The sequence below is a fragment of the Salminus brasiliensis genome, chromosome 9, assembly GCF_030463535.1.
Source record: "Salminus brasiliensis chromosome 9, fSalBra1.hap2, whole genome shotgun sequence".
Taxonomy (NCBI): Eukaryota; Metazoa; Chordata; class Actinopteri; order Characiformes; family Bryconidae; genus Salminus; species Salminus brasiliensis.
The window spans coordinates 13,827,870-14,710,369 of NC_132886.1; the positions used below are offsets into that span (position 1 = coordinate 13,827,870).

Consider the following 882,500-nt stretch of genomic DNA (forward strand, 5'->3'; position numbering starts at 1 on the left):
ATTGGATGAAATGAAACATGCAGGTGAAGAGTTAGTATTGGTACTGAATTCAGCTTTCTTTTATTGTGATGAGCAGTGTGTGTGTGTGTGGGAGTGTGTTTGGGCGAGGAGAGAATTTGACCGGCTATGTGTATCTGCGTTTGTGTTCAAAGTGTGTGCAGTGCTGTCCTGTTTGTGTTAAGCTGGATTAGAAAGAGAACAGAGCAAAGCGCCGAATCCAGCCTGATCCAGCTGTGATCAATTCTGGATCCTTACACACACACACACACACACACACACACACACACAGCACTGACAGTGCTCTCTCCCTCTCCTCCCTGTCCCCCCGCTCCCTGTCCCCTCGCTCTCTGTCTTAGAGAAGGTGTTGTGTTGCTGTAGATCGATGCAGATACTCATATAGAAGCGGAGAATCACTGCTGCAGCTATTAGCCGCACTTCCTCTCATAGGCACTGGTGGCATTTATCACACTCTGACAGCGGAGCCTCTACTAACACTGAACTGAGACCAGCTCAAACACCTCATCCTCTGGCACAGTCATAACGGCCGTGCTGCAGTGTGTTACAGTACTCCCACTCCTGGGCTTGGTTTCAGTCTGCTGTACTCGTAAGCTATCTGTGCTTTTACTAACACTGCCAGAAGAACTGTTCACACCTTTAAGGAAAGCAACAGTTTGGACTATTGGAATTAAGCCAACAGAAATGTGAATTTTGGCTTGCTAAATCTGCCAAGGATATCTGAGTGTTCACCTTACAAATATTTGAGCATCTTGCATGAAAATGTTGAAATCCTCATGTCTCATGAATTGGCTCCCCCTACAGGTGGGGAGTGTATTTTTTTTCTCTGCTACTGCTGCTGTAAACTCATGATAAACATTTACTTTACAAACTAACACAGAACCAACATTGAGAGTGAAAGAAGCACATGGACTGATGCGGTAGAGTAGAATTACAGGATTTTACACGGATTTGACTGTGTTACGCAGTTCTAGCAAGAAGTCTCGTGCACATCTCTAAAGTTATATAGAGCCATAGAAGTGATCTGGACCAGAGTGGCAATGACTGAGACTGTTCTCCCGGTTACTGTCAGTGGAGCATCAGGATGATTCTGATGGGAAGAGAGTTTCTTTTATCCTACAAAAAAACTGTGTATTATCCTATGTTACCCCACCTTTTTGCATTTAATATAGGAAAAGCACACAGTGCCTACTACATAGGTGTAAAGTTTTACCAGAGTTTGAGAGAGGAACTGAGAAAGGTGCTGTTTTTTTGTTTGTTTTTTATCCTCATCATGCTTTGCAGCTGTTATATTAAAACTGTTAAGCTTCTCAAAGAGCATCCTGTGTGATCGAACACCTGTCGCAATTATTTCCACCGATGCTTAAATCTGTTCAGGACATCTGAGTGTTTACCTTACCTTTAAAGTATATGATCAGCATGCATGAAAATGTTGGAACTGCAGGTGGGGGAAGTGTAATGCACTTTTACACCACTGGAGTAAACTCAGCCTACACGTTCATTGTCCTTGTTGTGAGAATCATCCCTGAAAGTAAAGAAAGCTCATGGACTGATGCGGTTGAGTAAAATGACAGGATTTTGCACAGATATGACAGTGTTACGCTGATCACAAGAGGTCTCATGCAGCTCCACCAAAATATACATATACAAATATGACTCTGATTAGCCACAAGCGTTTTCCTGCCCACTTCACCTAAGTTCTATAGGGGTAGAAGGGTAAATGACAGAGATGCTGTTCAGGTCAGTGGAGCATTGCATCTATCATCTGTCATCTAGATGGGAATGCAAGTTTATTACATGCCATTTGTTACATTGTTTAATAAGGGAATTCTATAGATAGTGGAAAGAGTGTTCGAGTGAGTGAGTGAATGAGTGAAAGGTCAGCCTTGTAGTGGTCTATCACATCTCTCCCAGCATGCTGGTTTGAAGCTATGATGAAGTGCTAGGATCAGTACAGAGGTGACCTTCCCACAGGCTCTCACACTACTACTCACAAACACAACCTCACATATACCCACAGGTTTCTCATGCCCTGTTTTGCACAACTAGACTGGACTCGCTGGCTTCTTCCTGCAGATGAACTAGGCTGGTTTTAGCATTTTAAACAAGCCCAAGTGTTGATCAGTAATGAGCTGTCAGACAGCAGAAAAACATGTTACGAAACATTCCTCATATGGCGTGCTTTGACCTTTTTCTCAGAATTGCTCTGCAGCCGCATTATTCCTTTATTCATTCACGCTCCAGTCATTTTTAGCCCCCCTGTGTGCGTGCTACGTTTTGGAGATTTAAAAGCTTTGTTGAGTTCCCTAGTTTGCTAAACCAGGGCTAAATTAGAACCCTTCTTACTGTGTCTCTCCAGTCCAAGGCTTGCTGAGCAGAGCTGGGTCACTCATTGTGTCTCAAACAAGAGGAATGAATGAATACATTTCTTTCTCTCTTTTTTTCCAGAACTTTCAGGCACTTCCCAAGCAGCCAATACAGATCACCAAGAAGCAGTGTGTTCAAGGTAAAGGATGCAGGAGCTTTTAAGATAATGTCATACCCAATAATGTGTTTGTGTGTGTGTGGTAAAATGATCAGCTATGCAGAACTACGCACTTCCAATCATGTGCTTTTAAAGTTGAAACTGAAAATGGCCAAGAACCTTAAACAGACTTCTGTAGACACTTCTGTAGACACGTAGGTGTCCTCAGTATGCTCGTAATCATGATCTCACACTCATTACATGGTGACATGTTAATTGTGTTGTATAGTTACACTTTTGTATGGACTCACATACAACACACACAAAAACACTTCTCCATTTTGCACACTGCTTTTCTGGTTTGCTCTGATGTGCTCTTTCTACATGAAAAAAACATTAAACATAAAACAAACACCTGTCAAACCAACATCTGCACAGAGCCAGCAGGTAGATAGTGAGTCGGTGTGAAGTTGAGGGCAGTCCTGTACAGGGATCTCTTGTCTAAAGTCTCCACTCATACCCCAGTACAACAGAACACAGAAGATCAGAGCCAACTTATCTCTGCCCCCAGACCTCCATTTAGTCAGCTCCTCCCTCCTTCTTTTTTTTCCCCTCATCCTTGATAATGACCTCAGGCCTCTTTTGCCCCTTCTCTTTCTCTCCTGTTCACTCTGTACTTCTCCTTGCCCTTCGTGTTGGCCCTGTGTTTTACAGCAGTCCTAGATAATTTTCTCAGAGGCATTGATGTGTTGGAACAGTGTGTTAGATTCCATCTCTCCACACACACACACACCTCTGCATCTCCTCATGCAGTCCCTTCACTTCCTATCTTTCTCCCTCACTGAGTTTGCTTTGTTCCCTTTCCACTCTTTGTTGTGGTCCAAAAAAAACCTTCTTGTTTTTGTGGAGTCTAAGCTTGTAGTAATGAATCTTGTGAGTCTGTTATTAATGAATTATAGACTCTGTTTGACCAAACAATGCCCAAAGTGTGGCACATAGAACAATGTTCGATTTGATTTTAATATATCACCCCATTTATTACTACAAAAATCCTTAAAATTAGAGACAGATGATTAGAACATGGTTAGAGAGGATTTTGGAGGAGCCTGTTTTATCTAAGACTTTTAGTTTGCTCTTGATTTAATGAAGTAAGTGGTTTCACCATGGCAAGATCCAAAGAGCTTCTTTAGAAAAATCCAAAAGATCCAAAGAGTTCTTTAGAAAAATCCAAAAGATTCAAAGAGTTCTTTAGAAAAATCCAAAAGATCCAAAGAGTTCTTTAGAAAAACATTTGTAGATGAAGGTGAGTCTGGGAAGGGGTTTAAAAGGATCTCAGAACAATAAGAGAACAGCTGTTCCACTGCCCACAAGCTAATGAACAAGTGAATCTACTGTCAACATGGCCAGGTCAGGCCAGGAGCAGATCCGAAGATGAGTAAGGATGTTTCAAACAATCCTAAGATGCCATCCTGGGATCTATAGGTTGCTGTTGCTGCAGTTGATGTTAAAGGATTTACTTTCAGAAAGAGACTGTACATGTTATATTTTCATGAGAGGAATGCAAGGAGGAAACCCTTGCTATAAAAAAAACATCAGGCAAGACTAGAGTTTGCCAGAGAATACTTCTGGACTTCTGGAACAATGAGCTTTGGACAGAAAAAATCCTTGCCCTGTTGTTTTTTTCCCTGCATAGGGTGTCCTATGTCATTTTTCACATGACCATACCTACATAGCTTGCACAGCAGCTTCATAGCAGTTGTTGAATAATTCATTGCAGCACTCTAGATTTACAGTAAGACTTGTCTGTGATTGACAATCTGCAGGAAAGGAGGAGGAGCTTGTGACTGTACATCCACGCACCATGTTCATACCCCAAGATGGCTGGACTTTCCTCTCTGCAGGTGGGGATTTTTGGCTTATGTTGGCTGGCTTTCTGCTTAACTAGGTCTACTGCTATTGTGTATACCTCCTCTGCTACCACTAGCTAAGAGCCTCTTGTCCCTTAAAAAGTAAAAACTCCTTGTGTAGAAGACTGTATGAGGACTGGGACACCGTGGGTCCTTATATTGGGTGCTTGTCCAATATTGAGGACAGAGAAGCAGTTGGGGTGGCTAACTACCATCTCCTCACTGTTCCTAATCATAAGTGTGCATATGTGTTTGTGTGTGAGAGAGAGAGAGTCACTGCTGGTGCTGTCACAAGTGGTCTAATAATGCTTGGTGTGTGTGTGTTAGAGAAAGTGGTGTGAGGGTGTTTCTGTATCAAGATTGCAGTTACACTGAGGCGTGTCTGGGTTTCTGGTGAACTGGACAGTCCATGGGGAAAATAGTAGGGCTAAAGCAACTGGTCACGAAAGTCTGGTCTAGATAAAACACGCAGTTTACTCAAAAACATAATTATTCTATAGTGCTGTTCGGATTAAAATGCTAGAACGTAGATTTCTGGATATTTACAGGAATGTAGCATTGTGGGAATTGTGGGCAGGTATGACGATATCTTTTGGATATGCATGTCTGTGAGTGCTAGTAAATAAACATTTATTTATTTATTTTTAGATTACTAAATCTTCCACAGACCTCCACTAAATCACCACAGATCCAGAGATATGGCATTACTTGTTTAAGTACAGTAGAGGTTATACATTAAAGTGCAGAAACTGAGCCAACATAATCAAATATTATTTACAGTATATTACAGAATAATATGAGCATATTTACAGTTGTGCAAGAATGTTTTATGCTTCACAATTTTAAAGTGCACTGCGGGCTCCGAGTGGCTCAGCAGTGTAGTGGCCTGTGGGTTGTGAATTCAGTTCGCGAACCATTCCACTTTACCATCAGTAGCCAGAGTAAGAAAGAGCGCAATGGGTGTGCTCTCTCCGGGTGGGTAGATGGCGCTCTCTCCCCTCATCACTCTAAAAGAAATGTTGGTCAGCACAGACGTCTGTTAGCTAGTGCGGTTGAGCTAGAGACCTGGCACTTTGCTCTTAGTGTTTAAGCTGCCCGGCAGTTCAAAAAGAGGCGGTGACTGGCTTCACATATATTGGGGGAGATGTGTGAAGTCCTTAACCTTCTAATGTCTAAATCGTTGCTATTGCTAGGGAAAGTTATGAAGGGTAGGTATATTGCCAGTACCACATTGGACGAAAAAGGGGATAAATTCAACAAACTAATAGAAAAATACAATGTTTTGAAAAGTGTGGTTAATTAGTGTAATGCAGATGTATTGCAGTTGGCCAGAGCTCCAGGGGTTCTGACAATATCCACAATATACCCAGAAAATATTGTGTAAAGATGCATCATAAAATATTGTCATTATGCTCACCTCTCCTAGCGAGCCTCTTGATCCTGCTGATGTCCCCAGTCTCTCCCCAATTTAGTCATTTCCAATTCCTACCTACAAGCTAGGACTCATTATGACATGATCACACCAGCTCTGGGAGACTGAAGGCTGCCATGTGCCTCCTCTGAGACACATGGTGATAGCCAACTGTTTGTTTTCAAGGTGCTGTTAACACGTCATTGAACAATGAAGTACACTTGGAGAAGCATGCTTAGTCAGTCATTTCATATGATCTGCACCACCATTTTAACACATTGCAGTACACTACAGGGAAGGGTAATTTCCTGCACCATATCACGTAAACAGCACTTTCAATATTGTTGCTCAAGTAGTCAGCAAAAAGTGAATTAAAACTGCAAAATGAACCGTGCTTCAGTAAGTCCATTAATTAGTCCATCGTCAATAGATTAGCTCTTTAAAAACGCCAGAACCTCCGGAAGTCCCAGGCTTCTTTTCTTCACTCTTATAAAATTTAATAAAATCTCAGCCAGTTTGCATTGTTTAAAGTAATTACATGTAATTACAGAACAGCAAAACTGGGAGGAGTGCGCTATGTCTGTTACATCAGCTAGGAGACACCCACACTGACTAGCAATGGACTGACCTACTAGTCTTTCTTTACTATTATACTTTTTTTACTATTATAACTAACTATGTTACATCAGCTAGGAGACACCCACACTGACTAGCAATGGACTGACCTACTAGTCAGTAGGAGAGGGCCAGTTGTGCTCTTCCAGCCATGGATGGCTGTGGCCTCACTGGGGATCAAACATGTGATCTGCTGATGATTGGGTCAACACTTGGACATCTCAGGAGCTCTTACATGGCTATAGTGTAAGAGAAGATGGGCTATGACTGCTGTGTAGAACTGGATCTTCATCAGGGCAGGTTGAATTTCTTCAGCTGCCTCAGGAAGCTCGAGTCCAGAGAAACTGAAGCCCAAGACCGAAGGTTTTTTTTGTTTATATAGCACCATTATCAAACCCAGGGTTACTATGCAATTATTAAGCAGAAACAATGAACGAAATGCAGATAATAAAACAAATAAGACACACCCTTGGTTCCTGTAGCTGGTGGTGAGAAAAATCACTTGACCTGCAGATAGTTCAAACGTTGTGGCCTGCTAACTAAGCTAATGCTAACCTGATTCTCTCTCCTAATTCAGAGCAGGTTAACATGTAATGAATACTTGATTTAAAACTGTGCAATGTTCTCTTTGTCATCCTGAAAGTAATACTCCATATAGCAATAGCATATAACACATACCGAGACCAGAAGGAACAATGGTAAAATTAGTCACCATCAATAGATTAGCTCTTTAAAATCCTGGCTTCCTTTCTTTACTATTATAACTAACTAAAATCTTGGCCAGTTTGCAATGTTTAAAGTAATTACAGAACAATAGATCTTAGCATATAATAAGCCTGTGAAATTATGATTCATAATTATCATTTCTGTCCTCAGCTGGGCCGACTGACCCACACACTTTTACACCTGTACCAGAACTGAGTCAGAGACAGGGCTGAGGAAAAAGAGGATGAGAGCAGGAGATAAAAAGAGAGTGTGTCAGAGGGGTCACTCAAGAGGTTGTGTTCTTTGATGTTAAGTGGTTTCAAGGACACCCATATGGAGTATGTCCACTCCAATGGGCGTGTGTGTTTGTTCCAGTCTTATTTATGGTGTGTGTGTGTGTGTGTGTGAGAGAGAGAGAGAGAGAGAGAGGGAGAGAGAGAGATAGTGAAAGTTCCTGTCCCTTAGTGGCCTTGTCACATTGCATTGGGTGATGTGTTCTGCTGTTACCAGTAGGAGGAGGAGGAGGGGGGGGTGTACAAGGCTAAAATGAGGACAGAGCCATTCCTGGTTACCTACGTGGCTTTCCTCTCTTTTCTTCTCCTTTCTCCTGAAAGTCCTCAAATTACCCCACGATTCTCTGCTTTGTCTTCACCTGTCAACATGATGGTCTACAGGCTGCTGATGGTGCTTTTGCTGAACCTTGTACAAAAAACACTGCAAATCCCACGGTTCCTTGCAGTATTTCTTGTTCAAAAGCTTCTCAAGACTGCCTGAACAAAGACATTTTCCTGGAAGCACTTCATAAAGCCCCAGAGCCCTGAAGAGCCCTGAGCTCTGTCCTATAATCAGAGAGTACCGGAATAATCGTGCCCTTGTCAGCGTGAGTTAGAGACAGAGTACTGACCCAGAATCAGCTGCCAAGCAATTCTTTCTGGAAGTTAATACCATTCACAGACACTTAGCCAGGGTCATAGCAGAAACACTCTCAAACTCTCACACTTGGAGGATTCAGCTGTTACATTACTGCCATAATACTGATCGCACACTTCAGTGCTGTCATCAGATAAATACACAAGCCGGCAGATGTAGTAGTGAGTTGAGGCCATGCAAAGTCTCATTGACCGGTATAGTGCTTTTTCAGGAGTCCAATCCCCTCACTTATTCACATCTAATGCAGTACTTTTGGTTCTATGTTTAAATAAGCTAAAACCAGTTTGACAAAAAACACTTAAGTCATGTACCATTCAGTAGTTATGCCCATATTTGGCACTCTGGGTATAAGCTATATTTTCAGTGACAGAAATGAATGGGGTTTGCAAAAAATCTTTAGATTATCTGAAACCAGTTACCAGCAGAAGCTGGTGTTCAGCTGGCTTTTTCAGCAGTGAAGTAATGTAGGTTACAATGCTGTTATCTCCCCTTCATCTAACCTACAACTTGTCCTGGACTCAGGCTACACTGCTCAATATGACCAGATTAAAAGAATGCTTTTAATACTTTTAATACTTCCATGGTCGTCCTTGAAGAACAATGACAAACCACAAAGTGATACGACCACTGTAGCCTGCCTTACTTTGGAGTAGATTTTCTGCGGATAGCATTAGCTTGCAGGTAGCAAGATGGTGCTCCATCCAATGCATTTAGGATGAGGTGGTGTGGTGATCATTCAACATCCTGACCTCACTAACTTTCTTGTCACTGAATGCAATTAGATCCCTACAGCAGAGCTTCTTTATCTAGTAGAAAGCCTTCTCTGGACAGTAGAGACAGTTACTCCAACAAAAGCAGGATTTATATATATATATATATATATATATATATACATATATATATATACATATATATATATTCCCTGATTTCAGAAGAAACAGTAAATAAGCCAGGTGTCCCAATACTTTTGTCCATATAGTGTGTATGTGTATATAGTGTAAATACAAGTTTCCTAAGATTGTGTGTGTGTGTAACTTGAAAAGCAAAAAGGAGAAACGTGAGGAAGAACTAGCCCAGTGATATCCGAGCTCATTTGACCCTCCACCAGGAAATACTGACTCAATACTGCATCTATCTTTAGAGCCCCTTTTGATTATGAATCAATAAGGAGCTAATTCTGACTGGCATAAATACCAGCCTGAAATAGATCTGCACCTGAGTGTGCTATTGTCTGAATGACCCAGAAAATCCACTTCTACAGTGGCTTTTTAATGGAGATTGCATTATAGCCTGTAATGACACCTTGTTAAACAGCGTATATCGTATTGATAGTAATAATGATGCTGTCATTTCTTTTTTGTTGTTGTTGTTGTTGTTGTTGTTGTTGTTCTCCAGAATGGCAGATGTACAGAATTGTGCAAAAGTCTGCACCTTAGCAGCTAATTAAACCCATTTATCAGAATAAACACAAATGAACAAAAAGATGAAGATGTTTTTTGTTATCCAAAGAGTAATTATACCAGTTTTACACTCTGAACGAATCTCTTAGTGTCAGTCTGCATGGTTCCCTATTTATTGGCTGCCAGCTGTGGCTTAAACTAAGGTTTCAATGAATTTGAAATAAGTAACAAGTCTTCCAAAAAGAACTATAAATGATTATAGTCCTAACAACAAGTGACGCAGGTGAGAAGCAATGCCTAAACAACAAAGTTCTCTAAACAAACTAACAGCGCCAGAGAGCCATTATTGTTTCAAATTGTGGATAAGTTCTACCTCAGCATGAACACAGTGGTGAAGGCAGGTCGATTTCATCAGAACTGAATTCAAATGAAAATGATTTTCTTTGTGGATGTAATCTTTTTGTTGCAAATGTGATGCATAGCCAGACATCAGCTTCTGGCAGCGTTCCATAAGGAATTTTAGCAGTGGCCTCCAGTGTACTAATATACTTGGGTTTTTGTGCTGCAACCTCTGATCAAGAGACCCAAAAAGTTCCAGCATTAGAGCAGATAGAGATTGGCTTGAAACAGGTGTACTTGAGCAGGATAGAAACCAACCTGTGCAGGAGTCTAGCCCTGCAAGACTGGAGTTCTCTATCCAGGCATTAAGGGGTTCTTCATTCTTGTTTTTGTGTATCAGCCAGTGTAATTTGGCTTCTTCAGCAAATAGTAAAGGTCTGTATCCGGCTGTGTGGCTGTAACTGCTGTGTTTCTGTTCACATCTGCAGCTGTTTTCTTTACTGAACAAATCTGCATCGACTTCCATCGATCTGTCCAGTCACCTGGTCTCAGCCAATTGCATCTTACAGAACAGCTTTTTCTTTCTCTCGCACTCATAAATAGTTGTCTTGCACTGCACAACATGACCAGATTAAAAGAGTGCTTTGAATACTTTTAATACTTTTAATACTTCCATGGTCGTCCTTGAAGAACAATGACAAACCACAAAGTGATACAACCACTGTAGCGCGCCTTACTTTGGTGTAGCTTACTGGTATCTAATGGATGTTAGCAAATACAACCTCAGATGAACAACTCATGACAAATTACACCGGTTATTATTATTTAAAAAAAACTAGGCCATAGTCCAGAAGCAGTGTGTAAAGGATTAGGTACACCCTTACTGTTTCTGTAGAAATTAAGAGGGTATGTAGCACCCAGGTGCTGCTAATCAAATGCCCTGAATTAACTAATCATCAAGTGTGACCAGCACTATAAAGGCAGCAGTTTTGGCAGTTTGCTGGTCTGGAGCGTTTAGGTGTGTGTTAGCACAATGCTAGCACAATGGTCTTAGAGAAGCAGTTGTTGCTGTCCGTCTGAAGCAATCTGGAGTCCATGATTTTACAGTGAGAGATTATTTACAAGTAGGAAAACATTGGACGCCTCAGCAAGTTCACCCCATGTTCAGATCCGGCAATCCTCAGAGGAATTTCGAAAAACCCAAGAGCTGCACCTCAGACTCTACAAGCTTCACTTAGCATGTTAAATGTTCAGGTTCATGACAGTAATATTGTTAAAACGAATGAAACAAGTATGGCTTGTTTGAAAGGGTTGCCAGGAAATGCCTCTTCTGTCTAAACAGAACATGTCAACACATGTTTGCAAAATTATGTCTGAACAAACTCTAAGACTTCTGGAACAAGAACAAAGACAAGAACAAAGTGGTGATGCTTGGCCACATCACCACATTTAGCAAAAAACAAACACAGCATATCAACACAAACACCTCATACCAACTGTCAAGCATGATGGTAGAGAGGTGATGATTTGGGCTTGTTTTGCAGCAGCGGGACCTGGGCACCCTTTTTTCAGCCATTCTTTTGTAGATTTGCTGCTGTGCTTGGAATCATTGTCATGTTGCATGACCCAAATTCAGCCTAGCTTTGCATACAGACGAGTTTGTAGTTGACTGCCACAAACTCCTCTGTATACCTAAGTATTGTAGCATCAAATGTGAGGCCATCTATCCCACAGCTAGAGCTTGGCTGACTTTGGGTCATGCAACAGGACAACGATTCCAAGCACAGCATCAAATTGAAAAGCTGTGGCGGGACCTTAAGAGAGCTGTGCATAAACAAATGTCTTCAAACTTCAATGATCCATCTATTTGACTGTCTGCCTGTCTATCTGTCTTTCACTCTCTCTAATGCTTTCTTTCTTTCTTTCCCCACTCTGTTTTCATCTGCCTCCTGTGTCTCCCTCCCTCCCCTTAAACACACACTTAAAAACGGAACAATAAAAGACCATCTTCCTCTTGAGGAGACCTGGGATATTTGAGGGATACGGTAAAAGGATGTGTGTGTTAGGGTGAGTCAGCGCTCTGTTTCCCGCAGCAGGCAGCAATACACACATACACGCACACACACACACACACACACACACACACACACACTCACTCAGTTGGTGTTGCAGTGTGAGCTCATCCTCTCTCACATTCTCTTTTATCTGACAGAGAGACTGCTGGGAGGATTACTGTTCATGCTGACTGAGAGGGGGGCACCGCCAACACACACTCAGACACACACACTGATTTTTACCTACACACTTTCTCCTCATCCTCATTTTCTCTCTAATCTCATTTCCCTCTTTTGCTAAATGCCGTTCTTCTTCTCGCTCACCCTCTTACATTTCCTCACTTTTTTCATTGAAAGCTCTTCAAATACTGTAGCAGCTTATTATGTATCTGCTGTTGTCTGGTAAAAATGATGTGTGTGTGTGTGTTTGCATATTTGTTCAGAAACCTGAACAAAACAGGTATACAAGAATATCCTGACAATGCATAGAATTCTGTACATTGATGAGCCAAAACATTACTACTACCTCACAAATATGCTTCTAAAGTTGTGAGCTGGAGCCACCGTGGATTGGACTTGCTGTTCTAGTGCATCTCACATCTCCCAACACTGCACACATACACTGCTGTCAAAGTGATGCAAAAGAAAACCGAACTAATCAGACCAGACAAGCTTCTTTCATAGCTCCAGCGTAGGGGCTTTAATGGTGCATATGGGTGATAAGCCTTGGGCGCCCAACACCCTATTGCCGGTTTGCGACTCACCGCTGCTGACCACAAGATGCTCTGAAGTGGTCACCTGACCATTTAGATCTGGCCTTGTCAGAGTGGCTCATATCCTCAACATCACTGATCCAGCGCAGCATCTTTAAGTTGAAGTCTGGTTCAGTTTAATTTCTACTCAAGCCAATTAGACCAGGTTAAAGTGCACATTCCAGATGTACATATAAAACCGTGGTTTCACCATGTTTAAATTCAGGGCACCATAATGTTTAGGACATAGCAATGATGGATACATTAAAGCAATCTTTAGTACTTAGTTGCATATATCTTGCGTGTAATAACTGCTAGAAGTCTGCAATTCAGGTGCTGAGTATCTTTTCTTTGGCAGTGCTTTGCCAAGCCTCTTATGAAGCCATCTTCAAATCAGATCATCAGGTCAAAATTATTTGTAAAGCGTTTTACAGGAATACAGTAATAGGGCAAGAGAACTTGAGCTTGTTCAGCATTTGCTTGTTTTGAGGCCTTGTTTCCACTCCAAAAGTGTTTGAAAGCTTAGAATGTGTATTATTATCATAATTGTTGTTATTATCATTATTTTTATTGTTTACATAATAATAATGGACATTGAAGTAATCACACACACACACACACACACACACACATATATATATATATATATATATATATATATATATATACACACACATATGACACCCAAAGCATGGATGTATACCCACGTATTCTGATGTACTCAATCTGTGTGTGTGTGTGTGTGTGTGTGTGTGTGTGTGTGTGTGTGTGTGTGTGTGTGTAGATTTCTGTCAAGTGGAGCTGCGTCTTTTGGCTCATCTGTCGTCTGACCCCGAGCTGCTGAGAATCTTCCAGAATCCTGAAGCAGACGTCTTCACCATGCTGGCCTCTCAGTGGTGGGCACACACTTGCACGTTCAAACACACACTCCTACAACACACTCAGATGCAAATAGAGAAGCTTGCATGCACAGATGTGCACAAAGAAGTGAGTTGCAAACTCATGAGCCACACCTTGTGCCTGCATACCTTAGCTACTTGCTATTGAATATCACATACACCAGTCATATATGACAGGGTAGAGGTGAGCTGATAAATTACACAGCAACAGATGAGCCACAGTCAAAGTCTATAAACCTACAAAGTGAATTTGTGTGGTAGGTGTTTCTAATAAAATGACCTATACTTGTTCCACACACATGCAGATGCCTGCACACAAACACGAATATTAACTCATATATTAACATATTAACACACATAAATAAACCAACTCGGTCAGACACAAAAGAGGTCAGTGCATGCACACTCATACACCCAGTCACCCGTGAGTGTGTTCTGGGCATGCTCTGTAATGAGGGCGGAGCAGCACTTTGTGCCCAGATCTCAGCATCCCTTCAAAAACGCTGTCACTGCTGTTGCCATGGTGACCCTCCGGAGGCTACGCCAGTGTTTTGCTTTGTTTTGCCTCGCGGCTGCGACAGGCCCGTGCTACGCGCTAAAGACTATCGAGATGCATTTATAAGCATGCGTATGTGTGAGATTGGAATAGAGTGGAATTTACATTATGTGCCATTAAGGCAGTCTGTGATCTGTATGAGGATATAAATGAGACCAGGTTAGCATGTGTTATTTTCTGTTTTGCACATTTAGCCTTTATTACTGCTCTTCCTTTGTGCTGCAGTACAGGCTGTGAATGTGTTGCTGCTGGAGAAGTAAATTCATACACTTTGTCCAACAGGTGGCGCTGACAGTGCCTTTATAAACTGTAACACAGAGATAACTGTGACTCTGTACTGACTTGGGACTCTGCTTCTTTGGCTTCATGACTTTGTAGAAAGTCAGGTACAAAATACCACCTTAAAAATGTTTTTGACATTTTGTATTCATTTTTTTATTTTTATCATTTTAAATGTTTCAGTAAATAATATTTTGTCTAGTTTATTTGAGGTGGTTTTGAGGTTCTTTTTATTATTATTATTATTATTATTACTATTATTATTTACCTAGGTGTCATCTAGTCCCCATGTGTGTAGCCTGAAATGTGTTACTGAAAAGTTTTATTACATAACTAAGTATTTTAGGTAGTCTTTTTTCCTTCTCTTTTAAAGTTGCCATTTTGGAGATAGAAAAATTTTGCAGTGACAGTGACGATACATATAATGCATATGGGTTATTATATGGCTCCACATTTCCGCATTGTATAAAACCAAACATGTGCGCCATGGTTTACTGTCTGGTAGAGAGATATGTCCGTAGAAAGCGAACTGAGAAGAGGCCATAGTGTCAGAGAGCACCAGCCCGTATGTCAGCTTGAGGGCGCATAAAAGGAGGCGACTGGAGAGAAAGATTGGGGGGGGGGAGAGTCAGAGAAAGACAGAGAAATACAAGCTGATATGTGTGATGCTCATATTCCAAGCGTTCTGTGGCGTCCCTGCAGTTACAATAACTGCCAGTGACAGCCCTGTCCACATGATGTGAGACATGATTGCTGACATGGTGTGTTTTCCTCTCTGTTCTAATCTGTCAGTGAGTCCATCAGTATTGCTCTATGTGAGTAAAAAGGTCTGTGTGTGTGTTTGTGTGTGTGTTTGTGTGTGTTTGTGTGTGTGTGTTTGTGTGTGTTTGTGTGTGTGTTGGTCACCCCTGTGCTGAATGTGATGTAATGCAGTGTGAATGTTGGCCTGTTGGTGTTGTGCTAGAGGTGCACTGATCCAGCGCAGCATCTTTAAGTTGAAGTCTGGTTCAGTGTTGCTATACAGACACTGTGCCCCCCAGTCCATCACTGCTGTCTAGGACGTCCTTATATAACTCTGTGCCTGTCTGACTGTCTGCCTGTGTGTCTGCCTGTCTATCTCTCCCTCTCTAGGAAGGGTGTGAGTAAGGACAGTGTGGGTCCAGAGGACAGAGAGCATGCCAAACGCATCGTCTACTCTGTAGTCTATGGAGCCGGTAAGAACTACAATACCCATACCCACACTCACAGACTCAGATGTTGAAATTGAAAGGAGATTTATTTATGGCAATTTAAGGTCAGATCAGTTATAACAGTCAGAGGTGAGTATGTTCGCACCAGGTCTCTCTGGGGTCAATGTATGACCTAGTTTAACAGGAAAGGGCCGTTTGGCGTCCTTGCAAAACAGTGCTACAGCAAAACAAAGTGGTCTGCTTAGCAAAACAGCTACTGTACACTTCCAAAAAAACTCTTAAAAGTCTTAAAAGTGTGAAATCCTGAATTTCAGAAAGTTTCTTTTAAGTCCAGAGACTGAAGACTTTAGTTTCCCTGCGTAAAATCCCAGAAGCCAAGTCCAGCTTAACATTCAATAGAGCAGCAGAGACTGCATATATGTGCACTACATTTAAATATTTGGGATCACATGTAATATTATAATTTGTGATTCTAATTTAGAGTAATTTACACAATATGCCAGTGTCCAAATGTTTGTGGACAGTCCTTCTAATGAATGTACACACAGCTTGTCTAGTCCCTGTAAAGAAGTCTTTTATCCACATTTCATCAATGTCATGCAAAAACGTTTAACTCCAAAATGACAACTTTACAGGAAAAGACAAAAACCTAACCTAAAATATTTGATTCCAAGGCATCTTGGAGCATTTCCATTATTTGGTCCATTCATCATGAAATTATACAGTGTAAAAAAATATATATATATTACTACTATTACTACTAGTAGTAGTAATAGTAGTAATACTTTTATTAGTAGTAGTATACTTTTTGTGTATATGTGTATATATATATATATATATATATATATATATATATATTTTGTAACAATAAAAAGTGGAATTAGATTATAAATAATATACAATAATTGTCTATATATTCAGATGTATATTGCCACTGTGCAGTGAAAAACATGCATTTCAAATGGTAACTTTACAGGAAAAGGCAAAAATGTTGTCTACTTTAAATAGATGATAATGTAAAATAAGAGTTTCTCAGGGTAATTTCTATAGGTCTGGGTTCAAGCAATGGATAAATGTGTTTTTATTTATTGGCCAGCAGTGACATACAGTACACTGTACACAGTGTATTTTGGAATGATCACTGATAAATGGCAAAAAATGACCAGGAGTGGCTGGGCTTTTCTTCTCCCAGCACAGTCCCACAGGCTCTCAGTGGTGTTTGAATGGTGAAAATGTTTTCCATTACATCATCTAAACTTCCTTACTCCTCCACCCACTCCATCACTTGATGAGCAGTGTGACATGGCATGATATGAAGATAAACTGCTGGAGGCAAATAGAGAATGTGAGACGCTGTGACCAAAAAAGTCCCGTATTTGTGTTTGAGGGCATAGCAGTTTTTTAAAATTGGAATTCTAGAGTGATTTTGAGGCACTACAGTTTCCTACAGTCCACTGATGAATGAAAGTGGACCAAAATGTGCTGCGATTATACTCTCTGCGCTCATTACTGAGCATAGGACTTAATGATAACTGAGTTGAGACAATTTAACCGAGAATTGTCAGATTCTCACCTCTCTGGAGAAACAGCAGCTGCAGCTCTGCTGCTAAAAACAAAGACCCTAGTGTGTTTACTGCTTATCATCATCCAGCACAAACACTAACTGCAGGTTAATGCGGCAATGGACCAAGAATTAAATAGGTAGCCTAGTCCGTTTCTTACTTTGTTTCCCCTCTTTTCCATTCTCCCATCTCCTTTTTCTCTCTCAATTTTCTCTTTTTATCTCTTTGGATAAAACCGAGCGCTAGTCAAAAGGTCGGGAAGAAAATGCTTTAGAAACCCAATACTGCATGTCATAAACCCAACACTACATGTGCTGGCCTGTTGCACTGGCTGACAGTAAAAAAAAAATCTGATGTTGTGGAGGATACCACTGCATTGTGTTTGGAATGGCAAAATCGATTGTACAGTTTTAGCAAATCGTTTTCTATACTGTATGTTACAAAACATAGGTACTTTGACTTGTAGCAGTAGTGGAACATTTTGCTAGAATATATATACAGTATATGTACAATTAAAAAAAAAAAAAAAAAAAAAAAAAAAAAAACATTGCTTGGCTGAAAAGATCCATTCAGCCAAGCAATGAACCACTTAAGCTTTCAGAGGGTGCTTTGAGTTGTCATGGTTCTATGTGGATCCAATGGGGCTTATTCACAACTACTACTGCTGTTTACTAAACTAAATAGTTAACCCCTACGTAGCGCAGCAGTAATGAAGCTGCAGGGTTCCAGTTTGGGCAGTCAAAAAGAAAAAGGGTAGGAGGGGACGGAGGGATGAGGGATGAAAGCCAAATTGTCATGACATTAAAGAGGACCAGGGAGTGAGGAGTGAGAGCTTCCATACAGTCGTGCAGAGATCCTTAGATAACCATGGTAACAGAATACTAAAGGGGGCTTGTCTTGCATATATAAATAACATACTTATAGATTTGGGGAGGGAGGGGTAGCACACATACACGCCAATCAGTCACACAATAAAGAAGTGTTTGTATATGATAAAGAAGTGCCTTTGAGGAAGGAGCATGATCTAGGGGAGAAGAATGATCAATTAACTGAAAGGAGAAGTGTGTGACTTTACTCAGGAAAAAAACAGTGCCAGTGTCTCACTCACGGATAATCTTGGGTCAGCCTTTGCCTTTTGCATACTGCTGCTAAATACATATAGTGCCTGATAGTGGAGCTGTTCACCTTCGTAAGATGAGATAAATATTAATGATAGTATTTCATAGTTCAGACAAGATTAACCCTTTAACACTGAGGCAAATAAACATAGTTCTGCATTTTTATAACATCAGTTATACATCTGTTATCAGTATAACAGCAGTAAAACAGTGAAAGGACAGTATAACATCAGTTAAAGGACAGTGAAACAGTGAAAGGACAGTATAACATCAGTTAAAGGACAGTATAACATCAGTTAAAAACAGTATAATATCAGTTAAAGGACAGTATAACATCAGTGAAAGGACAGTGTAACAGCAGTTAAAAGACTGTATAACAGCAGTAAAATAGTGAAAGGACAGCATAACATCAGTAAAAGGACAGTAAAATAGCAGTGAAACAGTGAAAGGACAGTATAACAGCAATTAAAACAGTGAACGGACAGTAAAAATAGCAGTGAAACAGTTGTATCTAAGTAGGGTATAGTTACTGCTGTGGTAAGTTAGCATTTCTGACAGAGACAGTCACATTGCAGAAAGGTGCCGAGATGTGTTGCTTTTTCCGTTTTTTCCTCGTATGTTGTTTGAACATAAGTAAGGGAAAAAAATGAAATGCCAACATTATGGTTGACCAGGTAGACATTAATGAATATGATCCACTAACACTCCCACCCATTCCATCCTAAGCCCTTCTGCACTTCTACTCCCTCTAGCTCCACACTGCTTTGTATGTACTTTTTGCTCAACTTATCAGGAAAGAGCTGTGAACAGTTCTGCAGTTTAGAAACACGTCATGAATCAGGCTTTCTTAACAAAGTACAAATTTAGGAAAGTTCTTAGGAAGATACTGGTGAATGAGGCCCATGGTCTTTACCACAGAGAGCTTGAAAAACTTGTAGACTTATAAAACAACTATACCCGTTAAACGTTTAATTTGCAATTCCTTAGGAGTTTGAATTCAATCCAGTCATGAGATCAGAGATGTACCCTCCTGCTGGAACCCCCTCTGAGCTGTCTGAGTGCATTGGGAGTGCGTGGCAGCTCACAGCAGCGGACCACTGGCAGCGCGAGCAGTAATAATAGCTCTGTAATACTGCCCCTCAGAGTGGGTGATGTGTCAGCGTACTCACTGTAGTAGTGGTTGTAGCCATAGCAACATGCAGAGACAAAGATTCTCACCCTCGCACCATTTTCTCTGTTTCTCACTCGCACTCTGTCAACATTTACTCTCTCCCTTTATTTATTGTGTATTTATTCTCTCTCTCTTGCAAACAGTCACAAGGCGACTCTACCAAATCCTGTGTGTTTTTCTGCAGGGAAGGAGCGTCTGTCTGGTATATTGGGTGTGAGTTCTGAGGAGGCCAGCCGATTTCAGGACACTTTCCTTCAAACCTACAAGGAGGTGCAGACCTTCATCCAGCGCACTGTGCAGTACTGCCACAAACACGGTGTGTCTGTTTTATTCCTTGCGTTGAGTTTGGAGAAAACTAGAAAACTAGCAAAATTCTTTGCTTAAGTGTAGTCAATCAGCCAAGACATGTTTAGAGTCTGTAGTCAACAGAGTTAGTTTGCGCTGGAGGTACAAGACCGATCGTGATAACAAGTAGATAACCTGAAACCTTGCTGTAACAAATCAGCCTTGGATATGATCTGTTGTATAGATAACAAGGTCCTCAATACAGTGTAATTAATATTGCTTAACAGCTTGATATGGTTTAAATTGAGACCAGTACATAGAGAAGGGTGGGTGTGTTTGTGTGTTTGTGTTTGTGTTTGTGTGTGTGTGTGTGTGTGTGTGTGTGTGTGTGTATGTGTGTATGTATGTGGGCTCTCCAAGGAAGGAAGACAAAGGGATGTGCTCTGCCTGCAGGATTAAGACAAACTGCCGATCTTCAATACCTCTGGGAGCTTCCCAAAGAGGACGCTCAATACATTCACCAAAATGCCAGCACAGCTAAGTGTGCAGCGTAGCACTGCGGACCAGACTCTGCATACACACAACACCCTCAGTGCTGACTGAAAAACAGTTACACACAAACACACACACACACATGCTTGTCCTTTGCAGTCATGCTGATACAGGCATGTTCTGTCCTCTGAACTTTAAAAAAAACACATCATGATCACTCTTAGCAAAAAGTGTTCAATATAGTAGCGAGAAAAAGTTCCTTCATTTCTAACAAAGAAGCAATTACCCAATTCACTATTTCTCCATCATGGAGAAGCATTTAGTAAGGTAGATGATTTAAACATTTAGTTGGGCCTTTGAGTCGTCATGGTTCTTTATGCAACTGTTGCTTTTGGTACAGAACCTTTGAAGGATGCATATTATCTGTATTATCAGCTGTTGTGGTTCCATTCTTCAGATTTTCACAATATTATAGATATTGCAACAAATATCATTACACAATACAGTTTATTCTTTTTGTGAGATATAAATGCACTGACACCCAAGGATTCAGGATACCTAACCTTAAAACAAAAAATAATCAAAATATCACATTTTCTTTGCCAGTTTTAAAGTTTGTAAACTGCTCAATATTGTAGCTAAACTTTATTCTATAAACATGAAGGAACTCCTGGCAAATCTGTGAATAAAGCCAAACCACACACCTTTTAACCTCTTGGTATGATGTCACCTCCCATACTCACTTTGAGCCCAACTATTTTAGTGTGACCTTTTAACACTATTTTGGCGGGGGGGAATGCTGCTTGTCATACCAAATATACACCAGTGTCATGCTTTGTCACACTTGGAGACAGAGGCGGACGTACTCGCTGGATATCAAACCACAAAACCGACATGAACGCATGCACAAGACCAGACAAGGCACGACTAAAACAAAGGGGTACTTATACAGAGGATAACGAGGAACACCTGGGAGTAAGGGGGCATGGTTACAAAGGAGACACTGGTGGAAACACTAATGGACAGGCAAGACACAAACAGAGCCATGTGCTTAGGAGCACATGGCAACACAAAACAGAGGCAGACATGACAGAACAGGGGCAGACATAACAGCCAGGCATTAACAAATAGGTTGTTTTCCTCTTAGTTTTATTACTTAAATTATTATATTACGTATTTGAAAACTTGAAAAGGTACTAGTTTAAAAATTGTATTACTTATATGAAACTTTAAAAGAAGGTCAAGATTTCACTTTTAAAGTTAATTACTTGGTAAAGTAACACTATATTTTGAGTGGTCCTTTGTAGCTGATTAATAAACCCTAACCATAATCTTAACCGTAACCTCAACCCAAAACCTAAACATAACTCTCACCCTGGCCCTAACCTTAAAATTAACCTTAACCTTAACATCAACCCAAAACCTAATCCTTAATCTGACCTCAAGCCAAAACCTAATCCTAACTCTGACCCTGGCCCCTTAATCACAGCCTAATCCAGTTAAGCTCCAGTTACAGAGTGGAGTCAGCAGCTGGTCTGCAACAGCTAGTTGAGGATGTTGAGATGGTCTATATTAGACCTGTTAGATGATCAGTGATTTCTCAGGTGAACATCTACAGATCTGAACATGGACTCTCCAAATAAAATAAAGAACAGCTGAATTTAATAAAAGTCTAATAATAATCTACTGAATGTTCAGATGCTGCTACGTCACTGATATGTTGATCTGATGAGTGTTTTTCATAGAAAAAGGAACACTCCAAATTGTGTCACTGAAAACTTTAAAAGGCAGAAATTAGTTTTCATTTAGTTTTGGAGTAACAGTAAAAATCTAAACTTTACACATATTCATATATGTAACGTTTAGATTTTTACTGTTACATAACAGAGGCATAACCTTTTATGACCTATGTTCTATCTCATTAAAGGCATCTGACCCCAGAAACAGAATTTAGAGGTTTCTGAAGGAAATCAGTAATGTGCTGAGTAAGGTGATGCAGTTTCTACATTACACAGTCAATACTACAAATATCGACTGGCACTGCATCACCTGAGGCAGCCACTCGCCCCTGCTGGCCTACAGTCTGCAGTGTGTTTAAGAGGGCTCCACCCCAGGCTCCTGAGGGAGATATAGGCAGAAAGAAATAGAGACCTGCTCTGAGCTAAGCTTTCCTGAGACAGATCTTGAACGCCAGCAGTGATGCCTCAATTCGGCTTGTCTCCGCAGTGATTAGAGGTACTCGGATTTATTGGTCTGTGGTGTCTGGGTGTTTGCAGCTGCTGAAACTTCAGAAATGGATCTAAATTCTTTAGTATAAATCAACTTCTGCCTCACCCAAAGCTTAGCTCAGCCTCACAGATTGCCCACACATTGCTTCAGGCAGCCGGATTGATCTAAAGTAGTTGTTACAGTAGCATTTGGATATTCTAACGTGTTATATTGCAGTGAATAAAAAACACCTGAAAGCTTTATAATTTGTTTTTTATGTAGCTGATCAATCATTTTCTTGGTGTTTTAGGTGTATGCCATTTAACACTACCAGCTGAACAATACCTGCCATACAAATGTCTTTTTTTCACCTATATTTATTTTATTAACACGAGACACTGTGAGCTGCTTGTGCATTCACATAATTTTGTTCCCATTTCAAAGCAAGTGCTGCATCATTTAAAACATTTATTTTGTTTATTCCTAGCTATAAATGCATTATGAATATCAATTTAAGTATCTTGGGTAGTACATAAAGATCTAAAATGCATGAGAAAAACACTCATTCATAATTTCTGATGTAATACACCCTACTAGCAAAAATCGAAGATCAAGAGTGTAAAAGGGATGAGTTTAAGATGAAATGTACTTCAAATATCATTTCAATCTCACAAGCACACACAAAAAAAAAAGATTTATTACAGATCCCACAGCAAAGATGAAACTAGGAGTGGAGCAGACCATGAAACCATAAAATCCAGTAATATAATATAACAGGCCTACCTCTCTCTACTCTCTCTCCACTTCCAGGACCATTATATATGATTTCTTATTTCTTGCAGTAAAATCAAAACTATTGGTCTCCATTGGACACACAATTGGTTTCCATTAGACACAACATGTATATAAAATCAATCAACATAGTTGGGTTCAGAGGAACATACTCTAGCTTAGATTCTCGTCTAGATTCTCTACAGCCATGAGTCTCGTTTGATGAGCACAGTAGGATCCTATCCCCTAAACAGTGATCTTCAGCAGGAAAAGCAGAAAGCCGAAAACAAAAAAAATACCTCAATTACCTCAATTACACAATTATGAATTTTCAGGGCCTAACAAGCAGGTCACATTGATGCAGCAAAGACAACAATGGTTCTACCCTCAATTTTAGCCTGCCACAGACAATGGTGGCAAGGAAAACACATTACGTTTAATGGACCAAACCTTGAGAGGACCCAGGCTCAAAACAGGGACCCTCATCATCTTTGGGGCAATACTGGAAAAGTAAAGTAATTAGTAATTAGAAAGCACAAAAACACCATAGGCTATTAATTAGTGGTCTTCATAGGCTAACAAAACAGCAGAAAAGTCTCAATTTGAACTAGTCAGGAACTACTTGTGGAGATGTTTACAAGGGGGCAATTTGAGAGGGCCCAGAATAACAATGAATAACAAAAAGGAAGCCCTCCTCCTTGTGACAATATTTAGATGTGTTCCTGTTTTAATTTTTATGTATTAAAGTTTCCATGTTAGAAAAGGAAATTTAAAAAGTAAATGAACACAAGAAACCGATATCTCTGATTACGCTCTTTAAATAAAAGTAAATACTACAATTACTATGCCTGTCCCTAACAGCTAGATGCTGACATAAGAGGAAGCATAATTGTCACATCTAATCATTGTCATAACTCATTGACTTGTGTGTGCATAATAATGAAGTTACATTACCATCATGAAGCTGGTGTGATCCGCATTGGAGATTTCAGTAATCCAGTGCTTTATTCATAAAGCATTTGCATAAAGTTATAGATGAGTATCAAATGTAGGTTCAATTACAGTCTCTTACTTTGCTCATTAATGTTCATTAATGCTGTTTCAGAGCGGCACATCAGTACCTCATTTACAGCAGGTTTATTGGTCTTCTTCAGTGCTTTGTGTAGGGAAAAGTCATGTTGTCTCTCAGCCTGCAGCACCCTTCTGTTTCATCTAACTCATAAATACCACTCACGCATACACACTTTGATATTGAAATGAAGGCCCTGCAGTAGCTGAGTGATATGTAGTAGTATTGCTGAGAATCCCCATGGTAGCCAGTGAGAACAGCTGCAATGCCTTTACTTGAACTGCTCACTTACTCATAGGGATGAAGATGTACCGGAATAGAAGTGAATTCTGGTGTAAGATTGTCCCATGATATGGATCTTGCCATATTGGGATAAACCTGAATATGCTAAATGACAAACATTATATTTTGTCCTAGACAAAATTTTAAACATATTAACAACCTTATTAAATCAGCAGAGAGTATACATACACAATTAAACATTAACAGAATATTTGTGTTGTGGGATAGATTTCCTGTTTATTACACTTCTGTTGGATAAAATAGCATCACTTACACACAATGTAAAGTGTTTAGTACACTTTTTTTAAAACCTTGGCATTTCTACTGGTCCATTAATTATGAAATTGTGGAGAAAAGATTAATCAATTTTGCGCAACAGTAACGGTATGCATGATGTCATATATACTATATCCAATTGTTTGTAGACACCCCTTCTAATGAATGCATTCGTCTATTTCAAGCTGCACCCATTGCTGACACAGATGTGCAAATGTGCACACACAGCTTGTCTAGTCTCTGTAGAGAAGTACTGCCCATAGAATAGGATTCCCTGGAGCAGATAAACATGAACCTATTGGCACCATGCATGATGGCAGAGGTGGGCTAGAGAGATATAAATCCCCCAGCATTGAGCTGTGGAGCAGTGGAACTGTGTTCTCTGGAATGATGGATGGTGCTCCATCCAGTACGTTTGGGATGAGTTTTAGAGTTGGGGGTGAGGTGAGGTGGTGATCATCCAACATCCTGACCTTACTTATGCTCTTGTCGCTGAATGCAATCAGATCCTCACAGCAATGCTCTAGAATCTAGAAAAAAGGCCTTTCTCTGGACAGTAGAGACAGTTGCTCCAACAAACTCTTTTAAATACCCTTGATTTTAGAAGAAAGAATCAGTGAGCAGGTGTCCCAATACTTTTGTCCATATAGTGTACTAAGCAGAAAACACCCTTATAGCCCCCCACACACACACACTACATACAAACACCACCACATGCAAACCACACCATTGTTTAAACTATTTTAAACTATTTATTTAACCCCTTAAACTACAAGCACCCATAAGTGGCTCTGTAGTGATTCAATAATAACATGACATAACAATGAATTATTACAGAATACCCACTAAATGTAATTAAATTAATGTGTTGTGTGTATGTTTACAGCTTTAAACACTTAATAATAATGATATATGGTATGTATATATATATATATATATATATATATATATATATATATATATATATATATATATATATATATATATATATATACATATATTACAGGGAGAGAGGGGGGGTGCAATGTTAGTTTTTTCCAATATCGTGCAGCCCTGATTAAAATGCACGTGCCATCACATTGGATCACATCTAAGAGCTTTCACTCACGTGCACATACGTGAAAACACAAAAGCTTACCAATACAATACATTCCTGTCTGTGTGTCATTGTTACCCATTTGCCCACTGTTTTCAGTACCTCACAACCACACACACACACAAACACACACACACACACACACACACACACACACACACACACACACACACACACAAACACACTGCACATTAGCCAGGCACATTCCTCGTGGCAGTATTACGTGTCTGTTAGTGTATCAGTGTCTTTGTGGTGTGTAGCTGCTGGCGTCTCTTTGCTTCTGGGAAAGAGATTTGTCCGAGTGCGGAGCTCGGGCTGACACTGGGCTTTTGGAGCGGGGCTTTAGCTGTAAAGCCGAACCTTTTGTCCAGTCTAACCCAGGAATGCACCGCTAAGGGCGATTCTGAGGGCCGACGTGTGTGTAAGGGTGTGACTGGGTTTGGGAAAGACAGACTGTGAGGGAGAGATTATGTAAGAGTGAATGAGATTGTATGTGTGTGTGCTATGTCTGCTTCCAGGTTATGTAAAGTCCATAATGGGTCGGCGCCGTTCACTCCCTCATGTTCACTCAACTGACTGGGGCATCCGGAACCAGGCAGAGAGACAGGCTGTCAACTTTGTAGTGCAAGGTAGTGTGTGGCCTAAAATTCAGTGGAAGTCAGTATATTGGAGCATTTCTATTGGTCCAATCATCATGAAATTTTCAACACAAATGGAGATACAAGGTTTTATATTTTCTATAACTGTGCCAACTGCAGACTGAGATTTAGAATACCAGTCAGTCATATTTGACTTAATAAGCATATATACGTTTGTTGTCCACTTGCAGGCATCCTCATGGACACTCAGTCGCAACTTGTGTTTTTAGATAGTGACTGGTGCCAGACCAGTTTCTGCAGCAACATTAACATTGTAGACCCTAAAAAATGTACACAACAAAGACTATGTGGACACTGCACAAATGTCGGTCAAGGAAACCCCTTTCCAGGTGGCCCATGATGCTGGAACACTTCAAACGCAGTGTCCTGTACCACAGGCAGGCAGTGGGCACCTGGCCACTCAATAAGCCAGTTGAATCCTGTCTACCAGCCAGTGTGAAAGCCTCTGTTTTGAAAACGAGAAGCCCTGCTTTGCATCAGAAAGCATACGAACAGCTGGTCAGTTTCACGCACCCTTTGCAGTAGCGCCAACTCTGCAGTCTGGATTCGGACTGATCAGTGTATGCTGCAAGATCAATAGACTGAGTGATGAATCAGTTTGGAGAAAGCAATTTGGGCAAGGCTGTTGGGTTAAATCTTAACATCACATAAGAATTATTCCAACCTGGAGACTGGAGAACCAACACAGGCAGAGCAAGAGGAAGCCCCATTTTTAATGACAGCCGCCCACTCCAAAAATTCAGTGTCCTGGGCCAGCGTTGACATCACACAATGCATGCACAGATCAGCCAGAGCTTTGCAAAAAATATTCCAGGCCAGTGCAGGATGGGCATAAATCATGGTTGTCATCTGGTTTCTGGGTGTTCTGGGTCATTGTGTACTACCATCAGAAAGGGTGTTAGTACCCTGAGTGGTCCAGCGGAATAAGTCATAACTATGACCAGAGGATCCCTAGTACAAATCCCGGTCATGCTGATAGCTATTGGCAGCCAGGGCCCTGAGAGAGCACAATTTGGCCTTGCTCTGTTCAGGGTGGGTAGATGGCACTTTCTCCCCACATCACTCCATTGCAATGCAGGCTGGCACTGGCTGACATTGCATCCGTGGTAGAAAAAAAAAATAGCTGTCGGGCATGTAGAGCAGGAAAGAAACAATAGGATCCAAGATTCATTGACATTAATACAAGCTATTGCTTTCATAGCCAAGATGGCGAGTTAGCTGAGTGGCCAAGCCGTATTAGGCCATATAAGTAGCAGGGTGTGCTTGTTGGCCCAGTGGCTGGTGGCTGAGCAGAGGGTATACAATAGGTAACAATGACATCCAGTGTGCGTGTCTGTACTGAGACAGGTTGTGGAGCAGTGGAACTGATGGTGCTCCATTGAATTCTTTTGGGATGGGTTGTGGAGTTGGGAATGAGGTTGGGTGGTGATCATCCAACTTCCTGACCTCACTGATGCTCTTGTCGCGGAATGTAATCTCAGCGGTTAGAGCGCCGGGATATCGATAACAGGGTTGTGGGTTCGATTCCCGGGCTCGGCAAGCTGCCACTGTTGGGCCCTTGAGCAAGGCCCTTAACCCTCTCTGCTCCCCGGGCGCTGGAGTTGGCTGCCCACCGCTCTGGGTGTGTGTGTGTACTCACTGCCCCTAACACGTGTGTGAGTGTGTGTTCACTACCAGATGGGTTAAATGCGGAGGACACATTTCGCTGTACAGTCCACACTGTACAGTGACGAATACGTGCACCTTTATCCTTTACCTTTTTTTAATCAAATCCTCACAGCAGTGCTCCATAATCTAAGGTGCTGTATTACTAAAGTTTATTAGTATTAATAGCAGCATTAGTAGCAGTAGTAACTGTTCCTCACCAAATGATTGTGTCTGCATATTCATGTTGCATGTTCTTGTGTTACTCAGGTTCTGCTGCCGACCTCTGTAAGATGGCCATGATACAAATCTGCTCACACGTGTCTTCTTCTGCCACTCTCACTGCCCGGTAAGACCTGCCATCCTACGATTTATCCATCCGATCCATCAGCCAATCACTTATCTAATTATTTATCATTATACTTTATCTTCCTATCTACCCATCTGCCTTTCCATTCACTCCAGGCCCATCTATCCATCCATTTATCATGCTGTCAGTCTGTACTTTGTTATATTTAGCTCAAGCTGACTCCCAACCCAGTGTAGGAGAGTTAAAAGGCTATCTGCCTTTTACCTCCCACTCTACATCTCCATCCTCCCTTTCTTTTATTGTTAGCCAAAGCATCTGTTCTGTGCTCCCACTACCCATGTCTCCACTTTCTCTTTCACCCCTCAATGTGAACCGCTCAATTAAGAGCAGCGTAGCCTGCGAGATCAAATTCATTTTCTTAACATCATTTCTTCCATCACTCGCACCCTCCCTCCCGGAGCACCCTCAGACACTGTGTCTGCGTTAGATGGCTTTCAACATCTTATTCATGACCCACAGAGCTGCTTCCCAAGCTGAGTGCACTGCAGGACCCTTTGATCTCATCATATTTATAGTTGCAATCTGGTTGGCACCGTGGCCACAGTCCAGTTATTGGATTTTGAATTGATATCAGTGGTCTAATTCAATCAGTTGTATTGCCTTTTAGATATTTTTCTTTATTATGTTTACCTCACTTGGTGTAAATATGATTTTGTAAAGGTGACTTAAGATGCATGTTCCTTTTGAAGGGTCGTCTGTTGAAGATTATTAATGAGGCATTATGGGGTTATTATTATAATTGCATTACATTTAATTGTATTGTAAACCAAAATAACTATACATGTACAGGCATGTGGAAATATTAGGAGACCTCTTTTGTCTTTTACATATAACGAAAAAACATGGATATTTGATCTTCATTTGAACAATATTGAGAGATGGAGGTAATATAACTAAACACCAACAAAACAATAAAACCACTTTTTGACACTACTCACAAAAAATCTAGAGTAAACCAACCTGTGGGCCTGTTTACACCTGGCATTAACCTGCATGTTGTATCCATATAGTATTTGGATCTACTTTGACTGTAATCTGTTTACATTTGTTATTAAAATGCACCTCCAGTGTGACCAGTGTGACTTTCTTGTGTAAAAAGCACACCAGCGTTTACATCATTTTCATTTTACTTCCTATAAACGTCCTGCTCCGGGAGACTGTGAACAGTTTAGAGGAATTTCTAGAGGAGGTTCTAAAACACGGTGGAACAATAGATGGTTCTCGCATTCCTTTAATGGCTCCATTAGAAAATGAGACAGATATTTAAACCACAAGGGAACACATCAGTGGTGTCATTAGGCATGATTTCTGCTGTACCTTACTAAACTCATGGTGGTCAAGTCAGTTTCTTAAAACTGGAACTGCAGCACACGCAACGCAAATTCACGGTAGGCACTACATTTCCCATAATGCCCCAAATGTCTTTCCAAACCTGTAAAACTAGCAGTCAGAGCCAGTTCAGGCACGCAACAGACAAGGTATGATGATAGCTCATAGATGTATGTTTTGGATAATAGACACTTATAACTGTATAACCTACCAAAATTACATATTAGGCCACTGAGACAAAGGCATTAATTAAACTCCCATAGGCATCATTTATGTTAGCATTGACTTTATTTATGCTAGCTGGTAAAAGAGGCATAGTTTCTAAAAGCCCCCTTTCACCTATACTCTGCTACCAAACTCAGCTCTGCTTCTGTTCTGTTTTTAGTTGCCAGTGAATTTCTTATCACAGAGTTGACTTGTGTTTAAATATAGGTTACATATTTATGAATTTTTCAAAGTTATTTATTAGGTATTTATTTATTAATTGCATTTCAACTTTAATGGTTTTGGCAGCTTTGATTAAAATTGTTCATACTTTTCGTAAAGAATCTGCTGTTTGTTGGTGAATGATATGCCAGACATGGAAAAATAGGATCAGTTAATAAAATGTATATTAAATAATAAAATAAATAAAAAATAATATTGTTTATTGTTTTGGATAATAGACACTTATAACTGTATAACCTACCAAAATTACATATTAGGCCACTGAGACAAAGGCATTAATCAAACTCCCATAGGCATCATTTATTTTAGCATTGACTTTATTTATGCTAGCTGGTAAAAGAGGCATAGCTTCTAAAAGGAGCACTGTGATCTTGCCAAAATAACAGTAAGCTAGTCCTTTTAAATGTATGTGTTATCTAGCTAAGAAAAATTGATGAGAAAAGACAAAAATCACAATTCCATGTGTAGTTTTACAGGAAATGTTTTATGCTTGTGTGTGACCGTAATATTACTAATATAATAACAATAGTTATGTTATTACTAACATTATCATTAACATTAATATTAACTAGTAATATTATTAGGCAAGCAGAAGGGTGCAGCTGTGCCCCTGTGCCCTACATTTTGTGTGTGCCCAACTACTACAACGAGTAGTTCTGATCTGTCTGTTTTTAAATATTTCCTCACAAGAAAATTGCATTTGTTTACATTTTAAAAATTATTTGCCATTTCTTAGTATTTAGTTATGGCACCTCTATCTCACAGTATTGTTCATCGATCGATCGATGATCTGTTTAAATGTGTTAAATAAGAAAAAGCTTGTCATGGGGCGTCCTGACTTTCACATGACTGTACCTTCTCCAGCGTCTAAGGCGACCAATTCATTGACTGTTCTCTATGGAATCTGTATAAGGGGCAACTGATTTGAACTGAACTGAACTGAGCAGTGTGTTTCACTATATGTGGTCAGGCTGGTCGCTCAGATCCATGATGAGCTGCTTTTTGAGGTAGAGGACTCTCAGGTGGAGGACTTTGCGGGTGAGCACTAAACACGCTTCTTCCTGTTTGTTTAGAGTGGGCAAAGCGTGTATCTCTGGGACATTGTCTTATGATGATGATTGTATGTGTCTGCTTTTCTGTTTGAAACAGTGTTGGTGAAGAAAACAATGGAGTCTCTTCAGCACATTGACTGTCTTAGAGTCAGCCTAACTGTGAGTAACTAAGATAGGCCGTTGGCACTAAATCGTTTTTATTAGATTTTTTGGTAGAAAATACAGGTTTACAGGTTTTTAGGTAATACATATACAACATAAAATACACTGTTTTATCTAAAAAAAAAAACCAAATTCAATTATCCAATCTACTGTGTTATATAACTTATACTGCACCATTTGACTGGACTTTAATGAATAATAATGAGTAACAGTGGTCTCATGGTGCTTCTTTGTGTACAGGTGCCTCTGAAGGTTTCTGTATCTAAAGGTCGATCGTGGGGCTCCATGTATGAACTCATCCTCCCCCATGCTGCTCCACACACCTCTCCTTGACCCCCTACATTTCTCCCTCTGTCTGTTCCACTGTGTGCTCATCTTCCGTTCTTCTGAAATATCTCAGTTCTATTTTTGCTCTGTCTTGTTCTGTTCATGCCTTTCTTGTTCCTTCTCCCCATTTCTGTCCATCTATCTCTCTTTTTCTATTTCTCTGAGCTGCAGCCCATCGCCATGGTAACCGGACTGCAGCAGCTTCTCCATCCTTGCCAGCCGTATCCGGGGGCAACCGTAGGAGCAGACTGGATCGCACCAGTTCCTGCTTTTTTTCCTCTCTCTTCTTTTAAGCCCCCTTTCACCTATACTCTGCTACCAAACTCAGCTCTGCTTCTGTTCTGTTTTTAGTTGCCAGTGAATTTCTTATCACAGAGTTGACTTGTGTTTAAATATAGGTTACATATTTATGAATTTTTCTTAGTTATTTATTAATTGCATTTCAACTTTAATGGTTTTGGCAGCTTTGATTAAAATTGTTCATACTTTTCGCAAAGAATCTGCTGTTTGTTGGTGAATGATATGCCAGACATGGAAAAATAGGATCAGTTAATAAAATGTATATTAAATAATAAAATAAATAAAAAATGCTCTTGTCGCTGAATGCAATCAAATAATCACAGCAATGCTTCCAAAAGCCTTCCCTGGACAGTAGAGTCAGTTACTCCAACAGAAGCAGGACATGCTTAATGAGCAGATATACAAAATACTTGTCCATATAGTGTCCAGCATGTGTAAACCACACACACTACATAAGCTGTACACAAATAAGCTTGTGTGCGTGTGTGTGCGCGTGTGTGTGTGTGTGTGTGTGAGCTCTCTTGCTTTTATAAGGTTGATCTTATTACTCTCTGCTCTTGCCACCTTGTTGCATTCTCAGCTGTTTTGGCCGGATCTCACTTTTTTTTCTTTTTTCTTTTCTTTCTTTCAGTGAACATACACACTGTTCACACACATACAACAGTCGTACTGCCAAGCACACTGACCCAATTTCCTAGTGTCTAGCAAAGGTGTCAGGTCCCCAAAGTCCCTCTTAGTAGGCCCCCTACCAACACACACACACACACACACCACACATTGAGATAAGCCCTCTCATAAGTGTCCCTCAGTAACCGGCCCCATTACCAATGAACCCTTCGCCTTTCACAGTCTGTAACAGCTCATAATGGCTGCCTCCTTTTAACTTTTTATGGTTGTTCTGGGGCAGCTCATTATAAAATGTCCAACCCCCAAATTAGAACAAAATTGCCTATTAATGTCTTTTATTTGGAGAGCATGAGCATATTGTTACTTCCAAACAATATAGATAGCTCTTTTTACATATATTATTATGGAGATTCCCATGGCCCCAAAGTCGAGGTATGGACTTTACAAGACCTAGCAAGCTTTTTCTACAGCAGCTCTTCTGTGGACATGGGCTACCCTCGCTCCCTATGTGCATCAGTAACCCTTGGGTGCCCATGATCTTGCCACCAGTTCACCTGTTGTTCTTCCTTGGACCACTTTTGGTAAGTACTTAGCTCTGCATACCAGGACCGCCCCACAAGACCAGCCTGTTTTGTAGATGCTCTGACCCAGTCGTCTAGCCATCACAACTTGGCTCTAGTCAAAAGTGGTTCAGATCTTTGCAAATCCAAAACCTCCTTCTGACAAACATATCAATAACTTTACTGACACAATACCACATTCTTTTCATTTTTACTGCCCTTATTCTAATGTTATAGTGGTTTTACAGTCGAAAAAGTACATACATAAGTCCGAGTATGTGAGTATAAATACAAGTTTACATTACAATCACTAGTAGGATTGCTGTCCCCTCTTCTTTTATTCTAACTATTATAATTGTAGTTTAAAAGAAAAATCTAGAGAAGCCTGTACAAGCTTTATGAATCGTTCTTTTAATTAATACATTATGTACATCCATTTCTTTCATAATGCAGGAACTCTTTTCTTTACATCTTTACAATGTTCCCATTTGTTAAGCAAAAGAAAGAGACCAGGTCAAGAGAAAGAAAAGAAAAAAAAGTAGTTACAGCAGTTTTAAAACAAAAAAAAAAACAGAAGGAAAAACATCTAAAGGTACTGAGGCATCTTTATGATTACAGACCCCGAAAGATCCAGGTGATCACAGCGGCCACACATATGTTCAGCAAGGCCTGGCCTGTCGTGTCCTAAAGCCATACATTATACCCTCCCCCTGTTAACCCCCCATACGTGGCCTGCTTATTAGCATATTTTTCACCACCCTCCCCACCCCCATACACACAGACACACATGCCTCACGTTCCAGTTGACCCAGCTCCTTGCGTGGTTGCATATCGTTTCCCTGCTGTGCTTTATGTGGGTTTATGTGGGCTTGTTTCTATAGCGACCGGCAGCCAGTGACTGGAACAGAAGTACTAAAAGCCTCCTGCTAACAGCATCGTTGTATTAAGGGGGCTTGTTAGCACTACATGCTAACAAACACAGGTACAGAAAACTGTTCAGAGCTCCACCCACAGTGAGATGCTTCTGCAGACTGGTAAATTGCATTATGGAGATGCCTGATTTTTACCAAACTATCAGATAAACTAGACTTGGTCTTCACAGCCCCCCACTATGTTCAGTACTGAGATGATGTCACTCACTCTGAAAGCTGTTCTTGCCCTGGTGCTGTCTGTTTATACTGTGGATTAGAATTGTCTCTGTTTTTGCAGTTTTTTTAAGTATGTTCCATGTAAACATCTTAAAATAAGTTAATTTCTTTGTAATATTATTTGTTACAAAACAATCATAAAATATCCCCTGGATGCTATTTACAGTAAAATACACTTTACAACTTTACATGTATTAAAATGGTATCAAAAAAAGTTAATTCCTTCCTTCTTTTTGTCTTTTTTTTTTAAGTTCCCAACAAAACAAAATCACAAAATCTTTGTCAGTGTGAACCCCTTGCAGCATTTCAGTTACAGTGGTGCTTATGTTGCTACTGTCTGTAGTATTTAGTGCATTAATACAAGACTTGGTTGAGACGTTTGAGGCCGACCAAACAGAGGTCTGAATGTGGAACAGCTTTCAGATGGCGTGGGACATCACTCATTACAGTCAGCTCGAGTGGCCACCTCTCCGTGGGCTGCCAAACTGTACAATGCGTCACATGCAGTAGTAGATCATCGTAAACCGTACAATTCATTTCTCAAGTTTAATAAAAAACACAATCGGCTAATAGAAAGAAAAACAAACAAACAAAAGAAATCAGTGTACAGTCATGCCTCAACAGGCCTTGACTTGCCAGCGGTGATGTTACCAACAGAGCATTACGGCCACCATCACTGTTACAGCATGAAGGATAGAACTTGAATGCAGCATTTTTTTAACCTTCAAATTTCTTCGATTCTACTTCGTGATATCATTTTTGTCTTTTTCATACATGTTTGTTTTTTATTGCTCGATTAGATGGCACGCGGGCTTGATCTCCAAATGATTCCTCTAAATACAGAATTGGTAGTAACACTTGCAAACACTGAAAGACAAACAGCGTCCAAAGAAAACAGCAAAAAAACACCTTTGGCAAATTCAACCTTCTGGGGAAAAAAAAAAAAAAAAACAAATAAAAGAATTCTCATTATTCCATTATAATATGGTGTATATTTGCATATGGTACATACTTTCTATTAGCAAAAAAGTGGTAAATCACTTCAAAATAAATCCATAGAAAATAAAAATACAATTGATTTGATACAAGTGCTTCTGCATTCTTGGCACTTGCAGCCATGATCAAGAGAGTGCTTTCAAGCAGAAGAGTAAAACAGGGGGTGGGGGGGCTGATGGGGAGCCACGTCTTGGCGTCTTGGTTTGAACCAGTATTCCTTCTGAGGGAGGAGTAACTGAGGCCTTCTTTAACTGTGAATCCTCCATACACCCCCGACCCCCCTCCACCCACCCCCGTCCTCTATAAAGTGGAACATTCCTGTAGCAGCCATCTTCTCATGCAGGTTACTTAGGTCCATCTGAACATCTCACACTAGTAGCAACTTCCAGCTTCGTCATTCAGACACACACACACACACACTGGATTTTTATGTACAAAAGACACTCGAATGCTGTTTGTGTGTTCTTCTGAAAACAAGGGGGAATTTAGCTGCTCATTAAAGTGTTCCTAGTTCAACTTTGTATCAGACGTCCACATGGCAACACTTAAATATTCCCCCATGCTTTCTTTTCAAACTCCAACTGTGAACCACCTCTTTTCTCATCTTCCTGAATGCCATACTAATCGACTATTACAGCTGTTAGCATGTTTACAGTCATCCAAATACAAGATGAATTACTCAAGCTTTCTGCATATGTAAAACTTTCTTTGCTTGTGCAAACCTCATTAACACATGCAAAGACTGAGAAGCAGGTGTCATCCATCACCATCAGTGCATGCCTGCGTCATAGGTTTCTGGCCTTGCAATTTTGACACGTGCGGCCATACTGCTGGCGTACATTAGACTATCGGTAAAGGCTGTTTCAATACGAAAAAGCAACAGCACTCAAACAGGCTCGAGAGCCTTTTGGCATTGTGTTCAGCCTGGATGTATCCATCCAATAGCTTGAACATTAAAGCCTGCCTTTTACATTCAGTAATCCACATCTGCCAACGCTCATGAACAGAATACACTGTTAACTGACAAATGTGTGCAGCTTGGGTTTTTCTGTTTCTCGAAAAACATGCACTGGATCAAAATACCGTGTGTGAGTGTAGGGTGTGCTCTTAGTAAAAGGCATTTTACACTTCTTGAACAGTGCGTATGCGGTACTGCTTCAGGTAAGGCCTTTTTAAAGATTTGTATACAAATGGTATTCACAGAGGTTGCCAGTTATTTTTGTAAGGAGCTACATGCAAGTTTTGTCTGCTAACATTTCATTTAATGACATTGTTCATGAAGTATAAATCCTTGGCAAATACTGAAGCTTGGCTTAGATTATTTCTACATAGATTTTTTTAGGCCAGACTGGCTATTTATGTCAAATTTGGTGGAATATGACTGAAGTGCTGTGGTTTTACTTACTACAGAAGCTCTGAAAGACTTTAAAATAGTCTCTTAAGTTTAACTCAATTTAATCAAGAAGACTCCAAGCAAGGTTTCCATAATTTATTTACTTTTACATTTTGCATGTAGCTCCTTTAGGGGTAAGTAACTGGTCAGTTATAGATCTAGGCACATCTCACATCAGTCCAATTTCTCTGGCTTCTACAGTTATGTTTGGCATTACACTCCTTGTCCATGATGCTTGGCAAAATATCAAATTTAAAGAAGTCATCAAGTAAGTCTAGTTTTATCAGAGACCATCTGCTACCCATTTCAACTCACACAGGTAAAGTGAGTCTTCCTACCTTTTACAGTGAGAGGCTCTTAAAGCAACTTGTTTCATTAGACAGATTCGATCACCCGTCCTTGAGGCTAATAAAAGTGTAATGCTGCATTCACTTGAATAAATTTCTCAGGCCTCTTACAGTAAACAGGATATTCACCACCTCAACAGCTTGAGGGGAACATTTTCACATTAAAACAAATAACAGAAAAAGGGAAAACAAATCCACTGCTAAGACTTCAGTTCTGATAGATCATGTTTTTCGTAAACATTTTTCATTCAAAGTCAGTTTCATGCAAAACAGTAGTTTCTTTTAACAGAGACACACATTGTTATATGTTTTGCTAAAAATAAAAAAAGCTTGTTCTACATTTTTTTTTTTTTAATTAATTTTTTGTAACTTTTTCCAGGGCAGGCACCGTACACACAAACCAGGTACAGAGGCATGCCACACACTTGCATTGCTTTTGCATTCTACTTTTGGCAGCTGTGATGTCATCGAAGCAGCGAGCCGGTAGAGGTGTGTATTCTCTTTAACTGTGAAAATTGTGTGGTCAGGTATTGAATCCTTTTCCAGTTCAAAACAGCCTTTCTTGGCTACCATGGGATCTGCATTGCTACCATGACATCACAGAGGGAGTTTTAGGGATAGTACAAGCTCGAATGGAGAAAAGACAGCGCAACAAGGCTCGGTGGCACATGCAGAGATGGAGTAGAGTGTGAGGGTAGGGGGATTAAGGGGTTGGGTGTTTGGGGGTGGGGGGGGTCTGGCCCAGGGTTGCAGTCAGATTGATGGATGGGAATGGGGTTAAAGTTAAGGAAAATTGGCAAGGTTCATGTTTTTGTTTTTTGTAGTTTTTTGTTTTGTTTTATTGTTTTTTTTTGCACTACATTACTTATTTTTAAATCACATTTAGTTTCTTAACTCTATACAAGAATGTCACAAATGAGGCTTGTTGTGGTTCGAATCTCTCCCATTGCTGGTACTGTGACAGGAGAAAGGAAACAGTGAGAGATTTTGGGTATGTCTGTCATGTATACTCAAATATTTCACATCTGCATGATTCACATATTAAATATGTATGTAAAGTATAAAGATTTACTGATGCAGTCACTTTCCATGATCAGATTTGTGCTAAGTTTTATTTATTATTGAGCTAAACTATTGCTTAGACTTTACCACCCAGGTTAGCCAAATTTTTTAAGCTCTTACTGCAATTTATTATAATTTCAACATTTCTGTTTTAGATATTACATTTACCAGCAATATTACCGTTTTAATACATACCAAACTGTAGCATTTGTCATTTTGCTCATGTTAATGTTAAAATTATTCTACAAAGAAAGATTTCTCGAATAAATTGTTGTGTTAATGAAAAATGAATTTCTGTAATAATTACACCAAACCAGATCTCACTGACTGCAAATGAATATTCTTAGTTGGTTAATTCCAATTTTCACTCAATTTAGTTGTGTTTAAACGTTTACACAATGTAGATCAATTTATCATCATTGTTCAATATCTGAACTGGTCATCCAACACAGAAGGAGTAAAGAACTGGCCTGGTATTGAAAATGGAAGCAGGAGTTGCTTACTATATATTATATAGTATATGATATATATAATATACATAGTCTAGACTCTTCTTGCTTCTTCACAGTATAATTGCCAGAATTAACTTCTACAGTTGTAGATTGAATTACTTCTCTTTATCTAGAAATGACTTTTATCAGTGGTGACTTCACTTTTCTTTTTACATCCTGTCCATAAGACATAAAAAAGACACTGTGCTTCAGTCAGATACTATTTGGTTGACTGCTGGACCAGTCTTTCAGATTTACAAAACATATATTTGTTTATATCTGAAAGAGTGGTGTGACACTGGAAATGGTGGACTGACCCTCTGTGGCATCAATCCACCTCATCTCTACACCCCTCCATTCGTTTCCCTATCTTTGAGAAAAGTCCATGCTAGCTATCAGATCAGCCCTTACAATGAATGCATAAGAGAGTCTGACAGACCGACCTATTGCCTTGGTTTGGTGTGTGGATATTTGGTTTGGGGAGTTTCTCCAATTAAGAGAAGGATTTTAACACAATATAACTGCTGAGAGGTTCATTTGATGCTAGATTCATGTGGGTAAAAATATAACCATGAAAAGAATGAAAATAATAATAATAATAATATTAAAAAAAACATTCTGTAAATTCCAAACATATCCAAAAGAACAAAACTGCATGACCAAAAACCTGAAAGCAGTTTAAGAATGAATAGAAGTAGTGGTAGAAAGAACACTTACGACCTTTTAAAAAAAGAATAAATAAGTTGGTTTAGGAGGAGTGGGCTGGGTTTGGGTGATTTTTGAGGGTTGTTGTCGGCGTTCATACTCTCTCACGTGCGTTCTCACGTTCACGCTTTCGTTCATGCTTCCGTTCACTCTCACATTCTCTCACTCTTCGTGGAGCTGTAGTCGGTAGCGGCTGTAACGGATCTGGAAGAAGAGCCTCTCGAAGAGTGAGCGGCTCATTCCGGGCAGGGTGTAGTCCTCGCTCTCGCCCACCTTCTGGAAACCCAGCGATTCATACAGCTTGTGGGCGGCCATCTTGACAGCTGTTGTTCCCAGAACCACGGCAGAGTAGTTGTTTAGCATGGCAAACTCCAGCACCCGTCTCCCCAGCGCCTTCGCAATGCCTTTCCCGCGGAAGCGAGAGTCCACAGACATGCGCCGCAGCTCCACCGTGTTGTCTTCTTCTCGCCCCTGTGCTGCCACAATGCCCACCACCTGGCCCTCCAGAACCGCCACCCAAAAACGAGAGCCTGTAGGAATAATACAGGAAGAACATTGTTCTAAATTGAGATGTACAACACATCAAAGATTCAATTCACTAAACAATTCCATCCTCTAACTACCTTCCTCATGCTAGACTAGAGTTTGATTCTCTGGCCGAGGGCACCGTGCTACACCCATAAGAGTCCTTGGGCAAGACTCCCAATGTTAGGTTTGCCTGCTTGTGTAACTTGTTAAATGTAAGTTGCACTGGATTAGAATGTCAGCCAGATATCTTATCTGCAAAGGGCCAACTATCCTGGTCTCTGTTGCTCAGTTGTCAAACAATTGACCAATGCTGTGCTGGAATGAAAGCCTGCAGCCATGCTGACCCTTCACAGATAAAATTAGACATCCCTGCTAAATTAATTAAATGAAATATTACTTTTAATTTGACAGACAGAAAAGTCTATTACACTGTTTACAAAAAGGGAGGGTTCTTCATGGGTTCATTGGTAAAGGCAATGGTCCCTGTTTCTTATATTTTCAGTGCTGTATGTGCATTGTGTTGTCCTCAGAATATAAAAAAACAAAGCCATGTTTAATAATGTGTTTAATCATTTGGGGAGAAATTATTGTCAACAGACTGAATTCAGACATCAGATACTAAACTGTAAAGTTTCAGTGTTAAAATTATAGTAGACTTTGTTTACCGTAATATTTTCAAAGCCTCGAGCATTGTGGTACTACACTTAGTATCATCATAAATCTGTTTATTATTGTTATTTATGTTGTAACTGTAACTAGTTTTGACTTATCTTAAGATCTAGCATTTTACGAACATAATTTCTCTTCAAGTATTTATGGGTAAATTCTTACTTTTCCCCACCATCACATCACAAAGTCATCCACGTTCTCTTTCCTACTCTCTTGAACTTAAGGGCACCCCTGAAACTGATGCAGACACCACAGTGGGTTTTTCCCTAAAAAAGAACTGATCTCCTGGGTCCTGTCCTCCACCAGTCTATTCCACTTTCCAGGCACTCATCTCTTTCTGTCTAAGAACATATTGTCTGTTGTACTGGATGACTTTCTACTTTGAAGCCCTCAGGCAGCTGCTTTTATGCAGGCTGAACTCCAGCTATTTTCCCTTGACCACTGAGCTCAATCCTGTTCATTAGTCCAGTGGTGTAGATGTTTTATTAGAAATATGCCTCATGTATTATTGATGCATTATTAATGAGATGGTAATGGAGAAAGTGATGGAGGTCATTTAAAAATAGCATATGCTGAGGAGTTGTCTAAAGACTAGGCTTGAATTAAGTGAATATATATGTAGCTTACATAGTAGTATTTTAATGGTGCTTACTGGACACGTACTGAGCTTGATGCAAGACACAATACCTGGTGTGTCTAATGTTCAGTTGTAGTGATCTCTGCCGGCATGAATGTAGGTACAAACAGGGCCTCATATTTTACAATGTGAAACTGCAGGATCAGATCACAATGCTCTGGGCTTCATGCTGTTACACTAGACAGAGGATCTATATTTATGTCAGACGATGTTCCATACGTATCTAACATAGTGTTGTTAAAGTCAACGTTAATCAGAAACCCATGTTGCACAGTTTTGTACAGTGTTTTTTTTTTTCAGGTGAGACATGAGCTGCGTCAAAAATCCCATCGTTCTATAATACATTTAATAAAATTATAAGTCATATGAATGAATGCTGTTCTGACGGTGGTGTCCAGGTTTTGGCATACTGCCTAGCACATTACTTTGTTGTGTTGAAGGAGCTACCTTAGACCCCTGATCAGACTTGTATCTGGTTTAAATGGGTCTTGGGTGTGTTTACACTTGCAGTTTTATGTGGCTTGGCCATATCCAGATATTATCCTCATTCTCAAGACGCATGAAGTCACCAGGTGTGCACTGGGTCTGAGAGTTTTCACTGAATGACTGGTAAGGGTGGTGGGAGAGGGAGGGGAATCATTATATTGTTAATTGTTAATATTATTGGCTAGTGCATGATGGTGTAAAGACACATTTTTAAGAAAAAATAAATAATAATAATAATAATGTGCCATCATGTTTATGGGTGGTTTTGATCTTTTTGTCAGTGTTATGTTGCCTTATTTGCCATATCTATTTCTTTTATTCAGTTAGAATTACATGCTATAGTTAAATAAATGCATAAAGGGAGGTATTAAGAATTTAAAAAAAAATTATGTCCTTGTTATTATGATTAAGCATGCAGTAAGCTTGTTCTACTAACCAAAACTGTGGGTCATTTCTGAGCCAGTTAGATATTTTCTATTAATATGTCTTTTTAGTATTAAAAAACTGCTATTTATAACTTCTTGAAACTTCCAGAAGAATGATGTCATTAACACTTTATGTACATTTAAATCATAACATAGAGCATGTACCGCAATATCTGTCATTATTTCATAGCACAGGATTAACCTCTTCTTAATCATCTATGCTGTCTAGACTTCATAGTTGGAACAGACTGCTAGACCACGGACTCTGTTCCTCAGGCCTGAAACTCTCATCCTGCATCACTGAAATTTTTACATAAGGTTGCCTTGATTTACCTACAGAGTTCAAAGCATCCAGCAACTGATCCAGTCGCTGACCCAGTCCAGAGAGGCAGGAGATTAAACCAGAGGGGCTGTACTGAACATGCCTGTCACCCCTATGATAAAGGAGGGAGGGTAGTGTGTGTGTGTGTTGGGTTTGAAGCACTCCCCGCCATCTGTTTTGGAAAAAACAGAGCCAGGAAAAGTGTGTGTTTGTGTGTATGTGCATGAATGTGTGGAGTGTTAATTTGCAATGCCAGATCTGTAGCCATCCATGTGTGTGTTTACAGTGCAGTGACCAGCAAAGACCATGTGACTGCTGAAAGTGGAGAGTAATTTAGAGGACAGGACTTTTCTCACCGGCTCATCAATATGAGCCAAGTTCTGTAGGCTTGCATGTGGAACTGATACTATACTGTATATCCAGAGAGACTGTGTGAAAGAAAAGCATGTGGGCAGGATAACAACCCATTATCCCTGGCGAAATGAGGGTCAATGCTTTAGATCATTTACAATGAAAATGCTGATGGAATGGTCAGAAATATGGAAAGCATCCGTAATTTCACTTCCATTTTTGACGTCTGTTTTCTAGTCACTTCCAAATTGTTTAGAGCTGCTATAGTTCAGCATGGTTTTAGGCCGGTATACGGCTAATAGCAGTTAGAGTGGGGCTTAATATTCTCTCATATTACTCGCTCTCCTGCTCTGCTGTTCATTCTAAAATGATTAACCATAATTCAAAACCTGCTGCATAAAGGAAACCCGAGCCTCTAACGCGTCAATTCTGGACACACTCTGATGAGAATCTTAACAACCTTCTTTATGTCTTTATGTACTTGAGGATGAGGGAACACGAGAGCTCTTGAGTGAGAATGGATGAGCAAGTTGTGCTCATTACACAAAACTGATAGAACTCAATGATGCAATATATTATTGACTATCGGAGCCAACTTGGCTCTAACAGTGTTCATGATTCATGTTAATACTACTAGTGTTTACTAGGCGGACCTAGTCTGCATACTGCGACGCATGACGCGTCTTTGCAGTATATTTTTGCCCCTCCTATTCAAGCCCCTCCCCATGTAGGCGGCCCTAGGGAATAGAACATGCCTGGAGGGGAATATGGATCTGGCTGTCATGTCCAACCCCTGCAAGACCAAGTCAGCACTTTTCCACCCTTTGTCCATCACCACACCCTGAAACGTGCACATATGGACTAATACCTACACTATGCTCTAAATGCTTTTAGTAAACAGTAGTACTGATTAAGTGCTTGAACCAAATTCTACAACATGGGTGACTATGTGATTACAGTGCTGGCCATTTTATAAAATGTTTCATTAATTCAACCTCATTCACTGTTTCTTCAGAAACACAGTTCTGCTTCACAGCTCAAAGCTGGGGGAGGCTTTAAGTGCTTCCAGCTAACCTTCATACTAGGTTTATGTAATTACATCAGCATAAACAGTAGAGGAAACCAAATACACCCAAAACCAATCTGCCCTCCATAAATCACACACTGCTTCTCCATTTGATCACCCACACTCTCACTGTTTCTTTTAGATTGACAGTATAGTGGTGTGTGAGTGTGTTTGATGGCTCTATTAACTGCAAGGCTTTTACTGTGAGGGTATTAATCACTACAGCTCACTACATCACAGCTCTTGGTGCACCCTCATTACTTTTAATGTTGTACACGTGTGTGTGTGTGTCCCTCAAGGTTTTTGTCTTTGTCACATCATTCTGGCACTGATTTACTGTATAGGACATTATACAGTAGCATTCTGCTGTTGTAAAACACCCATCATAAAATGGATCTTTCTGGTTCTAAAATCTGATTGGATGAGCTTTGTATTCAGCCAAATTTTCAGTATACACACACTCACAACGTTTATTATTACATTATTACCGTCTTTTGAAAGGAATATGTGTATGTAGTATAGTAATATCCAGCATAACATCAGCACCTGTTCTTTATTGGGGTTCCACGCGAATGTGTGAGTGTGCACGAAACCCTTGCTTTCTGGAACTACATTCTCCCAGGTGTGCACACGTCAGTAGCCTTAGACCTGCTGCTCATTTCCTCGTAATTAAGAGTCTACCCAAGCTAGAGGTCGCGACCCTAACATCATGAAGACGCCATGCCTTCTGTTGCAGTACCGCACACCCACCCAAGGGCTGCGTTTAAAATACTCCATAGGAGTGTAATTGAGGGGGAGGGGGGAGTTAATTACTTTGCTTGGGGGCTTCGAGACAGTGCTAACACTGCATGGTTCATAAACTAAGAATGCAAACTCGGAGGGTTAGAAGATGTGTGTCAGTGTTCTGATGTTTCGCTGGACGTCACTGGGGACGCACTTGGCGCTTTGAGCTCTAGCTGCTGTTTTGGCATTTAAGCAGTATCTTAACTGCATTCCATGGTTGCTGATTTGGATCTTTGTACATGCAAATGTTTGGAGGCCCCTGTACAAATGGCATTTGCATTTCTAGAGCACTGTTTCATTGCTAAATGTATCATTTACCATTTTATTTTTTCTATCTGTTATATTAAGCAAAGAAATGCTTACATCCAGTGCATGAAATAGTGTCAAATGTGTTGTCGGTAGACAATTTGGACTTATTTACGGTTAGAAATTCAACAAAGCGTGACCAGGGTGCACTAAATGACTGCGTGTGTCTGTTTATGCTTTTATAAGTAACTATTTTCATTTATAAGCAGATTCTGATTCTAAAATGTTATTGGTTGTGGGGAATGTTGTACAATGCTCAATATGTGCGCACACATATGTCAGCATTAATCTACTCTACATTAACGTGCTACTGAGCTTCAGTTTAGAACTGAAATAGTCTTTGACCACCGTATTGCTTGGCAGCCATTGCCTACTGTTAGCAAATTGTATTCATGGGTAGAACGACTGTGTTTACAATTCTTAATAAATTAATGATTTATGTATTATATCATATCATGTAGCTGTTTTATAAAAGTGTAGTGATTCTACTGTGGTAAATGGGGTTTACGCTGCCTCATGTTGTACTAAACACCCATTAAATGCGGTAAAATCACTAACATACTGACTCAGTTCTGGCAGTGCACACTGTATTGTAGTACAGACTGTAACTATGCTTCTATAGCTTCCATTCTCTGAATGGCATCAAAAATAGGTTGCCTCTTTGAGGTTAATCAAAGTGAGCTGGAAAGAAATGCAAAGCTGCAAAATTAAAGGACCATCTCTCTGAGGCTGACAGATAACACGGTTCCTCCAGCAGCACAGCTCGGGGGGGGGAGGAGGGAGCGAAGAAGGCTTCCACATTAACATAGAGAGATGGAGACAGCCAGGATAGAGCTTCCCCAGGGAGACCCCTTTGTCTGCATGCTACCAATATGCAAAACGACCACACGCGCATACACACACACACGTGCGCCAAGGCTCTGTTTTACACCTTCCCCCATCTCCTGACCCAACTCTCATATTCTCTCCCTTTTTTATCTCTGCTAAAATAAGCAGCCTGTACCAAGCTGATATTCTGGAACAAGCAGGTGATGCTTTTGAGGACAACAGCCTGTAAAATACAGGAGGTTCCATCTTCTGAATATCCTGCGTCTCTGAATTGCCGTGTGAAAGAGTAGTTCCTAGTGATGTAAAAGGATTTATGAGGTTTATTGTTTAAATATTTAACAGCGTACATCTGTAAAAGTGTGTATGTGGAAACCACCAGGGTGCTTAAACAATGGCCTCAATGGACTGCACTGCTGTTAATCACAATAGGGAGTCCTGATACACTACGAGTGATGCAGACTGGAGTTAAGAATTTAAATTCACTCAGTGGGGAACTTATTAGGCCATTCGGGCTCTTACTGGGAGAGTTTGTTCTGATAAGCAGGAGGGAATGTTGCTTCTTTTTTAGCAGCCCCCCTATAACCCTCATCAAACCTTACGAGGTTATTTCCTTTGTCTGTACACAACACACACACACACACACACACACACACACAATGTAGAGGAGATTAGAGTATTGATTGGCTAGACTGTGCAGGGACCAGAGGCTGGTGGACACAGATGTGTGGATGTGGCGTGTGCCATGGGCTACACGTCCTCATGTCTCAATGATGCAAATCAGTGGGGGGAAAAGACGGTGTCAGTGTACTGATGTTTCCCTGGACTTCACTGGAGACGCACTCGACCCTTTGAGCTCTAACGGCCACTTTGCCTTTTAGTAGTGGTTTAAGCATTATGTTTTAAGCAACTATGTATGTTATATTTAATAGTAACTGTGTATTAAATTGTGGAAAATATGTTATCTGTAGAGATTTTGTGCTTATTTATAGTTAAAAATTCAAGAAAACATGACCAGGGTGCCCAAACTACTGTGTATGACTGTTTATACCAGAATATGCAACTATTTTCATTGTACTCAATATATGTGCACATATGACAGCATTAATCTACTCTACATTAATGTGCCACTGAGCTTGAGTTTACTCAAATCAATGACGGAAAAAGACATGTATGTCTGTCTGTGACTGAAAATAAGCCACCTGTCTGTTTGCAGCTGGTCTCACTGGCCTTCTTACAGCAGTACATAAGTTTGGTGTTTTCACTGTTTACTTGTTGGTAATCATTAACAGTGATTCAAAGGTGGGGGATTTCCACTGCATTCCATCCAGACATGACTAATACATGTCTAAATTGCAATGGATTACTCAAGGCAGAGTTCACACATCCTCCGACTGACGTGATGGTAACTTATGGGATTGCAAACACCTGCCTTAGCCAAAAAACAGTCAGCATTCTGGCCAAGTCTGAGATGCTTCACACTGTTTTTAAATCATTTTTTAAAAATCTGTTATTTACAAGTTTTCTTTTTTAAGAAAAGCAGGTGCTCCTTGATGCTTCTAGATAAAGATCCTTTTTCTCATGTCCTGATCGGGACCCTAATCCCACTATGCCTTGTTTGAATCTATGCCTGTACATAGAATGTATAGAAACCCAGGCGTGTGTTCAGTTATATCCAGTAAGAAATGTAGCATGCCACAGCTCAACTAAGCCCAGAATGTGTTCGATCTTATCTTTTTTGCACACAAGCAGCAGAAATGAGTCTCGTCATTCTTGGTGCTATGCGGCAGCAAAGTGTGTATCAGCGATTTTTCCCCTCCCGCGATCAATAGACCCACGTGACCCTGAGCAGTGAGCCAAGCCCAAGCTGAGCACAGACTTGCTGCATATTTTATGAGTCCACTGCATCAAAGCAGCACTTCAGCCAATTAACCCACACTGGACCACTAAGGGGAAGCGTTTAAGACAGTCGTGACTTCAGGACTCTTTTGGAAGGGTTACAGCTGTATATTCTAGCTCACCTGACACCAGTCAGTAGAATGAGGTGTGTTAGAACAGGGGGAGTCTAATATTGTGCTATGTAGGGATCCTTCAACACTACCTGGTGTATATCCTTAATGTTTGAACATGTTTGAAGACTATGGTAAAGATTTGGAGAACACAGGCGAGTTCATGTTCAAGTTTTTTTTCACCCCCCAGTGTAAACATTCCCAAGCTATACAACTAGTGTTCCCCTTACCTGTTGGTTTCATGTAGTATGCCTCGATATCAGCCATATCTGTGTGGAGCGCACAGTCCAGGTAGTTGAGGATGACTTTTCTGCTGTAGTAATAGCGTGCTCCCATTAGAATGAACGGCGCACAGCATGTCAGCGTGACGGACTTGGTCATAACAAAGCACATTACTATGGAGAAATGGAAGAAAAATAAACGTCACCTGTCAGAAAAGAGAACCAAAAGTTTGATTTTTGGTAGAGGAGAGACCCACAAAAAGAGACAGAACAGGCAATTATAACAGTTTAACAAAGTGGACGTATCTCATGGGTGAAGGATGATCTACACACTCTCCTATCAGAAGAACCATCACATACATTTTCTGTCCATGTGAAAAGATGGAATGTGGAGCAGCATTAGCCTTCTGCTGAAGTGCTGCCAGTAGTGTAATCAGTGAAGTCTGAAGATGGCAGTTGATGTTGGGTAATTGGAGATATGGCCACAGTGTGGCAGTCTTGAGAACTCGCAGAGAAGCTGCGCCACATGTGCTGTAATACCGCTTCTGTTCGCTGCACCAACACTGGCGCTGTGGAGCAGCCGCACTCAGCCTTTCTGCCCGCTACCCCTTCAAACGCACGCATACCCACACACTTCTACACACATCAGGGAAAGTTGACCAGACCTGGGCAATGCCATTCTTACTAGACTTGTTGGGGGCGGGTGAGTAAGGGAGCACATCAGCTTAAGCAATGCAACATTAAATGATCATTTATCAACTTCTCAAATGTCATTTAAACAGTTAGCAATAACACGAGAAGGTAAACGTCAAAAAAACGTTTGGTCAAACTGTAGCCGGTTCAAACAGTTTGAGCACCAGAAAGAAGCTGCGCGCTTGGGCAGAACACTCAAAACATCCATCCATCTGCCCATCCATTCACTCACCCAGCCTTGCATGCATGCATTCATTCATTCAGCCGGCGTTCTTCAGTGCCATGCGCGCGCGCACACACACACACACATATACACACACATACAGCATGCTTCTGAACCAACAGCTGCTTGGTGGGATGCAAATGTGCAGCTTTGCGCCCCACGGTCTTTCCTCTGCCCCGAGGCTGCGGGTTTACGCAGGCTGCTTTCTCTAAGACGTGCAGGCGTCCAGACAAAGGGTGTTAAACCAGTGATCAGATCTCGCGCTGGTTATGATCATCAGATTCATTCGTAGAGCCCCTGATGAGATGCATGCACGCGACATGTCCTTACTCCGCATGCATATGGAACAAAAAAACGTGGCCATGATGCAACGCACACACACACACACACACACACACACACTGACCCGTGCACTCTTACCTGTGAGCACTGCGTAGAGGAACTGAGTGTGTGGCTGCTGTCTGAACCCCCGGAAAGCCGTGTTAGGTATCCGCTCCATGATGCCCTCGTTGAAAATGCGCCGCACCTCCGCGTGGTCCTCGCGCTCGAAATCGCGGATGAAAACCTGATCGCGCCTCGCGCCCTTACCGGGACTGGGCGGCCACATGCGCGCAGAGGAGACGGCGAGAGGCTCGCGGTCGGGCCCCGGTATGGACTCGTGCTCGTCCGCAACGATTTTAGTCTCGCAAACCATTTTGGGAGACGAACAATGCATGCAAACCGGCTGGATTTGGGGGAGAAGAAAGAAGGGGGGAAAAGAAACACGAGAATGGAAAAAAGCAAAAATGGAATGAGGGGCTGGGTGGAGGGTGGGTTTTCTTCTGTTGTGTTGGTTATGGAAAGAAAAAAAAGAAGAGATGGGGTACTGCAACCCTGAGCTTTGTCACGACCGAGAGATGCCGGCGGAGCGCCTGCCGTATTTATACATCTTCACACACGCGCTGCTGTGGGCGGGACTTGCTGCTCAGCGCTGATTGGACAACAGAGAGCGCCACATGGAGGCTATAGGAGAAGAAAGATCAAGGGAGAAAAGATGGGGAGAGAGAGAGAGATGGGGATAGACATGTAGAGAAAGAGGGAGAGAGAAGGATGTAGAGAGGGAGAGTGAGGGAGGAGAGAGCGAGCAAGAGATGGAGAGAGAGAGAGAGACTGGGACAGACAAGTAGAGAAAGGGATATGGAGAGGCAGAGAGAGGGATAGAGAGAAAGAGAGAGAGAGAGAGAGAGACTGGGACAGACAAGTAGAGAAAGGGATATGGAGAGGCAGAGAGAGGGAGAGAGAGAGAGAGAGAGAGAGAGGCACATGCACGCGTAAAGAATGCGAGATTGAAAGAGGGTGTAATGTTAGAGAGAGATAAGGATGCACAGGCAGAGGTAAAGAAAGCTAGATGGGGGGGTAATAAGTATAGAGAGAGAGAGAGACAGGGGCAGGCAGAGGTAAAGAAAGCTAGATGGGGTAATAAGTATATAGAGAGAGAGAGACAGGGGCAGGCAGAGGTAAAGAAAGCAAGATGGGGGGGTAATAAGTATATAGAGAGAGAGAGACAGGGGCAGGCAGAGGTAAAGAAAGCGAGATGGGGGGTAATAAGAATAGAGAGAGAGAGAGACAGGGGCAGGCAGAGGTAAAGAAAGCGAGATGGGGGTAATAAGTATAGAGAGAGAGAGACAGGGGCAGGCAGAGGTAAAGAAAGCGAGATGGGGAGTAATAAGTATATATATATAGAGAGAGAGACAGGGGCAGGCAGAGGTAAAGAAAGCTAGATGGGGGTAATAAGTATAGAGAGAGAGAGAGACAGGGGCAGGCAGAGGTAAAGAAAGCGAGATGGGGGGGTAATAAGTATAGAGAGAGAGAGACAGGGGCAGGCAGAGGTAAAGAAAGCGAGATGGGGAGTAATAAGTATATATATATAGAGAGAGAGACAGGGGCAGGCAGAGGTAAAGAAAGCTAGATGGGGGTAATAAGTATAGAGAGAGAGAGACAGGGGCAGGCAGAGGTAAAGAAAGCTAGATGGGGTAATAAGTATAGAGAGAGAGAGAGACAGGGGCAGGCAGAGGTAAAGAAAGCGAGATGGGGGTAATAAGTATATAGAGAGAGAGAGACAGGGGCAGGCAGAGGTAAAGAAAGCGAGATGGGGGGTAATAAGAATAGAGAGAGAGAGACAGGGGCAGGCAGAGGTAAAGAAAGCGAGATGGGGGTAATAAGTATAGAGAGAGAGAGACAGGGGCAGGCAGAGGTAAAGAAAGCGAGATGGGGGTAATAAGTATATATAGAGAGAGAGAGACAGGGGCAGGCAGAGGTAAAGAAAGCTAGATGGGGGTAATAAGTATATAGAGAGAGAGAGAGACAGGGGCAGGCAGAGGTAAAGAAAGCAAGATGGGGTAATAAGTATAGAGAGAGAGAGACAGGGGCAGGCAGAGGTAAAGAAAGCGAGATGGGGGTAATAAGTATATATAGAGAGAGAGAGACAGGGGCAGGCAGAGGTAAAGAAAGCTAGATGGGGGTAATAAGTATAGAGAGAGAGAGACAGGGGCAGGCAGAGGTAAAGAAAGCGAGATGGGGGGTAATAAGTATATATATAGAGAGAGAGAGACAGGGGCAGGCAGAGGTAAAGAAAGCGAGATGGGGGTAATAAGTATATAGAGAGAGAGAGACAGGGGCAGGCAGAGGTAAAGAAAGCTAGATGGGGGTAATAAGTATATAGAGAGAGAGAGACAGGGGCAGGCAGAGGTAAAGAAAGCGAGATGGGGGTAATAAGTATAGAGAGAGAGAGACAGGGGCAGGCAGAGGTAAAGAAAGCTAGATGGGGGTAATAAGTATATAGAGAGAGAGAGACAGGGGCAGGCAGAGGTAAAGAAAGCTAGATGGGGGTAATAAGTATATAGAGAGAGAGAGACAGGGGCAGGCAGAGGTAAAGAAAGCTAGATGGGGGTAATAAGTATATAGAGAGAGAGAGACAGGGGCAGGCAGAGGTAAAGAAAGCTAGATGGGGGTAATAAGTATATAGAGAGAGAGACAGGGGCAGGCAGAGGTAAAGAAAGCTAGATGGGGGTAATATGTATATAGAGAGAGAGAGACAGGGGCAGGCAGAGGTAAAGAAAGCTAGATGGGGCGGTGGGGGGGGGTATGTGATGGAGAGATGTAGAGAAAGAGAGAATTAGAGAAAGATGTTGGGATGGAGAGGTAGATGGGATGAGGCTGTAGGAAGACAAAGAGAGAGAAGGATAGACAGATGCGGGAGGAGGAAGGGGAAATCAGACGTGTGTGTTTTGAGGAGGACACGTGTTTGGCCTCAGTAAACACTAAAGGGTGTGTGTGGCTGTTATTATTATAGAGGAGCTGCAGGTTGAAGCGTGTGAGAGGGTTTTTATCAGGCTGTGGGCTGGACGCCTTCTTACACACTGTCTGGGGGTCCATGTGAGCCCGTGCGTGCGTGTGTGAGAGAGGGAGGTGTGGGTGCGTGCGTACGTGCGTGCGAGTGCGCGCGCGCAGGTTTTGATGGTGAAATGGGGCTGGTCTGATATGTTTGGTGCATCTCGCCGGAGTGGAGCGGTGTCTGCTGTTCTGTGGGCGTGTGAGTGTGTAGGGGAGGGGTGTGTCTGCCCTGTGTGTGTGTGTGTGTGTGTGAGGGCTTTTGCTGCACTGCAGTCCTCCTGATGAGGTTTTTTGTTCCCTAACCCTCCCTCTTCTACTCTTGGGCTTCCCGTCTCCCCTTATGTCTGTTTCAGACAGTGTGTGTGTGTGTGTTGCACCACAGGGAGCTCACGATGCTCCATCAACCAACATCAAAATACAGCCTAACGTCGCCCTTCTCGCTCACAGTGGTCGCGTCCAAAAGCACGCACGATGCTATGAACGCCATACTAATGAATGTGATGATAATGCAGCGTTATAACACACTATTCAGTGCGCTAGTATGCGGTTTAGGACGCAGCCAGTCAACAGGCTGAAAGGTTAACCAAACCAGCTCGATATTTCTATGAAACAGAGGCTGTCTTATAGGAACTCCACATTCCACCTTAAATGGTGATGCACGCATTTGAAGCCCGAGGCGCCAGAATGTGGCTGCAGCGCCATTTAAGGTGGAACGGAGAATTCCTAACTTCACCTTCTTCATATTTCTAAAGATCTATTTCTAAACATCAAATACACAACATCGGTGACACTGAACCCCGCCAGGTCCACCCCAGGCTGAACCCCTGCATGCTAAACACCCCTGAACCTCCTCCATTTGAATAAGGTCGCATTCCGATCGCTTTGTACTGAACTAGTTTAAACTGGATCTTCACCTCCTCCTTCTCCTCCCCTCCCCCTTCCCAAGACACCGAAAATACACACGCACACACACACAGACACACACACACAGACACACACAGCTCGAGCTCGAGTCTCCGCCGAACACCAAACCCTCACACATCTATAAAAAAAAAAAACGCGGCAAAGCGAAACATTCGTATCCAACCAATGACTGTATCTTTTATTAGCGCTCGTGCTCTTTACACCAGCATCAGCACCTGCAGCCCGGGGACGCTAGCGCGCATGCGCGGAGCTCATGTGCAGGACTGAGCATTGAGAGCTATTCATCAGTATAAGCATCACAGTGTGGGCAGTACACACGTACAAGTGTTTCAGGGCTACCACAGAGGCTAAGCTATTCACGTCCAAATCTCAGCTGTTAGCTTTTAGCTTTCTTTTGGTGATTCGTGTTGTCTATACATATATATATATATATATATATATATATATATATATATATATATATATATATATATATTAGTGGTTCTATATATAGATTAATAAATGGACTAATATATATATATATATATATATATATATATATATATATATATATATATATTATTCCATATATTAATCTATATTAATAGATCAAGGCTCCCAGAAAGCTTAACTTTCATGCATTTCCGTTGGTCCTCGTGTTTTCCGAGCACAAAACTGCACAGTTCTCAGGCTAAACATATGTGAGTTTTAATGGCTTTCATTCAGTTCAGTTTTTAAATTCCCTTTTAACTAAAAACTGCAAACAGAATAAAAGTACAAAAATTACATCTGGGTCATTCTACCATTGTGGAACGCAAACAGTGTCCCAAGCCATAAAAATGAGCTCGAGAATATCTACAGAAAGCTGGTGTCTGTGGTGGTCTCTTTGTTGGACCTATAATTTGCCTTTTTATATATTTTGTGTGTTTTTAGTCATGTTGTGCTTGAGACAGGACACCACATTACACGATTTATTAAGTGAAATAAAATAATAACAGCATGAATGGCTACTTTTGAGAAATATCAATTACATAACCTATCTGCTATGGCAAGGACCCTTGAAGAAAAAAATGAATGGGCCCTGTTAGATGTTAACAGATTTCTAGATGTTATAGAAGGTAGAAGGTATTTTTAAACAAATGTTCTATTTAAAATTTGTTATTTTTTCTCATTACACTAAGTGTAATAGTTGGTTCATAAGGTTGTTGGGTTGATCCCCTGGACCAGCAGGAAGTGGGGGGTAGGGGGAGAGAAGAAACAGCACTTTCTCCTTCCTCAACATTCCAGGCCTTGAGCAAGGCCCCTTAACCCCCAACTGCTCCCCCAGGCACTGAGGCGGGGCTCACTACTAATGTGTGTGTCTGTGTGTGCTGTAATTGCTCACGTGTTTGTTTACTGCCACGGACGGGTTAACGTGGAGGCTACATTTTGTTGCACTGCCCTGTATTGGGAGTGTTAAAATGTTAAATAGTGTAAATGTCAAATAGATCTGATCTCCGTTGTGCTTTATTAGAAGTAGAGTGTGTTCGTGGTTTTGCCTAGGTGGGCACTAACATGAGGCATTTATGAATATAAAAAAAGTGCTTCTTGAGATTGTGAGTGGGTGGATATGTATTGTGTTTTTGTGGGACACACAGCTGCCGACGTTCTCTTTATGTTCTTTGGAGATGTTTCAACAAAAATACCTCGCCAAAGTGATTTTGGGCTGCATTCATATACCTCAGTGTTGCAGGATATAAACTAAGCCCGAACTTACTTTAATGTGGTATTCAGTCAAAAGTGCATGGAGTGCAGTGGTCTGGTGCACTGTAGTTTTTCACATATAAGAAATGGGACCTGAAAGCACCTGAACTCACACACCACTACTCAAAACCACAAGTGTGAACTTTGGGACAGGCCATTACAAGCCTAAACAGTCATGTGATCAGACTACGGGTGCTAAGGTGGGGGCATGGGCTTATGGAATAATGTAAAACTGTCAATAAACACATACTGTATGTCCAAATGTTTGTGGACATCCCTTTTAATGTATTCCTTTATCTACTTTAAGTTGCACCCATTGCCGACACAGATGGCACCATGCCTAATGCCAGGCGTGGGCTAGAGGGGTATAAAGAACTCCGAGCATGTGAAGCATGTGAGCTGTGGAATGTTGGTGCCCCATCCAATACCTTTGGGATGAGCTGGGCAGTTGAGGATAAGGTGGGGTGGTGATCATCCAACATCCTGACCTCACTAACACTGTTATCATCCAAAGCTATCAAATCTAATACTTTTGTCCATATAATGTAGTTTCAGTAGCTGTCAAATAAAATAATTTCCACAGGAATGTACAATGAACAAAAATCAAACTATATAGCCTGCTGAAAGTTTATCACAGCAGTGTGCTTCAACACTTTCTTATGCTAAATATTAGTTACCCAGAATAGTTTACAGCTAATGAATATCTAATTTAGGTCTGTTTTTGTTTATGAACCATTAAACAACACAACAGTCTAATAGGAAGATAAATAAATATATGTAAATAAGAAGTGCTTCAAAGGCATATGAACTTAAACATGACTTTTTTAGTGTCCTTTCTATCTCCTAACTCCTAACTCCAACACCTTTGACCTCTGTTTTCATCAGGAGAAGGAGGTGTTGACCCCAGAGGCCACAAAGAGTGAGTAAAGCTCCCCAAACTGAACTTCAACTGCTAAACGTCCATTCACGTCACCACCACTAGCCTCCGGGAAAAAGTTAGGCACCAGGCACCGCTCCCCCGTCCACAACCACATAACACTGTTCTGAGGTCAGGCGATGGCAGGCTGAAAGAGGAAAGGCAGCAGACATGTCAGAAACAGTGTTAAATGGCAGCTAGAATCCTTTCACACAGGCAGGCCATCAACTGGAGGTGGAAAAAGTAGATTACACTGCAACTGATTCTGTTTTAGCCTGAAAAAATACGGTGTGCTGATGTCTGGAAATAAGTTATATTATATTATAAGTAATCTAAAATGAAAGTGAGAAATACACCATATATCAGATCACATATATCGTCACAGTCATGTAAAAATGAATTTAATGAATGAGTCAATATAAATAGGTTTATTCCAAGTTCTTCTGAAGCATTTCTACTCATCCATCCATCATCATATTTAAGTTGAATAATCTAATAACACAAAAGTGAGAAATACACCATATATCAGATCATATATGTTGTCACTGTCATGCGAAAAAAAAACTTCACATGGATCAGTAAAAATGCTCAAAAATGACGTGGAATAAACCTGTTTATATTGATTTGTATTAAAAAAATTTCTCTCCACATGTAAAGTTGCTTTTTTGGAGATACACGGTTTTTGCATACCAGATGCAATTTTATTTTATTTGGCCAAGATACTGCCTCCGCAAAAATGTTTAGTTCCCTTAAAGATCTGTTTAGTTGACGGTTCTTTAGAAAACCATTTTTGTAAATTGTATGGTTGTAATGGTTTAAAAGGTGCTTCACACATTACAAACACTGATAGACTGTATAGACAGAAGTATTGGGACGGTTGGTCTTTTATTTTTCCAAAATCAAGGGTATTGAGAAATATTTTTGCCTGCTTTTGTTGAAGTAACTGTCTCTATTGCCCAGGGAAGCTTTTCTAATAGATCTTTGAGCATTGCTGTGAGGATTTGATTGTGTTCAGCAACAAGAGTGGTAGTAAGGTCAGGATGTTGGATGATTACCACCCCATCTCATCCCCAACTCCAAATTCAACCCAATTTCAAACCCTCATTCCAAAAAACACAGTGCCACTGCTCCACAGCTCAATGCTTATACCCTTCTAGCCTACGCCTAGCATTAGACATGGTGTCAATAGGTTCATGTTTTTCTGCTCCAGAGAGTCCTATTCTATTTTCTGTATGTGTGTTTGTATTTGCACATAAGCTTCTATCTCTCAGACACTGTTTTCCTCATTCTTGCATTTGAACATCATTTCTAGAACCTGGAGGCAGATTACGCTCGAGAGTGATCAGCATACTGATGTTGTGGGGTGTCTCATATCGTGTTTCTTTTATCAGAGTCACACTGGCCCACTGACCACTGAGTTCTATGGCGTGTTTCTAAAAAGCTGGGGTTCCTAGAAAGCTGGGCCTTAGGAAAGCCAACGTAGCTTGAATTCAGTTCTGTGGCATCACTCAAAGAACCCTTTATGGCACGTTTTAAAATACTTGTCCTGTGTTTGTTTTAGATTATTTTTGGATGATATAGTCGAGTGTTTATGTCTGTGTTGTATCTGTGCTTCCTATCTGTGTTAGGACTTTCTGGCAACACTGTGATCTCTTAGATGTTAAGTTAAAGTGAGCCTTTCTAAGATTGTTTTTTTCCTAAAGTTTCCAAAGGCGTGTAACTTGAGGCCTCTGGGTTGATTGAGATGACCGATGCAAATTAACTTGTTGAAAGGAAGTGGGCCTCTCATGAATGGTTGCCTGTGTGTATGTGTGTGTGTGTGTGTGCGTGCTGCATGCATATGTGAACTATAGGCGCACTGAAACAGGCTCAGCATGAGGCCTCCCTACAAACACACTGAGTGAGTCAGTGTGTCCAGCTCTAAGAGTGGAATCATCACAGACCGTTTTAATATCAGTTGCATCAGTAAAACACCACGACTACAGCGGATTTCCACCAAACTAAAAGTTTCATTTGAGGTTGAAGGTCCTTTTTCATGCAAATTCTTGCTGCATTCAAGTTGATGGATAGTGTTGTCTGTGCCGGGAGTGATTTCTTTTAAGCAGGGGGCAAATATCTGAATAAGTAGGACTTAATCATAAAGCTGTCCCTTGTGTCTACTACTAGCAGTGACATGGCATTACTGAACAAAAACAGTTCAGATTTATTGCTTAGTTTAGAAATTTGTGAGATGAGCTTCTGATTACTAGGTACTATGTGGATATTAGCCGCGAGGCCGATTATTAATCTGTGTGTTAGCTTGCCTGAAAAAGCTGCACTGTTACTGTGACAGGGGCACAGTGGAACATTGTGTCATCCAGTTTAGTTTGTACTTTTCGTATGTCCATGGTTGGGGTCATTTAGGAGTCGTATGTGTGTCACTTGAGTTTGGAAACACCACAGCAAAGCCTCTCTGGACTATTTGTGCTGTTGTTGATTGATTTTAGCCAGTGAAAGTTCTAATGATGAGTCTATAGTAATGTGTCAGTATTTCTACTGTTCCACTGATTTTTGTTACAGCTTACTAATACAGGATCAGACTTATACTGTACACATATCATTGCAATTACATTACATTACATTAAATTAAATTAAATCACATTACATACAATAGCTGCATATGTACACGTTGTGGATGTCTCTGGGAGCCCTTTCTAAAAAAAAAAATAATAGCAGATTTCAAGATCATCGGTTGATAAAACTGTATGTCAGTAAAACCTAAACCTAAAAACCGAATCACCCTCAGCTGATACGAGATCGGGGACAACCTAAGAAGCACCATGAACGGGAAGCTGCTGGAACAGCAGTGTAAAACGGTCATGGAGACTTCTGTCCAAGCCAGAAGCCCCTGCTGCAAAATGTACAGCCTCAAACTCGACTAAGGTGCAGCATGGACAAAGAAAAACACACGGAGCAAAGTTACATGGTGAGAAGTAGCCTGCTCTCCTAGTTAAAACGTCCAGATTTGTAGTTTTTTCCTGGTCTTAAAAAAAAGTAAAAAAAAAAAAAAAAAAAAAAAAGCCCCCCGCTGCGTTCAGAGGAAACGCGACCTCCAGCGGCGGGACAGACCGAGTCCCGCGGCTTTTCGTAGTTTCGTAGTCGAACGCGAGCTGCATTCCGAGCGTTGCCGCTAGGGGCGCTACATCGACAGCCAAGTTGTCTGGTACTGCTGGCGTGCTTTTGTCCCAGTCGACTGTCATGGCGGACCAGTTTGATGAGCTCATACATCTCTCCACCGAGGCACTGGTACGTTGCACAAAGTGGAATAAAGAAGGATGACCACCTCCGAATCCTGTAGTATAACCTCAAACAATCAGCACAACGACCACCAACAGGACAGAGACCCCCAAACACAAGCAGACTAAACATTGTTTTGCTGTTAAAGATGTACATTTAACTCATTCAGTCTCAGAAGAAGAACAGTCCAAATAAATCATTGTAAGTCCAACATTGTCATGATGTTAATGTACATGCCCAGTCTCAGCTATCTGCCTATGTATGTGTGTGTGTGTATATATATATGTGTGTAGTCACTGAGTTTAAGGCCCTCCCATTTCCCGCATCTCCACATTTTTACAGTTAGATTGCATTAAACATTAAATATGTGTCAAAAAATGTCAGACAACACTATATAACATTGTAAACATTCAAAGAACTAACTTGGGTTTGTGTGTGTGTGTGTGTGTGTGTGTGTGTGTGTGTGTGTGTGTGTGTGAGACTACAATCACAATCTGCTTGTTTGTTTATTCTGTTTGCAGTGAGGATCGTCCTGGGGGCACTTTTACAGAGTTGTGTGAGAAACAACTAAGTGATAAAAGTCTGTCGTTAGATTGATCCAGTCAGTTCATTAGGGTCTCTCACCTTACTTCCAAAAACATGATGGAGGAAAGGAGTAAGATATAAGATATATACCTGTTGGTGGTAACCTGTATCATTTGTTGGGTTGTATAAACCATGTAGATTTTAAATTGGGGGGGGTGAAAGTGACCTGAGGTGACTCAGGGATTAGTCTTAGATTAGAGGTCAAAGGTGGACGATAATGGTCTGTCTAAAGACTGCAAAGGGTGTCAATGGCCTGTAAGCTTGTGATGCAAATTAGAAGCAGTCAAGGTAAAAGCAAAGAGAGCAGTTGACCTTTTATGGTATGTCTTTAAAACATTATTACACATCAGGCTTAGACATAAAGGGCCCTAAATGGGTCTAAACTGCTTGAGGGTGCACTACCATTCATATAGCATGGAATTTATGTTTTAATTGAGATAAAATGTACCAATTAGAACTTATACTGTATGGACGTTGGGTTAACATTCTAGGGGTCTGGAGATGCAAACAAAAACATTAATTTTCTGGCACATCATATCAATATGCATGCAAGCAAACTACTGAAAATAAAATCTTTGTGCCCCTTTATGACCATCTTTTACAGCACAATCAGGCATACTCTCTACCATTGGACTTGGTCCTTACAGTTCAATTTGCATCTTATAAATGTTCTATTTTTTGCAGATAAAGCAGACTTTTATATCAGACAGTTCGACATCAACAATCAGTCTCTACCTGTAGGCATTAGATACATCTAAATATGTGACTCGACTCACTTCTTCTGACTGTTATCAGCTTTGTTTCTTCCCTTTTAACAGTTAAAAATTTAACTAGAAGAATTTTACAAATATAGCAGAACATAAATTGGATACAATCAAGAACGTGTGGAAATATCTGACCATTAGAACAAAAGAAACCTGGTGAAAATCATTTACTCATCATTCACACCATGAGCAAAAGTATTGGGACACCTGCTCATTTATTGTTTCTTCTGAAAATAAGGTTATTAAAAAAAAGATTTCAACCTGCTTTTGTTAGAGTAACTGTCTGTACTGTCCAGGGAAGGCTTTTTACAAGACTCTGGGGCATTGCTGTAAGAATTTGATTGCATTCAGCAACAGGAAGCATTAGTGAGTTCAGGAAGTTGGATGTTCACCACCCCACCTCACCAAAAACTCTCTACAAGGACTTGACAAGCCGTGTGTTTGGGGGTGCAAGTTAAAGTAGCTAAGTGCTTTCATTAGAAGGGGTGTACACAAACATTTGGACCTATAGTGTATCTGTTTCCAAGTAGACATTGACCATCCCATATAAACACCCCAATCTGTTAGTATGACTTGTGATTCCAAACTTTTAAAGGCTAAGATTTGGTACTAGGACTAACGTGAAAGTGGTAACTGGGACTGAAGTGTAAAGAACCATTCAATGAAAATCTCTTTGAGGAACCTCAAACATGATTTTTCTGTGGTTGTGCTTTCGGACCCTTTCTATTGAACAGTGTAATTGCGGTTGTGCGGTTGTAATTGGTGGATCTTCAGGTTTAAAGTTGTCTACCACCTTTAGCCCAGACTGTCAGGACCTGACTGTAGATGTTTTGACAGAGGGTGTCTGCTTCTAGGAAGTGAGGTGACTGAGTGGTGAGTACAAGTGGAAAATCAACATAGGTGGTGCTTGAATCTGATCTTATGTTGCCAAACATGCTTCACTTTTCATACCAATAACCTCACTGACCCAATCACGTCTGTGACCGGCACTTCTCACACTTCTCACCACAGCTCTGGGAAGTGTGTGAGCTTCATAATTTCAGTATAATAATGAAAACGAGAATCATCGGGACAGTGTTTCTGTTCTCCTGTAACTCAGCGGCCTTTACTGAGCTGCTGAAGGTCATGGGCTTCATTTAGCTGTGAAGGAGGTTGGCGGCTGCACATCTGTCGGAGTTATATGAGAGAGGGAGAGAGAGAAAGAGAGAGATCAAAGAGGTGCCAGTACAGAGGTTTGGAGGGGGTGTAGTGGGTTCAAAGACTTTGGAAACTACTGGACATAATGATTTGGGGGGTTGGGTTGGGAGGGGGTCGAGTGAATGGATAAGAATATAAATGTAATGAACCTTCAACTGAATTAAGACCCAAATGTCTGCCAAAAAATTGGAGACACCTAGCTTTCCAAGAAAGTTCTCTTTGTTAATTTTGCAGGAACATATCGAAGGTAAAGCTGATTAGATCTTGTTCTTTGAAGGAACAATTGTTGCTTTTGAATGGTCTTAAGAACTGGCAAATATCAACTTTCCGACTCGTATTTCCAAGTGGAAAACTCAGAATATATTACACAAGCTTACCAGGTATGACATTTAAGGTGTCCTTTCACCTTCACCTCTAGTGAAAAACCTTAAACTTGGCAGTGAAGATAAAGAAGCTACAGTCCAATCGATGGGTTTTAATACAGAGAAAGAAAAGCAAGGGTAATGATACTCTGGACCTTAATGCTTGATTATTACAGTGCATTGGTGGGTATATCTTCCAAAAAGCTCCTGAACGGAGTGTAGTAGTGTGTTCTGGAGGTTCGTTGCCAGTGACGTCATACATTCCATGGCACACGCACCGGGTATGTGTGTGCGTCTGTGTGTTTTGTTTAAACAATGCAAAGGCCAGAGGTCACGGGGTTAGAGTTGAAACCTCACGGCATCTCAGCAGCCTACAACCAGCTGCTTCACAGCAGAGCTGTGCAGCACGACAGAGTCGGGCTTAGTCTGGCATGATATATATGGACGAGACAAGCCATACAATACTAACACCGGCGGATTAGCTAGTTTACTGTTTGCTTTACTGTAGAGAACCTTCTCATTGGGACCAGCATGTGATCCCAGGTGCTAATTTTTGGCCTACTTTTTCAGGGGACTGGCTTTAGAATCACAATTAAAGAAGTTGGGAATTACAAGAATGTTTGTCTTAACTGAAAGTGAAAAATGCAGATCTACAACAGACATTAGGTTGGAAACCACTGGAGAATTCATTCCTTTGACAGAGTTAGGGGAGAGAGAGACTGTGTTTCAAAGGGACAGCTGATCCAGGGTCAGTCCGGGAGGGGTGGATGGAGAGAGTTGGAAGGAATCCAGCAGTGCTGTGGTGTGGAATATCTGTTAATGGGGCTCAATGGACCCCTGTGTTGTCCCTGTGTCACACACACAGACACACATATACCAGTGGCACTTCCATTCAAGGTTGAGTTCGTTCAGAGCCGGAGTCATTTAAGGTTGGAGCAGCACAGTTTGGCTTACCAGACCTGCAGGGACGTTGTTGGCATCTCTGAACTGCATGTTCTGTTGTTGGGCTGATTTTAGCTAGTGAACGTTTTATTGATGAGAATCTGTGCTAGAGCCAGCCTACAGAACTTGATAGATAGACAGACAGACAGGCGGTGCATTAATCCAAGTCATGTATCGTCACTGTACTTACAAAAACCCAAGTAGCTCATAAGTAGTAACTTCACAGGTGAAGGAAAAACTACATTTTGAACTTTCAGTGGAAGTTAATGTAAAAAACACCACTAAGAAAGATTTGTGGAACATTTCTATTGGTCCTTTCTTTAGGAGCTGTTCACACAGTGTAAAGGGCAGCTATTGTGGTAAAATGATGGAGAATACAATAGAGATATATATAGTTCTTTTGGACAGTGACAATATACTAATCCCATGCAAAATTGATGGCTATCATACAGTGTAAATTTGCTTAATATCGATATTGGAAAAAAGCAACCGAACAGAGAATCCCAACAATTTATCAAACTAAAGAGTCAGTCAGTTATTGGAGAAAATAATCAGCAGATTAATCCATAATAAAAATAATCATTAGCTGGTTATTAAATAGATAGACCTTCACATCATGTGCAGATATCTCATTTATTTATGTTTTAAAAGGTACATATACTTCCATTAATTAATTGTTTTATGTAAATATTGCAAAAAAAATCCTTTCTTTAAGGGTCAGTGTATAATAAAAGTAATAGTAATAATACTAATAATAAAACTAATAAGAATATTAATGAGAAAAAGAACAACAAAACAAAGAGTTGCGAAATACTGTATACTGTGATACCAAATAATACTGTGATATTTTAGTAATCAAACCATAAAAAAACTCATACCATTGCAACCCTAGTGCAGATGTTTGGAGCTGTACATAGATTTAAAAATGACCTAGAAAATCTGAATAGCATTTCAATATTAAAATTCAAAACCCACCATATTTCAAAAGTGATGATCAAATCTCAAGGCAGAAGTTGACCGGATAAATATTATATAAAACGGAAAAACAGATAATAACTGTATATTATTTTATGATTTGATTTATTTCTCGCTCACAGAAATATAGATTCAGTCATTTTTAAATACCCTCAGTAATATTTGAACATACATTGTGTAAGCTTTTATTGTAAAGAAAAAAACAAAAATGAATGAATTTACATTAAATTAATATTCTTAGTAATTCCTTTTGACTGCTTGTGTATGGCTTTTGTGTATGGACTTTAACTACCATTCAATTAAATCTCTATTAAATGTCCTGAACCTAAATGTACCTGTTCAACTACGCCCCTAACCATTCAGAACTTTATTTTAATTTATTTTAATAAACAATTGCATTCATATATATGTTCTTCACACAGCATATATTCATTTTAATCAAGTAAATTCAGTGCATCACTTTTTTTTCCAGTGTGGTTCTAAAAATAATGTCTGTGTACATGTTTTTTTTTTTTTTTTTTTTTAATCGGTGTGTGTCCTGGGATGCTCGCTACTGAGACCTAACATGCACCCGGTCCTCTGGAGCCAAACGCACTGCCACAGGCATTAACCAGCCTGGCAGCACCAGGACACAGACTCAGTGCGAGAAAGGGGAGGGAGAGGGCGCCAGTTGAAAAGAGAGAGAGTGAGAGAGAGAGAGAGAGAGAGAGAGAGAAAGAGAGAGAGAGAGAAAGAGAGAGAGAGAGAGAGAGAGAGAGAGAGAGAGAGAGAGAGAGAGAGAGAGAGAGAGAGAGGAACAGGCTAGAACCGGATTCTGCGACGGGGGAGAGCCACACAGACAGACTGAGCCGAAAGGAGTGGAGGGAGGAGGAGGAGGAGGAGAGAGAGGCAGGATGGAGACTTCATGGGCTTTTTATTTTTTAGAAAGGTACATCCAGTCTTCTTCAGAAGTATAGTGTTCCTGTAGCAGCTCAACTGGCACAATGTGTGCTGACAACTCTTCAAGGCAAGAGGATCAATTCCTCAGGACACTGATCCTGATGAATATTCCCTACTGAAGTAAATATGAGGGCCTGGCTTTTTGCTGCATGACATAGATGCAGAGTTTCCTGCAGATGCAAAGGTAGCAGAGATTAGCATAATGCAGCAAAGTTAACATATGGGTACACATACACATACACTCACATGGTAGCCATGAACTGGACAGTCTGCTTGATGAACTCCCCTCCTCTGCTGCCCCCTCTCCTTCTTTGTCATGTTACCACGGCATTTGTTCTGCCTTCTGCAGACCCCCTGCTAGCAAACTCTTCACCCCTCCCTGCAGAGTGACTTCTACGCACCCCCCTCCCCACACCTCCCCGCCCCACAGCCAATGGCGGCATGAAGTGAATATTTCATTATCGGAGATGGCCGAGTCTGGGACTATTCATAGATCAGGCTGCTAATAGGGAATTCATCTGAGGGCCCTGAGAAAATATGGATGCATAATTAATGCATTATCACTTGAATTAATGATTCATGAACACCTCCTCTCCACTGGAGGATGGCAGACTCAATGCCTTATCAGCATGTCCACCATGGCATCTACGGCTGCAATGAAAGCAAGTTGGAATCGGCCTGGATTGAAATCGTCCTGGCTCAGAATCAGCCCGGATCAGAATCACCTTTCTAGCACAGCTTGTACCAATTAAGGGTGTTCCATTTGTCACAGTACAATAACCTAGTCAAAAAGGATCATGGTATTAATCAGTGGGTGAAAATAACAGGGAAAATGGCCATGAAATGTGAACATCACGGCTCACACCCTTAATTCAACAGGTTACGTTATTTTATAGAGACAGTTCTGAACAATTTCTTTGTTCTTCTTCCAAACAGAAACTTTACTTTTTGGTTAGGTGACAAGTTCAAGTGCAATGCATCTGAACAAAAACTTACCACATATCTTAATGTATTTCATATTAGATTATATTATTATATTAGAGCCATTAGTAGGTCATTGTGTTGTTTAAGGCAGTGGTTTTCATGGGGTTAAATGTAAGGAATCACTGTAGGTAGCCCCCCAAATACATGGGATGCATCTCAATTGCATACTAGTTACTAAAAATGACATGTTTTGAGTATTAAGTATGTACTATAGATAAAAGCATCAGTTGAAAATACTTACATATCCAAAATACATACTCATAACTAGAGCTGGGCGATATGGAAAAAAATTATATCACATTATTTAAAGACATTTTTTATGATATACAATATTTATAGCAATATTTTTCATGTAGAACAGCGTAATTTAAAAAAATGCTATCCAAATACTTTTCCATACTGAGTACTGTATTTTCTATTTAAAACACTAAAACTCTTTTTGTACTCTATTAAATTAAATAAGACTGAGTACAGTCTTTGTAATGAAACATGAAGTTAATCAGTGTTTTTTAAGCACTGACAATATTCAGTATAATAGTCATATTGCCTCAGCTTTACTCAGAACCAGTCATTTTTGTGAGTGTGGTTACAATGGGCACTCTTATGAGGAGCTACTCACGTTTGGGAAGAAAATAGGGAAAAATGGCAGGTAACAATGTGCAGTGGAAACGGTCGCTGTAGAACTTAATTGTAGTGAGGTATGTTGGCACAGCAACGCATATAAAAAGTACAGATTTTCACTTTATTCAGGATAGTTGTGAAAGAGCAACCATTAATGCCACGTTTTCCTTGTTTTTAATAGCTGCCGAGTGTATGGAGATATTACTGGCTAGCAGTGCAGCATGTGTTTACAACAAACACTGACTGCAGAGTCAAGCTGCCGAATCACATAGAAACACGAATAAGGCAGCTGTCATGTATTTCAGGGTAAGTCCAGGTAGTGGTGGAATAGTCAGAGACCCACAGCAGAAGGCCACGAAGACCAAGAAGGACAACTAAAATAGATGATTAAAGAATTCTGTCCTTGGTGAAGAAAAACACCACACAGCATCTAGTCAAGTCAAGAAGACTCTCAAGGAGGTAGTTGTTGTATGATTGTCAAAGTCTACAATCAAAAAGTAAATATGGAGGGTTTCTTCAGGAACCACTGAAGAAAGGGTTTATAACAAAAAAGGCCAGATTAGACTGACAGAAAGCATCTAAAAGCCTGCCAAGTTCAGGAACACAATTATTCGGACAGATAAAACCGAGATTAACTCGTTAATGCTAGAAAAGAGAAGAGAATGGAGAAAGTAGGAAAGCTCTGATGATCTGCAGCATACCACTTAACTTGACCTGGCAGTAACTCACTGGGGTGATTGCGAAGTTCATGAAGGCACCATAGTCAGACTAAGTTGCCACAGGTCATGCACTGAGCATTAGTGTCACTTACACCTTACAGTCATGCTGTTTCTGCTTTTACCTCAGCTGAACTCCGGCAGCACAATGTCAAATAATGATTTAATCTGTACAGAAGCAAAACAAAGATCGGGCTGTCTGCGGGACATCCTCTCTGTTTACAGTTTTTTCTCTCGCTGCACCATTGCCCCTGCTGCGGAGTAAATGGCTTTTGGCAGGCTAAGGCACGCCAGGCCACTGCAGGCTTAAATTAAAACAGGGGGCGCTGTGATGGCCTCTGAGGCTCCCTAGCTCCTGCTGCTGCTGTATCTATTTATTTGCCTTTAAACTTGCTTGCTCTGCAGGCTGGAAATGCTGCAGTGATGCAGTGAGTTGGAGAGTGAGAGTGGCCCGCTGTGTCTGGCTGACCCCATGTGGAAACTCAAAGTATTACAGGGAGGCAGTTGGAGAAACTGAAGAATAAGAGTTTCAGCTGCTGACTTCTCTGTGAACTCCAGTCACTGTATGGATCGGTTCAGTTCCACCAGCAGCTCCCCTGATTTATGTTTCTGAAGATAAAGGACTGATTAATTAAACTAGGTGTTGGATGGGAACTGGAAATACTGCCTTCCTCAAGCAGAACTTTGGCAATGGTTAAGCTAGCAATGCATGGTTTATAATTATGTTTAATTATTGTATAGAAATATATGATTTATTAATTTAATGAATACAATGTATTTCCTTTATTACAGTATGTATTTGTAACGTCAGCGTTGGCTATTTCAGAACAATATGTAACCCTAAAAATGACATACACTAAAAAAAAAAATCAATAGCAGTATTGATGATCTATTACTTAGTGCTGATATGGAGGGGCAGCTTTTAGTGTATATGGCTTTGTATCATCTTCAAAGTGGAGCTGAGGACTGTGCACTGTGTGTGTGTGTGTGTGTGTGTGTGTAAAATGTAATTTTAAAAAAGCATTAATGAAGCTCCTGAGTGGTGCAGCTGTCTAAGCACTGGCCCTATCATCAGGAGATCATTCAGAATCTGGGGATGTGACAGTCACCTGTGCCAAGGAGTCCCAGTGAGCACAATTGGCCTAGCTAGGTGGGTAGGATGGCCCTCTCTCTCCCCACTACTCAGCATGATGCTAATCAGGGTGGGCGTCTGTTAGCTGATTTAACAGAACTGTGAGTTAGCATTCTCCTCCAAGCACATTTAGCTGTCCTATGACGTTGCATTTAAAAAGATGTGGTGGAGCTTCATGTGACTGGGAGGAAGCACGTGAAGGCTAGCCTTTATCTTCTCAGCACTGGTGTCATGGGTGATAGCCACAGGGTGGGAATTAGAAATGACAAAATTTAGATGAAAATATGTTTTAATGTTTTCATTCTTCTACTATTCTAACCCTTTTTATTCTTTCTTCATTGTTATTGTATACTATCCCCTGCGTTTCTCACTGACATGTTTCCATTTATTCTATTAAAAACTGCTATTTCATATAGCTTGTGTTTGTAACTCTTTATTTTCTTATTTATCTGGGTTTTTCCTCACTGTGTGTACATCAGATTAGAACTGCTTGAACAAACAGTACTATAAAAAGATTTGATTGATTCAAGAAACTGCATGGTAGACAGTGCCTCTGCTCTGCTGTCAGCATTTCAGATTTTAGTAGAAAGCAGTGTGTTCTGCTGCCGAGGTGCTGACTCTAAAACAGAGCATCACATCAAACTAAAGAACTAAGCACCTAAGTATTTACATTTCTATAAGTGCTGTCATCTCTATAGTCTGGGAAGATACACTACCAGGCTGTTCTCTTGAAACACTGTTGTGAGGATTTAATTGCATTCTATCATTTATCATTTAGAAGGCCAGGTAGTAATATTGGTTATTAGCTCTGGATCCCAAATGCCACTCCAAACATACTGCATGGAGCTCCATCACCCGAGAATTTAGTTCCACAGTTCCACACCCAACGCCAGGGGTATTTATACCCCTCTTGCTGATGCTTGGCATTGGGTACGGTGACTTTTGGCCCATGTGCGGCTGCTTCACACAGTCCCATTCTACAGGCAGTGCTATGAAGCATTGTATAGAGATTATAAAAGCTGAGTGTATGCAAACGAACACCTACCTGTATTAGAAATGGGTACCCCTTTAAAATACAGTATAAAGGAGTGTCCATAACACTTATGGCCATATAGTGTACTTTTAGTGCATTTGAGTATTTTTATTATTGAATATTTAGACATTTTTACTTTAGTGGAAATGGAAAATGCTTTTAAAATATTCATGTTTCTCAAAGACCAGGAGATTACTTTTTCTACTCAGTTTTTGTTGATTTTAATCCAACCAGATTTATGAGTGTTAAAGCGAAACTGTCCACAATAACACTCATTTATACACACCACTAAAACAGACTTCTCATTTGTGTGAACATGTTTGAATGTAGATACTACTTCACTTCCATTCCACACTACCACTTTAAATTGAGTAAAACATATGAATACAGTACCCACACTTTACTTTTTTTCATATAGGCTACAGATGCCCAGGAGAGTAAAACTGCTGACCAGGCTGCTGCAACTTCATTTGCACACTGGTCAAGAAGATGCAGCTTTTCCTGTGAGAAAATTAACTGTACCAAGAGGAGAACACACACACGCCTGCTAAAAAATATTCAAATATCTACTACTACACCTCTACACCTCTCGAATACAACCCCTGCTCTCTCTAGTGCTGATCAGTAACACAAATGTATGTCACATCCATGTGTACAGTGCTCTTGTGAACTTTAATTCCATTTGAAACAAGTATGATCTCATAAATGAAAAGTCTTTACAAATTACAAAAGATAGCAACAGGACGACAAAACAGCCAGCGATGTATCTAAACCCACAGTTATGGCAGCTACATTCAGTGATCCAATGCTGCCTGCATTACATTTGACTAACGACTGCAGAATATTGGACTTGGTACGACCTACTGATGGACAAGACATCTCTAGATAAAACAGCTACACTAGGTATATTCAGTCTTCATGCAGGTTCATACAGTTGCATTCAGAATGATCTACCCCCTCATTGAAAATTCAGTTCATTAGCAAAATGTACAATATTTCAGTTGTTTGCACTAAACCAATCAAACAAGAGCATTTAAAAAAAGCTCAACACAACTAATAAAACAAGTGCCTTCTCCAACACAAGTTCAACACAAAATGCTACTTTTAATGACGACTGCAGTCTCAGAATTCTCTAATCTCTTCTCTTGTTGTGGCCTACTGCAAATGTGATGCGTGGCCACACACCAGCTCCTGGTGGCGTTTCTAAGCAATCTTAGCCCATTCCTCCAGAGCCTTGGTGGACTTTAAAGTATGCTGCTCCAGGTATTTGATGTGCTTTATCTCAAGCACACCTGATGCAACTAATGAAGCCCTTGATTTGTAAACATGCGCTCTTATGAGGGATTCTATTCAGGAGATGAATAATTCTGAGACTGCAGTCGTCATTAAAAGTGGTATTTTGTATTTACTTTGGAGAAAGTACTTGTTGTATTGCCCCATTTAAAGTTTTCTTGTTTGATTGGTTTTTCGCAAAGGCCTGAAAGTTTGTACATTTAGCTAATAAGCTAATAAAATGACTTGTGAGGGTTGAATCATTTTGACTGCATCAGTATCATATCAATTATTTATGCACAACAAATTCAAAAACTAGGTCATTACAATACATTTCACATTATTGTATTACAAATGAATTTCTTCTCTACAGACTCTCTACATGAAAATACATCTATATTATCTGGTGCATATCTAGTACTGGTCACCCATGTCATTTCATATAGCTGAAGAAAGTAGCGTAACTAGAGTGACGAAACCAAACAATTCGGCTGTGCAAATAATATGCTGTAAGTTGTGTATTTTCCACATTATCTGAGTGGGAAGCATCTTATCAAAACAAAAAAACATCTGACCTTCAACACTCAACATATAACCACAACATTTATTATAAAATCTGTAAAATGTAACTCTAACATCACGCACTGGGACAGTATTGGCTCACATATTTCCGCTTGTTTTGCAAATGCTAGTGTTGTGTTCTGTATTAATATTAATGCAAAATTTTAGAGGTTGCTCAGATCACAGAGAAAAAGAAAGTGCGCAAGTGGAAAAGTTGAGAAGTACAGAGTGTAATGGCCTGAAAGCTTTCCAGCGGTGCTGTGATGGACATTGTAGTGGCTCAGCTTTCAGTTTAAGGTGCTGACAGGCATGCAGTCACACAGCGCCCTCCGCTCAGCTCTCAGCACCAGACTCTCCGTCTGAGTAACACAGAACACACCAACAATGGGTCAGCAAACTGCTCACAAGAAAAAGTGTTGAACTTTTGTGCATCAGTGAATATACGCTGAATTTTTTGTCATTTAAATCTGTCCATTATTTGCACATGAATATAATACACTACATGGACAAAGGTTTTGGGACACCAACACTTACTGAAATCTAGGGTATTAAAAGGGAGTTTATGCTACTTTAGTTGGACTTTAGTTAGAGCATTGCCGTGAGGATCTGATTGCATTCAGCAACAGGATTGTTGGTGAGGTTGATCTATGGATGTTGGATGACCAGCACCCACCTCATTCCAAACTCTCCAACTCATCCCAAAAAAAACTGGAAGGAGCACCATCATTCCAGAGAACACAGTTCTTCCACTGCTCCACAGCTCAATGCTGGGGGCTTAATACCCCTGTAGCCTATGCCTGGCATTTGGCATGGTGCCAGTGGGTTCATGTTTATCTGCTCCAGAAAGACTAATTCTATTGCAAATATTTCTCTAAAGGGACTAGGCTTAGTGCTCACTTAGTCAAAGTCAGCTTAATATTGCGATTTGTACAGGACATACACATTATTAAAAGTGCGTTACTCTAAGGCCCATGGTGCAACAATAAACATCAACCATTTTAATAAACATTAAACATTAAATAACCCTAAGATAAGATAAGGTATTATACCAGTTTTAGGAATGTAAGAGTTTAAGTGTTTGTATAAATAAATAGATAGAGGTCCCTGACACTGACATCAGAAGTAAAGTAGCATGTGCAGCAATGTACTTATAAAGTGTATGAATAAAAGTACATGTATAGAGGTCCCTAAAATGACAAAAGATCTGGGTATGGTTAGTGTAACATGAACAGTAGTGCAAAATGGAGTTTAAAGGCTCTTAAAGTTACCCGTGAGTCCAGGTTGAAAGCTGTCTTCTTCAGGTCCTGCAGGGCTCGCTGCATGAACTCAAACGCATGGCAGTCCACACAGGGCCGACCTGACAAAAGAACACAGCATGATAAACTGAACCAGGATTAAAGAATGAAACATCTGTTAAATCTAAAAATTACAACTTCTGCCTTGTTAGTTCATGTTAGTTAGACAGAATATTGTTCTGTCATTTCCACAATATTACTGTATACTTCCATTCATTCATTCAATGTCACACAGCTGTCATAGTGTCATATTTCAGAAGCTAAGCATACTTAACTAAATCACACGTGCAGGATGTGTACTGGGGGGAAATGCATGGTTATTAACTTGATATGTGCATATTCTGTGAACCAGAAAATTGAAACCTAAAACACATTCCTTTTTATGAATAAATTTATCACATGTTTTCTTTTTCTCCCAATTTAGTACTGCCAATTAACCCACCCGTAGTTTGTTCTCTCTGGAAGGATCAGTGCACATACTTATCTCACTTAAGTCAATCTAAACTTATCTTTTCTCTTGAAGATGTCATTTGTTCTGTCACCAGTACAGGAACACCAGTGTTCAGGAACATTTTTGGAATTTATGTTTAGGCACATTATTTATACTACTAGCTTTGTCAAATGTCAGAACAACATTTGTAAAGTTGCTCCTAACTTGAACCATGTGCTGATAGAAATTAATTTTGTATTAATTAGCCAATAATTAGCCATTATTAAATGACTAATCCTGATATTATTATTCACATTTTGTATGCATACTTCCCTTAAAATGTCATTTTTTTTTGCATTTCTCACTTAAAATGAGATTTTACATGTAGAAATAGTAAGTATGTGACCTTGGTTGGGGCACATGGTTGGGGCAAATGCTCAGAAGCAATTTTAGATTACCAAAAATAAAAAAACATATATATTTTGCCTCAGAATAAAACGTGCTGATTTTTCTGTTATGGTGGGCTTGTAGATAATTGAATGAGCTCTGTTTTGACTGGTCAGAAGACATTCACTAGTGGGCCACTTTGGGGGTGTAAATAAAATGAGCCAAGACTGTTAGGTCACCGTTTTGGAGTTTTTTTTTTTACACTGGTGTGTTTTGCAGCTCTGTACAACAGTCTTTGAGGTTCGTGGTGGGTCACATCCATGTACCAATCTCTAATTATTATTAATTATTATGCAGAGATAATTTCCCATTTAGAGGCAACTTTAATATATCACATTAATCATTAGCATTATTGTATGTTGTTGTTTTATAATTGGCTTTGTAATTTTTTTACAGCTGTTTGTGTCTAATCAACATTTTATATGATCTAAAATGTATGAATTATTTTAATGTTTCATTTTCATATTAAATGGTATAGCAGCTTCATACCTCTATTCATTTAATGCTAACTACTGAACAGTAGTGTAAATAGCTGTAAATGTCCAAATATAAATAAGGCATGAACACAGGACTGAGCAGTGCTCTGTTTACTGTTTAGCCTAGCGTACTTGCCTCGGTACTACAGTACTTTAGATAACTGGTGTAAATATGGTGTGGCTTCTAAACATAAAGACCATAAAATCCAAAAAAGCTGCACTGACAACAAAAGTTTATTACATAAACCTCCTACTTTCTGCAGGAATGACCGTCCCGGACTCCTGGTCGGCTGTGATCAGCTGAACAGTTAGCAGCAGCAGCAGCATCATCATCGCAGCGGTTAACGACCTCATACTGGAGCCCAACGGCCTGGTGCTCAAAACAGCGAGGAGACGACCTGTAAAAACAGAAACACGACTCAGCTCATGTCTTGCGCAACATCAAGCCACAAACGGGATAAGGACATCGCTTCTGCTCTAAATTGTCTCCAAGCGTGTCTGCGCGCGTCCTAGGAATATTAGCAGGCACAAAAGAGGCAGGGCTGCTTACAGGACCCGCAATGCTGGGATACATAGGAAGAATCTGAATACGCTGCTGTTTACCTGTAGAATCCAGTGAAAGCAGTAATGCCAGCCAAACCCGGCTAATTCTGCGAGATGTAATTTAGTAAAACGCCCCCCAGCTTCGTATGTCCCAGCTCCTCTTCTGCACACAACACCACAATGGTGCTCCCCTTAAATGTGCTATTCAGCCCCTTTGGACGCGCTCTGCTCTGATTAGTACACACAGGTCACATGGGCTGAAGCGCTGCCGTCACTTCGGCTTTACAGTATTTCATATCATATTTACATTTACAAAGTGAAGTAACACAGCAATAATCTGAGCCCACGTTAAGAATCTAGAAGAGAGGGGCGTGGGATGAGTCTCAAATGGCTCTGTAATCCCTGTGTAGTGCACACTGCCAGTCAATATAAGAGCTTCTGCAAAAAACAATGCATTTAGTATCTAATACGAAGACAATTCAGGTTGCAGGTGTGTAATGCATTATATGCATATATAAGGAGTAGTGAGCAGGTCAGTAGTAAATGTATACAAAAAGGACAGAAGGGGAAATGAAAGTTCATTCAAACTCAGAAAATAACAAATGACATAAGTTAATTATATCTTTTTTATAGTCTACATAGTCCAATCTTTTTTATACAGCTCTCACTGTAAAGCTGTATTTTATTTTTGGTTTTTTTTGCTCAATGTTTGGATCCCAGCTGAAGGTGCTTGAAATATCAGGATGGTCAGGTTTTCATTCTAACCATAGTAGAGATATGTCATTGTTTCATGTTATATATGACCTCAGTCCTACTGCCCATGTACAACATTCTTCTAAGCTTTTTAACATTTGGGAAGTATTGAGATAAAACCACTAGCTGCCAGTGAGCTATTACACATGTGAAAGACCAGAGTTAGATTCCCAGTCTGGGTGACCGTATGCAGTCCCTGGGCAAGACTCCTAACACTACATTTGCCCACCTGTATAATACCAGTCACCTTGTAAGTCGCTCTGGATAAGAGTGTCAGCTAAATGCTGTAAATGTAATGTAAATGTATTATGAGGTCATTTGGAACAGTGTGCTAGGTATTATGAGGTCATTTGGAACAGTGTGCTAGGTATTATGAGGTCATTTGGTACTGTGTGTTAGGTATGATGAGGTCATTTGGAACTGTGTTAGGTATGATGAGGTCATTTGGAACAGTGTGCTAGGTATTATGAGGTCATTTGGTACTGTGTGTTAGGTATGATGAGGTCATTTGGGACTGTGTGCTAGGTATTATGAGGTCATTTGGTACTGTGTGTTAGGTATGATGAGGTCATTTGGAACAGTGTGCTAGGTATTATGAGGTCATTTGGAACAGTGTGCTAGGTATTATGAGGTCATTTGGTACTGTGTGTTAGGTATGATGAGATCATTTGGAACAGTGTGCTAGGTATGATGAGGTCATTTGGAACTGTGTGTTAGGTGTGATGAGGTCATTTGGGACTGTGTGCTAGGTATTATGAGGTCATTTAGTACTGTGTGTTAGGTATGATGAGGTCATTTGGAACAGTGTGCTAGGTATTATGAGGTCATTTGGAACAGTGTGCTAGGTATGATGAGATCATTTGGTACTGTGTGTTAGGTATGATGAGATCATTTGGAACAGTGTGCTAGGTATGATGAGGTCATTTGGAACTGTGTGTTAGGTGTGATGAGGTCATTTGGAACAGTGTGCTAGGTATTATGAGGTCATTTGGAACTGTGTGTTAGGTGTGATGAGGTCATTTGGAACAGTGTGCTAGGTATTATGAGGTCATTTGGAACAGTGTGCTAGGTATTATGAGGTCATTTGGTACTGTGTGTTAGGTATGATGAGATCATTTGGAACAGTGTGCTAGGTATGATGAGGTCATTTGGAACTGTGTGTTAGGTGTGATGAGGTCATTTGGAACAGTGTGCTAGGTATTATGAGGTCATTTGGAACTGTGTGTTAGGTGTGATGAGGTCATTTGGAACAGTGTGCTAGGTATTATGAGGTCATTTGGAACAGTGTGCTAGGTATGATGAGGTCATTTGGAACTGTGTGTTAGGTGTGATGAGGTCATTTGGAACAGTGTGCTAGGTATTATGAGGTCATTTGGAACTGTGTGTTAGGTGTGATGAGGTCATTTGGAACTGTGTTAGGTATGATGAGGTCATTTGGAACAGTGTGCTAGGTATTATGAGGTCATTTGGTACTGTGTGTTAGGTATGATGAGGTCATTTGGGACTGTGTGCTAGGTATTATGAGGTCATTTGGTACTGTGTGTTAGGTATGATGAGGTCATTTGGAACAGTGTGCTAGGTATTATGAGGTCATTTGGAACAGTGTGCTAGGTATTATGAGGTCATTTGGTACTGTGTGTTAGGTATGATGAGATCATTTGGAACAGTGTGCTAGGTATGATGAGGTCATTTGGAACTGTGTGTTAGGTGTGATGAGGTCATTTGGGACTGTGTGCTAGGTATTATGAGGTCATTTGGTACTGTGTGTTAGGTATGATGAGGTCATTTGGAACAGTGTGCTAGGTATTATGAGGTCATTTGGAACAGTGTGCTAGGTATTATGAGGTCATTTGGTACTGTGTGTTAGGTATGATGAGATCATTTGGAACAGTGTGCTAGGTATGATGAGGTCATTTGGAACTGTGTGTTAGGTGTGATGAGGTCATTTGGAACAGTGTGCTAGGTATTATGAGGTCATTTGGAACTGTGTGTTAGGTGTGATGAGGTCATTTGGAACAGTGTGCTAGGTATTATGAGGTCATTTGGAACTGTGTGTTAGGTATGACAAGGTCATTTAGAACAGTGTATTAGGTATAATGAGGTAATTTGGAACAGTGTGCTAGGTATTATGAGGTCATTTGGAACAGTGTATTAAGTATGACGAGGTCATTTAGAACAGTGTATTAGGTATGATGAGGTCATTTGGAACAGTGTGTTAGGTATGATGAGGTCATTTGGAACAGTATGCTAGGTATGATGAGGTCATTTGGAACTGTGTGTTAGGTATGATGAGGTCATTTGGAACAGTGTATTAGGTATGACAAGGTCATTTAGAACAGTGTATTAGGTATGATGAGGTCATTTGGAACTGTGTGTTAGGTATGATGAGGTCATTTGGAACAGTGTGCTAGGTATTATGAGGTCATTTGGAACTGTGTGTTAGGTATGACAAGGTAATTTGGAACAGTGTGTTAGGTATGATGAGGTCATTTGGAACTGTGTGTTAGGTATGATGAGGTCATTTGGAACAGTGTATTAGGTATGATGAGGTCATTTGGAACAGTATGCTAGGTATGATGAGGTCATTTGGAACTGTGTGTTAGGTATGATGAGGTCATTTGGAACTGTGTGTTAGGTATGATGAGGTCATTTGGAACAGTGTATTAGGTATGACAAGGTCATTTAGAACAGTGTATTAGGTATAATGAGGTAATTTGGAACAGTGTGCTAGGTATTATGAGGTCATTTGGAACAGTGTATTAAGTATGACGAGGTCATTTAGAACAGTGTATTAGGTATGACAAGGTCATTTAGAACAGTGTATTAGGTATAATGAGGTAATTTGGAACAGTGTGCTAGGTATTATGAGGTCATTTGGAACAGTGTATTAAGTATGACGAGGTCATTTAGAACAGTGTATTAGGTATGACAAGGTAATTTGGAACAGTGTATTAGGTATAATGAGGTCATTTGGAACAGTGTGCTAGGTATGATGAGGTCATTTGGAACTGTGTGTTAGGTATGATGAGGTCATTTGGAACAGTGTATTAGGTATGACAAGGTCATTTAGAACAGTGTATTAGGTATGATGAGGTCATTTGGAACTGTGTGTTAGGTATGATGAGGTCATTTGGAACAGTGTGCTAGGTATTATGAGGTCATTTGGAACTGTGTGTTAGGTATGACAAGGTAATTTGGAACAGTGTGTTAGGTATGATGAGGTCATTTGGAACTGTGTGTTAGGTATGATGAGGTCATTTGGAACAGTGTATTAGGTATGATGAGGTCATTTGGAACAGTATGCTAGGTATGATGAGGTCATTTGGAACTGTGTGTTAGGTATGATGAGGTCATTTGGAACTGTGTGTTAGGTATGATGAGGTCATTTGGAACAGTGTATTAGGTATGACAAGGTCATTTAGAACAGTGTATTAGGTATAATGAGGTAATTTGGAACAGTGTGCTAGGTATTATGATGTCATTTGGAACAGTGTATTAAGTATGACGAGGTCATTTAGAACAGTGTATTAGGTATGACAAGGTCATTTAGAACAGTGTATTAGGTATAATGAGGTAATTTGGAACAGTGTGCTAGGTATTATGAGGTCATTTGGAACAGTGTATTAAGTATGACGAGGTCATTTAGAACAGTGTATTAGGTATGACAAGGTAATTTGGAACAGTGTGCTAGGTTGCATAAAAATGGCATATTTCAGTTTTTTGAGTTTTATCCAACACATGTGTCCAAACTGTTGCAAACGACTGCGTATATGGAGCGATTAATTAAAATTAAGCAGCTTAAATAACACAATTAAAACAAGTACATAAATAGACAACCATAAATAAAAGGACCAACAAATATATCACATTGGTATAGCAACAAAAGCAAGCTAAATGCCAAGGTCATCCAAAACATATTTACATGCATAGTACAGCATCAAACAATATGAATAAAACAATGATAAAACATTAGCTATAGTTTTATTATCAACATAAAAGCATGAAACCCGCTCGCATCGATCGTCTCTCTATCGGTCACATGGGTCCTGGCGGCATGCGTGTGTGTTCAGGTTTTAGGTGGCCCGTTAAAATGCCTGCTCCGATTCTCCGTCTCTCTCCAAGATGGCGTCGATGAGGGACAGCGACACCGGCCTGTGGCTTCATAATAAACTGGGCTCTACGGACGAACTGTGGACGCCGTCCAGCATCGGATCTCTCCTCACCGTGTCGGTCATCGACAACATACGGCTGTGTTTCTCCTCGCTGTCGCCCGCAGTGAAGCTGAAGCTGCTGCTGGGCATGCTGCACCTCCCGCGCAGGACTGTGGACGAGGTGGGGCTGCGGCTCGACTCTGCACAGCCGCACACACACACACACACACACTCCCTCTCTCTCTCCCTCTCTCTCTCTCTCATACTACAACAGCGCCTTTTATATCTTTCCTACACACAACACACACTTCCACTGCTCTTACTAAACCTAAACACTCATCATGGAGCTGCAGCTTTGCACACTTCTCCTTAGTTCCTGCTAAAGCTAAACCAGTCCCGGAGCGGTGCTGGGGTTGTGTGACAGTGGTGAAACAGGCTGTTGTTCTGTGAGAAAGGAAAGACAGCTGGCCTCAACACACACTAGGAGTTTAGTCTAGTTTTTATCTGGCGCTTGTTGTTTTTTGTTTTTACTGCTGTAAAAATTCCCAATCCATTTAACATGGAGCTGCAGTGTTGCTCACTAGTTTCTTTAAAGCTAAACCACTTCCAGAGCAGTGTTTGGGGTCTGTAAGAAAGACCAGCAGACCCAAAACACAGTCAGTTTTAGTCTAACGTTATCTGCCTTCTGTTATTTTACCTACTGTAAGAAAAGTCCCTAATCCAGACGCTCCACAGGGAGCCAGTGGGAGCTGCAGCTCTGCAGGCTTGTGCTCGGGTCCTTGGAAACGAAGCTGGGCTCAGAGCAGTGTCTGGGTTTTGGGACAGCAGTGAAACGAGCTGTTGCTCTGCGAGAAAGGAAAGATGGCTTCAACACACTCTCAAAGGTTTAGTCTAACGTTATCTGTCTTCTGTTATTTTCTTGCTGTTAGAAAATCTCATCATAATCTAAACACTCAGCAGGGAGCTGCAGTTTTGCTCACTTCTGAGTTTCTTCCCAGGCTAAACCCTTTTCAGGACAGAGTTTAGGGTTTTTTTATATAAGAAAGAAAAGACAGCTGTCCTCAATTCACACTTTTTAGTTTAACTTTGTCTCCCTTGCTTTATTTTACTGCTGCTGGAGAGTTCCCTAAGGCACTCCACAGGGAGCTGCAGCTAAACCAGTCTCAGAGCAGTGTTTAGGTCTTTATAACAGGCTGTTGTTCTATAAGAAAGGGAAGGTGGCTTGATCACACTGACGTTATCTGCAATTTTATTGCCTTTAGAGTTTTACTACTATTAGAAAATCCCCAATCCACACGCTCCACATGAGCTGCAGGTGCTAGCGCTGCGCTAAGTGTAGCTACAGTTTGAGCTAACGCTAGCTTCTAGCTTCTCTTCTTTTTCTTAAACAGACACTTTTTACCTGCTGTTTCCAAACAAACAGTCAGCCTGAAACTCTCTGTTTTCTCTGCTTTGTCACTTTTCTCCAAACTGTTGTTGAAGCAGTGTTACCGTTAAAGTTTAAGCTAAAGCTAACGGAGGTATAGCCAGGCTAGCTAGCTAAAGTCACGTTAGCTAACAAAACTCAGCCGTGCTTAGCAACCAGCGGAGCGCCTGGTGAAGGAGGAGAGAACTGGTGTTTATAGGGGTTGAATCGAGTGTCTAACAAAGGAGGCTACAGCTACAGCGAGCTGGTAATGGATAAAGAGCAGGGGTGAATCGCTGGCTAAATTAGGCAAGTTTTCCGGACCCGCTCTTTTAGGGGCTGCAGTTAGTCGTGCATGAACGATGGTTGGTTACAGCAACAAGGTGTGTTTAGGAGGAGCTCTACCTGAGGAGGTTGTCAGCAGTGGTTTTGTCCTCTGTGTGTGTGTGTGTGTGTGTGTGTGTGTGTGTGTGTGTGTTACCGATTTAAATAATAACTCGAAAAAAGGTATTTTCTGTAAAAAAAAATAAAATAAAATAATAATAATAAAAAAAAACTTAATAGAGTAAACTGCTTAACCTTTCAACATCAAATGTATCATCTGTGATGGGATAAATTATTGTAAATAATAATGTAATAATAAGACATTACATTGCATTAATATTAATTAAGAAATAAATAAAGCAAATAAAATCAGATACATGTTTTCTGCTCCCTGGTGCATTATGCATGCACTGCATACACCACAAAAATGCATACGTGTGTGTGTGTGTGTGTGTGTGTGTGTGTGTGTGTGTGTGTGTGTTACCGATTTAAATAATAACTCGAAAAAAGGTATTTTCTAGGGGAAAAAAATATATTAATAATAATAATAATAATAATAAAAAAATAATAAAAAAACTTAATAGAGTAAACTGCTTAACCCTTCAAACTTAAAATGTATCATCTGTGATGGGATAAATTATTGTAAATAATAATGTAATAATAATAAGACATTACATTACGTTAATATTAATTAAGAAATAAATAAAGCAAATAAAATCAGATACATGTTTTCTGCTCCCTGGTGCATTATGCATGCACTGCATACACCACAAAAGTGTGTGTGTGTGTGTGTGTGTGTGTGTGTGTGTGTGTGTATACGTGTATACGTATATATATATATATATATATATATATATATATATGAACACAATTTATGTAACCCCTTAATCTGATTTAGTTTGTTTAAAACAAAGGATTATTTGACAGTGTTAACTTGTTGAACTGCAGAGTCTTTGTACAGCCAGTATCTGCCAGCATAGGAGCTTTGTTGAGCTCTTCTTTAAAAGTTGTCTGAAATGAAATAACAAACAGATAATATCGGAGGTGTGACCACTCACAACCATGTATAGATGCTGCCCTCAGTGTTAAAAAAAAAAAGTCAGTAATTAGTTAGTAATTAATCTTGTATTACATTGCAAGTGTGTAGAAGTTAGGTCACATCACATTTTTAGAAGAAATTTAAATACTCAGTCTGTCATTTTACTTGGCTCTAGAAGCAGAGATTGTCAAGGAGCATGTTTTGTCACCAGATCACCAGACTTACCTTAAATATGTATGTACAAAACAAGTGGCATCAAATGAATCCATTCATCCACACAAGACCAACTCCTCTAAATCTAAGAGATCAATCATTGATCCTGTTTTATTGGCAATACCTCTCTATAGGGAGTTGCACATCTGTCAGCAATGGGTGCAGCTTAAAGTAGCTGAAGGCGTTCATTAGAAGGGGTGTCCACAAACATTTGGGCATACAGTGTATATCAGTCTAAATAATGGAGGGTATAAAGAGGTTTGTAAATGGTCACCTAAAATCAATGTGACTTTGTTGAATGTCATTACAACAAATTTAGAATGTGGATATTTTTTAATAAAGGTGACCATGCGTGGCATTTTGGACACGCCCCTTTGTTTACATTCCCGGTACAACACTCTGACAGCACCAGAAGTGTTGTGTGTAATGAGCAGAGTTTTCTAAAACCTTTTACAATTCAACAGTTTCTAGTTCATAGAAAATAATTGCCTCCATCATATAGGCGTGCATACTGCAGGTGCCCTGTATAGACCTGTGAGGGTGAGGTGTTAAAATCATGTAGACAAGGTGCTGAGCTTTCTCTTTTGTCAGCTGCTTCTCAGTGGTTTGTAAGTGGGTGTATTTCATGATTGTGAATGCTGGTGGGTGATTTAATGCTTGCTCTGTAAACTTTTATTTCTTGGAGCATAACTGCATCACCAGTTACTAACAGATGCTTCTTGAGACTGGATTAATCATGATTGAGGAATAGAACAGAAATATTTAAGTAAGAGAAGGCACTGTGTTTTAATTGGCCAACTGTGGGTGATCTTGATGATTTTCTTTTTTTGTCTTCTGGTTTTCTCAGATGAAGGAGGCTCTATCAGAGATCATTCAGTTAGCCACCGTAGATTCTGAGCCGTGGGTGCTGATGGTGGCCGACATCCTGAAATCGTTCCCTGAGACAGGCTCCCTCAATCTGGACCTGGAGGAGCAGAACCCTAATGTCCAGGACATCCTGGGAGAGCTTCGAGAAAAAGGTCAGCAAGACGCCAGGCCCACTAGATATCAAGTATTCCTTCAGCTTTTCTGATGGCGAGGGGCTGTCTGATGAGAATATAAATACTACTATTGTGACACTTTTGCTATTTATTGCAGTTGCATTATTGTCTACACTAGGCAAACATATCAGGACACCTGCTCATTTACTGTTTCTTCAAAAATCAAGAGTATTCTAAAATAGTTTATCCTGCTTTTGTTGGAATAGCTGTCCTTACCATCCAGTTAGATGGTCACCACCCCTCTTCGTTCTTTGATCTCGACAGTACTCAGTGGAGAACCATCATTCCAGAACACAATTCCACTGCTCTACAGCTCAATGCCGGGAGCCTTTATACCCTCTAGCCCACACCTGGCATTAGGCAGAGTGCCAATAGGTTTATGTTTATCGGCTCAGAGAGTACTATTCCCTATATCCCTATTCAATTCTCTACAGAGACGAGACAAACTGTGTTTGTGTATCTGCACATTTGTGTAGCCGAATGCATTTATTAGAAGGGCTGTCCACACACATCAGCACAATTAACAGAAACACTAATAATTATTAAACAATTTTTGTGCTGTGTGTTTTCCCCCCCTCAGTCAGTGAGTGTGAGGCATCTGCCATGTTGCCTCTGGAGTGTCAGTATCTGAATAAGAGTGCTCTGACCACGTTGGTGGGCCCCCTCACCCCCCCCATTAAACACTTCCAGCTCAAGAGGAAACCTAAGAGTGCCACACTCAGAGCTGAGCTCCTCCAAAAGTGTAAGTTTTTTTTGTGTATGTCATAGAGTTGCATCTTAACTGGTGTGTTTAGATTTGTTTTGTTTTTTTTAGAACAGTAATGTGTGGTAAGTGTGTTCTGTATGCATTTACAGTTTTGTTGTATGATTATTGCAGCTACAGAAACTGCACAGCAGCTAAAGAAAACAGCAGGAGTTCCTTTCCATGCTAAAGGAAGAGGACTTGTCAAGAAGATTGACACCACAAGTGAGTTTGATGACTTCTTTTTTTATTATTATTATTATTATTATTATTATTATTATTGAGGAAAACACTATAGCACGTGTAAGTAATGTATTTTAGCTATTTAAGTGGCTAAAATAAGTTCCATCAGAATGTATTTATTTAACTGAACATGAAATTCATGAATGTGAGAGTGAGAGCAACAGGTTATTACCCAGAGCCTGTGAGAATCATATACAAATATAACAAAAACATTACAACATGGCAGTCGTTAGTTTGAAAACAATGTGGGGAAATTCTCAGTGTCGCAGCAGAAAGGGATAGCAAGACACTCAGTTACAAAAAACGTAGATAAATAATTTGCACTGTATACATAATATAAATAAGACTTAAAAAAAGCAACAGCAATATTATATACAGGTTAAAATAATATTAAATAATAAATAATTTATATTATTTATTAATTATATTATATATAATTTTGTGTGTGTATTTTATGTATAAATCTGTTAAAACACATGATCTTCATTTAAATTGTTTAGAAATTTAGGTAATCTAACAAAAACAGTAAACTGAAGAAAAATGTCTTGAAAATCATGTGTAAAATGTAATTGCTAGAAATGCAATTTTCTTCTGAGAAAAAGTTAGGACACCCTATGCTCTAATAGCTGGTATAACAGCATTTTTGGTCTGCTATACTAACTTCTGCTTTCTGCCCCTCTCCAGCGCCACTAAAGGGTATCCCCAAGGCACCATTCCGCAGCCCCACAACCCCCAGCATGTTCAGCCCCCCCAGTAACAGAGCGCCCATCGCCCCAGCCCGCACACCCCTGCGCAAAGAGAGAGGAGTAAAGGTAAATTATCAAAGCACTGAGGCACTGCAGGCCCTGTGTTTACTCTGGGAAGGCTGACACTTTATATTGACTTTATGTTTGACATTTACAGACAGACAAATGTCAGACACTCTCAACGTGCCGGGGAGGAATATATCAGCAAACGCCTCTGAATAAGACTTGCAGAATGTTAATATTCAGCTCTTTTCTGTGTTATTCTGTTATTGTAAGCTGGTTTGTTTGTTTTCTTGCTTAGTTATTAGACATTTCGGAGTTGGACATGGTTGGAGCTGGCCGAGAAGCCAAGAGGAGAAGAAAGACACTGGGTAATTTTTGTTACAAGCCTTCAGTCTTCAGTCTTGTGGTAGTCTTAATAGTATCTCACAATGGATCAATGGATTATTACTAAGTTAACTGTGGGATTTCCCCCCCACCCATTCAGACACAGAAGCAGGAGAGAAAGCAGCGAAAGAAGAAGCAGTGGTTGAGAACGCTACCCCAGATTACGCTGCCGGGCTGGTATCTACTCAGGTATGGATGATAACATGATGCATGTGTGTGTATTATAAATGTGTAAACAGTGTGGAGAATGTCTGCAGTCAGTCTGAGGACAATACTACAATGTGAAAATTCTCAGATGTCTGACTTTTTCCTAATCTGTTCCATGTTCTGTAGAAGTTTTTAACCAATCAAATCTTAGAAAAAATATAATGATAATCAATTATCTAGAAATGAATGGTAATATGTACTATATGTTTTATAATATTAATAGAAATCAGTAAAGAAATTGTTCAATTAGTTATACCTTAGTTATGTAGTAGTAATGGTCTAACACTGGGCTCTTCAAGCTTTAGTGAAATAAACTAAAAACTCTGGTCTAACACATACCATGATTCAGAGAGATTTCATTTGTTTGCATCATTGTTCCTACAGGATTTGTTATGCAATATTTAAATCAACTTATTTCCTCAACAGAAATTGGGGGCTTTGAACAGTGAGAGCGCCCTTCCTTCGACCAGCTACCTCCCAGCCACGCCCAGCATGGTGCCCTCATCGTCATACATTCCCAGCTCAGAGACGCAGCCAGGTGAGAACTGGAACGTTATATACATTTATTTTGCTTTTGCAAAGGTTTAAACAAAGATTATTAAAACTCACACTGTTGTTTAAAGTGTTTAAAGTGTTGTTAAAGCGTGCTTTCTAACTATACAGACACATTTGACGTATTTGTCCAGCATTGGTGTAATGTATTTTAATCTAGTGGGGTTAATGAGCAACAGACGGGACAGATTGCATAGCAGATTTTTTTTCCTCTTTTTTTTATTCCCTCCCCCTTTACAAGAACTGTAAAATACCACATAGCTCAGATATCTTCTGAACAGAGTAATTAATATGTCTACATATGTTACTTTGGGTCACTGACAGCGCAAAGCAGTATGCATAACTATACCAATACATCTCCACCCATTCTTTCAGTTTTGTCAGGTCAAGCGTGTGAAAAACAATCCAATAAAATATCTGTGGTGTTCACTTTTGTGATTCAAAATTATGTTGACTCGCACTCTCTTCCTTTCTTTAGCCAACGCAGGTGGTTCGGGACGTGACTCTACAAATCGGCAGCCAGAGGAGTCCACAGCGCCAGGCGCAGCTTCTTCTGCACTGCCAGGCCAGTTTAAACAGAGACCGCCCATGTACAATGCCAGCACTGCCAGCCCCACAGCCCCCACCTCTCCCACCACACCCACCAGCACGCCCCTCAACAACGCCCCAGCTGCTGCAGCCACAGCAACACAAGCAGACACAGCCACGCCGCCACCTACGACCACGGCTCAACCAACCCCCACGCCAGCCCCCCAGCAGTCACAGCCCAAAAAGAACCTGTCACTTACAGTGAGTTACTGCAGACTGCACTGGCCTTTCACTCACTTCAAGTCTGGATTACACTTTCTATATGAGGTGTTTAATGCAAATCTTGCATATTTCTATCACTACAGAGAGAACAGATGTATGCTGCGCAGGAAATGTTCAAGACTGCAAACAAAGTCACTCGACCAGAGAAAGCTCTTATCTTGGGTTTCATGGCAGGATCACGAGGTACTGTGGCAAATTAGTGAATGAATACATATTGCCTGTTTATTTTACTCTAGGATTGGTGTCTGACCCTTGTTTCATGCCTTTTTTTCTTGTGGTCATCTCTCTCAGAGAACCCATGTCCCGAGCAGGGTGACATCATCCAGATCAAGCTAAGTGAGCACACAGAGGTTCTGCCCAAAGCAGATGGTACAGGCAGCACCACCATGCTGGTGGACACAGTGTTTGAGATGAACTATTCTACGGGCCAGTGGACACGGCTCAAAAAATACAAGCCTATTACCAATGCCTCGTGAAGCAGGACTGGGTTTATACTCACAAAGACATGTGCACGCACATACATACATACATACATTCATAAATGCATATTAAACATTTACAAACATACACAAACATGTCACATTTTCTTCAGAAGAAGACTGCTTTCCAACCAAATCCATACAACACACATCCACGTACAGACAATACAAGAACAAGCTCTGGAACATACATGCATACATACGTACAGTATGTGGGCCAAATTGTGAATGACTGGGACTAGGGCAACTTTTGATGGGAGGGTTTTTGGGGGTGGGTTTAAGCGGAGTGAGGTGGACTTCCTGTTTTGGCTGACCTCACTGCCTGTCTCTGTGTTCCTGCATTGCCAAAAGCCAGGGACCCTCTTTATAATTTTCATTTTGTTTTGTGCTTTGTAATATGTTTCTCCATTTTTATGACCCTTGGGGTGGCGAGGGAATAGTCCCCCCCCAGAGATTCCAGAATGTCGGTTAAAAATGAAACGACGGAGGATTCTTGTTCTGGAACGCTTGATCTTCTTTTATTGACAGTTGTCAATATGGTGTCACATGCCATAAACGGTGTTCAAACACAGGAAAACATGTCCATCTGTTTCAATGTGAGAATGTAAAAAAACAAAAAAAACAATTACATTTGCAAAAAAAAAGAAAAGGAATAAAAACAGGAGAGGCAGGTTCGTTTGCTGCCGTTGCTGGTTACGTTTTAGTTCTGGAGGATGTTTGTTTTTTCAGCTTCGCAGAAGAAGGGAAGAAATAAAGAGAATCATGTCCAGACCTGAACAAGTGTTTGCTGACTTTGACAGCCACTCTGCTCGCTGCTACGCTTGCTGAGTGTAGGGTTGTTGCTATTGATTATATTAGTAATCGAGAAATCTTCAATCTACCAATTAATGTGACCATTAATAATTCTTTTGCTAGCATCTCTATGGGAATTTCAGTAGCTACATTTCCATTAAATGATTTTTAATTAAAAGTCTGAAGTGCTTTACGTTTGTTGATGTATGTTATGAAAACATGTAATGTCACATATTTCTCTCACATGCCTCTTAAAACGGCACAAACGAAGCATGCCTGAGAAGAGCAGATGGCTTGAGGGGACACAAGCATCTTTTGAAAGGAGTACAGTCACTTTTAAGAGAAAGCTGTCTAGGACGGTGATGGGGAAAATCATGTGATGTTAAGCTTATTCTTTATTCAATTTATTTATTTTTGGTCAAATTGTTCCTTTTTCTTCCAATTTTATACTGCCAATTGACTCACCTGTTTGGAACCCCACCTAGCACTAGCAATGCTCCCAACACTAGGAGGGTAAGGACTTAATACACAACCCCTTGTGACCCCCAGGCTTGACGTCAGTCAAAACAGTTTTTGGGCAGCCAGATTTTTTTTCCCCTGCTCATTTTATCAATAATGGTTTGTTTGGAAAGTCAGTGCTAATGTAGGATTGTTTGGTATGGAGTCTATTGTATTCCATTGTGCTGCTGTGCAGTTGCTATAAAGTGTGTCTAATTCTAATGAGGAATGTACATCTACATCCCCACAACTTAAGTTGAGCAGGGACAAGATTAAGCACCCTAAGATATATTTAAACAAAGCATTTTAGCTCTTAGTATCTTAAATGACCTCAGTTGTGAATTAATTGTTGATTCACAAATTCTGAAGTTCTCTTTCTGACATTCTGACATCAACCACGTTTAAAATGATCACAGGTTTTTACCTTTTACAAAGGGCAGCTGTGGCCAAATGCTGCTTCTGTTTCTGCTCACTTTTTTTCAACACTTTCTCTTCTTGTAAATTTCTAACAGGTGCCTGATGTGAAATAATCTCAAAAGGAATCAAGTTGCAGTTCGACCCTGCAAGATTCTCAGCTTATAGTGTGTGACTACAAACCCAGAATAATGGTAAATTGTCGTTAGATGTGAGTGTGTGTCAGACACTTTTCAAAGTCGTCTTGTCTGTGGTTAGCATTGGAAGATTAATTTAAACTGTTTAGCTCATCTGCACTTTTTTGTGAATCTTAGTTTGCTGCTGTTTTGACCACAGTTCAACAGTAAGTGGTGATTGTTTTTGTGAGATAGATGGTATTAATTACCCTTTAAAGACTTACTTTAATAAATTGGCCTCGCTAAAAGTCTTACACAACCTCAACTTGCACCCAATCAAGGATGCCATTTCATTGGTTTTAGTGTCTTTATTATTAATTTTTTAGAGGAATGCTATGTGAAAGTGATCTTTACTGAAAAAATGTTTTTATGGTACAAAACAATAACAGTCATTGTTCACACACTATCTTGCCCTGTTCATGGGAAGCATTGCGCTAAAGCTGAACAGTCCTTCCTCATCTTTCATCTGGCTTGAAAGTGCAACAGTTCTTAAATGTCCATCAACAGAATTAATAAATATTAGCTGATCTTTGAGAACTGTTTACTTTTCTGTAGAGGTGGGGTTACTAAAACCTTTATCCCCTGTCTGCTCCAGTATCTCTGGTGGCTCCTGGGTCTTTCCAGCCGCCAAAGGCTTTCTGCAGGTACAGAGCCATAGCTAAGGTCATGGACGGTCCTGCAGCTTTCCTGCCACCACCTGAACACCCAGCGGCAACCCCTCCTCGCTCAGCCCCAAAGGACACTGGGTAACAGGCAGGCCCAAGATATTGAAGATCCCTGTAAAGGTAATAGTTTAAGATCTCAGTTGCTGTTATTAATATATATATATTAATATGGATACAAATATGGATAAATATATAGGCTTTAAAGCAACATTATGCAGCAACTGTACCTTACGTAGAACCTACATATCTAAGTTTATTTGAGGTTACTTAACACATGAACACAGTTTGAGAAAGTGTGATTAATCACAGTCACGGTGTGATTAAGACCAGCAGTTTGTGAAATGCTAGCAGCTTTGTTAGATTTGTAGCTCCAGTGCCAAATGTCAGACACCAAACATGGCTTGACTGATCAGCTGCATATAGGGCAAAGGAAGAGACTTTCATTTAAGAGATTTTGCACACATTTCAGTTTCATGATGTTTAAATTACAACACTTGGGTATGCTGTGGATCATGGTAATTTTTCATGGTAAATCAGGTAATTTTTGTCTCCACACATTGCTCTTGCCGACTGCAATCTTGGTCTCATCTGTCTGCAAGATATTTTTCCTTTCCTTTTTGTGGTTTGCATCTTGCAATGTAGCCTCTGTGTTTGTGTTCTTGAAGTTTTCTGCAGATAGTCTCTGACAAGTACACACCTGTTAGGGCTCTGAGTGGTCCAGCGGGTTTAGGGCGTTGCCACCATGACCGGGGGATTGCTGGTTTTGTGCCGGGCCACGCTGCCTTTTTTGCTTTTTCTAGTCTGCTAGACAATGCATCATACTTAGTGCTTTCCTCTGAGCGTGCAGTTTGCCTATTGGCATTGCATCGTGGCAGTTCAAAAAGAGGCAGTGGCTGAATGTGCTTGTGTTGGAGAAGACATAGGCCAGCCCTCACCCTCCCAGTGTCAGGAGCATTACATGTGATGGAGGAATAAAAAAAAATGGTAGGAAAAAAAACAGTTCTCTTGAAGGATTGATTAGTGAGGACTTTTTTTATTGGTCTGATTGATTTGATTTGAAAACTGAAACTGTGGAGCAGAGGCGCAAATGAATGAAAATTTTGTCTTTATTCCAAACATTATGGAGGAGAATGTAAGTGCCTCTAAAAGCAGGTCATTACTGGGGCAAGGCTGAAAGTAGCTGGATTGACTAATCAGACGGAGTTACTAAAAGCTGTTGTACATACAGTGTGTACATAGACTCTGAGCCTGTTAGAGCCCCAGTCTGACACACTTAAAGGTGTAAGGTGTTTAACTGTGTTTTTTAGTGTTTAGATTTATTTGGATTTGGTCTGTGTTACCAATGGCAGCGATCGTGTGCTCAGATTTCCCAAACAGCCACTTGATCAGCTCCTAAACCGGCCACACAGCTGGACCACCATCTGCCATCAGTTCTACAAAAGGCTGTGGTGGCTGTAAAACATATAAACATACAGAAGGCTATTTTACATACCACCTAGACAGGAGTGAGTACCGGTAGCGTGGTTATCACTTTGACCTCTTATTATTATGCTTCATTAAGTTAGGCCTATACCTATACTGGGTGTTAGGAGTTCTACTGTAACTTTCCTATAATTATGTTAAATGTTCTTCTCCTCGTCCAGAGCACTTAGACAGACCTTGCCTTCATCATCAGGCAGAGCCAAATATGTGTCCCAGATCTGGTAGGCGTATTTCAGCTGAGGGAAGCTAATCTCCTTCACTTTCACTCCCAGATCAGCCTCCAGCCGCTGAGCCACCTGCAAACATTGATGATGACAAATTTAAGAGAAACAGTTTTTATCAGCATGGCTGCCATGGGTCTGTTTAACCCATTCAACTGTGGCAGCAGAGATGGCAAGTAATGTATAAGTACTTCGTTACTGTACATAAGTAGGTTTTTAAAATATCTGTACTTTGCTCGAATATTTCTGTCATTTAATGCTTTTTACTTTAACTAAAAGAACTTTACTGTACTTTTTACTCGCTACAATTTCAGAACAAGCTTGTTCCTTAAACATGAAATGTAACTCATGTAAATGGAGGGACTGTGTGAAATAAATAGCTGTACTGTTAAAGGTTACGGCACCTACACTTCAGTAACATCTTGACTGTTTCGATGATGTGGTCACCTTTCTTTGTGCTTCAGCAAGCTGTTTGTCAACAGGTGAGGTCAGTGGGGACCCACCATCGTCTACTACTGTGAAGAAATGCAGCTTCTTCAGGTCCACCCCTGTGGACAGGGAAAGCCTGTGGACAAGGTACAGCAGATGACATGCAGGTGTTTTTACAGTTCTAACTGTTAACATGTGTCCATATGTTTGCATGTGTATACTTACTTTTCTGCTTCGGGTCCAGCCAGTATCTTCAGCATAGGCAGCAGGTCTTCAGCATAGCGGCACATTGGGCCTGTACTCAAATATTCAACATGCCATCCAGAGTTAGGGGGGTGGTGCCCATTGTTAGACACTTTTCCTGTAAAAATAACAAACAGTCACATACTTGCGTTATTACTTAAACATGCTACAGTGAAACTTGAATTTTGAACAATGTGTGCAATGTGAAGTGAAAAAGCTGAATATTTTTATTTACAGTGGCATCTGTCAAGGGCAGGCTGCATTAGCCAGTCAATTCTTAAAGGTTCAGTAGGCAAGCATTAGGATTTGAGCCATTTGGGCAGAACTGGGATTTGTGGGATTTGTTTGGTATGCAGTGGTAAGTCCCTACCAGTGTTCAATGAAGGGACAACTGGTAACTGTTGAGGCCCCACTTCACAACTTACAGGACCTTAAGGATCTATTGCAAATGTCTTGGTGCCAGACACCACAAAACGCCTTCAGAGGTCTTGCCTCGAATGTGCCTCAAATTGTCAGACCTGTCGTGGTGCTACAAGGGGAACTTACTCAATATTAGGCAGGTGGCAGTGTAGCATCTTAATTATTAGATTAGTAATTACTGTACATTACCACTACTATAGTTGTTGTTACCAGTTAAATAGTGAGTGTGTCTTGTGGAATGTCTGTCCTCATTAAAGCGTTTGCGCCAATCAGCCATGATAAGTTCTTATTTGGTAGAAGATGGGTATATCTAGTGCTTGTCATAAGATAATGTGTTCAATGTGTTTACTGGTACTGTAGATATACACACAGATTTCAGATGTACACACCTTATGCACAGTCCATCATTTAAAAGTATTCTTTACATGATACAGTTTAGATACTCCATAAACATACCTGTTGTTCCCTTGTGTCCGAATATACCGTTGAAGAAGCTGGGCATGCGGACGCTGCCCCCTATGTCTGAACCAATCCCTATGACTGCCCCTCCGCTGGCCAGAATACTGCCCTCTCCACCTGCAGAGCAAAATAGACATCTGAACATGAATATAGACAAAATATATAGTTGTGTTTAGAAGTCATCATGAACATGAACAGGCTATGAATTATTTATTTGAAATATTGTCTTTTTTTGTAACCACATGCACACCTCTGGAATTTATGGCCAAACAACTCCAGAAGATGTGTATTTTTGTCTATGTGGTCAGCTGCAAACTGACTTCTTCCTTTTATGGCAGATTCTCAGTCCATGTCAGTGTAAAACTCACTTAACTGTAGAGTGAAACTAGTGCTCCAGGCTTGTGTCTTGGTGATTAACACGTTGTTCCTGACCATCCAAACAAATTTCTCCTCAGCTAATGACGACATTTTGGGTCTTCTTCCAGACCATGGCAAAGCAGCTTCATCTTCCAATAACTTCCTTTGGACTGATGGTCTTGGAATCTGCTGTTCTTTGGAATGACTCTTTGTGTAAGTCTATGATCATCCTTGTCTGATCTGCGCTGAGCCTTTTGAACTTTCCCATTGTACTTTGTGCTAATCAGTACAATGAATGCTGTCAAACAAGCCTTTTTTTATGTGGGCACATAGAAGCTACCATGTATAGTCAATATTGGTCACTAACAGGGTGCTAAGAGGCCGTGGCAAGTTAAATGGCATCAATAAACCTTAGGTGCCCATGAGCATGTTGCCAGTTGTCCTTTCTAGGACCAGTTTTAATAGGATTGGAGATGCTCTGGCCCAATCATCCAGCCATCACAATTTAGCCCTCGCCAAAGTGTCTTAGATCCTTATGCTTGGCCATTTTTCCTGCCTCCAACACAACGTCAAGAACTGACAGTTCACTTGCTGCCTATTATATACACCTCTTGACAGATGCTACTGTAGATGAAGATAATTAGTTTTTTTTTACATCACCTTTCAATGTGTAATAATGTTATGGCTGATCAGTGTAAAGGCCCACCTAAGCTTTCTCCACATATCCTCTGTAAGTCTGTTGGTGATGCCATACAGGTTGTTGCTGGACTCCATCCACATGCAGAGCTCAGGGGTGTTGGTCACTCCTAAAGGAATGGCTCCAGCCCGTTTCAACAGAGCTATAGAGGGAGCATCTCCACTGGCCAGGAACTGAGCTTGAGAGACCAGCCCTGTAGAGCAGGGCATACCTGCAGGAGACAGTCCAGAAGAAAAAAAGTACAGTTACTAGAGGTGGGCAAGATCAAATGGGATTACATTTTCTGGACAATGATGACAATTATATGGGAAAAAAATATTTAATAATAAATCTTTAAATAAAACTCAGTTCCTTCATAACTTCATAACATATTATATATCATGGTTTATTTATTCAAACATAGCTGTGGTGCACACTCTAGTAGCTTCTCCATGTTTGCACACAGACAGGTTTTTCAGTGGCAATTCTCGCATAACGCTGCTTTAACTCTAGAACCATATTCTGTTAGAGCTCCTACAACTGCTAATGCATTGATATCCACCACAAATATGAACTTCAAAGAAATCATCAAACAGCACTGAGTGATTGTGATGCTGAATAAAGCCTTTTGTTTGTGGTCATTGTATTACAGTGTTTTTACCCTGTAAGAAAAAGGATTCTTTGACGTACAAAGGCACGCCCAGCAGAAGAAGTCGGTCTGCAAGTGCATCTTCACCCTCCCCCCCTCTTTTCCTCAAGTCAAGTCAAGTGGGTTTTATTGTCATTTCAACTACATACAGAGTACACAGTGAAACGAAACAACATTCCTCCAGGACCATGGTGCAACACAGACACAGTGCATACAAAACACAAGTGCAACACAAACAAGTGCGGACAGACAACACAACACAGTACAGACAGAGAATAATGAATAATTGGTGGTAGTGTGCAAATTCTACAGTGTGTAATAAATATTGAGTCCTATTGAGTCTATCAGCTGGTCCACATGAGCTGCTTCTGACAGAGCCGCAGAGAACCTGAGAGAGGCATGGACAAGCTACCTTATAGGAGATGTTATAAAAACAGTCATGATCAGGTAAAGACATAGATGTACAAGAAGTAGTAGCGTTATTTACCAAGAGCAATATAGACAACATATCCATGGCTGTGGCCTGAGAGCCATGCAGTAAACTTCATTTAAATGAATGTAAACGAGTCTCCCATGCAGATGTTACACTGAACTCAGTCTTTAAACAAATAGAGAAGCTAATACAAGACAGTCCAAGAACATGTGTTTGTGTTAGCTTGTATCCTTGTAGACCCTTATGAAAAAAGTCAATTAAGTAAATTACAGTAAAATATACCAGGGACAAAAACATATGTACCAGAACTTTGTACATACCATATTTTATAGTGTTAATTGTTGCCATTATATTAGATTAATCAAATAAACAGTAACTGTGTATTAAAGTGTGCATTAGTATGTTATTTGAGGATAATTTGTATTCAAGGAAATTTGTAATTTTACTTAAATATGTGGGAAGCATTACCTGTAAAAGTCCAGACTCACCTGTCCTTTACCACAGCATTAAGCTGTTGATTCACTTCTTGGATCCTGTTAATATAGGCCTGCACCACCTCTACACTGGTTACCTATGATCAGGACAAACGGGGGAGAACATGTGGAAACTGTCTATGCACTGTCAGCGTGAATGTAAGCTGGTGTTTTTCTAGCTTCTTCTAAGAAGAGGGTGTGGATGTGGACCAGTGGTTACACAACTATGCCCTCAACAAAAAGAAACATGGGTTTAATGGCGGCTCACTTAATCTAAACGTAACCCAAACACATAGTGGAACAGCAGTGTCTGTTTGAGCTTACAGCTGGTGGAATTTTGATCAAATCAAACTACTAAAGCTGCTGGTGTTCCCAGAACAATGGACTGGCAGAGTCCAGACCTTAACATTGTTGAATGACTTGGATTTTGAGTAGAAGAAACTGTCCCTGTGGAACTGTGGAAACATGGGGAAATCATCCTACAAACTTCAGCAGAAAAATCTAAAGTGAGAGTCTTTATTTGTGTGACTTGGTGCAAATTGGTAAATTGGTAAGGTATGGTTATGAAAGGATGCACATGGTTGGCTGATGACTGACTGATTAGATGAGGATTGATGAACATAATGGGGAACAAGCGTTCCACATGTATATAGTTGCAATCAAACTAATATACAACTAAGATAACTAGTGTTTTCTCCAAACACAACACAAAATTCCACTTTGAATGACTACTGCACTCTTTACTTTTTATTCAACCCCCTTGAATACAATCCCACATAAGAGAACACATTAGCAAATCAAGTGTCAAATCAGAGGCTTCATTAGTTGCATCAGGTGTGTTAAAACACATCAAATACCTGGATTGACTAGGGGGGGTTTGTTAACTGTGATGTATGAATGCATAAAAATCTGGTCCATGGAGTTGTCCAAACTTTATCATAATCTTGCACAAACATGTAAACGAATACAGAAAGAGAACAAAGGCATTGAGTAGTCCTAGAGATTCAGCTGGAAGCACAGTTTGGTTTTTTAAAGTTTCAAAAAAGGAACCCAGGCTATGCTACCTGAATGTGGTAGAAAGAGGAAGCTTTTATCAACTGCCACCAGATTCCTGAGGAGGCAGGTGGTCAAAAACCCTTGAGTGACTGCAGAAAGACGTGCAGGGAGATTTGGTGGCAGCAGGCACTGAGGTTTCAGTTTGCACAGTAAGGAGCATACTAAACGCTGAAGGTCTCCATGCCAGTACACCTCCACTTACCCAAAAGCACAAGACAAGTCGACTCCACACAAATCAAATCCATCTAAATAAGCCACAGAAGTTTTTCAGTCTGTTCTGTGGAGCGATCAAATAAAACTGGAACTTTTCAGGCCTATGGATCAGCAATGTGTCTGGAGGTGGAAGAATGAAGCATGCACTGAAAAAAAAACACCCTGCCTACAATGGAGCATGTTGGTGGCATGGTGGGGCTTTTTCGCTTTCTCTGAGACTGGAAACTTGCAGTATGAGGAGGGCCAGATGGATTCAATCAAGTATCAGGAAATCCTTGAAGAAAATGACAATCATCCCAAGCATACCTCAATGTCCACCAAGGCTTGGATTCAGAAGAGGTCCTGGAAGATTCTGGAGTGGTCTGACTTGAGCTCCATGGAACATCTTTGGTGGGATTTAAAGAAAATAGCACACAAACCCAAGAATATTCATGGACTGGAAGCTATTATTAGCTATTATTATTATTATTATTATTATTATTATTATTATTCCTAGCCAGAAGTCGGGGTCGGGCTATACATCACATTTGCAGTAAAAGGGTGCTCTACTAAGTCCTAAAGGTGCTTGTTAATAAAGGGGTTGAATAATTCTGAGACTGCAGTCATCATTAAAAGTTGCATTTAGAGATACATTTGGAGAAAGCACGTATTTATTACATTAGCTGTGTTGAGATATGTAAATTGCTCTTATTTGATTGGTTTATTGTGAAGTAATAAGGAAGGAAGTTTGTACATTTTGCTAATAAACTGAATTTGTAATTGGGTTGAATAATTTAGACTGCAACTCTATATATCTATGATAAATATGTAATATACACACAGCATGTTATAAGTCATAGATAGACAATAGTATTGTCAGTAGAATAGGACTCTCTGGAGTAGATAAACAGGTGTGTGCCAGGTATGTGCTACAGGGGTATAAAGCCCCGAGCACTGAGCTGTGTTCTCAGGAAATATGTCTCTCCATCCAATTCTTCTGGGATGAGTTGGGGGAGTTGGAGATGAGATAGGGTGGTGATCATCCAACATTTTGACCTCACTAACAATCAAATACTCACAGTGAGCAGGGGGTTTCTGATGGGAGGGAGTTTGGTGGCTTTGGTCGCCACCGGACGCGAAAAAACCGCCGAAACAGATCGAAGAAGAATCCTGAGACTGTTCGAAAGAGACACTTTTGGCCCACCAGTGTCAATGATAAGACCAGGAGGGGTTAAACATGGGTCCCATCTGGGTTGTACACTGCACACAGGGATTAGATGGGACCCATGTAAGATTAAGGTGGGCTGTAATGATGGGGCTCATTTGGGAAGCCTAACTGGGTCCCAGTAAAATGCATGAACAAACACACTCAGAGCCCGTGCCTACCTGGAACCTACTCAGCCCACATACCACCCATGAGAGCCCCACATGAGCATGTTGCCTGCGTATAGATTATACTGTACACATCTATTATCCTCTACCCAGTAGTTTGAAGTCCACCTACTTATGGGCTTTATGACACAAGCATAACCAACCCAATAACATATTGTAGCATGGTCCATGTGTGACCATGTGAGAGAAAAGGGACCTGTAGTGCTGCCTGATGACTCTAGGAGGCAACATAATCTTAATTACCTGGTGCTATGTGGGATTGGACTGCTGGTGTGTAAATTAGAACGCTTCAGTGAAACAAATTCCATTTTGCTGGTAGCTGCTTTCAGATGGTCTAAGATGGTCAGGGTGGTTGAAAAGCTGGCCGTCCAAGTGAAAACATACATTGTGCTGGTAAACTGGTTAGCAGGTCATTTATCTATTCATTTATTGGTTGATTGATGTGTTGGTTAACCAGTTTAGCTTTTGACCAGCATAGCATATATTATCATTTAAGTATGATGAACCAAGCTGATCATACTATTCTGACCAGCTAAACCATCAAACTCAAAGAACAGCATACCCTACGCTGGTCAAGAGCTAAGCAGGTCAATCTTTTCTATTTTTTTTTTTTTTTGGCAGGGATATGGGATGTTGGGTTCTGTAGTTGCACTTTTTTCTTGCTTTCACAAAAACACAGTTTCAGTCATAATGTGAATTTACACAAAGATGTATTCCAGTTTGCCAGTTTAACTAATTTTACATGCCAATTTATTCTCATTTATTTTCCCGTAAACAGCCTAGGGTCTTATTACAAACCTTCTGCAGTCAGGGACATGAAAACACTCCTGTCAGCCATAACATTAAAACCACCTGCCTACTGAAGGTGTTGATTGAAACTACCCCCTTACACTCTTATTGTTCATTTACATTATTTTTTTCTAATGTATTAATGATTTTGTTATATTATATATATATATGAACTACATTGGAGTGGTGCAAAATAACCCAATTTTGGAAGGAGTATTTTGGGATCTGTAAATCTGGATTTTGTTTCTAATACATTTTAATATCTTTTATGTTTTAAACTTTTACTCATGCTCATCTTTTTAATACATATTTTGAAATATTGACAGTCATTCCTCAGGACGATTGAAATTGTTATCTTAGTCATGCTGTGGTAAATTACTCAACAACTGTTTGAGAGGAACGTTAGGTCAAAGTCAATTTTACTGTTTTTCTTTTTTCCAGTAAAAACAATAACCAACATCACTGTTCACAATCTATTTGCCCTGTTTACGGTTAGCATTAAAAAAATACAAACACCTTTGCACTGAAGCTAAACAGCCCTTCATTACACTTCATCTGAGTGCAACAATTCTCCTTTAAACTTCCTTTAACAGAAGATCAGCTGAATAGTTCAGGCAGCTGCTGGGTCTCTCCAGCCGCCAAAGGCTTTCTGCAGGTAAAGAGCCATTGCTAGGGTCAGACGGTCCTGCAGCTTCCCTGCCACCACCTGAACACCCAGTGGCAACCCCTCCTTGCTCAGGCCCAGAGGACACTGGGTAACTGGCAGGCCAAGGATATTGAAGATCCCTGTAAAGGAAACATTTTAAGAAACCTTACTAGTTTAAGATTCATTGGATACAAATATGAACACAATCCAGGCTTAAAAAAAAAGAAAAAATATTGAATTTTAAAATATTAAATAATAATTTAATAAAAAATAGTTGTTCATGGGTCATCAAGAAATCTCAAAAGTCAAAAGTATGTGGTTGCAAGTGATGGTGGCACAAGAGGTATGAACGTAGAGCAATGTGACCCATATGGTGCTACGGCACATGTGCTGTGCAGTGTCCGCATCCGCAGTGCATATGAACCAGATCATTCCCTGGTAAATGTCAGTGTCCTAAATGGACTGTTTGAGTTTTGTGGCATTAATCATTTGTGTGTAGGCCAAGTGTGGTGTCACCTGTGTATCCGATGTTGTATAGTGTGAGTAATGCATGGTGGTGTTTTAGGGCCAGGAGGGGATGAGAGGGGAACAGTAACACTCCATCAGACCCCAGCACCTCCTCAATGCTGTGCTGCAGTTCCTCCTTCTGCTGGAGGATAAACTGTGATGGTGTGGCGCTTTGTATGCTCCACACTGAAGAGGTACAAATGGAAACATGTGATTATCTTTACAGCTAAAAAGGCAGCTTTTTACATCTATAAACAAGTGACAAAAGACAAACACTGAATAAAAAAGTGGAGAAAGATGACAGATGTACTGTATGATACAGTTAAGCAATTAATATAAAAAAGAAAAAATAAGAATAAAAAGACTGAAGGGCAAGGCTAAAAGTAGCTGGATTGACTAATCAGAAGGAGTTACTAAAAGCTGTTGTACATACAGTGTGTACATAGACTCTGAGCCTGTTAGAGCCCCAGTCTGACACACTTAAAGGTAAAGGTGCACGTATTTGTCACTGTACAGTGTACGGCGAAATGTGTCCTCTGCATTTAACCCATCTGGTAGTGAACACACACTCACACACACCCCCAGAGCGGTGGGCAGCCAACTCCAGCGCCCGGAGAGCAGAGATGGTAAGGGGCCTTGCTCAAGGGCCCAACAGTGGCAGCTTGCCGAGCCCGGGAATCGAACCCACAACCCTGTTATCGAAATCTCGATGCTCTAACTGCTGAGCCACCACTGCAGCCAACACTGTGAGGTGTTTAACTGTGTTTTTTAGTGTTTAGATTTATTTGGATTTGGTCTGTGTTACCAATGGCAGCGATCGTGTGCTCAGATTTCCCAAACAGCCACTTGATCAGCTCCCAAACCGGCCACACAGCTGGGCCTCCATCTGCCATCAGTTCTACAAAAGGCTGTGGTGGCTGTAAAACATATAAACACACAGAGGGCTATTTTACATACCACCTAGACAGGAGTGAGTACCGGTAGGGTGGTTATCACTTTGACCTCTTATTATTTTGCTTCATTAAGTTAGGCCTATACCTATACTGGGTGTTAGGAGCTCTACTGTAACTTTTCTATAATTATGTTAAATGTTCTTTTCCTCGTCTGGAGCACTTAGACAGACCTTGCCTTCATCATCAGGCAGAGCCATATACGTGTCCCAGATCTGGTAGGCATATTTCAGCTGAGGGAAGCTAATCTCCTTCACTTTCACTCCCAGATCAGCCTCCAGCCGCTGAGCCACCTGCAAACATTGATGATGACAAATTAATGAGAAATACAGTTTTTATCACCATGGCTGCCATGGGTCTGTTTAACCCATTCAACTGTAGGAGTCTATATGTAGGGCCATGCTTCAATTCTCCACTCTCATACTGATTGATATAGCATAGTTGATAATACCGTAGTGGGGAAATCAAAGTATTTGATTTTAAATAGACTTAGGTATCAAAAGTACTCTGGTTTGCTTTGATTTTTATACACTGTTACTTGCGCTGGGTTAGAGAATCTGCCACATGTAGTAAATGTAAATGTCATAACTATACACAGTATTTTACATAGAAGTTATAGGTGTTACTAAATACTTTATAGCATTTACTGTCCCTGTGTTTGAGAGATTACATGAAACATCTAAATCTAAACGTCAAAAAATGGCAAAAACGTCAAAATACTGATCGCATTCTTCGCTTGTATCATCCACTCTTTGGACTCTTTGGAGTGACTGCATTCTTAAAATATGGTGGTGCACAGAGGAAATTACAATTACAAAATGATGTCACTGTTCAAATATTTATGGGATATGCATATGCATATGTATTTCAAGATATGCAGATTCACCTTTCTTTGTGCTTCAACAAGCTGTTTGTCAACAGGTGAGGTCAGTGGGGACCCACCATCGTCTACTACTGTGAAGAAACGCAGCTTCTTCAGGTCCACTTCTGTGGACAGGGAAAGCCTGTGGACAAGATACAGCAGATGACATGCAGGTGGTTTTACAGTTATTTTAACTGTAAACATACATATGTGTCCATATGTGTACATGTGTATACTTACTTTTCTGCATTGGGTCCAGCCAGTATCTTAAGCATAGGCAGCAAGTCTTCAGCATAGCGGCACATTGGGCCCGAACTCAAATATTCATCTTGCCGTCCAGAGTTAGGGGGGTGCTGCCCATCGTTAGACACTATTCCTGCAAAGAAAGTAGTATAGGGGTTTAATATCACACACTTTTTATTATAAAAAATGGCAATAATAAAAAACCTAGGACCAGATTCTGCTTTCCATCCAAATAAACAAAATGATAAGCTCAAAATATTAAAACATATTTAAGTTATGTGTCTCTTTGCCTTTGCTCTTAAAAGGGCATTCTTACACTGAGATTATCAATATCGCACTAACATATCAATTCATAGAATTAAAAAAAAGTGGACATTGGATGTTGAACCACTATCATTACAGCATCCTAATTAGTATATTACTAATTATTGTACAATACTACTACTATACTTGATGTGCATCTCATTAATAGTTAATTAATGGAATGTCTGTATTGTGGAATATTTAATGCTTTTGAGCCAATCAGTCTTGAGGAGGTAGAGTTGGTCTAAATAGATCTATTTGGTAGAAGGTGAATATTTCTAGTACTTGTCATGAGTACTTGTCCAAAGATGTCCCTTGTTCTATAAATGTGGGTAACACAACCCCATGCACAATCATCAATTATCATCAATCCTTATATCTTTTCATGAAACAGTTAAGATGTATTCAGGTAATGAACCTGTTGTTCCCTTGTGTCCGAATATGCCGTTGAAGAAGCTGGGCATACGGATGCTGCCCCCTATGTCCGAACCAATCCCTATCACTGCTCCTCCACTGGCCAGAAGACTGCCCTCTCCACCTGCAAAGCAAAATAGACATCTGAACATAAATATATATATATATATATATATATATAGACAAAACACAATTATTTATGTTTTCTGGGACAGAATGAATGACAGCATACATCTCTGGTTAGTTTTTGAATTGTTCCTGACCATCCAAACCAGTTACCTCTCAGCCCCGGGGTAACCGCTTATGGGTCTTGTTTGCTAAAGTACTACTGTTTGAACTGATGACCTTGGAATCTCCAGTTGTTTAAAAGGGCTCCAAGAGACATTCCTGACTTCTATGATCATCCTTCTTAGAATGGCACTATTCTTGCACGTTCCCATAATACTGTGTGTTGGTCAGTTCAATGCAGACAGAGCACAGAGAAGCTTTTGTCTGTAGTCAATCACAATCACTGACAGGAGGTTAAGACCATAGCCAGTTAAGGCATTTGGAACTTTCTGAACGTGGGTGTAAGTACAAGTTTTTTTAGGAGTATGTTGTACACTCATTCTGCACCAGAAAGCCCAGTAAGTAGTTTTCATTGTTGTTCAAAGTTTAATTCCAAGTCTTTTTTCAGACATTATTTTTTTTTCTTAAGGCACTGACTCCTTTTAAATAATTAAAACTTTCAGAAAAAAAAGACATCCACCCACAGATGTAACCATTATTCTATAATGATGGTTATACAGTATATATGCTGTAAGTGGCCTACCTGAGCTTCCTCCACACATCCTCTGTAAGTCATAAGGGTTGTTGGTGATGCCATACAGGTTGTTGCTAGACTCCATCCACATGCAGAGCTCGGGGGTATTGGTCACTCCTAAAGGAATGGCTCCAGCCCGTTTCAACAAAGCTACAGTGGGGGCGTCTCCACTGGCCAGGAACTGAGCTCGAGAGACCAGCCCTGTAGAGCAGGGCATACCTGCAGGAGACAGTCCAGAAGAAAAAAGCAAGTACAGTTACCAGGGGTACACAATACTAGAGGTAGTATAATTTGAGTTCTTTACTAACTTTAAAGAACTCAAATTATGGCATCCATGCTGGAGAACAGCTCCCACCCCATGCATGAGACTCTGGCAGCACTGGGCAGCTCCTTTAGCGACAGGCTGCTTCACCCCAAGTGTGTGAAGGAGCGGTATCGCAGGTCCTTCCTTCCTGCTGCCGTCAGACTACACAACCAGCACTGCTCCCAGCGGACCACATACACACACACTTAACCACATACACACACACTTAACTACACACACATGTTCATGTTCAGGGTATACTATGTGCAATATCCCAACCCCATGTGCAATTAAGAGTCTTTTACTGTAAATAATATTGTTTATTGCTTTTTTAATTCTTATCTATATTGTGTGTATATAGTGTAAATTATTTATTTATCTAAATTTTTGTAACTGAGTGTCCTGCTATCCCTTTCTGCTGTTACACTGTGAATTTCCCCACTGCGGGACTAATAAAGGACTATCTTATCTTATCTTATCTTAATTATACATTCCTTCTTAATTCAACTGTGTGTTCAAAATCATATAGCTTTATGGCAATGAGGTCCTTTGGAAGTCAAGTCTCAAGCCATGAATACCAAGTCAAAGTCAATTCAAGTCTTTTATCAGTCAAGCAAATCTCAAGTTATTGAATTTGTGTCTGACTTGAGTTCAGTCATGTGACTTGAGTCCCCTCTCTCTGGTGAAAACCTTTTAAAGGTTTAAAGAAGTCAAGGGTCTTTACTAATCTGAAGGTTCTTCTTACTTATTAGAACCAAAACTTTCTTATGTGGCATTGCTCTTTAGAATGCCTTGTAGCACCTTTATTTTTAAGACATCTCTTAAAAATAAAGGTGCTACAAGGCATTCTAAAGAGCAATGCCACATAAGAAAGTTTTGACATCAGCCATCTATTGATATAGATGTTTTTCATGGACTGGACATGATTTTTCACAGAGCCAGATGAGAAAAAGCCTGTTCTAGATTTTCCTTCTTACTCTAAAACTAAAGTTGGTCCATGATACAGTGCTACAGAACTGTATTCTCTTAGATCTTCTACATCAAAGTGATAGACACACTAAACAACTGCTAATGCATTGATATCTACCACAAATACGAACTTCAAAGAAATCATCAAACAGCACTGAGTGATTGTGATGCTGAATAAAGCTTTTGTTTGTGGTCATTGTATTACAGTGTTTTTACCCTGTAAGAAAAAGGATTCTTTGACGGATAAAGGCACGCCCAGCAGAGGACGTCGATCTGCAAGTGCATCTTCACCCCCCGTCTCCTCATCTATCAGTTGGTCCGCATGAGCTGCTTCTGACAGAGCCGCAGAGAACCTGAAAGAGGCATGGACAAGCTACCTTATAGGAGATGTTATAAAAACAGTCATGATCAGGTAAAGACATAGATGTACAAGAAGTAGTAGGGTTATTTACCAAGAGCAATATAGACAACATATCCATGGCTGTGGCTTGAGAGCCATGCAGTGAACTTCATTTAAATCAATGTAAACGAGGCTCCCATGCAAATGTTACACTGAACTCAGTCTTTAAACAAATAGAGAAGCTAATACAAGACAGTCCAAGAACATGTGTTTGTGTTAGCTTGTATCCTTGTAGACCCTTATGGAAAAGTCTGGATACCCCTGTTAAAGTAAATTACAATAAAATATACTAGGGACGAAAACCTATGTACCAGAACTTTGTACATACCATATTTTATAGTGTTAATTGTTGCCATTATATTAGATTAATCAAATAAACAGTAACTGTGTATTAAAGTGTGCATTAGTATGTTATTTGAGGATAGTTTGTATTCAAGGAAATTTGTAATTTTACTTGAATATGTGGGAAGCATTACCTGTAAAAGTCCAGACTCACCTGTCCTTAACCACAGCATTGATCAGTGGATTCACTTCTTGGATCCTGTCAATATAGGCCTGCACCACCTCTACACTGGTTACCTATGATCAGGACAAACGGGGGAGAACATGTGGAAACTGTGTATGCATTGTCAGCGTGAATGTAAGCTGGTGTTTTTCTAGCTTCTTCTAAGAAGAGGGTGTGGACGTGGACCAGTGGTTACACAACTATGCCCTCAACAAAAAGAAACATGGGTTTAATGGCGGCTCACTTAATCTAAACGTAACCCAAACACATAGTTGAACAGCAGTGTCTGTTTGAGCTTACAGCTGGTGGAATTTTGATCAAATCAAACTACTAAAGCTGCTGGTGTTCCCAGAACAATGGACTGGCAGAGTCCAGACCTTAACATTGTTGAATGACTTGGATTTTGAGTAGAAGAAACTGGAACTGTGGAACTGTGGAAACATGGGAAAATCATCCTACAAACTTCAGCAGAAAAATCTAAAGTGAGAGTCTTTATTTGTGTGACTTGGTGCACAACAGAAAACTGGTAAGGTATGGTCATGAAAGGATGCACATGGTTGGCTGATGACTGACTGATTAGATGAGGATTGATGAACATAATGGGGAACAAGCGTTCCACGTGTATATAGTTGCAATCAAACTAATATACAACTAAGATAACTAGTGTTTTCTCCAAACACAACACAAAATTCCACTTTGAATGACTACTGCACTCTTTACTTTTTATTCAACCCCCTTGAATACAATCCCACATAAGAGAACACATTAGCAAATCAAGTGTCAAATCAGAGGCTTCATTAGTTGCATCAGGTGTGTTAAAACACATCAAATACCTGGATTGACTAGGGGGGGTTTGTTAACTGTGATGTATGAATGCATAAAAATCTGGTCCATGGAGTTGTCCAAACTTTAAAACTAAAAACATAATCTTGCACAAACATGTAAACGAATACAGAAAGAGAACAAAGGCATTGAGTAGTCCTAGAGATTCAGCTGGAAGCACAGTTTGGATTTTCAAAGTTTCAAAAAAAGGAACCCAGGCTTTGCTACCTGAATGTGGTAGAAAGAGGAAGCTTTTATCTTCTTGAGGAGGCAGGTGGTCAAAAACCCTTGAGTGACTGCAAAAAGACCTGCTTGTTTTTTTGGTGATTTGGTGGCAGCAGGCACTGAGGTTTCAGTTTGCACAGTAAGGAGCATACTAAACGCTGAAGGTCTCCATGCCAGTACATCTCCACTTACCCAAAAGCACAAGACAAGTCGACTCCACACAAATCAAATCCATCTAAATAAGCCACAGAAGTTTTGAAATTCTGTTCTGTGGAGCGATCAAATAAAACTCGAACGTTTCAGGCCTATGGATCAGCGGTATGTCTGGAGGAGGAAGAATGAGGCATGCATTGAAAAAAAACACCTTGCCATCATCCCAAGCAAAGCCCAACAGAGCTTGGATTCAGAAGAGGTCCTGGAAGATTCTGGAGTGGTCCGATTTGAACTCCATGGAACATCTTTGGTGGGATTTAAAGAAAGCAGCAAACAAACCCAAGAATATTCATGGACTGGAAGCTATTGCCCATTAAGAATGGGCTAATATTCCTGAGGAAAACTGCCAGAAGTTGGGGTCTAGTTATGCATCACGTTTGCAACAAAAAGGTGCTCTATTAAGTCCTAAAAGAGCTTGTTAATAAAGGGGTTGAATAATTCTGAGACTGCAGTCGTCATTAGCACGACATTGCATTTAGAGATACATTTGGAGAAAGCACTTGTAGAGATATTTAAATTGCTGTTGTTTGATTGGTTTATTGCGAAGTAATAAGGAGGGAAGTTTGTACATTTTGCTAATAAACTCAATTTGTAATTGGTTTGAATAATTTAGAATGCAACTGTATATATCTATGATACACACAGAACGTTATAGGTCATACATACATCCAACATTTTGACCTCACTAACAATCAAATCCTCACAGCAATGCTCCAAAATCTGCAGTAGAGACAGTTACTTCAAAAAAAGCAAACTTTTTTTAAAACCCTTGATTTTGAAAGAAAGAAAGAATGAATGAGCAGGTGTCCCAATACTTTTCTTGTCCATATAGTGTAGCATTTGTAGTATTACAATGTCGGTAATAGTGATCACCTGTTCTGATATTATTTCCCCAGAAACTAAGCTGCTAAAAGGAACGCACTGCACTGTCCTTGTCCTCGGTCGTTCTAGGATGTAGGGTGTAATGAGGGTGAGTATGTGTCCAAACCTCTCTCCGGCGGATTTTCTCGGCCAGCTGCACTGCAGGCACAGTGAGCAGGGGGTTTCTGATGGGAGGAAGTTTGGTGGCTTTGGCCGGCACTGGACGCAAAAACAGCCGAAACAGAAGGAGGAAGAATCCTGAGACAGCTCGATAGAGACACTTTTGGAGAGTCTGCCACACCGTTAACCCCATCCTGCAGCGCTGTGATGCGATGAGGAAGAGCCAGTATTGCAAAAGTGACGGGGAGACTTTGTACGCAGTCATATAGTGCCACAAACTTTGCCCTGCCCTCCCCCTCAGGTTGCACCAGGACATAATCTATAAGACATAACAAATATGGCTATATAGATATAGGTATATGATTATTTAAGCATAAGCTGTCAGTCTGCTCAGTCTGCTGTAACACTTGTTTTAGACCTTTAGACAAAGTGCATTACAGGACATTTGACCCAACAGGTACCCAGCTAACATGTTCACGTGGGACGTGTATGGGTAGCCCAAGTGGGAAGCAAAATGTTTTGTCTTTGGGTTCCATGTTCTCCCCATCAGGGTCAATGATGAGACCAGGAAGGGTTAAACATGGGTCCCATCTGGGTTGTACACTGCACACAGGGATTAGATGGGACCCATGTAAGATTAAGGTGGGCTGTAATGATGGGGCTCATTTGGGAAGCCTAACTGGGTCCCAGTAAAATGCATGAACAAACACACTCAGAGCCCGTGCCTACCTGGAACCTACTCAGCCCACATACCACCCATGAGAGCCCCACATGAGCATGTTGCCTGCGTATAGATTATACTGTACACATCTATTATCCTCTACCCAGTAGTTTGAAGTCCACCTACTTATGGGCTTTATGACACAAGCATAACCAACCCAATAACATATTGTAGCATGGTCCATGTGTGACCATGTGAGAGAAAAGGGACCTGTAGTGCTGCCTGATGACTCTAGGAGGCAACATAATCTTAATTACCTGGTGCTATGTGGGATTGGACTGCTGGTGTGTAAATTAGAACGCTTCAGTGAAACAAATTCCATTTTGCTGGTAGCTGCTTTCAGATGGTCTAAGATGGTCAGGGTGGTTGAAAAGCTGGCCGTCCAAGTAAAAACATACATTGTGCTGGTAAACTGGTTAGCAGGTCATTTATCTATTCATTTATTGGTTGATTGATGTGTTGGTTAACCAGTTTAGCTTTTGACCAGCATAGCATATATTATCATTTAAGTATGATGAACCAAGCAGATCATACTATTCTGACCAGCTAAACCATCAAACTCAAAGAACAGCATACCCTACGCTGGTCAAGAGCTAAGCAGGTCAATCTTTTCTATTGTTTTGTTTTTTTGGCAGGGATGTGGGATGTTGGGTTCTGTAGTTGCACTTTTTTCTTGCTTTCACAAAAACACAGTTTTCCCGTAAACAGCCTAGGGTCTTATTACAAACCTTCTGCAGTCAGGGACATGAAAACACTCCTGTCAGCCATAACATTAAAACCACCTGCCTACTGAAGGTGTTGATTAAAACTATCCCCTTACACTCTTATTGTTCCTTTACATTATTTTTTTCTAATGTATTAATGATTTTGTTATATATATATATATATATATATATATATATATATATATATATATATATAATACTCAATATGTAATCTCTTTAGCTCTGTCACAATGATTGTTCAGGCCTTGGAGAGGTGTTTGGTGTTGTGTATCTTTTTAAGAGAAGGATGTTCTAATGAAGGCCGTTGTCAAGATGCTTTTGCTGCCTTGAGCAGAACTGAGGGTTGAAGATGAAGTGAACTACAGGACAAACAAAGTGAGTATGAACTACATTGGAGTGGTGCAAACCCAATAACCCAATTTTGGAAGGAGAATTTTGAGTATTTTGGGATCTGTAAAGCTGGATTTTGTTTCTAATACATTTTAATATCTTTTACTCATGCTCATCTTTTTAATACATATTTTGAAATATTGACAGTCATTCCTCAGGACGGTTGAAATTGTTATCTTAGTCATGCTGTGGTAAATTACTCAACAACTGAGAGGAACGTTAGGTCAAAGTCAATTTTACTGTTTTTCTTTTTTCCAGTACAAAACAATAACCAACATCACTGTTCACAATCTCTTTGCCCTGTTTACGGTTAGCATTAAAAAAATACAAACACCTTTGCACTGAAGCTAAACAGCCCTTCATTACACTTCATCTGAGTGCAACAATTCTCCTTTAAACTTCCTTTAACAAAAGATCAGCTGAATAGTTCAGGCAGCTCCTGGGTCTCTCCAGCCGCCAAAGGCTTTCTGCAGGTAAAGAGCCATTGCTAGGGTCAGACGGTCTTGCAGCTTCCCTGCCACCACCTGAATACCCAGTGGCAACCCCTCTTTGCTCAGGCCCAGAGGACACTGGGTAACTGGCAGGCCGAGGATATTGAAGATCCCTGTAAATGAAACATTTTAAGAAACCTTACTAGTTTAAGATTCATTGGATACAAATATGAACACAATCCAGGCTTTTAAAAAAATAATGAAAAAATATTCAAAATATTGAATTTTAAAATATTAAATAATAATTTAATAAAAAATAGTTGTTCATGTGTCATCAAGAAATCTCAAAAGTCAAAAGTATGTGGTCGCAAGTGATGGTGGCACAAGAGGTATGAACGTAGAGCAATGTGACCCATACAGTGCTACGGCACATGTGCTGTGCAGTGTCCGCATCCGGAGTGCATATGAACCAGTCTTTACTGAGCCCCAGGTCATTCTCTGGTAAATGGCAGTGTCCTAAATGGACTGTCTGAGTTTTGTGGCATTAATCATTTGTGTGTAGGCCAAGTGTGGTGTCACCTGTGTATCCGACGTTGTATAGTGTGAGTAATGCATGGTGGTGTTTTAGGGCCAGGAGGGGATGAGAGGGGAACAGTAACACTCCATTAGACCCTAGCACCTCCTCAATGCTGTGCTGCAGTGCCTCCTTCTGCTGGAGGATAAACTGTGATGGTGTTGCGCTTTGTATGCTCCACACTATAGCCAAACCTGAAGAGGTACAAATGGAAACATGTGATTATCTTTACAGCTAAAAAGGCAGCTTTTTACATCTATAAACAAGTGACAAAAGACAAACACTGAATAAAAAAGTGGAGAAAGATGACAGATGTACTGTATGATACAGTTAAGCAATTAATATAAAAAAGAAAAAATAAGAATAAAAAGACTGAAGGGCAAGGCTAAAAGTAGCTGGATTGACTAATCAGAAGGAGTTACTAAAAGCTGTTGTACATACAGTGTGTACATAGACTCTGAGCCTGTTAGAGCCCCAGTCTGACACACTTAAAGGTGTAAGGTGTTTAACTGTGTTTTTTAGTGTTTAGATTTATTTGGATTTGGTCTGTGTTACCAATGGCAGCGATCGTGTGCTCAGATTTCCCAAACAGCCACTTGATCAGCTCCCAAACCGGCCACACAGCTGGACCTCCATCTGCCATCAGTTCTACAAAAGGCTGTGGTGGCTGTAAAACATATAAACACACAGAAGGCTATTTTACATACCACCTAGACAGGAGTGAGTACCGGTAGCGTGGTTATCACTTTGACCTCTTATTATTATGCTTCATTAAGTTAGGCCTATACCTATACTGTGTGTTAGGAGCTCTACTGTAACTTTCCTATAATTATGTTAAATGTTCTTTTCCTCGTCTGGAGCACTTAGACAGACCTTGCCTTCATCATCAGGCAGAGCCAAATACGTGTCCCAGATCTGGTAGGCGTATTTCAGCTGAGGGAAGCTAATCTCCTTCACTTTCACTCCCAGATCAGCCTCCAGCCGCTGAGCCACCTGCAAACATTGATGATGACAAATTAATGAGAAATACAGTTTTTATCACCATGGCTGCCATGGATGTGTTTAACCCACAACTGTAGGAGTCTATATGTAGGGCCATGCTTCAATTCTCCACTCTCATAGTGATTGATATAGCATAGTTGATAACACTGTAGTGGGCAAATCCTTACTCAATCTTTACTCAAGGAAATTGAGCATTGGTCCTCTATTTATGATTTTACATGAGTACAAGTACAAAGTAATTGATTTTAAATAGACTTAGGTATCAAAAGTACTCTGGTTTGCTTTGATTTTTATATACTGTTACTTGCGCTGGGTTAGAAAATCTGCCACATGCAGTAAATGTAAATGTCATAATTACACACAGTATTTTACATATAAGTTATAGGTGTTACTAAATACTTTATAGCATTTACTGTCCATGTTTGAGAGATTACATGAAACATCTAAATCCAACGTCAATAAATGGCAAAAACATCAAAATACTGATCGCATTCTTCGCTTGTATCATCCACCCTTTGGACCACATATTGAGAATTTCTCAGAACAGCTACTAAATGAAAATTCAAAACATTTATTTTCTCAGTAACTTCCTTCATTTGCCATGAAATAGTGATTGCTTTTGAGTTAATGAAAATGGAGTGACTGCATTCTTAAAATATGGTGGTGCACAGAGGAAATTACAATTACAATTAATTATGTCACTGTCCAAATATTTTTGGGAATGTATTTCAAGATATGCAGATTCACCTTTCTTTGTGCTTCAACAAGCTGTTTGTCAACAGGTGAGGTCAGTGGGGACCCACCATCGTCTACTACTGTGAAGAAACGCAGCTTCTTCAGGTCCACTTCTGTGGACAGGGAAAGCCTGTGGACAAGATACAGCAGATGACATGCAGGTGCTTTTACAGTTCTTCTAACTGTAAACAAACATATGTGTGTCCATATGTGTACATGTGTATACTTACTTTTCTGCATTGGGTCCAGCCAGTATCTTAAGCATAGGCAGCAGGTCTTCAGCATAGCGGCACATTGGGCCCGTACTCAAATATTCATCTTGCCGTCCAGAGTTAGGGGGGTGCTGCCCATCGTTAGACACTATTCCTGCAAAGAACGTAGTATAGGGGTTTAATATCACACACTTATTATTATAAAAAAATGGCAATAATACAAACCTAGGACCAGTTTCTGCTTTCCATCCAAATAAACAAAATGATAAGCTCAAAATATTAAAACATATTTAAGTTATGTGTCTCTTTGCCTTTGCTCTTAAATGGGCGTTCTTACACTCATTAATGCTTTTGAGCCGTGAGGAGGTAGAGTTGGTCTAAATAGATCTATTTGCTAGAAGGTAAATATTTATAGCACTTGTCATGAGATGGTGAGTCCAAAGATGTCACTGGTTCTATAAATATGGGTCACACAACCCCATGCACAATCATCAATGATATCCAATCTTTTCATGATACAGTTAAGATGTATTCAGGTAATGAACCTGTTGTTCCCTTGTGTCCGAATATGCCGTTGAAGAAGCTGGGCATACGGATGCTGCCCCCTATGTCCGAACCAATCCCTATCACTGCTCCTCCACTGGCCAGAATACTGCCCTCTCCACCTGCAAAGCAAAATAGACATCTGATACATAAATATATATATATATATATATATATATATATAGACAAAACACAATTATTTGTTTTCTGGGACAGAATGAATGACAACATACATCTCTGGTTAGTTTTTGGATTGTTCCTGACCATCCAAACCAGTTACCTCTCAGGCTTATGGCTGACGGCTTATGGGTCTTGTTTGCTAAAGTATTACTGTTTGAACTGATGACCTTGGAATCTCCAGTTGTTTAAAAGGGCTCCAAGAGACATTCCTGACTTCTATGATCATCCTTCTTAGAATGGCACTATTCTTGCATGTTCCCATAATACTGTGTGTTGGTCAGTTCAATGCAGACAGAGCACAGAGAAGCTTTTGTCTGTAGTCAATCACAATCACTGACAGGAGGTTAAGACCATAGCCAGTTAAGGCATTTGGAACTTTCTGTAAGTGGGTGTAAGTACAAGTTTTTTTAGGAGTATGTTGTACACTCATTCTGCACCAGAAAGCCCAGTAATGCCTAAGATCATTGAAAACCCTATAATTACATTCATGTCCATTATGTAGTAATAGTGTATGCATAGTGTATGCAAACTTCTGAACAAATGTATATATTAATATAAATAAGAAGCTATCAAGCTTTCACTGTATTATTATCAGTAGTGTCGTCTTAAAGCCCTACATGGGGTTTCCTATATTAGCTGCCGCAGAGATCAGAACTGTGTAATACAATGACCAAAATACAATTTCCAACATTTTCCTTGCACATGTTTTAGTTTTTGTCCAAAGTTTAATTCCAAGTCTATTTTTAGACATTTTTTTTTCTTAAGGCACTGACTCATTTAATAAAGAATTAAAACTGTTAAAATTTCAGAGATGTCCACCCACAGATGTAACCATTATTCTATAATGATGGTTATATAGTATCTATGCTGTAAGTGGCCTACCTGAGCTTCCTCCACACATCCTCTGTAAGTCATAAGGGTTGTTGGTGATGCCATACAGGTTGTTGCTAGACTCCATCCACATGCAGAGCTCGGGGGTATTGGTCACTCCTAAAGGAATGGCTCCAGCCCGTTTCAACAAAGCTACAGTGGGGGCGTCTCCACTGGCCAGGAACTGAGCTCGAGAGACCAGCCCTGTAGAGCAGGGCATACCTGCAGGAGACAGTCCAGAAGAAAAAAGCAAGTACAGTTACCAGGGGTACACAATACTAGAGGTAGTATAATTTGAGTTCTTTACTAACTTTATACATATAAAGAACTCAAATTATACATTCCTTCTTAATTCAACTGTGTGTACAAAATCATATAGCTTTATGGCAATGAGGTCCTTTGGAAGTCAAGTCTCAAGCCATGAATATCAAGTCAAAGTCAATTCAAGTCTTTTATCAGTGTTAGTCGAGCAAATCTCAAGTTATTGAATTTGTGTCTGACTTGAGTTCAGTCATGTGACTTGAGTCCCTTCTCTCTGGTGAAAACCTTTTAAAGGTTTAAAGAAGTCAAGGTTCTTTACTAATCTGAAGGTTCTTCTTACTTATTAGAACCAAAACTTTCTTATGTGGCATTGCTCTTTAGAATGCCTTGTAGCACCTTTATTTTTAAGACATCTCTTAAAAATAAAGGTGCTACAAGGCATTCTAAAGAGCAATGCCACATAAGAAAGTTTTGACATCAGCCATCTATTGATATAGATGTTTTTCATGGACTAGACATGATTTTTCACAGAGCCAGATGAGAAGAAGCCTGTTCTAGATTTTCCTTCTTACTCTAAAACTAAAGTTTGTCTATGATACAGTGCTACAGAACTGTATTCTCTTAGATCTTCTACATCAAAGTGATAGACACACTAAACATCAAACTGCTAATGCATTGATATCTACCACAAATACGAACTTCAAAGAAATCTTCAAACAGCACTGAGTGATTGTGATGCTGAATAAAGCCTTTTGTTTGTGGTCATTGTATTACAGTGTTTTTACCCTGTAAGAAAAAGGATTCTTTGACGGATAAAGGCACGCCCAGCAGAGGAAGTCGGTCTGCAAGTGCATCTTCACCCCCTGTCTCCTCATCTATCAGCTGGTCCGCATGAGCTGCTTCTGACAGAGCCGCAGAGAACCTGAGAGAGGCATGGACAAGCTACCTTATAGAAGATGTTATAAAAACAGTCATGATCAGGTAAAGACATAGATGTATAAGAAGTAGTAGGGTTATTTACCAAGAGCAATATAGACAACATATCCATGGCTGTGGCCTGAGAGCCATGCAATGAACTTCATTTAAATGAATGTAAACGAGTGTCCCTTGCAAATGTTACACTGAACTCAGTCTTTAAACAAATAGAGAGGCTAATACAAGACAGTCCAAGAACATGTGTTTCTTTAGAACAATTCTTTAGGGCAGTCGAATCCTTGTAGATCCTTAGGAAAAAGTTTGGACGCCCCTGTTAAAATGGTGTTTTTTCATTTTTTAGGTGGTCAACCTTAATTAAATGCAGTAAAATTGGATGCAAAATACAAAATATACCAGAACCTTTATGCTCTTGTTTATTACATTTAGCAAATAAACAGTAATTGTGCATTAAAGTGTGCATATGTAGAGATTCTTCACTTATTTGTATGTGTCATTTCACAGACAGAGACAGGCACAACTTGGTGAGGGGAGCATTGACTATAAAGGCCAAGACTCACCTGTCCTTAACCACAGCATTGATCAGTGGATTCACTTCTTGGATCCTGTCAATATAGGCCTGCACCACCTCTACACTGGTTACCTATGATCAGGACAAACGGGGGAGAACATGTGGAAACTGTCTATGCACTGTCAGCGTGAATGTAAGCTGGTATTTTTCTAGCTTCTTCTAAGAAGAGGGTGTGGACGTGGACCAGTGGTTACACAACTATGCCCTCAACAAAAAGAAACATGGGTTGGATGGCGGCTCACTTGATCTTGCTCTGTGTGTACCAGAGACAAGTCAGGACCACCTTCCAACTGTTGCATTTCTTATCAAAACACACGATTAATACAGTTTCCAAGCAAAGGAAAGAAAAGGCAATCAAAAAATTGGTAACTGAATGCATTCAGCTACTTTAAGTTGCAACCATTGACACAGATGTGCAAATGCACACATACAGCTTGTCTTGTCCCTGTACAGAAGTATTCCCAATAAAATAGAACTCTCTGGAGCAGATAACATTTGGCCTCATGCCTAATGCCAGGTGAGGGCTAAAGGGGTTATAACGCCACCCTGCATTTAGCTGTGGTACAGTGTTATTACCAAAAAGCGATAATTTTAGGAACCAAAGCAATTAATCTGGACCATGTTACTGAATGGGGTTGCTGAGTGCTGAGCTACATAGTGCTTAATGGCATGGGTTTTAATGGCCAAGACGCTGCATGCAAGCTTTATATCACCAAGCCCAATGGCAAGCGGCGAATGGTGTGTTGTATAGCACGCCGTCATTGAACTCTGGAGCAGTGGAAACATGCTCTGTGGAGAGACGAATTAAGCTTCTTTATCTGGCACTCTGATAAATGAGCCTGAGTTAGATGAATGCCAGGAGAATGTCACCTGCCTCACTGCATTGTGCCAACTGTAAAGTTCGATGGAGGAAGGATAATGCTATGGGATTGTTTTTTTAGGGGTAGTAGTTGAATGCTTTCCTTTTAGGAAAGGCCTATTTCCGTTCCAGCATGACTGTACCACAGTGCACCAAGCAAGGTCCATAAAGAAATGGTTGCTTGAGATGGAAGAACTTGACTGGCTAGCACAGAGCCCTGACCCTCTCGTCTGACCTCACAAACGCTCTTCTGGATAAATGGGCAAAACATGCCAGAGACACCTTCCAAAATCATGTAGAAAGCATTGCCAGAAAAGTGGAAGCTGTTATAGCCGGAAAAGGGGGGGGGGGGGGGGGGGTAACTCCATAGTAATGCCTATGGATTTTAGAATGTGATGTCATAAAAGCTCCTGTAGGTGCGTATATGTGTAAATAAATTACACTACTCACTAAAAGTGAGGCATAGTTAGCTGTTGGGAAATTCTGGTAAGCAGTGAGTAGTGTATAGCATATATCATTACTATTAGTATGACTGTTAGTAATAATGATCTTCTGTAACTGCTGTAGGCGTATCTCCACAGGAACAGTAAAAACTACACTTCCCACAAGTCACCTGTTTGATATTCTCCTATTACATTATTTCTCAGCTCTCCAGAAACTAAGCTGCTAACAGGAACGCACTGCACTGTCCTTGTCCTCGGTCGTTCTAGGATGTAGGGTGTAATGAGGGTGAGTATGTGTCCAAACCTCTCTCCGGCGGATTTTCTCTGCCAGCTGCACTGCAGGCACAGTGAGCAGGGGGTTTCTGATGGGAGGGAGTTTGGTGGCTTTGGCCGGCACTTGACGCAAAAACAGCCGAAACAGAAGGAGGAAGAATCCTGAGACAGCTCGAAAGAGACACTTTTGGAGATTTTCCCACAGCGTTAACCCCATCCTGCAGCGCTGTGGTGTGATGAGGAAGAGACAGTATTGCAAAAGTATCAGTCCCAGCATGCACCGGGTGGGGGTGTTTTATTTGACGGGGAAACTTTGTAGTCATACAGTGCTGTAAACTTTGCCCTGCCCTCAGGTTGCTCCAGGATATAATCTATAAAGACATAAAAAGATAGGTATGTTACTAATTATTAACGTGCTTGTAATAAGCCTATACTCACGACTGACCTGTCATCTCCGCTGTAACAGTGTATTACAGGACATCTCACCCTATCTCACCCTTTCTGTATTCACTAGTTCGAAGGCCACCTAATGCATAAGCAGCTCGATAACGCATTGTACTGTGCTCCATATGCTAGGAAGAGTGCTGCAGTGCTGGGGGATACCTCTAGGAGGCAGCATAGTCTCAATTACCTGGTGCTATGTGGGACTGGACCTTCACTGAAAGCTTCAGTGAAACAGTGTCCCATCTGAAAAATCCAGCTCGAGACCAGGGTCTCAGATGGTCAGGGTGGTTGAAAAATTGATCATCGAGGTGAAACATACACTATGCTGGTAAAAGCTGGGTAACCAGTTTAGCTTTTGACCAGAATAGCTTATGTTTTCATTCGAGTTGGATGAACCAGCTGGTCTGTCACCATGACCCCTTTGACCAAGCTGGTGATCCTGGGTTAAGAGCAGTTTGGTAAAGCTGGTCATCCAATTTGACCAGTTAAACCATCAAACTCAAACAAACAATCTTATCATCTACAGTGGCATCAAGGCAGGATTTATGGGCAAGCGTAAGGACCTGAGACACTTTAACAACAACCAAACTGTGATCCGAACATCTCCAAAACATTTTCTGATATGCAATGGTCAGTACTTCTCTAAAGTGGTCCAAGAAAGGATAACCAGTAAACCAGTGACCGGATCATGGGCACCTGAGGCTCATTGATGCTAACCATGGAGGCCCAACCTCACAACTTACAGGACTTAAAGGATCTGATGTTAACGTATTGGTATCGTACCTTGAATGGTCAAATTTGTTGTGGGGCTACAAGGGGTCCTACTCAGTATTAGGCATGAGGTACTGTTATGTTGTGGCTGATCCGTGTATTTTAGACTAATTTTAAAGGTCCAGTTTAAAGCCTGTTTAACTAAATTTACATGGCCATGTAAATATCGTCTATGGTATAGACAGTCCTCAAGGCCATGGTCTATGTTTTTGCTCTAACCCAGTTCCCCATGCCACATGAACCTGGTATTCAGGGTTTTAAATGGCTTCAGGTGTGTAACGATATGGTATACTGTCCGCTTATGACTAATATATGTCAGTGGCCTCAATGTTTGGATTGGCCGCCTCTTTGAAAAAGCAGTCCAGGCTAAAACACTCAGACAGAATAAAGTTTAGAAATAAATTTGACAAAACAGTTAATACAAAACAGGACCCTCTTGATGCCTAGATTTTAAACGTAAATGGACTGTTCGGACTGGGTATTGAAACATCTTAATCAAATTATTATTATTTTTGTTTTTTTAAGCGAGAAAACTCGAGTTTTCAATTCAATTATATCATATATCATCCCTTCAAGACATTTACATGTAAAGCTAAGTCCTTATATTAACATGGATTACTGTTTACATGGATTACATGGATTCTGAATACTTTATGGCAAGCATAAATAAACCCTGATGATGATAATGATGATAGTTCTGTACTGTCTATGCCTTGCTCAATATGTACAGTACTTGCTGCTTCAGTTGATACTACAGTAACGAACACAGTCAAACAACAGTGCTGAAAGGCCGCACCTGCTCATGATATGTGTGTTAGATAGCTGACAGTGTGTGTTTACTGTGCTCTCTATGGCAGTAAACTCAGAACTGTTTCTGCAGTTCCTGTTGGGAGCCTTACAAGTCACTCCGCCCAGGAGTTACACACCGCCTTAATCTACATTCATCTGGTATGAATAACACTAGACACGGTCAGCATGTAGTCCAGTGGTAGGTTTTAGGTGGAGAGTGAATGTGTTGGTGAACAACACTGTTTCAATTCATTCAGTCTGCAATTCCTTTAGCAGTGGGAATATTTGGGAAAGCTTCTTGACAGCCAGGGACAGCACAATTTTTACAATTTCATCATTTACTCATCATCTTCCACTCCAATAGCACCGCTGCAGAGCTGTAGAGTGCTGTAACGACAGTACTTACCACAATCTGACAGGCTGAGATGCTACAACTGCTGATCACATGTAAATGGCATCAAACTGAACTGATTTTTTCCCAGCTTCATTTGTACATATATATTTTCCTATATGGCTGCTATGGACAGGGAAAATAAAAAACACATGGAAAAAGTATGTAAATGGGCCCTTGAAATTGCAGTAGGATGTTATATAGTCTTAGGCCTGGGCAAAGCATCATCTCATCCTCGATTTTCCCCCAGAGAAGAGCAGGGTTGTCTGGGATAAGCAGCCTCCAGGTGCTCCTCCACCCCCAGCTGCCCACCGGGAGCCTCAAGTGTCTGTCTGAGACAGCTGGAGCTCCGAAACCACAGGAAGAAGACTACACACACACTTTGTCTGACACAACACATTTATCACTTATATTTACTCACACATATATATTGTATTTATTATCCCATGTGTGCACACATATTTATCACTTACATGTACATAACGACTCTGTCAGATCAAAACCTCCTACTACGGTTTTACACCATCTGGGAACATTCCATTGTGGAAACGTTCCATGATGGACAGACCAACAGAAAGGGTCCAAAACAGTTTGGAATAGTCTGTAGTAATACTGCTCTATTTACTTCAAAGCGATATGAATCTACTGGACTGTTAGCCCTGCAGCAGAATCAAATTGCACTGGAAATCCCTGAAAGGCCTCTCAACCTCAATGTTATTTTCTCTAGTTACAAAAAAATTAATTCACCCTAAAAGGTCTTGTCAGGCAAGGCTCCCTCCTGATCCAGAGGCATAAACCTGTAGCTAATCACTCTCAGTAAATAGGGTTTTCAAACCTTCTGCAGTCAGGGTACTCTTTCTAAAAATACTGTTCACTCCAACTGTTCACTCTAAAATGTAAGCAAATGTACACTGATCAGCCATAACCTTAAAACCTTAATAAAGAATAAGGGTGAATTTGCTACAAAGGGTTCTTCCAAGACAGCTCTGACCTGTTGAGGCATGGTCTCCACAAAGTTGTGAGGTGGGGCCTCCATGGATCGCATTAATAAGTCTTGAGTGCCCAGGACCCTGACGCCAGTTCGCTCTTTGTACTTCTTTGTTCTTTATTTTATTGAAAGGTACTGACCACTGCATGCCAGGAACACTCCACAAGACCTGTCTGATGTATTGTTCCAACCCAGTTGACTAGCCATCACAGTTTGGCCCTTGTCAGAGTGGCTTGGATCCTTACCCGTTCACATAATCCCTTAATTATGTTTTTCACTTCACCTGTCTATGGCTGATCGGTGTAAAACATCATAGTTATTCTACGGTAGCATGAACTCATATGGAAGGCCATTGGTTAACGGTCACTCGATGGCAACTCTACGTTATATCCCGATGTTAGAGGTCTTCTTTGTTCCATCCAGTAAATACAAGTGGAAAATTGACTTGAATTAAAATCATTTGCTACATTAAATTACATTCTTTTTTTTCTCCCCCTTTTAAATTTCCATTTTGGAGATACAAGGCTTTGTTATGATACTGACAGTACACTTGCTCAGTGAACCTTCAGCCATTAAACACCTAGAGGAACAATTTAACGAGCTCTGTGTATTCGCATCTGTCTCATTTTAATAAGCCGGCAAAGTCACGCTTCATTTAACATGTGACGTCTTTATTGGGCTGTTGGTTGTGGTTTGGCATCCTAACTGCTTGTGTGAAGGCTGTGAATGGTTCAGAGTGATGGTCTGGTTGTTACATGGGAGTCAATTGTGGCAACATAGCGAGTTGAAAAGGTCACGTCATATGACCCAGTGTCTATAGAGCAACTCGCATCTGAAACAATGGAGGAACTTGCTGTATCTGAAGCATGTTGTCTGTGTTTATGAAAGTCATACTGCGTAGCTCTAGTAAGAACTGCTCATTTAGTGAGTTTGAGTAGAGGCCAAAACAATGAGTTCTCTCCATTTTGACTCATCACCAAATAGAAAACTATTTCAGAAGTGATAAATAACTTAACAGTCTTGTTTAATAATTTAAACATCATTGCTTTGTCCACACAATGGTGTCACCCTGGCATTACGTTTCTCACATTGCTTTTATAAGTCACCAAGCCGTGAATAAGCAAGCCCATAAAAGGAGATAATGAATAATATATAGTGGTCTTGGCGTGATACGGGGACACGTTGTGTGTTATTCGTGTGTGCACTTTGAATGGCACCTTGAGCAATAACAGGGCCAAAGTTCTGCTAGGCCGTGTTATAATGTCAGGCATGTGGATATGTGGTGATATATAGCAGTGCGCTGCTAACTCCAATTCACCATGAGACTCTTCTCCGCAGATTTGTTGGCCTAGTGTAGGTTATTAGTCAGCTGCAAAAGTCATGAGTAGTGTAAACTGCCCATTTGGGACTTGCCTTCCACATGGCCTATGAGAAAGCCAGTGTTCCTGCAGGTTTCAAATTCTCATGTGTTTGTCATTTTTTTGCCATCATTCATTTGGTTTTCTTTATTTTGCTGTATGAAGTTAGCCAGTTAGCCAGTTAAGGAGTTGATGAGACCCCATTAGTGTTTAAAGTCAGTACCCTAGAGCTATTCAGATGAAGGCTGTGTCTTTGACCCCATTTACACCTGGTCACTACATGTGGCCAGTATATGTATTGTATCCTGATAAGATTTGAACTACATGCATTTACACTCGGTTAGTCAGACTGAAATCTGGACGCTGTGTAGGATGAAATATGCACATTTGCTCATTGCATGGTAGTTATAAATGGTGTTTCCGTTGTACTGGGAGAGGATTTTGGTTGTCTTAAATGCGTCTCAGACCCTCTCCTGAAGTGATTTGAGTTATCAGATTTGATCCGATCAGTTTTAAATGTGTGTACACCTGCATTTTTATGTGGTTTAGCTTTATCCAGATATAATCTTGATACTCAAGACACATGAAGTGACCAGGGGTAAACCCAGCACCTCTCAACATCAGATAAATCCCCAAAAGAATATTTTATTTTCAGTAAAAAGCGGTAGATTTGGTGAAAAACATACACTGCATTACAACATAAGCACCTCATCCCAACTGTTAAGTATGAGGGTGGCAGTATCAGGGTTTGAGGTTGCTTTGCTGCCTTGGGTCCAGGACACCTTGTCATTATTAGTTAACTTGTACATGATGGGTTCTACCTGCAAAGGTTAGGTTTCAGTAAGTGGGTCAACATGCATGTATAGGACAACAATCCTATACACGCACCACTAATGGTTAAGCCTGAGACATTCAACACTTTGAAATGGCCAAGTCAAAGTCCAGACATGGACTTTGGAAGGGGAAGTGCCTAAAAAGAGCAGTTCATGTAAGGAAGCTCACCACTATCACTGGACCAAGCAGTATTGTAAGGAGGAATCAGCCACGATTCACAATTCCCTCAACCCATTGAGCAGGACTGATCATCAGCCAACAGAAACATTTGGCTGAAGTTATTCCTTATCAATGGGGGAAATTAATATGTATTCAATATAGCATAACTTTACTTATATACATAAATATATATAAGTTCTGGGTGTGTGTGTACTCACTGCCCCTAGTTCACTAGTGTGTGTGTGTTCACTACCACAGATGGGTTAAATGCGGAGGACACAAATATGTGCACCTTTACCTTTACCTTTTTATATAATTACTATAATATATTTAATTATATATATATATATATATATATATATATATATATATATATACATATGCCCCACAATGACCTGGAGGAGATGACAGTGAGAAAATAAATAACTACAAAATATTTTAAAATAATAAAAAGTGACGTATATATATCACCCTAAACTTGCATCTATTCATTGTAAAGCTTTTCTATTGGTGCATTTATCATACAATTTTGATACAATGTTAAGAACCTCTGCTAGATTCATATCATGTCAAACAGTCAGAACGAGACCGTATATAGTAATATAGGGCCGTTTAGTGAGGTTGGACTACTTGTAAGCGCAGCAGTTCCGGCGCGCGCCCCCGCACGGTGACGCTGCGTGCGCGCCCGGGACCCGCCCCCGCGCCACGAGCTTCCAATAAGGTCCTCCGTAGCTTCACGCAGCTTTTCCTGCGAGTTTACCGGCGCAGACTCCGCGAGCAGCGCGGAGAACCGACACATACCGAGGGTGTGCGGTGCTAACCTGACGGGCTTTACATGTTCCCACACACCTCTGCGGAGCACGAGACTCGGGAGCCGCGGAAAGACGCAGCGCAGGTAAAGTCATGCTCGCGCTCTTGCTTATCCGGAGGCTCGAAGGCCGAAATAATCGAAACTGGGGAGAGCTCTTCACTGCGCGCGCTGTTTTGTGAACTCTGCAGTGGCCGCTGCGGCTCGGTGAGCTGCATGTATAATGCATGAGCAGATGCACGCGCTTCTCCTCCGCTTTCTGACCAGCGGGGCGGCGGAAAAGTGCAAACTTATCTACTTGCTGTTTGCTGCGCAAACGCTTGACTAGCCCCAGCTGGGTGGGCAGTTCACGATTAGCCACACGGAGATGCTTTAGCCCTCGCAAACTTGAGGACTGCAGCAGAGCGAGCAGCACATGAGGCCATGCAGTGCAGTGCAGTGCAAGCGCGGATAGATCACTATATGTGCAAAAGTATCATGACACCCATTCTAAGGTGCACCTACTGCTGACACAGGCGTTTAACTGCACACACGGCGTGTATTATCTCTGGACTCTCTGGAGCAGCCTAAGGCCACAGTGCCCAATGTGAAGCCTCAGCTAGTGGGGTGGAAAGCCTCCCTGCTTTGGACAGGGGAGCAGTGAAGCTGCGTCTCTGGTCCAGTAGCTTCGGGATGAGTTGGAGTGGTGTTCGTGATCCAAAACAGACTAGTGCTCTCTTGGCTGAGTGCAATCAAATCCTTACAGCCTTGTGCAGCTTTCCCAGATGTGTAGTGGATGTTGCTGCAGTAGTGGCTGTGAAGGCAGGGCAAGCTCTCTATTAAAGGGGAGTCCCGTTAGTGTTTTGGAGTGTAAACAAAGTTCTCAGAGTGGTTTGGTGTGAAATGGTTCATTGTAGACAAACGTATTGTCTGAGGCAGAGAGTCTGCATGTGTCTGCTAAACTTTTATATGTAATGTTGATGGTTGTATATGGTGCACATCTGGGGAGGTAGGGGGGCATCTGACCTGCTTGAAATCTAAAATTGGTTTTAGGCCAAAACGGTCTCAGAAACTGATCACATAGCAGTGATACTGGCAGTGTATTCATAACTCTTCATGTAATACAGTTTAATGCATATGTAAGTTCTGAGAGGGAGCTATTAGAGCAAGATTGTCCAGTCTTATCTTCAAGTTCTATTTGCTTTATCAGCAGGTTGAGTGGTTATACAGGTGTGCGTCTGCTAGGATGCTTGAAATGAAAACCTGTAGCTACACCAGCCCTTAGCCCTTATCGGTATGTTGAAGTATGTCACAATATTATGTTTTGCAATGCTGTATCGATTCTCCAACAACATATGAATTTTTAATGAATAGTTTAAATGTAAATATTGATGTCAGACAGTGGTTCATTTAGTTAGCTAGATAGCTGCGTTGTACTGTCCTCAGATCCCACTGTTCTGATTGGATAAAAAGTCACTTTTCTTTTATTAATTTTTAAAATATGATGGTGTCTTTTCATGAGAGCTCTGAGTGGTCCAGCAGACTAAGGTGATTCCACTATGACCCCACAGACAAGCTGTCTGTTATCGGCAGCCGAAGTCTGAGAGAGCGCAGTCGGTCTTGCACTTTCCTTGGATGGGTTGATGGCCGTCTCTCTCTCTCTCTCCCCCCACACATCACTTCAGAGTGATTCTGGCCGGCACAGATGTCTGCATTCCATTAAATCAGAGCTGGGTACCTTTCTTTTCCCTGGTTGCCCGGTGACGATGCATCAGCAGCAGTTTGAAAAGAGGCGGAGGAGGCATGTGATATAGGGAGAATATATCGAATCGTAACACGTGTTTCATGATCCATATCATATCACTAGAGAATATACAGCCCCGTAGATGAGTAAACTTTTGGACATATGGTGTATGTTGCAGTGATCTCTCTCTCTCTCTCTCTCTCTCTCTGTCTATCTCTCTGCAGGTTGGACTGGTGTGCTACATGCATGCAGTGAAAACATGCCTGTGTGGACAACTCGCAAGACCTGAAGATTTGTTCTGCGTTAAGTGGATGATTCAAAAACAACCTGGCAGACCTCCTTCTAACTGGAATTAAGTGAATGCCCTCACTCTCCACAGCTGTGTCTGTTTTTTTGTTTGTTTGTTTTTTGTGGAGATGTAAAGCTCTTGCTGCATGTTTGGCACTGAGGGAGCTCCAGTGATGGAGCCCGAGGCTGAGGCCCCAGAGGGCTCTGGGCCCGGAGCCCCCACAGCACAGCGCATCAGACCCTCGTCGTACCGTGCACTGCGCAGCGCCGTGTCTAGCCTTGCACGCATCGATGACTTCTCCTGCGAGAAGATTGGCTCAGGTTTCTTCTCCGAAGTGTTCAAGGTAAGAGCGTGTGATTGGTGAAGGTTAGGCTGGAGTTCTTCTGAAAACCACAGGAAATGAAATGGTATTTCTGTGAGGAAACCATGGATGGATACTGTGTAGAAACATGTTCTTAACTTATCTTAAAAAAAAAAAATAATAATAATAATAATTTATTTTGGGAATTTCCCCACTGCGGGACTAATAAAGGACTATCTTATCTTATCTTAAACAGTTAATGTTCATATGTAAAATGTTAACTTTCCTTTAGTAAATGTGCTCTCTGAGCTTCTCTGAGCACACATTTATTAAATTTATCATTTTGAAATGGCAACATTTTGGGAGAGGGAACATGCCTGAAGCCCCTAATCCCAAATCTAACATCTATTGAAATTCTGCACCTTGTTTATGTGTCTACAACAAAGGTTTTGCACCCCTTCAACACCCTGTCACTTCCCTTTTAACTCCTGTCATCAGTCATTCATGGCTCTGCTTACCAGAGGGGGGACTGGCTTCCTACCACAAGCATAAGACGGTTTTTCTCCCTATCTTATTGTCTAGTGTCCAGGGAAGGCTTTCTATTAGCGTTTGGGGCATTGCTGTGAGCATTACTGAGGTCAGGATATTGGATGATCACCCCAATTCATCCCCAACTTCCTAACTTGTCCCAAAAGTCCTGGATGGAGCGTCAACCATCATTCCAGAGAGCGCAGTTCCATTGCTCCACACCTCAATTCTGGGTCTATATATCTCTCTAGTGGTTGGTGTGGCGCACCGGTTCGATTCCCGGTCTGGGTGACTATTCTGTGCAACATCAATAAGAGTCCTTGGGCAAGACTAAATTAACACTAAATTGGCCCACCGCTGTAATACGAGTAACGTTGTAAGTCGCTCTGGATAAGAGCGTCAGCTAAATGCCATAAATGTAAATGTATGCATGGTGCCAATAGGTTCATGTTTATGCTAGTCTATTGACAGTACTTCTGTAGTACAGGCTGTGTGTGTGCATTTGCGCATCTGTGTCAGCAATGGCTGTGACTTAAAGTAGCTGAAGGCTTCCATTAAAGGGGTGTCCACAAACATTTGGACATATAATGTATAGGACAGCAAATTCCTGATGTTCTGGTGCTAGAGTAGTTCTGAATAGATTATTTTTCTCCTAATTGAGTGTGCACACAAACATGCGTACTTCCCAGTTACCATTTAATCATGCACTAAACCAGAGGTGTCAGCTAGATGAAAGTTGCAGTGTTTTACGAGTGGCATCATATTGTATTAGTGACTTCAGTTATCACACTTTTTTGAAATACTAAACCAACAACTTCTGCTGCTTTTTCAGAGAATCTAAATTGTAAAATTCTTTCATTTTGAATTCAAATTGAATTTGAATTACCCCCCTTTTGAGGTCCCTACAGAAATGCAGCTGCAGTGCAGAAGCTTGGTACTCCCAGTATTTGCACACGTGTGCCTGTATTGTGGTCTTCTTCGCATCCTTCTGCTCTTAAATAAAGTGACCAGGCAAACGTGTGACTAATCGCGAGTGAGAGCAGAATGAATTGAAACCCAAAAGAGGAATCTACACTTATAAATAGAAATGATTTAAATAGAACTGATTCTGTTTACACTCCTGAACATTTGAGAGGAAGGAATGATGTTTATATTAATAATGTTTATCATATTTTACCAGTAATTCAGTAAAGTGGTTTGAAATGTGGCTTTAGGTTTGGGTTTATAGGACTTTCATATAAGGACTTTTTGTTGTCACTAACATTAACACTACAGTACAGAGTCCACATTCAGTCCACAGTGCCACATTAATAAATCCTGAGCTATATTTAGACAGATGTGGACCATACTAATGCTCTTTATGGTTAATTCTTTTTGTTTTGTTTTTTTATTGCCTGAAGGTCACACTTTTATAATAAGCAGTGTGAAATCAGAGTGATGACAAGGGTTTGCTGCTGAGGCTGTTTGACTGTATGACCTGTGTAAAGGTAGCCAGTCAGAGGGTATGAAAATAGATACCTGATGACAAGGCATGCAGGTGCACTCGACACTTAACACTCTTTGGAGAAGTGTGTCTTGGTGTCTTAATGGGCTGAAGAATATGAGCAAAATAGGGTTGTGCTTATATTGCTAGATATTGCTGTTGTGCTGCACCTTTCCTTGTTTCTGCCCAACAAAGACCTGCTTAGTTTTGACCAAAATAATTCAATAATTTAACAAAAGATGCACTGTGAAATGGGCGTGATATGGACTTGATGTACAGACATTTGGTCAATATTGGTCAATAACAGATGTTTGGTGTGTTTTTCTTATTCTCTGGCAGAGCACAATGTTTAGGTGACTCGGGATACTTTGCTGAAATATCTGCATCTTACTGTATTTGTAGCCTCTCAGAAAGGAATGTTCTGTCTCCCTGTGATGCTACTCCAGCTAGATCTAGTTTCTTCCCACAGCCTTGTGTAGTGTAGTACACACATGCTGTAAAAATGGCCTTTACAACCAGACCCTTCAAATGTTTTATGTATTTGGATCAGCAGACAGGGTTTGGTAAGAACCCAACACAAGTAACAGCGTTTTGTCTCCCAGGACACAAATAAGGTAACTTTTAATTTTTTCTTTAAGACAATAATCAGATTTCAAATACAAATTATAAAACCAGAGGGATCAATAGAGTAGGGCTAAAGGCTCTCGCATACAAATTCACATAGTTTACAATTTTATTATTATTCTCATTATTATAAGATAAGATAAGATAATCTATTATTAGTCCCACAGTGGGGAAATTCAGTGTTGCAGCAGCAAAGAGATAGCAGGACATTTAGATGCAAATTACATACATAGACAAATTGCAAATTCACCCTTAATTGCACATGTGGGGGTGAAAATGGAAAAATATTTATTTATATAGCAAAAAGAATAGTTTCTATAGCTGATTTCACAATATAATCGAAAATATAAATGATTATAATTTTTAGTTGAGTGCCATTATGTGAAAAAGAAGTCATCATCTGTAACTGGATCAGCTACAGGTTTTTGTGTGAAATTGGATTTTACAACTTGTAAGGGCTCATCCAGGAATGTCTTCATAAGACATTTCCTAAATATGTTTGAGAAGTTCTGCAAAAAGTCCTGTTTAAGGGTTTTTGAACAAGCCCCAAGGAAATTGTTGGCGAATGTCAGACTCTGTGTAAGACTCTGTGTGTGTAAGTGAGTTTTTAGAAGACATCTGAACGGTTCATATGAACGGTTGGTTAATGAGGCCCATTGATTTCTGTGGGCTGCTATGACCACTGAGATCTGAGGGAGCATCTCCAAATGACTACATTTTCTACTGCTCGCAAGTGTACATGTCGCATAACATCTTGCATAACTTGCACTGTACAAATTAGGAAATAAATTCTCATTTGTGTGAGACACACGTTCAGCTGCTTATTCCTCACGTACCTGGTAAAAACAATAGATAATTAAATAGCAGGATAATGCACACTTTATTTTATTTTCTTGTTTAATTTTTCATAACATTTTCAAATGGATGTTCAGACCACAGACTTGTGCTGTAGAATAGCTTCAGCCAACAGTACTGTTGTCCAATTTGTCTTGTGTCCGGTTAAAGTGACTAAAGTTGTCTTACTAAAAATGAGCTTTTCCTTGTCTGTATTTAATTCCAGGACTTTGATTAAGACCGGTAATCCAAAGTAATGGAATGTAACTTGTTTGCATTATTTTACAGAAGTAGTCTTTAAGACCAGAATGCATTCAAAGGAACTTTCATGTCAGGAAATACATACATGGAAAAGCACTGCTATTGTTTAGAGGGCTCATTTGCATATTGTAACCTTCTGATGACTATTATTAAGACAAATATCAAAACAGTTACCAAAGGAGAGATTGTTGGGGTGTGTGTGTGTTTGTGCGTGATTGTGAAGCAGAGAGGGACAGGTCCTTTCCATTCAAACGAGTTAACGATTTGCTGTCAGTAAGAAATGCGTCATTATAGAATGTCACTGTTAATGAGCTCAATATGTATGCAAATGCGCTGGAGAAGCTATTTGGTTCTGTCAGGCTGTTTGTGAAATATGTTTCCATAATTCTGTCTTCTACTCAGATGTATTTCCAATAGATCCACTCTACAATCGACCTGCTGGCTATGTTGCGGATTGTGTTGGTGCATCGCGCCCCCCAGCCTCGTCAGGCCTTCATGTGCTGTGGAGTTCATGGCTTTGATTTTGAAAGCGATTGTGAGCGAGGGAGTTTTCTCTCGGTGACTGTGCCTGTCACGACACATCCTTCAGTTAGTGTTTGTTTTCCTGAGTTACGACCTGCTCTAACAGGAGGACGTATCACTGCAGATCCCCCTCCTCCTGTCTTCAGTCTCTCTTTTCTCCTCCTCACAGGAAAAAAAAGTTTGTTGTAATGAGAGAAAACCACAAAAATGCCTGGAAGCGCTTCTTACCTTCCTTTATATGAATGGATCTCTCGCAGCTTTTCTCATGAAGACTGAGATGGATGACTTCCCCACTGAAGGCCTCCAGCTTTGGGGCAGTGGAACAATCTTGCGTCCCCTTTTTTGGTTATGAGTAATCACTATTGCTTTAGGGCTGCTCGGCTCTCCTGCCCAAGAGCTGTCCTCCTACAAGGTTCAATTCCAAACTTAACTTAATGCATTTAGGTGTTTGCATGTTTGATGGTCTGTTTGATTTAGTAGCAGTCTTGGGGGATGTTTCTGTGTGGCTTGAAGCTTAGGTTAATTTGGCAAGCCTATTGTAAATGCTCACCTTGCCTTTAATCTGTATTCAATGATATCTAATAAATTTACCTTAATTCTCCCCAATGGTAACCTCAACACAAAGTTCAAGACTAATCCGAATTCTCATACTAACACTAAAGTTTATCTTATCCCACCCTTAATGCAAGTCTTAATTCTGTTACGATTCTGGACCTGGTCTTAATTCTTACTACAACATGAGCACTCATCCTAACCTAATGCCTCTATCCTATCATAACCATGGGCCTAATCCTAACCATAACACTGGTCTTAATTTGATCCTAATGCTGTAACTAAACCTGGTTCTAATTCCACCCTTAATGCTGGTTTTAATTCTGGTATAGTCCTAGTCCTGATCCTAAGTTCTAATAAATCTAGCCTGGAGTTTAAAGGAAGTTTGTTCCTTTGCTGCAGTAACAGCATCTACTTTTTTGCAAAGGCCTTACACTTGATTTTGGAACATTAGCTGTAAGGATTTGATGTAATTTGGCCATGAGGGCATTAGTGTGGTCAGTCACTGATGATTATTAGTTAGTGATCAAACACTAGAATTTTGACATTTACATTTATGGTATTTAGCTGATGCTCTTATCCTGAGCGACTCTGTAACACGATTACTCGTATTACAGAGTTGGGCCAATATAGTGTTGGGAGCCCAAGGACCCTTATTGGTGTACTTCAGCACAGTCACCCAGACCAGGAATCGAACCCTGGTCTTCACATGGCGTAGTAGCTCACTAGTAGATGGTGGCGTTATCTGTTGCGTCACACCAATACCGCGTTTGGGACTGTAGAGACACCTTCAAGGAAAGGTTTCCTTTTTTCCCTCTTCAAAAAAGGTTCCTTGAAAGTTTGAAGTTCCAAACAGAAGTTCCTCAACGATACTTTTAACAGTGTAGAGCAGTCCGTTCCACTGCTCCACAGCATAGCGCTGCAGGGCTTTCTAACCCTCTTTCTACTGAATGATATTGTGCTTGGTGACTTTAGACCCATGTGTAGCTCCTCCAGAGTGTCCTGTTGTATTGGCAATGTTTTTCTATGGTGATTAAACAAGCTTCATAAAGTAGCTGTAATCACTCATGAAAAGGAGTGTCTGTATACTTTTGTGCATATTGTGTGTGTGTGTGTGTGTGTGTGTGTGTGGTCTTATCTATAAGGATAGTTCTCTGTTCATGTTGACTAATTATCACACGCTTCTCAGTGTTTTCCTGCAGCTCAGATTCCTATGGAGGAAGAAACTGTATCCGGCTGCAGTATGATGAAGCAGTTAAATGTGTCCAGCGACTGAAGAGAATAGACGCCTGAACTAAATGAAGTGTCTAATTCAGTTCTCACACACACACTGTATCTGTAGATAGAATAGAAAGATATGCAATAGCTAGGATATGACTGACACATGCTTTAGTTAAGGGTGGACGATATGGTAAAAATTTGATATACTGTTATCTGAAGACTTTCTGAAAATGCATTTGTGAAACTCCCTTTATTCACTGTTGGTCAGTGTTTTTAAAATCAGAATTATGCAACAATTGACATGTCTTGCTCATGGGCTGCCCCTACAGTTGGGAAGTGTAATTCTCATTTTGAGCCACCCCATATAGACATGCTTTACACATGCATTTATTGACAATCTGAGATGCAGAACCGTCAGTAAAAGTAGCATGTAGACTGATGCGCTATATATATATATATATATATATATATATATATATATATATATATATATATATTACAATTTAAATTCTTTTTAGACTTTCAAACTCCTGTTGAATTACTTAAGACAGTGAGTGTAATATAAAATACCTTTGAAGCTTGACCTGAAGCCTGCCTGCCTTGTCGTTTAAGCTCTTCCTCCAAAATATCATGGTTTTGCCCTAGTGGGTCTGTTGATCTACTGCTCATATGATGTAGCCTTTTTTGACCCAGACCTGTTGTTCTGATGAGTGCTGACATCACAATCTGGGGATAGAGTATGAGGGTTGGTGTTAGTCCCTATAATTACTTTTTTACTGTCCCTATTGTTAATAAATTTATATTATTTTTGCAAGTAACTGAATTGCTTTACCTTTAATTACTTTAATGAACGTATTGCAAAGAAAAACATGTTTAAACTGTCCACAAACTTTTGTCAGGTCATGTGTATTTATTTACATTAGCAGCATTAATGCATCGCTGGTGAAGAAGTTGGATTTGTCAGTGTGTGTGAGAGAGAGAGAGGTTGAGTGAACGCGTGTGAGGCAGGAAAAGTGACGTCAGGTAAATGTGACTTAGAAGAAGAGTACACACACTGGAGGTCAACTTCCTGCTCTGGCCAGCCTGTATTACTGTCCATTAAATAAAGATTGAGGAGTACAGTGGGGAGTTTTTTCTGAAGGGGAAAAAATGGGTGCTCCAGAATGTTGTGAGTGGTAATGGGCCTGGTTAAGTGCTCGCAGTGTGGTTAGTTAAGAGGTATTGTGGCTGGCAGGAGAGTGCGAGATTTAAAACTATTTGTGGGCCAGTTTTGACTTGAAGCTATAACCACATTCTGCCTCACTGTTATATTCTCACTCTCTCGCTCTCTCTCTCTCGCTCTCGCTCTGTCTCTGTCTCTCTGTCGGGACATGCTCTGCTTATGCTCTCTCAGTCTCTGTGCTGCAGCAGAAAAAGTGTGTGTGTGTGTGTGTGTGTGTGTGTGTGTGTGTGTGTGTGTGTGTGTGTGTGTGTGTGTGTGTGTGTGTGTGTATGTGTACATTTATATTTTGTGTGTGTGTGTGTGTTTTGAGGCGGTGACGTTCTGTCTGGTGGTCTTTAATTGGGCACTGGTCTGCTGTTCTCCTGCAGTTTTATTTAAAATCTCTTCTGACACTCGAGGGTTGTAATCCAGCCAGGTAGACTTATTGCTGGACAGTGCTGGACAACACTGCAATAAACACAGGGGATGAAATCTCTGGCCATATTGCCCAAAGTGTGTGTGTAAGAGCTTACTTAATATTTTACGTTCAATATTAAATATTTGTACTCTACACTTTACCCAAACTGCACATGAGAGAGATGCTATGAGGACTGCAAACTGTGTTACAGGGTGGGACGTAACCTCTGTGTTTAAATTTTAAAGCTCTTTCCTTCATCTCCGGCTGTGCTCAAAATATTCTGAAAGGATTATGTAAGGATGTTATGTGGATGGAAGAGGGGAAATGGCAGTTTTCCAAGGAGACGCATGATTCATCGCTTTTTCTGGCCACGAGCAGGGCATCCCTTTGGGTCCCTCCTCAGATTTCCCTCCTACAAAATAATGGAACCCTCTGTGTGTTAGATCCCATGTACAACTGGACGTCTCATGCGTGTTTCAGTATCTGGATGCTATCTTGATTAAGTGCAAACTCACTTCAGGAGGTGGTCTCGGACGTATTTGAGCCCGGTTATAGCAGTGTAAACGCATGCGTCTCACCAAGACTTACTTCACAAGCGTAACCCCTCACAATACAAAGTTTGTAGGGCAGTGGTGGCTCTGGGCTATTGATGACCGGGTTGTGGGTTCAATACCCGGGCTGGAAAGCTGCCACTGTTGGGCCCTTGAGCAAGTCCCTTCACCCTCTCTGCTCCCTGTGCGCCGCAGCACTGACCGCTCCGGGCATGTGTGTTCACTGTCCTCTGTGTGTGTGTGTGTGTGTGTGTGTGTGTGTGTGTGTGTGTGTGTGTGTGTGTGTGTGTGTGTGTGTGTGTGTTCACTGCACGGATGGGTTAAAGGCGGAAGCCAGATTCCATCTGTGTCACAATAAATGTCACAGATGGTGAATTAGTTGGAGACAAGACAACCATAAGCGCAACAAGAGACCAGCTATCTGATTTCAGTCTGACTGAAAGATGCATGTGGCTAAAATCTTTTTAGGAGACAGTCCAAATATTACTTACATGAAGTGACCAGGTATAAACAGCGTCCTGGTGGTCCCCACTAACAATCTAATGAACAAATGTCCCCAACTCGGTCCTGGAGGCCAACTATTCTGAACATTTTAAGTAATTTTTTAGATGCTTATGCATGTTTCCAGCACGTCTACTCAGAGAACGTATGTGTGTGTAGATATATATATATATATATATATATATATATATATATCAGAAATCCGGTCAGCAGCTGTAAAATATCCAACTTCCAAGTGCAGTGGAACGCAGCCCGGTGTCTAATTTTGGTCTCTGTTCACATATCTGTGTATGTGCAGCAATATCAACACACACACACACCCCTGTGCAGCATGATTATAAGTCAGTGTGGGTGCTGGTGACTCTGCCTTGTTTAAATATCTCTTTCTTGCTCTCTGATTCAGACTAAACAGTCTGGGCTGGCTGCATTAGCATCATGCTGACACAGAGCTGTGCTGTGCAGAACACACACAGTACCACTGGTGTGTGTGTGTGTGTGTGTGTGTGTGTGTGTGTGTGTGTGTGTGTGTGTGTGTGTGTTGCTTACAAGCATGCTCAGTCTTTGTGTCTTGTTTGGGTTCCAGTCTGCTGATGACAGACTGCTGGACTAAAGGACAGAAGAGCAGCATCCTCGCATAAAGAGCTTTTGCCCGCACTTACAGTGATTCTCCGGTGGACTGTTTTCTGCCTTACCTCACAGGCAGTCAATCTACCAGGACATGTTTATTGTCTGAACTTGGCTTTTTTAGGTTTGAAGCTGAGCTACGGGGTTAATGATGCTAAGGAGTAATGGAGGCTTAGAGACCCTAATTAGCATCCTGTGTTTTTAAAGCTACCTGAATGTGCTTCGTACCGTGGTCCATTTTCATCTATTAAAATCCTCACACTGCCAGTTTCAGGCAGGTGTGTGGGGATGATTAGTTTACTTAATGCTAATTGATGATCTTGAACATCCATATCTTGTTAGCCACATTAGCTTCGTAGCTCCACTGTATTTAGTGGAGGGGTTTAGTGAGTGTGGGGAAGGCCCGCTTAGACCCCCAGCTTGCATTATTGCTAAACATAATTCATATATGTATAGGATATAACCAGACGCACACACGCTGACTCTCTCCTGCTCTCAGTCATCACTCAGCACTTTTATTGCATGGACCTGACCTTTTCTCACATCAGCCTGGAATTTACGACCCGTGTGTGTGAGTGAGGGAGAGAGCAAGGCAAGCAGTCAGGCAGTCTTTATCCTTCTGTGGGATTGGTGGATGATGTCGCTCGCACACACTGGTGTGTGAGAAAATGTTCAGGCCGTCTGCAGTATCTGGACTGAGAAATGCAAATACAGTCATTAGACTATGTTTACGTTTGATAAGACTACACACACACACACACACACACACACACACACACGCAGACCAACCCATTCCAGGCCTACAGTGACAGCAGTTTTGCATTGTTGTTGAGAAATGAGCTCAAAGGCACCCAGTTAAAGGGTTATTTCACATTTGAGCTCTTCTGAGTACTTCCTGAGCAAGTTTTAGGCACATCAGTTCTTTTATTTCATCAGTTGTAACTTAATTTATTTGTTGAAAGAAATTCAAATATAACCACCCTCAAACAGAATTCTGTTCAGTGGCAAAATATATTCACGCACTGTACACTCATGCCTCAACCGACGCAGACTGAAATGTTCCTCAAAGTCTTGTTCACACTCTTGGTCATCAGAATCAGAATCGGACTTTATTGGCCAAGTATGCTTACACATACAAGGAATTTGTTTTTGGTTACAGTAGCTCACAGTGCACAATAACGGACATTACAGAAGTAACAAACACACCCAACCCACACACACACACACACACACACACAGTGACATACACGCACAGACACACCTGTAAACTTAACATGATAAGTTTATCATGTTTATCATAAGCATCATAAAGGACATTCCAGGAGCCCAAAACATCTAGATGTTCAAACTGCTATTGTACACCAAAATCACACACACGGAAGAACAGAAGCAAGCTTTGATACGCTCATTCCTTCTGTAAAAATGTTTGGTCTCTCTTAATCTGGCAACTTCATTGGCAACTACGGCAGCAGTTCACACTAAACTGCCATTTGTAACCAATTAATCTGAGCCGTATTGCGCCGATTCAGCAAGCTAGATCAACAGACCAAACCGAATACTGCAATGAATGCTGGAAGTACTGACGATAAACAGGCTCAGCAAGACCAGAAAAATTGCTTAAGATACTGTTTCAATAATTTCATAATACAAATTAGTCCCCCTGCAATATTTAAAAAAAAAATAGTTTCAGATGAGCCCCGTGTAACCTGCTGCAACAATTTGATCCCTTTTGTTTTTTTCTTTAGTATCAATATAAACACCACATTCAGGTGCCTCATCACTTGTAGCTATACATTTTTGTCTCTCTGTGGAAACGAGTGGAAGTGAGCACAGTTCTGTCAATGGAGCATTTCCACAGCCTATAACCGTATCACTCATGCTGCTTATGAGCTATCCAGCTACTGTAACCAAAACAAAGAAATTTGCTTTATTTGAAAGTATCAAAAAACTGTGGAGTGCCCCCAGCACCACAAAGAGGACAGTGGAAAAAATCCCAACATGAACATGCTGACCTTTTAATGAAGAAAAGTAGCTCTTTGGGGTCTTTAATTTCTTTTAATGTCTTCTCTTTAGCAAAATTATGTTTTGAGGACAGTGAGGACGACCCATCAATTGAAATACATAAATGGCAGGTGCAATACCAGATAGGAGGAGATCTGACTGGACAGTCACTGACTTGGCACATGAGCAGAACCCTTGCACACGGGTGTTATGTAAAATCTGAGATGCTGTCAGTGGTGTAATTGGGTGTTAACTTTTGGTCTGAAAATGAAAGTAGCGCAACACCACTTAAGAATCTGAACCTGACTGAAGCCTAATTCTCACCTGATTTCTCCAGAAGTCAATAGTCCCACATGCTGTGATATTGTTAATGGCCTGTGATGACGGTGCTGAAAAGACTTTTTGTGTAGCTCTATATAGAATCCTTGAGGAACCTCCTTTTTAATGACATAGGGTAAGGTTGGATGGTTCTTCTGTGTTTGGACTCTTAGCCGGTTGTCTAGACTTATGAGAAGTTAGATAGCCGGCTAAACCTCACAGCACAGACTTGTACCAGCTAAATCAGGCTCTAATCCCAAATGTTTGGAGGATGAAACCTTATATTTGAGAGCACACAGTCGAGTGAATGGTCGTAGGAGTGCTTTTGACAGTTTGGCTCACCCGTTTAATTGATCTCTACACACCACTAACCTCTCGATTGTGGTGTGCTTGGGTTTTTCCCCACCTGTTTTCAGAGCGTAACGTCCCCAATCAGTGAGCGCCCACAGCACCCCCCCCACCCTGTGGCTCTCATAAATGCAGATGAACGAAGGAGTTAATTTGGCCGTGAACTGGATAAACAGAACATAAATCTGACACATCAGACACATTGTTATTTTTGAAATGCCGTCAACATTTTTTAATACCATGATATACAATATTGTTGTAATATCCAACCCTGGTACAAGGATCAACCTGAAGCAGGAATAAGTGCAGACCTGAATCTGTTGGAGGAAAAGAAACCTTACAGCTTAAGGTTTTGTTGTTGTTGTTGTTTTGTGTGGTTTTGTATTAGCACTGAAATGAACCTTATTAAACCGCTGCTTTGCTGCTATGAAATGTGACTAATTTAAGAGTGCTGGCATCTGCTGTTACCTCTGTACTGGGGAAAAAGTTGATACTTCCCTAGTTACTGTATTTGTTGCATGTGGTTGCTGATGGATCTGCTGAGTTGTGGCATGCATGGGCAAGCTCTTTAATGATGATGGATCTGATAAACATGATAGTTATTGCGCTCATCAGTCTGTGAATAAATGATTGTCTCAGCGTTTTCTAGTTGGAATGAGCCAAAATAAGAGTTCTCCCAGGAGCTGTAGTCTGAGAGGGATTTTATATCTCTGTCATCCTGCTGAGTTTAGCTCAGCACTGGCTGAACACAGCTGACTGTGATATCCAGAAGCTCCTAAGGATGTTTATTAGCTGCATGGGGTTTTGTTGGTGTAGTGTTCTGGCTTACTGAATAGGGAGTTTGAGAGCGGTGCTGTCATGATAGTACAATAGCATAATGCAGTCGGGTGCAGTAGGGTAGATCATTAGAAATATGGAATTGTTTGAACTTGCAGTGTTCAGTGGGTTGAATACAGAAAAATGCTAACTTTGCATAATCAACACGTCAAATATGAATATGACTCTAAATAAGTAACAAAAACATCACCATTTCCTCTGAAGTCGTTGGTCACTTCCAAGCTGCTTTAAAAAGCAGTAAATCCACATACTTGTTGATATGTACGTAGTGGTACACTTTGAAATGAATTATTTTTTATTTATTTATTTATTTATTTGGTAGACTTTAAAACTATAACTGTAAAATACATTATATGGACAAAAGTATTGGGACACCTTGACAGTGTGATACTATGCACATTAGATCAGAGAACATTAAAAGGGCTCTAGATTAATTCCATTCCAGACAAGCACAGACCCTGTTTATAATATTTGTCAAATAAAAAAAAAAGTAAAGCGCTTATACTGTTGAGACAAATGAGTATGAGTAACATATGCAGGTGTTTCATTGTGTTTCTTGATTGGTCAGAATTCTTCTTTGATCTAAAGTCTGTGATCATAGATCTTAGATGAATTTGAATTTGACCAATTTAACCAATCAGGTCACCCAAGCTATTAGAAGTTAGGAGATCCCCACCCTTTTAAATCAAGATCGGGACATCCCTGACTAGGTGTATCCAAAATAATTACATTATAGACTAAGAACCTTAATAGTTTTTCTGGCCTTGATCTTATGCTTAGTGTTTGAATTAACTAGAATGTCGACTTTGTTTGAAATCAGTGTTTTTTTTTATATATTATCATTATACCAGTGGCATTTAATGGTCTTTAAAATGACAATAATATTGTTTGACAATTATTTCTGGGACAAAAAGAGTTATCATGGCAGGCTTAGTCCTAATTGTAATATTAGAAAAGCATCTAACTTTTGGTGTAAGAAAATATTGATATATATTGAACTTAAAATTATGTATTAGCAATACTGTAGAGATCCTCAAATGGTGTTGATTTGTAATTAATAGTTAACATAGATTGGTGTCAGACAGTGGTTCATTTTGTGTTGTGTTTAAAACCCTGACCGCTAGATAGCAGTAGTGTACTCAGTCTTCAGATCCCACTGTTCTGACTGCAAAAAAGTAAAGTTTCTGTTTACTCAGATTTTATGATAGTATTTTTCAGTTTTCCTACAATTATTACAAGAAAAATCTGTCTTGCAGTATTGCAAAAATATTGTAGTATATTAAATCATAACCCCTGTATCATGATGTGTATCAAATCAGCAGGTTTTTGCCAGTACACAGCTCTAAAAGAGTCTCACTCTTGCTGCTCTGTGGTTGCACAGAGTTGCTAAAAGTGAGTGTGGGTGATTGCTGGAGGGCAGAGCTTTCTCTCAAGAGTCCAAATGTACCATTACACACTCTCGCATGCTTTAGGACATGCTCAGAGCACACTCTTCCTCCTCCTCGCCAGAAGAGGAGGATTTTGTATCCGACTTCTGTGCAAGACCCTGGAAGCAGAATGTTGCCTTGACAACCAGACAGTTTGACTGCGCTGGAATGTGCAAAGTCTCAGAGGCAGAGGAGCATCCCGACACACTCGTCTCATATTGATGAACACACACACACACACACACACACACAGTGTGAAAATATCAATGTCTGGCCCCCAGACTGGGACCACTGAGAGCTAAAATGCTAGATATTTTTGGCCTCATAAAGGAGAGAACAGTTAAACTGACCACACTCTGACCACAAATGTGTGCTCATTGCAACCGATGCCTGATTAGCCAAGCATTTCCATTAAAGTGATATATATATTACACACATTTTATAAAATACACCACAGGTAAAATAGCTACATACAGCTTAATTCTGCAACAAAAAGTTAAACATTATATATATTATATGTGAGATGTATTGGGTCTAGTTTAACTTTTTGTTGCAGAATCTGTATGTAGCTGTATGTAGCTCTTGTACCTGTATTTTTCAAGACCAGACCCACTGCTCTGCATAACTACTCCTGGACCTAAAACATCAGCTAATTTTCAAGTTCTGCATGAGCTTGGTCGGCTGTGTTTGGGCAGAGAATACCTGAAACTGTACCTGGGAAGTGGATCCCTAGGACTGGGCGATATGACGATATTTTATTGTATTGTGATATTTTGTTTTCTATGCATCAAGGATCTGATTAGTGCTTAAATAGGACTGATCAGCTGCAGGTTTCATTACAAACTGTGTAATTGGTGCTGTTATACTGGATGAAATGCAGCAGATTTTGAGGAGAAATTACTGTATTCAGTATGGGAGAGTATCTGAATCTTAGTTTTTAAGAATCTGTTGCTGCTGATTAATTTAGTCTGTGATTACATGTATTGTGATAAATATTGTGTATCATGAAAAGGCTCTTTAAATATCATGATATAGTATTTTTACCATATCGCTCAGCCCTACCTTAGAGTCTGCTTTGCTGCCTGCTGTGGATACAACTATGCTTGGACCTTTTTTTTTTTTTTTGGCACAAATTAAATTGATTTCTCAGTAAATGTAGAGTTGACACTGCAAAAAATGCTGAATCAGATATCAGACAGGAAGAGCACACTCACATGTGATGTTAGCTTCTTCCTGTGGAGCGTTTCAAAAGTTTAAGCATTACAGTCTATCTTTAGATGTTCATCTTTAGTGAAGTTCCTCAATTGAAACGAATTTTATAAATGTTAATATCGGTTGATTCCTAAGGACTCTGTATCTGTATTGGTATAAAGATATATAGGTTTACAGGCCACGTGGACCACTTTTGGTGGTTACTGACTACTGCATACCAGGAAAAGGCCACACCAGACCTGCTGTTTTGGAGATGCTCCGTCTCAGTCATCTAGCCATTTTTATGCGTAATTTAAGGTTCAGCCAGTTTGCTTTGAAACAGTTGTAAGGTAAGGTAGTGTGGTAGAAATTTTAGAGCAGTTGTAGGGTCAACATCCTAAAATACCCTATTGGAGACTCTGGAACACTGAGCAGAGCCTTTGGATTTAGATTAATCAGATTTGGTCCATTTCCGCCATCATGCAACTCGGCCTGTTTCTCTTTGAAGTCCAGGGTGAATCAAAAGGAGGTGTGTGTGAGCGTGAATGAGAGTGAGCAGACGAGTGTGTTTGGCCCAGCTGCAGTAGACATCAATGGATCGGTGGAGGGGGGCTGCTTTTCAAGTGTCTGTTAGTGACAGGAAGATTCAGTTCATGTTCATCCCCCTCTCTCTTTTTCTGTCTTTGTGTCTCTTTCTCACTACATAGGTGAAACACAGGATCACAGGGCAGGTCATGGCCCTGAAGATGAACACTCTGGCCAGTAACAGGGCTAACATGTTGAAAGAAGTGCAGCTGATGAACCGACTCTGTCACCCGAACATCCTCAGGTCAGTCCACAAATTGATCCATGTTGTGCATTTGTGCAAAAAAGTTCCACTTTTGGCTCGTCTGTCTATAGAACATTTTCCCATTAGCATTAGCAACCATCAACAAACTTGAGACAGGCTTCCTTTATTATGTCCTTCCCTTAACATCATTTTTGTTCAGTGGTTTTTCTAATAGTGGACACATGAACAAAGGTTTGTAGAGTCTTCTGTAGAACTGTTTCCCACCTCTTCCATGATTGTCTGTTGTGCTCTTGGAGTGATCTTAACAGGACGCCCACTCCTAGGCAGAGTATCCTAGTAACAGTCCTGAAATTTCTCCATTTGTAGACAATTTGTCTAATCATGGGTTCGTGTACATCCAGGTCTTGAGCAATACTTTTATAGCCTTTTTCAGCTTCAAGCGTCTCTAGAACACATATGTGATCTTCTTAAAGATGTTTGTATCACAGCAGGATTCACACCAACCAGTCTCTCTTGCGAAAAGAAGATTTGTCCACCAGGCTTTGTGTGCCTTTTATGTACTTGGCAGGCCGGTCTCATATCCCAAAGTGAAACACTTTATGCAAATTCATTTGCTAATTAACCCCCTAATTCATAATAGTCAAGTGCGATCTCTACAGGGAACACTTAAACATGGCATTATTTCTGTACATTTCAGAGCACAATTAGTTCATTTGGTAAATTTAACACAAAAGAATCCCAATAGCAACAAACCCCAAGTGAGCAACCATGTCAAAACAACTCCCTCAAAGCTGCAGGAAGAATCCTTAAGAGCAACCAAGACTCACAAGGTGGATCCACCCTCCTCTGATTAAGCCCCACGAATAAATTACTAATAAAAGGTATAAAGTCATCTCACAACCACGGAAGCCTGTTATGTTTATGTGTACTGATGCACTATATGTCCATATATTTGTGGACACCACTTCTAATGAGTGCCATTTCTGACATGTATGTGCTGTTGTGTGCACACATGCAGCTTGGCTAGTCCCTGTAGAGAAGTACTGCCAATATAATCAAATCCTCACAGCAGTGTTTCAAAATGTAGTGGAAAGTTTTCTCTGGACAGTAGAGACAGTTACTTCAACAAAAGCAATCTTTGTTTCCGAAGAAACTACAAAAAAGCCAATTTCCCAGTACGTTTTTCCATATAGTAGTACCACCAGTAGTGGTTGATTTGTAAGAATAATTAAGGCAATGCCAATGGTTCATAATAATAATAATAATAATAATAATAATAATAATAATAATAGCAGTAATTGGAAGATTAGTAGTTTGAGTCAATGTGAACCTCAATGTGGTGGTCATTGAAGGTTAAGCAACTGGTCTGTGGCTTGTAGCAGGAGACCTCAACAGTTGTCTTCCCTCATGTGCGCAGATCTGACTACAACAGGCCAACTAAAAGGAGAGAGCCAGAAGGTAAAGGAAGCAACATGAAACGGTGATCTATCCGCTTCACCGCCAACAAACTGCATTTAATGCTTTTTTTCTGATCTGTTAAAACCAACAAATAAGCTATAGTTGTGCTGTAGCTATGTACTTACATACACTTAGAACATCAACTACCCAAACAGTTGCAGTTGTTTTTATGTCTCAAACTGGAATCCTGTGAGTGCCGTGGCCTGTATTGGACTGGCTGTGTCCCTGGAGGCCTGCTGATATCATGACTCCCTGTAGAGTGTTTCCTTACCTGGCAGGTACAGGACTATTGTTTATACTGGGATAGGCCCTGACGCCCAGCCGCCTTAAGACAAAGTTTAGCTTACTTTGGCAATGCAGAATCCCCATGACTAGCTGCAGCTCGTGATGTTACAATGTGTGTTCAGTGTGTCTGTGCATTTAGGCCTCCTCTTTGTATCTGCCTGGTCACTCCTGCAGGAACATGTTGATAGGTTTGTTTTGCTTCCTGATGGAGCTGTATTTAGATATTAATACGAATGTTCTTTCTCTCTCTCTCTCTCTGTGTGTGTGTGTGTGTGTGTGTGTGTGTGTGTGTGTGTGTGTGTGTGTGTGTGTGTGTGTGTGTGTGTGTGTGTGTGTGTGTGTGTGTGTGTGTGTGTGTGTGTGTGTGTGCTTTTTCCTCAGGTTTGTGGGAGTGTGTGTTCATGAGGGACACCTCCATGCTCTCACAGAGGTACCTTTTAATCACACTAAACATTCGGAACAGTGTATAAAGCAGAAGCAGTGGTTTAAGGCATGTCACAAGAACGGCAGTTTGCAGTGAGGAAAGCCCTCATGTTCTGCATAGTTTTAAATGGAGGCAAAAAGTCAGTGTATGTACATCTGGGTTTTACATCACTATACTCTGCATTTGTGTGTGTGTTCCCTTGTGTGTAGTATATTAATGGTGGCAATCTGGAGCAGCTGCTGGACAGTGATGTGTATCTGTCCTGGTCTGTGAGGATGGGCCTGGGTCTGGACATCGCCCGAGGACTGCATTACCTCCATAGCAAAGGCATATTCCACAGGGACCTGACCTCAAAGGTACACACACACATACCATCTGTAGGTCCTCCACAGTGATATCATTAGGTACATTCATGGAGTTGCCAGTATATTAGAAACAGAAGCAAAGCCCTTCTTTGTATATACACACACACAGACACACTGATGTGTTTGTATGTATGTGTGTGTGGGTGCAGAATTGCCTGGTGCGCTGGGAGAATGGAGCTTGCACTGCCGTTGTTGGGGACTTTGGCCTGGCAGAAAAAATTCCAGATTACAGGTCAGTAAATTCTTCTCTAATCTTCTCCTGTGCAGGACAGAATGACCAAGTAAGGGAATAAACAGGATGTTTAAGGGGCTATTTTTCAGATTTGTGTTCACTGTACCTGCTTGGCAGGTTTCTATTGCTCTCTTTCTGGAAGAAAGCCTGAAGATGTGCGTCAGTACAGTATAACTTTTTTCATTTTATTTATTTTTGTTATTTTTCTATTTCTTTTTACATGCTCTGTGTAATGGAAACCTAAATATTGTATAAATACTGTAAATATTGTATAAATTACTTATCTCATTGCTTATGGAGACTTTACTCAGTTCTGTCACACAGACTAGTAGCCAATTCTGGGCAGCCAATCAGGACAGAGATCATGTGTATATCAGTCTTAAAGGCACAGTAAAAGAAACGGACAGAGAGGATAAAAAATAGAGGATACAAAATAGTGGTGTGAAATGAATTCGGAACCCACTACAGGGTGTAGGAGCTACCCCAGGAAGTTGTAGTTGGTGTGTGTGTGTGTGTGTGTGTGTGTGTGTGTGTGTGTGTGTGTGTGTTTTGACTTGGTGTATGCTGCTCTTTGCAGAGTTGACTTGCTCCTTAGTCCGAGTGTGTGTGTGATTCAGTAGTGTTGTGCAGCACAGTGTGTTACTCTGTGAATTTTTTAATGTAATGTAATGTTAGTTTACGATCTGTGGCCTTATTCTCTATTCATTACAGCTTCCCCTTTAACACTACATCAGAAACGTGCACACACACTCTTATATAACACTGTTGCTAAACACAGGCAGCTGCTTGTGTGTGTGTGTGTGTGTGTGTGTGTGTGTCGCTGGTGCTCTGTTTCCGTTCTGTGTTTGTGTACAACTTCCTAATGTTTCCGTAAGTGTGTGTTATGCTTAGGCTTGTGTGTGTGTGTGTGTGTGTGTGTGTGTGTGTGCGCACTTGTGTTTGCAGTGCTTATCCTTCTAGAAACGGATTCGTTGCCGTGTTGTTTTTTTTCCATTATTGGTTCACAGGTGTTTGGCTATGTACATAATTTAAGGGTGTCTCAAGTGACAGACATGCTGCTGTCCTGAAGTAGGTGTGTGTGTGTGTGTGTGTGTGTGTGTGTGTGTGTGTGTGTGTGTGTGTGTGTGTGTGTGTGTGTGAATGAGAGGGAGAGAGGGAGTCAGTGTGTGTGTGTTGGGAGTTAGATAGAGGGCTTTTTGGAAAGCTTTCCTAATAAGGTCAAACTATTCCAGCAAGCTGCTGCTGACTGAGCCTCCACCAGCACTTCCCCAAATGGTGTTTACTCTACAAGCTTTGTTACACTTAACACTGTCTCTCTCTCTTTCTCACTCTTTCTCACCCCATCTCTCTATCTTTCTCTGCATCTCTCACTCTTCTCTTGCTTGCTTTCTGCATCTCTTGCTTGTTCTTTTGCTTGTTCTCTTTCTCTGCATCTCCCTGCAGCTCTCCCTGCAGCTCTCCCTGCAGCTCTCTCGCTCGCTCTCCCTGCAGCTCTCTCGCTCGCTCTCCCTGCAGCTCTCTCGCTCGCTCTCCCTGCAGCTCTCTCGCTCGCTCTCCCTGCAGCTCTCTCGCTCGCTCTCCCTGCAGCTCTTTCGCTCGCTCTCCCTGCAGCTCTCCCTGCAGCTCTCCCTGCAGCTCTCGCTCGTTCTCCCTCGTTCTCCCTGCAGCTCTTCCTGCATCTCTTGTTTGTTCTCTGTCGCTCTCTCTTTGCAGCTCTCTAGCTAGTTCTGTTTGCAGCTCTCGCTTGTTTTCTCTGCATCTCTTTGCATCTCTCGCTTGTTCTCGCTGCATCTCTCTGTATCTCTCTCTCTCTCTCTCTCTCGCTTCATCCCTCTCTTTCTGCATCTCCCGCTTTGTTCTCGCTGCATCTCTGCCTCGCTGCATCTCTGCCTCGCTGCATCTCCCGCTTGTTCTCTCTTGCTGCATCTCTTGTTGCATCTCTCTGCCTCACTGCGTCCTATTCTCGTGGCATTTTGCTTGTTTTTGTTGCATCTCGCAGCATCTCTCGCTTGTTCTCGCTCTGCATCTTGCAGGTTCAGGGTGGCTTTATTGACAATATTGTTAAAGTTTTAGGACAGAAAACAAAAAAATTGTTGATTGTGAACAGAAGAGGTGACGGCAATAGTAAATAAGTTATAATATATAAAGTGTGTGTGTGTGTGTGTGTGTGTGTGTGTGTGTGTGTGTGTGTGTGTGAGGATGGATTGTTTGACACTGCCTCTCAGATGAATACTGTCTCCTACTAATCTCATGTCTCTCTGTCTTTTTAGTCATCTCTCTCTGAATCACTCTTCCTCTTCTGCCCCCCCCCCCTTTCTTCCCTTTTCCCCACTTCCCCTTTTCTGGTCCTTCACCATGGTGCTAGATCTGTTTATACACTGTGTATTGTTGTTAGTCTGAAGCAACCCCCCCCCCTCCCCTCCCCCAGGAAGCTGCATTCAGACCACTGCTTTTCAGTTATCAGTGCAGAGCAGTGTGCTTGTGTAACACGTTAGTACACACCAGTAGCTAAAGAAGCATCAGGCCACAGTAGAAATCCAGGTGATCACTGAATAATGATGTATGTTTTGTCTGCGTTATTCTCTTCTCCTAGTGACGGGTCACAGACACAGTCATTGGCCATAGTGGGCTCCCCCTACTGGATGGCTCCAGAGGTTCTCAGAGGGGAGCAGTATGATGAAAAGGTGGGATGACTCAGTGTTTCCACCACATACAATCAGAAGATTGTTGCATTAGATACTACAAACCCTTTGAACACGTCCCTATCACTCTTATCACCCACCATTAACACTTATGAAATATGACTTGTCACCCCAAGTGTCCGATCCCTTTGACTAGTCATTGCTTTGTAGATGTGGTAAGCTGGTTAATTTTGTGTGTGTGTTTTTTCAGGTGGATGTATTTGCCTTCGGGATCATCCTTTGCGAAGTCATTGGTCGGATCCAGGCAGATCCAGACTTCCTACCCCGCACAGAGGTACACAAAGTCTGCTGTCCAGAGAGGGCTTGTTATTAGATTTTAGAGAATTGCTGTGAGGATTTGATTGTATTTAGTGACAAGTGGTGAGGATGTTGGATGATAACCACCCACCACATCCCTAACTCCTAAAAGTACTGGATGGAGCACAATCATTCCAGAGACCACAGTTCCACTGCTCCACAATGTTATGCTGGCGAGGGGGGGTATGGTGCCAAGAGGTCCATGTTTATCTGCTACAGAGAATCCTGTGAATTCCTGTTTTTTCTTGAGATGATTTACTTGATAAATATTTTTTCTATATTTTAAAAGTTTTAAGGTTTACAGGGCTAGGTTTATTAGACCATTAATAGACTGCTATTTTAGTCATTTAGTATTAAGCAAAAAGACTCAAGATCTCAAGCTATTCATGTTCTATATATTCATTCATATTGTGTATTACTGATCTAGACACTTGTAAGTCTTTTGCTGTGCTTGCTCTGCAGCGTAATGAGCCAATCACATCAATGATCATGAATGTTTCTAATCCTGTGTAATCACAGTTTTAAGTGTGTGAAATAGTTTAAAGGTAAACTCTTGCTCATATCTGAATGTTCAGGTAATTCACACTGTACTCTTATGCAACCAAGTAAGGTTTGATAAAGTGCTTTATTGGCTTTGCGTCTGATTGGTTGAAGACATCTGCTTATAGCTGTATTCAGTGAAAGGCCAATCACATTTGCCCAAACGCACACAGTTTTAGAATCCAGTCAGTTCCTGACCTGATTGCACACACACAGCCACCAGTGTCGCTTCTCAGAGTTCAAAGTGTGTAAAAAAGGAAAAAAAAGTGTGGTTTAGATTTATTATGCCACTTCAAACCATCTGTGGTGAGTGTGTTTGGATATGCAAACGCTCTCACTCTCTGACTACATGCAAAAACACACACACACACACACACACACACACACACACACACACACTGTAAAAGCAGCCATACTGTTTAAGATTTGATGGCGTTATGCACAGCCCTTGTTAAGGGTTTTCTGATCCGGGTAAGATCCACCAAATGAGTTGGATCACACCTATATATTGGGCAGCAGGTGAACGGTTAAAAACAGGACAAATGGGACAAGTGTGATTGAATGCCTAGATGGTGTCAGAGCATCTCTAAAGCATCAGGCAGGTCTTGTGGTGTTTTTTTTTTTTTTTGCGTTGGGCAAACATGGTTGAAGAAAAAACAACTGGTGAACCAGCAACAGCATCATGGACACATTAGGCTTGTTCATGCAATCCATGGAGGCCCCACCTCACCTACTGCCAATTACCATAGGACACCTAAAGTTCATCAGTTCTTAAGTTATGGCTGATTGGTGTAAATACTGTCTGTAAGCCCCCTAGTGGACCTCTGTAGTACCGCAGCCTTTTAGTTGTGGACAATAGTGCCCCCTGGTGATTGTCCGTGTGTATAATGTTCCTAACTTATCTAGGTCAGTTTGCTGCTTCTGTAAGCCTCTGTAAACAAAAATGCACAGAATGGACAATAAACTTTAAATCTAATAAAGCTATTTCTTTTATTATGCAGGATTTTGGTCTGGACGTGGATGCATTTCAGCACATGGTGAGAGACTGCCCCCCTGCCTTCTTCAACCTTGCGGTCACCTGCTGTAGTGTAAGTTCGTTGCACACATTTGGAACCACAACCTTCCTACATAGAACACCTACATTTAACAGCTCTCTCTCTCTCTCTCAGATGAGGGTCCAGAGTCGTCCCCCTTTCTCTGTGATTGTTGCCGAGCTGGATGAGCGAATGAGTGCTGGACAGCAAACAGAGCAGGCAGTGCCTGCTAAAGGTATGCCAGCCAAAGTCTTTCCTTTCTCCTTTACCCACTTTCTCAAGAGATGCACACACACAAATTCAAAAGATGGGATGAAATATTCTCATCACCTGCAGACTGCTTCGCTATATTGGCACATTTTGAAGCATCAAACAATATTACTGTATCGCATCAGTCCACATGCACAAATTACACTTCTCAACTATAGGGGGAGTCTGGGAGCAAGAAATGGCAATCTCCCGTAGTTTTGCTTTAATATTTTTAACTGAACTCCCCAGCAGTCTGATTATTTTAGTCCCTTTTGTGTTAAACATTTCCTGAGTTGTGAAATAATGGATGTAATAAAAGGTGACACTGAGACATAAGTTCTACTCTAAAACACCACTAATTCCATGTTGTTAATGCTCAAGCTTCGGCCTCAGTGCTCTCATGGACACTGCGTAAAGTGGATACTTGAGTCATCAATTTGTTTTTTAAAAAGAATGTAATGTTATGACAATGTAATTTAATGAAAATGAAGATTCTGCATGTGATCTTGGTCATTGATCTTATATTCTATTTTTAAATTGATTACATATGTTTTTCTTTCTTCTGCTTTATAGACCCAGTCTCCCCTACCACACGGTCACCAAGCTGGAGAAGGTCGTCTCTGCATGCCCCAGCAGATGGCCGCCTGTCTCGCAGTAAATCGGACATGCTCCCTCCTCACCCTGCTCAGGTCACCCCTACCCGGGTCAACCCCTTCTCCCAGCGGCATGACCTGAACGGCGGGCGCATCAAACTTTTCGACACTCCGAGCAAATCGGTCATATCCCTCACCTTCACCTTGCCCCCGCCCCATGACCCCTGCAGCCCCACCCGCTGCAGGAAGGCCCCACTCCGGCTACACAGGCGATGCCAGTCATTGCCCTGCACACCGGAGGACATACAGTCATTAAGAAGCAACAGCGAGAGCGATTCACATGAGCGTAGCCTGAGCGGAAAGAGTCTAGAAGCCAACGAGGAGACTCCTAATGGTCCCAATCTACCAGACATGGACAGTGACAGTGTGGCAAACCTATACACAGAGATAGAACACGACAACGTGTTCAACACTCCTAAAGATACACGTCCTGATAAGATACAGGTCCAGCGTCCTGTAGATGACAGTGTTTCAAACGGGCCCAGTTCTCCTCATGAGCTCCAAAGACCAAACTGTGCACCAGAAGCACCGGAGGAGTCCGAAAACAAACAAGTGGTTGTTATAAACGACTCTATTCAGGAAGAACCGGAAGAGGTGGAGAGCAAGGAGATGATGAAGGGTTATGACCTTCAAGCTGATGACTCAGGTCTTCCCATAGATCTTGAGTTAATGTCCATAGACAGGCTGACTGAGGAGAGTGTGGAGGAGGGGATGGACTGCAGCAGCTCCTCTAGCACACCAGATGCCGCTGTCCGCGATTCACCCAAAACCTTCACAAACGGCTGGAGCCCGCCCATATTGAACGAACCCCCTTCTTTGCCCCCTTTACCTGACCTGGACAACAACAACAGCCCAGTGCAACCTTTGGGCCTGGCTGGAAATGGTTTTCGTGGAGCTGCCACCTCCCCTGTGACTCCTCCAGACCAGGAGGAAGTCGTGGCCTGTTCAGGCTGCTGCCTGGCGGGCTTTAGTTTTCCGTCCATGTGCATGCGTGGAGCGCGCCGGAACCCATACAAGAACTTAAACGAGGATTCAGCCACAAAAAGGCTGCTGTGCAGAGTCCAGCTGCAGTCACCGGCTGAGCCCAGCCTTGCTCTGCCAAGCACACACACATAAAGGAAGGTGGACACTTGTCATTTGTCATTTATCGTAACCTAAGAGGCACCTTACATACTCATGCTGTTGCTTTATTGCACCGATGCAAAGAGAAGCGTTTAATAATGTGATGGGCGGGGCTTATTTTGGGTCATTTAGTGAATCGATTTAGTTAAATAGGCCCCTCCCACTCCAATTTAACTTGAATGTGCCTGTCTGCCCTCAGGGGTCGACAGTCTGTCGAGCAAACCATGTCTTATTGAGGAGCGTTGTAAATATCATTACTCTGTTTTTTCGATCCAACAGTTGAGCTGTTGGATCTCTACCCTGAAGCGAGGATGTGCTGTGCATTGGTGTAACTTACTATGAGTGTGTGTGTGTGTGTGTGTGTGTGTGTGTGTGTGTGTGTGTGAAGAGAACGAGAGAGAGATACTTGATATTGAATAATAACTTATTTTCCTTTCTGTTTGATCTTTTTTGCCTCGCCTTTCTTTAATGGCACCTGAGATACTGATTGTCATGGTTGTTATTTTGAACTTTGTAAAGAATGCAGAATTTTGAGGATGCAAAAAGTTAAAATGTATTATTTTAGTAATTGAAAGTAAATGCCATTAAAATATAATTGGTATCTAACTCCACTAGAGAGAGCTGTTTCTGTCTGTCTGCTTGTCTATCTGTCCGTCACTCACTCGTAGACATACTCAAACACACTCTCTCTATCTCTTGCGTCACACTTCTGTGGCTCTCCCAGCCCTCATATTGTGGTTGTGTTGACACTTTGGTATCCATCCTGGTTCAGGTGAGCATTACAAAAGCCTCCACTCTCTCGTTTTTCTCTCTCCAGGGACTTGCTTAGCTAACAAACAAAAAGAGGAGGGAGAAAAACGTGTCTGAAAAATATTTGAGTGCATCTGAGAGTATATTTATCGTGTGTGTGTGTGTGTGTGTGTGTGTGTGTGTGTGTAGGATGTGTGTGTCTGAGTTTCAATATGTTCCATATCTGAATAGGTGTTTAACATTTTAGCTGAAACCCTCTGCCTCCCTGACTTTGCTGAACCTGCGATAATGCTAGCTGTATTCTCAGCCTTCTGGATGGTCTGTCTGATTCTGAGAGTGGGTGAGCTTGTTTCTTCAGTTCTTTGAGTTAAGTCTTTTTTTTGGCTGCATCCAAAGCCACATACCACTGTGTGCAAACTGCTACATCACCAGCAGAACTGCCTTCATCAGTAGTGTTAAGACAATACAGTAGTATGTGGGTTTCAGATGCAGAATGCATGTCTCACATAGAATAATAGCTGTGTGAATATGCAAGGAATCACTTTAAGAAGGTTAACTTTTAAGAACGGTTCACTTAGCACTTCTCACCTTCATAACATCTGAAGTTTTCTGTATAAATAAGTCGCATCATCTTAATGTTTCATATTTGTGTATGTCATTTACAGTGCTGTCAAGAAGTATTCCCCCACCTCCTTATTTCCTGTATTTTTGCACGAGTCTCAGTTAATGGCTATATTTCAGATCCACCGAACAAAAAGCGCAGCTTTAAAATTGTTGTACCCATGTTTAAAAATAAATAAATAAATAAATAAATTTTCCTATTAATCTAATAACTGCCTGTGCCACTGTTTGGCAGCAACAGCAGCACCCTCTCTACACTTCTAGTCTCATTTGGAGCAGATATACATAGATACACGTGGTATAAACCCCCTCAGTATTGAGCTGTGGAGCAGTGGAACTTTTTGTTTTCAGGAATGATGGAGCACCATCCAATACCTTTTGGATGAGTTGGGGTGGTGATCATCCAAGATCCTAACCTCACTGATACTCTGGTCACTGAATGCTAGCAAATCCTCACAGCAGTTCTCCAAAATCTAGTAGAAAGTCTTTGAACTTTTTATGTGTGTGTGTGGTCCCTAGGTCCCTCTCTCTCGTCCTGCACTCCCAGTGTGAGCGTACTGGATTTACACTGTCACTTACAGTGGAACTGTCCTGATCTCAACTCCAGCACGACCTTCACTGTCCAGACCAAGGCACAAGGGTGTGTATATTTAAACAGGCTTCTAACCGCAGTTTCTTTCTTGCACTGATTGTCTCTCTCTTATCAGTTCACACCATCACACTCTGCTAAATGAGGTAGATTGTGTCAAATGTCTGGTTGAGAAATATGAATCAAAAGGGTCACCCTGAACACCATTTAAAAAGGGGGTTCTTCCAGGGTTGTTTGTCATGGCATTGTTCTTTGTATTCTGCATCCCATGTGAAGTCAAAATGTTTAAATGAAAAGAGTGTTTAAGGTTTTCATTTCTTATAATTCTTCCTTATTTAAGGATTTTAGCAGGATGTGTTTTGTCTGAGAAATGTCATTGTACAGTGTAATTCTGTAGGTTTTCAAAAATGACAGTGTGATTTGCCAAATAATGTAACAAATGATATGTGTTTCATTACCTTTATTGTTTTATTGTGCTATTTGTATCTGTTTTGAAGGAATTTCAGGCAGGCACAACGTGTGGAAGCGTATGGATGAAGCTAGAACGGAGGTTTTTCACGGGTCTAGACTTGTAATAGTTCAAATTATTTTTCTTCTGTTTCTAATAAATCGTTGCTGTCACACAAACCTTGCATCTCCAAAATAGTAACTTTTAAAAGTTATATTTTTTTTACAAAGTCATTGTAAATATATATATATATATATATATATATATATATATATATATATATATATATATATATATATATATATATATATTTATTTTGGAGCTTTTCTATTGGTCGATTTTGACGCATTGTAAAGGACAACTGCCAGATTCACATTTTGAATTATGTGAATGATTTATTATTATGCTAGAAATGTAGTAATACAGTGCATCACAGCCATTTGAGTATATTGTAACATGCAACATCCACACATAAAAGCCAGTAGATATTGTAAAGGCATAAATGTTGTGAGTGTTAAAATGACTGATAGCCTGGAGTGGGTCTCATAGATATTTTTCATAGGTTTTTATTTGATCACAACTGATGTGATTTAAGTCTTTTAACATTGACTTCTCAGTGTCCCACATTTGGAACAGACCTGTCCCACAGTAGAAAAGGCAGATTGTGAGACCGTTTGACACTAATAGTTCTATTTTTGTTATAAAGGGGATTTCTGCCTTTTCAATCAAACTTCTGATTTGATTAGTTCACGTCCTGAAGATTTCAGAGTGGTTCTTTGTGTGGATTTGATGTACCGGCTTCAGTAGTTTGAAATGCAAAAAATACCCCACATTTTTAGACTAATTTACTCTGTTATGAGTCAAAGAACCCTGTGTCAGTGCTGGTTAGAATCCTTTTTGCAACCAGTGTACCCGCACACATGAACAGAAGAACAGTGGAAAAGAGGAGGGGGAGCATAAGCTGGAACTGATGGTGCACCTAAGCTAAACCACACGGCAGTTTCACTTGAGGCTAACAGCCACAGCGTACGCTCTGTCCCTGTGTGCATCTGTGAACGGCTGTGTGCGCGGGTGTGTGTGTGCACCTGCTCTCCCGTTTTGTCAGAATCGAAAAAGAAAAGCAGCTCGCTTTAGTTTCCTTTGACTCAGCTCTGCATGTTGAAGTGAGGTAAATTCAAATGAGGAAATAGAGTTCGAGAAACTGAGTGTGATAGTGGCAACTTTTTTCCACCAAAATTAACTAACAGGACTTCACAGAATTCACTTCACAGTCAGTGAACATGCCTACATTACTAATTAAATAATACTGATTACAGTTATCTTCTTGAGGAATCTGCAGTGATTGAGATGGCAGTTTATGAGATGAATAAATCCTCATGTTCTTTATTATAGTATGAAACAAAGCCTGATACACAGATACACTCTGACAGTTAAAATAACTGATGACCGCGAGGCAGGAGGTCGTTGTCAGGTAGTATTTTCCCCAGTTTACAATGTAAACTATAAGAATTGGCAGTGAAAGTCAAGTGGTTTGAGAGAGAACAGCTTGTTCTAGGATTGCTAGACAGCAGAAGACCTTTAGCAGACTCCAACGTGGTGGCACACTGTTCCACTGTGCAAAAACACCTGCACAAAAATGACCTTAATAGACAATTGTGATCAGAAGAGCCCCCTTCCTGCATCCTCACCACAAATGTCAGTCGTAAACACTGACTGTTTTGACCACAGTGAGTAAAGGTATGTAAGGAGGAAAAAATGCTTTCGCAAAGGGCCTCACAGCCCCTGACTTTACTAAAAGTCTGTGAATGGACCTTAAAAGAATCATGCATCCAAGACTGCTGATTATTTCTTTTTGTCTTTGTAAAGATTTCTCTTTTTTTCTCTTCTTCAATTGATGCCATTAAATCTTAGACTGAACAGAATGATAAATACACCTGGTCTCTTATGTTGGTCAGTGTTTATTGTATCTAGTTTACTTGGTTATTAATACAGCATAGTGTTCTGTGTGTTTTGCAGTGGAGAGTGGCAGAACGTCTCTGAGTGTTTCCAGATCTCATCCAATACCTGTGATGTGTCTCAGGCCTTCACAGATGATTTGCTCTACAACTTTATCAGACTGGGTTTGAACCGTGGGCACGGAGAGATTCGCTGGACCCCAACACAGCTCTGTGAACTGTTCACAAACCGTTCGTATTAAAACTCTTCTATGTCGTTTACTGCTTGCAAGCCTAGGGGCATATGCTCTGAACAAGCACAAATGAATTCAGTGATGTCACTGTCTGCTGCATGTTTGTTATTTCTGATGAAGTTTGTTCTAGGACAGCAGAATTGGATCAGGTAGGTTTTTATTATTATTTTATTTTTATTTTTTTCTTCCCCAATAATCCAATCCATAATTTTTTTTTTTGCTGAAATTTTTGAAAGTTTAAATAAGCAAGTTCAGTCAGTTGTAGCGTAACAATCGTTGTGGCCAAAGGACCTCAGAAACTTTGTGGGATGTTCTACAGCTGTCGTGCACACGAGGTGCACCACAAGTCGTTAATGCCAGAGGGGAACACCAGTATTCGTCTTTTAATAACTGAATGAATAATAAGCGAATCTGCTTCTGTTTCACTGACACTGAAATGAGGTTGTTTATCTTGTCCATGATGTTGATCTTGTCACAGCGGATGCCAGGTTCAGCCCTCCCTCTGTCTCCGTCTCTCTGGATGGGCCCAAGCTGTGGGTAGACGTGGCATTCCCCTGTGCTCCGTCTGTGCTCTGCCAAAGTGATGAAGAGAAGGAGCAAGGTGATGAAGCAGCTGAATTAAGCTGCTGTTCCATCACCAGATTGCTCCAGCCCAACACCTCTGTGATCCTTTACAACAAACACGATGCAGCTGATACTCAGGTATCCAAACGCTGCTCTGCTTTTCTCTTTTAATGGGATTCTTTTTACCCAGAAATGCTGAGCTGGAGCAAAGTAGGGAGTGTGATGTAAATGTGATTGTGCTGACTTCAATAGGCTGAAATGATCGACATTCATATCAGCATATCTGGGTGAAGTGTTTCTTTCATCAAAGTATTATTATATAGGAGAGTGAGAATAGGCACATGTGCAAGGCGGACACCACCTCTGCATTAGGCAGCCAACAAGACTGGAGGAAAGCGCTGGGTACATTGACCTCAGCTGTGATGCATCAGCCAGCAGAGGCTTATACCTGCCAGCATTACAGTGGGGGTGATGAGGGAGAGTCAGACACCACCTACTGAATTGGACATGCTCTCTCTGGCTCCGGCAGCTGATGGCATGACCCAGGATTCAAACTTGTGCTGCTGATTTCTGGGCTGTGGCTTTCTCAGGGATTGAATACGTAGTATAACATAGTTATAACTGTTTTGACCATTGCGCCACTCTGGGGCCCTAAAAGGTTTTGTAAATAACACAAGAAGACCAACCGTTAAATATTTCATGGTTTTCTGAGTTGTCATGTTTCTATGTTGTCACTGTTGGAGAATAAATATATTTGAAGTGGAACCTTTACATAAGAACAAGGGGGAATGTTTTCCTTTCCTTTTGTAAAATGATTTGATTCAATGTAATTTGGCCAATTTTTTGGGAGGTGGTGATGTGATCATGTTCTAGTGTTGCTCACTTCTTTTATGTATCTGTTCTAGACTTACACTAAGGAGTTTGAGACCAGCCCATCAAGAGTAGAGTTTGGTTGGCTGGTGGCCGGTCAGGAGTACTGTGCTGTGGCCCACTTTGCTTCTTCCCCTCGCTCTGAGCCAAAGTGTATTCATGTCCCGTTACAGGGTAAGTCAGGCTCTTTGGTACTTAGTAAGCCTTTTTTCAGGTTCCCTGCATTGTTTACCTTAAGGCAGTAGAATATTAGGAATGTGTTCAGAGGTATTGGGTTTGTGGCAGAATATTTGTGTACAGAAATTGGTTTAAAACTTTAAACAAGTTACATTTGACTGTTTTATATTTTTATAAAATGACTCTTCATAACACTGTGTATTATATAGATTTGAATGCCTGAAAGTCGTCTCATAGTTTGATGTGTCATGTGGAAGCTGCACTTTCAATGAAGTAAGCCTCTAATCTAATCTCTGTGGTCTCTGTAGGAAGCCTGAACGTAGCAGTGCTGTGTGGAATGCTCATTGCTTTACTTCTCATTGCGGTGTGTTTCTTGGGGAGACGGTGGGCTTCATCCGACACCAGACTCCCTAAAAATCTGGTACTGTTTTGCACCTGGGGAAACTCTAATAAAGCATTAAGCCTCTTTGGCCACTTTAAAGCAACATAATGGAAAACTGGCAATCCTTTGCCTCTGGGCACCTCCATCAGGAGGAAAGTGATATTAATGCTTTGAGCCAACATGAAAGGACACATTTTTCTGGACGAGCTGAGAGATACAGTCTTATAACAGAAAGTGAAAGAAGAATGAGGGCTGAAGTGGTTTACACAAATATGCAGTGTTGACAGTTCTCACAAGCGTTGTCCTTGCCGCCCCACCTAAAATTACACACTGCAGTTAGCAATGTGCTGAGCCCGGAGTAGAAACGACAGTAAAGCTATTCCCCCTATTACAGGCCAGTGGAACATCACAGCTGTTATTTTGAGGTAAAATGCTGTTTCAAGTGTGGTAAAATCACTGTAATCCAGAGCCTCAACACTTGTTTAATATATTATTATTGTGTGCCATTACATACCATTATAGTTTACTATTTACTATATTATATATATTTTTTCATTTATGTTTAATACAATTTTAATGTGGGTAAGTTATGATTTAAAATTCCTGGCTGTATTTGATGGATCCTACAAAACATAACTTCCAAGAAATGCTGTCTTCCTAGGTTTATCAACATTAGGCAAAGGTTTCTAAGCAATGTCATGATAAAAGATTGACGGCACAAACATTGACGCATAATATAGAATTCAACTAATGTGGGCTGGGCATCCCAAAAGCATCATAGTACAAAGATGATTCTTAAATGGTGAAGCAAGATGCTTTTGGGGAAACTGGGTACGAGTGCATGTCAGCTTTTAGGTCTGGAATTATCCCTTTTAAAATGTTATTTTGTAACCTTTTTAGTTCTCCTCAGTTTTTAATGTGGTGCATATGTTTGTGCAGATGTCTCTTCAGAATGTGGATCAGGAGTCTCCCTTTGTGGTTGAATGTGGGCAAGCAGCTCTAGAAGAAGAGGAGAACTCTATAGTTCTTCTGTCCATTGTACCCCTGTATAGCACGTCTGATCTTTCCGAGCCTGGGAGCCAATCCGCCTGTTTGTGCTCACAAAGTCTTGAAGATGTCAGGAGATATTACGCATCATCCATTCTGCAGCACCAGGCTTTTGATGAACATGATGGAGATACAGGGTCTCATTTGGAAACTGATGGAGACTCCCCTTCAGATCAGTATCCAGGACATCTATGGCCATTAGATCCAGCTCTAAGAACAGGTCAAGCATGTTTACGTGAAGACTGTCTTCCTCTGGGTGATTTGGGCGTCCCTTTAAGCTCTGTGAAAGTAGCCGGGGGTCAGAGAGAAGAAATGGAGCTTGATCATGTACATGAAGTACTTATGAACCTGAAAATGGTCAATGATTCCCAGTTAGTGTCTGATAGAGATCATGGAGAATGAAAAAAGGGCTCACATTGAAGCTCAGCAACTTTCCTTCAGAAACGTGGACATGTTGACTTGATCCAAGTCATTCCAAAACAAGGAAAGACGAGGAGTCCAATCTATAACTCTTCTCAAGTCTGCACAGAACTTTCTTTACTTGCGTGGGCGGCTCTTGGCTTTGCTTATGAAGAAGACTGAGATGGACAGTTGTTTAACGGAATGCCTCCAGCAGTAGAAAAGGCTCTGCAGTTTTAAAGCGAATAATCAATAAAGTGAACTCTTGGTGCCAGGCTGTCTTACCCCACTCCTGGACAGCAAAACACCTTTAGTTTCATTCCAACCCTAACTTAACACATCTACTTACCTTTGGGTGGGTGGATCAGGTGTTCAGTTTAAGGCTGGGCTGAAAGCTAAATGAATAGTTAACCGCAGAGTGAGGGCTCCACAGCTAGTATCTAAATATTCTTAATAGTGCAAATCTCGCATACACTTGCATAGTGAGCCATCAAAGCCATGGAAGATGTGAATAAACTATCAATGCTACTGTATCAGTGGTTTCACTACTCACGTTTGTGTTCAGTCTGTTTTTTTTTTATATATATAAAACTATTAAAATCATTTGTTGTCAAATTAATCCCTTTTTTTCTCCTAATTTGGTACTGCCCATTAACCCACTACCACTAGCAATGCTCCTGATACTAGAAGGGTAAATACTTAACGCATCTCCTCCAATACATACAAAGTCTGCCACCCCCCTTTTCAAACTGCCGCAGATGTGGCATCACCGGGCAGCAGACAGGCTTAGAAGAACATGCCGGGTCTCCAGCTCCACCGTGCCAGCTAACAGATGCCTGTGCCGGCCAACGTTGCTTGAGGGTAATGACTGGAGCGGGCACTATCTACCCACCGAGAGAGCGTGGCCAAATGCACTCTCTCAGACTCTGGCCACTGATGGCAAAGTGGCTTTAGACCAATGAGCTTCTTGAAGGACAAAAGGTCTTTTTGAAAATGTTTCTGAAATATGAAATGGTGAGATTTCAAGATTCATTTCTTAAAGATGAAAATCAAAGAAAAACAAAATTTAGTGATTAAACTTTGGTGCATCTTTTATGCATTTTCATAAACTGTCCAGCTGTGATGTGGCCTTCCATCATGTATGATCGTAGTCATTTTTGTGTTGTCAGGTCATGACTTTGTACATATGGAATAATTCTGTTCACCATGTGCCATAGTGTGTCACCTCAGTATATTTTATGTATGAATAAATCAAATAAATGGTGAGATGGAAAGGCTCTCGATCTGCTGGCCACTGTTAATGGCCTCCAGATTCACTGTTGGTTTTGGGATGCCCCCATACAGTGGTGTGACTCATTTCTGTAGGCTGCTATAAATCCTCTCCCATTGGGTTTTCAACCTCCCTGGTGGACTTGAATGCTCTCATGGGCCAAACATGGAGGAAGGGGGGAGGGGGGGGGGCACACTCCTTCTTTGCCTGCTATTGCTTGTGGGTTCCCCCCCTCATCACTTCCCTCACTGACTCAACACTGCCTAACATGGCATCACTTTCTGTGGCCCATGCAGTGCAATTCACATTCACGTAACGTGTGCACTCTTTACTGATGAAATCTTTGTTCTAGAAAACCAGAATCTGCTCGAAGGAGAAAGCAGGTTTGTGTTGTGTCCAATTGTGTTTTTTTGACCCCCTGCTAACTTTTTTAACTTCTGGCTGCACTGACCCTTTTTTAAGGTTTTTGAGCTTGTATTGCTCTCTGGTTGGTTTCGCTCCATTTCGTGCTGATTAATCCAGTGGAAAAAGGCAACTGATTTGCTGCTCTGTCGTTTGGCGAGGAAGGGGGTAGGGTGTATGTGCCAGCGTGACCTTTAGTGAATAAAACTGTAGCAAATCATTCCACCAGCAGATTAATATATGCAACATGTAAATCAAAACGTGTGATGCCAAATTGCGCTGCACTAAAGACCAGTGTGTTAAATGTCAAGTTTCGAGTTGACCGAATTGAAAGGCAGGAGAAAAATACAGAGAGAGGAAACAAGCGCTGCTTTAATAAAGCCACAACCCACAGGCTTGAAAAACACACAGTGACGAACAAGACGAGCTGAAAAACAAGTAGACAGGGAAGTGCGTGGACCTAAACTATTTGTTTGGCTCTTTTTGGTGAATGAGTATGGTCACTGTCTTTGTGTGTGTAAATGCTACCCTGAAACACATTTGGGTATAACAATAATAATAATAATAATAATAATAATAATAATAAGATAAGGTAATATGATAATGACTAACTTTTATTTTTACACATCTAAATATTAGTAAGTATACTATGTGAAAGTCATTCACGTTTTGTGTTCCTGGGTGAAGTGAGTAATAAACGCAAGCCTCTAATGAATTTCTGTAGCAGTAGACTGACTCACTGAGTGAGTCACCCTCACCTCAAAGCTACATGAGAAGGTTCACAATACATATATGAAAGAAATTTTTCTTTTAAATAAATTATATAATTATTTTTTTGTTTTTAGGAGAAGGTAAAAACCTTCCTAATTTTCAAAGGATGTCAGTATAAAAAGATTTCATTCCAAGTAATTTTGGAGCATTTCTATTGGTCCTATTGGTTCTAATGTATTATGAAATCTCTCTCTCTACTTGAGATATATATGTATGTGTGTGTGTGTGTATGTGTATATATATATATATATATATATATATATATATATATATATATATATATATATTTATTCCAAGTCATTCTGGAGCATTTCTCTTGGTCCATGTCAAAAATTCATGATGAAATGTGCCTGATTCAAACCATGTCAAACAGTGGAGGAAGGCTTTCTACTAGATTCTGGAGCACTCCTGTGAGGATTTGATTGCATTCAGTGACAAGACCGTTTGTTGGATGATCACTCTACCTCATCCCAAACTCACACAGTTCCACCGCTCCACAGCTGGGGGGCTTTATACCCCTCTTGCCCACACCTGGCATTAAGCATGGTGCCAATAGGTTCATGTGTCAGCAATGGGTGCAACTACTACAAAGTAGCAGAATGTATTTATTACAAGGGTTGTCCACAAACATTTATGCATATAGTGTATGTTAAGTTTAGTGCATATAATGTGTACATGAGTACACATTACTAAAGATTTTGTTCAGCGAACCTTAGAATTCACTAATGTGCTGTTAATTCGCAGAATCACATGTTTTATATTAAATACTATTTTTGTGTTGGTCTGTTTGGTAATTCCTGATGTCATTTGCGCTAAATGAACCCACTGCAAATAAGGTCTTACACTCCACTACAAACGCAAGGAAAAGGACCAAACCACAGTGTGAAATTTGCAAGTTAGTATCTATATTTAAGCATGTGGTTTTTACATAAACAGTGCAATATAATTTTATATAGTATGAATAATATTTACAGAAAATTCTACAGTGCCCAGACCGCAGTGTTTCCAGTGGAGGAAAAGTTGCCGGCGCTCACACGGGCCGAGTTGTTCTTGGCACATTTCTCCACTCTCATTTGTTCTGTCCTGCTTACGTTACTATGGCAACATCTGTCCAGTTTCAGCCATCAGAATACCTTCTCACCTGCGCCAATACTGTTGAGAGGGGGGAAAAAGAAAGTAAGCATAAACAGGTTAAGCCGCATAAGAGAAATTAGTGAAGACAACAATGGTACAAGACTGAAAAGGCAGGAATATGTGTACATTCAATTCAATTAAATGAGTTTCAACGGTACATTATCTGCATAGTGCTACAGACATTATACCCAAAGTATCTTTACAGAGATTCACTGGCAGGAAAACTCAACCCATTTAAACCTCAAGCCTCACCATTGATACATTCAGAGATGTAGGGAAATTTAAGCTCCTTCACTTTTACTAAGAGCAATTTACAGTTTAATCATTCTACAGAGGTACATTAATTAAGTGATAGGAGTGCAAGTACTTCCACTAGGTATTTAAACCCCAGTCTAACACAAGAACATAGCTTTGTTATGCACTACACCATACCAACCTCTAGAGTAGTTAAAGTGTGTATGACTATGTTTAGTATGGAAAAACGTATCGTCTTTCTGTGCTAATGTGTTTTCTATCACTATACAAAAGAAATCACAAGGCTGCTTTTATTGTTGGATGCACTGCAATAATTTCAAGCGCATTCAGAGTAGCCATAAAAAATGCTGACTCCTGCAGTATAATCCTATTCATGTTATTTGGCTCAAAAAGGTTTCATTTTCAGCTTTGTGAGATCACGTTTTTTACTTCTCAGCTAAAGTCATTGACAGCACTGAGATACCTAATTATTCAAGAGAGTAGATTAGACAACAGCTGGGTCTTTTTGCTTTGACCTAAAGGTTTGATGTAAAGAGATTGGGAAAGAATCACAGAGCGCAATCAAAAACGTAAAAGAAAACCATCTTCCATCTTGTCCCCAGGGCTGGTGTGTGCAATTGGAGTGGATGCGCATGGGATGGTAGTATTACGAGACACTGACTTCTGTACCTGAGCAAATTTGTGTATCTGTTCCACCACAGCAGCAAACAGAGCTCCCACGCTTTCATCTATGAGACTCTGCATGTAGTGCACAGCTTCCTCATCCGACAGGTCCAGTCTGAACTTGTCCTGGACCTGGAATTACAATAGAGAATTCATCAAAGCAGCAATATTTCATGTGTGCTCTAGTTCACATTTTTTGTGGAATTTTGATTAGATATGCTATATCATTTTTTATGTCTAACATCCAGTGTTTTTGTTGCTATTATTACAAACTAATAAAATACATGTAAACGTGTTCACACCTTTTTAACTGTCTTGTCAGGCTCAAGAGCAATGTCAGGAATATTGGCATCCACCATGAGGGAGAAGAGATTCAGAATGAGGTTGGAGTATCTGGAGGACGACAAGGACACATATATTCAGTAAATTCTGAACATTTTAAGATATCTTGGCTAAAACTAGAACACCTAGTAAAAGTAAACTCCTATTACTTCATGCCAAATATAAAAAAAAAATTCGAACCTTAATATCAAATGAACAAGCATTTGAAAATACACATCCGTACACATGACTTTTAGGACATTTATAATGCTTTTTATGACGAAACCTGCATGATTCAAATAAACCACAACAACAGCAAACAATCAAAATGACAATGACCTGCAAAGTCTCTCTTTGGTTGGGGTTTGGCTTGAAATCAAGCTTGTGGTTTGCATTTGGTAATAGGTTATGGTTAGGCTTCATGGCAGCATCCCAACAGGCTTACAAATTGAGTTACACTTTCGATATATATGTAGATTAACTTTTGGTTGTCTCAAGAACAGTGAAGCCAGGATGTCGGTGTGTGTTACCTGCGAAGGTGAAGGAAGGCCGTGTAACACTGTTTCCTGAATTCTTGGTACTGTTCACTCTGCATGCCACCCATGCCCTCCACCATCTCCTTACTCAGCTTCATTGGTGGAGGCAGCGGTTTGGGGTCCCGCCCCAGAATATAGCCAAAATCAATATGGAACAGCTTCCCTTCAAGGAGTAAGGAAAGGCTGAGTCATTACCACATGCACTGATGGCATTATAGTAGGCAATATATGCACGATTAGGGACAGAGTCTAAATATCTGTACCAGTCTTTGTAAGAAGCAGATTGTCCAGGTGTCTGTCCCCAACTCCTAGGATATAGGTGATAACACAGTAGCCAGCTGCAATATACACAACACACACAGAGTGAAACCAGCCCAACTGCCCAACAAATCTCACCCAAGTGTAAAACTCAACACATGTAAAAAGAAAATCCTCCAAGGCATTTCAAAAGGTTGTTTCCCTTTATAAGCAAATATACAGGCAGAAGCCTGGCTCACCGCAGCTCTTGACATAGGTATCCATCACCTCAGAGCTGATGCCGTAAGGTCCTTTATCACTTGGGGCATGTTTCCTGAAGAAACTCTGCAGAACAGAGTCAACAGATAAAGCTTGCTATTCTCTTTTTTCTTTTTAACTCAAGCACTAAAAGCATATTCAGTAATTATTTACTCAAGCAGCCTTTAACTATTGGATTGATTCTTTCAAACATTTTTAGAAACTCACAGTGAAGTTTGTAAGTAACGGGACCATGAAGCATTTTTATTATTTTATTTACTAAAATGTAAATATAAAATAAATAGTGCCTCATTTCTGTTTATTGTTTATTTTATCCTCAGTTCCACAGTGTTTTAATGATTAATCAGATTCTCAGTTCTCATCGTCACACTCATACTCATAAAATGAAAAACCCAAACAGCACAAACTCAGACTTAAATGTCAATATTACAGCAATAGGGGTGGAGCTACCTGACATCTTTTGTGGTTTTGATGACTATTTATTACCTTTTATTTTTCTTACTCATAAAAAACCTCAAGCTGAAAGCAGGTCAGGTTTCACATGTTTTTGTTATGCTTACTATAATGATGATTTGTGTTCAAATTTAACAGTTCGCCCTGTATTGAAGTGATATGTCTTATGTAAAAGTTTGGACAACCTAGTCGAACTGCATAATTCTTGATTTTCTTAAAAAAAACTCAATTTCTGCACTTTTAAATTACTGTTTATATCTATTTAAATTATTTGGCAGACACAAAATTAACAAAATGAAATGTACAAACACTATGGCACATTTAATATGTTATGTTTTCTTTTTTCCAATATGTTAACTTCAGCAGACAAACTGAAACTGTGCAGAAAAATCAACAAAATGTCTCCAGGGGTGCCCAAACTTTGGCATACGTCTAGTTGTAGTTTAAGTTTGTGTCCTAACTTTGCCACAATAATGATGTCCATGATTACCAATGTGTTATCAGTTGGGCCCTACGGTTTTGTCTAAACTGTCCATAGGTGCCCTACCTGAATGTTGCCTTCAGTAGCTAAAACCTCTGCCACAGGAACAGACTGCACAAACTGCATAAAACCTGAAAGGGCACACAAAATCACAGTGGATGAACAAATTCACAAGTGCTGAGCTTCTACATCGGTATTAAACTGTAAGACTTTTGCGTTCATCAGCACTGACCGTGTTTGGTGCTGGTGGCCAAAACTTTGTATGGCGTTAACTTCAGGTCTAAATTCTCTTTCCTCAGAAGCTGTGGACAACACAACATGACATGAGATAGTTCTAGAAATGCTACACCCACAGAATGTACAAGTGTGTAAAGCCCCTTTTAGACATGCATGGTAACTTTCAGAACATTACCCAGAGGAGATGTAAGTGTGCGCACAAATGTCCAGATCAGGTGTACTGGACATTACCCGAACTTTACCCTGCCAGCCACAGAACAAAGTCTGGGTAATGCTATGTGTAAATAGAGCAGGTAATTTTCCCCAGTAGTCACAGTGGGCATGTTAATGACATTTCTCAAGCATCTGTTCTATTTTCACAGCGTTCGTTTTGTGTCATTGCTGTGCCTTCTGCCCCTGCTACACAGGCACTGAACCTGCCTAAACCACGCTAAACATTTCCTGAAGTGAGATGTGTTTGACATGTCTGACGTCTCTGTATGTTACATGTGTGAAAGGGCAAGTTCATACGTCACAACAGCTTATATGTGTCTACTGATGTACATTTCTTAATACTTCTCTCTGCGTTTATCGTGGTTGCAATTGTTAACATCTTATAAGAGGAATAAACTTCTTTTGCACTGAAGTGTTCAGCTTTAGAAGCAAATGAACATTTTACCTAAGCAATCTGCTGTGTTCAGTAGCACATTACTGTTATTACTGGGACAGTGGTGGATCAGTGGTTAGAGCTCTAGGCTATTGATGACAGGGTTGTGACTTCGATACCCGGGCTCAGCAAGCTCTCACTGTTGGGAGCTTCAGCAAGGCCCTTCACCCTCTCTGCTCCCCGGGCGCTGCAGCAATGGTTGCCGACCGCTCTGGGCACTCCGGTCCATTGTGTGTGTTTAACTGGTGTGTATGTGTGTGTTCACTGCAAGGGTGGGATAAAAGCGGAGGCCAAATTCCATCGTTGTCCGTCACAAATGGTAAATATGGTTGTATTGTATATGGTTGTCTTACTGAGGGCAATTGATATGGAATGCTTCAATAGTAAATTTATTAATCAGCAGTTTTGCATGATTATTTATGACCATAAAGCACTTGAATTGTCCCTGGTTGTGATATTAAAATCACTATTACTATAGTTATAGTACTATCAGAAAATACTATTTCTGAAGTCATACAGAAATATAAAAACACTACAGGTGTAAAGGTATGAGGCCGTACATGTGCATGTGTGTATCTGTGGGTATGTAAACTGGTGTATCAGACCTTGTCCATCAGTGAGATGATCTGCAGGATGAGCTGGTCCTGTCGAAGGTCGTCTCCATGTTTAAAGATTACAGGATATTGCTCACCATCTTCTGCTTTGAAGATCAGCTTAGCAGGCATCAGAGCACTCTGAAAGAGGAAGACATGTTTGATTATTTCTTATAATCAGACCAAAGATGATTTGATAAGAGTAGGATGCAACTGTACCTTAAAGAGTGTGGCAGTGTCCGGTATGATCCCCCTGATTCGAACCTGAGGCTCCAGTGGGAGAGGAATGGGCTCAATCTCAGACAGATTCACCTTCTCATTATCAGCCAACAGGGCCTGCAACCTCTCCGTCTGACAGAAGCATACACACAATTGTTTTTATACATTGTCAGAACACGACAAATATGAAGGGATACACATATCTATAGGTAATTATTTAAAAAGTGTTTTTCCCAATTTTCTCCTAGCTAGGACATGACAGCAAGGCCATTGATGCTTTTTGGGACTCCTAGACAAAGATGGCTGTGACATCTCCCACTGATAGGGGCAATGCTTCAATGTCAATCCAATAAGAATGTTGTAAACCCAACTCTACCCAAATCTAACTCTAAAGTTAATCTAAAACAATGTAAACAAATCCTGACATTGTATCCCTGTTCTTCTCTAATCTGCATTACTCTCAGGTTTATGTGATTGTAGGAGATCTACCTTTTTCTTGCGATTTCCACTCTCTCTCTGAACAGCCTTCATGAGCTGCACAAGTCTGTCTACAAAAGTCTGCTGTGCTGCCAGCAGGGAGCGCATCACTCTCACATTCTTATCACCCTGAGAAAGAGACAGACACGTCAAGATCTGTGAGTTTATAAGGGGTAGAGATTAGTGTAACAAATATCATATTCGATAAACACGGATTCAAACCAGTTTATTCACATGATGAACACTCACAAGCAGGCATTTTATGTGACTCTCAAAACTATTCAAATGTCTGGAACCATCATTAAAAAAACTGGAATCAAGGCTTCCAGTAATATATCATTCACTTTGCTGCTGAGAGATGCATAAAATGAGTAATATGTGAATGCATATATTGTGCTGTGTTAGTCTAAATTGTCACGGTCATGTAAATAACTCTTTACAGGAAAGGGAAAACCTTCCAAATTTTTATTAGAAGAAAAGATTGTATGCCAGGTCATCTTGGAGCATTTATATTGGTCTATTCATCATAACCATTTATCATGTTAACACAATGTAAAAAAAACAACGGCCAGATTCAAGTTGTCAAAAATGGCAAAAAACTTGAATTAGTCTTTAAAAAAAACTAAAAACTAGCTGAGGTTATTCTTGAGTAAACAGCAAAGCACCTTTGTAAGTCACTCTGCATAAGAGTGTCTGCTAAATGCCCTAAATGTATATGTAAATGTAAACTGAAGAGCTGACACAACCCTGTTCTTACCAGTAAAACTCGGTTGATCAGCTTGGCTGAAAGAGAGCTAACTAATAGGTTTGACTGCTCCATCATTCATTGTTCATTTAATTTCCTGAGTAATTTGCTGTACAACTATAAAGCTATTTGGAATATAAAATATGTTACTTGAATATATTGCCAGTTTAACATGTCTGTATTATGGTTAGATCTGCCTTCAGTAGTATTAAACCAAGCAGCATCTCAACTGGCACAGTACTATCTATACAGCACACTGTATGCATGTGAGCTGTAAAATGTTGGCTTCTACATCCAAATAGTGACTGTATGTCCAATAGGGAGTAGTGAACAGATAGATGAAGTGTTTGGGTGGAGGAGCAATTATTTTAAGACTCTTTGCACTTTGTAGGGAGCAGGAAGTACAATATTCAACCGTAAATTATTTTAAAGTAACTAAATTACTTGATGGAGAAATTGTTAATTGCAATCATTATTATTACTTACTTAATGAATAATTAAAGATTTGCTATGTTTTATTATTGTAATCTGATAAAAGCAATAAGCCAGATGAGACCATGTGTTGCAGTGGTTTCATCACAGGTAAGGTTTATGCAGTTGTATGCACTCAGCTCTGCGTCTTGCTTAAGATCACTTGCTTAAAATCAGGCTTTTGTGGCGTTTTGCTTTAATAAAAAAGGTAGAATGTACGTCATGAAGAAATTAACATCCAGAATGCCTTGCATTTCAGAAGTGGTGATCAAATCTTAAAGTAGATAACCTGAGATTAAAAACTATAAATAAGCAATGTTTGCAACATTTCCATCTACACTGTTCGGTTGTTATTAAATTAACAATTAAAAATGGTTATGATGGTTAAAATCATACTCCGAACACCTCATACAGAAAAAGCAAGAAACACAGACAGTAATTGTTGTACATGCATGTGTGTTAATATGACTTACCTTAAGTAGAGCTTGGCTAAATCTTCTCATCACATTTAGATACATGTCGTGAGTTTTTGGGTCTCTTTGCTGTGTGTCTTGGTCTTCACACTCCACTATTACATACCTTTAATAATTTCCCAAACAGAAAATCTTTATTTGTCATCTGTGCATGGAAATTTGGAAATGTACTCATTTTAAATTAGCATGAATATTTACCAGTACAAGTAGTTGGCCAAAGTTGAGTTCTTACAGGCACGCGATATAAGGAAAGTACACAGGTCCTGCTGCAGAGTACACACGATCACTTACAATGTATATTACACTCAGTTCCACACCACCACCATCACATCATCACCACAGCCATCCTCACCATTGTCTTTTCCCTCTACATTCCAGCTTTCTTACCTCAAGATTCTCTCCATCTGCGCCCTCTTTGCCCTTCTGTGTGCTCGGGGTAGCTGATGCCATCTGAGAACTGATTCAGCGTAGATCCATTAAAACAGCATTAATCTCAAACTTTCCAGGATTTTATACTTCCTCTTCATTTCCCTTTTTTGTAAAAATGCTAGTCCAACTTTCACCTTTTCCCAAATAGCAATTACAGTTACCTACAATTACAATTACCTACGACAATGGACTTTTAGTAGAAGTCTATATATCCTGAATTTTTGTCTGTACTTTTGTCCATTTAATTATAAACAGTACTGTCTGAGGCAGAAAATGTGTGATTTAGGCATGTAGGTTTTAAAGTTGTTGGGCCATAAGTTTTGTTAGTTGTTCGCTACAGTGCAAAACTAAAGAAGCAAATGATTCTAGGTTGTACCCTCACTTTTTAAGCTTTTTTTAAGCCAATTTGAAAAAGCGAAAAGCAGCATATTGTGACCAAAAAAACAAAACAAAACAAAACAAAGAAACTTAATGGCAATGTGAACTTAATGTGTCAAAGAACCCCAGACTCTTTACAATAAAGGTGCTGCAAATGGTTCTTTGAGTGTTGCCATAGGAAATAACTTTTAGTTCCATGGATAACTATGTTTGTAACAGATGTGTAAAGTGTAAAGAGCCTTTAATCAAGTTAAGGTTCTTTACATTCACACCTCTATATAATAAACATGGTTCCCAGCCAGCCTGCCTAAATGACCATCACCCTATAGCCCTCACATTGGTCGAAACAAAGTGCTTTGAACAGCTGGTCAGAGACTGTCTCATCTATGCACTGCTGGACTCTTTGGACCCACTACAGTTTACTTACTGCCCTAAGCACCAAGTTGGAAGACCTTGGCCTTTTTCCATCCCTGTGTGACTGGATCTCCAACTTCTTGATGGACAGACCATAAGCAGTGCGGGTAGGCAAACATGTCTCCCCCATCCTCACCCTCAGCACTGGAGCCGCCCAGGGTTGTGTCCCGAGCCCTGATCTGTACTCATTGTGCACATATGACTGTGTGGCCACTTTTTGCTGATGACACTGTTGTGGTGGGTCTGATGTCTGACAGTGATGAGAGGGTCTATAATAATCTTCTCAATGTCAGCAAGACAAAGAAGCTGATAGTGGCCTGCAGCAGGAAGCAGGAGAGGAGCTACCACTCTGTGTGGATGAGTGGAGCAGTAGTTGAAAGAGTGGACAGTTCACATCTCACAGTATTCATCATGGTCTTGCCATATCAACTACCTGGCGAAGAATGCCCCAGTCAGCGTCTCAACCACCTCAGACACCTAATGGATACCCTCCAAGGTTCTGCAGAACTTCTACACCTTAACAATTCAAAGCATCCTGACGGGGAGTATCACAGCCTGGTTTGGGAATAGCACCAAGCAGGACAGACAAGCTCTCCAGAGCGTGGTGTGTTCAGCTGTGTGCATCATTTGGTTTGAACTCCCTGACCTGCAGTCCATCTACAACAAGCAGTGTTGGACCAAGGCTAGCATCCCATCCATGGCACCACTCAATAAGTCATTTGAAGCCCTTCTTTTTCTTTATTTTGTTTTAGAATGATAGTGTCAAGTGACCGACTGGTTTTAGTGCCTTACCTGTCCAAATCACCCAGAGTGGTGCTCTCACCCAGACCTCCCTGACTGTCCCTCTTACTGCCAGGCTCCAGACCTCCCTGGATATCATTGAAGTTCTCATACTTCAGAGCCTGAACCAGCTGCAGCAGATACATCAACAGATCCTGCACAGGCAAAGAATTAGCTAGAACTGGCTTTTAGAGCACATTGTATATATAGACTACCTGTAATACTAGTTTGTCTGCTGACGCATCTGTAAAAGACTCTATTTTGTCTTCTCTGCAGGTCAATATCACCTGCCTCTTTAGGATATTCACCTCATCATCAGCCTGCTGCAGGCGGGCTACGGCGTAGCGCCTAACGGTGGGGTTGGTGAACTGCGATGAGAGTAGCTCCAGAGAGTCCTCCACATCCATGGGCCTCCATTTGCCCAGGAGCTCCAGAGCCTGCTTCGCCTCCTGTGGCAACGCCCAATTCACACACTTCAGGAACTTAGTCAGGGCCTGAAAACACACACAAACACACAATAACATAAAACAGAACATGGTTTACCTTTCAGCTAAAAATATCATCTTCCTAGCTGACTGTACGCAAGGTTGGTGGTATTTCAGATTTGCCAGTTACCTGAGCCTGACAACAACCAAACAAGAGTTTCCCAAAGCTAAACTTTCACCAGTTGGTTTAACTAGCTAGATCACAGTAAGAGCTGCTAAAACGTTGATTATTCTTATTACCATATATTGCTGTTAACATGATCTATGTAGCTATTCATTTTATGGTATAATGTATAACCACGGCTGCCCTACAGTGGATACCACCTCAAGCTACGTCAGTGAATTTATCTTTGCACTCCTGCTGACTCATATCTCTGGTGTCTTCTTTTTTTATGTGCGTTTGTAACTTTGTATATACCTAAGCTATTTTATATATTCAGTGTCAATAAAGTTCCATTCACCCACTCATTCATACAGCCACCTACCCATACATACATCCAATCACCCACACATCCATCCATCCACTCTCATTTTACACATTAGAGATTCCATTCCAAAAGATGTAAATTATTACAATAAGAGAACCATGTATGTGGCTCTCAATGAGTGTGAGGATTTCCAGCAAGGATGAGTGAGGCATCACAACCATAAACATTAATTTTCAAAGACTTAACACAAACACACTCTCACACACCTTTTCCTGAGTGGTAAGGTAATATCTGAACTTCCAAACGAGATCCTGCTCTTCGGAACTCAGCTGCTTGGTGGGCGGGTAGCTGACGATGATCTGAAGGCACAAACACTCCATTACAACCAGAGGCACTTTAGTCACTTACACTCACACACTTAATTCCATTATCTCTATTCCTCACTCACGTTGAGCTGGTCTCTGGTGGCCGCGTTAGGCTTCAGGTCATGGTCGGAAGGTCCACTTCGCAGACTGCGAGCCAGCTTGTGGTGTTTGCTCTCCACCAGATTCTCCTAGAACACAGACGTCACAACACCAAAGTTTAACAGATGAACTCTGGCTGAATAAATCATTTTTCCCATCTACTGAACACAGAGATTTGAGTGCTAACCTCAAATCCTTTCCACAAAAACCTCTTTCCAGGAACTGTTTTCTTGACTCACCATGCACATTTGAGGGTCAGGGACTTTTACTATGTCTGAACTTGTCAGCAAAGGGGAGGCTTCATCTCCATCCTGTTGAAACAAGGGCAATAACAACATGTTACTACGCCAACCCTGGCCAAAGTCCTTATAAGCAAGCCTATCCACTCGGCAGCCATCCTGGCAACGGCCCTGGGCAGTTATTTCCAGTCGTACAAGAGCAGGAAAGCATATAAACCTGAAATTAAAAACAGTAGTTTAAATGTATTTTAGCAGCCAAGACACATTTGGGGATGTTTGGTTTTGTAGTTGTAGCAAACAAAGCAGGAAAAAATAACCCCAAAAAACATTTTAGACAAATATTATATTAGTCCTGTAGTTGGAGAGCAAAAAGAAAAAAAAACGCTGCTTTAATAGCCAACACATCAACAATTGAAAAAGTACTATGTAGCACAAATTGCATAATTAATTTGCAGTATTTTTACATTTGGTACAGCCACTACACTTGCATATATCTCCAAAACAACAAAAATAATTTTCTCTCAAATGTAGCAATATCCAATTCCTAGTAGCTATGACTCCCCTACCATATAATGCTATCAGTACTGGAAAGACGAAACCTAGCATGTGCTTTCTTCCAGTCAGGGGAAGTGCCACCTCATACATACCATTAAAAGCACCTGCCTCATATTGTGCAGTCGTCTAGCCATCTCCATCTGGCCCTTGTGAAAGTTGATCACATCCCAAACTGACTATTCACTTACTAACTGTAATGCGGTCAGTGGTTTTAATGTAGAGGCTGATCAGTGTATAAATATATTGTATGATATATAGGTTTTGGAAGCATTAGCCAAACACCTGTTAGGGCTTTCAGAAAGTAGGAAAATAGAACTTGCAGGAAGGGGTTGGCGATTTGGTAAAAATATTATATCATGATACATGATACACAAGATTATTTTGCGATAGACAATATTCATTACGATATTTTCACTTGAACACAAAATGCATCCATAGAGACATTCCTAAAGCTGTAGAGACACATTCTCAAATACTTTTATACTCTGTACAGTGTTTTTATTTAAAATCTGCTACACTTCATCTAAATAAACAGCACTACTTACACTATCTGTAAGGAAGTGTGTAGTTGGCCAGTATTCTTTAAGCCTCTGAGCTAATATCTATGAAAGCAGTGGATGTTTAAAAGTCTACAGGAAATGCTGGTCGTTCTATCCATACCTTTTCGTAGTACACTATACTGTATTCTCTCTCTCCACTCTTGACCCGAGGGAATTCCACCATAAGGTACATGAAGTTGGAACTGCGTTTCTCACTCTGTAAAGAAGATCAGAAGAGACGTACAACAGTTTTTATGTTGTACGACCATGATTAGGTCTACACTTGTGTTTATCTCACCCAAGACAACTAACCTATTTAGTTTCATAGTAGTTACTATTATGGTTATAGCTATTACTATTCTGAATAATCAGCATGAAGGTTAGAGGTCTTGGCTTTATGACTCCTGTCTCACCTCGTTTATCATCTCGATCTCTCTGAAGGTCAAGCGGTCCAGCCAGTCCACCTTCACCATGTGCCCCTGGCGATGAGCCTTTGTCAGCTAAAAAGAGTGAACAGGGGAAAGAGAGATAAAAAGTGTGTCAGAGTGATTGACGGATAATGAGTAATGCAGCGTAACAGTGGACAAAGCATGTCGTGCTGTGCACAAAACAAACCCACACTCAATCAGAGCACACCAGTGTGTCAGCAACAAAAAGCTTCACACACATTCACACTCATTAGCCAACCAAACCACTCAGTGGGTCAGTGGTACAAAGTGGTCCCAGAACAGGGAGGTTTACATCCCTCCTGTTGGAGCACAGTTAGTAAAATTCAACCTTTGTTAAAGATCACCAAGAGTTTGAAAAAAAAAAAGAAGCAAAGAATTCAGACAACCTGATCCCTAGGTAGGGCTGACCGATATGGGGGGAAAAGTCACACTGCTATATTTTAAGTTTTTGCAAAAGATGCTGTCATTTTTGTAAAAGAAAAGATACACAGATATTACTTTATGTACAATAAACTATCGCCACCTAATTGCCATACTAATTCTAGAAAGTGTGTATTTAGAAGGGGGATTAAAGCAGTAGCTCAAAATGATGGTTATTTTAATAGAATAGCTGTATTCTGTTAATAAAAGGGCTGTGTGATATATACACAACACGGACAAAAGTACTGGGACACCTGCTCATTCAATGTTCCTTCTGAAATCAAGGTTTTTGCCTGAATAACTGTTTGTCCTGCTTTTGTTGGAGTAACTCTCTCTACTGTTGGGGCAGTGTTTGGGCAGTGGTGGCCCAGCAGTTAGAGCTCCGGGCTATTGATGACAGGGTTGTGGGTTCGATACTCGGGCTCTGCAAGCTGCCACTGTTGGGCCCTTGAGCAAGGCCCTTTACACTCTCTGCTCGCCGGGTGCTGAAGTGGTGTGTGTGCTCACTGCCCCTAGTTCACTAGTGTGTGTGTGTGTGTGTTCATTACCACAGATGGGTAAAAACACATAGTACAGTGACAAATATGTGCACCTGTCCAGGGAAGGCTTTCTACTTTAGGGCACTGCTGTGAGGTTTCGACTGCGTTTAAGTGACAAGAGCAATAGTGAGGTCAGGATGTTGGGTGAGCACCACCCCACCTCATCCACAGCTCTTCAACTCATCCCAAAAATATTGGATGGAGCACCATCATTCCAAAGAATACAGTTCCACTGGTCAACAGCTCAATGCTGGGGGTCGTCAATCCTCTAGCCCATGCTCACCTTTGAGTCCTGTTCTGATTCCGTTCATTAGAAGGGGTGTCCACAAACATTTGGACATAAAGTGTACAGAAGAACATACTGCATTATTCCTACATATTGTATATTTAATATTCCTTGCAATGTTCTAAAACACTTGGGTGAACATATGATGCCATGATTAAATTTGAAGATGCTCACGATACTCAACATGTGTACTATGTCAGGTAGCTCACTTGCAGAATGCAATAGCCAATATAATGATAAGCATCAAAGAATGGTGGTGCAGCCCTACAGCTAGGATTCAGGTTATTTCAATCCAGTGGTGACAGCCATGGCAGGGTCCACTTTAGATACAATGGCAACTTGAACTTCATTTACAAAATGTGATCACACAAAAGATCCATCAGTTCTAAAGGTGCTTCAACACGTTCCAAAATGCTTTTTACAGGCAACACTTAGACAGCAGATATAAAGAGCCACTGAATGTGCCCTTTTTGCATATACTATGTGGGCAGAACATTTAGGAGAAAAAGCTCAGCTCACATCATCTGGAAACAAACAGACCAACTCACTGTCATTCAAACACACACATTTACATACACATACATTCACACACATTCAGCATTCCTGTCCTCTGTGTCTCCTGTTATACTCACATCACTAAGTAGCTCCAGGTCTGGACCCTGGAACAGACAGCAGTTCAATCATGTCTTTCTACATCACACACACACATGCACATACACTCACACAGTCTTTTTCTCCTGTTCTGTAAAGACACACTCATAACCTAAGAACAGTGTGCGCATAGTTCTTCTCACATCTGTCCGTTCATTCAGTTTACACACTGTGATCACACAAGAGAGGAATCCATTTCAGCATTCCGCCACATCAACACTGTTGTTTACATATGCCTCTCTGCTCTAACCTTAGCCAGTCTGCCCATCTGATCCTCGGCCAGAGTGCTGCTGGTCCTGCCTGGTGTGCAGGTGGGCTCTCCACCATCCCCCTCCACCCCCGGCCACACCTTCAGATCGTGCATGCCCTGCCGAAACATTCTGATAGGGAAAGAGAAATAGAAAGATAGGCATTAAAAAAATAAATAAAAATCATGACAGAGCATAAGGGCATTAATGCATTACATTTGAAGATAGACGTTCAATGACTTAAGGTGTTTTGGGGAACCCTCATGAAAGAGTTAATAGAAAATTCATCCACAGTTTTATATTGACGGACCCCTAAATATTCTACCCTATATATAAAGGAACTTATACTTTTAACAGTGTATTCTTGGCTTATTGTAAATTGGCTGCTTTCCACTACTGTGTAAATACGCTCTCCATCACAATTGTGTGTTAATTATTCTCATTATTTGAGAACTGCACTGCCTCTTCCTGTCCTTGTCCTACAGCCATGAAATGTAATTCGCCCTTTGAGCCACCCTGAAGTTTTACACATGCATTTCTAGACAAGCTGATAAGTAAAAGAAGCATGTGGTCTGAAGCAGTTAAGTAATATAACAGGATTGTACAACAATATGACTCAGGCTATGCAGTGTTACACAGTTCTCCCAAGCAAGAGATATACAGCACAATTAGCAGTCGTCTGAACCTGGAGTAGAGGCACAAAATAGAAATCAGTTCTAAAAGTGTTCCAACTGGTTCCAAAATGCTTTTCAGAAGCAATGCTTCTTTAAAAACCAGCATAGAAAAAAAGGCACTGATTGTGCACATTTCGCATACTGTATGTGGGCAAATCAGTAGAGCATCACATTGATTCACTGTTATCATGACAATTTCTGGAGGCTGATAAACAGATCTGTGAAACAAGAGAGACTCACCCATATTTCCCAAACAGGGTTACAGTGGTGCCTCCTACAGGCGTGGCACGGCCCGGTCCATAAACATCCCATACAGTGAGAGCTACCTGAGCACTCTGGGGCAGGTCAGGATACTTCACTGGCAACCTCAGCCATTCATTCCAGCTATAAACACACAAACATACATTATCCATAAATTATCCATTAAATTATCTATAGTTATCTATAATGACATACGTATGAACATTTATGTATACGTATATCTACACATCTCGCAATCTACCAATCAAACAGTACACATTCAAAATTAAGTCTAAATGACGGTTTGCTGCACTGAACAACATTGCTTATATACTGTATCTGTCATGCTAATGCTATGTTCTTTTTTTTCAATCCCATATAAACATCTAATAAACAAATAACTTGAACTAGAACAAGGCATTTCCTGAAGAAAATGCAGAGTGACTGTGCAGCTTATGCAATTTTCAAGCTGTTGCCAGGATGTTGCTAGGTGGTTGCACTGCTGTTGTGTCCCAATTGTTTGCTATGCAGTTGCGGGGTGATTGCTATGGTGTTCCAAGTGATTTTTATGCCGCTGCTAGGCAGTTGCGATGGTGTTTTAAGTAGTTGCTAGGATGTTGTTGATTATTAGATAGTCAGCAGGGTGATGCTAGCTAGTACCTATACCATATGTGATGGTTTCTAGGGTGTTGTTAGATGGCTGCTATGCTATTCAAAGTGGATACTACAGTATACCAGGTGGTTGCTATGGTGGTTGCTATGCTCACAAACAAAATGTAAGGCTGAGGAAAAAAAGCTGAATAGAAGCACAAATATCTAGATATAAAAAGAAGAAGATTATACAGTTGAATAAAAAACATTTTGCTAATCTCTACTTATTAATACAACACAGTAATGTTAGCTCCAGTACAACACAAATTAAGCAACCTTCTGACAACACGTATGTCTTAGCTGACTGACTACATTTGGGATAAGGACAAAAGTGTATTTCTACATATTTGATCTTTTTTTAATGACATTTGAATGAGTTCTTGACTTGTACTCACTTCCAGCGGGTACTGAAAGCTTTGTAAGAGGTTCGAACAGGTAGGGCCAATGGCTTTCCCTCCGCAAACACCTGGCAGGTCACATACAGGTCTGAGCAGTTCTCCTGGTAGAGGCCTGAGAAACGCAGCATTGGGTCTTCCAGCAGAGCCTTGTAGCTCTTCTGTTCACGCTTGCCCTCCAAACTCCCTCTGTGAAGGACAAACAAGTTCTGAGAACATGGATTACAGAGAGGAGCCCTACTGAATCACATTTATCACTTCACAATAAAACTGTGGCTCCCTGGGTCCTTTAGGGTGGGGGTCTGGTTCTGGGGGCAACAGGACAGGGCCAACATGTTTTATAACTTGACGACCTGTCACCAAAAGAGCACCTTATCATGGAAGAATCCGGGAGGGCGTGAGTTTCTTTCCACGCTGCGTGGCTTTAATAGCTGTGGATGCGTGATTGCATCTCTCTGCATGAGTGTTTATCAGAACCCAGAGATTCAGCCATCGCAGCAGAAGTGCAATGAATTTCAGCAGCGCCATTAAAACAGTCGTGAGTTTTCTTTCACTGACTCATGGTGTTCACAGTTGTCATGGGAAATTTGATTCAGTGTATCGGACTGGGCCCAAGTTTCCCAAAAGCATTTTACTGTTAAGATCCCCTTATCTAGTAGAGAGATAGAAAACGTAGTGCTACGCTTCTTTTAGCAGAGAGATGATTTTTAGAAAAACAGCACTGATTCCTTTAAATTGTCCATTTCACTGCTCCAAACCCTCAATTATACTGTTTATTCCCTTTGTCCAATCATTAATAACAATATTTGCTTGTACAGCACAGGTCAAGTCTACAAATGTAGCTTGAAATTTCACAGAAATTTGTGCAAAAAGAAAGAAGTGAACACTGGACACTCATTTATTCGTTTAGATTTCATTAAGCAGTAGTTGTTTTATTGTTTTTTTGTGAGATATTAAGCTCTATTTGTAAACTGGAACAATTATTCTTTTGAATAAATCAGTCTAACTAAATCAGAAGACGTCCAACTGAACTGAACCGTTTTATTGAAAACAAGTACGGAAGCCCATTCCTGTCAAAACTGTTTGTTTAAAAAAAAATTGTAATAATAGTTACTTATTACAGCTAACTATCAAAATCATACATATTCATGTTCATATTCAGACTTATGCCAAAATATCAATGATCTTTATTCTGAGTTAGTATTTAATATGTAATGATATACTAATACTTTAAGTAGTTCTCTGACTCCTGAAGCCTTATCTTAGGACTGTGAATTTAATCAAGTTTTAAAAATTAACTTAAAACTCTTTGACGAAACAAGAAATTATTACATTTTAAGAAATCATAAATGATAAATATGTATTTAGAAATAAAACATTCATACTTTTTCCAGAAAAATGAGAAAAGGGGCATTTCTACACCAAGAAAAAAAACTAAATACAAAACATGAAAAATGTAAATAAATGAGTAGGTAAATGAATAAATAAATAAATAAATAAGAGAGAATAAACACCCATGTGACCTCCTCCACCACCTATCTGTGGTAGAGCCTCACCTTTAAGGACCATCATTCTGACAAAAGACCATTATTCTTCACATTAGGACAACTAGTCAGCAGTGTGAACTTTAAGCTGGAGCACAACAGTCCAGATTAGTGGAAAAAGGCAGGACAACAGGCAGCTGTCTAGCAGACTGCCAGCCAGTTACACAAATCCGCTGTAAATAGCACAGACAGGGGGTCTAGCTACTGGTCTACTGGCAGACCAGCTAGCTAACTGACTGCTGTCACTTTCACCATCAAAACAATGACTCAGTAAAAACACTTACATTTTCAGTTGAACGTTTATGTCTAAGTCGCAACTGTAAACATAGTTAAACTTGTCCGTATCCATCGTTAGTTAATACCGAAGAAAAACTGCAAAAGAAAACAATAAAAATACAAAAACGGCGTTATACTGCAGCGGTGTGTGAGCAGCAGGCCCAGCACAGAGACACACAGCCCTGCACTTCAACTTCAGCAGCTGAAACTCTCCTCTCAACCGCATACAATCACTGCCCGGCTCAGCGATTCTGTATATGAAGCCTGAGTGTGGCAAAAACTTGCGATTATATTTAACTACGGTGATGACAAAGTGTTTTTCTGTCCATCTGCAGATCCATAGTGAGTTCTTTATTTACCGAGCAAAACACAACACATTCATGAAAACAGGCACACCCAATCGATACCCCATCCTCCGAGCACACCAACGGCTCAAGCGTTCATCGTGTTGACCGGACCGATTAGTCTGGTCTGAGTAGAGTCCGGGTTGAGCGGTGGACGGAAAGTGAAGACGGACAAACTTTCTGTAAAAAGAAAAGGCTCGATCTTGTTAAAGGACCCTCGTGCTACATCGTCATGTGTTTAGTTTAATCCCGGAGGTCCACTTCTAACATTTGTGCGGTTTTACAATAGGCCAATATAATTACAATAGAGTGCACAATTGGCCTCGACCAGTGAATCGTTAAAAAGTAGACTTTTCTGGACGGAAGAATTAGGTACCTTAATTAAAGCACCACACCACACCTTAAACAGTGTGAAAATTAGGATCAAAAATTAGGATTTTCCCACTGACCACTGTTGGATCAACTGTAAGGAAATGGCAGCTGCATCGCATCTCACCACCCAAGCCTGATTTATCACATTTGCAATGAATGGAGACCCAGAAAATGGTCAAATCAGAGACATTATAAGTCTTACAATATTTACTCTGAGCGGATACAGTGATCAGATGTTTTATCTAAAAAAATTATATTTAGATCTACTGGCTGAGTGGTGGGTCAGTTCTGACAGTGCTGGTTTAAAGACGGCTTTATTAAAAGCTTTATTAAAAGCTTTATTATTAAATTCCAACAAGATGAAGAATGTAATAATAATCATTTTTAAACTTTGTTTTATTACTACTAATAATACTAAAATAAGTAATATATTGTTGTTACTGCATTTTTTAATTCAAAGCACCCCATGGAGCTGGCTGGTAAATCACTCACATTTAGCAGGCTGAAATGTCCCCACAAGGGAGCACTGTAAGTACTCAAAAGTGTTCAAAAAAGAAAAGAGAAAAAAGAGCACTGTAATACACAAGAGGATAATCAAGTATGAGGAATAGTGAAGGAACCAGTACCTGAGGACCTATCTGAGGAGTACTTTGTAAGTGTAGATGAGTAAGTACAGAGTTAACAGACGACAGGAAAGGCTTACAATGCCTTTTGGGACAGGGCTCAGTACCACAGGAACCTGGACACTGCTTAATCCCATAAGAGCACCACTTCTTTTTGACCTTCTCTTTGCCCTAAAGTGTTTATCTCTGATCAGTTACAGGGATGAACACGCTTTCTTTAACCTGGTGACTCCTTAAATTATGACACAGTGCTCGTACCATTGGCAGTCAGAGCATCACTTATGTTCTGTGTATACAGGCAGTGCAAATACTGGGCTTGAAAACCCTTCAGCTGTCATCATCTTTCAGGACTACATGCAAAATTATTCTTTCTGCCTTTCTAACTGAAGGCAGTGGAAGGACCAAGCCAGTAAAAGCAGCAAAGGAGCTCACTGTTCTCTGATTCACATTTAGGAACAGCCGTGTTTCAGCCTGATTAGTGCCCAATTACAAGTGCGGAACTCTCTCTTCCCTGCTGAGGGGTTGGCCGGAGCTTATATAACACAGTTTGATGAGTCAGTCTCCACACCAGCCCAGCACCTCGCTCCATTACACGCTCCACTCAGTGTTAAAGAGCTGTTTAAGAGGACAAGGACAATTGCTCTTCCACAGAAAGCTTCATGCAGTCCCAGCAGGGGCTCTGGCCTTTCTCCCTGACGCAAACACGCATTCCTGGGGCTTGATGCCGAGGGGGCAATGGGGTTCTCTGGATGGTCAAGAGTTCCAGCTGCTGCAAAACACCAGGCCAAAGGCAGAAAGTGAACCTCCTGGTGTGCATAAGAATCAGTCATATCCAGTGGTTATGTAGTAAGACAATATGGTGTTAGAAATACACTACTTTCAAAATTGAGGAAATTCATGTAATTAAAATATTATAAAATCTATTATTTGATAAAGAAATGGTATCTGAAGTGCAAGAAGCACTTGGACGGTCACTTTAGAGTGAAGGATTACAGATTTTGCAGGAATATGTCATGGGTTACGCAGCGTTAAACACAGTTCTTGCAGCTCCACTAGAGTTACCATAGTACAATCGCAGCGTTACGGCCTGTAGTGGCAATGACTGAGACACCATTCTGCCCATTACATATCAGTGGACTTGTATCAACAAGATTTTGAAGCAGTTATTTTAAGGTAAAAATGCTAAAATGATGCTGTTGCTTCATAGCATCTGCAAACATCAGCCTTCAGAGGCTTTGTGAAGTCCATGCCTGGACAGACAGAACTATTGTGATGGCATGAGAAGGACCTACACAAGATTGAGGTGGTTTTAAGAGAGCCCTAGAATGTCAAACTGGATTTTCCTAGGCATAGTTGACTAATGCTATCTTCGGTTATCTTAGATTCGGTTACATAGACCCTGGCCACTTCAGGAGAACATTGTGTTGCTGGTACTATAGAGTAGCACATCACCACCAGACTCTACTAGTTCTGGTAACACGGGATGCTACATGAACCAGGACTGGGTTGCATCGTTTCTGTGCACATTTATTCTTAAGTCCTTGGTAAAAACGTTGTCTCTTTTACATGATGACAACAAATGCATAACCTGACAGTCACAGCCATTAAAACAACAGGCTGCAACCGGCACAAATGTCTTACATTCTGTGGAAAGATTAATTTAGATGGATGGATGAATGGATAGATAGACAATGTAGTGCAACTGTGCACCAGTCAGCATTAACTGGAGCTAACCAAGTTAGCATGTTGGTAGAAAGTAGATCGGTTATTACCATAATTTGATCTTGCATAATTACAGGTTTTCATCATAGGTATCTAAAGGATCTAGCCTGTCTCTTAACACCCGATGGCAAAAGTTATTCCTGTCATCTGGCTTGAAGCTTTCCAGGCGAGCCTAATTTTGGATGTCGGTTTCATCACAACTTACACATGCTTAGGGCTAGGTGTAGCTATTTATTTATTAGCTTCTAGATCCTACATGCATACTAGTTTGTGTGGTGCAACCCGTTTTGATTTAGATGCATAACCCAAAAGCTAACACCAATCAATGGACATTTACAATTTCTTCTTTCTATTGCTTGCTCCCTTAAAAATAAACTGGGCTACCTCAGAACAGAAAGCACTGGCTTATTCTGACCGGTAGGACTCCAGAAAGCCAGACTCGGGGATAAGAGTGAGGGCAAGGCTAAAAGCTAAAAAGGTGTTCTGTCAATTTGTGCTGCTCATCCATATGTGCTACTTAGTGCATACTCAGGCCTACAGTTTTGTATGGGATTTCTGTTGTCCTCTGGTGCATTATTATTTGCTTAAGTGTTACAAAAATGTACATAGCAAATCAAATTAAATAAAAAAGATATTATTGCTTTAATTACCTTATCCTTACCATGACACAGTGTTTAAGCTATCCAACTATCTTGCACATGTCTGTTGGAAGCATTTTCTGATATGGTGCTTTAACCCCACCAGAATTTCCTAACTACTGTTTTATTCAGGCTGCTGTACCTACAAATATACACTATGTCACATGTGACATACTATGACCACATGTTTCTAAGTGTCCTAATCATCACATAGATCAACATACCTCACATTATTTAGTCGATCAATGGAAGCTCTGTTTGATGCAGCAAAAAGGGTACAACCCGGGGTTGTAGGCAACTGAGCATGTTCGCCCCAACCAAAGTCACAGACTTAGCTCTTATGTCAAATTACTTAAAATACTCAATTTAAACTTAAAATACTCAATAAATGCATTATCTGGGAACTTTATTGTTATGGCTGAGCTTTGTTTTTGCACAGAATCTTCCTTCTTAAGGATGCCTTGAATTGTTCCTTTTAGGTCTGGAGGTTAAGGTTTATTCAGTGTCAAGAAAACAGCTTCCGAACATCCAGGCAAAGGGAATATGTGCTGCAGAGTCATAGGGCTGGAGCTCCTCAGAGGAACAGTGCAGGAACTGAGGGGCAATGGTGAGTCACTCTGTCCGGACTGCGGCGCGTGGCCCAGTCATTGAGTAGCAGCACCACAGGCCTGACACAGCAAGGAGCTTTCAACGCCTCTCAAACTACTGTGGGGTGATAGGGGCACAAATGCTCCAAACAGAGAATAGTGGGGCCCCTGGGCCTCTTAAAAAAAGCCCAGTTTCTCCTATCGCAATTTTTTCCACCTTGATAGCAAAGGAGATGAGAGATGAGCTAATGTGAGGGTGAGTGTGTAATGTTTGGTTCTGACTCAAAGAGCATTACCTTTGTAGTGTTCTGGACACGCCTTCTCATGACACACACACACACTCTCAAACCACGTCTCACATCCTCCATATACACACATATACACAAATCCGTCACACTCGACACATCAAGCTTAACTAGTGTGATCTTGAACAAGGGAAAAGTGTGGTTAAAAGACATTGCATCTTCCTTTCCCCAACTGACAGACAAAACACATACACACCTACTTGTCTATGTCATTCAACACCTAAACACAGAGTACAATCAGAGACACTGAAGAAAAGGTAACGTGCAGTGCATAATGCAAACATATGCAGCCTATCAAATGATTGGGGAGACAGTGTGTTTCTATTAAGTTACTTTTCAAATGCAATGTTATACGGCTGATTCTTCAGTTAGGGTTTTGAAGTCATGTTAGAAATACTTTATTACAAATGAAGTAGCTTAGCTAATATTATATTATTAATTGCACCACCAAAGAAATATGATCTAAAATCACTATAAATTTGTTCTGTATGTTTTAAATTTCTGTACTTTTCTACTTTGGTCTTTCCCAACCCAGACTTTTTAAACATCTCTGTTCCAATAAAATGATGTGGTCTATTTATTAAACATCACATGTTGAATAGTGTTCGAAAATCCATGAGATTTACTCCTGGAAAGAAAGTCAGCATTTGCACATCTGTTTCAGCAAAAGGGTGTTTTTTTTTTTTACCTGCTGCAGACTGGACTTTTTGTTCCGATACATCCCACAGGTAGACTGTGCACACATGCCTGCCCGTCCACATGTTGTGACAGAAAACAGGACTCTTTGGATAAGGCAACCTGCTTATACTGCACCAAGGTTGAGTTGTGACACTTGTGTGTCAAGCTGAAATACACCTAATTTCATGTGCTGAGTCCATCTTTCCATCTTCAAGCAATTAGTTGAAATTAGTCACATCAGCCCTCTGTGGATAAGTCTGCGACCCCTGGTGTAGGAAAACCTACATGCACACTGGCCCTCTATAGATAAGACTGTATTCCCTGCTGTACGAAAAGATACAGCCCCACTAGTCATCTATGAATAAGACTGCGGCCCGTGGTGTATATAAACCTATAGCCACACTGGCCCGATGTGGATAAGACTGTGTCCCCCAGTGTAGGAAAACCTACATGCAGACTGGCCCTCTGTGGATAAGACTGTGTCCCCCGATGTAGGAAAACCTACATGCAGACTGGCCCTCTGTGGATAAGACTGTGTCCCCCGATGTAGGAAAACCTACATGCAGATTGGCCCTCTGTGGATAAGACTGTTGACCAATCAGTGACCAACAATTAAATCAGAACAAGTTAAAAACAAAAGAAATGATGGGGATCTTTGGAGGCCATGATGGCTGTGGAGTTCCTTTGGGTTCCTTGGACACCCTGGTCATCGACTGTTATAGCCCTTCCACCTTAGTTAGCCACTTTAGTCAGATGAAGATTTAAACAACCAGGCAGCAGAAAAGCTTCTGCTCCAACACCATCACACTTCCAAACAGCAGCTGCACAGAAATGCTCCAATACTTACCATTTTATACACATACACATGTATTTATATATATCATTGTTGTCTTATTCTTATTTATCTGAGTATTGCACTTATTTGGGTGTAAGAGAAAGTGACAGTCTGTACTATAGACAGGAGCTGTGCGAACCTACACACACACACACACACACACACACACACACCCACACCTGCAACACTGAAGCAATAAAAGTCTACTAATCCTTTCTTTATGGGCTTCTCTCTCCCAAACATCCACTGGAGCCTCAGCTGGACCAGGCCCATGTGAGGTCACAAAACAGAGACACATCCATGACATCATCATTATGAGCTAAGTCTATGGAAGAAGATGAGAGTCAGGGCATCCAGAGGGCCACCGGCTGAGAACGAAGCCTGTCTGTTTGTGTGCTTGAGGAGTACCTATAGTAACCACTGGGAACAGTAGCACCTGTCTGCTGATGTTGTTGATGTGAAGTTGACCACCCTCAGGAGCAACATTCAATTATACTGAATCACCAGGATCCGACCCACCAGGTGACGAGTATATTAGGTGTTACCGCTGACATAACGGCCTAGGATGTGTAAAAGGATGGTTGTCAGCGGCCATCCCTTCCTCTCTCCCTCCATCTCACCTCTCTCCTCGTTCTCACCTCTCCCTCCTTTCCCTTGCTCTTAGTCATCTCAGGATGTGTCAGTATTTCTATCGTTTTTCGAGGTCATGCCCAGTGGAGCGGAGAATGGCAATCTCCGGAGAAACAGATCGAATGGTGCCAAGCCACAGCCTTTTTCCTCTACCATCCCCCCCCCCACCAACCTGCCCCCCCTCAGTGCCGCACATTGCACTTGGGGGCAAAGCCCTCCCCGCACCCCGGGCTTATAAAAGTCTGGGGGTATAAATGAAGGCGCAAAAACTGAGGGAGAGATTCAGAGAACAAGTGATCGAGGCACAGGAAAGAGATGGCAGGACAGAAGATGATAGTCTTGATGGTCGTCTCGCTCTGGGCCAGTTGTTCAGCAGCTCCAATGGAATGCCACTTCAACTCGCAAGGTGAGATGCCCTTCTTCAGGCACCATTCACACAAAATATATCCATAGTTCACAATATGATAATATCCTCCAGAGTAATGGAAGTCAAACTGTGGTCCTGGAGGACTGGAGTCCAGCACAGGATGGTAATGTCAAGTGTCAACTGTGCTGGACTTTACAGGTTCGAAAACTGACGGCCCTTGTTCTGGAGGAATGTTCATCTTTCCACCTTTTGCACGTAAAGTTTTGAACAGCACTCAAACGGCTGACTCATTGCTGACATTTGTGGCACTTACCTCTTTTACTCCGACATCAGTTCCACAGTTGCTACCTCAAAGCAGAGAGCAATGGAATCTGATCAGTACCTGGAAAGCCCATTTCTTACTCTTCAGTAGGAAAACGTAGCTGGTACACCACCTGATTACCAGTTGTTCCAAAAATTCTGGACTCAGCACAAGAGGCTTGTTGAAGAGTTATTGGGTTGAAATTAGATGTGCTAGATGAGGGAAAGCACAAGATATGCGTAATGTGGGAACTTCTGTAGCCTGCAACACTGTTAGCATCTTCAGTTCTTCCCAAAGACACTATTCTTTAGAATGAATAAAGATGCTAACTGGAGAATGTCGTCAGTTTAGTGAAGGCGAATAAGAGGCTTCCAACTGTCTGCTGAAGGTGATTTTTTCCACAGTGGTCTGTTAAAGGCCTGTTTCTTCTCTGCTCTCTTTCTTTCTCCAGCTCTGTGTGAATATGAGGGGAGACACTACACCCTAGGAGACACATGGATGGAGGGCTGTCTGCAGTGCACCTGTCTGCACCCTGTCGGGGTGGGATGCTGTGAAACGTTAGTAAATAAGACGTTTGCTTAATCATCTAAATGAGATCATACAGCTACCCTATGTTTGGATTAACTTAGCAATTTCCCTACGGTTCTTTAATTTATAGGTTATATACATAGAACTGAACTTCTTAATTAGTTCTTTTCCTGGTATAGAGAACTTCTTGTGTATTGAACAGTTGTGTAGATGTTACAGCTTGTTTGAATGAATGATTCCCCTTTACTGAAGCAACAGCTTGTCTTCAGAAAGCTTATTTAGCTCTGCTCCATCCTCAGCGTTCATCGGCCTGTGGACTTCCCGCCTTGGTGTGAGGTGCGTGTTGAATCTCCAACCTGCAAGGTGACCCTGGTGTTGGCCACTGACCCGCGGCTGCCCTGCGCTCCAGGAGAGGGGAACAGCTTGGACCCCAGCTATGGAGCCATGAACATGAAATTGGCAGGTTAATAAGGCAACATAGTGGGCTATTCGTTTCTTAATCTTTCCACCAAACGTGGGTTTGTCTGAGCTTGCATCTTGCTTCAAATGTAATGTCTGTAAGAGCAATGCATCAATAACTATTTGCATTTATAAAACTATGAAAGTAAAAATCTGGTGTCTCATATGTACCATTTTTTAAAATGGTACTGCTTGTATATCTTTACTGACTATACAGTGGATGAAGGTTCTCTTCAGAATAAAAACAAATAGAGCCTTTACTCGAGACAGTGTTTGATTAGTTTCTTTAAAAAACGTTGCTCTATGTTGTTCTATTCCATGTTCTTCACTCCTAATCTCTGCTTTTCAGAGCGCATATCCAGCAAAGAAAGGAAGGTTGCTTGTCTAGAATTTGCTGACCTATCCTCATAGGGGCATGTAATGTGACGGTAGCAGCAGAAAACTAACAAAATAAATACAAATGATAATAAAATAAAGATAATAATACAGCATTCATAAATTCAGTAAAGTCTTAAGCATATATATGCTCGCTAAAGCAATACTCCTTTACTAGCTTCTACATTTAAAAAATGTAATTCAACACAAACAGCATGGTTATAGTTTTTGTTCATCATCAATTGTAAATACAAGGCTTGGCACTTATGTGCAATGTGTGTATTTGTTTTGTGTTCTTTTCCACATTTATCTCAATTAAAAACATGGAAAACGCCCTGTGAGGTAGAGTAACATATATTGCTCTATGTTGCCATCATCTTTATTTGCCAATAGTTCAGAACACTTTCATTAGAGAATCTCTGTACATTGCTGGCTGTGGTCACGCATAGAGAAATACACACTGAGAAACATACAAGTATTTCCATAAAAATAGAGCAGCTTGTCAGACAAGATTTCATGTAAAATTATAAAGATTATAACATGTACGGCTGAAAAATAAAATAAATATGGAAAAGATCTTGGGTTGGTCATGTCTGAAATGTTAAAAGTGTATAGATATATATATTCATTGCACTGCAAAATAGATAAAAACGACTAAAATGACAAGACGCTGGCTTTTGTTCTGGAATACCAGAGAAGCAACACCTATGTCCATACACACGCACATACTCTCTCACACACACACACACACACACACACAAACACACAAACACACAAACACACAAACACACAAACACACACCTCAGATATTGATGCTATTGGTCCCTGTAAATTGTGAAACATATGAAGCTAGTGCTGGATTGGTGGGCAGCACTTTAATGGGCAGGTCCCAACTGAAGGTGTCCACATCTACCTGCTCTGCACCAGTCCAAACAGTAACCTCGGACTGGTTCTGGAGAACAGTGGGCAACTCTACAGGTTCTCTTGCTGTGACGAATTCAAAATGGAGACGCCATCTTAGGGTCACTAAACAGAGAGAAACAGACAAAGATTCTTTATGTTTTGGTCTCTTTCGTGTAGCCATCATAACAGCATGCATCACAGCAACTCAGCAATAGAGCGTGTTTAAGTGTCTGGCAAACATTATTGCACAATACTCAGAGAACCCTTCTTTTATTTAGTTTCCAGACATTATCTACAAGCCAACGTACTCCTTTAAGAGTTCTTTGGCAAAATGTAGTGTATGTATTGTGCTCTCCATACTTACTTTTATATTTAGTAGTATCTAAGGCATCTTTTAGGTCTAAGCCTATACAAACTAGCTAAGTGAAGCACCTTTGTAGGTCGCTCCGGAGAAGAGCAACTGCTAAATGCCTTAAATGTACTTTAAGTCAAGGAGTTCAGGAGAGATTTCTGAAGTGGTTAAATAGTAGACATGCCTCTTGCGTAAAGAAGGGGAACATTGAAGGAGGTGTTTTCCAATCCTCCCACTGTGAGAAGACAACACCATTTAATACCACTGGAATCAGTCCAGATGATAACACTGAATGTATTTAGGATAAAGTGGTGAAAAGTGATGTCTTTTATGATAGTACTGTAATGTACAGAGTTAAGCAGTTCAAAAGCTACATGCCTTACATAGCTATACTTACTGGCCACTTAATAAGGTACAACTACCATAAAGGTGTCCTTTGTGTGTTTACAGTTGCTTACTGTAGCACATCTGTTGCTTGGCCAACTTATCAGCTCACTCTAACCCATCCACTTTTTGTATAACAGCGATATAAACATAGTAGTAAACACAGGTTTTGGCAAAGTAGTGCATGTTGGCAGCTGTACCTCCTGAAAAGCTAATGACACTAAGTACAAAGAAGCAGACACAAACTGGCAACCTTGTAAATAAGACAGGGTGTGTTCACAATATCGATTTGCCCAGCTTAAACCCCATCATATTTATTGTACTTTGTGTGATAAGAGACTAAATCTAATTAGGGCTCCGATATGTACAGTCACTTGGCCAAACAACCTGTGTACATTTCATGTTAAGCAAGAACTAGGTCAACAAAACTATATAATCTGCAAATCCTAAATTGTAATAAAAGCCGATTACACGAAACAAACCCTTAGATTGGTCAGATAATTGAAAGAGAGGATGATCTGAAGGTGGACTGACCGATGTCGGTGCTGAAGCCAGGTGTCACATTAAGGGGGATAGGCAACGAGAAGTGGCTGGAGGCCGTGTGGAGGCAGGACTCCAGATGCCGACCGTGACCCGTAACGCTGACCGCCTGAGCTGGCCGCCGCTGATACTGCTCACTGACCTCTTCTTCACTTTGCAGACTCACAGAGTACTGACAGCAAACACAAGACACACATAAGCATAGGCATACGCATGTACACACACATTTACAGAAAAGGCTCCAACCTGTTCCATTATACAGTATGTTGTTATCTTTACAGCAAAGATGCCACATAATGCATTTATTTTAAGTATTAAGTATTTTAAAAGCCTACTTACAATACTATTATTTTGGCTGTTTTTCTTTGATAGTAGGCTTGTGAAAAAAATATGTAGAAACTCTGCTTAGAATAGTTTTAACACTGTATCTGTCAAGAACACTGTCTTTTTGACATTATTCCCAAGTCTTACAAATAGAGATGCTGTCACAGAGAAAGTGACACATTTTCACAGTTTCTCTGAAAGCATTTGTGGCTTCAAGTAACAAAACTCTTTTCACTTTAATGTCCATAAAAATGGAACAATCTGTCCATGACAAAAGGAATCACACATGTCCACCACAATCAGATAATTGTTACATACTTATTTTGAGCGAGATTTGTTATTAATATAAGTTCATTTATTTTCAAGGTAACTTCTAATAGAAGTGAACGAATGAATACCAGTAACTACAGTAGCACTTTAAACTCGCTGGGGTACCTCACAGCATCAAAAAGAAAAGAGAATAAAGGCTTCCGTGTTGTTTGTACCTGTAGACACGGGATGTCCCCTTCTGAGAAAGTAAATGTGCCGATAATGTCCTCCCCTAGTCTGTACACGGTCTTAAAGATACAGAATTTGGCCACCTTCCCTCTCATATTTGTAATATTAAAGAGATCTGTGGAAAAAAAGCAAAGACAAAAAGTTTAAATGACTTTTACAGACAAACACTACAAACTGAACCACGGCGGCTGATAAACATGCAGAGATCAGTGGGAAGAACACTCATCATATGTAAGGAAACATGTTGCGTACGCATATACAGTGAAAAACACTCACGTGGATACCGACGTGATGTGGTAATCATCAGCATGTCTAATGCTCGTTCCAATGTTCTTGTATCTCTCCTCCCTCCCTCTTCTTCCTCTAGGAAAGGGTTTGAAGGGGCTACTTCCTCGTCCTGTGGGAAAGGGGGCTCTGGCATCCCTATCACACACACACAAGTTCTGTAATCTAATTCTTAAAACACCATTCAGGAATCACTATGACTAGCATGGCATCACTGTACCAAAAAAATGCAACCCCATCTACTAAAAAATGATTGTATATGGGTTTGAGGAGTAGAACATAAAACCTACCATTCAGCACAAGTACTCGGAAGGGAACTCGCAACAGCTTGATAGGAGAGTTCACTCGCTGGCAGCCTATCGTCAACTTGTAGACGTATTTTACAGCTTGACCACGGAAACTAGGAGGGCCGTCCATGGGGACAAGCTCACTGTAAGAGTCTGTATAAAGGCATGAATGGATGAATTATTTATGCATCAAGTGGGTGTGAATCATGACACTATATACAAAAGTCAAAAAAGATTTTAAAGTATATTACAAACAGTTTAACTCAGAAATTGTTTTCCTGAGTATGTACAATGCTGTGAAAAGGTATTTCTCACATTTCTCACATTGAAATGTTTCCAATAATCGAACCAAGCTGAATATACGATAAAGACAACACAAGTAGACACACAATATAGTTTAAATTATCATTCTGTTTACTGAAGATAAAGATTTATTCAAAACTATATCTATGTGCCCCTTAAGCTACTAAATCAACCAGCTAAGCAAATTTGATTGACAATTGGGTTGAATTTCACTAGCCAGATCCAACACTTTATTTAGATTATAAATAAAAACCTGTCTGGCAATGTGAAACAGGCTAGATAGTCTTAAAAAGCTGCACAATGCCACAGTCTAAAGAGATTAAAATACAGATGTGAAACAAAGTCAAGGAAATCTACCAGGTTACAAAGCCATTGCTTAGGTTCTGGGACTTCAGCGAACCACAGAATGGCCATTATCCCTAGATGGAGAAAACCCTGAACAGTGTTAAACCTTCCCAGATGTGGCCGACCTTCCAACATGTTTGGCCATCCAGAATGCCACAAAAATCCCAGATGGACATCTAAAGAACTGCAGGCCTCAGTTAAGGTCAATGTACTTGATTTTACAATAAGAAAGACACTGGGAAAAAATGGCATCCATGGGAGAGTTGCAAGACACTTCCCCAGTAGCTCAATGGTAGCTCACATTGAGCAAATTGTGTGTATGCGTGTGTTGGCCTGTTCTATAAGCATAAAACAGTGCTAAAACGTGATTGGCTGAGCTGGGTTCAAAGCCAAAGTACATGATCTATGCACACCTATCACAACCTCACAGCATCTGAATTCCATATGAATTCACAGTTTTAAACAGAGTCAGTTAGCTGAAGCATATTACAAATAGAAACCTTTTGGGGTAAATAGTGTCTAATTTCACCTGTTAGCCTGCTTAGCTACCAGTGTTTACATTAACTGGTGGACCTAATATTATTCATATATGTGATTTATTAGTTGAATACTGAAATCTTTTTTTTTCTTGCCGTTTTAGGTCAATTCTCCCTGAACAACTCGATATCTGGAGAGAAATACGGTGCTAGAGATTGTGTAGTTCAGCTAATGTTACTCAGTCGGTCTCTTATGCTAAAGGCTAAAATACAACCCCAGACTACCTCTACACTTCCTGCAAAGTCTATGCAGGCAAAAGCAGATTGCTTACAGGTTTTGCTTTCTCCAGGGTCTAGCCGAAGGTCACAGAACAGGATCTTTGGTGGAGTGTCCAGCATGCACTGACCTCGCTCTCCTATTTTGGGAAAAGAACATAAGGGGTAAAAAAATTCAACAGTCCAAACAATGCCAAAGCACTGAAAAAAAAACAATGTCCAACAACTGTCCAACTGTGTCACAGGCTACATTTTAGGCCTTCAAGAACGCCAAAATCAGAGTTCATTTATGAATGAAGCTCTTAATACATCTAAATTATGTAAAGCAGCTATTCTATGAATTGTAAGGCTAATCGTTTTCTGATCTTGACTGAAAAATGTGCTGTGGGCCATCTAGGCCTAATCCTCATCACATGCATATACAGGACGCAGACTTACTGGCTTTACACATCTCACTAAAACATGTGTGTGTAGTTGGTTAGAAAAATGTTTACAAAAAAATACTTTCAGTGGTTTTGCATGCTCCTGGTTCTCAGAGCTCAATGTGATTTCCACTGTTTTTGACAAGAATTAACTAAGCTACATGTATAAAATAATATAAAATTAAAAAATAAAGAAGCACCAGACTGAATGAAAAATGGTCTACAATACAAACATACTACAACAATTCTGCTGCATTTTGGAACCATCCTAAAAGAGTCTAAATAAAAGAGTCTAATAAACAGCTAGAAAAAAGAAGCAATAGCAAATAAACACAATAAAGCAGCAGTGTCTAAAAGAAAAAATATGAACTAATGACTCAGAAACATCTAAATAGGAGACAGGAAATATAATGTACTCACCATTTCCATCACTGTCGTAGGATAATTAGCTGCATGACTAAATCATGAGCTGGTTTATATCACTGACTGTCAGATGGAAAACTGGTCTCTATGTGTCTCTGCCTTTATAAAGAATCCTCTGTGTTAAGACCTGGTTTGGTCTTGGTTGAAGCTCAGTATTTACAGTCACCTAGTTTCTCCAATCAATCCTTCAATAAAGTTAATCAGGTGAGCTGCTGGTGGAACTCAATAAATCCAGAAAGTGGATCTCAGAAAGTTTACTGAGAAGCCTGGAAACAAACCTATGTTGTTTTAACTTTGTTCTTCGAACTTAAACACGTGTACACGTATTGGCAATGTGTAATGAGTGTAAAAACCTCAAACTGTGTTTGCATGGTTGCTAAAATCCAAGCATTGTTCAGTTTCCCCCCCCTGCTTGCCGTGAGCTAAATGCAACTAGAAACATGTACAAATGCTCATAAAAGGCTCTTGCTGTGCTGCATAGCTTCTGGATTTAAACAAGCTTGCTGTAGCCTTATTAATCAACTGTTATCAGAGCTGTCTTGCTGACAACAAGGATCAGAACACAATTAAATAAGACATGTGATGTCCAATTAAATATTATTGTGTATACAAAATACAGGACAAAGACATGTGGAATTATTTCAAATCCATACTCTCACTTTTAAGTAAGTGTTGGCCTCTACATCTGTTGTCTTTAATCATTGCATGCTACTGTGAGTTTCGAAGGATTACGGTATATTAAGTCAAACGGAAAACTTTCACTCCACAAAAAACATGGTGGGTCGTGTGACAAACACTACCTCTACATATGGCTTGTAGCAAGAAAATAAACAAGAAACTATTCTTATAAAGTACAGTCCTAACCCTATCCTTATACTCAAAAAAGAGGCAGTGAAATTTCTTTAAGCCTCACCTCTGCTGGGGATGAGTACAGTATCGCTCTCGGCCTGCACATCCTGTTTGGTGCCCTGAGTGGGTAGAGCCACACGGTTCTCACTAGCGTGGAACTGGCAGTGGATCTGAGCACTGGCCCATGCAAGCATCTCACTGTAAATATTCAGGAAGAGTAAGAAGGACAGTTTTCATAGCATACACACAAACAAGTTACTGACAATTGAAAAATGGTAATGATGGTGTTTATACTGGTCACTGATCTGAACTGGGTGATAGTGTAAGATTGGTTTAGGCTTTTTTTTGTTCATATCCTCATATATTTACCTATAAGAATATACTATAGGCCAGGGGTGGGCAATCACACTCCTGGAGGGCTGGATTCCTGGATTCAAGCACATCTGATATAACTCACCTGTTAATTGCCTGGTTATATGCAGGTCTGTTAAAGCAGGGAAATCCACAACCTGTGCTGGAGTCCAGCGCCTGCTGTCCATCCTTGCTTTAGGATATACTGTCGGTACAAGGCACTGCCCCTAATGTACTTACATTACAGAGAGGACATAATGTGTAGTCTTCAAAGGGGATCCCCACTGCTGATTGCACCTACTAGCATACTATTCCATAGGAACTGTATGTCTACAGCCTCTGACCTGGTACACTGTTCACTGATATGGTCATGACATTGTACACAGAGGGGAGGCTTTATTTATTTACCTGCTGGCACTAGTAGAGAGGTGGGACATCGGGTTGGTGAAGGTGATGAGACACTCTAAAACCTCTCCAGCCAGAAACACAGGCCCTCTGGCCATCGAGGCCACCACCTCAATCATCTGAGTGAGGAAGAGAGACAGCAAAACAGAGAAGGGTTAGGAATGACGTCCCTTCAGTGGACATGTGTAGGGTCTACATTAGCAGCTGGACCACCAGCTACGTTAACAACGCGTTGTAAACAACGTCAGGACTACGACATAAACTTGTGTGAGTGATCCAGTAATAGAAACACTTTAATAGGGGTTTACAAACATGGGTATACAAACACAGCAGCACTGAACTGAATGTGTGGCCTGTGGTAACCAAATAAGCGCTAGAGAAGTTAGACGGTCTCCCGCGCTGCTACACTGCCGATAATACACTGTGTTACTGTATTTATAGCATGCAAAATACCTTGACTTTGGTAAAAGCAGAAACTGGACAGATGTTCAGCTCAAATGCTGAAGTTACAGACCTAAACAAACAAAAAAAAATATATAAATATAGCTCAGAAGCTCAACCGGTGGAGCCTCAAAAACAAAACAAGCTGATGGCGAATGTAGCTAAAATGGCCAAGCATAACTTAACGCTTCCTTGGATCTATTGTGTCTAAATTCTGAATATCGACGAACCCTCTGACAACAACCTATCACTGGATGCCCAGTTTTCACTTACACTGCCTTATCTATCCTATTATTTCACTTGTACGCTTTTCACAGTTTAAAAAACATATACATTTAAAACGAAACTCTGCGCTCCGTTTTGTTTGGCCAACACGCACGGCTCCGTGGCACATGTGACGTAGGACAGAGTCGAGACCAAACGGGGACGGGTGAGCCCAGCGCAGCTCTTCTAGCAAATACCACCATCTTCTGTGCTTATCTGGAGTTAATCTTGAGCGACAGTTATTTACGGTGTGTAAGGCACATCGAGACCGCATAAAATGTCGTGTAACGTCTCTGAAAGTGAATTTACAATTACACAACATTGTGTGATCCACCTCCGTCTGTGCGCATTGGTTTAGCCCGTGTTTGACTTCGCCGTGCAAATCCATTGTATGTACGGCGCAGTTCATAATGTGCGGAGAAAACGCCGCATTTTTCCCAGGGGGGACGCTAGTGTTTTCGCCCTAGATACCCGTCTGCTCCCATGATGAACCTGCACAACGAAGGGTGAGGCTGCAAACCCCGGTGGTGAAGGAGGAGGAGGAGGCGGCGGCGGAGGAGGAGGCGTAGGGCTGTGTGGATGCGGGGTGGTTGACTGTCCACTAAGGCACTAAGGCATCCTGTCTGGTGTGCAGCTCTGTGGTGGGATGATAGGACGATCTGTGATGGCATACCGCCTCCCAACACCTACTCCGACCAACGTGGGGATCTGGAAGATGTGATCGCGGCTCGCCTGGTTTGAGACTGGGTAGTACTAGCTAGCTAAGTGACCTGGGCCGGTTGGGCCGGTCTGGTCTGGTCTGATAGGACCGGTGCGGTGGCTTTGGAGGACCTCGGTGTCTGTTCGCGAGCTAGTGTCTCTCCCCCGCTGTAAAGCGCATCAACTTTATGTTCACAGCTGCTGACATTTCCAAAGGGTTAGAGGAGAATCCAAGTCGGTTCTGTTTACATCCCGATCTATGGTTACCGTGAGCAGCTAGCTAGCTTGAGCCACCTCTGGCTCAGTGCTGTGCCTTGACGTTCACCACAGTTACGCACGTTACTGCAGGGTAGGGAGCCCAATGTTGTGACCCCTTTATTAGCCAGCTAGCGACATTAGGCTCAGATACAGGCACTGCTGCTGTGTGACGCCTCAGTGAAAGCACAGGCATGCTGAGACAGGCCACCTGTAGGCTGCCACAAGCTTTATGATAAGGTTGTTCAGTGGCCTTAGACGTCAACTGTGAGTAATTAAGATTTAGCCATCAACGACGAAGGACTCGCTCTCCTGTAGAGCAGGTTTGGAAGCCAGCCTGTCATTCTTTCATAGCGCAGCCAAGGACGAGCAGGATCATGGATTTAAACGACAGCACTTCACTGGCCGAACTTATGGCCCGATACCAGTCCACTGAAACCGGCCTCGGCGTGCCAAAGGATGGCTGGAGGATCTGTTTGGCCCACGAGTTCAAGGAGAAAAGAAAGCCGTTCCAGGCGAAAGACGTGTCACTCTCCAACATTGTGAAACACATTGCCCTAGGGGCTAGGTAAGCACCACAGAACCTATTTTCCATGTAAGGAGACATGGTTTAAATTCTTGGAAATAATAAATAAAGGTATGACAGGTTCCTGGTGAGCAGGGGACAAACATACAGTATACCAACAAATAAAATGGGTAGGTTTCAGACTCTGTTAAAAACAAGCATGTAATAATTCACCACATTTTGGTACTAAAATGACTTAAAAATACAGCAAAAATATAGAAGTCTTTGTACTTGTTATAAATAGTTGTCTGGCAGGTGGAGGAGTTAGGCTAACTTTCTCACAGTCCACAGGTGGCTCAGCGGTTAGAGCGCCGGGATATCGATAACAGGGTTGTGGGTTCGATTCCCGGGCTCGGCAAGCTGCCATTGTTGGGTCCTTGAGCAAGGCCCTTTACCCTCTCTGCTCCCCGGGCGCTGGAGTTGGCTGCCCACCGCTCTGGGTGTGTGTACTCACTACCCCTAACAAGTGTGTGTGTGTGTGTGTGTGAGAGAGTGTGTGTTCACTACCAGATGGGTTAAATGCGGAGGACACATTTCGCTGTACAGTCCACACTGTACAGTGACAAATATGTGCACCTTTACCTTTTTTACCTTTTATCTAACACCCTAATGGGTCAGCTTTAGCCCAGGGGCCACACTTTAGACTGCCCTGATCGACAAGGATCTCTTGTTTGTTCCCTCTGTTGTCCTCATGGAAAGCGACCTGTTAAAACCAAATCAAGCCTGGTTAGTTCTGGTCTTTATACAACATCACTCTGATTTTAGTTGAGAACAAGAAGAATGGCAGGTTTTTAATTCCAGAAAAATAACATGGAATAATGGACAAAGATATCCTGCTGTTTGCTGTAGTTTACTCAGTGTTTCTCTGTACAAAACCCACAGTTTTCACCTAATATGCCAAGAAATTCTGCCAAAGTTTCTTTTTGTCTGTTGTTTTTTTGGGCTGGGAGGGGCTGATATTTGGAGTATGTGCGCTCATTGAGGAACGTGCTGGAGTCAGGTGTCGGATTCAGAGCCCAGGCCGTGTTCAGTGAAATGTTACAGAAACACAATCCAGAAACATCTAATAAGTTGGGCTGGGACAAACTAGTACTGTATATCAAGAAGCCCTCCAGGTGTCGGAAGATAAGTAGTATAATAAGTAAAATAAGATGCTCAAAAAGACTAAGCTAAATGTTCCCAAGCTAATATTGATTCCTAATCATAAGCTCAGGGTACTCACTTTTACCAATTAGAGAGTGCTACCAAAGCTTACCAGAGCCTATGTGTACTGAATTAATACAAAGCATTAGACATAGTATTGGTTGTAGATAGCATAGTTAGGTTTATTAGGAAAATGTTTAAACCTTCAGCTATTTGTAATAAACCATTTCAGTAGCTCAACACAACTAATAGAACAAGTGCATTCTCCAAGTTTAACACAAAAACATTTAATGACGGCTGCAGTCTCAGAATTCTTTAATTCCCCAAATATGATCCCTTATAAATCAAGGGCTTTATTAGTTGCATCAGGTGTGCTTGAGACAAAGCACATCAAATACTTGGACTGGCTAGGGGGTTTGTTCACTGTGATGTTTGATTGCATGTTAGAAATATGGCTCAAGTCAAGTTTAGAGAAGAGATCATTATCTTGCACAAATAAGGAAAAGAATACAGAAAAAGAGCAAAGACACTGAATGTTCCTAGAGATTCAGTAGTTAATCGTTAAAGGAACACTAGCTACACTACCTAAACGTGGCAGAAAGCGACCATACACTATATAAATTACACACAGAAGAAAATTCTGTTCCCTGGAGTGATAAAATAAAACTGGAACTTTTCAGGCCTATGGATCAGCCATATGCTGAAAAGAACATCCTGCCTACAGTGAAGCATTGCGCTGGTTCAGTGGTGCTCTGGTGCTGATTTGCTTCTTCTAGCACTGGAAACCTGCAGCGTGTACAGGGCAAGATGGCTTCTATCAAGGATCTGGAAATCCTATGAGAAAACACCTTCTGTGAGGACTACCAATGCTTGGTTTTAGAAGAAGTCCTGGAAGATTCTGGAGTGATCATCACATTTATATTTAGGCAGACATTCTTATCCAGAGCGACTTGCAAAAGTGCTTAACCATTTACTCAGAATATCCAAAGCTAGTGTCAGTACACCCTGAATTTAAGATACATTTGGGCCATGACCCAGCCAGACATGAATACCCAAATAATGTAATGCAAAAATTTGCAAGCAGAATCTGTGGGGAAAGAACAAGACAGAGCAAATGTAACAGAAGCTTTTAATAGATATTAGAGCTTTATCATGTGCTCTAGAAAGAGGTTAGGATCTTCTGTTGATGTTTAAACATGGCAAGTGATTTCTGCTGTTCAGACACTGCTGTGGAGTTTGTGCCACACCACTTTGGTATCAGGACAGAGAATAATCTGAATGCTTGATTTTTATGCATGCTAATAGATGGTGGGTCGAGCTGAGCAGTGCCAGACTTGAACCCTATAGAAAAATTTGAAGGCGGCAGTTGGTCAGCTGGAGGCCATTGGTCATGAGGAATAAGGGTTAGGGGTTTCTCAGGAACACTGCCGGAAGTTGGTGTCTGGCTATGCATCACGTTTGCAGTAGGTCATAACAGCATAAAAGCTCTACTATGTATTAAAGACACTTATCATAAATGGGTTGAATAACCCCTGAGACTGCAATCGTCATTAAAGAAAGCGCTTGTTCTATTACTTGAGATTGGTCTCGTTTGATTGGTTTATTGCAAACAGTTGAACATTTGTGCATTTTACTAATAAACTGAATATGCAATGAGGGGATTGAATAATTTGCAATGGGAAAAAAATAATTGGTTCACATGTTTTACTATTTTTGTGATCTGAAATCAACACCACAACCACAGTATATTGCTATACACCCTTCAGTGATCCCAGCACAAAAAAAACAAACCTAAAGGCCTACCCTCTATAGACTGACCATATACTGAACATCTGTTCTCTGTTTCTGGGTACATCCTGCTTGCAACTTCTCCAAGAAGAAGCTGACAATACATTTTATCAGGCCCTTCCCACTAGACTCTCAGAAGACTTCTTACACCTAAAGAAATTTGATCAGATACAGTTTGAGCAAATGTATTAACCACCATCAGGTTAAAGAATTGTTTGGCATCATGTAATGGGTAACGCCTCTTTCTTCGTGACAGACTAGGGTTTGAGCATATTACTCTACGCCAACAAGAGTCTTTGGGCAAGACTCCTAACATAGACCTTAATAAAATGCTACGGATAATCTACACTAATAGCCTACAATTAATGACCATGAACTCACTAAGTTCATTTGTGTGTAAACAAAAAGCCTATGTTGCTGACCTGAATTTTCAGATGATTAGACTTATTGTTCAAAGTGCAGTTTCATAAAGTCCATGGACAAAGGACCACACAACTTCACATTCCTCTGCTCTGAATCGAACAGGTGCCTTTCATATATTTGGGTTTGTTACATAACTTTTAGGTTGCATAATTGCCAGGAGTGTGTAGACTGTTCAAACACCCAGGGCACAGCCAGTGACAAGTTGCTTCCCTATAAATGTGGAAGAAAGCAGATCTTAATGTAAGGGACTTTTATTAGCTCTGTTAGTGCCATTCTACTGAAACAATTACTGCACATAAAACCCCTGCAACTGTTAATGATATGATATTATACTTTTAGTAGTATTTTTATGTTTGGCTAAAAATATCACACATATCTGTGCTGCATTTGTTTTTAGCATTGGCCAACAACCTCCGCAGCAAAACACACAATAAAACTTTACTACCGGTTATAGGCAGTAACAGTGTCCTGATCAAGCTGGAAATTTTTAATCTTAATTGGCCAAATATTAGATGCTGTTTGATGGTGAACAGCTAGTAATAAATACAATATACTATAATAATAACATGATGAGAGATTTCGGATAGATTTAATTTTACAGAGTCTGGATTTGTGCCCAGTTTATTTCACATTCTGTTCTATTAACAAATACTTTACTTGCTCCACACACAAAAAAGTTGCCTTAGGAACATGTTTGCTTTTCCTCAGTACAAGCGTAAGCCCATTTATATGTGCCATAGGTTTTGTGCACGCATAAATGGGTGTGGTTGATGGGGCCCTAAGGCTGTTAAAGTTAATAACTGATCCACCATGATCTTGAAAAATACTGTGGGTCTTTGTTAATGATTGAACTGTCCTCACCTAGAGCAGTGGATTCACAGTTCAAATGAAAACTTTAACTAGGAATCCACTGTTGTGGATACAGTGACATGTATAAAGCGGTTCATCTGTTCATGTAAATCGCAGGGCAATAGTAAAGGGCCGACACCTTCCAGGTTACTGAACTGTCAGTCTGGGTTGCAAGACTTTATAAAGACCCCAAAACAAACAACTGCTTAAATGAGTTCTTACTAATGAATGGTGTGTGGAAATCATATTGCACTGTTGTAGCGACTGTAACTTTATTATATATTGTAACGCAACGTTTAAGGTAAAAAATATAATGTTGTATATTTTGGACCATTTCAAACGTTTATAAATAAATAAATAAATAAATGAAAAAGTGCATTGCTGACTCTGGCCAACACTAAAACAGAGCGTCAAATCAGTCAAATCCAAGGCATTGGCCTTGAATACTGAACACTGTGTTGGGAAAGAGGACAGGGATCATCGGTCTATTTAAAAAGGACTAACCCTGGCAGACATAGACAATTCCCAGCTTTATCCCAGCAGTCCCATAATGCAGTCTGTTCTTTCCTGTTTGTTAAAGGCTTCTATTTTCAGCAGCTGTTGGGCTGAGTGCTACAGGCCAGCAAACAGCTGTGTATGCATTTATAAGAGATATTAACAGAGTAAGAGATTTACAAAGAGAGGCGCTGTGCTTCTGGGAGCTATTAGGACCATAAAGGAACAGAGGGGAAATAAACTGAATCTTAGATTTACAGGCATGGAGTCATAAATCATATATCAAATCATACATTAGGTTTTGCATTATATTATTTGCAGGATATTATGTAGGAGAAGAAATTTAAACGTTCAAAACTATTTATATAGAACTTTCAAAAATATTTGTTTTGAGAAAGAGAAAAATGAGACCCAGATTAATGAATTCTGATTCTGTGAATGTATTTCTGGTTTTCTAGCCAATTCGGAAGGCCAATTACCCAATACTCATTCATGTGAACACCCACTATCCCCTTATCATTAGCAGACTAGCACATGTCTCCTCTGACACACATCAAGCCAGCCACTGCCTCTTTTGGAACTGCCGCTGATTCAGCATTGCAAGGTAGCCAGCGTTCCACAGCTCCACGGCCCCACAGCTCACATACAACAGCTATCGGACGCCTTTGCTGACCTACATCACACTATGAGTGATGTGGTGAGGAAATGCCGACAACCCACCCCTGATTGTGATCTCTTGGACTCCGGATGCTGATGGAAAGCAGCATGTCCCGGGAACCAGCAATTCTTAGATCATGGTGCACCACTTGGAGCCTCAATACGGGGTTCTACAGTGAATCCAAAGCTTTAAAAAAAAAAATAAAAACACTGAAAAGTTAACATAAAATTAGACAAGGAAAAAATACACAAAGCTGTTTAGACTAAATGACTATTATGAATACTATATTCTACTATATCCCGAGGACTTGATTAAGTTTTGGAAACATTTCCTTAAAGCACCCTAAAATAAAGTTTGCTGTGTGCAGGTATCTAAAATGGTGGTACAAGAAAACGCAGGTGGAAAAGAAAGCACCCTTCATCGACATGTTTCGAGCATTGCCTCTAAAGCAAATTTATGGTAAGCCCTGTGCAGATGACCAAAGATAATTAAGATATATTTCTTGGCATATCACCATCATCCGATCAGTCACAAACACTACCTTTTTGTTTCGTAGGTGCCCCTCTTGGTGGTATTGGGGGTGGTACTATTACACGTGGATGGAAGGGGGAGTTCTGTAGGTGGCAGCTCAATCCAGGAATGTACCACTACAAAACAGTCATTGCTGACCAGGTAAGGCTCATCTTCAGATATATTTTTGCATCAGTGAACTAGTTAGGGTCGATCAGTCAAGCTACACTATTTGTTACGTTGCACCCATTGCTGACATACAGCTTGTCTAGTCCCTGTAGAGAAGTATTTTCAATAGAATAGGACTCTCTGGAGCAGATAAACATGAATCTGTAGGCACCATGCCTAATGCTAGGCATAGGCTAGAGGGCTATAAAACCCCTAGCATGAGCAGTGGAGCAGTGTGTTCTTTGGAATGATGGTGCTCCATCCAGTACTTTTGGGATGAGTTGGGGATGAGGAGGAACAAAAGCAAGATAAACCCTTTTAATACCTCTGATTTAGGAAGAAACACTCAATGAGCAGGTGTCCCAATACTTTTGTCAATCTTCATACTGACTACCATCCTGACTTTAGTTCCAGTTAATCCCACCTGATCCATCTAATTGCTGCTAAACAATACTCACTAAAGTAATGTACACATCATATGTACAATATCAAGTAATATGATGATATTAAAAGGAGGGAATAGGATGTTATTAAAACCACCAGTAAACAAATTAGCCACGAGTTAGAAAAAACCCAGATGAATTATTGATGTTATAAATACTGCAGGAACTCTCACTGGTAGAGTGTGTGTATTGTTGCCTAATAATGTGGAGCAGCTGCTGGTTCAGAAGGTACATACTACAGGCTGTTTTAGAAGGTACTATCTAAGGTACGGTATAAGCTTATGGAATTCTATCAGATGTATGTGTCCCAATTCAGTCTCGCTCCCTCTCTCTCCAGTTTACAGTGTGTCTGCGTAAAGGGGGACAGACAGTTTACCAGCAGGTGTTGTCCACTGAGCGTCCTCACACACTGCAGGGCTGGAACTGGGGTTTCTGTGGTGAATATGCCTTCTACCATGCACTGTACCCTCGAGCCTGGACTGTCTACCAGCTGCCTGGCCAGAACGTTACGTTAACCTGCAGGCAGGTGTCACCTGTCATTCCTCATGACTACAAGGTGAATGGGACATTATGGTGCTCTCAATCATTCAGACATTCTTCTCATGTTTCTGTGCTTTAGGTTTGCCAGGTTGAAGGACAGTTTTGTCCTACTGAAGTGGAATTAAAACAATAGTTCAGATAAAAATCTTTTTTTGCACAATTTTACCCTTGTAGTCAGTAGAGGTGTCAGAAACATTGATCTATCAAAGTATTGCAATACTGTATACATTTTCAAAAACACATTATATTATTTATAAAATAATACTCTACATGCAAAGATGGGTGTCAGACAGCCTCATATAAAGCCTGCAAATAAATGTAAGGGGGTAAAAAGAGTTTGAAGGTTACATTTTTAAGAATCCTGCTGTATTGTAAAACAAAACCTCTTCCTGTGTCTACATTCTCACTCTCACTCCAGGACTCCAGCCTTCCCGTTGCTGTATTTGTGTGGGATATAGAGAACAAGAATGACTATGCGTTGGACGTCTCCATCATGTTCACAATGGTTAACGGGTCAGGCCAAAAGGACGATAAGAGCGGTGGGCATTGGAACGAACCATTTCACTTGGCTAAGGAAAACGAGACGGTGTCTGGGGTTTTGCTCCACCACTGCACACCTGTGAACCCATACACTCTGTGCCTAGCAGCGAGAAAACAGGTAACACACCTTGATAATTAGAACATCTCAGGGGAGAACAAGCATGCATGTCCCATGAAATGACTTTGAAGCGATATGAAATAACCGCCTTGAGTGTGTTGAGATGTTGCACACGGTGGATGGGCAAGGTTGATGGGCTTTGACAACAAACATATAAAGATACACTGCATAGCAAAATTAATAAAAGTATGTAGACGCACCTTGTAATTAGTGTTTCGTCTGTGTTAGTCGCACTCACAGATAATAAGTGTGTAAAACCAATCATGCAGTCATTCAATCCTAACAGATGAACGTTGACAGTGGAATGGGTGACCGTGAAGAGCTTGGTGATTTTTAGCATGGCCTTTTCAAAAAGTCAGGACCTAAAAGGTACGCCTTGCTGGAGCTACCCTGGTTAAGTGCTGTAAGTGCTGCCATTGTGAAGTTTAGGGAAGGCCCTCTGCTGTTGCGACATGATGAGTTCTCCATATTTCATTTCTATTGAATGTCTTTGGGATGTACTGGAACAGCGGCTGTGAGCCAGGCCTTATCGCCTAGCATCAGTGCATGACCTCACTAATGCTTGAGTGTCTGAATCTAAGGAAATCCCAACAGGCATGTTCCAAAATATAGCGAAAGGTATCAGGATAGGTGTTACGGTACACACTAGTCACTGTACAGCTCTATTAACTTGAGCTAAGCTTAGCATGGTGTGTTGCTAAAGACTTACAACTACAGGGGCTCCAAAAAGTGTTCTTCCCAGGTCCTCGTATCCAATTTCACTCAATATACTGTTCTTTTATGAAATAATACAACTATGACCTTTATTTGTTCTGAATTTAGATTTGATCAGTTTGCCTCTAAACTGCAGTATGAACACAGCAGTATTAAAGGTGCTGTGTACAATTTCAAAGTAGCTCTGACCGAGCAACACAATACTGTCCTAGCCAATCAGCAACAGGGGATGTTCAGGCGAAAGGGGAGGGGCAAGGACACTGGTGAGGTATTTGGATGATTGAGAGACCTTCGAACGTTGAAAAGGGATTAGGATGTTGCTCATGGATAACATTGACTTATATTTGCTGGAGTATTATTTTTGCTCAGTGTTGTTTTGCCTGATTTGTGAATGTTTGCAATAGATAATCACAACCGGTTTGCTTAGCAGCAATTCTTGCAACTGTTTGCTAACCCTGTATGTATTTGCATGTACTGTATTTGAGTGGCAGAGCTTCTGAAGGAGCACTGAAATGAGGGGTGTGTTTGTTTTGCTGTTAAGTTCACATATCAACAGTTGTTCTCCAGAATCGTATATAGCTCCTTTAAGGGGAATTCTATTTTCCGAACTTACTGCCTAGTTTAATGTGACGTGAAGTCATTAATTGGAGAGAGACCTTTTTTCTTTACAGTGTTGGCAGTCGAAACCAGCTTATTTGGTTTATGATTCAAAAGGACCAGTAAACTTAAATTATCTTGGTATTAGGTACTTCTGGTTCCTATAAGCCATGGTAAACAATTCTGGCTCTGCAAGTTTCTCTAGTTGGACATGTTTTACTTCCAACCACTCTGAATGACTCTTTAAGATGAATGTACAGCTTTAAAATCCTACAGAGGGTTTTAGAAATCAGACTTCAGACTTCAATACTGACTTTAATTCTTTATGTGTGTATTAGTCTGACAGAGAGATAAGCCATCAGACTGCCTTCAGTCCAGAGGGCACCTGCAGCGGTCTTTGGAGTGATCTCATTAATGATGGACGGTTGGATTCACCAGTGGATTCCAGCCCCCCCACGCAAAGAGGAGAAAAGGTGGCGGCTGCGCTGGCAGTGGGTTGCCCCGTGCCTGCTCGTGGACACAATAGTGTAGAGTTCAGTTTGGCTTGGGACATGCCAAAAATGACTTTTGGCTCTGGAGAGAAGGAGCACATCAGGTACACATTTTTATTTATAGGTCTATACTTCTGTACAGTCAGTCAGGAAATTCTGGCTAGGTCTGCTTGCTCATCATTCTGTACTTATACAAGCAACACTTTCAATTTAGGTAATTAATATACATTTTAAGTATTGGTAAAGTACCTAACAACAGCATCATACATTTTTAACATGCGGTTATTTATTTATTTATCATATTTAATAATGGAATGACCATAAGCACACATTCATCTACAAAATGGCAACAAAGTGTTGTGTTCTTTCCCCCCCCCCCTCTTTGCTCAGACGGTACACTCGTTACTATGGCACCAATGGGGATGCATGCCCTTCTCTCTCTCACTATGCACTCACACACTACAAAGATTGGGAGAAGAGCATTGAGGAATGGCAGAGACCTATTTTGGAAGACAGGTAAAAAGGTCTATGAAACTATGCTAAACCTAGAGGAACGTTACTAACCCACTGCATGACTTCATAAAATGCCTAAAAATGAATTTCTCTCATTACATATTTTGTCCTGAAGTTAGGTATTTGTGTCTTTGTGTTCTAGTTCTCTCCCCTCCTGGTACAAATCAGCTTTATTTAATGAACTGTACTTTATCGCGGATGGTGGGACTGTGTGGGTGGAGCTTCCCGAGGACTGTGATGTCAGTGGAGGACTCCGCCCCGAGCAAGGTGGCCTTCCAGCCCAGCCTCCTATCATCAAGGAATATGGCCGCTTTGCTTATTTAGAAGGTGAGTGAATGCTTTTCTTGGTATCAGGTTTTACAAAATATTAGCGTTATTTTGGCACCAAAACAGTCATGATACAGGTTGCACAACAAGTAGACATCAGCACAACATTCTTGGAAAAGTCATGAATTCACTCCAAAGGGAAAGTGAGCTATTTGGCAATCTCTTAATTTTATCTGCCAGTGTCTGTAGCTGGCTGGGGTCATTCCAAATACACAAGTTTAAAGAACTGCTACTCTACTCTGCATGTCCAAATGTTTGTGGACCCCCTGCTAATAATTGCATTCCGCTACTTTAAGTAGCACCCATTGCTGACACAGTCAGCTTGTCTAGTCCATGTAGAGAAGTACTGCCAGGAGAATATGACTCTTTGGAGCAGATAAACATGAATCTACTGGCACCATGCCTAGGGCTACTGGCACCAGGTGAGGTACAAAGTCATTACAAAGGGTAATGACTTTCCTTTATAGTAGTCCTTTATCCCCCTGCAAATACATCACACTACTGTAATATTCCTCGTACTGTAAGATGCTTTCCCTCTTCTTTTTCCCTGTTCTTAGGTCAGGAGTACAGAATGTATAACACATACGATGTGCACTTCTATGCCTCTTTTGCACTCATCATGCTCTGGCCCAAACTGGCTCTGAGCCTGCAGTATGACATTGGTAAGTTTCTACCATGCATTGTGAGTCTATAAAGAAATAATTTAATAGGATGGAGAGCTTTAAACAAAAAGCCACAAAACTATTGTAAACCTTAAGCTTAAGGAAAAAGAAAAAAACTAATTGAGGATATTGGCCCTTCATGTATGTTTGTCTATGTTTAATCAATTCCAAACCTTCCTTAAGGAAACATAGTATTATTTGCAGTGCTATTAACTGTGCTAGTGATAAAAATGAACAAATCGCTGGGAATATTGAGAAGACATCTGGATAACCTTTGCTCCTTAGACTATCTCACAAAACATCAATGTCCTTCTTGTTAGTTACTTTTTATGGTGTTTGTCTTTACTTGTCTAATATAATGATAATTAAATGTTCAGGATGAATAAGAACACTGTTTTTCCAAGATAGATTTGGATGTGCTTGGGTGCCTAAAGGTTTTTAACCATTTGTCTTCGTAATAAGTGTGTTTTTACCAGTAAGACCTAAAACAAAATGGTTAAAAAAAGGTTTTCTTCATGCCGTGATGAGGGAGTTTGGGGGGAATAACTGACCAAACTGATATTTCTTTGAGCAGCCTTATTTTCCCCCAGTGTGTTTAATTGAGAAAATAATCTATTGGACAGAAAAGGAATTGTGCAAAAATGTCCAAAAAAATGCCTTAAGTTTGTGTCCTGTAGAGGATTTTGTTCACATATTTTAACAGGGGTCATATCTTACCTTATTATCTGACTCTTTCCCCCCTTTTTCTTCTAGCTGGTAGTGTGGTACAACAGGACCCCACAGAAAGGATGAACTTAATGACTGGCAGATGCTCAGCAGTCAAAACCCGGAATGTAGTACCTCATGACATTGGAGATCCAGGTTTGTAAAAACGTCCATACACACTGACTGAATCGCCCTGCTCTCTTCATGTTATGAGGTGTTCATTTGTACCATTAGATTACAGCTAAAAGCATCTTAACATTATGGCTTTGTTCACATTATCGGATTGAGCTGGCACTGAAAATTCAGTTCACATATCTACCCTCACAATGTAAACCTCAAACTTGAAACTCTTTCATATTTATTTGAAGAACAGATTTGATTTAGTAGTGAAGGTGGAGCTTCTCAGCATTCTTGATGGTCTTTGTGGTTTTCGTGGTTGCTGTTAGTACATTTTATTATTTTTTGGGTTTAACCATTTCAAGGTTAAGCTTACTGGATTAGCCTGTATCGCTAAAAGACAAACAAATGGTTGTGGCTTCTGAACGGCACCATAGTTCATAGCCTGTATATTCGGAGACAATGAGTTGCCACAAAATATGTAAGCAGTCATGTTATTTTGAGCTGTAATTACTTTGAAGGTTTAATTACATGTACTTCAGGCAACAACACAGAGTGATGTGAATAAAACTTTGACTTCCATTATCTGAAAACGAGACCTCAGTCATTTAAAGGAAATTAAAATATGTCTAACTAATCTTAAACCGGTTCTACAAACCTCTGACATTCGAATGTACAGACTTGTACAAATGTTGTGGAAAACGATCACCTCAGTCATTTAGAGTTCTGTGAAATAAAACTGATGTATAGTGCATTATACACACCTCATTGAGAGCCGGCAGCAGTGGTTTCAAAAGAGAAACGAGGCCTAATAAGAGAAAACCTTCGTGAGATTGGGTTTGAGGAAAAATCAGAAATGAGTAGTATAGCTTGTAAACATAGCTTATGATGTATATTTGAATCTGGGTCTGGGTGTACTCTACTTATATCACATATAAACCTGGAATTGACTGCCTTCAATTGCATAATGTTTTATTATACCCTACTAATCCACTTTACTGTTTGTAACCGCCAGTGAAACAACCGTTTGTCTTTCTTTACCAGATGATGAACCTTGGCTGCGTGTCAATGCTTACCTGATTCATGACACAGATGACTGGAAAGACCTGAACCTGAAGTTTGTTCTACAGGTTTACCGTGACTATCACCTAACTCACGACACACAATACCTGCAAGATATGTGGCCCATCTGTCAGGTAAGCTGTGCAGTACTGTGTCAAATGGCACAGAGGTTTGTTTATACTGAACAGTAGTTTAAATATTGGTGTGTTTAAGCCTTTCAGAGATTAATTACTAATCACTTTTAATATCCACAATTTACTTAATTTTAATTACTCAAAATCACCCATAGATAAGCTTCACCTGTCACTCAGCTAATTGTACATTGCTTGGTGTTCTTAGGCAGTTATGGAGACTGAAATGAAGTTTGATAAGGATGGGGACGGGCTGATTGAGAACTCTGGCTATGCTGACCAGACGTATGATGGATGGCCAGTGACAGGACCCAGGTTGGTTAAATAAATAAACATATGCTACAACTTCAGCATGGCAGCATCAGTATACTGATTTAAACCATGTTAACTTATCTGAATCTGCTCTACTGCTGTGCTTCAGTGCATACTGCGGGGGTCTGTGGATTGCCTCGGTGTGTGTAATGTGTAAGATGGCACAGCTTTTGAAGAATGATGCTGTATATGAACGCTACCAAAGCATCTTGGAGCGAGGCAGTGCCGCCTTTGATAAGCTACTGTGGAACGGTGAGTAGAGGTGTAGCAATTTATCTGTTTTGATTCTTCACATTTCATCACTGTTTATTTAACTGACTACACTACAATTTATTGATGTCCAAGATTTAAAATATTATTATTATTTATGAACTGAATAATAATGTAATAAATAAAATGGGCAAATGGATTTTGTAGACTATATTTAAGCAAGGCTAATAGAGGTATATAGAGGCTAATAGAGGTGACTGATAGAGGGCATACGAGGTAACCGCTAGCCTAGACCACATATTAAATACTGTTTTATCAGAACTACAGATACAGTCCATGTGATGTGTTGGTTACAGGATTAGACTCAGCAATATGATATGCTGTGTTTTGTGGCTGTTCTAGCTAGAAATCGCTACCATGTTGTAAGAGATGATGAAAAGTTTAATCTTATATGACTCTATGAGATTATTAATAATATAATGTTGACGGAACAAAAGGCAGAACTTGGAGGTGCAGCACCCGGACTTTGTGTGGCGTTTACGTAACAGACACGATAAAAACATCACCCTCTGCATTAAAAGCTAGCATATAGGTGTTTTTGCTTCTGCCAAGTAAAGGACCATCTACCACCAAGGGATGTCAAAGCTTCCGTCCAACTTAGAACGGGCGAAGCAAATTACAAACTCTATCACAACGTTTATTGTGGCGGCCCATTGACCAGTGTGGCTAGTTTCTGTTTGTCGAATTTCTCAAGCCTACTATTCTCCACTGAAATCCTCTGTCTCTTGCTCTCAGGTAAGTATTATAACTATGATAGCAGTGGGCAGAACCTGTCCAACAGCGTGATGTCTGACCAGTGTGCAGGTCACTGGTTCCTGAGAGCATCTGGATTGGGAAACGATGAGTTTCAGGTTAGTTCCCGTACTCCTTCCACAATTTTTCCTCTTCCTAGCAGCTCCCCCATATAATTAGCAAACAGGTCTGAATGAAGTTCAGTAAAGCAATACTTTGCCAAACACTTTAACACTGCTTAAAAAAATCATGCAAATCATGGGGACTAATCTAGCATGTAGTTGCAAACTCCTCCTGTGAAGTGTGATGCACGCCTATTTCAGTGCTTGCCTGGTCTCACTATAACTCCCATTCTACTGACTAAGAACCTTATAGCCACTGCACACTGGACACACCACACCACCAGGGCTCTGTAACTGAAATTTCATTCTTATTAATGAAGGTGTATTGAGATTGCATTTGAGCTCACTGTAAAAAGTACGCGTTATACAGCCTGCTCTTTGGTTTGCGTCATTGGTTTCTTTGAACTTAAGTTTTTTATTTTCCTTTGACGCTGCAGTCATGTTCTCTTGTGGCCACGTCCATCCATTTCTTTAGACATTTCTTTGAAAAGAAAAGGGTTGTGATATGAGCCTTCTTATTTAGTTTGAACAAAGACATTATAAGGTAGGTTACGTCGCTATCCCGTCACTGAAAACCTCCCTCACTGCCGTTTTCAATTTCCCCTTCTCCTCAGTGAATGTTGAGCTGGATTGATGTAAAAGTTGCATGAATTTCTATTTCTATATGAGCCACATTTCTATATGAGCAACTTTTACCTGCTGTGTGAACACTTTACAGTCCTGATTGAAAATAATGAGCTACTTCAGTAAAATGCCTAATATTCACCAATATTCAAATTGTGTGGCACCTTTGTTGAAATGGAACAAAATGGCTCTTTCTCTCGTTTGGGTAGCCAACTCCAGGCCTGGAATATGACAAGACTATCTAATACAGACTAACACTAACTGCAATCTCCTTTGCATTGGTGTTTTCACCTTTTAATACTGTTATACATTTTGATAGACGTTCAGTCTGGCCATAAGCGCATTACTCACCCCTATAATCAGCTTCCAGCTTCATTTGATTACAGAGATGTGCAAGTGAACTATGTGTTTTTACTACTGAAGTCTGTTCTCGTTCCTCAGGCTTTCCCTCAGGAGAAGATCCGCAGTGCTCTTAAGTCTGTATTCGATCTGAACGTGATGAGTTTTGGTGCGGGGCAGATGGGGGCTGTGAATGGAATGAGGCCAGAGGGCGTGCCTGATCGCTCAAGTGTTCAGTCAGATGAAGTGTGGATTGGTGTGGTGTATGGATTGGCAGCGACTATGATTCATGAGGTAAGTACAGTTTCATTATGATGAACGTTTAGAGAAACATATATAAATACTTCAAAAGACGTCTGAATGCACATCCCTAGTTGGTACTAACTTTTACACATGGAGAATTTAACAGTAATTGAAACAAGAAGGATGCAGGCCAGAGAGGAAGCTCTGGAATGGCTTACTCAGAAATATACCTGCATGAGACTTAGTACAAGTAGCAAAATAACCAGGAGGCTTAGATGCTTCTACATTTGCATTTGCATTTGCATTTATGGCATTTAGCTGACGCTCTTGTCCAGAGCGACTTACAAGGTAACTCGTATTACAGAGGAGGGCCAATGTAGTGTTCAGAGTCTGGCCCAAGGACTCTTATTGGTGTAGCACAGCACAGTCACCCAGACCAGGAATCGAACCCCAGTCTCCCACATGGTGTGGTAGCTCACTGGCAGGTAGTGGTGTTATCTGTTGCACCACACCAACCACCACATTTGCTCCTGGAGTGCACATTGCAGCTGGGTCGTTTTTTGGGCTGCTGATATCTCTACGTCATGGTTTGGAGCGCTCTCATTACGGCTGCCAGAGTAGGTCACAACCACTTTGACAAGGACCAAATAGATTTGCTAGATTACTTGGTTTAGAGCATCTCCAAAAATCAGACAGTAATGTAAGAACATCCCAATATAAACATTATTATTATTATTATTTTTAGTAGTAGTGTTGTGATGTGACTTTGGCCTCCATGTTTTAACAGCTGAGGTTCAGTTTTCACAAGAGAAAACTTTTGCAGGACTATATTTTCTACATGCTATTTTCAATGTGTTTGGTTGTGTGTATGTATATAACATTTTTTATTTTTTATTTTTATTGGAAAATTAGCTTTGAAGGTAATAGGCAGGGCTGCTGAAACTTTAGATTTCCACATTATGAAAATCTGCCTTTTATTCCTGCTAGTTAAAAAAAAACATTCTTGATTGAATAATCATCTGTACTTTATTACGATTCCTATCTTTCTTGCTGTGTCTTTTAGGGCATGCTGAAGGAGGGCCTACACACTGCTGAAGGTTGTTACCGGACAGTGTGGGAAAGGGCCGGAATGGCTTTTCAGACTCCGGAGGCATACTGTGAGAAAGGAATCTATCGCTCTCTGGCCTACATGAGACCTCTTAGCATCTGGGCCATGCAGCTGGCCCTGGACAATCGGCCAAAGCTGGCCAAAGCTACAAACAAAGACGGTGAAGAAGCATCTTTAGCGACAGAGTCGCACAATGAACTTAAAGAGAACTGCCATTAGTACATTTCTGTTTTCCTCCTGCACCTGTCCCTCAGCACATGCTACATTTCATACAGTTTTTAATATACTGAAGTTTACTCGCTGTACATGCATGTGTCGACCAATGTAGCACTTTTGAGTGTGGTTTTGTGAAAGTGGGTGCTTCTATTTGGGTACCAGTTTTACAAACAAAAAATGACATGAGTATTCTCCTCAGACATACAGTAGGTAAACTGATCAAGGATTTGATCACAGCACTGAGAACTACACAGTGAAGGCATGAGTTTGTTTAGATTTTTTTAGCTTGGTAGAATGAAAGCTAGTGGTTAGCGAAGTTGAAATCACTTTTTTCAGTTTTATATTTTCCTGTGTGACATAGCACCTATCCAAGGCTCTGACAATTCAGTAATGTGTACCTTAAACATGTAGATTTAAATAAATGAACATTATAACTGGGATGACAAAGAATGGAATGATTGCGAGTGCTTCCTGATCCACTAGGTGGCAAAATCTCACTACATAATACCTTACCCACACTGACCGACCATTTACACACTCCAACAACAGGTTGTACTTGTACTAAATGCAATCAGCCATAATTATAGTACCACCTGCCTGATATTAAGTTGCACTTGATAGATGCCACTGTGCATTAAATAATTATATATATATCACATGTACACAAACGTTACTCCTAAGCCGTGGATACTGATAAACCAAGATAATTTAAAGATCCCTAAGCAAATGCTCTACAGTAAAAGGTTAAGATGGCCACTCAGACCATTTTCATATAAGCAAAGTGCTTTATTTCCCACAGAAGCTTTAGGGCATGGACTGATATTGGAATTCTGGGCCAGTAGAAATGGAGACTGGATTAGCATTACAGAATAATATAGCATTTATTATGGGATTGTTGCAAATGTTGTTCTTGTGTTCAATAAATATCATTCAGTTGCTGAATGTCAGTCAGATTAACTTTAGATCAAAGTCTGCTTAAATTAATCTGATATCTGAATCTTTGTGTGTCCAAAAGAATTTTAAATGATGGTGCATTTTACTGAAGAGTTGGCTTTGTCTGATGAGTTTTTACCTGTGATGAACATCTTTATATTTTGTGGATTAAAGAAAAAAGGAATTCCGTCCCTGGGTGGGCTCGAACCACCAACCTTTCGGTTAACAGCCGAACGCGCTAACCGATTGCGCCACAGAGACTGAGCTGCTTTCTGGTCTCAGACCATGGAATTTCAGCGTGAAGACCCCCCCCCCCCCCCCCCCCCCCCCCCCCCCCCCCTCTCCCTTCTCTCTCCCCCAGTCCTACCCCAGCATGTAAGCTGAGTCGTTACAGGGAACAAAGCAAGGGTGGGGGCTGCGGCGAGAGCAGGGCAAAAAAATCTTTTTTCTACATATGGTGACTAGAGCTGCTTTGCATTTGTATAAAGATGAACGTTTTCTTGTAGACCCAAGGGATGCCCTTGTCAGAGGCAGTGAGTGGGAAAAGTAGAGGAGATAATGTGTTAAGAGATTAAAGGTTTAACCAGTTTGTCTTGCTTCTTGTGACTGGAATGTATATTTCCTTTCTCATCGACTCAGAATAAGAAAAGAACGCGCCCAACGTGGGGCTCGAACCCACGACCCTGAGATTAAGAGTCTCATGCTCTACCGACTGAGCTAGCCGGGCTGCTGACGACCCTTTCCTAATACACATTACAACTATGCTATAACAGGAAAAGCCACAACATTGTATTTTACTGACAATAAATCTGAATCTACAGAAGTTCATTTGTGTAGTGGTCATTTAAAACACACACCTACATTCTCTGTTGTTAAGCTACGAATAGCCAACAAAACTGTAGGCTGGAAAAGGGAAGCCTCGTCCCTGGGTGGGCTCGAACCACCAACCTTTCGGTTAACAGCCGAACGCGCTAACCGATTGCGCCACAGAGACTGAGCTGCGACGTCGAGTCGTAAGAAACCTACTTCAACGAACAACACGGGAAGACAAACGCGAAGAAATGTGGGATTAAAATAGGACTGTTAACTCGGCTATGGACCGTTGTTGTTTCTTATTCTTCCTGTTAATGATGACATACAGTGGCTTACATGATGATGCGCATGATATGTATATCCTGCTCAGCCAACACTTCAACAGCTCAGTCATGTTTTGCCAAAATCTGCCCTAAATCTCTCTCTCTCTCACACACACACATACTGCCATGTGATAGCCTCGGTGCTCCATCCGATAGCCTCGGTGCTCCATCCGATAGCCTCGGTGCTCCATCGATTGGTTTGGTCTGGTTGCAGGCAGGGCATGGGCAGAGATGTGATTAGCGAGTCTGTTCTCTTTGGGTTTGGAAGTCAATGTACTGATAATATCTAGCCAAGAAATCACTAAGTTTGTCCCATGAAAAACCATCACCCACAATAAAAACAACTCCAACTGAATGAATGTCCTGTAGTCGACTGATAGCTCAAGACCTGAATAAACCTAATCGGTGTGTTGAAACTGTGTTTAAAAGGTGCATTTTCATCTGCAGGTCTTCAGATGATTTTTGCACCAAGGATAGACTGGGTAATCCAGCACAAGACAATTACACACAAAAAAAAAGTCTCGCGCCCAACGTGGGGCTCGAACCCACGACCCTGAGATTAAGAGTCTCATGCTCTACCGACTGAGCTAGCCGGGCTGTGCAGCGCAGCTGTGAATCAAGGGTTGAAAATGTTACTAATCTGTGACCACAAAATAACAATTGTTATTATATAGGTCTGCGTTTTTGCAGCCACGACAATTATGTTGTATTTCACTGGATAATGACTCATGGTTTGATTGTATACTCTGACGTATTAAAACGCCAACATGTAGTGCTTGTTAAAATGCAGTCTGAAAAGACCTGGTCATGCTGTGAAATCTGAGTCAACATCCACAGCTTCAACAAGAAAGGAAAAAATAACGACTGCGCATGTTCGAGTTTAGATTTTTGATAGATTTTAGATTAGTCTATACTGCCCTGTATACTGTATATACTACCCTTGATATTGAAGTACACATAAAACCAACCCACTATGCAACTTAGTCTCTGTGGCGCAATCGGTTAGCGCGTTCGGCTGTTAACCGAAAGGTTGGTGGTTCGAGCCCACCCAGGGACGCAGCCTTTTTTTATCATGTAGCCGTGTTCTTCTAAAAACGCCTTTTAATAATTATGTTTTTTCCACTTAAATTAAGAAAGGTTTGCTCATGAACTGGACCAAGTGTTAGGAACCCCTGCTTTAACTGTGGCACCCAACCTTCCTCTAAAAGCCTGTTCCCAGCTAAAATGCCCATGTGGGGCAGAGGCCCATCCGGGAACCATAAAGTTTTGCCCTCTGGTTCCATGTTGGACCCATCAGGGTTCCATGGATGCCCACCTGGGACAGGGACAAACAGGAAAGAGTGCAAACCCCCATCTCTATCAATGGGACCACTGTGGAGAGGGTCAGCAACTTCAGTTTCCTTGGTGTTCACATTACTGATGAACTTGGACAGAACACACCACACAGGTGGCGAAGAACCCCTGCATACTCAGGACGTTCTACACCTGTAGAGCATTCTGATGGGCTGTATCACCACCTGATACGGGAGCCGAAAGCTCTGCAGAGGGTGGTGCACAAGGCCATCGCACCATCGGGGTTCAGCTGCCAAACTCTCTGGCAACTTTAATTCACCAGCCGCTGTCAGACACCTGCTCATTTAAAATGTTTTACATTCCTTCGGACAGACTTTTATGTGAAGTGGTACTGTTGGGGGAAAACCATTGGGAAGTTGATGGCAGAACGAAAGTGAAACCAAGCATATATAAAGCACCGCAAACAAAGTGAAGTTATCTGAAGCTATTGAGCTGTTGGACAAGCAGCAGAACGAAAAGATTAGCAAACATGGGACATGTCTACAGCTACATCTATGGAAAGGTAAGTTCTTTTTAAGGTGGAATATTATTTTGCATTTTGTTACAAAATTTGTCTATTGTAACAAATTATTTTGTCTATTGTATATTAAACAGCAACCAATGGCTGTTAGACTAGTTACAGATAAAAGCTTTAAACTGGGCCTTTAATTACAAGCAAATGTTATGCAGACAGTGAACAACCCTGGTAAAATACTACTAAATAAATGGCACTGAGGAGGTAAAGAATACAGACAAGGTTTTCAGAAGAGACACTGTTTGCTGGTATCTCTAGATTTGTCACATATTAACAAGCTTGCAGGCTTAAAAATCATAAAAAGCATGAGATGTCATATCTTTTAAAACACTTTATCATCAAATATGCAGTTTTGAGCTTTGACGGTACCTTTTTGAAGACAGTTGGGTGCTCTATTGTCTGGAGACATAGAAGAAACTCCTGATATGGAAAAACCTGATGTAAAAGCACATTGTTTTGCATTAGTGTGCAAAAGACAATAGAGAGAAAGCAACCTGGAAACTGGAACATGCATAGTTCCTCTCTCTACTGCACACAACAGAAACTGTCTCTACTTTACAACACAGGAATTAACCTTTTAATGCTCTAACCTTTTTAAAACTCTTGTCACTACTATAAATAAAAAAGTCATGTATATCATATTAAAATGACAAACAGCCCAGTATTCATACTTATTGTTACCTGAAATGTTGCTAAACAACCATATTTGACCTGGAACAGTTACCGTATTCTAAATAAGACATTGCTGACTTCAGTGACCTAAATGAAATTTGCATGTCCCCATCATGACTGAATCTAGGCCTAATTAAGCTGTTGATTAAATTCATTATTTAATGATGAATACCTGTCAATCAACAAAGTCGACAGATGTGCAGCAGGCCGTAGACTCAAATCCAATCAAAAGCTCATCTGCAAGTTCTGTGAATGGGATGGATGACCTTGCACACATTCAGAGTAAAAGTGAGTTGAGCAAAGTTAAGGCAAATATTGCAATTCCACCACCCTAAATTTCTCTCAAAAGTCTTAGTTTGTCTCATGGAACAATCACATTTCACTATTACAGACATCACAATGGACACACAGAGGACTGCCTTCCCTTCATCCATCAGCCCTAATCACATTGACGAGGTGGCCAGGAGGAACATTTATGTGTGTAGTGCTGGAAAATCCGAAGAATTTTTTATATTCCCTGCAGAGAAGATCTCAGTCTTGCTTCAGGAGGCCTGCAACTGGGCTGGAAAGAAGCCGGAGCAAATGAATCTTGTATTTGAAGGTGAATATAAAATACTAAGCCCAGTATGGTCTATATCCATGAATGAATTCAATTAATTCAGTTAATCCACGCACTACTGTATAAAAAAGTAAATATACAAGTAAATATATAAGTAAATATATATATATATATATGTAAATATACATATGTGCAGCAACATAATCCGGATCCATATGTTTGTTGTTGTTGTTGTTTATCTGCAGGAGAAAAACTGGATGTGATGAAAGCTGTGAGCGAGTACCCCAGTCTACGAGGAGGAAGCAAAGTGAACCTCATTCGCGCTTCCTGAAAGACACAAAACCTGTGTTTCATTTCAGAGTGTACAACGTTTCTGATGTCCCTACAATATTTAAATAGTGAAGTGCTCGCCATGATGCCACAGGATACCAGTCTCTCACCAAACAGCCATGCAACATGCCAGGTCTGGTCTACACGCATTAAGTCAACAGTTAATTACTGACATATATTAAGTACCCACATATGTTTGGAGCTGGGTTTGCCTGATCTGGTAACTAACACTTCAACATTATTGTACAGCACCATCTCCAGCTCAAATTATTAGCTATATTTGTTGTTTTGTGGGATGAAAACAAAGAAAGATTACTTCAGAATACAAAGTGGAAGCAAAGTGCTCTGCATTTCATTCTACACACAGGGTAGGACTGAGCATGGTACTTTGGTACATGGCACAGTTCACTCCATGGTTAGGACATTGTGGTTTGTACGAGTTTGGTACAATGGCAAAAATGCAAGCCAAAAAAGGCTGAGTCAGCTGTAAGCATAGGGGAACGTTTAGGTTAGCTTGGTGCACCTATACATAGTACAACATACAGGAGACCCTTGTTAGATATGCTAGGTAAGAGGGAGCACTGCATATGTATTGATGGTTTTGGGTCTTAGTTAAGCTAGGCATTCTTTTCATTAGTGGCATTCACAGCTGAAACCTAGGCCTGATCCAGTCACAAACTGTAACTACTAAATCGAGAGCCTGGTTTGCTTGTCACAGATGTATGTATGTATGGATGGATGTATATTTATTTTAAATAATGTTGTATAATAAAATTGATTTAATTACTCTTTCCCTCTATTACTTCTTGTAAATAAATAAATAATAAAGTAAAAAGGCATGGTATCAAGGCATAACCATCACTTAGTAAGACGTGGGAATGAGATCATTTACTATCTTGTTTCCACACATTGTTTCATGTTTTTGACCACTTAAACTCTTCGACTTAGACGAGGGTCTAACATTAACTTTGAACAAGGCATCCAAGCACACATCTGTACAATTGGCCTGCATACAATAAATGCCCAACCACAATGAAACTAATACAAAGAACAATGTACAAACATTACACACAAAACTGCTAAACATATGTTGGCATATAGGGGTGTGTAAATAAATAAATAAAGAAACATTATGCTAACCTAAATGCTAACATACGGTGTCAGACTGTGAGAAGGCATCATGATACTACGTGCTCTAGGAAGCAAAGTCACAGTGATCATAAAACCTTTTTATGAGGCCAACATTCAAATAGACTGACTTTCAGGAAGTACTGCATCTTCTTACCTTTCTTTCCAGAGTCTTTGATGAATAAACAGGTACAAATACAGGCAAAACCACTAAACATCATCATCCATTTGTACATCCTGCCAGTTGTATACAGCTGTAAAGTAAACAAATGCTGTGCTACGAGAGCACAGATTGTAATTTTAGTTCCAATACTATGCTGCCTAAACATCACTCAAATTGAAAGTAAAACTGAGAAATTGTCTATAGGCTCCAGAGTGACTAAAACTGCAAACCAGTCTAAAAATAAAACACTAAATTAGATTAGATGAAATATAAAGAACACATTGTTATTACATCTATTATTTTTGTACATTTTTGCATGCAGTATACTTCCTAGTACAAGGATTGTGAAAGCTATCCCATCTAGTCTAAACTGACCTTGGATAAAAAAAAAAAACAGTGGAGGGAGTGTGAAACTCTGGGTCTGGACATTTATGTGGGTATTAATCTGACATGCTCCATTATTAACATTGAAGAGGTAGACCGGGCCATGCCGAATACCTCACGACACTTTCAGAGGCAGTTTTTGGTCATTAGAGTTCACAGCGTGTAAAATGTATATATATATATATGTATATAATTATGGTATATAGACAAAAGTATTGGGACACCTGCTCATTCATTGTTTCAAGGGGTCTTACAAAAAACTGTCCAGGAAAGGCTTTCTACTAGATTTTAGAGCATTTTGCTGCAAGGATCTGATTGCATTCATCGTTAGTGAGTGTTAGTGAGATGTTAGATGATCAGCTACTTTAAGTTGTACCCGTTGCTGACACAGATGTGTTTCCAAAATCTTGCTGAAAGCCTCCCCTGGAGACTTTTACTCCAACAAAGCATACAGTACTTATATATATATACAGTAGTACTATAGTACTGCATTTTGTGACCTGGAATGATAATGGTTTGAACTCTCCATGGCCTGCTGTATTCTTGCCAAGATGAGCAGGAGCTTAATTTAAGCCTCACCCGTCCATATTTAAAGACATCCCATGGAGGCATTTATCAAAGTGAAAAATCCCCAATATTCCTCCCCAGACCAGGGATTTACCCTCTGGGTTTCCCCCAAACCTGGAATCACTGTACACAAGAATAACACTATGGTAACAGACAGATCTCCACCCTTTTCCTACTTAATAAACAAAGAAATTAGAGCTGTCTTCATGTCTCTGTGACAAAAACTAGCTACTGCATTCATTAGTTGCAAGTGTTCCTGGGGTTCCCAGTCATTAAAACCGAAAGTAAAAATAGTAGAAGTGATAAAGCGGCTGAGCCCAGAGAAGTGGTTTCATTCATCTTGAGATTCCCAGGACATAGGACGTAGGAGAAAGAAAAAGACTAATCATCATGGAAAACAAATCCAGCTCTATCTCAAGTGAGGTAAGGTATTCTTTTACCATCAGACGAGGATAAACATTCTGTTACTTCTCATAAATTCAGGATTATTGTAAATAGTCACCTCTGGTGTAATATTTACAGTATCGTTTAAATAGCAGTATCTTTCAATTAATATCTTACAAATATTACAAATATTCCCAAGATTCAGTTTAGTTTATTAGCATGTAAATATAATTACATCATATTTGATCTACTAAAATTCCAGCTTTAAAATGCACTGAGGGAAATTCAAACAAACAGAAAGAAACAGTTAACATAAGAACTTACTTCAGTGATTTAATTCTCTCTGTGTGTCAGTGATGAAACAAAAACAGGGTTTTATATCACTCCTGTATGTTACCCAAGGAGGCTAAATGCTTTAAAGCATGTCAAAACTTTATACTAATGACTAAATGAAAAGCCATTGGATGGCACATATAGAAAGGACAGTGTTTAATTAACAGTATGTTGTTCAGCTCAGATGACTGTGAAGGGTTCCACTTTGACTGCTCCAGCAGCTCTTATTTTGTTCTTATCTTGTTAAGTTCTTATCTTATTTCTGATCACTCACTTTAGTAGACACCATTAACACTTGTTTTATGGAACTTACAGTAGACATCACTGCAAAAAAGAAGTAATTAAGTGAAGTAAATTCTATTGACAACAACAGATCATGTATTATTACTTGGAATGCGTGCCTGTCTTTTGTCTGCAGAATAAGGTCCTAATCCCAATTGCTAAACTAAAAAAAAAATACTTCCAAACTGGCTCTGATTTGAGACTATTCTCTATGTCTACAAGTGACTGACACTGACACAACAGAAATCCATAACTGTGTCCTTACTGTGATGAGACTTGGCGTAGATTCCAAAAATAACTCCACTTCATAACAAAGGCCTTATTCACTGATTTGCAGAAAGGTGACGAGGTGGCCAGGAGGAACATTTATGTGTGTAGTGCTGGAAAATCCGAAGAATTCTTTATATTCCCTGCAGAGAAGATCTCAGTCTTGCTTCAGGAGGCCTGCAACTGGGCTGGAAAGAAGCCAGAGCAAATGAATCTTGTATTTGAAGGTGAATATAAAATACTAAGCCCAGTATGGTCTATATCCATGAATGAATTCAGTTAATCCACGCACTACTGTATAAAAAAGTAAATATACAAGTAAATATATATATATATATATATAAGTAAATATACATATGTGCAGCAACATAATCCTGATCCATATGTTTGTTGTTGTTGTTGTTTATCTGCAGGAGAAAAACTGGATGTGATGAAAGCTGTGAGCGAGTACCCCAGTCTACAAGGAGGAAGCAAAGTGAACCTCATTCGCGCTTCCTGAAAGACACGCAACCTGATTCATTTTACAGAGTTTAGGCCTGCATGTAACAACTTTACTAATGTCACTATATCATAGTAGTACATTGTAGTGAAGCTCTCTCTGTGGTGCCACTGGACAACTCTCACCAAATAGTCTTGAGCAGAGAACGCAGTACATCACTGGCCCAGAGCCACCTACTTTGACAGGAAAGGCCGTTGGACTGTCATGCACAATAACCAACCACAGATGTTTTTTGGGTGATGTGTAGAAATAGGTGAGAGGCAGATGAGCTTTAAACTGATCAATGCGTACATTTGTGTAAATGTGTATTTTTTGGTTAAGCTTTTTTTGGGCACTACATATTACACTAATACTTGATAACTGTTATAACTGTAAATAAACTAATGTGAGTAAACCCATATCTGACTGTGATGATCTTAGGTGCTTATACCTCTAAATAAATAGCTTTTTATTCTGCAGCATCTAGAAACATGACCAGCCGAAACGTTTCAGCATTCAGAACATCACAACTGAGCAGACAGGAACTTTCCAGCGTCCCTGAGTGTGTCCAAAACACAACCCCCAGTTACTTGAAAGAACAGCAGTTGAAAGAAAACATGTAAGTTAGACTTTCTATGCCTTTGATGGTTCAGTCCCACTCAGCAAAAAAAAAAAAAAAAACAATAAACAGCTTTGTTTTCAGAGAAGTTCTGGTCATTCTTTATCAGCTAGAGACTTTAAACATCTCTCAAATGGAAAGTGAAACTGAATGAGCCCCACTGTGCAAACCAGCCAGCCAATGAGAAAATAAACACTAGAGGATGCAGGACACTATTACAATAGACATTATGTAAAGCTATAGGCTTAGATCCTGTAGGCTCTGGCACATTAAAACCAGTCAAGTTGTAAAAGCATCTCAAGGACTATTGATATTGAAGTGAGTTTCATTGTAAGTGTCATAACAAAAGGTTTGCAAAACAAATATTTTGGTCCAAAGATGTGTTTTTTGTCATTGTGGTGCACAGTGAATAAATTCATGAGAAAACTAAAACAAAAACTAAAACAACTAAAACAACAAAAACCGAAACAACAACAAGTGGAAAACCTGAAATGGTCTGAGAACGTTTTATAAACGTTCGAATTATTAATGCTATGACAAATGTATTTATTTATATAATGCAAATTATTTCACTTATAGTCATTTGACAAACCCTTTAGGTATCCAGTCTTTCAATGTCTAGGTCCCCAAGCCATTGTGGACCAGTTTTCCATTTTTTCCCAAATAATAAACACTAGATTCCTGCATGCATTAATTGAACTTTAGCTGTTGCTGCTGGGTTTAAGTGAGACTGCAATTACCAATAAAAGCCTGAACTTCCTGTTTAAAAAATGCATTATTGTTTAATTTGATTTAAAAAAAACAGTATAAACTGCCAACACGTGAAATCAACCATCTAAACGAGCCCTCATCACCTTTAGTCTCCAGGGGCGGTGCAGCAAATCTGACCTTTACTGTGTCCCAATTCACTTTTACAGGTGATAAGTATTAAGTCTTAATAGCAATATGTTCTCATATTTCATTTATTATTATTATTTTTATTATTATTATTATGTATTTTTGTAGGATATTTTAGACTTTATGTATTTTTAATATAAATTAAAAAACTAAATGTATGTTCTAGGTACTTGTGATTGATATTAAAGCTGTTACTGGTTTGAAAGTTGTACTGTGTGTTGAAACGATTCTCATCCTGAATTTGTGGCTTTAAAAGGTGCCACGTGGCAAGCCAGCTTCACTCTCCTCTGTTCTGCTAATAAACTGCAGGTCTGTCCTCTCCCAATGTTTTTACGGTTGAATTATTATTTTGCTCTTAGTGTTTATTTAATATTTTTCGTGTCTCCGAGAAAACCATGGACAGTATTTCCCCTGCAGTACCTCGTTTGGCCGCAGAAAGGCGCTACTCGATTACAAAACACCCCCCTCAAACCATTCTCCTGTAGTTTTGCTGCCTTGGTGGTGGCTGAGTTAATTGGGGGTTTATCATTAGTCAGCTTTAAAATGACGTTCTGTGGAAAAATGAGGTTTAAAATCTGTGCACTAAAAAAATGCGAGTCCTCGTTTGTGATTGGTCAGTCCTGCAGCTCATTAACATTTCCTCTGACTTTTACATGTTGAGGGGATAATCGTTTACCGTGCACCATTCAACGAGTCAAAACCGACCCATCAGCGATCTCCTGGGTCTTCTCAGAGTGACTCTGGACTGAAGGAGTTTCGCTGTCTTCGTGTTTAGTATTTTAAAGAATGACCCGCCTAGTTGGGAACCTTTGTGGGTATCGCTTCTCGGCCTTTTGGCTAAGATCAAGTGTAGTATCTGTTCTTATCAGTCTCTCTTGTGCAGGACCGGGAAGAGGTGAGCCCAGTTCCCGGCCTCACACTAAGTGAGGCCAAGGCAGTTTGGAGGAACGCAGCCCACCCCGCTCTCCAGAACAAGCACAAAGACCTGTCGTGGATGGCGGCCCATGAGATCCTCCCGGTCAGGGCCGTGATGCACTCTCGGGGAATGGCGTCCAACCCCACGTGCCCACGGCCTGGGTGTGGCGAACCAGAGACCGTGCGGCACGTGCTCTGGGAGTGCAGCGTGGCGAGGGACCTGTGGGCCATAACCGGCCCCCTGCAATGCCCGAGCCTGCCAGCAGGGGAGGTCCAGCCGTCAGTTTACCGGCTAGCGGTAAACGGGGTGGGCCAGGGCATAGACCGACTACCAGCTGCAGAGTTTACAGCGCTCTGGCTCACCCTTAACGGCGTGAAGGCCGCCCTGTGGACCTCCCGCAACCTGCTGGTGGGGAAGCGAGTGACGGTGCCCCTGCACGCTCTATCTGCGCTGGTTACATCATCGCTGCAGGGGACACCGCACGCCGACATTCGGAGGAGGGGGCCGGGGTCACACGCAGGGGGGTCCAGACCACCACGGTCGCTGGCTCCCGTAGATGCACCCGGCAAGACCGCAACCAAGAAAGGAGCAGCGGGCACAGGGGAGGATCTCCGCTGAGCCCGGACACTGAAGCATCGCGACTTCTGGGGAGCGAGGTGGTGCCAGCTTGATAGTGGCTCACCCCGGTCCTGCACAAAGAGACTGTTTTAGCAAAGACTTTTAGACTGAACTGATTTTACTGAATGAATATTTATTTGTTTATTTATTTATTTATTGAATATTTATTGTCTTATTTATCCCATTTATTTATTGAAACTTGTATAAGCTTTTATTGTAATTGTATTTCACTTTTTAAAGAAAACCTAACTGGACTTTTACACACACACACACACGAAAGCTTTTATTGAATGTTTTTACTGATCTCTGCTCTTAACTGACTTTTATGTGTAAAAATGATCTTATCTATTGGTTTTATAAAATGATTTATTAAGATGAAATACGATTGTAAAAAGAAAAGCTTTTTAAAATGTTGTGAAATGAATGAAATGGAAATGAACTGAAATTGTGACAATAAAACTTTTTTCGAAAGAAAAATCTGTTCTTATCAGTTTAATATCTGATAGTTCCCCTACCCGGGGACCATATATTAAATTGATTTTTGGAGCAGGGAGATGGAATAGGGGCTTGCTCCGTCCACTCCACGCATCGATCCGGTATTGCAGTACTTCCGGGAACGGTGCACCCCCTTTTCATCGGTTAAAAAAAGAGCGTGTGTGTGTGTGTGTGTGTGTGTGGGGGGGGGGTGTTTGCGATGCCATGCAGGAGGATCATGAGCTGCTGTTAAAATTAAAAACTGCAAAAATATATCTACGCGTGAAACAGTGAGAGGTTTGTTATCTGGACATATCTAGCTCCGTGTTGAATCTGCTGACGGGAAAAAAAGCGAGCAAAGCCTGCAGTTCTCTTTCGGTTTATTAATGCAAACAAGCTGTAGATATTCACATCGAGTCTGTCTGTCTGTCTGTGTGTGTGTGTGTGTGTGCGTGTGTGTGCGCTTTGGGTGTGGTGCTCGTTTTAGTGCACCGATATAAACGTGAAACCGTGTTCGAGTGGCGAGTGGATGGTCACGCGATGATCACACGCGGTGCATCATGGGAACAGCACATTGCGTGTATATGGTTAAAAAACACAGATTTAGCCTCATCTAGATAATTGTAGAGAACTACAATGTGTTCAATGTGTTATTGTGGATTTTAATGATTAATTGGGTGAATATGCCGTAATTAATCTTTACCGTCTAGATACAGAGTAGAGCCGATGGTGACTGCGCTCCATGTAATATCAAGAACTCATACTTACCTGGCAGGGGAGATACCATGATCAAGAAGGTGGTTCACCCAGGGTGAGGCTCAACCATTGCACTCCGGTTGTGCTGACCCCTGCGAATTCCCCAAATGTGGGAATCTCGACTGCATAATTTCTGGTAGTGGGGGACTGCGTTCGCGCTCTCCCCTGATTTTCTCGTCTAACGATAGATTGCTCTTACAAAACAGTCCTTGGGATATTAAATGGCGTTTGCGTGCTGTGATGCCGGCGGGGGTAGCTAGGGTCATAACTCAGCTGCTTCACGTGTCTTTATTTCTTACGTGCTTGACAAGTCGGAACTGACTTCAGGATCAAGATAGAGTGAGTCTAGGTAAAGCAGGGGTGTCTAATTTTGTGTCTGCAGACCTTTAATTCAAGCAAAAGCCAATTGCTCAAACTAGTGGAATCCGCTGTGCTGCTGGTTTATGGAGTAAAGACCTGCAGACACATCTGCCCTGTACAGACAGGATTGGACACCCGGAATACAGGGCATTTAAAAAATACACCCAGTAGATGGCAGCAGAGCCAAGACAGTGAAAGCTTACCCCGTTTCAGCTTCTCGTTTTGTCCGTGCTGTTATTCCGTAGTTCTTTCTAGGTGAAGCAGAGACGCTGTGTGCTTCGGGGTGCTTTCCTCCTTTCGTCGGGTAATCCCCAGTCTGTGTTCGTCGATCTGATCAAAATCAGCCCTACAAATCCATGTTCCAGCGCTCTTCTACCACCAGCGTCGAAGTGGCGGTGTTCTCCACTCTCTAGTTCTCTGGCGGCTGAGCATCTCTTCGAGCTCTGCTCTCTGACCCCTCAGTCCTGACTCTGGCTCACACCAGCCTGGCAGCTCCTGGATGGACGCTGCATTAATGAAGCGGATGCTTTTGCAGATGTCTTTGTAGATTTATCCCGTTTTGAGAGAACTTTCTGGTCTACAGTGACTTTGCTCAATCCAAAGTCAGTCAAATGTAATCCCGTTTTAGACTTTTAGACCAAATCAAAACACAGACGTGCTTCATGTGTGTACAACTTTTCTGATGTCCCTACAATATTTAAATAGTGAAGTGCTCGCCATTGTGCCACAGGATACCAGTCTCTCACCAAACAGCCATTCAACATGCCAGGTCTGGTCTACACGCATTAAGTCAACAGTTAATTACTGACATATATGAAGTACCCACATATGTTTGGAGCTGGGTTTGCCTGATCTGGTAACTAACACTTCAACATTATTGTACAGCACCATCTCCAGCTCAAATTATTAGCTATATTTGTTGTTTTGTGGGATGAAAACAAAGAAAGATTACTTCAGAATACAAAGTGGAAGCAAAGTGCTCTGCATTTCATTCTACACACAGGGTAGGACTGAGCATGGTACTTTGGTACATGGCACAGTTCACTCCATGGTTAGGACATTGTGGTTTGTACGAGTTTGGTACAATGGCAAAAATGCAAGCCAAAAAAGGCTGAGTCAGCTGTAAGCATAGGGGAACGTTTAGGTTAGCTTGGTGCACCTATACATAGTACAACATACAGGAGACCCTTGTTAGATATGCTAGGTAAGAGGGAGCACTGCATATGTATTGATGGTTTTGGGTCTTAGTTAAGCTAGGCATTCTTTTCATTAGTGGCATTCACAGCTGAAACCTAGGCCTGATCCAGTCACAAACTGTAACTACTGAATCGAGAGCCTGGTTTGCTTGTCACAGATGTATGTATGTATGGATGGATGTATATTTATTTTAAATAATATTGTATAATAAAATTGATTTAATTACTCTCTCCCTCTATTACTTCTTGTAAATAAATAAATAATAAAGTAATAAGGCATGGTATCAAGGCATAACCATCACTTAGTAAGACATGGGAATGAGATCATTTACTATCTTGTTTCCACACATTGTTTCATGTTTTTGACCTCTTAAACTCTTCGACTTAGACGAGGGTCTAACATTAACAACAAGGCATCCAAGCACACATCTGTACAATTGGCCTGCATACAATAAATGCCCAACCACAATGAAACTAATACAAAGAACAATGTACAAACATTACACACAAAACTGCTAAACATATGTTGGCATATAGGGGTGTGTAAATAAATAAATAAAGAAACATTATGCTAACCTAAATGCTAACATACGGTGTCAGACTGTGAGAAGGCATCATGATACTACGTGCTCTAGGAAGCAAAGTCACAGTGATCATAAAACCTTTTTATGAGGCCAACATTCAAATAGACTGACTTTCAGGAAGTACTGCATCTTCTTACCTTTCTTTCCAGAGTCTTTGATGAATAAACAGGTACAAATACAGGCAAAACCACTAAACATCATCATCCATTTGTACATCCTGCCGGTTGTATACAGCTGTAAAGTAAACAAATGCTGTGCTACGAGAGCACAGATTGTAATTTTAGTTCCAATACTATGCTGCCTAAACATCACTCAAATTGAAAGTAAAACTGAGAAATTGTCTATAGGCTCCAGAGTGACTAAAACTGCAAACCAGTCTAAAAATAAAACACTAAATTAGATTAGATGAAATATAAAGAACACATTGTTATTACATCTATTATTTTTGTACATTTTTGCATGCAGTATACTTCCTAGTACAAGGATTGTGAAAGCTATCCCATCTAGTCTAAACTGACCTTGGATAAAAAAAAAAAACAGTGGAGGGAGTGTGAAACTCTGGGTCTGGACATTTATGTGGGTATTAATCTGACATGCTCCATTATTAACATTGAAGAGGTAGACCGGGCCATGCCGAATACCTCACGACACTTTCAGAGGCAGTTTTCGGTCATTAGAGTTCACAGCGTGTAAAATGTATATATATATATGTATATAATTATGGTATATAGACAAAAGTATTGGGACACCTGCTCATTCATTGTTTCAAGGGGTCTTACAAAAAACTGTCCAGGAAAGGCTTTCTACTAGATTTTAGAGCATTTTGCTGCAAGGATCTGATTGCATTCATCGTTAGTGAGTGTTAGTGAGATGTTAGATGATCAGCTACTTTAAGTTGTACCCGTTGCTGACACAGATGTGTTTCCAAAATCTTGCTGAAAGCCTCCCCTGGAGACTTTTACTCCAACAAAGCATACAGTACTTATATATATATACAGTAGTACTATAGTACTGCATTTTGTGACCTGGAATGATAATGGTTTGAACTCTCCATGGCCTGCTGTATTCTTGCCAAGATGAGCAGGAGCTTAATTTAAGCCTCACCCGTCCATATTTAAAGACATCCCATGGAGGCATTTATCAAAGTGAAAAATCCCCAATATTCCTCCCCAGACCAGGGATTTACCCTCTGGGTTTCCCCCAAACCTGGAATCACTGTACACAAGAATAACACTATGGTAACAGACAGATCTCCACCCTTTTCCTACTTAATAAACAAAGAAATTAGAGCTGTCTTCATGTCTCTGTGACAAAAACTAGCTACTGCATTCATTAGTTGCAAGTGTTCCTGGGGTTCCCAGTCATTAAAACCGAAAGTAAAAATAGTAGAAGTGATAAAGCGGCTGAGCCCAGAGAAGTGGTTTCATTCATCTTGAGATTCCCAGGACATAGGACGTAGGAGAAAGAAAAAGACTAATCATCATGGAAAACAAATCCAGCTCTATCTCAAGTGAGGTAAGGTATTCTTTTACCATCAGAGGAGGATAAACATTCTGTTACTTCTCATAAATTCAGGATTATTGTAAATAGTCACCTCTGGTGTAATATTTACAGTATCGTTTAAATAGCAGTATCTTTCAATTAATATCTTACAAATATTACAAATATTCCCAAGATTCAGTTTAGTTTATTAGCATGTAAATATAATTACATCATATTTGATCTACTAAAATTCCACCTTTAAAATGCACTGAGGGAAATTCAAACAAACAGAAAGAAACAGTTAACATAAGAACTTACTTCAGTGATTTAATTCTCTCTGTGTGTCAGTGATGAAACAAAAACAGGGTTTTATATCACTCCTGTATGTTACCCAAGGAGGCTAAATGCTTTAAAGCATGTCAAACCTTTATACTAATGACTAAATGAAAAGCCATTGGATGGCACATATAGAAAGGACAGTGTTTAATTAACATTATGTTGTTCAGCTCAGATGACTGTGAAGGGTTCCACTTTGACTGCTCCAGCAGCTCTTATCTTGTTCTTATCTTTTTAAGTTCTTATCTTGTTTCTGATCACTCACTTTAGTAGACACCATTAACACTTGTTTTATGGAACTTACAGTAGACATCACTGCAAAAATGAAGTAATTAAGTGAAGTAAATTCTATTGACAACAACAGATCATGTATTATTACTTGGAATGCATGCCTGTCTTTTGTCTGCAGAATAAGGTCCTAATCCCAATTGCTTAACTAAAAAAAAAAAAAACTTCCAAACTGGCTCTGATTTGAGACTATTTTCTATATCTACAAGTGACTGACACTGACACAACAGAAATCCATAACTGTGTCCTTACCGTGATGAGACTAAAAAAAAATAACTAAATAAAAATAACTCCACTTCATAACAAAGGCCTTATTCACTGATTTGCAGAAACGTCACCCCCCAGAAGTGACAGACATACAGCAGGCCAATCTAGACTCAAATCTACTGGAACCGAAGGAAAGTAAGTTATGTAGAGTTTCTCACTTAGCTAAACTTCCCTTAGTCAGAGTTTGTTTAGAATGCAGTATCACATTTCTCTATTTCAGACATCACAACGGACACACCAAGGACAGAGACAATCTTTCCAACTGAAAGCCCATCTGCAAGATCTGCAACTGGGACAGATGACCTTCCACACATTCAGAGTGAAAGTGAGTTGGGTAGAATAAATGCTAATATCCCATTTTCCACCACCCTACATTTCTCCAAACCACAGTTTGTCTCATAGAACAATCACTTTTTCTCTATTCCAGAAATCACAACAAACACACAAAGAGCTGAGATTACCTTCTATTCATGTGTCACACCTGAGAACACTGGCGATGTGGACAAGAAGAGCGTTCATGTGGTTTGTGCTGGGAAAACCAAGATATTTTTTATATTCCCTGCAGAGAAGATGTCAGTCTTGCTGCAGGAGGCATGCAACTGGGCTGGAAAGAAACCAGAAAAAATGAATCTTGTTTTTAAAGGTGAATATTAAAATGGCCAGAATGATCTATAAAGAATGAATCAGTCCATGCACTGCTGAATGAACATATATATGTGTGTATATATATTTGTGTATATATATTTGTGTATCTTAGTAACTCCGATGCATACCTGTTTTTACTTGCAGGGGAACAACTGGATGTGATGAAAGCTGTGAGCGAGTACCCCAGTCTACGAGGAGGAAGCAAAGTGTACCTCATTCGCGCTTCCTGAAAGACACGCAACCTGATTCATTTTACAGAGTTTAGGCCTGCATGTAACAACTTTACTAATGTCACTATATCATAGTAGTACATTGTAGTGAAGCTCTCTCTGTGGTGCCACTGGACAACTCTCACCAAATAGTCTTGAGCAGAGAACGCAGTACATCACTGGCCCAGAGCCACCTACTTTGACAGGAAAGGCTGTTGGACTGTCATGCACAATAACCAACCACAGATGTTTTTTGGGTGATGTGTAGAAATAGGTGAGAGGCAGATGAGCTTTAAACTGATCAATGCGTACATTTGTGTAAATGTGTATTTTTTGGTTAAGCTTTTTTTGGGCACTACATATTACACTAATACTTGATAACTGTTATAACTGTAAATAAACTAATGTGAGTAAACCCATATCTGACTGTGATGATCTTAGGTGCTTATACCTCTAAATAAAGAGCTTTTTATTCTGCAGCATCTTGAAACATGACCAGCCGAAACGTTTCAGCATTCAGAACATCACAACTGAGCGGACAGGAACTTTCCAGCGTCCCTGAGTGTGTCCAAAACACAACCCCCAGTTACTTGAAAGAACAGCAGTTGAAAGAAAACATGTTAGTTAGACTTTCTATGCCTTTGATGGTTCAGTCCCACTCAGAATATTTTGAATGTTGAATTTTGTGGTGCACAGTGAGTAAATTCATGAGAAAACTAAAACAAAAACTAAAACAACTAAAACAACAAAAACCGAAACAACAACAAGTGGAAAACCTGAAATGGTCTGAGAACGTTTTATAAACGTTTGAATTATTAATGCTAAGACAAATGTATTTATTTATATAATGCAAATTATTTCACTTATAGTCATTTGACAAACCCTTTAGGTATCCAGTCTTTCAATGTCTAGGTCCCCAAGCCATTGTGGACCAGTTTTCCATTTTTTCCAAATAATAAACACTAGATTCCTGCATGCATTAATTGAACTTTAGCTGTTGCTGCTGGGTTTAAGTGAGACTGCAATTACCAATAAAAGCCTAAACTTCCTGTTTAAAAATGCATTATTGTTTAATTTGATTAAAAAAAAAAAAAAAACAGTATAAACTGCCAACACGTGAAATCAACCATCTAAACGAGCCCTCATCACCTTTAGTCTCCAGGGGCGGTGCAGCGAGTCTGACCTTTACTGTGTCCCAATTCAGGGGCTGCACCTACAGAGGCTGTATTTATAGGCCGACTGCGTCACAGTGGCGCGAGGCTGCCCCATTTCGAAGGCTCTTTCGTAGGCGGCCGATGAGAAATCCGTCCTTTCCGCGGTAAAGAAGGATCCGACGGGTGGATCTATCGCCAGCCAACATATCCCAAGGTTCATTGCGGGTCGGCAAAGGTGTCAATAAACACACTTTTGCTGAAATGTATATATATATATATAACAATACAATCAATGACACCCAAACTAAACATAATTAAAATTAGGAGTTTCGTGACGCAACGTCTCATCGATCCTGTCCTTCGAAGGATGCACACCCTGAACTGGACACTTTTTTGACTTTACAGAAACAGGAGATGCGAGGTCTGCTGTCTGAAGATAGTAGCTTATTAAAACCTGTACACTCGTTTACTAAAAGTCAAATCAACCTTCAGGAAATAAGCGTACATTTACGTAACCGCGCTACTCTATTTCCGTTAGTCGGGCAGTTTGGGTCTGTTTGAGAGACTATTTGCACTATTTTTAACAACCTCACATTATTTCCCCCTAATTCGCTGCTCGTCTGCCACTTTCACAGGTGATAAGTATTAAGTCTTAATAGCAATATGTTCTCATATTTCATTTATTATTATTATTATTATTTTTATTATTATTATTATTATGTATTTTTGTAGGATATTTTAGACTTTATGTATTTTTAATATAAATTAAAAAACTAAATGTATGTTCTAGGTACTTGTGATTGATATTAAAGCTGTTACTGGTTTGAAAGTTGTACTGTGTGTTGAAACGATTCTCATCCTGAATTTGTGGCTTTAAAAGGTGCCACGTGGCAAGCCAGCTTCACTCTCCTCTGTTCTGCTAATAAACTGCAGGTCTGTCCTCTCCCAATGTTTTTACGGTTGAATTATTATTTTGCTCTTAGTGTTTATTTAATATTTTTCGTGTCTCCGAGAAAACCATGGACAGTATTCCCCCTGCAGTACCTCGTTTGGCCGCAGAAAGGCGCTACTCGATTACAAAACACCCCCCTCAAACCATTCTCCTGTAGTTTTGCTGCCTTGGTGGTGGCTGAGTTAATTGGGGGTTTATCATTAGTCAGCTTTAAAATGACGTTCTGTGGAAAAATGAGGTTTAAAATCTGTGCACTAAAAAAATGCGAGTCCTCGTTTGTGATTGGTCAGTCCTGCAGCTCATTAACATTTCCTCTGACTTTTACATGTTGAGGGGATAATCGTTTACCGTGCACCATTCAACGAGTCAAAACCGACCCATCAGCGATCTCCTGGGTCTTCTCAGAGTGACTCTGGACTGAAAGAGTTTCGCTGTCTTCGTGTTTAGTCTTTTAAAGAATGACCCGCCTAGTTGGGAACCTTTGTGGGTATCGCTTCTCGGCCTTTTGGCTAAGATCAAGTGTAGTATCTGTTCTTATCAGTCTCTCTTGTGCAGGACCGGGAAGAGGTGAGCCCAGTTCCCGGCCTCACACTAAGTGAGGCCAAGGCAGTTTGGAGGAACGCAGCCCACCCCGCTCTCCAGAACAAGCACAAAGACCTGTCGTGGATGGCGGCCCATGAGATCCTCCCGGTCAGGGCCGTGATGCACTCTCGGGGAATGGCGTCCAACCCCACGTGCCCACGGCCTGGGTGTGGCGAACCAGAGACCGTGCGGCACGTGCTCTGGGAGTGCAGCGTGGCGAGGGACCTGTGGGCCATAACCGGCCCCCTGCAATGCCCGAGCCTGCCAGCAGGGGAGGTCCAGCCGTCAGTTTACCGGCTAGCGGTAAACGGGGTGGGCCAGGGCATAGACCGACTACCAGCTGCAGAGTTTACAGCGCTCTGGCTCACCCTTAACGGCGTGAAGGCCGCCCTGTGGACCTCCCGCAACCTGCTGGTGGGGAAGCGAGTGACGGTGCCCCTGCACGCTCTATCTGCGCTGGTTACATCATCGCTGCAGGGGACACCGCACGCCGACATTCGGAGGAGGGGGCCGGGGTCACACGCAGGGGGGTCCAGACCACCACGGTCGCTGGCTCCCGTAGATGCACCCGGCAAGACCGCAACCAAGAAAGGAGCAGCGGGCACAGGGGAGGATCTCCGCTGAGCCCGGACACTGAAGCATCGCGACTTCTGGGGAGCGAGGTGGTGCCAGCTTGATAGTGGCTCACCCCGGTCCTGCACAAAGAGACTGTTTTAGCAAAGACTTTTAGACTGAACTGATTTTACTGAATGAATATTTATTTGTTTATTTATTTATTTATTGAATATTTATTGTCTTATTTATCCCATTTATTTATTGAAACTTGTATAAGCTTTTATTGTAATTGTATTTCACTTTTTAAAGAAAACCTAACTGGACTTTTACACACACACACACACACGAAAGCTTTTATTGAATGTTTTTACTGATCTCTGCTCTTAACTGACTTTTATGTGTAAAAATGATCTTATCTATTGGTTTTATGAAATTATTTATTAAGATGAAATATGATTGTAAAAAGAAAAGCTTTTTAAAATGTTGTGAAATGAATGAAATGGAAATGAACTGAAATTGTGACAATAAAACTTTTTTCGAAAGAAAAATCTGTTCTTATCAGTTTAATATCTGATAGTTCTCCTACCCGGGGACCATATATTAAATTGATTTTTGGAACAGGGAGATGGAATAGGGGCTTGCTCCGTCCACTCCACGCATCGATCCGGTATTGCAGTACTTCCGGGAACGGTGCACCCCCTTTTCATCGGTTAAAAAAAGAGCGTGTGTGTGTGTGTGTGTGGGGGGGGGGGGGTGTTTGCGATGCCATGCAGGAGGATCATGAGCTGCTGTTAAAATTAAAAACTGCAAAAATATATCTACGCGTGAAACAGTGAGAGGTTTGTTATCTGGACATATCTAGCTCCGTGTTGAATCTGCTGACGGGAAAAAAAGCGAGCAAAGCCTGCAGTTCTCTTTCGGTTTATTAATGCAAACAAGCTGTAGATATTCACATCGAGTCTGTCTGTCTGTGTGTGTGTGTGTGTGTGTGTGTGTGTGTGTGTGTGCGCTTTGGGTGTGGTGCTCGTTTTAGTGCACCGATATAAACGTGAAACCGTGTTCGAGTGGCGAGTGGATGGTCACGCGATGATCACACGCGGTGCATCATGGGAACAGCACATTGCGTGTATATGGTTAAAAAACACAGATTTAGCCTCATCTAGATAATTGTAGAGAACTACAATGTGTTCAATGTGTTATTGTGGATTTTAATGATTAATTGGGTGAGTATGCCGTAATTAATCTTTACCGTCTAGATACAGAGTAGAGCCGATGGTGACTACGCTCCATGTAATGTCAAGAACTCATACTTACCTGGCAGGGGAGATACCATGATCAAGAAGGTGGTTCACCCAGGGTGAGGCTCAACCATTGCACTCCGGTTGTGCTGACCCCTGCGAATTCCCCAAATGTGGGAATCTCGACTGCATAATTTCTGGTAGTGGGGGACTGCGTTCGCGCTCTCCCCTGATTTTCTCGTCTAACGATAGATTGCTCTTACAAAACAGTCCTTGGGATATCAAATTGCTTTTGCGTGCTGTGATGCCGGCGGGGGTAGCTAGGGTCATAACTCAGCTGCTTCACGTGTCTTTACTTCTTACGTGCTTGACAAGTCGGAACTGACTTCAGGATCAAGATAGAGTGAGTCTAGGTAAAGCAGGGGTGTCTAATTTTGTGTCTGCAGACCTTTAATTCAAGCAAAAGCCAATTGCTCAAACTAGTGGAATCCGCTGTGCTGCTGGTTTATGGAGTAAAGACCTGCAGACACATCTGCCCTGTACAGACAGGATTGGACACCCGGAAAACAGGGCATTTAAAAAATACACCCAGTAGATGGCAGCAGAGCCAAGACAGTGAAAGCTTACCACGTTTCAGCTTCTCGTTTTGTCCGTGCTGTTATTCCGTAGTTCTTTCTAGGTGAAGCAGAGACGCTGTGTGCTTCGGGGTGCTTTCCTCCTTTCGTCGGGTAATCCCCAGTCTGTGTTCGTCGATCTGATCAAAATCAGCCCTACAAATCCATGTTCCAGCGCTCTTCTACCACCAGCGTCGAAGTGGCGGTGTTCTCCACTCTCTAGTTCTCTGGCGGCTGAGCATCTCTTCGAGCTCTGCTCTCTGACCCCTCAGTCCTGACTCTGGCTCACACCAGCCTGGCAGCTCCTGGATGGACGCTGCATTAATGAAGCGGATGCTTTTGCAGATGTCTTTGTAGATTTATCCCGTTTTGAGAGAACTTTCTGGTCTACAGTGACTTTGCTCAATCCAAAGTCAGTCAAATGTAATCCCGTTTTAGACTTTTAGACCAAATCAAAACACAGACGTGCTTCATGCACTCTCGACCCCGCTTACGACGCCTGTGTCTCCAGCAGCCCGGCTAGCTCAGTCGGTAGAGCATGAGACTCTTAATCTCAGGGTCGTGGGTTCGAGCCCCACGTTGGGCGGCTGCTTTTTTTTGTGGGTTTCTTTTTCCCTGAAAGTCCACAAGGGAGCGCCCACGGATTAAACTCCTTACAGCACCTTCACAGCTGTCTCTGCACACACAAGCCCACAGAGCCTTTGCTTCATTCAGGTGGTGTCGATGACAGATAATGCCAACTCATGGACTAATGATACATTTTAGACGTCTTTTCTGAATAATTAATTAAAATAATCTCATCCTGGTGAAATGACCTGATTTAAAGGAGTAAATTGGGGTTTAACTTCAGTTAACGCTCCTGAGAAGAGACACATACTGTAAATTTGACGATTCTGAATATCACTTAAATGTATAAAGTCAGTGCAGTGATGGTCATTTCACTTTTTGAGCCCAAGCTTTTATCTGCAACCAACAACGTGAAGCTGATAGTATCTGGTCTCCAAGCTTTCTGTCATCCACCCCCTTTTTCGTGAAACTGGTGATTTTATGGGGAGGTACGTAGACCAATATGTAAAGATGTTCACAAAGGAAAGACATCCAGAAGATCTATCTGATTTGCTTTATTGTGCCTGATCTTTGGCCTGTGGCTCCGCTAAATGTGTTGGATAGCTGAGTAGCATGTGGCTCCATCATTCAGATGCAGGGCCTGCTCAGGGTTGAGAATCACTGATTTAAATGATACTGCTTAGTACACTTAGTACATTTTCATGCATCATACTGATTTTAAATCTCAGACTTCTTTTGATATGTTTTTTAGTCTAACCTGGTGATTCAGAATTTTTTTAACTAGATAGAAATGACCAAGCATTTCCATCCTGCACGGTGGGTTGGACCAATTTACAGTGATGATGGTGGGCTTTCTTACATGAGCTGCTCTTTTTGTCATTCCACTATGTTTCCGCTTGGTTAAGGTCTGGCCTTTGTCTGTGAACTGAAGCTTAACCGAAAGGGATTAATGGAGTGAAACCAAAGACAGATACCCTGAAATTCTATAGACAGATACCCTCATTGCTAATAGTATCCAGAATTCAGGTCAGTAAATGGCGAGGTGTTCTGGTCCCAAGGCAGTAAAGCAGACACAAATCATGGTACTGTCACCCCCACGGTATCATGGTACTGCCATCCTAGAAATGGCTGGGACTGTGATGAGGCCACAAGGTTGACCTAATCACCAAGACTGCTATGGGACCCTTTTATCAACCTGTGTTACTGTTAAAGGAAAGCGTATGTATGTACATACCTGATCTTGATCCTTGGGGACTTCTGTAGGAATAGGGGCCCAATCAGCCTCGCCTTTTTATAGTAGCCTAAGGGCCCTACGGTAACTAAAAGGGAGAGGGAGAGCCTTATACTGGAGCACCTGTGGGGGGAGAAAGAATTAAGGTTAAATAAAGTAAGAGATGAGCCAACTTGAGCCCTTGTGTACTGACATACTTTTCATTTTCCTTTTTGTAGAGGTTTTTCTTTTCTATTTTTTCATGGCGTGGACATTAATAAATTACACTGGGAGTTTGGAACTGAACCCCAGTTTCCATTCCTTACACTTGACCACACATAAACCCATTTTAAACACATTTTCTTATGTTGAAATGCAGTCTATGATTTTTTCCAAACTTGAACATATCATTAGTACCACTTCACAAGTAAAGTGAAAAACATATTATATATACCTACCTACAGTGGCATCTGCAGCAAGTGAAAAGTTCTTGAAGGTGATGTGTTAAAAGCAGGGAAAATGGGCAACCATAAAGATCTGAGCCTTGGACACCACAAAAGCTTTGAAGGTGTTCTGTGGTGTCTGGCACAAACAGATCAGAGCTGTTTTATTGGAATGACGGAGACGTACATACTTACTGTAGCATGAAGTGTTCATCATGTTGCCAAAACTACTTATTAAATATACCTCACGTTGAACCCATTAGAGAACATTGTAAACTGCAGATAACTCACCATGTACCATAAGCACATGAGCACAAGCACATGCATATATGCATGTATCGAGTAACTGCCGCTCAGTTCCTGTGGCTGTAGAGAGGCGTATTAAAGACGTTACCAATGTCACAGAATTTGAAGGCTGTAGCGGTGCATCATGTCCATTGTAAGGGTCTTCTATTGTTCCCATCCAGTGGTGGTGTTTCATTATAGAGTGGGTTACATAGTCGGGTCATCAAAGTAACCTTTAAACTCATGGAAATCATGGAATTTTGTGACAGCAGTTCACTTTTTACCAGACTATGTACACATGGTAACTTGCAAGCTCAAGTTTACAATGATAGATACATGCATCATACCTATTGGACTGGACTTGTTTGCAGTTGTTTTTTTAGAGCACATTTTTGCAAACTGCTTTAAGCCAGTAAGTGCTCAAAGAAAAGACAGTAATACCAGGGCATGCAAAAGGTTGAGCACCAATGGTAAGAATATGTTATGTGAGTAGTGTGAGTGATAGAATATAATAGAATAGAATATATACACAGATAATATATACACTAAACATGAATTATTGTTTAAAATGTACAGATTTAATATATTATCTGAAATAGAGATACCATGGTACATAAACACAATAAAACCATGAAAGAAAAAAAATGAGTCTTTCAGTTATTTTTCCTTGCAATAGACTTCTAATTCTGCAAGATTCTTAGACCATCTTGCTGTACCAGTTCATTCGAAGCCTATTCACATGTTTTCAATGATGTTCAGGTCTGGGTGCTGGACTAGGTCCATGGTCAACAATATCCAGACAAAGGAGTGATAGATTGACCCATGCTCTGGCGGAACAAGCTAACATGCATTTGCTAACCTGAGAGGCTTGAAAGTTAAATGGTTGAACATATTTACCATTCTGTGTCTTGTGTTGCTGTATAAGTTTGCAGAAAGTTTCTTTCTAAAACTTCAGATCTTTTCCCCTTTTGGAATGTGCCATGTCTGGATCGAAAAATGACTTCCAATTTGTCAAGCACATGAGAAGTAAAGACACATGAAGAGAGCCACTTGAAGCAGCTGGGTTATGACACCACCTACCCCTGACAGCATCAACGCACGCAAATGCAGCTTGACATCTCAGGACTGTTTTGTAAAATCAATTTGTTGTTAGACAAGAAAATCAGAAGAAAACGCAAACGCAGTCCCCCACTACCCCTCTAAAAATTATGCAGTCGAGATGCACACATTGGGGGAATTCGCAGAAATCAGCACAACCAGAGTGCAATGGTTGAGCACACTGGGGAGTGGGACCACCACTGGCTGTCATCTTCACTGAGACGGTAAAGACTACATGCGTTACACCACCCAGACACTGAAATAAAACACTGCAACAAATCCCCTACACACACACACACACACACACACACACAAACAAACACATCACCAACAAATGCATTGGTGTGCTGCCTCACAAAACGCTTTACTTTGCCATGTTTCCGAAAACCACAACACTTCCCATGATGCACTGCTTCTGAGTGCGTACAATGCTGCTCACCAGAGGGGGCTGCTCCACCAATTCTCTCCCTCCTACAAGGCCCAGGACAGGGGCTCAGTCCTGAACAACTCCCACAAGCAACAGTTATCATTAGCTAATTCAACAAACATCCTCATGCCCTGCTTCAGGTGGGTCACAGTAGGGGTGGACAATAGGACAATATCTTATCCATATCATGATCAACTCAACTATTGCATCTTTCATTACAAACAGTGCGTACTTACAGTCCCGTGCAAAACTTTAGGCAACCCTGGTCAAACGGTCTGTTAGCAAACATTTTTAGCAAGAGACAGTGTAGGATTTTTGTTCTGCACAACATTAGAGTGGAAAGAGGAAAGGAGCACCACGCAACAAAGATGGGCTCCCCAAGAGATTTCAGCTCTCGGATAACTTTTCTCAAGATCTCAGGCCTTAATTAGTTTCTTGGGGCTGTGGCTTGTTCACAGTCTTCGTCAGGAAAGCCCAGCTGACGCAAATGTCAAAGCTTTCTAAAAAGGGATTTCTCAAAGCTTAGCACTGCCGGCCAGCAGCCAGAGGCTCCTCTAATCAGCTACCTAGCACTACGAAAAGTTCAACAACCGCCCACCTCAAAGCAGGAGAAGGCTATAGGAAAAGCGTTTTAAGGTAGCCGCTTCCTCAGCACGTAACGTTGTTGAGAAATGGCAGTCAAAAGGAAGGGCCGAGGCCAAAGGCCAACTTGAGGTCCCTCTTGGAGTAAAGATTTAGCAGGCTCTGGAGTGATGGTGGACTGTTCCACAGTCTAAACAATGAGCCTGATGCATTTTGGAAAGGGCTCCTGTGGGCCGACCAGTCTTGTATCTCCATTCTATGCGTTCCTGTGAAATGTCCCGCTGTCTTGTGTTGCTGCATGGGCTTGAAGAACGACGTCTTGTTTCAATGTCAACAAGTTACAGTGAAGAACGACAATAAAAGCACTTGACCTGACGTAATATTCAGCCTTATTGTGAGAAATGACATCCCAATGTGTCCCAATATTCTTGTCTGAGCAGATGGTGGATATGGCCAGTGCTTCCACAACACTCACTGCTCACATGTCCGTTGTAAGGACAGCGTAATCAGGACTGCTTGAATGGATTGAGTGTAGCGACTAAAAGAGGGTGTAGAAACGTTTTGTAGGAATTGATGTCTTTTTTGCTTCTTTCTAAAGCTTCAGATCTTTTCCCATTTTGGAAGGTGCCACGTGTGGATCCTGAAGTCAGTTCCGACTTGTCAAGCACGTAAGAAGTAAAGACACGTGAAGAGAGCCACTTGAAGCAGCTGGGTTATGACAGCAACTACCCCCCCGCAGGCGTCACAGCACGCAAAAGCAATTTGACGTCCCAAGGACTGTTTTGTAAGAGCAATCTATCGTTAGACGAGAAAATCAGGGGAGAGCGCGAACGCAGTCCCCCACTACCAGAAATTATGCAGTCGAGATTCCCACATTTGGGGAATTCGCAGGGGTCAACACAACCAGAGTGCAATGGTTGAGCCTCACCCTGGGTGAACCACCTTCTTGATCATGGTATCTCCCCTGCCAGGTAAGTATGAGTTCTTCACACACTGGGGAGTGGGACCACCACTGGCTGTCCTCTTCACTGAGACGGTAAAGACTACATGCGTTACACCACCCAGACACTGAAATAAAACACTGCAACAAAGACCCTACATACACACACACACAAACAAAGACATCACCAACAAATGCATTGGTGTGCTGCCTCACAAAACGCTTTACTTTGCCATGTTTCCGAAAACCACAACACTTCCCATGATGCACTGCTTCTGAGTGCGTACAATGCTGCTCACCAGAGGGGGCTGCTCCACCAATTCTCTCCCTCCTACAAGGCCCAGGACAGGGGCTCAGTCCTGAACAACTCCCACAAGCAACAGTTATCATTAGCTAATTCAACAAACATCCTCATGCCCTGCTTCAGGTGGGTCACAGTAGGGGTGGACAATAGGACAATATCTTATCCATATCATGATCAACTCAACTATTGCATCTTTCATTACAAACAGTGCGTACTTACAGTCCCGTGCAAATCTTTAGGCAACCCTGGTCAAACGGTCTGTTAGCAAACATTTTTAGCAAGAGACAGTGTAGGATTTTTGTTCTGCAGAACATTAGAGTGGAAAGAGGAAAGGAGCACCACGCAACAAAGATGGGCTCCCCAAGAGATTTCAGCTCTCGGATAACTTTTCTCAAGATCTCAGGCCTTAATTAGTTTCTTGGGGCTGTGGCTTGTTCACAGTCTTCGTCAGGAAAGCCCAGCTGACGCAAATGTCAAAGCTTTCTAAAAAGGGATTTCTCAAAGCTTAGCACTGCCGGCCAGCAGCCAGAGGCTCCTCTAATCAGCTACCTAGCACTACGAAAAGTTCAACAACCGCCCACCTCAAAGCAGGAGAAGGCTATAGGAAAAGCGTTTTAAGGTAGCCGCTTCTTCAGCACGTAACGTTGTTGAGAAATGGCAGTCAAAAGGAAGGGCCGAGGCCAAAGGCCAACTTGAGGTCCCTCTTGGAGTAAAGATTAAGCAGGCTCTGGAGTGATGGTGGACTGTTCCACAGTCTAAACAATGAGCCTGATGCATTTTGGAAAGGGCTCCTGTGGGCCGACCAGTCTTGTATCTCCATTCTATGCGTTCCTGTGAAATGTCCCGCTGTCTTGTGTTGCTGCATGGGCTTGAAGAACGACGTCTCGTTTCAATGTCAACAAGTTACAGTGAAGAACGACAATAAAAGCACTTGACCTGACGTAATATTCAGCCTTATTGTGAGAAATGACATCCCAATGTGTCCCAATATTCTTGTCTGAGCAGATGGTGGATATGGCCAGTGCTTCCACAACACTCACTGCTCACATGTCCGTTGTAAGGACAGCGTAATCAGGGCTGCTTGAATGGATTGAGTGTAGCGACTAAAAGAGGGTGTAGAAACGTTTTGTAGGAATTGATGTCTTTTTTGCTTCTTTCTAAAGCTTCAGATCTTTTCCCATTTTGGAAGGTGCCACGTGTGGATCCTGAAGTCAGTTCCGACTTGTCAAGCACGTAAGAAGTAAAGACACGTGAAGAGAGCCACTTGAAGCAGCTGGGTTATGACAGCAGCTACCCCCCCCGCAGGCATCACAGCACGCAAAAGCAATTTGACGTCCCAAGGACTGTTTTGTAAGAGCAATCTATCGTTAGACAAGAAAATCAGGGGAGAGCGCGAACGCAGTCCCCCACTACCAGAAATTATGCAGTCGAGATTCCCACGTTTGGGGAATTCGCAGGGGTCAGCACAACCGGAGTGCAATGGTTGAGCCTCACCCTGGGTGAACCACCTTCTTGATCATGGTATCTCCCCTGCCAGGTAAGTATGAGTTCTTCACACACTGGGGAGTGGGACCACCACTGGCTGTCCTCTTCACTGAGACGGTAAAGACTACATGCGTTACACCACCCAGACACTGAAATAAAACACTGCAACAAAGACCCTACATACACACACACACACACACAAACAAAGACATCACCAACAAATGCATTGGTGTGCTGCCTCACAAAACGCTTTACTTTGCCATGTTTCCGAAAACCACAACACTTCCCATGATGCACTGCTTCTGAGTGCGTACAATGCTGCTCACCAGAGGGGGCTGCTCCACCAATTCTCTCCCTCCTACAAGGCCCAGGACAGGGGCTCAGTCCTGAACAACTCCCACAAGCAACAGTTATCATTAGCTAATTCAACAAACATCCTCATGCCCTGCTTCAGGTGGGTCACAGTAGGGGTGGACAATAGGACAATATCTTATCCATATCATGATCAACTCAACTATTGCATCTTTCATTACAAACAGTGCGTACTTACAGTCCCGTGCAAAACTTTAGGCAACCCTGGTCAAACGGTCTGTTAGCAAACATTTTTAGCAAGAGACAGTGTAGGATTTTTGTTCTGCACAACATTAGAGTGGAAAGAGGAAAGGAGCACCACGCAACAAAGATGGGCTCCCCAAGAGATTTCAGCTCTCGGATAACTTTTCTCAAGATCTCAGGCCTTAATTAGTTTCTTGGGGCTGTGGCTTGTTCACAGTCTTCGTCAGGAAAGCCCAGCTGACGCAAATGTCAAAGCTTTCTAAAAAGGGATTTCTCAAAGCTTAGCACTGCCGGCCAGCAGCCAGAGGCTCCTCTAATCAGCTACCTAGCACTACGAAAAGTTCAACAACCGCCCACCTCAAAGCAGGAGAAGGCTATAGGAAAAGCGTTTTAAGGTAGCCGCTTCCTCAGCACGTAACGTTGTTGAGAAATGGCAGTCAAAAGGAAGGGCCGAGGCCAAAGGCCAACTTGAGGTCCCTCTTGGAGTAAAGATTTAGCAGGCTCTGGAGTGATGGTGGACTGTTCCACAGTCTAAACAATGAGCCTGATGCATTTTGGAAAGGGCTCCTGTGGGCCGACCAGTCTTGTATCTCCATTCTATGCGTTCCTGTGAAATGTCCCGCTGTCTTGTGTTGCTGCATGGGCTTGAAGAACGACGTCTCGTTTCAATGTCAACAAGTTACAGTGAAGAACGACAATAAAAGCACTTGACCTGACGTGATATTCAGCCTTATTGTGAGAAATGACATCCCAATGTGTCCCAATATTCTTGTCTGAGCAGATGGTGGATATGGCCAGTGCTTCCACAACACTCACTGCTCACATGTCCGTTGTAAGGACAGCGTAATCAGGGCTGCTTGAATGGATTGAGTGTAGCGACTAAAAGAGGGTGTAGAAACGTTTTGTAGGAATTGATGTCTTTTTTGCTTCTTTCTAAAGCTTCAGATCTTTTCCCATTTTGGAAGGTGCCACGTGTGGATCCTGAAGTCAGTTCCGACTTGTCAAGCACGTAAGAAGTAAAGACACGTGAAGAGAGCTACTTGAAGCAGCTGGGTTATGACAGCAGCTACCCCCCCGCAGGCGTCACAGCACGCAAAAGCAATTTGACGTCCCAAGGACTGTTTTGTAAGAACAATCTATCGTTAGACGAGAAAATCAGGGGAGAGCGCGAACGCAGTCCCCCACTACCAGAAATTATGCAGTCGAGATTCCCACATTTGGGGAATTCGCAGGGGTCAGCACAACCGGAGTGCAATGGTTGAGCCTCACCCTGGGTGAACCACCTTCTTGATCATGGTATCTCCCCTGCCAGGTAAGTATGAGTTCTTCACACACTGGGGGAGTGGGACCACCACTGGCTGTCCTCTTCACTGAGACGGTAAAGACTACATGCGTTACACCACCCAGACACTGAAATAAAATACTGCAACAAAGACCCTACATACACACAAACACAAACAAAGACATCACCAACAAATGCATTGGTGTGCTGCCTCACAAAACGCTTTACTTTGCCATGTTTCCGAAAACCACAACACTTCCCATGATGCACTGCTTCTGAGTGCGTACAATGCTGCTCACCAGAGGGGGCTGCTCCACCAATTCTCTCCCTCCTACAAGGCCCAGGACAGGGGCTCAGTCCTGAACAACTCCCACAAGCAACAGTTATCATTAGCTAATTCAACAAACATCCTCATGCCCTGCTTCAGGTGGGTCACAGTAGGGGTGGACAATAGGACAATATCTTATCCATATCATGATCAACTCAACTATTGCATCTTTCATTACAAACAGTGCGTACTTACAGTCCCGTGCAAAACTTTAGGCAACCCTGGTCAAACGGTCTGTTAGCAAACATTTTTAGCAAGAGACAGTGTAGGATTTTTGTTCTGCACAACATTAGAGTGGAAAGAGGAAAGGAGCACCACGCAACAAAGATGGGCTCCCCAAGAGATTTCAGCTCTCGGATAACTTTTCTCAAGATCTCAGGCCTTAATTAGTTTCTTGGGGCTGTGGCTTGTTCACAGTCTTCGTCAGGAAAGCCCAGCTGACGCAAATGTCAAAGCTTTCTAAAAAGGGATTTCTCAAAGCTTAGCACTGCCGGCCAGCAGCCAGAGGCTCCTCTAATCAGCTACCTAGCACTACGAAAAGTTCAACAACCGCCCACCTCAAAGCAGGAGAAGGCTATAGGAAAAGCGTTTTAAGGTAGCCGCTTCCTCAGCACGTAACGTTGTTGAGAAATGGCAGTCAAAAGGAAGGGCCGAGGCCAAAGGCCAACTTGAGGTCCCTCTTGGAGTAAAGATTTAGCAGGCTCTGGAGTGATGGTGGACTGTTCCACAGTCTAAACAATGAGCCTGATGCATTTTGGAAAGGGCTCCTGTGGGCCGACCAGTCTTGTATCTCCATTCTATGCGTTCCTGTGAAATGTCCCGCTGTCTTGTGTTGCTGCATGGGCTTGAAGAACGACGTCTCGTTTCAATGTCAACAAGTTACAGTGAAGAACGACAATAAAAGCACTTGACCTGACGTGATATTCAGCCTTATTGTGAGAAATGACATCCCAATGTGTCCCAATATTCTTGTCTGAGCAGATGGTGGATATGGCCAGTGCTTCCACAACACTCACTGCTCACATGTCCGTTGTAAGGACAGCGTAATCAGGGCTGCTTGAATGGATTGAGTGTAGCGACTAAAAGAGGGTGTAGAAACGTTTTGTAGGAATTGATGTCTTTTTTGCTTCTTTCTAAAGCTTCAGATCTTTTCCCATTTTGGAAGGTGCCACGTGTGGATCCTGAAGTCAGTTCCGACTTGTCAAGCACGTAAGAAGTAAAGACACGTGAAGAAAGCCACTTGAAGCAGCTGGGTTATGACAGCAGCTACCCCCCCGCAGGCGTCACAGCACGCAAAAGCAATTTGACGTCCCAAGGACTGTTTTGTAAGAGCAATCTATCGTTAGACGAGAAAATCAGGGGAGAGCGCGAACGCAGTCCCCCACTACCAGAAATTATGCAGTCGAGATTCCCACATTTGGGGAATTCACAGGGGTCAGCACAACTGGAGTGCAATGGTTGAGCCTCACTCTGGGTGAACCACCTTCTTGATCATGGTATCTCCCCTGCCAGGTAAGTATGAGTTCTTCACACACTGGGGGAGTGGGACCACCACTGGCTGTCCTCTTCACTGAGACGGTAAAGACTACATGCGTTACACCACCCAGACACTGAAATAAAACACTGCAACAAAGACCCTACATACACACACACACAAACAAAGACATCACCAACAAATGCATTGGTGTGCTGCCTCACAAAACGCTTTACTTTGCCATGTTTCCGAAAACCACAACACTTCCCATGATGCACTGCTTCTGAGTGCGTACAATGCTGCTCACCAGAGGGGGCTGCTCCACCAATTCTCTCCCTCCTACAAGGCCCAGGACAGGGGCTCAGTCCTGAACAACTCCCACAAGCAACAGTTATCATTAGCTAATTCAACAAACATCCTCATGCCCTGCTTCAGGTGGGTCACAGTAGGGGTGGACAATAGGACAATATCTTATCCATATCATGATCAACTCAACTATTGCATCTTTCATTACAAACAGTGCGTACTTACAGTCCCGTGCAAAACTTTAGGCAACCCTGGTCAAACGGTCTGTTAGCAAACATTTTTAGCAAGAGACAGTGTAGGATTTTTGTTCTGCACAACATTAGAGTGGAAAGAGGAAAGGAGCACCACGCAACAAAGATGGGCTCCCCAAGAGATTTCAGCTCTCTGATAACTTTTCTCAAGATCTCAGGCCTTAATTAGTTTCTTGGGGCTGTGGCTTGTTCACAGTCTTCGTCAGGAAAGCCCAGCTGACGCAAATGTCAAAGCTTTCTAAAAAGGGATTTCTCAAAGCTTAGCACTGCCGGCCAGCAGCCAGAGGCTCCTCTAATCAGCTACCTAGCACTACGAAAAGTTCAACAACCGCCCACCTCAAAGCAGGAGAAGGCTATAGGAAAAGCGTTTTAAGGTAGCCGCTTCCTCAGCACGTAACGTTGTTGAGAAATGGCAGTCAAAAGGAAGGGCCGAGGCCAAAGGCCAACTTGAGGTCCCTCTTGGAGTAAAGATTTAGCAGGCTCTGGAGTGATGGTGGACTGTTCCACAGTCTAAACAATGAGCCTGATGCATTTTGGAAAGGGCTCCTGTGGGCCGACCAGTCTTGTATCTCCATTCTATGCGTTCCTGTGAAATGTCCCGCTGTCTTGTGTTGCTGCATGGGCTTGAAGAACGACGTCTCGTTTCAATGTCAACAAGTTACAGTGAAGAACGACAATAAAAGCACTTGACCTGACGTGATATTCAGCCTTATTGTGAGAAATGACATCCCAATGTGTCCCAATATTCTTGTCTGAGCAGATGGTGGATATGGCCAGTGCTTCCACAACACTCACTGCTCACATGTCCGTTGTAAGGACAGCGTAATCAGGGCTGCTTGAATGGATTGAGTGTAGCGACTAAAAGAGGGTGTAGAAACGTTTTGTAGGAATTGATGTCTTTTTTGCTTCTTTCTAAAGCTTCAGATCTTTTCCCATTTTGGAAGGTGCCACGTGTGGATCCTGAAGTCAGTTCCGACTTGTCAAGCACGTAAGAAGTAAAGACACGTGAAGAAAGCCACTTGAAGCAGCTGGGTTATGACAGCAGCTACCCCCCCGCAGGCGTCACAGCACGCAAAAGCAATTTGACATCCCAAGGACTGTTTTGTAAGAGCAATCTATCGTTAGACGAGAAAATCAGGGGAGAGCGCAAACGCAGTCCCCCACTACCAGAAATTATGCAGTCGAGATTCCCACATTTGGGGAATTCGCAGGGGTCAGCACAACTGGAGTGCAATGGTTGAGCCTCACCCTGGGTGAACCACCTTCTTGATCATGGTATCTCCCCTGCCAGGTAAGTATGAGTTCTTCACACACTGGGGGAGTGGGACCACCACTGGCTGTCCTCTTCACTGAGACGGTAAAGACTACATGCGTTACACCACCCAGACACTGAAATAAAACACTGCAACAAAGACCCTACATACACACACACACAAACAAAGACATCACCAACAAATGCATTGGTGTGCTGCCTCACAAAACGCTTTACTTTGCCATGTTTCCGAAAACCACAACACTTCCCATGATGCACTGCTTCTGAGTGCGTACAATGCTGCTCACCAGAGGGGGCTGCTCCACCAATTCTCTCCCTCCTACAAGGCCCAGGACAGGGGCTCAGTCCTGAACAACTCCCACAAGCAACAGTTATCATTAGCTAATTCAACAAACATCCTCATGCCCTGCTTCAGGTGGGTCACAGTAGGGGTGGACAATAGGAAAATATCTTATCCATATCATGATCAACTCAACTATTGCATCTTTCATTACAAACAGTGCGTACTTACAGTCCCATGCAAAACTTTAGGCAACCCTGGTCAAACGGTCTGTTAGCAAACATTTTTAGCAAGAGACAGTGTAGGATTTTTGTTCTGCACAACATTAGAGTGGAAAGAGGAAAGGAGCACCACGCAACAAAGATGGGCTCCCCAAGAGATTTCAGCTCTCGGATAACTTTTCTCAAGATCTCAGGCCTTAATTAGTTTCTTGGGGCTGTGGCTTGTTCACAGTCTTCGTCAGGAAAGCCCAGCTGACGCAAATGTCAAAGCTTTCTAAAAAGGGATTTCTCAAAGCTTAGCACTGCCGGCCAGCAGCCAGAGGCTCCTCTAATCAGCTACCTAGCACTACGAAAAGTTCAACAACCGCCCACCTCAAAGCAGGAGAAGGCTATAGGAAAAGCGTTTTAAGGTAGCCGCTTCCTCAGCACGTAACGTTGTTGAGAAATGGCAGTCAAAAGGAAGGGCCGAGGCCAAAGGCCAACTTGAGGTCCCTCTTGGAGTAAAGATTTAGCAGGCTCTGGAGTGATGGTGGACTGTTCCACAGTCTAAACAATGAGCCTGATGCATTTTGGAAAGGGCTCCTGTGGGCCGACCAGTCTTGTATCTCCATTCTATGCGTTCCTGTGAAATGTCCCGCTGTCTTGTGTTGCTGCATGGGCTTGAAGAACGACGTCTCGTTTCAATGTCAACAAGTTACAGTGAAGAACGACAATAAAAGCACTTGACCTGACGTGATATTCAGCCTTATTGTGAGAAATGACATCCCAATGTGTCCCAATATTCTTGTCTGAGCAGATGGTGGATATGGCCAGTGCTTCCACAACACTCACTGCTCACATGTCCGTTGTAAGGACAGCGTAATCAGGGCTGCTTGAATGGATTGAGTGTAGCGACTAAAAGAGGGTGTAGAAACGTTTTGTAGGAATTGATGTCTTTTTTGCTTCTTTCTAAAGCTTCAGATCTTTTCCCATTTTGGAAGGTGCCACGTGTGGATCCTGAAGTCAGTTCCGACTTGTCAAGCACGTAAGAAGTAAAGACACGTGAAGAAAGCCACTTGAAGCAGCTGGGTTATGACAGCAGCTACCCCCCCGCAGGCGTCACAGCACGCAAAAGCAATTTGACGTCCCAAGGACTGTTTTGTAAGAGCAATCTATCGTTAGACGAGAAAATCAGGGGAGAGCGCGAACGCAGTCCCCCACTACCAGAAATTATGCAGTCAAGATTCCCACATTTGGGGAATTCACAGGGGTCAGCACAACTGGAGTGCAATGCTTGAGCCTCACTCTGGGTGAACCACCTTCTTGATCATGGTATCTCCCCTGCCAGGTAAGTATGAGTTCTTCACACACTGGGGGAGTGGGACCACCACTGGCTGTCCTCTTCACTGAGACGGTAAAGACTACATGCGTTACACCACCCAGACACTGAAATAAAACACTGCAACAAAGACCCTACATACACACACACACAAACAAAGACATCACCAACAAATGCATTGGTGTGCTGCCTCACAAAACGCTTTACTTTGCCATGTTTCCGAAAACCACAACACTTCCCATGATGCACTGCTTCTGAGTGCGTACAATGCTGCTCACCAGAGGGGGCTGCTCCACCAATTCTCTCCCTCCTACAAGGCCCAGGACAGGGGCTCAGTCCTGAACAACTCCCACAAGCAACAGTTATCATTAGCTAATTCAACAAACATCCTCATGCCCTGCTTCAGGTGGGTCACAGTAGGGGTGGACAATAGGACAATATCTTATCCATATCATGATCAACTCAACTATTGCATCTTTCATTACAAACAGTGCGTACTTACAGTCCCGTGCAAAACTTTAGGCAACCCTGGTCAAACGGTCTGTTAGCAAACATTTTTAGCAAGAGACAGTGTAGGATTTTTGTTCTGCACAACATTAGAGTGGAAAGAGGAAAGGAGCACCACGCAACAAAGATGGGCTCCCCAAGAGATTTCAGCTCTCTGATAACTTTTCTCAAGATCTCAGGCCTTAATTAGTTTCTTGGGGCTGTGGCTTGTTCACAGTCTTCGTCAGGAAAGCCCAGCTGACGCAAATGTCAAAGCTTTCTAAAAAGGGATTTCTCAAAGCTTAGCACTGCCGGCCAGCAGCCAGAGGCTCCTCTAATCAGCTACCTAGCACTACGAAAAGTTCAACAACCGCCCGCCTCAAAGCAGGAGAAGGCTATAGGAAAAGCGTTTTAGGGTAGCCGCTTCCTCAGCACGTAACGTTGTTGAGAAATGGCAGTCAAAAGGAAGGGCCGAGGCCAAAGGCCAACTTGAGGTCCCTCTTGGAGTAAAGATTTAGCAGGCTCTGGAGTGATGGTGGACTGTTCCACAGTCTAAACAATGAGCCTGATGCATTTTGGAAAGGGCTCCTGTGGGCCGACCAGTCTTGTATCTCCATTCTATGCGTTCCTGTGAAATGTCCCGCTGTCTTGTGTTGCTGCATGGGCTTGAAGAACGACGTCTCGTTTCAATGTCAACAAGTTACAGTGAAGAACGACAATAAAAGCACTTGACCTGACGTGATATTCAGCCTTATTGTGAGAAATGACATCCCAATGTGTCCCAATATTCTTGTCTGAGCAGATGGTGGATATGGCCAGTGCTTCCACAACACTCACTGCTCACATGTCCGTTGTAAGGACAGCGTAATCAGGGCTGCTTGAATGGATTGAGTGTAGCGACTAAAAGAGGGTGTAGAAACGTTTTGTAGGAATTGATGTCTTTTTTGCTTCTTTCTAAAGCTTCAGATCTTTTCCCATTTTGGAAGGTGCCACGTGTGGATCCTGAAGTCAGTTCCGACTTGTCAAGCACGTAAGAAGTAAAGACACGTGAAGAGAGCTACTTGAAGCAGCTGGGTTATGACAGCAGCTACCCCCCCGCAGGCGTCACAGCACGCAAAAGCAATTTGACGTCCCAAGGACTGTTTTGTAAGAGCAATCTATCGTTAGACGAGAAAATCAGGGGAGAGCGCGAACGCAGTCCCCCACTACCAGAAATTATGCAGTCGAGATTCCCACATTTGGGGAATTCGCAGGGGTCAGCACAACCGGAGTGCAATGGTTGAGCCTCACCCTGGGCGAACTACCTTCTTGATCATGGTATCTCCCCTGCCAGGTAAGTATGAGTTCTTCACACACTGGGGAGTGGGACCACCACTGGCTGTCCTCTTCACTGAGACGGTAAAGACTACATGCGTTACACCACCCAGACACTGAAATAAAACACTGCAACAAAGACCCTACATACACACACACACACAAACAAAGACATCACCAACAAATGCATTGGTGTGCTGCCTCACAAAACGCTTTACTTTGCCATGTTTCCGAAAACCACAACACTTCCCATGATGCACTGCTTCTGAGTGCGTACAATGCTGCTCACCAGAGGGGGCTGCTCCACCAATTCTCTCCCTCCTACAAGGCCCAGGACAGGGGCTCAGTCCTGAACAACTCCCACAAGCAACAGTTATCATTAGCTAATTCAACAAACATCCTCATGCCCTGCTTCAGGTGGGTCACAGTAGGGGTGGACAATAGGACAATATCTTATCCATATCATGATCAACTCAACTATTGCATCTTTCATTACAAACAGTGCGTACTTACAGTCCCGTGCAAAACTTTAGGCAACCCTGGTCAAACGGTCTGTTAGCAAACATTTTTAGCAAGAGACAGTGTAGGATTTTTGTTCTGCACAACATTAGAGTGGAAAGAGGAAAGGAGCACCACGCAACAAAGATGGGCTCCCCAAGAGATTTCAGCTCTCGGATAACTTTTCTCAAGATCTCAGGCCTTAATTAGTTTCTTGGGGCTGTGGCTTGTTCACAGTCTTCGTCAGGAAAGCCCAGCTGACGCAAATGTCAAAGCTTTCTAAAAAGGGATTTCTCAAAGCTTAGCACTGCCGGCCAGCAGCCAGAGGCTCCTCTAATCAGCTACCTAGCACTACGAAAAGTTCAACAACCGCCCACCTCAAAGCAGGAGAAGGCTATAGGAAAAGCGTTTTAAGGTAGCCGCTTCCTCAGCACGTAACGTTGTTGAGAAATGGCAGTCAAAAGGAAGGGCCGAGGCCAAAGGCCAACTTGAGGTCCCTCTTGGAGTAAAGATTTAGCAGGCTCTGGAGTGATGGTGGACTGTTCCACAGTCTAAACAATGAGCCTGATGCATTTTGGAAAGGGCTCCTGTGGGCCGACCAGTCTTGTATCTCCATTCTATGCGTTCCTGTGAAATGTCCCGCTGTCTTGTGTTGCTGCATGGGCTTGAAGAACGACGTCTCGTTTCAATGTCAACAAGTTACAGTGAAGAACGACAATAAAAGCACTTGACCTGACGTAATATTCAGCCTTATTGTGAGAAATGACATCCCAATGTGTCCCAATATTCTTGTCTGAGCAGATGGTGGATATGGCCAGTGCTTCCACAACACTCACTGCTCACATGTCCGTTGTAAGGACAGCGTAATCAGGGCTGCTTGAATGGATTGAGTGTAGCGACTAAAAGAGGGTGTAGAAACGTTTTGTAGGAATTGATGTCTTTTTTGCTTCTTTCTAAAGCTTCAGATCTTTTCCCATTTTGGAAGGTGCCACGTGTGGATCCTGAAGTCAGTTCCGACTTGTCAAGCACGTACGAAGTAAAGACACGTGAAGAGAGCCGCTTGAAGCAGCTGGGTTATGACACCAGCTACCCCCCCGCAGGAGTCACAGCACGCAAAAGCAATTTGACATCCCAAGGACTGTTTTGTAAGAGCAATCTATCGTTAGACGAGAAAATCAGGGGAGAGCGCGAACGCAGTCCCCCACTACCAGAAATTATGCAGTCGAGATTCCCACATTTGGGGAATTCGCAGGGGTCAGCACAACCGGAGTGCAATGGTTGAGCCTCACCCTGGGTGAACCACCTTCTTGATCATGGTATCTCCCCTGCCAGGTAAGTATGAGTTCTTCACACACTGGGGAGTGGGACCACCACTGGCTGTCCTCTTCACTGAGACGGTAAAGACTACATGCGTTACACCACCCAGACACTGAAATAAAACACTGCAACAAAGACCCTACATACACACACACACACACACACACACAAACAAAGACATCACCAACAAATGCATTGGTGTGCTGCCTCACAAAACGCTTTACTTTGCCATGTTTCCGAAAACCACAACACTTCCCATGATGCACTGCTTCTGAGTGCGTACAATGCTGCTCACCAGAGGGGGCTGCTCCACCAATTCTCTCCCTCCTACAAGGCCCAGGACAGGGGCTCAGTCCTGAACAACTCCCACAAGCAACAGTTATCATTAGCTAATTCAACAAACATCCTCATGCCCTGCTTCAGGTGGGTCACAGTAGGGGTGGACAATAGGACAATATCTTATCCATATCATGATCAACTCAACTATTGCATCTTTCATTACAAACAGTGCGTACTTACAGTCCCGTGCAAAACTTTAGGCAACCCTGGTCAAACGGTCTGTTAGCAAACATTTTTAGCAAGAGACAGTGTAGGATTTTTGTTCTGCACAACATTAGAGTGGAAAGAGGAAAGGAGCACCACGCAACAAAGATGGGCTCCCCAAGAGATTTCAGCTCTCGGATAACTTTTCTCAAGATCTCAGGCCTTAATTAGTTTCTTGGGGCTGTGGCTTGTTCACAGTCTTCGTCAGGAAAGCCCAGCTGACGCAAATGTCAAAGCTTTCTAAAAAGGGATTTCTCAAAGCTTAGCACTGCCGGCCAGCAGCCAGAGGCTCCTCTAATCAGCTACCTAGCACTACGAAAAGTTCAACAACCGCCCACCTCAAAGCAGGAGAAGGCTATAGGAAAAGCATTTTAAGGTAGCCGCTTCCTCAGCACGTAACGTTGTTGAGAAATGGCAGTCAAAAGGAAGGGCCGAGGCCAAAGGCCAACTTGAGGTCCCTCTTGGAGTAAAGATTTAGCAGGCTCTGGAGTGATGGTGGACTGTTCCACAGTCTAAACAATGAGCCTGATGCATTTTGGAAAGGGCTCCTGTGGGCCGACCAGTCTTGTATCTCCATTCTATGCGTTCCTGTGAAATGTCCCGCTGTCTTGTGTTGCTGCATGGGCTTGAAGAACGACGTCTCGTTTCAATGTCAACAAGTTACAGTGAAGAACGACAATAAAAGCACTTGACCTGACGTAATATTCAGCCTTATTGTGAGAAATGACATCCCAATGTGTCCCAATATTCTTGTCTGAGCAGATGGTGGATATGGCCAGTGCTTCCACAACACTCACTGCTCACATGTCCGTTGTAAGGACAGCGTAATCAGGGCTGCTTGAATGGATTGAGTGTAGCGACTAAAAGAGGGTGTAGAAACGTTTTGTAGGAATTGATGTCTTTTTTGCTTCTTTCTAAAGCTTCAGATCTTTTCCCATTTTGGAAGGTGCCACGTGTGGATCCTGAAGTCAGTTCCGACTTGTCAAGCACGTACGAAGTAAAGACACGTGAAGAGAGCCGCTTGAAGCAGCTGGGTTATGACACCAGCTACCCCCCCGCAGGCATCACAGCACGCAAAAGCAATTTGACGTCCCAAGGACTGTTTTGTAAGAGCAATCTATCATTAGACGAGAAAATCAGGGGAGAGCGCGAACGCAGTCCCCCACTACCAGAAATTATGCAGTCGAGATTCCCACATTTGGGGAATTCGCAGGGGTCAGCACAACCGGAGTGCAATGGTTGAGCCTCACCCTGGGTGAACCACCTTCTTGATCATGGTATCTCCCCTGCCAGGTAAGTATGAGTTCTTCACACACTGGGGAGTGGGACCACCACTGGCTGTCCTCTTCACTGAGACGGTAAAGACTACATGCGTTACACCACCCAGACACTGAAATAAAACACTGCAACAAAGACCCTACATACACACACACACACACACACACAAACAAAGACATCACCAACAAATGCATTGGTGTGCTGCCTCACAAAACGCTTTACTTTGCCATGTTTCCGAAAACCACAACACTTCCCATGATGCACTGCTTCTGAGTGCGTACAATGCTGCTCACCAGAGGGGGCTGCTCCACCAATTCTCTCCCTCCTACAAGGCCCAGGACAGGGGCTCAGTCCTGAACAACTCCCACAAGCAACAGTTATCATTAGCTAATTCAACAAACATCCTCATGCCCTGCTTCAGGTGGGTCACAGTAGGGGTGGACAATAGGACAATATCTTATCCATATCATGATCAACTCAACTATTGCATCTTTCATTACAAACAGTGCGTACTTACAGTCCCGTGCAAAACTTTAGGCAACCCTGGTCAAACGGTCTGTTAGCAAACATTTTTAGCAAGAGACAGTGTAGGATTTTTGTTCTGCACAACATTAGAGTGGAAAGAGGAAAGGAGCACCACGCAACAAAGATGGGCTCCCCAAGAGATTTCAGCTCTCGGATAACTTTTCTCAAGATCTCAGGCCTTAATTAGTTTCTTGGGGCTGTGGCTTGTTCACAGTCTTCGTCAGGAAAGCCCAGCTGACGCAAATGTCAAAGCTTTCTAAAAAGGGATTTCTCAAAGCTTAGCACTGCCGGCCAGCAGCCAGAGGCTCCTCTAATCAGCTACCTAGCACTACGAAAAGTTCAACAACCGCCCACCTCAAAGCAGGAGAAGGCTATAGGAAAAGCGTTTTAAGGTAGCCGCTTCCTCAGCACGTAACGTTGTTGAGAAATGGCAGTCAAAAGGAAGGGCCGAGGCCAAAGGCCAACTTGAGGTCCCTCTTGGAGTAAAGATTTAGCAGGCTCTGGAGTGATGGTGGACTGTTCCACAGTCTAAACAATGAGCCTGATGCATTTTGGAAAGGGCTCCTGTGGGCCGACCAGTCTTGTATCTCCATTCTATGCGTTCCTGTGAAATGTCCCGCTGTCTTGTGTTGCTGCATGGGCTTGAAGAACGACGTCTCGTTTCAATGTCAACAAGTTACAGTGAAGAACGACAATAAAAGCACTTGACCTGACGTAATATTCAGCCTTATTGTGAGAAATGACATCCCAATGTGTCCCAATATTCTTGTCTGAGCAGATGGTGGATATGGCCAGTGCTTCCACAACACTCACTGCTCACATGTCCGTTGTAAGGACAGCGTAATCAGGGCTGCTTGAATGGATTGAGTGTAGCGACTAAAAGAGGGTGTAGAAACGTTTTGTAGGAATTGATGTCTTTTTTGCTTCTTTCTAAAGCTTCAGATCTTTTCCCATTTTGGAAGGTGCCACGTGTGGATCCTGAAGTCAGTTCCGACTTGTCAAGCACGTACGAAGTAAAGACACGTGAAGAGAGCCGCTTGAAGCAGCTGGGTTATGACACCAGCTACCCCCCCCGCAGGAGTCACAGCACGCAAAAGCAATTTGACGTCCCAAGGACTGTTTTGTAAGAGCAATCTATCGTTAGACGAGAAAATCAGGGGAGAGCGCGAACGCAGTCCCCCACTACCAGAAATTATGCAGTCGAGATTCCCACATTTGGGGAATTCGCAGGGGTCAGCACAACCGGAGTGCAATGGTTGAGCCTCACCCTGGGTGAACCACCTTCTTGATCATGGTATCTCCCCTGCCAGGTAAGTATGAGTTCTTCACACACTGGGGAGTGGGACCACCACTGGCTGTCCTCTTCACTGAGACGGTAAAGACTACATGCGTTACACCACCCAGACACTGAAATAAAACACTGCAACAAAGACCCTACATACACACACACACACACAAACACACAAACAAAGACATCACCAACAAATGCATTGGTGTGCTGCCTCACAAAACGCTTTACTTTGCCATGTTTCCGAAAACCACAACACTTCCCATGATGCACTGCTTCTGAGTGCGTACAATGCTGCTCACCAGAGGGGGCTGCTCCACCAATTCTCTCCCTCCTATAAGGCCCAGGACAGGGGCTCAGTCCTGAACAACTCCCACAAGCAACAGTTATCATTAGCTAATTCAACAAACATCCTCATGCCCTGCTTCAGGTGGGTCACAGTAGGGGTGGACAATAGGACAATATCTTATCCATATCATGATCAACTCAACTATTGCATCTTTCATTACAAACAGTGCGTACTTACAGTCCCGTGCAAAACTTTAGGCAACCCTGGTCAAACGGTCTGTTAGCAAACATTTTTAGCAAGAGACAGTGTAGGATTTTTGTTCTGCACAACATTAGAGTGGAAAGAGGAAAGGAGCACCACGCAACAAAGATGGGCTCCCCAAGAGATTTCAGCTCTCGGATAACTTTTCTCAAGATCTCAGGCCTTAATTAGTTTCTTGGGGCTGTGGCTTGTTCACAGTCTTCGTCAGGAAAGCCCAGCTGACGCAAATGTCAAAGCTTTCTAAAAAGGGATTTCTCAAAGCTTAGCACTGCCGGCCAGCAGCCAGAGGCTCCTCTAATCAGCTACCTAGCACTACGAAAAGTTCAACAACCGCCCACCTCAAAGCAGGAGAAGGCTATAGGAAAAGCGTTTTAAGGTAGCCGCTTCCTCAGCACGTAACGTTGTTGAGAAATGGCAGTCAAAAGGAAGGGCCGAGGCCAAAGGCCAACTTGAGGTCCCTCTTGGAGTAAAGATTTAGCAGGCTCTGGAGTGATGGTGGACTGTTCCACAGTCTAAACAATGAGCCTGATGCATTTTGGAAAGGGCTCCTGTGGGCCGACCAGTCTTGTATCTCCATTCTATGCGTTCCTGTGAAATGTCCCGCTGTCTTGTGTTGCTGCATGGGCTTGAAGAACGACGTCTCGTTTCAATGTCAACAAGTTACAGTGAAGAACGACAATAAAAGCACTTGACCTGACGTAATATTCAGCCTTATTGTGAGAAATGACATCCCAATGTGTCCCAATATTCTTGTCTGAGCAGATGGTGGATATGGCCAGTGCTTCCACAACACTCACTGCTCACATGTCCGTTGTAAGGACAGCGTAATCAGGGCTGCTTGAATGGATTGAGTGTAGCGACTAAAAGAGGGTGTAGAAACGTTTTGTAGGAATTGATGTCTTTTTTGCTTCTTTCTAAAGCTTCAGATCTTTTCCCATTTTGGAAGGTGCCACGTGTGGATCCTGAAGTCAGTTCCGACTTGTCAAGCACGTACGAAGTAAAGACACGTGAAGAGAGCCGCTTGAAGCAGCTGGGTTATGACACCAGCTACCCCCCCGCAGGAGTCACAGCACGCAAAAGCAATTTGACGTCCCAAGGACTGTTTTGTAAGAGCAATCTATCGTTAGACGAGAAAATCAGGGGAGAGCGCGAACGCAGTCCCCCACTACCAGAAATTATGCAGTCAAGATTCCCACATTTGGGGAATTCGCAGGGGTCAGCACAACCGGAGTGCAATGGTTGAGCCTCACCCTGGGTGAACCACCTTCTTGATCATGGTATCTCCCCTGCCAGGTAAGTATGAGTTCTTCACACACTGGGGAGTGGGACCACCACTGGCTGTCCTCTTCACTGAGACGGTAAAGACTACATGCGTTACACCACCCAGACACTGAAATAAAACACTGCAACAAAGACCCTACATACACACACACACACACAAACACACAAACAAAGACATCACCAACAAATGCATTGGTGTGCTGCCTCACAAAACGCTTTACTTTGCCATGTTTCCGAAAACCACAACACTTCCCATGATGCACTGCTTCTGAGTGCGTACAATGCTGCTCACCAGAGGGGGCTGCTCCACCAATTCTCTCCCTCCTACAAGGCCCAGGACAGGGGCTCAGTCCTGAACAACTCCCACAAGCAACAGTTATCATTAGCTAATTCAACAAACATCCTCATGCCCTGCTTCAGGTGGGTCACAGTAGGGGTGGACAATAGGACAATATCTTATCCATATCATGATCAACTCAACTATTGCATCTTTCATTACAAACAGTGCGTACTTACAGTCCCGTGCAAAACTTTAGGCAACCCTGGTCAAACGGTCTGTTAGCAAACATTTTTAGCAAGAGACAGTGTAGGATTTTTGTTCTGCACAACATTAGAGTGGAAAGAGGAAAGGAGCACCACGCAACAAAGATGGGCTCCCCAAGAGATTTCAGCTCTCGGATAACTTTTCTCAAGATCTCAGGCCTTAATTAGTTTCTTGGGGCTGTGGCTTGTTCACAGTCTTCGTCAGGAAAGCCCAGCTGACGCAAATGTCAAAGCTTTCTAAAAAGGGATTTCTCAAAGCTTAGCACTGCCGGCCAGCAGCCAGAGGCTCCTCTAATCAGCTACCTAGCACTACGAAAAGTTCAACAACCGCCCACCTCAAAGCAGGAGAAGGCTATAGGAAAAGCGTTTTAAGGTAGCCGCTTCCTCAGCACGTAACGTTGTTGAGAAATGGCAGTCAAAAGGAAGGGCCGAGGCCAAAGGCCAACTTGAGGTCCCTCTTGGAGTAAAGATTTAGCAGGCTCTGGAGTGATGGTGGACTGTTCCACAGTCTAAACAATGAGCCTGATGCATTTTGGAAAGGGCTCCTGTGGGCCGACCAGTCTTGTATCTCCATTCTATGCGTTCCTGTGAAATGTCCCGCTGTCTTGTGTTGCTGCATGGGCTTGAAGAACGACGTCTCGTTTCAATGTCAACAAGTTACAGTGAAGAACGACAATAAAAGCACTTGACCTGACGTGATATTCAGCCTTATTGTGAGAAATGACATCCCAATGTGTCCCAATATTCTTGTCTGAGCAGATGGTGGATATGGCCAGTGCTTCCACAACACTCACTGCTCACATGTCCGTTGTAAGGACAGCGTAATCAGGGCTGCTTGAATGGATTGAGTGTAGCGACTAAAAGAGGGTGTAGAAACGTTTTGTAGGAATTGATGTCTTTTTTGCTTCTTTCTAAAGCTTCAGATCTTTTCCCATTTTGGAAGGTGCCACGTGTGGATCCTGAAGTCAGTTCCGACTTGTCAAGCACGTAAGAAGTAAAGACACGTGAAGAAAGCCACTTGAAGCAGCTGGGTTATGACAGCAGCTACCCCCCCGCAGGCGTCACAGCACGCAAAAGCAATTTGACGTCCCAAGGACTGTTTTGTAAGAGCAATCTATCGTTAGACGAGAAAATCAGGGGAGAGCGCGAACGCAGTCTCCCACTACCAGAAATTATGCAGTCGAGATTCCCACATTTGGGGAATTCGCAGGGGTCAGCACAACCGGAGTGCAATGGTTGAGCCTCACCCTGGGTGAACCACCTTCTTGATCATGGTATCTCCCCTGCCAGGTAAGTATGAGTTCTTCACACACTGGGGAGTGGGACCACCACTGGCTGTCCTCTTCACTGAGACGGTAAAGACTACATGCATTACACCACCCAGACACTGAAATAAAACACTGCAACAAAGACCCTACATACACACAAACACAAACAAAGACATCACCAACAAATGCATTGGTGTGCTGCCTCACAAAACGCTTTACTTTGCCATGTTTCCGAAAACCACAACACTTCCCATGATGCACTGCTTCTGAGTGCGTACAATGCTGCTCACCAGAGGGGGCTGCTCCACCAATTCTCTCCCTCCTACAAGGCCCAGGACAGGGGCTCAGTCCTGAACAACTCCCACAAGCAACAGTTATCATTAGCTAATTCAACAAACATCCTCATGCCCTGCTTCAGGTGGGTCACAGTAGGGGTGGACAATAGGACAATATCTTATCCATATCATGATCAACTCAACTATTGCATCTTTCATTACAAACAGTGCGTACTTACAGTCCCGTGCAAAACTTTAGGCAACCCTGGTCAAACGGTCTGTTAGCAAACATTTTTAGCAAGAGACAGTGTAGGATTTTTGTTCTGCACAACATTAGAGTGGAAAGAGGAAAGGAGCACCACGCAACAAAGATGGGCTCCCCAAGAGATTTCAGCTCTCGGATAACTTTTCTCAAGATCTCAGGCCTTAATTAGTTTCTTGGGGCTGTGGCTTGTTCACAGTCTTCGTCAGGAAAGCCCAGCTGACGCAAATGTCAAAGCTTTCTAAAAAGGGATTTCTCAAAGCTTAGCACTGCCGGCCAGCAGCCAGAGGCTCCTCTAATCAGCTACCTAGCACTACGAAAAGTTCAACAACCGCCCACCTCAAAGCAGGAGAAGGCTATAGGAAAAGCGTTTTAAGGTAGCCGCTTCCTCAGCACGTAACGTTGTTGAGAAATGGCAGTCAAAAGGAAGGGCCGAGGCCAAAGGCCAACTTGAGGTCCCTCTTGGAGTAAAGATTTAGCAGGCTCTGGAGTGATGGTGGACTGTTCCACAGTCTAAACAATGAGCCTGATGCATTTTGGAAAGGGCTCCTGTGGGCCGACCAGTCTTGTATCTCCATTCTATGCGTTCCTGTGAAATGTCCCGCTGTCTTGTGTTGCTGCATGGGCTTGAAGAACGACGTCTCGTTTCAATGTCAACAAGTTACAGTGAAGAACGACAATAAAAGCACTTGACCTGACGTAATATTCAGCCTTATTGTGAGAAATGACATCCCAATGTGTCCCAATATTCTTGTCTGAGCAGATGGTGGATATGGCCAGTGCTTCCACAACACTCACTGCTCACATGTCCGTTGTAAGGACAGCGTAATCAGGGCTGCTTGAATGGATTGAGTGTAGCGACTAAAAGAGGGTGTAGAAACGTTTTGTAGGAATTGATGTCTTTTTTGCTTCTTTCTAAAGCTTCAGATCTTTTCCCATTTTGGAAGGTGCCACGTGTGGATCCTGAAGTCAGTTCCGACTTGTCAAGCACGTACGAAGTAAAGACACGTGAAGAGAGCCGCTTGAAGCAGCTGGGTTATGACACCAGCTACCCCCCCCGCAGGAGTCACAGCACGCAAAAGCAATTTGACGTCCCAAGGACTGTTTTGTAAGAGCAATCTATCGTTAGACGAGAAAATCAGGGGAGAGCGCGAACGCAGTCCCCCACTACCAGAAATTATGCAGTCGAGATTCCCACATTTGGGGAATTCGCAGGGGTCAGCACAACCGGAGTGCAATGGTTGAGCCTCACCCTGGGTGAACCACCTTCTTGATCATGGTATCTCCCCTGCCAGGTAAGTATGAGTTCTTCACACACTGGGGAGTGGGACCACCACTGGCTGTCCTCTTCACTGAGACGGTAAAGACTACATGCGTTACACCACCCAGACACTGAAATAAAACACTGCAACAAAGACCCTACATACACACACACACACACACACACACACAAACAAAGACATCACCAACAAATGCATTGGTGTGCTGCCTCACAAAACGCTTTACTTTGCCATGTTTCCGAAAACCACAACACTTCCCATGATGCACTGCTTCTGAGTGCGTACAATGCTGCTCACCAGAGGGGGCTGCTCCACCAATTCTCTCCCTCCTACAAGGCCCAGGACAGGGGCTCAGTCCTGAACAACTCCCACAAGCAACAGTTATCATTAGCTAATTCAACAAACATCCTCATGCCCTGCTTCAGGTGGGTCACAGTAGGGGTGGACAATAGGACAATATCTTATCCATATCATGATCAACTCAACTATTGCATCTTTCATTACAAACAGTGCGTACTTACAGTCCCGTGCAAAACTTTAGGCAACCCTGGTCAAACGGTCTGTTAGCAAACATTTTTAGCAAGAGACAGTGTAGGATTTTTGTTCTGCACAACATTAGAGTGGAAAGAGGAAAGGAGCACCACGCAACAAAGATGGGCTCCCCAAGAGATTTCAGCTCTCGGATAACTTTTCTCAAGATCTCAGGCCTTAATTAGTTTCTTGGGGCTGTGGCTTGTTCACAGTCTTCGTCAGGAAAGCCCAGCTGACGCAAATGTCAAAGCTTTCTAAAAAGGGATTTCTCAAAGCTTAGCACTGCCGGCCAGCAGCCAGAGGCTCCTCTAATCAGCTACCTAGCACTACGAAAAGTTCAACAACCGCCCACCTCAAAGCAGGAGAAGGCTATAGGAAAAGCGTTTTAAGGTAGCCGCTTCCTCAGCACGTAACGTTGTTGAGAAATGGCAGTCAAAAGGAAGGGCCGAGGCCAAAGGCCAACTTGAGGTCCCTCTTGGAGTAAAGATTTAGCAGGCTCTGGAGTGATGGTGGACTGTTCCACAGTCTAAACAATGAGCCTGATGCATTTTGGAAAGGGCTCCTGTGGGCCGACCAGTCTTGTATCTCCATTCTATGCGTTCCTGTGAAATGTCCCGCTGTCTTGTGTTGCTGCATGGGCTTGAAGAACGACGTCTCGTTTCAATGTCAACAAGTTACAGTGAAGAACGACAATAAAAGCACTTGACCTGACGTAATATTCAGCCTTATTGTGAGAAATGACATCCCAATGTGTCCCAATATTCTTGTCTGAGCAGATGGTGGATATGGCCAGTGCTTCCACAACACTCACTGCTCACATGTCCGTTGTAAGGACAGCGTAATCAGGGCTGCTTGAATGGATTGAGTGTAGCGACTAAAAGAGGGTGTAGAAACGTTTTGTAGGAATTGATGTCTTTTTTGCTTCTTTCTAAAGCTTCAGATCTTTTCCCATTTTGGAAGGTGCCACGTGTGGATCCTGAAGTCAGTTCCGACTTGTCAAGCACGTACGAAGTAAAGACACGTGAAGAGAGCCGCTTGAAGCAGCTGGGTTATGACACCAGCTACCCCCCCGCAGGAGTCACAGCACGCAAAAGCAATTTGACGTCCCAAGGACTGTTTTGTAAGAGCAATCTATCATTAGACGAGAAAATCAGGGGAGAGCGCGAACGCAGTCCCCCACTACCAGAAATTATGCAGTCGAGATTCCCACATTTGGGGAATTCGCAGGGGTCAGCACAACCGGAGTGCAATGGTTGAGCCTCACCCTGGGTGAACCACCTTCTTGATCATGGTATCTCCCCTGCCAGGTAAGTATGAGTTCTTCACACACTGGGGAGTGGGACCACCACTGGCTGTCCTCTTCACTGAGACGGTAAAGACTACATGCGTTACACCACCCAGACACTGAAATAAAACACTGCAACAAAGACCCTACATACACACACACACACACACAAACACACAAACAAAGACATCACCAACAAATGCATTGGTGTGCTGCCTCACAAAACGCTTTACTTTGCCATGTTTCCGAAAACCACAACACTTCCCATGATGCACTGCTTCTGAGTGCGTACAATGCTGCTCACCAGAGGGGGCTGCTCCACCAATTCTCTCCCTCCTACAAGGCCCAGGACAGGGGCTCAGTCCTGAACAACTCCCACAAGCAACAGTTATCATTAGCTAATTCAACAAACATCCTCATGCCCTGCTTCAGGTGGGTCACAGTAGGGGTGGACAATAGGACAATATCTTATCCATATCATGATCAACTCAACTATTGCATCTTTCATTACAAACAGTGCGTACTTACAGTCCCGTGCAAAACTTTAGGCAACCCTGGTCAAACGGTCTGTTAGCAAACATTTTTAGCAAGAGACAGTGTAGGATTTTTGTTCTGCACAACATTAGAGTGGAAAGAGGAAAGGAGCACCACGCAACAAAGATGGGCTCCCCAAGAGATTTCAGCTCTCGGATAACTTTTCTCAAGATCTCAGGCCTTAATTAGTTTCTTGGGGCTGTGGCTTGTTCACAGTCTTCGTCAGGAAAGCCCAGCTGACGCAAATGTCAAAGCTTTCTAAAAAGGGATTTCTCAAAGCTTAGCACTGCCGGCCAGCAGCCAGAGGCTCCTCTAATCAGCTACCTAGCACTACGAAAAGTTCAACAACCGCCCACCTCAAAGCAGGAGAAGGCTATAGGAAAAGCGTTTTAAGGTAGCCGCTTCCTCAGCACGTAACGTTGTTGAGAAATGGCAGTCAAAAGGAAGGGCCGAGGCCAAAGGCCAACTTGAGATCCCTCTTGGAGTAAAGATTTAGCAGGCTCTGGAGTGATGGTGGACTGTTCCACAGTCTAAACAATGAGCCTGATGCATTTTGGAAAGGGCTCCTGTGGGCCGACCAGTCTTGTATCTCCATTCTATGCGTTCCTGTGAAATGTCCCGCTGTCTTGTGTTGCTGCATGGGCTTGAAGAACGACGTCTCGTTTCAATGTCAACAAGTTACAGTGAAGAACGACAATAAAAGCACTTGACCTGACGTAATATTCAGCCTTATTGTGAGAAATGACATCCCAATGTGTCCCAATATTCTTGTCTGAGCAGATGGTGGATATGGCCAGTGCTTCCACAACACTCACTGCTCACATGTCCGTTGTAAGGACAGCGTAATCAGGGCTGCTTGAATGGATTGAGTGTAGCGACTAAAAGAGGGTGTAGAAACGTTTTGTAGGAATTGATGTCTTTTTTGCTTCTTTCTAAAGCTTCAGATCTTTTCCCATTTTGGAAGGTGCCACGTGTGGATCCTGAAGTCAGTTCCGACTTGTCAAGCACGTACGAAGTAAAGACACGTGAAGAGAGCCGCTTGAAGCAGCTGGGTTATGACACCAGCTACCCCCCCGCAGGAGTCACAGCACGCAAAAGCAATTTGACGTCCCAAGGACTGTTTTGTAAGAGCAATCTATCGTTAGACGAGAAAATCAGGGGAGAGCGCGAACGCAGTCCCCCACTACCAGAAATTATGCAGTCAAGATTCCCACATTTGGGGAATTCGCAGGGGTCAGCACAACCGGAGTGCAATGGTTGAGCCTCACCCTGGGTGAACCACCTTCTTGATCATGGTATCTCCCCTGCCAGGTAAGTATGAGTTCTTCACACACTGGGGAGTGGGACCACCACTGGCTGTCCTCTTCACTGAGACGGTAAAGACTACATGCGTTACACCACCCAGACACTGAAATAAAACACTGCAACAAAGACCCTACATACACACACACACACACAAACACACAAACAAAGACATCACCAACAAATGCATTGGTGTGCTGCCTCACAAAACGCTTTACTTTGCCATGTTTCCGAAAACCACAACACTTCCCATGATGCACTGCTTCTGAGTGCGTACAATGCTGCTCACCAGAGGGGGCTGCTCCACCAATTCTCTCCCTCCTACAAGGCCCAGGACAGGGGCTCAGTCCTGAACAACTCCCACAAGCAACAGTTATCATTAGCTAATTCAACAAACATCCTCATGCCCTGCTTCAGGTGGGTCACAGTAGGGGTGGACAATAGGACAATATCTTATCCATATCATGATCAACTCAACTATTGCATCTTTCATTACAAACAGTGCGTACTTACAGTCCCGTGCAAAACTTTAGGCAACCCTGGTCAAACGGTCTGTTAGCAAACATTTTTAGCAAGAGACAGTGTAGGATTTTTGTTCTGCACAACATTAGAGTGGAAAGAGGAAAGGAGCACCACGCAACAAAGATGGGCTCCCCAAGAGATTTCAGCTCTCGGATAACTTTTCTCAAGATCTCAGGCCTTAATTAGTTTCTTGGGGCTGTGGCTTGTTCACAGTCTTCGTCAGGAAAGCCCAGCTGACGCAAATGTCAAAGCTTTCTAAAAAGGGATTTCTCAAAGCTTAGCACTGCCGGCCAGCAGCCAGAGGCTCCTCTAATCAGCTACCTAGCACTACGAAAAGTTCAACAACCGCCCACCTCAAAGCAGGAGAAGGCTATAGGAAAAGCGTTTTAAGGTAGCCGCTTCCTCAGCATGTAACGTTGTTGAGAAATGGCAGTCAAAAGGAAGGGCCGAGGCCAAAGGCCAACTTGAGGTCCCTCTTGGAGTAAAGATTTAGCAGGCTCTGGAGTGATGGTGGACTGTTCCACAGTCTAAACAATGAGCCTGATGCATTTTGGAAAGGGCTCCTGTGGGCCGACCAGTCTTTTATCTCCATTCTATGCGTTCCTGTGAAATGTCCCGCTGTCTTGTGTTGCTGCATGGGCTTGAAGAACGACGTCTCGTTTCAATGTCAACAAGTTACAGTGAAGAACGACAATAAAAGCACTTGACCTGACGTAATATTCAGCCTTATTGTGAGAAATGACATCCCAATGTGTCCCAATATTCTTGTCTGAGCAGATGGTGGATATGGCCAGTGCTTCCACAACACTCACTGCTCACATGTCCGTTGTAAGGACAGCGTAATCAGGGCTGCTTGAATGGATTGAGTGTAGCGACTAAAAGAGGGTGTAGAAACGTTTTGTAGGAATTGATGTCTTTTTTGCTTCTTTCTAAAGCTTCAGATCTTTTCCCATTTTGGAAGGTGCCACGTGTGGATCCTGAAGTCAGTTCCGACTTGTCAAGCACGTACGAAGTAAAGACACGTGAAGAGAGCCGCTTGAAGCAGCTGGGTTATGACACCAGCTACCCCCCCCGCAGGAGTCACAGCACGCAAAAGCAATTTGACGTCCCAAGGACTGTTTTGTAAGAGCAATCTATCGTTAGACGAGAAAATCAGGGGAGAGCGCGAACGCAGTCCCCCACTACCAGAAATTATGCAGTCGAGATTCCCACATTTGGGGAATTCGCAGGGGTCAGCACAACCGGAGTGCAATGGTTGAGCCTCACCCTGGGTGAACCACCTTCTTGATCATGGTATCTCCCCTGCCAGGTAAGTATGAGTTCTTCACACACTGGGGAGTGGGACCACCACTGGCTGTCCTCTTCACTGAGACGGTAAAGACTACATGCGTTACACCACCCAGACACTGAAATAAAACACTGCAACAAAGACCCTACATACACACACACACACACACACACACACAAACAAAGACATCACCAACAAATGCATTGGTGTGCTGCCTCACAAAACGCTTTACTTTGCCATGTTTCCGAAAACCACAACACTTCCCATGATGCACTGCTTCTGAGTGCGTACAATGCTGCTCACCAGAGGGGGCTGCTCCACCAATTCTCTCCCTCCTACAAGGCCCAGGACAGGGGCTCAGTCCTGAACAACTCCCACAAGCAACAGTTATCATTAGCTAATTCAACAAACATCCTCATGCCCTGCTTCAGGTGGGTCACAGTAGGGGTGGACAATAGGACAATATCTTATCCATATCATGATCAACTCAACTATTGCATCTTTCATTACAAACAGTGCGTACTTACAGTCCCGTGCAAAACTTTAGGCAACCCTGGTCAAACGGTCTGTTAGCAAACATTTTTAGCAAGAGACAGTGTAGGATTTTTGTTCTGCACAACATTAGAGTGGAAAGAGGAAAGGAGCACCACGCAACAAAGATGGGCTCCCCAAGAGATTTCAGCTCTCGGATAACTTTTCTCAAGATCTCAGGCCTTAATTAGTTTCTTGGGGCTGTGGCTTGTTCACAGTCTTCGTCAGGAAAGCCCAGCTGACGCAAATGTCAAAGCTTTCTAAAAAGGGATTTCTCAAAGCTTAGCACTGCCGGCCAGCAGCCAGAGGCTCCTCTAATCAGCTACCTAGCACTACGAAAAGTTCAACAACCGCCCACCTCAAAGCAGGAGAAGGCTATAGGAAAAGCGTTTTAAGGTAGCCGCTTCCTCAGCACGTAACGTTGTTGAGAAATGGCAGTCAAAAGGAAGGGCCGAGGCCAAAGGCCAACTTGAGGTCCCTCTTGGAGTAAAGATTTAGCAGGCTCTGGAGTGATGGTGGACTGTTCCACAGTCTAAACAATGAGCCTGATGCATTTTGGAAAGGGCTCCTGTGGGCCGACCAGTCTTGTATCTCCATTCTATGCGTTCCTGTGAAATGTCCCGCTGTCTTGTGTTGCTGCATGGGCTTGAAGAACGACGTCTCGTTTCAATGTCAACAAGTTACAGTGAAGAACGACAATAAAAGCACTTGACCTGACGTAATATTCAGCCTTATTGTGAGAAATGACATCCCAATGTGTCCCAATATTCTTGTCTGAGCAGATGGTGGATATGGCCAGTGCTTCCACAACACTCACTGCTCACATGTCCGTTGTAAGGACAGCGTAATCAGGGCTGCTTGAATGGATTGAGTGTAGCGACTAAAAGAGGGTGTAGAAACGTTTTGTAGGAATTGATGTCTTTTTTGCTTCTTTCTAAAGCTTCAGATCTTTTCCCATTTTGGAAGGTGCCACGTGTGGATCCTGAAGTCAGTTCCGACTTGTCAAGCACGTACGAAGTAAAGACACGTGAAGAGAGCCGCTTGAAGCAGCTGGGTTATGACACCAGCTACCCCCCCGCAGGAGTCACAGCACGCAAAAGCAATTTGACGTCCCAAGGACTGTTTTGTAAGAGCAATCTATCATTAGACGAGAAAATCAGGGGAGAGCGCGAACGCAGTCCCCCACTACCAGAAATTATGCAGTCGAGATTCCCACATTTGGGGAATTCGCAGGGGTCAGCACAACCGGAGTGCAATGGTTGAGCCTCACCCTGGGTGAACCACCTTCTTGATCATGGTATCTCCCCTGCCAGGTAAGTATGAGTTCTTCACACACTGGGGAGTGGGACCACCACTGGCTGTCCTCTTCACTGAGACGGTAAAGACTACATGCGTTACACCACCCAGACACTGAAATAAAACACTGCAACAAAGACCCTACATACACACACACACACACACACAAACACACAAACAAAGACATCACCAACAAATGCATTGGTGTGCTGCCTCACAAAACGCTTTACTTTGCCATGTTTCCGAAAACCACAACACTTCCCATGATGCACTGCTTCTGAGTGCGTACAATGCTGCTCACCAGAGGGGGCTGCTCCACCAATTCTCTCCCTCCTACAAGGCCCAGGACAGGGGCTCAGTCCTGAACAACTCCCACAAGCAACAGTTATCATTAGCTAATTCAACAAACATCCTCATGCCCTGCTTCAGGTGGGTCACAGTAGGGGTGGACAATAGGACAATATCTTATCCATATCATGATCAACTCAACTATTGCATCTTTCATTACAAACAGTGCGTACTTACAGTCCCGTGCAAAACTTTAGGCAACCCTGGTCAAACGGTCTGTTAGCAAACATTTTTAGCAAGAGACAGTGTAGGATTTTTGTTCTGCACAACATTAGAGTGGAAAGAGGAAAGGAGCACCACGCAACAAAGATGGGCTCCCCAAGAGATTTCAGCTCTCGGATAACTTTTCTCAAGATCTCAGGCCTTAATTAGTTTCTTGGGGCTGTGGCTTGTTCACAGTCTTCGTCAGGAAAGCCCAGCTGACGCAAATGTCAAAGCTTTCTAAAAAGGGATTTCTCAAAGCTTAGCACTGCCGGCCAGCAGCCAGAGGCTCCTCTAATCAGCTACCTAGCACTACGAAAAGTTCAACAACCGCCCACCTCAAAGCAGGAGAAGGCTATAGGAAAAGCGTTTTAAGGTAGCCGCTTCCTCAGCACGTAACGTTGTTGAGAAATGGCAGTCAAAAGGAAGGGCCGAGGCCAAAGGCCAACTTGAGGTCCCTCTTGGAGTAAAGATTTAGCAGGCTCTGGAGTGATGGTGGACTGTTCCACAGTCTAAACAATGAGCCTGATGCATTTTGGAAAGGGCTCCTGTGGGCCGACCAGTCTTGTATCTCCATTCTATGCGTTCCTGTGAAATGTCCCGCTGTCTTGTGTTGCTGCATGGGCTTGAAGAACGACGTCTCGTTTCAATGTCAACAAGTTACAGTGAAGAACGACAATAAAAGCACTTGACCTGACGTAATATTCAGCCTTATTGTGAGAAATGACATCCCAATGTGTCCCAATATTCTTGTCTGAGCAGATGGTGGATATGGCCAGTGCTTCCACAACACTCACTGCTCACATGTCCGTTGTAAGGACAGCGTAATCAGGGCTGCTTGAATGGATTGAGTGTAGCGACTAAAAGAGGGTGTAGAAACGTTTTGTAGGAATTGATGTCTTTTTTGCTTCTTTCTAAAGCTTCAGATCTTTTCCCATTTTGGAAGGTGCCACGTGTGGATCCTGAAGTCAGTTCCGACTTGTCAAGCACGTACGAAGTAAAGACACGTGAAGAGAGCCGCTTGAAGCAGCTGGGTTATGACACCAGCTACCCCCCCGCAGGAGTCACAGCACGCAAAAGCAATTTGACGTCCCAAGGACTGTTTTGTAAGAGCAATCTATCGTTAGACGAGAAAATCAGGGGAGAGCGCGAACGCAGTCCCCCACTACCAGAAATTATGCAGTCGAGATTCCCACATTTGGGGAATTCGCAGGGGTCAGCACAACCGGAGTGCAATGGTTGAGCCTCACCCTGGGTGAACCACCTTCTTGATCATGGTATCTCCCCTGCCAGGTAAGTATGAGTTCTTCACACACTGGGGAGTGGGACCACCACTGGCTGTCCTCTTCACTGAGACGGTAAAGACTACATGCGTTACACCACCCAGACACTGAAATAAAACACTGCAACAAAGACCCTACATACACACACACACACACACACACACACAAACAAAGACATCACCAACAAATGCATTGGTGTGCTGCCTCACAAAACGCTTTACTTTGCCATGTTTCCGAAAACCACAACACTTCCCATGATGCACTGCTTCTGAGTGCGTACAATGCTGCTCACCAGAGGGGGCTGCTCCACCAATTCTCTCCCTCCTACAAGGCCCAGGACAGGGGCTCAGTCCTGAACAACTCCCACAAGCAACAGTTATCATTAGCTAATTCAACAAACATCCTCATGCCCTGCTTCAGGTGGGTCACAGTAGGGGTGGACAATAGGACAATATCTTATCCATATCATGATCAACTCAACTATTGCATCTTTCATTACAAACAGTGCGTACTTACAGTCCCGTGCAAAACTTTAGGCAACCCTGGTCAAACGGTCTGTTAGCAAACATTTTTAGCAAGAGACAGTGTAGGATTTTTGTTCTGCACAACATTAGAGTGGAAAGAGGAAAGGAGCACCACGCAACAAAGATGGGCTCCCCAAGAGATTTCAGCTCTCGGATAACTTTTCTCAAGATCTCAGGCCTTAATTAGTTTCTTGGGGCTGTGGCTTGTTCACAGTCTTCGTCAGGAAAGCCCAGCTGACGCAAATGTCAAAGCTTTCTAAAAAGGGATTTCTCAAAGCTTAGCACTGCCGGCCAGCAGCCAGAGGCTCCTCTAATCAGCTACCTAGCACTACGAAAAGTTCAACAACCGCCCACCTCAAAGCAGGAGAAGGCTATAGGAAAAGCGTTTTAAGGTAGCCGCTTCCTCAGCACGTAACGTTGTTGAGAAATGGCAGTCAAAAGGAAGGGCCGAGGCCAAAGGCCAACTTGAGGTCCCTCTTGGAGTAAAGATTTAGCAGGCTCTGGAGTGATGGTGGACTGTTCCACAGTCTAAACAATGAGCCTGATGCATTTTGGAAAGGGCTCCTGTGGGCCGACCAGTCTTGTATCTCCATTCTATGCGTTCCTGTGAAATGTCCCGCTGTCTTGTGTTGCTGCATGGGCTTGAAGAACGACGTCTCGTTTCAATGTCAACAAGTTACAGTGAAGAACGACAATAAAAGCACTTGACCTGACGTAATATTCAGCCTTATTGTGAGAAATGACATCCCAATGTGTCCCAATATTCTTGTCTGAGCAGATGGTGGATATGGCCAGTGCTTCCACAACACTCACTGCTCACATGTCCGTTGTAAGGACAGCGTAATCAGGGCTGCTTGAATGGATTGAGTGTAGCGACTAAAAGAGGGTGTAGAAACGTTTTGTAGGAATTGATGTCTTTTTTGCTTCTTTCTAAAGCTTCAGATCTTTTCCCATTTTGGAAGGTGCCACGTGTGGATCCTGAAGTCAGTTCCGACTTGTCAAGCACGTACGAAGTAAAGACACGTGAAGAGAGCCGCTTGAAGCAGCTGGGTTATGACACCAGCTACCCCCCCGCAGGAGTCACAGCACGCAAAAGCAATTTGACGTCCCAAGGACTGTTTTGTAAGAGCAATCTATCATTAGACGAGAAAATCAGGGGAGAGCGCGAACGCAGTCCCCCACTACCAGAAATTATGCAGTCGAGATTCCCACATTTGGGGAATTCGCAGGGGTCAGCACAACCGGAGTGCAATGGTTGAGCCTCACCCTGGGTGAACCACCTTCTTGATCATGGTATCTCCCCTGCCAGGTAAGTATGAGTTCTTCACACACTGGGGAGTGGGACCACCACTGGCTGTCCTCTTCACTGAGACGGTAAAGACTACATGCGTTACACCACCCAGACACTGAAATAAAACACTGCAACAAAGACCCTACATACACACACACACACACACACAAACACACAAACAAAGACATCACCAACAAATGCATTGGTGTGCTGCCTCACAAAACGCTTTACTTTGCCATGTTTCCGAAAACCACAACACTTCCCATGATGCACTGCTTCTGAGTGCGTACAATGCTGCTCACCAGAGGGGGCTGCTCCACCAATTCTCTCCCTCCTACAAGGCCCAGGACAGGGGCTCAGTCCTGAACAACTCCCACAAGCAACAGTTATCATTAGCTAATTCAACAAACATCCTCATGCCCTGCTTCAGGTGGGTCACAGTAGGGGTGGACAATAGGACAATATCTTATCCATATCATGATCAACTCAACTATTGCATCTTTCATTACAAACAGTGCGTACTTACAGTCCCGTGCAAAACTTTAGGCAACCCTGGTCAAACGGTCTGTTAGCAAACATTTTTAGCAAGAGACAGTGTAGGATTTTTGTTCTGCACAACATTAGAGTGGAAAGAGGAAAGGAGCACCACGCAACAAAGATGGGCTCCCCAAGAGATTTCAGCTCTCGGATAACTTTTCTCAAGATCTCAGGCCTTAATTAGTTTCTTGGGGCTGTGGCTTGTTCACAGTCTTCGTCAGGAAAGCCCAGCTGACGCAAATGTCAAAGCTTTCTAAAAAGGGATTTCTCAAAGCTTAGCACTGCCGGCCAGCAGCCAGAGGCTCCTCTAATCAGCTACCTAGCACTACGAAAAGTTCAACAACCGCCCACCTCAAAGCAGGAGAAGGCTATAGGAAAAGCGTTTTAAGGTAGCCGCTTCCTCAGCACGTAACGTTGTTGAGAAATGGCAGTCAAAAGGAAGGGCCGAGGCCAAAGGCCAACTTGAGGTCCCTCTTGGAGTAAAGATTTAGCAGGCTCTGGAGTGATGGTGGACTGTTCCACAGTCTAAACAATGAGCCTGATGCATTTTGGAAAGGGCTCCTGTGGGCCGACCAGTCTTGTATCTCCATTCTATGCGTTCCTGTGAAATGTCCCGCTGTCTTGTGTTGCTGCATGGGCTTGAAGAACGACGTCTCGTTTCAATGTCAACAAGTTACAGTGAAGAACGACAATAAAAGCACTTGACCTGACGTAATATTCAGCCTTATTGTGAGAAATGACATCCCAATGTGTCCCAATATTCTTGTCTGAGCAGATGGTGGATATGGCCAGTGCTTCCACAACACTCACTGCTCACATGTCCGTTGTAAGGACAGCGTAATCAGGGCTGCTTGAATGGATTGAGTGTAGCGACTAAAAGAGGGTGTAGAAACGTTTTGTAGGAATTGATGTCTTTTTTGCTTCTTTCTAAAGCTTCAGATCTTTTCCCATTTTGGAAGGTGCCACGTGTGGATCCTGAAGTCAGTTCCGACTTGTCAAGCACGTACGAAGTAAAGACACGTGAAGAGAGCCGCTTGAAGCAGCTGGGTTATGACACCAGCTACCCCCCCGCAGGAGTCACAGCACGCAAAAGCAATTTGACGTCCCAAGGACTGTTTTGTAAGAGCAATCTATCGTTAGACGAGAAAATCAGGGGAGAGCGCGAACGCAGTCCCCCACTACCAGAAATTATGCAGTCGAGATTCCCACATTTGGGGAATTCGCAGGGGTCAGCACAACCGGAGTGCAATGGTTGAGCCTCACCCTGGGTGAACCACCTTCTTGATCATGGTATCTCCCCTGCCAGGTAAGTATGAGTTCTTCACACACTGGGGAGTGGGACCACCACTGGCTGTCCTCTTCACTGAGACGGTAAAGACTACATGCGTTACACCACCCAGACACTGAAATAAAACACTGCAACAAAGACCCTACATACACACACACACACACAAACACACAAACAAAGACATCACCAACAAATGCATTGGTGTGCTGCCTCACAAAACGCTTTACTTTGCCATGTTTCCGAAAACCACAACACTTCCCATGATGCACTGCTTCTGAGTGCGTACAATGCTGCTCACCAGAGGGGGCTGCTCCACCAATTCTCTCCCTCCTACAAGGCCCAGGACAGGGGCTCAGTCCTGAACAACTCCCACAAGCAACAGTTATCATTAGCTAATTCAACAAACATCCTCATGCCCTGCTTCAGGTGGGTCACAGTAGGGGTGGACAATAGGACAATATCTTATCCATATCATGATCAACTCAACTATTGCATCTTTCATTACAAACAGTGCGTACTTACAGTCCCGTGCAAAACTTTAGGCAACCCTGGTCAAACGGTCTGTTAGCAAACATTTTTAGCAAGAGACAGTGTAGGATTTTTGTTCTGCACAACATTAGAGTGGAAAGAGGAAAGGAGCACCACGCAACAAAGATGGGCTCCCAAAGAGATTTCAGTTCTCGGATAACTTTTCTCAAGATCTCAGGCCTTAATTAGTTTCTTGGGGCTGTGGCTTGTTCACAGTCTTCGTCAGGAAAGCCCAGCTGACGCAAATGTCAAAGCTTTCTAAAAAGGGATTTCTCAAAGCTTAGCACTGCCGGCCAGCAGCCAGAGGCTCCTCTAATCAGCTACCTAGCACTACGAAAAGTTCAACAACCGCCCACCTCAAAGCAGGAGAAGGCTATAGGAAAAGCGTTTTAAGGTAGCCGCTTCCTCAGCACGTAACGTTGTTGAGAAATGGCAGTCAAAATGAAGGGCCGAGGCCAAAGGCCAACTTGAGGTCCCTCTTGGAGTAAAGATTTAGCAGGCTCTGGAGTGATGGTGGACTGTTCCACAGTCTAAACAATGAGCCTGATGCATTTTGGAAAGGGCTCCTGTGGGCCGACCAGTCTTGTATCTCCATTCTATGCGTTCCTGTGAAATGTCCCGCTGTCTTGTGTTGCTGCATGGGCTTGAAGAACGACGTCTCGTTTCAATGTCAACAAGTTACAGTGAAGAACGACAATAAAAGCACTTGACCTGACGTAATATTCAGCCTTATTGTGAGAAATGACATCCCAATGTGTCCCAATATTCTTGTCTGAGCAGATGGTGGATATGGCCAGTGCTTCCACAACACTCACTGCTCACATGTCCGTTGTAAGGACAGCGTAATCAGGGCTGCTTGAATGGATTGAGTGTAGCGACTAAAAGAGGGTGTAGAAACGTTTTGTAGGAATTGATGTCTTTTTTGCTTCTTTCTAAAGCTTCAGATCTTTTCCCATTTTGGAAGGTGCCACGTGTGGATCCTGAAGTCAGTTCCGACTTGTCAAGCACGTACGAAGTAAAGACACGTGAAGAGAGCCGCTTGAAGCAGCTGGGTTATGACACCAGCTACCCCCCTCCGCAGGAGTCACAGCACGCAAAAGCAATTTGACGTCCCAAAGACTGTTTTGTAAGAGCAATCTATCGTTAGACGAGAAAATCAGGGGAGAGCGCGAACGCAGTCCCCCACTACCAGAAATTATGCAGTCGAGATTCCCACATTTGGGGAATTCGCAGGGGTCAGCACAACCGGAGTGCAATGGTTGAGCCTCACCCTGGGTGAACCACCTTCTTGATCATGGTATCTCCCCTGCCAGGTAAGTATGAGTTCTTCACACACTGGGGAGTGGGACCACCACTGGCTGTCCTCTTCACTGAGACGGTAAAGACTACATGCGTTACACCACCCAGACACTGAAATAAAACACTGCAACAAAGACCCTACATACACACACACACACACACAAACAAAGACATCACCAACAAATGCATTGGTGTGCTGCCTCACAAAACGCTTTACTTTGCCATGTTTCCGAAAACCACAACACTTCCCATGATGCACTGCTTCTGAGTGCGTACAATGCTGCTCACCAGAGGGGGCTGCTCCACCAATTCTCTCCCTCCTACAAGGCCCAGGACAGGGGCTCAGTCCTGAACAACTCCCACAAGCAACAGTTATCATTAGCTAATTCAACAAACATCCTCATGCCCTGCTTCAGGTGGGTCACAGTAGGGGTGGACAATAGGACAATATCTTATCCATATCATGATCAACTCAACTATTGCATCTTTCATTACAAACAGTGCGTACTTACAGTCCCGTGCAAAACTTTAGGCAACCCTGGTCAAACGGTCTGTTAGCAAACATTTTTAGCAAGAGACAGTGTAGGATTTTTGTTCTGCACAACATTAGAGTGGAAAGAGGAAAGGAGCACCACGCAACAAAGATGGGCTCCCCAAGAGATTTCAGCTCTCGGATAACTTTTCTCAAGATCTCAGGCCTTAATTAGTTTCTTGGGGCTGTGGCTTGTTCACAGTCTTCGTCAGGAAAGCCCAGCTGACGCAAATGTCAAAGCTTTCTAAAAAGGGATTTCTCAAAGCTTAGCACTGCCGGCCAGCAGCCAGAGGCTCCTCTAATCAGCTACCTAGCACTACGAAAAGTTCAACAACCGCCCACCTCAAAGCAGGAGAAGGCTATAGGAAAAGCGTTTTAAGGTAGCCGCTTCCTCAGCACGTAACGTTGTTGAGAAATGGCAGTCAAAAGGAAGGGCCGAGGCCAAAGGCCAACTTGAGGTCCCTCTTGGAGTAAAGATTTAGCAGGCTCTGGAGTGATGGTGGACTGTTCCACAGTCTAAACAATGAGCCTGATGCATTTTGGAAAGGGCTCCTGTGGGCCGACCAGTCTTGTATCTCCATTCTATGCGTTCCTGTGAAATGTCCCGCTGTCTTGTGTTGCTGCATGGGCTTGAAGAACGACGTCTCGTTTCAATGTCAACAAGTTACAGTGAAGAACGACAATAAAAGCACTTGACCTGACGTAATATTCAGCCTTATTGTGAGAAATGACATCCCAATGTGTCCCAATATTCTTGTCTGAGCAGATGGTGGATATGGCCAGTGCTTCCACAACACTCACTGCTCACATGTCCGTTGTAAGGACAGCGTAATCAGGGCTGCTTGAATGGATTGAGTGTAGCGACTAAAAGAGGGTGTAGAAACGTTTTGTAGGAATTGATGTCTTTTTTGCTTCTTTCTAAAGCTTCAGATCTTTTCCCATTTTGGAAGGTGCCACGTGTGGATCCTGAAGTCAGTTCCGACTTGTCAAGCACGTACGAAGTAAAGACACGTGAAGAGAGCCGCTTGAAGCAGCTGGGTTATGACACCAGCTACCCCCCCGCAGGAGTCACAGCACGCAAAAGCAATTTGACGTCCCAAGGACTGTTTTGTAAGAGCAATCTATCGTTAGACGAGAAAATCAGGGGAGAGCGCGAACGCAGTCCCCCACTACCAGAAATTATGCAGTCGAGATTCCCACATTTGGGGAATTCGCAGGGGTCAGCACAACCGGAGTGCAATGGTTGAGCCTCACCCTGGGTGAACCACCTTCTTGATCATGGTATCTCCCCTGCCAGGTAAGTATGAGTTCTTCTCACACTGGGGAGTGGGACCACCACTGGCTGTCCTCTTCACTGAGACGGTAAAGACTACATGCGTTACACCACCCAGACACTGAAATAAAACACTGCAACAAAGACCCTACATATACACACACACACACACACACACACACAAACAAAGACATCACCAACAAATGCATTGGTGTGCTGCCTCACAAAACGCTTTACTTTGCCATGTTTCCGAAAACCACAACACTTCCCATGATGCACTGCTTCTGAGTGCGTACAATGCTGCTCACCAGAGGGGGCTGCTCCACCAATTCTCTCCCTCCTACAAGGCCCAGGACAGGGGCTCAGTCCTGAACAACTCCCACAAGCAACAGTTATCATTAGCTAATTCAACAAACATCCTCATGCCCTGCTTCAGGTGGGTCACAGTAGGGGTGGACAATAGGACAATATCTTATCCATATCATGATCAACTCAACTATTGCATCTTTCATTACAAACAGTGCGTACTTACAGTCCCGTGCAAAACTTTAGGCAACCCTGGTCAAACGGTCTGTTAGCAAACATTTTTAGCAAGAGACAGTGTAGGATTTTTGTTCTGCACAACATTAGAGTGGAAAGAGGAAAGGAGCACCACGCAACAAAGATGGGCTCCCCAAGAGATTTCAGCTCTCGGATAACTTTTCTCAAGATCTCAGGCCTTAATTAGTTTCTTGGGGCTGTGGCTTGTTCACAGTCTTCGTCAGGAAAGCCCAGCTGACGCAAATGTCAAAGCTTTCTAAAAAGGGATTTCTCAAAGCTTAGCACTGCCGGCCAGCAGCCAGAGGCTCCTCTAATCAGCTACCTAGCACTACGAAAAGTTCAACAACCGCCCACCTCAAAGCAGGAGAAGGCTATAGGAAAAGCGTTTTAAGGTAGCCGCTTCCTCAGCACGTAACGTTGTTGAGAAATGGCAGTCAAAAGGAAGGGCCGAGGCCAAAGGCCAACTTGAGGTCCCTCTTGGAGTAAAGATTTAGCAGGCTCTGGAGTGATGGTGGACTGTTCCACAGTCTAAACAATGAGCCTGATGCATTTTGGAAAGGGCTCCTGTGGGCCGACCAGTCTTGTATCTCCATTCTATGCGTTCCTGTGAAATGTCCCGCTGTCTTGTGTTGCTGCATGGGCTTGAAGAACGACGTCTCGTTTCAATGTCAACAAGTTACAGTGAAGAACGACAATAAAAGCACTTGACCTGACGTAATATTCAGCCTTATTGTGAGAAATGACATCCCAATGTGTCCCAATTTTCTTGTCTGAGCAGATGGTGGATATGGCCAGTGCTTCCACAACACTCACTGCTCACATGTCCGTTGTAAGGACAGCGTAATCAGGGCTGCTTGAATGGATTGAGTGTAGCGACTAAAAGAGGGTGTAGAAACGTTTTGTAGGAATTGATGTCTTTTTTGCTTCTTTCTAAAGCTTCAGATCTTTTCCCATTTTGGAAGGTGCCACGTGTGGATCCTGAAGTCAGTTCCGACTTGTCAAGCACGTACGAAGTAAAGACACGTGAAGAGAGCCGCTTGAAGCAGCTGGGTTATGACACCAGCTACCCCCCCGCAGGAGTCACAGCACGCAAAAGCAATTTGACGTCCCAAGGACTGTTTTGTAAGAGCAATCTATCATTAGACGAGAAAATCAGGGGAGAGCGCGAACGCAGTCCCCCACTACCAGAAATTATGCAGTCGAGATTCCCACATTTGGGGAATTCGCAGGGGTCAGCACAACCGGAGTGCAATGGTTGAGCCTCACCCTGGGTGAACCACCTTCTTGATCATGGTATCTCCCCTGCCAGGTAAGTATGAGTTCTTCACACACTGGGGAGTGGGACCACCACTGGCTGTCCTCTTCACTGAGACGGTAAAGACTACATGCGTTACACCACCCAGACACTGAAATAAAACACTGCAACAAAGACCCTACATACACACACACACACACAAACACACAAACAAAGACATCACCAACAAATGCATTGGTGTGCTGCCTCACAAAACGCTTTACTTTGCCATGTTTCCGAAAACCACAACACTTCCCATGATGCACTGCTTCTGAGTGCGTACAATGCTGCTCACCAGAGGGGGCTGCTCCACCAATTCTCTCCCTCCTACAAGGCCCAGGACAGGGGCTCAGTCCTGAACAACTCCCACAAGCAACAGTTATCATTAGCTAATTCAACAAACATCCTCATGCCCTGCTTCAGGTGGGTCACAGTAGGGGTGGACAATAGGACAATATCTTATCCATATCATGATCAACTCAACTATTGCATCTTTCATTACAAACAGTGCGTACTTACAGTCCCGTGCAAAACTTTAGGCAACCCTGGTCAAACGGTCTGTTAGCAAACATTTTTAGCAAGAGACAGTGTAGGATTTTTGTTCTGCACAACATTAGAGTGGAAAGAGGAAAGGAGCACCACGCAACAAAGATGGGCTCCCCAAGAGATTTCAGCTCTCGGATAACTTTTCTCAAGATCTCAGGCCTTAATTAGTTTCTTGGGGCTGTGGCTTGTTCACAGTCTTCGTCAGGAAAGCCCAGCTGACGCAAATGTCAAAGCTTTCTAAAAAGGGATTTCTCAAAGCTTAGCACTGCCGGCCAGCAGCCAGAGGCTCCTCTAATCAGCTACCTAGCACTACGAAAAGTTCAACAACCGCCCACCTCAAAGCAGGAGAAGGCTATAGGAAAAGCGTTTTAAGGTAGCCGCTTCCTCAGCACGTAACGTTGTTGAGAAATGGCAGTCAAAAGGAAGGGCCGAGGCCAAAGGCCAACTTGAGGTCCCTCTTGGAGTAAAGATTTAGCAGGCTCTGGAGTGATGGTGGACTGTTCCACAGTCTAAACAATGAGCCTGATGCATTTTGGAAAGGGCTCCTGTGGGCCGACCAGTCTTGTATCTCCATTCTATGCGTTCCTGTGAAATGTCCCGCTGTCTTGTGTTGCTGCATGGGCTTGAAGAACGACGTCTCGTTTCAATGTCAACAAGTTACAGTGAAGAACGACAATAAAAGCACTTGACCTGACGTAATATTCAGCCTTATTGTGAGAAATGACATCCCAATGTGTCCCAATATTCTTGTCTGAGCAGATGGTGGATATGGCCAGTGCTTCCACAACACTCACTGCTCACATGTCCGTTGTAAGGACAGCGTAATCAGGGCTGCTTGAATGGATTGAGTGTAGCGACTAAAAGAGGGTGTAGAAACGTTTTGTAGGAATTGATGTCTTTTTTGCTTCTTTCTAAAGCTTCAGATCTTTTCCCATTTTGGAAGGTGCCACGTGTGGATCCTGAAGTCAGTTCCGACTTGTCAAGCACGTACGAAGTAAAGACACGTGAAGAGAGCCGCTTGAAGCAGCTGGGTTATGACACCAGCTACCCCCCCGCAGGAGTCACAGCACGCAAAAGCAATTTGACGTCCCAAGGACTGTTTTGTAAGAGCAATCTATCGTTAGACGAGAAAATCAGGGGAGAGCGCGAACGCAGTCCCCCACTACCAGAAATTATGCAGTCGAGATTCCCACATTTGGGGAATTCGCAGGGGTCAGCACAACCGGAGTGCAATGGTTGAGCCTCACCCTGGGTGAACCACCTTCTTGATCATGGTATCTCCCCTGCCAGGTAAGTATGAGTTCTTCACACACTGGGGAGTGGGACCACCACTGGCTGTCCTCTTCACTGAGACGGTAAAGACTACATGCGTTACACCACCCAGACACTGAAATAAAACACTGCAACAAAGACCCTACATACACACACACACACACACACACACACACAAACAAAGACATCACCAACAAATGCATTGGTGTGCTGCCTCACAAAACGCTTTACTTTGCCATGTTTCCGAAAACCACAACACTTCCCATGATGCACTGCTTCTGAGTGCGTACAATGCTGCTCACCAGAGGGGGCTGCTCCACCAATTCTCTCCCTCCTACAAGGCCCAGGACAGGGGCTCAGTCCTGAACAACTCCCACAAGCAACAGTTATCATTAGCTAATTCAACAAACATCCTCATGCCCTGCTTCAGGTGGGTCACAGTAGGGGTGGACAATAGGACAATATCTTATCCATATCATGATCAACTCAACTATTGCATCTTTCATTACAAACAGTGCGTACTTACAGTCCCGTGCAAAACTTTAGGCAACCCTGGTCAAACGGTCTGTTAGCAAACATTTTTAGCAAGAGACAGTGTAGGATTTTTGTTCTGCACAACATTAGAGTGGAAAGAGGAAAGGAGCACCACGCAACAAAGATGGGCTCCCCAAGAGATTTCAGCTCTCGGATAACTTTTCTCAAGATCTCAGGCCTTAATTAGTTTCTTGGGGCTGTGGCTTGTTCACAGTCTTCGTCAGGAAAGCCCAGCTGACGCAAATGTCAAAGCTTTCTAAAAAGGGATTTCTCAAAGCTTAGCACTGCCGGCCAGCAGCCAGAGGCTCCTCTAATCAGCTACCTAGCACTACGAAAAGTTCAACAACCGCCCACCTCAAAGCAGGAGAAGGCTATAGGAAAAGCGTTTTAAGGTAGCCGCTTCCTCAGCACGTAACGTTGTTGAGAAATGGCAGTCAAAAGGAAGGGCCGAGGCCAAAGGCCAACTTGAGGTCCCTCTTGGAGTAAAGATTTAGCAGGCTCTGGAGTGATGGTGGACTGTTCCACAGTCTAAACAATGAGCCTGATGCATTTTGGAAAGGGCTCCTGTGGGCCGACCAGTCTTGTATCTCCATTCTATGCGTTCCTGTGAAATGTCCCGCTGTCTTGTGTTGCTGCATGGGCTTGAAGAACGACGTCTCGTTTCAATGTCAACAAGTTACAGTGAAGAACGACAATAAAAGCACTTGACCTGACGTGATATTCAGCCTTATTGTGAGAAATGACATCCCAATGTGTCCCAATATTCTTGTCTGAGCAGATGGTGGATATGGCCAGTGCTTCCACAACACTCACTGCTCACATGTCCGTTGTAAGGACAGCGTAATCAGGGCTGCTTGAATGGATTGAGTGTAGCGACTAAAAGAGGGTGTAGAAACGTTTTGTAGGAATTGATGTCTTTTTTGCTTCTTTCTAAAGCTTCAGATCTTTTCCCATTTTGGAAGGTGCCACGTGTGGATCCTGAAGTCAGTTCCGACTTGTCAAGCACGTACGAAGTAAAGACACGTGAAGAGAGCCGCTTGAAGCAGCTGGGTTATGACACCAGCTACCCCCCCCGCAGGAGTCACAGCACGCAAAAGCAATTTGACGTCCCAAGGACTGTTTTGTAAGAGCAATCTATCGTTAGACGAGAAAATCAGGGGAGAGCGCGAACGCAGTCCCCCACTACCAGAAATTATGCAGTCGAGATTCCCACATTTGGGGAATTCGCAGGGGTCAGCACAACCGGAGTGCAATGGTTGAGCCTCACCCTGGGTGAACCACCTTCTTGATCATGGTATCTCCCCTGCCAGGTAAGTATGAGTTCTTCACACACTGGGGAGTGGGACCACCACTGGCTGTCCTCTTCACTGAGACGGTAAAGACTACATGCGTTACACCACCCAGACACTGAAATAAAACACTGCAACAAAGACCCTACATACACACACACACACACACACACACACACAAACAAAGACATCACCAACAAATGCATTGGTGTGCTGCCTCACAAAACGCTTTACTTTGCCATGTTTCCGAAAACCACAACACTTCCCATGATGCACTGCTTCTGAGTGCGTACAATGCTGCTCACCAGAGGGGGCTGCTCCACCAATTCTCTCCCTCCTACAAGGCCCAGGACAGGGGCTCAGTCCTGAACAACTCCCACAAGCAACAGTTATCATTAGCTAATTCAACAAACATCCTCATGCCCTGCTTCAGGTGGGTCACAGTAGGGGTGGACAATAGGACAATATCTTATCCATATCATGATCAACTCAACTATTGCATCTTTCATTACAAACAGTGCGTACTTACAGTCCCGTGCAAAACTTTAGGCAACCCTGGTCAAACGGTCTGTTAGCAAACATTTTTAGCAAGAGACAGTGTAGGATTTTTGTTCTGCACAACATTAGAGTGGAAAGAGGAAAGGAGCACCACGCAACAAAGATGGGCTCCCCAAGAGATTTCAGCTCTCGGATAACTTTTCTCAAGATCTCAGGCCTTAATTAGTTTCTTGGGGCTGTGGCTTGTTCACAGTCTTCGTCAGGAAAGCCCAGCTGACGCAAATGTCAAAGCTTTCTAAAAAGGGATTTCTCAAAGCTTAGCACTGCCGGCCAGCAGCCAGAGGCTCCTCTAATCAGCTACCTAGCACTACGAAAAGTTCAACAACCGCCCACCTCAAAGCAGGAGAAGGCTATAGGAAAAGCGTTTTAAGGTAGCCGCTTCCTCAGCACGTAACGTTGTTGAGAAATGGCAGTCAAAAGGAAGGGCCGAGGCCAAAGGCCAACTTGAGGTCCCTCTTGGAGTAAAGATTTAGCAGGCTCTGGAGTGATGGTGGACTGTTCCACAGTCTAAACAATGAGCCTGATGCATTTTGGAAAGGGCTCCTGTGGGCCGACCAGTCTTGTATCTCCATTCTATGCGTTCCTGTGAAATGTCCCGCTGTCTTGTGTTGCTGCATGGGCTTGAAGAACGACGTCTCGTTTCAATGTCAACAAGTTACAGTGAAGAACGACAATAAAAGCACTTGACCTGACGTGATATTCAGCCTTATTGTGAGAAATGACATCCCAATGTGTCCCAATATTCTTGTCTGAGCAGATGGTGGATATGGCCAGTGCTTCCACAACACTCACTGCTCACATGTCCGTTGTAAGGACAGCGTAATCAGGGCTGCTTGAATGGATTGAGTGTAGCGACTAAAAGAGGGTGTAGAAACGTTTTGTAGGAATTGATGTCTTTTTTGCTTCTTTCTAAAGCTTCAGATCTTTTCCCATTTTGGAAGGTGCCACGTGTGGATCCTGAAGTCAGTTCCGACTTGTCAAGCACGTACGAAGTAAAGACACGTGAAGAGAGCCGCTTGAAGCAGCTGGGTTATGACACCAGCTACCCCCCCGCAGGAGTCACAGCACGCAAAAGCAATTTGACGTCCCAAGGACTGTTTTGTAAGAGCAATCTATCATTAGACGAGAAAATCAGGGGAGAGCGCGAACGCAGTCCCCCACTACCAGAAATTATGCAGTCGAGATTCCCACATTTGGGGAATTCGCAGGGGTCAGCACAACCGGAGTGCAATGGTTGAGCCTCACCCTGGGTGAACCACCTTCTTGATCATGGTATCTCCCCTGCCAGGTAAGTATGAGTTCTTCACACACTGGGGAGTGGGACCACCACTGGCTGTCCTCTTCACTGAGACGGTAAAGACTACATGCGTTACACCACCCAGACACTGAAATAAAACACTGCAACAAAGACCCTACATACACACACACACACACACACACACACAAACAAAGACATCACCAACAAATGCATTGGTGTGCTGCCTCACAAAACGCTTTACTTTGCCATGTTTCCGAAAACCACAACACTTCCCATGATGCACTGCTTCTGAGTGCGTACAATGCTGCTCACCAGAGGGGGCTGCTCCACCAATTCTCTCCCTCCTACAAGGCCCAGGACAGGGGCTCAGTCCTGAACAACTCCCACAAGCAACAGTTATCATTAGCTAATTCAACAAACATCCTCATGCCCTGCTTCAGGTGGGTCACAGTAGGGGTGGACAATAGGACAATATCTTATCCATATCATGATCAACTCAACTATTGCATCTTTCATTACAAACAGTGCGTACTTACAGTCCCGTGCAAAACTTTAGGCAACCCTGGTCAAACGGTCTGTTAGCAAACATTTTTAGCAAGAGACAGTGTAGGATTTTTGTTCTGCACAACATTAGAGTGGAAAGAGGAAAGGAGCACCACGCAACAAAGATGGGCTCCCCAAGAGATTTCAGCTCTCGGATAACTTTTCTCAAGATCTCAGGCCTTAATTAGTTTCTTGGGGCTGTGGCTTGTTCACAGTCTTCGTCAGGAAAGCCCAGCTGACGCAAATGTCAAAGCTTTCTAAAAAGGGATTTCTCAAAGCTTAGCACTGCCGGCCAGCAGCCAGAGGCTCCTCTAATCAGCTACCTAGCACTACGAAAAGTTCAACAACCGCCCACCTCAAAGCAGGAGAAGGCTATAGGAAAAGCGTTTTAAGGTAGCCGCTTCCTCAGCACGTAACGTTGTTGAGAAATGGCAGTCAAAAGGAAGGGCCGAGGCCAAAGGCCAACTTGAGGTCCCTCTTGGAGTAAAGATTTAGCAGGCTCTGGAGTGATGGTGGACTGTTCCACAGTCTAAACAATGAGCCTGATGCATTTTGGAAAGGGCTCCTGTGGGCCGACCAGTCTTGTATCTCCATTCTATGCGTTCCTGTGAAATGTCCCGCTGTCTTGTGTTGCTGCATGGGCTTGAAGAACGACGTCTCGTTTCAATGTCAACAAGTTACAGTGAAGAACGACAATAAAAGCACTTGACCTGACGTAATATTCAGCCTTATTGTGAGAAATGACATCCCAATGTGTCCCAATATTCTTGTCTGAGCAGATGGTGGATATGGCCAGTGCTTCCACAACACTCACTGCTCACATGTCCGTTGTAAGGACAGCGTAATCAGGGCTGCTTGAATGGATTGAGTGTAGCGACTAAAAGAGGGTGTAGAAACGTTTTGTAGGAATTGATGTCTTTTTTGCTTCTTTCTAAAGCTTCAGATCTTTTCCCATTTTGGAAGGTGCCACGTGTGGATCCTGAAGTCAGTTCCGACTTGTCAAGCACGTACGAAGTAAAGACACGTGAAGAGAGCCGCTTGAAGCAGCTGGGTTATGACACCAGCTACCCCCCCGCAGGAGTCACAGCACGCAAAAGCAATTTGACGTCCCAAGGACTGTTTTGTAAGAGCAATCTATCATTAGACGAGAAAATCAGGGGAGAGCGCGAACGCAGTCCCCCACTACCAGAAATTATGCAGTCGAGATTCCCACATTTGGGGAATTCGCAGGGGTCAGCACAACCGGAGTGCAATGGTTGAGCCTCACCCTGGGTGAACCACCTTCTTGATCATGGTATCTCCCCTGCCAGGTAAGTATGAGTTCTTCACACACTGGGGAGTGGGACCACCACTGGCTGTCCTCTTCACTGAGACGGTAAAGACTACATGCGTTACACCACCCAGACACTGAAATAAAACACTGCAACAAAGACCCTACATACACACACACACACACACACACACACAAACAAAGACATCACCAACAAATGCATTGGTGTGCTGCCTCACAAAACGCTTTACTTTGCCATGTTTCCGAAAACCACAACACTTCCCATGATGCACTGCTTCTGAGTGCGTACAATGCTGCTCACCAGAGGGGGCTGCTCCACCAATTCTCTCCCTCCTACAAGGCCCAGGACAGGGGCTCAGTCCTGAACAACTCCCACAAGCAACAGTTATCATTAGCTAATTCAACAAACATCCTCATGCCCTGCTTCAGGTGGGTCACAGTAGGGGTGGACAATAGGACAATATCTTATCCATATCATGATCAACTCAACTATTGCATCTTTCATTACAAACAGTGCGTACTTACAGTCCCGTGCAAAACTTTAGGCAACCCTGGTCAAACGGTCTGTTAGCAAACATTTTTAGCAAGAGACAGTGTAGGATTTTTGTTCTGCACAACATTAGAGTGGAAAGAGGAAAGGAGCACCACGCAACAAAGATGGGCTCCCCAAGAGATTTCAGCTCTCGGATAACTTTTCTCAAGATCTCAGGCCTTAATTAGTTTCTTGGGGCTGTGGCTTGTTCACAGTCTTCGTCAGGAAAGCCCAGCTGACGCAAATGTCAAAGCTTTCTAAAAAGGGATTTCTCAAAGCTTAGCACTGCCGGCCAGCAGCCAGAGGCTCCTCTAATCAGCTACCTAGCACTACGAAAAGTTCAACAACCGCCCACCTCAAAGCAGGAGAAGGCTATAGGAAAAGCGTTTTAAGGTAGCCGCTTCCTCAGCACGTAACGTTGTTGAGAAATGGCAGTCAAAAGGAAGGGCCGAGGCCAAAGGCCAACTTGAGGTCCCTCTTGGAGTAAAGATTTAGCAGGCTCTGGAGTGATGGTGGACTGTTCCACAGTCTAAACAATGAGCCTGATGCATTTTGGAAAGGGCTCCTGTGGGCCGACCAGTCTTGTATCTCCATTCTATGCGTTCCTGTGAAATGTCCCGCTGTCTTGTGTTGCTGCATGGGCTTGAAGAACGACGTCTCGTTTCAATGTCAACAAGTTACAGTGAAGAACGACAATAAAAGCACTTGACCTGACGTGATATTCAGCCTTATTGTGAGAAATGACATCCCAATGTGTCCCAATATTCTTGTCTGAGCAGATGGTGGATATGGCCAGTGCTTCCACAACACTCACTGCTCACATGTCCGTTGTAAGGACAGCGTAATCAGGGCTGCTTGAATGGATTGAGTGTAGCGACTAAAAGAGGGTGTAGAAACGTTTTGTAGGAATTGATGTCTTTTTTGCTTCTTTCTAAAGCTTCAGATCTTTTCCCATTTTGGAAGGTGCCACGTGTGGATCCTGAAGTCAGTTCCGACTTGTCAAGCACGTACGAAGTAAAGACACGTGAAGAGAGCCGCTTGAAGCAGCTGGGTTATGACACCAGCTACCCCCCCGCAGAAGTCACAGCACGCAAAAGCAATTTGACGTCCCAAGGACTGTTTTGTAAGAGCAATCTATCGTTAGACGAGAAAATCAGGGGAGAGCGCGAACGCAGTCCCCCACTACCAGAAATTATGCAGTCGAGATTCCCACATTTGGGGAATTCGCAGGGGTCAGCACAACCGGAGTGCAATGGTTGAGCCTCACCCTGGGTGAACCACCTTCTTGATCATGGTATCTCCCCTGCCAGGTAAGTATGAGTTCTTCACACACTGGGGAGTGGGACCACCACTGGCTGTCCTCTTCACTGAGACGGTAAAGACTACATGCGTTACACCACCCAGACACTGAAATAAAACACTGCAACAAAGACCCTACATACACACACACACACACACACACACACACAAACAAAGACATCACCAACAAATGCATTGGTGTGCTGCCTCACAAAACGCTTTACTTTGCCATGTTTCCGAAAACCACAACACTTCCCATGATGCACTGCTTCTGAGTGCGTACAATGCTGCTCACCAGAGGGGGCTGCTCCACCAATTCTCTCCCTCCTACAAGGCCCAGGACAGGGGCTCAGTCCTGAACAACTCCCACAAGCAACAGTTATCATTAGCTAATTCAACAAACATCCTCATGCCCTGCTTCAGGTGGGTCACAGTAGGGGTGGACAATAGGACAATATCTTATCCATATCATGATCAACTCAACTATTGCATCTTTCATTACAAACAGTGCGTACTTACAGTCCCGTGCAAAACTTTAGGCAACCCTGGTCAAACGGTCTGTTAGCAAACATTTTTAGCAAGAGACAGTGTAGGATTTTTGTTCTGCACAACATTAGAGTGGAAAGAGGAAAGGAGCACCACGCAACAAAGATGGGCTCCCCAAGAGATTTCAGCTCTCGGATAACTTTTCTCAAGATCTCAGGCCTTAATTAGTTTCTTGGGGCTGTGGCTTGTTCACAGTCTTCGTCAGGAAAGCCCAGCTGACGCAAATGTCAAAGCTTTCTAAAAAGGGATTTCTCAAAGCTTAGCACTGCCGGCCAGCAGCCAGAGGCTCCTCTAATCAGCTACCTAGCACTACGAAAAGTTCAACAACCGCCCACCTCAAAGCAGGAGAAGGCTATAGGAAAAGCGTTTTAAGGTAGCCGCTTCCTCAGCACGTAACGTTGTTGAGAAATGGCAGTCAAAAGGAAGGGCCGAGGCCAAAGGCCAACTTGAGGTCCCTCTTGGAGTAAAGATTTAGCAGGCTCTGGAGTGATGGTGGACTGTTCCACAGTCTAAACAATGAGCCTGATGCATTTTGGAAAGGGCTCCTGTGGGCCGACCAGTCTTGTATCTCCATTCTATGCGTTCCTGTGAAATGTCCCGCTGTCTTGTGTTGCTGCATGGGCTTGAAGAACGACGTCTCGTTTCAATGTCAACAAGTTACAGTGAAGAACGACAATAAAAGCACTTGACCTGACGTGATATTCAGCCTTATTGTGAGAAATGACATCCCAATGTGTCCCAATATTCTTGTCTGAGCAGATGGTGGATATGGCCAGTGCTTCCACAACACTCACTGCTCACATGTCCGTTGTAAGGACAGCGTAATCAGGGCTGCTTGAATGGATTGAGTGTAGCGACTAAAAGAGGGTGTAGAAACGTTTTGTAGGAATTGATGTCTTTTTTGCTTCTTTCTAAAGCTTCAGATCTTTTCCCATTTTGGAAGGTGCCACGTGTGGATCCTGAAGTCAGTTCCGACTTGTCAAGCACGTACGAAGTAAAGACACGTGAAGAGAGCCGCTTGAAGCAGCTGGGTTATGACACCAGCTACCCCCCCGCAGGAGTCACAGCACGCAAAAGCAATTTGACGTCCCAAGGACTGTTTTGTAAGAGCAATCTATCATTAGACGAGAAAATCAGGGGAGAGCGCGAACGCAGTCCCCCACTACCAGAAATTATGCAGTCGAGATTCCCACATTTGGGGAATTCGCAGGGGTCAGCACAACCGGAGTGCAATGGTTGAGCCTCACCCTGGGTGAACCACCTTCTTGATCATGGTATCTCCCCTGCCAGGTAAGTATGAGTTCTTCACACACTGGGGAGTGGGACCACCACTGGCTGTCCTCTTCACTGAGACGGTAAAGACTACATGCGTTACACCACCCAGACACTGAAATAAAACACTGCAACAAAGACCCTACATACACACACACACACACACACACACACAAACAAAGACATCACCAACAAATGCATTGGTGTGCTGCCTCACAAAACGCTTTACTTTGCCATGTTTCCGAAAACCACAACACTTCCCATGATGCACTGCTTCTGAGTGCGTACAATGCTGCTCACCAGAGGGGGCTGCTCCACCAATTCTCTCCCTCCTACAAGGCCCAGGACAGGGGCTCAGTCCTGAACAACTCCCACAAGCAACAGTTATCATTAGCTAATTCAACAAACATCCTCATGCCCTGCTTCAGGTGGGTCACAGTAGGGGTGGACAATAGGACAATATCTTATCCATATCATGATCAACTCAACTATTGCATCTTTCATTACAAACAGTGCGTACTTACAGTCCCGTGCAAAACTTTAGGCAACCCTGGTCAAACGGTCTGTTAGCAAACATTTTTAGCAAGAGACAGTGTAGGATTTTTGTTCTGCACAACATTAGAGTGGAAAGAGGAAAGGAGCACCACGCAACAAAGATGGGCTCCCCAAGAGATTTCAGCTCTCGGATAACTTTTCTCAAGATCTCAGGCCTTAATTAGTTTCTTGGGGCTGTGGCTTGTTCACAGTCTTCGTCAGGAAAGCCCAGCTGACGCAAATGTCAAAGCTTTCTAAAAAGGGATTTCTCAAAGCTTAGCACTGCCGGCCAGCAGCCAGAGGCTCCTCTAATCAGCTACCTAGCACTACGAAAAGTTCAACAACCGCCCACCTCAAAGCAGGAGAAGGCTATAGGAAAAGCGTTTTAAGGTAGCCGCTTCCTCAGCACGTAACGTTGTTGAGAAATGGCAGTCAAAAGGAAGGGCCGAGGCCAAAGGCCAACTTGAGGTCCCTCTTGGAGTAAAGATTTAGCAGGCTCTGGAGTGATGGTGGACTGTTCCACAGTCTAAACAATGAGCCTGATGCATTTTGGAAAGGGCTCCTGTGGGCCGACCAGTCTTGTATCTCCATTCTATGCGTTCCTGTGAAATGTCCCGCTGTCTTGTGTTGCTGCATGGGCTTGAAGAACGACGTCTCGTTTCAATGTCAACAAGTTACAGTGAAGAACGACAATAAAAGCACTTGACCTGACGTAATATTCAGCCTTATTGTGAGAAATGACATCCCAATGTGTCCCAATATTCTTGTCTGAGCAGATGGTGGATATGGCCAGTGCTTCCACAACACTCACTGCTCACATGTCCGTTGTAAGGACAGCGTAATCAGGGCTGCTTGAATGGATTGAGTGTAGCGACTAAAAGAGGGTGTAGAAACGTTTTGTAGGAATTGATGTCTTTTTTGCTTCTTTCTAAAGCTTCAGATCTTTTCCCATTTTGGAAGGTGCCACGTGTGGATCCTGAAGTCAGTTCCGACTTGTCAAGCACGTACGAAGTAAAGACACGTGAAGAGAGCCGCTTGAAGCAGCTGGGTTATGACACCAGCTACCCCCCCGCAGGAGTCACAGCACGCAAAAGCAATTTGACGTCCCAAGGACTGTTTTGTAAGAGCAATCTATCATTAGACGAGAAAATCAGGGGAGAGCGCGAACGCAGTCCCCCACTACCAGAAATTATGCAGTCGAGATTCCCACATTTGGGGAATTCGCAGGGGTCAGCACAACCGGAGTGCAATGGTTGAGCCTCACCCTGGGTGAACCACCTTCTTGATCATGGTATCTCCCCTGCCAGGTAAGTATGAGTTCTTCACACACTGGGGAGTGGGACCACCACTGGCTGTCCTCTTCACTGAGACGGTAAAGACTACATGCGTTACACCACCCAGACACTGAAATAAAACACTGCAACAAAGACCCTACATACACACACACACACACACACACACAAACAAAGACATCACCAACAAATGCATTGGTGTGCTGCCTCACAAAACGCTTTACTTTGCCATGTTTCCGAAAACCACAACACTTCCCATGATGCACTGCTTCTGAGTGCGTACAATGCTGCTCACCAGAGGGGGCTGCTCCACCAATTCTCTCCCTCCTACAAGGCCCAGGACAGGGGCTCAGTCCTGAACAACTCCCACAAGCAACAGTTATCATTAGCTAATTCAACAAACATCCTCATGCCCTGCTTCAGGTGGGTCACAGTAGGGGTGGACAATAGGACAATATCTTATCCATATCATGATCAACTCAACTATTGCATCTTTCATTACAAACAGTGCGTACTTACAGTCCCGTGCAAAACTTTAGGCAACCCTGGTCAAACGGTCTGTTAGCAAACATTTTTAGCAAGAGACAGTGTAGGATTTTTGTTCTGCACAACATTAGAGTGGAAAGAGGAAAGGAGCACCACGCAACAAAGATGGGCTCCCCAAGAGATTTCAGCTCTCGGATAACTTTTCTCAAGATCTCAGGCCTTAATTAGTTTCTTGGGGCTGTGGCTTGTTCACAGTCTTCGTCAGGAAAGCCCAGCTGACGCAAATGTCAAAGCTTTCTAAAAAGGGATTTCTCAAAGCTTAGCACTGCCGGCCAGCAGCCAGAGGCTCCTCTAATCAGCTACCTAGCACTACGAAAAGTTCAACAACCGCCCACCTCAAAGCAGGAGAAGGCTATAGGAAAAGCGTTTTAAGGTAGCCGCTTCCTCAGCACGTAACGTTGTTGAGAAATGGCAGTCAAAAGGAAGGGCCGAGGCCAAAGGCCAACTTGAGGTCCCTCTTGGAGTAAAGATTTAGCAGGCTCTGGAGTGATGGTGGACTGTTCCACAGTCTAAACAATGAGCCTGATGCATTTTGGAAAGGGCTCCTGTGGGCCGACCAGTCTTGTATCTCCATTCTATGCGTTCCTGTGAAATGTCCCGCTGTCTTGTGTTGCTGCATGGGCTTGAAGAACGACGTCTCGTTTCAATGTCAACAAGTTACAGTGAAGAACGACAATAAAAGCACTTGACCTGACGTAATATTCAGCCTTATTGTGAGAAATGACATCCCAATGTGTCCCAATATTCTTGTCTGAGCAGATGGTGGATATGGCCAGTGCTTCCACAACACTCACTGCTCACATGTCCGTTGTAAGGACAGCGTAATCAGGGCTGCTTGAATGGATTGAGTGTAGCGACTAAAAGAGGGTGTAGAAACGTTTTGTAGGAATTGATGTCTTTTTTGCTTCTTTCTAAAGCTTCAGATCTTTTCCCATTTTGGAAGGTGCCACGTGTGGATCCTGAAGTCAGTTCCGACTTGTCAAGCACGTACGAAGTAAAGACACGTGAAGAGAGCCGCTTGAAGCAGCTGGGTTATGACACCAGCTACCCCCCCGCAGGAGTCACAGCACGCAAAAGCAATTTGACGTCCCAAGGACTGTTTTGTAAGAGCAATCTATCGTTAGACGAGAAAATCAGGGGAGAGCGCGAACGCAGTCCCCCACTACCAGAAATTATGCAGTCGAGATTCCCACATTTGGGGAATTCGCAGGGGTCAGCACAACCGGAGTGCAATGGTTGAGCCTCACCCTGGGTGAACCACCTTCTTGATCATGGTATCTCCCCTGCCAGGTAAGTATGAGTTCTTCACACACTGGGGAGTGGGACCACCACTGGCTGTCCTCTTCACTGAGACGGTAAAGACTACATGCGTTACACCACCCAGACACTGAAATAAAACACTGCAACAAAGACCCTACATACACACACACACACACACACAAACACACAAACAAAGACATCACCAACAAATGCATTGGTGTGCTGCCTCACAAAACGCTTTACTTTGCCATGTTTCCGAAAACCACAACACTTCCCATGATGCACTGCTTCTGAGTGCGTACAATGCTGCTCACCAGAGGGGGCTGCTCCACCAATTCTCTCCCTCCTACAAGGCCCAGGACAGGGGCTCAGTCCTGAACAACTCCCACAAGCAACAGTTATCATTAGCTAATTCAACAAACATCCTCATGCCCTGCTTCAGGTGGGTCACAGTAGGGGTGGACAATAGGACAATATCTTATCCATATCATGATCAACTCAACTATTGCATCTTTCATTACAAACAGTGCGTACTTACAGTCCCGTGCAAAACTTTAGGCAACCCTGGTCAAACGGTCTGTTAGCAAACATTTTTAGCAAGAGACAGTGTAGGATTTTTGTTCTGCACAACATTAGAGTGGAAAGAGGAAAGGAGCACCACGCAACAAAGATGGGCTCCCCAAGAGATTTCAGCTCTCGGATAACTTTTCTCAAGATCTCAGGCCTTAATTAGTTTCTTGGGGCTGTGGCTTGTTCACAGTCTTCGTCAGGAAAGCCCAGCTGACGCAAATGTCAAAGCTTTCTAAAAAGGGATTTCTCAAAGCTTAGCACTGCCGGCCAGCAGCCAGAGGCTCCTCTAATCAGCTACCTAGCACTACGAAAAGTTCAACAACCGCCCACCTCAAAGCAGGAGAAGGCTATAGGAAAAGCGTTTTAAGGTAGCCGCTTCCTCAGCACGTAACGTTGTTGAGAAATGGCAGTCAAAAGGAAGGGCCGAGGCCAAAGGCCAACTTGAGGTCCCTCTTGGAGTAAAGATTTAGCAGGCTCTGGAGTGATGGTGGACTGTTCCACAGTCTAAACAATGAGCCTGATGCATTTTGGAAAGGGCTCCTGTGGGCCGACCAGTCTTGTATCTCCATTCTATGCGTTCCTGTGAAATGTCCCGCTGTCTTGTGTTGCTGCATGGGCTTGAAGAACGACGTCTCGTTTCAATGTCAACAAGTTACAGTGAAGAACGACAATAAAAGCACTTGACCTGACGTAATATTCAGCCTTATTGTGAGAAATGACATCCCAATGTGTCCCAATATTCTTGTCTGAGCAGATGGTGGATATGGCCAGTGCTTCCACAACACTCACTGCTCACATGTCCGTTGTAAGGACAGCGTAATCAGGGCTGCTTGAATGGATTGAGTGTAGCGACTAAAAGAGGGTGTAGAAACGTTTTGTAGGAATTGATGTCTTTTTTGCTTCTTTCTAAAGCTTCAGATCTTTTCCCATTTTGGAAGGTGCCACGTGTGGATCCTGAAGTCAGTTCCGACTTGTCAAGCACGTACGAAGTAAAGACACGTGAAGAGAGCCGCTTGAAGCAGCTGGGTTATGACACCAGCTACCCCCCCGCAGGAGTCACAGCACGCAAAAGCAATTTGACGTCCCAAGGACTGTTTTGTAAGAGCAATCTATCGTTAGACGAGAAAATCAGGGGAGAGCGCGAACGCAGTCCCCCACTACCAGAAATTATGCAGTCGAGATTCCCACATTTGGGGAATTCGCAGGGGTCAGCACAACCGGAGTGCAATGGTTGAGCCTCACCCTGGGTGAACCACCTTCTTGATCATGGTATCTCCCCTGCCAGGTAAGTATGAGTTCTTCACACACTGGGGAGTGGGACCACCACTGGCTGTCCTCTTCACTGAGACGGTAAAGACTACATGCGTTACACCACCCAGACACTGAAATAAAACACTGCAACAAAGACCCTACATACACACACACACACACACACACACAAACAAAGACATCACCAACAAATGCATTGGTGTGCTGCCTCACAAAACGCTTTACTTTGCCATGTTTCCGAAAACCACAACACTTCCCATGATGCACTGCTTCTGAGTGCGTACAATGCTGCTCACCAGAGGGGGCTGCTCCACCAATTCTCTCCCTCCTACAAGGCCCAGGACAGGGGCTCAGTCCTGAACAACTCCCACAAGCAACAGTTATCATTAGCTAATTCAACAAACATCCTCATGCCCTGCTTCAGGTGGGTCACAGTAGGGGTGGACAATAGGACAATATCTTATCCATATCATGATCAACTCAACTATTGCATCTTTCATTACAAACAGTGCGTACTTACAGTCCCGTGCAAAACTTTAGGCAACCCTGGTCAAACGGTCTGTTAGCAAACATTTTTAGCAAGAGACAGTGTAGGATTTTTGTTCTGCACAACATTAGAGTGGAAAGAGGAAAGGAGCACCACGCAACAAAGATGGGCTCCCCAAGAGATTTCAGCTCTCGGATAACTTTTCTCAAGATCTCAGGCCTTAATTAGTTTCTTGGGGCTGTGGCTTGTTCACAGTCTTCGTCAGGAAAGCCCAGCTGACGCAAATGTCAAAGCTTTCTAAAAAGGGATTTCTCAAAGCTTAGCACTGCCGGCCAGCAGCCAGAGGCTCCTCTAATCAGCTACCTAGCACTACGAAAAGTTCAACAACCGCCCACCTCAAAGCAGGAGAAGGCTATAGGAAAAGCGTTTTAAGGTAGCCGCTTCCTCAGCACGTAACGTTGTTGAGAAATGGCAGTCAAAAGGAAGGGCCGAGGCCAAAGGCCAACTTGAGGTCCCTCTTGGAGTAAAGATTTAGCAGGCTCTGGAGTGATGGTGGACTGTTCCACAGTCTAAACAATGAGCCTGATGCATTTTGGAAAGGGCTCCTGTGGGCCGACCAGTCTTGTATCTCCATTCTATGCGTTCCTGTGAAATGTCCCGCTGTCTTGTGTTGCTGCATGGGCTTGAAGAACGACGTCTCGTTTCAATGTCAACAAGTTACAGTGAAGAACGACAATAAAAGCACTTGACCTGACGTAATATTCAGCCTTATTGTGAGAAATGACATCCCAATGTGTCCCAATATTCTTGTCTGAGCAGATGGTGGATATGGCCAGTGCTTCCACAACACTCACTGCTCACATGTCCGTTGTAAGGACAGCGTAATCAGGGCTGCTTGAATGGATTGAGTGTAGCGACTAAAAGAGGGTGTAGAAACGTTTTGTAGGAATTGATGTCTTTTTTGCTTCTTTCTAAAGCTTCAGATCTTTTCCCATTTTGGAAGGTGCCACGTGTGGATCCTGAAGTCAGTTCCGACTTGTCAAGCACGTACGAAGTAAAGACACGTGAAGAGAGCCGCTTGAAGCAGCTGGGTTATGACACCAGCTACCCCCCCGCAGGAGTCACAGCACACAAAAGCAATTTGACGTCCCAAGGACTGTTTTGTAAGAGCAATCTATCGTTAGACGAGAAAATCAGAGAGCGTGAACGCAGTCCCCCACTACCAGAAATTATGCAGTCGAGATTCCCACATTTGGGGAATTCGCAGGGGTCAGCACAACCGGAGTGCAATGGTTGAGCCTCACCCTGGGTGAACCACCTTCTTGATCATGGTATCTCCCCTGCCAGGTAAGTATGAGTTCTTCACACACTGGGGAGTGGGACCACCACTGGCTGTCCTCTTCACTGAGACGGTAAAGACTACATGCGTTACACCACCCAGACACTGAAATAAAACACTGCAACAAAGACCCTACATACACACACACACACACAAACACACAAACAAAGACATCACCAACAAATGCATTGGTGTGCTGCCTCACAAAACGCTTTACTTTGCCATGTTTCCGAAAACCACAACACTTCCCATGATGCACTGCTTCTGAGTGCGTACAATGCTGCTCACCAGAGGGGGCTGCTCCACCAATTCTCTCCCTCCTACAAGGCCCAGGACAGGGGCTCAGTCCTGAACAACTCCCACAAGCAACAGTTATCATTAGCTAATTCAACAAACATCCTCATGCCCTGCTTCAGGTGGGTCACAGTAGGGGTGGACAATAGGACAATATCTTATCCATATCATGATCAACTCAACTATTGCATCTTTCATTACAAACAGTGCGTACTTACAGTCCCGTGCAAAACTTTAGGCAACCCTGGTCAAACGGTCTGTTAGCAAACATTTTTAGCAAGAGACAGTGTAGGATTTTTGTTCTGCACAACATTAGAGTGGAAAGAGGAAAGGAGCACCACGCAACAAAGATGGGCTCCCCAAGAGATTTCAGCTCTCGGATAACTTTTCTCAAGATCTCAGGCCTTAATTAGTTTCTTGGGGCTGTGGCTTGTTCACAGTCTTCGTCAGGAAAGCCCAGCTGACGCAAATGTCAAAGCTTTCTAAAAAGGGATTTCTCAAAGCTTAGCACTGCCGGCCAGCAGCCAGAGGCTCCTCTAATCAGCTACCTAGCACTACGAAAAGTTCAACAACCGCCCACCTCAAAGCAGGAGAAGGCTATAGGAAAAGCGTTTTAAGGTAGCCGCTTCCTCAGCACGTAACGTTGTTGAGAAATGGCAGTCAAAAGGAAGGGCCGAGGCCAAAGGCCAACTTGAGGTCCCTCTTGGAGTAAAGATTTAGCAGGCTCTGGAGTGATGGTGGACTGTTCCACAGTCTAAACAATGAGCCTGATGCATTTTGGAAAGGGCTCCTGTGGGCCGACCAGTCTTGTATCTCCATTCTATGCGTTCCTGTGAAATGTCCCGCTGTCTTGTGTTGCTGCATGGGCTTGAAGAACGACGTCTCGTTTCAATGTCAACAAGTTACAGTGAAGAACGACAATAAAAGCACTTGACCTGACGTAATATTCAGCCTTATTGTGAGAAATGACATCCCAATGTGTCCCAATATTCTTGTCTGAGCAGATGGTGGATATGGCCAGTGCTTCCACAACACTCACTGCTCACATGTCCGTTGTAAGGACAGCGTAATCAGGGCTGCTTGAATGGATTGAGTGTAGCGACTAAAAGAGGGTGTAGAAACGTTTTGTAGGAATTGATGTCTTTTTTGCTTCTTTCTAAAGCTTCAGATCTTTTCCCATTTTGGAAGGTGCCACATGTGGATCCTGAAGTCAGTTCCGACTTGTCAAGCACGTACGAAGTAAAGACACGTGAAGAGAGCCACTTTAAGCAGCTAGGTTATGACACCAGCTACCCCCCCGCAGGAATCACAGCACGCAAAAGCAATTTGACATCCCAAGGACTGTTTTGTAAGAGCAATCTATCGTTAGACGAGAAAATCAGGGGAGAGCGCGAACGCAGTCCCCCACTACCAGAAATTATGCAGTCGAGATTCCCACATTTGGGGAATTCGCAGGGGTCAGCACAACCGGAGTGCAATGGTTGAGCCTCACCCTGGGTGAACCACCTTCTTGATCATGGTATCTCCCCTGCCAGGTAAGTATGAGTTCTTCACACACTGGGGAGTGGGACCACCACTGGCTGTCCTCTTCACTGAGACGGTAAAGACTACATGCGTTACACCACCCAGACACTGAAATAAAACACTGCAACAAAGACCCTACATACACACACACACACACACAAACAAAGACATCACCAACAAATGCATTGGTGTGCTGCCTCACAAAACGCTTTACTTTGCCATGTTTCCGAAAACCACAACACTTCCCATGATGCACTGCTTCTGAGTGCGTACAATGCTGCTCACCAGAGGGGGCTGCTCCACCAATTCTCTCCCTCCTACAAGGCCCAGGACAGGGGCTCAGTCCTGAACAACTCCCACAAGCAACAGTTATCATTAGCTAATTCAACAAACATCCTCATGCCCTGCTTCAGGTGGGTCACAGTAGGGGTGGACAATAGGACAATATCTTATCCATATCATGATCAACTTAACTATTGCATCTTTCATTACAAACAGTGCGTACTTACAGTCCCGTGCAAAACTTTAGGCAACCCTGGTCAAACGGTCTGTTAGCAAACATTTTTAGCAAGAGACAGTGTAGGATTTTTGTTCTGCACAACATTAGAGTGGAAAGAGGAAAGGAGCACCACGCAACAAAGATGGGCTCCCCAAGAGATTTCAGCTCTCGGATAACTTTTCTCAAGATCTCAGGCCTTAATTAGTTTCTTGGGGCTGTGGCTTGTTCACAGTCTTCGTCAGGAAAGCCCAGCTGACGCAAATGTCAAAGCTTTCTAAAAAGGGATTTCTCAAAGCTTAGCACTGCCGGCCAGCAGCCAGAGGCTCCTCTAATCAGCTACCTAGCACTACGAAAAGTTCAACAACCGCCCACCTCAAAGCAGGAGAAGGCTATAGGAAAAGCGTTTTAAGGTAGCCGCTTCCTCAGCACGTAACGTTGTTGAGAAATGGCAGTCAAAAGGAAGGGCCGAGGCCAAAGGCCAACTTGAGGTCCCTCTTGGAGTAAAGATTTAGCAGGCTCTGGAGTGATGGTGGACTGTTCCACAGTCTAAACAATGAGCCTGATGCATTTTGGAAAGGGCTCCTGTGGGCCGACCAGTCTTGTATCTCCATTCTATGCGTTCCTGTGAAATGTCCCGCTGTCTTGTGTTGCTGCATGGGCTTGAAGAACGACGTCTCGTTTCAATGTCAACAAGTTACAGTGAAGAACGACAATAAAAGCACTTGACCTGACGTAATATTCAGCCTTATTGTGAGAAATGACATCCCAATGTGTCCCAATATTCTTGTCTGAGCAGATGGTGGATATGGCCAGTGCTTCCACAACACTCACTGCTCACATGTCCGTTGTAAGGACAGCGTAATCAGGGCTGCTTGAATGGATTGAGTGTAGCGACTAAAAGAGGGTGTAGAAACGTTTTGTAGGAATTGATGTCTTTTTTGCTTCTTTCTAAAGCTTCAGATCTTTTCCCATTTTGGAAGGTGCCACATGTGGATCCTGAAGTCAGTTCCGACTTGTCAAGCACGTACGAAGTAAAGACACGTGAAGAGAGCCACTTTAAGCAGCTAGGTTATGACACCAGCTACCCCCCCGCAGGAATCACAGCACGCAAAAGCAATTTGACATCCCAAGGACTGTTTTGTAAGAGCAATCTATCGTTAGACGAGAAAATCAGGGGAGAGCGCGAACGCAGTCCCCCACTACCAGAAATTATGCAGTCGAGATTCCCACATTTGGGGAATTCGCAGGGGTCAGCACAACCGGAGTGCAATGGTTGAGCCTCACCCTGGGTGAACCACCTTCTTGATCATGGTATCTCCCCTGCCAGGTAAGTATGAGTTCTTCACACACTGGGGAGTGGGACCACCACTGGCTGTCCTCTTCACTGAGACGGTAAAGACTACATGCGTTACACCACCCAGACACTGAAATAAAACACTGCAACAAAGACCCTACATACACACACACACACACACACACAAACAAAGACATCACCAACAAATGCATTGGTGTGCTGCCTCACAAAACGCTTTACTTTGCCATGTTTCCGAAAACCACAACACTTCCCATGATGCACTGCTTCTGAGTGCGTACAATGCTGCTCACCAGAGGGGGCTGCTCCACCAATTCTCTCCCTCCTACAAGGCCCAGGACAGGGGCTCAGTCCTGAACAACTCCCACAAGCAACAGTTATCATTAGCTAATTCAACAAACATCCTCATGCCCTGCTTCAGGTGGGTCACAGTAGGGGTGGACAATAGGACAATATCTTATCCATATCATGATCAACTCAACTATTGCATCTTTCATTACAAACAGTGCGTACTTACAGTCCCGTGCAAAACTTTAGGCAACCCTGGTCAAACGGTCTGTTAGCAAACATTTTTAGCAAGAGACAGTGTAGGATTTTTGTTCTGCACAACATTAGAGTGGAAAGAGGAAAGGAGCACCACGCAACAAAGATGGGCTCCCCAAGAGATTTCAGCTCTCGGATAACTTTTCTCAAGATCTCAGGCCTTAATTAGTTTCTTGGGGCTGTGGCTTGTTCACAGTCTTCGTCAGGAAAGCCCAGCTGACGCAAATGTCAAAGCTTTCTAAAAAGGGATTTCTCAAAGCTTAGCACTGCCGGCCAGCAGCCAGAGGCTCCTCTAATCAGCTACCTAGCACTACGAAAAGTTCAACAACCGCCCACCTCAAAGCAGGAGAAGGCTATAGGAAAAGCGTTTTAAGGTAGCCGCTTCCTCAGCACGTAACGTTGTTGAGAAATGGCAGTCAAAAGGAAGGGCCGAGGCCAAAGGCCAACTTGAGGTCCCTCTTGGAGTAAAGATTTAGCAGGCTCTGGAGTGATGGTGGACTGTTCCACAGTCTAAACAATGAGCCTGATGCATTTTGGAAAGGGCTCCTGTGGGCCGACCAGTCTTGTATCTCCATTCTATGCGTTCCTGTGAAATGTCCCGCTGTCTTGTGTTGCTGCATGGGCTTGAAGAACGACGTCTCGTTTCAATGTCAACAAGTTACAGTGAAGAACGACAATAAAAGCACTTGACCTGACGTGATATTCAGCCTTATTGTGAGAAATGACATCCCAATGTGTCCCAATATTCTTGTCTGAGCAGATGGTGGATATGGCCAGTGCTTCCACAACACTCACTGCTCACATGTCCGTTGTAAGGACAGCGTAATCAGGGCTGCTTGAATGGATTGAGTGTAGCGACTAAAAGAGGGTGTAGAAACGTTTTGTAGGAATTGATGTCTTTTTTGCTTCTTTCTAAAGCTTCAGATCTTTTCCCATTTTGGAAGGTGCCACGTGTGGATCCTGAAGTCAGTTCCGACTTGTCAAGCACGTACGAAGTAAAGACACGTGAAGAGAGCCACTTGAAGCAGCTGGGTTATGACACCAGCTACCCCCCCGCAGGAGTCACAGCACGCAAAAGCAATTTGACGTCCCAAGGACTGTTTTGTAAGAGCAATCTATCGTTAGACGAGAAAATCAGGGGAGAGCGCGAATGCAGTCCCCCACTACCAGAAATTATGCAGTCGAGATTCCCACATTTGGGGAATTCGCAGGGGTCAGCACAACCGGAGTGCAATGGTTGAGCCTCGCCCTGGGTGGACCACCTTCTTGATCATGGTATCTCACCTGCCAGGTAAGTATGAGTTCTTCACACACTGGGGAGTGGGACCACCACTGGCTGTCCTCTTCACTGAGACGGTAAAGACTACATGCGTTACACCACCCAGACACTGAAATAAAACACTGCAACAAAGACCCTACATACACACACACACACACACACACAAACAAAGACATCACCAACAAATGCATTGGTGTGCTGCCTCACAAAACGCTTTACTTTGCCATGTTTCCGAAAACCACAACACTTCCCATGATGCACTGCTTCTGAGTGCGTACAATGCTGCTCACCAGAGGGGGCTGCTCCACCAATTCTCTCCCTCCTACAAGGCCCAGGACAGGGGCTCAGTCCTGAACAACTCCCACAAGCAACAGTTATCATTAGCTAATTCAACAAACATCCTCATGCCCTGCTTCAGGTGGGTCACAGTAGGGGTGGACAATAGGACAATATCTTATCCATATCATGATCAACTCAACTATTGCATCTTTCATTACAAACAGTGCGTACTTACAGTCCCGTGCAAAACTTTAGGCAACCCTGGTCAAACGGTCTGTTAGCAAACATTTTTAGCAAGAGACAGTGTAGGATTTTTGTTCTGCACAACATTAGAGTGGAAAGAGGAAAGGAGCACCACGCAACAAAGATGGGCTCCCCAAGAGATTTCAGCTCTCGGATAACTTTTCTCAAGATCTCAGGCCTTAATTAGTTTCTTGGGGCTGTGGCTTGTTCACAGTCTTCGTCAGGAAAGCCCAGCTGACGCAAATGTCAAAGCTTTCTAAAAAGGGATTTCTCAAAGCTTAGCACTGCCGGCCAGCAGCCAGAGGCTCCTCTAATCAGCTACCTAGCACTACGAAAAGTTCAACAACCGCCCACCTCAAAGCAGGAGAAGGCTATAGGAAAAGCGTTTTAAGGTAGCCGCTTCCTCAGCACGTAACGTTGTTGAGAAATGGCAGTCAAAAGGAAGGGCCGAGGCCAAAGGCCAACTTGAGGTCCCTCTTGGAGTAAAGATTTAGCAGGCTCTGGAGTGATGGTGGACTGTTCCACAGTCTAAACAATGAGCCTGATGCATTTTGGAAAGGGCTCCTGTGGGCCGACCAGTCTTGTATCTCCATTCTATGCGTTCCTGTGAAATGTCCCGCTGTCTTGTGTTGCTGCATGGGCTTGAAGAACGACGTCTCGTTTCAATGTCAACAAGTTACAGTGAAGAACGACAATAAAAGCACTTGACCTGACGTAATATTCAGCCTTATTGTGAGAAATGACATCCCAATGTGTCCCAATATTCTTGTCTGAGCAGATGGTGGATATGGCCAGTGCTTCCACAACACTCACTGCTCACATGTCCGTTGTAAGGACAGCGTAATCAGGGCTGCTTGAATGGATTGAGTGTAGCGACTAAAAGAGGGTGTAGAAACGTTTTGTAGGAATTGATGTCTTTTTTGCTTCTTTCTAAAGCTTCAGATCTTTTCCCATTTTGGAAGGTGCCACGTGTGGATCCTGAAGTCAGTTCCGACTTGTCAAGCACGTACGAAGTAAAGACACGTGAAGAGAGCCGCTTGAAGCAGCTGGGTTATGACACCAGCTACCCCCCCGCAGGAGTCACAGCACGCAAAAGCAATTTGACGTCCCAAGGACTGTTTTGTAAGAGCAATCTATCGTTAGACGAGAAAATCAGGGGAGAGCGCGAACGCAGTCCCCCACTACCAGAAATTATGCAGTCGAGATTCCCACATTTGGGGAATTCGCAGGGGTCAGCACAACCGGAGTGCAATGGTTGAGCCTCACCCTGGGTGAACCACCTTCTTGATCATGGTATCTCCCCTGCCAGGTAAGTATGAGTTCTTCACACACTGGGGAGTGGGACCACCACTGGCTGTCCTCTTCACTGAGACGGTAAAGACTACATGCGTTACACCACCCAGACACTGAAATAAAACACTGCAACAAAGACCCTACATACACACACACACACACAAACACACAAACAAAGACATCACCAACAAATGCATTGGTGTGCTGCCTCACAAAACGCTTTACTTTGCCATGTTTCCGAAAACCACAACACTTCCCATGATGCACTGCTTCTGAGTGCGTACAATGCTGCTCACCAGAGGGGGCTGCTCCACCAATTCTCTCCCTCCTACAAGGCCCAGGACAGGGGCTCAGTCCTGAACAACTCCCACAAGCAACAGTTATCATTAGCTAATTCAACAAACATCCTCATGCCCTGCTTCAGGTGGGTCACAGTAGGGGTGGACAATAGGACAATATCTTATCCATATCATGATCAACTCAACTATTGCATCTTTCATTACAAACAGTGCGTACTTACAGTCCCGTGCAAAACTTTAGGCAACCCTGGTCAAACGGTCTGTTAGCAAACATTTTTAGCAAGAGACAGTGTAGGATTTTTGTTCTGCACAACATTAGAGTGGAAAGAGGAAAGGAGCACCACGCAACAAAGATGGGCTCCCCAAGAGATTTCAGCTCTCGGATAACTTTTCTCAAGATCTCAGGCCTTAATTAGTTTCTTGGGGCTGTGGCTTGTTCACAGTCTTCGTCAGGAAAGCCCAGCTGACGCAAATGTCAAAGCTTTCTAAAAAGGGATTTCTCAAAGCTTAGCACTGCCGGCCAGCAGCCAGAGGCTCCTCTAATCAGCTACCTAGCACTACGAAAAGTTCAACAACCGCCCACCTCAAAGCAGGAGAAGGCTATAGGAAAAGCGTTTTAAGGTAGCCGCTTCCTCAGCACGTAACGTTGTTGAGAAATGGCAGTCAAAAGGAAGGGCCGAGGCCAAAGGCCAACTTGAGGTCCCTCTTGGAGTAAAGATTTAGCAGGCTCTGGAGTGATGGTGGACTGTTCCACAGTCTAAACAATGAGCCTGATGCATTTTGGAAAGGGCTCCTGTGGGCCGACCAGTCTTGTATCTCCATTCTATGCGTTCCTGTGAAATGTCCCGCTGTCTTGTGTTGCTGCATGGGCTTGAAGAACGACGTCTCCTTTCAATGTCAACAAGTTACAGTGAAGAACGACAATAAAAGCACTTGACCTGACGTAATATTCAGCCTTATTGTGAGAAATGACATCCCAATGTGTCCCAATATTCTTGTCTGAGCAGATGGTGGATATGGCCAGTGCTTCCACAACACTCACTGCTCACATGTCCGTTGTAAGGACAGCGTAATCAGGGCTGCTTGAATGGATTGAGTGTAGCGACTAAAAGAGGGTGTAGAAACGTTTTGTAGGAATTGATGTCTTTTTTGCTTCTTTCTAAAGCTTCAGATCTTTTCCCATTTTGGAAGGTGCCACATGTGGATCCTGAAGTCAGTTCCGACTTGTCAAGCACGTACGAAGTAAAGACACGTGAAGAGAGCCACTTTAAGCAGCTAGGTTATGACACCAGCTACCCCCCCGCAGGAATCACAGCACGCAAAAGCAATTTGACATCCCAAGGACTGTTTTGTAAGAGCAATCTATCGTTAGACGAGAAAATCAGGGGAGAGCGCGAACGCAGTCCCCCACTACCAGAAATTATGCAGTCGAGATTCCCACATTTGGGGAATTCGCAGGGGTCAGCACAACCGGAGTGCAATGGTTGAGCCTCACCCTGGGTGAACCACCTTCTTGATCATGGTATCTCCCCTGCCAGGTAAGTATGAGTTCTTCACACACTGGGGAGTGGGACCACCACTGGCTGTCCTCTTCACTGAGACGGTAAAGACTACATGCGTTACACCACCCAGACACTGAAATAAAACACTGCAACAAAGACCCTACATACACACACACACACACACAAACAAAGACATCACCAACAAATGCATTGGTGTGCTGCCTCACAAAACGCTTTACTTTGCCATGTTTCCGAAAACCACAACACTTCCCATGATGCACTGCTTCTGAGTGCGTACAATGCTGCTCACCAGAGGGGGCTGCTCCACCAATTCTCTCCCTCCTACAAGGCCCAGGACAGGGGCTCAGTCCTGAACAACTCCCACAAGCAACAGTTATCATTAGCTAATTCAACAAACATCCTCATGCCCTGCTTCAGGTGGGTCACAGTAGGGGTGGACAATAGGACAATATCTTATCCATATCATGATCAACTCAACTATTGCATCTTTCATTACAAACAGTGCGTACTTACAGTCCCGTGCAAAACTTTAGGCAACCCTGGTCAAACGGTCTGTTAGCAAACATTTTTAGCAAGAGACAGTGTAGGATTTTTGTTCTGCACAACATTAGAGTGGAAAGAGGAAAGGAGCACCACGCAACAAAGATGGGCTCCCCAAGAGATTTCAGCTCTCGGATAACTTTTCTCAAGATCTCAGGCCTTAATTAGTTTCTTGGGGCTGTGGCTTGTTCACAGTCTTCGTCAGGAAAGCCCAGCTGACGCAAATGTCAAAGCTTTCTAAAAAGGGATTTCTCAAAGCTTAGCACTGCCGGCCAGCAGCCAGAGGCTCCTCTAATCAGCTACCTAGCACTACGAAAAGTTCAACAACCGCCCACCTCAAAGCAGGAGAAGGCTATAGGAAAAGCGTTTTAAGGTAGCCGCTTCCTCAGCACGTAACGTTGTTGAGAAATGGCAGTCAAAAGGAAGGGCCGAGGCCAAAGGCCAACTTGAGGTCCCTCTTGGAGTAAAGATTTAGCAGGCTCTGGAGTGATGGTGGACTGTTCCACAGTCTAAACAATGAGCCTGATGCATTTTGGAAAGGGCTCCTGTGGGCCGACCAGTCTTGTATCTCCATTCTATGCGTTCCTGTGAAATGTCCCGCTGTCTTGTGTTGCTGCATGGGCTTGAAGAACGACGTCTCGTTTCAATGTCAACAAGTTACAGTGAAGAACGACAATAAAAGCACTTGACCTGACGTAATATTCAGCCTTATTGTGAGAAATGACATCCCAATGTGTCCCAATATTCTTGTCTGAGCAGATGGTGGATATGGCCAGTGCTTCCACAACACTCACTGCTCACATGTCCGTTGTAAGGACAGCGTAATCAGGGCTGCTTGAATGGATTGAGTGTAGCGACTAAAAGAGGGTGTAGAAACGTTTTGTAGGAATTGATGTCTTTTTTGCTTCTTTCTAAAGCTTCAGATCTTTTCCCATTTTGGAAGGTGCCACGTGTGGATCCTGAAGTCAGTTCCGACTTGTCAAGCACGTACGAAGTAAAGACACGTGAAGAGAGCCGCTTGAAGCAGCTGGATTATGACACCAGCTACCCCCCCGCAGGAGTCACAGCACGCAAAAGCAATTTGACGTCCCAAGGACTGTTTTGTAAGAGCAATCTATCGTTAGACGAGAAAATCAGGGGAGAGCGCGAACGCAGTCCCCCACTACCAGAAATTATGCAGTTGAGATTCCCACATTTGGGGAATTCGCAGGGGTCAGCACAACCGGAGTGCAATGGTTGAGCCTCACCCTGGGTGAACCACCTTCTTGATCATGGTATCTCCCCTGCCAGGTAAGTATGAGTTCTTCACACACTGGGGAGTGGGACCACCACTGGCTGTCCTCTTCACTGAGACGGTAAAGACTACATGCGTTACACCACCCAGACACTGAAATAAAACACTGCAACAAAGACCCTACATACACACACACACACACACACACACAAACAAAGACATCACCAACAAATGCATTGGTGTGCTGCCTCACAAAACGCTTTACTTTGCCATGTTTCCGAAAACCACAACACTTCCCATGATGCACTGCTTCTGAGTGCGTACAATGCTGCTCACCAGAGGGGGCTGCTCCACCAATTCTCTCCCTCCTACAAGGCCCAGGACAGGGGCTCAGTCCTGAACAACTCCCACAAGCAACAGTTATCATTAGCTAATTCAACAAACATCCTCATGCCCTGCTTCAGGTGGGTCACAGTAGGGGTGGACAATAGGACAATATCTTATCCATATCATGATCAACTCAACTATTGCATCTTTCATTACAAACAGTGCGTACTTACAGTCCCGTGCAAAACTTTAGGCAACCCTGGTCAAACGGTCTGTTAGCAAACATTTTTAGCAAGAGACAGTGTAGGATTTTTGTTCTGCACAACATTAGAGTGGAAAGAGGAAAGGAGCACCACGCAACAAAGATGGGCTCCCCAAGAGATTTCAGCTCTCGGATAACTTTTCTCAAGATCTCAGGCCTTAATTAGTTTCTTGGGGCTGTGGCTTGTTCACAGTCTTCGTCAGGAAAGCCCAGCTGACGCAAATGTCAAAGCTTTCTAAAAAGGGATTTCTCAAAGCTTAGCACTGCCGGCCAGCAGCCAGAGGCTCCTCTAATCAGCTACCTAGCACTACGAAAAGTTCAACAACCGCCCACCTCAAAGCAGGAGAAGGCTATAGGAAAAGCGTTTTAAGGTAGCCGCTTCCTCAGCACGTAACGTTGTTGAGAAATGGCAGTCAAAAGGAAGGGCCGAGGCCAAAGGCCAACTTGAGGTCCCTCTTGGAGTAAAGATTTAGCAGGCTCTGGAGTGATGGTGGACTGTTCCACAGTCTAAACAATGAGCCTGATGCATTTTGGAAAGGGCTCCTGTGGGCCGACCAGTCTTGTATCTCCATTCTATGCGTTCCTGTGAAATGTCCCGCTGTCTTGTGTTGCTGCATGGGCTTGAAGAACGACGTCTCGTTTCAATGTCAACAAGTTACAGTGAAGAACGACAATAAAAGCACTTGACCTGACGTAATATTCAGCCTTATTGTGAGAAATGACATCCCAATGTGTCCCAATATTCTTGTCTGAGCAGATGGTGGATATGGCCAGTGCTTCCACAACACTCACTGCTCACATGTCCGTTGTAAGGACAGCGTAATCAGGGCTGCTTGAATGGATTGAGTGTAGCGACTAAAAGAGGGTGTAGAAACGTTTTGTAGGAATTGATGTCTTTTTTGCTTCTTTCTAAAGCTTCAGATCTTTTCCCATTTTGGAAGGTGCCACGTGTGGATCCTGAAGTCAGTTCCGACTTGTCAAGCACGTACGAAGTAAAGACACGTGAAGAGAGCCGCTTGAAGCAGCTGGGTTATGACACCAGCTACCCCCCCCCGCAGGAGTCACAGCACGCAAAAGCAATTTGACGTCCCAAGGACTGTTTTGTAAGAGCAATCTATCGTTAGACGAGAAAATCAGGGGAGAGCGCGAACGCAGTCCCCCACTACCAGAAATTATGCAGTCGAGATTCCCACATTTGGGGAATTCGCAGGGGTCAGCACAACCGGAGTGCAATGGTTGAGCCTCACCCTGGGTGAACCACCTTCTTGATCATGGTATCTCCCCTGCCAGGTAAGTATGAGTTCTTCACACACTGGGGAGTGGGACCACCACTGGCTGTCCTCTTCACTGAGACGGTAAAGACTACATGCGTTACACCACCCAGACACTGAAATAAAACACTGCAACAAAGACCCTACATACACACACACACACACACACACACACACACAAACAAAGACATCACCAACAAATGCATTGGTGTGCTGCCTCACAAAACGCTTTACTTTGCCATGTTTCCGAAAACCACAACACTTCCCATGATGCACTGCTTCTGAGTGCGTACAATGCTGCTCACCAGAGGGGGCTGCTCCACCAATTCTCTCCCTCCTACAAGGCCCAGGACAGGGGCTCAGTCCTGAACAACTCCCACAAGCAACAGTTATCATTAGCTAATTCAACAAACATCCTCATGCCCTGCTTCAGGTGGGTCACAGTAGGGGTGGACAATAGGACAATATCTTATCCATATCATGATCAACTCAACTATTGCATCTTTCATTACAAACAGTGCGTACTTACAGTCCCGTGCAAAACTTTAGGCAACCCTGGTCAAACGGTCTGTTAGCAAACATTTTTAGCAAGAGACAGTGTAGGATTTTTGTTCTGCACAACATTAGAGTGGAAAGAGGAAAGGAGCACCACGCAACAAAGATGGGCTCCCCAAGAGATTTCAGCTCTCGGATAACTTTTCTCAAGATCTCAGGCCTTAATTAGTTTCTTGGGGCTGTGGCTTGTTCACAGTCTTCGTCAGGAAAGCCCAGCTGACGCAAATGTCAAAGCTTTCTAAAAAGGGATTTCTCAAAGCTTAGCACTGCCGGCCAGCAGCCAGAGGCTCCTCTAATCAGCTACCTAGCACTACGAAAAGTTCAACAACCGCCCACCTCAAAGCAGGAGAAGGCTATAGGAAAAGCGTTTTAAGGTAGCCGCTTCCTCAGCACGTAACGTTGTTGAGAAATGGCAGTCAAAAGGAAGGGCCGAGGCCAAAGGCCAACTTGAGGTCCCTCTTGGAGTAAAGATTTAGCAGGCTCTGGAGTGATGGTGGACTGTTCCACAGTCTAAACAATGAGCCTGATGCATTTTGGAAAGGGCTCCTGTGGGCCGACCAGTCTTGTATCTCCATTCTATGCGTTCCTGTGAAATGTCCCGCTGTCTTGTGTTGCTGCATGGGCTTGAAGAACGACGTCTCGTTTCAATGTCAACAAGTTACAGTGAAGAACGACAATAAAAGCACTTGACCTGACGTAATATTCAGCCTTATTGTGAGAAATGACATCCCAATGTGTCCCAATATTCTTGTCTGAGCAGATGGTGGATATGGCCAGTGCTTCCACAACACTCACTGCTCACATGTCCGTTGTAAGGACAGCGTAATCAGGGCTGCTTGAATGGATTGAGTGTAGCGACTAAAAGAGGGTGTAGAAACGTTTTGTAGGAATTGATGTCTTTTTTGCTTCTTTCTAAAGCTTCAGATCTTTTCCCATTTTGGAAGGTGCCACGTGTGGATCCTGAAGTCAGTTCCGACTTGTCAAGCACGTACGAAGTAAAGACACGTGAAGAGAGCCGCTTGAAGCAGCTAGGTTATGACACCAGCTACCCCCCCGCAGGAGTCACAGCACGCAAAAGCAATTTGACGTCCCAAGGACTGTTTTGTAAGAGCAATCTATCGTTAGACGAGAAAATCAGGGGAGAGCGCGAACGCAGTCCCCCACTACCAGAAATTATGCAGTCGAGATTCCCACATTTGGGGAATTCGCAGGGGTCAGCACAACCGGAGTGCAATGGTTGAGCCTTACCCTGGGTGAACCACCTTCTTGATCATGGTATCTCCCCTGCCAGGTAAGTATGAGTTCTTCACACACTGGGGAGTGGGACCACCACTGGCTGTCCTCTTCACTGAGACGGTAAAGACTACATGCGTTACACCACCCAGACACTGAAATAAAACACTGCAACAAAGACCCTACATACACACACACACACACACACACACAAACAAAGACATCACCAACAAATGCATTGGTGTGCTGCCTCACAAAACGCTTTACTTTGCCATGTTTCCGAAAACCACAACACTTCCCATGATGCACTGCTTCTGAGTGCGTACAATGCTGCTCACCAGAGGGGGCTGCTCCACCAATTCTCTCCCTCCTACAAGGCCCAGGACAGGGGCTCAGTCCTGAACAACTCCCACAAGCAACAGTTATCATTAGCTAATTCAACAAACATCCTCATGCCCTGCTTCAGGTGGGTCACAGTAGGGGTGGACAATAGGACAATATCTTATCCATATCATGATCAACTCAACTATTGCATCTTTCATTACAAACAGTGCGTACTTACAGTCCCGTGCAAAACTTTAGGCAACCCTGGTCAAACGGTCTGTTAGCAAACATTTTTAGCAAGAGACAGTGTAGGATTTTTGTTCTGCACAACATTAGAGTGGAAAGAGGAAAGGAGCACCACGCAACAAAGATGGGCTCCCCAAGAGATTTCAGCTCTCGGATAACTTTTCTCAAGATCTCAGGCCTTAATTAGTTTCTTGGGGCTGTGGCTTGTTCACAGTCTTCGTCAGGAAAGCCCAGCTGACGCAAATGTCAAAGCTTTCTAAAAAGGGATTTCTCAAAGCTTAGCACTGCCGGCCAGCAGCCAGAGGCTCCTCTAATCAGCTACCTAGCACTACGAAAAGTTCAACAACCGCCCACCTCAAAGCAGGAGAAGGCTATAGGAAAAGCGTTTTAAGGTAGCCGCTTCCTCAGCACGTAACGTTGTTGAGAAATGGCAGTCAAAAGGAAGGGCCGAGGCCAAAGGCCAACTTGAGGTCCCTCTTGGAGTAAAGATTTAGCAGGCTCTGGAGTGATGGTGGACTGTTCCACAGTCTAAACAATGAGCCTGATGCATTTTGGAAAGGGCTCCTGTGGGCCGACCAGTCTTGTATCTCCATTCTATGCGTTCCTGTGAAATGTCCCGCTGTCTTGTGTTGCTGCATGGGCTTGAAGAACGACGTCTCGTTTCAATGTCAACAAGTTACAGTGAAGAACGACAATAAAAGCACTTGACCTGACGTAATATTCAGCCTTATTGTGAGAAATGACATCCCAATGTGTCCCAATATTCTTGTCTGAGCAGATGGTGGATATGGCCAGTGCTTCCACAACACTCACTGCTCACATGTCCGTTGTAAGGACAGCATAATCAGGGCTGCTTGAATGGATTGAGTGTAGCGACTAAAAGAGGGTGTAGAAACGTTTTGTAGGAATTGATGTCTTTTTTGCTTCTTTCTAAAGCTTCAGATCTTTTCCCATTTTGGAAGGTGCCACGTGTGGATCCTGAAGTCAGTTCCGACTTGTCAAGCACGTACGAAGTAAAGACACGTGAAGAGAGCCGCTTGAAGCAGCTGGGTTATGACACCAGCTACCCCCCCCCGCAGGAGTCACAGCACGCAAAAGCAATTTGACGTCCCAAGGACTGTTTTGTAAGAGCAATCTATCGTTAGACGAGAAAATCAGGGGAGAGCGCGAACGCAGTCCCCCACTACCAGAAATTATGCAGTCGAGATTCCCACATTTGGGGAATTCGCAGGGGTCAGCACAACCGGAGTGCAATGGTTGAGCCTCACCCTGGGTGAACCACCTTCTTGATCATGGTATCTCCCCTGCCAGGTAAGTATGAGTTCTTCACACACTGGGGAGTGGGACCACCACTGGCTGTCCTCTTCACTGAGACGGTAAAGACTACATGCGTTACACCACCCAGACACTGAAATAAAACACTGCAACAAAGACCCTACATACACACACACACACACACACACACACACACAAACAAAGACATCACCAACAAATGCATTGGTGTGCTGCCTCACAAAACGCTTTACTTTGCCATGTTTCCGAAAACCACAACACTTCCCATGATGCACTGCTTCTGAGTGCGTACAATGCTGCTCACCAGAGGGGGCTGCTCCACCAATTCTCTCCCTCCTACAAGGCCCAGGACAGGGGCTCAGTCCTGAACAACTCCCACAAGCAACAGTTATCATTAGCTAATTCAACAAACATCCTCATGCCCTGCTTCAGGTGGGTCACAGTAGGGGTGGACAATAGGACAATATCTTATCCATATCATGATCAACTCAACTATTGCATCTTTCATTACAAACAGTGCGTACTTACAGTCCCGTGCAAAACTTTAGGCAACCCTGGTCAAACGGTCTGTTAGCAAACATTTTTAGCAAGAGACAGTGTAGGATTTTTGTTCTGCACAACATTAGAGTGGAAAGAGGAAAGGAGCACCATGCAACAAAGATGGGCTCCCCAAGAGATTTCAGCTCTCGGATAACTTTTCTCAAGATCTCAGGCCTTAATTAGTTTCTTGGGGCTGTGGCTTGTTCACAGTCTTCGTCAGGAAAGCCCAGCTGACGCAAATGTCAAAGCTTTCTAAAAAGGGATTTCTCAAAGCTTAGCACTGCCGGCCAGCAGCCAGAGGCTCCTCTAATCAGCTACCTAGCACTACGAAAAGTTCAACAACCGCCCACCTCAAAGCAGGAGAAGGCTATAGGAAAAGCGTTTTAAGGTAGCCGCTTCCTCAGCACGTAACGTTGTTGAGAAATGGCAGTCAAAAGGAAGGGCCGAGGCCAAAGGCCAACTTGAGGTCCCTCTTGGAGTAAAGATTTAGCAGGCTCTGGAGTGATGGTGGACTGTTCCACAGTCTAAACAATGAGCCTGATGCATTTTGGAAAGGGCTCCTGTGGGCCGACCAGTCTTGTATCTCCATTCTATGCGTTCCTGTGAAATGTCCCGCTGTCTTGTGTTGCTGCATGGGCTTGAAGAACGACGTCTCGTTTCAATGTCAACAAGTTACAGTGAAGAACGACAATAAAAGCACTTGACCTGACGTAATATTCAGCCTTATTGTGAGAAATGACATCCCAATGTGTCCCAATATTCTTGTCTGAGCAGATGGTGGATATGGCCAGTGCTTCCACAACACTCACTGCTCACATGTCCGTTGTAAGGACAGCGTAATCAGGGCTGCTTGAATGGATTGAGTGTAGCGACTAAAAGAGGGTGTAGAAACGTTTTGTAGGAATTGATGTCTTTTTTGCTTCTTTCTAAAGCTTCAGATCTTTTCCCATTTTGGAAGGTGCCACGTGTGGATCCTGAAGTCAGTTCCGACTTGTCAAGCACGTACGAAGTAAAGACACGTGAAGAGAGCCGCTTGAAGCAGCTGGGTTATGACACCAGCTACCCCCCCGCAGGAGTCACAGCACGCAAAAGCAATTTGACGTCCCAAGGACTGTTTTGTAAGAGCAATCTATCGTTAGACGAGAAAATCAGGGGAGAGCGCGAACGCAGTCCCCCACTACCAGAAATTATGCAGTCGAGATTCCCACATTTGGGGAATTCGCAGGGGTCAGCACAACCGGAGTGCAATAGTTGAGCCTCACCCTGGGTGAACCACCTTCTTGATCATGGTATCTCCCCTGCCAGGTAAGTATGAGTTCTTCACACACTGGGGAGTGGGACCACCACTGGCTGTCCTCTTCACTGAGACGGTAAAGACTACATGCGTTACACCACCCAGACACTGAAATAAAACACTGCAACAAAGACCCTACATACACACACACACACACACACACACACAAACAAAGACATCACCAACAAATGCATTGGTGTGCTGCCTCACAAAACGCTTTACTTTGCCATGTTTCCGAAAACCACAACACTTCCCATGATGCACTGCTTCTGAGTGCGTACAATGCTGCTCACCAGAGGGGGCTGCTCCACCAATTCTCTCCCTCCTACAAGGCCCAGGACAGGGGCTCAGTCCTGAACAACTCCCACAAGCAACAGTTATCATTAGCTAATTCAACAAACATCCTCATGCCCTGCTTCAGGTGGGTCACAGTAGGGGTGGACAATAGGACAATATCTTATCCATATCATGATCAACTCAACTATTGCATCTTTCATTACAAACAGTGCGTACTTACAGTCCCGTGCAAAACTTTAGGCAACCCTGGTCAAACGGTCTGTTAGCAAACATTTTTAGCAAGAGACAGTGTAGGATTTTTGTTCTGCACAACATTAGAGTGGAAAGAGGAAAGGAGCACCACGCAACAAAGATGGGCTCCCCAAGAGATTTCAGCTCTCGGATAACTTTTCTCAAGATCTCAGGCCTTAATTAGTTTCTTGGGGCTGTGGCTTGTTCACAGTCTTCGTCAGGAAAGCCCAGCTGACGCAAATGTCAAAGCTTTCTAAAAAGGGATTTCTCAAAGCTTAGCACTGCCGGCCAGCAGCCAGAGGCTCCTCTAATCAGCTACCTAGCACTACGAAAAGTTCAACAACCGCCCACCTCAAAGCAGGAGAAGGCTATAGGAAAAGCGTTTTAAGGTAGCCGCTTACTCAGCACGTAACGTTGTTGAGAAATGGCAGTCAAAAGGAAGGGCCGAGGCCAAAGGCCAACTTGAGGTCCCTCTTGGAGTAAAGATTTAGCAGGCTCTGGAGTGATGGTGGACTGTTCCACAGTCTAAACAATGAGCCTGATGCATTTTGGAAAGGGCTCCTGTGGGCCGACCAGTCTTGTATCTCCATTCTATGCGTTCCTGTGAAATGTCCCGCTGTCTTGTGTTGCTGCATGGGCTTGAAGAACGACGTCTCGTTTCAATGTCAACAAGTTACAGTGAAGAACGACAATAAAAGCACTTGACCTGACGTAATATTCAGCCTTATTGTGAGAAATGACATCCCAATGTGTCCCAATATTCTTGTCTGAGCAGATGGTGGATATGGCCAGTGCTTCCACAACACTCACTGCTCACATGTCCGTTGTAAGGACAGCGTAATCAGGGCTGCTTGAATGGATTGAGTGTAGCGACTAAAAGAGGGTGTAGAAACGTTTTGTAGGAATTGATGTCTTTTTTGCTTCTTTCTAAAGCTTCAGATCTTTTCCCATTTTGGAAGGTGCCACGTGTGGATCCTGAAGTCAGTTCCGACTTGTCAAGCACGTACGAAGTAAAGACACGTGAAGAGAGCCGCTTGAAGCAGCTAGGTTATGACACCAGCTACCCCCCCGCAGGAGTCACAGCACGCAAAAGCAATTTGACGTCCCAAGGACTGTTTTGTAAGAGCAATCTATCGTTAGACGAGAAAATCAGGGGAGAGCGCGAACGCAGTCCCCCACTACCAGAAATTATGCAGTCGAGATTCCCACATTTGGGGAATTCGCAGGGGTCAGCACAACCGGAGTGCAATGGTTGAGCCTTACCCTGGGTGAACCACCTTCTTGATCATGGTATCTCCCCTGCCAGGTAAGTATGAGTTCTTCACACACTGGGGAGTGGGACCACCACTGGCTGTCCTCTTCACTGAGACGGTAAAGACTACATGCGTTACACCACCCAGACACTGAAATAAAACACTGCAACAAAGACCCTACATACACACACACACACACACACAAACAAAGACATCACCAACAAATGCATTGGTGTGCTGCCTCACAAAACGCTTTACTTTGCCATGTTTCCGAAAACCACAACACTTCCCATGATGCACTGCTTCTGAGTGCGTACAATGCTGCTCACCAGAGGGGGCTGCTCCACCAATTCTCTCCTTCCTACAAGGCCCAGGACAGGGGCTCAGTCCTGAACAACTCCCACAAGCAACAGTTATCATTAGCTAATTCAACAAACATCCTCATGCCCTGCTTCAGGTGGGTCACAGTAGGGGTGGACAATAGGACAATATCTTATCCATATCATGATCAACTCAACTATTGCATCTTTCATTACAAACAGTGCGTACTTACAGTCCCGTGCAAAACTTTAGGCAACCCTGGTCAAACGGTCTGTTAGCAAACATTTTTAGCAAGAGACAGTGTAGGATTTTTGTTCTGCACAACATTAGAGTGGAAAGAGGAAAGGAGCACCACGCAACAAAGATGGGCTCCCCAAGAGATTTCAGCTCTCGGATAACTTTTCTCAAGATCTCAGGCCTTAATTAGTTTCTTGGGGCTGTGGCTTGTTCACAGTCTTCGTCAGGAAAGCCCAGCTGACGCAAATGTCAAAGCTTTCTAAAAAGGGATTTCTCAAAGCTTAGCACTGCCGGCCAGCAGCCAGAGGCTCCTCTAATCAGCTACCTAGCACTACGAAAAGTTCAACAACCGCCCACCTCAAAGCAGGAGAAGGCTATAGGAAAAGCGTTTTAAGGTAGCCGCTTCCTCAGCACGTAACGTTGTTGAGAAATGGCAGTCAAAAGGAAGGGCCGAGGCCAAAGGCCAACTTGAGGTCCCTCTTGGAGTAAAGATTTAGCAGGCTCTGGAGTGATGGTGGACTGTTCCACAGTCTAAACAATGAGCCTGATGCATTTTGGAAAGGGCTCCTGTGGGCCGACCAGTCTTGTATCTCCATTCTATGCGTTCCTGTGAAATGTCCCGCTGTCTTGTGTTGCTGCATGGGCTTGAAGAACGACGTCTCGTTTCAATGTCAACAAGTTACAGTGAAGAACGACAATAAAAGCACTTGACCTGACGTAATATTCAGCCTTATTGTGAGAAATGACATCCCAATGTGTCCCAATATTCTTGTCTGAGCAGATGGTGGATATGGCCAGTGCTTCCACAACACTCACTGCTCACATGTCCATTGTAAGGACAGCGTAATCAGGGCTGCTTGAATGGATTGAGTGTAGCGACTAAAAGAGGGTGTAGAAACGTTTTGTAGGAATTGATGTCTTTTTTGCTTCTTTCTAAAGCTTCAGATCTTTTCCCATTTTGGAAGGTGCCACGTGTGGATCCTGAAGTCAGTTCCGACTTGTCAAGCACGTACGAAGTAAAGACACGTGAAGAGAGCCGCTTGAAGCAGCTGGGTTATGACACCAGCTACCCCCCCGCAGGAGTCACAGCACGCAAAAGCAATTTGACGTCCCAAGGACTGTTTTGTAAGAGCAATCTATCGTTAGACGAGAAAATCAGGGGAGAGCGCGAACGCAGTCCCCCACTACCAGAAATTATGCAGTCGAGATTCCCACATTTGGGGAATTCGCAGGGGTCAGCACAACCGGAGTGCAATGGTTGAGCCTCACCCTGGGTGAACCACCTTCTTGATCATGGTATCTCCCCTGCCAGGTAAGTATGAGTTCTTCACACACTGGGGAGTGGGACCACCACTGGCTGTCCTCTTCACTGAGACGGTAAAGACTACATGCGTTACACCACCCAGACACTGAAATAAAACACTGCAACAAAGACCCTACATACACACACACACACACACACACAAACAAAGACATCACCAACAAATGCATTGGTGTGCTGCCTCACAAAACGCTTTACTTTGCCATGTTTCCGAAAACCACAACACTTCCCATGATGCACTGCTTCTGAGTGCGTACAATGCTGCTCACCAGAGGGGGCTGCTCCACCAATTCTCTCCCTCCTACAAGGCCCAGGACAGGGGCTCAGTCCTGAACAACTCCCACAAGCAACAGTTATCATTAGCTAATTCAACAAACATCCTCATGCCCTGCTTCAGGTGGGTCACAGTAGGGGTGGACAATAGGACAATATCTTATCCATATCATGATCAACTCAACTATTGCATCTTTCATTACAAACAGTGCGTACTTACAGTCCCGTGCAAAACTTTAGGCAACCCTGGTCAAACGGTCTGTTAGCAAACATTTTTAGCAAGAGACAGTGTAGGATTTTTGTTCTGCACAACATTAGAGTGGAAAGAGGAAAGGAGCACCACGCAACAAAGATGGGCTCCCCAAGAGATTTCAGCTCTCGGATAACTTTTCTCAAGATCTCAGGCCTTAATTAGTTTCTTGGGGCTGTGGCTTGTTCACAGTCTTCGTCAGGAAAGCCCAGCTGACGCAAATGTCAAAGCTTTCTAAAAAGGGATTTCTCAAAGCTTAGCACTGCCGGCCAGCAGCCAGAGGCTCCTCTAATCAGCTACCTAGCACTACGAAAAGTTCAACAACCGCCCACCTCAAAGCAGGAGAAGGCTATAGGAAAAGCGTTTTAAGGTAGCCGCTTCCTCAGCACGTAACGTTGTTGAGAAATGGCAGTCAAAAGGAAGGGCCGAGGCCAAAGGCCAACTTGAGGTCCCTCTTGGAGTAAAGATTTAGCAGGCTCTGGAGTGATGGTGGACTGTTCCACAGTCTAAACAATGAGCCTGATGCATTTTGGAAAGGGCTCCTGTGGGCCGACCAGTCTTGTATCTCCATTCTATGCGTTCCTGTGAAATGTCCCGCTGTCTTGTGTTGCTGCATGGGCTTGAAGAACGACGTCTCGTTTCAATGTCAACAAGTTACAGTGAAGAACGACAATAAAAGCACTTGACCTGACGTAATATTCAGCCTTATTGTGAGAAATGACATCCCAATGTGTCCCAATATTCTTGTCTGAGCAGATGGTGGATATGGCCAGTGCTTCCACAACACTCACTGCTCACATGTCCGTTGTAAGGACAGCGTAATCAGGGCTGCTTGAATGGATTGAGTGTAGCGACTAAAAGAGGGTGTAGAAACGTTTTGTAGGAATTGATGTCTTTTTTGCTTCTTTCTAAAGCTTCAGATCTTTTCCCATTTTGGAAGGTGCCACGTGTGGATCCTGAAGTCAGTTCCGACTTGTCAAGCACGTACGAAGTAAAGACACGTGAAGAGAGCCGCTTGAAGCAGCTGGGTTATGACACCAGCTACCCCCCCGCAGGAGTCACAGCACGCGAAAGCAATTTGACGTCCCAAGGACTGTTTTGTAAGAGCAATCTATCGTTAGACGAGAAAATCAGGGGAGAGCGCGAACGCAGTCCCCCACTACCAGAAATTATGCAGTCGAGATTCCCACATTTGGGGAATTCACAGGGGTCAGCACAACCGGAGTGCAATGGTTGAGCCTCACCCTGGGTGAACCACCTTCTTGATCATGGTATCTCCCCTGCCAGGTAAGTATGAGTTCTTCACACACTGGGGAGTGGGACCACCACTGGCTGTCCTCTTCACTGAGACGGTAAAGACTACATGCGTTACACCACCCAGACACTGAAATAAAACACTGCAACAAAGACCCTACATACACACACACACACACACACACACAAACAAAGACATCACCAACAAATGCATTGGTGTGCTGCCTCACAAAACGCTTTACTTTGCCATGTTTCCGAAAACCACAACACTTCCCATGATGCACTGCTTCTGAGTGCGTACAATGCTGCTCACCAGAGGGGGCTGCTCCACCAATTCTCTCCCTCCTACAAGGCCCAGGACAGGGGCTCAGTCCTGAACAACTCCCACAAGCAACAGTTATCATTAGCTAATTCAACAAACATCCTCATGCCCTGCTTCAGGTGGGTCACAGTAGGGGTGGACAATAGGACAATATCTTATCCATATCATGATCAACTCAACTATTGCATCTTTCATTACAAACAGTGCGTACTTACAGTCCCGTGCAAAACTTTAGGCAACCCTGGTCAAACGGTCTGTTAGCAAACATTTTTAGCAAGAGACAGTGTAGGATTTTTGTTCTGCACAACATTAGAGTGGAAAGAGGAAAGGAGCACCACGCAACAAAGATGGGCTCCCCAAGAGATTTCAGCTCTCGGATAACTTTTCTCAAGATCTCAGGCCTTAATTAGTTTCTTGGGGCTGTGGCTTGTTCACAGTCTTCGTCAGGAAAGCCCAGCTGACGCAAATGTCAAAGCTTTCTAAAAAGGGATTTCTCAAAGCTTAGCACTGCCGGCCAGCAGCCAGAGGCTCCTCTAATCAGCTACCTAGCACTACGAAAAGTTCAACAACCGCCCACCTCAAAGCAGGAGAAGGCTATAGGAAAAGCGTTTTAAGGTAGCCGCTTCCTCAGCACGTAACGTTGTTGAGAAATGGCAGTCAAAAGGAAGGGCCGAGGCCAAAGGCCAACTTGAGGTCCCTCTTGGAGTAAAGATTTAGCAGGCTCTGGAGTGATGGTGGACTGTTCCACAGTCTAAACAATGAGCCTGATGCATTTTGGAAAGGGCTCCTGTGGGCCGACCAGTCTTGTATCTCCATTCTATGCGTTCCTGTGAAATGTCCCGCTGTCTTGTGTTGCTGCATGGGCTTGAAGAACGACGTCTCGTTTCAATGTCAACAAGTTACAGTGAAGAACGACAATAAAAGCACTTGACCTGACGTAATATTCAGCCTTATTGTGAGAAATGACATCCCAATGTGTCCCAATATTCTTGTCTGAGCAGATGGTGGATATGGCCAGTGCTTCCACAACACTCACTGCTCACATGTCCGTTGTAAGGACAGCGTAATCAGGGCTGCTTGAATGGATTGAGTGTAGCGACTAAAAGAGGGTGTAGAAACGTTTTGTAGGAATTGATGTCTTTTTTGCTTCTTTCTAAAGCTTCAGATCTTTTCCCATTTTGGAAGGTGCCACGTGTGGATCCTGAAGTCAGTTCCGACTTGTCAAGCACGTACGAAGTAAAGACACGTGAAGAGAGCCGCTTGAAGCAGCTGGGTTATGACACCAGCTACCCCCCCGCAGGAGTCACAGCACGCAAAAGCAATTTGACGTCCCAAGGACTGTTTTGTAAGAGCAATCTATCGTTAGACGAGAAAATCAGGGGAGAGCGCGAACGCAGTCCCCCACTACCAGAAATTATGCAGTCGAGATTCCCACATTTGGGGAATTCGCAGGGGTCAGCACAACCGGAGTGCAATGGTTGAGCCTCACCCTGGGTGAACCACCTTCTTGATCATGGTATCTCCCCTGCCAGGTAAGTATGAGTTCTTCACACACTGGGGAGTGGGACCACCACTGGCTGTCCTCTTCACTGAGACGGTAAAGACTACATGCGTTACACCACCCAAACACTGAAATAAAACACTGCAACAAAGACCCTACATACACACACACACACACACACAAACAAAGACATCACCAACAAATGCATTGGTGTGCTGCCTCACAAAACGCTTTACTTTGCCATGTTTCCGAAAACCACAACACTTCCCATGATGCACTGCTTCTGAGTGCGTACAATGCTGCTCACCAGAGGGGGCTGCTCCACCAATTCTCTCCCTCCTACAAGGCCCAGGACAGGGGCTCAGTCCTGAACAACTCCCACAAGCAACAGTTATCATTAGCTAATTCAACAAACATCCTCATGCCCTGCTTCAGGTGGGTCACAGTAGGGGTGGACAATAGGACAATATCTTATCCATATCATGATCAACTCAACTATTGCATCTTTCATTACAAACAGTGCGTACTTACAGTCCCGTGCAAAACTTTAGGCAACCCTGGTCAAACGGTCTGTTAGCAAACATTTTTAGCAAGAGACAGTGTAGGATTTTTGTTCTGCACAACATTAGAGTGGAAAGAGGAAAGGAGCACCACGCAACAAAGATGGGCTCCCCAAGAGATTTCAGCTCTCGGATAACTTTTCTCAAGATCTCAGGCCTTAATTAGTTTCTTGGGGCTGTGGCTTGTTCACAGTCTTCGTCAGGAAAGCCCAGCTGACGCAAATGTCAAAGCTTTCTAAAAAGGGATTTCTCAAAGCTTAGCACTGCCGGCCAGCAGCCAGAGGCTCCTCTAATCAGCTACCTAGCACTACGAAAAGTTCAACAACCGCCCACCTCAAAGCAGGAGAAGGCTATAGGAAAAGCGTTTTAAGGTAGCCGCTTCCTCAGCACGTAACGTTGTTGAGAAATGGCAGTCAAAAGGAAGGGCAGAGGCCAAAGGCCAACTTGAGGTCCCTCTTGGAGTAAAGATTTAGCAGGCTCTGGAGTGATGGTGGACTGTTCCACAGTCTAAACAATGAGCCTGATGCATTTTGGAAAGGGCTCCTGTGGGCCGACCAGTCTTGTATCTCCATTCTATGCGTTCCTGTGAAATGTCCCGCTGTCTTGTGTTGCTGCATGGGCTTGAAGAACGACGTCTCGTTTCAATGTCAACAAGTTACAGTGAAGAACGACAATAAAAGCACTTGACCTGACGTAATATTCAGCCTTATTGTGAGAAATGACATCCCAATGTGTCCCAATATTCTTGTCTGAGCAGATGGTGGATATGGCCAGTGCTTCCACAACACTCACTGCTCACATGTCCGTTGTAAGGACAGCGTAATCAGGGCTGCTTGAATGGATTGAGTGTAGCGACTAAAAGAGGGTGTAGAAACGTTTTGTAGGAATTGATGTCTTTTTTGCTTCTTTCTAAAGCTTCAGATCTTTTCCCATTTTGGAAGGTGCCACGTGTGGATCCTGAAGTCAGTTCCGACTTGTCAAGCACGTACGAAGTAAAGACACGTGAAGAGAGCCGCTTGAAGCAGCTGGGTTATGACACCAGCTACCCCCCCGCAGGAGTCACAGCACGCAAAAGCAATTTGACGTCCCAAGGACTGTTTTGTAAGAGCAATCTATCGTTAGACGAGAAAATCAGGGGAGAGCGCGAACGCAGTCCCCCACTACCAGAAATTATGCAGTCGAGATTCCCACATTTGGGGAATTCGCAGGGGTCAGCACAACCGGAGTGCAATGGTTGAGCCTCACCCTGGGTGAACCACCTTCTTGATCATGGTATCTCCCCTGCCAGGTAAGTATGAGTTCTTCACACACTGGGGAGTGGGACCACCACTGGCTGTCCTCTTCACTGAGACGGTAAAGACTACATGCGTTACACCACCCAGACACTGAAATAAAACACTGCAACAAAGACCCTACATACACACACACACACACACACACAAACAAAGACATCACCAACAAATGCATTGGTGTGCTGCCTCACAAAACGCTTTACTTTGCCATGTTTCCGAAAACCACAACACTTCCCATGATGCACTGCTTCTGAGTGCGTACAATGCTGCTCACCAGAGGGGGCTGCTCCACCAATTCTCTCCCTCCTACAAGGCCCAGGACAGGGGCTCAGTCCTGAACAACTCCCACAAGCAACAGTTATCATTAGCTAATTCAACAAACATCCTCATGCCCTGCTTCAGGTGGGTCACAGTAGGGGTGGACAATAGGACAATATCTTATCCATATCATGATCAACTCAACTATTGCATCTTTCATTACAAACAGTGCGTACTTACAGTCCCGTGCAAAACTTTAGGCAACCCTGGTCAAACGGTCTGTTAGCAAACATTTTTAGCAAGAGACAGTGTAGGATTTTTGTTCTGCACAACATTAGAGTGGAAAGAGGAAAGGAGCACCACGCAACAAAGATGGGCTCCCCAAGAGATTTCAGCTCTCGGATAACTTTTCTCAAGATCTCAGGCCTTAATTAGTTTCTTGGGGCTGTGGCTTGTTCACAGTCTTCGTCAGGAAAGCCCAGCTGACGCAAATGTCAAAGCTTTCTAAAAAGGGATTTCTCAAAGCTTAGCACTGCCGGCCAGCAGCCAGAGGCTCCTCTAATCAGCTACCTAGCACTACGAAAAGTTCAACAACCGCCCACCTCAAAGCAGGAGAAGGCTATAGGAAAAGCGTTTTAAGGTAGCCGCTTCCTCAGCACGTAACGTTGTTGAGAAATGGCAGTCAAAAGGAAGGGCCGAGGCCAAAGGCCAACTTGAGGTCCCTCTTGGAGTAAAGATTTAGCAGGCTCTGGAGTGATGGTGGACTGTTCCACAGTCTAAACAATGAGCCTGATGCATTTTGGAAAGGGCTCCTGTGGGCCGACCAGTCTTGTATCTCCATTCTATGCGTTCCTGTGAAATGTCCCGCTGTCTTGTGTTGCTGCATGGGCTTGAAGAACGACGTCTCGTTTCAATGTCAACAAGTTACAGTGAAGAACGACAATAAAAGCACTTGACCTGACGTAATATTCAGCCTTATTGTGAGAAATGACATCCCAATGTGTCCCAATATTCTTGTCTGAGCAGATGGTGGATATGGCCAGTGCTTCCACAACACTCACTGCTCACATGTCCGTTGTAAGGACAGCGTAATCAGGGCTGCTTGAATGGATTGAGTGTAGCGACTAAAAGAGGGTGTAGAAACGTTTTGTAGGAATTGATGTCTTTTTTGCTTCTTTCTAAAGCTTCAGATCTTTTCCCATTTTGGAAGGTGCCACGTGTGGATCCTGAAGTCAGTTCCGACTTGTCAAGCACGTACGAAGTAAAGACACGTGAAGAGAGCCGCTTGAAGCAGCTGGGTTATGACACCAGCTACCCCCCCGCAGGAGTCACAGCACGCAAAAGCAATTTGACGTCCCAAGGACTGTTTTGTAAGAGCAATCTATCGTTAGACGAGAAAATCAGGGGAGAGCGCGAACGCAGTCCCCCACTACCAGAAATTATGCAGTCGAGATTCCCACATTTGGGGAATTCGCAGGGGTCAGCACAACCGGAGTGCAATGGTTGAGCCTCACCCTGGGTGAACCACCTTCTTGATCATGGTATCTCCCCTGCCAAGTAAGTATGAGTTCTTCACACACTGGGGAGTGGGACCACCACTGGCTGTCCTCTTCACTGAGACGGTAAAGACTACATGCGTTACACCACCCAGACACTGAAATAAAACACTGCAACAAAGACCCTACATACACACACACACACACACACACACAAACAAAGACATCACCAACAAATGCATTGGTGTGCTGCCTCACAAAACGCTTTACTTTGCCATGTTTCCGAAAACCACAACACTTCCCATGATGCACTGCTTCTGAGTGCGTACAATGCTGCTCACCAGAGGGGGCTGCTCCACCAATTCTCTCCCTCCTACAAGGCCCAGGACAGGGGCTCAGTCCTGAACAACTCCCACAAGCAACAGTTATCATTAGCTAATTCAACAAACATCCTCATGCCCTGCTTCAGGTGGGTCACAGTAGGGGTGGACAATAGGACAATATCTTATCCATATCATGATCAACTCAACTATTGCATCTTTCATTACAAACAGTGCGTACTTACAGTCCCGTGCAAAACTTTAGGCAACCCTGGTCAAACGGTCTGTTAGCAAACATTTTTAGCAAGAGACAGTGTAGGATTTTTGTTCTGCACAACATTAGAGTGGAAAGAGGAAAGGAGCACCACGCAACAAAGATGGGCTCCCCAAGAGATTTCAGCTCTCGGATAACTTTTCTCAAGATCTCAGGCCTTAATTAGTTTCTTGGGGCTGTGGCTTGTTCACAGTCTTCGTCAGGAAAGCCCAGCTGACGCAAATGTCAAAGCTTTCTAAAAAGGGATTTCTCAAAGCTTAGCACTGCCGGCCAGCAGCCAGAGGCTCCTCTAATCAGCTACCTAGCACTACGAAAAGTTCAACAACCGCCCACCTCAAAGCAGGAGAAGGCTATAGGAAAAGCGTTTTAAGGTAGCCGCTTCCTCAGCACGTAACGTTGTTGAGAAATGGCAGTCAAAAGGAAGGGCCGAGGCCAAAGGCCAACTTGAGGTCCCTCTTGGAGTAAAGATTTAGCAGGCTCTGGAGTGATGGTGGACTGTTCCACAGTCTAAACAATGAGCCTGATGCATTTTGGAAAGGGCTCCTGTGGGCCGACCAGTCTTGTATCTCCATTCTATGCGTTCCTGTGAAATGTCCCGCTGTCTTGTGTTGCTGCATGGGCTTGAAGAACGACGTCTCGTTTCAATGTCAACAAGTTACAGTGAAGAACGACAATAAAAGCACTTGACCTGACGTAATATTCAGCCTTATTGTGAGAAATGACATCCCAATGTGTCCCAATATTCTTGTCTGAGCAGATGGTGGATATGGCCAGTGCTTCCACAACACTCACTGCTCACATGTCCGTTGTAAGGACAGCGTAATCAGGGCTGCTTGAATGGATTGAGTGTAGCGACTAAAAGAGGGTGTAGAAACGTTTTGTAGGAATTGATGTCTTTTTTGCTTCTTTCTAAAGCTTCAGATCTTTTCCCATTTTGGAAGGTGCCACGTGTGGATCCTGAAGTCAGTTCCGACTTGTCAAGCACGTACGAAGTAAAGACACGTGAAGAGAGCCGCTTGAAGCAGCTGGGTTATGACACCAGCTACCCCCCCGCAGGAGTCACAGCACGCAAAAGCAATTTGACGTCCCAAGGACTGTTTTGTAAGAGCAATCTATCGTTAGACGAGAAAATCAGGGGAGAGCGCGAACGCAGTCCCCCACTACCAGAAATTATGCAGTCGAGATTCCCACATTTGGGGAATTCGCAGGGGTCAGCACAACCGGAGTGCAATGGTTGAGCCTCACCCTGGGTGAACCACCTTCTTGATCATGGTATCTCCCCTGCCAGGTAAGTATGAGTTCTTCACACACTGGGGAGTGGGACCACCACTGGCTGTCCTCTTCACTGAGACGGTAAAGACTACATGCGTTACACCACCCAGACACTGAAATAAAACACTGCAACAAAGACCCTACATACACACACACACACACACACACACAAACAAAGACATCACCAACAAATGCATTGGTGTGCTGCCTCACAAAACGCTTTACTTTGCCATGTTTCCGAAAACCACAACACTTCCCATGATGCACTGCTTCTGAGTGCGTACAATGCTGCTCACCAGAGGGGGCTGCTCCACCAATTCTCTCCCTCCTACAAGGCCCAGGACAGGGGCTCAGTCCTGAACAACTCCCACAAGCAACAGTTATCATTAGCTAATTCAACAAACATCCTCATGCCCTGCTTCAGGTGGGTCACAGTAGGGGTGGACAATAGGACAATATCTTATCCATATCATGATCAACTCAACTATTGCATCTTTCATTACAAACAGTGCGTACTTACAGTCCCGTGCAAAACTTTAGGCAACCCTGGTCAAACGGTCTGTTAGCAAACATTTTTAGCAAGAGACAGTGTAGGATTTTTGTTCTGCACAACATTAGAGTGGAAAGAGGAAAGGAGCACCACGCAACAAAGATGGGCTCCCCAAGAGATTTCAGCTCTCGGATAACTTTTCTCAAGATCTCAGGCCTTAATTAGTTTCTTGGGGCTGTGGCTTGTTCACAGTCTTCGTCAGGAAAGCCCAGCTGACGCAAATGTCAAAGCTTTCTAAAAAGGGATTTCTCAAAGCTTAGCACTGCCGGCCAGCAGCCAGAGGCTCCTCTAATCAGCTACCTAGCACTACGAAAAGTTCAACAACCGCCCACCTCAAAGCAGGAGAAGGCTATAGGAAAAGCGTTTTAAGGTAGCCGCTTCCTCAGCACGTAACGTTGTTGAGAAATGGCAGTCAAAAGGAAGGGCCGAGGCCAAAGGCCAACTTGAGGTCCCTCTTGGAGTAAAGATTTAGCAGGCTCTGGAGTGATGGTGGACTGTTCCACAGTCTAAACAATGAGCCTGATGCATTTTGGAAAGGGCTCCTGTGGGCCGACCAGTCTTGTATCTCCATTCTATGCGTTCCTGTGAAATGTCCCGCTGTCTTGTGTTGCTGCATGGGCTTGAAGAACGACGTCTCGTTTCAATGTCAACAAGTTACAGTGAAGAACGACAATAAAAGCACTTGACCTGACGTAATATTCAGCCTTATTGTGAGAAATGACATCCCAATGTGTCCCAATATTCTTGTCTGAGCAGATGGTGGATATGGCCAGTGCTTCCACAACACTCACTGCTCACATGTCCGTTGTAAGGACAGCGTAATCAGGGCTGCTTGAATGGATTGAGTGTAGCGACTAAAAGAGGGTGTAGAAACGTTTTGTAGGAATTGATGTCTTTTTTGCTTCTTTCTAAAGCTTCAGATCTTTTCCCATTTTGGAAGGTGCCACGTGTGGATCCTGAAGTCAGTTCCGACTTGTCAAGCACGTACGAAGTAAAGACACGTGAAGAGAGCCGCTTGAAGCAGCTGGATTATGACACCAGCTACCCCCCCGCAGGAGTCACAGCACGCAAAAGCAATTTGACGTCCCAAGGACTGTTTTGTAAGAGCAATCTATCGTTAGACGAGAAAATCAGGGGAGAGCGCGAACGCAGTCCCCCACTACCAGAAATTATGCAGTCGAGATTCCCACATTTGGGGAATTCGCAGGGGTCAGCACAACCGGAGTGCAATGGTTGAGCCTCACCCTGGGTGAACCACCTTCTTGATCATGGTATCTCCCCTGCCAGGTAAGTATGAGTTCTTCACACACTGGGGAGTGGGACCACCACTGGCTGTCCTCTTCACTGAGACGGTAAAGACTACATGCGTTACACCACCCAGACACTGAAATAAAACACTGCAACAAAGACCCTACATACACACACACACACACACACACAAACAAAGACATCACCAACAAATGCATTGGTGTGCTGCCTCACAAAACACTTTACTTTGCCATGTTTCCGAAAACCACAACACTTCCCATGATGCACTGCTTCTGAGTGCGTACAATGCTGCTCACCAGAGGGGGCTGCTCCACCAATTCTCTCCCTCCTACAAGGCCCAGGACAGGGGCTCAGTCCTGAACAACTCCCACAAGCAACAGTTATCATTAGCTAATTCAACAAACATCCTCATGCCCTGCTTCAGGTGGGTCACAGTAGGGGTGGACAATAGGACAATATCTTATCCATATCATGATCAACTCAACTATTGCATCTTTCATTACAAACAGTGCGTACTTACAGTCCCGTGCAAAACTTTAGGCAACCCTGGTCAAACGGTCTGTTAGCAAACATTTTTAGCAAGAGACAGTGTAGGATTTTTGTTCTGCACAACATTAGAGTGGAAAGAGGAAAGGAGCACCACGCAACAAAGATGGGCTCCCCAAGAGATTTCAGCTCTCGGATAACTTTTCTCAAGATCTCAGGCCTTAATTAGTTTCTTGGGGCTGTGGCTTGTTCACAGTCTTCGTCAGGAAAGCCCAGCTGACGCAAATGTCAAAGCTTTCTAAAAAGGGATTTCTCAAAGCTTAGCACTGCCGGCCAGCAGCCAGAGGCTCCTCTAATCAGCTACCTAGCACTACGAAAAGTTCAACAACCGCCCACCTCAAAGCAGGAGAAGGCTATAGGAAAAGCGTTTTAAGGTAGCCGCTTCCTCAGCACGTAACGTTGTTGAGAAATGGCAGTCAAAAGGAAGGGCCGAGGCCAAAGGCCAACTTGAGGTCCCTCTTGGAGTAAAGATTTAGCAGGCTCTGGAGTGATGGTGGACTGTTCCACAGTCTAAACAATGAGCCTGATGCATTTTGGAAAGGGCTCCTGTGGGCCGACCAGTCTTGTATCTCCATTCTATGCGTTCCTGTGAAATGTCCCGCTGTCTTGTGTTGCTGCATGGGCTTGAAGAACGACGTCTCGTTTCAATGTCAACAAGTTACAGTGAAGAACGACAATAAAAGCACTTGACCTGACGTAATATTCAGCCTTATTGTGAGAAATGACATCCCAATGTGTCCCAATATTCTTGTCTGAGCAGATGGTGGATATGGCCAGTGCTTCCACAACACTCACTGCTCACATGTCCGTTGTAAGGACAGCGTAATCAGGGCTGCTTGAATGGATTGAGTGTAGCGACTAAAAGAGGGTGTAGAAACGTTTTGTAGGAATTGATGTCTTTTTTGCTTCTTTCTAAAGCTTCAGATCTTTTCCCATTTTGGAAGGTGCCACGTGTGGATCCTGAAGTCAGTTCCGACTTGTCAAGCACGTACGAAGTAAAGACACGTGAAGAGAGCCGCTTGAAGCAGCTGGGTTATGACACCAGCTACCCCCCCGCAGGAGTCACAGCACGCAAAAGCAATTTGACGTCCCAAGGACTGTTTTGTAAGAGCAATCTATCGTTAGACGAGAAAATCAGGGGAGAGCGCGAACGCAGTCCCCCACTACCAGAAATTATGCAGTCGAGATTCCCACATTTGGGGAATTCGCAGGGGTCAGCACAACCTGAGTGCAATGGTTGAGCCTCACCCTGGGTGAACTACCTTCTTGATCATGGTGTCTCCCCTGCCAGGTAAGTATGAGTTCTTCACACACTGGGGAGTGGGACCACCACTGGCTGTCCTCTTCACTGAGACGGTAAAGACTACATGCGTTACACCACCCAGACACTGAAATAAAACACTGCAACAAAGACCCTACATACACACACACACACACACACACACACACAAACAAAGACATCACCAACAAATGCATTGGTGTGCTGCCTCACAAAACGCTTTACTTTGCCATATTTCCGAAAACCACAACACTTCCCATGATGCACTGCTTCTGAGTGCGTACAATGCTGCTCACCAGAGGGGGCTGCTCCACCAATTCTCTCCCTCCTACAAGGCCCAGGACAGGGGCTCAGTCCTGAACAACTCCCACAAGCAACAGTTATCATTAGCTAATTCAACAAACATCCTCATGCCCTGCTTCAGGTGGGTCACAGTAGGGGTGGACAATAGGACAATATCTTATCCATATCATGATCAACTCAACTATTGCATCTTTCATTACAAACAGTGCGTACTTACAGTCCCGTGCAAAACTTTAGGCAACCCTGGTCAAACGGTCTGTTAGCAAACATTTTTAGCAAGAGACAGTGTAGGATTTTTGTTCTGCACAACATTAGAGTGGAAAGAGGAAAGGAGCACCACGCAACAAAGATGGGCTCCCCAAGAGATTTCAGCTCTCGGATAACTTTTCTCAAGATCTCAGGCCTTAATTAGTTTCTTGGGGCTGTGGCTTGTTCACAGTCTTCGTCAGGAAAGCCCAGCTGACGCAAATGTCAAAGCTTTCTAAAAAGGGATTTCTCAAAGCTTAGCACTGCCGGCCAGCAGCCAGAGGCTCCTCTAATCAGCTACCTAGCACTACGAAAAGTTCAACAACCGCCCACCTCAAAGCAGGAGAAGGCTATAGGAAAAGCGTTTTAAGGTAGCCGCTTCCTCAGCACGTAACGTTGTTGAGAAATGGCAGTCAAAAGGAAGGGCCGAGGCCAAAGGCCAACTTGAGGTCCCTCTTGGAGTAAAGATTTAGCAGGCTCTGGAGTGATGGTGGACTGTTCCACAGTCTAAACAATGAGCCTGATGCATTTTGGAAAGGGCTCCTGTGGGCCGACCAGTCTTGTATCTCCATTCTATGCGTTCCTGTGAAATGTCCCGCTGTCTTGTGTTGCTGCATGGGCTTGAAGAACGACGTCTCGTTTCAATGTCAACAAGTTACAGTGAAGAACGACAATAAAAGCACTTGACCTGACGTAATATTCAGCCTTATTGTGAGAAATGACATCCCAATGTGTCCCAATATTCTTGTCTGAGCAGATGGTGGATATGGCCAGTGCTTCCACAACACTCACTGCTCACATGTCCGTTGTAAGGACAGCGTAATCAGGGCTGCTTGAATGGATTGAGTGTAGCGACTAAAAGAGGGTGTAGAAACGTTTTGTAGGAATTGATGTCTTTTTTGCTTCTTTCTAAAGCTTCAGATCTTTTCCCATTTTGGAAGGTGCCACGTGTGGATCCTGAAGTCAGTTCCGACTTGTCAAGCACGTACGAAGTAAAGACACGTGAAGAGAGCCGCTTGAAGCAGCTGGGTTATGACACCAGCTACCCCCCCGCAGGAGTCACAGCACGCAAAAGCAATTTGACGTCCCAAGGACTGTTTTGTAAGAGCAATCTATCGTTAGACGAGAAAATCAGGGGAGAGCGCGAACGCAGTCCCCCACTACCAGAAATTATGCAGTCGAGATTCCCACATTTGGGGAATTCGCAGGGGTCAGCACAACCGGAGTGCAATGGTTGAGCCTCACCCTGGGTGAACCACCTTCTTGATCATGGTATCTCCCCTGCCAGGTAAGTATGAGTTCTTCACACACTGGGGAGTGGGACCACCACTGGCTGTCCTCTTCACTGAGACGGTAAAGACTACATGCGTTACACCACCCAGACACTGAAATAAAACACTGCAACAAAGACCCTACATACACACACACACACACACACACACACAAACAAAGACATCACCAACAAATGCATTGGTGTGCTGCCTCACAAAACGCTTTACTTTGCCATGTTTCCGAAAACCACAACACTTCCCATGATGCACTGCTTCTGAGTGCGTACAATGCTGCTCACCAGAGGGGGCTGCTCCACCAATTCTCTCCCTCCTACAAGGCCCAGGACAGGGGCTCAGTCCTGAACAACTCCCACAAGCAACAGTTATCATTAGCTAATTCAACAAACATCCTCATGCCCTGCTTCAGGTGGGTCACAGTAGGGGTGGACAATAGGACAATATCTTATCCATATCATGATCAACTCAACTATTGCATCTTTCATTACAAACAGTGCGTACTTACAGTCCCGTGCAAAACTTTAGGCAACCCTGGTCAAACGGTCTGTTAGCAAACATTTTTAGCAAGAGACAGTGTAGGATTTTTGTTCTGCACAACATTAGAGTGGAAAGAGGAAAGGAGCACCACGCAACAAAGATGGGCTCCCCAAGAGATTTCAGCTCTCGGATAACTTTTCTCAAGATCTCAGGCCTTAATTAGTTTCTTGGGGCTGTGGCTTGTTCACAGTCTTCGTCAGGAAAGCCCAGCTGACGCAAATGTCAAAGCTTTCTAAAAAGGGATTTCTCAAAGCTTAGCACTGCCGGCCAGCAGCCAGAGGCTCCTCTAATCAGCTACCTAGCACTACGAAAAGTTCAACAACCGCCCACCTCAAAGCAGGAGAAGGCTATAGGAAAAGCGTTTTAAGGTAGCCGCTTCCTCAGCACGTAACGTTGTTGAGAAATGGCAGTCAAAAGGAAGGGCCGAGGCCAAAGGCCAACTTGAGGTCCCTCTTGGAGTAAAGATTTAGCAGGCTCTGGAGTGATGGTGGACTGTTCCACAGTCTAAACAATGAGCCTGATGCATTTTGGAAAGGGCTCCTGTGGGCCGACCAGTCTTGTATCTCCATTCTATGCGTTCCTGTGAAATGTCCCGCTGTCTTGTGTTGCTGCATGGGCTTGAAGAACGACGTCTCGTTTCAATGTCAACAAGTTACAGTGAAGAACGACAATAAAAGCACTTGACCTGACGTAATATTCAGCCTTATTGTGAGAAATGACATCCCAATGTGTCCCAATATTCTTGTCTGAGCAGATGGTGGATATGGCCAGTGCTTCCACAACACTCACTGCTCACATGTCCGTTGTAAGGACAGCGTAATCAGGGCTGCTTGAATGGATTGAGTGTAGCGACTAAAAGAGGGTGTAGAAACGTTTTGTAGGAATTGATGTCTTTTTTGCTTCTTTCTAAAGCTTCAGATCTTTTCCCATTTTGGAAGGTGCCACGTGTGGATCCTGAAGTCAGTTCCGACTTGTCAAGCACGTACGAAGTAAAGACACGTGAAGAGAGCCGCTTGAAGCAGCTGGGTTATGACACCAGCTACCCCCCCGCAGGAGTCACAGCACGCAAAAGCAATTTGACGTCCCAAGGACTGTTTTGTAAGAGCAATCTATCATTAGACGAGAAAATCAGGGGAGAGCGCGAACGCAGTCCCCCACTACCAGAAATTATGCAGTCGAGATTCCCACATTTGGGGAATTCGCAGGGGTCAGCACAACCGGAGTGCAATGGTTGAGCCTCACCCTGGGTGAACCACCTTCTTGATCATGGTATCTCCCCTGCCAGGTAAGTATGAGTTCTTCACACACTGGGGAGTGGGACCACCACTGGCTGTCCTCTTCACTGAGACGGTAAAGACTACATGCGTTACACCACCCAGACACTGAAATAAAACACTGCAACAAAGACCCTACATACACACACACACACACACAAACAGACAAACAAAGACATCACCAACAAATGCATTGGTGTGCTGCCTCACAAAACGCTTTACTTTGCCATGTTTCCGAAAACCACAACACTTCCCATGATGCACTGCTTCTGAGTGCGTACAATGCTGCTCACCAGAGGGGGCTGCTCCACCAATTCTCTCCCTCCTACAAGGCCCAGGACAGGGGCTCAGTCCTGAACAACTCCCACAAGCAACAGTTATCATTAGCTAATTCAACAAACATCCTCATGCCCTGCTTCAGGTGGGTCACAGTAGGGGTGGACAATAGGACAATATCTTATCCATATCATGATCAACTCAACTATTGCATCTTTCATTACAAACAGTGCGTACTTACAGTCCCGTGCAAAACTTTAGGCAACCCTGGTCAAACGGTCTGTTAGCAAACATTTTTAGCAAGAGACAGTGTAGGATTTTTGTTCTGCACAACATTAGAGTGGAAAGAGGAAAGGAGCACCACGCAACAAAGATGGGCTCCCCAAGAGATTTCAGCTCTCGGATAACTTTTCTCAAGATCTCAGGCCTTAATTAGTTTCTTGGGGCTGTGGCTTGTTCACAGTCTTCGTCAGGAAAGCCCAGCTGACGCAAATGTCAAAGCTTTCTAAAAAGGGATTTCTCAAAGCTTAGCACTGCCGGCCAGCAGCCAGAGGCTCCTCTAATCAGCTACCTAGCACTACGAAAAGTTCAACAACCGCCCACCTCAAAGCAGGAGAAGGCTATAGGAAAAGCGTTTTAAGGTAGCCGCTTCCTCAGCACGTAACGTTGTTGAGAAATGGCAGTCAAAAGGAAGGGCCGAGGCCAAAGGCCAACTTGAGGTCCCTCTTGGAGTAAAGATTTAGCAGGCTCTGGAGTGATGGTGGACTGTTCCACAGTCTAAACAATGAGCCTGATGCATTTTGGAAAGGGCTCCTGTGGGCCGACCAGTCTTGTATCTCCATTCTATGCGTTCCTGTGAAATGTCCCGCTGTCTTGTGTTGCTGCATGGGCTTGAAGAACGACGTCTCGTTTCAATGTCAACAAGTTACAGTGAAGAACGACAATAAAAGCACTTGACCTGACGTAATATTCAGCCTTATTGTGAGAAATGACATCCCAATGTGTCCCAATATTCTTGTCTGAGCAGATGGTGGATATGGCCAGTGCTTCCACAACACTCACTGCTCACATGTCCGTTGTAAGGACAGCGTAATCAGGGCTGCTTGAATGGATTGAGTGTAGCGACTAAAAGAGGGTGTAGAAACGTTTTGTAGGAATTGATGTCTTTTTTGCTTCTTTCTAAAGCTTCAGATCTTTTCCCATTTTGGAAGGTGCCACGTGTGGATCCTGAAGTCAGTTCCGACTTGTCAAGCACGTACGAAGTAAAGACACGTGAAGAGAGCCGCTTGAAGCAGCTGGGTTATGACACCAGCTACCCCCCCGCAGGAGTCACAGCACGCAAAAGCAATTTGACGTCCCAAGGACTGTTTTGTAAGAGCAATCTATAGTTAGACGAGAAAATCAGGGGAGAGCGCGAACGCAGTCCCCCACTACCAGAAATTATGCAGTCGAGATTCCCACATTTGGGGAATTCGCAGGGGTCAGCACAACCGGAGTGCAATGGTTGAGCCTCACCCTGGGTGAACCACCTTCTTGATCATGGTATCTCCCCTGCCAGGTAAGTATGAGTTCTTCACACACTGGGGAGTGGGACCACCACTGGCTGTCCTCTTCACTGAGACGGTAAAGACTACATGCGTTACACCACCCAGACACTGAAATAAAACACTGCAACAAAGACCCTACATACACACACACACACACACAAACAAAGACATCACCAACAAATGCATTGGTGTGCTGCCTCACAAAACGCTTTACTTTGCCATGTTTCCGAAAACCACAACACTTCCCATGATGCACTGCTTCTGAGTGCGTACAATGCTGCTCACCAGAGGGGGCTGCTCCACCAATTCTCTCCCTCCTACAAGGCCCAGGACAGGGGCTCAGTCCTGAACAACTCCCACAAGCAACAGTTATCATTAGCTAATTCAACAAACATCCTCATGCCCTGCTTCAGGTGGGTCACAGTAGGGGTGGACAATAGGACAATATCTTATCCATATCATGATCAACTCAACTATTGCATCTTTCATTACAAACAGTGCGTACTTACAGTCCCGTGCAAAACTTTAGGCAACCCTGGTCAAACGGTCTGTTAGCAAACATTTTTAGCAAGAGACAGTGTAGGATTTTTGTTCTGCACAACATTAGAGTGGAAAGAGGAAAGGAGCACCACGCAACAAAGATGGGCTCCCCAAGAGATTTCAGCTCTCGGATAACTTTTCTCAAGATCTCAGGCCTTAATTAGTTTCTTGGGGCTGTGGCTTGTTCACAGTCTTCGTCAGGAAAGCCCAGCTGACGCAAATGTCAAAGCTTTCTAAAAAGGGATTTCTCAAAGCTTAGCACTGCCGGCCAGCAGCCAGAGGCTCCTCTAATCAGCTACCTAGCACTACGAAAAGTTCAACAACCGCCCACCTCAAAGCAGGAGAAGGCTATAGGAAAAGCGTTTTAAGGTAGCCGCTTACTCAGCACGTAACGTTGTTGAGAAATGGCAGTCAAAATGAAGGGCCGAGGCCAAAGGCCAACTTGAGGTCCCTCTTGGAGTAAAGATTTAGCAGGCTCTGGAGTGATGGTGGACTGTTCCACAGTCTAAACAATGAGCCTGATGCATTTTGGAAAGGGCTCCTGTGGGCCGACCAGTCTTGTATCTCCATTCTATGCGTTCCTGTGAAATGTCCCGCTGTCTTGTGTTGCTGCATGGGCTTGAAGAACGACGTCTCGTTTCAATGTCAACAAGTTACAGTGAAGAACGACAATAAAAGCACTTGACCTGACGTAATATTCAGCCTTATTGTGAGAAATGACATCCCAATGTGTCCCAATATTCTTGTCTGAGCAGATGGTGGATATGGCCAGTGCTTCCACAACACTCACTGCTCACATGTCCGTTGTAAGGACAGCGTAATCAGGGCTGCTTGAATGGATTGAGTGTAGCGACTAAAAGAGGGTGTAGAAACGTTTTGTAGGAATTGATGTCTTTTTTGCTTCTTTCTAAAGCTTCAGATCTTTTCCCATTTTGGAAGGTGCCACGTGTGGATCCTGAAGTCAGTTCCGACTTGTCAAGCACGTACGAAGTAAAGACACGTGAAGAGAGCCGCTTGAAGCAGCTGGGTTATGACACCAGCTACCCCCCTCCGCAGGAGTCACAGCACGCAAAAGCAATTTGACGTCCCAAAGACTGTTTTGTAAGAGCAATCTATCGTTAGACGAGAAAATCAGGGGAGAGCGCGAACGCAGTCCCCCACTACCAGAAATTATGCAGTCGAGATTCCCACATTTGGGGAATTCGCAGGGGTCAGCACAACCGGAGTGCAATGGTTGAGCCTCACCCTGGGTGAACCACCTTCTTGATCATGGTATCTCCCCTGCCAGGTAAGTATGAGTTCTTCACACACTGGGGAGTGGGACCACCACTGGCTGTCCTCTTCACTGAGACGGTAAAGACTACATGCGTTACACCACCCAGACACTGAAATAAAACACTGCAACAAAGACCCTACATACACACACACACACACACAAACAAAGACATCACCAACAAATGCATTGGTGTGCTGCCTCACAAAACGCTTTACTTTGCCATGTTTCCGAAAACCACAACACTTCCCATGATGCACTGCTTCTGAGTGCGTACAATGCTGCTCACCAGAGGGGGCTGCTCCACCAATTCTCTCCCTCCTACAAGGCCCAGGACAGGGGCTCAGTCCTGAACAACTCCCACAAGCAACAGTTATCATTAGCTAATTCAACAAACATCCTCATGCCCTGCTTCAGGTGGGTCACAGTAGGGGTGGACAATAGGACAATATCTTATCCATATCATGATCAACTCAACTATTGCATCTTTCATTACAAACAGTGCGTACTTACAGTCCCGTGCAAAACTTTAGGCAACCCTGGTCAAACGGTCTGTTAGCAAACATTTTTAGCAAGAGACAGTGTAGGATTTTTGTTCTGCACAACATTAGAGTGGAAAGAGGAAAGGAGCACCACGCAACAAAGATGGGCTCCCCAAGAGATTTCAGCTCTCGGATAACTTTTCTCAAGATCTCAGGCCTTAATTAGTTTCTTGGGGCTGTGGCTTGTTCACAGTCTTCGTCAGGAAAGCCCAGCTGACGCAAATGTCAAAGCTTTCTAAAAAGGGATTTCTCAAAGCTTAGCACTGCCGGCCAGCAGCCAGAGGCTCCTCTAATCAGCTACCTAGCACTACGAAAAGTTCAACAACCGCCCACCTCAAAGCAGGAGAAGGCTATAGGAAAAGCGTTTTAAGGTAGCCGCTTCCTCAGCACGTAACGTTGTTGAGAAATGGCAGTCAAAAGGAAGGGCCGAGGCCAAAGGCCAACTTGAGGTCCCTCTTGGAGTAAAGATTTAGCAGGCTCTGGAGTGATGGTGGACTGTTCCACAGTCTAAACAATGAGCCTGATGCATTTTGGAAAGGGCTCCTGTGGGCCGACCAGTCTTGTATCTCCATTCTATGCGTTCCTGTGAAATGTCCCGCTGTCTTGTGTTGCTGCATGGGCTTGAAGAACGACGTCTCGTTTCAATGTCAACAAGTTACAGTGAAGAACGACAATAAAAGCACTTGACCTGACGTAATATTCAGCCTTATTGTGAGAAATGACATCCCAATGTGTCCCAATATTCTTGTCTGAGCAGATGGTGGATATGGCCAGTGCTTCCACAACACTCACTGCTCACATGTCCGTTGTAAGGACAGCGTAATCAGGGCTGCTTGAATGGATTGAGTGTAGCGACTAAAAGAGGGTGTAGAAACGTTTTGTAGGAATTGATGTCTTTTTTGCTTCTTTCTAAAGCTTCAGATCTTTTCCCATTTTGGAAGGTGCCACGTGTGGATCCTGAAGTCAGTTCCGACTTGTCAAGCACGTACGAAGTAAAGACACGTGAAGAGAGCCGCTTGAAGCAGCTGGGTTATGACACCAGCTACCCCCCCGCAGGAGTCATAGCACGCAAAAGCAATTTGACGTCCCAAGGACTGTTTTGTAAGAGCAATCTATCGTTAGACGAGAAAATCAGGGGAGAGCGCGAACGCAGTCCCCCACTACCAGAAATTATGCAGTCGAGATTCCCACATTTGGGGAATTCGCAGGGGTCAGCACAACCGGAGTGCAATGGTTGAGCCTCACCCTGGGTGAACCACCTTCTTGATCATGGTATCTCCCCTGCCAGGTAAGTATGAGTTCTTCACACACTGGGGAGTGGGACCACCACTGGCTGTCCTCTTCACTGAGACGGTAAAGACTACATGCGTTACACCACCCAGACACTGAAATAAAACACTGCAACAAAGACCCTACATACACACACACACACACACACACACACAAACAAAGACATCACCAACAAATGCATTGGTGTGCTGCCTCACAAAACGCTTTACTTTGCCATGTTTCCGAAAACCACAACACTTCCCATGATGCACTGCTTCTGAGTGCGTACAATGCTGCTCACCAGAGGGGGCTGCTCCACCAATTCTCTCCCTCCTACAAGGCCCAGGACAGGGGCTCAGTCCTGAACAACTCCCACAAGCAACAGTTATCATTAGCTAATTCAACAAACATCCTCATGCCCTGCTTCAGGTGGGTCACAGTAGGGGTGGACAATAGGACAATATCTTATCCATATCATGATCAACTCAACTATTGCATCTTTCATTACAAACAGTGCGTACTTACAGTCCCGTGCAAAACTTTAGGCAACCCTGGTCAAACGGTCTGTTAGCAAACATTTTTAGCAAGAGACAGTGTAGGATTTTTGTTCTGCACAACATTAGAGTGGAAAGAGGAAAGGAGCACCACGCAACAAAGATGGGCTCCCCAAGAGATTTCAGCTCTCGGATAACTTTTCTCAAGATCTCAGGCCTTAATTAGTTTCTTGGGGCTGTGGCTTGTTCACAGTCTTCGTCAGGAAAGCCCAGCTGACGCAAATGTCAAAGCTTTCTAAAAAGGGATTTCTCAAAGCTTAGCACTGCCGGCCAGCAGCCAGAGGCTCCTCTAATCAGCTACCTAGCACTACGAAAAGTTCAACAACCGCCCACCTCAAAGCAGGAGAAGGCTATAGGAAAAGCGTTTTAAGGTAGCCGCTTCCTCAGCACGTAACGTTGTTGAGAAATGGCAGTCAAAAGGAAGGGCCGAGGCCAAAGGCCAACTTGAGGTCCCTCTTGGAGTAAAGATTTAGCAGGCTCTGGAGTGATGGTGGACTGTTCCACAGTCTAAACAATGAGCCTGATGCATTTTGGAAAGGGCTCCTGTGGGCCGACCAGTCTTGTATCTCCATTCTATGCGTTCCTGTGAAATGTCCCGCTGTCTTGTGTTGCTGCATGGGCTTGAAGAACGACGTCTCGTTTCAATGTCAACAAGTTACAGTGAAGAACGACAATAAAAGCACTTGACCTGACGTAATATTCAGCCTTATTGTGAGAAATGACATCCCAATGTGTCCCAATATTCTTGTCTGAGCAGATGGTGGATATGGCCAGTGCTTCCACAACACTCACTGCTCACATGTCCGTTGTAAGGACAGCGTAATCAGGGCTGCTTGAATGGATTGAGTGTAGCGACTAAAAGAGGGTGTAGAAACGTTTTGTAGGAATTGATGTCTTTTTTGCTTCTTTCTAAAGCTTCAGATCTTTTCCCATTTTGGAAGGTGCCACGTGTGGATCCTGAAGTCAGTTCCGACTTGTCAAGCACGTAAGAAGTAAAGACACGTGAAGAGAGCCACTTGAAGCAGCTGGGTTATGACACCAGCTACCCCCCCGCAGGAGTCACAGCACGCAAAAGCAATTTGACGTCCCAAGGACTGTTTTGTAAGAGCAATCTATCGTTAGACGAAAAAATCAGGGGAGAGCGCGAACGCAGTCCCCCACAACCAGAAATTATGCAGTCGAGATTCCCACATTTGGGGAATTCGCAGGGGTCAGCACAACCGGAGTGCAATGGTTGAGCCTCACCCTGGGTGAACCACCTTCTTGATCATGGTATCTCCCCTGCCAGGTAAGTATGAGTTCTTCACACACTGGGGAGTGGGACCACCACTGGCTGTCCTCTTCACTGAGACGGTAAAGACTACATGCGTTACACCACCCAGACACTGAAATAAAACACTGCAACAAAGACCCTACATACACACACACACACACACACACACAAACAAAGACATCACCAACAAATGCATTGGTGTGCTGCCTCACAAAACGCTTTACTTTGCCATGTTTCCGAAAACCACAACACTTCCCATGATGCACTGCTTCTGAGTGCGTACAATGCTGCTCACCAGAGGGGGCTGCTCCACCAATTCTCTCCCTCCTACAAGGCCCAGGACAGGGGCTCAGTCCTGAACAACTCCCACAAGCAACAGTTATCATTAGCTAATTCAACAAACATCCTCATGCCCTGCTTCAGGTGGGTCACAGTAGGGGTGGACAATAGGACAATATCTTATCCATATCATGATCAACTCAACTATTGCATCTTTCATTACAAACAGTGCGTACTTACAGTCCCGTGCAAAACTTTAGGCAACCCTGGTCAAACGGTCTGTTAGCAAACATTTTTAGCAAGAGACAGTGTAGGATTTTTGTTCTGCACAACATTAGAGTGGAAAGAGGAAAGGAGCACCACGCAACAAAGATGGGCTCCCCAAGAGATTTCAGCTCTCGGATAACTTTTCTCAAGATCTCAGGCCTTAATTAGTTTCTTGGGGCTGTGGCTTGTTCACAGTCTTCGTCAGGAAAGCCCAGCTGACGCAAATGTCAAAGCTTTCTAAAAAGGGATTTCTCAAAGCTTAGCACTGCCGGCCAGCAGCCAGAGGCTCCTCTAATCAGCTACCTAGCACTACGAAAAGTTCAACAACCGCCCACCTCAAAGCAGGAGAAGGCTATAGGAAAAGCGTTTTAAGGTAGCCGCTTCCTCAGCACGTAACGTTGTTGAGAAATGGCAGTCAAAAGGAAGGGCCGAGGCCAAAGGCCAACTTGAGGTCCCTCTTGGAGTAAAGATTTAGCAGGCTCTGGAGTGATGGTGGACTGTTCCACAGTCTAAACAATGAGCCTGATGCATTTTGGAAAGGGCTCCTGTGGGCCGACCAGTCTTGTATCTCCATTCTATGCGTTCCTGTGAAATGTCCCGCTGTCTTGTGTTGCTGCATGGGCTTGAAGAACGACGTCTCGTTTCAATGTCAACAAGTTACAGTGAAGAACGACAATAAAAGCACTTGACCTGACGTAATATTCAGCCTTATTGTGAGAAATGACATCCCAATGTGTCCCAATATTCTTGTCTGAGCAGATGGTGGATATGGCCAGTGCTTCCACAACACTCACTGCTCACATGTCCGTTGTAAGGACAGCGTAATCAGGGCTGCTTGAATGGATTGAGTGTAGCGACTAAAAGAGGGTGTAGAAACGTTTTGTAGGAATTGATGTCTTTTTTGCTTCTTTCTAAAGCTTCAGATCTTTTCCCATTTTGGAAGGTGCCACGTGTGGATCCTGAAGTCAGTTCCGACTTGTCAAGCACGTACGAAGTAAAGACACGTGAAGAGAGCCGCTTGAAGCAGCTGGGTTATGACACCAGCTACCCCCCCGCAGGAGTCATAGCACGCAAAAGCAATTTGACGTCCCAAGGACTGTTTTGTAAGAGCAATCTATCGTTAGACGAGAAAATCAGGGGAGAGCGCGAACGCAGTCCCCCACTACCAGAAATTATGCAGTCGAGATTCCCACATTTGGGGAATTCGCAGGGGTCAGCACAACCGGAGTGCAATGGTTGAGCCTCACCCTGGGTGAACCACCTTCTTGATCATGGTATCTCCCCTGCCAGGTAAGTATGAGTTCTTCACACACTGGGGAGTGGGACCACCACTGGCTGTCCTCTTCACTGAGACGGTAAAGACTACATGCGTTACACCACCCAGACACTGAAATAAAACACTGCAACAAAGACCCTACATACACACACACACACACACACACACACAAACAAAGACATCACCAACAAATGCATTGGTGTGCTGCCTCACAAAACGCTTTACTTTGCCATGTTTCCGAAAACCACAACACTTCCCATGATGCACTGCTTCTGAGTGCGTACAATGCTGCTCACCAGAGGGGGCTGCTCCACCAATTCTCTCCCTCCTACAAGGCCCAGGACAGGGGCTCAGTCCTGAACAACTCCCACAAGCAACAGTTATCATTAGCTAATTCAACAAACATCCTCATGCCCTGCTTCAGGTGGGTCACAGTAGGGGTGGACAATAGGACAATATCTTATCCATATCATGATCAACTCAACTATTGCATCTTTCATTACAAACAGTGCGTACTTACAGTCCCGTGCAAAACTTTAGGCAACCCTGGTCAAACGGTCTGTTAGCAAACATTTTTAGCAAGAGACAGTGTAGGATTTTTGTTCTGCACAACATTAGAGTGGAAAGAGGAAAGGAGCACCACGCAACAAAGATGGGCTCCCCAAGAGATTTCAGCTCTCGGATAACTTTTCTCAAGATCTCAGGCCTTAATTAGTTTCTTGGGGCTGTGGCTTGTTCACAGTCTTCGTCAGGAAAGCCCAGCTGACGCAAATGTCAAAGCTTTCTAAAAAGGGATTTCTCAAAGCTTAGCACTGCCGGCCAGCAGCCAGAGGCTCCTCTAATCAGCTACCTAGCACTACGAAAAGTTCAACAACCGCCCACCTCAAAGCAGGAGAAGGCTATAGGAAAAGCGTTTTAAGGTAGCCGCTTCCTCAGCACGTAACGTTGTTGAGAAATGGCAGTCAAAAGGAAGGGCCGAGGCCAAAGGCCAACTTGAGGTCCCTCTTGGAGTAAAGATTTAGCAGGCTCTGGAGTGATGGTGGACTGTTCCACAGTCTAAACAATGAGCCTGATGCATTTTGGAAAGGGCTCCTGTGGGCCGACCAGTCTTGTATCTCCATTCTATGCGTTCCTGTGAAATGTCCCGCTGTCTTGTGTTGCTGCATGGGCTTGAAGAACGACGTCTCGTTTCAATGTCAACAAGTTACAGTGAAGAACGACAATAAAAGCACTTGACCTGACGTAATATTCAGCCTTATTGTGAGAAATGACATCCCAATGTGTCCCAATATTCTTGTCTGAGCAGATGGTGGATATGGCCAGTGCTTCCACAACACTCACTGCTCACATGTCCGTTGTAAGGACAGCGTAATCAGGGCTGCTTGAATGGATTGAGTGTAGCGACTAAAAGAGGGTGTAGAAACGTTTTGTAGGAATTGATGTCTTTTTTGCTTCTTTCTAAAGCTTCAGATCTTTTCCCATTTTGGAAGGTGCCACGTGTGGATCCTGAAGTCAGTTCCGACTTGTCAAGCACGTACGAAGTAAAGACACGTGAAGAGAGCCGCTTGAAGCAGCTGGGTTATGACACCAGCTACCCCCCCGCAGGAGTCACAGCACGCAAAAGCAATTTGACATCCCAAGGACTGTTTTGTAAGAGCAATCTATCGTTAGACGAGAAAATCAGGGGAGAGCGCGAACGCAGTCCCCCACTACCAGAAATTATGCAGTCGAGATTCCCACATTTGGGGAATTCGCAGGGGTCAGCACAACCGGAGTGCAATGGTTGAGCCTCACCCTGGGTGAACCACCTTCTTGATCATGGTATCTCCCCTGCCAGGTAAGTATGAGTTCTTCACACACTGGGGAGTGGGACCACCACTGGCTGTCCTCTTCACTGAGACGGTAAAGACTACATGCGTTACACCACCCAGACACTGAAATAAAACACTGCAACAAAGACCCTACATACACACACACACACACAAACACACAAACAAAGACATCACCAACAAATGCATTGGTGTGCTGCCTCACAAAACGCTTTACTTTGCCATGTTTCCGAAAACCACAACACTTCCCATGATGCACTGCTTCTGAGTGCGTACAATGCTGCTCACCAGAGGGGGCTGCTCCACCAATTCTCTCCCTCCTACAAGGCCCAGGACAGGGGCTCAGTCCTGAACAACTCCCACAAGCAACAGTTATCATTAGCTAATTCAACAAACATCCTCATGCCCTGCTTCAGGTGGGTCACAGTAGGGGTGGACAATAGGACAATATCTTATCCATATCATGATCAACTCAACTATTGCATCTTTCATTACAAACAGTGCGTACTTACAGTCCCGTGCAAAACTTTAGGCAACCCTGGTCAAACGGTCTGTTAGCAAACATTTTTAGCAAGAGACAGTGTAGGATTTTTGTTCTGCACAACATTAGAGTGGAAAGAGGAAAGGAGCACCACGCAACAAAGATGGGCTCCCCAAGAGATTTCAGCTCTCGGATAACTTTTCTCAAGATCTCAGGCCTTAATTAGTTTCTTGGGGCTGTGGCTTGTTCACAGTCTTCGTCAGGAAAGCCCAGCTGACGCAAATGTCAAAGCTTTCTAAAAAGGGATTTCTCAAAGCTTAGCACTGCCGGCCAGCAGCCAGAGGCTCCTCTAATCAGCTACCTAGCACTACGAAAAGTTCAACAACCGCCCACCTCAAAGCAGGAGAAGGCTATAGGAAAAGCGTTTTAAGGTAGCCGCTTCCTCAGCACGTAACGTTGTTGAGAAATGGCAGTCAAAAGGAAGGGCCGAGGCCAAAGGCCAACTTGAGGTCCCTCTTGGAGTAAAGATTTAGCAGGCTCTGGAGTGATGGTGGACTGTTCCACAGTCTAAACAATGAGCCTGATGCATTTTGGAAAGGGCTCCTGTGGGCCGACCAGTCTTGTATCTCCATTCTATGCGTTCCTGTGAAATGTCCCGCTGTCTTGTGTTGCTGCATGGGCTTGAAGAACGACGTCTCGTTTCAATGTCAACAAGTTACAGTGAAGAACGACAATAAAAGCACTTGACCTGACGTAATATTCAGCCTTATTGTGAGAAATGACATCCCAATGTGTCCCAATATTCTTGTCTGAGCAGATGGTGGATATGGCCAGTGCTTCCACAACACTCACTGCTCACATGTCCGTTGTAAGGACAGCGTAATCAGGGCTGCTTGAATGGATTGAGTGTAGCGACTAAAAGAGGGTGTAGAAACGTTTTGTAGGAATTGATGTCTTTTTTGCTTCTTTCTAAAGCTTCAGATCTTTTCCCATTTTGGAAGGTGCCACGTGTGGATCCTGAAGTCAGTTCCGACTTGTCAAGCACGTACGAAGTAAAGACACGTGAAGAGAGCCGCTTGAAGCAGCTGGGTTATGACACCAGCTACCCCCCCGCAGGAGTCACAGCACGCAAAAGCAATTTGACGTCCCAAGGACTGTTTTGTAAGAGCAATCTATCATTAGACGAGAAAATCAGGGGAGAGCGCGAACGCAGTCCCCCACTACCAGAAATTATGCAGTCGAGATTCCCACATTTGGGGAATTCGCAGGGGTCAGCACAACCTGAGTGCAATGGTTGAGCCTCACCCTGGGTGAACCACCTTCTTGATCATGGTATCTCCCCTGCCAGGTAAGTATGAGTTCTTCACACACTGGGGAGTGGGACCACCACTGGCTGTCCTCTTCACTGAGACGGTAAAGACTACATGCGTTACACCACCCAGACACTGAAATAAAACACTGCAACAAAGACCCTACATACACACACACACACACACAAACAGACAAACAAAGACATCACCAACAAATGCATTGGTGTGCTGCCTCACAAAACGCTTTACTTTGCCATGTTTCCGAAAACCACAACACTTCCCATGATGCACTGCTTCTGAGTGCGTACAATGCTGCTCACCAGAGGGGGCTGCTCCACCAATTCTCTCCCTCCTACAAGGCCCAGGACAGGGGCTCAGTCCTGAACAACTCCCACAAGCAACAGTTATCATTAGCTAATTCAACAAACATCCTCATGCCCTGCTTCAGGTGGGTCACAGTAGGGGTGGACAATAGGACAATATCTTATCCATATCATGATCAACTCAACTATTGCATCTTTCATTACAAACAGTGCGTACTTACAGTCCCGTGCAAAACTTTAGGCAACCCTGGTCAAACGGTCTGTTAGCAAACATTTTTAGCAAGAGACAGTGTAGGATTTTTGTTCTGCACAACATTAGAGTGGAAAGAGGAAAGGAGCACCACGCAACAAAGATGGGCTCCCCAAGAGATTTCAGCTCTCGGATAACTTTTCTCAAGATCTCAGGCCTTAATTAGTTTCTTGGGGCTGTGGCTTGTTCACAGTCTTCGTCAGGAAAGCCCAGCTGACGCAAATGTCAAAGCTTTCTAAAAAGGGATTTCTCAAAGCTTAGCACTGCCGGCCAGCAGCCAGAGGCTCCTCTAATCAGCTACCTAGCACTACGAAAAGTTCAACAACCGCCCACCTCAAAGCAGGAGAAGGCTATAGGAAAAGCGTTTTAAGGTAGCCGCTTCCTCAGCACGTAACGTTGTTGAGAAATGGCAGTCAAAAGGAAGGGCCGAGGCCAAAGGCCAACTTGAGGTCCCTCTTGGAGTAAAGATTTAGCAGGCTCTGGAGTGATGGTGGACTGTTCCACAGTCTAAACAATGAGCCTGATGCATTTTGGAAAGGGCTCCTGTGGGCCGACCAGTCTTGTATCTCCATTCTATGCGTTCCTGTGAAATGTCCCGCTGTCTTGTGTTGCTGCATGGGCTTGAAGAACGACGTCTCGTTTCAATGTCAACAAGTTACAGTGAAGAACGACAATAAAAGCACTTGACCTGACGTAATATTCAGCCTTATTGTGAGAAATGACATCCCAATGTGTCCCAATATTCTTGTCTGAGCAGATGGTGGATATGGCCAGTGCTTCCACAACACTCACTGCTCACATGTCCGTTGTAAGGACAGCGTAATCAGGGCTGCTTGAATGGATTGAGTGTAGCGACTAAAAGAGGGTGTAGAAACGTTTTGTAGGAATTGATGTCTTTTTTGCTTCTTTCTAAAGCTTCAGATCTTTTCCCATTTTGGAAGGTGCCACGTGTGGATCCTGAAGTCAGTTCCGACTTGTCAAGCACGTACGAAGTAAAGACACGTGAAGAGAGCCGCTTGAAGCAGCTGGGTTATGACACCAGCTACCCCCCCGCAGGAGTCACAGCACGCAAAAGCAATTTGACGTCCCAAGGACTGTTTTGTAAGAGCAATCTATCATTAGACGAGAAAATCAGGGGAGAGCGCGAACGCAGTCCCCCACTACCAGAAATTATGCAGTCGAGATTCCCACATTTGGGGAATTCGCAGGGGTCAGCACAACCTGAGTGCAATGGTTGAGCCTCACCCTGGGTGAACCACCTTCTTGATCATGGTATCTCCCCTGCCAGGTAAGTATGAGTTCTTCACACACTGGGGAGTGGGACCACCACTGGCTGTCCTCTTCACTGAGACGGTAAAGACTACATGCGTTACACCACCCAGACACTGAAATAAAACACTGCAACAAAGACCCTACATACACACACACACACACACAAACAGACAAACAAAGACATCACCAACAAATGCATTGGTGTGCTGCCTCACAAAACGCTTTACTTTGCCATGTTTCCGAAAACCACAACACTTCCCATGATGCACTGCTTCTGAGTGCGTACAATGCTGCTCACCAGAGGGGGCTGCTCCACCAATTCTCTCCCTCCTACAAGGCCCAGGACAGGGGCTCAGTCCTGAACAACTCCCACAAGCAACAGTTATCATTAGCTAATTCAACAAACATCCTCATGCCCTGCTTCAGGTGGGTCACAGTAGGGGTGGACAATAGGACAATATCTTATCCATATCATGATCAACTCAACTATTGCATCTTTCATTACAAACAGTGCGTACTTACAGTCCCGTGCAAAACTTTAGGCAACCCTGGTCAAACGGTCTGTTAGCAAACATTTTTAGCAAGAGACAGTGTAGGATTTTTGTTCTGCACAACATTAGAGTGGAAAGAGGAAAGGAGCACCACGCAACAAAGATGGGCTCCCCAAGAGATTTCAGCTCTCGGATAACTTTTCTCAAGATCTCAGGCCTTAATTAGTTTCTTGGGGCTGTGGCTTGTTCACAGTCTTCGTCAGGAAAGCCCAGCTGACGCAAATGTCAAAGCTTTCTAAAAAGGGATTTCTCAAAGCTTAGCACTGCCGGCCAGCAGCCAGAGGCTCCTCTAATCAGCTACCTAGCACTACGAAAAGTTCAACAACCGCCCACCTCAAAGCAGGAGAAGGCTATAGGAAAAGCGTTTTAAGGTAGCCGCTTCCTCAGCACGTAACGTTGTTGAGAAATGGCAGTCAAAAGGAAGGGCCGAGGCCAAAGGCCAACTTGAGGTCCCTCTTGGAGTAAAGATTTAGCAGGCTCTGGAGTGATGGTGGACTGTTCCACAGTCTAAACAATGAGCCTGATGCATTTTGGAAAGGGCTCCTGTGGGCCGACCAGTCTTGTATCTCCATTCTATGCGTTCCTGTGAAATGTCCCGCTGTCTTGTGTTGCTGCATGGGCTTGAAGAACGACGTCTCGTTTCAATGTCAACAAGTTACAGTGAAGAACGACAATAAAAGCACTTGACCTGACGTAATATTCAGCCTTATTGTGAGAAATGACATCCCAATGTGTCCCAATATTCTTGTCTGAGCAGATGGTGGATATGGCCAGTGCTTCCACAACACTCACTGCTCACATGTCCGTTGTAAGGACAGCGTAATCAGGGCTGCTTGAATGGATTGAGTGTAGCGACTAAAAGAGGGTGTAGAAACGTTTTGTAGGAATTGATGTCTTTTTTGCTTCTTTCTAAAGCTTCAGATCTTTTCCCATTTTGGAAGGTGCCACGTGTGGATCCTGAAGTCAGTTCCGACTTGTCAAGCACGTACGAAGTAAAGACACGTGAAGAGAGCCGCTTGAAGCAGCTGGGTTATGACACCAGCTACCCCCCTCCGCAGGAGTCACAGCACGCAAAAGCAATTTGACGTCCCAAAGACTGTTTTGTAAGAGCAATCTATCGTTAGACGAGAAAATCAGGGGAGAGCGCGAACGCAGTCCCCCACTACCAGAAATTATGCAGTCGAGATTCCCACATTTGGGGAATTCGCAGGGGTCAGCACAACCGGAGTGCAATGGTTGAGCCTCACCCTGGGTGAACCACCTTCTTGATCATGGTATCTCCCCTGCCAGGTAAGTATGAGTTCTTCACACACTGGGGAGTGGGACCACCACTGGCTGTCCTCTTCACTGAGACGGTAAAGACTACATGCGTTACACCACCCAGACACTGAAATAAAACACTGCAACAAAGACCCTACATACACACACACACACACACAAACAAAGACATCACCAACAAATGCATTGGTGTGCTGCCTCACAAAACGCTTTACTTTGCCATGTTTCCGAAAACCACAACACTTCCCATGATGCACTGCTTCTGAGTGCGTACAATGCTGCTCACCAGAGGGGGCTGCTCCACCAATTCTCTCCCTCCTACAAGGCCCAGGACAGGGGCTCAGTCCTGAACAACTCCCACAAGCAACAGTTATCATTAGCTAATTCAACAAACATCCTCATGCCCTGCTTCAGGTGGGTCACAGTAGGGGTGGACAATAGGACAATATCTTATCCATATCATGATCAACTCAACTATTGCATCTTTCATTACAAACAGTGCGTACTTACAGTCCCGTGCAAAACTTTAGGCAACCCTGGTCAAACGGTCTGTTAGCAAACATTTTTAGCAAGAGACAGTGTAGGATTTTTGTTCTGCACAACATTAGAGTGGAAAGAGGAAAGGAGCACCACGCAACAAAGATGGGCTCCCCAAGAGATTTCAGCTCTCGGATAACTTTTCTCAAGATCTCAGGCCTTAATTAGTTTCTTGGGGCTGTGGCTTGTTCACAGTCTTCGTCAGGAAAGCCCAGCTGACGCAAATGTCAAAGCTTTCTAAAAAGGGATTTCTCAAAGCTTAGCACTGCCGGCCAGCAGCCAGAGGCTCCTCTAATCAGCTACCTAGCACTACGAAAAGTTCAACAACCGCCCACCTCAAAGCAGGAGAAGGCTATAGGAAAAGCGTTTTAAGGTAGCCGCTTCCTCAGCACGTAACGTTGTTGAGAAATGGCAGTCAAAAGGAAGGGCCGAGGCCAAAGGCCAACTTGAGGTCCCTCTTGGAGTAAAGATTTAGCAGGCTCTGGAGTGATGGTGGACTGTTCCACAGTCTAAACAATGAGCCTGATGCATTTTGGAAAGGGCTCCTGTGGGCCGACCAGTCTTGTATCTCCATTCTATGCGTTCCTGTGAAATGTCCCGCTGTCTTGTGTTGCTGCATGGGCTTGAAGAACGACGTCTCGTTTCAATGTCAACAAGTTACAGTGAAGAACGACAATAAAAGCACTTGACCTGACGTAATATTCAGCCTTATTGTGAGAAATGACATCCCAATGTGTCCCAATATTCTTGTCTGAGCAGATGGTGGATATGGCCAGTGCTTCCACAACACTCACTGCTCACATGTCCGTTGTAAGGACAGCGTAATCAGGGCTGCTTGAATGGATTGAGTGTAGCGACTAAAAGAGGGTGTAGAAACGTTTTGTAGGAATTGATGTCTTTTTTGCTTCTTTCTAAAGCTTCAGATCTTTTCCCATTTTGGAAGGTGCCACGTGTGGATCCTGAAGTCAGTTCCGACTTGTCAAGCACGTACGAAGTAAAGACACGTGAAGAGAGCCGCTTGAAGCAGCTGGGTTATGACACCAGCTACCCCCCCGCAGGAGTCACAGCACGCAAAAGCAATTTGACGTCCCAAGGACTGTTTTGTAAGAGCAATCTATCGTTAGACGAGAAAATCAGGGGAGAGCGCGAACGCAGTCCCCCACTACCAGAAATTATGCAGTCGAGATTCCCACATTTGGGGAATTCGCAGGGGTCAGCACAACCGGAGTGCAATGGTTGAGCCTCACCCTGGGTGAACCACCTTCTTGATCATGGTATCTCCCCTGCCAGGTAAGTATGAGTTCTTCACACACTGGGGAGTGGGACCACCACTGGCTGTCCTCTTCACTGAGACGGTAAAGACTACATGCGTTACACCACCCAGACACTGAAATAAAACACTGCAACAAAGACCCTACATACACACACACACACACACACACACACAAACAAAGACATCACCAACAAATGCATTGGTGTGCTGCCTCACAAAACGCTTTACTTTGCCATGTTTCCGAAAACCACAACACTTCCCATGATGCACTGCTTCTGAGTGCGTACAATGCTGCTCACCAGAGGGGGCTGCTCCACCAATTCTCTCCCTCCTACAAGGCCCAGGACAGGGGCTCAGTCCTGAACAACTCCCACAAGCAACAGTTATCATTAGCTAATTCAACAAACATCCTCATGCCCTGCTTCAGGTGGGTCACAGTAGGGGTGGACAATAGGACAATATCTTATCCATATCATGATCAACTCAACTATTGCATCTTTCATTACAAACAGTGCGTACTTACAGTCCCGTGCAAAACTTTAGGCAACCCTGGTCAAACGGTCTGTTAGCAAACATTTTTAGCAAGAGACAGTGTAGGATTTTTGTTCTGCACAACATTAGAGTGGAAAGAGGAAAGGAGCACCACGCAACAAAGATGGGCTCCCCAAGAGATTTCAGCTCTCGGATAACTTTTCTCAAGATCTCAGGCCTTAATTAGTTTCTTGGGGCTGTGGCTTGTTCACAGTCTTCGTCAGGAAAGCCCAGCTGACGCAAATGTCAAAGCTTTCTAAAAAGGGATTTCTCAAAGCTTAGCACTGCCGGCCAGCAGCCAGAGGCTCCTCTAATCAGCTACCTAGCACTACGAAAAGTTCAACAACCGCCCACCTCAAAGCAGGAGAAGGCTATAGGAAAAGCGTTTTAAGGTAGCCGCTTCCTCAGCACGTAACGTTGTTGAGAAATGGCAGTCAAAAGGAAGGGCCGAGGCCAAAGGCCAACTTGAGGTCCCTCTTGGAGTAAAGATTTAGCAGGCTCTGGAGTGATGGTGGACTGTTCCACAGTCTAAACAATGAGCCTGATGCATTTTGGAAAGGGCTCCTGTGGGCCGACCAGTCTTGTATCTCCATTCTATGCGTTCCTGTGAAATGTCCCGCTGTCTTGTGTTGCTGCATGGGCTTGAAGAACGACGTCTCGTTTCAATGTCAACAAGTTACAGTGAAGAACGACAATAAAAGCACTTGACCTGACGTAATATTCAGCCTTATTGTGAGAAATGACATCCCAATGTGTCCCAATATTCTTGTCTGAGCAGATGGTGGATATGGCCAGTGCTTCCACAACACTCACTGCTCACATGTCCGTTGTAAGGACAGCGTAATCAGGGCTGCTTGAATGGATTGAGTGTAGCGACTAAAAGAGGGTGTAGAAACGTTTTGTAGGAATTGATGTCTTTTTTGCTTCTTTCTAAAGCTTCAGATCTTTTCCCATTTTGGAAGGTGCCACGTGTGGATCCTGAAGTCAGTTCCGACTTGTCAAGCACGTACGAAGTAAAGACACGTGAAGAGAGCCGCTTGAAGCAGCTGGGTTATGACACCAGCTACCCCCCCGCAGGAGTCACAGCACGCAAAAGCAATTTGACATCCCAAGGACTGTTTTGTAAGAGCAATCTATCGTTAGACGAGAAAATCAGGGGAGAGCGCGAACGCAGTCCCCCACTACCAGAAATTATGCAGTCGAGATTCCCACATTTGGGGAATTCGCAGGGGTCAGCACAACCGGAGTGCAATGGTTGAGCCTCACCCTGGGTGAACCACCTTCTTGATCATGGTATCTCCCCTGCCAGGTAAGTATGAGTTCTTCACACACTGGGGAGTGGGACCACCACTGGCTGTCCTCTTCACTGAGACGGTAAAGACTACATGCGTTACACCACCCAGACACTGAAATAAAACACTGCAACAAAGACCCTACATACACACACACACACACAAACACACAAACAAAGACATCACCAACAAATGCATTGGTGTGCTGCCTCACAAAACGCTTTACTTTGCCATGTTTCCGAAAACCACAACACTTCCCATGATGCACTGCTTCTGAGTGCGTACAATGCTGCTCACCAGAGGGGGCTGCTCCACCAATTCTCTCCCTCCTACAAGGCCCAGGACAGGGGCTCAGTCCTGAACAACTCCCACAAGCAACAGTTATCATTAGCTAATTCAACAAACATCCTCATGCCCTGCTTCAGGTGGGTCACAGTAGGGGTGGACAATAGGACAATATCTTATCCATATCATGATCAACTCAACTATTGCATCTTTCATTACAAACAGTGCGTACTTACAGTCCCGTGCAAAACTTTAGGCAACCCTGGTCAAACGGTCTGTTAGCAAACATTTTTAGCAAGAGACAGTGTAGGATTTTTGTTCTGCACAACATTAGAGTGGAAAGAGGAAAGGAGCACCACGCAACAAAGATGGGCTCCCCAAGAGATTTCAGCTCTCGGATAACTTTTCTCAAGATCTCAGGCCTTAATTAGTTTCTTGGGGCTGTGGCTTGTTCACAGTCTTCGTCAGGAAAGCCCAGCTGACGCAAATGTCAAAGCTTTCTAAAAAGGGATTTCTCAAAGCTTAGCACTGCCGGCCAGCAGCCAGAGGCTCCTCTAATCAGCTACCTAGCACTACGAAAAGTTCAACAACCGCCCACCTCAAAGCAGGAGAAGGCTATAGGAAAAGCGTTTTAAGGTAGCCGCTTCCTCAGCACGTAACGTTGTTGAGAAATGGCAGTCAAAAGGAAGGGCCGAGGCCAAAGGCCAACTTGAGGTCCCTCTTGGAGTAAAGATTTAGCAGGCTCTGGAGTGATGGTGGACTGTTCCACAGTCTAAACAATGAGCCTGATGCATTTTGGAAAGGGCTCCTGTGGGCCGACCAGTCTTGTATCTCCATTCTATGCGTTCCTGTGAAATGTCCCGCTGTCTTGTGTTGCTGCATGGGCTTGAAGAACGACGTCTCGTTTCAATGTCAACAAGTTACAGTGAAGAACGACAATAAAAGCACTTGACCTGACGTAATATTCAGCCTTATTGTGAGAAATGACATCCCAATGTGTCCCAATATTCTTGTCTGAGCAGATGGTGGATATGGCCAGTGCTTCCACAACACTCACTGCTCACATGTCCGTTGTAAGGACAGCGTAATCAGGGCTGCTTGAATGGATTGAGTGTAGCGACTAAAAGAGGGTGTAGAAACGTTTTGTAGGAATTGATGTCTTTTTTGCTTCTTTCTAAAGCTTCAGATCTTTTCCCATTTTGGAAGGTGCCACGTGTGGATCCTGAAGTCAGTTCCGACTTGTCAAGCACGTACGAAGTAAAGACACGTGAAGAGAGCCGCTTGAAGCAGCTGGGTTATGACACCAGCTACCCCCCCGCAGGAGTCACAGCACGCAAAAGCAATTTGACGTCCCAAGGACTGTTTTGTAAGAGCAATCTATCGTTAGACGAGAAAATCAGGGGAGAGCGCGAACGCAGTCCCCCACTACCAGAAATTATGCAGTCGAGATTCCCACATTTGGGGAATTCGCAGGGGTCAGCACAACCGGAGTGCAATGGTTGAGCCTCACCCTGGGTGAACCACCTTCTTGATCATGGTATCTCCCCTGCCAGGTAAGTATGAGTTCTTCACACACTGGGGAGTGGGACCACCACTGGCTGTCCTCTTCACTGAGACGGTAAAGACTACATGCGTTACACCACCCAGACACTGAAATAAAACACTGCAACAAAGACCCTACATACACACACACACACACACACACACACAAACAAAGACATCACCAACAAATGCATTGGTGTGCTGCCTCACAAAACGCTTTACTTTGCCATGTTTCCGAAAACCACAACACTTCCCATGATGCACTGCTTCTGAGTGCGTACAATGCTGCTCACCAGAGGGGGCTGCTCCACCAATTCTCTCCCTCCTACAAGGCCCAGGACAGGGGCTCAGTCCTGAACAACTCCCACAAGCAACAGTTATCATTAGCTAATTCAACAAACATCCTCATGCCCTGCTTCAGGTGGGTCACAGTAGGGGTGGACAATAGGACAATATCTTATCCATATCATGATCAACTCAACTATTGCATCTTTCATTACAAACAGTGCGTACTTACAGTCCCGTGCAAAACTTTAGGCAACCCTGGTCAAACGGTCTGTTAGCAAACATTTTTAGCAAGAGACAGTGTAGGATTTTTGTTCTGCACAACATTAGAGTGGAAAGAGGAAAGGAGCACCACGCAACAAAGATGGGCTCCCCAAGAGATTTCAGCTCTCGGATAACTTTTCTCAAGATCTCAGGCCTTAATTAGTTTCTTGGGGCTGTGGCTTGTTCACAGTCTTCGTCAGGAAAGCCCAGCTGACGCAAATGTCAAAGCTTTCTAAAAAGGGATTTCTCAAAGCTTAGCACTGCCGGCCAGCAGCCAGAGGCTCCTCTAATCAGCTACCTAGCACTACGAAAAGTTCAACAACCGCCCACCTCAAAGCAGGAGAAGGCTATAGGAAAAGCGTTTTAAGGTAGCCGCTTCCTCAGCACGTAACGTTGTTGAGAAATGGCAGTCAAAAGGAAGGGCCGAGGCCAAAGGCCAACTTGAGGTCCCTCTTGGAGTAAAGATTTAGCAGGCTCTGGAGTGATGGTGGACTGTTCCACAGTCTAAACAATGAGCCTGATGCATTTTGGAAAGGGCTCCTGTGGGCCGACCAGTCTTGTATCTCCATTCTATGCGTTCCTGTGAAATGTCCCGCTGTCTTGTGTTGCTGCATGGGCTTGAAGAACGACGTCTCGTTTCAATGTCAACAAGTTACAGTGAAGAACGACAATAAAAGCACTTGACCTGACGTAATATTCAGCCTTATTGTGAGAAATGACATCCCAATGTGTCCCAATATTCTTGTCTGAGCAGATGGTGGATATGGCCAGTGCTTCCACAACACTCACTGCTCACATGTCCGTTGTAAGGACAGCGTAATCAGGGCTGCTTGAATGGATTGAGTGTAGCGACTAAAAGAGGGTGTAGAAACGTTTTGTAGGAATTGATGTCTTTTTTGCTTCTTTCTAAAGCTTCAGATCTTTTCCCATTTTGGAAGGTGCCACGTGTGGATCCTGAAGTCAGTTCCGACTTGTCAAGCACGTACGAAGTAAAGACACGTGAAGAGAGCCGCTTGAAGCAGCTGGGTTATGACACCAGCTACCCCCCCGCAGGAGTCACAGCACGCAAAAGCAATTTGACGTCCCAAGGACTGTTTTGTAAGAGCAATCTATCGTTAGACGAGAAAATCAGGGGAGAGCGCGAACGCAGTCCCCCACTACCAGAAATTATGCAGTCGAGATTCCCACATTTGGGGAATTCGCAGGGGTCAGCACAACCGGAGTGCAATGGTTGAGCCTCACCCTGGGTGAACCACCTTCTTGATCATGGTATCTCCCCTGCCAGGTAAGTATGAGTTCTTCACACACTGGGGAGTGGGACCACCACTGGCTGTCCTCTTCACTGAGACGGTAAAGACTACATGCGTTACACCACCCAGACACTGAAATAAAACACTGCAACAAAGACCCTACATACACACACACACACACACACACACACAAACAAAGACATCACCAACAAATGCATTGGTGTGCTGCCTCACAAAACGCTTTACTTTGCCATGTTTCCGAAAACCACAACACTTCCCATGATGCACTGCTTCTGAGTGCGTACAATGCTGCTCACCAGAGGGGGCTGCTCCACCAATTCTCTCCCTCCTACAAGGCCCAGGACAGGGGCTCAGTCCTGAACAACTCCCACAAGCAACAGTTATCATTAGCTAATTCAACAAACATCCTCATGCCCTGCTTCAGGTGGGTCACAGTAGGGGTGGACAATAGGACAATATCTTATCCATATCATGATCAACTCAACTATTGCATCTTTCATTACAAACAGTGCGTACTTACAGTCCCGTGCAAAACTTTAGGCAACCCTGGTCAAACGGTCTGTTAGCAAACATTTTTAGCAAGAGACAGTGTAGGATTTTTGTTCTGCACAACATTAGAGTGGAAAGAGGAAAGGAGCACCACGCAACAAAGATGGGCTCCCCAAGAGATTTCAGCTCTCGGATAACTTTTCTCAAGATCTCAGGCCTTAATTAGTTTCTTGGGGCTGTGGCTTGTTCACAGTCTTCGTCAGGAAAGCCCAGCTGACGCAAATGTCAAAGCTTTCTAAAAAGGGATTTCTCAAAGCTTAGCACTGCCGGCCAGCAGCCAGAGGCTCCTCTAATCAGCTACCTAGCACTACGAAAAGTTCAACAACCGCCCACCTCAAAGCAGGAGAAGGCTATAGGAAAAGCGTTTTAAGGTAGCCGCTTCCTCAGCACGTAACGTTGTTGAGAAATGGCAGTCAAAAGGAAGGGCCGAGGCCAAAGGCCAACTTGAGGTCCCTCTTGGAGTAAAGATTTAGCAGGCTCTGGAGTGATGGTGGACTGTTCCACAGTCTAAACAATGAGCCTGATGCATTTTGGAAAGGGCTCCTGTGGGCCGACCAGTCTTGTATCTCCATTCTATGCGTTCCTGTGAAATGTCCCGCTGTCTTGTGTTGCTGCATGGGCTTGAAGAACGACGTCTCGTTTCAATGTCAACAAGTTACAGTGAAGAACGACAATAAAAGCACTTGACCTGACGTAATATTCAGCCTTATTGTGAGAAATGACATCCCAATGTGTCCCAATATTCTTGTCTGAGCAGATGGTGGATATGGCCAGTGCTTCCACAACACTCACTGCTCACATGTCCGTTGTAAGGACAGCGTAATCAGGGCTGCTTGAATGGATTGAGTGTAGCGACTAAAAGAGGGTGTAGAAACGTTTTGTAGGAATTGATGTCTTTTTTCCTTCTTTCTAAAGCTTCAGATCTTTTCCCATTTTGGAAGGTGCCACGTGTGGATCCTGAAGTCAGTTCCGACTTGTCAAGCACGTACGAAGTAAAGACACGTGAAGAGAGCCGCTTGAAGCAGCTGGGTTATGACACCAGCTACCCCCCAGCAGGAGTCACAGCACGCAAAAGCAATTTGACGTCCCAAGGACTGTTTTGTAAGAGCAATCTATCATTAGACGAGAAAATCAGGGGAGAGCGCGAACGCAGTCCCCCACTACCAGAAATTATGCAGTCGAGATTCCCACATTTGGGGAATTCGCAGGAGTCAGCACAACTGGAGTGCAATGGTTGAGCCTCACCCTGGGTGAACCACCTTCTTGATCATGGTATCTCCCCTGCCAGGTAAGTATGAGTTTTTCACACACTGGGGAGTGGGACCACCACTGGCTGTCCTCTTCACTGAGACGGTAAAGACTACATGCGTTACACCACCCAGACACTGAAATAAAACACTGCAACAAAGACCCTACATACACACACACACACACACACACACACAAACAAAGACATCACCAACAAATGCATTGGTGTGCTGCCTCACAAAACGCTTTACTTTGCCATGTTTCCGAAAACCACAACACTTCCCATGATGCACTGCTTCTGAGTGCGTACAATGCTGCTCACCAGAGGGGGCTGCTCCACCAATTCTCTCCCTCCTACAAGGCCCAGGACAGGGGCTCAGTCCTGAACAACTCCCACAAGCAACAGTTATCATTAGCTAATTCAACAAACATCCTCATGCCCTGCTTCAGGTGGGTCACAGTAGGGGTGGACAATAGGACAATATCTTATCCATATCATGATCAACTCAACTATTGCATCTTTCATTACAAACAGTGCGTACTTACAGTCCCGTGCAAAACTTTAGGCAACCCTGGTCAAACGGTCTGTTAGCAAACATTTTTAGCAAGAGACAGTGTAGGATTTTTGTTCTGCACAACATTAGAGTGGAAAGAGGAAAGGAGCACCACGCAACAAAGATGGGCTCCCCAAGAGATTTCAGCTCTCGGATAACTTTTCTCAAGATCTCAGGCCTTAATTAGTTTCTTGGGGCTGTGGCTTGTTCACAGTCTTCGTCAGGAAAGCCCAGCTGACGCAAATGTCAAAGCTTTCTAAAAAGGGATTTCTCAAAGCTTAGCACTGCCGGCCAGCAGCCAGAGGCTCCTCTAATCAGCTACCTAGCACTACGAAAAGTTCAACAACCGCCCACCTCAAAGCAGGAGAAGGCTATAGGAAAAGCGTTTTAAGGTAGCCGCTTCCTCAGCACGTAACGTTGTTGAGAAATGGCAGTCAAAAGGAAGGGCCAAGGCCAAAGGCCAACTTGAGGTCCCTCTTGGAGTAAAGATTTAGCAGGCTCTGGAGTGATGGTGGACTGTTCCACAGTCTAAACAATGAGCCTGATGCATTTTGGAAAGGGCTCCTGTGGGCCGACCAGTCTTGTATCTCCATTCTATGCGTTCCTGTGAAATGTCCCGCTGTCTTGTGTTGCTGCATGGGCTTGAAGAACGACGTCTCGTTTCAATGTCAACAAGTTACAGTGAAGAACGACAATAAAAGCACTTGACCTGACGTAATATTCAGCCTTATTGTGAGAAATGACATCCCAATGTGTCCCAATATTCTTGTCTGAGCAGATGGTGGATATGGCCAGTGCTTCCACAACACTCACTGCTCACATGTCCGTTGTAAGGACAGCGTAATCAGGGCTGCTTGAATGGATTGAGTGTAGCGACTAAAAGAGGGTGTAGAAACGTTTTGTAGGAATTGATGTCTTTTTTGCTTCTTTCTAAAGCTTCAGATCTTTTCCCATTTTGGAAGGTGCCACGTGTGGATCCTGAAGTCAGTTCCGACTTGTCAAGCACGTACGAAGTAAAGACACGTGAAGAGAGCCGCTTGAAGCAGCTGGGTTATGACACCAGCTACCCCCCTCCGCAGGAGTCACAGCACGCAAAAGCAATTTGACGTCCCAAAGACTGTTTTGTAAGAGCAATCTATCGTTAGACGAGAAAATCAGGGGAGAGCGCGAACGCAGTCCCCCACTACCAGAAATTATGCAGTCGAGATTCCCACATTTGGGGAATTCGCAGGGGTCAGCACAACCGGAGTGCAATGGTTGAGCCTCACCCTGGGTGAACCACCTTCTTGATCATGGTATCTCCCCTGCCAGGTAAGTATGAGTTTTTCACACACTGGGGAGTGGGACCACCACTGGCTGTCCTCTTCACTGAGACGGTAAAGACTACATGCGTTACACCACCCAGACACTGAAATAAAACACTGCAACAAAGACCCTACATACACACACACACACACACAAACAAAGACATCACCAACAAATGCATTGGTGTGCTGCCTCACAAAACGCTTTACTTTGCCATGTTTCCGAAAACCACAACACTTCCCATGATGCACTGCTTCTGAGTGCGTACAATGCTGCTCACCAGAGGGGGCTGCTCCACCAATTCTCTCCCTCCTACAAGGCCCAGGACAGGGGCTCAGTCCTGAACAACTCCCACAAGCAACAGTTATCATTAGCTAATTCAACAAACATCCTCATGCCCTGCTTCAGGTGGGTCACAGTAGGGGTGGACAATAGGACAATATCTTATCCATATCATGATCAACTCAACTATTGCATCTTTCATTACAAACAGTGCGTACTTACAGTCCCGTGCAAAACTTTAGGCAACCCTGGTCAAACGGTCTGTTAGCAAACATTTTTAGCAAGAGACAGTGTAGGATTTTTGTTCTGCACAACATTAGAGTGGAAAGAGGAAAGGAGCACCACGCAACAAAGATGGGCTCCCCAAGAGATTTCAGCTCTCGGATAACTTTTCTCAAGATCTCAGGCCTTAATTAGTTTCTTGGGGCTGTGGCTTGTTCACAGTCTTCGTCAGGAAAGCCCAGCTGACGCAAATGTCAAAGCTTTCTAAAAAGGGATTTCTCAAAGCTTAGCACTGCCGGCCAGCAGCCAGAGGCTCCTCTAATCAGCTACCTAGCACTACGAAAAGTTCAACAACCGCCCACCTCAAAGCAGGAGAAGGCTATAGGAAAAGCGTTTTAAGGTAGCCGCTTCCTCAGCACGTAACGTTGTTGAGAAATGGCAGTCAAAAGGAAGGGCCGAGGCCAAAGGCCAACTTGAGGTCCCTCTTGGAGTAAAGATTTAGCAGGCTCTGGAGTGATGGTGGACTGTTCCACAGTCTAAACAATGAGCCTGATGCATTTTGGAAAGGGCTCCTGTGGGCCGACCAGTCTTGTATCTCCATTCTATGCGTTCCTGTGAAATGTCCCGCTGTCTTGTGTTGCTGCATGGGCTTGAAGAACGACGTCTCGTTTCAATGTCAACAAGTTACAGTGAAGAACGACAATAAAAGCACTTGACCTGACGTAATATTCAGCCTTATTGTGAGAAATGACATCCCAATGTGTCCCAATATTCTTGTCTGAGCAGATGGTGGATATGGCCAGTGCTTCCACAACACTCACTGCTCACATGTCCGTTGTAAGGACAGCGTAATCAGGGCTGCTTGAATGGATTGAGTGTAGCGACTAAAAGAGGGTGTAGAAACGTTTTGTAGGAATTGATGTCTTTTTTGCTTCTTTCTAAAGCTTCAGATCTTTTCCCATTTTGGAAGGTGCCACGTGTGGATCCTGAAGTCAGTTCCGACTTGTCAAGCACGTACGAAGTAAAGACACGTGAAGAGAGCCGCTTGAAGCAGCTGGGTTATGACACCAGCTACCCCCCTCCGCAGGAGTCACAGCACGCAAAAGCAATTTGACGTCCCAAAGACTGTTTTGTAAGAGCAATCTATCGTTAGACGAGAAAATCAGGGGAGAGCGCGAACGCAGTCCCCCACTACCAGAAATTATGCAGTCGAGATTCCCACATTTGGGGAATTCGCAGGGGTCAGCACAACCGGAGTGCAATGGTTGAGCCTCACCCTGGGTGAACCACCTTCTTGATCATGGTATCTCCCCTGCCAGGTAAGTATGAGTTCTTCACACACTGGGGAGTGGGACCACCACTGGCTGTCCTCTTCACTGAGACGGTAAAGACTACATGCGTTACACCACCCAGACACTGAAATAAAACACTGCAACAAAGACCCTACATACACACACACACACACACAAACAAAGACATCACCAACAAATGCATTGGTGTGCTGCCTCACAAAACGCTTTACTTTGCCATGTTTCCGAAAACCACAACACTTCCCATGATGCACTGCTTCTGAGTGCGTACAATGCTGCTCACCAGAGGGGGCTGCTCCACCAATTCTCTCCCTCCTACAAGGCCCAGGACAGGGGCTCAGTCCTGAACAACTCCCACAAGCAACAGTTATCATTAGCTAATTCAACAAACATCCTCATGCCCTGCTTCAGGTGGGTCACAGTAGGGGTGGACAATAGGACAATATCTTATCCATATCATGATCAACTCAACTATTGCATCTTTCATTACAAACAGTGCGTACTTACAGTCCCGTGCAAAACTTTAGGCAACCCTGGTCAAACGGTCTGTTAGCAAACATTTTTAGCAAGAGACAGTGTAGGATTTTTGTTCTGCACAACATTAGAGTGGAAAGAGGAAAGGAGCACCACGCAACAAAGATGGGCTCCCCAAGAGATTTCAGCTCTCGGATAACTTTTCTCAAGATCTCAGGCCTTAATTAGTTTCTTGGGGCTGTGGCTTGTTCACAGTCTTCGTCAGGAAAGCCCAGCTGACGCAAATGTCAAAGCTTTCTAAAAAGGGATTTCTCAAAGCTTAGCACTGCCGGCCAGCAGCCAGAGGCTCCTCTAATCAGCTACCTAGCACTACGAAAAGTTCAACAACCGCCCACCTCAAAGCAGGAGAAGGCTATAGGAAAAGCGTTTTAAGGTAGCCGCTTCCTCAGCACGTAACGTTGTTGAGAAATGGCAGTCAAAAGGAAGGGCCGAGGCCAAAGGCCAACTTGAGGTCCCTCTTGGAGTAAAGATTTAGCAGGCTCTGGAGTGATGGTGGACTGTTCCACAGTCTAAACAATGAGCCTGATGCATTTTGGAAAGGGCTCCTGTGGGCCGACCAGTCTTGTATCTCCATTCTATGCGTTCCTGTGAAATGTCCCGCTGTCTTGTGTTGCTGCATGGGCTTGAAGAACGACGTCTCGTTTCAATGTCAACAAGTTACAGTGAAGAACGACAATAAAAGCACTTGACCTGACGTAATATTCAGCCTTATTGTGAGAAATGACATCCCAATGTGTCCCAATATTCTTGTCTGAGCAGATGGTGGATATGGCCAGTGCTTCCACAACACTCACTGCTCACATGTCCGTTGTAAGGACAGCGTAATCAGGGCTGCTTGAATGGATTGAGTGTAGCGACTAAAAGAGGGTGTAGAAACGTTTTGTAGGAATTGATGTCTTTTTTGCTTCTTTCTAAAGCTTCAGATCTTTTCCCATTTTGGAAGGTGCCACGTGTGGATCCTGAAGTCAGTTCCGACTTGTCAAGCACGTACGAAGTAAAGACACGTGAAGAGAGCCGCTTGAAGCAGCTGGGTTATGACACCAGCTACCCCCCCGCAGGAGTCACAGCACGCAAAAGCAATTTGACGTCCCAAGGACTGTTTTGTAAGAGCAATCTATCGTTAGACGAGAAAATCAGGGGAGAGCGCGAACGCAGTCCCCCACTACCAGAAATTATGCAGTCGAGATTCCCACATTTGGGGAATTCGCAGGGGTCAGCACAACCGGAGTGCAATGGTTGAGCCTCACCCTGGGTGAACCACCTTCTTGATCATGGTATCTCCCCTGCCAGGTAAGTATGAGTTCTTCACACACTGGGGAGTGGGACCACCACTGGCTGTCCTCTTCACTGAGACGGTAAAGACTACATGCGTTACACCACCCAGACACTGAAATAAAACACTGCAACAAAGACCCTACATACACACACACACACACACACACAAACAAAGACATCACCAACAAATGCATTGGTGTGCTGCCTCACAAAACGCTTTACTTTGCCATGTTTCCGAAAACCACAACACTTCCCATGATGCACTGCTTCTGAGTGCGTACAATGCTGCTCACCAGAGGGGGCTGCTCCACCAATTCTCTCCCTCCTACAAGGCCCAGGACAGGGGCTCAGTCCTGAACAACTCCCACAAGCAACAGTTATCATTAGCTAATTCAACAAACATCCTCATGCCCTGCTTCAGGTGGGTCACAGTAGGGGTGGACAATAGGACAATATCTTATCCATATCATGATCAACTCAACTATTGCATCTTTCATTACAAACAGTGCGTACTTACAGTCCCGTGCAAAACTTTAGGCAACCCTGGTCAAACGGTCTGTTAGCAAACATTTTTAGCAAGAGACAGTGTAGGATTTTTGTTCTGCACAACATTAGAGTGGAAAGAGGAAAGGAGCACCACGCAACAAAGATGGGCTCCCCAAGAGATTTCAGCTCTCGGATAACTTTTCTCAAGATCTCAGGCCTTAATTAGTTTCTTGGGGCTGTGGCTTGTTCACAGTCTTCGTCAGGAAAGCCCAGCTGACGCAAATGTCAAAGCTTTCTAAAAAGGGATTTCTCAAAGCTTAGCACTGCCGGCCAGCAGCCAGAGGCTCCTCTAATCAGTTACCTAGCACTACGAAAAGTTCAACAACCGCCCACCTCAAAGCAGGAGAAGGCTATAGGAAAAGCGTTTTAAGGTAGCCGCTTCCTCAGCACGTAACGTTGTTGAGAAATGGCAGTCAAAATGAAGGGCCGAGGCCAAAGGCCAACTTGAGGTCCCTCTTGGAGTAAAGATTTAGCAGGCTCTGGAGTGATGGTGGACTGTTCCACAGTCTAAACAATGAGCCTGATGCATTTTGGAAAGGGCTCCTGTGGGCCGACCAGTCTTGTATCTCCATTCTATGCATTCCTGTGAAATGTCCCGCTGTCTTGTGTTGCTGCATGGGCTTGAAGAACGACGTCTCGTTTCAATGTCAACAAGTTACAGTGAAGAACGACAATAAAAGCACTTGACCTGACGTAATATTCAGCCTTATTGTGAGAAATGACATCCCAATGTGTCCCAATATTCTTGTCTGAGCAGATGGTGGATATGGCCAGTGCTTCCACAACACTCACTGCTCACATGTCCGTTGTAAGGACAGCGTAATCAGGGCTGCTTGAATGGATTGAGTGTAGCGACTAAAAGAGGGTGTAGAAACGTTTTGTAGGAATTGATGTCTTTTTTGCTTCTTTCTAAAGCTTCAGATCTTTTCCCATTTTGGAAGGTGCCACGTGTGGATCCTGAAGTCAGTTCCGACTTGTCAAGCACGTACGAAGTAAAGACACGTGAAGAGAGCCGCTTGAAGCAGCTGGGTTATGACACCAGCTACCCCCCTCCGCAGGAGTCACAGCACGCAAAAGCAATTTGACGTCCCAAAGACTGTTTTGTAAGAGCAATCTATCGTTAGACGAGAAAATCAGGGGAGAGCGCGAACGCAGTCCCCCACTACCAGAAATTATGCAGTCGAGATTCCCACATTTGGGGAATTCGCAGGGGTCAGCACAACCGGAGTGCAATGGTTGAGCCTCACCCTGGGTGAACCACCTTCTTGATCATGGTATCTCCCCTGCCAGGTAAGTATGAGTTCTTCACACACTGGGGAGTGGGACCACCACTGGCTGTCCTCTTCACTGAGACGGTAAAGACTACATGCGTTACACCACCCAGACACTGAAATAAAACACTGCAACAAAGACCCTACATACACACACACACACACAAACAAAGACATCACCAACAAATGCATTGGTGTGCTGCCTCACAAAACGCTTTACTTTGCCATGTTTCCGAAAACCACAACACTTCCCATGATGCACTGCTTCTGAGTGCGTACAATGCTGCTCACCAGAGGGGGCTGCTCCACCAATTCTCTCCCTCCTACAAGGCCCAGGACAGGGGCTCAGTCCTGAACAACTCCCACAAGCAACAGTTATCATTAGCTAATTCAACAAACATCCTCATGCCCTGCTTCAGGTGGGTCACAGTAGGGGTGGACAATAGGACAATATCTTATCCATATCATGATCAACTCAACTATTGCATCTTTCATTACAAACAGTGCGTACTTACAGTCCCGTGCAAAACTTTAGGCAACCCTGGTCAAACGGTCTGTTAGCAAACATTTTTAGCAAGAGACAGTGTAGGATTTTTGTTCTGCACAACATTAGAGTGGAAAGAGGAAAGGAGCACCACGCAACAAAGATGGGCTCCCCAAGAGATTTCAGCTCTCGGATAACTTTTCTCAAGATCTCAGGCCTTAATTAGTTTCTTGGGGCTGTGGCTTGTTCACAGTCTTCGTCAGGAAAGCCCAGCTGACGCAAATGTCAAAGCTTTCTAAAAAGGGATTTCTCAAAGCTTAGCACTGCCGGCCAGCAGCCAGAGGCTCCTCTAATCAGCTACCTAGCACTACGAAAAGTTCAACAACCGCCCACCTCAAAGCAGGAGAAGGCTATAGGAAAAGCGTTTTAAGGTAGCCGCTTCCTCAGCACGTAACGTTGTTGAGAAATGGCAGTCAAAAGGAAGGGCCGAGGCCAAAGGCCAACTTGAGGTCCCTCTTGGAGTAAAGATTTAGCAGGCTCTGGAGTGATGGTGGACTGTTCCACAGTCTAAACAATGAGCCTGATGCATTTTGGAAAGGGCTCCTGTGGGCCGACCAGTCTTGTATCTCCATTCTATGCGTTCCTGTGAAATGTCCCGCTGTCTTGTGTTGCTGCATGGGCTTGAAGAACGACGTCTCGTTTCAATGTCAACAAGTTACAGTGAAGAACGACAATAAAAGCACTTGACCTGACGTAATATTCAGCCTTATTGTGAGAAATGACATCCCAATGTGTCCCAATATTCTTGTCTGAGCAGATGGTGGATATGGCCAGTGCTTCCACAACACTCACTGCTCACATGTCCGTTGTAAGGACAGCGTAATCAGGGCTGCTTGAATGGATTGAGTGTAGCGACTAAAAGAGGGTGTAGAAACGTTTTGTAGGAATTGATGTCTTTTTTGCTTCTTTCTAAAGCTTCAGATCTTTTCCCATTTTGGAAGGTGCCACGTGTGGATCCTGAAGTCAGTTCCGACTTGTCAAGCACGTACGAAGTAAAGACACGTGAAGAGAGCCGCTTGAAGCAGCTGGGTTATGACACCAGCTACCCCCCCCCGCAGGAGTCACAGCACGCAAAAGCAATTTGACGTCCCAAAGACTGTTTTGTAAGAGCAATCTATCGTTAGACGAGAAAATCAGGGGAGAGCGCGAACGCAGTCCCCCACTACCAGAAATTATGCAGTCGAGATTCCCACATTTGGGGAATTCGCAGGGGTCAGCACAACCGGAGTGCAATGGTTGAGCCTCACCCTGGGTGAACCACCTTCTTGATCATGGTATCTCCCCTGCCAGGTAAGTATGAGTTCTTCACACACTGGGGAGTGGGACCACCACTGGCTGTCCTCTTCACTGAGACGGTAAAGACTACATGCGTTACACCACCCAGACACTGAAATAAAACACTGCAACAAAGACCCTACATACACACACACACACACACAAACAAAGACATCACCAACAAATGCATTGGTGTGCTGCCTCACAAAACGCTTTACTTTGCCATGTTTCCGAAAACCACAACACTTCCCATGATGCACTGCTTCTGAGTGCGTACAATGCTGCTCACCAGAGGGGGCTGCTCCACCAATTCTCTCCCTCCTACAAGGCCCAGGACAGGGGCTCAGTCCTGAACAACTCCCACAAGCAACAGTTATCATTAGCTAATTCAACAAACATCCTCATGCCCTGCTTCAGGTGGGTCACAGTAGGGGTGGACAATAGGACAATATCTTATCCATATCATGATCAACTCAACTATTGCATCTTTCATTACAAACAGTGCGTACTTACAGTCCCGTGCAAAACTTTAGGCAACCCTGGTCAAACGGTCTGTTAGCAAACATTTTTAGCAAGAGACAGTGTAGGATTTTTGTTCTGCACAACATTAGAGTGGAAAGAGGAAAGGAGCACCACGCAACAAAGATGGGCTCCCCAAGAGATTTCAGCTCTCGGATAACTTTTCTCAAGATCTCAGGCCTTAATTAGTTTCTTGGGGCTGTGGCTTGTTCACAGTCTTCGTCAGGAAAGCCCAGCTGACGCAAATGTCAAAGCTTTCTAAAAAGGGATTTCTCAAAGCTTAGCACTGCCGGCCAGCAGCCAGAGGCTCCTCTAATCAGCTACCTAGCACTACGAAAAGTTCAACAACCGCCCACCTCAAAGCAGGAGAAGGCTATAGGAAAAGCGTTTTAAGGTAGCCGCTTCCTCAGCACGTAACGTTGTTGAGAAATGGCAGTCAAAAGGAAGGGCCGAGGCCAAAGGCCAACTTGAGGTCCCTCTTGGAGTAAAGATTTAGCAGGCTCTGGAGTGATGGTGGACTGTTCCACAGTCTAAACAATGAGCCTGATGCATTTTGGAAAGGGCTCCTGTGGGCCGACCAGTCTTGTATCTCCATTCTATGCGTTCCTGTGAAATGTCCCGCTGTCTTGTGTTGCTGCATGGGCTTGAAGAACGACGTCTCGTTTCAATGTCAACAAGTTACAGTGAAGAACGACAATAAAAGCACTTGACCTGACGTAATATTCAGCCTTATTGTGAGAAATGACATCCCAATGTGTCCCAATATTCTTGTCTGAGCAGATGGTGGATATGGCCAGTGCTTCCACAACACTCACTGCTCACATGTCCGTTGTAAGGACAGCGTAATCAGGGCTGCTTGAATGGATTGAGTGTAGCGACTAAAAGAGGGTGTAGAAACGTTTTGTAGGAATTGATGTCTTTTTTGCTTCTTTCTAAAGCTTCAGATCTTTTCCCATTTTGGAAGGTGCCACGTGTGGATCCTGAAGTCAGTTCCGACTTGTCAAGCACGTACGAAGTAAAGACACATGAAGAGAGCCGCTTGAAGCAGCTGGGTTATGACACCAGCTACCCCCCCGCAGGAGTCACAGCACACAAAAGCAATTTGACGTCCCAAGGACTGTTTTGTAAGAGCAATCTATCGTTAGACGAGAAAATCAGAGAGCGCGAATGCAGTCCCCCACTACCAGAAATTATGCAGTCGAGATTCCCACATTTGGGGAATTCGCAGGGGTCAGCACAACCGGAGTGCAATGGTTGAGCCTCACCCTGGGTGAACCACCTTCTTGATCATGGTATCTCCCCTGCCAGGTAAGTATGAGTTCTTCACACACTGGGGAGTGGGACCACCACTGGCTGTCCTCTTCACTGAGACGGTAAAGACTACATGCGTTACACCACCCAGACACTGAAATAAAACACTGCAACAAAGACCCTACATACACACACACACACACAAACACACAAAAAAAGACATCACCAACAAATGCATTGGTGTGCTGCCTCACAAAACGCTTTACTTTGCCATGTTTCCGAAAACCACAACACTTCCCATGATGCACTGCTTCTGAGTGCGTACAATGCTGCTCACCAGAGGGGGCTGCTCCACCAATTCTCTCCCTCCTACAAGGCCCAGGACAGGGGCTCAGTCCTGAACAACTCCCACAAGCAACAGTTATCATTAGCTAATTCAACAAACATCCTCATGCCCTGCTTCAGGTGGGTCACAGTAGGGGTGGACAATAGGACAATATCTTATCCATATCATGATCAACTCAACTATTGCATCTTTCATTACAAACAGTGCGTACTTACAGTCCCGTGCAAAACTTTAGGCAACCCTGGTCAAACGGTCTGTTAGCAAACATTTTTAGCAAGAGACAGTGTAGGATTTTTGTTCTGCACAACATTAGAGTGGAAAGAGGAAAGGAGCACCACGCAACAAAGATGGGCTCCCCAAGAGATTTCAGCTCTCGGATAACTTTTCTCAAGATCTCAGGCCTTAATTAGTTTCTTGGGGCTGTGGCTTGTTCACAGTCTTCGTCAGGAAAGCCCAGCTGACGCAAATGTCAAAGCTTTCTAAAAAGGGATTTCTCAAAGCTTAGCACTGCCGGCCAGCAGCCAGAGGCTCCTCTAATCAGCTACCTAGCACTACGAAAAGTTCAACAACCGCCCACCTCAAAGCAGGAGAAGGCTATAGGAAAAGCGTTTTAAGGTAGCCGCTTCCTCAGCACGTAACGTTGTTGAGAAATGGCAGTCAAAAGGAAGGGCCGAGGCCAAAGGCCAACTTGAGGTCCCTCTTGGAGTAAAGATTTAGCAGGCTCTGGAGTGATGGTGGACTGTTCCACAGTCTAAACAATGAGCCTGATGCATTTTGGAAAGGGCTCCTGTGGGCCGACCAGTCTTGTATCTCCATTCTATGCGTTCCTGTGAAATGTCCCGCTGTCTTGTGTTGCTGCATGGGCTTGAAGAACGACGTCTCGTTTCAATGTCAACAAGTTACAGTGAAGAACGACAATAAAAGCACTTGACCTGACGTAATATTCAGCCTTATTGTGAGAAATGACATCCCAATGTGTCCCAATATTCTTGTCTGAGCAGATGGTGGATATGGCCAGTGCTTCCACAACACTCACTGCTCACATGTCCGTTGTAAGGACAGCGTAATCAGGGCTGCTTGAATGGATTGAGTGTAGCGACTAAAAGAGGGTGTAGAAACGTTTTGTAGGAATTGATGTCTTTTTTGCTTCTTTCTAAAGCTTCAGATCTTTTCCCATTTTGGAAGGTGCCACGTGTGGATCCTGAAGTCAGTTCCGACTTGTCAAGCACGTACGAAGTAAAGACACGTGAAGAGAGCCGCTTGAAGCAGCTGGGTTATGACACCAGCTACCCCCCCGCAGGAGTCACAGCACGCAAAAGCAATTTGACATCCCAAGGACTGTTTTGTAAGAGCAATCTATCGTTAGACGAGAAAATCAGGGGAGAGCGCGAACGCAGTCCCCCACTACCAGAAATTATGCAGTCGAGATTCCCACATTTGGGGAATTCGCAGGGGTCAGCACAACCGGAGTGCAATGGTTGAGCCTCACCCTGGGTGAACCACCTTCTTGATCATGGTATCTCCCCTGCCAGGTAAGTATGAGTTCTTCACACACTGGGGAGTGGGACCACCACTGGCTGTCCTCTTCACTGAGACGGTAAAGACTACATGCGTTACACCACCCAGACACTGAAATAAAACACTGCAACAAAGACCCTACATACACACACACACACACAAACACACAAACAAAGACATCACCAACAAATGCATTGGTGTGCTGCCTCACAAAACGCTTTACTTTGCCATGTTTCCGAAAACCACAACACTTCCCATGATGCACTGCTTCTGAGTGCGTACAATGCTGCTCACCAGAGGGGGCTGCTCCACCAATTCTCTCCCTCCTACAAGGCCCAGGACAGGGGCTCAGTCCTGAACAACTCCCACAAGCAACAGTTATCATTAGCTAATTCAACAAACATCCTCATGCCCTGCTTCAGGTGGGTCACAGTAGGGGTGGACAATAGGACAATATCTTATCCATATCATGATCAACTCAACTATTGCATCTTTCATTACAAACAGTGCGTACTTACAGTCCCGTGCAAAACTTTAGGCAACCCTGGTCAAACGGTCTGTTAGCAAACATTTTTAGCAAGAGACAGTGTAGGATTTTTGTTCTGCACAACATTAGAGTGGAAAGAGGAAAGGAGCACCACGCAACAAAGATGGGCTCCCCAAGAGATTTCAGCTCTCGGATAACTTTTCTCAAGATCTCAGGCCTTAATTAGTTTCTTGGGGCTGTGGCTTGTTCACAGTCTTCGTCAGGAAAGCCCAGCTGACGCAAATGTCAAAGCTTTCTAAAAAGGGATTTCTCAAAGCTTAGCACTGCCGGCCAGCAGCCAGAGGCTCCTCTAATCAGCTACCTAGCACTACGAAAAGTTCAACAACCGCCCACCTCAAAGCAGGAGAAGGCTATAGGAAAAGCGTTTTAAGGTAGCCGCTTCCTCAGCACGTAACGTTGTTGAGAAATGGCAGTCAAAAGGAAGGGCCGAGGCCAAAGGCCAACTTGAGGTCCCTCTTGGAGTAAAGATTTAGCAGGCTCTGGAGTGATGGTGGACTGTTCCACAGTCTAAACAATGAGCCTGATGCATTTTGGAAAGGGCTCCTGTGGGCCGACCAGTCTTGTATCTCCATTCTATGCGTTCCTGTGAAATGTCCCGCTGTCTTGTGTTGCTGCATGGGCTTGAAGAACGACGTCTCGTTTCAATGTCAACAAGTTACAGTGAAGAACGACAATAAAAGCACTTGACCTGACGTAATATTCAGCCTTATTGTGAGAAATGACATCCCAATGTGTCCCAATATTCTTGTCTGAGCAGATGGTGGATATGGCCAGTGCTTCCACAACACTCACTGCTCACATGTCCGTTGTAAGGACAGCGTAATCAGGGCTGCTTGAATGGATTGAGTGTAGCGACTAAAAGAGGGTGTAGAAACGTTTTGTAGGAATTGATGTCTTTTTTGCTTCTTTCTAAAGCTTCAGATCTTTTCCCATTTTGGAAGGTGCCACGTGTGGATCCTGAAGTCAGTTCCGACTTGTCAAGCACGTACGAAGTAAAGACACGTGAAGAGAGCCGCTTGAAGCAGCTGGGTTATGACACCAGCTACCCCCCCGCAGGAGTCACAGCACGCAAAAGCAATTTGACATCCCAAGGACTGTTTTGTAAGAGCAATCTATCGTTAGACGAGAAAATCAGGGGAGAGCGCGAACGCAGTCCCCCACTACCAGAAATTATGCAGTCGAGATTCCCACATTTGGGGAATTCGCAGGGGTCAGCACAACCGGAGTGCAATGGTTGAGCCTCACCCTGGGTGAACCACCTTCTTGATCATGGTATCTCCCCTGCCAGGTAAGTATGAGTTCTTCACACACTGGGGAGTGGGACCACCACTGGCTGTCCTCTTCACTGAGACGGTAAAGACTACATGCGTTACACCACCCAGACACTGAAATAAAACACTGCAACAAAGACCCTACATACACACACACACACACACACACAAACAAAGACATCACCAACAAATGCATTGGTGTGCTGCCTCACAAAACGCTTTACTTTGCCATGTTTCCGAAAACCACAACACTTCCCATGATGCACTGCTTCTGAGTGCGTACAATGCTGCTCACCAGAGGGGGCTGCTCCACCAATTCTCTCCCTCCTACAAGGCCCAGGACAGGGGCTCAGTCCTGAACAACTCCCACAAGCAACAGTTATCATTAGCTAATTCAACAAACATCCTCATGCCCTGCTTCAGGTGGGTCACAGTAGGGGTGGACAATAGGACAATATCTTATCCATATCATGATCAACTCAACTATTGCATCTTTCATTACAAACAGTGCGTACTTACAGTCCCGTGCAAAACTTTAGGCAACCCTGGTCAAACGGTCTGTTAGCAAACATTTTTAGCAAGAGACAGTGTAGGATTTTTGTTCTGCACAACATTAGAGTGGAAAGAGGAAAGGAGCACCACGCAACAAAGATGGGCTCCCCAAGAGATTTCAGCTCTCGGATAACTTTTCTCAAGATCTCAGGCCTTAATTAGTTTCTTGGGGCTGTGGCTTGTTCACAGTCTTCGTCAGGAAAGCCCAGCTGACGCAAATGTCAAAGCTTTCTAAAAAGGGATTTCTCAAAGCTTAGCACTGCCGGCCAGCAGCCAGAGGCTCCTCTAATCAGCTACCTAGCACTACGAAAAGTTCAACAACCGCCCACCTCAAAGCAGGAGAAGGCTATAGGAAAAGCGTTTTAAGGTAGCCGCTTCCTCAGCACGTAACGTTGTTGAGAAATGGCAGTCAAAAGGAAGGGCCGAGGCCAAAGGCCAACTTGAGGTCCCTCTTGGAGTAAAGATTTAGCAGGCTCTGGAGTGATGGTGGACTGTTCCACAGTCTAAACAATGAGCCTGATGCATTTTGGAAAGGGCTCCTGTGGGCCGACCAGTCTTGTATCTCCATTCTATGCGTTCCTGTGAAATGTCCCGCTGTCTTGTGTTGCTGCATGGGCTTGAAGAACGACGTCTCGTTTCAATGTCAACAAGTTACAGTGAAGAACGACAATAAAAGCACTTGACCTGACGTAATATTCAGCCTTATTGTGAGAAATGACATCCCAATGTGTCCCAATATTCTTGTCTGAGCAGATGGTGGATATGGCCAGTGCTTCCACAACACTCACTGCTCACATGTCCGTTGTAAGGACAGCGTAATCAGGGCTGCTTGAATGGATTGAGTGTAGCGACTAAAAGAGGGTGTAGAAACGTTTTGTAGGAATTGATGTCTTTTTTGCTTCTTTCTAAAGCTTCAGATCTTTTCCCATTTTGGAAGGTGCCACATGTGGATCCTGAAGTCAGTTCCGACTTGTCAAGCACGTACGAAGTAAAGACACGTGAAGAGAGCCACTTTAAGCAGCTAGGTTATGACACCAGCTACCCCCCCGCAGGAATCACAGCACGCAAAAGCAATTTGACATCCCAAGGACTGTTTTGTAAGAGCAATCTATCGTTAGACGAGAAAATCAGGGGAGAGCGCGAATGCAGTCCCCCACTACCAGAAATTATGCAGTCGAGATTCCCACATTTGGGGAATTCGCAGGGGTCAGCACAACCGGAGTGCAATGGTTGAGCCTCACCCTGGGTGAACCACCTTCTTGATCATGGTATCTCCCCTGCCAGGTAAGTATGAGTTCTTCACACACTGGGGAGTGGGACCACCACTGGCTGTCCTCTTCACTGAGACGGTAAAGACTATATGCGTTACACCACCCAGACACTGAAATAAAACACTGCAACAAAGACCCTACATACACACACACACACACACAAACAAAGACATCACCAACAAATGCATTGGTGTGCTGCCTCACAAAACGCTTTACTTTGCCATGTTTCCGAAAACCACAACACTTCCCATGATGCACTGCTTCTGAGTGCGTACAATGCTGCTCACCAGAGGGGGCTGCTCCACCAATTCTCTCCCTCCTACAAGGCCCAGGACAGGGGCTCAGTCCTGAACAACTCCCACAAGCAACAGTTATCATTAGCTAATTCAACAAACATCCTCATGCCCTGCTTCAGGTGGGTCACAGTAGGGGTGGACAATAGGACAATATCTTATCCATATCATGATCAACTCAACTATTGCATCTTTCATTACAAACAGTGCGTACTTACAGTCCCGTGCAAAACTTTAGGCAACCCTGGTCAAACGGTCTGTTAGCAAACATTTTTAGCAAGAGACAGTGTAGGATTTTTGTTCTGCACAACATTAGAGTGGAAAGAGGAAAGGAGCACCACGCAACAAAGATGGGCTCCCCAAGAGATTTCAGCTCTCGGATAACTTTTCTCAAGATCTCAGGCCTTAATTAGTTTCTTGGGGCTGTGGCTTGTTCACAGTCTTCGTCAGGAAAGCCCAGCTGACGCAAATGTCAAAGCTTTCTAAAAAGGGATTTCTCAAAGCTTAGCACTGCCGGCCAGCAGCCAGAGGCTCCTCTAATCAGCTACCTAGCACTACGAAAAGTTCAACAACCGCCCACCTCAAAGCAGGAGAAGGCTATAGGAAAAGCGTTTTAAGGTAGCCGCTTCCTCAGCACGTAACGTTGTTGAGAAATGGCAGTCAAAAGGAAGGGCCGAGGCCAAAGGCCAACTTGAGGTCCCTCTTGGAGTAAAGATTTAGCAGGCTCTGGAGTGATGGTGGACTGTTCCACAGTCTAAACAATGAGCCTGATGCATTTTGGAAAGGGCTCCTGTGGGCCGACCAGTCTTGTATCTCCATTCTATGCGTTCCTGTGAAATGTCCCGCTGTCTTGTGTTGCTGCATGGGCTTGAAGAACGACGTCTCGTTTCAATGTCAACAAGTTACAGTGAAGAACGACAATAAAAGCACTTGACCTGACGTGATATTCAGCCTTATTGTGAGAAATGACATCCCAATGTGTCCCAATATTCTTGTCTGAGCAGATGGTGGATATGGCCAGTGCTTCCACAACACTCACTGCTCACATGTCCGTTGTAAGGACAGCGTAATCAGGGCTGCTTGAATGGATTGAGTGTAGCGACTAAAAGAGGGTGTAGAAACGTTTTGTAGGAATTGATGTCTTTTTTGCTTCTTTCTAAAGCTTCAGATCTTTTCCCATTTTGGAAGGTGCCACGTGTGGATCCTGAAGTCAGTTCCGACTTGTCAAGCACGTACGAAGTAAAGACACATGAAGAGAGCCACTTGAAGCAGCTGGGTTATGACACCAGCTACCCCCCCACAGGAGTCACAGCACGCAAAAGCAATTTGACGTCCCAAGGACTGTTTTGTAAGAGCAATCTATCGTTAGACGAGAAAATCAGGGGAGAGCGCGAACGCAGTCCCCCACTACCAGAAATTATGCAGTCGAGATTCCCACATTTGGGGAATTCGCAGGGGTCAGCACAACCGGAGTGCAATGGTTGAGCCTCACCCTGGGTGAACCACCTTCTTGATCATGGTATCTCCCCTGCCAGGTAAGTATGAGTTCTTCACACACTGGGGAGTGGGACCACCACTGGCTGTCCTCTTCACTGAGACGGTAAAGACTACATGCGTTACACCACCCAGACACTGAAATAAAACACTGCAACAAAGACCCTACATACACACACACACACACACAAACAAAGACATCACCAACAAATGCATTGGTGTGCTGCCTCACAAAACGCTTTACTTTGCCATGTTTCCGAAAACCACAACACTTCCCATGATGCACTGCTTCTGAGTGCGTACAATGCTGCTCACCAGAGGGGGCTGCTCCACCAATTCTCTCCCTCCTACAAGGCCCAGGACAGGGGCTCAGTCCTGAACAACTCCCACAAGCAACAGTTATCATTAGCTAATTCAACAAACATCCTCATGCCCTGCTTCAGGTGGGTCACAGTAGGGGTGGACAATAGGACAATATCTTATCCATATCATGATCAACTCAACTATTGCATCTTTCATTACAAACAGTGCGTACTTACAGTCCCGTGCAAAACTTTAGGCAACCCTGGTCAAACGGTCTGTTAGCAAACATTTTTAGCAAGAGACAGTGTAGGATTTTTGTTCTGCACAACATTAGAGTGGAAAGAGGAAAGGAGCACCACGCAACAAAGATGGGCTCCCCAAGAGATTTCAGCTCTCGGATAACTTTTCTCAAGATCTCAGGCCTTAATTAGTTTCTTGGGGCTGTGGCTTGTTCACAGTCTTCGTCAGGAAAGCCCAGCTGACGCAAATGTCAAAGCTTTCTAAAAAGGGATTTCTCAAAGCTTAGCACTGCCGGCCAGCAGCCAGAGGCTCCTCTAATCAGCTACCTAGCACTACGAAAAGTTCAACAACCGCCCACCTCAAAGCAGGAGAAGGCTATAGGAAAAGCGTTTTAAGGTAGCCGCTTCCTCAGCACGTAACGTTGTTGAGAAATGGCAGTCAAAAGGAAGGGCCGAGGCCAAAGGCCAACTTGAGGTCCCTCTTGGAGTAAAGATTTAGCAGGCTCTGGAGTGATGGTGGACTGTTCCACAGTCTAAACAATGAGCCTGATGCATTTTGGAAAGGGCTCCTGTGGGCCGACCAGTCTTGTATCTCCATTCTATGCGTTCCTGTGAAATGTCCCGCTGTCTTGTGTTGCTGCATGGGCTTGAAGAACGACGTCTCGTTTCAATGTCAACAAGTTACAGTGAAGAACGACAATAAAAGCACTTGACCTGACGTAATATTCAGCCTTATTGTGAGAAATGACATCCCAATGTGTCCCAATATTCTTGTCTGAGCAGATGGTGGATATGGCCAGTGCTTCCACAACACTCACTGCTCACATGTCCGTTGTAAGGACAGCGTAATCAGGGCTGCTTGAATGGATTGAGTGTAGCGACTAAAAGAGGGTGTAGAAACGTTTTGTAGGAATTGATGTCTTTTTTGCTTCTTTCTAAAGCTTCAGATCTTTTCCCATTTTGGAAGGTGCCACGTGTGGATCCTGAAGTCAGTTCCGACTTGTCAAGCACGTACGAAGTAAAGACACGTGAAGAGAGCCGCTTGAAGCAGCTGGGTTATGACACCAGCTACCCCCCCGCAGAAGTCACAGCACACAAAAGCAATTTGACGTCCCAAGGACTGTTTTGTAAGAGCAATCTATCGTTAGACGAGAAAATCAGGGGAGAGCGCGAACGCAGTCCCCCACTACCAGAAATTATGCAGTCGAGATTCCCACATTTGGGGAATTCGCAGGGGTCAGCACAACCAGAGTGCAATGGTTGAGCCTTACCCTGGGTGAACCACCTTCTTGATCATGGTATCTCCCCTGCCAGGTAAGTATGAGTTCTTCACACACTGGGAAGTGGGACCACCACTGGCTGTCCTCTTCACTGAGACGGTAAAGACTACATGCGTTACACCACCCAGACACTGAAATAAAACACTGCAACAAAGACCCTACATACACACACACACACACAAACAAAGACATCACCAACAAATGCATTGGTGTGCTGCCTCACAAAACGCTTTACTTTGCCATGTTTCCGAAAACCACAACACTTCCCATGATGCACTGCTTCTGAGTGCGTACAATGCTGCTCACCAGAGGGGGCTGCTCCACCAATTCTCTCCCTCCTACAAGGCCCAGGACAGGGGCTCAGTCCTGAACAACTCCCACAAGCAACAGTTATCATTAGCTAATTCAACAAACATCCTCATGCCCTGCTTCAGGTGGGTCACAGTAGGGGTGGACAATAGGACAATATCTTATCCATATCATGATCAACTCAACTATTGCATCTTTCATTACAAACAGTGCGTACTTACAGTCCCATGCAAAACTTTAGGCAACCCTGGTCAAACGGTCTGTTAGCAAACATTTTTAGCAAGAGACAGTGTAGGATTTTTGTTCTGCACAACATTAGAGTGGAAAGAGGAAAGGAGCACCACGCAACAAAGATGGGCTCCCCAAGAGATTTCAGCTCTCGGATAACTTTTCTCAAGATCTCAGGCCTTAATTAGTTTCTTGGGGCTGTGGCTTGTTCACAGTCTTCGTCAGGAAAGCCCAGCTGACGCAAATGTCAAAGCTTTCTAAAAAGGGATTTCTCAAAGCTTAGCACTGCCGGCCAGCAGCCAGAGGCTCCTCTAATCAGCTACCTAGCACTACGAAAAGTTCAACAACCGCCCACCTCAAAGCAGGAGAAGGCTATAGGAAAAGCGTTTTAAGGTAGCCGCTTCCTCAGCACGTAACGTTGTTGAGAAATGGCAGTCAAAAGGAAGGGCCGAGGCCAAAGGCCAACTTGAGGTCCCTCTTGGAGTAAAGATTTAGCAGGCTCTGGAGTGATGGTGGACTGTTCCACAGTCTAAACAATGAGCCTGATGCATTTTGGAAAGGGCTCCTGTGGGCCGACCAGTCTTGTATCTCCATTCTATGCGTTCCTGTGAAATGTCCCGCTGTCTTGTGTTGCTGCATGGGCTTGAAGAACGACGTCTCGTTTCAATGTCAACAAGTTACAGTGAAGAACGACAATAAAAGCACTTGACCTGACGTGATATTCAGCCTTATTGTGAGAAATGACATCCCAATGTGTCCCAATATTCTTGTCTGAGCAGATGGTGGATATGGCCAGTGCTTCCACAACACTCACTGCTCACATGTCCGTTGTAAGGACAGCGTAATCAGGGCTGCTTGAATGGATTGAGTGTAGCGACTAAAAGAGGGTGTAGAAACGTTTTGTAGGAATTGATGTCTTTTTTGCTTCTTTCTAAAGCTTCAGATCTTTTCCCATTTTGGAAGGTGCCACGTGTGGATCCTGAAGTCAGTTCCGACTTGTCAAGCACGTACGAAGTAAAGACACATGAAGAGAGCCACTTGAAGCAGCTGGGTTATGACACAAGCTACCCCCCCGCAGGAGTCACAGCACGCAAAAGCAATTTGACGTACCAAGGACTGTTTTGTAAAAGCAATCTATCGTTAGACGAGAAAATCAGGGGAGAGCGCGAACGCAGTCCCCCACTACCAGAAATTATGCAGTCGAGATTCCCACATTTGGGGAATTCGCAGGGGTCAGCACAACCGGAGTGCAATGGTTGAGCCTCTCCCTGGGTGAACCACCTTCTTGATCATGGTATCTCACCTGCCAGGTAAGTATGAGTTCTTCACACACTGGGGAGTGGGACCACCACTGGCTGTCCTCTTCACTGAGACGGTAAAGACTACATGCGTTACACCACCCAGACACTGAAATAAAACACTGCAACAAAGACCCTACATACACACACACACACACACACACAAACAAAGACATCACCAACAAATGCATTGGTGTGCTGCCTCACAAAACGCTTTACTTTGCCATGTTTCGGAAAACCACAACACTTCCCATGATGCACTGCTTCTGAGTGCGTACAATGCTGCTCACCAGAGGGGGCTGCTCCACCAATTCTCTCCCTCCTACAAGGCCCAGGACAGGGGCTCAGTCCTGAACAACTCCCACAAGCAACAGTTATCATTAGCTAATTCAACAAACATCCTCATGCCCTGCTTCAGGTGGGTCACAGTAGGGGTGGACAATAGGACAATATCTTATCCATATCATGATCAACTCAACTATTGCATCTTTCATTACAAACAGTGCGTACTTACAGTCCCGTGCAAAACTTTAGGCAACCCTGGTCAAACGGTCTGTTAGCAAACATTTTTAGCAAGAGACAGTGTAGGATTTTTGTTCTGCACAACATTAGAGTGGAAAGAGGAAAGGAGCACCACGCAACAAAGATGGGCTCCCCAAGAGATTTCAGCTCTCGGATAACTTTTCTCAAGATCTCAGGCCTTAATTAGTTTCTTGGGGCTGTGGCTTGTTCACAGTCTTCGTCAGGAAAGCCCAGCTGACGCAAATGTCAAAGCTTTCTAAAAAGGGATTTCTCAAAGCTTAGCACTGCCGGCCAGCAGCCAGAGGCTCCTCTAATCAGCTACCTAGCACTACGAAAAGTTCAACAACCGCCCACCTCAAAGCAGGAGAAGGCTATAGGAAAAGCGTTTTAAGGTAGCCGCTTCCTCAGCACGTAACGTTGTTGAGAAATGGCAGTCAAAAGGAAGGGCCGAGGCCAAAGGCCAACTTGAGGTCCCTCTTGGAGTAAAGATTTAGCAGGCTCTGGAGTGATGGTGGACTGTTCCACAGTCTAAACAATGAGCCTGATGCATTTTGGAAAGGGCTCCTGTGGGCCGACCAGTCTTGTATCTCCATTCTATGCGTTCCTGTGAAATGTCCCGCTGTCTTGTGTTGCTGCATGGGCTTGAAGAACGACGTCTCGTTTCAATGTCAACAAGTTACAGTGAAGAACGACAATAAAAGCACTTGACCTGACGTGATATTCAGCCTTATTGTGAGAAATGACATCCCAATGTGTCCCAATATTCTTGTCTGAGCAGATGGTGGATATGGCCAGTGCTTCCACAACACTCACTGCTCACATGTCCGTTGTAAGGACAGCGTAATCAGGGCTGCTTGAATGGATTGAGTGTAGCGACTAAAAGAGGGTGTAGAAACGTTTTGTAGGAATTGATGTCTTTTTTGCTTCTTTCTAAAGCTTCAGATCTTTTCCCATTTTGGAAGGTGCCACGTGTGGATCCTGAAGTCAGTTCCGACTTGTCAAGCACGTACGAAGTAAAGACACGTGAAGAGAGCCACTTGAAGCAGCTGGGTTATGACACCAGCTACCCCCCCGCAGGAGTCACAGCACGCAAAAGCAATTTGACGTCCCAAGGACTGTTTTGTAAGAGCAATCTATCGTTAGACGAGAAAATCAGGGGAGAGCGCGAACGCAGTCCCCCACTACCAGAAATTATGCAGTCGAGATTCCCACATTTGGGGAATTCGCAGGGGTCAGCACAACCGGAGTGCAATGGTTGAGCCTCACCCTGGGTGAACCACCTTCTTGATCATGGTATCTCCCCTGCCAGGTAAGTATGAGTTCTTCACACACTGGGGAGTGGGACCACCACTGGCTGTCCTCTTCACTGAGACGGTAAAGACTACATGCGTTACACCACCCAGACACTGAAATAAAACACTGCAACAAAGACCCTACATACACACACACACACACACACACACAAACAAAGACATCACCAACAAATGCATTGGTGTGCTGCCTCACAAAACGCTTTACTTTGCCATGTTTCCGAAAACCACAACACTTCCCATGATGCACTGCTTCTGAGTGCGTACAATGCTGCTCACCAGAGGGGGCTGCTCCACCAATTCTCTCCCTCCTACAAGGCCCAGGACAGGGGCTCAGTCCTGAACAACTCCCACAAGCAACAGTTATCATTAGCTAATTCAACAAACATCCTCATGCCCTGCTTCAGGTGGGTCACAGTAGGGGTGGACAATAGGACAATATCTTATCCATATCATGATCAACTCAACTATTGCATCTTTCATTACAAACAGTGCGTACTTACAGTCCCGTGCAAAACTTTAGGCAACCCTGGTCAAACGGTCTGTTAGCAAACATTTTTAGCAAGAGACAGTGTAGGATTTTTGTTCTGCACAACATTAGAGTGGAAAGAGGAAAGGAGCACCACGCAACAAAGATGGGCTCCCCAAGAGATTTCAGCTCTCGGATAACTTTTCTCAAGATCTCAGGCCTTAATTAGTTTCTTGGGGCTGTGGCTTGTTCACAGTCTTCGTCAGGAAAGCCCAGCTGACGCAAATGTCAAAGCTTTCTAAAAAGGGATTTCTCAAAGCTTAGCACTGCCGGCCAGCAGCCAGAGGCTCCTCTAATCAGCTACCTAGCACTACGAAAAGTTCAACAACCGCCCACCTCAAAGCAGGAGAAGGCTATAGGAAAAGCGTTTTAAGGTAGCCGCTTCCTCAGCACGTAACGTTGTTGAGAAATGGCAGTCAAAAGGAAGGGCCGAGGCCAAAGGCCAACTTGAGGTCCCTCTTGGAGTAAAGATTTAGCAGGCTCTGGAGTGATGGTGGACTGTTCCACAGTCTAAACAATGAGCCTGATGCATTTTGGAAAGGGCTCCTGTGGGCCGACCAGTCTTGTATCTCCATTCTATGCGTTCCTGTGAAATGTCCCGCTGTCTTGTGTTGCTGCATGGGCTTGAAGAACGACGTCTCGTTTCAATGTCAACAAGTTACAGTGAAGAACGACAATAAAAGCACTTGACCTGACGTAATATTCAGCCTTATTGTGAGAAATGACATCCCAATGTGTCCCAATATTCTTGTCTGAGCAGATGGTGGATATGGCCAGTGCTTCCACAACACTCACTGCTCACATGTCCGTTGTAAGGACAGCGTAATCAGGGCTGCTTGAATGGATTGAGTGTAGCGACTAAAAGAGGGTGTAGAAACGTTTTGTAGGAATTGATGTCTTTTTTGCTTCTTTCTAAAGCTTCAGATCTTTTCCCATTTTGGAAGGTGCCACGTGTGGATCCTGAAGTCAGTTCCGACTTGTCAAGCACGTACGAAGTAAAGACACGTGAAGAGAGCCGCTTGAAGCAGCTGGGTTATGACACCAGCTACCCCCCCGCAGGAGTCACAGCACGCAAAAGCAATTTGACGTCCCAAGGACTGTTTTGTAAGAGCAATCTATCGTTAGACGAGAAAATCAGGGGAGAGCGCGAACGCAGTCCCCCACTACCAGAAATTATGCAGTCGAGATTCCCACATTTGGGGAATTCGCAGGGGTCAGCACAACCGGAGTGCAATGGTTGAGCCTCACCCTGGGTGAACCACCTTCTTGATCATGGTATCTCCCCTGCCAGGTAAGTATGAGTTCTTCACACACTGGAGAGTGGGACCACCACTGGCTGTCCTCTTCACTGAGACGGTAAAGACTACATGCGTTACACCACCCAGACACTGAAATAAAACACTGCAACAAAGACCCTACATACACACACACACACACACACACACAAACAAAGACATCACCAACAAATGCATTGGTGTGCTGCCTCACAAAACGCTTTACTTTGCCATGTTTCCGAAAACCACAACACTTCCCATGATGCACTGCTTCTGAGTGCGTACAATGCTGCTCACCAGAGGGGGCTGCTCCACCAATTCTCTCCCTCCTACAAGGCCCAGGACAGGGGCTCAGTCCTGAACAACTCCCACAAGCAACAGTTATCATTAGCTAATTCAACAAACATCCTCATGCCCTGCTTCAGGTGGGTCACAGTAGGGGTGGACAATAGGACAATATCTTATCCATATCATGATCAACTCAACTATTGCATCTTTCATTACAAACAGTGCGTACTTACAGTCCCGTGCAAAACTTTAGGCAACCCTGGTCAAACGGTCTGTTAGCAAACATTTTTAGCAAGAGACAGTGTAGGATTTTTGTTCTGCACAACATTAGAGTGGAAAGAGGAAAGGAGCACCACGCAACAAAGATGGGCTCCCCAAGAGATTTCAGCTCTCGGATAACTTTTCTCAAGATCTCAGGCCTTAATTAGTTTCTTGGGGCTGTGGCTTGTTCACAGTCTTCGTCAGGAAAGCCCAGCTGACGCAAATGTCAAAGCTTTCTAAAAAGGGATTTCTCAAAGCTTAGCACTGCCGGCCAGCAGCCAGAGGCTCCTCTAATCAGCTACCTAGCACTACGAAAAGTTCAACAACCGCCCACCTCAAAGCAGGAGAAGGCTATAGGAAAAGCGTTTTAAGGTAGCCGCTTCCTCAGCACGTAACGTTGTTGAGAAATGGCAGTCAAAAGGAAGGGCCGAGGCCAAAGGCCAACTTGAGGTCCCTCTTGGAGTAAAGATTTAGCAGGCTCTGGAGTGATGGTGGACTGTTCCACAGTCTAAACAATGAGCCTGATGCATTTTGGAAAGGGCTCCTGTGGGCCGACCAGTCTTGTATCTCCATTCTATGCGTTCCTGTGAAATGTCCCGCTGTCTTGTGTTGCTGCATGGGCTTGAAGAACGACGTCTCGTTTCAATGTCAACAAGTTACAGTGAAGAACGACAATAAAAGCACTTGACCTGACGTAATATTCAGCCTTATTGTGAGAAATGACATCCCAATGTGTCCCAATATTCTTGTCTGAGCAGATGGTGGATATGGCCAGTGCTTCCACAACACTCACTGCTCACATGTCCGTTGTAAGGACAGCGTAATCAGGGCTGCTTGAATGGATTGAGTGTAGCGACTAAAAGAGGGTGTAGAAACGTTTTGTAGGAATTGATGTCTTTTTTGCTTCTTTCTAAAGCTTCAGATCTTTTCCCATTTTGGAAGGTGCCACGTGTGGATCCTGAAGTCAGTTCCGACTTGTCAAGCACGTACGAAGTAAAGACACGTGAAGAGAGCCGCTTGAAGCAGCTGGGTTATGACACCAGCTACCCCCCCGCAGGAGTCACAGCACGCAAAAGCAATTTGACGTCCCAAGGACTGTTTTGTAAGAGCAATCTATCGTTAGACGAGAAAATCAGGGGAGAGCGCGAACGCAGTCCCCCACTACCAGAAATTATGCAGTCGAGATTCCCACATTTGGGGAATTCGCAGGGGTCAGCACAACCGGAGTGCAATGGTTGAGCCTCACCCTGGGTGAACCACCTTCTTGATCATGGTATCTCCCCTGCCAGGTAAGTATGAGTTCTTCACACACTGGGGAGTGGGACCACCACTGGCTGTCCTCTTCACTGAGACGGTAAAGACTACATGCGTTACACCACCCAGACACTGAAATAAAACACTGCAACAAAGACCCTACATACACACACACACACACACACACACAAACAAAGACATCACCAACAAATGCATTGGTGTGCTGCCTCACAAAACGCTTTACTTTGCCATGTTTCCGAAAACCACAACACTTCCCATGATGCACTGCTTCTGAGTGCGTACAATGCTGCTCACCAGAGGGGGCTGCTCCACCAATTCTCTCCCTCCTACAAGGCCCAGGACAGGGGCTCAGTCCTGAACAACTCCCACAAGCAACAGTTATCATTAGCTAATTCAACAAACATCCTCATGCCCTGCTTCAGGTGGGTCACAGTAGGGGTGGACAATAGGACAATATCTTATCCATATCATGATCAACTCAACTATTGCATCTTTCATTACAAACAGTGCGTACTTACAGTCCCGTGCAAAACTTTAGGCAACCCTGGTCAAACGGTCTGTTAGCAAACATTTTTAGCAAGAGACAGTGTAGGATTTTTGTTCTGCACAACATTAGAGTGGAAAGAGGAAAGGAGCACCACGCAACAAAGATGGGCTCCCCAAGAGATTTCAGCTCTCGGATAACTTTTCTCAAGATCTCAGGCCTTAATTAGTTTCTTGGGGCTGTGGCTTGTTCACAGTCTTCGTCAGGAAAGCCCAGCTGACGCAAATGTCAAAGCTTTCTAAAAAGGGATTTCTCAAAGCTTAGCACTGCCGGCCAGCAGCCAGAGGCTCCTCTAATCAGCTACCTAGCACTACGAAAAGTTCAACAACCGCCCACCTCAAAGCAGGAGAAGGCTATAGGAAAAGCGTTTTAAGGTAGCCGCTTCCTCAGCACGTAACGTTGTTGAGAAATGGCAGTCAAAAGGAAGGGCCGAGGCCAAAGGCCAACTTGAGGTCCCTCTTGGAGTAAAGATTTAGCAGGCTCTGGAGTGATGGTGGACTGTTCCACAGTCTAAACAATGAGCCTGATGCATTTTGGAAAGGGCTCCTGTGGGCCGACCAGTCTTGTATCTCCATTCTATGCGTTCCTGTGAAATGTCCCGCTGTCTTGTGTTGCTGCATGGGCTTGAAGAACGACGTCTCGTTTCAATGTCAACAAGTTACAGTGAAGAACGACAATAAAAGCACTTGACCTGACGTAATATTCAGCCTTATTGTGAGAAATGACATCCCAATGTGTCCCAATATTCTTGTCTGAGCAGATGGTGGATATGGCCAGTGCTTCCACAACACTCACTGCTCACATGTCCGTTGTAAGGACAGCGTAATCAGGGCTGCTTGAATGGATTGAGTGTAGCGACTAAAAGAGGGTGTAGAAACGTTTTGTAGGAATTGATGTCTTTTTTGCTTCTTTCTAAAGCTTCAGATCTTTTCCCATTTTGGAAGGTGCCACGTGTGGATCCTGAAGTCAGTTCCGACTTGTCAAGCACGTACGAAGTAAAGACACGTGAAGAGAGCCGCTTGAAGCAGCTGGGTTATGACACCAGCTACCCCCCCGCAGGAGTCACAGCACGCAAAAGCAATTTGACGTCCCAAGGACTGTTTTGTAAGAGCAATCTATCGTTAGACGAGAAAATCAGGGGAGAGCGCGAACGCAGTCCCCCACTACCAGAAATTATGCAGTCGAGATTCCCACATTTGGGGAATTCGCAGGGGTCAGCACAACCGGAGTGCAATGGTTGAGCCTCACCCTGGGTGAACCACCTTCTTGATCATGGTATCTCCCCTGCCAGGTAAGTATGAGTTCTTCACACACTGGGGAGTGGGACCACCACTGGCTGTCCTCTTCACTGAGACGGTAAAGACTACATGCGTTACACCACCCAGACACTGAAATAAAACACTGCAACAAAGACCCTACATACACACACACACACACACACACACAAACAAAGACATCACCAACAAATGCATTGGTGTGCTGCCTCACAAAACGCTTTACTTTGCCATGTTTCCGAAAACCACAACACTTCCCATGATGCACTGCTTCTGAGTGCGTACAATGCTGCTCACCAGAGGGGGCTGCTCCACCAATTCTCTCCCTCCTACAAGGCCCAGGACAGGGGCTCAGTCCTGAACAACTCCCACAAGCAACAGTTATCATTAGCTAATTCAACAAACATCCTCATGCCCTGCTTCAGGTGGGTCACAGTAGGGGTGGACAATAGGACAATATCTTATCCATATCATGATCAACTCAACTATTGCATCTTTCATTACAAACAGTGCGTACTTACAGTCCCGTGCAAAACTTTAGGCAACCCTGGTCAAACGGTCTGTTAGCAAACATTTTTAGCAAGAGACAGTGTAGGATTTTTGTTCTGCACAACATTAGAGTGGAAAGAGGAAAGGAGCACCACGCAACAAAGATGGGCTCCCCAAGAGATTTCAGCTCTCGGATAACTTTTCTCAAGATCTCAGGCCTTAATTAGTTTCTTGGGGCTGTGGCTTGTTCACAGTCTTCGTCAGGAAAGCCCAGCTGACGCAAATGTCAAAGCTTTCTAAAAAGGGATTTCTCAAAGCTTAGCACTGCCGGCCAGCAGCCAGAGGCTCCTCTAATCAGCTACCTAGCACTACGAAAAGTTCAACAACCGCCCACCTCAAAGCAGGAGAAGGCTATAGGAAAAGCGTTTTAAGGTAGCCGCTTCCTCAGCACGTAACGTTGTTGAGAAATGGCAGTCAAAAGGAAGGGCCGAGGCCAAAGGCCAACTTGAGGTCCCTCTTGGAGTAAAGATTTAGCAGGCTCTGGAGTGATGGTGGACTGTTCCACAGTCTAAACAATGAGCCTGATGCATTTTGGAAAGGGCTCCTGTGGGCCGACCAGTCTTGTATCTCCATTCTATGCGTTCCTGTGAAATGTCCCGCTGTCTTGTGTTGCTGCATGGGCTTGAAGAACGACGTCTCGTTTCAATGTCAACAAGTTACAGTGAAGAACGACAATAAAAGCACTTGACCTGACGTAATATTCAGCCTTATTGTGAGAAATGACATCCCAATGTGTCCCAATATTCTTGTCTGAGCAGATGGTGGATATGGCCAGTGCTTCCACAACACTCACTGCTCACATGTCCGTTGTAAGGACAGCGTAATCAGGGCTGCTTGAATGGATTGAGTGTAGCGACTAAAAGAGGGTGTAGAAACGTTTTGTAGGAATTGATGTCTTTTTTGCTTCTTTCTAAAGCTTCAGATCTTTTCCCATTTTGGAAGGTGCCACGTGTGGATCCTGAAGTCAGTTCCGACTTGTCAAGCACGTACGAAGTAAAGACACGTGAAGAGAGCCGCTTGAAGCAGCTGGGTTATGACACCAGCTACCCCCCCGCAGGAGTCACAGCACGCAAAAGCAATTTGACGTCCCAAGGACTGTTTTGTAAGAGCAATCTATCGTTAGACGAGAAAATCAGGGGAGAGCGCGAACGCAGTCCCCCACTACCAGAAATTATGCAGTCGAGATTCCCACATTTGGGGAATTCGCAGGGGTCAGCACAACCGGAATGCAATGGTTGAGCCTCACCCTGGGTGAACCACCTTCTTGATCATGGTATCTCCCCTGCCAGGTAAGTATGAGTTCTTCACACACTGGGGAGTGGGACCACCACTGGCTGTCCTCTTCACTGAGACGGTAAAGACTACATGCGTTACACCACCCAGACACTGAAATAAAACACTGCAACAAAGACCCTACATACACACACACACACACAAACAAAGACATCACCAACAAATGCATTGGTGTGCTGCCTCACAAAACGCTTTACTTTGCCATGTTTCCGAAAACCACAACACTTCCCATGATGCACTGCTTCTGAGTGCGTACAATGCTGCTCACCAGAGGGGGCTGCTCCACCAATTCTCTCCCTCCTACAAGGCCCAGGACAGGGGCTCAGTCCTGAACAACTCCCACAAGCAACAGTTATCATTAGCTAATTCAACAAACATCCTCATGCCCTGCTTCAGGTGGGTCACAGTAGGGGTGGACAATAGGACAATATCTTATCCATATCATGATCAACTCAACTATTGCATCTTTCATTACAAACAGTGCGTACTTACAGTCCCGTGCAAAACTTTAGGCAACCCTGGTCAAACGGTCTGTTAGCAAACATTTTTAGCAAGAGACAGTGTAGGATTTTTGTTCTGCACAACATTAGAGTGGAAAGAGGAAAGGAGCACCACGCAACAAAGATGGGCTCCCCAAGAGATTTCAGCTCTCGGATAACTTTTCTCAAGATCTCAGGCCTTAATTAGTTTCTTGGGGCTGTGGCTTGTTCACAGTCTTCGTCAGGAAAGCCCAGCTGACGCAAATGTCAAAGCTTTCTAAAAAGGGATTTCTCAAAGCTTAGCACTGCCGGCCAGCAGCCAGAGGCTCCTCTAATCAGCTACCTAGCACTACGAAAAGTTCAACAACCGCCCACCTCAAAGCAGGAGAAGGCTATAGGAAAAGCGTTTTAAGGTAGCCGCTTCCTCAGCACGTAACGTTGTTGAGAAATGGCAGTCAAAAGGAAGGGCCGAGGCCAAAGGCCAACTTGAGGTCCCTCTTGGAGTAAAGATTTAGCAGGCTCTGGAGTGATGGTGGACTGTTCCACAGTCTAAACAATGAGCCTGATGCATTTTGGAAAGGGCTCCTGTGGGCCGACCAGTCTTGTATCTCCATTCTATGCGTTCCTGTGAAATGTCCCGCTGTCTTGTGTTGCTGCATGGGCTTGAAGAACGACGTCTCGTTTCAATGTCAACAAGTTACAGTGAAGAACGACAATAAAAGCACTTGACCTGACGTAATATTCAGCCTTATTGTGAGAAATGACATCCCAATGTGTCCCAATATTCTTGTCTGAGCAGATGGTGGATATGGCCAGTGCTTCCACAACACTCACTGCTCACATGTCCGTTGTAAGGACAGCGTAATCAGGGCTGCTTGAATGGATTGAGTGTAGCGACTAAAAGAGGGTGTAGAAACGTTTTGTAGGAATTGATGTCTTTTTTGCTTCTTTCTAAAGCTTCAGATCTTTTCCCATTTTGGAAGGTGCCACGTGTGGATCCTGAAGTCAGTTCCGACTTGTCAAGCACGTAAGAAGTAAAGACACGTGAAGAGAGCCGCTTGAAGCAGCTGGGTTATGACACCAGCTACCCCCCCGCAGGAGTCACAGCACGCAAAAGCAATTTGACGTCCCAAGGACTGTTTTGTAAGAGCAATCTATCGTTAGACGAGAAAATCAGGGGAGAGCGCGAACACAGTCCCCCACTACCAGAAATTATGCAGTCGAGATTCCCACATTTGGGGAATTCGCAGGGGTCAGCACAACCGGAGTGCAATGGTTGAGCCTCACCCTGGGTGAACCACCTTCTTGATCATGGTATCTTCCCTGCCAGGTAAGTATGAGTTCTTCACACACTGGGGAGTGGGACCACCACTGGCTGTCCTCTTCACTGAGACGGTAAAGACTACATGCGTTACACCACCCAGACACTGAAATAAAACACTGCAACAAAGACCCTACATACACACACACACACACACACACAAACAAAGACATCACCAACAAATGCATTGGTGTGCTGCCTCACAAAACGCTTTACTTTGCCATGTTTCCGAAAACCACAACACTTCCCATGATGCACTGCTTCTGAGTGCGTACAATGCTGCTCACCAGAGGGGGCTGCTCCACCAATTCTCTCCCTCCTACAAGGCCCAGGACAGGGGCTCAGTCCTGAACAACTCCCACAAGCAACAGTTATCATTAGCTAATTCAACAAACATCCTCATGCCCTGCTTCAGGTGGGTCACAGTAGGGGTGGACAATAGGACAATATCTTATCCATATCATGATCAACTCAACTATTGCATCTTTCATTACAAACAGTGCGTACTTACAGTCCCGTGCAAAACTTTAGGCAACCCTGGTCAAACGGTCTGTTAGCAAACATTTTTAGCAAGAGACAGTGTAGGATTTTTGTTCTGCACAACATTAGAGTGGAAAGAGGAAAGGAGCACCACGCAACAAAGATGGGCTCCCCAAGAGATTTCAGCTCTCGGATAACTTTTCTCAAGATCTCAGGCCTTAATTAGTTTCTTGGGGCTGTGGCTTGTTCACAGTCTTCGTCAGGAAAGCCCAGCTGACGCAAATGTCAAAGCTTTCTAAAAAGGGATTTCTCAAAGCTTAGCACTGCCGGCCAGCAGCCAGAGGCTCCTCTAATCAGCTACCTAGCACTACGAAAAGTTCAACAACCGCCCACCTCAAAGCAGGAGAAGGCTATAGGAAAAGCGTTTTAAGGTAGCCGCTTCCTCAGCACGTAACGTTGTTGAGAAATGGCAGTCAAAAGGAAGGGCCGAGGCCAAAGGCCAACTTGAGGTCCCTCTTGGAGTAAAGATTTAGCAGGCTCTGGAGTGATGGTGGACTGTTCCACAGTCTAAACAATGAGCCTGATGCATTTTGGAAAGGGCTCCTGTGGGCCGACCAGTCTTGTATCTCCATTCTATGCGTTCCTGTGAAATGTCCCGCTGTCTTGTGTTGCTGCATGGGCTTGAAGAACGACGTCTCGTTTCAATGTCAACAAGTTACAGTGAAGAACGACAATAAAAGCACTTGACCTGACGTAATATTCAGCCTTATTGTGAGAAATGACATCCCAATGTGTCCCAATATTCTTGTCTGAGCAGATGGTGGATATGGCCAGTGCTTCCACAACACTCACTGCTCACATGTCCGTTGTAAGGACAGCGTAATCAGGGCTGCTTGAATGGATTGAGTGTAGCGACTAAAAGAGGGTGTAGAAACGTTTTGTAGGAATTGATGTCTTTTTTGCTTCTTTCTAAAGCTTCAGATCTTTTCCCATTTTGGAAGGTGCCACGTGTGGATCCTGAAGTCAGTTCCGACTTGTCAAGCACGTACGAAGTAAAGACACGTGAAGAGAGCCGCTTGAAGCAGCTGGGTTATGACACCAGCTACCCCCCCGCAGGAGTCACAGCACGCAAAAGCAATTTGACGTCCCAAGGACTGTTTTGTAAGAGCAATCTATCGTTAGACGAGAAAATCAGGGGAGAGCGCGAACGCAGTCCCCCACTACCAGAAATTATGCAGTCGAGATTCCCACATTTGGGGAATTCGCAGGGGTCAGCACAACCGGAGTGCAATGGTTGAGCCTCACCCTGGGTGAACCACCTTCTTGATCATGGTATCTCCCCTGCCAGGTAAGTATGAGTTCTTCACACACTGGGGAGTGGGACCACCACTGGCTGTCCTCTTCACTGAGACGGTAAAGACTACATGCGTTACACCACCCAGACACTGAAATAAAACACTGCAACAAAGACCCTACATACACACACACACACACACAAACAAAGACATCACCAACAAATGCATTGGTGTGCTGCCTCACAAAACGCTTTACTTTGCCATGTTTCCGAAAACCACAACACTTCCCATGATGCACTGCTTCTGAGTGCGTACAATGCTGCTCACCAGAGGGGGCTGCTCCACCAATTCTCTCCCTCCTACAAGGCCCAGGACAGGGGCTCAGTCCTGAACAACTCCCACAAGCAACAGTTATCATTAGCTAATTCAACAAACATCCTCATGCCCTGCTTCAGGTGGGTCACAGTAGGGGTGGACAATAGGACAATATCTTATCCATATCATGATCAACTCAACTATTGCATCTTTCATTACAAACAGTGCGTACTTACAGTCCCGTGCAAAACTTTAGGCAACCCTGGTCAAACGGTCTGTTAGCAAACATTTTTAGCAAGAGACAGTGTAGGATTTTTGTTCTGCACAACATTAGAGTGGAAAGAGGAAAGGAGCACCACGCAACAAAGATGGGCTCCCCAAGAGATTTCAGCTCTCGGATAACTTTTCTCAAGATCTCAGGCCTTAATTAGTTTCTTGGGGCTGTGGCTTGTTCACAGTCTTCGTCAGGAAAGCCCAGCTGACGCAAATGTCAAAGCTTTCTAAAAAGGGATTTCTCAAAGCTTAGCACTGCCGGCCAGCAGCCAGAGGCTCCTCTAATCAGCTACCTAGCACTACGAAAAGTTCAACAACCGCCCACCTCAAAGCAGGAGAAGGCTATAGGAAAAGCGTTTTAAGGTAGCCGCTTCCTCAGCACGTAACGTTGTTGAGAAATGGCAGTCAAAAGGAAGGGCCGAGGCCAAAGGCCAACTTGAGGTCCCTCTTGGAGTAAAGATTTAGCAGGCTCTGGAGTGATGGTGGACTGTTCCACAGTCTAAACAATGAGCCTGATGCATTTTGGAAAGGGCTCCTGTGGGCCGACCAGTCTTGTATCTCCATTCTATGCGTTCCTGTGAAATGTCCCGCTGTCTTGTGTTGCTGCATGGGCTTGAAGAACGACGTCTCGTTTCAATGTCAACAAGTTACAGTGAAGAACGACAATAAAAGCACTTGACCTGACGTAATATTCAGCCTTATTGTGAGAAATGACATCCCAATGTGTCCCAATATTCTTGTCTGAGCAGATGGTGGATATGGCCAGTGCTTCCACAACACTCACTGCTCACATGTCCGTTGTAAGGACAGCGTAATCAGGGCTGCTTGAATGGATTGAGTGTAGCGACTAAAAGAGGGTGTAGAAACGTTTTGTAGGAATTGATGTCTTTTTTGCTTCTTTCTAAAGCTTCAGATCTTTTCCCATTTTGGAAGGTGCCACGTGTGGATCCTGAAGTCAGTTCCGACTTGTCAAGCACGTACGAAGTAAAGACACGTGAAGAGAGCCGCTTGAAGCAGCTGGGTTATGACACCAGCTACCCCCCCGCAGGAGTCACAGCACGCAAAAGCAATTTGACGTCCCAAGGACTGTTTTGTAAGAGCAATCTATCGTTAGACGAGAAAATCAGGGGAGAGCGCGAACACAGTCCCCCACTACCAGAAATTATGCAGTCGAGATTCCCACATTTGGGGAATTCGCAGGGGTCAGCACAACCGGAGTGCAATGGTTGAGCCTCACCCTGGGTGAACCACCTTCTTGATCATGGTATCTTCCCTGCCAGGTAAGTATGAGTTCTTCACACACTGGGGAGTGGGACCACCACTGGCTGTCCTCTTCACTGAGACGGTAAAGACTACATGCGTTACACCACCCAGACACTGAAATAAAACACTGCAACAAAGACCCTACATACACACACACACACACACACACAAACAAAGACATCACCAACAAATGCATTGGTGTGCTGCCTCACAAAACGCTTTACTTTGCCATGTTTCCGAAAACCACAACACTTCCCATGATGCACTGCTTCTGAGTGCGTACAATGCTGCTCACCAGAGGGGGCTGCTCCACCAATTCTCTCCCTCCTACAAGGCCCAGGACAGGGGCTCAGTCCTGAACAACTCCCACAAGCAACAGTTATCATTAGCTAATTCAACAAACATCCTCATGCCCTGCTTCAGGTGGGTCACAGTAGGGGTGGACAATAGGACAATATCTTATCCATATCATGATCAACTCAACTATTGCATCTTTCATTACAAACAGTGCGTACTTACAGTCCCGTGCAAAACTTTAGGCAACCCTGGTCAAACGGTCTGTTAGCAAACATTTTTAGCAAGAGACAGTGTAGGATTTTTGTTCTGCACAACATTAGAGTGGAAAGAGGAAAGGAGCACCACGCAACAAAGATGGGCTCCCCAAGAGATTTCAGCTCTCGGATAACTTTTCTCAAGATCTCAGGCCTTAATTAGTTTCTTGGGGCTGTGGCTTGTTCACAGTCTTCGTCAGGAAAGCCCAGCTGACGCAAATGTCAAAGCTTTCTAAAAAGGGATTTCTCAAAGCTTAGCACTGCCGGCCAGCAGCCAGAGGCTCCTCTAATCAGCTACCTAGCACTACGAAAAGTTCAACAACCGCCCACCTCAAAGCAGGAGAAGGCTATAGGAAAAGCGTTTTAAGGTAGCCGCTTCCTCAGCACGTAACGTTGTTGAGAAATGGCAGTCAAAAGGAAGGGCCGAGGCCAAAGGCCAACTTGAGGTCCCTCTTGGAGTAAAGATTTAGCAGGCTCTGGAGTGATGGTGGACTGTTCCACAGTCTAAACAATGAGCCTGATGCATTTTGGAAAGGGCTCCTGTGGGCCGACCAGTCTTGTATCTCCATTCTATGCGTTCCTGTGAAATGTCCCGCTGTCTTGTGTTGCTGCATGGGCTTGAAGAACGACGTCTCGTTTCAATGTCAACAAGTTACAGTGAAGAACGACAATAAAAGCACTTGACCTGACGTAATATTCAGCCTTATTGTGAGAAATGACATCCCAATGTGTCCCAATATTCTTGTCTGAGCAGATGGTGGATATGGCCAGTGCTTCCACAACACTCACTGCTCACATGTCCGTTGTAAGGACAGCGTAATCAGGGCTGCTTGAATGGATTGAGTGTAGCGACTAAAAGAGGGTGTAGAAACGTTTTGTAGGAATTGATGTCTTTTTTGCTTCTTTCTAAAGCTTCAGATCTTTTCCCATTTTGGAAGGTGCCACGTGTGGATCCTGAAGTCAGTTCCGACTTGTCAAGCACGTACGAAGTAAAGACACGTGAAGAGAGCCGCTTGAAGCAGCTGGGTTATGACACCAGCTACCCCCCCGCAGGAGTCACAGCACGCAAAAGCAATTTGACGTCCCAAGGACTGTTTTGTAAGAGCAATCTATCGTTAGACGAGAAAATCAGGGGAGAGCGCGAACACAGTCCCCCACTACCAGAAATTATGCAGTCGAGATTCCCACATTTGGGGAATTCGCAGGGGTCAGCACAACCGGAGTGCAATGGTTGAGCCTCACCCTGGGTGAACCACCTTCTTGATCATGGTATCTTCCCTGCCAGGTAAGTATGAGTTCTTCACACACTGGGGAGTGGGACCACCACTGGCTGTCCTCTTCACTGAGACGGTAAAGACTACATGCGTTACACCACCCAGACACTGAAATAAAACACTGCAACAAAGACCCTACATACACACACACACACACACACACAAACAAAGACATCACCAACAAATGCATTGGTGTGCTGCCTCACAAAACGCTTTACTTTGCCATGTTTCCGAAAACCACAACACTTCCCATGATGCACTGCTTCTGAGTGCGTACAATGCTGCTCACCAGAGGGGGCTGCTCCACCAATTCTCTCCCTCCTACAAGGCCCAGGACAGGGGCTCAGTCCTGAACAACTCCCACAAGCAACAGTTATCATTAGCTAATTCAACAAACATCCTCATGCCCTGCTTCAGGTGGGTCACAGTAGGGGTGGACAATAGGACAATATCTTATCCATATCATGATCAACTCAACTATTGCATCTTTCATTACAAACAGTGCGTACTTACAGTCCCGTGCAAAACTTTAGGCAACCCTGGTCAAACGGTCTGTTAGCAAACATTTTTAGCAAGAGACAGTGTAGGATTTTTGTTCTGCACAACATTAGAGTGGAAAGAGGAAAGGAGCACCACGCAACAAAGATGGGCTCCCCAAGAGATTTCAGCTCTCGGATAACTTTTCTCAAGATCTCAGGCCTTAATTAGTTTCTTGGGGCTGTGGCTTGTTCACAGTCTTCGTCAGGAAAGCCCAGCTGACGCAAATGTCAAAGCTTTCTAAAAAGGGATTTCTCAAAGCTTAGCACTGCCGGCCAGCAGCCAGAGGCTCCTCTAATCAGCTACCTAGCACTACGAAAAGTTCAACAACCGCCCACCTCAAAGCAGGAGAAGGCTATAGGAAAAGCGTTTTAAGGTAGCCGCTTCCTCAGCACGTAACGTTGTTGAGAAATGGCAGTCAAAAGGAAGGGCCGAGGCCAAAGGCCAACTTGAGGTCCCTCTTGGAGTAAAGATTTAGCAGGCTCTGGAGTGATGGTGGACTGTTCCACAGTCTAAACAATGAGCCTGATGCATTTTGGAAAGGGCTCCTGTGGGCCGACCAGTCTTGTATCTCCATTCTATGCGTTCCTGTGAAATGTCCCGCTGTCTTGTGTTGCTGCATGGGCTTGAAGAACGACGTCTCGTTTCAATGTCAACAAGTTACAGTGAAGAACGACAATAAAAGCACTTGACCTGACGTAATATTCAGCCTTATTGTGAGAAATGACATCCCAATGTGTCCCAATATTCTTGTCTGAGCAGATGGTGGATATGGCCAGTGCTTCCACAACACTCACTGCTCACATGTCCGTTGTAAGGACAGCGTAATCAGGGCTGCTTGAATGGATTGAGTGTAGCGACTAAAAGAGGGTGTAGAAACGTTTTGTAGGAATTGATGTCTTTTTTGCTTCTTTCTAAAGCTTCAGATCTTTTCCCATTTTGGAAGGTGCCACGTGTGGATCCTGAAGTCAGTTCCGACTTGTCAAGCACGTACGAAGTAAAGACACGTGAAGAGAGCCGCTTGAAGCAGCTGGGTTATGACACCAGCTACCCCCCCGCAGGAGTCACAGCACGCAAAAGCAATTTGACGTCCCAAGGACTGTTTTGTAAGAGCAATCTATCGTTAGACGAGAAAATCAGGGGAGAGCGCGAACGCAGTCCCCCACTACCAGAAATTATGCAGTCGAGATTCCCACATTTGGGGAATTCGCAGGGGTCAGCACAACCGGAGTGCAATGGTTGAGCCTCACCCTGGGTGAACCACCTTCTTGATCATGGTATCTCCCCTGCCAGGTAAGTATGAGTTCTTCACACACTGGGGAGTGGGACCACCACTGGCTGTCCTCTTCACTGAGACGGTAAAGACTACATGCGTTACACCACCCAGACACTGAAATAAAACACTGCAACAAAGACCCTACATACACACACACACACACACACACACACAAACAAAGACATCACCAACAAATGCATTGGTGTGCTGCCTCACAAAACGCTTTACTTTGCCATGTTTCCGAAAACCACAACACTTCCCATGATGCACTGCTTCTGAGTGCGTACAATGCTGCTCACCAGAGGGGGCTGCTCCACCAATTCTCTCCCTCCTACAAGGCCCAGGACAGGGGCTCAGTCCTGAACAACTCCCACAAGCAACAGTTATCATTAGCTAATTCAACAAACATCCTCATGCCCTGCTTCAGGTGGGTCACAGTAGGGGTGGACAATAGGACAATATCTTATCCATATCATGATCAACTCAACTATTGCATCTTTCATTACAAACAGTGCGTACTTACAGTCCCGTGCAAAACTTTAGGCAACCCTGGTCAAACGGTCTGTTAGCAAACATTTTTAGCAAGAGACAGTGTAGGATTTTTGTTCTGCACAACATTAGAGTGGAAAGAGGAAAGGAGCACCACGCAACAAAGATGGGCTCCCCAAGAGATTTCAGCTCTCGGATAACTTTTCTCAAGATCTCAGGCCTTAATTAGTTTCTTGGGGCTGTGGCTTGTTCACAGTCTTCGTCAGGAAAGCCCAGCTGACGCAAATGTCAAAGCTTTCTAAAAAGGGATTTCTCAAAGCTTAGCACTGCCGGCCAGCAGCCAGAGGCTCCTCTAATCAGCTACCTAGCACTACGAAAAGTTCAACAACCGCCCACCTCAAAGCAGGAGAAGGCTATAGGAAAAGCGTTTTAAGGTAGCCGCTTCCTCAGCACGTACCGTTGTTGAGAAATGGCAGTCAAAAGGAAGGGCCGAGGCCAAAGGCCAACTTGAGGTCCCTCTTGGAGTAAAGATTTAGCAGGCTCTGGAGTGATGGTGGACTGTTCCACAGTCTAAACAATGAGCCTGATGCATTTTGGAAAGGGCTCCTGTGGGCCGACCAGTCTTGTATCTCCATTCTATGCGTTCCTGTGAAATGTCCCGCTGTCTTGTGTTGCTGCATGGGCTTGAAGAACGACGTCTCGTTTCAATGTCAACAAGTTACAGTGAAGAACGACAATAAAAGCACTTGACCTGACGTAATATTCAGCCTTATTGTGAGAAATGACATCCCAATGTGTCCCAATATTCTTGTCTGAGCAGATGGTGGATATGGCCAGTGCTTCCACAACACTCACTGCTCACATGTCCGTTGTAAGGACAGCGTAATCAGGGCTGCTTGAATGGATTGAGTGTAGCGACTAAAAGAGGGTGTAGAAACGTTTTGTAGGAATTGATGTCTTTTTTGCTTCTTTCTAAAGCTTCAGATCTTTTCCCATTTTGGAAGGTGCCACGTGTGGATCCTGAAGTCAGTTCCGACTTGTCAAGCACGTAAGAAGTAAAGACACGTGAAGAGAGCCACTTGAAGCAGCTGGGTTATGACACCAGCTACCCCCCCGCAGGAGTCACAGCACGCAAAAGCAATTTGACGTCCCAAGGACTGTTTTGTAAGAGCAATCTATCGTTAGACGAAAAAATCAGGGGAGAGCGCGAACGCAGTCCCCCACTACCAGAAATTATGCAGTCGAGATTCCCACATTTGGGGAATTCGCAGGGGTCAGCACAACCGGAGTGCAATGGTTGAGCCTCACCCTGGGTGAACCACCTTCTTGATCATGGTATCTCCCCTGCCAGGTAAGTATGAGTTCTTCACACACTGGGGAGTGGGACCACCACTGGCTGTCCTCTTCACTGAGACGGTAAAGACTACATGCGTTACACCACCCAGACACTGAAATAAAACACTGCAACAAAGACCCTACATACACACACACACACACACACACACAAACAAAGACATCACCAACAAATGCATTGGTGTGCTGCCTCACAAAACGCTTTACTTTGCCATGTTTCCGAAAACCACAACACTTCCCATGATGCACTGCTTCTGAGTGCGTACAATGCTGCTCACCAGAGGGGGCTGCTCCACCAATTCTCTCCCTCCTACAAGGCCCAGGACAGGGGCTCAGTCCTGAACAACTCCCACAAGCAACAGTTATCATTAGCTAATTCAACAAACATCCTCATGCCCTGCTTCAGGTGGGTCACAGTAGGGGTGGACAATAGGACAATATCTTATCCATATCATGATCAACTCAACTATTGCATCTTTCATTACAAACAGTGCGTACTTACAGTCCCGTGCAAAACTTTAGGCAACCCTGGTCAAACGGTCTGTTAGCAAACATTTTTAGCAAGAGACAGTGTAGGATTTTTGTTCTGCACAACATTAGAGTGGAAAGAGGAAAGGAGCACCACGCAACAAAGATGGGCTCCCCAAGAGATTTCAGCTCTCGGATAACTTTTCTCAAGATCTCAGGCCTTAATTAGTTTCTTGGGGCTGTGGCTTGTTCACAGTCTTCGTCAGGAAAGCCCAGCTGACGCAAATGTCAAAGCTTTCTAAAAAGGGATTTCTCAAAGCTTAGCACTGCCGGCCAGCAGCCAGAGGCTCCTCTAATCAGCTACCTAGCACTACGAAAAGTTCAACAACCGCCCACCTCAAAGCAGGAGAAGGCTATAGGAAAAGTGTTTTAAGGTAGCCGCTTCCTCAGCACGTAACGTTGTTGAGAAATGGCAGTCAAAAGGAAGGGCCGAGGCCAAAGGCCAACTTGAGGTCCCTCTTGGAGTAAAGATTTAGCAGGCTCTGGAGTGATGGTGGACTGTTCCACAGTCTAAACAATGAGCCTGATGCATTTTGGAAAGGGCTCCTGTGGGCCGACCAGTCTTGTATCTCCATTCTATGCGTTCCTGTGAAATGTCCCGCTGTCTTGTGTTGCTGCATGGGCTTGAAGAACGACGTCTCGTTTCAATGTCAACAAGTTACAGTGAAGAACGACAATAAAAGCACTTGACCTGACGTAATATTCAGCCTTATTGTGAGAAATGACATCCCAATGTGTCCCAATATTCTTGTCTGAGCAGATGGTGGATATGGCCAGTGCTTCCACAACACTCACTGCTCACATGTCCGTTGTAAGGACAGCGTAATCAGGGCTGCTTGAATGGATTGAGTGTAGCGACTAAAAGAGGGTGTAGAAACGTTTTGTAGGAATTGATGTCTTTTTTGCTTCTTTCTAAAGCTTCAGATCTTTTCCCATTTTGGAAGGTGCCACGTGTGGATCCTGAAGTCAGTTCCGACTTGTCAAGCACGTACGAAGTAAAGACACGTGAAGAGAGCCGCTTGAAGCAGCTGGGTTATGACACCAGCTACCCCCCCGCAGGAGTCACAGCACACAAAAGCAATTTGACGTCCCAAGGACTGTTTTGTAAGAGCAATCTATCGTTAGACGAGAAAATCAGGGGAGAGCGCGAACGCAGTCCCCCACTACCAGAAATTATGCAGTCGAGATTCCCACATTTGGGGAATTCGCAGGGGTCAGCACAACCGGAGTGCAATGGTTGAGCCTCACCCTGGGTGAACCACCTTCTTGATCATGGTATCTCCCCTGCCAGGTAAGTATGAGTTCTTCACACACTGGGGAGTGGGACCACCACTGGCTGTCCTCTTCACTGAGACGGTAAAGACTACATGCGTTACACCACCCAGACACTGAAATAAAACACTGCAACAAAGACCCTACATACACACACACACACACACACACAAACAAAGACATCACCAACAAATGCATTGGTGTGCTGCCTCACAAAACGCTTTACTTTGCCATGTTTCCGAAAACCACAACACTTCCCATGATGCACTGCTTCTGAGTGTGTACAATGCTGCTCACCAGAGGGGGCTGCTCCACCAATTCTCTCCCTCCTACAAGGCCCAGGACAGGGGCTCAGTCCTGAACAACTCCCACAAGCAACAGTTATCATTAGCTAATTCAACAAACATCCTCATGCCCTGCTTCAGGTGGGTCACAGTAGGGGTGGACAATAGGACAATATCTTATCCATATCATGATCAACTCAACTATTGCATCTTTCATTACAAACAGTGCGTACTTACAGTCCCGTGCAAAACTTTAGGCAACCCTGGTCAAACGGTCTGTTAGCAAACATTTTTAGCAAGAGACAGTGTAGGATTTTTGTTCTGCACAACATTAGAGTGGAAAGAGGAAAGGAGCACCACGCAACAAAGATGGGCTCCCCAAGAGATTTCAGCTCTCGGATAACTTTTCTCAAGATCTCAGGCCTTAATTAGTTTCTTGGGGCTGTGGCTTGTTCACAGTCTTCGTCAGGAAAGCCCAGCTGACGCAAATGTCAAAGCTTTCTAAAAAGGGATTTCTCAAAGCTTAGCACTGCCGGCCAGCAGCCAGAGGCTCCTCTAATCAGCTACCTAGCACTACGAAAAGTTCAACAACCGCCCACCTCAAAGCAGGAGAAGGCTATAGGAAAAGCGTTTTAAGGTAGCCGCTTCCTCAGCACGTAACGTTGTTGAGAAATGGCAGTCAAAAGGAAGGGCCGAGGCCAAAGGCCAACTTGAGGTCCCTCTTGGAGTAAAGATTTAGCAGGCTCTGGAGTGATGGTGGACTGTTCCACAGTCTAAACAATGAGCCTGATGCATTTTGGAAAGGGCTCCTGTGGGCCGACCAGTCTTGTATCTCCATTCTATGCGTTCCTGTGAAATGTCCCGCTGTCTTGTGTTGCTGCATGGGCTTGAAGAACGACGTCTCGTTTCAATGTCAACAAGTTACAGTGAAGAACGACAATAAAAGCACTTGACCTGACGTAATATTCAGCCTTATTGTGAGAAATGACATCCCAATGTGTCCCAATATTCTTGTCTGAGCAGATGGTGGATATGGCCAGTGCTTCCACAACACTCACTGCTCACATGTCCGTTGTAAGGACAGCGTAATCAGGGCTGCTTGAATGGATTGAGTGTAGCGACTAAAAGAGGGTGTAGAAACGTTTTGTAGGAATTGATGTCTTTTTTGCTTCTTTCTAAAGCTTCAGATCTTTTCCCATTTTGGAAGGTGCCACGTGTGGATCCTGAAGTCAGTTCCGACTTGTCAAGCACGTACGAAGTAAAGACACGTGAAGAGAGCCGCTTGAAGCAGCTGGGTTATGACACCAGCTACCCCCCCGCAGGAGTCACAGCACGCAAAAGCAATTTGACATCCCAAGGACTGTTTTGTAAGAGCAATCTATCGTTAGACAAGAAAATCAGAGGAGAGCGCGAACGCAGTCCCCCACTACCAGAAATTATGCAGTCGAGATTCCCACATTTGGGGAATTCGCAGGGGTCAGCACAACCGGAGTGCAATGGTTGAGCCTCACCCTGGGTGAACCACCTTCTTGATCATGGTATCTCCCCTGCCAGGTAAGTATGAGTTCTTCACACACTGGGGAGTGGGACCACCACTGGCTGTCCTCTTCACTGAGACGGTAAAGACTACATGCGTTACACCACCCAGACACTGAAATAAAACACTGCAACAAAGACCCTACATACACACACACACACACACACACACACACAAACAAAGACATCACCAACAAATGCATTGGTGTGCTGCCTCACAAAACGCTTTACTTTGCCATGTTTCCGAAAACCACAACACTTCCCATGATGCACTGCTTCTGAGTGCGTACAATGCTGCTCACCAGAGGGGGCTGCTCCACCAATTCTCTCCCTCCTACAAGGCCCAGGACAGGGGCTCAGTCCTGAACAACTCCCACAAGCAACAGTTATCATTAGCTAATTCAACAAACATCCTCATGCCCTGCTTCAGGTGGGTCACAGTAGGGGTGGACAATAGGACAATATCTTATCCATATCATGATCAACTCAACTATTGCATCTTTCATTACAAACAGTGCGTACTTACAGTCCCGTGCAAAACTTTAGGCAACCCTGGTCAAACGGTCTGTTAGCAAACATTTTTAGCAAGAGACAGTGTAGGATTTTTGTTCTGCACAACATTAGAGTGGAAAGAGGAAAGGAGCACCACGCAACAAAGATGGGCTCCCCAAGAGATTTCAGCTCTCGGATAACTTTTCTCAAGATCTCAGGCCTTAATTAGTTTCTTGGGGCTGTGGCTTGTTCACAGTCTTCGTCAGGAAAGCCCAGCTGACGCAAATGTCAAAGCTTTCTAAAAAGGGATTTCTCAAAGCTTAGCACTGCCGGCCAGCAGCCAGAGGCTCCTCTAATCAGCTACCTAGCACTACGAAAAGTTCAACAACCGCCCACCTCAAAGCAGGAGAAGGCTATAGGAAAAGCGTTTTAAGGTAGCCGCTTCCTCAGCACGTAACGTTGTTGAGAAATGGCAGTCAAAAGGAAGGGCCGAGGCCAAAGGCCAACTTGAGGTCCCTCTTGGAGTAAAGATTTAGCAGGCTCTGGAGTGATGGTGGACTGTTCCACAGTCTAAACAATGAGCCTGATGCATTTTGGAAAGGGCTCCTGTGGGCCGACCAGTCTTGTATCTCCATTCTATGCGTTCCTGTGAAATGTCCCGCTGTCTTGTGTTGCTGCATGGGCTTGAAGAACGACGTCTCGTTTCAATGTCAACAAGTTACAGTGAAGAACGACAATAAAAGCACTTGACCTGACGTAATATTCAGCCTTATTGTGAGAAATGACATCCCAATGTGTCCCAATATTCTTGTCTGAGCAGATGGTGGATATGGCCAGTGCTTCCACAACACTCACTGCTCACATGTCCGTTGTAAGGACAGCGTAATCAGGGCTGCTTGAATGGATTGAGTGTAGCGACTAAAAGAGGGTGTAGAAACGTTTTGTAGGAATTGATGTCTTTTTTGCTTCTTTCTAAAGCTTCAGATCTTTTCCCATTTTGGAAGGTGCCACGTGTGGATCCTGAAGTCAGTTCCGACTTGTCAAGCACGTACGAAGTAAAGACACGTGAAGAGAGCCGCTTGAAGCAGCTGGGTTATGACACCAGCTACCCCCCCGCAGGAGTCACAGCACGCAAAAGCAATTTGACGTCCCAAGGACTGTTTTGTAAGAGCAATCTATCGTTAGACGAGAAAATCAGGGGAGAGCGCGAACGCAGTCCCCCACTACCAGAAATTATGCAGTCGAGATTCCCACATTTGGGGAATTCGCAGGGGTCAGCACAACCGGAATGCAATGGTTGAGCCTCACCCTGGGTGAACCACCTTCTTGATCATGGTATCTCCCCTGCCAGGTAAGTATGAGTTCTTCACACACTGGGGAGTGGGACCACCACTGGCTGTCCTCTTCACTGAGACGGTAAAGACTACATGCGTTACACCACCCAGACACTGAAATAAAACACTGCAACAAAGACCCTACATACACACACACACACACAAACAAAGACATCACCAACAAATGCATTGGTGTGCTGCCTCACAAAACGCTTTACTTTGCCATGTTTCCGAAAACCACAACACTTCCCATGATGCACTGCTTCTGAGTGCGTACAATGCTGCTCACCAGAGGGGGCTGCTCCACCAATTCTCTCCCTCCTACAAGGCCCAGGACAGGGGCTCAGTCCTGAACAACTCCCACAAGCAACAGTTATCATTAGCTAATTCAACAAACATCCTCATGCCCTGCTTCAGGTGGGTCACAGTAGGGGTGGACAATAGGACAATATCTTATCCATATCATGATCAACTCAACTATTGCATCTTTCATTACAAACAGTGCGTACTTACAGTCCCGTGCAAAACTTTAGGCAACCCTGGTCAAACGGTCTGTTAGCAAACATTTTTAGCAAGAGACAGTGTAGGATTTTTGTTCTGCACAACATTAGAGTGGAAAGAGGAAAGGAGCACCACGCAACAAAGATGGGCTCCCCAAGAGATTTCAGCTCTCGGATAACTTTTCTCAAGATCTCAGGCCTTAATTAGTTTCTTGGGGCTGTGGCTTGTTCACAGTCTTCGTCAGGAAAGCCCAGCTGACGCAAATGTCAAAGCTTTCTAAAAAGGGATTTCTCAAAGCTTAGCACTGCCGGCCAGCAGCCAGAGGCTCCTCTAATCAGCTACCTAGCACTACGAAAAGTTCAACAACCGCCCACCTCAAAGCAGGAGAAGGCTATAGGAAAAGCGTTTTAAGGTAGCCGCTTCCTCAGCACGTAACGTTGTTGAGAAATGGCAGTCAAAAGGAAGGGCCGAGGCCAAAGGCCAACTTGAGGTCCCTCTTGGAGTAAAGATTTAGCAGGCTCTGGAGTGATGGTGGACTGTTCCACAGTCTAAACAATGAGCCTGATGCATTTTGGAAAGGGCTCCTGTGGGCCGACCAGTCTTGTATCTCCATTCTATGCGTTCCTGTGAAATGTCCCGCTGTCTTGTGTTGCTGCATGGGCTTGAAGAACGACGTCTCGTTTCAATGTCAACAAGTTACAGTGAAGAACGACAATAAAAGCACTTGACCTGACGTAATATTCAGCCTTATTGTGAGAAATGACATCCCAATGTGTCCCAATATTCTTGTCTGAGCAGATGGTGGATATGGCCAGTGCTTCCACAACACTCACTGCTCACATGTCCGTTGTAAGGACAGCGTAATCAGGGCTGCTTGAATGGATTGAGTGTAGCGACTAAAAGAGGGTGTAGAAACGTTTTGTAGGAATTGATGTCTTTTTTGCTTCTTTCTAAAGCTTCAGATCTTTTCCCATTTTGGAAGGTGCCACGTGTGGATCCTGAAGTCAGTTCCGACTTGTCAAGCACGTAAGAAGTAAAGACACGTGAAGAGAGCCGCTTGAAGCAGCTGGGTTATGACACCAGCTACCCCCCCGCAGGAGTCACAGCACGCAAAAGCAATTTGACGTCCCAAGGACTGTTTTGTAAGAGCAATCTATCGTTAGACGAGAAAATCAGGGGAGAGCGCGAACGCAGTCCCCCACTACCAGAAATTATGCAGTCGAGATTCCCACATTTGGGGAATTCGCAGGGGTCAGCACAACCGGAGTGCAATGGTTGAGCCTCACCCTGGGTGAACCACCTTCTTGATCATGGTATCTCCCCTGCCAGGTAAGTATGAGTTCTTCACACACTGGGGAGTGGGACCACCACTGGCTGTCCTCTTCACTGAGACGGTAAAGACTACATGCGTTACACCACCCAGACACTGAAATAAAACACTGCAACAAAGACCCTACATACACACACACACACACACACACACAAACAAAGACATCACCAACAAATGCATTGGTGTGCTGCCTCACAAAACGCTTTACTTTGCCATGTTTCCGAAAACCACAACACTTCCCATGATGCACTGCTTCTGAGTGCGTACAATGCTGCTCACCAGAGGGGGCTGCTCCACCAATTCTCTCCCTCCTACAAGGCCCAGGACAGGGGCTCAGTCCTGAACAACTCCCACAAGCAACAGTTATCATTAGCTAATTCAACAAACATCCTCATGCCCTGCTTCAGGTGGGTCACAGTAGGGGTGGACAATAGGACAATATCTTATCCATATCATGATCAACTCAACTATTGCATCTTTCATTACAAACAGTGCGTACTTACAGTCCCGTGCAAAACTTTAGGCAACCCTGGTCAAACGGTCTGTTAGCAAACATTTTTAGCAAGAGACAGTGTAGGATTTTTGTTCTGCACAACATTAGAGTGGAAAGAGGAAAGGAGCACCACGCAACAAAGATGGGCTCCCCAAGAGATTTCAGCTCTCGGATAACTTTTCTCAAGATCTCAGGCCTTAATTAGTTTCTTGGGGCTGTGGCTTGTTCACAGTCTTCGTCAGGAAAGCCCAGCTGACGCAAATGTCAAAGCTTTCTAAAAAGGGATTTCTCAAAGCTTAGCACTGCCGGCCAGCAGCCAGAGGCTCCTCTAATCAGCTACCTAGCACTACGAAAAGTTCAACAACCGCCCACCTCAAAGCAGGAGAAGGCTATAGGAAAAGCGTTTTAAGGTAGCCGCTTCCTCAGCACGTAACGTTGTTGAGAAATGGCAGTCAAAAGGAAGGGCCGAGGCCAAAGGCCAACTTGAGGTCCCTCTTGGAGTAAAGATTTAGCAGGCTCTGGAGTGATGGTGGACTGTTCCACAGTCTAAACAATGAGCCTGATGCATTTTGGAAAGGGCTCCTGTGGGCCGACCAGTCTTGTATCTCCATTCTATGCGTTCCTGTGAAATGTCCCGCTGTCTTGTGTTGCTGCATGGGCTTGAAGAACGACGTCTCGTTTCAATGTCAACAAGTTACAGTGAAGAACGACAATAAAAGCACTTGACCTGACGTAATATTCAGCCTTATTGTGAGAAATGACATCCCAATGTGTCCCAATATTCTTGTCTGAGCAGATGGTGGATATGGCCAGTGCTTCCACAACACTCACTGCTCACATGTCCGTTGTAAGGACAGCGTAATCAGGGCTGCTTGAATGGATTGAGTGTAGCGACTAAAAGAGGGTGTAGAAACGTTTTGTAGGAATTGATGTCTTTTTTGCTTCTTTCTAAAGCTTCAGATCTTTTCCCATTTTGGAAGGTGCCACGTGTGGATCCTGAAGTCAGTTCCGACTTGTCAAGCACGTACGAAGTAAAGACACGTGAAGAGAGCCGCTTGAAGCAGCTGGGTTATGACACCAGCTACCCCCCCGCAGGAGTCACAGCACGCAAAAGCAATTTGACGTCCCAAGGACTGTTTTGTAAGAGCAATCTATCGTTAGACGAGAAAATCAGGGGAGAGCGCGAACGCAGTCCCCCACTACCAGAAATTATGCAGTCGAGATTCCCACATTTGGGGAATTCGCAGGGGTCAGCACAACCGGAGTGCAATGGTTGAGCCTCACCCTGGGTGAACCACCTTCTTGATCATGGTATCTCCCCTGCCAGGTAAGTATGAGTTCTTCACACACTGGGGAGTGGGACCACCACTGGCTGTCCTCTTCACTGAGACGGTAAAGACTACATGCGTTACACCACCCAGACACTGAAATAAAACACTGCAACAAAGACCCTACATACACACACACACACACACAAACAAAGACATCACCAACAAATGCATTGGTGTGCTGCCTCACAAAACGCTTTACTTTGCCATGTTTCCGAAAACCACAACACTTCCCATGATGCACTGCTTCTGAGTGCGTACAATGCTGCTCACCAGAGGGGGCTGCTCCACCAATTCTCTCCCTCCTACAAGGCCCAGGACAGGGGCTCAGTCCTGAACAACTCCCACAAGCAACAGTTATCATTAGCTAATTCAACAAACATCCTCATGCCCTGCTTCAGGTGGGTCACAGTAGGGGTGGACAATAGGACAATATCTTATCCATATCATGATCAACTCAACTATTGCATCTTTCATTACAAACAGTGCGTACTTACAGTCCCGTGCAAAACTTTAGGCAACCCTGGTCAAACGGTCTGTTAGCAAACATTTTTAGCAAGAGACAGTGTAGGATTTTTGTTCTGCACAACATTAGAGTGGAAAGAGGAAAGGAGCACCACGCAACAAAGATGGGCTCCCCAAGAGATTTCAGCTCTCGGATAACTTTTCTCAAGATCTCAGGCCTTAATTAGTTTCTTGGGGCTGTGGCTTGTTCACAGTCTTCGTCAGGAAAGCCCAGCTGACGCAAATGTCAAAGCTTTCTAAAAAGGGATTTCTCAAAGCTTAGCACTGCCGGCCAGCAGCCAGAGGCTCCTCTAATCAGCTACCTAGCACTACGAAAAGTTCAACAACCGCCCACCTCAAAGCAGGAGAAGGCTATAGGAAAAGCGTTTTAAGGTAGCCGCTTCCTCAGCACGTAACGTTGTTGAGAAATGGCAGTCAAAAGGAAGGGCCGAGGCCAAAGGCCAACTTGAGGTCCCTCTTGGAGTAAAGATTTAGCAGGCTCTGGAGTGATGGTGGACTGTTCCACAGTCTAAACAATGAGCCTGATGCATTTTGGAAAGGGCTCCTGTGGGCCGACCAGTCTTGTATCTCCATTCTATGCGTTCCTGTGAAATGTCCCGCTGTCTTGTGTTGCTGCATGGGCTTGAAGAACGACGTCTCGTTTCAATGTCAACAAGTTACAGTGAAGAACGACAATAAAAGCACTTGACCTGACGTAATATTCAGCCTTATTGTGAGAAATGACATCCCAATGTGTCCCAATATTCTTGTCTGAGCAGATGGTGGATATGGCCAGTGCTTCCACAACACTCACTGCTCACATGTCCGTTGTAAGGACAGCGTAATCAGGGCTGCTTGAATGGATTGAGTGTAGCGACTAAAAGAGGGTGTAGAAACGTTTTGTAGGAATTGATGTCTTTTTTGCTTCTTTCTAAAGCTTCAGATCTTTTCCCATTTTGGAAGGTGCCACGTGTGGATCCTGAAGTCAGTTCCGACTTGTCAAGCACGTACGAAGTAAAGACACGTGAAGAGAGCCGCTTGAAGCAGCTGGGTTATGACACCAGCTACCCCCCCGCAGGAGTCACAGCACGCAAAAGCAATTTGACGTCCCAAGGACTGTTTTGTAAGAGCAATCTATCGTTAGACGAGAAAATCAGGGGAGAGCGCGAACACAGTCCCCCACTACCAGAAATTATGCAGTCGAGATTCCCACATTTGGGGAATTCGCAGGGGTCAGCACAACCGGAGTGCAATGGTTGAGCCTCACCCTGGGTGAACCACCTTCTTGATCATGGTATCTTCCCTGCCAGGTAAGTATGAGTTCTTCACACACTGGGGAGTGGGACCACCACTGGCTGTCCTCTTCACTGAGACGGTAAAGACTACATGCGTTACACCACCCAGACACTGAAATAAAACACTGCAACAAAGACCCTACATACACACACACACACACACACACAAACAAAGACATCACCAACAAATGCATTGGTGTGCTGCCTCACAAAACGCTTTACTTTGCCATGTTTCCGAAAACCACAACACTTCCCATGATGCACTGCTTCTGAGTGCGTACAATGCTGCTCACCAGAGGGGGCTGCTCCACCAATTCTCTCCCTCCTACAAGGCCCAGGACAGGGGCTCAGTCCTGAACAACTCCCACAAGCAACAGTTATCATTAGCTAATTCAACAAACATCCTCATGCCCTGCTTCAGGTGGGTCACAGTAGGGGTGGACAATATCTTATCCATATCATGATCAACTCAACTATTGCATCTTTCATTACAAACAGTGCGTACTTACAGTCCCGTGCAAAACTTTAGGCAACCCTGGTCAAACGGTCTGTTAGCAAACATTTTTAGCAAGAGACAGTGTAGGATTTTTGTTCTGCACAACATTAGAGTGGAAAGAGGAAAGGAGCACCACGCAACAAAGATGGGCTCCCCAAGAGATTTCAGCTCTCGGATAACTTTTCTCAAGATCTCAGGCCTTAATTAGTTTCTTGGGGCTGTGGCTTGTTCACAGTCTTCGTCAGGAAAGCCCAGCTGACGCAAATGTCAAAGCTTTCTAAAAAGGGATTTCTCAAAGCTTAGCACTGCCGGCCAGCAGCCAGAGGCTCCTCTAATCAGCTACCTAGCACTACGAAAAGTTCAACAACCGCCCACCTCAAAGCAGGAGAAGGCTATAGGAAAAGCGTTTTAAGGTAGCCGCTTCCTCAGCACGTAACGTTGTTGAGAAATGGCAGTCAAAAGGAAGGGCCGAGGCCAAAGGCCAACTTGAGGTCCCTCTTGGAGTAAAGATTTAGCAGGCTCTGGAGTGATGGTGGACTGTTCCACAGTCTAAACAATGAGCCTGATGCATTTTGGAAAGGGCTCCTGTGGGCCGACCAGTCTTGTATCTCCATTCTATGCGTTCCTGTGAAATGTCCCGCTGTCTTGTGTTGCTGCATGGGCTTGAAGAACGACGTCTCGTTTCAATGTCAACAAGTTACAGTGAAGAACGACAATAAAAGCACTTGACCTGACGTAATATTCAGCCTTATTGTGAGAAATGACATCCCAATGTGTCCCAATATTCTTGTCTGAGCAGATGGTGGATATGGCCAGTGCTTCCACAACACTCACTGCTCACATGTCCGTTGTAAGGACAGCGTAATCAGGGCTGCTTGAATGGATTGAGTGTAGCGACTAAAAGAGGGTGTAGAAACGTTTTGTAGGAATTGATGTCTTTTTTGCTTCTTTCTAAAGCTTCAGATCTTTTCCCATTTTGGAAGGTGCCACGTGTGGATCCTGAAGTCAGTTCCGACTTGTCAAGCACGTACGAAGTAAAGACACGTGAAGAGAGCCGCTTGAAGCAGCTGGGTTATGACACCAGCTACCCCCCCGCAGGAGTCACAGCACGCAAAAGCAATTTGACGTCCCAAGGACTGTTTTGTAAGAGCAATCTATCGTTAGACGAGAAAATCAGGGGAGAGCGCGAACGCAGTCCCCCACTACCAGAAATTATGCAGTCGAGATTCCCACATTTGGGGAATTCGCAGGGGTCAGCACAACCGGAGTGCAATGGTTGAGCCTCACCCTGGGTGAACCACCTTCTTGATCATGGTATCTCCCCTGCCAGGTAAGTATGAGTTCTTCACACACTGGGGAGTGGGACCACCACTGGCTGTCCTCTTCACTGAGACGGTAAAGACTACATGCGTTACACCACCCAGACACTGAAATAAAACACTGCAACAAAGACCCTACATACACACACACACACACACACACACACAAACAAAGACATCACCAACAAATGCATTGGTGTGCTGCCTCACAAAACGCTTTACTTTGCCATGTTTCCGAAAACCACAACACTTCCCATGATGCACTGCTTCTGAGTGCGTACAATGCTGCTCACCAGAGGGGGCTGCTCCACCAATTCTCTCCCTCCTACAAGGCCCAGGACAGGGGCTCAGTCCTGAACAACTCCCACAAGCAACAGTTATCATTAGCTAATTCAACAAACATCCTCATGCCCTGCTTCAGGTGGGTCACAGTAGGGGTGGACAATAGGACAATATCTTATCCATATCATGATCAACTCAACTATTGCATCTTTCATTACAAACAGTGCGTACTTACAGTCCCGTGCAAAACTTTAGGCAACCCTGGTCAAACGGTCTGTTAGCAAACATTTTTAGCAAGAGACAGTGTAGGATTTTTGTTCTGCACAACATTAGAGTGGAAAGAGGAAAGGAGCACCACGCAACAAAGATGGGCTCCCCAAGAGATTTCAGCTCTCGGATAACTTTTCTCAAGATCTCAGGCCTTAATTAGTTTCTTGGGGCTGTGGCTTGTTCACAGTCTTCGTCAGGAAAGCCCAGCTGACGCAAATGTCAAAGCTTTCTAAAAAGGGATTTCTCAAAGCTTAGCACTGCCGGCCAGCAGCCAGAGGCTCCTCTAATCAGCTACCTAGCACTACGAAAAGTTCAACAACCGCCCACCTCAAAGCAGGAGAAGGCTATAGGAAAAGCGTTTTAAGGTAGCCGCTTCCTCAGCACGTAACGTTGTTGAGAAATGGCAGTCAAAAGGAAGGGCCGAGGCCAAAGGCCAACTTGAGGTCCCTCTTGGAGTAAAGATTTAGCAGGCTCTGGAGTGATGGTGGACTGTTCCACAGTCTAAACAATGAGCCTGATGCATTTTGGAAAGGGCTCCTGTGGGCCGACCAGTCTTGTATCTCCATTCTATGCGTTCCTGTGAAATGTCCCGCTGTCTTGTGTTGCTGCATGGGCTTGAAGAACGACGTCTCGTTTCAATGTCAACAAGTTACAGTGAAGAACGACAATAAAAGCACTTGACCTGACGTAATATTCAGCCTTATTGTGAGAAATGACATCCCAATGTGTCCCAATATTCTTGTCTGAGCAGATGGTGGATATGGCCAGTGCTTCCACAACACTCACTGCTCACATGTCCGTTGTAAGGACAGCGTAATCAGGGCTGCTTGAATGGATTGAGTGTAGCGACTAAAAGAGGGTGTAGAAACGTTTTGTAGGAATTGATGTCTTTTTTGCTTCTTTCTAAAGCTTCAGATCTTTTCCCATTTTGGAAGGTGCCACGTGTGGATCCTGAAGTCAGTTCCGACTTGTCAAGCACGTAAGAAGTAAAGACACGTGAAGAGAGCCACTTGAAGCAGCTGGGTTATGACACCAGCTACCCCCCCGCAGGAGTCACAGCACGCAAAAGCAATTTGACGTCCCAAGGACTGTTTTGTAAGAGCAATCTATCGTTAGACGAAAAAATCAGGGGAGAGCGCGAACGCAGTCCCCCACTACCAGAAATTATGCAGTCGAGATTCCCACATTTGGGGAATTCGCAGGGGTCAGCACAACCGGAGTGCAATGGTTGAGCCTCACCCTGGGTGAACCACCTTCTTGATCATGGTATCTCCCCTGCCAGGTAAGTATGAGTTCTTCACACACTGGGGAGTGGGACCACCACTGGCTGTCCTCTTCACTGAGACGGTAAAGACTACATGCGTTACACCACCCAGACACTGAAATAAAACACTGCAACAAAGACCCTACATACACACACACACACACACACACACAAACAAAGACATCACCAACAAATGCATTGGTGTGCTGCCTCACAAAACGCTTTACTTTGCCATGTTTCCGAAAACCACAACACTTCCCATGATGCACTGCTTCTGAGTGCGTACAATGCTGCTCACCAGAGGGGGCTGCTCCACCAATTCTCTCCCTCCTACAAGGCCCAGGACAGGGGCTCAGTCCTGAACAACTCCCACAAGCAACAGTTATCATTAGCTAATTCAACAAACATCCTCATGCCCTGCTTCAGGTGGGTCACAGTAGGGGTGGACAATAGGACAATATCTTATCCATATCATGATCAACTCAACTATTGCATCTTTCATTACAAACAGTGCGTACTTACAGTCCCGTGCAAAACTTTAGGCAACCCTGGTCAAACGGTCTGTTAGCAAACATTTTTAGCAAGAGACAGTGTAGGATTTTTGTTCTGCACAACATTAGAGTGGAAAGAGGAAAGGAGCACCACGCAACAAAGATGGGCTCCCCAAGAGATTTCAGCTCTCGGATAACTTTTCTCAAGATCTCAGGCCTTAATTAGTTTCTTGGGGCTGTGGCTTGTTCACAGTCTTCGTCAGGAAAGCCCAGCTGACGCAAATGTCAAAGCTTTCTAAAAAGGGATTTCTCAAAGCTTAGCACTGCCGGCCAGCAGCCAGAGGCTCCTCTAATCAGCTACCTAGCACTACGAAAAGTTCAACAACCGCCCACCTCAAAGCAGGAGAAGGCTATAGGAAAAGTGTTTTAAGGTAGCCGCTTCCTCAGCACGTAACGTTGTTGAGAAATGGCAGTCAAAAGGAAGGGCCGAGGCCAAAGGCCAACTTGAGGTCCCTCTTGGAGTAAAGATTTAGCAGGCTCTGGAGTGATGGTGGACTGTTCCACAGTCTAAACAATGAGCCTGATGCATTTTGGAAAGGGCTCCTGTGGGCCGACCAGTCTTGTATCTCCATTCTATGCGTTCCTGTGAAATGTCCCGCTGTCTTGTGTTGCTGCATGGGCTTGAAGAACGACGTCTCGTTTCAATGTCAACAAGTTACAGTGAAGAACGACAATAAAAGCACTTGACCTGACGTAATATTCAGCCTTATTGTGAGAAATGACATCCCAATGTGTCCCAATATTCTTGTCTGAGCAGATGGTGGATATGGCCAGTGCTTCCACAACACTCACTGCTCACATGTCCGTTGTAAGGACAGCGTAATCAGGGCTGCTTGAATGGATTGAGTGTAGCGACTAAAAGAGGGTGTAGAAACGTTTTGTAGGAATTGATGTCTTTTTTGCTTCTTTCTAAAGCTTCAGATCTTTTCCCATTTTGGAAGGTGCCACGTGTGGATCCTGAAGTCAGTTCCGACTTGTCAAGCACGTACGAAGTAAAGACACGTGAAGAGAGCCGCTTGAAGCAGCTGGGTTATGACACCAGCTACCCCCCCGCAGGAGTCACAGCACACAAAAGCAATTTGACGTCCCAAGGACTGTTTTGTAAGAGCAATCTATCGTTAGACGAGAAAATCAGGGGAGAGCGCGAACGCAGTCCCCCACTACCAGAAATTATGCAGTCGAGATTCCCACATTTGGGGAATTCGCAGGGGTCAGCACAACCGGAGTGCAATGGTTGAGCCTCACCCTGGGTGAACCACCTTCTTGATCATGGTATCTCCCCTGCCAGGTAAGTATGAGTTCTTCACACACTGGGGAGTGGGACCACCACTGGCTGTCCTCTTCACTGAGACGGTAAAGACTACATGCGTTACACCACCCAGACACTGAAATAAAACACTGCAACAAAGACCCTACATACACACACACACACACACACACAAACAAAGACATCACCAACAAATGCATTGGTGTGCTGCCTCACAAAACGCTTTACTTTGCCATGTTTCCGAAAACCACAACACTTCCCATGATGCACTGCTTCTGAGTGTGTACAATGCTGCTCACCAGAGGGGGCTGCTCCACCAATTCTCTCCCTCCTACAAGGCCCAGGACAGGGGCTCAGTCCTGAACAACTCCCACAAGCAACAGTTATCATTAGCTAATTCAACAAACATCCTCATGCCCTGCTTCAGGTGGGTCACAGTAGGGGTGGACAATAGGACAATATCTTATCCATATCATGATCAACTCAACTATTGCATCTTTCATTACAAACAGTGCGTACTTACAGTCCCGTGCAAAACTTTAGGCAACCCTGGTCAAACGGTCTGTTAGCAAACATTTTTAGCAAGAGACAGTGTAGGATTTTTGTTCTGCACAACATTAGAGTGGAAAGAGGAAAGGAGCACCACGCAACAAAGATGGGCTCCCCAAGAGATTTCAGCTCTCGGATAACTTTTCTCAAGATCTCAGGCCTTAATTAGTTTCTTGGGGCTGTGGCTTGTTCACAGTCTTCGTCAGGAAAGCCCAGCTGACGCAAATGTCAAAGCTTTCTAAAAAGGGATTTCTCAAAGCTTAGCACTGCCGGCCAGCAGCCAGAGGCTCCTCTAATCAGCTACCTAGCACTACGAAAAGTTCAACAACCGCCCACCTCAAAGCAGGAGAAGGCTATAGGAAAAGCGTTTTAAGGTAGCCGCTTCCTCAGCACGTAACGTTGTTGAGAAATGGCAGTCAAAAGGAAGGGCCGAGGCCAAAGGCCAACTTGAGGTCCCTCTTGGAGTAAAGATTTAGCAGGCTCTGGAGTGATGGTGGACTGTTCCACAGTCTAAACAATGAGCCTGATGCATTTTGGAAAGGGCTCCTGTGGGCCGACCAGTCTTGTATCTCCATTCTATGCGTTCCTGTGAAATGTCCCGCTGTCTTGTGTTGCTGCATGGGCTTGAAGAACGACGTCTCGTTTCAATGTCAACAAGTTACAGTGAAGAACGACAATAAAAGCACTTGACCTGACGTAATATTCAGCCTTATTGTGAGAAATGACATCCCAATGTGTCCCAATATTCTTGTCTGAGCAGATGGTGGATATGGCCAGTGCTTCCACAACACTCACTGCTCACATGTCCGTTGTAAGGACAGCGTAATCAGGGCTGCTTGAATGGATTGAGTGTAGCGACTAAAAGAGGGTGTAGAAACGTTTTGTAGGAATTGATGTCTTTTTTGCTTCTTTCTAAAGCTTCAGATCTTTTCCCATTTTGGAAGGTGCCACGTGTGGATCCTGAAGTCAGTTCCGACTTGTCAAGCACGTACGAAGTAAAGACACGTGAAGAGAGCCGCTTGAAGCAGCTGGGTTATGACACCAGCTACCCCCCCGCAGGAGTCACAGCACGCAAAAGCAATTTGACATCCCAAGGACTGTTTTGTAAGAGCAATCTATCGTTAGACAAGAAAATCAGAGGAGAGCGCGAACGCAGTCCCCCACTACCAGAAATTATGCAGTCGAGATTCCCACATTTGGGGAATTCGCAGGGGTCAGCACAACCGGAGTGCAATGGTTGAGCCTCACCCTGGGTGAACCACCTTCTTGATCATGGTATCTCCCCTGCCAGGTAAGTATGAGTTCTTCACACACTGGGGAGTGGGACCACCACTGGCTGTCCTCTTCACTGAGACGGTAAAGACTACATGCGTTACACCACCCAGACACTGAAATAAAACACTGCAACAAAGACCCTACATACACACACACACACACACACACACACACAAACAAAGACATCACCAACAAATGCATTGGTGTGCTGCCTCACAAAACGCTTTACTTTGCCATGTTTCCGAAAACCACAACACTTCCCATGATGCACTGCTTCTGAGTGCGTACAATGCTGCTCACCAGAGGGGGCTGCTCCACCAATTCTCTCCCTCCTACAAGGCCCAGGACAGGGGCTCAGTCCTGAACAACTCCCACAAGCAACAGTTATCATTAGCTAATTCAACAAACATCCTCATGCCCTGCTTCAGGTGGGTCACAGTAGGGGTGGACAATAGGACAATATCTTATCCATATCATGATCAACTCAACTATTGCATCTTTCATTACAAACAGTGCGTACTTACAGTCCCGTGCAAAACTTTAGGCAACCCTGGTCAAACGGTCTGTTAGCAAACATTTTTAGCAAGAGACAGTGTAGGATTTTTGTTCTGCACAACATTAGAGTGGAAAGAGGAAAGGAGCACCACGCAACAAAGATGGGCTCCCCAAGAGATTTCAGCTCTCGGATAACTTTTCTCAAGATCTCAGGCCTTAATTAGTTTCTTGGGGCTGTGGCTTGTTCACAGTCTTCGTCAGGAAAGCCCAGCTGACGCAAATGTCAAAGCTTTCTAAAAAGGGATTTCTCAAAGCTTAGCACTGCCGGCCAGCAGCCAGAGGCTCCTCTAATCAGCTACCTAGCACTACGAAAAGTTCAACAACCGCCCACCTCAAAGCAGGAGAAGGCTATAGGAAAAGCGTTTTAAGGTAGCCGCTTCCTCAGCACGTAACGTTGTTGAGAAATGGCAGTCAAAAGGAAGGGCCGAGGCCAAAGGCCAACTTGAGGTCCCTCTTGGAGTAAAGATTTAGCAGGCTCTGGAGTGATGGTGGACTGTTCCACAGTCTAAACAATGAGCCTGATGCATTTTGGAAAGGGCTCCTGTGGGCCGACCAGTCTTGTATCTCCATTCTATGCGTTCCTGTGAAATGTCCCGCTGTCTTGTGTTGCTGCATGGGCTTGAAGAACGACGTCTCGTTTCAATGTCAACAAGTTACAGTGAAGAACGACAATAAAAGCACTTGACCTGACGTAATATTCAGCCTTATTGTGAGAAATGACATCCCAATGTGTCCCAATATTCTTGTCTGAGCAGATGGTGGATATGGCCAGTGCTTCCACAACACTCACTGCTCACATGTCCGTTGTAAGGACAGCGTAATCAGGGCTGCTTGAATGGATTGAGTGTAGCGACTAAAAGAGGGTGTAGAAACGTTTTGTAGGAATTGATGTCTTTTTTGCTTCTTTCTAAAGCTTCAGATCTTTTCCCATTTTGGAAGGTGCCACGTGTGGATCCTGAAGTCAGTTCCGACTTGTCAAGCACGTACGAAGTAAAGACACGTGAAGAGAGCCGCTTGAAGCAGCTGGGTTATGACACCAGCTACCCCCCCGCAGGAGTCACAGCACGCAAAAGCAATTTGACGTCCCAAGGACTGTTTTGTAAGAGCAATCTATCGTTAGACGAGAAAATCAGGGGAGAGCGCGAACGCAGTCCCCCACTACCAGAAATTATGCAGTCGAGATTCCCACATTTGGGGAATTCGCAGGGGTCAGCACAACCGGAATGCAATGGTTGAGCCTCACCCTGGGTGAACCACCTTCTTGATCATGGTATCTCCCCTGCCAGGTAAGTATGAGTTCTTCACACACTGGGGAGTGGGACCACCACTGGCTGTCCTCTTCACTGAGACGGTAAAGACTACATGCGTTACACCACCCAGACACTGAAATAAAACACTGCAACAAAGACCCTACATACACACACACACACACAAACAAAGACATCACCAACAAATGCATTGGTGTGCTGCCTCACAAAACGCTTTACTTTGCCATGTTTCCGAAAACCACAACACTTCCCATGATGCACTGCTTCTGAGTGCGTACAATGCTGCTCACCAGAGGGGGCTGCTCCACCAATTCTCTCCCTCCTACAAGGCCCAGGACAGGGGCTCAGTCCTGAACAACTCCCACAAGCAACAGTTATCATTAGCTAATTCAACAAACATCCTCATGCCCTGCTTCAGGTGGGTCACAGTAGGGGTGGACAATAGGACAATATCTTATCCATATCATGATCAACTCAACTATTGCATCTTTCATTACAAACAGTGCGTACTTACAGTCCCGTGCAAAACTTTAGGCAACCCTGGTCAAACGGTCTGTTAGCAAACATTTTTAGCAAGAGACAGTGTAGGATTTTTGTTCTGCACAACATTAGAGTGGAAAGAGGAAAGGAGCACCACGCAACAAAGATGGGCTCCCCAAGAGATTTCAGCTCTCGGATAACTTTTCTCAAGATCTCAGGCCTTAATTAGTTTCTTGGGGCTGTGGCTTGTTCACAGTCTTCGTCAGGAAAGCCCAGCTGACGCAAATGTCAAAGCTTTCTAAAAAGGGATTTCTCAAAGCTTAGCACTGCCGGCCAGCAGCCAGAGGCTCCTCTAATCAGCTACCTAGCACTACGAAAAGTTCAACAACCGCCCACCTCAAAGCAGGAGAAGGCTATAGGAAAAGCGTTTTAAGGTAGCCGCTTCCTCAGCACGTAACGTTGTTGAGAAATGGCAGTCAAAAGGAAGGGCCGAGGCCAAAGGCCAACTTGAGGTCCCTCTTGGAGTAAAGATTTAGCAGGCTCTGGAGTGATGGTGGACTGTTCCACAGTCTAAACAATGAGCCTGATGCATTTTGGAAAGGGCTCCTGTGGGCCGACCAGTCTTGTATCTCCATTCTATGCGTTCCTGTGAAATGTCCCGCTGTCTTGTGTTGCTGCATGGGCTTGAAGAACGACGTCTCGTTTCAATGTCAACAAGTTACAGTGAAGAACGACAATAAAAGCACTTGACCTGACGTAATATTCAGCCTTATTGTGAGAAATGACATCCCAATGTGTCCCAATATTCTTGTCTGAGCAGATGGTGGATATGGCCAGTGCTTCCACAACACTCACTGCTCACATGTCCGTTGTAAGGACAGCGTAATCAGGGCTGCTTGAATGGATTGAGTGTAGCGACTAAAAGAGGGTGTAGAAACGTTTTGTAGGAATTGATGTCTTTTTTGCTTCTTTCTAAAGCTTCAGATCTTTTCCCATTTTGGAAGGTGCCACGTGTGGATCCTGAAGTCAGTTCCGACTTGTCAAGCACGTAAGAAGTAAAGACACGTGAAGAGAGCCGCTTGAAGCAGCTGGGTTATGACACCAGCTACCCCCCCGCAGGAGTCACAGCACGCAAAAGCAATTTGACGTCCCAAGGACTGTTTTGTAAGAGCAATCTATCGTTAGACGAGAAAATCAGGGGAGAGCGCGAACGCAGTCCCCCACTACCAGAAATTATGCAGTCGAGATTCCCACATTTGGGGAATTCGCAGGGGTCAGCACAACCGGAGTGCAATGGTTGAGCCTCACCCTGGGTGAACCACCTTCTTGATCATGGTATCTCCCCTGCCAGGTAAGTATGAGTTCTTCACACACTGGGGAGTGGGACCACCACTGGCTGTCCTCTTCACTGAGACGGTAAAGACTACATGCGTTACACCACCCAGACACTGAAATAAAACACTGCAACAAAGACCCTACATACACACACACACACACACACACACAAACAAAGACATCACCAACAAATGCATTGGTGTGCTGCCTCACAAAACGCTTTACTTTGCCATGTTTCCGAAAACCACAACACTTCCCATGATGCACTGCTTCTGAGTGCGTACAATGCTGCTCACCAGAGGGGGCTGCTCCACCAATTCTCTCCCTCCTACAAGGCCCAGGACAGGGGCTCAGTCCTGAACAACTCCCACAAGCAACAGTTATCATTAGCTAATTCAACAAACATCCTCATGCCCTGCTTCAGGTGGGTCACAGTAGGGGTGGACAATAGGACAATATCTTATCCATATCATGATCAACTCAACTATTGCATCTTTCATTACAAACAGTGCGTACTTACAGTCCCGTGCAAAACTTTAGGCAACCCTGGTCAAACGGTCTGTTAGCAAACATTTTTAGCAAGAGACAGTGTAGGATTTTTGTTCTGCACAACATTAGAGTGGAAAGAGGAAAGGAGCACCACGCAACAAAGATGGGCTCCCCAAGAGATTTCAGCTCTCGGATAACTTTTCTCAAGATCTCAGGCCTTAATTAGTTTCTTGGGGCTGTGGCTTGTTCACAGTCTTCGTCAGGAAAGCCCAGCTGACGCAAATGTCAAAGCTTTCTAAAAAGGGATTTCTCAAAGCTTAGCACTGCCGGCCAGCAGCCAGAGGCTCCTCTAATCAGCTACCTAGCACTACGAAAAGTTCAACAACCGCCCACCTCAAAGCAGGAGAAGGCTATAGGAAAAGCGTTTTAAGGTAGCCGCTTCCTCAGCACGTAACGTTGTTGAGAAATGGCAGTCAAAAGGAAGGGCCGAGGCCAAAGGCCAACTTGAGGTCCCTCTTGGAGTAAAGATTTAGCAGGCTCTGGAGTGATGGTGGACTGTTCCACAGTCTAAACAATGAGCCTGATGCATTTTGGAAAGGGCTCCTGTGGGCCGACCAGTCTTGTATCTCCATTCTATGCGTTCCTGTGAAATGTCCCGCTGTCTTGTGTTGCTGCATGGGCTTGAAGAACGACGTCTCGTTTCAATGTCAACAAGTTACAGTGAAGAACGACAATAAAAGCACTTGACCTGACGTAATATTCAGCCTTATTGTGAGAAATGACATCCCAATGTGTCCCAATATTCTTGTCTGAGCAGATGGTGGATATGGCCAGTGCTTCCACAACACTCACTGCTCACATGTCCGTTGTAAGGACAGCGTAATCAGGGCTGCTTGAATGGATTGAGTGTAGCGACTAAAAGAGGGTGTAGAAACGTTTTGTAGGAATTGATGTCTTTTTTGCTTCTTTCTAAAGCTTCAGATCTTTTCCCATTTTGGAAGGTGCCACGTGTGGATCCTGAAGTCAGTTCCGACTTGTCAAGCACGTACGAAGTAAAGACACGTGAAGAGAGCCGCTTGAAGCAGCTGGGTTATGACACCAGCTACCCCCCCGCAGGAGTCACAGCACGCAAAAGCAATTTGACGTCCCAAGGACTGTTTTGTAAGAGCAATCTATCGTTAGACGAGAAAATCAGGGGAGAGCGCGAACGCAGTCCCCCACTACCAGAAATTATGCAGTCGAGATTCCCACATTTGGGGAATTCGCAGGGGTCAGCACAACCGGAGTGCAATGGTTGAGCCTCACCCTGGGTGAACCACCTTCTTGATCATGGTATCTCCCCTGCCAGGTAAGTATGAGTTCTTCACACACTGGGGAGTGGGACCACCACTGGCTGTCCTCTTCACTGAGACGGTAAAGACTACATGCGTTACACCACCCAGACACTGAAATAAAACACTGCAACAAAGACCCTACATACACACACACACACACACAAACAAAGACATCACCAACAAATGCATTGGTGTGCTGCCTCACAAAACGCTTTACTTTGCCATGTTTCCGAAAACCACAACACTTCCCATGATGCACTGCTTCTGAGTGCGTACAATGCTGCTCACCAGAGGGGGCTGCTCCACCAATTCTCTCCCTCCTACAAGGCCCAGGACAGGGGCTCAGTCCTGAACAACTCCCACAAGCAACAGTTATCATTAGCTAATTCAACAAACATCCTCATGCCCTGCTTCAGGTGGGTCACAGTAGGGGTGGACAATAGGACAATATCTTATCCATATCATGATCAACTCAACTATTGCATCTTTCATTACAAACAGTGCGTACTTACAGTCCCGTGCAAAACTTTAGGCAACCCTGGTCAAACGGTCTGTTAGCAAACATTTTTAGCAAGAGACAGTGTAGGATTTTTGTTCTGCACAACATTAGAGTGGAAAGAGGAAAGGAGCACCACGCAACAAAGATGGGCTCCCCAAGAGATTTCAGCTCTCGGATAACTTTTCTCAAGATCTCAGGCCTTAATTAGTTTCTTGGGGCTGTGGCTTGTTCACAGTCTTCGTCAGGAAAGCCCAGCTGACGCAAATGTCAAAGCTTTCTAAAAAGGGATTTCTCAAAGCTTAGCACTGCCGGCCAGCAGCCAGAGGCTCCTCTAATCAGCTACCTAGCACTACGAAAAGTTCAACAACCGCCCACCTCAAAGCAGGAGAAGGCTATAGGAAAAGCGTTTTAAGGTAGCCGCTTCCTCAGCACGTAACGTTGTTGAGAAATGGCAGTCAAAAGGAAGGGCCGAGGCCAAAGGCCAACTTGAGGTCCCTCTTGGAGTAAAGATTTAGCAGGCTCTGGAGTGATGGTGGACTGTTCCACAGTCTAAACAATGAGCCTGATGCATTTTGGAAAGGGCTCCTGTGGGCCGACCAGTCTTGTATCTCCATTCTATGCGTTCCTGTGAAATGTCCCGCTGTCTTGTGTTGCTGCATGGGCTTGAAGAACGACGTCTCGTTTCAATGTCAACAAGTTACAGTGAAGAACGACAATAAAAGCACTTGACCTGACGTAATATTCAGCCTTATTGTGAGAAATGACATCCCAATGTGTCCCAATATTCTTGTCTGAGCAGATGGTGGATATGGCCAGTGCTTCCACAACACTCACTGCTCACATGTCCGTTGTAAGGACAGCGTAATCAGGGCTGCTTGAATGGATTGAGTGTAGCGACTAAAAGAGGGTGTAGAAACGTTTTGTAGGAATTGATGTCTTTTTTGCTTCTTTCTAAAGCTTCAGATCTTTTCCCATTTTGGAAGGTGCCACGTGTGGATCCTGAAGTCAGTTCCGACTTGTCAAGCACGTACGAAGTAAAGACACGTGAAGAGAGCCGCTTGAAGCAGCTGGGTTATGACACCAGCTACCCCCCCGCAGGAGTCACAGCACGCAAAAGCAATTTGACGTCCCAAGGACTGTTTTGTAAGAGCAATCTATCGTTAGACGAGAAAATCAGGGGAGAGCGCGAACACAGTCCCCCACTACCAGAAATTATGCAGTCGAGATTCCCACATTTGGGGAATTCGCAGGGGTCAGCACAACCGGAGTGCAATGGTTGAGCCTCACCCTGGGTGAACCACCTTCTTGATCATGGTATCTTCCCTGCCAGGTAAGTATGAGTTCTTCACACACTGGGGAGTGGGACCACCACTGGCTGTCCTCTTCACTGAGACGGTAAAGACTACATGCGTTACACCACCCAGACACTGAAATAAAACACTGCAACAAAGACCCTACATACACACACACACACACACACACAAACAAAGACATCACCAACAAATGCATTGGTGTGCTGCCTCACAAAACGCTTTACTTTGCCATGTTTCCGAAAACCACAACACTTCCCATGATGCACTGCTTCTGAGTGCGTACAATGCTGCTCACCAGAGGGGGCTGCTCCACCAATTCTCTCCCTCCTACAAGGCCCAGGACAGGGGCTCAGTCCTGAACAACTCCCACAAGCAACAGTTATCATTAGCTAATTCAACAAACATCCTCATGCCCTGCTTCAGGTGGGTCACAGTAGGGGTGGACAATATCTTATCCATATCATGATCAACTCAACTATTGCATCTTTCATTACAAACAGTGCGTACTTACAGTCCCGTGCAAAACTTTAGGCAACCCTGGTCAAACGGTCTGTTAGCAAACATTTTTAGCAAGAGACAGTGTAGGATTTTTGTTCTGCACAACATTAGAGTGGAAAGAGGAAAGGAGCACCACGCAACAAAGATGGGCTCCCCAAGAGATTTCAGCTCTCGGATAACTTTTCTCAAGATCTCAGGCCTTAATTAGTTTCTTGGGGCTGTGGCTTGTTCACAGTCTTCGTCAGGAAAGCCCAGCTGACGCAAATGTCAAAGCTTTCTAAAAAGGGATTTCTCAAAGCTTAGCACTGCCGGCCAGCAGCCAGAGGCTCCTCTAATCAGCTACCTAGCACTACGAAAAGTTCAACAACCGCCCACCTCAAAGCAGGAGAAGGCTATAGGAAAAGCGTTTTAAGGTAGCCGCTTCCTCAGCACGTAACGTTGTTGAGAAATGGCAGTCAAAAGGAAGGGCCGAGGCCAAAGGCCAACTTGAGGTCCCTCTTGGAGTAAAGATTTAGCAGGCTCTGGAGTGATGGTGGACTGTTCCACAGTCTAAACAATGAGCCTGATGCATTTTGGAAAGGGCTCCTGTGGGCCGACCAGTCTTGTATCTCCATTCTATGCGTTCCTGTGAAATGTCCCGCTGTCTTGTGTTGCTGCATGGGCTTGAAGAACGACGTCTCGTTTCAATGTCAACAAGTTACAGTGAAGAACGACAATAAAAGCACTTGACCTGACGTAATATTCAGCCTTATTGTGAGAAATGACATCCCAATGTGTCCCAATATTCTTGTCTGAGCAGATGGTGGATATGGCCAGTGCTTCCACAACACTCACTGCTCACATGTCCGTTGTAAGGACAGCGTAATCAGGGCTGCTTGAATGGATTGAGTGTAGCGACTAAAAGAGGGTGTAGAAACGTTTTGTAGGAATTGATGTCTTTTTTGCTTCTTTCTAAAGCTTCAGATCTTTTCCCATTTTGGAAGGTGCCACGTGTGGATCCTGAAGTCAGTTCCGACTTGTCAAGCACGTACGAAGTAAAGACATGTGAAGAGAGCCGCTTGAAGCAGCTGGGTTATGACACCAGCTACCCCCCCGCAGGAGTCACAGCACGCAAAAGCAATTTGACGTCCCAAGGACTGTTTTGTAAGAGCAATCTATCGTTAGACGAGAAAATCAGGGGAGAGCGCGAACGCAGTCCCCCACTACCAGAAATTATGCAGTCGAGATTCCCACATTTGGGGAATTCGCAGGGGTCAGCACAACCGGAGTGCAATGGTTGAGCCTCACCCTGGGTGAACCACCTTCTTGATCATGGTATCTCCCCTGCCAGGTAAGTATGAGTTCTTCACACACTGGGGAGTGGGACCACCACTGGCTGTCCTCTTCACTGAGACGGTAAAGACTACATGCGTTACACCACCCAGACACTGAAATAAAACACTGCAACAAAGACCCTACATACACACACACACACACACAAACAAAGACATCACCAACAAATGCATTGGTGTGCTGCCTCACAAAACGCTTTACTTTGCCATGTTTCCGAAAACCACAACACTTCCCATGATGCACTGCTTCTGAGTGCGTACAATGCTGCTCACCAGAGGGGGCTGCTCCACCAATTCTCTCCCTCCTACAAGGCCCAGGACAGGGGCTCAGTCCTGAACAACTCCCACAAGCAACAGTTATCATTAGCTAATTCAACAAACATCCTCATGCCCTGCTTCAGGTGGGTCACAGTAGGGGTGGACAATAGGACAATATCTTATCCATATCATGATCAACTCAACTATTGCATCTTTCATTACAAACAGTGCGTACTTACAGTCCCGTGCAAAACTTTAGGCAACCCTGGTCAAACGGTCTGTTAGCAAACATTTTTAGCAAGAGACAGTGTAGGATTTTTGTTCTGCACAACATTAGAGTGGAAAGAGGAAAGGAGCACCACGCAACAAAGATGGGCTCCCCAAGAGATTTCAGCTCTCGGATAACTTTTCTCAAGATCTCAGGCCTTAATTAGTTTCTTGGGGCTGTGGCTTGTTCACAGTCTTCGTCAGGAAAGCCCAGCTGACGCAAATGTCAAAGCTTTCTAAAAAGGGATTTCTCAAAGCTTAGCACTGCCGGCCAGCAGCCAGAGGCTCCTCTAATCAGCTACCTAGCACTACGAAAAGTTCAACAACCGCCCACCTCAAAGCAGGAGAAGGCTATAGGAAAAGCGTTTTAAGGTAGCCGCTTCCTCAGCACGTAACGTTGTTGAGAAATGGCAGTCAAAAGGAAGGGCCGAGGCCAAAGGCCAACTTGAGGTCCCTCTTGGAGTAAAGATTTAGCAGGCTCTGGAGTGATGGTGGACTGTTCCACAGTCTAAACAATGAGCCTGATGCATTTTGGAAAGGGCTCCTGTGGGCCGACCAGTCTTGTATCTCCATTCTATGCGTTCCTGTGAAATGTCCCGCTGTCTTGTGTTGCTGCATGGGCTTGAAGAACGACGTCTCGTTTCAATGTCAACAAGTTACAGTGAAGAACGACAATAAAAGCACTTGACCTGACGTAATATTCAGCCTTATTGTGAGAAATGACATCCCAATGTGTCCCAATATTCTTGTCTGAGCAGATGGTGGATATGGCCAGTGCTTCCACAACACTCACTGCTCACATGTCCGTTGTAAGGACAGCGTAATCAGGGCTGCTTGAATGGATTGAGTGTAGCGACTAAAAGAGGGTGTAGAAACGTTTTGTAGGAATTGATGTCTTTTTTGCTTCTTTCTAAAGCTTCAGATCTTTTCCCATTTTGGAAGGTGCCACGTGTGGATCCTGAAGTCAGTTCCGACTTGTCAAGCACGTACGAAGTAAAGACACGTGAAGAGAGCCGCTTGAAGCAGCTGGGTTATGACACCAGCTACCCCCCCGCAGGAGTCACAGCACGCAAAAGCAATTTGACGTCCCAAGGACTGTTTTGTAAGAGCAATCTATCGTTAGACGAGAAAATCAGGGGAGAGCGCGAACACAGTCCCCCACTACCAGAAATTATGCAGTCGAGATTCCCACATTTGGGGAATTCGCAGGGGTCAGCACAACCGGAGTGCAATGGTTGAGCCTCACCCTGGGTGAACCACCTTCTTGATCATGGTATCTTCCCTGCCAGGTAAGTATGAGTTCTTCACACACTGGGGAGTGGGACCACCACTGGCTGTCCTCTTCACTGAGACGGTAAAGACTACATGCGTTACACCACCCAGACACTGAAATAAAACACTGCAACAAAGACCCTACATACACACACACACACACACACACAAACAAAGACATCACCAACAAATGCATTGGTGTGCTGCCTCACAAAACGCTTTACTTTGCCATGTTTCCGAAAACCACAACACTTCCCATGATGCACTGCTTCTGAGTGCGTACAATGCTGCTCACCAGAGGGGGCTGCTCCACCAATTCTCTCCCTCCTACAAGGCCCAGGACAGGGGCTCAGTCCTGAACAACTCCCACAAGCAACAGTTATCATTAGCTAATTCAACAAACATCCTCATGCCCTGCTTCAGGTGGGTCACAGTAGGGGTGGACAATAGGACAATATCTTATCCATATCATGATCAACTCAACTATTGCATCTTTCATTACAAACAGTGCGTACTTACAGTCCCGTGCAAAACTTTAGGCAACCCTGGTCAAACGGTCTGTTAGCAAACATTTTTAGCAAGAGACAGTGTAGGATTTTTGTTCTGCACAACATTAGAGTGGAAAGAGGAAAGGAGCACCACGCAACAAAGATGGGCTCCCCAAGAGATTTCAGCTCTCGGATAACTTTTCTCAAGATCTCAGGCCTTAATTAGTTTCTTGGGGCTGTGGCTTGTTCACAGTCTTCGTCAGGAAAGCCCAGCTGACGCAAATGTCAAAGCTTTCTAAAAAGGGATTTCTCAAAGCTTAGCACTGCCGGCCAGCAGCCAGAGGCTCCTCTAATCAGCTACCTAGCACTACGAAAAGTTCAACAACCGCCCACCTCAAAGCAGGAGAAGGCTATAGGAAAAGCGTTTTAAGGTAGCCGCTTCCTCAGCACGTAACGTTGTTGAGAAATGGCAGTCAAAAGGAAGGGCCGAGGCCAAAGGCCAACTTGAGGTCCCTCTTGGAGTAAAGATTTAGCAGGCTCTGGAGTGATGGTGGACTGTTCCACAGTCTAAACAATGAGCCTGATGCATTTTGGAAAGGGCTCCTGTGGGCCGACCAGTCTTGTATCTCCATTCTATGCGTTCCTGTGAAATGTCCCGCTGTCTTGTGTTGCTGCATGGGCTTGAAGAACGACGTCTCGTTTCAATGTCAACAAGTTACAGTGAAGAACGACAATAAAAGCACTTGACCTGACGTAATATTCAGCCTTATTGTGAGAAATGACATCCCAATGTGTCCCAATATTCTTGTCTGAGCAGATGGTGGATATGGCCAGTGCTTCCACAACACTCACTGCTCACATGTCCGTTGTAAGGACAGCGTAATCAGGGCTGCTTGAATGGATTGAGTGTAGCGACTAAAAGAGGGTGTAGAAACGTTTTGTAGGAATTGATGTCTTTTTTGCTTCTTTCTAAAGCTTCAGATCTTTTCCCATTTTGGAAGGTGCCACGTGTGGATCCTGAAGTCAGTTCCGACTTGTCAAGCACGTACGAAGTAAAGACACGTGAAGAGAGCCGCTTGAAGCAGCTGGGTTATGACACCAGCTACCCCCCCGCAGAAGTCACAGCACGCAAAAGCAATTTGACGTCCCAAGGACTGTTTTGTAAGAGCAATCTATCGTTAGACGAGAAAATCAGGGGAGAGCGCGAACGCAGTCCCCCACTACCAGAAATTATGCAGTCGAGATTCCCACATTTGGGGAATTCGCAGGGGTCAGCACAACCGGAGTGCAATGGTTGAGCCTCACCCTGGGCGAACCACCTTCTTGATCATGGTATCTCCCCTGCCAGGTAAGTATGAGTTCTTCACACACTGGGGAGTGGGACCACCACTGGCTGTCCTCTTCACTGAGACGGTAAAGACTACATGCGTTACACCACCCAGACACTGAAATAAAACACTGCAACAAAGACCCTACATACACACACACACACACACACACACAAACAAAGACATCACCAACAAATGCATTGGTGTGCTGCCTCACAAAACGCTTTACTTTGCCATGTTTCCGAAAACCACAACACTTCCCATGATGCACTGCTTCTGAGTGCGTACAATGCTGCTCACCAGAGGGGGCTGCTCCACCAATTCTCTCCCTCCTACAAGGCCCAGGACAGGGGCTCAGTCCTGAACAACTCCCACAAGCAACAGTTATCATTAGCTAATTCAACAAACATCCTCATGCCCTGCTTCAGGTGGGTCACAGTAGGGGTGGACAATAGGACAATATCTTATCCATATCATGATCAACTCAACTATTGCATCTTTCATTACAAACAGTGCGTACTTACAGTCCCGTGCAAAACTTTAGGCAACCCTGGTCAAACGGTCTGTTAGCAAACATTTTTAGCAAGAGACAGTGTAGGATTTTTGTTCTGCACAACATTAGAGTGGAAAGAGGAAAGGAGCACCACGCAACAAAGATGGGCTCCCCAAGAGATTTCAGCTCTCGGATAACTTTTCTCAAGATCTCAGGCCTTAATTAGTTTCTTGGGGCTGTGGCTTGTTCACAGTCTTCGTCAGGAAAGCCCAGCTGACGCAAATGTCAAAGCTTTCTAAAAAGGGATTTCTCAAAGCTTAGCACTGCCGGCCAGCAGCCAGAGGCTCCTCTAATCAGCTACCTAGCACTACGAAAAGTTCAACAACCGCCCACCTCAAAGCAGGAGAAGGCTATAGGAAAAGCGTTTTAAGGTAGCCGCTTCCTCAGCACGTAACGTTGTTGAGAAATGGCAGTCAAAAGGAAGGGCCGAGGCCAAAGGCCAACTTGAGGTCCCTCTTGGAGTAAAGATTTAGCAGGCTCTGGAGTGATGGTGGACTGTTCCACAGTCTAAACAATGAGCCTGATGCATTTTGGAAAGGGCTCCTGTGGGCCGACCAGTCTTGTATCTCCATTCTATGCGTTCCTGTGAAATGTCCCGCTGTCTTGTGTTGCTGCATGGGCTTGAAGAACGACGTCTCGTTTCAATGTCAACAAGTTACAGTGAAGAACGACAATAAAAGCACTTGACCTGACGTAATATTCAGCCTTATTGTGAGAAATGACATCCCAATGTGTCCCAATATTCTTGTCTGAGCAGATGGTGGATATGGCCAGTGCTTCCACAACACTCACTGCTCACATGTCCGTTGTAAGGACAGCGTAATCAGGGCTGCTTGAATGGATTGAGTGTAGCGACTAAAAGAGGGTGTAGAAACGTTTTGTAGGAATTGATGTCTTTTTTGCTTCTTTCTAAAGCTTCAGATCTTTTCCCATTTTGGAAGGTGCCACGTGTGGATCCTGAAGTCAGTTCCGACTTGTCAAGCACGTACGAAGTAAAGACACGTGAAGAGAGCCGCTTGAAGCAGCTGGGTTATGACACCAGCTACCCCCCCGCAGGAGTCACAGCACGCAAAAGCAATTTGACGTCCCAAGGACTGTTTTGTAAGAGCAATCTATCGTTAGACGAGAAAATCAGGGGAGAGCGCGAACGCAGTCCCCCACTACCAGAAATTATGCAGTCGAGATTCCCACATTTGGGGAATTCGCAGGGGTCAGCACAACCGGAGTGCAATGGTTGAGCCTCACCCTGGGTGAACCACCTTCTTGATCATGGTATCTCCCCTGCCAGGTAAGTATGAGTTCTTCACACACTGGGGAGTGGGACCACCACTGGCTGTCCTCTTCACTGAGACGGTAAAGACTACATGCGTTACACCACCCAGACACTGAAATAAAACACTGCAACAAAGACCCTACATACACACACACACACACACACACACACAAACAAAGACATCACCAACAAATGCATTGGTGTGCTGCCTCACAAAACGCTTTACTTTGCCATGTTTCCGAAAACCACAACACTTCCCATGATGCACTGCTTCTGAGTGCGTACAATGCTGCTCACCAGAGGGGGCTGCTCCACCAATTCTCTCCCTCCTACAAGGCCCAGGACAGGGGCTCAGTCCTGAACAACTCCCACAAGCAACAGTTATCATTAGCTAATTCAACAAACATCCTCATGCCCTGCTTCAGGTGGGTCACAGTAGGGGTGGACAATAGGACAATATCTTATCCATATCATGATCAACTCAACTATTGCATCTTTCATTACAAACAGTGCGTACTTACAGTCCCGTGCAAAACTTTAGGCAACCCTGGTCAAACGGTCTGTTAGCAAACATTTTTAGCAAGAGACAGTGTAGGATTTTTGTTCTGCACAACATTAGAGTGGAAAGAGGAAAGGAGCACCACGCAACAAAGATGGGCTCCCCAAGAGATTTCAGCTCTCGGATAACTTTTCTCAAGATCTCAGGCCTTAATTAGTTTCTTGGGGCTGTGGCTTGTTCACAGTCTTCGTCAGGAAAGCCCAGCTGACGCAAATGTCAAAGCTTTCTAAAAAGGGATTTCTCAAAGCTTAGCACTGCCGGCCAGCAGCCAGAGGCTCCTCTAATCAGCTACCTAGCACTACGAAAAGTTCAACAACCGCCCACCTCAAAGCAGGAGAAGGCTATAGGAAAAGCGTTTTAAGGTAGCCGCTTCCTCAGCACGTAACGTTGTTGAGAAATGGCAGTCAAAAGGAAGGGCCGAGGCCAAAGGCCAACTTGAGGTCCCTCTTGGAGTAAAGATTTAGCAGGCTCTGGAGTGATGGTGGACTGTTCCACAGTCTAAACAATGAGCCTGATGCATTTTGGAAAGGGCTCCTGTGGGCCGACCAGTCTTGTATCTCCATTCTATGCGTTCCTGTGAAATGTCCCGCTGTCTTGTGTTGCTGCATGGGCTTGAAGAACGACGTCTCGTTTCAATGTCAACAAGTTACAGTGAAGAACGACAATAAAAGCACTTGACCTGACGTAATATTCAGCCTTATTGTGAGAAATGACATCCCAATGTGTCCCAATATTCTTGTCTGAGCAGATGGTGGATATGGCCAGTGCTTCCACAACACTCACTGCTCACATGTCCGTTGTAAGGACAGCGTAATCAGGGCTGCTTGAATGGATTGAGTGTAGCGACTAAAAGAGGGTGTAGAAACGTTTTGTAGGAATTGATGTCTTTTTTGCTTCTTTCTAAAGCTTCAGATCTTTTCCCATTTTGGAAGGTGCCACGTGTGGATCCTGAAGTCAGTTCCGACTTGTCAAGCACGTAAGAAGTAAAGACACGTGAAGAGAGCCACTTGAAGCAGCTGGGTTATGACACCAGCTACCCCCCCGCAGGAGTCACAGCACGCAAAAGCAATTTGACGTCCCAAGGACTGTTTTGTAAGAGCAATCTATCGTTAGACGAAAAAATCAGGGGAGAGCGCGAACGCAGTCCCCCACTACCAGAAATTATGCAGTCGAGATTCCCACATTTGGGGAATTCGCAGGGGTCAGCACAACCGGAGTGCAATGGTTGAGCCTCACCCTGGGTGAACCACCTTCTTGATCATGGTATCTCCCCTGCCAGGTAAGTATGAGTTCTTCACACACTGGGGAGTGGGACCACCACTGGCTGTCCTCTTCACTGAGACGGTAAAGACTACATGCGTTACACCACCCAGACACTGAAATAAAACACTGCAACAAAGACCCTACATACACACACACACACACACACACACAAACAAAGACATCACCAACAAATGCATTGGTGTGCTGCCTCACAAAACGCTTTACTTTGCCATGTTTCCGAAAACCACAACACTTCCCATGATGCACTGCTTCTGAGTGCGTACAATGCTGCTCACCAGAGGGGGCTGCTCCACCAATTCTCTCCCTCCTACAAGGCCCAGGACAGGGGCTCAGTCCTGAACAACTCCCACAAGCAACAGTTATCATTAGCTAATTCAACAAACATCCTCATGCCCTGCTTCAGGTGGGTCACAGTAGGGGTGGACAATAGGACAATATCTTATCCATATCATGATCAACTCAACTATTGCATCTTTCATTACAAACAGTGCGTACTTACAGTCCCGTGCAAAACTTTAGGCAACCCTGGTCAAACGGTCTGTTAGCAAACATTTTTAGCAAGAGACAGTGTAGGATTTTTGTTCTGCACAACATTAGAGTGGAAAGAGGAAAGGAGCACCACGCAACAAAGATGGGCTCCCCAAGAGATTTCAGCTCTCGGATAACTTTTCTCAAGATCTCAGGCCTTAATTAGTTTCTTGGGGCTGTGGCTTGTTCACAGTCTTCGTCAGGAAAGCCCAGCTGACGCAAATGTCAAAGCTTTCTAAAAAGGGATTTCTCAAAGCTTAGCACTGCCGGCCAGCAGCCAGAGGCTCCTCTAATCAGCTACCTAGCACTACGAAAAGTTCAACAACCGCCCACCTCAAAGCAGGAGAAGGCTATAGGAAAAGTGTTTTAAGGTAGCCGCTTCCTCAGCACGTAACGTTGTTGAGAAATGGCAGTCAAAAGGAAGGGCCGAGGCCAAAGGCCAACTTGAGGTCCCTCTTGGAGTAAAGATTTAGCAGGCTCTGGAGTGATGGTGGACTGTTCCACAGTCTAAACAATGAGCCTGATGCATTTTGGAAAGGGCTCCTGTGGGCCGACCAGTCTTGTATCTCCATTCTATGCGTTCCTGTGAAATGTCCCGCTGTCTTGTGTTGCTGCATGGGCTTGAAGAACGACGTCTCGTTTCAATGTCAACAAGTTACAGTGAAGAACGACAATAAAAGCACTTGACCTGACGTAATATTCAGCCTTATTGTGAGAAATGACATCCCAATGTGTCCCAATATTCTTGTCTGAGCAGATGGTGGATATGGCCAGTGCTTCCACAACACTCACTGCTCACATGTCCGTTGTAAGGACAGCGTAATCAGGGCTGCTTGAATGGATTGAGTGTAGCGACTAAAAGAGGGTGTAGAAACGTTTTGTAGGAATTGATGTCTTTTTTGCTTCTTTCTAAAGCTTCAGATCTTTTCCCATTTTGGAAGGTGCCACGTGTGGATCCTGAAGTCAGTTCCGACTTGTCAAGCACGTAAGAAGTAAAGACACGTGAAGAGAGCCACTTGAAGCAGCTGGGTTATGACACCAGCTACCCCCCCGCAGGAGTCACAGCACGCAAAAGCAATTTGACGTCCCAAGGACTGTTTTGTAAGAGCAATCTATCGTTAGACGAAAAAATCAGGGGAGAGCGCGAACGCAGTCCCCCACTACCAGAAATTATGCAGTCGAGATTCCCACATTTGGGGAATTCGCAGGGGTCAGCACAACCGGAGTGCAATGGTTGAGCCTCACCCTGGGTGAACCACCTTCTTGATCATGGTATCTCCCCTGCCAGGTAAGTATGAGTTCTTCACACACTGGGGAGTGGGACCACCACTGGCTGTCCTCTTCACTGAGACGGTAAAGACTACATGCGTTACACCACCCAGACACTGAAATAAAACACTGCAACAAAGACCCTACATACACACACACACACACACACACACAAACAAAGACATCACCAACAAATGCATTGGTGTGCTGCCTCACAAAACGCTTTACTTTGCCATGTTTCCGAAAACCACAACACTTCCCATGATGCACTGCTTCTGAGTGCGTACAATGCTGCTCACCAGAGGGGGCTGCTCCACCAATTCTCTCCCTCCTACAAGGCCCAGGACAGGGGCTCAGTCCTGAACAACTCCCACAAGCAACAGTTATCATTAGCTAATTCAACAAACATCCTCATGCCCTGCTTCAGGTGGGTCACAGTAGGGGTGGACAATAGGACAATATCTTATCCATATCATGATCAACTCAACTATTGCATCTTTCATTACAAACAGTGCGTACTTACAGTCCCGTGCAAAACTTTAGGCAACCCTGGTCAAACGGTCTGTTAGCAAACATTTTTAGCAAGAGACAGTGTAGGATTTTTGTTCTGCACAACATTAGAGTGGAAAGAGGAAAGGAGCACCACGCAACAAAGATGGGCTCCCCAAGAGATTTCAGCTCTCGGATAACTTTTCTCAAGATCTCAGGCCTTAATTAGTTTCTTGGGGCTGTGGCTTGTTCACAGTCTTCGTCAGGAAAGCCCAGCTGACGCAAATGTCAAAGCTTTCTAAAAAGGGATTTCTCAAAGCTTAGCACTGCCGGCCAGCAGCCAGAGGCTCCTCTAATCAGCTACCTAGCACTACGAAAAGTTCAACAACCGCCCACCTCAAAGCAGGAGAAGGCTATAGGAAAAGTGTTTTAAGGTAGCCGCTTCCTCAGCACGTAACGTTGTTGAGAAATGGCAGTCAAAAGGAAGGGCCGAGGCCAAAGGCCAACTTGAGGTCCCTCTTGGAGTAAAGATTTAGCAGGCTCTGGAGTGATGGTGGACTGTTCCACAGTCTAAACAATGAGCCTGATGCATTTTGGAAAGGGCTCCTGTGGGCCGACCAGTCTTGTATCTCCATTCTATGCGTTCCTGTGAAATGTCCCGCTGTCTTGTGTTGCTGCATGGGCTTGAAGAACGACGTCTCGTTTCAATGTCAACAAGTTACAGTGAAGAACGACAATAAAAGCACTTGACCTGACGTAATATTCAGCCTTATTGTGAGAAATGACATCCCAATGTGTCCCAATATTCTTGTCTGAGCAGATGGTGGATATGGCCAGTGCTTCCACAACACTCACTGCTCACATGTCCGTTGTAAGGACAGCGTAATCAGGGCTGCTTGAATGGATTGAGTGTAGCGACTAAAAGAGGGTGTAGAAACGTTTTGTAGGAATTGATGTCTTTTTTGCTTCTTTCTAAAGCTTCAGATCTTTTCCCATTTTGGAAGGTGCCACGTGTGGATCCTGAAGTCAGTTCCGACTTGTCAAGCACGTACGAAGTAAAGACACGTGAAGAGAGCCGCTTGAAGCAGCTTGGTTATGACACCAGCTACCCCCCCGCAGGAGTCACAGCACACAAAAGCAATTTGACGTCCCAAGGACTGTTTTGTAAGAGCAATCTATCGTTAGACGAGAAAATCAGGGGAGAGCGCGAACGCAGTCCCCCACTACCAGAAATTATGCAGTCGAGATTCCCACATTTGGGGAATTCGCAGGGGTCAGCACAACCGGAGTGCAATGGTTGAGCCTCACCCTGGGTGAACCACCTTCTTGATCATGGTATCTCCCCTGCTAGGTAAGTATGAGTTCTTCACACACTGGGGAGTGGGACCACCACTGGCTGTCCTCTTCACTGAGACGGTAAAGACTACATGCGTTACACCACCCAGACACTGAAATAAAACACTGCAACAAAGACCCTACATACACACACACACACACACACACAAACAAAGACATCACCAACAAATGCATTGGTGTGCTGCCTCACAAAACGCTTTACTTTGCCATGTTTCCGAAAACCACAACACTTCCCATGATGCACTGCTTCTGAGTGTGTACAATGCTGCTCACCAGAGGGGGCTGCTCCACCAATTCTCTCCCTCCTACAAGGCCCAGGACAGGGGCTCAGTCCTGAACAACTCCCACAAGCAACAGTTATCATTAGCTAATTCAACAAACATCCTCATGCCCTGCTTCAGGTGGGTCACAGTAGGGGTGGACAATAGGACAATATCTTATCCATATCATGATCAACTCAACTATTGCATCTTTCATTACAAACAGTGCGTACTTACAGTCCCGTGCAAAACTTTAGGCAACCCTGGTCAAACGGTCTGTTAGCAAACATTTTTAGCAAGAGACAGTGTAGGATTTTTGTTCTGCACAACATTAGAGTGGAAAGAGGAAAGGAGCACCACGCAACAAAGATGGGCTCCCCAAGAGATTTCAGCTCTCGGATAACTTTTCTCAAGATCTCAGGCCTTAATTAGTTTCTTGGGGCTGTGGCTTGTTCACAGTCTTCGTCAGGAAAGCCCAGCTGACGCAAATGTCAAAGCTTTCTAAAAAGGGATTTCTCAAAGCTTAGCACTGCCGGCCAGCAGCCAGAGGCTCCTCTAATCAGCTACCTAGCACTACGAAAAGTTCAACAACCGCCCACCTCAAAGCAGGAGAAGGCTATAGGAAAAGCGTTTTAAGGTAGCCGCTTCCTCAGCACGTAACGTTGTTGAGAAATGGCAGTCAAAAGGAAGGGCCGAGGCCAAAGGCCAACTTGAGGTCCCTCTTGGAGTAAAGATTTAGCAGGCTCTGGAGTGATGGTGGACTGTTCCACAGTCTAAACAATGAGCCTGATGCATTTTGGAAAGGGCTCCTGTGGGCCGACCAGTCTTGTATCTCCATTCTATGCGTTCCTGTGAAATGTCCCGCTGTCTTGTGTTGCTGCATGGGCTTGAAGAACGACGTCTCGTTTCAATGTCAACAAGTTACAGTGAAGAACGACAATAAAAGCACTTGACCTGACGTAATATTCAGCCTTATTGTGAGAAATGACATCCCAATGTGTCCCAATATTCTTGTCTGAGCAGATGGTGGATATGGCCAGTGCTTCCACAACACTCACTGCTCACATGTCCGTTGTAAGGACAGCGTAATCAGGGCTGCTTGAATGGATTGAGTGTAGCGACTAAAAGAGGGTGTAGAAACGTTTTGTAGGAATTGATGTCTTTTTTGCTTCTTTCTAAAGCTTCAGATCTTTTCCCATTTTGGAAGGTGCCACGTGTGGATCCTGAAGTCAGTTCCGACTTGTCAAGCACGTACGAAGTAAAGACACGTGAAGAGAGCCGCTTGAAGCAGCTGGGTTATGACACCAGCTACCCCCCCGCAGGAGTCACAGCACGCAAAAGCAATTTGACGTCCCAAGGACTGTTTTGTAAGAGCAATCTATCGTTAGACGAGAAAATCAGGGGAGAGCGCGAACGCAGTCCCCCACTACCAGAAATTATGCAGTCGAGATTCCCACATTTGGGGAATTCGCAGGGGTCAGCACAACCGGAGTGCAATGGTTGAGCCTCACCCTGGGTGAACCACCTTCTTGATCATGGTATCTCCCCTGCCAGGTAAGTATGAGTTCTTCACACACTGGGGAGTGGGACCACCACTGGCTGTCCTCTTCACTGAGACGGTAAAGACTACATGCGTTACACCACCCAGACACTGAAATAAAACACTGCAACAAAGACCCTACATACACACACACACACACACACACAAACAAAGACATCACCAACAAATGCATTGGTGTGCTGCCTCACAAAACGCTTTACTTTGCCATGTTTCCGAAAACCACAACACTTCCCATGATGCACTGCTTCTGAGTGCGTACAATGCTGCTCACCAGAGGGGGCTGCTCCACCAATTCTCTCCCTCCTACAAGGCCCAGGACAGGGGCTCAGTCCTGAACAACTCCCACAAGCAACAGTTATCATTAGCTAATTCAACAAACATCCTCATGCCCTGCTTCAGGTGGGTCACAGTAGGGGTGGACAATAGGACAATATCTTATCCATATCATGATCAACTCAACTATTGCATCTTTCATTACAAACAGTGCGTACTTACAGTCCCGTGCAAAACTTTAGGCAACCCTGGTCAAACGGTCTGTTAGCAAACATTTTTAGCAAGAGACAGTGTAGGATTTTTGTTCTGCACAACATTAGAGTGGAAAGAGGAAAGGAGCACCACGCAACAAAGATGGGCTCCCCAAGAGATTTCAGCTCTCGGATAACTTTTCTCAAGATCTCAGGCCTTAATTAGTTTCTTGGGGCTGTGGCTTGTTCACAGTCTTCGTCAGGAAAGCCCAGCTGACGCAAATGTCAAAGCTTTCTAAAAAGGGATTTCTCAAAGCTTAGCACTGCCGGCCAGCAGCCAGAGGCTCCTCTAATCAGCTACCTAGCACTACGAAAAGTTCAACAACCGCCCACCTCAAAGCAGGAGAAGGCTATAGGAAAAGCGTTTTAAGGTAGCCGCTTCCTCAGCACGTAACGTTGTTGAGAAATGGCAGTCAAAAGGAAGGGCCGAGGCCAAAGGCCAACTTGAGGTCCCTCTTGGAGTAAAGATTTAGCAGGCTCTGGAGTGATGGTGGACTGTTCCACAGTCTAAACAATGAGCCTGATGCATTTTGGAAAGGGCTCCTGTGGGCCGACCAGTCTTGTATCTCCATTCTATGCGTTCCTGTGAAATGTCCCGCTGTCTTGTGTTGCTGCATGGGCTTGAAGAACGACGTCTCGTTTCAATGTCAACAAGTTACAGTGAAGAACGACAATAAAAGCACTTGACCTGACGTAATATTCAGCCTTATTGTGAGAAATGACATCCCAATGTGTCCCAATATTCTTGTCTGAGCAGATGGTGGATATGGCCAGTGCTTCCACAACACTCACTGCTCACATGTCCGTTGTAAGGACAGCGTAATCAGGGCTGCTTGAATGGATTGAGTGTAGCGACTAAAAGAGGGTGTAGAAACGTTTTGTAGGAATTGATGTCTTTTTTGCTTCTTTCTAAAGCTTCAGATCTTTTCCCATTTTGGAAGGTGCCACGTGTGGATCCTGAAGTCAGTTCCGACTTGTCAAGCACGTACGAAGTAAAGACACGTGAAGAGAGCCGCTTGAAGCAGCTGGGTTATGACACCAGCTACCCCCCTGCAGGAGTCACAGCACGCAAAAGCAATTTGACGTCCCAAGGACTGTTTTGTAAGAGCAATCTATCGTTAGACAAGAAAATCAGAGGAGAGCGCGAACGCAGTCCCCCACTACCAGAAATTATGCAGTCGAGATTCCCACATTTGGGGAATTCGCAGGGGTCAGCACAACCGGAGTGCAATGGTTGAGCCTCACCCTGGGTGAACCACCTTCTTGATCATGGTATCTCCCCTGCCAGGTAAGTATGAGTTCTTCACACACTGGGGAGTGGGACCACCACTGGCTGTCCTCTTCACTGAGACGGTAAAGACTACATGCGTTACACCACCCAGACACTGAAATAAAACACTGCAACAAAGACCCTACACACACACACACACACACACACACACAAACAAAGACATCACCAACAAATGCATTGGTGTGCTGCCTCACAAAACGCTTTACTTTGCCATGTTTCCGAAAACCACAACACTTCCCATGATGCACTGCTTCTGAGTGCGTACAATGCTGCTCACCAGAGGGGGCTGCTCCACCAATTCTCTCCCTCCTACAAGGCCCAGGACAGGGGCTCAGTCCTGAACAACTCCCACAAGCAACAGTTATCATTAGCTAATTCAACAAACATCCTCATGCCCTGCTTCAGGTGGGTCACAGTAGGGGTGGACAATAGGACAATATCTTATCCATATCATGATCAACTCAACTATTGCATCTTTCATTACAAACAGTGCGTACTTACAGTCCCGTGCAAAACTTTAGGCAACCCTGGTCAAACGGTCTGTTAGCAAACATTTTTAGCAAGAGACAGTGTAGGATTTTTGTTCTGCACAACATTAGAGTGGAAAGAGGAAAGGAGCACCACGCAACAAAGATGGGCTCCCCAAGAGATTTCAGCTCTCGGATAACTTTTCTCAAGATCTCAGGCCTTAATTAGTTTCTTGGGGCTGTGGCTTGTTCACAGTCTTCGTCAGGAAAGCCCAGCTGACGCAAATGTCAAAGCTTTCTAAAAAGGGATTTCTCAAAGCTTAGCACTGCCGGCCAGCAGCCAGAGGCTCCTCTAATCAGCTACCTAGCACTACGAAAAGTTCAACAACCGCCCACCTCAAAGCAGGAGAAGGCTATAGGAAAAGCGTTTTAAGGTAGCCGCTTCCTCAGCACGTAACGTTGTTGAGAAATGGCAGTCAAAAGGAAGGGCCGAGGCCAAAGGCCAACTTGAGGTCCCTCTTGGAGTAAAGATTTAGCAGGCTCTGGAGTGATGGTGGACTGTTCCACAGTCTAAACAATGAGCCTGATGCATTTTGGAAAGGGCTCCTGTGGGCCGACCAGTCTTGTATCTCCATTCTATGCGTTCCTGTGAAATGTCCCGCTGTCTTGTGTTGCTGCATGGGCTTGAAGAACGACGTCTCGTTTCAATGTCAACAAGTTACAGTGAAGAACGACAATAAAAGCACTTGACCTGACGTAATATTCAGCCTTATTGTGAGAAATGACATCCCAATGTGTCCCAATATTCTTGTCTGAGCAGATGGTGGATATGGCCAGTGCTTCCACAACACTCACTGCTCACATGTCCGTTGTAAGGACAGCGTAATCAGGGCTGCTTGAATGGATTGAGTGTAGCGACTAAAAGAGGGTGTAGAAACGTTTTGTAGGAATTGATGTCTTTTTTGCTTCTTTCTAAAGCTTCAGATCTTTTCCCATTTTGGAAGGTGCCACGTGTGGATCCTGAAGTCAGTTCCGACTTGTCAAGCACGTACGAAGTAAAGACACGTGAAGAGAGCCGCTTGAAGCAGCTGGGTTATGACACCAGCTACCCCCCCGCAGGAGTCACAGCACGCAAAAGCAATTTGACGTCCCAAGGACTGTTTTGTAAGAGCAATCTATCGTTAGACGAGAAAATCAGGGGAGAGCGCGAACGCAGTCCCCCACTACCAGAAATTATGCAGTCAAGATTCCCACATTTGGGGAATTCGCAGGGGTCAGCACAACCGGAGTGCAATGGTTGAGCCTCACCCTGGGTGAACCACCTTCTTGATCATGGTATCTCCCCTGCCAGGTAAGTATGAGTTCTTCACACACTGGGGAGTGGGACCACCACTGGCTGTCCTCTTCACTGAGACGGTAAAGACTACATGCGTTACACCACCCAGACACTGAAATAAAACACTGCAACAAAGACCCTACATACACACACACACACACAAACAAAGACATCACCAACAAATGCATTGGTGTGCTGCCTCACAAAACGCTTTACTTTGCCATGTTTCCGAAAACCACAACACTTCCCATGATGCACTGCTTCTGAGTGCGTACAATGCTGCTCACCAGAGGGGGCTGCTCCACCAATTCTCTCCCTCCTACAAGGCCCAGGACAGGGGCTCAGTCCTGAACAACTCCCACAAGCAACAGTTATCATTAGCTAATTCAACAAACATCCTCATGCCCTGCTTCAGGTGGGTCACAGTAGGGGTGGACAATAGGACAATATCTTATCCATATCATGATCAACTCAACTATTGCATCTTTCATTACAAACAGTGCGTACTTACAGTCCCGTGCAAAACTTTAGGCAACCCTGGTCAAACGGTCTGTTAGCAAACATTTTTAGCAAGAGACAGTGTAGGATTTTTGTTCTGCACAACATTAGAGTGGAAAGAGGAAAGGAGCACCACGCAACAAAGATGGGCTCCCCAAGAGATTTCAGCTCTCGGATAACTTTTCTCAAGATCTCAGGCCTTAATTAGTTTCTTGGGGCTGTGGCTTGTTCACAGTCTTCGTCAGGAAAGCCCAGCTGACGCAAATGTCAAAGCTTTCTAAAAAGGGATTTCTCAAAGCTTAGCACTGCCGGCCAGCAGCCAGAGGCTCCTCTAATCAGCTACCTAGCACTACGAAAAGTTCAACAACCGCCCACCTCAAAGCAGGAGAAGGCTATAGGAAAAGCGTTTTAAGGTAGCCGCTTCCTCAGCACGTAACGTTGTTGAGAAATGGCAGTCAAAAGGAAGGGCCGAGGCCAAAGGCCAACTTGAGGTCCCTCTTGGAGTAAAGATTTAGCAGGCTCTGGAGTGATGGTGGACTGTTCCACAGTCTAAACAATGAGCCTGATGCATTTTGGAAAGGGCTCCTGTGGGCCGACCAGTCTTGTATCTCCATTCTATGCGTTCCTGTGAAATGTCCCGCTGTCTTGTGTTGCTGCATGGGCTTGAAGAACGACGTCTCGTTTCAATGTCAACAAGTTACAGTGAAGAACGACAATAAAAGCACTTGACCTGATGTAATATTCAGCCTTATTGTGAGAAATGACATCCCAATGTGTCCCAATATTCTTGTCTGAGCAGATGGTGGATATGGCCAGTGCTTCCACAACACTCACTGCTCACATGTCCGTTGTAAGGACAGCGTAATCAGGGCTGCTTGAATGGATTGAGTGTAGCGACTAAAAGAGGGTGTAGAAACGTTTTGTAGGAATTGATGTCTTTTTTGCTTCTTTCTAAAGCTTCAGATCTTTTCCCATTTTGGAAGGTGCCACGTGTGGATCCTGAAGTCAGTTCCGACTTGTCAAGCACGTACGAAGTAAAGACACGTGAAGAGAGCCGCTTGAAGCAGCTGGGTTATGACACCAGCTACCCCCCCGCAGGAGTCACAGCACGCAAAAGCAATTTGACGTCCCAAGGACTGTTTTGTAAGAGCAATCTATCGTTAGACGAGAAAATCAGGGGAGAGCGCGAACGCAGTCCCCCACTACCAGAAATTATGCAGTCGAGATTCCCACATTTGGGGAATTCGCAGGGGTCAGCACAACCGGAGTGCAATGGTTGAGCCTCACCCTGGGTGAACCACCTTCTTGATCATGGTATCTCCCCTGCCAGGTAAGTATGAGTTCTTCACACACTGGGGAGTGGGACCACCACTGGCTGTCCTCTTCACTGAGACGGTAAAGACTACATGCGTTACACCACCCAGACACTGAAATAAAACACTGCAACAAAGACCCTACATACACACACACACACACACACACAAACAAAGACATCACCAACAAATGCATTGGTGTGCTGCCTCACAAAACGCTTTACTTTGCCATGTTTCCGAAAACCACAACACTTCCCATGATGCACTGCTTCTGAGTGCGTACAATGCTGCTCACCAGAGGGGGCTGCTCCACCAATTCTCTCCCTCCTACAAGGCCCAGGACAGGGGCTCAGTCCTGAACAACTCCCACAAGCAACAGTTATCATTAGCTAATTCAACAAACATCCTCATGCCCTGCTTCAGGTGGGTCACAGTAGGGGTGGACAATAGGACAATATCTTATCCATATCATGATCAACTCAACTATTGCATCTTTCATTACAAACAGTGCGTACTTACAGTCCCGTGCAAAACTTTAGGCAACCCTGGTCAAACGGTCTGTTAGCAAACATTTTTAGCAAGAGACAGTGTAGGATTTTTGTTCTGCACAACATTAGAGTGGAAAGAGGAAAGGAGCACCACGCAACAAAGATGGGCTCCCCAAGAGATTTCAGCTCTCGGATAACTTTTCTCAAGATCTCAGGCCTTAATTAGTTTCTTGGGGCTGTGGCTTGTTCACAGTCTTCGTCAGGAAAGCCCAGCTGACGCAAATGTCAAAGCTTTCTAAAAAGGGATTTCTCAAAGCTTAGCACTGCCGGCCAGCAGCCAGAGGCTCCTCTAATCAGCTACCTAGCACTACGAAAAGTTCAACAACCGCCCACCTCAAAGCAGGAGAAGGCTATAGGAAAAGCGTTTTAAGGTAGCCGCTTCCTCAGCACGTAACGTTGTTGAGAAATGGCAGTCAAAAGGAAGGGCCGAGGCCAAAGGCCAACTTGAGGTCCCTCTTGGAGTAAAGATTTAGCAGGCTCTGGAGTGATGGTGGACTGTTCCACAGTCTAAACAATGAGCCTGATGCATTTTGGAAAGGGCTCCTGTGGGCCGACCAGTCTTGTATCTCCATTCTATGCGTTCCTGTGAAATGTCCCGCTGTCTTGTGTTGCTGCATGGGCTTGAAGAACGACGTCTCGTTTCAATGTCAACAAGTTACAGTGAAGAACGACAATAAAAGCACTTGACCTGACGTAATATTCAGCCTTATTGTGAGAAATGACATCCCAATGTGTCCCAATATTCTTGTCTGAGCAGATGGTGGATATGGCCAGTGCTTCCACAACACTCACTGCTCACATGTCCGTTGTAAGGACAGCGTAATCAGGGCTGCTTGAATGGATTGAGTGTAGCGACTAAAAGAGGGTGTAGAAACGTTTTGTAGGAATTGATGTCTTTTTTGCTTCTTTCTAAAGCTTCAGATCTTTTCCCATTTTGGAAGGTGCCACGTGTGGATCCTGAAGTCAGTTCCGACTTGTCAAGCACGTACGAAGTAAAGACACGTGAAGAGAGCCGCTTGAAGCAGCTGGGTTATGACACCAGCTACCCCCCCGCAGGAGTCACAGCACGCAAAAGCAATTTGACGTCCCAAGGACTGTTTTGTAAGAGCAATCTATCGTTAGACGAGAAAATCAGGGGAGAGCGCGAACGCAGTCCCCCACTACCAGAAATTATGCAGTCGAGATTCCCACATTTGGGGAATTCGCAGGGGTCAGCACAACCGGAGTGCAATGGTTGAGCCTCACCCTGGGTGAACCACCTTCTTGATCATGGTATCTCCCCTGCCAGGTAAGTATGAGTTCTTCACACACTGGGGAGTGGGACCACCACTGGCTGTCCTCTTCACTGAGACGGTAAAGACTACATGCGTTACACCACCCAGACACTGAAATAAAACACTGCAACAAAGACCCTACATACACACACACACACACACACACACACACACACAAACAAAGACATCACCAACAAATGCATTGGTGTGCTGCCTCACAAAACGCTTTACTTTGCCATGTTTCCGAAAACCACAACACTTCCCATGATGCACTGCTTCTGAGTGCGTACAATGCTGCTCACCAGAGGGGGCTGCTCCACCAATTCTCTCCCTCCTACAAGGCCCAGGACAGGGGCTCAGTCCTGAACAACTCCCACAAGCAACAGTTATCATTAGCTAATTCAACAAACATCCTCATGCCCTGCTTCAGGTGGGTCACAGTAGGGGTGGACAATAGGACAATATCTTATCCATATCATGATCAACTCAACTATTGCATCTTTCATTACAAACAGTGCGTACTTACAGTCCCGTGCAAAACTTTAGGCAACCCTGGTCAAACGGTCTGTTAGCAAACATTTTTAGCAAGAGACAGTGTAGGATTTTTGTTCTGCACAACATTAGAGTGGAAAGAGGAAAGGAGCACCACGCAACAAAGATGGGCTCCCCAAGAGATTTCAGCTCTCGGATAACTTTTCTCAAGATCTCAGGCCTTAATTAGTTTCTTGGGGCTGTGGCTTGTTCACAGTCTTCGTCAGGAAAGCCCAGCTGACGCAAATGTCAAAGCTTTCTAAAAAGGGATTTCTCAAAGCTTAGCACTGCCGGCCAGCAGCCAGAGGCTCCTCTAATCAGCTACCTAGCACTACAAAAAGTTCAACAACCGCCCACCTCAAAGCAGGAGAAGGCTATAGGAAAAGCGTTTTAAGGTAGCCGCTTCCTCAGCACGTAACGTTGTTGAGAAATGGCAGTCAAAAGGAAGGGCCGAGGCCAAAGGCCAACTTGAGGTCCCTCTTGGAGTAAAGATTTAGCAGGCTCTGGAGTGATGGTGGACTGTTCCACAGTCTAAACAATGAGCCTGATGCATTTTGGAAAGGGCTCCTGTGGGCCGACCAGTCTTGTATCTCCATTCTATGCGTTCCTGTGAAATGTCCCGCTGTCTTGTGTTGCTGCATGGGCTTGAAGAACGACGTCTCGTTTCAATGTCAACAAGTTACAGTGAAGAACGACAATAAAAGCACTTGACCTGACGTAATATTCAGCCTTATTGTGAGAAATGACATCCCAATGTGTCCCAATATTCTTGTCTGAGCAGATGGTGGATATGGCCAGTGCTTCCACAACACTCACTGCTCACATGTCCGTTGTAAGGACAGCGTAATCAGGGCTGCTTGAATGGATTGAGTGTAGCGACTAAAAGAGGGTGTAGAAACGTTTTGTAGGAATTGATGTCTTTTTTGCTTCTTTCTAAAGCTTCAGATCTTTTCCCATTTTGGAAGGTGCCACGTGTGGATCCTGAAGTCAGTTCCGACTTGTCAAGCACGTACGAAGTAAAGACACGTGAAGAGAGCCGCTTGAAGCAGCTGGGTTATGACACCAGCTACCCCCCCGCAGGAGTCACAGCACGCAAAAGCAATTTGACGTCCCAAGGACTGTTTTGTAAGAGCAATCTATCGTTAGACGAGAAAATCAGGGGAGAGCGCGAACACAGTCCCCCACTACCAGAAATTATGCAGTCGAGATTCCCACATTTGGGGAATTCGCAGGGGTCAGCACAACCGGAGTGCAATGGTTGAGCCTCACCCTGGGTGAACCACCTTCTTGATCATGGTATCTTCCCTGCCAGGTAAGTATGAGTTCTTCACACACTGGGGAGTGGGACCACCACTGGCTGTCCTCTTCACTGAGACGGTAAAGACTACATGCGTTACACCACCCAGACACTGAAATAAAACACTGCAACAAAGACCCTACATACACACACACACACACACACACAAACAAAGACATCACCAACAAATGCATTGGTGTGCTGCCTCACAAAACGCTTTACTTTGCCATGTTTCCGAAAACCACAACACTTCCCATGATGCACTGCTTCTGAGTGCGTACAATGCTGCTCACCAGAGGGGGCTGCTCCACCAATTCTCTCCCTCCTACAAGGCCCAGGACAGGGGCTCAGTCCTGAACAACTCCCACAAGCAACAGTTATCATTAGCTAATTCAACAAACATCCTCATGCCCTGCTTCAGGTGGGTCACAGTAGGGGTGGACAATAGGACAATATCTTATCCATATCATGATCAACTCAACTATTGCATCTTTCATTACAAACAGTGCGTACTTACAGTCCCGTGCAAAACTTTAGGCAACCCTGGTCAAACGGTCTGTTAGCAAACATTTTTAGCAAGAGACAGTGTAGGATTTTTGTTCTGCACAACATTAGAGTGGAAAGAGGAAAGGAGCACCACGCAACAAAGATGGGCTCCCCAAGAGATTTCAGCTCTCGGATAACTTTTCTCAAGATCTCAGGCCTTAATTAGTTTCTTGGGGCTGTGGCTTGTTCACAGTCTTCGTCAGGAAAGCCCAGCTGACGCAAATGTCAAAGCTTTCTAAAAAGGGATTTCTCAAAGCTTAGCACTGCCGGCCAGCAGCCAGAGGCTCCTCTAATCAGCTACCTAGCACTACGAAAAGTTCAACAACCGCCCACCTCAAAGCAGGAGAAGGCTATAGGAAAAGCGTTTTAAGGTAGCCGCTTCCTCAGCACGTAACGTTGTTGAGAAATGGCAGTCAAAAGGAAGGGCCGAGGCCAAAGGCCAACTTGAGGTCCCTCTTGGAGTAAAGATTTAGCAGGCTCTGGAGTGATGGTGGACTGTTCCACAGTCTAAACAATGAGCCTGATGCATTTTGGAAAGGGCTCCTGTGGGCCGACCAGTCTTGTATCTCCATTCTATGCGTTCCTGTGAAATGTCCCGCTGTCTTGTGTTGCTGCATGGGCTTGAAGAACGACGTCTCGTTTCAATGTCAACAAGTTACAGTGAAGAACGACAATAAAAGCACTTGACCTGACGTAATATTCAGCCTTATTGTGAGAAATGACATCCCAATGTGTCCCAATATTCTTGTCTGAGCAGATGGTGGATATGGCCAGTGCTTCCACAACACTCACTGCTCACATGTCCGTTGTAAGGACAGCGTAATCAGGGCTGCTTGAATGGATTGAGTGTAGCGACTAAAAGAGGGTGTAGAAACGTTTTGTAGGAATTGATGTCTTTTTTGCTTCTTTCTAAAGCTTCAGATCTTTTCCCATTTTGGAAGGTGCCACGTGTGGATCCTGAAGTCAGTTCCGACTTGTCAAGCACGTACGAAGTAAAGACACGTGAAGAGAGCCGCTTGAAGCAGCTGGGTTATGACACCAGCTACCCCCCCGCAGGAGTCACAGCACGCAAAAGCAATTTGACGTCCCAAGGACTGTTTTGTAAGAGCAATCTATCGTTAGACGAGAAAATCAGGGGAGAGCGCGAACGCAGTCCCCCACTACCAGAAATTATGCAGTCGAGATTCCCACATTTGGGGAATTCGCAGGGGTCAGCACAACCGGAGTGCAATGGTTGAGCCTCACCCTGGGTGAACCACCTTCTTGATCATGGTATCTCCCCTGCCAGGTAAGTATGAGTTCTTCACACACTGGGGAGTGGGACCACCACTGGCTGTCCTCTTCACTGAGACGGTAAAGACTACATGCGTTACACCACCCAGACACTGAAATAAAACACTGCAACAAAGACCCTACATACACACACACACACACACACACACACACACAAACAAAGACATCACCAACAAATGCATTGGTGTGCTGCCTCACAAAACGCTTTACTTTGCCATGTTTCCGAAAACCACAACACTTCCCATGATGCACTGCTTCTGAGTGCGTACAATGCTGCTCACCAGAGGGGGCTGCTCCACCAATTCTCTCCCTCCTACAAGGCCCAGGACAGGGGCTCAGTCCTGAACAACTCCCACAAGCAACAGTTATCATTAGCTAATTCAACAAACATCCTCATGCCCTGCTTCAGGTGGGTCACAGTAGGGGTGGACAATAGGACAATATCTTATCCATATCATGATCAACTCAACTATTGCATCTTTCATTACAAACAGTGCGTACTTACAGTCCCGTGCAAAACTTTAGGCAACCCTGGTCAAACGGTCTGTTAGCAAACATTTTTAGCAAGAGACAGTGTAGGATTTTTGTTCTGCACAACATTAGAGTGGAAAGAGGAAAGGAGCACCACGCAACAAAGATGGGCTCCCCAAGAGATTTCAGCTCTCGGATAACTTTTCTCAAGATCTCAGGCCTTAATTAGTTTCTTGGGGCTGTGGCTTGTTCACAGTCTTCGTCAGGAAAGCCCAGCTGACGCAAATGTCAAAGCTTTCTAAAAAGGGATTTCTCAAAGCTTAGCACTGCCGGCCAGCAGCCAGAGGCTCCTCTAATCAGCTACCTAGCACTACGAAAAGTTCAACAACCGCCCACCTCAAAGCAGGAGAAGGCTATAGGAAAAGCGTTTTAAGGTAGCCGCTTCCTCAGCACGTAACGTTGTTGAGAAATGGCAGTCAAAAGGAAGGGCCGAGGCCAAAGGCCAACTTGAGGTCCCTCTTGGAGTAAAGATTTAGCAGGCTCTGGAGTGATGGTGGACTGTTCCACAGTCTAAACAATGAGCCTGATGCATTTTGGAAAGGGCTCCTGTGGGCCGACCAGTCTTGTATCTCCATTCTATGCGTTCCTGTGAAATGTCCCGCTGTCTTGTGTTGCTGCATGGGCTTGAAGAACGACGTCTCGTTTCAATGTCAACAAGTTACAGTGAAGAACGACAATAAAAGCACTTGACCTGACGTAATATTCAGCCTTATTGTGAGAAATGACATCCCAATGTGTCCCAATATTCTTGTCTGAGCAGATGGTGGATATGGCCAGTGCTTCCACAACACTCACTGCTCACATGTCCGTTGTAAGGACAGCGTAATCAGGGCTGCTTGAATGGATTGAGTGTAGCGACTAAAAGAGGGTGTAGAAACGTTTTGTAGGAATTGATGTCTTTTTTGCTTCTTTCTAAAGCTTCAGATCTTTTCCCATTTTGGAAGGTGCCACGTGTGGATCCTGAAGTCAGTTCCGACTTGTCAAGCACGTACGAAGTAAAGACACGTGAAGAGAGCCGCTTGAAGCAGCTGGGTTATGACACCAGCTACCCCCCCGCAGGAGTCACAGCACGCAAAAGCAATTTGACGTCCCAAGGACTGTTTTGTAAGAGCAATCTATCGTTAGACGAGAAAATCAGGGGAGAGCGCGAACGCAGTCCCCCACTACCAGAAATTATGCAGTCGAGATTCCCACATTTGGGGAATTCGCAGGGATCAGCACAACCGGAGTGCAATGGTTGAGCCTCACCCTGGGTGAACCACCTTCTTGATCATGGTATTTTCCCTGCCAGGTAAGTATGAGTTCTTCACACACTGGGGAGTGGGACCACCACTGGCTGTCCTCTTCACTGAGACGGTAAAGACTACATGCGTTACACCACCCAGACACTGAAATAAAACACTGCAACAAAGACCCTACATACACACACACACACACAAACAAAGACATCACCAACAAATGCATTGGTGTGCTGCCTCACAAAACGCTTTACTTTGCCATGTTTCCGAAAACCACAACACTTCCCATGATGCACTGCTTCTGAGTGCGTACAATGCTGCTCACCAGAGGGGGCTGCTCCACCAATTCTCTCCCTCCTACAAGGCCCAGGACAGGGGCTCAGTCCTGAACAACTCCCACAAGCAACAGTTATCATTAGCTAATTCAACAAACATCCTCATGCCCTGCTTCAGGTGGGTCACAGTAGGGGTGGACAATAGGACAATATCTTATCCATATCATGATCAACTCAACTATTGCATCTTTCATTACAAACAGTGCGTACTTACAGTCCCGTGCAAAACTTTAGGCAACCCTGGTCAAACGGTCTGTTAGCAAACATTTTTAGCAAGAGACAGTGTAGGATTTTTGTTCTGCACAACATTAGAGTGGAAAGAGGAAAGGAGCACCACGCAACAAAGATGGGCTCCCCAAGAGATTTCAGCTCTCGGATAACTTTTCTCAAGATCTCAGGCCTTAATTAGTTTCTTGGGGCTGTGGCTTGTTCACAGTCTTCGTCAGGAAAGCCCAGCTGACGCAAATGTCAAAGCTTTCTAAAAAGGGATTTCTCAAAGCTTAGCACTGCCGGCCAGCAGCCAGAGGCTCCTCTAATCAGCTACCTAGCACTACGAAAAGTTCAACAACCGCCCACCTCAAAGCAGGAGAAGGCTATAGGAAAAGCGTTTTAAGGTAGCCGCTTCCTCAGCACGTAACGTTGTTGAGAAATGGCAGTCAAAAGGAAGGGCCGAGGCCAAAGGCCAACTTGAGGTCCCTCTTGGAGTAAAGATTTAGCAGGCTCTGGAGTGATGGTGGACTGTTCCACAGTCTAAACAATGAGCCTGATGCATTTTGGAAAGGGCTCCTGTGGGCCGACCAGTCTTGTATCTCCATTCTATGCGTTCCTGTGAAATGTCCCGCTGTCTTGTGTTGCTGCATGGGCTTGAAGAACGACGTCTCGTTTCAATGTCAACAAGTTACAGTGAAGAACGACAATAAAAGCACTTGACCTGACGTAATATTCAGCCTTATTGTGAGAAATGACATCCCAATGTGTCCCAATATTCTTGTCTGAGCAGATGGTGGATATGGCCAGTGCTTCCACAACACTCACTGCTCACATGTCCGTTGTAAGGACAGCGTAATCAGGGCTGCTTGAATGGATTGAGTGTAGCGACTAAAAGAGGGTGTAGAAACGTTTTGTAGGAATTGATGTCTTTTTTGCTTCTTTCTAAAGCTTCAGATCTTTTCCCATTTTGGAAGGTGCCACGTGTGGATCCTGAAGTCAGTTCCGACTTGTCAAGCACGTACGAAGTAAAGACACGTGAAGAGAGCCGCTTGAAGCAGCTGGGTTATGACACCAGCTACCCCCCCGCAGGAGTCACAGCACGCAAAAGCAATTTGACGTCCCAAGGACTGTTTTGTAAGAGCAATCTATCGTTAGACGAGAAAATCAGGGGAGAGCGCGAACGCAGTCCCCCACTACCAGAAATTATGCAGTCGAGATTCCCACATTTGGGGAATTCGCAGGGGTCAGCACAACCGGAGTGCAATGGTTGAGCCTCACCCTGGGTGAACCACCTTCTTGATCATGGTATCTCCCCTGCCAGGTAAGTATGAGTTCTTCACACACTGGGGAGTGGGACCACCACTGGCTGTCCTCTTCACTGAGACGGTAAAGACTACATGCGTTACACCACCCAGACACTGAAATAAAACACTGCAACAAAGACCCTACATACACACACACACACACACACACAAACAAAGACATCACCAACAAATGCATTGGTGTGCTGCCTCACAAAACGCTTTACTTTGCCATGTTTCCGAAAACCACAACACTTCCCATGATGCACTGCTTCTGAGTGCGTACAATGCTGCTCACCAGAGGGGGCTGCTCCACCAATTCTCTCCCTCCTACAAGGCCCAGGACAGGGGCTCAGTCCTGAACAACTCCCACAAGCAACAGTTATCATTAGCTAATTCAACAAACATCCTCATGCCCTGCTTCAGGTGGGTCACAGTAGGGGTGGACAATAGGACAATATCTTATCCATATCATGATCAACTCAACTATTGCATCTTTCATTACAAACAGTGCGTACTTACAGTCCCGTGCAAAACTTTAGGCAACCCTGGTCAAACGGTCTGTTAGCAAACATTTTTAGCAAGAGACAGTGTAGGATTTTTGTTCTGCACAACATTAGAGTGGAAAGAGGAAAGGAGCACCACGCAACAAAGATGGGCTCCCCAAGAGATTTCAGCTCTCGGATAACTTTTCTCAAGATCTCAGGCCTTAATTAGTTTCTTGGGGCTGTGGCTTGTTCACAGTCTTCGTCAGGAAAGCCCAGCTGACGCAAATGTCAAAGCTTTCTAAAAAGGGATTTCTCAAAGCTTAGCACTGCCGGCCAGCAGCCAGAGGCTCCTCTAATCAGCTACCTAGCACTACGAAAAGTTCAACAACCGCCCACCTCAAAGCAGGAGAAGGCTATAGGAAAAGCGTTTTAAGGTAGCCGCTTCCTCAGCACGTAACGTTGTTGAGAAATGGCAGTCAAAAGGAAGGGCCGAGGCCAAAGGCCAACTTGAGGTCCCTCTTGGAGTAAAGATTTAGCAGGCTCTGGAGTGATGGTGGACTGTTCCACAGTCTAAACAATGAGCCTGATGCATTTTGGAAAGGGCTCCTGTGGGCCGACCAGTCTTGTATCTCCATTCTATGCGTTCCTGTGAAATGTCCCGCTGTCTTGTGTTGCTGCATGGGCTTGAAGAACGACGTCTCGTTTCAATGTCAACAAGTTACAGTGAAGAACGACAATAAAAGCACTTGACCTGACGTAATATTCAGCCTTATTGTGAGAAATGACATCCCAATGTGTCCCAATATTCTTGTCTGAGCAGATGGTGGATATGGCCAGTGCTTCCACAACACTCACTGCTCACATGTCCGTTGTAAGGACAGCGTAATCAGGGCTGCTTGAATGGATTGAGTGTAGCGACTAAAAGAGGGTGTAGAAACGTTTTGTAGGAATTGATGTCTTTTTTGCTTCTTTCTAAAGCTTCAGATCTTTTCCCATTTTGGAAGGTGCCACGTGTGGATCCTGAAGTCAGTTCCGACTTGTCAAGCACGTACGAAGTAAAGACACGTGAAGAGAGCCGCTTGAAGCAGCTGGGTTATGACACCAGCTACCCCCCCGCAGGAGTCACAGCACGCAAAAGCAATTTGACGTCCCAAGGACTGTTTTGTAAGAGCAATCTATCGTTAGACGAGAAAATCAGGGGAGAGCGCGAACGCAGTCCCCCACTACCAGAAATTATGCAGTCGAGATTCCCACATTTGGGGAATTCGCAGGGGTCAGCACAACCGGAGTGCAATGGTTGAGCCTCACCCTGGGTGAACCACCTTCTTGATCATGGTATCTCCCCTGCCAGGTAAGTATGAGTTCTTCACACACTGGGGAGTGGGACCACCACTGGCTGTCCTCTTCACTGAGACGGTAAAGACTACATGCGTTACACCACCCAGACACTGAAATAAAACACTGCAACAAAGACCCTACATACACACACACACACACACACACACAAACAAAGACATCACCAACAAATGCATTGGTGTGCTGCCTCACAAAACGCTTTACTTTGCCATGTTTCCGAAAACCACAACACTTCCCATGATGCACTGCTTCTGAGTGCGTACAATGCTGCTCACCAGAGGGGGCTGCTCCACCAATTCTCTCCCTCCTACAAGGCCCAGGACAGGGGCTCAGTCCTGAACAACTCCCACAAGCAACAGTTATCATTAGCTAATTCAACAAACATCCTCATGCCCTGCTTCAGGTGGGTCACAGTAGGGGTGGACAATAGGACAATATCTTATCCATATCATGATCAACTCAACTATTGCATCTTTCATTACAAACAGTGCGTACTTACAGTCCCGTGCAAAACTTTAGGCAACCCTGGTCAAACGGTCTGTTAGCAAACATTTTTAGCAAGAGACAGTGTAGGATTTTTGTTCTGCACAACATTAGAGTGGAAAGAGGAAAGGAGCACCACGCAACAAAGATGGGCTCCCCAAGAGATTTCAGCTCTCGGATAACTTTTCTCAAGATCTCAGGCCTTAATTAGTTTCTTGGGGCTGTGGCTTGTTCACAGTCTTCGTCAGGAAAGCCCAGCTGACGCAAATGTCAAAGCTTTCTAAAAAGGGATTTCTCAAAGCTTAGCACTGCCGGCCAGCAGCCAGAGGCTCCTCTAATCAGCTACCTAGCACTACGAAAAGTTCAACAACCGCCCACCTCAAAGCAGGAGAAGGCTATAGGAAAAGCGTTTTAAGGTAGCCGCTTCCTCAGCACGTAACGTTGTTGAGAAATGGCAGTCAAAAGGAAGGGCCGAGGCCAAAGGCCAACTTGAGGTCCCTCTTGGAGTAAAGATTTAGCAGGCTCTGGAGTGATGGTGGACTGTTCCACAGTCTAAACAATGAGCCTGATGCATTTTGGAAAGGGCTCCTGTGGGCCGACCAGTCTTGTATCTCCATTCTATGCGTTCCTGTGAAATGTCCCGCTGTCTTGTGTTGCTGCATGGGCTTGAAGAACGACGTCTCGTTTCAATGTCAACAAGTTACAGTGAAGAACGACAATAAAAGCACTTGACCTGACGTAATATTCAGCCTTATTGTGAGAAATGACATCCCAATGTGTCCCAATATTCTTGTCTGAGCAGATGGTGGATATGGCCAGTGCTTCCACAACACTCACTGCTCACATGTCCGTTGTAAGGACAGCGTAATCAGGGCTGCTTGAATGGATTGAGTGTAGCGACTAAAAGAGGGTGTAGAAACGTTTTGTAGGAATTGATGTCTTTTTTGCTTCTTTCTAAAGCTTCAGATCTTTTCCCATTTTGGAAGGTGCCACGTGTGGATCCTGAAGTCAGTTCCGACTTGTCAAGCACGTACGAAGTAAAGACACGTGAAGAGAGCCGCTTGAAGCAGCTGGGTTATGACACCAGCTACCCCCCCGCAGGAGTCACAGCACGCAAAAGCAATTTGATGTCCCAAGGACTGTTTTGTAAGAGCAATCTATCGTTAGACGAGAAAATCAGGGGAGAGCGCGAACGCAGTCCCCCACTACCAGAAATTATGCAGTTGAGATTCCCACATTTGGGGAATTCGCAGGGGTCAGCACAACCGGAGTGCAATGGTTGAGCCTCACCCTGGGTGAACCACCTTCTTGATCATGGTATCTCCCCTGCCAGGTAAGTATGAGTTCTTCACACACTGGGGAGTGGGACCACCACTGGCTGTCCTCTTCACTGAGACGGTAAAGACTACATGCGTTACACCACCCAGACACTGAAATAAAACACTGCAACAAAGACCCTACATACACACACACACACACACACACACACAAACAAAGACATCACCAACAAATGCATTGGTGTGCTGCCTCACAAAACGCTTTACTTTGCCATGTTTCCGAAAACCACAACACTTCCCATGATGCACTGCTTCTGAGTGCGTACAATGCTGCTCACCAGAGGGGGCTGCTCCACCAATTCTCTCCCTCCTACAAGGCCCAGGACAGGGGCTCAGTCCTGAACAACTCCCACAAGCAACAGTTATCATTAGCTAATTCAACAAACATCCTCATGCCCTGCTTCAGGTGGGTCACAGTAGGGGTGGACAATAGGACAATATCTTATCCATATCATGATCAACTCAACTATTGCATCTTTCATTACAAACAGTGCGTACTTACAGTCCCGTGCAAAACTTTAGGCAACCCTGGTCAAACGGTCTGTTAGCAAACATTTTTAGCAAGAGACAGTGTAGGATTTTTGTTCTGCACAACATTAGAGTGGAAAGAGGAAAGGAGCACCACGCAACAAAGATGGGCTCCCCAAGAGATTTCAGCTCTCGGATAACTTTTCTCAAGATCTCAGGCCTTAATTAGTTTCTTGGGGCTGTGGCTTGTTCACAGTCTTCGTCAGGAAAGCCCAGCTGACGCAAATGTCAAAGCTTTCTAAAAAGGGATTTCTCAAAGCTTAGCACTGCCGGCCAGCAGCCAGAGGCTCCTCTAATCAGCTACCTAGCACTACGAAAAGTTCAACAACCGCCCACCTCAAAGCAGGAGAAGGCTATAGGAAAAGCGTTTTAAGGTAGCCGCTTCCTCAGCACGTAACGTTGTTGAGAAATGGCAGTCAAAAGGAAGGGCCGAGGCCAAAGGCCAACTTGAGGTCCCTCTTGGAGTAAAGATTTAGCAGGCTCTGGAGTGATGGTGGACTGTTCCACAGTCTAAACAATGAGCCTGATGCATTTTGGAAAGGGCTCCTGTGGGCCGACCAGTCTTGTATCTCCATTCTATGCGTTCCTGTGAAATGTCCCGCTGTCTTGTGTTGCTGCATGGGCTTGAAGAACGACGTCTCGTTTCAATGTCAACAAGTTACAGTGAAGAACGACAATAAAAGCACTTGACCTGACGTAATATTCAGCCTTATTGTGAGAAATGACATCCCAATGTGTCCCAATATTCTTGTCTGAGCAGATGGTGGATATGGCCAGTGCTTCCACAACACTCACTGCTCACATGTCCGTTGTAAGGACAGCGTAATCAGGGCTGCTTGAATGGATTGAGTGTAGCGACTAAAAGAGGGTGTAGAAACGTTTTGTAGGAATTGATGTCTTTTTTGCTTCTTTCTAAAGCTTCAGATCTTTTCCCATTTTGGAAGGTGCCACGTGTGGATCCTGAAGTCAGTTCCGACTTGTCAAGCACGTACGAAGTAAAGACACGTGAAGAGAGCCGCTTGAAGCAGCTGGGTTATGACACCAGCTACCCCCCCGCAGGAGTCACAGCACGCAAAAGCAATTTGACGTCCCAAGGACTGTTTTGTAAGAGCAATCTATCGTTAGACGAGAAAATCAGGGGAGAGCGCGAACGCAGTCCCCCACTACCAGAAATTATGCAGTCGAGATTCCCACATTTGGGGAATTCGCAGGGGTCAGCACAACCAGAGTGCAATGGTTGAGCCTCACCCTGGGTGAACCACCTTCTTGATCATGGTATCTCCCCTGCCAGGTAAGTATGAGTTCTTCACACACTGGAGAGTGGGACCACCACTGGCTGTCCTCTTCACTGAGACGGTAAAGACTACATGCGTTACACCACCCAGACACTGAAATAAAACACTGCAACAAAGACCCTACATACACACACACACACACACACACACACAAACAAAGACATCACCAACAAATGCATTGGTGTGCTGCCTCACAAAACGCTTTACTTTGCCATGTTTCCGAAAACCACAACACTTCCCATGATGCACTGCTTCTGAGTGCGTACAATGCTGCTCACCAGAGGGGGCTGCTCCACCAATTCTCTCCCTCCTACAAGGCCCAGGACAGGGGCTCAGTCCTGAACAACTCCCACAAGCAACAGTTATCATTAGCTAATTCAACAAACATCCTCATGCCCTGCTTCAGGTGGGTCACAGTAGGGGTGGACAATAGGACAATATCTTATCCATATCATGATCAACTCAACTATTGCATCTTTCATTACAAACAGTGCGTACTTACAGTCCCGTGCAAAACTTTAGGCAACCCTGGTCAAACGGTCTGTTAGCAAACATTTTTAGCAAGAGACAGTGTAGGATTTTTGTTCTGCACAACATTAGAGTGGAAAGAGGAAAGGAGCACCACGCAACAAAGATGGGCTCCCCAAGAGATTTCAGCTCTCGGATAACTTTTCTCAAGATCTCAGGCCTTAATTAGTTTCTTGGGGCTGTGGCTTGTTCACAGTCTTCGTCAGGAAAGCCCAGCTGACGCAAATGTCAAAGCTTTCTAAAAAGGGATTTCTCAAAGCTTAGCACTGCCGGCCAGCAGCCAGAGGCTCCTCTAATCAGCTACCTAGCACTACGAAAAGTTCAACAACCGCCCACCTCAAAGCAGGAGAAGGCTATAGGAAAAGCGTTTTAAGGTAGCCGCTTCCTCAGCACGTAACGTTGTTGAGAAATGGCAGTCAAAAGGAAGGGCCGAGGCCAAAGGCCAACTTGAGGTCCCTCTTGGAGTAAAGATTTAGCAGGCTCTGGAGTGATGGTGGACTGTTCCACAGTCTAAACAATGAGCCTGATGCATTTTGGAAAGGGCTCCTGTGGGCCGACCAGTCTTGTATCTCCATTCTATGCGTTCCTGTGAAATGTCCCGCTGTCTTGTGTTGCTGCATGGGCTTGAAGAACGACGTCTCGTTTCAATGTCAACAAGTTACAGTGAAGAACGACAATAAAAGCACTTGACCTGACGTAATATTCAGCCTTATTGTGAGAAATGACATCCCAATGTGTCCCAATATTCTTGTCTGAGCAGATGGTGGATATGGCCAGTGCTTCCACAACACTCACTGCTCACATGTCCGTTGTAAGGACAGCGTAATCAGGGCTGCTTGAATGGATTGAGTGTAGCGACTAAAAGAGGGTGTAGAAACGTTTTGTAGGAATTGATGTCTTTTTTGCTTCTTTCTAAAGCTTCAGATCTTTTCCCATTTTGGAAGGTGCCACGTGTGGATCCTGAAGTCAGTTCCGACTTGTCAAGCACGTACGAAGTAAAGACACGTGAAGAGAGCCGCTTGAAGCAGCTGGGTTATGACACCAGCTACCCCCCCGCAGGAGTCACAGCACGCAAAAGCAATTTGACGTCCCCAGGACTGTTTTGTAAGAGCAATCTATCGTTAGACGAGAAAATCAGGGGAGAGCGCGAACGCAGTCCCCCACTACCAGAAATTATGCAGTTGAGATTCCCACATTTGGGGAATTCGCAGGGGTCAGCACAACCGGAGTGCAATGGTTGAGCCTCACCCTGGGTGAACCACCTTCTTGATCATGGTATCTCCCCTGCCAGGTAAGTATGAGCTCTTCACACACTGGAGAGTGGGACCACCACTGGCTGTCCTCTTCACTGAGACGGTAAAGACTACATGCGTTACACCACCCAGACACTGAAATAAAACACTGCAACAAAGACCCTACATACACACACACACACACACACACACACAAACAAAGACATCACCAACAAATGCATTGGTGTGCTGCCTCACAAAACGCTTTACTTTGCCATGTTTCCGAAAACCACAACACTTCCCATGATGCACTGCTTCTGAGTGCGTACAATGCTGCTCACCAGAGGGGGCTGCTCCACCAATTCTCTCCCTCCTACAAGGCCCAGGACAGGGGCTCAGTCCTGAACAACTCCCACAAGCAACAGTTATCATTAGCTAATTCAACAAACATCCTCATGCCCTGCTTCAGGTGGGTCACAGTAGGGGTGGACAATAGGACAATATCTTATCCATATCATGATCAACTCAACTATTGCATCTTTCATTACAAACAGTGCGTACTTACAGTCCCGTGCAAAACTTTAGGCAACCCTGGTCAAACGGTCTGTTAGCAAACATTTTTAGCAAGAGACAGTGTAGGATTTTTGTTCTGCACAACATTAGAGTGGAAAGAGGAAAGGAGCACCACGCAACAAAGATGGGCTCCCCAAGAGATTTCAGCTCTCGGATAACTTTTCTCAAGATCTCAGGCCTTAATTAGTTTCTTGGGGCTGTGGCTTGTTCACAGTCTTCGTCAGGAAAGCCCAGCTGACGCAAATGTCAAAGCTTTCTAAAAAGGGATTTCTCAAAGCTTAGCACTGCCGGCCAGCAGCCAGAGGCTCCTCTAATCAGCTACCTAGCACTACGAAAAGTTCAACAACCGCCCACCTCAAAGCAGGAGAAGGCTATAGGAAAAGCGTTTTAAGGTAGCCGCTTCCTCAGCACGTAACGTTGTTGAGAAATGGCAGTCAAAAGGAAGGGCCGAGGCCAAAGGCCAACTTGAGGTCCCTCTTGGAGTAAAGATTTAGCAGGCTCTGGAGTGATGGTGGACTGTTCCACAGTCTAAACAATGAGCCTGATGCATTTTGGAAAGGGCTCCTGTGGGCCGACCAGTCTTGTATCTCCATTCTATGCGTTCCTGTGAAATGTCCCGCTGTCTTGTGTTGCTGCATGGGCTTGAAGAACGACGTCTCGTTTCAATGTCAACAAGTTACAGTGAAGAACGACAATAAAAGCACTTGACCTGACGTAATATTCAGCCTTATTGTGAGAAATGACATCCCAATGTGTCCCAATATTCTTGTCTGAGCAGATGGTGGATATGGCCAGTGCTTCCACAACACTCACTGCTCACATGTCCGTTGTAAGGACAGCGTAATCAGGGCTGCTTGAATGGATTGAGTGTAGCGACTAAAAGAGGGTGTAGAAACGTTTTGTAGGAATTGATGTCTTTTTTGCTTCTTTCTAAAGCTTCAGATCTTTTCCCATTTTGGAAGGTGCCACGTGTGGATCCTGAAGTCAGTTCCGACTTGTCAAGCACGTAAGAAGTAAAGACACGTGAAGAGAGCCACTTGAAGCAGCTGGGTTATGACACCAGCTACCCCCCCGCAGGAGTCACAGCACGCAAAAGCAATTTGACGTCCCAAGGACTGTTTTGTAAGAGCAATCTATCGTTAGACGAAAAAATAAGGGGAGAGCGCGAACGCAGTCCCCCACTACCAGAAATTATGCAGTCGAGATTCCCACATTTGGGGAATTCGCAGGGGTCAGCACAACCGGAGTGCAATGGTTGAGCCTCACCCTGAGTGAACCACCTTCTTGATCATGGTATCTCCCCTGCCAGGTAAGTATGAGTTCTTCACACACTGGGGAGTGGGACCACCACTGGCTGTCCTCTTCACTGAGACGGTAAAGACTACATGCGTTACACCACCCAGACACTGAAATAAAACACTGCAACAAAGACCCTACATACACACACACACACACACAAACAAAGACATCACCAACAAATGCATTGGTGTGCTGCCTCACAAAACGCTTTACTTTGCCATGTTTCCGAAAACCACAACACTTCCCATGATGCACTGCTTCTGAGTGCGTACAATGCTGCTCACCAGAGGGGGCTGCTCCACCAATTCTCTCCCTCCTACAAGGCCCAGGACAGGGGCTCAGTCCTGAACAACTCCCACAAGCAACAGTTATCATTAGCTAATTCAACAAACATCCTCATGCCCTGCTTCAGGTGGGTCACAGTAGGGGTGGACAATAGGACAATATCTTATCCATATCATGATCAACTCAACTATTGCATCTTTCATTACAAACAGTGCGTACTTACAGTCCCGTGCAAAACTTTAGGCAACCCTGGTCAAACGGTCTGTTAGCAAACATTTTTAGCAAGAGACAGTGTAGGATTTTTGTTCTGCACAACATTAGAGTGGAAAGAGGAAAGGAGCACCACGCAACAAAGATGGGCTCCCCAAGAGATTTCAGCTCTCGGATAACTTTTCTCAAGATCTCAGGCCTTAATTAGTTTCTTGGGGCTGTGGCTTGTTCACAGTCTTCGTCAGGAAAGCCCAGCTGACGCAAATGTCAAAGCTTTCTAAAAAGGGATTTCTCAAAGCTTAGCACTGCCGGCCAGCAGCCAGAGGCTCCTCTAATCAGCTACCTAGCACTACGAAAAGTTCAACAACCGCCCACCTCAAAGCAGGAGAAGGCTATAGGAAAAGCGTTTTAAGGTAGCCGCTTCCTCAGCACGTAACGTTGTTGAGAAATGGCAGTCAAAAGGAAGGGCCGAGGCCAAAGGCCAACTTGAGGTCCCTCTTGGAGTAAAGATTTAGCAGGCTCTGGAGTGATGGTGGACTGTTCCACAGTCTAAACAATGAGCCTGATGCATTTTGGAAAGGGCTCCTGTGGGCCGACCAGTCTTGTATCTCCATTCTATGCGTTCCTGTGAAATGTCCCGCTGTCTTGTGTTGCTGCATGGGCTTGAAGAACGACGTCTCGTTTCAATGTCAACAAGTTACAGTGAAGAACGACAATAAAAGCACTTGACCTGACGTGATATTCAGCCTTATTGTGAGAAATGACATCCCAATGTGTCCCAATATTCTTGTCTGAGCAGATGGTGGATATGGCCAGTGCTTCCACAACACTCACTGCTCACATGTCCGTTGTAAGGACAGCGTAATCAGGGCTGCTTGAATGGATTGAGTGTAGCGACTAAAAGAGGGTGTAGAAACGTTTTGTAGGAATTGATGTCTTTTTTGCTTCTTTCTAAAGCTTCAGATCTTTTCCCATTTTGGAAGGTGCCACGTGTGGATCCTGAAGTCAGTTCCGACTTGTCAAGCACGTAAGAAGTAAAGACACGTGAAGAGAGCCACTTGAAGCAGCTGGGTTATGACACCAGCTACCCCCCCGCAGGAGTCACAGCACGCAAAAGCAATTTGACGTCCCAAGGACTGTTTTGTAAGAGCAATCTATCGTTAGACGAAAAAATCAGGGGAGAGCGCGAACGCAGTCCCCCACTACCAGAAATTATGCAGTCGAGATTCCCACATTTGGGGAATTCGCAGGGGTCAGCACAACCGGAGTGCAATGGTTGAGCCTCACCCTGGGTGAACCACCTTCTTGATCATGGTATCTCCCCTGCCAGGTAAGTATGAGTTCTTCACACACTGGGGAGTGGGACCACCACTGGCTGTCCTCTTCACTGAGACGGTAAAGACTACATGCGTTACACCACCCAGACACTGAAATAAAACACTGCAACAAAGACCCTACATACACACACACACACACACAAACAAAGACATCACCAACAAATGCATTGGTGTGCTGCCTCACAAAACGCTTTACTTTGCCATGTTTCCGAAAACCACAACACTTCCCATGATGCACTGCTTCTGAGTGCGTACAATGCTGCTCACCAGAGGGGGCTGCTCCACCAATTCTCTCCCTCCTACAAGGCCCAGGACAGGGGCTCAGTCCTGAACAACTCCCACAAGCAACAGTTATCATTAGCTAATTCAACAAACATCCTCATGCCCTGCTTCAGGTGGGTCACAGTAGGGGTGGACAATAGGACAATATCTTATCCATATCATGATCAACTCAACTATTGCATCTTTCATTACAAACAGTGCGTACTTACAGTCCCGTGCAAAACTTTAGGCAACCCTGGTCAAACGGTCTGTTAGCAAACATTTTTAGCAAGAGACAGTGTAGGATTTTTGTTCTGCACAACATTAGAGTGGAAAGAGGAAAGGAGCACCACGCAACAAAGATGGGCTCCCCAAGAGATTTCAGCTCTCGGATAACTTTTCTCAAGATCTCAGGCCTTAATTAGTTTCTTGGGGCTGTGGCTTGTTCACAGTCTTCGTCAGGAAAGCCCAGCTGACGCAAATGTCAAAGCTTTCTAAAAAGGGATTTCTCAAAGCTTAGCACTGCCGGCCAGCAGCCAGAGGCTCCTCTAATCAGCTACCTAGCACTACGAAAAAGTTCAACAACCGCCCACCTCAAAGCAGGAGAAGGCTATAGGAAAAGCGTTTTAAGGTAGCCGCTTCCTCAGCACGTAACGTTGTTGAGAAATGGCAGTCAAAAGGAAGGGCCGAGGCCAAAGGCCAACTTGAGGTCCCTCTTGGAGTAAAGATTTAGCAGGCTCTGGAGTGATGGTGGACTGTTCCACAGTCTAAACAATGAGCCTGATGCATTTTGGAAAGGGCTCCTGTGGGCCGACCAGTCTTGTATCTCCATTCTATGCGTTCCTGTGAAATGTCCCGCTGTCTTGTGTTGCTGCATGGGCTTGAAGAACGACGTCTCGTTTCAATGTCAACAAGTTACAGTGAAGAACGACAATAAAAGCACTTGACCTGACGTAATATTCAGCCTTATTGTGAGAAATGACATCCCAATGTGTCCCAATATTCTTGTCTGAGCAGATGGTGGATATGGCCAGTGCTTCCACAACACTCACTGCTCACATGTCCGTTGTAAGGACAGCGTAATCAGGGCTGCTTGAATGGATTGAGTGTAGCGACTAAAAGAGGGTGTAGAAACGTTTTGTAGGAATTGATGTCTTTTTTGCTTCTTTCTAAAGCTTCAGATCTTTTCCCATTTTGGAAGGTGCCACGTGTGGATCCTGAAGTCAGTTCCGACTTGTCAAGCACGTAAGAAGTAAAGACACGTGAAGAGAGCCACTTGAAGCAGCTGGGTTATGACACCAGCTACCCCCCCCCGCAGGAGTCACAGCACGCAAAAGCAATTTGACGTCCCAAGGACTGTTTTGTAAGAGCAATCTATCGTTAGACGAAAAAATCAGGGGAGAGCGCGAACGCAGTCCCCCACTACCAGAAATTATGCAGTCGAGATTCCCACATTTGGGGAATTCGCAGGGGTCAGCACAACCGGAGTGCAATGGTTGAGCCTCACCCTGGGTGAACCACCTTCTTGATCATGGTATCTCCCCTGCCAGGTAAGTATGAGTTCTTCACACACTGGGGAGTGGGACCACCACTGGCTGTCCTCTTCACTGAGACGGTAAAGACTACATGCGTTACACCACCCAGACACTGAAATAAAACACTGCAACAAAGACCCTACATACACACACACACACAAACAAAGACATCACCAACAAATGCATTGGTGTGCTGCCTCACAAAACGCTTTACTTTGCCATGTTTCCGAAAACCACAACACTTCCCATGATGCACTGCTTCTGAGTGCGTACAATGCTGCTCACCAGAGGGGGCTGCTCCACCAATTCTCTCCCTCCTACAAGGCCCAGGACAGGGGCTCAGTCCTGAACAACTCCCACAAGCAACAGTTATCATTAGCTAATTCAACAAACATCCTCATGCCCTGCTTCAGGTGGGTCACAGTAGGGGTGGACAATAGGACAATATCTTATCCATATCATGATCAACTCAACTATTGCATCTTTCATTACAAACAGTGCGTACTTACAGTCCCGTGCAAAACTTTAGGCAACCCTGGTCAAACGGTCTGTTAGCAAACATTTTTAGCAAGAGACAGTGTAGGATTTTTGTTCTGCACAACATTAGAGTGGAAAGAGGAAAGGAGCACCACGCAACAAAGATGGGCTCCCCAAGAGATTTCAGCTCTCGGATAACTTTTCTCAAGATCTCAGGCCTTAATTAGTTTCTTGGGGCTGTGGCTTGTTCACAGTCTTCGTCAGGAAAGCCCAGCTGACGCAAATGTCAAAGCTTTCTAAAAAGGGATTTCTCAAAGCTTAGCACTGCCGGCCAGCAGCCAGAGGCTCCTCTAATCAGCTACCTAGCACTACGAAAAGTTCAACAACCGCCCACCTCAAAGCAGGAGAAGGCTATAGGAAAAGCGTTTTAAGGTAGCCGCTTCCTCAGCACGTAACGTTGTTGAGAAATGGCAGTCAAAAGGAAGGGCCGAGGCCAAAGGCCAACTTGAGGTCCCTCTTGGAGTAAAGATTTAGCAGGCTCTGGAGTGATGGTGGACTGTTCCACAGTCTAAACAATGAGCCTGATGCATTTTGGAAAGGGCTCCTGTGGGCCGACCAGTCTTGTATCTCCATTCTATGCGTTCCTGTGAAATGTCCCGCTGTCTTGTGTTGCTGCATGGGCTTGAAGAACGACGTCTCGTTTCAATGTCAACAAGTTACAGTGAAGAACGACAATAAAAGCACTTGACCTGACGTAATATTCAGCCTTATTGTGAGAAATGACATCCCAATGTGTCCCAATATTCTTGTCTGAGCAGATGGTGGATATGGCCAGTGCTTCCACAACACTCACTGCTCACATGTCCGTTGTAAGGACAGCGTAATCAGGGCTGCTTGAATGGATTGAGTGTAGCGACTAAAAGAGGGTGTAGAAACGTTTTGTAGGAATTGATGTCTTTTTTGCTTCTTTCTAAAGCTTCAGATCTTTTCCCATTTTGGAAGGTGCCACGTGTGGATCCTGAAGTCAGTTCCGACTTGTCAAGCACGTACGAAGTAAAGACACGTGAAGAGAGCCGCTTGAAGCAGCTGGGTTATGACACCAGCTACCCCCCCGCAGGAGTCACAGCACGCAAAAGCAATTTGACGTCCCCAGGACTGTTTTGTAAGAGCAATCTATCGTTAGACGAGAAAATCAGGGGAGAGCGCGAACGCAGTCCCCCACTACCAGAAATTATGCAGTTGAGATTCCCACATTTGGGGAATTCGCAAGGGTCAGCACAACCGGAGTGCAATGGTTGAGCCTCACCCTGGGTGAACCACCTTCTTGATCATGGTATCTCCCCTGCCAGGTAAGTATAAGCTCTTCACACACTGGAGAGTGGGACCACCACTGGCTGTCCTCTTCACTGAGACGGTAAAGACTACATGCGTTACACCACCCAGACACTGAAATAAAACACTGCAACAAAGACCCTACATACACACACACACACACACACACACACAAACAAAGACATCACCAACAAATGCATTGGTGTGCTGCCTCACAAAACGCTTTACTTTGCCATGTTTCCGAAAACCACAACACTTCCCATGATGCACTGCTTCTGAGTGCGTACAATGCTGCTCACCAGAGGGGGCTGCTCCACCAATTCTCTCCCTCCTACAAGGCCCAGGACAGGGGCTCAGTCCTGAACAACTCCCACAAGCAACAGTTATCATTAGCTAATTCAACAAACATCCTCATGCCCTGCTTCAGGTGGGTCACAGTAGGGGTGGACAATAGGACAATATCTTATCCATATCATGATCAACTCAACTATTGCATCTTTCATTACAAACAGTGCGTACTTACAGTCCCGTGCAAAACTTTAGGCAACCCTGGTCAAACGGTCTGTTAGCAAACATTTTTAGCAAGAGACAGTGTAGGATTTTTGTTCTGCACAACATTAGAGTGGAAAGAGGAAAGGAGCACCACGCAACAAAGATGGGCTCCCCAAGAGATTTCAGCTCTCGGATAACTTTTCTCAAGATCTCAGGCCTTAATTAGTTTCTTGGGGCTGTGGCTTGTTCACAGTCTTCGTCAGGAAAGCCCAGCTGACGCAAATGTCAAAGCTTTCTAAAAAGGGATTTCTCAAAGCTTAGCACTGCCGGCCAGCAGCCAGAGGCTCCTCTAATCAGCTACCTAGCACTACGAAAAGTTCAACAACCGCCCACCTCAAAGCAGGAGAAGGCTATAGGAAAAGCGTTTTAAGGTAGCCGCTTCCTCAGCACGTAACGTTGTTGAGAAATGGCAGTCAAAAGGAAGGGCCGAGGCCAAAGGCCAACTTGAGGTCCCTCTTGGAGTAAAGATTTAGCAGGCTCTGGAGTGATGGTGGACTGTTCCACAGTCTAAACAATGAGCCTGATGCATTTTGGAAAGGGCTCCTGTGGGCCGACCAGTCTTGTATCTCCATTCTATGCGTTCCTGTGAAATGTCCCGCTGTCTTGTGTTGCTGCATGGGCTTGAAGAACGACGTCTCGTTTCAATGTCAACAAGTTACAGTGAAGAACGACAATAAAAGCACTTGACCTGACGTAATATTCAGCCTTATTGTGAGCAATGACATCCCAATGTGTCCCAATATTCTTGTCTGAGCAGATGGTGGATATGGCCAGTGCTTCCACAACACTCACTGCTCACATGTCCGTTGTAAGGACAGCGTAATCAGGGCTGCTTGAATGGATTGAGTGTAGCGACTAAAAGAGGGTGTAGAAACGTTTTGTAGGAATTGATGTCTTTTTTGCTTCTTTCTAAAGCTTCAGATCTTTTCCCATTTTGGAAGGTGCCACGTGTGGATCCTGAAGTCAGTTCCGACTTGTCAAGCACGTACGAAGTAAAGACACGTGAAGAGAGCCGCTTGAAGCAGCTGGGTTATGACACCAGCTACCCCCCTGCAGGAGTCACAGCACGCAAAAGCAATTTGAAGTCCCAAGGACTGTTTTGTAAGAGCAATCTATCGTTAGACGAGAAAATCAGGGGAGAGCACGAACGCAGTCCCCCACTACCAGAAATTATGCAGTCGAGATTCCCACATTTGGGGAATTCGCAGGGGTCAGCACAACCGGAGTGCAATGGTTGAGCCTCACCCTGGGTGAACCACCTTCTTGATCATGGTATCTCCCCTGCCAGGTAAGTATGAGTTCTTCACACACTGGGGAGTGGGACCACCACTGGCTGTCCTCTTCACTGAGACGGTAAAGACTACATGCGTTACACCACCCAGACACTGAAATAAAACACTGCAACAAAGACCCTACATACACACACACACACAAAGACATCACCAACAAATGCATTGGTGTGCTGCCTCACAAAACGCTTTACTTTGCCATGTTTCCGAAAACCACAACACTTCCCATGATGCACTGCTTCTGAGTGCGTACAATGCTGCTCACCAGAGGGGGCTGCTCCACCAATTCTCTCCCTCCTACAAGGCCCAGGACAGGGGCTCAGTCCTGAACAACTCCCACAAGCAACAGTTATCATTAGCTAATTCAACAAACATCCTCATGCCCTGCTTCAGGTGGGTCACAGTAGGGGTGGACAATAGGACAATATCTTATCCATATCATGATCAACTCAACTATTGCATCTTTCATTACAAACAGTGCGTACTTACAGTCCCGTGCAAAACTTTAGGCAACCCTGGTCAAACGGTCTGTTAGCAAACATTTTTAGCAAGAGACAGTGTAGGATTTTTGTTCTGCACAACATTAGAGTGGAAAGAGGAAAGGAGCACCACGCAACAAAGATGGGCTCCCCAAGAGATTTCAGCTCTCGGATAACTTTTCTCAAGATCTCAGGCCTTAATTAGTTTCTTGGGGCTGTGGCTTGTTCACAGTCTTCGTCAGGAAAGCCCAGCTGACGCAAATGTCAAAGCTTTCTAAAAAGGGATTTCTCAAAGCTTAGCACTGCCGGCCAGCAGCCAGAGGCTCCTCTAATCAGCTACCTAGCACTACGAAAAGTTCAACAACCGCCCACCTCAAAGCAGGAGAAGGCTATAGGAAAAGCGTTTTAAGGTAGCCGCTTCCTCAGCACGTAACGTTGTTGAGAAATGGCAGTCAAAAGGAAGGGCCGAGGCCAAAGGCCAACTTGAGGTCCCTCTTGGAGTAAAGATTTAGCAGGCTCTGGAGTGATGGTGGACTGTTCCACAGTCTAAACAATGAGCCTGATGCATTTTGGAAAGGGCTCCTGTGGGCCGACCAGTCTTGTATCTCCATTCTATGCGTTCCTGTGAAATGTCCCGCTGTCTTGTGTTGCTGCATGGGCTTGAAGAACGACGTCTCGTTTCAATGTCAACAAGTTACAGTGAAGAACGACAATAAAAGCACTTGACCTGACGTAATATTCAGCCTTATTGTGAGAAATGACATCCCAATGTGTCCCAATATTCTTGTCTGAGCAGATGGTGGATATGGCCAGTGCTTCCACAACACTCACTGCTCACATGTCCGTTGTAAGGACAGCGTAATCAGGGCTGCTTGAATGGATTGAGTGTAGCGACTAAAAGAGGGTGTAGAAACGTTTTGTAGGAATTGATGTCTTTTTTGCTTCTTTCTAAAGCTTCAGATCTTTTCCCATTTTGGAAGGTGCCACGTGTGGATCCTGAAGTCAGTTCCGACTTGTCAAGCACGTAAGAAGTAAAGACACGTGAAGAGAGCCACTTGAAGCAGCTGGGTTATGACACCAGCTACCCCCCCGCAGGAGTCACAGCACGCAAAAGCAATTTGACATCCCAAGGACTGTTTTGTAAGAGCAATCTATCGTTAGACGAAAAAATCAGGGGAGAGCGCGAACGCAGTCCCCCACTACCAGAAATTATGCAGTCGAGATTCCCACATTTGGGGAATTCGCAGGGGTCAGCACAACCGGAGTGCAATGGTTGAGCCTCACCCTGAGTGAACCACCTTCTTGATCATGGTATCTCCCCTGCCAGGTAAGTATGAGTTCTTCACACACTGGGGAGTGGGACCACCACTGGCTGTCCTCTTCACTGAGACGGTAAAGACTACATGCGTTACACCACCCAGACACTGAAATAAAACACTGCAACAAAGACCCTACATACACACACACACACACACAAACAAAGACATCACCAACAAATGCATTGGTGTGCTGCCTCACAAAACGCTTTACTTTGCCATGTTTCCGAAAACCACAACACTTCCCATGATGCACTGCTTCTGAGTGCGTACAATGCTGCTCACCAGAGGGGGCTGCTCCACCAATTCTCTCCCTCCTACAAGGCCCAGGACAGGGGCTCAGTCCTGAACAACTCCCACAAGCAACAGTTATCATTAGCTAATTCAACAAACATCCTCATGCCCTGCTTCAGGTGGGTCACAGTAGGGGTGGACAATAGGACAATATCTTATCCATATCATGATCAACTCAACTATTGCATCTTTCATTACAAACAGTGCGTACTTACAGTCCCGTGCAAAACTTTAGGCAACCCTGGTCAAACGGTCTGTTAGCAAACATTTTTAGCAAGAGACAGTGTAGGATTTTTGTTCTGCACAACATTAGAGTGGAAAGAGGAAAGGAGCACCACGCAACAAAGATGGGCTCCCCAAGAGATTTCAGCTCTCGGATAACTTTTCTCAAGATCTCAGGCCTTAATTAGTTTCTTGGGGCTGTGGCTTGTTCACAGTCTTCGTCAGGAAAGCCCAGCTGACGCAAATGTCAACAAATGTCAAAGCTTTCTAAAAAGGGATTTCTCAAAGCTTAGCACTGCCGGCCAGCAGCCAGAGGCTCCTCTAATCAGCTACCTAGCACTACGAAAAGTTCAACAACCGCCCACCTCAAAGCAGGAGAAGGCTATAGGAAAAGCGTTTTAAGGTAGCCGCTTCCTCAGCACGTAACGTTGTTGAGAAATGGCAGTCAAAAGGAAGGGCCGAGGCCAAAGGCCAACTTGAGGTCCCTCTTGGAGTAAAGATTTAGCAGGCTCTGGAGTGATGGTGGACTGTTCCACAGTCTAAACAATGAGCCTGATGCATTTTGGAAAGGGCTCCTGTGGGCCGACCAGTCTTGTATCTCCATTCTATGCGTTCCTGTGAAATGTCCCGCTGTCTTGTGTTGCTGCATGGGCTTGAAGAACGACGTCTCGTTTCAATGTCAACAAGTTACAGTGAAGAACGACAATAAAAGCACTTGACCTGACGTGATATTCAGCCTTATTGTGAGAAATGACATCCCAATGTGTCCCAATATTCTTGTCTGAGCAGATGGTGGATATGGCCAGTGCTTCCACAACACTCACTGCTCACATGTCCGTTGTAAGGACAGCGTAATCAGGGCTGCTTGAATGGATTGAGTGTAGCGACTAAAAGAGGGTGTAGAAACGTTTTGTAGGAATTGATGTCTTTTTTGCTTCTTTCTAAAGCTTCAGATCTTTTCCCATTTTGGAAGGTGCCACGTGTGGATCCTGAAGTCAGTTCCGACTTGTCAAGCACGTAAGAAGTAAAGACACGTGAAGAGAGCCACTTGAAGCAGCTGGGTTATGACACCAGCTACCCCCCCGCAGGAGTCACAGCACGCAAAAGCAATTTGACGTCCCAAGGACTGTTTTGTAAGAGCAATCTATCGTTAGACGAAAAAATCAGGGGAGAGCGCGAACGCAGTCCCCCACTACCAGAAATTATGCAGTCGAGATTCCCACATTTGGGGAATTCGCAGGGGTCAGCACAACCGGAGTGCAATGGTTGAGCCTCACCCTGGGTGAACCACCTTCTTGATCATGGTATCTCCCCTGCCAGGTAAGTATGAGTTCTTCACACACTGGGGAGTGGGACCACCACTGGCTGTCCTCTTCACTGAGACGGTAAAGACTACATGCGTTACACCACCCAGACACTGAAATAAAACACTGCAACAAAGACCCTACATACACACACACACACACACAAACAAAGACATCACCAACAAATGCATTGGTGTGCTGCCTCACAAAACGCTTTACTTTGCCATGTTTCCGAAAACCACAACACTTCCCATGATGCACTGCTTCTGAGTGCGTACAATGCTGCTCACCAGAGGGGGCTGCTCCACCAATTCTCTCCCTCCTACAAGGCCCAGGACAGGGGCTCAGTCCTGAACAACTCCCACAAGCAACAGTTATCATTAGCTAATTCAACAAACATCCTCATGCCCTGCTTCAGGTGGGTCACAGTAGGGGTGGACAATAGGACAATATCTTATCCATATCATGATCAACTCAACTATTGCATCTTTCATTACAAACAGTGCGTACTTACAGTCCCGTGCAAAACTTTAGGCAACCCTGGTCAAACGGTCTGTTAGCAAACATTTTTAGCAAGAGACAGTGTAGGATTTTTGTTCTGCACAACATTAGAGTGGAAAGAGGAAAGGAGCACCACGCAACAAAGATGGGCTCCCCAAGAGATTTCAGCTCTCGGATAACTTTTCTCAAGATCTCAGGCCTTAATTAGTTTCTTGGGGCTGTGGCTTGTTCACAGTCTTCGTCAGGAAAGCCCAGCTGACGCAAATGTCAAAGCTTTCTAAAAAGGGATTTCTCAAAGCTTAGCACTGCCGGCCAGCAGCCAGAGGCTCCTCTAATCAGCTACCTAGCACTACGAAAAAGTTCAACAACCGCCCACCTCAAAGCAGGAGAAGGCTATAGGAAAAGCGTTTTAAGGTAGCCGCTTCCTCAGCACGTAACGTTGTTGAGAAATGGCAGTCAAAAGGAAGGGCCGAGGCCAAAGGCCAACTTGAGGTCCCTCTTGGAGTAAAGATTTAGCAGGCTCTGGAGTGATGGTGGACTGTTCCACAGTCTAAACAATGAGCCTGATGCATTTTGGAAAGGGCTCCTGTGGGCCGACCAGTCTTGTATCTCCATTCTATGCGTTCCTGTGAAATGTCCCGCTGTCTTGTGTTGCTGCATGGGCTTGAAGAACGACGTCTCGTTTCAATGTCAACAAGTTACAGTGAAGAACGACAATAAAAGCACTTGACCTGACGTAATATTCAGCCTTATTGTGAGAAATGACATCCCAATGTGTCCCAATATTCTTGTCTGAGCAGATGGTGGATATGGCCAGTGCTTCCACAACACTCACTGCTCACATGTCCGTTGTAAGGACAGCGTAATCAGGGCTGCTTGAATGGATTGAGTGTAGCGACTAAAAGAGGGTGTAGAAACGTTTTGTAGGAATTGATGTCTTTTTTGCTTCTTTCTAAAGCTTCAGATCTTTTCCCATTTTGGAAGGTGCCACGTGTGGATCCTGAAGTCAGTTCCGACTTGTCAAGCACGTAAGAAGTAAAGACACGTGAAGAGAGCCACTTGAAGCAGCTGGGTTATGACACCAGCTACCCCCCCCGCAGGAGTCACAGCACGCAAAAGCAATTTGACGTCCCAAGGACTGTTTTGTAAGAGCAATCTATCGTTAGACGAAAAAATCAGGGGAGAGCGCGAACGCAGTCCCCCACTACCAGAAATTATGCAGTCGAGATTCCCACATTTGGGGAATTCGCAGGGGTCAGCACAACCGGAGTGCAATGGTTGAGCCTCACCCTGGGTGAACCACCTTCTTGATCATGGTATCTCCCCTGCCAGGTAAGTATGAGTTCTTCACACACTGGGGAGTGGGACCACCACTGGCTGTCCTCTTCACTGAGACGGTAAAGACTACATGCGTTACACCACCCAGACACTGAAATAAAACACTGCAACAAAGACCCTACATACACACACACACACACACAAACAAAGACATCACCAACAAATGCATTGGTGTGCTGCCTCACAAAACGCTTTACTTTGCCATGTTTCCGAAAACCACAACACTTCCCATGATGCACTGCTTCTGAGTGCGTACAATGCTGCTCACCAGAGGGGGCTGCTCCACCAATTCTCTCCCTCCTACAAGGCCCAGGACAGGGGCTCAGTCCTGAACAACTCCCACAAGCAACAGTTATCATTAGCTAATTCAACAAACATCCTCATGCCCTGCTTCAGGTGGGTCACAGTAGGGGTGGACAATAGGACAATATCTTATCCATATCATGATCAACTCAACTATTGCATCTTTCATTACAAACAGTGCGTACTTACAGTCCCGTGCAAAACTTTAGGCAACCCTGGTCAAACGGTCTGTTAGCAAACATTTTTAGCAAGAGACAGTGTAGGATTTTTGTTCTGCACAACATTAGAGTGGAAAGAGGAAAGGAGCACCACGCAACAAAGATGGGCTCCCCAAGAGATTTCAGCTCTCGGATAACTTTTCTCAAGATCTCAGGCCTTAATTAGTTTCTTGGGGCTGTGGCTTGTTCACAGTCTTCGTCAGGAAAGCCCAGCTGACGCAAATGTCAAAGCTTTCTAAAAAGGGATTTCTCAAAGCTTAGCACTGCCGGCCAGCAGCCAGAGGCTCCTCTAATCAGCTACCTAGCACTACGAAAAGTTCAACAACCGCCCACCTCAAAGCAGGAGAAGGCTATAGGAAAAGCGTTTTAAGGTAGCCGCGTCCTCAGCACGTAACGTTGTTGAGAAATGGCAGTCAAAAGGAAGGGCCGAGGCCAAAGGCCAACTTGAGGTCCCTCTTGGAGTAAAGATTTAGCAGGCTCTGGAGTGATGGTGGACTGTTCCACAGTCTAAACAATGAGCCTGATGCATTTTGGAAAGGGCTCCTGTGGGCCGACCAGTCTTGTATCTCCATTCTATGCGTTCCTGTGAAATGTCCCGCTGTCTTGTGTTGCTGCATGGGCTTGAAGAACGACGTCTCGTTTCAATGTCAACAAGTTACAGTGAAGAACGACAATAAAAGCACTTGACCTGACGTAATATTCAGCCTTATTGTGAGAAATGACATCCCAATGTGTCCCAATATTCTTGTCTGAGCAGATGGTGGATATGGCCAGTGCTTCCACAACACTCACTGCTCACATGTCCGTTGTAAGGACAGCGTAATCAGGGCTGCTTGAATGGATTGAGTGTAGCGACTAAAAGAGGGTGTAGAAACGTTTTGTAGGAATTGATGTCTTTTTTGCTTCTTTCTAAAGCTTCAGATCTTTTCCCATTTTGGAAGGTGCCACGTGTGGATCCTGAAGTCAGTTCCGACTTGTCAAGCACGTAAGAAGTAAAGACACGTGAAGAGAGCCACTTGAAGCAGCTGGGTTATGACACCAGCTACCCCCCCGCAGGAGTCACAGCACGCAAAAGCAATTTGACGTCCCAAGGACTGTTTTGTAAGAGCAATCTATCGTTAGACGAAAAAATCAGGGGAGAGCGCGAACGCAGTCCCCCACTACCAGAAATTATGCAGTTGAGATTCCCACATTTGGGGAATTCGCAGGGGTCAGCACAACCGGAGTGCAATGGTTGAGCCTCACCCTGGGTGAACCACCTTCTTGATCATGGTATCTCCCCTGCCAGGTAAGTATGAGTTCTTCACACACTGGGGAGTGGGACCACCACTGGCTGTCCTCTTCACTGAGACGGTAAAGACTACATGCGTTACACCACCCAGACACTGAAATAAAACACTGCAACAAAGACCCTACATACACACACACACACAAACAAAGACATCACCAACAAATGCATTGGTGTGCTGCCTCACAAAACGCTTTACTTTGCCATGTTTCCGAAAACCACAACACTTCCCATGATGCACTGCTTCTGAGTGCGTACAATGCTGCTCACCAGAGGGGGCTGCTCCACCAATTCTCTCCCTCCTACAAGGCCCAGGACAGGGGCTCAGTCCTGAACAACTCCCACAAGCAACAGTTATCATTAGCTAATTCAACAAACATCCTCATGCCCTGCTTCAGGTGGGTCACAGTAGGGGTGGACAATAGGACAATATCTTATCCATATCATGATCAACTCAACTATTGCATCTTTCATTACAAACAGTGCGTACTTACAGTCCCGTGCAAAACTTTAGGCAACCCTGGTCAAACGGTCTGTTAGCAAACATTTTTAGCAAGAGACAGTGTAGGATTTTTGTTCTGCACAACATTAGAGTGGAAAGAGGAAAGGAGCACCACGCAACAAAGATGGGCTCCCCAAGAGATTTCAGCTCTCGGATAACTTTTCTCAAGATCTCAGGCCTTAATTAGTTTCTTGGGGCTGTGGCTTGTTCACAGTCTTCGTCAGGAAAGCCCAGCTGACGCAAATGTCAAAGCTTTCTAAAAAGGGATTTCTCAAAGCTTAGCACTGCCGGCCAGCAGCCAGAGGCTCCTCTAATCAGCTACCTAGCACTACGAAAAGTTCAACAACCGCCCACCTCAAAGCAGGAGAAGGCTATAGGAAAAGCGTTTTAAGGTAGCCGCTTCCTCAGCACGTAACGTTGTTGAGAAATGGCAGTCAAAAGGAAGGGCCGAGGCCAAAGGCCAACTTGAGGTCCCTCTTGGAGTAAAGATTTAGCAGGCTCTGGAGTGATGGTGGACTGTTCCACAGTCTAAACAATGAGCCTGATGCATTTTGGAAAGGGCTCCTGTGGGCCGACCAGTCTTGTATCTCCATTCTATGCGTTCCTGTGAAATGTCCCGCTGTCTTGTGTTGCTGCATGGGCTTGAAGAACGACGTCTCGTTTCAATGTCAACAAGTTACAGTGAAGAACGACAATAAAAGCACTTGACCTGACGTAATATTCAGCCTTATTGTGAGAAATGACATCCCAATGTGTCCCAATATTCTTGTCTGAGCAGATGGTGGATATGGCCAGTGCTTCCACAACACTCACTGCTCACATGTCCGTTGTAAGGACAGCGTAATCAGGGCTGCTTGAATGGATTGAGTGTAGCGACTAAAAGAGGGTGTAGAAACGTTTTGTAGGAATTGATGTCTTTTTTGCTTCTTTCTAAAGCTTCAGATCTTTTCCCATTTTGGAAGGTGCCACGTGTGGATCCTGAAGTCAGTTCCGACTTGTCAAGCACGTACGAAGTAAAGACACGTGAAGAGAGCCGCTTGAAGCAGCTGGGTTATGACACCAGCTACCCCCCCGCAGGAGTCACAGCACGCAAAAGCAATTTGACGTCCCAAGGACTGTTTTGTAAGAGCAATCTATCGTTAGACGAGAAAATCAGGGGAGAGCGCGAACGCAGTCCCCCACTACCAGAAATTATGCAGTCGAGATTCCCACATTTGGGGAATTCGCAGGGGTCAGCACAACCGGAGTGCAATGGTTGAGCCTCACCCTGGGTGAACCACCTTCTTGATCATGGTATCTCCCCTGCCAGGTAAGTATGAGTTCTTCACACACTGGGGAGTGGGACCACCACTGGCTGTCCTCTTCACTGAGACGGTAAAGACTACATGCGTTACACCACCCAGACACTGAAATAAAACACTGCAACAAAGACCCTACATACACACACACACACACAAACAAAGACATCACCAACAAATGCATTGGTGTGCTGCCTCACAAAACGCTTTACTTTGCCATGTTTCCGAAAACCACAACACTTCCCATGATGCACTGCTTCTGAGTGCGTACAATGCTGCTCACCAGAGGGGGCTGCTCCACCAATTCTCTCCCTCCTACAAGGCCCAGGACAGGGGCTCAGTCCTGAACAACTCCCACAAGCAACAGTTATCATTAGCTAATTCAACAAACATCCTCATGCCCTGCTTCAGGTGGGTCACAGTAGGGGTGGACAATAGGACAATATCTTATCCATATCATGATCAACTCAACTATTGCATCTTTCATTACAAACAGTGCGTACTTACAGTCCCGTGCAAAACTTTAGGCAACCCTGGTCAAACGGTCTGTTAGCAAACATTTTTAGCAAGAGACAGTGTAGGATTTTTGTTCTGCACAACATTAGAGTGGAAAGAGGAAAGGAGCACCACGCAACAAAGATGGGCTCCCCAAGAGATTTCAGCTCTCGGATAACTTTTCTCAAGATCTCAGGCCTTAATTAGTTTCTTGGGGCTGTGGCTTGTTCACAGTCTTCGTCAGGAAAGCCCAGCTGACGCAAATGTCAAAGCTTTCTAAAAAGGGATTTCTCAAAGCTTAGCACTGCCGGCCAGCAGCCAGAGGCTCCTCTAATCAGCTACCTAGCACTACGAAAAGTTCAACAACCGCCCACCTCAAAGCAGGAGAAGGCTATAGGAAAAGCGTTTTAAGGTAGCCGCTTCCTCAGCACGTAACGTTGTTGAGAAATGGCAGTCAAAAGGAAGGGCCGAGGCCAAAGGCCAACTTGAGGTCCCTCTTGGAGTAAAGATTTAGCAGGCTCTGGAGTGATGGTGGACTGTTCCACAGTCTAAACAATGAGCCTGATGCATTTTGGAAAGGGCTCCTGTGGGCCGACCAGTCTTGTATCTCCATTCTATGCGTTCCTGTGAAATGTCCCGCTGTCTTGTGTTGCTGCATGGGCTTGAAGAACGACGTCTCGTTTCAATGTCAACAAGTTACAGTGAAGAACGACAATAAAAGCACTTGACCTGACGTAATATTCAGCCTTATTGTGAGAAATGACATCCCAATGTGTCCCAATATTCTTGTCTGAGCAGATGGTGGATATGGCCAGTGCTTCCACAACACTCACTGCTCACATGTCCGTTGTAAGGACAGCGTAATCAGGGCTGCTTGAATGGATTGAGTGTAGCGACTAAAAGAGGGTGTAGAAACGTTTTGTAGGAATTGATGTCTTTTTTGCTTCTTTCTAAAGCTTCAGATCTTTTCCCATTTTGGAAGGTGCCACGTGTGGATCCTGAAGTCAGTTCCGACTTGTCAAGCACGTACGAAGTAAAGACACGTGAAGAGAGCCGCTTGAAGCAGCTGGGTTATGACACCAGCTACCCCCCCGCAGGAGTCACAGCACGCAAAAGCAATTTGACGTCCCAAGGACTGTTTTGTAAGAGCAATCTATCGCTAGACGAGAAAATCAGGGGAGAGCGCGAACGCAGTCCCCCACTACCAGAAATTATGCAGTCGAGATTCCCACATTTGGGGAATTCGCAGGGGTCAGCACAACCAGAGTGCAATGGTTGAGCCTCACCCTGGGTGAACCACCTTCTTGATCATGGTATCTCCCCTGCCAGGTAAGTATGAGTTCTTCACACACTGGGGAGTGGGACCACCACTGGCTGTCCTCTTCACTGAGACGGTAAAGACTACATGCGTTACACCACCCAGACACTGAAATAAAACACTGCAACAAAGACCCTACATACACACACACACACACACACACACAAACAAAGACATCACCAACAAATGCATTGGTGTGCTGCCTCACAAAACGCTTTACTTTGCCATGTTTCCGAAAACCACAACACTTCCCATGATGCACTGCTTCTGAGTGCGTACAATGCTGCTCACCAGAGGGGGCTGCTCCACCAATTCTCTCCCTCCTACAAGGCCCAGGACAGGGGCTCAGTCCTGAACAACTCCCACAAGCAACAGTTATCATTAGCTAATTCAACAAACATCCTCATGCCCTGCTTCAGGTGGGTCACAGTAGGGGTGGACAATAGGACAATATCTTATCCATATCATGATCAACTCAACTATTGCATCTTTCATTACAAACAGTGCGTACTTACAGTCCCGTGCAAAACTTTAGGCAACCCTGGTCAAACGGTCTGTTAGCAAACATTTTTAGCAAGAGACAGTGTAGGATTTTTGTTCTGCACAACATTAGAGTGGAAAGAGGAAAGGAGCACCACGCAACAAAGATGGGCTCCCCAAGAGATTTCAGCTCTCGGATAACTTTTCTCAAGATCTCAGGCCTTAATTAGTTTCTTGGGGCTGTGGCTTGTTCACAGTCTTCGTCAGGAAAGCCCAGCTGACGCAAATGTCAAAGCTTTCTAAAAAGGGATTTCTCAAAGCTTAGCACTGCCGGCCAGCAGCCAGAGGCTCCTCTAATCAGCTACCTAGCACTACGAAAAGTTCAACAACCGCCCACCTCAAAGCAGGAGAAGGCTATAGGAAAAGCGTTTTAAGGTAGCCGCTTCCTCAGCACGTAACGTTGTTGAGAAATGGCAGTCAAAAGGAAGGGCCGAGGCCAAAGGCCAACTTGAGGTCCCTCTTGGAGTAAAGATTTAGCAGGCTCTGGAGTGATGGTGGACTGTTCCACAGTCTAAACAATGAGCCTGATGCATTTTGGAAAGGGCTCCTGTGGGCCGACCAGTCTTGTATCTCCATTCTATGCGTTCCTGTGAAATGTCCCGCTGTCTTGTGTTGCTGCATGGGCTTGAAGAACGACGTCTCGTTTCAATGTCAACAAGTTACAGTGAAGAACGACAATAAAAGCACTTGACCTGACGTAATATTCAGCCTTATTGTGAGAAATGACATCCCAATGTGTCCCAATATTCTTGTCTGAGCAGATGGTGGATATGGCCAGTGCTTCCACAACACTCACTGCTCACATGTCCGTTGTAAGGACAGCGTAATCAGGGCTGCTTGAATGGATTGAGTGTAGCGACTAAAAGAGGGTGTAGAAACGTTTTGTAGGAATTGATGTCTTTTTTGCTTCTTTCTAAAGCTTCAGATCTTTTCCCATTTTGGAAGGTGCCACGTGTGGATCCTGAAGTCAGTTCCGACTTGTCAAGCACGTACGAAGTAAAGACACGTGAAGAAAGCCGCTTGAAGCAGCTGGGTTATGACACCAGCTACCCCCCCGCAGAAGTCACAGCACGCAAAAGCAATTTGACGTCCCAAGGACTGTTTTGTAAGAGCAATCTATCGTTAGACGAGAAAATCAGGGGAGAGCGCGAACGCAGTCCCCCACTACCAGAAATTATGCAGTCGAGATTCCCACATTTGGGGAATTCGCAGGGGTCAGCACAACCGGAGTGCAATGGTTGAGCCTCACCCTGGGTGAACCACCTTCTTGATCATGGTATCTCCCCTGCCAGGTAAGTATGAGTTCTTCACACACTGGGGAGTGGGACCACCACTGGCTGTCCTCTTCACTGAGACGGTAAAGACTACATGCGTTACACCACCCAGACACTGAAATAAAACACTGCAACAAAGACCCTACATACACACACACACACACAAACACACAAACAAAGACATCACCAACAAATGCATTGGTGTGCTGCCTCACAAAACGCTTTACTTTGCCATGTTTCCGAAAACCACAACACTTCCCATGATGCACTGCTTCTGAGTGCGTACAATGCTGCTCACCAGAGGGGGCTGCTCCACCAATTCTCTCCCTCCTACAAGGCCCAGGACAGGGGCTCAGTCCTGAACAACTCCCACAAGCAACAGTTATCATTAGCTAATTCAACAAACATCCTCATGCCCTGCTTCAGGTGGGTCACAGTAGGGGTGGACAATAGGACAATATCTTATCCATATCATGATCAACTCAACTATTGCATCTTTCATTACAAACAGTGCGTACTTACAGTCCCGTGCAAAACTTTAGGCAACCCTGGTCAAACGGTCTGTTAGCAAACATTTTTAGCAAGAGACAGTGTAGGATTTTTGTTCTGCACAACATTAGAGTGGAAAGAGGAAAGGAGCACCACGCAACAAAGATGGGCTCCCCAAGAGATTTCAGCTCTCGGATAACTTTTCTCAAGATCTCAGGCCTTAATTAGTTTCTTGGGGCTGTGGCTTGTTCACAGTCTTCGTCAGGAAAGCCCAGCTGACGCAAATGTCAAAGCTTTCTAAAAAGGGATTTCTCAAAGCTTAGCACTGCCGGCCAGCAGCCAGAGGCTCCTCTAATCAGCTACCTAGCACTACGAAAAGTTCAACAACCGCCCACCTCAAAGCAGGAGAAGGCTATAGGAAAAGCGTTTTAAGGTAGCCGCTTCCTCAGCACGTAACGTTGTTGAGAAATGGCAGTCAAAAGGAAGGGCCGAGGCCAAAGGCCAACTTGAGGTCCCTCTTGGAGTAAAGATTTAGCAGGCTCTGGAGTGATGGTGGACTGTTCCACAGTCTAAACAATGAGCCTGATGCATTTTGGAAAGGGCTCCTGTGGGCCGACCAGTCTTGTATCTCCATTCTATGCGTTCCTGTGAAATGTCCCGCTGTCTTGTGTTGCTGCATGGGCTTGAAGAACGACGTCTCGTTTCAATGTCAACAAGTTACAGTGAAGAACGACAATAAAAGCACTTGACCTGACGTAATATTCAGCCTTATTGTGAGAAATGACATCCCAATGTGTCCCAATATTCTTGTCTGAGCAGATGGTGGATATGGCCAGTGCTTCCACAACACTCACTGCTCACATGTCCGTTGTAAGGACAGCGTAATCAGGGCTGCTTGAATGGATTGAGTGTAGCGACTAAAAGAGGGTGTAGAAACGTTTTGTAGGAATTGATGTCTTTTTTGCTTCTTTCTAAAGCTTCAGATCTTTTCCCATTTTGGAAGGTGCCACGTGTGGATCCTGAAGTCAGTTCCGACTTGTCAAGCACGTACGAAGTAAAGACACGTGAAGAGAGCCGCTTGAAGCAGCTGGGTTATGACACCAGCTACCCCCCCGCAGGAGTCACAGCACGCAAAAGCAATTTGACGTCCCAAGGACTGTTTTGTAAGAGCAATCTATCGTTAGACGAGAAAATCAGGGGAGAGCGCGAACGCAGTCCCCCACTACCAGAAATTATGCAGTTGAGATTCCCACATTTGGGGAATTCGCAGGGGTCAGCACAACCGGAGTGCAATGGTTGAGCCTCACCCTGGGTGAACCACCTTCTTGATCATGGTATCTCCCCTGCCAGGTAAGTATGAGTTCTTCACACACTGGGGAGTGGGACCACCACTGGCTGTCCTCTTCACTGAGACGGTAAAGACTACATGCGTTACACCACCCAGACACTGAAATAAAACACTGCAACAAAGACCCTACATACACACACACACACACACACACAAACAAAGACATCACCAACAAATGCATTGGTGTGCTGCCTCACAAAACGCTTTACTTTGCCATGTTTCCGAAAACCACAACACTTCCCATGATGCACTGCTTCTGAGTGCGTACAATGCTGCTCACCAGAGGGGGCTGCTCCACCAATTCTCTCCCTCCTACAAGGCCCAGGACAGGGGCTCAGTCCTGAACAACTCCCACAAGCAACAGTTATCATTAGCTAATTCAACAAACATCCTCATGCCCTGCTTCAGGTGGGTCACAGTAGGGGTGGACAATAGGACAATATCTTATCCATATCATGATCAACTCAACTATTGCATCTTTCATTACAAACAGTGCGTACTTACAGTCCCGTGCAAAACTTTAGGCAACCCTGGTCAAACGGTCTGTTAGCAAACATTTTTAGCAAGAGACAGTGTAGGATTTTTGTTCTGCACAACATTAGAGTGGAAAGAGGAAAGGAGCACCACGCAACAAAGATGGGCTCCCCAAGAGATTTCAGCTCTCGGATAACTTTTCTCAAGATCTCAGGCCTTAATTAGTTTCTTGGGGCTGTGGCTTGTTCACAGTCTTCGTCAGGAAAGCCCAGCTGACGCAAATGTCAAAGCTTTCTAAAAAGGGATTTCTCAAAGCTTAGCACTGCCGGCCAGCAGCCAGAGGCTCCTCTAATCAGCTACCTAGCACTACGAAAAGTTCAACAACCGCCCACCTCAAAGCAGGAGAAGGCTATAGGAAAAGCGTTTTAAGGTAGCCGCTTCCTCAGCACGTAACGTTGTTGAGAAATGGCAGTCAAAAGGAAGGGCCGAGGCCAAAGGCCAACTTGAGGTCCCTCTTGGAGTAAAGATTTAGCAGGCTCTGGAGTGATGGTGGACTGTTCCACAGTCTAAACAATGAGCCTGATGCATTTTGGAAAGGGCTCCTGTGGGCCGACCAGTCTTGTATCTCCATTCTATGCGTTCCTGTGAAATGTCCCGCTGTCTTGTGTTGCTGCATGGGCTTGAAGAACGACGTCTCGTTTCAATGTCAACAAGTTACAGTGAAGAACGACAATAAAAGCACTTGACCTGACGTAATATTCAGCCTTATTGTGAGAAATGACATCCCAATGTGTCCCAATATTCTTGTCTGAGCAGATGGTGGATATGGCCAGTGCTTCCACAACACTCACTGCTCACATGTCCGTTGTAAGGACAGCGTAATCAGGGCTGCTTGAATGGATTGAGTGTAGCGACTAAAAGAGGGTGTAGAAACGTTTTGTAGGAATTGATGTCTTTTTTGCTTCTTTCTAAAGCTTCAGATCTTTTCCCATTTTGGAAGGTGCCACGTGTGGATCCTGAAGTCAGTTCCGACTTGTCAAGCACGTACGAAGTAAAGACACGTGAAGAGAGCCGCTTGAAGCAGCTGGGTTATGACACCAGCTACCCCCCCGCAGGAGTCACAGCACGCAAAAGCAATTTGACGTCCCAAGGACTGTTTTGTAAGAGCAATCTATCGCTAGACGAGAAAATCAGGGGAGAGCGCGAACGCAGTCCCCCACTACCAGAAATTATGCAGTCGAGATTCCCACATTTGGGGAATTCGCAGGGGTCAGCACAACCGGAGTGCAATGGTTGAGCCTCACCCTGGGTGAACCACCTTCTTGATCATGGTATCTCCCCTGCCAGGTAAGTATGAGTTCTTCACACACTGGGGAGTGGGACCACCACTGGCTGTCCTCTTCACTGAGACGGTAAAGACTACATGCGTTACACCACCCAGACACTGAAATAAAACACTGCAACAAAGACCCTACATACACACACACACACACACACACACACACAAACAAAGACATCACCAACAAATGCATTGGTGTGCTGCCTCACAAAACGCTTTACTTTGCCATGTTTCCGAAAACCACAACACTTCCCATGATGCACTGCTTCTGAGTGCGTACAATGCTGCTCACCAGAGGGGGCTGCTCCACCAATTCTCTCCCTCCTACAAGGCCCAGGACAGGGGCTCAGTCCTGAACAACTCCCACAAGCAACAGTTATCATTAGCTAATTCAACAAACATCCTCATGCCCTGCTTCAGGTGGGTCACAGTAGGGGTGGACAATAGGACAATATCTTATCCATATCATGATCAACTCAACTATTGCATCTTTCATTACAAACAGTGCGTACTTACAGTCCCGTGCAAAACTTTAGGCAACCCTGGTCAAACGGTCTGTTAGCAAACATTTTTAGCAAGAGACAGTGTAGGATTTTTGTTCTGCACAACATTAGAGTGGAAAGAGGAAAGGAGCACCACGCAACAAAGATGGGCTCCCCAAGAGATTTCAGCTCTCGGATAACTTTTCTCAAGATCTCAGGCCTTAATTAGTTTCTTGGGGCTGTGGCTTGTTCACAGTCTTCGTCAGGAAAGCCCAGCTGACGCAAATGTCAAAGCTTTCTAAAAAGGGATTTCTCAAAGCTTAGCACTGCCGGCCAGCAGCCAGAGGCTCCTCTAATCAGCTACCTAGCACTACGAAAAGTTCAACAACCGCCCACCTCAAAGCAGGAGAAGGCTATAGGAAAAGCGTTTTAAGGTAGCCGCTTCCTCAGCACGTAACGTTGTTGAGAAATGGCAGTCAAAAGGAAGGGCCGAGGCCAAAGGCCAACTTGAGGTCCCTCTTGGAGTAAAGATTTAGCAGGCTCTGGAGTGATGGTGGACTGTTCCACAGTCTAAACAATGAGCCTGATGCATTTTGGAAAGGGCTCCTGTGGGCCGACCAGTCTTGTATCTCCATTCTATGCGTTCCTGTGAAATGTCCCGCTGTCTTGTGTTGCTGCATGGGCTTGAAGAACGACGTCTCGTTTCAATGTCAACAAGTTACAGTGAAGAACGACAATAAAAGCACTTGACCTGACGTAATATTCAGCCTTATTGTGAGAAATGACATCCCAATGTGTCCCAATATTCTTGTCTGAGCAGATGGTGGATATGGCCAGTGCTTCCACAACACTCACTGCTCACATGTCCGTTGTAAGGACAGCGTAATCAGGGCTGCTTGAATGGATTGAGTGTAGCGACTAAAAGAGGGTGTAGAAACGTTTTGTAGGAATTGATGTCTTTTTTGCTTCTTTCTAAAGCTTCAGATCTTTTCCCATTTTGGAAGGTGCCACGTGTGGATCCTGAAGTCAGTTCCGACTTGTCAAGCACGTACGAAGTAAAGACACGTGAAGAAAGCCGCTTGAAGCAGCTGGGTTATGACACCAGCTACCCCCCCGCAGAAGTCACAGCACGCAAAAGCAATTTGACGTCCCAAGGACTGTTTTGTAAGAGCAATCTATCGTTAGACGAGAAAATCAGGGGAGAGCGCGAACGCAGTCCCCCACTACCAGAAATTATGCAGTCGAGATTCCCACATTTGGGGAATTCGCAGGGGTCAGCACAACCGGAGTGCAATGGTTGAGCCTCACCCTGGGTGAACCACCTTCTTGATCATGGTATCTCCCCTGCCAGGTAAGTATGAGTTCTTCACACACTGGGGAGTGGGACCACCACTGGCTGTCCTCTTCACTGAGACGGTAAAGACTACATGCGTTACACCACCCAGACACTGAAATAAAACACTGCAACAAAGACCCTACATACACACACACACACACAAACACACAAACAAAGACATCACCAACAAATGCATTGGTGTGCTGCCTCACAAAACGCTTTACTTTGCCATGTTTCCGAAAACCACAACACTTCCCATGATGCACTGCTTCTGAGTGCGTACAATGCTGCTCACCAGAGGGGGCTGCTCCACCAATTCTCTCCCTCCTACAAGGCCCAGGACAGGGGCTCAGTCCTGAACAACTCCCACAAGCAACAGTTATCATTAGCTAATTCAACAAACATCCTCATGCCCTGCTTCAGGTGGGTCACAGTAGGGGTGGACAATAGGACAATATCTTATCCATATCATGATCAACTCAACTATTGCATCTTTCATTACAAACAGTGCGTACTTACAGTCCCGTGCAAAACTTTAGGCAACCCTGGTCAAACGGTCTGTTAGCAAACATTTTTAGCAAGAGACAGTGTAGGATTTTTGTTCTGCACAACATTAGAGTGGAAAGAGGAAAGGAGCACCACGCAACAAAGATGGGCTCCCCAAGAGATTTCAGCTCTCGGATAACTTTTCTCAAGATCTCAGGCCTTAATTAGTTTCTTGGGGCTGTGGCTTGTTCACAGTCTTCGTCAGGAAAGCCCAGCTGACGCAAATGTCAAAGCTTTCTAAAAAGGGATTTCTCAAAGCTTAGCACTGCCGGCCAGCAGCCAGAGGCTCCTCTAATCAGCTACCTAGCACTACGAAAAGTTCAACAACCGCCCACCTCAAAGCAGGAGAAGGCTATAGGAAAAGCGTTTTAAGGTAGCCGCTTCCTCAGCACGTAACGTTGTTGAGAAATGGCAGTCAAAAGGAAGGGCCGAGGCCAAAGGCCAACTTGAGGTCCCTCTTGGAGTAAAGATTTAGCAGGCTCTGGAGTGATGGTGGACTGTTCCACAGTCTAAACAATGAGCCTGATGCATTTTGGAAAGGGCTCCTGTGGGCCGACCAGTCTTGTATCTCCATTCTATGCGTTCCTGTGAAATGTCCCGCTGTCTTGTGTTGCTGCATGGGCTTGAAGAACGACGTCTCGTTTCAATGTCAACAAGTTACAGTGAAGAACGACAATAAAAGCACTTGACCTGACGTAATATTCAGCCTTATTGTGAGAAATGACATCCCAATGTGTCCCAATATTCTTGTCTGAGCAGATGGTGGATATGGCCAGTGCTTCCACAACACTCACTGCTCACATGTCCGTTGTAAGGACAGCGTAATCAGGGCTGCTTGAATGGATTGAGTGTAGCGACTAAAAGAGGGTGTAGAAACGTTTTGTAGGAATTGATGTCTTTTTTGCTTCTTTCTAAAGCTTCAGATCTTTTCCCATTTTGGAAGGTGCCACGTGTGGATCCTGAAGTCAGTTCCGACTTGTCAAGCACGTACGAAGTAAAGACACGTGAAGAGAGCCGCTTGAAGCAGCTGGGTTATGACACCAGCTACCCCCCCGCAGGAGTCACAGCACGCAAAAGCAATTTGACGTCCCAAGGACTGTTTTGTAAGAGCAATCTATCGCTAGACGAGAAAATCAGGGGAGAGCGCGAACGCAGTCCCCCACTACCAGAAATTATGCAGTCGAGATTCCCACATTTGGGGAATTCGCAGGGGTCAGCACAACCGGAGTGCAATGGTTGAGCCTCACCCTGGGTGAACCACCTTCTTGATCATGGTATCTCCCCTGCCAGGTAAGTATGAGTTCTTCACACACTGGGGAGTGGGACCACCACTGGCTGTCCTCTTCACTGAGACGGTAAAGACTACATGCGTTACACCACCCAGACACTGAAATAAAACACTGCAACAAAGACCCTACATACACACACACACACACACACACACACAAACAAAGACATCACCAACAAATGCATTGGTGTGCTGCCTCACAAAACGCTTTACTTTGCCATGTTTCCGAAAACCACAACACTTCCCATGATGCACTGCTTCTGAGTGCGTACAATGCTGCTCACCAGAGGGGGCTGCTCCACCAATTCTCTCCCTCCTACAAGGCCCAGGACAGGGGCTCAGTCCTGAACAACTCCCACAAGCAACAGTTATCATTAGCTAATTCAACAAACATCCTCATGCCCTGCTTCAGGTGGGTCACAGTAGGGGTGGACAATAGGACAATATCTTATCCATATCATGATCAACTCAACTATTGCATCTTTCATTACAAACAGTGCGTACTTACAGTCCCGTGCAAAACTTTAGGCAACCCTGGTCAAACGGTCTGTTAGCAAACATTTTTAGCAAGAGACAGTGTAGGATTTTTGTTCTGCACAACATTAGAGTGGAAAGAGGAAAGGAGCACCACGCAACAAAGATGGGCTCCCCAAGAGATTTCAGCTCTCGGATAACTTTTCTCAAGATCTCAGGCCTTAATTAGTTTCTTGGGGCTGTGGCTTGTTCACAGTCTTCGTCAGGAAAGCCCAGCTGACGCAAATGTCAAAGCTTTCTAAAAAGGGATTTCTCAAAGCTTAGCACTGCCGGCCAGCAGCCAGAGGCTCCTCTAATCAGCTACCTAGCACTACGAAAAGTTCAACAACCGCCCACCTCAAAGCAGGAGAAGGCTATAGGAAAAGCGTTTTAAGGTAGCCGCTTCCTCAGCACGTAACGTTGTTGAGAAATGGCAGTCAAAAGGAAGGGCCGAGGCCAAAGGCCAACTTGAGGTCCCTCTTGGAGTAAAGATTTAGCAGGCTCTGGAGTGATGGTGGACTGTTCCACAGTCTAAACAATGAGCCTGATGCATTTTGGAAAGGGCTCCTGTGGGCCGACCAGTCTTGTATCTCCATTCTATGCGTTCCTGTGAAATGTCCCGCTGTCTTGTGCTGCTGCATGGGCTTGAAGAACGACGTCTCGTTTCAATGTCAACAAGTTACAGTGAAGAACGACAATAAAAGCACTTGACCTGACGTAATATTCAGCCTTATTGTGAGAAATGACATCCCAATGTGTCCCAATATTCTTGTCTGAGCAGATGGTGGATATGGCCAGTGCTTCCACAACACTCACTGCTCACATGTCCGTTGTAAGGACAGCGTAATCAGGGCTGCTTGAATGGATTGAGTGTAGCGACTAAAAGAGGGTGTAGAAACGTTTTGTAGGAATTGATGTCTTTTTTGCTTCTTTCTAAAGCTTCAGATCTTTTCCCATTTTGGAAGGTGCCACGTGTGGATCCTGAAGTCAGTTCCGACTTGTCAAACACGTACGAAGTAAAGACACGTGAAGAGAGCCGCTTGAAGCAGCTGGGTTATGACACCAGCTACCCCCCCCCCGCAGGAGTCACAGCACGCAAAAGCAATTTGACGTCCCAAGGACTGTTTTGTAAGAGCAATCTATCGTTAGACGAGAAAATCAGGGGAGAGCGCGAACGCAGTCCCCCACTACCAGAAATTATGCAGTCGAGATTCCCACATTTGGGGAATTCGCAGGGGTCAGCACAACCGGAGTGCAATGGTTGAGCCTCACCCTGGGTGAACCACCTTCTTGATCATGGTATCTCCCCTGCCAGGTAAGTATGAGTTCTTCACACACTGGGGAGTGGGACCACCACTGGCTGTCCTCTTCACTGAGACGGTAAAGACTACATGCGTTACACCACCCAGACACTGAAATAAAACACTGCAACAAAGACCCTACATACACACACACACACACACACACACAAACAAAGACATCACCAACAAATGCATTGGTGTGCTGCCTCACAAAACGCTTTACTTTGCCATGTTTCCGAAAACCACAACACTTCCCATGATGCACTGCTTCTGAGTGCGTACAATGCTGCTCACCAGAGGGGGCTGCTCCACCAATTCTCTCCCTCCTACAAGGCCCAGGACAGGGGCTCAGTCCTGAACAACTCCCACAAGCAACAGTTATCATTAGCTAATTCAACAAACATCCTCATGCCCTGCTTCAGGTGGGTCACAGTAGGGGTGGACAATAGGACAATATCTTATCCATATCATGATCAACTCAACTATTGCATCTTTCATTACAAACAGTGCGTACTTACAGTCCCGTGCAAAACTTTAGGCAACCCTGGTCAAACGGTCTGTTAGCAAACATTTTTAGCAAGAGACAGTGTAGGATTTTTGTTCTGCACAACATTAGAGTGGAAAGAGGAAAGGAGCACCACGCAACAAAGATGGGCTCCCCAAGAGATTTCAGCTCTCGGATAACTTTTCTCAAGATCTCAGGCCTTAATTAGTTTCTTGGGGCTGTGGCTTGTTCACAGTCTTCGTCAGGAAAGCCCAGCTGACGCAAATGTCAAAGCTTTCTAAAAAGGGATTTCTCAAAGCTTAGCACTGCCGGCCAGCAGCCAGAGGCTCCTCTAATCAGCTACCTAGCACTACGAAAAGTTCAACAACCGCCCACCTCAAAGCAGGAGAAGGCTATAGGAAAAGCGTTTTAAGGTAGCCGCTTCCTCAGCACGTAACGTTGTTGAGAAATGGCAGTCAAAAGGAAGGGCCGAGGCCAAAGGCCAACTTGAGGTCCCTCTTGGAGTAAAGATTTAGCAGGCTCTGGAGTGATGGTGGACTGTTCCACAGTCTAAACAATGAGCCTGATGCATTTTGGAAAGGGCTCCTGTGGGCCGACCAGTCTTGTATCTCCATTCTATGCGTTCCTGTGAAATGTCCCGCTGTCTTGTGCTGCTGCATGGGCTTGAAGAACGACGTCTCGTTTCAATGTCAACAAGTTACAGTGAAGAACGACAATAAAAGCACTTGACCTGACGTAATATTCAGCCTTATTGTGAGAAATGACATCCCAATGTGTCCCAATATTCTTGTCTGAGCAGATGGTGGATATGGCCAGTGCTTCCACAACACTCACTGCTCACATGTCCGTTGTAAGGACAGCGTAATCAGGGCTGCTTGAATGGATTGAGTGTAGCGACTAAAAGAGGGTGTAGAAACGTTTTGTAGGAATTGATGTCTTTTTTGCTTCTTTCTAAAGCTTCAGATCTTTTCCCATTTTGGAAGGTGCCACGTGTGGATCCTGAAGTCAGTTCCGACTTGTCAAACACGTACGAAGTAAAGACACGTGAAGAGAGCCGCTTGAAGCAGCTGGGTTATGACACCAGCTACCCCCCCCCCGCAGGAGTCACAGCACGCAAAAGCAATTTGACGTCCCAAGGACTGTTTTGTAAGAGCAATCTATCGTTAGACGAGAAAATCAGGGGAGAGCGCGAACGCAGTCCCCCACTACCAGAAATTATGCAGTCGAGATTCCCACATTTGGGGAATTCGCAGGGGTCAGCACAACCGGAGTGCAATGGTTGAGCCTCACCCTGGGTGAACCACCTTCTTGATCATGGTATCTCCCCTGCCAGGTAAGTATGAGTTCTTCACACACTGGGGAGTGGGACCACCACTGGCTGTCCTCTTCACTGAGACGGTAAAGACTACATGCGTTACACCACCCAGACACTGAAATAAAACACTGCAACAAAGACCCTACATACACACACACACACACACACACACAAACAAAGACATCACCAACAAATGCATTGGTGTGCTGCCTCACAAAACGCTTTACTTTGCCATGTTTCCGAAAACCACAACACTTCCCATGATGCACTGCTTCTGAGTGCGTACAATGCTGCTCACCAGAGGGGGCTGCTCCACCAATTCTCTCCCTCCTACAAGGCCCAGGACAGGGGCTCAGTCCTGAACAACTCCCACAAGCAACAGTTATCATTAGCTAATTCAACAAACATCCTCATGCCCTGCTTCAGGTGGGTCACAGTAGGGGTGGACAATAGGACAATATCTTATCCATATCATGATCAACTCAACTATTGCATCTTTCATTACAAACAGTGCGTACTTACAGTCCCGTGCAAAACTTTAGGCAACCCTGGTCAAACGGTCTGTTAGCAAACATTTTTAGCAAGAGACAGTGTAGGATTTTTGTTCTGCACAACATTAGAGTGGAAAGAGGAAAGGAGCACCACGCAACAAAGATGGGCTCCCCAAGAGATTTCAGCTCTCGGATAACTTTTCTCAAGATCTCAGGCCTTAATTAGTTTCTTGGGGCTGTGGCTTGTTCACAGTCTTCGTCAGGAAAGCCCAGCTGACGCAAATGTCAAAGCTTTCTAAAAAGGGATTTCTCAAAGCTTAGCACTGCCGGCCAGCAGCCAGAGGCTCCTCTAATCAGCTACCTAGCACTACGAAAAGTTCAACAACCGCCCACCTCAAAGCAGGAGAAGGCTATAGGAAAAGCGTTTTAAGGTAGCCGCTTCCTCAGCACGTAACGTTGTTGAGAAATGGCAGTCAAAAGGAAGGGCCGAGGCCAAAGGCCAACTTGAGGTCCCTCTTGGAGTAAAGATTTAGCAGGCTCTGGAGTGATGGTGGACTGTTCCACAGTCTAAACAATGAGCCTGATGCATTTTGGAAAGGGCTCCTGTGGGCCGACCAGTCTTGTATCTCCATTCTATGCGTTCCTGTGAAATGTCCCGCTGTCTTGTGCTGCTGCATGGGCTTGAAGAACGACGTCTCGTTTCAATGTCAACAAGTTACAGTGAAGAACGACAATAAAAGCACTTGACCTGACGTAATATTCAGCCTTATTGTGAGAAATGACATCCCAATGTGTCCCAATATTCTTGTCTGAGCAGATGGTGGATATGGCCAGTGCTTCCACAACACTCACTGCTCACATGTCCGTTGTAAGGACAGCGTAATCAGGGCTGCTTGAATGGATTGAGTGTAGCGACTAAAAGAGGGTGTAGAAACGTTTTGTAGGAATTGATGTCTTTTTTGCTTCTTTCTAAAGCTTCAGATCTTTTCCCATTTTGGAAGGTGCCACGTGTGGATCCTGAAGTCAGTTCCGACTTGTCAAGCACGTACGAAGTAAAGACACGTGAAGAGAGCCGCTTGAAGCAGCTGGGTTATGACACCAGTTACCCCCCCGCAGGAGTCACAGCACGCAAAAGCAATTTGACGTCCCAAGGACTGTTTTGTAAGAGCAATCTATCGTTAGACGAGAAAATCAGGGAAGAGCGCGAACGCAGTCCCCCACTACCAGAAATTATGCAGTCGAGATTCCCACATTTGGGGAATTCGCAGGGGTCAGCACAACCGGAGTGCAATGGTTGAGCCTCACCCTGGGTGAACCACCTTCTTGATCATGGTATCTCCCCTGCCAGGTAAGTATGAGTTCTTCACACACTGGGGAGTGGGACCACCACTGGCTGTCCTCTTCACTGAGACGGTAAAGACTACATGCGTTACACCACCCAGACACTGAAATAAAACACTGCAACAAAGACCCTACATACACACACACACACACACACACAAACAAAGACATCACCAACAAATGCATTGGTGTGCTGCCTCACAAAACGCTTTACTTTGCCATGTTTCCGAAAACCACAACACTTCCCATGATGCACTGCTTCTGAGTGCGTACAATGCTGCTCACCAGAGGGGGCTGCTCCACCAATTCTCTCCCTCCTACAAGGCCCAGGACAGGGGCTCAGTCCTGAACAACTCCCACAAGCAACAGTTATCATTAGCTAATTCAACAAACATCCTCATGCCCTGCTTCAGGTGGGTCACAGTAGGGGTGGACAATAGGACAATATCTTATCCATATCATGATCAACTCAACTATTGCATCTTTCATTACAAACAGTGCGTACTTACAGTCCCGTGCAAAACTTTAGGCAACCCTGGTCAAACGGTCTGTTAGCAAACATTTTTAGCAAGAGACAGTGTAGGATTTTTGTTCTGCACAACATTAGAGTGGAAAGAGGAAAGGAGCACCACGCAACAAAGATGGGCTCCCCAAGAGATTTCAGCTCTCGGATAACTTTTCTCAAGATCTCAGGCCTTAATTAGTTTCTTGGGGCTGTGGCTTGTTCACAGTCTTCGTCAGGAAAGCCCAGCTGACGCAAATGTCAAAGCTTTCTAAAAAGGGATTTCTCAAAGCTTAGCACTGCCGGCCAGCAGCCAGAGGCTCCTCTAATCAGCTACCTAGCACTACGAAAAGTTCAACAACCGCCCACCTCAAAGCAGGAGAAGGCTATAGGAAAAGCGTTTTAAGGTAGCCGCTTCCTCAGCACGTAACGTTGTTGAGAAATGGCAGTCAAAAGGAAGGGCCGAGGCCAAAGGCCAACTTGAGGTCCCTCTTGGAGTAAAGATTTAGCAGGCTCTGGAGTGATGGTGGACTGTTCCACAGTCTAAACAATGAGCCTGATGCATTTTGGAAAGGGCTCCTGTGGGCCGACCAGTCTTGTATCTCCATTCTATGCGTTCCTGTGAAATGTCCCGCTGTCTTGTGCTGCTGCATGGGCTTGAAGAACGACGTCTCGTTTCAATGTCAACAAGTTACAGTGAAGAACGACAATAAAAGCACTTGACCTGACGTAATATTCAGCCTTATTGTGAGAAATGACATCCCAATGTGTCCCAATATTCTTGTCTGAGCAGATGGTGGATATGGCCAGTGCTTCCACAACACTCACTGCTCACATGTCCGTTGTAAGGACAGCGTAATCAGGGCTGCTTGAATGGATTGAGTGTAGCGACTAAAAGAGGGTGTAGAAACGTTTTGTAGGAATTGATGTCTTTTTTGCTTCTTTCTAAAGCTTCAGATCTTTTCCCATTTTGGAAGGTGCCACGTGTGGATCCTGAAGTCAGTTCCGACTTGTCAAACACGTACGAAGTAAAGACACGTGAAGAGAGCCGCTTGAAGCAGCTGGGTTATGACACCAGCTACCCCCCCCCCGCAGGAGTCACAGCACGCAAAAGCAATTTGACGTCCCAAGGACTGTTTTGTAAGAGCAATCTATCGTTAGACGAGAAAATCAGGGGAGAGCGCGAACGCAGTCCCCCACTACCAGAAATTATGCAGTCGAGATTCCCACATTTGGGGAATTCGCAGGGGTCAGCACAACCGGAGTGCAATGGTTGAGCCTCACCCTGGGTGAACCACCTTCTTGATCATGGTATCTCCCCTGCCAGGTAAGTATGAGTTCTTCACACACTGGGGAGTGGGACCACCACTGGCTGTCCTCTTCACTGAGACGGTAAAGACTACATGCGTTACACCACCCAGACACTGAAATAAAACACTGCAACAAAGACCCTACATACACACACACACACACACACACACAAACAAAGACATCACCAACAAATGCATTGGTGTGCTGCCTCACAAAACGCTTTACTTTGCCATGTTTCCGAAAACCACAACACTTCCCATGATGCACTGCTTCTGAGTGCGTACAATGCTGCTCACCAGAGGGGGCTGCTCCACCAATTCTCTCCCTCCTACAAGGCCCAGGACAGGGGCTCAGTCCTGAACAACTCCCACAAGCAACAGTTATCATTAGCTAATTCAACAAACATCCTCATGCCCTGCTTCAGGTGGGTCACAGTAGGGGTGGACAATAGGACAATATCTTATCCATATCATGATCAACTCAACTATTGCATCTTTCATTACAAACAGTGCGTACTTACAGTCCCGTGCAAAACTTTAGGCAACCCTGGTCAAACGGTCTGTTAGCAAACATTTTTAGCAAGAGACAGTGTAGGATTTTTGTTCTGCACAACATTAGAGTGGAAAGAGGAAAGGAGCACCACGCAACAAAGATGGGCTCCCCAAGAGATTTCAGCTCTCGGATAACTTTTCTCAAGATCTCAGGCCTTAATTAGTTTCTTGGGGCTGTGGCTTGTTCACAGTCTTCGTCAGGAAAGCCCAGCTGACGCAAATGTCAAAGCTTTCTAAAAAGGGATTTCTCAAAGCTTAGCACTGCCGGCCAGCAGCCAGAGGCTCCTCTAATCAGCTACCTAGCACTACGAAAAGTTCAACAACCGCCCACCTCAAAGCAGGAGAAGGCTATAGGAAAAGCGTTTTAAGGTAGCCGCTTCCTCAGCACGTAACGTTGTTGAGAAATGGCAGTCAAAAGGAAGGGCCGAGGCCAAAGGCCAACTTGAGGTCCCTCTTGGAGTAAAGATTTAGCAGGCTCTGGAGTGATGGTGGACTGTTCCACAGTCTAAACAATGAGCCTGATGCATTTTGGAAAGGGCTCCTGTGGGCCGACCAGTCTTGTATCTCCATTCTATGCGTTCCTGTGAAATGTCCCGCTGTCTTGTGCTGCTGCATGGGCTTGAAGAACGACGTCTCGTTTCAATGTCAACAAGTTACAGTGAAGAACGACAATAAAAGCACTTGACCTGACGTAATATTCAGCCTTATTGTGAGAAATGACATCCCAATGTGTCCCAATATTCTTGTCTGAGCAGATGGTGGATATGGCCAGTGCTTCCACAACACTCACTGCTCACATGTCCGTTGTAAGGACAGCGTAATCAGGGCTGCTTGAATGGATTGAGTGTAGCGACTAAAAGAGGGTGTAGAAACGTTTTGTAGGAATTGATGTCTTTTTTGCTTCTTTCTAAAGCTTCAGATCTTTTCCCATTTTGGAAGGTGCCACGTGTGGATCCTGAAGTCAGTTCCGACTTGTCAAGCACGTACGAAGTAAAGACACGTGAAGAGAGCCGCTTGAAGCAGCTGGGTTATGACACCAGCTACCCCCCCGCAGGAGTCACAGCACGCAAAAGCAATTTGACGTCCCAAGGACTGTTTTGTAAGAGCAATCTATCGTTAGACGAGAAAATCAGGGGAGAGCGCGAACGCAGTCCCCCACTACCAGAAATTATGCAGTCGAGATTCCCACATTTGGGGAATTCGCAGGGGTCAGCACAACCGGAGTGCAATGGTTGAGCCTCACCCTGGGTGAACCACCTTCTTGATCATGGTATCTCCCCTGCCAGGTAAGTATGAGTTCTTCACACACTGGGGAGTGGGACCACCACTGGCTGTCCTCTTCACTGAGACGGTAAAGACTACATGCGTTACACCACCCAGACACTGAAATAAAACACTGCAACAAAGACCCTACATACACACACACACACACACACACAAACAAAGACATCACCAACAAATGCATTGGTGTGCTGCCTCACAAAACGCTTTACTTTGCCATGTTTCCGAAAACCACAACACTTCCCATGATGCACTGCTTCTGAGTGCGTACAATGCTGCTCACCAGAGGGGGCTGCTCCACCAATTCTCTCCCTCCTACAAGGCCCAGGACAGGGGCTCAGTCCTGAACAACTCCCACAAGCAACAGTTATCATTAGCTAATTCAACAAACATCCTCATGCCCTGCTTCAGGTGGGTCACAGTAGGGGTGGACAATAGGACAATATCTTATCCATATCATGATCAACTCAACTATTGCATCTTTCATTACAAACAGTGCGTACTTACAGTCCCGTGCAAAACTTTAGGCAACCCTGGTCAAACGGTCTGTTAGCAAACATTTTTAGCAAGAGACAGTGTAGGATTTTTGTTCTGCACAACATTAGAGTGGAAAGAGGAAAGGAGCACCACGCAACAAAGATGGGCTCCCCAAGAGATTTCAGCTCTCGGATAACTTTTCTCAAGATCTCAGGCCTTAATTAGTTTCTTGGGGCTGTGGCTTGTTCACAGTCTTCGTCAGGAAAGCCCAGCTGACGCAAATGTCAAAGCTTTCTAAAAAGGGATTTCTCAAAGCTTAGCACTGCCGGCCAGCAGCCAGAGGCTCCTCTAATCAGCTACCTAGCACTACGAAAAGTTCAACAACCGCCCACCTCAAAGCAGGAGAAGGCTATAGGAAAAGCGTTTTAAGGTAGCCGCTTCCTCAGCACGTAACGTTGTTGAGAAATGGCAGTCAAAAGGAAGGGCCGAGGCCAAAGGCCAACTTGAGGTCCCTCTTGGAGTAAAGATTTAGCAGGCTCTGGAGTGATGGTGGACTGTTCCACAGTCTAAACAATGAGCCTGATGCATTTTGGAAAGGGCTCCTGTGGGCCGACCAGTCTTGTATCTCCATTCTATGCGTTCCTGTGAAATGTCCCGCTGTCTTGTGTTGCTGCATGGGCTTGAAGAACGACGTCTCGTTTCAATGTCAACAAGTTACAGTGAAGAACGACAATAAAAGCACTTGACCTGACGTAATATTCAGCCTTATTGTGAGAAATGACATCCCAATGTGTCCCAATATTCTTGTCTGAGCAGATGGTGGATATGGCCAGTGCTTCCACAACACTCACTGCTCACATGTCCGTTGTAAGGACAGCGTAATCAGGGCTGCTTGAATGGATTGAGTATAGCGACTAAAAGAGGGTGTAGAAACGTTTTGTAGGAATTGATGTCTTTTTTGCTTCTTTCTAAAGCTTCAGATCTTTTCCCATTTTGGAAGGTGCCACGTGTGGATCCTGAAGTCAGTTCCGACTTGTCAAGCACGTACGAAGTAAAGACACGTGAAGAGAGCCGCTTGAAGCAGCTGGGTTATGACACCAGCTACCCCCCCGCAGGAGTCACAGCACGCAAAAGCAATTTGACGTCCCAAAGACTGTTTTATAAGAGCAATCTATCGTTAGACGAGAAAATCAGGGGAGAGCGCGAACGCAGTCCCCCACTACCAGAAATTATGCAGTCGAGATTCCCACATTTGGGGAATTCGCAGGGGTCAGCACAACCGGAGTGCAATGGTTGAGCCTCACCCTGGGTGAACCACCTTCTTGATCATGGTATCTCCCCTGCCAGGTAAGTATGAGTTCTTCACACACTGGGGAGTGGGACCACCACTGGCTGTCCTCTTCACTGAGACGGTAAAGACTACATGCGTTACACCACCCAGACACTGAAATAAAACACTGCAACAAAGACCCTACATACACACACACACACACACAAACAAAGACATCACCAACAAATGCATTGGTGTGCTGCCTCACAAAACGCTTTACTTTGCCATGTTTCCGAAAACCACAACACTTCCCATGATGCACTGCTTCTGAGTGCGTACAATGCTGCTCACCAGAGGGGGCTGCTCCACCAATTCTCTCCCTCCTACAAGGCCCAGGACAGGGGCTCAGTCCTGAACAACTCCCACAAGCAACAGTTATCATTAGCTAATTCAACAAACATCCTCATGCCCTGCTTCAGGTGGGTCACAGTAGGGGTGGACAATAGGACAATATCTTATCCATATCATGATCAACTCAACTATTGCATCTTTCATTACAAACAGTGCGTACTTACAGTCCCGTGCAAAACTTTAGGCAACCCTGGTCAAACGGTCTGTTAGCAAACATTTTTAGCAAGAGACAGTGTAGGATTTTTGTTCTGCACAACATTAGAGTGGAAAGAGGAAAGGAGCACCACGCAACAAAGATGGGCTCCCCAAGAGATTTCAGCTCTCGGATAACTTTTCTCAAGATCTCAGGCCTTAATTAGTTTCTTGGGGCTGTGGCTTGTTCACAGTCTTCGTCAGGAAAGCCCAGCTGACGCAAATGTCAAAGCTTTCTAAAAAGGGATTTCTCAAAGCTTAGCACTGCCGGCCAGCAGCCAGAGGCTCCTCTAATCAGCTACCTAGCACTACGAAAAGTTCAACAACCGCCCACCTCAAAGCAGGAGAAGGCTATAGGAAAAGCGTTTTAAGGTAGCCGCTTCCTCAGCACGTAACGTTGTTGAGAAATGGCAGTCAAAAGGAAGGGCCGAGGCCAAAGGCCAACTTGAGGTCCCTCTTGGAGTAAAGATTTAGCAGGCTCTGGAGTGATGGTGGACTGTTCCACAGTCTAAACAATGAGCCTGATGCATTTTGGAAAGGGCTCCTGTGGGCCGACCAGTCTTGTATCTCCATTCTATGCGTTCCTGTGAAATGTCCCGCTGTCTTGTGTTGCTGCATGGGCTTGAAGAACGACGTCTCGTTTCAATGTCAACAAGTTACAGTGAAGAACGACAATAAAAGCACTTGACCTGACGTAATATTCAGCCTTATTGTGAGAAATGACATCCCAATGTGTCCCAATATTCTTGTCTGAGCAGATGGTGGATATGGCCAGTGCTTCCACAACACTCACTGCTCACATGTCCGTTGTAAGGACAGCGTAATCAGGGCTGCTTGAATGGATTGAGTGTAGCGACTAAAAGAGGGTGTAGAAACGTTTTGTAGGAATTGATGTCTTTTTTGCTTCTTTCTAAAGCTTCAGATCTTTTCCCATTTTGGAAGGTGCCACGTGTGGATCCTGAAGTCAGTTCCGACTTGTCAAGCACGTACGAAGTAAAGACACGTGAAGAGAGCCGCTTGAAGCAGCTGGGTTATGACACCAGCTACCCCCCAGCAGGAGTCACAGCACGCAAAAGCAATTTGACATCCCAAGGACTGTTTTGTAAGAGCAATCTATCGTTAGACGAGAAAATCAGGGGAGAGCGCGAACGCAGTCCCCCACTACCAGAAATTATGCAGTCGAGATTCCCACATTTGGGGAATTCGCAGGGGTCAGCACAACCGGAGTGCAATGGTTGAGCCTCACCCTGGGTGAACCACCTTCTTGATCATGGTATCTCCCCTGCCAGGTAAGTATGAGTTCTTCACACACTGGGGAGTGGGACCACCACTGGCTGTCCTCTTCACTGAGACGGTAAAGACTACATGCGTTACACCACCCAGACACTGAAATAAAACACTGCAACAAAGACCCTACATACACACACACACACACACACACACAAACAAAGACATCACCAACAAATGCATTGGTGTGCTGCCTCACAAAACGCTTTACTTTGCCATGTTTCCGAAAACCACAACACTTCCCATGATGCACTGCTTCTGAGTGCGTACAATGCTGCTCACCAGAGGGGGCTGCTCCACCAATTCTCTCCCTCCTACAAGGCCCAGGACAGGGGCTCAGTCCTGAACAACTCCCACAAGCAACAGTTATCATTAGCTAATTCAACAAACATCCTCATGCCCTGCTTCAGGTGGGTCACAGTAGGGGTGGACAATAGGACAATATCTTATCCATATCATGATCAACTCAACTATTGCATCTTTCATTACAAACAGTGCGTACTTACAGTCCCGTGCAAAACTTTAGGCAACCCTGGTCAAACGGTCTGTTAGCAAACATTTTTAGCAAGAGACAGTGTAGGATTTTTGTTCTGCACAACATTAGAGTGGAAAGAGGAAAGGAGCACCACGCAACAAAGATGGGCTCCCCAAGAGATTTCAGCTCTCGGATAACTTTTCTCAAGATCTCAGGCCTTAATTAGTTTCTTGGGGCTGTGGCTTGTTCACAGTCTTCGTCAGGAAAGCCCAGCTGACGCAAATGTCAAAGCTTTCTAAAAAGGGATTTCTCAAAGCTTAGCACTGCCGGCCAGCAGCCAGAGGCTCCTCTAATCAGCTACCTAGCACTACGAAAAGTTCAACAACCGCCCACCTCAAAGCAGGAGAAGGCTATAGGAAAAGCGTTTTAAGGTAGCCGCTTCCTCAGCACGTAACGTTGTTGAGAAATGGCAGTCAAAATGAAGGGCCGAGGCCAAAGGCCAACTTGAGGTCCCTCTTGGAGTAAAGATTTAGCAGGCTCTGGAGTGATGGTGGACTGTTCCACAGTCTAAACAATGAGCCTGATGCATTTTGGAAAGGGCTCCTGTGGGCCGACCAGTCTTGTATCTCCATTCTATGCGTTCCTGTGAAATGTCCCGCTGTCTTGTGTTGCTGCATGGGCTTGAAGAACGACGTCTCGTTTCAATGTCAACAAGTTACAGTGAAGAACGACAATAAAAGCACTTGACCTGACGTAATATTCAGCCTTATTGTGAGAAATGACATCCCAATGTGTCCCAATATTCTTGTCTGAGCAGATGGTGGATATGGCCAGTGCTTCCACAACACTCACTGCTCACATGTCCGTTGTAAGGACAGCGTAATCAGGGCTGCTTGAATGGATTGAGTGTAGCGACTAAAAGAGGGTGTAGAAACGTTTTGTAGGAATTGATGTCTTTTTTGCTTCTTTCTAAAGCTTCAGATCTTTTCCCATTTTGGAAGGTGCCACGTGTGGATCCTGAAGTCAGTTCCGACTTGTCAAGCACGTACGAAGTAAAGACACGTGAAGAGAGCCACTTGAAGCTGCTAGGTTATGACACCAGCTACCCCCCCGCAGGAGTCACAGCACGCAAAAGCAATTTGACGTCCCAAGGACTGTTTTGTAAGAGCAATCTATCGTTAGACGAGAAAATCAGGGGAGAGCGCGAACGCAGTCCCCCACTACCAGAAATTATGCAGTCGAGATTCCCACATTTGGGGAATTCGCAGGGGTCAGCACAACCGGAGTGGGGAGTGGGACCACCACTGGCTGTCCTCTTCACTGAGACGGTAAAGACTACATGCGTTACACCACCCAGACACTGAAATAAAACACTGCAACAAAGACCCTACATACACACACACACACACACAAACAAAGACATCACCAACAAATGCATTGGTGTGCTGCCTCACAAAACGCTTTACTTTGCCATGTTTCCGAAAACCACAACACTTCCCATGATGCACTGCTTCTGAGTGCGTACAATGCTGCTCACCAGAGGGGGCTGCTCCACCAATTCTCTCCCTCCTACAAGGCCCAGGACAGGGGCTCAGTCCTGAACAACTCCCACAAGCAACAGTTATCATTAGCTAATTCAACAAACATCCTCATGCCCTGCTTCAGGTGGGTCACAGTAGGGGTGGACAATAGGACAATATCTTATCCATATCATGATCAACTCAACTATTGCATCTTTCATTACAAACAGTGCGTACTTACAGTCCCGTGCAAAACTTTAGGCAACCCTGGTCAAACGGTCTGTTAGCAAACATTTTTAGCAAGAGACAGTGTAGGATTTTTGTTCTGCACAACATTAGAGTGGAAAGAGGAAAGGAGCACCACGCAACAAAGATGGGCTCCCCAAGAGATTTCAGCTCTCGGATAACTTTTCTCAAGATCTCAGGCCTTAATTAGTTTCTTGGGGCTGTGGCTTGTTCACAGTCTTCGTCAGGAAAGCCCAGCTGACGCAAATGTCAAAGCTTTCTAAAAAGGGATTTCTCAAAGCTTAGCACTGCCGGCCAGCAGCCAGAGGCTCCTCTAATCAGCTACCTAGCACTACGAAAAGTTCAACAACCGCCCACCTCAAAGCAGGAGAAGGCTATAGGAAAAGCGTTTTAAGGTAGCCGCTTCCTCAGCACGTAACGTTGTTGAGAAATGGCAGTCAAAAGGAAGGGCCGAGGCCAAAGGCCAACTTGAGGTCCCTCTTGGAGTAAAGATTTAGCAGGCTCTGGAGTGATGGTGGACTGTTCCACAGTCTAAACAATGAGCCTGATGCATTTTGGAAAGGGCTCCTGTGGGCCGACCAGTCTTGTATCTCCATTCTATGCGTTCCTGTGAAATGTCCCGCTGTCTTGTGTTGCTGCATGGGCTTGAAGAACGACGTCTCGTTTCAATGTCAACAAGTTACAGTGAAGAACGACAATAAAAGCACTTGACCTGACGTAATATTCAGCCTTATTGTGAGAAATGACATCCCAATGTGTCCCAATATTCTTGTCTGAGCAGATGGTGGATATGGCCAGTGCTTCCACAACACTCACTGCTCACATGTCCGTTGTAAGGACAGCGTAATCAGGGCTGCTTGAATGGATTGAGTGTAGCGACTAAAAGAGGGTGTAGAAACGTTTTGTAGGAATTGATGTCTTTTTTGCTTCTTTCTAAAGCTTCAGATCTTTTCCCATTTTGGAAGGTGCCACGTGTGGATCCTGAAGTCAGTTCCGACTTGTCAAGCACGTACGAAGTAAAGACACGTGAAGAGAGCCGCTTGAAGCAGCTGGGTTATGACACCAGCTACCCCCCCGCAGGAGTCACAGCACGCAAAAGCAATTTGACGTCCCAAGGACTGTTTTGTAAGAGCAATCTATCGTTAGACGAGAAAATCAGGGGAGAGCGCGAACACAGTCCCCCACTACCAGAAATTATGCAGTCGAGATTCCCACATTTGGGGAATTCGCAGGGGTCAGCACAACCGGAGTGCAATGGTTGAGCCTCACCCTGGGTGAACCACCTTCTTGATCATGGTATCTCCCCTGCCAGGTAAGTATGAGTTCTTCACACACTGGGGAGTGGGACCACCACTGGCTGTCCTCTTCACTGAGACGGTAAAGACTACATGCGTTACACCACCCAGACACTGAAATAAAACACTGCAACAAAGACCCTACATACACACACACACACACACACACACAAACAAAGACATCACCAACAAATGCATTGGTGTGCTGCCTCACAAAACGCTTTACTTTGCCATGTTTCCGAAAACCACAACACTTCCCATGATGCACTGCTTCTGAGTGCGTACAATGCTGCTCACCAGAGGGGGCTGCTCCACCAATTCTCTCCCTCCTACAAGGCCCAGGACAGGGGCTCAGTCCTGAACAACTCCCACAAGCAACAGTTATCATTAGCTAATTCAACAAACATCCTCATGCCCTGCTTCAGGTGGGTCACAGTAGGGGTGGACAATAGGACAATATCTTATCCATATCATGATCAACTCAACTATTGCATCTTTCATTACAAACAGTGCGTACTTACAGTCCCGTGCAAAACTTTAGGCAACCCTGGTCAAACGGTCTGTTAGCAAACATTTTTAGCAAGAGACAGTGTAGGATTTTTGTTCTGCACAACATTAGAGTGGAAAGAGGAAAGGAGCACCACGCAACAAAGATGGGCTCCCCAAGAGATTTCAGCTCTCGGATAACTTTTCTCAAGATCTCAGGCCTTAATTAGTTTCTTGGGGCTGTGGCTTGTTCACAGTCTTCGTCAGGAAAGCCCAGCTGACGCAAATGTCAAAGCTTTCTAAAAAGGGATTTCTCAAAGCTTAGCACTGCCGGCCAGCAGCCAGAGGCTCCTCTAATCAGCTACCTAGCACTACGAAAAGTTCAACAACCGCCCACCTCAAAGCAGGAGAAGGCTATAGGAAAAGCGTTTTAAGGTAGCCGCTTCCTCAGCACGTAACGTTGTTGAGAAATGGCAGTCAAAAGGAAGGGCCGAGGCCAAAGGCCAACTTGAGGTCCCTCTTGGAGTAAAGATTTAGCAGGCTCTGGAGTGATGGTGGACTGTTCCACAGTCTAAACAATGAGCCTGATGCATTTTGGAAAGGGCTCCTGTGGGCCGACCAGTCTTGTATCTCCATTCTATGCGTTCCTGTGAAATGTCCCGCTGTCTTGTGTTGCTGCATGGGCTTGAAGAACGACGTCTCGTTTCAATGTCAACAAGTTACAGTGAAGAACGACAATAAAAGCACTTGACCTGACGTAATATTCAGCCTTATTGTGAGAAATGACATCCCAATGTGTCCCAATATTCTTGTCTGAGCAGATGGTGGATATGGCCAGTGCTTCCACAACACTCACTGCTCACATGTCCGTTGTAAGGACAGCGTAATCAGGGCTGCTTGAATGGATTGAGTGTAGCGACTAAAAGAGGGTGTAGAAACGTTTTGTAGGAATTGATGTCTTTTTTGCTTCTTTCTAAAGCTTCAGATCTTTTCCCATTTTGGAAGGTGCCACGTGTGGATCCTGAAGTCAGTTCCGACTTGTCAAGCACGTACGAAGTAAAGACACGTGAAGAGAGCCACTTTAAGCAGCTAGGTTATGACACCAGCTACCCCCCCCGCAGGAATCACAGCAGGCAAAAACAATTTGACGTCCCAAGGACTGTTTTGTAAGAGCAATCTATCGTTAGACGAGAAAATCAGGGGAGAGCGCGAACGCAGTCCCCCACTACCAGAAATTATGCAGTCGAGATTCCCACATTTGGGGAATTCGCAGGGGTCAACACAACCGGAGTGCAATGGTTGAGCCTCACCCTGGGTGAACCACCTTCTTGATCATGGTATCTCCCCTGCCAGGTAAGTATGAGTTCTTCACACACTGGGGAGTGGGACCACCACTGGCTGTCCTCTTCACTGAGACGGTAAAGACTACATGCGTTACACCACCCAGACACTGAAATAAAACACTGCAACAAAGACCCTACATACACACACACACACACACAAACAAAGACATCACCAACAAATGCATTGGTGTGCTGCCTCACAAAACGCTTTACTTTGCCATGTTTCCGAAAACCACAACACTTCCCATGATGCACTGCTTCTGAGTGCGTACAATGCTGCTCACCAGAGGGGGCTGCTCCACCAATTCTCTCCCTCCTACAAGGCCCAGGACAGGGGCTCAGTCCTGAACAACTCCCACAAGCAACAGTTATCATTAGCTAATTCAACAAACATCCTCATGCCCTGCTTCAGGTGGGTCACAGTAGGGGTGGACAATAGGACAATATCTTATCCATATCATGATCAACTCAACTATTGCATCTTTCATTACAAACAGTGCGTACTTACAGTCCCGTGCAAAACTTTAGGCAACCCTGGTCAAACGGTCTGTTAGCAAACATTTTTAGCAAGAGACAGTGTAGGATTTTTGTTCTGCACAACATTAGAGTGGAAAGAGGAAAGGAGCACCACGCAACAAAGATGGGCTCCCCAAGAGATTTCAGCTCTCGGATAACTTTTCTCAAGATCTCAGGCCTTAATTAGTTTCTTGGGGCTGTGGCTTGTTCACAGTCTTCGTCAGGAAAGCCCAGCTAACGCAAATGTCAAAGCTTTCTAAAAAGGGATTTCTCAAAGCTTAGCACTGCCGGCCAGCAGCCAGAGGCTCCTCTAATCAGCTACCTAGCACTACGAAAAGTTCAACAACCGCCCACCTCAAAGCAGGAGAAGGCTATAGGAAAAGCGTTTTAAGGTAGCCGCTTCCTCAGCACGTAACGTTGTTGAGAAATGGCAGTCAAAAGGAAGGGCCGAGGCCAAAGGCCAACTTGAGGTCCCTCTTGGAGTAAAGATTTAGCAGGCTCTGGAGTGATGGTGGACTGTTCCACAGTCTAAACAATGAGCCTGATGCATTTTGGAAAGGGCTCCTGTGGGCCGACCAGTCTTGTATCTCCATTCTATGCGTTCCTGTGAAATGTCCCGCTGTCTTGTGTTGCTGCATGGGCTTGAAGAACGACGTCTCGTTTCAATGTCAACAAGTTACAGTGAAGAACGACAATAAAAGCACTTGACCTGACGTAATATTCAGCCTTATTGTGAGAAATGACATCCCAATGTGTCCCAATATTCTTGTCTGAGCAGATGGTGGATATGGCCAGTGCTTCCACAACACTCACTGCTCACATGTCCGTTGTAAGGACAGCGTAATCAGGGCTGCTTGAATGGATTGAGTGTAGCGACTAAAAGAGGGTGTAGAAACGTTTTGTAGGAATTGATGTCTTTTTTGCTTCTTTCTAAAGCTTCAGATCTTTTCCCATTTTGGAAGGTGCCACGTGTGGATCCTGAAGTCAGTTCCGACTTGTCAAGCACGTACGAAGTAAAGACACGTGAAGAGAGCCACTTTAAGCAGCTAGGTTATGACACCAGCTACCCCCCCCCCGCAGGAATCACAGCAGGCAAAAACAATTTGACGTCCCAAGGACTGTTTTGTAAGAGCAATCTATCGTTAGACGAGAAAATCAGGGGAGAGCGCGAACGCAGTCCCCCACTACCAGAAATTATGCAGTCGAGATTCCCACATTTGGGGAATTCGCAGGGGTCAGCACAACCGGAGTGCAATGGTTGAGCCTCACCCTGGGTGAACCACCTTCTTGATCATGGTATCTCCCCTGCCAGGTAAGTATGAGTTCTTCACACACTGGGGAGTGGGACCACCACTGGCTGTCCTCTTCACTGAGACGGTAAAGACTACATGCGTTACACCACCCAGACACTGAAATAAAACACTGCAACAAAGACCCTACATACACACACACACACACACACAAACAAAGACATCACCAACAAATGCATTGGTGTGCTGCCTCACAAAACGCTTTACTTTGCCATGTTTCCGAAAACCACAACACTTCCCATGATGCACTGCTTCTGAGTGCGTACAATGCTGCTCACCAGAGGGGGCTGCTCCACCAATTCTCTCCCTCCTACAAGGCCCAGGACAGGGGCTCAGTCCTGAACAACTCCCACAAGCAACAGTTATCATTAGCTAATTCAACAAACATCCTCATGCCCTGCTTCAGGTGGGTCACAGTAGGGGTGGACAATAGGACAATATCTTATCCATATCATGATCAACTCAACTATTGCATCTTTCATTACAAACAGTGCGTACTTACAGTCCCGTGCAAAACTTTAGGCAACCCTGGTCAAACGGTCTGTTAGCAAACATTTTTAGCAAGAGACAGTGTAGGATTTTTGTTCTGCACAACATTAGAGTGGAAAGAGGAAAGGAGCACCACGCAACAAAGATGGGCTCCCCAAGAGATTTCAGCTCTCGGATAACTTTTCTCAAGATCTCAGGCCTTAATTAGTTTCTTGGGGCTGTGGCTTGTTCACAGTCTTCGTCAGGAAAGCCCAGCTGACGCAAATGTCAAAGCTTTCTAAAAAGGGATTTCTCAAAGCTTAGCACTGCCGGCCAGCAGCCAGAGGCTCCTCTAATCAGCTACCTAGCACTACGAAAAGTTCAACAACCGCCCACCTCAAAGCAGGAGAAGGCTATAGGAAAAGCGTTTTAAGGTAGCCGCTTCCTCAGCACGTAACGTTGTTGAGAAATGGCAGTCAAAAGGAAGGGCCGAGGCCAAAGGCCAACTTGAGGTCCCTCTTGGAGTAAAGATTTAGCAGGCTCTGGAGTGATGGTGGACTGTTCCACAGTCTAAACAATGAGCCTGATGCATTTTGGAAAGGGCTCCTGTGGGCCGACCAGTCTTGTATCTCCATTCTATGCGTTCCTGTGAAATGTCCCGCTGTCTTGTGTTGCTGCATGGGCTTGAAGAACGACGTCTCGTTTCAATGTCAACAAGTTACAGTGAAGAACGACAATAAAAGCACTTGACTTGACGTAATATTCAGCCTTATTGTGAGAAATGACATCCCAATGTGTCCCAATATTCTTGTCTGAGCAGATGGTGGATATGGCCAGTGCTTCCACAACACTCACTGCTCACATGTCCGTTGTAAGGACAGCGTAATCAGGGCTGCTTGAATGGATTGAGTGTAGCAACTAAAAGAGGGTGTAGAAACGTTTTGTAGGAATTGATGTCTTTTTTGCTTCTTTCTAAAGCTTCAGATCTTTTCCCATTTTGGAAGGTGCCACGTGTGGATCCTGAAGTCAGTTCCGACTTGTCAAGCACGTAAGAAGTAAAGACACGTGAAGAGAGCCACTTGAAGCAGCTGGGTTATGACACCAGCTACCCCCCCCGCAGGCGTCACAGCACGCAAAAGCAATTTGACGTCCCAAGGACTGTTTTGTAAGAGCAATCTATCGTTAGACGAGAAAATCAGGGGAGAGCGCGAACGCAGTCCCCCACTACCAGAAATTATGCAGTCGAGATTCCCACATTTGGGGAATTCGCAGGGGTCAGCACAACCGGAGTGCAATGGTTGAGCCTCACTCTGGGTGAACCACCTTCTTGATCATGGTATCTCCCCTGCCAGGTAAGTATGAGTTCTTCACACACTGGGGAGTGGGACCACCACTGGCTGTCCTCTTCACTGAGACGGTAAAGGCTACATGCGTTACACCACCCAGACACTGAAATAAAACACTGCAACAAAGACCCTACATACACACACACACACACACACACAAACAAAGACATCACCAACAAATGCATTGGTGTGCTGCCTCACAAAACGCTTTACTTTGCCATGTTTCCGAAAACCACAACACTTCCCATGATGCACTGCTTCTGAGTGCGTACAATGCTGCTCACCAGAGGGGGCTGCTCCACCAATTCTCTCCCTCCTACAAGGCCCAGGACAGGGGCTCAGTCCTGAACAACTCCCACAAGCAACAGTTATCATTAGCTAATTCAACAAACATCCTCATGCCCTGCTTCAGGTGGGTCACAGTAGGGGTGGACAATAGGACAATATCTTATCCATATCATGATCAACTCAACTATTGCATCTTTCATTACAAACAGTGCGTACTTACAGTCCCGTGCAAAACTTTAGGCAACCCTGGTCAAACGGTCTGTTAGCAAACATTTTTAGCAAGAGACAGTGTAGGATTTTTGTTCTGCACAACATTAGAGTGGAAAGAGGAAAGGAGCACCACGCAACAAAGATGGGCTCCCCAAGAGATTTCAGCTCTCGGATAACTTTTCTCAAGATCTCAGGCCTTAATTAGTTTCTTGGGGCTGTGGCTTGTTCACAGTCTTCGTCAGGAAAGCCCAGCTGACGCAAATGTCAAAGCTTTCTAAAAAGGGATTTCTCAAAGCTTAGCACTGCCGGCCAGCAGCCAGAGGCTCCTCTAATCAGCTACCTAGCACTACGAAAAGTTCAACAACCGCCCACCTCAAAGCAGGAGAAGGCTATAGGAAAAGCATTTTAAGGTAGCCGCTTCCTCAGCACGTAACGTTGTTGAGAAATGGCAGTCAAAAGGAAGGGCCGAGGCCAAAGGCCAACTTGAGGTCCCTCTTGGAGTAAAGATTTAGCAGGCTCTGGAGTGATGGTGGACTGTTCCACAGTCTAAACAATGAGCCTGATGCATTTTGGAAAGGGCTCCTGTGGGCCGACCAGTCTTGTATCTCCATTCTATGCGTTCCTGTGAAATGTCCCGCTGTCTTGTGTTGCTGCATGGGCTTGAAGAACGACGTCTCGTTTCAATGTCAACAAGTTACAGTGAAGAACGACAATAAAAGCACTTGACCTGACGTAATATTCAGCCTTATTGTGAGAAATGACATCCCAATGTGTCCCAATATTCTTGTCTGAGCAGATGGTGGATATGGCCAGTGCTTCCACAACACTCACTGCTCACATGTCCGTTGTAAGGACAGCGTAATCAAGGCTGCTTGAATGGATTGAGTGTAGCGACTAAAAGAGGGTGTAGAAACGTTTTGTAGGAATTGATGTCTTTTTTGCTTCTTTCTAAAGCTTCAGATCTTTTCCCATTTTGGAAGGTGCCACGTGTGGATCCTGAAGTCAGTTCCGACTTGTCAAGCACGTAAGAAGTAAAGACACGTGAAGAGAGCCACTTGAAGCAGCTGGGTTATGACACCAGCTACCCCCCCGCAGACGTCACAGCACGCAAAAGCAATTTGACGTCCCAAGGACTGTTTTGTAAGAGCAATCTATCGTTAGACAAGAAAATTAGGGGAGAGCGCGAACGCAGTCCCCCCCTACCAGAAATTATGCAGTCAAGACTCCCACATTTGAGGAATTCGCAGGGGTCAGCACAACCGGAGTGCAATGGTTGAGTCTCACCCTGGGTGAACCACCTTCTTGATCATGGTATCTTCTCTGCCAGGTAAGTATGAGTTCTTCACACACTGGGGAGTGGGACCACCACTGGCTGTCCTCTTCACTGAGACGGTAAAGACTACATGCGTTACACCACCCAGACACTGAAATAAAACACTGCAACAAAGACCCTACATACACACACACACACACACACACAAACAAAGACATCACCAACAAATGCATTGGTGTGCTGCCTCACAAAACGCTTTACTTTGCCATGTTTCCGAAAACCACAACACTTCCCATGATGCACTGCTTCTGAGTGCGTACAATGCTGCTCACCAGAGGGGGCTGCTCCACCAATTCTCTCCCTCCTACAAGGCCCAGGACAGGGGCTCAGTCCTGAACAACTCCCACAAGCAACAGTTATCATTAGCTAATTCAACAAACATCCTCATGCCCTGCTTCAGGTGGGTCACAGTAGGGGTGGACAATAGGACAATATCTTATCCATATCATGATCAACTCAACTATTGCATCTTTCATTACAAACAGTGCGTACTTACAGTCCCGTGCAAAACTTTAGGCAACCCTGGTCAAACGGTCTGTTAGCAAACATTTTTAGCAAGAGACAGTGTAGGATTTTTGTTCTGCACAACATTAGAGTGGAAAGAGGAAAGGAGCACCACGCAACAAAGATGGGCTCCCCAAGAGATTTCAGCTCTCGGATAACTTTTCTCAAGATCTCAGGCCTTAATTAGTTTCTTGGGGCTGTGGCTTGTTCACAGTCTTCGTCAGGAAAGCCCAGCTGACGCAAATGTCAAAGCTTTCTAAAAAGGGATTTCTCAAAGCTTAGCACTGCCGGCCAGCAGCCAGAGGCTCCTCTAATCAGCTACCTAGCACTACGAAAAGTTCAACAACCGCCCACCTCAAAGCAGGAGAAGGCTATAGGAAAAGCGTTTTAAGGTAGCCGCTTCCTCAGCACGTAACGTTGTTGAGAAATGGCAGTCAAAAGGAAGGGCCGAGGCCAAAGGCCAACTTGAGGTCCCTCTTGGAGTAAAGATTTAGCAGGCTCTGGAGTGATGGTGGACTGTTCCACAGTCTAAACAATGAGCCTGATGCATTTTGGAAAGGGCTCCTGTGGGCCGACCAGTCTTGTATCTCCATTCTATGCGTTCCTGTGAAATGTCCCGCTGTCTTGTGCTGCTGCATGGGCTTGAAGAACGACGTCTCGTTTCAATGTCAACAAGTTACAGTGAAGAACGACAATAAAAGCACTTGACCTGACGTAATATTCAGCCTTATTGTGAGAAATGACATCCCAATGTGTCCCAATATTCTTGTCTGAGCAGATGGTGGATATGGCCAGTGCTTCCACAACACTCACTGCTCACATGTCCGTTGTAAGGACAGCGTAATCAGGGCTGCTTGAATGGATTGAGTGTAGCGACTAAAAGAGGGTGTAGAAACGTTTTGTAGGAATTGATGTCTTTTTTGCTTCTTTCTAAAGCTTCAGATCTTTTCCCATTTTGGAAGGTGCCACGTGTGGATCCTGAAGTCAGTTCCGACTTGTCAAACACGTACGAAGTAAAGACACGTGAAGAGAGCCGCTTGAAGCAGCTGGGTTATGACACCAGCTACCCCCCCCCCGCAGGAGTCACAGCACGCAAAAGCAATTTGACGTCCCAAGGACTGTTTTGTAAGAGCAATCTATCGTTAGACGAGAAAATCAGGGGAGAGCGCGAACGCAGTCCCCCACTACCAGAAATTATGCAGTCGAGATTCCCACATTTGGGGAATTCGCAGGGGTCAGCACAACCGGAGTGCAATGGTTGAGCCTCACCCTGGGTGAACCACCTTCTTGATCATGGTATCTCCCCTGCCAGGTAAGTATGAGTTCTTCACACACTGGGGAGTGGGACCACCACTGGCTGTCCTCTTCACTGAGACGGTAAAGACTACATGCGTTACACCACCCAGACACTGAAATAAAACACTGCAACAAAGACCCTACATACACACACACACACACACACACACAAACAAAGACATCACCAACAAATGCATTGGTGTGCTGCCTCACAAAACGCTTTACTTTGCCATGTTTCCGAAAACCACAACACTTCCCATGATGCACTGCTTCTGAGTGCGTACAATGCTGCTCACCAGAGGGGGCTGCTCCACCAATTCTCTCCCTCCTACAAGGCCCAGGACAGGGGCTCAGTCCTGAACAACTCCCACAAGCAACAGTTATCATTAGCTAATTCAACAAACATCCTCATGCCCTGCTTCAGGTGGGTCACAGTAGGGGTGGACAATAGGACAATATCTTATCCATATCATGATCAACTCAACTATTGCATCTTTCATTACAAACAGTGCGTACTTACAGTCCCATGCAAAACTTTAGGCAACCCTGGTCAAACGGTCTGTTAGCAAACATTTTTAGCAAGAGACAGTGTAGGATTTTTGTTCTGCACAACATTAGAGTGGAAAGAGGAAAGGAGCACCACGCAACAAAGATGGGCTCCCCAAGAGATTTCAGCTCTCGGATAACTTTTCTCAAGATCTCAGGCCTTAATTAGTTTCTTGGGGCTGTGGCTTGTTCACAGTCTTCGTCAGGAAAGCCCAGCTGACGCAAATGTCAAAGCTTTCTAAAAAGGGATTTCTCAAAGCTTAGCACTGCCGGCCAGCAGCCAGAGGCTCCTCTAATCAGCTACCTAGCACTACGAAAAGTTCAACAACCGCCCACCTCAAAGCAGGAGAAGGCTATAGGAAAAGCGTTTTAAGGTAGCCGCTTCCTCAGCACGTAACGTTGTTGAGAAATGGCAGTCAAAAGGAAGGGCCGAGGCCAAAGGCCAACTTGAGGTCCCTCTTGGAGTAAAGATTTAGCAGGCTCTGGAGTGATGGTGGACTGTTCCACAGTCTAAACAATGAGCCTGATGCATTTTGGAAAGGGCTCCTGTGGGCCGACCAGTCTTGTATCTCCATTCTATGCGTTCCTGTGAAATGTCCCGCTGTCTTGTGTTGCTGCATGGGCTTGAAGAACGACGTCTCGTTTCAATGTCAACAAGTTACAGTGAAGAACGACAATAAAAGCACTTGACCTGACGTAATATTCAGCCTTATTGTGAGAAATGACATCCCAATGTGTCCCAATATTCTTGTCTGAGCAGATGGTGGATATGGCCAGTGCTTCCACAACACTCACTGCTCACATGTCCGTTGTAAGGACAGCGTAATCAGGGCTGCTTGAATGGATTGAGTATAGCGACTAAAAGAGGGTGTAGAAACGTTTTGTAGGAAGTGATGTCTTTTTTGCTTCTTTCTAAAGCTTCAGATCTTTTCCCATTTTGGAAGGTGCCACGTGTGGATCCTGAAGTCAGTTCCGACTTGTCAAGCACGTACGAAGTAAAGACACGTGAAGAGAGCCGCTTGAAGCAGCTGGGTTATGACACCAGCTACCCCCCCGCAGGAGTCACAGCACGCAAAAGCAATTTGACGTCCCAAAGACTGTTTTGTAAGAGCAATCTATCGTTAGACGAGAAAATCAGGGGAGAGCGCGAACGCAGTCCCCCACTACCAGAAATTATGCAGTCGAGATTCCCACATTTGGGGAATTCGCAGGGGTCAGCACAACCGGAGTGCAATGGTTGAGCCTCACCCTGGGTGAACCACCTTCTTGATCATGGTATCTCCCCTGCCAGGTAAGTATGAGTTCTTCACACACTGGGGAGTGGGACCACCACTGGCTGTCCTCTTCACTGAGACGGTAAAGACTACATGCGTTACACCACCCAGACACTGAAATAAAACACTGCAACAAAGACCCTACATACACACACACACACACACAAACAAAGACATCACCAACAAATGCATTGGTGTGCTGCCTCACAAAACGCTTTACTTTGCCATGTTTCCGAAAACCACAACACTTCCCATGATGCACTGCTTCTGAGTGCGTACAATGCTGCTCACCAGAGGGGGCTGCTCCACCAATTCTCTCCCTCCTACAAGGCCCAGGACAGGGGCTCAGTCCTGAACAACTCCCACAAGCAACAGTTATCATTAGCTAATTCAACAAACATCCTCATGCCCTGCTTCAGGTGGGTCACAGTAGGGGTGGACAATAGGACAATATCTTATCCATATCATGATCAACTCAACTATTGCATCTTTCATTACAAACAGTGCGTACTTACAGTCCCGTGCAAAACTTTAGGCAACCCTGGTCAAACGGTCTGTTAGCAAACATTTTTAGCAAGAGACAGTGTAGGATTTTTGTTCTGCACAACATTAGAGTGGAAAGAGGAAAGGAGCACCACGCAACAAAGATGGGCTCCCCAAGAGATTTCAGCTCTCGGATAACTTTTCTCAAGATCTCAGGCCTTAATTAGTTTCTTGGGGCTGTGGCTTGTTCACAGTCTTCGTCAGGAAAGCCCAGCTGACGCAAATGTCAAAGCTTTCTAAAAAGGGATTTCTCAAAGCTTAGCACTGCCGGCCAGCAGCCAGAGGCTCCTCTAATCAGCTACCTAGCACTACGAAAAGTTCAACAACCGCCCACCTCAAAGCAGGAGAAGGCTATAGGAAAAGCGTTTTAAGGTAGCCGCTTCCTCAGCACGTAACGTTGTTGAGAAATGGCAGTCAAAAGGAAGGGCCGAGGCCAAAGGCCAACTTGAGGTCCCTCTTGGAGTAAAGATTTAGCAGGCTCTGGAGTGATGGTGGACTGTTCCACAGTCTAAACAATGAGCCTGATGCATTTTGGAAAGGGCTCCTGTGGGCCGACCAGTCTTGTATCTCCATTCTATGCGTTCCTGTGAAATGTCCCGCTGTCTTGTGTTGCTGCATGGGCTTGAAGAACGACGTCTCGTTTCAATGTCAACAAGTTACAGTGAAGAACGACAATAAAAGCACTTGACCTGACGTAATATTCAGCCTTATTGTGAGCAATGACATCCCAATGTGTCCCAATATTCTTGTCTGAGCAGATGGTGGATATGGCCAGTGCTTCCACAACACTCACTGCTCACATGTCCGTTGTAAGGACAGCGTAATCAGGGCTGCTTGAATGGATTGAGTGTAGCGACTAAAAGAGGGTGTAGAAACGTTTTGTAGGAATTGATGTCTTTTTTGCTTCTTTCTAAAGCTTCAGATCTTTTCCCATTTTGGAAGGTGCCACGTGTGGATCCTGAAGTCAGTTCCGACTTGTCAAGCACGTACGAAGTAAAGACACGTGAAGAGAGCCGCTTGAAGCAGCTGGGTTATGACACCAGCTACCCCCCAGCAGGAGTCACAGCACGCAAAAGCAATTTGACGTCCCAAGGACTGTTTTGTAAGAGCAATCTATCGTTAGACGAGAAAATCAGGGGAGAGCGCGAACGCAGTCCCCCACTACCAGAAATTATGCAGTCGAGATTCCCACATTTGGGGAATTCGCAGGGGTCAGCACAACCGGAGTGCAATGGTTGAGCCTCACCCTGGGTGAACCACCTTCTTGATCATGGTATCTCCCCTGCCAGGTAAGTATGAGTTCTTCACACACTGGGGAGTGGGACCACCACTGGCTGTCCTCTTCACTGAGACGGTAAAGACTACATGCGTTACACCACCCAGACACTGAAATAAAACACTGCAACAAAGACCCTACATACACACACACACACACACACACACAAACAAAGACATCACCAACAAATGCATTGGTGTGCTGCCTCACAAAACGCTTTACTTTGCCATGTTTCCGAAAACCACAACACTTCCCATGATGCACTGCTTCTGAGTGCGTACAATGCTGCTCACCAGAGGGGGCTGCTCCACCAATTCTCTCCCTCCTACAAGGCCCAGGACAGGGGCTCAGTCCTGAACAACTCCCACAAGCAACAGTTATCATTAGCTAATTCAACAAACATCCTCATGCCCTGCTTCAGGTGGGTCACAGTAGGGGTGGACAATAGGACAATATCTTATCCATATCATGATCAACTCAACTATTGCATCTTTCATTACAAACAGTGCGTACTTACAGTCCCGTGCAAAACTTTAGGCAACCCTGGTCAAACGGTCTGTTAGCAAACATTTTTAGCAAGAGACAGTGTAGGATTTTTGTTCTGCACAACATTAGAGTGGAAAGAGGAAAGGAGCACCACGCAACAAAGATGGGCTCCCCAAGAGATTTCAGCTCTCGGATAACTTTTCTCAAGATCTCAGGCCTTAATTAGTTTCTTGGGGCTGTGGCTTGTTCACAGTCTTCGTCAGGAAAGCCCAGCTGACGCAAATGTCAAAGCTTTCTAAAAAGGGATTTCTCAAAGCTTAGCACTGCCGGCCAGCAGCCAGAGGCTCCTCTAATCAGCTACCTAGCACTACGAAAAGTTCAACAACCGCCCACCTCAAAGCAGGAGAAGGCTATAGGAAAAGCGTTTTAAGGTAGCCGCTTCCTCAGCACGTAACGTTGTTGAGAAATGGCAGTCAAAATGAAGGGCCGAGGCCAAAGGCCAACTTGAGGTCCCTCTTGGAGTAAAGATTTAGCAGGCTCTGGAGTGATGGTGGACTGTTCCACAGTCTAAACAATGAGCCTGATGCATTTTGGAAAGGGCTCCTGTGGGCCGACCAGTCTTGTATCTCCATTCTATGCGTTCCTGTGAAATGTCCCGCTGTCTTGTGTTGCTGCATGGGCTTGAAGAACGACGTCTCGTTTCAATGTCAACAAGTTACAGTGAAGAACGACAATAAAAGCACTTGACCTGACGTAATATTCAGCCTTATTGTGAGAAATGACATCCCAATGTGTCCCAATATTCTTGTCTGAGCAGATGGTGGATATGGCCAGTGCTTCCACAACACTCACTGCTCACATGTCCGTTGTAAGGACAGCGTAATCAGGGCTGCTTGAATGGATTGAGTGTAGCGACTAAAAGAGGGTGTAGAAACGTTTTGTAGGAATTGATGTCTTTTTTGCTTCTTTCTAAAGCTTCAGATCTTTTCCCATTTTGGAAGGTGCCACGTGTGGATCCTGAAGTCAGTTCCGACTTGTCAAGCACGTACGAAGTAAAGACACGTGAAGAGAGCCACTTGAAGCTGCTAGGTTATGACACCAGCTACCCCCCCCGCAGGAGTCACAGCACGCAAAAGCAATTTGACGTCCCAAGGACTGTTTTGTAAGAGCAATCTATCGTTAGACGAGAAAATCAGGGGAGAGCGCGAACGCAGTCCCCCACTACCAGAAATTATGCAGTCGAGATTCCCACATTTGGGGAATTCGCAGGGGTCAGCACAACCGGAGTGGGGAGTGGGACCACCACTGGCTGTCCTCTTCACTGAGACGGTAAAGACTACATGCGTTACACCACCCAGACACTGAAATAAAACACTGCAACAAAGACCCTACATACACACACACACACACACAAACAAAGACATCACCAACAAATGCATTGGTGTGCTGCCTCACAAAACGCTTTACTTTGCCATGTTTCCGAAAACCACAACACTTCCCATGATGCACTGCTTCTGAGTGCGTACAATGCTGCTCACCAGAGGGGGCTGCTCCACCAATTCTCTCCCTCCTACAAGGCCCAGGACAGGGGCTCAGTCCTGAACAACTCCCACAAGCAACAGTTATCATTAGCTAATTCAACAAACATCCTCATGCCCTGCTTCAGGTGGGTCACAGTAGGGGTGGACAATAGGACAATATCTTATCCATATCATGATCAACTCAACTATTGCATCTTTCATTACAAACAGTGCGTACTTACAGTCCCGTGCAAAACTTTAGGCAACCCTGGTCAAACGGTCTGTTAGCAAACATTTTTAGCAAGAGACAGTGTAGGATTTTTGTTCTGCACAACATTAGAGTGGAAAGAGGAAAGGAGCACCACGCAACAAAGATGGGCTCCCCAAGAGATTTCAGCTCTCGGATAACTTTTCTCAAGATCTCAGGCCTTAATTAGTTTCTTGGGGCTGTGGCTTGTTCACAGTCTTCGTCAGGAAAGCCCAGCTGACGCAAATGTCAAAGCTTTCTAAAAAGGGATTTCTCAAAGCTTAGCACTGCCGGCCAGCAGCCAGAGGCTCCTCTAATCAGCTACCTAGCACTACGAAAAGTTCAACAACCGCCCACCTCAAAGCAGGAGAAGGCTATAGGAAAAGCGTTTTAAGGTAGCCGCTTCCTCAGCACGTAACGTTGTTGAGAAATGGCAGTCAAAAGGAAGGGCCGAGGCCAAAGGCCAACTTGAGGTCCCTCTTGGAGTAAAGATTTAGCAGGCTCTGGAGTGATGGTGGACTGTTCCACAGTCTAAACAATGAGCCTGATGCATTTTGGAAAGGGCTCCTGTGGGCCGACCAGTCTTGTATCTCCATTCTATGCGTTCCTGTGAAATGTCCCGCTGTCTTGTGTTGCTGCATGGGCTTGAAGAACGACGTCTCGTTTCAATGTCAACAAGTTACAGTGAAGAACGACAATAAAAGCACTTGACCTGACGTAATATTCAGCCTTATTGTGAGAAATGACATCCCAATGTGTCCCAATATTCTTGTCTGAGCAGATGGTGGATATGGCCAGTGCTTCCACAACACTCACTGCTCACATGTCCGTTGTAAGGACAGCGTAATCAGGGCTGCTTGAATGGATTGAGTGTAGCGACTAAAAGAGGGTGTAGAAACGTTTTGTAGGAATTGATGTCTTTTTTGCTTCTTTCTAAAGCTTCAGATCTTTTCCCATTTTGGAAGGTGCCACGTGTGGATCCTGAAGTCAGTTCCGACTTGTCAAGCACGTACGAAGTAAAGACACGTGAAGAGAGCCGCTTGAAGCAGCTGGGTTATGACACCAGCTACCCCCCTGCAGGAGTCACAGCACGCAAAAGCAATTTGACGTCCCAAGGACTGTTTTGTAAGAGCAATCTATCGTTAGACGAGAAAATCAGGGGAGAGCGCGAACGCAGTCCCCCACTACCAGAAATTATGCAGTCGAGATTCCCACATTTGGGGAATTCGCAGGGGTCAGCACAACCGGAGTGCAATGGTTGAGCCTCACCCTGGGTGAACCACCTTCTTGATCATGGTATCTCCCCTGCCAGGTAAGTATGAGTTCTTCACACACTGGGGAGTGGGACCACCACTGGCTGTCCTCTTCACTGAGACGGTAAAGACTACATGCGTTACACCACCCAGACACTGAAATAAAACACTGCAACAAAGACCCTACATACACACACACACACACACAAACAAAGACATCACCAACAAATGCATTGGTGTGCTGCCTCACAAAACGCTTTACTTTGCCATGTTTCCGAAAACCACAACACTTCCCATGATGCACTGCTTCTGAGTGCGTACAATGCTGCTCACCAGAGGGGGCTGCTCCACCAATTCTCTCCCTCCTACAAGGCCCAGGACAGGGGCTCAGTCCTGAACAACTCCCACAAGCAACAGTTATCATTAGCTAATTCAACAAACATCCTCATGCCCTGCTTCAGGTGGGTCACAGTAGGGGTGGACAATAGGACAATATCTTATCCATATCATGATCAACTCAACTATTGCATCTTTCATTACAAACAGTGCGTACTTACAGTCCCGTGCAAAACTTTAGGCAACCCTGGTCAAATGGTCTGTTAGCAAACATTTTTAGCAAGAGACAGTGTAGGATTTTTGTTCTGCACAACATTAGAGTGGAAAGAGGAAAGGAGCACCACGCAACAAAGATGGGCTCCCCAAGAGATTTCAGCTCTCGGATAACTTTTCTCAAGATCTCAGGCCTTAATTAGTTTCTTGGGGCTGTGGCTTGTTCACAGTCTTCGTCAGGAAAGCCCAGCTGACGCAAATGTCAAAGCTTTCTAAAAAGGGATTTCTCAAAGCTTAGCACTGCCGGCCAGCAGCCAGAGGCTCCTCTAATCAGCTACCTAGCACTACGAAAAGTTCAACAACCGCCCACCTCAAAGCAGGAGAAGGCTATAGGAAAAGCGTTTTAAGGTAGCCGCTTCCTCAGCACGTAACGTTGTTGAGAAATGGCAGTCAAAAGGAAGGGCCGAGGCCAAAGGCCAACTTGAGGTCCCTCTTGGAGTAAAGATTTAGCAGGCTCTGGAGTGATGGTGGACTGTTCCACAGTCTAAACAATGAGCCTGATGCATTTTGGAAAGGGCTCCTGTGGGCCGACCAGTCTTGTATCTCCATTCTATGCGTTCCTGTGAAATGTCCCGCTGTCTTGTGTTGCTGCATGGGCTTGAAGAACGACGTCTCGTTTCAATGTCAACAAGTTACAGTGAAGAACGACAATAAAAGCACTTGACCTGACGTAATATTCAGCCTTATTGTGAGAAATGACATCCCAATGTGTCCCAATATTCTTGTCTGAGCAGATGGTGGATATGGCCAGTGCTTCCACAACACTCACTGCTCACATGTCCGTTGTAAGGACAGCGTAATCAGGGCTGCTTGAATGGATTGAGTGTAGCGACTAAAAGAGGGTGTAGAAACGTTTTGTAGGAATTGATGTCTTTTTTGCTTCTTTCTAAAGCTTCAGATCTTTTCCCATTTTGGAAGGTGCCACGTGTGGATCCTGAAGTCAGTTCCGACTTGTCAAGCACGTACGAAGTAAAGACACGTGAAGAGAGCCACTTTAAGCAGCTAGGTTATGACACCAGCTACCCCCCCCGCAGGAATCACAGCAGGCAAAAACAATTTGACGTCCCAAGGACTGTTTTGTAAGAGCAATCTATCGTTAGACGAGAAAATCAGGGGAGAGCGCGAACGCAGTCCCCCACTACCAGAAATTATGCAGTCGAGATTCCCACATTTGGGGAATTCGCAGGGGTCAACACAACCGGAGTGCAATGGTTGAGCCTCACCCTGGGTGAACCACCTTCTTGATCATGGTATCTCCCCTGCCAGGTAAGTATGAGTTCTTCACACACTGGGGAGTGGGACCACCACTGGCTGTCCTCTTCACTGAGACGGTAAAGACTACATGCGTTACACCACCCAGACACTGAAATAAAACACTGCAACAAAGACCCTACATACACACACACACACACACAAACAAAGACATCACCAACAAATGCATTGGTGTGCTGCCTCACAAAACGCTTTACTTTGCCATGTTTCCGAAAACCACAACACTTCCCATGATGCACTGCTTCTGAGTGCGTACAATGCTGCTCACCAGAGGGGGCTGCTCCACCAATTCTCTCCCTCCTACAAGGCCCAGGACAGGGGCTCAGTCCTGAACAACTCCCACAAGCAACAGTTATCATTAGCTAATTCAACAAACATCCTCATGCCCTGCTTCAGGTGGGTCACAGTAGGGGTGGACAATAGGACAATATCTTATCCATATCATGATCAACTCAACTATTGCATCTTTCATTACAAACAGTGCGTACTTACAGTCCCGTGCAAAACTTTAGGCAACCCTGGTCAAACGGTCTGTTAGCAAACATTTTTAGCAAGAGACAGTGTAGGATTTTTGTTCTGCACAACATTAGAGTGGAAAGAGGAAAGGAGCACCACGCAACAAAGATGGGCTCCCCAAGAGATTTCAGCTCTCGGATAACTTTTCTCAAGATCTCAGGCCTTAATTAGTTTCTTGGGGCTGTGGCTTGTTCACAGTCTTCGTCAGGAAAGCCCAGCTGACGCAAATGTCAAAGCTTTCTAAAAAGGGATTTCTCAAAGCTTAGCACTGCCGGCCAGCAGCCAGAGGCTCCTCTAATCAGCTACCTAGCACTACGAAAAGTTCAACAACCGCCCACCTCAAAGCAGGAGAAGGCTATAGGAAAAGCGTTTTAAGGTAGCCGCTTCCTCAGCACGTAACGTTGTTGAGAAATGGCAGTCAAAAGGAAGGGCCGAGGCCAAAGGCCAACTTGAGGTCCCTCTTGGAGTAAAGATTTAGCAGGCTCTGGAGTGATGGTGGACTGTTCCACAGTCTAAACAATGAGCCTGATGCATTTTGGAAAGGGCTCCTGTGGGCCGACCAGTCTTGTATCTCCATTCTATGCGTTCCTGTGAAATGTCCCGCTGTCTTGTGTTGCTGCATGGGCTTGAAGAACGACGTCTCGTTTCAATGTCAACAAGTTACAGTGAAGAACGACAATAAAAGCACTTGACCTGACGTAATATTCAGCCTTATTGTGAGAAATGACATCCCAATGTGTCCCAATATTCTTGTCTGAGCAGATGGTGGATATGGCCAGTGCTTCCACAACACTCACTGCTCACATGTCCGTTGTAAGGACAGCGTAATCAGGGCTGCTTGAATGGATTGAGTGTAGCGACTAAAAGAGGGTGTAGAAACGTTTTGTAGGAATTGATGTCTTTTTTGCTTCTTTCTAAAGCTTCAGATCTTTTCCCATTTTGGAAGGTGCCACGTGTGGATCCTGAAGTCAGTTCCGACTTGTCAAGCACGTACGAAGTAAAGACACGTGAAGAGAGCCACTTTAAGCAGCTAGGTTATGACACCAGCTACCCCCCCCCCGCAGGAATCACAGCAGGCAAAAACAATTTGACGTCCCAAGGACTGTTTTGTAAGAGCAATCTATCGTTAGACGAGAAAATCAGGGGAGAGCGCGAACACAGTCCCCCACTACCAGAAATTATGCAGTCGAGATTCCCACATTTGGGGAATTCGCAGGGGTCAGCACAACCGGAGTGCAATGGTTGAGCCTCACCCTGGGTGAACCACCTTCTTGATCATGGTATCTCCCCTGCCAGGTAAGTATGAGTTCTTCACACACTGGGGAGTGGGACCACCACTGGCTGTCCTCTTCACTGAGACGGTAAAGACTACATGCGTTACACCACCCAGACACTGAAATAAAACACTGCAACAAAGACCCTACATACACACACACACACACACACAAACAAAGACATCACCAACAAATGCATTGGTGTGCTGCCTCACAAAACGCTTTACTTTGCCATGTTTCCGAAAACCACAACACTTCCCATGATGCACTGCTTCTGAGTGCGTACAATGCTGCTCACCAGAGGGGGCTGCTCCACCAATTCTCTCCCTCCTACAAGGCCCAGGACAGGGGCTCAGTCCTGAACAACTCCCACAAGCAACAGTTATCATTAGCTAATTCAACAAACATCCTCATGCCCTGCTTCAGGTGGGTCACAGTAGGGGTGGACAATAGGACAATATCTTATCCATATCATGATCAACTCAACTATTGCATCTTTCATTACAAACAGTGCGTACTTACAGTCCCGTGCAAAACTTTAGGCAACCCTGGTCAAACGGTCTGTTAGCAAACATTTTTAGCAAGAGACAGTGTAGGATTTTTGTTCTGCACAACATTAGAGTGGAAAGAGGAAAGGAGCACCACGCAACAAAGATGGGCTCCCCAAGAGATTTCAGCTCTCGGATAACTTTTCTCAAGATCTCAGGCCTTAATTAGTTTCTTGGGGCTGTGGCTTGTTCACAGTCTTCGTCAGGAAAGCCCAGCTGACGCAAATGTCAAAGCTTTCTAAAAAGGGATTTCTCAAAGCTTAGCACTGCCGGCCAGCAGCCAGAGGCTCTTCTAATCAGCTACCTAGCACTACGAAAAGTTCAACAACCGCCCACCTCAAAGCAGGAGAAGGCTATAGGAAAAGCGTTTTAAGGTAGCCGCTTCCTCAGCACGTAACGTTGTTGAGAAATGGCAGTCAAAAGGAAGGGCCGAGGCCAAAGGCCAACTTGAGGTCCCTCTTGGAGTAAAGATTTAGCAGGCTCTGGAGTGATGGTGGACTGTTCCACAGTCTAAACAATGAGCCTGATGCATTTTGGAAAGGGCTCCTGTGGGCTGACCAGTCTTGTATCTCCATTCTATGCGTTCCTGTGAAATGTCCCGCTGTCTTGTGTTGCTGCATGGGCTTGAAGAACGACGTCTCGTTTCAATGTCAACAAGTTACAGTGAAGAACGACAATAAAAGCACTTGACCTGACGTAATATTCAGCCTTATTGTGAGAAATGACATCCCAATGTGTCCCAATATTCTTGTCTGAGCAGATGGTGGATATGGCCAGTGCTTCCACAACACTCACTGCTCACATGTCCGTTGTAAGGACAGCGTAATCAGGGCTGCTTGAATGGATTGAGTGTAGCGACTAAAAGAGGGTGTAGAAACGTTTTGTAGGAATTGATGTCTTTTTTGCTTCTTTCTAAAGCTTCAGATCTTTTCCCATTTTGGAAGGTGCCACGTGTGGATCCTGAAGTCAGTTCCGACTTGTCAAGCACGTACGAAGTAAAGACACGTGAAGAGAGCCACTTTAAGCAGCTAGGTTATGACACCAGCTACCCCCCCCGCAGGAATCACAGCAGGCAAAAACAATTTGACGTCCCAAGGACTGTTTTGGAAGAGCAATCTATCGTTAGACGAGAAAATCAGGGGAGAGCGCGAACGCAGTCCCCCACTACCAGAAATTATGCAGTCGAGATTCCCACATTTGGGGAATTCGCAGGGGTCAGCACAACCGGAGTGCAATGGTTGAGCCTCACCCTGGGTGAACCACCTTCTTGATCATGGTATCTCCCCTGCCAGGTAAGTATGAGTTCTTCACACACTGGGGAGTGGGACCACCACTGGCTGTCCTCTTCACTGAGACGGTAAAGACTACATGCGTTACACCACCCAGACACTGAAATAAAACACTGCAACAAAGACCCTACATACACACACACACACACACAAACAAAGACATCACCAACAAATGCATTGGTGTGCTGCCTCACAAAACGCTTTACTTTGCCATGTTTCCGAAAACCACAACACTTCCCATGATGCACTGCTTCTGAGTGCGTACAATGCTGCTCACCAGAGGGGGCTGCTCCACCAATTCTCTCCCTCCTACAAGGCCCAGGACAGGGGCTCAGTCCTGAACAACTCCCACAAGCAACAGTTATCATTAGCTAATTCAACAAACATCCTCATGCCCTGCTTCAGGTGGGTCACAGTAGGGGTGGACAATAGGACAATATCTTATCCATATCATGATCAACTCAACTATTGCATCTTTCATTACAAACAGTGCGTACTTACAGTCCCGTGCAAAACTTTAGGCAACCCTGGTCAAACGGTCTGTTAGCAAACATTTTTAGCAAGAGACAGTGTAGGATTTTTGTTCTGCACAACATTAGAGTGGAAAGAGGAAAGGAGCACCACGCAACAAAGATGGGCTCCCCAAGAGATTTCAGCTCTCGGATAACTTTTCTCAAGATCTCAGGCCTTAATTAGTTTCTTGGGGCTGTGGCTTGTTCACAGTCTTCGTCAGGAAAGCCCAGCTGACGCAAATGTCAAAGCTTTCTAAAAAGGGATTTCTCAAAGCTTAGCACTGCCGGCCAGCAGCCAGAGGCTCCTCTAATCAGCTACCTAGCACTACGAAAAGTTCAACAACCGCCCACCTCAAAGCAGGAGAAGGCTATAGGAAAAGCGTTTTAAGGTAGCCGCTTCCTCAGCACGTAACGTTGTTGAGAAATGGCAGTCAAAAGGAAGGGCCGAGGCCAAAGGCCAACTTGAGGTCCCTCTTGGAGTAAAGATTTAGCAGGCTCTGGAGTGATGGTGGACTGTTCCACAGTCTAAACAATGAGCCTGATGCATTTTGGAAAGGGCTCCTGTGGGCCGACCAGTCTTGTATCTCCATTCTATGCGTTCCTGTGAAATGTCCCGCTGTCTTGTGTTGCTGCATGGGCTTGAAGAACGACGTCTCGTTTCAATGTCAACAAGTTACAGTGAAGAACGACAATAAAAGCACTTGACTTGACGTAATATTCAGCCTTATTGTGAGAAATGACATCCCAATGTGTCCCAATATTCTTGTCTGAGCAGATGGTGGATATGGCCAGTGCTTCCACAACACTCACTGCTCACATGTCCGTTGTAAGGACAGCGTAATCAGGGCTGCTTGAATGGATTGAGTGTAGCAACTAAAAGAGGGTGTAGAAACGTTTTGTAGGAATTGATGTCTTTTTTGCTTCTTTCTAAAGCTTCAGATCTTTTCCCATTTTGGAAGGTGCCACGTGTGGATCCTGAAGTCAGTTCCGACTTGTCAAGCACGTAAGAAGTAAAGACACGTGAAGAGAGCCACTTGAAGCAGCTGGGTTATGACACCAGCTACCCCCCCCGCAGGCGTCACAGCACGCAAAAGCAATTTGACGTCCCAAGGACTGTTTTGTAAGAGCAATCTATCGTTAGACGAGAAAATCAGGGGAGAGCGCGAACGCAGTCCCCCACTACCAGAAATTATGCAGTCGAGATTCCCACATTTGGGGAATTCGCAGGGGTCAGCACAACCGGAGTGCAATGGTTGAGCCTCACTCTGGGTGAACCACCTTCTTGATCATGGTATCTCCCCTGCCAGGTAAGTATGAGTTCTTCACACACTGGGGAGTGGGACCACCACTGGCTGTCCTCTTCACTGAGACGGTAAAGACTACATGCGTTACACCACCCAGACACTGAAATAAAACACTGCAACAAAGACCCTACATACACACACACACACACACACACAAACAAAGACATCACCAACAAATGCATTGGTGTGCTGCCTCACAAAACGCTTTACTTTGCCATGTTTCCGAAAACCACAACACTTCCCATGATGCACTGCTTCTGAGTGCGTACAATGCTGCTCACCAGAGGGGGCTGCTCCACCAATTCTCTCCCTCCTACAAGGCCCAGGACAGGGGCTCAGTCCTGAACAACTCCCACAAGCAACAGTTATCATTAGCTAATTCAACAAACATCCTCATGCCCTGCTTCAGGTGGGTCACAGTAGGGGTGGACAATAGGACAATATCTTATCCATATCATGATCAACTCAACTATTGCATCTTTCATTACAAACAGTGCGTACTTACAGTCCCGTGCAAAACTTTAGGCAACCCTGGTCAAACGGTCTGTTAGCAAACATTTTTAGCAAGAGACAGTGTAGGATTTTTGTTCTGCACAACATTAGAGTGGAAAGAGGAAAGGAGCACCACGCAACAAAGATGGGCTCCCCAAGAGATTTCAGCTCTCGGATAACTTTTCTCAAGATCTCAGGCCTTAATTAGTTTCTTGGGGCTGTGGCTTGTTCACAGTCTTCGTCAGGAAAGCCCAGCTGACGCAAATGTCAAAGCTTTCTAAAAAGGGATTTCTCAAAGCTTAGCACTGCCGGCCAGCAGCCAGAGGCTCCTCTAATCAGCTACCTAGCACTACGAAAAGTTCAACAACCGCCCACCTCAAAGCAGGAGAAGGCTATAGGAAAAGCATTTTAAGGTAGCCGCTTCCTCAGCACGTAACGTTGTTGAGAAATGGCAGTCAAAAGGAAGGGCCGAGGCCAAAGGCCAACTTGAGGTCCCTCTTGGAGTAAAGATTTAGCAGGCTCTGGAGTGATGGTGGACTGTTCCACAGTCTAAACAATGAGCCTGATGCATTTTGGAAAGGGCTCCTGTGGGCCGACCAGTCTTGTATCTCCATTCTATGCGTTCCTGTGAAATGTCCCGCTGTCTTGTGTTGCTGCATGGGCTTGAAGAACGACGTCTCGTTTCAATGTCAACAAGTTACAGTGAAGAACGACAATAAAAGCACTTGACCTGACGTAATATTCAGCCTTATTGTGAGAAATGACATCCCAATGTGTCCCAATATTCTTGTCTGAGCAGATGGTGGATATGGCCAGTGCTTCCACAACACTCACTGCTCACATGTCCGTTGTAAGGACAGCGTAATCAGGGCTGCTTGAATGGATTGAGTGTAGCGACTAAAAGAGGGTGTAGAAACGTTTTGTAGGAATTGATGTCTTTTTTGCTTCTTTCTAAAGCTTCAGATCTTTTCCCATTTTGGAAGGTGCCACGTGTGGATCCTGAAGTCAGTTCCGACTTGTCAAGCACGTAAGAAGTAAAGACACGTGAAGAGAGCCACTTGAAGCAGCTGGGTTATGACACCAGCTACCCCCCCGCAGACGTCACAGCACGCAAAAGCAATTTGACGTCCCAAGGACTGTTTTGTAAGAGCAATCTATCGTTAGACAAGAAAATTAGGGGAGAGCGCGAACGCAGTCCCCCCCTACCAGAAATTATGCAGTCAAGACTCCCACATTTGAGGAATTCGCAGGGGTCAGCACAACCGGAGTGCAATGGTTGAGTCTCACCCTGGGTGAACCACCTTCTTGATCATGGTATCTTCTCTGCCAGGTAAGTATGAGTTCTTCACACACTGGGGAGTGGGACCACCACTGGCTGTCCTCTTCACTGAGACGGTAAAGACTACATGCGTTACACCACCCAGACACTGAAATAAAACACTGCAACAAAGACCCTACATACACACACACACACACACACAAACAAAGACATCACCAACAAATGCATTGGTGTGCTGCCTCACAAAACGCTTTACTTTGCCATGTTTCCGAAAACCACAACACTTCCCATGATGCACTGCTTCTGAGTGCGTACAATGCTGCTCACCAGAGGGGGCTGCTCCACCAATTCTCTCCCTCCTACAAGGCCCAGGACAGGGGCTCAGTCCTGAACAACTCCCACAAGCAACAGTTATCATTAGCTAATTCAACAAACATCCTCATGCCCTGCTTCAGGTGGGTCACAGTAGGGGTGGACAATAGGACAATATCTTATCCATATCATGATCAACTCAACTATTGCATCTTTCATTACAAACAGTGCGTACTTACAGTCCCGTGCAAAACTTTAGGCAACCCTGGTCAAACGGTCTGTTAGCAAACATTTTTAGCAAGAGACAGTGTAGGATTTTTGTTCTGCACAACATTAGAGTGGAAAGAGGAAAGGAGCACCACGCAACAAAGATGGGCTCCCCAAGAGATTTCAGCTCTCGGATAACTTTTCTCAAGATCTCAGGCCTTAATTAGTTTCTTGGGGCTGTGGCTTGTTCACAGTCTTCGTCAGGAAAGCCCAGCTGACGCAAATGTCAAAGCTTTCTAAAAAGGGATTTCTCAAAGCTTAGCACTGCCGGCCAGCAGCCAGAGGCTCCTCTAATCAGCTACCTAGCACTACGAAAAGTTCAACAACCGCCCACCTCAAAGCAGGAGAAGGCTATAGGAAAAGCGTTTTAAGGTAGCCGCTTCCTCAGCACGTAACGTTGTTGAGAAATGGCAGTCAAAAGGAAGGGCCGAGGCCAAAGGCCAACTTGAGGTCCCTCTTGGAGTAAAGATTTAGCAGGCTCTGGAGTGATGGTGGACTGTTCCACAGTCTAAACAATGAGCCTGATGCATTTTGGAAAGGGCTCCTGTGGGCCGACCAGTCTTGTATCTCCATTCTATGCGTTCCTGTGAAATGTCCCGCTGTCTTGTGTTGCTGCATGGGCTTGAAGAACGACGTCTCGTTTCAATGTCAACAAGTTACAGTGAAGAACGACAATAAAAGCACTTGACTTGACGTAATATTCAGCCTTATTGTGAGAAATGACATCCCAATGTGTCCCAATATTCTTGTCTGAGCAGATGGTGGATATGGCCAGTGCTTCCACAACACTCACTGCTCACATGTCCGTTGTAAGGACAGCGAAATCAGGGCTGCTTGAATGGATTGAGTGTAGCAACTAAAAGAGGGTGTAGAAACGTTTTGTAGGAATTGATGTCTTTTTTGCTTCTTTCTAAAGCTTCAGATCTTTTCCCATTTTGGAAGGTGCCACGTGTGGATCCTGAAGTCAGTTCCGACTTGTCAAGCACGTAAGAAGTAAAGACACGTGAAGAGAGCCACTTGAAGCAGCTGGGTTATGACACCAGCTACCCCCCCCGCAGGCGTCACAGCACGCAAAAGCAATTTGACGTCCCAAGGACTGTTTTGTAAGAGCAATCTATCGTTAGACGAGAAAATCAGGGGAGAGCGCGAACGCAGTCCCCCACTACCAGAAATTATGCAGTTGAGATTCCCACATTTGGGGAATTCGCAGGGGTCAGCACAACCAGAGTGCAATGGTTGAGCCTCACTCTGGGTGAACCACCTTCTTGATCATGGTATCTCCCCTGCCAGGTAAGTATGAGTTCTTCACACACTGGGGAGTGGGACCACCACTGGCTGTCCTCTTCACTGAGACGGTAAAGACTACATGCGTTACACCACCCAGACACTGAAATAAAACACTGCAACAAAGACCCTACATACACACACACACACACACACACACACAAACAAAGACATCACCAACAAATGCATTGGTGTGCTGCCTCACAAAACGCTTTACTTTGCCATGTTTCCGAAAACCACAACACTTCCCATGATGCACTGCTTCTGAGTGCGTACAATGCTGCTCACCAGAGGGGGCTGCTCCACCAATTCTCTCCCTCCTACAAGGCCCAGGACAGGGGCTCAGTCCTGAACAACTCCCACAAGCAACAGTTATCATTAGCTAATTCAACAAACATCCTCATGCCCTGCTTCAGGTGGGTCACAGTAGGGGTGGACAATAGGACAATATCTTATCCATATCATGATCAACTCAACTATTGCATCTTTCATTACAAACAGTGCGTACTTACAGTCCCGTGCAAAACTTTAGGCAACCCTGGTCAAACGGTCTGTTAGCAAACATTTTTAGCAAGAGACAGTGTAGGATTTTTGTTCTGCACAACATTAGAGTGGAAAGAGGAAAGGAGCACCACGCAACAAAGATGGGCTCCCCAAGAGATTTCAGCTCTCGGATAACTTTTCTCAAGATCTCAGGCCTTAATTAGTTTCTTGGGGCTGTGGCTTGTTCACAGTCTTCGTCAGGAAAGCCCAGCTGACGCAAATGTCAAAGCTTTCTAAAAAGGGATTTCTCAAAGCTTAGCACTGCCGGCCAGCAGCCAGAGGCTCCTCTAATCAGCTACCTAGCACTACGAAAAGTTCAACAACCGCCCACCTCAAAGCAGGAGAAGGCTATAGGAAAAGCGTTTTAAGGTAGCCGCTTCCTCAGCACGTAACGTTGTTGAGAAATGGCAGTCAAAAGGAAGGGCCGAGGCCAAAGGCCAACTTGAGGTCCCTCTTGGAGTAAAGATTTAGCAGGCTCTGGAGTGATGGTGGACTGTTCCACAGTCTAAACAATGAGCCTGATGCATTTTGGAAAGGGCTCCTGTGGGCCGACCAGTCTTGTATCTCCATTCTATGCGTTCCTGTGAAATGTCCCGCTGTCTTGTGTTGCTGCATGGGCTTGAAGAACGACGTCTCGTTTCAATGTCAACAAGTTACAGTGAAGAACGACAATAAAAGCACTTGACCTGACGTAATATTCAGCCTTATTGTGAGAAATGACATCCCAATGTGTCCCAATATTCTTGTCTGAGCAGATGGTGGATATGGCCAGTGCTTCCACAACACTCACTGCTCACATGTCCGTTGTAAGGACAGCGTAATCAGGGCTGCTTGAATGGATTGAGTGTAGCGACTAAAAGAGGGTGTAGAAACGTTTTGTAGGAATTGATGTCTTTTTTGCTTCTTTCTAAAGCTTCAGATCTTTTCCCATTTTGGAAGGTGCCACTTGTGGATCCTGAAGTCAGTTCCGACTTGTCAAGCACGTACGAAGTAAAGACACGTGAAGAGAGCCGCTTGAAGCAGCTGGGTTATGACACCAGCTACCCCCCAGCAGGAGTCACAGCACGCAAAAGCAATTTGACGTCCCAAGGACTGTTTTGTAAGAGCAATCTATCGTTAGACGAGAAAATCAAGGGAGAGCGCGAACGCAGTCCCCCACTACCAGAAATTATGCAGTCGAGATTCCCACATTTGGGGAATTCGCAGGGGTCAGCACAACCGGAGTGCAATGGTTGAGCCTCACCCTGGGTGAACCACCTTCTTGATCATGGTATCTCCCCTGCCAGGTAAGTATGAGTTCTTCACACACTGGGGAGTGGGACCACCACTGGCTGTCCTCTTCACTGAGACGGTAAAGACTACATGCGTTACACCACCCAGACACTGAAATAAAACACTGCAACAAAGACCCTACATACACACACACACACACACAGAAACAAAGACATCACCAACAAATGCATTGGTGTGCTGCCTCACAAAACGCTTTACTTTGCCATGTTTCCGAAAACCACAACACTTCCCATGATGCACTGCTTCTGAGTGCGTACAATGCTGCTCACCAGAGGGGGCTGCTCCACCAATTCTCTCCCTCCTACAAGGCCCAGGACAGGGGCTCAGTCCTGAACAACTCCCACAAGCAACAGTTATCATTAGCTAATTCAACAAACATCCTCATGCCCTGCTTCAGGTGGGTCACAGTAGGGGTGGACAATAGGACAATATCTTATCCATATCATGATCAACTCAACTATTGCATCTTTCATTACAAACAGTGCGTACTTACAGTCCCGTGCAAAACTTTAGGCAACCCTGGTCAAACGGTCTGTTAGCAAACATTTTTAGCAAGAGACAGTGTAGGATTTTTGTTCTGCACAACATTAGAGTGGAAAGAGGAAAGGAGCACCACGCAACAAAGATGGGCTCCCCAAGAGATTTCAGCTCTCGGATAACTTTTCTCAAGATCTCAGGCCTTAATTAGTTTCTTGGGGCTGTGGCTTGTTCACAGTCTTCGTCAGGAAAGCCCAGCTGACGCAAATGTCAAGCTTTCTAAAAAGGGATTTCTCAAAGCTTAGCACTGCCGGCCAGCAGCCAGAGGCTCCTCTAATCAGCTACCTAGCACTACGAAAAGTTCAACAACCGCCCACCTCAAAGCAGGAGAAGGCTATAGGAAAAGCGTTTTAAGGTAGCCGCTTCCTCAGCACGTAACGTTGTTGAGAAATGGCAGTCAAAAGGAAGGGCCGAGGCCAAAGGCCAACTTGAGGTCCCTCTTGGAGTAAAGATTTAGCAGGCTCTGGAGTGATGGTGGACTGTTCCACAGTCTAAACAATGAGCCTGATGCATTTTGGAAAGGGCTCCTGTGGGCCGACCAGTCTTGTATCTCCATTCTATGCGTTCCTGTGAAATGTCCCGCTGTCTTGTGTTGCTGCATGGGCTTGAAGAACGACGTCTCGTTTCAATGTCAACAAGTTACAGTGAAGAACGACAATAAAAGCACTTGACCTGACGTAATATTCAGCCTTATTGTGAGAAATGACATCCCAATGTGTCCCAATATTCTTGTCTGAGCAGATGGTGGATATGGCCAGTGCTTCCACAACACTCACTGCTCACATGTCCGTTGTAAGGACAGCGTAATCAGGGCTGCTTGAATGGATTGAGTGTAGCGACTAAAAGAGGGTGTAGAAACGTTTTGTAGGAATTGATGTCTTTTTTGCTTCTTTCTAAAGCTTCAGATCTTTTCCCATTTTGGAAGGTGCCACGTGTGGATCCTGAAGTCAGTTCCGACTTGTCAAGCACGTACGAAGTAAAGACACGTGAAGAGAGCCACTTGAAGCTGCTGGGTTATGACACCAGCTACCCCCCCCGCAGGAGTCACAGCACGCAAAAGCAATTTGACATCCCAAGGACTGTTTTGTAAGAGCAATCTATCGTTAGACGAGAAAATCAGGGGAGAGCGCGAACGCAGTCCCCCACTACCAGAAATTATGCAGTCGAGATTCCCACATTTGGGGAATTCGCAGGGGTCAGCACAACCGGAGTGCAATGGTTGAGCCTCACCCTGGGTGAACCACCTTCTTGATCATGGTATCTCCCTTGCCAGGTAAGTATGAGTTCTTCACACACTGGGGAGTGGGACCACCACTGGCTGTCCTCTTCACTGAGACGGTAAAGACTACATGCGTTACACCACCCAGACACTGAAATAAAACACTGCAACAAAGACCCTACATACACACACACACACACACACACACAAACAAAGACATCACCAACAAATGCATTGGTGTGCTGCCTCACAAAACGCTTTACTTTGCCATGTTTCCGAAAACCACAACACTTCCCATGATGCACTGCTTCTGAGTGCGTACAATGCTGCTCACCAGAGGGGGCTGCTCCACCAATTCTCTCCCTCCTACAAGGCCCAGGACAGGGGCTCAGTCCTGAACAACTCCCACAAGCAACAGTTATCATTAGCTAATTCAACAAACATCCTCATGCCCTGCTTCAGGTGGGTCACAGTAGGGGTGGACAATAGGACAATATCTTATCCATATCATGATCAACTCAACTATTGCATCTTTCATTACAAACAGTGCGTACTTACAGTCCCGTGCAAAACTTTAGGCAACCCTGGTCAAACGGTCTGTTAGCAAACATTTTTAGCAAGAGACAGTGTAGGATTTTTGTTCTGCACAACATTAGAGTGGAAAGAGGAAAGGAGCACCACGCAACAAAGATGGGCTCCCCAAGAGATTTCAGCTCTCGGATAACTTTTCTCAAGATCTCAGGCCTTAATTAGTTTCTTGGGGCTGTGGCTTGTTCACAGTCTTCGTCAGGAAAGCCCAGCTGACGCAAATGTCAAGCTTTCTAAAAAGGGATTTCTCAAAGCTTAGCACTGCCGGCCAGCAGCCAGAGGCTCCTCTAATCAGCTACCTAGCACTACGAAAAGTTCAACAACCGCCCACCTCAAAGCAGGAGAAGGCTATAGGAAAAGCGTTTTAAGGTAGCCGCTTCCTCAGCACGTAACGTTGTTGAGAAATGGCAGTCAAAAGGAAGGGCCGAGGCCAAAGGCCAACTTGAGGTCCCTCTTGGAGTAAAGATTTAGCAGGCTCTGGAGTGATGGTGGACTGTTCCACAGTCTAAACAATGAGCCTGATGCATTTTGGAAAGGGCTCCTGTGGGCCGACCAGTCTTGTATCTCCATTCTATGCGTTCCTGTGAAATGTCCCGCTGTCTTGTGTTGCTGCATGGGCTTGAAGAACGACGTCTCGTTTCAATGTCAACAAGTTACAGTGAAGAACGACAATAAAAGCACTTGACCTGACGTAATATTCAGCCTTATTGTGAGAAATGACATCCCAATGTGTCCCAATATTCTTGTCTGAGCAGATGGTGGATATGGCCAGTGCTTCCACAACACTCACTGCTCACATGTCCGTTGTAAGGACAGCGTAATCAGGGCTGCTTGAATGGATTGAGTGTAGCGACTAAAAGAGGGTGTAGAAACGTTTTGTAGGAATTGATGTCTTTTTTGCTTCTTTCTAAAGCTTCAGATCTTTTCCCATTTTGGAAGGTGCCACGTGTGGATCCTGAAGTCAGTTCCGACTTGTCAAGCACGTAAGAAGTAAAGACACGTGAAGAGAGCCACTTGAAGCAGCTGGGTTATGACACCAGCTACCCCCCCGCAGACGTCACAGCACGCAAAAGCAATTTGACGTCCCAAGGACTGTTTTGCAAGAGCAATCTATCATTAGATGAGAAAATCAGGGGAGAGCGCGAACGCAGTCCCCCACTACCAGAAATTATGCAGTCGAGATTCCCACATTTGGGGAATTCGCAGGGGTCAGCACAACCGGAGTGCAATGGTTGAGCCTCACCCTGGGTGAACCACCTTCTTGATCATGGTATCTCCCCTGCCAGGTAAGTATGAGTTCTTCACACACTGGGGAGTGGGACCACCACTGGCTGTCCTCTTCACTGAGACGGTAAAGACTACATGCGTTACACCACCCAGACACTGAAATAAAACACTGCAACAAAGACCCTACATACACACACACACACACAAACAAAGACATCACCAACAAATGCATTGGTGTGCTGCCTCACAAAACGCTTTACTTTGCCATGTTTCCGAAAACCACAACACTTCCCATGATGCACTGCTTCTGAGTGCGTACAATGCTGCTCACCAGAGGGGGCTGCTCCACCAATTCTCTCCCTCCTACAAGGCCCAGGACAGGGGCTCAGTCCTGAACAACTCCCACAAGCAACAGTTATCATTAGCTAATTCAACAAACATCCTCATGCCCTGCTTCAGGTGGGTCACAGTAGGGGTGGACAATAGGACAATATCTTATCCATATCATGATCAACTCAACTATTGCATCTTTCATTACAAACAGTGCGTACTTACAGTCCCGTGCAAAACTTTAGGCAACCCTGGTCAAACGGTCTGTTAGCAAACATTTTTAGCAAGAGACAGTGTAGGATTTTTGTTCTGCACAACATTAGAGTGGAAAGAGGAAAGGAGCACCACGCAACAAAGATGGGCTCCCCAAGAGATTTCAGCTCTCGGATAACTTTTCTCAAGATCTCAGGCCTTAATTAGTTTCTTGGGGCTGTGGCTTGTTCACAGTCTTCGTCAGGAAAGCCCAGCTGACGCAAATGTCAAAGCTTTCTAAAAAGGGATTTCTCAAAGCTTAGCACTGCCGGCCAGCAGCCAGAGGCTCCTCTAATCAGCTACCTAGCACTACGAAAAGTTCAACAACCGCCCACCTCAAAGCAGGAGAAGGCTATAGGAAAAGCGTTTTAAGGTAGCCGCTTCCTCAGCACGTAACGTTGTTGAGAAATGGCAGTCAAAAGGAAGGGCCGAGGCCAAAGGCCAACTTGAGGTCCCTCTTGGAGTAAAGATTTAGCAGGCTCTGGAGTGATGGTGGACTGTTCCACAGTCTAAACAATGAGCCTGATGCATTTTGGAAAGGGCTCCTGTGGGCCGACCAGTCTTGTATCTCCATTCTATGCGTTCCTGTGAAATGTCCCGCTGTCTTGTGTTGCTGCATGGGCTTGAAGAACGACGTCTCGTTTCAATGTCAACAAGTTACAGTGAAGAACGACAATAAAAGCACTTGACTTGACGTAATATTCAGCCTTATTGTGAGAAATGACATCCCAATGTGTCCCAATATTCTTGTCTGAGCAGATGGTGGATATGGCCAGTGCTTCCACAACACTCACTGCTCACATGTCCGTTGTAAGGACAGCGTAATCAGGGCTGCTTGAATGGATTGAGTGTAGCAACTAAAAGAGGGTGTAGAAACGTTTTGTAGGAATTGATGTCTTTTTTGCTTCTTTCTAAAGCTTCAGATCTTTTCCCATTTTGGAAGGTGCCACGTGTGGATCCTGAAGTCAGTTCCGACTTGTCAAGCACGTAAGAAGTAAAGACACGTGAAGAGAGCCACTTGAAGCAGCTGGGTTATGACACCAGCTACCCCCCCCCCCCCGCAGGCGTCACAGCACGCAAAAGCAATTTGACGTCCCAAGGACTGTTTTGTAAGAGCAATCTATCGTTAGACGAGAAAATCAGGGGAGAGCGCGAACGCAGTCCCCCACTACCAGAAATTATGCAGTTGAGATTCCCACATTTGGGGAATTCGCAGGGGTCAGCACAACCGGAGTGCAATGGTTGAGCCTCACTCTGGGTGAACCACCTTCTTGATCATGGTATCTCCCCTACCAGGTAAGTATGAGTTCTTCACACACTGGGGAGTGGGACCACCACTGGCTGTCCTCTTCACTGAGACGGTAAAGACTACATGCGTTACACCACCCAGACACTGAAATAAAACACTGCAACAAAGACCCTACATACACACACACACACACACACACACACAAACAAAGACATCACCAACAAATGCATTGGTGTGCTGCCTCACAAAACGCTTTACTTTGCCATGTTTCCGAAAACCACAACACTTCCCATGATGCACTGCTTCTGAGTGCGTACAATGCTGCTCACCAGAGGGGGCTGCTCCACCAATTCTCTCCCTCCTACAAGGCCCAGGACAGGGGCTCAGTCCTGAACAACTCCCACAAGCAACAGTTATCATTAGCTAATTCAACAAACATCCTCATGCCCTGCTTCAGGTGGGTCACAGTAGGGGTGGACAATAGGACAATATCTTATCCATATCATGATCAACTCAACTATTGCATCTTTCATTACAAACAGTGCATACTTACAGTCCCGTGCAAAACTTTAGGCAACCCTGGTCAAACGGTCTGTTAGCAAACATTTTTAGCAAGAGACAGTGTAGGATTTTTGTTCTGCACAACATTAGAGTGGAAAGAGGAAAGGAGCACCACGCAACAAAGATGGGCTCCCCAAGAGATTTCAGCTCTCGGATAACTTTTCTCAAGATCTCAGGCCTTAATTAGTTTCTTGGGGCTGTGGCTTGTTCACAGTCTTCGTCAGGAAAGCCCAGCTGACGCAAATGTCAAAGCTTTCTAAAAAGGGATTTCTCAAAGCTTAGCACTGCCGGCCAGCAGCCAGAGGCTCCTCTAATCAGCTACCTAGCACTACGAAAAGTTCAACAACCGCCCACCTCAAAGCAGGAGAAGGCTATAGGAAAAGCGTTTTAAGGTAGCCGCTTCCTCAGCACGTAACGTTGTTGAGAAATGGCAGTCAAAAGGAAGGGCCGAGGCCAAAGGCCAACTTGAGGTCCCTCTTGGAGTAAAGATTTAGCAGGCTCTGGAGTGATGGTGGACTGTTCCACAGTCTAAACAATGAGCCTGATGCATTTTGGAAAGGGCTCCTGTGGGCCGACCAGTCTTGTATCTCCATTCTATGCGTTCCTGTGAAATGTCCCGCTGTCTTGTGTTGCTGCATGGGCTTGAAGAACGACGTCTCGTTTCAATGTCAACAAGTTACAGTGAAGAACGACAATAAAAGCACTTGACCTGACGTAATATTCAGCCTTATTGTGAGAAATGACATCCCAATGTGTCCCAATATTCTTGTCTGAGCAGATGGTGGATATGGCCAGTGCTTCCACAACACTCACTGCTCACATGTCCGTTGTAAGGACAGCGTAATCAGGGCTGCTTGAATGGATTGAGTGTAGCGACTAAAAGAGGGTGTAGAAACGTTTTGTAGGAATTGATGTCTTTTTTGCTTCTTTCTAAAGCTTCAGATCTTTTCCCATTTTGGAAGGTGCCACGTGTGGATCCTGAAGTCAGTTCCGACTTGTCAAGCACGTACGAAGTAAAGACACGTGAAGAGAGCCGCTTGAAGCAGCTGGGTTATGACACCAGCTACCCCCCCGCAGGAGTCACAGCACACAAAAGCAATTTGACGTCCCAAGGACTGTTTTGTAAGAGCAATCTATCATTAGACGAGAAAATCAGGGGAGAGCGCGAACGCAGTCCCCCACTACCAGAAATTATGCAGTCGAGATTCCCACATTTGGGGAATTCGCAGGGGTCAGCACAACCAGAGTGCAATGGTTGAGCCTCACCCTGGGTGAACCACCTTCTTGATCATGGTATCTTCCCTGCCAGGTAAGTATGAGTTCTTCACACACTGGGGAGTGGGACCACCACTGGCTGTCCTCTTCACTGAGACGGTAAAGACTACATGCGTTACACCACCCAGACACTGAAATAAAACACTGCAACAAAGACCCTACATACACACACACACACACACACACAAACAAAGACATCACCAACAAATGCATTGGTGTGCTGCCTCACAAAACGCTTTACTTTGCCATGTTTCCGAAAACCACAACACTTCCCATGATGCACTGCTTCTGAGTGCATACAATGCTGCTCACCAGAGGGGGCTGCTCCACCAATTCTCTCCCTCCTACAAGGCCCAGGACAGGGGCTCAGTCCTGAACAACTCCCACAAGCAACAGTTATCATTAGCTAATTCAACAAACATCCTCATGCCCTGCTTCAGGTGGGTCACAGTAGGGGTGGACAATAGGACAATATCTTATCCATATCATGATCAACTCAACTATTGCATCTTTCATTACAAACAGTGCGTACTTACAGTCCTGTGCAAAACTTTAGGCAACCCTGGTCAAACGGTCTGTTAGCAAACATTTTTAGCAAGAGACAGTGTAGGATTTTTGTTCTGCACAACATTAGAGTGGAAAGAGGAAAGGAGCACCACGCAACAAAGATGGGCTCCCCAAGAGATTTCAGCTCTCGGATAACTTTTCTCAAGATATCAGGCCTTAATTAGTTTCTTGGGGCTGTGGCTTGTTCACAGTCTTCGTCAGGAAAGCCCAGCTGACGCAAATGTCAAAGCTTTCTAAAAAGGGATTTCTCAAAGCTTAGCACTGCCGGCCAGCAGCCAGAGGCTCCTCTAATCAGCTACCTAGCACTACGAAAAGTTCAACAACCGCCCACCTCAAAGCAGGAGAAGGCTATAGGAAAAGCGTTTTAAGGTAGCCGCTTCCTCAGCACGTAACGTTGTTGAGAAATGGCAGTCAAAAGGAAGGGCCGAGGCCAAAGGCCAACTTGAGGTCCCTCTTGGAGTAAAGATTTAGCAGGCTCTGGAGTGATGGTGGACTGTTCCACAGTCTAAACAATGAGCCTGATGCATTTTGGAAAGGGCTCCTGTGGGCCGACCAGTCTTGTATCTCCATTCTATGCGTTCCTGTGAAATGTCCCGCTGTCTTGTGTTGCTGCATGGGCTTGAAGAACGACGTCTCGTTTCAATGTCAACAAGTTACAGTGAAGAACGACAATAAAAGCACTTGACCTGACGTAATATTCAGCCTTATTGTGAGAAATGACATCCCAATGTGTCCCAATATTCTTGTCTGAGCAGATGGTGGATATGGCCAGTGCTTCCACAACACTCACTGCTCACATGTCCGTTGTAAGGACAGCGTAATCAGGGCTGCTTGAATGGATTGAGTGTAGCGACTAAAAGAGGGTGTAGAAACGTTTTGTAGGAATTGATGTCTTTTTTGCTTCTTTCTAAAGCTTCAGATCTTTTCCCATTTTGGAAGGTGCCACGTGTGGATCCTGAAGTCAGTTCCGACTTGTCAAGCACGTACGAAGTAAAGACACGTGAAGAGAGCCACTTGAAGCAGCTGGGTTATGACACCAGCTACCCCCCCGCAGGAGTCACAGCACGCAAAAGCAATTTGACGTCCCAAGGACTGTTTTGTAAGAGCAATCTATCGTTAGACGAGAAAATCAGGGGAGAGCGCGAACGCAGTCCCCCACTACCAGAAATTATGCAGTCGAGATTCCCACATTTGGGGAATTCGCAGGGGTCAGCACAACCGGAGTGCAATGGTTGAGCCTCACCCTGGGTGAACCACCTTCTTGATCATGGTATCTCCCCTGCCAGGTAAGTATGAGTTCTTCACACACTGGGGAGTGGGACCACCACTGGCTGTCCTCTTCACTGAGACGGTAAAGACTACATGCGTTACACCACCCAGACACTGAAATAAAACACTGCAACAAAGACCCTACATACACACACACACACACACACACAAACAAAGACATCACCAACAAATGCATTGGTGTGCTGCCTCACAAAACGCTTTACTTTGCCATGTTTCCGAAAACCACAACACTTCCCATGATGCACTGCTTCTGAGTGCGTACAATGCTGCTCACCAGAGGGGGCTGCTCCACCAATTCTCTCCCTCCTACAAGGCCCAGGACAGGGGCTCAGTCCTGAACAACTCCCACAAGCAACAGTTATCATTAGCTAATTCAACAAACATCCTCATGCCCTGCTTCAGGTGGGTCACAGTAGGGGTGGACAATAGGACAATATCTTATCCATATCATGATCAACTCAACTATTGCATCTTTCATTACAAACAGTGCGTACTTACAGTCCCGTGCAAAACTTTAGGCAACCCTGGTCAAACGGTCTGTTAGCAAACATTTTTAGCAAGAGACAGTGTAGGATTTTTGTTCTGCACAACATTAGAGTGGAAAGAGGAAAGGAGCACCACGCAACAAAGATGGGCTCCCCAAGAGATTTCAGCTCTCGGATAACTTTTCTCAAGATATCAGGCCTTAATTAGTTTCTTGGGGCTGTGGCTTGTTCACAGTCTTCGTCAGGAAAGCCCAGCTGACGCAAATGTCAAAGCTTTCTAAAAAGGGATTTCTCAAAGCTTAGCACTGCCGGCCAGCAGCCAGAGGCTCCTCTAATCAGCTACCTAGCACTACGAAAAGTTCAACAACCGCCCACCTCAAAGCAGGAGAAGGCTATAGGAAAAGCGTTTTAAGGTAGCCGCTTCCTCAGCACGTAACGTTGTTGAGAAATGGCAGTCAAAAGGAAGGGCCGAGGCCAAAGGCCAACTTGAGGTCCCTCTTGGAGTAAAGATTTAGCAGGCTCTGGAGTGATGGTGGACTGTTCCACAGTCTAAACAATGAGCCTGATGCATTTTGGAAAGGGCTCCTGTGGGCCGACCAGTCTTGTATCTCCATTCTATGCGTTCCTGTGAAATGTCCCGCTGTCTTGTGTTGCTGCATGGGCTTGAAGAACGACGTCTCGTTTCAATGTCAACAAGTTACAGTGAAGAACGACAATAAAAGCACTTGACCTGACGTAATATTCAGCCTTATTGTGAGAAATGACATCCCAATGTGTCCCAATATTCTTGTCTGAGCAGATGGTGGATATGGCCAGTGCTTCCACAACACTCACTGCTCACATGTCCGTTGTAAGGACAGCGTAATCAGGGCTGCTTGAATGGATTGAGTGTAGCGACTAAAAGAGGGTGTAGAAACGTTTTGTAGGAATTGATGTCTTTTTTGCTTCTTTCTAAAGCTTCAGATCTTTTCCCATTTTGGAAGGTGCCACGTGTGGATCCTGAAGTCAGTTCCGACTTGTCAAGCACGTACGAAGTAAAGACACGTGAAGAGAGCCACTTGAAGCAGCTGGGTTATGACACCAGCTACCCCCCCGCAGGAGTCACAGCACGCAAAAGCAATTTGACGTCCCAAGGACTGTTTTGTAAGAGCAATCTATCGTTAGACGAGAAAATCAGGGGAGAGCGCGAACGCAGTCCCCCACTACCAGAAATTATGCAGTCGAGATTCCCACATTTGGGGAATTCGCAGGGGTCAGCACAACCGGAGTGCAATGGTTGAGCCTCACCCTGGGTGAACCACCTTCTTGATCATGGTATCTCCCCTGCCAGGTAAGTATGAGTTCTTCACACACTGGGGAGTGGGACCACCACTGGCTGTCCTCTTCACTGAGACGGTAAAGACTACATGCGTTACACCACCCAGACACTGAAATAAAACACTGCAACAAAGACCCTACATACACACACACACACACACACACAAACAAAGACATCACCAACAAATGCATTGGTGTGCTGCCTCACAAAACGCTTTACTTTGCCATGTTTCCGAAAACCACAACACTTCCCATGATGCACTGCTTCTGAGTGCGTACAATGCTGCTCACCAGAGGGGGCTGCTCCACCAATTCTCTCCCTCCTACAAGGCCCAGGACAGGGGCTCAGTCCTGAACAACTCCCACAAGCAACAGTTATCATTAGCTAATTCAACAAACATCCTCATGCCCTGCTTCAGGTGGGTCACAGTAGGGGTGGACAATAGGACAATATCTTATCCATATCATGATCAACTCAACTATTGCATCTTTCATTACAAACAGTGCGTACTTACAGTCCCGTGCAAAACTTTAGGCAACCCTGGTCAAACGGTCTGTTAGCAAACATTTTTAGCAAGAGACAGTGTAGGATTTTTGTTCTGCACAACATTAGAGTGGAAAGAGGAAAGGAGCACCACGCAACAAAGATGGGCTCCCCAAGAGATTTCAGCTCTCGGATAACTTTTCTCAAGATATCAGGCCTTAATTAGTTTCTTGGGGCTGTGGCTTGTTCACAGTCTTCGTCAGGAAAGCCCAGCTGACGCAAATGTCAAAGCTTTCTAAAAAGGGATTTCTCAAAGCTTAGCACTGCCGGCCAGCAGCCAGAGGCTCCTCTAATCAGCTACCTAGCACTACGAAAAGTTCAACAACCGCCCACCTCAAAGCAGGAGAAGGCTATAGGAAAAGCGTTTTAAGGTAGCCGCTTCCTCAGCACGTAACGTTGTTGAGAAATGGCAGTCAAAAGGAAGGGCCGAGGCCAAAGGCCAACTTGAGGTCCCTCTTGGAGTAAAGATTTAGCAGGCTCTGGAGTGATGGTGGACTGTTCCACAGTCTAAACAATGAGCCTGATGCATTTTGGAAAGGGCTCCTGTGGGCCGACCAGTCTTGTATCTCCATTCTATGCGTTCCTGTGAAATGTCCCGCTGTCTTGTGTTGCTGCATGGGCTTGAAGAACGACGTCTCGTTTCAATGTCAACAAGTTACAGTGAAGAACGACAATAAAAGCACTTGACCTGACGTAATATTCAGCCTTATTGTGAGAAATGACATCCCAATGTGTCCCAATATTCTTGTCTGAGCAGATGGTGGATATGGCCAGTGCTTCCACAACACTCACTGCTCACATGTCCGTTGTAAGGACAGCGTAATCAGGGCTGCTTGAATGGATTGAGTGTAGCGACTAAAAGAGGGTGTAGAAACGTTTTGTAGGAATTGATGTCTTTTTTGCTTCTTTCTAAAGCTTCAGATCTTTTCCCATTTTGGAAGGTGCCACGTGTGGATCCTGAAGTCAGTTCCGACTTGTCAAGCACGTACGAAGTAAAGACACGTGAAGAGAGCCACTTGAAGCAGCTGGGTTATGACACCAGCTACCCCCCCGCAGGAGTCACAGCACGCAAAAGCAATTTGACGTCCCAAGGACTGTTTTGTAAGAGCAATCTATCGTTAGACGAGAAAATCAGGGGAGAGCGCGAACGCAGTCCCCCACTACCAGAAATTATGCAGTCGAGATTCCCACATTTGGGGAATTCGCAGGGGTCAGCACAACCGGAGTGCAATGGTTGAGCCTCACCCTGGGTGAACCACCTTCTTGATCATGGTGTCTCCCCTGCCAGGTAAGTATGAGTTCTTCACACACTGGGGAGTGGGACCACCACTGGCTGTCCTCTTCACTGAGACGGTAAAGACTACATGCGTTACACCACCCAGACACTGAAATAAAACACTGCAACAAAGACCCTACATACACACACACACACACACACAAACAAAGACATCACCAACAAATGCATTGGTGTGCTGCCTCACAAAACGCTTTACTTTGCCATGTTTCCGAAAACCACAACACTTCCCATGATGCACTGCTTCTGAGTGCGTACAATGCTGCTCACCAGAGGGGGCTGCTCCACCAATTCTCTCCCTCCTACAAGGCCCAGGACAGGGGCTCAGTCCTGAACAACTCCCACAAGCAACAGTTATCATTAGCTAATTCAACAAACATCCTCATGCCCTGCTTCAGGTGGGTCACAGTAGGGGTGGACAATAGGACAATATCTTATCCATATCATGATCAACTCAACTATTGCATCTTTCATTACAAACAGTGCGTACTTACAGTCCCGTGCAAAACTTTAGGCAACCCTGGTCAAACGGTCTGTTAGCAAACATTTTTAGCAAGAGACAGTGTAGGATTTTTGTTCTGCACAACATTAGAGTGGAAAGAGGAAAGGAGCACCACGCAACAAAGATGGGCTCCCCAAGAGATTTCAGCTCTCGGATAACTTTTCTCAAGATATCAGGCCTTAATTAGTTTCTTGGGGCTGTGGCTTGTTCACAGTCTTCGTCAGGAAAGCCCAGCTGACGCAAATGTCAAAGCTTTCTAAAAAGGGATTTCTCAAAGCTTAGCACTGCCGGCCAGCAGCCAGAGGCTCCTCTAATCAGCTACCTAGCACTACGAAAAGTTCAACAACCGCCCACCTCAAAGCAGGAGAAGGCTATAGGAAAAGCGTTTTAAGGTAGCCGCTTCCTCAGCACGTAACGTTGTTGAGAAATGGCAGTCAAAAGGAAGGGCCGAGGCCAAAGGCCAACTTGAGGTCCCTCTTGGAGTAAAGATTTAGCAGGCTCTGGAGTGATGGTGGACTGTTCCACAGTCTAAACAATGAGCCTGATGCATTTTGGAAAGGGCTCCTGTGGGCCGACCAGTCTTGTATCTCCATTCTATGCGTTCCTGTGAAATGTCCCGCTGTCTTGTGTTGCTGCATGGGCTTGAAGAACGACGTCTCGTTTCAATGTCAACAAGTTACAGTGAAGAACGACAATAAAAGCACTTGACCTGACGTAATATTCAGCCTTATTGTGAGAAATGACATCCCAATGTGTCCCAATATTCTTGTCTGAGCAGATGGTGGATATGGCCAGTGCTTCCACAACACTCACTGCTCACATGTCCGTTGTAAGGACAGCGTAATCAGGGCTGCTTGAATGGATTGAGTGTAGCGACTAAAAGAGGGTGTAGAAACGTTTTGTAGGAATTGATGTCTTTTTTGCTTCTTTCTAAAGCTTCAGATCTTTTCCCATTTTGGAAGGTGCCACGTGTGGATCCTGAAGTCAGTTCCGACTTGTCAAGCACGTACGAAGTAAAGACACGTGAAGAGAGCCACTTGAAGCAGCTGGGTTATGACACCAGCTACCCCCCCGCAGGAGTCACAGCACGCAAAAGCAATTTGACGTCCCAAGGACTGTTTTGTAAGAGCAATCTATCGTTAGACGAGAAAATCAGGGGAGAGCGCGAACGCAGTCCCCCACTACCAGAAATTATGCAGTCGAGATTCCCACATTTGGGGAATTCGCAGGGGTCAGCACAACCGGAGTGCAATGGTTGAGCCTCACCCTGGGTGAACCACCTTCTTGATCATGGTATCTCCCCTGCCAGGTAAGTATGAGTTCTTCACACACTGGGGAGTGGGACCACCACTGGCTGTCCTCTTCACTGAGACGGTAAAGACTACATGCGTTACACCACCCAGACACTGAAATAAAACACTGCAACAAAGACCCTACATACACACACACAAACAAAGACATCACCAACAAATGCATTGGTGTGCTGCCTCACAAAACGCTTTACTTTGCCATGTTTCCGAAAACCACAACACTTCCCATGATGCACTGCTTCTGAGTGCGTACAATGCTGCTCACCAGAGGGGGCTGCTCCACCAATTCTCTCCCTCCTACAAGGCCCAGGACAGGGGCTCAGTCCTGAACAACTCCCACAAGCAACAGTTATCATTAGCTAATTCAACAAACATCCTCATGCCCTGCTTCAGGTGGGTCACAGTAGGGGTGGACAATAGGACAATATCTTATCCATATCATGATCAACTCAACTATTGCATCTTTCATTACAAACAGTGCGTACTTACAGTCCCGTGCAAAACTTTAGGCAACCCTGGTCAAACGGTCTGTTAGCAAACATTTTTAGCAAGAGACAGTGTAGGATTTTTGTTCTGCACAACATTAGAGTGGAAAGAGGAAAGGAGCACCACGCAACAAAGATGGGCTCCCCAAGAGATTTCAGCTCTCGGATAACTTTTCTCAAGATATCAGGCCTTAATTAGTTTCTTGGGGCTGTGGCTTGTTCACAGTCTTCGTCAGGAAAGCCCAGCTGACGCAAATGTCAAAGCTTTCTAAAAAGGGATTTCTCAAAGCTTAGCACTGCCGGCCAGCAGCCAGAGGCTCCTCTAATCAGCTACCTAGCACTACGAAAAGTTCAACAACCGCCCACCTCAAAGCAGGAGAAGGCTATAGGAAAAGCGTTTTAAGGTAGCCGCTTCCTCAGCACGTAACGTTGTTGAGAAATGGCAGTCAAAAGGAAGGGCCGAGGCCAAAGGCCAACTTGAGGTCCCTCTTGGAGTAAAGATTTAGCAGGCTCTGGAGTGATGGTGGACTGTTCCACAGTCTAAACAATGAGCCTGATGCATTTTGGAAAGGGCTCCTGTGGGCCGACCAGTCTTGTATCTCCATTCTATGCGTTCCTGTGAAATGTCCCGCTGTCTTGTGTTGCTGCATGGGCTTGAAGAACGACGTCTCGTTTCAATGTCAACAAGTTACAGTGAAGAACGACAATAAAAGCACTTGACCTGACGTAATATTCAGCCTTATTGTGAGAAATGACATCCCAATGTGTCCCAATATTCTTGTCTGAGCAGATGGTGGATATGGCCAGTGCTTCCACAACACTCACTGCTCACATGTCCGTTGTAAGGACAGCGTAATCAGGGCTGCTTGAATGGATTGAGTGTAGCGACTAAAAGAGGGTGTAGAAACGTTTTGTAGGAATTGATGTCTTTTTTGCTTCTTTCTAAAGCTTCAGATCTTTTCCCATTTTGGAAGGTGCCACGTGTGGATCCTGAAGTCAGTTCCGACTTGTCAAGCACGTACGAAGTAAAGACACGTGAAGAGAGCCACTTGAAGCAGCTGGGTTATGACACCAGCTACCCCCCCGCAGGAGTCACAGCACGCAAAAGCAATTTGACGTCCCAAGGACTGTTTTGTAAGAGCAATCTATCGTTAGACGAGAAAATCAGGGGAGAGCGCGAACGCAGTCCCCCACTACCAGAAATTATGCAGTCGAGATTCCCACATTTGGGGAATTCGCAGGGGTCAGCACAACCGGAGTGCAATGGTTGAGCCTCACCCTGGGTGAACCACCTTCTTGATCATGGTATCTCCCCTGCCAGGTAAGTATGAGTTCTTCACACACTGGGGAGTGGGACCACCACTGGCTGTCCTCTTCACTGAGACGGTAAAGACTACATGCGTTACACCACCCAGACACTGAAATAAAACACTGCAACAAAGACCCTACATACACACACACAAACAAAGACATCACCAACAAATGCATTGGTGTGCTGCCTCACAAAACGCTTTACTTTGCCATGTTTCCGAAAACCACAACACTTCCCATGATGCACTGCTTCTGAGTGCGTACAATGCTGCTCACCAGAGGGGGCTGCTCCACCAATTCTCTCCCTCCTACAAGGCCCAGGACAGGGGCTCAGTCCTGAACAACTCCCACAAGCAACAGTTATCATTAGCTAATTCAACAAACATCCTCATGCCCTGCTTCAGGTGGGTCACAGTAGGGGTGGACAATAGGACAATATCTTATCCATATCATGATCAACTCAACTATTGCATCTTTCATTACAAACAGTGCGTACTTACAGTCCCGTGCAAAACTTTAGGCAACCCTGGTCAAACGGTCTGTTAGCAAACATTTTTAGCAAGAGACAGTGTAGGATTTTTGTTCTGCACAACATTAGAGTGGAAAGAGGAAAGGAGCACCACGCAACAAAGATGGGCTCCCCAAGAGATTTCAGCTCTCGGATAACTTTTCTCAAGATCTCAGGCCTTAATTAGTTTCTTGGGGCTGTGGCTTGTTCACAGTCTTCGTCAGGAAAGCCCAGCTGACGCAAATGTCAAAGCTTTCTAAAAAGGGATTTCTCAAAGCTTAGCACTGCCGGCCAGCAGCCAGAGGCTCCTCTAATCAGCTACCTAGCACTACGAAAAGTTCAACAACCGCCCACCTCAAAGCAGGAGAAGGCTATAGGAAAAGCGTTTTAAGGTAGCCGCTTCCTCAGCACGTAACGTTGTTGAGAAATGGCAGTCAAAAGGAAGGGCCGAGGCCAAAGGCCAACTTGAGGTCCCTCTTGGAGTAAAGATTTAGCAGGCTCTGGAGTGACGGTGGACTGTTCCACAGTCTAAACAATGAGCCTGATGCATTTTGGAAAGGGCTCCTGTGGGCCGACCAGTCTTGTATCTCCATTCTATGCGTTCCTGTGAAATGTCCCGCTGTCTTGTGTTGCTGCATGGGCTTGAAGAACGACGTCTCGTTTCAATGTCAACAAGTTACAGTGAAGAACGACAATAAAAGCACTTGACCTGACGTAATATTCAGCCTTATTGTGAGAAATGACATCCCAATGTGTCCCAATATTCTTGTCTGAGCAGATGGTGGATATGGCCAGTGCTTCCACAACACTCACTGCTCACATGTCCGTTGTAAGGACAGCGTAATCAGGGCTGCTTGAATGGATTGAGTGTAGCGACTAAAAGAGGGTGTAGAAACGTTTTGTAGGAATTGATGTCTTTTTTGCTTCTTTCTAAAGCTTCAGATCTTTTCCCATTTTGGAAGGTGCCACGTGTGGATCCTGAAGTCAGTTCCGACTTGTCAAGCACGTACGAAGTAAAGACACGTGAAGAGAGCCGCTTGAAGCAGCTGGGTTATGACACCAGCTACCCCCCCGCAGGAGTCACAGCACGCAAAAGCAATTTGACGTCCCAAGGACTGTTTTGTAAGAGCAATCTATCGTTAGACGAGAAAATCAGGGGAGAGCGCGAACGCAGTCCCCCACTACCAGAAATTATGCAGTCGAGATTCCCACATTTGGGGAATTCGCAGGGGTCAGCACAACCGGAGTGCAATGGTTGAGCCTCACCCTGGGTGAACCACCTTCTTGATCATGGTATCTCCCCTGCCAGGTAAGTATGAGTTCTTCACACACTGGGGAGTGGGACCACCACTGGCTGTCCTCTTCACTGAGACGGTAAAGACTACATGCGTTACACCACCCAGACACTGAAATAAAACACTGCAACAAAGACCCTACATACACACACACACAAACAAAGACATCACCAACAAATGCATTGGTGTGCTGCCTCACAAAACGCTTTACTTTGCCATGTTTCCGAAAACCACAACACTTCCCATGATGCACTGCTTCTGAGTGCGTACAATGCTGCTCACCAGAGGGGGCTGCTCCACCAATTCTCTCCCTCCTACAAGGCCCAGGACAGGGGCTCAGTCCTGAACAACTCCCACAAGCAACAGTTATCATTAGCTAATTCAACAAACATCCTCATGCCCTGCTTCAGGTGGGTCACAGTAGGGGTGGACAATAGGACAATATCTTATCCATATCATGATCAACTCAACTATTGCATCTTTCATTACAAACAGTGCGTACTTACAGTCCCGTGCAAAACTTTAGGCAACCCTGGTCAAACGGTCTGTTAGCAAACATTTTTAGCAAGAGACAGTGTAGGATTTTTGTTCTGCACAACATTAGAGTGGAAAGAGGAAAGGAGCAACACGCAACAAAGATGGGCTCCCCAAGAGATTTCAGCTCTCGGATAACTTTTCTCAAGATCTCAGGCCTTAATTAGTTTCTTGGGGCTGTGGCTTGTTCACAGTCTTCGTCAGGAAAGCCCAGCTGACGCAAATGTCAAAGCTTTCTAAAAAGGGATTTCTCAAAGCTTAGCACTGCCGGCCAGCAGCCAGAGGCTCCTCTAATCAGCTACCTAGCACTACGAAAAGTTCAACAACCGCCCACCTCAAAGCAGGAGAAGGCTATAGGAAAAGCGTTTTAAGGTAGCCGCTTCCTCAGCACGTAACGTTGTTGAGAAATGGCAGTCAAAAGGAAGGGCCGAGGCCAAAGGCCAACTTGAGATCCCTCTTGGAGTAAAGATTTAGCAGGCTCTGGAGTGATGGTGGACTGTTCCACAGTCTAAACAATGAGCCTGATGCATTTTGGAAAGGGCTCCTGTGGGCCGACCAGTCTTGTATCTCCATTCTATGCGTTCCTGTGAAATGTCCCGCTGTCTTGTGTTGCTGCATGGGCTTGAAGAACGACGTCTCGTTTCAATGTCAACAAGTTACAGTGAAGAATGACAATAAAAGCACTTGACCTGACGTAATATTCAGCCTTATTGTGAGAAATGACATCCCAATGTGTCCCAATATTCTTGTCTGAGCAGATGGTGGATATGGCCAGTGCTTCCACAACACTCACTGCTCACATGTCCGTTGTAAGGACAGCGTAATCAGGGCTGCTTGAATGGATTGAGTGTAGCGACTAAAAGAGGGTGTAGAAACGTTTTGTAGGAATTGATGTCTTTTTTGCTTCTTTCTAAAGCTTCAGATCTTTTCCCATTTTGGAAGGTGCCACGTGTGGATCCTGAAGTCAGTTCCGACTTGTCAAGCACGTAAGAAGTAAAGACACGTGAAGAGAGCCACTTGAAGCAGCTGGGTTATGACACCAGCAACCCCCCCACAGACGTCACAGCACGCAAAAGCAATTTGACGTCCCAAGGACTGTTTTGTAAGAGCAATCTATCGTTAGACGAGAAAATCAGGGGAGAGCGCGAACACAGTCCCCCACTACCAGAAATTATACAGTTGAGATTCCCACATTTGGGGAATTCGCAGGGGTCAGCACAAACAGAGTGCAATGGTTGAGCCTCACCCTGGGTGAACCACTTTCTTGATCATGGTATCTTCCCTGCCAGGTAAGTATGAGTTCTTCACACACTGGGGAGTGGGACCACCACTGGCTGTCCTCTTCACTGAGACGGTAAAGACTACATGCGTTACACCACCCAGACACTGAAATAAAACACTGCAACAAAGACCCTACATACACACACACACACACACACACACAAACAAAGACATCACCAACAAATGCATTGGTGTGCTGCCTCACAAAACGCTTTACTTTGCCATGTTTCCGAAAACCACAACACTTCCCATGATGCACTGCTTCTGAGTGCGTACAATGCTGCTCACCAGAGGGGGCTGCTCCACCAATTCTCTCCCTCCTACAAGGCCCAGGACAGGGGCTCAGTCCTGAACAACTCCCACAAGCAACAGTTATCATTAGCTAATTCAACAAACATCCTCATGCCCTGCTTCAGGTGGGTCACAGTAGGGGTGGACAATAGGACAATATCTTATCCATATCATGATCAACTCAACTATTGCATCTTTCATTACAAACAGTGCGTACTTACAGTCCCGTGCAAAACTTTAGGCAACCCTGGTCAAACGGTCTGTTAGCAAACATTTTTAGCAAGAGACAGTGTAGGATTTTTGTTCTGCACAACATTAGAGTGGAAAGAGGAAAGGAGCACCACGCAACAAAGATGGGCTCCCCAAGAGATTTCAGCTCTCGGATAACTTTTCTCAAGATCTCAGGCCTTAATTAGTTTCTTGGGGCTGTGGCTTGTTCACAGTCTTCGTCAGGAAAGCCCAGCTGACGCAAATGTCAAAGCTTTCTAAAAAGGGATTTCTCAAAGCTTAGCACTGCCGGCCAGCAGCCAGAGGCTCCTCTAATCAGCTACCTAGCACTACGAAAAGTTCAACAACCGCCCACCTCAAAGCAGGAGAAGGCTATAGGAAAAGCGTTTTAAGGTAGCCGCTTCCTCAGCACGTAACGTTGTTGAGAAATGGCAGTCAAAAGGAAGGGCCGAGGCCAAAGGCCAACTTGAGGTCCCTCTTGGAGTAAAGATTTAGCAGGCTCTGGAGTGATGGTGGACTGTTCCACAGTCTAAACAATGAGCCTGATGCATTTTGGAAAGGGCTCCTGTGGGCCGACCAGTCTTGTATCTCCATTCTATGCGTTCCTGTGAAATGTCCCGCTGTCTTGTGTTGCTGCATGGGCTTGAAGAACGACGTCTCGTTTCAATGTCAACAAGTTACAGTGAAGAACGACAATAAAAGCACTTGACCTGACGTAATATTCAGCCTTATTGTGAGAAATGACATCCCAATGTGTCCCAATATTCTTGTCTGAGCAGATGGTGGATATGGCCAGTGCTTCCACAACACTCACTGCTCACATGTCCGTTGTAAGGACAGCGTAATCAGGGCTGCTTGAATGGATTGAGTGTAGCGACTAAAAGAGGGTGTAGAAACGTTTTGTAGGAATTGATGTCTTTTTTGCTTCTTTCTAAAGCTTCAGATCTTTTCCCATTTTGGAAGGTGCCACGTGTGGATCCTGAAGTCAGTTCCGACTTGTCAAGCACGTAAGAAGTAAAGACACGTGAAGAGAGCCACTTGAAGCAGCTGGGTTATGACACCAGCTACCCCCCCGCAGGAGTCACAGCACGCAAAAGCAATTTGACGTCCCAAGGACTGTTTTGTAAAAGCAATCTATCGTTAGACAAGAACATCAGGGGAGAGCGCGAACGCAGTCCCCCACTACCAGAAATTATGCAGTCGAGATTCCCACATTTGGGGAATTCGCAGGGGTCAGCACAACCGGAGTGCAATGGTTGAGCCTCACCCTGGGTGAACCACCTTCTTGATCATGGTATCTCCCCTGCCAGGTAAGTATGAGTTCTTTACACACTGGGGAGTGGGACCACCACTGGCTGTCCTCTTCACTGAGACGGTAAAGACTACATGCGTTACACCACCCAGACACTGAAATAAAACACTGCAACAAAGACCCTACATACACACACACACACAAAGACATCACCAACAAATGCATTGGTGTGCTGCCTCACAAAACGCTTTACTTTGCCATGTTTCCGAAAACCACAACACTTCCCATGATGCACTGCTTCTGAGTGCGTACAATGCTGCTCACCAGAGGGGGCTGCTCCACCAATTCTCTCCCTCCTACAAGGCCCAGGACAGGGGCTCAGTCCTGAACAACTCCCACAAGCAACAGTTATCATTAGCTAATTCAACAAACATCCTCATGCCCTGCTTCAGGTGGGTCACAGTAGGGGTGGACAATAGGACAATTTCTTATCCATATCATGATCAACTCAACTATTGCATCTTTCATTACAAACAGTGCGTACTTACAGTCCCGTGCAAAACTTTAGGCAACCCTGGTCAAACGGTCTGTTAGCAAACATTTTTAGCAAGAGACAGTGTAGGATTTTTGTTCTGCACAACATTAGAGTGGAAAGAGGAAAGGAGCACCACGCAACAAAGATGGGCTCCCCAAGAGATTTCAGCTCTCGGATAACTTTTCTCAAGATCTCAGGCCTTAATTAGTTTCTTGGGGCTGTGGCTTGTTCACAGTCTTCGTCAGGAAAGCCCAGCTGACGCAAATGTCAAAGCTTTCTAAAAAGGGATTTCTCAAAGCTTAGCACTGCCGGCCAGCAGCCAGAGGCTCCTCTAATCAGCTACCTAGCACTACGAAAAGTTCAACAACCGCCCACCTCAAAGCAGGAGAAGGCTATAGGAAAAGCGTTTTAAGGTAGCCGCTTCCTCAGCACGTAACGTTGTTGAGAAATGGCAGTCAAAAGGAAGGGCCGAGGCCAAAGGCCAACTTGAGGTCCCTCTTGGAGTAAAGATTTAGCAGGCTCTGGAGTGATGGTGGACTGTTCCACAGTCTAAACAATGAGCCTGATGCATTTTGGAAAGGGCTCCTGTGGGCCGACCAGTCTTGTATCTCCATTCTATGCGTTCCTGTGAAATGTCCCGCTGTCTTGTGTTGCTGCATGGGCTTGAAGAACGACGTCTCGTTTCAATGTCAACAAGTTACAGTGAAGAACGACAATAAAAGCACTTGACCTGACGTAATATTCAGCCTTATTGTGAGAAATGACATCCCAATGTGTCCCAATATTCTTGTCTGAGCAGATGGTGGATATGGCCAGTGCTTCCACAACACTCACTGCTCACATGTCCGTTGTAAGGACAGCGTAATCAGGGCTGCTTGAATGGATTGAGTGTAGCGACTAAAAGAGGGTGTAGAAACGTTTTGTAGGAATTGATGTCTTTTTTGCTTCTTTCTAAAGCTTCAGATCTTTTCCCATTTTGGAAGGTGCCACGTGTGGATCCTGAAGTCAGTTCCGACTTGTCAAGCACGTAAGAAGTAAAGACACGTGAAGAGAGCCATTTGAAGCAGCTGGGTTATGACACCAGCTACCCCCCCGCAGACGTCACAGCACGCAAAAGCAATTTGACGTCCCAAGGACTGTTTTGTAAGAGCAATCTATCGTTAGACGAGAAAATCAGGGGAGAGCGCGAACGCAGTCCCCCACTACCAGAAATTATGCAGTCGAGATTCCCACATTTGGGGAATTCGCAGGGGTCAGCACAACCGGAGTGCAATGGTTGAGCCTCACCCTGGGTGAACCACCTTCTTGATCATGGTATCTCCCCTGCCAGGTAAGTATGAGTTCTTCACACACTGGGGAGTGGGACCACCACTGGCTGTCCTCTTCACTGAGACGGTAAAGACTACATGCGTTACACCACCCAGACACTGAAATAAAACACTGCAACAAAGACCCTACATACACACACACACACACACACACAAACAAAGACATCACCAACAAATGCATTGGTGTGCTGCCTCACAAAACGCTTTACTTTGCCATGTTTCCGAAAACCACAACACTTCCCATGATGCACTGCTTCTGAGTGCGTACAATGCTGCTCACCAGAGGGGGCTGCTCCACCAATTCTCTCCCTCCTACAAGGCCCAGGACAGGGGCTCAGTCCTGAACAACTCCCACAAGCAACAGTTATCATTAGCTAATTCAACAAACATCCTCATGCCCTGCTTCAGGTGGGTCACAGTAGGGGTGGACAATAGGACAATATCTTATCCATATCATGATCAACTCAACTATTGCATCTTTCATTACAAACAGTGCGTACTTACAGTCCCGTGCAAAACTTTAGGCAACCCTGGTCAAACGGTCTGTTAGCAAACATTTTTAGCAAGAGACAGTGTAGGATTTTTGTTCTGCACAACATTAGAGTGGAAAGAGGAAAGGAGCACCACGCAACAAAGATGGGCTCCCCAAGAGATTTCAGCTCTCGGATAACTTTTCTCAAGATCTCAGGCCTTAATTAGTTTCTTGGGGCTGTGGCTTGTTCACAGTCTTCGTCAGGAAAGCCCAGCTGACGCAAATGTCAAAGCTTTCTAAAAAGGGATTTCTCAAAGCTTAGCACTGCCGGCCAGCAGCCAGAGGCTCCTCTAATCAGCTACCTAGCACTACGAAAAGTTCAACAACCGCCCACCTCAAAGCAGGAGAAGGCTATAGGAAAAGCGTTTTAAGGTAGCCGCTTCCTCAGCACGTAACGTTGTTGAGAAATGGCAGTCAAAAGGAAGGGCCGAGGCCAAAGGCCAACTTGAGGTCCCTCTTGGAGTAAAGATTTAGCAGGCTCTGGAGTGATGGTGGACTGTTCCACAGTCTAAACAATGAGCCTGATGCATTTTGGAAAGGGCTCCTGTGGGCCGACCAGTCTTGTATCTCCATTCTATGCGTTCCTGTGAAATGTCCCGCTGTCTTGTGTTGCTGCATGGGCTTGAAGAACGACGTCTCGTTTCAATGTCAACAAGTTACAGTGAAGAACGACAATAAAAGCACTTGACCTGACGTAATATTCAGCCTTATTGTGAGAAATGACATCCCAATGTGTCCCAATATTCTTGTCTGAGCAGATGGTGGATATGGCCAGTGCTTCCACAACACTCACTGCTCACATGTCCGTTGTAAGGACAGCGTAATCAGGGCTGCTTGAATGGATTGAGTGTAGCGACTAAAAGAGGGTGTAGAAACGTTTTGTAGGAATTGATGTCTTTTTTGCTTCTTTCTAAAGCTTCAGATCTTTTCCCATTTTGGAAGGTGCCACGTGTGGATCCTGAAGTCAGTTCCGACTTGTCAAGCACGTACGAAGTAAAGACACGTGAAGAGAGCCGCTTGAAGCAGCTGGGTTATGACACCAGCTACCCCCCCGCAGGAGTCACAGCACGCAAAAGCAATTTGACGTCCCAAGGACTGTTTTGTAAGAGCAATCTATCGTTAGACGAGAAAATCAGGGGAGAGCGCGAACGCAGTCCCCTACTACCAGAAATTATGCAGTCAAGATTCCCACATTTGGGGAATTCGCAGGGGTCAGCACAACCGGAGTGCAATGGTTGAGCCTCACCCTGGGTGAACCACCTTCTTGATCATGGTATCTCCCCTGCCAGGTAAGTATGAGTTCTTCACACACTGGGGAGTGGGACCACCACTGGCTGTCCTCTTCACTGAGACGGTAAAGACTACATGCGTTACACCACCCAGACACTGAAATAAAACACTGCAACAAAGACCCTACATACACACACACACAAACAAAGACATCACCAACAAATGCATTGGTGTGCTGCCTCACAAAACGCTTTACTTTGCCATGTTTCCGAAAACCACAACACTTCCCATGATGCACTGCTTCTGAGTGCGTACAATGCTGCTCACCAGAGGGGGCTGCTCCACCAATTCTCTCCCTCCTACAAGGCCCAGGACAGGGGCTCAGTCCTGAACAACTCCCACAAGCAACAGTTATCATTAGCTAATTCAACAAACATCCTCATGCCCTGCTTCAGGTGGGTCACAGTAGGGGTGGACAATAGGACAATATCTTATCCATATCATGATCAACTCAACTATTGCATCTTTCATTACAAACAGTGCGTACTTACAGTCCCGTGCAAAACTTTAGGCAACCCTGGTCAAACGGTCTGTTAGCAAACATTTTTAGCAAGAGACAGTGTAGGATTTTTGTTCTGCACAACATTAGAGTGGAAAGAGGAAAGGAGCACCACGCAACAAAGATGGGCTCCCCAAGAGATTTCAGCTCTCGGATAACTTTTCTCAAGATCTCAGGCCTTAATTAGTTTCTTGGGGCTGTGGCTTGTTCACAGTCTTCGTCAGGAAAGCCCAGCTGACGCAAATGTCAAAGCTTTCTAAAAAGGGATTTCTCAAAGCTTAGCACTGCCGGCCAGCAGCCAGAGGCTCCTCTAATCAGCTACCTAGCACTACGAAAAGTTCAACAACCGCCCACCTCAAAGCAGGAGAAGGCTATAGGAAAAGCGTTTTAAGGTAGCCGCTTCCTCAGCACGTAACGTTGTTGAGAAATGGCAGTCAAAAGGAAGGGCCGAGGCCAAAGGCCAACTTGAGGTCCCTCTTGGAGTAAAGATTTAGCAGGCTCTGGAGTGATGGTGGACTGTTCCACAGTCTAAACAATGAGCCTGATGCATTTTGGAAAGGGCTCCTGTGGGCCGACCAGTCTTGTATCTCCATTCTATGCGTTCCTGTGAAATGTCCCGCTGTCTTGTGTTGCTGCATGGGCTTGAAGAACGACGTCTCGTTTCAATGTCAACAAGTTACAGTGAAGAACGACAATAAAAGCACTTGACCTGACGTAATATTCAGCCTTATTGTGAGAAATGACATCCCAATGTGTCCCAATATTCTTGTCTGAGCAGATGGTGGATATGGCCAGTGCTTCCACAACACTCACTGCTCACATGTCCGTTGTAAGGACAGCGTAATCAGGGCTGCTTGAATGGATTGAGTGTAGCGACTAAAAGAGGGTGTAGAAACGTTTTGTAGGAATTGATGTCTTTTTTGCTTCTTTCTAAAGCTTCAGATCTTTTCCCATTTTGGAAGGTGCCACGTGTGGATCCTGAAGTCAGTTCCGACTTGTCAAGCACGTACGAAGTAAAGACACGTGAAGAGAGCCGCTTGAAGCAGCTGGGTTATGACACCAGCTACCCCCCCGCAGGAGTCACAGCACGCAAAAGCAATTTGACGTCCCAAGGACTGTTTTGTAAGAGCAATCTATCGTTAGACGAGAAAATCAGGGGAGAGCGCGAACGCAGTCCCCTACTACCAGAAATTATGCAGTCAAGATTCCCACATTTGGGGAATTCGCAGGGGTCAGCACAACCGGAGTGCAATGGTTGAGCCTCACCCTGGGTGAACCACCTTCTTGATCATGGTATCTCCCCTGCCAGGTAAGTATGAGTTCTTCACACACTGGGGAGTGGGACCACCACTGGCTGTCCTCTTCACTGAGACGGTAAAGACTACATGCGTTACACCACCCAGACACTGAAATAAAACACTGCAACAAAGACCCTACATACACACACACACAAACAAAGACATCACCAACAAATGCATTGGTGTGCTGCCTCACAAAACGCTTTACTTTGCCATGTTTCCGAAAACCACAACACTTCCCATGATGCACTGCTTCTGAGTGCGTACAATGCTGCTCACCAGAGGGGGCTGCTCCACCAATTCTCTCCCTCCTACAAGGCCCAGGACAGGGGCTCAGTCCTGAACAACTCCCACAAGCAACAGTTATCATTAGCTAATTCAACAAACATCCTCATGCCCTGCTTCAGGTGGGTCACAGTAGGGGTGGACAATAGGACAATATCTTATCCATATCATGATCAACTCAACTATTGCATCTTTCATTACAAACAGTGCGTACTTACAGTCCCGTGCAAAACTTTAGGCAACCCTGGTCAAACGGTCTGTTAGCAAACATTTTTAGCAAGAGACAGTGTAGGATTTTTGTTCTGCACAACATTAGAGTGGAAAGAGGAAAGGAGCAACACGCAACAAAGATGGGCTCCCCAAGAGATTTCAGCTCTCGGATAACTTTTCTCAAGATCTCAGGCCTTAATTAGTTTCTTGGGGCTGTGGCTTGTTCACAGTCTTCGTCAGGAAAGCCCAGCTGACGCAAATGTCAAAGCTTTCTAAAAAGGGATTTCTCAAAGCTTAGCACTGCCGGCCAGCAGCCAGAGGCTCCTCTAATCAGCTACCTAGCACTACGAAAAGTTCAACAACCGCCCACCTCAAAGCAGGAGAAGGCTATAGGAAAAGCGTTTTAAGGTAGCCGCTTCCTCAGCACGTAACGTTGTTGAGAAATGGCAGTCAAAAGGAAGGGCCGAGGCCAAAGGCCAACTTGAGGTCCCTCTTGGAGTAAAGATTTAGCAGGCTCTGGAGTGATGGTGGACTGTTCCACAGTCTAAACAATGAGCCTGATGCATTTTGGAAAGGGCTCCTGTGGGCCGACCAGTCTTGTATCTCCATTCTATGCGTTCCTGTGAAATGTCCCGCTGTCTTGTGTTGCTGCATGGGCTTGAAGAACGACGTCTCGTTTCAATGTCAACAAGTTACAGTGAAGAATGACAATAAAAGCACTTGACCTGACGTAATATTCAGCCTTATTGTGAGAAATGACATCCCAATGTGTCCCAATATTCTTGTCTGAGCAGATGGTGGATATGGCCAGTGCTTCCACAACACTCACTGCTCACATGTCCGTTGTAAGGACAGCGTAATCAGGGCTGCTTGAATGGATTGAGTGTAGCGACTAAAAGAGGGTGTAGAAACATTTTGTAGGAATTGATGTCTTTTTTGCTTCTTTCTAAAGCTTCAGATCTTTTCCCATTTTGGAAGGTGCCACGTGTGGATCCTGAAGTCAGTTCCGACTTGTCAAGCACGTAAGAAGTAAAGACACGTGAAGAGAGCCACTTGAAGCAGCTGGGTTATGACACCAGCAACCCCCCCACAGACGTCACAGCACGCAAAAGCAATTTGACGTCCCAAGGACTGTTTTGTAAGAGCAATCTATCGTTAGACGAGAAAATCAGGGGAGAGCGCGAACACAGTCCCCCACTACCAGAAATTATACAGTTGAGATTCCCACATTTGGGGAATTCGCAGGGGTCAGCACAAACAGAGTGCAATGGTTGAGCCTCACCCTGGGTGAACCACTTTCTTGATCATGGTATCTTCCTTGCCAGGTAAGTATGAGTTCTTCACACACTGGGGAGTGGGACCACCACTGGCTGTCCTCTTCACTGAGACGGTAAAGACTACATGCGTTACACCACCCAGACACTGAAATAAAACACTGCAACAAAGACCCTACATACACACACACACACACACACACAAACAAAGACATCACCAACAAATGCATTGGTGTGCTGCCTCACAAAACGCTTTACTTTGCCATGTTTCCGAAAACCACAACACTTCCCATGATGCACTGCTTCTGAGTGCGTACAATGCTGCTCACCAGAGGGGGCTGCTCCACCAATTCTCTCCCTCCTACAAGGCCCAGGACAGGGGCTCAGTCCTGAACAACTCCCACAAGCAACAGTTATCATTAGCTAATTCAACAAACATCCTCATGCCCTGCTTCAGGTGGGTCACAGTAGGGGTGGACAATAGGACAATATCTTATCCATATCATGATCAACTCAACTATTGCATCTTTCATTACAAACAGTGCGTACTTACAGTCCCGTGCAAAACTTTAGGCAACCCTGGTCAAACGGTCTGTTAGCAAACATTTTTAGCAAGAGACAGTGTAGGATTTTTGTTCTGCACAACATTAGAGTGGAAAGAGGAAAGGAGCACCACGCAACAAAGATGGGCTCCCCAAGAGATTTCAGCTCTCGGATAACTTTTCTCAAGATCTCAGGCCTTAATTAGTTTCTTGGGGCTGTGGCTTGTTCACAGTCTTCGTCAGGAAAGCCCAGCTGACGCAAATGTCAAAGCTTTCTAAAAAGGGATTTCTCAAAGCTTAGCACTGCCGGCCAGCAGCCAGAGGCTCCTCTAATCAGCTACCTAGCACTACGAAAAGTTCAACAACCGCCCACCTCAAAGCAGGAGAAGGCTATAGGAAAAGCGTTTTAAGGTAGCCGCTTCCTCAGCACGTAACGTTGTTGAGAAATGGCAGTCAAAAGGAAGGGCCGAGGCCAAAGGCCAACTTGAGGTCCCTCTTGGAGTAAAGATTTAGCAGGCTCTGGAGTGATGGTGGACTGTTCCACAGTCTAAACAATGAGCCTGATGCATTTTGGAAAGGGCTCCTGTGGGCCGACCAGTCTTGTATCTCCATTCTATGCGTTCCTGTGAAATGTCCCGCTGTCTTGTGTTGCTGCATGGGCTTGAAGAACGACGTCTCGTTTCAATGTCAACAAGTTACAGTGAAGAACGACAATAAAAGCACTTGACCTGACGTAATATTCAGCCTTATTGTGAGAAATGACATCCCAATGTGTCCCAATATTCTTGTCTGAGCAGATGGTGGATATGGCCAGTGCTTCCACAACACTCACTGCTCACATGTCCGTTGTAAGGACAGCGTAATCAGGGCTGCTTGAATGGATTGAGTGTAGCGACTAAAAGAGGGTGTAGAAACGTTTTGTAGGAATTGATGTCTTTTTTGCTTCTTTCTAAAGCTTCAGATCTTTTCCCATTTTGGAAGGTGCCACGTGTGGATCCTGAAGTCAGTTCCGACTTGTCAAGCACGTAAGAAGTAAAGACACGTGAAGAGAGCCACTTGAAGCAGCTGGGTTATAACACCAGCTACCCCCCCGCAGGAGTCACAGCACGCAAAAGCAATTTGACGTCCCAAGGACTGTTTTGTAAAAGCAATCTATCGTTAGACAAGAACATCAGGGGAGAGCGCGAACGCAGTCCCCCACTACCAGAAATTATGCAGTCGAGATTCCCACATTTGGGGAATTCGCAGGGGTCAGCACAACCGGAGTGCAATGGTTGAGCCTCACCCTGGGTGAACCACCTTCTTGATCATGGTATCTCCCCTGCCAGGTAAGTATGAGTTCTTTACACACTGGGGAGTGGGACCACCACTGGCTGTCCTCTTCACTGAGACGGTAAAGACTACATGCGTTACACCACCCAGACACTGAAATAAAACACTGCAACAAAGACCCTACATACACACACACACACAAAGACATCACCAACAAATGCATTGGTGTGCTGCCTCACAAAACGCTTTACTTTGCCATGTTTCCGAAAACCACAACACTTCCCATGATGCACTGCTTCTGAGTGCGTACAATGCTGCTCACCAGAGGGGGCTGCTCCACCAATTCTCTCCCTCCTACAAGGCCCAGGACAGGGGCTCAGTCCTGAACAACTCCCACAAGCAACAGTTATCATTAGCTAATTCAACAAACATCCTCATGCCCTGCTTCAGGTGGGTCACAGTAGGGGTGGACAATAGGACAATTTCTTATCCATATCATGATCAACTCAACTATTGCATCTTTCATTACAAACAGTGCGTACTTACAGTCCCGTGCAAAACTTTAGGCAACCCTGGTCAAACGGTCTGTTAGCAAACATTTTTAGCAAGAGACAGTGTAGGATTTTTGTTCTGCACAACATTAGAGTGGAAAGAGGAAAGGAGCACCACGCAACAAAGATGGGCTCCCCAAGAGATTTCAGCTCTCGGATAACTTTTCTCAAGATCTCAGGCCTTAATTAGTTTCTTGGGGCTGTGGCTTGTTCACAGTCTTCGTCAGGAAAGCCCAGCTGACGCAAATGTCAAAGCTTTCTAAAAAGGGATTTCTCAAAGCTTAGCACTGCCGGCCAGCAGCCAGAGGCTCTTCTAATCAGCTACCTAGCACTACGAAAAGTTCAACAACCGCCCACCTCAAAGCAGGAGAAGGCTATAGGAAAAGCGTTTTAAGGTAGCCGCTTCCTCAGCACGTAACGTTGTTGAGAAATGGCAGTCAAAAGGAAGGGCCGAGGCCAAAGGCCAACTTGAGGTCCCTCTTGGAGTAAAGATTTAGCAGGCTCTGGAGTGATGGTGGACTGTTCCACAGTCTAAACAATGAGCCTGATGCATTTTGGAAAGGGCTCCTGTGGGCCGACCAGTCTTGTATCTCCATTCTATGCGTTCCTGTGAAATGTCCCGCTGTCTTGTGTTGCTGCATGGGCTTGAAGAACGACGTCTCGTTTCAATGTCAACAAGTTACAGTGAAGAACGACAATAAAAGCACTTGACCTGACGTAATATTCAGCCTTATTGTGAGAAATGACATCCCAATGTGTCCCAATATTCTTGTCTGAGCAGATGGTGGATATGGCCAGTGCTTCCACAACACTCACTGCTCACATGTCCGTTGTAAGGACAGCGTAATCAGGGCTGCTTGAATGGATTGAGTGTAGCGACTAAAAGAGGGTGTAGAAACGTTTTGTAGGAATTGATGTCTTTTTTGCTTCTTTCTAAAGCTTCAGATCTTTTCCCATTTTGGAAGGTGCCACGTGTGGATCCTGAAGTCAGTTCCGACTTGTCAAGCACGTAAGAAGTAAAGACACGTGAAGAGAGCCACTTGAAGCAGCTGGGTTATGACACCAGCTACCCCCCCGCAGACGTCACAGCACGCAAAAGCAATTTGACGTCCCAAGGACTGTTTTGTAAGAGCAATCTATCGTTAGACGAGAAAATCAGGGGAGAGCACGAACGCAGTCCCCCACTACCAGAAATTATGCAGTCGAGATTCCCACATTTGGGGAATTCGCAGGGGTCAGCACAACCGGAGTGCAATGGTTGAGCCTCACCCTGGGTGAACCACCTTCTTGATCATGGTATCTCCCCTGCCAGGTAAGTATGAGTTCTTCACACACTGGGGAGTGGGACCACCACTGGCTGTCCTCTTCACTGAGACGGTAAAGACTACATGCGTTACACCACCCAGACACTGAAATAAAACACTGCAACAAAGACCCTACATACACACACACACACACACACACAAACAAAGACATCACCAACAAATGCATTGGTGTGCTGCCTCACAAAACGCTTTACTTTGCCATGTTTCCGAAAACCACAACACTTCCCATGATGCACTGCTTCTGAGTGCGTACAATGCTGCTCACCAGAGGGGGCTGCTCCACCAATTCTCTCCCTCCTACAAGGCCCAGGACAGGGGCTCAGTCCTGAACAACTCCCACAAGCAACAGTTATCATTAGCTAATTCAACAAACATCCTCATGCCCTGCTTCAGGTGGGTCACAGTAGGGGTGGACAATAGGACAATATCTTATCCATATCATGATCAACTCAACTATTGCATCTTTCATTACAAACAGTGCGTACTTACAGTCCCGTGCAAAACTTTAGGCAACCCTGGTCAAACGGTCTGTTAGCAAACATTTTTAGCAAGAGACAGTGTAGGATTTTTGTTCTGCACAACATTAGAGTGGAAAGAGGAAAGGAGCACCACGCAACAAAGATGGGCTCCCCAAGAGATTTCAGCTCTCGGATAACTTTTCTCAAGATCTCAGGCCTTAATTAGTTTCTTGGGGCTGTGGCTTGTTCACAGTCTTCGTCAGGAAAGCCCAGCTGACGCAAATGTCAAAGCTTTCTAAAAAGGGATTTCTCAAAGCTTAGCACTGCCGGCCAGCAGCCAGAGGCTCCTCTAATCAGCTACCTAGCACTACGAAAAGTTCAACAACCGCCCACCTCAAAGCAGGAGAAGGCTATAGGAAAAGCGTTTTAAGGTAGCCGCTTCCTCAGCACGTAACGTTGTTGAGAAATGGCAGTCAAAAGGAAGGGCCGAGGCCAAAGGCCAACTTGAGGTCCCTCTTGGAGTAAAGATTTAGCAGGCTCTGGAGTGATGGTGGACTGTTCCACAGTCTAAACAATGAGCCTGATGCATTTTGGAAAGGGCTCCTGTGGGCCGACCAGTCTTGTATCTCCATTCTATGCGTTCCTGTGAAATGTCCCGCTGTCTTGTGTTGCTGCATGGGCTTGAAGAACGACGTCTCGTTTCAATGTCAACAAGTTACAGTGAAGAACGACAATAAAAGCACTTGACCTGACGTAATATTCAGCCTTATTGTGAGAAATGACATCCCAATGTGTCCCAATATTCTTGTCTGAGCAGATGGTGGATATGGCCAGTGCTTCCACAACACTCACTGCTCACATGTCCGTTGTAAGGACAGCGTAATCAGGGCTGCTTGAATGGATTGAGTGTAGCGACTAAAAGAGGGTGTAGAAACGTTTTGTAGGAATTGATGTCTTTTTTGCTTCTTTCTAAAGCTTCAGATCTTTTCCCATTTTGGAAGGTGCCACGTGTGGATCCTGAAGTCAGTTCCGACTTGTCAAGCACGTAAGAAGTAAAGACACGTGAAGAGAGCCACTTGAAGCAGCTGGGTTATGACACCAGCTACCCCCCCGCAGGAGTCACAGCACGCAAAAGCAATTTGACGTCCCAAGGACTGTTTTGTAAAAGCAATCTATCGTTAGACAAGAACATCAGGGGAGAGCGCGAACGCAGTCCACCACTACCAGAAATTATGCAGTCGAGATTCCCACATTTGGGGAATTAGCAGGGGTCAGCACAACCGGAGTGCAATGGTTGAGCCTCACCCTGGGTGAACCACCTTCTTGATCATGGTATCTCCCCTGCCAGGTAAGTATGAGTTCTTTACACACTGGGGAGTGGGACCACCACTGGCTGTCCTCTTCACTGAGACGGTAAAGACTACATGCGTTACACCACCCAGACACTGAAATAAAACACTGCAACAAAGACCCTACATACACACACACACACAAAGACATCACCAACAAATGCATTGGTGTGCTGCCTCACAAAACGCTTTACTTTGCCATGTTTCCGAAAACCACAACACTTCCCATGATGCACTGCTTCTGAGTGCGTACAATGCTGCTCACCAGAGGGGGCTGCTCCACCAATTCTCTCCCTCCTACAAGGCCCAGGACAGGGGCTCAGTCCTGAACAACTCCCACAAGCAACAGTTATCATTAGCTAATTCAACAAACATCCTCATGCCCTGCTTCAGGTGGGTCACAGTAGGGGTGGACAATAGGACAATTTCTTATCCATATCATGATCAACTCAACTATTGCATCTTTCATTACAAACAGTGCGTACTTACAGTCCCGTGCAAAACTTTAGGCAACCCTGGTCAAACGGTCTGTTAGCAAACATTTTTAGCAAGAGACAGTGTAGGATTTTTGTTCTGCACAACATTAGAGTGGAAAGAGGAAAGGAGCACCACGCAACAAAGATGGGCTCCCCAAGAGATTTCAGCTCTCGGATAACTTTTCTCAAGATCTCAGGCCTTAATTAGTTTCTTGGGGCTGTGGCTTGTTCACAGTCTTCGTCAGGAAAGCCCAGCTGACGCAAATGTCAAAGCTTTCTAAAAAGGGATTTCTCAAAGCTTAGCACTGCCGGCCAGCAGCCAGAGGCTCTTCTAATCAGCTACCTAGCACTACGAAAAGTTCAACAACCGCCCACCTCAAAGCAGGAGAAGGCTATAGGAAAAGCGTTTTAAGGTAGCCGCTTCCTCAGCACGTAACGTTGTTGAGAAATGGCAGTCAAAAGGAAGGGCCGAGGCCAAAGGCCAACTTGAGGTCCCTCTTGGAGTAAAGATTTAGCAGGCTCTGGAGTGATGGTGGACTGTTCCACAGTCTAAACAATGAGCCTGATGCATTTTGGAAAGGGCTCCTGTGGGCCGACCAGTCTTGTATCTCCATTCTATGCGTTCCTGTGAAATGTCCCGCTGTCTTGTGTTGCTGCATGGGCTTGAAGAACGACGTCTCGTTTCAATGTCAACAAGTTACAGTGAAGAACGACAATAAAAGCACTTGACCTGACGTAATATTCAGCCTTATTGTGAGAAATGACATCCCAATGTGTCCCAATATTCTTGTCTGAGCAGATGGTGGATATGGCCAGTGCTTCCACAACACTCACTGCTCACATGTCCGTTGTAAGGACAGCGTAATCAGGGCTGCTTGAATGGATTGAGTGTAGCGACTAAAAGAGGGTGTAGAAACGTTTTGTAGGAATTGATGTCTTTTTTGCTTCTTTCTAAAGCTTCAGATCTTTTCCCATTTTGGAAGGTGCCACGTGTGGATCCGGAAGTCAGTTCCGACTTGTCAAGCACGTAAGAAGTAAAGACACGTGAAGAGAGCCACTTGAAGCAGCTGGGTTATGACACCAGCTACCCCCCCGCAGACGTCACAGCACGCAAAAGCAATTTGACGTCCCAAGGACTGTTTTGTAAGAGCAATCTATCGTTAGACGAGAAAATCAGGGGAGAGCGCGAACGCAGTCCCCCACTACCAGAAATTATGCAGTCGAGATTCCCACATTTGGGGAATTCGCAGGGGTCAGCACAACCGGAGTGCAATGGTTGAGCCTCACCCTGGGTGAACCACCTTCTTGATCATGGTATCTCCCCTGCCAGGTAAGTATGAGTTCTTCACACACTGGGGAGTGGGACCACCACTGGCTGTCCTCTTCACTGAGATGGTAAAGACTACATGCGTTACACCACCCAGACACTGAAATAAAACACTGCAACAAAGACCCTACATACACACACACACACAAAGACATCACCAACAAATGCATTGGTGTGCTGCCTCACAAAACGCTTTACTTTGCCATGTTTCCGAAAACCACAACACTTCCCATGATGCACTGCTTCTGAGTGCGTACAATGCTGCTCACCAGAGGGGGCTGCTCCACCAATTCTCTCCCTCCTACAAGGCCCAGGACAGGGGCTCAGTCCTGAACAACTCCCACAAGCAACAGTTATCATTAGCTAATTCAACAAACATCCTCATGCCCTGCTTCAGGTGGGTCACAGTAGGGGTGGACAATAGGACAATATCTTATCCATATCATGATCAACTCAACTATTGCATCTTTCATTACAAACAGTGCGTACTTACAGTCCCGTGCAAAACTTTAGGCAACCCTGGTCAAACGGTCTGTTAGCAAACATTTTTAGCAAGAGACAGTGTAGGATTTTTGTTCTGCACAACATTAGAGTGGAAAGAGGAAAGGAGCACCACGCAACAAAGATGGGCTCCCCAAGAGATTTCAGCTCTCGGATAACTTTTCTCAAGATCTCAGGCCTTAATTAGTTTCTTGGGGCTGTGGCTTGTTCACAGTCTTCGTCAGGAAAGCCCAGCTGACGCAAATGTCAAAGCTTTCTAAAAAGGGATTTCTCAAAGCTTAGCACTGCCGGCCAGCAGCCAGAGGCTCCTCTAATCAGCTACCTAGCACTACGAAAAGTTCAACAACCGCCCACCTCAAAGCAGGAGAAGGCTATAGGAAAAGCGTTTTAAGGTAGCCGCTTCCTCAGCACGTAACGTTGTTGAGAAATGGCAGTCAAAAGGAAGGGCCGAGGCCAAAGGCCAACTTGAGGTCCCTCTTGGAGTAAAGATTTAGCAGGCTCTGGAGTGATGGTGGACTGTTCCACAGTCTAAACAATGAGCCTGATGCATTTTGGAAAGGGCTCCTGTGGGCCGACCAGTCTTGTATCTCCATTCTATGCGTTCCTGTGAAATGTCCCGCTGTCTTGTGTTGCTGCATGGGCTTGAAGAACGACGTCTCGCTTCAATGTCAACAAGTTACAGTGAAGAACGACAATAAAAGCACTTGACCTGACGTAATATTCAGCCTTATTGTGAGAAATGACATCCCAATGTGTCCCAATATTCTTGTCTGAGCAGATGGTGGATATGGCCAGTGCTTCCACAACACTCACTGCTCACATGTCCGTTGTAAGGACAGCGTAATCAGGGCTGCTTGAATGGATTGAGTGTAGCGACTAAAAGAGGGTGTAGAAACGTTTTGTAGGAATTGATGTCTTTTTTGCTTCTTTCTAAAGCTTCAGATCTTTTCCCATTTTGGAAGGTGCCACGTGTGGATCCTGAAGTCAGTTCCGACTTGTCAAGCACGTAAGAAGTAAAGACACGTGAAGAGAGCCACTTGAAGCAGCTGGGTTATGACACCAGCTACCCCCCCGCAGGAGTCACAGCACGCAAAAGCAATTTGACGTCCCAAGGACTGTTTTGTAAAAGCAATCTATCGTTAGACAAGAACATCAGGGGAGAGCGCGAACGCAGTCCCCCACTACCAGAAATTATGCAGTCGAGATTCCCACATTTGGGGAATTCGCAGGGGTCAGCACAACCGGAGTGCAATGGTTGAGCCTCACCCTGGGTGAACCACCTTCTTGATCATGGTATCTCCCCTGCCAGGTAAGTATGAGTTCTTTACACACTGGGGAGTGGGACCACCACTGGCTGTCCTCTTCACTGAGACGGTAAAGACTACATGCGTTACACCACCCAGACACTGAAATAAAACACTGCAACAAAGACCCTACATACACACACACACACAAAGACATCACCAACAAATGCATTGGTGTGCTGCCTCACAAAACGCTTTACTTTGCCATGTTTCCGAAAACCACAACACTTCCCATGATGCACTGCTTCTGAGTGCGTACAATGCTGCTCACCAGAGGGGGCTGCTCCACCAATTCTCTCCCTCCTACAAGGCCCAGGACAGGGGCTCAGTCCTGAACAACTCCCACAAGCAACAGTTATCATTAGCTAATTCAACAAACATCCTCATGCCCTGCTTCAGGTGGGTCACAGTAGGGGTGGACAATAGGACAATTTCTTATCCATATCATGATCAACTCAACTATTGCATCTTTCATTACAAACAGTGCGTACTTACAGTCCCGTGCAAAACTTTAGGCAACCCTGGTCAAACGGTCTGTTAGCAAACATTTTTAGCAAGAGACAGTGTAGGATTTTTGTTCTGCACAACATTAGAGTGGAAAGAGGAAAGGAGCACCACGCAACAAAGATGGGCTCCCCAAGAGATTTCAGCTCTCGGATAACTTTTCTCAAGATCTCAGGCCTTAATTAGTTTCTTGGGGCTGTGGCTTGTTCACAGTCTTCGTCAGGAAAGCCCAGCTGACGCAAATGTCAAAGCTTTCTAAAAAGGGATTTCTCAAAGCTTAGCACTGCCGGCCAGCAGCCAGAGGCTCCTCTAATCAGCTACCTAGCACTACGAAAAGTTCAACAACCGCCCACCTCAAAGCAGGAGAAGGCTATAGGAAAAGCGTTTTAAGGTAGCCGCTTCCTCAGCACGTAACGTTGTTGAGAAATGGCAGTCAAAAGGAAGGGCCGAGGCCAAAGGCCAACTTGAGGTCCCTCTTGGAGTAAAGATTTAGCAGGCTCTGGAGTGATGGTGGACTGTTCCACAGTCTAAACAATGAGCCTGATGCATTTTGGAAAGGGCTCCTGTGGGCCGACCAGTCTTGTATCTCCATTCTATGCGTTCCTGTGAAATGTCCCGCTGTCTTGTGTTGCTGCATGGGCTTGAAGAACGACGTCTCGTTTCAATGTCAACAAGTTACAGTGAAGAACGACAATAAAAGCACTTGACCTGACGTAATATTCAGCCTTATTGTGAGAAATGACATCCCAATATTCTTGTCTGAGCAGATGGTGGATATGGCCAGTGCTTCCACAACACTCACTGCTCACATGTCCGTTGTAAGGACAGCGTAATCAGGGCTGCTTGAATGGATTGAGTGTAGCGACTAAAAGAGGGTGTAGAAACGTTTTGTAGGAATTGATGTCTTTTTTGCTTCTTTCTAAAGCTTCAGATCTTTTCCCATTTTGGAAGGTGCCACGTGTGGATCCTGAAGTCAGTTCCGACTTGTCAAGCACGTAAGAAGTAAAGACACGTGAAGAGAGCCACTTGAAGCAGCTGGGTTATGACACCAGCTACCCCCCCGCAGACGTCACAGCACGCAAAAGCAATTTGACGTCCCAAGGACTGTTTTGTAAGAGCAATCTATCGTTAGACGAGAAAATCAGGGGAGAGCGCGAACGCAGTCCCCCACTACCAGAAATTATGCAGTCGAGATTCCCACATTTGGGGAATTCGCAGGGGTCAGCACAACCGGAGTGCAATGGTTGAGCCTCACCCTGGGTGAACCACCTTCTTGATCATGGTATCTCCCCTGCCAGGTAAGTATGAGTTCTTCACACACTGGGGAGTGGGACCACCACTGGCTGTCCTCTTCACTGAGATGGTAAAGACTACATGCGTTACACCACCCAGACACTGAAATAAAACACTGCAACAAAGACCCTACATACACACACACACACAAAGACATCACCAACAAATGCATTGGTGTGCTGCCTCACAAAACGCTTTACTTTGCCATGTTTCCGAAAACCACAACACTTCCCATGATGCACTGCTTCTGAGTGCGTACAATGCTGCTCACCAGAGGGGGCTGCTCCACCAATTCTCTCCCTCCTACAAGGCCCAGGACAGGGGCTCAGTCCTGAACAACTCCCACAAGCAACAGTTATCATTAGCTAATTCAACAAACATCCTCATGCCCTGCTTCAGGTGGGTCACAGTAGGGGTGGACAATAGGACAATATCTTATCCATATCATGATCAACTCAACTATTGCATCTTTCATTACAAACAGTGCGTACTTACAGTCCCGTGCAAAACTTTAGGCAACCCTGGTCAAACGGTCTGTTAGCAAACATTTTTAGCAAGAGACAGTGTAGGATTTTTGTTCTGCACAACATTAGAGTGGAAAGAGGAAAGGAGCACCACGCAACAAAGATGGGCTCCCCAAGAGATTTCAGCTCTCGGATAACTTTTCTCAAGATCTCAGGCCTTAATTAGTTTCTTGGGGCTGTGGCTTGTTCACAGTCTTCGTCAGGAAAGCCCAGCTGACGCAAATGTCAAAGCTTTCTAAAAAGGGATTTCTCAAAGCTTAGCACTGCCGGCCAGCAGCCAGAGGCTCCTCTAATCAGCTACCTAGCACTACGAAAAGTTCAACAACCGCCCACCTCAAAGCAGGAGAAGGCTATAGGAAAAGCGTTTTAAGGTAGCCGCTTCCTCAGCACGTAACGTTGTTGAGAAATGGCAGTCAAAAGGAAGGGCCGAGGCCAAAGGCCAACTTGAGGTCCCTCTTGGAGTAAAGATTTAGCAGGCTCTGGAGTGATGGTGGACTGTTCCACAGTCTAAACAATGAGCCTGATGCATTTTGGAAAGGGCTCCTGTGGGCCGACCAGTCTTGTATCTCCATTCTATGCGTTCCTGTGAAATGTCCCGCTGTCTTGTGTTGCTGCATGGGCTTGAAGAACGACGTCTCGCTTCAATGTCAACAAGTTACAGTGAAGAACGACAATAAAAGCACTTGACCTGACGTAATATTCAGCCTTATTGTGAGAAATGACATCCCAATGTGTCCCAATATTCTTGTCTGAGCAGATGGTGGATATGGCCAGTGCTTCCACAACACTCACTGCTCACATGTCCGTTGTAAGGACAGCGTAATCAGGGCTGCTTGAATGGATTGAGTGTAGCGACTAAAAGAGGGTGTAGAAACGTTTTGTAGGAATTGATGTCTTTTTTGCTTCTTTCTAAAGCTTCAGATCTTTTCCCATTTTGGAAGGTGCCACGTGTGGATCCTGAAGTCAGTTCCGACTTGTCAAGCACGTAAGAAGTAAAGACACGTGAAGAGAGCCACTTGAAGCAGCTGGGTTATGACACCAGCTACCCCCCCGCAGGAGTCACAGCACGCAAAAGCAATTTGACGTCCCAAGGACTGTTTTGTAAAAGCAATCTATCGTTAGACAAGAACATCAGGGGAGAGCGCGAACGCAGTCCCCCACTACCAGAAATTATGCAGTCGAGATTCCCACATTTGGGGAATTCGCAGGGGTCAGCACAACCGGAGTGCAATGGTTGAGCCTCACCCTGGGTGAACCACCTTCTTGATCATGGTATCTCCCCTGCCAGGTAAGTATGAGTTCTTTACACACTGGGGAGTGGGACCACCACTGGCTGTCCTCTTCACTGAGACGGTAAAGACTACATGCGTTACACCACCCAGACACTGAAATAAAACACTGCAACAAAGACCCTACATACACACACACACACAAAGACATCACCAACAAATGCATTGGTGTGCTGCCTCACAAAACGCTTTACTTTGCCATGTTTCCGAAAACCACAACACTTCCCATGATGCACTGCTTCTGAGTGCGTACAATGCTGCTCACCAGAGGGGGCTGCTCCACCAATTCTCTCCCTCCTACAAGGCCCAGGACAGGGGCTCAGTCCTGAACAACTCCCACAAGCAACAGTTATCATTAGCTAATTCAACAAACATCCTCATGCCCTGCTTCAGGTGGGTCACAGTAGGGGTGGACAATAGGACAATTTCTTATCCATATCATGATCAACTCAACTATTGCATCTTTCATTACAAACAGTGCGTACTTACAGTCCCGTGCAAAACTTTAGGCAACCCTGGTCAAACGGTCTGTTAGCAAACATTTTTAGCAAGAGACAGTGTAGGATTTTTGTTCTGCACAACATTAGAGTGGAAAGAGGAAAGGAGCACCACGCAACAAAGATGGGCTCCCCAAGAGATTTCAGCTCTCGGATAACTTTTCTCAAGATCTCAGGCCTTAATTAGTTTCTTGGGGCTGTGGCTTGTTCACAGTCTTCGTCAGGAAAGCCCAGCTGACGCAAATGTCAAAGCTTTCTAAAAAGGGATTTCTCAAAGCTTAGCACTGCCGGCCAGCAGCCAGAGGCTCCTCTAATCAGCTACCTAGCACTACGAAAAGTTCAACAACCGCCCACCTCAAAGCAGGAGAAGGCTATAGGAAAAGCGTTTTAAGGTAGCCGCTTCCTCAGCACGTAACGTTGTTGAGAAATGGCAGTCAAAAGGAAGGGCCGAGGCCAAAGGCCAACTTGAGGTCCCTCTTGGAGTAAAGATTTAGCAGGCTCTGGAGTGATGGTGGACTGTTCCACAGTCTAAACAATGAGCCTGATGCATTTTGGAAAGGGCTCCTGTGGGCCGACCAGTCTTGTATCTCCATTCTATGCGTTCCTGTGAAATGTCCCGCTGTCTTGTGTTGCTGCATGGGCTTGAAGAACGACGTCTCGTTTCAATGTCAACAAGTTACAGTGAAGAACGACAATAAAAGCACTTGACCTGACGTAATATTCAGCCTTATTGTGAGAAATGACATCCCAATATTCTTGTCTGAGCAGATGGTGGATATGGCCAGTGCTTCCACAACACTCACTGCTCACATGTCCGTTGTAAGGACAGCGTAATCAGGGCTGCTTGAATGGATTGAGTGTAGCGACTAAAAGAGGGTGTAGAAACGTTTTGTAGGAATTGATGTCTTTTTTGCTTCTTTCTAAAGCTTCAGATCTTTTCCCATTTTGGAAGGTGCCACGTGTGGATCCTGAAGTCAGTTCCGACTTGTCAAGCACGTAAGAAGTAAAGACACGTGAAGAGAGCCACTTGAAGCAGCTGGGTTATGACACCAGCTACCCCCCCCGCAGGAGTCACAGCACGCAAAAGCAATTTGACGTCCCAAGGACTGTTTTGTAAGAGCAATCTATCGTTAGACAAGAAAAAATCAGGGGAGAGCGCGAACGCAGTCCCCCACTACCAGAAATTATGCAGTCGAGATTCCCACATTTGGGGAATTCGCAGGGGTCAGCACAACCGGAGTGCAATGGTTGAGCCTCACCCTGGGTGAACCACCTTCTTGATCATAGTATCTCCCCTGCCAGGTAAGTATGAGTTCTTCACACACTGGGGAGTGGGACCACCACTGGCTGTCCTCTTCACTGAGACGGTAAAGACTACATGCGTTACACCACCCAGACACTGAAATAAAACACTGCAACAAAGACCCTACATACACACACACACACACACACAAACAAAGACATCACCAACAAATGCATTGGTGTGCTGCCTCACAAAACGCTTTACTTTGCCATGTTTCCGAAAACCACAACACTTCCCATGATGCACTGCTTCTGAGTGCGTACAATGCTGCTCACCAGAGGGGGCTGCTCCACCAATTCTCTCCCTCCTACAAGGCCCAGGACAGGGGCTCAGTCCTGAACAACTCCCACAAGCAACAGTTATCATTAGCTAATTCAACAAACATCCTCATGCCCTGCTTCAGGTGGGTCACAGTAGGGGTGGACAATAGGACAATATCTTATCCATATCATGATCAACTCAACTATTGCATCTTTCATTACAAACAGTGCGTACTTACAGTCCCGTGCAAAACTTTAGGCAACCCTGGTCAAACGGTCTGTTAGCAAACATTTTTAGCAAGAGACAGTGTAGGATTTTTGTTCTGCACAACATTAGAGTGGAAAGAGGAAAGGAGCACCACGCAACAAAGATGGGCTCCCCAAGAGATTTCAGCTCTCGGATAACTTTTCTCAAGATCTCAGGCCTTAATTAGTTTCTTGGGGCTGTGGCTTGTTCACAGTCTTCGTCAGGAAAGCCCAGCTGACGCAAATGTCAAAGCTTTCTAAAAAGGGATTTCTCAAAGCTTAGCACTGCCGGCCAGCAGCCAGAGGCTCCTCTAATCAGCTACCTAGCACTACGAAAAGTTCAACAACCGCCCACCTCAAAGCAGGAGAAGGCTATAGGAAAAGCGTTTTAAGGTAGCCGCTTCCTCAGCACGTAACGTTGTTGAGAAATGGCAGTCAAAAGGAAGGGCCGAGGCCAAAGGCCAACTTGAGGTCCCTCTTGGAGTAAAGATTTAGCAGGCTCTGGAGTGATGGTGGACTGTTCCACAGTCTAAACAATGAGCCTGATGCATTTTGGAAAGGGCTCCTGTGGGCCGACCAGTCTTGTATCTCCATTCTATGCGTTCCTGTGAAATGTCCCACTGTCTTGTGTTGCTGCATGGGCTTGAAGAACGACGTCTCGTTTCAATGTCAACAAGTTACAGTGAAGAACGACAATAAAAGCACTTGACCTGACGTAATATTCAGCCTTATTGTGAGAAATGACATCCCAATGTGTCCCAATATTCTTGTCTGAGCAGATGGTGGATATGGCCAGTGCTTCCACAACACTCACTGCTCACATGTCCGTTGTAAGGACAGCGTAATCAGGGCTGCTTGAATGGATTGAGTGTAGCGACTAAAAGAGGGTGTAGAAACGTTTTGTAGGAATTGATGTCTTTTTTGCTTCTTTCTAAAGCTTCAGATCTTTTCCCATTTTGGAAGGTGCCACGTGTGGATCCTGAAGTCAGTTCCGACTTGTCAAGCACGTAAGAAGTAAAGACACGTGAAGAGAGCCACTTGAAGCAGCTGGGTTATGACACCAGCTACCCCCCCCCGCAGACGTCACAGCACGCAAAAGCAATTTGACGTCCCAAGGACTGTTTTGTAAGAGCAATCTATCGTTAGACGAGAAAATCAGGGGAGAACGCGAACGCAGTCCCCCACTACCAGAAATTATGCAGTCGAGATTCCCACATTTGGGGAATTCGCAGGGGTCAGCACAACCGGAGTGCAATGGTTGAGCCTCACCCTGGGTGAACCACCTTCTTGATCATGGTATCTTCCCTGCCAGGTAAGTATGAGTTCTTCACACACTGGGGAGTGGGACCACCACTGGCTGTCCTCTTCACTGAGACGGTAAAGACTACATGCGTTACACCACCCAGACACTGAAATAAAACACTGCAACAAAGACCCTACATACACACACACACACACACACACACACAAACAAAGACATCACCAACAAATGCATTGGTGTGCTGCCTCACAAAACGCTTTACTTTGCCATGTTTCCGAAAACCACAACACTTCCCATGATGCACTGCTTCTGAGTGCGTACAATGCTGCTCACCAGAGGGGGCTGCTCCACCAATTCTCTCCCTCCTACAAGGCCCAGGACAGGGGCTCAGTCCTGAACAACTCCCACAAGCAACAGTTATCATTAGCTAATTCAACAAACATCCTCATGCCCTGCTTCAGGTGGGTCACAGTAGGGGTGGACAATAGGACAATATCTTATCCATATCATGATCAACTCAACTATTGCATCTTTCATTACAAACAGTGCGTACTTACAGTCCCGTGCAAAACTTTAGGCAACCCTGGTCAAACGGTCTGTTAGCAAACATTTTTAGCAAGAGACAGTGTAGGATTTTTGTTCTGCACAACATTAGAGTGGAAAGAGGAAAGGAGCACCACGCAACAAAGATGGGCTCCCCAAGAGATTTCAGCTCTCGGATAACTTTTCTCAAGATCTCAGGCCTTAATTAGTTTCTTGGGGCTGTGGCTTGTTCACAGTCTTCGTCAGGAAAGCCCAGCTGACGCAAATGTCAAAGCTTTCTAAAAAGGGATTTCTCAAAGCTTAGCACTGCCGGCCAGCAGCCAGAGGCTCCTCTAATCAGCTACCTAGCACTACGAAAAGTTCAACAACCGCCCACCTCAAAGCAGGAGAAGGCTATAGGAAAAGCGTTTTAAGGTAGCCGCTTCCTCAGCACGTAACGTTGTTGAGAAATGGCAGTCAAAAGGAAGGGCCGAGGCCAAAGGCCAACTTGAGGTCCCTCTTGGAGTAAAGATTTAGCAGGCTCTGGAGTGATGGTGGACTGTTCCACAGTCTAAACAATGAGCCTGATGCATTTTGGAAAGGGCTCCTGTGGGCCGACCAGTCTTGTATCTCCATTCTATGCGTTCCTGTGAAATGTCCCGCTGTCTTGTGTTGCTGCATGGGCTTGAAGAACGACGTCTCGTTTCAATGTCAACAAGTTACAGTGAAGAACGACAATAAAAGCACTTGACCTGACGTAATATTCAGCCTTATTGTGAGAAATGACATCCCAATGTGTCCCAATATTCTTGTCTGAGCAGATGGTGGATATGGCCAGTGCTTCCACAACACTCACTGCTCACATGTCCGTTGTAAGGACAGCGTAATCAGGGCTGCTTGAATGGATTGAGTGTAGCGACTAAAAGAGGGTGTAGAAACGTTTTGTAGGAATTGATGTCTTTTTTGCTTCTTTCTAAAGCTTCAGATCTTTTCCCATTTTGGAAGGTGCCACGTGTGGATCCTGAAGTCAGTTCCGACTTGTCAAGCACGTAAGAAGTAAAGACACGTGAAGAGAGCCACTTGAAGCAGCTGGGTTATGACACCAGCTACCCCCCCCGCAGGAGTCACAGCACGCAAAAGCAATTTGACGTCCCAAGCACTGTTTTGTAAGAGCAATCTATCGTTAGACGAGAAAATCAGGGGAGAGCGCGAACGCAGTCCCCCACTACCAGAAATTATGCAGTCGAGATTCCCACATTTGGGGAATTCGCAGGGGTCAGCACAACTGGAGTGCAATGGTTGAGCCTCACCCTGGGTGAACCACCTTTTTGATCATGGTATCTCCCCTGCCAGGTAAGTATAAGTTCTTCACACACTGGGGAGTGGGACCACCACTGGCTGTCCTCTTCACTGAGACGGTAAAGACTACATGCGTTACATCACCCAGACACTGAAATAAAACACTGCAACAAAGACCCTACATACACACACACACACAAAGACATCACCAACAAATGCATTGGTGTGCTGCCTCACAAAACGCTTTACTTTGCCATGTTTCCGAAAACCACAACACTTCCCATGATGCACTGCTTCTGAGTGCGTACAATGCTGCTCACCAGAGGGGGCTGCTCCACCAATTCTCTCCCTCCTACAAGGCCCAGGACAGGGGCTCAGTCCTGAACAACTCCCACAAGCAACAGTTATCATTAGCTAATTCAACAAACATCCTCATGCCCTGCTTCAGGTGGGTCACAGTAGGGGTGGACAATAGGACAATATCTTATCCATATCATGATCAACTCAACTATTGCATCTTTCATTACAAACAGTGCGTACTTACAGTCCCGTGCAAAACTTTAGGCAACCCTGGTCAAACGGTCTGTTAGCAAACATTTTTAGCAAGAGACAGTGTAGGATTTTTGTTCTGCACAACATTAGAGTGGAAAGAGGAAAGGAGCACCACGCAACAAAGATGGGCTCCCCAAGAGATTTCAGCTCTCGGATAACTTTTCTCAAGATCTCAGGCCTTAATTAGTTTCTTGGGGCTGTGGCTTGTTCACAGTCTTCGTCAGGAAAGCCCAGCTGACGCAAATGTCAAAGCTTTCTAAAAAGGGATTTCTCAAAGCTTAGCACTGCCGGCCAGCAGCCAGAGGCTCCTCTAATCAGCTACCTAGCACTACGAAAAGTTCAACAACCGCCCACCTCAAAGCAGGAGAAGGCTATAGGAAAAGCGTTTTAAGGTAGCCGCTTCCTCAGCACGTAACGTTGTTGAGAAATGGCAGTCAAAAGGAAGGGCCGAGGCCAAAGGCCAACTTGAGGTCCCTCTTGGAGTAAAGATTTAGCAGGCTCTGGAGTGATGGTGGACTGTTCCACAGTCTAAACAATGAGCCTGATGCATTTTGGAAAGGGCTCCTGTGGGCCGACCAGTCTTGTATCTCCATTCTATGCGTTCCTGTGAAATGTCCCGCTGTCTTGTGTTGCTGCATGGGCTTGAAGAACGACGTCTCGTTTCAATGTCAACAAGTTACAGTGAAGAACGACAATAAAAGCACTTGACCTGACGTAATATTCAGCCTTATTGTGAGAAATGACATCCCAATGTGTCCCAATATTCTTGTCTGAGCAGATGGTGGATATGGCCAGTGCTTCCACAACACTCACTGCTCACATGTCCGTTGTAAGGACAGCGTAATCAGGGCTGCTTGAATGGATTGAGTGTAGCGACTAAAAGAGGGTGTAGAAACGTTTTGTAGGAATTGATGTCTTTTTTGCTTCTTTCTAAAGCTTCAGATCTTTTCCCATTTTGGAAGGTGCCACGTGTGGATCCTGAAGTCAGTTCCGACTTGTCAAGCACGTAAGAAGTAAAGACACGTGAAGAGAGCCACTTGAAGCAGCTGGGTTATGACACCAGCTACCCCCCCGCAGGAGTCACAGCACGCAAAAGCAATTTGACGTCCCAAGGACTGTTTTGTAAGAGCAATCTATCGTTAGACGAGAAAATCAGGGGAGAGCGCGAACGCAGTCCCCCACTACCAGAAATTATGCAGTCGAGATTCCCACATTTGGGGGGTCAGCACAACCGGAGTGCAATGGTTGAGCCTCGCCCTGGGTTTACCACCTTCTTGATCATAGTATCTCCCCTGCCAGGTAAGTATGAGTTTTTCACACACTGGGGAGTGGGACCACCACTGGCTGTCCTCTTCACTGAGACGGTAAAGACTACATGCGTTACACCACCCAGACACTGAAATAAAACACTGCAACAAAGACCCTACATACACACACACACACACACACAAACAAAGACATCACCAACAAATGCATTGGTGTGCTGCCTCACAAAACGCTTTACTTTGCCATGTTTCCGAAAACCACAACACTTCCCATGATGCACTGCTTCTGAGTGCGTACAATGCTGCTCACCAGAGGGGGCTGCTCCACCAATTCTCTCCCTCCTACAAGGCCCAGGACAGGGGCTCAGTCCTGAACAACTCCCACAAGCAACAGTTATCATTAGCTAATTCAACAAACATCCTCATGCCCTGCTTCAGGTGGGTCACAGTAGGGGTGGACAATAGGACAATATCTTATCCATATCATGATCAACTCAACTATTGCATCTTTCATTACAAACAGTGCGTACTTACAGTCCCGTGCAAAACTTTAGGCAACCCTGGTCAAACGGTCTGTTAGCAAACATTTTTAGCAAGAGACAGTGTAGGATTTTTGTTCTGCACAACATTAGAGTGGAAAGAGGAAAGGAGCACCACGCAACAAAGATGGGCTCCCCAAGAGATTTCAGCTCTCGGATAACTTTTCTCAAGATCTCAGGCCTTAATTAGTTTCTTGGGGCTGTGGCTTGTTCACAGTCTTCGTCAGGAAAGCCCAGCTGACGCAAATGTCAAAGCTTTCTAAAAATGGATTTCTCAAAGCTTAGCACTGCCGGCCAGCAGCCAGAGGCTCCTCTAATCAGCTACCTAGCACTACGAAAAGTTCAACAACCACCCACCTCAAAGCAGGAGAAGGCTATAGGAAAAGCGTTTTAAGGTAGCCGCTTCCTCAGCACGTAACGTTGTTGAGAAATGGCAGTCAAAAGGAAGGGCCGAGGCCAAAGGCCAACTTGAGGTCCCTCTTGGAGTAAAGATTTAGCAGGCTCTGGAGTGATGGTGGACTGTTCCAATGTCTAAACAATGAGCCAGATGCATTTTGGAAAGGGCTCCTGTGGGCCGACCAGTCTTGTATCTCCATTCTATGCGTTCCTGTGAAATGTCCCGCTGTCTTGTGTTGCTGCATGGGCTTGAAGAACGACGTCTCGTTTCAATGTCAACAAGTTACAGTGAAGAACGACAATAAAAGCACTTGACCTGACGTAATATTCAGCCTTATTGTGAGAAATGACATCCCAATGTGTCCCAATATTCTTGTCTGAGCAGATGGTGGATATGGCCAGTGCTTCCACAACACTCACTGCTCACATGTCCGTTGTAAGGACAGCGTAATCAGGGCTGCTTGAATGGATTGAGTGTAGCGACTAAAAGAGGGTGTAGAAACGTTTTGTAGGAATTGATGTCTTTTTTGCTTCTTTCTAAAGCTTCAGATCTTTTCCCATTTTGGAAGGTGCCACGTGTGGATCCTGAAGTCAGTTCCGACTTGTCAAGCACGTAAGAAGTAAAGACACGTGAAGAGAGCCACTTGAAGCAGCTGGGTTATGACACCAGCTACCCCCCCCCGCAGACGTCACAGCACGCAAAAGCAATTTGACGTCCCAAGGACTGTTTTGTAAGAGCAATCTATCGTTAGACGAGAAAATCAGGGGAGAACGTGAACGCAGTCCCCCACTACCAGAAATTATGCAGTCGAGATTCCCACATTTGGGGAATTCGCAGGGGTCAGCACAACCGGAGTGCAATGGTTGAGCCTCACCCTGGGTGAACCACCTTCTTGATCATGGTATCTTCCCTGCCAGGTAAGTATGAGTTCTTCACACACTGGGGAGTGGGACCACCACTGGCTGTCCTCTTCACTGAGACGGTAAAGACTACATGCGTTACACCACCCAGACACTGAAATAAAACACTGCAACAAAGACCCTACATACACACACACACACACACACACACACAAACAAAGACATCACCAACAAATGCATTGGTGTGCTGCCTCACAAAACGCTTTACTTTGCCATGTTTCCGAAAACCACAACACTTCCCATGATGCACTGCTTCTGAGTGCGTACAATGCTGCTCACCAGAGGGGGCTGCTCCACCAATTCTCTCCCTCCTACAAGGCCCAGGACAGGGGCTCAGTCCTGAACAACTCCCACAAGCAACAGTTATCATTAGCTAATTCAACAAACATCCTCATGCCCTGCTTCAGGTGGGTCACAGTAGGGGTGGACAATAGGACAATATCTTATCCATATCATGATCAACTCAACTATTGCATCTTTCATTACAAACAGTGCGTACTTACAGTCCCGTGCAAAACTTTAGGCAACCCTGGTCAAACGGTCTGTTAGCAAACATTTTTAGCAAGAGACAGTGTAGGATTTTTGTTCTGCACAACATTAGAGTGGAAAGAGGAAAGGAGCACCACGCAACAAAGATGGGCTCCCCAAGAGATTTCAGCTCTCGGATAACTTTTCTCAAGATCTCAGGCCTTAATTAGTTTCTTGGGGCTGTGGCTTGTTCACAGTCTTCGTCAGGAAAGCCCAGCTGACGCAAATGTCAAAGCTTTCTAAAAAGGGATTTCTCAAAGCTTAGCACTGCCGGCCAGCAGCCAGAGGCTCCTCTAATCAGCTACCTAGCACTACGAAAAGTTCAACAACCGCCCACCTCAAAGCAGGAGAAGGCTATAGGAAAAGCGTTTTAAGGTAGCCGCTTCCTCAGCACGTAACGTTGTTGAGAAATGGCAGTCAAAAGGAAGGGCCGAGGCCAAAGGCCAACTTGAGGTCCCTCTTGGAGTAAAGATTTAGCAGGCTCTGGAGTGATGGTGGACTGTTCCACAGTCTAAACAATGAGCCTGATGCATTTTGGAAAGGGCTCCTGTGGGCCGACCAGTCTTGTATCTCCATTCTATGCGTTCCTGTGAAATGTCCCGCTGTCTTGTGTTGCTGCATGGGCTTGAAGAACGACGTCTCGTTTCAATGTCAACAAGTTACAGTGAAGAACGACAATAAAAGCACTTGACCTGACGTAATATTCAGCCTTATTGTGAGAAATGACATCCCAATGTGTCCCAATATTCTTGTCTGAGCAGATGGTGGATATGGCCAGTGCTTCCACAACACTCACTGCTCACATGTCCGTTGTAAGGACAGCGTAATCAGGGCTGCTTGAATGGATTGAGTGTAGCGACTAAAAGAGGGTGTAGAAACGTTTTGTAGGAATTGATGTCTTTTTTGCTTCTTTCTAAAGCTTCAGATCTTTTCCCATTTTGGAAGGTGCCACGTGTGGATCCTGAAGTCAGTTCCGACTTGTCAAGCACGTAAGAAGTAAAGACACGTGAAGAGAGCCACTTGAAGCAGCTGGGTTATGACACCAGCTACCCCCCCGCAGGAGTCACAGCACGCAAAAGCAATTTGACGTCCCAAGGACTGTTTTGTAAGAGCAATCTATCGTTAGACGAGAAAATCAGGGGAGAGCGCGAACGCAGTCCCCCACTACCAGAAATTATGCAGTCAAGATTCCCACATTTGGGGAATTCGCAGGGGTCAGCACAACCGGAGTGCAATGGTTGAGCCTCACCCTGGGTGAACCACCTTTTTGATCATGGTATCTCCCCTGCCAGGTAAGTATAAGTTCTTCACACACTGGGGAGTGGGACCACCACTGGCTGTCCTCTTCACTGAGACGGTAAAGACTACATGCGTTACACCACCCAGACACTGAAATAAAACACTGCAACAAAGACCCTACATACACACACACACACACACACACAAACAAAGACATCACCAACAAATGCATTGGTGTGCTGCCTCACAAAACGCTTTACTTTGCCATGTTTCCGAAAACCACAACACTTCCCATGATGCACTGCTTCTGAGTGCGTACAATGCTGCTCACCAGAGGGGGCTGCTCCACCAATTCTCTCCCTCCTACAAGGCCCAGGACAGGGGCTCAGTCCTGAACAACTCCCACAAGCAACAGTTATCATTAGCTAATTCAACAAACATCCTCATGCCCTGCTTCAGGTGGGTCACAGTAGGGGTGGACAATAGGACAATATCTTATCCATATCATGATCAACTCAACTATTGCATCTTTCATTACAAACAGTGCGTACTTACAGTCCCGTGCAAAACTTTAGGCAACCCTGGTCAAACGGTCTGTTAGCAAACATTTTTAGCAAGAGACAGTGTAGGATTTTTGTTCTGCACAACATTAGAGTGGAAAGAGGAAAGGAGCACCACGCAACAAAGATGGGCTCCCCAAGAGATTTCAGCTCTCGGATAACTTTTCTCAAGATCTCAGGCCTTAATTAGTTTCTTGGGGCTGTGGCTTGTTCACAGTCTTCGTCAGGAAAGCCCAGCTGACGCAAATGTCAAAGCTTTCTAAAAAGGGATTTCTCAAAGCTTAGCACTGCCGGCCAGCAGCCAGAGGCTCCTCTAATCAGCTACCTAGCACTACGAAAAGTTCAACAACCGCCCACCTCAAAGCAGGAGAAGGCTATAGGAAAAGCGTTTTAAGGTAGCCGCTTCCTCAGCACGTAACGTTGTTGAGAAATGGCAGTCAAAAGGAAGGGCCGAGGCCAAAGGCCAACTTGAGGTCCCTCTTGGAGTAAAGATTTAGCAGGCTCTGGAGTGATGGTGGACTGTTCCACAGTCTAAACAATGAGCCTGATGCATTTTGGAAAGGGCTCCTGTGGGCCGACCAGTCTTGTATCTCCATTCTATGCGTTCCTGTGAAATGTCCCGCTGTCTTGTGTTGCTGCATGGGCTTGAAGAACGACGTCTCGTTTCAATGTCAACAAGTTACAGTGAAGAACGACAATAAAAGCACTTGACCTGACGTAATATTCAGCCTTATTGTGAGAAATGACATCCCAATGTGTCCCAATATTCTTGTCTGAGCAGATGGTGGATATGGCCAGTGCTTCCACAACACTCACTGCTCACATGTCCGTTGTAAGGACAGCGTAATCAGGGCTGCTTGAATGGATTGAGTGTAGCGACTAAAAGAGGGTGTAGAAACGTTTTGTAGGAATTGATGTCTTTTTTGCTTCTTTCTAAAGCTTCAGATCTTTTCCCATTTTGGAAGGTGCCACGTGTGGATCCTGAAGTCAGTTCCGACTTGTCAAGCACGTAAGAAGTAAAGACACGTGAAGAGAGCCACTTGAAGCAGCTGGGTTATGACACCAGCTACCCCCCCCGCAGGAGTCACAGCACGCAAAAGCAATTTGACGTCCCAAGGACTGTTTTGTAAAAGCAATCTATCGTTAGACGAGAAAATCAGGGGAGAGCGCAAACGCAGTCCCCCACTACCAGAAATTATGCAGTCGAGATTCCCACATTTGGGGAATTCGCAGGGGTCAGCACAACCGGAGTGCAATGGTTGAGCCTCACCCTGGGTGAACCACCTTTTTGATCATGGTATCTTCCCTGCCAGGTAAGTATAAGTTCTTCACACACTGGGGAGTGGGACCACCACTGGCTGTCCTCTTCACTGAGACGGTAAAGACTACATGCGTTACATCACCCAGACACTGAAATAAAACACTGCAACAAAGACCCTACATACACACACACACACAAAGACATCACCAACAAATGCATTGGTGTGCTGCCTCACAAAACGCTTTACTTTGCCATGTTTCCGAAAACCACAACACTTCCCATGATGCACTGCTTCTGAGTGCGTACAATGCTGCTCACCAGAGGGGGCTGCTCCACCAATTCTCTCCCTCCTACAAGGCCCAGGACAGGGGCTCAGTCCTGAACAACTCCCACAAGCAACAGTTATCATTAGCTAATTCAACAAACATCCTCATGCCCTGCTTCAGGTGGGTCACAGTAGGGGTGGACAATAGGACAATATCTTATCCATATCATGATCAACTCAACTATTGCATCTTTCATTACAAACAGTGCGTACTTACAGTCCCGTGCAAAACTTTAGGCAACCCTGGTCAAACGGTCTGTTAGCAAACATTTTTAGCAAGAGACAGTGTAGGATTTTTGTTCTGCACAACATTAGAGTGGAAAGAGGAAAGGAGCACCACGCAACAAAGATGGGCTCCCCAAGAGATTTCAGCTCTCGGATAACTTTTCTCAAGATCTCAGGCCTTAATTAGTTTCTTGGGGCTGTGGCTTGTTCACAGTCTTCGTCAGGAAAGCCCAGCTGACGCAAATGTCAAAGCTTTCTAAAAAGGGATTTCTCAAAGCTTAGCACTGCCGGCCAGCAGCCAGAGGCTCCTCTAATCAGCTACCTAGCACTACGAAAAGTTCAACAACCGCCCACCTCAAAGCAGGAGAAGGCTATAGGAAAAGCGTTTTAAGGTAGCCGCTTCCTCAGCACGTAACGTTGTTGAGAAATGGCAGTCAAAAGGAAGGGCCGAGGCCAAAGGCCAACTTGAGGTCCCTCTTGGAGTAAAGATTTAGCAGGCTCTGGAGTGATGGTGGACTGTTCCACAGTCTAAACAATGAGCCTGATGCATTTTGGAAAGGGCTCCTGTGGGCCGACCAGTCTTGTATCTCCATTCTATGCGTTCCTGTGAAATGTCCCGCTGTCTTGTGTTGCTGCATGGGCTTGAAGAACGACGTCTCGTTTCAATGTCAACAAGTTACAGTGAAGAACGACAATAAAAGCACTTGACCTGACGTAATATTCAGCCTTATTGTGAGAAATGACATCCCAATGTGTCCCAATATTCTTGTCTGAGCAGATCGTGGATATGGCCAGTGCTTCCACAACACTCACTGCTCACATGTCCGTTGTAAGGACAGCGTAATCAGGGCTGCTTGAATGGATTGAGTGTAGCGACTAAAAGAGGGTGTAGAAACGTTTTGTAGGAATTGATGTCTTTTTTGCTTCTTTTTGACTGTTTTGTAAGAGCAATCTATCGTTAGACGAGAAAATCAGGGGAGAGCGCGAACGCAGTCCCCTACTACCAGAAATTATGCAGTCGAGATTCCCACATTTGGGGAATTCGCAGGAGTCAGCACAACCGGAGTGCAATGGTTGAGCCTCACCCTGGGTGAACCACCTTCTTGATCATGGTATCTCCCCTGCCAGGTAAGTATGAGTTCTTCACACACTGGGGAGTGGGACCACCACTGGCTGTCCTCTTCACTGAGACGGTAAAGACTACATGCGTTACACCACCCAGACACTGAAATAAAACACTGCAACAAAGACCCTACATACACACACACACACACACACACAAACAAAGACATCACCAACAAATGCATTGGTGTGCTGCCTCACAAAACGCTTTACTTTGCCATGTTTCCGAAAACCACAACACTTCCCATGATGCACTGCTTCTGAGTGCGTACAATGCTGCTCACCAGAGGGGGCTGCTCCACCAATTCTCTCCCTCCTACAAGGCCCAGGACAGGGGCTCAGTCCTGAACAACTCCCACAAGCAACAGTTATCATTAGCTAATTCAACAAACATCCTCATGCCCTGCTTCAGGTGGGTCACAGTAGGGGTGGACAATAGGACAATATCTTATCCATATCATGATCAACTCAACTATTGCATCTTTCATTACAAACAGTGCGTACTTACAGTCCCGTGCAAAACTTTAGGCAACCCTGGTCAAACGGTCTGTTAGCAAACATTTTTAGCAAGAGACAGTGTAGGATTTTTGTTCTGCACAACATTAGAGTGGAAAGAGGAAAGGAGCACCACGCAACAAAGATGGGCTCCCCAAGAGATTTCAGCTCTCGGATAACTTTTCTCAAGATCTCAGGCCTTAATTAGTTTCTTGGGGCTGTGGCTTGTTCACAGTCTTCGTCAGGAAAGCCCAGCTGACGCAAATGTCAAAGCTTTCTAAAAAGGGATTTCTCAAAGCTTAGCACTGCCGGCCAGCAGCCAGAGGCTCCTCTAATCAGCTACCTAGCACTACGAAAAGTTCAACAACCGCCCACCTCAAAGCAGGAGAAGGCTATAGGAAAAGCGTTTTAAGGTAGCCGCTTCCTCAGCACGTAACGTTGTTGAGAAATGGCAGTCAAAAGGAAGGGCCGAGGCCAAAGGCCAACTTGAGGTCCCTCTTGGAGTAAAGATTTAGCAGGCTCTGGAGTGATGGTGGACTGTTCCACAGTCTAAACAATGAGCCTGATGCATTTTGGAAAGGGCTCCTGTGGGCCGACCAGTCTTGTATCTCCATTCTATGCGTTCCTGTGAAATGTCCCGCTGTCTTGTGTTGCTGCATGGGCTTGAAGAACGACGTCTCGTTTCAATGTCAACAAGTTACAGTGAAGAACGACAATAAAAGCACTTGACCTGACGTAATATTCAGCCTTATTGTGAGAAATGACATCCCAATGTGTCCCAATATTCTTGTCTGAGCAGATGGTGGATATGGCCAGTGCTTCCACAACACTCACTGCTCACATGTCCGTTGTAAGGACAGCGTAATCAGGGCTGCTTGAATGGATTGAGTGTAGCGACTAAAAGAGGGTGTAGAAACGTTTTGTAGGAATTGATGTCTTTTTTGCTTCTTTCTAAAGCTTCAGATCTTTTCCCATTTTGGAAGGTGCCACGTGTGGATCCTGAAGTCAGTTCCGACTTGTCAAGCACGTACGAAGTAAAGACACGTGAAGAGAGCTGCTTGAAGCAGCTGGGTTATGACACCAGCTACCCCCCCGCAGGAGTCACAGCACGCAAAAGCAATTTGAAGTCCCAAGGACTGTTTTGTAAGAGCAATCTATCGTTAGACGAGAAAATCAGGGGAGAGCGCGAACGCAGTCCCCCACTACCAGAAATTATGCAGTCGAGATTCCCACATTTGGGGAATTCGCAGGGGTCAGCACAACCGGAGTGCAATGGTTGACCCTCACCCTGGGTGAACCACCTTCTTGATCATGGTATCTCCCCTGCCAGGTAAGTATGAGTTCTTCACACACTGGGGAGTGGGACCACCACTGGCTGTCCTCTTCACTGAGACGGTAAAGACTACATGCGTTACACCACCCAGACACTGAAATAAAACACTGCAACAAAGACCCTACATACACACACACACACAAACAAAGACATCACCAACAAATGCATTGGTGTGCTGCCTCACAAAACGCTTTACTTTGCCATGTTTCCGAAAACCACAACACTTCCCATGATGCACTGCTTCTGAGTGCGTACAATGCTGCTCACCAGAGGGGGCTGCTCCACCAATTCTCTCCCTCCTACAAGGCCCAGGACAGGGGCTCAGTCCTGAACAACTCCCACAAGCAACAGTTATCATTAGCTAATTCAACAAACATCTTCATGCCCTGCTTCAGGTGGGTCACAGTAGGGGTGGACAATAGGACAATATCTTATCCATATCATGATCAACTCAACTATTGCATCTTTCATTACAAACAGTGCGTACTTACAGTCCCGTGCAAAACTTTAGGCAACCCTGGTCAAACGGTCTGTTAGCAAACATTTTTAGCAAGAGACAGTGTAGGATTTTTGTTCTGCACAACATTAGAGTGGAAAGAGGAAAGGAGCACCACGCAACAAAGATGGGCTCCCCAAGAGATTTCAGCTCTCGGATAACTTTTCTCAAGATCTCAGGCCTTAATTAGTTTCTTGGGGCTGTGGCTTGTTCACAGTCTTCGTCAGGAAAGCCCAGCTGACGCAAATGTCAAAGCTTTCTAAAAAGGGATTTCTCAAAGCTTAGCACTGCCGGCCAGCAGCCAGAGGCTCCTCTAATCAGCTACCTAGCACTACGAAAAGTTCAACAACCGCCCACCTCAAAGCAGGAGAAGGCTATAGGAAAAGCGTTTTAAGGTAGCCGCTTCCTCAGCACGTAACGTTGTTGAGAAATGGCAGTCAAAAGGAAGGGCCGAGGCCAAAGGCCAACTTGAGGTCCCTCTTGGAGTAAAGATTTAGCAGGCTCTGGAGTGATGGTGGACTGTTCCACAGTCTAAACAATGAGCCTGATGCATTTTGGAAAGGGCTCCTGTGGGCCGACCAGTCTTGTATCTCCATTCTATGCGTTCCTGTGAAATGTCCCGCTGTCTTGTGTTGCTGCATGGGCTTGAAGAACGACGTCTCGTTTCAATGTCAACAAGTTACAGTGAAGAACGACAATAAAAGCACTTGACCTGACGTAATATTCAGCCTTATTGTGAGAAATGACATCCCAATGTGTCCCAATATTCTTGTCTGAGCAGATGGTGGATATGGCCAGTGCTTCCACAACACTCACTGCTCACATGTCCGTTGTAAGGACAGCGTAATCAGGGCTGCTTGAATGGATTGAGTGTAGCGACTAAAAGAGGGTGTAGAAACGTTTTGTAGGAATTGATGTCTTTTTTGCTTCTTTCTAAAGCTTCAGATCTTTTCCCATTTTGGAAGGTGCCACGTGTGGATCCTGAAGTCAGTTCCGACTTGTCAAGCACGTACGAAGTAAAGACACGTGAAGAGAGCCGCTTGAAGCAGCTGGGTTATAACACCAGCTACCCCCCCGCAGGAGTCACAGCACGCAAAAGCAATTTGACGTCCCAAGGACTGTTTTGTAAGAGCAATCTATCGTTAGACAAGAAAATCAGGGGAGAGCGCTAACGCAGTCCCCCACTACCAGAAATTATGCAGTCGAGATTCCCACATTTGGGGAATTCGCAGGGGTCAGCACAACCGGAGTGCAATGGTTGAGCCTCACCCTGGGTGAACCACCTTCTTGATCATGGTATCTCCCCTGCCAGGTAAGTATGAGTTCTTCACACACTGGGGAGTGGGACCACCACTGGCTGTCCTCTTCACTGAGACGGTAAAGACTACATGCGTTACACCACCCAGACACTGAAATAAAACACTGCAACAAAGACCCTACATACACACACACACACACACACAAACAAAGACATCACCAACAAATGCATTGGCGTGCTGCCTCACAAAACGCTTTACTTTGCCATGTTTCCGAAAACCACAACACTTCCCATGATGCACTGCTTCTGAGTGCATACAATGCTGCTCACCAGAGGGGGCTGCTCCACCAATTCTCTCCCTCCTACAAGGCCCAGGACAGGGGCTCAGTCCTGAACAACTCCCACAAGCAACAGTTATCATTAGCTAATTCAACAAACATCCTCATGCCCTGCTTCAGGTGGGTCACAGTAGGGGTGGACAATAGGACAATATCTTATCCATATCATGATCAACTCAACTATTGCATCTTTCATTACAAACAGTGCGTACTTACAGTCCCGTGCAAAACTTTAGGCAACCCTGGTCAAACGGTCTGTTAGCAAACATTTTTAGCAAGAGACAGTGTAGGATTTTTGTTCTGCACAACATTAGAGTGGAAAGAGGAAAGGAGCACCACGCAACAAAGATGGGCTCCCCAAGAGATTTCAGCTCTCGGATAACTTTTCTCAAGATCTCAGGCCTTAATTAGTTTCTTGGGGCTGTGGCTTGTTCACAGTCTTCGTCAGGAAAGCCCAGCTGACGCAAATGTCAAAGCTTTCTAAAAAGGGATTTCTCAAAGCTTAGCACTGCCGGCCAGCAGCCAGAGGCTCCTCTAATCAGCTACCTAGCACTACGAAAAGTTCAACAACCGCCCACCTCAAAGCAGGAGAAGGCTATAGGAAAAGCGTTTTAAGGTAGCCGCTTCCTCAGCACGTAACGTTGTTGAGAAATGGCAGTCAAAAGGAAGGGCCGAGGCCAAAGGCCAACTTGAGGTCCCTCTTGGAGTAAAGATTTAGCAGGCTCTGGAGTGATGGTGGACTGTTCCACAGTCTAAACAATGAGCCTGATGCATTTTGGAAAGGGCTCCTGTGGGCCGACCAGTCTTGTATCTCCATTCTATGCGTTCCTGTGAAATGTCCCGCTGTCTTGTGTTGCTGCATGGGCTTGAAGAACGACGTCTCGTTTCAATGTCAACAAGTTACAGTGAAGAACGACAATAAAAGCACTTGACCTGACGTAATATTCAGCCTTATTGTGAGAAATGACATCCCAATGTGTCCCAATATTCTTGTCTGAGCAGATGGTGGATATGGCCAGTGCTTCCACAACACTCACTGCTCACATGTCCGTTGTAAGGACAGCGTAATCAGGGCTGCTTGAATGGATTGAGTGTAGCGACTAAAAGAGGGTGTAGAAACGTTTTGTAGGAATTGATGTCTTTTTTGCTTCTTTCTAAAGCTTCAGATCTTTTCCCATTTTGGAAGGTGCCACGTGTGGATCCTGAAGTCAGTTCCGACTTGTCAAGCACGTACGAAGTAAAGACACGTGAAGAGAGCCGCTTGAAGCAGCTGGGTTATGACACCAGCTACCCCCCCGCAGGAGTCACAGCACGCAAAAGCAATTTGACGTCCCAAGGACTGTTTTGTAAGAGCAATCTATCGTTAGACGAGAAAATCAGGGGAGAGCGCGAACGCAGTCCCCCACTACCAGAAATTATGCAGTCGAGATTCCCACATTTGGGGAATTCGCAGGGGTCAGCACAACCGGAGTGCAATGGTTGAGCCTCACCCTGGGTGAACCACCTTCTTGATCATGGTATCTCCCCTGCCAGGTAAGTATGAGTTCTTCACACACTGGGGAGTGGGACCACCACTGGCTGTCCTCTTCACTGAGACGGTAAAGACTACATGCGTTACACCACCCAGACACTGAAATAAAACACTGCAACAAAGACCCTACATACACACACACACACACACACACAAACAAAGACATCACCAACAAATGCATTGGTGTGCTGCCTCACAAAACGCTTTACTTTGCCATGTTTCCGAAAACCACAACACTTCCCATGATGCACTGCTTCTGAGTGCGTACAATGCTGCTCACCAGAGGGGGCTGCTCCACCAATTCTCTCCCTCCTACAAGGCCCAGGACAGGGGCTCAGTCCTGAACAACTCCCACAAGCAACAGTTATCATTAGCTAATTCAACAAACATCCTCATGCCCTGCTTCAGGTGGGTCACAGTAGGGGTGGACAATAGGACAATATCTTATCCATATCATGATCAACTCAACTATTGCATCTTTCATTACAAACAGTGCGTACTTACAGTCCCGTGCAAAACTTTAGGCAACCCTGGTCAAACGGTCTGTTAGCAAACATTTTTAGCAAGAGACAGTGTAGGATTTTTGTTCTGCACAACATTAGAGTGGAAAGAGGAAAGGAGCACCACGCAACAAAGATGGGCTCCCCAAGAGATTTCAGCTCTCGGATAACTTTTCTCAAGATCTCAGGCCTTAATTAGTTTCTTGGGGCTGTGGCTTGTTCACAGTCTTCGTCAGGAAAGCCCAGCTGACGCAAATGTCAAAGCTTTCTAAAAAGGGATTTCTCAAAGCTTAGCACTGCCGGCCAGCAGCCAGAGGCTCCTCTAATCAGCTACCTAGCACTACGAAAAGTTCAACAACCGCCCACCTCAAAGCAGGAGAAGGCTATAGGAAAAGCGTTTTAAGGTAGCCGCTTCCTCAGCACGTAACGTTGTTGAGAAATGGCAGTCAAAAGGAAGGGCCGAGGCCAAAGGCCAACTTGAGGTCCCTCTTGGAGTAAAGATTTAGCAGGCTCTGGAGTGATGGTGGACTGTTCCACAGTCTAAACAATGAGCCTGATGCATTTTGGAAAGGGCTCCTGTGGGCCGACCAGTCTTGTATCTCCATTCTATGCGTTCCTGTGAAATGTCCCGCTGTCTTGTGTTGCTGCATGGGCTTGAAGAACGACGTCTCGTTTCAATGTCAACAAGTTACAGTGAAGAACGACAATAAAAGCACTTGACCTGACGTAATATTCAGCCTTATTGTGAGAAATGACATCCCAATGTGTCCCAATATTCTTGTCTGAGCAGATGGTGGATATGGCCAGTGCTTCCACAACACTCACTGCTCACATGTCCGTTGTAAGGACAGCGTAATCAGGGCTGCTTGAATGGATTGAGTGTAGCGACTAAAAGAGGGTGTAGAAACGTTTTGTAGGAATTGATGTCTTTTTTGCTTCTTTCTAAAGCTTCAGATCTTTTCCCATTTTGGAAGGTGCCACGTGTGGATCCTGAAGTCAGTTCCGACTTGTCAAGCACGTACGAAGTAAAGACACGTGAAGAGAGCCACTTGAAGCAGCTGGGTTATGACACCAGCTACCCCCCCGCAGGAGTCACAGCACGCAAAAGCAATTTGACGTCCCAAGGACTGTTTTGTAAGAGCAATCTATCGTTAGACGAGAAAATCAGGGGAGAGCGCGAACGCAGTCCCCCACTACCAGAAATTATGCAGTCGAGATTCCCACATTTGGGGAATTCGCAGGGGTCAGCACAACCGGAGTGCAATGGTTGAGCCTCACCCTGGGTGAACCACCTTCTTGATCATGGTATCTCCCCTGCCAGGTAAGTATGAGTTCTTCACACACTGGGGAGTGGGACCACCACTGGCTGTCCTCTTCACTGAGACGGTAAAGACTACATGCGTTACACCACCCAGACACTGAAATAAAACACTGCAACAAAGACCCTACATACACACACACACACACACACACACAAACAAAGACATCACCAACAAATGCATTGGTGTGCTGCCTCACAAAACGCTTTACTTTGCCATGTTTCCGAAAACCACAACACTTCCCATGATGCACTGCTTCTGAGTGCGTACAATGCTGCTCACCAGAGGGGGCTGCTCCACCAATTCTCTCCCTCCTACAAGGCCCAGGACAGGGGCTCAGTCCTGAACAACTCCCACAAGCAACAGTTATCATTAGCTAATTCAACAAACATCCTCATGCCCTGCTTCAGGTGGGTCACAGTAGGGGTGGACAATAGGACAATATCTTATCCATATCATGATCAACTCAACTATTGCATCTTTCATTACAAACAGTGCGTACTTACAGTCCCGTGCAAAACTTTAGGCAACCCTGGTCAAACGGTCTGTTAGCAAACATTTTTAGCAAGAGACAGTGTAGGATTTTTGTTCTGCACAACATTAGAGTGGAAAGAGGAAAGGAGCACCACGCAACAAAGATGGGCTCCCCAAGAGATTTCAGCTCTCGGATAACTTTTCTCAAGATCTCAGGCCTTAATTAGTTTCTTGGGGCTGTGGCTTGTTCACAGTCTTCGTCAGGAAAGCCCAGCTGACGCAAATGTCAAAGCTTTCTAAAAAGGGATTTCTCAAAGCTTAGCACTGCCGGCCAGCAGCCAGAGGCTCCTCTAATCAGCTACCTAGCACTACGAAAAGTTCAACAACCGCCCACCTCAAAGCAGGAGAAGGCTATAGGAAAAGCGTTTTAAGGTAGCCGCTTCCTCAGCACGTAACGTTGTTGAGAAATGGCAGTCAAAAGGAAGGGCCGAGGCCAAAGGCCAACTTGAGGTCCCTCTTGGAGTAAAGATTTAGCAGGCTCTGGAGTGATGGTGGACTGTTCCACAGTCTAAACAATGAGCCTGATGCATTTTGGAAAGGGCTCCTGTGGGCCGACCAGTCTTGTATCTCCATTCTATGCGTTCCTGTGAAATGTCCCGCTGTCTTGTGTTGCTGCATGGGCTTGAAGAACGACGTCTCGTTTCAATGTCAACAAGTTACAGTGAAGAACGACAATAAAAGCACTTGACCTGACGTAATATTCAGCCTTATTGTGAGAAATGACATCCCAATGTGTCCCAATATTCTTGTCTGAGCAGATGGTGGATATGGCCAGTGCTTCCACAACACTCACTGCTCACATGTCCGTTGTAAGGACAGCGTAATCAGGGCTGCTTGAATGGATTGAGTGTAGCGACTAAAAGAGGGTGTAGAAACGTTTTGTAGGAATTGATGTCTTTTTTGCTTCTTTCTAAAGCTTCAGATCTTTTCCCATTTTGGAAGGTGCCACGTGTGGATCCTGAAGTCAGTTCCGACTTGTCAAGCACGTACGAAGTAAAGACACGTGAAGAGAGCCACTTGAAGCAGCTGGGTTATGACACCAGCTACCCCCCCGCAGGAGTCACAGCACGCAAAAGCAATTTGACGTCCCAAGGACTGTTTTGTAAGAGCAATCTATCGTTAGACGAGAAAATCAGGGGAGAGCGCGAACGCAGTCCCCCACTACCAGAAATTATGCAGTCGAGATTCCCACATTTGGGGAATTCGCAGGGGTCAGCACAACCGGAGTGCAATGGTTGAGCCTCACCCTGGGTGAACCACCTTCTTGATCATGGTATCTCCCCTGCCAGGTAAGTATGAGTTCTTCACACACTGGGGAGTGGGACCACCACTGGCTGTCCTCTTCACTGAGACGGTAAAGACTACATGCATTACACCACCCAGACACTGAAATAAAACACTGCAACAAAGACCCTACATACACACACACACACAAAGACATCACCAACAAATGCATTGGTGTGCTGCCTCACAAAACGCTTTACTTTGCCATGTTTCCGAAAACCACAACACTTCCCATGATGCACTGCTTCTGAGTGCATACAATGCTGCTCACCAGAGGGGGCTGCTCCACCAATTCTCTCCCTCCTACAAGGCCCAGGACAGGGGCTCAGTCCTGAACAACTCCCACAAGCAACAGTTATCATTAGCTAATTCAACAAACATCCTCATGCCCTGCTTCAGGTGGGTCACAGTAGGGGTGGACAATAGGACAATATCTTATCCATATCATGATCAACTCAACTATTGCATCTTTCATTACAAACAGTGCGTACTTACAGTCCCGTGCAAAACTTTAGGCAACCCTGGTCAAACGGTCTGTTAGCAAACATTTTTAGCAAGAGACAGTGTAGGATTTTTGTTCTGCACAACATTAGAGTGGAAAGAGGAAAGGAGCACCACGCAACAAAGATGGGCTCCCCAAGAGATTTCAGCTCTCGGATAACTTTTCTCAAGATCTCAGGCCTTAATTAGTTTCTTGGGGCTGTGGCTTGTTCACAGTCTTCGTCAGGAAAGCCCAGCTGACGCAAATGTCAAAGCTTTCTAAAAAGGGGTTTCTCAAAGCTTAGCACTGCCGGCCAGCAGCCAGAGGCTCCTCTAATCAGCTACCTAGCACTACGAAAAGTTCAACAACCGCCCACCTCAAAGCAGGAGAAGGCTATAGGAAAAGCGTTTTAAGGTAGCCGCTTCCTCAGCACGTAACGTTGTTGAGAAATGGCAGTCAAAAGGAAGGGCCGAGGCCAAAGGCCAACTTGAGGTCCCTCTTGGAGTAAAGATTTAGCAGGCTCTGGAGTGATGGTGGACTGTTCCACAGTCTAAACAATGAGCCTGATGCATTTTGGAAAGGGCTCCTGTGGGCCGACCAGTCTTGTATCTCCATTCTATGCGTTCCTGTGAAATGTCCCGCTGTCTTGTGTTGCTGCATGGGCTTGAAGAACGACGTCTCGTTTCAATGTCAACAAGTTACAGTGAAGAACGACAATAAAAGCACTTGACCTGACGTAATATTCAGCCTTATTGTGAGAAATGACATCCCAATGTGTCCCAATATTCTTGTCTGAGCAGATGGTGGATATGGCCAGTGCTTCCACAACACTCACTGCTCACATGTCCGTTGTAAGGACAGCGTAATCAGGGCTGCTTGAATGGATTGAGTGTAGCGACTAAAAGAGGGTGTAGAAACGTTTTGTAGGAATTGATGTCTTTTTTGCTTCTTTCTAAAGCTTCAGATCTTTTCCCATTTTGGAAGGTGCCACGTGTGGATCCTGAAGTCAGTTCCGACTTGTCAAGCACGTAAGAAGTAAAGACACGTGAAGAGAGCCACTTGAAGCAGCTGGGTTATGACACCAGCTACCCCCCCCCCGCAGGCGTCACAGCACACAAAAGCAATTTGACGTCCCAAGGACTGTTTTGTAAGAGCAATCTATCGTTAGACGAGAAAATCAGGGGAGAGCGCGAACGCAGTCCCCCACTACCAGAAATTATGCAGTCGAGATTCCCACATTTGGGGAATTCGCAGGGGTCAGCACAACCGGAGTGCAATGGTTGAGCCTCACCCTGGGTGAACCACCTTCTTGATCATGGTATCTCCCCTGCCAGGTAAGTATGAGTTCTTCACACACTGGGGAGTGGGACCACCACTGGCTGTCCTCTTCACTGAGACGGTAAAGACTACATGCGTTACACCACCCAGACACTGAAATAAAACACTGCAACAAAGACCCTACATACACACACACACACAAAGACATCACCAACAAATGCATTGGTGTGCTGCCTCACAAAACGCTTTACTTTGCCATGTTTCCGAAAACCACAACACTTCCCATGATGCACTGCTTCTGAGTGCATACAATGCTGCTCACCAGAGGGGGCTGCTCCACCAATTCTCTCCCTCCTACAAGGCCCAGGACAGGGGCTCAGTCCTGAACAACTCCCACAAGCAACAGTTATCATTAGCTAATTCAACAAACATCCTCATGCCCTGCTTCAGGTGGGTCACAGTAGGGGTGGACAATAGGACAATATCTTATCCATATCATGATCAACTCAACTATTGCATCTTTCATTACAAACAGTGCGTACTTACAGTCCCGTGCAAAACTTTAGGCAACCCTGGTCAAACGGTCTGTTAGCAAACATTTTTAGCAAGAGACAGTGTAGGATTTTTGTTCTGCACAACATTAGAGTGGAAAGAGGAAAGGAGCACCACGCAACAAAGATGGGCTCCCCAAGAGATTTCAGCTCTCGGATAACTTTTCTCAAGATCTCAGGCCTTAATTAGTTTCTTGGGGCTGTGGCTTGTTCACAGTCTTCGTCAGGAAAGCCCAGCTGACGCAAATGTCAAAGCTTTCTAAAAAGGGATTTCTCAAAGCTTAGCACTGCCGGCCAGCAGCCAGAGGCTCCTCTAATCAGCTACCTAGCACTACGAAAAGTTCAACAACCGCCCACCTCAAAGCAGGAGAAGGCTATAGGAAAAGCGTTTTAAGGTAGCCGCTTCCTCAGCATGTAACGTTGTTGAGAAATGGCAGTCAAAAGGAAGGGCCGAGGCCAAAGGCCAACTTGAGGTCCCTCTTGGAGTAAAGATTTAGCAGGCTCTGGAGTGATGGTGGACTGTTCCACAGTCTAAACAATGAGCCTGATGCATTTTGGAAAGGGCTCCTGTGGGCCGACCAGTCTTGTATCTCCATTCTATGCGTTCCTGTGAAATGTCCCGCTGTCTTGTGTTGCTGCATGGGCTTGAAGAACGACGTCTCGTTTCAATGTCAACAAGTTACAGTGAAGAACGACAATAAAAGCACTTGACCTGACGTAATATTCAGCCTTATTGTGAGAAATGACATCCCAATGTGTCCCAATATTCTTGTCTGAGCAGATGGTGGATATGGCCAGTGCTTCCACAACACTCACTGCTCACATGTCCGTTGTAAGGACAGCGTAATCAGGGCTGCTTGAATGGATTGAGTGTAGCGACTAAAAGAGGGTGTAGAAACGTTTTGTAGGAATTGATGTCTTTTTTGCTTCTTTCTAAAGCTTCAGATCTTTTCCCATTTTGGAAGGTGCCACGTGTGGATCCTGAAGTCAGTTCCGACTTGTCAAGCACGTACGAAGTAAAGACACGTGAAGAGAGCCACTTGAAGCAGCTGGGTTATGACACCAGCTACCCCCCCCCCGCAGGCGTCACAGCACACAAAAGCAATTTGACGTCCCAAGGACTGTTTTGTAAGAGCAATCTATCGTTAGACGAGAAAATCAGGGGAGAGCGCGAACGCAGTCCCCCACTACCAGAAATTATGCAGTCGAGATTCCCACATTTGGGGAATTCGCAGGGGTCAGCACAACCGGAGTGCAATGGTTGAGCCTCACCCTGGGTGAACCACCTTCTTGATCATGGTATCTCCCCTGCCAGGTAAGTATGAGTTCTTCACACACTGGGGAGTGGGACCACCACTGGCTGTCCTCTTCACTGAGACGGTAAAGACTACATGCGTTACACCACCCAGACACTGAAATAAAACACTGCAACAAAGACCCTACATACACACACACACACACACACACACACACAAACAAAGACATCACCAACAAATGCATTGGTGTGCTGCCTCACAAAACGCTTTACTTTGCCATGTTTCCGAAAACCACAACACTTCCCATGATGCACTGCTTCTGAGTGCGTACAATGCTGCTCACCAGAGGGGGCTGCTCCACCAATTCTCTCCCTCCTACAAGGCCCAGGACAGGGGCTCAGTCCTGAACAACTCCCACAAGCAACAGTTATCATTAGCTAATTCAACAAACATCCTCATGCCCTGCTTCAGGTGGGTCACAGTAGGGGTGGACAATAGGACAATATCTTATCCATATCATGATCAACTCAACTATTGCATCTTTCATTACAAACAGTGCGTACTTACAGTCCCGTGCAAAACTTTAGGCAACCCTGGTCAAACGGTCTGTTAGCAAACATTTTTAGCAAGAGATAGTGTAGGATTTTTGTTCTGCACAACATTAGAGTGGAAAGAGGAAAGGAGCACCACGCAACAAAGATGGGCTCCCCAAGAGATTTCAGCTCTCGGATAACTTTTCTCAAGATCTCAGGCCTTAATTAGTTTCTTGGGGCTGTGGCTTGTTCACAGTCTTCATCAGGAAAGCCCAGCTGACGCAAATGTCAAAGCTTTCTAAAAAGGGATTTCTCAAAGCTTAGCACTGCCGGCCAGCAGCCAGAGGCTCCTCTAATCAGCTACCTAGCACTACGAAAAGTTCAACAACCGCCCACCTCAAAGCAGGAGAAGGCTATAGGAAAAGCGTTTTAAGGTAGCCGCTTCCTCAGCACGTAACGTTGTTGAGAAATGGCAGTCAAAAGGAAGGGCCGAGGCCAAAGGCCAACTTGAGGTCCCTCTTGGAGTAAAGATTTAGCAGGCTCTGGAGTGATGGTGGACTGTTCCACAGTCTAAACAATGAGCCTGATGCATTTTGGAAAGGGCTCCTGTGGGCCGACCAGTCTTGTATCTCCATTCTATGCGTTCCTGTGAAATGTCCCGCTGTCTTGTGTTGCTGCATGGGCTTGAAGAACGACGTCTCGTTTCAATGTCAACAAGTTACAGTGAAGAACGACAATAAAAGCACTTGACCTGACGTAATATTCAGCCTTATTGTGAGAAATGACATCCCAATGTGTCCCAATATTCTTGTCTGAGCAGATGGTGGATATGGCCAGTGCTTCCACAACACTCACTGCTCACATGTCCGTTGTAAGGACAGCGTAATCAGGGCTGCTTGAATGGATTGAGTGTAGCGACTAAAAGAGGGTGTAGAAACGTTTTGTAGGAATTGATGTCTTTTTTGCTTCTTTCTAAAGCTTCAGATCTTTTCCCATTTTGGAAGGTGCCACGTGTGGATCCTGAAGTCAGTTCCGACTTGTCAAGCACGTACGAAGTAAAGACACGTGAAGAGAGCCACTTGAAGCAGCTGGGTTATGACACCAGCTACCCCCCCGCAGGAGTCACAGCACGCAAAAGCAATTTGACGTCCCAAGGACTGTTTTGTAAGAGCAATCTATCGTTAGACGAGAAAATCAGGGGAGAGCGCGAACGCAGTCCCCCACTACCAGAAATTATGCAGTCGAGATTCCCACATTTGGGGAATTCGCAGGGGTCAGCACAACCGGAGCGCAATGGTTGAGCCTCACCCTGGGTGAACCACCTTTTTGATCATGGTATCTCCCCTGCCAGGTAAGTATAAGTTCTTCACACACTGGGGAGTGGGGCCACCACTGGCTGTCCTCTTCACTGAGACGGTAAAGACTACATGCGTTACATCACCCAGACACTGAAATAAAACACTGCAACAAAGACCCTACATACACACACACACACAAAGACATCACCAACAAATGCATTGGTGTGCTGCCTCACAAAACGCTTTACTTTGCCATGTTTCCGAAAACCACAACACTTCCCATGATGCACTGCTTCTGAGTGCGTACAATGCTGCTCACCAGAGGGGGCTGCTCCACCAATTCTCTCCCTCCTACAAGGCCCAGGACAGGGGCTCAGTCCTGAACAACTCCCACAAGCAACAGTTATCATTAGCTAATTCAACAAACATCCTCATGCCCTGCTTCAGGTGGGTCACAGTAGGGGTGGACAATAGGACAATATCTTATCCATATCATGATCAACTCAACTATTGCATCTTTCATTACAAACAGTGCGTACTTATAGTCCCGTGCAAAACTTTAGGCAACCCTGGTCAAACGGTCTGTTAGCAAACATTTTTAGCAAGAGACAGTGTAGGATTTTTGTTCTGCACAACATTAGAGTGGAAAGAGGAAAGGAGCACCACGCAACAAAGATGGGCTCCCCAAGAGATTTCAGCTCTCGGATAACTTTTCTCAAGATCTCAGGCCTTAATTAGTTTCTTGGGGCTGTGGCTTGTTCACAGTCTTCGTCAGGAAAGCCCAGCTGACGCAAATGTCAAAGCTTTCTAAAAAGGGGTTTCTCAAAGCTTAGCACTGCCGGCCAGCAGCCAGAGGCTCCTCTAATCAGCTACCTAGCACTACGAAAAGTTCAACAACCGCCCACCTCAAAGCAGGAGAAGGCTATAGGAAAAGCGTTTTAAGGTAGCCGCTTCCTCAGCACGTAACGTTGTTGAGAAATGGCAGTCAAAAGGAAGGGCCGAGGCCAAAGGCCAACTTGAGGTCCCTCTTGGAGTAAAGATTTAGCAGGCTCTGGAGTGATGGTGGACTGTTCCACAGTCTAAACAATGAGCCTGATGCATTTTGGAAAGGGCTCCTGTGGGCCGACCAGTCTTGTATCTCCATTCTATGCGTTCCTGTGAAATGTCCCGCTGTCTTGTGTTGCTGCATGGGCTTGAAGAACGACGTCTCGTTTCAATGTCAACAAGTTACAGTGAAGAACGACAATAAAAGCACTTGACCTGACGTAATATTCAGCCTTATTGTGAGAAATGACATCCCAATGTGTCCCAATATTCTTGTCTGAGCAGATGGTGGATATGGCCAGTGCTTCCACAACACTCACTGCTCACATGTCCGTTGTAAGGACAGCGTAATCAGGGCTGCTTGAATGGATTGAGTGTAGCGACTAAAAGAGGGTGTAGAAACGTTTTGTAGGAATTGATGTCTTTTTTGCTTCTTTCTAAAGCTTCAGATCTTTTCCCATTTTGGAAGGTGCCACGTGTGGATCCTGAAGTCAGTTCCGACTTGTCAAGCACGTAAGAAGTAAAGACACGTGAAGAGAGCCACTTGAAGCAGCTGGGTTATGACACCAGCTACCCCCCCCCGCAGGCGTCACAGCACACAAAAGCAATTTGACGTCCCAAGGACTGTTTTGTAAGAGCAATCTATCGTTAGACGAGAAAATCAGGGGAGAGCGCGAACGCAGTCCCCCACTACCAGAAATTATGCAGTCGAGATTCCCACATTTGGGGAATTCGCAGGGGTCAGCACAACCGGAGTGCAATGGTTGAGCCTCACCCTGGGTGAACCACCTTCTTGATCATGGTATCTCCCCTGCCAGGTAAGTATGAGTTCTTCACACACTGGGGAGTGGGACCACCACTGGCTGTCCTCTTCACTGAGACGGTAAAGACTACATGCGTTACACCACCCAGACACTGAAATAAAACACTGCAACAAAGACCCTACATACACACACACACACAAAGACATCACCAACAAATGCATTGGTGTGCTGCCTCACAAAACGCTTTACTTTGCCATGTTTCCGAAAACCACAACACTTCCCATGATGCACTGCTTCTGAGTGCATACAATGCTGCTCACCAGAGGGGGCTGCTCCACCAATTCTCTCCCTCCTACAAGGCCCAGGACAGGGGCTCAGTCCTGAACAACTCCCACAAGCAACAGTTATCATTAGCTAATTCAACAAACATCCTCATGCCCTGCTTCAGGTGGGTCACAGTAGGGGTGGACAATAGGACAATATCTTATCCATATCATGATCAACTCAACTATTGCATCTTTCATTACAAACAGTGCGTACTTACAGTCCCGTGCAAAACTTTAGGCAACCCTGGTCAAACGGTCTGTTAGCAAACATTTTTAGCAAGAGACAGTGTAGGATTTTTGTTCTGCACAACATTAGAGTGGAAAGAGGAAAGGAGCACCACGCAACAAAGATGGGCTCCCCAAGAGATTTCAGCTCTCGGATAACTTTTCTCAAGATCTCAGGCCTTAATTAGTTTCTTGGGGCTGTGGCTTGTTCACAGTCTTCGTCAGGAAAGCCCAGCTGACGCAAATGTCAAAGCTTTCTAAAAAGGGATTTCTCAAAGCTTAGCACTGCCGGCCAGCAGCCAGAGGCTCCTCTAATCAGCTACCTAGCACTACGAAAAGTTCAACAACCGCCCACCTCAAAGCAGGAGAAGGCTATAGGAAAAGCGTTTTAAGGTAGCCGCTTCCTCAGCACGTAACGTTGTTGAGAAATGGCAGTCAAAAGGAAGGGCCGAGGCCAAAGGCCAACTTGAGGTCCCTCTTGGAGTAAAGATTTAGCAGGCTCTGGAGTGATGGTGGACTGTTCCACAGTCTAAACAATGAGCCTGATGCATTTTGGAAAGGGCTCCTGTGGGCCGACCAGTCTTGTATCTCCATTCTATGCGTTCCTGTGAAATGTCCCGCTGTCTTGTGTTGCTGCATGGGCTTGAAGAACGACGTCTCGTTTCAATGTCAACAAGTTACAGTGAAGAACGACAATAAAAGCACTTGACCTGACGTAATATTCAGCCTTATTGTGAGAAATGACATCCCAATGTGTCCCAATATTCTTGTCTGAGCAGATGGTGGATATGGCCAGTGCTTCCACAACACTCACTGCTCACATGTCCGTTGTAAGGACAGCGTAATCAGGGCTGCTTGAATGGATTGAGTGTAGCGACTAAAAGAGGGTGTAGAAACGTTTTGTAGGAATTGATGTCTTTTTTGCTTCTTTCTAAAGCTTCAGATCTTTTCCCATTTTGGAAGGTGCCACGTGTGGATCCTGAAGTCAGTTCCGACTTGTCAAGCACGTAAGAAGTAAAGACACGTGAAGAGAGCCACTTGAAGCAGCTGGGTTATGACACCAGCTACCCCCCCCCCCCCGCAGGCGTCACAGCACACAAAAGCAATTTGACGTCCCAAGGACTGTTTTGTAAGAGCAATCTATCGTTAGACGAGAAAATCAGGGGAGAGCGCGAACGCAGTCCCCCACTACCAGAAATTATGCAGTCGAGATTCCCACATTTGGGGAATTCGCAGGGGTCAGCACAACCGGAGTGCAATGGTTGAGCCTCACCCTGGGTGAACCACCTTCTTGATCATGGTATCTCCCCTGCCAGGTAAGTATGAGTTCTTCACACACTGGGGAGTGGGACCACCACTGGCTGTCCTCTTCACTGAGACGGTAAAGACTACATGCGTTACACCACCCAGACACTGAAATAAAACACTGCAACAAAGACCCTACATACACACACACACACAAAGACATCACCAACAAATGCATTGGTGTGCTGCCTCACAAAACGCTTTACTTTGCCATGTTTCCGAAAACCACAACACTTCCCATGATGCACTGCTTCTGAGTGCATACAATGCTGCTCACCAGAGGGGGCTGCTCCACCAATTCTCTCCCTCCTACAAGGCCCAGGACAGGGGCTCAGTCCTGAACAACTCCCACAAGCAACAGTTATCATTAGCTAATTCAACAAACATCCTCATGCCCTGCTTCAGGTGGGTCACAGTAGGGGTGGACAATAGGACAATATCTTATCCATATCATGATCAACTCAACTATTGCATCTTTCATTACAAACAGTGCGTACTTACAGTCCCGTGCAAAACTTTAGGCAACCCTGGTCAAACGGTCTGTTAGCAAACATTTTTAGCAAGAGACAGTGTAGGATTTTTGTTCTGCACAACATTAGAGTGGAAAGAGGAAAGGAGCACCACGCAACAAAGATGGGCTCCCCAAGAGATTTCAGCTCTCGGATAACTTTTCTCAAGATCTCAGGCCTTAATTAGTTTCTTGGGGCTGTGGCTTGTTCACAGTCTTCGTCAGGAAAGCCCAGCTGACGCAAATGTCAAAGCTTTCTAAAAAGGGATTTCTCAAAGCTTAGCACTGCCGGCCAGCAGCCAGAGGCTCCTCTAATCAGCTACCTAGCACTACGAAAAGTTCAACAACCGCCCACCTCAAAGCAGGAGAAGGCTATAGGAAAAGCGTTTTAAGGTAGCCGCTTCCTCAGCATGTAACGTTGTTGAGAAATGGCAGTCAAAAGGAAGGGCCGAGGCCAAAGGCCAACTTGAGGTCCCTCTTGGAGTAAAGATTTAGCAGGCTCTGGAGTGATGGTGGACTGTTCCACAGTCTAAACAATGAGCCTGATGCATTTTGGAAAGGGCTCCTGTGGGCCGACCAGTCTTGTATCTCCATTCTATGCGTTCCTGTGAAATGTCCCGCTGTCTTGTGTTGCTGCATGGGCTTGAAGAACGACGTCTCGTTTCAATGTCAACAAGTTACAGTGAAGAACGACAATAAAAGCACTTGACCTGACGTAATATTCAGCCTTATTGTGAGAAATGACATCCCAATGTGTCCCAATATTCTTGTCTGAGCAGATGGTGGATATGGCCAGTGCTTCCACAACACTCACTGCTCACATGTCCGTTGTAAGGACAGCGTAATCAGGGCTGCTTGAATGGATTGAGTGTAGCGACTAAAAGAGGGTGTAGAAACGTTTTGTAGGAATTGATGTCTTTTTTGCTTCTTTCTAAAGCTTCAGATCTTTTCCCATTTTGGAAGGTGCCACGTGTGGATCCTGAAGTCAGTTCCGACTTGTCAAGCACGTACGAAGTAAAGACACGTGAAGAGAGCCACTTGAAGCAGCTGGGTTATGACACCAGCTACCCCCCCCCGCAGGCGTCACAGCACACAAAAGCAATTTGACGTCCCAAGGACTGTTTTGTAAGAGCAATCTATCGTTAGACGAGAAAATCAGGGGAGAGCGCGAACGCAGTCCCCCACTACCAGAAATTATGCAGTCGAGATTCCCACATTTGGGGAATTCGCAGGGGTCAGCACAACCGGAGTGCAATGGTTGAGCCTCACCCTGGGTGAACCACCTTCTTGATCATGGTATCTCCCCTGCCAGGTAAGTATGAGTTCTTCACACACTGGGGAGTGGGACCACCACTGGCTGTCCTCTTCACTGAGACGGTAAAGACTACATGCGTTACACCACCCAGACACTGAAATAAAACACTGCAACAAAGACCCTACATACACACACACACACACACACACACACAAACAAAGACATCACCAACAAATGCATTGGTGTGCTGCCTCACAAAACGCTTTACTTTGCCATGTTTCCGAAAACCACAACACTTCCCATGATGCACTGCTTCTGAGTGCGTACAATGCTGCTCACCAGAGGGGGCTGCTCCACCAATTCTCTCCCTCCTACAAGGCCCAGGACAGGGGCTAAGTCCTGAACAACTCCCACAAGCAACAGTTATCATTAGCTAATTCAACAAACATCCTCATGCCCTGCTTCAGGTGGGTCACAGTAGGGGTGGACAATAGGACAATATCTTATCCATATCATGATCAACTCAACTATTGCATCTTTCATTACAAACAGTGCGTACTTACAGTCCCGTGCAAAACTTTAGGCAACCCTGGTCAAACGGTCTGTTAGCAAACATTTTTAGCAAGAGACAGTGTAGGATTTTTGTTCTGCACAACATTAGAGTGGAAAGAGGAAAGGAGCACCACGCAACAAAGATGGGCTCCCCAAGAGATTTCAGCTCTCGGATAACTTTTCTCAAGATCTCAGGCCTTAATTAGTTTCTTGGGGCTGTGGCTTGTTCACAGTCTTCGTCAGGAAAGCCCAGCTGACGCAAATGTCAAAGCTTTCTAAAAAGGGATTTCTCAAAGCTTAGCACTGCCGGCCAGCAGCCAGAGGCTCCTCTAATCAGCTACCTAGCACTACGAAAAGTTCAACAACCGCCCACCTCAAAGCAGGAGAAGGCTATAGGAAAAGCGTTTTAAGGTAGCCGCTTCCTCAGCACGTAACGTTGTTGAGAAATGGCAGTCAAAAGGAAGGGCCGAGGCCAAAGGCCAACTTGAGGTCCCTCTTGGAGTAAAGATTTAGCAGGCTCTGGAGTGATGGTGGACTGTTCCACAGTCTAAACAATGAGCCTGATGCATTTTGGAAAGGGCTCCTGTGGGCCGACCAGTCTTGTATCTCCATTCTATGCGTTCCTGTGAAATGTCCCGCTGTCTTGTGTTGCTGCATGGGCTTGAAGAACGACGTCTCGTTTCAATGTCAACAAGTTACAGTGAAGAACGACAATAAAAGCACTTGACCTGACGTAATATTCAGCCTTATTGTGAGAAATGACATCCCAATGTGTCCCAATATTCTTGTCTGAGCAGATGGTGGATATGGCCAGTGCTTCCACAACACTCACTGCTCACATGTCCGTTGTAAGGACAGCGTAATCAGGGCTGCTTGAATGGATTGAGTGTAGCGACTAAAAGAGGGTGTAGAAACGTTTTGTAGGAATTGATGTCTTTTTTGCTTCTTTCTAAAGCTTCAGATCTTTTCCCATTTTGGAAGGTGCCACGTGTGGATCCTGAAGTCAGTTCCGACTTGTCAAGCACGTAAGAAGTAAAGACACGTGAAGAGAGCCACTTGAAGCAGCTGGGTTATGACACCAGCTACCCCCGTCGGCGTCACAGCACGCCAAAGCAATTTGATGTCCCAAGGACTGTTTTGTAAGAGCAATCTATTGTTAGACAAGAAAATCGCAAACGCAGTCCCCCACTACCAGAAATTATGCAGTCGAGAAGCCCACATTTGGGGAATTCACAGGAGTCAATACAACCATAGCGCAATGGCTGAGACTCATTCTGGGTGAACCAACTTCTTGATCATGGTATCTCCTCTGCCAGGTAAGTATGAGTTCTTCACACACTGGGCAGTGGGACCACCACTGGCTGTTCTCTTCACTGAGACGGTAAAGACTACATGCGTTACACCACCCAGACACTGAAATAAAACACTGCAACAAAGACCCTACACACACACACACACACAAACAAACACATCACCAACAAATGCATTGGTGTGCTGCCTCACAAAATGCTTTACTTTGCCATGTTTCCGAAAACCACAACACTTCCCATGATGCACTGCTTCTGAGTGCGTACAATGCTGCTCACCAGAGGGGGCTGCTCCACCAATTCTCTCCCTCCTACAAGGCCCAGGACAGGGGCTCAGTCCTGAACAACTCCCACAAGCAACAGTTATCCAACAGTTATCATTATTTACAGATTTCTCAAACCTTAGCACTGCCATTGGTGCACTGATGGTCCATAATCTGAACAATCAGCCTTAAGGAACCAGTTCTCTTGTTTGCTTTCGGTCAGAGGCAGGGCTATTTTGGTTTCATTTCTATTTTTATAATGTATTATTTCTATAAAATATTACGCTCAGTTGAAGCCCATTTTAGAAGGTTTTGTTCCTCCATTTGTGAAAGTATATACATCAAGCCCACATGTTATTAAAGACAGCTTTCAACCTTCATGTTAAGTTTGAAGTTAACTGAATGATGTTTTGCGCTGAAAATAATTGCAACTTTTTTGCATTTGAGCCCTTAGCCTTATCTGCTGACTCTTATTTTTACCAACATTGGTTGCTTGCTTTACCCAATAAGAATATACATATTTTTACAGCATTATCTCAAGCAAATATTTAAATATGTAATAAGATATAACGCTTGGTTGTAAAATTCCTACCTAGACTACGAGCAGAAGGTCCGTCTTCCCTGCAGTTGTAGCAAGCTAGCCAGCAGCCAGCCAAAACGAGAGCACAGCCACATCAAAAAAAAAAAAACATCAGTCTTCGACAACAAAATATTAATCCTGGGTTCAAGTTTTTGTTGGAAGACTCTAGCACTATTTACCAGCTGGTTAACTAGCTAGTAAACACAATTTCACTAATTTGGGGGATTGTCTGATTACCTATTAAGCTTGGAGATCCGTAGGATATTAGAAAACAACAGCATTGAGTCATCCACAAATACTGCAAAATATCAAACGAAAGTAGTGCTAGCTAACGTTAGTCAGCTGAGCACTAGTGTGCAATTTACAAGCCGTACAATCAGTATTTCCGAGTTTCCGAAACCACTTGAATGCGATACTAACAAAGACTTCCCCAAGGGTAGTAAACAAGCTTGTGTCACAGTTTGTCAAGCTTGGAGACAAAGGTGGACATACGTGCAGGTTATTTATTAATAAATTAAAATAAAACTAAACAAGCACTAAGATTACCAAATAAAACAATACAAGAATCACACAGAAACAGGCCAAGTCAACAAACCATAAAATGCACATGCACAAGACCAGACAAAGGCAGACTGAAACTAAGGGGTACTCATACAGAGGATAATGAGGAACACCTGGGAGTAACAAGGGGGCGTGGTTACAAAGGAGACACTGGTGGAAACACTAATGGACAGGCGTGGCTAGGACAGACAAGACACAAACATAGCCATGTGCTTGGGAGCACATGGCAACACAAAACTGAGGCAGAACAGGGGTAGGCATGACAGCTTGTTAGCTAGCTAGCTAATCCCCCCTTACCTGGTACAGTACACCTGCAGAATGAACGTCATGAGCACCAATTTGCTACTTGTTCAGAAGTTGTTCTGATTGGTGTACAGTGATGTCATTTGCATAGTTATTACTTGGAGGGAGATCAGTCCTTATTTGAATGTTTTATTAATTTGCATTTAAGTTGTGTACAGTGATTAAAAGTTAGACACAGTCAGAGAAAATATTGCCGCTGTCCAGTGAAAACCATGTATCTTCATTTGTGGCCGTTTTTTGTTTTTACCCATGGTTTGAACCCTGAAGGGGCACACTGTAAATAACTCTGGATGAATGGACCAATACCAAATGCTTTAAATCTCTCTGAATAAACTAAAAATTATTTTACATTGACTTCAATTCAGAGTTAAGACCATTTTTGCCTTCTCCTGTAAAGCCATCATTCTGGAGATCAAAAGCCACCATTCTGGACCAAAGAAGATGAAATATTACAGATAGGCGCAAAAACTGTCATTATTTTAATTGTTGACGGGTTCATGTCATTGTTATAGTAGTAATATCACATCTAACATCATTTCTCTACCATCACAACCTTACTCTACCATTTACTGATATTATATAAGACATATTGCAATACCCTCCACATGGTCAACAGACAGCTGTTCTAGTTTCCTCAAAATAGTATAGGAAAAAAGTATAGGAAACTTAAGTATACTTGTAAAAATGCACACAACCCCATGGCTGTAAAGCATGGGTATGAGATACACTTTATGTCAATGTATTATTAATAATGTATTTACTGTATATATTATTAACATTGTAACAATTGTTGTACAGTTGCCATTTTGATGCAATCTGTCAAGGAAACCCTTGTCCTCACATACCTTAGAATGACAAATAAGCTATATATCATTTAACATCAGTCTCAGCTGAATCCCTCCCATTACACACACACTGGCTTGTGTTAACAAGCCATAAATGGCACTGATAGTAGAGCAGTAAATATGGACAAGTATCAAAGGGCATCCAGCAGTTACTTCCCCAGTAATGTGCCTATGATTAGCTGGCACACTAACAGCAGCCTCGCTGGGCTTCAAAACTCAGCTCCAGTCTACTTGATTTCATTTAACACTTGGGCAGAGTTGATGATCTGAACAGTTTCTGGATTTAGGGTTAGAGTGAGACACAGAACCTTTGAAGTTGACTGAGGACAGTAGGACAAATAAAAAATATTCTGAAAGATGTGTTGTACAGGAAAGTGTGCACGGTTAGTGGGTTTGATCCTGCTGCCCTCTGCATTTGCGTGTATGATAGCCAACGTGCTGCTATTCTTTCCCGACGGCAAGCGCCTGGAGAGCGATCAGATTTCTACACAGGTCTGGCTCATGGGCGGACTGCTTGGTGGAGGACTGTTTGTGAGTACAATGCCTTACTCTCAAGTTTCTTTCTTTTCTTACTGTGTCTTTTTTCTCAGTGTTCTTCTTGTAATCAACATTAACATCAGAATAAAGTGGAGGTACAGTGTTAAAAATAAAAGCTCCTGAATAGTTCTTTGCTTGAGCGTAATGATGAGCATTTGATTCTTTAGGACACTAAAAGTGATGGTTTTATAGTAAAATGGTATTCTTGAATTGAACAGTTATATTATTATTAAAATTACAGGATAATATTAAAGGATTTGGGTTTTTTTGTGTGTGCAGATGTCATACGCTGGTAATGTGTAGCTACTGCAGAAAATGTAAAGGTCGAATTGATCTATTGGTCTATATCTAATTGATAATTGGTCTATTATGTATTGGTTTAATGTAAATAGTACAAATAATCAGGGGCACCGTATTGGGGGGGGTAATTTTAGGACGATTCTAAAGGCTTGTGACTGACCAATGCCTTATAAATGTGTTAATTGAGTATTTTGGCAGAATTGTTAGAGTTGTGGGTCTCAGTCTCATATCTTTTCACAAGGCCCATTATCCTTGGCAGTGCCTCTGCACATAGTGTTGATCAGTAACATCCATAATGAACTTCAACTGTATATCTGCCAAATACATAATTTACTCATGAACTTAGAAGGTACTTAAAAATGATTTGGGCCTGCTTGTATGAATAGGTCTTAATTATGACAGTCTCAACTGCTTGCTAAGTCAGTCGTGGCCGAGACCATTTTTTATAGAGGACTTTATGCCCATTGCACCACCAAGAGTTATGGCCAGACGGTAATAATCGAGTTAGACTACAACGAGGCATAAGCTTTGTTGGTGCAGCCGGCCCTGGCATTTTAAACAAGTTACCAAGTTAACAAGTTGGCTTGATATTTAGATTTTATGAAACACCAAGGCACAAAAGATTCTTCTCACATGAATTATTAATGAACTCAAAATCCTAAGGCAGCACAGCTTCGTCATTTTACCTTTAAACCAAGACATCCTTTCTACAGTGCATGTTTGTACAAATGTATGTGAACACACGTAGGCCGGCTGCCTGCTATCATCGCATCATATTTGTGGACAATGGTCTATTATCACTGTACCCATGAGTCTAAACTGACCTTGCACTTTGTAGTGAAAAAGAAAACCCTGAAACCCTGAGAATAAGATTAGATAAGAACAACAAATCAACCAACTAGCATAGAGAGGCAGACTCATATGGTAATGTGTAATCAGCTATTATTAAACACACATCATAACTGATGTTGTAAAAGTCTTTTATGCCTGTGTTTAATGATAATTTGCTGTCCTGTCAGATGCTGTGTCCAAGCTGTTCGGCAATCAGAGCCGGGGGCAAAGGTTGCTGCGGGAAAGGTTGCTGTGGGAACCGCTGCCGTGTGAGTGCACACACACCAGTAGAGAAAAACAAAAGACAGAGAAGAAAACTCTGAAAAAAGTAGAACTGAATAAAAAGGTGGTGTGGTGTTTGAGTTGTGAGGTCACCTTTCCACAAATCAATACAGATTGTAAATGAGTGATAGAGGCCACACAAAGCATGCAGTCACAGTGGTTCTTCACATTTCACACAAAATGCAGCTTTTTATCCGAACAGCTAATAGTCAAATTCTACTGGCTGAAATGAATGTTAGAATATTTAGCTGTACTAATGTAGAGACAGCTTTTACAAGTGTGTGTGTCTATCTGTGTTTGTTTATGTGTAGATGCTGAACTCTGTGTTTTCCTCTGCGTTTGGTCTGATTGGGGCAATATACGGCACCAGCGTTGCGTCTGCAGGTCTGGCTATTGGACCCAAATGCCGAATAGGCGACAACAAATGGGGCTACCCCTTTGAGAATCAAGGGTAATGGAGTCTTAAAATGCCATATGTTTTAATTTAGCATTCATATTCAGTACTGAGCAAAAGTCTTAGTTGTGAACATTGCTTTCTCTCAACAGTAAGGGTGGCTTTGTCTGTAATACAGCAACATTCTCACATTATAATTAAAACGAATACATGTAATACAGTCAAAGGTAACAATAACATTCCTGATATGCTGGTTAGAAGAATATAATTGAAAGAAAATTCCATAAGTGAAAGGTTTGGTTCCTAAACTAGGTCTCAGATAGTGTTGATCTTATCGCTAAATAGTAAACAGTGTCAAACAAAACTGATATTACTGCTCAGAGAAATCACCTTATATGTCATTCTCAGATGACCTGAAACTTTCAGACAGCACAGTATGTGGTTGACATTCTGCACTGAAACTATTTCTACAAGACATACTTTATAACAGCTTGCTGCTGTCATACATTGTATGTCTACACAATACAAACAGCAACTGCTTGAGAGATAAATGCACTTTTCTCTGTAGCCACTAGATGGATCTGTAGCCACAGAGTGGATCCTAGCACCTAAATCAGAGTAGTGATTTTCCCTCGGCTTACAATCTTATGTGCAAGTTTGGGCACCCTTGGCCAAATCGCACATTTTGTAATTCAAAATGCACTGTTACTCTGTCTTTCATAACATAAATAAAACAATAATACATTTAAAAACAAAAAAAGGTTTGGGTACCTTACAGAGTCAGTACCTAGTGCCATTCCCTTTGGCAGAAATCACAGCTTGCAAATGCTTTTCAGTTCTTGTCATTTGATTCAGCTGACAGTTCCTAATTACAGTTAGTGACGTGCCTCAGGCCTGATCTGCTAATCAAGATCTAAGACCTTAGGTGCATTCCAATCACCCAGCAATTCGAAAATCTTCACAATTTCAATAAGATTTCAAATCATGGAAAATGAAAGCGTTTGAAAGGAACCTCAAACTGTGTAGGGAGTAGTGAGCAATGGTTCATCACTGCACAGGAAGCTGACAGTAACGTTTACTCATCAGTTATCACTTGTCTTGGGAGAGAAATTATCTTGTACTCATCACGAGCAATACATATAAACACAATATAAATGCGACACAAATCTGTTTTATGTCCACAAAATTACATGTGTTCCAGTGTTACACACATAGCATGACACATGTCTGCAAACAGAGTTTGATAGTTACTTTAGAAAGCAGAGGAGTCAAAGATTACTGTCAACATGACACACTGTCATTTACGTAATGATGTTGCAGGGCATTCCGAATGAAGAGATTTAACCAACTGACTCTTCCTCAGCTGATATCACACAATTAGTGTGTAAGTAACACAACTGCACTGCTTAGGGACTCTGTGGAATGAAATGCTTAAAGTGTTCAAATGTTTAGACATGCCATTCTAAAGCTAAGCTATATTTGGTTTGCCAAGTTTGCCAAATGTTTGCATATACTGTGCACACACACACACACACACACACACACATATTTATATATATAATTTAAACATTATCTTTATAAATAATGTTTCTAAATGAAAATCAAAGCGGCGAGTGAGTTCTTTATTCTATCTATTTCTCTCTCTTGTCTTGTACAGGAACAGCAGTTACTTGGTGGATAAATCTATGTGGTCTCTCTGCTTGTACCCGAATAATGCAGTCCTTTGGCACATCGTTCTTTTCTCTATAATCTTGGGGCTGGGCATGATTCAGGTGGTGCTCCTTGGCATCCAGGTCATCAATGGCTGCCTGGGCTGCATCTGTGGGGACTGCAGAAAAAGCAAAGGGGTAAACGCTACAGCAGTGTTCTTGTAATGTTCAAGTGGCACCATGGATTCATTGATCACAGGTTCTGACAGTTTAGTTTAGGGCTTGGAAGTGTAAACACTAAAACAAAATACAGCTGTAGAGAAAAGCAGGCTCATTTGATGTAACTAGAAGGCCCATGTGAAGGCCCATGTTTTGTAGTGTTACAAATGCCCTGAAATGACTGAAGTGCAGGTATTTTAACACAGTAAGCCAGCATTGCCTAAATGTCTCAGAGTAGTTTGAAATATCGGTCAAATCTTTTTAGAAGTAAATAAAGTAATTTGCTTGTTTACTTGTTATTCCTATGTCTGAGATAACTCAGTGCTCCACTGTGGACTGGTGTCTCAAGTATATTATTAAGTTATTGTGCTTACTCATGAGTTAGGGGTGTAAAATTGCATGAGTAGTGATAATAAGACATCCAGTAAAAACAACACTGGCGGGATACTACTTTTTACCCTCAGAGACGAGGAGAACAAAACAAATGTCTGATCTGTTTAACCAGCAGCAAAATATTACTTTTAATAGGTTGAAGTTACAGTGATTAGCATATGCTGTATGGTATTAAATTACAATATCCATTGCTGACATGTTTTCTTCTTTTGTAGGATGATGGAGGATTGTGAGCTGAAGATATCATCAGAAACTTAAACATTCTAGCATCAAGCTTCTTTATAAATACATGTATGAACATTTTATTTAAGCTGTATGTACACAGGCTTTCATGTACTGACATCAGTCAATTCTTTCTCTTGTTAACTTAATTGCTATGCTAAATTGATGCTAGTATTACAAGACTACTACTATTACTAGACAGTAAATATCAAAATATCCATAACAAATGTAAGATTGTAAAATTATTTTACAACACATAGCTGTACTTTGTCTCTGATTTAGCCAGAAATCTATTTTCGTAGTTCATTTACTGACAAGTTGTCTGAATGCACCTTAGCAATGTAAAAATCAGTGTTTTTTTTCTGTCCACTCTTAAAATTAAAGGTGCTGTAAAGGGCTCTTTCCGATTCCGAAGAACTCCAAATTGTTAAATTCCAATTACACCCTCCGTAGCACCTTTATTTTAAGAGTGTATATAATTGTACCTACAAAATGGCAACTTTACAATTTCAATGGAAGACACAAAAAGAAGAGCATTTCTGGTGATCCATTATCAGGAAACAATGTAAAAGACAATGGACATATTCAATTTATGTCTGAAAATTAAAAAATGAAGATACAACTTTTTGCATGACAGCAATGATATGTTCTTTTAGATCATAAAGGAGACTTTTGACATGGTTGTGTGATTACATAAGCACTACATGTCCAAGACACCTTTATGTACTACACTATTTATACTACTGTTATCATTCATTATTAAACTGGATATGTCAGAAGGGCTTATAAATTATTGACTAAATATGAGTAATGCCTAAACTTAGCTAGGTACAAAAACCATCATAAGACATCCCATTACAATGGCGAAGGCCTCTATTTGTCACTATCAGTTATATTAGTAAATGAGTAATCTACTGATTCATTAGATGGTTTATCAAGTAATCAGTTTTACAAAAAAAAAAACAACACAACCCGAGCAAAAACATACCATGCAGAGCTTTTCAAAGATTCCAAAAATTGTACTGGAAGAAAATATATAGAGTTTTTTCCTACATATAAGCCCAGAAAGGTTACCTTGCTTAAAAACTTAGAAACCAGTTGCCTTCAATAAATTAAGTTAGGCTTTGTTGAAGAAATGAACAAGTTTAGGTTGAATGAAATGAAGATACTATATACTATAATATTCAATGTTCAAAAAACTCAAATATGTGAAAATATGTAAAAAGATATGTGATTATGATCATTAATAAAGGTATAATACTTTATTTGAATAATTTGAGTTGATAAATGCAAATTATATAACTGAAGGGAAATAAACTTGAATTTCTAAGAAGTATTTTAGTCTTTCATTCCTTGACTATCATTTGCCAGTATAATCTTGTGGTAATGCAAAAGTGAACACTGCACTATTCAACTTGCATGCAGTTACACTCAGCAGTACTGAAAGTGGTAACTTGATCTTACAATCAACAACACTGAGGCCAGACAGTCATTACATATACTATAAATTTATAACCAAAAGAATGTAGCCTGTGAAGAACTACATCCTGGTGGTGAAGGAGGGAGGAAAGACATCCCCAATATGCAAATACTTGGTGTCAGGAGCCAATGGGAAATGTATGAGTTTTAGTCCCCAAGGTTGCACCGTTTAAACACAAGGCACATCCTAAATGTCACCATATTTCATTAAAACAACTGGATTCATTCAGTCAGTACAACACAATTGAATACATTCTCCTTCACTCTAAAAATATGACATAAACTTTACATTACACAAATGACTTTAGTGTATATCTCAAATCTATATGATTAAATTAGTTTGGCTTAATCAGCTTAAATGACTCCAATTTTCTATAGTATTTAAGTTAGGTTAACCTAAGTATTGCATTAATAAGAGTAGTTAGTAGGGTTTTGCAGTGTTACTGTGAGATAGACCTTACGAGAAATTCAAATAAACACTATTATCATACATACTGCCAAAAGTGACTGACTCATCAAGTTATTCAAGATTTTTTGATCTTGTGGCATTACATGTAATGTAATTGCTCTTTTGTAGCAGGGCTTGTAACAAGAAAGTGAAATAAATTTGCTACCCAACTGTTTTTATTTTTGTAGATATGTAGATCTGATACACATTGATCAATCGTTTTGTTTTCTGCAAATTGCACACACCAGCCCCATGCTTGTTGATTACTGGAAAGCCTTCGCTGTTTCAGCTGCACAGCAGTACGAACTGGACTCTAGTTGAAAGCAAGGCCAAAGAGCATGCACCCTTGTGGTGGAAGTGACATCTGCAGCTGTACAAACAGCCTGGAGAGCACTCCTAATGTGAGGTGTTTGTGGAAAACAGCATTTGTCACTGATCTGGAAGCAGTCAGCTAAAGCCATTTGGGTTTTCCAACCTAATTTCTATTTGCTGCTTCCAGAGAGTACTGTCAATTACAAGTGATGGTCACTTCCCTGTATGTACAAAACAGCACAAAACCTGTTGACTCACACCTGGAACATCTGTCCATTGGGATCTGTTTTACATGTGTTTTTCTCGCATAGGTTTTCTGTCCTTTACAAGTTTAGGCTAATGGATCAAGCAGACTCTCAGTGGTAATCGCTAGACGCACTAGACAGTTGCATTAGATAAGGGAGATAAGGTAGAAAAACACAGTATTTCTTTAAGATTTGAGTCTGTGACACTATTCTTAGATCAGCACAAAAGGCTGACTAAGCAGAAGCTGTAATTGTAAGGTATCTGACAGTGCTGTGCCTGAATCAGTAAGACCTTTTAACACTAACTGCCTTAAATTGTCATAGCAAGAGGAACCCTGATCCTAGATCAGTGACTTCACCATTCAGGATGCTTTTGCAGACCATGAGCTCAGGTTAAGCACATAATCTTTGTTGTCACAGAACTAGTGCACTGTAATTGTTACCTAACCTGAAGATAAACACTGTATTACCGCCTGGCCGTGCCCAGCTCTAAAGAGCCATGCCAATTCAAGCTGAAGTAGCTACACCAACTGATAAACGCAAACATACCTAGCATGTTTTGGCCATATGTGGATAGGGGGACAGCTAGTAGGGATGCACCTATATGGGAATTGTGGAACAGTTTTGATATCCATGTACATATCTCCTGATGCTGAAACATAAACATGTATTAAATGGTAAAAACTCGTTCAAATAATTAAAACTATGTCTATTTGGATTAGCATTACAAGGGTAATGTAAAGGATTATACAACCCTTTTTAAAGGTTTTATACCTTTATACCTTTTTAACCCTACAAATAACCATTTAATCATCCATTTTTTTCTGAATTGTATTGTTGCCTTTACTAAAGAACTCTTGAAGAACCCATGCATTTCTGAAAAATCATCAAGAACTTCAGCAACAACTGCAGCTTAGTATGCAAATGTAAAATATGTCTGGCATATCTAGTATAGACAGTTCAGACTATATCACAGTTACATCAGCGTGTTGCACAGCTGTGGTTGGATATTTACATTTGGGCTTTCAATGACTTCTATGAACAGTTTTTTAACTGAAGTGAATTTACAACATATATAAAACAACGTGAATTTGGCACAAACTCTTTGAGGGGTTTCCTGAAAGTACAAATAGGGTCAGAAATATTCATGCACACACATAGATTGTTTATTCAGTGGTTTTTAATCCAAAATGTTGTTTTTTTTTATCTCACCAAAGCCTCTTAGTGATCATGATGGAGTATAGCTGGTAGCTTTGCAGTACCCACATAAAAAGCGAGTAGAACACTGTGTCATTAAAATATATATGTAAAATAGGTTCTCCTTTCGGGTCCAAAAGCAGCAAGAAATAAACACTTAATGTTACTTAAAGACTTAATGTTAAATCTGGCTGATTTCTCTGATATTTCTAGTTCAGCAGCTACAAATCTTGCCATCATAATTTATTCAGATCTATTATTTGACCAACAGATAGCTTACATTACTAGAACGTTTTTTCTGCATCTTTGGAACATTTCCAAGCTAAGTAATTGCTAAGGAACCTCAGCAAACTTCAACTAAAATGCTGTTTCCAATCTTAATAAAACTACGAAATTAGATCATGTCTGTCTACTTCTGTCAGCACTGCATTGGCTTCCAGTTAAATTCTGTATACTGATTACAAAATTCTACTATTGGCATATAAAAGCCCTACATGGTCTCGCGCCTGAGTAACTGCAAGATCTCATTACCTATTATGAACCATCACGATTACTTAGATCACAGGGTGCTTGTTCCCAGAATCCAGAGGTCTTCTGCCTTTTTATATAAAGCCCTCCAACTCTGGAATAACCTTCCAGATAATTCTTGGGGCTCGATCTTCTTGGCTTAAAAAATATGATTATTAATGTTTCCCTTAGATAGAAAGCTTGCAGATCCAAAGTCAGTCACACTCAGATACTGTTCAACCTGATGGAAGACTGACCGCTGGGTTCCCCTGCCACCAGCTACCCACCTACAGACTGACCCCTGCTCCCCTGTCACCCGCATCAGACCAGCTGCCCACCCATCAGAAGCTGCCCACCCACCAGACTGACTGCTACTGCTATCTGCCTTATGACTACGTTATAGTTTACATGGACTCTGCCTATTATTACTATTAGCACCATCATTATTCTCATTATTCTTACCATCTCTCATATAATTATATTACTTATATTATGACTATATATTCATGATTACATAATTCTATTATGATTATTTCAGCACACCTGAGCAGAAGAACAGTACTGGTGGTTGATTTGGTTTAATTATATAAACTGATGCACAATTAAATAATATTTGTTTTGTTTTTATTCATAAATGGTTCCTTGGTTTAGATGTATCATATTGTTCTGTATCATAAAGGAATTTCTCATATTTCAGTGTTTATTTGGGTGGACATTTCATAGTAAGTGTACCGACAGAAATGGACCAAAATAACCAAATAAACTCCTCCTTTATTTGGTTATTTGGAACACTTTTGTGCTCAAGGAGCCAAAGTGAAAAGCAAGGGAAGGGAGCGATTGACAACATGAGAAGAGGGCGAGGACATTTTGCTCCTTGTCATGCGGATCACACACACACACTCACACACCAGCAGGGCAAGGGGAACGTGAAGAGTAGAAGGCTGAGTACACAAAAGAGTCAAAGGGGTGAGCCAAAAAGAAAAGCATCTGAAAAAAAGACAGAAGTGTAGGGTCAGTTTGGGGAAAAGAACAGACCGGCAGCAGTGACAGTTGGTGTGTACTCAAACGTGCTAATTCAGTCTGACCACTCTGCCAATTACACAGACCTTTCAGGCCTCAGCCAGCCCCTCAGCCAGCCCACAGAGAGCAGAGGCGCAAAACATACACAAACCCCCACAATACAGTCCGGAACAGAAGAGAACAGAACAGAACAGAACCGGAGCAGACTGGTTAGAACACACGAATGGACCTGCAGTGTCCCATGCTGTTGTACTTGTACCTCCTTCTGTCCTGGAAATGGCACGTAGAACTGCAGCTCCTAACCCAAACAAGACAAAACACTCAGTTATTTCTAGAGCACCGCTTTTAAACACACTCCACACATATTTGTGCACATGGATATACAAGCGCTCTTATGTCTGGACTGCTGTGTGAATAAACCTTCCACATGGTAAACACATTGACTTAATGCCTCAGAAGAGACATCACATCACTGGTGCTAGCTGAGCTTTAGCAAGGTGGGAATTCAACATGGACTTGCAGGGAGCTGCACGCACACTGATCCGCCACTTGATCTAATTTGCCATTTTATAGGGAAAGTATAATATAGTCCAATATGTGATTGGTACATTTGCAGATGTGAATACAAGCTATCGCACAATATCCCTACTTTGCAGAATAGCCTAATCTCCAACTACACCGAGGGAGTGAGGGAAAGAAATGTCAAGAGTGGGAAGGGAGGAACAAAGGGGGAGGAAGCAGGGTGGGGGGTGCAAGTAAAGGAAGGGAGGGGGCAATTTGGGGTATCAGAGCTGGAAAACTGGAATGAGGCGACTTGAGCTGGAGCATGCCAGTAATAACACTGTATGTTCCTAAGCTCTGCACAAAGCACAATAAGTACAAACACAGCTATAGGCTCTGGCATGCTTTAGGGGTAAACACGTGCTGTAATGCTACTCTAAATGCAATGGCACATCATGGCATATCAGGTTTTGTACCATCGAGTACATCTGACTACCAGATATATGCTTTTTGAGCTTTCAATGATCTTATGACTTGGACTTACAGTTCTACAAGGTGAATGGGAATATACAAAGGCCTTCGTTATAAAATGCATTAATACAATTGATCAATTTCACTGTTTTCCATTGAAGTACGTTGGGAGTGATATAGGTTGACATATTCACTATTATCCACTATTATTAGAGAAATACAATTGTGTTAGTTCAGTTAAATGGGGAGAGGGATGTTAAATTTCTAATATGTTTAATTCACATTCATTGTGAAAACAAAGGGTATTTTCAGCGGCGACAAACAAGAACCATTTTGATTCCATAAGGGACCATTTTAACAGATGTGTGGGAAGAATCTTTTTAATGTTTTAGAAGGGGAGATATGACGTAATTTAATTTTGGGAGATGGACCACACAGCAAAATCTCCTCCTCAGCTCTATATATGTACATCTGACTACCAGAAAACTGTTTTCTCAGCTTTCAGGGCCTTATGGTTTGGACATATAGTTCTACAAGGGTCTGTAAATGTTCTTAGGTTTGCATATATGAAGGCATTGGTGTGTATATATATATATATATTCATTCATTCTTACTTGACACTGCTCAAAGAACTCTTTGTAGCACCTTTATTTTGAAGAGTATGCCATTCTTATACTGTGTGCATATATACTCTTCATATGGTCCCAAGAGAAGCATTTAATTAATGCCGGACCTTTACATTATGTGTATTTCTTTATACCTTGAATATTCTTTACACTTACATAGCTCATTAATACAATGGTCAATTAAGGGCTTCTCAAATTAAAGATTCCTTAGCGGACCCAAAAAAGCTTCTAGCATCCATCCAAAGGACTTTTTTTTAAATGTGTTATTTACAGTTATTTCCAAAAATGCTTCCATGATTAAAATGTACTTCATGGTAGCGAAGCGCTTCAGGCATCAGCCCCAAGAGTACAGGTTACGACCAGACAGTTTTGTTTCATTATAGCGAGAGCAAAGCAAGTGAAATTGATTTTTAATTTTAAAAAAGGGTATTTATCATTCCTTCAGTAATTCGATTACAGTCTGAGTGTAATGACTCGAGATGAACTCAATCTCTGCAGGAGATCATTTTCCACATGACTGTATAATTTCCTGATTGTGGCCTCCTTCTGTCTGCCAGCGCTACTGCTCATGTTTATGGAGTTGCTATTCTTATCCTATGCTATCTGACTCTGGTTGCAGCCATTTTAAAATAACAGGAGGGGCAAAGATTCACCAGGGATGAGCTATTAGGTAGCCTTTGATTGGTTCCTTATGGAAAGTGAATTAAGTTACAGTGACAGCTGACCAATAGGTGTACATGGATCAAGGAGAGGTGCGTTTCATTATGGAGCCATGTGCTTCATGCACTGAAGGTGACTGTAACAGACCACATATTAAATCATGTTATATGTGTCTCTTAAAGGGCATGGAGACAAATCTTCATGGCAAGGATTGACACAAATTGTGCTTTTATTTTCTATTTTCCCCAAAAACCCAGATACCATCTTAACCAACAACCATAAGTTGTGCCTTTTTACAAGTTTGGAGTTATCATCTTATCGTAGTCCTGCTATAATGAATGCCATTGAGAAAAAGTAGTGGTCAAGCATTTTGCAAAAAGACTTTTTTAATAACTGCCTAAAACCTAAACCTCTCCTCTTGCTTTAACTGTCTGTAAAAGTGCCTGTAAAAGTTTTAGACAGATCTGAGATCAGGTTTTTCTCAGCACTGAAACACTACAGGCCACCTACTAGTTGTTCTATTGCCTCTTATCAAAGGCCCACAGTTCTTGGTTAATGATCCACCGCTCACTTATGTGTGTCGCTGAGAGATAGTGTCCCACTTCACAACTCCAAAACCGTCCTTCACCCACATCCACTCTCATGGATGTCAAAATTAGAAAAAGGGAGAAGAGAGGGCAAAATAAAGCAGATGTGTGGAGGGTGAAACAGCCAGAGAGAGAGAGAGAGAGAGAGAGAGAGAGAGAGAGAGAGAGAGAGAGAGAGAGAAAATCAGAGGCGAGTTGGACACTGCCAATAACAGTTCAGAACAGGCAGCTGGAGAGAAGTTTTATTGCTTCTTTTTCAAAACGTTTTACAGCTCCAAGAAAAAATGAAATCATGTTTGTTCCATCCAGAAAGTGAGGCTGCAACTTCAGCTTCTGATACTACATGCATGGCCATATGCTTACATAATGACCACACCCACTGTGAGGTGCAGTGAAATGACTTCTGATGCATGGATTTCAGTCCAGATTTAAGTTTCCCCTGGTCACATTTGAACCACAACCAAGGGGAATAGCAGTAGTTGCTACAATCTTAGAAAGTAGTCTTCATTTGTTTTAAATACCACCCTGTGAAATACACAGCACTTACAAAGTGACCCGAAAGCCATGGCATAGCTGGCATCAACAGAGAACCTGGACGGCAACCCAGATTCTGCAGCTGATACGCTGGTGTGCATTCTAATCTGTTTCTCTTTGGAAATCGACTCTGTAAATTTCCACTGGAGAAAATCCAATGGCAAAGTTCCTGAAAGACTGGCCCAGATAACAAGGGCAGAGGCCCAGTTAGAAATCCTGGTATAATCTTAAAAAGATGGTTCTTCAAAGGTTCTTAATGGTGCATAAAGGAGAGCCTGTTATTTATATATATATATATATATATATATATATATATATATATATATATATATAGCCATAAAATTAAAACCACTCACGTGAAGTGAATAACATTCATTATCTTGTTAAAGCAGAATCTGTCAAGGGGTGGTGAAATACATGACTGGGTCAGACGTATCCAAAAGGGCAGGTCATGTGAGGCATTCTTGGTATGCAATTGGTTAATATACCAAAATTTACTAGATCTCTGTTCGACTGAGCATTTTTTTTGCATGTCCTAAAGGCTCCACCTAACAGCTTAGGACTTCACTATACGATCCACTGCTTACGTCTTGGTGCCAGAACCACAGGACACCTTCAATGGTCTTGTGGAGTCTATGCCTTGATGGGTCAGAGCTGCACAGATGGGTCTTGGCAGCACAAGGGGAACCTACACAATATTAGGCAGGCAGTAGTATTTGCGTCTGTAAATATTTATACAGTTCTGCTAGTCAAAGACCCATTGCTGGCACTATTAAGAACCCTTTTGATGAGAGTGTAAGTAAATTCAGCTCATGCAAGACTTTTAAAACTGACTGATAACAATCATATGTGACTTATCAGTACAACTGGAATATAGCCTGTCTGACCAGCCATAACAATAAAACCACCTGTTTAATATTGTGTAGGCTACCTCCTGCCACCGAAACAGCACTGACTTGTGGAGCCACAGACTCAACAAGATCTCAAAAAGGTGTCCTGTGGTATCTTGCACCAAAAAAACAAGGAAATGAATGAGACTCACTGACTGCCTCTTTTCATGCTTCACCACCAGGTAGACATTTCCAAGTAAAACCACCCACTTTAGCCAGGCAGTGTGGTGGTGTTGAGAATCGCACAGCTAAGTTTAGTTTTAAAAAAAAACAGTATTAATTTCAGCCTGTGTGCAGGTGAGGGTGCACCTCAGGGCTTTGGGGAAAAAACAAATACAAAGTCACTCTCAGCTTACGTAGATCTGCAAGCCATGCAAGTCACTGAACCAGTTCAGAGATACAGGCTTTGATAAGGTCTCTGGAGTAATGCAGATTTAATTCCAAAGTAGAGCACTGGAGAATAAAGGGGGTTTGGGCTTATAGAGTCAAACTCACTTAGGAAATGCTCTGCAAGGCTTATGAGATCAACTGCATCCCAAATCACTGGAGAGTGTTGCAACCATCAACTATTAAAAATTATATCTGACAGTCTGAGAGCACTGATTATTGATAGCAGCCATAGAGCTGTATTCTAATATCTATCTACACTCTCAGAAATAATGTTTGTCACTGGGGTGGTGTTATTATATTAATTTTTAATGCATTGTTTTGCATTAGTGCAACAATGGACAAGTCTGAGTTGTACTGATATAAATATCAGAGCCACAAAACTATAAAAAGACGTATTGCAAAACTACTTGATGTAACAATTTGCATGTATCTTTTAAATAATACTAAATAGAATGTCATTAAGTAAAAGCTACGAACTAAAGAAAGAAGCCCCCAACTGGAGACTAACTCAACTGTGAACATCTTTGAGTTGAATCAATTTATAGTAATTGAGTTTAGTCTGTTGCAACTGGCAAATTAATAGACTGGCCCTAACAAGATTGTATACATAATTTTTTTCATTTCTAAAAAATATCCTAACATATTTTTTTCCAAGTCATTTTAGAGCGTTTCAGAAAATGAAAAACAGCTAAAACAGACATCCAGGTTTCATATTATATATATATATATATATATATATATATATATATATATATATATATATATATTATGTTTAAATGTTGTGAATCAAGTCTCATTTGCATCAAAAATATTTGCTGTCATGGTTAAATACAGAACCATTATAAAGCCATGCTCAATTTGTTCTTCTCCATGATGGAAACTCTAGTTATTTAAAGAACCCTTTAAAATGGTTCTATGCAGCACCAAAGGGGTTCCACTATTGTTCTGAGGCAAATAATCGGTATGAAGAGTCTACTCACAACACAGCAGGTAATGTCTATTTGATACTTCCTTAATTCTGCAAGAATTTCACTGGACACAGCAGACACATCAATGGGCTTCTTTCTTTCTGTGCTTTCATTCACTGCACTGTGTTTCATTATTATGTTTGTTATGTAGGCAAACCCCATATGTTTTATGGTGTCTGTCCTGCAAAATCCACCATTTAGGTTAAATTTGGCAATGTTTCTTCAGGGTACTGCTGGTCCCTCTGGACTTGTAAACCTGTTGTTAAAGATAACTGAAATATAAATATATATATTTATTTACTGATTTTGCATTAAAGTGCATTTAAGAGTTTTAACAAATGGTCTGTTTATTCTTACATTCTCACAAACGCTCGAACAAGTAGTGAACTGTGTGTAAAGAGCATGTTTATCACTCATCTCTGGAGAGCTGCCAGAGTCTTGAAGCGCCATTGAGGAGAGGAGACCGAGGAGGCGTGTCCTCGTCGCGGCGGGGGCGTGTCGTTATCTCGACGGGGGCGTGGCCGGTGCTCAGTGCGCGCTCCTGAGATGAGCTATTTAAAGCTACTCCCAAAGCGCTGCGTGCTGTCAGGACAGGAACAGAGAGTGAAATGCTAATAATCTGACTAGTCAAGCCGCGAGTTTACTGACGAGCCTCTGATACGACCCGGAGAGCCACGATTTTAGTGCAGCTGGCGCCACTCGAAATTCCCTCTCCACGTTTCGCGAGTGCTTGCTAAAACTGGTAAGTCGAAATAATATATCATATAATTAATTATCAATTATCATGCATATTTTGCTTGGATTGGGCTTTAAAAATCGACCAAATCGCCTGTGTTGTGAATAAACACGTTTATGCTTGTTTACCTGACTTCTGCTGGAGGTGTGTCACGGTATGGGGGTCTGTGCGTTGCCATGAAATGACACTGGTAATGTTCACGTGCAGTTTCTTATAATAAAACATCGTCAAAGTATAAATAAACTCTGAATTAGTTAGGTACATATTTACTGCATGTTTACTACTTACTTTAAGAAATGTTCCTATATGAGGAGAAAATGCAGTGTTGCTCAAACCAGCCTGAAGACAGCTGGGTTTCCATCGATTAGCGCACAGATAGCTGCGGATAGAGCCGGACTGCCTTATTTTCTTATCGTGTATAATACTGCTCCACCTTCCCCTGAGCCCCAGCGTGTCCCACTACTTTTTTATGCAACATGCCGTTGTGGTGTGTTGTGTTGTACACCAGCTCTAGACCTGCTCTGAGGGTCGTGAACGTCCTGCCATGAATGATTGATCTGAGCTCGTATTATTAGCTACTGAACGCTGCTACTGCTGCTGCTGCTGCTGCTGCTGCCGTTTGCCGTCAGCTTGGACGTCACGTACCACACGTTGAGTCCGTGTGGGAGAGAGAGCGCGTGGCTGAAGAAGCAGGGCGAAAGGCTCAGCGAAACAGTTCCCCCAATGTATGCCTCCCACACGAGCTGATTGCGACCCCTTCCACCTCCTTACTGTTGTTATTTGGCTATGTCTCAACAGCAGACTGCACGTTTGTTATCATGCAAGTTTGTGAAAGCCCAATTCTGTACTGGCCGAACTTTGTCCCGCGCTGCTGATACAATTAGGGGTGGGAAATAGGGGCACAGAATGACATCATCATATTTGAAGACGGTCGTGTTAGCATTTCTGAGGTGTTAAAACTGCTATGAGTGCTGATTTGCTGCTTTTCCCTCTCTAACAATTCCTAGAATATATATATATATATATATATATATATATATATATATATATACACACACACACCAAAATGTCAACATTACAACACAGAAAAACCTTCTTAACTTTCAATAGACGTCAATGTAAAAAGAATGACCCCCAAGTCACTTTGGACCGTTTCTATTGGTTCATTAATCATGACACAATTTTGACACAAATGAACATAATAAACTGAATGCATATGTAATTCATGCTGTACATACACAGACATTCATGTAGAAACAGCTCCGACTCCTTGTTACTTGTAAACTTGATTTTTGTGCCAAGGCCAAAATAGGCCAAATAGTAAAAAACAGCAAAATGGAGATTTTTGTTTGATATGCAGTTGTCCAGTGTTTGCGAAAGACACTCAGAGGACATGCAATGCATGTTCAGAAGAATGTTGTCATAATGTCCATCTTTAGTGGATAATAAGGTGGACAATGTAGGCATACTGTATTTTCTTTTAGGACAGTAAAAATATTGTGATTAGCCTGCCAAGACAGCAGTACCATGATATAAGAACCCTACTAATATAAAAAACAACAGTTAACAGTCTTACAGTGACAGAGTGTTGTGCTTTTTGTGGTAAATTCTGTTTTTGTGTGCCTCAAAAGTAGATATAAATATAAGACAGAAGTCAGTTAAATAGTAGATGTAACATAGAACATGCGTCCACCCTCGAGCTAAGCTCTGTATATAAATATCTTGAATTTGATTTATTGAGCAGTGGTCCTGGAGCCCTCCTTTTGTACTCCTTTTAGCATTTTTCCTACTCTAACACACCCACAGAATTCAATTCTCAGGATTATAAATTTGCTTATACTTGGCACTCGATTGTGCTGGCAGCAGAAGACACTGCAAATCACTTGTCAAGTGCTTTGAGTATTGCAATTCTTCTCACTTGTTATTATTAGATAGTGCTCCACTTCAGGCTCGCAACTGCTCAAGTACAGACTGTAAAGAACATGAAGATCTGAACAATCTTTCCAGCAGTTTGACCTGAAAATCTACTTCTCGACTGCTTTGTATTATGCACTGATTTAGTGTGTATGTCACTGTCAGTAAAGTTCTTCATTATAGAGAAGAACCGTTTAATCCTTTAAAAAGCCCATGGCCCGTTATTACAACTGTCTATTTCCAGAGAATGGCCCCACCAGTTTGTACAGAAGTCCCTGTAGTTACTGAATAATACACCTCAGTGTGTAATACGCCTCCCCCGAGTGTTAAGGGGTTAACCAGGAAAGCAACATATAAACATTCATATCGGGGCAGTGGTGAGCTCTGGGCTATTGATGACAGGGTTGTGGGTTTGATACCTGGGCTTGGCAAGCTGCCACTGTTGAGCCCTTGACAAGGCCCTTCACCCTCTCTCTGCTCCCCGGGTGCTACAGCAATGGCATGTGTGCTCGTGTCCGACACAAATGGTAAATATGGTTTAAATATGGAATATTGTTTGGTTCGTTGAATTGTCATCATCACATGCAACACAGAGAGTGTGTAGGAGGGCACATGGTGAAAAGGCAAAACCAGAAGCTCAGTTACACAACTTCTTCAATTTCTGCATTGCATGTGAGCTGATGACACTGTCATAAATTACAATGTCTTTCTTATGCTGTAGAAAGGGAAATTTCTACGCTGGAATTAAGTAATCTCTTTAGAACCACCCGTTCTATCATGTTTATGGCTGGATGCTTGATTTTATACATCTGTGGCAACGGGACTGAATGAAATACCTGTATTCAACGACTAAGAGGTGTACCCCAATACTTTTGTCTATACAGTGCAGATGTTATAGAATAATGGTAATACTAAAGAGAGAGAGAGTTTCTGGAAGACCTTAAGATCCATTAGATTTAGATATACTCCTGTAATTCCTCGGGGAGTGTTTCACTAGACCAGTTTGTCTGAGCATATTAATATAAAATGGCAGCAGCATCACTGGGCACTGTGTGCTTGGCACATTGCCCTGACTCAGAGGGGTCAAAGCAGGAATGATGCCAAAAGCTTGCAGCTCAACGTCTCACATTCCATAACAATGTGGATATGAATTGTAATTGAATTGTTAGGAAGCTTAAGAAAGTACTTGGTGTTGTTCAACATGTGCAGTATATTAGTGGCCTAACCACAGAATTAATTTCTCATTTTGGTTTCATTTTCATTTTAATAAGAGTCTCTTTAAAAATAGAGGTTCCTTACTTGACCATATGGTTCCAGGAGAAAGCTTTACCTGGTATAGAACCTTTAAATCATGTGGAGGTTCTTTAAACAGCAAAAAGGCCATACTTGCACATCTCCGTTGTAAAAAAAAAATGAATACATTTTGGGAGAATTGCTTTATATATCTAATCCAGTAAAGTTCATTAAGTTTAAGGAACTAAAGCTGGTTCTTCAAATGCAAACATTCAAAGAACACATTTTGGCACCTTTCACTAAGGGTGTACCCAGAGCTTGAGCTCATTCTTGCTCTATTACATAATGTGAGTAGAAACCATGCAGTCTTTAACCACATATACTGCAGGAATAACCAGTGGGACTCATCTCATCAGGGTGGTTCTGAGAAAATGCCAGGCCTGCATGAGGGAATGGAGGTGTGGCCGAGTGAGTAAACCTTGGAGAACTGCTTGAAAAAAGTCAAGTTGAATTCCATCGTTTGTGTTTACTTAACCTACGAAAGAGTCAAAACACATAGACGCAGATTTGTAGCAGATATGTAGCTTGTCCTTCTGTTTAAGTGCAGGAACGTGGACAGGCGGCCATGTGTAGTCACATAGAGATTCTGTTTGTGGAAGGCCTCTAACATACATACCATTGGTTTTTAAGTAAATGACCGCTTGAGCAGCAAAACAGCTTAACACAGGCCTTCAGGTTCCCACGTCATCCTGGGACTCTGTGCTAGAACCTTGAGTTACAAAAATACAACCGAGAGGAGGGAAAAATTGGATCTCTCTGGCCTCTTAAGTCCCTGGTTGCGATTTATTTTACCCTCATTCTCATCTGTTCTGCACTATATCCCTCCTGAGTGCTGCCAGAGCTCGCTGCTTCAGGCAGAAAGAACAAGGGCCTACAGTTCCTCACCACTGAGGATACAGTCTACACAACATTGTCAGTGTCTGTGTTGAATTAAGGGTGTGACAAGGAGTGAGGGAAGGAGTACACGTCAGCTTTTTGGTGCTAATAAGAAGAATGGCATTAAAACTGGTTATCTGTTCCAATTGGCATTTCTAGCTGTGACTGGGAGGGCTGTGTCTCATTGCTGGCAACTTTACATGAGTAAACTAAATCAGTGTGAAAAGATAATATTTCATGTCATTTTGGACCGTTTCTATTGGTCCCTCAGTCATGACACGTTCATACAATGTGAAGGGCAGATGATGTTTGCAAACAATGTAAAAAGAAAAAAACGAATGAAGGTCATTCTGATATGACCACACTGCTATGTAAAAATTCCAGTTGCTGTATAAGGGCAATAAATCTAAATCTTAATCTTAAACATGAATGCGATTTTACTAGTGCTTTGGGTACTGGGAAAGCTCTTGGAGAAAATCCCTCGAACATTGTGTTCACCCAGTAAGCTCAGGGGGCAAGCCTGATCCAGTGACAAACAACATGGTTACAGTAAAAGCTTAAGCATTTCACATTTACAATGCAGTGACAGCATTGGGTTACATTACTGGAGAGTGTCTCTACAGAGATGTAGTTTTCCCTGTTGTTTACTGTAGGAACATGGAAAGAACGCGGCCTGTGTAACCATTTGAGCAGAGAAACACCTTAACATAGGTTCACACATCCATCCATATTGAGTAATGCTAAGATGTACAGGCCCAAGAGAGGCTCCATAACATAAATGTCCCCCCCCCCCCCCCCCCCCCCCCCCACACACACACACACACACACACACCCCGCCCCTAGTTACTATGTTTTCCTTCATAATACACTCTAAATGCTAGAGCCAGGACTGAAGGGTTATATGCATGTATACTGGTAAGATTGTACTGTACTGTTGCTTTTACTGTTTCCAAGAACCACATAAAACCTCATCCTTTGACTGTCTGCATACTGCCACTTTATATAACCACAGCCAAACCTGCAGCTGCAAATGCACGTATACTGCCTGTTGTTTTGCGATAGCACATCAGTCAAAAGGAAACACAATTGCCATTGTGTGTTTAAGGGGAACAGACATTGTCCCAGAAGTCTTTGTTTTTTTTGTTGTGGGCTGAAACTGAGTGGAGTTGATCAGGTGCCAGATTATCAGTAGTGTGAGAAAACTGCCAGGCTCATGAGAGTTTATCTCATAACTGCGAGGTATGGGGTAGCTGGAGGAGCACAGGGTGAGAGAGAGGGGGAGAGAGAAGGAGAAAGAGAGAGAGAGAAAGAGAGAGAGAGAGAGATTACTCTGATTTTTTTTACAGCTTATAGTGTTGGTGATAGGAACCAGAGGTCTCCATATTTGCAATGCAAATGTAGCCATTTCATGTACTATCCAACATGCCCAGCGAGCCTCTCTGGGGCAGATAAACAAATGGCGTGGGCTAGAGTGGTATAAAGCCCCCCAGCTTTGAGCTGTGGAGCAATGGAGCAGTGTTCTCTGGAATGTTGGTTGGTACTCCATCCAGTACCTTTTGGATGATTTGGGGGAGTTGGAGATGAGGTGGTGGTAATCATTTGACATCCTGACCTCACTAATGTTCTTGTTGCTGAATTCAATAAAATCCTCCCTGCGATGCTTCAAAATCTAGAAGAACGCCTTCCTCCCTGGACGTAGAAACAGTTATTCCAACAAAAGCTGGATGAACTCTTTTTTAATGCTCTTGATTTCAGAAGAAAACATGAATGAGCAGGTGTCCCAATACTTTTGTCCACACAGTGTATCTTAATGTCAGTAAGAAAAGAACTAAGACTACACAGTAGGAGTACAATAATGCATCTGAAGATGATAATAATATAGCCACTCATTATTTTAGCCCCAAAAAATGTTGTCCTGCTGTCAAATGTAAAATTTCCAGAAAAGAATGTGGGCTATTGTTTTACCAGCATTTAATCCCAGACCATGATTGTTTATTCAATTAACTTCTAAAATAATACAAAATCTAACCTTATCAAATCAAGTTCCGAGATTTATACCCCTCATATCCAGTCGTAGGGAGAAAAGTGAGCAAGATTTTAGCAGGCATGTCTGTATGTACATGATCTCAAGCATGTACTGGCATGAATCTGCGAGATATGAACTTCGTTAGCAGCTTCTACTGACACTGTATCTGTACTTGTGTATTACATGGGAAATCTAGAACAGCTACATTCACTACATTCGTTCATATGTTCATGTTTTCAGCTCTGCTGATGGAGCAGTTTTGTTTGCACAGGCCCGAGGCTGACTCCATGAACTGATTTTCAGTGAATGAGGGGGAAAGGTATCCGAGGGGATCAGAAGGCCTTGCGGCCATCATGTAACCTGATAGATGTTTTAAACATAAACGAGTACAACTGGTCTGTGACTCATGTTTGAACATTGTACAGGCTGGTGAAAGAGTGTCGTTACTTAACTAACTGTTGTAGTGTAGCCAAAACCCACACGCAGATAAAAGCATTGTTACTTACCATGAAATAAAGACTCAAGTAAAAGTACAGCAACAACTTCAGTCTCATTAGAAAAGTACTCACACTGGACCTTCTTAGTTCATCCAGTGTTGATTGGCAGAAGAACTGAAGCCTGTTAGGAGCTATTCTTCTCTTTTATTGAGAATAAGAAATTAGAACCTTTAAAAGTCAGAGGTGGGACCAATTACATTAAACACATTAAAACAACCAAAAACGTATTGAAACATTTATAAGTCAATTGAAGTAAATGTAGATTAATTTTCTTATCAGTAGAATTAGAGGAATATGCATTATCATGTGAGAACAGCTCTGGAGCACACCTAACTAGTTATTCCCCACGTCTGCTGGCTACCAAAAGCAATGTGGGGTGACTTTCACTACCTGCAATTGTATCATTAAGAGCTTTGCATGTCTGCGAGGAGAACATGACCTGCTTTATTGGCTAATGTCATTCAAGGGTTTAGCAGATCGTCTGTCTGGCCCACTGACGTCGTCGGTTCACTGGATTAGTCAGCACTGGGCAGTGTTGTGCTGCCACGCCTCTTCTTCCGAAGGCACCGTGGCATTGGGGTAGAGATTAGATTAGATTAGATTATGCCCATTTACACTTAAGCATTTTTCTCATCAGCACAACAATGGCTGTAACCAGACTATGATGGTTCTTAATAATAATCATGGTTGTCCTGCTGGGTCTTGTTCTCCAATCACAACATTTAAAGTGTGTTGAAATAAAGAAAGGCTTCCTCAGAATTTGAAGTATGTGCCTTTTATCTTTACATAAATATTCTTTGAAATGAACCATTTATAAACAAGCACCTTTAAACAAGCGCCTTTCTAGCTTCTCTGATAACGGCCTTACACTGTCCTCTTATCCCTTAGCTCCATCTGGAGGAATGGGTGTGAAGGTGCTCCTGTGCTTCCCCTTCTACAGGCGTTGCAAAGACAAATGCAGGAGCAGACACTGCCCTCCTGAGACAGGTAAGAGACCACTGCTGTGGGTTACATCTTAAGATGATGATTTCATTACAACTCTTACTAGTGATTGTTTTGGTAATTAAGTAATTTATAGATCAATTTGGTTGTAAACAAGTATTTTTTTATATCTCAAAATATTATTGTATTACACTAAACAGAATATGTTAAAAAGAAAAGCTTTTGCTAAAATTAGCTAAAGTTCAGACACAAGTGTAAACATTTTGTTCTGTTTATTTTTATTTTTTCAACAAATATAACTTGCTAAAATGTAGACTGTGGTTTGTTTGTACAAAAATTGGGAAAGAATCAGTGCAGATTAAACATTGATTAAATTTAGCTTAATGGAGTATTCAGGACCACCACAGGTCTCAACATACCAAAGTGCAGGTGGATATATGTGTAATGTGTAAGGTGAGTGTAGTGATGCAGTCTACACATGCTATTGGAATTATGGTAAATACGAATTGCCGACTTGGCGGTTTCACATGAACACCCCCTCGAGTCATCAGTTTCCTGGTTTAATTAACGGTTATTACCTTAACTCCCACCGCTCACTGCTGCTTCAGATCTTTCAGTGCTGTGTTAATATGAGGTATGAAACTTAATGAAACAGGCTTTCATTAGCACTGTGGGGTCCGGGTTTGAGCTAAGGTCAAAAATCCAATTAATCCACTTAATCCACTTTAAGCAATATTTTAAGGCTGATGTGTAGCATGTTTTAGCTTTTAGGTTTTCAAGAGCATTTACCAGTTTAATATACCACGACTAGCCCTGTATTTATGACCGCTGTATTAATGAGTGAGATACCTTTAAATTGAACTCATAACGCCAGCATGTGGCGTTATGACAACTGAATTATGGAAAAAACATGCCCTAAACCCCTCCTCCTCCTCTTCCACCTCCGAGTATGGACCGCACTAGCAAAGTTAGGTTTAACAGGCAATTTAAGTGCAACACTGTATTTTGAATTCTTCGTTAAACTACATTATCCACCATACAAAGCACAGTTGTTGTGATGTATTATCTCCAGCCAACCAAGTATTATTATAGTTCTAATGTTCTAATGTCATTTTCTCTTGAAGAACCCACAGTACCCAATGAGGAACCGAAGCTACGTCTCTCTTCCACAACATCCACGAGCAGTGAAGGAGACAGTGGGAGCAGCCTGGGTGGCCCTCAGGTGTATTTTTCCCAGAAGGCCCGGGTTTCCTTTAGACACCAGATGGACAGCAACATCAATGCAGTGGATGCCACATATTAACTCCCATGCGTTGCCAAGCTCCAGAAAACGAACCCTGACCCCTGCGTTGTGAACTGTAAGGAGTAAGGACTGTAAGGGGGCTTCATCATTAGTGATGAAAAGTGGACTAAAACAAGATAGAGGCTCCAGCGTCTCATAACTACTCAACTGATGATCCCTCTTCTAAACACAGAAACAAGACAGTCATACAAGATGTTTACCACAGGAATTGGCAGAGTTACACTGAAGTGAGAAGAAAACGATGGTTCCACAGTGCTTTCGTGTAGAGATTGTGTCATTAGATTACAAAAAGTGCTTTATGCCTTTTTTTAGTTCCTGTACTGCTCACTTTCCTTGGCATGGTATCTTCTGGTACCATGAAGGCTGCAGATTATTCTGTGTAAATTTGTTTTCATTTTACCAGTAAAAAAGTATGAACCGTAAAACTGTACTTGCAAAGAGGTAGAGGTCTCTTATTTTCAGGCCTATTTTGAGTTCTTTCCAAGTGCTCTTTTCATTTGGCCTCTCATATGACAGAGCTCAGACGGTTTAATATGCAGAGCCAAGGTGTTAAATTCTACAACAGTTGAATGCTTAATTCTTCTATTTTAACAGCATCACATAGCGACATCGCAGCAAACAGGTATGCTTTTGTCCTAGATTACAATTAATAAGAATGTTAGCAACTGTCAAGACAAGACTTCTAACCCATCTTATCATCCAGTTTAACATTATTTAAAACTTTTTATATGTCCTTTTTGTATGAATATGTACAGCATTTGCAAATTGTATCTGACCCACAAAAATGAGGCTGATAGAGTTAACGTCAATTTTAAATATTGTTTTAATAATATTATTAAATATTATTAAAATTGAAATAATCAATTTTGGTTTGATCAATTTAAGACAAAAAATATTCAAATGATTTTTAAAGTGTCCTCAACTCTCATGTCTAATTTTCTAATCTGTATGTGCCAATTTGCAATTAAAAGCATTTCTTAAAACCGTGTCAACCAGCTGTTTTATTAAAAACATGATAAATGATAATACAAAACAAAAAGTTTACAGACCAGAGAAATCTGGTCTTTAAATGATCCTGTAACCTGAAAGTCTCTGAAAACACCCCAGTGAATGGGTCGGTTACTGCTGGACAATGTTCTTCACATGTTTTTGGGTTTGGAGATCACTCCATCTGGATAGCGTTTCTTAAAGCGAGCTACTACATCAGGGTCCAGTAAGTGAATTCCATCCAGCTGGTTACCCAGAGTTACCCTGGAATTGGAGAAAGGACAGATTTAAGTAAAAGCTAGGAAGAATAAAAATCCAAAAGCAAAAATGCTGAAACAACTCAATGTGTTCACCAGTTTGGCTGGACGTTATGTGGTCTCCCAAAGAGTTCGATTTTCCTGGTCCCAGGAGACAGACGCTCAATCATGCCATATATCTCATCTGGTTTGTGACTGGTGGATCGCACCTATCACAAGTGAGTGGGACAACACCAACACGGTTGTTTTTCTCTTACCACAATATCAACATAGTATCATATCATGACAAAGACTGCAGTCATAGTTGTGTTTGTACCTCTGCAACGATAACATCACAGTCTAGACCTCTGTTGAATCCCTGAGGGTTTCCCTTCACCCCTACCTAATACAAGACAGAGATTTAAGAGGAGGGACAAGATGGGGACAAAAACAAGCTGATCTGAGGCATATGCACACAGAAACTCACCAAGCAGTGCTCTTTGCCGTGGTTCAGCCAATGTCCAGTCCTGCCTGTGCGAATAATCCGCTGGAGCTGGTTGGTCTTCACCCAAATGATCTCATCAACGCGCTCGTACCTGAGCCAACAAGAGAATAAGAGTGAGTGAAAAGCGAGAGGGAGAGAGAAGGAGAAAATAACATGAGTTTACAGCCTAGTTTCCCCAACATCTTAATGTTCAGGTCATCTAAACTCTCGGGTGAGCAACCAAGGGCTGGAGTCCAGCACAGTTTGCTGGTTTTCCTGCTCTAAAATACCAACTAAACCTGGAAAATAACAGGTAAGTTGAATCAGGTGTGTTTGAGCATGAAATGCACAACATAGTGCAGGAATCCAGCCCTCCAGGCCCGGAGTGGTCCTCCACTGTTTTAACGGGTACAAGGAGTGTTCAAGTGTGATACTCAAATCATTTTTGTGATTGCTGGGGGGGGGGGGGGGGGGTGCCAAGAAAAGACCATTTCTCAGATCTTTACAGCCCCTAGAGATGCTGTTCAATTCACAGACGGTGAATATGAATGTATCAAAAGGCTACGGCCATACTAACTTCTAATACCACAGAACCACAAACTTATACAAGACCAAACAAAAACATGTTCTTGTATTTGCACTTACCCCCAGAGGCTTAGGCACTCTCTGCCAAGCTCCATAGCTCTGTAAAAGACAAATTTCAGTAAATACTAACATTACATTAGAGGAGGTTGAGAACAATCACAAGAACTTTAAAATTTGTCATATGTGTAAGGCTTATTAAATTCTGTTTGACATGGTTTCATGGGGAGATTCTGATTTAGAATAATGCACTATCCTTAACCTATAGCGCAACTGTTAAGCACTGGATAAACATTTAAACACAATAGGGATGAGGCCAAGTGCGGTTTTCTAAGGGCTTTTTAATTAAAACAATATACCTATGTGCTAACCTGCTCCACAAGCCAGGTTCTTGCAAGTATAGGACACTCAAGTAACAAATAAAGCAAATTAGAGTAAATCAACCCCACTTTTAGCTATACCTTCCAGTGACCCAGAGGAAGAGGAAACCATCATCCTGGAGAATGGGAATGTTGAGTTTCCTCATCTCGTCATCCGTCAGTGTTCCATATGGAAGCTCCATGTGGATGTCCCATGGTGGGTCGGCCATGACCACAGCAAACTTTCCTAGGATGGACACGTCCAGGTAGCGGATATCACAGCAGATCCACTAAAGCAGACACAGAAGATGACAAATCTGTGCTGAAATCATCACAGTTCAAAATTAAACATGCTCTTAAAAGAAGGCTGATGACATTCATTCAGAAACTTAGCCATGGATGCATTTAGCTTTTTTGGGAGTTTGCAGATGGCAGAATTACACTGAAAAGTGGAGTCACCAAGGTCACTTCAGGCTGTGTGAATCTTTAAGTAATACATGTTCTGACATCAGGTCAATACATAGGTTGTGACAATTTGGAGAGAGTAACAAATACAATGAACCTGAATGCAGTATTGGCCAATTGTTAATGATCTTAGTTAATTAACTCACATATCTTGTACAGAGCTATTACCAACAATTTACAGTTCTCCCATTCCCTCAGACACACAATGGATTTCCCACCTGGGATGGGAACAGTTTCCCAACGTTGCTATCCCCATCTCCAGAATGTAGGCCGAGCTCAGCAGCCCCCGCCTGCGGCCCCAGGGTGCCGCTTTCTGCCTCGGGTGGGCTGTCGATCTCATAGTGCACATATTTACAGGTGTCCATATGGAAGCATGTATTTAAGAAGGAGCAGTCTCCCAAGCTCTCGTCTGTGTGCTTGTTGATGATTCGCCTATGGAAGTGACATGAGTATTTTAGCCAGTGATGCTTCATTCACCTAAAGGAATCGTTTAGCCTGCCTTGTTCTCATATCTAATACTCTGTACATACTTAACCCAATTGCTAATCCATAAGATTCAAAACCCAAAGGGACGTTTACTGTTAATCTCGGACCTGAACATGTTCAAATGTTTAATTTATTTAACCATCATAATTTTACAACGTATGCCCTCACACCCTACACAGTCACCACATGCACTAAAGAAATAAATGGAAAGAAATTAAAGGATAAAAATGAAATTGGGGCAGAAGAGCAGCAAATGCCCCTTGCATTTCATTAGGAGACCAATTTAAATACTGTAACTATTGTTAATAGAAGTTTTAAAAGTTCCACATGTGCTGCCCCTCAAATTAACTCATGTCTGATGTATGAAAAGCCTTGGACTTTGTTATGAGCTCAACATCCATCTCTGAATGGAGGTGTGGATGTGTGTGGTGGTGGACCTACCTGAAATGCAGCTTGTTGCATGGTTGTGGTGTGTCTCCATAACGCATACACTCTTCTTTAGTCCCATGATCGCAGAACTCTTGCACTTGTGCTCGACCCCTTGAACGGAACTTCTCCACGATGGATTGCTCTCTGGCTGAGCTGGTATTCAGTAGCTCAAGGATTTCCCTGCTCACCTACCACACACACACACACACACACACACACACACACACACACACACACACACGACCAGTATTGCTTTGTTCTTAATAGGATAAATCCACCTCCAATCACTCCTAGACTTCAGAGAATACAGAATGTGTGTGTGTGTTATATTACTGGTAAAATTCAGTATTGATGTTGAGATTTATGCAGCTAAAATTCCACCGGAGAACAAAAAAATGGAAACCACATATGTAAACACACTTTAACCCCAACAATCACTGAGCATCAGTGATTAAAACAAATGACCCACCCAAGTTCCTCCTTTTCATAGGCATCATTGATGCTTCAGACGTTTTATTAATGTTCTGTACCTTTTTGCTTTGCTGCTCCTTGGTTGACTGCTGGCTCAACAGGCTCTCTATCTCCATATCCACATGAGATGCCTTTCCCTTATTGGTCCGCCCCTTTTTCTCTGGCCCTCCTCCACCACCTCCCAACTTCCAATCAGACGTTCCCGTCTGTGAACTAGAGGGAGCAGCCAAAGAAATAGACGAGGTCTTGGGCGGCGAAGGTGGAGACTGAAGCGAAGGCGAGGAGCCAGGGGGCCTTTTTTGGTGAACACCATCCTCGACTTTTCTTTTGACACCAGTTCTTTGAGGTTGGGTGGTGGAACTGCCAATCATGGCCCATAGTTTGGTGTGATCTACGGAGATGACTAAGGTGGACGAGGAACCAGAGGAGGACGAAGTGGTGATGGTTGGCTGCTTGACTTCAATCAACTCTTGAGCAGAAAATTTCAGTAGAAGACTCTGGATACACGTGTGGGTTACTGGTGTTTCAGGCTGCGAGAGTCAAAGCAAAAAAAAAATAAAGAAGAAATACAGACGTATACAGACACTTATTGAATTAAGGCTCATACTGCCATACATACAGAGTTGAGCTGGTTAGTGAGGGTGAGAGAATCGGTGGGCAGCGACAGTCCCAATTCAGACAGGTATCCCAAAAGTCTTCTCTCTAATTCAGGGTCAGGCGGACGCTCCACCTCTACTTGCGAAGGGGTTTGAACAGCTGGCCCTGGACTGTCACTCCTTGTGGCTGCCCCATCAGTCCCTCCAACCTCTGTTAGGAAAGATATAAACAAACCCACAGGCAGAGGCATGACTGCTGACTTCCTGGTGCTCCCTCAGTGAACATTTAATCAGGTCATTTCACGTAATTTAATCATTAGTCATATGTACAACTGTAGGATTGATTTCACAAACTGGTATTCGTCAACCAAAAGCTACATCATATGATCAGCGCACTTACATACCACTTCTAATAGTTCCTTCAGCCACTATAAACTGCACCACTGCATACACAGGCGATCAAATGTGCACTCACAGCCTGTACAATCTCCATAGGAAAGCATTATCTCCACCAAAATACATAAGAAACCGCTCCAAAAGAACAATACTTCTAGCAACAATAATACAAGTAGGTATAGTAGAAAAAGATGATGTCTGTTAATAAAGGCTTACTTTTTCTACACTTTATATCTACTCAGATCCTAATAAGAATCAGATGAACATTGGAGAACTTATAGGACACTTGTAGCTCCTTAAATTAGCCTTTTAGCTTGCATTTGATCTTCTTCTGGCGTCTACTCGTTTGAATGAATCTTAACCTCTGAAAGAGCGCTTACTCGTCTTACTAGTGCTTCTACACTTCTTGAACTCTAAACTTTAAAATAACATTGGGTAGCTGAATGCATTAAGCCCTAAATGGGACAGAAGCTGTGAGTTAGCTAGCTAACTGCAGCCAGATAAGCAGTCGGCTATAGCTAACTACACACAACAACATACCGATGCCTAGCTGTGTGGGGTCCTTCCTCCTCCTCTGGAGCCTCTCTCGGAGAGAATCGAGCTGCTTCTTGTGAGCCTGGATGTTGCTCCATGTATCCGACATGTTAAACAGCTCTGTATGAAGATCACGACTGAGATTATTTTGAAAGTATTTTTGCCTTAACGATGCAGCTGCAAACTTTGGCTAAACACACAAAGGGGCAAATTCCTGTCTGCAGCGGAAATTCACAACCGAGACTAAAACGACCGCATAAAAGCCTTCAGATGATAAACTCTCAGAGCATTCAAACATATTTTTGCTATATCGCCCCAAACCAAGAATTTTAATGCGATATACATGTAAAATAATAATAATGAAAAAATTAAGAATTGAAATGAAAGAATTAATTATTAATGGCGTGAAATCAAGGGCGCGCCAGTGGAGAGAGTAAATAAAACATATTTCAAAATAAAAGTCAACCATTTACTGAATGAAGATGTTGGTCAAACGACAGACCACGAATAAGCGTTTTTGTCTATGTTTTTTAAGGAATTTCAATATTTTAAGCTGTAAATTTTATTTGAAATACTCGTGTTAATTCACCTTAGCTGTATCTTTAATATATATTATTTATTTATATACAATAATAACATTCATTTTAATCACGTTTTCTTGCTCATGCAAATTATTCCGACTGAAGAACGATTTGACAAACTACAGAGCAAATATTTGGAGCTAACTGTGAATAAATGAGTTTACTGTAGTGACTATAACTGAAAGTAACTGTGGTATGAATTTCGATGAAAGAGTAGCTAGGATGCCATCTAGTGGCTGATAATCTCAGTGGATATAAATGTTCACAGATCAAGCATGTATTGTTGGTTCTTTCTATACAATTATTATTTATTCTGTTTTAAATTAATTATTATTAATTCTGTATTGAAGCACAGTTTGATTTGATTCATGCTACAAAATATGATCACAATTCTCAAACTGTATCCTTTTCTAGTAGGACCAGTAGAAATGGGCGCACCTAGCTAGCAGGCCTACAGATTCACAGCATGTTCCGTGCTGGCTAATTAAATCCTCTCATCTAATGTTCTGGCTAGTTGTACCATGCAATCTGATTAATTAGATCAGTGATAGCTTTGACTGACTTGTTAAATTTAGCAATCTGCTCAGGTCATCCTAAACCCTATAATTAGCTATTTGAATCCCACTATTCAACTGGCTAATGAAATCCTACCTTTGGTAACTGGCTGATTGGCTGATTCAGTCCTGCATTATGGCTGACTAGTTGAATCGCCTGCACTGATTGGGTAGTTGAATCCAGCAGTTGTCTTGCAGTCTTGCTCAGTAATCTGTTGCTTCTGTAGATCCCCAGTTTATGCACAGATCCCAGAATGTTGCCCTCGTAAACTTAAGATCCTTGTGTTGGGTAGTTTGTTATGCATGATTAGGAGAAGGCTCATAATGGTTACGGTTTGGTTCTGTGTCAGGTTGCCAGGGTTTAGTATAACACACTTTTAGTTTATATCTAAATAAAGACTGCATAAAGAGGCATATTTTACTGCATGTGTGACAATGATGCTTTTAGATCTTAATTCAACCCCTAACCTACGCATCACAAAATGAACTGGTTAGCATCGAGGAGCTCTGGCAAATTTCAGTATGTGGCACACATCTTTGACATATCCTCCTAGTAACTGGTAATGATGAGACAGGGGAAGGTGAGTGGTAGGCGTAATCAGAGAATCCAGAAGTGGACATGTGCAGTTAGGGGGTGGAAGCTACATTGAATGTTAGTGCCCTTTTACCACACATTAGCTTGGCACCAGTTTGAAGTATTTTATTATTCAGTTTTATTAGATAGTTTATTTATTATTTGGTTTTGGTCTCGTGCACCAACTATTCTGAAAGGTTCCAAATTAATCAAATCAATTATACACACAGTTATACCCTGTCTGACACACCAGGAGGACTGAACAGTGTTTTTGTAAAATTGTGAAGCACAATAAAACTTTTATTGTGACTACATTTTATATATATATATAAAATGTAGTCACAATAAACGTTTTATTGTGTTTCACACAATAATATATATATATAAATACATATAATTATTAACTTGAAAATAAAGCAAATGTGTAAAACATGGTGGTGATTTAATTTGTATTGTTTATTAGACTTAACGACTTGCGAGAGCTGATCTGAAAGGAGATGATCTGGTCATATAGGCTTTTTAGCTTATTTCTCAGTGTTGATGAAGGTTAAAGTGCACGGCTTTAAAGGTATCTAACTCTCACTCACACGCACACACACACACACAGACATACACTGCCATGGCTCTAATATTTAGGTATACTAAAAGCCCCCATGGGCCACAATATCCTAACCCCAGTGTCCCCAGTGTGCTCTTTTTTGAAAGCCAAAATATGGTCACCCTAAGGTTAGCATAGTCCGAGTATGGAGCTCCTTCGGAGTGCTTGTAGAAGCTCTGTCTATGCTATCTACTTCTTCTGTCCAGCAACACAGCAAGTGCAGTGTGTTAGTTCATGAATTCCTTTCTGTTTACATCTTCACTCGTTAAATACCAGGTCGTGATGGGTGTATGGCAGTATATGTCACTGTGCGTGCGTGTTCCTTGCAGTCAGCTGGCAAGTGTACAGGATGGATTCTTATTGGGGGAGCAGTGGGCCTGCAGACCAATTAACATTTGAGTCACTTCTCGTCATTAGCAGCTTGGTGTAACAAGGACCTCATGCAGAGAGCAAGACATGCAAACATACTTTGCACTTAATCATAAGTGACGCACTTCTGGCCTTCACAGAGCTCTACGTCAGTGCACTCCTTGGCTCAGCAGCCATTAGCACCCCTGATTAGAGCTTAATGACTGTGAGTACTTTTGTCAGTGGTTTTTATCAAGGGTCCTTACAGGAAACTAGTTAATGAGGAACAAAGCATGGGAGCTACTTTTGGTTCTTCTGTGCTTATTGAGTATATGAGTAATTGAGTTATCTAAGAGTTATTTTCACAATTAATTGAGCTGAATTAGAGTAAAAAAAACACAAACCTAATAAAACAACAAATCATAGACTTGCTTTCAATGATGGCCTTCCAGCTAAGAAAATGGGTAGAAGAACTACCTACTACCAGAACTACCATGTTTTATATAATAGAGAAGTGTGGTTATTCAAACCTTCTTGATGGAGCCAATAGTGGTTCTTCTGTGGCATCGCTTAAAGAACCAGTGAAAGACCCTAGATTTTTAGGTGTGTAAAAATATGGAAAATATGTGTTTTTCTCATAAAACCTGAAAACAATCATTACCAGGTCTTTAAAAATATATTTTTCTTATTGCTGATTTTTTGGATTTTTTTTAAAATCCAGAAAGCTATTATAATCAATTAATCATTACACCCTTAAAACTAGGGCTAATATCAGCAATTAGTGTGGTAGCAAAGATGACACTTTTTATGTGACCTTATCAAAGTTTTTCCCTACTGAGATATCCCCTCCAACACACACACACCCTGACTTTCATCCCGACACGCACCCAAACACCCACCCGGCTTACGCCCATGCACAGATGCACACTCATAAACACTTAAAAATACCCCACCCGTCCACAAACAGAGAACAGAGAGCCCCCCCACTACCAAGCACGTTCATAACCACCCGTCTCTTACGCTTTGCCCTTTCTCGACCAATAACAATCCTCAGAACCCACCTCAACGCCCCCGTGTATCACTCAGGTATATAACATGCCTTTCATTGTCACTGGATCATTATCGGTGTTCTCGGTTGGCTGAGGTTCCGGGAGTGTGTGTGATATTCCGTTAAGATGTGTTCTCAGTTGCAGGTCATGCTGGTGGCTCTCTCTGTCCTCGTGTTGGTCAGTAGGCTCAGTGCAGCTCCCAGAGGAGACGTGCTGGCCCAGCTGCTCCAGAAAGAAGCAGACACCAAAGACAATGAGGTGAGCATCATGGGGTTGATCTTTGCTGTAATGTCGTGGTTGTTTAGATGTGGGAGGAACTGGGGATGTGTTTTTGGAAGAGTAATGCATTCTTTACCATCTAACCTTGTTTTCCCAGCAATTGTACCACTATTTATAAATGCAGTAAATACTTAATAACTCATTTGATAGGGTTGATAGGTTCAGCACCCCATGTATCTACTATTTTCATCATTTTTGTATTGATACAGCACTTTCCTTAAACTCAGACACATTGTGCAGCCTGCTGTGAAATGCTTAGGTGACTGTCCAGTCACATTGACATAATAAAAGGCAAGATGGATTAATACATCAAACAATACCTAGAGATAAGAGGTAAATACACTACTGTCCAAATGTTTTTGGACACCCCTTCTAGTGAATGCATTCAGACACTTTAAGCTGCACCTGTGTGCACACTCACTGCTTGTCTAGTCCCTGTGGAGGATTGCCAACAGAAAAGGACTCTCTGAAGCAGAGAAACATGAACCTATTGGAACCATGCTTAATGCCAGGCAGGGGCCAGAGGGGTATAAAGCCCCCCAGCATTGAGCATATATTATAAGAATGATGTTTGGATGGGTTATTTTGAGTGTTTGACATAAATTCCCCTTCTGTTTCTCCAAGGACCTTTCCCGCATGCTGATGCTGAAGCTCCTGTCTGAGCTGGAGATTGCAGGCGATAATGAAGTGCTAACAGGCGCAGATGTGCGGAACGAAGTGGTGCGCCAGCTGCCCTTCTCTCAGCGGGAGCGCAAAACCGGCTGCCGCAATTTCTTCTGGAAGACCTTCACCTCCTGCTAGCTGCACCACTACCATGAATTATCTGCCTCAGACGGTTTATTTATTTTTATGTTCATCAGCAAAACTGAGAGGACTTCTGTATTTAATGCTGTAGCTTATATTGGGTATTTGCCCAGCTGAGTCCAGTTTTTGTACACCTGCACTGTTTTGTTAGGATTATATTACAGTATTGTTTTCATGTCTGAAGAGCTACAGCTTTAGAATTGTGTATGTAAATGGTCCAGAGGTTGGTCAATTTAACACATTAATACAGAGAGAGTGGGATACAACTGATGCCTAATACGTTTAGAACTGGCAGTGTTTAGAGAATGTCTTTTATGACATGATGTGAAGCAACTCATAATGATAATAATAATCAAATAATAAAATGACATGTCGGGACGATTCGAGACATGGGTAGTTTATGATTAAAGAAACATTGGGATTAAAATTCAGATTCAAGCTGTAATGATTCTCGATATGTCCACACAACTGAAAACTCTGATACCATCAAATACCTGTGAAAACATAACTGTCACATCTAAAACATCTGGCTGAAGTTCAGATTACTGCTCAGCTTTGCTATTTTATTATTAAATAATTTATAGTCAAGGAGCTAAACAATATAGTTGTAATTATTATAACCCATTAAAGTGTATTTCGAGAGCACCAAACAAAAAGAATGATTTAGAAATGTTCTGTTTTGAGATTTGATAATTCCAACAAAGTAATCTGAATATTAATATTCTGAATATTAGTATTATATAACTTCACTCTTGATTGTAAATGATATTGGAATCAATGACTCCCCCTTAATCTTTCAGAACACATTTGCTGTTTTCAGATTAGTTGCAATTTGTGAAGTTGCACAACGGTTGATCTGGTAGCGTATACAGCTCATATGCTGGAAGCATAACAAAACACTCGGACAATCAACTGTTGTAAAATGGATGGATTTATGAACTGAGGTTTCTCCTAAACTGATCAGAGAAAAGCAGAGGAAACACTTGCATGCACACTCACAATGATCTTCATTACGGAGTGTATTATTCACTATTCGTCTATCAAACACAAGGTGAACTCATCTGCAGCACCAAGGACACTTGGTTATAAGTATCAGTGGGCAGGGACAAACGCACCAGGGCAGGAACAAGGCGCAAAAAAAACAAAACAAAACAAAAAAAAACACAAAAAAAACATCCAGAGAGGGATGAAAAAATGAATCACATCACACCTGAGGGAGTTACTGGGTGCTCAGTAACACCGAATTAAATTACAACCAAAGCAAAAGAAACTTTGCAGAAAAACCAAGATGCATGAAATATCTTGTTGCTAAACACACAAAAAAGGTTAAGTCAAAGATGGCAATATTTCAAACACATATTTCAATTCCAAAAATCGAATAAAGAAACTGGCAGTGGTCATTTTGTGCTTTGAGTTTTCATAACAAACTGCGTGTGCTCAACTAGACTAGTCTCAACATTCAGCTCTCGGCAAGCTATATATGCTAGGTCATGAATTAATAAACCTAGTAGGTGATCTTTAGCCTGTATTCATTGTTATATGAGGGTCATATGTAATACGGTGGGGGGAGACACTAAAACATTTCAACCAACAAACCAAATACAGAAAATTACAGTAATGTGGGCGATTAAAAGAAAATGCGAATAACAAAAAAAAAAAGAATCTTTCAAAACTTCCAAAAGAAAGTATGAAATATAGAAACAAAAGGATGGCATACAAGACATATGATATTAAGCCAATCACAATGAAAATTACAGCATGACACCCACATCCCTCATGAAACTTACACTCCAAGCATTATTTTAATTTACTCCAGGGTGTAAATTATCCTCCTGCAACATACTGCATATTTAATATATCCTCCAATGAGCCAAAACATTAAGATTAAATATGCCAATTCCAGATATGCTGACGGTCAACTTCTACAAGCAAAACAGCATCCTTCCCTGTAGCACCTGACCACAGCACCAGATCTCCTCCTTTTAACCACAGTAGCAAAGTGGATCCGCATCACATACCTGACCGTCCCACTGAGGTAAAAGAAAACAGGACTCTGTCCAGACACTTGTTCACCCATTATAGGCACTTTTAATGGTGGACAGGGCTTAACATGGGCTGCTCTGCCTGCAGCTACACAGCAGGGTGCAATGCACTGTGTGTTCTGAAGTATTGTTCCTTTAACTATCACTTAATGACAGAGTAGCCCTTCGGTCAGTTCCACCCAGATGAGATAGCCTTCATTGCGCTCACATGTCGATGAGCCTTTGGTGCTGAATACCCTGTGGCCGGATTTTAATTTGGACTACTGTTGATAGTTATCCAACACCTGCCCTGCGGTTCTGAAGATGCAGATAGCAATTTGGCCCTTTTCAAAGCCACTCATTTCTAACATCGAACAGGTCAGCTACAAATAACCAAATGGTATTTCTCACCATCTATGAATGGTCTTAATGTTTTGGCCCATTGGTGCACTAATAGCCATATGCAAAAGTTTGGACACCCCATGTTCCAAAAAAGTTAAATCCTCGACATGCAGCAAAATGACAGTACTGAAAATCTGAGAGAATTACTTTTATTCATTTGGCAAATTGGATGGAAAAAAATAAAAGTTTATCCCCCCCCCAAATCTGTTAAATTAAGCATTTAAACAGTAATTGTGCATTAAAATGAGCTGACGCGTGTTCTCTGTGGGTGATTTTCAGGGTGCCCAAAATTCTGCACATGACCATAAATATGAACCTCACCCAAAAACTACAAATCCACTTCACCAAAGTACCAAAGTTTCAAAATGCAAGTTCCTCTGCCCTGGTAGCTGCAAATGTCTACCTCGTATTCAGGAGGCACTGAGCTAAAGACCGGCTATCTGAGTGTTGCCTCACTCACTAAATATCTCCAGCATTTCCCTCACCACACACTTTCCTATACTACTAACATCCATCTACAGCAACTCTTCCTTATAGAAGATAATACTTCATATTCACACCAACCTGCATGACCTAACGGAGCACACCTTCTCACCAAGCTCCACAGATAATTCATATTTGACACTTCCTTCATTTAGCTGTATTGGACCATGGTACTCTCTTACGCTGATCTGAGATAGTTAAGGTAAGGGTTTGGAAGGAGAACTGAGCTCTAAACTAACACAGAAAGAGCAATCCCTCAATTTTCAGTCAGACATGGATACCACAGTATGATATGTAGAAAAAGCTGGCATTATATTTGTCACTGTCTTTACAATCAAAATTCAAGCTTAAATCTTAGGTATTAAACACATGTTGATATCCTTCTATAATAAAGACCAAATCAAGTGTTACAGTTATTGTTCACTGATATGTTCAACATCTCCTGCTGAGGCCAGCCAGGGAGATCTGATTTCTTAGTGTTCAAGAGTAACAGACACTCCATAGTGTGCACTGAGGATAAAGGACGAGAAAAATGTCAAGTGCACTGCGCCCAAAAAACAAAAACAAAACAAAAAACAAAACTTAAAGCAACAATATGAATCTTATCTTATCGTTGCTACCCTGGGCTCAGCACCCTGCCAACTGCAGTATGTAACTTTGGTGAGGTGTGCAGGAATCATACAAATGGAAAACCCAATAAATTTACTGTACATGCTCTGTATCCCTCAGCTTGTCTAGAAAAACATGTCAATAAGGGATGGCTCAAAGGACAATGATGCTTCCTGACTGTAGGGGGAGCCCAGGAGCAAGAAATGCTAATTTTCCATAATGTTGCTTTAAATGCAGACATTATTTCTACATCTTAAAACAAATGTAGAACATACACACAGCAATGTGTTGCAAGAACATTACAAGATTATCCAACATATTTATATAACATGTCAGTTACAGTCATATGCCCAAGTATGAACACCCTTGTTAAAACGACACGTTGCTTATGTGAGGAAAAATCCGTTCTTCTAAAAGAAACAAAGTTAAACATGTAAATTTGCAGGCAGATGACTTCACTTGCTGAATTTAGCGTATTGTGGAAAAAAATGGAGTGTGCCAAAATTCTTATGAGACATGTTTAGTTTAGTTGTTCTTCAATATGTTAAATCCAGCAAATGCAATTTTAAAGAATTTAACATTAGATATGCAGAACTTTGCTGATGTTCCTGCTAGAACACACCAACAAAACGTGCAGGAATCCAGTCCACCAGGACCGGTTCGTCCCATCCTTGCTGCCGTGAATGACATTTTTCTGTATATTAAATATTTTGTATTAATTATTTACAGAAAACTAACATATGGGGACTGGGGTGCCCAAACTTTTGCATGCAACGGTATCTGCCAATGCTGGTGATTCAGTTATTGTGCTGCATCTTTACTTACTGAATGTCATTTATCAAGTGAAATGATCTCACTGCAGGTGCTGAAAGGTTTGCCTGATTCAAATAACAATGCTTGAAGGATGCAGAATGATCTGCAAGTGCAATAAAGATAATTTCACTTGATAAAGGACCACTAAATAATAATCTGTAATATTCTTACAACAACCTCAAAAACAAATACCAGATATATACGGCCTATTTTAAAAAATCATTTAAGACACCTCTGATTTTTTTTGGCCAACAATTTTTGAAGTGCGACCCAGGTCAGTTACAGAAAGGGGGTTTCACACACTTTTGACAAATATATGAACTAGAGGACATGCAGAATAAAGTCAGCCATTTGAGCGATAAAAAAATCTGAAGATTATAGACAAAAATAGAGACGTCTAATATTAGGTTCTCAGCGGCAGTGACTTTAGAAAGTACAAAAGTACCCTGATTAAGCCCTAACCCTGTTCAGAAAACATGAGCAACACATGTGAACACACACATGCACGCACACTGCTGGGAATATACAAAGGTAATATATTTATCTCCACTGTAAACTCACCATCTGCTTCATTTAAACGGCCCGTAAAAAGGTCTTAAACTTCATTCTTATTCACAGCTACAACTGTAAACCCTGAGTATGTGGAATTCAGCTATCAGTTATTTCAAATTACTCACAGAATTGGTTTGTGCTAATAGAAAGGGGGGGGGGTGGCAGTTTGGTGGACTGTGCGAACAGCCCTCACAGACAACATCAAAAACCAGAGCGGTGGGATGGAGAAATGTGAAAGGTGACAGTTGTTGGGCTGAAAGTTGTTAGCAGTCAGTGGAGATTTTGGCAGAAAGGTCTTGGATTCGTCGGGCGCTGCAGCTCTTGCACAGAATGTGGCCATCCAGAGGGTAGCAGCCTCTGCCCTCCCCTTCAGATGAAAGGAGCAATCCACACTCCTGCAACACAACCAGACACAAATGATCACTCATAAATATTAGATATCTGACATTAGAGCTACCAGACTTTAGGTGGTCAATATTATCGCCAGTGAAATAATTCTTGATGCTGGATTCATTAAACACATTAGGCATGGCCATTATGCACAGGAATATAACTTTATAGTAAATATTTATAGTATTTAAGTAAACAATAAGCTACAACCACCCAGCTAACTTTAACAGCATTTTAGAAAGGAAAGGGGCTATGCAACACCTGTGCATACAGAACAGTGCTCCAAAATCCAAAAGCATTCCCTTCCTACATTACTACCAAAAAACAGGATACATTTTTCAATAACTTAGATTTCAGAAGAAACAACGAATGAGCAGGTGTCCCATTACTTTTGCCCATATAGTATAATACTGATTAATGTATAATTGATTAATTTAAGAATTGACTTGTTACCAAAGTTCTGGTTCCTGTGACCCCTCTAATTAACACCACACTGAAAGCTGACAAATAACTAAGGTAGCTTTATATTCACAAGCTCAAAATAGCAAGTAGCTTCAACAGTCCTTACCTCACACACATAGCAGTTGACATGGAAACTGCGGTCCAGAGCCACAATCCTCACAGTTTCCTCCTGGCCTGGCTCAGGCATTATGGGCTGGCCGCACACAGAGCAACGTGGAGCAAACTTCCTGCACATAAAGTAAGTATTTACTTCATTTTTGCATGCCTATGCCCACCTTCCAGTTGAGTGACATTTGGGAGAAAATGAACACCTGAAGCTACACCTGGAACACCTTTGTAGCTGCGCAGGTTTGGTCTGGTAATACTGGTATTACTTTTTTTCTACAGTGTAGCAAAAAAAGCTACAAGGTGGTCTCTGCTAATTTAAATTTCAACCAATAATTTTCCTTCACGCTCCCAATGAGTCACCACATATGAGCATACCCTGAGTAAAAGAAACACATACAATAATCTTAGCACCCAAGCTTACATCAAAGCTAGTGCAGGTACCTGTGAAAATCGTCAATGCAGTGGATCTGGGAAGCAGCATCCACGGTGAAGGGCACCCCGTCCAGGCAGCAGCCACAGACAACGCAGGTGAAGCAGCGCGGATGGTAGGCTTTCCCCATCGCCCGCAGGATGCGGTCCAGGATTGGGTTTGAGCACTTTGAGCAGCGCTCCAGTGTGCTCTGGAGCCATGGGAATAAAAAAAAAAAAAAAAAACAGATAATGGATAACTGTAATAAGAAATTCAAGCATTTATTTAATAATTTAATTAAAGGTGCCTTATGCTGCCAACCTGTTTTCCTTGAACCTCAACTGTAGTCTCCTTCAAATTTAATAGCATAACCAAAACAGAGGTGGAAAACCAGTCAACTACAATTAAAAAAGGATGTTTCGTTACAGCCAGGTCTTATATGTCTTATATATGTTATATTTTGCTATATATGTATATATATGTTATATTTTGCTGGTGCATAACAACTTAAAATACGCAATAAATGCATTATATGGCACCTTTAAAAGACACAAGGAACCACAGACACACAAAATATGGAGTGCAAAGAACATGACATGCCATCTTGAGAGATAGGATGTGAGAGAGTGAGGTCATTAAATAGATGGAAAATAACAAGGAGGAAAAACGGTGACAGAAGAATGTGTGTGTGTGTGTGTGTGTATGTATATATACATACATACATACATACATACATACATGTAACTCACAGCCAGTTCTACCACAAAGTGTCATTATAGAGGAACAGTGGAGGGGAGAAAAAGGAGTAATGAAACGTGGACAAAGACAAATTCCACAAAAGAAGTCCAAAAAGGACTGACTAAAGAGCAGTTGATGTTGATGAGAAGACAAAGGTAAAGCAAATAGGAAGAAAATTACCCAGGAGGATGAAGAGTAAAAGTGTCAAGTACAAAACTCACAATGTAACAGCTCTCACAGTAGCTCTTTTTGTCCAGTGCATAGAAAGGCTGGCCTCGGAGTCGAGCATGGCAAGTGATGCATGTAAAACACTCCACATGGAAAACCTGCTCCATAGCAATACAGCCACTGCCATCACCTAGCACATTATCTCCACACCTCGCACAGCGGCCTGAAAAAGCGGAGAGCAATGAACAAGAAATTCACAATAAAAAACTATAGCAGTTAAAAGGCATGTTATATAGTACTAAAAAAGGTTTTTTTTTTAACAATACAGAAATTATTTTTGCTACTACAAAGGTCTGTTTGTGAAAGGTTCTTTAGAGAACTATATACAAAGAAGGTATTTCTTGTATATGAAAACTGCGTAACCAGGCAAAGAACATTTCAACTGGTACTTTGGTTTGTTATGCTTGTCTATACTGAACCCCCATCAAGGATGTGCTATTGAGATATACAGATCAGTTTTACTCTTCAAGTATATGACAGAAGCAACACTTTTTTTTTAGGTTGTGAAAGATGCATCATACCAAAGTATTCCTCTGTAGGGGGATGATTCATGTCATACACCAACTTTTTAGTGAGCCGATCCAACTCCTCCTCTGGCCTCGACACTGGCCCCTGGTGGTACAACGTGGCAAAATCAGTAATGAGTCTGAAATGATCGTAACATGATCCAAGAGGGCAGATTCTCAAAGCATTATGCATAAAGTCTTATGATGGCTTGTGTGTGCCAGCATCACCCTGAAGTGATGTGGCACAAGAGAGAGATATCTACCTACCCAAAGAGTGCAAGGCCAATTGCGCTTTGTTGGACGCCAGCTGCTGATGGCAGATGGTTTGTTTTTATATGCATATCTAAATAATAATGCTCATGTTATTGCATTCGCACTATACATCCAATTTTGTGGACACCCTTTCTAACAAATGTGTCCAACTATTTGAAGTTGCACCCACTCCTGACACTGAAACTTAATAGAGAAAATTACCTTGTTAGACTGATACGAAGATCCCTGTTCTTGTCCTTTTTTGCCTGGTGGCCCCTGCATTCGGCTCGCCGCTTGAACCTGACCTGTTCCCCCCTTGTATGCTGCTGGGTCACCGTGTGCCTCCTGGGCTGGAGGGGGCGGTGGTGGGTACCAGCTTTGTGCCTGCCCTTGTGCTTCTGGGTAATACGGGCGGTCTTGTTGAGCAGGGCGCGAAGCAAGCTGGCGAGGAGCGGGTGGAGTGTAGGCCTGCTCTGCCTGCCGCCCACTCTGGGAGTAGGTAACAGGCTGTGCGGTTTTGACCTGCACGCTGAAGCGTGGCCCAGTCGGGGTGGAGGCAGTGGTGTAGGAAGCAGGCACTGGTTGGGGGTATGGTTTGTGGGCAGAGGAAGAGGGGGATGGATAGGCGTAGTCAGGCTGTGGAGTGGAGGTGTAAGGAGGAGAAGGATGGTACTGACTCTGAGAGTGAGGAGGATAGCCCATGGAGGGTCTGGCCTGGGACTGTGCCACCGCCTGGCCAGAGGGTTTGTAGCGGTCACTGGGGAGGTGCTTGTTGTAAGGCACGTTATCATACAGCTGTGGGTGAGAAATGTAATCTCAGGAACATTCTAAGCAATGAGAGCTGTAGCATGGAATACACCGTACACTGAATCACTGAAACTCTATACCAGTGGCCACCAATCCGTCTCCCAGAGATTTCCTGGGAAATTTAGTTGCATCCTGCATTTAACACATTGCACGCTGCACTCAAGGTAGATGTTCAGGACTATGTACAATCCACTGTTTACAATGTTATAATTATAGTCAAGGTTTTTAGAATTATGATTACATTACAACTGACAATGTAATTTTACTTAATTACAGTGTATTTAGCCCTATTCTTTTTCCTACCCAACTGTCAAACCAGGTAGTAAGTATGCTTATCAAAAGAGATGACTGAGGAACTACTGTACCTGTGTGCTTGAGTTCTGAGGGTGGCTGTCCAGGTCAGCCAACATGCAGGTTAGAGAGTCTATTTCTGCATCAATACTAGACGCTAGATGCTTATCAGAGCCCCGAGCCTGAAAATAACAAGAGCATAAGGGCCTGAGAACAAGCAAGAGGTCCATAAAGTCCATTTAAAATCTCTGCGTTTTGTTCTCTTTATATACTCTGAATGACCTCAGTGTATGAAAATGTCCTATACAAATAAATTTGTTTTGCCTTGCCTATTCCCCATCCCCAAAATGTAGTCCCTCAAAGCCCCACAGCTCGATTTGCCATGTTCTAAGACAGAGAAAGCAGGCTTGGTTGTCTCACATGGTGATCATAGCTTGCCATGTGCGGGCTCCAAGTGAGGTGGTTATCTTTGGGCCCATCCACTTGGGGATAGTAGTGCTCTCCTGATTTGGGATGGTAGGGGGATGGCCCTGAATGGTCATCCTGATGCTGGTGATGCATGCTTCCACCTAAATGATCACACACATACAAATAATTTTTTTTTTAAAGCAAAACAGCTGCCAATGTACACTGAACAAATTCTACAACTGTTCCACACAGTTATCTGACCAAATAAAACCATGTTCATATTCAGCCTCCCCTCTGTTCAAACCATCATCATCCAGTGATTCATATCCTTTAACAGAAAATCAGTATTTTATATTAGCAGTGTCTTTCTGTGGATGAGAAAAAAAAGCCCTCTGGGATTATGATTCAGGTTTCACAGAAATCATTCTTCAACACTCATTAATAGCAAGTCAAGAATTGAACCCCTCAGTCTCAGGTCAACGCTATAAAGAGAGCTGTTTGACTATAATGAACTTTTTGTTTGGTCACAAGATGCCATAGAATGCAATTAGCGGAGCAGTGGTGGCTCAGCGGTTAGAGTTTCTGGCTTTTGATGACAAGGTTGTGGCACTGCCACTGTTGGGCCCTTAAGCACCCACTGCTGCATAATGTAAAAGAAAACTCTGCTCTGTTTTCATTTTCCATTACACATCTACCAGAAGCAGCTCTGCCCAATATCATTTATTTGACATATTAATAATGTTTTTTCCAATATCGTGTAGCCCTAATGTTCACCCTAACACATATCAGAACGTATCATCAGTAAATAGTAGCAATAAAGCATCGCTTTATCTCCCACCAAAGGTACTGGATTTTGCCCAAAAGACATTCTCACCTGAGGGTCCAGTGGCCATGTACCTTGTAGGTACACCGCTTCCACCTGCTGCTCCATTTTGGTCATAGACACCATATTTGGGCCTCTGGTCCGATGGACCCTTCTTAGGTGGTCGGTAGTAGGCAGGGCCAGAGTGTGACATCTGTGCTGCGGGTCGCTCTGGACTACCTAGAGTTCTTGGTGGCAGCCAGGTAGGGCCGGACATAATGGGTTTCTGTTAGGAATATGAAAATGAACATATTTTTAAACTCAGTTGAAGGGACACTCCAGCGGTTTCCAAACTAATCTTCAGCATCTATCTACAACATCTACACCATACTGAGAGACAGCAACTTCCCTGTGTGTAGAAAAGAACACAAAACCTATTTGTTAAAATCACATGCATTAGAGGAGCCAATGCCCACAGGCTTATATTACAAACATCTTTCAAGTTAGTGGACTTAATTGAGATCAAGTTGAAGTTCAAGGTGTACTGTCTCAGCCATATTACAGTAAAAGGTAGAAACCCGTTCACATAAACAACTGTCTGTCATAGTGAATACATTGTGCGAACCATCATCAAGGGCCAGTTTTAAGTAGCGAGGACTGGATAAACAGGGAGGAACCCTGGAACCATCATCAGATTCACAACAGGAATATATGAGGAAATGACTCCAATCCCCAGAGTCATAAAACAACCCTTCACTAACCGAACATCAACCAACGAGAACTACACCACTGCTTCCGATCACACTGGTCATCGAGGTCTCATGCTTTATATATGTATGCAGACGGTTTCCAAGGGAAACTAGAAAATGCTCCACTCTGGGTTTCCTATGGCAACTCACAGTTGCTACAACAACAGGCTCTCAGTTAAAAAGCAGGAAAAGGGAACCATTCTCAACCGAGAGGGGAATTCCAGGGGTCCTCGAGCAAACAGCCTCCCACATACACATGCAGACGGACACACACACATTCCCACAGGTGCAAAGTAGTTCTTCCTGATCCCCCATTGGCACAATGGCCATTGTCTTAAATATTTAGACGTGACCCTTTGTGTACAAAGTCTATATGAGAACGAGATAGGAAATGTTGTGTAATAATCATTTTTTGGTTGACCCATCTGGACAAGCACAACAATGAATATCCACTTCACAATGGTCCCTCAAACATTCAAGACACTGGAAGGTTCTTGTTTCATTTACAAAGCTGGCGTTTAGGTAAGGGTCATTGACCATGTATGGCCTAAACCTGAGTCAACACCACTAGATTCAAGTATTGCTGGGTGAACCTATGATTCCTGAGTACTGCTGCTTCCATTCCAGTCTATACATTAGGAACACCTGTAGAAATAATCATTCCTGCAAACCATGATTAGACATGACAGCAGTGCATGTAATGCTGCAGATATAGGCCAGCAGCTTCAGGTAACGTCTATGTCAACCATCAGAACTTGGAAGAAATGTGATCTTTTGAGCGTGGCACAACTGCTGGCGCCAGACGAGCTGGTCTGAGGATTTCTGGTTTGAGGAAAACTGCTGATCGCCTTGGATTTTCCACACAACTGTTTCTAGAGTTACTCAGAATGGTGTGATAAAGACAAAGACATCGAGTGAGCACCAATACTCAAGACTGAAACGCCTTGCTGACGAGAGACGTCCACACAGTCCAGAAAGCTACAGTAACTCATGACTGCTCAGTACGACTGTAGTGAGCAACCTCCTGTCCAGTCAAAGGTGACGCTGCAGAACTGACAAAAGCAAAATGCTTGTGTGACACAGCTGTTTTTATAGTCGATAGTTTACATAAGAGAAAAATGGCACATGAGTGTACATGACTTTTGTACTTGACCGTAAGGAGAAACTAAGGAGCTGTTGGTCATTCATGGTGAGTAAGCTGTCCTGTTTACAGGGACTTTTTTACAGCAAGTATGAACATGGGCATCCCAGTACAATACTGCAACATGTAAATGATTCAAAACCTATATCTTACAGGTAAAAGTAACCAAAATCCTCTGTTCATACAGGCGTGCAATTACAGTGCTTTTTTGTAATGTTTTGCTGCGTATATTATACAAACAAAGCATACCGTCATTTCCTCAGCTCTCCCAAAAGTGAATAAAATTCACCCAAAAAATAGGGACACCTCAGCTAGCCTACTTTTACCCTCTGATAAGTTCATTTAGGCTATTAAAATATTTTTTAAGCCAGGGAGCATTTTCTGATAGGGTAATAAATGCTTACCACTACGGCAATCGTAAGTATGGTGTGATTTCAGTTAAAATATAGCTAATTTGCAGTGTTTTATTACCGACACTCCCCCAACTTGGAAAGTGAGGGCTCACTGAACTGAGAAAAAAACTGATTTTCCCACAAATAAGTACGACTTTGTGCTGATGTTTATCAGCTTTGCTTGTAAATTTGACCTTTCCAACAGGACTTTAAGCCAATATTAGGTTTTCCGAATATCCGCTGTTCTAGCACTGGGGCCATTTCATGGGCTTTTAGCCAACAGTCATGCCAAAACCCTTGTATCCTCATTTAACTGGTTTGTAGCTACTTTTTTGATATTAGGTGAATCGGGCAGTTGTTCTTTACACTGCGTCAGCATTTCACACTGAACTGACCAAAAGAAATTTGCCTTTTTGGAGATTTTAACAGTGATCGCAACAACATCCTACTTAACACTGGCTAACTTTTTCTTGGGCAGCACTTCCTATAAATCTGCACTATAGGGATAGGGGTAGGGAACTTAAGGGTAACATAAAATTAACAGTACAGCAGGGTTTATGTGCTCAAAATAGGTTTTAAAAGTGACAACAAGCTGCTTTACAAAAATCAGCTGTTTTACAGTTACAGTCTCATGGATACAGCATCCATAGCTAACCCAGTAACAACGCTAGCTAGCTATGTTGTTAAACCGGAAGTGCATAAACTATCACGGTATGTCAACATCACGGTAGACCGGTATGCACGATATATCGTCCAGCGCTAGACATAAATAATGGCTGAGACGTTTAGCTAGCTAAATTGTCTCATGTACTACAAGAGAGCAAAGATTAACGAGCAATATTAGGCGCTCTCTCGTTACACAGCTTTGCGTTAAAAACACGTAGGCTAGCCATAAAAGTTTGCGAGGGCGTTCAACGCGACTAGGCCGACTAGGCTGGTATCTGAGCCCGTTTGAGTGTCTACTCAAACCCGAGGAGTGTTGGGCCGAGATACACAGACTCCAGTTACGAGTTTTTAACTTGGTATTAGCCACAATGAGCTTTTTTGAACGGATAAACACTCAGAACAACGTGTTGAACGGAGCAGGACCGGCGGTGAATCACGGTGGGCTAGTGCCACACTCCGGCAGTTTGGAAGAGGGCCACTGGACCATAAACTGTTTAGCCCACGACCAAATCTCGGCATCAAGCGACCTAGACCGCTTCCTCTAAACCCACCCCGCATCGTGTGAGGGCTGCAGGGAAACAGGAACAATGGAGCATTTATCGATTTCCGTAACGTTACCTCTTAAAACGCTGGCTAATCCACCCCGTCTACAGCTGGCCTGACTCGCCCCTCATCTCCTCTCATCTGCGGAACCAAACACACTCTAGCTCCGGCTCCTCAAAATTAAGCAACGAGGATGCAGCCAACTCGCCCCCCTGTGTCGGGTTATGTTATAAAAACTAAATCTTGTAAACATGTCAGACGAGTAGCTTAAAGTCTGCAGCTCCGGCCATTGAGCCACTCTGTGTTTTTGAGCATGCGAAACCAAAGGCGTGCACACACAACAGGGATTAAACTGAAATTCATCACTGAAAGTCTCCCGTCCTCATGGAGTAACACTGTGCATGAGCCGCTGAAGTTACAGGCTGGTGGTCTGCCCATGCTAACTGTCCGGCTCGCCGTAGGAGATGACTAACGTTAGAGCTAGCGCCATCCTCACTTGTTGTCACACCAAAGAGCGCCGAAACTGGCCTGCCGCACTTCGCCACGTCTTCGATGTGTTCACGACTGCCTATCTAAGAGTTGTTGAGATGTCTGGACTAGAGTACTTTCTATTCCAGCATCGGTTGCATTCCTGTAACCTACTTTTTTCCTGGATCCTGCGTGAGTGTGTGCCACAGGCCCCGGAGAAGCGGCGTTTTTTTTTTCTTTCCCCACTCGTATTCAGACAGACCCCGCCTCCTCGGCTAGGATTGGCTACGAGTTCACACTGTCGAGGAGCAGCTTATGAGAATAAACTGCTAGCCAATCCGAGCGCAGCTGTGGAAATACTATCAGCCAATTAGAGCGCAGGACGCGGGACCTGTCGAAATACGGGTGGGGAAAAATACGCTGGGAAGCGCACCAAACTCGTGACGTAAGGGGTGCGTGGGGGGTTGTGCTGGCCGGCTAGTGTCCCATATTGGAATGACAGATGGTGCATATCCTTATCTACAGGAAAAAAGGGAAAAACACCCTGTCGCCCGAGGCGACCTAATCCAAAGGCCTTACTTTTTACCGAGATAGCCTGGCCTGTAATTAAAGGCAAATCTCTCTTGCTACTTTTGGCCTTGCCACTGTAGAACTATAAAAATTCCTTGTGGTTTCCTACCCTCCATGAAGCTTGCCTGCACAGAGAAAACAGATATATATGCTGCTGGACTTTAAACTGTTATTTCACACAGGGATTTACCACCTAACTGATCAGAATTGTCAGAATGCCCTATGTGACAATAACGAAAATATATATACATACACTCACATACAGATAAATATGTACATATGTATATATATATATATATATATATATATATATATACACACAGACACGCACTATTTCATCTGTGTATATATATTTGTATATTTGTATTTTGTATTTTTTTTGCTTATATTTCTATATTTCTATATTTTTATTTTTTATTTTTTAACTTAAATTTTACTTATTCTATTTTTTTTTTTTTTTTTTTTTTTTTCTTTTGCACTTTTGCACTTTACGTCATTAAGTTAAGGTTTAGTTAAGTTTAAATGTAGATTTTTATTGTATAGCTTGATGTGGGCAGACTGTCATAAAAGCATTTCACTGCAAGTTATACTGTGTATGACTATGTATGTGACAAATAAAATTTGATTTGATTTGAATGAGATAATCAGAGGTGACAGCGGTAAAGGCATCAGGTTAACTGTGTTACCTTCTCACAAGTGTCATTCTGCCTGATTTATCAGAGATACATGTGCACTTCCTGGTGTGCAGAGGCAGGAGGTTTTAAGATAAAATTAATAAAATGCTACATTTTGTTACTTTAAGTAGTTGAAGTACATTACTAAGTCTAAGACGTATTTTGGAGTGTCTGTACTTGGCAGAATGGTATTATGTGTGTGTGCTGAACAGCTCCAAGAGCCTGGGGTTGTGTGTGTTTTAATGCTCACTCTGGCTGTCTTTGCAGGGGTTTCCTCCAGGTACTCCAGGTTTCCTTCTACCTCCCAAAATTATGCTTGCTGAATTGGCTATGCTAACCTGCCTCCTAGTTGTGAGTAAATGTGTGTGTGTGTGGTACCCTGTAAGGGATTGGTGCCATGTTCAAGGGCAGGGGCACCGCATTGGAGGTGAATGTTGGGATGATTGTAAGGACCTGTGACTGACAGGTGCCCTTAAAATGCATTCATTGAGTATTTTGGCAGAATTATTAGAGTTGTGGGGCCCCCAGTGTTTCTGGGTAGGCTCTTGACTCATCGTGTTGGAAGTAGGAAGAAGTGTGAGTATTACTAATTACTTGAGTCAATTACATTTCCAATAGAAAAAAATGTTCTTTACTCCTTACAATTTCATTTAGGTATTCAAAGTCGCAAATCTGAAACACCAATAATTTTTTTTTTACTTTTTATTAAAATATTCAATCAAATTCAAACCAGTGTCAAATGAAACTACCTACAATCATGCTAAATTATATTTGTACAGTACTGTCAGTTAATCACCACATTAAAGTGTTTACTTTTGAGTATATTTGCATGTTAATGTTATCAATACTTTGGCATTTTTAAATGAGGATATGTTTTTTTCATTTAAGAATAGATTTGACTGAATCTGACCTCCAACACTGTGTGCTTACAATGCTGGTCTAGAATAGAGATGCTTAGTGAATACCACCCCAGGAGTCTAACTGACCCAAACCTCACTGCAGACACTCAGCTTTTCATGTCAGCCAATCAGATTTCACACCTCTATTATTTGCTAATTAGTGCCATCATCACCCAATCCTCAAATGTCTAATCAAATGTTTGCATCTCTGCTCCTTATGGAGACTCATGTCATGACTTGTACATCCAGACAGATATCATTATACGCTCTATGGGGCAACGATGTTGACCCAAAGACTGAGGCGGTGAACTGTTATCTCATTAAAGTACTGCAGGAGCGGAGGTGGATCATGTGACAGATTAATGGAATGCACCACAGGTGAGGGGGTAGCATTGTTCAGATGTCTGATGTTATTCAGATACTTTGATTAAAATCAGTCTTCACAAACATTTGTGAAGAAAATCCCACTAATGGTTCCCGCTGTTGCGTTGGGGGCCTTGGATCCATGGATGAATATCGACTCTGATTTGAGTATGATTTACCTGTGTGTTTCAGGTGTTCTCCTGTGGGAGCACAGCTTTGGCTTTTCCAAAAGCTCTTCTAAGAAAAGGCCCGCTAAGGATTTCGTGGAAGGAAAGGAACCATTGAGGGGGAGTCAAGGATAAGAGGACTTTAAGAGGAAATGTCCAGGATAATTCCAGGGAAACTAGAAGTTATCTTCAAGCACCACTAAACAGGTATTGCTGGATCAGCATACTTTAAACAGCTCTTTATACATAAGAACCTCATGTTATATAAGCAATGTACAATTTGCTGACGCATGTATTTGTGGAAATATTGCATTATAAAACACTAAATAGAATTTAATTCTATGAAAATATAATAAAAACAGGTCTAAAAGCAATGAAACTAAAGTGTTGGCATTGGTATTGTCAGTACCAATGCCAAACACTAAAGTGTTGGTATTGTCAGTACTTCTACAGCACTGAACAGCTATACGTGTCTAAAAAATGGTAGACTACTTACATAGAGCATGTAAACAACAACACCTGGTGTATAGTAACCAGGCAAACTACATAGTGACAAGTAGCAGATCAGATGACTGCTCATTGGGCCATTATGTGAAATTATATGGAATAATTATGTGACATAAATTGATTTAGCCTAATTAATTGATTTAGTCTAATTATGACCTAATTATGACCCTCAAAAATTTGGCAAATATATACACAGGTATTTATGGCCTAATCATCCTCTTGCAACACCATTTGCAGGAGCAGGTACAGTACTGAAGTTTTTTTTCACACAATTTATACATTTGAAAGGTCAGTAATTACCACATTGTTTTTGCAACAGGTGAATAAAAATAAATAACTGACTAAATACATGGTTTTTATTTAGCTTTTTTAAACTTTAAAATCATGTTTCCCAAGTTTAAAATAGGTTCAACTCCACTACAGAGACACATTTCTACACATTACTATTATTAATTTGCTTACTTTAACATTTTCCAAAAAAAAAAAAATATTATTGTTATTAAAAAATGTTATTATGTATTTTTTCCCAAACATGTTGAATTCAGAGAATAAATAGTATCAAATGTGCAGGAAAAATGTACGCTTAGAAGATTTGTTTTTTTCACTCATTTTCACATTTAAACAATCAACGCCACAATGGATTTCTCAGACCAGACAAATCAATACTGCAGAAGTTGGCTGTCATCACATTCTTAAACACTGCCCTCGGTCTGTGTGGCTGTTGACGGGCGTGTGAATAGGGTATTGTTGTCAGCAGGGATTTTTCATCAGATCCAGGCTGTGTTATGTGGCATTAACTTCTATTAATAATGTTGCTGGTCATTAAAGAGGAAACTCAGACCTGGAATACTTTTTTTATTATTTTAGAAAGAAAAGCTGTTAGCCTTTAGGCTGGTGAAGGATTTCATTATGAAGTCAATAATGGAGACCACATCTAACAACTCTCCTTCAGAGAGTGACTCTTGGTTGATTCATGGGTTTCTTCAGGGTCTTTTCCCACTTTCCAAGACTTTTCCATTCTTCAGAGAGAGAGAGAGTAGTGAGTAGTGAGTAGTGGATTGCTCATTCATAGCAAACACACACACACACACACACACACACACACACACACACACACACACACACACACATATGTCTTCAGAAGCTGCTCAGATATTCCCCTCTCCGTAGAGGAAGCTCCTTTCAGTATTTCTTTATTGTTTTCCTTGCCCACTGTTTTGCACGTTTCGGCCTCCTACTACCTTCCTAAAGAGGACAAACAATCTCCCCTCACTCAACCCCCCACCGGATAGCCGCAGCGTATGTCCTTATATGTCCAAAACCTTCAGCTTTGACAGGAAGAAGCAAATTATCGCCACTGCAGTTATTGTTTCAACAGCTGCAACAGAAGAGCCATGCATTATAGTTGAGTATAAATACCGTACCTAGTAAATACCTAGGTTTAGTTTTGTATGCTTTTGTATGTCTTTTGTTTGCATTTCGAGTGGTTAAAATCACTAGATTTGAATGTATCTTTGTGCAGTGGACAAGCAACACAAGCAATATTGTGCACAGAAAATCAGTTAAGTTAAGCAGTCAGAACAGAACAGTATTAACATTTCCTTTGCTTTTGGAGCTCCTGTTTGACTTGTGTTTGATTATGTGTTGAAAAAATACCTAATTTTCTCAAACTTTTGTATTTGTATGTAATGTGCCTTTACTGTCATTTATACTTTTGTCACTGAAATTCTCTTTGCATATCCCAGCTTAGAAAGGTGAGATCAGAGCGTAAGGTCAGCCATGCTATGATGCCCCTGAAGCAGAGAGGGCAAGGGTCCACCAGTAGCAGTAGTGGGTATCAAACACACAACCTAGCAATCAGTTACCCAGCACTTTCAAGCAGCATTACGTCAGAATTGGTATTTCTTGTTTCTGGTCTCCTCTGCACAGTCCTGGCGAGTGTTTTCCTGCCCACTTCACCCAAGTCACACAGTGCAGTTAGCAGCGTTCTGAGCCTGTAGTTCAACAATGTCGACACTGCTATCTCATTTACACTTCAGTGAAGCATCACAATGATTTTGATGCAGTTATTCTAACCTTACAAATGCTACATAGTGCTGCTTCAACCACTACTAAGTTATGCTTGCACTAAAATATAGAGTAAATAGACCCATATTTGCAAAGAAGCATGAAGATGCACCATAATTCTTCCTCCCATAATGCAATCAGAAACATGGCATTTAGTTTCTCACAGAACAAAAGGTTGTAGAAGATGTGCAAAAAGTGTTAGAAAGCTGCAGTAGAATAACGCACAGCAGATAACTTCACCCCACCCAGGGCGTGCTGCAGGACGCTAGGCGAGACACGAAGCAGGGGGATAAAAGTGGTTCTGCTGCCAGTCGGAGAGACTGTACAGTTTCCGCTAATTGGTGAACCTCCTTCAGTAATGTTCTCACTTTTCCTCGGCCGCCCCCCTCTTCCGTTACTCGCACAATGCCTGGAAGTCGCCTAGACCCACATCTCCTTCTATTTTTTTCTTTCGTCTGTTGTTTTCTTTTTCTCTATTTTATGTCCCTCTCGCGCCAAAGACACAATTGATCCGGGCCCCCATCAAAACAAATACCAGCACAAAGACACACACACACACACGCTCTTGACACCCCAGACCAAAAGATACTTCCGACTCACATTATCATAGTGAGTGCATGTTTAGGCACAAAGTTTGGTACTTGCAGAATAGTACACACTCATGGTTCCACATTTGTTGGCTGGGGATTGGTGTTCTCCCTGTGTCTGCAAGGGTTTCCTCCAGAACCTTCCAAAAACGCACATAGGTGAATTGGCAATGCTAAATTGCCCCTCATGTGTGAGTGTGTGAGTGAATGGGTGAGTGTATGTGTTTCCTGTGAAGTGTTGATACCCTGTCTAAGGGGTATTCCCGCTTTGTGGCCAATGATCCAGAACCACTGCCTATGCGATGAAGAGTTTACAAAGATGGATGCATGGATAAATGGATAGTTAAGAATGGATTTGTGACTTCAAGATCCTACCACTACTTAGTGGACAGTAAACCAATACCATCACATTTTTTGTATAGTATAGCCATACACCCTTAGACAGTGACCAGGGATAGTATCCATAAAGCTTCTTAGAGTAGAAGTGGAATTCTGTCAGTATTGTCATCCTACATAAGAGAGGGATCTATAGGCCCCGATCTTTGGACAAATGTTTATAAGGCAAAATAATGATCAATAAACCCAACTAGTTCAATTCATTTGTTTATCTGAAGAAGGTACAAAGTTATTGGCTCCCTATATTGTGTCTCTATGGACTTTTTTCTTGCATTTTCAGCACTAAATGTACTGTTTTGGCAACACTACCAGTACAGCATATGTTAAATGCCTTCTTTGATATAGTTTAAGTTAATGGCAATGGCTACATTGTCACCTGAGCTCAGTGACCTCAGTGTGTCTGAATAAGGACAACTACCACAAAAAGGAATACATGACTAAAATCTTACATCAACACATCTTTCAGCTTACCATTATTAATAACTGTAATTAATATGTAACATTGTTAATAACTTTTACTTTTACATAGTATATTTTATTTGTGTAGAAATGCAAACTTTTGTATTAAGCCAATTCAGTGGATTAAATCCATCCACTGGTTAGTGCTCCTGTTTCTGCCAGGTTCCCACCAGTGTTATATCTGCTTCTAATTCAGTTTTCGAGGGCTGCTGATGTTAATGACCAGGATCTTTGGTCTGCAGTGCCTTTATATGAATTCTTGGGCTGTTTGGTCATAATAAGACTAAATCAAACAATAAACTGAGGCATATTTTGCTGTTCTCCATTGCTTGCAATGAGCCAGGTTATGGGGCTTGCTAAAAATATAAACATCATGTAATCCTATCAACCAAAGGACATATATATCTGTCTGTGTATATCTGTCACAGAGCAATCTCATGTGTGCCAACAACTTATTATTAAGATTAGTCTGAGTCTGTGTGTGTTGATGTGTCAGAATATCTGGTCTGGGGGATAATAATTTCCAGGGTTAATATGATTTTAATTTTAGGATAAGGATTTGGTTTGATCTGAGTTGCAATGTAAATACTAACAAATTTGTTGCTGTCAAGCAAAAACCTTGTCTCTCTGTTTTTGCCATTTTTCTGGCAGTTGTTTTTTGGTTTGGTAAAAATTGCATAATGAATGAACCAATAGAAATGCTTCCAGAATATAATCTTTCGTTTTTTTCTTCTCCTGTAAAGTCGTCAATTTAGAGGTTTTTAGAGTGACAATAAAAAATAACTTTTTTTTGCACTGGAGCCACAGGTGTAGTTTGTACATTTATAAATTTCACACAAAAAACCCTAATGAGTCTGTCTTGTAAACTAATGGGGGGACCCTTGCCAATTACTTCTTAAGAATATATGTCTTTATGCACGTGTATGTGCATGTATGAGTGTGTTTCAAAACCTCTCCATGAACTGTGTGTGTGTGTGTGTTGAAAATGAGGTAACTTCCCATTTGTTTTCAGCTTATTGGGGTCCTAAATGGGCCCCACATCCCCAGTCTCATTCTCCGCTCTGCCTTATTGACGGATGTCCTGCGCAGGCGTTTCAGGCCTAGCTCTGAGTTTTGTGTGTGTATGTGTGCGTTGCTCACAGGAAGCATCGTGGAGAGGGTGTTCCATGGTTCCTGCACATCTGTGCACTGCATTTCTCTAGGTGTTGTGAGCTTGTTTTTCAGTTGTGAGAGAAGAGTATCACCCGGCTCCTTTTTTTTTCACTCTCCCATTTCCTTCCTCACCATACCCATAACAAGGGCTCTGAAGCACACACACACTCACACACAGACATACAAAGTCACAGGAAGGCAGAGGTTGCCGGTTGCTTTTGTAGCAAGCATGAGCAGGGTGTGTAATCTTGCTTCACCTGCTGACCTGGCTGCATTAGCGGCGGATTTTCTAATCTGAGGTCAGGACCCGGATCTGCAAATGAATAGAGATGATGATCTACAGACCATGCCCATGTCATCACATTCAGTAGGAGATGAAAGACGAACATTAATCCTGGATCAGAGTTTACACAGTGACATTTTCATATAAAACTAAAACTAGTTCCAGATACTCAAAAGAAGGGAGCCATTTCATTATGAAATTAGGTAATTCCAAAACCTTACCATGGTGTCTATCTAATTGTTGAGATTTATAGTATTCTCCTTATACTTTCCTAGGGGTGAGGAAAAAGCAGTTGTAAGTATTACGTGCAGAGAGATGGAATTGTAGTGGAATAATAGGAAAAAACAGAAAGAAAAAAAGTAGAGATGGATTACATTCTATATCATAGATCATATATGGCTTTAGGTTGGGGATTTTTTGGCAGTTTTTTCTTTGTCTGTGATATCTTCACCACCTAAAGAGGTAATGGTCACCTTAGATCTTCACTATCCGAAGTAGTGATAGTTCATTTCACATCTACACAATCTAGTATCTACACAACCTAGTAACAGTACACTTTAAATACACCAGGTAACTAGTAACAGGTAACTTTAGATCCATTTAGCAATGATCTACATTATCTGAAGTGATATCAGTTCACATCAGATCTACACCACCTGAAGTGATATCAGTTCACATTAGATCTACACCACCTGAAGTGATATCAGTTCACATTAGATCTACACCACCTGAAGTGATATCAGTTCACATTAGATCTACACCACCTGAAGTGATATCACTTCACATTAGATCTACACCATCTGAAGTGATATCAGTTCACATTAGATCTACACCATCTGAAGTGATATCAGTTCACATTAGATCGGCACCATCTGAAGTGATATCAATTCACATTAGATCGGCACCATCTGAAGTGATATCAGTTCACATTAGATCTACACCATCTGAAGTGATATCAGTTCACATTAGATCTACACCATCTTACGTGATAAGAGTTCATTTTAGATCTACACTATCTGAAGTGGTAATATTATACTTTTTTTTTTAATCTAAATTTGCTTGCCAAATATAAACAGCATGTAAGCCTATCAACCAAAGGACATACACGTCTGTCTTATAAGCTCACAGGGCAACCTGTGTGTGCCAACAACCATTTAAGATTCTCTAATCTAAGCTAATCTTTCTTTGAACAGTGTTAAAGCGACTGCCCATGGCATTTTAAGTAAAGTTGTGCGCTGTGTTTTCAGATTGTTCTGTTAAAACTTTGACCAAACATTTTGACATAATTTCTAAATTTGTACTGGTTGTCATTAATTATGGGATACAGATGGGGGAAAATCGCTGTCAAACCTTGAAGTTCTGCTGTTTTTCACTTTTTGATACAATTGGAATCTGGCAGTTGTTCTTCACTTTGTGTCAACATTTTATGATAAATGGACCAATAGAAAATCTTCACATAACTTTAAAATGAAATCCTTTACAGTGACTTCCACTGAAAGTTAAACAGTTTCTTTCTTGTCCTGTAAAGTTTTTGTCTTATAATAACAATCTTTGGACAAGTATCTGATACATGAATACATAATACTGCTGCTCACATCCACGGGTAAATAACAATGCACACATCTCCTTCATAATATTGTGTTTGAGCTGCAGAGTGTATTGAGGGATTGATGTTTGGGGTGTAAATCTAAATTGTCCTTGTTTTTCAAAAACTTCCTCTTGGGTCATTTCCTCTGTCCTGGAGAGAGTCAGTAAGGGTCGATGAGCTTTCCTTTGATTAGGTGAACTCCTGGATAGTGTTATCAGACCTTGTGACCCCACGACAATGCATGTGTGCCCACGCAGAAGCACGCAGACACGCACTCACACACACCCGCTGTTCAGGCAAGCACGCACTCTAACAGATAAACCAATAATCTCTGCATGCACACGCCCACACCCAAACACTTGATATGAGCTATACACACACACAACTGATCAAAAACACACAAACTCCTCTTTCCTGCCATCACTTTACACTGCAGGCAGGTCCAAACACAAAAGGCTCTAATACACAACTATAAATACCTGAGGCGCTCTGGGGTCCGGGGCCTTTCCTGCAGCGCTTCCAGTGCGCGCGTGGGCCGCCCGGGGAAGAAGGAGATGAGGATCCGGAAAGACATTAACGTTTAGCCCAGATCCCAGGCCAGTTTCTGATGACTGTATTGCCGGGGTTAAGGTCAGGAATCAGCAAGAGGAAGCTGTTCTCAGGCCAGCGTAAAAAAGCACTTCGTCTACCAACACAGGAAATGAGCAGCCCTGGCCGCATGGAACTTCCTGCACAACGTTATAAAGGCACTCCTCCGTCCAGTTGCACTGGCCAGTTGTAAAAAGCATCATCTGAGAAGGGGCGCACAGAACATTGTGTGTGCTGGCGGGTCTGACAGCAGCAGAAAGGGGTCGCAAAGCCACGGTGGTGCGTGTGTTCTCGTCCCTGCTGGTCGGGGTGAGTTAAAGTTGGTGATTTTAGTTATTTGCTGTGATATTTAATTACCAGAATTCACTCTTTTGCATGCATATTCCTTTCAGCTAGAAAGAACCAAGGAAGAACAGTATACTTTCTTTAGGATGAGAAATGCTGTTTTGTGTTGAGAAATGCAGAAAAGAAAGAAAAATACTGTAAGCCGACTGTAAAAGCACTGTGATGACTAGTGTAAGCATTTAGTTGAAGCTAAAGCGCGCTGCGGGGAGCTGTTGGTGTTTCTTTGAATGAATGGATGATTGAGTGAATGCTGTGCTATATGTATATTGTCGCTGTCATGAAAAAACCTTGTATCTTCATTTTTTACATGATTTGAATCAGTCAGTTGTTCTTCACCTTAAAAAAGTTTTTTCCTTCTCCGATAAATCAGTCTCGTTCTGTTTCATGGTCTGCTTCGCATGGTCTGCTTTTTATTTTTCTGAAAAAAGATGATTTACAGGATGCCAAAACTATTGTGGAAACCATCAGTATTCTGACTTTTGTCTTAAATTCAAGAGTACACATTGCATCTTCCTTTAAATGCACTTTTTAAAATAAGGTTCTTAAGAAACATACACAGCAGGTTTTCCTTGTATATGAAGAACCATTTAACGAGCCAACCAATTAAGCATTCAAGTCGTTCTTGGAGTTTTCATGGTTTTATATAAAACCACTTCCTTTAAGACCTTTGAAGAACCCCTTTCATAAGGATGTATCTGAATATTTAAATAGCAGACTGTCCAAAAGACACTGATTGAACCATTTAAAATGACTACAGTTACATACATTGATCTTAAGACTTATGTTAAGTGACAGCTATAAATTATTCCATACCTACTATGAAACAAATCTGCTATTATAAAGGTGAGGAACTGAAGCGACCAAATCAAAGATGTCTTGAATGAAATGGTTTCTTTACTTGCAGGTACGAGTAGGGAGCTGGTCTCCCCAAGCAGTTTTCTTGTCTCATCTCTTCTAGAAAGGCTAAAAATTCAAGGTAAGCAGCTTCAAAAACACAACATTTTTTGTCCATTAAAATGTCTGAATGTTTGTGGACAACCCTTCTAATAAATGCATTCAGCTACTTTGAGTTGCACCCATTGCTGAGACACAAATGCACACAGACACACAGATTGTCTACTTCCTGTAGAGAGTATTGCCAACATAATAGGACATATTGGCACTTGAACATATTGGCAGCATGCCTAGTGGGCTAGAGGGGTATAAAGTCCCCCAGCATTAAGCTGTGGAGCAGTAGAACTGTATTCTCTGGAATGATGGTGGTCCAGCCAGTACTTTTAGGAATAAAGGATAAGGTGGGGTGGTGATTGTCCAACATCCTGAACTTACTAACTCTCTTGTCGCTAAATGCAATCAAATCCTCACAGCAATGCTCTTCCAATATCTAGTAGAAAGAATACCCTGGACAGTAGAGACAGTTATTCAAACAAATGCAAGATCAACTCCTTTTTTAATACTCTTGCTATCGGTGTCCCAATACTTTTGTCCATATAGCATGTCTCAGCAGTGATGCAAAAGTTAAGATGTACTGAACATGCCTCATCTACCTTCTCAGATGATGAGCAAAATGCAAGTGACTGAAGGATACGGGGTCACCTCGAGGCGTGAGCAGGTGGCGGAGGTGCAGGGATACGTGAAGGAGTTCACTCGGCACTCAAACGACGTGCTGCTCAACTTAAACGAGCTACGGCATCGAGACATCCTGACTGATGCCACGCTGCTGGTGGGCAGTGCCCGTCTGCGTGCTCACTGTGCAGTGCTGATAGCCTGCAGGTATGTCCGGCGCACAGGGGGAATTCTGTTTTTCTAATCCTCCCTCCCTTCCTTCTCTCTTTCTCTGCTGCTGATCCTGTTTTCAGGAGAATGTCTCATTGTTTAAAGATGGTAATGTCATTTTTTTACTCTCTTGAGGCCCATTATGTGCTTTGGATTCCTTCCTCTCTCTGTTTACCCTCACGATCGCATGGCCATTTGTCTAAAAGGGAATATTGTGTAGGGAATATTGTTTTTTAGTCATTTCAATCTTTTAAATTGATTTGGAATTGTAAACATGTCATCTACAGAGAACAGAAATGCACAGTTACTGTTTACTGTTTGCATTTATATTTAATATAATGGAGAAAAGAAATTGTGCAGTAAAATGTTCTCAAAAAGGCTATTCAACAGGGTGTCTAAACTTTTGCACACAACTCTTTGAATCTAGGGGCTTCCTCCTTCGTAAACAGGTTAATTGACTGCTGCTCTTTTTTTGTGTTGTATCTTAATGTCTCTCTCTCTCTCTCTCTCTCCAGTGGCTTCTTTTACTCCCTGTTCTCCCGCCACACGGCCGGTGCTGTCAGCGAGCGGGGGGTTTCCCTGTCCCTGCCGGAGGGGCTGGACGCGGGCAGCGTGTCACTGCTGCTGGACTTCATGTACACCTCCCGCCTTCCCCTGACTCCCAGCACGGTGCCTGGAGTGCTCGCTGCTGCCACCTACCTGCAGATGGAACATGTTGCAGAGACCTGCAGAGCGTTCTTGCAGAACAGGTGAGTTCAAGAGATCCAGAGGTGGGAGTCACTGACTGTCTTTATGTAGATGCTTAATAAAAGCACCATAATTTGATGTATGGGAGGTGGTGATTATTGAGACAGCATGTACTTAGTCACACTGAAAAATAGTTTGGGAATGTGTGTCACAGATACATATGGATCCATCCAAATATACATACACACACACTGACCAAGCATGTTTTGTACTTCGCAGTGAAGGTATGTGCGTGAGTCCTCCTCTGGTGGAGCTGGCCTCCAGAAGCCCCTATCTGAGCTCCACAGTGACCCCTGGTGGCAGATCTCCTCTAGCTCATCCCTCCTTCACCTCTTCGCCTTCCAGACCTGCTGCAGAGGCAGAGGAGCCCAGTCCTGCCAAAGCTAGGTGAGAGTGAGAAAGAGAATCGCTCATGAAAGACCCCAGTTGTACATAGGGGGCTTATAGGACAGACTTATGGGATATAAAAAATGCACCTGTTTAAAGAAGCATTATGTGTGAATTGGTATTTCTTGTTCATGTGCTCCCCCTACATTCGGGAGGTAAATTTTGTAATTAAAGCCTACACTAAAGGGCACTGAAGAAGCTGAGAGATACAGAAACATCACTGAAAGTGAAAGAATCATGTGCACTGAGACAGTGGAGTAATACTACAGGTTGTACACAAACATCTTTTGGGTTACACAGTGCTAAGCAGTTCTTGTGAGTGTTGCCCTTCCTACTTCACCAAAGTTAAATTGTGCAGTAGCAACATTAGAGTGGCAAAGATAGAGACGTTATTCTCCCTGTTACAGGTTAGCTGTTAATTGAAGGTAAAAATGCTGCATAATGTTGCTTTAAAGGTCACCAATTATCACCAAGTATGCCACTAAGTTTTGTCCTATAATAAAGGTGTAGAGAACGTGATGTACAGATGTACAGCCTGCAGCTAGTAAGTATGAATCCTACTGTTGGTGCTTTGCAGGGTGCCTGGAGAGAACATGGCCTCACTGAAGCCCATTCCCAGGCCTCAGAGTCTGAAAGTGGAGAAATCTGAGTCTTCATCCTTTTCCCCCAGCACCCCATCCCCACACAGTCCTGCCCAGTCCAGTGGCCAGCCCAACTCACCCGCTGAGTCCAGTGGCTGTAGCCTCTCCCCTAAACTGAAGGTATGTGGCCTCTGTCTGTGCAAACTGGCATGCAGGCTATTTCTTTTTTTTTTATTTTAGTGTCTGTTATGCACTCATTCATAGATAATCTCACTGTCTGTACTGATTGACAAAGGCACAATAGAGTAACAATAGTGTGGTATGCTATCAATCCTCTGCCACTGGTCAGTCCTGTGATCTGCTACACTGCAGTACTATGGTGTTTTCAACCACTAATAGTTCTTTGTTCAACTGTACTCTAATTAAAGAATTAGAAAGCATAAAACTGCAGTCATTTATTTGGCATGACAACAACAAGCTTTCTTCTCAGTTTCTCTGGTGCCATAGTTACTGCCCTTTGCCTTTAAAGGCCTGTTTAGGATGTCTATTTCTTCTTTTGCAGCAATTAAACTTCACTAATCTACACTTTTTAATTTTTTATGTTGACAGCTGCGCTCTGAATCCAGACCTACTCCAGATCCTAAGGCCTGCAATTGGAAAAAGTACAAATATATTGTCCTTAACCCCCTCTGTGCCACATCCATTAAAGAGGAGGGGTCAGGGGAGGAGCAACAGACATTTGACCACTCCCCCACCACCAGTGATAGGACAGAAACCATAGCCACAGCGTCAGAGAAGACATGGCCGAGTACTGGGCTGAATGGGGGGTATGTTACTTTGACTGCCTGTATATCGTTGCTGACATATCACAAATCTACACCATTTAAAAAAGCCAACTCCCCTTTTTACAAACAACTGACAGGTCAAGTGTTTTTTTGGTTAACTGAACTTAGTTTAGTCAACAATTCGCAATACAAGTTTTTTTTTACTTGAGCCAACTCAAAATCATTAGTAAAGGAACTACAGCTGAAATTGCTTCAATATTTTGTGAGATCAGCTTATTCCTATCTGCAGGTTAGAATTCCCCCTATCACATGATGTCCTCAGACTGAAAGGCTTTTTACAATAGAACACTGGGACTTGGACTTATGATCTCTTCACACTTGATGAGCAGGCAGTTAGACTGTTCTGCCACTCAAGAGCTGTGAAATTAAACGTGTCTCAAACACAGATATGTACAAAGTTTTACAGCTAGAGTGGCACTACTGTCTAACTATCTGCTTGTCAAGAGGCAGAAGATTATAAGTTCCAATCCAGTAAACTTTACAGCCTTCCACGGTCAGGAGAGCGAAGGAAGGCCTCCAGTCATGTAATAGGGGTATTCTAACCTTCAGATGGGTGTAAACCAATTCAGGGGGATGAACACAGACAAAACAGATTATTCAATATTTAAGCAGTTTCAGCTGCATTTAATTTGCTTACATTTTTAGGCTAAATATTGCTGTAGGTGAGAATAGTTTGGTAACCTTTCTATCTGTCTATGCAGACAAGGCCTGTCTCCGGTTTATGATGCGCCCCAGCCACAGACGGACTTTACTCCCCACCATGGACTCTCACCACACACAGCGGACACTTATAGGGGACCGCTTGTCACTGTTTCCCCGGATAACAATGGTCAGCAAAGCCCACATCCCTTTCTTCATGAAAAATGCTGAATATACTCTCTAAGGGAATATGGTCGCAACTATATCTTTCTCTACAGGCTTCTGCTCTGTGTATCAGCACGCCTGTCCCCCTGTGCTGGAAGCAGCCAAACAGAACATCTCATTTGGGAAGCTTCAGATCAAGCTTGAGAGCCACTCCCCAGTGATCTGTTACTCAGGGAACCAAGGCAGCACTAAGCCTGCCTGCTCAGGTAAAGTGCCATGACTGGTTTTGGATCATTTAAAGGATGACACTTCAGTTAAAGTGACTGAGATACTATAGTAGGGACGACACAATAACACCTGAATGTAGTTGTTTGAATGATGTGAGGAGATTTTTAGTGTGAGAACTATTAATTGTACAGTATACAGTAGAGTACATTCTCACAAATATTTCTCAGGCCCATTAAAACTATCCCTGCTGCCTATTTCACCTACCGTACAGCCCAGTATACTGCCCAAAAAACTCAAATACTGTTACACTCAACCCTATTACTATCATGTGACGTTCTCATGTGGTTATCATGTGACCTGTGAGCAGTTCTGTGTTGTTTTCTTGCAAGATTTACTGCAGAAATTAATGAATTCCTCTTTTTCCCAACATTTTCTGCTGATATGATAATGTGCATCGGATATATGTAAGATAGTCCTTAGAATGAAGTTATAATAAAATGCCATTTTTACCAAAATTACTTGAAAGATTGAATACAACATCTTAAAATACTATGTTGTGTCTAGTTCATAATATTTCAGTCTTTTTTTATTTAAAGTATATTATTGTATAAAAATCAAACCAAATTGTAGTCATTTTGAACCGTTTCTGTTAACCCATTCTATTCAACTGATCTATTTATTCCATTAATCCTTGTGACTTATTTACTCTCTCTCTCTCTCTCTCTCTCTCTCTCTCTCTCTCTCTCTCTCTCTCTCTCTCTCTCTCTTTCTTTCTTTCTTTCTTTCCTTCTCTCCCTCTCTATAGGAGAAAAACCGTATCGCTGTAATGTGTGCGGGGCACAGTTTAACCGGCCAGCTAATCTGAAGACCCATTCCCGCATCCACTCAGGAGAAAAGCCCTATCGCTGTGACACCTGCGGAGCTCGATTTGTCCAGGTACTGCACAAGACTAATGCACCGCACTGTACTGTAGCACACTGTCTGTAGGTGGACTGTGTTTACATTGCATTATCCTTTTGGAGCAGCAACATCATCTTATCTACAACTTATCTCAATCTGTATATGCAGTGTGTACCACTGAGAAAACTCCTCTCGTCAGTTAAATATACAGTACTTAATGAGTTGAGTCAGGTGTGCTAGAGCTGGGAAGCTGATGAACTGTGTATTGCTGGAGTGTTGTGTCCCTGATGCTGATCTAGTAACATGATACACAGATCTACTGGGATTCATTAAAAACCTCTGCAGTGGAAAAGTGTAGTAGGACTATTCTTCCAGTTTACTCAGGTGTGTATGTGTGTGTGTGTGTGCTAGGTTGCTCATCTGCGTGCACATGTACTGATCCACACTGGGGAGAAGCCATACCCGTGCCACACCTGCGGTACCCGTTTTCGTCACCTGCAGACACTGAAGAGCCACCTGCGCATTCACACAGGGGAGAAACCATACAGTGTGAGTTTTCATGTTTTTATGCAATACTGTAATATTAAAATGAAGACATTTATTCTAATTATTATTATTCAGGAATTGCATGGATAGCAATACAAACACTGCAGTTTTAGAGATTATATGATAGATATATATGCAGTGATTACTTATTAATATTTCTTTTCAAAATTGTAAGTAAAAAGTCTAAAGAAAATATTATAAATAACTATTCTAATAGTCTTACCAGGGTTGCAGCATTTTTAAGCACACCATGGTATTAATATGATGGTTATCATACTGTGTACATTTGTTTTATACTGGTATAGAAAAAAAAAAAACATGCAACCAAACAAAGAATCACATCACTTTTTTAACTATTTCATAACTATTGTCAGAGGAAGGATAACAATAAATCAATTCATCAAAAAACAAAAACATGGCAGATTAATTCATAATGAAAATGATCGTTAGCTGGATACAAAATAGTTAGAAAGAGCTTCACTTCGTGTGCAGATTTCTCTTTTATTTCTTTATTTATTTTATATATGTCCAAAAGGCAAAATTTTAACATATGCTTCCAAATTTTAACTACAGTAATAACAAACAAAACAACGTTTTTATTTCATGAAGGGTCACTGTAACTGACAATAATCATAAGAACTAGAACTGTGAAATAGTGTATACTGTGATACTGTAAAACCATGCTATTTACTGAGATGGTTATCATTGTGAAAATATTATTGCATTGCGACCCTAGGTCTCACAACAATCTCAAAATAGTAAGAAATATTAAGAAATATTAAATATATTGACTGTATTTAAGATGTTTTTTTCAACCCTGAATTTCACAAACCCATTCAAACCATCATTTCCCCTTTCTATTTAGTGTGAGAAGTGTGATCTGCGCTTCCGTCATAAGAGTCAGCTGAGGCTGCACCTGAGGCAGAAGCACGGAGCCGTCACCAACACCAAGATCCGCTACAAGGTCCTGACTGACCCGTACCAGACCGGACCAACTATACTGCAGACTTGCTGAAGGATCCAGCACACATATACCCTTCTATTTCAGAAAGTTCCTTAGCCAGTAACATTACCTTGGATTGTGGAACCTGGCACATTTCAGGGCCTGAGTCTTCTAGTGTTGCAACCGGGCCAAAATCCCCCTCAAAGTGTACCTAGGAATGTCTGAAATAACTCTGAAGAGATTCCTATGAAGAGAAGGGCATGAAAGTGTTATTAACTAATGAGGCCTAATGAAGTCTATTTAATATTAAGAGGTGGAGTGCAGCATTCCTGGAAAGCACATATTAAAACATACACAAGCCTTCAAGAAATGATGTTCTCCTGCACTAGACGTGCTGACTATAACTTTTATTGCTTATTCACGCTTTCTGCCTAGTTATTTATTTGGGTGGTTCAGTGTTTGTGTCGCTGTAATTCTCAATACATTTGAATGTGGAAAGCTGCAGGGGGTAAGGGCAAGGTACCTAGAGCTGTTATATAAAAGAACCATGAGAATTAGTACTTGCAGATTTGTTGAAAGTAAAGAAGGTGGTATGTGGAGAGATGTGCTAGGTGTTCAGAAGAGGAATGAGGAAAGACAGAAATAGGAATAATTAAGGTGAAGGATAAGTGATTTTCCATAAAATAGGTATAATTATGGACTGAGAAGAGAAAGTAGGAAGGAAAAGTAAAGTGTGATGGAAGAATGTGTATGTTGTTTGAAAAGGAGCAGTACAGCAAGTTTATATTGAATCCTTAAATTGCTTATTATGGCAGTGACGTAAAAGTGTGGCAAAGCAAATGACTTGTGAAAAATGATTGTGAGAGTTAGTAACGGACCTGAATCAATGTGTAACCCTTTTCCTTGCTCGTCTATGTCGATAGGTCAATGTATGTCACGTTCCCATGCTCAATGTGTGTGAAAATGACAGCCCAAGCATATTATACTTTAGTAACTTAAGCACTAACACATTTTCTGCTCCACTAACTTAAAAGGCCTGGAGCCGTTTATTTTGAATGAGTAACCCAACTAAATATGTCTTTAGGACTAGCTTCTCCAATTATCCTGAGTTTTGTATTAATGATATTTTTGATTGAGGGAAAAGTATATTTTGTTGGTGGTTTGTGATAGTCTAGGAGTCCAAGCAGGCCGAGGACTCAAACGAGCCAGACAGAGTAACTGTAAAGGTCGATGATGAGGATAAAGATATTGTTGACATTGTCAAATGTAATGTTCTTTTGCTGGACAAAGACAAGACCTATTTTATATAAATTAAAGATAAATTAATTTCCTTTCATTGCAAATGTTGTTTCTGTGGTCATTGTGTGTGTGTGTGTATGTGTGTGTGTGTGACACCTAATTTAGAGACCATTTACCCTTTAACAGTCACACTAAGAAGTACATTTTCAAAAATATATATTTATTGGTCAAATTGTGCTTCCTGGGTCCTCATTAAAGGCCAGATAACCCATTCAGGAAGCGGATTTGCAAATCAACCAGCTGGTTGACTTGCCCAGTTAGAACAGTTAAAACAGTCACTGTAATACAACAGAACTGGAATATAATCAAGTTTACAAAGTGTGCAAAATGGTACATGTATAAATATGCCCATCCCTTCAATTACAACCTTATAATATACATGTTAGAGTCAAATGTTATGTTTCTATTTTATTTTCTACAGCAGGTAGGCCCAGCTATTATGACGATGGCAGAAATAACAGGTACTCCTAGCTCATGTCTTAGGAAGTAAATTATAAATGGCTTTAAAACCACGTAACAAGTCAGTATAGCAAGGAACTTGGTGATATGATCTTGTGCAGGGTTTATGCTGCGGTAACTGTTTTCCTCAACTGAGTGACTATTCAATGAGGGGAATAAGGTCAAACAGCCAAAGATGGGTTTTTGTTGAGTTTATATAAAAGCAATTTGATCACAAAAAAGCCTGTTAAGGCTGTTCCAAGCAAGGAAACATTCATATGAATAACATCCTTTAGTAATAAAAGCAAATGAAAGCTCCTATTAACCAGTATTCCCGTTTATCCAACTTATCGTTTACAGTGCCTGTCCCAGGTAGAAAAACTCCACAGCTCCCATTATGACACATTTCAGGCAACGCACCGGTCACCAAGTTCAAGTGTTAAGTCATGTTTTTTATCTCGGAACCTCAAAACACACAATGCTTCTCCTCCTCATCCTTCCTTCCTTTGGTTAGCTCACCACTAATGCAGACGAACTGATTCTAGAGCGCTCTGTTTCTCTGTGGGTGGTGCTACACCAAGAACAATGAAGTTGAGGGCACCTGTTTCCGGTTTTGAACTACAGCTGGGTGTATACCATGTGCCATTCATGTGCAGCTCAGAGTAGAAGCAGTCACATGTTGTCACTGTTTCCAAAGTGGTTACTTTTCAGGAGAAGGTAAAACTCTCTTTTTTGGAATTAATTAGGTCTTGATTTTTACTTGCATAAACAGATGACTAAGCAGTAAGACATACTAATCTAGGAAACAGGGAGGGGCACAATGTTAGTCTTGGGAAAAAAAAAAAAAAAAAACACAACACTGATCAGTCATAATATTAAAATCACCTGCCTAATATTATGTATGCCCCTCTTGTGCCAACAAAAAAAACTTTGACCTGGTTCAAAGCATGGACTCTACAAGACGTAAACAGCAGATCCTTTAAGTCCTGTACATTGTGAGATGAGGTCTCCACAGATCTTAAACCCTTTTGCCGGTTTACCACTTGGGTACTTGGGGAACACCCCACAAGACCTGCTGACTGGAGAGCAACTTGTCAAAGCTGCTTAGATCCTTACAGTTGCTCTTTTTCCTGCTTCCAACACATCAACGTCAAGAACTGACTATTTACCTGCTGCATAATATGTATGGCACCTCTTTGCAGGTGCCACTGTAACAAAACAGCAAGGTTAATTAATTCAGTTTGTCGGTAACTTTTACGTTTTGGCTGATCAGTGTACATGCATAACAGTCTTCCTTGCAATCATACTCACATGTTGGAACAATTAAATGTTTATGCAATAACAAACATAATGAACGGTCTTGAATTGAAATGCTATACAAATAAATCTGACTTGACCTGACATTACAAGATGTGGTGGCTTTTCTATTTTATTAACACTTGACAGGAGATAACCTGTACTCAATATGTACAGTATATTCTTTCTGGATTGAATTCCTAAAGCAGTGTTTCATTCAGGTTCTGGTGTTAGATCCAGAAGACACAAAAGGAGCACTGGAGCAAAGAAGAAATTCTCTTTGTCTTTGGATTACTTTACTAATCTTATGTACTAACTAATAACTGTATGAAATGTGCAAGCAACAGGTCTGATCAGCAGAATAAAGGTCATTTCTGCATAATATTTCAATGATAAAGTTGTTTTCCTTAACAAGGAACACACTTGTTCTTGTAATAAAAATTGCTTAATTAAAATATTTATTTCCATTGATAACAAAAACAAACAACAACATACCATTAGAACAAGTGTGTCCAAACCTTTGCATACGACTACAGTGTAGCTTATATTGTGCAATGCTTAAATGGCTCAGTTGACGTTTAACATGTGAATCGATTCGATCGACTTGTTATTTGTTTAAAGGAATCGATTCAAAACAATGATTCGTTCACGAGTCGGGTGTCGTACGCTGGAGAACTGTAAACTAAAAAACGTAAAAATGCAACGAATAATTACTGAAATAATACAGAAGACATCGCACATGATGTGCAGTCATCATACGAATAGATAAAGGATCAGGTAAGCGCGTGTGTTGTGTCGGGTTTCAATGCTACACATCCGCATTTTGTTTACCATGTCGTGTAGCTACTCAACTGAGGCGAAAGGTTCCGTCTGGACAAAAAAAAAATCTCCAGGTAGTGACAGACTGCATTAATTTGGCTCATGACATTGGTAATATGGAATAACATAGTTAAAAATGCATCTAGTAAATCTACATTTTAGTTGTACGTGAGATATCACTGTTTAATTACACGAGCGGAACCGGCAGGCGCAATTGTCTTCGCTAGTCTGCGTGTCAAAATAAGAGTCTCGGACAATGAAGTGCGGCCAAGCCGGTGCGATCTATTCAGCTGATAATTCGTGCATGTTATAAAATGTCATTACATCAGTCCTTCGTGTCTTCCCTCGGTCTGTTGTCGGTGTCGCCATGGTCTAGTCTCTTGCGCGACTGCCAAAGTAAAAACCAGAAGGGTTGGCAGCTCGCCTCAGTGCAGCGCGCTATTAGCAGCGGTATTTATTGCCTGGACAAGCAGGAGCCTCTATGGAGAGAGTCCTCATCGCTTGGACAACGGCAGCGCTGCAGAGACGAGCCAGGCGGTTTTTTCCTGGCCGATTTAAAACTATAGAAACGTTGGCAGCAGGTTAAACTGGCTTAACCACAATTTGTCCTGACTCCAGTATAATTCTGGAGATGTGACTAATGCGCAATTGGAAGGATGCAACTGTGAAAGGATTATGGGCTTGATAGAGCTGAAAATGGGCATATTAGGACACGTCGGAAAGTTGTGAAATGGGGAGAACAAGTCTGTGTCGTTTGTTTGTCCACTCGCCCTGACAGGAATATCGAAATAAGCTCCTGTGAAAGTCGGTACGTATGATGATAATTTAGCAATTTATCACTGCGCAGTAATTTATCAAGCTTTTCTTAATGTTAATTTATTTCTTAATTCATTTCTGTCTTATATCTCGATATAACGGCTGGCAAGGGATTATAAAATATACGATTAAATATCAGACATGGATGACTATTCATTTGATAATCTTATTATAGTAGTTTTTTATGATGGTCTGCCTGTAAGTACAGACACCTGCTAAACTACGCTGTTAAACGTGGCTGTCCCGGAAAATCCTGTGTCCCAAAAATGGCAACTTTACAGAAGAAGGAAAAACCCCTCTAAACTTTTGGAGCGTTTCTGTTGGTCCATTCATTATGAATCGATACTTTATAAAAAATTAAAAAATAAAATAACACATATGCTTGATTCATATTGTATAAAAAAGTATGTCATATTGTATTATATTGTATAAAAAAGTGAAAAATAATAAATAAAAATGGAGATACAAGATTTTTGTATGACAGCAAATATTAAGGAACTAACCTCATGTAATTCTCTTTTGCAGTCTTTGGTCTGCATATTGCCAGACAGGCATCTCTTGGGCATCTACAGAGCAATAAGGTGAATATTCATATTTTCCCTAGAATGAGTCCCATAAGTACTACACTCACAGTCTCCTATTTGAAGGCTTTCCCTATTTAAGATGACTTACAGCTCAGTCAGTGGAGCCTGAATTGTCACTGACATGAAATGAATAATAATTCCATAAAAATCAGTACAGGGTAGTACATGACTGCTGATCTCTGAGTGAAGAGAACGGGCTTTGTTCCTCTTTCTCATCAATCCACAGTGGTGCTGACCAGTTGGGATCATCGGTCTGCTCACATATAGGGAATTGGTCAGTTAGGAATCTCCTCGAAGTCTGATCAGCTGTTCTCTATGACAGGGCATGAGCAGATTTCTTAAAAGGGGCTGCATATGGCTCAGAGGAAGTGTGTGCACTCAAGGTACTCAAGGTACTGAATCTATTCTTTGCTTGACCAGTGAAGTGCTCACTGTCAGGGTGGGACAGTCAAAGACCACATTGTGTTAGTACTATACCCACTGTAGTCTATGACTGTCCCACTCTGACACAGTAAGCACTTCACTGGTCAAGCAAAGAATAGATTCAGTACCTTGAGTTTGATTGGTATTAGGATTGGTAGAATTCACTTATTATTTAAGGATGGAAGTTGCATTTAGGTAATGCTTTAGGTCTTCTACCTAAAAACATATTAACTACAATGTGTAGTCACACGACTCTCCAGTGTGCAACACGGAAGAAACCTGGAGGAAAACGCCAAGCCATCTGAGCAACCCAAGCAGATTATATAAACGTTATTAATAATAATAGAGGAAAAATGTTAATGTTAATTAATCACGACACTGATTTGAAACTATATCGCTCAGCACTACTGTGCATACACTTCATTTTACTTATGCAAAATGTTCTGCTCCTGACTTTTTATTATGCTGTAAGGGTTACTAATGGGTTACATGCAAAGCAATGCAAACTGTCTGAGTTGTTCCTAAGTGGCAGTAGTGGGGGGGGTGAGAGTGAGAGTTTAGAAGAGTTTAGAAGAGTTTAACAGGTTAATATGGTGCATTTAGCTGATGGTGTATACGACTGCTTATGATGTGGGAATTGTACTGTACCAACATTAGTACTACTAAACCCACCTGGGTTAGCATTCAGCATTTTTATTATTATATACTGATATGTGTTTTGTTGATTTTCTAAGTGAAAGCACATTTCTGCAAGAAACAAACATAACTAAGGAAATTACTAATTTTGTTCCTTGAATTTAATATTTAATGTGTTTTTAATTTTTTTACATGCCATTTCAAATACTTTTTTGGTGTTAAATTAAGGAAACAGTCCTTGTGTATTGCAATGTGCAGAGTGTGTCCTCTGTAGTATAGTTTTACTTATTTACATTTACATATTAAATGCTCATATATACAGTGGCATGCAAACGTTTATGCAAAGCTGGCCAAACTTTCTGATATTGTAAACAGTTAAGTCGTTGGAAGATCATCTTATTTACAAAAGGCATAAAGTTACACACCAAATATTCTTTTCAACATTTTTAGCAAGAGACAGTGTAGGATTTTTGTTCTGCACAACATTAGAGTGGAAAGAGGAAAGGAGCACCACGCAACAAAGATGGGCTCCCCAAAAGATTTCAGCTCTCGGATAACTTTTCTCAAGGTCTCAGGCCTTAATTAGTTTGTTGGGGCTGTGGCTTTTTCACAGTAGTCATCAGAAAAGGCCAGGGGGTGCAAATTTCTAAGCTTTATAATTACTCTGACTCCTCTCTGAACATTGTAAATAATTGATGACCTTAAAGCAGGAGAAGGCTATAAGAAGACGGCAAAGCGTTTTAAGGTAGCCGCTTCCTCAGTTGGTAACGTTTTTAAGAAATGGCAGTTTGGAGGTCAACAATTGGAGGTTAAGATGAGGTCCAAAAGACTGAGAAAACTTTTCAAGTGACACCTACACAAATATGACTTTTACAGAAGACTCCTCAGAAGAAAATTTTCCTGCATCTTCAAATTTAGCAAAATAATGAAATATAAGCCTGTTGCATTTTGGTAATGAGTTCTATGGACTGAAGAAGTTAAAACAGAGCTTTTTGGATGCAATGAAAGGGTATGTTTGGGGAGGGTGCAAAATATATATAAAAAAAAGAACACCTCTCCAACTGTTAAGCACAGGGGTGGATCGATCATGCTTTAAGCTTGTGTTGCAGCCAGTGGCACAGTGAACATTTCACCGGTCAAAAGTGGTTTCTTTAGCAGGAAAGTGATCATAGATACACCTGAAATCCTCAATAAAATATTGAGGTTGATGCAGTATGATACTTTTTTTTTTGAAACAAAGAAACTGGCAAAACTGCATGAGTATTTGTATCATATTATAAAAATGGAGTTTAGCATAACCCTGCATGTGATTCACTGAAAAACATTGCAGTTTCTAGACAGACATAATTATCCATCTTTTATTTCCATCCAGTCTAAAAGTTGTAGTCTAACAAGTTGAACCCTTGTTTTTTGTTTCTTGTTTTCTATTCAGAGTGTCTTTAAGTGTCTAGGAAACTGGGCTTCTGTGTGGAGACCTTGCTAAGAGCGTATCAGCTTATATCAGCGGATAGTTTTCTGTTTCTAAAGAAACCCCAAAAGCTGAGGCCGAAAAATAACACTCCTCCATGGTTGGTCCTCCAAATGTGGTCCCAGTATTGGTAATTGACCTTTGTATCCCAGTGGAAAAGGCTGCATAGACAGGGGATTTTAAATAACGGACATGTTATGTAAGTAGAAAGACTTGTCACTGAGGAAACTGAGGTAAACAAGCCCTGCTGTGGTTTGACCCAGCCCCCAGGGCCTGGTAACCTTAGTAATTTCCTGAAGATCTCAGCAGGCTTAGGGACAGCACCGGGTTTGCTCATGCTGCTTTCTGTATAACCTGAGGGAAAGTGGGTGGAGAGATCTTAGAGTTGGATGTGAGGCAGTTATGTAAGCTTTAGAGTTTCGTGAACTAGAGGATTTATAGAGGCGCATGATCATGTTTGTATTGGCAGATAATATCCGCAAAAAATGTGCATTGGACAGATACAGTGGGGAAAAAAAGTCACCAATTGTGCAAGTTCTCCCACTTAAAAAGATAAGAGAGGCCTGTAATTGACATCATAGGTAGACCTCAACTATGAGAGACAAAAAGAGAAAAAAAAATCTAAACAATCACACTGTCTGATTTTTAAAGAATTTATTTACAAATAATGGTGGAAAATAAGTATTTGGTTAATAACAAAAGTTAATCTCAATACTTTGTTATATATCCTTTGTTGGCAATGACAGAGGTCAAACGTTTTCTGTAAGTCTTCACAAGGTTGGCACACACCGTTGCTGGTATGTTGGCCCATTCCTCCATGCAGATCTCCTCTAGAGCAGTGATGTTTTGGGGCTGTCGGCGGGCAACACGGACTTTCAACTCCCTCCAAAAGTTTTCTATGGGGTTGAGATCTGGAGACTGGCTAGGCCACTCCAGGACCTTGAAATGCTTCTTACGAAGCCACTCCTTTGTTGCCCTGGTAGTGTGCTTGGGATCATTGTCATGCTGGAAGATCCAGCCACGTTTCATCTTCAATACCCTTGCTGATGGAAGGAGGTTTGCACTCAAAATCTCACAATACATGGCCCCATTCATTCTTTCATGTACACGGACCAGTCGTCCTAGTCGCTTTGCAGAGAAACAGCCCCAAAGCATGATGTTGTCACCCCCATGCTTCACAGTTGGTATGGTGTTCTTTGGATGCAACTCAGCATTCACTCTCCTCCAAACACAACGAGTTGTGTTTGTACTAAACAGTTCTACTTTGGTTTCATCTGACCATAAGACATTCTCCCAATACTCTTCCGGAAGATCCAAATGCTCTCTAGCAAACTTCAGACGCGCCCGGATATGTACTGGCTTAAGCAGGGGAACACGTCTGGCACTGCAAGATCCCTGGCGGCATAGTGTGTTACTGACGGTAGCCTTTGTAACGTTGGTCCCAGCTTTCTGCAGGTCATTCATTAGGTCCCTCCGTGTGGTTCTGGGATTTTTGCTCACCGTTCTTGAGATCATTTTGACCCCCTGGGCTGAGATCTTGCGTGGAGCCCCTGATCGAGGGAGATTAGCAGTGGTCTTGTAGGTCTCCCATTTTCTGATTATTGCTCCCACAGTAGATTTCTTCACACCAAGCTGCTTGCCTATTGCAGATTCAGTCTTCCCAGCCTGGTGCAGGTCTACAATTTTGTTGACAGCTCTTTGGTCTTCACCATAGTGGAGTTTGGAGTGTGACTGTTTGAGGTTGTGGGCAGGTGTCTTTTATACTGTTAACGAGTTCAAACAGGTGCCATTAATACATGTAATGAGTGGAGGACAGAGAAGCCTCTTAAAGAAGAAGTTACAGGTCAGTGACAGCCAGAAATCTTGCTTGTTTGTAGGTGACCAAATACTTATTTTCCACCATTATTTGCAAATAAATTCTTTAAAAATCAGACAATTTTCAGATTTTTTTTTTTCTCATTTTGTCTCTCATAGTTGAGGTCTACCTATGATGTCAATTACACTTTTACACAATTGCCTCTCATTTTTTTAAGTGGGAGAACTTGCACAATTGGTGACTGACTAAATACTTTTTTCCCCACTGTAGGTCATATAGTGACACTGTCACAAAAAAACTTTTCCTTTCCATTTTTGTTGTTTTTGACTTTTTTTAGCCTGATTTGAATACAACATTTTAATTTTTTTCTTTTCTATAATTTCCATTTTGAAGATGAATGGTGTTGTGGGATGGGGACGATTTCATAATGTAGGTATTGTACTCCAGATCAGCACTACTGGACTAAGTGTCTTTGTTTTTGCATCCTCAGCAGCAGATATGTACATAAAAAAATATCAGATATCAGCTTTGGCTCACCATATCGTTGCACTTTGAATAGCATCATTTAATTACTTTGTATGATTAAAAAGTCCCATGAAACAGCAATGCCACATGCTTAGAAAATTAAAATTCTGAAGTTCACAGACCCAGAGAACAGCTGAAATTCTGGCATCCTAAAGGATGTCCGTAAGCCTATTCAGACTAAGCCAATAGTGACAAAGTCCAGGAAACCTGGGGGGAGCCCAAGACTAAGTAGGGGACACCAGAAAAGAGTAGACTAGAAAACATGTTTAGGTGTGTCTGTACTGATTATGAAATGAATGTTATTTGTTTATTTATTAATAACAGATATGAACATCTAAAGTGCAGATGAGGGCATCCCTAATCACTCCTATCAATGGGAAAATTAGGACAGCGCTTGTCCACTCTCTTTGCTTCCACAGCTTCTGTTCCTCTGCTAAGGCATTACACTAGATGTTGGAACATTTGCTGTGAGGATTGATTGCAGGGTAGAGGTGTAATGGTGAGAGAGAGAGAGAGAGAGACAGGGAGACAGACAGACAGACCGACAGAGACATTTAGTCTTCTCTTTCTTTACTCTCCATCGACTGAAAATAATCAAGTATTCCTAACATTCTGCTCTTTTTCATCTTTAAACTCATGAAATCGTAGTGAATTGGACAAGGATGGTGTGTTGGTGTTGTTGGACAGTTGTAGGCTGTGTGTGTGTGTGTGTGTGTGTGTGTGTGTGTGTGTGTGTGTGTGTGTGTGTGTGGAAACACATCAAACATGCTAATGTGTATATTTTACTGTTTAATTCACCACAAGCTATAGCAGATACCCTAGAGAGAACAGCCTTTAACGATCTTCATGACTGCCTGTTCAAATTTACCCCTTCAAAGACTGGTAGAACAGGGCTGGAAAAGCCTGGTAAAACAAACTCGTACAGAACCATAAGGGCCAAACCCCAGCATGAACCGAACCATGACCTTTGTAAGTCAGCCCAATTCTCTAGCCAACTCTTGGCATCAGGCATGGTGACCTTGCGCTCGTCTATGGCTGCTCCAGAGCATTGCTTTCTAGAAAAGCAGTGCTGGCTTATAGAAACTGTGTTTGCACAGTTCAATGCCTTTGTCATCAATGGGTAGAAGCTGAATTCGCTCATTAGAATAGATATTGGAATTTGAATAATGTTTGATGGTTTGCTTCCAGTTTTTTTGACCTGAAGTTAAACATTAGTGCTGGAGGTTTACCCAAGGACTTGGCTAATTTGTTACGTGTGGGGTACGAGTCAGGTTAGTAGGACAAAGGCTATGTAAACCGCTATGGATAATTTCAGTAGTGTCATTTTCCTCATGAGTCATAAGGACACAGGTTTATGGACAGGCATGTGTCTGCTTACCTGTATAAATCATACTATGTCTGATGTGCCGAGTTAGTGCTGGGTACATTTTCAGGATTCATGACCATTTCCTAGTCTGTTTGGCGGAATAATGTGAACAGTTGGTGTGTTCTCGCTGGTACTCCTGTGAGTTCATTCGTAATCCTCTGCCACGCTTGGTGTGTGTTTCCTACACACCCTCAGGAGAAAACAGCAGACAGTCAGTGGGAAGTGAAAAATCCTTTTGTTCTGGCAGTTTGTAATTGCCATATTAGTTAAAAGCACATGAGCAGAACTTGCTCTAATGAATAAATCTATTTAGTCTTCAGATGAGCCATAATATGTCTGTAGTTGTTTCACTTCCCAGTAGTTGTATTACCCAGACTGTACAGTATTACCCAGACTGCACAGTTCCTAGGGGGTTGTCCCTAGGGCTGTAAAAAGTGCTGATGCATTGTGATGCATCAGTCTGAGGGGGATAATACAACTACACAGATTCTGACATGTTAGAATTTTAATAGTTAACACAACACTATGTAGCATTTTTACCTTAAAAAACAGCTTCTTTCTGTTGCTGGAACACTGACCTGTAATAGGCTATTCTGGGCCTCAGTTTGGTGGAGCTGCATGAAACCTGTGAGAACTGCATAACCGGAGTCAAATTTGTGTAAAATCCTCTGATGTTACTCTTACTCCTCAGTCTACATGCTTCTTTCACTTCAGATGCTGGTACTGCATCTCTCAGCTTGTTAAGAAATGCACATTTATAGCAGTCAATGAGTGGCAGCTCACAGCGTAATTTGTAATAAAATGTGCCCACGAGCACAAAGTGCCAATTCTCACACTTGCTGCTTTAAGAGATGCCACTGATTAGATGCGAGGTACATATTGGGCTGATTTTTAAAAATGCTAGATTGCATATTGTGTCATTTACCGTTACTTCCAAAGTTAAGGGATTTAAAAGGAGCCCCCCCCCCCCACACACACACAATAACATCCTCTACTTTTCAAGGAAGGCTTTCCTCTAGATGTTGGCACGTTGCTGTGAGGATTTAATTGCATTCAGCCACTAGAGCGTTACTGAGGTCAGGTACTGATGTTGGATGATTAGTTTTGAATCCTTCCAGCTCCATTATTCCAGAATACACAGTTTCACTGCTCCACAGCTCAATGCTAGAGGGCTTTATACCCCACTAGCTGGCATTATGAGGCTCATGGATTTCTAGTCCAGAGGGGCCTGTCCTATTGACAGTGCTTTGTCTATGGAGATTAGACAAACTATGCAGGCATGTGTGTGCATATTTGATCAGGTTTGTTAGCAGTGGATCCACCTCAGTGCAGCTTTTGGCATACTTTTCGGCATTTAGTGAATATTCCACTAAATGATTCTACGAGTCACACTTCTGGATTCAGTTTACTGAATCACAGTAATGGCTTTGAATGAAATTGTGATGAAAAACTAGTAATTAAATGTCCTTATTTTGTCTCCCCCCCCCCCCCCCCTGTTCTCCCAACTGTTCCTTCCGTATCCTCCTCCCTCCATTTTTCCACTCTTCACAGTAGCGATGGCCAAACATGAGGAGAAGCAACAACGGCAGCAGTCCTGCAGGCCAGTGGAGGCACCAGATGGTGGTTGGGGTTGGGTAGTGGTTGGAGCGCTCTTCATGGTCTCAGCACTGGTGTTTGGACTGATACGCAGTCTGGGGGTCTTCTTTGTGGCGTTTGTGCAGTACTTTGAGGAAAGTGCACAGGCGGTTTCCTGGATAACCTCCATAGGAGTGGCTATGCAGCAGTTAATCAGTGAGTAGAAATGCAGAACTGCAACTAGGGTGTATTGGACAGAACCAATGTTGTAGCTGTCTTGGTAGTGCATGTAAAGTCAGGTCTCTTAGTAGTTGCAGTGATGGCTTCCCTTATTTGCATAAACTGCTCTTTGGACTGAATATTGAGAGTTAAACTCTTGAAGTGAAGCCTTTACTTCAATCACACCATACTCATCTCCTTACACCACCTCAGTGGATTTGAAATTAAGCAAAGTAAAAATAAATAAATAAATAAAGTTTGCCTTTTTTTGACTGGATTTCACTGTACATTTAATTGTCAAATGCAACTAGTCATATGAGGTTAATTACACACGTGTATGCAGGTCCTATAGGCACAGCTGCTTGTAATGCTTATGGCGCTCGTCCTGTTGTTATGCTGGGAGGCTTCCTGTCTGGACTAGGACTCATCTTGGCATCTCAGGCTACAACACTTGCACACCTTTACCTGACCATGGGAATCATATCAGGTAACCAGTCTGCTATGGTCACACTATCAAAACAGAAAACAAATTCTGCAGTTATGTTAGAATTTGCAATGCTTTACAATGTATTAAAACACACTAGTGGGTCCATAATGTGTGAGTTCAGGATTCCTTCATTATTTTTGACCAAAATATTAAACTATATAGCTGCATGAAAATGTTGCTAAATGCTTCATTAAATACTTTTTTTAAATGACTGAAGAAAACATAAAGCAAGACCACTTGCACTTTGCAATGCTCATTAAACAAAAAAAAACTTTTTTTTTCATTTGAAGTTCTGCAAGTTAAACACTGTTTGCAGAGTTTATTTTGGACCTTCTTAGAATCTTGACAAGCAGCACAATCAGCGAGACAACAATTCCTAAAGCAATGCAGAGAATCAGTAGCTACATGGCCTAAACTTCTATTTACCAAAATACACTATATATGGACATAAGAATTGGGTCACCTGCTCATTCATAGTTTCTTTTATAGCTACATGCATTTATAAGTGCTGTCCACAAACATTTGGACATAGTATCTATTTACTTTTCTTATAATTATATAAAACAAGCTTGAATTGGGAGCTTTTCCCCTAATATATTTTTTCTGTACTCTTTGTAGGTTCAGGTTGGGCTTTAGTCTTCACTCCAGCGGTGGCCTCAGTGATGCAGTATTTCACAACACGGCGCTCTCTGGCCATGGGCCTAGGCTTCACAGGTGTTGGCCTGTCCTCCTTTGCCTTCTCTCCACTCTTCCAGTACCTGGTGCAGACGTACACATGGCGTGGAGCGCTGCTCATACTAGGGGGTCTCAGCCTCAACATGGTGGCCTGCGGTGCCCTAATCAGACCCCTTAAACCCCCCAAAGTTTTGGAACGGGTACTGGTAGATATTCTTCTTTTTGGTGCTGTGGTTTTTCAGAAGTATTTGATAGCACAGGGATGTTTACAGAGTATGTAACAGAGTGAGTCTCTAGTTGAGAGTTAATGTTATCTTAACATCATGATAATTACTTCCAAGTCCAATGCAGCTCCATTAAATTCACCTAATTTCAGTTCACACTGCTGCCCATCTGAAGTTTACTGAAAATCTCATTAATACGCCAGAAAGTAAGCTTAAAAAAAAAAAAAACACGTTTGGCAAAAACACTGCATTCCAGCATAAGAACCTTATTCCACTGTTAGGCATGGGGGTGGCAGTGTCATGGTTTTGGGTTACTTTGCTGCCTCAAGTGTAGCTTGTTGAACCTGTGAATTCTGGATCACACCAGCAAGTTCTACAGAAGAATGTCGGGGTATCTGCCCATAAACTGAAGTTTAACCATAAGCAGATCACATAGAAAGACCACAATGTTTAGCACACAAGTAAGTCTGCAGTGAAGTAGTGCAGAAATGTAGCATTTTAGAACGACCAACGTCTAGACCTTAATGCAGGAAGCCCACTGACCTCACAGGGTAGAGTTCAGTTAAAAGAATGGGCCAAAAGTGCTCCAGCCTGCTTTGCAGGAATGTTTGGTTTTTGCTGTCTAAGAGGGTCACAGCAGTTACTAAAAGCAAAGGTTTAATACTTGTTCAGACACAGATAACTTTAAGATAGTTTTGGCCAGTTAATAATGTCAAAAATATAGTATTTTTGAACCATTTGTTTTATTGGGTTCTCTTTTTTTTGGATCTTCTTGTGATGTTGGAATACAGAAAATATAAAGCACATATATATTTTTTTTTATATAAAGATTTATTGAATAAAAAAAAAAAAACTTTATATTAGTTGACCCAGCTGGGCAGGGCGTAGCCCATATCAGCAGAATAGTTCTTTCGACCTGACTTTGTTCACCAGTGGATGTCCCAAAAATTTTATACAGAGGGGGTGTAGAGGATAAACGTGAGCTGCATTGTAACACAGTTTTTTCTTTTGTGAGACTCAAACAGGACATTATTTTATTACTTTTTCACCACCAGAGCCAAAAGGCAGATAGGTACAGCACAGGTAGGGGTCAGATACAATAAGTTAAGGCTGTGAAATGACCTTAAAGACTTTGGCTAATGGCACGATAGCAGAAACTTGAGAAGTACTGTGACCTTGGTAGACAAAATCTCCTGACTCATTCCCACCCATAAAGAGTCATGCGATTCCAATCTGTAGCCATTCTTCTAGCCATGGGCACATTTTTAATGCAGAATCACTGTAGACAATGGAGCTTGGTCAAACCTGCAGTTCCCACAATCCTGGAATGCCTGGAAAAGTCAGAGTTTTTTAAAATGCTCGCCTGGTGAGGAATGAATTAAAATGCTTGAATTTTATTTCTTGTCTTCAGTAAAAGATTAATTATGTAGTATTTAGTATGTACAGTGTGGAAGCGTTTCTGATAATGAGTATATAGTTTATTGATTTCCTTTGTTGATGTTGCCAAATTGTTACTTTAGTAAATCATTTATTTCTTCAGTTATACCCCTGATTCTAATTTATTATTGCCCAAGACATTAGCAGTTCAAATTAAAAGCAGTATAGTACAAATTCTATACTGCTCAAAACGTTTGGCAACATACTACACATTATGCCTATGTTAAACCTGACTTTGCACAATTGGCCTTGCTCTCTCCGGGTGGTAGATGAGCTCGCTCTCTTTAACCATATCACTTCATTGTGATGCTGGCTGGCATGGTTGTCTGCTAGCCGATGCATCAGATCTGGGTACCCGGCATTTCCTCTGAGCATGTTGGATCAGTTCTAAAATGTTCTAAAAGTTACGTTGGCTGGTTGTGCATGTGTCGGAGGATGCATGTGTCAGTCCTCACCCTCCCAGAGCATTACATGTGTGATAGGGGGGGAGTGGGTTTAGTGATTGGCTAAAACTGGAGAGGAAAATATAAGATATATAGTGGAGCTTTTTGACCAACATGAGCCCTGTTATATCTGATTTTTGAAGAACCTCATAATAACTGTGAAGCATGGAGGTGGTGCACACCTGCACACCATTCTGCACACCACAAAGTCTGCTCAATTTCGATACTTTTACAAGAAAAAAATCTTTATGACTAAATTATGTCCAAATAAAGCAACCTTTAAAAAGTGTATTTGAAGTTATTAAAACTGAGCATGGACATTTTTAAGTCCATTTAGACTTTGGGAGTTTTATCTTAAAGCATAATGTGTATATGAGAACTCTTCCCGTAACATCAAGAATTTTGGCAGAAAGGGAAAAACATTACTGCAAAATGCTCAACAGTGGTTGAACAATGGTTTTCAACAGACAGACCTTTTTTTCCTCCTATATGGAGCAATCGTTTAAAGTCAAATTTCTGTGTAATTTTTCAGTTTCTTCTTCTTTTCTTTTTCTCTCTCAGGCTGAAAGTTCTTGCAAGTCCAGAGGCTGTACCTCTTTCCTGTCCCGTGTGTGTGAGTATTTTGAGCTGTCACTGCTGTCACACAGAGGCTTCCTCACCTACAGTTTGGCCGTCACTTTCTTCAATGCCGGCTATTTCATTCCTTACGTCCATCTGGTGGCCCACAGCCGCCTCATCGGATTCAGTGAGTACAAGGCTGCGTTTGTCATTTCTGCCACTGGCATGACGGACATTGTGGGCCGAGTGGTGTCTGGCTGGACCTCTGACCTTCGCCGCGTACGGACGGTCCACCTCCTAACTGTTTGGACTGGGTCAGTGGGCCTCTTTCTCCTGCTGCTGCCACTGTGCTCTCTCGGAGGAAACTACGCTGGACTCTTGGTGGTCAGTCTAGCGTACGGGTTCTGCGCTGGGGCTATGACACCACTGGTGTTTGCTGTGGTTCCAGAGATTGTGGGAATGGACCGCATGCTGGGAGCGCTTGGTCTACTACAGCTTATAGAGAGTGTGGGAGGCCTACTGGGAGCACCACTGTCAGGTAAGATGCTACCAAATGGTCATTATCACATTTCTTTTCTCAAGGCTGAGGCCCTCTGGGATCTTGTATGAAACTCACATTTTGCAGAATGTCAATTCTCCAAAAAGGAGTGCAACTGGCTCAAAAGCAGCTTGAAAATGACAGTTTCAGACTTCTCAGACAGCCTTTGGGTAACCTCAACATCACACAAATCTAAGAATGATAGATAGATCGATAGATCGATAGATAGATAGATAGATCACTTCATTTATCCCACGGGGAAATGTTTTTACAGCAGCAAAATTAAACAAGAGAGCAGCATAGAATAAAGGCACTTAAAATAGTAGTAAGAAGTGGCAAATAGGAAACAGTAAATCTGACTATAAATACAGCTATATTAATAAATACAGCTATAATATACATAATATAACCCAATTATATAAAAAGAAGTACTAGAAAAAGTGATTGCAGTGCGGTAATTACATTAATATAATGTAATATACAGAATGTGTAATGTAACAGTGCAGTAACTACATTAATATAATGTAGTGATGTAAGGCATCCTGGGGTATCAGTACAGTATAAGTGATAAACAATAGAGTTTTAAAGTGGCAGTGCAGATCACAGAGCTGTGTGGCAGTACATAGTGATGAACAGAATAGTGTCCGATTGAGAAACAGCGGGACTGTTCTATTAGTACACTCGGTGCACAATAATGTCCCGGCACAGTGACGAGGCGTTGTACAGTGAGATCGCTGTTGGGAGAAACGATCTCCTGTACCGTTCCTTGCTGCAGCAGAGCTGAAGGAGCCTGTTACTGAAAGTGCTCCGCTGCTTGACCAGTAGATCATGGAGGGGGTGGGAAGTGTTCTCCAGAATGGCAGTGAGTTTGCTCAGAGTCCTCCTTTCCATAACCACTTCAAAGCCTTCCAGAGAGCAGCCCAGGACTGATCCAGCTTTCCTGATCAGTTTGTCAAGCTTACTGGCATCTCCACTCCTGATGTTGCCTCCCCAGCAGATTGCAGCAAAGAAGACAGCACTAGCAACAACAGACTGGTAGAAGGTCTCCAGCATATTGCTGCACACCTTAAAGGACCCGAGCTTCCTCAGAAAGTAGAGTCTGCTCATCCCCTTCCTGTACACAGCCTCTGTGTTGGCCTTCCAGTCCAGTTTGCTGTCCAGGAGGACACCCAGGTATTTATAGGTGTCTACCCGCTCCACATGATGGTAATGGGACCGGTCGTGGTCCTCTTCCTCCTAAAGTCCACCACCATTTCCTTGGTCTTGGCCACATTGAGAATCGGGTGATTCCTCTCACTCCACACAACAAAGCTGTTAACCAGGTCCCTGTATTCTCCATCCTCATCATCCCTGATGCATCCGCCTACCACAGAGTCATCAGAGAATTTCTGAAGGTGGCAGAGTTATGACCTGTACTGGAAGTCAGTGGTGTACAGGGTAAAGAGGAAGGGAGAGAGAACAGTTCCCTGTGGTGCTCCAGTGCTGCTAACTAAGCACTCAGACCGGTTGGATTTCAGCTGCACATACTGGGGTCTGTCAGACAGGTAGTCCATGACCCAGGCAACAGTGGACCTGTCCACCTGCATTCTGTCCATCTTTCCCCTCAGCATCAGAGGTTGGATGGTGTTGAATGCACTTGAGAAATCAAAGAAAGTGATTCTCACTGAGGAGTTGTTGTGGTCCAGATGGGCGTGCACCTTCTGCAGTAAATAGATGACCGCATCATCCACTCCGACCTGCTGCTGGTAAGCGAACTGGAGGGGGTTCAGGAAAGGGCTGACCTGAGCACTAAGGTGTGTCAACATAATCCTTTCCAGGACCTTCATGACGTGTGATGTGAGGGCCACAGGTCTATAGTCGTTCAAGGAGAAGGTGGTATACCAAGATCACGTCAGAATGTATAGGCCATGTAAACACAGAACCGCTTTTCCAACATGTTGGTTACGCAGCTGTAAAGGACCCCATTTGCCATGACTGGCGGAGGCCTATGTAGCAAGAGATTTGGGGTAAGAGAATGTGCATCCGTACACAATAAAAGGTATGCTGAAGGTACATAGAGGGCACTCGTCGATATTTTACAGCCTTGTGGACCTTGCACAGATTCATACTGCAGAAATGCAAATGCCCTAGTTGACTTCACTGAAAGGGAGGAAACTGGCATGAACCTGCACCTGAAACAAACCCTGCAGAGGTTTACAAATCCAGAGTACAGTCAATGTTACAGCTAATGCCATTAAAATGTGACAAGATTTTTACTACTATAGGAAATGTTCACTCAGTCAGAGTAACAGTACATTAGCATCTCTGTGGAGATGGTATATACAGGGGTGCCATGCAAGAGCACTTTTCACATTAAGTGATACTGTGTCCTTTTTGAGCTTTTCAATTGCAAGTCTCAGCTGGTTATAAAAGTCAAGTCAGATTTATCTGTATAGCGCTTTTTATAACTGTTGTCGTCACAAAGCAGCTTTACATAATTAGTAATTAATAAAAGACAGAGACAAAGTAGAAAGAAGAAAATGTATAAAAAATAAACCATTTACAAAAATAAATAGTGCTGCTATTGTTGGATGTATATGTCTCTCTGCATTGGTTATTGTGTCTGAAGTACTGTATAGCGCTATGAAAAAAAGATATTTGCCCCTTTTTCCAGTTTCTTCTATTTCTGCATGCAGTATTTGTCACATTGAATTTTAATGAGATAAAGACAACTCGATTAAAGTTTTGTCCATTTGTGGATGATTGCTGTCCTGATTTTAGTGACTTTGTTTTGCATCTGAATTTAAATCTCTTTAGACTCCGGCATTGTGCTGCTAATTTAAGTGCTGTTTAAATTTAACAGGTTTAGCAGTAATCATGCCTGGGTGTGGCTAGTAAAATTCAACCCAATTGTCAAGAGAATTTGGTTAACTGCTTGCTTACTTTTTTCCATGGGTGATATAAGTTTTAAATCTTTATCTTGAATAAATGGAATGATCACTTAAAAGCTGCATGGTGTGCTTACTCGTGTTGTACTGGGAAGGGGCAAATACATTTACATTTATGGCATTTAGCAAACGCTCTTATCCAGAGCGACTTACTAAGTGCTTTGCTATTTACCCAAGAAAAGCCTTAGCTAGTTAGAATAGACCAATAATTCAAAGGATACCTCTAAGCTTAGACATTACTAAACACAAGACAATAAGGTGACCATAGTACTCTAATCGTCCAAGTATCCTTTGAAGAGGTGGGTCTTCAGTCTGCGTTTGAAGACAGCGAGCGACTCGGCCGTTTGGACACCCAGGGGAAGCTCGTTCCACCACTTTGGTGCCAGGACAGAAAAAAGCCTGGACGCTTGTCTTCCACGGATTTTGAGGGATGGCGGGTCGAGCCGAGCCATACTTGAAGCTCGAAGGGCTCTTGATATGGATCGGCTTTTGACCATTGCCATCAAGTACGGAGGGGCTGGTCCGTTCTTGGCTTTGTAGGCCAGCGTCAGGGTTTTGAATCTGATGCGGGAAGCAGCTACAGGAAGCCAGTGAAGAGAACGCAGCAGTGGAGTGACATGGCTGAATTTAGGGACATTGAAGACGACCCGTGCCGCTGCCTTCTGGATGAGTTGCAGGGGCCTGATGGTGCGCAGAGGAAGACCTGCCAGAAGAGAGTTGCAGTAGTCAAGTCTTGAAGTGACAAGAGACTGAACGAGCACCTGGGTGGCCTCTCTAGAGAGGAAGGGTCGAATTCTCCGGATGTTGTACAGGAGAAATCTGCAGGACCGAGTTACGTTTGCAACATGACTTGAGAACGATAACTGATCATCCATGACTACACCAAGGCTTTGAGCTTCTGTAGAAAGAGTGACCAGTGAGTTCTCAAAGGTGATGGCAAGATCATTTTTTGGTCCAGCAGTTCCCGGGATGTACAGCAGCTCCGTCTTGCTGGGGTTGAGTTTGAGGTGGTGAGGCATGCTGAGATGCGGGCAGAAACCTGTGTGTCAGACGGTGGGAAAGAGAGTGTGAGTTGAGTGTCGTTGGCGTAACGGTGGTAAGAGAATCCATGAGTGGATATCACTTTACCAAGAGAGCGAGTGTAGAGTGAGAAAAGAAGAGGACCAAGAACCGAGCCTTGTGGAACGCCAGTGGAGAGACTACAAGGAGCGGACGTGTCCCCCTGCCATGTTACCTGGTATGAGCGTCCCTGCAGGTACGATGCAAACCATCGCCATGCAGAGCCGGCAAGGATAGACAGGAGGATCTTGTGGTCCACTGTGTCAAAAGCTGCGGAGAGGTCAAGAAGGATCAGAACCGAGGACAGTCTGGCAGCTTTAGCTGCATGGAGCTTCTCTGTAACTGCAATGAGAGCAGTTTCAGTAGAGTGAGCAGCTTTGAAGCCAGACTGGTTAGGGTCCTGTAGATTGTTCTGAGTGAGAGAGAGAGAGACAGTTGGTTGTAGACAGAACGTTCGAGAATCTTTGAGAGGAAAGAGAGAAGAGAGATAGGTCTGTAGTTGCCGATGTCCAAGTTGTCCAGAGTTAGTTTCTTTAGGATAGGCACAACTCTGGCAGACTTGAAGGCCGATGGTACATGACCTGACAACAAGGAGCTGTTTATGACAAAGGAGATGAAAGGAAGGAGGTTTGGAGCGATTGTTTGGAACAGAGGGGATGGAACAGGGTCTAGTGGACAGGTGGTAGGATTATTGGAGGTGAGAAGATGTAGGAGGTCATCTGTGGAAAGAGGAGAGAAGCAGGTCAGAGAAGAGGGAGGAGGAGGGCAGTGCCTAGAGAGCGGGGTAGAGGCAGGGGGGAAAGATCGGCGGATCTTGTCAACATTTTCTTCAAAGAAGGAGACAAAATCTTCTGCAGACAGGGTAGTGGGAGGTGGGGGAGTAGGAGGGTTGAGGAGAGAGGAGAAGATGGTGAAGAGTTTGCGTGGGTCAGATGCAGATGATTCCAATTTCCCCCGTAGTAAGATGCTTTAGCAGCAGCAACTTCCGTTCTAAACCTGGAGAGAAGAGACTGATAGGAGTGGAGGTCGGAGTCGTGTTGTGAAAATACGTTTTTCACAGCACTGTAGCTCTGACATGGCAGGGCTTGCTGGCATAGGTCACTGCTGCTTGTCTGCATGGCACGAATTAAAAGGGTTGTCAGAATACTTTTGGACATGTAATGTAGATACTACTATATGTTACCACAAACTAAATGTCAATAAAGCTTTTAAATTGCACCCAATGCTGACACAGATGTGCAAATGGTTGCAGATAAATATAAATCTATTGGCACCATGCCTAACACGTGGCATGGGCTAGAAAGGTATAAAGCCCCCAGGTATTGAGCTGTGGAGCAGTAGAACCGAGTTCTCTGGAGTGATGGTGCTCCAGCCAGTACTTTTGGGATACGTTGAGGATGAGTTGGGGTGGTGATCATCCAACATCTATCAGATCCTTACAGAGATGCTTTGAAATCTTGTAGAGAGCCTTCACTAGACAGCTACTCCAACAGAAGCAGGACAAACTCTTTTTTTTTTACTACCCTTGATTTTGGAAGAAATAACAAGTATGAATCCAAGATGGCGCCGCGGAGGTGGCAGCCTGTTGCAGCAGCTCCTGCTCACCTCTGAGCTTTTTCCTAACTTTTTTCCTATTTAGAAGTTTTAAGTTAGGTTTTTGGTAGTTTAGTGTGCTATTGCTTTTTAAATTTTTATTTATATTATTATATTATATATGTGTATATAGTGTAAATTATGTATCTATCATTTTTTTTGTAACTGAGTGTCTTGCTATCCCTTTCTGCTGTGACACTGAGAATTTCCCCACTGTGGGACTAATAAAGGATTATCTTATCTTATCTTAAATGAGCTGGTGTCCCAATACTTTTGTCCACATAGTCTCTGTGCTGTATGTTCGTATTATCCTGTTCATTGTACTTATTGTTCTCTTTTTTTCTTCTCTTTTCTCAGGGTGGTTGAGAGACCTCACAGGTTCGTACACTGCTTCTTTTGTGGTAGCCGGTGGGTTCCTCATCATGGGCACCATAATAACAGCGACCCTTCCTCATTTCTTTTCCTGCACCAACCCTCAACCCCTATCTCCAAAGAAAAAGGCCAAAAACGAGTGCACTGAAGACGGGCTGCTTAAACAAACTTTATGTGCAGACTCTGCAGACCGCGAGAAGTTGCACTCTCTGGAGGATATACATTACTCGGGCAATGATTCAGGAAAGCCTTCCTATCACAATCGCACAATAGAACCGGGATCAGAAGCGGAACAGACACCTCTCACTGGAGACCGGACAGAGGCTGGGGCAGCGTGTGTGCGTGTTTGACCTTTGATTGGTGATTTTAAACTGCCTCTTTTTAGTGCAAAAGATTATAATGTGTTGAGAGAGAGTGAGGTCGTCACTGTAGCGAGACAAAAAAGAACCATCGTCAAAGTCGGCCACTTTGCATCACCTCAGGTAGGCGTGTAACGCACTTTGTATTTGCCACTTTCAGCTGTGGATAAGGTTCCTACGGTCCATGTTGATTCTTTACTGTGTCAAAGTTTAGGGTCTGATTATTGTCTTTCCATGTCTCTGTAGGCTAAAACATAGCCACTTCACACACAGACGCACTGACATATCATTGAAACGGAGGGCACTGCTTCTCTTCACATTTACGTATGCTGTGACCTCATTATTACCATAGTAACAGCCTTAAAATGGAATAAGATTTTATGGTCATGTCTAGATGCTTTCTGCCACACAGTGCACCTTCTATCATCAAACCAAATAACAGCGTCAGGATGTGATGCAAATTGAGGCCATTTGTTCGGTTTCTCCAAACAGCCTATGCTGCTGTACAGACACTAGACCAGTACACACTGTTACTTGCTGTCAAAATACCAAGCAGCGCTAAAAAAGCTAGAGCAGTGTCGGGGTTGAGCTGGAACCACTACCATTACCAAATTGAGGACTTCAACCCCCACCAAAGGTTCTTCACTATATAAATGGCAGCAAACATCGATCAGCCATTACATTACAGAACTGACCAGTAACATTGATTATCTTCATCTAGCCACTGTGGTGTCTGTGAAGTGGATATATTGAACATTTTTTGAGCAAGTGAGCTTGTATTGGAGGCAGGAAATATGGGCAAGCATAAGTATCTAAGCTACTTTGACAAGAGTCAACTGTGAATGCTAGACGACTGGGTCAGAACATCTCCAAAACATCAGGCAGGTCTTGTGGGGATGTCTGTTATGCAGTGGTCAGTACCTACCAAAAGTGGTCCAAGAAAGGACAACCTGTGAATCAATGACTGGGTCAAGACTAGCTGATGTGATCCATGGGGGCCAACCTCACAACTTACAGGACTTGCTGCTAACGCCTTGGTGGCAGATACTACAGGATGCCTTCAGAGATCAGTGTGGAGTCCATGCCTTAATTGGTCAGATCTGTAGGTGCCCCCCAGTGGTACTAATGTTATGGCTGATCTGTGTGTCCGCCAACAAACTTTTCCATATATAATAATTAGCCTAAGTGTAGGCTGTGGTAAATAAATAACCATTAGGAATTCAGCAGCATTCCAGTTTTTAAGAAAACAGATCAATTGGAGAAGCACAGCAGGAATTTAGCACTCGCTTCAGCAGTGTCCGCAATCGCAGATGGACATGCAATGTCACATGATGAAATCAGAAACGTCCCGCTACAACGTTTTTGCTGCTTTATACAAAAAGAACATTTGCAATGTGCTCATTTTTTCCCCTCACCTGCTCAATTTTGTTTATTTTACCCAATCTTAAATACATGGAGTGCATTAATAATATCATGATGTTTGATCACTGACCTCTGGTAACTTCTGGTGAAATCTGATAAATTCCTGTATTTTTTTTTATTATTTTTTTATATGAATATATACCTATCAACCATAAAATTTAGTACTACCTCCTTGTTTCTACACTCAACCTACCAAATAGGAGCACTTTGTAGTTCAATAATTCCAGACTGCAGTCCATCTGTTTCTCTGTATACTTTGTAAGCCTCCTTTCACCCTGTTCCTCAATGGTCAGCACCCCACAATACCACGACAGAGCAGCTATTATATGGATGTAGTCCTTCAACCATAAATATTCAGCCAACAGCATCCTGTAGGAAGCGTCCTGTGACCACTAATGAAGAACTAGAGGATGACCGACACACACTGTGCAGCAACAGATGAGCTTCCATCTCTGACTTGCACTACATCTACAAGGTTGGCCAAGTATGTGGTGGACAGTGGACAGTGTTCAGAAATTCCAGCAGCAGTTTGCTGAATGAAATGGACAATGGGTGTAGAAAGGAGGTGGTGTTAATGTTATGGCTGATTGATGTTTTTTTTTTTGTTTTTTTTTCTTCTTCTTCAGTATCAGCCCTACCATTTCCAATGTGAGAACTGCTTTACTCGTACTTGAAAACAGAAAATGCTGCTTATCTGGAAAGCACTTTTCAAAAACCACATAAACATGCTGAGAAGGTGACCTTTGCTCTTTTGGCATTAGCAAAGGCCCATTCCGATTACACACAGAATTAGTGCTGTGTAACGTGCTTTTATAGTACTTTATACTTTTAAACTTCTGGACTCTCAGCGAGTCTGCACTAACATGCCTTATGACATGCTGATGTTTTGCTTTATTTATAGAAGTCTGGTTTTAGGGTCTCTGACAGAGGTTACGTTTAAATGTGGGTAAATCTTGATGTTGCTCAGTTAGCACCTGTGGCACTCATCACAGAAGTGAACAATGCGAGCCAAATTTGATGAAATTTGATGCCATAGAAACTACCTTGTGTTTTGCCACTGTGGCAGTTCTTAGAACTGAGAAGAACCACTACAGGAAAGGACTGGTGACTTATAAGGTGACGTTTTCAAAGGACTGTGGCTGGACTGATTTATTATTATACCAAACACTTACTGGGTGACCTAGCTAAGCTGAACTTGTACATATTTAGCCAGCGGTGTGTTGCGAGAAGTGTTTTGGTTCAGTGGATGGACACAGCCACTTTTACAATTACTCTTTCAACATCTTCTACCAGCTTCCCTTACATGACTGTCCACCATAGGCTTGTCAAATTGGACATTATGTCCTGAATGGCTCAGCAGAATCTTGATTTTTAGCATTAGGTCTGTTCAGCCTTCTTGAGATATTTATTGGAGTTTGGACGTTTATTTGTATTTATTGTACAAAAAGAATCAAGCTTTTTAAGGGTTATAAGGATGACTAGGGTTGTTTGGTCTTATATCAGTTGCCCTGACTACAATGTGAAGGCCTAGATAGTATCATAGGTACCCTAGGATATTTCTGGTAGTTTTTCTAATGTGTAGTTTTTCTAATGTGTAGTATGTCATTCTTGTTATGGGTTAGCACTTGAAATATTCGGGCCAGAAACCTGTCCAGCTGTGTTCTTTAGTTTTCCTTGAACACACTGAGGTGAGCAGCATGTTGGTGGTACTAATACTTTTAGGAATAGACTTGATTTGCTTTAAGCTAAACATATGAGCCTTAATCTCTGTTATTGCCTCCGTTACTGCCAAGCCTCATATTCACACGACAGAGAAGTCTCTTTATCTGCCACACACAGGAATCCACTGGCTTTACAAAGACACATATAGCTGCTGACTGTTTTGAAAGCATCCTGCTGTTCACAGATGATCGCTGTTGTGATCATAAGATTGATCACAAGTCAGTAACCGGAGCAGACGAGTGCATTTTTAATGACATAGCTTTTCTTATTTGATAACTAATATTTATAAAATTTAGAATGAATTGTTTTTTTTCCACTCTAACTCGCGATGAATTTAGACTTGTGTGCAACAATTAACTAAAGACTAAAGTACAGGTCAGTGCACTAAAAGAATATTGTGTTTTCTGTTGAAATTGATTTCTTGAATCGAACTACGAGGCTGAGAATAGCTGACTCTGGCTCTTCTTTTCTGTCTGACGACATGACATCATGTGCCTGTGGTTCTGACCCTGTTTTGCTGACATACTCATTGTTTTGTCCAAGAATAATGACTACGCACAAATATAGATGCTTCTTGTGTTGTAAGTTTAGTTCTGGTTCTACTTTGAAATAAAAGTGTTTATTTAAGGGTTGAAAAATCATGTCCCTGTGTGGTTTTTGTTTGGATGTTCTTGAATGAATGGAGATGTACTGTTTATGTGAAAGACTACGGGCTCCTGTGTGGCACTACCATCCAAGCGTTGGACATTGCTGGTCTGATCTTCGATGATGCCACAGCCATCCATGGCCTGGAGGTCCTAGAGAGCACGACTGGCTTAGCAGTGTCTGGGGGGGTGGGATGGCCCTCTCTCACACTGCAATGAGTCTGAAACCAACTGAAGCCGGTTATGCAGCGCTTCCTGGCGCTGTTGTATCAGTGACAGTTAAAAAAATGAGCAGCTTGACTGCACTGCAGGACCTTGGAGGGGGTATTGGCAGTCCAAAATGGGGAGAAAAATGGGACAATTTATATAAAAAAGAAAAAACACAATGAATGGTTTTAAAGCTCATAGTACAATTTGATGACAATTAATTGTATTCATCCTGAGCTTTATATGGCTTTACAACAACATCAGTAGAGGAACTGTATCATTTAACCAAACAATGTTCTTGAATGTATTTTATTGTACTGTATCTATCTATCTATCTAGAGATAGATACTAATCCATTTATTTATTTATTTTAAGTACTAAACTTTAAAATAAGTTGCTTTTAAATGAAGACCTTTACTTGAGATGAGGGTTGAAGGAGGCTACAGATTTGAGACACCGCAGTAAAGGCCCTTTGGGTCACACAGAGGATGGGGTTAATAATATCCTACAGTTTAATAACACAGTTTCAGCCAAATAATAAGGATTTTCCTTAAGCTACCTTTAAAACAAATCAAACATTGGTGAAATAAAAGATAGGGGCAATAAGGGTTTGCTCTCATGCAAGAAACATTTATCTCCATTTTAACAGTGGTTCTCTACTTCATGTCAGAATGTCATAAAGTATGAACAAATAGAAATGCTCCAAAATTACTTGGAATTAATTCATTTTAGATTGACCTCCATTAATAGTTATAAAGGTTTTTCTCTACTCCTGTAAAGTTGCCATTTTGTAGATTTTCCCTAAAAACTAACCTTTTAATCAGCATGATATTAAAAAAATTCTCTGTAAATGTCTACTTTATCCTACTTTGTATTTTACATTTTTGGAAAGGCATTGTGTTGTGTTATTGCTCATTTAAGTCCATCTTTACTGTTTGGTCTCAATTACTAATATAATTGATAGTGACAGCCCAGAAACACACACACACACACTACAGCAATTGATCTGAAATGTTTCTGGATGTCACACAGCTAGAGGAAGAAATGTATTAGCAAGCAAGTTTATTTTTTTTTTTGCATAAATCATGTGATGCTTGGGACAGGCATGCATAAAAAAGTTTATATAACAGTTGAATAAAAGTCATTAAAAAATACCATTTTAAAAATAAAAATTCAACATTCCAACTTCCAGCTTATGTTCGATTTGGACAAAATCTACCAACACTGTGTTTCAAAGCGTGGAATAAAAGCACTGTTGTAAGTATACCATTTACACTGAAATTGAGGAACACCAGGAATCTACTAAAATATAAAAGTAATTTGCCATATTGCTGGAATGAAAGAATGTGGGAAACCTGGAGCAGTGCAATTTAGCTGGACAGCAAAGGGCTAATTCCCTTTAGAGCCCTCATTAGTACCATGAAGGTTAAGAAATTGCTGGTGATGACTACTATACACCTATGAACTGAACCGATAACTAGAGCATGGCGTGGCTCAGGCTCAAAGATCAAGAGTGACTGCGCGCGCACCCACACACACATACACACACACACGGAGATAAGTGCAAGCTGGCTTACAGTGGCACACACTTCACAACTATGCTTTCTTTTCTTGCGTCATGGCCATAGCCAAGGTGACATGGCATCAAGCAAGAGGCAATTGACCTACCTGTTTCGCCTAGAAAGGTTTATATCTTTCATAGCAACTGTTGCCAGGTTGGACAAGCTTTACAGAACACTGCCAATAGATCTCATTCGATTCCTTTCTCACTCTAATGGGAAACTGTATTCCTGCTACAGAACCTTATATTTACAGTGTGTAAAGTGCTACACTACCCAGCTAGAGCTAACTGAAATGGGGCAACAAATAATTTGCCACTATGCTAACATTAGCTCAAATCACACAAAGAAAACTGTGAGATCTTTCACAACCATTGTGAAGAATTCATAACCCGCTTAAAACAAAAAACGCTTATTTTGACAAAAACAATGTGTTACTCACTAGCTTGAATAAGACATCCTGAAAATGTTCTGGAAAGATGATCCAACCAAGGCTGCTTTTCCAGGCGGAACACTGATAGGTCTGTTATGAAGTAACTAAGTACTATTTTCACGCACGTTGGCATGAGCAAAAGATGCGCAGCAGTGCCACCTGGTGGTTACGGGGTTTTCATGTCAGTGCTGCGCCGTTTCAGCTTCTCTGGGTTGTGGGAGGCCATTTGGGAGAAATCTCTGAAGATATCATGGTAGGTCTCATCACCTGCAATGAGAAAGAGAAAGAAGAAGGTGGGGACAGTGTTAGGCCAGGTGACGGGGTGGTAACTGGTGAAAAAGTACTGGCAACATTTCCATTTCCATTCAATTTAATTTAATTTCCTTCTAATAAAATAACATTTCAACCACAAAATCTGATCTTAGCAATTTAATCTCAAGGTTAAATAAGCATGTTTAATGAGGTCTAATTAAGGTAACTATGTCATCAGTAACTGCTAATACAATACTCTAGACATTTCAGCCAGCGCACACTTCATCCTCTCTCATTACACGTAATCTAATGTGTGCTTTGCGTCTCACGCACTGGAGTTCTTCTATCCCTGTTGTACATTTTCTTTGCAAACATACTATTAAATAAATGAATGTTGAATAAACTGAATGATGAATTCAGGGAACAAGTTGTAGTTTATTCCGATTCCTTTTCCATTGGAGTGATGTGCTGCTATAAGTGATAGGTTAAGATGATGAGTATCTTGTACTGACACGCACACACATTTACAGACAGTGGAACAGACACATATACAGGACGATACACACGCACACACACACACGAACAGACACATATATAAGAGTAATACACACACACACACACACAATTACTATTTGTTTCATTGATCTCATTATCATGGAGTGATGAGACACAAACAGATTAATGAATAGAATGAAGAAACAGTGATTAGAATCTGAATGTTCAACAATGACAGTCTGAAAACAGAGTCTTCAACTCCTGTCCTGGAGATCTACTGCCCTAGAAAATATCTGATTCCAATATTCAGAAGGCCTTGACTAGCTGGCTCCAGGTTTGTTACATTAGGCTCAGAACTAAACTCTGCTGGACATTATGTCTCCAGGAGTTGGGCTTCCCTGGGCTGATTTAAAGAACTCATATCCTCCATTTTCTGTATTTATGGTTGTTCTTCAGGTCCACTGACAACATTTGAGTGGTTTTCCAAAAATAGTCATGATTCAATATTACACAACCATTTCCGATCTGTATCCTTCAGCTTTAAACAGACTGGTTTTGTTACGGTTCTGAATTCTGAATGACTGACCTGTATTTTGCCTCATTCAAAAAGCACTCCGAGCTGAAACACTCCCGAGGACTGCTATATAAATGGATAGACTGAATTGGTGGAAATATGTAAAATTATTTCTAGAATTCTAGTTTCTAGAATCCAAGATGGATGCACTGCTTATCAAATGCAGGTGCATTTTACATTTTATTGGCATGGCAATTTATTTGTCTTATTAAATCAGTCGTACACACACACACACACACACACACACACACACACACACACAATACTGTCCAACCGTTGACGTGTTTCTACGGTGTTTGGATGCACAAAACACAGCATAATGTGTAATCATCTTGTACTGCTAACGATGCTATCCCACATAAAAAGTGGGCCACATTTTAGTTAAATTTGCCACACCAGGAAAAGACTGTCAAATCAGTAGTGGTAAACTCTAATGTCTTTAGCTAACTGTTTTATGGAAATATTTTGGAAAGCAGCCAACTGGTGTGTGACATCATTCCCAGCTCTGACATCAGACTTCAGAGGTAAATGGAACGAATGGATCGTTATTAGCTGAATGCTAAGTGTTAACAAGTTCATAATTTCACCTACAAAAAGCTACAGTTTATAGCGGGTAGTCCCACATATCACAATACACTGTCTCTATCAGACATGGGAGTTTCATTCCCAAATACAAATGCCAGTGCTAGAAAAAACTGTAGATTACATTGGAGGCATAATCAGATGATGCGTCTCTCTGAAATTGAGAATTTAAAGACATGCTTTGTGTTCATGGGCAGGAAAGAAAGGTGGATGTAGATCGGAAAAAAACAAATGTTTTCCTTTAACTACTAGAGGTTGTGTTTCTTAAATTTGACTGCGAAATGCTCCCTTTATTAAAGGCACCAGAGGTTAGTTACCATCACAGGGGCCCTTTAAGAACAGCAGAATGAAAGTAAAGCATCTTATCTTTTCAGCATGTTTAGTGTCAGAAAAGCATTTGTAAGTGAAAGCAGGGATTTGTGCCAGAGCATTGCAAAAGCACTTTTACATTCCTTTTCCTTTTCTCCTAAAAACACTGAAACACCAGGTAGACTGGTAGCTAGAGCCAGCATGGGTGGTATAGGGAGTGAAAATGTTCAGTGTTGGTAAAAGTGTTAGTTTTGCTTTTACAGATGAGCTGGTAGGAGATGAGGAAAAGGAAGTGAAGGCAAGGCAGCTTGCCAGATCGATTACCTGTGGCACGCAGCGTAGACGACACACTGCAAGCAGTGGACACTTGGCCGTCCATCTCAGGACACGCACACACATACATACATCCACAATCAGCAACACATATACATACACAGAGACACTGACAAAAGGACAAGCTGCCATTATGAAGCTCCTCAGTAAACAACTGATGCAAAAGACAAGAACACTGCGAGTCAGCACAACTGCAAGAGTCCCGCGCTGCAACACAGAGCAACATCTGAAAGTATTACACTCCATAACCAAACACAAAAGGTTACTGCATGTGTCAACTGCTCTTGAATTTGGCAGTAATCAATGCTAAACCACTTAGTTATAACGAGTCTAGCTATGTCTCAAAACAAACAACTGAGGTAAAAAAAAAAAAAAAAAAAAAATTCACAAGTTTCCCTTGGGAGACAATCCCTTTCTTAATGCTTTCACAATGACTGCTTCAATTGCTTCAATCCAGTTTAGCATGAATAAAATAAGAATTAAGAAGATAAAGTACTAAGTAATACTAAAACTAATAAACTAAAAGTACTAACAACACACATTCCTTATGTACATATGTACAACTTATTAAATATCAATAGGTTTTATAGCATGTTTACATTAGATTACACTGTATTTGACACTGTCAACATAAATATGACTTATTCTAGCTCACTGTTGGCCTTCTTTAAGTGTGTGTGTTCATAGTGTTTTATCACATTGCACATGTCCACGAACGTAATCAAACATCATCACAGCATGGCACACTGTTCTAATGCATCCTTTCTATTACTACTCATTTGCCACTAAGGTGGTTTCTGAGTGCCTGAAAGCTTTTCTTGGTTTGACCAATCAGATCCCCAGACCCGCCCCCACCAGCACAACCCTCAGAGTGACCTGATTGGGCGAAGCCATCCATCTCTCGCATCTCTTTGTTCATCTTGGCTATTCGGAGGCTGTGAATAAAGAAATAAATCAAACAAAGGAAAATTAATCAAATCAAAATCTGACACTTTCGGCTCATCTCAGAACAACTGCTTTAATGGTATGATAAGTAGCGTGTTAAAGATCACAAATAACATGGTTCAGGAAGCACATGACCTGCGGATTAATTGTGGAATTAAAGCCACTGTTTTTTTTAACGATAATAATTCCCCCTGGTCTGGACACAGAGCTTCAGTAAAAACATTCAGACTGAGTGGCTGTCTGGCATGTAAAACCGCTATGGTTTGTAAACACTGCGTCACAACGCATTGAGCATGTAACACATGTAACACATCAAGCATGGCCACACACCTGCAGCAACATCTGAACCATGAAATTAATGATCTGTTGCACCATTCATTACAATGTTATGTTGTAATGGAAAAGAATAGAGCATACTGACTCAATGTTTGAGAACCCAAACATTTGGTTAGTGTGCCACATCTGTGCATGATGTTTTCTCTCTTTTACAATGGTATCATTGGCTTGGTAGTTCTTTGATGTACTGTTGTTTATGGATGTCTAGACAAACGCAGTGTAGTGGTAGCTCTCCTGGGGATCTACCTTCCTGGAGACTTTACCTCCAACCTATTGTTTCCTCCTGATCCATCTTATTGCCTTCAGATATGTCTCCCCCTCAGACAAGCTCATCATGCTATACCAGTAAGAATACTTGAACAGGACTAAAATGTTTGAACTGTAAATTGCTCTGGAACATCTGAGAACATCTGCCAAATGCCAAAAATGTGAACATAAAAAGAAACATTAAATAAATGCACCACTGTCAATGTTAGAACACATTTAGAACAATGTTCATGGGCGAAAACCTTACAGGTAGAGGTCTGCACCCCCACAGAACCCACTAAAATATCTTATGGCGTGGGGGTATTTTTCTGTGCCGTGTTTGGAAGCAGGCGATTAACTAGCTCAGTGTGGTCAACTGGTATCATATGTTAAGTAGTGTGTGATTTAGAGTAAAGGCATAGTCTACAAAAAATGTGCATATTTTACCAAAACTATATTATTAATTGTTAATACTTTTACTTTGTGGTAAGTGGAAATAAAAAGCCTTAGGTGGAGTTACTTCACAATAATAGTAAACAGGCCGGATGAACAAAATATCAGTATTATTTCAGCTAAATTTGCACACCCATTACCTTCTATGGGACTGCACAAAGGGGAACTGGCTGCAACTGTACACTGAGGCACCCAAAAGACGGGCACACAAGCCGAATGTTTGGATTTGCTGGTGTTTGTTGGAGAAGTCAACAATTCTTCAGTCTACAATTACTAAATTAATATATATAAATTAATAATTCCCTCAGTCTTTTTACTGCTTTTATGTACACCCCTCAACCCCCAATCCCACCCCCCCCTCCAATCCCACCCCCTTTTTACTCACAGTGTAACAATGTCAGCGTTTGCACTTTCTACAGCTATGGTGATCGGGTCTTTTTGATTGACGTCCTTTGCATTGTAGTCAGCTCCTCTCTTCAGAAATAGACACACCAGCCTACCACAACACACACACACACACACACACACACACACACACACACACACACACCTCAATAAGATGACCTTGTGCATACAATTTTAATTACAGATATTTCACAGATGTGCTAAACATCACTGCACTGCAGCATGTGTGTGTACCCTGTATGTCCAAGTATAGTAGCATGGTGTAAAGGTCCTCTTCCATCAGAGTCTGCTTGGTTAACGCTAGCGCCGTTCTGCAGAAGGAATTCGCACGCTGCCAGAGAATTCTGTAAAGAGAAATACATATCAAGACTGGCACTAAGTCACAATGGTGATTGTTTTTTAACAGCAATTATATTAATGTTTAAAAAAAATGTATTGTAAAAAAGTGGTAATTGTTGGTTTTATTTAACGAATGTCGACAAACCATTCTTTCATTTGACCTTAGTAGACAAACTTTAACTTCAAAGATGTTGTGAAATGCTGCATTGAATTTTTATTTGTTATTTATGTGTTCTAGAGTTATACCTACATTTAGTGTCATGTGACAGATCTCCTTCACATGATTCTAACAATAAACACAAAGACTGCATCCCAAAACCACACACACACACACACACTAAAAAGTATACACTAATCGGCCACTTCATTAAAACCATCTCTTTGTTTCTACACTCATTGTCCAATTTCTCAGCTCCACTCACCATAAAAGATCACTTCTGTAGTTCTAGAATTACAGACTGAACTCAATCTATTTCTCTGCATACTTTGCTACCCTTTCACCTTATTCTTTGATGGTCAGGAACCCACAAGACCACCACAGAGCAGCTATTATTTGGGTGGTGGGTCATTCTCAGCACTGCAGTGACACTGACATGTTGGTGGTGTATTAGTGTGTGTTGCGCTGGTGCGACTGGATCAGACACAGCAGAGCTGCTGGAGTGTCCACTTACTATTAGACACTCCTACCTAGTTGGTCCAGCTTGCAGATGTAAAGTCAGAGACAGATTGTGTTGGTCATTCTCTAGTCCTTCATCAGTGGTCACACAGGCTGAATATTTCTGGTCGGTGGACTATTCTCAGTCCAGCAATGGCACTAAGGTGTTTACACTCAGGCAGCACTGCTGTGTTTGATCCACTCGTACCAGCAAAACACACACTACAGATTATAGAGCTTATATAAAAATTTAACTAAGTGGTCCTATATGGTGTATAAGTGGAAAAGCTGATAAAATGGACAAGGAGGGTAAAAACAAAGGGGGGGTTTTAACGAAACTGGTCAAAGCATAAAAACAGTACATTATCATTGAATGTCAGACATTGTAGTTGGTAACTGGACTGGGGAGTAAAAGAAAACGCATTTATTATTACTCACTTTGGATTTGCCCACGTCCATTAGTCATGACATTTTCACAAAATGTAGATTCAAATATTTTTTGTAGATTCTAATAATTAGTACAAAAACAGCTAAAATGTTTTTGCATGACAACGAAAATATATTACAGGAAAGACCATTCTCAATTACAGAAATGAGTTTTATAACGGCGACAATACCTGTGTATGATAAATACAACACAAGTGTAGCCAATTGTACGCTGAACACTTCTGTGCTGTTCAAATGTCACTTCTTGTTACAACACACTCTCAGAAACACAGTCTGGCCTTCTTTGCTGTGCTTATGATGCGGACACCATAAAACACACACCACAAAAAATAAATAAATAAAAATATCACACACACATCTCTCACACACACGCGCACACTCACCACGCTAGCGGCCTGTATGAGTGGTGTTTTGCTCTCCTCGGCTACATTAACCCAATTGACGTCAGCTCCGTGGGCCAGAGCATCAGCCATGACCGGGAAGTGCTGAAGCGCTGCAGAACGATAGAGAAGAGCGCCGGGGTGAAGACCACTCAAATCTTCCTCTTCGTCATCTGCAGACAAAAACACAGACAGCAGAGGTGAGGGTGTATTTGTGTGTGGATTAGAAGGTCTCTACATGACATGTCATCACTGTGTCTGACAATGTATTATTACCCAGGAGAGGATTACACAGAAGATCACACAACTGCTGGCCCAGCTAAACGTTAAGGACGCACCCATAATGCCACTAAAAGACTATGTTTATTTTCCTGTACTGTTCCATTGTAACATGACACATACTTCTGACACATTTCATTCATGCTTATTTTCATGTGCAGTTGGTGTGTTTATTTTGAATAGTTTTAATTCCTTTTGGGTCCAATAGATTTTGCATACTTGTTGGTTTAAGCAACAACGTGCAAGTCTCATATCTACACAGACCAGTGTGTGCTGATCTGAATATATGTATTTGTTTGTGCATTGATACTATTATTTGTAAGTACTGGATGTACTTAATGCTGCTTTAAGCATATAAGACAAATGCGATCACATTTATGTCAGAATTGGTATTTCATGCTCCTGGGCTCCCCCTACTGTTGGGAGGCATAGTACATGCTCTGAGCCAACCCTGAATGACATGCATTTTTGGACAAGCTGAGAGACAAAGTGAAAGAGAAATAAGCATGTGGAATGAACGCAAAAGATTAACATTACAGGATTTTACACAAATACTGGTTACTTAGTGTTATGCAGTTCTCATGAGAGTCAACCTATTAAGAACAGATTCACACTGCCAAAACATAAAAAAAACAGTAAAAATGGCAATGCAAGATTTTTGAATGATAGCAATGATATGCATCATATATACAATCAATGGTTCAAGCTGATTGTAGCCTCATGTTTTCATTCCTACAGCTCATGGAGTGTTTACTGCTCCTAGACTTATCCAGAGGTCTCCCAAAGCAAGACAGGATTTACAGCAAGGCAGTAGTTGAAAATAATTACTATCAAGATAGCCCCAATGGCCATTTAAAAGCTGTGTTCGAACAATAGAGCTCTACAGTCATTGGTCTACTTTCAATACTGTTTTTAGGATGCCATCACAGTATTCATCACAGCTGCACAACACAAGTGTTCAATACCAACTCGACGGACGATGAAGAAAGGGAGAAGCAGAGTTTAAAATGACAACACTATCATAAAAAGCAGTTAATCATGTATTAATGTGTAAACAAAATGAATGAGTAAAAACATATATATGTGTGTGTGTGTGTGTGTGTGTGTGTGTGTATATATATATGTATATTACCTTTGCGAGTGTCTATACTATTCATTATTTCACTTGGGGTCAGGCCTGCAAAATCCAGCACAGCATTAATTTAGTTAGTATGTGTTCATCTCTAGGCCAACATAAACCTTCAAAGATATGCAACTGTATGCATTTGTAATAAATACAGACTGCATGTTTGTGTGTATGAATGTATGTAACCTGTAAGGCGTGGCAGGGTGGCTCTGTTGGGTTTGGGTTTGAGGGCAGGCCGTATGCCCGGTCTTTCCTGTGTGGTTGCTCGGTTACGACGTGCGCTAGAACGGCGCAGGGGTGGGGCACGACCTGTTTCAGGAAGCTTGTGAATAAATTTCTTCTCCACATATTTTGAGCGTATCCATGACTCTTTATCCTGCCTAAGAAAAAACAGAACAATGCCGTCTTTAATTCAGCAGCACACAGACTGCTACTGTTTCCTGCCTTCTAATAAAACAAGGCTCAAGCTCAAAATATGACCAATTGTCAAAGGTCATTATTCGTAGAATTCATTCTATTAAAAAACAAACATTTAATTCACTATATTTTTAAATGCTTGTGGACACCCCTTATAATTAAGAAATACAGCTACTTTAAATAGCACACAGATGTGCAAATGCACAAACAGCTTGTCTAGTCCCTGTAGATGAATACTGTTAATAGAATAGGACCCTCTAAAGCAGATAAATATAAGGCCTATTGGTACAATGCCTAATAGCAGAGGGGTATTAGTGAAACTTTTTTCTGGAATTATGCTGCTCTATCCAACATTTTAACAACTAATGCTCTTGTCGCCACTAGGGCTTTATTTTATCTTCACATACACAGATGCATTTTATTTGATTATACAAGTATCAAAAACAGCTGTAACACCAACAGTGTTACCTGTCTTTCCTTTCTGATGTGCATGTAGGGAAAAAAAAAGAAGTTACTATGAAAGTGTAAAATAAAATGAGAAGTGATGATCTAGTAATTCATTTAAAAACAATGTCTGACTGAAGTAAAAAAGAAAAACTTCACCATGTAGACAGAAGAGGGCAGTAAAGAGAAAGTTTATAAAAGCTATGGCTCCAAACCATTTGAATGTAAAATCTGTAATGTACATGTAGTGAGCATTTGTTTGTGTGTGTCCTGAAGGACAGTGTCCCACCCCCCCCAGGACCTGGGTTGGGGACTACTGGTGTAGGTGGTAGAAGGACAGCAAATAACAGGATGCACTGCTTACCTGGGACTGGAGGGGTGTGGTTTCTTTATAGTGATCTCTTCAATGCGTGCCTCATAGATCCGATTAATAGCAGCATTTCCTAACTCACACATCAGCTGGAGAGGGAGATATATAAAAATATATAGAAATTGAATAATTTCAATTGAATAAATTGAAAAATAAAGAAGAGAAAGAAAAGACTGTGAGAATGCGAGTGTGAGAATGCAATGGTTTAAGAGTGTGAACAAATGAATGTCTAAATGATTAATATAAAAGTGTCAGATGTCTAAATCAGGGGGAAAAAAGGGAAAACACAGATGTGTGTATGTGTTCATACTTTGATTAGTTCTGGCTCCCAAGAGTCCAGAGTAAGAGAGCGCACTTTGGAAAAGTGGACACCCAGACTCCTATAAAGTTAGAAAAGATGTGTGAACATAAGATTAGGATTGTTTATGAAGCAATTTAAAGCATCATAAAATCTTTAGTTTCACCATAATTTGATTCAATTTGATTATTTTGATTAATTCACAATGAAGGTTTTTTTTTTATTAAATTTAAAAAATAAATAAAATTGTATTAATTTAATTAATTTTTAAGGCCACTGGACTAGCTCTACACAGAAATAAAAAAACAACATACCAACTAGAACTGTCCTTAATTCAATTTGAAACCAAATTCTTTTTTCATCCTAGTCAGCAGTCTCTGTGCTTGTGAGTGCAGATGTTTTACCTGTGTATTCCAGAGCAGGTAATACAGAGTGTTATGCCCAGGTTAATGGAAGCCCAGTCTGGTCCTGGCTCTCCACAGTCACAGCAGTGTCCATTCCCTGGTATAGCCTGCACCTCCTCCAGTGCCTTGCAGCTTGAATCTTGCGTCTCTCCACCAGTCAAGTTTACGCTGCCTGCTGATACAGAGCTGAGGCGCTCTCTCTGATATATACACACACACACACACACACACACACACACACACACACACACACACACACACACAAGAATGTCTTCTATGCTTCCATGTGCTCTGCAGTGATTCATACTGATGTTTGACCTAATCTCAATCTCCAATGCTTGGTAATCCATTGTCATCAATTCTGTAATGACTTCAAAACCTGACTCCAAAGGCAACCTGACAAGCTTTATGCAGATTCACAACTAAACGTAGCACAACAAGTAAGAAAATTTGTGTTTGGTAGATTATTCTTTTGTTGTAACAATGCCTCTTGGCAATACATCTTATTCATCATCCCAGACTGTGGAAATATAGGATTGCCACTGGTTGCAGAACTTATTCTCAATATCTCTCTGCACTGAGATTGCCTCCAATGATGACAAGCCTCCTTTTTCCAATGAGGGAGATGCCACTCCACACAATCACACTGCCTCCACCAAAAAATGTAAACAGTGCAGTAATCAGCATAGCTTTCTCTGCGTCTTCTCCACACTTTGACCCTATGATCCAACTACCATAGGCAGACTCTGGACTCATCGCTGAACAGAATGTTCCTTCACATGTTCAGGTTTCAGTGAACGTGTTTTACTTACCACTGTAGCAGGGCTCATGCTTATAGGTGATTGGCAGCACCTGGGCGTACCAGAAGCTCAAAGCAAGTGTTGATAACAACCACAAATAAGTTTGGCAATGGCAGAGAAGATTTGGCAAAGATTTATTGCCAAGAATCATTGTTACAACAAAGAAATAATCTACCAAACACACATTTCCTTACTTTTTTGTGCCAAGTTCATTATATAGAAGCAAATAATAAGAAAATCTTCTGATTTAAAAAAAAGGAGATTTCATGAATATGGAAAACAAATACCTTTATGATAAATAGAAGAGAGTGCTGTTCACTGCACAATAGTATAATTTGGAATTTCAGAATTTCGAAACTATGCTCAGTGGTTCTATATTCAGGTCTATGTTTTTATATATATTCTGTATTTTATATTTTGTAAATGTAATACTAGTAAGTGCTGAAACAGAGCTCTGGGAGATCTAGATGGTGTGTTTGTGTGTCTTACAGGGCTAAGTGTGTCCTCTCTCCTCTCCTGAAATGCTGAGGCGATGCTGTTCTGTACAGCACTCATCCAGCCCTGTTGCTGTCGCTCTGAATCTGCCTGCAATAGACAGCTCCTGCTCACACACACACACACACACACACACACACACACAGAGAGATAGAGTTTAGAAACACATGCTAGCCATAACTTACATGCACAGTCTGCTTCAGTAAAACTTCACATTCATTCACAATAAATCAATGCCACTGCAAGCACACACGCACCGCATTCCCTTACTCACTTGGAGGGAGAGACGACCTCAAAACAGAATCTTCTTTCTTGCTCAGTGCAGGGTTTCACTGTGCACAGACGCAAGTCCTCCACCACTACCGTTGGCTGCTCCTAAAAGGCAAACAGTAAATGTGTGTGAGTAAGAGAAGAGAGAGAGTTGTACATTGTTCTAAGCTTTCTAAAACGACGTGAACCTTACTTTGAATTTTTTTTGGTAGACCAGCTGGTTTTTCTGAATGGAGAACCACCGCCTGCAGCAAAGGCATGTGCCCATGCGCGCACACACACACACACACACACAAAATTGTTAATCATGCTGCCCTCAACAACAATAGCAGAGGCTTCTTGGGCCAAAGTAATATTCAGACACAGATAGCATGGCTTTGTGAAATGCAGTTGAATATGAGGTACATCTATGAGAACAGTAATTGTCTTTGCCCTAAAAAAAAAAAAAAAAAACATCCTGCTGCATCAATGTTGACTTGCGCTGAGAAAAAAATCAACGTCCTGCTGCATCAACGTTGACTTGCGCTGAGAAAAAAATCAACGTTCTGCTGCATCAACGTTGACTTGCACGGGGAAAAAAACAATGTCCTGCTGCATCAACGTTGACTTGCGCTGAGAAAAAAATCAACGTTCTGCTGCATCAACGTTGACTTGCACGGGGAAAAAAACAATGTCCTGCTGCATCAACGTTGACTTGCGCTGAGAAAAAAATCAACGTCCTGCTGCATCAACGTTGACTTGCGCGAAAAAAAACAACAACGTCCTGCTGCATCAACGTTGACTTGCGCGGAAAAATCCAACAACGTCCTGCTGCATCAACGTTGACTTGCGCTGAGAAAAAAAATCAACGCCCTGCTGCATCAACGTTGACTTGCGCTGAGAAAAAAATCAACGTCCTGCTGCATCAACGTTGACTTGCGCGGAAAAAAAAACAACGTCCTGCTGCATCAACGTTGACTTGCGCTGAGAAAAAAAAACAACGTCCTGCTGCATCAACGTTGACTTGCGCGAAAAAAAAAACAACGTCCTGCTGCATCAAGGTTGACTTGCGCTGAGAAAAAAATCAACGTCCTGCTGCATCAACGTTGACTTGCGCGAAAAAAAAAACAACGTCCTGCTGCATCAACGTTGACTTGCGCGAAAAAAAAAACAACGTCCTGCTGCATCAACGTTGACTTGCTCGGAAAAAAAAAAACAACATCCTGCTGCATCAAGGTTGACTTGCGCTGAGAAAAAAATCAACGTCCTGCTGCATCAACATTGACTTGCGCGCAAAAAAACAACAACGTCCTGCTGCATCAACGTTGACTTGCGCGCAAAAAAAAAACAACGTCCTGCTGCATGAAAGTTGACTTGCGCAGAGAAAAACAATGTCTTACTGATACAACATTAAATTGCATTGAAAACAACGTCCTGCTACAACAACGTTGGCTTGCGTTGAGAAAAACATTGTCATGCTGCATCACTTGCGACTTACAACCTAGAATAGAGCACTAAAGGAAGGGAAGTAAGGAGATGCAGAGGGAAAGAAAGGAGTGTGGTACCTGCTCCACGTTTTGAAGGCATTACTCGCTCTCTTGTAGAGGTAGCCCTCCATGACGATACCACTGGGTGCATCTGGACTGAAGTCCATGATTAAGTCATCATAAGAAACATCCTGAAAATGTAATTGCAAATAAATCACCACAACATCAGAGACATAACAAAGGTATAGCAGTAATGAACAACATACTGCTTGGTTGTGTGAATTTGTGTGTGTGTGTATGTGTGTATGGGTGTGCGTATCACCTTTTTCTTGATTGCAGCGTGTCTCTGTTCCATGTCCCTTTTCTCTCTTGCAGAATTAAGAACTAGTTGTGTATGCTGAAGAGACAATGGGTTGGGGGACAGATACATTCTGTTAGTCTCTTTGCATAGAAAACCTCAGAAACCACTGCTTTCAGGGTGCCATTGAGGAAAGGCGCAGTGGACCAAGGGTTTTAAATAGGAAGGAATTTTCGAATTGTAATTTTAAATCAAACAAGTAAACTGTTTTGTGTATTTCCTGTCCCCAAAACAACTTACTAAACATAAAAGCGTAAGAATTATCTGGTAATCTGATCTGAGTCCACATGACTGGAGTTGGACATACTGTTTATAATGAATGTAACAGGTGTTTAATGGGCAAAGCTTAAACTGGTCTCAAACTTGTGCTCTATCACTAAACAGGTTTGGAATTAATGTAAAAATAATAGAAGTCAAATACAACATCTGGACAAAAGTATTGGGACACCAGCTGATTAATTATTGGGTGTATAAAAAAAAAAAGTCACTGTCTCTACTGTCCAGGAATGGCTTTCTACTAGATTTTGGAGCACTGCTGTAAGGGGTTTGATTGCATTTAGCAAAAAGATGATTAGTGAGGTCAGGATGTTGGATGATCCCCACCCCACCTCATCCTCCACTCATCAACTCATGCCGAAAGTATTATATAGAGCACCATCATTCCAAAGAATACAGTTCCACTGCTCTCCAGCGTATCAATAAGGGGCAGTAGTGGCTTAGCGATTAGAGCACCGGGCTATTGTTGACAGGGTTGTGTGTTGGGCCTTTGAGCAGGCCGTTCACTCTCCCTGCTCCACGGGCACCTCTGCCTCCACCGCTCCGGGCACATCTGCTCACTGTCACAGTGTTAAAGGCGGAGGCCAAATTTCATCTGTGTCCAACACAAATGGAGAATATGGTTTTCTTGTCTTGTCTCAATGCTGAGGGCCCTTATACCCCATATCCTATGCCATCCCAGGCATTAGGCATTAGGCAGAATGCTAAGTACATCTGCACCAAAGACAAGACCTATTGGCAATATGTCTCTACAGGGACTTAACAAGCTGCGTGTGTGCATTTGCACATTTGTGTCAGCATTGAGTGCAACTTCCAGAGGAATTCATTCATTAGAAGGGGTATCCTCAAACGTTTGGACATAGTGTATGTATGGTAGAGCCATACATTAAGAAATTCAAAATATTAAGACCACAAAAAAAATGTGTCACTATGAGAGAGTTTACAGTGGGGACAGTTAAAATTAAAGACTTCATGTTTTTTTGTCATATAATTGATGGGTCCTTTAAATTAATGTTCTAATGCAGGAGGTCAAAGTGCATGGAATTTGAAACTTCCATGAATCAAACAGGAAGCAGGAAATGTTGGCGCTTGACCAGTTTCCTGTCCAGAAGTCCAGAATGTAGGGCGACAAGTTCATCAGAGTTTAATTGCTCCATTTTCTTTGTTCACACACTATGAATTCTACATTTAGGCCCTTCTGGTGTATGTTTTGGATAAACATTTATTTTTAATGCGGTAAATGTGGATTCTTAATAAGCTACTGTGTCTACTGAGAGAAAGAGCAGCAGGTTCTCTCGTGCTCTCTCTCTTTCCCCCAGTGTCCTTCAAATTCCACTACACTATCAAACAACCTCCTTTCCACTTTCCCTCAGCAAAGCTTCCCCAAAACTGAAACAGACTTTTCTCTGTGTGTCGCACTGTAATATTGCACACAGTCTTCAATTCACTCTTTACCCTTTTGCTCTCTAGGCTTCCAAACAAGTCTGATGTTTTAAACGTCATCTTTATTAAAAAGATTAGGTGCTTCGGTAGAATCCTTTCACTTAGTCTGTCACCATTTCCTGTGCATGCAGGAAGTTTTGTAGCAGGTCTTGTGGCTTTCACAGGCCAGTTAGAAGGTGGCTGTGTTTCCTGTCTCAAACGGCTCGGCTCACTTGCTAGATAACCAGAACAAAAGACTTCACTAGAAGCTCAATGTCCATCCTGGGGGTTTGAAAGTAAAAAGTTGCTAAGCCAAAGTTATACACAGATTTTATAGACACACAATTGTATACAATCAAAGACTGCAATACTAAATATTAAAGCAATATTAAATGCTTTCTAAATAAGAAAAACAGAATGTTAGACGATATCTTAGCAAAGTGTTTTTTGCATATGATGAGGCATTTTAGCAGCTCAAGCGAAAAACTGATGGTGTATGATGATCTATGGCAAACATCCAGAAACACACACGACTAGGAGTGTGATACACACTGTTTCCTGTTGCCGCTCTAAGGCTGGTAACTTCCTGTCAATGATAAGTGCCCCCAATGATAAGTCCCTATAACAAATGTAAGGGGGTGCCTCACAACCCCTCTCCAACTTGCAAATTAACTGAGGAAAATTCACACATCTGTTTTGTTTTCTCTGTATTTATTCTATCTGTCCGTCTCCACCTTTCCCCTCCTCTACCTCTTTCTCACCTTACTGCTGAGCCGCCTGTTTTTTTTTTATCACCCGTTTCACAACCACTAGCCTCAGCTAGTCCTGTCACAATAATAACATTATCGACTCATTGCACAATAAATTGGCATAAAAGGCATTGATAATTTTTGCTAACCTCAATATTGCCTATTGTGTTTACTTGCGTGTCTTTTATCAGAGACATTTGCAGTGTCCTATACTGTGCACTATCCACCATCTTTCATATTCAGGGCAAAAAACAAAAAAATAAAAAAATAAAATACTCCATAGAGCACCACTACACTACATCAATTTCTGACGCGTTATGTGTGTGAGCTCACTGCTAATGCTCTGTCTTCCTCTAAGAAGCACAGGATTATGATATTCCATTTCCGTTTAGCGTACATCATTTGTACACTATAAGTTAAGGAGCATTGTGGGAATGTTACGGTGCACTGAAAATTTAGCACCATGTTGTCTGACACCATTACAAAATGGTGGAACTCAAAAGTAGTGCACTATGTAGCGAAAAGGATATTGTTCTGGACACTCTCCTCTGGTCCTATGCTCTCTCATATGCTTTCAGTTAAAGCCAAGAAAGTGTCTGTGAGCAGAGAATGACATCTATTGTGTACGAAAAGAGTGCAGTGCGTGCAATGACCAATGCATCAGTAATGGTGCCTCAATACACAGAGCAGGCTTCGACAGGTACGAATCAGCATGCATGTGAACCGTCAGTAATAATAATAATAATGTGGAATACAGTTTTACTGCAGTCTTTCACACTGTTACCATAACAAACCGTATTCGGACAATTGTGTTCCAATGTAAGACAAACAGAAACCGCTTTCACCTGGCGATAAGTGTCTCTTGCATCTGTTATAAAACAAATGCCACCGGCAGTCATTAGTGGTGTGCAGATGCAGAACTACAGTTCCCACTGAAAATATGCAGTTATGCAGAAATGCAGAATATGCAGAAAATATGCAGTTCACTGACAGTTTTCACTCAGTACAGCATTAAAACACTAACCTGATACACACTGAGAGTCCATCACTCACCCCAAGTACAGAATCAACACAATTACATGATACACATGGAGTCCATTACTCAGCCCAGTACAGCATCAAAACACTAACCAGATACACACTGAGAGACCATCACTCAGCCCAGTTCAGCATCAACACACTAACCTGATACACACTGACAGTACATTACTCAACCCAGTACAGCATATATCAGAGAACAGAACTAGCAAACACCACGGACAGCATAAAAGGTGATTTTTATATGACAATCCCCTTTTTCTGCTGATCTGTTCTGAACAGTGAATTTTATTATTTATGCTGTTTATGTATGCTGTTCCATTATTTTATTACTTTATCATTATATAAGTGGCATAACATGGTCTTAAAATTATAATATTGTATATCTCAACTATTCCTGGAATAATATTTAAAAATAAATAAATAGTTTTATATAACATATTATAAGACATTTATCGTGACAGGCCTAATCTCTGCTTTCTGTTCTTGGTTGACAGAAGTGGAACCCAATGTGGTCTTCTGCTGTCGTACCCCATCAATCGTAAGGTTGGACGTGTTGTGAATTTTTGTAGCCTTTCTGTCAGCTCAAACCAGTCTCGCCAGTCTCCAGTGACCTTGCACATCAACAAGAGCTGCTGCTTACTGGATATTTGTTCTTTCATTTTACAAACTGTCTAATGTAAAGTCTAGGGAATATTGTGCTAAAAATTCCCTGTAGCTGTTTTGTTTTCCTTCTATTTATTATTTTCCATTCTCTGCTTTTCCCCAATACATTTCTCTCAGTTTCTTGCTCACCTCATCGCTGAGCTGCCTGCGGTACTCTTCCAATTCTGTGAGGGACTGGTGGCCCTGCTGGAAGAACAGAGCCTGGGCCTCCATCAGTGAGAGCATCTGTTACAGACACACACACACACGCATGAGAGAAGAGACCATTCTGAGGAATCAGATATTTTCAGCCTTGGCCAGGTTTGGTTTCTATTTAGGATTCATTACATAAGTGACTATTACATAGACACATACCGCCATAAGTACTTCAGTCTTCTTCTTGGACTCAATGACATTGATCTAGTTTAGGAAAGGAGAGACAGAGATAGAGAGAGAGACATTAAACCCCTCTTTGCTAAGAACAGTTGTTGGTGCTTGTTGTGGCTGTTGGTTTCATGGTATTTTTAACTGAGTGTGCAGCCAGAAGCAGTTTCTGTTAATTCTGGCCACAGTCTACTGAGACTGAGAAAGAGGTGAGAACAGTTATACCATGATAACATATCTTGGCCAGTGCCAATGTTACCCTGCTGTCCACCTGATGACTGAAAAGATTTCAATATCTCTACATAAGCATATAGTGGGTGCGCAGTGCATATGTAAAGGGACAACACAGAATATTATAGCATATGCATGCACCAAGGACTTTGTTAGAAACATGACTTATACTAATACTAGGTAATGCCTCCCTATTCTCTAAAACAGCCTCCATTCTTGGGGTTCTTGATTCTACAAGATGTTGGAAACATCCCTTTAAGATTCCTGTCCATAATGACATTTTGCAGATGTACTTTCATGCTATGAATCTTCTGTTCTACCACATCTGACATGGTCCTTCTGCTATCGTTACCCATGCATCTCAAGATGGACATGCCTTAAAATGCTCTTCTGCTCACCATAAATGTACAGAGTGATTATCTGTATGAGTTACTGTAGCCCTTCTGTCAGCTCTATCCAAGCTGGCCATTCTCCATTTAACACTCTAATCAACAACACAAGTTGTCAAGACAGAACAGCAGTTCTAGAAATACTCAATGTTAGACTGAAGTACAAGTAAAAATATTCGTTTAATACTAGGTTTTCTGGCACCAACAATCATGCTATGCTCAAAACCACTAAGATCACATTTTCCCTCATTCTGACAGTTCACATAAACTTTACCTGAAACTGCTAGTCCATATCTGCATGAGCTTTATACACTGTACTGCTGCCACACAATGGCCTGTTAGAATTATGCAGGAATGAGTAGATATACAGCTGTTTTTAATAAAGTGCTAAGTGAGTGTATATTTGTGTGTGGGTGTGTGTACCTGCAGCACATAGTCCAGAGCCTCTGATCTGAAGGTTCTGCGGGCGTTCAGAAGGGCCTGGCTAGCCTCCTCTACCTCATGCTGTTTCCCCCGTGGAGCCTGAGCATTTCTCCCCAATGCTGCCTCCAGAGTCTCACTACTGCGCTCAAACTCCTTGCGTACGTCTTTAAAGCGCTTCACATCCCTGAGATATAGAGATAAAGAGGATAACTGAATGCACATTTGAAATATTCATTTGCACACTGGGTTCACTGGTTTTCTGACTTATCTGATACATCAGAAATTGGCCAAACCCAAAGCTCCCTCAGTAATAACAGTGCTGTTCGAATTAGCCTCATGGTCATGTATTAATAAAACCTGCTAAAAGACACAGCTGTGGTGTGTCAAGCCGTTATTGTTAGTAAGTGTGGCGCCTGTTGTGTAACACTGATGTGAACATTGAGGCTCTGAATGTTGTTCAGTCTGTGCTATCTGTGATTACGCGCATGGGGAAATTACAGACTCTTTATCCTGTGCAAAAAAGTGAGTCAAATTCCTACAAAATGGCATAACAGAACATGGCAAAACTAATTCAGCCCCAGTAGTAGTGTTTTACTCTGAGATTATTGATGCATAGATTTGCTTGATCTGAATGTTCTGCTGCAATTTTTATCATCTCAAAAGTTAATAATGACTAATAATTGCTAGTCAACACAGGTGCCTGTTAGCTGATGGATTAGATTCTAAGCTGTCCAATGGTAATGCATTAGTGGCAGTTCAAAAGATGTGGTGACGCATTCTGTAATTTGGAAGAGGCGTGTGCTATCTTTCGCCCTCCCTAGTGGCATTTTGTGACTGGGGGAGTACCAGCTACTGGGTGGACCTGGAAATAACTAAAATTGGATTGAAAATTGGGTTAATTAATTAATTAATCCAGTGTGTCAAATTCAACTGTGAAGTTTGATCAGGATCAATATTCTAATATCATCCTTTAGTATCCAAACATTATTTTTTTTTATTCTACACACATAAAAATAACGATCCTAACAAAGGTTCTTACAGAAGAACAACCTTTTTTTAAGCAGAGTGATTCTACAGTAAAAACGGCAGTGATCGGTTAATGATAATCGTTGCTGTGGAAACTATCATAATATTTTCAGCCACCAGACTGAATTTGTCTGGGGTTTTTTCCATACCACCAAACTCTGACTTACTTTTGCTTGTCTGGGTTAGCTTATCCTGCCACACACTTGTGCCTGACACCTTTCTCGCTCTTTCTCCACTCTAAACTTCTTTCTCTCTGTTAAGTTAAACACTAGCGAGCTAACCTGTTTTGTAGCCATGTTTAAAAAAAAATGTGCTGCATAATTCTGTGGAAATGGACTGTACATCTATGTAAATGAATGGCAAATTGACAGGCTGAACAATGTGTTTTTATGTGTACATAGAGTTCATATGTGTACATATGCAGTCACATCGCAGGGACATTCAATGCCAAATCACATTAAACTTTTTTCTGCTATGTAAAGTATTGCTCATTTCACTCCAAAGTTTATATATATATAAACTTTGGATATATATATATATATATATATATATATATATGTGTGTGTGTGTGTGTGTGTATATATATATATATGTGTGTGTGTGTGTGTGTGTGTGTGTATATATATATATATATATATATATATATATATATATATATATATGCTGCATGATATTGTAAACAATAAATATCCTTTTACATTGACTTCAGAGTCAATAATATTATTGTTATATATAATACAGGGGGATTTTATATATATTTCTGTATAGTTTGTCATGGGTGTGTTGCATACAAGCAGACCACTGAAGCTCCTACATAGCACCCCACATTTTATCATGAGTATTTAAAACAAATATAGTAATTCATTACTTAAAAATACTCACTCCTTTACAAAACTCTGCAGCTTCAATCTCACAGTCTTCTGTGTGGCTTCAATGAGCTCCTGTCAGGAGAGAGCGAGAAAGACAGAGAGAGGGAAAAGAGACAGAGAAAAAGGGATATATGTTTGGAGTCACATCTTTGGAACGAGTGAGAATAACTTTGGTTACTATCAGCAACAGTGAAAAGGTTTAATGTGTGGTGCCTGGCCTCACCTCCTGAGCACTGAGGATTAAGGACAGCTTTTTGGAGAACTTTTCTAAACAGTCCTGCAGGACGGATCACAAGCAGCCTCATTACAACACTTGTATATTCTCACAGAGAACAGTTAGCAATGATAAATAAAAATAAGCTTAAAAATGTAGATTTTAGTAATTACACTTCCCTATACCTGCCTTTATTATCATGTCTCATGAACTGAACGTGGTTATGGTCTACAAGGAAACCGTACTGGCCAAACATGTGGTCATAACAGCTGAAGTCACATTGCGAAAGTTCCTCTTCATATTAATAAGGATGAGTGATCACATCCTAATATCCATTTGTGGGCTATGTGGCTAGGCTTAAACAAGTCCCAGCTGTCATGTGATGTTCAATGGCATCCAGATTCACTGTGGATCTGATGGAGTGGAATACTAATTGTTGTGCATGTTATGCCTGATGGTAGAAGGCAGTAAATCCCACCTAGTCAAGACTGTGGTTGTGTCTCACATTAACAGCTTACAAGTAGGTCTCAATGGGGAAATACAGCAGGATGTAGTGCACTGTCATCTGGATGAGGTATTAGTGACATTAAGAAATGAACTGTGAAAAGTTGCACAATGTTTGCACAATGTTTATAGTGAACAGCTGCTGCAATTTTGACATTTTCAAACTGGTCAATGCATTCAACATGTCCTCTTTGAGGCTTGGGAGTGGAAAGTCTTTGTCCTTTAACCAGATTGTTGATGTAATGTAATGTAATGTAATTTATATGCACTGTAAAAGGTTACTGTTTGATTTGAGATGATGCCACCCTACAATATAAAATACATCAGCCAAATTCAGATGTGAGACTATTTGATTTTGAAGAAAACTGCTTTTCTTTTAACCAAATTTTCTTTTTGTTCCAAATATAAGGAATGATTTCATAACAACAGATTTTCCTCCTCATGCCACGGTCATCTAAAAAAAAAAAATCAAGGCTAAACCTGACCACACAGCTGTGTCCAACAAATGAACGATTCTGATCCGAGATTAGTTTAGCTAATAGAATGACGGCTAAAGTGCTCACCCCCATCGTCTTATCTTCAGAACAGTGGTATCCCAGTTCCCTGAGTCCATTCACAAAGCTTTTGCTGCTTTGGCAGTATGTTCGGCCTGCATCCAGCATGGAGGCACACAGCTTCACCAACTGTATACAAACAGACAGGTAAACATGCATGCATGAATGAAAAGAGGGACAAACATACATATATGCACCCCCACAAATTCTGACCTTCTCAATCAGTAGTCCCTTTGGACATATGACATCAACAACACATTCACATTAGCCATAAGGAGGAAGCTCAGGGACCCTGTTCAACTTTACTGAGGTCAGAATTGAGAAAATTTGTAGACTGCTAATAGGGAAATGGACCAGAGTGGTTAAAAGCCATTGATCTGGTAATTCCTCTTTCCAGTTCCTCCAAACACAATTTGAATACAACCTCTCTTTATTAAGTCCTCCCAGAAGAACAAGGGGAAGAATTGCACTTCTCTAAACGTGGAACGTAGCACTGGGAAAAATGAGCACTGAGTACAAGTTTGACCAGCAGTTATAGTGCAGGTGGACATACCACCTATACCAGTGTAGTAGATATACTGGTCTGTACCTGCGGTGCCGCTGTGCCACCCCACACCCTTCTTTATTTACAGTGTTGCAAGACAACTATTTGGGTATAATTTTTTTTTTAAATGAGCATGTAAGCAATGTATTTTTTTAGGTTTACTTTTGGCTCCAGCACCTCAGTTAACAGATGAGAGCTGTGTTCTTTTCAATCAGCCCAACCTGAAAACCATTCTTTTAGGATAGAGATTCATTTAATGTATTAAAGCCAACCTAAATATCATTTGATACCTTTGAGAGCTAACATTTGAGAGCTAACTGTTATAGGTACTGCTCTGCCTCTCTTACCTTCTCAAGACGTGTCTCCAGTTCACCCACATCTCCTTCCACCACCTCAATTTCCGCCCTGATGACAAAAACACCAGTGAGCTTAAAGTTAAATGCAGTTATTAGAGCATGGGATGTCCAGGTGAGTTAAGCAAGGGAATCTTCAAGCTGCCCTGGACTGACTGCGGTAAAGCCCAGCTTGGTTATTTCCCAGTTCAACCCAGCACACAGTTTAGTAAGTGTGTCAGGACAAGAAAAAAAAAATGGGATCATCTGCCAATCCTCAAGATTTGGATATTGGCATCAGGAAAGAAAACGCAGTACAGTACCATATCTACTTTTAAACATCCTCATTCCGAATATTCTGAAGTGAAGATTACCAGTGAGATGAAGGAATACATTATAGCCTAACATTCATTATACTGCCTTCAAAAGAAATACAACGGTTTATTCAGGGCATGCAAACATTTTTTTCAAGGTCTCAGCTTAGCTTGTTGGGGCTGTGGCTTGTTCACAGTTCTCACCAGGAAAGGCCAGGTGAGGCAAGTGTCAAAGCTTCATAAAGAGGGACTTCTTAAACTTTGTCCCAGAAATCAGCAGCCAGAGGCTCATCTAAACAGCTACCAAGCCCTCTGAAAATTAAAAAAAATAAAACTGATGGCCACAAGGCAGGAGAAGACTACAAGAAGATAGCAAGGAGCTTCAGGTTGCAGCTTCCTCAGTTCTTTTTGTAATTCATTGTCAATTGTCAAGTCAATAGGAATGATAATGGTCAAGTTGGGATCTGGAAGCCCAGAAAACTGCTCATTGAATTGCTTGAAAGGATGATCAAAAGTGACTACAAACCCCTGCAAGAAGATTTAGTAACACCTGCAGAAATATGATTTTTGTGGTAGAGTCAACAGAGAAAAAAAAAAAAAAAAAAAAAAACTTTACACAACATCGGCTTAAATAGCTCTTTTTGGCTATAATGAGAAAAAGTAAGTTTGGAGACAAAAGGGTGCAGAACGTCATGAAAAAAAAAAAACATTTCCAACTGTTAAGAACAGGGATGCTTGATCATGTATTGGGCTTGTCTTACAGCCAGTGGCACAGTGGGATTAAGAAATACATTATGGCCTAGTATTTATTATACTGTGTTTTAGAGAAATACAGCATCTATTGATCCCTTCTAGCATAATACACAGCATAATACACATAAAGTGCCATGCCAACAGTTGGGCACCTCAGATTAAAAATGTATTTTTTTTCCAAGGTTTCAAACTAATGTTTTTCTAGGGGCTAAGGCTTGCTCACAGTCATCGTCAGAAAAGGCCAGGTGAAGCAAATGTCAAAGCTCTGTAAATACTGACTTCTCAAACCTTCAGTCATAACAATAAGTCAACAGGAATGGAGGCAGTCAAGTTGAGATCCGGTTGACCAAAGAAATGGGAGAACTGCTCACAGAATCGCTAGAAAAGCTAATCAAACGTGACTACAAAAAAACTTGTTTTAGCAACACCTGCAGAAAATAGAACTTTTTGGCTACAATGAGAAATAAGGGTGCCAAACTTAATAATAAAAAAAAAAAAACATCTGATAGACTGTTAAGCAGAGGGGTGGATCCATTTGTTACAGCCTGTGGCACAGTGGACATTTCACTGGCTTGAATTTAATAACAGCAAATTCTGAAAACAGTCTGTAAAAAACAGCTGAAGGCTTCTAGAGCAGGATAATGATGCTGAACATGCTTTAAAATCCACATGGGACTACCTCAAGAGGCTCAGCTGAAAGATTTGCCATGGCTCTAACCGTCTCCCAACCTAAACATCATTGACAATATGTAGCTAGACCTCAAAAAAGCAGTACAGCAAAATGGCCAAAGAATCTCACTAAAAGCACTGTGCAAGGAAGAATGGGCATCCCCACCACCAAATATAAATCTTGCACAACTCTTAGCATGTCATGGTTGTGTTTCTATGGGTACCTGTGTGTATATGATGTGTGTATATGAGTGAGTCAGAATCTCCTATCATCTGTCTTGCGCATGTGTTTTTGACAGTGACTTGCATGCGAAAATGCACACACACGCACGCACGCACACACCAACGATGTACTAGTCTTGTGGCTTCCGCTAGCTCTCTGAGCAGATAAAGACTTGAAGACTGAGAGAGAGAGAGAGAGAGAGAGAGAGAGAGAGAGAGAGTGTTTTCTTCTCCTTTCTACAGATGTTGCAGAGAGCTTTTGGAAGAGAAGGGGAGGAAAGAGGCCCAAGGCAAATCTGTAATAAAAGAATATTTTTGCAATGAGCACACTGTCATTAGTGAAAAATGACCCAACTGCTGGACAATTTCAACACAGTAATTATTTCGTTTAAAGTGGGAGTGTTGGTTTGTGTGCTTTTACATATGCAAGTGTTTGTGTGTGTGTGTGTGTGCGCAATTCTGAAGGACTTAACATTTCCGTAGTGATCCACCCCTGAACACACACTTCCTGTCTCATGTTTATCATCTTGGTATCGCCTCACTTCCTGACTCTGCTAAACCCTCCCCCACCTGCACCCCACTGTTGCCTAGCAACGGGAGGCAGCTCTGGAAAGTGAACTGGACCTGGCCTGTGCTTATTTCAGAGGCCTCCTTCACACTTGTACTGTGCTCAACAGGGTTGGAGGGGGGGGGCAAGGCCCTCACTGTTGGATATCTAACTCTACTGTAGACACAGGCAGAGATAAGTAAAGAAGCAGAGAAGGGGGGAATTCAAGTGTATGCATGCGTTTAGGTGTGTGTATATTTCTGACTGGCTGTGGCCTAGTTCTGTAACCCACTCCACCCCCTTCTCTAACTGTGTCAGAACTGCTGCACACACACTCAAACTTTCCACCCTGAGAGAGAGAGAGAGAGAGAGAGAGAGAGAGAGAGAGAGACCAAACTGAGCTACAGCTTTAAAATAAATAAATAAATAAATAAAATAAAATAAAATACTTAATGTCACCGTCACTCCTTTTTGGCATGGCAAACACACAGCCGCACCCTAAACACCACCAGCCCTGGCTCTCTCAAAGTCAGATAAACCTCTCTCTTCCTCTGAACCTGTAATTTGACTAAGAGGGATTTGGAAGAGTTTTGCTCCCCTATCTGAAAAACTACGCTCTCAAAAAGAGGGAGCTTGTTCTGAAACATCAGTTAACCATTAAATCCTTCAAAACATATGAACACAATCAATCCGCCCCCACTCCCTGCCCCCCTCTGTCACCCTAAAAAAAAACACCTCACTTAAACTGGGAAGTGTTTAGGCACAAGATCCCCCCCCAACCTCCCCTCCCAGTGCTGATTCACTGCTTGTCCTCAGGATCCCATTCATTCCATCCCTTCTCCTCAGCACACGCACTATTTCCAGCTCGTGTCAGCACAACCTTCATTACCTCGGAGACGAGCTAATACCAGTGTTTCTATCCGATCCAGTCCGATCACCCCTCCCCTTCACCACATTTGTGCTAAAACGCACAAATAGCTGGCCACTTTAATAATCCCCTGCTAAGGTCAAAGTCTGTGGTCGAAACTGAAGGTTGTTATTAGAGCCACTAGAGCTCTGAGAGAGCTGACAGATTTGGGCCAAAGTAAGAGTGGCCAGACATTTCTTAGCAGATCCAGCAGTACTGGGCTGTGCAGCAACAGGCTAGGACTGAATGCGGCTGAGGTGATGTAGACTTACCTGAACCTGGGGGAGTCTTTCAGGCACTCCTCGAAGTCCAGTTTCACGGTCATTTTGAAACGTAGCTACAATTTAGGCAAACGATACTGTTGGTCCTCCCTGAGTCATGGGGTTCGAGGAAACTTCTGAGGGCTCCTCTCTGCGTGTCTTCAAGCAAGCAGGCTAAAAAACGACGTCCAAAACGTTGATCCTCATTATTATTTTTTTTATTTTTTTTTTTTATTATTATTATTATTAGCTCTCGTGGTTAATCGGATAAGGGCAGTCGCCTCACGGGCTCGTTTTGTAGCTCTCACACAGTGACTCAGGAGAAAAGTTCATGCTGTTGTTAACTTGCTGAACGCCCTGGTCTCCCATACACCTACTAAAAACACGACACTTGCACATATATTAAAATGCCAATAATAAATATGAAGACGAATCGAGTGGAACTTGTTCCAGCGTTACTTCGGCGTGTCCGTCTTCCTTTTCTTCCTACCCAGCGCGCCTCTTCATCAGCCGTGCGCTCCGCCCCTCGTTAAAACTTAACTTATTAACTTTTTACCTTCGGCTCTTCTGTGTACAGCCTTCTTCATGTGATTAAAACACGCGACCGCAGTGATGCTTCCTCAGGGAATTAGTTTACGTCGCCGGACACGCGCTTCTCTTTCCTGTCTCTAGCGCCTCACTCAGCCGTTGGTCCACCCCCCCCCCCCCGTAGCGTTTTTTCCCCCCGCCCGTATTCAGACAGGCCACGCCCCCGTGCGCTACGACTGGTAGCGGATTGCTCGATCAGGGGGCGGGGCTTGTCGGAAAACGCGTGGGGAAAAAAAACGCAACCGGTGCACTCGATTTCCGGGTATTCTACCTGAAACCAGTCCACTGTTGATTCACGAACCTGTTTACGACTGTACTCTAAACTAAAAGAGTTAACATGTGCATATCCTGCTATAGAGATTCATTACATATAAAATAAGTGTGGAAGTATCTGGGAGAATTTTGCTAATTTTGCTCATTTTTGCTAATTTCAGTTAAGCCAGAGGTAAAGGCCTGACCTAAAGCCTGTCCAATTGGAAAAGCGCAAGGGGCATTTCTATTGGACAGGCAGGTTATTGGGTCAACGTCCTGCTTTGTTCAGTGCCCCCAGGCTTTCATGGTAGCACCTGCACGAGTTCAACTCCATAAATCATATCAACAGTAACTATAATATATATATATAATATAATATAATATAATATAATATAATAATAATAATGATACAGAGCACATTTTTAAGATAGTGGGCGACTAAGTGTACAGTATTTTGTATTCCAACTTTCGCAGAATCATCACATTGAGTGATTTATTGAAAATGGCCTTTTTTTTATTATATTCTGTTGTATTATATGCTGATCATATCATAGATGTATCTTTTTTAAACATGTTTGAAACATATGAAGTACACTTCCTAGTCCATTGTGTTTATTTACAGAAACTAGGTTGCAAAAACAACCTTTTTAAAAGATAATCTAGAAATTAAGGTATTTGCAAAAATCAGCTATACAGTTTACAGCAAAATTGCCATGCTCATTCATGTTATGAGGTATAATACAGGACAGACAATTCAGAGAGCCCACTGTGACTTTAAGACTGATACATGCCATAATACATTTTCCTTCAGATCTTTTTTCACAGTGACACACAGTATCAAGGAGGGAGGGTGTCCTCCGTTAGCTGACAGAGCATTTTCACTTGATGGTTGGGGGTGTGATAAGACCGGGCAGTGAAACATGATATTAATATTGGTTAACATTATATATGCAGTGTTAGGTGTGGCACGGTGGGTAACAATATTGCCTTACCCGTGGCAGCCAAGGCAGGCAGACCATGCTAGACCAAAAAGTGACCTCAGACCAAGACCCCCAACACTACATCCACCTACCCGTGTAAAAATGTTTAAATGGAAGTTGCTCTAGGTGAGAGCGTCAGCTAAATGCTGGAACTGCAAATGATGATCGCTGGTGCAGTGGTGACACAAATGACATTTGGAGGTGGCAAAAGTCATATTAGTTTGATGGAAAATTATGGAAAGCTGAAAAATGGTGGGAAAATGGTGGGTGTCTTTTACATAAACTTAACACATTTTGGTTGACAAAAATGGCCTGCTTAAGTATGAGATAATAAAAGAGGTTAGAAAATGGTCACATAAAAAAAAAAAAACATTGACATATAAACCCACACAAAGGACAGGTGAAATGTAGGTTATTGGCTCATTACGTCTGTATGCCAGAGGTATGCAGAGCTGCTGGCCTTAGCACACTTACACAAACTGTCTAAATGGATGCTGTGATTTCAGAACCTTTGCCAATCCGTTATAATTGCTTTGCATTAGAGTTCATCTGATAATTGCTCTGTTGAACTGCCGAGGCGGGTTACCCAACACTGCACTGGACTCGCTAAACCTGTTGTGCCCCACCTCTCCTCAGAGACAGATAACAGCCACACACAGCCACACAGACATAACAATTTTACTGCAATAGCAAACATATTTTCAACATTTGGGGGCATGTAAAAACGCATGTGTACACAAGTAAACAGAGGGGGCCTGTAAATATGTAAACTCACTCAGAGCACAATGTTCTACTAAATGTATTTCAACATCTCTGGCTTGCTATGAATCACACATAGCGAAACAGACGATAGCAGCAATATTATACAGTCAATATATACAGATTTTTTTTTTTTTTTTTTTTCACAAATCACCTTAAGAAAGAAAAGAAGACAATGTAGGAGGAGAAGAACTATTTGTGTTGCTCACAAGAATCTGACCCTTGTTTTTAAAGCAACACTATGGAAAACTGGTAATTCTTACTCCTGGGAATTCTCTACCGTCGGCAAGTGTAATTTGTGCTTTGAGGCACCACTAAAGGACATGTTTTTCTGGATGATCTGAGAGATACTGGACCGTCACTAAATGTGAAAAACTATGTTGCTATGAACTATGATTTGGGTCACACTACGTCTACGTCTACGTCTACTACGACTTTTCCTTACAGCTTTATTATTAGAAGCGTTATTTTAGGGTACAAATGCTACATAATGTTGCTCATCTAGACACATTAGTAATTACACACAGTCTAGGGAGACAATGAGTTAATGCCAGGTGACTTGTTCAAGGGCACTTCAGTCATGTCCTGTTGGTTCAGGGGATCAAACTGGTACCCTTCTGATCACAAGGCTGCTTCCCTAACCTTCAGGCCATGGCGGCCCCTAAAACATTTTTTTTTTTAATCTTTTTTAAAACAAATTTATATATATATATTTTTTAATCAGAGAAATTTAAATCACAAAACATGCATTAAATACATTATTAATCTCAGTTATTTGAACACATTGATAACCTAAGCTGATCTGACAGGGTTCTCCCTCGTGTGGTTTTTAAAAAGGATTTCAACTAAATCGGTCGAATCTGACCCTTGTTTTTAAAGCAACACTATGGAAAACTGGTAATTCTTACTCCTGGGCCTTCTCTACCGTCTGCAAGTGTAATTTGTGCTTTGAGGCACCACTAAAGGACATGTTTTTCTGGACGATCTGAGAGATACTGGACCGTCACTAAATGTGAAAAACTATGTTGCTATGAACTATGATTTGGGTCACACTACGTTACGCAGTTCTCACCAGACTTATCCTGACAGCTTTATTATTAGAAGCGTTATTTTAGGGTACAAATGCTACATAATGTTGCTCATCTAGACACATTAGTAATTACACACAGTCTAGGGAGACAATGAGTTAATGCCAGGTGACTTGTTCAAGGGCACTTCAGTCATGTCCTGTTGGTTCAGGGGATCAAACTGGTACCCTTCTGATCACAAGGCTGCTTCCCTAACCTTCAGGCCATGGCGGCCCCTAAAACATTTTTTTTTTTTTATCTTTTTTAAAACAAATTTATATATATATTTTTTTTAATCAGAGAAATTTAAATCACAAAACATGCATTAAATACATTATTAATCTCAGTTATTTGAACACATTGATAACCTAAGCTGATCTGACAGGGTTCTCCCTCGTGTGGTTTTTAAAAAGGATTTCAACTAAATCGGTCGAGCGGCGCCCTCTGGTGTTGGTTATGCAACATTACAGTTTCGCTGATTAGCGGTGGGCAGACCAAAATACTTCCACTAAATTAAGAAGATATACACATCTGAAAACAGTCTAAATTACAACATACCCACTTACATTCTTTACTGATGTATAAAAAAGCCATGCTGCTTAAAATCGTGCTCAGCACTACTGTAAGGCCACATGGATTGGCATTGGAAGCTTGATCCCACCACAAAGAGTTAACGTGGGGGACAACATTTTTATTTTCTTTACGCCACAGAAAAAGGGCGTGATGAACAGCAGCCCTGTCAGCAGGAGAGCTCAACTTGCTGGAAAACACAGACCAGCACGCACGAAGAAGTGTTTGTTTCTGTCTGCTATTCTGTTATACAGTCAGATCTCCAGCTCCTCTCGCCCTCTGTCCTGTTGCACGTATGGTGGTCGCTGTCTAACTGTCTGCTAAGTTTGTTCTTCGTCCTCGGCTGCTTCTTTCCCCTCCTGTCATCGATCCAAAACGCCGCCGCGTCGGTGCTTGTGCGCGCGCACACGCTCGGGCTTGCGCGCGCGCCTGTGTGTGCCTGTGTGTGTGTGTGTGGTAAACGAAAAATGAAGACGGGGAAAGGAGGGACCGGGGAAAACGGGGATTTTTCGCCTATCTGCCGCCGCCGCCGCTGCTGCTGCTGCTGCTGTGACTGAATAAATAGGGCGGTTGAACTCTGGAGGACTGGCGAGACAGCCTCGGTCAGTCGTGACGCGCGCGCACAAGGAGAGAAAGAGGGAGAGAGATAAAAGGAGAGCGAGAGAGGGAGAGAGAGAGAGAGAGGGAGAGGGAGCCTCGCGTCAAACCCCAAGAAGCCCAGCCTCGTCGTTGTGTGTTCATAAGGCGGGCGTGAGGAACATACCCGAGTGAATACGGAGCGCAGCCTAACGGAGAGCCAGCTAACGGCTCCACGTCCCCGACAGGCTGGGTGTGTGAGTGAGTGAGTGAGTGAGTGCGTGCGTGCGTGCGCGCGCGTGAGTGTGAGTGAGTGTGTGTGTGTGTGTGAGCTGTATGTGAGTGCGTATGAGTGTGTGCCACCGAGACAGCAGCATGTCGAACCGAAAGCACCGGGACAGCCAGGAGATCTGTGCCCGGAAGGTGCGGGAGCTGGCGCAGATTGGAGCCAACAAGCAGTGCTTCGAGTGCGGCCAGCCCGGGGTGACTTACATCGACATCACGGTGGGCTGCTTCGTCTGCACGTCATGCTCTGGAATGCTGTGAGTAGCCTGAAATGCATGCACAGTGCCCACCCAGGCTGGTACACCCGATTAAAAGTCTCCAGTGCTGCCTAACACAGCTAGCGTTGCTGCAGCTGGGGCTGTGTGTGTATCCTAAGCCTAGCATGCACACACAGCCGTACTGTGCTGAGCAGGGGCTGTATCAGCATAGGGCAAGCCCCCCAGCTCTGGTCACACACTGCAGTGTTTACATCTTGATCCACTCCATAATTACTAAGCTACTCTGTCGTTTTCAGGCGTGTGCCACCCCCCCCCCCCCCCCCCTCTACCACCCCTTCTTCATCCTGGTAGGCTATCAGGTTTGCCATCATTGTATCATTATCAGCCCCCAGTCTTTCCCTGCATGTCAGCAGGATAGCTGGATGCAGCACATTAGGGGCGATTTCAGTCGACTGCACTTAGACTCCAACAAGTAAGCTAAGCTAGTTCACCAGGCTGTTCTCCTTCCACGGTTCTGCAGCTCAGACTCCCCTTCACTGCTTTGATGTAGTGCTATGATCTTCTTCATGTTACCCCTGGTTAGTCCTCACCCTCACCTGCACCGCCTCACCTTTCTAGTCACCGTCCTGATCTACACAGCACACACACTGGTCAGCCGTATCGTGCTCAGCACACTGCGGCTCCACTGGCGCTGTGTTTTTCAGCCTATCAATCCTTTCTGGGTTTTTTTTTACAGGAGGGGGCTCAACCCGCCCCACAGAGTCAAGTCCATCTCCATGACAACCTTTTCCCAACAGGAAGTGGAGTTTTTGCAAAACCATGGCAACGAGGTGAGTGGCAGGCAGGATAGCGAGTGATGCTTGACGCGTTTGTGGGCGGGAGCTACTTAGAAATCACTAACAGGGTCATCATCAGTGCATCATTCATTTATGGCTACAAAATGTAAATGATCTGTATGCTTCAGTCCTGTGCAAAATGTTATTGTAAATATTGGACATGTAAATATTGTTTGCATTCTGTTGGGGTTCCCACTGCTATTCCTACAGCATTAAGAATGCCATGTATGTCTTTAGTAAAAGCTTGGCCGTTTCCGATGGTGGAAGCCTGTGGTTCTCAACCCTGGGTTCCTGGAGAACCTCCTGTCTTGCACATTGTAGTGGTTTCCTGCCCGAACACACAACTTTCAAATAAGGGATGGGCGATATGACTATGTGTTATCTTATCGTGACAGTGTTGCAATATGCTTTTCGAAGAATACAATGGATATTGTCAGAGCTTAAAGACCACAGCCACATTTCTCTACAGAGAGTTTAATTAGTCATGTTTAATTAGATGAAGTGCAGCGGATTTGAATGCAAATCACTGTTCTCCATATGGGAATAGTGACTTTTATAGTGACTGAATAGTGGCTTTTAGGAGACTGTCTCTACTGATGCATTTTGTCTGTGATTATATGTATTGTGATAAATAAAGTGTATCATGAAAATGTAGTTTAATATCATGATATAATATTTGTACCATTTACCATTGGGAGCAGTGTAAAAACATTAACATGTGCATGGAAGGGGGTTTATGTCCAGGACCAGGGTTGAGAACCACTGATTTAGGCTTAATGTTAGTGGTACTCCTACAAAATGTAAAGAATCTTTATGCTTCAGTCTAATGCAGTAGTGTGTTCAATGAGAACTGCACAATTTTGCAGAATTGTGGTGTATACAAAAGTAAAAGCACATTAAATATGTTTTGCCAGTATATGAAATTCAGAAAATAAATGTGCAGAATGTTCTCTAAAAGATTTGTTCACTTATTTACTTTTAGAAAAGCACAAAAAATATATATCATTTGTCCAGGATCGCTCAACATTTTGCACAAGACGTTTATTTTTCTTGTTTTTTTTAATGAATTTATATTGAATTTATTTCCAATCTATATCTATTAAATCTTTTCATGTTGTTTTTTTATGTTATTTTGTCCTTAAGGCAATTATATATAAATGACCACTTTTCTGATTGCCTGCCCTGTATTGCACCCCATTTAATCACAGTCCTGTCAGAAAGTCTGAATGAATAGGCAGCCATAAATTCAAAACAGAACTGATTGTGTGGACTGTGAAGCGAATGGTGTTTGAACCTCTAATTGGCTGGAAAAGAGAATTTGAATTTTGGTCTCCTGTGATATGAGTGCTTTAACATCAAAACCACTTGTGTTTTGACCAAAGCAACAAAATCACACAAATACATACAACATTTTGCGCACATTGCTTAACTACTTAGTTATTTTCCAGTGGTGCAAAACTCTCTCAGAGCACCCAGAGCACAGGGAGATGCAGTGGAATGTGGAAGTACAGTTGAATACGTACTGTGTGAATCTGCCATAAATGCAGGCTGGAAACATTAGTTTGTAGCGTGTCCATCACTAATGGAGAGCACAGAAAGAGTCTGATTTCTTCTGGTAGAATTGTGGGAAGTGTGAGAAAGTGTGTTTGTGGAATGTGGCAGCTACTTGCTCTGTGTGAATGTGTGTGTAGGCCAACAGGCCTCTTTAGTGCATAAATATTGAATGGGAGCGCAAGTGCTAACTTCTGAAGTATCTGTGAAGGGCCTCAAATTCTTTTAGGCCTGCACACACTTGCACCACCGTTCACTGACATAGACACACATGCATACAGAACAACACACACCTCATACTGAAGATCACCACTAAAAGCCTCTCATGCATTACAGTAATAGTCTCCTGTGATTGATTTGTTGGTGGGAGCTTGGTCTTGTATAACAGTCCTAAAACACGGGTTTCAAAACTCTGAGTCATTCTTACTCCTCCTCCTGCACAAAGGGCCTGTTGACTGTAGCAGATATGCCTTACAGATATGAATGGGAACGACAAGATGATAGAAATAAATTGTGATCGCATGGCTGAGATGTCACTAATACAGTATTAGATGAATCATGGTGTGTTTGTGTCTCTATGTTTGTGTTTGTGTGCACACAAACTGCGGAATCGCCAGGCATGCGTCTTATTTACTGGCGTGCAGTGTCTGGACTTTGTTTAGAATTTGTGTCTTTTCATGTAGGATAACAGAATAAATGATTGGCAAAATGAGCTGAATAGAAAGCTGAACACATGCCGTTCTGGTTTGTGGCGTCTGCAGGTTGGCAAGAGAACCTGGCTCTGTACGTTTGACCGGAAGACCGATGGCTGTTTTGACACACGTGACTCGCAGAAGTTTAAGGAATTTCTTCAGGACAAGTATGAGAGGAAGAAATGGTGAGTTTCACAAAGACTCACCTCGACATCCAGTCCATATTACTATCTATACATCCATCCCTCCATCCGTCCAACATCCATCCACACGTCCTTCCATCCGTCTATCATTCTGTCTATTCAACCACCCTTTCATGCATCCATCCATTCATCAATCCATATATCCTTCTGTCCATCCATCTATCTTCCATCCATGCTTCCATCCATTTACCCATCCATATGTCCTACTGTCCATCCATCTATCATCCATCCATGCATCCATCCATTTATCCATCAATACGTCCCTCCATCCATCCTTCATTCTTTACATCCATTCACCCATCTATGCATCCATCCATCTATATGTATTTTTTCTTCTGTCCATCCATCTATTCATCCATCCATATGTCCTTTCATTTGTCCATAATTCTGTCCATTCATCTATCATTCATCCAGCTGTCTGTCCAGTTATCCCTCAATTTATCCTCCCAACAATCCATCCATCATCCATCCATTTGTTCTTCCTCATAGGTGGACATAGACATTCATCCAATTGTCCATCTCTTCATACATTCTGGAACTGCCCCTAATACATAGAGGTGGCTTTGGTCATGCCATTCAGTGTGTTAAAGGATGTAAAAAGGTTTACAGTGTAAAAATTCAAGTGTCATTTAATTTTCTAGGCATTTTTCTAAGAGTAAGGCCAGGAGAGATGTGGAGGGTCCATGGAGTCCAGGGGTTCAGCCTGTACCTGCTCCCCACGGCCCCGCTCAGAGCCAGCCTCCCCTCGGACACCCCCTAAACCCTACAGCACGCCCTACACGCACTCTGGTGAGAACGAAACAGACCTAAAAGTGGAGAAAGAAACACAGAGAGTGTGATCAAGACAACAGTATGTTGCTTTAAAAAACATGTTTACAGATAATGTCAGAAATCACATCCGCAAGTCAGTTTAAATCTTGAGATTAGAGATTAAAGATTCGAGAGATTGGTGCTGTATAATATTCCATTGCTTGTTAGCTACATTAGCCTCTTAGCCTTACTACAAATATAATGAAACTTCAGACACCAAACATAACCACACTTGGAGTCAGGCATAAGAGGAGTGACTGCTTTCTCTCACAATGTACAAACTTTCCATCGATACATGTGTACCCTTCTGCAGTCCCAGTCTCAGATATCGTCATGGGATAGAGCTCCAGTTGTGTCTCCAGCTGATGTCCGTACCGAGGTGTTCACTGCTCGGCCCACTCGATCCCAGAGTTTCAGAGATCCTCATATTAAAGGCATAGTTCAATCTCTCTCCTCACATTTTTTTTTACTTTTTAAGATAAATTGTATTGCATTAAGTTCATTCATTGTATATTGATTCTTACCCTTTTGCCACATCTCTCTCTCTCTCTCTCTCTCTTTTTCTCTCTCTTTCTCGCAGATTCTTTGTTAAGTGGGATGGAAAGGCAGAGGCCAGGAACAATTTCTCCAGCAATGGGCCCCCAGAGTCGCCTTCCCTCTTTCCCTGCCCTTCCACGTCCTTCAGGTATAGCTGTATGCACACACACACACTTACTCAAGCAGACACACAGACCCGGAAGTTCACAAAATCAAGACAGAAAATCTTATTTATGGAAAATTTTACGACCAAGTCAGGTTTGCTGATTTAGTTGTACACTGGAACTGCAAAGCTAATGTATTTCCAACTATTTTCACACAAAACTGCACCTCAAACTCAAACTATTGACTTATAATGTAAGTGTGTTTTCTGAGACAGTATGACATTAGCCTGTGACATCTATAACTGTAGAATGGAATAAAAAAGTAGGTTCCATGAGAACCATGATATTATGTCATACATATGTCCAAAACCAAATCTGCAGTTAACACAGCCCTGATCGGCCTTTGACTGATGATATGAAAACGAAGTGCGCTTTAGGTTAAGCGCCATTTTGAGGGGAAGATCTGTGGTCAAGGTAGTGCTAGGCGATGTGACCCTAAAATTAAAATCACAATTAATCGAACATTTTACCAAGATAACAACAAATGAGCAATTATTTGAATGAATGATGCTTATACGTTGCAGACAGAACGGGGCGGACACGTGCGGGACATTTTAAACATCAAAATAATCGACATGTGCAAGATTGCGTCGGTTTTGATTCATTTTATTCCTGCATGGTTTTTAATTAGCCACAGCAGTAAACAGACACCAAGGCAGGGCAGCAGAAACAGGTTCATCTGGTCGTGTTAAGATGTAACGTAGTTTATTTTCAGCTTTATTTTAGGACTATGTCAGACTTTGGTTTGTTTTTTTTACGATGATGGCGCACTTTTTTCTGGGTTGAACCATATTTCTGGTTTATGTTAGGACTGACCTTTAGCACTATATCATCATTATTACAGCCTAATGTTGTAATGTATTAGTAATATCTTTCTATAATTGCACAAAAAGTTAAGTGAAGGTGTTGCAATGGTGGCATTCCAACTTTTTGCTTTTTGGTTATGTCGCCTGGATCGCTGTTGTTAATAGACGACAGTTAATTAAAATAGCAGTCCCCGGCATTCTTGCTGAGTTTGTCTCAGTATGCTATCCCTTTAATTTGCTTCTGCTTCTCCAGTTTTATTGATTTCAGTGCCACCAAAGTTTACAAAAGTAATGTATGTTTGTTGTTCTCATTGCACTGCTCACTGCAGTACCTCTAAAATGGCGCTACAGTGACATCAACAGCAATAACCACATATGCCACATACATTTGCTGTTTGTTGGGAAAAAGAGTTTTCATTGCTTGCTAAATTAAATTAGCAAAAAGACTAAAGAATGAATCTTTGGACAGTAGGCATGTCTAGGGTAAGTGTAAATATTTCTCCTTTCACATTTTCTAAGCTTTGTCTTTCTTTCTGTTTCTACACATTTCACCCCTTAGCAAGTAGCACTTTCAAAAACAGCTTCACGCTAGGTAAGCCACAAATCCTAATAGCTTGTGTGCATGTGCATGCACTGCCATTTCCGTTCTGCTTTAGCTGATGGAGTTGAGGAAGTGAAAGCAGGAAAAGCTGTGTGTAAATGACAGAACAAGCGATACAGATCATCTGTGCAGTGTTTATTTTTGACAATCGCATGCATGTACCCCCAGTTTGCTCGAGAGCGGTTTAGCGTGGCTTTGCTTGTGATTAGCATGGAGGCAGTCAGCGAACTGTCCCTCCATTCCTCTTCCTGGCTCACTGTCACGCTTAGTCACAGCACGCTGTGTATGTGTGGAAATGTACCCATGTTCATCTCAGACGGCTGAGAGAGGTGGCGAGTGTGTGAAGTGTTAGCGATATGTGAATCGATATCTAAATGCCAGCCGTGGCACACTCGGCCACGGAATGCTATTGAGTCTGACTCGGCACTGCCTCCAACCTGAGACTTCAAAGCTATGCCTCACAGCGTCAACAGGTCAAGGAGAGACAGTCTGTGCTCTGATAATGAAAAATAGAAGAAAAAAAAAGCTTTAAAGCCCAGATATATTTAGGACATGGCCCTGTACTGCTGTGAGGCTGGTCACTGACGTGCACACCTCGCCTGCTGAAGGAGAAGAATGTTCCACAGAATGCTGGATAAGAGCAGTTCGGAATTTTAGAAATTTTCTTATGCTCTAATGACCTTGATTTTGTTGCGTTTCGTTTACCATGCCAACACATTGATATAGTATATCTTCTCTCACAGCTTCTGAGCTTAAAACAATATTTTGGGCTGGAATTGGGCTGGAATGTGGGCTGGAAGTGTTTAACGCCACAGTAGGGAAAATTCAGGTAGTCTTGATGAATGCCAGTAGAATTGTAATGGTCAGAGAGGGTAGCTGAGTGATTCACTGAGTTCAGTGAAGATTTCATAATTAGCGAGTTCAATTAGAGAAGAGTTCAGTCAGGTGTTTTAGAGTGTTACCAATGTTAAAGCCAGGTCCATTATTGATTTATTGATTAGCATCAATATGATAGGTAAATCTATCGATATTGATAGGTCAAATGTATTTCTTTGTTTTTTTCATTCATTCATTTGTTTTATTTATTTATTTGCATGCTAGTGTTCTGTGATACCATCTGTTATCCCAAATTCCTGTCCTGGTTTATTTAGTTGACACACATGGCAGTAAGTTGCCTTGTGAGCAGGGATGTGAGTGAGTATCACACTGAGGTGCTAGCTGCCACACGAGGAAAATGCCATTTTTTGGTGGTTAACAAAGAGATTTTTGACTTATCTGGTGCAGATAGAAACTGTCCTTTGTTTTAGACATGCTGAGTATACTCAATACTGTAAAACAACACTCAATACTGTAAAACCAAAAACACAAAAGTAATGTAAAAAGTTTAAAGTTTAAAAACTAGTAAAATTGTAAGATTTGTTGATCATTTTGTCCCAGATGATTGACTTTTTAAAATGGCTGATTGTACAAAGCAAAGGTCGTAGACATCTGTGCAGCAGGTGTTTATTTATTCAGTAAAAGACTAATATTAGAATAAATGCAAATAACATTTATACAAACATTAGTGGTTTTACTTCACTGTGTTCATGAAAACATTTCCAAAGTTCTCCTTATGGGAGTCTAGTATTATTTGTAGTTACCATCCAACACCTGGTTTGGTAAATTAGTGCTTAATGATGTTTAATCAGGTGAGCTGGTGATGGAATTGAACACATCCATGCACTGGCTAGAGGCGTCCAAGAGAAATCTGGAACCAAGCTTTGCACTCCAAACTAGATCACATGAAATCAACTTTCTCCAAAGTGAGAAATTCTTGTTACTTTTTACTAGGGCTACACAATGTAGTGTTTTAGCGCCACCATCAATGTTTTATATAATTTATATTTGCTGCTTGATACAAAAAGGAAAATTCACACATCTGCCCAATATCATTCACTTTAATCTTAGAATATGCAGAGTGCATAATTAATACAATCATGTTGGATCTTGGTTACTTCTGATGAAATCTATCAAAAAATCCTATATTTGTTTCACTCACAATATATTTTGAAAAAAAAAATTATGTAATGGTAATTTTTTTTCAATATTGTGCAGCCTTACTTCTTTCTGTAATTATGTGTACCTGCATCTGTTCTGTTGTGATATGCTGATTTGTATTAAGCAAAAACACTAGATAGATGTTTTGAATAATGTGCTCAGGTGTCTAAATCCTCTGCACAGTGCTGTATGTGTATGTACTGTCAGACTGGATTTCAGTTGAGCTTGTCTAACTGACTTCATTTCTCTGGCTTAGGTCGCACAGTGTCCTCAGGGGGTGGAGCTCCGTTCAGGGCCTTCCCTAAATCTCTGAGTTTGGATTTTGGGGGCCTTGGTCCAGCCCACAGTACCCTAAACCCTCCGGCCCCACCCCCTGTCTCTCAGGATAGGTATGCAGCTGTGTCTCAGCTTGACAAGGTTTTTGCCGACAACACACCTGCCACAGGTAAAAGAAGACCCCTGGGAAAGGGCTTTTCATTCATTTTTACCCTTTGATTCTTGAACAGCTGGGTTTGGGTGTAAAGGTGTTGTATAATGTTCATATTACTGGGTAAGAATTCTAAAAATGCCACATGAGCTAAACACTGGCATGTATGTGTTTGTGTAGTCGCGTCCACAGCTCCCTCTGGTGGCCCTCCACAGTACAGCACCCTGTTTGGCAACAGGGTCTCTTCTAGTTCCACACCTGCAAGGTAATGTGCTAGAGTCTAGACTACTCTTAATTCCAGTTTTGGGTTACTGAGACCAAATATCGTTCTAACTATCTATTGTTCAAGATTATATTCAGATGGCCAGCAAAAACAAAAAAGTAACCCAGCATAAGTTTTTTTTCTTATTGGTTTGATGGATTGTTGGTTTTGCATATGTGAAGATTACTGAAAAACCTGTTTTCTCGGTATCGGTAGCTCTCCAGGTGTTCCGGAAGTCGCTTCTGCTCCTCAGACATTTGCAAGTGAGTACAATAATAATACAGCCTTACAGGCCTCAGTTTTGTTTTTTTTCACATGTACGCACATGTATGCGTGACCTACATGCCTGACGGTCAAGTGTGTTGTGTAATTTAGCATATTTCCAGATTCAGTGCAGCTGCTTCTTCAGATACGTATCAAGTCCTTCATGACTTGAGTCAGAGAAAGACCCTCCAGAGCTGTGGTTTCACATACTGTAAATGTGCTGCAAGTTATTCCTATGTAGCGTACTGGTGAATGTGCAGATCTTTCCCCGTGACCCAGCTCTTTAAAAAGGCGAAGATGAAACACATCTGTAAACAGACTGCAATGAGGTCAAATTAAAGCTCATCGCGTATTCAAAGCACAAATAATTAATGAGACAACTTCCCTACTGTCTTGACACATGGCACATTCATCTCTCCCCATTTTCTCTCCTGACCCTTCTACAGATTTCCCAAATCCTTTCACTTCTACAGTCAGCAGCTCACAACCTGCTCTTTCTCCCAGCAACCCCTTCAACAGCACAGCTGCAGGTGAGCCTTATCCAGCTTTGACCTGGAAAGTAGGCGATTAAAGGTGTCCTGGCTCTATAAGGGGTCAGAATTCTGCAGTTGTGTGGTGTTTCCTGTAGCATTGCTAAGATGCCAGAATCTTAATACTAAGTAATTTCATTTAATTTAATTTATGACTTACAAGGTTACTCGTATTACAGAGGTGGGCCAATGTAGTGTTCGGAGTCTTGCCCAAGGACTCATATTGGTGTAGCGCAGCATAGTCACCCAGACCGGGAATCAAATCCCAGTCTCCCAGGTGGTGTGGTAGCTCGCTGGCAGCTAGTGGTGTTATCTGTTGCGCCACACCAACCACCGTTATTGAGCACAGCGTCACAGTGCTCAATAACAAACAATACTATGGCAAAAAGCTAAACTTTATCATTATCTGAACATAAATCCGATGTTGGATTAAACACAGCAAACGTAAAACACTTTTTATACCATTATGTACGTTTTTTCTCTGTAAAATCTGTTGTCTCTGTAAAAACAATTGCTGTCATATGCAAAGGTTAACATAACTAGGTGTTATCTACAGAGAACACAGTTATTCACACTTTAATGCACAATTACTGTGCAAATTTTTAATGGAATATATTGAGGGACAATAACCATAAAACGTGGCATATACAGAGGCTATGGGACATTTTACATGTTACAATTTTTCTTATTTTATCTGAAAACATCCTGGAAAAAGAGTGGTAACCCTGATGTACTGCTCGTCACAGGGCTGCTTCCTTAATCCCAGACTGAGACAAATTATTGGGTAGAGAGCAAGTCAACTACAAAATATCCCCTGTTCCCTTTAAGCCCAGGCTTAATTTGATTTACAGTCAAGCACATTCACTGTGTCCCTGTATGAAATCTTGTAGAATAGGAAAGGTTAAATGGATCTTGCAAAACATGTTATGTGGAATCTCTGAGAGTGCTTGCTCCCATTTAATCAAACAGAAAGCTTTCTCCTAGAAATACACTTAACCAAAAAACACCACACAGTGCCAACACAAACAGTGATGTCACCTGGCTGAGGCGAGTGGTTGTTGAAGATTTAGTGCAGGGCCGAGTGTTGGATTTAAAGGAAAGAAGTCATCTCGTCTTACTTGGAAGGTATTTATCACGTGGTCATGTTTGTGGTGAGAAGAAGCTGCCTTTGTGTGGGGCTTGTATATCTCAAGGATCAGATCCAAATACTCCTAACCATGAGGACATGAGAGCCAAAAACTGATTAGCACTCCCATGATGTGAAATCTGAAGCACGCAGCTCTAGTATCCAGAAGGCCAGTGGTTTGAGGCCCAGCATGGTCAAGCAAGGCGTGTGAAATCCATGTGCTCCAGGGGTGCTGTGGCATGTGGTCATGCCAGTGGTGGAGATATACTGAATGATGAAATGTGGCAGCTGTGATATCTGATGTCATGGCCATTTGTCTCATGGTTGCCAAACTCTGCCAAATGTTGTTAACGCTTACAACAGTGAAAAAAGCTTCCTGATCTAATACAGCTGTAAGAAAAAGAAAGTGAACCCTTTGGATTTAGCTGGATTTTCACATTGATTACAAATAATGAGTGGTCTGTTCGTTATCTAATTTGCAATTATAGACTTGATATAGATTTGCAGTTATAGAAATCTAAGTGCAATCTAACTGAACTACTAACAAAAAAAAATACTTTTATTTAGCACATTCAGCAAACATTCCCAGTGCAGGCTAGAAAAAGTATGTGAACCTTTGTGTTAAGGACCTCTCCAAGAGCTGGTGATTCACAGGTGCTTTTCAAAATAAATAAAGGCACACAGAGTTTGGTTAGTGTGCCTTGCCATGCCTCCATGCAAACAACTCAGAAGATAGAAAAAGAAAAAGCTGGATAAGGCTACTAAAACGCTGCTACATTCACAGTTGGACAAACTGTCTACAGGTAGAGAAATTTCAGAACTGTTACGGGTTTTAATAGGAGGATGCATCCTGTTAAGATAACTTCAAGAACACGATGGGTGTTTCTAAAAGAGGTGAGAAAGAATCCAGCAGTCAGCAGCCAAAGATCTCCAAAAAATTCTACAAACTTTATTCATATGTCCACTGTAAAAACTGAATAGATGCTTGAACACTACAAAAGAAGCTTGTGGCCCATCTCAAGTTTGCCGGAGACCACCTGGATGTTCTACAGTGCTTCGAGGGAACATTTTATGGAAAGATGAGACAAAAGCAGAAATTTGGAGGAACACTGCACACCAAAAAGAGACCACTGCACACCAAAACCTCATCCCAACTGCAAAGCATGGTGGAGGGAGCATCACTTGCTTTTTTTCTAGCCTGCACTGTGGATGTGTTTAATAAAGTTCAGTTATATTGGGTTTCTCTGTAATTGTGATCTTTGAGATCTTCTCCTCATGTGGTCTTTGAGGTATTTGTTTTTAAAATCTTTGTAAATTCGGTGTGTGATTGACAGGTGATTGCAGTACCCTCGTCTCACCTTCTCCTTCGGCTGTCTTCCCCCACTCAGCCACCTTTCCTGCTCCCACCACCCAGAATGCTTTTCCACAGGAGCCAGCCAATAACCAGGAAGCTAATGGTGAGTGTCAGCCTTTCCCTTTCTTAAAGTGATTGTTTGACCAAAAATAAGAAGATGATGTGATGAAATGATGAAGATTATTTTTTCCCAGTACCCCAGCTACCAGCCTAAATCTCTGGAGAATAAGACACCTCATTTTAAAGGTCCCCATTAACAAAAACGTAACAGCAGAAACAGACTGTTTTGCCCTGTTTCTGTAATATCACAAAACCAATGCATTTACATATAACATCCTGTTTAGCCTACAGCAGTTTAACCTAACCCAGTCATGCTGATGTCATAGTGTTTTAGCCCTTAACTTCTTTTAGCGTGAGACACAATACAGTGCAGCCATTCAGAGCAGAGCATTTACATGCAACAGTCTTTAATAATAGACAATAATAAAACAGGCTGTTTCAATCTAGGGGATAAAATGAGGTTGGGAAATGGTCTTGTAAAAAATGCATTAGGGCTGTTTCTGGTACCCTCGCAGACTTCATATGTGGACCTCAGGGGGCAAAAATAAAGTACAATGAAATGGTAGGAAGTGGGTCCTTTGAACTCAGAAGGCAGTCATCATGTGGTCATGTGTGTGATGAATAGGAAAGGTTAAACAGAACTCTAGTTTTCTTTCAGTCATGCATTGCACCCTTAGTTTGAATGTGTGCACCCTCAGTTTAGCTTTGGAGAAAATGCAGTTAGGACTATAATTAAGTTACACAGCGTGTGTCTGCTTCTGAAGTGCCTCAAAATTTCCCACTATCTCTGTTGTTAGCACTGTCTGTGGTCAGCATGAGTAGCAGTCCCTGGCATGGGCAACAGAAGCGAATGCGGTGTGTATGTGCGCCTGACTTCCTGCCCTATTCAATTACGCTGCTATATTTAATCATTTATGAATTTCCCATTTTCCTCACCAATTGCTTGATAGTGAAGTGACCAGTCGCTTGCTGGTGAACACATAACCAGGGAACAGACAGATATATAGTATTATTTGGCTCTTGGTGGAAATGTGCATGGGAAAATGGAAACTTTTTTGGAGGTAAAACATGGGAAATAACACTAAATACATACAGTTAAACCAGGAATACAAAATCTGGTCTTGCTTTGTCATGTGGATGAAATAAATTGGTGCAATATATGTATAGCTCTGGGTGCAGGCCTGGTCAGCTAAGAATTATACCCCCCCCCCCCCCCAGTGGCTTCAATGGGATGTGGGATGTTGGTAATAGCGTATACCCATCAATTAACATCAGGAAAACTGCATGCCTGACTCATCACATGCATGCCTTAACTACATCAAGTCCAACAGACTTGCTTAGGGGGTTTCCTCCATTCTATGAAATACTGCCCCATGCAAAGCATTTGGGATTTGGCAAAACATTGAAACCGCCTTAACTGCTTTAACCATGACTGTTATTCAGAAGCTTCAGTAAGAAACGGCACTAGTTCATTAATTCATTCATTTGCCTACTTTTCTTTCTGTATTAGTCGTATTAGTCATATTAGTTATTTTCCCACTTTTTTATTTATTTAATTTGGCTGGGTGAGGACTATGTCTGATGTGTGTATTAAAATGGCATGCAAAACTGCTGAATTATGGTGCTGCATCCAGTATTTTTGGGTTGAATTGGGGAGTTGGGAATGAGGTGGGGTGGTGATCACCCTTACTAATCTTCTTCTTGCTGAACGCAATCAAATCCTCACAGCAAGGCCACAAAATCTAGTAGAAATCCTTTTGAAAGAACAAAAACAAGATAAACTCTTTTAATACCCTTGTTTTGGGAAGAAACAATGAATGAGCAGGTGTCACAATACTTTTGTCTGTATATTGTATGCTTTCCTGGACAAGCTGAGAGATACAGAACTGTCACTGAAAGTGGAAGATGCATGTTATGCAGTTTTGCGAATGTTGTCCTGTTCACTTCTCCAAAGTTTGCCCACTTTTCCTCCAGTAATAGTCACAGCCATTTCCCCTTTTTATTTAGCCTAAATAACTTGGATGTGTGAGGGTTATGTCTGATGTGTGTGTGTGTGTGTGTGTGTGTGTGTGTGTTTGTGTAAGAAATGCTGAACAAAACTGTTGAATGGATTTGGACTGTGCGTATGATGGTCATTTTGCTCTGTTTGTAGGTTTCACCTCCTTCCCTGCCCCTGAGTCCACCTCCAAAGTCCAGCGGCCCATGTCCGTCAACCCATTTACTGTGAGTAACCCTCTGTACTTCTGCCTGTGAATATACGAATGCACGAGATATCCAGTTCTCTTCTACAGCAAGACTTAATGTAATGACATCAATTTAGACAAGATTTAGTGTACATGAATAACCTTGGTTTTCTTTGTATACCGTAGTTATGAGTATCATAACCAGGTTAAAGGAGTAGAATTAGGTTAGGAATATACTCAATTTACATGAATTTCCATGAATGGGTCATTTGTGAGTGTGCTCAAGTAAGAGTGTCCTTGTGTGCGTGTGTGTTCACGAGTGTGTAGTTCACTGCTGTTCTCTCCATTTGTTCTCTCAGGGGAATGTTTACCCCACCAGAGGAGCGTCACTGAACCCTTTCATCTGATCCCAGCGCCACTCGGCCAGAGAGAGAGAAAGAGAGAGACCAAGAGTGAGAGAGTGAATGTGTGTGTATATATATATAAGAGAGAGAGAAAGAGAAAGAGAGAGACAGAGAGCTCTTTAGAGCTGGTGCCATTTCCATGCCTCTGGAGAATTCCCTCTTCAGATAAGGGGGGGAAATACACATGCCTGTCCACTTTACTGAGTGTTGGTTAATGTGTGTATTAGAGTGTATTACTTTTGTCTATGTTCATACTTGTATGTGTGTGTGAGTATACATGTGTATCCTTTTGCACCATGTGCTACAAGTCAAAGCTTTATGTATGCATGTGTGTGTGTATGTTCATATGTATATGTGTGTGGGTGTGAGTGTTCTTGCCATACATCAGATGTGTTTCATAATATAAACCGTCTCATGGTGCAATAGCAAGAAGGCCGTTCCAGTCGCACACACGCGAAACACACACACACAAGCACACACAGCTGCTTTGACCTCCTACTCCTCTGCCCTCAGTAAGACGTCTCTAGCCTTTAGCCTGCGCCCAAGTTAAGCTGCATTTCAACAAAGACGCTCACATATCAAGTTCCAGGCTTTATAGAATGAACGAGAGCAGTAGACGACTTAAGCTTCAGATACTCTTCATATGAGCTGTGCGTTTCTCCTGAGCCCTGTTTCGGTAGCCTTCAATTCTCCAGTTTAATGCATGTTAATATAGGAGAGTGTTAAAAGAGGCTTCAGGCTTTCTCATGCATTTGTGTATGTATACAAGGCCTTTTTGTATTTATTTCAACATGAGTGGGTTTTTTTTTTTTTTTTTTTTTTTTTGATGATTAATTTTCCAACACCTTTTTAAAGCGTTTGTACGTGCGTTGTCAGACTGCATGCGCTTTGTGAGCGAGAAGCTGTTGAATGTACGGCAAATTCAGTGATTTCAAAAAAGTGTTATTTGTGTTATTCATGTTTATAATATTCAGGACCAAATATCGTCAGGTTTCATAATACATGTTTTGCTTTTTTTCCCTCAAATTTTTTGTACTGATTTGTTTAGAATGTCCTTGTGGAAGAATGCATAAAAAAGCTATTCCTATTTGTTTTTGCGTCAGTGTGTACCTAATGGTGTGTTATACATAATGGAAAACAACCCAAGCGTCACATTGAATTTGCTGCTTCAGGATTTCATGCAATATATATTTTTCAAATAGCTTTTGCATTTATATTTTTTATCTGTGGGAAATCATCACTGCATTATGAATGTATTTGCACTTCTTTAGGGCTTTAAACTGGAAATTAAAAATGAAAGCTATTACTTTCACCTTCTATGTGACCTAATTATTATTTCAGGATGATTGCAGTGCTCTCAAAATAGCCAGCGAATAGCCACGATAGCTGCACCGTCCGGAAAGCTCCAGCAGATGTCGCTCAGTGCCCGTGCCTTAAATGGGACCAGAGAGAAACGGCGCCTCGTAGTTGTAACTCATTCAAAACGATAGTTATCTATTACAGCATAATGCTGTTTTACACATAATGCGCCGTGCTGGCGTCACAATGCACGGTTGCTAAGCGACCATACTTTAGAACGCTCCGCAACTAAGCGACCGTTCCATTTATGTCGTTGATGAACATTCCAGCACGTTTAACAGAGAGAATCTTGTCGATGTAACAATCACGATTTCGGTCATTAGCGAACTTTTTAAAACAGCGCGTCAGAAGTGAGGCTAGTGAAGGGGAAGTTTGGCCAAACAGAGAATGGCGAGGACGGCGAAGCAGTGAATGAAATCCGAGTCTGCACAGCCAGCCTCGTGCTCTATACCTCCCCCCTCTTGCTCTATACCTCCCCCCCTTCTCTCTCTCTCTTTCACACACTGTAAGTACAGAGGGACGCCGAGTGACAGACAGGCAGGCCACCACAGTAGCTCCGTCCGTGGGCTAGGCTAAAAGGCTTTAGAGGCGGAGAGCAGTCCCACACTCCGTCCTACTGTACAGTAATGAGATTGAAGTCCTCAGCTTTGTAAACAGGCTGGGCCGGGACGCGTTTTCGTCGTGGACGGCGCCTCGTGTGTGTGTGTGTGTGTGCTTGTCTAAAGGAGAGGGACACCACCGATTTAGCTCAGACAAGCCCCGTTTAAAGCTAATGACATTATTTTTGGCGAGGGGGAGGAAGATCACTGCGAGCACTCTCTCTCTCTCTCTCCCTCCCTTCCTCTCTCTCTCCCTCTCTCGCGTTCACACGAGCGACTTTTCTGAAGGGGAGAGAGAGGGAGAGGGAGAGCGCGCAACGCTCTCTTCTTAGCTGGTTCGTTTCGGCTCAAACTTGGAGCTGAGGAGCATGGAGTCGCAGGGCTGCGAGGCGCCGAGCTGCGAGGACGTGCGCAAAAGCGGCTACCTCCGCAAGCACAAGTCCATGCACCGGCGCTACTTCGTGCTACGCGCGGCGTCCGAGCGCGGCCCCGCGCGCCTCGAGTACTACGAGAGCGAGAAGAAATTCCGCGGCAAAGCGCCCGTGCCCAAGCGGGCCGTGGTGCTCGAGACGTGCTTCAACATCAACAAGCGCGCCGACGCCAAGAACAAGCACATGATCGTGCTGTACACGCGCGCCGAGAGCTTCGCCGTGGCCGCCGAGAACGAGGCCGACCAGGACGAGTGGTACCAGGCGATGGTGGAGCTCCAGTGCAAAAGTGAGTCCCGTCTGATTTCAGCACACATGCACGCACGCACACACACACACATACACTCCAAACCAGCGTGCATGCTCTGCATCGGGCGTATACTCCTGCTTGTTGTGCACGTGGAGTTCCACTTGTTAAAGCCAGCGTTAACGTGGCAAGTCGTGACTGCAGCGTTAACTTTTTTTACAGCTCTCGGCGTGCTCACGTGCCGTGTTAAAGACAGGCGAGGATGAGTGAGTGAGTGAGTGAGTGCTGGGGGGGCTGTGCTGCAGCCTGCAGTGTTATTGTGGCCAGCCTGGGAAGCATGTGCTTGTAGTACAAACCCAAGGCTGCTGGATCAGAGCACTCCAGTCACTTTAGTCACTTCTGAGTGGCTCAGTACTGAAGGTAGTACGTTTTACTCAGCTGCCTCACATGCATTCAAGTAAAATGTTGATGGATTTGATGGAGAACTTTCTTGAGTATTTGTTAATGCGTTCTTTAATTCTCAAATCTCTGTGTGAAGGTAGATACATAGCAAGATAGGCAGACAGATAGATAAATACATAGATAGATAAATAGATAGATAGCAAACAGTGGAAATGGTAATAACACAGGAGCGGAACGTACCTATATACAGAGATATAAAAAGAAAATTGGAAAATAATATAGTAAACAAAATAAGATAATATCAGTGGTGTACAATTAAACCTATGCATTGTCCCCAGGGGCTGAACCCTGTGGCTGCTCTCTACACTGTGTAAATAACTGGATATATAAATAGAAATGCTCTAAATGACTTGGAATAAACTTTTTTTTATTTTACATTAACTTCCAGTTAAGACCATTTTTACCTTCTCCTGTAAAGTCACTATTTTGGAGATACATGCTTTTTATTGGACAGCAACAACATAGTAAATATAACAAAAAAAAAAATAAACACAGGGAGTGGTAAAGTGACTGTGCTATGTACACATAGGAAAAGTATAATAACAGAGGGGTGTCTAGACCAAACAAATGTTACCTTGAGTTAACATGGTTTAAAAGTGGTTGCAACTGAACGAAATGTATAACATAAACACAACCTTTGCCAAAAAAAGTAAAGCACAAGAAAACAGTTGTGTTGCCATTACATATTTAATTCATTAGAAGCCACTTTACATGTTTAAATTATGAACCATTTCTTCAGTGTATTTTTTTTAACTTTTGCTACATTTTAGCATGAATTTAATGTCATTATTTTATGTTGGGGACAGTGTGGGGACAGTGTCTGCACTGCTTTAAGTCATACGGTTTAAGGATTATCACTTCAGTTTACACCAAAAGGATCCCAGCAACAACGACAAATGACTAAACGAAGTTCCCTAGCTGTTAAATGCTGGATATTCAGCTGCAGTTCTATAAGTTACTCCTTATTCTGTACTTCCACTCAAGTGGTTTTACGGTGAAGTATTTTTTGTTTATCAGGATGAGTTTAGGTGACTCTTCTTCTACTAATGCACTAGTTAAGTTCTCCTACTGCAGATGCATGCGTACAGTGTGTGGAATCGGAATTGTTGCAGTGAATGAACCGGCTGGGGCTTTTGGAGAACCTCTCAGAAGAGTCTCAGAAGACTCACGTTCAAGTTACGCTGTGGTTGTTTCTTATCCACGCTGCCATGCTGAGGTCGTGGCTTATCGCCCAGCTTCACTGGGGCTCATTCCTTTTCCAGTTAACCATATCTCTGGAGCTTTCTATAAAAGCCTTCAAAAACAAGAAAAACAAAACATCTCCATGTGAAGACCCCAGCCTCAGCTGTGTGAGAAAACAAGACGAGTTCTTCTGCCTCTCTGTAAATCAGCCTGGGCCAGCAACTGCGTGGACACTGAAGCTTTTTGTGCTTCACTTTTGCTGATACACGCAAAAGTCTGCAGAAGATTTTACATGAAACAAAAGAAAAGGCCCAGAGCAATTCACAAAAAGTGCTTCTTGGCTGTGGAGGAACCGTGTATAGATCTCTGCTGTTGTGGTAGAAGCCCGGTCATTTTTTATTTCCTTGCAAGAGTATGAAATGCAGTCAATAGCCAGTTATCCTTCTAGCTTTAAGGTGCTACAATTTATAGATCACACCCCTCATGCTGTATACTGAATGCCAAATGACTCCAGACCTCACAGCTAACATCCATTTTGTAATGGGACTGGACCTGAAGCTAGCGTAGAGTAAACAGAAAGGAAAAGGTCAGTGACCGTGACTCTGTGCCATAATCAAGCGATCTGCTGGCCGCCTGTGACTCTACCTGAGAAGACAGCACTGATGAAACATGTGACACCGTCTTGGCGAATGAAAGTGGTAGGTCAAGGTGCTATTACAAGGTGCTGGTGGGTTATTATGTAAGGACGAGTTCATGAGAGTGTGTGGTCTGCACGGTGTGTCCTGACAGCTTCTCTAAGCCCCTTCTCTTCTTTAAGACACCTACACTCTGGTGCACTGCAAGAAAGCGTTTTACTTGACTCAAAAATGTGCACATCATCAACATCATAACCACCATATCGTCACGGTAATCTTCTGAACTTCACAGTCATTTTGAAGTCTTTCTATTGGTCCACTCGTCATGAAATCGGGACACAATGTAAAGAACAACAGTCAGATTCACATAAAATCAAAAAGTGACAAAAGGCAAATATGGAGATACAAGGTTCTGCCAATTCATTCATAGGATGATCATGCATGCGTTTATCAGTGTTCTATTTAATGAAGCTGAAGTTGAAGTAAACACAGGGCTCTGCAGAGCGAGAGAACGACATACGGAAGGAAAAGGAGAGAGCTCGTAAGGTGGTGGAGGGGTGTAGAGAGCAGGAGATCCCGCAGTTGTCAGCCATAAACCATGATCCGCATGGCTCGTAAAACAAACCCAGCACCCCACTGATGGGGTGCTCAGACGTTTTGACATCTGTCGTAGGCATCTTTTAGGTCTGCCTCCACAAAGGCCGTTTTTTCCTGCGTTCTCTCAGTAAATGCTTCATTCAGCGAGGCATGTCGATAGCAAGGCCTTTGATTTCCCCAATTTGTCCATTCAGTCAATGCTTCATTTGTTTGCTCGTTTGTTCATTCATCTAGATAAACTTGCACAAAAAGCATGGCTTCGCCATCACACAAAAAACATACATCTTTATTTTGGAATCTGGCAGTCGTTCATTACCTTGTGTTCAAATTTCATGATGAACTGACCAGTAGAAATGCTTCTAAATGACGTGGAATAATTTTGACTTCCATTGAAAGGTTTCCATTTTAGAGGATTTTGCATGATAGCAATGAAATAAACCACTAATTCATTTTTAAAATGTATTTATTTGTGTTTGTCCATTTGCTTGCAAATTTGGATGAAGAACATACATCCTCACTCAGCCAAACACAAAGCCAAAGAAAACTCAAAGCAAATCATGGTCTGAATTCCAGTGAATAAATTCCTTTATTCGTTTATTTGTCCATTTGCTTCTGCTGGTTCGTGTGTTCGAATTTGGACGAAGAACATACATCCTCACTCAACCGAAACCAAAGCAAATTCCTCAGCCTCTTGTCCAGTTCCAGGTCATTCATTCCTTTATTTATTTGTTCATTTGTTCAGTTATGGTGGTTAATTTAAATTTAAAGCTTCGAGCTTGCCAAGAGAACGTGTACCCCACAAATCCAATGCAAGCCCACTCAAGCTGTTGTTTGAATTCCAGATATTCCAGTTTGGTTTTAGAGACAAAAACCAGGATTGGGATTTTTTTTTATTCAGTAACCAAAGTTTATGGTGTAACCGGAGCCATTGGTATGCACTGTACTGGTACGAGTGAAAGTATTCGCCCCCCCCCCCTTGCACCCCGAGAGAGAACATTGAATTATGGGTAGGGGGTAAGGCGATGCACATGGACAAATATTTTCCCATTGACAGGCTTTCTGGAGCCCAGGCTCTCTTTCTTCTGCCCATTACGGCTGTAGCCACAGTTTGAATATGGAGACCACAGTTAGTCATTGGAGGCTTTTTACTGTGGAAAAGTTTGGAAAAGAGAGGAATGTTATGAACCAGCATGTTTGAACAATGCTGAACAATCTAGTTCGGAGACCAAGCGTCGACAGACATGCTAGTCCTGACTGACACACACACACTTAGAGCAGAGAAGGTCCTGGGAAGCTCACCTGTACAGAAAGAAGGCCTGGTGGAGGACACACAGATTGGAGTGGATATTTCAGAGCTTTCTATTTGTTCAGCTGTGAGGCAGGAGGAGACATTATGCCAGGAGAACAGCTTCATACACCAGCCGACTCGTCCACACACACACTGCGACGAAACCGACAGCATGTTTTAGTCTGCTGGTGTTCCACATCCTTTCCTGTACTCATGGAATGATTTTGGTGTGCTCAGGGCGTCGTCACTGTCAGAGAACCAAATCGGTAATTTAAGGTGAAGGTAAACGTTTTTGGCTTAAAGTGAACCTGAAACCAAAATGGACCTTTTTCCCCATGTTATGTCTCTGGTTATTTTAAGCAACTCATTATATCATATTGTTTCAAAGATGTTCCATAATCCTCCATCAGAATGTAATGACTCCTGATTTATGGTTATGTCACCATGCACCAGCGTGCCGGGAATAATAATATTAACCAATAATATCATGTTTCACCTCCTACTCCCACTCCCACCACCCCACCTACCTCCTACTTACGTAAAACCCTACACCAGATCAGAGCCCCTTTCAGATACTGATACTCACTCTGAAACACATCTCTGTACGGTTGGAAAGTGTGTTATGATTCATGATTCACTTTTCATTAAAAGGGTCCATATCCTCCATTTTGCCTGTGTTTCCATTTCCCCCCTGAGGTCATCTTAGAACTTGGGTTTAAGGACCCAAAACATGACCATTTGTTTGGACTGTTTTCTGACCTCTCTTTATACCTTAATAAAAGCTTAACTAGGTGTTTTTGTTACTGGATTTTAATACATTAAGATATATGTAACAGGTCTGCCCTCTTTTGTGCCTCGTTTAAAATAAACAGTTTGGGCTGAAACACTCTTTATGACTTCAGTGTGATTGGGCGGGGCCAAACTGCTGTAGGCTTGTGACATCACAAAAACAATGAATTTACAACAGGCTAATTGGAGTGTTTTAAAACTGCATCAGTGTTTACGTACTCCATCACGAACTCCTTTATTCCGGAAACCAGAGGGACTATGTTGTGATATGGGCTCTTCAGTAAGCTAAAGTACTTATGTCCAAGTTTAGGCCTAGACCTCTAGTATGCAATCCCATAACCTAATAATAACACATTTTCTGTGTAGTTCCTCAATAATAAGTCCCACACCCTTGAACATAAAGGTTTTTCAAAGGGTTTCTTGAGCAATGGCGTAGCATCACTTTTGGTTCTGTTAAGAACCAACCATGTTAGTATTTTTGAAGAACCTTCTATAGAACCTTCACTTGATGTAAAGGTTCTGTACCAATTTAAATGTTCTTCACACTTAACAAACATGCTTCTTTATGGAACCAAAGGTGGTTCTTCTATGGCATCGATCAAAGAACCCCTTGTATTTTTTAAGAGTGTAAAATATGAATGTCTATGAAGAATTATAATATTATTAAATATAAAAATAAAGGTCAAACAGTCTTCAGTTGAGTACAGAACTGTGTGGAGCTCTAGGTGTCGTGGACAAATGGTGAGTTTGTCTATGTTTGCAGATCAGGTACAGAAGATCAACTTTGGCTAAAGAGAGCTAAGTTTGTTTACATCACACAGCACCACCACATTGCCACCACCATCTCAAGGAGAAATGTGTGTGTGTGTGTTAGAGAGAAAGAGAAATCCCAGTCAGTGACTAGTGTTGAAAGGTTAAACTCTTTTAATCCTTGCTCATCTCCTTAATGTGTTGGTAATTATTGTCTATGTTCTTGTGCTGTCTCTGCCTCCCACACATACACACACACACTCAGACTGGGCTGACGGCAGGCCGAGCCAGTGCTATTTTAACTACTAGCTAAATCCAGCGTAATAAACCGGATCACAGGAGCTTTGGTCTGCTACATGGCTATTTCCTATAGTTTGACCCCAGGCAACACCACATTACAGCACAGCTTGTCCTCAAACTCTACTAAAAGTCTAGCCAGTTCCCATTGGATGACCTTGTGCTGGCTCACCTCACGTCTGAAGTTCGGGAGAGACGTGTGCTTGTGTTTAACAAGAGAGTAGGGCTGTCGTTGTGTCTAGCGCCACACTGTGCGCTTTGTAATTACGTAAGTTGATGTCACCGGGTAGTAGCACACTTCCACGGGATAATGCTGTTTGTTTCTCGCTGTCGGCGTATTAAATCCCCAGCTGTTTACTTACTCTCAGTTACACTGAGAATCAGCCCTACTTGCCTTAACGCACACCCATGCTCACAACACACAGTCACACCACTCACTCTCACACACGCACACACACACTAAAGCTGACCTCATTCTCTCATTCTGTCCCCGCCAGAAATTTCCCACTTTAATTGGCTGAATTACAAGAGAGAGACTTTTTATTTTTCAGCTGGTCCACAACCGAGCCACAAAGCAAGGGGTGGGGGGGTCACTGGGTTCCTTTGATTGTAACCCATAAGACATTTCTCGCTTGCAAAAGCAGTGTCCAGGAAGACCGTTTTTGAGGTAGAAACCAAATAAATGAATACATGCTGTTTTAAGAAAGGCAGCAGTCAGTCTTTCGTCGAGGCACCACTTAAGGCCAGCGCGGTTCTGGGAAACGATGACCATGCTGTACCAGACACTGCAAAGCGTTGAGATTAAATGTGTTTGACATTCTTCATTACTGGAGCAAAAACAGCCTGCGTTCAGAAGAATGAGCAGCGCCGTTCTATCATTGGCTTTTAAAATTCATAGTTTGCCAGACAGCACCAAGCATCTAAACTGCATAGAGCTGTTTACTGTACAGGCTAATTGTGCAAATTAAACTCAAGGCCCAAAACACAACATGGATGCACACGCATAGATGCAAGCAAGTGAGTTTCGCGCACTCTCAGTATCTGAACACTAAGGGTCGGAACCCTGAACATGGATTATGCTTATTCGTGCAATAAATTACAGTGAATCACCACTGTAAATTGTTTAAGTGTAGGCACAGCCTTAATCTAGATCTGGGAATCTCTGTGAGTCAGTTTCTCAGACAGGGATTAAGCCTAGTCCATGGATACATAGCATTCTGAATGGAGCCTTAACACTGAATGGAAAATATTGTAAACCCATCCCATATTTTTATTTAGATTTATTCTTTTACATTCTTTGACAGTTGGTTGATGCTGTGTGCAGAGTGACACCTTTGAATCATGTAACACAGGTAGGCCAATGCAGAGTAAAACATCTTACCCAAAGACTCCGTTTTAGTGTATTTTGGTGTGTTTGTGTGGTGCTGGACAGAGAACTGACCTCTAGTCTGTCGTGGGGTGTCGTTACCCACTATACAACACCAGCCAGATTTATTGGACTGAACATAGAAATGTTCAGTATCATATTACAGCTTTGTTACATTGTGATCTTCAAACTTTTTATAAATTATTTTGTAAAGTGTTTGCTAAACTGCAGTACTGAAAAACCTACTGAACTTTTAGTACGTTGTGCAACTCTACTTAGTAGTAATTTACCCTATTAAATCCCTATGCTCTGTGACGTATTACACCCTAAGCATTAGCATAATCAGTAACTATATGCAAAGCACAGGAAATAAAAAACAAGAACCACTGGTAGTCCTGAGGAGTTTTAAGAGGTTAAAGACTAACCAGGTGCACTTTTACAAAACACATGTAAATATTTGACAGTAATTTGACAGTATTTGAAACATTATTCCTAACTACCTTGGAAATTATTCCAGTCTTGACATATTTGATCCACACATGGAAGTCAGTGTATAAAGATTTTATGTGTTTAAAATGCTTAAAAGGGGGAGACTAAATTATTGAAGTATTATGTAAAATAAAAATGTAAATTTTTGCTGAAATAAAGTGAAATGAAAAGTCAAATTAATCAGTATAAAATTTAAAAATAGCATAACATAAATAGTAAAAAGAAAAAGTTAAAATGAACAAAGGAAATAAATAGCAATCAAATATGATCATATATACAGAAATTAAATGAAAAATGTTATAAATGGATTCATTTTATGTTCACCAATAGATATGTCGGCCATTTTTGTCGGAATTGTAACGTGGAATTTGAACTTGATTCTAGGGGCACTATAATCCCCCACAGTGCACTCATAATTTATAGTAAACAGCGTAGCTCATTACATCAGCTGATGTAATGGACCAAAAAGCACTGTGAGTGGCGTTACTTAGCAACAGGCAGTGGAACGAACTGGAGCTGATGACGTTTGCTCATATAGGCAAGCGATCGTTACGAGCCACTGACCACCGTGAATTTCACATATTTTCCCATGTAGTTCGTTAATGGGAGGCTTAAGTTCCTAAGCAACATAACGATCAAAGATTATTCCATGAACAGCTTTCAGTACCTTTACTGATTCACATTTCACTTCCTGGGTGTACGGAGCTTTAAACACAGCTCAGACACTCACGTCTTTGTTTGTGTGGCGGGTGCTGGCGCATGTTGATGTTAAAGAAGTGTCTGAATTCACTGGTGTTTCTACCACCACATAGAGGGTAGGGATTCATTTCAGTCACAGCCAAGGTTTTTGCGTGACAGTGACGATATACAGACAAAAAAATCCAGATTATTACTCAATATACTACTAGTCATGCCAAAGAAGACGGATGAACACAAAGCTGAGTGTTGCAAAGAGGGTATTAATAAACAGCTGCTTTAATGATAACACAAGCTTTGCAGAGATTACATGAAAATGCACAAGTAAGTAAACAGTGTAAAAACATCATTAGTTGGATGATGTCCTATATTTGTGAAAGGAGACAAGCTGTCTCCTTACTTTTCATATATACATTCACAAAAAACTATTCACATTTTCAGACCACTGCACCCCTCCTCGTGCACAGAGGGTTTGAAACCCCTGCCCGGAGCTTATAATGGTAGCTCACAGACAGACTCAATGCACAGAGAGGACCTGGGTGGGAAAACGTATTTCTGGCCTTATGCTACATCACATGCCGTGCAGCATCGTTTGTTTTTGTGAGAGTGTGTTCTCCCTGGAAGTCATGTGTATGTGGATCATATGCGTGTATGTGTGTGTTTACGTCTCTCAGAGCACTATCAGCATATTAAGAGGATGAGCAGGTCTTAAGACTTAAGAGTTTAACCTTTAAACATCGGCCCCCAGACCAGGACGTCCAAACGCGTACACAAACACTCTCACAGCTTCACATGGTGGTGGTATGACTGTCAGGAGCTAAAGCCTCATTTCTTCACAGCCCTCATTTTCCAGCACTCTGTCAGAAACAGAAAATGCAGAATTGTCTTTGGCACACTGTATAATAAGACCCCTATAAAATGTTCATATATCAAAGTACCACTGTATTATGTTTTGCAAGACTGCATTAATTCTCAAAAACACAGTATTGATTTTGTAATAGTTGACATACAAAGATTGGTGACACAGTGGTTTATTGTATGCATGTGATGGTGTTTTTATACTATGGCCGGTTTCCTAAAATTTGAAGGAAAAAAAAATAGCTTACAGTATCACAATACATTTACATTTACATTTACGGCATTTAGCAGATGCTCTTATCCAGAGCGACTTACAAAGTGCTTTGCTATTTACCCAAGAAAAGCCTTAGCTAGTTAGAATAGACTAATAATACAAAAGATACCTCCAAGCTTAGACATTACTAAACACAATACAATAAGGCGACCATAGAACTATTCGTCCAAGTACTCTCTGAAGAGGTGGGTCTTCAGTCTGCGTTTGAAGACAGCGAGTGACTCGGCCGTTTGGACATCCAGGGGCAGCTCGTTCCACCACTTTGGTGCCAGGACAGAAAAAAGCCTGGACGCTTGTCTTCCGCGGATTTTGAGGGATGGTGGGTCGAGCCGAGCCATACTTGAAGCTCGGAGGGCTCTTGGTGCGGATCGGCTTTTGACCATTGCCATCAGATACGGAGGGGCTGGTCCGTTCTTGGCTTTGTAGGCCAGCGTCAGGGTTTTAAATCTGATGCGGGCAGCTACAGGAAGCCAGTGGAGAGAACGCAGCAGTGGAGTGACATGGCTAAATTTTGGGACATTGAAGACGACCCGTGCCGCTGCATTCTGGATGAGCTGCAGGGGCCTGATGGTGCGCAGAGGGAGACCAGCCAGAAGAGAGTTGCAGTAGTCAAGTCTGGAAGTGACGAGAGACAATATTTTTGCAATATATTGAACTGTAACCCCTGTATCGTGATATGTATCGTGATACCAAGCCCTAGATAATAAATAATGTCAGTGTAAAAAATATTTTGTTCCAAGTTATTTAGCAGCATTTCTATTGGTCCATACATCATACCATTTTTACATAAAAAGAACAACTGCCAGATTCGCGTTACATCAAAGTGAAAAACTGCAAAAATTTAACCTTTTTTTTTTTTGCTTGACAGCAACATTATCTAGTTTCTGTTAAAAAGGTAAGTCTACTGTAAACAACTTGTTCTTCAACTCGCTGGTGCTAATTCATATTTACAGGAATTGCAGAGGAGTGTCCTGCTCCAATCATGTGACAGATGTTCAGATCCTGATACTGATTGCTGCTCGACCAACAGGTACATCAGCCTGTAGAACAGGGCGTGAGAGCGCCGTGCAATAACTCACAGAGTCAACTCAGCATCCTGGATACTTTCCCTCTCGCAATGAAAATACAGTACTGTGGCTCTACAGGTCATTGCCTTGACCGACTAGTCTCAGGATGATGGAAAACAGGAACATTTTGATGACATGGGGACAGGCAGTGGGGGACTGGTCCCCACGATGAAATATGTTTTTTTGAAAGGTTAATGAAGAGCAAAGATTTGCTGCTGGTCAAATCAGGGGATCAGATCAGGGCTAGCTGCGGGTGGAGGTATGTCACTCCTCAGCTACAGTAACACACCAGACAATGGAAATACCCCACACAGATGTCTTTACAAGACTTTGTGTGCCTGTGTGAGTGAACTGGGTTTCCTTTGCCAGGGCTCAGTGGTGAACAGCAGACCCTCTCTCTCTCTCTTTCTATCTCTCTTTCTCTCACTCTGTTCTTGCTGTCATTGCTGACATCAAGCTCAGCACGACTCGTAAAAAAGAATGACCACAAGCAGTGTCCTCACGTAACACGGCGAACGGAAAATTAAAGACAGGCCATAGTTTAGGATTATTCTGTCCAGCAAGCATTGGAGATGATAGGGTAGTGCCAGCTTCTCAGTGTGTGTGTGTGTGTGTGTGTGTGTGTGTATGCATGTGTGTTTCTATATCTCTGTGTGCTGTGATAACACGAAACACATGTGTGAAATGAACCTCATTTAGAGGTTGAATGTGTGTGTGTGACAGACGGGGACACTTGGCAGCTAGGGAGAGACTTGGAGACCCCAGGTTTTATTTACTCTGGAAGGAACACACACTACCCTTCACTCTACTGCTCTCTTCTACTTCTCTCTCTCTCTCTCTCTCTCTCTCTCTTTCTCCTTTTCTCCCCCACCCTCTCCCAGACACACACAGCTGTTTTTCTCTCCCTGCCTCTCACTCTTCCTAGTCTTTTAAAAGGAGCTGAAAGCTGAAATCACTCCGGAGTGGACTTTGGCCCTCGGTGCAGCGCTTTGTCCTCATTATGAAACAATCCCTCACATAAACATATCTCGCTCTTTTCAATGCAGAGTAAACTACTGAGCCCCTCAGCACCTTTGATCACTGATTGTGACTTAGTAACATAGTGCATGTGTGTGTGAGTCCGGTCAGAGTGTAAGGGCTCTTTAATTCAGCTGTGGTTCTGTGCTTTTTATTTAGGGATCATTTCCCTTGTCATTGGATTGATTTTTTTAGACTGTTATTGCGCCGTCGTCTCCGCACTTTCAAAACACCTCTTATGTAACTGTGCCTCTCCACCATCCCCCACGCCCCCTTTCCCTGATCCTCCCTGGCTCAATGTGCTGGTGTATGGTAACAGACACGCAGCCTAAAACACTGCCGCAGACCCCCCCCACCCCCCCGCCTCAAAAAGCTCAAACCCATAATGACGGCAGACGTTAGGTTAAACCCTGCTTCTCAGATTGTCCCGCTGCCTTTTTCTTTTGGTTTTCAGCTCGGAGCTTAGAAGCACAGAGTTATAATTTGCGTTTTGCCAAACTGTTTGAGTCTAATTGTGTAATTACATATTTAATTACACAGTGAGGTATGCAGGGAATTACACTTACGTTCCATTTACGTTCTGCAGTCCACAGAAGCAAGTTTGTATTAGCTATCAGGCAATGATAAAAGCATGGCAGTAATACTCAGTAAATGATTACTGAATAAATTACACAGAAATAAACTTTTTCTAAGGATGGCAAAGATAGCAGATTTCGGTAATCAGCTTTAGGCAGGTTGGGGTTTGATTTGACTCCTATATATCCAAATATTTGTGGACACCCCTTCTAATGAATGCATTCAGCTACTTTAGGTTGCACTCCTTGCTGACACAGATGAGCAGATGCCTGTCTGCCTGTAGAGAAGTAAATTTTGCAAATTGAATAAGACTCTCTGGAGCATAGGCTAAAGGGGTATAAAGCCCCCCAGCTTTGAGCTGTAGAGCAGTGGAACTGTGTTCTTTGGAATGACAGAGCTCCATCCAATACTTTTGGGATGAGTTGGGGGGGCTGGGAGTAAGGTGGGGTGGTGATCATCCAACATACTGACCTCTCTAATGCTTCTGTTGCTGAATGTAATCAGATCCTCACAGCAAAGCAATGCTCTGAAAGTCTTCTCTGGACAGCAGATGCAGTGGCTCCAACAGAGGATAAACTTTTTTAATACCCTTGAATTTGGAAGAAACAGTGAATGAGCAGGTGTCCCAATACTTCTGTGTCCAAGTGTTGTTGCTGTCATACATCTCTGTTTTTGCAGTTTTTTACTTTTTGATCTACCTGAGTGTCCAAATGTCATCACGTCCAGAAGAACTACTGCAAAATGCCTTGGAATGAAGATCTCTTTACACTGACTCCCATTGAATGTCAAGAAAGTTCCTTCCTTCTCATGTAAAAGTGAGATTTTGGAGATACAGCATTTTTGTGTGACAGCATGTGATCTAGGTGAATCCAGTCACGGTTTTGACATGTTATGAATGTTAAGGTATTGTTACTGCTGGCAGATGTACATGAAAAATACTGGACATCCACACCAACCCAAAATTCCCTTATCGACTCATCCCTCCTTTTCATTATTTTTTGGTTAGAGGTTAGAGGCATTTGAGGCAGAATTTCCTTGTTTCAGACATGCTACAAGTGAATAATAACTAATATGTGAAGTAATAACTAATATATTACACCATACCTTTATCACAGTGATAACTGAGATTTGTAAAGGCCAGAGTACACCGACTGAACAAACACAAACAAACCCCAACATGCTAATGTTTGCTGTTGTCCTTAGAATGTTTGGAGAAAGATCTGACCAACACTCTTAAAAGAGGTTCCTGGGGCAAAGCCATAGGAGAATTAATTTTAGGTTCTATAAAGAACCATGTTTGTAGTAGAGATGTGTAAATGTAAGTAAACTTTCAATTTGTAAAGCCCTTTCATCACGTAAGGGTTCTTTAAAAGGTTGTTAACACACCCACACATCCCTTTTCCATGGTTCTTTAGGTAACCAAAAGTGGATGCCCTTTCAGGTGTAAAGTCTCAGAACTATAATAACTCATAAGGCCTGAACTGACTCGGTAAGCCTGGTAAAGCAGGTCAAAAATTGTCATTAGTAGCTGAGAGCTCTTCATAGACCACAGGCTAGTTCTAAGCACCTGGTCGAGGATCTGAAAATACCAGCATGCGGTAGGAGTGCATCTGGTTGTGGATTAAACAAGTCATGTTCTACCTGATATAGTATAATGGGCACCTTTCGCATGGCAGACTGTGATCCAGTTTCCTGCCCCGAGCGAGAACACCATGTTATACCTATACGAGTTCTTCCCTCCATAAAATGATGAAAGTGGATTTAAAAAAGCAAGCTGCTCTGAATAAGAGCGTCTGCCAGATGTCGTAAATGTAAGATGAAGTACCTCAGCCTGGAGTTTGAGTCTGTCTCAGCAAAGTCAACTAATTATAGCTGGTTTGAGGCTGAGTCCTGAGTCCGCTGAGGTTATAGAGTTCCTCAAACGTGCGTTACAGTTAATGCCATGCCTCTTGCACTGACCAAGCCAAGCCCTACTGCAGTGCTGTTTGTGACCTATTTTCTCGGTGCATGTGTGTGTGTATGCTCATTGAATACCAATCAGTCAGGGTGGCTAATGGGCCATCCTGTCGATATTGTGGCAGCTGACAGCAGATAGATCTAGTTCATCAGGTGATCAGAGCAAACAGACTTTTACAGTCCCAATAAAGAAGAGCTAGAGCGATAGCAATGTTTGGGAGTGGTGGTGGGGGGGTCAGGATGAGGGTTGAGTGTGTGCGTCCATGTAGGAGTGTGTGCATGTATGTGTGTTTGCATACACTTACAGGGCAAAACATTGTGGAAAACCAGGGAGAAACAAGGTTAACTTAAACCATTCAGCACCAATGTAGAAATTTTGAGAAAGGAGGCATGTTTTAGACCTAGGATAAAAAAAAATATTGTGGTTCTTTGAGCAGAACCACTTTTGGTTTGATTAAAAGCATATTTGTAGCGTAAAGAACCCTTTAAAGGTCTAAAGAACCTTCAAACCTTTCATGTAAAAAGTTCTTCACACTAACACATCTCAATAACATACATATGGTTCTGTATGGAACACAAAGTGGTTCTTCTATGGCATCGCTAAACCATTTAAAGTACCTTAAAAAGAAAGAGTGTATACGTAACACAGTTTATGTATGACCTCACATTCTGACTTTGTAGAAAAACAAACCTGTGTGTGTGAGTGAGTGAGTGAGTGAAGGAGTGTGCGAAATACCATCAAGGCACAAGGAAGTAGTTAAAGCCGGGCGCTATCACATATTTAATCTGATCCAGTGCTAGAGGTACATTACTACTGCTACGCAGACTCAAGGGGAAATCAAAGGCAGAGTAATGGAATAGAAATAAACCAGTATGAACCAGTGCTGTGTTTGCTTTGCTCTGTGTGAGCATGTATGTAAGTATGTGTGAGTGACATAAGTGACGCCTTATAGCTGCACTAATTATAGCTTTAGTCTGTACAAAGTGCCTGACCTTTCTTAAATAAAGGTCAATGAAAGTGCGCCGTTCACACTGAACTCCTTTAACATACATTTGACTGGTTTAACTGTTGTTGCATTACACAAACACAAAAACATGTCATTTTCCATTGTCAGTAGTCATCCTTATTGGCGTCAGAGTTTTTGGAAAACAGCAATTTGAGCATGAGTGTATGTATTAGCTAGCTTTTATAGGACTTCATGATAGTATTTAACTGGAGGCTTCATCATAGCTTTTAGACCTACTCTGTGACACAAACTTCAATATGAATTAGATTTAGTCATGCACAGGTTTTATGAGCGTGTATTTTCTCAGGTTATCTCTTTTATAGGTCTCACTTTATAAATGTTTCATTATACAATTTTTGGACTGATGACAACCAAAAAACTTTGAGACAGATAGACAAATAGACACCACTAGACATAGATACTCCTGCCCCCCAGGCCATTAGTTAGCCAAATGTTCATGTTGAAGGTTTACCATTAATTTCTTTGACAGAGTTTTTGTGAGATGGTGGCTCAGCCCTTTTCCACCCATGGAGGATTTTACACATAACCTGTAAAATGGAAAAAGCTACAACCTTTGTTTGTTTTGAAGTTGATGGTAATGTCTTTTGGGACTACCCCGAATAGTACTGCTATGTGTTCCAAGTAAAAATGTCTTAAAAGATTCCTTGCTACAAGTCTCCAGATTTCGGGGACAACCCATAATCAGTACCTTGTTCTGTAACTTCTGAAGTAAATGTCAAGTGATCTCATTTAATTTTGCTTTAGAGCATTTCTAATGGTCTGTCCATCAGGCCAGTCATGGGTCCATTTTATTAGTCCACTCATTGGTGTATTATTAGTGTAAAAATAGAAGAGATACAAATAGAGATACATGTTGAGTTCATATTTGGCCAGCGAATATACAGTTTAGGCACGAATTTGGCCTAACTATAAAAAAAATCTATTCTAATTTATAGTTGATGAAATTAATAGTTAAAAAATAGTGATTGTGGCAAATGTTTGGGCATCATTCCAGTTCTAAAGTCTTAGAATTCTATTAGCTTGTTAGTCCTTAACTGACTAACAGACTGGTTAACCCTATTATGCTCCCTGACTTTTATTACACCCTCCTTAAATACAGGCACAGAAATGCAAACTGGCTTAATTGTTCCAAAGTTACAACAGTGGGGGGAAATCCAGGAACCACTGGAGGTGATGAGTTGAAAAGGTTAAGCAGGTCAAAAATGGTCTTTAGTAAGTATCAAACCAGAAACCCAGCATCTATGGGCTAGTTGTAGGCAGCTGGCTACGGATCTGAAAATAATGAGAACTGAAGAAAGCAGAAGTAGAAGAAAGCTTTAAAAAAATCTAAGTGCTACGAATGCGGGATTTTCACTGTCTGAAATATAATAACGAAATGGCTATTAAGGGGAACTGTCAAAATCAAGGCAAGATCTGGAAGACCAAAAAAAACTCTCAGATAGAGAACTACCTGAATGCTGGCAAGAAAGGCAAAGCAACCCCCCATATTTTAGATTGTGTTTTCTATCACAGTATCAAAGATGCAAGTCTTCACTTAGAATTGGATTAGTTGGAGCACTAAGATGCTGACCGAGAATGCAAACACACTCAAACAGCAAATTGTGTGTGAATGTAATTAGAGCTGGCAATATGACAATATTTTATTGTATTGTGATAAATTTTTGTTATCGTGATAACAGTATGTTTTTCTAAGCATATGGAAGATACTGTTAGTGCTTAATAAACACGGATCAGCTGCAGGTTTCATTACAAACAGTGTAATTAAAAGTGAAGAACAGTATCTCTCTATTCACTCTAATCACTCTATTCAGTACGGGAGTTGATCTGAATAGCATATAGAATAGTTTATAAGAATCTGTCACTACTGATATTTTAGCCTGTGATTACATGTATTGTGATAAATATTGTGTATTGCAAAAAAGTCTTTACATATCGTGATGTTGTATTTTTACCATATTGCCCAGCCCTAAATGTAATGTATTCACTAGATTTGGAGGGACTTCATGATTGTGTTCAGCTGAAGACATCATAGCACAGTCAGAATGGAATTTCAATCATTAAGCGCTCACTATTCATTGCTTTTATCAAGCACAGAACACAACTGACGGGTGGTAATTTTGTATGGGTACTTGCTCAAATTGGTATGTGTGTCACAAATTACATGAAACCTAACGCATTCCTGTCTTTGTTTGATCGTGTTCTTTGCTTGTTAAATGAATGCAACAACAGCCCTGAAACAGGGCATGCAGAAGAGCAGATTTAACAGCAGAATAGCTGCTGTCTTGCTTTAACCTTAAGAGTGTACTTCCAACATGAGATACAATAATAATAATAATAATAATAATAATAATTAAATGGTGTCATTCAACTTAATTGTCTGTGGTTCTGCTCTGATCTTTTCCCAAAGCTCCAGCTAAGGTCAGGATTAACTCTGGACCAACTGCTCGTAGGCTAGAGTGCAGTCTCTGTAATCTCTCGCTGTGGTGGTGTTGTGTACAGTAGGAACTTGTGGCACGTTGTGTTCCTAGATCAAAGGCGCAGAGAGGCAGCATCGCCAGGCTGAAGTGGTGTGTGCTTATGCAAAATGGATCTGAAGTAAGCATTCATTAGGTAAACACTACACAGACTGTCAAAGGGCTCCTTCAGAATAGCACAGAGGAATCGTGTGTTTGTGTGAGGTCCACTCAGAGCTGTGGTTTAACTTGGAGCTGTTCATTATTTACCAAAACCTTTTCTCTCTCTCTCTCTCTCTCTCTCTCTCTCTCTCTCTCTCTCAGCTCACCCATCACTCAGTGCCTCTCCACCTCTCTCATTTTGTGTTTAAAAGTACATTTAGTCTTGTCTAGTTCAGTACGCACAGAAATGGAAAGAGAGAGAGAGGCTTGCAAATAGCGATTAAATCGTGTAAAGTTTTGTTACTGCGACTCATCACAGACTGACTGCTTTGCTTCATCCAGGAGAACGAAAACAACACAAAGACATACATATACAGATGCCTGCATACACACACACACACACACACACATATATATATATATATATATATATATATATATATATATATATATGTGTGTGTGTATATATATATATATATATATATATATATATATATATATATATATATATTATTATTGTTATTATTATTATTCAGGTTCCTGTAGGTGGCGTTCAATGAGGATGATGGAGCTATAAATATCTTAACTTTTCAATGGAAGTCTGTCTCAGTCAGTCTTCATGAAGGGCTCATTAGATAAATCTCTTTTTTTTCTGCACCATCATATGCATAAAATCTGTCAGTCAGAACAGTGGGATCAGAAGACAGAGTACAACACTGCCATCTAGTGGTGTAGGTTTAAACACAACACAAAATGAACCACTGTCTGCCACCAATCTCTACATGTAAACTGTTCATTAAAAAAAAACTACTGTTCCCATTACTCTGATATATCAATATTTTCCTGCACCCCTAGTACTGTTGTCCTATACTATCTGTAATATCAGTGCAGGGATAGTAGTAAACGCATTATACACACACACACACATATGCACTGCATGTTTTGTCTCCATGTTCTGCACTGCTTTCACAGCATCTCGTCCTTTAATACAACAAAAAAAGGGGAACAGAACACACCCATGCAGGTTTGCCATTTTGTTATCGCAGCGTTCTGGAAACAGTGGCGGAGGAGTGAGTCAGAGTGGAGAGCTGGGTATCTCCGTGAGTGTGCTCCGCCGTACACTTTGCTCCATATGGTTGTGATTGTCGCACTCTCCTTCGTGCACCACACACATTCCAAGGTATAAAAACACAAGTAATAGATTCAGGAACATGTTGAAATTCCTGCTAAATCATGGACCAAACAGACCAAAAATGCAAATAGTTATGAAAAAGTGTGCCCACACACACTCGCGCACCCTTTGCTTAAAAAAATCGAGGTCAGTTTATGTTCTGCTAGGCAGACACGCACACTCTCGGCCTACCTCTTAGTGTTTGTCTCGCCCTCACAAGCACAAATCCCAGTGAGAATGTAAAGAAAAGGGAAGTGAAAGGATTGCACGCAGGCACTGAAGCGGAAACCGCCATGTTTTATTCAGACGATTATGTAAACAAGTAGCACACGATTGACTCTCACTACCTGTCCCTTACAGACGCAAATAGCCTCGCCACATCATATGAGGTGAAGTGATTAAAGGTGACGAAGCAAAACACACACACACACACACACACATACAGGCATGCCCTCAAAGATAAACAAGCGTTGTTTATATGATTATCCATGCCGGGGGCGGACCATAGGAAAAACATTCAGGGTGTAATGATATGCCACTTCATAAACAGGAGGCAATTAGACAAGACACAGTGCATTTAGAAAGCTACACACAAACATTACATACAGTACCTTCAGATTAATACAGCAAGTTGCCACTGGATTATCAATGGCAGGTGTGTCAGGTGTGTGTGGACAAGCACTGAGAATTCCTGCAGCGTGAAAGAAAGAGAAGACCTCTGTCAGATATACTGTGCACACTTTTTGCTCCCACTTATTAAACAGGTGCTCTTTACGGCTGCTATGCGCTTAAATACCTTTGACAGAACAAGAGATGGCATTGTGCGCAGCTTAAACAGGTGATGTCAGTCTGTAGCTCTGCTGGAGTGGAAGTGTGTGAGATTTAAGTGGAAGCTGGTTAGTGACTGTAATCTGCTCAGCCTTGACATTTCACTACTTCTTCCACTGTTTCAGTGTATCTGGCACAAGATAAAGGCCGTTTTCACCCTTGTCCCCACTCCCCAGTGGTTGGGTCCGCATGCAGGACAGATCCGGGGCTCATTTTGGGGAGAGGCTTGTTATTACAGGTTTGTTTTTACTGTGGGCCGCTTGCATAATTGTAAGACGGTAGATAGGTAGACAGGTTGTTTAATAATGAACAGGTAGCAGATGCCAGCAGAGTCATAGCTTTATTACTGTTATGTTTGTTTGGTAGGCCACCAACACTTACACGATGATGGACTGCAGGACGTGTGGCATGTCCTCATGCAGGAACCTGCAAACAAGGAGCCCTTTTCATGTTGTGGTCGTGTAGGACAACACGAGATGTGCTTTTTACACAGTAATTGCAGTGCAAGCTCTAACACCAGTTTCTGTTTCCTTGCCATTAAAATATGTGGAACAGGGAAACTGTGGAACAGTGACCAAACGGACCAATTACATTCCTTACCACAAATGGGTCCTGCTCTAACACACCAATCCTCAGGTCTACTTCCGTGCGTACCCCGACTCCAAGCAAGGCCCAGCATGCTCTGATGAGGTCAATTTTGCACACCAGCTGCCCCGTCACCTGCGCAGAACCCCTCCTCCAGCTCAGGTCATGGACCTGATTTTGGGGGGATGGGTGCTGGAACGACAGGAGGTGGTGGTACTGGCAGTGTAGGACAACATGAGATGTGCGTTTTTCACAATAATTGCAGTGCAAGCTCTAACACCAGTTTCTGTTTCCTTGCCATTAAAATATGTGGAACAGGGTAACCGTGGAACAGTGACCAAACGGACCAATCACATTCCTTACAGTGCAGCTCCAGGAATTAATAGCTTTTACCACGCTGCAGACCTGGGCTTGCTTGACCTGGTGTGGAATCTGGAATCAGTACATGGGACTGCACCTGGGCACTTAACCAAATGTCCTAAACTCTCGAGGCAAAAGTACCAGTACAAAAATTGCAAAAATGAAAATGACCACTGGACATTACCACTGGACCCAGTTATTGCGATGGGCAATATGCATCAACTCCTGTAAGAAAATTCAACTGCAGTTATTAAATGTAGCTGCATTAGAAGAGTGAGTTAATTCATGTCTTTTCATCCTCCAGTGTTATTCATCACTATGGATGCCTTTGCTTTATTTTTTTCTTGCTGGTAAACTCTGCAAACCAGTAGTTTTTTTTTTATGTTCAAATTACAGTTTCTTTGATTTTCTTAATTTTTCCGTAGCCGAGTTGTAGTTTCCTATTGCTGTCATTCCTTGAAGCATACCCTGAAGTTTAGCTTTTCCATACAGGTGGGTGTAAGTCAGTATGCCATGGGGGTGGAAGGGGATCACTGAATTGGAACATGCAGGCGTCAGCTTTTTGGAACTGGAGGTGTACCTTTTCGATGAGCCAGTCAGTGCTTGTAGTGTGTGTAGTTTTTTTTTTTTTTTTTTTTAAAACAGCTTGTTCATGAGTTTTTGGCAGAGCTAGTTTTCTTATCTGTGAATCTGGCTTGCATAACTGCAAGAGAAGTTCTGATCGACTAATGCTGACTCTCTCCCGTTTACCTCCCTTCTGCTGGTTGTGTTTGTTCTCAGGAGGCAGGTTGTTTTAGAGGTTCTCTTGTGTGCACTGCACTTACTGACCGTAGTGAAAAAATGTCAAGCAATTAACCTGCTGGGATAAAAAGGACCGACTGTAGGATATGTTTGTCTTTGACCAGCAGGGCAACTCTTACCTGTATCGAGTTTAGGTCTGCAGGTATGTTAGCTGTGGCCCATTTCCTTGTGGTCTACTTATTAGTGACTTTTGTCCACCACCTCTGTGCCACTCGCTTTATAGCACTCTAACAACACGTCCAGTATTTCTGAAAGATTTTCTGTTTTTGTTCCGTAACTTAAAAAATATTTAGATGTTCTGTCTGTTTCTCTGTAGTTCACAATATCAATTACCTGTCATATCTTACCTTATATAAATATATTATATACATACAGTATATATGTAACCATTTCTTTATCTCTTCTTTATATTTTTTTGCAGGTAAAGCTCTTTGTGACAGTAATGCTGGTGACTATGGAGTGCCAACCCCTGGGCCTGCCTTTAAGGAGGTCTGGCAAGTTAAGGTTTGGCCAAAAGGACTGGGCCAGGCCAAAAACCTAGTGGGTATCTACCGACTATGCCTAACGGACAAGACAGTCAACTTTGTCAAGCTTAACTCAGATGCTGCAGCCGTAGTACTACAGCTGATGAATGTGAGACGCTGTGGCCACTCAGAGAACTTCTTCTTTGTAGAGGTTGGCAGATCAGCAGTGACCGGCCCAGGAGAGTTCTGGATGCAGGTGGAAGATTCTGTCGTTGCACAGAATATGCACGAGACTCTGCTTGAAGCTATGAAAGCGCTTAGTGAGGAGTTTCGCCAACGCAGTAAGTCTCAGTCTGCTACAGCAGGGGGAGGGGGAGGTGCTACTGCATCTAATCCAATCAGTGTTCCATCTCGTCGTCATCATCCAAACCCTCCACCCAGCCAGGTAGGATTCATCAGGCGACCTCGCACAGAGCCACCAGGCGGTGCTGGTGGAGGAGGGGGTGGTAATAGCAACAATGCATCCCCTACACCTCGGCATGGCTTTCCCAGAGCACGTACCTCCAGCGATGGAGGAAAAGTAGAGGAGGGAGTAACTGCAGGAACAGGAGGTGTTGCATCTAGTTCAAGTCCCACCGCAAATGGGTCCTGCTCTAACACACCAATCCTCAGGTCTACTTCCGTGCGTACCCCGACTCCCAGCAAGGCCCAGCATGCTCTGATGAGGTCGATTTCCACACCAGCTGCCCCGTCACCTGCGCAGAACCCCTCCTCCAGCTCAGGCCATGGACCTGATTTTGGGGGGATGGGTGCTGGAACGACAGGAGATGGTGGTACTTACAGTCGAATTCCTCTCCGCCAGCCCTCTGTTTCTGGTTCACTCAGTGACTATGGTTCCTCAGATGAATACGGCTCTAGTCCCGGAGAGCACTCTCTGCTGACTCCAACTATTCAGGCAGGATCTTCATGTAGCTCAGGGGGACAATCTCTTGGGGATGAGGCAGCCAATTACATCCTAATGGCACAGAGAGGGGCATCCAAATCACTGCCAACACATAACTCTTTGCCCCCAACCAGAAGGGTGCTGCGACGCTCCTCTAGCAGGGAAAGTGAAGCTGAACGTAGGCTGATGAGCAAAAGGGCATCCCTGCCTCCTATGACTCTTGAGAGACTTGCGCCACACCGTAGAGGAGGAGACGTGGAAGCTGAGGAAGATGACTATGCCATCATGTCCCGAAGCACCAGTCGTGAGTCTTTTACCTCTCGTCAGGATTCAGAAACAACTCCTGGTGGAAGTGGATACATTGATGTATCGGCAGAATCCAAGGGTGAAGCGGGAAGTGGCGGATCGAGTATACCTGGGGATGGTAATAGAGCAGTTGACAATGGGTACATGTCCATGCTGCCAGGGGTGACTGCTCCCCCAGTGTCCCTCTCTCACTCTCTGTCCGTAGCTGTGTCAGACACTGACTCTAAACCTGCCGATGACTACATGGCCATGACTCCAAACAACAGTATCTCCCCTCCTCAGCAGATACGTCTGCCCGTTTCTGGCACAGACGGTTATATGATGATGTCGCCCAATAGCAGCTGTTCTCCAGACCAGCGGGGGGTTCCAGCAGCCTGGGTTGGCAGCAACAGTGCGGACAGCAGGGTTGGCAGTGATTATATGAACATGTCACCTATCAGTGCCCGTTCTGCCAACAGCACGCCACCTCCTCATGAGTCCCTGACATCATCCGAACATCATCCTCAGCAGCCTCCTCCCAAAATGGTGTATTCTTATTATTCTCTACCCAGATCTTATAAGCACAACACCCCAACGCACTTTGAGGATGGACCAGGAAGAGGAAGGCACCCAGGCAGTAGAAATTGTGCTGGTCGAAGTCTTGCCAGTGGAAGAGGCACTTCTCAGTGTCAAGAACCTGGAGTGGGACGGCACCTGTCTCTTTCCTCTTCATCATATTCTTCAAGTTCAGCCAGCAGTGAGAGTCTGGGTGAGAGCGAGGAGAAGCTCACTCAGACAACACGAGCAGCAGCAGGGGCTCGAGTGAAGGATATCAGCAACTTGCACCAAAAACAGGGATCTGGGGTAGCTAAAGGGCAAGGCCAGAGGAACCGGCCTCTTAGCCTATTTGTGGATGTCTCTAAAGCCAACACTTTGCCCAGGGTTCGTGAGACCCCACTGCCACCTGAGCCTAAAAGTCCTGGTGAATATGTCAGCATTGAGTTCAAGAGTGAGAGAAGCATCAAAGGAGCAGGGAATGGATCTAGAGGACTTAGGCAAGGTGGCTCTGTTCCTTCCAACTCACATCGAATCTTGCCAAGGCCCACCTCTTGTGTTGCTGGTTTCTTACCATTTTCCCACAGCCCTTCTACTGCTATACCCCCCTCTACTGCTTCTGAGTATGTCAACATGGAGCTGGGAGCTTCTCCTTCCCCCTCATCTTTATCATTATCCCTCACTCCACTTGGTTTCCCATCTTTCCCAACTCCTCCGACCCCACCTGCAGCAGCGCCCAAAGCTTGGGATGAGAGATCAACCCCCCAAAATGAAGAGGAGCCTGAGGCCGAAATGGGGCATAGCAGGCATGTATCAGTCTCTCAGTCAGGGGACTCCCCTACAGTGTGTGCAGACTACACAGAAATGGCCTTTGGTTTAAGCTCAGGCACCACCTCAGACTCCACCCCACCTAAAGCCACCTTGCCTGACAGACCTGAACCCATAGTTCCCACCATAGGCCTAGGTCTTAACCTGGACTTTCCACTATCTAAAGGCCTAAATCCGGATCATGGCGCCAAGGTGATCAGGGCAGACCCTCAGGGTCGCCGCCGCCACTGTTCTGAAACGTTTCTGGCCCCTTCCTCAATGTCCTCCTGCCCTGCGAGCTCCTCTTCCTCCATCTCTGTGTTCAGCGAGCACACCCAAGCTATGGCACGGCGACTTGGTTTGGATGGCATGCTGTGGGGCAGTGGCACCTCGCTAGACATCCCAACTCAGTGTGTTAACCCTGGCGCAACTAGCCTTCCTACCACCCAGGCTTCATCTGTGGAGCAAGGGCTCAACTACATAGACTTAGATTTGGCCACCAAGGAGAGCCCACACCCTGTTGTAGATGTGCAGAATGCTTCCCAAACACCCGCAGCACGACTTTTCTCGTCCGTTCTGGGTGGTGGAACTGCTGCAGGTGCTGCAGGAACAGCAAGTACGAACAGCAGTGCCTCAAACCTTAACACCTACGCTAGTATTGACTTCTACAAGTCAGAGGAGCTACGATCACACCAAGGCAGCAGCAGCGGCAGCAGCAAAGATGGTACAGGTAGGAGCCATTTTGATCGTAACAGTCATAATTGCTGAAATTTGCTTTGTAAAATCAGTGTTTTAGTCAAGTTCAGATGATTAAATACAATACATGAAGGGATTAACCAAGGATAACCAAGGATAAAGCACTTCTGTGTTCCAGTCCCTTTGCTCCCTACCTTGTTTTTTTTTCCGTACTTAATAACAGCTTGTGTTAAATAGATTGAAAGCGGCCTATTGCTTAATGACACTTTATGTGGCAATGGTGTACTTTTACTATTTATTCATGTCCACCTGGCACCGCTGGGCACAGATGGCACCTGTGTGCTTTACACTGCCAGTGATAGTGATTAGAAAGTCATGGAAAGTTTTCTATTACCAATCTCACATCATAATCATTTTTTCTGATATATTTGCCCTTTGCAAGCAGCCTTAGAAATGTTTGTTTGAATCACCCGGCGCTGCCTTCATGCCATTTACATTCATCCAATAAAAAAACTTCCTGTTGTTTTTGAGCCACAGGCCCTGTATTTGAGTTAGATTTTCTTGTGCCATTTGCAGTATTCATTTGAGAGTGTGTGTGTGTGTGGGGGGGTTGTGGGATTCCGTGTCAGACTTGTTCGTATTATATTTTGTTTTATTGCATGCATAATTTGTTTGTGTGTGTAGATTTCCACTCAGCTTGTGTAATAATTTATAAGGAGAGTTTAGAAGGGGATTACTGAAATGCTTGTGTGAGTTCTGTGTTTGCGCAACGCTTCCCCCTCCTAAAATGACCTGGGATTAGCTTTACAGTTTCTTTTGTAGTTATTAAGGCCAAGATTTAAGTAAGGAGAGCTAAAAAGGCACCTTTAGCCTAGAGTCTTCAGCCTAGAGCAATTGGTCTGGCTTTTTGAAACTGCAAGTGCGTGAGCTTTTCACATTAACTCGACAGCGTGGCTGTGGCGTTGGGAGGGAATGTAGCGCACTGGCTGTGAATGTTGAAAGGGGGCCAACCTAGCTTTGGCCCAACGTGGGCACAACCTCAAAGCCCCCCCACCCCCACCCCTCCTCCTTCTTTCCCCATGTAATAAATGATCCTTTTGTTCACGGCTCCTCTCTATGACTCGTGGTGGTAGTGGTGTGCATGTTAGTGTATTTGTATATAAATATAAATGTGTGTGTGTGTGTGTGTGTGTGTGTTTGTGCTCATTTTTGCTCCATCAGACTTGATAGACTCTCGTATGTACTCTTTCTTTCCCTGCATGCAAATGGAGCAGCAGAGGATGGATAAAAATAGATTTTTGGGCTAGAACGAAGTGTTGGAATAGTGCCCTCTTCTATTTGAGGGTGGATAGGAGAGAGAGAGAAGAAGAGAGCGAGTAAGGGAGAGAGAGATGGCACCGCATGAGAGCCAGAGTGGGTGAGAGATGGGAAAGATATAGACAGGGTGTGAGACAGGCAGATGGTGAGGGCGAGAAAAAGGAGAGAGTGAGTTTGGGTCAGATTGGTATGTGGTGTTTGGCTGTATTTGAGGAAATTGTCTGAACCGAGTTGCGTGTATTTGATTTTTTTTCTTTGAGGGATGATCAGAGCAATTGCGGGGATTTTCCCAACCTAGACTCCAGACTGGCTCTCTTTGGACAGCAGAGAGAGGGGGAGGGAGAAAGAGCAGAATAGAGAAGAAACAAATAGAGAATATACATAGTAAAAGTAAGAGGAAGAGGAGCAGGCAGAGGAGAAGAAGGAGGAGTGGGCGGGAAGGATGTGGTGAGAGATGCCAGGGAAGTAACGATGTGTCTGGGCCCAGGAGGTGGACGTGTGTAGGTGTGTTTGCTTTCTTTCACTCTTTAAGTGTCAGTGTGTGTGTGGGGGTGTAATACAACTATTACTAGTGTAGTCTCTAAGCTTCTGTTAGTCTCTCCTTGCCTCTCTCGTTCTCGCTCATTCTTTGCTGTCACCCAGCATGTTTTACCCCCAGCCCCCAGGTCCTAAGCTCTTCTGTCAATCTTGCAAACTTGTACAAATACAGCAAGCATATACAGATACACTGTTTATGGAATTACAATCCACAATCTCTGTTTGTACTTACTGTTTCATTGTGTATCTATTAGGTAGCACATTATCTCTATAGAACAGATTGATGCTATTATGATTCCCTCCCCATAGAGCTGACAGTACTGATATAGTGGTACTGGTGTACTGGTGTTGGATAAACATTTAGTTTTACCAAGATTGGTGCCTAAGCTCTGTCTAAAGGATGTTGGCTCAGTGTGTATGTTAAGACAGTGTTGATTGAGCTTCTAATGAGCAATGTGGAACCATTCGTATTATATATATATATATATATATATATATATATATATATATATATATATATATATAACAAGCATTTAAAAAATAATAAAACACCTTTTATTAACGTTGACTTGCTTCTTTGCATATGGAGACAAACATGCAGTATGCTTTTACACTTTTCCATCTAAATATCGAGTTACCAAAAAATTATTTTTGAGGAACTGAGGTGCCTCCAAATCAAGTAGATTGCATTTTATGGCTACTGTGAAAGGGTGATTTTCAAAAAATTGGGAGACGAAAAGTAAAACTGTCCACTGGATTAACAGTGAAAGGGAATAAAATACTACACTGACATACACTATATGGACAAGTATTGGGACACCTTATTCATTGTTTCATGCAGCATAATGCAGTTTTTGTGACCGGTCTTGGAAGTAACACAGTGCAGTAGCAGCATTTCAGACCTGGAGTGGAAATGACAGAGACTCCATGCTTCATGCAAGTCAGTGTACCATCAAAATGATCTTGAAGCTGTAATTTAAAGATACAACAGCTACATAATGTTGCTTTAAGACTTATCCTCTCTCTCTTTTATTCAGCATTTCTTTCCTCTGAAGACACTCAGTAAGGTCTGAGTCTGAGCGTATGGCTCGTTCAGCGCTGAGACAAACGTGAAGAGGTTCAGTGTACTGCCTTATATCTGCCCAATATCTGCTGTTAAAGAAGCTAAGAAATACTCCAGATTTGATTTTCAGGAAAGTGACTCTTCCATTTCTTGCAAGCATACACACACACTCACACATGTGCGCGCACAGTGGGAGACTGTAAAGCTCTGGCTGCTCTCCACCCTGTTGCAGCAGCAGTGCCACGTGTGTCCTCACAGTATGCCCAGGGCTGCTGTGGTTAAATGCAGGCAAGGCTACTGGCACCAGTGGGGGTGAATTTCCCCACAGAGAGAACACATACACACGCGCGCACACACACAGACACACTGAATATGCACACTGATGTGCTGTAGGTAGTCTTCTCTAGGACCAAGCCAGAATGTATTAGTCAAGGTAATGCTGTGCAGTAGATTTACATTTGTATTTGCACCACACACACTATGCCTCGATGCTGAAATTGCTGATTCTACAGGTCTAGTTTGGTCTAGTCATCTAGACTAGTAATGTGTAGAGCTGGTCCAGGAGATCTACCACCCTGTAGCGTTTAGCTCCAACTCTAATCTAACACAACTGATCCAGGTAATGAAGGCCTTCAGGAACGTCTAAATAATAGAGGCAGTCGTGTTGGATCTGGACTCCTCAGGGGGGGGTAGATCTTCAGATTTTGAAGTTTGTAGCCAAGGTGGTCACTATTAATTTGCATTACACTGCATAGTGTAAATACCTGTCACCTACAGCTCGCCCTATGTCATAAATGGTGTTTGGCTATTTCCTTACTTAGTTACTCTGTACCACACTGTTCTACATACCATCTCATGTGTAGGCTGTATCCGTTGTATGCCATAGTGAGTCATTTTTCCAGTAGCACCCAGCCAGTCCTGAGGGACCAAACGCAGTCAGCTTTAACTCAGGACAAGCTGACCTGAGAGTGAAAAGGGAGCGAGAGAGAGAAAGAGAGAGAGAGGATTTAATTTGACTATTTATGTGCGTTCCTGAGACAGGCTAATATATGCGTGGTCCTGCATCCTGTGGCCTTGTGGGAGAGACACTTTGGGTCATTCGGTGCACCACCCTGTCTGCTGGGACATTGAGTTCATTCACTGGGATTTACAGACCCAGGATCAGTCTGTGTGTTTAATATTAATGATGGCTGTAAGCAGAACTGATGCTGGATCAGAAAAGGCCTCTGAAGTATTCGAAAATAACATGCTTGCTGTGCGGAGCTGTGAGGAGGTGTTTCTGGATGGCAAGGCTGGATTGATGTCAATGATAAAATAGTAAACAATATAATTATTTATGTAGAAATCTTTTCTGTGAGGTTATCTACCTCAGCGTTTAATCTCCACTTCAGACACATTTTGGATATAAATGAATTAGAAAGTGTCTTTGTTTTAGATATTTACTGAACAGTTTACTGAAGAGCACGGCCACGTCACCCCTACATACATGTCCCATGACAACTTACCTAAGCTTACATACCCATGCCTCAACATTTATTCCAACAAGCAATGAAAGCCATAATTTGTCTGTTTTGGTGTAATTACACCTCAGGAAGTGTCAACAATTGTCGCCTGTTGGGATAAACTTATAAAAATGGATTTGCAGATTTATGTCAGTTGTCTTGTAGCCTTATGAATGCTGCCCTTTGGTAAAGTGTTAGCACGTGTTTCTAAAAATGTGCAAAACTGCTGTAACTGCAGAATCACAGTGTTTAATATAATCATGTTACTATAATGGCAGTATAATGGTCTAATTACCATGGTATGGGTAGCTGTCTGTGTCAACCAGGCCTGTTCCCTTCCTTCTGTCTAGGGGTGGGCAGTATGACAACATGTCATCCCAATAAACAACGTCACAGGGTGCCGTTCTGAGAATAGCCGGTGTATTATTACTACAACAGCTAGAACATTGAACGACAGCATCCTCTCTTAAAACTAAAGGTGCTTTTTTGAGGGATGCCATTGAAGAAATGCATAAAGCTATACAACCTTTACATCAAGTGAACAAAAGATTTCTCACACACATCTAGTAGTAAGTTCTTTTTTTAACACTGATTTTGGGTGTCCTTGAAGGACACCCGTAGGTGGGACATGTTGGAGCTACGACAGACAACAAGTGTCTTGTTCTGCTGACAGTAGGCAAGAATGATTGGATTCAATACGGGTTCTGTTTTCTCCTTCCTAATACTTCTGGAATTACATTGGGGAGCTTATAAATATGAAGGCTTTGAAGTGACAGCAGCAAGGTGAAAGCCTAGGCTAACTTGGGATGTGTGTATGTGTGTGTGTGTGTGTGTGTGTGAGAGTGGGACTGCAAGTCAAGTTAAACACTTTAGCTTGTTAAATATAATTTTGTCTTGTTTACATGGAGTTTCACACTTGGAATTGAATTAGTCTTCTGTGTGTAGGCATGTGTGTGTGTTGGGCTCTATGAATGAAGACACTTGGCATTGGTTCTTGCCATTACTGTGTACAGTGTAATATTAGTGTAGGTGTAGAGTTAGTCTTCTGTGTGGTGGCTGAATCAGTTGTTAATATAGAAGCAGTGTGCGCTCCGAGGAACATATAGCATATGCATACTGTTCACACCAGCAGTACCTAACCTACGTCTTTCCACCAATGTAAAACTGGGAGTTGTGAACATAGGATTTCTTACTCCTAATGTTTCTGCATTGTTTTAGTGAAAGACAAGGGAAAGGCATCATAGGAGTGTATTTCTAAATGCTTCTTAAGCTCTTTAAATCCAAGCGTATCATACTTCACACATTTAAGCTTTTGAGACCTCTTCAAAGGTGATAGTAAAATAATTTCAGTAATGATTAAATAATGACTACATACTAACAATAACGCATCATAAATGAAATAAATAATAAGTTACATATATTGAAAATATATTGATGCAGATTTTGTGCTCCCTGGTGGGTCATCTGTGCACTGCATGCACCAGAAATATACACGTTTGAAATGACTTGAATAAAATAGAGGCAACTCAGAGAGTAACACAGAGTAACACACAGTTTTTGTGTTTGTGTAAAAAAAAATACTGTGAGACAAACATTGTAGATTTATTAAATATAATACAAAATAAAAGTCATAAATGCAAAGTGTTAATAAGTTATTTCATTTAATTTTAATTCAAGTTTAATTTTTAAGTATTTGGTCAGAAGGTCAAAAGAACGCTCCAGTTCTTCAAAGAATTATCTGGCAGTTATTGGATGGTTCAGGCATTAAAGGGTTAAACAATGCAGAGCTTAAACAAGCAGAGCAGCAGTTTGTGGCCTAGTTGATGGAAAGCTGATTGTTGCGTCACATTTGAAGCTGAACGTTTTATGCTGAACGTCTCAGTCCCATGGGTGGGACCATACTGACCATAGACCAGCCATGGCAGATCTTCTAGTGGGTGAATTGGTGAATTGGTAGAATGGGTTAAAGCAAGTTACCCACCACACTCTAGTGGGCTCTATATAGAGTAATGAGAAAGTGGTCTTATGTGGCCAGATTGCTGTAAACCCCCTGAGAGGTAAGTCTGTTTGTAGCGTCTGCTAAATGCTTTAAATGTAAAGGTAAAGGTGCACGTATTTGTCACTGTACAGTGTGTCCTCCGCATTTAACCCATCTGGTAGTGAACACACACTCACACACACACATGTGTTAGGGGCAGTGAGTACACACACACACCCAGAGCGGTGGGCAGCCAACTCCAGCGCCCGGGGAGCAGAGAGGGTAAAGGGCCTTGCTCAAGGGCCCAACAGTGGCAGCTTGCCGAGCCCGGGAATCGAACCCACAACCCTGTTATCAATATCCCGGCGCTCTAACCGCTGAGCCACCACTGCCCATAATGTAAATGTAAGTTCTGGCTACCTGTAACAGTCCGCCCAGAGTGAGTTCTAATAGCATTACAGTTTGCTGCAGCAGATCTGTAACATTTTGAAACCTCTGCACCTTTTAAGGTGGAAAAGCTGGTTCCTGCATTTTAGGGATGCACTGTATGTTGTAGGAAGACTCGTAAGTAAACTTCGATTCAATTTAATACAATTAAATTTTATTTATATAGCGCTTTCTACAACAAATGTTGTCACAAAGCAGCTTTACAAAGATCCAGGTCTGAGCCTTTTTGGAGTAAGCTAATGGATAACAGTGGCAAGAACCCAACCCTCTTGGGTCGAGAGGAAGAAACCTTGAGAGGAACCAAGACTCAGTCAGAAGCATAGTCATGCAGTGAGGTGAGGATGAATCAATGCAAGGCCCTAGAGCAGGGCAGCCGGGCAGGAGGGTAGTGAAGAGCCAGGTCAGGTGGAACCAGGATGGAACAGTTGGAACTGGGCATTTCAATACATGAAAAGAGACAGAAAGAAAACAGAAAGGAGGGAAAACACAAGGGGTTAGGAGGAGCGCAGGAAAATGCCGGAGGGGGGTTAATATAGCATGATAAGATCCAAAAAATGGACTTGTATCAGCAGCAAATGGACAGATTTGATAAATCAGTAGAATTAAAGCTGACTGTTGCGTCACTTTTGAAGCTGACCGTTAGAATCAGATGAGTGGGACTGTACAGGTGAAAGGGTTACGGTGTATTGAGGTTTCCTTCCGATGCTTTTCTGTTCAGTAAAAAAAAGGGAAACATTTGGGAATTGACGGTCATCTTCTGCTGAAAGCATTTCACCACCCAGCTCCACTCATCTGCAGGCTCTGCTGTTCACTCATCTGCCCGCTCTGTTGTTCCGCTGGTCCGTTTGCCTGATTGCTTACTCAGCGAAAGTGGACACGGCGGGATGAGTTTCAGCATCAGCATACACAGGTACAGAAAACACACACAGGAACACTGTATAATCAATCAGATCTAATGATGGTGAGATTTTAGATTTTAAATCAAATCGAATCCTTCTGAGGTCACAGATTTAACCCCTTAGAATGAAGGTGTGTGTGAATGTGGTTCTTAGTGTATTTTTGGAACTGTAATGTAAATGTGTGTGTGTGTGTGTGTGTGTGTGTGTTTGAAAGCCTGGATATGTGCCCATCTGTAAGTGTATAACACCACTGCCCTGCTGCCCAGCTGTACGTTTATTGAATTGTGTGAGTGTATGAATTGTGTGTGTGTGTGTGTGTGTATGGGTTGCATCAGCTGGTGCCCAGAGCTACAGAGCTACTCTCCCTCTCTCTCTCGGTGCTTAATCTCCCATTGACTACAGTGAGGGAGAGGAAATGGGAGGATTTCAGATCATGTGGGGTGAATAGACAAGCTAATCCCCTTTTTAGAGAGAGCGAGAGAGAGACAGAAAGAGAGAGACAGAAAGAGAGAGAGAGAGATACTATACCAGTAATAATCATATGGGTTTGGAGATGCCAGCTCACAGGTCATTTACTGCACAATCACCACAGTGATGTTTGTGTGATGCTGGGATTAGAAAGAGAGATATTTGGAAATAACTATAAAGAAAGAGAGAGAGAGAGAGAGAGAGATGTGCAGATAACTACTCCAGCAGATGCAGGCAAATCATATTACTTGTTATTTTGCATGTTCGTCTATCAGGTATTCTCCAGTGTATTGTACTGTTCTTTATGGAAAGCAGACAGGCTGCTCTGCTTTCTGTCTGATCACCCCCGCAGGGCGTGACTACTCAGATAAACTCCTTCAAGTGTTACATAATCAGGTTTTCAGTTATGTGAAGTATCAAATACCAAAACATCCAAATAAATGGTGCCATCATGTCATTTTTACAGATGTTTTGAACTGAGTGTCTGACATTTAAGTGGGTGAGTGGATGTTGGGACCATGGGTGGACAATGTACACAGCTCCACGATTTATTTTCTTAAGCCAAAGTACAAAAATACTCACTTTTTTTTTACTTAATTTACTTAAGTATGAAAACATTTTATTTTATTAAATCTGATTGCTGAAACCACCTTAGAAGCTGTGACACGTTTGATCCACATAGTAAACACTGCCTGTCTCTCTCCAAGATGCATTTGACAACCAAAATGAATAACCGAAACCTCTCCCAGAACAACCCACTGCCACGCAACGAGCAAATTTGCATATTTGCACAGCAATCGGATTTTAGTCAGACTAACCAGAGTTTAAAAAATTATTCTAAGAGCCTGTGACTGACAGGGGTTCAAAAAACATTTGGGGCCCTGAGTGGTCCAGCGGAATAAAGGTGCCATCACTACAGCCAGAGGATCGCTAGTTTGAATCCCAGTTTTGCTTTTAGCCACTGGCAGCCGGGATGCGGAGACAGCACAATTGCTCCCTCCAGGGTGAGTAGATGGCACTTTCTCCTCACATCTCTCCAGTGCAATGCTGGCTGGCACTGGTGTCCGCTGGTCAATGCATCAGAGTCGTGTAGCGCTCACAGCACTTGCCCGGTGATGTTTCATCAGCAGCAGTTAGGAAAAAAGAGCCAATGGCTGACTGCGCACTTGTCTGTCCCGGTCTTCACAAGTATCAGAAGCATTGCACTGTGATGGGGCAGATTATGTATGGGATGGGTAATTGGCGATGGTCCAGATTGGGGAGAAAATGGTTAAAAAATGTTTAGATTTGTTAGAGTTGTTGTGGGGCCCAGTGTAATATCTTTTTATGGGGCCCAAAATCCCTGGCAGCGCCCCTACTGACTGGTAGAGCATGGCACGTTTATCTCTTTGGGATATTGGAATACTGTTTGTTCAGAAATGCGATTATGTTCATTCCTGGTTCTCCTGTTTCACTTAGTTGTTACGTGACCAAGGCCAAACTGATGCAGTTCTGATCAACTTCGGAGCAGTTCAGTTGCTCAACAGTGTACTGACACACAAGCGCACGCACATACACACAGTGGCCTCCAGAGTACAGATAAGAAAGGGCCTGCCAGCGGAGGTGGCAACAATTCGCTGCCATTGAACAGCGATAGATGAACAAACAATTGAGAAAGAGACGCGAGAGAATAAGAAGAGAGAAGACGAGAGAGCAAGAAAGAGAGCCCATTTTGGACTTTGATTTTTCCTTGCTTTTGCGTCAGAGGAAGTGGGGTACGCACGGTTGCCTTAGCAATGCTTATGAGTACGTCTTTCTCTCCTGCTCTCTCTCTCTCTCTCCTTTCTCTCCTCCGCTTTCACTCTCTTTAACTCACTCCCTCACCTTTCTCTCTCTTTCACTCTCTTTCTCTCTCGCTCTATATTCCTCCCCCCAGCAACTCACTCTGTTCTTTCTTCTGTCTTCCTTCCTGTTTTTTATCTTGGCCCTTTCCGCCTCCTTTTCACTCCCCATATCTCTTTCACTTGTCCCCTTTTTGACTCCCTCCCCCCCCCTCCCCCCCACATACACTCTTCCACATGGCATCGCTGGGAAACATTCAGCATTCATTTTTGAATTTTTTGAATCATTTAATTAATGATGTTTTTGAGAATTGAAGTATTGCTAAACATAATATTGTAATACTCAAGTGTATCAGTATTTTCTTACACCCCTAATACGTACTGTACATTGATTTAGGCTTGTGGGTAATGTCCTGTGTTTAAAAAAAGGCATAAAATGTGACATATATTATGTTCCATGCAATATTAAACACAAGCATTTTACAAACTTACATCAGCAAACACAAACATGAGTGTTTTGGCCGCGTTATAAGGATACGCTGTATGTTGTGGGAAGATAGATGAGTGACAGATTTGACATCATTGTTCATCAGCATTAAAACGGGGGGTTTCTACAGATCATATCGCTGCTGTCCAATGAAAACTCTTAAAAAAAAATCTCCATTTATAGTTTTCGCCTTCCTGTAGCTGCACTGTGTGAATAATTTTTGATGAATAGACCAATAGAACTGACTTGACTTTGAATAAACTCTAATTTTACATTGACTTTAATTCAAGGTTGAGAAGATTTTTGCCATCGTTTTGGAGCTACATGTGTTTTTTACTGGACAGCGATGATATTTGAGAAGGAATGGAAAATTCAAAAACTCTCAGCCAGCTACTTTTTCTATTGATGCTGCAATGGAGATACGCTTAATTCAAACTCTTAATTCAGACTCTGTTGGATCTGAAATAAAATCACTGAGGTCAGAGAAAATAATCACAGGCAGCACAAATAATTGGGCAATTGCCACAGGTATAATAACAATAATATTTCATGTGACTCAACCATCAATCAAAGACTGTCTGTGGCAGGTAGATAGGTAGCCACTGGCCAGATACCTTTCTCATGCGTGCACGTTTCAACAAAGTCAGTCCCTCAGTCAGTCTGTCACTCAAAATAGTAAAGGCTCTTCTAGATCAGCCTGCTAGGCAGTCCAGCAAAAACCAATGACAACACGTGCAAAAATGTGTTTGTGTAGACTTGTGTCTGTGTGTGTATGTGTGGAGAGGGGGGGGCAGTAGTAGTAGACCTGACAGGGCTTATTCTGGTGAAGGTGAAGTGAAAGAAACAAAGATGGGCAGATAAGAAAAGGAGTACAGGGACAGAGTGGGGGTAAAGACCCAGGTTTTCTTGTTCCGATGTGCAGTGGAGAGGCCCAGTGTGTTTGTGTGTGTCTGTGTCTGTGTGTGTGTGTGTGTGTGTGTGTGTGTGTATTGTAACTGGAGCGGATGTATTCCTTGCAACTCTGGTTTCACAGGTTAAAGGTAATGGAAAGACCTGCTCCCAATACTCATCTTGCTTGAGTGTGTGTGTGTGTGTGTGTGTGTGTGGCAGTTTTAGTTACCACACACTCTTTGGTAGGGTCTCCATGGCATTGTTTAATTAGAAGTTCCTGTAGGTTTCTGTGTTGTGAAGGATAATGAAAATGATGCACATGCAACATTTGTATACACACATACACACACACACACACACACATACACACACAAACACTCTTTGTCTCTCTCTACTCTCTACGTCTTTCTCTCTCAAATGGCCCAAAGCCTCTCTGGCACTGTTCGCAGTTGGTGAGTCAGCAGACATACTTTAGCTGTGGAACAGTGTGTGTGTCTGTGCGTGTGTGTGTGTGTGTGTGTATATACTGTATATCAAAGGTTATGTTCTGTAGTAGTTGCTGCACATGTACTGTTGGATCAGATTGAGCACCCAATCATAACACATGAAATGCTGATCAGATAAATAAGATACTGTTCTCAGTCCCTCCCTTTCTTTTATTTTATAGTCTCTCTCTCATGTCTTAGTGTATCTCTCTCCTCTTTCTCAGTCTCTCACCTCTCCATCCTCTTTCCTCTCTCGTCTCCCCCTTATTACTCAATCTCTTTCCTCTCAGTGACCCTGTATTCTACATATACAAACACACGGCAGTAGAAACTGAATCAGGGTCGGTCAGTGTGGCTGTGCAGTGTGTTACTGAATTCAGCATTACTGAATGCAGTGCTACACTTTCACTCAGGTCATTGTTTGCGCATTTAGTCTGACTCAGAGTAGAGCAGAGGACAGTTGTATTCTGTCCCTATTAATACCCGCATTCATTCTTTTGCAACAGCACATGCTATTGCTTAAGTTCTCTATTTCTGTTACTCAGTAGTTACTCAACTCTCTTCAGTTAGGACCCCCGCCATCTTCACTCCCCCCCACATTCAGCCAGGATGCTTCCTAGAGACTCTGGAGATTAGTTCTCCATTACACACACACACACACACACACACACACACACACACACACACACTACTCATATTCTATTGCATTTCCCACACACACATGGTTAAATGCAATACCGGGCAGCACATCAAGTTTTTAAGATATATTTGATTTGTTTCTTGGATGAAATCTCACGAGACTGTAGTGACACAAAGAGTTGTGCTTCACAGACATCCCTAAAGTGAACCATTACACTTTAATGCAGCGTAAAACTTTCCGAAATCTTTTCTACTCCACCTTTGAGGCCGTTGCTTGATATATCACCAACCAAAACTGTGTTTTGAAAGCAAAAATTTCCTGTTCTTTGCATGTGTTTAGAGAGATAGCCCTAAATGTTCCCGGCAGATAAGAAAGGTTTAAAAGAGAATTCTAATTATTTACTGCATAATTGAGCCACTGAGATTCAGACTGGTCAAAAAAAAGGAAGTTGTCTGGAACATAATCTGAAGCTCCTCCTCCTACCAAACTAACATCCTCCATCAACTACATCTCTTCTGTGTCAACAGGTTCACAGCAAACTGTGTCACTGTCCAAGTACTTATGGACTGCACTGTATCTTCTCCACTTTTAAACAGAAGTGTGGTAAAACTGGAGGAACCTTTCCGCTTGTTTTAGTGAAATACAAGTACACAAAAGGGGTTACGGATCTTTTAAAGGTTTATGTATGTGTGTGTATGTTCTATGAAGCCCTCTAGGCGGTACTGGTTAAATCTTGTTGGAGACTGATAAAAGAACATGCTGAACCACAGGCTGTATTGCGTAACACACACACACACACACACTTACATTCAATCAACTAGATCAAACTGTTCCCAACATGCCGTTCTACTCACTGAAGCCTCTTAACGTTCATTCACTTTTACTACACTTACCATTCACTACGCTTGCATGGCCTTGGCTGCTGCTGTGGAAAGCTGAATGTGTTCTAAACACAGTTAAAGGGCTAGTAAGAAGCATTTTTTATCCTTGTTCTGATGGCTCACGAGTGGCTATCATTTCTTTTATCATTTGCTTTAATAGGTTGAGGCCTAACCGATGTCACATTAACCTGATCTGTATGAATGTGATCTAGTAAAGTCAGAAATGCATAGATGTTTTTATAGCGTCAAAAACATGCATCATTTAGCAGAAGAAATCACATGAATATCCTGAAAAAAAAAAAAAAGCATATATCACTATTAGAAAACAGCTAATGTTGGTCAGTTGGTACCACATCAGCACAGGTCGTAATGTAACCAGGCATAATGTCACAGTTGTGCATAAACTTGGGCCATTATGTGAAGATTTTATGATAAATGCAGACATCCCACCTCTCCCAGACATTGTTTTTTCTTTAAATCGAGTAACAGAGTTACTGACTGACATCCATAGTAAGAGTCAGATCAGAGACCCTGATTAGTTTACTTAGCACAAAGAGACCAATCAGCTTTCTCTGTGGGCGGGATTTACATTCAACATCTCTCTTTTAGTGTCCATCAATTCAGTTCAGTCCAGTTCTGCAGCAACGTGGAACTTAAACACACTTCAACCCAGACTATACGTAAGTGCACCCTGCCTAAAAGGGGGCAAAATAATTATCGTGCTGCTGCACTATTTACAGCAGTGGTGTTTATATTGCCCATGGTGGGTAAATAACTGGAGAAGACATGTTGAGGTGAGTTAACAGGTTTTATTCTTTCATCAGTATAGCAAACTAGTAAACTGGCTAGCTGTGCTAATCTGTTGCTAGTATATTGAAGTCATTTGTGATGAGGCCAAACCCCCTTTAGACTTCAAATTATGATTAAAGTTAGCATTCAAAAAATCATCTATTAAATAGAATAAAATAGAGTAAAGGTCACATTTTCAGCAACTTGGTTTAAATATTAGACAGAATTACTAAACAAGGTATTACATAAGATAATCTAATAAAAATAGTTCTATGTTTTTATCTCTTTTAGGGACCGCTACAGATAAGCCAAGCACAGGGAGAAAAGTATTACACCATTTTAAACACACACATGCACAGATCATATAGTTGTGTGACAGCAACGATATGGTATTTTAAACACATTGGTATGCTGATAACCAGCACCAGACCAGCATGAACCAGTATGCGGTGTGTTTTGAACTCTGATATGCTGGTCAGTCAGCACCAGACCAGCACTAAACTTGCATAAACCATGGAATTCATGCTGATCTAAGCTATTTTTATCAGAGTAGTAATATAATCACATCTCTGTAGTTTCATTGTTAATCTGGCTGAAAAAAACAATACAACAATAAAACAATAATTGCTTGCAGATCTAAACTGGACTCTTAATGAGCTTTTGCATGCTCACTTAGGAAAAAAATACAGCGCATCCAACAAGAACAAGAGCCTCAAACACCTTTTATGCAGCCACAAGAAGACATGACAGCATGGAAAGCACTGATTCTACAGACTTCTGACTATGAGTAACGTTATCAATGTAACTTGCACCATAACTCATTAACATGCATCACAGGATAACATGCATCACAGGTCACAGTAATTAAGCTCAGTCAAGGTCAAACTCCTTCAAATCCCAATCCCATCAGTGCTGAAAGGTTCAGGGAGCTGAGAGTATTGCTCATAGTTAATTTACTTCTTTGAAATGACCTGGACTCAAAATGGACCTTTTTTTGCTTTCATCTCTCTAGTCACACATTAACAGTCCCAGGACATTCCAGTGGGACTAAATGTTGGTTACACACTCATATGCCTTAAGAATGAGTCAGCTTGTTTGCATTGTAGTCATTGTATTTATGGAATAATAAGCCTAAGGGTGGAATACAGCTAGGATTTTAATGGGTTATTTGTCATATGACGTCAAATAAAATATGTATTTCTTGTTTTACACTAAATTTCCTTTAAAATGTAACTAGTTTTATGTCCCATCACGCCCACCTACTATCAAGAGGAAGCTCTCAACTATCTGCCCTGGAAATACGCAAAGTAACAAAATAATGGAAAATGTTTTATGATTAATGTCTTTAAAAATGTAGGGTTTTTTTTTGTTTTGTTTTTGGTAGACCCTTGATCTTATGTTCCAATTAGCTGAGTGAGGCATGTTATAGGGCCTTGCTTGAATAGAAACATTTTTATAATATATGGAAAGAATAAATAATAGTTGCCCAACCTAACATATCTGTTGTATCTTTTACACAATGGACACAATGGATAGTGAAGGGACTGAGCATTTATCAGTTACACAGAAACAACTTAAGTACAGATCTTCAATACAAACATGACTTATGTCCAGTGCCCAATACAGAAATACACTAACACAGCAAAGGCTGATGGAATGAGTGCGCAGTAGAGCGACTGGGAGGAAAGTGCCAGCAGAAGCAGCAGCAGCAACAGACAGTGGAGCTGTAGAACTTATGTAAGCTGGGTATATTTTAAGTTGGCATGGTTGGATTGGTTGCAGGATCGGCTCAGGCCAAGCCTTCACCTTAAATTGTGCTGGAAGATATGTCAGGACACAGTTATTCTTGTCTTGAGATTTGATCACCGCGTTTCAAATATGAGGCATTCAGTACATAGCTTCAGTGTCAGTTATTATGAAATCATCTGTAGCTCTGTTAATCATTTTGGACAGATCTAATATTTTATTTTATTTTAATTTATATACTTGCAATATGATACTGGCCTAACAGAGACAAATTCTTGGTATGGATGGATTTATGGGTGGATATGGGTGGATCGAGGGTGGATCGAGTTTTACATATGTAGAATTAAGACACCTTTACCTTTGTCATTTGGTCTTTACTTTAATACAATATTGAAAGATGGAGGTTTTAATATTGGCACAAATCCAATCTTTTCCATCATGTATGACCAAGATGTGTTCTCTGTGTGGCGGTGTGAACAGCAGAAAAACACACTGAATCTGATATTTCTAATTCCAATTTGGGCCTCTTTCATATGTGGTATTGATATCCAATATGTGGCAATGCAACTGGCAATAATAGCCAGATCAGAATTCATGTGACGTTTACATTAATCCAACTCAACATTTGCTGAGGAAAAGGGGAAGCGGACGACAGCAGTAAGGGAGGTTTTGGACTGGCAGGATAAAAAAATATTAAAAATGTTTAAACAAACTTAGAAGGCAAATATAAACCGCTCCATGTTTTAAAAAAATGTCTGAAGACATGTCTGAACGCGGGCACAAAAGAACGTGGCTGCAGTGCCAGAGGAAAATAAAAAGCTTTAAAATGAAGTTTAAAGAAACCAAAGAAGTGGCCACAGCAGAATAATACGCCTGTGTTACAGTGAGACTGGACGCTCTTTCGGTCATAAGCCCAGCTGTCAATCAACTCCTTTACAGCTGTGATGCTGGTGAAGATGAAACCTGAAACTCTTTTGTGCATGTGTGTCAGATGAATGTTGGATATAGGTCACATAAAAAACTAAAGTCTAAAAAGCCTGGCTTTGGGGAGAAAATCAGATTTGGTCCACTTTACCCGCTGTGTGAAAGTAGCCTAAGTTTGGTTTGCTCTTGGTTGTTAAAGTGAGTGTTATCACCATGGTAGGAACTTTTTTACAGCGTCCAAGGTATTAAATCTAACTAGAGACTGCATATTGGCATTGATGGACATCAGTATTAGTCCAATATCAGCAGAAAATGCTGGATCAGAAATCTGGGGTAAATAAGAATAAATCTGATCTGATTCTGTGTACTATTTTTTTCAGATGTAATAGAAACTAAATAAACATAAACATTAGCTATAATTCCTATCTGGAAATTTAGGTTTCGGTCTTGTCAGCATCTATAGCAACCTATTGAAACAGTCTAATCAAAACAAGCTGTTTCAAGTTTGTAAGACAATTACTATGGAGTACCTCTACTGAGGATACTCTGAAGAGCTTGTTATTCATTATCCTTTAATACATTGGAAAATATTGTAAAATTGATCATTATGCCAATACCATCCAGCAGTAGATACAGCAGCATCTACACCCTGAGAGCCACCACTGTGAAAATTATAGCTTTCACTGCACTTAACACACCTGATTCAACTCATCAGCAAATTCCTAAGCCTGATTTAGGTGTCAACTCCAGCAGGAGCCACAATGAAAATGAAGAACCGTTGGCCTCAACAACCCAATCTGAATGACTCGGGTCTGTGCTACCTTTTGTCTGTCATATTTAACCATTTACATGCCATATTGGTGTGCATTCACTACGGCTGCATAATGTATAACTAATAAGAGTCTAGATAGAATTGACTTTTTACTGTCTTTACACTGAGGAACAGTGACATTGTACATGTGTTTGCATGGGTTAGGAAGGATATAATGGAAGCCACAGCTCTGGAAAAGAAGCTGCTTCTATTGTAGTCTGATGGTGCAGTACTTTATTGTCCTGAACCGTTTACCTCACTGGGTTGGGAACCCTTTTCCAACAACACGCTAGGCCGCCTTTACCACACAATGCAGATCCTTTCGTTCTGTGACCGGGCAGCTGGCAAACCACACTGTGACACACTTGGTTAGGATGCTTTCAGTGGTGCTCCTGTCAAGTGCCACCAATAGTTTCTGTGGGAGCTTGGCCTGTTAAAGAAAAGCTTTTGTTGAACTTTTTTGACCAGGTGTGAGGTGTTGGAGGTATCATATCAGCTGTTTCAACACATAGACTCCAAGGAACCCTAGGCTTTCTACCATTTACACTGTTTCTCAATGTACATGGAGGCAGTGGTCATCTGTTTCCTTTGTTCTCCTGAAGTCTCTTTTGTCTTAGAGGTGTTTAGGAGCATGTTGTTGTCCTTACACTTTGGCCAGATGTTCCACCTCGAGCATGTAGCCCATCTCCATGTTGTCTGCAATGATTATTAATAGCGAATCTATTGTGGTGTCACTTGCAGTGCTAATGATGACTGTGCATTGTCCGCATCCTGATCAGTCCCAGAATAATTCTGTGGGTGTTTTAAATAGTTAAGTCATCCAGCAAATATAAAAAACACAGGCAATTTTTTCAGTGCTGGAAAGGGTGTATCATAACTTCGAGATGTAGAAATGAAATCACAATAAGATACTTTGTCCATATTATGCAGCCATAATTATCAGATTTATGGGATGGATGGATGGATGGACAGATCAGTGGTTGGATGGATGAATGGATGGCTAGGTAGATAGACAAGTAAGAATATAGAAGATAGAAGATAGATGGACGGGCGGACGGATGGATAGAGACACACATGTCTAAAGACAGACAGACAGATAGGTAGATAGATAGATCAGTTGAACAGAGACAGGTAAGTGTCCAGACAGACAAACAGATGAACGGATGGTTGGATAAACAGACAGACAGACAGGTAGATAGACGTGTTGATCAATCTGTTCAGTTGAACCTGTTGACCTCTCAGTCTGGTCAGTGCTGTGCCTCCAGGGCTTTGTGTGCGGTCCAGTGTGTTTTATTTGTTTTGCATGTATGAGTGTGTGTTTGTGTATGGATGTGTGTCTTGGTACACGACACACTGTCTCCTTTCGTTTCTAAGAAGGGTGTAATCTGTGTGTGTGTGTGTGTGTGTGTGTTTCACTGTTGCTGGGTTAAAAACAGCAGGGATAGATTGACATGCTTTATGAGACACCCTGACCAGAGCATCTTCTATTACCCCTCTCCCTCTCTATCTCGCTCCCCCTCCCCCCTCCCCCTCTCTCCCATATTTCATTTTTCATTCCTCTGACTACACTTTCAAATTATATTCAAATTTGAACTTTGTCTTTAGGGCACACACACACTAAATACCTCACACACCCTGAATTGCAGCATCTATGGGTGAAACATAGGAAAGCAAGCAGCAAAGGAGAGGACTGTTGTCATATCTTGGGTTTACTTTTGTCAAGCATTCATAAATATCTGCAGAACTGCTATGCTTAAACTGTGTGTACACATTTGTGTGTGTGTGTGTGTGTGTGTGTGTGTGTGTGTGTGTGTTTAATGAAACTGTCTCCTGCCTGGTGTTCCTTTACAAGCCCTTTGCTGGCAATCAAAGACTAGGGTTACAGGCAGGGTTACAGGCAAGTAGTAGGTCAAAGCAGAGCAACAGTCTGTTAATAAGTGGATTTCAGAATAGTTTGTGAATGTGTGCCTGTGTGTGTCTGCATGGTACACACACTGTGCCAAACCCGAAAATCCCTAGTCAGCATTCCTTTATTATATAATTGCTCAATAGCCACTGCTCTTCAGGTTCAGAACTTGCAAAACTCTGCCATTGCCCTTGAGCAACAGTTCTCTCTCCCCCAAAACCAAACCAGCAGCAGATCTGCTGACTACAGCAATACCGCTGATTGAAACTGGACGACACTAAATGACATGGAGAGTCCAAGAATGTGCTCTACAGAGCATTACTGACAAAACAGAAGTTAAAACATAGTCTATAATCTATTGTAGATAGGGGGATGTTTAGCAACTGAATTATATTTGTACATTCCAGAGACAACAGTTGTGAATTAATGTGAATAAAAAAATAGTTTTTACTGTTTTCTGAAAATAATACTTATGTGAGATACTCATGCACGTCATGAACTTCATGAAGGCTCACAAAATCATAACTGGACATTAGTACATTTAACATTTAACACTCCCACCCACAGACATTAGAGGATAGGATAGTTTGGCACAGACCAACTTGCCCCCACACACACACACACACACACACACACACACACACACACACACACATATATATATATATATATATATATATATATATATATATGTATGTGTGTGCATAAGAAACTTTCAATAGACGTCAATGGAGCATTTCTATTGGTCCACTGATCAAATTGTGCCACGCTGGAACTGTCTGTCTTTGGACTATGTCCGAAATAATTGGCTGGGCAGTGATAAGATATGTAATGTCCCCAGGGATTCATGCATATTCAAAAACCTCTAAACTTTACAAGTAAAAAACTTAACGTTCAAAGGGAAAGCAATGTAAAAAATGGAGATACAGGATTTTTGTATGACAGTGATGATATGTGACCAGTAAATGATACTTATATGAAATATATGCCCAATCGTTTATGCTACATAAAAATAAAATACAGGATCTCAGTACAGATCTTTTTACATTAGTTTCCACTGAAAGTTAAGAAGGCTTTTTCCTCCTCCTGTCACGTTGCCATTTAGAAGATTTTTGTTCTGACAGTTACAACATAATCTTGTATAGTTGTGACCCATTCATTTGACATGAGACGCCAATGTCAACGACTTGTGTCCTGAAACTGCGTCCCGAACGCTGTGCTGCAGGCTAAGTCTAAAAAAACACTATGATGCGTTCAAACAACCCCTCAACTTCTGTAGATTCTGCTTCACTTGAGGAAGGCGAAGCATGCAGAGATTCTAACAGCGTCTGTAAGTGTTGTAGAATAGGATGAGGAGATATATTGGCCATGTGGAGTGTGTGTGTGTGTGTGTGTGTGTAGGAGAGTAAGAGTGTAAGTGTGTAAGATATGTTGAAGGGCTGATTTACGTTTTTGCAAAGCCTTTGGCAGAATGTGGTGGAACTGCTTAAGTGAGAAAGCGCACAGATGATTCAGCAAAACTGAGTGTGTGTGTTTGTGTGTGTGTGTGTGTGTGTGTGTGTGCGCAAACATGAGTGTGAGCGTGCTTGTATGCAGACGTGTGTGTGGAAAGTATCTTACCCACTTTGCTCATTTCGGCTCTCTATGCCCCATTCATTCAACCCCAGTACAGGACATCCCAAGTTAGCCATCATCCACAGTCTTCAACCAACAGCAGAGATACAAAACCCTCAGAACCTTCAATGGAAGTCATGTAAAAAGATTTTATTCCTTGGAGCATTTTGGAGCATTGTTATTGGTCCATTCATCAACGATTGCCAGATTCAACAAATATGGAAATTAAATTTTTTTGCATGACATTGTCAGTATGTGCTGTGATTTTCATGGGGACTCCTCTGTTAATTAGTTTCCGTCCTGAACGGCCAGGCCTGTGTTTTTCTTGCTCGTCCTCTGAGAAAATAACAAGCAGACTTGCCTCCTGTCGAGATTCACATCTCTGTGTTTGTTCAGGCAGATGGCGACTCTCGTTGGAAAACTCGTTGGACGCTGCCACCTGCCGTAGTTAGTCCCAGAGGGCACATATATTCTCCAGGATCCTCCAATAGATATTAAACACTTTCTGAATTGTAAGTGTCTTGGCCAGGTCTCCATTGAAAACCAGATTGTAATCTCAAGGGACCTCCTGCTTAAATAACAATTAAATAATAGAAAAATGTAAACTCACAGAATTAAAAATAAGTTTTTATGAACTTTGCTTTGGCCCACACTGAAATAATGCTGCGTTCTAGGGGTGTCGAAAACTGGAAAATATTGAACAGCCGACGAAAAGACTCTATCGTTGCCTTTAAGTCCACCTTGTACGGAGAGCAAGTATACTTATAATTATCATCGTTTTTTACAACAAAACAAAGAGCACAGTATGAACAACAGGTGAGTGAGACTTTCATCCCGTAAGAAGTATCAGTAGCATGTAACCACTAAAAATCGACAGTAGTGTTTGTGTGTTGCTGCTAAATAACTAGGAAAGTTGTGTCTCATCTGAAAATCCGAGTTTGTGGTGGCGTTGCATGTGCGCTCATCTGGTAAATCCGATGTTTTCAACATGACTTGAAGGCAGCATATGATACAGAAGTTTACGAGATGTGACGTATTCCCCAACCTTTTACCTTTTACGTATGTTCTTAAGTTCAGTTTGTACTCAGGTTCTTTGTTAGTACACTTCTGCAATATGACTTCATTTCGTTTGATACTTCGCAGCGTTTGTGGGCGACACAGTGTTATTTTGGGATATTCTTCAGGTCTCTGTACTAAGAGTACAGCCACTGAACAGAGTATAGTGGTATTTACTGGTTAACTGTCTGGTACATACAGACTTCCGATGAGCACTTGAACGCTGCATAAGAGCTACCGTCTCTTTGACCGTTAGGACGCAACTGGGCTGCATTCGGCTGTGACAGAACGTTGCATTATAACGCAGTATGACATAAATGGCCCGTTCGATTACTCTCTGTGCAGCAAGCTGCAGAGACTGCATTTGTAGGGGACTTCAGTAGCCTAGTATCCATTGTGTGCTCTGCCTCTCACAACTGTTTAGTTAATACTGCTGACACACCCATCAGACGAGAGAAAACGCACCTCTGATCCCGCCACTCACCGTTTCACACAGTTTTCACAGGTCATTTAACTTGGAAACTGTAACAAAGCGGTGCACAGCGCTTTGAGACTCAGCAGCCCCTGTACAGCTCTGATACAATTATTGTGGTCTGGATGTGAGAGTTTTATCACTGAGGAGACGAGTAAAGTGTTCTAACAGACGTCTGATACATAAACTAATCCAGTCCCAATACACCCTTCTTACACTCCCTCTCTCGCCCTCTCTCTACTCCTCCCTCGTGCCTCTCTCCTTTTTCCATGCTGTTTGGAACTCCCCGTCTCTTAAAGGTGTGGCGCCCCCCCAAGCTTTTTCACATTTTTGTGTACTACTCTTTTCTGTAACAGTAACAACAATATGATAGACAACACCAAGGTGCACCTGTGTGAGTGTGAATGTATGCACAGTCTATCACACACACACACACACCTGAATAAACACGAAATGACATGTATGTCATATATACCTTGACAGGCTCCAGGGTAAAGGGAGTGTCACTGACATACTATCAGCAGAGCAAAGCTCACTCACACTCACACACACACACACTCTCTCTCTTACTCCCCTTCTCTTTCTCTCTCTCTTTCTCTCTCTCTCTGTCACTTAAATGTACATTCAAATACATATAAAGCCTTCCAGACATTCCGTCTGTACTCCAGAGGCATTACATATATGCAGTGCTACACAGAACAGGTCATGACTCTGAATGTTTCACACACACACACACACACACACACACACACACACACACACACACACACACAGTGTTACATTATGATCAAGCCAACTTAAGTAATTGAGAGGCTGACTCAGACAGACCGATAAAACACGTCACAGACCAGACACACTCACACACACACACACACTTAGAGACAGAACGAGAGACAGAAATTAACGAGAGAAATCGTGAGACAGCATGAGAGTAAGAGAGAAAAGAAGGGAGACAAATAGAAAGTGAGAGAGGAAGAGAAATAGAAGAGGAGAGATAGAGAGAGCATGAGAGAGAGCAATAGAAAGAGCTAGTGCATGTGTGAGAGAGAAAGACGGTGAGAGAGAGAGAGAGAGAGAGAGAGAGAGAGAGAGCAAAAGAAAGAGAGAGATCCCAGGGGCACTGTTAAATTGATTAGTGCACAGATGGAGAAAAGCATGAGGAAATGAGAGAGATAAATGATGGGATGGACAGACAGACAGACAGATAGAGAGAGAGAGAGAGAGAGAGAGAGAGAGCAAGCGAGAGAGGGAGTGAGAGAAAGCGAGTGAGAGAGTGGGCTATACTGTATCTCATTACTGCTCTTAAGAGAGGAAGTCCATCCTACTGCTACAGCAGGAGCAGCTGGGCTGTCAAGGGCACCACTGACACACATTATGTGTGTGTGCTTATTTTATTTCCAATGCATATCACATAATGTGTTTGGGCCTATAGCTGTTCCTATGTCTGAATCTGCTTGTGTGTGTGTGAGTGTGTGTACATTGCACATATTTGTGCGTCTCTGTATTAAGCCAGGGTTGCCAGAAACACACGTAGGTGTGTGTGTGTGAATGCCACTGTCAGTGTTAATGTCACCGTCTTCCCTCTCCTCTTAAGATTGTTTGTTTGCCGTGCTAAGTTGCCATGTTCTGGATAGCACAGCTTGTTCTGAGAGTGGCTAAATATAGCGTGCTGCAAGAATGAACAGAGGTTGGGGGGGGGGCTTTTTACAATTAGAGCACAGGGCACAGGGCCTGATTGATTTGCGGCCCTCGTTCACTGAGCTGTTGTCTAGGTTATGGGCTGTTTAACAGTCTACTCAGTGGGGTCAAATACACTGATACTTGTTCCCCAGTCAATCATTTCTGTTCTCTGTATAAATAGTACAGTCAGCATGCTGCCAATGTCCTACTGCCAAATCGTCTGCGCTGGATTTATTGCAAAATCATTACGGCCGCGTGGCCGACTGCTGGTCAGCGCAGCCGTTTTCCACATCGTCCCCAGTGAGATGTTCAGTCGTGCTGTGTTTGTTGCACTGAATGCTGGAATAAGTTTAGAGGAGCTTACAGATGCAGACCAAGCCTTCATAGAGTCTCTTCATAGAGTCTCTCCAGCTGTTCCTGTACTGTTTGGATTTGGTATGGCGATAGGGGCATTAGGGTAAGAACATCTGTAGCTCTGTGGAGAGATGGCACTTCAGGTGCATGGCCCGTTAGAAGCTGATGTGTTAGAAGCAAAACAGCTTTGACCTGTTGAAGCATGGGCTCCACAGAACCTCTAAAGGTGTCCTGCGGTCACCAGGCCATTAGCAGCAGATCCCCTAAGCCCTGTCCAATCATGCATCAGTGGGTGCCCATGACCCTGTTGTCAGTTTAGCAGTTGTCCTTTCGTGGAGCAGTTCTGACCACTGCATACTGGGAAAACCCCACAAAATCTGATGTTTGGACATGTTCTAACCCAGTCCTAACCACTTCCACAACCAACTGTTTACTTGATGCCCAATATGTCAAATACATTGACCCGTCATTGGTTTTAATGATATTAGATTAAATGATGCAATTGCCGAAATACATTCATATATCATCTATCTGCCATAACATTAACATTGACATTATCTGTCAGGGGGCAAGTGAACAGTCAGTCAGATTATGTTTTCTAGACGACTGGAGGGTCAGAACATCTTCCAGACATCAGGCAGGTCTAAAGTGTTTTTCCTGAAGTGGTCCAAGAAAGGACAACCCATCATGGGCAGCTATGATGCATGATGCAATCCCTGGAGGCCCCACCTCATAATTCACAGGACTTAAAGGATCTGGTGCTAAAAACTGATTTGTTGCCAGATACCACAGGACACATTCAGATGTCTTGTGGAGTCCACGTCTTGAATGCTCAGATCTGTTGTGGCGGCACAAGGGGGACCTACTTAATATTAGTGTTAATGTTATGGCTCATCTGTGTGTGCATAAAAAAATCTAAACCTATGTCTGTGTAATGTGTATTCTTGGCGATATCTCTGTACAGGACATGAATGTGGGCAGGACAGGACGCCCAGTGAGAAAACAAACAGCGGTGTCCACCACCGTTGGTCAGCAGTTACCTAGGAGCTATTACACAATATGTGATGTGATGACAGTGTGTTCCTCCGATTGGCTGTAGTGGATGCTGCTGTTTTGCATTTAGCGTACAGCCAGCGCGGGTCGGAAGTCAGCCCCAATTATTTATGCATCTTTTCCCAGCTATTATTTGAAATGAAGTAAACAGCAGCATCAGGACATATCAATTAGTATTAATATTATGACCGCAGCACTATCTGCAAACAGGCGTGTGGGGGTGGGGGCGGCCTACATTTAAACATTTTCCAAATCCACAGAATGTTCTACCTAAATTAGCCCACTGCTTACCCTGCTGTCTGGTTTTGTTTGTTCATTTTGAAATCACTCTCACCAGCTGTGGCACAGTAATGAGGGAAAATGGGGGGATATTAGTCACAGGAAAAAGATGGAGGAGTGGAGAGGTAGGGTCCACGCTGTTCTTCATTTCACCGGAGATGTTGGATAATCGTGTATTCAGTGCCCTCGCATGTTATTATTAAACTGAGTCCAGTTTAAACCGCATATACAGCCGATGTTGATTTTGTTCATGTTGCAAAGTCACGTTTTCAGACCACTTGTCCTTCATAGGCACACACACACCCATATACACTCATGCACTGTAATGCCTTGCCTTCAGCTACATGAGTCCTCAAATGTAATGTTCTTGCCATTGCTCCTGTGCACGAACATACAACATTGCGCGCACTGACAGACCCACATGCTCTCTCTTACAAGGTTACTGTATGTCTAGTCGGCCATTTGCTGTTAGCTTTATAGACACTTAACCCTCTTTAACTCAGATTAAAGAAGCCCTGAGAAAATGTCACAATGCAATTACACACGGTCACAGAGAGAGAGGAACCGCACAGGACGCTTCGTATCGATTTTTATAATACAGTATGCTCATATTACTGCTGATTGATTGTGTATCGTGAGGTCAGCTTGGCTCCTCAGCTTGACACAAAATCTTTACTTTTCCTGATGCCAGTTTTCACCACAGATGCTCTCGGCTAAGGGCACACAAACCCGGGAACCCTTAGTTCCATTGGAGACCAACAGACTTGTAGTACAAGAGACAATCAGGAGGCTCTTAGAGATTAATTACATGTTAATTGTACATTTTCAGCAGACTAATATACAGCTACTTTTTATACGCTACAACTGACGGAGGCCTGATATAAAAAAAAAAGTTAATGCTCTGGATTCAAATGTGAACAACAGCCTTTTATTGCTGTCATAACAAATCCCTTTCATTAGAAAACGCAGAATGTTCGAAAAGGCCAGAGGCCCTCAACATTGTCTGGACAGTGTAGAATTCTGGACTAATACAAATGAACTAAAATACATGGAATTGCATATCTTGCATTAGTTATCACTTTTGGTTTTGTTTACAGTGATGATATATTACAGTAGTGTAGCTTTCCTCTTTCTTTTTGCTTATTTTTAGCAATAACTGTGTTTATGTAATATATTTTTGGTGGATCAAATTGAGCAACAACACTGCCTCCCCTGTGGCAGACTAGGGTTCAGTCCGAAGAGTCCTTGCGCAGTACTCCTAACACTACATTCTCCAATCTGTATAACATGATTCAAATGTCCACTAAATGGACAAAAGTATTGGGACACATATTCATTCATTGTTTCTTGACCTGGCATTAGGCATGGTGCCAGTTCATGTTTAGCTGCTTCAGAGAGTCCTGTTTTATTGGCAGTACTTCTCTACAGGGACTAGACAAGCTGTAACAGCAATGGGTGCAACTGAAAGTAGCTGAATGCATTCATTAGATGCAGTGTCCACAAACATTTGGACATATTGTGTAAGTGGCTCTGGCTAAGAGAGTCAGCCAAATGCCATAATTGTCAATGTAAATGTAAAAGTCGCTGCATTTGAGTTGAAAACAGGGTGTGATGCTGCAAAAATACGATCAGAATGTCACACTACACTTTGCTGGAACTCACCCTGACTCCGAGACCCAAAACTCAACCAAAACATTTCTCTCTTCTCTTTTTCCAGAATGCTGATGTCTTGCCTGCCCTCCAGAATTCTGGGAACTGAAGTCCTGGAGCTCTCCCGCATGTTCAAGCGCAACTGCCAGAACCGGAACAGGGGAGAGGGAGGCGTGGTGTGGTGCGTGTTTGTACGCACAAGGTCCAGCACGCCTCTCGAGCACTTTCGAAAGAGACCTATGAAAAAATAAAAGAAGAAAGAAGTTCATCTCTGTTTTTAGTTTGACTTATTGCAGCAATCAATACGAACAAGTGCCAAAAAAGAACTCTCCTGCCTGCTGCCCAGATTGCTTTCGTAACAAACAAGCACTGTAGCCAATCAGAGGACGCGGCGAAGGAAGGACGCCTGCCAACCTGGAGCCAATGAGATCCGACAGTTGGGCGCACGGACAGTTTGGAGTTGAATACTCACAAAATGATTCAATCAGACAATTGCTGAACTTGGAAGTTCTCAATTCTTGAATATATTATACATAATTTGCAAAAAGAAAGTGCCTATTGTTTTTGATTGTAGTTGTTTCTGCTTGACTTTGAGGAACTGGTATGAACTTTCAGAGAGAAGCTTTTAATTCTCTATAGTGCTGGAAGTTAGCTGATGAGGAGGCGAAATCATCAGGAAACGAATGTCTGGGGTGGTACTATAGTGTAAATGGTTTAACTGATGATGATGATGATGATGATGTTTGTGTAAAAACACAAATAATGAACCACCCCTTCAAACAGCCTGTGATGTTATTAGCTAATTAGCATAGCAGCTTGAAAATAAGCCTCAATACCCCAAAGCTTGCCCCACTACTGACTGTCTTTCTCTGTACTCATTCTGTTCTTAGTTTAAAACGTAAATACATGCATAAACCCGTCCTTTTATCGGAACAGCTGCAATGCTGGACAGACTTTACAGTAGGAGCGTAACGTATACAAACATCATACCATAGTTTGGATGTCGGTGGTCGATCCGAGAACAGGAGAAACACAAAAAAATCCAAAAATTCAAATGGCTAACCTAGGTCTCTCTTTTTTATTGTTTTTTTTTTTTTTTTTGCAAGTTATTGTTTGTTCTACCTAGTGTTTACAGTCCTCCCTGAGGTAGTTGGCACAACCTGTCGTGTTTTAATCAGTGGAGTATAAATGTTAGCATGTTCAGTGCGTTTTCTGCACACATAGCAACATGATTTAAATAAGTTGGAAAAGACAAATACTTTATAAATACTTTATAAATAGTTGATTTTTTTTGTTTCACTGCAAACAGAATAAATATAAAGAATGAATCAGTACAGATAATTAAATGTACTGCATGTGAACCATATTCTACACATGACAGTGAGGAACGGAGAGGGAGGGAGAGGCAGAGGAGGCGTAGGAGAGTTTCCGGGTGGAACGTGCTTTTGAACTTTGGTAGATGCACCGTTAAACCTCTACTTTACAGTCAGCTGGCAGATATCCCGTTCGAACCGAAGAGAGAAAGTGTTACCTGTTGTAAGAAAGTCTCCTTTCACTTGCAAAGATTATAGAATATAAATGAATAATGCACTTTAAATTCACACAGGAACTCAGATCTGCCCTACAGCTGAGTTTTGTTTTGTCCAGCCTTGCAGCAGTTCAGCTACAAAAGGATACATTTGGTCATCCTGCATGGATACGTTCCTCCCATCTGTTTAATTCACCTCGTTCCTCCCACCTCACCCTCACTCTGTCTCCCTTTCCAAACGTTCAAGCTATGCAGTAGTACTTCAGTGCCTATCTGCCTCTCTGCATCTCTCTGCATCTCTCTCTCTCTCTCTCGTTGTTTCCCTACCTCCATCTCCCATATTTTTTGCTCACACTAGCGTAAACGGTAGCGTGTAACAGAATGGGCTATTTTTAGCCGCACTCCTGAGGTGGGATGTTTCTCTGTGATGGTACCTGCTGTTACTTACCTCATGCAGCACAAAAGGATGCTAGCTGAACCGGCCCACAGCCGGTACAGAGTGTACTAATGATCTGTCTTTCAGGTGGGAATGTGAAGGACAGTATATAAAGCCTGGTAAAAGTTCCCATTCGTGCTGATCTGAGGCCAGTTTAGCTTTTATTTTTCTTGTAGAAATACTGGTTAAGGTAAAGATCAGTGCTAAGAAAGCTGGCTTAAGGTCAACGTAAAAAGATGTGAAGTGAAAAGGTACCCTATTTTTGTGATATGTTAAAATAGAGAAAAATGCCAAAGCGTCTGATTCTGATCCCACCCCAATATATATATATATATGATTATTTTTTGGTAATTATTCATTCCCTGTCATAAATCTCAAAACTTGCTGTCTAATGATGATTAACCACCTTGTGAAAATGATTTGGGGTGTGTTTATTTGTAGGGTGGAGGCTGTTGCTGCACCATGACTTGCTTCTGAAAGACTTCATAATAGAGAAATAGAGGATGGGGTGTATGTATGTTAGTGTCGAAAAGAAAGAGCAGTTTATAATACAAATCCGTGCACACATTTGAAAATGAAGGTGCAATGCCACAGAAGAACTACTTTTGGTTCCATATGAACCCATGTTTGTTCACGAAATGAGAGTGAGAAGACCAGACCCTGAAAATGTTCTGCACACTCCCACATCTCTACTGCTAACATGGTTCTTTATATAATCGAAAGTTGCTCTTCTATAGCTATGGCATTGTTTACAGAACCATTTGAAGTACCTTTGTTTTTAAGAGTGTAGGCTTGCATTTATGTACATGTGTTGTGATCATAAATACTTCTCCCTCTAGTCTACGCTCTCCTGGGCAGCACCGGCCTATCCCGTGTTTGCCTGGATACTGTGCATAACAAATAAGCTTTATTGCATCCAGACTGGGCTCGCCGCTTCAGCACAGTAATCCGGAGCTACAGCAGGCAACCCCACATGCCCTGTGAGGCCTCACACACATTGTACTGTACAGCGCACGCCTCATCCATCTGTACTATACAATAGAAACCAGCCATACCAAGAATTTTGGACTGTGGTTCAGAACGGTAGAATCACCTTATAAAAGGGGAAGCCTACCCGAGTATGCAAATGAAAGCTTGCCTGTAACTGGAAATCGACCTGTGCATGCTCCGCCCACAAATGCAAGTTTTCATAGTGACTGTCGGGAAGCTATGAAGGACAAGCTTTACAAAACTTTGTCTTAAGCCCTAATTAACCTAATAAATTTAGACTGGAGTTGCTAGATCAATTCAAAGCTAACGTTAGTCTCAAAACGAAATGTGTATGTGGAGAACCTTTTAAAGGTTTAAAGAAGTTGATGTAAAGGTTCTTTAACAATAAATGTTAAAACAGTGGAACCACTAATGGTTCTTTTATGACATTGCTCAAAGAACCCTTTGTAGCTCCACTCATTCTGTCTTAGCAATGTGGCCTTTCACACACATACAGAATCAATTGATTCTGCACACACTTGTTTAACCTCACAACACTTGCTATGAAAGAATGACTTTGTGGGCGGAGCATTGATAAGTTAATCGGTGTGATGTCATTTGCATACTGTTCACTGGCTCATTTCCACTTATGACTTTCATACTATACTGGGCGGGGTTTCCTAAAAGCACCTTACCGTGAGCATCACAGTACCAGTCAAAAGTTTAGACACATCTGGTTGAATGTTTGCTGATCACATTAAACATATGATTACTTGAAACACCCAACTTCTTAACTACTTTTTTTCGTTAAAAAAAAAAACAAACAAACAAAAACACCCAATATGGTCACCCTTGCATTTGTGTCAAATGTTTTTTAAATGATGATCAGTACACTTCAACCTGGTGAGTCCAAACTTTTGACTGATGCAGTATATTGAACACTCTCTATTGGTTAAGATGATGATCTAACTATGAAGCTTGTTAGAAGCTGGGCCTTGTTTTCTTTTAAAGAGTAGATGTAGATATGATCCTGAACAGCAGTTAGAGGCCTAAGAAAGTCAAGCTGACCTGTTGTCAGGACATACCTTCAGACCTTATCTTCTTAAATCTGTACCAGTAGATCTCATTATCCATAATCTTCCCATGGAATGCTTGTGATTTGGGTCTCGGTGGTTTCGCTGAGATGTTTGTGAATGTCAATTTACCACTGAAGTCTTTGAGAAAATCTAGTTATGAGGCGACAAACACCAACTCCCTCAGGAGGCAGCGCACTCGTAAGAGGATACACAGTATTGTGTAGAATAGCATACAGATGGTTTTGATACTGATGTTGTACAATTTTATATGTTTTGGAGGGGGGCGGGGCATTCCCAGTTTTTTGCTGCTGGTTCTTACTACGGTATTTTTGTCTTAGGGGAGTAGAGCTTACCATCAGGGTCCTGGGTGATCTTCTAATGCGCTAGAGTTCTTGTTTCCTGTGATTCAGAGACCTTCATGTCACATCGCTTGAAAGAATAAGGGCAGTGTGAGTTGCAGACTTGTGTTATTCATGTTTGTTGATGGTCTGTTAAAGAAATCATATAAAAATGTGGATATTGTACATGTTCAGAGTGGAGATTTCTTGCGGACAGACATTTTGAAATTGGTGTCACACAAGGACATGTTCTACTTTTTGCACTTTGCCACAGAAACACTTGGCAGTCAAAAAAACATCTGTTTAAAACACGTAAAATATCTTTAATAAACAGAAGAGACATTTCTTAGAAGAAAAACATGGATACAAAGCTGAAGGTCACTACTTACATAGCATCTAATATTAAAGCTTTTAGCAAGCATTTGTATTAATATACCCAATATATAGGGTATGTTAATGTAGCCCTAGAAGACAGTCTCAGCCGCTGTTTATCATACATTGTTTACATTGCAGTGGCACTTTTAGCAGTAGGCTAAATAGTCCAATTAAAGGATTCAATGTGATGTCGATCAGACCATGTGCGGAATCCACAGCTCATTATTGAGCGCTAATGGATCTTAAAGCAAAGGAAATATGAGCCTAATATACAACAACAAGCCTGCAGCAGCTGAAAGCCAGGCTGATTCAGCATTAACAAGTCTGTGGTATCTGAGAATCCTTTTTATCTTTTATTACTGATTCTCTCCTTTAGTTACAGTCCCGTCTCTCGCTCTCTGCATGAAAGTGATGACAAGCCCTTCTTCTGCCGTCGAAACGCACAAGACGTTCATTATGTTCTGTGTGTGGTGTCTGGTGGCAGATGGTGTTCTCACCACAGAGATAAATCCATATTATGTCTATGGTTGTAACATTATCTCAGGTGAGTAACACACTGACCGACCACAAATCACGCGCTTCACACCTGGACCTTGTGTTTACCCTCACCATCCTTTTTTTTTTCCAAAGCTGAGGTAGCTGGTATAGAGCGTCCAGTTTCCAGAAGAAACCTGAGCTACTGGTTCTGATTACGTGATAAAGCTTAAGTAATTGACTGACATTCTCAGCGAATCAGCAGTGATTAACTGGCAGCTTGTGATGATAATGCATACTTCGGGTTCTTCTCTTGGTTCTGATTAGATGCCCTATTGTACTGGAAAAGTGTGCTTTGACTTGTGATAGTAGATTTTGCACTATACTGTATACAACCATTTTCAAAGGTTCTACAACAAACCATCTGCGAGAGTAAATTATTGTAGGAGCAGCATTCAAAGTTCTTTGAGTCAAATAACTGCAACCTTTACTAAAGAACCCTTGAGGAACCATTTTAAGGGTCTACAATAAGAAACAGAGCCCCTCATACACCCATTAGCATTAATGATGCATACACCAGTCAGCCATAGCTAACACCACTCTCCTTGTTTCTACACTCATTGCCCATATGATCAGCTCCACCTACCCTATAAGAACACTTTATAGCTCTATAATTACAAACTGTAGTCCATCTGTTTCTCTGCATACTTTGTTAACCTCCTTTCACCCCGTTCTTCAACGGTCAGGACCCCACAGTACCACCACTGCTGCCACACCATTGGCTAATGAGAAAGTTGCATGAATGAGTATGTGTACTGCTGTTCCTAATGCAGTGCTCTGTGAGTCTAAGTCTTAATACTTTAATTGGGCTTTGTACTGATGGTGTAATCCTGCATTAGTGCATGGGTGGTCACTGCACACACATAGCTTGCTCTCACAAACTTTAACATTGAGGCAATGCAGTTAGCTAAAATATACATGAAAGAGTCATGCCCAGGCAATGACAACACACTGATGGTAAGTAAAGGGGAGAGACAACTAACTCAATGATCAAACAGATGGTGCCAGGAGGAGAAATGGGAAAGTTTAACTCTACATTTCCAAGTTTTAATCTCTTTCTAAAGTTAAAGTAAATGTGTAAATAACAGATTGATTGAAGTCAAAAGTTAAAAAGAAGCAACATTAAAAGGCACTGAAGAAATTCTGTTGCTGTCAGATCAAAACCAAATCTCCAAAACAGCAACTTTACAAGAGAAGGAAAAACCCCTCTTAACTTCCAATGGAAGTCAATGTAAAATATTTTGTTCCACGTAATCTTGGAGCATTTCCATCCTGTCAATTTACCATGAAATTGTGACACAATATAAAGAATCTGTCATATTATGTCAAAAAGTGAAAAACGGCAAAGATGGATATCAGTGACAGCTACGATTTATATGATTTTGCTCAGGGGCTAAAAATGTCATTTTACACACCTATTTACAGTCAAACCAAGAATCAGCATGTCTAGCCACAATGTTAGCACAGTCCAACTTTTAGTTTTTAAAACTGCAACAAGAATTTTAGTCCTTGTTCTTTAGTATAGCTGTTAGTCCAGCTAGCTGAATGGCTTCATCAGGAATGCTAGGCTAGGGTCAGCTTTTAACCTAGCTGGTTAAAATAGCACCCTGAAGGTGCTTGTTTTCCACAGATGGAATTCCGTCTTTAACCCATCCGTGCAGTAAATACACATCGGCGAAACACACACAGTGATGGTGAGCACACATGCCTGGATAATTGGGTTCCCAGGGAGCAGAGAGGGTGAGGGGCCTTGCTCAGGATCTTGAACCTGGGTATTGAACCCACAACCCGGTCATCAATAGCCCAGAGCTTTAACCGCTGAGCCACCACTGTCCACAGTCCATACAGTGGTGTTACTGATGAACACAGTGCAGTGGGCATGAATGTCTCTGAAAATGTGAGACGTGAACCGCGGGCAAGAATGCTGGTGTTTAAATTTTAGGGCATAAATAAAACTAGTCATGACTGTTATGAAACATTTTAGGAACTGTTCTGGAATTGGCTCTTTTTACAGACCTCTTTTGATAATGTGGGATTTGCATTTGAATGAGGACACAACAGTGTTTGAGGTTCACAGTAGGTCACTTCTATATACGTATATGTACCTTAAATTCCCTTATCCCAATATGCCAAGTGTACATACAATTCCCTCTATGGATAAGCGGTAAATACAGTTCAGTTCTTGGACACCCCCATGGAAAAATCAGCCAACAGCTTAAACATGACTTATATATCGAATCTGGTACATTTATCAGCTTTTTGCCATGTCTAAGGCTGCACAACCCGAGTAAGCACCTCATGGGAAAATGAGAACAATATTAGCATAAAGCACCATCTCTAACCTTAGTCTTTTGCACAAAAATAGCCTTGTGTAACAATACACACGGCCCACAGCAGCAAAACACAAAGACTCCCATGTGCTGACCCCAGTGTATACCTCACCCAAACCGCTTGGGGCAAGGAAACATGGATCTGAAGGTATTCTGTCTCTGACCTGGTTATACATGTATCCCATGTTCTAGTTTCTCATCTCCAAGGTGCCCTACGGAAAGCTTCGAGTGTTAGATGGTTCTTTGAGCGTGTGAGAGAGAGAAAATATAGAAGATTCTTTATCAAAGTCCCAGGCGTGATACAACCTAATCTCCATCAACCATATCGGTAGCGTGCCACGGACAATAATATGAACTGATTTCCTTGTGCTTAGTAAAAGAACTGACAACATAATAACTGCAAAATCCTGCCAACAAGTCAACAAGTGTTCATTAGCACTGTTTATTAGCACTACAAATTACTGTCCAGATATTTGTGATGTGAAGGAGTCTATGATGAATAATGGAATAACTCTAAACAACCCCAAAAAATCTCCCCTTTTTTCCTTTTCTATTTTTAGTCATTGCTGCTCTTCGTCTCACTGGACGTTATATAAATATCATAAACAAACCTGACCCTTGGCCCACCAAATCGATTACACAAGTGCCCAATTTTTGCCCAAAAGTAAAGCTACTTTATTTCACCCTAGGGAGTTAGAGCCTCTTTGGAAGAGAAAAACAGAAGCAAAACACCACACACTTTTTCATAATTATTGCTTCCAGGCCTTACAAAACATGATGAAGCTGTTCCTTCATTACAGCTACTGTAGGCTACATTTTCGTACCCAGGCCTGTAGGAGTGAAGAGAAATGTACAAAACCAATGCACACATTAAAATGAAAAGACGCTGAGGATATCTCACAGCTACAATTCCCACAATTATGTCTGGAAGCTTGAAAAGGACGGTGCATTCGTTACCCTTTCACATCACAGCCATCATTTCCAACACCACAATCTCAGGACTGGCTGTACTGCAGGAAATCTTCCTGCTTTATTGCTTCCCTTTTGGCTCAGCCAAGCAGGAAGGTCACTGCCTGTGTGTGTGCGAGACAGAAAGAGCGATGGAAATAACCTAGAAATTGAGTATAACAACAGGGCAAGTCTGCATTTAGGCCTAATCTAAGACCTCTTTACTTAACAGGCTTGGCAGCTTGGGGTTTTTTCATACATCTCTTTTCTGCATATGCTCCTTACCCTCTGCGTTTGTGTAATTGTTCAGTTTTCTGTGCTTGCCCAGTAGTTACAGGCCAAACAAAGTTCAGCAGACACTTGTCTAGAGGACAGCAGCCACACAGTGCAGGCTCACTGCCCGTGACATGGGAGGTAATCATGTTTTAATGCATTTTAATACCCTGCCATTAGCCTCTGGTTGCCTCATTGACTTAATGTACTTAGCTAAACAAAAAGCGTTTTCTCCTTCTTGCCTCCTTTCCCGTCTCTCACTTCTCTACCTTTCACCATGGGAAATGTTTAGAGAGGGTTTAGATCATGTGGAGCAGTGAAGGAGGTCTTGAGTACACAGAGAGAGTGTGTTAAGACCGTGTTAAGAGCATTTAGCGCTGTATCCTCTTATAAAAGAGCCCCGTTCTTGGTTGGTTGGTATATTGCAGTGGGGAGCAACGTTGCCTTCCCTGTGGCAGACTTGGGGTATGATCCCCAACCAAGCTAACACACCAGGCTACACTAATCAAAGTCCTTGGGCAAGACTCCTAAAACTACATTCGCCTTCATGATGGGATTCAAATGTGGTCAATGATGATGTAAACATCCATGGCTTCCTCTATAGATATCTTTGTATACTTAATGGTGACATATCTGACATTTTAAACATTAATAAAGAAGCAAACAACTCATTTCTATTCTACATACATGGTGAAGTAAAGGCGTCCTGAGCAGAGAATGAGGTCTTATACTCTGTGTGTGTTCTCTGCCTTGTGTTCATAGTCGGCCCGGCTGTGCATGTATGTTAGTCCCACCCTGTGGAAATGTAGGCCCTCCCCATGAGACAAGACAGTGACCGTCCGCACAGCATCCCGACAGTGCTATGCTCTCAGTTTTATGGACGTTTGGAGCAGAATAGCTGCGATGCATGTGCAAAGCATGTCCTTTAGGGGTGGCTTTAAGAGTGAATTACACTTCCTGACTGTAGGAGGAGCCCATCCGGCAGCAGGGAAGACGGTAACTTGCTCTTACAGCCTACAACACTGAGACCAGGCAGTTAACTAAAATACATAATACACTGTATTAATCAAGTTCTCATAGGATAATCACTCTCCAACAGTTGCCAACAGCACAAGACTAAACTACAATAAGCTGATTCAACTCAAAGACCTGATTTAAACATACAAATTCAAAATACACATGTCCAAACGTTTGTGGACATGTCTCCTAATGAGTACCTTCCTCTACGTCTGACGCAGACTTGCACCCATTGCTGACACAGGATTTTAAATAAAATTCAGGGTTTTAAGAAGAAAAGTTTAAGATGGTGTATGATGGTGAACCTCTTGCGGACATACTGAGTTTTTACAGTGTGTGTAATCAGTGAGTTAAGACATGTCTGGTGTCAGAGGCTTGATTCTTTAGAGTTGCACTGGAGCTACGAGGCTAAAACAGTAAAAGGCTGTTGTAACTTGTTGGCGCTATTCAGAACTCTTTTGATTAAGGGTGTAGTTTAGGAAAGAATAGGCATTTTATAAACAACTGAGATCAGTTAACGGTTTTCCTGGAAATGATTTAGATAAGGACGTGTGTGAGTAGAGCTGATTTAATAGTAGTATCAAAGCCACAGCTAGCTGTACAGGGAAGAACAGAGGGGCGGGGGGAAAGGGGAGAGGCGTGCTGCCACTTCAGGGCCTCTAGATTTTATTTTTCCTGAAAAGATTGCCTGAGAACCCACAAACACATGGGACAGAATTCCCCCACAGCCTGTGTGTGTGCGTGTGTGTGTGTGTGAGAGAGAGAGAGTGAGAGGAAAAAAAGCGAGAGGAGAGAACAAGGATGAGAAAGAGGGAGGGATAGAGGGAGGGGTGAGAAAGCGACAGCATGGACATGTTCTTACACACATTGAAGAAAAACATGCAACAAGCGCATTTCAGTCTTGTGCTGAACGCTGGTGTATTGCAGAGCAGAAGCTGAAGCCCACCCTTAAGACCTGGTTGTTTGGGGGGGGGGAACAGTTCAAATCCCAGTCTTTGATTGTGGGGTGCTACAAGCTTTTTAGCAAAAGACCAAAAAAAAAAAACCTTCTTAAGAAAACAGAATGTTCCACTTTCCAGGCATTTATTGGGGGAGGGGCAGTAATCCAATGTACAATGCATGCAGTCATGATTGACAGAGCTCCCCCCATCCGCCCCTTCCCCAGTTTTTCCCCTTGCCTCATGCTGAGGCAATGTGGCAGTTGAGGATGGGGTGTAGAATAGGGGATTTCTGGCATGGTTTTGCCAAAAAGGAGAAGGTTAAGGGTCATACTTATGAATGGGACAGGGCCAACTTTGATTTAGGCCTGACACAGAAACAAGCTTTTATCAGACATTAGTGATGGGAGTGAATACAGCGTGCTGTTTTATCAACTGAGGAAAAATATCTTGATCTGTGTTTTGGGGAGCAGAATGTCCTTGTAAAAATGTTTGGACTATAAAAGTAATTTATTAGCAGTTTATGAAGTGACTATTTTAATACATCATTTGCCCTTAATCAGTTTTTAATGGACTACTAAAAATGTCAGCTGATAACTGATGATCTGTCAAGAAAGCAGTCAGGTCGTTAAGAACATAAGGAAAGAACCTGGGGGCGTGAATATTAACAGCGCTTGCCTTCATTCATTTTAACTTGCTCAAATATGTGCGCTTTTTTCCAGGTGCTTTTTCTGTACAATAGCCCTATAGTACTGATGAAAAACAAAATGAACCCAAAGAACTTTGAGAGCAGATTTTCCATACAGCGCACGCTCGCCACCTGGTGGATATCTTGCACACTCATTTCAGCTTACCCAGCACCCAGTACTCTCCTGCAGAATTGTCCTACTGGTACAATAATATCATCGTATTTTCTGGGCAAGAGCATGAAACCAAAATTACACAAAGTGGTGTAATTTAGTTTTCCCATTGCTTTTGCCCAATCAAACAGAATTCCAGCCTGCTAGACTTTTCTAAAAGTAAAAGAAAAAAATAGCAGGTCAGAAACCCACATCAGCAAACTGAACCCAGTTTTACAGACTAGGAAGTGATCAAGCATTTAGTTTAACTGAAAACTTCATTTGTAATGTTATTATTTTGGAAGCTGCTAACTGCTGATAAATGAAGGTGACTTAAAGGAATAGTTTGGTGAAAAAGCCAAGTAATGATTTATCACCCACCCCAGATGCAATTGGTCAGCCAAGCCCAAGTTTGGTTTCTAAAGTTTGCTTCTTTTGGCTCTCATCTCCATAAATGCACACTCAAACAGGTCTCTAAACACATTAAGATTTCCATTTGTTTGATACAGACAAATCAATGTGATTTAGAAGACAGTTGGAGTGATTTCGGAAACTAAGAAAAAGCTATTCTGCCCACTTGGCTCTTGAATGGCCAATATTGTTGTGGTAAGGTTTGGGACTATACAGTTAAAAGTATACATATATACAGTAGTATTAAGCCTTTCAGCTTTCCACCAGTAAAAACAGCAAACCTGACCAAAAACAGCAAACCTGACCAAAAATATACCAACTGTGCATCTGTGAGATTGATGTGACAAACCAAAACAAATGCAGAATAGATACTTAGTTTACACCTGGTCACTTCATGCGTCTGGCGTATCAGGATTATATCTGAATAAGGTCAAGCCACATAAAAATGCAAAGTGTAAACACAGCCAAGACGCATCTATGCCAGGTACAAATCCAATCACTCCATCCACTTCAGGAGGTGGTCTGAGACGCATCTGAGCCACAATATAGCAGTGTAAACACATCGGTCTATACATATTTACATATTCTGTACCACACGGCAATCAGATTTCAGTCTAACAGGAGACACATTTCACTACCAAGTGGAAATACATGCAGCGAAATTTTGTTTTCAGATACTAGTCACGTAAAGTAACCAGGTGTAAACATGGTCTAAGCTCCTTCTAGTATCTCTTATATTATATAAAGAAGCACATACCAGATATCAAACATCTCCTCCTTAATCTCCTACAGGACTATGGAACATTCTGTTAAAGACTGTGGAAAACAATGGAATTTCTAAAAGTAAAACTTTACAAAACATTATACTCACACTGCTACAAAAGAGCAAAAATAAGCAGTTTATTACTCGCTTTTACAACAACTCTAGGTGTCTCTAGAGAAAATGGGCTTCTCGTAACATCAAGATTTAACCCATTCTGATTTTGACCAAATTAATGGACCAATGCAGTCGTTCCAGACAATGGATCTGATTAACAAGAACATGCATCATCTTTCACACAAACTGTCAATAACTACAATGGAGTTCATACTTGATAGCAAAACAATACGACCCCCAAAAGATAGTCCAGCTTTTCCTTTTTAAATCAGTGTCCTTTAAGAAAGGGAATGAAGATCTGTAGGCGTGGGTTCCACTTCATACCACTCCACAGAATGTATAGCTTCATTGACACTAGTATTGGTAGGTTGGGCATCATCTTCTATAGCAGCAGCAGCAGAGATTAGTTCAGTTGTAGATGGTACCATTGTTGAATTAGAGAGATTATAGGAAATGCTATGTCGCTCTGTTCCGTTTAACATTCGTCCAGCATGCGCTGCCTTATGAATACTAATGGAGGCACTGCCTGCAACATCTAAAAATGTAATGGACATTCGTTTCATTTGTTTTAATGTACTTTTAGAAGAATTAAGACTTTGTTGGGCTTCTCTATTTTGGACGAGGTTGCTGTTAACGGATGTGTTTGTATTTCTCTGGTTCACTATAGGGTCAGAATTGCTGGGGTCCCCTTCAACCTCCGCTGGTGAACTTTCAGTTTTGGCCTTCAACGGAGTACTCTGATTTGACATCACATGATTTCCATCTTTGGAAAGATCTACTGATACATTTGCCAACAGTCTACTTTTAGACTTCCTGCGAATAATAGCAGATCTGTATATGGGTGGCTGTGCATTCTCACTGGGGTTCTGGGACTCTGTACTTTTGTCCTTAGGATAGACTTTAATACGTTTACCAACTGCAACTCTACTAGTTGGCCTAGAACTCTGTGTAGCGTTAATGTGACTGCTAGATTGTTGGACTACGTTGGCCTGTTCTTCATTCCCTAGCTGATGTTCTTTTGCTGACTTTACCTGACTTTGACTTGAAGAAAAAGCCTCCATCTGAACTGGGGGAGTGTTTATGATCTTTGCTTGAATGTGTCTAATCTCATGTTGGGGTGTGATGGACTGAAGAGTCGCTGGAACGGATTCTGAAACGGACACATTCTTGTCTTCACTGGACGTTTTTGGTCTAAAACTGAAAGAAAGAGTCTCATTAGGTCTTGTGGCTTCATGAAGAGAGTTAATACCGTTTGAAGCATCTTCAGTTGATGAGGAATTTCCATCACTGAACACTGACAGGGGTTCATTAAAAACATATTTGTTGTCATCACTGGAGGCTGCACCTTGCCTTGATGTTTTTCCAGCGTCTGTGGCATTCAATTTGGAAGTCTGGCTAGAGTTTACAGACAAGTAAATCTCGATACTTTGGTCAGCTTCATTGGCACGCGGAGCTAATCCATCTATGGAAGGAACTGTGGTGTTCTGGGTAGAAACCAGATTTGTTGGCCATCCATGAGATCTCTCTGACTGGGCAGACTGCAATCCACTGAAAGTTGCTGGTTCCTTTGTGCTTGTTTCACTACGTTCCTGGACCGGCAGGTCATGTACCATTTTTGGCCGAAAGAAAATGCTCCTATTCCTTTGACCAAGATCTTTAAAACCTTTCATGTCTAAATTTGCAAGTACTTTTAGTTTGTATTGGGAAGGATTAGCTTGAGGGTACAGCTGTTTAGCAGAGGGGCCTTCCAATGAGGGGACTGTTGCTGGCCAAACTTCAGGCCGTGCTTGTGGTTTCATGTCTTTGAAATGAGCAGATTTGGAAGTTTGATTGGCAAATGTCAGGAACCTCTGAGAACTACTAATTGGGGTCACCTGGAAAGGCTTTACTTTACTTGATAGAACACCATGTATAGATCCGGTCCTTCTGGTAACATGTTGCGTTACATCAGGCGCTATACTTGGGATTATTTGCGTATTTGAGCGCAGTTGTGAGGTCTGAGGTGCTTGGTATTGAGAGGAGAGCTTGTAGTCAGCATGGAAATCTGTTGAACCTTTCAAATCTGGTCGATTTTGTTTACTTTGGAAGCTCTCTGATATGCTTTGCATGTTAGGGGAAAGATGGAGTCTATCATGGACAGCCTCCCTTGCGCTGTTGGACGCAGGGTAGGGCTTAACGACCAGCCACTTTACTGTTTTTGTTCTTTGAGTATTCTCTTGGACACCCCGTTTTCCTACATTTGGCTGGCTCGAGTAGTTTGAAGAATTGAGTCTCACTGGACTGCTGCCAAAGAACTTTGCTTCATCACCTTCCCTTTTGGATGTATCCAGGTACCCCAAGGCTGGTTGGGAAGCTAAAGTGGTACTGATTATTCTACCCTCTGTTTGGCTTGCTGGGCTTACTCTGTTAGGCGTATTCTGGCTCAGTTCCAAAGTCTTTTGGGATTGAACAACAGTACTGCCAGTTGAAGGGAAGCGCTGATAAGAAAATACACCTCTGCTAGTAGCAGAGCTTGAGGTGGACAAACGTGTAGCAAATGGTCCAGACTGACTTGTTCTGCGTATCTCCTCAAATCGATCCTGACCATTGCTTTCCGGATTGTGGATACTGGTCTTTGTGTTCATGAATGGATGAAGAACCTCCGATTCATCGCCAGCCATGAACCTCATAAAGGTAGCAGGTTTATAATTAGTGGTCTGGGCTATTTTTTGGGTGGTACCCCTCCCAGATGATCCTTGCACTCCCTGGTTAGACTTTGAGGACACTAAATGGGCTCCGTTTGTGGCCTGAATATTTGATACAACATCTGCATATGACCCCCAAGGCTCTTGAAATAAAGGTCTTTGTGGTAGTTGAAAACGTGGCTGAGGAAATGACTTCCTAGACACATCTAGAACCCTCGAATGCCCAGCAGGATTGATGAGGACTGGCTTTAACTTTGACAATAACACATTTTCTGATGGTGTAAAATTTTGCCAGATACCCTTTATGGTAGAATCTCTCTCATTTTTTTGGATGGCACCTTCAGATATACTTACTATCCTTCCACCATGTTGATTACCATTAGTCTGGTTGTCAAGCAGAGGGTTCATACCAGTTACATGCCTTTTGTACTGGTCCTGGTTTAAATAGTTTGGACCCTCTCTGTGAACATAGTCATCTGGACCAAATCTTTGAGGTGTGTAATTGCTGTTAAACCTTTCAAAGTTCATCCAGTTTGTACTTCTCAAAGATGTTGTGCCACCTGAGACTGGGTAAGGGTTGACAAAACGGAATACATGCTGTTTTGAAGGGGACGTACTGTAGAGATTGGAGGCAAACTGTCTACTTAAGGGTTTCTCAGTCCAAATGGAATCAGCATTGATATTTGCTGACCAAGGTTTGGCAACAGATTTCTCAAAAACATTAGTGATGGGTACAGAGCGGTGCTGGCCGGATGGGTAATCATTAGGAGTATCCACGTTTATCTCCTCAGTTCTATCTTCATTGATATGTTTCATGCTTCTGTCTGATGATAAAAAGATCAAAAGTTATGCTTAAACACAAAAACGCATTCAAGCAGAGCACCAAACATTACAGAATTATTAGTATAAACAAATATAAAACACATAGAGGTGTGTTAAGATCTTGCAAATTTGCATACATAGCTCTGCTCTAATATTTAGAATCCATATCATATTAATAGCATATATCATATTAAAGACAATCCACTCTGAAGTGTGCTGACAGTGTCTTGCAGGCACAGACAAACAGACAACTGTCAAATTCAGCAGCTGAACCAATTAGAAATCTACATTTCAGAGAGGACTGTGGCGTTTCTCAGACAGTGAAACCAATGCAGATTCGGTTCTGGTTCAGTGAGAAGACTGCTGCATCTTACTTATCAGGTTTTTGCGGCAATGCAGAAATGCACAGTATTTCCTATGGCTGCCTCAACTTCAGAGTCTCTATGTAAGGCTGAAGGTTAATGTTAACGTTAGTCAGTCAGTCAGTGATCTGGAAAGTAACTGACGTTTTACTAGCAAATCTTAGCCAGTATGTGCTAATGAAATTTAATCCTCCATTAGCAAACTAAGTGGTCACAGTTTTTAAATAGATTTTTTTTAAATAAATAAATAAATAAATAAATAACATCCTTGATATTAGGTTGCATGTAACTTGGCCCAAATGATCAAATGAGTTTGCCACCCCTGCCATAGAGGAAGCGTTTTTGGTTCATTAAAAACCTTTCAATGAATTAGTGTGAAGAACTTTTTTTTTTTTTTAACCTTTTTTCCCTTATATAATGTAACAAACCCTAAAATGAATAACTTCACATTATGTAAAATTTCCCCCCCTTTTTTATTTATTTTATTTTTTTCACGCTCACATCTTTACTAAACAGTTCTTCTATGGAAGGCATCACTCAAAGTGCCCTTTCTGGAACCTATTTATATTGTGTTGTAAACTGGTTCATTTCTTTGTACAGTTATTAAAACATACAGCGCTCTTTTAATATTCATGGCATTATCAGCTTAGCTTTTGAGAAGCATAGTGTAAGTATTTGTTTGAGTTGATAAGTTGAAGTTTGATGGTTTAGCTGGTCTACAAGCATGATCAACCTGACCAAGCAAGTCCACCAGTATGAACAAGCTTGACCGAGCTGATCTACCAGCATTACCAGCAAGACCAGCATCAACTGCAACATTCTATGCTGGTCAAGAGCTGGTTAACCAGCTAGCTTACTAGCAAAGGGTATGATTGCATGAGGACCAGCTTTTCAACCATCTTGACCATTAAGACCAGCTTAGACCACCTGGAAGCAGCTACATATGTACAGAATGTGGGATTTCATGTTTCTACGTGGTCTAAAATGACTGGGGTTGGGCTCTAGTTTTATGTTGACATTAACACCAATCTGTCCTGGAAACCGAAATATGGTCACCCACATTAACCAAACTCGCTGACTCTTCCCAACATGGCTAATTTGAGAAAATTAAAACTGAGAAGATAAGAGAAAATGCTGATCTGTGTTTGTTGTTTTTAACAGCTTACCTCTTGGTGGTGTCGCAGCGAAATGCTGCCCCTCGATGAAAGCAAGGAAAGTCAAATAAACCAGGGCCAGTCTGTGAGAAAGAGTGTCATCAACCATAAATCATCGTTTGTCCACACAAAAGCAGCCAGATCTTTTCATTTCCATCTACGGTGCAATTACAGTCAACACTTGCCTAAAGTGATATCCAAGAGGCATCGTGGATGTGCTCAGGCTAGCTAACTAAACCAGCACGACAAACCAAACAGCAAACTGGCTCTGGCGAATAGGAGTGAACTGGATAGGCTCCCGGGCTACGTCCCAAATATATCTGCTTCCCTTGAAAGTTCATAAGCTCTGATATCACTGGAGGAAAACACGAGTCTGCCAAGTGAACGTGCTGATTGTACACACTCCTAAATTACGGCTAGTTGTGCATCCACAGGGCCACCAAGTCAAGGGCAGTAGGTTGGAAAAGCTGTCTAGACAGACCCATTTAAGGGTAGTGGTCAGATCCTTTTCACCTAATGGCCAAAGGGTAATTATGCTGTACATTGAAGATTGAAATCCATGCACATTGGATGCACATATCCCTCAAAATGAACATGAGAAAATTTTAATAGTCCTCATAATTTAAGATCTGAGTGAGTTTTACCTCACTTCTAATCTTACGCCTCTACACTTAACATCACAGAAAAGTGACAATAATGAATAATGCATCAGCCTGGACTGAGGTTTTAATTAGCGTAGCTGCTGTCCTTTAATGATAAGGAGATTTGTTACTAATTGCACAGCAGTACTGATAGTTACCACCGACCTCTTTATGGGGGAAATTATTGAAATGTGGGTTAAGTTTGGGCTACAGCTCTGCCCACACTTCAGCACACTAGTTTACCTAAGAAATCCTATATATAAAAAAAATCTAGAACAAAATTGATCACATTTATCAGTGAAGTTACAGTGGCTTGGTTTACAAGTAAAGAGTGTAATGTATCACAGTGCTACATTTCTAACATGTCCACTGTATAAAAGGTGTGGAAAATACTGGATGCAGGAGGGCCTGTACAACAGTTTAACAGGTCACTACAGTCACTTTGCCCTGTCCACCTCCCTTCAACAACATACTGCTCCAGGAGGCTCTTCGGGAGCTTGGATGCTGGTGTAAAGTGCTTTTGAAGGACATGATCAGTCTGCCTGACCACATGCTCAGTGTTTGAATCCATTAGTCACTCAGATCATGTAGCAGGACATCAGTGCCAGATCCCTCATTTCAGCATCAGTAATACAGCCTGGAGAAGCAACACAACGATGAGTAAAGAAGAGCTCAGGTTGCCATTGTTAACAGTTAGTGTTCTCATGTACTTAAGAGACATTTAAAATAATATGCACTTGAGATATGCACTTATTTATAAGAGAAAATGGAACTAACAAAATGAAGTTCTCTTACTAATGTGGGTGACTGACCTATTTCCCCCTCACCTTGTCTACATACATTCTCGTATATGTAAATATCAGATCTTAACTGTGTAAATGCTTACCTCGTCGATCTTGTCCTCTAATTTTACGGCACAACTTCTTCATGGCTTTTCACTCGGGCTGGACAGAGGTGGTGTTTTCGGGGGGAAGAGCTTCCTTCAATTTTACTAATAACTGAGAAAACACAGAGGGGGATGTTAAGGGTCTCAAGCACTTATCACCATCTGATGACACACCTGAGGTGTGTGTGGAGTAGCCTAAATCAAAGAGTCAATCAAACTAAGCTGGCTACCTGAGAGGAAGTGAAGCTCCTTGCAGAGTGGTGCACTGACAGCCATCTCTCCCTCAACATCAGCAAAACCAAGAAGCTGCTTGTTGACTTTAGGAGGGGGGGCAGAGTGCATACACCCCTAAACATTGAGTACATGACGATGGAGAGAATGAGGAGCTTCAAGGTCCTCTGTGTCCACATATCTGAGGATCTTACCTGGTCCCTCAACACATCACACATCGCCAGGAAGGCTAAGCAATACCTCAACTTTCCCGGACCACTGAGGAGAGTCAACCTGCCCCAACAAGTCCTCTGCAACTTCTACAGGTCCACTGTAAAGAGGAGGACATCCTAACTAGTTACATTACAGTGTGGTACGGCAGCGCCACCGCTGCTGAACACAAGGCCCTGCAGAGAGTGGTGACAACTGCCCAGTACATCCATACATGTAGCTGCTCTCCCACCAATAAAACATCAACATCTCATCTGACCTTACTCACCCCAGCCACTCCTGTTCCTACCCCTGCCTTCTGCAGGGAGGTACAGGAACATCAGGGCCGGAACCATTAAATTCAAGAACACTTTCTTCCCACATGTGGTTAAACTGGTCTCACCAGGAACACCAACCACAGCCTGAATACACACACACGCACACACACACACACACAACTGCTACTGATTACTCTGATCCTTAATAACACATTAACATCTGAAATTAGGGAAAGAATATGGCCCCTGTTGTCTTCAAATACATTTTGCATTTAATTTATGGAAAGAGGAGAGAGCAGTGTTTGAGGTTCACCATATGCCCCTTCTAGTTAATGTCCCTGTGCTGACTTTACATGACCTTGATTTGATGGAAGAATCTACTTTGGACTGGCGGAGTGTTTATTACCTTTGCTTGAATGTGTCTGATCCCATTTTGGAATTCAATTTGGAATGGATTCTCAAACAGACATTCTCTCATCATCCTCATTGGCCGTTTGTGGTCTAACACTGAAAGAAACAGTCTTGTTTGGTCTGGGGGTTTGTGAAGACAGTAAATGTTGCCAGCTAGAGGAATTTACTAAACACTGAAATGGGTTCATTAAGATATCTGTTCTTGTCACTAGAGGCTGCATCTTGCCTTGGAGTTTTTACAGCATCCATTGCAATCAGTTTGAAATTCTGGCTAGAGTTTACAGACAAGTATGTTTTCGATACTTTGGTTAGATTCTTTGACATTCACAGCTGATCCACCTATTGAAGGAACTTCAATGGACTCTAACAGATGGACTCTGTCATCGACAGCCTCCCTTGCACTGTTGGATGGACCAGACTCACTTGTCCTGCGTATCTCCTCAAATAGATCCTGACCATTGGTTTCCTGATTGTGGATACTGGTCTTTGTGTTCACAAATGGATAAAGAAACTGATAGAGTCTCTATAACCCTGTTTACACCTAGTCATGTCATCTGTATTGAGCATCAGGATTATATCTGGATAAGGCCAAGACACATAAAAAATCATTTAGTTAATTAAAGTGGACACAGTCCACCCCCTTGACATTGGGTTGCATGTAATGTGGACCACTACTGCTGCCATAGAGGAAAATAAATTCAATGGATCGTGTTTTTTGGTAGGTTGTGGCGCAACAGACAACATCACTACCTGCCGTAAGCTACCACTCCATGTGGGAGACTGGGGTTCGATTCCCGGTCTGGGTGACTATGCAGCGCTACACCAATAAGAGTCCTTGGGAAAGACTCCTAACACTACATTGGCCCACCTCTGTAATACCAGTAACCTTGTAAGTCACTCTGGATAGGAGCGTCAGCTAAATGCCGTACATGTAAATGGGTGGTTCTGTAGAGAATAATTTCTGTTGATGAGACGTTTGTGTAATGTAGAAAATTCTATTTATTTCCATAAATCTAGGTTTAAAAAATGTTCGTATATAATTTTACAATAGGCTGCTAGAAATACTGGAAAAGGCTGACCTAGATGAACCTAGCTTTCACCTGCATGTGAATCTACTTAGTTACCATATCAGGTAAAACCAAGAGCAGCAGCAGCAGCAGGGTGTATGATTCATCTGTCCAGACACACCCTTTGAAGATTTGGGCAGTTCAGTCCCAGCCTGAAACTAAATGTCTAGGCGCCAGTTGTGTCAAAATCTAAAACAGCTTGATATGTTAATTGATAATTTACTACAGTTATAAGAACAGTGGTACACAGCTTAACATAATCAGGCCACATGCTTTCCACCAAGGTTTACTTGCTTCATCAGGCTAGTGGTCAGACCGTTTAATGACTTGTGGAATGCACATATCCTTCATAATGTGATCTTGAACATGAATCACTTCTAATCTAATGTTACATTAACATCACAGAAAAGTGACAATAATGAATAATGCATCAGCCTGGACTGAGGTTTTAATTAGCGTAGCTGCTGTCCTTTAATGATAAGAAGATTTGTTACTAATTGCACAGCAGTACTGATATATACCACCGACCTCTTTATGGGGGAAATTATTGACATGTGGGTTAAGTTTGGGCTACAACTCTGCCCACACTTCAGCACACTAGTTTACCTCTATCCTAGTGAAAAGGCCACGTTAATACAGTAGAAAGTTCTACAGTTTCTACAGGATTCCTGTAAAAATGGTTTTCAGACATACAGTATATATCAAAAAATATATAATAGTATAACACCACAAAAAAAGTCATCTTGCTCATTAAAGGAACACAGGAAATCAAGTACTAAAACAATCCTTTATTAAGGTGTTATTTTAAAAAGTGTGTATATATATATATATATATATATATATATATATATATGCACACATACAAATCAATAAATACAAGAACATTGTTATAAATTAAGAGCACCAGAACATTTCATAACACATGTAAATACTCATTATGTCAAATGAGCATATTTAATAGTGGACTTACAGTGGCTCGGAACAGTGCTACATTTCTAACATGTCCACTGTATAAAAGGTGTGGAAAATACTGGATGCAGGAGGGCCTGTACAAAATCAGCCAGCAGTTTAACAGGTCACTACAGTCACTTTGCCCTGTCCACCTCCCTTCAACAACATACTGCTCCAGGAGGCTCTTCGGGAGCTTGGATGCTGGTGTAAAGTGCTTTTGAAGGACATGATCAGTCTGCCTGACCACATGCTCAGTGTTTGAATCCATTAGTCGCTCAGATCATGTAGCAGGACATCAGTGCCAGATCCCTCATTTCAGCATCAGTAATACAGCCTGGAGAAGCAACACAACGATGAGTAAAGAAGAGCTCAGGTTGCCATTGTTAACAGTTAATGTTTTCATGTACTTAAGAGACATTTAAAATAATATGCACTTGAGATATGCACTTATTTATAAGAGAAAATGGAACTAACAAAATGAAGTTCTCTTACTAATGTGGGTGACTGACCTATTTCCCCCTCACCTTGTCTACATAAATTCTCGTATATGTAAATATATGTATCAGATCCTGTGTAAATGCTTACCTCGTCGATCTTGTCCTCTAATTTTACAGCACAACTTCTTCACTGCTCTCCACATTCGCCCTCTCCTCGTTCTGGGCAAACTCTCCTCTTTACTCTGGCCGTCCGTCTCCGTTTCTGGCTCTTCGTCGTCCTCATCATCACTCGCGGTGCCCTCCAGGGTCCCCGCAGCCATCAGGCGCTCCAAAAGCTCCTCATCCACCGGCAAGTTCTCCCTCAGTCCCGCCTCCGCCAGGACGGTGTGGTGGCGGCAGAGCGCGCACACGATGCCGGGCTGGGAGTCACTTTCTCCGGCCGGTCGCGTGGAGGCTCCCTGGCGCAGCAGACACGACTCGCAGAAGCGGTGTTTGCAGCCGAGCAGCCGAGGACAGCGGCGACCCGAGTTGTAGGGACGGTAACAAATCCCGCACTCTAGTTCCATATCAGCCAACATCGTATCCTTCTGATATCAGCCTTCTCAAGACGAGTGATAAATCCAGCAGACTCGCGAGGAGATGTGGAGGCTGGCGCGGAGCTAAGCGCTCTTTATAGGGAACAGGGGCGGACGGAAGCGCACGGTGTTTTCGGGGGAGGAGTTTCCTCTGAGTTTACTAGCAACTCCTAGCAAACACTGAGGACGACGTCATCTGTTTCGAGCACGTACCACCATTTGACGAAACGTATGTGTGTGTGTGTGTGTGTGTGTGTGTGTGTGTGTGGTAGTAGTAGCCTAAATCCACGATCAAGTAAAAGTTGAGTTGCTTCAGTGAACTTATGACTCTAGTCCATCTGACCTCCCACAAAACACTACTTTCCTGATGATTCAGAGTTACCCAGGACAGAAATCCACCAAGAAATGAATCAGAAATGCCCCAGAATTGTACCTGCCACTACCTCCTTAAAGCACAGAATTTCATTGTGCTTTTTCACAGATTAATCTTAAGCCCATGTCCCACATTTCCTCTCTCCTTCATTCTACATCCTCCTCTGTTCTGACTGTCTTGTATTGTGCTTCGTCTAAACATCAGTACGGACTGAAACCTAGAGCTCCCTGTTGTAAGCAGACCGGGATGATGTATGTAAAGTGGGTTTCAAATATGGGCCTTTATTGGGCATTTATCGAGTATCTTAAATTGTTCTTTGGTGATTGAATGGTAAATATGACTTTTGTTGGGGCAAAAAAAAAAAATGCTCATATGTGGTTTCAACCGCCTGTTTACAAAGCTACTATTTTGCCTTAGAATAAAAGACTGTGAGTACTTCCCAACTGCATACTACTACTAATGCTGATGTATGTATGTTGAGTATACTCAAATATCCAAGAAACACACTCTAAACTGGTTGGTTTTTGAGTGTGTTTACACTCCGGGCACTATTATCAGAAAGGGAGGAGATACTCACATATGGAACAATTAGTAAAAATGGCTGAAAATGATGCACTGGATGGTTTGTTAATATTTAGTGTACTAATCTGCCAAACCTGCAGTATTAAGATTAGTATAGAGTATATATCTTGGTATAGTAGTATTAGTGTGTAGTACACATTTGGGCCTGTGTTCTTCCTTTTATGGTGGGCTAGAAGGAAAAAATAGTCACATTGCAGGACGTGCAATGTCATGTTACCTCATGCTATAACTTTTTTGCTGCTTGATACGAGAAGGAAAACTATTCTTGCACTGTTCTCATTTCCCATGCATATCTACCAGAGGCAGGCTATACCTGCCAAATATCATTTATTTTACTCCAGTCTTTGATATGTGGAGTGCATTATCAATATCATGGCATGTTGGATCATTCCCTTCTGTAGAAATCATGGTGAAAATTCCTGTATTTTTTATTATCACTGCCATGTCACTCCACTGCTGTGTTCTCTACACTGGCTTCCTGCAGCTGTTGCCCGCATCAGATTCAACCCCCTGACACTGGTCTACAAAGCCAAGAACGGACCAGCCCCTCCGTACTTGATGGCAAAGGTCATAAGCCGATCCGCATCAAGAGCCCTTCGAGCTTCAAGTACGGCTCGGCTCGACCCACCATCCCTCAAAATCCACGGAAGACAAGCGCCCAGGCTTTTTCCTGTCCTGGCTCCAAAGTGGTGGAACGAGCTTCCCCTGGGTGTCCGAACGGCAGAGTCGCTCGCAGACTGAAGACCCTCCTCTTCAGAGAGTACTTGGGTGAATAGCAGAGGGGTCTCCTTATTGTCTTGTGTTTAGTAAAGTCTAAGCTTAGAGGTATCTTTGAATTATTAGTCTATTCAAACTAGCTGAGGTTTTCTTGGGTAAAGTATTGCACTTTTGTATATTGTACTTATCGCAGAACAACAAAATATCGCAATGCCAGTTTGTTTCCTCAATATTGTGCAGCCCTACTCCAGTATTTATAAATGGGGCTGGGGTTGGTTTAACGCCTTTTTTAGTTATGCTTTCATGTTCTTCTATAGTCACTGTTGTGTTTAGCATTAAAAGGCTTTTGCTATAGATGGGTTGTGTGTATGTTAATGTTAATGGGAGCATTAAAATTATGGTCAAGAAGAGAGGCTTTTCCATGAAATGAGTCCTTTACGCTAAAAGTGGGGCATAAATAGAAAAAAAGGGGGAAAATCCCTTACCTCTTCTTGTGATGACTAGACTTGACTTTGGGCTCAAATTATCTTGCATACTCAGAAATGTAAAGCTTTGTAAAATACCGCTGAGGCTTCATCACAACAACTGGGGTTATGGTAAGTTAGAACCTGTTGAGCCAGCCGCAGCGATATGGGCTGTGCCAATAGCCTGTGCTTGTTTTGATATTGCTTGGTAAGAAAACACCATGGATACACAAGAATACAGAAAGCAACTTCCAGCAGTTAAAGTCTGTTATCAGATTGTTAAAGATTACACAGTCTATAAAATCATCTCGCGTCTCTGACTGACTGACTGGGTCTTAATTGTTCGTCAGTGTGTATAATTTTGAGTTAATGTATGTGTAAATGTTATTGTTCACCTTGCATTACTGTTGATACTATGAAAGAGGTAGCCTAGCAGGTCTATATTTATGTGTGTGTGTGTGTGTGCTGCACATTGTAATTATGGGATTGTTAAATAAATGACAGTGTCTCAGCCCATAGTTACAATGAGGATTATACATGTTTGTATAACCTCCATGGATACACATTGCTAGATGTGTAGTGGAGGTAGGGTGACTTACTTTAAAAGTGAAGCGTTTTTAAGTACGGATGGAGTTAATTAGCAAATGTGAATCTGATTCTGATCCAAAAAGATATTGGAGAGTAGATACAGCATATTATTTTCCTCTGGTATAAGAACTGAAATGCAGAAGCTTTTATTGAACTGATACCTTGTATGAGTATCAGGTTGATATTGGCAGAAAATGATGGATCAGATATTAGAGGGAACAAAAGAATTAATCTGATCTTGTAAAAAATCTAAAAACGTCTAAAATGTCAAGTCTAAAATAGCACCTAATGACATGTTGTGATTAGATGCTGTTAGCTGTGTTTCTTTTGGATAGGCAAGTGTTTGAGCAAGTTTTTTTTGCATACACTTTTACATGCTAAACACTTTTACATGCTATTTATTAGGTTTTTGTCAGATTTTATCAGTGATGTTAAATATGTATTTGAAACTGTAATCTGACATTCAGTTTCCAGTATTTTGCCCCTTCTCAGTCATAGACATACAAGCCTGGTATTGTATGGCTGGAAATAACTGCCTGGTGGCGTTGCAAAGATTTCTCAGTGAGCAATGAACAGACAAGCTCATTTTCAATAGTGGAAAAAAGGGGAAATATACTCCACAACTGAAGGGGGAGCCAAGGAGCAGAAAATTCCTTAAGTATACAGTTTTGAGTGTAGTTACGATGGACATTATATCCCATAATGCATTGAGAAACGGACAGGGAGGAGCTACACGGGGCATGAATAAACAAATGGTGGATAACAATGCAAGGGCAGCAGCAACAGTGGTTGGAGGATTTGTGTATGTTGTATAGGGACACTTCATCACTTCCTGTTTGTACAAAGCAGGGTCATACATTAATATTTTTTGTACTAACCTGCCAAAGTTTTTGTCAAATTCAGCAAATATTAGAGTTAAAAGTTAAAGTAGTTCAGGCCTAATGAATGCTTTGTCCTATTTTCTAATGTTTGTGATAGGTAATACCAGTAATACCAGGTTAGCTTCACAGCAGCACTTATAGCAACAGCATTAGCAACAGTTATAGTGACTTACGCACTTACTGTGCCCATGTCCATCACAATTCTTGTGGTCAGCTAGTTCAGTGTGGTTTGCCTTGGTAATGCACGTCCATTAATCTGAAGGAGCACTGAAGGGACGGGTGTTTTACTGTTGTTTTGCTGAGTTAAAATTTCAACAATGTTTCTCCAGCTTTAACTGCATTCGATAAAACAACTCCATAATCATTAAAACCATTATCTGACTTTTAAGGTGCTAATATCGATGTTGTGAATGAAAAAAGAGGTATCAAGGGACCTATGGTTTCATCTCAAACTAATTCCAGAGGACAAACTCACATTCTGTTTTTCACAACTATGAGTCATTTGTGTCAAATGTATCTGTGAAATATGAACCTTTGTGTTTGTCATGTCACCGTAGGGGATTTTCACTGTAATTTCAGAGGAACTCACGTGTAAATAAACACGGGTTAAGGATGCAGTTTCATTTTACAGCTCTGTTTCAAACAATACTTTCCTGCCCCATTCAGAAGTCCCCCCCCCCTCCGTCTTCCTCTACAAAACGAATGGGTGTGTCTGTGACGTTAGATCATTTCTGGATCTAACCGGCTGGACTTTTACACTGCCAGGGGGTTCTCCACACTCTTTGGGACCGAAAAACGCATGACTTCATTCTTCAGGAAGTGGAACTCCTGACCTGCTTTGAAAAGTGCTTACTGCTGTGTTTTCATGTAATGCCAAGTTTGTGTTCTGGGCTTTACAGAGCTAAGACCAGATTTTAGATTTAAAAGTGATTAAACTTATTAGCATAATTGAGACTATTTTCATCATTTTCATAAATGATGAGTCTAATTTCAAAACAGAGTCCTCTGATTCACTCATGAATGTATTAGGTTTGAATTCCTCATATTGAAATAAGAAGCTAAAAATAGACCTTATGTAAGTCACTATAGTGAATAACTCCCTACTGTAAACACCTGAGAGCGTGTATGCCTGGCCACACTCCTAGTCTCGGAACAAGACATAAAAGGAAATTTACAGAAACCAGAGCAGGAAGAAAATTTGCTCGTGAATCACTGACTGCTAAAGTTCAACATCCTGTAATACACTTCACCACGCACAAACTCTGAAAACATGACCTACGATCCCTTTGGCAGCTGTCATGATAACCAGCCTACTGGAAACTCCTCACCAAATCTCTCACTTATTATAATGATTAACAAAAACTTTCCACTGCCATTTTTCACACAGCTGTGCATTTTTGCTGATGTGCTTAATGACACTTTATTTTGTAGAGTCCCTACATCAGCAGAACACCCCAGCTTAGATCTGGATCAAGATGCTGATGAGACGTGGACAGTAGAAGTGAAGAAGGAGAAAGAGAGGAGGTATTAAAGATCTAAAAGCATCTCACACTGTTCCCTCTCCTAGAAACCAAGCCATCTCTAGGTAATAAATGTCAGGGAAACCAGCTCAAATGCCCTTGGCATTTAGGCATGGGAGAGAGTGAGCGAGAGAGTGAAAAACGAACGAGTGAGAGAGAGAGAGAGGGAGAGAGAAGGAGCTAGCTTTAAACATATATTTCAAAACACATTTTGTAGGTGCTCATGAAACCATGCGACATGACAAAGGTGACTGTAAAATATAGCTTGTTTGCCAATATGATCAACTCTTTTAAACACCTGTAAAGATGGACCTGCAGCTCCAGAGCAAGAGAGGATTCAGAGCGTCCTTGCAGAAGTAGAAGGCTCTGGAAGGGGTAAGTCTCCCTCATCTCAAACACTAAAATGTGCTGAGCTGCCCACACTCTCAGCAATGGCTCTCAATATCAACTGACCTACTTAGGCAGAACTGTTTACTTGTGCTCTGCGACGTAGGACAACTCTAGGATCTTCTCTAAGCCTTGGAGAAACGGGTGTATTTCTGTTCGTCCTGAACACCATTCTCTTTACAGCCGTTACTTCTGAACAGTACTGTATGCAAAGCTGAAGGTGGCCAGCAATGCTAAACATTTCAGTATTTGCAATTGTACTAATTGTGGTACAGTTGTTGCCAATTAGAATAATACAATCAATGATTTATAGTTTATAGAGGATGTAGGTACATCACTGTATTATAGAAACAGTAATCATATATACAGTTGTTTACAGTACTGTAAACAGTGCCCCCCCCCCCTTTCCACATTTCTCTAGAATTTGTTTTTTATTTAGGGACTAACATTAACTCACATGAAAGTCACCCATGTGCAAGACATATTTGTCATCTTAAAATGAATAACGTGTTGCACAACCTTTAATGTTTACCCTTTAGCAACTTAGAATTTCCCATAATTTCATATCAGGCTTTTACATTATTGAGCAATTGGATCCCACTTCTTTACAGAACTGCCGTATTTCAAATATATTGGTAGGTTTTCAAGCATGAACTGCTTAAATGAGGCCCAATCACAGCACCTCTTTTGGGTTCAAGTTCAAGGACTCTGGTAAGGCCTTTCTAAAACATGAATTCTGCTTCTACAGTGGGGAAAAAAAGTATTTAGTCAGTCACCAATTGTGCAAGTTCTCCCACTTAAAAAGATGACGGAGGCCTGTAATTGACATCATAGGTAGACTTCAACTATGAGAAAATAAGAAAAAAAATCAGAAATTTACATTGTCTGATTTTTAAAGAATTTATTTGCAAATAATGGTTTAAAATAAGTATTTGGTTAATAACAAAAGTTAATCTCAATACTTTGTTATATATCCTTTGTTGCCAATGACAGAGGTCAAACGTTTTCTGTAAGTCTTCACAAGGTTGGCACATACTGTTGCTGGTATGTTGGCCCATTCCTCCATGCAGATCTCCTCTAGAGCAGTGATGTTTTGGGGCTGTCGGCGGGCAACACGGACTTTCAACTCCCTCCAAAGATTTTCTATGGGGTTGAGATCTGGAGACTGGCTAGGCCACTCCAGGACCTTGAAATGCTTCTTACGAAGCCACTCCTTTGTTGCCCTGGCAGTGTGCTTGGGATTATTGTCATGCTGAAAGACCCAGCCACGTTTCATCTTCAATGCCCTTGCATGAAGCATGATGTTGTCACCCCCATGCTTCACAGTTGGTATGGTGTTCTTTGGATGCAACTCAGCATTCACTCTCCTCCAAACACAATGAGCTGTGTTTGTACCAAACAGTTCTACTTTGGTTTCATCTGACCATAAGACATTCTCCCAATACTCTTCCGGAAGATCCAAATGCTCTCTAGCAAACTTCAGACGCGCCCGGATATGTACTGGCTTAAGCAGGGGAACACGTCTGGCACTGCAAGATCCCTGGCGGCGTAGTGTGTTACTGACGGTAGCCTTTGTAACGTTGGTCCCAGCTTTCTGCAGGTCATTCATTAGGTCCCTCCGTGTGGTTCTGGGATTTTTGCTCACCGTTCTTGAGATCATTTTGACCCCCCGGGCTGAGATCTTGCGTGGAGCCCCTGATGGAGGGAGATTAGCAGTGGTCTTGTAGGTCTCCCATTTTCTGATTATTGCTCCCACAGTAGATTTCTTCACACCAAGCTGCTTGCCTATTGCAGATTTAGTCTTCCCAGCCTACAATTTTGTTTCTAGTGTCCTTCGACAGCTCTTTGGTCTTCACCATAGTGGAGTTTGGAGTGTGACTGTTTGAGGTTGTGGGCAGGTGTCTTTTATACTGTTAACGAGTTCAAACAGGTGCCATTAATACAGGTAATGAGTGGAGGACAGAGAAGCCTCTTAAAGAAGAAGTTACAGGTCTGTGACAGCCAGAAATCTTGCTTGTTTGCAGGTGACCAAATACTTATTTTCCACCATTATTTGCAAATAGATTCTTTAAAAATCAGAGAGTGTGATTTTCAGAATTTTTTTCCTCATTTTGTCTCTCATAGTTGAGGTCTACCTATGATGTCAATTACAGGCCTCTCTCATTTTTTTTTAAGTGGGAGAACTTGCACAATTGGTGACTGACTAAATACTTTTTCCCCACTGTATGTTACATCAGCAAATTAACAGTCTACTTATTAAGCAGGGATCCAAACTACAAGTAATTGTTTCCCCATAGGTACTCAAGCAACAAATAAACTAATTAACCAGATCCTGCTCAAAAGAGGATCCAGAAAAGCTTTGAATAAAAGCTGCTAAAATCACCTTGTCTTAAAAAAGGCTCTGAAACTATTCTGAGGTTCTAAGACATCACTGAACCACCATGATTACTACAAATACTGGTCAGTCATTCCAGGATTGAATTGCTTGACAATGTCTTTCCAACTGTGCAGTGGCAGATCATGCAGGAAGTCAACAAAGGTTCCAGAAGATTATCCAAGGAACTGCAGGTCTCTCAGCCTCATTTACAACTAGACAAGTCCAAAGTGGAACTTTTGGACAAGAGAGGTCCTTTTATATCTGGCCTAAGACTGCGTCTCATTGGAGGAACTACGGGTTATTCATTTAATGATCTTTTTGTCTAATATAACATTTCAAACATTTTCAAAGATTAAAAAGCATTCACTATGACAAATATGCAATAATAATAATAAAAAACAGAACTGTATATTATTTCATAAAAACAATGGTATGGCAATGCTAGAAAATTACTGATGAATATAGAATCGTCTTGTCTTTTTTTCCCTTTATGAATACGATCAATAGGACAGGAATTATTGCAGGATTCTTATTTCATATAAAAATCATATTGTAAAACTGTTTAGTACAGTTAGTACAGTACTTGTAGTAGCTCTATCTAGGAAGTTGTAAGAAAAAATATTTGAAAATTATTGATTCTAAAATGACTCTGAAAGCTGTTCATCATTTAAAAAGTTCTTAGAGACAATAATACAGTTTAGGACTATAACATAGTACTAAATAAACACAGAGACAACATGAAATTGGTCATTTTAGAAGTATTATACAGTACTAATAAAAACATTACAAACAGTAGATCAACACTGAAACATTGAAAATGAGCAGCCAGTACATATTTACTCACCTTAACATAATTGCAGTTTCAAAACTCTATAAACAGGGCTTGTGTAGAATCATCTGACACTGGTACTCTAGGGCTTTGCATTGCTAGGTAGCTCTCCCTCTGAGTGATGATCACTCTGGCTGTGCCAGTGTGAATAGGGGTTTGAGATTACTAGTCTAAAAAAGAAACAGATGACAAGAGACGTGCAACTGTTAACAGTGCTCTGGAGAATGCAGTCTATAGACAAGCAGTGCGCTCGCTGAGTATCTTTCCTTATGACCAGCAAAGGCGGCAATTCTGACATTCAAGCAGTGTTTTCTGCAGTACTCCTTAAAAAATGAAGGTGGTTCTTCACATTCACACACATCCACTACAAACATAAAAAAAGTTTCTTCTGTACCATCTCTTAAAGAAGCATTTGAAGCACCTTTATTTTTTTAGTTTACCACAGAAAACACTGCATGAATGACAGAGTGGCTGCCTTCACAGGTCATAAGGAAAGATATTCAGTGAGCACACTGCTCCTCTATAGTTTGTAGATGAGCATATGACTAAGCACTGACTAAGCAGGGGTCTCTGAGTTTGCACAACCCTACACACCTTCTCACACTTTCACCTCCACCATTAATGGTCCACTGAAGACTTGAATCAGACTTGCTTCAAAGAGGGGCAGATCTTTTAGTGTAATGCCCCCCTGCCTTTGGAATGACAGGCTAAGGAACGTCAAGATTGTCCTTCCTTTTTTTACCGCTTTAACATACTAAAGTATGTAAACTGGATGTTTACTGTTACATTAAAAACTTTTAGATACGTCAAAGAAGTGCCAGTACCAGTACCAGTACTACCAGAGCCACTGTCCTAATTGATACATTTATCAATGTACAGTAACCTTCCTCTCACTCACTCAACACACATACACACAGTCTCTGCTCCTGAGTATAATAGCTTCTGAAACAATAGCTTTATACACTGTACTATCAAGTGCTTTCAATAGCAGGAAATACCAGCAGTTTGTGGTTAGAGTTGGGAAACTGACCAAATATCCAGTCTGAGCCAGCCAGCGCAGGCCATTGTCGACTCTCGTAAGTGAACCAGGTCAGACATGTGCAGGCTTTGCTATATTATAGATTTCTTTTCTGAGAAGAAGGTGCCACAGTTTGGAGTTTCTCCAGATACTCCCACATAGCCAATTTCCTGCCTGTCAGTAACAGAAATAAGCTCCTAGTGAATAACTGCAAATCCACAGCTTTGTTTAAACTTGCCTACTATGGGTTTTTCCTCCACCACACACATTAATAAAACAGTAGCAGTGTCTGGTCTTCACTTTATCTGAACAGTATATACAAGTCCATTCAAGTTTAAAATCATCCAAGCTAAAAATGAAACAAAGCTAATAAATCTACAGCGCAGGTTCAAAAACAAGTAGTTTTTTGTTGGAAAGTAAAATATAAATAGTTGTTTTCCTTTTAGAAATTAGTTTACAGTAATTTATGACACAATGTCAGCTTTGGGATTTAATAACATTATAACTTCATTATTAATGTTATGTTAGTGCAGATATTTTGTACAAACTAACATTCATACAATGTAAATATTAATATAATATAATATAATATAAGTAATAAACTTGTAAGCTGAAATTTCCTTTTAGACCAGTGTCCAAAATCTATCTCTCTGTCTGTCTGTCTATGTAAATATCTATCCATCTACATTTGTCTGTTTATCTATCTATCTATCTATCTATCTATCTATCTATCTATCTATCTATCTATCTGCCTGCCTGTCTATACATCTATCTGTCTGTCTGTCTGTCTGTCTGTCTGACCATCTATCTGTCTGTCTGTCTGACCATCTATCTATCTATCTATCCATCTATCTATCTATCTATCTATCTATCTATCTATCTATCTGTATATTACTAGGTCTTTACAATTTGCTACTTATGTATTATTTTATCCAGAAAAACATCCTGTTTTTACTGAATGTACAAATAAATAAATATTTGAGGACAGGGTAAAACAGAAAGAAATATGCAGTGATCATAGAAGAAACAGAATATTTATAAATTAAATGTGAATACAGAACTAAACATACATGCAGAAATATATAGAAATATAGTTTGGGAATCAGAAGCGTAGAGTTTAACATGCAATCTGCATGTTCAAGTGCAATGCAAGAAACGAAATAGGATATGGTAAAATGTTGACGTTTGCAAAACAGAGTAGATATGCAAAACAATGTGCGAGAGTGTCTGTGCAGTCCAATGTTGTGCAATACTCTTCAGTATGTCAAAATGCATTTCTTACAGAAGTTCAAGGTGAAGTTCAAGAGCCTTTATTATCAACCACATACAAGTATACAATGGAGTGAAATAACATTACTCCAAGACCATGGTGTTACATTAAAATGCAGAACACTATGCAGGACAACATACAGTATAAATGTGCAGACAATACAATAAATACAGTAAATATGAAGCCACTTTCAAAGGAATCATTTTCTACACTTGTCTAAAAGTACATTAGGTCTCAAGCTGGTATGGATAATAATTATCCTTTTCTTTCCAGGGTGTCGAGGTTCTCTTTAGCTTTTCCAGCTGTACAACTGAACACTGTCTTCTCTCCATTACCCATCCCACCCTCATGTCAGAGGCTCCAGCCTTAGGGGTAACATCAGCCCAGGATGAGGCCTCCACTGGGGGGGACTCCCCTGAGGTGGAATGCCCTGTGTGCTATCAGGAATACGACCAGGACCGTAAGCTTCCGCGCATGCTGGAATGCCTCCATGTGTTCTGCACCGAATGCCTTCACAACATCCAGCTGTCCCCCCTCCACCCGCCTGATCCCCACAGCCCTCCCTCCATCTCTTGCCCCCTGTGCCGCCACTCGACCCCACTTGAGGGCGGCAACGCACACTCTCTGCCCTGCAACTCCCGCATCCTTGCCCAGCTCCCACCTGTAACTTTTCGGCTGCCTGTATCTATGTCCACCCGGCTGGCCACTGTGACTCAGAGGGTCATCCTGTCCCTGGAGTCACGTGATGCCCGCTTCATCATCTTACCAACTGTCAGCCTCCGGGTAGAGCAGATGGCGGAGGGGACGAGCTCAACTGAGCCCGTCGAGGGCAGGGTGGAAGTGCTGAGGAGCCACCGGAGGAGCCTGATATGTGTACAGATGCTGGTGGTCATATTCTGGTTGCTCTTTGTCTTGGCCTGCGTGGTCGGGGTGGTGTTCGGCCCAAACTTCTTCCATAACTGAAACAGACAGTGACAGTTTAATGTGGAAGAGTTTTCATGTGACATGTATGCATACACATGTATGATCCCAAATTTTGGAAAATTTTAATTTGTACATTTCTGACTAATTTACCCTAATATGTTTAATTTAGCTACATTTATTCCTAATACTAAGACCAGTCAACACTTTATTGCCACATCAACCACCAGGGTTGGTTGGAGTTTGGAAATTTAACACAAAAAGAAAGTGCAAGAAAGTGCAGGACATCAAAACACTGAAAGTACAAGGAATCACAATCCAAAATCCAATACCTGTAGAAGTATCAAGTATGTATAAAGGTGCTGAACCAGTTCATTCAGACAATATGTGCTGTTTCCAAACCTGGAATTTGTGGCCCATATTCTTCAAGGTTCAAGGGGAGGAGTTCATAGAGAGGGTGTGCTAGGTGCGAGTAGTCCTGTCTTACTTGTTGTATATAAATAGATTATTTATGTATATACATTATTAAAGAACATACTCTTTTCCTGGGCCGTATTACTACTAAACCAGACTGATATTAAAAAGGTAAGTGCAGGTTCAGTCCCCTCTTTCAACATCCTGAACTTGTTGAGTTGAACAGAAGGTCTTTATAATAGAAAGAGTGTTGTCTTGCTATTTCAGTGAAGAAGAAGTAATAAGAAGTACATAAAAGCTGTCCACCTGCTCCACTTCCTCCTGGTTATTAACTAATAAAGATAAAAAAAATGCTCCTGTTTCCTCCCGGTAAGCTGTTCCATCAATTAAAAGATAAGCCCCACCACTTCAGTATCCTCAGTAAACTTGCATAGCCTTACAGAGCCAAGAAAAGAAGCACAGGTGTTTGTGTGAAAGGTGTCTACCCTTCCCATACGGAAATCTGATATATGGCAAGATATAGATTTCAGCTATATGGCATACATTCAAATTTATAGAATATATTATATTAATATTATACACATATCTGTTATATATTGAGATATATAAGACATATATGGCAACTTATTTGAAATTGGCCATTTGGCCATCAAATGAAATGATAAGGCCATACATTACATGGACAAAGATATTGGGACACCTGCTCAGTTGTGTTTCTTCTGAAATCAAGGATATTAAAAAAGAGTGTAAAAAGAGAGCAACTGTCTCCACTCTCTAGGGAAGGTGTTGTACTAGATTTTCAGGCATTGCTCTGAGGATCTAATTGCATTCAGCGACAACAGCGTTAGAGAAGTCAGGATGTTGGATGATCACCACACCACCTCATCCCCAACTCTCCAAATCATCCCAAAAGTACTGGGTGAATCACCCTCATTTTCAGAAACACAGTTTCACTGTGCCTCAGCTCATTGCTGGGGGGCTTTATACTCTAGTCCAAGCATGGTATTAGTGCTGTGTCAGGGGCATCCCCAGATATTTGGACAATGGAGCTTTTAGTGGGGCTGCATCTTGACATGTATCATACATATATTACATATATATACAATATTTATTGATATATATGTTTACTACATATATGTCCATATCTGTATTTACTCACACGTCAAAAATATACATATTTCCTTATGTATTATTTGTATATGTCCAGTAAATAATACTTACATATATGTATAAAATATGTATGTGCATATATATGGCCAATCCTTTATAACATACGTATCTACATGCATGGCCATATGTCAGATTTCTGAATGGGTTGTGAGGATCCTGTGCTGAAGCTCAGTGGTTTTAAGTAACTGTCATTTATTTTAACTACCTGGGGTCTGTGCTGACTACAATCTAAACCCTAAGAGCTATTTTTTTCCACATTCACACTAGGGGGCAATCAAATAGGTGGAAGACACAACACAGTTAAATGCAGAGCTAAAATGAGCAAACAAATACATGCATAAGAAGCAGAGGTCTGAATGTGCTGTAAAATACAGACTGATCCAGGTTTCCTGATTTTTTAAATGTATCTGCAATCCTGAACGGCCAGTTAGATATACTATGTTTTGCCACTGTTGGGCCCTTAAACAAGGCCCTTTACCCTCTCTGCTCCCTGGGCGCTGGAGTTGGCTGCCCAACCGCTCTGGGTGTGTGTGTACTCACTGCACCTAGTTCACTAGTGTGTGTGTGTTCACTACCACAGATGGGTTAAATGCGGAGGACACATTTCGCTGTACATAGTACAGTGACAAATATGTGCACCTTTACCCTTTTAAACTATGATATGTTTAATTATGTAGCCCTGTTTGGATTCTTGTAATGTGTAGCATAGGGCTGCATATTGTTTATGAATCATTTTCACAATATTGTTGTTGTAATATCCACATCACTGACTGCAATATGACCCTTTTAATGTATCACAGTTTTCATGGTGTGCTGTGAGCTTCCTGAACAAGGTCAAATGTCCCAGATGAGTAAAAGTCATTTAAATAAGGAAATGTTATTCTTTTTAGTAAACTAATAATGCTGGCCTATTTTTCATGTTATTACATCTAAGTGTTTAACATACTGTAAGGTGTATCACATCTCATTTACTATATGTAGCAATATATACACAGTACTGCATTTTGTCCATGCCTGAAATATACACACAGTATGCCTAATGAAAAGTCCAAAAGTAATTTATGGGTAGTCTATCTAGTAATGGATTGCAGTCAGGCAATAAAATATGCATGACAAGGGAACCCTCTAGTGGTTTTGTATGGAACTGCCATGTAGGGGGTCACAGTTCATTTGCTCTTTTTTTTCAACTTCCTTTACATCAACAATAGCTGATGGATTCTGCAGTGTCGGCTGTTTTTTACTCCCAGTCTTGGATATGCACAGCAGTGCACAAACTGCTTTCCGTAACACAGCACTTATATATTGACATATGCGAGGACAAACCAACACAAAGTGTCTTAAAAGTGCTAGTAAAGTGCCAGAACAGCTTCGGTCCACCTCTGTCTATCTATCTATCTATCTATCTATCTATCTATCTATCTATTGATCTATCCATGATCCATGATCTCCATTCATACATTTAACTAATTTAAGATATACAATTGCATAATAAGACATACAGTTATATTCCATTTTGTATCTGAGGGCACATTTATATTGTTTGTACCACGGTAAACAAAATATACCTGTATAGAAATCTTTTTTTCTAACAGTGTATGAGATATTAAGAAAACTGCTATTTTTTATTTTCATTTTTACCCAATTTACCCTAATTAAAAATCAAAATAAGCCAGTTACCCTATCACATGTAATGCTTCCAACAGTAAGACGGTGAGGACTGACACATGCCTCCTCTGACACGTGCACAACCAGCCACTGCCTCTTCAATTGGCCACCAATGTAACCAGGAATGCGTTGGGTACCCAGCTTTGATGCAGCGGCTAGCAGAGGCCTGTTCCGGCCAGCATCACACTGAAGTGATGTGGAAGAAAAAGAGAGAGACATCTATCCACCCGGAGAAAGCAAACTACTGCACTGCTGTGCTGAATGTCCAGTCAGTGATGTGAGATGCTAGTCTGTGCATGAGGTCATTAAGGCAATTTTGGTTAACACAGTAAAAAAATGTTCAGTAGACGAAAGTCATATTTTATTGCCCATATGACAACTGTACGCAATACCTATTTAATCTGACTAATTCATCATGCTAACATTTAAAAGGTAATAAAAGCTCACTAGTAAATGTGCATTAGACAGAACTTTGGGTTTGGAATTTTCATCTACCAGAAAATGCCAATCCTTTTTCTCTTGTAGAATAAATGCTTAGACTAGGACTTAAGGGTTTATCAGATATCCAGTTGTATTATACACAGCACTCTAGATACAGTTTTGCTGACCTTAGATATGCTTGTTAACAGGTTAGACTTGGGCTGTGAGTGTGGTCTTCCTCAGTTAACCCAGTTTAACGCAAATATTTGGAAAGAAATTGATAATCAGGAAAATGTGTGTCTGAATAAAACCTTTGCCAGTAACATCATTACCTTCTCACTCTGGCAATTTACTGACAGCACGTTCTCACAGGCTTCTTCTGGAGTTTTTAGAGGAAGTAGTGCCAAGAGTTGGCTGTGCTTGTCAATCAGCACACCTGTCTGACAACATCTGAAATTGCCGTGTTTCTCCACTAGCCCTGGGCGATACCTATAAATAACCATCACTATATTGTCTTGTTACAAAATTGGCATATTCATTGATATCAAGCCACCAAACAACCTAACTGTTTATTAATGTAATAAGCCACTGTTGTAACTGTAAATGGAACAAGCTATTATTGTGTACATATGCTGACATTGTTTAGCAAGTTATGTAAATGTGCTATATAATGCCTTTTTTCAGTATTTTAAATTGTTCTCTGGTGTTTACATAGAAGTGACCTTGAGTGAGGCGATAAGAGGCCCACATGTGGTTTATGGAGCCTATTTAACCCAGAATTAAACCATTTGTCCAGTCATTTTGCCCTCTGTGATGCCTCATGAATTTCTTGGTGAGCTCTGCTTTGCTTTGGCTGGTTTACAGTGAGGCACCGCAACAGCTCACAGAGAATCAACATGTCTAGCCACAACATGAGCATAGTCACAACTTTGTTTTTAACATAATAATGAGAATATTGTAATTTATTGTAATTAGGGTTTGATGATCCTTCCCAAATTGTGCCATCAGTCAAAGCCACATTCATAAGGAGATATCTAGCACTGATGGTGTATGTAGACTCATCGGTTTAGTTGAGGTAGTATAATATATATCAGTACTATATTGGATCAACAGCACAGTATCAATGAAAGTTACAGGTTCAAAGCTGGCAGACATGACATTGGATATACATTAAGTTTTACTAGGACTGGGAGAGCATGCCCGCTATGCACCAGACTGCTTAGATGGAACAGGTCACCAGTCTAGGGCACTGAGGGCATGACCATAATAAAGGGGAAGTGAGGAACAGCCTCATGCAAGGTAAAATATAACATGGTTAATTTATTTAGTTTAGCATGTGATTGTGATTTTGGTCATATTACATCCCCTTAGCTCTGCTAAGTAGCTAAGTAGCAAGAGAAGTTCAAAGCATTGTTAAAAATTAAATAGCTTAAGATATAAATACATAACTGTATGTATGTATAAAAACATAGCTATGCATATATTTAAGCAAATGTATTTGTGTTTACTGTGCTAATGTTTAGAAAACCGCCCACTTTGACAAAGTCTGTTTTCACTATTCTTTTCCATGGTCTGCTTTTTGCAAAATGACCCTTGCTGTACATAAAGCTTGAGGGTTGATTTAATGTATTTTACTGCAGTAATATGATTTTGAAAAGGTTCAAAGATGATGAGAAAGAAGTGTTGATTTTCTGTTGATATTTTGTTACAAATATTAATGTTAATTAAATTAAGTTAATGTTGACAGTCTAATGTTGATTTAACATCTATTTAATAACTGATTGCTATCTGGGTCTAGCTCTCCATCAGCTTCCCCAATTATTACCTCTGAAGCATTGCCATCACCAACATCTAATCACACTGCTCTATCGCTCAGGCCTACTCTTCATTTAAAATTCTCCATTTAAAACTCATTTATTTGAACTCATTCCCCAAACATATAGCTTATTCTGAGCTGTTGTTACACTCTGCATATATCAAACTGCATGATATTGTGCAAGATGTGAGTATTGACACTAATACTTCAGGTGCAGCAGTGTAAAAGCAGGTATTTTCTGCATGTTTTAAATGTAGTTATTCCACATAACTTTTTATATGGTAGCCCTGTGTTCATATAATAGTTTACTGTGACACTTACTGTTTTAACCACTAATCAAACACTATATATATATATATATATATATATATATATATATATATATATATATATATATATATGTGTGTGTGTGTGTGTGTGTGTGTGTTTACTCACTACAGCCCTAATTTCAAATCTCTTATAGATATACAGTATATATATATATATATATATATATATATATATATATATATATATATATATACATATATACACATACATACACTGTATATCTATAGGAGATTTGAAATTAGGGCTGTAGTGAGCAGATCTTCCAGCTCAAAGCATGTGGAGCTCTGACTCCTCCTTGGCAGACATGGTGTTATGGTCTTTTGATGGCTGAATACCTTAAGGACTGAGGTGGATGTTAAACCCATTTGCCAAATTCACTGAAAGCTAAATCAGCCTAAGGGCTGTACAGAGTACAACAAAGACCAAAAGAGGAAAATATGATCTACGTGAACTGATCTTTCTTCTTTTCTTTCATTTCTTGTGTGTGAGTGTGTGTGTGTGTGAGTGTGTGTGTGTGTGTGTGTGTGTGTGTGTGTGTGTGTGTTAGACACCTTGGCACCTTTCGTTTGGCAGAGCCTTAATCTGAAATTCTGACACATAACAACCAGCCAGGACTCAGTGATCTGAACAAAGAGCAGAAGAAGAAGAAAAAGAAGAAGATAATGATGATGATGATGATGATGATGATGATAATAATGATGATGAAGAAGAAAGCATCCTGTCTTCTTCTGGTGGGCTTCCGTGCCTTTAACCCTATCCTTATATCCATGCTCATGTGGGCCCTCCCTGGCCAGGCTGACGTCACACGCCGCGTTGGCCTGCACTGGAGAGGGGTTTTGAGATCCCGCTGTGTTGTTGTTGGAGAAAAGTGCCTGCAGGAAAGCTGCCCGTGTTCATGTAGTCGGGATTTTTTTAAAGACATTTTTAACCGATTCTTTTTTAACAAAGTTAACCAAGAACAAAAGAAAATGTGCGGAGTTTAAAGAAACTAACGAGGTGGAGCTGGGCGACGTTAAGTGGTTTTTAAGATCGCTAAAAGTTTGACCAAAGAGGACTTGCTTGGTAACGTTAGCCTGAGCCTCGACTCGACCCCCTCCTCCTCCTCCTCCTCCTCCTCCTCCTCCTCTCGTTAGCTACCTAGCGCTAGCCAGCTAGCTAACAGCCTCTTCCATAGTTTTGTGGAGCAAGGGGGGAAAAGCAGAGGGGAAAGAATGGCGGAAACCAAAATAATTTATCACATCGACGAAGAGGAGACGCCGTATTTGGTGAAGATTCCCATACCGGCCGAAAAAATCACTTTGCTGGATTTCAAGCAAGTCCTAAACAAGCCGAACTACAAATTCTTCTTCAAGTCTATGGATCAGGACTTCGGGTGAGTGAGCGAGCGAGTGGGGGCTCTGCAGGAATGGGTTGCCATGCAAATGATGTGGCCGAGAGGAAGAAAAGTAGTTAGAAAAGGGCCAGAAAACGCTGGGAAAGTTCACATTTCTTGCTCTCGTTGATGATTTGTGCTCCACACGCCTTGTTGCTGCGACGGTTGAACTTTTTAAGACTTTCTGCCAAAGGAAAAGTTGACAGTTTAACTGGTTAACAACTGCGAGTCCCACCAGGTTTATAGTGCATTGTTCAAGGTAGCAAAGTATCAGTTATGCACACTCCTGAGACTCTGCCTGGTGGGAAAATGGGGACGGACAGGACAGGTAACAAGTCGATTGACCTAAAATCAGATGGAGTAGTTAAAGTGTGGGCTAGTTCTCTTATTTATCTTAGTTGAATGCCAGGCCCACCAAAGTACAGCATACATGTCTGGCATTGTTAATCTCCAAGCTCCACATCTCCACAAACTCACACAGACACCTCTAGTTTAACACTGATTTTTCTTCTCAACAAAAAAGGAAGAAGAAAAAAAAAAAATCCCTAAACTGGCTTGTCTCTTAATCGCAATTCCTCTCATGTCTGTCATCTTGTAAATATTCCTTTCCTGGACCCATGCCACATCCTGGCCTTGGTTTTCTTTTTTCTATGCCCTGTCCTTTATCCTAAACACCTAATGGAGCTCTTGCAAGAGAAAACCTGTCCAGGTCTCGTTCATCACGCTGTTAGGGAATATGTTTAAGAAAATTAACAGATTGTCCACTTTGGCTTTCTGTTTTCCTCCTAACGAGACCACATGTTGTGGAAAAGATGGTGAATTGGCTGTGGGGAAATGGCTCCTGAGCTGACAACAGTTTACTCTCCAGTTTAAAGGGGAATTCCACAGATTCTTCACAATTTCAGCATAATTCAATTGTCCAGATATAAACAGTCTTCCAGGAGAGGTTTGATGTGAAATAAGTCATTGTAGAGACTTTTCCGACTTTCCCATTTCAGTATTATTCACAGCGGTGGGGATGGGTAGCCCAGGGCTCGTTTATAAAACAGACTTTTATTGTAGTCATTCTCAAAAATGAGTTATCGAGGACTTCTTTAATAAGGGCAGTCGCTCTATATAAAGCACAGTAATTTAGCCTTGACATGGATGAAATGTTCATGAGTGTTTAGAACATGCTTAAGTATTCTCACCGTCATTTTGAGCTCAGATCTGTGTGTACAGACGTATTGCAAGTGTTTATTACCTCTAAAATCGACCTCACGGAAAGCTACTGCGGGAAGTAATTCAGAATACCTTTGCTGATACCTGAGGCTTTAAAGAATTGTGGTAGTTTTGTGAGATGGTTTTGGTCTGAAACTTTTAAACATTTGAAGAAATCCTTCATGGCGGGCTGTTGTAAGGCCTCCACTGTTTTACCATAATTAACACTGCATAAGAACACAATGCACCATTTCACAGGAATCCTTCAGGAATCCTGAAGAATTGTTGAAAAATTGGTGGGATGCCACCTTGGCCTCAATGCATTCATCAGCAAACTATCTCACGATCATTGAGTGTCTCCTGTTATTTCTGTGTCAGTAAAGATGGTTCAGTCTACATAATGGTCTGATGATCACCATCACGCCGGCAGAATTGTAACACATGGGGTTGAATTAATGTAAAAATCTGAATCAAGGAAAATTGTATATGTGTTCATGGTCATACAAAAATGTTGTATCTCCAAAATTACAATTTTCCAGGAGGTGGAAAGAGCCTTCCTAACGATCAGTGGAGGTCAATGTGAGACGATTGTATTCCAGTCATTTCTATTGGTCCATTTTTCGTGACATTTTGACACAATGTAAAGGACAACTTCCAGATTCACATTCTGTCAAAGTGAAAACCGCAAAAATGGAGATACAGGGTTTTTGTGTAACGGTGATGTCCGCGCAGCTTTTGCAGTACATTCAATGAGCTGTGTGTTACTGTGCAATTGGTAAACACTGATAGTTGATGACCACTGCCTCTCTTTTACTTGTCTAAATCTGTCTGTCTGTGTTCAGTGTGAAGCAGTACTGACGATACCCATGATGTCCTCAGTGAAGTATATTCTCATGTGATTTTTCACGACGACAATAGCATAGTCCTACTACCCAGCCCTAGCCCAGCGTGTCAATTACTCAACCATTTACACCTCAAGCACAGATTTGCGTTCTCCCTTCCCAGTAATCAGAGAGCTGTTTGTGTCTAATTGAAGTGTGTGTGGCTCTGAATGCAGTTGACCTGGTTGCGTGAATGTGTGTGTGTTATTGTTGAAGTGCAGAAATGCATAGACAGGGTGTAAGGTGATACGGTGGTGGTGGAGGGGAGCGGGAAGTAGGTTCTCTCTGATGCTGCTGTTTTGATTTGCTGCGCATGGAGCCAGCTGTCAGGCTGTCTGTGTGTGGTAGGGAAGGGTTGGAGTGGGGTGTGTATGTGCGAGTGTGTGTGGGGGGTGGGGGGTGTAGTCGGGTTGGAGAGAGGCCATTTGCTGGGTGTCTGGGCAGAATCAACATGAAGAGAGAGGGACAGTTAGAGAGCGAGACAGACCGTGAGTGTGCTCAGGAGTGAGTGTATGTGCAAAAGACATGGTGGTTGGTGTTCACATCTTGTCCTGGTCATAACGTGATTCCTCCAAAACTGAGTGCTGACATTAGGCTAATGAAGGCGTGGCTTAGTGGTACTCTATGCTAACTGAATGTGCATGCAGGTATGTAAATGTGAACAAGGAAGAAGGGAAAATTACGATTAATGATGTATCTAAAAAGAAAAGGGTTCGATCTTGTGCTGAAAAGGGTTCTTTGACAATAGTGGAACCCTGTATAGAACCATTTTTTTTTTTTAAAGGTTCCATATAGAACCGTCTACAAAAGGTTTTTCACCAATGCAAAGAAACCCTGTAACCCGTTGTACCTGACAGACCTATTACCAGGTTTAAAAGAAGGTTGCTTGCTTAAGTCGGTCACGTCGTGGTGCCGCATGCATGTCTCTGTTAGCTGTAGTGAAAGTGCTTTTCCATGAGAAGCCAATTGGCTAATGTCCTGGCTTTAGCTTCCTCACTCACCAAGCTGAAGTTACTCTACCGTGGGCACTGGCACGTGAAAGCGTCTGGAGGTTGGCCAATTCATCAAGAATAAGGCTGGCTGATTAATCAGTCAACATTCAGAACCTCTAATTGACATCATCTTGCCCATGTCAATGATTATTTTTATTTCTTTTTTAGTTGCCCCCCCCCCCCACTGTGTGTGTTTATGTATTTTCTCCTTAAAAACATACATGGAAGCAACATGGAGGAGAACTGAAACACTGAGCAACACAAGCAGCTTATACAATCCTTCATTAATCGTTCAGTTAACTCCAAAATTGATTTGAGGTCATATCGCCCAGCGCTACTACAAGTATAAAAAACATTTTCCCATTGTGCTATTGCGTTTAATCACATGGTATGTCAGCTCTCATTATTTAACAATGCCAAAATCATTATTATCTGACAAAAACAAAGATGAAGCTGGATATTCTGCACCTCACCTGTTTGTGTGTTTTTCTGCATCAAGAGAAGAAAGAAGAAAATTAGCCTTTTCATCTACCTCTGTGATCACTGGACATGTATTGTGCCATTTATTTTCATTATTGCTTTACTATATTATTGTTTTATTTATTGTTATTTAATATTTCTATTGTATGTGTGAAGGGATATTTGAGATAATAGCTAAATGCTAGTTGATAGTTTTTCTTTTTGATCTTATAGTAGCGTAAGCGTAGTGGTAAGTGCTACCTGATGGTTGGTTATTAATAATGCCATAGAATTCAAGTTGTTCTTTGATATAAAAAAATGTTAAAATTGGCCAGATGTATTTTTACAAAAGATGATGGGCTCAGCTCTGATTGGCTTGTTTACGTTACTGTGATGACTTACTGGAGCCATATAGCATAGCATAGTTTTTATCACTGTAACAGGAACTGTAATTATTTCTAGGTCTTACCTGGTGCTGCCATTCTCTGTGTGTTCTCTTTAGTGTGGTGTGCGGTTAGCAAGCTGAAGATTTCACGGTCAGTAGACTTTGTTAGGTTTAGGCCTAGCACTCGCACGTTTCCATGGCTTTTGCTTCGTCGCATGCTGCTTTTGAACTCCCCTTCTGCGGACCCTGTCACAGACAAAGCCAGAGTCACGGGGCCTGGTTCACGTAGCATGGCGTTTTCTAGTACAGTCTGGAGTGTTTTCTCTAAGTGCCCATTGTGATTTAGCTTGTAGGCCGAATGAGTTAGGGCTTGCGGGTGTATGTAAATGTAGGGGGCATCAATAAAATGAGTCAGTACTATTCTGGTGGTTTGGAATTTAGCCCTTTGCGATAATACAGAGCAGAAATACAGTTCAAGCATTTCCTAAATCTGTAGAGCCCGACCTATCGATTGCATTATGAGACTCACATCTGGAGTTAGGAGGCTATTTAAAAGGGTAAAGAAACTCATCTTCTTCCTTCGCTGTGTCTAACTGGTAGATGTGGTTGTCCATCATCTGCCTCATGTCTGTAATTGCTGGAATTATGTGTCCGCCATGTTTTGTATGACACTGACCAATGGCCGTTTAGAAACTCCTCTTCGGCCTTTTGCTGTGTCTAAATGGTGGATTTGTGTGTCCGTTATTGGCCTCTCATCAGTAATTGGTGGATTCCTGCGAACCTAAGACTTTGTTTTAGTGCATGAAATGGATTTAACAATTTGAGTAAAGTGTGTTTTTTTTTTTTTTAAATTAAAAAAAAAAATTATTTTTTTTTTACACAGACTAAAAAAAATCTGTTTAGGGTGAGATTCTCACCCTATTAAAGTTTTGATATTAAATTAAAGTTTTGATATTAAATGTTTGTATATTATCTTACATACAAGGGTGAATTTGAGAAGATCAAGAAAAATGCCTTAGATTCCAGAGTACTAACATGGTTAAAAAAAAAAAAAAAAGGACAAGATTATGTCGAGTAGTGAGGTTCTGAATGACACTTTTTAAAAATTAATTTTATATTATTTGCCCAGCCCTACTCTGAATTCATTATAAAGACTAAGGCACTGCCACTGTAATCCAAGGATTGCCGGTTCGAATCCCACAGGATTTATTATTTTATTTATTTAAATATATACTTTTGAAGCAAATAACACAAACCTCTACACATTTTTGTCTCCGTCAATACTGTTAAAGCTAAATCTCCGTATTGCAATTTGACACCACCGCACTAAATGCTCGGCCTGTTTTTCTGTGCTCGTTCCCGTCTTCCGTTGGATAATATCTCTCATACCACATTTCTCTGCTCTGCTCCTCAGTCTCTTTATTTTTGAACCACCTTATCTTCTGCATCTTAATCTAGATTCATGCAGTATACTGGAATCCATTGTGGTCTTTGAATGTATGCTGATCAGGACCGTGTGTTGCGACTAAGACCAGGGCCGAAATAAGATGATGTATTATTTGGTACATGTTTATGTGTGTACTGCCCAAACGCTCATATATTTGTCTGAGTGTGTCTGAATGACGCGTTTAAAGTAGACGTCATTTGAGTGCGTTGTTTGTACGAATTGTTTCCCCTCTAGTGCCTCTGTCTGTCTGTCTGTTTGCGCAAGGTTTCAGGGGTCGTTTATCAGGTCCAGATTGAGGGTCATTAGTGGGTTTGTGAGTGTGATCATTTCAGAAAGCACTGGTTAAGTGTGTTAATGGGGGCAGGTCTGAGGAATTTTAAGGTGCTGCGTGAAATAGTCTTTGGTTGCGTCATGTTTGTTGGTGTAGGTCAGGATCATTAAGAAGTCCATTAGCTCGTAGTGCAGAAAGGAATGTGGCGTCAGGCTCAGTCTACATCCAGTTCAGAGCCGGGGTAGCTCCTTTGAAACCTGAGGAATTATAAGAGAGTCGGAGCCCCATTTCACTCATTTTGAAGTTACTTTAAAGATGTTTCCAGCGATGGGCTTATTTTGTTATCGGAAATCAAACTAAAACTGTGTGTAGGTGGTTGGTGTGGCGCAACAGATAACACCACTACCTGCCACTGAGCTACCACACCATGTGGGAGACTGGGGTTCGATTCCCGGTCTGGGTGACTATGCAGCGCTACACCAATAAGAGTCCTTGGGCAAGACTCCTAACACTACACTAACCCACCTCTGTAATACGAGTAACCTTGTAAGTCGCTCTGGATAAGAGCGTCTGCTAAATGCCATAAATGTAAAAAAATGTAAATGTATGCCCAAATGTTTGTGGACACTCATGAATGTATTAGACACAGCTTCTCTAGTCCCGTAGAAAAGTATTGGCACCATGCCTAATGCCAGGCGTGGGCTGAAGGTGTATAAAGCTTCCCAAGATTGAGCCGTGGAGCAGTATAACTGTGTTCTCTAGAGTAATAATTCTTCAGCCAGTACCTTTGGGATGAGTTGGGGGTGAGGTGGGGTGGTGATCATCTGACATCCTGACCTCACTAAGGCTCTCGTTGCTGAATGCAATCAATATTATATGGGTTCTCTGCAAAAACGGTTGAAAAAGAAGCTAGGACCTTTACTAAAGGCATTGGAGAAGAAAAAAAAAACATATTTTTTCTGTTTAACTTTTTCTCTGATCTGGTGCTGGGCAACATGATCTCAAATCTGTGTCACGATTATTTGAACTTTTTACCTTGATTATGATTTATAACCCATAAGGATATAAGCTGCTTGGTTGGCTCAGCTCTGCTTGAGTTGGCTCAGTGTTTAAAAAGAGGAGGTGGCTGGCTTCACATTCTCGGATGTCCCATGTGATCGCTATTGCTGGTGATGGTGGAGTTCATATGAATGGGGAATTGGCCTTCCAAATTGAGTAGAAAATGAAGTAAATCAGAAATAATGCTAAAACAAAATCAAGCGGATTGCATTCTTTTTTTTATGTAAACACAAACTGTTTATTTATTATATTGAAATATTAGATTAAACTTAAGTGTTCTATTGAAATTGAACATTACTTTTAATATTACTATATACTCATTTATGGTTCTCACTCATTCAGATACTCACAAAGTATGCTAGTGTTGTTCTATAATGAATAAAGAAACATCCCAGGACTAATGATGCAAAGACAAAAATGTTTGATTTGAATTGATTGATTAGGTGGTTTAGTATCACTTAATTAATAGATAAAAAAAAAACAACAGGAAAAACCTTCAATTTAACATTGTTTAACTGTTTACTGTGTTGCTGTACCAGAAAAGCTCAGAAAACTCACCTGGCACTGCAACAGTTTAGGTGAAAACGTGCTGTATACACAAAAGCTCAGCATGATGACACTTACAAACATACTACAACCCATACTCGTGATGGAAGGCTCGGTTGGCTATGTATCAGTCCATCTTCTGATTGGATTAGAAACTGCAAAATATGGATCACATGGGATTGGCTAAATTAGCGTCTGATCACCGGTCACATAAATTTGCTAATAATTTAGCATATCCTGAAGGCTGGTTGTCCCCACCCTTGATCAGACGGTCATGCTGCAAGACCATCGGTATTGGCTCCATAACCATACTGTTCAGAGAGCAGAATTCAACATAGCATGCCCTTGTTAGCCTTTCAGGTGAAATACATTGTGTTTACTGAAGGGGTGAATTCAGTATTTTGAAACTGTTGGTCTAACAGCACTGAGGAAGTCTTGTTTGACGGTGCTGACTCCTAATGTTAGCCTGTGGGACCATATGCTGGGGTTGTTTGAGTGCTGTCAGTCATTATGCGATCTGAACATTCAGCAGTATTTATCTACTATTAAATTGCATTGATATATTTATTGAATGCCATTGTATTTATCTAGTTCTGTATTTTATCTAGAACTGTAGTGAAGCCTTGTATTCCTCAATTTATTGTGTGAAGCATGCATGGTGAACTCTAGTGTGTTCAAGGCTAATTGCTATATGTTAGTGCTGGGTTTAAACACATTGTTTGTTTTCAATGTCTATTTTCCAGAGTCGTCAAGGAGGAGATTTCTGATGACGGTGCCAAGCTGCCCTGCTTCAACGGTCGAGTGGTGTCCTGGGTTTGTGCAAGATCTTTCTATTCTTCCACTTTTCTTTCTATTTTTAGGGTTTTTTTTCTACTTAATTTATCATGAACGTGTTACCCGCCTCAGTCCGTCAGGTAGAACGTTTATTCAGAGTTGGTTATATCGGTTTACTCGAATCTGGATTATTATTCTGCATGTATTGATTTGTACTGACACCCAAAAAACTGATTATTAGTTGATCAGGTCCTTGACACACATGCACACACTTATGCAGGCCAGGAGTCTTTCTAGTCTTGGTCTCTAGTCTAGTTTTTATCAAACTTACGTCATCCAGTAGAATAGTGTAGCATTAGGACAGCCCCACCATTTGACCCACATTTAGTGTCTTAGTGTCTTCTAGCCTCAAAGATCTCCAAGTGTGTATCTCACCCTTTCACACAGAGTGAAACCCAGCCTTGACTAAAAACTCCCACTGTAGCTCAGGCTCTTAAGTCAAAAGGCTTGGACAAAACAAAACCCACTGAGACGGAAACACTATACCAGCATCAGGGTGGCTCAGGCTCCCTGGAGGGAGAGTCCACAATACCACCGTGGAGGAAAAGGAGATGGGGGACAGGTGCACAGATTGTGGTTTTCACCCATACACCTGCTCTTTAAAAGGGTCTTCAGTCTCCCACCGCTTATAGAAGTGATTTATTGAACACCTTTGATGTAATTAGAGAAGACCCATTAGCATGTAGATAAATATTGATATTTGATTAGATTGTTTAAATCATGTAAGTGTAGTTATTAAGGCTGTGCAGATCAGAGTTAATATCCTCAGGCAGCAGTGAATAGAATTTCCTGAATGCTGGCAGGTCTTAAGAAAGACTTTGATTTATTTGCCTTTTTGTATGTTAGTTATATAATTAAGACACTGGATATGTGTGACTTGCGGCACAGTATGTGCTGTTTTCCACCTTTCCATGAGGGTGTAGACTTGAGCTACATTTAGAGAATAAAAGCTGATATTTTCCCACAGCAGAACAACATATCAGGTTTTCTTTTTTCCAACTAAAGCCTATCTGCTTTTTATTAAAGTCTAAATAGCGTACAGTCACATGGGCAGCATGATGCTTTCACCCATTGTGTCCTGTAAGCCTTGACTACACTACACGACTTTTAAAGTCGCTGCAGATTATTAAAATACGGTTCTAGTAATTATTCTCACTTCCGCACAGATTTTTCTGGATAATAATAAAAAATAAAAAAACACTAAACAACTAGGGATCTCTTTCACAACTTTAACCACTTAACTTGCATGAGGTCATGGGTGGGTGGGTCAGCATGCTCAGTATAGACTGCAGCATGAGTTTTTGTGAGAAGCACAGCGAATATTGGAGTCTACCGTACATAAGAGGCACATGTCTTAATTGACAATGACTTTTGTGCTCAGTTTTCATTGGCTGTTCACAGGACCCATTCAGATTGACTGACTGACCAGTATGGACAGTCAGATTATGCGTGAAGTCGGACCATGAAAATATTATACACGCTACTCTATTCTCTGTAGTCTACGGTCAATGTCAACTAACAAAGCAGTCTTGGTATATTTCCTATTGGGCCTGCTGCTTTATTTACTTCTTATAGATAACTCAAATTTTCATTTGACTTTTGATTTCTGAGACCAGAAAGAAAACAAGATTCAAGATACTATTATATAACTAGTCTTTTAATTATATGGCAGCATAACTGCCACTTTAATCGATTAGACAAAAGTATTGTAATTCTGGAAAGTTCAGTATGTCTTCAATACTGCGGTCTGGCCAACAGTTCACTAACTTTCTGTACTTTTTACACTACTATTTTAGTTTGCATTACGATGTGAGCATCTTTCTGTATTCAGTCCAGTCAACATTTGGTGTTTAGGCAAAAGATTTTTTTGTTTTATGCTACAAGATCATTTGGTGTTGAGCATTGTGATGCTACAGTTATCAGGTATCACGGTTAAAATGGCAAGTCTGGTATCGCGACAACCCTCAATTTAAACCCTTTCACAGGTACTATTTTTTTTGTGGATGTTCTCTGGTCAGTACAGTCCCACCCGTGGGATTGGAATGTTCTGCTTCCCCCAGAGTACAGCGTGTACCTAAAGCGCCGCCAAAACACGGCAACACCTGTAATCTGTGGAAATCTGCGGACATTTGGCGCTCACACCAGATGCACGTTTGTCTTTATCAGAGCGTAAACGAGCAGGGCAAAGACAACCACATTCACCAGTTGTGTTGGACACAGATGGAATTTGGCCTCTGCCTTTAACCTATCCGCGCAGTGAAAATACGCACACATACACACTAGTGAACGCAGACACACAGTGAGACAGTGAACATGTGTCC

The 882,500-nt window shown here is 43.7% G+C and overlaps 24 protein-coding genes, 3 long non-coding RNA genes, 214 other non-coding genes and 7 pseudogenes across 250 annotated transcripts in view; 24 read left to right on the forward strand and 224 right to left on the reverse strand.

Moving 5' to 3' along the window:
* poln (polymerase (DNA directed) nu) overlaps positions 1 to 32,373 on the forward strand; it is a 68,097-nt gene extending 35,724 nt beyond the window's left edge. The window contains exons 14-23 of the mRNA XM_072688050.1: positions 2,464 to 2,521; positions 4,303 to 4,380; positions 13,377 to 13,488; positions 15,458 to 15,540; positions 19,552 to 19,683; positions 26,365 to 26,475; positions 28,420 to 28,498; positions 31,266 to 31,333; positions 31,445 to 31,506; positions 31,750 to 32,373. Of these exons, the coding sequence (XP_072544151.1) occupies positions 2,464 to 2,521; positions 4,303 to 4,380; positions 13,377 to 13,488; positions 15,458 to 15,540; positions 19,552 to 19,683; positions 26,365 to 26,475; positions 28,420 to 28,498; positions 31,266 to 31,333; positions 31,445 to 31,506; positions 31,750 to 31,842 (876 nt within the window). The 3' untranslated portion in view covers positions 31,843 to 32,373. The remainder of the gene's footprint in view (positions 1 to 2,463; positions 2,522 to 4,302; positions 4,381 to 13,376; positions 13,489 to 15,457; positions 15,541 to 19,551; positions 19,684 to 26,364; positions 26,476 to 28,419; positions 28,499 to 31,265; positions 31,334 to 31,444; positions 31,507 to 31,749) is intronic.
* Positions 32,374 to 33,713: 1,340 nt separating this feature from the next.
* Positions 33,714 to 49,901, reverse strand: nat8l (N-acetyltransferase 8-like). Its single transcript, XM_072687516.1, has 3 exons — positions 49,430 to 49,901; positions 48,103 to 48,267; positions 33,714 to 39,995 (listed from the first exon to the last, which is right to left on the reverse strand). Exons 1-3 carry the CDS (start codon positions 49,722 to 49,724, stop codon positions 39,628 to 39,630), a joined length of 828 nt encoding a protein of 275 aa, XP_072543617.1. The 5' UTR covers positions 49,725 to 49,901; the 3' UTR covers positions 33,714 to 39,627.
* A 20,221-nt stretch (positions 49,902 to 70,122) lies between these two features.
* nicol1 (NELL2 interacting cell ontogeny regulator 1) lies at positions 70,123 to 74,780 on the reverse strand. The gene is made up of 4 exons (XM_072688811.1): positions 74,554 to 74,780; positions 74,205 to 74,348; positions 72,571 to 72,659; positions 70,123 to 71,661 (listed from the first exon to the last, which is right to left on the reverse strand). The coding sequence occupies exons 2-4, from the start codon at positions 74,302 to 74,304 to the stop codon at positions 71,590 to 71,592; spliced, it is 261 nt and encodes an 86-aa protein (XP_072544912.1). The 5' UTR covers positions 74,305 to 74,348; positions 74,554 to 74,780; the 3' UTR covers positions 70,123 to 71,589.
* A 4,523-nt stretch (positions 74,781 to 79,303) lies between these two features.
* Positions 79,304 to 89,756, forward strand: nelfa (negative elongation factor complex member A). Its single transcript, XM_072687517.1, has 11 exons — positions 79,304 to 79,578; positions 83,226 to 83,397; positions 83,999 to 84,160; positions 84,296 to 84,385; positions 85,088 to 85,215; positions 85,451 to 85,520; positions 85,637 to 85,725; positions 86,170 to 86,281; positions 86,774 to 87,084; positions 87,189 to 87,288; positions 87,397 to 89,756. Exons 1-11 carry the CDS (start codon positions 79,369 to 79,371, stop codon positions 87,579 to 87,581), a joined length of 1,629 nt encoding a protein of 542 aa, XP_072543618.1. The 5' UTR covers positions 79,304 to 79,368; the 3' UTR covers positions 87,582 to 89,756.
* A 2,302-nt stretch (positions 89,757 to 92,058) lies between these two features.
* LOC140562115 (uncharacterized) lies at positions 92,059 to 95,875 on the forward strand. The gene is made up of 4 exons (XR_011980123.1): positions 92,059 to 92,408; positions 93,839 to 93,953; positions 94,497 to 94,691; positions 95,069 to 95,875. It is a non-coding gene; the product is annotated as an uncharacterized lncRNA (long non-coding RNA).
* A 3,901-nt stretch (positions 95,876 to 99,776) lies between these two features.
* LOC140562114 (fatty-acid amide hydrolase 2-B-like) lies at positions 99,777 to 108,765 on the reverse strand. The gene is made up of 11 exons (XM_072687519.1): positions 108,554 to 108,765; positions 106,297 to 106,379; positions 105,617 to 105,753; positions 104,137 to 104,346; positions 103,330 to 103,449; positions 102,606 to 102,741; positions 102,390 to 102,507; positions 101,677 to 101,796; positions 101,359 to 101,470; positions 100,563 to 100,739; positions 99,777 to 100,186 (listed from the first exon to the last, which is right to left on the reverse strand). The coding sequence occupies exons 1-11, from the start codon at positions 108,737 to 108,739 to the stop codon at positions 100,011 to 100,013; spliced, it is 1,575 nt and encodes a 524-aa protein (XP_072543620.1). The 5' UTR covers positions 108,740 to 108,765; the 3' UTR covers positions 99,777 to 100,010.
* A 1,836-nt stretch (positions 108,766 to 110,601) lies between these two features.
* On the reverse strand, positions 110,602 to 118,525 carry LOC140562944 (fatty-acid amide hydrolase 2-B-like). The gene is made up of 11 exons (XM_072688812.1): positions 118,301 to 118,525; positions 116,684 to 116,766; positions 115,976 to 116,112; positions 114,942 to 115,151; positions 113,882 to 114,001; positions 113,355 to 113,490; positions 113,137 to 113,254; positions 112,261 to 112,380; positions 111,943 to 112,054; positions 111,393 to 111,581; positions 110,602 to 110,986 (listed from the first exon to the last, which is right to left on the reverse strand). The coding sequence occupies exons 1-11, from the start codon at positions 118,484 to 118,486 to the stop codon at positions 110,811 to 110,813; spliced, it is 1,587 nt and encodes a 528-aa protein (XP_072544913.1). The 5' UTR covers positions 118,487 to 118,525; the 3' UTR covers positions 110,602 to 110,810.
* A 6,206-nt stretch (positions 118,526 to 124,731) lies between these two features.
* On the forward strand, positions 124,732 to 157,519 carry tesk1b (testis associated actin remodelling kinase 1b). 2 transcript variants are annotated; one of them, XM_072687521.1, is made up of 13 exons: positions 124,732 to 124,898; positions 126,759 to 127,166; positions 143,274 to 143,395; positions 145,481 to 145,529; positions 145,733 to 145,879; positions 146,038 to 146,120; positions 148,714 to 148,804; positions 149,013 to 149,096; positions 150,661 to 150,747; positions 150,829 to 150,928; positions 151,516 to 153,807; positions 154,608 to 154,728; positions 157,142 to 157,519. In XM_072687521.1, the coding sequence occupies exons 2-11, from the start codon at positions 126,969 to 126,971 to the stop codon at positions 152,709 to 152,711; spliced, it is 2,157 nt and encodes a 718-aa protein (XP_072543622.1). In that variant the 5' UTR covers positions 124,732 to 124,898; positions 126,759 to 126,968; the 3' UTR covers positions 152,712 to 153,807; positions 154,608 to 154,728; positions 157,142 to 157,519. The 2 variants fall into 2 exon arrangements, with proteins under 2 accessions (XP_072543622.1, XP_072543621.1); XM_072687520.1 differs by lacking the exon at positions 157,142 to 157,519 and having other exon boundaries at positions 154,608 to 155,293.
* A 102-nt stretch (positions 157,520 to 157,621) lies between these two features.
* On the forward strand, positions 157,622 to 161,371 carry LOC140562419 (uncharacterized). The gene is made up of 5 exons (XM_072688051.1): positions 157,622 to 157,648; positions 157,755 to 158,015; positions 158,783 to 158,921; positions 159,233 to 159,345; positions 160,246 to 161,371. Exons 1-5 carry the CDS (start codon positions 157,622 to 157,624, stop codon positions 160,753 to 160,755), a joined length of 1,050 nt encoding a protein of 349 aa, XP_072544152.1. The 3' UTR covers positions 160,756 to 161,371.
* Positions 161,372 to 164,078: 2,707 nt separating this feature from the next.
* On the reverse strand, positions 164,079 to 182,899 carry pik3c3 (phosphatidylinositol 3-kinase, catalytic subunit type 3). The gene is made up of 25 exons (XM_072687522.1): positions 182,508 to 182,899; positions 180,680 to 180,868; positions 179,634 to 179,777; positions 178,722 to 178,851; positions 176,540 to 176,626; positions 176,248 to 176,343; positions 175,033 to 175,104; positions 174,778 to 174,882; positions 174,596 to 174,688; positions 173,725 to 173,910; positions 173,429 to 173,571; positions 171,803 to 171,872; positions 171,614 to 171,681; positions 171,416 to 171,521; positions 169,739 to 169,855; positions 169,250 to 169,381; positions 169,043 to 169,171; positions 167,787 to 167,856; positions 167,621 to 167,685; positions 166,602 to 166,686; positions 166,368 to 166,442; positions 166,099 to 166,267; positions 165,550 to 165,640; positions 165,254 to 165,379; positions 164,079 to 164,347 (listed from the first exon to the last, which is right to left on the reverse strand). The coding sequence occupies exons 1-25, from the start codon at positions 182,570 to 182,572 to the stop codon at positions 164,333 to 164,335; spliced, it is 2,628 nt and encodes an 875-aa protein (XP_072543623.1). The 5' UTR covers positions 182,573 to 182,899; the 3' UTR covers positions 164,079 to 164,332.
* Positions 182,900 to 189,548: 6,649 nt separating this feature from the next.
* msmp1 (microseminoprotein, prostate associated 1) lies at positions 189,549 to 190,897 on the forward strand. Its single transcript, XM_072686755.1, has 3 exons — positions 189,549 to 189,639; positions 190,353 to 190,458; positions 190,729 to 190,897. Exons 1-3 carry the CDS (start codon positions 189,549 to 189,551, stop codon positions 190,895 to 190,897), a joined length of 366 nt encoding a protein of 121 aa, XP_072542856.1.
* Positions 190,898 to 191,626: 729 nt separating this feature from the next.
* Positions 191,627 to 199,282, reverse strand: rgp1 (GP1 homolog, RAB6A GEF complex partner 1). Its single transcript, XM_072686756.1, has 9 exons — positions 199,140 to 199,282; positions 198,690 to 198,805; positions 197,995 to 198,128; positions 196,293 to 196,376; positions 194,840 to 194,989; positions 194,541 to 194,687; positions 194,252 to 194,379; positions 193,437 to 193,614; positions 191,627 to 192,289 (listed from the first exon to the last, which is right to left on the reverse strand). Exons 2-9 carry the CDS (start codon positions 198,803 to 198,805, stop codon positions 192,066 to 192,068), a joined length of 1,161 nt encoding a protein of 386 aa, XP_072542857.1. The 5' UTR covers positions 199,140 to 199,282; the 3' UTR covers positions 191,627 to 192,065.
* Positions 199,283 to 199,753: 471 nt separating this feature from the next.
* gba2 (glucosidase, beta (bile acid) 2) lies at positions 199,754 to 218,325 on the forward strand. Its single transcript, XM_072687523.1, has 16 exons — positions 199,754 to 200,913; positions 206,634 to 206,725; positions 206,823 to 206,938; positions 207,725 to 207,943; positions 208,346 to 208,585; positions 210,235 to 210,491; positions 210,778 to 210,903; positions 211,043 to 211,227; positions 211,785 to 211,889; positions 212,643 to 212,750; positions 213,756 to 213,907; positions 214,113 to 214,219; positions 214,326 to 214,468; positions 215,222 to 215,337; positions 216,406 to 216,597; positions 217,610 to 218,325. The coding sequence occupies exons 1-16, from the start codon at positions 200,723 to 200,725 to the stop codon at positions 217,871 to 217,873; spliced, it is 2,613 nt and encodes an 870-aa protein (XP_072543624.1). The 5' UTR covers positions 199,754 to 200,722; the 3' UTR covers positions 217,874 to 218,325.
* A 665-nt stretch (positions 218,326 to 218,990) lies between these two features.
* Positions 218,991 to 219,064, reverse strand: trnan-guu (transfer RNA asparagine (anticodon GUU)). The gene has a single exon. It is a non-coding gene; the product is annotated as a tRNA-Asn (tRNA).
* A 393-nt stretch (positions 219,065 to 219,457) lies between these two features.
* Positions 219,458 to 219,530, reverse strand: trnak-cuu (transfer RNA lysine (anticodon CUU)). Its single transcript has one exon. It is a non-coding gene; the product is annotated as a tRNA-Lys (tRNA).
* Positions 219,531 to 219,723: 193 nt separating this feature from the next.
* On the reverse strand, positions 219,724 to 219,797 carry trnan-guu (transfer RNA asparagine (anticodon GUU)). Its single transcript has one exon. It is a non-coding gene; the product is annotated as a tRNA-Asn (tRNA).
* A 666-nt stretch (positions 219,798 to 220,463) lies between these two features.
* On the reverse strand, positions 220,464 to 220,536 carry trnak-cuu (transfer RNA lysine (anticodon CUU)). Its single transcript has one exon. It is a non-coding gene; the product is annotated as a tRNA-Lys (tRNA).
* Positions 220,537 to 220,922: 386 nt separating this feature from the next.
* Positions 220,923 to 220,996, forward strand: trnan-guu (transfer RNA asparagine (anticodon GUU)). The gene has a single exon. It is a non-coding gene; the product is annotated as a tRNA-Asn (tRNA).
* Positions 220,997 to 225,811: 4,815 nt separating this feature from the next.
* LOC140561545 (uncharacterized) lies at positions 225,812 to 228,003 on the forward strand. The gene is made up of 3 exons (XR_011980076.1): positions 225,812 to 226,032; positions 226,946 to 227,102; positions 227,289 to 228,003. It is a non-coding gene; the product is annotated as an uncharacterized lncRNA (long non-coding RNA).
* A 1,683-nt stretch (positions 228,004 to 229,686) lies between these two features.
* Positions 229,687 to 229,792, forward strand: LOC140563171 (U2 spliceosomal RNA; annotated as a pseudogene).
* A 1,066-nt stretch (positions 229,793 to 230,858) lies between these two features.
* Positions 230,859 to 231,033, forward strand: LOC140563166 (U2 spliceosomal RNA; annotated as a pseudogene).
* Positions 231,034 to 231,637: 604 nt separating this feature from the next.
* LOC140563069 (U1 spliceosomal RNA) lies at positions 231,638 to 231,801 on the forward strand. The gene has a single exon (XR_011980305.1). It is a non-coding gene; the product is annotated as a U1 spliceosomal RNA (small nuclear RNA).
* Positions 231,802 to 239,595: 7,794 nt separating this feature from the next.
* Positions 239,596 to 239,701, forward strand: LOC140563172 (U2 spliceosomal RNA; annotated as a pseudogene).
* Positions 239,702 to 240,769: 1,068 nt separating this feature from the next.
* On the forward strand, positions 240,770 to 240,944 carry LOC140563167 (U2 spliceosomal RNA; annotated as a pseudogene).
* A 605-nt stretch (positions 240,945 to 241,549) lies between these two features.
* Positions 241,550 to 241,713, forward strand: LOC140563080 (U1 spliceosomal RNA). The gene has a single exon (XR_011980316.1). It is a non-coding gene; the product is annotated as a U1 spliceosomal RNA (small nuclear RNA).
* An 895-nt stretch (positions 241,714 to 242,608) lies between these two features.
* trnak-cuu (transfer RNA lysine (anticodon CUU)) lies at positions 242,609 to 242,681 on the forward strand. The gene has a single exon. It is a non-coding gene; the product is annotated as a tRNA-Lys (tRNA).
* Positions 242,682 to 247,522: 4,841 nt separating this feature from the next.
* On the reverse strand, positions 247,523 to 247,686 carry LOC140563061 (U1 spliceosomal RNA). Its single transcript, XR_011980298.1, has one exon. It is a non-coding gene; the product is annotated as a U1 spliceosomal RNA (small nuclear RNA).
* Positions 247,687 to 249,332: 1,646 nt separating this feature from the next.
* Positions 249,333 to 249,496, reverse strand: LOC140563048 (U1 spliceosomal RNA). The gene has a single exon (XR_011980286.1). It is a non-coding gene; the product is annotated as a U1 spliceosomal RNA (small nuclear RNA).
* Positions 249,497 to 251,147: 1,651 nt separating this feature from the next.
* On the reverse strand, positions 251,148 to 251,311 carry LOC140563092 (U1 spliceosomal RNA). Its single transcript, XR_011980327.1, has one exon. It is a non-coding gene; the product is annotated as a U1 spliceosomal RNA (small nuclear RNA).
* A 1,646-nt stretch (positions 251,312 to 252,957) lies between these two features.
* On the reverse strand, positions 252,958 to 253,121 carry LOC140563138 (U1 spliceosomal RNA). The gene has a single exon (XR_011980370.1). It is a non-coding gene; the product is annotated as a U1 spliceosomal RNA (small nuclear RNA).
* Positions 253,122 to 254,767: 1,646 nt separating this feature from the next.
* LOC140563117 (U1 spliceosomal RNA) lies at positions 254,768 to 254,931 on the reverse strand. The gene has a single exon (XR_011980351.1). It is a non-coding gene; the product is annotated as a U1 spliceosomal RNA (small nuclear RNA).
* A 1,646-nt stretch (positions 254,932 to 256,577) lies between these two features.
* On the reverse strand, positions 256,578 to 256,741 carry LOC140563146 (U1 spliceosomal RNA). The gene has a single exon (XR_011980377.1). It is a non-coding gene; the product is annotated as a U1 spliceosomal RNA (small nuclear RNA).
* Positions 256,742 to 258,387: 1,646 nt separating this feature from the next.
* On the reverse strand, positions 258,388 to 258,551 carry LOC140563098 (U1 spliceosomal RNA). The gene has a single exon (XR_011980333.1). It is a non-coding gene; the product is annotated as a U1 spliceosomal RNA (small nuclear RNA).
* Positions 258,552 to 260,198: 1,647 nt separating this feature from the next.
* Positions 260,199 to 260,362, reverse strand: LOC140563103 (U1 spliceosomal RNA). The gene has a single exon (XR_011980338.1). It is a non-coding gene; the product is annotated as a U1 spliceosomal RNA (small nuclear RNA).
* A 1,657-nt stretch (positions 260,363 to 262,019) lies between these two features.
* On the reverse strand, positions 262,020 to 262,183 carry LOC140563115 (U1 spliceosomal RNA). Its single transcript, XR_011980349.1, has one exon. It is a non-coding gene; the product is annotated as a U1 spliceosomal RNA (small nuclear RNA).
* A 1,656-nt stretch (positions 262,184 to 263,839) lies between these two features.
* LOC140563128 (U1 spliceosomal RNA) lies at positions 263,840 to 264,003 on the reverse strand. Its single transcript, XR_011980360.1, has one exon. It is a non-coding gene; the product is annotated as a U1 spliceosomal RNA (small nuclear RNA).
* A 1,657-nt stretch (positions 264,004 to 265,660) lies between these two features.
* Positions 265,661 to 265,824, reverse strand: LOC140563089 (U1 spliceosomal RNA). The gene has a single exon (XR_011980324.1). It is a non-coding gene; the product is annotated as a U1 spliceosomal RNA (small nuclear RNA).
* A 1,657-nt stretch (positions 265,825 to 267,481) lies between these two features.
* Positions 267,482 to 267,645, reverse strand: LOC140563113 (U1 spliceosomal RNA). Its single transcript, XR_011980347.1, has one exon. It is a non-coding gene; the product is annotated as a U1 spliceosomal RNA (small nuclear RNA).
* A 1,646-nt stretch (positions 267,646 to 269,291) lies between these two features.
* Positions 269,292 to 269,455, reverse strand: LOC140563139 (U1 spliceosomal RNA). The gene has a single exon (XR_011980371.1). It is a non-coding gene; the product is annotated as a U1 spliceosomal RNA (small nuclear RNA).
* A 1,659-nt stretch (positions 269,456 to 271,114) lies between these two features.
* LOC140563151 (U1 spliceosomal RNA) lies at positions 271,115 to 271,278 on the reverse strand. Its single transcript, XR_011980381.1, has one exon. It is a non-coding gene; the product is annotated as a U1 spliceosomal RNA (small nuclear RNA).
* Positions 271,279 to 272,937: 1,659 nt separating this feature from the next.
* On the reverse strand, positions 272,938 to 273,101 carry LOC140563090 (U1 spliceosomal RNA). The gene has a single exon (XR_011980325.1). It is a non-coding gene; the product is annotated as a U1 spliceosomal RNA (small nuclear RNA).
* Positions 273,102 to 274,759: 1,658 nt separating this feature from the next.
* LOC140563162 (U1 spliceosomal RNA) lies at positions 274,760 to 274,923 on the reverse strand. The gene has a single exon (XR_011980389.1). It is a non-coding gene; the product is annotated as a U1 spliceosomal RNA (small nuclear RNA).
* A 1,659-nt stretch (positions 274,924 to 276,582) lies between these two features.
* On the reverse strand, positions 276,583 to 276,746 carry LOC140563173 (U1 spliceosomal RNA). Its single transcript, XR_011980392.1, has one exon. It is a non-coding gene; the product is annotated as a U1 spliceosomal RNA (small nuclear RNA).
* Positions 276,747 to 278,407: 1,661 nt separating this feature from the next.
* LOC140563185 (U1 spliceosomal RNA) lies at positions 278,408 to 278,571 on the reverse strand. Its single transcript, XR_011980404.1, has one exon. It is a non-coding gene; the product is annotated as a U1 spliceosomal RNA (small nuclear RNA).
* Positions 278,572 to 280,230: 1,659 nt separating this feature from the next.
* LOC140563196 (U1 spliceosomal RNA) lies at positions 280,231 to 280,394 on the reverse strand. Its single transcript, XR_011980415.1, has one exon. It is a non-coding gene; the product is annotated as a U1 spliceosomal RNA (small nuclear RNA).
* A 1,661-nt stretch (positions 280,395 to 282,055) lies between these two features.
* Positions 282,056 to 282,219, reverse strand: LOC140563207 (U1 spliceosomal RNA). Its single transcript, XR_011980426.1, has one exon. It is a non-coding gene; the product is annotated as a U1 spliceosomal RNA (small nuclear RNA).
* Positions 282,220 to 283,878: 1,659 nt separating this feature from the next.
* On the reverse strand, positions 283,879 to 284,042 carry LOC140563218 (U1 spliceosomal RNA). Its single transcript, XR_011980437.1, has one exon. It is a non-coding gene; the product is annotated as a U1 spliceosomal RNA (small nuclear RNA).
* Positions 284,043 to 285,693: 1,651 nt separating this feature from the next.
* On the reverse strand, positions 285,694 to 285,857 carry LOC140563229 (U1 spliceosomal RNA). Its single transcript, XR_011980448.1, has one exon. It is a non-coding gene; the product is annotated as a U1 spliceosomal RNA (small nuclear RNA).
* Positions 285,858 to 287,518: 1,661 nt separating this feature from the next.
* LOC140563240 (U1 spliceosomal RNA) lies at positions 287,519 to 287,682 on the reverse strand. Its single transcript, XR_011980459.1, has one exon. It is a non-coding gene; the product is annotated as a U1 spliceosomal RNA (small nuclear RNA).
* A 1,657-nt stretch (positions 287,683 to 289,339) lies between these two features.
* On the reverse strand, positions 289,340 to 289,503 carry LOC140563251 (U1 spliceosomal RNA). Its single transcript, XR_011980470.1, has one exon. It is a non-coding gene; the product is annotated as a U1 spliceosomal RNA (small nuclear RNA).
* A 1,662-nt stretch (positions 289,504 to 291,165) lies between these two features.
* Positions 291,166 to 291,329, reverse strand: LOC140563262 (U1 spliceosomal RNA). Its single transcript, XR_011980481.1, has one exon. It is a non-coding gene; the product is annotated as a U1 spliceosomal RNA (small nuclear RNA).
* A 1,661-nt stretch (positions 291,330 to 292,990) lies between these two features.
* Positions 292,991 to 293,154, reverse strand: LOC140563275 (U1 spliceosomal RNA). Its single transcript, XR_011980492.1, has one exon. It is a non-coding gene; the product is annotated as a U1 spliceosomal RNA (small nuclear RNA).
* Positions 293,155 to 294,813: 1,659 nt separating this feature from the next.
* On the reverse strand, positions 294,814 to 294,977 carry LOC140563276 (U1 spliceosomal RNA). The gene has a single exon (XR_011980493.1). It is a non-coding gene; the product is annotated as a U1 spliceosomal RNA (small nuclear RNA).
* A 1,659-nt stretch (positions 294,978 to 296,636) lies between these two features.
* LOC140563278 (U1 spliceosomal RNA) lies at positions 296,637 to 296,800 on the reverse strand. Its single transcript, XR_011980495.1, has one exon. It is a non-coding gene; the product is annotated as a U1 spliceosomal RNA (small nuclear RNA).
* Positions 296,801 to 298,461: 1,661 nt separating this feature from the next.
* Positions 298,462 to 298,625, reverse strand: LOC140563279 (U1 spliceosomal RNA). The gene has a single exon (XR_011980496.1). It is a non-coding gene; the product is annotated as a U1 spliceosomal RNA (small nuclear RNA).
* A 1,659-nt stretch (positions 298,626 to 300,284) lies between these two features.
* Positions 300,285 to 300,448, reverse strand: LOC140563280 (U1 spliceosomal RNA). Its single transcript, XR_011980497.1, has one exon. It is a non-coding gene; the product is annotated as a U1 spliceosomal RNA (small nuclear RNA).
* A 1,657-nt stretch (positions 300,449 to 302,105) lies between these two features.
* LOC140563281 (U1 spliceosomal RNA) lies at positions 302,106 to 302,269 on the reverse strand. The gene has a single exon (XR_011980498.1). It is a non-coding gene; the product is annotated as a U1 spliceosomal RNA (small nuclear RNA).
* A 1,661-nt stretch (positions 302,270 to 303,930) lies between these two features.
* On the reverse strand, positions 303,931 to 304,094 carry LOC140563282 (U1 spliceosomal RNA). The gene has a single exon (XR_011980499.1). It is a non-coding gene; the product is annotated as a U1 spliceosomal RNA (small nuclear RNA).
* Positions 304,095 to 305,748: 1,654 nt separating this feature from the next.
* LOC140563141 (U1 spliceosomal RNA) lies at positions 305,749 to 305,912 on the reverse strand. Its single transcript, XR_011980373.1, has one exon. It is a non-coding gene; the product is annotated as a U1 spliceosomal RNA (small nuclear RNA).
* A 1,657-nt stretch (positions 305,913 to 307,569) lies between these two features.
* LOC140563283 (U1 spliceosomal RNA) lies at positions 307,570 to 307,733 on the reverse strand. The gene has a single exon (XR_011980500.1). It is a non-coding gene; the product is annotated as a U1 spliceosomal RNA (small nuclear RNA).
* Positions 307,734 to 309,384: 1,651 nt separating this feature from the next.
* Positions 309,385 to 309,548, reverse strand: LOC140563284 (U1 spliceosomal RNA). The gene has a single exon (XR_011980501.1). It is a non-coding gene; the product is annotated as a U1 spliceosomal RNA (small nuclear RNA).
* A 1,655-nt stretch (positions 309,549 to 311,203) lies between these two features.
* LOC140563140 (U1 spliceosomal RNA) lies at positions 311,204 to 311,367 on the reverse strand. Its single transcript, XR_011980372.1, has one exon. It is a non-coding gene; the product is annotated as a U1 spliceosomal RNA (small nuclear RNA).
* Positions 311,368 to 313,022: 1,655 nt separating this feature from the next.
* On the reverse strand, positions 313,023 to 313,186 carry LOC140563285 (U1 spliceosomal RNA). Its single transcript, XR_011980502.1, has one exon. It is a non-coding gene; the product is annotated as a U1 spliceosomal RNA (small nuclear RNA).
* Positions 313,187 to 314,843: 1,657 nt separating this feature from the next.
* LOC140563286 (U1 spliceosomal RNA) lies at positions 314,844 to 315,007 on the reverse strand. Its single transcript, XR_011980503.1, has one exon. It is a non-coding gene; the product is annotated as a U1 spliceosomal RNA (small nuclear RNA).
* A 1,651-nt stretch (positions 315,008 to 316,658) lies between these two features.
* LOC140563100 (U1 spliceosomal RNA) lies at positions 316,659 to 316,822 on the reverse strand. The gene has a single exon (XR_011980335.1). It is a non-coding gene; the product is annotated as a U1 spliceosomal RNA (small nuclear RNA).
* A 1,659-nt stretch (positions 316,823 to 318,481) lies between these two features.
* LOC140563287 (U1 spliceosomal RNA) lies at positions 318,482 to 318,645 on the reverse strand. The gene has a single exon (XR_011980504.1). It is a non-coding gene; the product is annotated as a U1 spliceosomal RNA (small nuclear RNA).
* Positions 318,646 to 320,308: 1,663 nt separating this feature from the next.
* LOC140563093 (U1 spliceosomal RNA) lies at positions 320,309 to 320,472 on the reverse strand. The gene has a single exon (XR_011980328.1). It is a non-coding gene; the product is annotated as a U1 spliceosomal RNA (small nuclear RNA).
* Positions 320,473 to 322,131: 1,659 nt separating this feature from the next.
* LOC140563289 (U1 spliceosomal RNA) lies at positions 322,132 to 322,295 on the reverse strand. The gene has a single exon (XR_011980506.1). It is a non-coding gene; the product is annotated as a U1 spliceosomal RNA (small nuclear RNA).
* Positions 322,296 to 323,958: 1,663 nt separating this feature from the next.
* On the reverse strand, positions 323,959 to 324,122 carry LOC140563096 (U1 spliceosomal RNA). The gene has a single exon (XR_011980331.1). It is a non-coding gene; the product is annotated as a U1 spliceosomal RNA (small nuclear RNA).
* Positions 324,123 to 325,781: 1,659 nt separating this feature from the next.
* LOC140563094 (U1 spliceosomal RNA) lies at positions 325,782 to 325,945 on the reverse strand. The gene has a single exon (XR_011980329.1). It is a non-coding gene; the product is annotated as a U1 spliceosomal RNA (small nuclear RNA).
* A 1,653-nt stretch (positions 325,946 to 327,598) lies between these two features.
* On the reverse strand, positions 327,599 to 327,762 carry LOC140563290 (U1 spliceosomal RNA). The gene has a single exon (XR_011980507.1). It is a non-coding gene; the product is annotated as a U1 spliceosomal RNA (small nuclear RNA).
* A 1,655-nt stretch (positions 327,763 to 329,417) lies between these two features.
* LOC140563068 (U1 spliceosomal RNA) lies at positions 329,418 to 329,581 on the reverse strand. The gene has a single exon (XR_011980304.1). It is a non-coding gene; the product is annotated as a U1 spliceosomal RNA (small nuclear RNA).
* A 1,657-nt stretch (positions 329,582 to 331,238) lies between these two features.
* On the reverse strand, positions 331,239 to 331,402 carry LOC140563291 (U1 spliceosomal RNA). The gene has a single exon (XR_011980508.1). It is a non-coding gene; the product is annotated as a U1 spliceosomal RNA (small nuclear RNA).
* Positions 331,403 to 333,055: 1,653 nt separating this feature from the next.
* LOC140563292 (U1 spliceosomal RNA) lies at positions 333,056 to 333,219 on the reverse strand. Its single transcript, XR_011980509.1, has one exon. It is a non-coding gene; the product is annotated as a U1 spliceosomal RNA (small nuclear RNA).
* A 1,655-nt stretch (positions 333,220 to 334,874) lies between these two features.
* Positions 334,875 to 335,038, reverse strand: LOC140563063 (U1 spliceosomal RNA). The gene has a single exon (XR_011980300.1). It is a non-coding gene; the product is annotated as a U1 spliceosomal RNA (small nuclear RNA).
* A 1,657-nt stretch (positions 335,039 to 336,695) lies between these two features.
* On the reverse strand, positions 336,696 to 336,859 carry LOC140563293 (U1 spliceosomal RNA). Its single transcript, XR_011980510.1, has one exon. It is a non-coding gene; the product is annotated as a U1 spliceosomal RNA (small nuclear RNA).
* Positions 336,860 to 338,516: 1,657 nt separating this feature from the next.
* On the reverse strand, positions 338,517 to 338,680 carry LOC140562946 (U1 spliceosomal RNA). The gene has a single exon (XR_011980187.1). It is a non-coding gene; the product is annotated as a U1 spliceosomal RNA (small nuclear RNA).
* Positions 338,681 to 340,335: 1,655 nt separating this feature from the next.
* Positions 340,336 to 340,499, reverse strand: LOC140563114 (U1 spliceosomal RNA). The gene has a single exon (XR_011980348.1). It is a non-coding gene; the product is annotated as a U1 spliceosomal RNA (small nuclear RNA).
* A 1,661-nt stretch (positions 340,500 to 342,160) lies between these two features.
* Positions 342,161 to 342,324, reverse strand: LOC140562947 (U1 spliceosomal RNA). The gene has a single exon (XR_011980188.1). It is a non-coding gene; the product is annotated as a U1 spliceosomal RNA (small nuclear RNA).
* Positions 342,325 to 343,983: 1,659 nt separating this feature from the next.
* LOC140562948 (U1 spliceosomal RNA) lies at positions 343,984 to 344,147 on the reverse strand. Its single transcript, XR_011980189.1, has one exon. It is a non-coding gene; the product is annotated as a U1 spliceosomal RNA (small nuclear RNA).
* Positions 344,148 to 345,806: 1,659 nt separating this feature from the next.
* LOC140562949 (U1 spliceosomal RNA) lies at positions 345,807 to 345,970 on the reverse strand. The gene has a single exon (XR_011980190.1). It is a non-coding gene; the product is annotated as a U1 spliceosomal RNA (small nuclear RNA).
* Positions 345,971 to 347,623: 1,653 nt separating this feature from the next.
* LOC140562950 (U1 spliceosomal RNA) lies at positions 347,624 to 347,787 on the reverse strand. The gene has a single exon (XR_011980191.1). It is a non-coding gene; the product is annotated as a U1 spliceosomal RNA (small nuclear RNA).
* Positions 347,788 to 349,438: 1,651 nt separating this feature from the next.
* Positions 349,439 to 349,602, reverse strand: LOC140562952 (U1 spliceosomal RNA). Its single transcript, XR_011980193.1, has one exon. It is a non-coding gene; the product is annotated as a U1 spliceosomal RNA (small nuclear RNA).
* Positions 349,603 to 351,261: 1,659 nt separating this feature from the next.
* Positions 351,262 to 351,425, reverse strand: LOC140563055 (U1 spliceosomal RNA). Its single transcript, XR_011980292.1, has one exon. It is a non-coding gene; the product is annotated as a U1 spliceosomal RNA (small nuclear RNA).
* Positions 351,426 to 353,082: 1,657 nt separating this feature from the next.
* Positions 353,083 to 353,246, reverse strand: LOC140562953 (U1 spliceosomal RNA). The gene has a single exon (XR_011980194.1). It is a non-coding gene; the product is annotated as a U1 spliceosomal RNA (small nuclear RNA).
* Positions 353,247 to 354,905: 1,659 nt separating this feature from the next.
* On the reverse strand, positions 354,906 to 355,069 carry LOC140562954 (U1 spliceosomal RNA). Its single transcript, XR_011980195.1, has one exon. It is a non-coding gene; the product is annotated as a U1 spliceosomal RNA (small nuclear RNA).
* Positions 355,070 to 356,726: 1,657 nt separating this feature from the next.
* Positions 356,727 to 356,890, reverse strand: LOC140563052 (U1 spliceosomal RNA). The gene has a single exon (XR_011980289.1). It is a non-coding gene; the product is annotated as a U1 spliceosomal RNA (small nuclear RNA).
* A 1,659-nt stretch (positions 356,891 to 358,549) lies between these two features.
* On the reverse strand, positions 358,550 to 358,713 carry LOC140563053 (U1 spliceosomal RNA). The gene has a single exon (XR_011980290.1). It is a non-coding gene; the product is annotated as a U1 spliceosomal RNA (small nuclear RNA).
* A 1,661-nt stretch (positions 358,714 to 360,374) lies between these two features.
* On the reverse strand, positions 360,375 to 360,538 carry LOC140562955 (U1 spliceosomal RNA). The gene has a single exon (XR_011980196.1). It is a non-coding gene; the product is annotated as a U1 spliceosomal RNA (small nuclear RNA).
* Positions 360,539 to 362,189: 1,651 nt separating this feature from the next.
* On the reverse strand, positions 362,190 to 362,353 carry LOC140562956 (U1 spliceosomal RNA). Its single transcript, XR_011980197.1, has one exon. It is a non-coding gene; the product is annotated as a U1 spliceosomal RNA (small nuclear RNA).
* Positions 362,354 to 364,012: 1,659 nt separating this feature from the next.
* LOC140562957 (U1 spliceosomal RNA) lies at positions 364,013 to 364,176 on the reverse strand. The gene has a single exon (XR_011980198.1). It is a non-coding gene; the product is annotated as a U1 spliceosomal RNA (small nuclear RNA).
* A 1,657-nt stretch (positions 364,177 to 365,833) lies between these two features.
* On the reverse strand, positions 365,834 to 365,997 carry LOC140562958 (U1 spliceosomal RNA). Its single transcript, XR_011980199.1, has one exon. It is a non-coding gene; the product is annotated as a U1 spliceosomal RNA (small nuclear RNA).
* Positions 365,998 to 367,656: 1,659 nt separating this feature from the next.
* Positions 367,657 to 367,820, reverse strand: LOC140562959 (U1 spliceosomal RNA). Its single transcript, XR_011980200.1, has one exon. It is a non-coding gene; the product is annotated as a U1 spliceosomal RNA (small nuclear RNA).
* Positions 367,821 to 369,479: 1,659 nt separating this feature from the next.
* On the reverse strand, positions 369,480 to 369,643 carry LOC140563132 (U1 spliceosomal RNA). Its single transcript, XR_011980364.1, has one exon. It is a non-coding gene; the product is annotated as a U1 spliceosomal RNA (small nuclear RNA).
* Positions 369,644 to 371,304: 1,661 nt separating this feature from the next.
* On the reverse strand, positions 371,305 to 371,468 carry LOC140562960 (U1 spliceosomal RNA). The gene has a single exon (XR_011980201.1). It is a non-coding gene; the product is annotated as a U1 spliceosomal RNA (small nuclear RNA).
* A 1,653-nt stretch (positions 371,469 to 373,121) lies between these two features.
* Positions 373,122 to 373,285, reverse strand: LOC140562962 (U1 spliceosomal RNA). The gene has a single exon (XR_011980202.1). It is a non-coding gene; the product is annotated as a U1 spliceosomal RNA (small nuclear RNA).
* A 1,651-nt stretch (positions 373,286 to 374,936) lies between these two features.
* LOC140562964 (U1 spliceosomal RNA) lies at positions 374,937 to 375,100 on the reverse strand. The gene has a single exon (XR_011980204.1). It is a non-coding gene; the product is annotated as a U1 spliceosomal RNA (small nuclear RNA).
* Positions 375,101 to 376,757: 1,657 nt separating this feature from the next.
* LOC140562965 (U1 spliceosomal RNA) lies at positions 376,758 to 376,921 on the reverse strand. The gene has a single exon (XR_011980205.1). It is a non-coding gene; the product is annotated as a U1 spliceosomal RNA (small nuclear RNA).
* Positions 376,922 to 378,572: 1,651 nt separating this feature from the next.
* LOC140562966 (U1 spliceosomal RNA) lies at positions 378,573 to 378,736 on the reverse strand. Its single transcript, XR_011980206.1, has one exon. It is a non-coding gene; the product is annotated as a U1 spliceosomal RNA (small nuclear RNA).
* A 1,650-nt stretch (positions 378,737 to 380,386) lies between these two features.
* Positions 380,387 to 380,548, reverse strand: LOC140563143 (U1 spliceosomal RNA). The gene has a single exon (XR_011980374.1). It is a non-coding gene; the product is annotated as a U1 spliceosomal RNA (small nuclear RNA).
* A 1,657-nt stretch (positions 380,549 to 382,205) lies between these two features.
* LOC140562967 (U1 spliceosomal RNA) lies at positions 382,206 to 382,369 on the reverse strand. The gene has a single exon (XR_011980207.1). It is a non-coding gene; the product is annotated as a U1 spliceosomal RNA (small nuclear RNA).
* A 1,657-nt stretch (positions 382,370 to 384,026) lies between these two features.
* LOC140562968 (U1 spliceosomal RNA) lies at positions 384,027 to 384,190 on the reverse strand. Its single transcript, XR_011980208.1, has one exon. It is a non-coding gene; the product is annotated as a U1 spliceosomal RNA (small nuclear RNA).
* Positions 384,191 to 385,845: 1,655 nt separating this feature from the next.
* LOC140563108 (U1 spliceosomal RNA) lies at positions 385,846 to 386,009 on the reverse strand. The gene has a single exon (XR_011980343.1). It is a non-coding gene; the product is annotated as a U1 spliceosomal RNA (small nuclear RNA).
* A 1,651-nt stretch (positions 386,010 to 387,660) lies between these two features.
* On the reverse strand, positions 387,661 to 387,824 carry LOC140562969 (U1 spliceosomal RNA). Its single transcript, XR_011980209.1, has one exon. It is a non-coding gene; the product is annotated as a U1 spliceosomal RNA (small nuclear RNA).
* A 1,651-nt stretch (positions 387,825 to 389,475) lies between these two features.
* Positions 389,476 to 389,639, reverse strand: LOC140563095 (U1 spliceosomal RNA). The gene has a single exon (XR_011980330.1). It is a non-coding gene; the product is annotated as a U1 spliceosomal RNA (small nuclear RNA).
* Positions 389,640 to 391,288: 1,649 nt separating this feature from the next.
* LOC140563116 (U1 spliceosomal RNA) lies at positions 391,289 to 391,452 on the reverse strand. The gene has a single exon (XR_011980350.1). It is a non-coding gene; the product is annotated as a U1 spliceosomal RNA (small nuclear RNA).
* A 1,655-nt stretch (positions 391,453 to 393,107) lies between these two features.
* Positions 393,108 to 393,271, reverse strand: LOC140562970 (U1 spliceosomal RNA). Its single transcript, XR_011980210.1, has one exon. It is a non-coding gene; the product is annotated as a U1 spliceosomal RNA (small nuclear RNA).
* Positions 393,272 to 394,928: 1,657 nt separating this feature from the next.
* LOC140562971 (U1 spliceosomal RNA) lies at positions 394,929 to 395,092 on the reverse strand. Its single transcript, XR_011980211.1, has one exon. It is a non-coding gene; the product is annotated as a U1 spliceosomal RNA (small nuclear RNA).
* Positions 395,093 to 396,749: 1,657 nt separating this feature from the next.
* Positions 396,750 to 396,913, reverse strand: LOC140562972 (U1 spliceosomal RNA). Its single transcript, XR_011980212.1, has one exon. It is a non-coding gene; the product is annotated as a U1 spliceosomal RNA (small nuclear RNA).
* Positions 396,914 to 398,570: 1,657 nt separating this feature from the next.
* On the reverse strand, positions 398,571 to 398,734 carry LOC140562973 (U1 spliceosomal RNA). Its single transcript, XR_011980213.1, has one exon. It is a non-coding gene; the product is annotated as a U1 spliceosomal RNA (small nuclear RNA).
* A 1,657-nt stretch (positions 398,735 to 400,391) lies between these two features.
* LOC140563075 (U1 spliceosomal RNA) lies at positions 400,392 to 400,555 on the reverse strand. The gene has a single exon (XR_011980311.1). It is a non-coding gene; the product is annotated as a U1 spliceosomal RNA (small nuclear RNA).
* Positions 400,556 to 402,204: 1,649 nt separating this feature from the next.
* On the reverse strand, positions 402,205 to 402,368 carry LOC140563122 (U1 spliceosomal RNA). Its single transcript, XR_011980355.1, has one exon. It is a non-coding gene; the product is annotated as a U1 spliceosomal RNA (small nuclear RNA).
* A 1,655-nt stretch (positions 402,369 to 404,023) lies between these two features.
* On the reverse strand, positions 404,024 to 404,187 carry LOC140562975 (U1 spliceosomal RNA). Its single transcript, XR_011980215.1, has one exon. It is a non-coding gene; the product is annotated as a U1 spliceosomal RNA (small nuclear RNA).
* Positions 404,188 to 405,838: 1,651 nt separating this feature from the next.
* Positions 405,839 to 406,002, reverse strand: LOC140563123 (U1 spliceosomal RNA). The gene has a single exon (XR_011980356.1). It is a non-coding gene; the product is annotated as a U1 spliceosomal RNA (small nuclear RNA).
* A 1,655-nt stretch (positions 406,003 to 407,657) lies between these two features.
* On the reverse strand, positions 407,658 to 407,821 carry LOC140563124 (U1 spliceosomal RNA). Its single transcript, XR_011980357.1, has one exon. It is a non-coding gene; the product is annotated as a U1 spliceosomal RNA (small nuclear RNA).
* Positions 407,822 to 409,476: 1,655 nt separating this feature from the next.
* LOC140562976 (U1 spliceosomal RNA) lies at positions 409,477 to 409,640 on the reverse strand. Its single transcript, XR_011980216.1, has one exon. It is a non-coding gene; the product is annotated as a U1 spliceosomal RNA (small nuclear RNA).
* Positions 409,641 to 411,299: 1,659 nt separating this feature from the next.
* LOC140562978 (U1 spliceosomal RNA) lies at positions 411,300 to 411,463 on the reverse strand. Its single transcript, XR_011980217.1, has one exon. It is a non-coding gene; the product is annotated as a U1 spliceosomal RNA (small nuclear RNA).
* Positions 411,464 to 413,120: 1,657 nt separating this feature from the next.
* LOC140562979 (U1 spliceosomal RNA) lies at positions 413,121 to 413,284 on the reverse strand. The gene has a single exon (XR_011980218.1). It is a non-coding gene; the product is annotated as a U1 spliceosomal RNA (small nuclear RNA).
* Positions 413,285 to 414,939: 1,655 nt separating this feature from the next.
* On the reverse strand, positions 414,940 to 415,103 carry LOC140563086 (U1 spliceosomal RNA). The gene has a single exon (XR_011980321.1). It is a non-coding gene; the product is annotated as a U1 spliceosomal RNA (small nuclear RNA).
* Positions 415,104 to 416,764: 1,661 nt separating this feature from the next.
* LOC140563076 (U1 spliceosomal RNA) lies at positions 416,765 to 416,928 on the reverse strand. The gene has a single exon (XR_011980312.1). It is a non-coding gene; the product is annotated as a U1 spliceosomal RNA (small nuclear RNA).
* A 1,649-nt stretch (positions 416,929 to 418,577) lies between these two features.
* Positions 418,578 to 418,741, reverse strand: LOC140562980 (U1 spliceosomal RNA). The gene has a single exon (XR_011980219.1). It is a non-coding gene; the product is annotated as a U1 spliceosomal RNA (small nuclear RNA).
* A 1,657-nt stretch (positions 418,742 to 420,398) lies between these two features.
* LOC140562981 (U1 spliceosomal RNA) lies at positions 420,399 to 420,562 on the reverse strand. The gene has a single exon (XR_011980220.1). It is a non-coding gene; the product is annotated as a U1 spliceosomal RNA (small nuclear RNA).
* Positions 420,563 to 422,213: 1,651 nt separating this feature from the next.
* On the reverse strand, positions 422,214 to 422,377 carry LOC140563125 (U1 spliceosomal RNA). The gene has a single exon (XR_011980358.1). It is a non-coding gene; the product is annotated as a U1 spliceosomal RNA (small nuclear RNA).
* A 1,647-nt stretch (positions 422,378 to 424,024) lies between these two features.
* Positions 424,025 to 424,188, reverse strand: LOC140562982 (U1 spliceosomal RNA). The gene has a single exon (XR_011980221.1). It is a non-coding gene; the product is annotated as a U1 spliceosomal RNA (small nuclear RNA).
* A 1,659-nt stretch (positions 424,189 to 425,847) lies between these two features.
* Positions 425,848 to 426,011, reverse strand: LOC140562983 (U1 spliceosomal RNA). Its single transcript, XR_011980222.1, has one exon. It is a non-coding gene; the product is annotated as a U1 spliceosomal RNA (small nuclear RNA).
* Positions 426,012 to 427,668: 1,657 nt separating this feature from the next.
* Positions 427,669 to 427,832, reverse strand: LOC140562984 (U1 spliceosomal RNA). The gene has a single exon (XR_011980223.1). It is a non-coding gene; the product is annotated as a U1 spliceosomal RNA (small nuclear RNA).
* A 1,655-nt stretch (positions 427,833 to 429,487) lies between these two features.
* On the reverse strand, positions 429,488 to 429,651 carry LOC140563087 (U1 spliceosomal RNA). The gene has a single exon (XR_011980322.1). It is a non-coding gene; the product is annotated as a U1 spliceosomal RNA (small nuclear RNA).
* Positions 429,652 to 431,312: 1,661 nt separating this feature from the next.
* On the reverse strand, positions 431,313 to 431,476 carry LOC140563077 (U1 spliceosomal RNA). The gene has a single exon (XR_011980313.1). It is a non-coding gene; the product is annotated as a U1 spliceosomal RNA (small nuclear RNA).
* A 1,649-nt stretch (positions 431,477 to 433,125) lies between these two features.
* On the reverse strand, positions 433,126 to 433,289 carry LOC140562985 (U1 spliceosomal RNA). Its single transcript, XR_011980224.1, has one exon. It is a non-coding gene; the product is annotated as a U1 spliceosomal RNA (small nuclear RNA).
* A 1,657-nt stretch (positions 433,290 to 434,946) lies between these two features.
* Positions 434,947 to 435,110, reverse strand: LOC140562987 (U1 spliceosomal RNA). The gene has a single exon (XR_011980226.1). It is a non-coding gene; the product is annotated as a U1 spliceosomal RNA (small nuclear RNA).
* A 1,651-nt stretch (positions 435,111 to 436,761) lies between these two features.
* Positions 436,762 to 436,925, reverse strand: LOC140563127 (U1 spliceosomal RNA). The gene has a single exon (XR_011980359.1). It is a non-coding gene; the product is annotated as a U1 spliceosomal RNA (small nuclear RNA).
* Positions 436,926 to 438,572: 1,647 nt separating this feature from the next.
* LOC140562988 (U1 spliceosomal RNA) lies at positions 438,573 to 438,736 on the reverse strand. Its single transcript, XR_011980227.1, has one exon. It is a non-coding gene; the product is annotated as a U1 spliceosomal RNA (small nuclear RNA).
* Positions 438,737 to 440,387: 1,651 nt separating this feature from the next.
* On the reverse strand, positions 440,388 to 440,551 carry LOC140563129 (U1 spliceosomal RNA). Its single transcript, XR_011980361.1, has one exon. It is a non-coding gene; the product is annotated as a U1 spliceosomal RNA (small nuclear RNA).
* Positions 440,552 to 442,206: 1,655 nt separating this feature from the next.
* On the reverse strand, positions 442,207 to 442,370 carry LOC140563288 (U1 spliceosomal RNA). The gene has a single exon (XR_011980505.1). It is a non-coding gene; the product is annotated as a U1 spliceosomal RNA (small nuclear RNA).
* Positions 442,371 to 444,027: 1,657 nt separating this feature from the next.
* LOC140562989 (U1 spliceosomal RNA) lies at positions 444,028 to 444,191 on the reverse strand. Its single transcript, XR_011980228.1, has one exon. It is a non-coding gene; the product is annotated as a U1 spliceosomal RNA (small nuclear RNA).
* A 1,659-nt stretch (positions 444,192 to 445,850) lies between these two features.
* Positions 445,851 to 446,014, reverse strand: LOC140562990 (U1 spliceosomal RNA). The gene has a single exon (XR_011980229.1). It is a non-coding gene; the product is annotated as a U1 spliceosomal RNA (small nuclear RNA).
* A 1,657-nt stretch (positions 446,015 to 447,671) lies between these two features.
* Positions 447,672 to 447,835, reverse strand: LOC140562991 (U1 spliceosomal RNA). Its single transcript, XR_011980230.1, has one exon. It is a non-coding gene; the product is annotated as a U1 spliceosomal RNA (small nuclear RNA).
* A 1,657-nt stretch (positions 447,836 to 449,492) lies between these two features.
* On the reverse strand, positions 449,493 to 449,656 carry LOC140563097 (U1 spliceosomal RNA). The gene has a single exon (XR_011980332.1). It is a non-coding gene; the product is annotated as a U1 spliceosomal RNA (small nuclear RNA).
* Positions 449,657 to 451,311: 1,655 nt separating this feature from the next.
* On the reverse strand, positions 451,312 to 451,475 carry LOC140562992 (U1 spliceosomal RNA). Its single transcript, XR_011980231.1, has one exon. It is a non-coding gene; the product is annotated as a U1 spliceosomal RNA (small nuclear RNA).
* Positions 451,476 to 453,130: 1,655 nt separating this feature from the next.
* On the reverse strand, positions 453,131 to 453,294 carry LOC140563088 (U1 spliceosomal RNA). The gene has a single exon (XR_011980323.1). It is a non-coding gene; the product is annotated as a U1 spliceosomal RNA (small nuclear RNA).
* A 1,657-nt stretch (positions 453,295 to 454,951) lies between these two features.
* On the reverse strand, positions 454,952 to 455,115 carry LOC140563091 (U1 spliceosomal RNA). Its single transcript, XR_011980326.1, has one exon. It is a non-coding gene; the product is annotated as a U1 spliceosomal RNA (small nuclear RNA).
* A 1,649-nt stretch (positions 455,116 to 456,764) lies between these two features.
* Positions 456,765 to 456,928, reverse strand: LOC140562994 (U1 spliceosomal RNA). The gene has a single exon (XR_011980232.1). It is a non-coding gene; the product is annotated as a U1 spliceosomal RNA (small nuclear RNA).
* Positions 456,929 to 458,583: 1,655 nt separating this feature from the next.
* On the reverse strand, positions 458,584 to 458,747 carry LOC140562995 (U1 spliceosomal RNA). The gene has a single exon (XR_011980233.1). It is a non-coding gene; the product is annotated as a U1 spliceosomal RNA (small nuclear RNA).
* Positions 458,748 to 460,412: 1,665 nt separating this feature from the next.
* Positions 460,413 to 460,576, reverse strand: LOC140563130 (U1 spliceosomal RNA). The gene has a single exon (XR_011980362.1). It is a non-coding gene; the product is annotated as a U1 spliceosomal RNA (small nuclear RNA).
* Positions 460,577 to 462,231: 1,655 nt separating this feature from the next.
* LOC140562996 (U1 spliceosomal RNA) lies at positions 462,232 to 462,395 on the reverse strand. Its single transcript, XR_011980234.1, has one exon. It is a non-coding gene; the product is annotated as a U1 spliceosomal RNA (small nuclear RNA).
* Positions 462,396 to 464,058: 1,663 nt separating this feature from the next.
* LOC140563134 (U1 spliceosomal RNA) lies at positions 464,059 to 464,222 on the reverse strand. Its single transcript, XR_011980366.1, has one exon. It is a non-coding gene; the product is annotated as a U1 spliceosomal RNA (small nuclear RNA).
* Positions 464,223 to 465,871: 1,649 nt separating this feature from the next.
* On the reverse strand, positions 465,872 to 466,035 carry LOC140562997 (U1 spliceosomal RNA). Its single transcript, XR_011980235.1, has one exon. It is a non-coding gene; the product is annotated as a U1 spliceosomal RNA (small nuclear RNA).
* A 1,655-nt stretch (positions 466,036 to 467,690) lies between these two features.
* Positions 467,691 to 467,854, reverse strand: LOC140562999 (U1 spliceosomal RNA). Its single transcript, XR_011980237.1, has one exon. It is a non-coding gene; the product is annotated as a U1 spliceosomal RNA (small nuclear RNA).
* Positions 467,855 to 469,511: 1,657 nt separating this feature from the next.
* LOC140563101 (U1 spliceosomal RNA) lies at positions 469,512 to 469,675 on the reverse strand. Its single transcript, XR_011980336.1, has one exon. It is a non-coding gene; the product is annotated as a U1 spliceosomal RNA (small nuclear RNA).
* Positions 469,676 to 471,334: 1,659 nt separating this feature from the next.
* On the reverse strand, positions 471,335 to 471,498 carry LOC140563049 (U1 spliceosomal RNA). Its single transcript, XR_011980287.1, has one exon. It is a non-coding gene; the product is annotated as a U1 spliceosomal RNA (small nuclear RNA).
* A 1,659-nt stretch (positions 471,499 to 473,157) lies between these two features.
* LOC140563102 (U1 spliceosomal RNA) lies at positions 473,158 to 473,321 on the reverse strand. Its single transcript, XR_011980337.1, has one exon. It is a non-coding gene; the product is annotated as a U1 spliceosomal RNA (small nuclear RNA).
* A 1,659-nt stretch (positions 473,322 to 474,980) lies between these two features.
* LOC140563066 (U1 spliceosomal RNA) lies at positions 474,981 to 475,144 on the reverse strand. The gene has a single exon (XR_011980303.1). It is a non-coding gene; the product is annotated as a U1 spliceosomal RNA (small nuclear RNA).
* A 1,651-nt stretch (positions 475,145 to 476,795) lies between these two features.
* Positions 476,796 to 476,959, reverse strand: LOC140563000 (U1 spliceosomal RNA). The gene has a single exon (XR_011980238.1). It is a non-coding gene; the product is annotated as a U1 spliceosomal RNA (small nuclear RNA).
* A 1,654-nt stretch (positions 476,960 to 478,613) lies between these two features.
* On the reverse strand, positions 478,614 to 478,777 carry LOC140563001 (U1 spliceosomal RNA). Its single transcript, XR_011980239.1, has one exon. It is a non-coding gene; the product is annotated as a U1 spliceosomal RNA (small nuclear RNA).
* A 1,647-nt stretch (positions 478,778 to 480,424) lies between these two features.
* On the reverse strand, positions 480,425 to 480,588 carry LOC140563118 (U1 spliceosomal RNA). Its single transcript, XR_011980352.1, has one exon. It is a non-coding gene; the product is annotated as a U1 spliceosomal RNA (small nuclear RNA).
* Positions 480,589 to 482,247: 1,659 nt separating this feature from the next.
* LOC140563084 (U1 spliceosomal RNA) lies at positions 482,248 to 482,411 on the reverse strand. The gene has a single exon (XR_011980319.1). It is a non-coding gene; the product is annotated as a U1 spliceosomal RNA (small nuclear RNA).
* Positions 482,412 to 484,054: 1,643 nt separating this feature from the next.
* LOC140563074 (U1 spliceosomal RNA) lies at positions 484,055 to 484,218 on the reverse strand. The gene has a single exon (XR_011980310.1). It is a non-coding gene; the product is annotated as a U1 spliceosomal RNA (small nuclear RNA).
* Positions 484,219 to 485,879: 1,661 nt separating this feature from the next.
* LOC140563002 (U1 spliceosomal RNA) lies at positions 485,880 to 486,043 on the reverse strand. The gene has a single exon (XR_011980240.1). It is a non-coding gene; the product is annotated as a U1 spliceosomal RNA (small nuclear RNA).
* A 1,653-nt stretch (positions 486,044 to 487,696) lies between these two features.
* Positions 487,697 to 487,860, reverse strand: LOC140563003 (U1 spliceosomal RNA). Its single transcript, XR_011980241.1, has one exon. It is a non-coding gene; the product is annotated as a U1 spliceosomal RNA (small nuclear RNA).
* Positions 487,861 to 489,511: 1,651 nt separating this feature from the next.
* LOC140563104 (U1 spliceosomal RNA) lies at positions 489,512 to 489,675 on the reverse strand. Its single transcript, XR_011980339.1, has one exon. It is a non-coding gene; the product is annotated as a U1 spliceosomal RNA (small nuclear RNA).
* Positions 489,676 to 491,322: 1,647 nt separating this feature from the next.
* Positions 491,323 to 491,486, reverse strand: LOC140563004 (U1 spliceosomal RNA). Its single transcript, XR_011980242.1, has one exon. It is a non-coding gene; the product is annotated as a U1 spliceosomal RNA (small nuclear RNA).
* A 1,649-nt stretch (positions 491,487 to 493,135) lies between these two features.
* On the reverse strand, positions 493,136 to 493,299 carry LOC140563050 (U1 spliceosomal RNA). The gene has a single exon (XR_011980288.1). It is a non-coding gene; the product is annotated as a U1 spliceosomal RNA (small nuclear RNA).
* A 1,657-nt stretch (positions 493,300 to 494,956) lies between these two features.
* Positions 494,957 to 495,120, reverse strand: LOC140563005 (U1 spliceosomal RNA). Its single transcript, XR_011980243.1, has one exon. It is a non-coding gene; the product is annotated as a U1 spliceosomal RNA (small nuclear RNA).
* A 1,657-nt stretch (positions 495,121 to 496,777) lies between these two features.
* On the reverse strand, positions 496,778 to 496,941 carry LOC140563105 (U1 spliceosomal RNA). Its single transcript, XR_011980340.1, has one exon. It is a non-coding gene; the product is annotated as a U1 spliceosomal RNA (small nuclear RNA).
* A 1,655-nt stretch (positions 496,942 to 498,596) lies between these two features.
* Positions 498,597 to 498,760, reverse strand: LOC140563006 (U1 spliceosomal RNA). The gene has a single exon (XR_011980244.1). It is a non-coding gene; the product is annotated as a U1 spliceosomal RNA (small nuclear RNA).
* A 1,661-nt stretch (positions 498,761 to 500,421) lies between these two features.
* Positions 500,422 to 500,585, reverse strand: LOC140563007 (U1 spliceosomal RNA). Its single transcript, XR_011980245.1, has one exon. It is a non-coding gene; the product is annotated as a U1 spliceosomal RNA (small nuclear RNA).
* Positions 500,586 to 502,242: 1,657 nt separating this feature from the next.
* Positions 502,243 to 502,406, reverse strand: LOC140563008 (U1 spliceosomal RNA). Its single transcript, XR_011980246.1, has one exon. It is a non-coding gene; the product is annotated as a U1 spliceosomal RNA (small nuclear RNA).
* A 1,662-nt stretch (positions 502,407 to 504,068) lies between these two features.
* LOC140563010 (U1 spliceosomal RNA) lies at positions 504,069 to 504,232 on the reverse strand. Its single transcript, XR_011980248.1, has one exon. It is a non-coding gene; the product is annotated as a U1 spliceosomal RNA (small nuclear RNA).
* Positions 504,233 to 505,892: 1,660 nt separating this feature from the next.
* Positions 505,893 to 506,056, reverse strand: LOC140563011 (U1 spliceosomal RNA). Its single transcript, XR_011980249.1, has one exon. It is a non-coding gene; the product is annotated as a U1 spliceosomal RNA (small nuclear RNA).
* A 1,657-nt stretch (positions 506,057 to 507,713) lies between these two features.
* On the reverse strand, positions 507,714 to 507,877 carry LOC140563082 (U1 spliceosomal RNA). Its single transcript, XR_011980318.1, has one exon. It is a non-coding gene; the product is annotated as a U1 spliceosomal RNA (small nuclear RNA).
* A 1,658-nt stretch (positions 507,878 to 509,535) lies between these two features.
* Positions 509,536 to 509,699, reverse strand: LOC140563012 (U1 spliceosomal RNA). The gene has a single exon (XR_011980250.1). It is a non-coding gene; the product is annotated as a U1 spliceosomal RNA (small nuclear RNA).
* A 1,657-nt stretch (positions 509,700 to 511,356) lies between these two features.
* Positions 511,357 to 511,520, reverse strand: LOC140563013 (U1 spliceosomal RNA). Its single transcript, XR_011980251.1, has one exon. It is a non-coding gene; the product is annotated as a U1 spliceosomal RNA (small nuclear RNA).
* Positions 511,521 to 513,175: 1,655 nt separating this feature from the next.
* Positions 513,176 to 513,339, reverse strand: LOC140563014 (U1 spliceosomal RNA). Its single transcript, XR_011980252.1, has one exon. It is a non-coding gene; the product is annotated as a U1 spliceosomal RNA (small nuclear RNA).
* A 1,651-nt stretch (positions 513,340 to 514,990) lies between these two features.
* Positions 514,991 to 515,154, reverse strand: LOC140563015 (U1 spliceosomal RNA). The gene has a single exon (XR_011980253.1). It is a non-coding gene; the product is annotated as a U1 spliceosomal RNA (small nuclear RNA).
* A 1,657-nt stretch (positions 515,155 to 516,811) lies between these two features.
* LOC140563161 (U1 spliceosomal RNA) lies at positions 516,812 to 516,988 on the reverse strand (annotated as a pseudogene).
* A 1,553-nt stretch (positions 516,989 to 518,541) lies between these two features.
* Positions 518,542 to 518,705, reverse strand: LOC140563072 (U1 spliceosomal RNA). The gene has a single exon (XR_011980308.1). It is a non-coding gene; the product is annotated as a U1 spliceosomal RNA (small nuclear RNA).
* Positions 518,706 to 520,363: 1,658 nt separating this feature from the next.
* Positions 520,364 to 520,527, reverse strand: LOC140563059 (U1 spliceosomal RNA). The gene has a single exon (XR_011980296.1). It is a non-coding gene; the product is annotated as a U1 spliceosomal RNA (small nuclear RNA).
* Positions 520,528 to 522,181: 1,654 nt separating this feature from the next.
* Positions 522,182 to 522,345, reverse strand: LOC140563016 (U1 spliceosomal RNA). The gene has a single exon (XR_011980254.1). It is a non-coding gene; the product is annotated as a U1 spliceosomal RNA (small nuclear RNA).
* A 1,654-nt stretch (positions 522,346 to 523,999) lies between these two features.
* On the reverse strand, positions 524,000 to 524,163 carry LOC140563110 (U1 spliceosomal RNA). Its single transcript, XR_011980344.1, has one exon. It is a non-coding gene; the product is annotated as a U1 spliceosomal RNA (small nuclear RNA).
* Positions 524,164 to 525,818: 1,655 nt separating this feature from the next.
* On the reverse strand, positions 525,819 to 525,982 carry LOC140563144 (U1 spliceosomal RNA). The gene has a single exon (XR_011980375.1). It is a non-coding gene; the product is annotated as a U1 spliceosomal RNA (small nuclear RNA).
* Positions 525,983 to 527,640: 1,658 nt separating this feature from the next.
* Positions 527,641 to 527,804, reverse strand: LOC140563017 (U1 spliceosomal RNA). Its single transcript, XR_011980255.1, has one exon. It is a non-coding gene; the product is annotated as a U1 spliceosomal RNA (small nuclear RNA).
* A 1,657-nt stretch (positions 527,805 to 529,461) lies between these two features.
* Positions 529,462 to 529,625, reverse strand: LOC140563018 (U1 spliceosomal RNA). The gene has a single exon (XR_011980256.1). It is a non-coding gene; the product is annotated as a U1 spliceosomal RNA (small nuclear RNA).
* Positions 529,626 to 531,276: 1,651 nt separating this feature from the next.
* Positions 531,277 to 531,440, reverse strand: LOC140563020 (U1 spliceosomal RNA). The gene has a single exon (XR_011980257.1). It is a non-coding gene; the product is annotated as a U1 spliceosomal RNA (small nuclear RNA).
* Positions 531,441 to 533,098: 1,658 nt separating this feature from the next.
* Positions 533,099 to 533,275, reverse strand: LOC140563163 (U1 spliceosomal RNA; annotated as a pseudogene).
* A 1,553-nt stretch (positions 533,276 to 534,828) lies between these two features.
* On the reverse strand, positions 534,829 to 534,992 carry LOC140563022 (U1 spliceosomal RNA). Its single transcript, XR_011980259.1, has one exon. It is a non-coding gene; the product is annotated as a U1 spliceosomal RNA (small nuclear RNA).
* Positions 534,993 to 536,644: 1,652 nt separating this feature from the next.
* Positions 536,645 to 536,808, reverse strand: LOC140563060 (U1 spliceosomal RNA). The gene has a single exon (XR_011980297.1). It is a non-coding gene; the product is annotated as a U1 spliceosomal RNA (small nuclear RNA).
* Positions 536,809 to 538,462: 1,654 nt separating this feature from the next.
* Positions 538,463 to 538,626, reverse strand: LOC140563073 (U1 spliceosomal RNA). Its single transcript, XR_011980309.1, has one exon. It is a non-coding gene; the product is annotated as a U1 spliceosomal RNA (small nuclear RNA).
* Positions 538,627 to 540,280: 1,654 nt separating this feature from the next.
* Positions 540,281 to 540,444, reverse strand: LOC140563023 (U1 spliceosomal RNA). The gene has a single exon (XR_011980260.1). It is a non-coding gene; the product is annotated as a U1 spliceosomal RNA (small nuclear RNA).
* Positions 540,445 to 542,096: 1,652 nt separating this feature from the next.
* LOC140563111 (U1 spliceosomal RNA) lies at positions 542,097 to 542,260 on the reverse strand. The gene has a single exon (XR_011980345.1). It is a non-coding gene; the product is annotated as a U1 spliceosomal RNA (small nuclear RNA).
* A 1,655-nt stretch (positions 542,261 to 543,915) lies between these two features.
* Positions 543,916 to 544,079, reverse strand: LOC140563145 (U1 spliceosomal RNA). The gene has a single exon (XR_011980376.1). It is a non-coding gene; the product is annotated as a U1 spliceosomal RNA (small nuclear RNA).
* A 1,654-nt stretch (positions 544,080 to 545,733) lies between these two features.
* Positions 545,734 to 545,897, reverse strand: LOC140563133 (U1 spliceosomal RNA). Its single transcript, XR_011980365.1, has one exon. It is a non-coding gene; the product is annotated as a U1 spliceosomal RNA (small nuclear RNA).
* Positions 545,898 to 547,556: 1,659 nt separating this feature from the next.
* LOC140563058 (U1 spliceosomal RNA) lies at positions 547,557 to 547,720 on the reverse strand. Its single transcript, XR_011980295.1, has one exon. It is a non-coding gene; the product is annotated as a U1 spliceosomal RNA (small nuclear RNA).
* Positions 547,721 to 549,373: 1,653 nt separating this feature from the next.
* On the reverse strand, positions 549,374 to 549,537 carry LOC140563106 (U1 spliceosomal RNA). The gene has a single exon (XR_011980341.1). It is a non-coding gene; the product is annotated as a U1 spliceosomal RNA (small nuclear RNA).
* A 1,656-nt stretch (positions 549,538 to 551,193) lies between these two features.
* LOC140563024 (U1 spliceosomal RNA) lies at positions 551,194 to 551,357 on the reverse strand. Its single transcript, XR_011980262.1, has one exon. It is a non-coding gene; the product is annotated as a U1 spliceosomal RNA (small nuclear RNA).
* Positions 551,358 to 553,012: 1,655 nt separating this feature from the next.
* Positions 553,013 to 553,176, reverse strand: LOC140563136 (U1 spliceosomal RNA). The gene has a single exon (XR_011980368.1). It is a non-coding gene; the product is annotated as a U1 spliceosomal RNA (small nuclear RNA).
* A 1,659-nt stretch (positions 553,177 to 554,835) lies between these two features.
* On the reverse strand, positions 554,836 to 554,999 carry LOC140563112 (U1 spliceosomal RNA). The gene has a single exon (XR_011980346.1). It is a non-coding gene; the product is annotated as a U1 spliceosomal RNA (small nuclear RNA).
* Positions 555,000 to 556,654: 1,655 nt separating this feature from the next.
* LOC140563025 (U1 spliceosomal RNA) lies at positions 556,655 to 556,818 on the reverse strand. Its single transcript, XR_011980263.1, has one exon. It is a non-coding gene; the product is annotated as a U1 spliceosomal RNA (small nuclear RNA).
* A 1,655-nt stretch (positions 556,819 to 558,473) lies between these two features.
* Positions 558,474 to 558,637, reverse strand: LOC140563026 (U1 spliceosomal RNA). Its single transcript, XR_011980264.1, has one exon. It is a non-coding gene; the product is annotated as a U1 spliceosomal RNA (small nuclear RNA).
* Positions 558,638 to 560,292: 1,655 nt separating this feature from the next.
* LOC140563054 (U1 spliceosomal RNA) lies at positions 560,293 to 560,456 on the reverse strand. The gene has a single exon (XR_011980291.1). It is a non-coding gene; the product is annotated as a U1 spliceosomal RNA (small nuclear RNA).
* Positions 560,457 to 562,109: 1,653 nt separating this feature from the next.
* Positions 562,110 to 562,273, reverse strand: LOC140563027 (U1 spliceosomal RNA). Its single transcript, XR_011980265.1, has one exon. It is a non-coding gene; the product is annotated as a U1 spliceosomal RNA (small nuclear RNA).
* Positions 562,274 to 563,916: 1,643 nt separating this feature from the next.
* Positions 563,917 to 564,080, reverse strand: LOC140563028 (U1 spliceosomal RNA). Its single transcript, XR_011980266.1, has one exon. It is a non-coding gene; the product is annotated as a U1 spliceosomal RNA (small nuclear RNA).
* Positions 564,081 to 565,723: 1,643 nt separating this feature from the next.
* LOC140563029 (U1 spliceosomal RNA) lies at positions 565,724 to 565,887 on the reverse strand. The gene has a single exon (XR_011980268.1). It is a non-coding gene; the product is annotated as a U1 spliceosomal RNA (small nuclear RNA).
* Positions 565,888 to 567,532: 1,645 nt separating this feature from the next.
* On the reverse strand, positions 567,533 to 567,696 carry LOC140563147 (U1 spliceosomal RNA). Its single transcript, XR_011980378.1, has one exon. It is a non-coding gene; the product is annotated as a U1 spliceosomal RNA (small nuclear RNA).
* Positions 567,697 to 569,353: 1,657 nt separating this feature from the next.
* On the reverse strand, positions 569,354 to 569,517 carry LOC140563030 (U1 spliceosomal RNA). Its single transcript, XR_011980269.1, has one exon. It is a non-coding gene; the product is annotated as a U1 spliceosomal RNA (small nuclear RNA).
* Positions 569,518 to 571,160: 1,643 nt separating this feature from the next.
* Positions 571,161 to 571,324, reverse strand: LOC140563031 (U1 spliceosomal RNA). The gene has a single exon (XR_011980270.1). It is a non-coding gene; the product is annotated as a U1 spliceosomal RNA (small nuclear RNA).
* Positions 571,325 to 572,979: 1,655 nt separating this feature from the next.
* Positions 572,980 to 573,143, reverse strand: LOC140563078 (U1 spliceosomal RNA). Its single transcript, XR_011980314.1, has one exon. It is a non-coding gene; the product is annotated as a U1 spliceosomal RNA (small nuclear RNA).
* A 1,645-nt stretch (positions 573,144 to 574,788) lies between these two features.
* Positions 574,789 to 574,952, reverse strand: LOC140563079 (U1 spliceosomal RNA). The gene has a single exon (XR_011980315.1). It is a non-coding gene; the product is annotated as a U1 spliceosomal RNA (small nuclear RNA).
* Positions 574,953 to 576,597: 1,645 nt separating this feature from the next.
* On the reverse strand, positions 576,598 to 576,761 carry LOC140563148 (U1 spliceosomal RNA). Its single transcript, XR_011980379.1, has one exon. It is a non-coding gene; the product is annotated as a U1 spliceosomal RNA (small nuclear RNA).
* Positions 576,762 to 578,416: 1,655 nt separating this feature from the next.
* Positions 578,417 to 578,580, reverse strand: LOC140563033 (U1 spliceosomal RNA). The gene has a single exon (XR_011980272.1). It is a non-coding gene; the product is annotated as a U1 spliceosomal RNA (small nuclear RNA).
* Positions 578,581 to 580,223: 1,643 nt separating this feature from the next.
* Positions 580,224 to 580,387, reverse strand: LOC140563085 (U1 spliceosomal RNA). Its single transcript, XR_011980320.1, has one exon. It is a non-coding gene; the product is annotated as a U1 spliceosomal RNA (small nuclear RNA).
* Positions 580,388 to 582,042: 1,655 nt separating this feature from the next.
* Positions 582,043 to 582,206, reverse strand: LOC140563137 (U1 spliceosomal RNA). Its single transcript, XR_011980369.1, has one exon. It is a non-coding gene; the product is annotated as a U1 spliceosomal RNA (small nuclear RNA).
* A 1,643-nt stretch (positions 582,207 to 583,849) lies between these two features.
* LOC140563034 (U1 spliceosomal RNA) lies at positions 583,850 to 584,013 on the reverse strand. Its single transcript, XR_011980273.1, has one exon. It is a non-coding gene; the product is annotated as a U1 spliceosomal RNA (small nuclear RNA).
* A 1,643-nt stretch (positions 584,014 to 585,656) lies between these two features.
* Positions 585,657 to 585,820, reverse strand: LOC140563036 (U1 spliceosomal RNA). The gene has a single exon (XR_011980274.1). It is a non-coding gene; the product is annotated as a U1 spliceosomal RNA (small nuclear RNA).
* A 1,633-nt stretch (positions 585,821 to 587,453) lies between these two features.
* On the reverse strand, positions 587,454 to 587,617 carry LOC140563037 (U1 spliceosomal RNA). Its single transcript, XR_011980275.1, has one exon. It is a non-coding gene; the product is annotated as a U1 spliceosomal RNA (small nuclear RNA).
* A 1,643-nt stretch (positions 587,618 to 589,260) lies between these two features.
* Positions 589,261 to 589,424, reverse strand: LOC140563038 (U1 spliceosomal RNA). The gene has a single exon (XR_011980276.1). It is a non-coding gene; the product is annotated as a U1 spliceosomal RNA (small nuclear RNA).
* Positions 589,425 to 591,060: 1,636 nt separating this feature from the next.
* LOC140563071 (U1 spliceosomal RNA) lies at positions 591,061 to 591,224 on the reverse strand. The gene has a single exon (XR_011980307.1). It is a non-coding gene; the product is annotated as a U1 spliceosomal RNA (small nuclear RNA).
* A 1,655-nt stretch (positions 591,225 to 592,879) lies between these two features.
* On the reverse strand, positions 592,880 to 593,043 carry LOC140563131 (U1 spliceosomal RNA). The gene has a single exon (XR_011980363.1). It is a non-coding gene; the product is annotated as a U1 spliceosomal RNA (small nuclear RNA).
* A 1,660-nt stretch (positions 593,044 to 594,703) lies between these two features.
* LOC140563121 (U1 spliceosomal RNA) lies at positions 594,704 to 594,867 on the reverse strand. The gene has a single exon (XR_011980354.1). It is a non-coding gene; the product is annotated as a U1 spliceosomal RNA (small nuclear RNA).
* A 1,643-nt stretch (positions 594,868 to 596,510) lies between these two features.
* Positions 596,511 to 596,664, reverse strand: LOC140563150 (U1 spliceosomal RNA; annotated as a pseudogene).
* Positions 596,665 to 598,319: 1,655 nt separating this feature from the next.
* LOC140563135 (U1 spliceosomal RNA) lies at positions 598,320 to 598,483 on the reverse strand. Its single transcript, XR_011980367.1, has one exon. It is a non-coding gene; the product is annotated as a U1 spliceosomal RNA (small nuclear RNA).
* A 1,659-nt stretch (positions 598,484 to 600,142) lies between these two features.
* Positions 600,143 to 600,306, reverse strand: LOC140563099 (U1 spliceosomal RNA). Its single transcript, XR_011980334.1, has one exon. It is a non-coding gene; the product is annotated as a U1 spliceosomal RNA (small nuclear RNA).
* Positions 600,307 to 601,962: 1,656 nt separating this feature from the next.
* LOC140563119 (U1 spliceosomal RNA) lies at positions 601,963 to 602,126 on the reverse strand. Its single transcript, XR_011980353.1, has one exon. It is a non-coding gene; the product is annotated as a U1 spliceosomal RNA (small nuclear RNA).
* A 1,462-nt stretch (positions 602,127 to 603,588) lies between these two features.
* On the reverse strand, positions 603,589 to 603,752 carry LOC140563070 (U1 spliceosomal RNA). The gene has a single exon (XR_011980306.1). It is a non-coding gene; the product is annotated as a U1 spliceosomal RNA (small nuclear RNA).
* A 1,655-nt stretch (positions 603,753 to 605,407) lies between these two features.
* On the reverse strand, positions 605,408 to 605,571 carry LOC140563065 (U1 spliceosomal RNA). The gene has a single exon (XR_011980302.1). It is a non-coding gene; the product is annotated as a U1 spliceosomal RNA (small nuclear RNA).
* Positions 605,572 to 607,218: 1,647 nt separating this feature from the next.
* On the reverse strand, positions 607,219 to 607,382 carry LOC140563057 (U1 spliceosomal RNA). The gene has a single exon (XR_011980294.1). It is a non-coding gene; the product is annotated as a U1 spliceosomal RNA (small nuclear RNA).
* Positions 607,383 to 609,035: 1,653 nt separating this feature from the next.
* On the reverse strand, positions 609,036 to 609,199 carry LOC140563039 (U1 spliceosomal RNA). The gene has a single exon (XR_011980277.1). It is a non-coding gene; the product is annotated as a U1 spliceosomal RNA (small nuclear RNA).
* A 1,655-nt stretch (positions 609,200 to 610,854) lies between these two features.
* On the reverse strand, positions 610,855 to 611,018 carry LOC140563040 (U1 spliceosomal RNA). The gene has a single exon (XR_011980278.1). It is a non-coding gene; the product is annotated as a U1 spliceosomal RNA (small nuclear RNA).
* Positions 611,019 to 612,675: 1,657 nt separating this feature from the next.
* On the reverse strand, positions 612,676 to 612,839 carry LOC140563041 (U1 spliceosomal RNA). The gene has a single exon (XR_011980279.1). It is a non-coding gene; the product is annotated as a U1 spliceosomal RNA (small nuclear RNA).
* Positions 612,840 to 614,485: 1,646 nt separating this feature from the next.
* LOC140563042 (U1 spliceosomal RNA) lies at positions 614,486 to 614,649 on the reverse strand. Its single transcript, XR_011980280.1, has one exon. It is a non-coding gene; the product is annotated as a U1 spliceosomal RNA (small nuclear RNA).
* Positions 614,650 to 616,295: 1,646 nt separating this feature from the next.
* LOC140563043 (U1 spliceosomal RNA) lies at positions 616,296 to 616,459 on the reverse strand. The gene has a single exon (XR_011980281.1). It is a non-coding gene; the product is annotated as a U1 spliceosomal RNA (small nuclear RNA).
* A 1,661-nt stretch (positions 616,460 to 618,120) lies between these two features.
* LOC140563107 (U1 spliceosomal RNA) lies at positions 618,121 to 618,284 on the reverse strand. The gene has a single exon (XR_011980342.1). It is a non-coding gene; the product is annotated as a U1 spliceosomal RNA (small nuclear RNA).
* A 1,645-nt stretch (positions 618,285 to 619,929) lies between these two features.
* LOC140563045 (U1 spliceosomal RNA) lies at positions 619,930 to 620,093 on the reverse strand. Its single transcript, XR_011980283.1, has one exon. It is a non-coding gene; the product is annotated as a U1 spliceosomal RNA (small nuclear RNA).
* Positions 620,094 to 621,742: 1,649 nt separating this feature from the next.
* Positions 621,743 to 621,906, reverse strand: LOC140563046 (U1 spliceosomal RNA). The gene has a single exon (XR_011980284.1). It is a non-coding gene; the product is annotated as a U1 spliceosomal RNA (small nuclear RNA).
* Positions 621,907 to 623,551: 1,645 nt separating this feature from the next.
* LOC140563047 (U1 spliceosomal RNA) lies at positions 623,552 to 623,715 on the reverse strand. The gene has a single exon (XR_011980285.1). It is a non-coding gene; the product is annotated as a U1 spliceosomal RNA (small nuclear RNA).
* A 1,647-nt stretch (positions 623,716 to 625,362) lies between these two features.
* LOC140563152 (U1 spliceosomal RNA) lies at positions 625,363 to 625,526 on the reverse strand. The gene has a single exon (XR_011980382.1). It is a non-coding gene; the product is annotated as a U1 spliceosomal RNA (small nuclear RNA).
* Positions 625,527 to 628,181: 2,655 nt separating this feature from the next.
* On the forward strand, positions 628,182 to 634,221 carry tm4sf5 (transmembrane 4 L six family member 5). Its single transcript, XM_072686757.1, has 5 exons — positions 628,182 to 628,592; positions 629,918 to 629,998; positions 630,323 to 630,462; positions 632,063 to 632,252; positions 632,882 to 634,221. The coding sequence occupies exons 1-5, from the start codon at positions 628,419 to 628,421 to the stop codon at positions 632,897 to 632,899; spliced, it is 603 nt and encodes a 200-aa protein (XP_072542858.1). The 5' UTR covers positions 628,182 to 628,418; the 3' UTR covers positions 632,900 to 634,221.
* A 20,072-nt stretch (positions 634,222 to 654,293) lies between these two features.
* On the reverse strand, positions 654,294 to 659,542 carry mettl3 (methyltransferase like 3). The gene is made up of 11 exons (XM_072687525.1): positions 659,342 to 659,542; positions 658,429 to 658,616; positions 657,869 to 658,339; positions 657,351 to 657,526; positions 656,642 to 656,855; positions 656,061 to 656,248; positions 655,663 to 655,701; positions 655,021 to 655,129; positions 654,871 to 654,936; positions 654,651 to 654,763; positions 654,294 to 654,561 (listed from the first exon to the last, which is right to left on the reverse strand). The coding sequence occupies exons 1-11, from the start codon at positions 659,442 to 659,444 to the stop codon at positions 654,450 to 654,452; spliced, it is 1,779 nt and encodes a 592-aa protein (XP_072543626.1). The 5' UTR covers positions 659,445 to 659,542; the 3' UTR covers positions 654,294 to 654,449.
* Positions 659,543 to 663,127: 3,585 nt separating this feature from the next.
* On the forward strand, positions 663,128 to 665,477 carry sst5 (somatostatin 5). The gene is made up of 2 exons (XM_072687532.1): positions 663,128 to 663,297; positions 663,943 to 665,477. The coding sequence occupies exons 1-2, from the start codon at positions 663,166 to 663,168 to the stop codon at positions 664,117 to 664,119; spliced, it is 309 nt and encodes a 102-aa protein (XP_072543633.1). The 5' UTR covers positions 663,128 to 663,165; the 3' UTR covers positions 664,120 to 665,477.
* Positions 665,036 to 678,589, reverse strand: trip6 (thyroid hormone receptor interactor 6). 5 transcript variants are annotated; one of them, XM_072687527.1, is made up of 10 exons: positions 678,537 to 678,589; positions 674,476 to 674,689; positions 673,614 to 673,762; positions 673,268 to 673,375; positions 672,318 to 672,890; positions 671,859 to 671,949; positions 671,331 to 671,500; positions 670,404 to 670,582; positions 669,961 to 670,081; positions 665,036 to 669,397 (listed from the first exon to the last, which is right to left on the reverse strand). In XM_072687527.1, the coding sequence occupies exons 2-10, from the start codon at positions 674,678 to 674,680 to the stop codon at positions 669,266 to 669,268; spliced, it is 1,728 nt and encodes a 575-aa protein (XP_072543628.1). In that variant the 5' UTR covers positions 674,681 to 674,689; positions 678,537 to 678,589; the 3' UTR covers positions 665,036 to 669,265. The 5 variants fall into 5 exon arrangements, with proteins under 5 accessions (XP_072543628.1, XP_072543630.1, XP_072543627.1 ...); XM_072687529.1 differs by lacking the exon at positions 678,537 to 678,589 and adding an exon at positions 678,391 to 678,492; XM_072687526.1 differs by lacking the exon at positions 678,537 to 678,589 and adding an exon at positions 678,291 to 678,343.
* Positions 678,590 to 682,539: 3,950 nt separating this feature from the next.
* Positions 682,540 to 688,583, reverse strand: LOC140562714 (uncharacterized). The gene is made up of 3 exons (XR_011980170.1): positions 688,554 to 688,583; positions 686,469 to 686,516; positions 682,540 to 682,561 (listed from the first exon to the last, which is right to left on the reverse strand). It is a non-coding gene; the product is annotated as an uncharacterized lncRNA (long non-coding RNA).
* Positions 688,584 to 688,858: 275 nt separating this feature from the next.
* Positions 688,859 to 698,100, forward strand: bcl6b (BCL6B transcription repressor). The gene is made up of 12 exons (XM_072687533.1): positions 688,859 to 688,971; positions 689,912 to 689,983; positions 690,563 to 690,780; positions 691,299 to 691,532; positions 691,750 to 691,917; positions 692,495 to 692,678; positions 693,108 to 693,325; positions 694,045 to 694,172; positions 694,261 to 694,413; positions 695,181 to 695,311; positions 695,687 to 695,824; positions 696,687 to 698,100. Exons 3-12 carry the CDS (start codon positions 690,563 to 690,565, stop codon positions 696,834 to 696,836), a joined length of 1,722 nt encoding a protein of 573 aa, XP_072543634.1. The 5' UTR covers positions 688,859 to 688,971; positions 689,912 to 689,983; the 3' UTR covers positions 696,837 to 698,100.
* A 2,388-nt stretch (positions 698,101 to 700,488) lies between these two features.
* Positions 700,489 to 724,498, forward strand: slc16a13 (solute carrier family 16 member 13). Of its 3 annotated transcripts, none has more exons than XM_072687535.1 (7): positions 700,489 to 700,574; positions 701,958 to 702,013; positions 709,802 to 710,041; positions 710,388 to 710,531; positions 711,150 to 711,406; positions 713,872 to 714,406; positions 720,343 to 724,498. In XM_072687535.1, the coding sequence occupies exons 3-7, from the start codon at positions 709,807 to 709,809 to the stop codon at positions 720,705 to 720,707; spliced, it is 1,536 nt and encodes a 511-aa protein (XP_072543636.1). In that variant the 5' UTR covers positions 700,489 to 700,574; positions 701,958 to 702,013; positions 709,802 to 709,806; the 3' UTR covers positions 720,708 to 724,498. The 3 variants fall into 3 exon arrangements, with proteins under 3 accessions (XP_072543636.1, XP_072543637.1, XP_072543635.1); XM_072687536.1 differs by lacking the exon at positions 700,489 to 700,574 and adding an exon at positions 700,878 to 700,891; XM_072687534.1 differs by lacking the exon at positions 700,489 to 700,574 and adding an exon at positions 700,954 to 701,424.
* Positions 724,499 to 725,756: 1,258 nt separating this feature from the next.
* On the reverse strand, positions 725,757 to 754,127 carry acap1 (ArfGAP with coiled-coil, ankyrin repeat and PH domains 1). Its single transcript, XM_072687537.1, has 23 exons — positions 753,466 to 754,127; positions 749,797 to 749,854; positions 748,915 to 749,034; positions 747,857 to 747,910; positions 747,647 to 747,705; positions 745,739 to 745,922; positions 744,687 to 744,731; positions 744,462 to 744,557; positions 740,146 to 740,220; positions 739,902 to 740,014; positions 738,551 to 738,602; positions 738,362 to 738,462; positions 738,082 to 738,193; positions 736,793 to 736,992; positions 736,401 to 736,470; positions 736,085 to 736,179; positions 735,046 to 735,239; positions 734,866 to 734,910; positions 733,458 to 733,627; positions 731,868 to 731,977; positions 731,614 to 731,724; positions 730,125 to 730,183; positions 725,757 to 726,970 (listed from the first exon to the last, which is right to left on the reverse strand). Exons 1-23 carry the CDS (start codon positions 753,516 to 753,518, stop codon positions 726,870 to 726,872), a joined length of 2,277 nt encoding a protein of 758 aa, XP_072543638.1. The 5' UTR covers positions 753,519 to 754,127; the 3' UTR covers positions 725,757 to 726,869.
* A 3,711-nt stretch (positions 754,128 to 757,838) lies between these two features.
* agfg2 (ArfGAP with FG repeats 2) lies at positions 757,839 to 774,919 on the forward strand. Of its 2 annotated transcripts, XM_072687538.1 has the most exons (14): positions 757,839 to 758,787; positions 759,485 to 759,578; positions 761,897 to 762,012; positions 762,672 to 762,819; positions 763,154 to 763,274; positions 763,421 to 763,525; positions 764,907 to 764,939; positions 767,242 to 767,430; positions 767,593 to 767,677; positions 767,891 to 767,937; positions 768,385 to 768,468; positions 770,929 to 771,051; positions 773,161 to 773,231; positions 773,551 to 774,919. In XM_072687538.1, the coding sequence occupies exons 1-14, from the start codon at positions 758,594 to 758,596 to the stop codon at positions 773,596 to 773,598; spliced, it is 1,458 nt and encodes a 485-aa protein (XP_072543639.1). In that variant the 5' UTR covers positions 757,839 to 758,593; the 3' UTR covers positions 773,599 to 774,919. The 2 variants fall into 2 exon arrangements, with proteins under 2 accessions (XP_072543639.1, XP_072543640.1); XM_072687539.1 differs by lacking the exon at positions 764,907 to 764,939.
* Positions 774,920 to 775,510: 591 nt separating this feature from the next.
* LOC140562129 (insulin receptor substrate 1-B) lies at positions 775,511 to 833,945 on the forward strand. 2 transcript variants are annotated; one of them, XM_072687540.1, is made up of 3 exons: positions 775,511 to 776,270; positions 798,337 to 801,699; positions 829,482 to 833,945. In XM_072687540.1, exons 1-3 carry the CDS (start codon positions 775,922 to 775,924, stop codon positions 829,487 to 829,489), a joined length of 3,720 nt encoding a protein of 1,239 aa, XP_072543641.1. In that variant the 5' UTR covers positions 775,511 to 775,921; the 3' UTR covers positions 829,490 to 833,945. The 2 variants fall into 2 exon arrangements, with proteins under 2 accessions (XP_072543641.1, XP_072543642.1); XM_072687541.1 differs by lacking the exon at positions 775,511 to 776,270 and adding an exon at positions 797,276 to 797,341.
* Positions 833,946 to 851,801: 17,856 nt separating this feature from the next.
* LOC140561548 (RING finger protein 227) lies at positions 851,802 to 853,059 on the reverse strand. Its single transcript, XM_072686758.1, has 2 exons — positions 852,565 to 853,059; positions 851,802 to 852,313 (listed from the first exon to the last, which is right to left on the reverse strand). The coding sequence occupies exons 1-2, from the start codon at positions 852,992 to 852,994 to the stop codon at positions 852,255 to 852,257; spliced, it is 489 nt and encodes a 162-aa protein (XP_072542859.1). The 5' UTR covers positions 852,995 to 853,059; the 3' UTR covers positions 851,802 to 852,254.
* An 11,286-nt stretch (positions 853,060 to 864,345) lies between these two features.
* On the forward strand, positions 864,346 to 864,960 carry LOC140561549 (tripartite motif-containing protein 2). Its single transcript, XM_072686759.1, has one exon. It carries the CDS (start codon positions 864,346 to 864,348, stop codon positions 864,958 to 864,960), a length of 615 nt encoding a protein of 204 aa, XP_072542860.1.
* Positions 864,961 to 871,601: 6,641 nt separating this feature from the next.
* dvl2 (dishevelled segment polarity protein 2) overlaps positions 871,602 to 882,500 on the forward strand; it is an 18,586-nt gene continuing 7,687 nt past the window's right edge. The window contains exons 1-2 of the mRNA XM_072687543.1: positions 871,602 to 872,105; positions 880,089 to 880,158. Coding sequence (XP_072543644.1) covers positions 871,945 to 872,105; positions 880,089 to 880,158 — 231 coding nt within the window. The 5' untranslated portion in view covers positions 871,602 to 871,944. The remainder of the gene's footprint in view (positions 872,106 to 880,088; positions 880,159 to 882,500) is intronic.

Excerpts from the sequence above, each read along its gene's own strand:
- mettl3 (XM_072687525.1), bottom strand. The coding sequence starts at position 659,444 with ATGTCGGATACATGGAGCAACATCCAGGCTCACAAGAAGCAGCTCGAT. Across the intron at positions 658,340-658,428 it reads TCACTAACCAGCTCAACTCT|CCTGAAACACCAGTAACCCA; the intron begins GTATGTATGGCA and ends TGACTCTCGCAG. Across the intron at positions 654,764-654,870 it reads GTGATGTTATCGTTGCAGAG|GTGCGATCCACCAGTCACAA; the intron begins GTACAAACACAA and ends CACTTGTGATAG.
- LOC140562114 (XM_072687519.1), bottom strand. The coding sequence starts at position 108,739 with ATGGGGTTAACGGTGTGGCAGACTCTCCAAAAGTGTCTCTATCGAGCT. Across the intron at positions 101,471-101,676 it reads TGCCTGATGATGAAGGCAAG|CCACCACAGCCTTTTGTAGA; the intron begins GTCTGTCTAAGT and ends TATGTTTTACAG. Across the intron at positions 100,187-100,562 it reads ATACAACATCGGATACACAG|GGATCTTCAATATCCTTGGC; the intron begins GTGACACCACAC and ends TTTCCTTTACAG.
- sst5 (XM_072687532.1), top strand. The coding sequence starts at position 663,166 with ATGTGTTCTCAGTTGCAGGTCATGCTGGTGGCTCTCTCTGTCCTCGTG. Across the intron at positions 663,298-663,942 it reads CAGACACCAAAGACAATGAG|GACCTTTCCCGCATGCTGAT; the intron begins GTGAGCATCATG and ends TGTTTCTCCAAG.
- rgp1 (XM_072686756.1), bottom strand. The coding sequence starts at position 198,805 with ATGATTGAGGTGGTGGCCTCGATGGCCAGAGGGCCTGTGTTTCTGGCT. Across the intron at positions 194,688-194,839 it reads CCGAGTACTTGTGCTGAATG|GGATGCCAGAGCCCCCTTTC; the intron begins GTAGGTTTTATG and ends TGTGTGTGATAG. Across the intron at positions 193,615-194,251 it reads GGGACATCCCGTGTCTACAG|TACTCTGTGAGTCTGCAAAG; the intron begins GTACAAACAACA and ends GTTTGCTGTCAG.
- gba2 (XM_072687523.1), top strand. The coding sequence starts at position 200,723 with ATGGATTTAAACGACAGCACTTCACTGGCCGAACTTATGGCCCGATAC. Across the intron at positions 213,908-214,112 it reads ATATGTGGCCCATCTGTCAG|GCAGTTATGGAGACTGAAAT; the intron begins GTAAGCTGTGCA and ends TGGTGTTCTTAG. Across the intron at positions 216,598-217,609 it reads CAGCGACTATGATTCATGAG|GGCATGCTGAAGGAGGGCCT; the intron begins GTAAGTACAGTT and ends TGTGTCTTTTAG.
- LOC140561549 (XM_072686759.1), top strand. The coding sequence starts at position 864,346 with ATGTCAGAGGCTCCAGCCTTAGGGGTAACATCAGCCCAGGATGAGGCC.
- tm4sf5 (XM_072686757.1), top strand. The coding sequence starts at position 628,419 with ATGTGTTGTACAGGAAAGTGTGCACGGTTAGTGGGTTTGATCCTGCTG. Across the intron at positions 629,999-630,322 it reads GCTGTGGGAACCGCTGCCGT|ATGCTGAACTCTGTGTTTTC; the intron begins GTGAGTGCACAC and ends GTTTATGTGTAG. Across the intron at positions 630,463-632,062 it reads TACCCCTTTGAGAATCAAGG|GAACAGCAGTTACTTGGTGG; the intron begins GTAATGGAGTCT and ends TGTCTTGTACAG.
- nelfa (XM_072687517.1), top strand. The coding sequence starts at position 79,369 with ATGGCGTCGATGAGGGACAGCGACACCGGCCTGTGGCTTCATAATAAA. Across the intron at positions 79,579-83,225 it reads CGCGCAGGACTGTGGACGAG|ATGAAGGAGGCTCTATCAGA; the intron begins GTGGGGCTGCGG and ends TGGTTTTCTCAG. Across the intron at positions 87,085-87,188 it reads AAAAGAACCTGTCACTTACA|AGAGAACAGATGTATGCTGC; the intron begins GTGAGTTACTGC and ends CTATCACTACAG.
- LOC140562419 (XM_072688051.1), top strand. The coding sequence starts at position 157,622 with ATGTTCTACAGCTGTCGTGCACACGAG. Across the intron at positions 157,649-157,754 it reads ACAGCTGTCGTGCACACGAG|GTTGTTTATCTTGTCCATGA; the intron begins GTGCACCACAAG and ends CACTGAAATGAG. Across the intron at positions 159,346-160,245 it reads CCAGACTCCCTAAAAATCTG|ATGTCTCTTCAGAATGTGGA; the intron begins GTACTGTTTTGC and ends ATGTTTGTGCAG.
- acap1 (XM_072687537.1), bottom strand. The coding sequence starts at position 753,518 with ATGACCGTGAAACTGGACTTCGAGGAGTGCCTGAAAGACTCCCCCAGG. Across the intron at positions 740,221-744,461 it reads GCAGGCAGCTCAGCGATGAG|CATACACAACTAGTTCTTAA; the intron begins GTGAGCAAGAAA and ends TTGTCTCTTCAG. Across the intron at positions 736,471-736,792 it reads ACCTGCTCTGGAATACACAG|GAGTCTGGGTGTCCACTTTT; the intron begins GTAAAACATCTG and ends CTAACTTTATAG.
- LOC140561548 (XM_072686758.1), bottom strand. The coding sequence starts at position 852,994 with ATGTTGGCTGATATGGAACTAGAGTGCGGGATTTGTTACCGTCCCTAC. Across the intron at positions 852,314-852,564 it reads TAGAGGACAAGATCGACGAG|GCTGTATTACTGATGCTGAA; the intron begins GTAAGCATTTAC and ends TTGCTTCTCCAG.
- slc16a13 (XM_072687535.1), top strand. The coding sequence starts at position 709,807 with ATGGCCAAACATGAGGAGAAGCAACAACGGCAGCAGTCCTGCAGGCCA. Across the intron at positions 710,532-711,149 it reads GACCATGGGAATCATATCAG|GTTCAGGTTGGGCTTTAGTC; the intron begins GTAACCAGTCTG and ends TACTCTTTGTAG. Across the intron at positions 711,407-713,871 it reads CCCCCAAAGTTTTGGAACGG|GCTGAAAGTTCTTGCAAGTC; the intron begins GTACTGGTAGAT and ends TTTCTCTCTCAG.
- tesk1b (XM_072687521.1), top strand. The coding sequence starts at position 126,969 with ATGTTTGGCACTGAGGGAGCTCCAGTGATGGAGCCCGAGGCTGAGGCC. Across the intron at positions 148,805-149,012 it reads GGGAGCAGTATGATGAAAAG|GTGGATGTATTTGCCTTCGG; the intron begins GTGGGATGACTC and ends GTGTTTTTTCAG. Across the intron at positions 150,748-150,828 it reads TTGCGGTCACCTGCTGTAGT|ATGAGGGTCCAGAGTCGTCC; the intron begins GTAAGTTCGTTG and ends TCTCTCTCTCAG.
- LOC140562129 (XM_072687540.1), top strand. The coding sequence starts at position 775,922 with ATGGAGTCGCAGGGCTGCGAGGCGCCGAGCTGCGAGGACGTGCGCAAA. Across the intron at positions 776,271-798,336 it reads GGTGGAGCTCCAGTGCAAAA|GTAAAGCTCTTTGTGACAGT; the intron begins GTGAGTCCCGTC and ends ATTTTTTTGCAG.
- trip6 (XM_072687526.1), bottom strand. The coding sequence starts at position 678,332 with ATGGGCAGACCACCAGCCTGTAACTTCAGCGGCTCATGCACA. Across the intron at positions 671,950-672,317 it reads CTTCGTATCAGTCTAACAAG|GGGCCAGTGTCGAGGCCAGA; the intron begins GTAATTTTCTCT and ends TTGTACCACCAG. Across the intron at positions 670,082-670,403 it reads TGCATTGACGATTTTCACAG|GAAGTTTGCTCCACGTTGCT; the intron begins GTACCTGCACTA and ends CTTTATGTGCAG.
- bcl6b (XM_072687533.1), top strand. The coding sequence starts at position 690,563 with ATGATGAGCAAAATGCAAGTGACTGAAGGATACGGGGTCACCTCGAGG. Across the intron at positions 691,918-692,494 it reads CCCAGTCCTGCCAAAGCTAG|GGTGCCTGGAGAGAACATGG; the intron begins GTGAGAGTGAGA and ends GGTGCTTTGCAG. Across the intron at positions 693,326-694,044 it reads AGTACTGGGCTGAATGGGGG|ACAAGGCCTGTCTCCGGTTT; the intron begins GTATGTTACTTT and ends CTGTCTATGCAG.
- LOC140562944 (XM_072688812.1), bottom strand. The coding sequence starts at position 118,486 with ATGGGGTTAACGCTGTGGGAAAATCTCCAAAAGTGTCTCTTTCGAGCT. Across the intron at positions 115,152-115,975 it reads AGAATCCTTTTTCTTACAGG|GTATGCCCTGCTCTACAGGG; the intron begins GTAAAAACACTG and ends TGTCTCCTGCAG. Across the intron at positions 114,002-114,941 it reads GATGTGTGGAGGAAGCTCAG|GTGGAGAGGGCAGTATTCTG; the intron begins GTAGGCCACTTA and ends TTTGCTTTGCAG.
- nat8l (XM_072687516.1), bottom strand. The coding sequence starts at position 49,724 with ATGCATTGTTCGTCTCCCAAAATGGTTTGCGAGACTAAAATCGTTGCG. Across the intron at positions 48,268-49,429 it reads CCTCTACGCAGTGCTCACAG|TAATGTGCTTTGTTATGACC; the intron begins GTAAGAGTGCAC and ends ATTTCTCCATAG. Across the intron at positions 39,996-48,102 it reads ATACTACATGAAACCAACAG|GCTCTCGTTTTTGGGTGGCG; the intron begins GTAAGGGGAACA and ends TTATTCCTACAG.
- msmp1 (XM_072686755.1), top strand. The coding sequence starts at position 189,549 with ATGGCAGGACAGAAGATGATAGTCTTGATGGTCGTCTCGCTCTGGGCC. Across the intron at positions 189,640-190,352 it reads ATGCCACTTCAACTCGCAAG|CTCTGTGTGAATATGAGGGG; the intron begins GTGAGATGCCCT and ends TTCTTTCTCCAG. Across the intron at positions 190,459-190,728 it reads GGGGTGGGATGCTGTGAAAC|CGTTCATCGGCCTGTGGACT; the intron begins GTTAGTAAATAA and ends CTCCATCCTCAG.
- agfg2 (XM_072687538.1), top strand. The coding sequence starts at position 758,594 with ATGAGTGTGTGCCACCGAGACAGCAGCATGTCGAACCGAAAGCACCGG. Across the intron at positions 762,013-762,671 it reads AAGTATGAGAGGAAGAAATG|GCATTTTTCTAAGAGTAAGG; the intron begins GTGAGTTTCACA and ends TTAATTTTCTAG. Across the intron at positions 762,820-763,153 it reads CACGCCCTACACGCACTCTG|TCCCAGTCTCAGATATCGTC; the intron begins GTGAGAACGAAA and ends ACCCTTCTGCAG.
- pik3c3 (XM_072687522.1), bottom strand. The coding sequence starts at position 182,572 with ATGGATACGGACAAGTTTAACTATGTTTACAGTTGCGACTTAGACATA. Across the intron at positions 167,857-169,042 it reads TCATCTCACTGATGGACAAG|CTTCTGAGGAAAGAGAATTT; the intron begins GTCTGATACACC and ends TGTTGTCCACAG. Across the intron at positions 166,687-167,620 it reads CTACTGAAGGCAACATTCAG|AGTTTCTTCAGGAAACATGC; the intron begins GTAGGGCACCTA and ends TCTGTTCTGCAG.
- nicol1 (XM_072688811.1), bottom strand. The coding sequence starts at position 74,304 with ATGAGGTCGTTAACCGCTGCGATGATGATGCTGCTGCTGCTGCTAACT. Across the intron at positions 72,660-74,204 it reads GACGGTCATTCCTGCAGAAA|GTCGGCCCTGTGTGGACTGC; the intron begins GTAGGAGGTTTA and ends TTCTTTTGTCAG. Across the intron at positions 71,662-72,570 it reads CTTTCAACCTGGACTCACGG|ACGGAGAGTCTGGTGCTGAG; the intron begins GTAACTTTAAGA and ends TGTGTTACTCAG.